The sequence below is a fragment of the Sorex araneus genome, chromosome X (assembly GCF_027595985.1).
Source record: "Sorex araneus isolate mSorAra2 chromosome X, mSorAra2.pri, whole genome shotgun sequence".
NCBI lineage: Eukaryota > Metazoa > Chordata > Mammalia > Eulipotyphla > Soricidae > Sorex > Sorex araneus.
Window position 1 is genome coordinate 228,801,782 of NC_073313.1, and position 878,078 is coordinate 229,679,859.

The 878,078-nt window shown below is 38.9% G+C and overlaps 5 protein-coding genes and 1 pseudogene across 10 annotated transcripts; 1 reads left to right on the forward strand and 5 right to left on the reverse strand.

The window, feature by feature from the left end:
• Positions 1–43,728: 43,728 nt before the first annotated feature.
• STK17B (serine/threonine kinase 17b) lies at positions 43,729–78,873 on the reverse strand. Its single transcript, XM_004601236.2, has 8 exons — positions 78,647–78,873; positions 69,143–69,310; positions 62,283–62,495; positions 54,819–54,963; positions 52,941–53,067; positions 50,873–50,921; positions 48,911–49,090; positions 43,729–47,312 (listed from the first exon to the last, which is right to left on the reverse strand). The coding sequence occupies exons 2-8, from the start codon at positions 69,262–69,264 to the stop codon at positions 47,030–47,032; spliced, it is 1,119 nt and encodes a 372-aa protein (XP_004601293.1). The 5' UTR covers positions 69,265–69,310; positions 78,647–78,873; the 3' UTR covers positions 43,729–47,029.
• A 20,751-nt stretch (positions 78,874–99,624) lies between these two features.
• HECW2 (HECT, C2 and WW domain containing E3 ubiquitin protein ligase 2) lies at positions 99,625–496,544 on the reverse strand. 6 transcript variants are annotated; one of them, XM_055120481.1, is made up of 31 exons: positions 495,590–495,716; positions 416,843–416,963; positions 369,600–369,847; positions 325,053–325,379; positions 250,947–251,054; positions 241,034–241,128; positions 233,554–233,629; positions 226,130–226,299; positions 224,632–224,774; positions 219,265–219,365; positions 217,472–218,854; positions 216,170–216,265; positions 206,641–206,791; positions 204,945–205,048; positions 204,202–204,326; positions 194,053–194,238; positions 179,299–179,433; positions 175,965–176,067; positions 173,257–173,353; positions 160,980–161,063; positions 157,851–157,960; positions 145,542–145,662; positions 144,049–144,162; positions 133,854–134,006; positions 131,536–131,634; positions 129,610–129,739; positions 127,829–127,975; positions 126,729–126,843; positions 124,521–124,606; positions 123,476–123,588; positions 99,625–105,978 (listed from the first exon to the last, which is right to left on the reverse strand). In XM_055120481.1, exons 4-31 carry the CDS (start codon positions 325,342–325,344, stop codon positions 105,867–105,869), a joined length of 4,749 nt encoding a protein of 1,582 aa, XP_054976456.1. In that variant the 5' UTR covers positions 325,345–325,379; positions 369,600–369,847; positions 416,843–416,963; positions 495,590–495,716; the 3' UTR covers positions 99,625–105,866. The 6 variants fall into 6 exon arrangements, with proteins under 6 accessions (XP_054976456.1, XP_054976455.1, XP_054976454.1 ...); XM_055120480.1 differs by lacking the exon at positions 369,600–369,847 and adding an exon at positions 389,545–389,601; XM_055120479.1 differs by lacking the exons at positions 369,600–369,847; positions 495,590–495,716 and adding an exon at positions 496,412–496,544.
• Positions 495,499–638,430, forward strand: CCDC150 (coiled-coil domain containing 150). Its single transcript, XM_055121257.1, has 30 exons — positions 495,499–496,784; positions 507,181–507,282; positions 548,924–549,011; positions 550,587–550,961; positions 556,208–556,371; positions 557,839–558,059; positions 558,183–558,361; positions 560,731–560,799; positions 572,341–572,457; positions 579,653–579,782; positions 584,034–584,077; positions 585,970–586,062; positions 587,684–587,791; positions 592,822–592,946; positions 593,192–593,369; positions 594,056–594,124; positions 600,588–600,701; positions 606,686–606,769; positions 610,273–610,380; positions 615,559–615,687; positions 618,009–618,178; positions 619,598–619,691; positions 621,726–621,895; positions 624,455–624,581; positions 628,791–628,985; positions 630,237–630,305; positions 630,385–630,546; positions 631,807–631,893; positions 637,727–637,846; positions 638,338–638,430. The coding sequence occupies exons 1-30, from the start codon at positions 495,499–495,501 to the stop codon at positions 638,428–638,430; spliced, it is 5,070 nt and encodes a 1,689-aa protein (XP_054977232.1).
• Positions 638,431–658,125: 19,695 nt separating this feature from the next.
• GTF3C3 (general transcription factor IIIC subunit 3) lies at positions 658,126–709,620 on the reverse strand. The gene is made up of 18 exons (XM_055122833.1): positions 709,400–709,620; positions 708,476–708,587; positions 698,549–698,739; positions 697,308–697,431; positions 695,043–695,234; positions 694,198–694,363; positions 690,927–691,074; positions 687,888–687,960; positions 683,562–683,665; positions 681,545–681,716; positions 676,366–676,568; positions 675,941–676,042; positions 672,864–672,999; positions 670,642–670,879; positions 669,757–669,947; positions 666,088–666,212; positions 662,409–662,561; positions 658,126–659,551 (listed from the first exon to the last, which is right to left on the reverse strand). Exons 1-18 carry the CDS (start codon positions 709,499–709,501, stop codon positions 659,429–659,431), a joined length of 2,655 nt encoding a protein of 884 aa, XP_054978808.1. The 5' UTR covers positions 709,502–709,620; the 3' UTR covers positions 658,126–659,428.
• Positions 709,621–717,538: 7,918 nt separating this feature from the next.
• LOC129400356 (small nucleolar RNA U3) lies at positions 717,539–717,626 on the reverse strand (annotated as a pseudogene).
• Positions 717,627–734,309: 16,683 nt separating this feature from the next.
• Positions 734,310–823,237, reverse strand: PGAP1 (post-GPI attachment to proteins inositol deacylase 1). Its single transcript, XM_004601400.3, has 27 exons — positions 823,014–823,237; positions 816,415–816,568; positions 809,425–809,600; positions 799,940–800,111; positions 794,336–794,493; positions 791,972–792,024; positions 790,680–790,746; positions 788,016–788,121; positions 784,928–784,983; positions 783,638–783,721; positions 782,465–782,511; positions 781,548–781,599; positions 776,399–776,476; positions 771,754–771,829; positions 767,329–767,402; positions 767,178–767,229; positions 766,445–766,511; positions 765,797–765,905; positions 764,145–764,183; positions 759,885–759,978; positions 756,204–756,294; positions 754,742–754,939; positions 752,872–753,004; positions 750,076–750,126; positions 749,306–749,496; positions 747,552–747,656; positions 734,310–742,788 (listed from the first exon to the last, which is right to left on the reverse strand). Exons 1-27 carry the CDS (start codon positions 823,161–823,163, stop codon positions 742,650–742,652), a joined length of 2,772 nt encoding a protein of 923 aa, XP_004601457.3. The 5' UTR covers positions 823,164–823,237; the 3' UTR covers positions 734,310–742,649.
• Between the last annotated feature and the right edge of the window lie 54,841 nt (positions 823,238–878,078).

Genomic DNA, 878,078 nt, shown 5'->3' on the forward strand with positions numbered 1-878,078 from the left:
ATAGGATATAGTCCTACTGTGTGCGAGTCGAACTAGGAGAAAGAGTCCTGCAGAACCAGAAAACACCTCCCGTTGTCCATGAAATCTCTCGGCTTTCTTTTTTACCACACACTAGGAAACTCTTCTTCGGAGACGAAGAACATGAAAAAGAGCCGTAGGAATTTCATTTAAACCAATAGTCCACAATAATTTACTATATGAAGTGTGTTGTGTGGAGCAATCGGTTTACAAATGCGACCAAATACGCAATGTCTTCAGCACAGGCTTGAGAGGTATTGGGACAAGCACTTACAGTGCTCCAAAGACAAGTAGGGAAATGTTCTCAAGGCAAAGAAAAGGCACCATTTCTCTGGAAGACATAAGAGACATGTGCAAGTTGAGATGTGAAGGAAGAAGACTTGGGCAGGCAAACACTGTCTAGGCAGAAAACTGATTGAGCAAAGATTACAAAAAAAAAAAAGACCTGAAAGAGGTAGATGGGCTTTTCGAAGAATCAAATTTTTTCTGAAAAGTTGGAGAGCATGTGCAAATGGGAGTTTAGAGAGAACATAGAGATGAAGCTGAGGGGATAAGTGTACCGTATTTTAAAGATCTCTCCCATAAACCATAACACCCAAAAGGAAAGAGAGATATCAAATTGGAATGCCCCGCTACAGAGGCTGGGTGGGGTGGGGGAGATGGGATTGGGGGGGTGGGAGGGATACTGGGTTCATGGGTGGTGGAGAATGGACACTGGTGGAGGGATGGGCTCTTAAACATTGCATGAGGGAAAAACAAGCACAAAAATGTGTGAATCTGTAACTGTACCCTCACTGTGACTCACTAAAAAATAAATAAATTTTTAAAAATAAAAAAAAAATCTCTCCAATATGGTAAGGAATTTCGTGTTTACGGGGAATTAACCTTGCCTAAAGCATTATTAAGAAACAACAAGACCTATATATATATATATATACATATACATATATGTATATATAAATACATATCAAATTTCAAGGACTTTCAAATAACCAAATCACTCTTGAAAAAAAAGTTTAATGACCCACAATTCCTAATTTCAAATTTTATAGCAAATGGAGCTAGAGAGAGAGCACAAGAAAGCAAGGCATTTTTGCCTTGCATGAGACCCACACCAGTTTGATTCTCCGCACAGGAGGCATTGAAACACTACTCATGGGAACGTGAAGTGCTGCTATGGAAAACAGTATGGCACCTACTCAAAAAGAAATTCCAAAATTATTATAAAATCCAGAAATTACATTTCTGCATTTATACTCCAGAGAACTGAAAGCAGTTTCACAAAGATACTTGCACACATGCTAACTAATGCAGCATTACTCTCAGTAACTGATGTGGGGGCATCATAAGAGCCTATCAAGGGGTGAAGAGACAAACAATGTGGCAATGTTTATAATGTTTTTTTCATATTATATTGGAACTTAATTTTTATACATTACATAAGGAAGTGGAAAGATGCTCAAATAGAACAAAATTTTACACAATAATCTTCCACACTTCCACTCACCTACCTAGAAGTAACTAGTTGCAATAAGTTTCTGTACATAAATGCACACAACTTACAAATATTTGAACACTATACAAACTATTGCATAATTTGCTTCCATTACTTACAATGTACCTCAGGTGAGTCCCTATCATTTATTCATTCTTTTCCACACTGTATATTATTCCATTGATTGATTCTCTACAATTTCTTGATAAATGCATTGTTTATGGTAATTTTATAATAATTTAATAATAATTTAAAGCAGCAGGAATATTATTTAATATTAAAAAGGAATAAAATTCTGACACATACAACATTTTTACCACAACATTATGCCAACTGAAATTAGCTAGTCACAAGACAAACACTGTATAATTCCACTCACATAAGTTATGTAGTCAAATTCATATCCACAGAATTTTGCTTATCAGGTGTTGAGTGTGGAAGAATGAGGAATTATTGTGCAGAGTTTCAATTTAGAGAAAAAAGATGTTTTGAGATGGACGGTAGTGATGGCTGCACAACAATGTGAATCTAGTGTCACTGGACATTTAAAAATAAAGTCTTAATTTTTAAAGTATATTTTACATAAATTAATTATTTTTCTCAAAAGAGGGGGAATTGAAGACAAAGTGGAAGGAAGGAGTATGATAGGAACACATCTGCATTTTAGGAAGCTTATCCTGACTTGTTATGAAGGAGAGATAAAAGTTAGACTGGAGATGAGAAAAAAACCTATTAGCAGAGGTCTGTTCAAAGGCTATTGTAGTTCAGTGAGAGGTGATGTGGCTACAACTGGGCTAATGACAGTAGTAATGGCGGGAAAAGTATAGAGTCAAAATCTATGTGGGAGAGTTTCAATAAGGTGTGATACTTTTTTACTTCTAATATTTGTCTTCTTAAATAAAAATTCCCTGATTCACTTAGTGCTTGGTTTGGGTACAGAAGTTTGTCTGCTTTTGGTTTACTAGTAATCTACAAATAAGGATGTTCTTTTCAAACTAAGGTATCTGGGAACAGAAACTGGTTACCTCAATTAACCAAATATGGAAGGCAAAATGAAGAACAGAAATTGACTTGCTGATATTTTGGTATCTTGAGCAACAAATTCAGTTGCAATTGTGATTTTATATTTTTGTCCATGGTTTGAGCATTTTCATTATTAAAATTATTTTATTAAATATGAAACAAATGTTTGCTTAAGGGTTTTTTGTTCAAAATTGTGCTGATTCTAAGGGAATCTCTTATGAGAAGATACTTCTCTAAAATATATTTCATATGCTTACATAGCTAATAAGTTTTGATTTTTTTGGTGTAATTTGTTGCTACTCCTTTTTTTAAATTTCTTTGAAACTACTGCATGTGAGGAAGAAAGGAAGATTGGTGTTTATTATATATGCTCCTTGAAGCACTAGGCAGCTTTTTATTATAGGGCCTGGCATGAGGTTGAGAATATTGAGGACACAATTTAAGGCAGAGTCCAGAATGTGATCTTTGTTCATTCTTTTTCTTCCATAGAAACCAAAATAGGTCCTCTTCTTCCTCATCGTAGTTGGAGGGTATTTGGAGAAACTGTAGGCAAAGAAATTCTCTCAGAGGAAGAGACAGTTGAAATGTGAATGATAAGAAGCAGCTAGCTCTTCTGTGTCAGAAATTAGTTCCTCAGGAAGTGGGTACACTTGAGCAAAGGCCTGAATGTTGATTTAACTTGATACATTGAAGGGCCTGATAAGGACAGGACACAGTGAGGAAAGATTTCGTTTTAATTACACAAAAAGTCATGAATGGAAATGGGACACGAGAAGAAGTAGGAAAATAGCTAGGAGGTTGGAAAAAGTAGGTTAAAAACCTCGGGGACCCAAATTTGTTACAAATTATGAAAATTGAGAAAAGGGGACAAAACCGGGGTTCATTCTAGAGGAAAATCAGCTAAGTCTTGTTGATAAGTTATATGTAAGGAGAGAGAATAATGTAGAAACACTTTAGCTATTTTCTCTAAGTTCTCTAAGGTGATGTATTTAATTGAAATGGAGAAAGCAAAGATCAGAAGTGGAGGGAAGTGTGCACATAGGGAAATGAAGAAAACGAAAACCTTAGCTTTTGGAGGGTAAGGGGTAGGAGGGCCTTGATGCCAGGGTTAGACACATGCAAGACAAATACTCCACCCACTGTCTTATCCCTCCCACCCCCAAAACCATGGCTTTTGAAGATGCTAAGTTTGAAGAGTTACTTAGCCATACAGGTGAAATACTGAGTAGGTAAGAAGTACTGTTGAAGTGTTGCTCTGTTCAGGTATAGATTAGAAGTTCCCCCACAGATGGATGGTAATTGAAGTCATGAGATCTGATGAGTTATCAAGTGAAAGAGAATAAATAGAAACAAAAAGAAGGTGATCCAAGGATCATATCCCAAGGCTCTCATTTTTTTCTTTCTGAAAACTTGAAATGTAAAAATTACATATTTTGTCAACCCTTTAACAAATAGTTATGCAAGTACAAAGTTAGAGTTACCACAGATATCTTAGATACCAAAAATAAAATACCCCTACGAAATGTGGTTGACAAGTCATGCATGTTGAACTTATTTGTGAAAATACTGAGCTATATATGGACAGAATCCCATAAAAACAAATAATGATGCTGCTTTATTACCGCACATTGACCTTCTGCTAATCATAACCAGATCTGGAAAAACACAAGTGACTGCATCTGGTTTTTTTGAACACTAGAGGGAGATATAATCACCTATAAATCAGAGAAAAATCTTAATGAGTTTTAGTTATTTTTTTCTAAAGGAATGCTTTTATCATAGAAGCACAGGATATGTTCCATTCACAATTAAAATTTAATTTCAAATTTGGTATGTCATCAAGAAATAAAGTTATTCTACACTAATCTGTGGAATGTAAAATTACATAGTATGAGACTAACACCCAGCGACAGTAGGAAGAAGGGCCAGAGATGGTGAAGGGATGGGTGTTCGATCATTGTATGACTGAAACTCAATCGTGAGAGCTTTGTAACTATCTCATGGTAATTCAATAATTTAACAAAAGAATAAAAAAGGAAATAAAGGAAGCAGTTATAATCTAAAAAGAGAAATAAAGTCATTAAAACAGACTATATGTTTGGCAAATAATTCAATGTCTGTTAGACCAGGTTTTAATAAAAGAGAATTTCTTGTGTGGTCATGGTATGTTACATTTTTAGGTGTTTTAATAATTTTTATCTTGGGCAATAGGAATTAAGAACATATAAAAGAGTGGCTGGAGAGATAGTAGAGTAGGTAGGTGGGTTTGCCAACCCATGTTCAGTTCTACGCACCACATAGGATCTCCAAGCCCTCTAGGGGTGATCCCTGAGTTCAAAGCTATCAGTTAGTCCTGAGCACCAGCTTTGTGACCCCCAAACAAAAATAATATATAATTCAGCAATTATTTTTTGAGAAATCTTAGTTCTTTCTCCACGGAAATTCTGATAAGTACTACTGGCTTCTTGCAGGCCAGATTATCAAAAGTTTTGACTCTGGACTTTAAGCCTGCAGACGTTAGACATGTACTGTATTTCACGTTCATTGTGTTTTAGGTGGCTTAAAGGTCATTGGCACTGAATTCATTCTAGACTTTTTATTTGCCCAATAAAATACTTTTGACTTTGCCAGGTAATCACATAGATACGTTGTGTTTTCATAATGCTTGGGGCAACTAGAAAACTTTCCTTTTATTTACTTTGGTAATCTTTCCAAAGAATGCACTGCAAAGCGCCCTCTTTTCTTGATCAAAGACTGAGTGTGAACCCTGTCTAACAAGTCTTAGCCTACCAAATACTTCATTTGACCTTGTAACTGATTTAATAAGTCTTCTTTTTGCAACTTCAACATTGAAATGCTTCTATTAATTGAAAAAAATATGCTTTCTATCTCTAGGGAAGGAAAATGGTGTAGGAAAGTCGTTATTTTCTGTATTTTTTCTGTACAAATCCTAACATTGGATAAAGTTAAATTATTCTAATACTTTTGTAATACATAAATTATTTTGTACTAAATATAAATACATAAACAAAATTATGGTGTACACTAAAACTATATTATATATTATATATCAAATATGCCTCCATAGAAATAGTTCCTGATTTACTTTTTTTACTTTACTGGCTAGTGAAGGTTAAGCAACTTTCTTACATCCTTGAACTACCATTCCTCTAAATTGAATTATAGCCATACAGAATTGTGGGGACTGATTTAAATAATGTATGAGACATTTATAACGTAGCAACTGGTACAAATCAGGCACTGCAACCTTCTTTCCTTCTATATGAAATTTTTTATAAAATGACCTTATAAATCACATGATCATAGATTATGTGTTCTGAAATACTTGTCAAGTGCTTGTGATATGTCCAGTATGTGATCCAGACCATATTTGCAAGGAAACATTTTAGGAGCATGTCACATGGTTAAAACTGTATTGCTTTGTGCTGTATAAGACCATCTCAGATTGCAGATTATACTGAACAAACCCTCCTAAAAATGGGTTTGTCAACAGCAAGAGTAGAGGAGCTCAGAGAGTTTGATGAGATCTAATATCCCTGAAAGGAAAGACTTCCTCTCTCCTTCCACAATTATAAAGCCCACCTTCCCAAGTGTCTAAAAATTTCACTCCCACATACTTCCTACATTCCTACGCAAAATGAGATCTTCTTTCCAAATACCTGCAACATTTCTCCAATTAAGTCACCTGACAACTCACACCTTACAGCCTTTACACATATCTCTACCACTAAGTAGGATCTCACAGACTTGCCACTCTGCTTGTGCCTCCCCTGCCCAGATTTCATGCCAAGGACTCATTTACTCTGTTTTTGATAGAAGGCACACCTCTCAAGCAGTGCTCAGGAGGTGACTGGGGGCCAGTCCCAGAGATGCTCCCTTGACTGTAGATCTTGGCCTGGAGATGTTGCAGATCTGGAACCATCAAGGTCACATCTGGAAGTGCCAGGGATTGAATGGCGTCAGGAGCGGAGAATGGGACTAACCCATGCATGCATAAGCTTCAGTCCTTTGAGTTTTTTCCTAGACCTATTCAGTTGCTCTTAAAGTTTCACTTACAGCCTTGATGCCTATTTTCCTATAAATTCATCTTGATTTTATTCTATCTCCAAATTCAAGTCCAAAACTAAGTTATTATTTTTTCATAGAAATGTCTGCAGATCATTCTTTCCTTCTGGTGCTACTACCACTTTTGGCTGAAATTTTGGCTCTAAACACCTAGATAACTGTATGGGCATTTTAAAAATGACATATATGTGATATATGTATAAAATTAACACAGGCAAAGGCAGAAAATACAAGTATCATATAGAATGATTCCATCCTGAGTTTGTTGACATCAAACTGTATTTCAGAAGACTATCTACCAATACTTTAATACTTCTGATCTTATGTCTCACGACCTTTGCCAATGCACAGTTTTTATTGTGCAACTTAAATGTGTAGAGTCAAGTTGTGATGTTTTAACTGAGCTTACTTTGCTCTTGTATCTTTCCTTATCTAACTTTTGCATAACCATATAACTATGGTGTATTGTTTTAAAACAATAATTCACATAATATGGGGCTGAAGAGATAATCCAGGGGACCAAGCATTTATACCTTACATGTTGACAATCCAGGTGCTATCTCCAGCACTTCATATGGTCCCTTGAGCCTACAAGGAGTGATCCCTGAGCTCAGATAGGAGGAAACCCTGAGCTCAGAGCCAGGAAGAAATTCTGAGCACTGCTGGACATCCCCAAATCAAACAAACCAAAAGAATTCACATAATATTATTGTCTATTCTGTGAACCATCATGATTGATATGAATGCTATTCTTTTTTCTTTGCTTTATATGTATTTTTTCAATTTCCAATTATTAAGTCTATCCATACTTTTGCTCCCAAAATATGCCTGGTATAGTTTTAGACATGCTGTTAAACAGATACAGAAATTTTCCAGTTTTTATCACTATATCACTCACTATATCACTGTATCACTGTCATCCGTTGTTCATCTATTTGCTCGAGTGGGTGCCAGTAACGTCTTCATTAGTCCCTGTCACATGCTACTATAGACCAATAGCATATTGGGGGCTCTTTCAGGGTCAAGGAAACGAGACCATCATTGTTTTTTTTAAGTTTTTATTTTATTGAATCACTGTGAAAAAAAATACAAAGCTTTCAGGTTTAAGTCTCAGTCATATAATGATTGAACACCCATCCCTTCACCAGTGCACATGTTCCACCTACAAGATCCAAAAAATACCCCCTCCCACCCAGCCCCCACTTAAGTAGCTAATTATCTTCACTTTATTCTCTTTATACTTTGAGTACATTCAATATTTCAATAGAAAACTCACTATTATTGTTTGGAATTTTACCCAAAAATATCAGGCCTGCTGAAAAGGCATCATTTAATAATTTTTCATTGCTGAGAATGAAGACTCTATGAGCTCGCTCGGTTTTGGATTTCTGATATTTTAGTTCAGTTTACAGTCTAGATGTATTTCTGTAAGAAGCTTCTCTGGGTGCCAAAATGGGTTAGAAGACCTCTGGGATCATAGTCTTTAGGAGCAGAGGATCCGTTTCGCATTTGGCAGTGCCAGATCTTATCTGGGCCGAGGGCATGCCGGTAAAGCCCACTTCCCATGATCGCCTATGAGCCACAAAACTGCAAAATTCATACCTCTGGGTTGGGAGTCTTAGAAGGTGGCTCTTGCCACGTGGATGTTGCTGCCGCTGCCATTTTTCGCACAGAAGAACAGGGTGGAGAGGAAAAATTCATCCCTGGGCCACACAGAGTTGTAGCACAGCTCACAGTCTAGATGCATTTCTTTAAGAAGCCGCTCTGGGTGCCAAAATGGGTTGGAAGACCTCTGGGATCATAGTCTTTAGGAGAAGAGGGAGACCATTATTGTTACTGTTTTTGACCTATTGAGTACGTCACGGGTAGCTTGCCAGGCTCTGTTGTGTGGGCAGTATACTCAGGATACTCTTGGTAGCTTGCTGAGCTCTCTGAGAGGGATAGAGGCTTTGGGGCAGCCTCTAATCATCTTCACAGGTGTTCCCAGTCAGTTCCCAGTTCCTTCTATGATTTGTTGCCTACTCTCTGAACCCCATCAAATATGGTGTGGTAATTATGGAAAATGAGTAGAGAGTGTTTTATGATGTGTCGCGCAGCCGCAAAAGGGGTCTTGCAGTTCAGGAATATGTTCACTCATATGTGAGGCTCGGCCCAGTGTGTGGAAAGCAGCCTGGAACATGGTGGCAGTTGTATTGTGGAGATCGGCTGCCGGGTCTGGGTCCCTTGGGGCGGAGAGGGCTCTCACCTGCACCCCCCTGGGTGCCCTGAGTGAAAACAGCCTGGTGTGGAATCCAGTGGCATGATTATGGGGGCCTCATTTTATGCTCCCTTCCAGGAGAAGCAGTTATTATTTCTGCACAGTGACCAATGAGGAGATTATCTGGCGCTGGTATAAGGTAGCTTATGGGTGTGACTCCTGGGTCAATGGAGACAGGGAGAAGCAGGCAGAGGATCTCTGCTCCTGGGTCCTGCTGAGCCCAAAGTCTAAGGTCACAAAGTTTTGCATTACCTGGGTTCTGTGGGACTTCACTCACGTGTGAAGCTCTGCCTGAGCATGTGGAAAGTGGCCTGGAGCGTGGCAGCAGTTGGGTTGTGGAGATTAGCTACCAGGGCTGGGTCCCTTGGGGTGGGAAGGACTCTCACCCTCCCCACTATGGGATGCCCTGAGTGAAAACAGCCTGGCTCAGAGTCCTGGCATAGTTTTAGACATGCAGTCGAACAGATACAGAAATTTTCCAGTTTTTATATTATGAAGAAAAATGACCTCAAAAAAATTAATTGACTTTTCAGGCCCAAAGGATACAAACATAAATTAACAGGAAAAGGTATTTTTTCTAGGTTAGGTTATTGATATAATTAGTAAAGGCAATAAGTAGAAATAAACTCCCATGATTGTTTTCAGTTAAATTAATAGGACAGTACTATAGTCTATGAAGTACTTGTCACTGTATTCTAAATAAGTATAATTTGTTTTGTAAAATTTTCTCCAATTATAAAATTAATAACCGATACTGCAATGGTAGTTACATATTATCATACATTTTTAAAACTCATAAAATGTACAACAGAAAGTAAACCCCAATGTAAACTACAAAAGTTACTTAATGGCAATGAATTAGTTTTATCTCATCACTGTTACAATTGTACCATACTGAAACAAATATTAATACTAAAGCTAGTACTAAGAAAAATTGGGATAAGAGTTTATAAGCCATTTACATTCAGGTTTTCTGTAAACCAAAACAATCCCACCACCAATCAAATTTATTAATTTTTTTTGCTTTTTTGGGGGGGTCACATCGGGCAATGCACAGGGGTTACTCCTGGATTTTGCACTCAGAAATTACTCCTGGCGGTGCTCAGGGAACCACATGGGATGCTGGGAATTGAACCTAGGTTGGCCACATGCAAGGCAAATGCCCTACCAGCTGTACTATCACTCCAGCCCCTGCAATATATTCTTTTCTAAAGTTATTTTAAATATTTTCTATTTTTCATACATTTCTAGCAATTAAATTATGTGTTATTTTGACAGAAATTTTTGTTTGCTTCATGTCCACAAATTTCCTTGACTTACATTTTTCGTTCTATGCCAATCTATTATCCCTATCTTTGATAATCCGATTATTTATTTACTGGTGGTCATAGGTGCCTGAGGCTCTATTCTTCAATTTTGATAGTTCTGTGCTTTGTCTTCAAGCGTTTTCTTCCTCAATGTTAAACTTACCTTGTAAGATTTTCATTGTATATGTGTATCTTTCAGTCCTAAAATGTCTACTTGATTTCTTTTTTAACGATTACTTTTCTCTATAGATATTTTCATATTATCAGTATGCTTATATTTTTTTTTAATAAATTTGTAATAATTATTCTATAGGTATATCTACTAATTTCATCATCACTGTTATTTGTTACCTATTTATAATTGGCTGGGCCTCTCTCTCTCTCTCTCTCTCTCTCTCTCTTTCTCTCTCTCTCTCTCTCCCTCTCCTATTTTAAAGTTAGTACAACTCCTTACATTACATTGGGTCTTTGGTCTCCAGGTTGCCTCTGGAACTTCCCTTCACCCACTGTAAAGAGTTAAAATAGAACAAGTATACTGCCCCTTGGAATGGAGAGATAGTACAGGTATAAGGGCCAGAGATAAGTGCCATCCTAAATATCAAGAAGAATACTTTTGCCAGGGCTCACAGCAAGAGTTGTATTAAATTATATGCTAAGGTTCTGTCTTGGGGATTTGGGCAGAAATGAAGCATAAAGAGAGGGGCCAAGAGATGACTTAGTGACGAAAGCACATACCTTGTGAGAATGAGGCCAAGAGTTCCAGTCCAGTTCTGCTGCATGTAAGTAACACAATCCTGGCAACTCTGCTTGTTTATATTCGCTGCTGTGCTGAGATCCCTGACTTCACAGGCAATTTCTGGCTGCTCCTTAGTAGATGTGTGCTCTCACTAGAACTGGATGGATGTTCTGACCCCAGGCAAACATCACAACCACACATTATCCAACAGGAGTATCAGCCCTAATCAGTCTCCCAAGACTAGCACAACAATGAATGTTCATGAGAACCACAGCTAAGGAGTGTGAACCCCGGTGAGCACACGTGCAAGTACCACAATTGAAAGTGTATGGTCCCGAGTGGGCCTGTATCAAAATATTGTGGAAGCCTCATAACTAAGCATGTGTGGGACTCCTAGTCATGTAACAACATTAACAGACAAAAGGTAAGAGGGGAAAATAAATAGAGAAATAAACATATTTTTGTTAATATAAAAGAGGAGCAGGGGTTAAAATACAATCATATACCAAAATTAAAATACAAGAAAGGTCAGTGATACAGTTCAAAGGTCTCACATATCTGAGCGTTGGCTGACATGTCTGAGTTTAATCTCTGGGACTACATGGGTCAAAGCTCACATCCAGAGAATCTCTGGAACCACCAAAATTTCTAAAAGAAAACATTTTAAATAATATGATTTCCCTATATATTTAAAATCTAAGTTATATAGACATAGTGCTAGAAAAATATAACCAGACTCCAGAAAAATAGAAAAACTTTGGAATTATCTTATAATCATAATAATTGCTAAAGACCTCTCAAAAAGTGAACATGAGCTCAAAGTACTCTGTTTATGAATTCTGAAACATTTATGTAATAGATTCTAATGGAACATTTTCTTTAAGATTGGAAAAGGAATAAAATATCCCCAATTTGTTAAAAAAATACAATTGAACTTGATAATAAAATTAAGCAATCACTATAATGACAAGAACATTAAAAGCCATGCTCACTAGTAAAAATGCTAAACAAAATAGTAGGCCAAGTAAAACAGTAAAAAAAATATAAGGGTACAAGAATTATTTAATATGAGAAAATCCTGTCAATATAATTTACCTCACAATGATATAATAAAATTATATTTGATCTTTGTTCCCTATTCTTGGCATAGAATTCCTAAAATTCTTGGTATTTCCTGAGATAAGAGTACTTTTGTAATTCATGATCTTTCCACAAAATCTTCAGGAGAAGAGTTAGTCTTCAGAAGGATCAGGTACAGGATTGGTGGGTTCAAATTTTCAGTCACAGTGGTGACCTTTTAGAAAGGAACAGGGGACTGGTGGATTGTTCAACTACCAGTAAGAAGTGAGTTAATCAGTCATGTCTACACGATGCAAGTTTGATGAAACATTGTTCAATAGTGAGGCTCTAGAAGCTTCCAAGTGTATGAACACATCAATGTGCTCAGATGGGAGTGTCTCAGAAAGAATTTCGTGCCTTCCTTTCCCTACTTCCCATTACCTTATTAGAATCTCTCTTCCATTTCAAGGATGTTCCTAAGTTGTACCCTTGAAAAGTAAATTGGTAGTCCTAATTAAAGAACTTTCCTGTGTTTTCTAAGTCATGCTATCAATGATAAGTTGAACCTAAGTAAAGAATGCATGGAAAATCTTGTTTATTGCTGGCAGGTCTAATGTCCTGGTGGTCTTTGGTAACAACCCAACACTTGCCTTTTGTATCCAGAGTGAGGACAGTCTTGTGGCACTGAGCCACTCAATTCTGGGTAGCTAGTAAGTTAGTGGAATTGAACCAGAGGTACAGAGGACTGTTGAAAAGATTCTACCCTGATTAACAAATAAAAAGGAAAAAAATCATGTTTGACTAATTGTGCTAAGAAAATAGATGACAGATTCTTTGGGCCAGAACTCTCTACCCTACTTCTCTAGATCTAATAACAATAGACACGGGTTTATGTGTCACAGTTGGGTTGCAGGTAAATTAAACTTGTGAAGGCCAGAGTCCTTCTACGCTCATTGTCTCTCCAACTTTAAATAAACTCATCTGTAATTTTTCTACTGTTATGTACAACTATAAGTGCTGCCATGTGAAAAAGTTGGAATTTATTTTTTTATTTTTTGCTTTTTGGGTCACACCCGGCGATGCACAAGGGTTACTCCTGGTTCTGCACTCAAGAATCACTCCTGGTGGTGCTCAGGGGAGGGACCATAAGGGATGCTGGGAATCAAACCTGGGTCGGCCACGTGCAAGGCAAACACCCTACCCATTATGCTGTCACTCCAGCCCTGGAATTTTTTTTAATTACATGAGTTTTCCTTAAATGAATAACTCTTTTATTCCTTTGTTCACTCATTCTAATTGGTGGGTAAAATCCACTAGTTACATGTGAGTAGAGTTTATCTTTTAAAAAAAATACTCTAACAGGAACTTAGTGTTTTCTTCCCTCTGTTTCAGAATTAATAATACATAATAATAATGGGTCAGAGTGTCTATATTGCAAATATACCAAACCTAATCAAGTCTTAGTTGGAGGAGAGAAAACAGAGTGTCCAGAGTGTCAACAAGCTTAACCACTTCATGAGTCACATTAACCAATGCAATTCCTTTTAGTAATCAAGCCAAGCATGTTCATGCCCATTGTTCTGTCTAGTCCAGCACTTAACTGGAAGAACTTTATTTATTCACCTCTTAATATTCCAACATATACAATTTCTAAAATGAGGGATTATCTGGAATCAAAATTACTATATGAACAAAGTTGAACCAAAATTTCCCAATGACTTACAAGCTTTACATCTACTACAAAAAGAAAAAAAAAGTTACTTCTGCTCAAATTATAAGTTGTTACTAAAAATATGGAAAATTCTTTTCTTTGTTGACCAACTCCAGTCTGAGTCACTTACCTATCTCTATCTACCCCATAAGACACTGTGACCAGGGTCAGGTAGGCTTCTTAGAGCGAAACTTTATTTGTTCTTCTTTTCACTTCCTTCCTGTATTGCTTCTGAGGAATCTTCCTTTCCTAAAGGATTTGAATAATATTCCCATGACTAATCCATCTAAAATCTTTTCCCCAGTAAGCCCTTGTATATGGTTTCTAGTTTGGCATATTATTCTTGGTGAGTTTACAATCTCTAATTTCTCTATTTTTCAATTAATATTAGCTAGGAGTCCCTTTTATAAGACAATCTTTCAGAGGGCCAGGAATATAGGTAAGTGGCATAGCATATGCTTTGTATGTGTGAAGCCCTGGGTTTGATCCCTGGCACCAAAATAAAATGAAATAAGATAAACGTATTATGATTTTGTTTTGGAATAAGTAATTTTCACATGTAAAATATTTTAATACAGCATGTTCTTTTCAATAATGTGGCATGTGTAAACTATTCTCTTTCTGTGCCTTTTGGAAGATTCATTTGTTCAGTGGTTTTCCCTCTGTTAAGAGAAATTCAGTCTACAATATGAAGAAAAGGATTTTCACTGTCAAGTTTTGTCCCATCATCCTTTTTTACTCTCACTCTTTCAATTTATCCATCCATCTAACCGTATGCACACACAGGTACACACGTACACATACATACATTATATGCTATTAGGATCCATTGTAACCACTAAGTCTACACTTAATAAATACAAAATGTTGGGGGTAAAGACACAATACAGTAGGTAGGGCGCTTGTTTTGCATGCAGCTAATTCAGGCTCATGCCCCAGGACCCCATATGGTACCCCATACACTGCCACAAGTAATTCCTGAGTGCAGAGTCAGGAGTAACCTCCGAGCATAGCTAGGTATGACCCAAAAATAAAATAAAAGAAACAAAATTCACAAAATGCTTTTATGTCAGGAGATGGTTAAATATTTTTGTCACAAAATCATTATCCCTTTTGGTTGTTAAAAAAAAATTAAGTTGTAATCATACCCAAAATGTACTTACATAGGGCATGGTTCTTAGCCAAAGATATCAGAAGAAGGTTTGCTCAAAAACATTTTTTGTTAGGTCAGCCTTTATTAAATCCTCCCAAGAAGCTGATATTTTGGCAACAGAATATTACTGGTAAAGAAAAGCATGTGAAGTTTCCAAAAGCAAAAGCATATGTAACCCAAGAAAGGATAAAATTTCAAGGCCTCTACAGTAAAGCAGCTGTTAGATGATTTACTGGAAAAATTCCTCCAAAATATAACAGGAGCTTCCTACTACAAAGGAAATATTTTCCTTCAAGTCCACAATATTAAAGTTCAGTATGTTATGTACTCCAAATACCTCTCTAATAAGATCTGGGATTTTCACAGTAACCTTCACCTGAGGGACCTAACTCTAATTCTAGCCCTCAGAACAGCTTGGGTACCACTAGTGTGAGATTCTTAACTCCTGAGGCTCCTTCCTCTTGTGCATCTTTCAGTGTCAAAAACAGGGCTAGGACTTCACTTCTGGGGCACACAAGTGACTCATGCAAAATTAGCAAATCAAATAACGCCTCACTTGCATTAGAAAAAATTGCCTTCGATCTACTAGCAGGGCTCTTTGTGGTTTGCCATGCAGTGAAGATCATGGCAGCACAATAACTGCAGGGGTCTGAGAGGTTGAGAAAAATAGTTTGCTTCCAGTACCTCTCCCTTAGTATTGGCCATGGGTGATCAACGTGGTCCAGAACTTTCTGACTCTCTTCAGTGACTGAACACTTTGGCCAAACCCTGGTGGAGGCCACTAAAAGCCACAAGAGAGTAGGGGAGATTCAGGGTCTCAGAGATAGCAGATGTCAATGCCCCACATCTCAGAGTGTTGTCCCCTGGAGGTAACTGTGACCAAATTGATCTAACACAAAACCCCATAAATGTTAAAACTATAAAAACTGAACAAAACAGGGGCTGGAGTGATAAAACAGTAAGTAGGGTGTTTGCCTTGCATGCAGCTGACCAGGGTTTGATTCCCAGCATCCCATATGGTCCCCCGGAGCACCGCCAGGAGTGGTTCTTGAGTGCATGAGCCAGGAGTAACCCCTGTGCAACGCCAGGTGTGACCCAAAAAACAAAAAAACAAAACAAAACAAAACCTCTTCATACTTCCTCATGCCAAAACGACCTCATTTAACCTTGACCTTGACTCCATAGACCCAGGTTATCTCCTATAGGCCGTTATCAGAAACCTCTTGGACTCTATTAAAATATATTTACTCCAGTTATAAGGGCGACCCCACCTGAACAAAGGGCGTCCTTGTACTACTACGGGTAATGGCTTCTTAGACTTTGATCTAGCCAGGAAAAGCAGAAGTGCCAATAGAGAATCGAGCCCATGAAGCTGACTGAAGCCTACCACTTGCCTCTTTTGTTAGTTTTGAATATTTCAGCTTGACCTAGTCCAGTCTTCCAGACAGCACTTGATCTGATGGCTGATGAACGGAGAGAAGGCTGCTCATCGCTCTGGGTGGTCAGAGTATGAAGCAACCCTTGACTGCAATATGTGCTTCTACATTTGGTTCAACCTCCACACTAAAGCATTCTCCTTGTCTGAGAAATAAGCCTGGAGATGGGATGGGGGACAGAAACACTGATGCCAGGATGGTTGATTCGACCACCGCAAGAGTTTGATTGTGACATGAACTCTTACTGTGAGGCCAGGAGAACGGAGCTGTCTAAGCACAGGCTCCAGCTCGTTCTGAGGCTGCTCTGCATCTCTAGCTCAGTGATTCAGCTCTACTCTGTACTGAGAAGATAAATAATGGGGTGTGCTTAGCTCTTGGTGAAATCGGCTGTTTTGGAAAACAGCCTTTAAAAGCACCAAAACACGAATGCTTATGAGAGGTCTATCTGAAAAGTATCATGCTTGGCCCATGCTGAAACCTTTCCCTTCCTTAGGGATCAAACAGTATCTTCAATGTCTCTAGTGTTTTACTCATGTTTCCTTTGAGTGGCAGTGATAAGGAGTGAGTCAAACAGCATGCCCCATGGTGCTGAGAGGAATCATGGGGGGGTGGGGGGAGGTGTGTCCCCACTTCCTGATGCCACCTCGGACTCAGCTGGTGAATAGCTATGAAGTCTGTTCTGAGTCACTGCAATAAGCAGGCTGAGAGCTGTTGTACATGCACTGGGGGGATGGAGTTAAATAAAACAATTAGAGTGTCAGTGTTTCATCTGTGTATCTGATGTCATCTGTTTTATCCTTTGTGGGGTGAGAGCTGGCTTTTCAGTTCCCTGTCTCCTGTTTCTCTTCCCCACAGCTAACAGATCGCTGGCCTTGCTCAGGGCTCAGGCAATAAGTGCTCACAGCAATGAGGCTCATACCTAGGGATGAGTCATAATTGATCGTTTCCCTTAACTATGAGGGATTGTTTTAGGGATCAAACCAAAATGGAAACAATCAATGCTCAGGAGCTTTAGGGAAAAGCTCTCTTTCCTAATGTAAGGAAACTTGACAGGACAGAGTTGCTAAATTAATCCTCCTTGAAGTTCTAAATATGACCTTGTTGTTTCAGGAGAAGATTAACTCTCTATTGGATAAATCCCACTTGATAATGTGAATAAAATCACATCTCAAAAGCAATACTGAAGGAATCTGAGCTTACTTTTTATATTTGGAGTTACAAGCCACAGATTATCAGCTCCTATGTAAGCAGAGGAAATAGCCCTTGTGGGAAACCCTATGAATTGAGGGGAACTGCTAGTGTTGAATTTGCTCATCTGTAAAATGTATATAACAGCTGTGCAGTTTTCAGAGATTTGAGCTGGTGAAGTGGTTCCTTGCTATAGAATATGCCTGGCAAGCACGAAACCAGGTTAACTGCCCTGGCACCACATGGCTCAAGCAATGTCTTTAAGTCCTTGCTTTGTGCCAACATCCTGGTTGGCTAAGAATCAAAGATGGGAACCTCTGACTTACTGAGCACCACTCAGAAGCACCCTCTAAAAATAGTAATTCACACAGGAAGAGTTCATTTCAGTGACATATGATATTATTATTATGGAGTTGAAACAGTAAGGATAAATCATTCTGTGCTAGGAACCATATACAATTGCTTATTAAAACAAAGATTATAGTTGAGACTGGTCATTCAGAGGAGACAAGAACTTCTCTTCAATGATGTCCTTATCATTTTCACTCTTGCCACAGGAGAACATGGGAGATCTGGCGAGGAAAGCTGCTCTAATTTCTAAAGTCTCCAGGGTTGCTTCAGTTTCTAGAGGCAGTAACTGAACTCTCTAAGGATAACCAAGTCCTAATATCTGAACCAGTGAATATATTCTTTTACTGGCAAAAGAAAATTTACAGTGTGGTAAAAGTGGGACTCTTGAGGTGGGAAGATTATCATGAATTATACTGGAAGGTCCATTATTATTAGTGGGAAGGAGATCAGTGTTCCAGAGAAAGATGGACTAATGGAAGCAAGTGATTGCACTGTTGGGAAGAAACCACAAATCAAGAAGTTCACAAAAGGTAAGGAAATGGATTCCCTCCTAAACCTTGAGAAGGAACTCAACCCTGCCAACAGTTTGACTTTAGTCTTCTGACCTTCAGAACTGTGAGAATATTTTTGACTTATTTTAAAGCAACTAAATTTGTAATTTGTTACAAATAGTGGGAAAAATGGATATTTCTGGCTACCAGGTGATAAATGTTCTCTACTTCTCTGTGATAGTTTGGTTGCTTCTTCATATAATAGGTGCCTCATCTCATAAGGACTTAAACAGTTAATTAGTCTATTATATATTAAAAGCATAATAATGGGTACAAGACCTTGGTTAATTTAAATAATCAATGACGTCTCAGAGATTCAGCTTGTGTTTTCCAAACACTTGCTCTATCACTCTCAGTGTGATGTCTTAATTTTTAAGGATACTCTACTCACATCAAATATGTTTTTGTAGTTCTAAGCTCTACAATATTACATGTTAATGTCCACAAGTTGGAAGGTAACCACCTCTTCTTGGCCTTTTTTTTTTCAGCACAGGGAATATTTTCCTTAAGTCCCCAGGCAGACTTTGTCTCTATGGCATTAAAAATAACTAAATAATCGAATGAAGTCTATTTATTTCTAAAGCAGTGGCTGGAGAGGAAAATAAAACAAGATTCAGCTGCTAAGATGAACAGATTTTGGTTCCAGATTTCACTCATAATAAAGTGAGTATCACAATAAGAAGAGGCACATGAGTTTTGTTTTTTCCTTGCATATAAAAATTACATTTACCATTGTCTACAAAACACCTGGGTCGGCTCTGTGCAAGGCAAATGCCTTACCCGCTGTACTATTGCTCCAGTCCGAATAGAATGCTATTAATTATAATTTATATTTAATAGTAAAAGGGGGTTGACACCATGAGCATTGCCAGGTGTGTCTCTAAAACCAAAAAAAAAAAAAAAGAAAAAAGAAAAGTGGGTTGATTGGGGCCAGGAGAAATAGTACGGTGGGTAGGATGCCTTTTTTGAACGTAGTCAAACCAAGGTTTGGTCCAGCGCTAGGATAGTTCCTATTTTTTGACTTGATGGAACTTGATGGGGATAGGGAACAAGTCTTACAATGGAGATGTTACTGGTGCTCACTTGAGCAAATTGATGAACAACAGGATGACAGTGCTATAAAACACATTCTGCATGTGGCATTATATCTAAAAAATATTTATACTTAAGAAAATATTTTTCATTAAAAACGCTAACTACACTTGTCTTCTCTGAGTCATGTTGCTCTTTCTGCTGGGGGAGGGTCTTGCCTCCTGGTTAATGGCTAATCCATCAGGATGTGATGAGAATTGAAGTTTGGGATAACTGTGACAATTCCTTAAACATTGTTACTGTATCACTGTCATCCCATTGCTCATCGATTTGCTCTAGCGGGCACCAGTAACGTCTTCATTTTGAGACTTGTTACTGTTTTGGCATATTGAATACACCACGGGTAGCTTGTCACGCTCTGCGGTGCAGGCAAGATACTCTTGGTAGCTTGCTGGGCTCTCTAAGAAGGGCGGAGGAATCGATCCGGGTCGGCTTCATGCAAGGCAATCGCCCTACCGCTGTGCTATCACTCCAGCCCATCTCTTCCATAGAGCTTACCTTTAAAAGATATTAAAACAATTCCGCAGATGTAATTTAAAGAGTTTCTTTTAACAATACAGTTTAATCAGTTCCTTTCCTTAAAACACAACCTCAACCTTCTGCACATTCCTTAAGATTCATTCTATCCTGTAACTTTCGTTCATCCTATTTCAAAACCAACTTCACTTTTACAGGATTCCTTTCCTTTTTCCCACTGATGATATATCCATCCATTATCTTTCTGACTTAAGACATACATCTATGTTAGTACAACATGATCTCCCAAGTTTAGACACAAGTTACCAGTCATCTCACTTAACATGACAAAACTGTACTCTGCAGTGCTATTTGAAAAGTATTAGATCAGTTCTATAGATAATCAAAAAGCCTTCAACATGCTCACAATTAAAGTTCTACAACATATATTCACTGGGCAAAAGATCACTTCACATTAGAAATTAACTAGGAGACCTCTTTAGAATTCTCATCTCTAGCAGAAATTTTTCACTATTCACAGATATAAAAGGATAAAAAATCCTACTAATTTCTACCCCCAGCAGAAATTACCATGAAACAGTAGGATTTCACACTTGTAATTATAATGATAAGTAATTATTCCTCACCTTCCTTAAACAAAACAATGAGTGGCTGACCGTGGTTAGATCTCTTGCACAGCATATGGACCCCTGAGCACTGCCAGGAATGATTCCTAAGCCCAAAGTCAGGAGTAGACCCTGAGCATTGCTGGGTGTGGTCTAAAAACCTCCCCACAGACAAAATAAATCAATAAAAAGTGAAACATCACAATTGAGGCTACCAAAGAGGTGGAAGAAAAAGGGAAACGTTCCATTAGGAGTGGAGCACTGTTGGCCTTTTGGTGGTAATTGTAAAGCAGTTGTTGTATTGTGCCCTAAAACAAACATTTACACTTTTGTCACTTAATTTTTCCTCAATTAACTAAAATTATGAGATAAAATAAAAGAATACTTATCTAGAAAACTAGTAAAAATTAAAATTCAAAGTTTCACTCTGTCTGGGTGTGTATAAGGTAGAATTACCAAAATTAACTTGGATGATTGTACAAAAATCTACAGATTTTGCTGCAAACAATTATGTATGCCTAAGTTTTATTATCTTATTCCTAATGATTCAGTACATTCTCTGAGAATGTAACTACACTGGGACTTAAATACAAAGCTCTAAAAGTGACATATTTTCTCATAATGATGCTAGTAGCTTACTTTAATTATTATGTACCCAATACCATGCTAAATGTTTTCACTCTTGATCAGATTTAATGCTAAGATTGAACATATGTATGCTTTTAGCTAATATTATCCAAATTTAACAGATAAACTAGAGCACAAATAAGCTATGTCTTTCCCAGAGTAACATAATTACTCAAAACTGAAAATTTGTGCTCTGAAATAAGTGTAAACTTAATATGGATAAAATCTCCTCCAAAGAACAATTCAAAACTCTTGTCAAATATTAATCATAGTACATTGTTTATGGGAATGTAGGAAGTATGAATGGAAGACCTAGTGTTTGGTTCTTTGAACCAGGGAGAAAAGTCAATTTAGGAGCATAGAATTTCTGTGCATAGATCTGGAGATTTGCAAAGGAACAGATGTCCAGAAGAGCTGAAAGGCAAGAGGGGCTAGGTCTTAGAGCACAGGTTCTAGGACCAGAACTACATCGATTCATATGCAGCTTCACCACATACCAGCTTCGTGACCTGAGAAAGTCACTGAGGTCTCTGCTTCAGCTCCAATGAGTGTAAAATAGCAGTGAGAGTCCCTACCACACAGTCACTGTGAATATAAATGAGTTAGTAGAATAACAGTAAGTGTTACAATCATTTTTCTTCTAGTGTATATTTCCCCAATACTACATCTTTATCCTCACCCTGTATATTCATAAGTTGGGTTGGACTATTTGGGGAAATGATTCAAGGCATAAATAAATATAGAATGGGAAATGACTTTTATAATAATCCACTCTTAAATAGAGACTTTAACAAGCAAACTCTGGGGTTTTTGTCTTTTTTTTTTTTTCAGCTGCAAGAACCTACTTCTAGGACGAGGAGGTTGGATCTGATGTCTGCTCTGTGACCAGCTACACAATCTTGAATAAGTCTCAACGACATGGGCCTCAGTCCCCTCTCTCCATGGCTATGGTAATGCCAGGATCACCAGCTGTGTGCTTTGGCTGGTGTATTCTCTCATTCCATATTTGGTGAGTGAGCCCTCTGCACCAGACTTGGTGTTGGATGTAGGGCAAAATCCTGAGAAAAATTCAGGGTGGAAGAACTGCAATCTGGGATTGGGCCTTTGCACCCACCTGAGCTGGCGGGGGAGGGGGGTGTGAGGGGGGGGGAAGAAGAGACCAGGGAAATTGTTCCCATTTTGTTTTCCCAAAGATAACAGCCAATGGGAATAACAATTGGCACTTGCTTGTCCATTCATTACCTCCTTGTCTTTTTATTATGAACTATATGCATGCTTCCTGCCTATAACTGCCCCACTTGGAATGTTTGTCTTGCATTTGTTTTAAATTCCTTAAGACTCCACAAACTCAAACCTAGTTTCCCAGGGAAGAACATTTCTATTTGTTTGGCAGAAATTTTTCACTATTCACTTCCAATGAATGGTAGGTAGAAAAAGTGATATTACTACTATTTCATTCTTATCACCCTTGATAATTTTCCATCAACAGAAACTTTGTTTCTGTCTCAGCTCTTGTTTAATACCATCTGAAGTTGAGGCAAGATTGGTTAACAATCTCCTTGGAGAAAAAAATATGGGTCTCTAATTCAATTATGGATTGAACTGAATTTGAGAGCCACAGCTATTTGCCAATAATATTTTTGTAGCCACAAATAATCTGGTGACTCAGCATTGAAATTTTGAGTTAGGTCAGAAAAATGGTCTCTTTCAGGCCATGTTCATTGGCACATTTCTTCAAATTGTCATTTAGTGCTTACCTTCTATATTTTTATTCACAGCACAAATGACTATCAAGGTTATTGAGGCCCTTTGTTGATGGTATCAAATTTCAAGGTATTGCCCCAAAGCAAGGTTCTATGGCTTTAGCACCTCTATAAATGTTTTCTGTATTCACCTACCATAAGAATGTTTGGTATTACTTTGATCAGTCCACCATAATATTGTTCAAATCTTGCTTCCTCCCAAGGCCAGAGAGATAGCGCAGGACTAAGGTATGCTCCTGATAAGATTCCCAGTACCACATGATCTCTCAAGCAAACCAGGTACGGCTCTGAAAGTCCCTGAGAGGCACCTGAGTGGCTGTGGAGGCCATGACACTGCAGGGCCTGAGCAGCTGTGCAACCTTGGGCCCTAGCACTGAACTGTCAAATCTAGTTAGGTGAGACACCTGAGGGCTGGGGGCTTTCCCCCTCTCAAAGCAGTAATATAGAAATACAAATAGCTGATTGATAAACATATGAAGATCCCTGAATTAATACCTGATATTGACAAAGGTGGAGAAACAGGTACTCTCATTTAGCAGACAGGCCTTAAAATATTGATACAGATTTTTCAGAAGAAAGAAAAAGTAAATTTCATAGTCATTTCAGCTTGAAGTTGTGCTTTAAAAAAAAAAAATCTCAAGGAAATGGACTAAATCAAGAAATATCAGAAGCAAATGTTGGCAAGAAGAAGAAATTCTGGCTAACTCTTGGTGTAAATGCAAATTGGCCCAGCCTCTGTGGAAAATGGTCTATTAAGATTTCTTCAAACTAAAGTTAAAAATTGGGGCTAGAGATGTAAGTCAAAGGGCTAAGAGCAGGCTTTTTATGTAGGAGGCCCAATGTGGATTTCCAGCACCACATTGTCCCTTGAGCACCTGCTTGGAAGCAGCCCTTAAGCATGACTGGGCATGACCTCATAAATAAATAAATCCATAAAACAAAAAATATGAGTGGTGTTGTAGCTCAGTGCAACAGCACATGTCTTACGTAGGTGAATTCCTGGGTATCATGCTTGGCATCAGCCCCCCCACCACAAAATTTAAAAATCTTATAGAAGTTTTAACATAAACATATGATCTAGTGATATGAGTGATATAATTCCTAGATATTTATTTGAAGGAAGTGCTCATTTAAAATAATATTTGTCCCCAAATGTTTGTAGCACCATTGTTCACAACAGTCAAAAACAGAAATCAAACTAAGCACCCAATACTTGCTGCCTGGATAAAGCAACAGTAATAAACATTTACTCAATAAGGAACGAATTTTAATAATTTTTAGCTATTAAAAATGATAAGCACATGCTCTTTTATGACAAAACAGACCTTGAGGTAACTGTATGCAGTTAATTAATCCAGGAGTTGAAAGAGAGTTACCAGATGATTTCAACTCATGTGTGTAATATAAATAACTAAAGCAATTGAACTGTCTGATAACGGAATAAACTGAGACCCTGTGAAAATTATGGTACTTACTTGAGAGAAGGAGAAAGATGAGCAGAATGGGTAAGGTGTCATTTTGGTAATAGGATGATATTAGAAGTTTGGTGGTGGATGCAGGAAGGTTTATACGTATATATGTAAAAGTGGGAACACACAACTTCTGGAATTCAGGTGTAAGTCAGTGGTAATCATTCAAACTTGACTTGCAAAAAAATATTTAGCTCAAGGTAAGTATTATGAATGCAGTTGCCTCATTCATAATTGTAATGATTTAAGAATGAATAATTTAAACACTAATGCTTAAAAATTAGAGATTGGTTAAATAACGAATAGGCCATGGTATAACAAGTAATTGTTAAATATAATGTTAAGTTTAATATTTGTTGGAAATACAGTAAGTAAAAGACACATCACACATCACCATGTTAATGACAATTATCCTAAATACAGGAATATGTTAACAATTTTTCTTTTCAGGTTTTGTTTTTCTGTATTTTCTACAACTTGAATGAAAAAGGATGGGGCTGGGAAATAGTACAGCGGGGTGGAGGCCTGCCTGGCATGTGCCTGCCTTGTGCCACATGGTCCCCAAACACTGCTGGGCATGGCCTGGAGGCCCCTGAGTACCATTTGGGGCAGACCACAGCAACCCTGGCACTGCAGGGCTCCAGCAGCATCTCGTCCTTCGGCCTTCCCTTGCTCTGAACCACCAGCCTAATTGGCCCAGAGTTGTTGGGCTGCTACGAGCCTCATAAACACTGATGGGTGGCCCTCCCCACAGAAGGAAAATAATGTAGAACTTTAAAAAAATATATAAAACACATTGCTTTATAAGCTTGTATAAATTTCTAAACACTAATAAAGTGAGAAATATTGGCATTCACCTTACAGTCAGTCCCTGTGGGAATAACTTTGTTAAAATTTATTATTTTAGCATATGTCAAAGTGAAATTTCTCAAAAATTAAGTCCTGAGATTCCATACAACCTAGAAATTTCATTTCTTAGCATTTACTCTAAGGCCCCAAAACACTATTTTGAAAAGCCATTTGTGTTCTTATGTTCACTGAATTTAATACAGCAGTCAAGATTTGAAACAACCCACGTGCCCCAAAATGAAGACTAGATAAAGAAATTATGATATGCACAATGGACTATTACTAAGCTTTAAGAAAAATTAAATCATTCAATCTGCCAATATGTGTAAGGAACTAGAGGGTGGCACGCTGTGACAAGTCAGTCAGAAGAAGAGGAACAGACAAAGAATGCTCTTTTTCATAGGTGGAGTATAAAATAATTTAGCTAGGGAACAATAGATGGTAAAAGGCAACTGAACCTGAGAATTAGTCTACCCTACCAAGTTTACCAGGTGTTGGGGGTGGGGTAGAGAGTAGATGAGAAGGGATACTGACATTCTAGTGGGAGGGTGTATGGAGGGGGATGAGGAGCGGGGGGGGGGGTTGCTGTTAAAACCTGGTATGTCTGAAACTCTTATCACTATCGGTATTGTAAATCAATATCTCAATAAAAATTGGGGGTAAGTTTACTACTTTAAAAATTAATTTAATTGGAAGTAATATGGAATATAAGTATGGAATATAGTACTTATTGTCACTGTCACTGTTATCCTGTTGCTCATCAAATTGCTTGAGCGGGCACCAGTAAGGTCTCTATTGTGAGATTTGTTACTGTTTTTGGCATATTGAATACACCACAGGTAGCTTGCCAGGCTCTGCCGTGATAGTACTTATTGAAGATACTAAAAGCACACAGAATTCTGGCTAGGTACTATTTCAATGGACATCTTAAGATGATTTCCAAACTGTCACTACTGTCCATGTGAAAAATGTTGAAATGATAGAAAGATCTGACAGATGCAGGGACTTTTTTTTGCAGTTGAGTGCAAAATAATAGGGGAAGTTTTTATTGATGTTGAGGTGGGACCACTTAGTACTGCCCTCTGCCCTTTATTAGCGTGTAAACTTGGCCAACTTGCTTGACTCCAGCAAAACAGAATAAATAGCTGTTTTTGTTTATAATTTATCCATAATTTTACCTCTTCCAGTTGTTTTGAGATTTATATAAAAAAGAGTATGGTAGGGGTAGAACCTACATTGTACATTGCAAATAAGTACTCAATAAACCTTAGCTCTCATTCCCATCACCAGGCTTATCTTGTAGTTTACACATCAGATTAGTCTCATATGATAACACGTAAGGAGATGTCAATTAACAAGGTCAACAACCTCTCACCTATATTTAATATTGCCAGGAAACAAAGTACAAACCATACAAAGAAACTGAACTTAGCAATGTCCTTGCATTCCTAGTCTGTGATGCGTGCGTGCGTGCGTGCGTGCATGTGCGTGTGCGTGTGCGTGTGTGTGTGTGTGTGTGTGTGCGCTACTATCATTTGCATGAGCACAGTCTTAACAGAAGCTTTTTGTTTAAAGAAAAAGAGAGTAGTAGCAAGCAGTACTATTTTTCTTCATTTGATATTGCAAAGCCTTAGGGAATAACATATTCACTGCTTTGTGACCCAGAACCAGCAGGGGTAAAGCTTCAAGAGATCCTCTTTGAATGATATGATTATTATCCCCACTCCCAAATTACTTAAATGTGGCTAACTTTAAGATCCTGGGTGAATAAAAATCCAAGTAAATTTGAATGCTGCTGAAGCTGAGAGATAAGTGTCCTACTCCAAGGAAGGGCTTCATTTATTCAAATCACCAAGCAACCCAGGAAACAAGGACCGCTTTATGTGATCAAGTAATTAACCTGCTAAAACAATGATCACTTGCAAGAAAAATGCAGGGAGAGTTTGTTTAAAAAGGGAAAATGTTGGTAAGTTACTCTTGCCTTCATGCAGAATCAGCAATTGAAAACTCTAATTCTGAGCTCTTAAAGAAAAAAAAAAACCTTTTCATCCTGAGTGGGCAGGGGAAAAAAACTGTTTCCTGAAAAACAAAAACCTTGTTTTTGTCCTTCTTTGCGTTTTTTTTCAGATCTTAAAAAAAAAGAGAGAGAGATGTAATTTAGAAGGGATAATCACAAGCAACACTTTCTGCTGAGAACAAAAACCAAAGCAAAAAAATATTTATGGACATTCCCAAGAAACCGCTATGGCAAATCTCATTGGAACTTTAATTCATGTGGAGGCTTTGAAACATCAGAACCCAGAAGGAAATGAAAGGGCATTGGAAAAATAGAGGACAACTCTAGTTTCTCCGCTATCCATATCTTTCTATAAATTGCAAAGAAAGTCCGTATTTTGAGCAAAATTGCCATCTCTTTTGTAAACAGCAGTTCTGGACCTGCGTCCACAGCACCGTGCCAGCGCCTCTGCAGCACTGTGGATCCAAACCCGCCAGGACATTTTGTTCTTCAAAAGTAGAGATAATGAGCCCTCGCGACCTGAGAAAAGAAATTTGCAAAATATGTCAAGGAATCGACATGAAGAAAAGTTCCTTTTAGTTCCCAGCGAATTCCTCAGTAATTTGTGGTCTGTCCTGAAATGATAACAGTTCCAAGAACTGTGGCCTACAGCATCCTTGGCCTCTGCACAAAAGAAGCCACACAGACTTATGGTACCAAAAACCCTTCACAAAACTTCATGTTTCGCTACACCATAGTCATGCCTCCAGGCCCCTCGCCAGGCTGTGTCATTTGGAGCAAACCGGAGGGAGGGACCTCACCTGCCCCGATGGAGCGGCCCCCGCAGTTGAAAGCCTCCAGAGCTCAGCCACTGCCACACTCACGGCTGCTCTCCACATGCTCAGATGAGCCTTACCCATGAGGGAATCTATTCCACGGACATCTCATACTTTATGCCACTAATATTCCAAGAGTATCACACCACACTTGATGGGGTTTAAAGAGAGGGCAACCGATATTAGGGAGAAATATTTTTTTACAGATATTTTATATATATATAAATATATAAATTCATTTATATAATTATATATAAATGAATATTCATAGAAAGCTCAACCTTTAACAAAAGGTAACTAATCTTTTATAGAAGTGCTTAATGGGTGCTGAATGTAGACTAGAGACTGAACACAATGGCCACTCAACACCTTTATTGCAAACCACAACACCTAATTAGAGAGAGAACAAAAGGGAATACCCTGCCACAGTGGCAGGGTGGTGTGGGGAGAGATGGGATTGGGGGTAGGTGGGAGGGATGCTGGGTTTATTTGTGGTGAAGAATGGGCACTGGTGAAGGGATGGGTTCTCGAACTTTGTATGAGGGAAATATGAGCACTAAAATGTATAAATCTGTAACTGTATCCTCACGGTGATTCACTAATTAAAAAATAAATAAATTTAAAAAAAAAAAGAAGTGCTTAATGGATCCTGGGTGAAATAGAACAGTCCATACACTTTCCTCTAAGAAACCTGCTTTAGATTATTTTTAGCGGATTATTCATAGCACATAATACAAAATAAATTATTTAGGTTCTGCTTTGGGGGTAGGGGCTGGGGTTCGAAATATGGTGTGGGAAGGTGTAATGGTGGTGGGATTGGTATTCAAATATTAAATTTAATCAAATATTGTGAACTACCTTATAAAAATAAAATAAAATTTAAAAATATGTCATGTTTCTCAGTAATAAATGAAGTAGCAAAGAAACAGAAACAAGCAAAAATAATTGCCCATGTGACCTCATAGAAATGGCAAAGCAAGGGCATGAATTAATGCTATAAAGTACTAATGAACAGGGAAATACAGCTCAAGATGCCAAGTTACTCTCCATGAACAAACTTGAATACTTGGATAAATAAAAACCAAGATACTTGATTGTGGTACTTTATAGATCAGTTGACTCTACACAGCGGGTAAGGTGTTTGCCTTGCACTCGGCCAACCTGGGTTCAATTTCTCCGTCCCTCTCAGAGAGCCTGGCAAGCTACCGAGAATATTCCGCCTGCGCTCAATATGCCAAAAACAGTAATAACAAGTCTCATAATGTAGATATTACTGGTGCTCGCTCGAGCAAAATTGATGAACTTTGGGACTACAGTGCTGTGCTGTGCTACTCTAAAAAAAAAAAATAAATGCTATTAAAAACTACATATTTCCAGGGCTGGGGAAATAGTACAGGAATCAAGACCACTAAGGCCTTGCATGTGGCCACCTCTAGTTGGATTCTGGACACTCCAGGGCCAAGCAACATTGTATCCTAGGGCCTTCACATAGGAAAAATTGTTTCATCCTCCTGGGTACCACTTGGAAGGTCCTTCCCACTCAAAAGGAGCCATGCCGTTTTATAATCAGTAAGACCATTAAAGACAGTCATTTTAGATAGCTATGCTCCTAAGCTTTCCCACTTCTCTATTAAATGTCTATTCTCCATCAACTCTGTGGAATGACATGATGAATACATCAGTACATTTTTCTTAATACTTTTAAAATATACATATTTTTATTTTGTTTTATTTTTTAATTTTATTTATTTATTTATTTATTTATTTATTTATTTATTTTTGCATCACACCTAGCAATGCACAAGGGTCACTCCTGGCTCATGCACTCAGAAATCACCCCTGGCGATGCTCAGGGGACCATATGGGATGCTGAGATTTGAACCCGGGTCAACCGCGTGCAAGGCAAACGCCCTACCCACTGTGCTATCACTCCAGCCCCTCCTACATATTTTTAAAAATCACATTGAGTTTTATTGCCTAACTAGATGTGTTAGCATATTTTCACTTAATCTATCATCTGAATTTCCCTAGTATAACGTAGACTGGTATAATCACTTTGAAAAATAGGATGGCAGTTTCTTAGTAGTGAAATATCAAGTTATCATATGACCCAACACTTTTACTTCCAATTACTCAAGAGAAATGAAAACATATCCACACAAAAAAATTGTAAATAATAGAACTATTCTTAACAGTCAAAAAGTAGAAACAACCCAACTGTTCGTCAAGTATATACCAGTAAACAAAATGTGATAGAGTCATGCAGTGGAATACTATTCAGCAATTAAAAATGTATGAAGTACTGATACTTGATACAACATAGATGAATCTTGTGATATCACACCAAGTAAAAAAAGACTATTCATTTTATAAATCTACTTATATAACATATACAAGGTAAGCAAAGTCATAACAATAGAGAATAGTTTCATGACTATGTAGGTCCAAGCTGGCTGGAAGGGAATAAGGAGTGGCTGTTAACAGGTATGAGATATCTTTGATAACCTCAATGTTATGAAAATAGATAGATATTATGGCTAACATTTTGCAAATGTCTAGAGAAACTTTAAGTGGACATTATGTATGTGTAGGATTACATTGATTTGTCTTTTCTGCCTTGCCGCAGGGAGCTTAGGTTTATTGGGTTACTCCCATCACAGTGCTCCCATTCCTCTGTGTTTATTTGTAATTTCTTTCTTTGTGCTCTGTTAGCTTGTAAATATTGTTTTTCTCTTCTCCTTAAGTCCTTTGCATAGTTAATTCAGAGCAATGTCTTTTTTGTATGGACACAAGAAGACAGTTAATACTATGCTTTTGTAACTTGGGAGTTAATTGACTCTGAATGATACCTCCTGGACATCTGTTCTCTCAATTTAAACCTCAATTACCCTTACTTCCTAGCACCCCAAAAGCAGGATCCCGACGAGGGATTGGATGGACCCAGGGCAAGCAGTGAGCTATGTGCTACCCAGGCACTGAAATGGGCCTGGCCAAAGTGCCATAGGCTTAACTATAAGTTAAGAGTATGGTCATGGACAAAATCTGTCATGATCCAAAAAGTAATAACTAGATTTGAACCCTGCTAGGATTAGGAAAGATTAATCTGGCCTGAGCACTATAGTCTGAGTCTGTGGCAAGATGTTCCCAGGAGAACCAGCATACGCGCCTCAATGTATTTTTTACTGTGTCCATACAAAACTAACTCATATTAAGTAGAATTAAGATGTTAATTAAGTTATTGGACTAAAGAGAAGAGGAACACCCCTAGGTGGTGTTTCTGCCCTTGAGCCTGATGGGCAATCAGGAAGGGCTTTCTTGTGTTGATTTTGCTACCTGGTGTAGCCTTATCCCAGAGTGCAAGTGGGTGGGGGAGAGTGGAGAGAGGAGAAAGTTGGAAGGAGATGAAAGAGGGAGCAGGAGGGCAGCAAGATGGGGCGTGGAGAAACAGCAAGGGGGACAGAGGGAAGGCACATGTAATGCAGGAGCAGGCATGTGGAGAGAGAGAGCCCTGGCTGTCAGAGGAGATGGGAATGAGGGGCAGTGTAAGACTAGAATGGTGGCGCTCAGAGAGACTGGAACAGGCGCGTGGGGAGAATGGAATAAACGGCAATTGATCAATCAACCAGTTTGCCCCTCATTTTCTCCTGTATCTCCTGTATCTTGGGCGGCCCAAGAACACACAACCCAGGCGGCGAAGGGGAGAGCCATCGGGGCCTCCCCTGGCTGTCCCAGAGATTAAACATTATGTACAATTATATCTCAATAAAGCTATTAGTAGTTAAGATGATTCTTATTCTCAGAACTTTTTGAGAATACTGATATACTGATTACTTTTACTAGTTTTAAAGATTATAACAATGGCCACACCATATTCTTGGCTACGTGACTTTTCTGGCAAGAGACTAAGTACCATTCTCTTCTCATCCCAGGGCCACTCCTGCTAGTGCTCAGTGCTGTGGCTCAGTTCTCTAGGCCTGCTGTGTTGGGAACTGCCTCTGGTACTCGGGGGCCATACAGTGTCAAGGATCAAACTCAGGGCCTCATACCAACTAGGAATGTGTTCCTTTTTCTTAATAAATGTTCAAGAAAATCATGTAACCATAGAAGATAATTACTGAAGTTTCTACTCAAGTTTCAGGAGGCTTATATAAGTCTGACTTTTTAAGATCCCAGTTTAGACAACGCTTCATAGGTGAAATATTTATTTTGAGAGAAATTAATCAAATTCACTGAATTTTACTATAAATTAAAAACAAATGTGAGTTTCTCCTATCCAGGGACTGGAATAAGAATTATTTATGCTAGACAGATACTGCAAAACTTTGACAGAAACAACATAAATCTCCCATTTGGTTATTTTCATTTCTTACTGTTCTAAGGGGGAAAAAAGTGTAGTCTGGTCCATTTGGTTGAGATGGCATTTGTTTAGTTTTTCGAAAGCATTTTTGACAGTGGCTTACAGGTGACACTGATCTGTGAAGTTACATGAAAGTAAGAGATTAGGAACTGCAAGGTTGTGGAAGAACAGGAAAACACAAAACTATTTTCCTGATTGTTCTTCTAAAGATATTGTCTGCCAGCCCGCTTTTAAAACTTTATATTAATCATTTTCACTCTAGCAAGTCTATATCTCAGATCTTTTTGGAGACTCCCATAAGAAGGGGAAAAAAAGCATGTGTATATGAGCTGAAGTGAAGGAAGTGGTCAAGGACCATAGATAAAAGGAAACTGGATGCTTCATTCTGAAGGAAGGATATGTTTTACCTACCTCTTCCAAAGCTTCCTATGTACAGGTAAGCGCCCTACCAAAACAGATCTTTGAAAGCAATTGCTCCTCTCTGTTGACAGAAATAAGAGGTTTTTTATTTTAAAAACTAAAACAAAAACTTTTTATACTTCATTCAGTCGCTTTCCTCTGTCAATCTGTCCTCTTTTGTAAAAAACTAAAGCTCGCCGAGGGGCAAGTGCACTCGCGGGCTCTCCGGGCGGCTCTGTCTCACTGCCCGCGTTCGGTGCCCTGGAACTGCAGTGTGTGGACTGGATCGGGACGGCCGGTGGTCAAGGACAGGCGAAGGAAGAACGAGGACCAAGCTGGTTGCTGATTAGTCACCGTTTATTCAATCTTCCATCTTTCTCATCTCCCGCACTCCCAGCTCCGGCCTCTCTCTGGATCAACTGCTGCCTCTCCCTGGCTTCTCTGTCTCCTCCTCCTTCTCTCTCCCACCTTGCCTTCTAGGATGCACCCACCCAGGTAGCAAAATCAACATAAGAAAGCCCTTCCTGAGGGCAGGGCATTCCAAAGCCCTTCCTCACTCTTAAGGTTTTTTCCTTTTCCTTAGTCCAGGAACTTATTAACATCTTAATACTAGTTATTTTTGTATGGACATAGCAAGGGATACATTGAGGCTTGCAAGGCTGCTCTCCTGGCAACATCCTGCCACAGGCTCAGACCACAGCACTCAGGCCAGATTAATCATTCCTCACCCTAGCAGGGTCCGAATCTAGTTATCACTGTTTGGATCATGACAGCATTTGTCCATGATCAAGCTCTTAACTTATAATTAAGCATTAGGCACTTTGGCTAGGCCCATCTCGATGCCAGGGTAGCACACAACTCACCACTTGCCCTGGGTCCTTCTCGTCCCACGTCGGGACCCTGCTTTGGGGATGCTAGGAAGTAAGGGCAGCTGAGGCTTAGGTCAAGAGAACAGATGCCCTGGAGGAAAATATCATGTAGAGTCAAATGACTCCCAGGTTACAAAAGCATAACATTTGTTAAGTCTTCCTGTGTCCATACAAAAAGGACTTGCTCTGAATAAACTATGCAAAGGACTCAAGGAGAAGAGAAAAACATTATTTACAAGTCAACAGACACTAAGAAAGAAGCTACAAATAAACACAGAGGAATGGGAGCACTGTGACGGGAGTAACCCAATAAACCTAAACTACCTGAAGCTATGTTATCCTACACTCTTTACTTTTTTCACAAACCACAGCCTATGGAAGTCACAGCTTCGAAGCAAGTTGCTCAATTTCTATCATAGAGATCTGAACTGCAGAAAGCAGTGATGTACGTTACCCAATTTCACTGACCACTTCCCCAGGGAGTCGTCTCATTCAGTCAGTTATTCAGTGATGACCTCTCAGTATGCATCTCTATGACTGACCACACCTTTGAATTCATAGAACTAAGATCCAGCATTGCTTTCAACACAAACTGAACACATCTTGCTCTCAAATCTGTTTTTCCTTTTTTCTCTGTTAACAAACTAGACAATCATCCAAAAACGGTTGCTCACAATAAAACCTTGTGAATCATCTTTCACATGACCCTTCATCTTATACATCCAAGTAAGTAGGGAAATTCTTTAGGTCTATCTCTCCTTTTTTCTCAAACTCTTCCGTTACTGCCATCTATTGCCAGGATGACTAGAATATTCTACGTAGTAGTCTCTGCCTTTAGATTTATCTCCTCTCAATCCATCCTCCACACAACAACCTCCTGACAAGGACCCTCACAAAGCCCAAATACGATTATGAGAAATTCACTTAATTTTTTTAATGGCATCAAGGGCCTTAAAGTAAAAACTAAGCTTAACACAGCCCTTACCCACTTCTCCATCTTTTTTTCCTTTTGTCAGGAAATATTTCAGTTACATGAATGAGTCGGGTATGTTATGCCTTGAAGCCAATTATTTCTTCTATTTGCAGAGTCTAAGAAAGTCATCTTGCAAAAGATTTCTTAGATATTATAGATAATTAAGACCATTTCATGCCAACTTATTCTTAAAATATAACAAATTATGTGCAAATTGAGGGTAGTCTGTATAATTTCTATTTGTATGGAATGGTTAGCAAGGAAATGGTGTATTGTTCATGTCTCTTATCTGCTAGCATACATTACATTTTGTAATGCTATAAGCATTGCATATGACCCCAACTTTAAATTGACTTTACACTTTTTTTAGTTTTTAAAATTAAACATAGGTAAATAAAAATTTTAATCTTTTAATACTTTATAAAGGATACAGATTCCAATGATCATATTCTAGTTTTGTTTGTTTGTTTGTTTGTTTGCTTTTTGGGTCACACCTGGTGATGCACAGGGGTTACTCCTGGCTCTGCACTCAGGAATTACTCCTGGCAGTGCTCAGTGAGCCATATGGGATGCTGGGATTTGAACCCCGGGTCAGCCGTGTGCAAGACAAATGTCCTACCCGCTGTACTATCACTCCAGCCCCCATATTCTAGTTTTTTTTAAAAAATTAATTCTGGAGGTACTGGAGCGATAGCACAGCAGGTAGGGCATTTACCTTGCATGCGGCCAACCCGGGTTCGAATCCCAGCATCCCATATTTTCCTATGAGCACTGCCAGGAGTAACCCCTGTACATTGCCAGGTGTGACCCAAAAAGCAAAAAAAAGAAAAAAAAATATTTCTGGAAATTTTAATTCGAATCTACTGTGAAAGAAAAGTGAAGAAGGCATTTGAAGCTAGATGAACTTTCATTCTGACCCCAGGTGGAAATTAGGTAAGTTAGAAAAGTGTCGAGTATCTCTGAGACTTGGTTTCCTCACTTACAAAGTGAAAATGCTTTATTTTTATGATTGTTAGTTTAAATAAAACAAGATGAATAAAATAATGGATGACTTTTTTTTATTTATAATGGGACTTTACCTTAGCAAATTTCATTCTGTCTCCTTGAACTTATATATCTCTCCAAACAAACATTCCCACAGGCAGTGTTTCCTATATAGACACAAAACTACCCATTTTATAAACACATACTCTAAAGACTTTTCAAAATTAAACTGATAATTAGAAACAACATTGTGGGACTATTTGTACTAGTTGTCAGGATTGGAGCAAAGCCAAAGTCATTAAATCTCTTACAAATTTAGTAGTATAAAAGACCCTACAATTGGCCATTGTAATTATTCTATTTCTGGGAAGAAAGTAGACAGGTTTATTTGCAGTATCCCATGCTTAATCATTAGTATTAAATGAATTAGGACCATAACTAATCAAAGACGCAAACAGTTGATTACTGCTGTTTTGTAAAAGAAAAAAAGTAATTGATGTGCCCACAGGTTAAGGCAGCCAAAAAGGCCTCTGAATACATGGGCAAGCTCTTTTTTCTGCCTTAGAATTTGTTTTCAATGGTCTTTAGTCTCTGATTACTTAAATATTCATTTATTTCACTAGGCTTTTTGTGCAAAATACAATTTAAAAACAAAACACGTTCTTAATAAATTGGGCTAACAACTTCCTTCAAAGGAAAAACAAAATAAATCATAATATTCCATCCATAAAATTGGACTTCAGATGGCTATAAAGGCAATGGTTCCATTTTAGTTTGGAAGTTAATGAAGCCTACTGAATTTATTTGTGATGATAGGCTTACAGTAGAAGAGACGGCATGGACAATGTATTATTTTTTCACCTATCTATCTTATAATTTTCCAATATATATTTTGCAACCTTTTATTTACTATTTAGTACATCCATAGTGACTATATACTTATAACTGCATCTGTAATTGGTGACCCAATTGCAGCTTACAATCTGGCTAAAAGTATTGGTATAATTAGCATCAGTCTTTCTTTTGGCTTTTCAAAGGATTATTACAATCACTAAATTTAAATTCCAGTGGTGCACCACAGAGGGTGGAATCCTTCCGACTAGTTATAAAATAATCAGTTCATTTCTTATTCTGACAGGAAATTATAGCACACGGCTGGCAGAGGACCTAAACATGAGAGATCATTTATTTGATTCTGATCACACTTGAACCTACTCTGCCCCATAGAAGCTTATTCTTAAATAGTTTTCTTCTATTATAGTTTAAAATAAAGGACTTGGTTGATTTCTATCAGTTGGAAGACCAACTTGTTTCTTATAAGAAAGATTTTTACCTTTACACATAAGATGGAAAATTCTGTGTATGTGACATGTGTATAAGTACGTGTATATATACGAAAATATTGTGACAATTCTGTTTTTTATAGAAAGCTCTAATAAATGGGAAGATATCAGAAGATATGATTTTTTTGCATTAATATTACTGGTCTAAACTATGTCCAGAAAGCTGTATAACATGTATTCTGGGCATGTCTGGGAGGATGTTTTCAGAAGAGATTAGCATTTGAATTGCTGGCTGAAGGGAAAACCTAGGTCACTATTCAGGTGGGCATGGTCTAATCACTTGAGGACCTGAACAGAACCAAAAGGCAGAGGAGAGAAGAACTTGTACTTTTGAGCTGAAACATTCATCTTTACTCCTCTTGTAATTAGTGCTCCCCAATTTTACTTATTTAATGGGGTTGTGGAGGCTATGCCACATCTGGTGGAGCTCGGTTGCACCTCCCAGCTCTGCTTGCAGGGCACTCCAAGTGGTGCTTCAGGACAATGTGGTGCCAGGGATTAAGCTGGGGGCTGAGCCTAAATCTCTCTGGCTTCAACGCCTAGATTTTAGCCCTTTATACTTACACTAGAAGTACATCACCAGATTTCTAGTTTCTCCAGCTAACAGATGGCAAATTATTGGACTTTTTGAATTCCATGATCACATGAACCAATTCCTGTCATCAGTCACCTTTGTCTCTCTCTTTCTCTCTCATCCGCTTCTCTGGAGAAAACTAACATAAGGCTTAGGATGTTGGTATGGAAGACATCACAGATCAGTGAAATTGCTGGAGATGAACGTGAGAATATACTTTGTGGTTCTGCAAGTCAAGGCATGGCCAAGCTGAGTGTCTTCGGCAGGAAGCCACCGCAGTGACTTCCTATCAAGAAGATATATTCAAGACAGAGAGCTCATGAGAATCAGAATGCATTGCATCAGAACTTAGCAGTGATTTCTAATGAAGGCCTAACTCTTACATCCGCACTGGAAATGGCTTTACTTGGATCAAGAATTAGGACCCTTCTAAGATCTGGTTCACACAAACAACTTGAATTCTATTTCTGAAGAAGACAAATATTTAGAGATCTTTGGATTCCATTACTTTAGTGTCCGGTACTGTGTTTTTTCCCAAGTAAGCGTCCATGAATATTATCCAGAGAAATGCTGGCATACTCAACGTAAACAGGAAGCACACTACACACAGTGTTCTGCCCTGTAATGTGACATGGAATGTTTCCCCATGTAAACAAAAGCTTTCCCCCGAATGCTACAGTAAAAGTTATGTGTCACATTGTTGAAATGGTTCCCCACACCTAATAGGTATATATATATTTTTTTCTTTCTTAGCCACATACCTTAGAACAATAATGAGAAACACAAATTTGGGAAACATGGATGAATGTGCCAATACACTTTCTGTTACAAATTGAAAAAAAAAGCTTTAAAAGGCTATTTTTAAAAATCACCATGAAAAGTTGAAAAGGAAATGATTACTAATATTGCTCTGTAGCTTGAGAGGTTCAGCAAAATCAGAGCTCTTGTTTCCAAGTTTTCCTTGTCCCTTTTCATAGTTACAAGACGGTAACATGTTAAGATGGTGTAAGGTGTGAGGTTGTCAGAAATTCTGATTTTCATCTAGCAATCAAAAAAGACTTTCAGAAATCATTCTCAAAAGAATCCATTCTCCCTTAGCTTCAAGTGATCTGGACCATACTCTGGAGGAAGGAGGTAAAAGAGAGCTTGGTTCACTGTGACTGGTGGGTTAGCCAACCTACCATCTTTGACTTAGTAAATTACTTTTAGGAACTTACATTTTGTTTGCGTGCTTTCTTCTTCCACTAAAGGACAATTACAAGCAATTATGAAACCAATTATTTTTTTTTGCTTTTTGGGTCACACCCGGCTATGCACAGGGGTTACTCCTGGCTCTGCACTCAGGAATTACCACCTGGTGATGCTCAGGGGACCATATTGGATGCTGGGAATCGAACCCGGGTTGGCTGCGTGCAAAGCAAACACGCTACCCACTCTGCTATTTCTCCAGCCCCACCAACTAATTTTTATAATAAGAACATTCTGTTCTTGTGGGTGCTGTTCGAAGTAAAAGCTTATGCTCTAGCAAGACCCATAGGAGAAACTATTGAGGCTCTCTGCTACTTTTTCTTCCTACCATGTTCACCAACTCATTTCAGAGACAGACTATTCCTTACACAAGCCCTTGTGTTGGACCATTTCTAAAGAGAAATCCTGCTGTTCTCAGGATGCCTTGTGGGAGAGGGATGAGGCAATCTTTTGGGAGATTTTCTGTCCTCCTTTCTCTCCTCCCCACATCCCCACAGGTCACCCTCTGTCATTCACTTCTGAGTCCTTTCCACTCTTCTGAGAAAGTTTCATTTTCTCAATGAAGGAGGACGGGGATCACTCTAATTAAAACAATGTGCAAGCAATGCGGCCAGGGGTGAGACCCCATAAGAGCACAGGTGTGACACTGTAGTGGGCTCCAGTGAACAGAGTAGCCAAAATAGGTGGGAGCCTCATAACTGAGTTTAACTCCCTATATATAAGCACAAGCACCACAACCAACATATGTGCATGTCCGTTCCTCCAATGATGCTATCCACGGAAGGCAGGGAAAGGTTGAGGGGTTAAGCGAGGCAGTTAATATACATTCATTGTATGAAAACTATTTGGTTACTTACTTTATACAATGATCCATTTAATTACAAATGAAGACATTAAATATTTAACATATATGAAAAACACTATTCAATGATCCTTCTGCTCCTCATGCTACCAAATTATCACCTTCAAACCACACACTTCTCGACTTTCTCTACTCTGAGTGTGTAACCCTTACAATCTTAGTAAAACGAAAAACTAATCATCTCTCTCTCACCTTTCTGGTCATCCACTTTCTTTTCCTTCATTTTTGGCTGCCAAAGTGTCTGCCCTTCTAAGCCAAGATTGGCCCCTATATTTGTCCTTGTGTTTCCATCATTCTTCTATCATCATCTCACATTAACTTTAACTGCTGTTTCCATGAGGATTCTTCATGGCCTACTAACATGTTTAAGTCTTCCCCATCCTAAAACATTTAGGGGAGAGATTTAAGCGTGGCTTAGCAGTGCTCGCGGGACCACGTGGAGCTGGAGAGCAAACCAGGGTTGCCCACAATGAAGACAAGGATCTTAACCCCTGAGTTATCTCTCTAGCCCACCCAAAAACATTTTAGGATGTTTACTTTAAGATAGCTTTTTCTAAGATTTTTTTGAAGACCAAGCCATATCTATATTTTCAACATTCTGATTTTCTCAAATATTTGCAAACTAACCATTTACAGTGTATTGTTAAACCATTCTTCATTCTCAATCTTCTTCTTCCTATCTGACCAATTCAGGGGCAATTCACTGCCCAGTCTCCTTCCTACCTCTCCTCCCCTATCAATCATATTAGAAGAAAATTAGACTGAGTTAAGAGTATCACTGTACCAATCTAGATGGAACCAATAAATCAAATGCAATCTTTTGTATAGTTTTATTAGCATGTCATTTATTTCCATATTGTTTATGGTTGGCTTTATAATTTGAAAAAATTGATCAGTCATGAAAAAGCATGGTGTTGGGCAAAACCCGATTATAATTGGCTTTTTCTAGAAATAAACATTGCTAAACCCTTTCCAGGAAATTTTAACAATGTGTTAACAATAGTAAGAAAGAGGGAATGATTATCAGATATAGTAAGAAAATATAGGTGATAGAGAACTAGAAGAGTGGCTTTCGGGAAATATTAATTTTAAGAGTGGGTAGATGGCAGCAAAAGCAGAGAGCAGCTCTCTGGGAAGGGCACAGGACAAGTCGAGATAACCGGGGACATGGGGGTAACTGGCAAACATAGGGGACAGGTGAGATAGCACAGCAGGAGAGGCGTGCGCCTTGCAGGTGGCCACGCCAGGTTCCGTCTGGCATCCCATATGGTCCCCTGAGCATCGCCAGGAATGGTTTCTGAGTGTGGAGGAAGGAGTAACCCCTAAGTGTTGGATAACATTGGGTCGTCCTTGCTCCTCATGCAGGGAGCTTAGGTTTATTGAGTTACTCCCACAACAGTGCTCCTGAGACATACCCAATTCCATCAAGCACTAATAATCCTATGTTGCTTTTCTCTTTCCTTTATGTCATTTGAGTGGCTTAGCAATGTCTTTTTGTATAGATGCAGGAAGAGAGTTGATGCTACGCTTTTGTAGCATGTGAGTTAACTGACTCCGAAATAATATTTACTCCTGGGCATCCATATTTACTTGACTTAAGCCTCAGTTGCCCTTAGTTCCTAACACTCCAAAAGCAGGGTCCTGACAAAGGAACTGGATGGACCCATGGCAAGCTGTGAGCTACTCTTCAAAAGGAGACAAGTTAAGTGAGAGACAAGTTAAGTGACATAAGTATAATAAGTTAAAAGCACGGTCACGGAACAAACTCTGTCATGACCCAAAAAAGAAGTAACTGAATAAGGACCTGTTGGGGTTAGGGAAAGACTAACCTGGCCCAAGGACTGTAGTCTGGGATACATAACGAGATGTCCCTAGGAAGAACCAGCCTTTAAACTTACTATATCTCTTACTATGTTCAAACAAAATGACTAGAAATATTACAAGCAGTAAATTTACTATGATTGTTTAAATGGATTACTAGCTGAGGAGGGCTGGAGCGATAGCACAGCGGGTAGGGCCTAGTTCAATTCATCTGTCCCTCTCAGAGAGCCCAGCAAACTACTGAGAGTATCCCGCCTGTATGGTAGAGCTTGGCAAGCTACCCATAGCATATTCGATATGCCAAAAACAGAAACAACAGGTCTCACAATGGAGACCTTACTGGTGCCCACTCGAACAAATGGATGAACAACGGGATGACAGTGCTATAGTGCTACCCAGACTTATGTCAAACAAGGAATATAACATGAAATTGGGAAATTTGGATGAGGAGGGAATACAGAAAGGGAGAATATGACCATAGTTTTCCATCTGAGTGATTTCACATTGGAAGATGTTACGTTATGTGCAAAAGAAAGATAGGCTATCTGACTTCATTGTCCAGAAAGGAAACAGAAAATAAAGAAAAAGTAGAAAATTTTGAACATGCCTCTGGGCCAAGAAAAATTAAGATATGGAACTAGAAGGGAATGTGCTCACAAAAATTTCCAAATATCCTCTTTTCTCTCCTTTCTGTACATTCAATTCTCAAGGTCTCCACAGTATATGATCATACTATACACTTCTTATCTGGTGAACTTAACATGTGAAGTTTATCCTTATTTTAGCAGATTGCTTTATAAACTATAATTTGTAACCCCCATATCAACACAATATTCTTTTTTTTTCTTTTTGGGTCACACCTGGCGGTGCACAGGGGTTACTCCTGGCTCTGCACTCAGGAATTACTCCTGGCGGTGCTCAGGGGACCATATGGGGTGCTGGGAATCAAACCCAGGTTGGCCGCGTGCAAGGCAAACGCCCAACCTGCTGTGCTATCGCTCCAGCCCCAACACACAATATTCTTATATGATGATTACATACATACAGTGGTGGAAAATCTGAGTTGCCTGACACTTGTGCCTAGTTGAGGTGGGAATCAGGTAATGCTTTGCCTTTTTTGTGGAGGACAGGTGACTGGTGGTGTTCATGGTTTAATCCTGGCTCTGTGCTCAGGGATCATACCTTGCAAGGCCTTGGAAGACCATGCGGGTGCCAGGAATCAAATCTGGGTCAGCCGTATGCAAGGTAAGCACCCTACTCACTGTACCCATCTCAGTTCCCAGATGCTTTGCCTTTTTACCTTTCATACTTTAAAACAAATGTTCCATTGTGTCTCTTTTACTGTCATTTTTTCTAAATTCTCGTACTTTTTAATTTGGTTTTGATTTCACTTCTACAGAGTAATTCTTACACATGAAGCTACAATGTGTCTTATAGAGAAAATGTTAAACTTTATCAGGCATGAGTTACGATGTTGACCATGAGATCAATGATAATCAGAACTATGTACTAAGATATCTTTAAACAAAGACACATCAAATAAGTCATGTATTGGTAGACTGATAAAAATACTATAAAAAGAAAATTGAAGGAACCTAACAATGAATGTAAGCTGATATAATAATCTTTTATTTCCAAAGAATCAGTGCTACAGTATACACTGTTTGTGACATCTTACAAAACATAACGACTATAGAAAGGAGAACTAGCTATACCTTAGTCCAAGTTCATGGCCACATTATAAACAAAGAATACCTCATCTTTATGCAACAAGTAGAGAATGTTATTTACTGTTTCTAAAGGTGTCTATATTACCAGAGAATAGATTTTGTTTTCAAACTCATGTTATTTTCTTTTTTGCTTTTTGGGTCACACCCGGCGATGCTCCGGGGTTACTCCTGGCTGTGCACTCAGGAATTATCCCTGGCGGTACTCAGGGGACCATATGGGATGCTGGGAACCAGGTTGGCTGCGTGCAAGGCAAATGCTCTACCCGCCTTGCTATCGCTCCAGCCCCTCATGTGTTATTTTCAATGAACAGGTTCTTACAAATATTTCTAAAAGGGAGTTTAAGGATGACTGGGGTCAAAAGTTAGAACTTCTAGGGAAGAAGGCTTAAAAACTTCTAAGAATCCTATTAACAGTACTATGCATCATGGTGCCTTAAGTTTTAAAATAAAGTTAAAAATACTTCAAAGCAAAAGACAACCACACGTGTTTAAAAAGTGCTTTTTAATTTTGAAACCAAAAGGATCATTGTTGATGTAATTTTTAAACTGAAGTCTTCATAATATGTGGTCTATACGCTTTAAGCAACATGATTAATGAAAGATGCAGAGCAATCTGTGTGGAAATTTACAATTAAGGTCTAAAGCCCTTCAAGTCTTTATATTATAAACTGGTAATAATTATCCAAAGTAAGACAACCTAATTCTGAAATTAAGTACAAGTGTTTGCACAATAGGGCAAGCTTCCAAGTCAGAAAGCAAACAAAATTTTTCAAAAATAAACATAAATGTAAACAGTTACAAAATATCAACATTTATAATCGTTTAGAGAATGGCTAGTCAAAGTATGACCCATTAACCATTTACAACCCACCCACAATGAAAGGAGTTTGTGACTTTATGTAAATGAAATGAATTACATCACTAATTCCACTCATTCAGCTGAACTTTTTGTAATAAGACTTCCTTGATAAAGGAAGATCTGCACTCTGGCACAAATATCTTATCTCATTACAGACTGAAGAACAGGTATTATTTATTTCTTTAAAGTGCCATTATAATTTTACTGTTCAGAATTAGATTAACGTAATTCACAGGGGGGGAGTAAAATGATTTATAATCACCATCTGCAATTATTTTTAATTCCATCTACCTAAGGATTGCATTAAAAATGCAAATTAAACTTTACAAACTTTCCACAAGCTACATGAATATTCCAAATGTGTAAATGTAGCTGACAAATTTATATAAACTATATAGTCACCTAGAATGGTTCTCCTGATTGCTATTTTGGTGAGATACTTCATTTGCTTTTGATAAATATTTGTTTTCAATCTTTGGAGAAAAAAATAGGATTTGTCATTTGCTATTATAAGGCCTCTAAATATTAGTTTGTTTTCACATACATTTGAGTCACTAAAAACAGTAACCCTTCTGAAAAAAATGGGTTTTATACAAATGGTTTGTGCAACCACTTAGCTGCCTTTTACAATAAAAATTGTTTAAGTGGCCAGGGAGATAGCACAGCGGCTCAGTCGAATGTCTTGCACGCATCCAGCCCTGGCACCGCATGATCTCCTGACATTGCTCAATGTAGCATTAGTGGCCCCGAGGATCCCAAAAACCATGTGGTGGCCCTGAAAGTCCCTGGCAACACATAGCCTGAGCAGCACTGCATCCTAAAATGCTGAAGCTACACTGAACCCCACATCCCTGTGAGTGCCTCTTGGGCAGACCCCAAAATTTTGGAGGGGGAAAGGTATGAAAATTTACAGTTCAGTGTAATCTATTAACTAGGGCAAAAATATAAACTAGATTATATATTTGTGCACAGTTTATAATTCCTGTGAGTAGAAGAAAGCAGGTATAAAATATTTTTTTAAGAATTAGCCTATAATTTGAAATTCAAATATTGAATTTTTTAGCATGACATTCCTCGGAAGATTTTTAAAGAATACAGTCTTACATAAAAGTAATTATTTTCTTACCATTAACTTAGTTCTACTTGCTTAATACTGAAGGCAGTAACAATGGACAATTAAAAAAAAAGTTTTAGATGTATAAGAACCCAATTTAGCTTTTGCAATGGCTAGTTTATTGAAATGTATATGATATATATGTATGTGTGTAAATATGTGTGATAAACATATATATACATATACACACATAAATATATATAAAATAAGAAAGCTCCTTTGGCACCTGAGTTGGATACAAGACATAGAGCAAAGAATCTCTACGAGACAGTAGCCTAACAACTGCATTTTATCTACTAATATGTATATACTTTATATATATGTGTGTATATATAAATATACACATATACACACATGCAAACATGTTTATGTAGAGATAACTTTTTCTTTAAAAAATGCTGAATACAAAAGGAATTCACCATTTTACCAAATAAAGTGACCTAACAGATATTTTAAAAATTTAGATACTGAGTTTATCAGAATTTTAGAAGTCAGAGTAACATAAAATTCCAAGGGAGAAACAAGTTTTTGTCAAAATAATTTAACCAGATTTGAGTAATTTTTTTATAAATAAGGTCATGAGGCTATAATATTAGCATAATATAACAGATTTTTTACAGACATCAAATGCAAAGTCTTCAAGGATTACCCCCCCCCAAAAAGGGGAAAATCTCCCCCATATTATGACTGAGCACAGCTAGCAGTTGTAGGGCAAACATTTTATTTTCTCTAGACCCTTGTATTGGTCCCAGCGAAAGTCCATTTGAGGCTACTCTACTTGGTCATATGCTGAGTCTTACCACAGTATTTTATGCAAGAACTTTAGAAGAGGTTGATGTCGTTTCATGATCACATCCACCTCTAGACTCTTCATTGTGTTAATGGTCCTGGTTGTGCCGTTTTTTATGTGGACTTTTTATGTCTCTCTAATGAGCTTGTTGCAGTCTAAAATTTAGAAGACATCTTAATATTCCTTAAGTTATCTAAGTCTGTCAGCATTTTCTTTTATACTTAATTAATAAACATGTCTGACTAAACTAGAGCACATTTAGTTTCAAAGTACCTTCTACTATTGAGATTTCAGAGGATAAAATCCTCTACACTGTATAATGTCCATTTTCCATACCTTTTAGATTTGAATTTTGTTGAGAGCAAAAAAAAATAAAGACAAGTTAAATAGTGACATGTCACTCTCATCTACTACGATTTATCGATTTATATAAAATAACCCTGATTAGGTTTTGAACTTTTGCTTTCCTTTGGTTAAACGATTTATCTCTTATAATAGATTATATATAAATGGAAATCTTATTCAGATTCAAAACACTTGTGATTTAAAAACATTTTCAAATCTCTTCGAACATATATAAAATAGTATATACTCTTGCTTAAACTTGGCACTGTTGTCTTAAAATTTGTCAAAATTGGCATGTGTAGGACTTGAGAAAACCTATTAAATTCCAATGTCATCATATTGCTTACACAAATGTTAATATGACAAATAATTTTTCTTGATATATGAAATATCTTGAAAAATCCACTTGAACTTGAATTCTTTCATTACATGTAAACTCGCATTTTTTTGTCATATAAATATTTTTTTTTGCTGAGTTGATCTCAGGATAGTAAATGAGTATTATGTGAGTAACTAGTAATTTAGCATTAAAATATTTCCCTAAATTCTTTTATGCAAAAGTGCATTTACAATATAAACATTCCATATATTAAGTTACAAACCACAATCTCGCACTGGAGTAGATTTCCACTCCAAATTCAGTCCAAATGGTCCAAATGAGTCAAAGAGGAAAGTGCTAACAGAGTAAATCTGACACAAGTTCGTGGGGACTGGGCAGCGAGTCATCGAAGCGGAATCTTTTAGAAACCATACTGCTCTCCTCTGGAATATTTTCTTTGTCTTCTCGATCAGTACACATTCCGTTACAAGACGGTCTGGACATCTTGTCTTCAGAAGCCCTTATTGTATGATCCTGTATCTGAGAAGAGCTGGAAGTTTCTTCAGGGTGAAACAAATTTCCAAAGTCCCACTGCTGCAGCCAAGAATGTGAAAGGCAGATTTCTGCTGTTGGTCTTTTCCTTTCAAGGGGTGGGGGGAGCAGGGGGAGAAACCAAGAAAAATTGAGAACTAAAAATCAAGTTCAATGTATAGCTGACTATATATATAAAAACACATACTCATAGTACAAAATCCAAACAGTATAGAAGAGAGTAGGAAAATAGGAATAAGAACAGTACTTTTTAATTTGGACATCTGCTGAAAATTTAACATGGAGCTCACCTATGAAAATATCTAATCCAAAAGCTCAGAATATGTGTCAGCTTCACAAAATTAAACAGTCTACGAGTTCGGGATGAAAATATATCTAAGCAATGTCATAAATTACCATTTATTTTTTGCTCCTGAGAGCAAAATTTGGAAAATAAATGTTACTCTTCAATGACATTTATTCAATATTTAAATTTAAATTTTTGTTTTCTGTTATGAAATAAATTTGGTCAAATAACAGTACTTCAGAATAAAGGAAAATAATTGCATTTCCATAACCTGAAGCTTACCACTACTACCCTTGTAACAAATATCCTGAGTCTTCATTTTTAAGTTAGTTCTTTCTGATTATTAAAAAAAAAAATAGGATGCTCATTATAAAAAAATTCTGAATCTAGGTTAAAGAGTTTATTCAAAAATGAAATTTGCTTATAATGAGAAAAACCTACAAAATTAATACTTTTTCTACTGAAAAAACAAAAATATTCAAAATATAGCCAGAAAGAGTTTGTTCAGACTTGTATTAAGCAATAAATGCAATAATAAACTAAACCTGTGTTTCCCTCCTTAAGCAAGGAAACTAAATCCTCCAGGAGATAAAGTAGTTGTCAGAGATAAAAGACCTGATTGGTAGCATCCTCAAGACCCTCAGCCCAAGTAACTAAATGATAATGCCTACATTATGCAGGCTGTTTTAAAGTGAAATGGAGCTGATTATGGAGGAAAGCAGCAGTTTTCTACTTATGCTTTGACATTGCTAATGAATGAGGTAAGAGTCCAAGTCAAAGTTTCAAGTCCCTTCTCCAGCAGATGGTCAAAGAAATCTGATGCTTAAATAATTGAAAATCAACAATTTGCACTTGTTATATGATTATAAGTAATTCACCATTAAGTCTTATTATAACCAGTCATGTGTATTGTAAATCTTCTAGTCCTAATTATTTGGAGGGATTTCAGGAAATACTATATCCAAGAAAAATAATAACCCAAATTCTTTTCTTTGTTTTAAAACACCCTGTTCCATACCTTAGGTTTTCAATGTCTACAAATTTTAGATTTGCTAATTATCTCTTCTATACTCTCTATTCCCATTCTATTTGAAACCTGATTATATACTTCTAATAATTTCATATGTTTTAGGATGTATCTTTCTTTTGTTTGCCTTTCTGCACCACACCTGGCGGTGGTTAATTACTCTTGGTTCTTTGCTCAGGGATCATTCCTGGCCATGCTTGGGGACCTTACGTGGTGCTGGGGATCAGTGTTGACAGCATGCAAGGCAAATGGACTAACTCCTGTACCATCTTTCTGACCTCAAGATGTATCTTTCTTAGGTAAATATATGTTACCTAGTTAAATATATGTTACCTATTTTGCAATAGTATTCAAACAAATAAATACTACTTACTCTGGGTTTTTTACTAGAAGACTCTGGATAAAGTCTGTAGCCAGCTGTGAAACTGAGGAAAAAGTTTCTTCTGAATAATCAACATTAACTTGAGAAATGTTTAGGTATGTTTCTTGATTATCTTCTCCCACAAATGGGGATGAATGAGTTAACAACATATATGCTATGACACCAACATTCCTAAAAAAACAGGAGAAGTGTTAAAATGTACAAAACTCTTAAATAAGTAATTTAAACAAAACTGGTACTCTGTATATCTTTGTGCTTAAAACTTGTACAGATAAAGTACAGGTGCGTGCAATTTGCTTTTATGTTCCTATGCTATTAAAACTACGTGTTTTAGTCTGCCTCTCAAAAAAGGATGAGAGGAAAGCATATGGACAGTGGATGACAAATTATGTAGTAAACATATAATTATTTTACTTATTCCTTGTCCTTCACACGGACACTTATAATTGAATACATGAGCCTTTTTCAAAAGGTGTCCAATGGCACAGTAATGATCAATGGAACTAAAACAGGATTTCTGTGCAAGAATCACCAACTTTGGCAAAGGACAAAGTTGTACGTGCAGAGACTCTTTCTTATTGCAATACAGCAAAAGTTTTCAAAGCTTTAAATATGTTCATAACAAGTCTGGTACAGCAGAGCCAGGAAAAAAATCGCAACATCTAACATATCTCATGCCCACCTGCTATGCCCCAACTTCTCCCCCCATTTACTTTTCCTTGGGCATTCCTTTAACAGTTCCATGGAACACGGACAATAAGAATAAATCCTTTACTTGACCTCTGGAGTTAGTTCTCTGCTGTGTTTCCAAGTAAAGATCCAGTATCCATTCCAGTTCTACTGCCTATGATATTCTCTGTGCTACCTACAAAAAACTTGCAATATCCTAGCGATGAATCTTTATGACAGTGCTTCACAGCACTACAACTATTTTGGTTCTTTTATTAGACCAAGTCTTCATCCAAAACCATAATTACTTAAAAAGAATGAACAGATACATGTCTTCCTTTAATGTAGGAGGGGTACTTTTTAAGTTTGGGAACTTGAGTTTTTTTTTAATTCTTTAATTTTTTATTAGTGAATCACCATGAGGTACAGTTATAAGCTTACGAACTTTTGTGTTTGCATTTCAGTCACACAATGATTGTTTACCCATCCCTCCACTAGTGCCCATTCTCCTCCACCAATGTTCCCAGTTTCCCTCCCACCCCCCCATCCCCCACCACCCCATCCTGCCTCTATGGCAGGGCATTCCCTTTTGTTCTCTCTCCTTTTGGGTGTTGTGGTTTGCAATAGAGATATTGAGTGGCCATTGTGTTTGGAAAACAGTATGGATGATTCTCAAAAAATTAGAAATTGAGCTCCCACTTGACCCAGCAATACCACTCCTAGGAATATATCCTGGAGAGGCAAAAAAAGTATAGTGGAAATGATATCTGCACTTGTATGTTCATTGCAGCACTGTTTACAATAGCCAAAATCTGAAAAAAATTCAAGTGCCCAAGAACAGATGAGTGGTTAAAGAAACTTTGGTACATCTACACAATGGAATACTATGCAACTATTAGAAAACATGAAGTCATAAAATCTGCATATAAGTGGATCAACATGGAAAGTATCATGTGAAGTGAAATGAGTCAGAAGGAGAGGGACAGACATAGAAAGATTGCACTCATCTGTAGAATGACCTTTAAAGGACACATTATTATTTACATTTGGAAACAAAGGAAACTACCAAGCTTTGTGCTCTTTTTCAATTTTGGGGCCACATCTAGCAGTGCTCAGGGGCCACTTTTGGCTCTGTGTCACTCCTGGCAGCACTCAGGGGACCAGGTGTTGAAAGGAGTTGAACCCAGGCCTTCAGCATGCAAAGCGTGTGTTCAGCCTACTGAGCTCTATCTCTTATATACTACCCAACTTTTAATGAAGGCGTTCAGATAACAAAAATCTTACCACATATCTGTTGCTGTGGTAATAGGATCATAGTTTAAGATTTCTGGAGCTGAAACAGAAAATAAAATTAAAATTCAATATTGACAAATTTAAAAACATGAGTATCTTTACATTAAAACTTGATTTAATTTTAAAGAACAAAATATATAAGATCAATATAAATTTAGCATCCTTTTCATTATCCACAACTTGATTTTTAAGCAATATGTTAACCGAATTATGTAACTGGAAGGTTCAAAATGTAAATAGCACTTTTTAAGTAACTGGTAATTATGAATTTATTTTTATTCATTAAGATTAATCTCACTAGGTAAAAAACTATGAAGAGGGAAAACAGAAAATAAATCATGTAAATTTTAGTTTTATTAACTGTACTAGGAATTTATTTGCATTATTTTATTAGATTACTAGTTTTTATTTAGAGTGATGTATTTCCTTTATACACTTTAGATTTACAAATAGGTTATATATTTAGATTTACAAATAGATTATATATCACTATTAAATAATAGAACATTTAATTTCCTAAACAGTTTCTTACTATGCCTCCCCTGATGGTATTTTCATTTATTTATTTATTTGCTTTTTGGGTCACACCCAGTGTTGCCCAGGGGTTACTCCTGGCTCTGCACTCAGGAATTACATCAGGCAGTGCTCAGGGGAATATGGGATGCTGGAAACCGAACCCAGGTCGGCAGCGTAAGGCAAACGCCCTCCCCACTGTGCTATTGCTCCAACTCCTTGCCAACATTTTTAATGTACAAAACGCATTTTCTATCCTTCCTAAAAATTATCATAGAGTTCAGGTTAGTAGACTATAAGCTGGGATTTAAAATTCAAGATTTTCTTGTATTTCAAAATTTCTCTAAAGAGAAATTATCTCCTAAAATGTAACATTTTTGTTACAACTTTATATATACGCAGCCTTCAAAACACCAACTTACCATCTTTCCATAATTATGAGTTAACTAAAATGATAAATTTTTAAAAAATAGGATACTCTTACCCATGATAAGCTTTTAAAAGTTAGTAACTTAGTAATTTTCATTGCTTTTAATTTCGGGGAATGACAGCTATCTGAATAGCATCTTTTTCTGTTAGGTGCAGCTTTTCAGTGCTTGTATGGGATTACGATACAAGCAATAACACAAAAATGATAATAGTCTATTACCATAAAAAATACCTTAAATACAAACATATGCTGTTTCTTATAACTTACACACCTTTCATCTGCATGATCTAATCAGTAGGTTTCATAAAATATTCCTACATTATCTAATTTGATTCTTTTGGATACTCCTCTTTATTCTTTTTATAACCCTAGATAAAACTTTACTTTTTAAAAGCAGCAGCAACACAACCAATAGCAAGGATTCCTGCTAACAATTCCTGCAAAATCAAAGATATTTGTATGTAATCAACTTTGGACTTGGGACCCAGAAAGCAGCAGTGACATTTAATAACTCAGCGTCAAAGACAATCAGGGGTACTAGATCACATTCAGTTTTCCTATTTTTCCATTTTCTTCTGTTTCCTAACTCAAGATTAACCTGTACTTAAGTGAACAAAGTTTTTACACAAACACCAAACACTAAAGGGTTTTTGTTTCTGTTTTTTGTTTGAGTTGGGGAGGGGAGCCTCTGAAGCAGTGCTTAGGAGCCTGAGGGCCCCAAGTGCAATTCTCGGCCAACTGGACCATGCATTAAGGCAAGGGCCTGAGGTTCTGATGCTGCTGCTCAGGCCCTGCGGTGCTGGAGATACCCCGCCACCCTGCAGTGCTGAGAACCCAGCAATTCTTGGGGCCTCCAGGCCTGCACCCAGCGATGGGTCCACTCACTGGCACCAGACTGCGCCAGGAATTGAACCTGCCTTAGGTACATTCTGGCCCTTAAACATTAAACTTGTGAATTTATGTTGAATGTTCTATAAATTGATGAGAATGGATCAATAATTCAATGTATTGCATTAGAATAACTGAACCAAATATATTCTGGAATTACTCTAAAGCTTTATAGATGTTTCAGTTAATAACTTTCAAAATGGTCTAGAAATAAAATAAAATGCTTACCTAGGTACTCCGGAGTTCCCATGATTTCCCGAAGTTCATAAGCATTTTCTACTTTCCGAGACATTCCAAAATCAACAATTTTTATGTCCCCAAGAGGATATATGCTGCTCAATAATATATTCTGAGGCTAAATAAAGCACAACAGTATAATTAATACCAACAATAAAATAATACAAGTATCACATTAGGGGCAAATAAGTCAAATCTATTGCTTAGCTATTGTTTTCTCATTCACCAAGCATTTACAGAATTGCTACTGAAGATCTACATATGCAACTATAGTCAAGTAAAGTAAGTACTCAAACAGAATTCTTGGTTTGGAGAAAAAGAAGTTAGATGGATACATTGATAGATTGGCTGGTTAGTTATGATAGAGAGTAGCGTTAATAAAACCAAGAGAATTTAATTCTGCCATTATAATATCAAGAAGTCTTTGCAATAGAGATGATGCTTTAAGCTGACAAGAAACTAATCAGCAAATGCCAGCTAAAACATTATTCTGGGGAACAGCATAAAAGAACATATGAAAGAAGAAAAACCACACACTTCCAGGAACAGAGAATGGTTCACTATGATGTAATGGTTCTGGGACAGTTTCAAGACTTAAGCTTAGGTAGAGGCATGTCAGGCTGTACCAAAGTCTGAAGTTTGGGTCCTTTATGATCTAGAACTACATGTGGCTTTGCTTTACTACTGCAGACTTGTTTTAAAAGTCCGTTGACACTGTCATATCCCATATGCTAGTCAAGATGCTGCTTCCCAAGTCTACGAGAATGAGAATAGCAAGTCTTTTAACTTAGGGAATATCCTGTGCATTATTGGTTGTAGAGACTTTTATAGAAGATGTTATGATTATTAGCTTTGATATCAACTGCAGGCTTAAGGCCCAGTTTTTGTCATCCCTGACTTCGAGAGCTGTATGATGCTACATAATAGACTTTGTTTTAGCAGAAAAAGACCCAGGAGAAAGTCAACTCGAAGCTGATTATCCTATATTTACCACTGCTACTTTTCTAGTATCTTATCAGTACAGGCCATGGCGGAGGGGCCATGTGGGTGAGGCCTTTCCTCCTCCATGGTGGAGTGGGGTGGAGCGGGACAGACAGACAAAAGGAGAGATTATATTTTTCTTCTGAAAGAAAAAAAGACAAAGAGAAAAAGACTGTAAGCTTAGTTTGATATTTGTAAATTTTTCAGTTTTCTCATGACATCAAAGGGCATGTAATCTGCAGTTGAAAAATGACTTGAAATGCAGGAGACTGATCTGGGATAGAAGAAGAGATGTGACATTGATTACTATTAAAGAAGGTGGTCAAGGACAAAAGATCATGCAGAGAGACCAAAAAAAGAACAAAGATAGATATTAGTTCAGATTTAAGGTCTTTGGGAGGCTATAGAGAGAAGATAAAAGACGATTAATAAGAGACTGCAGTGGTTTTCAAGGCTTACGTTAAGTGTCTGATGATATGACTGAAAGAGGGAACTGAGAGGGTGGAGGGCTGGAGAGACTAAAACATTAAAACCTTGAGAGAAAGATGAATGTAGCAAAAGAAATTTATCTTCAGAGATGCATGTCAGAAGTGATCATTTTATTTTAGAGGGAGAGAGTTTTACAAGATGAGGAATAGGATGAGGTTGTAAGAGTGGGATCGAGTGGAATGACTGTAGGATTAAACGTATAAGACTGATGGCTTTTAAGAGTCCAGTGATTAATTTGAACTGTTCATACATACAGTTTTCTCCTCCCTACTAATTCTAAATGATGCGCATGGAGCACAGAGGTAAACAGAACACCCCCAGTGTGACCAGCTAGCAATTAAGCCTCCAAGAACAGAGAAGGAATGGGGCCATATTACTTAAAGTCACATGCTATATTACCTTCAAATCAAGGTGTACAATGTTATTCTGATGCAGATAACAAATTCCTTCAAGTATTTGTTTAATGAGTCTGATAATGTCATTTTCAGAGATCATTTCGGCCACCTCAGGTAAACACAAGTTGAAAATTTCTCCACCTGCAGCACTGGAATAAATTCAAATAATACAAACTTAAAAATCATTGACCTTGACCGGGAAAATAACTTAACAGGCTGAGAGCATGGTTTGCATCAGGAGGTCAGTAGCAATGCATTGTCCTACAGCACTACCATGAGGGAACCCCAAGCACAAAGGGGGGAGTAGTCCCTGAGCACTGCTTGATGTGAACTAAAAACAAAAAACTCTTGACCTAAAATGAGAACTTTAAAGTAGTTAATGCCTATTAAGTAAAAGACATACATCTAAATTGTAATATGTTTATATATATAGTCACAATACAAACATCTAAGGATTTAGGCAGGGAAGTTAAATATATGAGATGGAAAAAAATCTTTATGGAATAAAACAAAGACATTCTGGGTATTAATACTGGAACAATTATATAATGTTAAATTATTTTATTTTATTTTAGTCTGTATCAACAGTTAATAGAAATAACTGGAAAAATGAGAACTACTTTATGCTTTTTATTTATATGAAGATATAATGTTTTCTGATCTAATAATTATGTAAGCTGGATGAATAATACCATTTATGATGAAAAAAGCAAGTATGAAAATGTCTCACTACTTGGAGTTACACAGTAGACAGATGACAAGAATCTGACTTTGAAGAATATACATTCTTAACTTATATCCTACAGCATTGTATGCTTGGGACCAGAATTCAAAACCTAATTTTTAAAAGAATATTGATAATTGTAAAGTGGAAAATTCCAAGGTTTGGAATAAAATTATCTACACTTGATTTTAGCCAAAAGGCCAAGAAGCAATTGGAATAAAATTATCTAAACTTAAGCCCTGAAGATACTGTTTATAGCACTCAGGCTTATGGTCAGTCAGACACTTGAGGTTCTCCATCAAAGGTATCACTAAACTTGATAGATTTTTTTTCTTTTTTTTTTTTCTTTTTGGGTCACACCCAGCGATGCTCAGGGGTTACTCCTGGCTTTGCACTCAGGAATTACTCCTGGCGGTGCTTGGGGGACCATATGGGATGCCGGGGATCGAACCCGGGTCGGCCGCGTGCAAGGCAAACGCCCTACCCGCTGTGCTATCGCTCCGGCCCCTAAACTTGATAGATTTTTGACTTGGGGTACAAAAATATAAGTAATATTTGTCCAATTTATCAAGCAAACACTATGTAAAAAAACTAAGAATTATGCATGACTATATAAAGTACATTTGGAAGTATCTCAGGTAAAACAAACTAGTGATAAAACGGGAAGTCACTATAGAAAACACTGTTAGTTTAACTCCTCATTCATTATTGCATCAACAACACTGAGACTAGTGTCTAGAATGCAGAAGGTGGTGAGTTTATGTAAGTGAATGAATGACGGACAAGACAGTATTCAGAACAATTGAAAATAAGAAACAGAGGTCTTGGTGATGGTTCAGAGGAAGCATGTCATAGCTTCAAGAGCCACGAGAAGAAAATAATCAGTGGTCATCTCAAATTTGCAAGTTACAGAAGTGACCATCCACACTACTGATGTAATTAGTATGCAATCAGACCATCTTTTCAGAGTACAATGTTCAGAAGCCACAAGGACTTGCTATTTTATACTTCCAGTATTCAGGAAATGACTTGTGCAATGGCTAAAAATTCCAATTGCACATACATCACACTTTAGCCCACTCAACTCTAAAAGTCCCAGAAAATTCTAAGAAATTAAGTATAATAGCTGTCATGTCTCTCAAGATTTAATGGTAAGTACAATCTGAATATAAAAAGTTTAGTTGGCTAAAAAATTTCTAGCAGTGAACTCTAACAGAATGCATTGGAATGCATTACAACATTTCACATTCATCTAAAACAATTTTTTATGAAGAGTTACTTTAAGACAACCAGTCTTAAAAGTAACTCTTAAACCTCAGGCAGTCCCTAGGTTTGCCTGATAGCCCTGCTGCAGATATCCTGAGGAAAACAAGCCTCTAACCGGCCAGCCTCAAGTGACACCTTTATCCTTTTTCCTTCTACTGAGATTGCTTTCAGTGGAATGAATTCTCTAGAAACAGAAAGTAGTTTTAATATATTCCTGCAAAACAAAATTACTACACCTAAAATTACTAATGCAATGATAAGTATTTTTTAGAAAAAAGATGATAATTGTAATCGTACAGTGACTTATTTGTTAGGTGCTTTATAAACTCTGTACTACTTTCAAAATTTAAAACAGAATACAAAAAGGGGGAAAAACAAACAAACAACTGAGAATAGGTATAAACCAATTCCTATAAGATCTAAAAGCTAGAACAGGTTGCTTGTAGAAACCTATTGAGATCACATGCCTGGGAAGCATCTGGCTCTCATCTGTTTACTATCTTCAAACATAACGATACATAATGAATAAAGATACCTGGGTTGCAGTGATATTTAAGTTAGACAAGCCATATAAGGTACAGAGGACAAAAGATATTTGAAGGATCAAGGCATATTACAGTTATAATAGTGTCACATTTTAAATATTCAATAAATATTAGCTATTTTGTGATATTAATTAATAACAAATACTAAATACAAATGTACATAACATCCACTTTCTGAATCTGGGGCTTCTTATTAGACTTTTAGTTTGTAAGCAATTTTACTAAACATTTCTTAAAAACTTTTCTGTCTATGCTTAGTAGTTCACAGGGCTTATTCCTAGCTTTGTGCTCAAGGATCATTCCTGACAGTGCTCAGGGGACCATAGGCAGTAAGAGTTCAAACTGAGGTCAGGGGACCAGAGTGACAATAAAACAGGTAGGGTGCTAGCCTTCCATGTGGCTGAGTGGTCTCAATCCCTGGCATCACATATGATCCCCCAAGCTCTCCAGTAACGATCCCTAAATAAAGAGCCAGGAATAAGTCTCGAATACCACCAGGTGTGGCCCCAAAACAAAAACAAAACAAAACAAAACTGACATCATCCGCATGCAAGGCAAGTACCTAATTCCTATATTATCTCTCTGGTCCTTGAAGGCAATTTTAAACTTCTTTGCTCAATTAAAATTCATTTTTAGAAATACATTGTACATGGAAGACTATACACATTTCAGCCATTTTTTATGGAATTAGGACTTAAGCTCAGGGTCTCACACATGGCAGGTGCTCTACTGCTGAGCTACGTAACTGGTTCCCTCAATATAAGCTTTAAAAAAGATTAAAATAGTATTTTCTGTTATATATAGATAACAGTGATCACAGCCAGTTTAAAAAGGTTCATATGCAGGGCCAGAGTGATAAGACAGTGGGAGGGCATCTGCCTTGCACGCAGCCAACCCGGGCTCAATCCCCAGCATCCCATATGGTTCCCAGAGCACCTCTGGGAGTAATTCCTGAGTGCAGAGTCAGGAGTAACTCCTGAGCATCACTGGGTATGAGCCAGAAAAGCAAAAAAAAAAAAAAAAAAAAATCCTTAAAAAATTCATATGCACAGACAAAAATAATACATTTAAAATATAGTAACATACGGTAAGCACATTTTACATATAGTTTCTATTTCTCTACTTTAAAAAAATAATGAACAGAAGTTAAATTTGTAGTCTCAAAATATTGAAGGTGTTTTAAAAAAATCTGATTACAAAAATCTGATTTAAAAAAATCTGATTCAATAACAAGATGAAACAAAATGTTAAAACTATGAGCCAATTGGTCTTTAATCTTTTAGTTAGGCAAGCTGTCCAAGAAACTTGTAGAATTGCCATTTTCCCACAAAACAAGTGACATAGGTGGAGCAATGGGAAATGGAAAATTAGAAAGATTGAAGACGAAGGAAAGAACAGATAACACAAGAAGCAGAATGCAGAGGTTAGCAAAAACTAGAAGCAGTAACTAACCGAAAAACAGGTTTTTTACAATTCATCAAGAGTAGAAACAAGAAACAATACAGATGTATAGTCAGAAAGACACTAAATAGCATCATTGCACCGGAAGGTATATTCCGCTATTTCAACTACTTCTACTGGATGACCTTACCCCTGGAATGACATGAACCAATAAACTTAGAAATATTATTTGTGTCCACATATATATATTGGTGCGTGTTTAACATGATAGGATGGTAACAATGTCACATAAAACTGTTTAATATACAAATTCTATTCTACATATGCATAGATATGAATATGTGCTATTTATATATATCTAATCTAGATTTTTATATGTATTTTATAGCCTTCTGAAGCACAGTTTAAAAACATATAAAAAAGGCACATTTTGTTTTGGAATCACCCATATCCTTAACTGGAATATTTGATTCCTTTTTTTTTCACTTTTCTTTCTCTCTTCTCTCTCATATTTTCTTTTTTCTCTTAAATTTTCTAACTTCACAAAAAAATTAGTAGGAAGCAGAGAACATCTTTAAAATTCCCTCTACTTAATAAAAGTAAATGTAACAATCACTGCATCACTGTCATCCCTTATTCATTGATTTACTCAAGTGGGCACCAGTAACGTCTCTATAACACTCAGCCCTGAGATTTTAGCAGCCTCTCCTTACTCATCTTTCCCAATGATTGGAGGCTCTTCCAGGGTGAGGGGAATGAGACCTATCATTACTGTTTTTGGCATATCAAATATGCCACGGGTAGCTTGCCAGGCTCTGCCGTGCGGTCGAGATACTCTCGGTAGCTTGTCGGGCTCTCCGAGAGGTATGTATATATCTTTTATTGTATTTGGGGATATGAATACGCCATAGGGAGCTTGCAAGTCTCTCCTGTGTGGGCAATAGACTCTTGGTAGCTTGTCAGGTTCTCCAAGACGGCGAACAAAGCTATTAGATGTCTAACAAGGCTATTAAATGTAACAATACAAAATTAAAATGAGTATTTTCATATCCAAAATGATGGATTTGAGTACTAAGTCAATCTAGATTTTCAGTAAAGTAACACCTCCTTTATCTATAAAATATATTCATAGAGTTGTGAGATACCATAATAAATAATTTTAGATTATTTTTAATGCTCAAAAGAAAGTTATTTTAACTATTCTAAATAAAAGTACTATAAAATTTTATTTCTGTGCTAAGGAGAAACCAAATACATGAAATTTGAAAATGTAAAATATTAGTCTTAGATTTTTTTCCCATCTTTAGGACATACTAAGAGTGAACATTGTCTCCCAATTTGAAGGATTACTTTAACAATAAATGAGAATATAGGAAAAGAACTTATCATAGACCTCACCATATACAGTAAATGCCCAATATATATTGCTATTGAAATTGTTATGATTAGCTTAAAACATACTGTTTAGATAGTCATTTGAGCTCACTCTAAAAGGAGACACTTTCTATTCTTCATGTTTTTCTACAGTCCCTGTTCTTTCTTCCAGGGTTCATAAGTTTTTCTCAGAGATATTTAACAGGCACAGGTTGGATGATAGTCCAGCAGGGAGTCATCTGTGCATGGTCTACGTACACTCAATCCTCAGCACCACATATAATACTTCAGAAACAACGAGCAAGTCCAGCTTCTATATCTTGGTTTCTAAATACCACTCACTATTAAAAGAACCAGAACTTTTTTTGAGAGACAGCTGGTAACAGGGAAGAAAAATATTCAAGGCTACTCTGGAAATTTTTGTGTGACATAAAGCAAAAATCCACAAACAGTAGTAAGATCACAACAAAAAGGAGGCAGGAAGTAACATGAAATGGCACCCTGGATAAATTCAGGATAATGAATAGAAATTACTGCAATGCATTAATTAAAAAAAAATTAATCCAGTGATACTTTAAAAGGAGAAGGGAAAGGCAGTTCTTATAGAAGAATGACAGCTTAGGGCCAGAGCTACATAGCATAGCAGGTAGGGCACTTGCCTTGCACAAGGCTTACCCACGTTTGATCTCCAAAATCTCATAAAGTTCCTGAGCACAGCCTGGGGTAATTCCCCAGTGCAGAGTCAGGAGTAATTGAGCACTAGGGAATTACTCCTGAGCACTGCTGGGTGTGGTCCCCCCCAAAACCCAAAACAGAATACATAAAAAAGAAGAATGTCAGCTTAATAAATCTAGAAGGAAAAAAATTTTAAAAGGTCTATCCTTAAAAAATGTCAAAGATTTTTGATGTACTCTGTTGTTACTACCAGGTGAGGCCCCACAAGAAAATTTTATGAATACGGTATATTCATCTTGATATACTCCACTATTGCTTCTGGAAAATGTCAGCTGCTTTTCACATACTTCAAATAAGCATATGCTACTCAAGCAGATAAATTTTCAAAGGTCAGCTAAAGAATTAATCACATATACATTTTAAAAAATAAAAAAATCATATTGGTAGTATTTTGGGTTTTCTACAATTCTGATTTATTTTAACTGTGCCACACCTCAATGGTTATCTGATCTTCTGGTAAATTAAACATTTGCAAGTTTAACAGTTTGTAAAATAACTTCATTTACAAGTTGACTCCAGGCAACATAATTTTCTCAGTACAAAATATTTCCACCACGTATTTTCAAAAATATATAACACATTTATTTTACCCTAAAAATAACAAAATTGAGCTATAATAGTTTTATTTTCAAAATGGAATGAAGATTAGCCATTACAAATAATACACTTATAATTCTACTTCATAAAATATTCATCTCTTTATTATAAAACAATTATTTAAATGAATTATAAGAACTTGAGTATATTGAACATGAATTTAGATGATTTTTGCTGTTAACTGGTTTTCAAATATGTATTTGACATATCAAAATGAATCATGCTTATAATAAATGCAGTAAAGCCTTATTTAGAATTAAAAACTTTGGTTAGAATACCTAGACCTGATGGATGTTTTCAACTTTCATTGATTTTTCAGAAGGTATATATTTTATTTCTCACTGTTACAATTCCCAACAAAGTTTTGCACATCACAAAATACTACATAAATGTTTCTTTAATAAACACTGTGCAGGTATGCCTGCACAGAAGTTTATCGTTTTATCTCATTGAGTTATTTCCTTGCATGTGTTTTTTTCTCAAATATACACATAAAATATATAAATGCTTTTAACTCTACTTGCCTATCAGATTGCTATGTTGGAACTCTATCAGCTTTTTGTAATAAAAGTATACTCAAACACTGTGTGTCATTTGTTTATATGGATTAGTTTGTGCGTACAGTGTGTGAGGCTGTCCATTTAATGTTGTGAAAATATTTTCATATAAACTAATAATAATAATAATAATAATAAACTAGTGCCCTAATGTTTATTGACAGAAATCTTCACAAATTCACTCTGTACTTTTATCATTATTATTGTTGATAGTTCCGGTTAGCGTGCGCCATAAATTAAGATATTATAAATTTACAGTGTATACTTACTATTCCAATACCAAAATAATTTCACTGGTATTTTCATAGACTTCATGAAGATTAATCACATGAGGGCAGGATTTTGCCAATTCGAGTACAGCAATCTCATGCAGAATTTCTGCTCGACAATCTTGTCCTCGTCTTCTCTTTTTCAGAAATTTCGCAGCATATTCTTGGCCAGTAGATTTGGATATACATTGTCTAACCACAGCAAATTTTCCTCTGGGAAAAAAATGAGAACAATGAATTTTAACTTTCCATAGAGAAAAATATTAGTTTAATACAAATAACTGCTTCTCCCCCAACGTGTCATTTCTTTCCAACATTAATGTCATTAGGAATATAACTTTGTCCTCTTAACTGAATCAAATCACAAATGAAACATTAACACAGTATTATAACATTAAAATGTTAATAGTAAATATAATGACAGAATTAGAGTTATATATTATGCTATATGTAAAATAATTATATTTTTAGTATTAATATGATACATATCATATGATACAATACATAACAGCCCTAAATACTACTGTTCTGTTCGCAGACCCCAAAAGGATGTGTGCTACTTCCAAAGATCATACTCTGAATGGGACATCACAATAACTTTTTAATTAAAATCATTTTCTTCTTCATCACTTTCTTCTTTATCATTATTTAAAATGAAAATTTTAAATAAATGCAAAAACGGGTACTTAATGTTTTTAAGTGCAAGGACTTTGCCCTTTACCACCATTTTAAAAGTTTGGGGTTTTAGTATCTCAATTTGTCAGCTATTTTTAATCAATATTTTTAATATTACCTGAGCAATATCAAGATAATAGATACCAAAGGTATATCCAGAGACAGTTCCTGATCTACTAAGAAAACTAATGACTATAAACAGCTATATAAAAATATTCAGGTTCAGTCACGTTCATTATTTCAGGAATAAGTATGAGTTCACTGCTTTCAAGTATTACTACTCAGCATCTTAGCCAAAATTTTAACACACTGGCAAATGTGTGTATTCTAAGCCAATCACTGTACCATTGTCGTCCCGTTGCTCATCGATTTGCTCAAGCGGGCACCAGTAACATCTCCATTGTGAGACTTGTTACTGTTTTTTGGCATATCGAATATGCCATGGATAGCTTACCAGGCTCTCTGAGGAGGGCAGAGGAATCGAACCAGGGTCGGCCGCGTGCAAGGCAAATGCCCTACCAACTGTGTTATCGATCTAGCCTATAGTCATCCAAAATTCAGATTTCAAAAGACTGAAAAGCTATTCTTAGATTGTTTTTAAAAACTAATAAAAATTACTGACTTGCTATTCAGAAAAAAAAATGTGTATGCTCCCTTAGTTTCACATACAATCCAAAGGGGTTTAATACTCTGAAGCCTATCCATAAAACTGCTAAGCCTGAAGCAAGTGGATAAAACATTGAGATGACATTTGTTCTCTAGGCACTAAAAAATAAAATATAAATGAAGTATCTTCAGACAATAGCTTCTGTTCCACAACTACTTTTGTCTCTTTCTCTTAGAATATTTATCTAATACGGACTATCTGGGCTTATAAAGGAAAGTTATTTTTTATACATTTGGAATTTATAGTAGAGGTGGGACAGAGTAAATTGCTTTTATATTGCTCAAGGAATAAGATAACAATTATTTCCATTCCTTATTTTGCAGATTTTCTCCAGATTGATGGCAATGAAAAACATTAAAAACAAAGCTGAAAAAAATATAGTTACAGAAGTTTAAAAAAAATGGACAAACTATAATTTTACTTTCTACATTGATCAAAATATGTATCAGCTTAGTAAATCTGACTGCCAAACCTAATTCTTTCAACAGAGGTTTTCAATTATAACTTGAAGAGTTTCATTTTTTTTTTTTTTTTTGTTTGTGTTTTGGTGTTTGGGCAGCTTCGATCAGGGCTTACTCCTGGCTCTGGGCTCTGAGATCCCTCCTGGTGGTGCTCACAGGATCACATGCAGCACTGGGGACTCAGCCTGGGTCTGCTGCATGGAAGGCAAGCTCATTACCTGCTATATTATCTATCCAGTCCAGCGGACAGCTTAACTTTAACTATAAAATAGTTTCTCCCTACAAGCAAAAGGAATGCAACTTGATGCATTTTGAAGATCAATCACTTTCTTTAGTCTGCACTCAAACAATCTTTAAAGGATGTTATTTACTGTGTTTTTTGAAGGGGTGAGAGCTCCCAAGTAGTGTTTAGAGGGCTTGGTGGCCCCAATATAGTTCTCGGCTCACCAGGCTGGTAGTTTAAGGCGAACCCTTGAAGATGTGATGCTGTTTGGGGCATGTGATGGCAGATACCACCCACCCCAGCAATATCTGCACTACCATATCTGGCAGTGTTTGCCTCCAGAGTTGCATCTGGAAATGCTCAGGTACATGGTGCTAGGGACCAAACCTAGATCAGGTGCATGCATTCTGACTGCTAGACTATCTCCCATCCTATTCTATAGATTTTACACTGGATAAACATGCAGATTAAGACTAAATGAGCCACAAAAAAACATTAAAAATACTACAAAAATTAAACTATAGAAATTTAATTCCTAATTTTCTCTTACCATTATACAAAAAAAATCCTCCCTTTATGATAGGTTTTACATGTTGTGTCAGTCTTTTGGCCACACTTTCTATGTTCACGGATTACTCCTTTCTGTGTGTTCAGAAGTCACTCCTTGCAGCATTTGGAGGACCAAAGATAGTGTCAGATATCAAACGGGTTTGCTGCATACAAGTCAAGTGCCTTGCCACCTGTACTATTCTTTTAGTCCCAGTTTTAGTATTTTTAAAGTATAATTCAAAAATTTATCAAGAGATTTTTTTTATTTTATGTATTCACTTTGTACATTTAGAAAACATACTAGTGGACAAAATTATCTGCCAAAAATATTTATGAAAATTTTATTGTAGTTATATGATTATATACCAGAATTTTCTCAGGGGAAAAGGGAAAATAAATTAAAAACTATATATTAAGTAAGTAAAATAAATAAAATCAAAAGGCTTTCATAAAGTAGTATGGGTTAATCCATGTGACCAAGTGGCAATTATTCATTATAACTACCAAGTAAAAGCCCCATATGTGTTATGAACTATAAAATCTGTATTTTGCTAACTCACATAACTAAAATATTTGCTGAATGAATGCAACAATAAGATTATGGTACCATATTTTATCCTATTTTGTAGCCCATAATCAAAACATCTATTTTTTAAAGATTGAGATTCCACTAAAATTTTACATATTCACTAAATACTGTTAAGTAAGGTAAATATTTCTGGGGCTAGGGAGATACTTCAGGATCAGACATGCATGTTTACATGTGAAAAGCTCAAAGTAGAATACTCAGCTCCCAGACAAAAATGGTCCCCAAAGCACTGTCTGGTTCCCCCCCCCCAAAAAAAAAAACTTGATCTCTATTTAAAAAGCTGTTTGTGGTTTAGAAGTATCAAAACTGATACGTTCAAATATCAAGTTTGAACAAATATGCTCCTGTATCAAATTTAATAGAAACCTTAAAAAAATGTAAAACCCTATAAACAGTAATATTTCACATCCTAAAAAGGCAAGGATGACTAGCTTTCCCAGCAGTGAAAAGATCTAGTAGTTGCCCTTCTGCATTCTAGAAGACAATAAAATGTGAGAGGAGGGGGAGGGTAAGCCACAAAGGAAGCTGACGCTTATTTCTGCATCTGCCTCACCCATCTAACCACAAGAAGGCCTATGAAACCTTGCCTCCCTTGGGGAAGAACAGAAAAACCTTAGCAAACATGTTAAAAAACATAAGCAATGTAAAGTTTTTTTGAGAATAAAGAGTGAGCTGCTTTTACATATTTTTTCAGTTTGCTGAAGAAAAATAAAACCTGAAACATATTAAAAAATGCATTTCAAAAGATAACTCTGTCCTAACCACATGTTAGAATAATTTTATGTATACAAATATACATAGACATATACAATCACAAAATGTACAAGTCTCAGGTGAAACAAGACTAACTGCCATTTGCAAAAGTATTGGATGTTAAAATTATAAGAATTTAGAGCAAGTTTTTGGCAGATGAAAAGTCATGATTTCCAAGTACCAAGGCTTACGAATGAGATCAATATTTACCATGTGATTCATTAGCATTACCAATTTAAAAATGCTGAGTCTCTTTCATGAAGATATTAGAAAAAAGAATACTAGAAGCTGAATGTTTTGGCTCTAAAATATTTAAAAGTATACTTGAATCTAGAGTATGGGTATTCTGACAACTTGGTATAAAACAATTTAGAATTATTAATATTATCTTCACTAAATTTTAAGTTCTTCAGAACTCTTAAAGAAAATATTTTATAGATTTCAGACCTCCCATGATATCTCTTATTTTGCAAAGTTAATTTAACAAATACCTGTCAATTTAACCATAACTTAAACAATAACTTAAAAATAAAAAAGAATGCCTTTTCTTGTATGTACTATTTACTTACACATTACATTCGCATGCATACATATGTATATGATGCATATTTAATTACCTTCTCATCGCAAAGAAAGGCAATCCACTCAATTAGGCAGATCATAAGTTTATATCCAAAGCAAAGACTTGAGTTCCAGTTCGGTTTTATTAATATATTATATAATACATATTTGACATGACATTAGAAAGAAAGATAACTTCTAATGGAATATTAGACTACCTGAATTAAATTTTTGAGATGGTAATACAGTAACAATATTATGGCTATTGTAGATCCCCTAATCTTAATCCTGTTTGGTCCAGAAGAGGGGAATCAAAGACTGCCTAGCAATTAGATCATAATAATGAACAGTTAAGGAAACTGGAAATGTTTAGTCATATTCAATCTAAGAAGGATTTGCACACTGTAATCCTAGTACTGTCAGGCTTGGAGCAACGGCACAGCGGTGGCAGAGCTTGCTTTGCACAGCCTGAGTTTGTTCCCTAGCATAACAAATGGTCCCCTGAGCCCTGTCAGAGTGATCCTTGAGCATACAGTCAGGAGAAAGCCCTGAGCACTGCCAGGACTGACCGGTGAACAGAGAGCCAGGAGTAAATCCTGAACACTTCCGGGTGTGGACAAAAACCTAAACCTTCCGCCCAACCAAAAAAAAAAAAAAGAAGAAGAAGTGTCTTCTGGGTAAATATTAGCAGAGTAAAAGGCAGAACCTTAGGTGCCTATGAGGCACCCACAAAATGGAACTCATTCTGAGGTAGTAAGAGTCTCAGCACCGAAGCATGCAAGAGAACACCAGGGTCTGAGAGGGAGTAGAGGAGGTGAGGCACTTGCTTTGCACACAGCTGACCCAAGATCACACTCCTGGCACTACAAACTGCTTCCCAAGCACAACCAGGAGTGATCCCTAAGCCCTGAGCCGGTGGCCTAAGCCTGTGGCCAAAACACATATCCCACCCCCACACTCACCCTCAAATATAATCAAACCGAAGCGAAACAGTTTGTCTGGAAAATTATAGAAAAAAAAATTGCTGCACTGCATAAAAAACTGTCTGCAGAGAAGTTGGAGAAGCAGTACAGCAGATAAGGTGCTTGCCTCACATGCAGTCAACCAGGCGCTGGTCCCTGGCACTACACCTATGGATCCCTGAGCACAGTGTCAGCAAAAAGCCAAATTATACAGAACACTGACTACTGGAGTCCTTCCAGTGTAGATTCTATGACTATTCAATATGACCAAGAGAAATGAAAAACAAACTTACGATTTCCTGTTTTAATGAAAAAAGTCTTAGAACTAAAGAATTTCATTACAATGTTCTGGTAGGTTTTAATATATATTTTAATAAACCATTAAAAGCCCAAATATTTTTCATATCACTATGCAGCAATTAAGAAATATGCTTTCATACTTAGTGCTTAATCAAAAGAAGTGGATGTTATTATCCTTATCTTGCAACAGATTAGAGAAAAAGAAAACACAAAAGGCCAAGTACAGAACTACTTTTTTGTTGGTCAATTTTTTTACATTGAGATTTCCAAAGATAAAAATGAATCTTATTATTTTACTATATGTCTAGCAATACAATATGAACTTGGCAAACCATTTTAACTATGTCAAAAATATTTATCTCCAGAACTAAAATCAAACTGTAGAAACTGCCATACTTTTCTTCTTGTTAACTGTTTTTAAAACTCAAAAGGTGCTATATACACCTTAAATTAATATATTTTTTACTTTAATGTATATTAATATGCCTTTTCAGGTTTGTAAGCTTTAAGGAATTTACACTCTGCTTAAGTCAAAACAAATTAGCAAAGTATATGTTTTAGGATTTTACTTACGGGACATGCATTATTTATCAAATAAGATTTAATTTTATTTGTTTAATTTAGGAAAGCAGAGCAGGAGACTAACCCTATTTTAAAACTCATTTTGTATTTAATAAAAAATATATACCACTATATACTAAAGGCTTTACAAATATCAATTAATTTAATTTCCATAAGTGTTATGTTTATCCCCTATTTTCAAATGAGAAAATTATAGTACTAAGAGACACAGAAACGGAACTGAGGTCACGAACTTCATGAAGAGTGGAGTGTGGATGTAGACAGGCTGCCTGTTCCCATGCTCAGCCTCCACTAAGAACTGTGACATCCAGTGCTGAGGCGTGGGAGGACATTATCATACCAACACCACTAACTCTCCAGAGGTTTGATGTCTGAGGCATTTAAGCTAGACCCTGGATAATAACAGTACAGATAAAGACTTCTTTCTAATTGCTGTTAAATAATGATAAAATGAGTTTTACAGAAGTACAGAAGACAAAATATAAAATTAAATAGCATATATGTAATGTATACAGTATATATCATAATGTTCGCTTACCTTCCTAACTCCTTAGATGAAAGTGTATAAAAATTATTAAAGTTTTCCGTTTTCAGTGGAGTTTGAGGAGTTGTTGTTAGTAAGCCTGAAATACTTCGACAATCAAATCTTCTCCGTGACATGTTAGATGATTCCCAGAGAGACCTCTTCAGTGACTTATTTTTTTACCTATTATAAAAAAAAAAAGATACATGATACAACTGTAATATAGCACTGTAGCACAGTCATCCCATTGTTCATCCATTTGCTCAAGCAGGCACTAGTAAGGTCTTCACTGTGAGACTTGTTACTGTTTTTGGCATACTGAATATGCCATGGTAGCTTGCCAGGCTCTGCGGTGTCGGTGGGATACTCTCGGTAGCTTGCTGGGCTCCCCGAGAGGGACGGAGGAATCAAACTCAGGTCGGCCACATGCAAGGCAAACGCCCTACCCACTGTGCTGTCGCTCCAGATTCTATTCAGACAGGATGTGCATTATATACCTGTCGTATTATACAATCCCAAATATGGCTATAAGAATGAACAACAACAAAAAACCCAACAGAAAAGTAAGAAGAATATTTAAGGGGGTGGGGGAAAACCAAAAGAAAAGCACAAATAAAACTATAATATGTCTATGGAACTTGAACAACATTACTGACTTCAGTAAAATTAAAAATAACTATATTTTTATTTAATTTAGTAAAATTAAAAATCCTGTGTAACATCCCACACTTAAATAATTACAGCAAAATGGTAGTAGTCATATAACATATTAATTCTCATTATTGATACATCTTTTTAAAACAAGGTAATCTAACCTCTCAAGGTAATGATTATTTTAAGTTGAATTTCACAAGACCAAACAAATTTCATGACAAATTCACCTTTTTTTTGAGTTGAATTATTGACATCTAAATGACAACAGAAGCTAGAAGCCGTTTCACAAACTGTCTATGTTACAATACTAAATTCAGAAACTTTTCTTAGAGTTTCTTTCTTCTGGCAGACCCCAGAGTAAGAGCCTGCCAATGTTTTAAGAACTCTATAATTTTGTCAGAGGACTAAGAGAAAAAACCTTATCCCGTAGTTCTAGAGTTGAAGTTCATAATTATCTGTAACTATGTGATATTTGTATGCACATTTGTATTCAATTTTAACATCAAATTACTATTATAGAATATAAATATCAAGAGACTGATTTTCAGCATGTGTGGCTAATAAAAGATCCACCATTCCTCTAGCACTCTTAGGCTTTTATTCCTTCTTCGCAATAATTTTCTACCCTTTACTACCTACTTGATGTGTACAGTTTCTTTATCCTCTTAAGTTTATAATGCCAACTTATCTTAACCTATCTATTAAACGGTGATTAGAGTTCAGTATATTCCGTTTATAGTATTTTCTCAGGTTTATCCTTAAATTGGTGTTGTTCCCCTCCTATTCCTCTTATCTTTGGAAAATAAAACCTTACCATAGTTTGGTGGTACATCTATAGCAGTTTGAGGGTATCAGTAAAGCATTTAAAAAATAAAGTCTAGATGAATATATACATCTAGGTCTGAATTTTATTTATTACTCACATCAGTTAAAATACCTTAACTGAACTACTGAAATTCACTTCCGCAATAGAGGGCATGTGTCTCTTCCCTCAAAATTCTTGCTGAAGTCCTAACATCCCAGCACCTCAGAAACAGAAACCAGAAAGCAACTGCATTGGGAGATAGAGCCTTGAAAGAACAAATTTAAATTAAAATTAGGTAGTTGAGGTGGGCACTAATCCAACAGAATTTGGGCTTTAAAAAAAAGATTTAGCCCAGGGAAGAGCATGTGAGAACATTGGAAGGAGAGATCAACTACAAGCCAGGGAAAGAGTTGGAAGAACTCACCCTGACATCTTTCAAATACATAGGAAGGAATGAATACAAAGGCCACAATATTGCTTTAAACTATTATTTACCTTACTTTACCATATTCTATTTAAAGATAAAAGACATAGGAACAGCTGAAGCTAGTCCCCTTTTGTCCGTTTCCAGTTAGCATTCCCATAAGCACTGAGTGCGATGGGTTATTTTTTTCTGCCAACTACTGCTTTAGACTTGTAATTCTAATTATTCCGGTGTGATGAAAGTAAAAGTGAAATATTATTATGACTTACTTTGCATTTCCATAATTGCCAGTGAGAAAACTTTCAATTCTTGTGCCTCTAAAGTATGTGACAACAGAATCTATCAAAGCTCTAAATACTAAAAATTAAAATATTTTAAATACAGTCAGGAGAATACATCACAATCACTCAATAAATACTGTTAATATTCTACCCAAAGAGACACTCCAGTCTGTCATTGCTGAGCAGTACATTTAGTTCAACAAACTGCATCCACAAACCTAAGTTGGTTAAAACATAAATTTCCAGCCTAGAGAGGTACCTGCCTTCCATGGGACCAACCTGGGTTTGATCCCTGGCACCACATACGGTCCCAAGATCCCACTAGCAGTGATTCTTGAATGCAAAGTCAGGAGTAAGTCCTGAGAACAGACCAGTGTTGCCCCAAATAACAAAAATAAATTAGTAAAATTTAAAAAAAATCTAAAAGTTTCTCCTTTTTACTGTTTTGATGTGCTAGTTTCATACTTCCTTAATTTTGACAGTATTGCTCCATTCAATGGATATACCTTTCTTAAAAACTCAACAATGGGGGATGGGTGGAAAGATAGTATAGCAGGTAAGGTGATTGCCTAATATCCTGCAGACCCCAGTTCAATCCCCAGCACCCCGTGTGAGCACCGCCAGGAGTGATGTCTGAGCACATAGACAGGAATAAACCCTGAGCACCTCCAAGTGTGGCTCGAAGACAAATGGAAAAAAAAAATCAACATGGGTCCAACTTTCTATGCTCAATTTGGTTTTCTTTTCATGTAATCTTTTGACTTTTAGACATTTTGTGAATCAAAAATTAAATACATGCAGTTACGAATACATTTATTCTATGTGCATGTATACAGACAGAAGGCATATGCCTGTATCACAGATATAAATTTAACTATATTCACAACATTGCTCATCAAGTAAGACTTTGGAGATAGGAGAACAAAAGTCCAATTCAAACATACAGAATAAGCTATTGATTCTAAGATGTTTCGCTTTCTCTGCTTCTAAAATCTAAAATGTTAATCCCATACTGTAATATACTACAAAAGGATCCATTCACAAAAATATATAGTAAGACATATATATACACCCATATATTATGAATAAGAATTTTCTTAAGTTTCAAAGGAATCAATTTGGTCTTGCATGCAGTCAAAGATCGATGTTCAATGAAGAATTACTTAGAATAGTGAAAAAATAAATTATCCATTGAGTAAGTGAGTCACTAAATTCAATTACCAATCGTTAAAATACCTAAATAGGTTATATATATGAAACAAAAACTACTTTAAAAAATATTTAACACTAATAAGAGTGAAAAATGGAAAACACAAAGCCTTATACCCAGCCTGATAATCTTGTGGGAAAAGTAGAATAATAGCAAATGGTAATAAAGACTGGAAAACTAGAGCAGCATGTTAACAAAAGTTATGGCTGATGGTGGAACACAGCAGAATTCACACATCTCTGTTTACAAGGTATCTATGCTATGCAGATAGTATTTTATATCAATAAAACCAATAAATGCTTTACAATAAAAGAAATGATTGTGAATATATACGGCTAGACTTAAATACAGAAACTTGCCCATTTAAAACAGAAAAGCCTATCTTTTTACATGGTAAGAGCTTTCTTGGTCAAAAGTTCAAGAGTTTTTATTGCTCAGGTTTTTTAAGGCCTTGAGCTTTTCTCTACATTTATATAAAGCAGATGGTGTTCATTATCCAAATAATATGTCACTTCTTATGCAGAGAACATATAAGCATTTCAGGCATATGCTAAGCAAGAATTACTACTTTGTTTAATGCTGCACAGAAAAAAAACATTTAGCAAATTCTGAATTAATGCTACATTTATAATTTCATATGTGTAACAACTTATAAATTTAATACAAGTTTCTTTATTATGTATCAACTTATGAAAATTCACTTATCCTGGAAACCCTACAAATATGTAAATAAATTTTATAATGAATATTATTTGCCAGCTATTTTAGAAAAAGGGTCAATATTTTAAACTATTTAAATTAACAATAATAACAGAAGCCTATTAATCAAGCTACTTAATATAATTCTTAAATACTAAATATAGGCTTGTGTTTAATTTTTCACCCTAAAACTTTTCTCCTCTCACTCACACGTACTATTGTTAAGTCATCATAATGAATGAACATAGCACCAGAAGTTGTATGACTACAGAGCTGAAAAAAGTGTTGCAAAGTTAGCAATTTGAAAAATACATAATAATACAAAATCTTTTCTGTTGCATTGTTTTGTACTTCACCCTGGCACTGAATATGCTACAACAGTAACCATGCTTCAAAATCAAAAGCTGGCATATTTTTGAAGACTGAACTTTAAACTTACCTACTTGAGGTTTATATATTTGTATTATAAACAGCTACACATTAGGCATATACAGCATCCTTTAAGTGCATTTCCTCCTACTAGCAGCTTTAAACCAGTTGCCTCAGTGTAGAACTTTTGTTTTTCATTCCCTTCCTTGACCAAAGGAGTATGGTTACCTTTGTCTGTAGAACTTGCCCCAAGCATCCTGGATACATGAATATTATCAGTCAACTCTCTTGTCTTCTCCTTGGACATTTCGTGTTTCCCACCAAATTCTCTTTACCTTCAACAAACATTCTCCAGAATTTATGTTGTATTTTACTACAATTCACAGACCTGTAACCATTTTTAAATTACCAGTATGTCTCAGCTTACGTGAGGTAACTTCAATACTAGTAGAAATATCTTAAAGAATTTTGTAGGCAAATTTGTGTATATGTGTGTGGTCTGCGCTGGTACACAATCATATTAGGGTATTAGAAGGCAAAATGCAACTAAGTTTTTCAGTTATGCATTATTACTAGGAACTATAATATCTCAAATCTATTTTCAAAGATTTTTTTCATTAACTCATAATAACTACAAATAAGAATTCAAATGTAGATCAATGAAGGGGAAAACACAAGGAAATGGTAGGTTTAATCTTATGGTAGGCTTAATCTTAAGGCACTGACAGGAGAAAGCAAATGCGATGAGTTCAAAAGTAAAACAAACTGTCCCTCTCTAAACAGTCCCACGAAACAGTCTTGACCATATTTATTTAAGTCTTGACCATATTTCAAGATTATCAAAGAAAAAAGTTCTATAAAAGTAGAATATTCAGCTGGGGATGTAGCTCAGTGGGAAAGCAAGGCGCTGGGCTCATTCTGGCCCCAAGAACCACAGACATTAAAATTAGTATAGACCAAATGAAGATATCTAGAGAATTAAATTGTCTATTTTGAAATTGTTTATTTTGATCCGTTCATTAACTTCCCCATACCAACAAAACTGGAGTATGTAAGTGTGATACACAAAGGCCCTTAAAGCCAGGATTCATTTCCTGCCACACTCACTGTGAATTTTTGGTTTCACATCTTCGGTACCGTCATTCTGAAAGATTCTACCTTTCTTTAAATGGCTTTCTTCTTATTGCCTGTTATATCTTAACATGGCCGTTACTGGTGCCGGCTCGAGCAAATCAATGAGCAACGGGATGACCGTGATACAGTGACAGTGATATCTCAATATAAAATGTCATCTCCCATTACTTTGCCTCAGACCCACAGATTGGGTTAAGTTCCTTTTCCCTATGCTTCAAATACAATCTCTACCATATTTCTTTATCTCAACATGGAACATGTCAGACTATAATTATGTTTGGTATCTAAAGGACAGCAACCATTTACTTTGGTGCTTAAATTCCCAGGAAGATGTCTGGCATCTAGTAGAAATTAGAAAAGATCTTTGATGAACAAAATTACATATAGTATGAAATAAAGCTAGAAGAAATTTTATGTTCATCTTGTGTTCTCAGAGGTTTGATAGAAGTTTAGCAAATGTCTAGAAGCTTAGTAAACTTTTCTTACATAACAACAACATATTTTGTATCTCCCTATTTTTCCTGACTAGGTGGCCACCTGATTTCATGTCAATATGACTCATGTAATTCACCTAAGAACATGAACACTTTAAGGTTTACCTCAGTCAGAAAATTCATACATTTATTCCATTAAGGATTGATAAGTGATAAAGTAAACATGAAAGGTAATGAAAAACACTTCTGTCCTGCAATAGTTACCACATTTTCCTTAAAAAAGAGACACTGGAGTTTAAAGCATCCATCAAAACTAAGAATTTCCTGCTGGTGTGGCAGAAGGATCCATTTTTAATTATTCAATTATTAGGAGTAAAAGTATTAGTGTATGAATTGAAATTATGGTGACTTTCAATTTCAAGAAAGAGACTATATTCCTTATATGTATTTAACTAGTAGGTTATTAAATACAATTGAATAGAAAGTCTGGCTGGAAAATATGCCTTTGAAAATCACAACAGGAAGCCAGCTAGTAGCATATGCTATCCAAAGGCCAAAGTTATAGGCAAAAAACTCAACTTGATTCTGTGCCAAACAGTGAAGCCTCATGTCATCTCTTTTTACCTTCAGAAGAAGTCACAAATGTAAACAAGGATGGGAAGATATTGGAAAAAAGTGGAAATATTATAGACCAACAGAGCTAATCATTCATCAGGTTAAGTTTGTGTTGTAAAATAAAGTGCTATCTATTTACAGCATCCTTGAAATACTTTTTGATAAACAATTATGCAAAATATCATCACTGAAGATTAAAGATGAAACGTCCAGTTCACTGCTAAAACTTAAGTGCTTGTAGCATAACTGTGCATTCTTTGGAAGAATTTGCAAAGGGTCAGAAGTACACAAAATATGTTGCATATAAATAGAAGAAAAAAATAACTAGTTTCAAAATCTCATTGAAGTTCAAAGTAAAATGTATTGGGAAGGCCAGATAAATCAAATTAATAAATTAGTAAACTGTACTTTGAAAATTGTAATGTTTATCAAAACATATTTTGATAAAAATATATCCTTGTAAATTTCTAAGTACATTTCTAAATTGAAATATTCAAAGACATATCCTTTGATAATAGTCTATCAAAGAATATAAAGTAGTTAAAATAATAGAATTTTGTCATATCATGGAAAACCTAAGCAAATGAAACATCTGATGTTTTCCCAAGCAGGAAGCACATAGTATTTGACAGAATAAATTTGCAAAATATTAAAAAATGTTTTAAAAAAACAAAGATCACTCAAATTCCTCTAAAAGAAACACTATTCTTCTTACCTGCCCATTTTATACAGAGGAAATATCTACTATAATGTAATTCATGCAATTTTAAGACAATTTGAGGACTAAGTGAAAGTGTCTGTAATTGATTTTGATTTCTGGGTTTTAATTTTAGACTCAAAGATTTAAACAAGGAAAGTTTAATAAGGAAATGCTCTCCTAATTACAGGCTTCAAAACAAAGCTTTTAAAACGTTTAAATGTTTCCCTAACACCTATAAAATATTGTGCAAGCTTTAAAAATATTAAGCTGATCAAAAACATGCTACGAAATGCCTGTATCTTCTTCAGATTTATTACTAATGTTCTAGAGCAGTGATCAACTTTGTCTGGTGGCCTTTAAATAATCCAAATTGTAATTCACGATTCAGTGAGCCCAGAGAAACTGCAAATATTTTACCCACACGCTAAAAAACACCCCTTCAAATTACACAAACTTCTTGTAGTAAATAAAACTTAAATACAGTACCTTCTTGATCTATTTCACTTGAAATTTAGATCTTTAGGAAAATGACCTAAAATGTGTATACACCTCAAAAAATAAAGCAGCCTCTAAGAAAAACTCCAATTACTGAATAAAATGTTAGCCAAAAAGGGGGGGGGGAGAACCAAATAGTTCTCAACTCAGAAGAGGATACGGAGGGAAGATGACGGGTCTTAAACTAGGACAACGCTTCTGTGGGCAAGCGTTTTCAGAATTATATAATCTGATGTGTTTAATATTTATGAAACATTTTAGGAGCTGTTGTTGAAAACTACTCCTGGACTTTAAAACTTTAAAGTCCACACATGATGTAAAACGCAAACATGATGTAATCTCGAGAGAGGGGTTTTACCAGCTTCTCCTTTAAGGAAACGTGCTCTGGGACTCCAAATGCCTGACACAGATGCTGCACGCCCGGGACCCTGCAGCTGTCTGCCCGCGGAGGCTCAGACCCGAGGACTTAAAGGGGCTGCAACCGCAGCAAACGTGACTGCAGGGCTCAGCGTATCAACTGGTACCACAGATGTAAACATTACGTAGGAAAACAAACAATCAGTGAATGCAATACCCTGACGTAGCGTTATTGACATTTGATCAGGCTGGATCTTTGGTTGGACTTCCAGGGCATCTCCCCACCCCACCCCCACCCCCCGTCATTTCAATTTGCGAATCGATGGCCAAAGGGTTTCCTAGGACCGTCCCACCGGCAGAACGAAAAGTCAGCCGGCAGCTGCCCCAAGTCTTTTCCAACTTTTCCCCTACTCGCCTAGGAAGGGAATTCAAACGATGCGCTGCTCCCTATAGCAAAACAAAGAGCCCGAGAGCAAACTGTCAAGGCTGGAAGCCGTCCTGCAACTGTAATACAGTCGGGTCCGAGGGTAGAGTAGTGTGATAAAAGACTCAGCGGGTCTGTTTACACGGCGCAAATGAAAAAAAAAAAAAGAAGGAAAAGAAGTCGGATCGCTGAAAACCCGACAGCTGCAACCCGTCCTCTCCAATCCCCAGCTCGGAGACACAGCTCCCCGGCAGGCCGTCGCTGACACTGCCTCGCAGGACAGGCACCAACTTTCCCCCCGGACCGAGGGTGGCTGCAGCGAGCAGGACGCGTGCGCGAGCCCAGAGGCCACTCGGTCCGTCCAGTGCACACGGGTGGCCGTGAACCGGGGGTGGGGGGGGGGAGGAAGAGCCACGAGGACCGGCAGAGACGCGACGTGAACGGGTCACGGGGAGTGAGCCGGACCCGAACGGAGCCCCCTCCACCGCCAACCCCCACCAAGAGACGGCCGAAAAAAAAAAAAAGAGCCTGGTTCAAGGGCCAGCAGCACCCACAGACCCGCACGCGCGCAACCTCGCACTCCGAGCCGAGCACGGTGCCAGGAGCTCCTTGCGGCACTCTTCCCTCCCCCCGCGCCGAACCCCAGAGAACCAAGGAAGCACGACTCATTAGCCAGAATAGAGGCCAGCAGGGCCGCCCATCTCCGCCAGGTGTAGGGTCCGAGAGGCCCGGGGCTTCGCCTAGTTTCTGGATCCCTTCCACGCCCGTTGCATCCCCACCCCCTCCCCGGATGTGGGGTCTCGGTTAATAAACTCAAGGGGGCTAACTGGAGGAGGGGAGGTCGAAGGGGCAATGCACGCCCAGCCCAGCCCGCCAATCCAGCCAAGGCCGCGGCCACGCGACGCGGAAGATACTGACCTCTCGGCAGCAGCAGGTTCTCGGTGGGCTGCCCCCGCCTCGGGGGCTCCTGTCCCGCCCCACGCCGCGGGCAAGCCCGGACGCCTCTTCCAATGCTAACCCGCTGAGGCGCCGGGGAGCTCCGAACGTCGCTGGACCCACTTTTCCTCTTCGTCCAGCGGCGGAGAGTGGTGACCTGTCTCCCGGTGCGATGGTTCCCGGCGACGGCAGCCGGCACCCCTGACCACAACTTACAGTTGAAGTTTGAAAACTGCTGGGCAGAGTTGGGGGGGCGGGGCAGGACTAATTGGTAGGTCCCACCCTCCCGGCGGAGAGGACCAATCCCAGCGCGTTTGGAGAGACGGCGGAGTTGTCACGTGAAGGGAGAGGCGGGACAAGGGCCTGAGGCGCGTGTTTGAGGGGCGGGGCCCCAGCGGTGAGAGGGTGTGGCCGGCGCTGGGTGCGCCCGAGGCTGAGCCGAGCCGCGGAGCAGGTGGCGTGTCTGGGTAATTGCAGCTAGGGAGGAGAGGGGAGGCAGGCGCAGCCCTCTCAGCAGGCCCGATTGTGACTCGACTTGACTTCCCAGACTTCACAGTTGGGGGCCTCTAGGTGTGAAAATTTGGAACTGGAAAGAAAGTCTTAGATGTGGGATACTCAGCCCCAATGACCTGACATTTTTTGTGTATTCCCTATAACCTCTACCTAGCTGCAAATGGTAAAAAACAAAAACGCATTTTGCTACAATCTGACAATTCACCCTAGCTCCGGAATTTGCTAAACCTGGATCCCACCGTTAACCTCCTCTCCACGAATTGAGTGTTTAACAGAGGCCTGACTGTGTGTGGGACAGTATAGAATCATTGCAAATTGTTGAATTTGCGGAGGGAGTGCTAAGCATAAAGATAAAGGTCCCAAGCAGTCAACTCAGAAATGGATTACCCCTTGAAAAAAAAAAGTAAAAAGAAACTTGAAACTTACACCCAAAGTTTAGTTTCTATAGTTGAATAAGACAGGTTGTAGAATTGTTATTTACAAGATGGTACTAGATTCTTGGGAAAAGTTATGTGGAGGTTGACAAGTCAACATTTAAAGTTTTAAAGAATCCTATCCTGATAGTTCAAATAAATCTCTATTATTTTATCTGTTTTTTGTTTCTTTCCCAAGATCAATGTGTAAAATGTTTCATGGATATTTGATGAAATCGTCTGTTGTTTGACTCATCTCAATTTAATGTGTCCTTCTAATCCTGTCTCATGGAGAATATTATTTCTACCGGTAGCTTTTTGTTGCTAACAATTGGACTGAAATGAGAAACTTAAAGTTAGAAACAAAAAAAAAATTGGACTTTTCAGCTGTCCTTATGTAAGAGTTCATAATCCAATGAAACTGCTGGCATGGGTGACCTAGGAAACCATAGGATTGCATCATAGTGATTTTGGGTCAGTTTCAACAATTTTGTCACCAACTTAGAAATGTTTTCATACTCAATCTGCTTTTCATTCTGTGACTAACTCAGCCCCACTCACACTTGGGTGCAGACCATTCTCCCTCAGCTCTTTGAACCAACCCTCGTTGCTGGTCATGAGTCCTCTGTTTTAACCAATTATTCTGTGTCTTGTGCTTTCCTGACTGCCTTGACCCCAGTTTTCCACCATCATCTTCATCAATGCCTATTCTTCAATATCCAATATTAGACATATTACACTCTCAAGTAATCAGAAATCTCCACTGCTGGTTTATACCTTCTAATTCCAGCCTGATAACCTCGCTGGCCATAGTTTTAGATTCAGCACTTACACTTTTTCTTTTGCCTCTAGATAGACAGATAATCCCTGTTGGTGTTTGGCATTCAAGGACATTTAGCCACCTGTGCATGGTCTCAGGCACAGTGGTTATACAAATAAGAAATCCATGGTGCTAATAGCAGACTATCATCTCTGTCTGCAATAAAATTCAGCAGCCAAAATGTCCCTGCATTACTTAAAGTCATTCGTAGTTCAAAGATGCCTGTTCTTGCTCATTTCAGTGAGCATGTGACCACTGTGGCCACAATGGCGATCTCTGATCACACAGTTCATTAAGTTTATCCTTGGATACTACATATAAACTGGTAATGGTGGTGGTCATGGGATGAATTTATACCTTCCTCCCAAATTTATATCAAGTCCTAGTCCCCATTAGAATGTGACTATTTGGAAACAGTGCCTTTGAAAAGATAACATAAAATAAATTATGGAAATCTCATATAAATAAAAACACAAAATGAAACTGTGAGTACTATTCCAAGAGGAAGAAGTCATGATACAAAATAGAATAAAGAACAGCCAGATGAAAACAATCTCTGAGATGGAACCATAATGCAAGTTTAGGAGAGAGACCACAACAGAAATAAAATCTGCTGACACCTGACTCTTAATTTCTGGCCTCCACAACTGTAAGAAAATTAATTTCTGTGATTTGAGTCACCCAGTCTGTGGTATTTGTTATGGCGGCCCTAGCAGACTACTATAATAGTCCCTCCTAATCACTCCAAATGAATGGCCACATGTGACCAGGCATTGTGATCTTATCAGATCATGCCACAATATTCTCTGCATTCTGTCCAGGGAAGATGCCCAATCCACCACCTCATTCACCACATGCTGATCAGTCACTAACCAAAAAAGTGGCCCTCCCTCATTACACATTTGCCCACCACAGATGGAAGGAAGGGCAGACTTTTATTTAGAGAAAGCTCCAACTCAAAATGTTTGCCCTTGACACACCCTTTTTCTGAAGAAAAGTTATCAATATTATTTTTGTATCAGATGAATAACATGATTCCATCTGTAAGAGAACAAAACATGCATAATTATTTGTCTCCATCTGAAATAAAACAGACACAAAGAGAGCTAGCAGTCTCTTAAGGGAGAATAAGCCATCTTAAGGGGGCTGGCTTATTCTCCCCCAAATAGGGGTAATTATACCAAATGGAGACTGGCTTCACCAGATTGCCCTCGCTAGAGGTACTCATATTTTGTCACAGGGCCTATCATATACTTCAATTTTGAAAACAATTAGAAGCCATAAAAAGTTCTAGCAGACCTCAAATCCCCAGACTCTCTTGAAACAAACTGTGTTAACAATGGTATTTGCACTAAATCCTGATGAGATTAATGATTCAGATTGGTAAGAGTATATTCTTTGAAGAGTGACACAATTCTTTTGTCCAAAACCCCATGATTGACTAGGATCTTGATTATCCAGTTTATACAGTATGACTTTCTAAAGCCATCAAAGGAAACCTATACAAGAAACGTGTTATTGTGCATTTTCTAGTAGTCACATTATAAATTGTAAGAACAGATTAAATGGATTTAATGATATATTTTTCTTACCCCAATATATCTAAGATATTCTTTTCAATAAGTAATTGAGATACTTTTCATCCTTTCATAGCTTAAGATTTTATCTATTTCATACTTGAAATTCAAATGATAAATTTCCACTGGAAGTGCTTCTTGAGCCGACTCACTCCATGTCCAGCTTGCTTGCTTTTGAATCAATTCCAGATGATCTGACTTGAAGAGAAGAGGATCCAGATTTTCACATTGTCTGGTGATTTCTTAATTTGATAGAAATTGATAGAAATTGATGGGTAAGTTCATCTCAGAGAATTATATTATTTTGAGATTGTGAGTTCAACTTTATCCCCCGGGAAAACTAAGTGAAGTGATGGTTCTTTATTCTTGTGGACCCGTCTAAGGAATTGTGTAGGGAACTGGTTGGTTAGCACTGGGAGGACCAGAGAATAATAGTGTCTGATTCATAGGCAAACTTTTGCTTGTATGGATGGATTTTTCTACCTACAATTCCGCTCTGTGTGTGTGTAAGGGGTGGGGGGCGGGGGGAAAGATACACCTATCAGTGCTCAGAGATCTCTTCTGTGCTTCCAACTACAAAGGATATCAGTGATCAAACCCAAGTCAGCCATGTGCAAGGAAGCACCCTACCCACTGCACTCATTTTTGTTTTTTTCTATATTTCTAGATGGAACATATAAGTCTCTCAAAAAGTGATCTTCCACTATATTTATGAATTTCAATAAAGGTGATTACTTTTTTCACACTGGAAGCATTTGATCTGTAACAGATTGTATAAAATTTACACGAAAAAGATTCACATACCAAAGTTGTTTTGAACATAAAAGTTTTCAGTAAGTAAACTCAGTATCAGTTTCTTTTTTTTCTTGTTGTGCTTTGGGGCCGCACAAAGCTGTGCTCAGGAGTTACTCCTGGCTCTGCACCCAGCCATAACCTGGGAGCACTCCTAGCAGACTTGGAGGGACCACATGGGTGCCAGGGATTGAACTCTGGTGGACTGCATGCAAGGCAAGTATCCCACCTGCTATACTATCTCTCTAGTTTCATGTAACAGGGTCTTAATTTAAATAAACTGTACTGCACTGTAGCACTATCATCCCATTGTTCATCGATTTGCTCGAGCGGGCACCAGTAACACCTCCATTGTGAGACTTGTTGTTACTGTTTTTGGCATATCGAATACGCCACCGGTAGCTTGCCAGGCTCTGCTGTGCGGGCGGGATACTCTCTGTAGCTTGCTGAGCTCTCCGAGACGGATGGAGGAATTTTAACAAACAGTATAATAAAATGATAATTCAGCCATCCTAGCCACATTTCAAATGCTCAGTAACTAGAGGTGGTTGCCGACTACATACTGATAATACAAGTTTAAAAGATTTGAAATGCTTGCTGCAATTGCTTCTGAGTTGCACATTGTTTTGCATCTGTATGGAACACAATGCAGATCTTTGAGAAATCATCATGTGAAGGAAATTTGGAACTTCAAACTTTCAAACTTTTTAAAAAATTCAGTCATCCAATTACCTTGTTTGAGTAATGAGACTATCTAGAATAAGAATAATTAAGAGACCCGTAAAAGATCATACTACTGAATTTAATGGTTACAGAGTTGAAAAAGTATTTAAGACTCCTTATTCTTAATCCAAGTCAGTTTCTACTTCCTCTGGGCAAATACACATCAAGAAATAATGATTTATCTGTGGAATACAAAGTAATAGAATGGGAGAATAATACCCAAGAATAGTAGAGATAAGGACCAGGAGGTTTACTCCATGGCTTGGAAGCCGGCCTCAAACACTGGGAGAAAAGGCAGCTCAGATAGAGAAGGGAACACCAAGGAAAGGGTATTTGGAGGACCAGCTCTGGTTGGGAGATGTGAACCTAATGTATACTATAGATTGAACACAATGGTCACTCAATGCCTCTAGTGCAAACTACAACACCCAAAAGGAAAGAGAGAACAAAAGGGAATGCCCTGCCACAGAGGTGGGGTAGGATGGGGGGAGGAGGTGTGATGGTGGGAGGGATACTGGGATCATTGGTGGTGGAGAATGGGCTCTGGTTGAGGGATAGGTACTTGATCATTGTATGACTGAAACACAAGCACAAAAGTTTGTAAATCTGTAACTGTACCCAAACGGTGTAAAAAAAAGAAAAAAAAGAATGAATGATTTTAGGGGCTAGAGAGACAGTACAGGATGTAGGTGCTTGTCCTGCATATGACCAATCTGGATTCCATTCCTGGCACCCCATACAGTCCCTGAAGTAACTAGGAGTAATTTTCAAGTACAGAGCCAGGAGTAACCCCTAAGCGTCAATGGGTATGTCCCCAAAACCTTAAAATATTTTTAAACTCATTTGAATAATCACTTAAATGATTGGATGAAGCTTCTGCTCACTTAGTTACCTTTCTATAGCCTTAAAAAGGCAGTGCATCCTAGAGCATTTAAAACCTCTTTCCACGTAGAATCTAGGCAATTGAATCTATCAATGCTTCTAACCTCATGCAGCCTTGCATTAGTTGCCTCATTGCCCACTTCTCCTGTCTGCCCCCGGAACATCCGGTCTCATTATTTTTTGACTGCAGATGTTCTCACCCTCTACCACAATTTGTTTAAAGTTATACTTCAGAGAATTCTTTATATTTGCAAATCAAAGTACTTCAGTAAAACATCAGCAACGTTGTAGAAGAACTGCTCTCCCCTATCCTCAAACAATGAGCCCAGAGGACCTAGCTACAAGAGAGGGAGGGGTGTGTGTGTGTGTGTGTGTGTGTGTGTGTGTGTGTGTGTGTGTGTGATCAGAAAGACCTACATTCATGCCCCAGTTCTGTCCATAAGGAGTTGTGTGACTTTGGGCAACCCTCACTTTTCTCATCTATAAAGTGAAGATAATAATAGCTACCTCTGCAATGTTTAAATGTGACAACGTATACAGAGCACAGTGTCCTACAAGCATAAGACCACTCTCTGTATAAGCTAGTGTTATTTTCCAGTGGTCTGAAGTCTCCTTGAGCTAAAGCACTGCTTACATATTCTCACTAATATATGGTGTGACTGGATTTTTCAAATAATTCAATAGAATTTTTGAATTTTTTAATTCAATAGAATTTTCTATAATTCAATAGAATTTTTCAAATAAGTTTATAAGATCCTAGAAAGAATCATTGATGGAAAATATGATGAAGTAATTAGTGAAGAAAGAGAAGAGGAATATGGTTCCTTTCCCCTTAATAATCTCCTTGTTAGAGGCACCCAGACTTAAAATGAAGCTACAAGGCCAAATGAAGTCCAGAGTTGCATGCAAAAAAGAAATCTGAGTTACTAATCTTTCAGGGGAAACAAATCAATAGAATGAAGGAATAAATGTGGGGTATAAAAATATTATTGATTTTTGTAGAGAAATGGCTACCTGTTTTAGTTAAATTTATTTCACTTTCCTAAAAACTATCTCTTCTCACTATGCATTCCATGAATCATAACCTAGTGTCACATACCCTAAAGATTATAGTAAGTAAACAGTGAAGTTTTCAGGAACCCTTTATTGAGTGAATCTTCTTATAATATTAGATGAAATAGAGCTAACTTTAAATCCCTATCAACTCTTTCATGGAAAGTGATTTTCGCTTCAACCATCCTAATGCATGTGCACTGCATAAGGAAAGCCAACTAACTCCACTTACTGAGTTTTTTCATAGCATAAAATTTTGCTAACATGAACAATCATAATATTAGTGGTTATAATAATATTCTTTGTTTTTTTTTTTGTTTTTTTCTTTGGGTCACACCCGGCAATGCACAGGGGTTACTCCTGGCTCATGCACTCAGGAACCATTCCTGACGGTGCTCAGGGAACCATATGGGATGCTGGCATTCGAACCTGGGTCTGCCGCGTGCAAAGCAAACGCCCTACCCGCTGTGCTATCACTCCAGCCCCCTATAATAATATTCTTAAAGTGGAGAGAACTTATTCTTGTCCTTTAAATTGTTTGACTTAACTTTGAATTTAAGAAACAGATTTTTTTTTTTGGTTTTTGGGTCACACCTGGCGATGCACAGGGGTTACTCCTGGCTCTGCACTCAGGAATTACCCCTGGCCGTGCTCAGGGGACCATATGGGATGCTGGGATTTGAACCCGGGTCGGCCGTGTGCAAGGCAAACGCCCTACCCGCTATGCTATCACTCCAGCCCCAAGAAACAGCTTTTCATAGCTTCATTTTAACAGAAAGAGAAGTAAATATAAAACCGCCAACGCCCTTTAAAAATCACAGATTTTGAGCAAGAAGGTCTGTAATTTACTACTGTAATTTACTAATTTAATTAGCTTAAGCAAGTTGTAATATCTCTATATCTCTGCCATTTTTTCATAAAATTGAAACAATAATCTATAGAGTACATAGTCACAATACCCCCAAAATATTGAGCCTGATATGGTTCAAAATTTGATATTCATATTAATAATTTAATCCTCACAAATTCCTATGAGATATATACTATATTTTTCCTTTGAACATAGAAATTTGAGATTTACAAGCCAAATGCTTACCCACAGTGACCCAGGCAATAACTAATGAAGACAGGTTTTAAGCTCACTTTTTACTAAACTACCTTTTACTGAGTGGATATTTAATAACTATAGCTAGCACAGAGGGAGGGCGTTTGCTTTGCATGTGGCTAACCCGGATTTGATTCCTCCGTCCCTCTTGGAGAGCCTGGCAAGCTACCGAGAGTATCTTACCCGCATGGCATGACAGAGCCTGGCAAGATACCCATGGTATATTCGATATGCCAAAAACTGTAACAACAAGTCTCACAATGGAGACATTACTGGTGCCCGCTTGAGCAAATCGATGAACAATGGGAAGACAGTGCTACAGTGCTATAGTGCTATTACCAATAGCAGAGGTCCTTGTATTTTTAATTTACCCTAGTTCCTCTTTTTATTTTCCTTCTCATACCATTCCAGAATTTTTTCTTGTTAATTTTATAAATATATTTAAAAGGACAAGAGGAGTAATAGAATGATCTAGCTACAGTGGATTAGAGTTTATGAACTCATGTTTAGTTTAACATAGATGTGCATGTTTATATATAGTAATATTTATAGAAACCACATATGTACATAGGTTAATTCACACTGATAGTATCTCCTGAGCTGAGAGAGCCCAAGCAATGACATCCCGGAAGCAAGATGCATACTTGCTACCCAAGTCTTTCTTCCTAATATCAGTTTTTTGGGGGCCAGAGATAGAGTTTATAGAAACTTCTTTGCATGCTGCTGACCCTGATTCTATTCCTGGCACCACCATGAGTGATCATTGAACAGAGAACCAGCCACCCCTGAGATGTGGCTCAAATTCTCACAACCACCACCACCCTCCCCCCACCAAAAAAAAAACAAATATAATTTTTCCAAAAGAGAAACCAAAATTCTTTGGAAAAATGGATGTTTCTAAAATGGAACACAAAACATACAGATAGCCCTGGAACATTGTATAGAGCCAGAACAAGATTGTGCAATAGACAAATGAACAAAATCACTACAGAATGATAGAAATATGTTAGAAGACCCAGGATCCAACTGGAAGAGCTCTCAAGGGTCAAGTCTGGGAAAGTTTTAGCAATGCAATAAAAAAAAATTTAGTAGTATTTGATTATAACCAAGAGTATACAAACAAAATTGAGTTCATAGTGATATAAATGACTGAATAAGTAAGTGGAGAATAATAGGCAAAGTTTCTGTGCAGTAGAATTATGAGTAATTTGTCGCTGCTCCATCATGAAGTTGGTGAAATGTAACTCACTAATCCTAAGTGTGGGCTGTGCATAGTGACATTCTTCCAAAGAAAACAATATGAAAAGGGAGAAAAGAACCGTAACTTTACAAAGCAGAAGCCTGACAGTCTCAAACCAGATGATCGATCAAGTTAACAACCACAGTTATCAATCACGTTAATATGTATTCTTAAGGCGATGTATCAATAACACTTTGCCTCCATGGTCTTTCTCTCAGTACCCCATATACCCATTTCAATCAGAAAAAAACATTATACCATCCCAATTTTGGACAGTCTCCAAAATACCTAGCCTGTATGCCTCAAAACTATCAATGTTATCAAAAATAAGTCTGAGAGAAATTCTCACAACAAAGTAGAGCCTAAGGTGACATGAGAACTATTGGAATGTGATATCCTGGATGTTATCCTGGAATAAAAAATTACATTATGGGGGCTGGAGTGATAGCACAGCAGGTAGGGCGTTTGCCTTGTATGCGGCCAACCCGAGTTCAAATCCCAGCATCCCATATGATCCCCTGAGCACCAGAGGTGATTCCTGAGTGTATGAGCCAGGAGTGACCCCTGTGCATTGCTGGGTGTGACCCAAAAAACAAAAAAAAATTACATTATGACTTAGAAAATGTATGGATTTTAATTATTAAGCTGTAGCAATACTGATTCATTATGATAAGCACTCCTACTAATTATGATAGAATTTAATTAGTAACTGGATTAGGGTACTCTGTACCATCTTTCCAATAATTCTCAAAATTAATTAACGGTTTGGGGGCCACACCTGGTGGTACTCAGGGATTACACTTGCCTCTGTGCTCAGGGAACTATATGGGGTGCCAGAAATTGAATTTGGGTTAGCTGCGTGCAACGCAAGCACGCTGCCCACTGTATTATCACTTTGGCCCTAATTCTATAAGTTTAGAGAAGCTCAAAAGTAAAATATTATTTAGAAAAATGGATTAGTCTATTGCCAAAATAACCAAACATAGAGAACTAATGAATCACTAATAGAAACAGATGTAAACCTTGACAATGAAGAAGAAAACAAAATGTCATATTATAACCAAAAGTACTATCCTGTTTTCATTTTTTTCAGTTTATTCTTAATACTCTTAGTAGGTAATTTAATGTAGGCTCAAGCCTTTCAACAATAGTATATCTATTTCCTTAAAATGTGATTTATGATAGCATGACTATTAGTAAGATATTTAAAATAAAATTATTTTTTCATTTTAAATTTCAAATATGATAAATATCAATAGATATATCCTAATTTTAAAAAATACTTGAGGTCCTTAGTAATTTTTGAGTAAGGAAATTTGAGAACTAGAAAGATTAAAAAATACTGCTCTAATCATGATTGATTTGGTTTTTCAGCATTGGGGAATTTACCACTTTATGATTACCTTGAATCTTAAACTCTTCAGTGGTTAGAGAATTCTTCATCTTTTGAGTCTATTGACATAGATGTGCCAGATACTTACATTTCCAGACTCCATTGCAGCTAGGGAGGAAGCACTTACCTTAGGTTCTATCAAACCTGTATACGTATAATTGAGACTTTCAATCTGAGGCTGGTACCAGAAGCAACACTATAATGAAAGGTAAAGTGGGAGGGTGATCAGGTACTGTGTGTAACAATTCCAGTAGCACCTACTGTGTTCACTACTGGTGTTATTTACTGCACAAGATGCAGTGCTGAGTCCTATAATTCACCTTAATAATCCAAAGACATGACTTTGAATACTGCTCCTTGTTGTGTTCTGTCTCTGGTTTGCTGGACTGGTTCTAATTCTATGAGAATACAATAAACATTAAGTATATTCCATTTTAGTTTCAATTGTTCAGAGATATATAATTGTTTTGAAATAATAACCCTGATTGAAGCTACCAAAAATTAGTCTCATAACTTCTGTAATTATATATCTTGACCTCTTTTAAATCCAGTGTTTCTGAAATACACAAAGAACCCTTGGTAAAAAAAAAGGAAAAGAGAAAGCAAAATAAACTTACCATTTGCTTTACTACCCTAGAAAACAACTGCATATAAATGAAAACAATTGGTCTTTTGAAAGTTGGGGGATAGGGAATGTTGGCCTCCGACTATAGTTATAAACTTTTACCTACATTTTGGACTTGTGATCCAAGTTTCAACCAGCACAGAGTAAGATTTTCTTTGTGTTACTTTCCAGTTATGCAATTTCTATAAAATGGGCAAGAGGCTCTGAAGAGAATGACTGATGACGCTATGCCATGTGCTTAGTTCATTATAAATCATTTCAAGTACCTCCAGTCATTCTGAGCCAGTCAAAACATAAATGTTCTAATGCATCTGAGAGTATCTTGTTTTATAGAGTGCTTAAGAAAGGCATGAAAGCACACTAGATTTCAAATTATCCAGAAAGGATTTTGGAACTGGTTCCTATTAGGTTACTTCTTGTTATTATTTAATGTTATGTATAAAGTATAAATTTTCTATTTGAGCTGCAAGGTCTTTGAATGGTTTTTTCCCTCAGCAATTTTGCAGACAAATTATAAACATTTCTATTTTAGCCATCTTCTTCTTAGACTTCAAAGGCAAAAAGTATGCAGACAAGTGAGATCCTTCAGATCTTCCTATTTCATGATAATTCTTAGTATTGATGGCTTCAAATATTTTACTAGAATAAAACATCTTTAACAGTTTTACAAGATCAAGGATTTTATGAAGTGGCATCTCAAAATAGTTTAAGGAAGCTGCTTTTTCCCTTTCGTGATCTTTGATTGTCCAGGTTTAAGCTTAGAGGTTCCTGGATTTGGATTCTGGAATTTCCATATTTAACTTCTCAGAGCAAAGGGGTGTTTATAAGATAATTGCACAGAAAAACATAAACCAGCAAACTCCAACCTTAAGAATAGGTTAAGAAAAAAATAGGTATATATAATGAACAATGATAACCTATTTCTGGCAAGTCTAAATAAGGGGTACATCTTTCAAAATATGATTTTTTTAGCATTTTGCAGATGATTATCTTTGGTTTATTTAGTAAAAATGAGAAGACCTACATCATGTCTTTATTTCTTCCTGTCTCTCACCCAGGGTGTCTTTTTGTCTACTTGCTCGGAACAGGAAATTGCAGAACTAAAGATCTGATCAGTTCTCAGTACTTCAAGTGAGCCTTGCTCAGTTTTACCAAGAGCAATAGTACATTTACTTTTGCCCAAACAAATTACTCAATTTATCAGAATGAGCTAGTTTGATATACTTTTAAATTATCTTTCTCCCAGTGCTTGAGTTCTTTTCACTATTAAGCCTTGTTGAGAAGGTGATTTTTCAAAATAAAAATAGGCAGTACCTTAGAGATATGTTCCATTACTCACTGACCTAGAAAAATCCCCTTCTAGAAACTCACTCCTGATTAGGTCGACAAAGCTTCTGGGCCATCCATGCAGCTTTTTGTAGCACAGGATATATTAACAGCACTTGAAATCTCTATAAACATTTTGATCTAATACTGAGCTCTTTTCACATGCAATATTTTATCTGAGACTCAGCAATCTGGAGTTCACACTAAACAAGACTAGAATTCATATCTTATCACAAATGAGAAAATTTGAGAGTGACATTTCCTACTGAGCCCAAGGCTCATTGTAGAACTGGAGATTATACAGACTTCTTAGCTTACCAAGAAGTTACCCTAGAGTCATCTATCCAGGAATCAAAATTATCTGACTTGTTTGGGTTCATCTCCCACTTTCAACTCTTTTTATGAAATCTTATTGGGGACCATATAGTAGAGCAACCATGGACATGGGGGAGAAGGCAGATGTAATTTGTTTGGAGGATCAAAGGTCAGGCTGAGCCTCAGAGCAACGAATGCCCAGGAGTCCTGATACCACTCCAAACTCAGTATTCACAATGCACTGGAGCTCTGTAAATACTGAGCTGAACTTTCAGCTATGAAATTTTTCTAAAATTGGCAAGAGGCTCTGAAGGATAGGCTGGGCCATGCTAACTCCTTGTAGCTGCCTGAATTTCTGGAGGCAGGTTTGGATGGGGAAATAGGAAAAGCACAAATTATTTACTATCTAAAGTGGTAAGATTTAGCATGAAAGTAAGAGTTCAAATCTGATTTCTAAGATTCAAGGAAGATATTTAAAAGTATATCTGTTCTTGGGGCTGGAGGGATAGCACAGCGGGTAGGGTGTTTGCCTTGCACGCGACTGACCCGGGTTCGATTCCCAGCATCCCATATGGTCCCCCGAGCACCTCCAGGAGTAATTCCTGAGTGCAAAGCCAGGAGTAACCCCTGAGCATCGCCAGGTGTGACCTAAAAAGCAAAAAAAAAAAAAAGTATATCTGTTCTTAAAAACAAACATTTCTATAGTGAGATTGTCACTGTCACTGTCATCCCGTTGCTCATTGATTTGTTCGAGCGGGCACCAGTGACGTCTCCATTGTGACTTGTTGTTATTGTTTTTGGCATATCAAATACGCCATGGGTAGCTTGCCAGGTTCTGCCATGTGGGCGAGATACTCTTGGCAGCTTGCCAGGCTCTCTGAGAGGGGCAGAGGAGTCGAACACGGGTTGGCTGCATGCAAGGCAAACGCACAACCCGCTGTGCTATGGCTCCAGCTCTATAGTGAGATTACATGAGATTAAAGTGTGTGTTGTTTTTTTTGTAATTAAATAAAAGGATACTTTTTCATGCAATGTTGGTATTATTTCATTTAAGTCTTGAAGCACATCCTTGGAGGTAATCATTATTATTACTCCTGTTTCACTGAGAGAAAACTCAAGCTCAAAGAACTTGGATGACCTATTAGAGGTCATTTCTGCATGCAGCTAGAAATGGAGGCAGAATTTGACTCAGACCCTCCCTCTCCTGAAAAATAAAAAGGTAAACAGCCATCCTTTTTGGTATACTACACTATCTCCTAAATGGTAAGCTCTTCTGTACTCACTTTTTGTTTTCCTTTATGTCTGATCTTCATAATTCGTTTTACAATGGATTTTCTACAATTATTGTGATGATAGTGATGACTCTGAGAGTGATACAGTGATTGTGAAAAGCTACTTATCTGAAGGTCTAATTTTAAAAGAACAGGAAGTGTGCAAAAAAACTTTTCAGAGAAACAGAATAGATGTCCTAAGTGAGAAGTTTCTCTTTGGCGATGATTATGGCTTTAATGTATACTCTGTAATTATTCTAGATGTTATAAGACTTCAATAATAGGATACTGTGGAAGCTTTCCCTCTGATGTCTCAATGATTAGCTGCTCTTCCACTTTAGTTTTCACGTTAAATGTTACACCCTCTGAGAGGCGTTCCCTGGCCTTCACTGCTCTTGTTCCTTATAACACTTTATCAGAGTTATGGATTTGTTTACTGCCTGTCTTCCCCATAAGATTACAAGCGACCTCAAACAGGAACCATAACTGCTTCATTTGGTCATATTTCCCTAGCACATATTTAATGCCTAACATAAAGTAGCAATTCAATAAGTGTGGGTCAGATGAATGAAGATATTGATGGAGGGATAAGGATAGTCAAGGGAATCATTCCCAGAGGAATTTACAAAGGGATTTTGAAAATATGGTGATTTGAACATTTGCTGGATGTCATGTTGACTTACTTTCTGAGCTAGAGTAAGTCAATCACCCTTTTCCTACAACAAGGCCTTTGATATGGTCTTCCCAAAGCCAATCTAGAGGAATTGTGAAGTTAGTCTTCCTTGACAGAAGGGGAAAGTCAACTAAGTGCATATCGAGCAATGTCCTATGAACTCATCTAATGTAAAACATACTGTACAAGAAGGAATCATTTGTTTTACAAATTAAAATAAGGAGACTCATTGATGAAGTTACCCAAAGTCATGAAACAAATAATTGTCAGAATTAACAATCTAGATGTCATATTTCAAATAACTTGCTTACAAAGTTTTTATTAAATTTTTCTCTTTAAATTTTTCTTTCACTTTAATTTTTCTTTACCTTTTTTCTTTAACTTTTTCACTTACATTTTTTCACTTTAATTTTTCTTTCACTTTTATTTTTTCTTTTCACCTATAACTTAAATATAAGAATTGCTCATGTATGAAGTGAATAGCTTGGATAAGATCTAAATATATATACATATATATAATTATTATTTCATCCCGTTAAAAAAATAGGATGTTTTAGCACAGCAGAGGAAACACTACACTTTCCTTTAATCATTAAGTCAAGGCTACTATTTTGACTATGATGGTTCTTAATGCCTATTTTTTTAAATGTTACATATATGGACATTTACAATATATTTCTTTGATGTTGGTTGTGCTTCATTTGCCAGATTTGCCCATGATGCAGCAATTGATTCTTTTTCATCAATTACAATCCAATGAGTTAATATAATCACCGTCCAACCTACATTTGACAGGCATTTGCTTGATTTCTAAGTGTTATTAATAATATACTACGAACATTTCTGAATACATTTTTGGTGGAGGTATGCATACATTTCAGTTGTTTGGCTTTTGTCATTAAATGTATTTACACTCTTGTCAGCAATGCAGAGAATTTTCATTGCTCCATATGCTTGCCAATTTTTGTTCTCATCAGATCTTTTAATTTTAATCATTCTGATGTCACAATTTTATAAACTTGATACCTTATCAAGTGGATCAGAAGCTTTCAGGAAGTAAGGACACCCAGTCTCAGTCTAAAGAAAATGAGACTTTCATCTCTGCACATACAGTTGGTGAAGTGGAGTTGCCTTAAAAGATACTGTCACTGTCACTGTCATCCCGTTGTTCATCGATTTATTCGAGCAAGCACCAGTAACGTCTCTCAATGTGAGACTTATTGTTACTGTTTTTGGCATATCCAATACGCCACTGGTAGCTTGCCAGGCTCTTCGAGAGGGGTGGAGGAATCAAACACGTGAAAGGCGAACGCCCTACCGCTGTGCTATCTCTCCAGCCTTAAAAGATACAGTAAATTTTATTGCCTGGCTCATTAAAGATTGAGACAAATGGGTCTATTAAGAGAGAAATGTGTCAGAGCAAAGGGTAGGATATCTCCTTTGGTCAGAGTCAGTTATCTCCTACAGAGAGATGAATTTGGCCTCCTTGAAGCCAGTCTATGTTTAAAGCACAAGAGCCAGCTACTTTCAGGTAAAAAAAGGCCCTCACTTATGTAGGTTAGACATCAGACAACTGCCACTACCATGTCACTGTATTTTAAGCACTATTTGCCATAGTTATTCATGTTTGTAGAATGCTATATTTGGGATCATTGGGTTTAATAACAATCAAATCTGATTATTAACAAATCTGTAGCACTGTAGCACTGTCGTCCCATTGTTCATAGATTTGCTCGATTGGGCACCAGTAACGTCTCTATTATGAGACATGTTACTGTTTTTGGCATATCAAATACGTCACGGGTAGCTTGCCAAGCTTTGCCTTGCAGGCAGGATACTTTCGGTAGCTTGCCGGGCTCTCCGAGAGGGACAGAGGAATCAAACCCGGGTCAGCCGAGTGCAAGGCAAATGCACTACCCACTGTGCTATAGCTCCAGTCCATTAACAAATCATTTTATTTAAATGATAGCTCTTTATTATGAAATTATCCTGCATTTGATTATTAAAATTTATCCCATGTTATATTGTCAAGATAGTAGTGGATGATAATAACTAATTGTTATTAGTCAAGGTACCTTCTGTTAACTTGTAAACTTCTTAACTTCATGAGTCTTTCCCCTGCCCTTACCAAATACTTTCGCTTTGATTATGTATGGTGTTGAATGTCATTGTCATCTGACACCTAGGTGGGAAAGCCATTACTTTAAAACATCATCCTCTAAAACATGGGCAATTCATCCTTTTGTTTAAGTATAGTCCTCAAATTCTCACCAACTTCCTTAACTTTTTGTGTGGCAAGAATATCTGATTAAAAAAAAAACGAACAAAATCACTGTTAAAAAAAAAAAAAGAAAAATGGGGCTGGAGCAATAGCACAGTGGGTAAGGCATTTGCCTTACATGCGGTGGATCCGGATTCGATTCCCAGCATCCCACATGATCCACTGAGCACCACCAGGCATAATTCCTGAGTGCAAAGCCAGTAGTAACCCCTGTGCATCGTCGGGTGTGACCCTAAAAGAAAAAAAAATGATGAGTTTATGATACTGTGCATTACTAACTACAGTCAATAGTTATTCAGACTTCCTTAGTATTTACCTAATGTTTATTCATTTTTCATATCAGAATTCTATCTAGGCGGGATACCACATTACATTTTATCACTGTATCTATTTAAGTTCCTCTTGATTATGACTATTTCTAAGACTTTTCTTATTTTCGGTGGTCTTAGACTTTGAAATCATCTGTTTAATAAAATTTTCCTTAGTTGGAATTTATGATCATCCGTCATAGCTGAATTCGGGTGGATTTTATAAGGAAAATTGCAGAAGTACCATTTTTTAATTATGCTATCCACATAACTTATAGTCACTGATATTTACTTGGATCACCTGAGGTAGTGATGGTCAAATTTTTTTAAAATTTTACTGTAAACTTACTTTTCTCACATCTTCCCTCTGAAAGAAAGTTACTTTTCAGTTACTTCCTTAATGAACCCACATCAAAGGGTAGGGAATCTACATAAATTATTTGGAATTCTTTTTTTCAAATTTAATTGATTTTTATTTATTTTGCTTTTTGGGTCACACCCGGCGATGCTCAGGGCTTACTCCTGGCTCATGGACTCCGGAATTACTCCTGGAAGTGCTCGGGGGACCATATGGGATGCTGGTAATTGAATCCAGGTTGATTGCATGCAAGGCAAACGCCTACCCGATGTGCTATCGCTCCAGCCCCTCTTTGGAATTCTTAGGGAAATAGCTATCTCTTTATTATTTAGTTTTGAATTAGTATGGGATTTATAGATTTTTAAACCATACTTTGTGCTAAGATTCAATATCACTTTCTTTTATTACTCAAATTTTCCAGATTTGGCCACTTGAGCCCTTTCATTTGGATTATATCCCTTTGATAGCACCCTTTTGGGAGAACTGTAGCACTGTAGCACCGTCCTCCTATTGTTCATCAATTTGCTCAAGCAGGCACCAGTAATGTCTCCATTGTGAGACCTGTTCTCTTTTAAAAATCTTGTTAAAAATAACTTACTAACACTTTACGATACTCAAGACTCATCTCATGCTTTTCCTAGCGTTAGTTACTTTTTGAAATAAGATTTTGTTTTCCCTGAGGACCTTAAACTTGGAACAGGTCAAATCCAGCTAGGAAATAGTTTCCTTCACCCGAACTGTGTGGCACATTAGAAAGAAACTGTACATACACTCTGGCCACAAAACTATTGGCATTCCTACTTGGTTCTGAGATTCAGACAACCTATTATCTTCATACCTCTGTGAACATTGTTATGAGTGATATAACAGACAGGATAATTGTAGACTAGAGAAAACAAACCCAAACATTTTAACTTCACATCTTAAGTGATACACAAGGAAAAGTCTCTGATGATCTGTATTTTGAGTTTCAAATCAAGAACTGTTCATTCCAGGGTGTTCAAAGCAACATGGTAAAATCAAACTGGCATTCTGTATCAAATTTCTTCACTACTTGGGTATCAAAACCAAAGGGGGAAATATTTAATTAAAGTTTTAATTAAAAGTAAATGAAGCATTACCAATAATGTCATACAGGAAGGTCTGGCTCAAAGTGACACTTCCATATTTGGAGGGTTATCTATCTCTACTGGTGATTTGTGCATAAGTGTCATTGATAGGGTTTTCTTATTGAAGTACAGAGATCAAGTATGCTTACTTTGTAGTGAAGGAAAACCACGTTTGATCCCCAGCACCACATATGGTCCCCTGAGCACTGACAGGGGTCATGGTTTAGCAGAGAGACAGGAATAGTTCTTAAGCACCAACAAATGTGGCCCCAAACACCTGTCCCCCCACAGAGAAAAACAAAACCAGAAATTGTTTCAATTCCTTGATAAAGATTAAAGTCTTTCTGGTTTAAAAATTAATATATTTAGAAATACTTTATAAGAGCAATTAGCAGAATGGAGGCAATTATACATGTTTTAACATTCATTGCTTCCACATTTCATTCAAACAATGAGGACAGTAAATGTATCAAAATAAGAGAGAGCTGCAGTCAATAGTTAGAGGGCACATGGCATGACATTCAGAGAAATAAGTGCCATGGAGACAGTTGCTTGCTTTGTGCTTTCAGTAATATCAAGCCTTAGTTGAGTACAGGGGAGGAGTCTTATTTGACTGCTCTCACATAATGCACAAAATGAATTTCGTTTGACATTAAAATGTTTAATAGATATATCATTTTATGACATCTTCTTTTCTTTTTTGCGGGTCACACCCAGAGATGCTCAGGGGTTACTCCTGGCTCTTCACTCGGGAATTACTCCTGGCGGTGCTTGGGGGACCTTATGGGATGCTGGAGATCGAACCTGGATTGGCTGCATGCAAGGCAAATGCTCTACCCGCTGGACTATTGCTCTGGCCCCCAGTTTTATGATATCTTGACAGGAGATGTCTTAATTTATATGAACTAATAGGAGTTAGTTTCAGAAAGACACTGGCAGTCCTGGATAATTTTCAAGTAATGTCGTGGCTATCTTTCCTCATGGGATATATTTTTTTTATCTCTTTTCCTCATTGCTTCCAATTGTTTGCCCTGACAGATATTGTTAATTCATTAATGATAACCATCAAAATATAAAGATATAATTGATCAAACAAAGGGTTTAAATTTGGTGTACATGCTAGGCAAATGCATCCTAAAAACATATCTGCTTTTGATTAATCCAATATTAAAATATCACATAATTAAAAAAATTTGGGGGTTTCTCTCAGTAAATCAGAAGATCTTTTAATACATGACTTGAATTTGGGTGGGGGATAAGTAAGTGATGATCAGGAGACCTAGGGACTCCACCTGTGAGTCTCATTCAACCAAGCCAAGGGTTCAATGCAAGAACCCGGGACCCTGCAGTGCCAGGGATACCCAGGCCACCCCACAGTGCTGGGGCCCTCCAAGGCTCATCGGGTGGTGTTCAGGGGCCTCCAGGGCTGTGTGGCTGGTGATGCTGGTAGACTATGTAGTACCAGCAATCAAACCAAACCCTTGTGGTTATCTCCAGGCTCCTTTTTTTTTTTTGGTAGCTAGAAACTGTCAGAGCAAAATATTACAATACTTTGTTTAAAAAAAGCTCCATCATTCTCCTGTTGCTTATACTCACCCGATTTTACATCTTAAAGTCTACATGGGTCCTGTGGGTTTGAGAACATGTGTTGATTTTGTTCATTTTGGGATCATACCTGGTGGAGCATGAAGGTTACTCCTGGCTCTATGCTCAAAGGTAAATTTTGGCAGTGCTCAGGGACCAGATGAAGAGCTGGGGATAGAACTGAAGACAGCTGCATGGAAGGCAAGCACCCTACCCACTGTACTATCACTCTGGTCCTGAGAATATGTATCCCTTTGATTGGACAAGTGTGGGTGGCTGTAGAGGGGTCATGAACATGTGTTTAGAAGCAAGTGTTCAACCAAGAAGGCATATCAAAGTCTTCTACAGGAATTCAGATTGACTCGTGTTAATTCATCTAACATTAATACTTTAACATTGTTAATTCAGCATTAATTACTTTTAGCATAGCAAAAATTTTCTCCTAAAGGTAAACAACATTCATAATTTTAAACTCTACCAAGAGAACTTACTGTATCTACAAAGTTGCACAATAACCCTGAGACCTTTATTCTTACTTCTGTCTTCATTTTTCTTAAGGTTTTTTCCCTTCCAAAATGTATTACAGAAAGTCAAAAATCTATTTTTTTAAAGAAGATTTATTTTTGGATTAAATGATTTCATGATGCAACATGGTTTTAAACAAAAATAGAGATCAGTATGAAAATAAAACAAATTGTACACATTAAAATATCTTTCCCTCAAAGCATTTCAGAATCATAAAAAAATACAACATGAAAGTCAGGGGTTCAGGTAAGGATAAGAATACAGACTTTCCAGAAAAGAAACAACTAGTCTACTCTGAAACAACTTTTTCAGAGTCCAGGATCCATTTAATACCACCCATTAATCAATTCTGGGATGTCAACAATCTGCGTTATTTGCTTTTTTAAAAAAATGATAAAATTTAAATAGAAGGTGAAATGAGAGCATTATCATCTTAATACCAAGAGCAAATACCTTCCATTGTTATTATCTATCAAATGTCACATTTAATAAAAATGAGTCTTAAGTCAACTCATTAAAACAGAAATATACCTATTTACTATTATATCTGATAAAGAAGACAAAATGAAGTTGGTGAAAAGAAATGGAAAGTTTTTTAAAAAGAACACATCTGTGCTCTACTGAAATCTTAGAAATAAATATTTTTTATAGAGGCTTAATATTAAAAAGTAAGCATTATTATAAAATTAGATTAACACTTTCAGTAAGAGGCAAGAGAGATGCACGTATATTTTATTCATTTATTTTGGAATGCCTGCATCCCTATTATAAAAACATGTAATCTTATGCACTTTCCAACATATTAACAGACCCAAATTTACTTGTGGTATCATATAGAGAAAAATAGGTTAAGTAGGTTGTATTTAGAGCATTAGGGTCCAAAAAAGAACATTTAGTTCTCTATGTTTCCTGGTTAATCCTTCCAAGGCATATCTTGAACATTATCCATCTTGAACATTATCCATTATATATTTTACAGAAGGTGACAATAACCAGAAGTTTACTGATGGTTCCTTACCTGCATCAGTAATAGCTGATTCAGTTTGAATCATACAACATACCTATTAACATTCCTCAGGGTTGTAATATCTTAAAAGAAAATTGGATAGAAAGATATCACCTGCCCAAGGCCACTAGTCGTAAAAATCCCATATATAAATTCCGTTTTCCTGTGTACTCCAGAAACCAAACATACAGGGCATTCTATTCTAATGAATTTTGATCATGAAATAAACTACTTTTCAGATGAAATCTAAGCAGATAACATTTTTAAATCTTGACTTAACTTCTTGAATTGGAAACACTGATTATGTTTCTGTTTGCAATTCAGTAACCTAACTCTTAGCTGTTGCTTTCTTGATTCACAGGGAACATTAGAAACCAGGAAAATGTCTCAAAAGATATTGTAGTGATAAAGAAGTCAGCTAAAATAATTACGCATAATGTAAGTCAAGCACCACCCTTTCTTTTATTTTATATACAAAGTTAAAAATAAAGACAGTAATTTGAAAGTTAAGAAAAAACAACATAGCTTAATTCTAAATTGTTGAATCTCCCAATTAAGCTATGGTCAGCTTTAATACTTTTAGGCTAAATTATTTCTGCAATACAGAAAATGTTGTCATACTACTGAAATTATAAGATGAGGGCATTTTTTTTTTTTTAACCAGGGAGATGATCAAGCAGTTGTTGTTCATTAGGCAGCAAGCAGTGCATTCTCATCTCAAAGTCAGAAACAAAATTCAAGTTTCTATTTGTAACCTTACTAGCAAGGCTTAAGATGATCCATCCACCTTGGTTTTAACTTTTTCTCTACCACAGTCTTAAGCAAGCATCCCTTTACTCCTGACCCAAATTGCCATGATGAGGGTAGTATGTACACACACTCAATAGTTTTTGTGCTAGCTCCTTGGAATGGTTACTTGACTGTTGATCAATAATTTGCATTCAGTTTCTGGGTGTGACAACCTCTGAGCTCCTCTTTTGGTTTCCAGAACTCATCTAAGGAGCAGAGTTTGGCATTAGGCCACAGCCCAGAAAGTTTCAATGCATCAGATGTTTCTTTGCTTCTATGTTTGCCAAGCAAATCAATCTGGAAAACTATTGAACTAAGAAGGTAGTAGAGATTTGGCAAAATTCGAGTCTAAATGAAAGTAATATCCTTATCTCCTAAAACTCAAATTTTATGTTAGCATAGTATGTAACTGCCTAAGTATGTTTCCACTCATCATCAAATGAAAGAAAGGGGTCTAAAAGTCATGTTTTGGAGATTAGGCACCTATTCATTTGTATATTTTAACCATACTTGTTACAGCCATCATTTAATGATAACATAGCCTAATTTTACCTGCCTTAGGAAATTCCTGAATCAGGTTAAATTAGAAAATGCTTTGTTAGAAGGGGCCAGTTCATATACACAATCTATGCAGAAAAAAAATTGGGTAAATATAATGAGGACAAGACAATTAAAGAGAAACTACAGTGTTTTTTTGTTTTATATCACTGGAGCTTGGCTATGAGGAGTTTCCAGATGCATCCTTATTAAAAGCTTAAAAAGATAAGCCTTCTAATTGGAGGTCCTTTTGATTATCTTGGTTCTATATGACAGAGAAGATGAAATTTGTATATTATCTAAATCCCTCAAAAGCAATTAAATTTTTCAGTTTTTAATTTCTCACAATATAGTGAAATACAAATTTATATCTATGGGGAGGTTCCCTATTAATATACATTTTTATTCATGGCCTTTCCAGGCAGTGTCACATTTTAAGCATATCTCTTTGAAAAATTGAGGGTCTGGGTACAAAAAAAGCATCTTGCAAAATTCACTGAAAATGGAATGTGCTAATAGAAATATTAGTCTCCACATTTCTCAAATAAAACAGTATGGTAACTATAAAAGTACTAAAACTAATTACTAAAAGCCTGCCTCAACCAGATAAGGTTTGATATCTTCTACTGCACAAAGTATGTGAGGATCAAAAGATATGACATACTCAAAAGCACTTTGAAATTCCCAAGCACCATACATTCTGCCATTTTGTTTATCATTTGAATGTACTTTTATTACTTCTGATTGTTATGAAGGGGGAAAAGGACTGATTACATATACAACATATGCTTGTGACCACACTTCAGAAGATCAAGATTCTTTCAGTTTGTTTTGGAAAAAAAAAAAGATCCTTTTGGCCACAATGTTGGGTTGGGCTTAAGGACTAGTATTTCTTACAGTGGAAACAGAAGGGACATTTTAAGGTAGATGTGGGGAAATTCGAGAAAATACTAGACTTACTTCTGGCAAGTTTTTGATCATTTGAAAATCCTTGTGTCTCTCCTTCACAGTTTGGTTCCCTACCCCTACCCCTTAAATTCTCCTGTGCATTGCCAATGCACACTAGGCTCAACACTTGAGCAGTGAGGAGACACTAATACAAGCCATTAGTTAACAACATAAAGAACATTTAGGCAACTATGTTTTGATTTGCGCTGTCTGCCACATGGTCTTCATTGGTTCTCTAAATGAAGATGGTATAAGATCTCTTCTCATGGTGCTTTAGAACACGGTGAACATTAGGGGGAAAAAATCTTTCTAAACGTTATGTGTCTATTACTTTAAGTTGTAAGCTTTTCTTGGGGGTAGATATTTTATCCTGTGGCTGACACAGAGTAAATGCCAGTAGTATGTGTCTCTCACCTTAGAGATGTTCCACATACATGTATGACGGATGGTGATTCATAGTACAAGAAGTATCACTTAGGAATTTCTTAAAGAAAAAAGATCATAAAGTCAAGTTATCTAGGTTCACAATAGAGAAAAATATTTATGGGTTTGTAGAATTTATTAAAGTCTAATTTATTATGTGCAAATATAATTTGATATTTTATATAGTTATTACTTGGACTTTGTTTCTCTATTAATAATAGATTAGTTATTATGATGTTCTGATATGCTAAGTATATCTTTGATTATTTTCAATTTTATTTATAGCAGCAACAAAACAATTATAATTATTTTGGGAGGTACTTAATCAAAAAATATATTTGCTGGAAATAAAGAGATACATTTTATTTAAAATATTTTATGAAATAATGTAAAATACAAAAACAATTCTCACAAGTAAAACTGAAAACTGACATGATCTATGAGTGTAGTTTTGAATGTGACCTTTTCTATATTTAGAACTCTGAGGATACAGTTCTAAAACATCTTTAATACCATCAAAAGGATATGTTTCAAAGTATGTTTTACTTCTTTTTTGTAATGAAAAATACAAATTAAAATAATTTGCAAAATTAAATATATACCTATATTCATCATCAGTAAATACAAAGCAACATTTCTGATTAAAATATTTTTTTCTCTTCCCTTTTCTTCTTGACACAGATGAGTCTTTGTTTTTTTAATTCCAGATTTCTGTGACCTTTTATTCTCCATAATCTTTTTCCTCACTGTAATATCTGTGAGTGGTATATTTCTCGAGGGTCCCAATAGTAAACATAATTTAGCCAACAGGGGAGCAATCAGTTCTTACAACCACCTCTGAAAACCATGCAGATGCCTCTACACAATGCAAGATTGCAAACATCCCATAATATGAATTCCATATATATAATATGGCTACTTAAAAACATAATTTTTAAAGAAACATTTGGGCAATACCTGCAAAACCATAGGTCAATTCAATGTTTTTATTATCCATGGTTTAACTTCTCACCACCGAGTGTCTGATTAGTGGTCATGGCCATAAGTCAAGAAATAAACAACAAGGTGGAATAACCCCAGAGCAAGAGAAATGAAGGACATCCTCGGGTAAAATGAAGCAGAAATAACATTAGTGATGTCATGCAGTTTGTGAGATACCATAGAAAAGTTGTTTCATTGTATTGATAAGAAAATTATGTACCAGTGAAAATGTAGGCTTAGAAATATAGTAGTGAGAGTTTCAATTTGTGATGTCTTCGCTGATGAGAGAAAATGGAATTTTTATTACTAAAAAGAGCTGATCCTCTTCGGTGTTGCTGATGGCTCCCTAACTGAGTGGAGAGTTTGATGATGCTGTACAAATAAAAAGCCATGGGGGAAATACGAAATATCTGTATTAAATGCCATCCTGTAAAGTATTTGATGGATGGAAGAGAGTCTAATGCATTTTAAATAAATGCATATCATACTATCACATAGAGTGAGTCTTAAAAAATTATTACTTAGATGCACAGTCCTTGAGTGGTAGGCATGGCACTGTGAAGGAAGTTTGATTTAGAAGCTATTTTCTACTTGTCAAGTGATGGAGTTGCTGTACGTCATATTGTAATGTTCCTTCAACTTTGGTACATTCAGTGCAAAATATTTGGGGGATTTTTTGTACCTTTATAAAAATAAAAGGCCCTTTTTTTCCCTTGAGAGTGCTTAAGAGGATACATAGTAGCATGATGCCCAAGTAAGCATGAGACATGAAAATGGACCAGATGATACATACGATATGATATGTTCTTATATACATCTTAAAGAACATAAATATAATGAACCTATAAAAAATAAACAAAAATCACTGTGTACTTTTTCCTGATATGCTGTGATTAATTGCTATTTTTTTTAAAAAAATTGTTACCATGCATTATAAAGCATAAAATCTGTCATTAGTAATTCAGTGTATAACAGTTTTTCTTCAGCCATAATTACACACAAACCACTTGCATATACATTGTCACAGACCATCTTATTGCAAATCTTTAAAGTTACCTCATATAGACTTGGTTTCATTTTCTCTCATGTCCCATGAAAGCTGAAACCTATGATGCACACCATGCAGGCACTCATAAGCAAGAAAATGAATATTCTCTTATAACTTAGGGAGGGCTTAAATGAATGTACTTTCAGGAAATATATTTGCTTTTATTATATTATTTCACTTGCACTAATTTGTAGGTGGGGCCAAGTGCTGCCAGTTTAGCTTGAACCATATTCAAAGGTAAGTTTTGATCCTGAGTCTCTAAAAGTTACCATGGAGCTGATCATTTGTAGGTTCATCTTTGCCTTGGATCATAACAAATGGGAAAAGTTTGGCAGTCAAGAACTGTTGATTGAAAGATGGTTGGGTTATTCCCTGAGCATCAAGCTCACCCAAATCCTTTCAAGAGGACTCATCATCACTCTCTAGTCCCCAAATGTGACAGAGCCTGTGTTCCTGGAAAATAACGGCACTCAGCTTTCCTCTCATGGAAACGTGCTCTTGAAATTTCCAATGTTCAGTCATTCTTCAAGAGAGCAGCTTCTGAAATTTCCTGTGCATGACTTGCTGGGCATTGTTCTTCCAGATCACTCAAGTCCAAAGGTACTGGTCTCTTCAACGGCTGTCAAGAGTTTTTCATAAAGCATGGAGAAGGATGGGTATGGGGGAAGATCCAAACGGTTGAAACACGTATGAGCTCTGCAGACAGAAGATGCAGTACATAAAATTAGCTTTGGATGAAATGAGATTGGTGAACATGTGTGCATTCTCACCTTTCATATTAAAATGGAAAATTATTGTCAATCTTTACAATCCTATTGTAAAAATTTCAAAAACATTTGACTTCAAAAATTTAGAACCAGGGCCAGAGTGATAATACAGCAGGTAGGGCATTTACCTTGCACACAGCTGACCAGGGGTCAATTTCTGGCATCCCATATGGTCCCTTGAGCACCATCAGGAGTGATTCCTGAGTATAGAGCCAGGAATAACTCCTGAGAATTAATAGGTGTGACCCAAAAAGCCAAAAAAAAAAAACCTTAGAACTAAATTTCACTAATGAAAATGAGATATTTAAAAATATGAAGGCAAGAGCTAGAGAGATAGTACAGAGTTAGGGCACTTGTCTCACATACAGCTGTGGCCACAATGGTTCAAATTCCAACAATGCATGTAGTCCCTGGGCACTGCCAGGTGTGCCCTTTAGCATAGAGCTAAGAGTGGCACCTGGGCACACTGCCAGGCATGAATCACACACAAAAATATTTTGGGCTGGGCATGCAGCTCATTTTTCATGTATGATGCCCTGGTAAAGCACACATTTTTCATGGGTGATGTCCTGAATTTGATTACTGGAGGCAATACATGCAGAAATACTTTCCTTATATTTTCACAGCCATTTAAAAATTCATATTACATATACTACTATTTGTTTAGTTGTCAATGAATTATAAAGATAAGGTGAGATTTTTGTTTCTCTTGATGCAGTTGGCTTTTTTCCTAAAGAAATGAACACAGAGTTCTGATACATATAGCACAGGGATTAAGACCCTTGCCTTATAAATGGCCAACCCCAGATCAATCCCCGGCACCACATGGTCCCACGAGCACTGCCAGTAGTGATCCCCTAAGGACTGAGTCAGGAATAGCTGATGTGAACTGCTGGGTGAGATTCAAAAAACTTCCTCCCAAGTAATTAGTAATAAATTTTATTTTTAAAATCATGAGCATAAGTTCTAAAAGAGAAATCCCTTTTCAGAGTTAGCACTTGCATGGAGACCTTTCAAATAATCTATGGTGCTACATTTTGTTTTATTCTGGGGGATTGCTGGCAAGAGCATGGAGTGTCTCTGAGGACCTTCTTCGTGCCTTGGTATCTTGGGAAATTCCCTGGCTGGCCTTTCCTGTTGAAGTCAGTAGGCCATTGTTACTTCTTTGAATTCTAGGCTATAATCTGTTTTCTCCTAACCCACATGTAAAATAATAGCCACTTAAATCATTACATTAAGAATTCTTTTTAGAAATACCTACCATGTGCCAAGATAGGAAAAAAAATGTTTTCCTGTTATTTGCACCTGAGTCACAATAATAATAATAAGAAAAGACAGTCCCCAAATAGTACATCTAATCAGGAAACAAATCTGCACTTTTGACATGGAATAGGAAGCATTTTATTCTGAATGTACAACAGCTTGTATGTGGGAGCTGAACAGCTTTGATTTTAAGAAATGCCTCCTAGGTCAGAAACCCAGTCCAGGGGGTAGGGTGCTTGCCTTGCATGCTACAAATCCTGATTAAATCTTTAGCACCCAACATGGTGCCCAGAGGGATTCCTGAACATAAAGCCAGGAATAAGGCCTGAGCACTACCAGGTGTTTTTACTTATTGAAATAAATGTGATTATATATGAAGTTGCAGTGAATGTAGTGGGAAGATGAAGATCAGAGGTTTGGAGTTGGAGAGCTCTGGGTTTGAATGACAGATTAATCAACCAGTAGTAAAATTCAGAGTGAGTGACTACAACTCTGTTTTCTTACCTAAAAGTTGAAAATATTAGCAGTCTGAGAAGACTATAAAGATATTCTTTGGTTTTTTTTTTTCTTTGTGGGTCACACCCAAAGATGCTCAGGGGTTATTCTTGGCTCTGCACTCAGGAGTTACTCCTAGCGGTGCTTGGGGGACCAAATGTGATGCCAGGGATTGAACCCGGGTTGGCCACGTGCAAGGCAAATGTCCTACCCGATGTACTATTACTCTGGTCCCTATAAAGATATTCTTAATATCTTTTATTGATATGATGAATTATGTTGATTGATTTGCGAATGTTAAAATTGTTAAACCATCCTTGAATCCCTGAGATGAATCCTACTTGGTCATGGTATATGATCTTTTTGATGAGTTGTTGGATTCTATTTGCTAATATTTTGTTGAGGATCTTTGCATCTGTGTTCATTAGGGATATGGGTCTCTCATTCTCTTTCTTTGTGGTATCTCTGTCTGCTTTTGGTATCAGGGTGATATTTGCTTCATAGAAACTGCAAGTGTTTTTAATACTTCAATTTCCTGGAAAAGCTTAAAGAGAACTGGAAGTAAGTCCTCTTTAAAGATTTGGAAGAATTCACCAGTGAATCCATCTGGGCCGGGACTTTCATGCTTGGAGAAACTTTTTATTACTGTTTCAATTTCCTTGATGGTGATAGATCTGTTCAGGTATCCCAGGTCTTCTTGGCTCAACCTTGGGAGGCTATAGGAATGCCCAAAAGTAGAGAGAGTGTATGGGGAATACTGTCTGCCATGGAGGCAGGGGATGGGTGGGAAAGGGGGGGTATACTGGGGATATTGGTGGTGGAGAATGTGCATTGGTGGAGGGATGGGTGTTTGATCATTGTGTGATTGTAACCCAAAGATGAAAGTTTGTAACTATCTCATGGTGATTCAATAAAATTAAAAAAAAAGATATTCTTAATAAATTATTGGTCCACAGAACTGAACCAACTCATGAGATAAATTATTAGTTGCAACTTCATTATAAAAAATATCTACACTAAATTAAACCTGAAAACTAAGAGTATCAGAGATAAAAAGAAAACAGGTCTGAGGCCATAACTCTTCCTGGAAGCAGTAATGCCACTGTAGTGTTAAAAGAATATCAGTTTTAGAAACAGACATAGTATTGGGATATATTAAGGGAAATAATCTAGTTGATTTATGATGACCACTTCTTTTTGTGTTTTTGCTTTTTGGGTCACACCCAGCGATGCACAGGGGATACTCCTGGCTCTGCACTCAGGAATTACTACTGGTGGTGCTCGGAGGACCATATGGGATGCTGGGAATCAAACCCGGGTCGGCCGTGTGCAAGGCAAACGCCTTATCTGCTGTGCTATTGCTCCAGCCCCAAATGATGGCCATTTTTTGATGTCATAAATTTCAGAACTGAATTGAATATGCTTACATAACTTCTTTATATAGAATTTCAAATTGATTCTGAAAGAAATAGTTTTACTTTCGAGAAAACCTAATGAGTATTTTGAAAACACTCCCAGGAATGGTTTAGAATCTATCTTTCATAAAACACTTAAATAAAAATAATAAATGGAGGTTTTACCTCTCTCCTGGGAAAAGGAGAGGAGGAAGCAAATAAGGAAACATGTTTCAAAAATAATTTGAAACTTTGTGGGTGGATAAATAATACCTACCATCTCATTAGACTAAAAGAGTGGGCCTATATCTAATAAAGTTTTAAATTTCTGCTGTTGCCAGCAAGGTTGAGCATCTTTCCCTAAGTATGACTGTATGTCAAATTTCCTGCTTTTGTGATATAATGCTTATCCATTTTCATTATAACTAAATCTTTTTGTTTCCTTCTTCCTATTTTGGGGGAGTGGTAGGGCAGTGTTGGTGACAGAATACAGGGCTTCACACATGTAATGCAGAATCTTACCAGAGTTATATCTGGTACTCATTTTTTCTTAAAAATTTTTTATTATGATATACAGCGCAGAAAAAATACCATATTTGATATTTGTAATAGCACAGTTCTGTGAGAAATATGTCCAAATTGTTTTACAACCATTGGCACTATCTAGTCTCAGAATTTTTTTCATCTTTACAAACTGAAACTGTATTCACTGATCACTAATCCCAGCCTCCTCCAAACACACACATGTACACTGTTCATAGAGACAACACACATGGAGACACACACACATACCACTCAACTTTCTATCTGTGAACTGGGCTATTCTAGGTATTTCCCCCCGCCTTTTTTTTGGGCCACACCTGAAGGTGCTCAGGACTTACTCCTGGCTATGTGTTTAGGGATCACTCCTGGCCATGCTCAGGGGATGGCATGCATTGTGGTTTTGCTGGGGATCAAACCAGGGTTAGTCAAGTATGGGACAAGCACCTTAACTCCTATATTATCTCTCTGGTCTCTAGGTACTTCATTTAAGTAGAATCAAACAAAATTTGTCCTTTGTTATTGGCTTATTTCACCTAACATAATGTTTTCTATGTTTGTATTAATTGTGGATCAAAATTTAATTTCCTTAACAGTTGAATTATATTTCATTGTATACATACACCATTTTGTTATATATAAATCCCCAAAAATTGTTACATTCATTAATCCATTTATGAATTGACTCACACCTGGGTTGCATCCATTTTCTGACAAATGATACTCTTACTATTGTTGTTAGACAAGTATGTGTTTGTGTTGCTGCTTTCATTTACCTTAGGTTTCTATCAGGAAGTAAACCTGCTGAATTTTATGGTAATTCTCCTTTCCATTTCCTGAGGAATTGTAATACTGTGTCCTACAGCAGCTGCACCATTTTACATTTCCAAAAAGAGTGCACATAGGTGCTAATTTCTTCACATCCTCATCAGCACTGTGCTACTGTTTAGGTGAGTAACAGCCATCCTCATGAATGTAAAGTCCATTCACTAGTTAAAGTATTAGGCATTCAGGGTAGAGTTCATGTCAAAGTGCCCTGGTGACCCAAGTATCACCACATACTTGGTCTGGAACATCTGACACACACCTCCAAGCTGAGTATCACTTGTATCACTGAGTATCACTGAGTGTCCCTCAGTCCCCCTGAATACTGCCATGTAGGTGCTTCCCTCTCCCTGCCTGCATCACCCCCCTCCATCACCCGCTGTAAAAGTCTTAGGATTTCCAGGAATTACTACTTGTGGTGCTTGGGGCACCATAGGCAGTGTCGGAGGTCACTGGGACGGTGAGGTTACTTGAAAGGGTGGTGCCCTATCAGCTGTATTATCTCTGACCCCAAATAACTTTTATTACTCTCACTAATCTCTTTCAGTATCTTTGGTTTTTCAATTAGTATCATACGCTAATTACAGAGCAATAGTAATCTGGTCGCATGTTCTCTGTTACTGACTCATTCAGAGTGTTGCTATGAGAATACAACAATGTGTTGCTAACAGGTGACAGCCATTGTTTACACCTACTCTTTGTTGTCTGATTTTTTTTTCCCTCTTGCTAGTACTGGTATATTAGTGTGACAGATCAACTCTGGGAACACTGTTTCTTAAGGGAATAACTCATCTTATAGAGCACTAACCGTGGATACATGCAAGTGGCTTTTTAATAAAACACAGTACGTGAACAAGGAAATAAAAAAATATCAAGATACTCTCTGAGTAAGCATTTGTGCTCAACTGATGCTTTATTTGCTTAGGACAGGTCATGCCTGTGTGTATATTGTATCTATCACACCAGAGTTAAGCCTATTCCTTCTCCCTTGATAACCAAATACTTTCCCTTAACTGAGGATTCATTTTAACCTGTCAAAAATTAACAAAATGTTCACATATAAGGGAACAGGAATGAGAACTTTTAGATAATATTTGAAGTTCCCAACCATTTGCACAAAGATACATTGGTGAATTGTAATTCACAGTGGTCTTGGGGTAGACATATTTCTAAGGTCATCTGCCACGGGACCCATGCCTTTCTGTAATCCTTTTTGAGTTCAAAACCCAGAAATTGACTTGGATAATGAGCCACAGGAAAGGATGTTGCAGATGTAATTAACTCCCCTAGTTAATTAATTTAAGTTATTTAAAAGGGAGATTTTTTTTTTAAAAAGTGGGTTTAGCCTAAATAGGTGATTTTTTTTTTTCAAAGACCATCTCAGGGTCAGAGGCTTTCACTGTTACTGGATTTGAAGAAGCAAGTTGCCAGGAATTCTATAGTTGACCTGAATGGATTGTACCAGGGAGTTTAGGCAGTGCTGTTAATTAGCTGAGCCGCTCATGGGGCATGGGGATATGGTCCCATTCTGGACTGGCGACACCTGATTTCAGCTTGAGAGACACTGAGAAGATGCATGTAAGTTGGTCCTGATGCACAGAAATAGAAACAGATTCAGTAACTGTTGGAAACTTGTAGTCAATGGCTGTGCAACATCAGAAATCTATAACATGTCTTAAGATAGTGAAACAATCCAAGAAAATAAGAAGAGTGAGTCACCCTGAAGTCACCCTAAACTAGTCACCCTGAAGCCAGGAATAAACAGCACTCCCTTCACTGCCCCAGGTCACCACACAGAGAAACAGGAACTCTGCAGGTGTTTTTGCAGTTCGGATAGTCTCCTGTTCAGTAAATCTGTAAGTCAAGGGACTCTTTTCTGTAAAGACTTAGTTCTTAGCACAGAGGGGAGAACTGAACATCACCCTTTGGTTCTTTTCAATTATAAGACATAATCATCACCACTGATCCATAATTGAAGACTGTCACTTATTCCTAAATTACATCTGGTTGCCTACATCTGGTTACACAGCAGCTTTCTTCTGAACAAACTGAACAGCAACTTTGCAAAATATTTCATGAGGATGGAGAACTATGTATTGTGAAGGGGAAACTGTGCAGAAAGATTCAGTGTTTTTCCCAAGGTCAAAGCTGAGATCAGTGGCCAAATGAAGAGTAGGACATCAACATCAGATTCCGAGGGGAAGTCCACCCCTAAACTGAAAGCAATGATATTAATGCCCATGGGCTTCTTAATTAGATATTTCTGAAGCACCAGTGTTCATTTCATCCTCTTATTATGCACCGCTGTCTTTAACATTCTACAAAACTGGATACTTTTTGAGGACAGGGATTAGCAAAATAAAACTTCCAGCATTTCTGAAGTAAATGGCTTACTCATAATTGCAGTAGTTATGGGGAAAATGGTATAGATTGGTCAGTCTAGAAGTCCCTGGAAGACACCAAGGGAATTTTAGGGGGTAAAATCATGTAGTTCCATCATTGGCTCACCAGAAAGCAGAGATATTCAGAAGACTACATTGGAATGCATCAGAATCACCCACAGAGCTTGTTTACAAAGGAGATATTTTTTCCCTCACTACTCTCTGAGATCATAATTCAAAAAGTTTGAGGTGAGCCCTGGAATCTTCTTGTTATCAATTATTCCAAGGAAGTGTAATACACGTGGTCTTCATGACTGGAGAGATATCAAGCATATAAAAATGAAGATAATCTGTATGGCTATCTGCACTGGCATTCTGTGAACTTGCAAAAATTTCAAAACTCCTTATAAACAAGACGGCATTGCTAATAAGGAAATTGAGGAATAGTGTGGTTAAACAAATTGCCCAATATTTACCATCAACTTGCTGTATGAGCCAAGAACAGGGGGAAAAAAAGCAAAACAAAACACAATCCTCTGCGGCTTTTCACACCCCCTCCCCCGCCCCATTCCATGTCCTAAGAAAACTTGAGCAGAAAATAACAGGAGGGCCCTTGGACTATGTTGATATTGGCAGCAAAAGCACATCCAGCTATTCAGTCTCAATAAAAGAACATTTTTCAAATCTTTCAAAGCTAGTTACACTAAGGCTATAATGAGTTTGCCTCATTTTAATCTACACAGCCAAAACCACTCAAGGAGGGCAGGCCTGAACCCATCTTTGGGAAATCATACTGGCATCAATATAAAGGAGATTTAAAAGCCCTCGGCTGACTTAATAGATCTCTTGGTGCTTTTTTGGATTTTTCAAATGTGAACCAGGAGATCACATGACTGTTTTCTCTTTTTTCATTCAGATCTACAAGTCAATTATCCAAATCCGCTGAGCCGAAAGTACTACAAATACATCTACATTTATACATCTACATTTTCATAGACAGGTTAACTGATTAGTGTACATTTCTCTGTAAAAATGTACTTAATTTATTTTATATTTTCCCATTGGTGATTTGTTTTGGTAGCTTATAAGAACTCAAAAGATAAGGCAACTGGGGACATGGGTGGTAGGAATGTACACGTGTGGAGGGATGGGCATTGGAACATTGTATGACTGAACCCTGACCATGAATAACTTTATAACTGTGTATCTCACAGTGATTCAGTTGGGGAGAAAAAAAAAGAAAAGATAAGGCAAAGAAGAAATTAAGTCAGGATTTTAAAGAGAAAGAATAAGAGAAGGAGAAAATCCAGGGCCCATTTTAGCTATCAGGTGCTGTTCTAGAAATAAAATGTATTTGAATGTAATATATCCTTTTAAAATTTGTACTGTAATTAAAAAAAAGTGTTTCAGCAATATTTTTCTTGTGTTCAACTGGCAGTAGTGACTGAGCCTTCAGATTTCAGTTCCCTTTATTCTGTTCCCACATTTTCATTGAGTAATTATTTTAAGAACATTGAGTAAAATCAATGTTCTTGAAAATATTCTGGAAAATTGCTAGCGGATCCTGAGACATATCGCTTTTCTTTGGAAATGTGTGTTCCTAGCCTAATTTACCTGTCTGAATCTGACCTATCTGAAAGTTTGTCCCCATATTTCCCCCTAAGGAAATCTGATATGCTTGCACTTGTAGCTGTGGGGGTCACTGGAGGAAGGAACAGCATTTATTTGGAGCTGGGCTGTGCAAAGAAGCAGAGCAGGGCTCTGGGTCCACTAATTCAATGCTCATTAATTCATTACCCCACAAGAGTTCAGGAAGTCCCACAGCCCTTTCAGCCTAGAAGTCAATTTTTATATTCCTCCTCAAATATCTTATTTTGAAAGCTTGTCCTTCCAAGACAAAGCACCCTGATTAAGAATAATTTTCAATATATAATACATATCATTTATTCACAAACTGTACTGCTGCAAGTCAGCTATCGAGCTGTACCCCAGTAGATGAGAATGAAAGGTCTGATTTCTACCCACAAAAATACACACGTTGACAAAAAAGTATGAGGGCCAAAGCACAATACAAAAAAGTATTGTGGGTAAATGAGATCCTCTAAAGTTGTGCATTCTGTACTTTGTACCAGGTGATGTGCTGTGGCCACGGGCCCAGTCTACCTTTGGCACTGCTTATCAATCCAGAAGCCCTAGCCCATGGCTGCATTGTTTAATTAATCTCAAGGAGTCATGTGGACTATTAGTGATCCCGTACAGAAGTAACACAATGAGTTACAAGTCTGCTCAGGAAAATCAAAAAGGCTTTTTATAGGAACACTATCTGTGCCAAGTCTAGAAGGATCTGTAGGAGTCTAGGATTCTTCTGGATCAACACAAAGAATGTTTAGAGGACTGTCCAGAAGTGTGAGGAATTGATTCTCCATCAGGAAATTAGAAAAGTGCTTACGTGGCAGGAGTTAAGTACCTTCAGCTGAAGGCAGAGCCACTTCAGGAAATGGGGCATGTTCATGCAAAAACCTTTCCATTTATGGGGCTAGAGCAATAGCCCAGCGGGTAGGGCGTTTGCCTTGCATGCGGTTGCATGTTGGTTGCATGCGGCCAACCCAGGTTCAATTCCCAGCAACCCGTATGGTCCCCCAAGCACCGCCAGGAGTGATTCCTGAGTGCAGACCCAGGAGGAACCCCTGTGCATCGCCGGGTGTGAACCAAAAAGGAAAAAAAACAAACCCTTTCCATTTATTCCATGGAGAGAGTAGAGCTTGTATGAAAGTAAGAGAGCAAAAGAGCAATCAAGGGATAGGAAATTGAGAAAATGGGTAGGGGATAGATGCTGAATAAGCACAAGAAATCCAAAGTTGGGGCTGGAGCAATAGTACAGCGGGTAGGGCGTTTGCCTTGCAAGAGGCCAATCCAGGTTCGATTCCCAGCATGCCATAATGTCCCCTGAGCACTGCTAGGGGTAATTCCTAAGTGCAGAGCCAGGAGTGACCCCTGTGCATCGCTGGGTGTGACTCAAAAAGAAAAAAAAATTCAAATTTAATAATGACACTAGGTGACAAAAGATCAGTGAAAATAATCAGTGATTGTTTCGTTAACCTGGGTAAATTTACTAATAAAGATGTAACTTTTACTAGGATTTAAGAAATACACATAGTTCTTTAATAAATCCATGAATGCCTTCATGGACCATGAATTTTAGAGCAAGAATTCCTAGATAAGTCTAGTTCACAAATACTTTAGTTATCTGCGGTGCATAGCGCATCCCCGACCATCACCAGGTTTTCATTAAAAGTAAGCCAATGGAAAGAAATTTGAAGGCACTCATGACCCTCACTACTCATTTGTCATATGCCATAAGGTGGCCAATGTTGATTGTATGTTTGAATATTTTTTCCTTCTCTGTCCTTTAATGCACACATAAACAGAGATCAATTGATATCCTCTACAAGATTTTGAAGACAGTAAACACATGGTTTTGATTCCTCTGCTCCTCTCGGAGAGCCCGGCAAGCTACCGAGAGTATTCTGCCCACTCGGCAGAGCCTGGCAAGCTACCTATGGCATATTCGATATGCCAAAAACAGTAACAAGTCTCACAATGGAGACGTTACTGGTGTCTGCTCAAGCAAATAGAGGAGCAGCGGGATGACAGTGACAGATTTGTTTAAATGTTTTGTTCTAAAATCTTGATTTCAGAACTCACCTTGATTTCAGAACTCACCTTGATTAAAATAGCATACATATTTATAAAGTGTGAAATGTTGTTACAGTGGGAAATCCTGAATTTAACATAAGTTTATGGATAACTGGCAAAATAAATTCTTTTAATTATGCATTTAAGGTAACCTAACCTGGAAAAAAGATTAAGAGCATATAGTTTTTAAATGTAAGAAGACAGGGGCCAGATAAATAGCTCAACAGGCTGGTGGGCATGCATTGCATGTGGGAGACCTAAGTTCAACCCCCAGCACCACATGGTCCCGAGCACTGCCAGAAGTAACTCCTAAACACTGAGATGAGAGTAGTTTGATACCTCTGGTACAAACTACCAAATAAAATAAACCCAGGGCTGATGAGATATCACAGTGACTAGGTGTTTACCGTGAAGGCAATCGACCCAGGTTTGATTTCAGGCACTACATATGATCCTCTGAGGACCACGAGGACCACCAGGGCTGATTCTTGAAGACAGAGCCAGGGATAAGCTCTCAGCACAGCCACATGTGGTTGAAAAACAAAGTAAACAAAATAAACTAATGGGCTTGGCTGGGAAGATGCTTGTCCCAGACATGACCGACCTGGGTTTGATCCCTGGCACCCCATATAGTTCCTGGAGCCTGCCAGGAGTAAACTCTGTGCAGAGCCGAGTGAGGGCCAAGACAAAACAAACAAAAAACCTAATGGAAGAAAGCACAGAAAAAAATAGTTCTAGAATGAGAAATCTTAAAGGCCAAACAAAATACAAAAAATATCCCACGGTATATTTTTTCTATACCTAAAGATTATAAGATAGCATCCCAATTCTAAAAGGTAGATATTAGAAATAACAGTAATAATGGAAATGTACTGATTGAATAATGTACTAAAACCACATTTCAAGTACTTTCTATATTTCATTTACTCTTCAAAATAGCTTTGTCAGATAACTACTGGTATGTGTCTCAGTTGCTTAGATGAGAATACATATAAACAACAGCGACTTTGGCATTATATTGTCTCGTGTGATTTAGAGTCATATCTCAAATTGAAGAATTTACTAAAAACTATATTTGCTAATTACCAATTAAGTGGGCTGGAGTGATAGTACAGCGATAGGGCGTTTGCCTTGCATGTGGCCAACCTGGGTTCGATTCCTCCGCCCCTCTTGGAGAGCCCAGCAAGTTACCAAGAGTACCTCATCTGCATGGCAGAGCCTGGCAAGCTACCTGTGGTGTATTCAATATGCCAAAAAACAGTGACAACAAGTCTCATGATGGAGACATTACTGGAGGCCGCTTGAGCAAATCCATGAGCAACGGGATGACAGTGACAGAGATCAATTATGTGCCAGGACTCAGCACTACTCAAGAAATATGATTTTCAGCAGGGTTGTGTGCTAGAGGGGCAGATGATAATCAAGCCAATAGATAATCACAGGACTGACTTATGAGAAGGACTTAGTGTGTGACAGAACTACAGGTACAGTGGGATAGAGACCTACACTACAGGGCTTTGTCTGAAGGGACAACTGAGTGGCGTTCTTTGGGACAAAAACTGTCCTAGTCACAGGAAGAGCGAACATCAAGAAAGGTCCAGTAGCAAGTCTGAGAATCCTGAGGTGGAAGTGGGTTTGATTCTGAAGAACAGCAACAAGGAAGCCAGTGATTGAGCAAGTCAGGGGAGTGTGTGTGTTCTGAAGTTAGTCCTGATAGGCCTGAGCAGGCCAACCAGCTGGCAGACCTTATAAGGTGCTTTGATTCCTCTCACTGAAGGGTATATGCAGGGCACCAAGACACTCATGAGATTTCAAAAGATCATTCTGATTCCTAAGTGCTGAATGAACTAGAGGATGTACAAAAAGTAGCAGGGGCTAACCAGGAGAATGCTGAATAATCCAGTTAAGAGGTGCTGGTGTAGTAGACTAGAACAGTGGGAAAGAAATGGACCCAAATTAATTTTTACTCAAGGCCAAAGAAAGGCGAATGGTCACTCTGTAATAGTTCTGGAGTCTGTCACTCACAAATGCACCCTTGAAACTATGACTAGGGAAGCAGCTCTTTAGCACCATTAGCAGGTGTGACTTGGACTGTTCCAGCTTCTGCTGTTAGCAGCAATTACATCTCGCTTCATTCTATTACAAAAGCACATATTCTTTCAAGAGTTTCACATTATACAGTAATTACCGGAGTCCATTTTTGGACACATTGGATTTTTATGATAATTTTACTCACTTCCCAAAGTAAAAGACCAATTCAAAAGGCATAGTAAATTTAAGGAATTTTAATAAGGTAATAATTCCAGTCATTACTGGCCCGTTTTTGTTAGCACATGCTGATTCAGTGGTAGAATAAAATAAAACTTTTAAATATTACTGGTATGTGGTGAGAACTGAGTGGGATGAAGCGGAGAAAAGAGTTGAGGAGGGCCTTTTACAGAGACTGAACTATGAATCAGACTACTAGAGGAGAACCAACTGCCAATTCCCTCTCAAACCATAAGCCACCACAGCTGACCAGAAGTTTCTGGGGCGTTGGAGAGACCACAGAGGAAGGCCCCCCAAGGAAACAGAAAAGAGGAGGCTCAGTGGACAATGCTGTCTGTACTAGAGGAAAAAACCCTAAATTATTGATCACACCATAGACAATATGATATCTACAATGGCAATATTTATGACAAAGATTTCCATGATCAGTGATATTTGATAAACAAAAAGTGTGTCATGAACAATAAATATAGTAAGACTATTTTTTCATTTAATTTCTGTTTTAAGTTTAATTAAAAAAATTATTTTTGTGGTGCCGGGATCAAAGTCAAGGCCGCACATGAGAAGAATATCTTCTACTACTGAGTCAATTTCCACCTCCTTGTAGTTTTGCTTTTAAATGTGTCTTCTGTGTGTAGTGAGAAGAAATATACTCCAAAATGTTTCAGAGGTGGATATATATAAATATGTACTTATAAACTAACACTCTCACACACATATAATTCTTGACATTTTGAGAAAAAATTTTATAAGAAAAAAGTAGTTTTAGAAATGAAAAACTGCCATTATTTAAAAAGTAATTTTATCTTTGAAAATTCTAGTTCACTGAAAACAAATGTTTCCTAGAGCACTGGAATACAGAAAATAAAAACTCTAGATTAGGGAAGTAGTAAGAGGGGAAAGGATGAGGTGGACGGGACATAACACAGGGGTATGGGTCAGGTGTCTTAGAGACTTTGGTGTTGATGAGGTAATACATCACGACCATAAAATATCAACAACACTGGAAACACATGACCTTAGCTATAATAAGTGAAAAGAAAGAAAAGATTCTAGACGTCAAGTCTTGAAGTACCCATTTCATAATTAACTCAGCTTATGCCATTGTTTTGCTCATGATAATCTTAGACACAGCCATTTTCTAAAACTTGTTTTTCCTCTTTCGTAAAATCCACACTCCCCCATCAGAACTGCAGCTCTCCAGCTTCTCTCAGCTCAATCCCATCATCCAACTTGGCAAGAACCTCAGGGCAGTGCAGAGAAACTCTACTCCGCGCCTGGAGAGAGGAGTCACCCTGCATTATCCAGGTTGGCAAGTCGGCAGTTGGTTTCTTGGAATGTTTAAGAGCAATTGCTGTGAAGTGAATTTCCTCTCCCATACAAGTCCCTCAGAGTACCATAGGATAGGGAATCCACAGAGATGCAAAACAGAGTTGACCACCAACCACGAAGCTGAGGAAGTGCAGTAACGCATTCAGGCTCCAAGTCTCCCTGGAGGCAACCATCTGCTGCCATCATCATTTATCATCTGGGTCTCTACTTACTGTTACCACAAGAGAGCAAAAGGAGCCATGGATCCCACTTGTGCTGGCTTCAGATAGAACCATCTATACTTTAATATACTTCTTGGCCCATGCTGTGAGCAGTGCTACTCACTGCTGGGAAATCTGAGAAAACATGTTTGCTTGCTTAAAAGGCCAAAAGGCTTTCAATCATCCAAGATTAGAGACACTTAAGATACCCTCCAATTTTCCTGGACTGCTTATCCTCATGCTTTGTAGCCACTTCCAACCCTCAAGGGTATAGCTTCCTAGATGATGCAGACTTTTTAAAGATGGGTTTTTAAGTAATAAGGACATCAGGGCTGGAAGACAGTACAGTGGTTAGGGTGCAATCCTGGGTTTGATTCCAGGTAACACCATATGGTCCCCTGAGCAGCACTGCAGTGTGCAGCCCTGGAGGGCCCCAGCACCTCAGGGTGGCCCGGATATCCCTGGCACTCCAGAGCCCAGAGGCATCACATCTTTAGACCCTTACACTGAACTGATCACTCATTTGGCTGGAAATCATAGGTGGGGCCTCTGGAATACCGAATGCATGACTTGGCAGATCCCCACCCCCAAAAGACATAAAGACATAAAGACATATATCCGTTTCATGTCCAGCATGAGCAAGATCATATTTAAAATGCTAAACTTCTTACATAAGAGAAAGACAAAGCAGCACATTGAGACTCATCAGTTGGAGACAAGCCAGACCTTCAGTGCTATAGCTTAAACCTTGCAGGAAATAGCAGAAAAAATGGCTTTAGGGTATCAACTCTGATGGCAGGGCACCCCTCCTGCCACATAATCAAAGATTTGCTAATATAATCTCCTTAGTACAGAGATAATCTTACACATTTTTTTAAATGACTAAGTAACACTTCATGTTTCATAAAAAGGCATAGACAATGGTACCAGGGAAGAAATCACTTGTGATAAAAGTGCATGGTCATACAATGAAGTTCTTTTTATTTTATTTTTCCCTCTAACTGTGCTTTCTTGATAGAACTTATTTGACTAGTTATAGTCATGTGGTAGCTTACCAAAAATCCAGGGCAAAACAATAAAAACCCAAAGTGAATGCATTTCCTCTGAAGTTTTCATTTACACGATCTCACTCACCTGTAGCAGATACAGCATTGTTATATTTACAGAGATGGGTTCTAAGCTCAGGATCACATAAGTAGTGCATCATAGGCTTAGATCTTCACTCATTCCTTTTAACTCGCGTTATAAAAATCGACCAACTATGAAGTAGTATGGCTAAGGAGTTCTTTTCTCTTATCAGTCTAAAAAGTTAAGGCTTGCTATAGAAAGGGTATGAAAATAGGGTGCCTGGTGTCTCATTCTTTTCTTTTATTTACTACCTTCATAGTTTCTTTTATTTTATGTTCTTTTATAATTTGGGTAAATTATAATCTTAAATAAATTTAATATATGACATAAAGTCTAAAAAACTAGCCGGAAGTCATAAAGAAAAGAAAGAAAGAAAGAAAGAGAGAGAGAAAGAAAGAAAGAAAGAAAGAAAGAAAGAAAGAAAGAAAGAAAGAAAGAAAGAAAGGAAGGAAGGAAGGAAGGAAGGAAGGAAGGAAGAAAGAAAAAGAAAGAAAGAAAGAAAGAAAGAAAGAAAGAAAGAAAGAAAGAAAGAAAGAAAGAAAGAAAGAAAAAAAAGAAAACAATGCCTGTTATCCAACCCTGTGTATGTAACAACAGTGAAGAACTTGACCATTTATTAGTTAGCAAATGACCTCCCAGGAAAAGTAGAAAATGAATTTATCCTGACCCTCAAGAATCTCTGGCCAATTCAGGAACCTGTTGGTATTATTTCTTGCTCTATTAAATCTCACAAGCCCCACACCCTGACTTGTTTGCAGTTGAGGAAAGTGAAGTCCAGGGATTAAATGCTGTTTCAGGTTCCAGAATTAGCTAGTAGCAGAAGTGGGTCTAGAGCCCAGGTCTTCTAAGTCCCAACTGTGGGCTTTTCAAGAGGCTGCTGCATGATCCATGTTACTGATGACACTGAGAATCACAGCGGCAGACACCACCAACTGAATGCTTGCTCAGGGCCAGTTTCAGCAGTAAAGGTTCTACATGAAAAATTACATGTAATCCTCAGAGTTGCAAACCTATATACAGATAAGGAAACAGGCTTGGAAAGATATAGCAACTTTTCTTTTGCTCTAGTGCTGGCCATTGCTGTTCAACTCCCGCATGTATTTACTCCAAATACTACAACAGTGCAACAGTAAAGTTATTTTATTTATTTATTTTTTATTCTAAGAAAACATACCATCTTATTGTGAATGAGAATACAACATAGGAAGCATTCACACAGATTTAAAGCCCAAATGATATAGGATAAAAAGGTATAAGGTACATTTACAAGATCCTCATGCTTTTTAGAAAATATTATGGTCATTTTTAGTGGTGATGGGATTCTAAGTAGTTCACTGTCAATCAACCAATCACTGTCATCCCGTTGCTCATCGATTTGTTCGAGCGGGCAACAGTAACGTCTCTCATTGAGAGACTTATTGCTACTGTTTTTGGCATATCCAATATGCACAGGTAGCTTGCCAGGCTCTGCCGCACCAGCTCGATACTCTCAGTAGCTTGCCAGGCTCTCCAAGAGGGACAGAGGAATCTGCTGCGTGAAAGGCAAATGCCCAACTGCTGTGCTATCGCTCTAGCCCTGACTCTAAGTAGTATTACTATAAAATTAAACCAGAGCTTCTAGGATACATATCAGAGTCACCCTTCTGAGATGATGGCAATGCTGCTTTACTGAAGCTAAGAAATGCTTAGATTGATCACCTTTTTTGCTTATGTATGGGTAAGTTTTTGATATGAGCAGAAAATCTTTTTTCCCTTTCAACTCCCGCATGAGAAAGGCAAACAGAGACTCATTCATTCTAAAAAACTTTTTCACTGTCCTACAATTAAAAACAGTATCCCAAGTGCATATATGCTGAAGCTCTCCCCAGTGACAATAAAGAAGTGTTTTTTTTTTTTTTTTTTACCTCGGAAGAGCAGTGATCTTCCCCCACTTTTCCACGCAGAATCTTCTTGGGCCATTACTCCCTCGGAGAGAAGCAAATCCTTCATAGGGAATGCTGGATGTGCCCGTAACGAACTAGCAACCCAAGAAAACAGGAGAAGGTAATTACAGAGACCCATGGCCAGCAAAGACCTGTGGCATTTCCATGCAGACCCCTGGGGAAGAGCAACAGGCTTGCTCGGAGGAAATCTTAGGATAACATTTTACAGGTTTGAAACAACCACAGGCTGAGATTCTGACCACGTACCGGAGGACCTTATTATAGATGGACAGTTCATTATGAAGGGAAGGGGGCATGGAAAGCTGGAAGACAATAACGCACTCTACAGCTATCCAGTTAAGCTACTTTAATTTCGTATTATTGTTAAGAAATGTAAAAGTATCATTTAATTTCAGCCCATCCATGAGCCTGCATATTTGGGGACCAGATATCTGATCAAAGGGCCTTATATTCAAGTACTTATCAATATCCAGAGGGTTCATTTTCTCATGTAGATATTTTTTTAGATGCACCCAACTGGCAATAGTCCTCTAGAAACAGGAGAAAAATGAATATGGTTTATCAATTTTTGAACTTCCTTGATGCATTAGAATTTGTGGAAAGTCAGGTGAGTTAAAAGAAAGAATTCTTTCTCAAAGAACTGGGTCACTTCTTTCTGGACCGAAGATCCTTTTCTTCTGTTCTTTAGGTTGCTGGCCTGCAGAATGCCCTGCGGCTCTGGCCGAGGGGCCCGACTGCCCTAAAGGCAGATGTTGTTTTTAGGACTCTTGGATTGGGGCCGGCACTTCCTCAGAATTCTAATGAAATACTTGGCTTGCTTAGGGATGTTCTGCGTAGTGATGCAGCCACAGAACCAAGCAATCAGAAGTTTCTGGAAATAGTATATTTCCCTATCTCAAGATAAACATGGGATGTGTTTATTGATATTGCTAGGCAATTACTAAGACTATGCAATTGCAACATGATTATATTAATGTATTAAAAAGATTAACAAATGGTTGCTTACCTGTAATAACCTTAGTCGTTGTTCATTGTTGAATCTTTCCACTGCAGCCCAGAACCACCGAATTACAATATGATTGTCATGATAGCCTATCAAACCAATAATGAAAAGTTGTATTACTTTTATTTTTCTAAAGACACAATGATACATTGAAAAAAAGATTCCCCAGATATAATTTATTGTCTTGTATTCTTTAAAGGACTGAAAAGGATTAAGTATAATTAGTTATTCAAAGTAACTAATTGACCTACGCAGTGCACTTAAAACACTAATTCAGAACGAGTGTAAGTCGACTCAAAATAGGTTTGTAGAAAACATTTGAAATGACTTCTTTCGCACAGTTCAGTGACTAGGAATTATTGTGGCCCTTGTCTTGAGGAAATCTTGCTTTACTGTTTGCCATTGGATTAGTGATGTTTATTTCATTTTAAAGAAGAAAGGGATCTGCATACAGAGCAAATAAAACTAGAATGTACACGGTGGTGCATAGGTTTCAATGTCCTACTTTTGGCAAAGAGCGGCTATTTGGTGCTCAGCAAACAAGTTTCTCACCTATAAAATAAGCGCACTGACTCTAGTTTCAAAGTCTTCTGACATGATGAATCTGTCCCTTTTAGCCCTGCCTTTTCTGTTTGTGCCAAATATTCTGGGGGTAGAGGAGCAAAAATGTCTCCTTGTATTCTCACACACAGCTGCCTTATGAACATATGGCAGGTGGAAACAGACAGACTTCTAACAGAACAGCTGAATAGCTCACCCCTCTTCCTGCTCCTGGACCCAGCATCTCCTCCCCAGGATTCCATTTCATAGTGTTTATCAAAAATTATCACGGACGTAGGTAATTAGTTAAATCAGTGAATAAAAATTTATACTGCGTAAATATAAAAATTGATGATTTGATTAGATTCATTGTTATTAAAATCTTCTGGGACAAAGAGAAGGGCTAATAAGAGGTAAGATGGTAAGATGTTATGTAGTATTTTGAAGAAATTGTTCTAGCTAGTAAAAGTAGTTCAATTAGTAAAGTTATAGTAGTGAAGATTATTTATAGAATTCATACATTGAATTTTCCAATTCATACATTGAATTGGAAAAGACTTTACCAGTAATTGGACTTGAAAAATAGCAGTGGAACTACAATTTTAATACTATCGTTCTTAGAAAATGGTCAATCGAGGTCAGCCCATGATAACAATGATAAGCTTTAAAAATCAATTATTTGCTCTAGTCCTTTAAAATTATTTTAAGTCTATGTTCCAATTTACATATAACTGGAGAATTGTTTGGCTCACAATTTATTCTGGGAAGTGATTACCTTAATAACTTTAAGTTTGTATTTCTGTATTCCTAATTTAAAAACTACAGTTATTATCTAACATACTTAATTATAAAATATAAACATCAGTAGCAAACAAAAAAAAGTTGTCATGACATTCTGAAGACTTTATAACTCAGTAATAAATTTCAATAAGAACATTCTTTCTTTGTTTAAAATTATCCAATTAAACTTTAACTCCAGATTAGCAGCAGGTCCCTTTCAAAGAGAATATGGGAAATTTCGGTGGCTTCAATCCTATTTACTAATTAAAATTTTACACCGATCTTCAGAAATGCTATTTCTAAAGCTTTCCATTTGATGAAGTGTCAGATAAGGCAATTTTTGATCTGACAATAGTTTCCTCTTGGATTAACTTAGTGACTGAGTTTAGAAGAGCTTGTTCAATAAAGCTCTTGAATTCTGAGAATCATGTCTTATTACATTCATGTGTCTTAGTTGTGGATGGCAAGTGGTTGGTAGTGCAGGTACACGTAGAAAACTGTTTACTTATTGGTAGGCTCAAGGGCGTGCCTTCAAGTTCTGCTTTCAGTATGAACGCAGACTAGGTGGGGCACGAACAGCTGGTTGTATGCTCCCCAGTGCTTCGTTCATAACACCATAAAACAATTAATTAGTGTTCTTATGGTCACATTTCTTCACCAACAATGAAGCATGATGACATCCTTAGATGACGTGTAAACAGTTCTTCTTCCACTTGGCAGATGAGGTAAGTAGAAAAAGAAGAGAATGTGCTTTGCCTAAGGTCTCAGAGAAGACTACATCAGACTATGATTACTGGGTAAGTGTGTGTAATTTCCTGATTTTAGATCAATGTTCTTAACTTTCATTTAAGCTAAAACTGAAAATCCAGCCATATAAAAATAAAATTTCACCTCCTCTATATTCCGTGTTGTTTCTCCAGTCACTCAAGTCTATTTCAGCAGTGCCTGCAATGACCAGTTCCAATTCTCTTGCATCAAAGACAGATACTAGCCTAGCATCCACCACCTATGAGACAAAAAAATAAATAAACAAACAAATAAATAACACATAGCATAGCTTAAGAACTCAGAGAAAATTTCAGTTATAATGAAGCATCATAAGAAAAGGAGGGCATACGGGGTTTGAAATATTGCATAGATGCAATCTGTAAAAATGCAAAGCCTTGGGGCCTAAATGATAGTACAGTGGATAGGGTGTTTTCCTTACAGTAGACTGTGGATCTGGTTAGATCCTGACACTTCACATGGTCCCCTGAGCCCCACCCGATGTGACCCCAAAACAAAAAAAAATACCCACAAACAAACAAAATTCCTAATCATAGTTCTTTATAAATATAGAATAGTTAGGTTATGCAAAAATGGGTAAGATTTGTCTCAATAGAACTTTCATTTTATAACTGGTCACGAAATAATTCAGCTTATTTTTCTGTTTCATAAAAAGTCTACACCTTCCACAGGAGTCACATGGAATACTTTTTATTTTTTATTTAATAACTCTATTAAGTCATCAGTTTAGTTACAGAAATTCAATATTCCAACATCAATTCCACCACCATTGCACCTCCCCACCACCATTATTTCCAATTTTCCAAAGCATCCCTTAAGCCTGCCACACAGAATACTGTTAACCCCAAAATACCTGATCCTCAGATATGAACATTTCACATTTCAAGCTTGAGCTGTGACTGCCCCATCTAAGCATAAGTGAGATGCATGACTTTAACATTATGGGTAACCACTGAACTATCAAATGCTATCTGAATTCTTGTCATTTTATTTCAGTGATGTAACAGGGAAGTAAGCTTTTTATGCACTTGGAAACATACGGGGAATATACTGGTGCTTCTAATAGAAAGAACATCTAGTGCAGAGAAAATTGGGAATGATTGCATCATAAAAAGCTGTCCCATGGAGTCATATGAGTAGGTTCAGTAAGATGGATCAATGGTCAATATCAGACAACAAAATCCCTCTCCTGTGGCCGTCTTTACCTCATAGAAGCCACGCACTAAGCTCTCAGTTTGCTGAACAACACCCCTCTCGATCCTCCATTTCACCATCCTCTCGATGTATTCCTTCTTGTTCTTCTCTGTGACAGGAATATTGGCACCCCCTGGTTTTAATTCACGTTCAGTAATCTGAGATTGAAAAACAAAAAACACCAACCACAGAGCAATATTCCTGAGGTTTATAAGAACACTGCTACCAAATATCTAAAATCAGCCACCTGCTTGTAATTGCCCCTGCCTGGGCATGTGCCACAAGCCAAGTGAGGCACCAACATGGAGCCCAGGTTTAAAAAAAAGCATTTTAAAACATATGCTTTAAAAAAAAAATCAGACAATGAGCTGATATCTGAAAACCTCAGTGGTTAAGAAAGAAAGTATAGTAAATGCTGAAGGATGTGTAAAATCCTGACTGAATACAAGTAAGTACTTCAAATAAAGAGTTAGGTTCAAGGAATTCTGAAGCTCCCCTCCCATAATCTGGGAGTTTCTTTGTCTTTCCTTTATCTTCCTTTGTTTCCATAAATAAAGTCTTCAAAAATGAATTAGGTTCAGATTCTGGTTGGTTGCAACTTGAATGTTTAACAAAAACCCATTTTTTACAAATTCTTTTAGGGTTTGAATCAACTAGATATTGAAAGCCAATATTTAAATAATTAAGGAAGCTGAATTACACTCAAATGACTGTTAAAACTTTGAACTTCTTCCCCAAACATGTGCTATTTAGATCAGCTTAATATTAAGGCTCAAATAAGACTAATCCTTAGGAACTGTTAATAATTTCTGAAAGAAACTATTCGACCTACTTCGAAAAACGAAGGATCACATTTTTGAAATATTGTTTATTTTCATTCAGCTGCAATTTTAGTTCTTAAATCTAAATGCATGTGAGTACAAACAAAAGTTAATAATTTAATATTTAATTCTGGGACAGCATGGACTTTTATTTGGCTTTTAATCCCCTCTCTCTGCCTTCCCCACTTCCCTTTCTGCATATGTTGGTGTTGTTATTGCTGCAATGACCCTTGCACACAGTCGACTGGCTGGGATAACTTGCATAATTTTTTTTAGTTGTAGTGCTCACTGGGACCATACATCAGGTTGCAGGGCTTACACTCAGCTACTGTAATGCAATTCCACTGAGAATTGCATTTCTTTAGTTGTGGAACTAGCATATGCACTTGCCAGGGCAAGTATTGTTACTTGAGGCATACAAATTATGGTTTTGGTGCTTGCCGAGGGGCCTGGGGGATATCTGTGTGCTCAGCAGGGGATGCAGTTTTTGGCTGTTGCACTTGTACAACTTTTTAGTTGCAGTGCTCATGAAGAGTCTCACCCCATTTTGTGGTGGTCACACAGGATGGTTGCTGGAGATGCCAGGTTTCATAGACAGCAAAGCTGCCACAAGTTCCAGTGTTGCCAGAATCACTGAGCTCAAGGTATGTAAGATATGAGGGACCTGAACTTCTGACCACAGCATGGACTTCTAAACACTTACAAAGTACATTCTAAAATTTTTATGTGGATATTTTAGCTGGAAATAAAAAGATTGCTCACAACACACAAATGGTTATTACAATCCGTAATAACTTCAATCTATATTACAAAACTTGTAATCAAGGTTATTATAACTATAAATAAACTTTAAACTAACCAATAAGCCACAAATAAATAATCATCTGATCTTAGTCACTGGATTTATTCTTGACCAACAAATGCCTTTCCATTACTGCATTTAGTCACCAGATATTAACATACACACAGACCTGCCCAAAAACTTCTTCATTTACAGTGAATGTAAGATCCAGGATGTCGTGGATATCATTGTCTTTCATCCACTGTAGGCTCTGGTGGAATTCTTCATCAAGGTATTCTAGATCACTCAGGTCACACAGACTAAGATGACAGAAACAAATGTGCAGGCACGGCTATTAGAAATAACTAGAGTCATGAGAAAAGAAGCTAAGAATTAAAGACAAGAATAAAATCAACTAAATAGGCAGTGACTTCTAGAATGTTCTGAGGTAAGTTCAGTAGCCAAATCAGTGAGATAATAAATTTGATATAAATTTGTAAAATCCTAGATATGTAAATATCTTAAGAATTATTCAGTCTGCCCTTTTACAGACATAACTGAAGTATCAAGGTGTGGATACTAGTTGCATAGTCAATAATGACCGACAGCAGGGAACTCAGGTTGACAACTTAAGTCCACTATTCTGACACTATTATAACACCTTAATATATCATGCTCCTATTTAGAAATTCTTGTGTGCACATGTAGTTCAAGAAAGGTCAGAAACAGTAGTGCATATTTGAGGGGGAGGGGGAAAGAGAGACAGAGACAGAGAGACAGAGACAAAAACAGAGATAGATAGAGAGAGACAGAGAGACAGAGACAAAGAGACAGAGAGGAGAGAGAGGAGAGCAGGGTCTAAGATAGCTTCAGGAACATTGAAGGTTGAGGGCAAGTCAGAAGAGAAGTCCACAAAGAATCTATGAAAGTTAAATGAGAAAGGAGAGTAATGTCAGGGATGTCAGTAAAGGAAAGGAATGATTCAAGTATAATGGGTAGATATTGGGGGTCAATAGTGGTATCAAAAGCAACAATATGGTCCCTGAAGGTAAAGACTAAAAAATCCTTTTAAAAAGTTTCCATAATTGGTGGGAGAGAAACCAGACTGAAGCATATTGAGGGTGTGAAACCTACTCTTTGAGGGAGGTCTTAAGTGAATAGATGACAGCTATGGCAATGAAGGGAAAGAAGCGAAATGAGTGAAGAGGAACCCTGGAAGCAGAAAATAACTAGAGCCCAGTGCTGCAGCTACAAATATGCACAAACGGAGGAAGGTAAGAGTCTTCCCACTGACAACCTTCCTTACGAACTATTAGAAACATCATGTATGCTTTTATTTGAGGTCTGGACTTCCATTTACAGAAAACAAATATGTGTGTACCAGAAAATGAGCTGGAGAATCAAACAATTATTCTGACTTTCTTATTGCAAGTTTGAGCTGCTACATCACAGTTACCTTCTCCTCTCCAGCCTTGTAAACGGCTGCTGATTATAGGATAGAAGTTGTTTTACATCTTACAACAATTGCAATCTTTCATTGTGATAACAAAGAAGAAAAAGTTCTGTGGATGTTAAATTTTCCTCTGACATCATAAGTTAACTGACTAGCATCTAGAGAGGCCTCAAGAAAAATATGGCACTGTCCACCTCTAACAAACAAAAAAACAGAACAAAGCCAATGAAAATTAGAACCAACAGCAGCAGCAGCTAAACGTTTGCACGAAGCAAAACAAAAAAGTGCATCTTATAAAGAATAAGGAGCTATGAGTCACCAAGGTTAACCCACAACTATTCTTTTAATAATTGGCACTAATACCACAAGAATTCCAGTGCTGTATCTGAAGGACAATTGTTTTAAAGAAATATGTGTTACAACGAATAAGAATAAATTATTTGGAACAGCGGAAAATGAAAACTTATGGGAAAAAACTGGGATAAAGGATCAGAAGCAGGGAAAACACAATAACCATATTTGAAAAATATATTAGTTTCAAAAATCTAAACAATCTAGTAACAACAGATCTGAGATAACAATTTGACAAAAGATCCCTTTCAATAAAGGAAATACCACACTCTTATATGCTAGCTATACAAGCAAAAAAAAAAATACTCTTACATTCTGAGAAGAGCCTTATAAAAGGGTCGTGTGAAGAAGGCGTCCAACAAATACTGGTGTATTAGTGCAAGACCAAGAATCCTACCACTGAACCGGAACCTGTGAAGGAAATGCATGAGACAGCTTATACATCATGGGGCAGTTTCCAAATGGTATTATTTGCCCTCCACAGAGCTGTCCAGTCTGATTCTTCAAAGTTTAGCCAAGATTAATGGCCTACAAGGTCCAGGAATGTTTGTGCACACTGTAGGATATATCTTCATTGGGCCAATATTTGTATCTACTGGTGGAAAATCTATCTCACTGATATATACATACTATTCTTACATCCCCTGTTAATAATGCACTCTATGTGACACCCTAAGTGGCTAACATGTTGGTAAAGTCCCCCAAACTACCTCTAAGAGATGTTGACAGAATGAGACCGCTAGTGGGGGATGGAAGTGTAAGGGGATACTGTCCCCTTCTAGTTGGCATACAGAGATATTAGCAGGATTTTTCTAATAGAAACAGAGTAGCGATTCCCTTTTGAGGAAAAACCTGGTTTCAATTGAAGAAGTTCCTATTCCTTTGCTCTTTCAAATCCTCAGTCCTCAGAATTATCACTCCAAGAATTATGCAGAGGGACACTTGGCGGGGGAGGGGGGTATTCTTCCTGGGGCATTCTGTTCTCTAAAAATTTCAAGGTTCAGTATTGGTCTAAACCACTTTGCAAAGTAGTATATCTGTCACAACTGAATTTGCTGACTGAGATGTACACTTTTTTTTTTTTTTTTTTGCTTTTTGGGTCACACCTGGCGATGTACAGGGGCTACTCCTGGCTCTGAACTCAGCAATTACTCCTGGTGGTGCTCAGGGGACCATATGGGATGCTGGGAATCGAACCCGGGTCGGCCGCGTGCAAGGCAAACGCCCTACCCGCTGTGCTATCACTCCAGGCCTGGGATGTACACTTTTATCATCTTTCAAAAGTTCTCAAGTTTCTAACTATTTCTAAGTCTGATGCCTTCCAAAAGAGTAAATCCACATGATGTTCATACAGTTGGTTTGGAATTTAAGTATCAGGCAGCCATTGTACAATTAATGTCTAGCAGCTTTGTTTTCCTTTATTTCCACTTAGGTTAGCATAACTGCAATAGCCACAGAGAGGACGGCTCCAAATTGCAGTGAAACGGAAGCTAATTCAAAGAGTATGTCCTATGAATTAATGCCCTCCACCCACCAGTATTAACCTCATGACTCATTTTCCATGAGACCTACTCATGTTCTTTTTCCTGTTACTGTCACTGAAAATGATCAGAAAAAAAAAAGGGGATTATAAAAGAATTCAATAAAAAAGCTAAGGATGCTTGGAAAGAGTGTAATTTTAGATTTCCCGAATAAATAATCTCCATATCAATGTTTTAATATGTGTGGGTTTTGGCTTTTCTAATTTTGCATGAGAAATTAAAAAGAAACATTCCTCAGCTTCAACAGAACAATTACTTAATCAGTAAGTGGTCTTTACTGTGAGTCCCCACTGCAGCTCTTCTATCAGATTCTCTTCTGCTACTAGTTTGCCCATGTCACCCATCTCCAACCCCTCCCCCCATTACTAAATTGCCATTGTCACCCCAGAGAATAGAGGGCTGTTCTGCCACTTCTCTGGACCCATCCATCCACACCCCCACTGTTAGCCGTTCTAAGCACTGTTACTGAAGCTGCCTAATTTAGTCTCTGGGTCCAGACTTTAATATTCACCCCATCCCACCTCAGAGTTTAGATATCCAAAAGAGAGAGCTTTAGTTTTTTCTGGGAGTTCAGCATGATCTATCTTTTTTTTTTTTTCTCAGTGAAAAAACCTTTTAAAGTCTCATTTAAAACTAGGCTTATGGAATATAATTTATCCCAAGCTGAGAGGCTGCCTGTTTATAATAGAGTCAATTGGAAAATTTAACTGAAAATATGATTTTCTCTGTCACTGTCACTGTCATTCCATTGCTCATCGATTCTCTCGAGCTGGCACCAGTAACATCTCCATTGTGAGACTTGTTGTGACTGTCTTTGGCATACCAAATATGCCACAGGTAGCTTGCCAGGCTCTGCCTTGCGGGTGGGATATTCTCAGTAGCTTGCTGGGCTTTCCGAGAGGGACTGAGAAATTGAACAATTAATTTCCACGGGTAGTGCAAGGCAAACGCCCTACCCACTGTGCTATCGCTCCAGCCCATGATTTTCTCTGAGGGGGAAAAAAAAACTGCTAAAAAAAACATGCGTTTTGATAAACTCTATCACCAAAATTTCACTGGAGAAAATCTGTGAGGAGAAAAAATACTTACCATTCATGGTGATTGTCTACAAAAGCAGACATAGGACTTATTTGAACTGTGTATGTGTCATTGGCTGAATATTCAAATAATCCATAATATGGGTTAAAGAGTTCTCTGGATACCAGGAAGAAAAACTCTCTGGAAGGTCCACTGTAATCCAGCCTTTAAAGTATCCAAAAAAAAAAAAAAAACCAACCAGTTATTTTATTTCTGACCAGTTACCAAATTTTAACCATTTCAAACTTCGACAAATAAATCATTACACATCTAATTGTCCACTAGCACTGCTCAAAACAAATTGAACTATAATAATTCCTAATCTCATGCACATCTTAACCCAGAACAAAGTCACTTTTATGAAACACATCTAAAATTATGCTATGTATCGAATAACAGATAAAAAAAAGCAAGATACTAATATTAAATAGCCACAGTGGTTAATTTGAGTGCATCAATAAGTATGTAGCTCTGTAGCACTGTTGTCCCACTGTTCATCAATTTACTCAAGCGGGCACCAGTAACATCTCCACTGTGAGATATGTTGTTACTGTTTTTGGCATGTCAAATAGGCCACGGGTAGCTTGCCAGGCTCTGCCACGCAGGCAGGATACTCTCAGAAGCTTGCCGGGCTCTACAAGAGGGATGGAGGAATTGAACTTGGGTCTGCCATGTGCAAGGCAAATGCCCTACCTGCTGTGTTATCATTCCATTCTTATCAATAAGTATATAAAAATAAATTTTGTTTTGTATTTTTTGTATCATATCTGTTATTATTCATGGTTAATTCTCAGCTCAGATTGCACTGGGGTCAGTAATATGCAAGGTGAGTGCTTTATTTCTTGTAATCACTCTCTCTGGCCTCAAAGGTAAATCTTCTTCACACATGGAGTGAGATTATAGAGAAAGGGAGAACAATGGGAATGATCTGTATAAACAGGGTAATGAGATGGAGAGAAGTCCCGTCCTTTTAGATCTTTTCATTTTAGATGGAGGAAAAAGAATTGATGAGTGGCTAATCACTGTATATGTTTGTATAATACACATAAAATAATATTAACATAGTGCATAATCTAAGCAATGATATCAGTATGTATACACACACACATACACAAGAGATCAGGAAAAAAAAACCAATGAGAATGTACAAATAAAAACTTTATTATGTTTGTGCTATAGGTTGGAGAGCTAGTATAGCAGGTAATGCACTTAATATGCATGTGGTCTACCTAGATCTACTTAGGTTTGATTCCTGGCACCTCATATGATCACTTGAGCACAGAACCAGGAGCACAGAATTTGCCCTAAGCACAGCCAGGCATGGCCCCCAAGCAAAAAATAAATTTAGGGCAGGAGCAATAGTACAACAGTACAGTCTATCTTGCACGATCCCCAGCATCCCATATGAATCTCTGAGCACTGCCAGAAATTCCTGAGTGCCCAGGAGCAACTCCTGAACATTGCCAGATGTGCCCCCCCATACCTCAAAAAATGCTTTAAATTATGACACTTTAAAGAAAATCATAGTAAAAAGAATGAGGGCATTGAAATCTTTCTAAGGAAGGTATCTGGAAAAAAGATGGAAACTCTAGTACCTGAATTACAGCATGAATTCCTCTTTACTTACAAATGGGTTAAAGTGCAGTATGAAGAATGAGTGTGTTAAGTGTTCAGTTTGAGGAATGACAAGTGGCCAACAATGCTGAGAGCAAAATATGCAGTAAAGAGTTTTCAATAAAGCAATTTGATATGCTTAATTTAACATGAAAATAAAAAGTACATCTACCCTATCATAAAAGTTTGCACATGGGTTCAAAGACAGAAAGGAATGCTGAAAGGGAATGAAAGCAACTGATAAGTTGGGATGGCAGAATTTTATAAGACTTCTTTTGTTCAATCTATTTTTGTTTCTCTTATGGAATTTCCTCTATGGGTATTATTGCATTTTTTTAAATGAAAAGGAAATAATCTGAGTATTGTTCTGTGATGAGTTAGTGTGGTGGACAAAAAGATTCTGTTATTTGTGTGAGAGTTGGGATAGTGGTAAGAAAAATAAAAGCTTTGCTATATTTTATTTGAGAATTTGAAAGAATTGACAGGCTTCAACTATTAACATATACTTTTATTTTTTTTCCATCTTAAAGACAGATGCACTGTCACTTAAGTTTTACAATGACTTTAAATTTCCTTGCTTTTCCAAAGTAGTTTTGTTCTACATATTTATAAAGCGATATGCTAGCTTAATTTTTTTCTAATAAACACTCACCAAAAAAAAAATGAACCTTTTTTTTTAAAGTCTGTGTAATAGCTGAAATCAACAACTCCTGTCCACATTGTGCTTTGGGAGATCTGAGCAATGATGCCAGAAAGCCTACATATGCAGAAAAATTAAAAAAACCGTAGAGTCTGAAGGTGATGCCTGGGCACTGTGCTCTGAGGCAGCTGAATATGATACAGCTCTTAGCTACTGGGATGACTACTAGTGTGCTCAGATTACTCTGGGGACTTCTAAATCATCACCCTGGCTGCTTCCCAGCCTCAAAGATGCAGTCTGGCCTTCATGCTGAGACCAAGGCAGCATCCAGCACCTTCCTCCCACTGCGTCTCTGACCAAGAACAAGTAGAATGCTTTTTCCCTTTGACCATTCTTCAAATGAGAATGGTCATTTGAGACTTTCCCCCCAACAAACACTGAGTGCCTATTGGGTCTGGGACACTAACCCAGATGCTAAGGGTAAAGACAAAAAAATAATAAGTTGGAAAAGTAATTTTTCTACAGGAACTCTTTTGACAGTGCCAGTCTCCCTGCTATCTGCCCCTTCTGCCCTGGCTTCCTCCTGGGCATGAATTCTTTCAATCTCGTCTCTAGGAAGGGTGGAAATTCACCTGTTACTGGGTCCTTGTGCTCTAGACTCTCTGTAGGGTATCGAAGTCTGATCTATAGATCAGTGTCTGCTACTGATCATCGCGCTTCAGGTATGGTCTCCTGATCACAGAGCTTAGGAAGGATGCCTGCCCTCTTCCTAGAGGCTTCTCCACTAATGCAGGTTGAAAGTGTATTGTTTTGTGGGACAGCCACTTTACTTTGTTGACTCATAATGAACCAGTCGTCAGCTAATGCCTCAAACCTTTCACCCAGGCTGCCCTAGCCTAGCATTCACATCCTGTCTGCATGTCATTCGTTGCATTTAAAAAAGGGGAAAAAAAACCCACATTATTCTTTTGCCTGTACATTTTATATTGTGAGTCTTGATCCTTGATTTCAACCTACCCAGAATACTGGATATCATCAGGAGACCCCAGCATCCATCCAGAAACACAGGATGCCTGTAGTCTAAGGACTCTAGAAGTCATTTTACCCATTCCCTCATTTGACAGAGGAAAAACTCAGGCTGAGGGAACCACTTCATCCACCAAATGAAAGCTACAGGGAGATCCAGGTCTCAACTCAGGTACTTGGTCACAAGTTTTATGCTCACTCACTACACTTAATTTTTTTTTTTTTATCGAACTACCATGCGATACAGTTACAAAGCTTTCATGATTGAGTTTCAGTCATACAATCATCGAACACCCATCCCTTTACTCGTGCACATTTTCTACCACCGATGTCCCTAATATCCCTCCTGCTACCCCCATCCCACCCCATACCCTGCCTTTATGGCAGAAAATTTCCCCCATTCTCTCTCTCTCCTTTTGGGCATTTTGATTTGCAATACAGATACTGAGAGGCCATCATGTTTGTCCTTTATCTACTTAACAGCACACATCTTCCATTCTGTTGCTCACTACTCTTTATAGGCGACCTACCCTTCAGGAAACTGTAAATCCTCTTTATTTTTAATTGAAAATTTTCATCAAGCCTAAAACCTGTTACTTATTGAGTAGGGATCAGCACTCTATGGCCTTAGGCCAAACCTGGCCCACTTGCTGGCTTTGTAAGTAATAATTTCTGGTAGCACACACCCAATCTCTTTTGTTTAGGGTTGTCTGAGGCTGCTTTACAAAGTCATACAAAGGCATACAAAGGCAGACTCCTGTAGGTGCAACAGGAAGGCCCATAAAGAGTCACATATTTACTATTGCAGCCTTTACAGGAAAAGTTTACCAACCTCTATTCTAAAAGCAAGTAGGAAGAAAATACTATTTTAGTAAAGTACCTGGCTTGCTCTGAATTCTCGTTTTTAGTGAAAAGCCTTTCAAGGGAATAGAAAATAGAAAACAGACAATACTCTGCTTTTGTCATGATTGTATCCCAAGGATTTAGCTTTATACATTAGTATGGGCTCAAGATATAGTTTGTTAAATCAATGAGGTTGCTCTCTGAAGCTTTCTAAGGAAAATTGTTATTTATAGCGTTATTTGGCATCTAGGAGAGTAAATAACTTTGCACATACTTGCTTTGGGATGGTTTATTTGTTCAATGGCTTTAACACAACATGCTAATCCCTAAAAGACAATCCAATCTGGAAAGTTCATCAGAACTCAAGAGAATAATGCTTAGAATTATTTTACGATATAGAGTTCTTGTCATTACCCAGATCCAGTATTTTCTAATAAGGCAATGTACGGTAAAATAACAGTAGAACTTTACTGGCTGGTTCCTTTTAAAAATATGATAATAAATCAAATCTGGCTGAAGAAAAGATGAATGTTCCCAGGGCAGATCTTAAATAGGGGAAATGAAAATTATTTCTCCCTCCTCCACCCCCAAGCAAGAACAAAGCTAACAGTTCTTCCTAGGAGGAAAAAGGTGTCTTCCTCAACCGGTGAGGTTCTTAACCTGCCACATTTAACTCAAGCAGCACTGTGGCAGTTATTCCAAGACCAAAAGTTTTTAAACTGTGATTTGATTATAATCCCAAGCTTAGAACTGCATGTCTGAATGTGCTTTGTAAATGACAAGCTATACATGTCTACCTAATTCATTAGGACGTGTCCCGGCAATGGACTTTGCGCCTGTGTCCTGTAATGTCTCAGCAGCTCTTCCATATAAATAGTTAATATGACTCATATCAGAGGGTTCATTTGTTACATTCCTGTTTTGCCAGTTAGGGTGGTTCTACAACTAAAGGCTTGGCACCGAAATATAGAAACTCTGGACAACGGGTGTGTAGCCAGACAACAGCTGCCTTCTAGGGCATTCTGGAACAAGCACAGATGTCTTTAGGGTGGCAATGTAGTTCTGAGCCCCATAAAGTGCTGACATAGCATTTTAACTATCATCGTGTTGCTGAGCTGACATGCCACGTGAGTTGCTTTAGTGGAATCTAATATCTGTTAAAATAATTAGTTGTATTCTTTTGCTCTTAATTTCAACCCAGAATTTCTGAAGATTCAGATGTGACTACATAAAATGAGAAGAGCCAGTGGCATGGGAAGTCACACCATCATTTCCAACATGTTTTCTGGGATATAGAAATTTCTGCTTTCTTTTTAATTTGGTTCAGGTACACATAGCTTAAACACCTTCTGACTTACCCTGGGTATTTATAGCAGCAAGATTCTTATGCCACTTAAGAAAGCAGGGTAGGAAGTAAGGAATTTTGTTGGCACTTAAAGTGACAGTTTTGTTTACTGCTTCTAAGCCAAAGTCTAGATACAGAAATATACCCTTCTCCAGCAAAGACTCGGTTATCTAGATTATCCTATAGGTTTCTCTTTAAAAAAAAAAAAAGTAGCACCACAAAATTGAAGTCGTAATCTTACAGATTTCTGAGGAAAATGTGATGACACTCAGAATGCCCAAAAAACTTCTAGTAAGAATTAGACAAGTCATAAGTAGAAACTGCTGGTTATTTGATAAACAGGGATAGAAGAACACTCTTAGGATCTCTTCCCCAGTGGCTTTTATTGACCTGTATTATATAAATATCCCATAAAAGAGCTCATTCGTTCTTAAAGCCCCAAACTGAAACTTGCTACATTTCTTCCCTATTCTATGGATAGCTTTGCAAGATAAAGGACTGAGTTCATTGAAATGGCACCCTGCTTATAACGAACTCATTCTTTCTTAGAAAAAGGTGTCTTTTACAGAGCTGGTCTTGGAGAAAAATTAGGCAAGACAAACACAGTATAAACATCCTCTCTTTAGGCCGGTGACAGTTTCCTTACTGTTTGGGGAGGTTAAGACCCTAATGGTCCAGTATTTGTTTCTGAACATAATAGTCTACATTACTATACTATTTTTTGAAACTACATCGCTTTTGTTGTCAGGACTTTCAATTCAGAAGAGAGATGTGGTGTTCCATCGGACTCTTCCTAAAGAAGCAACTTTGAGGCTCTCAAAAACCCATTAGAAAAAAGCAACCACAGCATGCAAGTTCCTACCACAGTCAATCAAATGACTCAGTTTCCAGCCACCTACTACCCATGGCCTCCTTCCTCCCACCTTTCAAGGTCAGATAAACAAATTAAGTGGAAATTTTAGTAACCAGGAAACTAACTCTCCCGTTCTGACCAATTTAAATCACATTGATCTGCTGTTTTATTTGTAAAAAGTCAAGTAGAACATGAAGATTTTAGGAATAAATTATAACCTTTTGCCAACTAAGATCTTTACATTAACAGACTCTAAGATCTCTCCTTTTCTGCAGTGCATACAGATCTGCTACTATTAAAAACAAATATCTTTCTTTTTATGTTCTACTAATCCATTGTAAGAATGATACTGAATTATGTAAGACAGGAAGGAACTACAATCATCAAGATAGTACCAAAAAGAACTTCAAGATACTATTCCCTTGCAGATAACATAACGTTGTCATTAGCAATGCAAAATAATACTCTATATAAATCAACACTTATTTGGAATTTCTATAAAATTAACTTTATCTACATACTTATTACTCTAGTAATCTCAATAAAAAAAAAATCAAAATTATCCTGGTAGTAGTAAATTGTTGACCAGAAAATAAGAAAAATCATTTAGGAAAACATTTCTTAATTCTTCCCAAATCCTGATACTATTTTTTAAATTATTTTTTTTCATTATTTAAAAAAATGCTTTATAATAGAAATCATTCAAACAATTTGCAGAAATTATTACAAATAACATGAAAAATTCTTATATAATCCACACCATTTCACTGCTACTTTAAATGAGTAAAACACATTTATTACAACGGACCAATGTTTATGTATCATTAGTAACTAAAATTCACACTATATTCAGATTTCCTTAGCTTTTCCTGAGTTATACTTAGTTTTACCTTTCTGTTTCAGGATATTATCCAGAATGCATTACATCTAATTGTCTTTTTTTTTTTTTTGGTGGGGGAGTGCTCCCGAGCAGTGCTCAGGAGGTCACCACTGATTCTTTGCCAACAGGGTCATTGGATCAATGCAAGGACCCAAGAATGTGATTCTATCCGGTCCCTGCAATGCTGGGAAACCCAAGCTATCCCAGTGATGCAAGAGCCACTTCTAGTAATACCTGAGGGATCATGTGGACTCAGGAATAGAACCAGGTGGGTGCATGCTAGTCATCCACCCAACTGCTATACTCTCTCACATCCCCCATTGTCACATCTCCTCTTGTTAGGCTCCTCTTGACTGTGACACTGTCCAGGTGTGTCTGGTTTTTGATGACCTAGGCAGTTTGAAGGAGTACTGAAAAGGCACCTTGCACCCCTCAATTTGGATTGACTCGATGTTTTTCTCATGACTAGGTTGGCGCTCGAGGGTTTGAGAAGGAAGACTAAAGGGAAAGTGCCATTTAATCACATCCTACCAAGGATACTTAAAATCCACAAGACATTTGACAACTGACTTTAACCTTGACACTTGACTGAGTGTTCATCAGCCTTTTTCACTATAGACTTACTTCTTTTCTTACCTCTTATCTTGCACAACTTGAAGAAAGGTACTCTGTGTGACCCCACAGTCTTTATAAGTGGGGAATTAGACTGAATGAGTTGGAAAATTTCTGCACGTGAGGTTTTTCTATTCTCCTCTAGTTACTTTTTCTGTTTTATTAATTTAGATATGTATTTTAGAACTTGGGTTTTAACCCAATACTACTTTATTTCTTTATTTTTTTCACTAAAATTATACTAGCATTGGCCTTGGGAACTCTTCCTGTGTTGGTTCTTCGTGTGCCAGGAAATAAAGTGCTCAAAAGGTCTGCAATGATGGGACATTGTTGAAGAGGTACAAGGTGCCTCTTTTAGGCTTCATCTTACATATTTTCTGTGCTATTGCTAAAACTACTGCCTCTTTAAAAAGCCCTGGTTCTTTTTTTTTTTAAGTCAACATCTGGCATGATCTTTTTCTCAAGTTAGATATGAAAAACTTAAAAAGTGACACTCTTGAAGGTATTTAAATGGATAAAGTCAAAATCTAAGAATCCATAACTATGATAGTGACATGATAATGAACAGACATTATCTGCCTATCTATCGTTTTAATAATCCATATGCAGAGAGGCTTGAATATAAAAAATGTTCTCAGTGACTGCGATCACAACTCAAAATACCATTCCCTTATTTTCCCTCTGGATTTACAGGAAGGAAACAGGTGATGGAAGAAGGAAGCATTTCAACATTAGCAGCAATCAAACAGAGATACCAAACTCCATTCAACAAAGGACTCCTCTGAGGAATGGATAGCATCAGTCCTGATCATGCGAGGACCACTTTAGGACGGTCAAGCATGAGAAGCATCTGTTCTACTCAAATATAAGAACCAGAGCTTCCAAAGATTCTTTCCTGCATCTCTAAGATTTCAACAAACTGTGGTCCAACAATAAAGAAAGCAGCTGGAGTTCTGGGGGAGGAAAATATTCTCATCCAAACCAGAGTGGTTATGTAAGGAAATACTTGGAATCCCATGCATACTTATGATTGGGCTAAACACATTTGCCTTCATTTTCAATTGTGCACCTGCATCTGTAAGCCAAGGTCCATTAACACACATCACCAACTAAACTCTCAAGAATCTGTGAGGCAGGTTTTTGCCCAAGTCCATTACATTGTTTCCCATATAATATTTTACTTGAACCTCGTCATGGTGAGATTGTACAATAATGTGTGTGACAGGAGCAGAAGTTAGTTGCTGACAACTGTACAAGTAAAAAGCTGTATAGGTAGGGGGAAAAAACCTACCTGTTCTTTTCAAACAACTTAACTATCAGAGTTCAGTTGTTTTGCCTACATTCAAGGGCACTGGACGAAAACAAAAGGCCTAGTCCCAAACCTCCAGTTTGCTATCACCTAGTTCTTTTAGTAAGCGCAAGTCATTTCATATTTTGGAGCTTTCACTTCATCAAGTATTTACAGAATGGTTAAATCTGTTGGATATTATGACGATAATCATTTATTTCTGAGTATGACTGGAAGGGATGGCCTTAAAATAATATAAGGCACCAGAGTTGAAGGAATAGTTCAGACAATAGAGTGGTTTTTAAATTCACATCTCAAGATCAGTGGCTAACAAAGAAAGTGCTAAGACTCAAAATCTAGCCCTGTGATGAGAACAGAGGAAAGGGCCTGGGAGAGATGAGAGCTGAGATCTTCTAGAGTGTTATTTAACAACTGTTATGTCTGTTGGATGCAGCCAACTGTGTGTGGGAGTCTTCACTCCTTTATTTCCTAACCCTTATCTACATGAGCACACTCATGAGAGAGTCATAAAAGGTTGCATATGTTTGCTTCCAGCAGGTAGTTGGGTAGGTGTGGAGCAGCAGTCTGAGGAAGAAACAAACACTGAGGCAAAAGAAGTAAGACTGGGGCCTAGAAGTTACCAGCAGGAGGCTGGAGGAAAAGCAGGTACTAATTAACTCCCAGCTATGAATCTGAGTCCATACAATATGCTTTAACAGGAAAAGTGCCTCAGACTAACATACGGGGTGGCTAACAAAATCACAGACATTAGAAAACAGTTCTTTGTGTGCATATTTTTTCTTCAAGGCCCCCAATTTTCTCCTGAAAAGAAAATGTAGAGAGAATCCAAACCAAGCTCCTATTCTCAAAAAATGATCAATGGTTATGACTTTTTTTTTTAAGCCAAAGAATGTATGTCAAATGATTGAAAAAACAGAAAGAAAAAAAAAACTTAAGAAAAAAAGCTGAAAGATTTAAGTGTGTGAGAATAGCATTTCCTGCCAGAAGGATTTCCTGTTTCAGGCAACCACAAGCGACAATGTGGTGAAACATCCGCCCTGCAACAGCAGCCGCTGTTCCACCAGCCACTTCTCTGTTCTACTCACCCTTCTTCCCCGACAAAGGTGACGTATAGCTTATTTCTTTGCAGGTCTTTTCTGGAGTAGCCCATAATCTGATTGAAAGCATCTTCGAGTAGGTGATCTCTTCTGATAATTAACCTACCCACAGACAGGTGATTGGAAAATACAGATTATTTCCTAATAAACCTTACTGTTTTAGAACTACACACATGCCATTTTATTTCCATTTCCCATAATTACTAGGTGAAAAGTGGACCAACTTAGTATCACTGCTCTCTGCAATTGAAGCATACATTTGCCTTTAACTCTTCATAGCAAGAACAAGTTACTAAATAGAGAATTCCAACTCTGACTTGTGGAAACAGTCTGACAGTCCTTTCTGAACAGTTAAATAGATTTATCCTAGAAGGAAAATGGTTACACACATATACTGTCTTTTTTTTTGTAAAGGAAGAACGATTCTATGAAGCAACATTTTAAGCCTAATTATACCTAAACAAGGAATTCAATTATTAAGTGTTAAGAGAGAGATGACTGTGGGGTGAAAGGGGAGGAAAATATTCTTGTGTCCTCTAAAGCAGGAAGTTTACAGTTGTACTCAATAGAATTTTTAAATTGAGCAACTATTAAGATATTCCAAGTGACAGAAAGAAATGAATTGATATATATGACTGATCAGCTAACTTGTGATAAGGACGAAGTCATTATATGCAGATATCAACCTGCTTTTAATGCAAATATTCATAGCATGAAGAGGTATACCTGAAACCTTGATTACTAAGACTTTCATGGGTGAAATGTGAGAAATGTAAAGCCCAAAAAGAGATGGTATTTGGGGCACCGTGCTGTGATCTGGATGTTCTCTGTGGTGCTGTGCATGTTGGCTGCCACTGAGGGCCCCCCCACGTGTGGAGGTGCTTCAGGAAAGACCCTCCTCTGTTTCCTTTCAGTGGTACACTCACTGATCTCTAAAGGAGACATGTGACATGGAGCGGAGAATGAAGGCAGCATGGGCCAAGAGAGTTGAAAATAATTCTAGGCCCAAGAACATAATGACGTTTCAATGTTCCCATGTGAAGGTGTCTGGAGAAATAATGGGAGAAGAAACATTCATAACCTATTCTGTTAGACAAGTGAAGATTATTCACAGAATAAAATATAGCTGAGCCAGCTTCCTCTACTCAGACCAACTCAGGAAACAGTAATATGTTGCATAAAACACTGAGAAGGCCTTAGAGCAATTGAATGATCTAAAAAGAAACAAATAAAAGGGGTAAAAAAAAATCAATTTTGCCAATATTTTTATTAAAAAAGTGGTAGTCCTCTTGTTTTAAAAGATTCAGGAAAAAAGAAAAAAAAAGTCATATTTAACTCCAAAACTGTGTTTCAGATGATCCTAAAATTTACACACATCAAATAAGCTGGTTGTCCCATATCACAATCAAATTCCTAAATTCCCAAATGTATTCCATAGTCTTCCTTACCACAAATCAGTAGTTTCTAACATTTTGACTTACTTTAATTTCCCTGGGCCTTGTCCATATCCTTTAGTCTCTAACTTCCTGTAAAAGTTCCTTAGTTTGGCTTCAAAGTCTCTCTTGTAAGGGGCTGGAGCCCGGGCATTGGCACGCTGAGTACCTACAGCAAACCACAAAAAAAAAAAAAAAAAAAAAGACCGGATTTGTGTAGTGTTCTACATGTTCATCGCATCAACATCAACAAAATTTTATAGCAAGATGATTGAGACCATAATTCATAAGAAAGATGAGGCAACATTTTAAGTTCCTAACCTTCTTATATCCAAACTGATGGGTATACCAAAGCTTAACCAGGGTCTTAAAAGGTGTCTTTTTGTGCATTTTGGCTAAATTTTTTTTTAAAAGTCCTGTTTGGCTAATATAAGAGTACTCATGTGTTAGTCAAATATGTTCCCCTTTTTTTGTCCAAATTCATATGAGTCAAACAGTTACTCATGTCTTATGATAACTGTGCTGGGTGGAAAAACTTTGACTGCTATTGAGATGATATCACTACAATTATACAGGAAGTTATAATGTGAAATTATGCTGTATAGATCAAGAAGAGAGATTTTCTACGCTTCATTCTATCAAAAAAATACAGGAGCTTCTTTTAGAGATGCAATATCTAAAAATGTTTTAGGCGTATAATTATATGCATTTAATATTGCATAGTAGAAAAATCTTAGAAAAACAGAATCCATATGTAACCCTGGCACATGTTTTCTGGCTTCCTAAGGAGTAAATAATCCTACTTGCCATATTCTTAATATGTGTGAAGTACTAAGATTATTTACAAATTATTTAAAGACGTTTTATATACCATCCAATGGTAAATATCAAATAATATGAAAAAACACTACCAAAACCTTTTGTTCCTTTTTCCACAAAGAAATCTGGCTGTTGTATCCCAAAGTGACTAAACAACATACCAAGATACAAAATTAATGACAAATATGAGAATCAAAAAGAATACTGGATATTTCCACTGTTTCACAACACATGAAAGAAATCATAAAATAAAAATTTTGAAGTCTTCTGCATTATTAAATATTTCTCTAATGAATATTCCAACTATTTTTCTTATAAATTTTGAATACTGAACTACATGAATCAATACATGCTGGAAATGAGTAAGGTATACCTCTGTTGGGAAGGCAAAAAATAAAATATGCCAAACAAACAGAGAATAATTAAGTCCTAAACTAGCTGGTATGCAAATTATAAAGTGAAGGGGACAAAATTATAAACCTACAGTCCTACTCAGATATATTGGTATATTCTGTCATCCAATCTTTTTAATTAACTTCCAATACACAAAAATTAAGAGACCTCAGTAGGAAAATTTGAGTTTTTCTCTTGAAAAAAATTTGGAGGCTCTCCCAAACTGATTTTCATTTCCTTGGGGCAGAAGATGGGAAGTTGTTCCATTAGATAATTAATCACCTGCTTTTCATCACGCCACAGCCACTCAATGGCTGCCTGTCCTCCATATTTGCATTCGAGATTAGTTTTATAGAAAATAATCATAAGAATAAGTAAGGATCCATATAGAAAAGGACTACAGGAAAAGATTTTATTGAAACCCAGGTCTTATGCCTATATTGTAAACCAGGGTGGGACAATAAGAGGTGAATAAACGCTCTATCCTGGTTGAGAAGATGTTGGGAAGAGCCTCTCAGAAAACTCCAAGAGCAGTGTGGAGGGGGCTGTTGAGGAGTAAGTGGAAAATTAAATTGGTCTGAGAGTTGCAGCCAAACTAAGAGAGAATTTTTTTTTTCTTTAACTGAACTGAGAAGTTTGGGCATGATGCAAAGAACAGTGGGAAGTCTTGATAGGCTCATGAGCAAGGAAAACAAGTGTATTGAATGGATTAAGGGTGGGGAAAAAAGGAAAGAAGACTGGAGGCAGGAGAGCCAGATAGGAGGAGTTGTAGCAATCAAAGCCGGAGGGGATGAGGACTCAGTGTGGTGACTCAGAGAATATTTACAGTGTGAAATAAAAATTGGTAACAGTAGAGTAGAAGAGAAGCAGACAGACCTGACAGTAATATGCAGCACTTTAAACAATAAGGGCAGTTATCATTCATTAAATATCTGTTCTGCATTAGGGACCATGCACTTTATACAGGGGATCGTTGGAAAATCTTCATAAGTCTACATAACAGACATCATTATTATTGCCATCATCAACACTTTGTAACTAAGGAAATTGAAGTCATATGCCAATGAATGGTAGCGCTGGGATTTGAGCCAGGTCTTGCTGAAACTAAAAGCAGAGAGAGAGAGAGATGATACTGGCGGAGGCGGGGGGCATGTGAAGCTTCAGACCCACTGAAGGGAGATGACAGCTGCTCGGTGGATAGGCTCTAGAGGCATTTGAAAATATAGCATCAGAGTTTCTGTCCGAGATCAAGGCCACATTTGTGCATCAACTGAATTCACGTGTTCCTAGACTCCAAAAAAGTATGGCAGCTACCAGAAAGGAAGGGAAGGGTGGGGAGGAATCAAGAGAGGGTTCTCTTTGGTGGTGGGATGGAGGCAGAACTTCGGTGTTAGAAGTGTTACATCCACACAGGGCCGTGAATCTAACTTCTTACAATCTCCTAAAATTGTAAATCAATGTTAATAATAATAAAACAAGCAACCAAAAACTTACTCTCAGACATGTGAATCCTTAGGTTATTTTATTGGAAAAGGAAAGAAATTTTATGGCCACACACACACACACACACACACACACACACACACACAACCCACCAGATGAGTTGTAGCACTTTGTGAGGAGCCTTTTGCACAGGAAGGCCCATACTAGTATTAGCTGTGATTGTAACACATGCGGAGCACTAGCACAGCGATTGGGTGTTCACTTTTCACAAGGCCAACCCGTGTTTGATTCCTCCGCCCCTCTTGGAGAGCCCAGCAAGCTACCGAGAGTATGGAGCCCACACGGCAGAGCCTGGAAGCTACCCGGGCGTATTGGATATGCCAAAAACAGTAACAATAAGTCTCTCAATGAGAGACGTTACTGGTGCCCGCTTGAACAAATCGATGAGCAACGGGATGACAGTGACAGTGACAGTGTAACACATGCATAGAGATCAATACTAAATGCATGGGAATACAGACTGAGTTTTAAGGAGTGGACCTTAATAAAATTAGATGTTGAGCATCACATGTTGAGGGGTCTACTTGCACAGTTGAAGCATCTAGGCAAAGGCACATGTCATAAAGGAAACAAATAGATTTGAATTCAAATAATCTGAGCTGATGGCCTGAAAGAGCATAGCAGGTCAGACACTTCCCAGGTTCAATGACTGGTACCATATATTGTCCCCAAGCCTACAGCAGTGATCTCTGCCCACAGAACCAGGAGTAAGCCCTGAGCACACGTGAGTGTGGCCCCTAAACCAATAAAAATATCTGGGATGCAGAAGAAAACTTCAGGCAGCTGTCTCACTCTTGACTACATGTTAGAATCAGTGAAGAAGCATTACAAAAAAAATCTCAGTGTTCGGGCCACACCCAAGAAGCATTACATCAGAATGTGTGGGGGGAGGAATCCAGACATAAGTATTTTATGCAGCTCTTTGTGCAGTCAAGTATGAGAACCGTTATCCCGATGAGAAGGTCAAATGTAACCAATGAAATACCCACACGGTATCCAGAGCCCAAACTGGGTTGTGTCCCATGGATCTGAAAGGCGGGAAGCAACATGATCTCATGAGCAGAAGGCCTTTCTCTGGTAGGGTTGAGGGGCAGGAGAGGGAGGCACAAGTCTACAGTGGGAGGGAGTCAGAATAAAGTTGTCAGTGCCACAGTCTGAGAAACTGCAGATTATAAAAACCAGACAGCTAAGAGAGCAGGAGAGTGAACCAGCTTTCAAGATCATGGCCATTGCTTGGGAAGAAGGATAAAGGGAAACAACAAAAGACTAAATAAAAAACCCTTAGACCTCCAAAGAAACATGACTCATGAAGAGCCTTTTTTTTTTTAAGCATATATAACTGCTATAAAACTGGAGGTGTTTAAAAGGATGCAGGAAAGGCCATCATGCATTGCCTCAGTATCAGTACAGACAATTAAAAGAAGAGAGAGAACTTTGACTCCACTTCCACTCAATTATGGTGACTCTGGGGACAGAAACTGCTCGATACAAAAATTCTTTTGCTAATAGTTCCATTATGAAAAAAATCATTTACACATTACTTCATGTTTTAAAAATTATCGTAAATTATGCTGCTGGCCCTTGTCAAATTCTTAATGCAAGTCAGGAGCAACTGCCAAGAAATTCCAGGGCAGGAATGATGTTACTTCAACTTTAGAAGTCAAGAATGATCTTGGAAGATTAGGTTAATAGAACTTTATTGCAACCACAGCTGCAAGTGAAGTTCTAGAATGTAATACTCTCAACAGAGAGCAATTCCATGATCTTTCTGGTCTTTAAAAAGGAAGTCAGATAAAAAGCAGTCAAAATGTAACTTATGGGAAGTGATCAAATAAAAGGCTGGCTTCATAGATAGTACTACATTAATTATTTACAGGAAAAATTTCAGTAACACATTAAGTTTATTTTCTTTTATAATGCCAGATAGACCTTACAGACTTCCATATAGTGTTACCCTATTTCCTTACTGTTGCAAAAGTTAAAAAAAAAATCACATACAAACTGAAAAAATTCCTCCAGACAAAACACACTTTGGGTAACTGTAGAAAATATCTTGACATCAGTCTGTTGAGAAGTCTAGTTCTCGTTTTGGTTCAGGGTACTCCACCAGCGCCTAGAGAGCCTGATGACTAACTCTGCGTTGGACTGGGAAGAAGGGATAGAGTAGGATTCTAGGTCTCTGTACTAGGATGGCTCAGATGAACAATTTTTTCCTGCTTCATCTACTTTTTATTTATTTATTTATTTATTTTTGTCTTTTTAAGTCACAACCAATGATGCTAGGGAGTTGCTCCTGGTTCTGAACTCAGGAATTACTACTGGTGGTGCTAGGAGATGATATGGGTTTCTGAGGATTGAACCCGGGTCAGATGCATGCAAGGCAAATGCCCTCCCTGCTGGACTATTGCTCGGGCCTAGCTCATCTACTTTTTAAGAAGCTGTCTATCTCTCTCTCTCTCTCTAGTTTATCTTCCTATCTTTACAATTATCTGTTAATGTGTGGAAACAAATAATAAAGCATTACAATAATTTTTAGAAGATTCCAACTCTGGAAAAGTAACAGCGCGGGAAATTAACAAAGAAAAAAAAACCCTATACATTTCCAAAAGAGCTGGCATAAATCATGAGCAGTAAAGCCCTTTGGATTTTTTTTTTTAAATTATTATTCTCTAAGAGTCTCTTGCCCACATGCCTGGCTATCTTCCCCGGGGCCCCTCGGAGGGGATGGGCTCCAGCTTCCCTCCCCACCCCAAGCAGAGCTCCCAGCAGCCGAGGACCACCGGAACCTAGCTACAGCCATGCTCGAGTCCCCTCTCCACACATTCGGACAGGCCTCACGCATGAAGGTACTGGCAGAGGAACCCAGGTGTGTGTAATCCCATCAACGTCCAACATCCAGAGACTTAAAAGCAAGCTCTCAGAAGCGATATCTTGTAGCCTACTTCTCCCTCTGGGAGAAACTGGCAAGCTTCTGAGAGTTTCCTGCCCACATGGGACAGCCTTGCAAGCTTCCCATGGTGTATTCATATGCTAAATCCAGTAACAAGCTGGATCTCATTCCCCTGACCCTGAAAGAGCCTCCAGTGTGACATCATTGAAAGGGCCTAGCCAAGAGAGACTTCTAAGATCTCAGGGAAAGGACAAATGGAGAGGTTACTGAGCCCGCTCGAGAAATCGACGGTTAACAGGGATTTCGTGATTCGTGATTATCTAAGAATAGTAAAAGGCCCTCATTTTGAGCCTACTGGTATTTTCATTAAAATAAATTTGTATTTTTTTATTTCATTATGATTAGAAAATATCATTGTCTGATTCCTCTGGTCTTGGCAAACTAGAAGCAATTACTATAAGAGCAAGCTAAAGTCATAACAAAGATGGGCACCTTCTGATAGCATGAAGAGTGGGGAACAAGGGAGATTAAGGACAACAGAAACCCTAAATGGAAACATATCTATAGCCTGACAGAAACAGCACCACCTATTTTGGGTTCAGAATCATAATTCTCCCATCCCCCTCACTCAGCAAATAGTCTTCATTTATACTAACTAGTTCCAGCGAGTTCCAAGATCAACTTTGTGGGACCCAGCAACGAGAAGGGAAAGGGAAAGAATACATCCTACTAGTAACTGCGAGGCTACTTCAGGGACTATGGGAAAGACAGGAAGAACAGAGGGAGAGACAGATAGATGGTATGAGAGAGACAGACAGACAGACAGAGACAGACACAGAGAAGGGAAACAAATGGAGGGGGGATGGGAGAAACAGACGAGGAGAGAGTCACTGTATCATTGTCATCCCTTTGTTCATCGATTTACTTGAGCGGGTGCCAGTAACATCTCCATTCATCCCAGCCCTGAGATTTTAGCAGCCTCTCCTTACTCATTTTTCCCAACGATTGGAGGCTCTTTTCAGGGTTAGGGGAATGAGACTGTTATTGTTACTGTATTTGGCATATCGAATACGCCACGAGAAGCTTGCCAGACTCTTCCGTACGGGCGGGATACTCTTGGTAGCTTGCCTGGCTCTCCGAGAGGCATATATATATATATTTATTTATTAATATAATAAATGGAATTTATATATATATGAATATATGCATATATTTCTCTTTATGATGATGTGTCACCGGCCACTTGGTCCAGGAATATGTTCACTCATGTGTGAGGCTCTGCCCGAGCGTGTGGAAAGCAGCCTGGAGGGGGGTGGCGGTGGGGTAGTGGAGGTCAGCTGCTGGGGCTGGGCCCCTTGGGGCGGGGAGGGCTCTCATCCGCCCCCCACTGACTGGGGCACCTCTCATGCAGAGTCCGGTGGCATGGTTATGGGGGTCTCATTTTATGCTCCCTTCCGGGAGAAGCAGCCGAGAAAATATTAGAGAACATAAACTTGAGAGAGGGAGAGATGAAGAGAGAGAGAGAGAGAGAGAGAGAGAGAGAGAGAGAGAGAGAGAGAGAATGAGAGAGAGATATGAGAGATTGAGAGATCTTTGGGTAATTTCATAGTATGCTGAGAGAAATAATCCTCTCTCGTATTGCATGTTCTCAAGACAATGTTCAGGAGAGATGCTCATGGCTTTTCAGTGCTCTCTGATATGTTTTACTTCTTTTAAGTGTGACCTGGTGACTAACCTCCAGATACTCCAGAGTTGGTTAGGGTAAAAACAGCTCTGCGGGGGGGGGGGGGGGCGAGCAATGGACGAGAGCTTGCTTTTTATGCAGAAGGCCCAGGCATGTTTGATCCCTGGTCTTCTGGTTTATGATCCTCCAGTTACTATCAGGAATGATCTCTGAGTACTGCGCTGGGAATAGTCCCTGCGCAACACCCAGTGTCATCCAAAAATGAAAACAAAACAAAAAAAAGCTCTGTACAGTGCTGATAGGTCTTCCCCTAGCTGCTGAAATGAAACGTTCTTAATATTTCATGCATATTGGAAGCGGGAAGGAAATTTGATGTATTTATGAGTCTCAGAAATGGGAAGTTCAATAAACTTTCTAACACTTTAAAGTCACAACTCTGGCAACATGAAAAATTGACACAACTGAGTAAATCTCCAAGAATATTAGCTGAAATTGGTAATGCTGTATTGAAATTCTCAGAAATATGCTATCACAAAAGAACCTTCAATACAATTCTGGGTGCCCTATTTACGCTCATAAACCATAGAGTGTTTAGAAATAAGTTTTTTTTCCTCTGGCACTGTTAAGGTCAAGACAGGCTTTATAATGGTCCTAAAAAAACAAACCTACACATAACAAACTCCGATAAGCTCTAAGTGAGCACTTTAACAGCTACAAAAGGCAGTGAGTGAAAGTTTCCAAAATCCCTCTTTCTTGGGTACTTGAATAGGCATGCAAATGTGCTTGGAATGAGGAAAAGTGTGCATAGTTTATCAGGTTCCTAGCATTCTGACCCGAAGTCATTAACATTTTTTATTGTTGCAATCCTCACAATATTATTCTCATACTATTCAAAGGGATGAAATTCCAGTCACAAGAAAGAGGATCGGCCCATTTAAGAAATTTGAAATGTTGAAGAGAAAATGAAGTGAAATTCATCAGTTATACAGTTGGGGTGGGGGGCGGGGGGTATACCGGGGATTTTGGTGGTGGAATATGGGCACTGGTGAAGGGATGGTGTTTGAATACGGTATAACTGAGACATAAACCTGAGAACTCTGTAACTTTCCACATGGTGATAAAATAAAAATAAATAAATTTAAAAAAAAAGAAATTTGAAATGTTTTCACAAAAATCATGAGGAATACTGACTGGAAGGTGGAAAGGCGATTTTTCTCAAAGAAACATAAGATTCCTCCACAGGGTAAATAAGGCCAGCTGGTCCTGCCCTGGTGTCATGTGGAATTAGTTATCGTTACTTCCATTGATATCAGGCCGTACATCCCAGTCTCAAGATCAAATAAAGCCCACTGAAACAGAGTAGGCCAAAAATATGGAGATGATTCTTCCTGAAAATTAAAACCACTACAAACACTGCTAGCAATTTAGATGTATTTGGACTCTACATGTCTTTGGAAAATGTTTGAATTCTAAACCTACTTCCAGAGGATTTTATTACTCCCATGTATTACTCCTGTACATTTGCAATGCTAAATGAAAAGAAGTGAATTTAATCACCAGCTTGATGCTCAGGCAGTGTCCAAGAGCACATGCCTCGGCAGAGCAAGGATCTGGGATCGACCTTTGTCTTTTAGAGGATGGACCACAGAAAAACCTGGAATGGAAAACCTTTACTGGAATGAGCAATAAGCCAGAGTTTAATTTCTTTAATCAGAAAGCTTTGTGCAAGGGTAGAACCCTTTTCAATTTTTATCACAGACCCTAAGATAAGGACTAGTTAGGACGATTAAATGTCTCTACAAATTGGGAGGAAGTGGATTCATGCAGTCCAGATATTGATGCTTCAAAAATTGATGACCTCTACTTCTCAAATCAGATTTCCAGAAAATAAAATTATATTTATTGGGTGCTTGCTATGTTCCAGGTACCAGGATAGGTGCTCTCCTCTAAATATTTATGGGAGGTTGTTATTATTATCTCCATTTTACAGAAAGCAAGAAATTTAAGTACAAAGAAAGAAATGCATTGCCCACAGTTGATATACTTGGTAAGTGACTATGGAGAGTGGTAAATTACATCGTTTCCCCGCCCCTACATTTTAAGCTTACCTGTAGTGTCAGATATTAACACTTTTCAGCCCGCATCAACCAAAAAGTGTCTCCCTAAGATGGTTTACCAAAGTTAACCCATGTGATTGCTTCCAGGTTCACCTCTGCAGAGGTTTGTGCCACACTCTTGTTTCTTTGTGCCATTTAACAAGCCACTTTCCCATTTAACAAACCCAGAGCTTCTGACCTCTGTACACATACATCTCAACTTCCCCATACAAAAGTTCCTTTCTTAAAGCTGCTTCTCCTTCTATGTATTGTTCTACTTTACTTTCTTTTCACTTCCATATTTCTTTTATTTGTTTAAGGGGGAGGGACTTTCCCAAGTAATGCTCAGGAGGCCCAGAGGACGCTCAGTGATTCTCAGCCAATTGGGCCAGTAGTTCAATCTCTCCAGTTCTCAATCCCATATTTAGAAAAAAAAAATGAAATCACAATTCCTGGTCACATTCCAGTTTAAGACCTATTATTCCATGGAAACCTCTATGAACAAATATCACCTGTAACTTCATGTTTTTTTAAACCAGATGACTTCTCAGGTCCTACTTTTCCTAAATCCTTTATGCATTTGGTGCTACTAAATACTTTTTCTTAAAGCCTGGCTTTTCTAAAAACACTTTCCCAATTCTCTTACAGAATTCATGGATGTGTTTGTCTTTCCCTAGTTCCTCTCCCTCAGCCCATCCCTTAAGTAAATAAGGGTTTCTATATCACCATTCTTTAGAGGTTCCCAGACTTAACTCGGCAGCCACTGTCTTAAAAAAAATTAATCAGTGCCCTCTTGATTTTTGGATTGTTTTTTCTTTCATTTCTGTGCCATACCTGGCAATGTCCGGGGCTACACCTGGCAATGTTAGGGTCATTCCTTGCTCTGTGCTCAGAAGAGACCCTTGACATCATATGGACAGCATATGACTGATGCAGTGCCAGAGATTAGAACCAGGGTTGGCTGCAAGCAAAGCAAGTGTCTTACCTACTTCTCTATGAGCCCCTCAGTGGCCCCTTGGGAACTGATCTTTTTTTAGTGAACAAACAGAAAATAATCCATAGGATAACCCCCACCTCCAAGTGGATCATTTTAAATCATTCTAGTACAGTTGCCCTTCCAGTGTCACCCACTTTGGGACTGCTGGTCTATTTTACTCCCCCTCTCCCTCCATGGACTTTGTCCTTCTTAGCTCCTCTAGTCTCTATGATAGACCTCACTGGCTACCATCATTTCTGTTTTTCTACCTATCAACCTCTCTTGAACTCCCTGACTTCTTTCTTAGTAGTCTTTAGGTATCTCCAGTTGGATAGTGCAAAGATTCCTCAACAAAATATGCCCCCAAATAAAATAAATAAATCCCTTTCCCCGCTGATCTTTTTACTTCTTAGTGAAGAGTGTTACTAGCTGCTTCACAGTTTAGGTTCTGAGAGCTTAAACTATGCCTTGACTTTTCACTACTTGAATGCAAGGTCCTAGTGTCTCTGACCCTACATAACCTTTAAATTCTCTTTTCTCCATCATGACTAGTCTGGTCTTTTATGGTGTTATATGGGTTAATGTAACAGCCTACCAGTAGTTTCTCTATTGAAGTCTCTTGTTTTCTATGTCTTCTATATTGTTTTCAAACTTATCTTTCTAAAGCAGTATATTCTTCTATTTGTAAATATGGAGGGCTTGGCTCCACATGGACTACGAAGCAGGGATTCAATAGATTACAAGCCTTGAGAACTTTCCTTCACTTGAAGCTGAAAATTTGTTCTACACCAATTCCATGCTTCTAGTACTTCTGCTACTCTTGTAGCTAGAATGTCATCCTTCCTTCGGTCTATCTGGAAACTCCTATTTATCATCATTACAGGTACCCCTCACAGGTAGAGGACTACCTTCATCTATCTCCTAACACCTCACCCCCATCATGAAGGCAGAACTGTTCCCAGAGCTGGGTTCACATACATCTCTTTATTACAAGACTAACCACAGGGCTTTACAGAGTCATTTGCTGACTCACTGCCCCACCATGAATCCTTCAAAGGCAGATACTGGATTATTCACAGGGTCTAATTCACTGCTTGGGTCATAGTTGGATGCTCAATAAATATGTGCTAAATGAACAAATTAATAGACCCTTTCCTGTTTGTAGTATTAATTAGGCTTTAGATTCATTATCACAACAACATATGAAAACATATGTGTATATATCAAAGAATAAGCAGGAGCGTTTAATGACACATATAGAGTCTGAATTTCTATTAAAATAGTTTTAACTTTCAACAGCTGTTAAAGTGTGAACAATATATTGACTATAAATGAATAAATATAGCATGATGTTCTGTCAATATATGACTATTTTCCTTTAAAAATCATTTGCCAAACTGTATTTTCTACTATTAATTTACTCATCTATTTGCCTTCATTCACACATACCTATTTCAAAAAGAATTTGAGCTTAAATATTTAGTGTTTCATCTATAAACATAATCTATCAGCCCAGGCATTTTAAAATTCCTATCTAATAAACTTAGCAGCTGTTTCAGGGGAAAATTATCCAAGTCCATTAATGTGACTAACCTTAATTCTACTTAATTCTACATTATTTCTTGAGAGGATTTCTTTTAAATATTTGTTGAAATAATCTCCCAACTAGAGTGTTCTAAATCCAAAAAGCTAACGTGGTAATTCATGCCCTAATATTTTCCAACATAAAGCACTCCACAGTATAATGAAAAGTAAATTTCATTTTCAATTGCTGTCACAAAGCTAACATTTATCCTTCTAGTCTGAAACATCATAATCTTTCCATCAAAATAAATCTCAATAGATATAAGCCAATTTTAGGAGATAGGAAATGCCACAGAACAGATAAACTGTGCTAATACGAAAGACATACCCAGAGTGTTCTTCGAACTGTCACTGATCTGACTTCAGGGATGACCCTTTTGAGAATTCCTTTGCAAACAGCAGGTGGACTCACCTGGTGAGTTCTGCGGAGAGGACACGGGGGAGCCGCGTGGGGACTGACAGTAGCTGGGGTGGAGTAAGGCATGTGGAGGCACATATGACATTATCTCTTCTTCAAATAAACTATGGAAAAACAAGAAACAAAATGTGTACCTTAGCCAGAGAGGTGGGGAAAAGTCCTGTTTCCACAGTAAGTCAGCCGGTCTCTCACTCTGACCCATTCTCTCTGAGGTAATTTCCCTCCCTGAGAAGCACCTCTCCTCCTGCTCATGGTCCACAGAACAAAACAATTGTCACGGCAGCTTTGGGGAGACCTGTGGGTGCGCATCTGTTTTCCTACCAACTTCAGACAATGTGATTTACACTTTGTCACTTTGTTCTATGTGTTTACATGAGGATTTGAAAATAGTATTCTGTTTGGTTTTGGTCCATACCTCGCACTGCCTCTGTGCTCCACACACTGTCTGTGGTACCAGGGATTGAACCAGGATCGACTGCAAGCAAGGCAAATGCCTTACCTCTCTGCTCTTTCTCGAGCCTACTACCCAGGTTTTTAGATTTGGGTATAAGATTCTGATATGACAGAGAATCATCATTGAGAACTAATAATAAACATACAAATAATAAACAGTCTACATTTCATTCCAAAAAATAGCAGATCATAAGTAGAAGAGAGACTGGTTTGGCTTCTATTTGGTAGAGGCCAGGATGTTTTAAAATTATTATCATTTTTTTTTCATGGAGTGGATGGAGCAAGCTCCTATTCCAACTCCCAAAATCTATTTGTTTAGAATTATTTGTATTTCAAAAAAATACACATGCATATCTTATAGATATATGTAGACATATACACATGTCTGTATGGACATGTATATATTATACATATGCATATATGTATATATACAGTATAGTCACTGATTTAAATGATTCAAACACCAAAGTAAAACAATTGAGGTTGATGTCCTGAAATGAAATACATTGTATTAATGTGCACAATTTTAAGATAATACATACATCTAATAATTCAAATGAAAATCTAGAACTGGATGGCAATATTTTTATGTAATAATTAAAGAACTATTATGAGTAAGTGAATTTCTCACACTTCTCCAAAGGCCCATTAACTTCAGTGAACAAGTGTAATTTTCAAAACAAAGAAAAATACAGACTTGTTCTTAGACATCAATAAATTTTCAAATTTTGTTTTGTTTTGGTATTGCACCCAGCTGTGTTCATGAATTACTCCTGGGTCTGTGCTCAGGGATAACTCCGTGCTATGTTTGAGGTACGATATGGGGTTTGGTGCAGGGTTTGAACCCAGGTTAAGTGTGTACAAAGCAAGATCCCTAGCCCTCAAATTTTTTTTTTTTGCTTTTTGGGTCACACCTGGCGATGCACAGGGGTTACTCCTGGCTCTGCACTCAGGAATTACCCCTGGCCGTGCTCAGGGGACCATATGGGATGCTGGGATTTGAACCCGGGTCGGCCGCGTGCAAGGCAAATGCCCTACCCGCGGTGCTATCTCTCCAGCCCTCAAATTTTGTTTTTAAGTCAACTACATAACACACAGAAACTCATAAAAATAATGTCTAAGATAGTAAATTGCTGTAAACTGTACTGTGACATTACTATGTGGAGATTATTTAACTAAGGTTAGCTAAATAACTCTGAACATATGATTTACAATAAGTTTTGTATTCATTGATTCCAAAAGCAGAATTCTTTAATTTCAATGAAAAGAGCAAACTTAGATTTTGAAAATGTCCAGATTTCTTAGACTATAAAACCTAAGATTTCATAGCCTCGCCAGTATCTTGTAATAAAATGCAGTATTTTATGATTGACAAAACCATAATAAAAGTACATGCTCATGTTAATTCACAAAGAGATTCTTAGACTACCGAGCACATTATATCCTGCTTTAAGAAGAAGTACAAGGATACTGTTTGAGCATGACCTAGGTGACAGAAAAGTGACTCCCCCACTAGTAGATCTTGTACAGTATGAAGTGAAATTAAGTATATGTGGAAAGTGACTAAATCCCTTTGAATTATGCTCCTATACAGTAATGAAAAGAAACATTTTGGTTTTGGTTTTACAAATATGGCAACTATGAGGTGAGCAGTTAAAACAGGAATTAAGATGGTCATGAATAATATGAATAATACTGTTAGCACTTTGGGTCTACATTCTCAAATAAAACATTGGCTCAGCATTCCATTCCATTTAATTCTGTGGAGATTACAGTGGTAGGTTAGAACAAAGATTTACTTTACCCCGGTATCCTACATTTGAAAGACAATATTGAAAATGATGAAGACTTTTGAATACCTGCCAGCTTCTTTTCGAAACGAGTTTAGCACTTAAAACCAAAGTTAATCTAACCATCAGGAGAGAAAAGATAGATTTATGAAGGGGTATCTAAAGTTGGCAGAAGGTACCAGTGACCAAATTTCAACTTTCTGACCTGGTTTCCCAAATAGAAACTCCAAAACCATAAAGTGAATAAATAATATCTTATATAAATATTGTTGAATGAGCAAAATTTTTTTCATTTTGAGAAAAAGACAATTAAAAAAAAATAGGCCCATTCTTCTACTCTGAAGAGGTAAGCCAGATCTAAATAATCTGTTCTCGGGGCTGGAGCAACAGACAGCACAGCGGGTAGGGCGTTTGCCTTGGGGTTGCACATGGGATTCCCAAAATCCCATGTGGTCCCCCGAGTGCTGCCAGGAATGGTTCCTGAGTGCACCAGCCAGGAGTAGCCCCTGTGCATCACCGGGTGTGATCCAAAAAAGCAAAAATAAACAAATAAATAAATAAATAAATAAATAAATAATCTGTTCTCTTAGAGTGGGACGTTCTATTTATTGGCATTTAATAAACATTCCCCTTCTCTAATATCATCAGTCTTACCAGCAGAGTTAAGAATAATATCAATCATATTTAACAGGTAAGAAATGGGATTTGAAATGAAATATTGCTAAAACAGTAGACTACTGCTCCAACATGAATATTGCACAAGGTTTTAAGAATAGAGATAACTTTTTGAGTTATTAACATTGATATCCCGTATTCCCTCTGTTACTCCATCACAGCTGATGAGAGGAAACTTTCCACTTCAAGACCCAGCGTGACATACCTTAGCAACATAACAAGGTCTGCATCACTTGAAAGGCGCACCAATCCTGGAGTCCCTTCAGTTCGTATAAATTGGATCTTCTCCCTGCTCAAGCAAAGAAACAGTTTAAAATTTTAAGTTTCATATTCCTGAGAAACTACTGAAAAATAGCCACAATTGTTTTGGAGTACACATTCTGTAGCATTTACTCAGTGGTACCTTAGAACACATATCTAAGAGGCAGAAGAATTCTTGCCTTTAAGGAGAGTCTTGTGTGCAGCACCATCACCTACTTCTAAAGTGGGGGGGGGGGATGCTTTCAGTTTTTATTGCTTGTTGCTCAAATAACACTACAGGCTGAATGATCTGCTTTGATTTATAGCAGGTTTGTGGATTTGAATATAGGCAATAGTATAGATATTCATGTGGATTCTTTGTTATTTCTAACAGGGCATTTATGTGGATATTCATAGATTTTCTGAACTTATACTTCTAAGTTGGGTGGATCCATAGCACAGTGGTAGGGCATTTGCCTTGCATGCGGCCAACCCGGGTTGGAGTCCTCTGTTCCTCCTGGAGAGCCCAGCAAGCTACCGAGAGTATCCTGCATGCATGACAGAGCCTGGCAAGCTACCCGTTGGCATATTTGATATGTCAAAAACAGTAACAAGTCTCACAATGGAGACGTTACCGATGCCCACTTGAGCAAAATTGATGAACAACAGGACGACAGTGCTACAGTGCTAGGACATACTTCTAAATTAGTGTGAAAAGCACATTCCTACATAGAAACAGACAGCATCTATATATATTCAATATTAAAGCATGGTGCTCTCTTAAATAACTGAAAATCTGAAACACCTGTATTTACTTTATCCAGTGACAGATTGTGTATATACTTGTGCATATACATTAGTATATACTTGTATATACTAATACATATTAAACACAATGGAACTTTACTATTATTTTATTATAGATTTATGTGTTAAACCCAGTTTTTATTTTTAATTTCATGGGCCATTGAGTTACAATTCTGACCCCTTCATATGAGTATAATTTTGGTCAGACTTCCTAGTTGCTTCCTCTCATTGTATTTTCTACATATGTTTCTTATTTCAAAGCAACTAAATATATATATATATATGTAAATGCAAATGTTTATATTGTTGGACTCCCAAGGGGCACAGGTGGAGTCCTTGGGGGTCCCTCCCAGCTATTCTCAGCCAAAGCATACCAATGGCTCAATACACAGCTGCTTGGCCCCTGTAGTGTGGGTATGACCTAGGCCAGCTAATGTTCAGGAGTGTTCAGGGGTCTCCAGGGCTGTACCAAGCAATGCTTGGGGAATATATCATGCCAGGGATCAAATTGGAGTCAGCTGCACGCAAAACATTAGCCTTCACCCCTGTATTAACTCTTCAGACTCTTAAAGCAAAATATACTCATGTTTATAAGATGATGCTAAAGAGTGCTGAAAGCATTACATCTGACAAATAGGTATCAATGCAAGTCTAAAATTTTACTCTAAGTAATAATGACAATAAATTCTAATTCTGTATATTATAAAATAAAATGTCAATTTCTGTTGTAAACATTTCGATTTAGTCTGTAACTATGTAACATATTGCTTTCATATTTGATATTTTCATAGATTTCTATTTCACTCTATAATTTCATATTACAAATTTTCTTTTTGCTTACAGGCAAGGAGGTGAAAGGCCAGGTTTAATCACTGAGATGATCAAACGTTCTCTAGTGCTCAGAAAAGCCTTGTAACTTACATGCTCTCAGTAAGCTGAGCTTACTAGGAGTTATAAAGTTCACTTCTAGGCTGCTTCTGGCTGAACTATTTACATAATGTATTAGACCATGAAGCAGCTCATCTATGGTAGTGCAAGAGTCTCTTTTTTCTGTTCTTTACTGCAAGGAATAATATAATAGTCTCTATATAAATGACTAAAAATCAAATATTATAGTTCTAGACTGCATAGAATATTATAGTAGCTAGTCCTTGGCATATGGATATGTACATATATGAATATAAATGAATGAAATAAATAGCAGGCACATATGCAAAAAGACTGCTCAGAAGGCCTGTCTCTTGACTAAAGGTTATCTTAGTTTGAAGGCTCAAATCAAGCAGAACGTTTCCCTTCAAGTGTTACAATCACATGTCTGAAGCACATGACGGAAACCAAGGCCCATTATCTACTGAATGACTTTTTGATAAGAGATATAAAAGTTGGTTTTAAAAAGAGAAATATTATCTTAGAGAAAAAGCGGAATACTCTGCCAGGGAAGAACTTTTAATAAGCACCAAAACCAAAATGCTTTGGTCTTGAGGAATCAAAAGCAAATCTCCAGCTAGTACACAGTATCTCCTGAGCCTATCATCACAATAAACTAAACAAACAGAACAGAACCAGAAAACAAACAGGCTGTGCACTCTCCTCCACTTCTTTAACTGGTGCTGCACCCAGCAGACGGGGGATGAAAAGATAATTGGGTTCTGGAGTGTGGCCCATGGTTTCCTGTGAATAAGTAAAAGATCATTGCTTCCTGAGCCACAAGGATGACCAAGTAAGGACAGAAAGGGGAAAAATAGAGAGAAAATGCCAATTGGGAGACTTTCATCACTTCCCAGATATTAACTATGATGCAGTGAAGGCTGATGGATACAAGAGGCAGGCTGAGACTCGTTTTCACCCCAGCTAGCTAATTTACCACAGTGATAAGCTATGGGTCACATGCGCCCAAGAACACAGCTCTGGAGCATTCTGTTTGATGTACATCACACCGCAATGGGCCTTCTCGGACTAATAATGTAAACTCATCCTTTCTGCAGGCATAACTGAGTGCTTGTTACACCCCGGGCATGGCATCACACACGGGAAATCCAACAGCGTGTGAGACATAATCCTTTTCCTAAAGAGTTTAAGGAGTAGTGGAAGGGAGAACATCACTGGGTGATTGAAATAGCTTCATTCACCTCAAGTGAACTCAACTGAGACCTCATACCCACTTCTCTAAAGTCCTTCACAAAATTCTTTACGAAGAAACACAGAAACGGTGGTTTACTTTCGGAAAGCAGATCAAAGCTGAGGAAGAGAGAAGTCAATGATAGCCTCAGAAATGTTACTGATCTTTTCTGAGAAAAAAAAAAAAGAAATAAAACAGGAACTACTTAGTTATCAGATATCCTGCCAGTATGTCGCTGTCTGTTAGAAATCTGTAGGTATCATCTTGAGTTCTGGGCAAAATGTTTAAATTCTGTGTTTTCTCTCTGAAGATTAGAACTACTAACATTGAAGAGTCAAACTGCTACTTCTGGAAGACATTTATGGCTAAATATTGCCAGATGAGTTCAGCTCCCAGATGTGATGTATAAGGCTGTGCCACAAGAATGGAAATAAATGTTGTGAGGGTAGAGCCAGGAATCAAATAGTGACCTGTAACTGCAACACAGCTCCTCCTTCCCCTGCAGACGAAGAAACATTCTCCGGTGTCCAGGTGAGCATGCCCTCAGGCCAGCAAGGTTTTGCTGCTGAATTTGCCAACAGTCCCTATCTGCCACTCACAATTATTTTACCAAGAAAATGACCAACTTTTCTCCTGCAGTTAAATACTCCTATCAATTGTGATGAAGTGAGGCTAAAGGATGTAGCAGGCATTCTCATAGGCTAAAGAAAAAGCAAAAGAGATAGAGTTAAAAGGAAAAACATGTATTTAACCAAAAAGACATAAGAAGGTGTCTATAACTCTTTCAAAGAACAAGAGGGGTTTTTGTTGTCTTTTTAGTAAAGCAAAATTATTTTTTTTATTGAACAAAAACTTAAGATGTATGTAAGCAGGGGAGAAGGAAAGGAACACGTGCTCAAGAGAGAACGGGAGCGTGAAAGAGCAAGGAAGCAAGCAAAGAGACACAGGAGGCAGTGTTCAAGGGAGAGTAATGGCTTGAAGCAGAAGTCTTGAGGAACAAGAGTTTCAGTCAAACTTTGCAAAATGAAAAGTGGTGAGAAAATCCTCAGAGATATAGTAAGTAATAAATTTTCCTTCCAATGCTATATTTTTTGGGAGCTCAGTGAAAAGAACTGTCTAATTAAAACAAATTGGTAGATAAAACCACAGTGTTTGCTAAGAAGAAAAAGTAGTAAGCATGACAGTGCAAAATTGCATATGCCATTTTGGCACATTCTAGTACTTCCTCCATTGCATCTTCTCACTGGACCAGTCAGGTAGAATTTAAGTTCTTTCTGAAACACCAGTTCTTGAGGGCAAAAGGCCCTCAAGTTTTATCTTCAAGTTCCCTAAATACTTAGCCCTGGGTAATACACAACTCAGTCAAAAATACAAACCAGGTACATGACTAGTTAAAGCCAAGTAAAACACCTGGCTCCTAACATATGAATCCAAATCCATCCAGTGCTTGCAATTAGCTATACTATCATTTTTTTCATTGTGGCAGAGAAAAAGAGAAATAGGAAACTGATTTCAAATTATTTATTGAAACAGGATGTACTGGGGAAAATAGGCAAAGAGGCAGTAACATAATAAGAAAACTTGAAACTTGTAAGTTGTACTAAATATGACGGCGAAAGCCTCCGTAAAAACTTGCTAACAGCTGTCTTTCAGTTACTTGTAATATTAAGATGTCTGTAACGACTTCCTCCAGTGCACAAAATCACCCCAGAAGAGCAAGTCTAGCACATCATTTGGGTACAATAACAGAGTTTCAAGGCTGGAATTCTCATAGAAAATACTCTCACTCACTGAAAGCAACCAACAGTTTGGTGAAGTTAAAAGATGGGCATGTGATCAGAAACAAACAGAAGCAGCAATGCCTCTAAACCACAAAACTCTATGGACTACAGACTGCTCAGACACAGTTCCTGTAGCTACAGTGCAGTAGCAACTTCAAAGAGATAGATGGTTTAAAAAGAAAGAAAGAAAGAAAAGCCAGAGGGCACTTTTCAAGAATCCCATGACTTCTTTGTGTAATGTCAAGAAAAGAAAATTAGCATTGATCATTGATAGGTTATCATATATATAGGCCATAGTCTGACTTGAGAGAGAGAACTAAACATCTATACTGGTCAACTTTCCTTCTACCTCCCGCTAGCTACATTGTATTTGGAAACAGAGACCCAATATGATAATATGATTCTTAAAGACAGGTAGAAATGGTATATTTATAATTACAGCCTAGGGGCAAAATCTGTTGTAGATAGATATAAATCAATTTCATGCCAAGAATTTAGAGAGCTGGCTAAATCTGTCAAACTTGTAACCTCTTGAAACAAGCAGTGAGAGTACCAACTTCACAGGGTTATGAGAAGCAACTGAATGAAAAAAAAAACGCAAGTAAAATACTCCATGTGGAATCTAATAAATTGCAGCATTCAATACTTTTTTTTGCTTTTTTTTTGGGGGGGTCCACACCTGGCACTGCACAGGGGTTACTCCTGGCTCTGCACTCAGGAATTACTCCTGGCAAGGCTCAGGGGACCATATGGGATGCTGGAAATCGAACCCGGGTCAGCCGCATGCAAGGCAAATGCCCTGCCCGCTGTGCTATCGCTCCAGCCCTGATAATTTTAAATATTGAGTATATTTTTAGATAAGGCTCATAAATAATAAATAAATAATACTCATAAATAATACTTAATTATACTTATCTCTATTTCAACAGGAAGTATGATCTATTGAAAATATATCCAAACTAGATGCCATTTTCTGTTTCTATTGCTGGCACAAGCTGTTTTATTCATACTATCACCTTGCTAATTCCACAAGTGTTTATTGAATACCTTGTTGATATGAAATAGATAAAATACTTCTAGGAGATAGTACAAGGGTCAAAGTGCTTGCATTGTACGTGACTGATGCAGGGTCATTCCCTGGCACCACATATTATCCATCAAGCACCTCCATCACTGCTCCCAAAACCCAGATCTAGGTGTAAGACCTGGGTATGCCAAGGGCCCCCCAATTTCCACCCCTTTTAATTTGAAAGTATTTTACAATACTTAAAAATGAAACTAAAATAATTCTGAGTAGCATAGATTGAAAGTGTTATGCCAGTAGCTGTTATTTTAAAATAAACAAACACAAACAAACCAATAAAGTAGTGTGAAGCTATTATAATGGACAACCAGTTAAACAGCATCTACAGAGATAGATGGGGATGAGACAGTGCTTTCAAAACAGTATAAGATATCAAGGCAAGGGAAAAAAAAAAACTCAAAGTACCAGTTTCCAGAAAATAGTACCACAAAAACTAGTTCTTATATTTTGACAGGCATTATCTAGAATATAGAAAAAACAAAACCAAATGAAACAATAAAAAAAGTTTAGACAAAACACAAACAAAATACTCTGGCAAAAACTAGGCCAAAAAAGTTGCGAAGTAAATAAACAAGAAAATTACAAGAAATGAAAGGATTGAAAACAAAAAATATAGTCATAGGAGAAAACCGAAATGTGTAAATATTTTATTTGTAACCAAAGAATCTTAAATATAAAAAAATTCCCACCAAAATCCTAATGTAATTTTAAAAGTTAAAAATATTACCAAAATTTCAACTCAAAATTCAAAATAATGCTATGTAGCCAGAGAACGATCTATTTTCAAAATAAATGTTATATTGTCATTGTCTGAGGTCTAAGAAGACATACTAAAATATATAAATATATAATCATTATATTAAAAGTATAGATTCTATATCTTCATTAGGGATTAGGGATTGTATGTAACTACAGCCATAGTCATCCATACTTTGGAATACTTATTTTAAGTACTACCCTTATATTCAAAATATGTTGTTTATAAAATAAACAATTTTAGGGGCTGGAGAGATAGCACAGCGGGTAGGGCGTTTGCCTTGCACGCGGCTGACCCGGGTTCAAATCCCAGCATCCCATATGGTCCCCTGAGCATGGCCAGGGGTAATTCCTGAGTGCAAAGCCAGGAGTAACCCCTGTGCATCGCCAGGTGTGACCCAAAAAGCAAAAATAAATAAATAAATAAATAAATAAATAAATAAATAAATAAACAATTTTATTTTACTAAATTTACTAAGTCTACTAAATTTCAATTTACTATGTACTTCTCAAACACCCAATTTATGAATCCAAGATCCCAGGTTCTATAAGTATTTAAAATTGAATAAAATATATGAGCCTGACTTCCTGTAGCTTGTATTTAATTTTGAATTTAAGTGTATATGAATAAATATGAAGGGAAACATTTTAGACATTTAAAAACATTTCAGCAGGGATCAGAGAGATAGCACAGAGAGTAAGGAGCTTGCCCTGCCTGCGGCTGATCTGGGTTTGATCCCTGGCATTCTCTATGATCCCCATAGAGTGATTCCTGAACGCAGACCCAGGAATAAGCCCTGAGCACAGCTGGGTGTGTCTCATAAACCAAAAATAAATAAATAAAAGCATTTAAGCACTGATTGTACCATGCCACTATATAATTACATAATGTTATTTCTACTGTAAATGATAAAAGTCAGACATACAAAATACCTGATATTTAATACAATGGCACTAGATGGTTCTGAAAGAATGTTTTTAATAATGTATCCCGGAGGAAATGAGAGTAAAACCTTATCAATGCAATTATTAATTAGTATTAACTGATAGGAAACTATTATATTTTCTTTGTAATTAACACATCATTGACAAGTGAATTAGCAATTAACTAAATGCACATGTTAAACACATTTCATTAGAAACCATTTTATGTTATAAGTGAAAAAGCACTGTTCTCAACAATTTTAGAAATGGCTTTTTATTCTTTGGGTCTTGCAGAAAGTACTGAGTCTGGACTGAACATCAATATTTTTCTTTGGCACATACAGAGTACATATCTGATGAGTTTTTTGAAAAGTGGGGGAGTGGTAATTTGCTGAACTGATTTCTTGAAAAACACAACACAGCAAAATCAGTAGTTGTCTAGGTTGTCTTAAATAAGTAACTGTGCTAAAAGATGATTATTGTGCATACTAGAAAATTGCTTCAACCCTGATTAAATCATTTCCTATTAAGAAAATTCAATGCTTCAGAAAACTATCTAAGGACAAAAATATTTTCAAATGAGGAAGTCCTTCAAAGTTTAATCAGGAAACTACATTGTTTTGAAAATTATTTAACAAGTGCCTATATAATATTCAAAAATAACCTAATTTAATTTTGGCCATAAGAGTTCCTTAGGGCCTTAAAAAAATCATAAAAATAATGACTGTCAAGTCATTTAAAAGTTAGTCTGATGTCTTAAACATAAAATATACAAATAAGCAAACTAGATATACATATGATATATGTGCCAAAGTCCTCTAAACAAGTTTAGTATATATCTAAAATAAAATCTGAGTAGCAAATTTTCCTTTTGCAGAAATCAGTGAATATATGTCAGAGTTTATAAATGTATTTGTTAGTTATTTAGCAAAATCAAAGTCTCATTAGCCTTCCTTCCTCCCTTATTCCCTCTTTCCCTCTCTCCCTCCCTCCTTTTCTTCTCTTCCTTCTTTCCTTCCATTCCTTCCCTCTATTTTATAATATATATATTGGGGATCTTTGCTCATATAAGGATCCAGTGAACTTCTAACACATAATTACTCAGTGGCTCTATTCCATGTATATATACTTCACAAAAAATACTAATGAAATAGAGATTAAGTCACTGCCATTGGTTCCCCATCTCTGCATTGCTGAGAATGCCCCTTACAATGCACTTTTAATTGTATGAAACAGAATGTTCCCTTAGATATACAAACTTCCTTGTTTGAGTGTTATGATAAGCAAAATGCTTAACTACCAGAAACTTTTCAGAAACTAAAAGTACACTGTCAAACAGTTCATGTAAGAGCAGCAGAATCATCTCAGTGATTCAAGTTTCCGCTTCCTTTTGCTGGACAGAACTACATAAGCTGACATGGTCAAAATCTGAAAACAATTTTTAAGAAAGTGGAAATTAAAACTTACAGGGAAGTTTGGGAATGAGATAGTAACTTTTCAAAGGCTAACAACAAATTTTTTAAGAACAGATTGCACTGTGAGATATATGAGATAGAAAGACCATTTAACTGAAGAACCCCAGTTGTCATTAAAAAATAAAAATCACCAGTAATCTATAGGTTGAAGGCTTAAAAAAATTGGGGTGGAAGCTTCTTGGCATCTATCCCCAAAGCACAAAAATATTAATTTGAAAGGACATATGCACACCTATGGTCATTACAGCACTTAGTAAAATAGCCAAGATACGGAAACAACCCAAATGCCCAGGTATGGATGAAAGAATAAAGAAGTTGTAGTAGATACACACAATGGAAAACAGTGCAGCTGTGCAAAAGAAAATCATGCAACTTGCTGAAACACAGGTAGAACTACAGTATATAATTCTGAGTGAAGTAAGTCAGAAGAAAGGGATAGGCACAGAATGACCCCTATCATATATGGGACTTGAGATACACATCAAGGTAGCAACAGAGGGCCAAAAGCAACATAACAAAAGAACTGATCTGCAAAACTAAGTTTGGGGATGGGGGTTTAAAAAGGGAGAGACATTGGGGGTCTCAAGAGAGGGAAGCGGGAGGAAGGTGGGTACACTGGTGATGCGTGTGGTACTGGAATTATGTACATGAAAAAACCATCACTAACAGTATTGTAAATCACTGTATCTTAATCAATTAAAATGTTTTAAAAATTGGTATGGGGGGGATGGATTTCCAAACAGTGCTAGGGGGTTTGGGGGCCATCCCGATAACGATCAGCCCAGCTGTACCAGACAGAGGTTCAGTGCTCAGGCTGGTGATGTGGTGCTCAGTGTCCAGCAGTGACCAACACTTGGTGGCACCTGTGGGACCATCCAGTGCTGGGGAGAAAGCGCAGGACCTCCTCCTATGCTTAGAGTAATCTTACTGGCCTAGGCTTAAAGTCTTTTAAGACTGTATAAAGGTGAAAAGGAACAAAACAAGATGGGAGCTATCAACTGGGACCTGTATCTTTTCCCTCTATTATGATCTGTTACTGTAATTTCAGTCATAGGCTGGAACAGTCGCACTGGGGTTAAGATGCTGCCTTGGTGGGAGGACCCACTCGGGTTGAAAGCTGCGTACCGAAAGTAGACTATAGACCGAACATGAAGGCCACTCAATACCTCTATTGCAAACTACAACACCCAACAGGAGAGAGAACAAAAGGGAATGCCCTGTTGCAGAGGCAGGGTGGGGTGGTGGGGGATGGGGTGGGGGTGGTGGGAGGGATACTGGGAACATTGGTGGAGGAGAATGGGCACTGGTGGAGGGATGTAAACGAAATGCAAACATGAAAGTTCATAAGTTGGTAACTGTACCTCACGGTGATTCACTAATAAAAATTTTTTTAAAAAAGTGGTGGGAAGGTGTAATGGTGGTTGAGATTGGTGTTTGAATATTAAATGTAATAAAATATTGTGACCAACTATAAAAATAAAATGAAATTAAAAAAAAAAGATGTTGCCTTGCATATGGCTGGCCCTGTTCAAACCCCTGCACCACATGGGCTCCTAAGCACTCTGGACATGGCCCTAATCCCTCATCAGACTCCCCAAACAGAGGTTCTGTCAAGCATGAAAGATCTGTTAAGCTGAGTGAAACCATGTCATTTGTAACAGTGGAGAGATGAGATAAGTTTTAGTCTTTAGACACTTTCTAAGGTAAGGGCAATTTTAAGATACAATATCAATACCAGGACAGACAAGAACTGATGTCACCTTGAGATCTTCATTTATTTTGACCTTGATTTATTGTAGAAGAAGCATTGTTTTTAAGGAAAATGTCTTAGTGGCTGTCTAAAAATAAAAGTCATTTAAACTAGAAAAGAGAGAGGAAATACCATAGGAATATTATTTAGTGATTTATAATTGAACATTTAACCAAAAAACCTTGAATAAAATGTAATATTTTAGTACCTGCTATAGATCTAAATACATTTATGTTCACTACATGAAAGTGCCATTCTGTTATTGAGAAGTGATGAACTTAAATGCTAAACTGGAAAATCAAGCATAAAGACATTAAAAGTCAATAAAAACACAAAAGCCAAATGGACAAAGTAAGATGAAGGATAACTTGATGCATTAAAAAATTAATTATCAAATTAGTGTCTAGACCAGAGGTTATTGCAGTGGCTATGCTACTGGAATTATATGGAGAAGTTTTAAGAAATGATATGCTTGTGCTCTACCATCCATCTCCTGGGCAGGGCATGGGAACTGAGGGAGTAAGGAGAATCACTGGGAGGTGACTGGATCTGGCATTTACAAAGCTCCAGGTGACCTTGATGGAAAAAATTTAGCAAGACTAAGCTCAGAAGTACTTACGAATTGCTAATTCAGACAGGGTGATGATATTTGGCAAACATTTCAACCAGCAAGTAGGCAAAATGGGCTTTAAATTATATAAGAACTTCTACAGAAACTCAAATTGAACGTTTTTCCATTTGCACTTACGTATGTCTAGTACACTGAGGTTGAGAAATATGAGTGTAGATCATGAGAAGAAGAATGTGGTGCTGAAAGGCTTCAATGAGGGGCCTGGCAGCTTATATTATTTCTGTTGTTGCAGTTGCTTGCTTGTTTTTTTAACCAGGGACCTTGAGCATGAGTGGTACACACTCTCCCAATAAGCCACAGATAGCCCTGACCCCAGCTTTATTGAGTTTTAAAGAAAACATCATTCTGGTTAAATGCAGAAGACAAATGTTTTCCACGGGGAAAAAAGAAAAACTGCATATACTCAAAAGAGTGCAGAAAACTAAACTTGAGGCATGATCCATTGAAAAGTTGTTTAAAAAAGAGGATTGCTGCAAGGAAAATGCTGCACTATAGAGAGGATAAGATTCTCTCTTTGGGTTCCCTGTTTTCATTATGAAAAAATGTGAATACCAAGTCTAGGATTTTAGAAACGGCAATTTAATAAATCTATATTACTTTTGTTTACTCAAACTACACCACAAAAAATTAGTATATTATTACTGTCAATATACCCTAGACATCTAGAATACAATCTTGGCTATGAAAAATTTTTTACAATACTCATTCTTTAAAGAGGGTTCTAGGTTCCTTAGTACATCTTATTTGATCCACAGTAGAGAAACGTCAGGGCTACCGTTGCCTGGTGCTGATGACAGTATTTGTACAAAAGAAGCCCTTGTTCCACACATAATATGTACAGAATGCCAGGAAGGGAAAGAGAATTTCCAAGAAAATGATCAATGTTATTGAAGATTTATCCAACGTGATGATTACCTGAGTGAGTGATTCCGCGTGAGATCAGGTTGACGCTCTTGAAGAATTTCAAAGATATTGGGTTGGCGCAGAAATGCAACGATCTTGTCATTGTAAGCTGAAAAAAAATAAAGGACAATTTTTTAAAGCCTGCTCCTGGTTTCAAACAAAAAAACATGCATTAAAATTTGTTTTTATGATTAATATTCCCTATATTATACTTTGGTACTTAAATAATCAGTTTATAGCATGTTACATGAATATTGGACTAAATCTATTGACTGTGACATAAAGAATTTGTTAAATTCATTTGTTATATCATGTTATTAGGAAATTGCTTGTTTATATCTCTGAATAATTTCTACATATTGTTTGAGGCTACTGTCTAAGTCAAGCTCAAAAATAACTGTTAGAAATAGAAAATCATCTTCTGATCAAATATCAGACAAGAGATAAGAGGCAGAACAAGGGTCACCAAAATGCATGTTCCCAGTAGATACTACCAAAATACACAGGAGAAATCAAGTAATTTGTGGAAATAATGCCACAAATTATAAATGCCACAAATTAAATATAACTCTTTACCAAACCAACTATACCAACAATTAAATATAATCAGCATTATCAGATCAGTACCTGGTCTGTTAAAAGAAAACTCTGTATATTAGTAAAGGTGGCTAATGTCCTCGGAAATTAAAAAAGTTAATTTTAAGGGCTCTGTTAAACATCTCTTTTGTCAAGAAAACTAATTTGTTTAAGATGAGTTTTCTTGAATATATTAAGTAAAAATCAGAACTAAGATACATTTAAATTACAGTATTGAGCACCCAAATTATCAGACATTAAATATCCTAGTGGAGGGAATATGGTGGTGGTGGTAGTAGGGCAGGTACACCCAGTTTAATCCACACTGTACAGTGTACCACATGATCTACCAAGCATCCTCAGGGGTAGCCCAGGAGACCACAAAGCATTGTGCCCTGAAGGTCCACAAACACTGAAGGGGTGGCTGGGCAGTCCCTAGCACCACAGAGACGAGCAGCACTGCACTGCAGTTCAGATTAGCCAGATATCACCAGGAGTGGCCTCTAGAACTTCTAAGTACTGTTTGGAAGGTCTCTCCCCAAATATTTCAATTCAGTCAAAAGATTATTGTGTATATAATATCCTAATGTAAATTAAGATTGTAAAACATGTCTTTACTCACTCTGTCACTCTCATCCCGTTATTCATCGATTTGCTTGAGCAGGCATCAGTAATGTCTCCATTGTGAGAACTTGTTACTGTTTTTGGCATATCAAATACCGAATACGGCATGGGGAGCTTGCCACGCTCTCTGAGAGGGACAGAGGAACTGAACCTGGGTCGGTGGCTTTCAAAGCAAATGCCCTACCCACTGTGCTATCACTCCAGCCCAAATATGTCTTAATTTATATAATATGATTAAAAAATTAATATAATTCTCTTGGCATTTGAAAATACAGTCAATGAGTTTTGACATCCTAGACTGGAAAACCTTTGGAGGGAGTTTAGAGATAAAAGTTTTCTTTTTTTCTTTTCTTTTTTTTTGGGGGGGGTCACACTCGGCGATGCACAGGGATTAGTCTTGGCTGTGCATTCAGGAACCACTCCTGGCGGTGCTCAGGGGACCATATGGGATGCTGGGATTCGAACCCGGATCAGCTGCATGCAAGGCAAACGCCCTATAGGGTTTTTTTAAGTATCAATTTTATAATACTTTGAAATTTGATGTTCAGTATTCAGTATTACATTAGTAATATCATTAGAACATCCTGACCCCATATTTCTTCTTACTCAGTGATTATTATCTTTATGGGCATGGGCATTATATTCTACTGCATAGTAAAATCTTTTTCTTAAAAAGTCTAATAGTTTAGGACCAGAGAGATAGTATAAGGCATTTGCATTATACCCCGCAAACCATGGTTCAATCCTCCATACAGCAAATGGTCATCTGTGCCCTTCCAGGAGTGACCCGTGAGCACAGAGACAGAAAAAAAGTCATGGGGACACCTGAGTGTGGTGCAAATACCACCTCACACCACCACTAAAAACAACGACAACAAGAAAAACTCATGAAATTTAAAAGTAATAGACAAAATAGACACAGGTTATCAAAATTGAAGATGGTATAGGGAGATCACATGGCCCATCTGACTACTCCTAAAAAGGGCTGAAATTCCAGCTTTGAAAACCAATCTATTTAACCTCATCATGTTAACAATTCACATTTTTCTCTAGACCTCTTTGCTACTTTCCTTTACTACCTCTTCATAATTCTGATGACTCATGTTGATTTTTATTGGCTATAAATTGCAAAAACGTATTCTGAAGAATTTGCCATTGGTGTTCGCTTATTTTGTGTGCCTACTTCAGGCTCACAAATCACTGACTTAAAGTAGAGGTATATGCTAGATATATGTTTGTCCAAGTTCTTAATTTGTAATAATCACATAAGATGGTATTATTATTTTTTATATTAATTATTTAATATGACAGCTCTATTTATAAAATGGAAAGTGGCATAAAAAGTAATCCTATGGGTTTGCACAAGATATCACTCCTTTGAGACCCAATTTCTTAGAAATAAAAATGTCTCGATCTGGGGCAAAAGAAATAGGTTGTCGATAGGGAAGCATCAATATAAAATGCACGATACACACTGGCTAGAAAAGCAAAGCTAAAGGTTTCTGGAAATGGTGACATACCCACTGGAACCATGTCCTGATACTGTGGCCTGCTGACTGTATTGAATGTACTTGATGGCCTGGGAAGAACTGGTGGTCCTGCATGTCGAGAATCTTCTCCTACCTGCAAACACAAGCAGCATTTATATTCTGCGCCAAGCCCTAGAACATACAATGCTTTATGTCTATACCTTGAGTCAGCTTGTTCAAATGACTTGCTACTAGCATTGTCAGATATCAATCAGAATGGATACCAACGGAGAAACTGACACAGGATTCTCCAAGCTTGGCCTTAGTTGGAACAACCCTAACTTGAGAGGAGCTGGAGCAATGATTCTTTACCAAGTAGCACAATAAGTCCATAGGGGGACACTTGTTGGGTCTAAAGAAGCTAAATAGCAGACTTTTTCCATCAGGAATAACTGCAACCTCGACAGAACACACCAACGTGCAACAATACAATCAGTGAGAAGGCCTTGCTTGGCATCACAAAACATCTTGAGCAGTGTCAGGTATTCCTCCTTTAGACCAAGGTTGCTCAGGGAATTCCTCGTCTCAGCAGAGAGGTGGAACAGCAGCAATCTTCATGTGGGCTTTTGAGTTGGTGTATTATCTCCTTAGAAGCAATTTTACATGCCTATTAGAGCACCAGTACAACAGCTCTTTCTGGTTTGAACCTCCCACACCAGGAGCTAATTGCAACAGGTGTGGAGGAGCTAAATAGGGTTGTCCTAACCTGAATTATTTATTGTACTTATTACAGATTTAGAAATGCATGCATACAAGTAGAGAAGGAAAAAATATTCATTAATATTCCTATGGGCAAGTTTTAACATTGCCTTCATATTTCCCCTGTATACTGCATGTCTTCTTAGGACAACAGTAGAACATTAATGCATGGAAATAAAATTTAAAAAAAGGCAAAGTAACATATGAATAAATAAACTGGAAGTTTTAAAATAGAGCTTCTACTCCCCCTTCCATCCAAATCTTCACAATCATTTTGTCACATTGCATCAGCTAGGTGTTTGGTGTGGGCTTTTCTCAAGGCCCTGGCTCTGAAAATAGCGTCCCCACCCTCCCTCCACTGCTTGCTTATCCTTCAAGAATGCTCTCACTCATTCTTCCAAGCGTAGTTCAAACAGCCCCTCCTTGATGAAGTCTTCCCTTCCCTTAAGCTGACAACAAATGTGACGTTCTCTGAGCTCCATAGCACTTGCTGTCTATTTCTAAATCAGCTGCCATTATTAACAGTGTGTTAATGCACCTTTCAGTCCATTCTTACTCATTTCCATGTGGGCTAGTTTAAGACAGTCCCTTTTAAATAAGAACGCGGGGGGCGGGGGGTGGGGAGGATGTTATTATTTGTATCCCTCACACTAACCACCATGTGTCTGCACTGCAGGTGTTGGGTAAGTGCTAATTTGTTGTCTGGAAGAGATACCAAATTCCAATTACCTGGAATATTGGTTAAATGAGTATAAGAGTGTGGCTAGGAAGCCTCTTGCATGTAACCAGATGTTTTTCACCCTTTCCTTTTTGAGATACTTCTCTTGCATTATTGGCACTGAGGAATGAACTCAGCCACTTTGGGGGAGATTCTGCCATTAATAACACATTGGTTAGCAGGCATGAAACTAGCCATTTCAGTAAAGCAACATGCATGCTTTCCCTCCTATCAGCAGTATGACACATGCCATCACTTCCCAGAAGAGCGAGGTTTTTCTCCTGGATTCAACACCACACTTCTTCAAATCAGATGATCAGACAGGGGTGGGCAAACCCCAGTAAGTAGTTAACACCACAGGACGTGCATGTTCAGACAGCTATGGCAGGAAGCACACTTCCCTCCAAGGCTTAACTATGTTGGGCAGGGAGCCTCAGGCGAGGGCTAATCTCCGCATTGCAGCTCCATTTTCACCGATATAAATTCTTCCTTCACATTTTACTACGTACCTTGGGATCCATGTCCCATAAGCTATACTGGACCATGAAAATAATTCCAGTTCTGAGAGATAGAGAGAGAAGCTGAAAGAAAACCTAAGTCTAACTATCAATCTCATGCCTGTAGTTCTAACCAGACAAAACAGTCAGCTTCATATTGTGACGTGAAGATAAGGAACGCGGTTAGAGTGCACAGACACGCGATAAAGTCAGGCAGGGCCCTAACTGGCTGCGTAACACGTACAAGGTCCAAAGGTGAGAGGACTGATTTGCCTTTGAGATGAATGCTCTCAGTGTCATTTAATCCACTGGCAATGGTTTTATATGGCAAGGACGTAAAGATTTATTAGCTTCCCATAAAATAGAAATATTTGGGTGCATACTTCATCCTGCCATGGATTTATATATCACGTTATATGAGCTTCTCCTGTATACTCTTCTATGGCTGCATTTACAGCCAGAAGAACACGTGGTACACTTAGAACAAGTACGTAAATCATGAGAGGAAATTCCAAGAGTGTAATTTTGATCAACTGCATCCAGCTACTTATTGAATTCATCATTTTTTATGACAGAGCCTGCAAAAATATTTGAACTACAACATAACATGGAAAATATGATATGTCTATAGGTGTCTATGGGTGTAGAAAAGGTGTACAGGAAAAGAATCTGAATTCTACTAGGGGGATTTTTTTTTTTAAAGAACATTTATCAAGAGATGATATACATTCAAAGCACAAGCCCACACTCAGGAGGAAAACTTGACATTTCTTTGATTAAGCTACTAAAAAAGTAAAAGTTTAACAGTTCTTTATTCATTTTGAGAGCCCTCATGTGGATAACATGGGTCATTGCAAAATAATAAAGAAGAGAGAGGACCTTAGAGCTTTTAGTCATTATCAATTCATTTTCTTGTCTCCAGGCACTGAGAGGACCTAAATCAATGCTTAATCTTTTACTAAATAAAAATAAAATTAGTGGGTGTTTCATAGCACCAAAGTCTCAGCCCAAAGATTTTAACCCAGCAACACTTGTTTAATAAACTATATTTAATCTCACTTTTAGTCCACTGAAAGTTCAATTCAAACCTTCCATAAAGCAGCTTTTGAATGTGCAAAAGGACCCATCATAAATTTTCCCTGAAAAGTTACATAACACAATGAATTCTCTTCCATCATTTTCTAAACATAAACAATCCTTAATTTCTTCAGTTGTCCCGCCATGCCTGATTTTTAAAATGCATAATTTTGGTTCCAGAGAAGACTATTAACCCTCCAATACTTTTCAGCCACCACATGACACTATCTACATCAAAACAAAGAAACAAAAATGAAACAAAACAATACAATTCCACAGCTTCCGACATCCTATAGTGTCTGTCGGTGGTCATTCCCAAGGATACGAGACTCACCTCGCCTGCACTGTGACTGCGTTGCCTTGTCAGGTGTTGTCGGTGAACCAGGGCGCTGGTGGGTCGACTGCTCTGAAGTGGGAGGCGGGGATCAATAAAAGTGGTGGTGCGGGAGTTGTGATCGACAAAAAATGCCTAGGAAACAATCCATTCAATTACTGGTCAAAAGGGGCCAGGTTCATGTCTTAACTGACTTGTCACTTCACACAGTTTGGAGAAGGCACGCTTTTGAGTACTGAATGGTCTGAACTCCGTTTCCATGTATTTTTGGATTTAAAAATTTAATATATTTCCGAACAGAGCAAATTAAAGAAAGCCAGGCTTAGATTGGATCCAGGAGGAAGGGAGAAGAAAGGAACATTATTCGAGGTTTAGGAAATACTCAAAAAGACACAGTCATCAAGATGTACTCTTAAAAAGAACCCCTAAGTTTGTGTGTTTTTTTTAATTGGGCCACACCCATCTGTGCTCCAGGCTTACTCCTGGCTCTGGGTTCGGGGATAACTCTTGGTAGTGCTCAGGGGATGTGGCATGACAGGTAGGATTAAGGATTAAGGGATTAAGCCAGGGCTCGCCCTGAGCAAGACAAGCACCTTCCCCATAGTACTATCTTTGTGGCCCCAGAAAAAAAGCCTTATGGTGCTTAACTGGGGTTCTTCTAATTAAGGCCGTTGAAGCTCTTGCTGCTAACACATGATTTTCTTCATTCTTTTTATCACCTGAAACTTCAGACCCCACTGAGTTCCCTCTTTTTCTTCTTTAACATCTAAGGCCCCAAGCGCCCGTATTTTGTCATTGCGGAGTCTCCTATGTACCCATCCCTTATGTCAGGGCTTTCTCTTGAGAATATTAGCAGTTTGTCAGTTGTTGCTCATCTCTATAATCTTAGTTTGTCTGACTTTTCGGATATTCTTACTAAAGACTTTGATCACACCAATGGGCTAATCCAAGGCCCCTATCGGCTACCCAATATCTATTCGGAAAGATTCTTTGATCTGTTCTCCAAGGCCTTTAAACTCCTTCCAACTTGTTTTTCCAGTTTAGTCATCTATTACATAGCCACACCAAATTCTGTTATACACAATGACTTTGAATTATATACTTAGATTCTGAGTTTTCTTATAAAATAATTTCTTCCATACCCATAATAAATGTTTTACCCCATAATGTGATCAGAAAGGCAGAAATGAAGATTACCACATTTACTCTAAAATCCATGGTGCAATGAAATCATGAATGAGCATAAGTCATTATTGCCTCAGTGAGAACTGCAATATAAGACAACTTTTTTTTGTTTATTAATGCAAATGTTCTATAAAATTGCTATTTATCTTTATCATGAGGAACCCAAATGGTAAAATTTTCAAAGTAAAATTCACTCAAGATAATAATGAAGCCCATTATTTCAAGCACGATTTGAAAATATGTTTTCAAATGATCAGATAAAATTAATTAGGCCATCAAAGATAAAAGGGAATATTAGGAGAGCCAGGAGACCCAATTCCTGTAAATCATAAGTTAAACTACTTAACTTACATAATTTAAGCTAAACAGCCTCAAAAGATAACTGATTTCTCAAACAGAGGTCACTTAACAACTTATCCGAAAGACTAGGAGTGACTACATCTAGACAAGTGCCAAAGCGCAGAAAATTACCTTCCTATTATGAGACAAAATACTTCTGCACACAACCAGGAAAGAGAAAAATAATTTATAGATAACAATTGGAAAAATATTGTCTACAAAGAAATAGCATTCAGTAGTAGATACACTAAAAAAATAAGCATAGAACTGGATGAAATGAAAATTCTAGCCAATCCTTTTCCTCAAAATCTACTTTCCAAAACATAAAGACTGGATTAAATGGTAATTTATAGGAAGTATGTCATGAGTCTCACATCCCTGGGTAATGATTTATTTTCCCTAACCAATCAACTGGAAGAGATTTCTCATTAAGCCTTATAAAAATATATCAATGACAAACCTCATGCAGGCTGTATTGATAGGCCTTGGTCCCAATGCCACATGGCCTCCAATTTGGGCCTGGAACACAATGTATATTATTTCTGCCACTATTCAAAGTAATATCAGTGATTCAACATTACAAATGAACATTTTAGGATGGTATTATAATCAACCCCACATCCTCTTTATGCAAATTAATGCTGTTTTATTACTAAATAATATATTCTCATATTGTTAAAGCAAATGTACAAAGAATACTAAAACAAAATGTCTCTGGACTCTAGCTAGTTTCTTAGGAATGTTTGGAAGGGATGGGTGGCCACTTACAGATAACAATGATGCACTTGTAATTATAAGTACAAATGGGTGTGTATATCTGGGTCAGTTGTGATTTACATGCAGTGTCACAGTATAATAGGCTGTGTAAAATCCATTCTCAAAGGAATTATACTGTAAATGCCTTGAGGTAGGAGTCTTCTTTTCCACTCTGGTCTCCCCAGTTGCTTTTAAGGCTCTATCTATGAGGAATAGGGTGCAAAGTAAAGAAGAAATTCTCCCGAATTCTAATATGTACACTTCTAACATAAAAGTTGTCTTATGTTGCAGTTCTCATTGGGGTTCTCACTAACCCCAATACAGATAATTCAGTATGAAAAGGTCAAGAATTAAAAATCACAATCTTTTACATAGAACTACTTAAAGACTGGGAAGATATTTGAGGTAGTGGTAGAAGTAATGATTTGTTCTTAGTCTGAGGTAAAAGTGATACAAGAATAAAAGCTATCAAATCAAAAGCAGTATGGAAGATTTTTATTTCTATATGTATTTGTGGAGTTAGAGGTCACACCCAGGGCCTCACACAAAGGCTTTACCATTGAGCTAACTTCTGGCCCTCAGAGAGAAGAATTTCGAAGATCTTCTGCAAGACATGAATAGCCTACCAAGTTAAAAGCACTGAGAAATGTTTGGGAGGTAATGGAGTGGTGTAGTGCCTGGGATCTAGGAAAAGACAAGCCTGGTTCTGAGCACTGGCTCTGCCGTTTACTAGCAACGTAACTAGCAAACTCTTTCACTTTTAAAAACTACTTGTTTTCTACAAAATGGGGGTAATCAAATCAAAGGAAGGTTTAATGACGTAGTTCACTGAAATTTTTGAATACAGTGCCTATGAGACAAAATACTTCTGTACACAACCAGGAAATAGAGAAAAATAATTTATAGGTAACAAGTGGAAAAATATTGACCTTTTTTTTAGTCAAGATATTGACTAGATGTGTTTCCATTATTATTACTAATGTAACAGTTTTGACTTTAAGATTTTCCTAAGGATCACATGGTTCTTCTTCTACAGTCCATAACAAAGGCTCCAAAATGTGAGAATCAGTGAAAGTGCACTTACAAGGAAAGTTCTGACTAGTGAGATAGCATAAAGTGCTCCATTAATGTTGCAAAGGCTCTTATAAGGAGCTTATCACAAGGTCAAACTCACATTCTATCCTTTGCCCTTTAAATACGGACAGGATAATGGGAGCCCCAGCATCTGTGTGGAACACTGAAGATGAAGGATGGCAGAGCCACAAGAAAGGCTGGCAGCCAGGGGTCTCACAACGTGAGGAGCCACCTCAGGAGCCTTACCTCACCTACCTCTGAACTTTCTTGCGTGAGAAGACCTGTATATTAAAGGCATGGATCACTGTCACAACACACCCACCCCAATCCTAGCTGATACACTGTAGTCTCAGCGCTGTAGGAAAAATATGCTCTCTCTAAAACTACAGGTATAAGAGGAACACATACAGCAGCATCACAGGGATGAGCCTTCATCATCTGAAACACAACAGATCATTTCTGCTCACCAGCCATGCAGTGGGGTGGCAGTTTATAACATCAGTGAAAAGTATTTGGGAACCTAGAAGCTGGGCTCCAACCCACCTTTCAGACTCTTCAATCCAACAAATAGTGGCTCTTTCCCACTCTCTCTTCCTTTCATTCCCCCCACTTTCCGATTCTGCTTTCTACCTCCTTTTTTTTGTTTTGTTTTGTTTGTTCTTCTTACTCCCCTCAAACCTCATGTAGTACTTGACTCATAAAAAGCACTTAAGTATTTATTGAACTAGGCTGGCAACAACAGCCACTCAGAGTCTCAGTCCTCATCACTCTTATAACCCTCCTAAGTCTGCTCCAAGTGTGCCCAGGGCGCGGGGGAGCCAACTGGAAGCCTGGCTGTGGGTGGGGAATAGGTGCTAGCTGTGTCCCAGAAGGAGTTCATTTTGGAGTCAAACAGAAAGTGTGTATTGTTTACACAGGCTTTTTAACTCTGCCAACTACTTGGGTGAAAAGGTCTTGATGAAGGCCTCTCTCGAGATCACTGCGCTAGAACATGAACGGAATTGGGCACTAAGAAAGCAATTCTCAGCAGACTTCACGGCACTGCTTAGCCCACTGTGTCACTGCAGACATATTTCCTTGCTCCTTTACTTTATTCACGGCAAGGGGAATATAGGTCGCAGTCAAGCTGCGAAAATTTTGTTCTATGGAGAGGAAAGCATAGAAAAATTGCTGTGCAAATTTTAGACCTGCCACTTCTATTTATGATGGGGAAATAAATTATGTCAGCAAAGTGGATCCCTTTCCCACAGGACAGCCTAACTAGTTCAAACCAGTAATGACAGTGACCTAGTACTTTTTTTTTTTTTTCCTCCAATTTGGGTCACTTTTTATGTCACCAATCTTGAATAGCCTGCCTTTATTTATGCAAATATTCAATATGAATAAATAAATGCTGTCTGCATAAAGATGATATGTGGGATGCAGACTATGAGGGGAAATAAATACGTGTGTCCAAAAATGGTTGGTTTCTCAGATTAGCGACAAACAGAAAATTTTACACAACATAGATCCCTACTGTTGAGCTTCATTAGGGAAATTCACTCAGGCCTCTCAGTGCTGTTGAGATGAACAACAGAGTCAAAAACTGAAAGAAATGCAAATACACAAACTCAAATCTCATTTTCCAAACTTCTACCCTTTCACTGCTGCAGGGCATGGTCACACTCAGGAAATACAGGCTGGATGGAGCCAACTGGTATTTTGCTGCAGCCAAACAAAATATGCTTCTCTCTTTACACAATTCTTTTTTTTAAAAGCTTCTATTATTTTAGGAAAAGAAAAAAACCAACAGTATTTGTGAAGAAATGCCAACCTCAGGCTCAACAAGTCTAAGTTAACAGAAGTTTAAAATTGTTTCCAGTTAACATTCTGCCAAACCAGGAGTACGTATTTAAAAACCATGTAAACAAAAGAAAACAAAAAGTATTTGTAACTACACGATGGAGGGAAAACAAGGTTCCATGTTTTTCTCTAAAGAGCAAGGCAATAAAAGATCAATAGTAAGTAAGATTAAAGCACTGGACAGTGATTCTGCTTGTTTATTTTCACAACTTTACTCAAACCTTAGAAGTGCTCCAAAAATTTACCTATAACTGGGGCTGTAACCATAGTACAGCAAGTAGGGCACTTGCCTTGCATGCAGCCAACCTGAATTCAGTTCCCACCCTCCACTCCCCGCTGCATCTCAGATTGTCCCGGAGTCTGCTGGGAATAGTTCCTGTGTACAGAGCCAGGAGTAACGAGGAGCACTGCCAGATGTGGCTCAAAAGCCACAAAAAATAAAGTGATTTATAATTAACTTCAATTTTTATAAATTCTCTTTCCCCCAATATAATCTCTTCTTAGCATCTGGCTCCTTCCTACTATTTCTACAATTATAAGGAATCAATATTCCATTAGTTTTTCTATACTATATCCCAGGACTGAAGCGATAGTACAGGGGGTAGGGCATTTGCCTTGCACATGGCCAACCCGGGTTCAATTCATGTATTCCTCTCGGAGAGCCCGGAAAGCTACCGAGAGTATCCCACCCGCATGGCAGAGCCTGGAAAGCTACCCGTGGCATGTTTGTTATGACAAAAACAGTAACAACAAGTCTCACAGTGGAGACGTTACTGGTGCCTGCTTGAGCAAATCTATGAACAACGGGACGACAATGCTACAGTGCATATAATATCCCAGACAGAACTCTTTTACCAATGTTAGAGATAATGGCTGGAGGGGGGAGGGGGTGGTGAAATTATAATTGTCATGCTAACATTTTTCTACCAATTGGTTCATTTGAAGATGTGAGAGGTCCCACATATTTTGTGACACCTGTATTGGTAAAAAAAAAAAAAGCTAAAGAAGATTATATTGCTAAAGGAGAGAAATAAGAATTTTGTGGTAGTGAAATTTGAGGCACTTAAAAACAAGAGTTGTAGGAATAACTGGTTAGTTAAAAGTTGTAGACTAAATACCATATCCCCTATACTTCAGACATAAATGTTAGCTAAAGAATGTATTTTATATGTTGGAATAGTGGCATTTCAGCATTAGAAGTATATTAGAGAACCCCTTCATAAACTGGGGAGAATGACCTGTACTTGTTCATAGAGCTGATCATGAACATTGAAAGAATTTTGTGAGCAGCCTGAAATTAGCTCAGAAAATTTGAAATGGCATAGGTTACAAATAATTCCTTACCCCCACCTCCCATGGAGAACACATCACTATAAAAGATTAAAAATGGGACTATCCAAAGAAATACATTTTAGGTACAGTAAAAGGGAAGTTTTGCCATGAAACTTTAAAATAGTACATGTGTCTAAAGTCATCAATTTTATCATCACATGACACTAAATGTAAAAGCCAATGGGTATTTTTTTCCCCTCTTCAGTACTCCATGAGGCTAGTATTTCACTCAGAAAGAAATCTGTAACACCAACCTCTGCTCTACTCTCTTTCTCATTCAGAAAGGTACCGGGCCTGAGATTCTTTACCTTTGCTTTCTACGTGGGTTATTTATTTTTCAATCTACTACCTTTTCAGCCCTTAAAAATCAACAAGGAATCCTCCAGAGTTTAACTCCATCTCTACCTGGATTGATGTGCAATTTGAGGTGATTAAGCTTGATAAGCACCTCCAGGAGGCATTAGTAATTCCAAGGCAATTAAAGAAATGTGACATAAAAGTAACAAATGCCTTGGTCAAATTACAGAACCTCAAAGTGCAGAACTTACCCTGCTGTGAGACATTTTGAGATTCACCCAAAACTTCCAAATGACATTTGACTCGATGAAATAAATCTGACACAGTTAATTGTGGCCACCTGTTTCATGTGGGATTGAACCCAGGGTTGATGTCACCAAGGGAAAAATTGTACCATTCTATTGGCTCTTAGAGTTCAAAAAAAATAGTCCTCAAGTTACAGCCTCTGTTACCTTTCATTATACAAATACTTGTTATTTAAAAAAGAAATCTATCCACATATCCATAACTTTTACTTGTCATGATCATCTAATTTGGGTTTGGGGGATATTTTAATGTAAAAGCCCCCAACGTAAAATTCACAGAGTCCTATAGTTTTGGAGCTTGTAAATAGAAATGAATGTCAACTTAACTGGGAGATATTGTAGCACATTGCTCTTGTGAAGAAAAATAAGCTATCACCCCATAGTAATTGGATAGGATGAGTTACTATTTCTAACTTTAGGAGAAACTGAGATTCACTGGAACAGATAAGTAGCAATAAATCCAGGAACCATGACTTTACTCTCCAGCATAATTTTATCAAACCTGTCAAGTTAACAATGGAAGAGAAGAAAGGAGAGAGGAGAGAGAGGGAAAACAGAAAAGAAACAAAGAAAAATGCTCCTAAGTTAAATAATATTTAGGTTTATTTATTAAAGTCTACTTGACTTCTAGATATACCATTGACATAAGCATATGATGATGGTCAAGCCCAGCTAAGAAGCAGGTACCCTTTAAACAAGCATCATTTTAATACTACTGGTGCATATTTCTTACATAAATATAAATGTTTGTACTAACACTGTAATCCAGATCCCCCAAAATCTTTAATTTTCACACTCTAATAGTGTACAAAGGTTTAAAAATGATTACAATAAAAACAATCAGAATTTTTTTTTTTGAATTGGACTCCTATCCTCTATGCTTCATTTCAAAATGTGGTAAGACTAAATGTGTTCTGGAAATTAGCTGAAAAACCTAGGTTGCAGACCCAACACATAGATTTTGATCAGTCTCATAAAGACAATCCTGCATAAAATTAAACTTGGCTTAATTACCAGTCTCAACATTACAGAATCAGAATAATTAAGAAAATCAAATAATGAAACAAAATACTGATTAAAACACACAGTGGGATTCTGTAGAGACCTTTCCAATGTAATTCAAAGCAGAATGAAAAGTATCAAATACTTGATGTCAAATCCAGTTTGAAACCATATCGTCTAGCCTTCAAAACTAAAAACTAAAAGGTCTGTAGTATCTAGGAGCTCAATCCATAAAGGAATTCTTCTGATCTAGCCTACAATTTAAAAAATAACTTTTTAAAGACATATTTTGTAATATAAAATTTCCCTATTAAAAGTATACAATTTATTTCAGGAAATACACAGTTTGTGAAACATGACAATTTAATTTTGGAACATTTCTCCCCCAAGGAGTGCCTTGTAGTCACTCCTCATCCCACCTCCAACCCAAGGAAATTACGAATCCATCTCTTATACATCTCTTTAGATTTGTTTACTGTAACAATGTCATATAAATGGAATTATATCACATGTGATCTTTTGTGACTAGCTGCTTTCACTTAGAAAATATTTTCTACATATCCAATAATTCATTCTTTTCTATTTTCAAGATACATCCACTAAAACAATGAGAACAACAATAATAACAATAATAAAACCCAAAATATATTCCACTATATGGCTGTATCAGTTATTTATCAGTTTATAGACATTTGGGTTGTTTCCATCTTTGGATATTATAAGTAACATTACTATAAATATTTGTGTACAATTTTTTTGGTAGAAGTATATTTACTGATAATAAAAAATATTTTTCACACCTACCTCATTTAGTCACACAACTGGTCCATAGTTTAAGAAGCTGGGAGTGGGGAGGTGGAGAGGGTGGGGAGTGGTAAATGATCTTGTCTATTCTAGAAAAGTTATTATTGGCTTTGGATAGAGCACTGTAGCACTGTCACCCTGTTGTTCATTGATTTTCTTGAGCAGGCATCAGTAACGTCTCCATTGTGAGGCTTGTTGTTACTGTTTTTGGCATATCGAATACGCCATGGGTAGCTTGCCACACAGTGCTGTGTGGGCGGGATACTCTCGGTAGCTTCCCGGGCTCTCCGAGAGGGATGGAGGAATCGAACCCAGGTTGGCTACGTGCAAAGCAAATGCCCTACCTGCTGCGCTATTGCTCCAGTCTATGTGTGTGTGTGTGTGTGTGTGTGTGTGTGTGTGTGTGTGTGTAATAATTCTAGAGATACAAATATCACCTAAGAGTTTTCCTGTATATTTAAATTTTCTGAGCCTTAGTATCTCCCTCTATAGTAAAAACTCTGTATCATGATGTAAGACTCTATGATATTTAAAGTTTCGATGCTTCTAATGGTTTGTGCTCTGCTATTTGATGTAATCAAGACATAATACATGACTCAGCCTTGAAGAATAACAGTAATCCCAGTGTATGACTTGTAACTTTCTTTGGGATAATAAAATATCTCTCAATTCCAAAGATGCCCCCAAGAGGAGTAGTAAGAGTCACACTCCTAGAATTTTTATCTTATATTCCTCAATGAGCTTCATCTTTAAACTTTAGTAAAATGTGGATGATAATAATGATGATAGCAATATTCACCCTTACAAATTTCCAGGAGTAATGAATAAAATCATACACAGAAAAGTAGGTACAATGGAGCCTGGCAACTGACAATGAAAGTATCATCATTATAATCATTACAATTATCATTATCCTCATCACCATCATCATATTACTGAGCAAGGCCTGATATTATGTTCTTACTCTTTAATTAGTAGTTAATTTATAAAGAATATTTTCTTTTATGTAAATCAAGGATAGTTTCACTCCTTGAATTATCTCAAAGGGCACATCAGATCTAAAATCTTGTGAAATATCCCCATTTTAAACCCTGGGCCTTAAGTTATTAGGAAAACAGTCTTTTCAAAACTGAAGACATCTAAAGTGCAGCTCAAGCATAATCACTACCTTGTTCAAACATGTAATGCAAAAAGTTTCAAGACAACAATGCATTAAGAGAGGTCAAAGGGGCAGCCAAGAGCTACTTCTGGTGAGAACACAGGAGGAGGAGGGGATAGGAGTGGGGAGCGACCTATCAGATTCTTTGTTTGCCCCCAAACAGAAATCACTACAGGAAACAGGTTTCATTCATCAGACTTGTTTTGAGAAAGGCATTCAAAAGTGGTAGTGAAGGAAGAAGGGGGTCATTAAAATAGAAAATTTTAGACTTTCAAGAAACAAATTCATTGTCTTCTAGGAGGAGAGATTAACAATCATACAATGAGACAGATGGGAACAGATGTCATAAAACACTGTCACTGTCATCCGATTTGTTTGAGCGGGCACCAGTAACGTCTCTCATTGAGAGACTTATTGTTACTGTTTTTGGTATATCCAATATGCACGGGTAGCTTGCCAGGCTCTGCCCTGAGGGCTCGATACTCTCCGTAGCTTGCCGGGCTCTCCGAGAGGGGCGGAGGAATCGAACTCGGGTTGGCCGCATGAAAGGCAAATGCCCAACCGCTGTGCTATCGCTCTTACAAATAAAATTGTGTGGGGATTCAAGAAAAATACACCTAGAAAGATAAAGTTTACTCATCAAATATGTTCATTAAAATGGTGAGAAACTCTACCACAGGCTCCTACAGCACACTTTACTACTATTGTAGCCACTAGAAAATCCCTTTATCCCAATTACTATGAAAGGTTAAAAAATAAAAATAAGAGCACAGGTCTAGAGTTGGGCTGCTTTGATTAAAGTTCAATTCTAGTACTTCTTAATTGTGAGATTCTGGTCACCTGATCATGCTGTGACTCAGTTTCCTCTTCTACAAGCATGTACAGAAGTATGGACAACTATCTACAAGACCTGTATAGACTGTGCATGAATGGAACCATTATTAAGTGATTAAAAGAGTGTCTAGCACAGTCCCTGTTACATGACAAATGCTATATTAACTTTTCTCATTGGCAACACAGGGCACATATATAGTAAGCATTCAGCACTGCGGTGAATGACTAAATAGAAATTCAAAAGGAAGATGGTGCTTTTGAGAATAGATGGAGCCAAATTTTGTAAGCCCAAAGAGCTAAGCTTGAAAACATATTTCTTAAGAATCATTTCCTTTCCTGAAGTTGAGGATTTGGACATGTCATTCTGAGCAATCAGTCATCACTGTGGGAAAAATAACTTTGTAATATTTAATGGCTTTTGATGGCATGTTACTTAGAACAAAACACTAATACTATTCCCTTTAAATGTTCTGGAATGAAACAATTCAATAAAAAAAAACTGGGGTTAAAATTTCACCATAAGCCTATTAATGAGTGGCAGCGAACCTATGACCTTCCTGGAGGATGGGAGCTGTGGTTTCAGAGTGCAGGTGAGGGACGCACAGTCAAACAGAAACACCATGAGCCTCTCCCAAACACTCCTTTAAATTCTTTCAGATGACCAAAAGGTAGGTCACGGGGGAATCGGGACAGAAACACCTGCTTCAGTTAAGGTGTTTGGCTTAGCTGAAAATCTTACTAAAATCCTGATTCAAGGAGAGAATTTAGGTCAAAATCTTTAGCTCCACCTGCTAATCCAGTTAGTTGGCAAGGCAGGGGGCCCTTGGGGGGGCTCTCCCACGGCAGAGCAGCATGCGAATCCAAGGTCACCAGCCAGCTGTGACATCAGCGCTACCTACCCCTCCTCAGGGTTCCTCTCCAAGCCTACACACAAGGCCACCCCACTCCGTCCTGGGGAATAAGAGCTATGCTCCTGCTGTTTAGCCATCAAAACTTAGCAAAACCAAGGGGGAGGGAGAAACTTGGTTTCTTCAGATACACTGTGAGTCTTACTAGGTGGTATCCCAAAGATAATTAAAATACTTCTCAAGGTTCAGGGGTTATTAATATGAAGCTCTCCCTCTAAAGCAGGCCTGGCGAATGATGGCAGGCAGTACTCCCTGCCTCCACGTGTGGATGATATGATCTCCGTTACCTTTCCTTAAGGGCACAATGGCTGAGAACTGAGCTTCCACACAAAGCACAAGGACACGCAACATTATCTCAACTTGAATTTTCCCTGGACCTATGCTTTTTCTAAAGCCCTTGGCACCTTATGACACCAGATGAAACTTCTGTCAGAACTGAAAGCAAAGCTGAATTCTGGACAGGCCATTGCTTTTTTCATACCCAGGCATAATGCTGTCAGTACTTGCTGCTGTGCTCAGTCGGACAATCTATGAATGTCCTTCCATTCAGCAGAATGTTGACAAACATCAGCCTATCGAACCAAACTCGGCCACTGACCATTCTCTCCCGGGAGGAGAAAGCACAAAAAACATACCCAAAGTCCCTTGCTTCCAGTTTCCCACGGTTCTGAAAAGGTGTGCCCCTCTGCCCCCCGCCCCCACTCCGATACACTGTCATTTCACGTGTGGGGCAGGGACACAATCAGAAACACACTCTTTCCTCTTTTAAACCTCATGCTTGACAGTTTTCATCTTTTACTGGGCTGCGAACTCAAGTTTTATTTTAAAAGCCCTGAAGTGGTGCTGGAGCAATCAATCCTAGAGCAGGCAGGGTACTTAGCTTGCAGGCAGCCAACCTGCACTTGGAATGATCTCCACAGCCCCCCACACCTCAGCACTGCCAGGAGTGATCCCTGAGTGCAAAGCCAGGAGTAAATTGGGGGTGACTCCCCCAAACAACAAAAAAAACACACAAAGTTTTGCAGAGATCAAGCCAATAGTTTCTGTGAGAGTTTAAGGGCTCCTCCCAGGTAATAAAATCCATATTTTGGGTAACAATTTGGTTGACCCTTAGCTGCTAGGTTCTCAGGTTAAGAGTGCTAGAAGCTAGATTCAGGATGACTCAATTTACTGCTGCTGGAGGGCACTTTGGGGGAGGTGGCGTTTGGAATGTGAATTCTTGACACATTCTACAGGCCTTGGTTGCTCTTCCCCCAGGTGGCTTCCAGCTCACTTCTTTCCTTCTGTTCCCTTCTGGCCCTATTTTCCACGTAAAACAGACCCTCACACCAGTCTTTCTCTAAACCCCTTTCCTGATCTCTTTCAAGTTGTGGCATAGATCACAGAGGGCATGCCAGGTATTTCTCTGTCTACTGCTCCTCCCTTGCCACAGGGCATTGCTATAAAGAATATAGTAATTGGCTTCTCTGTTTTGCATAAGTATTCAATAAATATTTGTTGACCAAATGAGCCAGCCATCACTAAATCATTTATATATGTCCTTTTAATTTCCCCCACCCCCCTTCCAGTCTTTTTCATAATCAGGGGAACAGATTTGTTACTTGACCTCAGACATGACACCTTGGTTAAGAACATGGGGAAATGGCTGACACTTTTCTGTGAAGCAGTAGTTTCAAAAGAGAAAATGCTTGGTATTTGCTGCATACCATAAACATAAACATTGTAGTCATCTCTCATAAATGACACGACAAACATTTGGAAGTTAAAAAAGAACACGGGGTGGGGTGGGCGGGGGAGGGGGAGAGAGAGAGAGAGGGAGAGAGAGAGAGAGAGAGAGAGAGCGCACTCAAGCTACACAAGGGCCAAGGACAGGACCCCAGTTAATCCCTGACACCATCTCACTCCCCAGTTCAAGGCTAATGCCCTGAAGGTTCCAGCACTAGTTATGGCAAAGCTTAGTTACAGTTACTCCTGTCTTTGTGACACTGAACAAGTCACTGAACTTTTCTCAATCACGGCTCCTTACCTGTGAATGGCCATGATGCTAACCGCAGTACTTCCTTACAGAGTTGTGCTAAGTGTATCCACAGGAAGATCTTAATGCATTGCTTATCATTGGTGCAGAACAAGAGTCATGTAAATAAAAGCTCAGAAACATCTGATAAAAATTACAAACTTTCGGGGCTGGAGCAATAGCACAGCAGGTAGGATGTTTGCCTTGCACACAGCCGACCCAAGTTCAATTCCCAGCATTCCATATGGTCCCGAGCACTGCCAGGAGTAATTCCTGAGTGCATGAGTCAGGAGCAACCCCTGTGCATTGCTGGGTGTGACCCAAAAAGAAAAAAAAAATTACAAACTTTCTCTTGTTGATTTCTTACTATACCCTCCAGACTACAATGCAGCTTCCTGGCTTATCTGTCTCGAAAGGAAGCATAGATGTGGTTACTGTGGGCGCTGAGACAGACACATACTTCTGTTTATAAATTATTCTGAGTATCACAAAGATGTTCTTTGTCCAGGTCAGTGACCTGCCTTCCAGCTACTTTCTCTAAACAATGCTACAGCTTCTTAGTCCACTCTACAATGTGAGATGTAGGGTGATAGGGTAGCAAGTGTTCCTGCCCAAGGAGCCTTTGCTCTAACAGCAGAAAGTAGCAAGAAATTAAGAGTAGAGCAATATCCAGGCAAAAGAGAGTATTTGTTCAAACAACAACCCTCACCCCTGCCTACTGCATCCAGGAATTCAAAATGCTGCAGTGGCCGTTTGCTGTCCTGAACAGCCTGCTGTCCTGGTTCCACTTGAACCAGGGCTTGAGATGTTTGTCCTCACACAGTTTTTAGTCTGGGTGCCAAAGCCAAAGCCCAGGCTTGCCTGTCACTCAGCAGCTTCCACACAGCAGCTCCCTCTCGTTACCTTGCCCTGATGATCGTGTTTCATTTCCCAGCCCCTCGGCAGCTCCAGCTGTTTGTTCGCAAACATGTTGAGGAAACCCACGAGGTCCCGGTTATGCTGGTAGCGTTCAAAGTGGTGGGTGTCCCGCCGGACTTTGGTGATCATGTGCTTCAAACACGTGTTGTTTGTAAACATGCGGTAGGCACTCTGGAGAGAAGGATGGAGAACAGGTGTTAACCGGGTGTCTGGGCAAGGGCAGTGCAGGCACTAGCCATGGGTAAGTGTCGTGCTCAGGTAGCCAGACAGGCCTCAGGGCCACTCGACTCCAAACAGCCAACAGGAAAATATTCTACTCAAAATAAAAATAGAAAGACCATTTACAGAAAGTAAGAGAATCTGATCATGACTGGTTTTCTAAAAAGGATGCTGCGGGGTCTTTTTCCCTAGGGGGCTGCAGGTCCCGAAGATACCATATTAGTGACAAATGCACTACCTCCCAGAGAGTCCCAACATCATCAGTTTCTCCGCCAGCAGTGTAACAGATGACTGGTTCTTTGGGACGGTGCAAGATAAAGCAGTTCCTGTGCTTTATTGAGGTACTGGGTTCCATGTGAAAACTACATGCAATCAGGGCTCGGAATGTGGCTCAAGGGACAGAGCACATGTTTTTTATTTATGAGGAGGGCCTGAGGCAATATCAGGTGTGGTCCTGGTGGTGACCGCAGCCCACTCCTCCCCAGCCCCAAGAAAAGAAGTGCATGCAATATCAATGACAGTCACTTTCACCGTAGGCCACCACAGAGGTTTCCCATCTCACACCTCCCAGAAGGCCGAACTAAGCCCAATGAATGGAAGGGCCAGTAGAGCTGCCTGGACTAGATGCCCCACTCATTTTCTTTTTCTCCCTTCCCCATGAATATATATGGTTGCATTAATCTGACAGAAAGGCATGGTTCATAAACTCTACCGGGGCAGAGAGTGACAGTACAGTGGGTAGGGCATTGGGGCAGAGAGTGATAGTACAGTGGGTAGGGCATTTGTCTTGCATGCAGCCAACCTGGGCTTGATCCTCAGCATCCCATATGGTCCCCGGAGTATTTCCGGATATGACCCAAAAAATCAAACGCACAAATGAATAAACATAAAAACAAATAAAAATTCTATTATATCTCTACATAAAGAAAGTGGTTGTGTCGAAATGTCCAATATCTCTATGATACTTCAAGAAAATGACAAACACTGACTGCAAGCTATGAGTCAGTCCACAAATATTCATTGCACAATACCATGTGTCAAGCCCCAGAAAAGGAATAACTGTCTAGGGTGATTTCCTTGAATCCACAGCAGAAAGAGGCAGTGATGGAACTGATCATGCTGAGGACAATCTCTCCTGGAATTTGATTCTTTTCACAGAACCACTTTTACCTTTATCCCAGGAACGCTACAGAGACCCTAGAGGATTCAGACTTTATTTCACAAAGTAAATGTGTGACTGCTGTTTATTTCAGCCTATGCAAGACCCAGGCAAACCTAGAAGAAGCCAGTATCTCCGGGAATCATTCATTCAAATCCACACTGACCATGTTTGCTGTGCCCAGTGCTGGGCTAGTACTTTTATAAAAGACGAGCAAGTAGGAAGATAGTCAACATTGCTCCTGTGTCCCCGGGCCCCTCAGTATGTGTCCTGTTTGGCTCAAACTGTTTGCTGACAGTGTGAGTGCCTGGAGAGCAGCCACTTTTCCGCACAATAAGCACAGCAAGCCACAGTTCCGAGCGACAATGCTCCCCAGCCTGAGACCCTGAGTCCCCAAGTGACTACATGGATCAAAGAACACCAATAAGCCACTTTTAAAATAAGAAACAAACTTCGTGGGGCCTGGAGGTGGTGTAGTGGTTAGAGCACTGCCTGGCTTGTACCCACATAGGTTTGATTCCTGACATCATGTGGTCCCTGAGTACCCCCAGATGCAGCCTTGGAGGTCCCTAGAACTGCCAGGGTAGCCAGGGTAGCCCTAGCACCGCAGGGCCCCAGAAACATCGTGTCCTTGGTTCTAGTTGGCAGCTGAACTGTGGCAGAGAATTGTGGAGGTAGAAGTGGGGGTGGAGATAAGGGTGGGGAACATCACTTGGGAGCTCCCTTTACCTCCCCACAAACGAGAAACAAACCTTGTTAGCCAAAGCCACTGAGATTTCTTTTAGAATTTTTTAAATTGTTGTTGTTTTATTTTTGAGTCACACATGGCAATGCTCAGGGGTTACTCCTGGCTCCGTACTCATGTGATACTCCCGGCAGTGCTCACAGAATCAGATGGGTATGCTAGGGATCGAAGAACCCAGTCGGCTGGCTGTGTGCAAGCCCTACCCACTGTACTATCTCGACAACTCATTTACTGAGATCTCTTGGTCACCACTATTGATGTTTATAACCTAACAATATAAAATAACTCTTAATCAGTGTTCTGATGGATTATATTCATTGCACTCTGCATTACAGTATTTTTCCTTATCAAAACGAAGAAAGGAAGAGGAAAAATACATGGAATTATGTGCAACTTCTAGTGTTCTTACTATACCTGAATATCACGTACTTTTGAGGCTGTTTCAGCCTGAGAGTATAGATGAAAGTTTTCGACGGCTCTGAGAAATGTGTGGAGCGAGCACAGTGTACTGCCAAAGTGGGCAAGCCCATGCAGGGCGCTTGGCACTTGGAGAACTCGAGAATAAGAAAGTTATACTACAAAAGCACAGAGGAAACTAATAATAATGAGGGGGGAAAAAACCCAAAAAGCCAGAGGTTGTCAGAAACAAATGTTAGTTAACTAACAGTTTAGCCTCTGGCTGACCCTGCTGTGACGTTTTCAGCACCATCAGCAAGACATCTGTCTTCTGCGTCTGGTTCCACGTCTCGGATATATTTTCACTTAAGCCACTGCAAGCTTAGAGGCCTGAGATCACAGTAGCTTATGAGCCGGTGACAGTAATGAGCTTTCAGTCTTATCCATAGCAAGTCCCTACAGGGACGAATTTTTATGGAATAACTATGCCAGATAAATCACTGCAGTAACTGTTGTTCTAAATGGGTGTATTTCTTGGCCCTGTCACTCTCTCTCTCCCATTAACATAAGTAAACAGGTCACATTCTAATTATCTAGAGTAGTGCTTCTTAACCAGGGGCCATATGAATTCCCTGTGGGCCTCCAGAGGGCTGTGGTATGAGACTAGGAGGGCACCCATTAAGGGAGGGAGGGGCGGGGCATAGGGAGAAAACAAGTTCGGAAAGAAGGCACAATGAGAAAATGGTTGAGAAACCCTGGTCTATCTAGAGCACCAGAAACGTTCCTCCCTTGCTACGGAAAAGCAGCAGCATTTCATTAGGGCGAGAAGCAGTGGTAATTAGGTGAAGGAGCTGGGCCCTGCCGCAGGCTTGAAGTAATTCCCCGGGGTTGCTCTCTGCTCTTCAAGCACAGGAGACTTAAGACTGGTCTGATAATTAATTATGTCCTTTCATCTTCCTCCTTTCTGCTCAGTGAGACATGCACTCTACTGCCAAGTTGACTAATGTTTGCAAAAAGCATCTACCAAAGTAAATTAAGTCCGAGAATGCTTTCTCTCATTAATGACAAGCAAACAACCTTCAGAACTATAACTTTTGCAAGTCTGAATAATATGCACAGTATGAAGGAGACGGATGTGAACGTTTCTTCAAGCTGCCACATTTTTATAAGTGACATACGCATATATATGCTTTCAGCAATATATATTGTATGTTACGTATTTCTTTATATGTCGTATATACTTTCTATATTATCTATTTAATGTATGTTATGTTTGCCTACATAGGTTCTTTGATCATCTATCTGTACTACACCTCACTTGCAGTGAGGATTGTAGTCACAGCGCTGGACTCTCAGGAACAAAGTCAAAGACAGTCACTTAATCTCAAACTGCCTCAGATAGAAAGTGAAATAATGATTGTCTTGCTTTCTTCGTAGGCATGTCAGATTCAAATGCAATGAAAGAAATCATGGAAAAGTAACTTGAAGAGGTAAAAATCTCTATAAAAACAGCGAGTAGAAGAAAGTAAAAAGACTAAGGGGTTATATCTGCTAACTCTTTATTATAACAGATAAATGATAGTAGAAAATGTGTTTTATAGTTTCAAGGTCTTTGAAGATCTGGGATGAATATCGCACTTTCTATTACCCCAAGAAGGATCCTCTAACTTCTCATTAATTATGTGCCAAGTCCTTTGCTGATCCCTGAGGCTACAGAAATGAGCAGTGATCACGCAGAAGGATAGAAAAAGAAAAAGAAAAAAAAAAGAGGCAGTGGAAGAGATTGGAGCCAAAAAGCAGAGTTTGGAAACAAAGGTCACAGTGGCAATGAAAATACTGAAACTCACTGGGAGAACTAGCAGAATTGGGACTGAGAGATGGGATAGTGCGAAGGGCTCTTGCCTTGCACATGGTCCCCCCAGGTTCAACCCCCAGGCCCTCTTACCACATATGGTTCCCTGAGCCTGCCAGGAGTGATCCCTGAGCACAGAGCTAGGAGTATGTCCTGAGCACCCTGGGTTGTACTCCTGTGCACCAAGAAAGGAACTAGCAGAACTGACACTAACAGGGACAGAGGTCCCACAGAGTAAGAAAGACGGAAGAGTGGAATCAGAATGAAAGTGCTTAGACTTTATGGATGACTTAACCTACAGGACAAGGCTGTAGGTTAAGAGGGAACAGATTCCCCCTACCCCCGGGCTTCTCTTCTACCTGAAACAAAACTAGATTATGAAATGGGGCTCATTTCAAAATATAATCTTATAGTGCATAGGTAATAGAGTGATGTTGCTTCCTGCCCAGGAGTTCACAGAGTAAAGCAGGAGTTGACAATTGTTCAAGCAGACATAATTCGTTAAGTGATCTCCAAAGATCTTAAAATGGTTTAAAAATATGATGTGATTTCCATGTTCATTTTAGTTATTCTTTCTCTAGTTCAAACTTCTCTTTCCCAGCTTAATTTCTCTTGCTTGTTTCTTGTTTTTCCTAGCAACAAATAAACACTATGGGTTTAATTTAGTTATATAGAGTGGTTAGAGCACACCCCAGTATGTGCAGGCCAGGAATGCAGTCCCCAGCACCACACGTACTCTTTCACCCAGCACCACTGGGTGTGGTCCTAGTGGCCTTCAAGTACCACTGTTCAACTGGTTGTGGTGGTTCCTATTATTTTATTTATAATAATAAAAACAATTTTATTATTATTTATAAAATAATATATTTTATTATTACTTATAAAATAATATAATTTTATTATTATTTGTAAAACAATAAAATTATTGTTTTATTTTTATAAAAAAATTAAAAATTAATTTTTTAAAACATTTGCCACAGCCACTGATCTAGGGATAATTCCTGGTGGTGCTCAGTGGAGACGGTATGTAGTGCTGAGAACTGAACCTGGGTCAACTGCATGAAAGGCAAGCAACCAAAGCCCTGTACTATCTTTTGGGCCTCAAACCTATGTAAAAGGAAGAAACATTAAAAAAGAGGAATGGAAGGGAAAGAAAAAAGGAAAGGAGAAGGCAAAGGGGAAGGCGGGAAAGGAGAAACGAAGGAAGGAAAGAAGGAAGGAAAAAAGGAAGGAAGGAAGGAAGGAAGGAAGGAAGGAAGGAAGGAAGGAAGGAAGGAAGGAAGGAAGGAAGGGAGGAAGGAAGAGAGGAAGGGAAGAAGGAAGGAATGAATGAAGGAAGGAGGAAGGGAAGACAGGAAAATGGAATGAAGGAAGGAAGGAAGGAAAGAAGGAAGGAAGGAAGGAAGGAAGGAAGGAAGGGAGGAAGGAAGGGAGGAAGGGAGGAAGGGAGGAAGGGAAGAAGGAAGGAATGAATGAAGGAAGGAGGGAGGGAAGACAGGAAAATGGAAGGAAGGAAGGAAGGAAGGAAGGAAGGAAGGAAGAAAGGAAGGAAGGAAGGAAGGAAGGAAGGAAGGAAGGAAGGAGGGAGGGAGGAAGTAAGTAGAAAGGGAAAAAAAGAGAAAAAAATTTAAAAAAAGAAAAAGAAAAGTTGATGAATGAGCAGCTCATTTTCTTTTTGGAATTTTGCAGGAGAAATTGTACTAAGGGTTCAATGTGCTTCGTTTTTATGTTTTAGGTATAAGAAGTGAAAAACTTGAAAAAAAATTGAGATGAATGTTATTTATCATTTGGCAGTAGAATAAGAAAACTTCCCATAAACTGCATTCAGTTCTTTTCAATTAACAGCCTTATAATCAATCTATTCATTTTTGAGTAGTTTTTACCCCATGCCACAGTGACCTTATGCTCTGGATTACCTGACCCAATTGAGATTTCAGCTAAATCTCTCCTTTGTAATGATACAGGTAAGTACATTATTGCTAAATAAAAATATTTCAGAAGTTCTTCATCTACATATTATAAATTCAGGCTCAGAAAATAATGTCATTGATTTTACAGCAACTGCTTCATATCAACAAGGGAACATTTATAGGTATTTGTATATACTACTCATAAATCAAAAATTATTACAAACAATAAAAAGAACAGCGCTATTTCCATGAGATGTATCCCTAAACACAGAAACAATAATCTCTTATAGGATCTGTCTTTATAATATTTCTAATCACAAAGGATTTTATATTGTTTTCATCTCATTATATAGCAAAATGGCTAACTAAATTTATTAACTGAAAAAACTAAATTATCAATTTATGTATTGTGCTATAGTAGGAATTTCTGACTTATGAGATCCTATCTATACATTCTGAAACAAGTGTCCCTCATGATCTATTTAAGACTTTAGAAGCAGGAATTAAGTAGTTCTAGAACAGAATTTCTCAAACTAATTTTCCGTATCACCAACTTTAGGGGTAAAAAAAATTACTGAGTGCTTCCCTGGAATCTACCTTCTTTAAAACATAAACAGAAAGTGTGTCCCTGCTGCAATGGTGCTCACTCCACACCCTCTAGGTGTTCCAGCAGCATCCCCTCAGGGGCTGTATTGGCCACCTGGGGAAAGACTGTGCTAGACTTAAAAAAAACAGAGCAAATACTTATTTGGCAAGTATGTTAAAAAACATTATTCAGTTTCATTCAATACAAAATATTTAAATATGACACTAATTGGATAAAGACAAGCCTACCAACTATTAAAGAATTGACATTAATAACTAAATCTTCATTCGAGAGGAAAGCTTTATCAGGACAAATTTGGAAGAAATTTAATCATAACCAGTAGAGGGCGGTAGAATACATCTTAAAGCAACCCACAAGGCAAAAAAGAAAAGTTTTACTTGAGAGTTATGGCGATCATATACATATATCTACTAGACTCGTTTTAAATATATGCTATGAGACTGTGAACTAAACCATTGCCCCATACTACCCCAGGAAGGGAAATGATGCAATTTCTAACATAAATCTCCCTGGACTTAATTACAAAAATACTAAAATACAGAAATCCTCTACCATGCAGCCGCAATAGCGGCCGCTCAACTTCATATCTCTTCATTCTCAGCAATGGAAAACTAATTATCAAATGCTTCCTTGTCAGTAGGGCTGTTTTTTGGGGGGGGAAACTCCAACAACAATAGTGAGTTTTGTGTTGAAATATGGAATGTAATCAAGGTAAAGAGAAAATGGGGTGAAGTTTATCAGTTATGCAGGCGGGGGCGGGGGGCAGGGGGTGGGAGGCATACTGGGGTTTTTGGTGGTGGAATATGGGCACTGGTGAAGGAATGGGTGTTTGAGCATTGTATAATTGAGACATAAGCCTGAGAACTTTGTAACTTTCCACATGGTGATTCAATAAAATAAATCATTTAATAAATAAATAAATATATGCTATGGAATTAATTACTTCTACAGGAAACCTATTTTTCCATGACTTTTTTAAATCATAAACTTTTCAAATCATAAAAAAATTTGAGAGCAACAGAAAAATTATTCCTTTTGCAAGCTGAAGGTCAATAATAGAAACAGAGAATCTGTGAGAAAATGTATAGGTAATGAACAATTCAAGCAAAAAAATGACTAGATAATAATTTGTTTGTTTGGGGGGCCACAGCAGGTGGTGCTTTTTGAGGCTCCATCAGGTGGTGCTCAGGACTTACTCCTGGCTCTGTGCTCAGTGATCACTCCTGGTGGTGCTCAGGGAACCATGTGTGGTCCTGGGAATTGAACTTGAATTGGCCTGTATTCCAGGCAAGCCATAGTAACCCTCTAGTCCCAGAGAGGATAAATTTTATTTAATTTAATTATTTTATTTACTTTTTGGTTTGGGGGCCAGCCCTACCAGACAGTATACACAGGATTTACTCTTGGCTGTGGATCACCCCTGGCAGTTCTCAGGGGATGCCAAGGATCGAACCCAAGTCAGCCACGTACGAGGCCAATATACCTTACCTACTGCACCATCGATCCGATCCCTTTATTTATTTTGATTTGGGTTCCCACCAGCTATGTTCAGGAGTTATTCCAATCTGGAGCCTGTGGGACCATGTAGAGCCATGGATCAAACCATGGGGTCATGAGTTTCCCTCTGAGCCATCTCTCCAGCTTTAGAAGATCAACTTTTAAACACAAGTATGCTGTAAACTATTGTTATCCCTTTACTATGTTTCTTTAGATTCCCATCCATGAGTGAGATCATTCTGTATGTGCTCCCCTCCTTCTAACTTCACTTATCATGATATTCTCCAGTTCCACTCATGTACTGGCAAACTGTATGATTTCATCTTTTCTTGTAATTGATTACTACTCTATGAGTTTACCAAGAATGGGTGGGGGCAAGGGAGTGAACAAAATATGACCCTGGGATAATGGTGGAGGAAAACAGTCAAGGGAGAGAGGTGGTGTTGCAAAGTTGTATGCATAAATCCCTAATATGAAATCATGGTTAAAAGTCAGGACTGGAAATATATATAAACACAAACAAACAAAAACAGGTTAAAAAAAGAGAGAGCAAAATGAGTCTTTTGTGATGATTAAAAGACTAAACTTTCTTATAATTTTCTAGCTTAGGAAAGACCTAATTTGGCTGATATCAACATTTCTGTCCTTTAGCCAAACCAGAGGGAGGGCAGAACACAGTTTGGGGCCAGGGTTCAAGGCCTGGGTTCAAGCCCAGCTCCACATGGTTCCCTTTCCTCAAGCCCCAAACACAACTAGATGTGGCCTAAGCAGCATTTTTAAATTAAAATACATGATTTAAGTAAAAATATGTATGCACATGTTGTACCATGCTTCCCTTGCCCCCGAATTCTAATCTCTTGCCTATACTCCATACAATCTTTAAAATATTACTCAATTAATTGATTTCATCTTTCAGATTACTATAATGGATCACATCTTCCTTTGTGTCAGAAAATCTATGCTGCCATCTCAGAGCTGCTTACCTTCAATGCTCTGATTACTGTCACTGTATCACTGTCATCTTGTTGTTCGTCGATTTACTCGAGTGGGCACCAGTAACGTCTCTATTACACTCAGCCCTGAGATTTTAGCATCCTCCTTTACTGTCTTTCCCAAAGATTGGAGGCTCTTTCAGGGTCAGGGGAATAAGACCCATTATTACTGTTTTTGGCATATTGAATATGCCAAGGGTAATTTGCCAGACTCGGCCATGCGGGGGAGATACTCTCGGTAGCTTTCCAGGCTCTCTGAGAGGTATGTATATATCTTTTACTGTATGTGGGAATATGAATACACCATGGGGATCTTGCCAGGCTCTCCTGTGCGGGCAATAGACTCTTCATAGCTTGTCAGGCTCTCCAAGAGGAAGAACTAGGCTATTGGAAAACTAGGCTTTGATAGTTGGTTTTATTTATGTAGGCCAAATTAGGAGCTAGTGTGAGCATATCCGCATACCTGGAGTATCTCTGGGATTTTAACTCCACAGATACCTCTTAGTTCCCAGATAACCTGGGGAATGCTAGTCAACCTCTTTTTGCCTCAGTTCTTTCATCTGGAAAAAAAATTAGTATTTTATTGAACTCATAGGCTTGTTTGAATTAAAAAGGTGAAAACAAACACAGTGCTTAATACTGAGTCTGAACACAACTGAGTGCTCAGTAACAGTGAGTTATTCTTCTTTCTATCACTACGAATGGGGAGAATTTCCTTTGCCCCTTCGCTCCTTCTGTCACACTTGCTCATACTCACAGGGTTAGAATGCAGCACGGTGAAGAACTCTGGGCTGATGAGGAACTTCACAGGGGGAGACTGTAACAGCAACGTGAGCCTGGATCTGGAGGTAGAGTGAGGCAGGACATTCTCCCGACGGAAATCTAATAGGGCAGACCAAAAACTTTAAAGAACTTTCACCACCGGGTGAAAATACGCTTCTTTACCTTTGAGTCTTAAAAAGATCAAAGAATTCTTTACTATATGCAATGACTTTAATTGCCCTTTCTTTGCTGTAAATGTATACATAAAACCTCACTGTTCTTAACCAAACTAAGATAGAATTGAATAATATTTCTAGTCACTATTAACGACAACATTGAAATATATCCTTAGGGCTGTGTGGGGGGGAGGTGATGGTGGTGAAGGGTGACAAGGTTGGAACCTCACGTGAGAAATGTGCTCTGTCACTCACCTACATCCTTGTAACTTGAGGCTTTCCAAGGGATCAGATTTAATCTATTGATTGGTACTAGTCCAGAGACCCAGAGATTAAAGCAGTTTATATTTTTTATTTGGTTGTGTGATTATTTTCTAAGTCCAAATAAAAAACGGAGGATGAGAAGCTGTTTTTGGTGAATTATACATTTTATGTTGCATTGCCAAATGGATGTTAAGATCAGTAACTGACTTAATAAAAAACTGCACTTTGCATATATCCTTACTAATCTGTTTTCTGCTCTCGTTGACATTACGGAGATAAAACAAACCAAGGCTCTTACCTGCACTGGCTTGGTGAAAGTCAGATTCTTCCGCTGCCCCATCAATGGTATTGGTATTTTCCTCAGGCCTCTCATTAGTCATGGTTCTGCGGATACTCTGATATCTAAAATCACGAACCTAGAGTTATGTTACTACAGCCTCAAAGACATGGGCCCAGACAGAAGTTTCGCTCTCCTCTTAGCTTCACTCTTCTCCTCCACAAATTCCCATCCCTTGACTTTCTTTCTGGGTGTTTTTCATTCAAGTAAATTGTGCCGAGTTATATTTTCTTTATATTGGTTTGTAGAACATTCAATATTTAAAATTAACTGATTTTTTTAAAATTGTGATCCCTTGACTGGTTGAGGAAACTTTGGTACATCTATACAATGGAATACTATGCAGCTGTTAGAAAAAAGGAGGTCAAGAATTTTGTAGTCAAGTGGATGGGCATGAAAAGTTTCATGCTGAGTGAAATGAGTCAGAAAGAGAGAGACAGACATAGAAAGATTGCACTCATCTATGGTATATAGAATAACAGAGTGGGAGACTAACACCCAAGAACTGTAGAAATAAGTACCAGGAGGTTGACTCCATGGCTTCGAGGCTGGCCTCACGTTCCGGGGAAAGGTCAACTCAGAGAAGCGATCACCAACTACATTGTAGTCGAAGGCCATGTGGGGGAAGGGAGTTGCGGGCTGAATGAGGGCTAGAGACTGAGCACAGCGGCCACTCAACACCTTTATTGCAAACCACAACAGCTAATTAGAGAGAGAAAACAGAAGGGAATGCCTTGCCACAGTGGCAGGGTGGGGTGGGGGGGAGATGGGATTGGGGAGGGTGGGAGGGACACTGGGTTTACGGGTGGTGGAGAATGGGCACTGGTGAAGGGATGGGTTCCCAAACTTTGTATGAGGGAAGTATAAGCACAAAAGTGTATAAATCTGTAACTGTACCCTCACGGTGATTCTCTAATTAAAAATAAATAAATTTTTTAAAAAAAAAAAAGAAAAAAAATAAATAAAATTGTGATCCTTAACCAAAGAAAACTAAATCCCTATATTGTTAAAAGAATAAAGATGCATTCTTTAGGTATTTAAAAAAATATTTTTCTTAGACATTTTAAAGGTTATTATCAAGTATATGCTCTATGTTACTAAAAATCACTGCCTAAATTGGCTAAAAGGGTCATTATTATACCCCCATCCCTTACTCACCCCTCAGTTTCCAAACACAGCATGTATGGATATGGGTGATTTGACCTGATTTTAATTTTTATCTTATTTTATCTTATGGGCTGGAGCAATAGCACAGCGGATAGGGCATTTGCCTTGCACACGGCCAACCAGGGTTGGATTCCTCCACCCCTCTCATAGAGCCTAGCAAGCTACCGAGTATCTCGCCTGGCAAGCTACCTGTGGTGTATCAATATGCCAAAAACAGTAACAACAAGTCTCACAATAGAGACATTACTGGTACCCGTTGGTGCAAATTGATGAGCAATGGGATGACAGTGATACAGTGACAGTGGTACAGAGATACTTATTTTATTTTAAACTAGGAGAAGATAAATGAAGTCTATCAAACCAAAGGAGGTGAGAGCCAGAATGATAGGACACTTAAAGATCAAAGAGACATGGCGTTTCCTGCTTCGCTTCCTGTCAAAGTGAGCCCCACCGCCAAACAGAACAGCAAGATAAATGCACACGTGCTCACCGCCGGTTCAGCTGCTCCATCTGCTGGATGGAGTTGGAGCGTTGCAGCACCTGCGGGGCTGGGGGAGCCGTTGGCCGCTGCCACGTCGTGGTTCTGTTGACGTGGTCCACGTAGAAGATCCTGCCGTGGCTGTCGATGCGGGCCTCCCAGTCTAAACAGCAGCAACACAGCGTAAGGATGAGAAGGAGGAGCCGAGATCATTCACAGGGTCCATAAAGTTCTGTGTGCATATTCTCTCTCTGTCATGCTGTAATTTGTGGCTAATAATATAGACTTCACAGCCTAGTCCTGCACTTCCTCCCAGAACACTCCAGAATTTATTCTTAGGGGTCAGTAAATATAATACCAGCCCCTAGAAGAATCTCGGAATGTAGAGAATCACTGTAGACTTCCATAATGCTCAGCTGTCATACATAAGAACCAGCGTTTGAAAAGTCTAAGTTGGTAATATCATAATACTTGAACTAGTCATAAAAATTAGTATTGGTGGGGCCAGAGAGGTAGAAAAGGGGTTAAAGTTTGGTCCCCCTGCACTGTAGAGTCTCCCCAAGCACCCACAGGAGTGATCCCTGAATACGAAGCCACAAGTAAGCAAGCCCTGAGCATCTATCCGGGTATGATTCAGAAACCCAAACCCAATAATCCCCCGCCCCATCCCCCAAATAGTATTGGTGGTAGTTTTCACCAATTAGATGAAGACTTATAGTTGTAAATTTCAATATGAATAATGATACAAAATCTTGGTGAGATTAGGAAGAAATAATCTACTTGTTTATAAGAAATAATGCTTACCTGTTCATCAAACAGTATCCTTAACTACAAATCTCTATTTACACTTTCCCCAAGATGAATTGTATTTTCAGATCAAGGGTAACTACTTACTTGTAATCTCAAATAAATCAGTATTTTTTTAAAAGAATTATTTTTTAAAAAAAATTTCGCACGTAGGTTATCTCATTCTGTTAATCCGTGTCAAAAATGTACATTAAGTGCATGTTCAATAAAAAGAGAAAGCAGACTGGCAAGCAGAACCATGTCTGAGATTCTAAAAGGCCACGTCTATATAAAAATACACAGCACAAGTTGATCTTTTGGAAAAACAAAATTTCAAAACTGATTGTATGAGAGAAGGGTAATATTTATAGGAACCTATGAAGTCAGCATAAATCTTTTTAAGCAAGAAAGTTTTAACATATTTCTACATAAATCCTTTTTTCAGAATTCGCAGTCTAATTATTTTTAAAATTTCCAGGTGATCACATAATTTATCAGCAGACATTTGAGTCCAATCCTGGACACAATGAAGTGGTTATGTTTGCTCATCACCTGAGTTTTCACAACAGGGAAAATGTAGATGCACGTGGAACTGGAGTGTTTGGTGGCTCAGAGCCCCCTCCCCAGGCTGGGCAATGGTCACAGACAGAAGAAGGACCAGGGGACAGAGAAACAGGACCTCGGGCTGGTTAATAGTTTATTTCTCTCTCCTTCCCAGAATAGTCCGATCTCTCCCTTTACAGAGCAATCGTAGAAGCAGTTTTGGTTGTAGTCCCAGTTACCATACCTCCATCATCCTAGTCTCCTCATAGTCCTCCCATCTCCATGGACCTCTAGTTCCCCATTCCCCTTTGATTAACTGAATACAAGATGGAGCTCAGAGAGATAGTTCGAGCAAGCACCAGTAACGTCTCTCATTGAGAGACTAATTGTTACTGTTTTTGGCATATCAAATATGCATGGGTAGCTTGCCAGGCTCTGCCATGCAGGCTCCATACTCTCAGTAGCTTGCTGGGCTCTCCGAGAGGGTTGGAGGAATTGAACCTGGGTTGGCCGTGTGAAAGGCGAAAGCCCAATTGCTGTACTATCGCTCCAGCCCTGAGAGATAGTATGGCAGTTAAAGTGCTGGTTTTGCACTCGGCTGACCCAGGTTCCATCCCTGGCATCCCAGTTGGTCCCCTGAGCACTGTCAGGAGTGATTTCTTAGCATAGAGCCAGGAGTAACCTCTGAGCACTGCCAGGTATTGACAAAAAAACAAACAAAAAAATGAATACATGAATCATTCTCTCTTATGACTTTTAAATTTATTTGTCATGCTGTGTTATACACAGCAGATAATATATTTGGAACTTACCCATCCTCATCATTTTTTTCTACTCATATGGCCTTCATACTGGCCACATTTCATGAGGGGGTGGGATGGAGGGGTAAATTCTTGAGTAGTTTGTTCAAGGAAAACATTCCATCTTTGAAGACAATTCTTTTACTTTCTTTTGTCAGTAAATGGAAAATATGCAATAACGTGTTTTCCTTTTTTCCTTAACTGCCAGAAAATAGGGCCAAATTTTAGTTATAACCTTATCTCCAGAGCTTGGCAGGTCTCTCTTTCTGCTTTTTTTAGTTGGTTTCTGTTCTGTTTTTATCCTTAATTGACCTATTCTACATTTTTATTTTGGAATGTAAACATTCTTGAGGGGAGGAATGGCTATTTGTTTTCATGTGTATTTGATTGGCTATGTAATATGTGTATGAATTATCCTGACTCTAATAAGAAACACATGTGATGAGAAGCTCAGAATCAGATGAGAAAGTTTGCAAGGAGCAGAGCAAAACAATGGAATAGATAAAAGGGTTTTGGAAAGTGATTACTGAAAACACTTTACCTGGCATGCTGAGCAAGAGGTCTTTGGGGAGTACTAAATGATGGGATTGTAGCTGTGCCCGTAGAATTCTGATTTGGCATGCTGATTACTGTCAGCCTGTATTACCCACAATGGGAGTGGCACTTAGTAACTTATAGTCTGGTGTTCTCTCTCATTCTCAATTTTATTTTCTTGCCACTTGTCATAAATTAAGATGTGCTGAGATCAAAAAAAGGAAATATTTTTACTCCCTGCTGAAGTGGCCTTCAGTTACCATCTGATACTGCCTGGGACCTACCATGCAGATCTTTCCAAACCTAATTTCTTTGCTGGAAAACTTGCCTTATTTCTAAAGCAAATAAATGGAGAGCTGGTGATTGTTGTAGAACATTGGGTTGTCCTTGCAGAGAGCTTAGGTTTATTGCGTTACTTCGACAACAGTGCCCCTGAAACACACCCAATTCCATCAAGTACTAATAATCCTATACTGCTTTTCATCTTTCCTTTATGTAATTTGCATTGTTTAGCAATGTTCTTTTTATATAGACACAGGGAAACAGTTCATGCTAGGCTTTTGTAACATGGGAGTTAATTGACTCCAACTAGTATTTACTCCTGGGAATCCATCCAAATTTACTTGACTTAAACCTCAGCTGCCCTTAGTTTCTAGTACTCCAAAAACAGGGTCCCAACAAAGGGACTGGATGGACCCAGGGCAAGCAGTAAGCTACCCTGGCATGGGAAAGGGACAAGCTAAGTGCCATAAGTATAATAAGTTAAGAGCATGGTCATGGGACAAACTTTCTCATAACCCAAAAAAGAAGTAACTATGAATAAGGACTCTGCTAGGATTAGGAAAGACTAACCTGGCCTGAGGACTGTGGTGTGGGATATACAGCGAGATGTCCCCAGGAAGAGCCCACCTTTAAGCTTAATATATCTCTTACTGTGTTCATACAAAATGACTAGAAATACTATAAGTACTAAAATTACTATGACTGTGTAAATGAATTACTAGCTGAGGAAAGGAGAAAGCAATACACCCTGGATGGAATCCCACCCTTGAGCAGATCTCCTAGTAATCTGGAGTGCTGAGCTCTCAGATGAGATTTTTGTCCTTGAGTTAATCTCCTAGAACTTCCCCTGAAGGCGTGGATTTACCTGTTTGTTGTTATGACAATGCTCAACACCCACCCTTCATGATTTCGTATAACTATTCTATAAGAGGAAAGGGGGACTAGAGGCCTATGGAGAAGGGAGGACTACAAGGAGACTAGGATGATGGAGGTCTGATAACTGGGGCTATGACCAAAACTATGACTAGGACTGTGCTGTAAAGGGAGTGATCGGACTACGCTGGGGAGGAGAGAGAAATAAACTGACTATCAACCAACCTGGGGTCCTGTTTCTTTGTTCCCTGGCCCTTCGTCTGTCTGTCACCAGTGACGGGCTAGGGAGGGGGTTCTTGGCCACTGAACACTTGAATCCCAGTCCCAAGTGTACCCATGGCTTCTTTCTTTCTGTTGTGAAATTCACAGGGTGGGGGGGGGGGCGGGGGAGAGGACAGGGGTACAGGTCAAGTTGCAGGGCATAGGCCTTGCATGTGCAAAACCCAGACTTTGATCCCTGATTCTTCTTTTCTTCAGGACTTCACCCACTCCATCTCTGGCAGTGCCCTTGCCCTAGGGCGCCACCAGGCAGAGCCACCATAACTAACAACAGAAGGAAGTACTAATTTCTTTTCAAAAGTAATTTATAAGCTCCTGTGAGTAAGAGCCCCTACCCTTAAACATACAAGAAGTTATAAGTTAATTAAATGCTGAAGATTCAGACCTTACTTTTAGGTCTTTGTTTCAAAGAATGCTTCAGTAACAACATGCACAACCATAAAAAGTTATACATGTTTCTCTGTATATTTCCAGATCTACCCACTTTAAGGGACTGGAGTGATAGCACAGAGGGTAGAGCATTTGTCTTGCACGCGGCCGACCCAGGTTCGATTCCTCCATCCCTCTCAAAGAGCCCAGCAAGCTACTGAGAGTATCCCGCGCTCAAGGTAGAATCTGGCAAGCTACCCGTGGTGTATTCAATATGCCCAAAACAGTAACAACAAGTCTCACAATGGAGACATTACTGGTGTCCACTCAGCAAATCGATGAACAACAGGATGACAGTGCAATGCTACCCACTCTAACATACCACACTAGCTATGTAATAGTCCTGACACATGCCATCAGTTCTGGGCTCCTGTAAGAGTTCACTAATCCAGACAGTTCATCCTAAATCTATTTCTGCCCACCACTGGGAGAAGACACTCAGTCAACAATTCTCTATTGTTCCAGGACCACACTGGGTTATGACATAACTGAATGCTCATAAGAGAAAAATAAAAAGGTTTTCAGAGGAAATGAAGCTAGTCATTCTTTTTTCCATTTACTTGAATACCAAAAAAATTGAAATTTGTCATGCTGTTAACTACCTTGAGTTTTTCAACTCTGATATCCCTCCAGCTGTCTGCATCATCAAGTAACTAGGAATAAGAAACAGCAAATTCTTAAGACTCTCCATGTAAGTTCAAGTTCAAGCTGCTTCTCTGGAAGGCTCTGAACAGTACCATATCACCTCCAAACCTCGAAGCTTTCTTATTGTCTATGGATCACTGGAATGTCACTCAACCAGTGATTAGAGTAACATGATCTACAGGTCACAGTGCACACACAGCCCATGGCCTAAAGCAAGATTTGAAGAACCAATAGGGAGATCATCATTACAGCCTAATGGTCTTTGTAGTAAGTCCAAGATCTCTTTCTGATCTTGAGATAGGAGGAAGAAGAGAAGAAGGAACAAACAACTTTGGAAAACTTGGCTTTATTTCAAATACATCAAACAGATGTTCAAAGACTGACATGTGTGTATGTATGTGTATTTATATATACATATATATGACATACAGCAAGATATATATGACATATAACATAGGTGATCTTGTGTTCAGCTGCAATAATGAAGTGGCACAGCAAGAAGCTATCAAGTCTCCTTGAGTTTGTAAAGTTTCAATGGAAGTTTTGGTTCACTGGATGGTCTGAAAATACCACACAAGAATGAAGTTTCATTGAAACCCCTAAGCCTTCTAACTTAAGGTATTTAAGAATATTAGCAAAAGTAATATTCTATAACATAAGCAGACACTCTGCAGCAAAGAAAATTATGATCTGATATTTATCAACCACACAAAAGTCCATCTCTTCTAATTTTTCATCAGTATGCTTGACTGAGAAGAAAAATGCTTGAGATGGTCTCAACTTTCAAGAGTATGGTACTTAAAGAAGTGACATCATTTGAAGGGATTATATGAGCTGATTTCTACTGTCCCATTAATCTATACTTCACAGATAAGAAAACTTTGATCTACCTCACAAAGAATGTTTACAAAAGAGAAAGCATGTAAAAGTGTTTTTGTAAACTGTAACACACAATAACAATTTGAGGTGTTATAATTAAAAGTGTTAAAAAGTTGAAGTGAGCCTTTCAATAAATCAGTCTGGTCACCTCCACACTCCACCAAGGTCCCAGTGAGTCACTGGGGGTGATGTGATGTAAAGCAGAAGATACTAGACAATGTGAAATGTGGAATGCGAAGAATGCGAAGTTACAAATCTGCATGGCCAAAGGTGGTCAAAGGCTTGCCTAGTAAGGAAAGAAAGGCAGAGAACTGGTTGGGATGGGAACAGATAACTCCTAGAGACTGACAAGTGCTTAAATAATGAGTCACTCTGGGAATCAGAGATGGCATGTGTAATCAGATATGCTCAGACAATTATCTGTAATTGACCCCTTATTATATAAATCTCCCTATTTGCAAGTTGTTACAGTGGTTACACATCTAAGAACTTGTCACATGGGCTATAGAGACAGTACAGTACAGAGAGCACTTGCCTCTCATGTGGCCAACCCTGGTTATATCCCCAGCAGCACGGCTGGCTCCCCAAGCTGTGTCAAATGATCCCTAATATAAGCCATGAGTAAGGGCCTGGCTCAAAAATATATTTTCTCCTGTTTGTCAGGCTATTCATTATATTGGATAGACTATAAAATTAATTTCTTACTAATTAGTTTTTAACATGTCAATGTATTTAAAAATTGTCAAATATTTATTTTTTCAATCCTAAAATATATTCTCTCTGTAATCCAAATACCAGTGCACTGAATACAAAATAAGGACACTGAAATGCACCTATTTTAGTAAATACAATGTAGGTACCAAAGTATAGAGCAGTTGGAAATGAGCAGAGAATGCCATTTTTCCATGCTGATAAAGTCCTATGTCTCCTCTGCAGGTCCCTGAAATTCTAATTACCATTTACTTATATATACAGATAAACAAAGCTCTCCTAGAATTTTCTCCCAGTGTTTCTAATTCTTTTTTCTCCAACTATACATACTACTTAGAAATATTTTTTTCTTTTCTGAGTCTAATCTTTTCTCTATGAGTAAACAATAAGGAAGTTTATTTCCTCAATGTAAAAATAACACAATAATTAACATCATGTTCAATATTTTAAAAAATACTTAAAAAATATATATCTTTCATCCAATTAAAAAATTTTTAAAAAATGTATCTTTCTTGTGAGTAGCAAAGGTAGGCTCCCTGTAAAGTGGGATGGCTTTTCCACTTTCAAAGGGGGGAAATAAAAAAAAAAATATTTGTGTGGTTGCATCTAACAGTGCTCAGGGTTTACACCAGGGTGTGTGCTCAGGGATCACTTCTGGAGAGACTCAGTGGACCATATGGGGTACAGAGAACTGAACTCCGTCAACTGCAGGCATGGTAAACATGCTCCCAGCTGCACTATCACATCAGCCCACAAAAGTGAAAATTTTAACAAACTCTACCATCCAGCTTTTAGGTCAGCACTTACCTAAACAATTACTCAGCATCTCAGCACCCTTATGATGAAAAATTTTTAATCCTTATGATGAAAAATTGCATCATCAAAATAAAATCATAAAAATTCTTAGCTTACTATTTTAGAAAACAAAAGAAGGAAGTCTATCTTCTCCAAATGGTAAAAACTTGTATTTTTTTCCTCCTCCTAACCTAAAGAGGGTGATAATATTCCTTTTAATTGAAAAACCAGATTACTTTAAGAAACATTTTATGGTCCAGGGATCAAACCCAGGTCTCATGCATGCAAGGCATGTGCTTTTCCACTTTAGCCAAATCCCCAAAGGAACATTTAAAAAATTGTTTTGCTGACAAAGAGCTGTTCCATTTATAGTTCAAAAGCTGTTCAAGAGCCGTTCTCAAGAAAGAGCTGTTCCATTTATAGTTCAAAAGTTGCAACTAGTGTCAATAAACTAGTTAGTCTTTAAATAATGGCACATATTCCTTCGCAGTGGCCTGTTGGAGAGCTCTTGGTAGTAAGAAGGTTGCTGGTGGATCTTGAGAGAGGGCAAAGGGCTCTGAGGAAGGAGAAAGGCGTCCATTTCCCAATCTCGTGTGTATACAAGCAGCAACAAAACTGCAAAGTTGCTTCAATTAGTTTCATCGCAGTTGTGCTGTCTGCTAGAATATTTCATGAATGCTGGGGATTTAGGGTAACTTGATGAAAGATTTAGGTTTTCTTGCTGACATTCCCCATTGCCAGAGCTCCTGATACCTCTGGAAATACCAGTACATTTCCAATTATCCAAATAAACAGCTTTCCACAATTTCACATTGCATCATCTCCTAAAGATACTAGTGTTGTTCCTATTATAATCCAACCCACTGATCAAACTTGAGAATTAGGATGATCAAACAAACCAATCTAATAAATGAACTTCATTTTTTTTTTTTCTCTAAAGAAAGCATTTTTCTCTCAGGCTTTATTTTCACATCTTCTGTTGCCACAGCTAGAACAGGTAAAGATCTTTCAAACTTTGGAGCAAATGTGATACCATGAGCATGTAATTGCATATCACTACCATCACCACTTACAGCCTACCATTTTTGAAATACAGAATCCACGCCGTTGGTCCCTTGTCATGAGCACACATCAGATGGTGAAAAGAGACAGGGAATAGGAAGGAAAAGCAGTGAGACAGAAAGACTCATTTTTCAATGTAGTTGTAAATACTGTATTTTCTGGGTTTTGTTATTAGTTATCAATTTTCACTGCTTTCACAGGGCAACAATGCTGTTCTAAGGGCATCTAGAAGTATGTCCAAATTACTACTGACCCTGGGGATTACTAGGGTCTCTGAATATAGATTGCAGCTATTTCCCAGCATCAATTATTTATTTTATTCATCAAATAAAAAAATCAATTTACGTATTTTCTAAAAAGTGAAATATTTTTCCATCCCAGATAAGTACCATGCTCCAAATGACAGCATAATTTCTAAAATTAATAACACTTCTCTGCCTATTTTAAGAAAAAAACATCTGACCCCCATATTTAATGGTTTAAAGTATTATAAATGAATTTTTAAAAAGCAGCATATGACATAGAGTGAGGCTTCTAAGAGATCTACAAATTTGTTCACTGACTAAAGTCCATGCCTCCAGAAAGAATAATTTTTAAAAATTCTATCATACTCTCACAGTCAAAATTATGTGAAGTAATCCAAATATTAACTCCATGAGCATTACAGTGGTAACCAACCCCTCCACCCCCTCCTCCGACACCACACACACACACTCACTCACTCACACAGAACTGTTCTTTTAGTTTGACAAAATAGTGAGAGAGATACATGTCATCAACAGCTTAACAGCTACTTTATCAGGTGACCGGCCCAAGACCATTTCCGGGGACCAGACACTCATCACAGAGCCTCTGTGTAACAGGTCTGTGGTCATTCTTGCACCTTCTGATTAAGGGGAGGCCTTTAATTCCCTGGTTCTTACTTGGTGGGAGAGCCTCATCCACCCGCTGGTACCGGCTAACATCTTGACGCACTGAAGGCAGAGATCGCAGTGGCTGATGCCCATTGGCCTGAGAACCTAGGATTAAAGAGAAAAGGTTACCCAAACACTGCTGTACCCTTCATTCGGTCTCTAGAATAATAAGTGAAATGATTTAAAAAATAATAACTACTGGGGCCGGAGCGATAGCACAGCGGGTAGGGCGTTTGCCTTGCATGCGGCCGACCCAGGTTCGATCCCCGGCATCCCATATGGTCCCCCAAGCACCGCCAGGAGTAATTCCTGAGTGCAAAGCCAGGAGTAACCCCTGAGCATCGCTGGGTGTGACCCAAAAAGAAAAAAAAAACTACTAACATTTACCTCAAACTGATCTGTTCTTTCTATTTATTCTCATTTGCCAGAGGATCCAGAAACCAAACACGATGTCTAGTGAATACTGAATCCAAAACTAGACTACAAGAAAGTTAGAAATCTCCATTTCTAACTTTTTCTCTCCCTGGATACTGTTCTGGTCATACATGAATTTAGAGTGACTTAACAGCCACTGATAATAAAGGGTATGCACACCCAAACACACACATGCATACACAAATAAGATACACATATAAGGAAAGGGAAGAAAAGGGAGTACTTTAGGTAGAAAAATTAATCACAGAGTATGATTCATATTTCTTGGTGTATGCAATTTGGGCACATGAGTTGATATCAGTAGACTTTCGAATATCCATCTATTATGTATACAAAGAATGTGTAATGGAGATTTTAAAAGAATAATTCTACCAAGTCACCTTCACTGAAACACACTTTAGGAGTAAATTTGCATCCTCAGACACTGAATCAGTTTATTCTTTTCAAGTGTCAAAATGCATGGCCCAACAGTTCTTATGGGACAGAAGGCACAAATATCGTATCGGATGCAAAGCACAGATGACCCTTTTACACCTGCAGGAGGGTTATATGGGAGCTCTGATAAGCTTTTCCTGTAACTCCTGACATCAACCCAGCCATCCTGTTTGGTTTTGTACCTACAATCTGGGACCCATAGTGAGATGCATTACTTCACACTACACTATTTGATAAGCAGCACCACCGTCTTCCCCCCTTCGGCCATAAGATAATTATGGAAAAACAGAAATAAAACCCGAGACCCTGAAGGTGAAAGGTTCAGATCAAATTTTGTCTCAGAGTGAGAAAATCGACAGGGTGACAGAACCCTGGGCCTTCTCCTCTCTGAGACGGGCGGTTTGAGCCAAGGGCTGAACTGGGCCGTGAGGCCTGTCCTACCTCCAGTCGCACCCTCCTCCTCCTCCTGGGCAGTGGCCCCTTCGCAAGCCCCTTGGGCCTCCCCAGCATCTCCCTCCTCTTGGGGCTGAGTCTCAGAAGCAGCGGCGGCAGCGACAGCAGCAGCGGCAGCTCCCTCCAGGCTGCCCCTCCGCTGCCAGACCTCGCCCACCTCCTCCTGCTCAGGGAGCGAGGCTGATTCTGCCCCCGGCCCTTCGTCCTCTCCCAGGGGCACCTGCACCACAGGCAAAGAGCCTGGCGTGCAAACAGAATCCTGAGACCCCTCGGCAGGGTCACTGCTGGGGGGCTCCGCTGCACAGGCCCCTTCTTCCTCCTCCTGGGAGGAGAAGGCCGGTGTCTCGGGAAACCGGGCACTCTCCAGGGATGAGCACCGGGTGTCCACCGACGATAGCTGTGTGGTGACGCTCTCGTTGCAGGAGCTGTCGGCGCCCTCCAGGTCACTCTCGCCCTCGGGCCTGGTGCTAGCCTCGCTCACGCTCTCTGTCCTGGCGGGGTCACTGGGCTCTGTTTCCGAGGACACCTGGGAAGGCTCGGACCCCTGATCCACGGACTCGGCCTCGCTGGCGGCCCTTCGGCTTCCGGCTGACGTGTCCGAGGTGCCCGTGTCCGCCCCCGTGGTGGGTTGCTCCACCTCCTGGGAGCTGCACAACTCTGCGCTGGCCTGCTCTGCGCTGGGCTCACACGCTGGGTCGGGTCCACTCTCCTCCGGGGCCGGCGGGGCGGCGGGCAGGGAGCTCTCTGCGAGCTCGGGAAGGGGTTCAGGCTTGTCCTCGAAGGAAGTGGCCTCATTTGTGGCAGCTTCCTCCGTCTCCGCGGCGTTCTCGTCTGGCTTGGTCTGAGACGTCAGACTCCCATCATCAGTTCTCGATGCCCTGCTCACCATTATTAACCCTCCCTCCTCCTCCAAGGATGAGGTATAACCCAGGTCCTGCTGGAACTCGTGGTCTTCCTCGTCGGAGTCGATGTGAAGCATTGCATTGAGTCTGGTATCTGTGGGGAAGCTGCTCCTCAGCTTTGGGGAGGCGCCTATGGGCCTATCCGCGCAGGGAGCTGCACCAGGCCTGGAGCGGCCACTGTGTTCAATAGCATCTAAATAATCGTTGAGGGAATCCTGACGTCCTCTGGGCGGTGAGGTCCTTGATGAAGTGGAGGTCAGTTCCTCGGTGTCGATTTCCAGAGTAGAGCTAGTCCTGAAAGAATGCTTGGGGGTGCCCTCAGTGGCGCTGTCCTCGGAAACAGGTCCGTTAGAACACACGGGACCATCATGATGGCCCCCTGGCATGTCCTCCTCATCTGAGGGACTCCCGAGGTCTCCGTTTACAGAATTAACTCCAAGTATTGTGCCGACCGCTTCTGGAGAAGCATCTGAAGGAGAAAAGAGCATTTATGAATACAAAGTAGTAATAAGGATTGGACTTTTAACATCCTATTCTTTTGCCATCCATCAGCTGAAAGAAGTCACCCTTTTCACTAAGTATTATCAACTCGCCAAGACTCCCTACGCCTACACACAATGCCCTGAGGATGTTCAGCTTGATGCATGAGGCAGATGTGTTCACTACTGCTGGAAATTCCATAGCCTAGAAATTCTATTTTCAAGTGCAGACTTAAAACTTTTTGATAAACAGACTCATATCTACTTGGAAAACTTCAGGTAACTTGACAGGTTGTTTTATTTTCAGAACAGGACACATTCAATTCTATTCAAATGCAAACTGATAACTAATATTTGGCATGCTTTTCCAATGGAGATGGATTTATACATGATAGCTCACCTTCGTGCACAGAAGATGTAACCTCCACTTTAAACTGGAGGTACCCACTCACATGGTCAGCCGGAAGCCTTCTGCCAAGGTTGTAGCTGAGCATTTGATCACTGCAAGAGGAGAAATGGTTCTTTCATCCTTACTACACTGGTGTCAGCCTTTGTCTTTTTCCAGTACACCTCCCACCCAATACTACGTACTCCCTAATCTGCACACATTCAGACTCAAAAATAAAATAAAAGTCTAAGAGATGGAAGACAATCCAAGGATAGAGGGCACCTCATAGATGATGGCTGAGTGGTACTGGCATATGGGTAGTGGGCAGAGTATAGCAACATAGCTTTAGTTACTTTGAAAATAACTCCTAAACATATACCTTGAAAGAAACCAATACTGACTAAGTTAAAAACAAAAACTCTCTGAGTAAATATGAAAAAAAAAACCCAAAAAGTTCAAAAGTCTGTTGTGATCCTATGTGACATTATTTATTTGCAACATGTATACTTATAAACCCAGGGGTAACAGTAAAAAAAAATAATATTTTTCTGTAGTGTAACAGATCAAACCCATGCAAGGCAAGCACTCAATTATATTCCTTAACCTAAGAGTAAATTTTGCAAGAAAAAAAATATTAAACATAAAATGTAACACACCACGTGTACACATACACACACACACACACACACACACACACATACACACACATCCCTGGATTGTTCTCTTATTGCTAAGCATGACCAAGAAAAGCGTATTTTGAAGGCCACCAACTTCCTGTAAAAAAACTTAAATTTTACGTGTTCTTTGACTCTGGAATGAAAGTATAAAGACTGGTTTCCTACCATTTTGCATGCTATGCAGCTGTTTCTGAAGAACACACCCAGGAAAGGCCTACAGCAGAAGGCCTGGAGGTCTGCTGTGCTCTGCAGAAAAGGAGCCATGAATGAGAGAGAGAGAGCAGTGTGAACGGGCTAAAGCTCCCTTGAGATAGGGGAGAGGGAGGACCATTGAAGTCCCCTTCCACAGCTCTGAAGCCAGGCTTTGTATCTGTCAAGTAAGGCTGGCTGTTTACATCTTGAAGAAAGGCTGTGCCGGTTGGCCTCATTGGGGGAACCACACTATCATTAATTCTCAGCTGGTTGCTGAGCCATGATAGCTGGAGATGCTAGAGGGGTTTTGTCGTCTTGTCCTGGGCTACCACAAGAGACCTCCAGATCCAGGCTCTCAGTCCAATCAAAAATGGTTCTTTTCCTAATTCTGTTTATTAAAAAAAAGAACAACAAAAATGACACCATTTTCTTGTATGCAAGCAACTTTAATTCTGATTCTTTATTCTTAATAAAGGGACATAACCAAAGAGCAGCACTAAATCCTATTATCTCTGCTCTCACACTGCCCTCTAATGGTAATTTGGGAGAGAAAACACCATGCCCAACCTAGATATTTGTTTGGAGCCTCTGGAAAACTCTTTCCAATTTGCATAACTATGTTGTTTGTTTTCTGCCTTCATCTTCAATTTAAAATAGATGTTATCAATGTAAAAGAATACATGCTATTTCATCTTTGACTTTTCTAGAAATGATCTTCTAGTACTTTTTTTCTAGGCTCATGCTTTAAATTGAGTGTTGTCCACTATATATACTCTCTTTCTATATATACCACTATATATAGTGGTATATATACACTATATATACCACTCTTTCTTTAAATTGAGTGTTGTCCACTATATATACTCTCCTAAGGGCATCCCTTTAATCCTTCTAGCAGCCTGAGTCAGCAGAGTCCAATTTCCTTCCTGCAAAGAAAACTAAGGCATAGGGGAGAACAAGTAACTTGTCCCAGGGAAAACAACTATTATGGTACAGATTAAGATGAAAGTCACCATATTATGATCTCACTTCAGGTACATTTTCAGTTATTTTAGGCTGTATTCATTTATGTACATTACTAGTAAGCATTTACTCATTTCCACCTCGAGGTGACTTATCATGTTGCTTTTCTTAGTTAAAGTGGTAATTAAAATTTTTTTGTTAAAAAGATATATAAGCATTTATAATTATATTAGGTGTCTCCATATTACTGTGTCAAATAAAATAATGTAATTTTATTAGTGGCTCTACTCTGCAAAATGTTTCTTCTCCTCACCATCGTTTTCTCAGCACACAATGTCTGGCACACAGAGGTGCTCAATCTTGGTCCTCTAATGCATGAACCCAGGAGCTAATTACATGGATCTGCTCTCAACGGTGCAGTTCCTAGTTATCTCTTTGGCGGTTCAGTTCTGAAATAACAATATCTTCACTTTTGCTGTTACTATTATTAAAAATGAATTGATCTCTCTCCAGGGCCAAAAAGATTAAAGAAAGAGATTCTTTTAAGATTCTTTAAAGATTGAAGAAAGAGTTGATATTGATGTTATTTAAAAGTATTGGATTATATCACTGTAGCACTGTCGTCCCATTGTTCATCGATTTGCTGGAGCAGGCAACAGTAACGTCTCCATTGTGAGACTTGTTACTGTTTTTGGCATAACAAATACGCCACGAGGAGCTTGCCAGGCTTTGCTGTGCGGGCGAGATACTCTCTGAAGCTTGCCGCGCTCTTCAAGAGGGACGGAGGAATCGAACCGGTTGGCCGTGTGCAAGGCAAACGCCCTACCCACTGTGCTATTGGATTGTAAAAAAAAAAAAAGTTTCATCCTTATAATTGTAATCTAATGTACATGTGTTTTACTGACAATTCTATCCTTACTGCCCAACACAAGGTGCTAACTTCAATAGCACTATATATGCACACAGACATACAAACATATTTGTTGAATAAATTATCAAATGAAGCAAGACTCTTAAAAAAAAGAATTTGAATAGCTGTCAGCTGCTGTTTTCATTTATTAACCAAACTGGGGCAACTGGCGGTTTAAATATTCCACCTGGAAAGGGAGGAATTTCTTTTCTGAGATTACAAATCCAGGGTTTCGTCCTTTGCTGTGCCGTTCAGGGGAGTTGCCGGCATTTCTCTTCTCTCTTATACTTACTCTCATCTGGATCTGCCTATTGCTGTGATATATTACTATGAACAATATTATATATCCTACAATTAAACAATTATTATGAAGAATAAGAGCCAAAAAACTCTTGCTACCGAAGATGTTTTGTCACTAATGTTATCTAGCGAGACTGACAAAACATGAGAAAACAATGTGCTGTTTGAAGAGAATGCAAGTTACTCTGAAAAAATATTACATTCAAAATTATATTGGCAGATAGGTCATTGAGAAGAAGTACTAGCATCAGAAATGAAGCGCTATGGAACCAAACCCTGATGAACCTCAACTACTGAGGGAACTGCCATTTACCAAACATAAGAAATGAAAATCTGGCATTATTTATACTATACAAAACTATTTGACAGAAAATAGTTTTCAGATCATACATATTTATTTAGATATTAGCAGGTGATGTATTAATATGTTATATCATTAGTATTTAACAAAGCAGTATCTTTACTGCCTGATCCCTCAGTATCTGAATCAAGCAATGCTTTTAATATATTCATATATTAAATTTTGTATATATGAATATATGTATATATTTTGTATGTATGAATATATGCGTATATTTTGCATTTTATAAATTGTGATTTGTAAAATTAATTCATTTTGAATTTCCTTTTAGTATATAAAAAATTCATGACATGCAATTGTCTAGCTATCCGGTTTTAGGAGTTAAAGGCCTGCAAGTCAACAGCAGTTTTCACAAACTGACAGGCGTTTAATTCTACCTTAATAATTCTTAATGCTATATATATAAATTGACTCTTCTGTCAAGTGTCATATAAATTATAAAAATTATGTGATTAAAACTATATGTTAAATAGTATATTTCCTATGGTTATCCTCACTCTTAAAAATTTTACTTTCTATAAATACTGAAAGCATTTTTTAAAACTCCTAAGAGTATATTATCTCTACTATTAAATGTAATAATTGCTATTCTTAAAAATTGTAACTTCCCAGCTTACGTTAGACAAACCAGACTGCTAAAATTTTAGTATAGTATTTCTACTCCACATAGGCCGCTCAACCCCAAACATACTGCCTCTGATGGCCAGAAAATTAAAATCCGTCAGAACATCCTGGGTTCAGATTTTGAAGGAATATTAGAAATTAACCTGTCAGACGTTTACTTTTCAGATGAGAAAAATTATGTCCAAATTAATGCCAAAACAAAACAGTCAATTAGCTATAGAGTGAATGTGAAAGACCAACCTTCATTAACTAGCTAGAGTAAAAGCACAATGCCCCAAGTCTTTGAAATGTGGCAGTGAAGCCTGGATTCTAGAGCCGACTGGTATAAACTCAAATTCAAGTCCCACTACTTGCTTGCTAGCCTCAGATTCCTCATTTCTGAAACAATGAGGTGTCTTCTCCCCAGAGCTGTTGAGACACTCAGGTGAGCAGAGCAAACTTTCAGCATGCACTGTTACTATGCATCATGACTGCTGCTCTGTTGACAGTGCGACAACTCCTACTACTACGGTTGCCACTGCTCTGCTTTCACTCTTAGTACTGCTACTCACTACTTTTACACCTATTCTTATCAAGATATGATCACCATGGCCTCCCACATTTAAAAGATACCTCCAGAAATGCCCCCTTGATGCTACCTCCAGCACTTGTGTTACTGGGTTTGCTGCTACTTACCATGTAAAAATACACAAAACACTTATAATAAGCAATGGAGGCATATTGTGATTTCTGAACTTTATTCACAACTTAACAGAAAGCTCACAGAAAGAAAACAGGCATTAAAGGACATTTTAATGAGTCCCAGTGAGTACATACTAATTGCCCAAGTGGATGCATATGCACAATTGCTCTGCTACAGCAACTCCTCAAAGTCAAGGTTTTGTTTTAAATGGCCCTAAAACAAGGAGCCTTGTTTTGAGGAATAGCAAGATTTCGATTGGGGGTCGGGGAAAATGTTGGGGGATTGGAGACTACTTCCAGGACTACTTGGTCCAGCTATGCTGGTCTGAAGGTTTGGTGCTCTGATGCCCTGTAATGCTGGGCCACCAGTCACACCTGGTACAGTGGGTAGGGTGTTTGCCCTGCATGTGGCCGACCTCGGTTCCATTCCCAGATTCCCAGCATCCCAATCACCGCCAGAAGTAATTCCTGAGTGCATGAGTCAGGAGTAATCCCTGTGCAATGCTGGGTGTGACCCCCCCAAAAAAATAAATAAATAAAAAGAAATTGATGCTTAAATAAATTACTAAAACACTTATCATCAGGAAGAAAAGTTCTGAGATTAAAAAATATCTCAATGGCTTCTGCACAAACTAATCTGGACACAGCTCCAAGAAGTGAGGGCTGATTACCCGATGGCTTGCCGCTCCAGCAGCCTCTGCACCGGAATGGTCAGTTTCCCCAGGAAACGCTTGATGATAGGACGGCTCTTGGCAAATTTGTCTTTAATTTCAATTTCTAAAACATCCGTAAGCAGTGCAAAAAAGGAATATTTCTGAAATATAAACAAATAGCATGTTGATTCAAAACAGACAATTGTAAGTTTATATCATTTTGCTAGTACAGAAAATGGTAGCTAAAATCCTAATCACAATTAAGAAATCTACTTAATGGAAAAAAGCACTTGATTAGAATAAGAAAGCTGAGACTAAGTATTAACTTTTGCTTCTGAATAACAAACTAAGCTTCAATTTCTTAAACATTAAAATGGAAAGATGATGATAATCTCATCCTTATGAACTTTCATCAGGCTTGAACAGGTGATATGATTAAGAACTTTATAAGTACAAAATATTAAAAAAATAAAACTACTATTATCATCATTCCATGTCTACTATGTGCCTCTAAGAGCTATACTGAGACAATTTTTAAATAACTAAAAATCTTCAAGAGTTATTTATTACTTAGAGTACTGTAGTTTTTAAAACATGTATAAGAATATGTATAAAATTAATCCTTTCAAGAAATCATAAGCACTATCTAGGAGAAATATTTTGCTGTGCTGACAAGCCTCAAATATCCACATCTTGTCTCCTACTGCTTTTAGATCCCCTGAACTATTTCCCTCTGCAGTCAACTATTTCTACAACACTGCTACACTACACTGTCATTTAGATACTTAGGGAATGACATAACTAGCTGCATAACTCCTACATCTATTGAAATGAAATATACCTTTAATATTCGAAAAATGGAAAGAGCACTTATGCTTTGTTCACTAGTAATGAGAAGTGATGTTTCTTTGTTCATTCTTTGCCTCTTCGGAGTTCTTATAAGAACCCCCTTGGCTTGATTTCACTGAAATAAGGCACTAAGATGACTGGTACCATCATTAGCTGTGAGAAAGTCTAAAATACCAAGAACCTAATCTCCCTTCACTCAGGATGACAATTACTTGAGTTGTTCACTTCATTAACCCCAATTCAGGAATTTGTAAAACACTTGCCAAAGCTCAGAGGGAGAGCAGCTCCTTTATCTTGTGAGGATCAATGCAAGAACAAAGTATCAACATTTCGATAGGAGAAGGATGAATATTATTGATTTTTTTTCTGCCTCAGGTGTTTAAATAGCTCTGTAAGGCATTGTCATGGATCCTACCCTTAAAATTTTATATTTTCTTTATCATAATTTTTTTGCATTCATTTTGATTTTCTTAAAAAATATTTATTTTGATGATTGAGTCTTTTGATTCCCCTTCAATTGTGTAATGAAATGAATGACTCATTCTAAACTCTTTTCTGATCTTAAGGGAATAGCCATAAACAGCTCAAGTGACCCCATCCAGAGGAGGAAAGTGGACTTGGCTGACAACTAACAGTCATGCAGAAAACCCTTGGTGGCTGATCTTACCTCTCGGTGCCAAATTGGATTAGTGGTGTTACTGATGATAGTAGATCTTCTCTCCTGCCCGTGATGGGCACATGTGGGGAAACTGCTCTTCTTCCCTGGCTGAATGGACATCTTAAGATAAGGGTCAGGATTGAAGAACATCCCTTTCTTTAGCCCAACTGCCCTAAGATCTTTAAAGAAAGAGAGAAAAAGAGAGAGAGAGAGGGACAAAGTGTTGAAAAGGGAAAAAAGGAGGAAAGATTCATATATTATGATCAGAACAAACAGCTCAATGATAATTTGTTCATAAATAACCACATAGGAATCTAATAAAAAATATCTGGTACAAAAATAGCAAAACTATTCATAGTATTATTGTCTAGCTGAGGTCAAGCAATTTGTGATTGATAATAGCAGATCCACATTTTTCAACTGGGAGCCACGTGGTTTGCTGTGGGCCTCCAGGATATTTCAAGGGGAACATGGGTGAAAAATGTATAAATGATGGTGGAGTGGGCAAAGCACGAGACTATGGGGCTAATGAGTAGAACGGAGGAGGGGGGCCTACAGGAAGGAAACAAGGTCAGAGGAGGGCAGGTGGCCATACATGAAAACTGCGTTAATGGGAGGGGAGCACAGCATGAGACCAGGAGGTCAACCAGCAGCACGGGGGTCACCGGAAGGAAGGTTGGAAAGGGGCCACAATCAGAAAACAGTTCAGACACACCACAGCACATGGATCTTCCAAACAGGTTGCACACATGAAGCAAGACTCTGACCAACACCATATATACATAAACAGACTTTCCCTGTGCATTATTTTGCTCCTAACTGTACCTCTACTACCTTTTTTTCTATGTAGTTTCCCAATGAGCATTTCAGTCAAGACAGAAATCCTTAGTAAACGACTTTTAAAATTTTTCTCCTTCATGAGAGAGAAAAATAAATCTACATAGGTCTATGACGTGCACTAAGTGTGTTTAACTGGGGGTGGAACTTTAGAGTACACATTCAATTGTACTATATTTTAAATGTCATACAGAGTCAACAAATGCAATGAATGTTCGGGGGAGAAAAGAGAAGAAAAGAGAGATAAAAAACATTTATAAAATGTAATGAATATCTGCTACATCAAATATTTGTGAAGTGAGCCTATTAAAGTAACTCAAATATTTAATGAATGCATCTCATAACTCATGGTAGATTTGCTTGTTCTTGTTTCACACTATGTGAATGGATAAAGGAATTAAAGAAAATCTGATTAGTCAAGAGAATGAAACTTTTAAAAGGGTAAGAATTAGGGTAGCCAGGGTGATAGTACAGTAGTTAGGGTGCATGGGTTAGCAGAGGGGTTATGGGTTAGGACTAGTGCAGGGTTCAGGGGTTAGGGTTCTTCCCTGAGTTTTGTGCCTGGTGTGGCCCTGCAGGCAAAGGCACTTGGGCCAAGCAGCACCAAACTGCAGGCTTTAGCATCCGCTAAATGACCAAGTGGCTGAGTATTGCAGTGAGTGGCCCTGTGAGCACTGCTTAGAGAAATGCCCTCCACCCCCCCCCCTCAAAAAAAAAAAGTCAAGAAATAAAGCTGGCTCCTCTGGATCTTTAACCTTCCTTAAAATAGCCATATGAATTAGGTAAGCCCGAAACCTAAGTGTTCTTAAAAGCTTCTGGAAACATAGAGTATTTCCACGTCTTTATTAGTTATGATCAATTTAGGGAGGACCTAAATACTGGTTAAAATATGAATTAAGTATGTAGCTTCAAACTTTCAAGGGCCATTGGACTACCCAATCAATTAAGAAACAGACTCTTTACAGTGACTTGAAATAACAAGGTTACCAGTGTTATCCTATGCAAAACCATTCCTGAAATAGAAAGCCTTTGAGTCAGAACTGGCACTGGGATGGCCTTTGAACCTTGCACTCCAGAGACCAATCTTCTGAGGATATTCACCACATCAATAACTGACAAGAAATTGTGCCCTAGATATATGTGATGAGAATAGACCAGGTCTCTTTAATTACTCATAAGTGGCACAGACACAGAGAGAAGCACTTTAATATGTCATAAAGGATTGAAAAATTCAACTAAGGGGAACTTATGTTAAGACCGCTGCATAGAATATAATAAGATCTTTGAACTAAAAATCAATGGGAGAAAGGAAAGATGAATAAAGAACTGGACAGATGCTTCAGAGAAGCTGCCATACTCTCATTAGCCTTATAGCTCCATTCCTGGCATTTCATAAACTCTACAGTTCATCAATTATTTATTAATTCAGCATTTTACCATTGATTTAATAAATCTGTTCTCAGCTGGATTTATTTAGCATAAAATAGCTTTAAGAGAAATAGACAATTTCCATATTGTCTTGTCTTCTTTGATTATGTTCACCCTGGGCTAAAACACAGAAGACTATAATTCGATAGTTATTAAATCTACTTCCAAACAAGGAACTTCTTCGCAGTAAATGAGGAGTAACATGTACAAAAATGACTGTCATAAAGCCTGACAGAGCTAAATTATTAATGCGAGACATTCTTTAAGCAAAAAGCACCACCAGAAGGTTAAGCCTCTGTGATGAGAGATCAATCTTAGATAATCTGGATACTAAACTTTTCCAGAATGAAACACTATACAAATATTTATTAAAAAGTACAGTAAACAGGGGGCTGGAGCGATAGCACAGTGGGTAGGGCGTTTGCCTTGCACGCGGCCGACCCGCGTTCGAATCCTAGCATCCCATATGGTCACCTGAGCACCGCCAGCAGTAATTCCTGAGTGTAGAACCAGGAGTAACCCCTGTGCATCGCGGCCGGGTGTGACCCAAAAAGCAAAAATAATAATAATAATAAATAAAATAAAAGAAAAAATAAAAAGTACAGTAAACAATTTTGTGTACTCCAATTATTCATCTCCCTTTATCCACCTCGTTTCTGCTCTTGTTCTCTTTTACCTTTATTTATTGTTCATACCTTTGCTACTTAATAGACTGAAGAAGGTTCGTTTAACATGTTATATAAAGGTATTACTTTATAACATGTAGCAGATACATGGTACAAAGGTTAAAGTATTATTTAAAAAGTTATAGGAAATTAATAAAAGTTTTATTTTAGTTGTGGAGTTAAATTATTTGTGATCCACAGATAATTAAAAGTAAAACAGTAGGTGATTCTTACAGTACTTAAATCTGTGAAATATTATCACACAAATCAATATGCAACAACTAGACTGATTTTAGAATTACCATTATAGACTACTTGAATATTTTAAAATCATTTTTAGGCTTCAATCATTCATAGGGTTCTTCAAGCCTGTGTTCTATCTTGAAAATGCATTTTGCTTGCTTGTCCCTTTGTTTCTTTATTAGCCTATTTCCACTCTGAAAAAGCCCGTGTTCTCTCTTGAACACACACGTTTCCCTTCCATGTCACATAAGTAAGTTTCAATAAAAACTATCTCGCTTCACAAACTAAAATCATTTCTAGTCATTTCTGTACATCACAAATGCCTGACTAGATGATAAAATATAAAACAGCTGTTTAGAAATAGCTAGCCATTTCCTATGTAGAGGTAGGATGTAGAAAGAAGCTGAATTTAGAAAAGAAGCATTTGGCAGAGCCTTAGAGCTTATTTATAATTTTTAAAAGGAAATATCCTAGGGTTTTCAACTTTTGGACATTTATTTTCCCATGATGAGTTAATTAACATCCCCTCTGGAATAAAAATCAATGCATGTGTTTAATACATAGTAATACTGATCACTTAGAAGCATAGAAAAATGCTTTTAAATGAAGGAAACGATGGTGAGGTTGAACTCTAAATTTTCTGATCTATGAAGTTTGGTTAATTATTACTTCCTAAAAATAAAGAAATTCTGGAATGAATTTCAGGGGAATATTCTGTTTGTTTTATTTGGGGGTAACATTCAGTAATGCTCAGGGATCACTCCTATTAGACTCAGAGACTGTGTGGTGCTAGGGATTGAACCCAGGTTGGCAATGTAAAAGGCAAGCACCTTACCCACTGTACTGCCTCTCTGACCCAATAATTTCCATTTTTATCTATAAACATTCACCACACTTTCACTCTTTAAAACATAAACCATGTGATTTTATTTATATACAAAACAATTTAAACTTCTTGATCAATTTATCAAATAGCTCTTTCTTTCCATCCTTAACAATTTCTTGTTAAAATTACTTTCATACATTAGACTCATAAATAAGTATACCAACTCAACTATTTGTCTACCCTGACAAATGTTGCCCTTGACTATAAATTATGCTATCATCAAGTAAGCAGAATCTCTTCTCTGCTATCTATTCAGCTTGAAAAACATCTCATAAGAGAACATTTCACACAACTCTCTATTCTGCCTTCTTCAATTGATGTTATTATAATTCATAAAATAAAATCTAAAGTTTAAAATCTGTTATAGAGTATTCTTTTATAAGATTATGAACTTTTGTGCTTGCATTTCAGTCATACAGTGATTGATTACATCCCTCCACCAGTGATCCCAGTATCCCTCCCAACACCCCCACCCCATTCCCCACCATCCCACCCTGCCTCTGCGGCAAGGCATTCCCCCTTGTTCTCTCTCCTTTTGGGTGTTGTAGTTTGCAAAAGAGGTATTGAGTGGCCACCATGCTCGGTCTATAGTCTACTTTAGGCACGATTTTTACATACAGTGTCACATTATAAAATTTTACATCCTAATATACTTGGATTTTTTTCAAACTACAGAATTTTCTTTATTGTATAAAATTTTTATATTTCTTGTAAAATTTTTAATCCATGAAAATCTGTGAGCCTACATTTCATTTCTTAAAAGTTACACAGTGGTTATAACTTTGCTATATTGAATACAAATGAATTTTCTACTAAAAATAATTTTTAAAAAACCAACTTTTATATTTGGAGACCCTCAGAATTGTGAAGGTCTGAAGCTCAATTACCAAGCAAAATGTTTTTATGAAAACAAAAAAAAAAGGGGGTGAAGCAGACCATAGTCCCTGGAAGGAGTGGGGGGGAGGGAGAGAAGGGAGGGAAAGAGGGAGGGAAGACAAATGGAGGGGGAGAGGAGAAGCAGATGAGAAAGGAGAGAGAGAGAGAGAGAGAGAGAGAGAGAGAGAGAGAGAGAGAGAGAGAGAGAGGAAAGTAGCCAGCATAGAGCCAGAGAATGGCAGTCTGGGGGAGGAGGGTGTCGGGTGGGAGACTGGGGTCACTGGTGGTGGGAAATGGACACTGGTGGATGGATGGGTGTTGGATCATGGTCTGACTGAAACCCTATCATAAACAGCTTTGTAACTATGTATCTCATGGTGTCTTAATTAAAAAAAAATTCTTTTTATTTTTTTAGGGGGGATGGCAGAGAATTGTACCAAAAATAGTGGGATTTGGAACTGGAGTGATGTTATAGAGGGTAAGTCATTTGCCTTGCATGATCCCGACCTGAGTTCAATCCCTGGCATCCCATATGGTCCCCTGAGCACTGCCAGGAGAATTCCTAAGTGCAGAGCCAGAAGTAACCCCTGAACATCACCAGGTTTGGCCCCAAAACAAACCAAAAAAAGTTGTAGTACTTGGAAGTGCACTTCTAAACCTAGATTTTTCTTCTTTTTGTTTCTTTTTTTTTTAACTCCTGAGTGTTTCAACTAAGATGTTTTTTGGCCAAAATTGAACTATAAGTCACCAGTTCACAACTTCTAAGATTCACCAGAGAATTGATTAAATTGATTTAAAAAGTGATTAAATAACCTCATACAAGAAAGGAAGAAACATGAGAATAAACAGACATCTGGAAAACAATGAACCAGCAATATAATTGTTTGCAAAATTTTGTCATAAGATAATTATGCATCATAAAAAATCTGGTTTCAAGACCAGACTTCTCTCACTTTTAGAAACATCTGTTTTCATTTACAACATTTGAGGGGGAGGAGGAGAGGAAAGCAAGTGAGTTTACTTTAAAGTTTGGAATCACTATATCATGGAAAAAAAACCCACAAATATTATGTTGTGGCAGATATGTCTTTGTTTTCAAATGCAGTACAGTATAGTTACCTATCTGAAAGATCTATGTAAAATTCAGGTATTTTTTTTTTTAACAGAACTCTAACCTTATAATTGCCAACATACAATGCTTTTTTGTGTTTTGGGCCATACCCAGTGGTGCTCAGGGGTTACTCCTGGCTCTGCACTCAGGTATCACTCCTGCTGATTCTGGGAGGCCATATGGGATGCCTGGGATCAACTTTAGGTTGTTTGTCATCTAAGGCACCTTAAAAGCACCTTATAGGGTTGGAGCAATAGCACAGGAGGTAGGGCATTTGCCTTGCACGCTGCCCACTGGCATTCCCAGCATCCCATATGGTCCCCCAAGCTCCACCAGGAGTAATAATGAGTGCAGAGCCAGGAGTAACCCCTGTGCATTGCTGGGTGCCCCCAAAAGCAAAAAACAAAAACAAAAACAAAAACCCAAAAGCACCTTACTTCTCCAACCCCCTCGATTAATATTTTTCAATCAGTGGCTTTCCAACTTTTCTGTGACCTAAGTCTGAAATGCATCTAACTTTGCAACAAAGTACATACATCCATAAATACATACTTTTCTGTGTGTAAAAAATTTCAGTTCATGTAAGCTGATGTTTATAGATTCGCCTTTAAAGTAACTAAAATTTTTAAATAATAAGTGATATTTTTTCTACTATTTAAAAAGACTGTTGGTTTGAACTAAATTAAACTTTAGTTAACCACAAATTCCCTGAAGGATAGTGCCCGCACCTCATTTCATACATACAACAAATTAGAACATTTTACTGAATCAAAAATGAAAAAAATACTGCCCTTTTCACTTTCCCATTTTTATGTGCATATCTCCACAGAAAGAGAAGTTCTCTTCTATCTTTATTTCACCTAGTCTCCACATTGTCCCTAGATCAGGTAAGAACATTTTTTTTTTTTCAATAATCAAAGCTCTGCCATGGGACTGACACTATTTACAATATGTATTTTATTTTAGTTGTTTATTTTCTTTTTTTTTTGCTTTTTGGGTCACACCTGGCAATGCTCAGGGGTTACTCCTGGCTCTGCACTCAGGAATCACTTCTGGCATGTGGGATGCTGAGAATTGAACCCAGATCAGTCGCGTGCAAAGTAAACGCCCTACCCGCTGTGCTATCGCTCCAGCCCCTACAATATATATTTTAAATCAACTATATACAGTAAGTGCTTTTCATAAAAGAAAATTTCATAAAAGAAATACTTTCTGAATTTATATCAATAATCTAAATTTTACAATGTTAAGGGATTTACTTGAATTTCTAGAAGTATTACCAAAACCAAAACCCACATCAAATGTTACATTTATATGAGTCTGTAGAAAGAAGTGATTATGCCTTTAAAGCTACACCAACTGAACTTCATATTGAAAGGATCCTTACCTGACAATGTAAAGCTAACGAGTTTCCGAGGATGCTGATTTCCTGAAGCACCTCCTTCCATGCCTTCTGCTCCCATCTGCAGAAAAAAAAAAAACAAACAAATAAACAAAAAAACCCTGAACTTTCAATGGACTATAAAGGTACTCGACATTTCTAAGGAGATACATATTTCAAAATATGATTTGTTTTTGTTTTTATTATAATTTGTTTTTGCTTTGGGGCCACACCCAGCAGTGCTCAGGGCTTATTCCTGGCTCTGTACTCAGGGATCACTCCTGGCAAGCTTGGGGACAAAACGGGGTAAAGGGGAAACCAGGTTAGCTGGGTGCAAGCAAGTATCCTACCCATATCACTCTGTCCCCATATGATGGCATTCTAACAGGTAATATCTTTGCATAGACTCAAATCTTGAAATTGAGAAACAAATGCATATACTCAGACACCAGAGAACGGACCATACCTAATTATTTTTAGTTAAAAACAAAAGCAGCTTTCTAAGAGAGAAAAGATAGCTTTTCTGAGACAGGAAATTGTGTCTTCTATACTGTTGATAAGAATACAGTTGAGGGGCCAGAGAAATAATAGTTTCAGTGGGTAAGACATTTTGCCTTGCAGATGGCTGATCCAGGTTCGATCCCTGGCATCCCATATGATTCCCTAGCAATGCCAGGAGTGAGCACACAATCAGGAGTAACGCCTGAACATTGCTGGTGTGTTCGGGGAAAAAAAAAAGAGAGAGTGGGGCTGGAGCAATAGCACCGCGGGTAGGGCGTTCGCCTTGCATGCGGCCGACCCGGGTTCGATTCCCAGCATCCCATATGGTCCCCTGAGCACCGCCAGGGGTAATTCCTGAGTGCAGAGCCAGGAGCAACCCCTGTGCATCGCCGGGTGTGACCCAAAAAGCAAAAAAAAAAAAAAAAAAGAGAGAGAGTGAGAATACAGTTGAGCGCCAGGAATACAGGCCAAAGGGCTGGAGTTTGTTCACGTGGAAACTTTGGGTTTAGTCTCCAGAACTGAATATCTAGTCCAAAGCAAAGTTGGGATGGCCCCCAAACAGAAGAAAACAAAACGGAAATAGTTGATTTTTAATAGTTACATTACTTTTACTATATTAGAACATTCCCTTGTATAAAAAATCAAACATCAAATATCTACCAGACTATTAGAAAAATCAAGACTAAATTAAATGCTGATTTATATCAGACACGTACATATGTACACAGACACAGGTAAATCCTCTTTTGCCAAGTATTTCTTAGTGGCCATGTGGTAATACATTGCCCTTGTTAGTTCCTGTTTATTGTGCTGTAAGTACATGACACATGCTTTTATAGTTAGCAATAATAATGTTTTACAAGGCTATTGTACTCATTAAATAATGTGAAGCTTTTCAAAAAATCTTACAAGGAAGTGACAGACATATAGCTCAACATGTTGGAGCATATGCTTAATTCCTAGCTCTGAAAGGTTCCCCAAGCACCATGGGCAGTGACTCAAATCCTGAGCCAGGAATGTTCCCTTAGCACCATTAGGTATTATTTGTAAAATAATACAAATTTTAAAAATCCCTTCAATATAAGTGATATTTCATTTGTAATTATAGATCAGTAATAGGACACGTTACAGATTTGGGCCTTTCTCTACTTTGTGTGCAGTTATTTCTCTCTTCATGGTACACTAGGATTAAGGTTCCTGATTTACTGAAACAGAAGTCTGCAGGACTATGAAAAATAGAATTGAATCCTATGTATGTATTCTGAATAGGAAACTGAAGTCATACTTTAATTCTAAAGCCCAAATTAAGCCCTTTTGTCTTTGCAGTATTCTCTATATATGCCTCTAAAACACATACATCAGAAGAGACTCTAAGCAAAATTAGGGAATTGCAAAACAAATTCCATTCAGATTTTGAAATATAAAATTTATACTTTCTCCCCTATTTCCTGTATCATGGTTAAGCCTATTTTGTTTCATGCCTAATTGCTTCCTGATTGTTTCCTTAGTTTGTCCATCCATTGCACCAACCTCTGAATGACAGTGTGTTGACACTCAGCAAGTATATACAGGTCATTATATTGTATTGTATTCCTCTGACACATATCCCCAGATTAACTAGAGCAGAAACAGCAGCAAACTAGCCACAATGTCTTGTCCTGCTTTCTCCATACATACCACTGGAACTATAGTGTTGACATTCAAGGAAATGTTGACTAAAAACACAACAGGCACCAAGCATCCTGCCTCTCCAGTATCTTGGGCACAGTCAAGTATCTGATCTGCCATGCCTTACGTTCAAGTGTATAGGCCAATGAGATGTGATGTCTCTTACTGCTGTGAGCTATTTCTACCAAGTGAGTTACATAAGACAGAAAAGACTTACAACTTCTTTGTTGAAAATCTACTTAAAAGATAAGAAATAAAGGCCACGCAGACAGTACAAAGATTAAGGCGCTTGCCTTGCATGTGGCTGACCCTAGCTGGATCCCTGGCACTGTATATGGGCCTTCGGGAACCACCAAGAGTTGATTCTGAGCACGGAGCCAGGAATAACCCCTCAGAACTTCTAGATATGGAACAAAAACAAAGCAAATATAAAAGAACAGAAACGAAATAAGTGTAAATTCTCATTTTTTTAAAATGTGAAAAATGATAAAAGTGACAAAAAGTCATTATAAAATGATCCTTACAAAATTCAGTGTCCTTTCCTACAACTGTAACAAATATTCATTTGAAAAATACTCAAAAGAATTCAATTCTGTCATACATTATAATAAGTCCAGAAAGTATCAAACATTACCACTAGATACAGGGGCAGCAATGATCATAAAAACATCTGCACTCAGTGTTTAGAGAGAGATTTTAAAATAAACTCACTCCATAGATTCATTCCAGGAAAACCCAGAACAACACTGTCAACCAAAAGTTGAAACAATACATGGTAGTGAGTGATCACAGCCTAAATCTGTCCCTGAAGCTGAAGAGATTTCCTGTACCAAGTGTCCGAAACACATATCATTGTGTACTCTGATGAATGACAATGACGTCAAAGTACAAATGAAAGGGGAGACAATTTTTTTTATCCCTGATTTATTGCAAAAGGATATGTGAGAAAGGAGACCATGTAATTAAGATGGCAGCCCATTTCCTTGCTTAGAAAGTTTCTTGGCTACTTCTTTCAGCTGCCTTCTTTGCATTTGATTGTGGAATCGTTACTCTAACTGAGATTTGTAACTATTAATGTTAATCTAGCAAAAACAATTAAATGAATCTCACACACCTTGGTGGTTTTATTGAAACACAGTGCTAAACTCCAGAATCCTGGCACAGACACTCAATTTTGGATATGAACCAAACAGAATGCCATAGCCATGCCACCGGACCCCGCACCAGGCTGTTCCACTTGGGGCGCCCCAGAGGGGTTGGTTAAGAGCCCTCCCAGGCCCAAGGGATACAGCCCCGGCAGCCAAAAGCCTCCAAAATCCAACCTCCGCCATGCTCAAGGCTGCTTTCCACATGCTTGGGCCAAGCCTCACCCACCAGTGAACCTATTCCTGGACCGCAAGGCCTCGAATGACACATCATAGGACACACTCTACCCATTCTCCAAGGCTACCATACCACATTTGATACGGTTCAAATAGTAGGCCACCAATCATAGAGGGAAATATATATATATGTATATATTTGTGTGTGCACTATATATACACACATATTTACAGATTCATATACAAAAGTACACATATATATTTACAGATATATATAATTATATACAAAAGTTCACAAGGTTCAACCTTTAAAAACATGTTAGTTATATCTTATAGAAGGTCTTAATAGCTCCTGCCAAAATAGAATAATCTTCACACTCTTACCTCTATGATACTTTTTTGTAGCGTTTTCAGCAGTTTTTGATAACAAACAATACAAAATATATTATTTTGATTCTGCTTTGGGGCAGGGATTGGGGTTTTTGATGGAAACACCCGAAATGTGGTGGTGAGAAGGTGTAATGATGGTGGGATTGGTGTTTAAATATTAAATGTAACCAAACATTGTGAACTACCTTATAAAATTTTTAAAAAAATTAAAAAAGGATGGGTCAGAAATTTGTTGACCAATCACTCAGTCTTCAAACCAAAATATTCTATGCTGAGTGACATAGCAGTATCAATGAAGATTTTTTTTTTTTTTGCTTTTGGGTCACACCTGGCGATGCACAGGGGTTACTCCTGGCTCTGCCCTCAGGAATTACTCCTGGCGGTGCTCAGGGGACCGTATGGGATGCTGGGATTTGAACCCGGGTAGGCCGGGTGCAAGGCAAACGCCCTACCCGCTATGCTATCACTCCAGCCCCTCAATGAAGATTTTATCTCGTTGGAGCCAGAGCGATAATACAGCAGGGAGGGTATTTGCATGAAGTCAGTATTAGATTCAATTCCCAGCATCCCATATAATCCCCCAAATCCACCAGGAATAACTCCTGAGTGAAGAGCCAAGAGTAGTCCCTGAACACTACAGGGTGTGACACCAAAACCAAAAGTATAGTCGAAATGACATTTGCACTTATATGTTCATTGCAGCACTGTTTATAATAGCCAGAACCTAAAAAAAACCCGAGTGCCTGAGAACAGATGACCGGTTAAAGAAACTTTGGTACATCTACACAATGGAATACTATGCAGCTGTTAGAAAAGATGAAGTCATGAATTTTGCATATAAGTGGATCAACATGAAAAGTATCATGCTAAGTAAAATGAGTCAGAAAGAGAGAGACAGACATAGAAAGATTGCGCTCATCTGTGGAATACAAAATAACAGAGTAGGAGACTAACACCCAAGAATAGTAGAAATAAGTACCAGGAGGTTGGCTCCATGGCTTGGAAGCTGGCCTCACATGCTGGGGGAAAAGGCAAGTAAGCTCTGGTTGCAGGACCCACCCAGGAGAGGAGATGCATGCTGAAAGTAGACTATAGATTGAACACAATGGCCACTCAATACCCCTATTTCGAACCACAACACCCAAAAGGAGAGAGAGAGAACAAAAGGGAATGCCCTGCCACAGAGGCGAAGAGAGGGGGTGGGGGGAGGGGGGATGGGATTGGGAGGTGGGAGGGATACTGGGTTCACTGGGGTGGAGAATGGACACTGGTAGAGGGAGGGGTGCTTGAACATTGTATGAGGAAAACACAAGTATGAAAATGTGTAAATCTGTTACTCTATCCTCATAGTGATTCACTAATTAAAAAATAAATTAATTAAAAAAACAAATCAAACCAAATAAACAGAAAACCATATCTGGAGCAAATCAATATCTCCAAAATAATCACTTGTTTTTACAGTTATCTCAATGCAAAATACATGAAATGAGATCAATATTCACCAAGCTATAAACTTCCACAGTTGGATACTGAAATTGCTCAGTTTGATAAAATTGGGAAACTTGTTTGAAAACTATGTATCTGTATTCTTATAGTCAATTTTTCAAAAGTTTTATTATAAACAACTCCATATTTCTTGTTTTCTTCTTAGTATATTAATTATACTATAGTATAAGATATGGCAGAATTTTTGGTCAAATACTTGCATTCTCCTTGTTGTTAAAAAGTCATATATAAATAGGTTATTCTTATACATTCTATATTATGTTTATTCTAGTGGGAACTAAAATATAAACAACTTAGATGTTGAAGATTTTGTCCATATTGTTCTCTCTTCCTGAAACACCCTTCCTTCCTCTTTTTCACTTTTCACCTATGTAATACCCAATCATCCTTCGGACCGTTATGCAAGCAGATCTTTTTTAGGGAGCCTTCCAAGACTGATAAGACTAAATCCTGTTTAGAATAAATCCTTGTACTATGTTGTCTCATGTTGCTCCACTTTAACTTAATGTCCACTTCCCCCACTAGACAGACCAATGACAACAAAAATTCTCTCTCTCCCTCTCTCCCTCTTTCCCTCTCTTTCCCTTCCTCCCTCCCTCCTTCCCTTTCTCTCTCTCGTTTTTGGCAGGGTATGGGAAGGTCATACTTGGCTGTACTCAGGGGTCACTCCTGGCTCTGCACTTAGGAATCACTCCTGCCCATCCTCGGTAACTATACAGGATGCCGGGCATGGAACTTGGGTCAGCCTACATGCAAAGCAAGTGCCCTGCCCACTGCACTATCTCTTTGGCCTCAGCAAGGACTGTCTGTCTTTGTGCATACTCTAAACCAGAAAATGCCTTCAATGCAGGGGAGTTAGCTGATATTCAATGAATATGTACTTGAATGTATAAATAAAAAGGAAAAATGGCTTCAAACAGTATTAGTGGGTCTGGAAATTTTCAAAATTGCATCTGCACTTATTTTTCTGAATTCAGGGAGTCAACCTAGCCAGTACTTTTCCCAAAATGCATACATTCATAAACGCGCACAAACAACAGTGTTATGAAGGTTCTACATAGAAGGAGCCAATGACCATGTTTCTTGCTTTCATGACCTGATTTTCACTTAAAAAAAATGAAAATGTTTTATATGTTTTAGATTCCATGAATCTGCTGAAGCCATCTGAATCCAACCACTCATGAAGAATGGAATACATGTTGGGGTACTATTAGACTCTAGAATTAGACAACTGAGTGAGAAGAGGTAACAAGGTTATGAAAGTTATTCATAAGCAAATTCAATAAAATCAGTCTCCTCCAACATTAAATGAGATATCTTCCCTCAAGTGAGAACCTGGTAAAGTGGTCAGTCTAGTGGGCATCTAGTAGGAATTGCTATACCAAAATTTAAGTGTGACTTTGGGGACTACATCCCAACTGAGGGCAAGAGTGATTGATACTACTACCTCCAACAAAAACAGTATATCCATGTTCCCCATCTCATACTGTATTGGGGGTAAAGTCACCTTACATTATAAGCAGGTGGAATGACACAACTCTAGTTGTTATTTTTTTCTGTTTTACTCACTGAATTTGTGTAGATTAAAGTCAAGTAAATGTAATGTTAAGTGCCAGAGTGACTGTACATAGGCCTGGGTGTTTGCCTTGCATGAGGCTGACCTGGGTTTAATCCCTGGCACCCTTGAGACCACCAGGAGTGATCCCTAAGCACAGAAACAGGAGTAAGTCCTTAGCACTTCCAGGTGTGGCTCAAAAACAAAAACAGAAAAAAACAAAACAAAACAAAAAGTTGATACTTATCAACTAAATCACCCAGCCTGAATTTTGAAAATACCCTAAAAGTATCTTCATTAATTTGCCTCATGACTGGGTTTTCCTGGGGAATTAGCTGTATATAGAATTATTATAAATTTAATCATATTTTCACACTGGTTGGATTCAGATATGCAGACTTGTAAGTTATTGCCTTTTCTAAAACTGAACCCACATTGCAAGTGTTTCCTTTGTCACTGTTCCTATATCTCTGTCAGAGGCACGAAGCTGAAAACCCAATCAAAGCTATGGATGTGTTAGAAAGTGAGAATGAGGGGCACTCACCATCACAGCAGGGTTCTTCACCGTGATGCAGGGTGTTGTGGCTCGCAGAGCTCCACTGATGCCGTGATAGTATTTAAAACAGATTTTTATTTCAGCTGTAAATGGAGAAGAACAACAGTTTAAATACTAAGAGATTTAGCATTTAAATGTTTTTTTAATTAAATTTTTTTTTGTCATTTAGAAAGCACCTGATGAAATCTACCACCCATCTCTCAGAAATACAGGACTCTGAATGATCCCTTCTTTCCAATAGGAACAACAGACCATACCAATTCCCGACCAATATGATATGCGTCTCTGAAGCTTTCTAAGAATATCTCAAATATATTAGAAAGGCAATGTGCAAAAACAACACATAAATTACATATGATGTGTTGATGAGAGGAAGATTAGCTACTATTTATTGAGGTGATCTATGAAAAACAGACACGATTTCTCTGCTCATGCTGTTGTTTCCTGTAATTTATGTTATGAGAAACATAAATTCTTGTTCTCCTATTAAAGATTTAGTGGAGTGCTGGAGAGCTAGTAGAAGGGGTGAGGTGCTTGCTTTGCACACTGCCACCCTGGGGTTGACTGCCGGCACCATATGTGTTCCCCTGAGTGCTGCCCGGCGTAACAGCTGATCACAGAGTTATAAGTAAGTCCTCAGTACAGCTGATGTGTTTTTACCAACCCTGATAAAAGAAAAAGAGATTTGGTGCTCAGGTTTCCCAAAGGACAAACAGAAATGACAGTTGAAGCTTTTCCCCAAATCTGTCTAATTCCAAAGCCCTCACTCCTCACCTGAATAGTACAGACTGTAGCTATCGAAGCAAAGAGGAAAAAAGTCAGTATGATAAAGTATGAAAAAGAAAAGTAGTAGTAGCTAGTAATAAGGGTATGATGAACTGTATTATTTTAATTCACCAAGGTGACTGAAATATAGCTACTAGACAGGAATAAATACATTTATGTAGATATGCAGTTATCTCCAAAGAGGTGTGTATAGATATGTATTTCTTTTAACATACCTAATATTGTTAGCTATTCAAGAATATTTTTTAAATTAGAATTTGAGCCCCCATTTGACCCAGCAATACCACTTTTGGGAATATATCCCCGAGATGCAAAAAAGTATAGTAGAAATGACATCTGCACTTATATGTTCATTGCAGCACTGTTTACAAGAGCCAAAATCTGGAAAAAACCAGAGTGCCTGAGAACACATGACTGGTTAAAGAAACTTTGGTACATCTACACAATGGAATACTACTCAGCTGTTAGAAAAGATGAAGTCATGAAATTTGCATATAAGTGGATCAACATGGAGAACATCATGTTAAGCGAAATGAGTCAGAAAGAGAGGGACAGACATAGAAAGATTGTACTCATTTGTGGAATATGAAGTAACAGAATGGGAGACTTACACCCTAGAATAGTAGGAATAAGTACCAGGAGGATTGCTGCACAGCTTGGAAGCTGGCTTCAGATGCTGGGGGAAAAGGCAGCTTGGACAGAGAAGGGACCACCAAATAAAGGGAGATTGGAGGGCCCGCTTGGGATGGGAGACCCGAGTTGAAAGCAGACTATAGACCGAACACGATGGCCACTCAATACCTATATAATTGCAAACCACAACACCCAAAAGGAGAGAGAGAGAGCAAAAAGAATTGGCCTGCCACAGAGACAGGGTGGGGGGAGATGGGATGGGTTTGGTGGGAGGGATACCACCACATTGGTGGTGGAGAATGGGCACTGGTGGAGGGATGGGTACTCCATCACTGTATGATTGAAATGTAAGCACAAAAGTTTGTAAGTCTGTAATTGTACCTCATGGTGATTCATTAAAATATAAAAAAAATTACAATTTTTTTAAAGCAATCTCAACTTTAAGCAGCTCAACTAATTTGAGTTACTTAATATATATGCACATGCAATATATAACCTGAATTTCACAGGTGACAATACAATGGTGTTTCTTTAAAGCAATTACAATTTTAAAGCCTCCGAGCAGAAAGATATGTTCATATTATCACATTCCAAAAACCTACAGTGGCTGAACTTCTCTGGGTCACTGAGGGATCTGGTGAGCTGCTTTGGGCCTGTGGTGGTGTTCAACATAGGCAACGGCAGAGGTGGGTGGCCTCATGAGGTCCCCGGCCTTCATGGCCGAGTTTTCCTCTCACTTGAGTTACCCGGATTATCAAAGTGGGTCAACTTGAGCTATCTCCCCAAGGAAGTTAATCTTCCACTAACTCTGCTATCAAATGCCAAAGTACTTGATTTACTTATTTTAAGGGGGAAAGATGAAAAAAAAAACCCTAATTTGAGAGTTTATACTGAAATTTTCCTAGCAATGATGAAGCACTAAATCTTAAAAAAAAAAGTATTGTATTGTGTATTTCTACTATATATGTTAATCAGTGGTTCGTAAGGTAGTGAGTTTCATCACGCAAAGGATTTTTGTCATCATACCCACTGAAACGGATGCCTTGCATAATGCCAGGCAGTGCAAGGGAATTAGAGAAAGGTTTCTGATCCAGGTGGCATTTTAGAACATGATTCCTGAAATAATAATCATACTGAGGACAAAATATAAATGACAAACACTAAGAAGGAAAAGGGCTGACTGTTTAGAAAGCATGTACACCAAGGAGAAGATCTGAATACACTGCAGTGTGAGAAAATCCTTGTGGGACACATAAGTCTCAAACTTAGAGATGAAAAGGGCAGGGTTAGAGGAGAAAAGCATGGTGACTGCAGGGAAGCAGGACAGCGGATGCTGAGTCCAAGGAGCTGCAAGATGCCCTATGCAGGAATTTCAGCTTTATTATTGCTCCATTCTCCTCAGAACACCTTTGCAAATGACTTTCCTGAACCAAGGATTGGTTTATTACTAAAATAGTAATAGCGATATAGATCTGAACAACCTGTGCTTTACACTTGCTTTTTCTAAGACTAATCACATGTATTCTGCAAGAACAAAGCTAAGCTCCATGTGCAAGCCTTGTCAAAGCAAAAGAAAGCGCAGTGATGTGCATGACAGAATTCTATGTGTATGCGCTCATTTGGATCATACTCTAAGTGCTAGGAACCAGCAGGCTGTGACTCTGCCTGCAGCAATACTTCATAGATCAAACAATGGCTAGTAAGTGAGCAGCTCAATTTTCAATAGACATACATTTTATATGACTATTCTCCTAACTCTTGCTCCCGTCTAGATGCCATATCCTAAGATTTTAATGGTCAAGAAGATAACAAACTGAAACCTTCAAAATGTGACTGCTTACTTGAGAGTATTAATAGAAACGTTTTGCTGGAAGATGATTATTAAGTCATTATCTTAGTCCTTGCTATAATAACAACTTTCTTTTCCAGTGACAAATCAGAGTCCCTGAACCTCTAACATAAACTTATTATAAACCACACAAAACAGAGTTTGTGGAAATGATCACTAAAAGCACTGCAGAGGGGCCAATGTGATAGAATGATGCACATGCCTGACACAATTCTAACCCTTGGCATCCCATAGGGTCCCCCAAGCACAGTCAGGACTGACCTGAGTGCGGAGCTAGGAGTGAGCTCTGAGCACTGACAAGTGACAGAAAAATCACTGTAGAGCTGACAGCTTCAAATTGTTTCAAGACCAGGTGCAAAACTAAGGAGACTCATATAATTACCCATTACAAAACAAAGCATGTAGACTAGTTACCAAGACAGAAACACAGTATGGACAAAACTAGTCATTTGGAGGTAGTCCCAAACTGGCTTCTCAGCAGGACACAAGTGCAGATTCCTGGCCCCTAAGTTCTAGGAATGACTCCATGCTGAGTGGGGCTTGGTCACTCAATATTTTTTAAAACGATTTTACTAAGAACTTTCCCTCTGAGTGAAAGAAAGAGGGGGAGATTCTGATTAATGAATGTGAGCATTTTAGGAAGAGGTAACTGAGACGATTATTCAAAAGGTGGGGAAGGAAAGCTGCTGTTCATGCTTCTATTTTAGCTATGATTTGTGACTTCTAACTACAAGGGGAAAATAAAAAGTTATTATGAGAAACAGAGAGACAAGCAAGTATTAGGCAAGAGAGGTATCTTCAGGTGGCCACGGCTATTCACAGGCAGGAGAGGATGAGGGTCTGGACTGAGGAGAAATGAATACTCTCTTCATCCCAAGAATGGGTTTTCTACAGCCTGATGAGGCAGCCGACATCTCCTACTAGCCTCAAATCTAGGAGGGAAAAATAAATGAGATAGCTGGGTGGTGGGGGGAAGGAATGAGGGGAAGAGAACGAGAGACAGAGAGAGAGAGAGAGAGAGAGAGAGAGAGAGAGAGAGAGAGAGAGAGGAGAGATGATAGTTTGATAGCTGATAGTTGGATAGATTGCCATTCCTTCAAACTAAAAAGCAAGAATAGTTTCTCTCCAAATCCACTAAACAAAAGCATTTTTCTAAGCAGGCAGAGGGCCATGAGAAGGGTGAGACCTGTCACATTACTCTATAGGAACCACTGCTGGGCGGAGCCAGCTGCTGTGGAAGGGAGAGAGTACATTCTTTCCTTTTTCTCTGTCTCAGATCCCTTCGCAGGACTCAGTCAATCATAATCATGAAGGTATATTTTGACCTCTTTCAATAATCTTCCAAACACTTGCACTTATTAGAGCTGCTAAAATTTTGGCAACCTCTATTTTAAAATACAGATAAGACACAGAAGTGACTTTATTTTCAAATTTTAACTTATTAATTTTGACAAAACCAAACAAAGAGGTATCCAGGCAACCTCAGCTCCACGACAAATGGGAGGGTGACAATTATCCACATGTCACTTTGGGCTGGGTGGTGAATGGAGTTAGAGAGGTGGGAGGAATTTTTAATAGTGTTTCAGAACTTAAACCTGTTGTTACTAAGCAAGAGATTTCCATAACAAGCACTGTAGCACTGTCGTCCCATTGTTCATTGATTTGCTCGAGCAGGAACCAGTAACATCTCAATTGTGAGACTTGCTGTTACTGTTTTTGGCATATTGAATATGTCATGGGTAGCTTGCCAGGTTCTGCCATGCAGGTGGAATACTCTTGGTAGCTTGCTGGGTCCTCTAAGAGGGACGGAATCGAACCAGGGTCAGCTGCGTGCAAGGCCCTACCTGCTGTGCTCCAGTCATTATTATTTTTATAATTTATCATTTTTGAAGGAAATTTCATTTTTTTAAATTGAAGCAACAATGCATTATAACATTATACACGTTTCAGGTGGACATTATTAAGAGTCAACATGGGCATGTACTATATTTCAATCCTTCTCTGAAAAATAGTTCTAGCAGCTACAGTCTGGGAAAAAAAAAGCTTTGCTTCAAAGACAAGAATCTTGTCTGTCACCTTAAATAGCTATAATACTGAGGTAGTGTTAATAGTTTGTTCCAATTTTAAAAGTCTAGATCACCTACCCCCTCGCCCCAAGTTTCTATAAATTGGATACTTTGAGTCATAAAGATAAATGCCATCCTTTCTTTAATCAATTATATTTCATTAAAATAGAATAATCTAAAAAGTCAAGAAGACTGCAACCTATCCTATAAATTATCATAGCCACTATGCTTTCGATAAGCACTGTCCTCTGCTTTTATTATATTCTTCATGTTATTATTCCTATTCATAGGTTCTTTTATTCAGAAGCCACAAACTGAGAAGAAGTAAACACACTTAAATCCTCATGCTTCTAGGAAATTTGCCCACAAATCTGGGAAATGTTCACTTGTCATTTATATAACCGCAAGTTGTCTTCTCTTTAACAAAGACCAAGAGAGCTTGAAATAGACTGCATTTCCTCTTCTCCTAAAGCTCAGGAAATTGAGAAACTCAAAGACAAGACAATACCAATGTCTGGGCTGGAGCAATAGCACAGCGGGTAGGGCATTTGCCTTGCACGCGGCCAACCCGGGTTCAATTCCCAGCATCCCATATAGTCCCCTGAGCACCGCCAGGGGTAATTCCTGAGTGCAGAGCCAGGAGTAACCCCAGTGCATCACTGGGTATGACCCAAAAAGCAAAAAAAAAAAAAAAAAAAAGACAATACCAATGTAGATGTAGCAGATGTCTAATAGGCTGAGAAAATGAAATGAATCCAAAACATAAACATGAGGGTAAAAAAAGAAGAAAAAAACACTAACTTTCCACCAAAAGGGCAAAGGAATCTTTGTGATTTCAAGGAGAAGGTGAAAAGGAAAAGGTGAGAGTAGGGGCTCCATCAGTGAAATAAAAGGCTATGACCCATCTACCATCACCTTCTTTTCCTCAACCTAAACAAAAAGCTATTCATCAAGGTGGTTTGGACAGGTATGATGATGTCTTGGAAAGCTCATTGCCCTGAGTGTCAATCAGAGATGAGACTCTCACAAAGACAAAGATGAGCAGGAGATGCAGAAGAGCCACAAGTAAGAGATAAAAATGCTATCATGTCTACAAGTATCAATGTTCTGTTATTATCCTGAAACATCACAAAGGAGCTCAACACAAAAGCAAAAGCAAGGACTACATCCAACCTCATCCATTGCTTCAACATTTATTGAGCCCCTAGAACAATACCTGGTACAGTGAGCATTTAATAAAGATTTCCTCAAGGCTTTGGGGCAGGGGTGCACAATGAGTTGAAGGAATGGATATAGAACAAAGTGCAGATAAAGAGATGGATGACCTTAGATTATGAAAGATTCTATAGGAAAAAGCAAACATTCTAGAATGCTTGTGCAATTTAAAAAACTTCTGACATCGTAAATCTTCAGAATACATACTGCACAGCTGACCCACTTAGTTCTGGGCAGCATGATGACAAAACTATGACAAAAACATGCAGGTGGAACTGATGTTATTCTTCAAATATCTGGGACTATCATCTACCTAAAATCAAACTCTCCTTGTTCTTCAAACACATTTAAGTAATCCCATTAATAATGTAAGTTGGGGACATCTGCCTTTTATAGGGGTTATCGAGAAGATGAAGGCCATTGTTTTATGTTCAGAAATAGCTATGGTAGAGCTTAAATTCATGAAGAAATGTCAATTTTTAGATTTTTACTACAACCGAACTTCTGATGAGCTAAAGACCTTTTAAACTTTTTGAGGATGAAAGCAACATTTTCAAATATTACAAGTTTTCAAGATTAGAATGGAAAAATATAAAATCTGTCCTCCCTCCCTCCTCCGCTCCTAATTTTTGGTGAGTCTCCCAACTTCCCAAGCAGTGCTCAGGAGTTCCATGAGCAATTCTTGGTCAGATGGGCCATTAGTTCGCGATACAGAGACCCAAGGGTGTAATGCTGATTGGGCTTTGCCATGTCGGGGATTTGCAGGTCACCTCAGTGTAACAAGAGGTCTCTAGGGCTGTGGGGAGTATTCAGTGCTAGGAATTAAACCTGGGTCAGAGTGCTTTGGCTGTACTATCTCCTGCTCCCCTATTCTCTTGTTATTTTTTTTTTTAAGTTCCAAACCATCAGCTCCAGAGATTCAGGCATATCTTCCTTATTGAAAGTCCCTACATTTGTTCTAGCCAATTAAAAATAGAATGTTGGGACCAGAGAGATAATAAAGGGGGTAAGGAATTTTCTTTGCACATGATCCATCTGGGCTAGATCTCCAGCATCTAGTCCCCTGAACACTGCCAGGAATGACTCCTGAGCACAGAGAAAAAGGAAGATGCTCTGAACATTGCTGGGTATTGCCCAGAAAACAAACCAACTGACAAAGGAAAAAATATATCTAGGCATAGACTGTATGTCTAAGCACCAACATGAATATCACCCAGGGACTTCACATTGAACCATTTCTAAAAGATTAGAGACAGTGTTGGGAGAAGTCTCATCTCATCAAAATGAAACAAAAAAAAAAAAACAAAATAAGATAAAGCCAAATTATCTTGTTGAATTATCTTGAAAAAGAATTAAAATTAAAGAGAATACAGGAAAAAAAACCCCACTACTTTTTCCCTTAATTCCCAATTCCTAGCTTCAATATCAAACTCATTTCTATTAAATACTAAAGTTATGTGTAAAGAAAAATACTTGCCAAGACAGAGGTATTTATTATACTCTAATCAGCTATGATGTTATAAATCTACAAGTCGCTAACACTTTTGTTGAGAGACAGAAAATCAATCACAGCAGGTGGGATCCTTTGTAAATGGTTTTTTTCACACATAACATTCCCAATCATAGGAGTTTGTGAGACCAGCTTCTCGGGTACTTATATAAGCTCCGTGATAGAAATATATCCACACCATCTGAGGTGTGGACTGTTCCAGGGGTCTATATAGTATTTTGGAGTGAACAGGAAAGTGTTTTTATCTTCTTTCGGAAGTTCAGCTGGCAAAACTGCTCAGTTACATTGCTCTTTAAGACCCCCAAATCTTTCAGAAAAGGAAACACCTTATAAGAAAACCCTTTTGCCTTACTATCCCCCTTCACGTGTATCACTTATTCATCTCATTCTGTGCATAGCTATACCAATTATTGCTATAATAAAGGTCAATGCTGAAGAGAAAAAAAAAAAAGAAACACACACAAAATACCACCCATAACCTCATCTCTCCCAGAAGCCACCATTGCTCACTTTTTAAGGAAATCTCCTTCCAGACTCCACCCTATTGTGCTATTATATCAGGTAAGATTATAATGTATGTATGTTTCCCTTCTCTCAAGTCACTTCTAGATACAGGTATCATAGCATTTTCCCTTAAAGGCTACATTTAATTTAAAGTTGTAAAATTTTGCAAGAAGCAAGATTATGGAAAGAAGATATTACATTCAGGGCATAACCAGATATTCAGACATTGGTAGATCTAGTATGTGACGATGACTAGAGATACTGCCCTAACAATAAGGGGATGTTAGAAATTAGTTGATGCAATACAATACTGAGTTACCTAGTGATAACTCTAAGTACTAGATGTGAATCTTTCAAAATTTCCTTTCTATATTACAGATGTCTTATGTACTTCAATAAAGATACATTTAGAAAGGGCTCCATTTAATTAAATCCTACTTAACATTTTTGGCATTAATAAGTATAACTAGTACCTACATTTTATGACTATCCATATTAATACTAGTATATAGGCACTCTTTCTCTTATACTAAATCTCTTACATAAATAAAACTTTAATTCACAGATAAGTTAAGCAAATCAGAAAGATCTTAAAGAGCTAATTCTTTCAACATTAAAGAAAAACAAATTATATAAATGTAGCTCATGAGGACCAATCAGCAAATCATTTACTTGTTCATCTATTCCACAAAGAAGTATTTACATATTATATTCCCAGGAAAATTAGTGGCAAATATATTCTTTTCACCAAAAATAAAAAGAAATGTGGTATTTCTGTTAAACATGTACTACTATATATAAGCGTTTGTATCCACAAATAACTATAATAGATCTACTGGGTAATGGCTATTATTTGCAGTTCATTTAATTCAACAAGATGACAGTGTGCCCCCACACTCCCTCAAAACACACACAGTATCTTATTTTCATTTGTAAAGACCAGGACACAAAGTTATTTTGCTGCTGAGAAAAGTATTCTGAAAGCAAATTAAACTCTTAGGTTAACTAAAATCTTGAATATTTCTGCTACTAAAATTAAAATAATTAAGTATTATGATGAGCAAAGACACAAAATGTACATATATATTTATATAGTACATTTTCATAAATATATTCATATAAGTACACAAATCACAACAAATATAGATGTATTTTTTCAAAATATGTTAACTTTCCATGATGACTGCCTTATAAAACAATAAAAAAAATCATTTTAAATCTACATGGCATAAAGTAATCAATCTGGGCCAAATTTTTAAAATATTTTTCAGAAAGTTTCCAAATATTTCTGCATATACATGGATTGTCCAATAGCAAACCTATTTCACATTTACTTACGTTCCATGAAATAGGGCCCAGGCTCAATTCTCCATACAATCTGTCCTTTTTGTGTTCCAGTTACACCCCTGTTTTTAGAATCCCAGAAGTTGGCTGGAGAATTCTCATCTGAAATAAAATTAAAAAACACTTTTCAGTTAGGTGGTAAACTATTTTTCCCTTCTCAGTTGAATTTTTTTTTAAGAAAAGAACTTTAAAAGAAACTTAAAGTTAAAATTTTCAAGAAAAAATTAGCTGAAAGATTAAAACATTAAAAAACCAGATTTGCTAGGAAAATCATTTACAAGAGACCAAAGAGCCTTTGAGTCTATACTATAAAAGAGAGAGTACTAAGAGCTGGAGCAATAGCACAGTAGGTAGGGCGTTTTGCCTTGTACGAGGCCGACCCAGGTTTGATTCCCAGCATCCCATATGGCACAGCCAGGAGTAATTCCTAAGTGCATGAGCCAGGAGTAACCCCGGTGCGTCACAGGGTATGACCCAAAAAGAGAAAAAAAAAAGAAAAGAGAGAGTGCTAAATCTAAATTTGGTAGGATAGAAAGAAGAGTAACCAGCAAGTCTAATAGTTACATTTTCTAATTTTTATGAATTTATGTTTCCAAGAAAATGCTTAATATTAAACATTAGTTATATATATGTGTATATCCCTCACCCTAAGAATACCATTTTCTGCCATAACTTGACATAAATTGGGGTGGAAAACTGACATAGGTACAATGCAATATAAACAAGAGCTATGCATGATTTTTAAAAGTGCTTAAGGAGAAAAGAGAAGAAATGATTAGTGCTACCTGTAACTGTAATTAATAAGGCTCCACACCGCTCATGTTTGGAGCATGTCTGAGAGATGCATATGAAGACAACCTTTGGAAAAGTTATAGTTTAAGTCCATAAGGCATCTATTCATTCCTTGGCTTTACTGCCTAAAAAACTATTTTATGATCCATTGTTCATTATGGGGGATGAAGAGAAGAAGGGTTCCATAATCAATAAAAACAATTTAAAAATGGTCTTAGTTAGAATTGATTTCAATGGTAAGAATTACTCTTATTGCCTGAGGTCCAGCATGTTATCCTTTTTTAATTTACAAAAGTAGAATTAATTATAATAATCTATAAAGTGACAAAGTAATTTGAAAGTCTAATCCATTTTTAAATACTACCAAAAGGTAAAATAATGTCTTAAGCTAAAATAATTGTTTTATATCTTCCTTCCTCATAATATCTTTCAAAGAAGAAGTGTGAAAATAATCAAATTAATTAATATTTCCTTATACATGGCTATCAATTTCAGAAAATGTTTTGTGGAGATATTTTTAAGATAATCAGATAATGTACAGAAGACATGACTAAATACTTCAAACATATCTAAACATAATTTGGATTTTAAAATATTTCCATTTACATTACCATCTCAAATCTCATAAGGTACTGGAGACAAGCAGGAAAAAGAACAAGTTACTCAAAGTTCTCACTCTTCTATCAATCCAGGAGAGTTGAAGAAAGATGAAAAATTGCAAGAGACAAATGTTGCATGACAGACTGTTATTTAGAAAGGAAAAATAATACAAATAGTCCCTTTCAAGTTTAAAGAAATCCCTTCTTAGATTTTCTCACAAAAAATGCATAAACACCTCCATCAATTTTAAATTACATTTTGGATTCAAATTTAATATAACTACAACTGAGATTGTATTATAAAGTGACCTAGTTTTGTTGGGGATACACTTGCAAATTAGATGCTCTATTTGAGATTTGGGATTTGGAGGGAGATATTAAATTATAATTTGAATCAAAATAAATATTTTAAACCGGGGAAAATAACACACCTTCCCAGGGACTGTTTGTTAAATTTTGTAAATTTTCTATAAGCATGTGGCAGGCAGGTTATGGAATCCCACTGCAGCATGTGAGGAAAACTTTAATATTAACTCAATCATAAGCACATTGCAAAGAGTTGTCAGTTGTTATTACTATCACTGTATCACTGTCATCCTGTTGTTCACCAATTTACTCAAGTGGGCGCCAGTAACGTCTCCATTCGTTCCAGCACTGAGATTTTATTTTATTTTATTTTATTTTTTTAAGCTTTACCAGCACTGAGATTTTAGCAGCCTCTCCTTACTCCTTTTTCCCAACAACTGGAGGCTCTTTTCAGGCTCAGGGGAATGAGACCTGTTATTGATACTGCATTTGGCATATTGAATATGCCATGGGGAGCTTGCCAGGCTCTGCTATTACTATGGGGCAAACAATTCTAATCTTACTGAGATACTGATGATCACGAGAAAAATTCCTCATTAATTCAAAAACCTGGCATTAGTTTTTTACCCTTTCTCCCTGGATGCCCAATTCTTTACAATTAAGTCCTCTATGGATGGAGAAAAGTGTGAGAGTGTCAGGCATATTTATAAATTAAAATCACGATGCCATAATACACCAGCTAAGAATGCACCTTCTATGACATTATGGTCACATGAAAGCCCATCTTTCCAATGAGACTAAAAAAACTTTATTGAATGTAATGTGCCAGAGATGAGAAAGACATCGCAAGATAGACCAGAGGGGGCCAGAGAGACAGTACAGGGTCTTGCTTGTGGCTAAATTTTCATTTGTAAAGGCATCTTCCTCTTCTATACAAAGAATCCACTCCTCTATTTTCCATTTTCTCCAATTATAGAAGTGAAGAGGAAGATAAAATTCACTGAAACTTAATTCAGCAATTATTTACTGAGCATCATTCACTGTATCACTGTCATCACTGTCATTCCATTGTTCATCGATTGACTCAAGTGGGCACCAGTAATGTCTCCATTTGTCCCAGCTCTGAGATTTTAGCAGCCTCTCCTTACTCCTCTTTCCCAACGATTGGAGGCTCTTTTCAGGGTCAGGGGAATGAGACCTATCATTGTGACTGTATCTGGAATATCAAATATGCCATGGGGAGCTTGCCAGGTTCTTCCGTGTGGGCGGGATACTCTTGGTAGCTTGCCGGGCTCTCCGAGAGGTGTGTTTATGTGTGTGTGTGTGTGTGTGTGTGTGTGTGTGTGTGTGTGTGTGTATATACATATTTATATATCCCTTTATGATGATGTGTTTCCTAATAATGTGAGCATCATTATTTCTCAAAAATATTCCAAAGGCCAGAATTACAAGTTGCAATAAGAAATTCAATGCCCCAGTCCTTATGGAGATCTTGCTGTAGTGGGGAACGTGCTCAATAAGAAGTCACATAACCATGCAGCCAGTAATTGTCAAGACAGACAGTAATGTCAGGTAGCAGTGTAGCTTGAAAACAATCAGCATGGGGTAGTTCAGAGAGGTCGGTGTAGAGTATTTTATGTAAGCTGGTCAGTGAAATGTTTAAACAGGAACCTGGGTGAAGTATGAACATTTATCACAGGGAGATTGGGAATAAAGGCAAAGAATCAAAACTGCTGAAATTCTTTGTGGATTGGATTTCATGTGAAATCCAATGTGAAAACACAAATGTCATTTTTTAAGGAGTAAACTGATGCATCCAGAGCAGAGCAAACAAGGCAAAGAGTGAGAAGAGAGGTCAGAGAACAGGCAAAGTCGGCTTGTAGAACAATACAACAAGATAATAAAAATTTCACAAAGTTTACTATGTGCCAGATGCTATTTTACTATTTTGCCTTTACTAACACATTTGCTGCCACTAATAATTCCTTGAGATCGGTACTATTATGAGGCTTAAGAAGGAAGTGAAAACACAGAAAACTTCAGAAGTTATTCTGAGACTCCCGTAATAATTTTGGGACCTAAATATGAATCCAGGCACTCTTACCTCCAGAGACCATGTTCTTAATGCTAGACCACATCGCCTAGAACAAAAAGAAGTTCAGATTCCATTATAAGGATAATGGAAAGTTTCTGAAGGAAGGTGACATGATCTGCATTTGCAAGAATCATCCTGGCTTCTTTATGCAGAGTGAAATGCAAAAAAGCAAAGGAGGACAAGTCGCGAAGCTTCATGCCTAGGCGCAGCATCAAGTGTTGGAGCATAATCTAAACATGACCCTCTTTCCAGCTCCATCTTGCCCGTGTAGACAGAGCTGCAGTAGCTATAAATAGCCACCATGAGAGCAAACTCCTTATGCATCAATTCAGACTCTTCAGTTCAGTGACCCTGTGAGGTGACTCATGCACTTCCACACTCTCTCCAGGTCAAACCACCCTCTGCAATTTCACTCTTTAATTACAGCAGGGTCTTCTGCCCTCTTGTTGTCCAAACAACTCGGAAGTCCAACTTCCACACAACTTTAATCAATCTAAATTAAAAAAAACACTCCAATTTGCCATGATTTAGTAACTCAGTAAAACTCACTTTGCACTTTACGCACCCACAAAAAGATGCCTCAGGCTTTTAGAGATGAGTCATTTGTTATAGGTGCAAAGAGAGTGAAGCATTGCTTAAAGATGATGCTGCCAGGCTACTGTCAGTAAGGCAGAACTTCTGATACAATGGACCTAAGTTTGAATTGTATTTCTCCCAGGTATTGGATTTATGATCTTGGGCAAGTCTTACAATTGCACAGATTTATTTCTTTTCTTTCTTTTTTTTTTGGCTTTTTGGGGTCACACCCAGCTGTGCACAGGGGTTACTCCTGGCTCTGCACTCAGGAATTACTCCTGGCAGTGCTGGGGGACCATATAGGATGCTGGGAATCGAACCCGGGTCGGCTGCGTGCGAGGCAAATGCCCTACCTGCTGTACTATCGCTCTAGCCCCAGATCTACTTCTTTATTAAAAAAAAAATGATAATAACAGTGCCAAGTTCAGGAAGTTCAGGAAGTTCTGAGAGGTCACTTAAAACTTAAAATTAGAGTATGTAAATCTGTCACATTTAAGAGTTCACTGTGTAGGCTTTACATTGTCTCAATCTTTTCCTTCTTCAAAGGATACTCTTTTACTCTTGATATCCAAAACACAATTCTTTCACACATCATTTCCTTAGGTTTTACTTTTAAAAAATTCTTTAAGTAAAATTTACACAAATATATACAAATTAAAGCCAAAGTCTGCTTACCTAGGTATTTGGAGACTGTTTCTTAAACAATGAAGGCTAACTGGACAGGCAATAAAAGTAAGTTCATACGTATAGCCATATGTTAGGTCTATATATGCAGCCTGGGCTCTTACACAAATGATCTCAAATCTCTCTAGTTCTGGGATGAGAGGTCACTTAAAACTTAAAATTCAGGGACTGGAGCAATAATATAGAAGGTTAGGCACCTGCCTTGCATACAGCTGGCCTGGGTTCAATCCCCATCACCTAATAAGGTCCCCTGAGCCCACCAGGAGTGATCTTTGGAGTAAGTCCCTAACACTGCCACGTGTGACCCCCAAATAAAAACTGGACCAAAACAAAACTCCTTAAAATTTAGTCAACGAACACTAAACTTGGCTTAATGAAGAATCAGACTGAGGTACCTTCAACTCCCTGTGCAACGGGAAACCGGGATTTTTTTTTCTTTTTGGGTCACACCCAGCAATGCACAGGGGTCACTCCTGGCTCTGCACTCAGGAATCACCCCTGGCGGTGCTCAGGGGACCATATGGGATGTTGGGATTTGAACCTGGGTCGGCCGCGTGCAAGGCAAACGCCCTACCCACTGTGCTATCACTCCAGCCCCGAAACCAGGACTTTTAATTTTAATTTAGGGTTCGCTTATGAATCTCTGTTCAGAAAGTATGTGTGCAAAAAGTGAGTAGATTTTAGGTTTGAAAATACTTGGTAAAATATGTAGGAATATTGTTTCTGGAACATTCATTTTGCAGAAATGGCTGCTCCCGGTGAATCCTCCCACACCCCCGACCCCCCAGTGTAGCTATTGAGAAGATGAATGAATTTCCCAGTGCTTAGACTGTTCACCTGAATCTTTACCACTGTGACAATTATACACGTATTTCTCAATGAGGACATCACTGGCATTTTAGTGGGAAATTCCCTGGGACTGTTGGAGTACAGAAGCATTAGTGTCTCTGCCTCTCAGGCACTAGCTGCCAGATGTATCCTATTTGACAATTAAAAAATAGTGACAGACTGACTGACCCCACACCCACGAGGATCACCGAGTAATATCTTAAAACCAAAAAGTAAACTACTACTACTACTACTACTAATAATAATAATAATAATAAAATAAAACAAAAATGGAAAGCTTAGTTTGTAAAAGATTATAGAACAGAATTGAAATTTAGCCATGCAATCCATTTTGATTAATTACAGCAAGTTTAGAAAGGCTGTAGAAAACTAAATGCTTGCCATAACTTTCACAGAGTTAAATTTTGTTGTAAGACAGTCTCTGGAAAGTCAATGTCTATATCTGTCCATATAAACATTATATTGAAGTACATGTTTCAGTATCACTTTCTGAAAAGATGCTAAATTCCTCAAAAAATATTATTACAGATGCAGATAGCCTGTCTTGATTAAATAATAGACTAAGTTGATGTAATCAAGACAGGCTTTAATGCTCCTTGCAAAAACATTTTTGTAGGCAGAACCCATATCGCACACCACAGTCCAATAATCCATGTCAAACTAAAGGGGTTTTTAGAAATAGTAAAGGCCTACAAATTGATGGAAAGGTTTTACAATCTTTAACTCCACCACTGATTCCTTATTTTCCATTTGAAAGTGATGCCATGTGACAAATACACCGTGTAGTTTGTTAATATGATCTCTAATAGGAGCCAGAAGGATAATATAGTGGGTAGGGTTTTGTCTTGCCCCAAAACAGCCTGGTTTAATCCCCGGCACAGAATATAATCCCTTTACACCTTCAGGAGTGATCCCAGAGCACAGAGCCAAGACAGCTGGCTGTGGTCCCCCAAGCCCAAATTACATAAAATAAAGTATCCTTCCCTAAATAATATGAGAAGGGAAACACTTGTAAGAAATTTTAAAAGAGAACAGAAGATAAATTTCTATTTACCACACAGAAATTAAGCAAGAGGAGAATTCAGTTCACAGAACATTCTAACACCTTACCTCACAGAATCCCAGAGAGTTTCTGTCTCTGTAAGAGTAGACTCCATCATTTCAAATCGTATTTGGGAAGTAGGAAGAAGAAACTTGTTTCATTCTCCTTAACATCCTGTATCTGGCCTGCCCACCAAGCAAGCGCATTCATAGGTGTGGCAAAACTGAAGTCAAGGCAGGTCTAGAGCCCTAAGGCAGCTCTGATGGTTGTGCAGACCCACTGCACTGATGTTCTCGTTTCTCTTCCTCCTCCCACCAAATTCCAGAAACTTAACAAAGTGGCCAGGAGCAGATCTCCACCAAGAGAAGCCCATGCAACTAAAACAACAACACTGGCAGCTCCTCCTGCCTTTCATCAAGACTTATCACTGCTCAGGCATCCTAAGCGAAAAAACACAACGTGTTACCGTCTCTTTGGCTGAGCCAGTCATGGCCACACCCCCAAAGGGGACAGGATACAATTGCCTCATCCTCCCCTCAGCTTCCTTCCTTTGCTTTTCCATGGGAGAATTCCATTGAATTGTCACTGCATGTGTGCTGTGTGTGTTTGTGTGTGTGTGTGTGTGTGTGTGTGTGAGTGAGTGAGAGAGAGAGAGAAAGAGAGAGCGAGAGAGAGAGAGAGAGAGAGAGAGAGAGAGAGAGAGAGAGAGAGAGAGAAAGAGATACAGAGTAGGCTTATGTCAACAAGCTGCTATCACAAAGCAAGGTGTTTGTCCTTTTAGAATAAAGTGGCCACTATAGGATTCTAATTCACTATCGCCACTAATCAGCTAGAGCATTCTTTTAGGCTACTGAAATAGCTTACAGTATCTTAACCAATGAACAACGGAATTTTTGCTCTTGTGATTTCAAAATAAAAATAAGAACAAAAGCCTTTTCAAACATCATACGGTTTTCATGAAAATTCAAAAATGTGGTAAATCAATCCAGAAGTTATTTCTAGAGCTTTTTAATAGAAAATGGGTACAGTCTAACTGTCTTATTCTAGGAAGAAACTGGAGTGAGGGAACGGCCAATTCACATACGTGTTACTGTTGTATTTTTTTTTTTGAATAGAGCTTTGCTCAGGGTGCCCAGAAAGACTCTCAGAGATAACTGGTCAGCCAGAAAGATTACTTCTTTGCTTGGACCTAGCAATGTGAAGTTGCTCAGCACAGCAGTGCTCAGGGCCTCCAGGACTCTAATAATAATAGAATAATTATTGCGAATAATAATAGCAAACATGTAGCAGGAACATTTAATAAATCATTTAGTTTTTCTAAGCCAGCAGTGTTCAGGGGCCATGTGGCGCAGGGTTCTAAGTTGAATCTGGTGCATGCTGGACACGCATCCCTCACCGGAGAGCTATCTCCCAGTCCCAACATACATATTAATGGACAAAGTGGCCTCTTGGCACTACTGGCCACTTACAGTGACTGATAAGACTATGGTTAGTAAATGCTGGTCAAGTGGGTGGATGCAATCAAAGACGGCAAGGTATTCCTGACAAGGAAACTTCCCAGAAAACCGGATAAAATATTGTCAACTGTAAAGTGCTTTTGTGCAACGTGAGGGAAACAGGATCCAAGCTCCACACACATTTGGTTGCTGCAATTTCCTCTTGACTATTCCTCTAAAGCAGACGTAAGTTTGCCAAGAAACTTAAAGAGGCCACGGAAGTACTGGGATGATTCCAGGACAAACTGAGTAAAACACTGGTACACCAGAATAAACAACTCTGCGTCCTGGCCTCTTCCAGACACAGAAACCCACCTCAGTCTTACAACAAATCACTGCATTTTTGTACCTGTCTTGGTAAATAATAAATAGCAAGCATGTAGCAGGAACATTTAATAAATAGTTTTGCTTTTCAAAGTCCCTAATAAACACCACTGTGCTCTGATGTTGAGGTGGATGGTGATATCACATCCATGGTACAGAGAAAATCAGCCCCACAGAGAGCAAATGAACACAAGCCAGGTTTAAAGTAAGATTGAAATGAAGCACAAGCCCAAGTTCTTTCACAGTGTAACTCCAACCCTTTCAATATACTCACAAAAATTCAAGTCACCTCACTAATTTGCAGCTGGCTTGATGGGTCCACAGCACACTCAACTATCATTTAAAAAAAATTTAGGAAAAATCTAGAAAGGATGAATTTATCATCTTTAACAGATGTTAAAGGTGGCACAGCCTCAGAACAACAAAACACAGCGTCTTACCAATAATGCCAGTTTTTCTCCCTTAAAGCTGCTCTAACCTTGAACTGGTGCCTGCTTCCTGATCAGGGGTGGCAGTCTCCTCAGAGTTCTCACTTTTCGCACCGGAAGCAGTTCTCACTGCTACTCACCCCTGACCTCTGTGCCCTGACTGATGCTCCCACTCCTCTGGGCCCCAGCCGTGAACCCTTAGCCTTCCGAAAACTGTAACATAAGCCCAGTACAATATATGAACTGAGCATGCGGTAATAACAGGCATGTTTGGGGGGTTGTTTTTGTTTGGGGGCTATATCCGCAATGCTCAGAGCTCACCGCTAGCTCTGCACTTGGGGATCACTCCTGGTAGGGTTTGGGGGGGGCTGCCTGTAGGGCATCGACAGAATCTGGTTGAGTTCATTCAAGGTAAACGCTCAAACCACCGTACTAGCTCTCCAGCCCACAGCAGGCACTTTTATTTTTTAAGTTTTTAATTGAATCACCATTAGATCGAGCATTACAAAGATGGGGTTTCAGTCATACAATGTTCCAACACCCATCCCGCCACCAGTGTGATTTCCCAGCATCAGTGTCCCCAGTTTCCTTCCCACCTCCCCAACTGCCCCCAATCCCAGCCTGCCTTTATGGCAGACACATAGGCAATTTATTAAATAAAAATTAAATTTTTATTTAATTTTTTTCAGGGTGCACTGTACTTTACTGATGGTACATAACAAAGTAGGGCTTCCTAAGACCTGCACTTCTTCATGGGGTCAGGATGGACACGAGGTCAGGAGATTCTCAGTATGTTGAGTGAGTGCAGGGAGGATTCCCCTGCAGCTGAGGGCCTGGCTCTTCCTCTTAATGCTCTTGCTGGGGCTGGTGGTGGTGGGGGTGGGGGGTAGAGAGTGGCGCCTACTCCTTGGAAGCATGTGGATCATGAGGTCCATCACCCGAGTGCTCTAGCCAAACTCATCACATACCAGGAAATGAGCTTGAAGCAGTGATCACTGAGTGAAATGCCAGCCCCAGCATTGAAGGGGGAGGAGTGGGTGTCACTGTTAAAGTCGCAGGAGACAACCTGGTCCTCGCTGTAGCCCAGGATGCCCTGGAGGGGCCCCTGCAAGGCCTGTTTCATCACTTTTTTGATGTCGTCATATTGGGGAACTTTCTCTAGGCGGCAGGTAAATCCATGATGGACACGTTGTGGGTGGGGACAGGGGAGGCCATGCCAGTCAGCTTCCCATTCAGCTCCAGGATAACCTTGTCCAAGGCCTGGGTGGCGCCGGTGAGTGGCAGCGAGGATGATGTTCTGGGTCGCCCCTTGGCTGTCACACCACAGTTTCCCAGAGGGGCCCTCCACGGTCTTCTTAGTGGCAGTGATGGTGTGGACGGTGGTCATGAGCTCCTCCACGATGAAGTTGTCATTGCTGACCTTGGCCAGGGGTGCCAAGCAGTTGGTGGTGCAGGAGGTGCTGCACTTTTAAAAACTACTTTCTTAGTGCGAGTCATTGTCATAATAGATGGAACTCAATGTTCAATTTAATCAAGAAAGATCAGGGTGGAGTCACGGAGGTTAGGTGAGTGACCTTAAATTTCTGGCTATCACATGCACATATCCTTTCATCGCTCCCACTCTTGCCCCCTTCTTTGTAAATATAGATATATGTGGTATATGAAGCTAGTGCACAACCACCACCTCCAAAATACCAAATACCTTCCTCCACTGTCCTTGTCAATTAAATACAGGTAGTTCAGCTGGCACCTCTCCAGTCACCATTAAGTACTATGTTGAGAAGATACAGCCAGGAAGCAAAGCACAGACCTCAACATTTATATATGCCATTCCTTTCTCCAACTTACACACCACTGTAAAGAAAGGTCTCCCCAAGTCAACAACAAATAAATAGGAACATGTACTAATACTGTCTTTGTTCCCAAGTAGCATATTCAGAGTTTTCTGTTACTATCATGCAGATAGTAACATCATGCAGATAGTATCATGCAGGTAGTATACTACAGAGTAAGGCAGTGGGAGAAAGTTATGAACAATGGAACATATGCTGGCTATTTTTTAAATTTCATGAAATATACAGAGTAGAAACAAATTCTTTGATTTTGATTGTGATCCATAGTATCACAATAAGAGAGGAATTCGTAAGGGAAATAATGAGCTGCAAACATTGCTAGACTGAAGAATAAGTTTTCTCAAGGAATCAGTATATGAACTAAACTGTAAACTAGGAAAAGGATTTGATTGGGCGGGAAGGTCATTCCTGATGGAACAGCTGTGCGGAGGCCCTGGGGTAGGAAGCAGCAGGGGGCTCTCAGAACTGAAAGAGGACCAGTCTGATTACAGCACAGGGGATGAAAGCACTATAAAGCAGTAAGGAAACAGGGACTAGAAATTAAGCATCAGTTTGGAGGGAGAGAAATGAAGACTTAAGAATAAAGGAATAGAAATGGACTATTTTCTTTATCTCCATAAGATCGCCTTCTGAAGTTCCAATTGTCACAGTTCTCATTCAAAGCTATTGATCTGTCAAGAACATTCATAGATGGACCTATAATTTGCAGTGCCGATTAATCATAGAAAGTTAAATATATCACTTAATTAAAGAAGCTTATTCCCAAAAACTCACACAATATTTGTCAAGAGCAAAGCAGAAATGAGCAAAAACACAATCCTTAGATTGCAATAAATACTAAAAAAGAACAAAAAATCACCAGTGTCTCCTCCGTCTCTTTAGGCTCATCTATCTTCATGCTGGCACCAGATACACAAAACAGAACCAAGGTTAGCACATCAGGAAGGAAAAACCCTTTTCCTGGAAAGCTTCTTATGAATTTCCTTTGTGTTCATGCATGCCTGAGTCTGACATCATGCCTATGCATTATTTAAGTCTTGCAGCAAGTGCCTGCCTATCCACTGCTATTTTTATTAGAAGCTTTTTCTTCCGATTTTGTGATCATGAAACAGTAAGGTGAATGCTCATCTCCTCATCGCTTATATTTTCAGATTCCTAAAATCTTATGATAAAAATGTACAAAAGAAAACATTTTGAAAATATATCCCAAAATAAAACAGGTTCTAAAAGATCTCAGTAGGCTCACAAATCTAAATGCAAGTTGATATCTGCAATGAACTAGATGCTTTTTAAATGTAAGCTTCTAATGGAGAGGGCAATCCAATTCAATAAAGCACTTGGCTGTGACCCATTATCTATTTAAGAACTCACCAAGTGTCAGGCACTGAGTGTGGTGATGCATACACGCCCCCATTTAATCCTCACAGTACTCTTCCCGGTATCTTCATTACAATCCTCATTTTACATATTCAGAAAGCAAGGAATAGAGAACTTAAATAACTGGCATCTACAAGATCACACAGCAAAAGAACCTAATTTCAATCAAGGGCCAATATTGCTGCATAGCTTTTGCATACATTTCCCCAACAATCTCCACCATCCACTCAGGGCCAAGATCCTGTTTCAGAATTAGCTGATAAAATTCTCACAGCACTTGTGAGAGGTGTGTTGCTATTATAAGGAAACAGCTTAGAGAGGTCTAGTAACTTTATCAAGGGCAAGACAAATGGTGTGCAGCAAGCTTTTCCAGAGGCTAATTTCATTTTCTTAGAACCCTGGTTCAGTAAAATAACTATGGATATCCAAATTTTCTTAGGGTTTTACAGTTTCATCTGGGAAACTAAAATCTTTTGGAAGAGAATAAAGTCCCCACAGGACTAACTTTTCTCATCTTAGGTAGGTAAGGAGAACCCTTTATCAATGTCAATTTAACGCAAATACTGAATTGTTACACTGGCTTTCACAAAAAAAAGAAAAAAACAATCCTCACTTTTATTGATAAAGGACTGATAGGCACAAGCAGGTATAAAACTCCTGAAGGAAAAAAGAAGAATAATTGTGAGATTTTTCCTTCCAATAACTTTCATTTAAAAATTAAAAATCCACCTATAGCCATATCTCTGTTTTACTGATGTGTTTTAAAGATTCATGGATAAATTTTCCTTATGAAGGAATTTGTAATAATATTTAAAAAAGTAGCATATTTTCTGCTGTGATGAATTTTGATTTAATTCCATACTAATGTCAATGAAACAATTAAATATCAAGATTTTATCTATAATTCTATCACCTTCATTCACTTCATAACTAATTAAATGGCTAGTGAATTCTCACTACACTATTTTTTGTTGAAAATAAGATTATACTACTGTAAAGAAAAAACTTAAGAATAGCGTTTACTCATGCAAAACTATAAATAAAACAAAATCAGTAGAAAAGAATGTAAAATGTGTATATGTATATTTGCCTTAAAATTATTGCCTTTTCAGGAGCCAGAGAAGTAGTATAGGGAGTAGGTGTCTGTCTTGCATGCAGCCAATTCTGGTTCAACCCCTGGCACCATATCAGGTCTCCTGAGCACCACAAAGAGTAACCCCCAAAATAGAGCCAGAAGTAAACCGTCAGGTGTGCCCCACTTCCCAAAATTATGGCCCTCTCAATAATACTTTGGATGTGGCTGAGTATTAGTGAACTCAATAATATATTCTAGAGATTCTCTATAGAAAAGAACATAGGTAGAGACTCTACTATATTCATGTTGGAAAAAATTTTCAGAATTTGCATGACTATTTTCCCCTAAGTAAGTGACACAGAATCAAATAATCACATATATTTCCAAACCTTGAATAAAGAGTTCTCTTATTTTACTGAATATCACAATAGCCTAGGAGACATTCTTAAAATTCGAAGTCCATGGATAAAACCACACAAATTCTGATTTGTTAAGTATAGATGGATCTTGGAAGTCTATAGTTTTTTAATAACTACTCAGGCACTCAAGCTAATGATGAGAGAATTAGGTAGAATTAAACCATATGCAACAAGAACTCACTAAGAGTCTCAAAATCTTATAAACCGTATATTGATATATGTGTGTATTTGTGTATCAAGACCACATTTAGTTTTACAAATTCATTATGTTAGAAAATTAAAAAAAGTATGCATCTTTGCATCTCTTCAGTTTCTTTTAAATTTAACAATTCTCATGATGAGTATAACAAAACCATTACAAAAAAAAAAGTGTAATAGAAAGACAAGTAAGTACTAGGAAGATGATAGAAGGAACACTAACTTAAAAGAGGAAAGTATTGCATTTGTATTTGAGTCTTGAACAGTGCTCCTTGTAATAAGAGCCACAGACCAGTACTGGGACATGAACTTGCTCTCAAAGACTTGAAGATGTATTAAAAATTATGTGTACATATTTAAAAACTTCACAGAATTTTACTAGCATAATCTTAACTTTTTACAATGTAACACATGGTAAATTTATGTCTTATAATTTTATATACCATTTCATTTTTTCTGAAAGGTACTTCCTGTCTCCTTCCTTTTCTTCCCTACTTTTTCCTTTTCTTCTTATTTTTTTATGTATGTAATAATTGTTCTAATTGAATCACTGTGAGATACACCATACAAAGTTGTTCATGATCGGGTTTCAGTCATACACTGTTCCAACACCCGTCCCTTCACCAGTGTACATTATCTACCCAGTCTCCCTCCTGCCAGCAGCCACACCCACCCACTCCCAGGCCCTGAATCTATGCTCTATGACAGAGAGGCCTCCATCCCTCCCCCTCTCCCTACCTCCCTCCACATAGTTTCGGAGCATTATGGTCACAATACAACTACTGAAAGGTTATCTATCATGTATATCCCTTTACCTACTTTTAGCACTCATTCTTGTCCAGAGTGATCACTGCCAACCTTCTTTTCTTTTATTCCCTCCCTCCCTCCCTCCCTCCTTCCCTCCCTCCCTCCCTCCCTCCCTCTTCCTTCTTTCCTTTTGAGAACAACCTGCAATGTTGGCGTCATGTCACAGGTTTTGAACAGGTTTGGTCACTTAGCACTGGGTATCAAGTCAACCGATTCTCATTATAGTTGGGATGGCACCAGTATTAAGAGGCACAAGGTATCAATAAATTATTATAGACATAAGTACAAGGACATATATCTCAGTTTTTAATTTTCCTGTCTTCTGGTGAGTTTAAAATGATTTTCCCCCTCCTGAACACGAGAATTGTAAACCATTTTAAGGAAGGGGCTGGAGAGATAGAAGAATGGTTAAGGCACTTGCCTTACATATGACCTACCTGAGTTCAATCCCCAGCAACCCATATGGTCCCCCTAGCCCCGCCAGGAGTTATCCCTGAGTTCAGGGCCAGGAGTAAGCCCTCAGCACCATTGAGTGTGTGGCTCCCACAATATTAAAGTTAAATACTAGAGAAATTCTTACAATGCCTACTTCAAGTCAGTATATCTCTTGGTGGCCCCCTATGCTTTCTTCTGCTATGTCAGTACTACCAAGATTAACTTTTTCCCCTTCCAAGTCAAACATGGAGTTTATAAAAAGTACAGGATGGAGAATCTGAGAGTATGAATCTGTACACATGACAAGCAAGTCACAGCAACAGCAACTGCATTTTGAGTGCCAAGATCTCCAACCAAGAAGAACTAAATATTTTCCCCCTAAACAAATGTCTTTAAAGCCAATCTTTAAATATACAGATTCACTCTGTGATTCTTAAGAGTTAAGACGTACACTACAGTTGTGCACTATGTCTGCTCAGTAAATTTTAATCCAATGTTGATGCATTTTAACATTTAGTTCGTTATTTACCTAAGAACTCCCTGACAGCATGTAGGCAATACAGGATATTCTTGGTTCTGTATTCAAAATGGACATGTATTAGCTGTGGGAGCTTAGCCAGGTGACTAACTCCTTATCTCTACTTACCTGTCTCACAAGACAGGGATGACAACAATGGATAACCAGTGAATCAGATAATTGGAAAGCAACCATAAAGCAAGTAGATGCTGTCTGGCACTCAGTCTCCAAAAATCTCTCACCTAGTACTGTTTCAATTATTCTCAACAGTGAAGATGGAAATATTGAAATACTGGGAGAATTTTTTAGAATTACATTTCTATAGCAAAAACTTATAGTAAGAGATAAATAAAGGCCTACCTAGAAGAAGCTTGTTAGATTGGGCCTCTCTGGTCACCCAGATCACTTAATTAAATGAGGCTCAAATTCAGTACTTTTATTAAAATTTTTTTAAGTAATTATCCTTAGAGGGGGAAAAAAAGGTACCTTTCACTAAGAAATTCTAATTATGCTAATTCCTTTTGTTGTAATACATAAATTTGCTTCAGCAATCACTTTGGGAAAGGTTAAATGAAGCAGATAAAACTCAAATCAAAAGACATCTTTGTAAAAGTAGGTGGCGTTCATCCAAAATGCCTTTCCTGGAACAAACTGTAACAATTTGATTTACTCCCACCCTTCCCTACCAAGCTAAATTTAAGGGTCTGTAAGCATTTCCATTTTAAGCTATCATCAGGATTTGTAATTTTACTTTCCGATCTGTTTTAGAGTTTATATATAAACATCTCAATCAAACTTTAAAAAAGGCTATTGTTTTTTAAATTTCAAAACTTCCTTCAGTAAAAGATAATAGTACCAGGAGAGTAAAAATAGAAACACCAGAAAACTAAGGATTAATAACACATTAAAAATATTCTTCCACGTACTAATAAGCAAAGATGCATGCTTATGATAAAATATGTGCCACCAATATAAATTTAGTGGTCACTGTGTCATGTATAATAATTAGATACTATATAAATGTCCCCAAGCAGGTGAAAGGATAAATATGGTAAATTACAATATTACGTACACATCAAATAGTGTTCCTAAATTATATCTAATGACATAAATTTTTGTGATATAATAAGGGGGAAAGCATACTTCAGAGATATATGTACAATTTGGTTATAATTGGGTTTAAAATACATGTAGTATCCATATGAAATTATGAAGGAAAATACCAAAATTTCCATAGTAGTTATTTGGCAGGAAGATGTAAGTATGCTTTCATATTTTTCAAATTTGTCTATAATCAGCATACTTATTTTAATAACCAAAAAACAGGGGATTCTACTAGGTTCTATTAAGACACAGGAACACAGATATTTTGGTAAAACAAGGAAAACATTCAGTGTTATTCTAACTTTTGTGCTTCCCTTGGAAACCTATATTTAGTCCTTATTATGGCATTTAAAAATGTTACCAATAGTGGTAAGTTATGAGGCAGTCATTCAAAAAGAGATATACCATGTGCATTTCCTTAAAACCTGCCCTTACAACTGGCCACATATCATCAGCATCCCATACTTGAAGACACTAAACACATAAATATGACCTATAAAAGACATTCACCGATGCAGAGAATGTTTAATGAACACCAGCTAAAATTTCATGGATTTAAATATGGTTTTAAAAGTTCAAGCACTTAATAGTCATCAATCCAAAGAAACTTGCTATACAATAGCATTTGGGGGCACTACAAATGGTTACCTAGAGAGAAAATTAGAGTCCAGTATAAAAATACCAGCAAAAGTAAATAAATTTGCCTTTTCATTCAGTATCTTATCTATCTTTAGATGAACATAAATGTGGAGCATACAGCAACATGACTGATACATCCTTCTTGGAAAAAAAATGAAACTGTTCTTTATCAACACCTTTCTGTTAACTACCAATTTATAATATGTGGGCTATTGAAAACATAAAAAGATAGATACTCCACGGCAGCTCAGTGGATAGGACATTTGCTTTGCACACGACTGACCAGGGTTTGATTCCCAGCATCCCATATGGTCTCCTGAGCACCTCCAGGGTTAATTCCTGAGTGCAGAGCCAGGAGTGACCCCTGTGCATTGCTGAGTGTGACCCAAAAAGCAAATAAAAATAATAAATAAAAAGATAGATGCTACAGGGAGAGGAAAAAAAATTCAGAATGTGTGACAAGAGGTGAAGAGATACTCCAGAGGCTAAGGTACTTGCCTTACATATAACTGACCCCCAGTTCACCCCTGGCACCTTATATGGTCTCCTGAGCACAGTTAGGCATAATCTCTGAGCACAGAGCCAGGAATAATCCCTGGGTCCTGCCAGGAATGCCCCCCCCAAAAAAAACAAATAAAAAAATTTAAAAAACAGAATGTGGGGTACTCCTTATGATAGCTGACACATGCGACACTGACTGACACCATAAGTGTACCATAAAAAATAAGAGAAGGCAGAGAAGGAAATCAGACAGAAAATACTAAATCCTCTATAATTTTTGATAACACAAATACAGGGAAAAAGAATCTATGGTTTGAGAAGAAGTGAATTCTTGAGGGAAATGTGAAAGGAAGGGAATACTAGAATGACTTTTGAGGTGCTCAGAGTATTGAGTGTTCGGATCTATATGATGGTCAGGAGGATGTGTGCACTCACTCACTGTAGACATAAGATTAAGATATCCATAACTGCTTCCCTGGATATGTGCTGTCCCTCAACAGCAACACTGAGAGGCAGGACTAAAATATGCTAGAATCCTAGATAACTGTTGCTTCTAAGAAGTGGTATGATTAGGAAAGAGAAAAGAGGCACCTCTGGGAGAGTAGACAATTTTTTATTTTTTTGTTTGCTTTTGGGTCACACCCAGTGTTGCACAGACGTTACTCCTGGCTCATGCACTCAGGAATTACTCCTGGTGGTGCTCAGGGGACCATATGGGATGCTGAGAATTGAACTTGGGTTGGCCGCATGCAAGGCAAATGCCCTACCAGCTGTGCTATCACTCTAACCCCAATTTTTGATTCTTGATCTGAGCACTGTTACTGTGAATGTGTTCTCATTTAAAACTCGACTGGTGATTAATTTAAGACAATTTTATTGGGACTGGAAGATAATTCAAAGGATTGGGGTACATGCCTTGCATGCAAGAGATGCCAAGTTCAATTCCTTGCAACATCGGGTCCTTGGCACTGCTGGATGTGGCCTTGGTGGCTCTCAGCCTTGCTGGACCTATATACATCCTCCATCACTGGATCCAAGCTTTGAACCACCTCACTGGAGTGGACCTTAACCTTCCCTGAACACTTTGAGATGTGCAAACTGAGAGGTGCAAATAGCATGCAACTGACCCAGAATCACATGGTCCACAGAGCACTGGCAGGCGTAGCCACGGAGGTCTTTAGCACACCAGGTGGTCTGGGTGTCCCGGGCACTGAAGGGCTCCAGAAGCATCTCATCCTTGGGTTCTTACACTAAAGCACTGAATCACTGGTGGTGACACCGTACCTCCTGAACACCACTCTAAAGCAACCAATCCCACAAAATAAAAGATTATTTTACTTCTGAGTATAAATACTGCTAACCCCAAACTCATAAAGACTTTGAAGGGAGGAGGAAATACCATTTTAAATTAAGGTCTGTAGCACTGTAGGACTGTCATCCCCGTTGTTCATCGATTTGCTCAAGCGGGCACTAGTAACGTCTCCACTGTGAAACTTGTTGTTGCTGTTTTTGATATATTGAATACACCACGGGTAGCTTGCCAGGCTCTCCCATGGGGGCAGGATACTCTCGGTAGCTTGCTGGGCTCTCTGAGAGGGATGGAGGAATCAAACCCATGTCGGCCACATGCAAGGCAAATGCCTTACTCCCTGTGCTATCACTCCAGTCCTGAATAAACTGTCCACTGGATTTTATCTTAAGCACACAACTGATTTTTTTTTGTGAAATGTTAATATTGGATAATTTTTATATATCAACTTAACAAAGGCACTATACTTGTGTAAGAATAAGAAAACCTGCTCAATTATTAAAAGCTTAGAAGAATGAAACAGTATTCGAGGTGGTCACAGAAGACTGTTCAGTTAGTTCAATAGTAAGATACCAACTGGACAGAGAGGGTCAGAACATAGTTCAATGGGCTGAAACACAGGCTTTGCATGTAGGAGGCCCAGGTTCTACTCCCAGCACTGCACCCCAAGCGCCACTAGCAGTGACCCATCCCACAAAACCTTGTCTAATATGTTCTCCAAACGAAAAAATAATTGAACAATTGGACAGAGATTTCTTGAAATGCTTTGAGCCCACACACACTTGCTTTGCTAGTGAGTCCTATGTGTGTGAGATGGATCATACTTTCAACACTCAAGCAGCTTCCGACTCTGCCTGTGACTTCACTTACTGCTTTATCAAGCCCGAAGGTCAGCCAGAGAAGACAAATAAGAGACTTTTCAGACCATTACTATACAAGAACCTAGTTCTGAATTATGTTTGAGGCCTTTCTAGAGTTCTATGTACACATTAAACCTTTTCAAAGAACATTGTAGACATCCCGTTGTCACACTCCCTGGTAATATTTTTGGTTCTGTCTCTGTCTCAAGTGGTTAAACAACTGCCAGTAATTGTTTTTTTGACAAATATCCCGGGGATTTTCAACTGAGTAAAATTCTGTTTGTATTGAGTAAGCTCTGAGCTAGGTCAAATAAAGAGATGTTTCTGGGGCTGGAGAGGGACCAAAAATGCAAACAGATGAAAAAAAGAGACTTCCTACATTCTTTTTTTTAATTTTCTTTTTGGGTCACACACGGCGATACACAGGGGTTACTCCTGGCTCTGCACTCAGGAATCACTCCTGGCGGTGCTCAGGGGACCATATGGGATGCTGGGAATCGAACCTGGGTCGGCCGTGTACAAGGCAAATGCCTTACCCACTGTGCTATCGCTTCGGCCCTAGAGACTTCCTACATTCTTACGAATAATTTTTTTTCAAAAAAAGTCTTCCAAATGGTCACAGAGATAGTTGTAACAGAGATAGCTCAATGGTGTGTGTGTGGGGGGGGAGGGAAAGTGAGGGGGTGGGGGGTGTGCGTGCGCGCGTGGAGTTTCATCCCCAGTACTGCATAGTTTATTGAGCATATCTCAGAATACAGAAAATAACTCCACGCCTCTGCCAGGTGTCACCTGAAAAAAATCTGCCAGATGTGTCCACAGTGACAATTCTCTATGCACGAGGCTTTTGGATATCTCTGTAGGCCCATCCTGCATCATTCATGACTACTCTAACCTCGGGTTTTCATAGTTACTATGAGCAAAGGCTGCTGGTTTTCAAAGCTGTTGTGAAGCTGTGGAGAAGAGGATAAAAATAAGTTACAACCTCACAATGTCAGTTGCTCTTGTTGAAATTCAGCTCTTTCTTTTCTACTAACTGGAAAAGAATAAATGCTTTTCATTTTCAGGTTATGGGGAGGGGGTCAGAGGGAGCAATGGTGATTTAGTGTGGGCTCTTGTTTATGTTTTGGTTTTGTTTTCTGGTGCCAGGGATCAAAACCAAAGTTTCACATGTGCAAGGCACATGATATACCTCTCCCAAAATGCTCTTCTGATAAGTAATAGTCAATATTTAAAATACTTTTGGTTTTCAGAGTTCTGAAAAAAATTGACCCCATCCATTTCTCCAAGGACTTCTTCACTTTAAAAGTCCTTGCTCTACCAAGCAGAAATGTGGTCACAATCAATTCTTGAAGATTAGATTAGGAATTTCCCTATTTGACTTCTCAGTTCTACCAACTGCCATTTCAATAAATATAATACCTTAAAGCATGCACTTTGTATAAAAAAAGAAAGAAAAAATCTGCAGATATTTTTCTGTGATTACATTCTTCAATGACAACTCCACATGGTTATTATGTCACTGAGTTACATCACAAAGATCAATTCCACACAACATCATCCCCCTTACTGGAAAAAAACAGTTAAGTACAACATAATCTAGTGGCCATGACAGCACTTTCTTTTTAAGGTTTTATCTTAATTAATTTTGCAGTGCCCCTTTGTTGCTAAGTTACACACCAACATAGGAGGGGAAGTAAACTAAGCATACACACAAAATTCTCACCAAAAATACATCAACAATAGAATTTTCAAGTTGGACACTGGTTTCTCATAGTGTCAGCAGTTATAAAAGGGCAGATTCTAGTCTATTATTAGTCTTAACATGTCCCCTATATCATAATAAATAAAAGCAGAGGGGAAGTTGTGAGAAAATAGTAGGCAAACACATATATAGTACAAGGAGGGCAAGAGTTTCCCACAAACAAACGCAGCTGAGGTTGGAAGGGTTATTAGTTCAGTAACATCCTTTCGCTAGGACTCTCTGTGGAACATAATCTGGAAGGAAGCTCTGTATGATGAAAAGAAATGAACTCGCTTTAATGGTCAGGAGTACATCACCTAATGAAAAGAATGGATGGTATTAGTTCTTTAAATGGAAATAAAATTAACCAAGAAAACTACTCACAATAAAAAATGCTTAATAAACTAGGAAAAGAATGGCATTTTGAAACAAATGCACACAGCTAGAATCATAGTCAATAGTGAAAAACTAAGAGCCTTCTCCCTAAGATCAGGAATAACAAAGGAATTTCCACATCTATTTAAAACTTTACTGTAAGTTTTAGCCAAAATAATTTAGACAAGAAAGAAAAATGACAATCAATTGTAAAGAAAAAAGTAAAAGTATCTTTATTCAAGAATTGTACATAGAAAAATTCTAGAGAACCTAAATCCTCAAAATAAAACTAATAAATGAATTCAGCAAATATGCACAGGATGAAAAAAATTACACACTAAATACAAACAACTAGAGAAAAACAAAATTCCAATTAATCACTTTCCTTTACTGTGGTTGATGACAGTGCTTTGCTGGAACTAAGAGTGCCATGTTAGTAATGAGATTGTAGGAGTGACAACTATCAGCGAAGATCACTTTCAGTTCATCATAAAAATAAAAAATGAAGCTGGGTGGTGACTCGGTTATTTTTCTTCTTCAAAATACTGTAAAATCTTTGATTTGGGGCCTTTCGTGTCACAGGCACATCATTCACATATCAAACCTACATTTGATCTTTTCTCCTGAGCTCAGACAATTAAGTGATCTTACTTGATGACTGCAACACTGTAAGTACAAAGCCTTATCAAAATGATGCAACCTGCGAGTCCAAATGGGCTTAAATAATTTGGGAAAATGATCTCTGAAACAAAAACACAAAATGAAAAATTTCTTGTAGAAAAAAAAAAGCACATTCCCAAAAGTAAGTTTACTTACCCCTGGGAATGTTCTTTCCACATTTTAGCATGCAGTCAATGACAGAGTGACCAACGAGACCATTACACAGTATGATGTGTAATGTGGATAAGAGAATAATATGCCAAATTACAGCATAAGTCTTCCAGGCTGTGACTCTGGGAATATTGTTTAGCAATATGTACCACTGAAGAAAAATATCATTTTATCAATTTCAAAGCCTTCATTAGACTTATTAAATAAAAGAACTTATAGGCATTAGGCTATTAATATATACTCCCTCAGTTATAATTTTGCTATTTTAGTCATATAAAAAGGTCATTTTTTAAAGACTGGGTGTTTGCTTCTTCATGACTCTTCTTAGGTACATAGTTTTTCTTATGTTGAGAATTGTCAATGTCCTGTAGTATAAAATTTAATCCTAACAGCAACTCTGTGACTCAGATGGTATTGTGAGCCCTATATGACAGGTGGGAAGACTGAAGCACAAAGAGATTTATGTAATATACCCAGCCACAAAGCTTATCAGTAGCAGAGTCAAGATTCAATCCAGAAATACAGGTCAGAGTAATAATTACTGATGACCATATCCCCTTATATTTACCTGTAGGTTTTTAACATGTACCTGTTTATTGTCTTTAAAGAATTTAGGTCCTGGAATCATATGTGTAATTTTCAAAATATCAGACACCTCTAAAATGAAGTAAAAGGGTCATTTTTTTTCTGGGTGCCAAAAGCAACATGTTGTGGCATTTTTACAGAAGCAAAAATTCTAGGGTTAAAGTGTATGCTTACTTCTCAGACACAAGTTATTTTCTACAGACCTGCTTCTCGGTTACTGTTTGACATCTGTTGACAAGAAGACTAAAACTAGTCAGCAGGGCCAGTCTATTACAAGGAACAGACTGGGAAAGCCTGAACAGAAGCTGGAATTTCTTTCTGGTATAACCTTTACAGAAAACAGCAAAACAACAGTTCCTTGAATCTGAGGCTGAAGTAGACTGGTAGACTGTGACTGAAGTGCAATCTGTTGTTGATTAGCCACTTTATGGGCCATTCAGGACAAATTTTTCACCCATATCTGGTTTCTCTCTCCACATGGCACAGCAACTGCCGACCATTAATTGATGGCTATCTCATGCATGAAGTAAAGATTATAGAATGATCTTTGTGGGCAACTGGATGTGCTACCTGTAATACTTACTGGAAGAAATTTCCTTAGGTGCATTGTTTTCAGCTGTACATTTTGAGAAAGCTTAGTGGTTTGAGAAGTTAGTAGGGAAGAGGGCCCCTGGTTAAATCAGAGTAGGGTATGCAGACACTAACCCCGAGAGAAGTTCATAACATATAAAAGGTCCCTTGAGTCTTCTGATTTCTATGGTGTCCTAAACTAATTTCACCAGGGGGAATCAAACAGCCTGTAGAACATAGTTGAGAAATTATGACTTGGAGAAATGTCCAATATTCCAGATCTGCCTTCTGGTTTTGCAAAAGGTTCGATCCTATCAGGCACCCACAACTGGTCAGAATAAAAAATAAACCAAGTTGAGGCTGAATAAGTAGTATTGCAGACAGGGCACTGGCCATGCATGCAGCCAACTTGGGTTCAGTCCCTGACAACACATATAGTGTTCCCTCAAACACTGCCAGGAGTGATCCTTGACCGTAGCGCCAGAGTAAACCCTGAGTTCTATGGAGTATGGCCCCCAAACAAAATGATAAATAAATACATACATAAAATCTAAAAGCAAAACAAGGAGACAATAAATGAAAATGACCTAATTCTTTTCACTGTTGTTTGTTTTCGGTTTTGAAGCCATATCCAGTGACGTGCAGGGCTTACTCCTGGCTCTGCACTCAGGGATTCAGGGGACCATATGGGGTGCTGAAGATCAAACCCAGGTTGGACTTACCTACCGCACTATCACTCCATGCCTCAGTCCCCAAATGGCCTAATTCTTGCATTCTCTGTCCTTCTAATGAAGAGGTATAGAAAGACAAGTTATAATTATAATTTTGTGTGATAACAAAAATCAGGACACAGGGGAGTGACTTCTGATGTTTCAAGGTCTCTGGTTAATCATAGGTGATACCTGAACCTGACTATTAGAACCATACAGACTTCATCCTTGGGCTACACATACCCTCCCTGGGCTATGACCTGATAGATATTGCCAAGGAGACATCACTCATTAGCTATCCAAGAACTCTTCTGATAGTTCATTCTCATTATTAACTCATAATTTCCCATTTAATTCTATGAGGTGAGTCCTCCTCTGATCCCATATTATTAATGAGATTCAAAGAAGTTCAATAGCCTGTTCAATGTCACTGAGAAAAATTGGCCACGTCTAAATTTAAATCCAAGCCACCAAAGTTTGGAACCCATGTTCTTCACTAACAGTGTTAGCAATGTAAAGACCTAAAAATATGTAAGTTCTTTAAGATAACTTGACATGATCAATATGTAAATTTTACAGCTTAATTGTCAGAGTCATTTTCCCATTCTTGCTAGAACTACTTGTACTCCCCCAAAATGACTTATCATGACTTCACACCAGTCCCTTCATCACCTCTTCAATTGAGCAGTCCGAGTCACTGCACAGAATATGAAATAAAACAGAAGTGATCATAGGCAAATCACTCATCTTTTTGGTGCTTGCTTTTCTCATCTGTAAAACAGAAATTACATTCCCACTTACTCATAATGTGGCAAGAAAAATACTATGAATGCAGTGTCAGCCTCCTGGGGGAAATAATGGCATCTACAACCTCGCTGTTCTTATTCACGCAACATTTTCGTACTTAACACCTCTTGGGGCCTATGCCATCACCATTCCATGAACAAATACACATTTCTAAAGAACCTGTCACCATAAGAAGCAAGATATTTAGAGAAAGGTAGATTAAACTTCACATCAGGCAAGACATTTTAATTTGTGGTGAATGGGCAAAGTATTTAGACAAGAGGGAGGGATTTCAAATTTAGTCCTCACATGTTTCTAGAAAATTTTACATTGTGGCAGTTGGAATTTGTTATAAATCTGTTTTTGTTTCATTTGGGCCCTACCCAGTAGTATTCAGGGTGACTAGAAGCTACTCCCAGTGACACGTGTGGGTCTTTCAGTGCGTGGGTCCTGCAACGTGTAATTACTTGAGTCTACTTGGGGTAATGTGGCGTCAAGAGATCAAACTTAGCACCCAGTGCATGTGAATCATATGCTGAGCCTCTTAGGCAATTTTCCTATTACGGATCCGTTTACTTAGGCATTGGTGCTGGATATCCTTCATTTGCCCATGGCCACCCAGTAGCCACCTTGCTCTCTGCCTATGAAATTAAAACAGATATTTCTCTAACAAAGATATGAAATGGGCAATAATCACAGGAAAATGTACACCTCATCAGAAAATATTATGTAAGAGAAAATCAAAAGCATAAGCCTTCACTCCCAGGATCTCTTTGTAACATTGAGAAATAAAATACATACAAGTAATAAATTGTCATAAAATAAATATGGGAAAAAGTTTCCAAGTGCTTTTTCAGAGATTTATTATATGTCTGCAAAGAAGATTTTCAAAGTACAAGAGCAGATGATCCTTTTGTTTTGGTTTGGTTTGGTTTTTGTGATGCCAAGAATTGAATCGAGAACCTCACTGATGCAAGTCACGCTCATGTGCTCTCCTCTGAGCAACACCTGCAGTCTCTAAAACAGCCTTCTTGACTGCACTCATGTGTGGAGTATAGAATAACACATGAGGCTGACACCCAAGGACAGTAGATACATAGGCCAGGGGGATTGCCCCATAGCTGGAAGACTGCTTCATGAGTGGAGGGGAGAAGGCAGATGGAATAGAGAAGGGATCACTAAAAAAATGACGGCTGGAAGAACCAGTTGGGATGGGAGATGCATGCCGAAAGTAGATAATGGACCAAACATGATGACCTCTCAGTGTCTGTGTTGCAAGCCATAATGCCCAAAAGTAGAGAGAGAGTATGGGGAATATTGTCTGCCATGGAGGCAGGGGATGGGTGGGAAAGAGGGGGGTTTACCCAGGATATTGGTGGTGGGGAATGTGCACTGGTGAAGGGATGGTTGTTTGATCATTGTGAGACTGTAACCCAAACATGAAAGCTTGTAACTATCTCACGGTGATTCAATAAAATTTAAAACAAAAAACAAAACAAAACAAAAAAGCCTTCTTATACATGTCTAAATGCAACGAATAAGACTGTCTTAATCTCCTAATGAACTATATATAAACATTCCATGTAAACAATAAAACACACAACTATTATTTATTATTTTTGTGAAATAAATACCTAGAGATGGGCCTGCAAGTATTTCCTTAGTGTTGACAAAGCTAAAATATTCCCAGAGGTCAAGAAGGAAAACATAAGAAAGGAAGGACTTGGTTAGAACTCTGGCAAAATCCCTGCCAGTACTCACTGTAGTCTGCAGATAAAGTATAGCCTAAATTTATTTCCAATTTAAAGAACAAAAACTGACATTTATGAGGAATTTTACCTAATATGATTCAGGTATCTAACAAATGTCAATTCTTCTGAAAGTAAAACATTCCACTCACTTCTCCAAGATTTCACTGACATTCATTTCCTCTGCAAACCTATTCATATCAGTTATTGTCCTGCATCTACACACACACAAACTACTTCCGGTCAGGCCCCCGTAAGCTGTACTGTCAAATCTTAAATTACTTTGGTATAGAAGGTAGGGAAAGAAACTCACTTCATCGAGGGAATAAACTGCCTCTACTTATAAATTCTTAAAGTATCTTTCCCATGTTCATTAAATATATTTCAATGAAATGGCATATACTTTCTTTTTTTTTTTTTTTTTTGCTTTTTGGGTCACACCCGGCGATGCACAGGGGTCACACCTGGCTCATGCACTCAGGAATCACCCCTGGCGGTGCTCAGGGGACCATATGGGATGCTGGGATTCGAACCCGGGTTGGCCGCGTGCAAGGCAAACGCCCTACCCGCTGTGCTATCGCTCCAGCCCCGCATATACTTTCTTTTGGAAGTAGTTAAATTCTTTAGGCTATGACTAGTTTACCAGTTCCTTCTATATCCTCCCAGATAGTGATTTCTAATACTTCTGATGCACAGTCCTTTAAAACTCAAGCAAATGCCTCAACACCATTGTTTCACTTGCCTCATTCTTCTCACCTGCAACCAAAGGCATTATGGAAGGGCTCATTGCAATTACAGTAAGCTAAAAAATAATGACTAACATCCAGAAAGTTCTGACAACCTGCAGTAAGTATGCCTTTCCTGAGAAATATCAACACCAAGTAAAATTTTCCTTTAAAAGGACTAGGGAAACTCAGTCAAAGCCAAAGGGAGAGAAGATAAAAAAGAAAAAAAAATGGAAAAGTGGACGCAGGAGAGAGGAAGATAAAATGGCTTAAGAAAGTTAAAATATGTCCTTGTGAGGAATGAGAGAAGATATATATTGCCCTGTGGCTACATGAGAAGGATGCAGAGTTAGACAAGGAAGCCTTGAGATCAAGTATTATGAAGACAATATGGCCAAGTCAGTTTGAGGAAAATATTTTTATTATGTATGAAAGGAAACTTAAAGGTCTAGCTAACTGAGCCTTTATATAAGCTTGTTTACCAATAGCACTGTAGCACTGTCTTCCTGTTCATCTATTTGCTCAAGTGGGCACCAGTAATGTCTTCATTGTGAGATTTGTTATTGTTTTTGGCATATTGAAAATGCCATGGGTAGCTGGCCAGGCTCTGCCCTGTGGGCAGGATACTCTCAGTAGCTCGCCAGGCTCTCCGAGAGGGATGGAGGCATCAAACCCAGGTCAGCCGTGCGCAAGGCAAATGACCTACCCGCTGTGCTATTGCTCCAGTCCAATAGCAATCAATGGTAAATGCTTGATTACCATAGGTCTTCGTAAAAGCAAGAAAGAACGTTAGAGATTTCAAATAAATTGGGTATTTGGGAATCAGGTAGACTCAGGTAGTATTAATTTTGCCATTAATACTAAGAAACAAGGAGAGGAGGAAAAGGCAGATTAGAAGTAATACCAGAACAGTGGTGAAGAACACTTGTTGTCTTGAACACTCTGGCAATAGTGGATGGACAAAAATTTTGTACACTACAAACATGAACATAAACACTATTTTAATCATGCTACCTCAACTACAATTTAAAAAATAAAGACTCATCCAGGATTAGGGAGATACCTCAGTAATCAAGTATCCAAGATCAAACCCCGATACCACATGGACTCTTGTGCACCTCTACGAGTATTTCTGGAAACCCCCAGGCACCACTCATAGTCAGGCCAAGCAACATTGCATTGTCATGACTGAACCATCTGTTGCCTGATTACTGCCTGAAGTGACCCCTGGTTTTCCCAAGTATTGACTGAAGAATGCCCCTCCAGTCCCATTTAAATAGTCAATTAAAGAATGAAATGTTCGTAAAATGCCTTCTTTTCCAACCAATGAAATCTCACTTGTTCTTAAAACACTAGTAAGTTTCCTTTGGGCTTCTGTGAAACCACTTCTGACTCTGTTCAGAGCGCATCTTGCTCTTTTGAACATGTCATTAACTAGACACAGCACTCAATTCTCACCCTGCATTTCTCATCCATCTCTTGCCACTATCTATACTGTATGCAGCAATGGATCATTTGATATCTCCTGTAGCCACATCTCATTTAATGACAGAGAAAAAAACCCAAAAATCATGATATTCTACAGATTCAGACACTCAATACTTTTCAGGAGAAATTAATTTAAGTATGGTTCCAAACCAATGTATATGTGTAATCTAATGTTATTGCATGATTTTTACCCAATTATTGATGATGAACTGGTTCCTCTGAAATCCATTCTTATTCTCAAAATTACAGTAGCATCTAAAATTTCTCTCCTATTTGGCTCCCAATGCATATAACCAGAATATGTATATGTATATGTATATATATGCATATATGTATATGTATACACAAACACATATATACTATTTTTGGTATGTGCTCTGCCTCCTGTTCCACCTCCAGATCCCACAAACAGAATATATTTTTAGAGGCTAATATTTTTCAAAGACTTAAAAATAGAAAAAATACCAAGTAAGCTTAAATTATTTAATTAGTCATTTTTAAAAGAGTATCTCTATATTAAAACACACATGAAATAAAAACTGAGCTGAAATAACTATTTGTCTTTTTTTAATTTTTGGGCCACACCTGGCTGTGCTCTGGGCTTACTCCTGGCTCTGTTCTGAGGGATCACTCCTGACTGGGCCCAGGGGCCATATGGAGTGGGGCGAGGGGGGCTATATGGAGTGCCAGGAATTGAATACAGATTGCTGAATGTAAGGCAAGCACTTATCATCTAAAATAAAGACCTTAAGTAATTCCATGCTGGTGGAAGAGTACATAGGGCTAAACTTCCAGAGACAAGTGTTACTCATTCAATGCCATCTGTAGCACTACACTCTGGTGGAAAATCTTGCTGGGTAGCAAGGTTTTAGTTTTCCCAAAACAAAGAAAGAAGTGTTCAACTACAGAAAGAACAATTCTCGGTGTAACTCATCCTCCAAATCCAATAATGTACTATGCACTTTAGAAACATTTATTCATCTCTTTTTTCCAGTCACATAGAAGTTAGGATGACCCAAGGTGTGACTACACAATTTACAAAGTTCAGGCAGTTGAGAGGTAACAAAGGTAGATTTAAAAGGCAGCGCCATAGTGCTATCATAATAATCATACAATCTAAGTAGAACAGGCAGATGTTTGGCATGGATGGCTAACTAATTTTTAAAAGAACATGTCAAACTGTAAGCAAATATCAACATATCTTTGAGTAAATGGTTCCAGAGGCTTTCACTGACTGTCATATCTACTGACATATTCTTTTTTTCTTTTTTTTTTCTTTTTGGGTCACACCCGACAATGCACAGGGGTTACTCCTGGCTCTGCACTTAGGAATTACTCCTGGATGTGCTCAGGGGACCATATGGGATGCTGGGAATCAAACCCGGGTCAGCTGCATGCAAGGCAAACGCCCTACACACTGTGCTATTGCTCCAGCCCCTCTACTGACATATTCTAAGCAAGAGAGGAGAGATGATAGATGTTGCCATGTTTTCAGCACAAGAAAGGGTCTCTTGAATTTAATTAGCTGTTGGAAAAAGGCCTAAGAGAGCAGGTACTCATCATGACATTACATATAATTTAATTACATAGTGCAATAAACAGCTAGGGCATGCACTAGAATAATAAAATAATAATTGTCAATTATTTTAGGTTATATCCTAGAAAAATAAAACTCTTGGATCTGGAAGCATGAAGAGCATATGAGTATTACGAATGGCCAAAAGGCACATGAAAAAATGCTCATCATCACTAATCATCAGGGAGATGCTGATCAAAACAAACATGAGATACCACCTCACACCACAGAGACTGGCACACATTCAAAAGAACAGAAGCAACCACTGTTGGCATGGAAGTGGGGAGAAAGGGACTCTCCTCCACTGCTGGTGGGAATGCGGTGGTTCAACCCTTCTGGAAAACAATATGGTCGCTCCTCAAAAAATTAGAAATTGAGCTCCCATTTGACTCAGCAATACCACTTCTGGGAATATATCCTGGAGAGGCGAAAAAGATATAGTCAAAATGACATCTGCATATATATGTTCATCACAGCACTCTTTACGATAGCCAAAACCTGGACAAAACCCAAATGCCGAGAACAGATGACTGGCTAAAGAAACTTTGGAACGTCTAGACAATGGAATACTATGCAGCTGTCAGAAAAGACGAAGTCATGAACTTTGCATACAAGTGGATCAACATGGAAAGTATCATGCTAAGTGAAATGAGTCAGAAAGAGAGAGACAGACATAGAAGAATTGCACTCATCTGCGGAATATAAAACAACAGAATGGAGGACTAACACCCAACAATAGCAGAAATAAGTATCAGATTTGCTCCATGGCTTGGAGACCAGCCTCACATGCTGGGGGAAAGGGCAGCTCAGATAGAGAAGGGAATACCAAGCAAAAGTGTGGTGGAAGGACCTGTGTGGGATGGGAGAGGCGTGCTCAGAGCAGACTATAGACCGAACACACTGGCAACCCAAGACCTCCATTGCTAACCACAATGCCCAAAGGGAGAGAAGGAACAGAGGGGAATGACCTGCCAAAGAGGCGGGGTGGGGAGGGGAATGGGGTGGGAGTGGGTGGGAGGGATAATGTGGTCATAAGTGGAGGATGGGCACTGGTGGAGGGATACTCAAGCTGTACATGACTGAAACACAAGCACGAGAATATGTAAACCTGCATCTGTACCCCCATGGTGATTCATTAATAAAAGAAAAAAAAAGAGTATATGAGTATTAAATGGTTCCTTTTCTCAGGCAAGTTTCTCAGGAGCTTTTTCATGAATCTAATTCCAAATCTCACATTTCAAAAATTTTTATAATCTCAGGGAGTTGTTTGGTATCTTTGTAACCTTTGCTGAAGACCTTCCCCAAAGGGAGTGGTTAATAATAACCACTAACATCACAGAGAACTTGCATCACTCCTGCTACACACATCAGCAAGGAAATGGGACAGACAGAGGAAGGATTTTCATGTTAAGAGAAAGGAGAGTAGGGTACATGACTAATGCCTGCTTACCTCTGGAAAAGATAGAGGCATTTTTTTCACCCTTAAGTGAAAAGATAAGCTTGAGCATTGTATTAAAATCAAGCCCTATGAAACAGGATAGCCTAGAAATAGAAATAGTTCAGAAGCACGGGATACTCAAACTAGAAAATGTGCTTTCAAAGAGGTTATTTTTAAAATCCAAATATGCACAGGAAACTTTGTTATTCTACTTATTTCCATAGTGTAAAGATCTGTATTGTCCTAGCACAAAGACCTTTTTGGACTGAATCCCAGTCACAGTTGGTTTACTTCAAACTCATAAAAACCTGACTAAAAACCATCTTAGTCCAGATAGCATCTTCCTGCAAAGATGCCCTTCATTCACCTCCATCTCTAAAGCCATAGAGTATCTTTATGTCCTCTTTCTGGCCCACTAACCCGCATCACTGAAAATGCTAAGTACAATGTTTAAAATAGTTTTTCCTTATATTCAACTTATATGTGTCAGCAGTCTTATAGCCCTCCCATTTGAGTAATTTATCATTAAGCTTAAAGCTTAATAATGGGCTTTAGCAACCTAAAACAATGCCTTTGAAGGGATATATAATGCTAACACTAAAATTAAATGTGTTCATTTTTGTCTACAATTAGTTTTTAGAAGCTCATATTTAGCGATGCTGAAACAAATGTTCAAAACATTAAAGGTAGGAATGTTTATTACAGTATTATTTGTAATAAATTTTGGCATCATAAAGTAAAGATGGAAGTCAAGCATATTTGGAAGTATTATGAAGTCAAAAGCAGTGAATATTGAGGTAAATTAACATCCAAGACATAGTATCTCGCCCGCATGGCAGAGCTTGGCAAGCTCCCCGTGGCATATCAATATGCCAAAAACAGTAACAAGTCTCACAATGGAGACATTACTGGTGCCCACTTGAACAAATTGATGAGCAACAGGATGACAGTGATATGGTGATGCAAGAACGTGGGCATTATAAATTTTAATCCATCGTTAACACTTTTTAAGCTTTGGTAGTGAAAAGAAATAAAAAGTATTCGATAAAACTTCACAAAAAATATAATTCTCCGAGTCAGAGAAATAGTATAGCAGGTAGAGAGGCTGCTTTTCACTATGCTGATCTGGGTTCGAGCTCCAGCACCCCGAGTGGTCCCCCAAGCCATGCTTTGTCTGATCCCTGAGCTCAGAACCAGAAGTAAGCCCTGAGCACAGCCAGGTATAGCCCAAAAACAACAACAAAAATTTTTTTTAATGTGTCGGGTAACTATAACATTTTACAGATGGTCTATAGACACAGATGTGAAAATAGATTTACAGATGATTTCAAATCAAACATTAATATTTAACAAGCTTTCGTTTTAGACAGAAAAGTTGCTCATGAAAATATTTTCTTCATTGATATAATTTCCAATGGTAACAGAATTCTTTGTGCAAGTTAAAATTCTGAATTAAGGAGTGGTGACCAAGAAAATGATAGCTGGAGGAACCAGTCGGGATGGGAGATGCATGCCAAAAGTAGATAATAGAACAAACATAAAGACTTCTCATTGTCTGTGTTGCAAGCCATAATGCCCAAAAGTAGAGAGAGAGTATGGGGAATACTGTCTGCCATGGAGGCAGGGGGAGGGAGGGAAAGAAGGGGTATACCCGGGATATTGGTGGTGGGGAATGTGCACTGGTGGAGGGATGGGTGTTTGATCATTGTGAAAATGTTATTTCCCCCCCGACAAAAAGAAATCATGTTACTTCAATAAAAATTTTAAGATAAAGAAAAAAAAGAGGAGTGGTGACCATTTATAAGATCATTAAATGGAGAGAGTAATAGCAAAAAGAACTGCAAGAACAGAGAAATATGATAGTTACTCCATTACTAAGGAAAGAAAAGAAATGACAAGCTTTGGTCAGAATTTAATTATCAAGCTGATACACAGTGGATGTCCATTTAAAAAAAAACTTGGATTTTTATTTTTCAGGGAAGTGCATTGTTAATGATGTTATATTTAATTTTTAGTCAAACTTTAAAAAGTTTGACTGAATGCAAATCCAAATGAGAGACATTAGTCATAAGTGTTCTACTCCTCCCCATGGGTTAACAGGTTACCTCAGCTATTTTTTTCTCTGATTATCCAGTCCCTGACAGACATGTACTATATAATGTTGCTCTATCTTTCATCTGATAGCTTTATTTTCTAAAGTAAATCCACCATATTGAATAATTAGGGCATTTGCCTTGCACAAGGCCGACCAGGGTTCAATTCCTCTGTCCTGCTCAGAGAGCCCAGTAAGCCACCAAGAGTGTCCGGCCCGCACAGCTGAGCCTGGCAAGCTACCCATGGCTTATTCAATATGCCAAAAACAGTAACAAGTCTCACAAGGGAGACGTTACTGGTGCCTGCTCAAGGAAATCGATAAGTAATGGGATGACAGTGATACAGTGACAGTGATAGTACCTAATATAAATCACTGAGATGTACCTTTGATAAAAGCAAAAGAAGGAGGAGAGGAAGGGAGGGAGGGAGGGAGAGAAGAAGGAAGGGAGGGAGGGAAGGAGGGAGGGAAGAAGGAAGCAAGGAAGGGAGGGAGGGAGGAAGGAAGGGAGGAAGGAAGGAAGGAAGGAAGGAAGGAAGGAAGGAAGGAAGGAAGGAAGGAAGGAGGAGAGGGAGGGAGGGAGGGAGGGAGGGAGGGAAGGAAGGAAGGAAGGAAGGAAGGAAGGAAGGAAGGAAGGAAGGGTGGGAGGGAGGGAGGGAGGGAGGGAGGGAGGGAGGGAGGGAGGGAGGGAAATTTATTGCGATGAATGAGAGCAACTTAATATGTAATATCAAATACAAATTCAGTTTTCAAAGAAAATATTGTAAAAACAAATAGAATGAGTATAAACTAACAACTGGATTCTTTGCCTTGAAAGTTTTTGTTCTTCTGTGGCCTTCACCAACTTTAACGATGCTGGGTAGGGCAGAAACAGGCAGAGTTAAGTCCTGCAAGTCAGAGGCTACCAAAATAATGCTTAACTAAATGATCTATTTTGGTTCTTTATTTAGATTTTTATTTCTTGATTTATAAAATAAACAAGGAAGTGTTTACTACATAATTTAGGAAACATGATCATATTAATAAATAAATGATCGCTATATGTTTAATAATTGATCAGTAAATGCCTCTGTTTTTCACGTATACTTGGGAATGTAGAGAGACTGTTAGAAAGACTTCCAGGGAAAGGTAGACTCTACCATTAAAAATTCATCTCATCTGCAAATCAAAACAACAGTGAGATATCATCTCACACCACAGAGACTGGCACACATTCAAAAGTATAAAAGCAACCAGTGCTGGCCTGGATGTGGGGAAAAAGGGATGCTCTTTCACTGGTGGGAATGCCGACTGGTCCAGCCTTTCTGGAAAACAATATGGACAGTCCTTCAAAAACTAAAAATTGAGCTTCCATATGACCCCACAATACAACTTCTGGGAATATATCCCAAGAATGCAAAGAAGCACAGTAGAAATGACATCTGTACCTATATATTTACTGCAGCACTGTTCACAATAGCCAAAATCTGGAAACAACCTGAGTGCCCTAAAGCAGATGACTGGTTAAAGAAACTTTGGTACATCTACACAATGGAAAATTATGCAGCCATTAGGAGAGATGAAGTCATGAAATTTGCTTATAAATGGATAAACATGGAGAGTATCATGCTAAGTGAAATGAGTCAGAAAGAGAGGGACAGACATAGAAGGACTGCACTCATTTGTGGAGTATAAAATAACATCACATGAGGCTGACACCCAAGGAGAGTAGATGCAAGGGCCAGGGGGATTGCCCCATAGCTGGAAGACTGCTTCATGAGTGGAGGGGAGAAGGCAGATGGAATAGAGAAGGGATCACTAAGAAATTGATGGCTGGACTGACTAAGTTAATTTGCATATTCTGCCTATGTGGCTCAATATCATTGGTTAGAACATTAAGCTAGTTAATAAAAGGGGCTGAACAGCTGCTCTGGGGCACAGCACCACTAGAGACAGTTTGTGATCCTCCATAAAGAGAAAGAAAGAAAAGAAAGAAAGAAAGAAAGAAAGAAAGAAAGAAAGAAAGAAAGAAAGAAAGAAAGAAAGAAAGAAAGAAAGAAAGAAAGAAGGAAGGAAGGAAGGAAGGAAGGAAGGAAGGAAGGAAGGAAGGAAGGAAGGAAGGAAGGAAGGAAGGGTGGGAGGAAGGAAGGAAGGAAAGAAAGAAAGAAAGAAAGAAAGAAAGAAAGAAAGAAAGAAAGAAAGAAAGAAAGAAAGAAAGAAAGAAAGAAAGAAAGAAAGAAAGAAAGAAAGAAAGAAAGAAAGAAAATGATGGCTGGAGGAACCAGTTGGGATGGGAGATGCATGCCGAAAGTAGATAATGGAACAAACAAGATGACCTCTCAGTGTCTGTGTTGCAAGCCATAATGCCCAAAAGTAGAGAGTATGGGGAATATTGTCTGCCATAGAGACAGGGGAGAGGATGGGAAAGGGGGGATATACCCAGGATATTGGTGGTGGGGAATGTGCACTGGTGAAGGGATGGGTGTTTGATCATTGTGAGATTGTAACTCAAACATGAAAGCTTGTAACTATCTCATGGTAATTCAATAAAATTAAAAAAAATTTTTTAAGTGCAAAAAAATTAAATTCATCTCGTCAGGGGCAGATAGCACAGCAGGTAGGGCATTTGCCTTGCACACGGCTGACCCGGGTTTTATTCCCAGCATCCCATATGATCCCCTGAGCACTGCCAGGAGTAATTCCTGAGTGCAAAGCCAGGAGTAACCCCTGTGCATCGCCAGGTGTGACCCAAAAAGAAAAAAAAAATCATCTTGTCATATGAAAGTGATTCAATAGTGCAAAAATTCATGTTGTCAAAGTGCCATAATTTTTAAATGTTTGTTTAAAATGAGTTTTATACACCATTCATTAATCTAAAATATAACTTAATTACAAGTCCCCAACAATTTTACGTGATGTATTTTAGGAGACTGAGTCACTTCCTTAAAGTGACTATATCTTGTTTTTGGGAAAAAAAAAATCTGAAGTTTAAAAGCTCTCAAGGAAATGAACCAAAACATTCTGGAAAATTCATTCTCTGAAGAGAAGATAAGATAATCAAGGCTATAGCACTAGAGGGTGTAAGGAAGCAAACAGGGGCAAATAACAAAACATAAAGAACTCAGATTTTATGAGGAAATTTTAAAAATAAAATAGAAACAAGTCTATCTCCCAGCTTATTATAAGCAGTCAGATTGCAATACAAATACTTTTAAAGTTGGGTTTTTTTTTTTTTTGGGTGATCCTAAGAGCTTACTCCTGGCTGTGCTCAGGGATCCCTCCTGGCTGCACATGGGGAACATATGGGATGCTGTGGACCAAAATAATATCAGCTGCATGCAAGGCAAGTGCTTTAAATCTCTGCAGGCCCCAAACATCTTTTCAAGTTTTAACCAAACTATTTTTATCAAGTATGTTATCAAGTTACTTTAGTAGCACAATGTCACTTTTTATTTTTTGCTTTTTTTTGGGGGGGGTCACACCCAGCGATGCTCAGGGGTTACTCCTGGCTTTGGAGTCAGGAATTACTCCTGGCGTGCTTGGGGGACCATATGGGACGCCAGGGATTGAACCCGGGTCGGCCACGTGCAAGGCAAACGCCCTACCCGCTGTGCTATCACTCCGGCCCCAATGTCACTTTTTTCAATAGCATCTAATTTCAATAGCATCAAATTTTTGATAAATAAAACTTATGATTCAGACTTAATTTTTAAAAATATCTTACTGAAATGTCATTGCATTGTCATCTGGTAAGTTTCAGACGTATATCATTAGGTCACAATATAGTTTATACTACATTAAGTTCACAACTAAAAGCCCAAATTCTCTTTTTAATCACATAATTGACCCTTCTATGAAATTTCTCCATCTCATTTTTCCTTTGTCTTCTGTAACCACTGACTTTATCTGATTGCCAAATAAGTTCGCAGTTTATTGTTTAATTTTATTTCATATAATCCATTCCTTTGTTTTTGTGTCTCTCATGCATATGAGTGAAATCGTGTACTGTGTTTGTCTTTCTCTGGCTTATTTCACTAAGCAGAATATTCTCTAAGTCTGTTCATGTTATTGCAGTGTCAAGATTTTATTTTTGTTGTTGTTGTTTTGCTTGGGGGCAACACAGCATTGCTCAGGGCTTTTTCCTGGCTCTGCGCTCACAGATCATTCCTGTGCAGTATGCAGGGGACCATAAGGGATCCTGGGGATCGGACTCAGGTTGGCTACATGCATGGCAAGCACTCTAGCCACTGTCCTCTCTTCCAGCCCCAGGTTTCATATTTCTTAAAAAAAAAAAACACCCTTATATATCACTATATATGTATATGTATATCACCCAGCATCAGTCAATGGGGACTTGGGGTTTCCAAACTCTTAGTTCTTGTTGCTGCAATAATCATGAGAATACATATACTTACTCAAATTTAGCTCTTTAAAAGTATTAAATGAGGACTCACTTGCCTTCCATGCGGCTTCAGTGGCTGCAACCCAGGTTCAAATTTTCAGCACCACTTATGGTACCCTGAGCACCACCAGAAGTCACTCGTGAGCAGAAACCCACGAAGAGCCCCTGAGCATTGCCTACGATGAACTAATTAACTGATTAAATAATTGAATAAATGTGGTTTAGGCCTTATTTTCACCTAACACACAGGCTCAGGTGATGTCTGGTGTAGCGATATATAAGGAAAGCATTCACTTATTAGCAATGAGTGGCTAGCCATGCAGTAGTTTTTATTACATATACTTAAATTCCAGGGGAAAGTTTTATTTTGGAATCTGTACAATGAATAACTTTCTTAAACTTGAAGTATCTGTAGCAATTTGCACCCACATTGAATCAATTTGATTTTTTTTATACATAATTATTGACAAGTGAAAAGAGCATGACCTCATGATCTGGAGACTGCCTGAGTCCTGTCTGTGAACTTTAATAGTTAAAAACTGTAATTCCCCCCAGGACTCCCCATGAATGCTGACTTATTTGTCCATAGCACTAGCCTTACTTCTCTACCCCATGCCTGCTCATGTTGTCCCATGAAAGCAGTATACTGAATTGAACCCCTCACTGTCATGCACCCTATACATGCTCTACACTTCATAGATGATACTAAAATTACTTGTGCACGTCTCTTTTTCCACAGCCTTAACGTTCCTACAAACCAAAGTTGGTATTATTTTTATTCATTCATGATTCCCAGTGCCTAGCATATTTTTTGGCACATTGAACTTGTCTAAGATATTGTTGAAATTTGACTGAAGTACTCACATCAAACCAAGTCTTTCTCATGGTACAAAACAAACGGGTTATTATTTTCTTATCCTAATACTGAAGATTTCACTGTGACTATACAAAGACCCTTGAATGATTCTTTTTAAAAGTATTAAGTGTCGCCACCGCCGAGATGTGATCCCGGGGGCCGCACGCATGTGCTGCCTCTCCGCAGCTGCACAAGCGTGAATCCAGACCCAGCAAAACCTCTTTTGGCATGGGCAACTCCTTGCAGAATGTCTCCAGCCTGAGAACTAAGCCTCGGCCCCGTGCCCGCCCAGGAGGGGAAAGGTACTTCTCTCTCTCGCCTCTTTCTCTCCGGGGATGAAGGGCGCGGTGGCCGCCATATTAAGACGACCACAGATTGGGTTTTCAAGCCTGCAATTATCTAATATCTGGAAGAAATCTCCCTGGCCTTCTTGTTAAAGTACAGAAATTCAAAACCGACCTTATTTGTCTTCACAGTAGGTCTGAATCTAGTGGGGTACTCCTAACAACAATAGTGAGGTTTGTGTTGAAATATTGAATGTAACCAAAGTAAACAGAATGTAAAATGAAACTTATCAGTTACAAGGTAGGGGGTGGGGGGGGCGGGATGGGAGGTGTACTGTGAGGGTTTTTTTTTTTTTGGTGGTGGTATATGGGCACTGGTGAAGGGATGGTTGTTTCAGCATTGTATAACTGAGACCTAAGCCCGAAAGCATTGTAATCTTTCACACGGTGATTTAATAAAATAAAAATAAATAAATAAATAAATAAATAAATAAATAAATAAATAAAAGTATTAAGTGTCACATCACATAGTACTTTTGAATCCTTTCATTGACAAATTATGTACTACAACGATTAGGATGTTAGAGGAGTACTAGGTAGGCCTCCAAAATAGCACTCTCAGAGTGAATAAAATGGCATGTATGAAATTTAAGTTTTATTATATCTGAAGTGACAGGAAAGTGACATATACTACATTCCTACTCCATGCACTGGATATGGGAGCAAAAATGTAAGTATCCATAATAGCATAATGGATAGAATACTGAATAGGGTACCCTAAGTAAAAGGTTACAGTTCCAATGAGGACACGCAGAAACAGTGTGGTATAGTCAGGCTTCCATAAGTCTCATAGGTCCTCAACTTTGGCACAGAAGTGATGCTTATCTGTTGGGAGAGGATATACCCAATGATGCCTGAGGGTTACTCCTGGCAGTGCTCTGGGGACATTGTGGTGCCAAGGATCAAACCTGGGACTCTCACATATAAAACGTGCACTTCAATCGGAATGATGATGATTATTAATGCCCCTCCATCTTTACAATCCCTTACACTGTAAGCAGTTCTGATAACAGTCACACTGTCTCCTATCACTTCTCAGCCACAGTCTCTTAAAATAGCTAGATGGACAAGTGACTCGTCGGTCAAAGCATGTGGGTTAAACTGAGTTTAAGTATAAACAGACATATGTGCACAGATAAATACACTGGCTGTATTGAAATTGTTCTATAACCCTCCACCGAAATTTTCCCAAGATGTAGAATAGCAGTGGAATCTTTATAAACAGATCAAAGTCTCAGTCACAGAACACAACAGTTTCAAAATGTTTCTAAGCCAAAGCAAACACCCCCCTTTAGCACTCTGTTTATTATCGTATGTTAATTTAAGAGTAAAGCAGTCTTATAAAGAGATTAGAATCCAGGATATGTTAGACTCTTTTTTTTTTTTTTTTTTTTTTTGCTTTTTGGGTCACACCTGGCGATGCACAGGGGTTACTCCTGGCTCTGCACTCAGGAATTACCCCTGGCCATGCTCGGGGGACCATATGGGATGCTGGGATTTGAACCCGGGTCGGCCGCGTGCAAGGCAAACGCCCTACCCGCTGTGCTATCTCTCCAGCTCCTGTTAGACTCATTTTAACTGAACTAATAAATAAAACAGGCTCCTCCCTTAGTCATGGTATTTTACCTCCTATCGGCCCAAAGTTTCTAGCAGATGGTCTCATGAGGCCCACCACCAACAAGGCCAATGAGAAAAGGCAGGAGAATGCAAAGTGTGGGGCACATTGTACACACATATGTTTTAAGGTCTCAACATTATTTAGAGGATAATTGTTAAATTGTTGGTAGCCTGAAATGACCGTCGCATGTATGATTTATAAATCTACAAACTAGAAAGTAGAAGGCTGTGGGGGATGGAAAGGGAAGTGCATGTGTGTATTAAAGAAAGAGTCACTGTATTAATATATCACAGGGCTTGGCGAGAAAAATGAGAGAAAAAGATACTGCAAGATCTGAATTCAACGCCTAATATTCCTTCTAATTGGTCACAAAAGTTTATGAACCTGTTGACTAAAATAGAGAAGCAGTGAAACAACTGAGTTCAAAGATCTCCTTTGGATTTTACCTTGACTTCTGAAATCTTTTTCATAGATAATAAACAAAACTATACACCAAAACACAGATCTTTCCTCCATGTGTGAGAATACAACTACAGACTAACTCATCTTGTGTATCTGGCAAACAAACACACTCAAACTTGGTCACAGTCCCTATGATCTCTTAAATTTTGAGACACATTTTGAGTTACAAAAAAACAGGAGGTCAGAACATTGGGTTTGGCTCATGGCACCACATGTTGAGTGCAGCACTGCAGGACCCCAGTATCACTTGCCAGGTAGCTCAGCTATCTCCAGCACCAAGCATCATCATATTCTCATGCATCCTCATATCCTCAGCCCCATGCACTGAGCTTATGGTTCAGTTGGGCAAGAATTGTCAGTAGGGCTGCCTCACTTCTTAGGCACCACTTAGGAGACAAAAAAGTTTCAGAAAACCTCCAGGTGAGCCATGGGTTTCCTTTAGGGAAAGGCCCATGGAGCATTCCTAATCGTATATTTTTTTTAAGTATGTGCCACCTCTTTGGGGGAGGAGAGGTAGTACATGCTTTAAAGGAAATGAACACAGCCTGGCGAGGGATCTGGCAGCCTGGTTATGGCGAGTATCATGTTATGCTCCCTTCTGGGAGAGAAGGACATGCGATTCTGGATGGTGGCCGGTGGCATGATTACCTGGCACCAGCAGAGGTGGCTTATGAGGAGCGTCAAATTCTTGCCAAAGAAGTATGATCTTTGGGCTGGAGCAAAACTACAGTGGGTAGGGCATTTGCTTGCACGTGGCTGACCCGTGTTCAATTCCTACCGTCCCATATGGTCCCCCAAGCACCTCCAGGAGTAATTCCTTCATACAGAGCCAGGAGTAACCCATAAGTATCACCAGGTGTGACCCAAAAAAGCAGAAGGAAAAAAAAAAGGAAGTGTGACTTTTATGAGGTTTCTAGATTTCACTTAGGAGTGCCAGAGAGATAATACATTGGTAAAAGCACTGCCCTGTACACAGTCAATCCCAGTTCAGTCATCAGGACCACATATGGTATCCTTAGCACCATCAGAGCCACTCAAGTACAAAGCCAGGAATAGTCCCTGAGCCACGGGAGAGCCTGGCAAGCTACCTGTGGCTTATTCATATGCCCAAAACAGTAACAATGATGGGTCTCATTCCCCTTACCCTGAAGAGCCTCTAATGCTGCACCGTTGGGAAGGACGAGTAAAGAGAGGGTGCTAAAATCTCAGGGCTAGGACAAATGGAGACGTTACTGGGCCCGCTTGAGAAATCAACGATCAACAGGATGACAGTGATACAGTGATTCAGTGATACGCTACCTCTATATGCTTGCAGTGGAGAGATTTGGTTAGAAGTCCCTCTAGGCAGGACTGCAGGAATGATAAGTGTTGTGATGTCAAAATAATACTTAAGAAGAAGTGCTAGAGCTGAAGAGACAGTACAGCAGGGAAGGTGCTTGCCTTGCACGAGGTCGACTTGGATTTGAATTCTGGCACCAGATACGGTATCCCAGCCCCACCAGGAGTGATCCATGAGTACAGAGCCAGGAGTGTTTCAAGAGCACAGAGCCAGGAGTAAGCACCACTGGGTGTGCCCACAAAACAAACCAAAAAAGAATCCTATGCTCATAATCCTAGCATCCTAGGTTGAAATCTGAATCATCATATAGAGACCGTTAGAAGGGAAGTACTTTCAAGGTAGAGATTAGGATGTGAGGGCGATCTGGCTGCAATATCTGTCAGCCCAGGGTTGATTCGGCTGATCTGGCTGGCCAGCTGGGTGTTCCCTTTCTCCCTCAAGGTTCCATATGTGTCCCTCCTGAAGCTGTGTGCTCGGTGGAAGAGGAAAGCGTTCCCTGAAGAAAAAAGGACCAGTCTTCAGTCAAGGGTATAGGAGTAGTTCTGCTCCCCTGCTAGAACCTCCAAATAAGCTCTCCAGGTACAGATATTTCTCACAACACCATGCCACAAGAACCACGTGAGATTTGCTGTGCACATTCTCTGACTGAGCAGAGTTTGGATTTCATCAATCTGAGGTTGGTAGACAGACAATAAATATTCAACAGCGAGTTAAACAGTTCTCCAGAGCAGCAAAAGGACTCCCTGAAATAGCTGCTCTGTGTAAATCAGTTTCTTCCTACAGTCAAGGATGGTAGGTACTCTTGCAACGGTTTTTCAGGAAAGATGTATGCACTGCACTTCATTTCTTAATGTTCTCATTTCTGGACACATTATAAATTCCACCCTCATGCCACTGTGTTACTTTCAAAATAAGAAACTAAGCCTCACAAAGTTAGAGCGAATTATTTCATTGATTATAAATGCCAGTAGTACATTTGCATATAATCCTAAAAGTGATGGGAGTCTTATATCATCGAGAAAACCAAACTGTCAGTATTACATTAGCTAGGCTTTAAAAAAATCAGAGAAAGCAGAACTAAAATTTAGAAGTATGCTATAAATTTAGAATGGATTCTAGAACAGTGATTTTCAACTGCAAGTCCATCAATTGGTGTGAGGTCACAGATATAAAAAAGATGAGCAGGGTTTGGCATTTGTGCCTAGCATGTGTCTGACCTGGGTTCAATCCCTGACATCCCATATGGTCCCCTGAGTACCGCCAGGAGTAATTCCTGAGTACAGAGCTGGGTGTAACCCCTTGAGCATTGCTGGGTGTAACCCAAAAAGCCAAGATAATAATAGTAATAATAATAAATTAAAAAAATTAAAAAGATAACCAAGCAATTCTCTAGAATATGATCATACATCTCCAACATAAGTCATAAAAATAGATCTTCAAGAGATTGGGGGGGGGGTGCTATTTAAGTCCATCTGTTATGTCTACCCACACCATTACCTAAGCCACTAAAAAAATTTCCTAATGTTTCCTAGGCATATAAGATCCACACAGCCTGAGGGATTCTACCCAGATCTAAAAGCATTCGCCAAATCAACAATATTCTGAATCTAAGGTCAAGATGAATGTTTAAAGTGCAATGTATCACAATGTTCGATCTATTGCCTGTATCAAGACTTCTTAAATATTTTCTCATTCACAACCCGCTTTCATCCCAAAACGGCAACATGAGTACTGGTGGAAACACCTCGTTATGCAGTCAATTTTGAATTAACTTTTGCTCTGTTTATTCAGAAACCTCTTATTGTTGCCAAATTTTTCATGACTCCAACATTCCCCAAATGAGGTTCAGGAGCCACCAGACAATGCACTTCAGTCCCCCAGTTCTTTGAAAATGCTCCTGATTCAACATATTGCTGAATTTGAACCGTGGCAGGCACTGCATATCCAAACACAGTGAAGACATGGCCAGCCCGTAAACTCAGGGTACATGGCACAAGGCACACACCACAAACAGGCCAGATGCAGCTTTCAGAGAGCTGTGCTCACAACAGCCCACCCAGATAAACACATACTCTGAGTTTCAATACTATGCCCAGCCCAGCGGGAGGCAGCAGCATATTTTAATTAAGGGCCAAGTTCAATGGTGAATTCAAAGGGTGTTCTTTCTTTGGAGTGGATGCTACTACTTCTAAAGATAACACTTGTTTTATTTTTTTTTTCTGGTCAGAAGCAGATGTCAAAAACCCACAAAGCACTGGAAGTTTAAAAAAGCAATCCAGGTTCAACAGAGAGCACTGGCATAAAGAAAAACAGACTGCCCTTGACAGGGCTGGGGGGGTGGCAGAACACAGTTGCCCAGAGCCCTGAAGATCAAAGTGGACACAGCAGGGGTGTGCAATCTCGAGAGGCGGGTGGGAACGTAATAAGGCAGAGTGTTGTTAATATAGAAAGAGAAAAGGAACAGCCTTGGGTAGGCCTTCAATGACTCTGAGGAGGTATTTTAAATTTGAAATATACTACAATACCGGAGCGATAGCACAGCGGGTAGGGCGTTTGCCTTGCACGAGGCAGATCCTAAACTGATTCCTCCATCCGTTTCAGAATGCCTGGCAAACTACTGAGAGTATCCGCACGGCAGAGCCTGGCAAGCTACCTGTGGCATATTCGATATGCCAAAAACAGTAATAACAAGTCTCACAATGGAGACATTGCTGGTGCCCACTGGAGCAAATCAATGAACAATGGGACGACAGTGCTACAGTGCTACTACAATAGATTTAACCAGAATTACACGGGGCGGGGAGGGGGGATATCAGGTTATTCAAGTTATACATTTTTCTTATTTTTCTTTAGTTCTATTCCTTGGACTTAAGCAAATACCATGTCTATAGGTTCCCTGAGTGTGTCATAATAAAGTAACATAAACTCTGGTTTAAACAACAAAAAACTATTTCTCAGTTTCCGAGAATAAGAGTGAAAGGGAAAGTCAGCAGTGACTTCCTTCTTCAAGCATAGTGGGGCAAGGAACTTCTCTAGCCTCTGTCCAGGGCATGTATGTACATGGCCATTGTCAGGTTCACCCTCAGGTTCCTTGTCTGCCCATGTATCTGAATCCAGATCTTCCCTCTTCAGAACCAACCATCATACTGGATTCAGGTCACTCTAATAAGCTTGTTTTAACTTGAAGGCCTAGAAAAGACATAGACCCTGAATAATAGTCCCACTCTAAAAGTACTGAACTTAGTACCTCAGTATATGAATCTCTGAGACTGATGCTAACATCTACTTGATACAACATAATCCTTGTCCACAAAGTTTCTAACTCAGTTGTGAGGCCAGGTATTAGCCACATGAGACGGTTCAAGAACAACATTCAGAAGAATATCATCAAATTACAAACTCGAAGTTTTGGCTAATAAACTGAGACTAGCTGTCCTAAACATAACACAGCACCTCCCTCTACCCGTCACCACTCTACTACCAAATCGTATTTATTTGAGGCTTCTTTATTTTCTATTCTATTTACTTTAGGAAATTCATTGTAGTCCATGAATGAGAGCCTAGTATTCTAGCCAAAACAGAAGACAACTTTCATAGTTAGCAGAGCACTGTGAAACTTTAAATATTGTTCATGAATAGGCTAAAATCATTTCACCTCGCTTTGCTAATCTAATACTAAATGTTGGTAATAAGAGAAAGAAGTCTCTGATTTTAAAAAATTATACTTTGTTCAAATTCTATTGCCATCTGTCTAAACTTAACCAGTTTAGTTTATTCATCTAATTTCACCATCAGGGGGCACGGTTTATCAAGAAGTTGTAATAAGAATTACATGACATGTTCCCCAAAATTATTCTCCACAAAAGCATTATAAAATATTATCATGGATCAACTAGAGGGATGACCAAAATCTTTAAACCCTAACTCTGCCCTACTTTCCATGGTCTAATTTGGGGCTGTCCCTCTCTTTGAGGCTCACCGCAGCTGCACAGACTGCCCGCCCCACCCTGAGCTTCTGCCTCAGGAAAGCAGGCACGAGTAGGCTCATTTCAGCATCACTCTGTTGGCTGTTTGTTGTGGACCATGATGTGATCACTGCTCTGCAGTTCACCTGGCACCTAGCTGATTGCCACCACAGTCACAAAAAAAACACTAAAAACATGCTCCCTGATTTTCTCATCATTGCTGCTTTTCTGTGAAATGTTTTACTCTTCTATAAATAGTTCAGTGCCTGACGCCACATGATTTTTTTTTTCTAAAAAGATTCTCTCCAGGGATTTAGCAGAGCTGTCAGTCAGCTCGACTTAGCAACAGACTCAGGAAGCCGTATTTTCACCAACAGTACCATGTTCTATTCCCCACTGCCCAGGTGCAATCAGCCAAACCTCCTCCCTGATCTAACACTAATCCCCCCACCCCTCCCCACCCCCCTGCACACCCTCTAGTCCTCTGGCACAGGCTTCTTCAACTTCTTCCAGTCTGGCCCCATTTCACCCAAGAGATGCAACTGGTGCTGCCCAAAACACTTCAGATTCATTCATTTGACAGTTGATTTTAAATTGTTTTTTTGTCATTGTGCACTGAGATACTTCTTATCTATTGCAATTTTTTTAATTTTTAAAATTTTATTGAATCACCACAAGATAGTTACAAGCTTTCATGTTTGGGTTACAATCCAACAATGATCAAACGTCCATCCCTCCACCAGTGCACATTCCCCACCACCAATATCCCGGGTATACCCCCCTCCTTTCCTACCCTCCCTCCTGCCTCCACGGCAGACAATATTCCCCATACTCTCTAATTTTGGGCATTATAGCCTGCAACACAGACACTGAGAGGTCATCATGTTTGGTCCATTATCTACTTGCAGCACACATCGCCCGTTCCGCCTGATTCCTCCAGCCATCATTTTCTTAGTGATCCCGTCTCTGTTCCATCTGCCTTCTCCCCTCCACTCATGAAGCAGTCTATGGGGCAATCCTCCTGGCCCTTGTATCTACTGTCCTTGGGTGTCAGCCTCATGTGATGTTATTCTGTACTCCACAAATGAGTGCAGTCCTTCTATGTCTGTCCCTCTCTTTCTGACTCATTTCACTTAGCATGATACTCTCCATGTATATCCATTTATAAGCAAATTTCATGACTTCATCTCTCCTAACAGCTGCTTAGTATTCCATTGTGTAGATGTACCAAAGTTTCTTTAACCAGTCATCTGCTTTAGGGCACTTGGGTTGTTTCCAGATTTGGGCTATTGTGAACAGAGCTACAATGAATGTATAGATGCAGATGTCATTTCTACTGTGCTTCTTTGCATTCTTGGGATATATTCCCAGAAGTGGTATTGCGGGGTCATATGGAAGCTCAATTTCTAGTTTTTGAAGGACTGTCCATATTGTTTTCCAGAAAGGCTGGACCAGTCAGCATTCCCACCCCACCAACAGTGAAGGAGCATCCCTTTTTCCCCACATCCACGCCAGCACTGGCTGCTTTTGTTCTTTTAAATGTGTGCCAGTCTCTATGGTGTGAGATGATATCTCATTGTTGTTTTGATTTGCATCTCCCTGATGACTAGTGATGTGGAGCAATTTTTTCATGTGCCTTTTGGCCATTTGTATTTCTTTTTTGAGGAAACTTCTGTTTATTTCTTCTCCCCATTTTTTGATGGGGTTGGAGGTTTCTTTCTTATACAGTTCTACAAGTATCTTGTATATCCTGGATATTAACCCCTTATCAGATGGGTATTGGGTAAATATTCTTTCCCATTGTGTGGGCTCTTTCTGTATTTTGGTCTTTGTTTCTTTTGAAGTGCAGAAGCTTCATAGTTTTATGTAGTCCCATTTGTTTATGTTTGCTTCCACTTGCATGGTCAGTGCTGTTTCATCCTTAAAGATGCTTTTGGCTTCAATGTCATGGAGAGTTCTGCCCACCTTTTCTTCTATGAACCTTAAAGATTCATGTCTGATATTGAGGTCTTTAATCCACTTTGATCTGACTTTTGTACCTGGCATTAGACAGAGGCCAGAGTTCAGTTTTTTGCAGGTAGCTATCCAGTTTTCCCAGCACCACTTGTTGAAAAGGCTTTCCTTGTTCCAATTTGCATTTCTTGCTCCTTTGTCAAAGATTAAGTGGCCATATATTTGGGGGTCTGTGACAGGATATTCAACTCTGTTCCATTGGTCTGCAGGTCTGTTTTTATCCCAATACCATGCTGTTTTAATTGCTACTGCTTTGTAGTAGAGTTTGAAGTTGGCGAAGGTGATGCCACCCATCTTCTTTTTTTCAGGGATTGCTTTAGCTATCCGTGGGGGTTATTGTTCCATATAAATTTCAGGAGTGTTTTGTCTATTTCTTTGAAAAATGTCATGGGTATCCTGACAGGGACTGCATTAAATTTGTATAGTGCTTTGGGCCGTACTGCCGTTTTGATAATGTTAATTCTCCTTATCCATGAGCAGGGGATGTGTCTCCATTTCCTAGTGTCCTCCTTTATTTCTTGAAGTAGTGTTTGTTTTTGCGCCCCTTTCCCCTTCAATTATACAACACCACTGAGCCTGCAATTCACGAAGTAGGAAACTAGTTCCAGCATCTCAATTTGCAACTTGAAAATCAACCCCATCAAAGTTTAACATGTCTTTACCACTGCAAACTCCTAAAACAATGCTTAATTCCATATTTCCCAATGTAAATTTTATAACTGGGAAATTTAGTGAACTATTATGGCCTCCATTGGTTCCACCTAGTAAAGCGTAATCTAACTTGACTCATTTAAACCAGTTTTTCTCAGCTTTCTTCCAACCAAGGCCCCCTTTTCCAACATCCTTTCTTTCCTGGTCCTCTGCCTTTCCTGTTGGTCTCTTAAGTTTGTGTTATGGAGCCCATTTAGGAATATTTTTAACCTATTATCCCTTTGGGATATCCTGGGATACATGAGAGAGAGGAAAGAACATGTGTCCCTTTGTGATGAAACAGTTTAAGAGTTTAATGGTGAGGCGCATATGCTGCCTGAGCCCATGTGTTGCTTGCTCCTATGTGGCTGAGCACATGTGTTGCCCGTATCTCCCCTCTTGAGATGTGAACTTTCATGCATTTGTGTCTAGTGCTAGGATGTATGTAAGGGCTCTCTCCACCCTTGGCGAAGCCCGCATTCTCTCTTGAGCGTGTTACTCTTACTATTCTCTCTTCCACTTATCCCTTCCTCCTTCCCTCAAAAAGCCTCTAAATAAAATCTGTTTACTTAAAAAAAAAAAAGTTTAATGGTGAAATGATCCTTGGCCTGTTTTCACAAAAATGTTAATTTGGAAGGAAACATGTATATTTATGTTCACCACAGCACTTTGAACAACAGCCAAGGTATGAAAACAAACCCAAATAACCAACTACGGATGAATATATAATGAAATATTATGCATCTCCAAGAAATGGCAAAATTATGCTATTTGCTATTACATGAATGGACCCAGAAGGTATCCTAGTGAGTGAAACTAGAGGAAAAGGGACGGGTACAGAATACTCTGTCTTATATGTGGGACTTAAGGAAACAAACTAAGGGAGCAACAAATGGCCAAAGGCAACAGTGCTAGACAGCCATTCCACAGAACTGAGTATACAGTTGGGAGAGGGGACGGGGTGGCAGTGGGTAGAACAGTGGGTAGCCTTTGGGACCTTGGTGGAAGGACTGGAATGATGTAATGCAAGAGATAAACCCTGTTGGCTTAACCAAGTATTTTCCAAAGTGGGTGATACTTCTCGCCAGGGAGCAACAGAATGACTAGTTGAGGGGAAGCAGTATTCTGAAGTACTATTGTAGTACTGTAGCACTGTAGTCTTGTTGTTTGATTTGCTTGAGCGAATACCAGTAACATCTCATTGTGAGACTTGCTGTTACTGTATTTGGCATATAGAATATGCCATGGGGAGCTTGCCAGGCTCTTCTGTGCAGGTGGAATACTCTGGGTAGCTTGCTGGTCTCCCCGAGAGGGACAGAGGAATCAAACCCTGGTCAGCTGCATGCAAGGCAAATACCCTACCCACTTGCTATCGCTCCAGTCTGGAGTACTAATAGGGAATACTTTTTCTGTTGATTTGCTTACAGAAAGTATATTTCTAGGGGTGTGTTAAGTGATTGTTTTTCTGAAAATGAGGCAGTGGACTAATTTGGGGATTCAGTTTGTGTTATGACTGGAAAATCTCTGGTTTAACTTAATCTAGTCTCACTGAGTTAACCTAGAACAAAGTTTTTCCTTTCCTTTTTCTCCTCAGCTGTGCCATGGGGCTCAGTGTTCCCTCACTATAGATTAACATGAAAGTGATAAGCACTGGCATTTTCTGAGATCATGAAAAATCCTCTGGTCACATCAAGTCACAAGAACATTTACTTCTCTCTAAAGAAAATGCTCAGTCTTAAGTCACAGTTGAAAATCCAAACCTCAGTTAAAACAAAATCTTCTCTGGCTTCCCTTGGACCTGTTTCAGGCAAGAAATCTGCAGAGAGAGGTGGCATCGTTCCCTGGTCCCTCTGGGGTCTGAGCTTCTCCTGAAACCAGTGGGGAACGAGCAGAAGGGCTGAGGCGAGGAAGGCCTGACTGAGCTGACACTGCAGCAGTCTGATGCTGGCGCTCTGCTTTCCTGGGCACTCTCTCTCTCCGGGACACTTCCTGTGTTCCCAAGACATATTCCATTTCTGGGAATTCTCTTGTAACAGCCCAGACAATGGGCCTCCAGAAGCACTCTTGACCTCATTCTGACAAATCTTTTTTTTTTTCCCCGGGGTAGGGGGTGGGGGGAAAAGAAGGGGTGTTGAGCAATGAGCCCAGCGGCACTCGGAGGCTATTTTTATCTGTACACAGAAGTGGGTTCTGTCCACTGCGGTGACTTGTATGTGATGCTAGAGATTCCCACTGGAGCCAGCTCCGTGCAGGACAAGCACCTTAGCCCCTTAGTATCTCTTCAGCCCCCCATTCTGCTGAATATTTGGTTAAGTTCCTAAGGTAGCATCAACAGCTCCAAATAACTTTTAGAACAGGTGTGATAATGGCCCCAACCAGGTCGTGTTGACGATGAACCTCACACCTCTCACACCTCTTCTCTAAGACATTTTCACTCCTGTCAAAACTATAAGACTGCCAGCCAGTCCTCCTCATCCTGAGTTCCAGCCAAGGCTTCTCACCCTTAGAGCCCCCATGGGTGCTGGGGGAGGTGTAGGGTGAGTGAGTCAGATGTCCATCTACTGCATCCTTCACACTACAAAGCACTCTCAAGAAGCTTCTGGAGTGCTTCCCAGACATCGCATTCATTTAATTTGAAGTAAAGGAAAACACCCTGCTAGTTTCCAGTATTTATGTTTTAACAGAGAACATGGGCTCCCTAGACATCGGCAATGCCCCAGAAGAAACTTGACCTCACCTTGGTGGCTAGATAAGCATCATCAAAATGATTATGAAGTCCCTTACTCCAAATGCTGTTTTCATATCAAATATCTCACTTTAGATAGTCTACACTTAAATTGCTTTAGGATGTTCCTTTTAACTTTCTTATTCTCCAATTATGATATTCATCCTTGAAGTATAATTCCATCATCAAATCACCTACATATGGTATTCCCTTTTTCTTTTAACTCAGAAAAAGTTTTATCCATAGAAATGTGCTATGATTAGCAATATAATAATAAAATATGGTAAAATAGACAATTTTCTTTCTTTAAATATAAAATTTAATGATTACCTTCAATAGCATCATAGTTGACATTTCTTATGGTCTTTCTTATTAAATTAAATACTATGAAAAGCACTTTATACATCAACAGTAAAACTGCTGAGAACTTTATTATTTACTACTTTAATATCATTTTCAGAGGGGGCAAGTCACTTGCCCAGTGTCACACAAAAAAAGTAACCAGGCAAAGAGTAAAATATAGGTCCTCACAGCTTCAGAGCCTAAGCACAAGACCACAGGCCTCACTACAGATCTTAGAAGGTAGAGTTGCCCTTGACAAATAATAGTAAAAGAGAACAAACCTCCCGATTTAGGAGTATTCCAACACTTATCTCCAATGAAAACTCACAAGACGCTGATTAGTTTTTGCTCTATTACTTTGGTCATAAAATAACACTAATAACTGCCTTGGTTAGATAACCTCATAGCTTAAGATCTTGAGAATGACCAACAAAAGGAGCCCAACCCAGCAGAAGGAAGGAAATAATAAAACTTAGAGCAGAAATTAATAAGATGCAAGCCCAAAAAACAATCTGAAAGATTAATGAAACAAAGAGCTGGTTCTTTGAGAAAATTAACAAGATCAATAAACTTCTAGCAAGACTCAAAGAAAGGGAGAGAGAAAAACATAATATAAAGAATCAGAAATAAAAAGGGGAACATCACAACAGAAACCACAGAAATTCAAAGGATTACAGATTACTTGTAGAATCTTTATGCCAAAATACTAGAAAACCTTGAGGAAATGGATAAATTCCCGGATTCCTATAGCCTCCCAAGTCTCAACCAAAAGGACCTGGAGTACCTGAACAGACCTATCACTATTGAGGAAATTGAAACAGTAATAAAAAGTTCCCCCAAAAATGAAAGTCCTGGCCCAGATGGATTCAATAGTGAATTCTTCCAAATCTTTAAAGAGGACTTACTCCCAATCCTTTTCAAGCTTTTCCAGGAAATTAAGATTCAGAAACACAAACAGTTTCTATGAAGCAAATTTCACCCTGATACCAAAAGCAGATACTACAAAACACAGAGAATTGCAGGCTCATATACTGATGAACACAGATGCAAAGATACGCAACAAAATCCTAGCAAACAGAAACCAACAATTCATTAAAAATTTTTTTTTCATTCCACTAAAAAAAAAAATCAGGGGCCGGAGCGATAGCACAGCGGGTAGGGCATTTGCCTTGCACACAGCTGACCCGGGTTCAATCCCCGGCATCCCATATGGTTCCCCAAGCACTGCCAGGAGTAATTCCTGAGAGCAAAGAAAGCCAGGAGTAACCCCTGAGCATCGCTGGGTGTGACCCAAAAAGCAAAAAAAAAAAAAAAAAAAAAATCATACACCATGATCAAGTATGATTCATCCCAGAGATGCAAGGATGGCTTAACATTCACAAGTCAATCAACATCATTTCATATCAATAAAAGAAAAGATAAAAACCATATGATCATATCAATAGACGCAGAGAAAGCATTTGACAAGATCCAGCACTTGTTTATGATGAAAACTTTCAGCAAAACGGGAACAGAAGGAACTTTCCTCTATAGACTACAAGACCACAGCAAGCATTATTCTCAATGGGGAGAAACTAAAAGCCTTCCCTCTAAAATTGAGGATAAGACAAGGTTTACCACTCTCACCACTCCTATTCAATATAGTACTAAAAATTATTGTCATAGTCATTACCATGATATCTTTTTCTTGCAGTTGGGCAAGTAAAAGATATCAAGGGCATACAGATAGGAAAGGAAGAGGTCAAGCTGTCACTATTTGCATATGATCTGATACTATACTTAGAAAATTCTAAAGACTCTACAAAAAAGCTCCTAGAAACAATAGGTTTGTATAGTAAAGTGGCAGTCTACAAAATCAAAACCCAGAAGTCCATGACTTTCCTACATACAGGTAATGAAAGGGAAGAAAGAGATATCAAAAACACAATCCCATCCACAACAGTGCCTCAGAAAATCTAGAACCTCGGAATCAGCTTAACTAAAGAGGTAAGGACCTATACAAAGAAAATTACAAAATACTACCATCAAGAAATAAAAGAGGACACTAGAAAATGGAGACACACCCCCTGCGCATGGAGAGGGAGGATTAACAATGTCATAATGGCAATACTCCCCAAAGCACTATACAGATTTAATGCAGTCCCTATCGGGATACCCATGACATTCTTCAAAGAAATAGACAAAACACTCTTGAAGTTCATATGGAACAATACACCCTCATGAATAGCTAAAGCAATCCTTGGAAAACAAAGAAGATGGGTGGCATCAACATCCCCAACTTCAAACAAACAAACAAAACAGTGGTAATTAAAACAGCATGGTATTGGAATAAAAACAGACCCACAGAGCAATGGATCAGAGTTGAATATTCTGTCACATGATCACTTAATCTTTGATAAACGAGAAAAAATGTGAAGGGGAACAAGGAAAACCTCTTTAATAAGTGGTGCTGGGAAAACTGGACAAGCACCTTTCAAAAAAATAAAAGACCTCTGTCTAATGCAAGGCACAAAAGTCAGATCAAAGTGGAATAAAGATATCAGACCTTAATCAATAAGATACATGGAGGAAAATGTAGACAGAACCCCTCATGACACTGAAGCTAAAGGCATCTTTAAGGATGAAACACCACTGATCAAGCAAGTGGAAACAAATATAAACAAATGGGACTACATTAAACTAAGAAGCTTCTGCAGGCAAAAAAAAAATCAAAACAAAAACAAACAAACAAATACAGTGACCAAAATACAGAGAGAACCCAAGGAATGAGGAAAATTATTTACCCAAAATCCATCAGATAAGGGGTATCCAGGATACACAAGATACCAGTAGAATTGTACAAGAAAAAAATCCTCCAACCCCATCAAAAAATGGGGAGAAATGAACAGAAGCTTCCTCAAAAAAGAAAGACAAATGGCCAAAATGCACATGAAAAAATTCTCTATATTGCTAATCACCAGGAAGATGCAAATCAAAACAATGAGATATCATCTAACACCACAGAGACTGGCACACATCAAAAAGGACAAGAACAACCAGCGCTGGTGCGGATATGTGAGGAAAGGGACGCTTTTTCATTGATGGTCACAATGCTGACTGGTCCAGCCTTTTTGGGAAAACAATATGGGCATTCCTTAAAAAACAGAAAATTGAGTTTCCATTATGACCCACCTATACCACTCCTGGGAAGTGCAAAAAAGCACAGTAGAAAAGACATCTGCACCTGTATGTTCATTGCAGCACTGTTCACAATAGCCAGAATCTAGAAACAACCCGAGTGACGGAGAACAGATGACGAGTTAAAGAAATTTTGGTACATCTACACAATGGAATACTGTCAAACTGTTAGGAAGGATGAAGTCATGAAATTTGCTTATAAGTGTATGGACATGGAGAGTACCATACTGAGTGAAATGAGTCAGAAAGAGAGGGGCTGAAACAGAATAACAGCACTCGGGGGCTGCAGCAATAGCACAGCGGGCAGGCCATTTGGCTTGCACGTGGCTAATCCTGGTTCAATTCCCAGCATCCCATATGATCTCCCGAGCACCACCAGGACTAATTCCTGAGTGCATGAGCCAGGAGTAAACCCTGTGCATCGCTGGGTGTGACCCAAAAACCAAAAAAAAAAAACCCCAAAAAACAAAAAAACACACCCAGAATAACAGCACTCATTTTGTGGAACATAAAATAACATAGTATGAGACTAACACCCAAGGACAAAAGAGACAAGGGTCAGAAGGATTGCTGGATAGTTTGAAGCCTGCCTCATGAGCTGGGGGAGAAGGCAGCTGGGATAGAAAATGATGGTTGAAGGGATCACTTGGGATGGGAGAGGTGTGCTGAATGTAGACAAAGGACCAGACATGATGGCCTCTCAGTATCTGTGTTGCAAACCATGATGCCCCAAAATATACAAAGAGTTAAAAGGAAAGTGCCTGCCATTAGGGCAGGTGAGATGTGGGTGGCGTGGCGGGAGGGATACTGGGGACAGTGGTGGTACTGGTGGTAGGAAATGTACACTGGTGGAGGGATGGGTATTCGATCATTGTATGACTGAAACTCAAATATGAAAGCTTTGTATCTCATGGTGATTCAATACAAAAATTTTTTAAATAAAGATTAATAAGCGAGGAAAGTACATTGTTTCTGTGTCTTTAAAAGAAGCTACCCCCCCAAAAAAGTGATAATGACTTTAATAGAAAGAAAAAAAAATTTTGATTAAAATATTACTCAGACAAATTAGCAATGAGTGTTGCAGGAATATTTTAGACAGTGATACAAAATCTTAGTTGAAAAAACAGTATGAAATAAATCTCTATGATCCTCCATTCAAGAAACAGACTCATTGCCCGGCCGCTGGAAGTCACGCCCTCAACCCACCCTCGGTACCATCTTGCCACATTCAACAGAGAAGAAGCTAGGCGTTCTGGTGAGCAACCCGGCCAGAGAAGGCTCCGGACCCGAAACCGGGCCAGCAACACCGGGGATCCAGACGGAGGAGGTGCAGCCACCACACCTTCTCCAGATGGAGCCCTGGCGACACTGAGCAGCAACTAACACGGCTCCGGGATGCGGGACTGGGACACATCCAAACCACGCGGCTGCTATTGAGTGGTTAATTATATATAATTAATTATAATTATATAATTATAATTATTTGATTATAATTATAATTAATTATAAATTAATAAATATTTATTAACTTAAATATTAAAAATTTAAGTTTTATTCTTAAAACTGAAAACATACAATCTTTTAATGGAAAACTAATTATCCAATGCTTCCTTAGTAGGGCTGTCTTTCTTGGGGGGAAACTCCAACAATAATAGTGAGTTTTGTGTTGAAATATGGAACGTAATCAAGGTAAAGAGAAAATGAAGTGAAATTCATCAGTTATACAGTTGGGGGTGGGGGGCGGGGGCGGGGGAGTATACCGTGGATTTTGGTGGTGGAATATGGGCACTGGTGAAGGGATGGTGTTTGAATATTGTATAACTGAGACATAAACCTCAGAACTTTGTAACTTTCCACGTGGTGATAAAATAAAAATTAAAAAAAAAAACAGACTCATTGTACTGCCTTGAATTTTCAAAGGTGAAACTATGTTCAGGGAAGCACAGCAAATGCCTGTTAGCATATTCTGAGAGAGCCACACAAACTCCCTGGGGACAGGAGAAGACAGTGAGAAAGAGAATAATCTAAATAGTCCTGGAGCCATTCAGACCCTGAATGCAGGCCAGCTCCTAGAGGGAGCATGAAATAGGCAATTCTTCCATGCATCCCACCACACTAAGTGGAATTTTAGTTTTAAATGACAGGGTTTGGAACTTTTATATATAAAAACAACCCTCAAACACCAGTTCACTGCTTCACTGATACTTAAGGCAGCAGTTTGTTCCAATACTGGGAGGAAAATTGGTGGTGCTAAACATGTTGGGTCATATTACCTTCCCACATGGTCTTCAAGGGTAATTTTTACATACTCAAAAATCTCCCAAGGAATTGGCCTTAGCACAGAAGTCCCTCCAAAAGACAACTCCATTATGGAGGAAATTCAAAATTAGACACTATACACACACACATATATATTCTCTCTATAAATAGTCCAATATATCTATACACATAATTATTATTATTGTTTTTACTATTTTATGACAAACAATGGGCAGACAACTTGATCTATCTGGGCCCCCCATTTCTCCTGTATAAATGATGCCAGTGACTATAGAATCAATACCCAAAAGTCCATGGCTTTCCTATATGCAAATAATGAGAGAGAAGAAAGTGACCTGAGAAAAGCAATCCCGTTCACAATTGCGCCTCAAAAAATCAAGTACCTCGGAATCAGCTTAACAAAGGAGGTAAAGGACTTGTATAATGAAAACTATAAAACACTACTTCAGGAAATAAAAGAGGACAGGAGGAAATGGAAAGACATCCCCTGCTCATGGATTGGAAGAATTAATATTGTCAAAATAGCAATTCTCCCCAAAGCATTGTACAAATTCAATGTGATCCCTATAGGAATACCCTTGACATTCTTCAAAGAAATGGAGCAAGCGCTCCTGAAATTCATATGGAACAATAAGCCCCCACAAATAGCTAAAGCAATTCTTGGGGAAAAGAAAATGAGAGGAATCAACCTCCCCAACTTCTAACTCTACTACAAAGCGGTAGTCATTAAAACAGCATGGTATTGGAACAAAGGCAGAGCTGCAGACCAAAGGAATAGGGTTGAATACTTTCACATACACCCCCAAATAAATGATCATCTAATCTTTGATAAGGGAGCAAGAAATGTGAAGTGGAGCAAGGAAAGCATGTTTAACAAATTGTGCTGGCAAAACTGGATGGCTACATGCAAAAAAATGGGCTTAGACCTCCATCTATCACCATGTACAAAAATCAGATCAAAATGGATTAAAGACCTCAACATCAGACCAGAATCCCTAAGGTACATTGAAGATAAGGTCAGCAAAGCCCTCCACGACATTGAAGACACTGGTATCTTCAAAGCTGACACGCCACTGGCCAAGCAACTGAAAACAGAGATAAATAAATGGGACTCTCTCAAACTAAGAAGCTTCTGCACCTCAAGAGAAACAGTGACCAAAATACAAAGACAATCTACAGAATGGGAAAGGATATTTACACAGTACCCATCTGATAAAGGGTTGATAACAAGGATATACAATGCACTGGTTGAACTCCACAAGAAGAAAACTGCCAACCCGATCAAAAAATGGGGTGATGAAATGAACAGAAACTTTCCCAAAGAAGAAATACGAATGGCTGAGAGGCACATGAGAAAATGTTCCACATCACTAATTATCAGGGAAATGCAGATCAAAACAACAATGAGATATCATCTCACACCACAGAGACTAGCCCAGATCCCAAAAAACAAAAGCAACCGGTGTTGGCGTGGATGTGGGGAGAAAGGGACTCTCCTTCACTGCTGGTGGGAACGCCGACTGGTTCAGCCCTTTTGGAAAACAATATGGACGATTCTCAAAAAGTTAGAAATTGAGCTCCCATTTGACCCAGCAATACCACTCCTGGGAATATATCCCGGAGAGGCAAAAAGGTATAGTAGAGATGACATCTGCATTTCCATGTTCATTGCCGCTCTGTTTACAATAGCCACAATATGGAAAAAACCAGAGTGCCCGAAAACAGATGATTGGCTAAAGAAACTCTGGTATATTTACACAATGGAATACTACATAGCTGTCATAAAACATGAAGTCATGAAATTTGCATATAAGTGGATCAACATGGAAAGTATCATGCTGAGTGAAATGAGTCAGAAAGAAAGAGACAGACATAGAAAGATCGCACTCATATGTGGAATATAAAGTAGCTGAGAGGCACAAGCTTACAATGTTGCGATTCCTGGCAGACATTTCTCTGGACTTAGTTACTAAAATACTAAAATACAGAAATCCAAAACTATGCTGCTGCTAGTGCGGCCTCCTGACCTCATATCTCTTCATTCTCAGCAATGGAAAACAAATTACCAAATGCTTTCTTTTCAGCAGATCGACTTTAGGGGGGAGAAACTCCAAATCAATAATAGTGAATTTTTTTGTTTAAATATTGAATGTAATCAAAGTAAAGGGAAAGTAAAGTGAAATTTACCAGTTACACATGCGGGGTGGGTGCTGGGGAGGTGGGGGGAAGGGGAGAGGTATATCATGATTCTTGGTGGTGGAATATGTGCACTGGTGAAGGGATGGGTGTTTGAGCATAGTATAACTGAGACTTTAACCTGAAAGCTTTGTAACTTTCCACATGGTGAATCAATAAAATAATTAAAAGAAAAAAAAATAAATAAATAAATGATGCCAGTGAAATAGTGACTAATTTTAAGATTATGCCAGTGGAATAGCCACTAATTTTATCTCTAAATCTAAAACTTCTTTAACTCTGCTTTAAAAAGAAACCTCAACAGGAAAATTATGTAGCTAATGGCTCCAACTAACTATATACATAATATATATATATGTGCACATATATATTTGTGTATATACATGTGCATATATATATATAGAGAGAGAGAGAGAGAAATTGTACTTTAATACCAACATCCAATTTCCTTGCATAGAAGTTTCCTTGCTTTTAAGTAAAACTTATAAAGAATGAGAAATTTGTAAGGTTCCACAGATAGCAAAACATAATGAAAGATGATAATGTAGCTGCTTATAATTAGCAATATTATTGTAGTTAGAAAGGCTTTTATAAATAACAAATTTGAAAAAGGTATTTTATTAATTTCATAGGCCAATGGATCACATGATGGATTAGAATATTCCCAGCTACTTGATATATGCTGATCTGTAACCTTGTAAACCAGCAGTTACTGTGTACAGAACAGTTGACCTTGTTTATCAACTTCAAATAACTCAGAAATGACAGATTTTGGCAGTTAAAGCAAACAGAAAAAATATAGCTGTCACACAGTCCAAAATTCATAAGAATTTAACCTCCTCCAGATGTTCACTAAATTCTTAAGGCATTTTTTTTCATACAAATGCCTTCTCATACAAAAATTACAAGACAGATTTATAACTTCAAAATCTATTTAGAGGCTGGAAAGATGACTCAAAGTGCTAGTGTACAAGTTTTTCATATGAGTCTTGAATTCTATCACCCATATACCATGGTCACCAGAGTACCACCAAGAGTAACCTAATCACCAAGCCCTAAGCACCAGTGTAGTCACCCCCCACCCAGAAAAAAAATCTATATGGACGCTTTAAAAAATATGTTATTAATTTTTAGAATCCAATATGTTAAATCAGTAACTTCTCAGTTGGAAATGCCATGGTTTTACATTAGTTTGGACTTTCAGTAACAAATATGCCGTGCATCACAACATATGAACCATAACCATATTTAAAAAACTAGTACTTATTTATTTTTAAAAAGATAAAAGATGATAACTTAACACATCAATATTTTCATAAACAGTAGTTCTTTATGCCAGTAATAAAATGTAAAAGCAATACTGAGATACAAAGATACATGATTCAGATTGTTAAAAATATATAGCTCTATTCTTCATACACACAACTTTCAGAAATGAGAACAAAAATTAAATAAAAATAAGCATGTAGCAGCAACTATTCTGAATTTAGAAAACAAATTACTTCTACTTACAAATATAGTTCTTTCAATATTGAAGAAAAAGTCCACAAGGATTCAGAAAGCAAAGGTCAATATATTGTATAATGAATGGGAAAAAAAAAAACTAGAATTTTGATCTCTGAATTATAATTTCAAATAATTTATTTTGAAAATTATTTCTGATTCCAGCTACATAATAAACTCATAATACTGTCAAATAATTAAATGAATTAATACAAAAATGGTTTGTTGGACAGAAGAAATTTGAGAAAACCTCATAATGCTTAATCAGCTTTAATAAAAATGTTTACTTTAATGTCATAACTGCTCAGATTAAAACCTATTCTTTCAAATACAAATGGCCAAACGGCACATGAGAAAATGCTCCACATCACTAGTCATCACGGAGATGCAAATCAAAACAACAATGAGATATCATCTCACACCACAAAGACTGGCACACATTCAAATGAAAAAAAGCAACCAATGCTGGCGTGGATGTGGCGAAAAAGGGACGCTCCTTCACTGTTGGTGGGAATGCAGACTGGTCCAGCCTTTCTGGAAAACAATATGGACAGTCCTTCAAAAACTAGAAATTGAGCTTCCATATGACCCCGCAATACCACTTCTGGGAATATATCCTGAGGATGCAAAAAAGCACAGTAGAAATGACATCTGCACCTATACATTCATTGTAGCTCTGTTCACAATAGCCCAAATCTGGAAACAACCCAAGTGCCCTAAAGCAGATGACTGGTTAAAGAAACTTTGGTACATCTACACAATGGAATACTATGCAGCTGTTAGGAGAGATGAAGTCATGAAATTTGCTTATAAATGGATAAACATGGAGAGTATCATGCTAAGTGAAATGAGTCAGAAAGAGAGGGACAGACATAGAAGGACTGCACTCATTTGTGGAGTACAGAATAACATCACATGAGGCTGACACCCAAGGACAGTAGATACAAGGGCCAGGGGGATTGCCCCAGAGTGAAAGACTGCTTCATGAGTGGAGGGGAGAAGGCAGATGGAACAGAGACGGGATCACTAAGAAAATGATGGCTGGAGGAATCAGGCGGAACGGGCGATGTGTGCTACAAGTAGATAATGAACCAAACATGATGACCTCTCAGTGTCTGTGTTGCAAGCCATAATGCCCAAAAGTAGAGAGAGAGTATGGGGAATATTGTCTGCTATGGAGGCAGGGGGAGAGTGGGAAAGGGAGGGTATACTGGGGATACTGGTGGTGGGGAATGTGCACTGGTGGAGGGAGGGTGTTTGATCATTGTGTGACTGTAATCCAAACATGAAAGCTAGTAACTATTTCACAGTGATTCAATAAAAATTAAAAAAATAAAACCTGTTCTTTCACAAAATTAATTCATCTACAAGGTTAACATAACACAGATCTGGAAGAAGTATTCAGGATGCATTAGGCATAAGATACAAGTAAGGAGTTAAGAGTACAAATGAAGAAACAGAGAGAGAAAAAGAAAAAATGGAGCAGAATGCAATCAGCACTTCAGCCACAAAAGAAAAATCAGAGAAAAATCAATCCTAACACAGCAGGAAAAAAGGATGAACTGTTGGAAGAACTAGAGGTACCTCACAGGGTAGGTGATGTCTGAATCCTCTGTAATAGGTGGCACAGAAGAGAACCAGGTAAAGGGGGTAGAGTCAGGAGTTACAATCTTCAACTACTGGATACTTAAAGCCATCATGAGAAAGACTGGCTTGTGCCTATGTTTTCTGCAACTCCTAAATGGCCTTTTCTCTTAGAAACACCAGGGTATCACTATTTCCCAAAAAGCCAAAATAATCACCTTCTTGGTGAAGCCCTTTTTCCAATGCTTCCAAGCCCTGAACACTTTCCCAGGCATTAAATGTTTCTTCCTCCATGCATTACTTGTTTCTGAAATACTGATCTAGACACCCCTACTCAAACTACTAAATGCATCATTCATATCTGTATCTCACCCTGGTAAAGGGTGAGCAGTTTTATGTTTGCTTTCCATTGGCTATGGCAGATAAAATACGCAAGATCTCAACAAGTGATTTTGAGTTGGGTGGTAGCTACTCCTGTGAAGCAACTGGCTGTGTATACACATTACAAATGGCATCTCATTTCATTTTCCTTGCCACTTTAGAAGACTGATATTATTCAGTCTTGTACATGAGCAAATCAACTCAGAAGAGTTAAGGAACTTCCAAACACCAACTGAGTCAGGATCTAAGTTCAGGTCTGTCCATACTCCACACTTGAAAACCAACCTCTTAGTCCTTTTATAATCTCATATTGAGGGCAATAAATCCACTGGACACTATTCAATTGAATATTTATTTATAATTAATGCATTATGATTATCAATATTATTAGTTATGATAAATTGAGGAACTTTCTAGTATTTATAGTAATTATTTTATTTATTACAGAAGAAAATTATATTAGTATCTCAATATATGCACGAAATAGTGTTAATTTGGGTGTTACATGCAACCAGTGTGTTAGGAGAGAAAACATACTGAAGTATCTTCAAAAACACTGATTAACAAAACTTTTTAAAACCAAACTAACATCCAGGGAAGTCTCCCATAATAACTTTAAACACACAGACTTCTCTGAGAACCAAATCTTCAACATACACATTAAAAAGAAGATACTTGATGATTTGAAACACCAATGGAAAAGCATGATTTCAAACCCACTAATTGTTATTGCTCACTCACAATGTCAGGCAGTGCCCTTGCTACTGCTCTGAGTCTGTGCTTCCATTCCGTCTTCACAAACCTTGAGCAGAGTGTATCCCAAAGAAGGACATTTTCTAACCCCTAGCATCCATCCTCTGAATGAGTATGTACCACAATTGTCTTAGCTTTGAAACAACATATAGAATAAGGCTTTTTTAGCAAGACACATCTAGGATGATGGAGACATTGATTCTCCATTGACTTGCAAAGACTTATTTCATTCCCAGAGCCCCATGCAATCAGGCAGAATCCTGGGATGACTGATGAATGACAGAGTGAACAGAAGTAAAATGTGTTACCTTGGAGCCAAAGCATTTAACAACTGGAATTAGAGCTCCCTCTTCCTTTGACACCTGCCCCGAAAGGCTCATGCTCTAGATGGTGTGATGACAAGACAGCTGAAACAATCATAATGCAATATGGCAAGCAAAATATATTAGAGAGAGGGAGAGAGAGAGAATACTGATTTTGTGCCCCTAAATGACTGCACAGTTTACAAGCCCCCTGCCAATCCATAACATTGTGGACACATATTGTGGATACATAACATTGAAAACAATGAAAAAATAACATTAGCAATAAATCAATAAATTATTCTATCACTTCACTGAGGATTCAGTATTATTTGGCCTATCTTGACAATACAATTAAGCAATAAAATTTAATTTATTGTTGTTAAAAACAACAACTGCATGTTCAATGTTCTTACTTCTAAGAGCTTTTTTTTTTCAATTTAAAGACATTACATGAAACAAGTTCTCTTTGGTGGTAATTCTGTAAAAATGTCCAGGGAGTTTTAAGAACAGACACTCTAAAACATATTTAGTGACTACTCTAGAAATTAAATAGTTAATACATAAAAATTTTCATTTTATTGAATCTCAGATTAAACAACAGCTTTGTCATCACCTCAAAAAGAATGTTGGCTTAGGACCTAGATAAGACCCAAACACTTTTTATATAGCATTCATATTTTAAGTATGTTATATAATTTCTAAAGTTCTATTTCAAAAAAGTGGATTTTTGTTTCTGAAAGCAGAAGTTGTCCAACGCGTTACTTTAATCTGGAAATCTGTTCTTGTGGATCCATCAATGAATAAACTTTTTACTCCAACTTTAGACTACCAGGAAAGTTATAACTTATTGTTAATAGTAAACAAGATATTAATGATACTATACAAACAAATAAAACCTTACCATGAGTCCAGCAATCCAACTAATAGCGCTATACCATACCATTTAGGGGCCAGCAGTCTGGTCAGCAGTAGAGCACTGGCCCTGCATGTGTGAGGCCTGTTTGGTCCTTGTATGGACATAAATGAATACTTAAGCAAATAGAAAAAAAAATCTCATGAATCTCATGTATTCCTCATAATACTGCTTCTTTTCTTAGCTCTTTATTTAATTCAAACAAGAAAACCAGGGTTAGAAAAATTAATTACAAATCTGACCATGAGTCTATGGTCTTAGATAACCCTAATTTTTCTAAGTTGGTTCTGGTACCTGAAGCTGCCTGCATATTGGAGAAAAGGCAAATATAAGCTGCCTGAAAGTGATTTTAGTTTGAACAGTTAGGAAAAAAAGATAAGCAAATAAAAATAAGTCTGAAGGATAGTGCAATGGTCAGGGACATGTGCAGACATGCAGATACATGCATTCAATCCCCAAATACCACCTGAGCATCCATGGGCTCATGGAACCATCTGGCCCAGTTGACTAAGTATTATTCAGCATGGATCTCTGAGTGATCTTTCAGAGAACCCACTAAAGACTAAATGGGAAATCAGATAAGGAATCTGAAAAATTTTAATATGTTCTGTCTACTCTTTAAAGGTTTCCATTTGAATTTTCATGGTAAACTCTGCTGAACAGTCTATGTGTTTTTACATGTGTTGTTTGGTTCTTTTTGTTAAGATAGTTCAAAAGTCAGCATGGTTAAATTTCTGGCATGCAGTAATTTTAATTTTTGAAGCCAATAATTATAAACCTAATAATTTATGAAAATCATCGACAAGCTACTGTTAAAGCTTTGAGATTTTGTGATGATCTCTAGAAAACTCAACATCTGTGTGAGACTTTCTGGATCAAAAAAATGCAAATAGCATCTGTCTCTGAGAACAATGTTCACATCCAGTGTTTCCCAAAATGGGACTTTGATATTTTCAACAGGGGGTGGGGGGACTAATAGGACCTATGTCCTGAGAAAAATGCCTAGAAAAGGTTTCTTTTTCTAATCAAGAAGGATATATTCTTCTTCCAGATTAGTGGTATCAAAAGTCATTTGGAGAGAGGTATAAAATAGTATTTAAAATTACTCAAACAAAAACAAAACAACACTTGGACACTTGGCAGGGGGGGGGCAGTGTGAAAGTAAGCCAAAAGAAACAATCAAAATGTCAAAATGTAAGTGTGCCAATAAGCCACACCTCATCAGTCTGATGTTTCACCCAAATCCTTCCCCTTTGGGACTTATTTCTATAGAGACCATCTTTCTGTTCCACAAATAAAACCAGGCGTTGCTAGGAAACAGGCTGACTTCTTCAGGTCACAAATGTAGGGGAGTGACTTCCTCCTACTATAAGGTATAGAAGCTATTCCTGACACATGTACTAGTGTAGAGAAGTCTACATTCTCAGACATGCATTTCCCTAATCCAGAGAATCGATTATGTGCATTGTTGTTTGATCAACAATCTAAAGTAAGTAACACAGTCTGAACCCCAAAATTATTTTCTCCATCCTAACTTTGAATCTCCTTTCAAATGTATGCTCTCACCTATCTTCACGTAACAGTGCCCAAGAAAACTGTCATTGCACATCTCCAGGTTGCAAATCATTCAGGTGAAAAATTCTTTCAATATATTATTGGTCCTAATAAATCTTTGGAAATTTCCCTCATGAGCTTTCAGTTACTTTTTTCAAAATTTTTCTATCAACGTTTTGATACTTCTTAAAAAAAAAAAAAAAACCTTATGGATTTGACTTACATTAAAGCAGTCCCAAGAACTCTCCCTGAAGTAGAAACTAGAAAAAGAGCCCACTTATTCTTTTGTTCTACTCATAAAAAGTCAGCTAATGTTCCCTTTGTTCCCTTTGTTTTTCCTTTCTCATCTTCATAGCCACCCCAAAACTTGAGTAACTGCTGGATCAGGAAAATCTCACGAACTATGACTTAAGTAGTGAAAAAAAAAATTTTTAAACATGTACAACATACAGAAACTTTGACATATAGGAATTTAGAGTGCTGATTTTAGTCTTTCCATCTTTCCTCTCATAACTACTCTTAAATCTTTTGACTGAAGCTTGCTCTTTATTTATTTACTTTTTGTTGAATCACTGTGAGATAGACTCTTACAAAACTGTTAATGATTAGGTTTCAGTCATACATGTTCCAACACCATCCCTCCACCAGTGTACATTTCCCAGTCTCCCAGTTTACCTCCTATCACCCTTCACCCCCAACCTCAGCCTGACTCTATGGCAGCTCTCTCTCTCTCTCTCTCTCTCTCTCTCTCTCTCTCTCTCTCTCTCTCTCTCTGTCTCTCCCTCCCTCCCTCCCTCCCTCCCTCCCTCCCTCCACCTCTCTCCCCCTCCCTCCCTCCATCCTTTTGGGCATTGTGGTATGCAACATAGATAAACAGATACTAAAAGGTTGTCATGTAGATCTCTTTACATGCTTTTAACACTCAGTTCTTGTCCAGTCAACTTCTGACTATTATGTCATACTAGTCCCTTCTCTATCTTTCCTACCCTCTACCCCCAACACACTTGTGGGAGATTCCAATCAGCGACCAGTCCCCCTGGCCCCTGTTTTACCTGGCCTTGGATAATAACCTCATATCATTTTTTTAAAAATATATACCACAAGTGAATGCAGTCATTCAATATCTGACCCTTTCCTTCTGACTCATTTCACTCAGCATGATACTCTCCATATCCATCCATTTAAAGGCAAATTTCATAACTTCATTTTTCCTAATAGCTGCATTGTATTACATTGTCTAGATGTGCCATAGTTTGTTTATCCATTTATCTGTTCTCAGGCATTCAGGTTGTTTCCAGATTATGGCTACTGTGTATAGCACTGCAATGAACACAGGAGTGTCGATGGTGTTTCTGCTGTGTGTTTTTGGCGAGGCTTGCTTTTTAAACCTGTGTTCTCTCAAACATATATCTCACTTGCTTGTCCCTGTTTCTTTGCTTACTTATTTCTACTATATAGAACCCTATATTCTGTCTTGAACACACATTACTCCTTCTCTCTTCCGTCACATCTTTCTAAATAAGTTTCAATAAAATTTTGCTTAATCAAAAATAAATAAATCTTCCTGATAGCGTATAGTTACAACATGAATACAACAACTCAAGATATCACATCACATGGCATCATTTCAGGTAAAAAGAGTTCAAGCATTTAAAAAAATGCTGTCTAAATGATGATCTTCATGAGCATCATGTTAAGTGAAAAAAGTCAGAGGGGAAGGATGATTACCGGACGATCTCCCTCATCTGCAGAATTCAGATAAAACAAGGGAACAGACAGTATCAGATCAGGATAAACCCTTGGCCCTGGATTTTAAAAGGTAAATTACCTTGCAACTATAGAAAGCAGCCATATCTACTGTCTCAGACTGTGGGGCTAGCACTACAGTTAAAGAAGAGTAACGTGCAGAACTCAGTCTTCATTCTCGGTACAGAATAAACTAGGAGCAACATCACCAAGCTAGGAGTATAACCTGAGCATCTCACAGTGTGCATCCCCCCCCCCAAAAAAAAAGAATTAAAAACTATTTTTCTTGGGTTAGAAATAGGGACCAAAGGGAAAAAAATCAACTATTTTGTTTATGATGGATGGGGGGGAGGAAGAAATGAAACACTCAAGGACACTGAATGCTGCTAACTGCGTGAGCCCTGCAACCTGACATTTGACTTCTGGAAATCACAACCTGGCATGTCTGCAATCCCTGTCTAAAGCAGCAACAATAATGAAATGAAGGGAAGGCGAAGGGGGTTGTGAGAGAAATATAAATGAAGAACAAAATTTACAGAATAGCCCTGATGAAAGTGGAAAATGAAAAAAAGTTTATGAACTTAAATATATTGGCTATAGATCTGATGAAATTATGAAGATAATCTAGATATGAGGAAAGTAGAAAGATAATAACCAGACCTCAACACTTTGTAGGATAGCATGAAATGGCTTTTTAAAAGAAGAAGAAAGTAAAATTAGATAGGAAAAAATATGAACAGGTAATAGTTTCAATTTCCCAACTTTTTGTGAGGTAGGGACCTTCCCGGGGGGAGAAGGGGCCATTTTACGAGACACTTATTCAACCAGGCCAGCACCAATGAGGTGGTGGTGCTCCAGCCTAATGATTCTGGGTGTGGGGAGGCCACTGGGCAACCTGGACAGTGCCTAAGAACCACCCTGGACACAGCCAACAATGCTGAGGGGCATGTGGACCAGGGGTCATATTCATGTCCCTAAGCATGCACTACACGTCCTGACAACCAAGATCTCCCAGTCCCCAAAATTTCATTAAAAACTTTTTTTTCTTTAAAAAAGATGTTTTTGCAATACCTCTATTGCAAACTACAACACCCAAAAAGAGAGAGAACAAAAGGGAATGCCCTGCCGCAGAGGCAGGGTGGGGTGGTGGGGGATGGGGTAGGGGTGGGAGGAGTGATACTGGGAACATTGGTGGGGGAGAATGGGCACTGGTGGAGGGATGGGTAAACGATCACTGTATGACTGAAATGCAAACACGAAAGTTTATAAATTTGTAACTGTACCTCACGGTGATTCACTAATAAAACATTAAAAAAAATTTAGACACCATGTAGCAAACTATGTTTATACACAATATATGAGATAACAGATTAATATCTAAAATATATAAAGTACCCACAAAGGTCAACAAAATATATCTTTTTTAAATCATATGTCATCTATATCATATATCATATCTTTTTTTGTTACATATCATCCAAAGTGGAGAAGAAGATGAACAGACACTTACATAAGAGGACATACAGTCTGTCAGTAGGCATGTAAAAACTATTCATCATGGCTTATTGTTAGAAAAGCATAAATCAAAATGACAATGATGTATGATCTCACATCACTGAGAATGACACATATAGAAGACTGGAAACAATCCATGTTGGTGGGTATGTAGTGAAAAAAGGAATCATCAGTCACTGCTGGTGGGAATACTACCTAGTTTAGTCTCTAAACAAGACAGTACAAAGATTTCTTTAAAAAAAAAAAAAAGACTATAGCTTCCCTATAACCCAAAATTTTCACTTCTTGGTATCCATACCCAAAACACAAGAACATCAATTCCAAGACCTATGCATGTCTATGCGCATTACAGTGTTGAGTACACTAGCTAGGGCATATAAATGGCCCAAATGTCCAATGACAGGTGAAGGGACAAAGACGTTATAGTATATATACAGAATGGAATATGACAGAGACATAAGAAATGATGCAATCATACAGATTGCTACAACTTAGGGTATCATGATAAGCAAAATAGGGGAAGAAGGAAAAATACAACTATAATCTCCTTCATCTGCATTACAGAAAAAAAAAGACAAGGAAATGGAAGGACTCAAATAATGGTAAGCACTTGACCCTGAATTAGAGAACTGAGAATGCCAAGTAAGGGGAAAGAGGGTGTTGAAAAATGAGGTGAATTACAGAATGACATAGGAATATTGATTAATGGCCTTGGAACTTTGCTAGGGGTAAGGTGAGGTAATGTGCAGCAAAACTATAAGATTAAAGCTATTGCAAACATGTGACCCATACTGAAATAATTTTTTAAAAGAGTTTATCAAGAGGGAAGGGCAGGGAGAGGGACTTGATATATTGATAGAGGAATGCCGACACGCGTAGTTGATGTAGTTTTAGAAATCTGTATGCCTGCGACTCTATTATTTTTTAGCCATCTTGTACATCAGAGTGCCTAAATAAAAATTTGAAATTTAAAATGTTAAAAGAAATATTATGGCCAACAATAGACCTTAAGAGCAACTTAGTCTTATTTTAGTCTTCATTTAAGCACTGAGATTTATAATACTGTTAATAAATGAGGTTCAGACATTATATTTCAATTGCACATCCACCACCACTGTTATTGTCCCTCCACCACTACGTTTCAAGAAAGTCTTCACCCACCCCACCCCATCATCTTGCAAACTCAGTTCTGTAGGCTAATTCTCACATCTCATTCACAGATAAAAACTCTCAACAAATAGGGATAGAAGGATTGCTTCTCAATACTGTGAAAGCCACTTACTACAAATTCACAGTTAACATTTAACTCAGTGATGAAAAACTGAAAGCCTTTTAAGATTATACACAAGACAAGGATGTCCACTTCAGCCACTATTGTCCAACAAACTATTGATGTCCTTGTCATAGAACTTAAGCAATAAAAAAATAGTGAGGTGATCCAGACTGGAAGAGAAGTCAAACAAATACCATTTGTGAATAAGATGATATTATATACTTAGAAAACCCTAATAGAAATGACAGAATTATTATAGTGGCAGGCTATGAAATCAACAAACAGAAATTTGGGGCATTTCCATATGCAAGCAATGAAGAAAAAGAGAAAAACAATCCTATTCACAATAGATATTACATATTTGGTAAATATGTAAATATGTAAAGATTGCATTATTATCAAGTTTAATTTTCTTTATGGTTGGTAAGTTTTGATTTTTGCTTATATAAAGCAGTCTCTATACTCTGATATTCCGGATACACTGAGTGATATTCCTCACTCACCTCCCTATGAAATAAAGATGTAAACAGGCACAAATTGAACTGAGCCACTTTCATTATTAAAAACAGTAGATTATTTCTAAATCATTCATTAGAATAGGACGCTTCCCTCATCTAATTGATCTAGGGCACAGCAAATAACTTTAAAGTAAAAAGGTTGTCAGAGATTGTAAATGGCTCTGAATAAAATGCCTCCTTCAGAAAACATAATTTTTATATTAATTTTCTAAATCTAAACATTATTTTCATCAATTAAAAATATTAACCAATGTTAATAGTTATTTCTTTCAAAAATGGAAACATAAAGGTTTTAAAAAGAGAGTCCTGTAAAACCTGAAATTTCTAACATTTAATTTGGGTAGAAATTAGCCACAAAGATTTATGTTGGGCTGGAGAAAGTATGGCAGTTAAGGCATTTGCCTTGCATCCAACTGACCCCAGTTTGATCCTGAGCATGGCCAGAAGAGACCCCTGAGCACAAAGTCAGAAGTGATCCCTAAACAATCTGGATATAACCCAGTGTCCCCCAACCACAAATACTTATAACAGCACAAATATATTTCCTCTGTGAGATTCTGATTCTCTCCCTTCCAAAGAAGAAAAATTAAAATTCCAGTAGTCTTGCTATAGTCATTGTGTGTGAATATTTTCTTCTAGGAGAAAATACAAAATTATATAATGTCAGAGTGAAAACATGAGCACACATGATGAGCATATCCATTTCCTTTGACTCACCTATGTGATACAGTCCTATCCAGTCGCTGGGGTCCACCTCCTCTTTAATGTCCCAGAAGATGATGAGGTTCTGGGCTTGCCCCAGCGTGTACTCATACATGCTGGCAGTCAGGCTGGAGCGGCTCTCAGATGTGACCAGGTCCGTGTCACTGTTGGCCCTCTGCAGGGTCATGTTCTCTGGCATAGAGCTCTGGGCAGCAAGACTCTGGAGATTCTCTGGGCTCAGTGTATACCTCATTTGAGGGTTTCGACGGCGCACAAAGAGCAGGTGCTCCCGGGCTGAGCTAGCCATCCTGTCTGCCACTCTGAGATGAGCTTCCTACAAAGCTGCAAAAGATACACAAGCACAAAGCATCAGTGCTACAATGCAAGGAATCAGCTTTACTTCCCAGACATAAAACCTTTGGAGTGTTTATTAAAGTTTGGCATGCAATAATCTTCTGCTGTCAAAATAAAACCTATTGTTCTACTGTCAACTGATGGTGTCAGAAATAATTCCTATAGAGACAGGTCACATGATGTGGCAAAGGCCACCACACACTCTTGGCCCTTGATTCGCTCAGCACAGCTTGTCCGCAGACGCTATGGAGAAGGGGATCTCTACCATTTCCTTAAGGTCTATTCTTTCCAGAACATTCCATCTTTAGACACAACATCTTCCTCTCCTTCATCCCCTACCTGTGTTTATTTTCTGTTGCAGTTACATTTTACCATAACAGACATAAAACTCTGACACATATTAAATACAGTTAGGATAAAACCAATATGGGCATGTTAAAATATACCACTAAGAGAGTACCAGTCACATGTTTGATTTCCTTCACACAGGACTGTACCTCTTTTTCAAGAGCTGCCTCAAATGTCATCTCCTCACTTAAGATTCATGTTCACTAGGGGCTGGAGCAATAGTACAGCAGGTAGGGTGTTTTGCCTTGCACGTGGCCGACCTGGGTTTGATTCCCAGCATCCCATATGGTCCTCTGAGCACTTTCAGGGGTGATTCCTGAGTGCAGAGCCAGGAGTAACCCCTGTGCATCGCCAGGTGTGACCCAAAAAGAAAAAAAAGAAGATTCATGTTCACTGAACCCACTGGCCTTATTTAAAACTGCAACACTCCAGCATTTCCATTTGTTTCTTTCCCCACATCCCTCTTGCTACCTCTTGTTCAAAACAGTATTATCAGCATGATACATTAAATAATATCAAGTACTTGTATATTTTATTATTGTGTATCTTATTGAACAGTATTGTAAACTTGCTAAAGGACAAACTAACTATCCAATATATGGAATGGGAGATCTGGCCCATACATTGCCAAAGAACAAAACTGAACTCTGAGTTGACTTTTGATATGTTTTAAGGCAGTGGCTCAGTTTTAAGGCTTTCAATTCTTTGGCATCTGGTGGGACATATTTCTCATTCCATTTACTGAAGTCTGTTCTTTAGCCAAGATTAAAATCAACTCAAATGGAATAAAGACTTGAATATAAGATTTGGAACCATAAGATTCTTAGAAGAAAGAGTGATGATAAGTTCCTCCCCTTGACATTGATTTTGACAGTGAGTTTTTGTATATGACAACAAAAACAAATGGGGTAGAACTACGTAAAATTTAGAGCATCAGCAAAACAAAGGAAATTTTCAACAAAATATAAAAAATGGAAACCTTTGAAAATCAGATATCTGATATGGAGTTAATATCAAAAGATATGAAGAACTCATACAACTCAACAGCAAAAACCTATCTATATTCAAAATGTGTGAGAGGAACTGAATAGTTTTCTAAAGACATACAAGTGGTCCAGAAGCTGATGAAAAGGTTCTAAGTATCACTTAAAGATATGAAAATGCAAATCAAAACCCAAACAAGATAAGACCTCTCACCCACTACAAGGACTGTCAACAAGAAGACAAATAAAAACAAATGTTGATGAGGAGGTAAAGGGAATGCTGACATATGTTGATTGACATGCAAATTGGTAAAGCCACTATGAAAACAATATAGAGGCTCTCAAAATATTTTTTTAAATACTATCATATTATTCATCAACCCCACCAATCTGGCTATAAGAAATAAAAGCACTATATAAAATAAATAGTCTTGGTAAATTGTAGTATTATTTATAAAAGACAAGATATAGAAAGAAGCACAGATGGAAGAGTAAGCACAGACACATAATGGAATACTATCCAGTTCTTTCTGAGAAATAAAGAAAACAATGTTTGCAGAAACACAGGGTGATGTTGAGAGTAGTTCGTTAAATAGAATAAGCCAGAGAGGGGAGGAAATAGAGTACAAAGGTTAAGTTATTTGCCCTGCATGCAGCCAACCTTGGCTCAATTCCCCAGCACTATATTAGGAGTGATCCTGAAGTACAAAGTGAAGTAGGGGAGGGAGAAAATGGAGGGGAGGGGAGGGGAAGGGAGGGGAAAAGGGTAAGAAAAAAGGGAAAGGGAAGGGAAGGGAAGCTAGAGAGAAAGTGCAGGGGTTACAGTATATGCCTTGATTATGACCAACCCTAGTTCAATTCCTGGCACCGCATGGTCCTCTGAGTTACATATGGTTCTAGAGGACCCCAAGCATCACTAGGTTGCAAGGCCTGAACAGCACCACATCCTCAAGCCCATGCACTGGTCCATCAGTTTGGTTGTCTAAGCATCAACCATGTGGAGTTCCCTGGCCTCCTGAGTACTGCTTGGAAGACTACCCTCCCCCAAATCTTACAATTTTGTCAATTTCAAGTTAGCCTCTGAAATGAAGAAAGCCACTGCCAATTCCTTATCTCCAGATTCCTGTGAGATAACAGTGACTACCATTGTTCAACTTCTAAGAGATAACATTCAGTTTCATTATTGTCTATCACACAGAAGCAAAACCCAGTGCTTGGTTCTGTTGGCAAGAGAGCATTAATCCAATCATTAATGCTCAAGAGAGCATTAATCCAATCATTAATACCACAAAACTTGCTCCTGGACAATCTGCCAATAACTTTTCCAGACTCTGGGGCATTCACGGAGAGGTAGGGGTGAGGAAAGTTGCCTCTCACTTTCTCTTCTAGTTAGGAAAACTCTAGAAAGTTCAGTTTACTCTCCAAGTTGCTGTCCTTCAGGAACAGAGTCTTCTCCCCCAAATTTATGAAATAAAATACGAAGACCCAAAACATAACAATTCACCCACCAATATGGAAAGGGAATGTACACAAATAGAAAGGCGTAATCATAAATTCTGAAAATTGATAAGGTTAAAAATGAGACCTTGGGCTGGACAGATAGTACAGCAGGGAGGTGTTTGCCTTGCTTGAGACCAACCTGGGTTCAACCCCCAGTAACCCATATGGTGCCCCGAGTCCATCAGGAGTGATGCCTGAGCACGGAGCTAGGAGAAAGCCCTGAGCATGGCCAGGTGTTGCCCAAGAATAAGAACAATAACAAAAAGAATGAGGTCAACATTGTTTCCAAAATGTAGATTTTTGTTTTATATCTCTCTGAATACACAACTAAGTTAATAAGAGAAAAACAATTAACATCTAATTTAACTCCTTCTAGTCACTTAAAATTGATAAAATTCTTAAATTCATTTAACAAAAACTTTCTTGATAGATGTGCATAGTAATTACACACACAAAAAAAGATACCTAAATAGCTAACCATCAAAAACTGAAACAAAATGTGTATTTTTGGTTTTATATATCTTTGGTTTGGGGTAATACTAGGCAGTGCTCAGAGCTTAGTCCTGGTTCTGTGTTCAAGGATCATTTCTCACAGGGTTCAGGGAATGACATGAGGTGCCAGGGATTGAACCAAGGTCAGGTAAGTGCCCTATCCACTTGTTTTGTTTTGTGTTGGTTTGATTTTGGAGCCACACCTGGCTGTATTCAGGGCTTACTCCTGGTTCTGTGCTCAAGAATCACTCCTGGTGATGCTTAAGGAACCATATAGGGTACCAGAGATCAAAACCATGTCAGCAGCTTGCAAGGTAACTGCCCTTAACCACTGTACAAGTGTTCTGGCCCCTGAAGTTATCTCTTTGGAAACAGTAAACTTTTACGCCCTTTGCATCCTCCCAGTTGGGGGAAGTATCTTTTTCATCATCTGACAACATTTTCTATAGTTGTGCCAAATGTTGGTTAAAGGAATTCCAGTATATAAGAATTCTGCATTACTTGGTGGGGCTGGAGCATCTTTATGAAGTAAGTCTTCATTGCAAAGCAAATGAAACATAAGCTCCTAATTGATTATTGCCATAACTACTCATTTTTTACACACACACACACACACACACACACACAAGATCAGAAATTCATAAATATCCACATTAGAGGCTAGAGAGATAGTTCAGTGAGTAGGACATTTACCTTGCATGCAGCCAGCCTGGGTTCAATCCCCAGCACCTCATAATCCCCTGAGCCCTGACAAAAGAGATCCCTGAACACAAAAGCAGAAGTAAGCCCTGATCAATACTGGGAGTGGTTCCCAAACCAAAATCCTTATGTATGTGAGTGAGTTCTCACACACACACACACACACACACACACACACACACACACACACACACACACACACACACACACTCCATTATGGCTGAGGAGAAAACAGGAATTATCTTTTCATTGCTTTCATTCCAGTTCAAGGCATGATCATTTGTCCTCTGAATAATCATCTCTGCTTCTATTTTGATTTCAATACAATTCAAATGCAATTCAGATCAAGTTTCTTTCTAACTAAAATGATACCCTGTTCTCCCCAACATTAAGTAAAAGCGAAAACATTTATCAGTAGTCTACAAGTCCTTACACGATCTGGTCCTGGTTCTCTCTGACCCACCAAACACTAATCAGCCAGCAATGCTCAAGAATACCTTCATCCCATTCTGCTCCTACAAGAAATAGGCCACTATCTAACAAAGAGCCGTTGCATTTGTTGTTTCCTCTGTCCCAGAAATAGCATGGCTCATTCTGCTATCTCCTTACCATTCCACTAAATGCTACTCACTCAATAAAACCTTCTCTGGCCAGCCTAAGCAAAATTTCAACTGCTTCAATACTATCTATCCCCTTTTCCTGGCTTATTAGCCACCTTTTGCTCAGGTTCATTTCTAATACACAGTATGATTTATCAATATTTTTCTCATATGTAGCATCTCTCTCCACGTGCTTCGTGAAGAGTTGGAAATGAGATACAAGATACAGGTTAAATTTCCAAAATCTAAGATTACCCACTAATGCTTACCTCCATTCCAGAGGTTAACAAAAGCATATTCAAGCAAAAAATGGAGAGAGGGTTAAATCAATCAGTAAGGAATGATCATGCATATGAAAGACACACAAAGCACTAAATACACCTGATCTCGGAAATTATAATTGCATGATGCCTCCCACCTGTGAAGACTCGTCTAATTCTAGAGAACAATAAATAAGAGTCCACTTCAAGGAACTTCTAAACTTAGGACCAGAGAAAGAATGAAATTAGAATATAAATTAATAAATTATCCAAAGCACAGATTCCCTAGGGGCATGGTGTATCATCAAGACGGCAAAGAAAATTAAATAAATAATAATATGTAGCATATGGATAAGAAAACAGTTCTGTTCAGTGTCACAACCCAGATTATTGTTAGCAAGTTTATTTTTAATTCAAGTATCGTGTAAACAGTTTGAAGTCATTCCCTGAAGAACTACCCATATTTTCAGGGTGCTGTGGTTTTCATCTTTTTTTTTAATTTAAAAAAAATAGAGGTTCTTTTTATGGAGACATTCATTATGCAGCTCTATTAAGGAGCTGAAGAAAGCAAAATATAACACAAAACAATGAATTGATGACTCTTTAAATTACTCCCTATTCAATCATTTCTCCCACTCAATGAGAGCTGGTTCATGTCAGTCACATCTCTATTTGTCAGTCACTCAGTGAATTTCAGATGTTCCAACAATGAATCGATTGCAAAGAGAAACTTCATGAACTCAAAGATTATGGGATTCATAAAAGTCAATGAGAGTGATTTTAAGGAACTACTTGGATATTATGCAAAAACACTATTTTGTAAAATCTGACAGTCAGACTAGTCTGACAACTGAGTGAGGAAAAAAAGTCCTAAGAATAATTTTAATATCATAGGATTAATGATAAGTCACAGAAAAGTCAACAGAAGTCTACCCATGGTTCCTGCACATAAATTTTCAGTGAGAAAATCAAGCATCATATTCTGCCATCATATGATTTTCTTGAATAAAAAGAATTTCCAGTATTCCAGAAATTTCAACATTTCATTTATTCCTTGAACCTTATAATAACTAGGCCTCATTTATTATTATAATCTAAGTTTCATTGAAGATAAACTCTGATTCCCAGAACTTGAACTTATTATAGTTATTGCCATTGTTGTTGTCTTTACCGACAAAATGGTGTGTAGGATTTCGGAAGGAAGGACATTGGGAACGACATATTCATCCTGCGGAATTTGGTATGTGGGCAGGTGGACATGGCTGTCGAAGAGATCCGAGTGGAAATCATGGATAATCATCTCCATTGCCTTTCTGGAAGATTTGATAGATCCATCAGGTCAACAGAGAGCAGTCATCTTGGTCTTGTAATTGGCGAAGGACAGGCGAGCGTTTCGAATAATTTTCCTCGCTTCTGCCACATAGGCCATCACTGCTGCTCTTCTCTCTTTGAGGTCTTCCTTTATCGCTTCTCTGCACAGCTTTGGAGCTCGGACATTAGCTTGTGGATGCCTGAGGTTCATGTGCCAAACCATGCTGTCGAATGAGCTCGAGAGTTTCCAAAGACAGGAGTCTGTTGTCTGTTGTGGCTTTCCCACTCTCGGCATTTTTTGTGCAATCATGGAGGTGCTGAACATCGTATTCCTTGTCGATGTTGTCAATGACAGCATCTTCCCACATTGCCGCAATAGTGCCAAAGAGCTCCCAGTTGGTGGTCATTCTGGGAGTTCTCTTCTTAACATGAACTCTGCATTCCTTTCTCCCCGCTCTGTGAGAAGAATTTTGCATGAAGGAGACAGTGGTCCAATCCCGTTTGGAATTTTGGGACAATAGCGACATCAGTCAGGCAAAACCTTCGATTGAATATGATGTGGTCAATTTCCTTGTGGAACTGTCCACCGGGAGACTCCCATGTACAACATTTAGATTCGGCCTTCTGGAACTGTGAGTTACCATGGATGGTCTTGGTTGACATGATGAACAGTCTCTCACCTTGTTCGTTCCATTCTAGGCCATGGGACCCAATGTGGAGTTCTTTGGGCGACTTTCTAGGCCCTATCTTGGCATTAAAATCACCAACAGTGATCTTGTAGAAGGTGTGGTCTTCTTTATAGAACTTCTCCAGCTCCATGTAGAACTTCTCAATTTCTTCTTTATCTTAGTTGAATGTTGGTACGTAGACATGAGGATAGAAACTGCCAGCAGTGATCCACATCTATTCAAGTGTAATCGTCTGATTTGGGTTGTTAGGCATTCGAATGAATTAATGCTCACGCCAAGTTCATGTTGACAAGGACACTGACACCACTGATGCCTCTGTTGTCACATGTTCTGAGCAACAGTTCTTCTCCAGTGTTGAAAGTGGCGTGATGTGATTGATGCCCTCTCATTTTGGTCAGACCAATGATGTCGTACTTGATCTTCTGCACTTGCACCATCAGGTCCTCAATGGACGCTTCTGATGCCAGCATATGTGCATTGAAAGCATAAACAGTCATTTTAGTCTTTCTTCGTTTTGGCAGTCTAGTTCGGCCCTGAGATTTTATCAGTCTCTCATTGCTCATCCTTCTTAATGCTGCTATATTGGGGGCTCTTTTGGTGTCAGGCAAATGAGGCCCATTGTTGTTACTGTTCTTAGCATATGGAATATGCCATGCGTAGCTTGCTAGGCTCTGCCGTGCGGGCAGGATACTCTCGGTAGCTTGCTGGGCTCTCCAAGAGGGATGGAGGCTTTTAGGGCAGCCTCCAATCACCCTTACTGGTGTTTCCATGGTTCAGACCATATTTGAAGCCCATCAAATATGGTGCAAAAATTATGGGAAATGAGTATTCGTGGGTGGGAAGAGGCTGCGTGATCCGGAAAGCATCCTGGAGCATAGTGGTGGCTGGGCAGTGGAGGTAGTGGAGGTCTGCCAGTGAGGTATTTATGGCCCCAATAAGGTGGGTCGTCTGGGTTTTATCCCTGAAGTGGGGCACCGGAGATTGTAGGAGTTTCCCTGTCCCATTGAGCCTGGAGTACAAGGTCGCAAAGTTCTGCTTTACCTGGTTCTGTTGGCTTCACGCATGCGTGAGGCTCAGCCATGCAGTCCAGAAAGCGTCTTGGAGCGTGGTGGTGGTGGGATAGTGGAGGTCCAGACAAGGTCAGACCCGAACACCTGAAGAATCTGCCACCAGTACAAGTCAATACACTGGCTTGGCTCCTCACATGCTACCTGTCTGAATGCAAGGTTCCGTCCCAATGGAAAACCAGCAGGACCATTCTGTTGTACAAGAAGGGAGACATCCACAACATCGGCAACTATCGCCCAATCTGCCTGTTATCCATCATCTATAAGTTGTTCACTCGAGTGATCCTGAATAGAATAGGCAGAACACTAGACGAAGGACAACCATGCGAGCAAGACGGGTTCTGAAAAGGATTCAGCCCAATCAACCATATCCACACAGTGACCAAACTCATTGAAGTTCACTCTTTCTAACGTTCATCGATTTAAAGAAGGCCTTTGATTCTGTTGAGACTGAACTGGTCATCGAAGCCCTAGCTAAACAGGGAGTTCAAACTCAGTACATCAAGATCCTCCTCAAGCTGTATTACAAATTCACCACCAGGATCTCACCATTCTACAAGTGATCACTGATGTAAAGAGAGGGGTTCGGCAGGGAGATACCATTTCACCAAAACTCTTCAGTGCCACCCTCGAGAACATCATGCAACGACTGGAATGGAAAGGAATGGGAGTGAATATAGACAGTCCGCAACTATACCACCTACGCTTCGCTGATGACATCATTGTCATAATGGCAAACATTAGCAAAGCAGCACAATTGCTGGCCGACTTCGACCACAAGTGTGGAAAGGTCAGACTGCAGCTGAATCTCAACAAAACGGTGTTTATTAAAAATGAACTAGTCCCTGACGTTCCATTTGCTCTCAATGGAACGAACATCTCCGAATGCAGCAGCTATGTGTACCTGGGTCAGGAACTCAACATGAGGAACGACCTGGCGCCAGAATTGTGCAGGAAGAAGAGAGCAGCATGGAATGCCTTCAAGATTGTTGAAGAAGTGGTTAAGAGGACAAAGAACCTCCGGCTCTGGGCACATCTTTTAGACTCTATCATTCTTCCTGCACTAACATATGCCTCAGAGACCTGGGCCCTACGCAAACAGGATGAGAATGCTATGGGTATCCCAAAGAGGAACTGAAAGATCTATGCTAGGAGTATCATGTTTCACTCAAGTGAGAGAAGGAATCTGGAGTTTTGACCTCCATCGATGGTCAAGTATCAGGGATACTATCTCGTCTGCCAAGGCATCAAAAATCAGATGGGCCGAACACGTAATGTGATTCAGAGACAACCGCTGGACTAAAGCTGTTACCGACTGGATTCCACTGGATGTCAAAAGACCACGTGGTCACCCACTAACGAGATGGTCAGAGTTCTTCGTCAAAATCCTGAATGAATGATTTGAGGCTCTTCCTGTTCCTGGAGTGAGCAGATATCATTGGGCTACACTAGCACGCAACAGGGACAAATGGAGACATTACTAGTGCCTGCTCGAGCAAATCGAGGATCAATGGAATGATAAGTGATACAACTGATACAACTGATAAGTTGTTGTTGTCAACACCAAATCCTATTTCTCATTTCTACCATGAAATTTATTTTCTGGGAGTAAATAGGTTCAATTTAAGAGGTAGGCCTTTCTGGGACCCCTCTTTATCCCCTGCACCACCCAAAACCCCATGTTATTGCTACAGCTACTTCATGAGCTTTAATTCTGTATTAAATTTCCAGATGAGGATATGAGGCTAATGGATGACACAGCTGAGACCCACACTCGGATGATTAAAACCTGATTTCCTTCCCTTATGTCATGGCTTCCCTTTTGTCATGTGACTCCAATAAACTCCAGGATTTGACTAGTTAACCAATTTACAATATATGGCACTTAGGTTTTCCCTCTAAGTCAGGAGAAAAATAGTTAATGTCCTCTTCTTAGAGCTCCTCAAGCCTGGGCCTGAGGCAGAAAGGAATGTGTGCTTCGCATGCAGGAGATCTAGTTTCCTGCACCAAATAGTCCCCCAAGTACACCTGAAGTGACCCCTGGCTCCTAGCCATGGAATTCTAAACAATACTGGTTGTGCCCTAAAAGCAAAGCAAAACTCAGTGCTTCAGATCCAAGCAACCAGCAACCTCCTGATGCAGCTAAGCCTCTCATGTTTGGTCTGTCTCCTACACGCTTTGCAGACACAGAAAATAAGTCTTAACTTACTTGTTATGAACTTTAGCATAAGACCACAGGTAGTTGAGAAATAAGCATTTTCCCTCTCTCACTCTCCATGGACTCTGACAACTTAGTAATGCACAAGCAGAATGAAGAAGGTAAAGGAGTGGCATTACCAATGAATGGGAACCCTTCTGGACTAAAAGCGCAATAAAAAGCACATCCTTTTTTCACCATTGTCTCTGACTCCTCATCAAGTATTAAAACCATATGCTGTACGTCCTTATACAAGGAAACATCACCTTTTTTATCTCTTCCTCCCCAATGATCTCACCAAATGCCTAGTGCAGTAGCAAAGACACATAGCTATTAAAAGTGGAACAAGGAAAAACAAATGGCTGAATCCAGGTCTGAAGTGGTGGAATGATAGCTGAAGAACAGACAATTCTTACAAAATAATGAATTAACCATTTTAATTGGGCCTTATATTGAAGTTATATGGCTAAACAGAAAATTGTCAATTTCTAAGGATGCTGAAAATTTTAATTTGCTGTAATGAGTTGAATTAATTGAACTAATTTTACAGAAACTGGATTCCTGCTTCCAAATTCAATTTATTAAAAACAGTACCACTTTAATTAATAGATTAAAATCTACTCAAAAAGATAAATCCGTTTAGTTTCTAAATAAAATTAAGGGTCTATTTTTTTTTTAAATGCTGTATTAGGGGCTGGAGTGATAGCACAGCGGGTAGGGTATTTGCCTTGCACGCGGCCGACCCGGGTTCGATCCCCGGCATCCCATATGGTCCCCTGAGCACTTCCAGGGGTAATTCCTGAGTGCAGAGCCAGGAGTAACCCCTGTGCATCGCCGGGTGTGACCCAAAAAAAGCAAAAAAAAAAAAAACCTGAAAAAAAATAAATAAAATGCTGTATTATTTGACTTAGATAGAAATGATGACCTTAATAGTTTCATGCAAATCAAAATTTCTTTAAAGCAAGAAAATAATTGTAATGCAATGTAACTGGAGGAAAATCCCTAAATATTTTGCCTATATTTAAAAAAAAAAAAAAGCAAAAACCCACTCCATGGTAAGGCCTGTCATGATACATGAGTAACTAAGATAAAGATTTAGAGATTTTGTTTCTTTGGGAACCATATGCATTTGTGCTAAAGGCTTACTCCTGGCTCAGTACTCAGGGATTACTCATGGTAGTGATCCCAGGCCATAAGCAGTGAATTCCTGCCAGGAATCAACCAGGGTTAACAAGGTTAACAAGGCTTTCTGTATCGCTGGTTGGAGATTTGGAGATTTTAAGATTTTGAATAAGTTTTACCACTTCTCTCCTCTTCCATTCCTTGAAGAGGAAAGTGTTCCCTGCCTGCCTCCCCGGGGTCTAGAATTGGCTAAACTGAGAATCCGAGACAAGGCTTCGACAGAGAATAAGGCTCCCGCCTCAGTTCCATTGCCTGGAGAGAGAAAGGATACACTCCTGGTCTCTGCTGACACTTATGCTGGGAGCTAGGCAAGCTGGTGTGTGTTTCTGTGACAGACTTAGAGAATCCCAGGTCCCAGATGATAACGCTGGCTATGTTCCACTATTTCACATACGAACCCAAGAAAAGAGGTGAAGCAGTGGAGGGGAAAAGGAAAAATTCTAAGAATTTAAATTGACCTACAAAAAAGAAAAAACGCTTAGTCAGAGAGAAGCTGGAAAAGAAAGATAAGACAAAGAATGTGATGAGGGGGAGTCACAGATTGTATATGTTGGTCAAAAAGGAAGACAGCAGGATCTTGCAGTTGTAAGATGAGTTAAGTTACACGCTCCAATTATAAGTAAATAAAATGTAACAAGGAGGAGTAAACTACAGGTGTTTAGGTATAGGGGCATTTTTTCTGGGAGAGCAGGGTTAGGAAGGAAGATGGGGGATGCAACTACCAGAACAGAACAACCCAGGCGCATGTAAAAGTACCATTTTTCTAGATCCTACTATCTTCCAAGTGTGTTCCAAGACACTGGATTTTTAACGTGCTCTCCAAGTGATTTAGATGCATGCTGAAATCTGAAAACTGCTGACAGAAGAAATCATCAGTTAATATCTATAAATAGTCCCAAGTTATACCAAATGACAGAAACATATTATCTTCCCTTGTACATCCTAGTTTAATAAACTAATTTTTAAGGAACCAGTCAATTTATAAACTACAGTCTCTAATTTTTTTCAATGGGATTTCTCCCAAATTTTAAGGGGAATTATTTCTGTTTGATAAAAACTTAAATATTCACATTTAAATTTTTCTCAGTACTTTTCCCACACTTTCCCAAACTCTACTTGGGAAATTTTCCTGAAACTTTTCCATACTTTCCCAGTCCCTACTTAGGGAAAAAAAATTAAAACATGCCAGGCAGATTTCAATGATTACACTGACGAAGCTGAAAAGAAGACAGGAAGAAATCAAGGGGAAGAAAGCCAAGGGAAAGTTTACTTCCAGATTTTGCACCATTCAGTTCTCTACTCTGATATGAAAAACTATTAGTTTGCCTCTCTTGTCTTTAGGATGCTAACCAAAGGATTACAAAACCACAGACCCAGTTTATATATACATATATATGTATATATATACATATATATATATTAGATAATCACTAATAGTTTCATCATGAAGAGAATGTCTTCATGGCATACTAAGTATTAATATGCATCCTATAACTATAAAAAGTATAATAGTGTGGTTGTGTTACATTTTTATGTCATTTCATTGGTTTCACACAAATAGCACCAATCTGAGCACATTTATACAATGCCTAAAGTAGTTCAACAATGTACTGTCCACTACAAGTTCCACCAGCCATGTGTACTGAATGAGCCTGTGGACTCTAGCTTGTTCAAACCAAGATGGTCTATAACTATAAATCACATATGAGACTTTAAAGGCTTCCTATAAAAAGTAAAAATTAGATATTGATTATGTATTGAAATGGTGTTTTGGATATATTGGGCTAAATCACTCTCACTGTCACTGTCATCCCGCTGCTCATCGATATGCTCGAGCAGGCACCAGTAACATCTCCATTGTGAAACTTGTTGTTACTGTTTTTGGCATATCAAATATGTCATGGATAGCTAGCCAGGTTCTGCCGTGCGGGCAAGATACTCTCGGTAGCTTGCCAGGCTCTCCGAGAGGGGTAGAGGAATCGAACTCGGGTTGGCCACGTGTAAGGCAAACGTCCTACCCGATGCGCTATCACTCCAGCCCTTATTGGTCTAAAGAGCAGATTAAAATTGACCTCACTTCTTCTTACTTTTGCCATGGTGCAGTAAAAACACTGACATGTGAGTCATGTGTATGACCTGCTAAAATGAGGTCCTAAATTTCACCTCTAGCATCACAGGGCTATTCAGCATTTCCAATGTGGTGACCCCCAAAGGACTGAACTAGTCTCACCAGAAGTGTCTTGAGGCCCATGCAGTTTGACTGAAAATATCTGACACACATGATTAAAAACAAAGCTACTGGAAAAGGTGTCATCCACGTCAGAATAAAAAAAGACTAGTGTGTGTCCCTGTATAAAATACCCACTCCTCAATGACAGATATTGGCAGAGGGATCATTTCTAGGAAAACAATTCTGGATTTTTCTCTAAGCAGGACCACAGTTTCTGCTTTTGTTTTTATTTTATTTTAAAATAAAATAACCATGATTTACAATACTGTTACCAGTAAGGTTTTCTGAGTATGTTCCACTACCACATCCTCCATCAGAATGACCCCTTCCCTTCTCAACTATGGTCGCAGTATCCTCTCCCAATTCTTACCCCCTCTCTTCCTTTAGTATGAAAGAAAAAAAAACATTATTCCAATTGGCATAGTCTGGCTAGATTTGAAGAGCAGAATTTATTACTGGGGAACTGACTAAGAAGATAAGGCTCTGATTTCAGCAAATCAATTCCAGGGCAGAGGATATAGGAACAAAATAAGACTAAGCCCTGATCACAAGGACCAAAGGGAGTCTAGGATGAAAATGTGGCCTTTGGTAAAAATGAATTTATTTTCCGATAAATGTGCTTCTTAATTTTGGTTTCAAAATATCATGTATTTGTTTGCTCGTTTGTTTGTTTTTTTATTTGGGGGTAGGGGACTTGGGGCTACACCCAGCAGTACTGAGGGCTTACTCCTGACTGTGCTCAGGGGCCCATAAGTCTCACTGGAGATAGAACCCAGGTCAGCTGCATGAAAGGCATGAGCCTCACTAACTACACTCTCTCCAGCCCCAAGTTTACTTTTTATAGTCATTAGTGCTATGCCAATAATAAGCTTAGAGAACTCAGCAAGATTTTTAGCATTTTATCTGCTACCAGGTACAAAAATTCATTCATTCACCTAAGTAGAAAGAGGCAGGCTAGATTTCTCTTTAAGAAAACAGATATTTATGGGTAGACACCACTCATGAAAGGGTTGTGGTTTCCCCAAACTAGTAATAAATTATTCATCACACTTTTTATATTTACATCTTAGAAGTTTATGGTTCTGGCTGGGTGATACTAAAATCTACTAATTAATTACTTCTCACGTGGGTTTTGAAAGGAGTCAGTCAACAGAATTCATTTTACAGAGCTGCACCCAAAGTCTAAATGAAAAATTAAAACAACCCAGTGCTTTAGCGCCAACCAAGCCCAAGCTCTGAACGGGTGTGGAGCGGAACTTTGGGATGTTCTTACCTCAAACTAACATGTACTAAGAAAAGAACATTCCGACTGGGATCTACATAATGATCAGGAATGAAAAACTGTGACTGTTGACCAAAGTTTCCTGACTATGAACATTTGTTGGTTTTCAGTGCAACTTTAAAATGTCATCAGCTTCACTGTTGCCAATAACTTATATTTAGTTACTTCAACAGAACAGACTTCTATTTTTATGTAACTTGTGTTATGGAAAAGTCATATTTAAATAAGGAAGCTCAAACCAACTCTGGTGGGCTGTGTCCAGAGCATGTCCAGAGCTCGTTAGCCCCCTCTGCTGACAGTACATCTAGATTTCTGAGGTAGGGAAATGAATAAATCACCTCAAAAGTTGCAAATTTAAAAAAAAAAAAAACTGTAACTAGAGCTTTAGGAGAAGCTCCATAAAAGAAGTCACCACACATTTAGAAGGCAGGAAACTCAGGTAAAGCTTGCCTAATTTTAATCACCTAATTTTAATCACCAAAACCAAAACAAAACAAAACACATGCTCACTAGCAAATTCAAAAAAGAAAGATAAAGATAATGTCATCAACCAGAGCTAACAACCCACCACATTTTTGGTCTATAAATATGTGCAGACCCATTTTGATGTATAAATAAGATGACTCATACTACTAAGTACAGACTGTTTTTATGAACTACTTTCCCCCAAAAAAAAACACAGGCAGTCATAGCACTAAATCATACTTTGTATTAGCCAAATGATATTTTATGATATGCCATTATACATTTAATTCCCTCAAAATGATCATTTACATTTAAAAAATCATATTGCAAAACAACATTCACTTAGACTCATTATTGTATACTTGCCCAAGTATTTCTTTAGAGTGAATTCTTGAGGAGTGGAATTGCTGGATCCTAAGAGACTGCTGAGTGTTACTAAGATGTATTTTGGACAGGAGTTACCATAAACATTTCCCACACTGGGGAGAGGGCTATTTCTTTCACAGTACTTTCACCAATGCTGAATGTTATCAATGCTGGAGATAACTTAGTGAATAAGAAAACAGATTCTAGAATGAGAATTTTATAGTCAGAGTCAACTAAAAGCTCTGCTATAAACTAGGAAAGTCACTCAATATTTCTGCAGTCCTATAAAATAGGCATGTATTTTTCTACTACAATGTCTGAAACATAGTAAGTGCTCGGTAAATATTCACTCTTATACTAGACGGTGGTTCATCAACAAAGTAAAAGCAAATGGGATGGGAGATAATAGCCATTTGGTGCTTGCCTTGTATGTGTCCAGTCCAACTTTGATTCCCAGTACTACATGTCCCTGGAGCCCTGCTGGGGCTGACTCTGGAGGCCTCCAGCACTGCCAGGTTGTCCCAGGTAATGCCTGGCACCTTAGGACCTGAGCAGCATTGCATTTTCCAGCCCGTGCATTGAATTTTCTGGCTCAACTGGCCAAAAATTGCTGGTGGCGGCCCCCAGACCAATTGAGTACCACTTAGGAATGCTCTTTTTTTTTTTTAATTGAATCACCATGAGAACAGTTACAATGTTTTCAGGTTTAAGTCTCAGTCATACAATGATCAAACACCCATCCCTTCACCAGTTCACATGCTCCAACACCAAGAACCCTAGTATACCCCGTTTCCCACCCCCCACCCTGCCTGTGTGGCAGATGATTTTCACTTTACTCTCTCTTTACTTTGATAACAATCAATTTTTGACATAAAACCCACTATTATTCTTTGGAATTTTCCCCCAACAATCAGTCCTGCTGAAAAGGCATCATTAGATAATTTGTTTTCTATTGCTGATAATGAAGAGCTTATGATGTCGCATGGCCACGACAGCAGCCGCGCAGTTTTAGAATTCTGGTATTTTAGTAATTAAATCTAGAGGTATTTCTGCCAGCAGCCACTGCATTCCAAGATTGGCTTGTGTGCCTCTTTGATCACGGCTGTTCAGGAGCAGTGGAGCTGTTCATGGGTGGCCGCTCAGGGTCTCGTCTGGGCAGGGAGCAGGGCTGGTTCCCCCCGCCCATCAGAAGATTTCCATCACTGCAAGTTCCTACCTCTCTGTCCAATTGGCTCTGAAAGGTGGCAGTCGCCATATTGCTGCAAAGGGGAAAAGGCCAAGGGACAGAACCCCTTCCCTTCCCGGGGTGGCACGGGGCCGTAGCTTAGTTTACAGTCCAGGAGCATTTTTGTCAGCAGCTGCTGCGTTCTGAGATTGGTTTGTGTGTCTCTGGGATCATGGCCATTCAGGAGCGAAGGAACCATTCCTGAGTGTTTTTTGTATATCAGGAAAGGCTGTGCAGTGGCCACGTGGTTTGGAGAAATAGTCCTGGTCCCCACATACTGGAACCATATTTTTAGAAGCTCATGGTCACAGGGATTCCATCTGGAGAAGGCGGGGAGACTGCACCTGTTTCATCTGGGGCACCCCAGTGTTATCGGCTTGGTTTGGGGTCCAGAGCATTCTCCAGTATTGTGGTGCCCGCAGGCCAGGATTCTTCACTGTTGAGTATGGCAAGATGGCACCGGGTAAGAACGCTGCTCTTATCCAAAAAAGGTAAAAGCAAAGCTCATTGTTGCTTAATATATATTTATCATATTCTTGCTTAGATTTTTAAAAGGTGTGATTATTTAAATTTAATAAAGTAGACTCCCCTTTTTGGTATCATACCTACAAATAATGGTAATCTTTGTACTTCTTTGTGTATGTTTTTCTGAGATATTACACTGATTAAAATCTCCAAAGCAAAGTTAGAAAATAGTAGTAGTCACACAGATCCTTATTCAAAACATTAGGTCACAAAAAGATATTTAAAGAATTACAAATTTATAAAATATCATAGTAGAGACAAACTTGATATAGATTTTTTTTTCCCCTTTGAGGGGGGCATACCCAGCAGTGCATTCCTGGAGGGCTCAGGTGCCAGGGATTAAACCAAGGTCAGCCATGCGTGAGGCAAGAGCCCTACCAACTGTATTATCGGCTCCAGCTTCATAGACTTTTCTTATAAAACATGCATCCTTGCTCACAGCTGTCCCAGATTCAATCCCCAGCAGCCCACATGGTCCCCCAAGTTCCGTCAGGCATGATTCCTGAGCACAGAACCAGAATTAAGCCCTGAGCATTATTGGGCATGCCCCCCAAAACAAACATAAAAGTAAAATATCCTTGACATGCAAATTCTACATTGTTTCTAAATAATGACACACAATTATGACTCTTCAGAGAAACAAGTCTTCCCTGATATTTTAAAACTAATCATTACTAACTAAATTTGTATATACCTTTAACCAAGATAATGATAATACTTAATAACAGAAATATGAAGTATAAGGTTAAAATAGCATTACTCAATTTATGAAAAAAATTAGGATATTAATACATAACAGAAAATATGAATTTCCATTTGTAAATGGAAATGTTAAGTCCTTTGTTTAGGGGTGCTTATTTAAGGTTTTTGTTTAGTTTTTGATTTTTCGACCACACTGTCATTATAGGTAAGATAGTTACAATAGTGCAATTTTTATGGCTTTGGTGTGCAAAGTTACTGAACCTTCACCATAAAACTGCTTAAAACACTCCACCACTGTCCCTATGTCACCTCTAGTCCTCTGCTTCCTTCCCCTCCCTGGTTGGTATTCTCAGTTCTGTAATTCAAGGCCAAGAGTTTGTCATCATTTGATACTATTCCCTTGTTCTGTTTCTCTATATTTTGTTTCAAAGTTGAGTGAGGTCATCTGGTATTTGTCCTTCCCTCTGACTTATTTCTAAGTCCTTCATTTTTAAATAACTGCCATTTGATCTAGTGTTCTTGTGTTTTCATCCCAAAACAGCATATGAGTTTCAAAAAAAGACTCCACTTCTCCCAACTCACACCCCCAGACTCCCACACTCTGAAGAGCTAGATTTATTTCTAGATATAAAATTCTTCAGTACAGATGAGACCTCTAATTGCCAACCTCCCATAATGAGGGATACTCAAGCCACAGGACATTTCAGTTATGATCTTTTCTCCTTTTTCAGGTAGCACTGTCGCACTGTCATCCCATTGTTCATTGATTTGCTCAAGCGGTCACCAGTAACGTCTCCATTGTGAGACTTGTTATTACTGTTTTTGGCATATCGAATATGCCATGGGTAGCTTGCCAGGCTGTGCCATGCGGGCAGGATAGTCTTGGTAGCTTTCCAGGCTCTCCAAGAGGGATGGAGGAATTGAACCCGGGTCAGCTGCATGCAAGGCAAACACCCTACATGAAATCAAATATTCTAGAGAATCTATATCAAGTCTTAAAAAATATATATAAGCCTGCCTGTATGCTGAGGCCTAAGCCTTAAACCTAAACCCTAAGCTTTAAACCAACATTATAAAGCAAAATAATACCACATTTACTAAATACTTCAAACATGCCACTCCCCACACTAGGAGCGTATACTTTATATGTAGTATCTCCTATCACCAATTCACCTGCCCTAATGAGGAAAATCTTGCCAGCCCACTAGATCCACAAAGCCTTTGCCACACAGACTCTTTCTTATAAACAGATCGCAGATGGCTCTCTGAAAGTCACGACTGACCAGCTGTCCTCTGAAGAGAGGGGGAGAGACAGCACAGGAGGCACTGCAGACAGATTGCACAGGGTGAAAAAGATCTGATTACTCGATATCATGTAATCCCAGCCCAGTGTGCAGTGATGGGAAAGGGGGTAAAGTGACAATCTAGGTGAGATAAGTGATTTAGTCTTTTTTGTTGTTTAACTGAGGTACTATGACTCACAATATTGTTAATGGTGGTTTCCAGTGTAATGATTCCAAGACCATACCCTGCAACAGGGTGCCCACCTCCCTCCTCTAGGGTTCCCAATGCCCCTTCCTTTTGGGGGTCCATTCAACTGTTCTCAGGACTTATTCCTCACTCTGTGCTCAGGGATTACTCCTGGCAGGTCCAGGGGATCATATGCCCTGCCCGGGACTGACCCACGTTAGAGCTTGCATGGCAAATGCCTTACCTCCTGGATTATCTTTCTAGCCTGAGGTAAAATAACTTTTTTGTTTGGGGGTCATATCCAGCAGCGACCAGGAGGCTCTGTGCTCAGGAATCAAGCCTGGCAGGGCTCAGGGTACCATATGAGCTACCCTAGATCGAACCTGGGTCAGCCATGTACACTACTGCTCAGGCCCATAAGGTAAAATGGCTTTTCAGATGACCAGATGGCCTTCCTATTTATACTCCTAGAACAATTTCCAACATTCTCAATCTTGGATCAGATTGAGAATGCAAGAAAGTCTGAATCTGGGGTGGAAACATTGCCTGAGGGACTAGAGAAGTGAGGCCCAGGTTGCACCAGCATGAGGGCAGTGTCTTCCAAAGGACTGCCACAAGGTACACCTGAGCACCAACTCAGGAGCAGACCTAGAGCACTGTAAGGGGTGCTGCCAAAACAACAACAACCAAAAAGAGAAAGTCTGAATTTATGCTTCCACAAAAAATAAAATAAGGGGTCGGCAAAACCCTCCACGACATTGAAGACACTGGTATCTTCAAAGCTGACACGCCACTGGCCAAGCAAGTGAAGGCAGAGATAAATAAATGGGACTCTCTCAAACTAAGAAGCTTCTGCACCTCAAGAGAAACAGTGACCAAAGTACAAAGGCAATCTATAGAATGGGAAAGGATATTTATGCAGTACCCATCCGATAAAGGGTTGATAACAAGGATATACAATGCACTGGTTGAACTCCACAAGAAGAAAACTGCCAACCTGATCAAAAAATGGGGTGATGAAATGAACAGAAACTTTCCCAAAGAAGAAATACGAATGGCTCAGAGGCACATGAGAAAATGTTCAACATCACTAATCATCAGGGAGATGCAGATCAAAACAACAATGAGATATCATCTCACACCACAGAGACTGGCCCACATCCCAAAAAACAAAAACAACCGGTGTTGGCGTGGATGTGGGGAGAAAGGGACTCTCCTTCACTGCTGGTGGGAATGCCAACTGGTTCAGCCCTTTTGGAAAACAATATGGACGACTTTCAAAAAATTAGAAACTGAGCTTCCATTTGACCCAACAATACCACTCCTGGGAATATATCCCGGAGAGGCAAAAAGGTATAGTAGAGATGGCATCTGCATTTCTATGTTCATTGCAGCACTGTTTACAATAGCCAGAATCTGGAAAAAACCAGAGTGCCCCAAAACAGATGACTGGTTAAAGAAACTCTGGTACATCTACACAATGGAATACTATGTAGCTGTCAGAAAACATGAAGTCATGAAATCTGCATATAAATGGACCAACATGGAAAGTATCATGTTGAGTGAAATGAGTCAGAAAGAAAGAAACAGACATAGAAAGATTGCACTCATATGTGGAATATAATGTAACTGAGAAGTACAAGTTGGCAATGATGCATCTTCTGGCAGATATCTCTCTGGACTTAGTTACTAAAATACTAAAATACAGAAACCCAAAACCGTGAGGCCGCTAAGTGTGGTCACTCAACCTCATCCCTCTTCATTCTCAGCAATGGAAAACAAATTATCTAATGCTTCCTTTTCAGCAGGTCCGACTTTAGGGGAGAGACTCTCCAAACAATAATAGTGAGTTTTGTTGAAATACTGAATGCAATCAAAATGAAAGTAAAGTGAAATTTATTAGTTACACAGGCAGAGGGGGTCTAGGGTTGTGGGGGGGCTAGGGTGTGGGGGTTCGGGGTGGAGCTATACTATGATTCTTGGTGGTGGAATATTTGCACTGGTGAAGGGATGGGTGTTCGAGCATTGTATAATTGAGACTTAAACCTGAAAACTTTGTAACTTTCTACATGGTGACTCAATAAAAAAAAAAAGAATAAAATAAGGTAAGTTTATTTGTAAAATATAGATTCAACAAAACTAGCCTATAGGACTTGTAACACCCTAGCTTTCTTTATTCCTTATTTTTTCTATTCTTTATGGTGAATATACCTGACATGTGCATATATGCAGAATTTTCATTAGAAAGAGCGAAATATTTTTAAATAATAATGTTTATGGTTCAAATGTACTTATTTCGTGTGTGTGTCTGAGAAAGAAACAACCGAATCCAACCTAAGACATTAAAATTATCTGAGAAGGCAAAAAGAGAGCTGAATGAAGTCTAATTAATACATACAGTATAAAATTGAAAGTTATATTAGAAATGTTGAATGCTGACACACTAGGCAGAAAGCTAAAACACTTTGTCCACTTCCACTGGTCCATTTTTACACAGGATTTTGTAATCAAAATATCCCTCAGTACTTTTCACTTATTAATAACTCCAACTGTCCTTCGGATACCTGCATGTTTTTTCCCAAGGACATACAGGTGTAATTAACAGAACTGGAATTAAGACCCAGTTTTCTCAACTATATGATCCATTACCTAGTGTATTTACCCCCTGAAGAGAGTCTTTCTGAGTTATTCAATATGTATATAGTACTGCAGATGCCTATCAACTTATAAATTATATTCACATAATATAATAAAAGTATAGTATAATACAAATTATAATATGAAAATACAAATCAGGTGTTAGAGAGAACATACCGGATTAAGGTACTTGCCATGCATGCAGCTGACAATGATTCAATCCCATCACAATATATGGTCCCCTGAGCACTACTAGGAGTGACCTCTGAGGACAGAGCCAGTAGCGTGGTGTCTGCTACTGTCAGGATGGCTCCCATGTAACAATAATAATAGTGATAATAATAATAACACAAATCTTGATCACTCATAGTATCATACCCTAACCTAAGTTGTCTGAGCACACTTCATTTTCTTTATTTTCTCACTTATAAAAAGTAGAACTAAGTAATTTCCAGGATATCTTCCAGTTCTAAAAATTTGGGGACCACACTGGTAATGTTCAAGGCTTATTCCTGGCTCTGAATTCAGGGATCCAGGTAAGCTGCATGCAAAGCAAGTGCCCTACCCATTGTACTATCACCCGGGCACCCTCAGCTCTACAAATTTAACTGTAATTCATTTATAAGTCAAAAGGAATATACCTCCCACATCAACAAACTTAAAAAAATAACGTCTAAACACATAACACTATCTTTAAGAAATGTGCCAAAATATGAGTTTATTGATAAAACATGTTGATCCAAAGAATCAAAAGGGACCATATCCACAATTTCTTTAAAAGCAACAAAGATTGAGGGTAGGCATGATAGTACAGTGGGTAGGATGTTTGCCTTGCACACAGACAACTCGGAATCAATTCCTGGCATCCTATATCGTCCCCTGAGCACTGCCAAGAGGAATTGCTTGAGTGCAGAGCTGGTGTAATCCTGAGCATCACTGGATGTGGCCCCAAAATAAAAAAAAAGAAACCCACCACAGATTAATATCCTAAGGGCATTCTCCTTTCCTTATTTTCTCTAGTTTGTTATATGTTGAGTTACTCAATATCTAACAGTGAAAAGTTTAATAATGTTGACAGAAATGGACATTCACATCCAGTGAATGAAAACCTATGACATGGCATGGCTATACAGGTACTCAAGCAAATGATGAAAGATTCTAAAAAGCTTAACAGCAAAATCTACAAAGCCAGATGATGAAAATGACAATAATGTCAACACACTGACCTAATAATAATAAATCCAGATGAACGGGCACTAGATGTTCATCTAGTATTTATTTTATCTTAGGGTACCATTAGGCCGTGTAATCCTAATGTACCATTAGGGTACATCTTAGGCCGTGTAATCCCACCAAGGGGCAACATCCAGAGACTATAAGACCAAACTCCCGGAAGAGAGCAATGCAGAGTCTCTTGCCCCCCCTGGCCTGGCTGTCTTCCCCTAGGCCCCTCGGAGGGGATGGGTTACCTTTCCCTCCCTGCCCCAAGTAGAGCCTTGACAGTTGAAGACCTCCGGAACCCAGCCACAACCATGTTCAAGACCACTCTTCACACACTTGGAGGAGCCTCAAGCATGAAGGGACTGGCAGAGGAACCCAGGTGTACGAGACCCCGGGCTGAGATCTCCAAGCCTGCTCAGATTGGGACTGGGCCTTCTCCAGCCAGACCCCCCACTTTCCAGTAGCTTGGCAGCCACACCCACAAACTGCTCCCAGCACCCTGTAATCCCACCAATGGCCAACATCCAGAGACTATAAGACCAAGCTCCTGTAAGCGCTTTGCTGCTTTGTGGATAGCCCTGTCTCCCTCTTGGAGAACTTGACAAGCTACCAAGAGTTTATTGCCTTCATGGGAGAGCCTTGCAAGCTTCCCATGGTGTATTCATATCCCAAAATAGAGTAAAAGATATATGCATACCTCTTGGAGAGCCCGGCAAGCCACCAAGAGTATCCCGCCCGCACGGCAGAGCCTGGCAAGCTACCCGTGGCATATTCAATATGCCAAAAACAGTAACGATAGGTCTCATTCCCCTGTCCCTGAAAGAACCTCCAATCATTGGGAAAGACGAGTAAGGAGAGGCTGCTAAAATCTCAGGGCTGAGTGTAACAGAGATGTTATTGGTGCTCACTCGAGTAAATCAACGAACAACAGAATGACAGTGACAGTGACAGGGTACCATTAGGCACCACAGAATGGAGGAGAAAAAAAAAAGACTTGGTTTATGTTCTCCAGACGGTTAAGAGTTGAACTGGGGAGAAACATAGAAACAAAACAAAAAACCAGCACAGAACGACAAAAATTAAATACTAAATTCTGGACATAAGTGACTGAGGAGTTACCAAATTGCTACTTATTGGAAGCAATATGCAAAATAATTTGGCTGAAATAAATAATAGAGAGACCAGACTCTTTCATAGACTTCAAATTCTACTCAACCACTATTGCTTTGCTTCATTGCAAATTCTATTATATGCTTCAAGATGACAATGACATTTCTGGATCCATTAATAGTGCCTTCCAGATGGCCAATTCCTGTTTATGCTTTAATCAGCCTAATCTGAATAGAATCCCAAGACTTCACAACTACTTCACAGAAATATAACCCAAACAGGTTTCTTTTTTATTACTAGGTCTTTCATTTAGGTCTTGTATATATAAAGCAGATGGTCTTTTAGTAAAAATTCAGTAAATGACAAAACTTGTAAATTTCTAAAGCAATCCGTTCACTTCAGAAACTACCCTCTATACACACACACACACACACACACACACACACACACACACACACACATAATCCAAGAAAAATGATCTTTTATCATGTTTAACAATCCTGAGTATATAACTTGGATCAAAATAATTGTACTATTTTATCTTAACAATATTAATCAAAAATAATCTAAGAAAGTCCTGCGAGGAACAAATGGAGTAACTGGAAAATAAAATCAATGAAAAAATCCCTAAGTAAGTGACCTGAGCAGATCAAGTGAACGGGTGAGAATGACAGATGAGGAAAAACAGCTCTTACTGACGGTTGCTCCAGGGAGACTATCACGCGAGAAAGAAATGGCTCCAGCCATGAAAGAAATTACAGATTCTCTCTTTCCCTCCTCACATTAATGCCAGAACTTTGGACTCCCGAAAGTTTAACTTAAAAGCTTCTCAGTCACTTAATAACAATTAGTCACACAGGTATATAATAACCCAGTTATGTCACCCTTAGTGATCACTCCTGATAGCACCATTAGCCTGTGGGTGTAGAAGGGGTGTCTAATTTTTTTTTGTGAAAAGTAAGCTTCAGTGATCCTCGGAAATGTGCTTTTTCTACTTACTGTAATTGTTAGTACAAGTACCTGAGTTTTTGTATTGTTACCTAAAAATTAAGAGAGATGCTTTAGTGCCTGGAAATACTAAAAACAAATGACAACAGGCATGAGCAGAGGGTATAACACAGTGGGAGAGCATATAGTCTTATATGTGTGCTATCTTATGTTCAAACCCCAGCACAATATACACTCACACAATTAAAACAGTCCCAAAGTACATTTATTATGTAAGTCAAGCTGCAGACCGCCCTACCCCCACCACTCTGCAAATAAGTAAAAATAATTATTTTGCAATTGCAAAATAAAAAGTTCAAAACAATGGGGCTGGATTCCTTTAGAAGATTAACATAGACTAGCTTAGGTTTGCCTTGTGATGAGCAATATTTTTATCATGGATTTAAACTTGCTTATATAAGATCCTATTTTGTTTTGTAAAGTAAATCACTTCCAGGATGATTTAACTGAACTACTCTTTGTTCTTCAAATATTTCAAACTGTTCTTTGCAGCAGTCCTGTTTACCTTGTTCACAGTCCTGTTAACTTTCTGTATTCTCTACTTCGACCACCAGCAATGATGCCTGCCCAGTGACCCTCTTTCCAGGAAAATAAAGAGGCAATTGATCCAACTTGCAATGTTCGTATCTGCACTTCATTTGGTTGCAAGACATAAAATCAACTATGCAAAAAGCTTCATATAAAAGAACTGGGAGTAAGAACTATCTAAGATACTTTCCCATTTTTCTTCCTCTATCTTTGAGGGGTTGGGTTCTTTTGTTTCACTGTGAATCTGTAAGCTTTTGTTTGTAATATTTTTTTAACCCATACTTTTGAAGAAAGATTAATTAATAATGCCACCTGCTTTAGGGTCCATTATTCTCTCAACTGCTTCCTATTTTCCATTTTGAATTTTCAACAAGAAACATTAAGAAAATAGCACCTAAGAGAGCACATGCTGCCAGTTTAACACCAAACTGTTAATGCCTAATCTTAACTTCCATTTTAGGATCTTTAAATATACCTCAGAATTCCCATGTGAAACAGTGCTTAGATTATGTAGAAGATGGGAAATAGCGTCAATCCAAGGGGAAATAATTGTATAATTGAAAGTTACAATGTCAACTAAGTATTATCAGTGTTTTTGTTACATTGTGTTGCATTTTATTTTATTTTATTAACCATGAATAATCCAAATTAAAGTAGGCCTGTTTCCTTTCTAAATATCAAATGACAGATTTTTTATGGCTAAGTTCAGATATCTGATCCTCTTTTCATATCAAAACTACAAAATAATCAAAAATGGGAGGAAACTCGTAGGAAAGTTTGAAGCATAATTATATTTTTTATTTATTGCCTCAACCTTAGGCAAAAACTCAGGTTGAAATGATCACAACAGGCTATGCTTAAATATATAAGAATTTAGGAAGGACAAAAGTTTAGTGCCATGACAATTATATTGTACACAGGTTAGAAAAGCAAGTAAGAAACTGCCAAACTGGGTAATTTAACATGCTCAAGGATGTGAGAGACAAGGCAATGCACAGATTTGTCTGTAATTCTAAAACTCTCCTGAAAAAAGTTGTTCTATACACACTTCATTGGAAGATGAACTAACCAAAGCTCAGTTTCATTTCTTACTAACAATTTTTGTATTTGGCAGTACCTTTTTAAAGCAGATGGGTTGGTATATTTTGGGAAATGTTAAGGGGCTGATTTCTTATTGCTTTTAGAATCTTAAATTACAAAATAAGATTTGACTAATTTAGTCATCTTCCAAATTCAGCAGTGTTTATTAAAGGCAATAGGATTTGACTTTCTTATCTAGATTATCTGCAAAGCATTAGTTATCTTTAACAAGGAATTCAAATTCAAATAATAAAAACAATGCAAGATTCAGTGTCTTTGGTATTCCAAAATAAGAAGAAATTTTAAAAAATTAAAAATGTGCGCAGGACTAAAGGGGTCCAACCTTCACTGTGAATTTTAGGATGCTCTTAACCATTTCTTACTACTATTTTTAACCCTCATTTTTCTTTTGGATCTTGTCTCATCTTTTTACTTAATCCATATTAAGGATTACTAAACTTTCTTAACGAGCAATTTAAATTAAGCTCAATTGAGCTCATGTTTCCTAACTATACCCAGCAAATACTTGGCCCTTCTGATTGACCTTTGATTCAAAGGACATTAAATAATAGCAAAGCTTTAAATGTGCTTATTTCACATGACTCCAGACTTGTGTAATTCCACTGAGCATGCAGTGGAATTATTATACTTTCTTTGACTCCTTCCTCATATCAATCATGCAGCCAATGTTTATAAAATATCTGTTATCCACATAGTTCTTCAGAGAAATGCTTTTATATTTCAAATAAACAGTGATAAATATTTTCTTAGATCTAATCCCATAACCTCTTGACTGATTCTCAAACATAGAAACCTTTAACACATGTATTTAGAAACAAGAACATTAGTGCAAAGACTAAGAATTTTCTTGACCAAACCCACATACACTGGAAAAAAACTAATAAGAAATAATGACCCTACTCCCACAACATTCATGGGCATGATTTGGAGGGAAACTATGTTATTTGAATCTCTTAACTTTGGGATTCCAGAGATTTAGATAAGCCAGGAAATGGGAATCTCTTTAGCAATATGCTGGAGCTGGCTCTCCTCAGCTCAGTTGCTAAGTGTGCTTCTTCCTTACCTTAGGAAACATCTTGTACTTAGACTCTGACTTTCCTTCAAATAATATCAATGTCTACTCTATGTCAAGTTATCCAAATCTATCAACAGGGCCTCAGATGGCTAGAGTTTGGCTAGTAAGGGTTACTCTGTGTGTGTGTGTGTGTGTGTGTGTGTGTGTGTGAGAGAGAGAGAGAGAGAGAGAGAGAGAGAGAGAGAGAGAGAGAGAGAGAGAGAGAGAGAGAAAGCAAGCACCCTGGCAGTGCTCAGGACTTACTCCTGGCTCTGCTGTTAGGAATTACTCCTGATGGTGCTCAGGCGACCATATTGGGTGCCACCAATTCAATCCAGGTTGGCTGCATGCAAAGCGAATGCCCAACCCAATGTACTATTACTCTGGCCCGAAAATGTTACTCTATATTTAGAAAGCATCACATGAAAAAAAAATCAGTAAAGACTTACAGGAACAGAGAACTCTCATATTCACAATCCTCAGGAAACTTCCAAAGAAGAACAAGACAGGCAATGCAGTGAAGGGCAGGTACATAAAACACAAATAAAAGCAGCAGCTAGACAGACAAGAATCTAAAATATCTGAAAGAGGAAGAGCTCAAAGACTATAAAGGGAAGCAATATTTGAAGTAGATCTTAATTAATAGTGATACTCCAACCTATGAGCCTTCATAATACAAATTACAACATAGAAAGAAAAGATGTTCTCCCCATGTTACAAAAACATCTTCTCTGGCTAAAACACACTTCCTCTTATGCAATAGCACATAGTAAAAATAAAGTCTAATACTCATCCCTACACAAGTCACTTCCCTGTGGTTTCTTTAAAGAACTTTGTAATTAATTAAGATGAAGATCTCTTAGGAGAGCCTCGGTTATACAGTCTTTACCACAACCCACTCACAGACTTATTCTGCAGACAAGTGGAGAGGAAGGGAGGAGTCCTTTCCCAGGAGGGACAACCTTGGTTTCAAGTTGCATGTATGAAAGCAAAACTTCTCAAACTTCACACCTGTTAGAACATAGTCTCTGCTTCAGTAGGACTAGAGTGGAGGCAAAATTCCACATTTCTAATAGCCTAGCAACTGGTGAAGTCACATACATACTCTGGGGGGAGCATCTTGAAAATGGAGAGACACGTGTCCAAGTAATCAATGTGTCACATCCTACGGCAGGAAAGTCCAAGCAGACATTCATTTTGAAAGTCCCTACCTGAAACCTACCCCTGGACAGCACAGCCACAAATGTGGCCGTGCGACATCTCATACCTCATACCACTCATGCTCCAAGAGTAGCGTACCAAATTTCGATAGGGTTTAAATTAGTAGGCAACCAATCTTAGGGGGAAAGATATTCTTACAGATTTATAAACACATATATGTAAATATATATATATATATAAGCACAAAAGGCTCAACCCTTAACAACATATTACTAAATCTCTTATAAGAGATTACTAAATCTCTTATAAATCTCTTATAAAGGGCTTAATGGCCCTTGGGTAAAATACAGCAATCTTCACACACTCTCCTCTAAGGAAAGTTTTTTGGAGCATTTTCAGCGGCTTATTCATAACAAACAATATAAAATAAATTGTTTCAGTTCTGCTTTGGGGCAGGCGTTAGGGTTCGGGATGGAAATATCCAAAATAATGGTGGTGGGAAAGTGTAATGGTGGTGGGATTGGTGTTTGAATATTAAATGTAATCAAATATTGTGAACTACTTTATAAAAATGAAATGAAATTAAAATAAATAAATAAAACTTTTTAAAAAGAAAGTCCCCTACCTGAGCTGGAGCAATATCTCAAGGAGATGAGCACATGCTTTGCAGACAGGAGGCCTTGTTCAATCACTGGAACAAGCACTGCAGGAGTGAGCCCCAAGCACTGCCAGATATCATACCCCCACATCCAAACAAAAGCATTTATTTTTTAAAATCCCTACAAAGCTTTAAATAAAAAAAAATTAACCAAATGCAACTTACAAAAAAAACCCAAAATGAAGCATTTTTTAAATTTAGAAAAGTAGGCAGCTGTGAGAATGAACTATTGTTAAAGTAATTAACATGCATTAAGGATAAATTATAGACACATGCTTGCTGTATATTATGTGTATGTGCTGCACACAATTTAAAACATCAAGTTCTCATAAACGCATGAGAGTAAGTGACAGCATATCACTGTGAACAGTGAATCCATTGGCAGGATGAGAGCATTTTTATGGCACTATAAAAACTTGATTTTTATATACTATGTTGTACTTTTTGCATGTCTTAAATATTTCATAATAAATTTTTAATACCTGTCATGAACTGGTAACTACCTTTTCTTAATTGAGAAATGGTGGTAACTCCTATAACCAGAAGCTGTACTCAAGTGAAGTTCATTCAGAAATTGAGAAACCACATCCTTGACAAAACACATCCTTCAAAAATATCAAACTGGGAATACTACAATAGCTCAAAAAGAACCATCCAGACACCTTAGAAAATCTTTTGCTTTCTAAAGCAGTGCTCTCTAATATATATATATATATGTATATATATATATATATAAATATATGTATGTATATATAATACTTAGAAGATTTTGCCTGTTGTATACATATCCCGCGCCTGGCTGGCTGTCTATACAGGGGCCCCTTCAGAGCGGTGCAGGTTGAGTTTCCCTCCCCACCCGGAGCAGAGCCCTGGCAGCCGAAGACCTCCAGAACCTAGCCACAGCCATGCTCAAGTTCCCGCTCCACATATCCGGACAAGCCTCAAACATAAAGGAACCGGCAGAGGAACCCAGTGTACAGGACCCGGGACTGAGATCTCCAAGCCTGCTTGGATTGGGACTGGGCTCCTCCACCCAGACCCCCCATTTTCCAGTAGCTTGGCAGCCATATCCACACACACCCACAAACTGTCCCCAGCGCTGATATTTAAGAGGATGACTATCTTTTTGAATTCATGTGGTAGAGGGGAACTAGGGGGCTGTCTCACCAAAAGGTACTGGTGAAAGGTGGGGACATGCAGAGCCAAGGACCAAACCCAGGGTCACACACATGAGCAACATGTGTCCAACATGTGAGACACATTCCTGGTCCTGTAGGAGTCTGTATTGTTTCCTAAAAACTTTTTTTATTGATTCTCAAAAAATTAAAAATTGAGCTCTCTGCAGCTGGACAAGCGTGAATCCAGACCCAGCAAAACCTCTTTCGGCGTGGGCAACTCCTCACAGAATGTCTCCAGCCTGAGAACTAAGCCTCGGCCCCGTGCCCGCCCAGGAGGGGAAAGGTATTTCTCTCTCTCGCCGGGGATGAAGGGCGCGGTGTCCACCATATTAAGACGACCACAGATTGGGTTTTCAAGCCTGCAATTATCTAATATCTGGAAGAAATCTCCCTGGACTTCTTGTTAAAGTACAGAAATTCAAAACCGCGTGGCCGCTACTGCGGCTGCGTGACCTTATTTGTCTTCACAGTAGGTCTGAATCTAGTGGGGTACTCCTAACAACAATAGTGAGGTTTGTGTTGAAATATTGAATGTAACCAAAGTAAACAGAATGTAAAATGAAACTTATCAGTTACAAGGTAGGGGGTGGGGGGGCGGGATGGGAGGTGTACTGTGTGGGTTTTTTTTTTTTTTTGGTGGTGGTATATGGGCACTGGTGAAGGGATGGTTGTTTCAACATTGTATAACTGAGACCTAAGCCCGAAAGCATTGTAATCTTCCACACGGTGATTTAATAAAATAAAAAAAAATTAAAAATTGAGCTCCCATTTGACCCAGCAATACCACTCCTGGGAATATATCCTGGAGAGGCAAAACGGTATAGTAGAAATGATATCTGCATTTCTATGTTCATTGCAGAAATGTTTACAATAGCCACAATCTGGAAAAAACCAGAGTGCCCGAAAACAGATGACTGGTTAAAGAAACTTTAGTACATCTACACAATGGAATACTATGCAGCTGTCAGAAAAGATGAAGTCATGAAATTTGCATATAAGTGGATCAACATGAAAGCATCATGTTGAGTGAAATGAGTCAAAAAGAAAGAGACAGAATATAGAAACATAGAAAGATTGCACTCATATGTGGAATATAAAGTAGCAGAGAGGTACGAGCTTGCAGTGATGCAATTTCTGGCAGAAATTTCTCTGGACTTAGTTACTAAAATACAAAAAATACAGAAATCCAAAATGGTGCGGCCGCTAGTGCAGCCACTCGACCTCATCCCTCTTCATTCTCAGCAATGGAAAACAAATTATCAAATGCTTCCTTCAGCAGGTCCGACTTTAGGGGGAGAAACTCCAAACAATAATAGTGAGTTTTTTGTTGAAATATTGAATGTAATCAAAGTACAGTGAAAGTAAAGTGAAATTTATCAGTTACACAGATGGGGTGGGGGGCTGAGGAGGTGGGAGTTGAGGGGGAGGTATACTGTGATTCTTGGTGTTGGAATATGTGCACTGGTGAAGGGATGGGTGTTCGAGCATTGTATAACTGAGACTTAAACCGGAAAGCTTTGTAACTTCCACATGGTGATTCAATTAAAATCAAAAAGTTAAAAAAAAACCCTTTTTTATTAAGGCACTGTGATTTGTGATACTGTTAAGCATAAGAATTTTGGACATTTGGGGCTGGAGCGATAGCACAGCGGGTAGGGCGTTTGCCTTGCACATGGCTGACCCAGGTTCTAATCCCAGCATCCCATATGGTCCCCTGAGCACCTCCAGGGGTAATTCCTGAGTGAAGAGCCAGGAGTAACCCCTGTGCATCGCCGGGTGTGACCCAAAAACCAAAACAAAAAAAAAAAGAATTTTGGACATTTGAAAAAAAGTTACCTATTTTGGGGAGAGAGGGTTAATTTTAAGGCCACACCTGTGATGTTCTGGACTTACTCTTGGCTTTGCCCTCGGTGTTCAGGGGACCATATGTAGTACTAGAGATCTAACTGGGATTAGCCCTATGCAATACAAATGCTCCACACACTGTACTTGGTAAGCTCAGTTCTAGAGGCCAATTCTCAGCATCTACAGTCTTTGCACATGATTTATTCCCTTACTGTATCCCACATAAGAAAGGAGTCATTCTGTATCGTTCCCTCTCCTTCTAATTGACTTCACAAAGCATGATATCATCCAGTTTCATTCAGGGAGCAAGAAATTGCATGTTCATCATTTTTATAGCTGTGTAGTATTCCATTATGTAAATTTACCAGAGTCTGTTTACCAGTCATCTGTTTTTGAACACCTGGGTTACTGCCATATCTTGGCTATTGTTGAGTAGAACTGTATTTTTAAATGATAATTTATTAGTGGAAAATATATTGAACTAGATGATTAAGAAAACTGCAGTGTAAAAAGAATCTGCCTGCCAACTATAGATCAAATTTTACATCAGACTTCAAAGATAAATGGTTAATATAAATGTCAACTGGTGCAGTACCAGATCTATATTTATCAATGATGAATGCTTTGTTTTAACCAAGGAAAAGAAAAAGAAAGAAATCATTTGGAAAATCCACAGGAGAACAGGACACAATCTAGGAAATGGAGTGCCACTCTTCAACACAAATGCTAAATTAACATTCCCCAATTGCTTCCAGCTATTGATATTCACTTTGGAACAGGCAGGACATATTTAGAAAATGGCACATCACCAGAAATTGTGGGTAAGGATGTGAGATTTTGTCTAATACAATGCAGCTAGAATATTTCTAAAACCAACTTTAGGAGCCAGGAAAGAAAATCTATTGCATAAACCCTTTATATTGAAATGCTACTCTCCAACAAAATTAACTGTATAAAATGAAGTAATAAACCTTACTACAATTAAGTGTTCAAGTAAGTTGCATTTTAAAATGCAAACTGACCTTTCAGCTAGCAAATTTGGTTATTACCAACTGAACTCATAACAGGATAGAATTTTACCAAATGGATAATGATGTAAATATATTTTTTGATAAAAAATGTGATAACTATTCACATTTTATTCATCAATTTAACAATGAGCAGACAATATTGTAAATGTACACATCCGTCAGCTACCAAAAATGCTTGCATTTTGGCAGAAGTAGAAATGGAGTGGGTGGATATTACAAATATCATTAAACCACAAATTAAAGGAAATTAATACATTTACTAGGCTACTGTGCATTTCACTCTAATTATATTCTCATGCCAGGAGAAAGAAAACCTGAAAGAATCCTTCACAACCATTCATTTATGTACTATAAAAGGTCATAGCATTTAGTAGTGGGGATTCGTTCCACCATCTATTTTGTGTGCTATTACAAAAGAGCTATTACAAAGCTTCTCTGGAAAGTTCAGTTATGTCATATCTGATAATTCATAATTACAAAACAAGAGTTACCACTCTGACTTTATTGCTAACTAGTTTTTAAGAACGAATCCCTACAAGGTGAACTACTGGATATAGTGGGTCTTTCCAGAATAGATGCAGCTGTTGTTTTTGTTTGGGGGCCAGACCTGGTGGATTCCTCATTTCTTTCCTCAAGTATCTGAGAAGAAGGAAATTAGTTTACAGAGTTCTCAAAGCAGAAGCTCATTTATAAAAAAGTAAAATAAAACAAAAATACTGCAGAAAACATGACAATATCATGCTTCCACTCCCAGACTCAATCCTTTGAGCCTAGGGAATGGTGACTAAGCAGGTAAAGGGTGCCGTGACCTACAAGTCGAGACTCTTAACTCCCAGCAAGCATCCATGATCCCAGTCATCTCACAGGTTTGCTCTGTGAGGCACTATGAAGTCCCAGACAACACAGCCCCTCCCCATTTGGTTTTACATTCTGGATTCAACTGAAGAGTTTCTCAGTTCACAGACAAAAAATAAGGGTGCTGTCCAGGTTTAGATGATTAGTTCCTATATCTACTCACTCTTGGTGCTAAAACTCACTGAGTTGCAGATAATAGGAGGAAAGAGAAAAAGTAAGAGCAGAGAAGAAGGGGAAGGGAGGAAGCCCATAATTGGAAAGCACCTAGAAAGTCATCTCCCACACACACACCCTCCCCCCCACACACACTTCTAGACATCGTTGGATTCAGGACATTTTAGACCTTGATCTTTTTCTTCCACCTCTCACCTCTCTTTTCTCTGTTTGATCCTTATTTTTCTAACAGTGTTTTACTTAATATTGACAAGACATTGGCCCAGAAATCCAGGCTACAACTCCCCAGCATTAAGTCCATTGAAAGGACAGAAAATCTTACTCAAGTTACAAAAAACAAATTTTTTTCAGAATGAAAGCACATCAGTTCTAATCCACTTCATGAGGATTCTCCATCCACCCCTGAACCAATTTACCCCTCTACTCAGACTGATGTGGGGCTTCTCTGAGAGTCCTAGATTGTGTCATAGGCACCTCCTGGCAATGAGTGAAACCACAGTCACAAAAGGCAAAGTGTATGCAACAGGGGAACATTTAGGCAAACTCACTGCTGATGTCCAGAGCCGCCTTGTTCTGTCCATGACTTCAGCTCCTTCCTTCCCACATCTTCCCAGAAGAGGGCCCTTCATCCCTCATCCTGGCTCTCTGGAACAGTTTCCCCACAAGAGGATGAGGAGATACATGTGGTGGAATGATCCTACAATCAAACAGCTTGGGATCCAATTATGGTTCCAATTTCCTCACAAAATATTGGCTGGGGGAGGTAGTTTGAGGAAAGAGCACATAACAACAGCATGCATGCATGCATGTCATTAAGCTGTTGAGACAGAAAATCAAATGATGTGAACAAAAATGCTTAAAACAGCACCTGGCAAAAGTTCTCTCTCCAAGTGTGATAGGTATTAATAGTCAATGATTAATGTTAGTATTTCACTAACACTGCCTTCATATCTGAGATCTGACAAGTGAAATTTATTTTTAAAAAAGCTATCATATGAGGAGAGACAAAAGGTAAGTCTGAGTATATCCACAGCTGATTTTTAAGATAATATTTCCTAACGTACATTCTCTCCATTACTCTATCAATGGGCCTGTTTCAATGTATCTTTGCCACACAAGGTATAATTCTTCAATCCTTCTCACAAAACCATTATGAAGAAATTGAGTTAACAAGTTCCAATTCTTTTTAAAATCCACAAAGACATTTAACAAATAAAAATCTAAACTACAATGGTTGGGGCTGGACTGAGCTACCAGGATGAGCCCATGTAAACTGCTCCACACAACGGCAGGAACATAAGGACCCATGAAAAAGGGCGAGACTTCTCATGTGTCCTGACTGGTTTGGATGAGGCTGAACATCTTCTTCTTTTGGCTGCCTTAGTAAATAATTTCCTAAATTACACCAAAATTGTCAGTCTTCCTTTTCTCAAAGATCCCTGGTTCTATTTAGCCTGTTTCTTGTCAGTATGCAGGTCCTAGTTACTCAACCTGTTTGTTGTCAGTAAGCAGATCCTAGGTACTTAGCCTCTTGGTTGTCAGTATGCAGATCCTACATTGTTTGTAGAAGAACTTTGAGTGATCTTCCTGTAACTCCTTTGTTGATGACCCCACTGTATTGAGCCCTATAAACTGTAGGATGGTAATAAAAGGAGATTTCAGGGCTCTCTATTGTGGTCACAGAGTTAGAGAGAACCTGGACCCTCCATGATATAAATTTCTTTCACGTTCTTTGTCTCAGCGCCGTCAACTGCACAAATATTTATGCAACACTACAATAAAGAGTTTAAATTTTATTGAAGGCTACCACTATCTCATATTGTGTCTACTATTTAATTTGGTTACTAAAAAAACCAGTAAAGAAGGGAATTGTGTTTAAATTTTGCAGAGTGTATGAAATTGCAAATCTGGAAGATACTCTCTTTACTGTGATAAAATGCAAAAACCTCAAGATAAAAATAATATAATGTCCACAACCCATGAAAAACAAAAGCTACATGAATATACATGAAGGAGAAATTATTTCATACTGAATACATGAGAAAGTTTTAGCAGTCAACTAATAAGAATTCTGATCGATTCATCAAATTGCTGCCATTTTAAAAAAAATCAAAGTCAATCTAAATTTCCTTACTAAAGTTCTAAATTAATAAAACATTTATAGAAAATGTTGCATGCTTTTTAAATGAGTAGAAGACTTGCTTTCTCAGCTTTCTAGTGTTTCAGAAGTAAAATCTAAATGGGAAACAGACTATTTTTACCCCCAAAGCCCTTCCAAAGTCCCAGGAGATTTCATTTCCAATTGCACCATAATTTAATACAATGTCTAGGCTATTAATTGATTTTTCTTCAATCCTAAATGATTGCTGTAAAAAAAGCTGAATGAATAAATGCTTCGTTGTTTGAAATGAAATCTGACTAAAACTGACAGGAAGATATTTAACTCCCACTACAAGCCAAATAGCTTAGAAGAAATGGATGCTAAGGACCACCCCTGGTTCTGCAGAAGCTAAGTCCCAACTGAGAGCACAAATTCCCTCATAAAAATGGACCGTCATTAAGTCTCCAGTGGGACTTACTCACTGGCTTGTGAGAAAGAGGAAAATGAAAGGAGAAAACCAAGAAGAGTCCTTGAGGTCAGGATTTGCTCCAGGCTAAGGCAAGACACAAGCTCTAAGGAATAGTAAATTTTTTCAATTTTTATTAAAGAGCTATGATTTACAAAGTTACCGATAGTTGCGTTTTAGGCATACAATAATTCAACATCAATCCTTCCAGTAGTGTCAACTTCCTTCCACCAGTATTCTCAGATTCCTTCCCTGTTCCAATCCCCACACCAGTCCCACCTGTCAACATGACAGGCACATTACAAAGTCTCAGGGGTTGCTACATAGACCTCATGTTTTCAGTTCTCTTGAATCTGTGTTTTGGGTAATGGCTATACCCCTCACTCATATCACTGCTACTATTGAAGTCCTAATGCGTGTTAACCCATTTCTTCTTGTTCTCTTCTTCCCTGCTTGATTTCTTTCCTTCTCTGTCTATATCCTCTCTAAATACTAGGGTTGAGGATGATCTGAGCATTCCCCTTTTACTACAATACATTTCCTCATCCAGTATTGTTTATATTCCATATATGTGAGATCATCCTATTTGTCTTTCTTCTTCTGGCTTACTTCACTCAACATGGTATCTTCCAGTCCCAACCATGTTGCAGCAAACTGTATGATTACATCATTCTTTACACCTATATAGCATATATGTGTGTGTACATATATATATATATACACACAATTGAATATGTACGTGTATTTATAATATATGTACTGGAGCGATGGCACAACAGGTAGGGCGTTTGCCTTGCACACGGCCAACCTGGGTTTGATTCCTCCATTCCTCTTGGAGAACCCGGCAAGCTACTGAGAGTATCCTGCCCGCATGACAGAGCCTGGCAAGAGACCCGTGGCATATTCAGTATGCCAAAAACAGTAACGACAAGTCTCACAATGGAGACATTACTGGTGCCCACTCAAGCAAATTGATGAACAACAGGATGACAGTGACAGTGATTTATAATATATGTAAAATATATACCATATTACATACATATATACATGCATATAGATATATACACAAAGTGGCATATATATAAATATGTGTATATATTTACATATATACACACTACATCTTTATAATCCATTCATCTAACGTTGAACACCTAGGTTGATTCCATATCTTTGCTATTGTACTGAGTGCAGCAATGAATCACGGTGTGCATATGTCATTTTGAGAGAGTGTTTTTAATGTCTGGGGGTAGATACCCCAAACTGGAATTGCTGGGATATAGAAGTTCAACTCTAAGTTTACTGAGAACTCTTTTTTTTTTTTTTTTTTTTTTGGTTTTTGGGTCACACCCGGCGATGCACAGGGGTTACTCCTGGCTCTTCACTCAGGAATTACCCCTGGGGGTGCTCAGGGGACCATATGGGATGCTGGGATTAGAACCCGGGTCGGCTGCGTGCAAGGCAAACGCCCTACCCGCTGTGCTATCGCTCCAGCCCCTACTGAGAACTCTTCATACTGTTTTCCACAGCGGTTGTACCAGACAACATTCCCACCAGCAGTGGATGAGAGGTCCTTTTTCTGATTTGTGTTTTTGTTTGTTTGTTTGTTTTTGGGTTACACCTGGCAATACACAGGGGTTACTCCTGGCTCTTCACTCAGGAATTACCCCTGCCGGTGCTCAGGGGACTATATGGGATGCTGGGATTAGAACTCGGGTCGGTCGAGTGCAAGGCAAACACCCTACCCGTTGTGCTATCGCTCCAGCCCTGAGAGTTCCTTTTTCACCACATCCCCACCTACAAAGATTGTTCCTACTGTTTCTGATATGTGCCATCTCACTGGTATGAGATGGTATCACACTGTCATCTTGATTTGGAATTTTCTGATGATAAGTGATGCTGAGCATTTTTTCATGTGCCTACTGGCCATCCACCTACATTTCTCTGAATGAATGAAGTGTCTATTCATTTCCTTTCCCCATTTTTTGATAGGGTTTTTGAATTTCTTTTTGGTTTATCTTTGTATTTTACATGTCATGAATATCAAAACTTTATCTGAAATACTGACTGCCAATATTTTTTTCCCATTCAGTTAGCTGTCTTTTAGTTTTAGACTGTGTTTTCTTTTTCTTTGCTGTAGAGAAGTTCTTTAAGTTCTTTAACTTTATGTATTCCCATTTATTTGTTTTAAATTTGTTGCCTTAGCCAGTAGTATCAGATCACTGAAGGTACCTTTCAGATCCAAATCTTGAAGTGTTCTGCCTATATTTTCCTCAATGTACTGTATGGACAGTTAAGTTTCCATAAAGGAGCTGAGTACATAAAATGGAACACAGTTAGCCTGTTAAACAAATGGTGCTAGGAGGGCTGGAGTGATAGCACAGCGGGTAGGGCGTTTGCCTTGCACGCGGCCAACCTGAGTTCAATTCCCAGCATCCCATATGGTCCCCCAGCACCGCCAGGAGTAATTCCTGAGTGCATGAGCCAGGAATGACCTCTGTGCATTGCCGGGTGTGACCCGAAAAGCAAAAAAAAAAAAAAAAAAAAAAGTGGTACTAGGAAAATTAGATAACTACATGTAAGAAACTAAAGCTGGATCCATATCATACACCTCACATGAAAGTCAATTCAAAGTGAATCAAAGACCCTGTGATCCAAGCAGAAATTATGAAGAACACTGAGGAAAATATAGGCATAGTACAATTTAAACACGCAAAAGGATGATGGAAAAAGATCTCAGTGTGCACCTCAGGTGGTTCTTGTGAACACAGACACATTTCTCTAAAGAAGGCTCCTGACTGTTGGTATATAATGCCAACATTTTCTTATTATTTCTGTATATAATGACAATACTTTTCTTATTGTCAAGTCATGTTAAATGCTAGTTTTATATCTTCTGCTAGTTTTGTCATCACAGTGGTTTCACTTAAAGTATGTTTGCACATTCTGTTGCTTGTAAGCAGAAACCAGGATGGGTTAAAAAAAATAGGAAAAAATGTTTAGGAGGAATATGTATTGTTCTTTTGAAGTAATACTATTTATTTTAACTTTGCTAATGCTTTTCAATCCCCTAAGCCATTTTATTAAAAAAATATATCAGGAAAATAGTATGTCAAAAGTACCTGAGTATTCCAACTCCTACTAGAAGAAGCATGACAGCCCTGCAGTTGGAACTGAGGTCTAAGACAACAAAAATCTGTCCTTGCGTCCATTTTTCCCACTCTCCATTGTTACAAATCTTGTTACAATGAGTCACCACAGAGAGACTCATTCTCTGCTTCTATAAGAAGAACAGACGCCAAGGCTAGGGTTAAGCCAACCGCTACACTGCAAAATATACAAGAGGACCACCTGATAACAACCTAGACAATGATTTTATTTCATCCCAAGAGAAAGATGGAGTTGAGCAGAACTGATCAAAGCACTCACTGGAATCCCATTTGGTAAGACTCCACATAGCCCACGTCAGGGCTAACAAGTAAAGGACATAATCCTGTTACTGTCACTGTCATCCAGTTGCTCATCAATTTGCTCAAGCAGGCACCAGTAACGTCTCCATTATGAGACTTATTGTTACTGTTATTGGCATATCGAATACGCCACGGGTATCTTGCCAGGCTCTTCCGTGCGGGCGAGATACTCTCAGCAGCTTGCCAGGCTCTCTGAGACTCTGAGAAGGGTGGAGGAATCAAACCTGGGTCGGACACATGCAAGGACATAATCCAGTCTGAAATAATTGAGAAGAGGTCATAACAGAGTATGATGACAATCCACCAATAACAACACATTTCTGTTATTTCTCCAGAATTATTACTCTGGAAAATTATTAAACCAGAAAAGCTACCCCCATTTTTTTCATATATAAAAGAAAAACAAGCAACAGTGTAGAACAGGAAGTGTCAGAATGAGGATGCACACCCAAACTTTTCACATCCATCCATCCATCCCTCCTAATTCCATCTCAGACATACATTTTCTTCATCTCTTGCTCAAGGACTCTCGGAGTAAAATCCCCAAGTATCTGCAGCCCCTGGCATACTATTTAGCACATAATAACAAAGAGTAAGAGTCAGTGTTTGCTAACACAGCTGCATGACCTTTGATTCACATGGTCAGTACCAAGCTCTCAATCTTCAAACAGGAAATACTACACACATCTGGATGGAACAAATCTTCCTCCTGCAGTAATACCCAGAGTACTGTAAAACTATCCCGTTAAATCTTTATAGCGCTCCCCAATGGCAACTGAAATTGCTGCATTTCATTTCTAGACTGGCTCTGATCCAATCACCGAATATTAAAGTCACAGTTGCTCATTCTGCTCCACAGTCAAACTAAAGATCTTTCTCTGCTTCTTCCACTAACTCCCTCTTCAGACTTCTTTTTTCACTGAATAAAAAAACCTGCTTCAAGAGTTTCAAGTTATCTTTGAATCTTCCTCCCCATGCCATGTTTTCTTTTCTAACTTGTCCTGCCTTTCCATTCCACTACTGTTCTCTTGCCAGAAGGGTAGTTTCTTAATTGATCTCTCTCGCACAATGCACAGATTCTCCTAGTCTGCACTCTACTCCCTGGCCCCCATTTGAACCTGTATGTAGCTTCACCCTTTTGAGGCGTGAACTTTATTACTAACCAGCATTCCCAGCTGCTGTCTATCACATTTGTGGTTGTACTATACACTGTCCATGTTTAGAAATACTTGAAGAATTCTCCACTGTTTTCTAAGATCAAATACTTTGACCTAGCATTTGAGAACTTTACAGCAGACTCTGACATTTTCCCCACCATAACCACCATTCTTAACCCCCCCATCACCACCACCAAATTGCTATTCTACACTTGATGTAATCTTTCCCACACATGATGTAATCTTTCCCACCTTAGAAACATGATTTCCTCTTTCCTTCAATAAAAGAGATGGCTCTGCTTGAATATCTCCCCTTATACATTTCTAGCCAAATTGTATCAATTTTGAAAATCCTACTCAGTTTTGCCAACTTGCCCACCTTAAGACTCCTTTCTTCTCCTATCTCACCCTGGGCCCCTCCCCCCACCACACAATACTTTGTTCTAGATTGTCTTGATATATTTATTTGCACCACACACCTACTGTTGTTTTAAAGAAAAATGCATTTGAGTTGTTCCACATGTGCTTAAAAGACAAATTTCTGTTTAGGGATCAGTCCCACTAAGATTGGATTAGATCTTCCAAGACTGATGAGAGGGAGCAGACAAACCAGACTGAGGCAGTGACCTCCTCCCTCCTCCCTCAGACAGCAAGAGGGATCTAGGACGTGCACAGCTATGTGTACACATTACACTTCTAGGTCAGAATAAAGCACCTGGATCTTCTTCAAAATATAAAATGCACTAAGAATGAGTGCTGAGAGAATGAGAGAATGAGCTGAAGGACGTAAAGCCAAAAGTAAGCAACCACTGACTGCATCAAGCCACGTAACAGCTCGTCCTAGCCCTGGGGTTGTCAGTTATGCGACTGAGAAAAGCAGAGTCTATTTCTGCTGAAGCAAGTTTCAAAACCAGAGTCATACCTAAAACATTCTATTACCTGTTGGCCACTCATGACTCATCTCCATGCTCCACTCAGTTGGATCAATGGACCTATTTGTTGAATACATGTGTGCTGCATGCATGAAGTACTCATATTTCATAGGTGTTTTTGACATGAATCCAAGAATATTTTTGAATGTAAGAATATGTTAATTGGAAGGAACTACAGTTCTAATTTTAGTTTTATGCAGTCTTTCCAGTCAGCACCTTATCTCTTGCAGTCAGTAGACACTGAAGAGCTTTCATTAGCAAGTTTCAGTAAGGTTCTGCATTCATAATTAAAGTCTTCTGTGAAAGCTCATCCCTGCCTTTAGAATTCTTAAGTCCTGGTGGCATATGGCAAAATCAAGTGTTTGGCAGCGAAGGTTTTATAAAAGATCTTCTGCAATGGGGGCTGGAGGAGCGATAGTACAGAGATAGTAGAGCATTTTCCTTGCATGCAGCCAACCTGGGTTCGATCCCCGGCATCTCATATGGTTCCCCAAGCACTGCCAGGAGTAACTCCTGAGTGCAGAGCCAGGAGTAACCCCTGAGCATTGCCAGGTGTGACCCAAAAAGCAAAAAATAAAATAAAAGATCTTCTGAAAGCCACAAACTTGTTGCTCATTCTAAAATTAGGTAGACTATCATGTTACTTTAACATCCCTGACCCTTTCAACTGCATATTGACTTCATTAAAAGCCATAGATAGGTTTCTTAAGTGCTGCCAAAGTGGTGAGGTTATCCTTGCTCTGTTCAGAACTGAACAAGCTTCACATATTTGGGGGTAGGAGGGATGGGCTCTTGGGCCATACTTAGCAGTACCCAGGGACTACTCCTGCCTCTGTGCTCAGGGGTCACTAATAGTGGTACTCAGAAGTAAAGTTGGCAGCATGCAAAGCAAATGCTTTAACCCATGTACTATCTGGATGGCTGGTCCCTACCTTCACATGTGTTTTTTAGAGGGAGGTCTTCCAAGAAGTATTCGTGGGGGCCAGGGGCCACTCAGGTGAGAGCCAGCCAGGCTCACAATTAAGGACTAGTGTCCAAGGGCGCCACGATGTTCAGGCCTTATGATACCAGGGAATATCAGGTCCACCGTAGGGTGGTCAAGGACCTCCAGGGCACCACCAGAAGTGTTCTCTGAGCACAGAGCCAGGACTAGTCCCTGAGTACAATGTAGTATTTTCCCCTGAAAAAAATAAAACGCACTTATGTCCAATACTTATTTTTTCAATGACTATTTAATAAACCTTATTTACCTACCTGATAAGCATTATGTGAGGCTTTATGTTATAAATACTAAGAATTATACAATCCCTTGAAGAATAAACACTGAAGATTACTGGCAAATAAACAATTTAGTCAGCTAAGAGCTAAGGAATGCTTATCTTCAAAGAATGAAGGGAAAGTATCCAAACTAGCCAAATGAAGTAAGGTAAAAATTTCCCAGACATTTTCCATTAAATTCTAAAGACGTTTGCCCAAGAAAAATTAATAGTACCAAGGACTTACAAATTCCTTTTGCTATAAACATTTTGAATCTCTTATGTAAGAATATACCACACTCTCTGAAATATGGAGCTATCTTGCCAAAAAAAAAAAGAATCAAAAAAATTAAAATCTCCATACATAACTACTAATTTATAAGAAATACCAACCACAAGGATGCATTCAGAAAAATCCAGACTTTGGGAAAGCATAAAAAGACAAGTCTATTTTTTCTGAAACTGGTAAGGAAAAATAGGCAGAGGAAACCTCAATAGTTTAAGACTAAAAGACATAACCAAATGCAATGTCTGAGCTGTGTATGAAACTTTCTTAAATCCTTGCATAGAAGGGGATAGAGAAATAGTACAGCAGGTAGAGCACTTGCCTAGCACAAGGCAAACCCAGGTTACACCCCATATGGTCCCACTAGCACTACCAAAAGTGATCCCTGAGCACAGAGTCAGGAGTAAGCCCTGAGTACCATGGTTATGGCCCAAAACCCCCCAAAAAATAAATGAATAAAATCCTTGCAGGAATAAGAAAAAACTATGACAGTTTCAAGAAGTCCAAGCTATTGAATGAAACTAAGGAATACACAGTAGGTAAGGCATTTGCCTTGCATGCAGCCAACCCAGGTTCGATTCCTCCACCCCTCTCGGACAGCCCAATAAGCTACAGAGAGTATCTCACCCACACGGTAGAGCCTGGCAAGCTACCAGTGGCATTTTTGATATGCCAAAAATAGTAACAAGTCTCACAATGGCGACATTACTGGTGCCCGCTTGAGCAAATCAATAAGCAACAAAATGACAATAATTACAGTGATTTTTTTTCCAGTTTTTGCATCACACTTAGCAGTGCTCAGGGCTTACTCCTGGCAGGCTTGGGGAACCATATGCTATGCCACTAAACAAATCCAGGTCAGCCACATGCAAGACAAATGCCCTACTCACTGTGCTATTGCTCCCACCCTGGAACAATTCATTTTTAAGACACAATAATGATACTGCATTTATAGCAAAAAAGGCAAGAAAAATTAAGGTTTCAGGGACCAAATACCTGATTTCAAATACCTTTTCTGAATTCAAAAGTAATTTGATAAAAAACTGATGTGCACCTATTTTTATCACTGAAACCAGAAACAATACAGTAACAGCTTCAGTAAACTGACATAGGATTATTTGAGACACATTATGAAAAGACATTCAGTAGAGTGCCTGGTTCAGAGTCAATACACAGTTCATGCTTATAACTAGTAAGGTCAAAAGGAACTTTCTTGAAACTGTACCACTACATTCACCTACTGACAATAACTGATGATGAACTCATATTATCAGTTCCTATATATGAACCAGATTACTCTTCTTTCTTCCTCCATACATAAAACATATAAATTAAGTTTTTTCTGTAGAATGCATGTTCAGAATTATTTGGCTCCATGACCTATCTCAAATTGCTTACACTAGCCTGACTCCCTTACCCACACTTATATCTACAGAATCTGACTTCACAGGAAGTTCACCATTGACATGTGTGGTCCTCCATTGCATAATCCTCCTATTCAACTCTGCTGATAGCAACCAAATTCATAAGCCTCTGCTCCTCTCCTCTCTTGTCCTAGGGACCTGAAAAGTTTATTTCCAAGAAGTAAAGATGGGTCACCTCCTCTGCTAAATGTCTGCAAGTCAAACCTCTTTCAGAGAGAGACAGAGACAGAGACAGAGAGAAACTTGGGGACATTGGTGGTGGAAAATGTACACTTGTGGGGTGTTGGAACATTGTAAGACTGAAACCTAATCATGAACAACTTTGTAACTGTGTATCTCACTGTGATTCAATTAAAAAATAAAAATTAAATTAAAATAGACCTCTTTCATATATTCACACCCAAAACCACTTCAGCAGGACCTAGGTTCTATCCTTCCCAACCATGAAAACTAAAAAAATTTAAAAATTCATGCTTCTTTCATTCCAGGTTTGGGTTAAATGTCCTCAGATTCAACAATTAAAAAATTGTAGATTGCTACTTCCTGTGGTCTTCTAGTCACAGAAACACAATTCAAATGTGAAAGTACCCACACTTTGCAGTGTCTTATCACTCTCCAATTCACACTAGAGAGGGCAAGGCTCTTGGTAAATCCTTAAGAACAAAAACTGCCTTATGTCTTCTGATTTCTCAAGACCACTTCCTCAGTGTTTTGCACATTTTGGTGATACAAAAACGCTTGCTGATGTTCATACTACTTAAGACCAGGAAATAAGGCTGGTTTGCATATAAGGATCCATAGAAAATAAAGTACAAAGATTGATTTTGGGGAAATAATGTAGAGAAGATTATTGTCATCTGAAAATATGCTTCCATTTCAAAGGAAAAAGCAAATCCTAATTATTTCACACTATTTCAAAAGAAATCTAAGATGCTTGTCATTGTTCTGCTACTAATTAACTTAAAAGACTTCCAAGCCCTATCTAGGCTTCAGTTTCTTCATCTGAAATCTGAGAATGTCAGATTAGACAAACTCTAAAAACCCCTCCAGTTCTGAAGGTATGATTTTGAATATGAGATAAAATTCCCAGATTAAGATGTCCATTCTAGGGCCAGAGCAATGGTAGAGCGGGTAGGGTACTTGCCATGCACACAACACAGCCAACCCAAGTTCAAGCCCCGATATCCCATATGGTCCCCACAGCCCACCAGGAGTGAATCCTCAGTGCAGAGCAGGAGTAACTCATGAGCATCAATGGGTGTAACTCCAAAAGAAAACAACAGAACAACAACAACAACAACAACGATATGGCCATTCTATGTCTCAAACAAATATATTGATAATCACTAACGCCATTTTTCACAGAAACCATGAACAAAAATATCACAACTACTATTACTAGTTTAAGGTATAATAGTATTCTAACATATACAGGCTGTCTTCTAGAAATTTAAACTGCATGGACAAGAATCATAGTACATAAGTTCAGTCTTCTGAAACTAATATAGTAGTACTGATTAAAAAACAAAACCCTAATATATGAATACTGATAACATACATACACAGAGTCCAGAGATATCCAAATGCTAGGTGTGCCTTTGATTTAGGCTACCATGGTACATGGCAGCCATCATCATAGGTGCTGTTTTGTTTAGGCCTCAGAGACTATATCATGCCAGGGTGAGATCTGTTTGGCATAAATGGAAACCTCCATTACTCCCTTTGTTTGTTTCCCTCTGTTTTGTGTAATTTAGTTATAAAATAGTTAACCATCACTGTTGTTGAATGCTAACCTACCTTGAAACATCACCCTGGAATGCAGCCAAGGCTACAAAAATACATTTAAAGACTGAAATGTTTCCAGGAATCTGAAAAAGATTGAAATCAATGTTTGTAAATAAAATAACAAAATCAGACTGCACAGAAGCAGGACTTCTGCCAGTCAGTTGGAATCCATTTGGTGCCTGAGTTTTATCCAGTAACCCAAATCCTGTCACTCTATTAACTCTGTAAATCGAATAGCCATTGCATATAATGGCAAGTATTTCTAGGAATCCTAGAAAAAAAATGTGTACAAATTGTATTGCAAGCAAAAGGGTGATATATAAAAAAAAAAAATCCTTCATGAGTTGAGAGATAGTATAGCAGGTAAGTGCTTACCTTGCCTGTGCCCAACCCAGTTTGAGCCAAATAACACTAAATGGTCCACTGAGTACCCTCTGGGGTGATCCTTGAGCACAGAGTTGGAGTAAGCCCTAAGTACTGCTGGGTGGAGCCCACCTCCCAGCCGAAAAAAAAAAATTCACCTTAAAATGACATCGATTTTCTCACTGGCTAGAGGGAACACTGGATAAGAAATGAGAAAATAGCATGCTAGTGATGAGATAGAGTCACAGTGTTGTTGTGAAAGTTCTCAGCTACATGATGCTAAGGAACATAATGGAGTGCCCAAAAAGCTGTAGCAGAAGGCTCAAGTTTGAATTGCAAGCCTAGCATAAGAAGGATCTTTCCAGGAAGACAGCTTGATGGCCAGTAGGCACATGAGAAAATGCTCAGCATCACTTATCATCAGAAAAACCCAAATCAAGATGACAGTGCGAAACCATCTCACACCAGCGACAATGGCACATATCAGAAATAGTAGGAATAATCTGTGTTGGCAAGGATGAAAAAGGAACTCTCATCTACTGCTGGTGAGAATGCTGTCTGGTACAATCACTGTGGAAAACAGTATGGAGAGTTCTCAGTAAACTTAGAATTGAACTTCCATATGACCCAGCAATTCCAATTTGGGCATGCACCCCCAGACATAAAAACACTCTCTCAAAATGACATACGCACACCATGATTCATTGCTGCACTTAAATATGGAATCAATCTAGATGTCCAGTGAGAGTTAAATTATAAAGATTTGTGTGTGTACATACCTCTTCTTCTCTCTCTGTCTCTGTCTCTCTCTGTCTCTCTGTCTCTGTCTCTCTGTCTCTCTCTGTCTCTCTGTCTCTGTCTCTGTCTCTTTCTCTCTCTCTCTCTCTCTCTCTCTCTCTCTCTCTCTCTCTCTCTCTCACATACACTCACACACAATGGACTACTGCAAGAAACAATGAAATCATGCAATTTGCAGCAACATGGTTGAAACTGGAAGACATGTTGAGTGAAGTTAGCCAGAAGAAGAAAACCAAACACAGGATGATCCCAATTATCTGTGGAATATAGACTACCAGATGAAGGAATGTATTGTAGTAAAGGGGAGATGCTTAAATCATCCTCAATCCCAGTGTTTAGAGAGGAGACAGAGAAGGAAAGAAATCAAGAAAGAAGTGGGGAGGAAGAGAGCAAGAAGTAATGAGTTAACAGTCATCAGGGTTTCAGTTATACCAGTGAGACAAGTGAAGGATATAGCCATACACCCCCAACATAACTGAAAGGTTAGGTTTAAGTTGAAACTTTGTAACGTGTCTGTCAGGTTGAGAGGTGGGGGTGGAGTGGGGGTTGGCATGGGGAGGGAATCTGGGAACACTAGTGCAGGAAAGTTGAAACTGGTGTAGGGATTGGTGTTGAAATATTGTATCCTGAAAACTCAACTATCAATAACTTTGTAAATCACAGTTCTTTAATAAAAAATAAATTTAAAGAAAAGAAAGAATTCTCCTCCAAAAAATAAGAGAAGGATCTCCCAAAGATCCTCCAAATAGGTATATCATAAAAGAAGAATGATAACAGTAAACAATTATTGAGGATGTACTATGTACTCAACACCATGATAACTTTTAAGCATTTTTCTGCCAAAGTAAGTGATGCCTTCTAAATAACACTAAGACTAAATTCCTCCAGGACAGAAAGTTAGCCTCTCTTATATAATCTCAGTACCTAAAAAATTACCAAGTAGGATTAATGCAGATGGAGGATACTTACTATGTATCTGTCAAACTGAATTCCAAATGATCTTATTTAAGCATCACAATATCTATAAGAAAAACTGAATTTTAGGTAAGTGATAAGGCAACACATCAATGTGGATTGGTCCAAAATTCCATAAGAGAGAGGTTGGCAGTCTTCCTGGGAACTGAGTTGCCACAACCACATGAAAATGGAGCAGCTGAAAATTCCCAAATATTCCTTTGAGATCACATTTCTATCTCCATTGTCATGTAACTACCTCTCTATGGGCACTTCATATTCACCCTGCCCACTCTCCATGCTCTTTGTAAGTGTGGACACCTTTAATCTTCACAACACGGTATCTACCATTGATAAATCACTGTGGAGATGACAAAACTGAGGTCGAAAGGATTAAAATAATCTGTCATAGATCACTCAGCTTGTAGAAGATAAATCAGGGTCTTCAAACAACAATACAAACTGCAGAGCAACTACCACTATTAAAACAACCTAATTTCTATCACAACAGTTCTCACTAACTCAGTTCAAGACCCACATGCTTCACAAAGATTCAAAAACACTTATTTCACCTCATCTCTTAACCTACCTTATAATTAATTTATACTAAAAATCAAACCATGTTTTTTTTCATTTCCTTGCTATGCCACTATATGCTTTAAGGTAGAGTTAGAAGCTTACGTGTTTAAATTATACATGCTGCTCAGAGTGATAGTACAGCGGGTAAGGCATTTGCCTTGCATGTGACTGACCTGGGGTCAATCCCCAGCATCCTATATTGTCCCCTCAGCACCGCCAGGAGTGATTCCCGAGTACAGAGCCAGGAGAATCCCCCGAGCATTGCTGGGTGTGATCCAAAAACTCCAAAAATAAATAAATAAAATAATATTTATTCCACTCAGTGATTCTGCAATCTTTAAGGAGGAATCAAACCTGGCTTTTGTGGCTTTCACTAGGTCACTCTTCAGGCATAATGAAAGAAAAAGGTGTGCACTGAGGTTTTTTTTTTGTGTATTGTTCAACATTCAAGTGATATTGCAATATTTATAGGAGGGAGATGAACATCTCTTTACACACTGGTATATCTGCACACATAAAGCATTTTAAAGAATGCATGGTTTAATACAAATTTTTAAGAACCTGGAGACATTTTCACTGATTCAATGACACTGGACAAGGAAAAGGAAGCAAAGGTAAACAAATGGGACTAAGTTAAATGAAGAAGCTTCTGTAACACAAAAGAAATGATGATTAGAATAAAAGAACACAGAATAAAAGAATACAGACTGAAAGAAAATGTACTCATCTGACAAGGAGTTAATAGCTTATATATAAGCTCTTGTAAAACAATAATGATGACAAAAAAAATTAAAAATGGATGGGCAGAGGTATAGTACAGGATTAAGTCTTAACTTAACAGACTCCAGTACCACCTGTGGTTCCTCAAACAATGCCAGGAAAGATCCCTGCGATCATAGCCAGGACCAAGCCCCTAAACAATACTAGGTATGATCAGAACAACAACAACAACAACAAACTAAGGTGCAGAAATAATACAGGGGTTAAGTAAGGCTCTTACTTTGCACATGGCCAATCCTAGAGTTTCCTGGTACTGCCAGGAGTTACCTAACTCCTGAGCATTATAAGTGTGCCTCAAAAAAAAAAAAAAAGAGTGGGATTGGAAGAAGAAATGAACAGACACATCCCTGAAAACATCAGATAGCCATCAGATATACGAAAAAATGCTCTCAATCACTTATCAGAAAAGTGCAAATCATGGGGCTGGAGCGATAGCACAGCGGGTAGGACGTTTGCCTTGCACGCGGCCGACCCGGGTTCGATTCCCAGCATCCCATATGGTCCCCTGAGCACTGCCAGGAGTAATTCCTGAGTGCAAAGCCAGGAGTAACCCCTATGCATCGCCAGGTGTGACCCAAAAAGCAAAAAAAAAAAAAAAAAAAAAAAAAAAAAAAAAAAAAAAAGTGCAAATCAAAACAATGAAATATCAACTCACACCTGTGAGACTGGCACAAACCAAAAAGAACAAAACAACCAGTGTTGGTATCAGTGTGGGGAAAAAGGTACCAGCACCAATGTTGGTGGGAATGCTGACTGGACCAATCACTTTGGAAAATAATGTGGACAATTGTAGGATGACATTACTTTGTCCTCTCCCTCCTTGCCATGAGTAGCTTGTCCCGGTTTTCCCCAGAGTTTAGGCTTACCCCAGTCTCACCCATCAAGGTGTTCCCGACTCTCTCCCATCCCTTTGTTTAGCTATAATCACTTCTCCATGCTCTCTTCCCCAAAAGAGTTAATCCGCAGCTTTCCCTTAATCTGACTCTGCTAATTTGTAAGGTCAGACCTTCCTAGGATACTGAATTTATATTATATAAGTTGCCTTTCTCCTCTTCTTGTGCCTTTTGAATAATTTACTTTAAAGCAATGTCCTTTTTGTATGGACATGAGAAGACAATATTATGCTTTTGTAACTTGGGATTTAATTGGCCTCGAATATTATTCCCTCCCAGGCATCTGCTTTCTCCACTTAAGCCTCAGTTGCCCTCAGTTCCTAGCACCCTAAAAGCAGGGTCCCGACGAGGGGCGGAACGGATCCAGGGCAAGCGGTGAGTTATGTGCTACCCTGGCATCGAGATGGGCCTGGCCAAAGTGCCTAATTCTTAACTTTAAGTTAAGAGCTTGATCATAGACAAATGCTGTCATGATCCAAAAGTAATGACGAGACTAGGACCCTGCTAGGGATAGGAAAGACTGATCTGGCATGAGCACTGTAGTCTGAGATTGAGATGGCCCCAGGAGAGCAATTCTATAAGCTTTAATGCATCTCTTATTGTGTCCATACAAAATGATTAATATTATGAATTCTTATATGTTTGCTGGCTGAGAAGAGAAACACACTCTTGGGACTCCGCCCTTGGGTGGATCCTCCTGCTGAAAGAGAATTAAGTCCTAGGAGAAGCATCCCCTAAGGGAAAGGAACCTCAACCCTATTGATTGTGACCATACCTAGGTGTATACCCCAAACCCCTCATGCTGGGGAGATTTAACTAGGCTGTAAGAGTGGGTTGGGGGGCCAGATCCACAGATCCTGAGAGAGACTGAGAGCCAGGAGAGAAGCAGAGAGAGAGAATGAAATAAACTGATCGAGCAACCAGTTTGGCCTTCTTCCTTCCATTGCCTGCCCTTGACCGACAGCACACACAGTTCTAGGGCACCAAATGTGGGCAGTGAGACAGAGCCGCCCGGAGAGCCCTCGAGTGCTCGCGCCCCTCGGCGAGCCTTAGTTTTTTACAGACAATCATCAAAAAACTAAGAATTAAATGTGATCTGTACAAAAAAATAATTCACTTCTTTGCATCTAACCCCCAAACCCTCAAAATACTATTTCTAAAGACATTTATGCTCCTATATTCATTGCAGCACTATTCACAATAGCAAAGACTTGGAAACAACCTGAATGTCCAAGAAGACATGGCTGGATAAAGAAACAGTAGAATATGTAACCATGCAATTTATTGCTACTCGAATGGAATTGGGCTTCATGCTGAGGGAAGAGAGCCAGAAAGAGAAGGACATACATAGAATAATCTCTCATTTATGTGGGACATAAACATAGTATAGAAATAACAAATGGTCACAGACAATAGAACCTGAGAACAGGTTTACAAAACTTAACTTAAACGAGGGCAGGGTGGGGACACTGAGACAAAGGTGGAGGGAACAGACATTCTGGTGGAGGAATCACATGAATCCCTACCACTATCAGCAATGTAAATCACAGTGCCTCAAATTTAAAAAATAATAAAATTTTCAAAACATCATCCTTATCAAGTTCTTGTTTCCTTTGAGTTGAATCCTATTTTGAAAATGTTCCCCATTTTCACTGAACTACTATGATTCCCAACACTGACATAGTTTTAGGCATGCATCACTCCAACATCATGGCTGCTATCCATCATTCCACCAATGTAGCAGGAACCTCTTCCACCCCACCCTCCCCAGGTAAGCTCAGTGTCTAGACCAACTCTCAGGTTCTGTTGCTTTTGACCATTTGTTCCCTTACTGTGATTCTTTATATCCCACATAAGACAGCAACCACTCTGAATCTGACCTTGGGTTGACTTCACTCAGTATGATACCTTCTCATTCTATCGGCACAGTGAAAAACTGCAGAATTTCATATCTTCTTAGAGCTGAGTAGCATTCCGTTGTGTATATATTTGCCAGTTTCTTTATCCAGTTATCTGTTGAGCACTTGGGTTGTTTCCAGATTTTGACTATTATAAATGGTGCTAAAATGAACATAGGGGCACAAATGTCTTTTCAAAATCTACCTTGATATTTTAAGAGCTACTGATATTAGTTCTAGCCCCCAGAATTGTTAATTCAAAGATTTCATTATGTAATTTTACTCATGCATTAACCTGTTTTCTTTTCTTATGTACATCTCATTTATTTTTGAAAGGCAAATCTGATAGAAAGACCACAGGACCAAAAACAAAGGAACAGAAATTCGAGCTCCAGTTCTATCAAGTTACTAGTGTATTTCAACTTAAATAAGCCTCAATTTCTTCATCTTTAAATATCACCCTGTCTTCATTCCAGAAATGTAAATTTAATGTTCATAAATATCTTACAAATAATTGCTGCAGTATGTTTACAAAATTATGCTATTTATTATAAGCAGTATCAGATGCAAAGGATATAGACCGATGGGAGAAACTGTATACACACACATATATAATTACTGAGGATCTAACACAAGATACATATGACAATGAGTAAAGGATACATGAGATATCACTATAGGTATTTGATTATCAGTTCTACCAGCCTATCAAAGAGGGAGGTTTAATTATTGTCTCCTAGAGAAGTAGCTTAAGCAGCATGCATCAGTAAATAAGCAACTTTTGTATTATCGCAATGGCATCTTTTTGTCTCATAGTATGTATTTTCATATCATTTGACAGCAAATATGATGACTATTACAGAATATGAAATATGATCTCATGACTAGTGAGAGCTAATTTCATTGCTTTAAAAATAGCCAGAATCTGGAAAAAACCAGAGTGCCCGAAAACAGATGACTGGTTAAAGAAACTGGTACATCTACACAATGGAATACTATGTAGCTGTCAGAAAACATGAAGCCATGAAATTTGCATATAAATGGATCAACATGGAAAGTATCATGTTGAGTGAAATGAGTCAGAAAGAAAGAGACAGACATAGAAAGATTGCACTCATATGTGGAATATAATGTAACTGAGAAGTACAAGTTGGCAACGATGCAACTTCTGGCAGATATCTCTCTGGACTTAGTTACTAAAATACTAAAATACAGAAACCCAAAACTGAGAGGCCGCTAAGTGTGGTCACTCGATCTCATACCTCTTCATCCTCAGCAATGGAAAACAAATTATCTAATGCTTCCTTTTCAGCAGGTCTGACTTTAGGGGAGAGACTCTCCAAGCAATAATAGTGAGTTTTGTTGAAATATTGTATGCAATCAAAGTGAAAGTAAAGTGAAATTTATTAGTTACACAGGCGGGGGGGGGCTTAGAGTGGGGGGGTTAGGGGCGTGGGGGGGTTAGGGGTGTGAGGGGGCGGGGTGGAGCTATACTGGGATTCTTGGTGGTGGAATATGAGCACTGGTGAAGGGATGGGTATTCGAGCATTGTATAACTGAGATTTAAACCTGAAAACTTTATAACTTTCCACATGGTGACTCAATAAAAAATTTAAAAAAAAATACCTAGCTGTTGGGGCTGGAACAATAGCACAGCAGGTACACAGCAGGTAGGGCATTTGCCTTGCATGCGGCCAACTGGGTTTGATTCCCAGCATCCCATATAGTCCCCGGAGCACCGCCAGGAATAATTTCTGAGTGCATGAGCCAGGAGTAACCCCTGTGCATCGCCGGGTGTGACCCAAAAAGGAAAAAAAAAAAAACCTAGCTGTAGACATAGCATAGACATAGCAGTATTACAGTGTTTTTTGTGTTTTTTTTTTCATAAATCTGAATTCAGGTAAATTTACAATGTGATTTAATAGGTCATTTAACATCCAAAAATAAAAGCCCCCCCATTTTTTGTAAATCTCAACCTAAAAATATACCAAACATCTTAACAGAATAAAACTTCTAAACAATTTCAGGCAACTTGGCTACTATACAGCACATTTAAAAAACAATTTACAAAAATGACTCATTTTGGTGACGCAAAAATATTTACACATTTGCCAACTCTGTAAATATCCATTTGAACACACAGAAAGAACCTCTTAGGTAGTTTCAAAATTCCAACAGGAAACTATCTCCACCAACAGGAAGCCCACGGTCAGCCCTGCTTTGCAAAAAGTGCTAATAACTTATCAGTGAGATGGAGCAAAGGAGAAAAGAAGCACAGTGAATCACAGGGGTTCAGACCAATTAGAACAAATTGGCTAGCCGATAACGTAAAATCCTCTCTCATTTTTCAGTAAATGAAAAGAGAAAACAAATTCATAAGCAGAGTCAGGAGAAGAGCCCAGTACTTTCACATACTGTTTTAAATGCTGCCATTTCCTTTCCCCGGGCACCTATTTTACAGATACTTTAATGTGCGTTTAGAAAGACCTATGCAGCAATGTCTTTAAGAAAAAATTTAATTCTTATGACACTTCAGTTTTAGGTCTCAAGTTGAAGCCACTTCAACTTGATAGACAGGTTCTTTTTTTTTTCCTTAGGATAGACAGATTCTTTCTCTCTCTCTCTTTTTTTTTAGGCTTATATATATTTTTTAAATTTTATTTTACTGAATCACTGTGAGATAGTTACAAGCTTTCATGTTTGGGTTACAATCTCACAATGATCAAACATCCATCCCTCAACCAGTGCACATTCCCCACCACCTATATCCCGGGTATACCCCCCCTTTCCCACCCTCCCCCTGCCTCTATGGCAGACAATATTCTCCATACTCTCTCTCTACTTTGGGGAATTATAGTTTGCAACACAGACACTGAGAGGCTGGTAGAACTGATAATCAAATATCTCTAGTGATATCTAATGTATCCTTTACTCATTGTCATCATAGTTGGTCCATTATCTACTTTCAGCATGCATCTCCCATCCCAATTGGTTCCTCCAGCCATTATTTTCTTAGTGATTCCTTCTCTATTCCATCTGCCTTCTCCCCTCCACTCATGAAGCAGTCTTCCAGCTATGGGGCAATCCTCCTGGCCCTTGTCTCTACTGTCCATGGGTGTCAGCCTCATGTGATTAATCTATATGCCACAAATGAGTGCAGTCCTTCTATGTCTGTCTGTCCCTCTCTTTCTGACTCATTTCACTTAGCATAATACTCTCCATGAGGATAGACAGATTCTTAAAGCAGACAAGCAGCCATTAGAAATTCAGGAAGATTTTTTTCTTTAAAAAAAAAGCACATAAATAAAACATACAGAATTTGCACAAAAGTTTATGAAGCACAAAATTCAGCAAACTAAAGCCTACGCAGGGGGCTTTTGATGAGACAGCTTCTGAACTAAAACCCCGTTTGCTAGGTTAACTTATACCTTTCATTATTTTGAGGGATATACCACAGCTGGCTTAAACAACAGAAACTTATTTTCTCATAGCTCTGGAAGCTAGAAATTCGAGGACAATGTTGGCAGCATTAGGGTCTTCTGAGTCTACTCTCCTCAGCTCTCAGATGTCCTCACTCTCTTCCCTGTTCACCAGGTTTTTGCTCTTGTGTGTGTCTGTGCCCTGACCTCCTTTACATCTAACGCCACCAACATACTAATTGGTGTCCACGGGAATGTGATCTGAACTTAATTAGCTATTTAATAACCCTCTCTCCAATTCTAATCCACTCTGACTAAATGGAATCATGGACTCTGATAAATCATGCACCTACATTGAAAAAGAGTAAGAATCTGGAGTGAAATCAGAGTGCAGAGCACGCCGCCCTCACTCTCCACGATTAGAACCCCATCCTTCCATAGAGTACAGAGAATGGGCGGTCTCCATCCCAGCCACACAGACAACAGCCTCTCAATCCCTGTCTTCAAAATCCCTTTATTCAACAGCAAAACCGGCACTGAACCGTACTTAACACATATAATCTGAATCAATCCAAATTCTACCTGAAAGTTGAGGTGGTTTTGTACTTTAAATCTATAATAAGATTACATTTTGTCTCTCTCCTTTGACAATGATCTGCAAGTATGCATTTCCAGGGTCCAGGAGAATTCTGTTAGCAACCACCACATTGCCAGATATCTCAATCCTAAAAATCACTTTAGGAGACTTACTATTATGGTCCTATTTCTATAAGTCTTGCATATCACAGCATGATTTGTTTTTATTTTTAAGGTCTAGGTTATCCAGTAGTGCTCTGGGTCAGCTTCTGGCTTGGTGCTTTGGGGGTGCTCCCAGAGTTACTTAGGGGACCATGCAGTGCTAAGATCAAACCCAGACATTCAGCACACAAAACATGTACTCCAGACCTTAGAGCTACTTCCCCAGACCCAAAGAGTTATCTTTTACAAAATTTAATTCTTTTTCTCTATTTTGGATCATTTTGGGAAGAAGTGTGTAAACTAGTATTAAATTTTAAGAGCCCAGAACAGAACTATAAATGACCCCACTGTTTTTATAAATACATATAAATACATACTCTAGTGTATGCATTTCAGGCACGCCTTCATTTATGCCCTAAGCTTAGAATACAACCTTTAAGATGAAATTATACACAAAAATAACTCTATTGGAACAGGAAAGGACTTGATACAAAAATTAAAAATGAGTAAACCCTGAAGGTCATCTAAAACATTTTCTAATTGTTGGGCCCAGAGATAGCACAGGGGTTATAGTGTGTGCCCTGCATGTAGCTAGCCCAGCTTTAATTCCCAGCACTGCCCCTGGTCTGCTGAGCACAGGAGTGATCCCTGAGCACAGAGCTAGGAGTAAGCCCTGAACCCCATGGTCCCAATCTCCAACCCCCACAAATGAATGTTCCACCTTGAACACTTCATGCAGGTATTTAAAGACAAAAGTAGGGACAGAGAGAGAACACAGGAGATATGGTGCTTGATTTGCTGGCAGCCAACACTGGTTCAATCCTCACATTTGAGGGCCCCAACCCTAGCACTACCAGGGATCACTCCTGAGCGCATTAATAACCCCTGACTCTCACCCAGTGTGGCATAAATCTAGAGCCCCCGCCCAATAAAGTAGTCTGAATACCCAGGTAACGACATATAAACCATCCGTATATTCTTTTCCTTTACCTATTTGAAGGAGGACGACCATACTGCAGCATGCACAAAAGGTCTTCCTGTGTAACACACAAAAAAGGTCTGTATTTTCTTCCTCCCTTTTTTCTTTTTGGCTTTTGGGCCACACACTGCAGTGCTCAGGGCTTATTTGGGGAGCTCAGCGAACCATATGGGGGATAGTACAGTGCGGAGAGCATTTGCCTTGCATGTAGTCGACCCAGGTTCAATTCCTGACATCCCATATTGTCCCCTGAGCACCACCAGGAATAATTCCTGTGTGGAGAGCTAGGAGTGATCCCTGAGCACTGCCAGATAAGACCACAAAAGCCAAAAAATAAAAATCACTGTTACTGTCATCCCGTTGCTCATCGATTTGTTCAAGCGGGCACCAGTAACGTCTCTCATTGAGAGACTTATTGTTACTGTTTTTGGCATATCCAATGCACATAGGTAGCTTGCCAGGCTCTGCCGTGCGGGCTCCATACGCTCAGTAGCTTGCCGGGCTCTCCGAGAGGGGCGGAGGAATCGAACACGGGTTGGCCACGTGAAAGGCGAATGCCCAACCACTGTGCTACCAGAAAACCACATGCGATGCCAGGGATCTAACCCAGTCTGGCAGCCTTGGAGATAAGCATCTTACCTCCTGTACTATCTCCTGATAGTATATAAAGGATTTCTTTGACTTGAACCTCTCAAATATAGAGGAAACGAATAACATCCACATACATATATACATAACATGTAGATTTTATATAGCACAAATATATGTACAATCATTTCTGAAAATATATACCTTAAGAATTTGTATTTTAAATATATGTGTTATATATTTAATGTATGCTATATAAATGTTATTACATATGCTTATATCTGTATGATGCATGTATATAGATATCTTGAAATGTATATTTTATATGCATAATTATGTATATATTAGGTTAATTATCCTTTTGTGATTTTCTATAAGAATGACTATCTTAAAACCAGAGAAAATATTACCTTTATAAACAAAAGAGCAGATAAACTCATTTTCTTTTTCTTTCCTATATACCTGATCATGTTACAGGGAAAATCAGGCACACCCATGTCTCATTTAACCATCATTTCCCAAGCTAACGATCTAGAACATAAAGCTCAGCCCTCAGAAAGAACCAGGGGTAATACTACTTTATTCTGAGGTTCAGTCTCAGAATTGCTGATATATTAGATATACTACATAAATTAAATATTAAGTAAATTAAATAAAAAAACAAAAACTGCTTTGTTAGTGGAGTTTCTCCACCTTAGTATTTTCTTTGGGTACTGTCTCTAAGCTTGTTTATAGGCAACCAAGCAGCTGCTTCTTTTCCTCATGTACTATGTTGGCTTTTTAAATATATTTGTTGGCAAATTAAATATGCTGCATAACGGTTCCTAAACCTAGAGCAAGTGATTGGTTTAAGTACCATGTCTATGGCCCCAGTACATCATGTCTCTTTGTTATTTGGGGAGAGGGCACAAACAGCACTGCTCTGGCCCTTCTTGTCTTGTACTCTGTGATGCTCTCAATGGTGCTGGAGGACCATGGAGTGCCAGGTATGGAACCAAGGTTCCTACATGAAAGTCTATCACTCCAGCCCCGTGAGACATTCTCCCAGCACTTATACCTTTACTTTATTCAGTGCATGACCTCTGGCACATACTCTGTGGTCTCACGGGAGCCCTTTGTCCTCCGTGTTCTCTGAAAGTTGACATGTGCAAAGTGTGAGCTGTGTGCTAGTGCTCTACAAGGATAAAAGTGAATTCTCATGATGACCCTAGGATGTAAGGAGGAAGATGCCCACTTTATATCTAGTGGTGGTGGATCCAGGGTATGAAGAAAAGCATTTTGCTTCTCACAGAGATGTCTGGTAATTGAAACCAGGGGAAATGAGGTACTTGTAAGGAAATCAACTGCCCAAATTCTCTTAACATCATGTAAGTGATAATCAAATACCCACTAGATCTTGATTTTCACACAATTCTAGCAATTTACAAGTCCTGCAAAGCCATTTCAGCAGAAGGAAGGGCTAGAGCCTTTTCTCATCACAGATGATTTTCAGTTTCAGCATCATAAAAATTATTCCACTTCCTTCACACAAAGAAAGGACCCCATCAGTATAATTTTATTCTACGTTTTCAAACTCAAAAACTCTTACTACGGAGGGCCGGAGCGATAGCACAGCGGGTAGGGCGTTTGCTTTGCACGCGGCCGACCCGGGTTCGATCCCCGGCATCCCATATGGTCCCCCAAGCGCCGCCAGGAGTAATTCCTGAGTGCAAAGCCAGGAGTAACCCCTGAGCATCGCTGGGTGTGACCCAAAAAGCAAAAAAAAAAAAAAAAAAAAAAAAAAAAAAAAAAAAACTCTTACTACGGAGATATTGTTTAATTGCAATCTAATATAATGCTTTGAAGAAAAGCATCCCTGGCTTGAAGCTCACCTCTAGTTTTTAACCTGTGTGACACTAGACAGAGCCCTTAACCCCTCTGAACCTTGACTTTCTTACTGATCAATTAATGGTAACATACCTGTACTACTGGGCTTTTCATAAGGATTAAAAGGAATAGCATATATGAAGTACTTATGCGCAATACCTGCCACTCAGTAAATACTAAATCGATGCCCGTTACATTTCTGAAATTTAATGCCAGTTCAGCATTCAACCAGATGCTCGGCCTCACAAAGCAGCCGATATACAAATCAAGAATCCATTACAAAATGCTCTCGTTATAAACCCCTTCATAATTACCTATTAGGAAACAAAATAGCAGAATGATACTAATTACACTTCTGAAATCAATACATACTTAACTAGAAGATTTTTTTAAGCTAAACTAATTTTAGCTTAAAAACAATTTTTTTTCCTCAAGCAAAACTAAGATAATAGATCTTTTGTTCTTCATAATCTGGTTTGTTTTTCCAAAGAATACATGCAAATGCCAACTTTTAAAAACCTTGTCATTCTGGTAACAGCGATGTTCTCAATGAACTTAGTAACTCCATCTTCACCACTGCCAAAATACCCAAGATAGAAGTGGAGAGATAGTATAAAGTGTAGGACCCTTGCCTTGCAAACAGCCAACCCAGCTTCAATTTCCAGCATCCTCGAGGGTCCTCCCAAGCTCCTCCAGGAGTGGTTCCTAAGCACAGAACCAGGAATAAGCCCTGACCACAGCCAGGAGTGACCAAAAAAGAAAACCAAACAAACAAGAGCAACAAAGCAGCCTGACCTTCTCTACCACTGTCCTAATGCTGCTTCTAGTCAACCTCTTCCTTCCCTTTATTCCTTCCACTGCTTGATGGCTACAAAAATTCTTTTTCCAAGAAGGAGAAAGAAAGAAAGAAAGAAAGAAAGAAAGAAAGAAAGAAAGAAAGAAAGAAAGAAAGAAAGAAAGAAAGAAAGAAAGAAAGAAAGAAAGAAAGAAAGAAAGAAAAGAAAGAAAGGAAGGAAGGAAGGAAGGAAGAAAGAAAGGAAGGAAGGAAGGAAGAGAGAGAAGAGAGAGAGAGAGAGAGAAAGAAAGATGCCATTGTGTTATTTTTGGCTTCTTTTCTAAATTCTATAACTCTTTTCATCATCAACTGACCTTGAGTGAAGTAACAGTAGTTCATTCAACACGTTTTTTGATAGGCAGGTGACGTGGCTCAAGTGTCAGGGTACATATCTTGCATGTGCAAGGTCCAGGGCTGGATCCCTGGAGCCAAATGCCATCCCCATCCCCTATGCCGTAAGACAACTACAAAGAAGTGCTTTCGGGGATTAAATAAGAGTGTAAAGTGTTTTATATGATGATTTTTAAAAGTGTACCACAAAAAACTCAATATAATTAGTCAGTATTAATATCATTAATCATCCAAAGCTTTCATAGAGGACCAACTTTTTGCATCTAATAGACTCTACAGCATGGCTAATGAGCATGATGATTGTACAGCTACTGCTCAGCAAGTTCTTTCTTAGTAACAAAACTGTATACTTTCTAGATAAAAATACCACAGGGATTCCAGCAAGAAAACCAATCAGATCTTCAATTTTTAATGGCATCTAGAACCTCTGTACTTCCCCAACAGCCATTGTGCCAGTAATCCACAAGTTTTGAGGAGATGGTAGCTGGGGGTGTTGTGCTGTATGCTAAGTTCAGTGTTTGACACCAGAGAGATGTTAAAAGGTTCCCTCTCGTATGCACAAAGCACAGGGTGTGTGCAAAGCACAAGATGCTATTCTGGCTGCAATATGAGCATGAACTGAAGCTGCACAGATAGATGATCCTAGGCACTCTTCAGAACACCATGTCTATAACATTGTTACATTGGTATTGTTTCTTGTTGTTATGTTGTTTCTGTTTTACTTTAAAGTACTTCAAGTGTTTTAATACATATCGAGCCCTTAGAATCACACATATAAGACAAATAAAAGATGTAGACCAGAAAATGCTCGCAGAAAGATTCATGGGAGGCTCTATTTGTCCAATTTCAAATCTAGTGGGCGAGTGTGAATGCTGAAGAATGCCACAATTATACATACTGCAACTTAGTGACCCAAACTAATCAAAATGATGGATACTCAAGCTTCTAAGCTGGGGATGTGACTGAAATCAGAGTACAGGCTTTGGCATTCAAGCCCCAGAATTACATCATCATCATCATCATCATCATCATCATCATCATCATCATCATCATCATGAATACCACCAGACGTGCACAGGACTGACCTGGGTTCGATCTCTGGCATCCCATATGATCAGCCTCAGCACCACCAAGAGTAATGCCTAAGGGCAGAGTCAGAATTAGCCTAAACACCACTGGGAGTAGCCCAGGAGGTGACTGAAAACAGTCACCAAGCACCACCACAGCAAAGACAATCACATTAATGGAAGTTCTGTATTCTTAGCTGGGGGCATATGGGTCTCCATGGACCCTAGAAATTTATAAGGGGGTCACTGGTAAAAATAATGTAAAGAAGGGTAGGACGACACAGCATAAGACAAGGAGACCAGTCACAGGAAGAACACAAGGTAAGAAGTAGATCACAATCAGACTAGGAAACACTGCTGCATGATATTTTGGAATGTGCTAAACTCCAGGCAAAAAGAACACAACTGAAAGTGCATGAAAGAACCCCAGGGGTCTTTACAAGAGCAGGAGGTCTGAGAACAAAACCCCCAGATGCCACATTCACCTTGTTTGGCACGCGACTATGCCACAGTCATGTCTCGAGCACTGTGAGGAGCACGAAAAAGGCAGGAAAGAGAAGTTCTCTGGACGTCAGAGTAGAGCTCCCTTCATCGCAGCAGCTCCAGGCCCCCGTGGAACCAGGTCGGGAGCAGGAGCACAGGCGGGCAGAACAGAAGCGGGCAGTCAGCCTAGCGCCTGCGCACAGGACAGTGGCTTCCTTGGCTCAGAAGAGGCACAGAGCACAGTGACAGGGGTCCAGGCCCATGCCACTGGCAGCACGGACAGCATCCCTCAGTCCCCGTGCACCCCACAGGACAGAGACAGTCACCTCAGATGCCAAGAACAGCAGTCCATTTGGTCCAACCTCACAAAAGGAAGACACCGCATAAGCAGAAGATTCCAGGCCAAACAGCTGACATGTGAGTCACACCCCCGCCTGCCCGGGTAGAGGAAGGTGAGGCTGAGGAAGAGAGGCTCCTTTCTCCCACTCCATAGCCCAGAGCCCCACACCCTTAGCTTCCTCCCCAAGTGCTCAGTGCTTGGTTCCTGCAGTCCTTCTACAGCGTTAGGTGAGTGTGCTTCGGGGTGAAGGAGCACGGACATTTGGGTCTTAGGGGAGGAAGTGGTCCCAGACAGCTGCAGCATGTATGATGAGCCTCCAAGAACAGCTCTGCTCAGCTGTTAGTCTAACTTTAAAGCAGACCACCTGTGCTTTTTACTGAAACTCCTAAGTGCTGGGGAGAGGGAGCAACAGGCAGGAGCGAACCTTTGTGAGCCCAGGGTGTGATCCTGACACATGTGCCATCTCATGTATTATGGAGCACAGAGCCAGGAGCACCCGCCCCAATCAAAACAGCATCAGATACAATGTCCCATCTCAGTCAGTTTTAGATGTACAGTAGAGTAGTGACAACTCTACAGATCCCTAGGACTTGAACAATGGTCTCTCTTATCCTCAGGGGATACATTCCAAAATCCCATGACCCACATGTACTGTGCTTTAGTCCTTCACAAGTAAGCCTCTGAGTAAGTATGATTTAGAAAGCAGGCACAGGAAAGTTTGGCAACAGTAATAAATTAGAATAATCGTAAACTGTAATGAAATTTATGTGTTTTCTCTCGTTCTTAAATATTTTATGGTCTGGAATATTTTCAGCCCATGGTGAACCAGTTAGCTGAAACCCACAGAAAGCAAAACAATGGGTGAGTTGCACACAACTGTACACTGTGCCAAACCGGAAGTCCATGTTCATTGAACAGCAACTGCCTTTTCTCCCTATCCCTGGGCTCTGGCGACCACCACTCTGTTCCCTTCTCCTAACAGCTGGAAACCCTTGGTCTTGGATTACAAAACTGATTTACAAACGGTAGAGGGAGTGCTGAGGGTGAATGAGACTAGACCAGGGGTGACATATAGATTGGGGCGGGGGGGGCCACTTTGGTGGTGGTTGGCAACTTGCTTCATCAATATCATAAATTTTAACACTACTGCAAACATATTTCCTAAACTCTATTTTTGAAATCCTTAATAACAAAATGTTAATTCACAAAGGAAAATAATAAAGAGAGTTGGACTATTACAGATACCTAAGGAAAGCAGAATAACGAAAGATGTCTTTTTGTGACTGATGGACTACACTGAGACTGCGACACCATGGTTCACCATGTTCTAGGAAGTGATAGGGTTTGTTGCTTTTTTTTTTAAAGGCTAAACAAAATTTCTACATACAAATGCATCACATTTTCTTTATCCACGTATACAGCCACAGACATTCAAGTATTTTTAAGTGTTGACTAAGGTGAAAAGTATACTGTATATATATTTTTTGGAAATATACTCATTAGTTGGTAGTGCAGGATACCATTGCAGAATTGATATTGCAGAGCTATTTTTTTTTCTTGTCTTTTTTTTTTTTTTATCACACCCGGTGATACACATGGGTTACTCCTGGCTCATGCACTCAGGAATCACTCCTGGTGGTGCTCAGGGGACCATATGGGATGCTAGGAATTGAACCCAGAACGGCTGCGTGCAAGGCAAAAATACCCTACCCACTGTACTATTGTTCCATCCCCTGCAGAGCAGAGCTATTTTTTAAAAGGTTTTGTTTTCACTTTTTGAGGCCTTCCATACTGTTTTCCTAAAATAGCTGCATCACTTTACATTCCTACAACAATGCACCAGAATTCCAATTTCTCCACCACTTCACACTTGCTTTTTGTTAAAAGGTTCCCCTAGTGGGTGTGAGGTGATATTTATTATGGTTTTGAATTGTACTACCCTGTGAAGGCTGATGCACCTTGGCATGTTTGTCTGTTGACCATATGTTCGTATAAAATCTCTGTCAAATGTCTTTTCAAATTCTTTGTCCAGTTGTCCAGAGTTGATTTTGTTGTTGCTGAACTGTAGTTCTTTTTTATTTTTTGAAGTAAATATATTTTATTCAGAGGTTTCTGACGGAAGGAGGAAGGGATAAGTGGGAGAGAATAGTGAAAATAACGCGCTCAAGAGAGAACGCGGGTTTCTCCAAGGGTGGAGGAAGCCCCTACATATAACCGAGCTTTAGACACAAAAGTATGAAAGCATAAGAGTACACATCTCAAGAGGGGAGATGCAGGCGACACATGTGCTCGGTCGACACATGTGCTCGGCCACGTGGGCACAAGCAGCACATGGACTCAAGCAGCATATGCGCCTGAACTGTAGTTCTTTATACATTCTGGATAGTAACCTCATCATATATATGGTTGGCAACAAAAGTTTTTTCCTTTGCTACAGAAGCTTTTTTCCCCCTGAAAGTCAATTTATTGTATATTTTTTCAAACTTTATTCTATTAAAGCACTAAATTACAAAGTAATTTATAGTTTTTTTCCTCTTAAAAATATTTTATCAAGATACTGTGATTTTCAACACTGTTATACTTTTCAGGCATACACTGTTACAACACCACACCCAGCAGCAGAGGGCCTGCTTCCATCCACCACTGCCACAGGACCCTCCCAGCCATGCCACCTCCCAGGTAACCTCATTCTGTAGAGAAATTCTTCTGTGGCCATTTGTTATTCTCTTACTATACTTCTCTTTCTTTTTCATTTTTTCTTTATAGTTTATTTTCTTTTTTTTCTATTTTTTTTAATTGAATCACAGTGAGATATACAGTTACCAGGTTGTTCATGATTGGGGTTTCAGTCATGTAATGTTCCAACACCCATACCTTCATCAGTGCACATTTCCCACTACTAATGTCCCCAGTTTCCCCAGTTTCCCTCCAACTCCCACCCCCACCCCACCATTCGCCTCTGTGGCAGCTCTCTCTCTCTCTCTCTCTCTCTCTCTTCTCTCTCTCTCTCTCTCTCTCTCTCTCTCTCTCTCTCTCTCTCTCTCTCTCTCTCTCTCTCTCTCTCTCTCTCTCTCTCTCTCTCTCCGCCTCCCTTGCTCCATCCCTTCTTCTGGGCATTATGATTTGCAACACAGATACTGAAAGGTTATCATGCAGATCCCTTTACCTACTTTTAACACTCAGTTCTTGTCGGGAGTGCTACATACACAGAAGCTTTTAAGTTTGATATAATGCCATTTGTCTAATTTTGCTTTTCTTGCCTGCAGTTTAATCTTGAAAACTGTGAAGGTGATTGAGGGATTCACACATATACAAATGTAATATATCCGATGTGGTGAGCTGTCCTCTGATTATATTTTAGGTGTGTGACAAGGCCAATGATGTTAGAGCCTATTACAGGTTCTAATCAAAAGTGATGCAGGTCTGACTAGAACCAGCATGAGGACAGGAGGGCGGGGCAGAAGAACAGAGTAAAAGGTTATTAATAAGGAAGGGCCAACAGATTTTTACAAGGGATCTGGTAGATTTCTAAGAGCAGGGAGATCTGAAGCATAAGATCACAAGACAAGGAGCAGCTGGAGAAGAGAAAATTTAAGATGAGTCCTGCGGGGCTGTGTTAGGTGTGACACAACTGTACACGATCAAGGTAAAAATGTCCACAAAAGGGTGGCATAGAGAAAATGAGTTGGGACCTCAACCAAGTTGAAATTGGGAAGAGAAAAAGATCAGGTCTAGAACAGAAGATCAAAATGAGGAAATGGAGGAAGTTGTGCCTGGGAAAGAAGGTAAAGAGAAACTGGCCCAAAGGATAATATTAAGGAAAATAAGAAAGGGAATTTATCACACCCAAGTCAATGCTTTAAAAAAAATTTACTTTTAAAAATTAAAAATGATGACACTATATTTAGAGAACCCTAAAGCTTCTACCAAGAAGCTCCTAGAAACAATAGGCTTGTATAATAAAATCGCAGGCTATAAAATCAATACCCAAAAGTCCATGGCTTTCCTATATGCAGGTAATGAGAGAGAACAAAATGATATAAAAAAGGCAATCCTGTTGACTATCATGCCTCAGAAAATCAAATACCTTCAAATCAGCTTAACTAAGGAGGTAAAAGACCTACAAAGAAAAAGATCTACAAAGAAACACTACTTCAAGAAATAAAAGAAGGCGAAAGGGAATGGAAACACATCTCCTGCTCATGGACTGGGAGAATTAACATTGTCAAAATGGCAATACTCCCCAAAAGCATTATACAAATTCAATGTGATCTCTATAAGGATACCCATGAAATTCTTCAAAGAAATGGATCAAACACTCCTGAAATTCATATAGAACAACAAACTCCCACGAATAGCTAAAGCAATTTTTGGGAAAAAGAAGATGGGAAGTATCACCTTCTCCAACCTCAAACTCTACTACAAAGTGGTACAAATTAAAACAGCATGGTATTGGAACAAAGGCAGAGCTGCAGACCAATGGACAGGGCTGAATATCCTTGCACACACCCTCAAACATATGATCATCTAATCTTTTATAAGGGAGCAAGAAATATAAAGTGGATCAAGGAAAGCCTCTTTAACAAATGGTGCTGGCAAAACTGGACGGCTACATGCAAAAAAAAAAAAAAATGGGCTCAGACCTCTACCTAACACCATGCACACAAGTCAGATGAAAATGGATTAAAGACCTCAACATCAGACCAGAATCCATAAGGCACACTTGCGTAAAAGTCAGCAAAACCCTCCACGACAATGAAGCTAAAGATATCTTCAAAGATGAAATGCCACTGACCAAGCAAATGGAAACACCAAGCAAGTGGGACTCTCATGGTAAGTGAAATGAGTCGGAGAGGGACAGACATAGAAAGATTGCACTCATCTGTGGAATATAAAGCAAGAGAATGGCAGACTAACACCCAAGAATACAAGATACAAGTACCAAGAGTTTTGTTCTATGGCTTAGAAGCTGGCCTCACATGCTGGGGGAAAAGGCAGCTTAGATAGAGAAGGGAACACCAACTAAAGGGTGTTTGGAGGACCCGCTTGGGATGGGACATGCATGCCAAAAGTAGACCATAGACCGAACAGGAGGGCCACTCAATACCTCTATTGCAAACCACAACACCCAAAATGAGTGAGAGAACAAAAGGAAATGCCCTGCCACAGAGCGGGGGCGGTGCGGGGGGGGTGGGGGGTGGTAAATACGGGGATCATTGGTGGTGGAGAATGGGCACTGGTGGAGGGATGGGTACTCGGTCATCGTATGACTGAAATGCAAGCATGGATATTTGTAAGTCTGTAACTGTACCCCACGGTGATTCACTAATGAAAAGTTAAAATATATATATGAAAATTAAATAAATAAATAAATAAAAAGAAACAGTGACCAGAATACAAAGACAGTCTAAAGAAAGGGAAAGGATATTCACCTAATACCAATCTGATAAGGGTCTGATATCAAGGATATATAAGGCACTGGTTGAACTCTACAGGGAAAAAACATCCAATCCTATCAGAAAATGGGGTGATGAAATGAACAGAAACTTTCTCAAAGAAGAAATCCAAATGGCCAAAAGGCACATGAAAAAAATGCTCTTCATCACTAGTCATCAGGGAGATGCAGATCAAAACAACTATGAGATACCACCTCACATCACAGAGTCTGGCACACATCCAAAAGAACAAAAGCAACCGATGTTATGGATGTGGGGAAAAGGGGGCTCTCCTTCACTGCTGGTGGGAATGCCAACTGGTTCAGCCCTTTTGGAAAACAATAGGGACATTTCACAAAAAATTAGAAATTGAGCTCCCATTTGACCCAGAAATACCACTCTGGGAATATATCCCAGAGATGCAAATAAGTACAGTAGAAAAGACATCTGCACTTGTATGTTTACTGCAACACTATTCACAATAGCCAGAATCTGGAAAAAACCCGAGTGCCTGAGAACAGATGACTGGTTAAAGAACTTTGGTACATCTAAACAATGGAATGCTATGCAGCTGTTAGAAAAGATGAATCTTTTTTCTAATGTAAGTGGATCAACATGGAGAGTATCATGCTAAATAAAATGAGTCAGAGAGAGAAAGAGAGAGAGAGAGACATAGAATGACTGCATTCATTTGTGGAATATAAAGTAACATAATGGGAGACCACACCAAAGGATAATAGAGATAAGGGACAGAAGGATCACTCCATGGCTTGGAAGCTGGCCTCACATGCTAGGGGAAAAAGCAGATGAGATTGAGAAGGGACCACCAGGTAAACGATGCTTGGAAGGCTCGCTCAGGATGGGAGATCTGTGCTGAAAGTAGACTATGGAATGAACATGATGGCTACTTAGTACCCATATTGCAAACCATAACACCCAAAAGGAGAGAGAGAGTAAAAGGGAATGTACCTGCCACAGAGGGGGGAGGGTGGCGGGAGGGATACTGGGAACGTTGGTGGTGGAGAATGGGCACGGGTGGAGGGATGGGTACTTGATCATTTATGACTGAAACATAATCACGAAAAGTTTCTAAGTCTGTAACTATCTCACTGTGATTCATTAAAAAAAAAAGGCAAAAAAAATTTTAATGAGTTTTACAAGAAGAAACCATGTTTCTTCTTTTACAAGAAGACATGGTTTCTTCTTGTAAAAGAAGAAAGTGTCAAAAGACACAGGGATATAGAAATAAATAAGAAAGTAAAAAGCATAAAAGTAAAAATTAACAAAAATTAATAATCCTCAAAATAAAGGAAGAGAAATCTCTTATCAATACCATGTATGGTAAGTTCCCCAGTCATACCACACAGAAATTGTACCAGATTCTTGAGAATTTCATAGAATGCGATGACATGAAGGTGTTGTAGCACCAGATTCTATCACCCTGGTTCCTATCAGGAATTACTGGGGGAGACGGCAGGGGTGGGAGTGGAGGGGAATAGCATCCAGCCCAGACTTCAGTTCCTGAAGCCCTCTGTCACCTTGCAGAACAGAAGGAAGTAAGGTACAGAAGAAAAGGAGGAAATAAAAAAGGAAGCAAAGAAGACTTGAAGGAAAGGGTAGGAAGGAAGAAACAAAGAACATAGAAGAGCAAGAGAATTCTTGTAGGAGAAAGTGGGAAAATGCTCTTGAAGGCACATCACTAGGTCTCACTCAGAATCACATTTTAGACATTCTCAAATCACAAGCTGAAGCTCCCGGCTGAGCTGCTGGCAAACTCTAACAGGGGGCCACTGGGCCCTTGGGAATTTCCAGCCAGACAGAGCTGCTCATTATGTCAGAGCCGGGTAAAGGTGGCCAAGCTTCACACTAGGATCTACCACAGGTGCAATCCCCTGGGCTCAGAGAAAACTCAGACGTAGAAAACCTTCACCCACACACACACTCTGCCAAACAACACACACGAGTGTCTCTAACAGAAAAATAAAACAAGCAGCAGGAGCAAGCAGCCTCTGGGGACCCAGCCTATGGGCGGCAACCTTCCCCTGGAAATGGGAAGAATAGAGAAACGGAGCATGAAGCACATTTCATTGTTACTGCGTTCTCTGGTCTATTTCTGGAGGCTTAATGAATGGAATAATATTTTCACCTGGTAGCAGAGAGGGAGACCCAGCATCCCGGGGAACTATCAAACGAAAATAGAAAAAGCTCAGTCCAGCCTTGTTGCACGTGATTCCAAGATCAGATGAATTTAAGCGGCCTCTTAAATAACCTCTACTCATGTCCTTCTTAGGAAAGTAAGACTCACATTAAATCCTCAGGCAGAGGTTTTTAAAAAATTTGTTATTATTGCCAAAGTGGTATGGGGTAATTATCAAGACAGTACAAATCTCTGGGTGTTAATGCTCAAGCTAAGCTGAGGAAGAAAGGTCTCCTTTATTTTTCAGGAAAACATTAACCCTATCAAGGCCGGACTTAACCAATGTTCCAATACATTAATGGTGAAACTGGCTAAAGGCATCTGCACCATTCGCCCTAAGAAACACACTGGCCTATGCAGGTATCGCAGCAGTGGAAGAGGTCTCTAGAAGTCAGCTTTAAATTGCTCCCATCCCCAGCAACATCCTAGCAGATCATCTGACTTTCACATAAATGGTCTTCAGAAGTGAAATTCTAATATTATAATGAATTAATTATCTCAAAACTGTAGCACTGATTATAAATATGATTCAGATGAGTTCATATAAGATAAAATTCCACATAAGACAGCAATTATATTAAATCAATGCATTTACTAGGCGATATTCTCCAGGATACATAACATATACATAAAATACACAAGATTGGGCCAGAGCGATAGCACAGCAGGTAGGGCATTTGCCTTGTACAAAGCCAACACAGGTTTGATCCCCAGCATCCCTGGTGGTCTCCCAAGCACCATCAGGAGCAATTCTTGAGTGCAGAGCCAGGGGTAACCCCTGAGCATTGACGGATGTGACCGCCCCCCCCCCACAAAAAAAAAAAAAAAGCAAGATGCAAAAGCCATTAACAGGAGTCCTTAGGCCCTTCAAATCACTTGTATTCTTAAAGTAGCTAGCCAGGAAGTCTTAGTTTAACAAGTTTTAGTTTAAGGATATCTAAGATATAGTCCCAGAAGTACACATTAATAAATGGAATAGTTTCAAAGATTAAGATGATTTCTGAAACTTAGATAGATAGATAGATAGATAGACAGATAGACAGACAGACAGATATCTCCATAGATAGATAGATAGATAGATAGATAGATAGATAGATAGATAGATAGATAAATAGATAGATAGATAGATAGACAGATAGACAGACAGACAGATATCTCCATCTATGGGTTCTTCAGGCCACTACCAGCTATACTCAGAGGTTACTCCTGACTCTGCACTGAGAAATTTCTCCTGGTGGTGCTCAGGGGACCTTGCTGGATTCCAGGGATCAAACCCAAGTCAGACATGTACAAGGCAAACACCCTACTTGCTATAATATCACTACAACCCCCTCCTTTTCCTATATTTTGAAATCTCATGACTATATTTCCTCTTGGGACAGTGCTCAGGACATCTGGGGTGGAGGGTGGGGGGCATCCCCATGATTCTCAAGCCTGTAGCTCAGTTTGTGTGGCCAGGGAAGCAAAGCTGCTCAGAGCCTGCAGTGCCGGGGACTATCTGGTTCACTCGGGTATGCTCAGGGCCTCTAGGGCCACACCCGGAAGTGTTCAGGGCCTGCAGGGCTGCACCTGGCAGTGCTCAGGGACCGTATGGTCGGAGGGATCAACCAGGGTTGGCCACATACAAGGAACGTGCTTTAACCCCTGTAACATCTCTCCAATCTCTTCAATTTTTAAATGAGAAACTGGTAACACATACTCTAAGATTAAGAAATAGTTAATAAAACTATCATGACTATGTTGAGCAACAGATTCATAGGTATGTAAGTCACTTTCCTTAGTCTCCAGGGAGTCTCTTAAGATCCCATTTTTCAAGGACATATTATAAGAAATAGGATCAAAGTCTTTCTGACATCCCAAACAATGAAATAGCCAATTTCTGTCTTAGAATAAAACCAGTAAAAGCATGTCAGATCATAATCCTGACAAATATGTTCATCCACATGCAAATTTTTCTATTAAATGAATTCATGATGAGATTAAAGGTCTCAAAGCATAGATCCAAAACTGGCTGTTTCTCCTTTTAATTTCTAAACTGATTAAGTGAATCACAATGAGCTTTGCCTCTTCACATTAAGCAGGAGACATTATTTAAATGATGCTATAGAGGAATATATAATGGTGCAAAGAAATGTTCATTATACATCATATGCATTTTTTAATAATAAAAAGCACACTTAAGAACAACATATGAAAAAAATCATAATATTATCACAGAGAACGCACATACATATGCCACATAAAGCCCCTGTGTCTGGGGTCAAGAGATAGTACCGGGGCTAGAGATCATGCATTTAGCATGCGCTTGGCCAGGTTTGATTCCAAGTACCACATAGCACCCAAATCATTGTAGGGTATAGCCTTAGAGGCCTCTGAGCACTACCGGTGTATCCCTGCAGACCCCATCACCACTGGGTGGTCTGGGAAGTCCCTGGCACTGAGGGACCTGAGCAGAATTTGCATCCTTGGGCCTCACACCAAAACAATGGTAGGGTCTCCACACCTTCTGAGCACCTCCTAGGGAGCAGCTCCCCCCCCCCCACACACACACACACTAAACCTAAGAATGCACTGTCTGTAGCACTGTCATCCCATTGTTCACCGATTTGCTTGAGCGGGCACCAGTAACGTCTCCATTGTGAGACTTGTTGTTACTTTTTTGGCATATCAAATACACCACGGGTAGCTTGCCAGGCGTTGCTGTGCAGGCGGGATACTCTCAGTAGCTTGCCGGGCTCTCCAAGAGGGACAGAGGAATCGAAGCTGGGTCGGCCGCATGCAAGACAAATGCCCTACCCTCTGTGCTATAAAGGAAAATAATTAAGTTCTCAAAAATATGATCTGTAGGATTTGGGGAAATAGTTCAAAATTTTGGAGCACATGCCTTGCATGCGCAAGGGCCCCAAGTTCAATCCCAACACTAGTTGGCCATCTAACAGGAGCTTCACTGGGCACAGGCTCTGCTGGGTCTGAGCTGCACTGCAGGGCCTGTGTGAGCATCAAACCCCTCAGCCCAGGAGGCCGAGTATCACAGGAGTGGCCTCCAGGCTCTGTAAGCTCACTCAGCAGAACGCTCCCCACAAAATGAACAAAAATAACATCTCTAAATGACTGGATTGCTAATGAGTGTTTTTCCTTTTACCTTTCAAGGTTATCCTACTTTTCTACAATAATCATGACTTTTAAATGGGAAAGAGCATTACTTTTGTGTAGGACAGTATGAAATAAAATGAAATGATACCTAGGTACAGCACAAAATTCAGTACCTACACATAGTAAGCATCTAATAAAGAGTTGAAAAATCCAGTGAAGAACAGAATAAAACATAGTCACCAAAAAAGCATACATCAGGGATGGGCTAATAATGTGAAGGAATGAAAAGTTCATCTTGCATGCACAAAGCCTGAATTCAATTCATCAGCATGGCCCCAGCAGGGATGGCTGAGTAGACTGCCTGGTGTGGCCCAGGTGCAGCACTTTGCTGGCCCTAAGCTCACCCTGCCACCAGGAATGCGCCATAGGTTCTGGCACAATCACACACACACACACACACACACACACACACACACACACACACACACACACATTCACACACACAAACTGTGTCTATACAGAAGTAAAGTAAAAAGCAAAGGTTATAATATGACCTACACAGATTACATTATACTAAAAATTACACACTGGCAATGATAATTTGGGAATAATAAAGTTAAAATTCTCATTTGTGCGATCTTATTTAAGGTTTTTTTCTTTAAAAAAGAACTTATATGGGGGCTGAAGTGATAGCACAGTGGGTAGGGGGCTTGCCTTGCACACGGCCAACCCAGGTTCGATTCCCAGCTTCCCATATGGTTCCCTGAGCACCACCAGGGTTAATTCCTGGGTGCAGAGCCAGGAGTGACCCCTGTGCATTGCTGAGTGTGACCCAAAAAGAAAAAAAAAACTTATGTGGGGAAATGACTTCAAGAAACATAGAACTTACAGAAGCAATGAGGCCCTGTTATTATCTTACTATGTAAATCAGAAAACAGTATGAAACTAACTTAGGAGACTCATACAAAAGTATACTGAGAATATTTTTTAATGGTGCTCTGTCTTTTCGCTTAATCAAAAACTTTGGGAAGACTTTTCAAAAACTCAAAAAGGGAATATAACCACATTTTCATAAGGAAGCTTTAACTTTGCATAACAAAGCACTGCTCTTCTAAGGTGATCAAAGCAGTGCCTTCTCAAAGACTGCTATAACTCATTGCTGTAATAGAGACACAGTGCTAAATTCACCATGAATCAATGAGAGACCAGGAGAAAGTTCCAAAGTATCCAGGTCATGGAGTCCCACAGTAATCAAAGTCCCATGAGGTCAACAAACTTGATCCAAATTCTTCCATTACATAAAGATACACCAAAGGAAAACAGTCCTAGGCTTGTGAAGGAGCAGCCCACAAAGCTTATCTCCAACGCTAACTCCTCAACTGTTGAAACTGCTATCATGATAAATCACAGGGTAGGGTGGCCTAGCCACTTGGCCCCCAGACTTGGGAAATGGATATTATTAACTGAGAAATCTTACCAAAGAAGCACTGAAGAGACAGAACAGCAAAAGGAAAAGAGCAAGAATGTACTGTCCCTATTATGTTTATTGAATGTTATCTTAACTTCATTACTGTATTTGAAGTTCATACACACAGAAAAATTTCAAAGCTGGAAGATCTAGGTAACCAAGGGGAATGGGGTCACTGACCGCTAAAAGAGCCAGGGGACTTGAAGCAGTAAGTGGCAGGTACATTGCAAGGCTAACACTGTCTGGCTGCACTTGGAAACACCTCCTCCTGTAACACACAGCATCCATCCCACTGTCCATCACAACCACGGCGAAGTATGTCAACTGCCCACTATCCCCACACTCAGCGAGGAGGAGGAGGAGGAGGAGGAGGAGGAGGAGGAGGAGGAGGAGGAGGAGGAGGAGGAGGGGGAGGAGGAGGAGGGGGAGGAGGAGGAGGAGGGGGAGGAGGAGGAGGAAGGGAGGGAGGGAGGGAGGGAGGGAGGGAGGGAGGGAGGGAGGGAGGGAGGGAGGGACGCTTAATTGTGTGCAACACGCCATTTAACTTCTGAGTTAGGCCCTCCTGGAAAAATATTTCACTTCACTACTCTTGAGCCAACAATGACAACAATAAAATTAAAATAGTGGTTGTTCAAAAGATGGAAGATGAGGCTGACCCCCTCCCTTCCCTCCAATTTACTTCCTCTTTTTTCCTGTTTCATCTTTCTCATGAAAAGTGACCACACTCTCCCATCTGTTGCCTGACAATGATAGAAGATACACATGCCCACAAACTAAATTCATTCCCAAATTCGCTCTCTTTTGACTCAGAAAACGCCTTCCAAGCACTGCAGAACATATTCCAGGGCCACCTCCCCCCCCCAAAAAATAACAATTCAAACAGTTGGAGTGCATGTCTAGCATGCATGCAGCTGGGGTTTGTTTGATCTCTGGAACTGTATAGCCCCCTGGCATGGCAGGGAGTAGTCCTGAGGCCTAAAAAGATAAAAACAAAAACCAGAAATCAGGGGCAGAGAGATCGTACAACAGGTAAGGAGATTGACTTACATACACCAACCCAGGTTTGATTCTATGTACGACTTATGATCCCCTAACATAGCCAAGAGTGATCCCTGAGCAGAAAGAAGGAAGGCCAAACCACTGCCAGGTCTCTCTCCCCCACCAAAGAAAAACCAAACACATATCTATTCTACTGTATTTATTCATGTGTTGCTAACAAGGATGCAGGATGTGGCAGCAACTTTCAAAAATGGGTATTTTTCTTAAAAATTAAGTATATATTTACAATAAAATGTGATAAAATGTGATCCAGATATGTCACATCTAAAGATCTACTCAAGAGAAATGAAAACAAATTTTCACCTAAAAACTTGTACATGAAAATCACAATGTCATTGTTTAAAAGTCAAAAAGTAGGAAGTAGGGGGCTGGAGGGATAGTACAACAGTAGGGCATTTGCCTTGCGTGTGGCCAAACTGGGTTCGATTCCCGACATCCCATATGGCTCCCTAAGCACCTCAAGAAGTAATTCCTGAGTGCCGAGCCAAGGGTAACCCCTGAGCATCACTGGGTGTGACTCAAAAAGAAAAAAATAAAAAACAGGAGGAAGTAATTCAAGCATCCACAAATAATAAATGTTTACCATAAGTGGTATGTCCACCCAGTGGAATACTATTAAGCATTTTGGCTGACCTGGGTTCGATCCCCGGCATCCCATATGGCCCCCCAAGCACCAATTCCTGAGTACAGAGCAATTCCTGAGTACAGAGCCAGGAGTAGCCCAAAACATTAAGTGCACCATCTTCCCAGACTATGGACTCTCATGATGTACAATCATTTGACAGAAATCTAACAACTTTTTTGTCCCTCAATAAAATTAAAGCTGCTCCCACAAACTACAAGAAAGAGCAAGTGCCACATGGAGTGGTCAAATCTACAAAGCAGCAAGGAAAGAAGACAAGTCGGAAAAATAACTATACAGATCAATGTTTCTCAACCTTTGTCCAACTGTGGCTGCCTTTCAAACTTGTTTCCTTCTATGTCCCTGCAAACAGTTGACCTCTTAGTCTTATAATCAAGGTTCCCCATTTATGTGAGTTTTACCTGTAGCCACCTGAAATTTCCTGGGGAATCACAGAGAGCCATCCAGTACCCAGGTGAGAAACACACATAGATGTCAGAAGTGCCCCATCTGCTAGTGATCAGATTATCTGAAATTCTTTCACTCTCCTGCTAATCTGTCCTCAATCCAAAGTCACAAGACAAACCACATTTTTCTCTTTAAGGAATGAATTTAAGGGTGCCAATGTTACTGCCAAGGTGTTTTCTTTGCTGAAATTTTAAAGAAAAGTTCAATGAAAATACAGTGCTCTCAAAAGAGATTACCTCAGTAGCAGTGTTGCCTCATCTTTTTTTTTTAACTGAGTCAACATGAGATACACAGTTACAAAGCTGTTCATGACTGGCTTTCAGTCATACAATGTCCCATCACCCTTCCCTTCACCAGAGTTCATTTCCCACACAATGTTCCATCACTCATCCTTTCACCAGTGTACATTTCCCACTATCCAGTTTCCAATGTTCCCAGTTTCCCTTCCATCCCTCTCCCCCCCAGCCTGCCTCTATGGCAGGACTTTTCTTCTTTCTCTCTCTTTTACGTGCACACTCTCTCTCTTTCAATTTGGGCATTATGGTTTTCTTTCCTTTTTTTTTTTTTTTTTTTTTTTTGCTTTTTGGGTCACACCCAGCGATGCACAGGGGTCACTCCTAGCTCTTCACTCAGGAATCACCCCTGGCAGTGCTCAGGGGGCCATATGGGATGCTGGGAATCGAAGCCGGGTCGGCTGCGTGCAAGGCAAACACCCTGCCCGCTGTGCTATTGCTCCAGACCCTGGGCATTATGGTTTTCAATACAGGTACTAGGAGGTTATCATGTTTCTCCCTTTACCTATTTTCAGCACTCAGCTCTTGTCCAGAGTGATCATTTCCAACTATCTCTGTCACAGTGGTCCCTTCTCTAACCTAACTACCCTTCCCCCACCACCAGTTGTGACAAACTTCCATGGATTATTTATCCTGGCCACCTTCGGTCTTATCTTACACACCTTTGAAGTTGCCAGAGAAACTGACCTAAACAACAACATCAACAAAAATTCATAAAAATTAATCAGATTATTTTAATGAAAAAATAACAATAATTTACAAGATTGTGTGTTAAAAAACAGAGATAACTTTAACAAAGATCTGGACAAAAAAATAAAAGGCTACTTACAAAACTACTTACAGCTACACAGCAGGAAACAAAGACAGGAATAATTTATTGAAATAAGCATACTCAGGATATTTGAGAAAAAAATTGCCTGAATGTTTTAATAAAATTGCAATTAGATAATAAAATAAGAAGAAATTCAGGTTATATTTTTACCATCCATAGAAATACTTTTTAACCATTGAGTTCTTTGCATATCTGAATTTTCAACCCAATTGTCTTTCAAATTGTAAATCAGGGATGTCAGTATATTAGGTATTATCCATCTCTAGCTCTCTTTTTTAAATAACGTATTTCTCTTGATTATCAGAAGGCCCAAATGGCCATACTTTGAGAGAGTAGAAGAATATTTCAAGTTGCTTAAATACAGTAGTCAATTTTAGATCCTAAATGTTGACGGCTGTAAATTACTGTAACTCACTTCCTTTATAAACATTTATTGAGTGTTGAATGGTTATGTAGCAGCACTAGACTACAAGCTCAAATTTGTCACATGCAAAGAGAGGAAACATCCATGTAAGTAAGATGGAAAGTGAGAGGGTATTCCTAATTTCACACACCATTATGCCCACCTTGGTTTTAATTATAACTCAGACTTCAGTCAAGTTCATTCTTATGGATGAATAGAAGTTGACCAGGTATAGAATGAATTCCAAAAAAGGGGAGGGGGGAACGGGTCCTTATACCCAAGGCACAAATATCTGACAAAGAACTTATTTGAAACAATGAAATTCATATAATAAAGATGTATGTCATGCTGGAAGATGATAGTGGGGGATTCACCAAAAAGAATCCTCCAGCTAGACACTCTAATGGTTAGATTTCTATGTTAGAAATATTCTAGTAACCATACACAGGATAATACTGAGAGGGAAAAACCTAAAGATAAATATAATTAATTCATACTCTAGAGAGACTGTGTAAAGTCAAGAAATATTTAAGAGGCAGAATTTCCAGAATCTGATCTTCATTTTAGATAGGCAGAGGAAATGCAGCAGTTTCCAAAGGGGCAAGTTAAAGATTCCCACATTTCTTGGGCCAGCACAATAATACTATTTGCAAACTCAGAATATGCCAGAGAAGTCTACTTTTTGTCAACAGAGGAGCAGCAGTGGCATTTGATGCCAAAATACTTTGGGATAGTTACGATTACCCAGTAATCAAGTAAATATCTGAAATCCAAAAATGTAAAGACTACAACAGTTTCCCATTTGAACAGTGTGCATTCTTATATGCAGACTCCCTTTAAGTGAGAGTGAAGGCACCTCATAGTTAATTCATTCACTTATTTTACTGCAAGCTCCCCAAATACAAGATATTCCACTGAGGATTCCATTAGGAACCTTCTATACATGGTGGAAAGAGGGAGAGACTCAAAGTCAGGACTTGGAACACAAATACTGAATTTTTGTAACTGTTAAGTCTTTGCACCTGCTCTGCAGTCTCCAACATATGTTCTTTCTGATCTCTGAGGAAATGTGGTAATTTCTTCCATCCAAAATTGCTAAAAGGGTTAAATAAAATAATTGCATAAAAAGGCACAGCAATAGTACAAGGCAAATAGATGATCAATAAAAATTGGTAGAAAATAAAATCGTTGTTTAACTCAGAAATTTTGTGAGCTGGTGGGACAAATGTGAGATGCAACATAAAAATCTGAGGTTCTTTATAAAAGGTACCTCTGAATAGCTACATGGAGCGATGGGTATTCAAAGCAGGGGAAAAAAATCTATACAAAAGATTTTGGAGAAAGAGGTGGAGAGAAAGTTCAAAGAGCTAGAGCACAAGTTTTAATGCAATGGGCCTGAGTTCAATTCACAGCTACTAATGGTACCCTGAGCACTGCAGGGGGTGACCCTCAAGTACTGAGCTAGGAGTAGCCCCTGAACATCCAAAAACAAAGGTTACAAAAACAAAGAATATGAAAATATTTTCAGTTTTAAAACATAAAAAGAAATAAAGAAAGAGTTTCTATATAAGCTGGAGAATGGGTAAGATTTGGATGCATGGATTCACACATAATATATTTATATATGCACAGATATATAGTAATTCTTACGTTTATATTCTATCAGGATGACTAATCCCAAGCATTTTTATAATTATTCACTCATTCTTTTATGACATGTTTTCCTCCATCTCTTCAACCAGTTTTCACTTTTTATTTGCCACTGAACTCCCACTGCAGTTAAAAATAATCAAATTTCCAATTCAGATCTACATAACACTTTTCTTGCAAGGAGCTTATGCTATTTCATAATTAATCTCAAATACGTTAGGTCCTTGTGAGAAGATAGGCATTCAATACTATATAACCTCACTAGCCAGTAAAACAGAGTAAATAAAGTTCTAAAAGTTTACCCCAGAAGAGTGACAGTACAAAGTTGTCCTATTTTTCATATGTTACTCTAGTGTTAGACCAATTTTTTTCCATAAATTTATTATATATCACATAAGTTAACTATAAATATACCAGCAGGGCCAAGAGGGAGGACAGCAGATAGGGTACTTGCCTTGCATGCAACCAAACCAGGTTCAATCTCTGGCATCCCAGACAGTCTCCAAGTCCACTAGGAGTGATCCCTGGGCACAAAAAGTCAGGAGTAAGCCCTAAACACTGCTGAGTGTGCCCCAAAACCAAAATATAAAGATATCATCATTTTTTCAAGCATTTAGTAAATCCTTACAATTTTCCAGACACTATAAAAGTAGAGAAGGAGTACACTAAAAGATAAGTAGTCTTGGTTCATTTTTTAAGAATTCTCAGTAAAGGAGAGAAGACAGACATATTCCTACTTGAGAGTAGAGACCAGTGCAAACCAGGCTGGCTGAAGGTCATTAGGAACTTAAAAGAGGAAGGAACGTTGCAACAATTTTTTTAAGTGTATCAAATATTACACCCAAATTCCAATACTAGAATCAGATTCTTCCAAATTATGCATATGTTCCTACCAAATGATACCCATAAAACTTCCTAAGGTAATCCTAATAGATTTTCTAACTATTTATCAAATGTACTTTAGTTTGTACCACCTTGATTCTTCATCAAAACATTTCATCCAACTAAGAAATCTGAACTGTAACCTTTAACTAGAACTCCATTCCTTACTAGTAAACATTTATGGGTAAATATTAAATCTGCCTGCAGACACTACAGATTTAAGGCTATTCATCTTTAATTCCCAGAGCCCAGCTCAACATCTGGCAGAGTAGACTGGGAACAAATGATTATTTATTTAACTGAATGAATTACAAAGTCACTATTCAACCATGAGAGTTTACCAACTCACCAGTTTGCTCACTTAAACACACCTTGACAAACAAATGGAAATTATGCCCTTTGCACTTAAAAGCTTAAAAGAAGAAATAGGAAAATCATAATATATGCATAACATCATATTATCCTAGAAAAAAATGGTACATGAGGGCATTCTAGAATATTTCATCAGTCTATCACACATAATGACACCCTTTGGGCTCACTAAGGAAACTTCTCTTCACCTCTGCTGTTCAGGTGCCTCTTTTCCAGGGCTGCTCTGATTTAGTGACCATTCCTTCCCTCATTCTGCAAGTCTGTACCAGGCATTGTTCTAAAAATAAAATGGGCAAAAGCAGCAATCCTCCTCATACATGGAGCTGAGAACAGGGAGGGCATGCTCTTCACCTAGTCTTCACTTCCCAATACCTCAGACAATGGGGAATGGGCATTGGGAAAGCCTCCAATAGAGGTTCACTGCCAACCTGTGCAAGATGCAGGCAAGAATATAAATGAAATATAAATGTACAGCCTCCAAATGTATATGTACTTAGAGGCCATGAATTAAGCTCAAGAGAATGTTCTGATTCCCCACACTGACCATTATAGCCTCAAAGGAAAAGTTTGAATAGAAAATTCTAGCTGGAATGGGGGGGGGGATGCCAGGAAAGCTTAAAACTCTTTACTTTCCATGAAATTTGCTTATAAATAGATAGACATGGAGAGTATTGTGCTAAGTGAAATGAGTCAGAAAGAGAGGGACGGACATAGAGGGACTGCACTCATTTGTGGAGTATAGAATGACATCACATGAGGCTGATACCCAAGGACAGTAGATACAAGGGCCAGGGGGATTGCCCCATAGCTGGAAGCCTGCTTCATGAGCGGAAGGGAGAAGGCAGATGGAACAGAGAAGGGATCACTAAGAAAATGATGGCTGGAGGAACCAGTTGGGATGGGAGATGCATGCCGAAAGTAGATAATGGACCAAACATGATGACCTCTCAGTGTCTGTGTTGCAAGCTATAATTCCCCAAAGTAGAGAGAGAGTATGGGGAATATTGTCTACCATGGAGGCAGAGGGAGGGTGGGAAACGGTGGGTATATGGGGATAATGGTGGGGGGGAATGGGCACTGGTGGAGGGATGGGTGTTTGATCACTGTGTGACTGTAACCCAAACATGAAAGCCACAGTGATTCAATAAAATTAAAAAAATAAAAACCAAACTCTTTACTTTGTAGCCCTAGTCCATCTACCATTACAAGCCCTCTCCGAACCCAACCTAACCCCATCAACCTACCCCTGTAAAATCAAGCTTCATTCACATTAACTGCAGACAGCTACTTCATAGAGCATAGACAAATCTTGGGCCTGAGGGTGTGTAACTATGAGAAGGGCCCCAGCAGGCTATAAAAGTAGAGAAGTTCAGAACATCTAAAGCGTTTTCTAGAAGACAGGGAGGGTTCAGGCTCCAGACAGATGCACTTCCTATGAAACCCTTACTGTGCTGAGGAAGAAACCCATAGGTGGGCCAGGGGAAGGGTCTCAGGCATTTCTAAAGGCAATAGTGTAAGGGCCTTAGCCAGCAGTGCACTTGCCTTGCATGCAGCTGCCCAGGTACAATTCCCAGCACCCCGTAAACTTCCCCAGACCCTGTCAGGAATGATCCCTGAACCAGGAGTAAACTCTGAGCACTACCAGGTATGGCACAAAAGCAAAACAACCAAACAAATGCAGGGAGTAGTGTGTTTAAGAACAAGGTAAGGGCTTGATTTTTCAGTATCAGTGAAGAAAAGGATTAAGGAAATAAAAGGTTCTGGGTAAGGTGGAAAACTCATGATCCCGATGCCAGCCTGGATCCCCTCCACTATTCTCCACCACTGTTTCTTCACTTAAAGAACAAAGAGGGAGGGAGAAGGAAAAGGCCTGGGACTCTACTGTCTCTGCTGCTGCAAGCAACGCTCTCTCCCCAGAGAAGCTAAGTTAAGTTTTCAGCTCAGAAAAAAATAAGCATTCAAAAGAAACAAGAAGGACAATCAATGGAAAGTCATGTTTATTAAATTCCTGCTCAAGATGAGTTTCTACTCAGCTCAGAGAGGTAGTAACACAAACATGAAAAAAATTTCAACATAAGCAATAAGGTCTAAAAAAATCATTCCCCCTCCCCACGGTAAATTTTATATACTTTTCCCACCACGGACTTTGCTTTGCTCTTTGTGAATTTTCCATTGCAGAGTGACCAACCCAGTGACTTCTACTGAAGCCTCTAATTATGGGAGCTATTCAGGTTTTATTTTTTCAAAAACAGCAGAGGCCATGGAATACCTGGAGAAACAAAAGTGCTAGAACTGTGGTATGGACAACCCTTGATCGTGGAAATGCAGTGCATACACTCCTGGACTAGCACTGTCATCCCATTGCTCATCGTTTTGTTCAAGCGGGCACCAGTAACGTCTCTCATTGTGAGACTTATTGTTACTGTTTTTGGCATATCCAATACGCCACGGGTAGCTTGCCAGGCTCTGCTGTGTGGGTGCGATACTCTCGGTAGCTTGCCGGGCTCTCCGAGAGGGGTGGAGGAATCGAACATGGGTCGGCCGCGTGAAAGGCGAACACCCTACCACTGTGCTATTGCTCCAGCACAGTCCACTCCTGGACTACCATACACAGTCCCTCCAGCCAGAGACTACTAAGAAATTTATCTCATATGGTCATTTTAGTAATTAACTGATCTCCTACTTCGCTATGCACCGACCATGAAATTCTCTGAGCATAAGGGAAGTGCCATGTCAGTCCTTGATCCACAGACTACTACATTATGTTACATTCTATGCATGTTATTATACTTCCATCTAGAATACAACTCACTCCATTTGCCATACCAGTCCTGCATCTTGCAAGAAATTAAGTGTGCCCTCCTATTTTTACCTTGGCATATCTCCTTTATAAGTTTATCTATGACCTTTTGAAGGTAAATATAACCACAATTGCCCTTACATTCATGCATCAAATTTGGGGGGAAAGACATTTTTAACATGCCCTGAACTTCAAGTTTTACATATTATCATTTACTCTTCACAAAACTACAACTATGGATAATTATCCAAATTTTTATCCTCAAAGCTCAAGGAAATTAAATAAGTGACTCAAGATCACAAAGTTAGAATAATTTGTTAAAAAATTTGCTCACAGAGTTCTACTTGTTCCTGTGAAACTCCAAATTTACTTTCTTCCAACTATGGTAGTGTCAGAGAACAAATTAACTTGATCAATGATCCAAAGACACTCTGAAACCACCAACAGAGCAGATCACAGGCTAATCTAGATTTGTTTTAACCTCCAGGAGTTCTTTTATTATATTTTTTGGCCACACTTACTGGTGTGCAAGGCTTATTCCTGGCTTTGTGCTCACTCGAGCTCAGGGGATCATATGGGATGCTGGTGATCAATCCAAGGTAGGACATTTGCAAGGCCAATTGCCCTACCCACATCACTTGGCACCCTGGTGGCAAAAAATTTGAAGCTCTAACCCAAGTAGACTAATTTCTAAGAACATATGCATTCATTCGTTCAACAAATATTTAAAAAGATTCATCTATATTTTAAGACTGGAACGATTAGTCAACAAAACAGATGATGCTTCCCCACCTCCTCCCCATCACCTTTTCTCCCTGGCCATGAGTTTTCTGTGGGGGAAAGAAATTTATAGCATGTCCTGTGGTGACTGGTTTCATGAAGGAAACAAAGACTAGAGGAAGAAAGAGGAGAGTGGATGCATCTTTCAGTGCTGCCAGCAGGGAAGGAAGGACAGAGCACGCAGGTCCAAAGGGGAAGAAGTGATATTTTATGATCAGGTTTAATTCCACAAATAAAAGAATGATTCAATGCTGGAAAAAATATGTATTTTAACATCATATATATATATACATACATATATATGCACACATATAAATAAAGACACATGTAGCTAGACTACAGAGCACGTTCAAAACCACACATTATCTCTTTTGAAGAAGTACCCAGCATATGGGGTGAAAACAGGCTGGGGGCTGTTATGTAACTCAAGTCTTACAGCACATATGCTTAGATCAGTACTTCTCAGCCAGGAACAATTTTGGCAATGCATGAGGATAATTTTGATGGTCGTGACTGGAGGACTGCTACTGGCAGCCACTGGGTAGAAGCCCGGGATACAATTAAACATCTTACAATACATACACACCACACAAAAAAATAAGTAACCAGTTCAAATTGTCAACAATTGTAGTATTAAGAAACCCTGGATTAGTCAAAGCAATAGTACTGAAGGACAGGGCACTTGCCTTGCATGCGGCTGACCAGGGTTTGATCCCCAGCCTCCCATAAGGTCACCCAAACACCACCAGGAGGAATTCCTGAGTGCAGAGCCAGAAGCCACCCCTGGGCATTGCTAGGTGTGGCCCAAAACAGAGAAACCCTCGCCTGGAGGAAAAGCAACACCTAGATCCAAGTAAGATTCCAGGGTCAAGTCTTTTTTCACTGCACAGCATATGCATTCCTATCACTGAATTAAAACATTTCTATGGGAAAATGCATTTTGAATTGAGAAAAAATAAACTTTAAAACTTACCTAAACATGAGACCGACCTCACCGAAGAGTCATGATTATGAGAAAGGTCAGTTCCCTCTATGAGGAGTCTTCTCCCCCAAATGGAACCACAAGAAAAATTTGTGCATTCTTTTCACCACCAGGCATGATCAAATGGTTGCCCCCCAAGTTGCCCCCCGCCAAAAAAATATATGTATAGCTACTTTTCTCCTGTGACATTAACATTCCATTTTGGTGCTAGAGTAAACTGGCAACCTGGGTTCATTGTCCTGGGAAATGTTTAAAAAAACCAGTGTATTTTAAATACTATTTTGCTGACATCATTTATACAATTTATATTTTAGACAAAAAGGAGCTATGTTACACAAGCAATTATTTTTATGCCTCTGCAACTTTCTCTAAAGGAATAGTGACTTCTGAAAAATGGAAGAGACAGAAAGATATAACTGCTTTCCTTCCATTAAATCTGAGGGCCAATATTTTTCTAACCTGTTTTCTGCTACATGACTTTACTATAACTGTAGCAAGAGAAAGGGACAGTTAATCGGCAACCTCGAGTCCAACAGAGAAGCTTACTTCCATCCACTTCTGAGTAGGTTCATGACAAAAGGGTGAAATATTTCCACCCTTCCCTGCGGCAAAGCTAAAACACAAATAATAAATCTAAACCAGTAAACACGTTTTTCATGCTCACAAGTGAAAACCTGCAAAAGAAAACTACTGGTTTTTCACTGCAGCTGGTGCACTGAGGGGTTGAAGCTTCAAAATGCCTGGTTATAAAAAGCACCAGTGTGTGTGCAGCGTCGTGTGGAGGATGCGTAGGTGGGGGTATAAAAAAGAACAGTATTTTGGTTCTTGAACAGATTTAATTCCTCCATCCCAGCCTCCCACTAATGTTTCTGAGGATATGCAAATGACCCCAGAAGGCCCTCTCTGCCTCTCTACCCACATCTTTTCTCCTGAAAGTCCCTTACTAGGGGAAGGGCACTCTGGTGCCTTTCATTCCTCCTCAATGTGGCCTACCTTGCTTATTGCTGAAGATGATATTTCCTACAACATTCCTTTTTTTTTTATCTTTGTGTGCATGTGTTTGTGTTTGTGTTTTTGTGTGTGGTGTGTGTGTGTGTGTGTGTTTAGGGGGGAGGGGGTGTTAGGAGGGGCCCTAACTTGTAACCTAATCCAGAACTTCAAAGATATAAGGTGCTATGGATTACTTCCCTGGCCCTTAGGATTTTGTGGACTTGAAAATAAACACAACTACTACTCTATACATTTCCTAGGGCCATGGCAACTGCTTTTCATGCAGAAGCCCCAAGTTTGAATCCAGCACCACATGGTCCCCTGAGGACCTCTGGGTTAAAAAAACCTGGTGACCTGCTAGCATCACTGGGGTGATGCTGGTGGTCCCAAGCAGCATCACATCACTGAGCCAAGTACCAGGCCTTCAGGCTGCACAGCTGGACCAACTCTCACTGCTTGTGAGGCCTCCCAAAATTTATATATATATATCTCGACCAAAATTGGGGTTAAAGTAAATTATTAATTGTGTAAATACACTTCTGGCATGAATTTAGAAAAGTAAAAATGGTTTAATAGTATTAGTAAATTTTCTTTTAAAAACATAATTGTTATACTTCATAATTTAAAAAAGAGCTTGTTCCCAATGTTGAATTTTAAGTAGTATTTTAGCAATTACCTCAACAGATATGGGAAAAAAATATTAGTTTTTTTACTCAGCCATCAATTGTTTTAGGGTGTAATCAGAAGCACAAAAAAGCTTTGGATATATGGCTGCAATTATTATGTAGCACCACTGTTTTAATAAAGGTATAAAACAAATTGGGGGGGTGCTAGAGTGATAGCACAGCAGGTAGGGCATTTGCTTTGCATGCAACTGACTGGGGTTTGATTCCCAGCATCCCATATGGTCCCCCAAGCACCGACAAGAGTAATTCCTGAGTGCAGAGTCCGGAGTAACCCCTGTACGTTGCTGGGTGTGACCCAAAAAGAAAAAAATAAAACCCCAAACTTACGGGCTGGAGCGATAGTACAGAGGGTAAGGTGTTTGCCTTGCATGTGGCTAACACAGATTAAATCACTGGCAGCCCATATGGTCCCCCAAGCACTGCCAGGAGAAATTTCTTAGTACAGAGCCAGGATTAAGCCCTGAGCATCAATGGGTGTGGCCCCCAAACAAACTATCAAAAAACCAAATCTAGTAGTAACTTATCTTTCTCCTTAGAGTTCTAAGTATAAACAATTGGTGGTGAGGACTACCTACTATAGGAAAATCTCTAAAATTATTTAATAGCTGTAATTGATAATATAATTGCAATAAGTAAATTATTTGGGGAGTCATAAAATATCAAATTCCTAATTTTTAAATCATAAACATAAAAAATATAATAAACTTATCAGAACATCAATGGATATTTCCATTCATTTTCTGGAAGAAGTCAAATAGAAAGGAGTTTTCAAAACACTGAAATCACACGACCCAAACATATAAACAAACGTAAAAGATGCCTGTCAAGACGTCAGGCTAGGGCTGGGGTGGGGGCAGGGGGGTTAGGAGAGGGAACCCGGAAACACTGGTGGAGGGAAGTTGACACTGGTGGCAGGATCAGTGATGGAACACTGTATGTCAAAATCCCAACTATGAATAACTTTGAAACTCACAGTGCTTTAATAAAATTGGGGAGGGGGGAGAAAAGATTGACAGCTGTACATATATTACCAAAGTACAAATTTATTCCACAACCCACTTCAGTCTATCCACCAACACCATGGCTTCATCCGCCCAGCCTGTATGTGAGTGCCTAATGAACACGGCGCACAATAATAACGATGGAGAACCAGCAGGGAACAAAGCAGAGAAGGGCCATCATGGCATGTGAATAAGTATCTGCTTACAAATTAGCAAAGGAATAAACAGTGCTATGAGAGAATATTCCAGAACAACAACAAGAAAAAATAATTGACAAAGGCAAAACCAACAGGTAGAAGACAGCAGAAATAGTTAAGGTTGATAAGTTTCTAGAAAAGCCTGAAGAAGAACCAGGGAAGAGGGTGGAGCAGAGGTAAAGAGATTAAGAGCCACTGAGAACAGACCCTGGAGGCCTTCAGGCTGACAACACAGCCCATGAGGCTATCATTAGACACTGTTCTCCCCCTTCCCCACACTCACCAGAAACTCAGCGGTGCAGGAGAGATTGAACTGCAGTCCCAGGTAACAGAAGCCACAGACTCCACTGCCCATAGGGACCAGGTAGGTGAAGAAGTTAATGAAGCCAGCTGACAGGTGAGAACTGTGGAGACACAGATGGGGACCGGAATCAGGTAAGGGGCACTGGCATTCACACTGATTGCAGCTCTGTGGGGATGCAGGGGGCTTCCTGAGGCCAAAGAGTAGGGTCCTTTCAATGAAATGCTAGAAATGTTTCTTTTTAATGTTGAAATAGTTCCTTTCTCAAGGCTATATCACCAAATATATGAGGACCACTACTTTGCATCTTCCTACAATATTTTAGATCTATCTCAAAGCAAATGTCTTCTAAATCCTCAACTGCATTGACTTAATAACATGCCTCATCCCCTCCTTAACTATTCATTTATTTAGATTTATAAGCTTTCAATAACAGTTTTTGGCATTCGATGTTTCAACTTCAAGCCCACCACTGGTGTCAGCATACTTCTATCACTGACCCAGCATACTTCTATCCCTTCCTCTCTCCACCCAGCCTACTTAGCAAACTCACTTTGTTTTTTTCAAATTTACTTATTAGAGTTTGTTTGGGTCACATTCTTATACTAGCATTAATCCTTATAGTTTCAAGGTACACGGCTGCTTCATCTGTAAACCAACAAAATATGCCCAAGTCCCTTGACCAATGCCCTTACCAATGTCAGGTGGTTCCTCATTTCTGCACCCCCAACTTCAACTTCACTGACATTCTCACTATCTTAATTGGCTTTTAAATATGCACTAATATTTCATATCGAGAAAACAAACAGAAAAACTATTTGATATTCTATTCTTATTGTCCTTTATTCCTTCTTCCAGTTTTTAATTATGCACCATGATTTACAACACTGTTAATAACAGAATTTCAGAGCTAGAGAGATAGTACAGCTAGTAGTACCTAGCACCCAACCAACCCAGGTTCAATCCCTGGGACCCTAAGCACTGCCAGGAATGATCCCTGAGTAACACTGGGTGTGGTCCAAAAACAATAACAAAACTTAACACATCCAATATTCCAACTCCAAACCCATCACCTGTGTCAGTGTCCTCCAGTGTCTCAAGGTATCTCCCACCCACCCTACCCTACCCTTGGCAAACTTTTGTTTTGTTATAGTTATAGTTTAGGTTATATATTTATGTATGTTTTGATACACATAGTTATCTCACCATCAAAGCACTAAAGAACATCCACTAATGTCCCCATACCATGTCAGTAGACCTCCTCATTCCAACACTACCACTACTGGGCATTCTCAGTTCAGTAATCCGGAGCCAAAGATTGTTACCATTTGATTCCTTCTATTCCCTTGTTTCATTTATATTTTGCAGATGGGTGAGATCACACAGTGCTTGTGCACCCTTTAAGTCAGTGTTTTGGACATGGATAACAGTGAAGAAAAGAGAACACTTTATTAGATCAGGGAAACGGCTCAAAGGACTGGAACACATTCTTCACTTGGATTTGGCGACCCAAAGTATAAGTTCCCTGAGGTGTCTGAGAACTGCTCCCTAACCCTACCCCAAAAGAATGTGTTGCTTATTAAAAATAAATTTTATATGTAAACTCGGATGTTTCAAACTGTTGATCTATCATAGTGCTTATTGATGTTTTATCTTTTTAAGCAATCTACTTAAAGAGTATTCAGCAAGTATTTAGACATTTTGTTTAGCACATTGGTACTCTGTTCTTATATAGCTTGCAATGTATTCTTGGTGAAAAAACTTTTGGTCTCGGAGGTCCGGAGCAGCCACGCATGACACAGCCCTCTGCTCCTTAAAGACTATGATCCATGAAGGCTACTAGCCCATTTTGGCACCCAGAGACTTATAGAAATGCATCTAGACTGTGAGCTGCGCTACGACCCCATGCCACCCGGGGAGGGGGAAGGATTTTCTCTCCCAATGCTTTCTTTCTAGGGGGAAGACGGCAGCGGCAGCAGCACCAGCGCCCACGTGGTGTCTGCCATTTTCTAGGACTCACAACCCAGAGTATGCAAACTAGCTAGGGGAGGACCACCTGCTACCATAGTTGCTATTGATGAAGAGAGTCGAAATAAAAAGACTTTGCGGCCCTCCATACCTCCAGGATGCTACATGAACTGTTTGCATTCATGAACAAAGAAGTCGTAAATTAAAAAATTGTGTTCATGAAATTACCAAACTTTAAAAAAAAGTGATGTAATAAAATTTGACCTTCATGATATAATAAAATCTGAACTTCAAGTGTTCAAAAAAAAATTTGGTATCATAAAAGGAGACAATACAAAGTAGTTCAAAATTACATATAAATGTGCAGAGCAAATATATGTAGGACAAAGCCACAAGAGTGAGATTCTGAGCAGGTGGTATAATTGAGAAGGATATGGATTGATATCGAGGAGACACACCCTTATGTTTAGAGACAACTGGGTAAAGGAATCATCTACACCAGCATAACTCAAAAAGGGACCCAATAGCCACCAGTGGTCCACTGGGAACTGATTTGCTACTGGTCTGTGAAAAAAAGCACAAAAATGGAGAGTAAGCAGTTATAAACTCTTCAAGCACTTTTGATATTTAAGCTTGGAGTCAGTAGACTTTGTCAGATGCACAGGTCATAGTCAGGTTAGGGTAGGCAGTCTAGTACAGTGCAAAAGGACCACATTACAACTATAGTGCTTTCAGATTAGCTAATCCAAAAGTGCATAAAATCCAGAAATCATTCCCTATTTCAAGAAGAAAATGAGATACTATAAAACTGTTGAAATGTATTGCTAATAAGAGATGAAGACTTTATTTAAAAATGACAATACCACTTGCTTTACCTTAAAAGATTTAAATAAATATACTGGTTAGCTAAATTTCCTCTTAAAATTTCTTTCTTCATTCCTGTCAACACACCCTCTTATGAGACTTGTTTCTTTACTATGTTATTAAAACCAAATCTAGAACATTTTAGATAGATACTACAGCTTAAGAGTAGCATATCATAGGGGCTGTAGTGATGATCCAATGAATAAGTGTGCTTGCCATGCATGTGCTGAACTGGGTTCAATCCCAGGCATCCCACTTGGTCCCCCAAGCACTGCCAAAAGTAATTCCTGAGTTCATAGTCAGGAGTAACTCCTGCACATTGCCAAGTGTGGCCCAAAAACAAAATGAATAACCAAAAAAAGAATAACATGCCATCAATCCAAATAAGAAAAACATACATTCAGAAATATAACAGGCTCACCTATAGAGTTCAAAAATAAAAAAGTAACAATATTTCATCCTCATAAGTTCAAATAATCAACAATGGCAAAATGACCATCTTACCTAAACTACTATATAGGGTCAATGCAATCCCTATCCAAATTCAGATAACATTTTCCAAGGACTTAGAAAAGTCAACAGCATGGTACTGAAATAAAGAACGACCCTCCAACCAATGGGTCAGAATAGAATATCCAAGGATAAACCCCCATATATATGATCAGCTCATTTTTGACAAAGTTGAAAGCATGAGATGGAATAAAGACAGCCTCTTCAACAGATGGTGCTAGGAGGACTGGATAACCGTGTGCAAGAATCCATATCTCATATCTCATACCATACACTAAAGTCAACTCAAAGTCGATCAAAGACCTTGAGATCAGACCTGAATCTACAAAGTAGAGGAAAATATAGGCATAACACTGCAAGCCTTAGAACTCAAAGGAGTTTTCAACGACATAAAGCCATTGGCAAAGGCTACAGAATCAAAACAAAAATAGGACTGCGTTAAACTTAAAAGTTCTTATATGGCAAAGATACACAAGCTAAAACTAACAAAAACTGAGTGGGGGAAAATATTTACTCAACACATCAGATAAAGGGTTGATATCCAGGAACTATAAAGTACTCACAAAGATAAAAAAAATTAATAAATCTAAGAGCCCCATCAAAAAGAGGAGAAAAAATGAACAGGGGGAGGGGAGAAAAAATGAACAGACACTTCTCTGAGTAAGACCAAGGGATCGCCAACAGGCACATGAAAAAAATGCTCAACATCATTTATTTTTAGGGAAATCTAAACCAAGACAACAATGATCTATCATCTTACACCAGTGAGAATAACACTTATCAAAAATACTGGACAATCTCTGCTGGCAGGGATGTGGTGAAAAAGAAACCCTCCTCCACTACTGGTGAGGATGTTTTCTGGTCCAAACCCTCTATAAAATAGTATGAAGGGTTCTCAGTAAACTCAGAATTGAGTTCCCATGTGACCCAGTAATTCCCCAGCACAGAAAAACATTCATTCAAAAGAAAATATGCACACTATTATTCATTGCAGCACTCAGTACAATAGCTAAGATTTATAAACTTAGATGTCCAGTGACAAGTGGATCATAAAAATATGGTGTGTATGTATGTGTATATATATGTATATATAGTATTCCACATATATAAATGGAATACTACATAGCTGTAAAGAATAATAAAATCATGCAATTTGCAGAAACATGATTGAAACTGAAAGACATCACATTAAATGAAGACAGACAAAGGATATATAGTACAGCAGGTAGGGCGTTTGCCTTGCACAAGACTGACCCAGGTTCAATCCCCAGCATCTCATATGGTCTCCAAGTACCACCAAGAGTAAGTCCTGTGTACAGAGCCAGAAGTAAGCCCTGAGCATTGCTGGGTGTGACCGAAAAAGGAAAAAAAAAGAAGGATAAACAGAGGATGATATCACTTTTATGTGGTATTTAGAACGAACTGGCTGAGCGAATGCAATGTTTTAAAGGGGGGAAATGCCCAGATCACCTTTGGCCCCAGAGTACAGAAAGGAGAAGGAAAGAAAGAGTGGTTGGGAAGGGGAGAAGAGACAGATAAGAAGCAATGGGTGCCAGGCAAGGGGATTCGGGTAAAAGGTGGTGTTACAGAATAACAGAGCCAAATATCCAAACTAGAGTCAACAACAGTGGAATTAAGATATCCAAACTTAACAACTGAACTTAGAAAGGTGCCTGTCAAGGGAGCAAACTGGGGGGTGGGGGGTGGGGTTGGGGGTTGGAGGGGCTTATGGCTTATGGAAGGGAATCTGGGAACACTGGTGCAGGGAAGTTGACACTGGTAGTTGGATCGGTGCTGCAATACTGTATGTCTAAAACTCAAGAATGAATAACTTTGTAAATTATGATGCTTTAACAAAAGACAAAATGTGAAAAACACCTGACATTATAATTGAAAATATGTTAATGATATTCACAGTTCCAAGTCTGTAAGAAAATAAGAAAAATCACTACTTGATTTACAATTATTTGTTCAATTACAATTGCAGATTAGCAAAGAAAAACACTTTCCTGTGTACAGTTTTTTATAATTATAAATTCTGCATTTTCCCCATGTTATGCTTGTTATTTACTGGAATGTCACTTTATGTGTTGAATCCAATAATTAAAGTCTGAGCTTATGTTTTATATGCATGATTTAAATTTTCTAGTAACGTATAGTACCAATTCACAATGTGTTGAAAATTAAAATTTGAAAGAATAATTCGAGATGCAAAAACTTTGAGAAAAAATGCTAACTGCTAGAAAATAAGGCAAAATCATGCAAATATAGCTTTCTCTGGGGACATATTTTTCAAATTTGGTGAGGAGGAGAGTTACTTGGTAATAATCTGAGAATTCAATCACAATGAATCAGAATCAAGCACTACTGCAAACTGTTCAAGAAATGTCCGTGTCTTTTTAGTAAAAAATCAGCTAGGCTAGACCTTGGATAATCCATCTCATTCTTCACAAGCTTCCTACTGCGTAATTTATCAGAAACCAAGTCCCCAAGTCCTAGACTAAATTAAGCCAATTTATTATTAAGCAGGTACCACATGTTTTATAGCTCTAGGAAGTTCTCAGTACTTCAAATCTAAGATAAAAGATCCCCCTAGAGGGATGTCCAGGAGGAGCCTGCCCTGGCATACGGCACAAGCAGCAACTCACCAGCTTTCCTCAGTCCAATCATACACTGGCACTTTTATGAGTGAAAATGATCTCTAACATCATTTAAGCTAATTAAGACACTCTGATATAAATTTCTGAGTAATATTTGACATTCTAAATATTCAACACTGAAGGTGTTAAGTCCTTATTAGGGCACCTGAAATAATAACAGTCTCTAAGGAGCCGATTAAGCAAGGATCACACCATTTATACTGAAGCACCTTCAAAGTAAATTAGTAGAGATACAATCAAAAACTTCATTTCACTAGCTCTACCGCAATAAAGCCTCTGATGACAGGAAGCCATGAATAAATCTTCAATGTTTGCTAATCTCCTATTTGAACAAGGAGTAAAATTTTGGCTTAGTGCCTTTGGCAAACATCAGAATCCACCTAGAACTTAATTACACTGTTTTGTTTTCATTACAATGATTTTTACAGTTACCTCCTCTCTTCTGTTTAAAATGATACAGAGCTACCTTTCAAATACGTTTTCTTAGGTCAAACAAAGACTGATTAAATTAAAAATATTAGGTTATCAACAGAACATTTTTTGAGGCAAAAATGTGAAAAAATTGCTTTGACCTAATTTATATATACTCCCAACTAACCCCAAATACTCAAAAATACAACTCCCACAGTTTGACGTTATAGCAGCTACTGCTAAAAAGGACTGGAGCTCATAATTTCCCGTAATTCCCATAAATTACCGTAATTACCAAAATATCACAGAGATAAGTCCCTCTATCATTACTGAAACCTTTTTCCCTCTAACATTCCACAGAAAGAATGTGGCTGAAAATTCAGCCTTCCTATATAGCATCTGTGTTCATTAAATTTTAACAGTATAAATTAGGAAGGGAAGAAAGCTTTTATACACATCCAGTTAAGACAAAGGATGACTCCAATCCTTTTGTATTAACACAGTTATGGAATTATGGGCTCTTTTCTTCTTTTACCCTTTCTCTAATTTTTAAATAATATTGAGGGGGGAGTGTTTGGAGGGGATGCAAGGGATGCGTATAAAATGCAATACAAAAAATATTCAGAGGTACCTCCGCCTGATGCAATGAGTAACAGAAGATTTTGAACCCAAATATACAGGACCATATATACAGATCATTCTGCACCTCATCTCAGAGAACTACATTAGGAAGTTGCCCCCTTCTGGGGCACTATGAGGTCCCAATTCCTCCTCAACAGGCTCTACTATCTTCCAATAATTTCAAATCCATCCTTAGTTCAGTGCCCACAAGATTCTTATCCACCTGGGCATCCTCTCTGTCCCTGACTCTCCTAGGCAGCTCCTCTGGCTCCTGGTTAGCCTCCCACTTGCCAGGCCCACCGGTGCCCCTGGGAGCAGCATCTATCTCCACTACAAGGCATACTGCCTCATAATCCAGGATATTTTATTTATCTGTGTCCCCCGCATCATACATGCTCAGAGCTTAGCTCAGCACAGACAAGCACAATAGATGTCTGCTTTGAGACTGTAATTAATTTCATTTGCAATCTTCTCTTTTAAAAACAGAATAGTAACTAATAGTAACTAATACAAGTATTAGTTACTATGTCTTTGAATGCTTTCCATCCTAAATATCATTGAATGTGAGCTTCAGTTTTCTGAGGTACTTATTGCTATTCCTGCCATACCAATAAGCAAGCAAAGCAGGGAGAGGCTAAGCATGTCCTAGTATAATCTCAATCCCACAGAGATGATGGAGCGTCTAGACGTTAGGAGAAACTGACTCTCCCCTGCCAGCCTGAGCCACTGTTCACAGGTTCCCCAGCACAGCAGACATGCTAAGCACTGTCATCAACTCCTCTCCCAAACATCGCAACAGGCATTCAACAACTATACCCAAAAAAAGAAAACCAATCAACAAAAATAAACAAGGTAGGGTGTTGACTAATTGCTTCAGTGTGACATCAGCATGTTAATGAGTCTCAGGTTCTAAGGAAATCTTACACACTTTCTTCTTTCTGAAAAACACATAAGTGTAAAATTCCATTATGAACTTTTGATTTATAAAAAGGAAAAAAAATATGCTTGAAACTTTTTGTCTCCTTGTTCCAAAATTAGAGATTAGTTCACCAGTGATGGGAGTGGGGGGGGAGTCGGAGCTGAAAAGTTTCTCTAAAATACTTAGAGAAAGATGGACACAGATTCACAGACCATAAATACTTCTGAGCTTTTCTTTCTCGCTAAGGACCAGAAATAATTAGGGGAAAAGAAAAAAGTAATGTTTAAGCTGAAATCTTTTTTATTTTGCTATTTTTTGGTTTTATTATTTTTAGGACTATTGTGGGAATTCTACAAACCCGGTGTGATTTTTTTTTTTATGTTTGCTGTATCTTCTATGTGTTTTAGAAGTGAACAAAATCACTAGTTTCTTTGTTGAGGTATGAAATGCTATTTTGAAAAAAATTTTAAGGGGCCCAACACTGGGTCAGGGTTCACTCCTAGTGGGTCTTGGGGTGGTGCAGACTGAACCTGAACTGGCTGTGTTCAAGGCAGGAGGCTTAACCCCTGTACTATCAGCTCCTTAAAAAGATTATTTTTTAAAGGCCAAGAATTTATGTTCAGCAATAGTCTGAACACATACTTAATTTAATCTAAACTTGAACATAAATCAAGTATTATATAACCTGTAATTTATTTTAAAATACCACAGCAAGACTGTATACAGCAAGGCTGTATAACATATATGCTAAGCTTGAGCCATACTTTAACAGGCACTATAGATTCCAAAAATGTTCAACTGACATTAAATTAAAAGATCAACATTTCCAGAGAGTTATCTTTTTCTCTGATCCACAAGGGGTTGTAGATCGACGGTGTTGTAGATGTTAGCAGCAAGTTTCACTGATAAAATTTGTGGTGCTTAAGATGTCAGGACTGCCCACTTCCATGAACCTTGGATAAAGACCTAATGGCTGAACAAAACGTGGTGTCCTGGATTGAATATCAGAACTAAAATGGATATTAGTGGGATAAAGATTAGAATTTAGTTAATATTAATGTGTCATTGGTGATTTCTTCATTTTGACAAGTATGCCACAGTAATGTAGAAGATTAACAAAAAGAGAAATCTGGTAAAATGTATATGAAAGATCAGGTAAAATGTATATGAAAATTCTATCTTATCTTCAATTTTTTTCTGAAAGTATCCCCAAAATAATCTAGTAAATTTGTAGACTATGACACTGAAACTAACACCTTAGACATGCCTCTTCTATGGCCTATACATCTCTATTATCCATGTCTACTCCAAGCAAGTCCTACCAACTTAACCAGAGATTAGCAACAACTTTCTACCTGAAGATCCCTTTAGTTTTCCAAGAAAATTCAACCATGCAATGTTCCCCCAAATAAGCACCTAAGAAGACAGATTTCTGGGGTTTGAAAAAGTTTACAGAACAGATTCTATGATTGCTTTATAATTTCTTACAAAGAAATTATTTCTTGCACCTTTAGGTGCAATAGAATAAAGTTTAGAATTTATTTTCAACATAAGCCAATAAGAAAGTTCACCTTAACTGGGAGCGGTGATAGATGTTTACCACAGTGAATTAGCCTAATTGTTGCACATAAATATAATAGTTTAGATCAGGTTGTAATATGATACTCAAAATAGTTGCTTTTCTTTTTTTTCTTTTTTTATTTTTTAATTAGTGAGTCACAGTGAGGGTACAGTTACAGATTCACACATTTTCATGCTTGTTTTTCCCTCATGCAATGTTTGAGAGCCCATCCCTCCACCAGTGACCATTCTCCACCTCCAATGAATCCAGTATCCGTCCCACCCCCCCTCAACCTAATCCCCCCCCACCCCACCCCACCTCTGTGGCGGGGCATTCCAATTTGATATCTCTCTTTCCTTTTGGGTGTTGTGGTTTGCAATAGGGAATTGAGTGGTCATCCTGTTCAGTCTCTAGTCTACTTTCAGCACGCATCTCCCTTCCTGCGCAGGATCTCCAATCACATATTACTTGGTATTCCCTTCTCTATCTGGGATGACTTTCCCCCAGCGTGTGAGGCCAGCTAAAATAGTTGCTTTTCATGACAAATGGAGTATGATATCCCATACTAAAGCCAAGTAGTTAACATGGAGAGAAGCAGGTTACAGAAAATTCAATTTAAATATGATGGGTATCCAAGTTTCGTAGGAGCAAAGAGATTGGTAACAATTAACTGTATGAAAGACAAAACTATTCATAAGGCCAAGAAAAAGTATACTAAAACCCAACTGTGGTTTGGGGATGTAAATGTAGAAGAAAGCAGAGGTTTAAAATCAAGGGACAATCTTTCCATCCATTCTGAAAAGTTGCTCACTGCCAAAAGCCAGTGGTGATGCCAAAAAAAAAAATTCAAGTCAGTCACTTCAGAGTATTTTCTTCTGCCCTCAGTGTCCTTTTTCACTTCATCACAATTGTAAAAAGCAAGAACCGAAAAACTAAACCTACCATTAGTCACCAGTTTATACCTGATTTTCACAGAAAATTTAAGAGATCAACAAATGTTTTTCACACTATTATTTCAGTAATACATATGAATATTATCTTGAATGACTTTAACCCAGCACTGTACCTGATATAATTGTTCCTGCCCAACATGAGAGCTCACCCTCCCAATGAGTAGAAATATGAAAGGCACTGTAAATCACAAGAAACCCTTCTTAGACCGTCAAACTTACTCAATGTTAACTAATTTAACAGAGGTGTCATGTTAAAACATATATATAAACAAAATAAATTTGCAATAATTTCTCAAATGGCACATTTCGAGAAATTTTAAATTTGCAGAACACTTTGGACTGTATTTCAAGGGAGATTATAATCCTTACTAAAAGAATTCAGTGAACACTGGTGAAGGGACGGGTGTTTGAGCATTGTATAACTGAGACTTAAACCTGAAAGCTTTGTAACTTTCCACATGGTGAATTAATAAAATAAATTAAAAAAAAAGAGTTCAGTGAAGCTGCGGCTGGAGAGATAGGCATCTGCCTTGTATGGGATCGACCCCAGATTCAACTCCTGACACCCAATATGGTCCCCCAAACCTTGCCGGGAGTGAGAATTACTGCCCCCCCCACACACACATACATAAAAGTGGGGGGAGGGGAAGAAATTTTCAGTGAATAAATTGGATAGATAGTATAGGGAACAAGGTGTTTGCCTTGCATGTAGCCCAGCCTGTTTGGATGGCCAATCCCACGTATGGCTCTTCCAAGCATTGCCAGGACAGGGCTGGGAGTAAGTCTTGAACCTGTTGGGTGGGGCCCAATAACCGCGCTAAAATAGTAGGGGAGGGATTTCAGTGAAAACTTTTAAGCAATACATTAAATGACTTTTGTTAAGCCTATTTTAGAAGCAGATAGGCAAATAAATGCTTTTTAAAAGCTCACAGACATGAACATGCCTAGGTTTCCCTTTTTAAGTATTTCAACATCTTAAATATAGAATGAAAAGTGTTTTTGTTTATAAAGGCCATTAAAGATTTTCTTATTCTTAGAAAAAGGATCCCATACCTTGGGCTCAATAGATAATGATGGAGATGATGACAATCAGGTTAACAGTGGTATCTTTGATTAATGCTCACCTGTACTTACAGGAGATAAACAGCCATTACTTAATGTGTCAAATTCTTCCCTTGATAAGACTTATCAATAGGTTTCTTTAAATGATTCCATCCTCAAGTGGAAGATAAATTACTAAGTAATAAGATAAATATCAGCGTTGTTGCCTTTATTGTTAAGAATTGACTAATTAATAGAAAACAAAGCCAAACGTATTATTTTCTTAATTGCATAAAAGCAACTTAAGTATTAGCATATTCTCTATCTAGGGAGATGAAAAGCCTCTCCACTTAAAAATGATTTGTTGGGTCCAGAGCGATAGTACAGCAGGTATAGTGTTTGCCTTGCATGTGGCCAACCCGGCTTCAATCTCCGGCATCCCATTTGGTCCCCTGAGCACCCTCAGGAGTGATTCCTGAGTGCCGAGCAGGAATAACCCCTGAGTATTGCTGGGTGTGACCCCAAAAAAAAGCAAAAAAGAAAGAAAAGAAAACCTAAAGAAAACAAAAATGATTTGATGCCTAAAGCAACCAAAAATTAATAGACTTCCAAAGTCTGCTGAGTCAGTGGAAGAAGAACCAAGACCATAACTGTGGCATCCCTGGCATTATAATCCCAGCTCCACTGACCAGAACATGATGCTCCATCAAAAAGCAAAACAAAACAAAACAAAAAGAAGGCTTTTCTATTGTACACATCCAAGGCATTGTCAATACATCACTGCTTCATTGTTCTGCCCGTTCTTCTTCAGAGCAACTACAAGTATGTGGTCATGCCTGGTTCTTTTCCTAATTCTAGTTAAAGTCAGAGGAGAGACAATTCCACATCCCTGCAACTTTTAATTCTTCAGAAATCCAAATTCATCATTTATATATGTTTTGTTCAAAGGCTTGTGTAAGAGAAAAAGTAAGCAGAAAGATGAACCAACTGTCTGAAAATCTGTGGCTCTCTCTGATTTGTATTTGTGAAATACTTCCAAAACTGTCAAATACAATTTCACTTATCTACGCAGGAAGTTGTGGTTACCCAGAACCAGAGTGATTTGACTAATGAGAACAATTCTGGCCTTGACACTCTCTTAACAATTTTCTCAGAACAGAAACTGAATGTGATCAAGGGTTATAACCACACATAGAAATCACAATATTGGGCCAGAGTAATAGTTCAGCAGACAGGACATTTGCCTTGCATGTGGCCAACCCGAGTGTTCAATCCCCAGCATCCCATGATTCCCCGAGCACCGCCAGGAGTAATTCCTGAGTTCAGAGACAGGAGTAATCCCTGAGCATCACCACGTGTGATCTGAAGAGCCAAAATAAAAAAGAAAAGGAAATCACATCATAAGGAATAAATGTTCTTGCACAGATTAAGCTCTCACATCTAAGACAAAAGAAGATTGTTTTTGCCAGAGCAAAATCATCCGACTAAGTACTCAAAGGGCTGCTGGTCTTCATATAGTCCTTATGTGATGCCAGAAGCCAAGAAGAATGATGGTCTGGAAGAAGAATGTGAAAGGATATCCAGAGGTAAAATCATACGCCGCTATCTCCATTCACAGTTTGGACAGTGACTAAATTTTGTTTGGTAACGGGGTCTCAAACAAGTCATAAAAAATACATTTTAAGATATTTTATTAAGTCAAAGCTAATTCTAGTCCTAATGCTAACCCTCTTTTAATTTTGGGTAAGTCACAAGTTACTTGAATCTTGTTTCTCTCCCTATTAAATAGAAATAATCATGCCAACCTCAGATCATTATAAGTATAAAAGTCATTAGGGAGGTATACTGAAGGAGATGACATGGCTATAGTGAACATTCTTTAGGACAGTGTATATGCCTCTATCAAGCTCCTTCTGGAATCCTGACATGCCAGGGCAGCTCCAACCAGGTGGATGAACAATCACATGGGGATGTCTGGAAGTACCTGATTGACAGTGAACAGTAATGATGTCGAAACAACCGTCCATTCATATCGGAGCTGTCACATGGGATATAAAGATCTCTGTTCTTTTGGTCAACATATTATTGGATTTCCTTCTTACAGCAGCCTAGCCATCTAATAAAGTTAAAAGCTAAGTACAAATAATCCTGTGCAAACCAAATCCCATTTACTGACCTTTTGGGCCCTTACAATATTGGCCTACACTTTGTGTGTCTGTTCAATGGTTACTTGGATGTCAAAACTTCAAAGTCAGGATGTTTTATAAAATAATCCAAGATTCTTTATAAAAAGGGAAAAATCAGGTCATTCAAGTGCATTGCCGGCCATGATCCAGGGACTCACAGATGAACCCTGGAACAGAGCAGCTTGCTGCAGAGACGTCTCCGGACCCCAATTATTTAAAGTTGTAGAATTCCAGGAGCACATGGCCACTTTCTCAGCAGTACGACATAGCATTTTTTTTTTTACTTTATTATTAAATCACTGTGAGACAGACCTTTACAGACATTTCATACTATTAATAACTGTCGTCCCGTTGTTCATCTATTTGTTTGAGCAGGCACCAGTAACATCTCCATTGTGAGACTTGTTACTGTTTTGGGCATATTAAATATGCCACGGGTAGCTTGCCAGGCTCTGCCATGAAAGAGGGATACCCTCTGTAGCTTGCCAGGCTCTCTGAGAGGGACGGAGGAATCGAACCTGGGTTGGCCACATGCAAGGAAAACACCCTGCCCGCTGTGCTATCACTCCACCCCAATGGACTGGAGCAATAGCAGAGCGGGTAGGGCGTTTGCCAGCTAGTATTACAGGAGAAAAACCCAAATGACTTATGCCATTACCTTACTGAGGTATCAGGAGACATTTGAAAGAGGAGGAAGAAAGAAGGAGGGTAGGAGAGAGGTGTAGGATGACATTACTTTGTCCTTTCCCCCCTTGCCACAAGTAGCTTGTCCCGGTTTTCCCCAGAGTTTAGGCTTACCCCAGTCTCACCCATCAAGGTGTTCCCGAATCTCTCCCATCCCTTTGTTTAGCTATAATCACTTCTCCATGCTCTCTTCCCCAAAAGAGTTAATCCACAGCTTTCCCTTAATCTGACTCTGCTAATTTGTAAGGTCAGAGCTTCCTAGGATACTGAATTTATATTATATAAGTTAAAATTGCCTTTCTCCTCTTCTTGTGCCTTTTGAATAATTTACTTTAAAGCTATGTCTGTTTTGTATAGACACAAGAAGACAATATTATGTTTTTATAACTTGGGAATTAATTGGCCTCGAATGTTATTCCCTCCTGGGCATCTGCTTTCTCCATTTAAGCCTCAGTTGCCCTCAGTTCCTAGCACCCCAAAGCAGGGTCCCCGACGTGGAATAGGAAGGATCCAGGACAAGCGATGAGTTATGTGCTACCCTGGCATCGAGATGGGCCTGGCCAAAGTGCCTAATTCTTAACTATAAGTTAAGAGCTTGATCATAGACAAATGCTGTCATGATCCAATAGTAATTATGAGACTGGGACCCTGCCAGGGATAGGAAAGACTGATCTGGCCTGAGCACTGTAGTCTGAGAGCAATTCTATAAGCTTTAATGCATCTCTTATTGTGTCCATACAAAATAATTAATATTATGAATTCTTATATGTTTGCTGGCTGAGGAGAAGAGAAATACATTCATGGGACTCCACCCTTGGGTGGATCCTCCTGCTGAAAGAGAATTAAGTCCTAGGAGAAGCATCCCCTAGGGAAAGGAACCTTACCCTATTGATGGGGACCACACCTATGTGTACACCCCAACCTCCCCCCCCCCGAATGCTGTGGAAATTTAATTAGGCTGTAAGAGTGGGTTGGGGGGCGAGATCCACGGGCCAGATCCATGGCCAGATCCACGGGGGCCAGATCGACAGATCCAGAGAGAGACCAAGAGCGGGAGAGAAGCGGAGAGAGAATGAAATAAACTGATCGAGCAACCAGTCTGGCCTTCTTCCTTCCATCACCTGCCCCTGACCGACAGCACACACAGCGGTTCCGGGGCACCGAACATGGGGGTGAGACAGAGCCGCCCGGAGAGCCCGAGAGTGCACTCACCCCTCAGCGAGCTTTAGTTTTTTACAGAGAGGGAGAGAGAAAGAGAGGGAGAGAAGGAGAAAGCTGTAACAGTGGAAAAAAGAGTAGACTTGATCAAATCATTTCCCTTTGGCCTCTTTTTTATTTAATTTATTAGATTATATGGGTGATACAATATATATAAAAACCTTGTAATATAATGTACATAAAATCACTCATTTTAGATAATATAATCTAATGGTTTTAGAATATCCACTAAGTCATGCAACTATCGGCAATTAATTTTATGATAATATTTCAGAATAAACATCACTGCCACTGTCACTGTCATCCTGTTGCTCATCGATTTGCTCAAGCGGGCACAATAACGTCACCATTACTGGTGAGACTTATTGTTGCTGTTTTTGGCATATTGAATACACCACGGGTACCTTGCCAGGCTCTGCCGTGCAGGCGGGATACTCTCTGTAGCTTGCTGGGCTCTCCGAGAGGGATGGAGGAATTGAATCCAGGTCAGCCGTGTGCAAGGCAAATGTCTGACCCACTGTGCTATCACTCCAGAATAAACATGTACACATTATTACAAACTGTACCCACTTCCTCCCATATCTCTCTTTCATCTTTACTCTCAACAATGAATTCACTTTTATGTTTCTTCAGAATAGCCTGTTTTGACATTTCAAATAAATTAAATCATTCAGTATGTTGTCCTTTGTGAATGTCTTTTTCAACTCGCATGAAGTTTTTAAGATTCATCCATATTTCAGCAAATATCAATTCCATTTTTCTAATTTGTAAAATATATTCCAATTGTATGCATATGCCACATTTTGTCTGTCCATTAATCAGTGAACATTTGAGCTGCTTCTAGCTTTTGGTTATGATGAATAATGCTGTTTGGTATGGACCTTTGAGCACTTGTGTAAAAGGCTTTGTGTAAACACATATTTTCATGTCTTTTGAGTGTATCTCTGAAAGTGAAATTGCTGGGTTATATGATAACTTTAGTTTAATTGAGAGGATGGATAGGCAATACAAAATAATAATGGTGGTGGGAAGGTGTAATGGTGGTAGGACTGGTGTTGAAATATTGAATAAAATCAATTATTGTAACAACTTTATGAAAATAAAATTTTAAAACTTTTTTTAAAAAGGAAAAATCAGACTACACAACACTGACTTTTATTTATTTTTTGAAGAAATAATAGCACTTGGTTCAAGTCTGTGAAAACACGCATAGCCCAGGCTAGCTCTATTATTTTGTTTTTCTATTCTGAAGCCCTAGGCTGGCTTTATCATTTTGTTTTCTTATTCTGAAGCCCTAGTAACTATTCAAGTTGCAACCCCTTATTAAATAGACATGTAGACATTTACTGGGACAGTATAGTGGTTTGGGGCACAAACCTAGCATATGCCCAACCCAGAAACAATTCCAGGTCCCGGAGCATCACCAGGTACAGCCATAGAAGACCTGAAAACCATCATATATGGCCTGGAGGCTACCAGCACCGCTGGTGACCCTGGCGGCCACAGCACCGCAAGGCCTCAGCGTCATGGAATCCTCGGGTTCTTGCACTAAACCAACAGGCTCGTTGACAGAGAATTGCCAGGGCAGGGATGACCTCCTGCACACCGCTTCAGAGATCCAAAATTAAAATGTATTTACTTATTCCAAGCTTTCCTCCATGTAGGCATTCCTACTAACTATACTGTGTCTTACAGAAAGCCATTACTAGAAAGTGCCGACAACCACAGCCTTTTCATCCGGATGGCGGCAATAACCTATCCGGTCTCCCAGTCTTCCATATTGCCTCCCTACTCACTCAGACCATTAACATCAGAAATATCTTGCTAAATAGCACACCTTTTTTCCAGTGTTCTCATACTTACCTTCAGATAAATCCTAAAATCAGAGTTTGTAGAAATTTGCCATTTATCTTTAAAAAAAGGGGGGGAGAGGGGACAGTGACATCTGTATTTGTATATCAGGGACAATTTTCTCATGCCTCAGGGTTCTAATTAAGAATTTACTCCGATTTTCTCCGCGCCCGCACCCCCAGAATGACTGACGAAGAGGATGGAGCTGCTTGGGACACCGGCAGCCCACCAGCAACCTGCAGTATGTGACTTGAGAGTTTCCGCCAGGTCCCCCGTGCGGAAATCTCTCTCTCTCTCTCCTTCAACTTTCTCCCTGGACTTTAGACAGAAACCCAAAACCGCGCGGCCGCTGCCGCGGCCGCGCGACCTAATGTCATCTTAGTATCAGCAGTATGTAATGGTTCCTTCTTAATGGGTCAGACATTTGTGGGTGATCCTAACAAGAATAGTAAGTATTTTGTTGAAATATTGAAGGCAATCAAAATGGTAGCCATCTCTCTAGACTGAACTAAGCTATATCCCCACGCTGGCTGAGAAGAAATATCCTTCTTTCTCGGGAAGAAACGTGGCGTGGTGTCAAACATAGTGTGATGTCCATTAAGCAAACAGACCTGGTGGCGTGGGAATGGGAAATAAGGGGAAAAATTAGGTACATGGACCAGCGGGACGCTGGTGGTATCTCGAGCCGGAGCCGATATCAGCGCAAGACCTTTGGTTCCAGAAACTGCTTCCAGACACTCTACTAGACTATCAACTAAGCCAGAGCCCCACGCCGGCTGATGACGGGAAATAACCATCCTCTTCGGTTTTTTTTCCCTTTGTCAGACAGCGTGGCGATTACTAAACAGGCGTGAACTCGGTGGCGCGGGGCAAGGGGGAAAAAGAAAAGAAAAGTTATGTAACAAACAGCAGGACTTAATATCTCTATATGCTTAGTAATGGAGAATTATCAAATGCCTCATTGGCAATAGGACTGTCTTTTTCTTTTTGGGGGCAAACTCCAGCAACGGTAGTGAGTTGTGTGTTGAAACATGGAATGTAATCGAGATAAGCGCAAATGAAGTGAAACCTATCACGTATAAGGGTGGGGACTAGGGAGGTGGGAGGGGGCGGCAGATAGACTGGGGGGGTTGGGGATGTAAGATGGGCACTGGTGAAGGGAGGGGTGTTTGAATATTGTATAACTGACATAATCCTGAGAACTTTGTAACCCTCCACTTGGTGATTCAATAAAAAAAAAAAAAAAAAAAAAGAATTTACTCCTGTTAGCAGTGCAAAGACACAACTTGGGCACCCACCCTCTAGAACAGCATTCTTCAACCACTGGTCTGTGGACTGGTTCAGGTCTGCAGGTGTAGAAAACGTAAAAAAACACTCATTTAGTATAACGTAACATCACATGAGGCTGATACCCAAGGACAGTACATACAAGGGCCAGGGGGATTGCCCCATAGCTGGAAGACTGCTTCATGAGCAGAGGGGAGAAGGCAGATGGAATAGAGAAGAGATCACTGAGAAAATGATGGCTGGAGGAACCAGTTGGGATGGGAGATGCATGCCGAAAGTAGATAATGGACCAAACATGATGACCTCTCAGTGTCTGTTGCAGGCTATAATGCCCAAAAGCAGAGAGTATGGGGAATATTGTCTGCCATAGAGGCAGGGGGAGGGTGGGAAAGGGGGGGTATACCCAGGATATTGGTGGTGGGGAATGTGCACTGGTGGAGGATGGGTGTTTGATCATTGTGAGATTGTAACCCAAACATGAAAGCTTGTAACTATCTCATGGTGATTCGATAAAATTTAAAAAATTAAAAAAAAAACACTCATCTAGAGTCTTGGGCATAACTGTGGACCCGTGTAGCAGCATGCAGAAAACGTGCCAGTCTTAGGAGCAAAAAGGAGGAAGTCCACTGTTCAAGAAGTTACTAGACCAAATGCTGACCTTTGAATGGAAGGAAAGTAAACTATATTCTATCTTGCTTGAATAACTAGGACTTGTGGCCTCTTTGTTGCAATACTGTAAAGTACAGCACTGTAATACTATCGTCCTGTTGTTCATCAATTTGCTTGAGCAGGCACCAGTTATTGTAAAGTATGCCCTAACAAAAAACTCTCCCCCAGTGCATTTCAGTACCTTAAGTGCACCATATTCCCTCTTAGCATGAGTTCTTCAAAATATTCTTGGGGCTGGAGAGATAATACAGTGGGCAGGATGTGTTGCCTTGCACACATCCAACCCAGGTTCAACCCCTGGCACCACATTTGGTCCCTGAGCCCCGCCAAGAGTGATCCCTGAGCACAGAAGCAGGAGTATTCCCTAAGCACTGCCAGGTGTGGCCCAAAAACAACAACAAAATATTCTGACTTCTTCTGGTCAACTTCTACCTGATTTCACTACCTCAACCCAGGGTTCCACTCTCCTCAACACACAGCTGATAGCAGATTTCTTTTTTGACTTTCAGCTATCAATTTAAATATCAGTAGTTCAATAGTACAGGGGATGATAGAGATAGTTTTTCATTAGCATAGTGCATAATTAAGATTTTTTTTTAAAGCTTAAGTTCCAGAATGGCTTTTATGAGTGAAGCTGAGTATCCACCACAGCAATTCCAGATAATTTCAAGGGAGCAAATTGATTTCTTTTTTGAGCTACTGTAATTTAGTTGACATCATTATAGAAGCTTAGTTTGTAACAAATGCACCTGGCATTTTTAATATTTTTCAGGTACACAAAACAATCATTTTCTCTCTAACCTCTGAGTCTCTGCATGCGCTATGCCCTCCTCCTCTAGTACTACACCATCTCCAAATGTTAACCTAGTTAATTATTAGCCTCCAGAACACGCTTAAAATGTTTAAAAATCACCATAGGAGCAATCTTCCCTATGTCTGAGGGCTTATAAGAGCCAATATAAACCCCCCTTTTTTGTTCTGATATTCTCTTTCCTAGACTGGAGCGATACACAGCGGACAGGGCATTTGCGCTGCACACAGCTGACCAGGGTTCGATTCTTCTATCCCTCTAGGAGAGCCCAGCAAGCTACAGAGGGTATCCTGCCCACAAGGCAGAGCCTAGCAAGCTATGTGTGGCGTATTTAATATGCCAAAAACAGTAACAAGTCTCACAATGGAAACATTACTGGTGCCCACTCGAGCAAATTGATGAACAACAAGATAACAGTGCTACAGTGCTATTCTCTTTCCTTAGACGTATCATAAGCTTTGCAGATAGGAGTCACTTTTCAGTTGTTTGTCATTGTGTGGCACCAACATCCATGTTTGGCATCCAAATTATGATCTGGAAAATAGTCCCCCATCTTGGTCACAATGCCATCTGGGTAGGTCAGCTACACTGCCCAGCTATAGTTTGGATACATCTTCATATTTTATTACCCTAACAAGGAAAGGTAAAGGGATGCAGGATCTTCTGTTGGAACTAAAGACAAAGAATGAAAGAAATAAGGGAAGTGGGGAGGAGGAAGAAGAGCTATCTCCTTGAGCAATAAAGCCAAGACAACTGCTTAGCTAGTATATTTTAATTGTTTTTTTTTGAAAACCGGAGATTGAACAGTTGACCTCTGCATAAATAAATTATAATGTGAAAACGTTCAAACTGAAATCACCTTACTTTCATTAGAGAAGTTGTTAGAAAGTTTTCTATGTAGTTTGGAAAGCAGCAACCAATGAGAAGCATAACTACCCAGTTCCAAAGTTATACTTCCAGCAACTAATGTCTGCCAGTGGGATGTTCTAGCACCCCCTTTATAATATGAAGCAGCCTCAAACACCATAGATGAACTTTGCCCTTTCAAATTATTTTGAATCACAGCAGACAAGAGTTGTCTTTTTTTTTCTTTTCTTACATTGTTATCTCACTTCTCTTTCCATGCCTCTGCTTTGCCCTTCAATCTGCATTCTGTAGAATGAAAATCTCTTCTTCATTAATCTCAGCAAATCATATGTATCTTTGTCCGTACCACTAGGAAAGGAATATACTGATGTAATTTCATCCTTAATCTTCCATTAGCTATGTGTTTAACCAAGAAAGTCATTCTGCTACTGTCACCTAACTAAGCAAGTTCTTTTCTGGCTCAGCTTACCTCCCTACAAAACAATATAAGGTCAATGCATGATCCCAGAATTTAATCAAAGGCCTAATGTAAAAGTTTTACAATTATCTCCCATCCTGGCTTTGCAAAAACAAGAAACCAAAATTTGCTTGGAGCTTAAATATATTGTCATTGTAGAAAACCATTAGTGTACAGAATTTTCATCCTAGTGAGGAAACCACAAACTATTCAACTCAGAGCATCTGCTGTTGTGATACTGTTTATGAGCTATCAGCTGGGCTAGGAATTTTATTTTTTATTACTGTTCCCTGATTTACTATTCCCAGAATCCTGACTTCACTTGCTTTTACTGACAATGGGTGCCTCGAAAAAAGTCCCAACCTTGCGTCCTAAAACTAAATGAGATCAGACCATTGGAGGTAGTATGTATGGACTTTAATCTCTAGCTATTTACAGCAATATTTTGCAGATCTATTTCCTGACCACAGGAAAGGTTCAGTGTGACTGTAAATGAGTCTTCAGTATGTGCCAAGACCTCTTGTGGAGCTAAATATCTTGACTCTGTTTTCTTTTTAAATTATGCAGCTTGCCTCTACTATCAGCAATAAACCACTTGTGTCAGCATTAGTGAATGGGAATAATTATAAGGAGCTATATGCACTGAGCGTTTGATTCAGTGAATGTAAAAGACGGGGGGGGGGGGCATTTGTTTATATTTTCTTCTGCCTCAACAATACATACCTAAGGATGCCTTTGGAAAAAGCTTTCCAAGCATTAGAAATAAGAAGGGAGGTGGGGGAGGTTAAGGTGGGTGCAGGTTGAACTGATAACTAAATCCTCATCTCTCATGCCTCACCCTCCCTCCCATAACTATCAGAAGAGAAGCAGCATATTCTGGTGAATATAGGCCAGCAGCTGTGACGCAGGAGAGAGATTTAGGGCTTTGAGATATAAATTTTTCAAAGAGCTAAAAGTAGCTCCCAAGAACCTGCTTAACACACCACCTGCCTCGGTCTCAGACAGCATTTCCAGTGTTGCTCTTGCTGTGAAGCAAGATGGGCTCACTTTGCCACCGCCATCAGTGGCTTCCTCGGGCTGCACAGAACTGACTGGAATGAAGGACACGTTTGTCCCTGTCTTCCTACATCCAAATTAGGGCAACAGCATCTTGCTACATGCCTGAGACATAAAAAGAAAATTCTACTTCAATTGCCACACGTTGCCTCCAAATCTCGATGGAGACACTTTTGAAATGGCAAACCCTAAATTAACAAAGCCGCCAACCTTACCCCTGCCACTGCTCCTCAACTAGCAGTCGTCTCCTTCCATCTTTAATCAACACCGATGTGTGAACAATGAAATGACAAGGAAAGAAACAAATAGTCACTACCATGACAAAAAAAGCACTTTTTTTCAAGTGCTCAATGAGTCAGCCCCTGAAAAGTCCCATTTAAAGCTTCATTGGCTACATTTCTCACAGCACTGCCACAAGAAGGAAAACAGACTTCCCATCTTGTGAAAACCACTGCAGCTTTCAGAGGCTGGTAAAGACTCCAACTAAAGAAACACAGAATCGGAATCAGTACAAAAATAGATATGGATGGGTCTTCACTGGCACTGTGAGAAAACTCAAATTGTTCACCATGCTTATCGCTTCCATGTCGCTTCTAACAGAAGGCCAGGGAAAGAACAAGGTTCCAAGTATGTCAATGTTCTGAAATTTGACACTGCTCCATGTCTAATTTGCATGCCACGGGCAGAACCTGAGTGAGTTTGGTGAATTCCTTCCATGATATATTGAAATATAAAGAGATTTGCTAGGGAAAATAAAGCAATTTAATTAAAAGCCTAAAACACACTATACTTAGACCCACCCATGAGAACTGCATCAAAACTTCTTACCTCCTTACCACTTCTCTTACCTCCTTACCTTTCTAAGGCTAATGTCTGCCAACCCTGACCCGAAGCCTGGGTCTCATTTGCCTCCCTGCAGTGTCATGAATCCCTAATTACAACACCTTAAAAATCAGAGATGCTATGAGGTCAAAAGTAAAGCAAGAAAACTGAAGAAAGCAGAAAAAATTAAATAAGCTTCCAGACACACTCATAAAATCTTTTATACTCTCTCCTCACTTTTGCCTCAACTATGAAATTTCTCATTAAGTCTTTCCCTCAGACTTTCTCAGTTAGAAATTGAATGAACAAGCATTACTTTCTTAAAATAATAATAAAAATCCAAGGGCCATAAATAATACAGGGAGGGGAATGCTTGTCTTGCAGTTCACTGAGCACTGCAGAATGATCCGTACACAGAGCCAGGCGTGGCCAAAATAATTTAAGCTAAAATTTAGAAAAGCAAACAAATTTAAATCACCTAATCACCTCCATGGAATGACAGACTAGAAAGAATTTAATCAGATTGTCTTTCTTTCTGGCTTCTAACAATAAACAACTGAAGAAAGGGGGAAATGGAGGAGGCTTTATCACTTGGGAGCACTTCAGAAGACCTAGAAAGATAAAGCAGGCCTTAGGAATGTATGACATCCTAAAAGTGCAGGCTCTCATTTTCCTGAAGTCACATTGGTCAGCTACAGGAGGATACACTGAATAAGGAAATGAGCAGGTTATCTACACAGATATCTACAAGAACTCCTGTAAAATGTATATGGACCTTCTGGCTTTGTCAAATTCTGAATTCATTCATTTTCACCTCATGACACATAGTGACACAAATATATGTCAGGCACAGTGACAAGTCACTGATCTGTGACAGCTGTGAGAGTGTGATAGTCCCATATAAAGGACGATTACGGGGCCGCAGACCATGAAAGCACCAAATTCTAAGATCAGAGTGTCACAGACTCCTCCTTTCCAGATTATGTATCAAAATCCAACATTGCTAAAAGCTGGCATGCTGGGCCTCACAAAACTCTTGCATGTTGACACCCATCAACTTTCAGAATTCTTCCACTGATGAGAAGTAGAAGCAATTAAAAAAAAAAGTAAGTTATTGATAAGCATGAGAGTTTTGATGTTTAGTATCTAGGTTCTTCTCCAAGATTTGCTTCTACAGTATGGTGAGGAAAAGGGATTGCATCTCAAGAAGTTGCATACAAATGATCTTTAAGAGGCACTATTCCAATTCTGTGAAACTGATGGTACAGGGACAATAACCCCCACTATAATCCACCTACTCCATCAGATCAACTGTTAATAACATCAGACCCTCAAGCCAGAAGGTCACAGCACCTCACTGAGGCCTGATGACTGAGTCTGTGAGCAGTCTAGGGTGCAGGCAGTAGTAGCTGCAAGGGGACAAGCACAGAACTTCTCAAATGTGACAGAGACATACATCACCAACATCTCAGAGTCTGACCAATAAAGACGCCAGAAATGATAGAAAAACAGGGCAAAAATCTAGCCTTTTCTGTTCAGTTTTGTCCAAAGTCATCCCCACTCTAAGTAGTAGCAGAAAAAATAACTATTTTCCTCCTTCCACATCACAGGTTTCCTGCTATTAGAAAACAAAGATTCAGTTATTATATAAGGCAAATTATCTTTGCTATGGGAACCTGAAGACCTTAATACTACAAAAGAGTTTCTAAGAAAATGTATTAGGGAAAGAAGGTGGTGGGGTGGAGGGGATAAGAGAAGAAGTGGGGTCAGGAGTAGAGCAATTCAACAGTACAGCATTTACCTGTCATGTGTGAGACCTGTGGATCCAATCCCAAGTGCACGTGCACACACACACACACACACACACACACACACACACACACAAATTAATTTTTAAAGGGATCTTGGAAAAACCTATTTGGAATTTAAGAATGTGCCGTGCATAAGAAGAGATGGAGTCAAGGGCAGGAAGACAAATGAAGAAAGGCGATAAGAATTCAAAGTCCAACCTTGAGACAGGAGCTGGATCCAGAGGTTTATGATGCGGCTGAAGCTGGGGAGGTGGCTGTGCTCTTGCCCCGCCAAGCGGAACAGACAGGGCACAGATGACTGTAATTATGAAAAAATTTTCTCATAAAACAAGGGGACAGCATGAACCATAACAGAGCAGGCCACAGAACGGACCAGGCTGAGGTGTGGTTGGACAGGGCGCAGCAAAAAGAATGAACTGAGCAATATGACAAAGAAGCCCTACAACATCCACCCACGGTCTCTCTACCTCACAGAACTAGTTCCTTGGTACTCCCCCCGCCCACTTCCACACACTGGCTCTGCCAAAGAGTCTCTTGAGGGCCTGTGATAAAGACAAAGACGGGAGAGGAGGAAGATTCAGTGGCCGTCAAGTTTAGAATATCTTTAATACTTGGGGAACTTGTTTAAAAATTCAGAATGCCAAACTCCACCTCAAAATTTCTTAATACCACAGCTCGGGACCACATTTTAGATGGCTCTGGGGGCAGGGGAAAAAGGACAATTTACAAACCAGCACCATAACCTCAGATTCATTCCAGCAACTTAAAAGGTGTCCACACTGTGAGCAATTCTAGGAAAGATTACTACAAAGGAATTCTGCACAACTGCCCACAGGATGTTTATGAGAGTTAAAGCTCCAACTCCTACTACTCCTTTATTAGGCAACCAGCTCACCTCAAGTTAGTCACACTTAGCCCTGCCCCTCCACACCCAGCAGTGAATATTTAGAAAATATTGACTTGTCCTTTTGAAAATTTAGAGATTGTAAAAAGTACACAAAGATATCACAAGTCAACATGTTTTGACACTTCTGTTTTTGTTTCTATGTGTTTCTTTTCCAGGTGCCCTTATTCTCCTCTGACCAACAACCCTTGTGTTAGGAGAGAAAAGAGGTGTGGGTCATCCATCAACACAGAATCAGTCATTGCCTCTGAACCACGGTGTCCATTAATATGACAGATTCCCTGGAGCTAAAGCATTTAGTCTTTGAAGGTGGAAACAATATTCCTGAATGAAAAGACAAATCCTTCCAATCAGTGAGTAGTGGTCAGAGAAAGAAGAGTAACTAACTTATTTAGTCCTGGAAGCAAGAAACCATTGCACAGATAAAGAGGGAAAGTCCAGAAGTATCCTAGAATCTGAGTCTGAGACTAAAGCTAGATTGGCAGAAAAATCTCTAAACATATCAAAATTCCTGTCTGAGGAGCTCAACCAAGAAACAATCTTAGGTGAATTCCTTTACACTCTGTCTCCCTTTACAAGCATGTAAGATGGTAGGAAGATTGTCTTACTATCCTCCTCAAAGAATGTGTAAAGTCTGAATGAAATAAAAAGCACCTGAGGGGCTGGAGTGAGAGTACAGAGGGTAGGGTGTTTGCCTTGCACAGCCCGGGTTCGATTCCCAGCATCCCATATGGTCCCCCGAGCACTGCCAGGAGTAATTCCTGAGTGTAGAGCCAGAAGGAATCCCTGAGCATCACCAGGTATGATCCAAAGAGAAAAAGAAAAAACAGAAAAAAAAACACACGAAGTGAACCTTCACTTAACAAATAAGCCCCAAAGAGCCAGTGCTCCGCAGTCCCTCTATTAAATATACTGACGGATGCCCAGTGGACCACTGCAAAACTGACTCCAGATGAGCTATGAGTTCCCCAAAACCACTGTGTTTGTTCACAGGCCTGTTATGACAGTTCTATTTGTTATTGCAATTTTATGATTTGATTACATTTCAAATAAGTTAAAAAAAAATTTAAGCACAAAAAGAGTGACTGTATCTATGGAAACCAAGTTAAATTCTTTGGAAGGTTTGCAAAAGGCAAGAAACTAAAAATATTTCGGTCAAACTAAGAATGGATAGGGGTTGGGGGAAATCTCTAAATTCTAGAATCCTCCACTCAGATTTCTTCAAAAGATTTTGTTGGTACTTTCTGCAGTGAAGAAATAAACACTGAGATACACAAACCAGGCATTATGGGTGTGGCTTATACAAAAAAGTGCAGGAGAATTTATCAGGAATTTATCATCAACCAGGAGATGAAATTCGATAGAGAGATTCATACTCAAAGAAAAGAGCCCGAATCAAATGACTGGTGACCATTCACAAAGAGCTATTTAGCCATCGTTCAATGATTCTATGCCTTAGCTGACTCTTTATATTTAAATATACCAATAGAAGAACATTGGGCTGGACCAGGGCAGGAGAGAGAGTAGAGCAGGGAGGTCCTTGACTTGCACGAGGCCAATCCGGCCGTGATCCCTGAAACTCCATATGGTCCCCCAAGACCTGCAAGGAATGATCTCTGAGTGCAAAGCCGGTTGTAAGCCCTGAACACTACCAAGATATGACCCAAGAATTTCCCTACCAAAAAAAAAAAAGTAAGAAAGAAAGAAACATTGGGCTATAGATAGTACAGGGATTAAGTCACTGGCCTTACATGCAGCCAACCTCAGTTCACTTCCCAATATCACATATGGTACCCTGAGCACAGAGCTGGAGAAAGTCTCAAAAACCTCTTGGTGTGGCCCAAAAACCAAAACCAAGAAAGAAACATTTACGTTTGTTTGCTTTCGTTTCAAAATTCCAGGTCTCAAAAACCAAAGGAAGACTATCTGTCAAAATAGTCCTTCAGGTCCCAGGAGGTGGCTGAAAGGGCTGGAGTGTACGCCTAGCGTGCTGGAGCCCTGACCTGATCAGCAGCACCACATGTGCCCTGCGTGCAACAAGAAGGAACCTGAAAGCCCAGTCAGGAATAGCTTCGAACACTGCTAGCTGGGGCCTCAAAACAAAGACAGCCTTCAGAAGCCTGATGGTCTTTTTCTTAAAAAAAAAAGAATATCTTTAATAGTATTCAAAACCTGCTTAAAAATTTAATAGTGGGGTCGGAGTGATAGCACAGCAGGTAGGGCATTTGCCTTGCACACAGTGGACTCAGGTTCGATCCCCGGCATCCCATATGGTCCCCCAGCACTGCCAGGAGTAATTCCTGAGTGCAGAGCCAAGAGTAACCCCTAAGCATCACTGGGTGTGACCCAAAAAGCAAATATAAATATATATATATATACATATTACATATACATATACATAATAGCAATAGAAAAAGAGGGATTTTTATTTCTATGTTTTAAGACTATATAAAGAAACAGCAGGCTAAATTGAAAAAAAATTAAATGAAATATAAAGACACACATGGTGAATGACAGAAATGAATGGACAGAAGGGAAACTATTCTCTGTTTTCATATTAGTGCTATTTACAACTGTCATTAACAAAGAGCCAGCTTAAAGGTTCATCAAGAGACAACTGAAAATGAAGTTGTTGAACTATATACACTCAATGGACTGCTACTCTGGCACTAAAAAAAAGAAGAAAACTTTTTTTTTCAGGGGGCGGAGCAAAAGTACAGTGGGAAGGGCATTTGCCTTACACAGGGCCAACCCGGGTTGGATCCCCGGCATCCCATATGGTCCCCCGAACATGGCCAGGAGTAATTCCTGAGTACAGAGCCAGGAATAATCACTGAGCATCTCTGGGAGTGACCCAAAAAGCCACAAGTGTGTGGGTGGCAAAGGGCAATTAGGATAGAGAAAGAACATGTCTGAGGAGCTCAACCAAGTATGACAATAATAGTTAGAAATGATCACTCTGGACAAGGATTGTATTGAAAGCAGATACAGGAATATACATAATATTTCAGTATCTATATTGCCAACCATAATGCCCAAAAGAGGAAGGGATGAGTGTTGGAACATTACCTAACTGAAGCCTAATCTTGAACAACTTGCAACTTTGCATCTCACTGTGATTATATATATATATATATATATATATATATATATATGTGTATATATATATATATACACATATATATTTTTAAAGGCAAAAAAACAACTTTTTTCATGTCCTTTGGCAGAAAATGGGTGAAACTTGAAGTAATTATGTTAAATAAATAAACAAGTGAAAGACAATTGTCAGATGGTCCACTCATATGTATACTATAAATGACTAAGAAAATAAAATGGCAAGAAACAACTAAACTAACTCATCTCAGTGAAAGTATCTGATTAACTAGAAGGAAAAAGAAGGTGAGGAGCAAAGAATGAGTGGAGGGTTTTTTCTGGTGGTCAGATGGGACAGTCTGGATGGGACAGTCTGATCAGAAACATGGCCTTACTCCTTACCCAAACTAAAGCAGAGCCCTGTGGCATGCAGACATCTAGCCCTGACCCAACAGGCTGACTCACCTGGCTTAAGTTGGCCTCCATTTCTAAGCCTCCTAGGACCTTGAACAGACACAGTGAAATGCTGACTGTGTGCAGTAGGCAGGAGTAATCAGGGAGATCTCTCTGTCTCTACACTAAAGACAGGTTTCCTTCACTGTGAGAGGGCAAGGGAGAGTAGAAACACAAAGATGTAGACTGAAAGCCAACTCTCTCTCCTCTACAGCTAACACACCACCACCCTCCCCAATGCCTTTCCTCCCTTTTCCTCTAATCACTATAGCTAACAAAATCACCTCACAGGTACCATTTCTGGGGAACGAATCCCATTCAAAGTCTTATTTGTTGAGCATGAAATAGGAATGAGAAAAAGGAACTGTGCTACTTCTGAATGAACCAGTCAAATCAGCTGTCTCTAGCGAGTATTTATATTAGATACAAAGCTGGCTAGACGACAGATCTGCTCTGTTGTGACAATTCATGTCTCCTGTTGCCATGCCATTTTAAAAACCGGGCATACCACACACACAATGTGGTAATCAGGGCAGGAAAGTCAGAAGGAAAAAGTATGAGGGAACAAGGGGAAGGAGACCTCCACTGGGGCCCATATTTCAGACTTGTTTGTCCAAGTCCAGACTTTGCATTTCAGTCATAAAGGCTTTGGAACTGGCAAGCTGCCATATTCTGAAAAGCTCTCATTCTCTTGGGGGCAAATTCACTGTATTTTAACTCTTGAGATTACAGGTTATGTGTGCGTAAACATTACATACAGAGAAAATTAACATATGTAAAAATCACCATCCTACCCAAAGCATGATATAGATTCAATGTAATCTGCATCAAAATCCCAATGATATTCCTCAAGGAAATAAAACTAATGCTAATTTAAATGCATAAAGAACCACAAAGGACCCCCCAAAAAGCCAAAACAAACACAAGGCAAAAAACTATTAATGGCATCACACTCCCCAACTTCAAACTATACTACAAAACTACACAAATCAAAATCATATGGCATTGAAAAATTATACATATGGATTACAGAAATAGAATTGAGAGCCCAAAATTAAATGTTCACACTTATGGACAGTTAAGTAAAGATAAAAGAGCAAAGAGGGACGGACGACCCAGATTCAACCCCTGGCATCCCATATGGTCCCATGAGCACTGCCAAGAGTAATTCCTGAATGCATAGCAAGGAATAACCCCTGAGCATCTCTGGATGTAACCAAAAAAAGCCATAAAAAAAGCTAAGAGCCTAAAACGAAGAAAAGAAATTTTTCTCAATAAATCATGCTCAGAAGACCAGATAGTCACATGCAAAAAGAATGAGAGTGGATCACTCACACACCACGGAAAAAACTAAACTCAAAATGGATTAAACACTGAAAGGTCAACCTAAAATTATAAAATACACTGAAAAAAACATAGTCAAAACAGTCCATAATACTGGCCTCCATTATGTACTTGGAGATTCAACACTGATAGGACAGTAAACAAAAACAAAAATAAATAAATGGATTACATCAAGCTAAAAAGCTTCTTTACTGAGAAAGAAACTATCATTAAATCAAAAAAGCATCCCATGAAATGGAAGAAAATATTCATACCCCATCTATCTGGCAAATAATATTTAAGACATGAAAAAGACTAGTAAGACAAGAAAACAACAATCCCATTAAAAACTGGAGAGGGATTCAGGGTGTGTCTTGGTAGTTTAGTGCCTCCGTTGATGGCATTAAGCCTCAAGTCTGAGCCCCCAGCACCACTCAACATCAACTCTTGCTGCTATTCTGATAAACAAGTATGTGACCCCTGGCACTAAATGCATCAACAAAGGGAAGAAGGGCAGAATAAAACATTAAAAGATTTATTATGTTACTTTATATTTCACAAATGGGTGCAGTCATTCTGCGTCTCTCCCTCTCTTTGCTCTTTCTGACTCATTTCGCTTAGCTTGATATTCTCCATGTTGATCCACATCTAAGGATAGCAGAGATAAGGGCCAGGAGGATTGTCCCACGGCTTGGAAGATGATCTCATGTGCTGGGGGAAAAGGCAAGTGGGAGGGAGAAGAGACCATTAAGTAAATGATGGTTGAAGGGATTGCTTGTGATGGTATATGCGTGCTGAAAGTAGACTATAGAGCAAACATGATGGATGCTTAGTGCCTATATTGCAAACCATAATACTTAAAAGAAGAGAGAAAGAGGGAATGTGTCTGTTACAAAGTCAGAGGGAGGGAAGGGATGGGTACTCAAACATTGTTTGATTGAAACGTAATCACGAAAATTTCTAAGTCTCTAACTGTATCTCATAGTGACTCACTAAATAAAAAAAATTTAAAAATGAATAAAAAATAAAATAAAAGACTTTAAATTTTTAAGTAGTAAAAGATAGAAAAACGTATCCTTTGCATTAAAAATAAAGCTCTATATAGATAAAAGAAAATTTCATGTAAAAAAGACACAAGTCACCAAAGGACATTTCAGTGGCCAAGAGGCACAGAAAAATTGCTTACTATATTTATTACCAAGGAAATGGAAATAAAACCAATAACTGTGAGAATGGCCTGGATCAAATTAAGGCCAAAAACAAGTATTAGTTGTGGGTACGGAGAAATGGGAACTCCCATACATTGTTGGTGGTAATACAAATTGGTCCAGCTTCTACAGAAAATGGTACAAATGTTTCTCAAAATATTAAAAATGGATCAACAATATAATCCAGCAATTCCACTCCTAGGCATCTCCCGAAACACATAAAAACATTAATTCAAAAAATATACGCACATCTATGTTCACTGCATCTCTATGTACAACAGTCAAGATGTGGAAACAACCCATGTACCCGCTGACAAATCAAAGGGTCAAGGAAATGTGGTATATGCATACACGCACACACAGAGACAGAGGGAGAGAGAGGGAGAGGGAGAGAGAGAGGAAGAGAGAGAGAGCACAAAATGGAATTTTACTCAGCTCTTAGAAAAGATAAAATCTGCCTTTTGTGACATGAATGGAACTGGAGAGGTCATGCTAAATGAATTAAATCAGAAGAACAAAGACAATTACCAGATGACCTCATCCATCTGTGGGATACAGAAAAGAAAAGCAAGGGAATATACAACAACAAGCCTGTGGATTCAGACCACAGAGGTGTGATGAACAGGGGGTGGGGAGGGCAGGGGGGAGAAGAGGACTGAAATGGTGTGGGGGGGCACAGACTGTGATAGAGAGATCTTGGTGTTCGCTGTTGATATGGTGACAAAAACTTTGAAGAAAGATTAAAACTATACACCTAAAACATAAATAGTCAAGCAAACTCATCTCATACCTCAAAATTTGAGGAAGTCTTTCAAGCAGTACTCAATGGACCTGGGGGCCATTACCAGACAATCTCAGTCATCCAGAATGGCAGTCCAATGTAAAGGTTCAAGAATGTAGTGCTGCTCAGGACCTACAGTGCTGCTTAGACCCTGTGGTGCCAGAGATTACCTGAGCCACATGGGTGGTACTGGGTTTACGGGAATCTCCAAGTCAACACCCAGTCATTCTCAGGGACCTCCAGGGCTATTCCTTGTGATGTTCAGAGGACCACGCAAGGTCAAGGATTAAATCAGGGTCAGCCACATGCAAAGCATATGTCTTAACTACTATATTCTTTCTCCATCCCCTAAAACGTAATATTTTGGGAAAAAGGTAATATTATCAAATAAAACCTAACAACACTGATGTAGGGGATGCTGATATATTTTTTACAGAAGAAAGTAGAAATGTGTAACATGAGGGAAAGTGCATGTAAAAAGCAAAAAAGTCTTCCTATAATTGCATCATACAGAAATCGAGTAATAGTCAAAATGACAGTCATTTATATCTATCCTTTCCAGGGATGAAGCTCTCCCACTAACTGATGGGATTGCAAATCATTAAGGATATGAGCAGAGAAAGGTTCAAGACCCTCTCAAAAAATACCAGACTGAAAATGAAGCCAAATGCATGAGCAAAACAAAATAGAGACACTGCCTGTCAACATTGTTTAGCATGGGAGACAAGCCAGACCTGAGATGAGAGCACCCTTGGACTTGACACTTTGAGAGGCAATAAATTCCCTTCTCTGTTTAAACTACTTTGTCTTGAGTTTCTAATCCTTGCAAATGAAAAAGAAGTCCTGTACAGAGACAGGCGGGGCGGGGGGGGGGGGGGAGAGAGAGAGAGAGAGAGAGAGAGAGAGAGAGAGAGAGAGAGAGAGAGAGAGAGAGAGAACTATCAAAGAGTTTTGACAGAGAATATAGAATTGAACTAAAAAGAGCTTATAATGCAAATATTTAATAATTTAAGGCAACTCAATACAATGATATATGCAGCTGGGCAGGCTACTATTTTCTTGGGTCTCCTTCTGTTCTTCAACACTTGACCGACTCCACCTTTACTGACCATTCTCTCCTAAATCAGGCTCACACATTCAATCTGCCAGGCAGACCAACATCAGTCTGCTCTGCATCATTAAACTCTCAGAAGGCAATCATCTATCCCATGTCCCCAAGTTCCTAGGGGATGCATCACTAGATCCCAAGTACTGAGAGTCATCAAAAGCTACTTAATAATTAGAGTCTATAGCACCTGGGAGAATTTATAACTCTTCAAGTTAAATGCTAAAAAGCCTTTCCAGTGAATTCTAGCATCCAAAATTCATTTACTGTAACAAAATGACATGCTCAACAGTCTGCAACCATGGGACTGTAGCAATGATACTTTCAATTAAAATGAACATACAACTCTCACCATTTGATCACTGTTGGTTCTTTAAACTCACAGCATCTGAATTAAAAGTTGTTCGTGCTGTTTTTTTTTAAATGACCAAAATGAAAAAGAGACCGGATTATGTATTTGGTCAGATCAGCTTTATTATAGATATTTATGCAAAGAAAGGTAGCCCTATACTACTTTTCTTCCTCCTTTCAGGCACAAATCTTATCTGTAGTTAGATTCTTTGAGAACCTCCCTCAGCGCCACTTACCAGCTCCCTGTCCTAATTAACCCATGCCATGGAGAAAAGCAAACACCTGTTTGCTTCTCAAGTTGTTGTCATCATTTATTTACATGTCTCCCCCCACTAGACTCTCTGGATGACAAGATGACTAGTCTAGCACAGTGTCTGGCAAGCACTCTATAAACATTAGCTGAGTGGATTTAATTAACTACACTTGTCAGAATTTTACTAGATATCTGTTTTGTGACCTTTATGTTACTTCAGTCTCAAACACCACAGAAATTATTAGAGAGAAGTCTTAGAAACTTAGTGCTTGTCTTCTGTTCAAGAACAAGAGGTATCAAAACAATTTTTTGTACATTTTCAGCCTCTATAAAATGTATAGTGCAACCCTGGCTACCACTATTTGAAAGAGAGGGAGTGGCACCTGACCTGAAGCGGTTAGCTCTCCACGGAACATGAGAAAGATCATTGGCCTTCACGTTGCCAGGCACGAGAGATCAACCCCAGGAGAAATAAAGTGCGCTGAAGTGTGATTAAGCAACTCAACAAGATGTTTTCTCAGGATATTCGACTGCAACTTATATAGAGAAAACTGTCGTATAGGACAGAAAAAGAGAAAGAGTAGAAACTGAAACTAAATAAAAATAAGCTAAGAATAATAAACATCTAAGAAAACTCAAGGAAAAAGGGAAAAATAAGAAAACAGAAAGCACAGCGAGAAGCTAATATAAGTAAATACCAGTAAAGTGCCACAACCACTGTGAAATGATCTGAACTTGCCTTTAGTATGAAGTCAATTCATCAAGGTACTACATTAAAAGATAACTACTATAAGTTTTTCAGCTACCTCTACCCGTAATTGAGAGCTCAGGTTGTCAGTTAAAAAAAAAAAGACATTTGAATTGGGCTTTAATTGTTGAAATGCAGGATGTTCAAATCTTGTGACTGACCAGAAAAAACTGACCATAAAAAAGTGGCAGCTCCCATTACAAGAAGGGTAGAAGCAGGCACATTCAAAGGGCTGGACTCATGATCAGGACTCTGCATTCAGGCACAGTTTATTTGAAAGATTTTGATTGTCCATTGCCAACTATAACTGTACCACATTGCCATTTTTGCCTCAAGTAAATCTCAAACAAAGAGAAGAACATCTAAAAGGACACAAACATATATACACTTGGGGCCAGAATGCAAAGAAAGGTAGCTCTATACTAGTCTTCCTCCTTTCAGGCACAAATCTTATCTGTAGTTAGATTCTTTGAGAACCTCCCTCAGCGCCACTTACCAGCTCCCTGTCCTAGTAGGGTGTTTGCCTTGCACACAGCTGACCCAGGTTCAATTCCCAGCATCTCATGTGGTCTGCCAAACACTGGCAGGAGTAATTACTAAGTGTAGAACCAGGAGTAACCCCTGAGCATCACTGGGTGTGAGAAAGAAAAGAAAAGGAAGGAAGGAAGGAAGGAAGGAAGGAAGGAAGGAAGGAAGGAAGGAAGGAAGGAAGGAAGGAAGGAAGGAAGGAAGGAAGGAAGGAAGGAAGGAAGGAAGGAAGGAAGGAAGGAAGGAAGGAAGGAAGGAAGGAAGGAAGGAAGGAAGGAAAAGGAATGGGAAACATGACTCAACCAACAACTTTGCATGCAGGTGACTCAGATTTGATCCCTGGCACCACGTTTCCCAGAGTAAGTTCAGAACACAACAGGGTTTAAGGGTGCATGTTAATGTCCTCTTACAAATAAACATTTAATTTTACATCTGGGACTTGAGAAGCTGTTGAGAGAACTATAGCCCTCACTGATTTCCAACAACTAGGGTACACTGTGATGGGGAATAGACTTAGGTGCTATTGTATATAACCAAAAGAAAAGCGTCCAATAAGATCTAAATCTTACAATTATTTAACAGCCCAGGGGCAACCAGTTAAGGCAGGAAGAGCTTCCAGTTCTAGTTCCAGGTTCATGTCTACCATCTCCCAGTCAGCAGAAAGGATAAAGGAAGAAAGGAGGGCACACCCTTTGTTCACTGGCTAGATTGCATCACATGATCACTCTGTCACATGACAATGCCCTGCTTTCAGGGCCATAAGAAGTAATACTCTCCTTACCAGGAACAGAGGGAAAAACTTTGGGGGCACATCATTTAGGGGCCCCCTTCCATAAACAGCTCCCATCCATATACTGAGGGAACTTGATGAGGTTTGCTCTTCATAGTATGGATGAGTTTAATGTAGGAATGGAAAGCATTACTAAATAGCATCAATAAACAATTTGATATCAAATCACTACATTAAAGAAAAAGATGCTTATAAAAAGAGGTGGGGGCAGGTAAAGGGAAATAATAGTTCAGGGTCTAGAAAATACAGTAAGTAAAATTCAGATGAATCAAAAACAAACCTCATCCTTCCTTCATTAGAGATTCCTGAGAGACAAGGAAAAGGCAGCTGTCCCTAATCTACTTTGGGAAACATCAGAACAGGTGATTCTTCCACAAGTAAAGCCACTGGTGAAAAGATTAAACCAAATTCGCTGTCAGTCTTCCAAACTGTATTTCTTTATTAGGGCTGCCAGAATAAGTATCACAAACTAAGATGTTTCAACGTGGACAAGCAATTTACTGCCTCACGACTCTGAAGGTCAAGTCTACAGACACCATATTAGCAGGGGGCTACCTTGTGAGAGCTGCAGAAGGATATAGTCTAGCCTGACCGTGGCTAGTTGATGGCCAAATTCTTCTTTCCCTTCTGTATCCTATTTATGACTGTATCAAAATGCTCTTCTTTAAGGGCAGAGTTATATTAGATGAAGTTCCATCCCAATCATTTGATTTTCACTTGACTATCTCTGGAAAGACATGTCTACAGACAAGGTCACAGTTTAAGGTTGGGGACAGGGGAGTAGGTCTTCAACATAAATTTGGAAGGGATACAGTCTAATCCCTAATATACACTCAAAGGTTCTTTGGTTTGTTGGGGTTATTTTTTTCCTTTTAGTCTTAAATCCATACTCAGTTGTGCTCAAGCTAATTTCTGGCTGTGTTCAGGGATCATTTCTACTGGTGCTTTGGGGACAATATAGGGTACATGGGATTGAATTTGATCCAGACGCCTGGCAAGGCAAGCACCTTCTCTAATGTACAATCTCTTGTCCCCAAAAGTGCTTTAAATGTGAGGCCAAAGATTACATACTCACTATGATTGCCTATAAATTCTATTTATAGGCATAATAAGTGGGCACCTATTTGCTCCTTCTGAACACTGATCTTTCCTTCCTCTAAAAGACAGTACTACCATTATTTTTGTTTTGTTTGGGGGGCACACCCAGTGGTGCTAAGGGCTTACTCCTAGCTCTGCACTCAGGGATCACTCTTGGTGGTGCTAAGGGGGCCATATGAGGTGCTGGGGATCAAACCTGGGTCAGCCACATGCAAGGTAAGTACCATACCCACTGCACTATCTCTCCAACCCAAAATGTCATCATTATTTTTTTAAAAAAATATTTACTTCATAGTTCTACCCCTTCTGAAGAGTCAGAAACAATATGGTTTGTTTTTACCTGTTTTTGATCTGCATGTAGGTAGAATTTATATGTTGTAGGTAAGAGTTGGCGTCTTCTATTCTTCAATATAGTTATAAGATCTATCAAAGTCACGTCTATATATCTAACTAAAAGTTGCTTTTATAGGCTTTCCTTTTTAATTTAAAAAAAAGGAACATGGGGCCGGAGCGATAGCACAGCGGGTAGCACCTTTCACGCGGCCGACCCGGGTTCAATCCCCGGCATCCCATATGGTCCCCCAAGCACCGCCAGGAGTAATTCCTGAGTGCAGAGCCAGGAGTGACCCCTGAGCATCGCTGGGTGTGACCCAAAAAGCAAAAAAAGAAAAAAAAAGGAACATGTTGGTTAAAATTTTCATCTAAGTAGAAACATTATAATGTGAGAAATTTTCTTCATTATTTCTACACAGACATTTACCCAGAAAAACTCAACAAGATATTTACAATTCATCCTGATGTTTCAGACAATAAAATTCCAGACTTAACAGATATGTGGGTCATGTGTGACCAGGTCCAGGGTAAACCACAAGGTAAAAGTAGAGGGCAGATTCAAGAACTTGGGGGAACAGTTATACCTGGCTCCAGTAGACAGGCTTCATTGGTGGGACACAGAACTTTAAAGGAAAGTGACATCACCTATAGGGCAATGCTGAGCTCAAAGACTTGCCCAGTTCTCACTGGGCTTTCAATAGTGAGAGAAAATTTGCCCTTCGGACAATTTTATGTGTGATCTGCTCGACTGGATGGTCTCAGTACTCTTATCTGGCCCAACTGTTTGCCTGATGAGTTGTACTTCAGGCTGTAGTCCTGGGCTAGAGTCCAACATCAGTTTACTCATATGCAAGTTAATGCACTCACCATAGAGGAATATTCCAAGCTCAGAAGTCTTCATTCAGACTTCATTTCCTGGCTTGATTTTCAAACCATTTCCTGGTTTGATCAGAAAATCAGTTTGATTTTCTGATCCCAACTTAAGTTATAATACTGATAAATTAGAACACTGATGACAGAAAGTTGTTCTACCACTCTCTCTCTCTCTCTCTCTCTCTCTCTCTCTCTCTCTATCTCTCTCTCTCTCTTTCTCTCTATAGATACACACACACACATATGTATTTGTGTGTGTATGTATCACTATATCCCTGTCATCCAATTGTTCATTGATTTGCTCGACCAGGTGCCAGTAACGTCTCCATTCATCCCAGCCCTGAGATTTTAGCAGCCTTTCCTTACCATGGGGAGCCATTCCAAATGGTGCCCTATTGGAGGCTCTTTCAGGGTCAGGGGAAAGAGACCCGTTATGGTTACTGTATTTGGCATATCAAATACGCCACGGAGTGCTTGCCAGGTTCTACCGTGGTGTGTGTGAGTAGATATAAATATATATGTATATATATATGAGGTAGAAAAAAGGCAAATTAAGGAAATTTTAAAATTATCACTACCATTGAATTTTCAGTGAAAATTAGTGTGTGACTGCAAGAGAGTTCTTCCATGGTCAAAACATCAGATGAGTTGGCAGAAGATAATATACTCATGGGGAAAAGGCATGTATATGTTTATTAGTCAGCTTTCTTTTAGGGAAAACAAGGCTTTTGTTCTGAATTTGGAATAGGGGTGAGCACTGGCACAAAGGAGAATGGAGGTGGACTTCATCTAACAAGGAAAAGATGACGTCAGTTTATTCTGAAAATCTTTATTTCTCTGGTAGACTATTTCTATAGATAATCATATAGATTATTTGGAATTGTTATTACAGGTTATTTGGTAGAGAGGATGAAAAAAGCTTCATCCTTCTCGGCAGCTAAAGTAGTAGTTTATTTCTTGGAGAAAGGGCAAAAGCATCTCTTTAATCTTCAAGGCCCTGGGTGATTTTAACTCAAAATACTCTGCATGTTGGAGTCAGACATTCTGAGAAGGCCAGCTCTGAGAATCTTGGCATGGTGTGTTCTGAGTATCTTCAATTTGCTGAAAAATAAAATAGCTTTTTGGAGACTATCGATTTTAGTCTCTATAAATGTTATTAGGATTAAAGGGAAACCTACATTAATTTTTAATATTGAATAACCAGTGCTAATATTCTGGAAAGACTTTTCTACTTTCAGAGTTTTCTACTTATAAATATATAGGTACATAGCATTGAAACATGAGATCATATTAATTTATACAATTTTGCAACTTTTATTGTCTTGAAGATATAGTGCAAAGACTATCTTCTGGCAATAAACTTTTCATTTCAGCATTATATTTAATGGCATAATGAAATTCCATTGTTAGGATGTAGTATAATTTGTTAGGCATCTACTGAAATGATCCACTGGGGGAAGGTGCATGTGTGATCAATATACAGTCAATTTTACCTTCTGCTTTGGTAATTTGTTACAGCTTAAAATCAAATACTGTTAACAATAACAAGATGCTAAGGGAGTCTTAGCTACACCCAAAGATTACTAATGCAAAACATTTATAATAAGGTCAAGAGAGATTTTAAATCTTTTAGGCATAAAGCTAGATGGGCAGGATAGCACTAAATAAACTGGCAATAAGGATAAAATCAAAGTCTGTAGCATTGTCATCCCGTTGTCCATTGATTTGTTCGAGCGGGCACCATTGTGAGACTTGTTGTTACTGTTTTTGGCATATCGAATATGCCATGGGGAGCTTGCCAGACTCTGCCGTGCAGGTGGAATACTCTGAGTAGCTTGCTGGGCTCTCCGAGAGGGATGGAGGAATCAAACCCGGTTGCCCACGTGCAAGGCAAATGCCTTACCTGCTGTGCTATCATACTCTGATTTCTCTTCAGATCATACAAATATTTACATACTAGGTCAAAGATTTTCAAGGATAAACTAAAGTAAAAAAAGGGTTTTTTTTTGGGGGGGTCACACCTGGTGAAGCACAGGGGTTACTCCTGGCTCTGCACTAAAGAAAGGAGAACTCATAGACATGATCATCAGGGCTACTCTCAGACTCTGGCGGGACTGTCAAACCCTGGGCAAGGGTGGCAGAGACTGCTAGAGACGACCAGCACTGGGGACCTGAGGTGGGGCGCTCTCCAAGAGGATGGGTGTGCTCCCCAAAAGGATGAGGAGTGTTCTGAGGAGTGCTCCCTGAGAGGATGGGGTGCTCCCCAAGAGGATAAGGAGTGCTCCAAGGACTGCTTCACAAAAGGATGAGGAATGCTTCAATAGATGCTCCCTTAGAGGATGGGGTACTCCCCAAGAGGATGAGGAGTGCTCCAAAGATTGCTTTCCAAGAGAATGAGGAGTGCTCCAATGGGTGTTCCCCAAGAGGATGGGGTGCTCCCAAAAAGGATGAGGAATCCTCTGAGGGGTGCACCTGAGAGGATGAGACACTCCCTGGGAGGACAGAGGGTGTCTCCCCAAGATGATGGGGTGCTCCCCGAGAAGGCAGGGGGTGCTGTGAGGGGTGCTCCCCGAGAGAAGGGGGTGCTCCCCAAGAGGCCCTGGGTGACGCAGTGTGAAGGGGCCCCAAGGGGAGCTCAGCGCCGGCCACCTCCAAACAAGCTCTCAAAATCTAAGCACTTGCCTTTTTTTGTTCAATAAAAATTCCATTTTCTTCAAGGATAGCTAGAAATTGCAGTAAAATGCAAATATCCCTCACATCTCCAACACAATAAACCAGATAAACAGCTTTAGAAGCTAAGTAAAGAAAGAGCCAAAGAATGCAATACCTCTGGGATCAAAACCATAAAAATTTCACAATGGAAACAACAAAGAGACACAGCTACCTCATTTTATTAGGAAAAAACACAGTAACACAGCCAAGGACTTAGGCGGGAGGTTAAGTGAAAAGAAACAGACATTAGGAACTATTTTACAAACATTTTATTGAGCCTATAAAGACCAGATACTGCAAGTAACTCTTAAAAGTGACAGAATAACCGAAGGGTGCCAGCTAAAAGGGACCCAAATAAAAAATCACCAAGGCATATCATAGTCAGAATGATGGATGCTGTGGATAGAGACACAATACTGCAAGCAGCAAGATCAAAGAAGGAAATCACACACAAAAGAGCACCCCTTAGATTCACAGCAGACCTATCAGAGGAAACCTTCCAAGCCCGATATAGTGAAAAAACTTAATGAAATGAACGCCTCACCAAGAATACTTTACCCGGCTAAACTCTCAGTTAAACTTGAAGGAACCATACACTATTTCACAGAGAAACAACAGCTCAGGAACTTCATAGACTCAAGACCAAACTTAAAAGAAGGACTAAAAGGGCTACTATAAGACAAGGGAAAACCCTAGAAGAACAACAAACCCTACAGAAAGATGGCACAAAATCCCATGACAATAATTTATCTCAATGTTAATGGTCTAAATGCACCAATCAAGTGGCACAGAGTGGCAAAATGGATTCAGAAACTAAACCCAACTTTCTGCTGCCTACAAGAAACACATCTGAACAGTCAGAGCAAAGACAGACTCAAAGTCAAAGGATGGAAAACAATCCTGCAAGCAAACAACTCCCTCAAAAAAGCTGGGGTGGCCATACTAGTATCTGACAACATAGATTTCAGGTTGAAAAAGATCAGAAGGGACAGCGAAGGTCATTTTCTAAAAGTGACAGAATAAGGAAAATGACTATTTTGAATCACTCTGCTCTAGGAAGTAGAAATTCAATATTTATTTGTAGACACCACCTAGCAGAAGTTGGTATCTACTGACTGCTAAAAATATCCCAGAAAATAGTTCAGAACACATATATGCTGAATTCAATTTGTTTCTTTATATTTGAGTAATTTTCCCCACATGACATAGATTCCCCTCAATGTAATACTGCAGTAAAAGTTTTTTGCTTTTAATTGATACTATATGGTTTCAACTCACTGTATTCAATAATTTTTAAACGATAAACAATATAAATTCAACTTAGATGAAAAATAATTACTCCCAATTTTGAAAGCGAATTCATAAGAATTCTAAAATTCATACTGTGGGGCCAGGGAAAGAGTACAGATCAGTCATCTTCCTTGCATCCCATTTCAAATCACCAGTACCACATATGCAGGAATTATGTGTCCCCAAATTTTCAGAGATCTGAGTACAGAACCAGGACCTGGGCACTGCTGGATGTGACCAAAAATAAATAAATAAATAAATAAATAAATAAACAAAAAACCTCCTAGGTTCATAGCATGACATGAAAATCACACTAAATTGTGAAGAAATATGATTCCATTTAGTCATGCATCCTTTTCATAAAACTTTGAATTTGAGTTCAGGATCCAATTCTTCCATTGAATACGCACATCAGAAACATGCTTGATGCCCTTTTTCCTAGCATCCCTTACTAGTGACTATCAGTTTTTCTTAATATTACCTACTATCTAGCTTTTGTAACAATATACCATCCTGAATCCTCTCCCCCCCACCACCTCTCTCCCTATCTCAATCATTGCAAACACAAACCATTGCTGTATAATACACAGAGAACTAATCCGTGTAAAGATAACAGGCATGCACTGTCATTAAGGAGACAAAAAGTGATTAACTGGTATTTCAACCCCAAAGGAGAATTACAAGATACAGCCAGGATAACCTAAAAGTACCAAAGAAAGATACCTAAATGATAAATCAGACGTGAAGATTTGTGGCAAAAGGTGGCTTCTGGGAGGGTTTGACAATGACTAATCAAGTTTGCAACAGACATTCACAGCCCTCAAAGTAACTCTCAGCCACTCAACTGCAGGGAAATTCTTCTAGACTTCCCTGGGCAGCTCTTGGGTCCACTTCCATGACAACTATTCCCTACTTTCTCTATTCTCTTCAAAATTTCTAAACATTTCTGCCTTTCTCACCCATAGGATATGGCCTAATATTTTCTCGGCAGGTCTTCAGAAATAAAAGAAGTCTTCCTATGAAAAGTAAAACAAAACAGAGTATTTGTTGTTTCACTCACCTCTAAATCAGTGTTTCTCAACCTTTTCCCAACCTTGACCCCATTCCAACTTTCTTTCCTTCCTGTGTCCCCCTTGTCCTACCAGTTAGCCCCTGTACCATACTCTCCAATGTATGTGACTTCCTTCCGTGGCCCCTTGGAATATCCTGGGGCCAGATGGCCTGGTGGAGAAACGTTGCCCTAAACTAACAACTCCTAAGATGATCACTTTGACAGGGAAGGGAAGTGCCTCCACTACTCTGATTTCCTGTGTTTTAATGACATTTATTTATTCTTGGTCCAGAGTCCCAGGTCCCCTTTCACCATTCCCTTCTGTAGGCTGAGTCTCCACCATTTGATTTATCATATTTTCCTTCAACAGACCAAGGTGGAAACCAGAGTAGCAGTGAAGGGGAAGATTCTGCTTCAAAGAATTAGTAGAAAGGAACTTATAGAGCTGGTTTGAGACTGAAGTATCTCAGACCCTAAAATGCTTCCCATTCCCCATTCCAACCTGCCCTAATTACTCCCAAAAACTTAGCTTAGTTATGCTTCAAGAAAAAAACTCCTTTAAATGTTGAATATGGCCTTCCAACACAAGGAAAGAAAATCACATCCTTTCCCACAGACTTTTATGTTTCCTCAACTGCTTTCTAGGAATCAAGTTTAGATAAGCTAGGAGCAGACAATGAGATTCTGGGAGTCATGGAAAAAAATGCATACATACACTAACAATAGTTCCTAACCAAAGACACTATTTTGATAAAAACTGTGTCCAATAATATGTTGCAGCAATCCTACTATATTTGGGGAAAAAAAATATTTGGAATCCATTCCACAAAAGTTGTGGGTTAGCCAACAAAAGCCTAAAACTTTTAAAGTCTATAATTAAGTCAGAACCATAAATCTGTAACTTCCCTAGAACCCTGAGGTACTGGGGCTTTCATTCATTAATTCAGCAAATGTGCATCAACTATCATATGCCATACACTGCATCAGTCTCTGAGCACACTGTGGAGAATAAAACAAGTATGTTCACTGCTTCAACTATTGAGAAGAGACATAATAATCAAGTTAAATAGAGCCTTACAAATGGTAATTGGTGTTTGCGTTATACCCCAAAACAAAATGACACCACAAGGCATGATCAGACTGCCATCAAGATCCTTTGCAGAATGAAGCAGTGACCAAGAACACATGGTAGAAACTAAACCAAACTGTTGGTCTAAGAGACATCTGTATTTAAACTCCAAGCTACGAAACAACTGTCTAAAGACGATTTCAGGCTGATGACTCACAAACTAAAAAGGATACTCGAAGTCTTATAATCAGTCAACTTGATACGCCACAAACTATATGAGTTCTTAACCAAAGACACCATTAAGTTGAATCATCAACAATATCCAACCCACACACGCCTCAGAACACATTTCTATGACAGTTTTATTTCCGCATATCCAGTGAAATCTCTTCAATCAGCAACTAGCCACCTCGTTCAAATGATCCAGGTCCAAGTAGCACAGAAGCTAAGAAGTTGTTTGCCAAAATGAGTATCTCACAGACATCTCAGTACAAGAACTTCTTTTAAAAATAATTTCTGAGTTGTACAGAGAGGACTTCATCTTTAGGGAACAAAGTACCCAAGTGCATTATATGCTAGGAAATATAGAAGAAAAGAAAATTGGGGCAGAGGGGGGTTGGGAGGGAGAAAGAAGAGACAGACCTATTTATTTTTCCTTTTTCCTTTCTAAATTATAATGAGATAAAACAAAAAATTTCCCAGTTCACTGGTGTACTGTCTTCTCAAGATTTTTTGGTCCTGGAGGCATCAAAATGGTTCAATGAACTATCCTAACTAATCTTCATTTCAATCCCTGAAACCAAAAAAAGGAGAAGGGAGTAGTCAGATAGTATATTTTTATCTATCTATGCAAAATATATGTGCTCCTCACCCCTGAAAACTGTGTTTTACACACCAAAAGAAGCAAAATACTCCCTCATGCTGCTTTCTAAGGCAACTGGAAGTTGTTATATCAAATCATCTTTTCTTGTACCAATTCCACTTTACTACTATTTACACTTCCTAGCATGTAACACACTTGGGTACTTTGTTCCATAATTATGAAGGCAATCATTGAAGAAATTTTACCTGGAAGAATCGTATGCCACAGACTCTGTAGTATGGAAAACTATTGGCTTGGAAATTGCTTGTAGTGCTTTCATCCAAGAAAAAGAGATATGAACTTCTCTGCTTTGGACAACAGATTAATATACAATGATGGCCTTAATTACACAGTACAGCATTCAGTCTTCTGGCTTTAAATAGCAAAGTAGATTATAAAAATACAAAGCAAACCCAAAGTAAGGAACTCAAGAATAAGTACAGAAGTGGCTGGCATCAAAAACAGATTTCCTCTCATGTAAGACAGTATAAAAAAATAAAACCAATAGAGGTCCCATCAAAACATCTTACTGAATAAAAAACACAAGTTACATATAACATTTATTAGAAAATAAGAGAGCAAGTCAATGGGAAGACAAAAGGTTAGGTAATAAAATTAAATTTTGAGAGGTTCTCCCAAGCAATTCAGGGGGCCTGGGGGCCACACCATCAACTGTATTATATGGTTCAATGCAAGGGTCAAGAGCTGTGCACTGCTGGGGTTTGAAAGTGATGGAGCCACAAGAACTACCTCAGTGATGCTCAGAGGCTTCCAAGGTGGGGTACTGCGTCTAAAGGCCAAGTGTACCATAACAGAGGTAACAATTGACGATACTCTCTTGGCAAAGAATCACGTGAAAAAAACAGACATTAAATAACTACTATAAGTCCATAAGAACAATTTTTAAAAGTGGGACCAGAGCAATAGTACAGCAAGCAGGTAGGATGCTTGCCTTGCATGAGATGACCAGGGCTTGATACCCTTTACCCCATATGGTCCCCCAAGCCTGCCAGGAGTGATTGATGAGCTCAGAGTCAGGAATAAGCTATGAACAGCACCAGGTGTGGCCGAAGAACAAGACCAAAACTAAAAGATTCCGGGATTCAAACTTACATCCAGCCATTTCCAAATCCACTGCTTTTTTCACAACTCCACACAGCTGCCCTCTGAGTCAATCAGCTATACCCAGGGGCTGACATTGCTTTCAACTGCACAAAAACTAGCCCGAGTGTGGACATTGTAACTCTTCACCCCTTAAAAACATCGAAGAATTGAGGCTGGAGCGATAGCACAGCAGGTAGGGCATTTGCCTTGCACGCAGCTGACCTGGGTTCGAGGGTCCGATTCCCAGCATCCCATATTATCCCCTAAGCACCGCCAGGAGTAATTCCTGAGTGCATGAGCCAGGAGTAACCCCTGTGCAACGCCGGATGTGACCTAAAAAGAAAAAAAAATCCAGGAATAATGGGATGTGATTCTAAGTGAAATACCTGGAAGGCTAGGAAAACTTGATTCTAGCAAGCAACCATCACAAAAGCTAATGCTGAGCTAATGTGAGTAATGAACATCTGGAGTTGGGCTCATTGTTACTCACAGGTTACAGAGTCAAGCATCACCTTCCCTGCCTGCCAGGGCCATGGTTAACAAAGGGAACCATACACCCGTGCACAAACAAGCCAGATGGCAAACAACAGAGACCATCTAAAGCCTCTCTTCTTAGGTTTCCTGTATTCTGAAGCAGGACTTCAAAATTTTAATCCCACAGTATCACATTACAAAAAAAATAAATAAAGCAGAAAAGAGGAGAAGGATGTTTGCACACACTCCAGCCCAGTGGTTTCTACCCTTTCACACCTGAGGACCAGCACCTGTCACTGCACTATTCCAAAGACTCACAGTTAATAACCACTGTTGCCAACCAGTGATTTTCAATCATTTCATTCCTGCAGACTGGCATTGGTTGCAACCTGCAGACCCAAGGTTGCAAAATACTACTTAGTCCCTATGGCTACCAAAGGGACTTTAAAAATTACTTTTAAAAATATAACATCCTGGGGCCGGAGCGATAGCACAGCGGGTAGGGCGTTCGCCTTGCACGCGGCCGACCCGGGTTCGATCCCCGGCATCCCATATGGTCCCCCAAGCACTGCCAGGAGTAATTCCTGAGTGCAAAGCCAGGAGTAACCCCTGAGCATCGCTGGGTATGACCCAAAAAGCAAATATATATATATATATATATATATATATATATATATATATATATATAACATCCCTGGTGTTTAGGAAACATCTCTCTAAGTCTTCTCTGGAAGAGTCACGTGAGATGGCCAATATCTAAAATTGTTCTGTCAAGGGTTTATAATAAATATCTGCCAAGGTTTCACTCTAGAAGGGTTTCCCTAAACGTGCTATATAGCATCTGCAGGTCCTTCACAAAGGAGTCATTTGCACCAAACTAGTTAACATGCAGAGTTTCCTAAAAATGATTTCCAGGGGTTCTCAAATCTAATTTATATATGAGCCATTGGCGATAGTGTCAGAATTCAATAATGTCTGATCCAATAAGGCTGGAAGGAAGAGTCTAAGATTTAGCATCACCAACAAGCACCCTAGTGGTGTCGGTGTGCAGAGAACTTGTAGTAGCAAAGGGCTCAACCACTGTTTCTTAAATGAGACTTTCATAAGCCCAAGATCTACAGCCCCAGGGAAGTGAGTTTCAATGAGATTCATCATCATCATCATGAGTTCATTTTTTTTAATAATCTAAAAAAAAAACCTCTCACTATTTCAATAGCAAGCCTTCTCTTACAGAAATAATTCACAGGTATTTCTAGAAAACAGGTTCCTACATTTGTTGGGGTTTTTTTTCTCAAACTTGAGTCCAGATTCTCTAGCAGGGTACTCAAAAATAATTTTCCATAAAAGAGGCTCACACAATGACTTAAACAGTCTCACTCAGCAGCACAGCCAACAACCAGACATTTTTTAAAAGGACTGACAGAGGATAGAAAAGTCGCGTCTGAAAGCGCACTTTGATTTCCTGCCCTGCAAAATGTCTAAGACGGATTACTGAATAAGTAGTTTGTGACCATTTAGTGGCAATAAAAAAGAGGCATTTGCTAGAAAACAGCATGGTTTCACTAAGAGTAAGTAATGCCAAACACTTTCTTTCCTTCTTGACAGACTTAGAAGAATGGTAAATTATGGCAATGCTTTAGACCACATTTCACTATTTCAGCAAGGCATCTCAATTTCTTAAAACAGTCAGAAAAAAATACTTTTCTTTTTCAAAATAAAATAAGTCCATGGGCAAAAACAAAATTGCGGTCTGTGTAATACTGTACTAAGAAGATTTACTGGTGGCTAAATAGAATTTTCAAAACCAAAGTGTGAAATCTAAGACTAGTAAGAGATGCTTTCACAGTGCCCTCTCTCGAAGCCCACCCAATATGCAACCAAATCACAGACCCCACAAATTATACATATCAAAACTAAAATTCATTCATGTACCAAAAAGAGTAAAATCAGATATATTTATAAAAGGATTCATTTCCAGTGTAATTCATAATCACTGCCCTTGATATGACCATTTACTATTTAAATTTTAATGAAATTTTCTGGAATGAGTTATTCACTTAAAATTATTCAGTTAGGGCTGGAGCGATAGCACAGCAGGTAAGGCATTTGCCTTACATGTGGCCAACCCGGGTTCAATTCCCAGCATCCCATATGGTCCCCTGTGCATCGCCAGGAGTAATTCCTAAGTGCAGAGCCAGGAGTAACTCCTGTGCATCACCAAATGTGACCCAAAAAAGAAAAGAAAATTATTCAGTTAAAATGTTCTCAATGGTAATTTTTAGTACTTAATATTTACGGAGAGGTTGGGAATAGAAAAATAAGGTAAAGGTTATGATAAATGAGCAAAAGAGGTTTCTCTAACTGAAATTGTCAGGGGTTGGGGTTGAGAGCCGGGGGAATGTAGGAAAAGGAGCAGCAACAAATACTATATTTCCAAAGTGTATGGGCAGGGAAGAGATAGAAAGGGATGTACAGGAAGAGGCCTGACCCAAAGTCTTTTTAGTATCTTCAACATCCATTCATTCTGTCCCTCTAGGACCACTGGAGACCCAGGAGGCACCACTCAGAGAAGCTTTATCCTTAATCATGAAACAAGAAAAAAGCCATCTCTGAGAAATGTACCAAAAACTGGCCTCTTGAGATGCTTATAACCTTCAAGAAATCAAAGTTACTGGGCCAAAGCAGTTATACAGAGCGCTAAGTATTTGCCTTGCTGGGTTCAAAACCCAGCACCACATATGGTCCCCAAGCCCACCAAGGCCAGGAGTGACCCCTGATCACAGCCAGGTATGGCCCAAAAACAAAAACAAAATAATGAAATCAAAGTTACATACACCACATTCCTAGACTATAATTATAGAGAACCATTTATGAAACAATTGGTGGTAGAAGGAAATTTATTTGCATAAAATGTCCAGTACACTTTTATTGACTTTATTACAAAATAAATACCAGAAGTTTCTTTTACATACACAAAACAAGTACTCCTCAAATCAGAGAAGCACTCAAAATCAACAGTTATGTGTAAAGAACACAGAAGCTGGCCTGAAGAGGCACTACATTTAGGAAAATAATGGGGGGATTGTATCTGTGTTTCTTTGGGGGGACACACTCAGCAGTTCTCAGGGTCTGTTTCTGGCTCTGTGCTCAGAGATCCCTCCTGGCAGTGCTCAGAGACCACATGTGGTGCAAGGACTGATACTGGGTCAGCTTCACAGAAGGCAAGCAGCCCACCCCTGTACTCTCACTTCAGCCCCAAATAGAGGATAATTCATATACAACTAAAAGTATAATATACTGACAGTCAACTATAATACATTTAATTTTAAAACCATGAATCTATATTAATGGTGGAGGCAGAGGGGAGGGAAATATTTCTTACAAAATATCAGCTAGCAGATAAAAAAGAAATGGAATTCCTTCACATTCTCCAATGCAATTGATTCAGTCAAGAATATCCAGTGAATGCTAAAAACACTTGGGAAAATATTATAAAGGAACAGGAGATCCTGAACAGGAGAACATGTTCACAAGCAGCATCCCACAAGATTACCAACTAATGAAAAAAAAAAAAAAGACACGTTTTCTAACATCCATGGGAAAGTTAGAGTCACTCCACCCCCACCCTCCCCACTCACCCCCAGCAGGATAATCACTTGCTTCTGGGTGTGCAGTGATAAGTGGTATCGCCCTGGCTGTCTTCTTGCCAACCATGTTTAGTCTGGATTTAAACACTGGGAAATAACAAGAGACATCCAGAAAGTGGAACATTCTACAATTAGTCTGAATTTTTCAAAACCATCCAGCAAAGACATGACAATCAAATGCAATACATGAAGCTTCACTACATTCTGTCTGGATCTTTGCTCTAAGTTATTTAGCTATGCAATGCTTTATGAGCACCACAACCAAATGTGTGCAATCCTGATCATCATGACAAAAACAACAGGAAGAGAAGGGAAAAGAAAAGAAAGCTTTTTAAAAAATTCGTTGTTAAGTTGTAGGATAACTTTGACAGAGCGTACATGAAAAGATATTACTAAATTATGGTCTACTGGGGCCGGAGCGATAGCACAGCGGGTAGGGCGTTTGCCTTGCACGCGGCCGACCCGGGTTCGATCCCTGGCATCCCATATGGTCCCCCAAGCACCGCCAGGAGTAATTCCTGAGTGTAAAGCCAGGAGTAACCCCTGAGCATCGCTGGGTGTGACCCAAAAAGCAAAAAAAAAAAAAAAAAAAAAGTTAAAATAAATTATGGTCTACTTTCTTAGGTTCACAATGATGATAATGACCATAATACTGAGGATGGTTGGAGAATGTCTTGAATCTTAGAAAGCATAGTAGTATCTTGGGGTGACAAGTAATGATGTCTGCAACTTATTTTTTTCAAGCTGAGTAAAATAGCCAGAGAGATAAAGCAAAGGTAAGGAGCATGATTTGCAGGCAGCTGACCCTGATTCTGCATCCCCCAGGTCCAGTCAGGAGTGACCACTAAGAAAAAGGCCAGGAGAAGACCCTGAGTACCATTAGGTCTGACCTAAATACCACTCCCAGTCCCCATCCCACCCGATCCTCCCTCCCTCCTCAAAAAAAAAGTTTAGAAAAGATATTAGCATGAGGTAAGAGAATCAAGCAGGACAAAATGTTAACAATTGATAGATATTAAGAAAGCCCTAAGGACACTTCAGGTATGGTCTAAACACAACCCCTAACCCCACCCCACTCCCATCCCTAAAAAAAGTTTAGAAAAGATATTAGCATTGGGTAAGATGATCGTTTAGGACAAAATGTTAACAATTGATAGACATGGATAGATATGGATTGATAGAGACCTCCCCTACAGTTGAAAGTACCCTATGTTTTAAAAAATGTTTTAAGCTGAGATCTGATTTCTGTTTCTTTGCCTCCTTTGGCAGGCAGCATGGGGAGTTAAAGGAAATGGAGGGTGGGAAGCAATTTCTTAACTGTTTCATCAGACTGAGGAAAAAAACCTTTGGTATAATTCAAAGCAGCTTTAGTCCAATAATCACCACCACCAATGACCAACAAAGTCCAGCCTAAGTGATTACCAGGAAGAGACCCCATCTTACTACATGGAAAATCATCTTAAGTTCACCCACAAAAATAAAACCCATGGAGATTGCAATGATCAAGTGAAAAAGTAGGAAAGCTGCAGATTAAATCAATGAGGACAAGCTAAACTGAGGAAATGTAATCTGAAATCAATGATGACAAAGCAGATGGTGCAAGTATTCTCTTCTGGCATGCCGCCCAAGCAATAGCAACCCAAAAAGAATTTGTATGCAACAAATGAACAGATATTAGACATGTCATTAAAAAAAATTAAAGAACAGAATAACATATTCTTTGCATCTTTATTTTTGTATCTGAATCATCAGAGAATCAAATTAGTATATAAATTTAAATTTCAACTTCCTCTTCTTTAAAATAAATTTCCAATGGAAAGAGACTCCACTTTAACCAAATCAATACATTATTTCACAAAACTAATGAAAAGCCCTGACTTACTTGTTGCTAGTCACATTTTATCTTTATTTTTTAAAAAACTAGCTTCCTGCACAAGCGTGAATCCAGACCCAGCAAAACCTCTTTCGGCATGGGCAACTCCTCGCAGAATGTCTCCAGCCTGAGAACCAAGCCGCGGCCCTCTGCCCGCCCAGGAGGGGAAAGGTCTGGTCTCTCTCTCTCTCTCTCTCTCTCTCTCTCTCTCTCTCTCTCTCTCTCTCTCTCTCTCTCTCTCTCTCTCTCTCGATGAAGGGTGCGGTGACCGCCATATTAAGACGACCACAGATGGGATTTACGACAAAAACTGCAGCAAAAGGACTCGAGGGTGCTCTTGGGAAGGTGGGACGCACCAGCCCTCCCGCTGCCGAGATGTGATCCTGGGAGCCGCACGCGTGTGCGGCCCCTCCGCAGCTGCACGAGCGTGAATCCAGACCCAGCAAAACCTCTTTCGGCATGGGCAACTCCTCGCAGAATGTCTCCAGCCTGAGAACTAAGCCTCGGCCCCGTGCCCGCCGAGGAGGGGAAAGGTATTTCTCTCTCTCCCCTCTTTCTCTCTGGGGATGAAGGGCGCGGTGACCGCCATATTATGACGACCACTGATGGGGTTTTCAAGCTTGCAATGATCCAATATCTGGAAGAAATCTCCCTGAACTTAGTTGTTAACGTACAGAAATCCAAAACCGTGCGGCCGCTCATTTTTCTTCACAATAGGTCTGACTCTAGTGGGGTACTCCTAACAATAATAGTGAGGTGTGTGTTGAAATATTGAATGTAACCAAAGTAAACAGAAAGTAAAGTGAAACTTATCAGTTACAAGGCGGGGTGTGGGGGGGGTGGGATGGGAGGTGTACTGTGTGGGGTTTTTCTCCCATTTTTTTGGTGGTGGTATATGGACACTGGTGAAGGGATGGTTGTTTCTGCATTGTATAACTGAGACTTAAGCCTGAAAGCATTGTAATCTTCCACAAGGTGATTTAATAAAATAAAATTTTTATTTAAAAAAATAAATAAATAAAAAGCTATATCCTAACAACAACAAAAAAAAACTAGCTTCCACCAAGAATGAGTGCTTTGGTTTCAAAAACACTCATGAATGATCCTTAGCAACAGACAGGATAAAATAAGAAAACCAAATTCCAAAATAAAACTACCATTCTTTATTCAAAAGGAGTAACAATTGGCTATGAAAGATTAAAGATTACAATGTGTCATACTAAAATGTTTCCTTCCAATAGCAATAGCGAATAATATATAATGCCAAGTAGTCACAAGTCCATTAAACCAGGAAAGACAGTTAAAAATATTAGTATGTTTTCTCCACTTTTACTTTTAAAACTATTAATAATTAAAAAGTTTTTAGATTACTTTAAGGAAGAAGTTATATAGTTTATTTCTCTATTCAAATAATAGGAAAACTACTTTTAAGCCTACAGAGAAATTTGAGAACTCTGTCTACTACAGAAAATCCTTATACTAATAATATCTAGCCAAATAAATGAATTGCTTCTAGCTATGACCTATTTTAAAAAGAAAATCCAAAATGTCTCCAACTGAAATTAAATTACTCTAATGGACTACTTACCTCAAAACCCACTTAGGTTTTATCTATATTAAAACCATTCTAAGAAACAGAATAAAATGTTTCATCAGTAATATTTTTAAGACAAATTAAAAACCAAAATAATTTACATTTTATGTTTTTAAATTTTCTCTGGTCTCCATGTATTCTGTTAAGTGCTTTTAACTGTTTTAAATAATACAATTTTCCTAAAGTACATAAGCAATAATTACAAGTTCTTTAGGCATTAAAAAATATAAGACCACATCTTATACGCCAAAAAATAAATAACTAATGTATATGTGTTATCTAACCCTCAAGACAGCCCTCTGAGGCAGATACTATAATCAACAACATTTTGGGGGGACCAGGGGGTTGAGGCCTCACTCCCTAGCAGTGCTCAGTATCAGTAGCCCAGAGATCACTCCCAGAGATACTTGGCCAAACAGTGTAGACCTGACAGCTCAGAGCTAGGGCCCAGCAATGCAGACTAAGGGCCCAATGTTGCTATCGGCCACCAAGGCCACAGCTGATGGTGTTCAAAAGTTACATTGAGGGGCACTCTGGTGCCCCAGGGCCATGCAGGTCCATGCTAAGAATTGAATTCAAGGTTCCACCGTGCAAAGTATGTGCTCCAGTCCTCTGAGAAATTTCTCCACCCATCATCAATATTTTAGAAATGAGGAAGCAATATCCAATAAAGTAACTATGGCAGATTAATGAGCACTGCTTAAAACCTAATCTCTCCTTTCCTTATCAAGAATTTTTACTAGGCATTTGGCCACCCAGCAAAATTATTCATCTACCAGCTCGCAATTCATTCTCAGCATCAGCTTAGACTAACTTCTCACCAAAGGAACATGAGGGTATAAAACAGGTAATATCCATGTCAGTGCTTCTCTGCTTTTTAAAAGATAGGCTGGATCAGGGCGGCTTCTAACTTGGAGGTGACAAGAGCACCCTAAGGACAACTGAGTAACAACATAATAGAAATGGGCAGCGCTCCCAGAATCTAGCCATCCTCGACTACCTGATTCTCCTTTTAAAATAAGAGAAAAATAATAGAAAAATATTGTTCTATCCTCATTGTTTTCAATGAGGATAGAAAACAATGAGGAAGTATCTATTACACCAGATTAGCTCATATCCAAACAACCAAGACTTAATCATAGAAACTGGCAATAGAAGTAGACAGCTCATATCATATAAACATAAATATAAATATGAGGTACCAGTTTATTTAGCAAGGAGGTGATAAATATCGAGAAAAAAAAAAACTTGATGACTGGTAAAAGGTTCTGAATGGATAATTCTCTGTCCTGACAGTAAAAGAGCTGACAAGTGTGTCACCCGGAACAACCCATCCACAGACTGGACAGAATGCCTACGAAAGCTAAGAAAATTAGGTTCCATGTTAGATGAAGTCCAGGAGCAAGATAATTCGTATGCTCAGGAGTTTGGCCAAACTGAATTATCAAGTTTACACATGGATTACTGACACAAAGAAATCCTGGCACTAAGTATGTTCACTAAAAAAACTCAGACACTTACTGACCTGACATAATAGAAGTATCAGTGGTAACATGCCTCAATAAGTCTGTTCCTAGGTTAACTTCATCCTTCCCTCAATGAGAATTAAACAATGAGCACTGAATAAAGTCTATTTGCATTATGAACAGTATTTTCTTATTTTTCTTCAGAACAATATTTTCTATCTTAAAACTTGGAGAAAAAAATTAATCTTAAATACCTCAGTTACTCAGGAAATCTTTTGTTTCTCCTTAATATTACACATATCTAAAATATTGTAAATAGAGCCAGAGGCTTAGCTCAATGGACTAAAGCACATGCCTATCAGGCAGAGGCCCCACGTTAGATCCCAGCACCAATAAACATCCTGGAGCATCGCTGGGCCTAGCCTTGGGGGGTTTCGAGCCTGCTGGGTGGGTTTCTAGCACCACTGGGCCCAAGCATGGTACAATCCAGACCAGCTGGCAGTGTATCACTGGGAGTGAACCCCAGACTCTCAGAACACTACTTGGAAGGCCCCCAAAAAATTAAAATAGAAGTGAAGTAAGGCAACAAAATATTCTATCTCACATTTTCTTCTGAAGTATTTAGTTTTTAATTAGGTATCTTTCATAGTTTACTTTTCCTCTCTCCTGTTAATTTCCCAATGAGTTATGTTGGAGCTTCAATCAAGATTGTTATGTATCTGTTGAGAAGCCATTATAATCCTCAAAAATGCATCGAATAAGTCCTATGGTAGGTAGTGATTCTTTTTCATTCCCATTATATGAATCTTTAGATCCTAAAAGCATCTCCAACAGTGCTGCCAACTTAAAATTTCACAGTACTTAGCTTCACCCACCTACTGCAAAATGGGGACCGGAAGTATGAACAGAAATGAGTCAAAGAAAACAAAGAGCTAAAAAAGCACATGGCAACAAACAAGAAAAAATACAAAAATAAAAACTGTCTCAAATGTCAATTTCTCCTTGATAAATACCAAAAGTCTTGTCCAGGAAATAAATGTCTTCTGTCTACTGCTTTTATATGATATTTTTTTCTTTAATCACACTGGTTTATTCAACAATTGTATGCTTTTCCCTTAGAAGGTTTGTCATATTATTGATTTTTGTAACATGTCTGAAACTTACATTACAAAAATGCTAAAAGATCATTACCATTCTCAAAGGTTCCTCAGGCTATAGGAGAAATCTGAATGGACACTCAGTTTATCTTTTATTAACTATATGAACTTAAGAAAGCTATGAAACTTCCTTGAACTCAGTTTCTTTACCTGACAAATAAGAATAACAACTCTACTATAATTTGTGCTCGTGGTGATCACAGGAAATAACACATGTGAAAGCACCTGGAAATTTCAATATAAACCTATATTATTATCAGTAAGAACACGAGAGGTCAAAAAACATTGTAAGAAAGAGAATCTGCATGATACCATTTCACTTTGTCTGCCTGGTTTCAAAAACCTCAATAGATATAACTACAGATATGGAAAGTAATTTACCTTAGATGATCCTTAATGTTCTTTCCAACACTAGAAATATTATTATCATAATCATTTTACTTCATTTCCTCTACATATTGTAACACTAATGTGGATGCTAAAAGCTTTGACTTCAATTATGTTACACATCAAATTTGAAAACTTATTTTGTTGGAAAGCACAGTACCTATAGTTTTTTGCCAGTTTTTAAAATATATGTCACATATATATTTAATTTCTGTTTTTTTTTTTGAGAAACCTCACATTCCTAACACCTAATAATCAGGTACATGCTGGTAGGAACTGTCCCTTTATAGAAAACATATTTTAAGATCAGTGTCCGAAAATCCTCACCAATTTGACTTCATAGACTTAAGTTACTTCTCTACATAGTTCTGATATCTGAGCTTGCCTCCCAGATGTACAAAGAACAAATGACCAGTCATAGACATTGGTTTTTTAATTAGAATAATTATAAAACATGAATGTGAATGAATATATGAATGAATAAACCTATTAAACTTTTCTTTCCTTAAACACATTTCCCCAATAACCTATTATTTATTGATAAAATTTAGATGATAAAATGCAGGGAGTTTGGGCTATTTATTCAAAAAGAACTACAGCAGTAATTCCTGTCCCTATACCCTCTTTTTTTTTTTTTTTTGGTTTTGGGGCCACAAACAGCCATGAGCAGGGCTTACTCCTGGCTTTGTGCTCAAGAATCACTTCTGGCAGTACTCAGAGGACCACTTGGGGTGCCAGGAATTGAACCCAGATCGACCACATGCAATGTATATGCCTTACCCTCTGTACTATCACTCTGGCCCATCCTTTTCTTTCAATTTTTAAAGTAAATCATAAAAACACATAGGACCAAGGTGATTGGTCAAAGAGCCGGAACACAAGCCATGCATGTGGAGGCCTCAAGTTTTTTTTTTTTTTTTTTTTTTTTTTTGCTTTTTGGGTCACACCCGGCGATGCACAGGGGTTTCTCCTGTTTCTACACTCAGGAATTACTCCTGGCAGTGCTCAGGGGACCATATGGGATGCTGGGATTCGAACCCGGGTCGGCCGCGTGCAAGGCAAACGCCCTACCCGCTGTGCTATCGCTCCAGCCCCGTCTCAAGTTTAATAGCAAGAGCACTGTTTGATTTGGCACAGAGCACTCCAACAGTAGCCCCTAAACACTGGGAGGACGATGCTTGTGACTCCCTAATACTACTGAGGCTGAGCAGGAAACACAGCCGAGCCCAGGCATTAAATCTTCAGGCCTACATAAGTTGGCCAAATAATCCCAGGAGTGATCACGGGGCCCTCTGATAACTGCTTGGGTGGCCCCCCCAAAATAATTATAATAATAACAAATCACAAAAATTTAAGGTTTAAACTAGGAAGCTAACATTAGAATCATTTAGGTTTTATTTGTTTGTTTGTTTTTGCTTTTTGGGTCACACCTGGCGATGCACAGGGTTTACTCCTGGCTCTGCACTCAGGAATTACTCCTGGCAGTGCCCGGGGCCCATGTGGGATACTGGGAATCTAACCAGGATTGACTGCGTGCAAGGCAAATGCCCTACCCGCTATGCTATTGCTCCAGTCCCTCATTTAGTGTTATAATTATCTTCTAACTATATTTCCTAACATGACCTAAAGCCATTTAAAAATTTTAAAACTTTACCAGCTTAAAAATGAGAGAATAGGGGCTGGAGCAATAGTACAGCAGGAAGGGCATTTGCCTTGCATGCCGCCGACCCGGGTTCAATCCCCAGCATCAGTCCCTGGCATCCCATATGGTCCCCCAAGGATGGCCAGGAGTAACCTGTGACCCAAAAAGCAAAAAGAGAGAGAGAGAGAGAGAGAGAGAGAGAGAATAAGTGGAATAATAACTATCTCCTGGAAGAGTAAGAAAACAATACTTCAGTTGTTTCTAGTAAAGAATTATTATATGTCAAAATCTAAGAATTAAGATTACTAGCCTACAGTTTTTTAATTATTAAGTTGTAGATTTCTATAGATCTTTCCATACAGAACAAAGAAAAACCAATTACATATTTTTTAATTGAAATCAAGGTCTCCAAGAGATATTGGTACATCAACATTCGAAATGGTAAAAAGATGGAAATAACTATCAATGGACAAATGTATAGATTATAGTATAGACATACACCATTACTTGACTTAAAAAAATAAATTTTGATACATACTACAATGTGAATGAATCCTGAGGACATTATATAAAGTGAAATAAGTCAGTCACAAAAAAAAAAAAACTCCAAAATGATCCCAAGATAGTTATACGAGATCGAGATACTGACTACAGAAAAATTCAGAGGCAGAAAGTATAATGGTTATTGTCAGGCGTTGGTGAAGGGATAAATGTAGAGCTGTTCAATGGGTATAGATTTTCTGTTTTCCAGGATTTAAATTATTCTAAAGATCAGTTACAAAGCAATGGAAATATATATACCACATTGCTAAGTACCACATTGCTAAATTCTATGCTTAAACTGGTTATTAAGATAGTAAAACTTGGGGCTGGAGCGATAGCACAGCGGGTAGGGCGTTTGCCTTGCACCCGGCGGACCCGGGTTCAAATCCCAGCATCCCATATGGTCCCCTGAGCACCGCCAGGGGTGATTCCTGAGTGCATGAGCCAGGAGTAACCCCTGTGCATTGCCAGGTATGACCCAAAAAGCAAAAAAAAAAAAAAAAAGTAAAATTTTATCCAATGTGTATTTCATTTCAAGTATTTTCTAAATCTAGAAGTGATTTTAAGTTTTACTGATGTCGAAGTGATAGGAGAAAAAAGATAATTTTAAGATAAAAAAGGTAATAAACCTAGGCTTCCAGATCTTAAGGAAATAAAAAAAACAAGTAAACAGAAAAGAAGAGAGGAAAGGAAGTAGGGAGGAAAAATAAGTAAATCAAGTAGAACATTATCAGAGAAACTATCAGTTGTAAACTTCAGTAGGAGAGGTAAACGCTTCCAGAATGGCTGAGAAAGAATTTCAGAAATCTGCTCTCCCAGAAAAATCAACGTGAACACAGGCAAAAATTATAAAAGCCTGGGCTGAGAGATACTATAGCAGGTAAAACAAATGCTTGCACGCAGCTGACCTAGACTTGATCCCCACCAACCTACATGGTCCTCAAAGCCCACCAAATATGATCCCTGGGCATAGAACCAGAAGTAAACCATGAGCACCACAGGTGTTGCCTTAACATGAAACAAAAATTACCTAAACCAACTTATTCAAGAGTTGGGAAATAACAAAATGTCTACAAAGGTTTAAGTCTGATTTAGCTAAGAGAAATGGCTGTTTCGGTGAATAAATTAAGTGTTGTGGCACTTTAATTTTCAGTCTACTCACTAATCTACCCTGATATCACATAACCTTCAAAGACAGCATCCCTGAAGCTACTGCAATTGGGGAAACCAAAACTGTCTCAATTAATGCAAAGAACAGAATAGGGTTGGAGTCCCCCATACATACAAGAGGCTTAGCCCAGAGAATCTTCTCTCTTTCACCCCGCAGCTAGCTTGAACATCCCCATTCCCGGGAGCTCCTGTTTGCTGAATCTAACTCAGTGATCACCCAATGGGAAAAGCTGTATCCCCACATTGTTTGTTGAAGATAATAGGCTGCAATTACTTACTACAGCAGATGTCTGAGGTCAGCATACCAGTTGCAGCTAAAAAGGAGAATGGCAAAAAAGCTAAGGGAAGATCTGAGGAATAAAAGGAATAAAAGTATTTAAAAATCTCTTATAAATTTCTGAGGTTCTAGAAGGCCACGTGCACGTGCAGCATTGTACACAAAAGAAATGCCTGGAAAGACCTTCATCTCTCTTCCGTCTGAACATGAGGCTTTGTACAAGTAGGAGTGTAGGCAAAAAAAAGTTGTTATCTGTCTGGAAGCCTGACGAAAATGAGCTCCAACATGTACACAGAGCCTCTCAGCAAAGGCTGAAATGGCTTACTGGTATTGGGCATTAAGAAAATCTCTGTTTATTGGGCATTAAGAAAATCTTAAGAAAATCTGTTACATCATGCGTGTTGAAAGTAGACTAGAGACTGAACAGGATGGCCACTCAGTGCCCCTACTGCAAACCACAACACCCAAAAGGAGAGAGAGAGAGAACAAATTGGAATGCCTGGCCACAGAGGCGGGGTGGGGCGGGGGGTTTGGGATCAGGGGGTGGGAGGGATACTGGGTTCATTGGTGGTGGAGAATGGACACTGGTGGAGGGATGGGCTCTTGAACATTGCATAAGGGAAAAACAAGCACGAAAAGGTGTGAATCTGTAACTGTACCCTCACTACAAAAAAATAAAAAAATTTTAAAAATCAGAAAAATAAATAAATAAAATAAACACTAAATTCCTCACCACTTATATCTTAATAAAAAAGCATATTTGAATAAAAAATTAAAAAAAGAAAAAGAAAATCTGTTACATCATTAGATGAACACCAAGGTACCCTCGAGGCTTCAAAACTACATGTAACAAAACTGTCCTTTAAAAAAGAGCCTGATAATTTGATTTAAAATAATAATAAATAATTTTCAAAATTACTTTTTTAAGAGTTTGATAGAATCCTGGAGATGAGAACAGTCATACTTTAGAAAATTCACTGGAAGTTTTCTATGGCAAATTTAAATAAAGGAAGAATCAGTGACCTTAGAATATCCAGACAAAGGGATAGATAATAATGAAGAAAAATTAACAGAGCCTCACAAAACTGTGCAACAACAGCAAATACATCAACACATACACTCCAGGAGTCCAAGAAGGGGTGAAAAGAAAAAAAATGTTTTAAGTAACAATATCAAGAATACACTAAAGTTGGTGAAAATATTAAGCTCAACAAACCGAAAGCAGGATAAATTGAAAAGAATTCAAACATTTGACATAGTCAAAAAGAAAAAGTTTAATGCAGCAAGAAATGTCTCCTCACCTAGAAATTCTCCTATAAGGATTAACCGTTCATTTGCAGCAAACATTATGAAGCAATACAACACATTCAAAGCACGGACAGAAAAAAAAAATGAAGATGCCAAAACCATCAAAATTATCTTTCAGCAAAGAAGACAGGATAGAGGTTTAGGCACTTGCTGTGCAAGTGACTGACCCTGGTTTGATCCATGACACCAAGCACTTTCCCCTAAACATTGCCATTAGTGATCACTGAGCAGAGTCAGGAGTAAGCCCTGACTACTGCCAGGAGTGACAACCTTCCCCACCCTCCAGAGAAAAGAAAAAGAAAGAAGAAATGAAGGTAGTTCCACCTAAGAAATATCGGAGACAATGTGTCGATACCAAATCTCTCCTCGACCCCCCCCCCAAAAAAAAATGCCAGAAAGCAGGGCCAGGGAGATAGTGCAAAGGGCTAGCTTGCATACTCTGCACTTGTGACTCGGTTTAGTTCCTAGCACATAGTCCCCAAGCACTGCCAGGAACAACCCTTGAGCAACATGCTAGGAGGAGCTTCTGCACACCATCAGGTGGGACCCAAAGGCCCCAAAATATTTTAGTTAAAATTAAAAACTTTTTAAAATAAATAAATAAAATTTAAAACATATGTACTAGGGGCTGGAGCGATAGCACAGCGGGTAGGGTGTTTGCCTTACACATGGCCAACCCGGGTTTTCGATTCCCAGCATCCCATATGGTCCCCTGAGCACCGCCAGGAGTTAGTTCCTGAGTGCATGAGCCAGGAGTAACCCCTGTGCATCACCAGGTGTGACCCAAAAAGCAAAAAAAAAAAAAAAAGTACTAAAAGTAATCCTCAAAAAAACACCAAACAATAAGAAATCCACACAAAGAAATAAAGAGAATAATTTTTTTAACTAGCCACTTAAATGTAAAAGACAGCATAAATGTATTTCATTTATAACAAACAAAACCAGGAGATTACAAGAGCACACTCTGAAATAAATATTTAAGACAAAGGAGTGACTGAGGTACAAAGGGAATGAATAAGCTATAGTATATAGACAAACAGTAGGAAAAGTAGACATGTACACTAACCTGCCTTCAATAATGTATTAAATGTAAACAAATTAATTACCCAAACATTCCAGTTAAACATTCTAATCAAGCGTTAGTGATTGGCAGAATACATTTTTCAAATGAGACAAGTATCGTCTGCTAAATTCAGAGACTTAATTCAGATGGCAGTAAAAGATAGATAAAGCTATACCATGCAAACAGTGACCAGAAAAAAATATTGGAGTGTCAACACTAATTAATATTACACACAATATATTTTAAACCAAAAATTGTTACTAGAATGATGAACGGAAATATTGTAATGACAGAGAGGCCAATTTGAAATGAAGTTGCCAGGAGACAGCATAGCGGTTAGGATCAGGCCTGGCATGTGGCAGGTCCCAGCTAGATCCCGGCACCAGAAAACCTACTGAAGCACCACCAGGCAGTGCCACACCTCCCTGGGTATGGCCCAGAGTTCCCTAAGCACCACAAGGCCACCACATTCTTGGGCTGCCCTTGTATCACCAAGAGTGGCCCCTAGATCCCTCAAGCACTGCTCAGGAGACACCAGCCCCCACAAAAAAGGGAACACATACTAATTATCAACATGTGCATCTAACAAGAAGGATGCAAAATCTATGAAGAGAATTAAGCTATTGCCCTGCTCTCACAGGGAGTGCTGCCCTGGGCTCCTGCCCTGCCTCCACACCACTTACAGGTTGGCCTCGCAAGCAGATCTGCTGCTCAGGTAAGTACTACCATGACCACTCTGAGTACCAGCATGCCCTGTTCCCCAGAGAACTTCTCTTTTTTCAAAAAGAAAAAACTTAACTTTTATTTTAGTCACCATGGTTTACAGCACTGTCAGCAACAGGATTTCATGCCTCTATCGTTCTAACACCACACTAGCGTCCACTTCCCTCGACCACTGCCTAAAGGTCCCCTGCTCAAGAACCTCTCCCCATTTCTCCACTATGATAAGCCAAAGAAATTGTCAAACATGTACCCCAAACCCATCTGATGTATGGAAGAGGAGTGGAGCAGACTTGGAGTCCATATATGATTCATTAACTAAAGCCATAGCTTCTCGTTACAGGGCCTCTTTCAAAAGATCAGGAGAAATGAAGCCCATCTCGAGGTGTCAAGTGAGCCTCTTTGACATTTCACATATGTGTATCTATGAGGTAGTAGTAAGCAACTGTTTGGTGAGGAACCCACTTGTGCACAAGCTATACACCGCACAGCAGCAGAACACGGTTCAATGCAGCTACAAGTAGGTGACCATAAGATGTTCAAGACAAAATTTCTTCTAGTCAGTTTTTCTCTTAATGAAAGTTCCTATTTGACTTTACCAGTTTTGCTAAAGCTTGCTTGCTGTATTTGAGAGTGTGAAAAATAATTCACAAAATAGGGGAAAAAATAAAGAGAGAGAGACACATAAATAAATCTTGAAAGAGATCAACAAGCTGCAGAGATGCCTCCACAACCTGTGCCAGGCTGAGTCTCACATCCAGGGCACCCCAGAGAGGACAGGGGCAGGTGAGTCCATCACCCGCCCAAACAGAGCCCCAGCAGCTGAAAACCCCCATAACCCAATAACCGCCATGCTCATGGCTGGACTCCACAGGTTTGAGACAAGCCTCATCCAGGACCAAAATCTGTTGAAAAAAATCAGGTATACAGTTGGTTTTTTTTCACCAAAATCTCCAGGCTCTCACAGAGTCAGGAATTGGCAACCCCCTGCCCCCACACACACAGAGTTCTTCCAGGAGCCTGGCAGTAACACCTATGAACTGCCTCTGGAGCCAAATAAGCTCATTAATAGGCCATAATCCAGAGACACATAAATAAATCTCAACAGAGATCAACAAGCTCCAGAGATGCTTCCAGACCTCAAAGTCACCAAAATTTAATTTCAGCTGTATCACCCCATTCAAAATGTTAGAATTCCTGGAACAAATGCGGCCGCAGGACATCTCATACTCTACACCACTGATATACCAGGAGTAGCATCCCACATTGGAGATGTAAAGTAGAAGGCAAACAATCTCAATTAAGAAAATATTAATAGAAGGAGGGTTGGAGGGATGCTGGGTTTATTTGTGGTTGAGAATGGGCACTGGTGAAGGGATGGGTTCTTGAACTTTGTATGAGGGAAACATGAGCACAAAAATGTATAAATCTGTAACTGTACCCTCACAGTGATTCACTTATTAAGAAATAAATTTTTAAAAAATAAATAAAAAATAAAGATAAAAAAAAGAAAATATTAATAGACAAGACTTAACCTGTAACAACATGTTAGTAATCTCTTATATAAGAGCTTAATAGCTCCAGGGTGAGATACAACAATCTTCACATACTTTCTTCTAAATAAATCCTTTTTTGATCATTTTTATCAAATTATGCATAACAAGCAATATAAAATAAATTAAGGGTCTGCTATTGGGGCAAGCTTGGATGGTGATTGGGAAAATTGGAAATAATGGTGGTGGGAAGGTGTAACAGTGGTGGTATTGGTGCTGGAATATTGAACGTAATAAATCACTGAACAACTTTATAAAAGTAAATATAAAATAAAATAATAGGAAAAAATATTTACAGGTCTTATATTCTTGAAGGCCCAAGGCCCAAAACACTACAAAGAGATTTCATACCAAAAAAAAAAAAAGGTAAGTACCACTACTAAAAAAAAAAAACACTAATTTAAGACTTAAAATAGGCAGATCACTACATCATATATACAGATGACCAAAAAGCACAAGAAAAAAAAGCACAAGAAAAAATGCTCAACATCATCAGTCATTAGAGAAAATCAAATCAAAACTATAATGAAATGCTACTTCGCCTCAACTAAATTCCAAAAGAAAAACAATTGTTGGCAAGGTTATAGAAAATTTGGAACCTTCATACATTGCTATGAGGATATAAAATGGTGCATCACTTTGGAAAACTTTTTGGCAGATGGTCAATATTACAGATACCATATGACCCAGAAATTCCACTCCTAGGTAAATACTTAAAAGAAATGAAAATATAATATTCATATAAAACTTTTATACAAATGCTCATGGCAGAATAACTTATAAAAGCTGAAAAAAAAGAACTCAAATGTTTATGATCTAATGACTGGGTAAACAAAACTGGTATATGCATACAATACAATTCTATTTGGCTATCTTTAAACTATTTAAAGTTAATATTGGTAGACAGAGAGAGCAAAGGGATTAGTTGCATGTCTTGCATGTGTCTGGCCCTAGTTTGATTCACAGTACCACATGATCCTCTGAGTATCACCACGTGGTGATCCTCTGAGTATCACCACGAGACCCCTGAGCACCGCTGGGTGACCTAGATCATCCTCAGCACCACAGAGTCCAAGCAGCGAAACATCCCTGGACCCTCATACTGACTCCCTAGCCCATTTGGCAGAGAATCACTGGGAGGGGCCCCAGGTCTCCTGAGCTCAAGAGCACCTCCACCCACAATAAGTGAAGACTATACATGCTACAACAAACATGAATGAAGCTTGAAAACATTAGTGAAAACCACTAGCCACAAAGATCTATAGACTATATAATTCCACGTATTGAAAAATGTCTCACATAGGCACATTTATAGAGACAAAAAGGAAAGCAGTGGTTTCCAGAGGTTGGGGACTGGGCACGTGAGGTGTGAGTACTAATGGATACTGGGTTTGGGGTGAGACGGTGAAAAGATTCTGGCGATGGTTACACATCCTTGTTATACATACTAAAACCCACTGAACTATTTGTGTTTAAATGGTGAATTTTGGAGCCAGGGAGATAGCTCAAAACACGATTGCACTAGGGCACAACTTTGATCCCCCGCACCACGTAGCTCTCGAAGTACCACTGGCCTGACAGCCCCACAGAACCCTGTCACAGCACAGAGCCATCAGGACTGCAGAGCCTCTACGGCCCCTTATTTATAAAGATAGAGAAAACTATAGTTTTGACCTTCATGTCAACAAACCTTCACTGCCCTTCACTATAAAAGATGCTGCAGAGCCTCCTATCTGAAAGAATTTTATCACTTTGCCTGATTTTCATTCTCAGAATGACGTTAAAAGAAAAATAAGGGGGCGGGTTGGAGATATGATACAGCATGTGGGCTGCTTGCCTTATACATAAGTACTTACAATGATTGGGTTCAATTCCCAGAACCATATGTGATCCTATGGTCCCCAAGTATTTCACATATATATACATACATATTATCACTGTATCACTTGTCATCCCGTTGCTCATCGATTTGCTCGGGCGGGTACCAGTAACATCTCCATTGTGAGACTTGTTGTTACTGTTTTTGGCGTATCGAATACACCACGGGTAGCTTGCCAGGCTCTGCCTTGTGGGTGAGATACTCTCAGTAGCTTGCCGGGCTCTCCAAGAGGGACGGAGATATCGAACCCAGGTCAGCCGCGTGGAAGGCAAATGCCCTACCTGCTGTGCTATCACTCCAGCCCCATACATATATATGTGAAAGTACTTCACATATTTATGTACATATATATATATATATGTGAAGTACTTTCACACATACGTATATATGTGAAATACTCTGGGGCTACTCACACACACACGTACATATACATTTTCACTAACAACTGCTGAAGAAGCTTCATATTATTTGAGGAATATTTAATACTGAAAATTTAATACTTAATACATACAGAAGGAATACAGTATTCCTTCAGAAGACTAGGCTGAAAACGAATCAGTAGAAACACTGTTTATAAACTGGAGCTGGAAGAGCAACGGGCAAAAAAGGATCTGGAGGAGTCAGTGGAGTCTGTGGGTGTTGGGGTAATGTGGGCATGAGGTGTGATGTGGTACCGTGGTAAAAACATTGAAATAGCACAGTCTGGAATAGACAGAGGCGGGGCAAACCTGCACATCCCCACCACCCCATTCTGAACGGAGGAAACAATGAAAGGATCACTCAGAACATGGTGATGAACTGTTAAGAACATCAGAGCAATGTCTGCACAAGACTGAACCAGCTTGTCTCCCAGGTCCTGTCCTATTTTCCTCAATGACAGAACAAAATTTTAGTTTTCCTCTATCCTCTAACATGTAATTCTAACCGGGATCACTTGCCTTGTGATGACTCTGCTGCTGCTGTGGAAAATGAAGAAACTATAGATGTGTGAAAGTTCTTATTGAGGGTAACGATGGTAGCTCAAAGATAAGTGCATGTTTTATATACAGAAAAGTCCAGAGGACTCAAACCCAGCACTATATAGTATCCAGAGCATAAAGTACCACCAAGAGTGACCCCCCAAGCACTGAGCTGAAAGTAGCCCCTGAGCACTGTCTGAAAGCAAAAGTTCCTATGTATATTTTTAAAAATTAGAAATAGCCTAAATTAAGTTACATTCCACTATTGATCAGTATCCCCCTTCCTTAAGCCTATCTCATGGTCTATTATTTCCTAGTTTGTTATTAATTATCTATGACTCCTCCCTGGCCAAATTATTCTCATCCCTCTCATAATAGCAAAAAAGTGATGAATTACACTTTTCTTCTGTGGCCATTCAGGTTATAGGAAGTCTCAGTCACACTGTACGATCAAAGTGCCCTACTGTAAAGCACTTACACCCTCAGCCAACTATTGCTTCTCATATTTCTTATTTTTTTTTTTTTTTTGCTTTTGGGATCAGGCCTGCTGATGCACAGGGGTTACTCCTGGCTTTGCACTCAGGAATTACCCCTGGCAGTGCTCAGGAGACCATATGGCATATGGGATAATGCGATTTGAACCCGGGTCGGCCAAGTGCAAGGCAAACACCCTACCCGCTGTGGTATTGCTCCAGCCCCGCTTCTCATATTTCACTTATGAAAAGTGTACTTATCAAAATATGTTCAGGTACTATAGCTTTAAAGTTAATAAAACATCAGCCCATTACTAGCCACAAAAATTTAACAAATGCAAACATTTCTGTCCTATTTGTGTTGCACTTATGTAAGTATTTGACCATATCTTTATTGCTCATTTTCTACTAATTTCTGTTTTACCTGACAAGGCCAGGGCTGAATATTAATGTCTTTCCTACCTGTCACGTAGTACTGTGCCTTAGCACAAGCTCAAAATATGCAATGAATAATGCATGAATGAATAACTTCTGTCCCAGAATTAAATAATCCCATCACAATCAAAGATTTAATAGACAAAAGACAGTAAGTCCATCTTTAATAAAGTCAAAAGTAGAAATACATCTTTACTGAAAGATTAGGGTTCAAATTTAAATGTGTGCAATAACTGGATATTACATATTCCAGGGGATTAGCTGAGCAAAGAACACAAATTCCTGTTCCTAGTGGACTTAACTCTGTTGCCCTGGATAACCTACAGACAAAGAGATAAAAGAGATGAACTCTCAAACTCTCTTATAGCTAAACTCAGGAGAGAAAAGAAAGAGTGAAGGAGGAAGGAAGGAAGAAAAATATAGAATAAAAAATTCAGAACTCTAGTGAACAAACACTTGTTCTTGGTTCCACTGGGGACATCAACCATGGCCTGGAAACCTCATCTATTCATATACAATGAAGCCAGGTTAAAGGCAAGAGCTTGGAAAAAATCATGCCCACTTGTCAGTCTCAGCCTCTTTTTCCTGTACCCCTTGTTCCCCAGCTTCTTTATACAAAATCCTAAACTAGTTTTTCTCCCCGTGACTCTCTACACATTCTCAAATACCAAGTACAGACTTAATATTATGCCCTTTCCCCATAAAAATGACTTAGGTCCATTTTCTATTTTTTAAACTCTTATTCTTCCAACAGCTCAGTGAGAAACGTTAGTCAATTGTCTAGTACTAACAATATTGCTTCAAGAACCCTTTATAATCAATGTAGATGTCCATATACCTCTAATAAAATCATAACCCTAAATTGTGGCAAATAGTTTAGTCAACAATTTTCCTCTCCTTCCCTAAATCTGGAAGGGTTCGACTGCAAGGAAAAGTAAATTATTAACCTTTTTTGATTGTTAGTTTGTTTTTTGGGCCACACCTAACAATACTCGGGGTTACTCCTGGCTCTGCGTTCAGGAATTACTCCTGGCAGTGTTCAGGGGACTATGTGGGATGCTGGGGATCAAACCTGGGTTGGACTCCTGCAAGGCAAGTACCCTACCCACTATCTATCTCTCCAGCCCTTAGCGTATGTTAAGGTATGTCAATGGATATAGGAAAAAATGGTTCTTCTGTTTGGAGGTGGGGAAGACTTCCTTGGTGGTATTTGCATGCCACTGGTGCAGGCAGTGCTGGGAATCAAACCCTCAGCCTTGCCCACTCCAATCCTTTGGGTTACCTCTCCAGTCCCGAAACCATATCTAATAAATATCAGGAAGAAGTGTTTTTCTTGTTCCACAGATAACTTACTCCACAAACAAAATATATGAGCAGCGTTTCCCGAAACATTGAGCACAGGTGTGCATGGAGAAGTCCTATGCTCACTGTCTGTGGCTTTCACACAGAGCACAAGTTGGGTGTAGCCAGTTTTCACTCTTTCCTTCAGTATCTCCTTCAGGAGCCAAAGGCTCTGTACCTCTGTGGATGGAGTAGCCTGTGATTTGGATTCCAGATCAACTTCGAAGTCAGCCCCTTCTTATCTGTCCCTGGGACAGGTCCTGTCACTCCTGCCACTTGAGCAACTTTCAGTCTCATAAGGAACAGTTAACCCAAACAAACATCTCCTCCCTTAGAGCCAGAATTCTCCATGATAAATGAACAAAGCATCACAAGCACTCCTCCCTGAACACATTACAAAAGCTGATTCATTTACTGCATGACAGCAATGGTTTCATCCAACCATACAGTGAAAGATCGGCCGGCATGTACTTGATAGTAATTGCTCTTCCACACTCCATGCCACCAATATGAGGCAAAGAGACAACTGTGTCATTTGACAAAGGAATTCTGTCAATAACTCCTGATTTCTGCCAAAGAATTATGTTTGCCTTCAACTCGCCAGCTGATTTTCCAAGTGTCTCTTCAATAATATGACTCATATTTTTGTTGCAAGAATCTTTTAATGATGCTACTTGGAGTTTTCATCTCTTACCTGCCTTCAACAATATAATACCTTGATTTTCAAATGGAAAGCATTACTATTGGATAGACTGGTCCTAGAACACTTCAGTAGTATAACAGAGAAGCTACTGTCCTTTGTTTTAAAAATGACAGCAAAACATCCATGGCTTCATGCCACTATTGGACAGTGTCAAAACAGGCAAAAACAGGGTTTAGGGGCAAATGGATGGCAAGTTCAATAATGAACAGTCCTGAGACAATCACTGTCATATTTCTATTCGCACTGCTCTGTTTCAGCTACTGTATTGAATTCATCACCTTCAAGGATTCCCTTGTCTTACACATACAAGTCACATATTTTATCCTCAGCAAGATTTAATTCTCTAGATATGACATTCTGAACTGTAACATTTCCATTTCCATTTTCATCACTATTTCCACCTTCCAGTGAACCATTTTTTGAGTCACTGTTTTTGTGGTTTTTTTTTTTTTTTTTGCTTTTTGGTCACACCCAGCGATGCACAGGGGTTACTCCTGGCTCATGTACTCAGGAATTACTCCTGGCAGTGCTCAGGGGACCATATGGGATGCTGGGAATCGAACCCGTGTCAGCTGCGTGCAAGGCAAACACCCTACCCACTGTGCTATCACTCCAGCCCCACTGTTTTTGTGAACTGAGGATCAATATAAGACCAGCAACAAACCAGGCTATTTTAACAAATAAGCAAATGCCATAATAAAGTATGTTAATCAAAATGAGGTACACCATTTATAAAATGTAAGCTGTACTGCCAATGCAGTCTTCATAGCAGAAATATAATTTTTAATATTACTAGGAGTTTTAGCAACAAAATGGAATTTTTGCTGAAATATTAATTAAGTCTCATAGTTCAAGGTTCTACATGTTCTTGCTACTCCTACACCATCTTTATGAACTCATTTCTAATTCTTCACTGTTACCACACCCCATCATATTGGTTTTCTGGCTCACTTTTGAGCATATCCAAATACCTTCTCACCTTTCCACTGAATACAGATGCATCTTTACCTTGGCCTTGGCAACTCCCTCTGGTACACTCTCTCTCCAGTATCTGCAGGAACAATCTCTCTCACCTTTTAAGTTTCTTCTTCAGGTTTATTTATCAATCACATTCTTTCCACCTTATCTTCTCTTTCCTCAAAGTATTTATCTCCCTATATTTATAACTTGTAGGGTTGAAGTGACTATTTTGCATGTGGGAAAATGTGATTTGGTCCCTGTGCACCTCAGAGTGGTAAAAAATTTCTAGTTAAGTTAAAAAATTTTCAGTTTGATCATTGTGATATTGTAACCCAAACATGAAAGCTTGTAACTATCTCACGATGATCCAATAATATTTAAAAAAAAATTTTTTTAATTGTCAGTATATCTTAGGAGCCAATGAGATAGGGGTTAAGGCAATTTCCTTGTATGTAGCTGAGCCTGATTCAATACCTAGCACTATATATAGTTCCCTGAGTACTGCCAGGAGTGATTACTGAATATAGAGCTAGGAATAAGCCCTAAGCACTGCCAGGTGTGACCCAAAATCAATCCAAAGTCACCTAAAAAAATTCATATTTCCACCTAATGGATATATGAGTAATCTCCATTAAAAAGACAATGACCTGGGACATATTCTAAACCATACAACAAAGTTTTACTGGGATGATTACAGCTTATACTTGTTAATCTGACACCCTTTCCAGCTACACACCATTCACTGTCAAAAGTATCCCTGGAAACTGTTAGAATGCAAGTCTACACAGGGGATAGCCTGAGTTACATCCCCAGCACCACATAGCCCCTGAGCACCACTGGGTATGGTTCCAGCAATAGCAATAACAACAATTCATAAAATAATTTTAAGTGTCCTTATCTAAAAAATAATAATATGGTCATAATACTTACAAAAATTATCTGGACATTACTTCTCATTTAGACATGCTAATGCTTTTTGTGAAGTGGTTATGATAAAAAGTTGTCATTGTAGTTCACTTAAAACCATTGGCCAACACTGTAAGGAAACTATCTCAAACATGATTTTTTTGTGTGGGGAGCTACACTCAGTGCTGTGCAGGGCTTACTCCTGGTTCTTTACCCAGGGAAAGCTCTTGGCCAGCTCAGGGACCATATAGGGTCCCAGGAATAGAACCCCAGGTCAGTCACATGCAAGACAAGCACCCACCTACTGTACTATTGCTCCAGCTCCTTCAACATGATTCTTTAGCAAAAGAACCTAGCAATTGTTACTGAAGTAGGTACCACAGGGTTCAGATACTTAGTTCTAAAATTCAGTGTCTCACCAGCTCACAGGCACAATCTCAGACCCCTAAGTAACTTTTCCTGTGGTGAGTAGGACCACAAGGATGATCTTTTCTGGAAGGCCTCTGTACAAAAAGTTAAGACCAAGTCCAAGACCACTATCAGAAAAGAGAACAGAAAACAAAGACTCTTCTACCATCCTCCAAGCCCAGAGAGTTTGGAAACTAGAAGGTGGAGTTGAGCCTCCACAACAATGCATGTGTTCTGAACTTTCTAAACACTTGGCCTTGAAACTTGCATTCATATCTGCCAGAGAAACATACCCATCAGGTCTGAAAACAGGACTGGCTAGCTGCTCTCCCAGTTCACAGGAGCTGTCTCACAGGGGTTCTTGCCAGTCTGAGGTAAATGGGCAAGTGTTAACTCTTCTGGTTCTTTTTTTGGGGTCACACCCAATGATGCTCAGGGGTTACTCCTGGTTCTGCACTCAGGAATTACTCCTGGTGGTGCTGGGGGTACCATATGGGAGGCCGGGGATTGAACCCAGGTTGGCCATGTGCAAATACCCTACCCACTGTACTATCGCACCGGCCCCAACTCCTCTTGTTCTTAGAAGCAATAATAAAGGCACACAACCATAGTGGACACCAAATAAGGATAAAATATTTTATTTCTTGTATATTAAAAATAAGGTGACAACCAATCAACTACCTCATTCTACTTTCCTTCCAATTTATTTTTTTCCTTACACCCTTTCTTTTTTTATTTGAATGGGGGATGGAACACATTGGCAGTTCTCAAGGATCACTCCTCATGATGATGGGATTCCCACATGACAGGCAAATACCCCAGTGCCATCTCTCTGGTCCCCTACATTTTCCTTTATCTTTGCATTTAAGAAATAAAAGAATTAAGTAAAGCAGTATTCAAAATCTGAGATATGGGGAGGTTAATGAAAATTGACAAGGTACTCTACCATGTAGTTGACCTTGAACATATAATCTGTCATCCAAAGCAGGAGACTTTTAAATATAAAAATACTTGAGGGCTGGAGCGATAGTACAGTGGGGAGGGCATTTGCCTTGCATGCGGCTGACCTGGGTTCGATTCCCAGCATCCCAAGTGGTCCCCTGAGCACCGCCAGGGGTAATTCCTGAGTGCAGAGCCAGGAGTAACCCCTGTGCATCGCCGGGTGTGACCCACAAAAGCAAAAAAAAAAAAAAAAAAACCAAGTAAATAAAAATGCTTGAAAATTAATCTCAGTCTTTAAGAATTAAATAAGACTATCGCAAATTAAGGTATCTAGTCACATTCCTAACCCCTTATTCATATTCCACACGAAAGGAATACTATGTGTATAGTAAGAATACTTTACTATGTGAAAAGAAGCAATCTCTTCTGTGAGGTCAACCAAAGTTCAAATACAGTCCTCTCAGGGCAGGCCTGACTTCCATCAATGGAGCTGGGGGGCTTAGAGGTGGTGTGGAAGTAGAGGTAGAGATAGTACAGCAGGAAAGTTGCTTGCCTTGCATGCTACCAAACAGGGTTCTATCCTCAGCACCATGTAAGTTCCTTGAGCATCACAAGTGATCCCTGAGCACAGAGCCAGGAGTAAGCAATAAGCATCACTGGGTGTGTTCCCAAAACACGAAGGAAGGAGGGAGAGAGGGAGGGAGGGAAGGAGAGAAAAAGGCCCATGGCCAGTCCCCAGGCCTGATTACTCTGATTTAAAAAAAAAAAAAAAAAGAAAAGAAAAAAATAGTTGACAAGGGAACCATAAATCTGGTGACCGGGTATATAGATACTAGTCACAGGCCTAAGAATTTTGAGAATTAGATCATTTCCTTGATGTAGAAACAGGACAGAGACACCAAATGACCTCTCCTGCAAAACACATTCACCTAACAGAAAAAAAAAAAAGAAAGAAAGAAAGAAAAAAGAAGGTATCTGTCTACAAGTGTCGTCTGCCTTTTGTTGTGATCAACAGTGCAAAAGTCTTTGCAAAGCGGGGCTTGGGATATAGCTCAGCGTAAAAGGACTCACTTTGAATGTGTGTATGGCCTGGAGTTCAATCTCTAACACTGCCAAAAAAGAATCACTTTGCCCAAAGAGATAAGGTTTACTTTTACTTGTAATTCCTGTTGAGCAGTGCCAAACACTATTTATGTCCTTTAAATGTAGTCCTGAGGCTGTGAGTATTAATTTACTGGAGTATTTTCTCTCACGGTGGGATACTCTCAGCAGCTTGCCGACCTCTCCAAGAGGGATGGAGAACGTATATCAGAGAATACAGGCAAGTATATCCCGCCCGCATGGGAAGAGCCTGGCAAACTCCCTATGGCGTATTCAATACGCCAAATACAGTAACAATAACAGGTCTCATTCCCCAGTCCCTGAAAAGCCTCCAACCATTGGAAAAGACTAGTACGGAGAAGCTGCTAAAATCTCAGGCATGAGGGGCTGGAGGGATAGCACAGTGGGTAGGGTGTTTGCCTTGCACGCAGCCGACACAGGTTCGAATCCCAGCATCCCATATGGTCCCCTGAGCACCGCCAGTAGTAATTCTTGAGTGAAGAGCCAGAAGTAACCCCTGTGCATCGCCGGGTGTGACCCAAAAAGAAAAAAAAAAAAATCTCAGGAATGGAACACATGGAGACGTTACTGGTGCCCGCTCAAGCAAATCGATGAACAACAGGATGACAGTGATGACAGTGACAGTAATGACAGTGATTTTCTCTCACATTCATTAAGAGAGAAAACCAAATTTGTCATTTAGTTTTAATCTACAGAACAGAAATAATCTACAACAGCAGTAGAATAAAAGCTGCAGCTGGTTTATCTCATATGTTCAAAATAACTTTTGATTTCTTTTCATCGACTCCATAGTCATTCATAAAGATTCACTGCCACAGGCTGCTCAGAGCTGTAATGGAGAATATGGTAAAGCAAACGACTTAGGCTGCGGAGTCATTAAAGAAGTACACACAGCTTAAAGTCTGGGGGAGGGAGGGCGCAGGGGGGATGCTAGGAGTTAGGAAACCACCTGTCCAAAGGAGGCTGGAAGAAACTCCTATGAGTTCATGCAGCTCAGACTAAAGTCCTTTCAGTGAGGAGAAACTGTAAGCCCAAGGGGCTATTTGCATACAGGAGCTAAGAGCTATGACCATGATCCCTCCATAAGCAATAATGACGATCTTAAATTCAAAAACATTTTCGTTAATCTAACAACTTCAATTGCTTCCCTTAACCATATCTAAGACTAAGATGTGTCCAAAAATAATCAAAACGAATAGCTCAATGAAGACTTTTTAACTGTTCAAAGAAAGAAGAAATTAGCTAGTTAGACTGCCAGAGAGTAAGGCTATACCATCTCCTTTGGGAAATCATAATTGTCTCCCCCACCCCAGCCTCCCCCAGCTTCCAACAGTGAAGTGGATAATTTCTGAAGAAGACAATGACCCTTTATGCAGGGCTTCGCCTGTCTGCTCAGGATGCCATCTGTCTCCCACGCTATATAAACAATCCCTGCAGGAATCTTCTGATGACCAAACAGATTAGCAAGCTCCAGATTTTCACACCATTAATAATATCCCCATCCACACCAGGCCTTTCGCTTGAACAATTCCCAAGATAGGCTTAATAACTGATCCTTCTTTGTTTGTAGGTAATGTAAATGTCGTTTTAAAGATAACCTCTCAGAACAACATTCAGCCATCTGTTGGAGACAAAAAGGTTATTAAAAAAAAAAGGCTCTCTAGGCAACAGACGAAATGAGTTCCTAAGGGAACAGAAGAAATAGTAAAATGAAAATGGTACGTGGAAAATAAAAGAAAACATCAAAATTTACTAGGTCTCATAGAGGACTCCGCTAACTACCTTAAAAGCCTGTCCCCCCACCCCCACCCCACAAAGGACAAACTACAAAACTGTTCAAGCAAAGCCAAGTTTCACGCTCCCCAAAGGCATATACGTGCAATGAGAATGCAGAGTTTGCTGACACTAGGACCCTGGGAGCAGAATCCTACCGGGAAGGCTCCAGGCCCCCAGGAAGTTTGCCTACTGTCCACTTCTATCTATGATGCTTTCCAGCTCCAAGTTTAAAAAATCGATTGATCCCTTGGAACTCTAACTGGGAGCTCTCTGTATTGTCTCCAAATACTTCCAACTCTAAAGGAAATAAATGGGCCCGTAGAGATGGTCCTAAAATTAATGATAATAATCAAAGGGAAGAAGGAAAAAAAAAAAAAAAAAACACCTGGGCGCTGCTGCTAACAAGCGGGAATGAGGAGGCACCGAGGAGCCAGACCTCTGCAGTCGCGCGTCCTCAGAAACTACGTCTCAATCTGCAGCCCCGGTTTCTTCCAGGCCCCAAGCCCCAGAAAAGGATGTTGCCAACACATTCCGATCTCGAAAGGAAACCGAGCATCCTCTCCCTCCTGGGATGCACAAACGCCCGCCCCAAGTCTCAGCTCCCAGGGGGCTAACCAACCCTTTGCCCCCGACCCCCCACCCCGCACCCGTCCCGGTGCCTCTCACCACCACGGCGTCTCGGGCGGCGGAAGTCGAAATGTCAAATGAATGACCGCGCCGAGGCGCCCCGGGCAGAAAACAAAGCCGCCCGGGGCTGTCCCGTACCTGCGGCGCGAGCCCCCGCCGCGCACTCACCTGGACCCGGGGGTGGGGCCGGGGGACGGGCCGGCTGCGGACTGCAGCGGGGGACGGGCCGGCGGGGCTCCCCGCAGTCGTCCGGAGCCGCGGTCCCGGCGCCCCTCCGGCCGGTCGGCGCGCGCCGCGGCGAAAGCAGGCGGCCGGGGGCGCCGCCGCGCGTCGCATGCAGCTCCCGGCTGCGGCGGCCGCTGCCACGGAGCCGAGGGGGAGCGGGGTGGGTGGGGGGAACCCTGGCGCTGTCTTCTCAGATCCCAGACGACCACCGCCACCACCACCCCACCCCCCCGACACCCGCCCCAGCGCCCCGAGCAGCGACGAGCCAGACGCGGCGCCGGGGAGCCCAGCGCGCCCCTCAGCGGCTCAGCCCGCCGCCGTCCGCCGCGGGCTGGGGCTCGGCTCGCCTTTGTGCTGGCATCTTGCTGGGCTCCCAACCCCGCGCCCCGAGCTCGCGACGCGGCTCCGTGCCGCCGACCCACCCCCGGCTTACGCCGCGCCCCCCGCGCGCCCCGCCGATTGTGTCGAGTCAGCGGCGGTGGCGGCGGCGGCGGCGGCGGGGACGCGCCGAGCCATGGCTTCCCGCCCGCGCGCTCGAGCCGGGCGCTGGGGGTCCGCCGGGCGCCGCCGGGAGGGGGCACGGCCGAGCCGGGGCGGCCCCCGAGCGGCCCCGCAGCGCCCCGCGAGCCGCCGCCCGCTCTCCAGGCGTCGCCCGCGAGCCGCCCGACCCGCTCGTCGCCTCTCCCTGCGCGCCCGCTCGCCCGGCCCCGCTCCCGCCCGGCGCCGCGCTCTCGCCTCGCCGGGCGCAGGGTCGGGCCCGCTCACCTCCCGCGCGGCGCCTCGCCGGCATCTGCCTGCCCGCGCCGCTCCGGGGGCGCTGGGCGGGGGCGTCCTGCACGTCGGGGACCCGGGGCTGGGAGGCGAGGACGCGGGGGGATGGCCAGATCTCGGGCCGCAGGAAGGTGCGGGACAGCGCGGCGGGTGCGGCTGGGGGCGGAGGACGTATCCCGCGGCTGCGGCGGAGCCCGAGGCACTCTGCCTGCCCGCGGGGCTCCGGGGCTGGAGGGAGGCTCCGCCGCAACGCCGGGAGGAGACCCTCTAAGGTCATGCGAGCAGGACTCGACCTGAATCCCCGCCGGAACGCCCGCGGGAGCAGCGTCGTGCCTCGGTTTCCCCTACCTGCAAGGGCACAGCGTTCGTAACTCCTGTCACAACCGCGGGCTGTGGTCACGAGGGGGAAAGGATTTCTTGAAAGCGACCCCAGCTCCTCTGGCTAAAGAGGGTACTGAATCGGAACTGCTGAATTCGTACTTTGAGCTGTTTACTTCTGCGACCTCTCGTCCCACTTAAGAGAAGCGACTACAAACGCTGAGATGTTAAGGACATTGACCACCCCAACATCACCACCACCACCACTACCCCCGGTTGCATGGGTTCTACCAAAATATAAGAAAACTTGACTTGATTTTGCAGTTGAAGAATAGGCATCAGAAGGAAGTTCTCACACGCTTCCCGTCTCTCGTCTCCCCCCCCCACACGCCCCTCCGCCCCCATCTGTTATAAGGGCACGGGGGGCGGGGGGGGGGCTATGAGCTCTAAGTACGACAGTCTCTGGTTATGGCGGTTCATTTCATTTTTTCCTTCGGGAACTATCCCCCTCCCCCTCACTCCGGTCTTTGTGGTTGCAGGATACTGACACCTCCCACACTCGAAACTGACCAGTCATCGATTCCAGACCCAGCTGATGGCTCAGGATGGGCATATTTGGTCCAGGAACTCACTCCGAGGTTCTTGCTGAATCAGTTTGGGGGGCGGGGGGGATGTCTTTCAAAGTAAGAATAACTTAATTTGGATGATTTATAAGCCAGTGACAAGTATACCAATAGACGTGGATGAAACCTTCTTCCAGGAAAGGTGACGCTGAGAAAAGATAGAAAAAGATCTGAGCCACAGGAGGAAAAACTACGTGTCAAGTTAACTCCCTCCAAGAAACGAATAAATCCCCCTACTCAGCATTTCCTCGGGTCATTTTTCCTTCTGTTCTATCACATGTCGCAAAACTCCCAGACTCTCCTGGATGCATCTTTCTCAGGAATCACTGCTAAGTTTATCCAAAGAATTGGTAAATGCAAGCAACACATTCACTGCAAAACACAGTCACTGCAAAAAAGGGGGAGACTCCTACAAGTTCCCGCGCGGTGTTCTTATTATACCAGTTATTCTGGAGCTATCATCCCCACACATACAAAACTTAACCTTTTGTATTGATTAACCACCATATTTACAATCTAGCTTTAGACACAAAAGCCAACAAATAGAGCAAAAGGGATCATTGTTGTTGCCTTTAAAATTAAAAGATTGCTACCACCTTAAAAATGGGCCCCATCTTCCTTTAAAACTATCACTATGTCAAGCATTAAACTGAGGCTAAGGTGTCAAACAAGATTAATGATAAAATCATTCTAAAATCTCAGTCTTGCAAAAGTATATAAAGATTACCTTCCTTCATCCACTCCCAACCCCATCACACTGGTGAGTTTTAGTCTCCTTGTAACACGGTCCTGACAGAGCTCCTCTAACCTCTTGTGGGGTCAACCTCCACTACCACCAAAAACAAAAACCACAACAAGGTAGTTCACAACCTAATCGATTCTGCAATGAAACTGAATTAGAAAGTGGTTCCTTGTATTGAGTAAAAAAAATAAAATAAATAATCACCTTAAGGGACTTGGCTGACTAAGTATAAAATTATAAACCCATGATCTTACCCATTTGGGTAAGACCAAATAGAGAAACAAATCAAAAGTATATAGAATGTCAATTGACAATAAATCCTGGGCACTGGAATACAAACCTGAGGATACCAGACTGTGGAATGGTGGGGGGTAAGGGATGATGAGATGAACTGGCAGTAAAATTAGGGCACTTTGCTGGTAATTAGGTGAGATAATGGTACATTGTGAAAACCATAGTTTTAGTCAACAAACTGTGGGGGAAGCTGTGCAAGGGGAGAAAGGGGGAGGTCAGATCAGAGGTGACATAAGGACAGTGGTGGTAAGTAATGGGAACTTTTGTGGTGGGGGTATGCAGTAAATGTACATCAATAAATACATTGTCAGCAAATACATCATTATTATAAATTTAAACACTACTATAATCATTAAACTATACTACATTTTTAAAAATAAACAATTGTGACTCACTTAAATTGTCTCTTTTAAGATTTTTCAGAGTCCTTATTGTTTATGACATTTTCTGGAAACAAACCCAAAACTAAACCAAAAGACAAATTCCAAGAAATGTAACCTTCATATCCCTTCCAACATAGAACAGATCCTAGACATGTGTTCATGCGATTTAATGTTCTTATAAAATTTTCAACTGTAAAATATTTTCATCTCAAGAGTATGTCTCCATTCTACTTTCCCTTCTGTCCTAATTCACCTTGTATTTGGAAGCATGGGAATGGTTATGGGCATTTGATTGATCTGGCTAAGAGAAAGTTGAGTCCTATCAAGGGGAATAAGTTGACATGATTTATGGACATAACAGCTCATAATAATAATCCCAGCTTTTTGAAGTCCTAGAATCAAAAGGGCTATTTGGTGTTGTGAAACCAAGGTACAAAGCCAGAGACCATCTCAATAAATGAATGTGTACTTTTGGATGAACATATTAGTACATAGGAAATAGAGTGTTTGAAATGTGTAAATAGAATGTGGAAAATCTTCCTAATCTTGTTCTTTATATACATGTATATATATTATTTATATATATTTATATATATACATTTAAAATTATTTTAAATATATATTTATATATAAATATATAAATATATTTGTATATAAATATTTAAATATATAAATAAATATTTATATATTTGTATAAATATTTTATATATTTACATACATGTTTATATATTTGTGTATTATATTTATATATTATATACTTATATACAAATATATGTATTTATATATACATATATATATAAATATTGAGTGCAGAGTCAGGAGTAAACCACAGCAGGTGTGGCACAAAACCAAAAACAATAAAAAGAAATCTCTTAACCCAGAAGAACTTTTAAAAGTATTGTTATTTATTAGTATTCTAGTATTATTATATGGGCTGGAGGACTGGAGCGATAGCATAGTGGGTAGGACATTTGCCTTGAACGCTAGCCCACCTGGGTTCAATTCCTCTGCCCCTCTCAGAGAGCCCGGAAAGCTACCGAGAGTATCTCACCCACACAGCAGAGCCTGGCAAGCTACCCATGGCGTATTTGATATGCCAAGAGCAATAACAACAAGTCTAACAGTGGAGACGTTACTGGTTCTCACTCGAGCAAATCGATGAGCAACGAGATGACAGTGATACAGTGATATGTGTGTGTGTGTGTGTGTGCGTGTGTATACTTAATTGGGGGGACCAGGAGATAGTACAGAAGTTAGGGTGTGTTGGGGTCTCAGCAGCCAGCCTGAGACTCTGGCCAAATCCCCTGCCACTAGAAATAGGAGCAGGCTCTATTCACAGGGGCCCAGGGCCCTGTGCCAGCACTCCACCCAGAAAGGTACTCTGGTTGAGGAGACAACGGGATGAGGGACCTGACAGTCATCACTTGCCTGGGCTAACACACCCGGCCATGAGAGCGGGAAATAGAAATCATTAGCTAACATCTGAAATGAGCTTGACGAATGTGACAACCAGGTGTGCACAATATCTAGGTTGCCCTGAAGTTTGTGTATAAATATCCTGTGTGAGAGCTAATAAAATGAGAGCCGCTTGACCTCCAGGTCTCCCCCCTCTGTGTGGTTCTTTCTCAGTGTCGGTGGGGAGTCCGAGGTGCGCAGAGGGGCTGGACAGAGGCTTCTCCCTTTCCCACTCCCTCTCCTATAGGGAGTAAGTCCGGCCGCTTGGGGGATCATACTCCAGTTTGCTGGGGTTGATTGGTCAGGACCCTGATAAGGGTGCATGCCTGGTCTGAGTGCATCTGTGATGGAGTCCTATTACTACTTGGTCCTCTAGGCATAGCCAGGTGCAGCCCTAGAGGCACTGAGCACCGCTGGGTGTGGTCCTGGAAATCCCAGCATCACCTAGGTTTCTACTCTGGCACTGCAGAGACTGAACAGCATCGCTAGATGTTTTTGCTAGATATTTTCCAAATTTGATAACATGTGACTTTGGGGCCAACGCCAGGAGTGATTCCTGAGAGCCACCCAAAAAGCAAAAAATAAATTTCAAAATGGAGTTGTGACTTTTCCAATAGTAAATTGTGGACTGAAAAAAAAAAACCCTCTCCTATTAATAAGAAAAATTTTAATAAACTATTATAGAAGAATAGTCTCTTGCCCGCACGCCTGGCTGTCTTCCCCAAGGCCCCTGGGAGGGGATGGGCTCCAACTTCCCTCCCCATCCCAAGCAGAACTTCTGAACCTAGCTGCAGCCATGCTGGAGGGTCCTCTCTACATGTTCGGACAGGCCTCATGCATGAAGGTACCAGCAGAGGAACCCAGATGTGTGTAATCCCATCAACGGTCAACATCCAGAGACTTAAAAGCAAGCTCTCAGAAGATATCTTTAGCCTACCTCTCCCTCTAGGAGAAACTGGAAATCTTCTGAGAGTTTCCTGCCCCCATGGGACAGCCTTGCAAGCTTCCCATGGTGTATTCATATACAAAATCCAGTAACAAGCTGGATCTCATTCCCCTGACCCTGAAGAGCCCCCAGTTCAACATCCTAAGGAGGGCCAAGTCGAAATAGACTTCTAAGATCTCAGGGAAAGGATGAAATGAGATGTTACTGAGCCCGCCCGAGAAATCGGTGATAAATGGGATATTGTGATATTGTGATTGTGATATTCTAGAAGAAAGACTGAACTATCTAAGATCATAAAACTAAATGTGAGGGACTAGAGTAATAGTACTGCAGGTAGGGTGTTTGCCTTGCACACAGCAGACCCGAGTTTAATTCCCGAGAATCCCATCTGGTCCCGCAAGCACCACCAGGAGTAATTCCTGAGTGCAGAGACAGGAGTAACCCCTGAACAATGCTGGGTGTGACCCAAAAAGAAAAAAACCACCTTAATGTGAAAATAAATTATTTTCATATAAAGAAGAAATCAATGAGAATGACAGGTATAAAAGAAAATAATTCAAAAATGTATAGGATATTAAGCTTTTTTTAAAGTCTGGTATTTTTCTAGATCTATATTGCTACTTGTCAATTTAAAAAAATTGTAATCAACTGTGACTTTAAAATTTAAATGAATATGATTATTGTAACTTGTAGATTCTTTTTATTCATTACTTCCTCTATCCTCCTTCTCCTTCTTCTCCCCCTCCTTATCAAGGAAATGTGCTCATGTCTTACATCTTGGTACTCTTCAAGGACATCCTAGGACTGAGACTTTTTGCCATAGTGTTTACCACCATTCAATGGCCTTTAACCATCTTCCTGGTTTCTCTTCTCTATTTTGCATAGGACTACCAGTTCCTCTCACTCCTTGTCATCAATCTTACATATGAGAATCTGGTGTCCAACACAAAGGATCACCATAGTTCAAAGAGGCATTTGGTATTTGTCTAAGGTGTTAGAGAATTCCTTGTGTTAGGCTAAAGTAAATATGGTCGTTTTTTCAGTCCTTTTTATAAAACAGTATCAGTGCCCATTACCCCTCCAGCAGAAAGGCATTTCTAGATTGTGTTCTAGTGAGTAGCTCTATTAAATATTTTGAAGGTTCCAACTCCATACAACTGAGTAGGGAAATGGTAGAGTCTCTGATTCACACAATGTTCAGACTCCTTGAAACACACCTAGCCCTGCTGAACTAGCTTCCAACTAGAGAAATGACGAAGCATAAATAATGCTTCTAGGTATCCATTTCCGTCTTCTTTCAAAGACAAAATGTGAGGTATGGTAAATGATATCTATTTGAATGATAAAATGTATTCTTGTTTTTTTGTTCTTTTGAGTTTTTGTTTTGAGGTCACGTCTGGAACTGCTCATGGGACTGTGTAATACAGGCAATCAAGCAAGAGGCCTGTATATGCAAAGCATGTGCTCCAGTACTTTAGACTGTCTCTCTAGACCCAAAATATATTCTTAAATAACCAATTTTCTGTATTTTTAAAATAATGTTTACCAAATCAAATTGGCTGATTATTTTAAGTAGGGAATATGATTTATTTGTACTGTTATGATTCACAATACCATTAGACTTATGTAGTATAAAGTTGTTTAGTCCTCCACTAAATGGCCTCAAATTGTTATGGGTTTTATTGTTATTACTTTAAGAGTAAGTACAAAAGTCTATTTTTCCTATCATCTTTTTTTCTGGTGATATTTCTTATCCCGTTTCATATTCTTGCCTTTAATTGGTCTGGAATTGATGGAATATGTAAGTATCCTTAATAGAACTTTGTCTAAAATGATATAAGAAGGGGAAAGATTGGTGAGTTCTAGGGAAGCTTCAGTGCATATGCATTTGTAGGTATCTATTTATTTTATATTATATTTTGGTTTTCAAGTCACATCTGGCTGTTTTCAGTTCCTACTCTGACTCTGTGCTTGGGGATCTCTCCTGGAAGTACTCGGAGGACCATAAGAGCTGCTGGGAATTGAACCGAGTTGGCAATGTAAAGGCAAGTAACTTACTCACTCTTCTAGCTCTCCAACTCCATTATCTTTATAGTTTAGATAACATATTTGCAATAGTATTAATGCTCATGATCTTGATGTATATGGTAATCATACCTCACCACCACCAGAGTGCCCAAGACCCTCCTAATATTACTTTCAGTAATGTCCTACATTAGTTCTTTATCATACCTGTCACTATTCTCCACCCCAACCCATTATTTGTTAATCTCAGTTTCATAATCCAAAACTTACAAGAGTTTGCAATTGTCCCATACAATGTCTATTCCATTGTTTTATTTTACTATATACCACAAATTAGTGGTATCTGGTATTTGTCCTAGACAAGAATAAACAAATGGTGGGGTGGGGGTGGTGAGAGGGATACTGGGATCATTGGTGGAGGTGAATGGGCACTGGTGGAGGGATGGGTAAACGATCACTGTATGAGTGAAATGCAAACACAAAAGCTCATAAGTCTGTAACTGTACATCGCAGTGATTCTCTAATAAAAAAAATTTTAAAGAAAGATTAAACAGAAATAAAAAAGAAAAGTAGTGGAGAATAAGCTATAGGAAGGAACTTCTGGGAAGAATAAATAGAATTTTCAATAAGTAAAAAAAAAAAAGAATAAACTAATGGGACTACATCAAGTTAAAAATCCTGTGCATGGCAAAAGAAATAATGGTTAAAATGAAAAAATACCCACAAAATGGGAGAAAAGATTTGCACTCAATAATCAAATAATGAGTTAATTAATAAAATACATATGAAGCAGTCACAAAACTCAACAAAAATAATAATAACAACATGAAAAAAATGGAGAGGAGATGGACAGACACTTTCCTAGAGAGGACATACCTAGGGTCATTAGACATATGACAAAGGGTTCATTATCACTTGATATTAAAGATCCAAATCAAAAATACAATTAAGGGCCTGAGTGATAGTACGACGGGTAGGGTGTTTGCACACAGCCAACCCAGGTTTGAGCCCCAGCATCCCATATGGTCCCCTGAGCATTACATGTCTGGCCAATCTGATTTTTTTTTTTTTTTGCCTTTTGGGTCACACCTGGCGATGCACAGGGGTTACTCCTGGCTTTGCACTCAGGAATTACCCCTGGCCATGCTCAGGGGACCATATGGGATGCTGGGATTCGAACCCAGGTCGGCCGCGTGCAAGGCAAACGCCCTACCCGCTGTGCTATCTCTCCAGTCCCCCAATCTGATTTTTGACGCCTTGGCAAACAAGAGAGCATCCCTAATTCTCGATCGTTGACAGAGGTCAGAACTCCGGATTACTTCTCTCACTTGAGTGAAACATGATATTCCAGTTATCATTTATCAGTTATTATAACTCTGAGTTATAGAAGTGTGAATATCTTTATTTGTTTGTTTTTATTTCCCTTTCTCCCCTCTTTCTGTTGTGGTTACAATAAACAGGGATTGCACACACTTTGGTTATGAGACACACACAGATTTTTGTTGCCATGTTCACTAGGAATAGTATACTTGGTTTAGTGCTACTAGAATAGAGAAATCAAACAATAAACAAGACAAAATAGGGGTTTTTTTTAAGAGCTAACACTGGAGGCTGGAGCAATAGTACAGAGGGTAGGGCATTTACCTTGCACACGGCCAACCTGGGTTCAATTCCCAGCGTCCCATATGGTCCCCAGAACACCTCCAGAAATAATTCCTGAGTGCAGATCCAGGAATAACCCCTGTGCATTGCCGGGTGTGACCCAAAAAACAAAAACAAAAAATAAAGAGCTTACACTGTCCATATATTTTATATTATTCAGTCTCTTTTGCTTTTAGAGTAGCCATGTGACTACTCCTGACAAATAGAAAAGAAGGTGTAGAACCTTACTTTAATTCAAAACCATTCTCTCGTTTCTAACCACTGCATTTGAGACTTACAGATGAAAATTTAGCAGCCTGATTCAATTCCTATCAGTGCATACTAAAGCACACCCACTTGCTGATTTCTCCTTATCAATGACTAAGTAAGAAAAGCAACGCCCTATTCTCATCAGTGATTGGGAAAGAAACAGAAAAGCTATCTTCCAAGTATTAAAAAAGACATTGAACTCCAGCTTTCTGTCTAAAGACATTTTTCAACTAATGTAAGTTTAAAATTAATGATCAGAACTGATCAAATAGCACAGAGAGTAAGGCATGCAGCTGACCTGACTTTGATCTCTGGCACCATGTATGGTCCAGAGTCACACACACACAGACACACACCCCAAAACAACAAATGACCTAATTGTAGTCAGACCATTTTCTTGCTTGATCTAAAAAGCTCCCCTTTGCCCAGATCCTTGTAAAACACATCTTAAGACTGCTCCTTGGTTACAAACTTTTCAATTTTAGAGATTTTAAAGGCACATTCCAATGTAGAATGAATTGCTCACATCCCAACTTGGGGTATATAATTCTCTTCCTCTATGAGATTGCCTTGCGTTCTCTCTCTCTCTCTCACTCTCTCTCTCTCTCACTCTCTCTCGCTCTCTGTCTCTGTCTTCTGCTACTGAGTCAGCAATGTTAAAGTGACTAATTAGCAGGTGATAACAACTATTGCTTGATTGTGGCAAAACATCACAAGAAAGATAGGATCAGGGAAGAAGTGGCTGGTTTTTAAAAAAAATGAATGAAAGACGTTATGTAAAATTTAGAAGACTGTTTTTATATTCAAACCATAAAAAGAGAGTCAACATTCCAGTAAAACCCAGCTAGGGAAAAGAACAAATTTGAAAGTGAGGCAGATAGGCACAGGTGACTATTATTAAGTAGAAAGGGGTTTAAAGCTGAGTTCAGAAAGCATTTTGGATGTAGTTACTGGCACAACTAACTGCAAGCAGAAAGATCAGAAACCTACTTACATTAGAGGAAATTATATTATCTTAGAAACCATTAGCCCAAATTAAAAAGCACTCTGTCAGTTTAAGACTTAAAACAATTTCTATGTGGAGGAAAAAGACTTTAAATGCTGTATGTCAGGTCAGTGTTCTGTTATATAGCACAACGGGTAAGGCGTTTGAATTGCACATGGAGTTCAATTCCTCCACCCCTCTCAGAGAGCCTGGCAAGCTACCGAGAGTATCCTGCCTGCATGGCAGAGCCTGGCAAGCTAACCATGGCGTATTCGATATGCCAAAAACAGTTGACAGCAAGTCTCACAATGGAGACATTACTGGTGCCCGCTCAAGCAAATCAATGAACAACTGGACAACAGCACTACAGTGCTACATCAGGTTGGAGAGATAGTACAGGGTTAAAGAGCTAGAATTGCACACTGTCAAACCTGGGCCCATCCCTGACACTGCGTATGATCTCTGAAGCACCACTAGGAATTATTCCTTAGCACAGAGCCAAGAGGCCCCAAAACAAAACTGCAAAAATGCTAGTTTCCAAAGTGATCCAACTTATTGTTCTTCATTTCATATGTGCCCAAAGAGATAAAGAAAAATATTATAGAGTAGGAAGAAGAATTGAAAGACTTACAGGGGAAGAATGAGTAGGAAAGAAAGTTCTCTATGAAAGAAAAACCAGAATTTCATCATAAAACTTCCCAAACTGCTAGGACAGAGATAGTTACAGTATCTACCGATAAGATTTAAGAGTTTCTGTAAACAAGGGATTACTGCAGGAGAATGCCATTCCTTTTTTTTTTTTTCACAAATGGATCTATTGTGGGTCCTTTATCCTTGTAGACCATATGCTGCCATAAGGCACCACATCTGGACTTGATGGAGAGGAATGCATTTCGCCCAGAGGCCTTGGATTTAGAATAATAACAGCAACAAAATGACTTAATTATCTTCCTTAAGGGAAAATGAGTGAGTTTTAAATATAGGAATGTATTTATTTTTCTGTTGTTACCTAACATATTTCCATAAATGCACTGGGTTAGTGTGACACATTTATCTTACTTTCTATGGGTTGAAAATACAGGTATGGCTTAAATGGAAGCTCAGTCAAGTTCTTACAAGGCTGCAACCAAAGAGTCTATGAAGACACAGTCTCATTTAAAGGCTTGTCTGAGGAAAAATTCATGTAAGTTATTGATAGAATTAATTTCCTTGTCACTTGTCATTTGTCATCCCGTTGACCTTCGATTTGCTCAAGCAGGTGCCAGTTACCTCTCCATTCGTCCCTGTCCTGTGCTAGTGTAGCCCAATGGTATCTGCTCGCTCCAGGAACATGAAGAGCCTCAAACAGTTTGTTCAGGGTTTTGACAAAGAAGTCTGACCATCTTGTAGGTGGGCAGCCATGATGTCTTTTGATGTCCTGTGGAATCCAGTCGGTAACAGCTCTAGTCCAGCGGTTGTCTCTATATCGCATTACATGTCTAGCCCATCTGATTTTCGATGCCTTGGCAAATGAGACAGCATCCTTGGTTCTTGATCATCGATGGAGGTCAAAACTCCAGATTCTTTCTCCCACTTAAGTGAAATGTGATATTCCAAACATAGCTCTTTCAATTTCTCTTTGAGATACCCAAATATCGTTCTCCTATTTTCGTAGGGCCCAGTTCTCTGAGGCATATGTTAGTGCTGGAAGAACAGTGGAGTCAAAAAGATGTGCCCAGAACCAGAGATTCTTCATTCTCTTAACAAGTACTTCGATGCTTTTGAAGGCGTTCCACGCTGCTTTCTTCCTTCTGGGTAGTTCTGGTGCCAAGTCGTTCCTTCATGTTGAGTTCTCAACCCAGGTACACATAGCTGCTGCCTTCGGAGATGTTCATTTCTTTGAGAGCAAATGGAACCTCAGGGACCAATTCGTTTTTCATGAACATTGTCTTGGTGAGACTCAGCTGCAGTCCGACCTTTCCACACTGGTGGTCGAAGTCGGCCAGCATTTGTGCCGCTTGGCTAATATTTGGTGTTATTAGAACAATGTCATCAGTGAGCTGGAGGTGGTGTAGTTGCCGACCATCTATCTTCACTCCCATTCCTTCCCATTCCAGTCATCACATGACGTTCTCGAGGGTGGCACTGAAGAGTTTCCATGAAATGGTATCACCCTGCTGAATCCCTCTCCTTATGTCAATGATCACTTCCTTGTAGAATGGTGAGATCCTGGTGGTGAATCCATTGAGTTTGAACACCTTGTTTGGCTAGGGCTTCGATGACTGCTTCAGTTTCAACAGAACCAAAAGCCTTCTTTAAATCAATGAATGTTAAACAGAGTGGCATCTTGAACTCTTGTGAGACCTCAATGAGCTTGGTCACCGTGTGGATATGGTCTATCATGCTGACTCCTTTTTGGAACCCGGCTTGCTCGCGTGGTTGTTCTTTGTCTAATATTCTGCCTATTGTATTCAGGATGACTCGAGTGAACAACTTGTAGATGATAGACAACAGGCAGATTGGGAGATAGTTGATGTCGTGGATGTCTCCCTTCTTATACAACAGAACGGTCCTGCTGGTTTTCCATTGGGATGGAAACTTGCATTCAGATAGGTAGCGTGTGAAGAGTCAAGCCGGTGTATTGACGAGTACTGGCAGCAGATTCTTCAGGTATTCGGGTCTGACCTTGTCTGGACCGAGCGCTGTACACATCTTTACCGATGAAATAGCATGTCAGATTTCGAAGGGAGAACATTGGGAATGACATATCCATCCTGCGGAACTTGGTATGTGGGAAGGTGGATGTGGCTATCGAAGAGATCCGAGTAGAAGTCATGAATAATCCTCTCCATTGCCCTTCTGGAAGATGTGATAGATCCATCAGGACATTGGAAGGTAGTCATCTTGGTCTTCTAGTTGGCGAAGGACAGGTGAGTGTTGTGAATATTTTTCCCAGTTTCTGCCACATTGGCCAACACTGCTGCTTTTCTCTCTCTGAGGTCTTTCCTTATCACTTCTCTGCACAGCTTTGCGAGTTCGTGATTGTCTGAGACTTGTGCCAAAGCACATTGGCGAATGAGCTGAGAGTTTCCGAAGAAGACAGGCGTCTGTTTATAGTTTTCCCACTCGGCATTCCTCGAACAGTCATGGAGGTGCTGAACCAGTTGATCGTAATTCTCATTGCTGTTGTCAACGACCGCATCTTCACACATTGCCCAGTAATGCCAAAGAGTTCCCAGTTGGTGGTCATTCTGGGAGTTCTCTTCTTAAACTTAAACTCTGCAGTCCTTTGTCCCTGCTCTGTGGAGTAGAATTTTGCATGAAGGAGACAGTGGTCCAATCACGTTTGGAATTTTGGGACAACAGCGCCATCAGTCAGGCAAAACCATCAAAATATGATGTGGGCGATTTTGTTGTGGAACTGTCCACCGATATGAAGGCTGGTCAATGGTTGGACACTTGCCAAAGGGTGTGGTGGGGGGTGGGAGGGATTGCAGGGGAGAGGGTAAAGGGCAGTTACAATAGAAGGGACCAAGAGGACAATAGTTGAAACTATTGGACAGGAACTTTTGGATAGGAAATGAATATTGAAACCACCGCTATGCTCCAGGCTGCTTTCCAGACACTTGGGCTGAGCCTCACCCATGAGTGAAGTCCCACAGAACCAGGTAAATCAGAACTTTATGACCTTGGTGTCCAGGCTCAACGGGACCCGGGAACAGAGATTGTCTACCTGCTTCCCCCAATCTCTGGCACCCCAGGGATCACACCCAGACGACCCACCCTACTGGCGCCAGATAGATACCTCATCGGCCAACCTCCACTACCTCCACCACCCAGTCACCGTCACCCTCCAGGCCGTTTTTTAGACACATCATAAGACACTTAATACCCATTTTCCATAATTACTGCACCATATTTGATGGGGTTCAAATATGGTGTGAACCATGGGAACACCCATAAGGGTTATTAGAGGCCGCCCTAATAGCCTTTATCCATCTCAGAGAGCCTGGCAAGCTACTGAGAGTATCCTGCCCGCACGGCAGAGCCTGGCAAACTACATGTGGTGTATTAAATATTCCCAAAACAGTAACAACAATGGGCCTCATTCCCCTGACACTGAAAGAGCTCCCAATACAGCAGCGTTAAGAAGGATGAGCAAGGAGAGGCTGATAAAATCCCAGGGACGAACGAGGCTGCCAAAACGAAGAAGGACTAAAATGACTGTGGGGCTGGAGTGATAGCACAGCAAGTAGGGCGTTTGCCTTGCATGCGGTCGACCTGGGTTCGATTCCCAGCATCCCATGTGGTCCCCCAACACCACCAGGAATAATTCCTGAGTGCAGAGCCAGGAGTGACCCCTGTGCACTGCTGGGTGTGACCCAAAAAGGGAAAAAAAATGACTCTCTGTACTTTCAATGCACGTATGCTGGTATTGGAAGCATCCATCGAGGACCTGATGGTGCACGCACGGAATATCAAGTACAACATCATTGGTCTGACCGAGACAAGGAGGCATTGATCACATCACACCATTTTCAACACTGGAGAAGAACTGTTCCTCAGAACATGTGACAATAGAGGCTTCAGCGGTGTCAATGTCCTTGTCAACACAAACTTGGCCATGAGCATTGACTCATTCGAATGCCTAACAACCCAAATTGGACAATTACACTTTGAATAGATGTGGCTCACTGCCAGCAGTTTCTATCTTTGTCATCTACACACCAATATCCAACTACGATGAAGAAGAAATTGAGAAGTTCTACATAGAGCTGGAGAAGTTCAATAAAGAAGACCACACCTTTTACACCTTTTACAACATCATTGTCGGTGATTTTAATGCCCAGATAGGACCGAGAAGGTCACCCAAAGAGCTCCACATCGGCACCCATGGCCTAGAATGGAACGAACAGGGTGAGAGACTGTCTTGAGTTCATCTTGTCAACCAAGAGCATCCATGGTAACTCACAGTTCCAGAAGGCCGAATCTAAACGTTGGACATAGGAGTCTAAATTTCTTTATCATTCTAAAACTATCATGGCTTGTTGTTCTTCAAGGCCAGCAGGAGACTATTTCTATCAATGTTCTAAAAGACTCTTATAACAGGGAGTATCGTTCTATCATTTATGTCATATCCTGAGAGATAGAAGCAATTTACAGATTTTAGTCGACCACACTCAAGGAATTTACTCCAATACAATGCACTTAGAGAACTAAATTCAATGCCACAGAAAAGAGAAAACATTTCTTTAAACCAATATCAAAGTGCTCCTATGTATTTCCCAAGCCACCATAGGTATGGGGATCACATGACTAGTTTTGATTTGGGTAGGCCCCACAAATGGCTTATGTGAGGCAGGGAGGAGAAAGATGGGTCACTTTCTCCCCATCTACCTCTGCCACCCTGGGTCCCAGGGTTTGGGGGTTCTTGTCTCACGTCACAGAAAAAAATTTCAGGAGTAGACGAGCAGTGAAGTAAAATAGGTTTTATTTGGAGGGTTTTTGAAGGGAAGGAGGGCGAGAGAGTATGTGAGAGAGAGTAATGCTCAAAAGAGAACTAGGGCTTCTCCAAGGGCTGAGAGCACCTACACAAATCCCAGCATTAGACAGGGAAGCATGAAAGTACATCTCAAGAGGGGAGAAGAAACACCGCATGTACTGGGCCACGTAGGCACAAGCAGCACGTGGGCTCAGGCTGAATAAGTACTCCCTCCCTTTGTTCAAACCCTTTCATAGGGTTTTTCCAAGGTGCACCTTTCTCCCCCCTCCCCCCCACATACACAGATGTGGGCTTTTTAGCTAGATAAGAGTCGATTGTTAGGGTTGTTGTTGCTAAGCAGATAGAGTTGACAGTAGTCTTGTTTGAAACTCCTTTTCTTGACCTTAGCTCCTGGATCTTCTCTCTGAGAGCTAGCTGAGGGTTAATCAGACTGAAGGAAGTAATTGAGGGTTCTCAAGTAATTTCCTTCAGGCCCTTTCAGTCTTATCAGGTCTTGCTTTTGGTATCCACAAGGTGGGTCAGACTTTGGAATGGTGGCTTTATTAACTTCCCAGAAATTTTATTGCCATAATGTTGGGGGCGGGGGTGGGGTGGGGAGGTTTCCCTAGTCTACCTGTCTTCATCAATTCTAGTCAATAAAATGTAAACAGAAATAATGTGATCATTTTTAGACTGAGACTGTTAGGTGATGCCTTCTCTACCTTCTTTTCTCTTCCCTACACCACGGAGTCCAAATGTTGAAAGAAAACAGTATAAAAACATTGAAACAATGAAATCTGGCTATATGAGGATCACATTGAGAAAATAGCACCTCAACGAATAGCATCAACTACATCCTATTGTACCACGTACAGGCAGAGACTGGAGTAAGAAATAAGAGCTTAGTTTAAATCACTCAGACTTAGAATTTATTTACAAGTGCTGCTACTGTTACTTATCCTAACAAAAACAAATAAGTTAAAATGTGCATTGTGGTAGGTAATGGTAGATGCTAAGGAGAAAAGGAGGTGGAGATTTCAAGGGTTTCGAATACTAGTTGGGAAGGGAAACAGACTCCCTGAGAAAATTAGTTTCGTATAATAACCCGAGATGAAAAGAATCAGTCATTCAGGCATTTTGGGGAAGAGAATTTGAGGAAGAAGAAAAAGCAAGTACAAGGTGCCAAAACGGAAGATGGATAGATAGCATCTCACTATGGTTCTCCAAAATGATTAGGAGGCAGCACGTATATCCTGTGTGCTCAGGTTCTATTCCTGGCTCTATGATTGAGTGACTCTGGAAGGTGCTCAGGGACCATATGCCGGACCAGGATAAAACCAAGGCTTTGGGAAAAGCAGCCACATGAAAGGCAGACAAGTGCCTTACTTCATGTACTATCTTTCCAGCACAATTTTCTTGCTTTTTAAACAAATTTTACAACAGTGTCTCCCCTATCCAAATTATTTTAATTTTAAAAACTAATTTATAACTAATTTTATAATTATTTCATAATTATAATTTCATAATTAATGAACTAAGTGTTTAGAGGCTGACATAAAAATATGCATGCAATATAAGCAAATGTGTGATTCTATAGCAAAGATATTGTCACTATTAAGACTTATTTCTTGGGAATCTGCCCTTTTAGTCCCAAGCGGAGGAGAATCCAGACCCAACCCCCAGGAATCATGTGGGACACCCATTACTGCACGGATGCTAGTGCATCAGATTGACTGCTGCATTTCACACATTTATGGAGATTTCTCAAAAAAATAAGAATACAGCTGGATATGATCCAGCAATTTTATTTCTTGATACAAAAACAATTATTCAAAAGGACATAGGCATGTCATTATGCATTGCAACACTTGGTATAATAGCTAGGATATGAAATAAAAAAAGATGTTCAATGAGAGATGAGTGAATAATGTAAGTGTGTTACATATACACAATGGAATACTATGCAGCTATAAAGAACAATGAAAGCATACAATTTGCTGCAAGTTAGATGGAACTGCAGGATATCTTGTCAAGAAGATGTACAAATGTCAGATGATCTTATTTATCATTGATATATAGAATAACAGGACGAGGTTATTCTGATAAAATATATCAAAATGTTTTATTTGATAAAATATATCAAAATGGATTACTTCAATTATCCTTGACCCTAGATTATTCAAATGAGTGCTTGTTTCTTGCTAGTCCAATCAGGTTCAAATCCCACAACATAAAAAGCTCACAAACTCCAAGGAGGATCACATCAAAGTGACCCATACTGATGTATCACTTGTATCACTTGTCATCCTGTTGCTCATCGATTTGCTCGAGTGGGCGTCAGTAACGTCTCCATTCGTCCCTGTTGCATGCTAGTGTAGCCCAATGGCGTCTGCTTGCTCCAGGAACATGAAGATCCTCAAACCATTCTTTAAGGGTCTTGATGAATAAGTCTGACCACCTCATAGGTAGGCGGCCAGGCATTCTTTTGACATCTTGTGGAATCCAGTTGGTAACAGCTCTAGTCCAATTTGCAGCCCCGTAGTTTCCAATTCGCATTACGTGTCTGGCCCATCTAATTTCCAACGCCTTGGCAAATGAGAAAGCGTCCCTGATTTTCTATTGTTGATGGAGGTCAGAACTCTGGATTCCTTCTCTGATGTAAGCAGGTAGATTAGGGAACCAAACTGGGGTGGGGGTGAGGGGTGGGGGGCAGGTCAACCCACTTTATGGATACAGAAAGCAAGGGCCTGATAAAATCTTCACAGCAGCAGACCCTGAGGAGATTAGACCCCTCCCTACAGAAAGGGCTTGAAGGAAAATCTTTGAGAGCCTTCAATTCCTTCCTTCAATCTCATTAACCCCAGAGAAGGTTGGACCCACCCTCCAAGAGAAGATCCAGCAGAAACAAAGTTCAAGAAAAGGAATTTCAAAGAAGACCACTCCCAACTCTACCCACTTGGCAACAACCAAGAGTCTTGACAGACTCTTATCTAGCTAGAAAGCCCTATGGAAGGATTGGAGAAATCTTGTAAAAGCCACTTTGAACAAAAGAAGGATGTGCATATGTTGCCTGAGCTCATGTGCTGCTTATATTCATGGAGCAGAGAACATGTGTCAACCACATATCCCCTCTTGAGAGATGTTTACTTTTATCCTTTCATATCTATTGCTGGGGTGTCTGTAAGGTCTCTCTTGGCCTGTGGAGAAGCCTGTGTTCTCTTCTGAGAGCATTATTCTCTCTCTCTCACCTTCTCCCCCCACACCTTCCCCTACCTAAAAGCCTTCAAATAAAATCGGCTTTACTTCACAGCTATCTGTCTTCTCCTGAAATTCTTTTCTGCAAGGCAAGACAAGAACCTGGTAACCCTGGTTAAGGCCTGGGACTGATTTTCTTTTCATGCAAAGAGTAATTCCTCATCCCAACCTGAGTCTATGACACTCCAAAAAATCTGGTGGTGGGGATAATCTCCCATGCTGAGAAAACCAAGTGGACACCAGGTGAGGCTTGATGGTCAGTGCCCCTGAGGCACATCCAATTGCACCAAGCACTAATAATGCTATTTTGCTTTTCTCTTTCCTTTATGTCACTTGTGTGGTTTAGCAATGGCCTTTATGTATAGACACATGAAGAAAATTGACACCATGCTTTGTAACCCGTGAGTTAATTGACTCCAAATAATATTTACTCCTGGGCATCCATCCATATTTACTTGACTTAAGCCTCAGTTGCCTTTACTTTCTAACACTCCCAAAAGGAGGGTCCCGATGAAGGGACTGGATGGATCCAGGGTAAAAGGTAAGTTACCCTTGCATTGAAAGGGGACAAGCTAAGCCCCATAAGTATAAGAGCATGGTCATGGGACAAACTCTGTCATTACCCAAAAAGAAGTAATTGAATAAGGATCTTGCTGGTGTTAAGAAAGACTAACCTGGCCTGAGAACTGTGGTCTAGGATATATAGCGAGATGTGCCCAGGAAGAGTCAAACTTTAAACTTAATATATCTCTTACTGTATTCATACAAAATGACTAGAAATATTATAAGAAGTAAATTTGCTATTATCGTTTAAATGAATGGACTGGAGCAATAGCGGGCAGGGCATTTGCCTTACACATGACTGACCTGGGTTTAATTCCTCCATCCCTCTCAGAGAGCCTGGCAAGCTACTGAGAGTATCCCGCCAGCATGGCAGAACCTGGCAAGGCATATTCGACATGCCAAAAACAGTAACAACAAGTCTCACAATGGAGATGTTACTGGTGCCCGCTTGAGCAAATTGATGAACAACGGGATGACAGTGCTATAGTGCTACAGTTTAAATGAATTACTAGCCAAGGAAAGGATAAAGCAATACACCCTGGATGAAATTCCGTCCTTGAGCTGATCTCTAGTACTCTAGAGTGCTGAACTGTCAGAGGAGATCTTGTCCTTGAGTTAATCTCCTAGAACTTCCCCCGAAGGAGTGGTTTTGCATTTGTTTGTTGTTATGACAATGTTCAACCCCACCTATGTGTACCCCACCCCTCATGATTGCTATATATTATGCTGTAAGGGGAAAGAGGGGACTAGGATAATGGAACTATGATAACTGGGACTATGACCAAAACTACAACTACAATTGTGCTGTAAGGGAGAAGTCAGACTATTTTGGGGAGAGGAGAGAGAAATAAGTGGACTGACAACAAACCTGGGACCCTGTTTCTTGTTCCCCAGTCCTTCGGGGGAGTGGGGCTGAGGAGGTCTGACCTATGCCACGCCCAACGGGCTCATCACAGACTTTATCAGTCCTAGCCTTCCCAGACAGCCTCATGGTGGCAGGGGCTATCAGGAGAAAGTGACCATCTCTCTCCTCTCTACCTCACATAAGACAACCTGGGGGTCACCTACTCCAATATTATAATCAAATTGCCAAAAACAAAAAAAATATTGAAAGCAGCAAAAGAAAGATTACCATGTGCAAGTGACTCACAAAGTAGTTCCAAGATTATCAGCAGATTTCTCATCAGAAATGTTGTGAAACGAAAAAATCTGTCAACCAAGAATTCCATTTCTGCTAAAACTGTCTTTCAGAATTGATTAGGACATAATCGGGTAAATCAAAATTTAGGGTACCTATGACCACCAGACTTTCCCTGAAAGAAATGTTTAAGGAAAGAAATGTTTATTTTATCCTACAAGATAAAACAAAAGAACACTGAACAATAACACAAAACCATATGAAAAAATAAGGATCTCAATAAAAATAAAAATACAAGTAGTAATTTAAAAGAAATTTTATTATAACAATGATTTGGAGCTTTTTTTCTATGTGATTTAAGAGATCTATACAACGAAGACAGAACTTAATGTAATATCTAATGTTACTGTAATTTTGGTTGGTTTCTCTAGTTCTTATTTTCTATATGATTTAAGGAGCCAATTTTTGTAAAAAAATTACCAAAAAAAAGTTTTTTGTATGCTTTAGTTTACACAATGTGTAAAGATGTAATTTTGTGACACCTACAACCTAATGTGGTGGGAATAGTAAAAAAAAAAAAATGGAGTTTTTATTTGTTTTTAATTTACTCAAATTACTGAATTTATTAAAATTAAGTTGGTATAAATTTAAATTAGAGATTTATAAACTGAAGTGTTAAATGAACTCCCCCTGGAAAGCAGATAAAGAATATCTATAGATATACACAAAATCAAATGAAAAAGAAATTTTTTAAGTTTCACTGAAAAGCACGATTAAAATATGGGGTCAGAGAGATAGTACAGCAAATAGGTTCTTGCCTGGCACAGAGCCAACCCAGGATCTATCCCTGGCATTCATATGGTACCCGAGTAACACCCGAGTCATCCCTGAATGCAGAGCCAGGCATAAACCCTGAGTACAGCTGGGTGTGGCTTTCCACACCAAAAAAAAAAGCAAAAATACAACTAAATACCAAGAAAAATAGCACTGAAAATTAGGGGAAAATGTATAGGCTTATAGAAATAAAAATAAACAGCAAAATAATAAAGCAAATCTTTCCTTAGCAATCACTTTAAATAAGCTTTCCTCCCAAAATGAAAGCATTGGAAAAATGGATAATAATATATGTGAACAAGATACCTATTTTTATTTTGGTTCCAAAGACACAAAAAGGTGAAAGTGAAAAGATGAAAATAAATATCACATGCAAATAGTAATTAAAGGAGGAGATAAAGGGTTAGACTTTTTATCAGACAAAATAAACTTTAAGTTTAAATTGCTTACAACTGTCAAAGAAGGACATTATACTTTAGTCAAAGTTTAATACAGCATGAATCATAAACAACCACACCTATATAAAAAGTAACAGAAAGTAAGGGAGGTATATTTGTATAACTATAGTTGAACAGTTAAATATCTTCTTCACATAATGGAAAGAATACTTAGACAAAAGACAAGCAAGGAAATAGAGGAGTTAAGTGCTCGAGAGATAGCTCAAAGGTCTGGAGCATGGTGAAGGCTGGGTTGGGTTTCCTAAGTACCACTCGGTGTGACACACAAGCTCAGAACTGGGAGTATCCCCCAGCACCTCTGAAATGTGGCCAAACAAATATATCACTTGTTGTCCTGTCCTGTTGTTCATCTATTTGCTCAAGCGGGCACCAGTAACGCCTCAATTGTGAGACTTGTTGTTATTGTTTTTAGCATATCGAATACACCTCGGGTAGCTTGCTAGGCTCTGCTGTGTGGGCGAGATACTCTCGGTAGCTTACTGGGCTCTCCGAGAGGGGCAGAGGAATCGAACCCAGGTCAGCTGCATGCAAGGCAAACGCTCTACCCATTGTGTTATCACTCCAGCCCAGCCCAAAAAATACATACACATGTATATGTATGTATATATACACATATATGATAACAACATAATAAATCAAGTAGATGAACATTTACAGAATACACAACCCAATAACAACAGATATATTCTCAAGTGCACCTGGGACATTTTCCAGAATAGACCATATGTAAAGCCACAAATTAAGTCCCAGTGGATTTTTAAAGACAGATATCATACAAAGTATCTTCTCTGACCACAATGGACTGAAGTTAGAAATCAATAACATAAAGAAAACTAGAACTATAAGAAAAAGGGAGGAATTTTAAAACACTTAACCAATTATTCAAAAAATAAATAGCAAGAGAAAGTAGAAAGTACTCAGAGACAAATGAAAACAAAAACACAATAAACCAAAACCTTTAGGATGCAGTGAATATGACATACATTAAAAGCAAGACCAGGTTGGAAAAACAGTACAGGGCACTTGCCTCGCACACAGCTGATTCAGGTTCTATCCATGGCACTGCATGTGATTCCCTGAGTACCAGCAGGAGTGATCCCTGGTACAGAGTAAGGAGTAAGCTCTGAGCATTTACTGATGTGTCCTAATCCTCCATCCACACTCCTCCCTCCAAAAGAAAGACCAGAATCAAATAAACAACCAAACTTTACAACTTAAGGAGGAGAAAGAAGGGGAAGCTTTACCCAAAGCTATTAGCAAGAAGAAAATAATAATTTAGGCAGAAATAAATTATTTATTAAAGAATAAATATACAGAGAAAATCAATGTTAAAAAAATTGACTTTGTAAATTGACAAACTTCTAGCTAGATGAACTAAAAAAAAGGCTCAAATTACTAAAATCAGAAATGAAAATAAGGGCATTACTTCTATAGTCAACACAAACAAAATAAAGTATACGAGTACAATAAACAACCATAAACTGAAAAATTGTGTGACCTAGATCAAATGCAATTAGTACAGGAGATACAGTTTATCAAGACAAAAATCACAAAGAAATATAATAAAATTATGATACCTAAACAAATAAAATAACCTAAAATAAAATTTTTTTAAAAAGAAAAAGACATAACTCATAGATTGATTCAATGATAAAACATTGCACCACAAAGAATAGAACTGGACTTAACTTCATGGATAAGATTTTAGCAAATATTTAAATAATTAATATTAATTTTTCTTAAATTTTCAAAAAATTGAATTTTAATTTGGAATGCTTTCTAACTCATTCTTTCTTTTTCGTTTTTTTTTTTTTAATTGAACCACCATGAGGTAAACCATCACAAAGCTATTTATGATTGGGTGTCAGTCATACAATGTTCCAGCACCCATCCCTCCACCAGTGTACATTTCTCACCACCTGTGTCCCAAATTTCCCTCGCACCCTCCTACTATTACCCCTCCCCACCTGTCTTTATGGCAAGTACCTTTCTTCTTTCTCTCTCTTTCTCCTTTTGTGCATTGCATTATGGTTTAATGCTTAGTACCTGTATTAATACAGATACTAAGAGTTCATCATGGTTGTTCAAGGAGTTCAGTGTTTTTATTGGAAAGGCACAGCTAAAGTAGTTTTTTTTTTTTTAACTGGCTGGAGGCTTTGGGATATGGCTATGATTGCAGGGACTTTCGGAGGTACAAGGAAGTAGGGGAAATTAGCCCACCCTGACCCTGAGAAAGGCTGGAGATTTTAGCCACAAATTCAGTCACACCTGAATTTTCAGAAGATTAATATCTCAGTGAGGGCTCTGGAGTCTGGCCAGGGACATGGTGGAGATTTTGGATTGTGGGAGTAAGGGACTGTTGGGGACTCTGTTTGGGCAGGTACCAGGCTAACCTGACACCCTCTGATTAACTCCTCTCTCTTCAGTCTTTCAACCTGAAGATTTATTTATTCAGTCTCGGAAGTAAGGCCAATAAGTGAGCATGAATGGCTGAGCCAGAGGTGGTTTGCAGTTATGGTTCCTACATACCTAACTTTTGACACTTCAATTTCTTGGGAAACTTGGTCCTGAGTTGATGGAGTCCAGCCAGAGTCACAGCAGTGGTTTGGGGTATCAGGAAATCTGAAGGCACCATCAAGCTGTTGATGCACTCGCCCTGTGGGTCCAGGTTGACTTGCTAATGGTACTGCACCCACTGGAACCCAGCGGCAACGGCAGCATTAGCCCTGGCAGGGACCAGGACTAGGGTCAGGGATGCTACTATTTGAGGTCTGGGCACACTGGGCAGGCTGCAGCCACCAGTCCAGCAGAGCCTAACCAGAGAGCACATGCCCCCATCCTGGGTCTCCAGACATTTGGTGCTCAGGAAGGTTTTTCTCCATAATATGCTGTAGGCAGCACAGGCTGGTCGGGGAAGAGATGGCAGTAGCTGCCCTACCTGTGTTTGAGCCAGGAGAGTGGCAGTGTCTTGGCAAGGCTTCTGGCCCCAGAGTTGGCACCCTCTGAGTTTCTGGGGCTGCTCAGCCACACAAGCTGGCCCCTCATGGTAGGTACTTGGGATCCCACCTCTAACTCATTTGTTTGTTTGTTTTCTTAATTGAATTACCATGAGATACACAGTTACAGCGCTGTTCATGGTTGGTTTTCAGTCATCTAGTTTTAGCTCACTCTTTAAGGTTTGTGTTACCTGAATACCAAAGCTGGCAAAGACGTTACAAAAAACTACAGACCATTAACCCTTATGAACACTGATGCAAATGTCCTTAACAAAAGAATAGCAAACTGAATTCAGCAGAGTGCTAAATATAGCATACATCATGACCCAGTGGGATCTATTCTTGGAATTCAAGGATGTTTTATCATATGAAAAGCAATCAATATAATATGCCACATGAACACAATAACAGGAAAACACATTATCATCTCAATGGATGCAAGAAAAAGCATTTGACAAAACTTAACATCCTTTCATGCAAAACATGGCTAACAAAATAATAATAAAAGGAAAGTACATCCATGTAATAAATGCCACATGGAAATCCTAAAGTCATCATCATATACAACAGCAAAAGGCTGGAAGTTTTTTCTGTGAGTTCAAGAACCAGACAAAGATGAGTATTTTCACTTCTATTTAACTTAGTACTTGAGTCCTAGTTAGAGAAATCAGACAAAAAAATTGGAGCAAAAGCATCTGAAATCAGAAACAAAGGAGTAAAATAATGAGATTGAATATATGATCTAATAGGTAGCACATTATAAAGACTTCAGAAAAAAAGATTAGATTTTATAAATAAATTCAGAAAACTCAAAATAAAAAAATCTGTTGCATCTCTATACATAAATAAAAAACTGCAAAAAATTTTAAAACAATTGAAAGCAAAGAATATGATATGAACAGACATTTATTTAAAGAGACTGATTTAACAATCAGCACAAAAAGTATTAATAGAATAAAAGTCAAAACTATAATGTTCTATATCTCTACAGAGGGCTGGAGCGATAGCACAGCGGTTGGGCTTTTACCTTTCATGAGGCCGACCCGAGTTCGATTCCTCCGCCCCTCTCAGAGAGCCTGCACAGCAGAGCCTGGCAAGCTACCTGTGCGTATTGGATATGCCAAAAACAGTAACAATAAGTCTCTCAATGAGAGACGTTACTGGTGCCCACTCAAACAAATTGATGAGCAATGGGATGACAGTGATTACAGTGACAGTGATCTCTACAAAATAGTTTCTTCTTAAAAAATTAAATAAAACAATAGTAAATAGAGAATGTGCAAAAATCAAAATGTTTGTATTGTTGGCTGGTACAATCACTGGGAAACCAGTAAGAAAATTTTCAAAATATTAGAAATAGAATTACCATATGATCCATCAATTCCACTTCTGGGTACCTTTTGAAAAGACTTGAGAACATTGTCTCATAAAGATATTTTCACACCTATGTTCATAGCATCATTATTCACAGTGTCTTTTTGAAATTGTATTTTTTTCTCTTCTCTTCCTTTTGTTGTTTTTGGGTTAGTGGTGACTGATGTGTTGACCAGAGTTTAAACACACTTGATTAAGAAACTCTTTTAATGGCTTTTAGAGGTAGCGCTCATTGGCAGTTACTCACTTGAGTCATAATATTCACATGTTTGTGAGTATTCCAGAAATAAACCGCCATGCCATGGCACTGGATGTCCCAAATGGCAATACTGTTGGGGTCTCACTTTGTATGTAGATTTGTGATGGAGATTAAACTCAAAGTTTCATACCTGTAAAAAGCAGTTCTATCAGTAAGTTTCCCTCCAGGCTTAAAGTGGAAGCAATCAATAAGTCCATTGCCAAGTGAACAAACAAGCAAAATATCATATGTAAGTACAATGAACTTTTAGCCTAAGAAGAAAAATCCTGCAATATTCTACCATATGGATAATATTTAAAACTTTAAATGAAATAAGAGCCAGGAAAAGACAAATACTGTAAGATTCCACTGTTAGGAGGTAATTAGAATGGTCAAAATCACAGACACAGAAAGTGTAATACCAGGGGCTGAAGGGAGATAAAGAGTTATTATGTAATGAAGTATTTCTCAAAACTTTTTCCAATTGTGACTCTCTTCTGACCTTATTTTCTTTGTGTGCTTCCCCCCCACCCCCACCACCCATATCCTGTCATCAGTCTCATCCTGTGACTCCTCAATTTACATGATTTTTACTTGTAGCCCCCTTAAAATATCCTGGGGGTTCACAGAGGACCAATGGCCTCCAGCTAAAAAATGCTGGTTTAATAAACATAGGATTTCAGCCATACAAGATTAAAAGAATTTGTGGATAAAGGAAAGTTATGCTTGTAGAACCTTGTGAATGTAATATACACCATGGAACTGGACACATAAAAATCGTTATGATAATTCATGATACATTTTATGTGATAAGCAATAAATTAAATAATGGAGCAAATGAAAACCAAATGAATTAATAAACTGAAAGCACAAGTGTCTGACCTAACATTCCTACCCGCTTAGTGCCAAAATCAAGAGAAGGCAAATATACTGAGTCATAATTCTCTCACACTGAGGAACTTTCCAGTCTCTGCCTTCTTTCATGTCCTCTGGAATTAGAAGATATATACTTCTCTTATTTGCCCTTCCTGCCTTTCTGGAAATTCTTTTGCTTCAAAGTAGATTCTGGATTACTCATTGTACATTGTCTTTTGGGTAACATAAGATAACTAGTAAATTATTTTTTAAAACTTTGTCTCAAAACCTTGAAAATGAACCGTACTCACATTCAAGTTTTACACTTGCTTTAATTGCTTTTGTTTCTTACTTTTCTTGTTATTAGCTTTCCAGAATACTTAAAAAAATTTAATTTGGGACTGGAGTGATAGCCTTTGTCTGGCATGTGGTCAACCTGGGTTTGATTCTCAGCCTCCCATATGGCTCCCTGAACACCACCAGGAGTGATTCCTGAGTGCAGAGCCAGGAGTAACCCCTGAGCACTGCTGGGTGTAACCCAAAAAGAAAAAAAAATAATTTAAAAAAATTTTAATTCAATTTAAATAAAGACTTACAGTACTATTAATAATGGTTTTTTATGAATAGAATTCCAATCCCTTGTTTTAACTCTAACACTCTTTATAGTATTTACAGTAACATTCAATTAGTAAAATCCCCATATCAGTCGTCAAATAAATATGTATCTTTACAATTCCTTGAGATAAGAAGCCAAAATATACTTAAAAATACAAAAAGGAATTCCTCCAGGAAAAGTTTTCTCTAAGAAATCAATTAATGCTTTAAGGATCCAAAATATCTTGTGTAGATGTCATATTCTTATTTTTAATTGATGTGGGTATAGTAACTGGTGGCATTTAGGCCAATTGGTATTCTAGATATGGGGAGGGAATATGCAGTGACTGGAATCAAAGAATTACATCCCTGACTCTATTTTTCTTGTTGATGAACAAATACTACAAATAAACTCATCTTTCCCACTTGGATTAAAGTTTCAATCCCCAACGTATTTCTGTTTGGGTAGGAGACTATGGGTGATGCTACAGTTTTCGGCCAGAAAAAAGATCTTTCCTAGAAGCTTTATTATTACTGAAATTCTGCCAAGAAGTTTATGCTGTGATTTAGTTGAAGGTCACACAGAGGTAACAGGTGGTACAGCAGGCAATTAATCTAAAATGACTTAAAGTGAAACAGAACCTAGAAAACACATTTGTGAATTAAAAGAAAGGGTGAGGTTCAAGAGTAATATTAAATATAAAACAAGTTTACTATCACATACTTTTTATTTTTAGATTTTTTTACTTGAATCACCATGAGATAGAGTTACAAGCTTTCAAGTTTGAGTTACAATCACACAATGATCAAACACCCATCCCTCCATCAATGCACATTACCAACCACCAATATCCCCAGTATACTCCCCCTTTCCCATCCTCCCCCTGCCTCCATGGCAGACAATATTCCCCATAGTCTCTCTCTACTTTTGGGCATTATGGCTTGCAACACAGACACTGAAAGTCACAATTTTTGTCCATTACTATTTTCGGCCTACATCTCCCATCCCGACTGATTCCTCCAACCATCAGTTTCTTAGTGATCCCTTCTCTATTCCATCTGCCTTCTCCCCTCCGCTTATGAAGGAGTCTTCCAGCTATAGGACAATCCTCCTGGCCCTTGTATCTACTGTCCTTATACCAGGTAAAAAATGTCAGATCAAAGTGGATTAAAGACCTCAATATCAGACATGAATCTGTAAGGTACATAGAGGAAAATGTAGGCAGAACTCTCCATAACATTGAAGCTAAAAGCATCTTTAAGGATGAAACAGCACTGACCATGCAAGTGGAAGCTAACATAAACAAATGGGACTACATCAAACTAAGAAGCTTCTGCACTTGAAAAGAAACAGTGACCAAAATACAAAAAGAGCCCACAGAATGGGAAAGAATATTTACCTAATACCTGTCTGATAAGGGATTAATATCCAGGATATATAAGACACTAGTAGAATTGTATAAGAAAAATCCTCCAACCCCATCAAAAAATGGGGAGAAGAAAGAACAGAAGTTTTCTTTAAAAAAAAGAAATACATGGGAGTGATGCTGGGTTTACTGGTGGTGGAGAATGGGCACTGGTGAAGGGATGGGTTCCCGAACTTTGTATGAGGGAAGCATAAGCACAAATGTGTATAAATCTGTAAATGTGCCCTCATGGTGATTCACGAATTAAAAATAAATTAATTAATTTTAAAAAATAAATAAAAAAAGAAATACAAATGGCCAAAAGGCACATGAAAAAATGTTCCACATCGCTAGTCATCAGGGAGATGCAAATCGAAATAATGAGATGGCATCTCACACCACAGAGACTGACACACATTCAAAAGAACAAAAGCAACCAGTGCTGGCGTGGATGTGGGGGAAAAGGGATGCTCTTTCACTGTTGGTGGGAATGCTGACTGGGCCAGCCTTTCTGGAAAACAATAGGGACAGTCCTTCAAAAACTAGAAATTGAGCTTCCACATGTCCCTGCAATACCACTTCTGAGAATATATCCCGAGGATGCAAAAAAGCATAGTAGAAATGATATCTGTACCTTTATGTTCATTGCAGCACTGTTCACAATAGCCAAAATCTGGAAACAACCCAAGTGCCCTAGAACAGATGACTGGTTAAAGAAACTTTAGTACATCTACACAATGGAACACTATGCAGCTGTTAGGAGAGATGAAGTAATGAAATTTGCTTATAAATGGATAGACATGGAGAGTATCATACTAAATGAAATGAGTCAGAAAGAGAGGGACAGACATAGAAGGACTGCACTCATTTGTGGAATATAGAATAGCACATACTTTTAGTGTTACTCTTGCCCCAAGTCCTATAGGCAATAATTAAACAAAATACAATTTATCCAGTTTATTACATGCCAACTGTCCCTTTTTGGACTCCCATTCTCTAGCCTCCACTGTTACACTTTGTGATATTGGAATATGAATCACACAAGAGGCTTCCCTGTACCTTGGCATTGGAGACAACTGGAAGGTAAGGGGAGGTGTTTTTATCCCACTTACCTTCTTGACTTGAAGATATAATTCCAGTTATCTCCTCTCTATCACCCAAACTGTATTAATTCCATAATTTCAGCCTTCAGAGGACTCCAAGACTTCTTGTGCCTAAGACTGGTAGTCCCTGACCACAGTTGCAAACGCTGATAGTTTTATTAATCCCACTTAAGCTCTGTGAATGAGATATTCTGTATAATTTTCCAGTTCTAGATGTCTTCGTTTTTTTGTGGTACTGCATGCTGGCATTCTTTCACAGGATATTTACATTTTGAGGAAAGATAGACTTGGATGTAGAAGTCCATTTAAATAGACAGCCTTTATATTTCAAATCAATAGAGGTTCAGGTCAGTTGCCCGCAGGTAATTTCAAACCTAGACTCATTGATTTTATGTGTCACTTTTGAAGGTTCAAAATTCTCAATTTTGTCACTCGGAGAGAGCAGAATCAGAGGGATTTTATTCATGACAAAGTCATAGGACACTGAGTTGATAAGGATATTGCCTTCCATGTGCTCATCCGGGATTCGATCCCTAGCATCCCGTATGGTCCCCTGAACACATCGCCAGTGTGACCCCAAAACTGAATTGTATTTCCAATTTTCAATAAATTCTGACTTATTCAAATCAGAACTTTTAGAGCCAGCAGTTTAGAATTCTCATATCTGGTGGACAGTATTATTTAGAGTATCTAATTAAAGAGCAGATATTTTGGGGCCTGTGCAATAGTATAGCAGGTAGAATGCTTCCCCAGCACTGACCCAAATTCAATCTTTATGGACTGAGAACTGAAGATCAGACATTTCTATCAGGTTAAGCACAGAATTAGGACTAGAAGCATTGGATATTTTTAAGGATTTTCACCATTAATTTATATATCAACATAATAAATTGTTTTTATTTGCTCAGTTATACACACCTGCATGAGCAACAGCAAAAAAACTACATCCAAAATATTCCCATAGAGAATATAAAGTAATGGGATGAACAGGTTTAGTGTCAGTGCTAAAGTTTCTATTGTATTACCATAAATAATAATGTCTCACATCACAACTATTTTACTTTATCATTTCATGCATTTTTGATGTCTTCCTAATGATAATGCTTTAGTCCCATTAGCAGAACTTATTCAAAATAATTTCTTAGACTGGGCTAGTTCCAAAGATAGTTTCATTACCTTTTTGTTTTGTGTTTTGTTTTTTAGGATTTAAAGATTTTATTTTTTGCATTCTGTTAACCTCATCCTAAATCAAGTGTAATGGCTAATTTCTTTTATAACCGAGGCCAGGGAGATAGCTAAATGACTTTCATGGAAGCCTTTAGTACTACATTGTCCCCTGAACACTGCTAGGAGTGACCCCAAGTCCAAATCAGAAATAGCCCTCCAAGCAATGCTGGGTGTGCACCAGCATCGCTTCCTCTCCATCAAGAAATCACTGCATTATAATGCTATATACACTTTAGACTTAAGTAGAAATAAAATTCTGAAATAGTGCATCATTGATATTGCTTGAAAACTTTATGCTAAGCCAAAACACAAAAAAACAAATATTGTGTTATTCCACTTACATGCAATACTTGAAGTAGCCAAATTTATAGTTATTAGAAAACAGGATGAAGGTTTCCAGGTACTTAGAGGTAGAGGGACCATACACAACGATTAGAGTTTCTTATAATCTTGCAAGAAAACAAAGACTTGGTCCATGGTCATTTTGAGCCGTGATTATTTTTCTGAAAGTTGATTTGCGATAACAAGTATTTTACACTCAACCTGCAGTCTACATGTGGTTCCTGTCTGGGTGATTAAAAACAGCCTCTTATCTCATTGAACTCCTTGGGAAGCTAAACCCTCCCTGGTAACAGTTGCTATGTCAGTGAAACTTTGTTCAAAGAGCATGAAGTAACATCACTAATGAGTATTAAAGAAGCACTACTATATAAAGAGTTTTATTCCATTTTGCCTTGACTATAGAAAAAGTGTAATTTTTCAACTCAGTGTTATCATACCACTGTTTCTAATAATGGTGATAGATAATTATGTTAAGGCATTTGATTGCTTATTGAGTTTGTTGGTGACAAGATTAGTGTCATCCACAAACCTGTACCCCACCCCACCAAAACAAAATATTGGAAAACCTTCATGAGCTTCATAGAAACTCTGTTGGGAGAACATTCTGATTCATTTAACTTCCATGAGAATATAAAATATAAAAACAATTCTGAAATGTTTAGTCTATGTAGATAATATTTTTTATTTTATTTTTTTTGAAAAAATTAAAATAAAAAATTAAATTAAAAAAAATACCAACCCCAGGGCCGCAGGACTTTACTCCCTCTTCCCCGCCCCCCCAATAATCCCGGTATTTATTCCACAGAAACATACAGGCTTTGAGTTCTAGCTACAACATGGAAAGTGTTGTAGCCACCGCCACCACCATGCTCCAAGCCACTCTCCAGACACTTGGGCCGAACCTCACACGAGTGAAGCTCCAAAAAACCAGGTAAGCAGAACTTTGTGACCTTGAACTCTAGGTTCAACGAGACCTGGAAACAAGATCCTCTGTCTCCCTCCTCCAATCTCTGGCATCTGAGGGAGGGGTTAAACCCAGACACCCCACCCTGCCCAAGCCAGATAAATACCTCACTGACTGACCCCCACTACATCTACTACCCAGCCACCACCATAAGACACTTAATACCCATTATTCCTGTACTTTATTTGATAGGGTTCAAATTTGGTGTGAACCATGGTAACACCTCTAAGGGCGATTGGAGGCCGCCCTAAAAGCCTCCATCCCTCTCGGAGAGCCTGACAAAGCTACCGAGAGTATCCTGCCCGCACGGCAGAGCCTAGCAAGCTACCTGTGGCATATTCGATATGCCAACAACAGTAACAACAATTGGCCTCATTCACCTGACAACAAAAGAGCCCCCAATATAGCAGCATTAAGAAAGATGAGCAAGGAGAGGCTGAAAAAATCTCGGGGATGAACTAGACTGTCAAAACAAAGAAAGACTAAAATGATTGTCTGTACTTTCAACACATGTACGCTGACATCAGAAGCATCCATTGAGGACCTGATGGTGCAAGCGCAAAAGATCAAGTACGACATCATTGGTCTGACCGTAACGAGAAGACATCAATCACATCACGCCATTTTCGACACTGGAGAAGAATTGTTCCTCAGAACATGCAACAACAGAAGCGTTGGTGGCGTTGGTGTCCTTGTCAACACGAACTTGGCCATGAGTATTAATTCATTTGAATGCCTAATAACCCGAATCAGACGATTACGCTTGAATAGATGTGGCTCACTGCCTGCAGTATCTGTCTTCCTCTTCGACGCACCAACTTCCAACTACGATGAAGAAGAAATTGAGAGGTTCTACATGGAACTGGAGAAGTTCTATAAAGAAGACCACACCTTCTACAAGATCATTGTCGGTGATTTTAATGCCAAGATTGGTCCAAGAAGGTTGCCCGAAGAACTCCACATTGGGATCCATGGCCTAGAATGGAACAATCAGGGTGAGAGACTGTCTGAATTCATCATGTCTACCAAGACCATCTATGGTAACTCACAGTTCCAGAAGGCTGAATCTAAACACTGGACATGAGAGTCTCCCAGTGGACAGTTTCACAATGAAATTGACCACATCATATTCAATCGAAGGTTTTGCCTGACCGATGTCGCTGTTGTCCCAAAATTCCAAACGGGATCGGACCACCGTCTCCTTCATGCAAAATTCTACTTCACAGAGCGGGGAGAAAAGTCTGCAAAATTTAAGTCTAAGAAGGCAACTCCCAGAATGACCACCAACTGGGAGCTCTTTGGCACTATTGCAACAACATGGGAAGATGCCATCCTTGACAATATCGACGAAGAATACAATTGACTGGTTCAGCACCTCCATGACTGTGTGAAGAATGCCGAGAGTGAGAAAGCCACAAACAGACACCTGTCTTCAGAAACTCTCGAGCTCATTTGTCAACGTGGTTTGGCGCAAGCCTCAGGCAACCACAAGCTAACATCCGAGCTCACAAAGCTGTGCAGAGATGCGGTAAAGGAAGACCTCAAAGAGAGAAGAGCAGCAGTGTTGGCCAGTACAGCAGAAGCTGGGAAAAGTATTCGCAATGCTCGCCTGTCCTTCGCCAACTACAAGACAAGATGACTGACCTCCAATGTCCCGATGGATCTATCACACCTTCCAGAAATGCAATGGAGAGGATTATTCACGACTTCTACTCAGATCACTTTGAAAGCCATGTCCACCTGCCCACATACCAAATTCCACAGGATGGATATGTTGTTCCCAATGTCCTCCCTTCTGAAATCCAAAACGACATTTTGTTGGTAAAGATGCATACAGCATCTGGTCCAGACAAGGTCAGACCCAAACACCTGAAGAATCTGCTGCCAGTACTCATCAATACACTGGCTCGACTCTTCACGCGCTACCTGTCTGAATGCAAGGTTCCATCTCAGTGGAAAACCAGTAGGACCGTTCTGTTGTACAAGAAGGGAGACATTCACGACATTGGCAACTATCACCCAATCTGTCTGCGGTCTGTTGTCTACAAGTTGTTCACTTGTGTCATCCTGAATAGAATAGGCAGAACACTAGACGAAGGACAACCATGTGAGCAAGTCGGGTTCCAAAGGGGATTCAGCACAATAGACCATATCCACACAGTGACCAAACTCATTGAAGTTTCGAGAGACTTCAAGATGCCACTCTGTCTAACATTCATCGACTTAAAGAAGGCCTTCGATTCTGTTGAGACTGAGATGGTCCTCGAAGCCCTGGCCAAACAGGGTGTTCAAACTCAGTATATCAAAATCCTCCAAGAGCTGTATAGTGGATTCACCACCAGGATTTCACCATTCTACAAGGAAGTGATCATTGATGTAAAGAGAGGGGTGTGGCAAGGTGATACCATTTCACCGAAACTCTTCAGTGCCGCCCTTGAGAACATCATGTGACAACTGGAATGGGAAGGAATGGGAGTGAAGATAGATGGTCGGCAATTACACCACCTCCGCTTCGCTGATGACATCGTTCTCATAACACCAAACATTAGCCAAGCGGCACAAATGCTGGCCGACTTCGGCCACCAGTGGAAAGGTCGGATTGCCGCTGAATCTCAACAAGATGATGTTCATGAAAAATGAACTGGTCCCTGAAGCTCCATTTGCTCTCAATGGAATGAGCATCTCCGAATGCAGCAGCTATGTGTACCTGGGTCGAGAAATCAACATGAGGAATGACCTGGCGCCAGAACTGTGCTGGAGGAAGAGAGCAGCGTGGAATGCCTTCAAGAGCGTCGAAGAAGTGGTTAAGAGAACGAAGAACCTCCGACTCCAGGCATATCTTCGATTCCACCATTCTTCCTGCACTAACATATGCCTCAGAGACCTGGGCCATACGCAAACAGGATGAGAACGCTATTAGGGTATCACAAAGAGGAATCAAAAGAGCTATGCTAGGAGTATCACGTCTCAGTCAAGTGAGAGAAGGAATCCGGAGTTCTGACCTCCATTGACCGTCAAGAATCAGGGATGCTGTCTCATTTGCCAAGGCACCAAATATCAGATGGGCCAGTCATGTAATGCGATTCAGAGACAACTGCTGGACTAGAGCTGTTACCGACTGGATTCCATGGGACGTCAGAAGACCTTGTGGCTGCCCACCAACTAGATGGTCAGATTTCTTCATCAAATCCCTGAATGAACGATTTGAGGCTCTTCCTGTTCCTGAAGCAAGCAGATATCACTGGGCTGCACTAGCACGCGACAGGGACAAATGGAGATGTTACCAGAGCCTGCTCGAGCAAATCAAAGATCAACGGGATGACAAGTGATACGAGTTATGTAGATAACAATAGAAAATCACATTGGTTATCCAATGTGTTGTCCAAATATCCCTTTTATTGCCATTCTATTCATGACAATTTAGACAATTCACTCATACTACCAGCAGTAGATTTTTCAATATATTTATAAATTCTCTAATCTATTTTCTTAAGTTAAGATGAAAATATGTATTCTTTTTTCTTTTGTTCACTGAAGTGTGATACACATAGGTTCTATTATTCGCTGATTATACTAACACACACACACACACACACACATCCTTAGGAACTTTTCAACCAACTCTGGTTCCAAGTTTAGTTTATCAAAGTCACTCTTTTATAGATAAACCATACTTTTTATTAGAAGACTGTAATGGTAAGCATTACACTTTATATTACATTATATTACATTACATTTTATATTACTGGTGATACCGAAGCACTGATGGATCAGGGTAAGCACAATGGTCTGCACATATATTATCTCCCACTTACGCAAAAATAGAAAGAGCTTACTTGGAAACAGACCATAGCTTCATCTGGAGTGGTGTATCAATTTTCTATTACTGCTGTAAAAAAAATCTTGCAGTTCTTGAGGTCAAATATCTCAAATTACTTTCACTAAAATAAGAAGTCAGGGTGCCCTCAAACCTGCCTTCTAAAGGATCTAGAGGAAAATCTGTATCCTTGACTTTTTCAGCATAGATTCTCAAACTTATTTGGCTTACAGCCCCTTAAAAAATTACTCAGGGGCTCGAGTGACAGCACAGCAGGGAGGGCATTTGCCTTGCACATGGCCAACCTGGGTTCGATTCCCAGCATCCCATATGGTCCCCCGAACACCGCCAGGGGTAATTCTTGAGTGCAGAGCCAGGAGGCCAGGAGTAACCCGTGCATCTCAGGTGTGACCCAAAAAACAAACAAACAAACAAACAAACAAAAAAAATTACTCAGCACTTCCCTGGAAATCTACCTTCTTTAAATGAACAAATAGAATGTGCTCCCTCTTTCTCTTCTCTTCTCTCTCTCCTCTTTCCCCTCTCCTCTCTCCTCTTCCCCTTTCTTCTCTCTCTTTTCTCTCTCCTCCCTTTTCTTTCTCCTTTCTTCTCTCTCCTTCTCTCTCTTCCCCCACCACGACTTTTATAATAGATTCCTCCAGGATCTTAGAAAAAAAACAGAAACCATAGAATAAGCAAGAATAAGTTTCAAAAGAAGTGTTTCTAGCCCAGAAAGAGAGCATTGTAGAAACACTTTTAAGGGGCTAGAGTGATGGTACAGAGAGAGGGTAGGGCATTTGCCTTGCATGCAGCTGACCCAGGTTCGATCCCCAGCATCAAATATGGTCCCCTGAGAACCGCCAGGAGTAATTCCTGAGTGCAGAACCAAGAATAACCCCTGAGCACAGTCAGGTGAAACTTAAAAAGAAAAAAATCGAATACATGATCATCCTCAGCTATTATCCACATTATCCATTCTATTTATACTATAATTCATGGACTTTCCCCCACAAAACCAGTATCAGCCAGGCCTGCTAAGAATTTCTTTTTCTGGTTGCCTTAAGTTTAAATGAACTCCAAGTTCATTTGAATATACATTTTATAAGGGATTGCATGATCCTGAGATACTTTTCATGAGAACACTAAAATGGATAATGTCATCACATAAACTTCTGGGAACAACAGTAGTTTATTTTCATTGCTTTGTGTATTGACTCAGCTATTTATTATATACTCAGTATGCAACTCAATCTGTCGAGCGCCTTTCATTTTTCAGGCCTGTTTTTCCCTTTCTTTAATTCATGTACACTGAAATACATGTGTACATATATATGTGTGTATAGATAAATATACATGCATATATCTACACACATACATATATATCTACACATGTATGTATACCCAGCCTAATATAAAGAGCATGTTCTTACATAAAGATTTAATCTCAGATAAAATTAGTATTATTTTATTTCTTCATTTTTCAAACACACAAAAGAGACACCCAAAGTCTGAATAACATTAAATAAGCAGTATTTGCCTTTATTTTAGCTACAATGGGCATGTTGTAAGGAACTGGGGCCATATCAAGAGGTATTTGGGAGCTACTCCTGTCTTGGTGCTCAGAGAAGCCTACAGTTTTAGATATCAAACTCAAGACTTCACATATATAAGGAAAGTGTTCTACCCCAGAGACATAGCCCTAGCCCCATTTTTAATTTTGTTCAAGTTTTGTTTTCAGACTGATTTAAAATATATTTTTAAAATTATATTTTCAGAACTAAGACCATTTAATATAGCTAAATAGTCCTAATTCTCATTTCTCTTGCTTCCTCAGAAAGAGTCATTTCCTTAAAGAAGTTGTAAGTATTCCCAGCCTCTTTTTGAGGACTTCTGAAAACGTTCTGCAACATTTCCGTCCTGATTGAACCATAGTCTACCTTGTGTCTAAATGTAGACTATGGTTCAGTCAGGATCACAACCAACTATAAGTCATGCGAGCCTGTATGACATACCCACAAAAAGCAGTTTCTAGTGGCAAATAATAGTAAGAAGCATAGAAAACATTTGCAAAAAAAGTATAACTCAATTTTATTTTTTAAAAATGAACTTATATAAGGGACTTGAGAGAGTGTTCAAGGGATTAATCTTGCCTTGTGTACAACTGATCCTGATTAAATCCCCAGCACCACATATGGTCCACCAAGCACCACCAGGAGCAAGCCCTGAGCACAGTTGTGGCACAAAAGTAAAGAGGAGGAGCAGAAGGAAGAACATAAACATAATCATAATGTGCAAAAGTTAATTAAATCTCAAGTTTAAAATTTAAGTTACTAAGGTAGCTGCTTTATTTCTGAATAGTAAGGTTGTACACCAATATGCATGTGTGGGAAGAGAGGAGGAGCTAGAAGAGTAAGAAGAGAAAATAAAATAAAAAAGGAAAGATGAGATAAAGAAGGTAAGGGTGAAAGAAAATGTGTGTAACTGTAATAATATGGGAAACTATAACTTTGAGGAAATTGGGGCCCTCAGAAGTTTGAGAGAATAAGAGGAATGTCAGAAAGAAGGACATCCCCTCTGTGTGACCCAAATTTAATTGCAGACTCCTTGAGCATGGTTGGAACAGATACAGCATAGCCTTTGAAAATGAAAACAGCAGGGGAGTCATGTCCGATAAAAGCTGAGACCAGAACTCAAGGTCTGAGGCTAACTGGTTGATTGTTAAAACAAAAATTAATTAATGGTCTTTGATAGTTCACAGTAAAGCCATATAATTCAAAATGTCCAATGTATAATGCAAAATCATTCAAAAATCAGATAATCAGGAAAATGCAACCAAAATTTAAGAGAAAATACTGCTTTTCATTTTTTTTTGAGAGGCCAATGGTTGTTTTGGCTGGGAGAAGGGCAATGTGGGGTGAAGGGGCCCCACCTGGAGGTGTCAGCTTATTCCTAGCTCTGTGCTCAGACATCACTCCTGGAGGGGCTCCAGGGACCACTTGGGGTGCTAGGGATCAAACCTAGGTTGGCCATGTGTAAGGCAAACTCCCTGCTCGCTGGACTTTGTCTCCAGCCCCAAGACTGGCCAGTTTTGTTTTTTTTTTTAATTAGTGAATCACCGTGAGGGTACAGTTACAGCTTTACACATTTTCGTGCTTGTGTTTCCATCATACAATGTTCGAGAACCCATCTCTTCACCAGTGCCCATTCTCTACCTTCAATGAACCCGGTATCCATCCCTGCCCCCAATCCCATCCCCCCACCCCAAGACTGGCCAGTTTTCTTTTTATTAAAGAGTCACTGTGATGTACAGTTACAAACTTATGAACTTTTGTGTTTGCATTTTAGTCATACAGTGATTGTTTATCCATCCCTCCACTAGTGCCCATTCACCTCCACCAATGATCCCAAGTATCCCTCTCACCACCCCCACCCCATCCCCCACCACCCCACCCTGCCTCTGTGGCAGGGCATTCCCCTTTGTTCTCTCTTCTTTTGGGTGTTGTAGTTTGCAATAGAGGTATTGAGTGGCCTTCATGTTCGGTCTATAGTCTACTTTCAGCTCGAGTCTTCCAACCCAAATGGGTCCTCCCGACATCCTCTACTTGGTGTTCCCTTCTCTATCTCAACTGTCTTTCCCCCTAGCATGTGAGGGAGACTGGCCAGTTTTTAAGGGTAAAACAGTCATGAGATAACCCAAACCAGTAGCAAACGTTTTCAGTAAACAGCTGTGTAAATGGAGTCTTCTAGTTATGATCTCTTACCACAGCTCAACTATGAAACAGTCACAGACAATATATGGGTAAATAAGCCTACCTAGATTTCAATTAGTCTATATTGATGCAAACTGAAATTCTAAATGTCATAGAACTTTTTACATGTTACAAAATATCAGTCTTCTTTTAAATTTCTCCTCATTCAAAATTTTGGTTTTAGTTAAGGCCTTGATGTGAAAACAATTCTTCACTTATGCGCCAGGCAAAAAAAGGCTGAAGTTTAGGTTTAACTCACCAACTTTAACTTGCTAGATGTTCAAAATATCAAAGGACCTAAAACTGCTATTATGATGTTACTTTAAGGAATAAAAATAAGCACTCCTGAAACAAATTACAGAAGCTCTTACATGAGAAATATAAACTACAATTTTAAAATAAGAATCAAATAGAAATTCTCAAAGAGAAAAATATGATGTATCTGAATTTCAATGTCAACAAACTCAGAAAATCTTCACATACTCTTTGAAATGCTCTGCTCTACCAAAATACACAATGGAATTCAAATGTGTGCCATAATTCTAAGGATGATTATATTAATAACATTTTGCTCAGGGCAGCAGAGCATGAAACCCAAGACTTCTGGATATATATTAGACTTATGTTATTCCTTTGTGTACTGGGAAAAGGGCATTAGAATGAGTCACCAAGCAGAAAATATCTGGAAGACAAAATCATTTTTGTTTTAGTACTTTATTACCTTTATTATAAAAGTAATCCATATCAATAAAAATGCCCCACCAATACAAAAGTATGTAAAGTATTTTTTTATTAAAATCTCCTAATTTTCCAGTTCTGATCCTCAGGATACTTTTAAGTTTTTAATCTAGACAATTTTTTTATGATACATATAAAAGATACTTGTGTGCAAAGGTTTTTCTTTTAAATAAAAATAAAATCATAGACTGCATAGCATCTCACACTACTGTAGTGATATGTTGTGTATATTTTTCATTCTGGAACATCATATGTATGTTGTCCTTTACTTAAGCACTCACTTCCTTTATGTTGAGTGCTTAATATGAATGTATTATGATTTAAGCACTTTCCTACTGATAATTGTGGCAGATTAATTATGGATTCTAATTCTTTACACTCCATAAAAGTGCTGATGGATTTATAGTAATATTGGTATTTCCTATATCTTGACTTTGGGCTTAGCCATGCCACTTACTTTGGCCATTGTGATGTTAAAAGTGACACAAAGAGAGCCTTGAAATGTACCCTTGCATTTGGACTTTTCCTCCTGTTTAGTCATTCTCGAGAGCTTGCCCCAGGTACTTACTGACCACTTTTTCCTGGGCCACTGATGTATTTGACCCCTGGGACACATACATTAGGGCTTTCCTTGCCAACTTGTAAACATTGTGGGAGGACAATGCTTGTTTCTGCATGACACTTTGTGTTGTAGATGGTTTTGTTAGGTGGTATTATTGTGGCAATAGTGGACTTACAGAATGATCATTAGGCTGGTAATTTTCTACAAATTTTTTTACCGTCATTTACCTTTACATATATGTTACAAGCTTAAGCCAAATAAATTCCTAGAGACATAAATGCTGTTTAGTTTAAGATTACAATAAAAATGAATATGTACTGCATATGCTTTTTTATGCTCCATATTTTCTATGCCCCATATTCTAAGTCTTTTGTATGTCAAGAAATGTAAAAGATTTGGGATTTTATCCTACTCTCCAACTACCACATTATCCTGACATCGTTTTACAAATGTTAATACAGACTTGAGACTCAAGTTAGATAGATATGAAGATCATGGTTACTTATGGCACAGAAAGCAGTATAAATACCAGCATGTTTATATGAGTTTCCTTTTGCCAAATATCAGAGGGACACAATACACTGGGTTAGGTGAGTAATTGCAGATGTAGTAATGATGTTATAGAAGCTTATTTAATCCAAATCTTTTGGAGGGCTGATAAACAAGCCTGCCCTTTGTTCCAGAGGCACTATTTTCCAAGCCTGCTCCCTATACAGACAATTTTGAAAATACAATACTGAACAAAGTTGAGTCAATGCCTTTCCTCACAATAGAAAAATGAAAGTGACAGCAGGACAATTATCGCCTAATGACATTGCTAGCTTATTTAATCCCTTTTACCAATAAAGAAATATATTTTTTACCTTAACTCAGAATTTAGTACTTTTTCTAAGATTATGAGAAAAATTTGTGAAAGAAAAATAGTCAGGAATAATTTTAAATTATTTCTAGGACATAGATTTCTGTTTAAGAAAAATCTTTAATAATTGTGCAATAAAGAATCTTTTACCATTATTTTTTGTTCCTTTATTTAACTTTAGTCAGGTTCACCTTATATAAATGAAAGGAACTTGTATCTTGGTAGCATTACAGAGAGAATGTTTCCGATGAAACGTAAATTTAAGAAGACAGGATGCTTTCTAAGAAGAAAGTACATGGAGATAGGAAATAAAAACAGTTAAGCTGTCATAGTTTTCAAGAGTAAGATGCACTTTAGAGCTAGTATATTATATTATAAATATATTTTATTGAATTTACTCACTTGGTAGATCTTACTGCTGTAGGAAAACAACAAAGAAACAATACGAATATTAAATTCTATTTTCATAGAAACAATTCTGTTATAATATATCATAAAATAAGATGTTATATTTAGAATTTTATTCTGATAACTGTTTTACCACAATACTTAAGGGATACGTTAAGTTTAGTTTGACTGTTTTTAATTGAATATATATTCTTTAGGTGGGTTACTATTATTATAACTACTATTATACCAATGGAAATATCATCTATGTTCAAGTAAATCAGAAATAACTACAAAGGAATCAAAGACATTTACCAGCATAGCAACATATAGCAAAGCTTTTTACTTTATTGGAATTCAATGCCTGTTGAAATGTATTTTGAAGTGCATAATTGATCTTTCATTACTGTAATCAGAACATCCTTATTCTCTTAAATATTTTCCAAATAAAATGACTTAACATATATTAACATTTTTGAAGTCAGTTCTTTACATAGTGCATGCATTTTTTTGTGATTCTAAGAGGCATAACTTCTCCTAAACCTACAGGAGAATAATTTTTAATCCTTTTGCATTTTATTTTTTTGCTTTATGGGTGACACCTGGAAATGCACAGGGGTTATTCCTGGCTCTGCACTCAGGAATCACCCCTGGCGGTGCTCAGGCCCCTCCTTTTGCATTTCTTAAATAAGATTTTTTTTTTTGCTTTTTTTGGGTCACACCCAACGATGCTCAGGGGTTACTCCTGGCTTTGCACTCAGGAATTACTCCTGGCAGTGCTTGGGGGACCATATGGGATGCCGGGGATCGAACCCGGGTCGGCCGCGTGCAAGGCAAACGCCCTACCCTCTGTGCTATCGCTCCGGCCCCACTTAAATAAGATTTTTGGGCCTGGAGCGATAGCACAGTGAGTAGGACATTTGTCTTGCACGCAGCCAAACCGGGTTCAATTCCCAGCATCACATATGGTCCCCAAGCACCGCCAGGAGTGATTCCTGAGTGCAGAACCAGGAGTAACCTCTGTGCATAGCCAGGTGTGACCCAACAAAGCAAAAAAAAAAAAAGAAAAAAGACTTTTATTCAGTTAATCAGATTTATCGATTCATGAAATTCAAGGACCTATGAAATATATATTTAATGCTCAGAAACAATTGAACCCAAGGTCTTGGCTGAAGTCAGACATTTATTCAGATATTGAATTTTAAATAACTTATTTCTCATCATTTTTCTTCCATTTTTGTCTCATTTCATTTTTGAACCACACCCAGAGGTGCTTAAGGAAACTCCCATTTCAGCACTTGGGTTTGCTTCTGGACATGACCAAAAGACTTTGTGGAACCAGGGAGCAAAGTGTATGCTCCAGTCCATTGAGCCTCTCCCCAGCCAGTTCCATTTTTCCCACTGAGTTTTCTTGACCCCAACTTGTTGGACTTCTCTGTAAAGGCTTCCTGCCCCTGGAAACAGAGTTAGGGAGCCATGTGAAAAATGGAAATTCCACAGTCACCTTGGAAACAAGGAAAGGAGCAGAGGTGGACTAACCCACAATGATATCCTTAAGAGTGCATCATTAGTCTTGTTATTTCCTCATAACTTTCTTTAGCAAGTTCCAGTTTACTTTTTTATTTATATGGTAGAAAACTTGGATGAATTAGAAAACAGTCAATAAAGATATATATAAACCCAAGTCTGTAATGATAGAATTTATGCAATGAAACCAAAAGATTAGGAATATAGAGCAAGACCATCATTCAATTCTAATATATATCTTGTATACTTTCAATATATAATGTACAATGTTTATCCCATTTTATCTAATGAGATTTATGTAATTTCCAATGTTGACTTAGCTATTAATTTAACAGCATTATTGCAATTACAATATATGCCAGATTTATGCCATATATTTGAAGAAGCACATTTATCATTTATTCTTAAATAGGTCATACATTTAGATGACTTAAACATAAAAAATCTACCAAAAATTCTAATTGGCAAGTATTTTCCCCTCAAAAATTTTTTTCATCTACCTTTTCTCCCCCATAACACAAATTCCATTAGTAGAGTGGAAACTATACATCCAAGTTTTTATGGAATACTTCCAGTTATTGTCATTTGTTTTAGTTTAATTATTAATAGATTCACCATTTTACTCTCTAAAGTTTTGTGGTTTAAATAACAAATACAGAGAAAAAAATCAATGGACTTTAAAACAGAAAAATAATAGAGAGAAAATCAATGATACCAGAAGATAGTTCTTGAAAGAAAAAAGATCAATAAAATTGATAAACTTCAATGATATGAGAGAAAGGATATAAATTAACAGTATTAGGAGTGGAACAGAGTAATTATTTCAATTGTTTTTATTCCACAGAAATAAAAATAATAACATTATAAACTATATGTTTATATATATATACACAAAAGATCTTAAACAACATTAACAACCTAAACTCACTAAAACATTACCCAAAGAAAGACCTCTATAACAATTATAAATTGTATTTGGGGCCACCTCTATAACTATTAAAAAATAGCAATAATAGGTATTTTTATTGGTTTCTTATGATTATCCCAAGTGCTTATTTATATGATTACAAAATTCTTAACCTATTTTCACACATCTTACTCTTTTTTCACTTAAAATATATGAAAATTTTCCATGTAGGCTTTTTTAATTTTCAAATTTTCTATTATGAAAAATTTTAGAGATGCACACACCAAATTTCATTTTTTTAAAAACAGACATGGTGTTCCTTTGATGAAGATAACTCGTAAATTTCTCATTTGCTAGCTAGATGATGAAATTTCTGTCAAGTCACTGCTGTCAGAATGGAGTAGGTGGAAGGTGGTCAGGAGATAGATAGAATCAAATTGAGAAGCATGGAATTTAAAGCTATACAGATCTAAAACCTAATAACCATCCTATCACTTATAGGCTATGTGATCCTAGGTATTTTACTTAGCTTCCCCAAATGGGAATGAAATTTCTATATCTTATACCTGCAGTCAAGATCAGATGAGGTTTTATATATATACATATACACATATATTATATTATATATAGGTTATATATGTATAGGTTACAGTAACAAAATGGGCCTCATTCCCCTGACCCTGGAAGAGCCCCCAATACGGCAGCATTGAGAAGGTATAGCAAGGAGAGGCTGCTAAAATCCCAGGGCCCAACTAGACTGCCAAAAAGAAGAACTAAAATGACTGTCTGCACTTTTACTGAACGTACGCTGGCATTGGAAGCATCTATCAAGGACCTGATGGTGCAAGTGCAGAAGATCAAGTATGAGGTCATTGGATTGACCGAGACAAGAAGACATCAATCACATCATGCTGTTTTTGACACTGGAAAAGAATACGCAACAGTAGAGGTGTTGTTGGTGTTGGTTTCCTTGTCAACACGAACTCAGTCATGAGCATTGATTTGTTCAAATGCCTAACAACCCGAATCGGACGCTTACATTTGAAGAGATGTGGCTCATTGTGGCAGTTTCTATCTTTGTCGTCTATGCACCAACATCCAACTACGATGAAGAAATTGAGAAGTTCTACATGGAGTTGGAGAAGTTCTATAAAGAAGACCACACCTTCTGTAAGGTCATTGTTAGTGATTTTAATGCCAAGATAGGACTGAGAAGGTCACCCAAAGAGCTCCACATCGGGACCCATGGACTAGAGTGGAGCGAAAAGGATGAGAGACTGTATGAGTTCATCATGTCAATCAAGATTATCCATGGTAACTCGCAGTTCCAGAATCTAAATAGTGGACATGGGAGTCTCACAGTGGATAGTTCCACAGCGAAATTGACCACATCATATTCAATCAATGGTTTTGCCTGACCAATGTTGCTGTTGTCTCAAAATTCCAAGCAGAATCAGACCACCATCTCCTTAATGTGTAATTTTACTTTACAAAATGGGGAGAAAGGGCTGAAAAGTTTAAGAAGAGAACTCCCAGAATGACTACCAACTGGGAGCTCTTCAGCACGATTGCAGCAATATGGGAAGATGCCATCATTGACAACATTGATGAAGAATATGATCGACTGGTTCAGCACCTCCATAATTGTGTGAGGAACGCTGAGAGTAAGAAAGCCACAACAAGACGTCTGTCTTCGGAAAGTCTCCAGCTCAGTCACCAATGTGGTTTGGCGTGAGCCTCAGGCAATCACAAGCTAACGTCTGAGCTCACAAAGCTGTGCAGAGATGCGATAAAGGAAGACCTCAAAGAGAGAAGAGCAGCTGTGTTGGCTGATGTGGCAGAAGCCCAGAAAAATATTCACAACACTCGCCTGTCCTTCGTCAACTATAAGACCAAGATGACTACCCTCTGATGTCCTAATGGATCTATCACATCTTCAAGAAGGGCAATGGAAAAGGTTATCCACGATTTCAACTCAGATCTCTTCAATAGCCACATCCACCTGCCCATATACCAAATTCCACAGGATGTATGTCATTCCCAGCATTCTCCCTTCTGAAATCTGATATGCCATTTGTAAGTAAAGAAGTGTACAGTGCCTGGTCCAGACAAGGTCAGACCTGAACACCTGAAGAATCTGCTGTCAGTACTTGTCAATACACTGGCTCGGCTCTTTACATGCTATCTGTCTGAATGCAAGGTTCCGTCCCAATGGAAAACCTGCAGGGCCTCAATGACCAAGCTCATTGAAGTTTCGAGAGAGTTCAAGATGCCACTCATGATTTAAAGAAGGCCTTTGATTCTGTTGAGACTGAAGCGGTCACTGAAGCCCTCGCCAAATAGGGTGTTCAAACTCAATACATCAGGATCCTCAGTGAGCTGTATTATGGATTCACCACCAGAATCTCACCATTCTACAAGGAAGTGATCATCAACATTAAGAGAGAGGTTTGGCAGAGCAATACCATTTCGCCAAAACTCTACAGTGCCATCCTTGAGAACATCATGCGACGACTGAATGGGAAGGAATGGGACTGAAGATAGACGGTCGGCAACTACACCACCTCTGCTTCACTGATGACATCGTTCTAATAACACCAAATATCTGCCAGTGGCACGAATGCTGGCTGACTTCGACTGTGAGTGTGGAAAGGTCGGACTGCAGCTGAATCTTACGAAGACAATGTTTATGAGAAATGGACTATTTTCTGACATTCCATTTGCTCTCAACAAAACAAACATCTACGAAACGCAGCAGTTATGTGTAACTAGGTCGAGAACTACACATGATGAACGACCTGGCACCTGAGCTGCGCAGGAGGAAGAGAGCGGCGTGGAATGCCTTCAAGAACGTCGAAGAAGTTGTTAAGAGGATAAAGAAATCCAGCTCTGGGCACATCTTTTTGACTGCACTGTTCTTCCTGCACTAACAAAAGCCTCAGAGGCCTGCGCACTACAAAAACAGGATAAGAACACTATTCGGGTATCCCAAAGAGGAATCAAAAGAACTATTCTTGGAGTATCATGTTTCACTCATGTGAGAGAAGGAATTCAAAGTTCCAACCACCATTGACGATTGAGAATCAGAGATGCTGTCTTGTTTGCCAACGCATTGAAAATCAGATGGGCCGGACATGTAATGCGATTTGGAGACGACTGCTGGACTATAGCTGTTACCGACTGTATTCCACAGGTCATCAAAAGAACACCTGGCTGCCCACCTATGAGATGGTCAGACTTCTTCTTCAAGACCCTGACAAACGGTTTGAGGCTCTTCATGTTTCTGGAGCGAGCAGACGCCATTGGGCTACACTAGCATGTGACAGGGACAGATGGAGACGTTACTGGAGCCCACTCGAGCAAACTGATGAGCAACGGGATGAAAAGTGATACAAGTGATATAGGTTATATATATATCACCCAATTTAACAGATGATGGACATTACTCAGTGAAGGAATTTCAGATTTATATCAGACATTTGGCCTATCACAGTCAATTTAAAAAACTACCGACAAACTCATCTCATTGTCCTCTGTCAGAAGAGAGTATAAAATGACACTGCCATAGCCATGCTGTTGGACCCTGAACCAGGCTCACGACTGCTTTTCTCATGCTCAGATGAGCCTCACCCATGAGAAAATCTGCAGAAAACCCAGGCATGCGGGACTTGTTACTGAAAATGCCAGGTTCAACAAAACAGAGAATGGGTGACCTCCGCCCATGTCCCCCATATTTCTGGCATCTTGGCAATCACATCCATAAGCCACCTCTGTCTAGTGCCAGATAATCCAATCAATGGCCATGATCCAGAGACTTATTGTCTTTCTCTCTCCAAAGAGACCATAAAATGACACTGCCATAGACATGCTGTCGGACCCCGTGCCAGTCCGTTTCATTCGGGTACTCCAGGGAGGGGTGGGTGAGGCTCCTCCCTGCCCCAAGGGACCCAGCCCTGGTAGCTGAAGACTTCCAGAACTTGACCTCCACCATGCTGATGGCCACTCTCCACATGCTCAGGCTGAAACTCACCCACAAGTAAACCTATCCCTGGAGTGTGCTGCTGCAAATGTTGTCACGCAATATCTCATATGTCACACCACTCATACTCGAAGAATAGCACACCACATTTGGTGGGGTTTAAAGTAGAATCAAACAATCTTAGAGGGAAATATATTTTTACAGATATAATCTTGGCCTCCGGCAGAGCCTGGCAAGCTACACAGCAGAGCCTGGCAAGCTGCCCGTGGCATATTCGATATGCCAAAACCAGTAACAAGTCTCACAATGGAAATGTTACTGATGCCCGCTCGAGCAAATAGATAAACAATGGGACAACAGTACTACAGTGCTACAGTGCTAATCTTGACCTTATTTTTAAGTCATATGTATATATGTGTATATATATAGATATATATGTGTATATATGTAGATAGATATATAAGATATGAGCACTCAGGCTCAACTCTTCACAACATATTAGTAATCTCTTATAGAAGGGCTTAATGGTCCCTGGATGAAATACAACAATCTTCACACACTCTCCTCTAAGGAAAGTTTTTCAGAGTACTTTCAGCAGCTTATTCATAACAAACAATACAAAATAAGTTATTTCGGTTCTTCTTTGGGGCAGAGGTTGGGGTTCGGGATGGAAACATCCAAAATATGGTGGTGGGATTGGTGTTCTAATATTAAATGTAATAAAATATTGTAAACTGTATCACAGTATCACTGTCATCCTATTGCTCATTGATTTGCTTGAGTGGGCACCAGTACTGTCTCCATTGTGAGACTTGTTACAGTTTTTGCCATATTGAATATGCCACAGGTAGCTTGCCAGGCTTTGCTGTGCAGGCAGCATTCTCTCGGTAGCTTGCTGGACTTTCCAAGAGGGACGGAGGAATCAAACCTGGGTCGGGGTCGTATGCAAGGCAAATGCCCTACCCTCTGTGCTATTGCTCCAGCACATTGTAAACTAAAATAATAAATAAATAAATAAATAAATACAGAGGGGTCAGAGTAATAGTATAGTAGGTAGGGCACTTGCTTGTGTGTGGCCAGCCTGAGTTCAATTCCTGCCATCCCATATAGTCTCCCAAGCCCACCAGAAGTAATTCTGAGTTCAGAACCAGGAATACCCCCTAAACATTGCTAGGTGTGGCCTCCAAAACAAACAAACAAAAAATAATAAAAACAAAACTATCTTTATTCTGTTGATTATATATCATACTATTAAGAAAAACAGAAATGTGTAATAGAGCTGCAGCAAATTCACCATAATCTTGAACTTATTTTTAAATCTTATCAAAATAATAATGTGAAAATGACTTGACTACAAAATTTTGTTGGTGGCATTAAATAACAAAGAAAAATAAGAAACGTTATTAACAAAGACTCGCTCAACTAACAGCTCTATTATTTCAGTCCTGGGCAGAATTATCAGTTATTTAAAAATATTCTAAATTTTAATCTCTGTTAACTGTCACTGTCACTGTCACCACTTTGCTCATCGATTTGCTTGAGCAGGCACCAGTAACGTCTCCATCTTGAGACTTGTTGTTACTGTTTTTGGCATATCGAATACGACACGGGTAGCTTGCCAGGCTCTGTTAACTACATTACCAAAAGATCTAGATTGCCTAAATATGGTGAGGAACTGGTTAATAAAGTTTCCCTTTTGGGTTGTTTGGAATAATACACCTGGTAGTGCTTATGGTCTATTCCTGGTGCTATGTTCAGTAATGACTCCTGGCAGTCTTCAAGAGACCTTTTGCGGCACCAGGGATTCAACAATGATAGGTGGGATTCAAGGCCAAGCTCCTTAAACTCGGTACTATTTCTATAGTCCAATAAGCCATTTTTATTTCTACACTGTGTCAACAAGATATGAAAACTTAGATTTTCTTGTCTGCATTACTATATCTGAGAAGTACCTTTCCAACCAAGGGGAAACAATTGCAGGTAACTTGGCTGTCACTTGTATTATTTCAATGTCAAAGCATTACCAGATCTGAAAGAAGGCATATGATTTTTTTCCCTGTACTACATATAGAATATATAGTCAAAAGAATGACAAGGCCCTGTCAGTAGAAATATTTAAATTTTACTCAGTAATTAGTTTTCTTGACAACTAGCCAAGCCTGTACTGTGTACTAGGCATTTTGTGGTGTTTAAATAAAAAAAAAAGACCAAAACAAAAGGAAAGAAACTACTATGGAGCAACTTAGTATCTCATTAAGGGTAAATAAGACACAATGACAGTTACAATGCTGGGTGGCACTATAGAAGGGGATAGAATGGTTTCACAAAAGAGGTTACAATTTTCAGTTAATCAGAAGACAAAATGAAGGCATCTGTCTTCAGAAGTCACAGAACCTTAAGTGCAAAGACATACCAATAGGACAGAATTTCAAGTTTTCTTGGGGAATCTAGGTGCAGATGAGCTGGTTGATTCACCTAAAGCTGTGAAGATTGTGCTTCCTCTAGTTCACAGAAAAATGACTAGTTAATAGGGAGGAACTAGTAAATGTTTGTTTTTTGAAGGAGGAGGAGCCTTCCAAGCAATACTCAGGGGGCCTAGACACCAGGCCACTCTAAACGAGCTGGACAGGAGGACAGTGTCAGGTCCCAAGGACTACCAAGTCACCTTTGGCAATGCTTGGGAGCCTCCCCAGGCACCCAAAGCAATGGTTGAGAGCCTCCAGGACTCCATCCAGTCCAGTGATACTAGGAAACCATGGGGACATGTGGTGCCAGGAATCAGGGATAGAACCCAGATCAGAAGCACGCAAATCATGTGCCCTAATCCCTATGCTATTTCCCAGCACCTAAATGTTTTTATATAAGGGTTTGAGATGATCTGATTTTCCTTTTTATGTTTTCACATTTTTTGTTTTATGTTGGGCTTATATCCAGCAGTGTGTAGGAGCTATTCCGCACCTGGTACTCCCTCTGGTGCTGGGAATCATGTGGTTCCAGGGACTGAATAGGAAGAACCTCCATATACAAAGCAGGCGCTCCAGTTCTTTGAGCCATCTACACCATCTATATGAACTACATATAGAACATATAGTCAAAAGAATGACAAGGCCCTTCAGTAGAAATATCCCTATTTCATCCCTATTTACCCCCCCCTTTTTTTTAAAAAAAAAGATCATTTTAGTAGTTATATGAAGGATGAACTGGACAGGATAACTGGAAAACCATAATAATAAAAATAATGTGGCCCTCATGGAAAATCTAGATCTTTTATAAATGGGAACAAGTATTAAACTATTAATCAACTGAAAGCCAAGATAAATTAGGGAGCAAACAATGTTTAGATAAATAAATGAATAAAGTGAATTTTTTAATATAACTAATTCTCAAGTACTCCAAGAGTAGTTTTTTAACAAATAAACTGGCTCACAGAAGATTTTCAAATTTCTCTAGTGTTGCAATTTCCTAAGTTCTTATATGGTTTACCAAATAGGTGTACGGAAGAAAGGGGGAACAAAAGTACACTTAATCCATTTTTCACCGACTTATTACAGAGTCTCAAGGAAACTAGGAAGCTCATGGTTTGTATTTGGAGCATAAATACAATTTTCTCATCTCCACATACAATCCACATTGCAAAAGAAAATATACATACTGAGAGAATAACTGACTCCCTACATTGGTACTCTAAACTACTTTCCTTGAAAAGTTTTAGAGTTTTGTTTGTCTTGACCTTTCACCTGGACAATGTAAGAAATCACATCTCAGTGCTCATTTGTGTTTCATCAAATGAGCTGCTAAGTGAATGTATCTCAGCTGTGGTTTGGTGGACACATCCTCACAAGATTAACAGAATAACCAGATCAATTCAGTCACTTGCTAAGCAACAGGTCTCCTCTCTCTCTCTGCTTTCATTGTTCTGAGGGCTGAAGTGATTTTCAGGTACACCCCATAGAGGAAGTGTGGTGTAACATGTCTTCTATCCAGCAGTGCTTCTTTGGATAGGAAACACTATCGAGAGTACAAATCCACACTTTTTAAAGATAACCACCCCCCAAAAGGCTGTTGCTTTATTTTCTAATGCTCTCTCCATTTCACTTTGTCATAATTAGACTGTATATTCACTGCATGACAAAACTGGAAGAAATAAATTATGCTCAGCATATTCCTTGTGTTTAACTCTGGTCATCATGATCAAAGTAGAGGAGGGGCTTGGTTATTCATTGAAGGGAGAATTTTTTCCCTTAAGATTTGTTTGAGAGAAAAAAAAAAAGCACAGTGGGTAGGATGTTTGCCTTGCATGCCGCCGGCCTGGGTTCTATTCCTCCGTCCCTCTTGGAGAGCCCAGCAAGCTACCGAGAGTATCCCGCCCGCACGGCAGAGCCTGGCAAGCTATCCGTGGTGTATTCAATATGCCAAAAACAGTAAGTTTCACAGTGGAAGTTTTAAGTTTTACGGTGCCTGCTCGAGCAAATCGATGAACAACGGGATGACAGTGCTACGACAGTGCTATAGTGCTAAGATCTGTTTAATTCAATCACTGTGAGATAGACCCTTACAAAGCTGCTCATGATTAGGTTTCAATTTTATAAGATGTTCCAATCCCATCCCTCCACCAGTATATATTTCCCAGCACCAGTGTCCCTAGTTTCCCTCCCATCATGCCCCCCATTTTACCTCTCTCTCTCCTGTGTGTGTCTCTGTCTCTGTCTCTCTTTCTATCTCTGTATCTCTTTCTGTCTCTGTCTCTCCTTTTGGGCACTGTGGTTTGCAATAGATACTGAAAGGTTATTGTGCATATTCCTTTCCCTTTAGCATTGTTTTTTAAACCACTTTTTGTGCTGCATAACAAATTTCATACTCCATAACAAAAGGTGTTATCATAACAAAATGTGTTTGCTATCCTTTAGAAAGTATTTGATACCTACTGATCAACAACACACACACACACACACACACACACACACACACACACACACACCCAACAACCCCCCCCCCCCCCACACACACACACCCCTCTTATCTTGGACTCTCAGCTGCTCTGGATATAGAATACATACAAATATGTGTATATATATTTGCCAAATTGCCCCCAAAGTCTCACGTTCACTAGATTGAGACCTGTAACTGCCAAATGGGCCGAACTGGACCATCAGGTAGGGCAGGGAGAGGCGGGAGGAGGCTGTGAGCGGGAAGAAACTACATATCCCAGCGTGCACTGCCCACGAGCACAATGGAGCCCCGTCGTCATCCGGTCACGGGGCTGGGCGTTCCGTGCGCGCGGCGGCTTCAGGCCTGGGTCCCTCCTAGCGGAGGGCCCTCCCGAGCTGGGAAAGCCTCGGTTCCCGGCATGCCCTGCCACAGCCGCGCCTGCGTACTGGAGCAACCGCAGCAGGGAGCGGGTTGTTTTAAAACGCGGTCGTAGTTCCAGAGAAACTGGCCCGCCTGCAGCCGGCCACAGCGCCAGGCGGCCAGATGGATTGTGGGGTGAGGCTGCCGTGCCGCGGGCCCGGTTCGGGCCGGGAGCCCAGGTTCGAGAGCCCCTGGGAGAGAGTCAGCTGTTTGGCCCTGGTCCCCGCCCCTTGCAGAATGCGGGCTCGTTGTCGAGGTCCCTGGAACCCGGTCTATGCGGGGAAACAAGCTTAGGGACGAAGTTTGCATTTGGCCTGAGTCTTCTCGACGGCGGAGAGGGGTCTCCAGCTCTGCCGCATCCCCGCCTTTTTCTTGTGTGTTGTTGGAGATTACAGGTTTTCTGGGAAAGCCCATTTTCCAGAATTTTCCGTGAAAAGCAGGGGGTCACTTTTTTGTTTTTTGGAGAGTTTTTTTTTTTTTAATTTGTGTGTGTGTTTTCTCCTAAAGCCTAAGAAGCCTCAGTAGAGATCAAATTAGATGGACAATGAGTGATGAAGTAAATCAAACCAGCACCCAAACAATTATAGACTATATTTGCAGCTTAGAAAGCAATTTTGTTTTCCATTTTTGTTTGGAGAGGAGGTGGTATGTGTGCTCATACCCTATAAAGCTAGTGTAAATATTTTATACAGATCATAAACACCTTAGGGAACTATCAAGGAAAAATTAGATGTGAGCAACTGTATGGCCCCCCCCCCAAAAAAAATTAGGTGCAGGGGCTGGAGCTATGAGTAGTACAGTGGTAGGGTGTTTGCTTTGCACGCAGCCGGCCTGGGTTGATCCCTGGCATCCCATATGGTCCCTCAAGCATCACCAGGAGTAATTCCTGAGCGCAGAGCCAGGAGTAACCTCTGAGCATTGCTGGGTGTGACCCTCCCTCAAAAAAAGAAAACTATTAGGTGCAGATCTGCATTCCATTTAGAATTTCGTGGGGAAACTGGTACCTTGTTTCCTGTTCAAATTGGATTTAATTTTCAAAGATGAGCTTTTGTTGACCAGCGCAGGTCTGCTATGCTGTAGCAAGGTCACTGTCACTGTCATCCCGTTGCTCATCGATTTGCTGGAGCAGGCACAATAATGTCTCCATTGTGAGACTTGTTACTGTTTTTGGCATATTGAATACACGATGGGTAGCTTGCCAGGCTCTGCCTTGTGGGCGAGATACTCTTGGTAGCTTGCTGGACTCTCTGAGAGCTGGAGGAATCAAACCTGGGTCGGAGGTGTGAAAGGCAAACGCCCTACCCGCTGTGCTATTGCTCTAGCCCTGTGCACCTGCAGCATCACTTAATCACTTTGTTTCTCCACCATTTGCCTGGAACTATACACATCAGTACAAAGCCCTTTTGCTGCTTGCTACAAAAAAAGTGAATAAATGAAAGTTAATTTAATTTAATTGGATTTTGCACCACACCTAGCTGTGCTTAGGACTTCCTCCTATTATGTGCTCAGGGGTCACTCCTAGTAGTGCAGAGTTGGGGCCCAAACTGGGATTGGTAGAGTGCAAAGCAAGCATTTTCCCTGTTTGCTATCACTCTATAGCCACAAATAAATTTTCTCATAAAAGTAGAATTTGGAAGGTGTTTATTTTTTTTGTGGGGGTGAATTATTCTGAATATATGTGGCCTTTTTCTTGTTTCTCAACTGTTAGTGATCCTGGTGTTTTGTTTATATTTAAGGTTGGCAGAAAGAGCCAGGGGTGTGTGGTTCCTACACACAGGAAGCCCAGGTTTGATCCCCAGTACCACAAATAAAAAATAAGGCTGAGTGAGAACCCTTGGAGCCCTGGGCATCTTATGAGGGAAGGAAAGAACGTACTTTCATTTTTGTCCTTTTCATTAGAAAAACAAATGTTTGCCCAGCAGTTACTTGCAAATACAGGCTGAAAGTCTCATTGGCTCAGAATGTGTCAGATGGACGTGCCAGCTGCAAGGGGAATATGGGAAGAGGAACTTTTCAACTTGTTTTGGAACAAGTACACAGACATCTGTAAAGCTGTCCAAGATCCTTTTCATACTTTTCTCTCCAGTCCAGGCCTAGTATAATTTTAGGTTAGCAGCAATGGGTAGCCAAAAATGGGATAGAGTATATACCCTTGTGAAGTTTCTACATTTTTGTCTCGTTATTTTCTTCCCATCTCAATTATTGGTCTCACTTTGCAGCCAGTGCTGGCAGGGCTGTGGCAAAAGGAACCTTCACTGATTATTGGTGGGAATATTGTCTAGTTCAGCCTCTATGGAAGGCAGTAAATAAATTATCCAAAAAAAAAGTAAGAAAATGTTCATACAAACTACTGATTGATGTCTATCTCCCAAACATGAAAACAGTCCAAAGAGAAATGCATTCCTATGTTTAATGCAGCACTTAGTACAATCAAGAGACTAGATAATATTGACAAACCCTTGGTTTGGGGTTACAAAATTTATAAACAGTGAGGGGAGGGTGAGGGAAAACCACAATGGAAGTGACATAGGGACTCTACTGAAGGTTCCTGGGCACAATGGTGGTAGTGAGGTACAGTAATTTTGTACACTGATACCACCAACTATTCAAACCACCTAAAATATATTTTTAAAAGTCATTGTCTCATACCGTAGAATAAAAGAAATTCTGGGCAGAAGCTCTATAAAATTAGAATAAAAATTTATTTTTATTCATCCACATACATTACCCTACTTCCTTCTTTCCTCACCTCTTGGCAGACAGCATTCTAGTCTGTTTCAATGAAATTGGATGTTTTTAGATTCCACATTATAAGTGATATAATACAGTGATTTACTTCAGTTAATTTCTCTAACATAATACCCTAAAGGTCCATCCATGTCACAGTGACAGGATTTCTTTTTGTTGGTTGGGTACTAGTCTTGTGTATACATGTATCACAATTTCTTTATCCATTCATTTGTTAAACTTTGATTGTTTCCATTACTTGAACATAGGTTTGCAGATAGTTGCAAATTGATTTCAATTTCTTTCTATGTACACATACATACCCATGAGTGGGATTGCTAATCATGTGATGGCTTAAGGGTTTTTAAAAAAATTTAATTTTTTATTAAGGCATAGTGATTTATTCATACTTGATTTCAGGCACACAATGTTCCAACACCAATCCCACCATGTCAACTTCCCTCCACCAGTGTCCTCAGCTCATCCCCGCCCTCTGTAAGCTGCCTTCTTGCACGGAACATTTCTAAGTTAGGTTGTTGTAGTTTTGATCTCATTTTTTCAGTATTGTTGACACCGTGGCACACACACACATATATACTATGAGTAATTTATACATTATGTATTACATTTAATGCATGCCACACCTTTACATTATTGTCCTCAAGTCCTCTGTCTCTGTTGCTTCTCTTTTGCCTCATTACTTCCCCTCTTTGATTTCTTTCTTCTCTGTATTTCGTGTTTCAGTAATCTAGGGTCAGTAGTAATTTACATAGCCCCATTGATAATTTGTATTCCAATGTTTTATATATATATGTATGTATATATATATATATATATATATATATATATATACATATACACGGCTGGAGCGATAGCACAGTGGTTGGGCTTTCGCCCTTCACATGGCCAACCCATGTTTGATTCCTCCGCCCCTCTCGGAGAGCCCAGCAAGCTACTAAGAGTATGGAGCCTGCATGGCAGAGCCTGGCAAGCTACCCGTGTGTATTGGATATGCCAAAAACAGTAACAATAAGTCTCTCAATGAGAGATGTTACTGGTGCCCGCTGAAACAAATCGATGAGCAACGGGATGACAGTGATGGATATATATTTTGGTTTTGGGGTCACACCTGGAGATGCACAGGGCTTACTCCTGGCTTGTACACTCAGGAGTTACTCCTGGCCATGCTCAGGGGACCATATGGGATGCTGGGAATCAAACCCGGCTTGGCCGTGTGCAAGGCAAATGCCCTATCTGCTATGCTATCACTCCAGCCCCCCAATGTTATATTTTTTCGTATACCACAGATAAGTGAGATCATCTGGTATTTGTCCTTCACTTAACATGATATTTTCCAGTTCCATCCAAGTTGCGGCAGATTGCATGATTTCATTATCCCTTGCAGCTGCATGGTATTGCATTGTGTATGTATACTACACTTTCATTACCCACACATCCTCCGTTGTTGAATGCCTAGGTTGATTCCATAAACTAACTTCTCTGTTAAGTGCTGCAATCAATAATGGTGTGTATATGTCTTTTCAAATGAGTGTTTTCACATCCTGCTGGTATATACTTAGAAATGGATTTGCTGGGTGATTTGACAACTGTAGTTTTACTTTTCTGAAAAATCTCCGTATTGTCTTCCTTAGGGGCTGAGCCAGACAACAATATCTCCAGTAACCTCCAAATTCCATATTGCTTTGTCATGAGTGTACCATTTTACATTCCCACCAAACTATGTAAAGGTTTCACTTTCTCCACCTCTTCACCAGACTTTATTGTCTTTTTGATAATAACCATTCTAATAGGTGTAAGGTGGTATCTCATTGTAGTTTTGATTTGAATTTATCTAGTGACTAGTGAGCTCTTTGTGTGTGTGGTTTTATTGTTGTTTAGTTTGGATCCATACCTGGAGGTGCTCAGGACTGTCTCTTTGCTCAGAGTTCACTCCTGCCTGTGTTTGAGGGTCTGCATGCAGGAAAGGGAGTAAATCGGGATCAGTTTACTTGTGTGCAAGGCAAGCCCCTTATCTCCTTAATCTCTCAGGACTGAGTTGGTTTTCATTGGCCTATTAGCTACTTGTCTGATTTGTACAAATGTTCATTCATATTTTTGCTCATTTTTACTTGAATTATTAGCTTTATTGCTATTGGGTTGATTGAATTCTTTCTATATTTTTCATATTAGCCCCTTGTGAGCCATATGGTTTTCAAATATTTTCTCCCATCCCATAGGTTGCCTCTTCAAATAAGAACTTCTCATCTAATGTATAGCCTGGTAACTATAGTTAATAATATGGTATATGTATACCTGAAAGCTTCTGAGAACAGATGTTTAAGCTTTATCACTTAATTAAGATAATGGATGTATCATTTAGATTTTAATTAAAATAATTACCTTTATCTATTTAAATGGTCATAGCTCTGCTCCATGTCATCTTTCCTGCAATTTTGACACATAGAGCTGCTTCTATGTTTACCTCATGGAGAGAAAAGAGGTTGTGAATAACAAGTTGACCTTTAAAGCTCCCACCTACATTTAATTAACCAAAAGAGGACACCTGACCATTCTTTAATTGGTATATAGCCCTATTCTTTAGGAATATAAATATAAATATAATCTTCCCAAAGGAAGAAAAATTAGTATTTTGAATATAATAGAATCTAGCACAATAAAAGTGTGAATTTAATTGTAGGTACACATGGAAACAGTAATGTCCAGATCAGTCCTCTCTCCAGTCCACGTCAATGCTACAGCTTCTGAAACAGTCACCGTACTTCAGCAAAGGATGAGAATAGTTGAAGAACAGACCAGTTCTCTACGGAATGACTTAATAATGTTTGACCTTGATGATAAAAGGTAAAAAAGGAAAAATAATAAAGCTCAATAAAATGAAACAAGATTTTGTAGGTTGAGGAGTCTTGTTTCACTGAGTATTAATGAAGCGTAATATTGTGGATGGTTTGGCAGGTAGATATTTAGAAAGGGTTGATAACTAAGTTTCTTTCTTTCTATTTTTTGCTTTTTGGATCACACCCAGCGATGCTCAGGGGTTACTCCTGGCTCTGCACTCAGGAATTACTCCTGGCGGTGCTTGGGGGACCATATGTGATGCTGGGGATTGAAGCCGGGTTGACTGCATGCAAGGCAAACGCCCTACCCGCTGTGCTATCGCTCCGGCTCCACTAAGTTTCTATTTGAGAAGATTTGCAAAAAGATTTGTGATCCTGTAATAGAGCTAATACTATTTTCCTAAAGCATGTTAATTAAAAATAAATTTTGTAATCGATTTACTTTTAACACTCCATTAAAAACAAATATGCATTTTTGTGTGTAATTAAAATAATTTTGGTTCTTATTTTTTAAATAAAAAACTATCCGTGATAATCAAGGACATCTAAATTTAATTTGTGCCATTAAATATGGTTTTTATTATATTTCCTAGACTTACTGCAAATAAAGAGGTTTTAAGTATTTAAAAATATTATAATTTTGGGCTGGAGAGATAGCACAGCGGGTAGGGCGTTTGCCTTGCACGCGGCCGACCCGGGTTCGAACCCCAGCATCCCATATGGTCCCCTGAGCCCGCCAGGCGTGATTCCTGAGTTCATGAGCCAGGAGTGACCCCTGTGCATCGCCGGGTGTGACCCAAAAAGCAAAAAAAAAAAAAAAAAAAAAAAATTATAATTTAGAATTAAATAGTAAAAAAATATTTTATTCTTCTAAAAAAATTGTTGCCATGAATTAACAATGACTGAAGGAATCTGCGTCCTTCAGCAACTGATATGTAAAATTTAATGGCATAATTTTCTGTTAAGTTGCATATGTAATTTCTAAATATCTCACTACAACCTAAAAATATAGTTGCTATTATGGCACCCATGATATAAATAACTTCAGCAGTAAAGGATTAAATTTATACCAATGTTAAATGTATTGGAAACAAAATGAGAACATTTATTATGGCATTTAAAATTTTTCTAAAACATGAATATATTGTCTCCATGCTAGTTCTAATTCTTAGATTTAGCATTTAACATGCTTTACCTATCACTTGTTTTTATATCAAAAGAAGTTAACAAAAAATTGGGATTACAACACACCATTAAAAAGCAATCTTTACCTGTCTTATAATGCTTTCGTCCTGTTTACCTAATAGTGCTCTTTATGTTTAAGTTTGGAAATGATAACAGATAAAGATGTTTTTATCTAGGGAATCAAATTTTTATTTCAATAGAAATTCTACATTGACTCTACAATGATAATTACCAATTTTATACATTGCATTGCATAACATTGTTACTGTATTGGGATTTTTTTTTACAGAGGCCACATGGAAAATCCAAAGTGTATAGAAGAAACCATGAATCCTGGTATCATTTCTGTTAAACAGAATGGAATAAGTCGTTCAGGAAAAGCAGATCTTTTATGGAAGAACTGTGAGTTTCTGGTAAATCGAATGTGCCATCTGGAAAGCCTCATTCAGTCCTTGAAGATGAACATTTTTCGCCTACAAACTGAAAAGGAATTGAATCCACAAAAAACAGGTATTTGGTGGAGAAAATCTGAAGTTGGGCTTGTTACAGGGTGCCTGATAAAATTTGGACTTTTTTCCCTTTATGAACAAATTTTTCCTTGATTCTCTGACCTAATGATCTCCTGTGTGGTAGCTTTTCTGAAAGAGCGACTGAATATAATACAGGAGGAGCATTCCAAGGACTTGAAGCTGTTGCACCTTGAAGTAATAAATCTGCGCAAGCAACTGAGAGATGTAAAAGAGGAAGAAGACAGAGCACAAGATAAAGTACAAAGGCTGACTGCTACTTTGGAGATTGCCTCAGAGACAAAGGTTTGAATCCAGAGCTCTGAAATACAGATTCACTTTTGTTAGCTGGAAAAAGCAACATACCCACAAAAGTGATTTTTGAAAATAGGTGATAGTGATATATAAGAAGTCTTGACATTTGAAATTTACCTACATTGATAACATTGTCTTTTATGTGCTGTCAGTATTTATATAGCCCTTATCATGTAAAAAGTGACTGTGTTGTTTAAGAGGGGATATATTGGCAGGGGGAGCAAGTCATAACATGATATAGAGAAAAACAAGGGCATAGAAAAAGTACAGTAGTGTCTTCTTTGTGAATATTTCAGGGTAATTGTTTTGTGTTCAAGTTACTTTAGAAGGAATACTTATACTATCTAGATTAGGATAAGTGGGCTTCAAAAAGGTGGATTCTTTTTTTTTGAGCTGAAAGTTTGTGAAGAGATAGGACATATGAAGGAACACAGATGGCTCAAAGAATAAAGTCAAGGAGACAAGAATGATCAATTACCTAATTCCCCCACAAACTGGACAGTATAGTAAATGTTAACTATGTCATTTGTTTTGAAAAACTTCATGATATTGGATATGTCCCGTTTTATTGTTTTGTTTTGTTTTTTGCTTTTCGGGTCACACCTGGTGATGCTCAGGGGTTACTCCTGGCTCTGCACTTAGGAATCACTCTCAGGGGTGTTCAAGGTCTGGTGGTGTTCAGGGAACCATATAGGATGCTGGGAATCGAACCCGGGTCGGCCGCATGCAAGGCAAATGCCCTACCCGCCGTGCTATCACTCCAGCCCCATGGATATGTCCCATTTTAATCAGAATATTGGAGCCGAGAGAGAAGTCACTTCTCCAAGATCACACTTGACTGTTTTCTTCTTGTAACCCAAGCTTGAATGTAGAATTTCCATGGGGTGCAGTAGGAACAGATTCAAACTAGTATGATATTAGTGAGGATTTCTATGTGGAAAACAAGTTAGGAATTGACTATGAGTTACATCACAAAGAATCTCAAAATCAAGAGTACTTATTGATTGAACTTGAGCCTATATAGAATGATTAAAGTTTTTATAAGGAAGTGACACAATAAACATAGGAAAATTAATCTGGCAGTAGTATAGGAGTGTTAGTTATAGGGGACAAGTTGGATATAGAGAAACTAGTAAGGAACCATTAGAGGCCTTATTAAATTTAACCTAAGATTGCAACATTTAAAAATGTTTTTGTTTGTTTGGATCCACACCTGGTGGTGCTCATGGCTTACTCCTGGCTCTGCAGTCCAGGACACTTCTGGTGGACTTGGAGGATCATATGGGTGCTGGGGATTGATAATACGTGGTCCTGGATCAGCCATATTCAAGGCAAACATCCTGCCTGCTGTACTATCACTGCAGCATCAGGACTGGGCATTTTGAAAAGAAATGGATGTTCTCTGAGGAGAGATATGCTAGAATACAGTATAGATAGGAGCTAAAGGAAAGGATAGAAGCAAAGAGATTTCATCTCAGATTGTATTGCCATTAATAAGTAAGAAGAATTAATGATGGAAGCTATGCTTTTATCAAAATAGATAATATTTGAAGCTAATAGAAATAGAGTACTCAAAAAATAGGAATAATTTCCTTTTTTATAAAAAAAGTACTTTTAGAAGAAGGATCTGGCAATTACCAGTTCATCCTGATTATTAAATTTTATATAGGATGTGAATATAAATACTTACCTTTTATGGCCTAAAAGATGAGAAATAATAGAACTAATTAATCAAAGTATTAAAATAACTTGGATATATCATTGTAATAATTATTTCATGGCTGGAGCGATAGCACAGAGGGTAGGGCGTTTGCCTTGCATGCAGCTGACCCGGGTTTGATTCCTTTGCCCCTCTCAGAGAGCCTGGCAAGCTACCAAGAGTATATTGCCAGCTCTGGCCAGCTCCCCATGGCGTATTTGATATGACAAAAACAGTAACAACAAGTCTCAATGGAGATGTTACTGGTGCCCAATCGAGCAAATAGATGAGCAACGGGATGACAGTGACAGTGACAATAATTATTTCAATATCCAATAATATATATACATATATTTTATCAAGTTCAGAATAGCATTTATAGATTGCCAGAAAACATATGTTTTCTTTACTTTTTGGGTCTCACCCGGTGATGCTCAGGGGTTACTCCTGGTTCTCTACTCAGGAATTACTCCTGGCATTGCTAGGAGGACCTTTGGGATACGAGGAATCAAACCCCAGTAGGCCATATGCAAGGCAAATGCCTACCTGCTATACTATCACTCTGGCCCGTAAATGTATAAATTTTAACTCTCATATACCTATATACAATTTTTTCCCTATAATTCAGGTGTTTTAAAACATTGTTTTCTTCTAATTTTAGAAGAATGCAGCCATTATGGAAGAGGAACTTAAGACCACAAAACGTAGAATGAACCTTAAAATTCAGGAGGTAAGATGAAGGTGCTAGAGGACAAGAGCAGACTGAAAGAGAAAAGGGGCCACAAGTTTGGAACCTGAACAAAAAATGCCAACTTAGGGTGGGAATTATCTGATTACAAAGGATTTGCAGATCATCAGTTTTATACTGGCACTTGCTAAGATGAACACAGACTCAGTCAGATCTCCGTGGCATCACACTGTGTTTTGCCACTTTTGGTGCTAGAAGGGAGCCACTTTTTGCGACGTGGGCCAGGCCTAGTAGGATCAGAGTCTTCAAGTCAGTAGGCTTGCCTTCTCAATTGTCATGGCCTAGTGCCACCTGCTACCAGACAGATTACTGTTGAGCAGTTAGACTTTTCACAGAACTCATTATTTTTGTATTGTATTTCAAGAGCTATAGTCTCAAGATTTTTTAAGCCCAACAAGGAATAGAGCAACCACACCTGACTTCTCACCAGTAGGGGTGTGTGTGTGTGTGTGTGTGTGTGTGTGTGTGTGTGTGTGTGTGTGTATGGGTGGGAGGGGGTCTTAATAGTAGTCACAACTTCACCCCTACAGACTGACAGTCTCAATTTCCCTCAACATACCATAGCCTCAGCTCCAAACAAGCCTCACCCTTCAAGTTCCAGCTATTGGACATTCCATGAGATTGTAGCAGCAGCCAGCCCAGAACCAAAAAAAGCTCTCACAAAATAGGCACACCAGACTTAATCTCCAACCTAAGCTGGTAAACACTTAGTGCAAAGAATCCAAAACGATTCGTACCTGTACCCACCACATCAGAGACTGGTGGAAGTAAACAACACAGACAGGGTACAGTTTCCACTAGAACACATCTGGAACAGCTGTTCCTGATGAAGCAACTTGGACCTGTCAGCCCTAAAGCACAACTGGTACAAACCACCTTATTGATAAGCCCCACTAATTGGGAAGTGGTTCAGAGCAGCTGTTCTGAAATTGGCACTGGAAAATATAAACATTCCCAGAGCTGTAAATATTAACTTGCTGAGTAGTGGTGACTGAGTACACATGCCTAAAATCCCCAGTGACTGCCCAAGTTAGTTGAACTGTGATGCCACATCAACTTTCAGACACCAGCAACTGATCCATGGGCCAGAGAGCTAGTCTTTGATGTGATAGCAGATACAAGGCATAGGTACTATAAATCTCCTATTATCCTTTAGGTGCCTATTAATCAGAGTCACAGGCACTAGATTGATCCTTCAAGCATTTAAGAAATCCTCATAAAGCAATTTGTGGCATCAGAAAATCAGTAAAAGTGTAGGTACTACCCTAATAGTGTGTGAATGGGAGCACTATATTGCTACTCAAAGCACGTGGAATTATTTATGTTATAATATGGGGGAAGTTCACACCTTTACCTTGTGCCTGATCTCAGATTTACAGTTTTACACCATTGAGTATAGTGTTGTTCGTGGGTTTGTTGTATATGGTCATTACTATCTTGAGGTATGTTTTTTTTTATTCCTATTTTATTGAAGGTTTTTTAAAATCATGAACAATGGATATTAAATATTCTCAGAAGCTTTCTTTGCAAGGGATACAAATTAGAAAAGAAGCTAAACTATCAGTCTTTGCTAGTGATATGATAGTATATAGAAAAAAACCCCAAAGACTCCACTAAAAAAACTTATTGTACATAGTAAACTAGTAAATAAACTAGTACATCAAAGTAATAGGCATAAAAATCAAGACAAAAAATCCTGTTCCATTTATATATGCAAATACTGATTAAAATTTTTTAAAATCCCATTATTATTTTTAATATAATAATTTACTATTATTTTTAATTGAATCACTGTTAGATACACAGTTACAAAGTTGTTCATGATTGGGTGTTAGGTATTGGAACGAAGTACGAAACCTAATCATAAAACCCATTTAAAATAGCATCCAAAAACATTAACTATCTAGGAATAAACAAAGAATATGAAAGACATATATAAAGAAAACTCTTTATGTATACAGAAAATGGTAAGTCACAGTTTAAAGAAATAGAAGAGGAAAATGGAAAATGAAAAGATATATTCATGGGACTGGAAAAATAAGAAATTAACACATACAATGTGGCCATCCCATCTAAAGCACTTACAAATTTAATGTAATACCTATCAAAGTTCCAATGAATTCTAATGAAACTTCAATGATTTAAAACAAATGCTACCAAAATTTATATCATGAAAGTTCTGAAAATAGCCAAAGCGGTTTTGAAAAAAAAAAAAAGAAGAGGGTAGAGATTGCATTTCCCGACTTTAAATTATACTGTAAAACTTTATTAACTAAAACAGTGTAATACTGGAATAAAAATAGACTCATATCAAAGGAACAGAATTAAGATCCCAGATAGTAAATCCTCATATTTCTGGACAGTCAATCTCTATAAGGAACCAGGTACATGAGGTGGATCAAGTCTAAGATAATGATGCTGGGAAAACAGGATAACCTTATGCAAATAAAAGGATGTCTCACACCAAACACAAAAGTTAATTCAAAGAGGATTTAAGACCTCAAGATAATATCAGAATTCATTAACTACCTTGAGGAAAACATAGGCAAAACTCTTCAGGATATGGACCTCAGAGTTGTCTTTCATGATTTGACTCCAGAAGCAAATACAACAAAAACAAATGGACTACACCAAACACTAAAGAAAGACTAAAAAGGCACTCCACCGAATTGGAGAAAATATTATAAACTATCAGATAATATTTAAGATATAAAAAACAAAACTCAATAACAAAACGCCAATACTCCCATCAAAAACTGAGGAAAAGAGATGAACAGACATTTTTTGGAATACGACAGGGAGATTGCAAATAGTCATATGAAAGATGTTAAATTATCATTGTCAATTATCATGTAAGTGAAAAAAATAAAATGATATCTCCACTGAGAATAGCATATATGAAAGAGACTGAAAAAAAAGCAGTGATAGCCAGGATGTTGTGAAAGAGAAACCCTCAATAGTAGCTGGAGACCTGTATCACCTTGTCAGCTCTTTATAGATCAATGAGACTAAAATTCATCAAGCAAATACTAGCTCGGAAGGAAGAAACAGAAGAGAGGACTAGTAGATATATAAGGGCTTTTCATCACCCCAAAACCGAATACACATTCTTCTCCAGTGCACAGGGAATGTTTTTCGAGAGAGACCACATTCTGGGCCACAAAACATACCTCATTAGAATCAAGAAGATAGAAATTTTATCAACTATCTTTTCAGACAATGATGCACTGAAAATAGAACTTAACCACACAGAAATGGAAAATCAAATCAAACACCTGAAAATTAACTCATTTCAGAATAACCAGTGGGTTAGAGAGAAAATCAAAGAAGAAATTAGAAGATTCATGGAAATAAATGAGGACTTTTTTTTTGTGGGACACAGCTAAAGCAGTATTAAAAGGAAAGTTTATAGCTCTGCAAGCATTCATCAGGAAGGAAAAAAAGGTTCACATAAATAATCTGACTTCACAGCTTAAGATCTTAGAAAATTATCAACATAAGGAGCCCAAACCAGGCAGGAGGAAGGAAATAATAAAACTTAGAGCATAACTCAATGAACTGGAATCCCAAAAAACAATCCAAAAATCAATGAAACTAAGAACTGTTTCTTTGAAAAAACAAGATTGATAAACCACTAGCAAGATTCACAAAGAGAGAACCCTAATAAACTGAATCAGAAATGAAAAGGGGGACATCACAACAGGAACTAGAAATTCAAAAGGTCACAGAGATTACTTTGACAGCCTGTATTCCACGAATCAAGAGAACATAGAAGAAGTAGATAAATTTGTGGATTTCTATAACCTCCCAAGACAGAACCAAGAAGACTTGGGCTATCTGTATAGACCTATAAATATCGAGGACATTGAAATGGTAATCAAAAGTCTTCCCCAAAACAAAAGCCTAGGTCCCAATGAGTTGAATTTTGAATGTTTCCAAACCTTTAAAAAGGATATATTGCCAGTCCTTTTCAAGCTTTTCCAGGAAATTGAAGAAATAAAAACATTTCAAGTTTTTATGGGACATATTTCACCCTGATACCAAAAGCAAATAGAGACCACACACACACACACACACACACACACACACACACACACACACACACAAATATGATAGGCCGATATCCCTGATGAACACATATGCAAAGATTCTCAACAAAATATTACTCAACAAAATATTAGCAAATAGAATTCAATGACTCATCAAAAAGATCATACACCAGGACCAAGTGAGATTCATCTGGGGCATGCAGGATGATTTAGCATTTCAAAGTCAATATAATTCATCTTATCAATAAAAGAAAAGATAAAACCATATGATTAAGTCAGTGGATGCAGAGAAGGCATTTGACAAGATCTAGTACCTCTTCATGATGAAAACTCTGAACAAAATGGGAGTTGAAGGACCTTTCTTCAGTATAGTCAAAGCCATCTATCTACCACAAACCCACAGCAAGCAATATTTTCTTTTTTTTTTTTTTGGTGGAGAATGTGGGCAGCGATCGCAAGTAATATTTTCAATGGAAAAATATTAAAGCCTTCCCTATAAGATCAGGGACAAGACATTGCATATCCTTGCCACTTCTATTCAATATAGTACTGGAAGTATTTGCTGTTGCAGTTAGGGAAGAAAAAGATATTAAGGCCATCTAGATAGGAAAGGAAGAAGTCAAGCTCTATTTGCAGGTGGTATAGTACTATACTTAGAGAACCCTTAAGGTTCTACTCAAAAGATCCTAGAATCAAGAGATCTGTATAATAAAATGGCAGGTTGCAAAATCAATACCCCAAAATCCATGGATTTTTTATGTGCAAATAATGAAAGAGAAGTAAGTGATATTAAAAAACAATTCCGTTCACAACTTTGCCTCAGAAAATCAAGTATCTTGGAATCAGTAGTTAAACTACTGAGTTAAACTACTGAGGTAAAAGACCTATATAAAGAAAACTACAAAATGCTACTTCAATAAATAAAAGATGGTAGCAAAAAAAAAAAAAGAAAGAAAGGGGCCGGAGCAATAGCACAGCGGGTAGGGCGTTTGCCTTGCACGCGGCAGACCTGGGTTTGATTCCCAGCATCCCATATGGTCCCCTGAGGACTGCCAGGAGTAATTCCTGAGTGAATGAGCCAAGAGTAACCCCTATGCATCGCCGGGTGTGACCCAAAAAACAAAAATAAATAAATAAATAAAAGATGAGAAAAGAAAATGGAGATGCATCCCCTGCTCATGAATTGGGAGAGTTAACATTGTCAAAGTGGTAATACACCCCAAAGCATTATATAGATCCATTATGGTGCCTATAAGAATACCCATGATATTTTTCAAAAACTTGATCAAACACTCCTGAAATTCATATGGAACAATAAACCCCCACAAATAGCTAAATCAATTCTTGGAAAAAAGAAGATGGGAGAAATCACCTCCCCCAACTTCAAATTGTATTACAAAGTGGCAGTAATTAAGACAGCATTGCATTGGAATAGAGACAGACCTGCAGACCAAAGAAATAGAGTTAAATATCCTGACACCTTCAAATATATTATCATTTAATATTTGATAAGGGAGCAAGAAATATTAGCAAGGAAAGTCTCTTGAACAAGTGCTGCTAGCAAAATTGGACAGCTGTATACAAAAAAAATGGACTCAGATATTTAATACTACACAAAAGTCAGATCAAAATGGATTAAAGACCTCAACATCAGACTCGAATCTATAAGGTACATGGAAGAAAATGTAGGAAAAAAACCTGCATGATATAGAAGCTAAAAAATTGTATCTTTGAAGATAAAATGCCACTGATCAAGCAAGTGAAAGCAAAGATAAATATGCAGGACTACATTAAAATAAGATGCTTCCACACCTCAAAAGAAACACTGATCAAAATACAAAGACAGCATATAGAATGGGAAGGGTTATTCACCCTATACCCTCTGGTAAGGGGTTAATATAAAAAATATACAAGGCACTGGTTGAACTTTATATGAAAAAATTCAACCTCATAAAAATGAGAAGAAATGAATAGAAACTTTCTCAAAAAAGAAATACAAATGGCCAAAAGGCACATGAAAAAATGCTCTGCATCGCTAATCATCAGGGAGATGAAAATCAAAACAACAATGACATATCATCTTACACTACAGAAACTGGTACACATTAAAAAGAACAAGAACAATCAGTGGTGATGCAGATGCGGGGAGAAAGGGACTCTCCATTGTTGGTGGGAATGCTAACTAGTCCAGCCTTCTTGGAAAGCAATATGGACATTCCTCAAAAAACTAGAAGTTGACTTCCAAGCTGTAACTACTTCTGGAAATATACTCTGGGGGCCCAAAACACACAGCAGAAATACCATCTGCACTCCTGTATTCATTGCAGCACTATTCACAATAATCAGAATCTGAAAACAACCTGAGTGCCTGCGAACCGATGAATGGATAAAGAAACCATGGTACATCTACACAATGGAATACTATGCAGCAATTACAGAAAATGAAGTCGTGAAATTTGCTTATAAATTGATGGACATGCAGAGTATCATGCTGAGTGAAATGAATCAGAAGGAGAGGGGCAGATATAGAATGACTACGTTCATTTTTGGTATATAAAGTTTTATATAGTAGATGACTAATATCCAAGGCCAAGGAAAATAAGAGCTAAGAGGACTGGTCAATGGTTGTAATCTACCACAAGTATGTATGGGACAGAGCTTAGTAAGGTAGAGGACGGACTAATATGACAACAATAGTCGGAAATGATCATGCTGGACAAGAACTGAGTGTTCTATACAAGAGTTGAGTGTACTATACAGCTGGAAGGAACAAGTAGGTAAAGGTATGTACACAAGAAACCTTTCAGTATCTGTATTGCAAAGCACAGTGCCCAAAAGGTAGGGGGGGAGGGAGTGAGGAAGGGAAAGATAGCGAGAGAGGGGGCAAAAAGAGGGAGAGAGAAAGTGAGCGGCGGGGGGCGGGGAAGAGAGAAGTGCCTGCTGTAGAGGTAACCTAGGGGTGGGGTTAGTAGAGAAGGGAAGGAAATTGGGGACACAGGTGCTGGTCAACTACACTGGTGGAGGGATGGGTGTTGGAATACTGTATGACTGAAACCTAATCATGAGTAGCTTTGTAAGGGTCTATATCACAGTGACTCAATACAAAAAAATAAAAAATTCTTGTCACAAAACAGACATTTGTAATTGTGTGTGGTAGTGGATCTTAACTAAACTTCCTGTGGTAACTACTCAAGTAACTACAGTGTTATGACAGAGAGTCTCTTGCCCCCACGCCTGGCTGTCTTCACCGGGGACCCTCCAAGGGTGTGGATTTCAGTTTCCCTCCCCTCCCCGAGCAGAGCCCCCACAGCCGAAGACCTCCAGAGCCCAGCCACAGCCATGCTCAAGGCCCCTCTCCACATGTTCGGACGAGCCTCACGCATGAAGGAACTGGCAGAGGAGCCCAGGTGTGTGGGACCCGGGGCTGAGATCTCCAAGGCTGCTCGGATTAGGACTGGGCCTCTTCTCCCCAGATCCCCCATTTTCCAGTAGCTAGGATGTCACACCCAGGGACTGCCCCTGGTGCCGTGTAATCCCATTAACGACCAGTATCCAGAGACTATAAAACCAAGCTCCCAGGAGCCTAGACATCTTATAGCCTAATTCTCCTTCTGGGAGAACTTGGCAAGCTACCGAGAGTTTCCTGCCCGCATGGGAGAGCCTGGCAAACTCCCCATTCATATGCCAAAATCAGTAACAATGATGGGTCTCATTTCCCTGACCCTGAAAGAGCCTCCAGTGCGGCACCATTGGAAAGGACATGTAAAGAGAGGCTTCTAAAATCTTAGGGCTAGGACGAATGGAGATTTTAGAGAAATTTGACGATCAACGAGATGATGACTACAGTGTTATGTGTCACTTGTAATTCAAATCACTGAATGATTTGGGGGTAAAAGTTTAGTTCTAATGACCATTAAATATATTTGCCTGCTTCTATTAATAATGCTTCAACAACACATTTTTCAATCAAATGAAGATTCCCTTTATAAAACATATCTTGAGCAAACTGTTCACTTTGATTCAGAGCTTAGTCAAGCATACCCAGAAATTCGAAGTTACTAAAAAATTATAAATTTGGGGCCGGAGCGATAGCACAGCGGGTAGGGCGTTTGCCTTGCACGCGGCCGACCCGGGTTCGATCCCCGGCATCCCATATGGTCCCCCAAGCACCGCCAGGAGTAATTCCTGAGTGCAGAGCCAGGAGTAACCCCTGAGCATCGCTGGGTGTGACCCAAAAAGCAAAAAAAAAATTATAAATTTACAGTAAAACTATTAACTATATAAATAAAAAAGAGCAATGACTCATTAAGATTGTGATACTTTGGGGGGAGCTCCAAAAAGGTGCTCAGGTGATCTACCAGTGCAAGTGCCCGCAGACATAATGCTTACTCATGACCTGGTGTACTGGGGATATCTTGGCCACCCCTCAGTGCTGTTGGCCTTCAGGGACACACCTGATTGTGTTCAGGGACCCATGGCTGCATCCAGTAATGCTCCAAGGATCATGTGGTGCTGGGAATTGAACCCAGGTTGGAATCATGCCGGACATGTTCCCTATCTGCTGTATTAACTCCCAGCCCCAAGAATATAATGTTTGGTAGAACATTGTAATGAGGAAAGGATTTCTAAGATTGAGAATTATAAAAGCGTTTATAATTTGTAATTTTTACATGGGAAAAAAAACACGAGGAAAAACTGACAAAACCAAACAAAATTTTCCTTCAAGAATGCAAATTTTATTCTTTTTTATAAGCAGCAGACAAATGATAATAGTTATGAAAACAAAGAGCAAATAGCTATATTATAAATGTTTAATCTCACTTTTTGGAAATGTTTAATCCAAAAATGCAAAAATGATTATATTATCAAAGATGTAAGAAAAATAACCATGTAAGTGCACTTGAGATTCTTTCAAATATTACTGACAGGAAGGTAAAGTTGGAAGGATAATAACTTATTTATAAAAATCTAAAATAGCTATCTGACCAGAAACTATAAAGTACATTGAGGAAAATATAGGCAAAACACTTAGGATTTTGACTTCAAAGTGCCTTTAATGATCTGAAGCCTCTGGCAAAGGTAACACAATCAAAATAAATGAGACTACATAAAGTTAGAGAGCTTCTGCATGGCAAAAACAAAACAAAGCAAAAAAAAAACAGGCTAAAATGGAAAGAATGCTAAATGATTGAGAAAAAATACTTGCCTTTAACATATCAGATAAAGGTTTGCTATCCAGCTATATTAAGTACTCACAAAGATCAACAACAAAAAAATTCAAAAGCCCTATCAACAAATGAGGGGAGGAAATGAATAGACACATCTCAGAGGAAGATGGGTGGTAGACATATGAAAAAAATGCTCAGCATTGCTTATCACCGGAGAAATCAGAGATACCGTCTCACATCAGTGAGAATGGCACACATCAAAAATAGGAACAATCTCTGTTGCCGGGGATGTGGTGACAAAGAATCTCTCATCCATTGCTGGGAATGTTGTCTAGTGCAACTGCCATGGAAAACAGTATGGCAAGTTCTCAGTAAACTTAGAATTGAACTTTCATATGACCCAGCAATTCCAATTTTGAGCATCTACCCCAAGGATATAAAAACACACTCCAAAGGACATGTGCACACCATTATTCATTGCTACACTCAGTACAGTAGCTAACATGTGGAATGAACCTAGGTGTCCAACAATAGATGAATGGGTTATGAAAATCTTATATATATATACATATATATATATATATGCAAAATGGAATACTATACAGCTAGCTGCAAGGAACAATGAAATCAGGCAATTTGCTCCGATATGGTTGGAATGCCCTGAACAGAGCCCCTGAAGCTGAAGACCTCTTGAACCCAGCCACAGCCATGCTCAAGGCCCCTCTCCACATGTTCAGATGAGCCTGTGGAGAGAACCAGCAGAGGAAGCCAGGTGTTGGAGACCCAGGGCTGAGGTCTCCAAACCTGCTCGGATCAGGACTGGGCCTCTTCTGCCCAGATCTCCCATTTTCCAGTAGCTAGGTGGTCACACCTAGAAACTGCCCCCAGTGCCGTGTAATCCCATCAACGGCTAACATCCAGAGACTATAAAACCAAGCTCCTGGAAGTCTAGACATCTTATAGCCTAGTTCTCCCTCTTGGAGAACCTGGCAAGCTACCGAGAGGAGAGTTTCCTGCCTGCATGACAGAGCCTGACAAACTCCCTGTGTCATATTCATATGCCAAGACCATTAACAGTGATGGGTCTCATTCCCCTGATGCTGAAAGAGCCTCTGATGCGGCACCGTTGGGAAGAACGAGTAAAGAGAGGCTTCTAAAATCTCAGGGCTAGGACGAATGGAGACATTACTGAGACCACTAGAGAAAATCAACGATCATGGTGAGGCTTTGCTGGAGCGTGTGGAGAGCAGCCTTGAGCACGATCTATTGAGTTCTGGAGGTTTTTGGCTGCCGGGGCTGGGTCCCTTGGGGCAGGGAGGGCTATCACCCATCCTCCTCTGGGGTACCTGGAGTGAAACAGCCTTGCATGAGTTCTGGTGGTAGCATGGTTATGGCGAGGGTCATGTTATGCTCCTTTCCAGGAAAGAAGGACATGAGATCTGGATGGTGGCCAATGACAAGATTATCTGGTGCCAGCCAGAGGTGGCTATGTATGCCCAAATTCTTGAATGTCAGTTTATTTCTGATTTAACTTTATTATTTTTTGTTACACCATTATTCACCATTATTCATTTGGTTTTTGATATCTTGTTTTTATTCCTGTTTTTTTTTTCCACTCCTGGTAGTACTAAGGACTTACTCCTTACTCCTAGTTTTTAGCTCAGGGGTTAATTCTTGCAGGCTTGGGGGACCATATGAAATGTCAGGGATCTAACCTGAGTCTGGTGGGTAGTACCCTACCCACTACTGTATTATTGTTCCAGTTCCCCGTTATTTGTTTTGACCTATAAATTTGAAAAAAATTGAAATAATTTTCCAGTGCTATGTCCATATTATTATGGGATAAAAATAGAAGAATCAAAATATAGAAAGAATTAAAGAGTTAAAGTTAGAAGATTCAGAATTACAAAAATATAAACTAGTACGTGATATTTGTATTTTTCAAATTTCTTTTTAAAAATCGATTTTGAGATATATTTTATACTGCAACACACTACACAAATAGAGAAATTTGACAAAGCAATACACTCTTACTTTGCTATGCACTGATATTTTCTATTTTTTTCCTTACCTTTTCAAGTGTGCTTGCAATTCAGATTTGGAAAATAAACATAGTAAGAAGAAATTGGCATTTAATTATTTCCTAAAAGATTACCTATTAGGGTGAAATAAAGGTGCATGTGAGTAGTCATGAAGGAATGAAGAGTGTGGATGAGATGACATATCTGGTTAACTTTTCATGGTGACTAATCTTTGTTGAACTTCTGTGGTGTTCCCTGGCCCTCAACTGTAATGTTCCTCTGTAGCTAAGGAAACAACTGTCGGAGGAGAAGCACCTAAGGGAGTCTCTTGAGAAATCTGAATCAGCTATGATACTCAAAATACAAGAAATGTCATCAGCAGTGGAAATGGAACAGAAACAGGTGGAAAGATTTTCTCTCGGTTTGTTAGGATAGTGAAAAGAAAAAAATTTGCTTGTAATCCTAAAGCTATTGTCTTGCTTATTTCCTCTAGATGAACTATTTATTTTAGTAATTTTCTGTCAACAGTTTTTACTAGAATTTGGGGGGAAAAGTACAAAATTAGAAAGAACTCTGCAATTCATTAACATTTTATGAGTGAGGGAGCCAAGGACTATTTGCCTCAGGCTTTACAGAGGTGAACTTAAAGTTCCTGATACAGTAGCATCCTTTCCTCCATCATATTATCTCTTAAAGAAATTAACTTGGAAGGAATTTTTTTATCTTGTATATGTAATGTGATAAAAAAAATGAAACTAAACTGCTTGTTGCAAAGAGTACTATTGAACAAAACAGGAATGTATTTACACTATTTCTAAGTCTAATGTTTATTTTAACTTAATATCTCTGGATCCCTGGCATCCCATATGGGCCTCCAAGTACATCCAGTAGTAACTCCTGAATGCAGAGCTACAATTAACCCCTGAGCATTGCTAAGTGTGGCCCAAAAACGAAGCAAAAACAACCAAAAAACAAAACAAACAAAAAAAACCCTAAGGAAATTAATAATTTCAAGTTTTAAAACCTGGTTTACATATTTTACTATTTTAACTTATGGCTGTTTTTTATAATAGAACCATAAAAAGGATTCTACTTAAGAAATTTGCAAATGATTCTTCATTGCATTTGCTTGTACTGCCAACATACGTTTATTACACAGATTAGTAGAGTTAAAATTAGCGCTCAGAGTGATAGCTCAATGGGTTGGAGTGTGTGCTTTGCTTTTAGGAGGCCCAGTTTTAATCCCCAGCCCAAAGCACCACCAGGAATGGGCACTAAGTTGGGAGAACCTCCTAGTGTGTTCTAAGAATCAGATCCTTTCTTTGGCCACATTTTGAGTATTCTGAGTGCAGTCATTTGTGATGGGTGACTGCTGTGTTAGTGCATAGGAAGTTCTATTGGACAGATTGCTATAGGATGCGGCACTCTTGTCGTATTTAACTGTAGTATAAAAATTCCCCTTTCCCTCCAGTGATATTTATTTTTTTTTCTCAGTGTTGTGTTTTTTTTTTTAAATTTATTTATTTTTAATTAGAGAATCACCGTGAGGGTACAGTTACAGATTTATACACTTTTGTGCTTATACTTCCCTCATACAAAGTTTGGAACCCATCCCTTCACCAGTGCCCATTCTCCACCACCCGTAAACCCAGTGTCCCTCCCACCCTCCCCAATCCCATCTCCCCCCCACCCCACCCTGCCACTGTGGCAAGGCATTCCCTTCTGTTTTCTCTCTCTAATTAGCTGTTGTGGTTTGCAATAAAGGTGTTGAGTGGCCGCTGTGCTCAGTCTCTAGCCCTCATTCAGCCCGCAACTCCCTTCCCCCACATGGCCTTCGACTACAATGAAGTTGGTGATCGCTTCTCTGAGTTGACCTTTCCCCAGAACGTGAGGCCAGCCTCGAAGCCATGGAGTCAACCTCCTGGTACTTATTTCTACAGTTCTTGGGTGTTAGTCTCCCACTCTGTTATTCTATATACCATAGATGAGTGCAATCTTTCTATGTCTGTCTCTCTCTTTCTGACTCATTTCACTCAGCATGAAACTTTTCATGCCCATCCACTTGACTACAAAATTCTTGACCTCCTTTTTTCTAACAGCTGCATAGTATTCCATTGTATAGATGTACCAAAGTTTCCTCAACCAGTCATCCGTTCTGGGGCATTCGGGTTTTTTCCAGATTCTGGCTATTGTAAACAGTGCTGCGATGAACATACATGTGCAGATGTTGTTTCGATTGTACGTTTTTGCCTCTCTGGGATATATTCCCAGCAGTGGTATTGCTGGGTCAAATGGGAATTCAATAGCTAATTTTTTGAGAGTCGTCCAAATTGTTTTCCAGAAGGGCTGAACCAGTCGGCATTCCCACCAGCAGTGAAGAAGGGTCCCTTTCTCCCCACATCCTCTCCAACAGCGGTTGCTTTTGTTCTTTTGGATGTGTGCTAGTCTCTGTGGTGTGAGGTGGTATCTCAAAGTTGTTTTGATCTGCATCTCTCTGATGATTAGTGATGCAGAGCACTTTTTCATGTGCCTTTTGGCCATTCGTATTTCTTCCTTGGTAAAGTTTCTGTTCATTTCTTCGCCCCATTTTTTGATGGGGTTGGATGTTTTCTTCTTGTAGAGTTCAACCAGTGCTTTATATACCATTGATATCAACCCCTTATCTGATGGGTATTGTGTAAATATCCTTTCCCATTCTGTGGATAGTCTTTGGATTCTGGTCACTGTATCTCTTGCGGTGCAGAAGCTTTTTAGTTTAATGTAGTCCCATTTGTTGATCTCTGTTTTTACTAGATTGCTTAGTTCCGTGTCACCTTTGAAGATACCTTTATCTTCAATATCCTGGAGGGTTTTGCCGACCTTGTCTTCAATGTACCTTATGGTTTGTGGTCTAATGTTGAGGTCTTTAATCCATTTTGATCTGACTTTTGTGCATGGTGTCAGGTCAAGGTCTAAACCCATTTTTTTGCATGTGGTTGTCCAGTTGTGCCAGCACCATTTGTTAAAGAGGCTTTCCTTGCTCCACTTCACATCTCTTGCTCCCTTATCAAAGATTAGATGGTCATACATTTGGGGTTGTGTGTAGGGATATTCCACCCTGTTCCATTGGTCTACGGCTCTGCCTTTGTTCCAGTACCATGCTGTTTTAATTGTTACTGCTTTGTAGTAAAGTTTGAGGTTGGGGATGGTGATGCCTCCCATCATCTTTTTCCCAAGAATTGTTTTAGCTATCCTTGGACGTTTGTTATTCCATATGAATTTTAGGATTGCTTGATCCATTTCTTTGAAGAATGTCATGGGTATACTTATAGGGATCGCATTGAATCTGTATAATGCTTTAGGGAGTATTGCCATTTTGACAACATTGATTCTCCCTATCCACGAGCAGGGTATATGTTTCCATTTCCTCATGTCCTCTTTGATTTCATGGAGTAGCGTTATGTAGTTTTCTTTGTAAAGGTCTTTTACTTCCTTGGTTAAGCTGATTCCGAGGTACCTGATTTTCTGGGGCATGATTGTGAATGGGATTGCTTTTTTCATGTCCCTTTCCTCTGCCTCATTGTTTGCATATATGAAGGCCATGGATTTTTGGGTATTGATTTTGTAGCCTGCAACTTTACTGTATAAGTCTATTGTTTCTAAGAGTTTCTTAGTAGAGGTTTTAGGCTTCTCTAGATATAGTATCATGTCGTCTGCAAATAGTGAGAGTTTGATTTCTTCCCTTCCTATCTGGATGCCCTTAATCTCTTTTTCTTGTCTAATAGCTATCGCAAGTACTTCCAGTACTATATTGAAAAGGAGTGGTGAGAGTGGGCATCCTTGTCTTGTGCCTGATCTCAGAGGAAAGGCTCTTAGTTTTTCCCCGTTGAGGATAATGCTTGCCGTAGGCTTGTGATAGATGGCTTCGACTATCTTGAGGAAAGTTCCTCCAAACCCCATTTTGGCGAGGGTTTTCATCATGAAAGGATGTTGGATCTTGTCAAATGCTTTCTCTGCATCTATTGATATGATCATATGGTTTTTATCTTTACTTTTGTTGATATGCTGGATTATGTTGATTGATTTCCGAATGTTAAACCATCCTTGCATCCCTGGGATGAATCCCACTTGGTCGTGATGTATGATCTTTTTGATGAGTTGTTGGATCCTATTTGCTAGTATTTTGTTGAGGATCTTCGCATCGGTGTTCATCAGGGAAATTGGTCTGTAATTTTCTTTCTTAGTGGTGTCTTTGTTTGCTTTTGGTATTAGGGAGATATGTGCTTCATAGAAACTGTTTGGGAGAGTTCCTGTTTTTTCAATTTCCTGGAAAAGTTTGAGGAAAACAGGCAATAGGTCTTCTTTAAATGTTTGGAAGAATTCGCCAGTGAAACCATCTGGGCCTGGGCTTTTGTTTTTGGGGAGGTTTTTGATTACCGTTTCAATTTCCTTAACATTGATGGGTCTATTCAGGTATTCCAGGTCTTCTTTCTTCAGTGTTGGGAGATTATAGGAATCAAGGAATCCATCCATTTCTTTTAGGTTCTCCTTTTTTGTGGCGTAAAGACTTTCAAAGTAGTCTCTAATGATCTTTTGAATCTCACTGGTTTCTGTTATGATGTCCCCTTTTCATTTCTGATTCTATTTATTAGAGTTTTCTCTCTTTCTTTCTTTGTGAGACTTGCTAGCGGTTTATCAATCTTATTTATTTTCTCAAAGAACCAACTCTTTGTTTCATTGATCTTTCGGATTGTTTTTTTGGTTTCGATGTCATTAATTTCTGCTCTAATTTTTATTATTTCTTTCCTTCGGTCTGGTTTGGGGTCCTTTCTCTGGTCCTTTTCTAGGGTCTTGAGTCGTGAAGTCAAGCTATCTATGTGGATCCTTTCTTCCTTCCTGAGGAATGCTTGGAGAGCTATAAATTTTCCCCTTAACACGGCTTTAGCTGCGTCCCATAGGTTTTGGTAGCTCATGTCTTCATTCTCATTTGTTTCTAAGTATCTTTTGATTTCTTCCTTGATTTCCTTCTTGACCCACTCATTGTTCAACATGGAATTGTTTAATTTCCAGGTGTTTGATTTGATTTTCCGTATTTGTGGGTGGTTAGCTTCTATCTTCAGCGCATCGTGGTCTGAAAAGATGGTTGATACAATTTCTATTTTTCCGATTCTATTGAGGTATGTTCTGGGGCCCAGTACATGGTCTATTTTTGAAAATGTTCCATGTGCACTGGAAAAGAATGTGTATTCTTTCTTTTTGGGGTGTAAGGCCCTGTATAGGTCTATTAGGCCTCTCTCTTGAATTTCTTCATTCAGGGTCAGTGTTTCCTTGTTGAGTTTTGTTCTTGTGGATCTATCTAGAGGTGATAAGGCCGTATTGAAGTCTCCGACTACAATTGTGCTGTTAGTGATGTCCTCTTTGAAGTCTGTTAGGAGTCGTTTTAAATATTTAGCCGGTCGTTTGTTAGGAGCATATACGTTTAAGAGTGTGATTTCTTCCTGTTGTACATATCCCTTGAGAAACAGAAAATGACCTTCGCTGTCCCTTTTGATCTTTTTCATCCTGAAATCTATGTTGTCGGATACCAGGATGGCCACTCCAGCTTTTTTAAGGGGGTTGTTTGCTTGGAGGATTGTTTTCCATCCTTTGACTTTGAGTCTATGTTTACTCTGTTTGTTCAGGTGTGTTTCTTGCAGGCAACAGAATGTTGGGTTTAATTTCCGGATCCATTTAGCCACTCTGTGTCTTTTGATAGGTGCATTTAGGCCATTGACATTGAGAGAGATTATTGTGATGTGGTTTTGTGTCATCTTTCTGTGGGATTTGTTGTTCTTATGGGGCTCCTCCTTGTCTTACAGTAGCCCCTTTAGACCTTCTTTCAAGATTGGTTTTGAGTCTATGAAGTTCCTGAGCTGTTGTTTATCCGAGAAATAGTGTATGGTTCCTTCGAGTTTGAGTGAGAGTTTAGCTGGATAAAGTATTCTTGGTGAGGCATTCATTTCGTTGAGTTTTTTCACTATGTCCCACCATTGTCTTCGGGCTCGGAGGGTTTCTTCTGACAGATCGGCCGTAAATCTGAGGGGTGCTCCTTTGTATGTGATTTCCCTCTTTGACCTTGCTACTTGTAGAATTGTGTCTCTATCTAGAGCATCCGCCATTCTGACTATGATATGCCTTGGAGTCTTTTTATTTGGGTCTCTTTTTGCTGGCACTCTTCGGACTTCTTGTATCTGGACGCCTGCCTTCTCCAGCTCTGGGAATTTCTTAGTGATGATGTCTTTGACTATGTTTTTTTCATTGGGGTTACTTCCCTGTGGTTCTGGTACTCCAATGATTCTTATGTTGTTCCTCTTGAAGTCATCCCCCAGGGCTCTGATTCGCTCTATAGCCATTTTGAGGTCTTTGGCCATTATTTGTTGCTGTCTGTAAGCTTTCTGCAGCTCATCCTCAAGCTCGCTGATTCTGTCTTCGGCTGTAGTCATTCTGCTGTTGAGGGCATCTAGTGAGATTTTTATTTCATCTACCGATTGCTTTATTTGTGAGACTTCGGTTCGAAGGTTTGAAATTTCTGCTCTCATTTCTGCTCTCATTTCTTCCTGTATTTTCTTGGTAGACCGTTCCAGCGCTTGATTCATCTCCTCCCTTAATTTATTGGATGTCTGTTCCATAGTTGCTTGGAGTAGGTCGACTCTCCTCCATATTTCCTCTCTGAATTGTTTATCTGAGAGGTCGTAGATGTTGGGAGACTCTTTTGAGGTTTCTAGTATTTTTTCTTCTCCCTCTCTTGGTGGAGGGGATTTTCGCTGTTTCTTCATATTGTCACGGAAGTGCAGAGTTGGAACCTTGTAGTTATTTATTCCTCTTCCTTTTTGTGGGAAGAAGGGGCTCCGATTGTGCTAAACTTCCCTTATTCACTGATAGCTTTTATACTGTCAGCCTAAGCTAATGGCTATTTTGCGTAAATGTTTGAGATCGCAAAAGTGAGTTTTCAAAGGAATACACAGTATGGATTGAGCTGAGGTAGCAAAGAATAACTGCGGCCGCGTTAGCGTTGGCCGCTCTGAGAGGAGGCCACGCCCACTTTAGACCACGCCCACTAAGACACAGATAGAATGAATTCTATCAATTGTGGCCAAAGGAGAAGGCATGGAATGGTAAAAAAAAATAACTGCGGCCGCGTTAGCGTTGGCCTCTCCGGAAAGAGGCCACGCCCACTTTTAGGCCACGCCCCCTGAGATGAGGACACGCCCCTAAGCAGCAGAGTGGGGATTGGTCAGGATCGGACGGCGGCGGCGGAAAGGTGCCAGGCAGGGGCTTCAGGAGAAGCCCCGAGCCGCGGCGGGCAGGGGGCGGGGAGGGGGGCTTCTCCGCGCTGAGGCAGGCTCTCCAAGGGATTGCCTGTTTACCTGCAGGATGGAGATTGGTCAGGATCCAACGGCGGCGGCGGAAAGGTGCCAGGCAAGGGCTTCAGGAGAAGCCCCGAGCCGCGGCGGGCAGCGGGCCCCTCCAGTGATATTTAGATGGGGAAAAATTGCCTATGCATATTCTATATGGTGTCCTACTATGAATATTTGACTTATGGTAAAAAAAAAGTTTTTTTTTTCTTATCCAACTTCAGGTCCAAGTTTTGCAACAAAACTGCATAGCTCTACGCAATTCTATACAGACAACCCAAGAACTACTGAAACAAGAGCAACAACTAAAAGAAGAGTTGGAAATTGCTACCTCAAAGCTCCAGTCTGATCTAAGTATGGAAGTAGATGCCATAAATTCTAGATATTTCATTTTTAAAAAACTGTTACAATCACAAACTATTATATCAGCAAGTATTATTGGTATTTCTCTTAGGTCTCAAATTGGAAAAATTAGTATTTCCTTTCTGTAAATTGAGAAAGAATGTTGACAACGAAATAGAATTTTACCCACTTTACTATAAACATTTGCATTTACATTTTTAAGGTTTATTTAAGATTTTTTTTCTTTTTGGGTGACACCCATCGATGCTCTAGGGTTACTCTTGGCTCTGCGCTCAGGAATTACTCCTGGCGGTGCTTAGGTGACCATATGGGATGCCGGGGATTGTACCTGGGTTGGCCGTGTGCAAGGCAAACGGCCTGCCCTACCAGCTGTACTATCACTCCAGCCCCTTATTTAAGATTTTGCAGACTTGTAAACTTTTGGTTTCTAGAAACCCAAACTAAATGCTTAATAATAGAATTTTAATTAGAAAATAAGACCATTAATCCTTTTAACCTGACTTACCATATTTTACCAAACTCTGTTCTTCAAATTATCAATCTATTTTGGTTAACTTGCACTTGTAGAAATTTATAATTGAAAGTTACATAAGAGGTATCTTTTTAAAAAATTTTTATTTTATTGAATCACCGTGATAAAAGTTCTAAAGCTTTAAGGTTTAAGTCTCAGTCATATAATGATCAAACCCCCATCCCTTCACCAGTGCACCTGTTTCCTCACCAAGAGCCCCAATATGACCCCCTTCCCCCCCCACACCTGAGAGGCCGATGATCTTCACTTTATCCTCTCTATACTTCGGATACATTCAATATTTCAACAGAGAACTGACTATTATTATTTGAAATTTTCCCCCAACAATCAAACCTGCTGAAAAGGCATCATTTGATAGTTTGTTTTCCATTGCTGAAAATGAAGATTATAGGAGCTCGCAAGGCCGAGACAGCGGCTTCGAGGTTTTGGATTTCTGTTGTTTTAGCTCAGTTTACAGTCTAGAGCATTTCTATAAGTCTCTGGGTGCCAAAATGCGTTAGTAGATCTCCGGGATCATAGTCTTTAAGGAGCAGAGGGGCCGTGTTGTGCGTGGCTGCTTCGGATCTCATCTGGGGTAAGAAGTATCTTAAGTGGATCTTAGATTAATCTACTCATTATATAGATGAGTAAACCATCTCAAAAGGTGATAAAGCTAGGAAAAGTCTAGACTTGATTCCAGGTTGCTTATAGTATTGCTGCTTTAGTCTGTCAGCCCATGCTTATTATAGTTGTTTATAAACAATTTTATAACAGTTTTCAGATAGTTCAACTGTAGACATCACAAATAGTATAATATCTCACACATGAAAACTAGAGCTTTCACCTAAATGAGCTTTTATGATATGCAAAATTACTGTTTCCCAGAATTATAAAATAAATGAAAAAGTGATACTTAAACTCAGTTCTTCAAACTTGAAGTGCAGTGCTCTGGTCAGTATTTCTCTGCTTTGTGTCCATAATACAGATAAGAAATACCAAAAATTAAATGGAATAATTAAGAACAACAGAGAGTAATCCAACATTGTTATTACTGATTTTGGCAAAGTTCTCTTTTTCCTGCTGAGTAGTGAATTACTCTGAAAATCAATCAATCACAATATCCCATTAATCACCGATTTCTCGGGCGGGCTCAGTAACATCTCATTTCGTCCTTTCCCTGAGATCTTAGAAGTCCATCTCGACTTGGCCCTCCTAACGATGTTGCATTGGGGGCTCTTCTCAGGGGAATGAGATCCAGCTTGTTACTGGATTTTGTATATGAATACACGATGGGAAACTTGCAAGGCTGTCCCATGGGGCCAGGAAACTCTCAGAAGATTGCCAGTTTCTCTTAGAGGGAGAAGTAGGCTAAAGATATCTGCGCTTCTGAGAGCTTGCTTTTAAGTCTCTCTCTGGATGTTGGCCGTTGATGGGATTACACACACCTGGGTTCCTCTGCTGGTACCTTCATGCATGAGGCCTGTCCGAACATGTAGAGAGGAGCCTCCAGCATGGCTGCAGCTAGGTTCCGGTGGTCTTCGGCCACCAGGAGCTCTGCTTGGGGTTGGGAGGGAAGCTGGAGCCCATCCCCTCCAAGGGGCCCCGGGGAAGACAGCCAGGTGTGCAGGCAAGAGACTCTCTGAAATTACTCTGAAATTTCTTCTGGTAATTCTCAAAGATAATTTTCTATTTACCTCTACTTATGCCTCCAAGATACATGTTACATGGGCTATAGAGATAGCACAGAAATTAAGGAACCTGACTTGCAAGTCTCTGTTCAAATCTCCCAACTGTGCATGGTACCTCAAGCACTACTGATGTGTTCTCTGAACCTCACTGTGTATAGCCTAAAAAATTAACATGTTACAAGTGGGCCTTATCAAGGAATAAATTCATCTGTACCTTTATCTTGGACATTGCAGTCTCTAGAATTATTTTATACACACACACACGCACATATATATATATAGTTCTTTAACTCTTCCCTCTTACATCCTACATTTTATGTTCTTGCCGCATTACATGGAACTATAATAGTTTTGTGCGAAAGATAGGAAAGTATACCTCATTCTACACAAAGACAGTTCTGTGTACAATTTTCTGTGAAGGTTCTCTCCAGTAAAGTAGGAAACCAGACACCAAGTACAATTCTTTCTATTTGTTGTCCTGCTTGATTTTTTCATGTTACTTTCTCATTGGCTAAATGCTTTATTTCTGAGTTTTATAAAGAATATGTGAAAGACCATTACAAATGATTATTCAAACTAGTATGAGGAAAAGAAAGCCTGGTTTTTAGATAACAATATATACTAAATATTAATAATAAACTATATGCACACAAGTTTTATTATGACAAGGTATCAAGTTTCTCTAAGATTTATAAAAGGAATACATTATCCTTATTTCAGTGAACTTAAAAATGTAACTGATATTTTTTGGGAAGGGTCACTGGAAGTACTCAGGGCTTACTCTTGGCTCTGTTCTCATGGATCACTTTTGATGGTGCTTGGGACCATATGGGGTACAGGGGTTTAAACCTGGATCGACCACCTGCAAGGCTAATGTCCTATGCACTGTACTAGCTCTCTGACCCATAACTGGTTTTTAATGATCATTGGGTTTATTTGTATTAAACATACACACTAATTAGTGTGATTAATTTTACTAGTAAGATAAATATTCTTTTTCTCTGACCAGTAAATTTTTAAATAGATTGTATAGTTTATATTATTTGATCCTTCACATGTTTAAAATTAGAATTTATTCTGTTGAAATGAGGATTCAGCTTATATCTTTGAAAAGTAAAGTATATCAGAAATAGGAGTTTTTGGGTTTTTGCTAATTTTCTTTAGAAAAATTTAAGTGAAACAAAACTAATATGAAGATAAAACATGCTTGGCTGCATCTTTTGGCTACTTGTGTACAAAGCCAGACTGTTGCAATTTTTTTACCTTTGTTTTTATTTTCATTAATATATGCTGAATTTTAAATTGCCCTACTCCTTTTTATATCCTCCTAACTCCCCACCCCCGCACCCCCACAAGCACAAAATTATCAATCTGGAGCTTCTGAGCCCCAGAGGATATCTTACTGCCAACTAAATGTCTAGATTTGGATGCCTTGAAGATAACTTCAAAACACATAAAATCTTAGATCACTCTTACTTATTTTGTTCCCCATACCTGCTTCTTGTCCTCTAATTTCTAGTCTACCATCTATCTGATGCCTAAATTTGAATGCTAGACATTTTCCTTGACTCACAGGCCTTTATTCAACCAGTCACCACTATGTCCAGACAATTCTCTCTACTTGCTGTTTTCCCCCCTTTTTCATCCACATTGTCATTATCTTAGAGGCAGGTCCATTTTATACTTTGAGTCTCCTTTGTTTAGCCTGTTAGAATAATAATACCTCTCTGACAAAAAGCTTTTGAGCTTGTGTGCTACTTGGTGAAAAGAGACTAGTCATCTATGTATAGAGTAAAATGTGAGTTTATTTACTGTTGTACATGGTTATAATGACTGTAGCTAATTTATTGGTAAGTTTATGACAGTTTCTAATTTATAAAGATAGTCTAAAAATACTGTGGTTATCATTTTTGTAAAATACAGACCAAAAAAGAGTTCCTCTTAGGGAAAATAACATATAATTTTAATTAAGTTATAGTAATTATATGGTCATATTTGTTTTTAGTTTCTAGAGAATAATTATATGGTCATATTTGTTTTTAGTTTCTAGAGATGACCTAATTTCCAAGTTGGCTGAAGAAAATAAGGTATGTATCGAGGTTTCAGAGTATATGCCTTACTAAATAGTGTTTCCTTAATCTTGTTGACTTGTTCCTCCTGAAACACTTATTTAAAAAGTTCTAATGTAAAATGAGTTGCATATTCAGAACTGATTAAAACTAATTATTAAAATATCAATTATTTTCATACAGGTCACCATAGTTTAAAATAGATGAACTAGTAAAATTTGAGTCTATTTTTATATTATACCTATAAAAAACTAATACTTATGAATTAAATGCCTATGAAATAGAAGCAAAACTAGCTACTTTTTGGTTGTAGTGGTTGTAGAGGAATGAACCTTGATTGCCAACAAAATGAACACTTAAATATTTTTTTAATGTGATGATCATTTTATTTTATTTTAAAATTTATTTTTTTTAATTAGTGAGTCACGGTGAGGGTACAGTTACAGATTTATACATTTTTGTGCTCATGTTTCCCTCATACAAAGTTCGAGGACCCATTCCTTCACCAGTGCCCATTCTCCACCACAAATAAACCCAGCATCCCTCCCACCCTCCCCAATCCCATCTCCCCCCACTCCACCCTGCCACTGTGGCAGGGTATTCCCTTTTGTTCTCTCTCTCTAATTAGGTGTTGTGGTTTGCAATAAAGGTGTTGAGTGGCCATTGTGTTCAGTCTCTAGTCTACATTCAGCACGCATCACCCTTCTCCCATATAGTCTCCAACCACATTTTACTTGGTGTTCCCTTCTCTATCTGAGTTGCCCTCTCCCCAGACTGTGAGGCCATCCTCCAAGCCATGGAGTCAACCTCCTGGTACTTATTTCTATTATTCTTGGGTGTTAGTCTCCTACTCTGTTATTCTATATTCCACAGATGAGTGCAATCTTTCTATGTCTGTCTCTTTCTTTCTGACTCATTTCACTTAGCATGATACTTTCCATGTTGATCCATTTGTATGCAAAATTCATGACCTCATTTTTTTCTAACAGCTGCATAGTATTCCATTGTATAGATGTACCAAAGTTTCTTCAACCAGTTGTCTGTTCTAGGGCACTCGAGTTTTTTCCAGATTCTGGCTATTGTAAACAGTGCTGCAATGAACATATAAGTGCAGATGTCATTTCGATTATACTTTTTTGCTTCTCTGGGATATATTCCCAGCAGCGGTATTGCTGGGTCAAATGGGAGCTCAATTTCTAATTTTTTGAGAATCGTCCATATTGTTTTCCAAAAGGGCTGAACCAGTCAGCATTCCCACCAGCAGTGTAGAAGGGTCCCTTTCTCCCCACATCCTCTCCAACAGTGGTTGCTTTTGTTCTTTTGGATGGAACACTTAAATATTTTTAAGTGAACTGTATACTTAAAAGTAGTTAAAATGGTAACTTTTATGCATCCTTACCATAATAAAAATGGAAACATTTTCTTCATTTCTAAATTAATTTTATTGTCTATATTCTGTTTGAAGTAATTTCTGGATTCTTTCAGTCTGTGTTATGTGATGTTTATCTTTTTTCAAGTGCTATTAATGGTCCTCTGTAAGGAGAGGACTTAACTTTATCCTTTTACATCTTACTGAGCACGTTTTAGGGAAAAACCAACCCACAACTCAGATCCCTTTCTCAAAGGGAATCAGCTTTGTTTTTTTCCTCCACAGAAAAAGTTGCTTTCTTCTGCTCCACAGGTACTCTGTGGTAAAAATGTTTCAACTATGGTAAAAAATGTTTCAACAATTTTAATAAGCTATGGATAGGATTTGAAGTTTAATATGTCATGATTTAAAAAATTATTTTGTAGGATGCATAAATATCATTAGAATTTGAACTGGTGCTGACCAAAATATTAAACAATATTTGAATAGAGATGCATGAACTAACTCTTAAATACAACCAGATATTCATTTTTCTCTATAGAATTTGCAGATATCCCTCAACAAGGAACACAGTGAAAATGCATATTTGAAGTCTGAAATAGCAGCCTGTCATGAAGCATCAGAAAAAGCAAAAGTACTTTCCCTCATTTCATTTTTGTTGTTGTTGTTGTCTGTTTGTTTTTCTTTTGTTTTGTTTTGGGGTCACACCCAGCGATGCTCAGGGAATACTCTTGGCTCTGCACTCAGGAAATACTCCTGGCAGTGCTCGGGGTACCGTATGGGATGATGGAGATTGAACCCGGATCAGCCGCATGCAAGGCAGTCGCCCTACCTGCCACACTATTGCTCCAGCCCCCACAGTTTTCTCGTTTTTCGATGAGATTTTGTTCTGTTTAATTAAAGAATAAGAACCATTAATCCTGATCATATAAATTTATACCATTGCCATCATCCAATATTTTTCAGATTACAATTCAATTGCGTACATTTCTTATTTTGCTTATCAAATTTCATAACTGCCAAATTATATACTAGGTTATACTTTACTTTTGATTTATTTACTCAATAAACATATTTTTTCTTTTCCCCAGTGAACTTCTTAGCATTTCAGTGGCAAGGACTTTGTATTTCTCTATAGTGAATAGCATAGGAGGTTCCTAATGTTTGCTACATTTTGGAATAACATGTAATCATTTTCTATCATATGGTAGTTCCCAAATTTAGCTGTTACACATGTACACACACAAGTATGAAATAGAATCCTCAAGTGTGCAGGTAAACATTATTTGTTATAGGTTCCAATTAAATAATATTGATCACCTAAAAGACTTTTGGTTAGATAATTATATTACTTCAGTCTTAGGATTATAATGTTCTGTGGTTTTTAAAATGATAAAAACATAAAATAAATGACTTCTTGATAAATAATAAAATATATATCACATGTCTTCCAATTAATTTTTCATTTAATTTTATTTTCTTGTACCACTATTTAGTAGGTTCATTTTTACCTGTTGGCCCACTAAATTATTTGTCTTCTTCCTTGAACTGATTCATGGTAATGTAAGATCCTTTTCAATTTACACTGTAAATACTGCTAATTAAATTTTTTCACAGGAATGCAAATTTCAAAATGTATTAGAAGGATTATTAACTAAATCTATGTGGATCTGTTTAAGAAAAGATTTTTGTTTTATTTTAGTTTTGTGACATGATACAATCATGAATTCTGCAACTGGTAGTGAAAAACGTACATATTTTGTGTATCGTCAGCTAAGCTATTCTGAATGTTCATCGTCAATTTGAGAATAGATTTGTGTCACATTGGTTAGGTGCTTGATAAGGTGAATTCTACTCTGCAGAATGTTGTGCTGTAACGTTCACAATTTCCCTTTTGCTTCTCTTTTTTTCCCTTTTCTTTGGTGAAGCAAGGTAGTTTTAATTTTCTTTTTATTTGTAATGTACTGAGATAACTGTGAGAGGAGAGAAAAAGGATAAATGTGTTCATGAGAGAACATAGGCAGCAAAGAATCACAGAGACAAACATGTTCAAGGAAGAACACGGACCAAGCTCTCCTCTTTTGTTTCATCAGCAATTGCTTGTTTTTTTAGAAATATTTGAAATTATATGATAAGCTAGTTAAATATAAATTCAGGAGAAACTAAGTTCAAAACATAATAAAATGTGATTTAATCATACAAAATGTCTCATAAAATAATTGAAAATATCTGACTTATTGTATATGTTATTTTAGGTTTTGAACAATCAACTGACTAACCAGTGTTCACAATTGAATTGCATGCTTCAAAATGTTAAGAAGGAAAATGCTAGAATTATTGCTGACCATCAAGCCATTTTGCAGGTATTAACACCAGCCAATTTCTTTTTATTTTTTTTAATTCAACGAAGCATATTTTATCAATCTTTAAATTGAGACCTTTATTGACCTTGTAAACAACCATTCAACTGTCTTCAGGGGGATTGATTTAATCCAGAGAGATAATCAAGTCTGTTTATGGCTTAACAACTTTGAATAATATAATTGAGAAATTGAATCTTGATTCAATGTTATTGAATCAATTATTTATTGATTAATTATTCAATTTTGTTTTGTTTTTTCTTTTGGTTTATGGGCCTCACCCAGCGGTGCTCAGATCTTTCTCCTGGCTCTTTGTTCAGGGGTCACATGTAGAGGGACTCAGGGGACCATATGGGATGCCAGCATTGAACCCATGTCTGATGCGTGCAGGGCAAACAACTTTTCATAAAGAAAAATCCAGTAAAAATTATTGAAAAAATTGTGAGTGTGAAAAGTATCTTACTATGTATCTGCAAATATATTCAGGAGATTGCAGTCTACAACCAGCTAAAATACCACTTTAGGGACTCTTTTTTTTTTAATTTAATAGTTTATTTTTAATTAGTGAGTCAATGTGAGGGTACAGTTACAGATTTATACATTTTTGTGCTCATGTTTCTCCCTTACAAAGTTTGATAACCCATCCCTTCACCAGTGCCCATTCTCCATCACCAGTAAACCCAACATCCCTCCCCCCCTCCCCAGTCCCGTCTCCCCCCACCCCACACTGCCACTATGGCAGGGTATTCCCTTTTGTTCACTCTTTCTGATTAGGTGTTGTGGTTTGCAATAAAGGTGTTGAGTGGCCATTGTGTTCAGTCTCTAGTCTATATTGGGCCCGCATCATCTTTCCCCCGACCTCCAATCACATTTTACTTGGTGTTCCCTTCTCTGAGTTGCCCAGAATGAGAGACCATAGGGACTCTTTTTTTTAAAGATTAGCAATTACCTAACATAAAAGACTAATTGGAAGTCTTATGGTTCTTTTTTCCTCATTGATTTATAACGTTACAGAGATCTAACTTCAGACTTCTATACATGTATAATAATGACTGCCCCCACCCAAGAGACCTCTCTACTCATTCTGCCCACCCTCTCTCAATGTGGTAATCACCATTGTTTTCACCTGGCTTAGGAGTTAGTTTTGTTTTTTACCCAGTTCTTTTGTTACTCATATTCCACATAAATGTAAAACTATCTTGTAGTTGTCTTTTACTTCCTTATTTCACTTAGATTAAGTATCTCATCTTATTTAGATTAAGCATTTTATCTTAAATGGAAAAGTAGCGATCCATTGTTTCTACCACAGCTTCTTTGTACACTGATCTGTTGATAGGGATGTGTATTGATTCTGTATTTTGGTAATTATGAATAATACTGCTATAATAACAGGGCACATACATAATTTTAAATTAGTGTTTTTATGTTTTTGGTTATATGCATAAGAGTGGTACTGCTGGGTTATGTGGAATTTTTCCTTTTTTAAGAAATCTCTATGTTGTTTTCTATAGCGTTTTTATTAACTTACACTGTCACAAAGAGTAACCAAAATACTTTTTTTAAATCTACACCCTTGTCTTCCAATTGTTTTGACATAAACTATTCTCATTAGTGGGAAGTTTTATATCATCATGGTTTTTAAATTGTTTTCCCCTAAAGAGTGATGGTGAGTATTTTTTTACGTGTCCTGGGGTCATTTTAATGGTTTTTTTTTTTTTTGAGAAGTATCTATTTAGATCTCTTGCCTATGCATGCTTTATTGAATGGGATGCTTTTTGTTGCTGAATTGTATAAGATCTTTACATCTTTTGGTTATTAACACCCTTTCAGTTTTTGATGTGCAAATACCTTCCTCTAATTGGTTGCCTTTTTGTGTTTTGTTCTGTTTTGGCAAGGGGGGAACACTGGCAGTGCTCAGAGAAGCCAAGTGGTATTAAAGATGAAACTTAGGACCTCACCTATCACATCCATGAGCTCTGACTCACTGAACTCTTTCCCTAGCCCTAATTTTGCTTCTATGGCCATTTCTTTTATTGTTTTTTTTTTAAGAGGTTTGTTTATAAAGGAAGTGTTGTTCCAATTTTCCATTTTTTGCTTGTATTTCCTTTGTCTTTGAAGTTGAAGTTCTTGGATGTAACCTATGATTTCTTATGTGTGTTTTGTAGTCTAAGATCTAATATGTAAGCCTTTATACATTTCAAGTTAATTTTTAATATGGTTTTCATAATCTAACTTCGTGAGATTTTTTTTGGTTTCTGGGGCTTTTTTACATGTGGTTGTTCAGCACTCATTTATTTCTCTACTAATAATATGGCCCACCTATTAAGGGTGGATTTAGTTCTGGACTCTATTCTATTCCATTGGGCTGTATGCCCATTTATGCTACTTTTTCTGTTACCATGCAGGGTTTTTTTTGTTTTTTGTTTTTTTTCTTTTTGGGTCACACCTGGCTATGCACAGGGGTTACTCCTGGCTTTGTACTCAGGAATTACTCCTAGCAGTGCTCAGGGGACCACATGGGATGCTGGGAATCGAATCTGGGTTGACCGCATGCAAGGCAAACGCCCTACCCACTGTGCTATTGCTCCAGCCCCTATCATGCAGTTTTAATTATTATTGTTTTGGAATAAAGTTAGAAGTCTGGGGCATTTTCATAACTTCTTGCACCTCTACAAATTTCTATTTTTTTACTATTGCAACATTTTTATGTGTCTTTTATGTATCATCATAATAATTATTAATAATTACTGTGTGTGCCAAAGTTTTATAAACTATAGGTAGATGGTATGCTTATGAAAATATTGTTTTGATTACTCTAAAGTGGTGGGCCAGGAAATATAAATTGTATGAAACAGTTTGTAGCATTTCTATCATAATAGTATTTGGTAGTTTCAGCTGTCCTCAAATAATTCACACAAAATGATTAAACATGGGGGTTCTTGGAGAGTCAGATTACTTGAAAGAGTTGGAAAGATGGAGAGACCTTTTCACTTTATATGCGCTGATAGTGTTCTACTTTAAAACAAAACATATTGAAAATTTAATATTCAAAAATATTCTTATGTAATTTTACCTCTTTAAAAATATGTTCAGGAATTGAAGTACTACTACAATTCAAGTAGTAGTAGAGCACATGTTTTGCACATGTGAAAAGCTAGGTCTGATTCCTGTCATCATATGCTGAACACTGCCTGGTAAAGGCCGTGGCCCCTATCCCCCAAGTGTAGCCCCCAAATATTGTCAGCAATACAGCTACAACAAGATCATGTTAGACATTATAAAAGATAGTATTGGGTTAAATAGAAAATGCATCCTTGAATATTGGCTGTTGCAGGATAACATTGGTTTGTCCTTTCAGCCTTGCCACAGGGAGCTTAGGTTTATTAGATTACTCCCATCACAGCACCCCCATTCCTCTATGTTTATTTGTAACCTCTTTCTTTGTGCTTTGTTAATTTGTAAATATTGCTTTTCTCTTCTCCTTAAGTCCTTTGCATAGTTAATTCAGAGTAGTGTCCTTTTTGTATGGACACAGGAAGACAGATAATGCTATGCTTTTGTAACTTGGGAGTTAATTGACTCCGAATGATATCCACTCCTTAAGTTCTCTCAACTTAAGCCTCAGTTGCTCTTACTTCCTAGCTCCCCAAAAGCAGAGTCTCAGAGAGAGACTGGATGGACCCAGGGCAAGCTGTGAGCTACCCTGGCATTGAAATGGGCCTAACCAAAGTGCCGTAATACTTAACTATAAGTTAAGAGCATGGTCATGGACAAATTCTGTCATGATCCAAAAAGTAATAACTAGAGTAGGACCCTTCTAGGGTTAGGAATGATCAATTTGGCGTAGGCACTGTAGTCTGATTCTGTGGTGAGATGTCCCTTACAAGCTCAATGTATCTCCTACTGTGGCAGCGGGTAAGGCATTTGTCTTGCACACGGCTTACCCAGGTTCGATTCTTCTGCCCCTCTCAGAAAGCCCAGCAAGCTACCCCGAGTATCTTGCCCGCACAACGAGCCTGGCAAGCTACCCGTGGCGTATTTAATATGCCAAAAACAATAACAAGTCTCACAATGGAGACATTACTGGTGCCCACTCAAACAAATTGATGAACAAGGGGATAACAGTGACAGTGACAGAAGAAGTAGAATTAAGATGTTAATTAAGTTATTGGACTAAGGAAAGGAGGAACACCCAGGTGGTATTTCCACCCTTGAGCCTGATTGGCGATCAGGAAGGGCTTTTTTTTTCTTTTTTTCTTTTTGGGTCTCATCCGGTGATACACAGAAGTTACTCCTGGCTCTGCACTCAGGAATTATCCCTGGCAGTGCTCAGGGAACCATATGGGATGCTGGGAATCAAACCGGCTACCCGCTGTGCTATTACTCCAGCCTTCAGGAGAGCTTTTTGTTATGTTGATGAGAGAGAGAGGGAGAGAGAGAGAAAGAAAGAGAAAGATTAACGAACCAGGGCAGCAAGATGGAGTGAGGAGAGACTAGCAAGGAGGACAGAGGGAGATGAATGAATGTAGGGAAAGAATGCAGAGCAGGTGAGTGAGAGACGTGACTGTGAGAGGAAACGTGGAGAGATGAGCGGGAGAGACAGGAGGAGACAGGAATGAGGGGCAGTGTGAGACTAGAATAGGGAGCTTAGTGAGACTGGAACAGGCGCGTGGGGAAAATGGAATAAATGGCAACTGATCATCAACCATCTTGGCTCTAGTTTCTTCCTTTGTCCGCCCACGGTCTGGGCCACCATAGGTAGGGGAGCGGCCCAAGTAAACAAAATACTGGTGGCAAGAGGGAGAGCTACCCAGGCTTTCCCTAGCCGCCCCGAGTATATACAGCTGGTAGTGCTAAAATGATAGAATTGTGATCAGCTAGGTGGTGACAGAGAAAGTTTGGTCTTAAATAAATTCACTTTTAACTATTTTATTTCTATAATTGTCTTTTATAAGTAAGTCTTTAGTGTTAGTTATTTCAAAGAATACCCTATTTTATATGACTTTCTCAGGTTTTAATTATTTCTAACTCAGGTAGAACAGAAAATGATGACTCAGACATTTCAACAACAAAACTTACTGCTGGATGCAGCCCAGGCCAGTATTACAAATGAACTACAGACTATTCAAAATGAGAAAAAACAACTGCAAGAACATTTGTAAGTAAATTGTGGGTGACATCTTAAGAATCTTTTGTTCTTACCTGTGTATTGCCCACTATTAATGAAAACATTTAATTCTGCATTTGTTGGGACATGTACAAAGATAAAATAAAGACAGCTCTTAAGTAACTAGTTCTGTTAGAATAGTCTATTGCTCTTAGGCAGAAGAAATATTTGATAATAACATTTAGTCTAATAAGAAATCTCATCTAGATTTTATGTTGTCTATTTTCTTCCTGGAGGGACCATTTAATTATTGAGCATAATGAATGTACCCAGAAGGCCCAGGATGCTGAGAAGAAGACAGCTATGCAAAAAGAATTGCTGGAGTCAACTATTGCAAGAATGAGAGCTGAATTGGAGACATCAATGCAAGAAAGGGAGTCTTTGGTAGAGGAGAAAGAGAGATTTCAAAGAGAGGTATGTAGCTGCAGGCTTATTTTACCGCCTGATTGTGCTGTTGCTATTGTTTTAAAATTGCATTTTAACTTCTAAAATCAAGAGCAATTACAAACCAGATGCAGCTGTAGGATATCTAAGTTGCCCACAAAAGAAATATTTAGTTACAGGCTTAAATGGCTCCAGAATGAAATACAAAAAGCTTCACACTCTTCCCCCTTATTGTGGTGGGAAGGTGCTCGGTGGTGGGTTTGGTGTTTGAATATTATCTGCAATGAACTATTGTGAACTACTTTATGAAAATAAAACATAAAAATTGAAGAAATGTTTAGGCGGATAACCCATAACTTGTAGCAAGTGAAATAGTCTGTGCCCAACAGTATTAGCAATTGTTAACTAATAATTTACACACCCTCATTCAAATATCAGATTTGGTTTTATCTTCCTTGAAAGACAGCAGTAGGTGTTAAGGGGACAGCTCTGTTTTCCTTGCTAGGAAGAAAATCAGACTCTGACATGCAGACAATGTCTATCTAATTACAGGGTTATTTTTGAAGTCTGCTCTACTTCAAAGACTCCCTGAGTGACCCTTTTATGAGAGAATGTGCTATCTCTGCAGTGTAGGTCTTAATGCAAGGTGTGTTTTCTATAGGAGAGCCTGTCAGCTGCTTTAAAATTGACCCAGTTCATTCATTTTTTCTATGCAGATTGATAAAACAAAAAAAGAAATGGCAGAAGAAAAATGCAAATTGGAAAAAGAATTAGCTGTATGCAAGGTAGTCTACCTTTTACTAATATTTTACCATATTTACCACTTGTGATTGAATTGTTGCCTTCTATGTCAACTTAATGAGGAGATCAGCTATTTTGTTGATTTACCAGAAGTGGGGCAATAAAGAACCCATGGAGCTGTTTGTAACTCAGAGTTCTCCTTCCAATCACCAGAGCTTAAGGCTGTTTCTAGGGAACTTTGTTGGCTGAGCATCTGGTGTTTGCCTGAATCATCACTGCCTCTGACCCAGTGTCCACCAAACAGTTTCACTAGGACATCCCCTGAAAGTGAACTAGCTAGTGGACTTATGGGATTGTGATTCTGGTAATGCTGTTTTTAATAAAAAACTAATTTAGGCTTCCTAAATGTCTATTAGCACTTGCTGCTTTATCTGCAAGTTACTTTCTTCTGGGCTCTAAAATGATCGCCTGGCCAAAGAGACCAATATACTTCTTATAGTTGACAACAAAAACATCTTTAAAACATTGCTATTTACATTTCAAAATTTTAAGAGAGTAAAGATTATCACTGTCATTTACTGACTTCATATGGAGCATCAAGGAGTAACCTCACACAATAAACATATATTTACCAAGCTTTGACAATTTCTTAGCTTCTGTATCAGATAAATAGCACTTCTGTTAACATATATAGATATATTAGATTTTAGGGATTGGGGAAAGAAGAAAGCTAAACTCTGAATCTGAGTTCAGATTGCATTAACAAAGCTGGAAATGCCCCTGGTAGTTTAGTCACACATATCTGGTGATTTGAAAATAGTTGACCCTATATATTTGAATATGCTTACTGTCAACATAAGGGGACTTTGCTGGTGTCTATTGGGTCTCAAGTATACTTTTTATCTTATTTAATTTGGTGTGGGGCCACACCTAACAGTGCTCAGAGGCTACTCCTGAGTTGGGCCTTAGGGTCACTCCTGGCAGTGCTCAGGGAAGTGTTTAGTGTAGGCCAGCGATGAGCCAGCCTCCTGCATGCAAACCAAGCATTCCAACCCTTTGGGTTATCTTTAGCCTCCAAATTGATCACTACTTTTAAATTCACTACTTTTAAATTGCTTATAATTATCAATGTTACATGGGAAAGGCAAATGCTATTTTTAAAACATAGAATTTTATCTGATTTTGTTTGTCTTAATGTGGGCTAAGTGCAAATTGAAGGGACTGAAAGATATTTGCTGTCACCTCCTCCCATGGACAAAATTCTGCAACTCAATTTGATTTAATTTACTCAGAAATGGATTTTAATGCCAAATAGAGCTCCTCCAACAAAGGACAAGAAAAGAGTGTTAACTGCCAGGTGTGTCCCTGAGTACAGAACCAGGACTCACGGGTATGGCCCAAGCCCCCATCCCCTTAGACACACACACACACACACACACACACACACACACACACACCACTGAGAGTCAGATATGCATGCTCTCTGAAAGAACGAAACCCCACTCTGTTTGGCAGCTAGTTCTAATCACAAGAGGCCTCTTAAGGTGTTTAATCTCCTTGGGGAAGGTTCTACTCAGCTTTAGGAGTGTGGAGGGTATTGTACATGTCTATTAGTCCCAGTTCTTCCAGCTTCTCAGTTCTTTAGGGCTCTTGTCTGGTTGATCTGTTCTATGATGAGAATGGGCTGTTAAAGTCTCCTACTACTATTTGTGTTGTAGTTACCATATTTCCTCAGGTCCATTAGAAGTTATTTTATAAACTTGGCTACTCCTTCATTGACTGTATATATGTTGATAAAAGTTATGTCATCTTGATCCCTTAACCAGTATGTATGTTTCTAGCTCTTATTACCTTCTTTTAATCTGAACATTATTGTATCTGAAACAAGTATGGCCTGCTTTCTTTGTCTATCATTAGCCTATAGGATTGTTTTCCACTTTGGGTGTGGCACAAAAACCAAACAAAACAACAGTAGATTAATTTAAGGAACACTGAAATCTTAACAATGCAGTCATATTTTCTGTATTTTATTGTAACATCTTATAATTGTGTCAGAAATATTGTTTTATTTCTTCTGTTCCAGTTTTGGTGGCAGGAACCAAACTCAGTCTACTGCAAGCAAGGCATGCATTCTTGCTCTTTGAGCTATCTCCTTGGTCTCTACATGGCATATCTTTTCTACCCCTTTACTTCCAATCCATTTGTATCTTTGGATAAAAAGTTTGTCTTATAAATAGCATATTGTTGGATCATAAAAACAAAATACTGAACTCAATCTGTAACTTACTGGACTGAGTGCATTTTTTTCGGGGTGGGGGAAGGGGCCAGGGGTCCACTCCTGGCAGTGCTCAGGACTTGCTCCTGGCTCTGCGCTAAGGGATCATATGGGGTCACGACTAAATGTGTGTCAGTCACATGCTAGGCAAGTATCCTTTGGGTCTGGCCCAAAACCAAACAAAACTGTGGATTGTTAGGGTCTGGTATCTGAAGGGCTACACGAAGCAGTGAGCTTTGTAGTATAAAGTTTTATTTGGCACAAGTCAAGCAAGCATTGAGTTCAGAAAGCTGAGAAAGCTGAGAAAACTGACTGGTCAGGGCCATCCCCTCTAGTAGGGGAGCAACCGCCTCCTATGTTCTTGCACCCTTTTTATCCCTGATTTCTGCAAATTGCCCAATTCTTGGTGATCTAGCTAACTTCCTGGTGACCTTTGATTTGATTGGCTGCCTCCAGCTGGTTTGTGCTGGTCAAGTGCCAAGTCATACTCCTATTAGTTGTTACCATCTTACCTCTTTTTGAGGAGTGACTGACCACAGGTTTCCACAGCCTGCTGTGCGTCAGGGTTTCTAGCTCACTCGGTAATTCTGAGATATTCCTCAAAGCCATGCTCATGGTATACAAATTTTGTGCTAAGGAAGCTTTGAATACAGAATGATTGCCACTTAGAAGTAGTGGTGCTCCCGCAAAAGATACAGGGACCAGAATACAAAGACAATCTACAGAATGGGAAAGGATTTTCACCCAATACCCCTCCGATAAGGGGTTGATATCAAGGGTATATAAGGCACTGGTTGAACTCTACAAGAAGAAAACATCCAACCCCATCAGAAAATGGGGCGAAGAAATGAACAGAAATTTTACCAAGGAAGAGATACGAATGGCCAAAAGGCACATGAAAAAGTGCTTTACATCACTAATCATCAGGGAGATGCAGATCAAAACAACCATGAGATACCACCTCACACCACAGAGATTGGCACACATCCAAAAGAACAAAAGCAACCACTGTTGGAGAGGATGTGGTGAGAAAGGGACCCTTCTACACTGCTGGTGGGAATGTCGACTGGTTCAGCCCTTCTGGAAAACAATATGGACGCTTCTCAAAAAATTAGAAATTGAGCTCCCATTTGACCCAGCAATACCACTACTGGGAATATATCCCAGAGAAGCAAAAAAGTATAGTCGAAATGACATCTGCACTTATATGTTCATTGCAGCACTGTTTACAATAGCCAGAATCTGGAAAAAACCCGAGTGCCCAAGAATAGATGACTGGTTATAGAAACTCTGGTACATCTATACAATGGAATACTATGCAGCTGTTAGAAAAAAATGAAGTCATGAATTTTGCATATAAGTAGATCAACGTGGAAAGTATCATGCTAAGTGAAATGAGTCAGAAAGAGAGAGACAGACATAGATTGCACTCATCTGTGGAATATAAAATAGCAGAGTAGGAGACTAATATCCAAGAATAGTAGAAATAAGTACCAGTAGGTTGGCTCCATGGCTTGGAAGCTGCTCTCACATGCTGGGGAAAAAGGCAGCTCATATAGAGAAGGGAACACCAAGTAAAATGTGGTTGGACTTCCCGCCTGAGAAGGGAGATTCGTGCTGAAAGTAGACTAGAGACAACACAATGGCCACTCAATACCCCTAATACAAACCACAACACCCAATTGGAGAGAGAGAATAAAGGGGAATGCCCTGCCACAGAGGCAGGGTGGGGTGGGGGGGAGATGGGATTGGGTGGTGGGAGGGATACTGGGCTTATTGGTGGTGGAGAATGGGCACTGGTGGGGGGATGTTTTGCGAACATTGTATGAGGGAAAAACAAGCTCGAAAATGTGTGAATCTGTATCTGTACCCTCATGATGATTCACTAATTAAAGAATAAAATAAATTAAAAAAAAAAGAAATGGTGGTGCTTGTGCTATACTGAATAATACCTATCTTATCTGGCAGTAGTGGGGAGGGCCCCACATAGACCAATTTGGGGGACATTGAAAGCTTAATAATGCAGTCATATTTTCTGTATTATAATTATAACATCTTATAATTGTGTCAGAAATATTGTTTTATTTCTTCCATTCCAGTTTTTTTTTTCATTCCAATTCCAGACGTTACAGTTCTGTCCCTGCCTGCTGTTTCTTTCCAGCCCCCTAAGTACATTCTTTGTGTGCTGAAGCCTAGATTCAATCCCCAGTACCACATGGTCTTGTGAGCACTCCTGAAAATGAACCTCCCCTAATACAGAAACTGATGTGACCCCAGAACAAATGGGAACAAAAATCCTGCTACTGTCTCTAAGTATTATAGTTGGAGAGTTTGGTCTATTAATATTTACATAAATATAAGGCAGAATTTTTATGTCTTCCACTTTATGCTTTTTATTCATTATATATGTTTTTTGTGGGGGGGGGTCGGAGGTCGGCATTTTATCTGGCTATGCTCAGAGCTTACTCCTGGGAGTGCTCATTTGTCAGAGATCAAATCCATTCCCAGCCATGTGCAAGTCGTACCCCTGTCTTATCTGTTCAGTAGAATGTTTTTCCTTAACTATTTTTACATCTCTTAACTATTTCTGTTATTGATTTCTTTTATGTTAAATAGATCTTTGTGCACTATTTTAATTGCCTTTGTCCTTTTATTTATTTATTATTTATGGGTTTGGGGTCACAAGTGATGCTCAGGGGTTACTCCTGGCTTTGCAGTCAGGAATCACTCATGGTGGTGCTCAGGGATGCTACGGATTGAACCCAAGTCTATGGCTTGCAAAGCAAATGCCCTACCCTGTGTACTATTACTCCAGTCCTCTTTTATTTACTGTATCTCTTTCTCTCTCTCTCCACACACACACACACAAATATATATATATATATGTATATATAGAGAACATAAAGTTTCAAAGAAAAAAGTTTTCCTATATATATATTAATTCTTTTATTGATTCACCATGTGGAAAGTTACAAAGCTTTCAGGTTTAAGTCTCAGTTATACAATGAGATTTCCTATATATTTTTATTCTCCATCCCCATTTCCTGTATTTTGACAGACATACAGATTGCTATCTTAACTAGTACCATTTACTATTTCATGTGAATTTCAGGGTTTTTTTCTTGTGGCTTTTTATTTTAGCCCAAGAAAATCCTTTATTACTTCTTAAAAGGCATATTTTGTAGTCCCACATTCCAGATATCACCTCAGTGTAGATCATAAAAAATTATGCCACACCACTGTAGTTGGTATTATAATTGATATCTTCAATATTGAAACCCATGATACCTCTCCATTTTAGCTATTTATTTCTTTAGTAATTTTTAACATCCAGCATATAAAATATTAGACTTTTATTTGATCTGTATGTAAGAATTTTATCAATTTTGTTTATTGTAAATAGTTCTTTTAGTACCAATTTTTAATTTTGATTAGCATATGGAAGTACAGTTTATTTCATGGTGCATCTTTCAGCCTTACTAAACTCCCTTATTTTTATGTATTCATATTTGCTATAAGAAATGAGTTTTGTTTTATCCTTTTAGATTTATGTTTTATTTTTCCTTGCCTTGTACCAACTATGGCCTTCTGTCTACTCTTGAACAGTAGTGGCAGGACAGATATTCTTACCTTTTTTCCTATTCTAGGGTTTCGGAAGATATTTTGTCTTTCAACATTAAGAGTAATTTGTGGGTTTTTTATGGGTATATTTTATCAGGTAGAGATGATTTATTTTTATTTCTGGTTTTCTGAGTTTTTAATAATGAATTCATATTCATTTTTGTGAAGTGCTCTTTAGGCATCGAGAATGGGGTTTTTCTCTGGTTGATGTGGTGGAATCAAATTTGTTGAACAAGCTGTAGCTTGTATTACTGGAATAAATGTAATTGGTCTTGAATATTTTTACATTTTTGGATTCATATTGATAATATATGGATATTTATGTATCTATATTCATAAATTTTGAAAATCAAATAAATAACAAGCACAGGGGCTAATAGTAAATGTGAGCTGTATGATTTTTAATAACCCTCCTGATACAGGAAACTAGAAAAGTTGGAAGGTAGAAAAGAAAATAAGTTTTAAAATAATCATTGTATTGTTGAATTGCAGGTCTGATATAAAAGCAGGGAAACAATGTTCATAAGATATTTTTGTAGTTACAATTGTACTTTGAAACATGATTATATTTTTGTATCATACATAGATTTTTCTCCTTTTGTTTTTCAAAGGAAGACACAAATACATTAACCAACAAACTGCAAAGTCTTGAGGAAAAAAATAAACTCTTGACAGATCAAATGACTTCTCTAGAGCTTCAAAAAGTTCCTTCAGATTACCATGGGGTGGGTATAAAAAGGTCAGTTTAGTGTGTGAATTGGTGACTTATGAGTGTAAATAAAGTCAGGTGTCAGAGATAGATTTTCTTCAGTATATTTTTATTTCAGTTTAATTTAAGTTCTAAATATTTCATGCTAAAATTACAGAAATCCATACACTCTTTAATTTTTTATTTGTTTTTTGTTTTGTTTTGTTTGGGGCCACTACTCACTGCACTATCTCTCTGGACCCTTTAAAATTTTTTTTAAATTTTGGGCCACACCCAGCAGTGCTCAGGAATTATTCCTGGCTCTATGCTCAGGAGTCATTCCTGGTGAGGTTCAGAGGACCATATGGAATGCCTGGGATCAAACTAGGGTCAGCAGTGTGCATGGCAAGCTCCTTACTCACTGTTTATTATTGCTCCAGCCCAGAAATCCATACACTATTTAAACAACAGAGGTTTTTTTTAAAAAAAGAAAGCAAACAAGAAACAAGATTTACAGCAGCCATTAAACAGCTACCTACATAAATGAACTGTAATCTTGAAAAATGCATGTTTCTAATATATTAACATATTTTCTCTTCCATAAATTGAGGAGACACAGTTTCCTCTTCTTATAGTTTCTCTTATTATACACTCAGTAATAAGTCTGAACTTTTAAAGCTGCTTGACAAGATCAGTGCCTTAAAAATAAAGGATCGTTTTTAAACATCACAAGTAAAGGGGATGTAAAGAGATAATGATCATCTGTTATGCAGCTAATAAGTGTCCTTGTGCTTTGATACTTGAAAAAATAATTCATTATTGTTTCCATAGTATGCAAATAAAGTTTATAAATTCCATAGATGGCACCGAATTTAGTTTATATTTATCTAAGCTAATTTTTCTCAACCTCTATCATAAACTGTTAATTGCCTCAACTATGAAAATTACAGAGAGTATATCTGACTCCCAAAGCATTTTCATGATTTGGGTCCAGAGGATCTAAGTTTTAGTTTTGTCTCTGACTTTGGGAACTTAAATTTGAGCCTGTTTCTTATGAGCGGGGAGTATTACTTCTTCTCAAGCAGTATTTTGAGAGACTTGGGGTTTAGTAATTCTCCGCCAATTGCGGAGTGGAATTATTCAGGCTCCTAATGTGGTGTCTGGATGCCAGGGTCACCCCAGCAGTCCATGGGAGACCTCCAGGCTGCACCCAGCAATAGTCAAGGGGATCAAACCAGCTGTGTGCAAGGCAAGTGCCTTAATCCTTGTACTATCTCTCAGAGCCTGTTTTTCTTTTTTCCTTTTTTTTTTTTTTTTTTTTTTTTGCTTTTTGGGTCACACCCGGCGATGCACAGGGGTTACTCTTGGCTCTGCGCTCAGGAATTAATCCTGGCGGTGCTCGGGGGACCAAATGGGATGCTGGGACTCGAACCCCGGTCAGCTGCGTTCAGGGCAAATGCCCCACCCGCTGTGTTATTGCTCCAGCCCCTCAGAGACTGTTTTTCAATCTGCCAAATTATTATTTTTTTCAAGGTTACATTAATAATGTAATAAGGAGTAGCTAACATTAAGTATCGAAACTGACCCAGAGGCTAAACTTTTTTCATACATCTGTTTAGATTTGCTCCCTCCGGACAACCTCATCTCAACTCTGCCAGATTCTTTTAAATTATCTCTTCTTTCTCCCACCCAAGTGGCAGACCTTACCATATTAGTGAATATGATAATATTCACTAATCTTGCCAGGGATTTAGTCATCATTGATTTTCCTGTGACCTTACCATATTAGTGAATGACACAACTTGCCAGAGTCATTATTGATTCTTGCCTGCTAAACAAACCCAGTAATGTCTCCCAGAGATAATCCAAACCTCACTTCCAACATGCAGTTCTGTGTCCACATAAAACCTTTTCTGACTAAGCATATATGCATGGCAATGCTTATATTCCAAGACATTTTTAATAATCTTAGCAGCATTATTAAACGTATTGTCATTTAGTGCTAACAGTATATTTTTGTTCCATGAGAATGAAAATTCTCAATCCCTTCTAGTATAACAAATCAACTGCCTTTAGTATAACTTACATTTTTTGATATATATATCAATATATCTACATATGTGTATATATGAGTTTGTATTGTATATGCCACTTCACACATCTGGAATCAAAGAGTCCAGAATTTTCAACCCCTGGCTCTGTTCACTGTTTAATCTGGGCAGGTTCTGAATACTTATTCCTCTTTACCGTTAGGGTCTCCCCCAGCTATGTAATTCACACAGCACACTGCTTTCCCATGTGCGTGTATTACTCAGAAATAATCACATCAATTAGTTCATGTGGCTTCCTTCACTCTCTTCTAACGTAAGAACAGTATACAGTTCTTACTTCGGAACTGCCTTCCATATCTTAAGATCATTCTTTGCTTCCTGCTCTTCCAGGAGCCACACACCTCTGTTTTAATTGAAACGTATATTATAATCACTGTCTTTTTTCTTTCTATGCTATTTTTCAGATGCTCTCCGAGTGTCTGTTTTGCTCTGCACATTCATAATCTTTGTAGTATAATGCTAAGTTTACTTAAGCCAGGGTTAATATCAGGTCTGTTTCCATAACTCACTGTCTTAGCTACTTACATAAGTGGTATCTCTCTAGTGTTTTTGTTTTTCTACTGGTTCTCCCAAGTATAGAGATGGTTTAATTTTAAAGTGGTAATTTAAGTTGAAGCATAGTCTTCCTTTAGTAATGAAAAACAATTTTTTTGTTTCTCATAAATTTTGTGTCAAATATAAAATTTTCTCTTTCACTCGGATAGTTTTCATTTACTGATGCATTAACATTCTCTTGAGTGGCATAAGGGAAATTTGTTTTTAAAGTATATTTAAAACATTATTGAGATTTCTCCAGGCCTATGCCTAAATGAAGGGGTTTTATTGAAGAGAAGAGGTTCCATTTTAAAAATCCTAAATAACTTATTTTTTAAAAAAAGCTCAGACCACCTAATTTACTCCTCCAAAAACCTTTCCACATTTGAAGAAAGCAAACAGGGTTATTTAGAATTGTTTTTTGATTGTGACTTTTATAGTTGGCATACATTAGATTAAATATAGCTTTTGGTGTTTTATATCTCCTAGCTACACATAACAGTATACATTGAGACACTAATCTATAGAACCTGGAGCTCAATTTTAAGTAGTTAGTTTTTATATTTAGGATATAGCCATTTTTTAAAGCATTATTGATCATCTTTTTAATTTATTTTCTGTTGAAGACTTAGTTGTTTTGAAATGAATACTTTATTCCTATTTTAAAAAGTTTTAGAAAATAATATTTTTACCTAAGGAGTAACACATAGTGATTAACAAAAACTTAAAAACTCGAAGTGTATGAAAATATAATTATAGATGAAATAAGCATTAAATTTAGGAACAGGAGTGATAGTACAGCAGGTAAGGCATTTATCTTGCACATGGCTGATCTGGGTTTTGTCCTCAGTACCCTAGATGTTCCTCTGAGCCTACCAGGAGTGATCCCTGAGCACACAGCCAGGAGAAAGCCCTGAGCACTATTGGATGTGCTCCCCAAACAAAAAAAGTTAGATTTATAGAACAAATATTGAAATGGTAATAAAAATAATCCTGTGACGCCTAGTATGGGGAATATTATGCCCAATTAAACTACTTTCTAGGGTTTATGCATGGACTAAATGGTATGCAAGAATCTATCATTCTTTACTACTTTTCCAAAGATTAAAAAAAATTCTTCTTGAACTACACCTGACTGTTCTCAGGAGTTTACTTCCAACTCCATGCTCAGGAATCACTCCTGGTGGTACTTGGGAAACCAGGTGATTCCAGGGATTAAACCTGGATCAAACGAAGATCAAACCTGTGGACAAAGCTAGCACCTTACTGCTGTACTATCTTTGGCCCCATCAATAGATTTTTAAAGCCTAGAGTTGTTTAAAATGTTCTAGTTATTCTAAGCAAGGCAACTACCAAGGATAAAGTGAAGTTTCAGATTGCTATGCCCTCTTGTAGAATATATTAAAATACTTTGAACAGAAAAAAATTAATTTATGTTATTTGATACTAATTCAGTATAGAATTCTTTTTGCTTTTATTTATAGCTGTTAGATTCACAGCAGTTGAAATAAAAAGCATTACATAATGATGATTAACAATAGCTATAACTATGTAAGAGGATAGTTCTTATGAAATGTGTATTTTATGAAAATTTCTATCTCTACATCTTTGGTTGTGTTACATCTTAACAACTTGCTACATAGTTGAACATAAATGTCTAAATTCTTTGGCTTAAAATACTTAAAAGTCTATGTTTTGTTATTCATGGATTGTAGCACTGTAGCACTGTCGTCCAGTTCATCGATTTGCTCGAGTGGGCACCAGTAACATCTCCTTTGTGAGACTTGTTACTGTTTTTGGCATATCGAATGCACCATGGGTAGCTTGCCAGGCTCTGTAGTGCAGGCGGAACACTCTCGGTAACTTGCTGGGCTCTTGGAGAGGGACAGAGGAATTGAACCCAGGTCGACCACGTGCAAGACAAATGCCCTACCCGCTGTGCTATCGCTCCAGTCCCCCATGGATTTAATTCATAGATTAAATTTAATTCATGGATTAAAATAAAACCCAGAAATAGTGAATTATGTTAAAATAGGTTATGAATCAACATACATTGGACCTTGAACTCAAGATTTATTGAAAATAATCTATGAAGCAGCAATTTTGCCTGAGTGATTAAGAATTTGTTATCAGAAACACTCCATTCTGGAGTCTCCTGCATCCCAAGTTGGGGTACATAATTTCTCTTCCTCTAATATATGGAGCTTTTCTCTCTCCCTCACTCCCTCCCTCCTTCCCTTCCCTCCCTTGGTCCCTCCCTCCCTTTCACTCTCTTCCCCTCTCTTCCCTCCCCTCCCTCTTCTCTCTTGTCTCTCTTTTCCTCTCAGTATCTCTTCTTCTCCCTCTACCTCTCCACTTCCTTCCATCTATCTCCTTTTCCCCTCCTCCCTCTGTCATTCCCACAACTTATTTGTGAATATGATTTTAACATATACATATGGCCAATATTAGTATTTTCAACTATTAAGATAAAACACTGAAATTATTATTTATTTTTTATTGAATAACCATGAGATACAGTTACAAAACTTTCATGTTTGTGTTTCAGTCATACAGTGATCAAACACCCATCCATCCACCAGTGCACATTCTCCACCACCAATGTCCCCAGTATACTCTCCCCTTTCCAACCTGCCCTCTGCCTCTTTGGCAATTTCTCCCATACTCTTTCTACTTTTGGGCATTATGAAAACACTGAAATTAGTAAGGGTGAAAATCCCCATACTCAACCCCTAATATTGTTCCTGAAAAAAAAGTATGATAGAAATTTAATCAATGGAAAATAATTTTATGATTATTTTGCCTGAGATTGAAGAAAAAAATATGAGGGGAAAAGTTATTTTAGTTCTATTCCCCCAAAATTTCTTTTTTTCACCTCTTTATTTGGTTACTAAATATTTCCTACTGCATAGTCAGTGTAATAATTTGAATTTCTCATTTTCTTAAAGAACTATAAAATTCTTAGACATACATCTACTGATACAATAACTCCACATCTGGGTTGGATTCTAACGGCTAAGGGATAATTGGTATAACAAAACTCAAGAAGAGCAAATTCGGGGCTGGAGCACAGTGGGTAGGGCATTTACCTTGCATGCAGCCAACCTGAGTTCAATTCCCAGCATCCTATATTGTCCCCTGAGCACCACCAGAAATAATTCCTGAGTTCATGAGCCAGGAGTAAACCCTGTGCATCGCCGGGTGTGACCCAAAAAGCCAAAAAAAAAAAAAGCAAATTTTCATACATTCAACAACTGTCTTTCTATATGTTAGTTATTAGTACTGTAATGAACTGATTCCTGGTACCATAAAATGATAATAAATATATCCATGTTATGCCTAGAGGTACTGATGATACCTATGTTTGTTTTATCAGATTGCCCAACAGCAAGTGGAAAAGGTCTTGGGAAAACTTATTGCAGGTAAAAATAAACTGGCATATGAAAAGGGACAGCTACAGGTATGATTATTTTTATGTTCTTTTGTCTTATATTTTCTCTTCTATTTTTCTTTTGGGTCATACCCTGTTCCCAGAGCTCAGAGGATATTCTCAGTGGTGCTCAAAATCAAATCCTGGGATCCCGCATGTACATCATGTGGTTCCAGCCTTTTGAGCTATCTTCCCAGTGTCATGCTTTCTAGTGCATCGGTGCTAACTGCTAGCTTTGAACAAGTCTTTGAACTGCCCTATATTTGTTCTATCTGTTTTGTTTTCGATGGGGGGGGGCGGTGAAAGGGGGTTGTGATGTACGCAAGAAGTGCTTAGGAGACCCAGGGTCCTCACCTGAGATTCTTGGCCAACTAGGCTATTCTGGCTGTGCTCGTGATGCTCAGGGAGCATGTAGTGATGGTAATTGAATTCAGGTCCAGCATGTGCTAGGCATGTACTCTAAGTACTGCACTCTCCCGGTTCCCAAGATCTCTCTCTCTCTCTCTCTCTCTCTCTCTCTCTCTCTCTCTCTCTCTCTCTCTCTCTCTCTCTCTCTCTCTCTCTCTCTCTCTCTCTCTCTCCCTCCCTCTTCCTCTCCCTCTCCCTCTCCCTCTCCCTCTCCCTCTCCCTCTCCCTCTCTCCTGGATTTCATATCATTCCTGTAAAGAAGTAACCCTGAAAATTGAGATTCTGAATAGATTTGTGAATGGGACAATATTGTTGCCTGTGGGGTTTTTTTCCTGTAGTAACCCGAATAGTAGGCTTGCCTTACATGGCGATCTTGTCTTAAATCAACTTCAGTAAAAACACTGAATTCTAAATTGGTGATTATTAGCCTTAGCAGTATACTAAAACTACATGGAATTTTTTTTAAATCCCTCATGCTGAGAATTAGATGATGACAGCCATTCACTTTCAATAAATCATCAAAATAAATTGTTGATTAGCAACATTTATACTTGTTTATCACTTATCAAACCATCATTTTGTCTATCCAAGTAAAACAGTTGCTAATGCTAAGATTTCGGTAGTAGACATGTATAGGTACAAAGTAAAATTCTTCAGTCTGGAGAGTTGGAGAGATAGCTCAAAGTGGTAGAGCCTATTCCTGGCACATACAAGACTCTGAATTTGATTCTGGGCACCACATAACATTGGAGTAGCGAACTGCCATGTCAGAACACAGAACATTCAGGTTTCACTGCACTGCTGCAGTGAGCCTGGAGTGGCCCCCAGGCCTTAGCATGAGACATATTTAGGGATACCGCTACTTGAAAAAACATTTAAAAATATTTTCTTAATGAAACGTAGGGGTAAAATACTCATATCCTCATGACAAGGCTTGGATCCTAGACTGACTAAATCAAAGTCTCAGGCAGGTCTCTCCTAAGCTTCAATACTTTAACAACTCCCAAGCAAGTCCAGTATATCATCATAGCTGAGGACTGTTGAAGTTTAGTTGAATGGTATGAAGTCAAGACCCATTTAGGTTTGGCAAGTAGATTCCTGATTTGGTGCGTAATCTCACCAAAATTTGCTCAACACATCAGTATTAATCCCAGCTCATTGGTTTAGGAGGTTGGGGTTGTTATACAAAATAGTGCTATCAGACAAAATCAGGCCTAAGCCATGCCTATAAAATACTGTGTTGTATCTTAAAATAAAAACAATAAAATTGGTTGGCTTATATTTAGATGCTTTAAATATTTTCAGAGGCATTTATGCATTTAATACAATTGTCCATATTTTGTAACATAAAACAAGTTTTATTTTTATCTGCAAAATAAGAAAAATAAGCAAACACTTTTAATGTACTTCTCACTGGGAAAGATGGTCAACTGTACAACTGAGTGCAAAAATTATTATGGTCACAAAACTTTCTTCTTAGTGAAATTATTGATCCCATTGAAGTTATGACCCATGATTTTACCTTCTCTCAGCTTCTCATAAGAAATACATATAAGGATAGCACTGTAGCACTGTTATCCCATTGTTCATCGATTTGCTCGAGCGGGCACCAGTAATGTATCCATTGTGAGACTTGTTACTGTTTTGGGCATATTAAATATGCCACGGGTAGCTTGTCAGACTCTGCCGTGTGGGCGGGATACTCTCAGTAGATTTCTGGGCTCTCCAAGAGGGACGGAGGAATCGAACCCAGTCAGCTGCATGCAAGGCAAATGCCCTACCCACTGTGCTATTGCTTCAGTCCAAGAAAAATTTAAGTATGTAAGAAAAATATATGAAAATATACTTGAAGCCAAATTTTCTCTTGAAATGCAATACATTTTAAATTTATGAATTTTACATTACATAAACTTTTAGATCTTAATTACATAGTATTGGGAGTCATGTTAATAATCTTAAGGAAAATACATGTCTATTTTCTGGTTAGTTTCTATATTAATAATTTTAGATTTTGTTATTCTTTAAACATTGAAACCTTTGTTTGTGGGCTACAACTGGCAGTGCTCGGGACTTACTCCTGGCTCTGCACTCAGGAGTTACTCCTGGACTTGTCAGAAATTGCTGCCCCATATACAAATATGATTTAAATTTTATTCTCAATGCTGCTTAACATTCCATTATATTAGTATGTTGAGATGTACTTATCCTTTTTTTGGTTGATATAAAAACAGTGAGAAAAAATGTAAAAGTGCAAAATTTGGAAATTTATGAATAAATATTAATAATTTAATTCCTTAATTGATCATTTTCTTCAAAAAGAATATTTGAGTAGTCATTTCATTAGCTTGAAAATATAATTAAGCGGGGCTGGAGAGATAGCACAGCGGGTAGGGCGTTTGCCTTGCATGCGGCCGACCCGGGTTCAAATCCCAGCATCCCATATGGTCCCCTGAGCATGGCCAGGGGTGATTCCTGAGTGCAGAGCCAGGAGTAACCCCTGTGCATCGCCAGGTGTGACCCAAAAAACAAACAAACAAAAAAAGAAAATATAATTAAGCATATAAGAATTCCATTAGAAATTTCCACTGAAGTCAGTAAACACAAGACTAAGTTTCCTTACATGCAGACCATTTGAATAATTATTCATATTCAGAGTATACGAATGCTAAGTACCATAATTATATTAAATTTGAAATATGTTACTTACAAAATTTCTTTTACATTCAGAGTCATGTCTCAAGGTTTCCACAAGCAATATAAATCAATTGAATTATCCCAACTTACATAAATGGATGTATATCTTTTAGCAGATGAATTGAAAAGCATTCTTTGCATGATTTGAAAACTTTGTTTTTAAGGAGTCTCCTGCTGGTTATTTTTTGTTGTTGTTTTTGGACCACACTCAGAGGTACTCACGGCTTACCCCTGACTCTGTGCTCAGTGGTCACTCTGCCAAGGATCGAACCCGGGTCAGTGGAAGACCAGAGCTCTACTAGCTGTGCTATCACTTGGGCTCTGATTCTCTGATTTATTGCAAAACTCATAATATCATCTTTTTTCCTTTTTTAGTACATATATGGCATATATGTATATCTATAGGTCTATTTTTTCTTCTTTTCCCTTAGATAAGAGTTAAACAACTAGAAGAACAATTACATACCTTTACTGAAACCGTTTTACAGAACGACCATCTCCGCAAGTTGAATAAGACTCTAGAGGGAAAATATACTCAGGTGTGATTATTTTGCTTTAATTTATGTTGAAGAAATTGGTGTCTTTCTCTCTATAAAACCATATAATTCCAAAAAAGTATATTCTATCAATCCAACAAAAGTTATATATCATACCCAGTATATATATGTATATGTGTATATATATACACATTTATATATATCATACTGGGTTTGATATATATACTAGGTATGGTATCTGCTATGTTAAAAAGAAGTCATAAAAAGTAATGAAGGAGGATTGAAACTTTTGACTGTTTATGTTCTACTTAAAAATTTAGGAATATCCTAAGTAAAATTCATTTTAGAATAGAAAGTTGTTTTCAGAAACAAAGTAGATTGTGTTATGAGGGTGTATCATTATAATTGGAAGCACTTAAAAATATTTCCATGAGGGAAGTGGGTTTTTAAAACGTTTGGTAGATGTGAAGAATAGATATCTGGATCTTTTTAAAATTACAGAAAAATCCAGAACTCGGTAATAAGGCACATTTATAATAATAGAAAACTTGGAAGTCATTTTATTTTAGTAGTAAAGTTTCTTACAAGTTTCTTGGCTATTGAGGCTGAGACTCTTATAAATTATTTAAAATTTTAACAAATTAATAAAAGTCAGACAAATATTTTTTAAAAAATAGTGGTGGGGCCAAAAAGATAGTATAGGGGTTAAGGTCCATACCTTACATGTACCTGGCCCTAGTTCAATACCATGGTGTCCTCTGAACATCACTGGGTGCAGCCCTGGACGCCTCTTGACACATCTAGATGTGGCCTTTCTGGGCCCTGAGCACCACTGAGTGGCCCTGGTGGTCTGCAGTAGTGCAGGGCCTGAGCAGTATTGTATCCTCCAGCCCTAGCTTTGAAGTGTCAAGTGCAAATGGCTGAGAATTTCTGGGAATGACCCCCACAGTCCCCTGCCTACATGAGAGGCCCAAAAGGGGAAACAAATTGGTGAAGAAAATCATCCAGGATTGTGAATTGAAATAAAGTGATTCATTTCAATGATTTACAAATATACCAGGCATATAACTTAAAAAAAAATGAATACCTTAAGCACACATTAGTAACTATCTATAAATGTGTATATGTATTTCCCTGGTAACCAAGGAACTAGAATGTGTTTTCAAGAGGAGGGTTCTAAACACCTGACTAAACTAATAGTTGATGAGGTCATAAAGTTGGTAAATATGCTGTCCTACAGGGAACTTGGTTTAAGTACTCTTTCTTCACTAGGACATATTTTTATTCAGTGATTTCTTCATTCTGAAAGCAAGGAAACACAATTTTAATATATTTTTCATCGAAGCTTTATTCAGAACATTGTATTATTTCTTTTAGGAAAAGGGGCACTTGTTGAAAATAACTAGGTTTAGTTGATTTTATTGCTTTAAATTGGTAATGCCTCCAAGAAAAAAGAAGTCTCCAGAGAGGCCTGCATCTTCAAAAATTTTTGAAAGCAGTAGGCCTCGTGTAAATATTGTAAAGGAAAGAACTGCGTCAGTTGGTTTGTCTGGTTTTATTTCACACCCTCCACATCGTGTGACCTTCGCACGGAGCTTCCCTTCTGTGAACTCTTCTCAGGAGAGCGGAGACTCTAGAATCTCTTTGAAGACACTTTTGAATGCTATTAAAACCATGGAGGGAAGGTTGGAAGGTAAAATAGAAGTTCTTGCTTCGAGACCACTAATAAGTAATGAATCACCATGTTTGTATAAACGGAATTCGGTAAGTTAAGGCTATAAACTAAATCTTACAGAAATTTCAGTTACACTACAATGAAGAAAAGCATAACTCAGATAATCTTCAGAGGTCTGAGAAACAACAAAGAAATTAGGTTCTCTTTTTCACACATAGGAGAAATTGACCAGATAGTTTGAAACTATCATTTTACTATCATTGGGTTTCTTGGGTTTATTGAGAGGAGTTTGGGTCACACCTGGCAGTGCTCAGACACTACCCCTGGGTCTGCTTAGGGACTTTATGAGTGTTGGGGATTGAATGAGGATGGACTGAATTCAAGGCAAGTATCTTAAGCCCTCAACTGTCTCTCCAGGCCACTACTGAGATTTAAAAAAAAATCTCTATTTGATAACACTTGTTTTAAAAAATTCAAAATGCCTAATTTTAGCATTTAAGGTAATATATTTGGATAAAGCCCAACATTAAAAATATATTAATAGGAGCCAAGCATTGTCAAATATTTTCCAAAGAAAATATGATTACATCAATCTTTGCTTAATATTAAAAATAGAAAGTACTGGCATGGGGACATGGCTCAATATGTGAGGCCATGAGATTGGCACTTCAAAAAAGAAAAAAAAGTATTACAGCTTGTTTTTTACAGTTGACTTCTTAGATTCTTTTGTAAACATGTTGTTTTAATGCTTTATTTTATAAATTGATAAAAATTTAAGAGTTATTTGTACTTTTCTTGAACAAAATAAAACAGGCATTCAGACCATATCAATTAACATTCTTTATGCAATTCTTATATCTTTATCAAAAAATATTTTAAATATTATTTTTAAACGCTTAAGAAAGTATAGTAATGGTAAGGATAATAAAAGGAAAAAATTCGTTGTGGCTTGGTGGGAGTGAAGAATGATCTAGCTTTCCATGAGGGTGACTAAGCAGTCATTACTGCTAACTGCCCAAGGACCTCACTCTTCTAGGACTTTCCCCACAGAGATGCTAGCTCAGACAGATCGCATGTTTACAAAGTTAACTGAGCACAATTTGTTAATAGCAAGAGACTAAGGAAACAACCACCCATAAGACTGGCTAATTCATGGTATGTCCATGATTTGGAATGATGCTTGAAAATATATCTCTATTATGGAGACCTCTAAAATTAGGTTTCAGTAAACAAGGTTTAGGGCCGAGGATGAAGCTCAGTGGTAGGGCACTTGCCTTGCATATGAGAAAATCTTGGGTTTAATCCTTAGCACCACAAAAAGATTTTTTAAATGGGGCTCAGAGGGTACTGGGAAAAAAAACAATGGTTAGGGTGCTTGCCTTGTCCATGGCTGGCCCAAGTTTGGTCTTCGGCAGCACAAATGGTCCTGTGAGCCTGTCAAAAATAATCAGCACAGAGCTGAGTGTAAGCCCTGAGAACTGCCAGGTATGATCCAAGAACAATAACAAAAAGGGGGGATCTATAAAAATATGCATAGTATTTTGCAACTTGTGTGCAAAAGGAGTGAAGAGCTTAATATATATATATATATATATATATATATATATATAGTAACTCCTCCTTATGCTTGGGTTCTACTTTCCACAGTTCAATTACCCATAATTAATGTAGTTTGAGGCAACTGATGTGCATGCTGGAACATATCCCCTACTAATAAGGGGCAAGGGCAGGAGAGGTGGTACAGCAGTTAAGGCACTTGCATTGCCCTTAGCTGACCTGGATTTGATCTGGGCACTTCATATGGTCACCTGAGCCCTGCCCAGTGTTCTCTGAGAACAAAGCCAAGAGTAAGTCGTTAGCACAGTCAGGTGTGTTCCCCAAGTTAAAAAAATCAAATAAGGCCGAACTGCTTTGTATATGTATTTACTTGACAAGCATAGAATATCTCAGTTGAGTCATAGTAGAATGGCATCATAATTGTTGATGATGTAAACTGCATGACTTGAAAAAGTTTTCACTTTACCTTTCTGTACTTTAATAATGTGTGGAAAAAATGTGTGAGGGTGAGGAAAGAGCTCAAAGGACTGTAGCTTTATGGTTTATTTATGGGGTCCCCAGATTCATTTTCAACACCTTGGATCCCTGAGCTCTGCCAGTGATTCCTGATCTCTCTGAGCTGGAGTAATTCCTGCCCTCGTAGTGTACCTAAAAAAAAAAAAAGAAAAAGAACAAAATGGTGTGAGGGACAGGGATAAGACTGCAGTAGTGTCCATGCCTCATCTATGCAAGACCCAGCACTCCAAAAAGAAAAAAAAGACTATAAATGTACTACATACACAAAATTTTCATACTCCGACCATTTCATTTTCAACAGAAGCAAAGTAGAGAAAGGATGATTTTTTTCAACAAATGGTCCTAGAGCAATTGGCATTCAGCCAGAGAAGTCAAGAGAATTCTTTGTTTTAAACCTCAGGCCACATATAGCAATCAAAATGGATCAGAGCCCTAAATGTAACACCTAAAACTTCAAAACCTCTAGGAGAAAACATAGGAGAAAAATCTTTGTTATCTTGGATTACACAAAGATTTCTTAGATTTTGATCCAGAAAATATATACATATAAATGAACAGTTTACCTCCCTCAGAGACATTTGATATTGGGATGACACCTTGCAGTGGTGCTCAGAGGCTGTCAGCTCTGGTCTTGGAGTTGCTCCTCACAGTGTTTGGAGACCATATGGGGCCAGGGATCAGCCCTGGGTCTCTTGCATGTGAAGCATGTGGTTAGCTCTTTGAGATAACTTGATGGCCCTCAGAGATATTATTAGGAGATTGAAGAGCTAAACTATATTCTTGATGGGCTAGAGTGACAGTGTAGAAAGTAGGGTGGTTACTTTGCCTGTGGCCAACTTGGGTTCAATTCCCGGCACCTGTATGGTCTCCTGAACATCACCAGAAGTGATCCCTGAGCATAGAACCTGGAGTAAAACCTGAGCACCAGCAGGTGTGGCCCCAAATATAAATTACAATCTCAAAAATACTTTCAAATCTCCTATCTGACAAAAGCCTTATCTCCAGAATGTTATTTAAAACCTCAAAAATCACTATAATGAAAACAAATCCAGTTAAAACTGGAAATGTCTTCATACAAAATTCTAATAAATATGACTTATTTATCACTGTATCACTGTCTTCCTGTTGCTCATGGATTTGCTCAAGCGGGCGCCAGTAATGTCTCCATTCGTCTGTGTTTTGTTCAGGGTCAGGGGAATGAGGCCCATTATTTATATGAGTTATTTATAATAATGGATAAGCATATTTAATTAAATACTATAAATCTGGTTTCTAGGTTAGAATGTGTGTGCGCGCGCATGCGCGTGTGGGATGCCTAGGTTTGATCCCAGACCCTCATGTGTGGGAGACGTGAATTCTAGTACTGATAAGTCCCTGCCCCCTAAGTTTGGGTTCTAAATGTTCATCTTGTTCTAATTGCTTATTTTAGGACCTCTCAGAAAAGCCATTTATCTCTTCCCCCTCCCCCCAAGGTGAAATCTATTCTTGAGAAGAATGAGGAGGAGCTCTTACAAGCAGTGAAGTACCGTGACGCAGCCCTGAAAGAGAGTCAGAAGTTGAAAGGGGATCTTGAAGCTGTGGAGAGCAGAGAGAACCAGAAGGCAAGGTTTTACGACTCTGAAGTTCTCTTCTGCAGCAGGGCACTTAGGAAATGCTTCTCAGCCCACATTCTTTCCTTGTTAGCTTTGTATAACACTTTCCTTGTTAGCGCACTCAGGACTGGGGCGACCTGGCCTGGCCCAACCCTTAGCACTGATGTCCCTGCAACCCCTTCCACACCAGCAGCGTTGCACTGCAGTGATTTGCAAACTTCTGGGGAAAGCCATAATATGATATAGAAGATCGCTAAGTACTTTAGTACTCAGTAACTTGTGACTATATTTCCAAATTACTTCATGAAAGTAAAGTGTGAAAATGTGTAAGGATGGGTATATTATTCATTCTCTAAGGACATTGCTCCTTCTGTGATTTTTATTTTATAATTCTGGATCTCTGCCTTTGTCCTACTTCTCAGTATGTTCTATTGTGCTTGTTTATGGGGAGTGTTGATCACAGTTTGTTTAGAAGTTTTGCTAGCCTTAGCACCACTGGACAATAAGACAAAAGATGTCCCTTCTTTAGATAACTATGTAATGCTTGTATGGAGTTATCTTTGCATCAAATCTAACCCTATTAATTAGTAAAATACAAGGAGTCTTAATAAAGGAATTCATATTTTGGTGGGTTAGGAGGCTTATTTTTTAAAAAGCACAGGGCTGGAGTGATAGCAAAGCGGGTAGGGCGTTTGCCTTGTATGCAGCCGAACCAGGTTCAATTCCCAGCATCCCATATGGTTCCCTGAGCACCACCAGGGGTAATTCCTGAGTGCAGAGCCAGGAGTGACCCCTGTACACCTGTGCATCGCCAGATGTGACCCAAAATGAAAAAAAGCACAACCAATTATTTCTATGAAAGGTTAAGTTCTACTGTGTTTTATTGTTTACATCTGCCCCTTATGCTGTTATCTACCACTCCTTAAACATCATTAGAAATACATTTTTCATTTTGCCACATCATGATAATAGTACCCATTTTGGCTGACTGATTTGTAAGTTTAAGAGTAAATAAAAGCAATATACATTTTTGTCTCTTAAAAATGTAAGATTATGGGACCAGTGAAATAGTACAGTGGGTAAGGCGCTTGTCTTGCACATGGCCAACTCAGGTTCAATCTCAACACCCCAATGAATCCCTGAGTGCAGAACCAGGATTGCTCCTGAGCACCACTGGGTATGATCTCCCCAGAAAGATTCCAAATTTTTTTATTAAAAATATTTAAAATCTTGGGCTGGAGCGATAGCATAGTGGATAAGGCATTTGCCTTGCACGAGGCTGACCCAGGTTTGATTCCCAACATCCCATATGGTTCCCTGAGCACCGCCAGGGGTAATTCCTGAGTGCATGAGTAACCCCTGTGCATGGCCGGGTGTGACCCAAAAAGAAAAATTAAAAATCTTTACAACATTTCTCTTTAAAACATTTAACTACAGTGTTTTAAAGTTTCTATCTTTAAAAGTTTTATTTGCAGCTGGAGAAATAATAAGGGGGTCAGGCTCAGGCTTTCAATGTGCCTGAGATAGGTTCTATATTGCCACAAGGTGATCATCAACGGTATCAAGTGTAGCCCTTGAACACCCATGGGTGCAACCTCCAAGTACTGCCCCACGGTGCCAATGGCCGAGTGTCCTTGGGCCCTGTTGACTGAGTCACTGGAAGAGAGCTCCAGGCCATCAGAACACCACTTGCAAGGCCCAATACCACCACCAACACCAAGTCTTGTTTCTAGTCTTGGTAATATTAGCCTGATGCTTTTATTATGTAATCTAACACTGCTATATGTCACATTAAATCACTAAAAGCTTTCTACTTAACAGCATGTGCTCATTGGGAACCTCGGTCACACATCCTGCACTACTTGACAATAGATGCTAGACTTTCTCTAAAGGAAGATGTGAGTTACTTCTTCAGTAGCCTTTACTTAGTTTTAATGATCATTTTTCTTCAAATAATTCTAACAGGTGTCTCTTCTGCTCATCATAAACTAGCTGAGCAGAGCCGGGCATGCCTGCCTGGGGCCACCTCTAGATCCAAGAAGTTGTTGATTCTGATGACTCTCCAATTAGTGCTCATGAATGGCTGTTACTAGGGAGCACTGTGATGAAGTTCTCCATAGGATCCTCTGAATATGAGGCCTAAATTCCCTTTTCTCACAATGGAGGTCTAAATTCCTATAACTTAAAATATATTTTAATTAATCCTCTGAGCATTCCTGGTAGGTTTTACTCCTGTGCCTTCTTAGGAGTAAAAAGGACTTAGCAGCAGCAGCAGCAGCAGTAGAATAACCTACAAAGGATTAAATCTCTCTCATTTCATTTTCGGTTAGGTGGGAAACTTCCAACGACAACTGGCAGAGGCTAAAGAGGACAATTGCAAAGTTACAATCATGTTGGAGAATGTGCTGGCTTCTCACAGTAAGATGCAAGGTGCTCTTGAAAAAGTACAAATAGAGCTTGGGCGGAGGGATTCAGAGATTGCAGGCCTCAGGAAAGAAAGGTACTAGAGATTATTTTTCTGTCTTTGTGCCTATATTTTTCTGCTGTATTTACTAAGGAGCATTGTGCAATGAAATTGGTAAAATGGTAAAGAGCTAGCAAGTTAGAAAAAAATCTGAAATTATAACCAAAATTTGCAAAATTCTTTTATTTTGTAGTGATGTGCAGGTGCATGTTTTCTAGAAAGCCATATGATATATTGTTATTTTACCCTTGCTGCTTTCTATACCATTTAAACCTGTTCTTGGTTCTATAGAATATAATAATTATTGTGATCATTGATGCTAAGCACCTAATTCAGTTTGAATCAGTTGTTCATTTATTAGAATCTTGTTTCAAAATCACTAGTTAAATACTTATTTGGATGTTTCAAAAAGTATACATATTAGGGGCTGAAGCGATAGCACAGTGGGTAGGGCATTTGCCTTGCACGCAGCTGACCCGGGTTTGAATCCCAGCATCCCATTTGGTCCCCTGAGCATTGCCAGGGGTAATTCCTGAGTGCATGAGCCAGGAGTGACCCCTGTGCATCGCCGGGTGTGACCACAAAAGAAAAAAAACAACATACATTTTAGGTTAAGAGAAAGTGGTTGAGTTTAAGAAGTCAGGTAAAATGTACTACAGGTGTATATTGACTATTAGCTCTGGAGCCAATGGTCAGCAATTAGGAAGAACAAATCAGATTTATTATCTTCATTGTCAGTATCTTTATTTTTTCATGTACTGTAATTTTGCTTTACCCTTAAGAGAGGGCCAGAGATATGACTAAAGTGGTAGAGCATTGTATTTGTGAGGCCCCTTAAATTTAATCCCCTCAGCATGACTGTATGTAGCCCAAATACTGCAATAATGCTGCAACAAAATAAAGTCAAGAGAATGATGTTAATAATGGTTTACCCTTCACGATAAAATTATAGGTAGCCAGAAGTTATGTTTAGAAGCCAGAAATCTGAATAGCAAATCAATCTGTATAGAGGCAATACAATTTTTAGGTTGCATATTTAACTATTATGAGACTATAATATTTAACTATTATAATACTATAATAGTTAACGATTATAATAAGTTAGTCATTAGCTTAATAGTCAAAAATATTAAGCTTAATCAAATCATAAGTGAGACAGATTATTAAGCCTATGGGTTTAGTTTCTTAAACTGTGACTGAGGTTATTGTCATTTACCAACTGACGTTCTCAGCTCCTGTATACACTATTTGAAGTTTGGTGGGCTTTGTTTTATTTTTTGGTTCTGGGACCACACTTGGTGCTTTGGAGATCATGAAATGTCAGGGGTTAAACACAGGACTCCTGTATTTACTTGAACCTTATGAGCTATCTCCCCAGACCTCTATTTGAACTTCTTGAACGAAGAATACTGTAAACTCCCAAAGGTATCATTCCTGTGCTTTTTTATTTTTTAGGGCTCTGAACCAGCAGAGGGTGCAGAAGTTAGAAGCAGAAGTGGACCAGTGGCAGGCCAGAATGCTAGTGGTGGATTCCCAGCATAATAATGAGGTAGGGGTCACATTTTTATAAGATTAAGCTGTTATCTTGTTTTTATGTGGAGTTTTCTCACATCACTAACTGCAGATATGCAGATAAATTCTTTTTTCATTCATATATGATTTTTGGACAATGGCATAATTAGAAACAGGTAATAGTAATAGTAATAGTTTTATCATCGTTTATTGGCAAGCCAGGACTGCAGTTAAGTCTGGTTCACTTGTGGTATGTTCTGAGGTGTGTACACACACACACACACACACACTTATACCACTGTTTTCTAAAGTGCTCAAGGTGGTAAATAATCTATCTGGGGATATAATTAGGAGACACTTTGTTTGTTCACTTCAAGGATTTTTAGGGGGCCATTGAGTAATTTTGTTTTCTAGGAAGTAACTGGTAGAGATCAAGCAACTTTGTGAACCTCTCATCTATACAAATGCCTATATTTAAAATGCACATGAATATTCCATGTAAGAAAGCTTTCACTAGAAGAATGTATAACGAATGGTTTATCAGTTCATATTTCTTTAAGGCGAGAAGTTATAGTTTCAGCAAAGGAAATTTAATTTAAAAATATCCTTATTTTTAAATTAATTTGGGGCTGGAGAGATAGTATAGTGGTTATTTCTCTTGCCTTCCAATGTAGAAAACCTTAGTCTGATATCTGGTACCACATATGGTCCCCAAGTATCAATTGGGTCACTGCTGAGCACAAAGTGAGCTAGAAATAGTTCCTGAGCACTGATAAATGAGGTCCCCAAACTAATTAAAGTATATTAAAATTAAAATTAATTGATTTCATTTCCAAAGCTCTGTAGTTACTAATAGCACATACTCTTCTACAGTCTTATTTATGAGTCACTTAAGCACTGTCTGTTTTAAGTTCTTATATACACAGTGCATATATATCATATGTATATATGATATATATATGTATATATATATACATATATATAGCACTGCACTGTCACACTGTCATCCCGTTGTTCAACGATTTGCTCTGCCATGTGGGTGGGATACTCTTGGTAGCTTGCCAGGCTCTCTGAGAGGGACGGAGGAATCAAACCTGGGTATATTTACATTTTGAAACTATTTGGATATTGTGCCTTCCAGTAATAGAAATCATTGAACAACAACAAAAAAAACCATGGGGGCCACAATGATAGTATAGTGGGTAGGATGCTTGCTTTGCATGCAGCAGACCTGGGTTTGATCCCTGACACCTCATATGGTCCCCTGAGCCCTGCCAGTAGTGATCCTGAGTGCAGAGTCAAGAGTAAGCCCTAAGAACCCCTGAGTGTGGCCAAATATGTATATATAAAAATGTATTTGTCTAAATATTTATAATTATATACACATATGTAAGTGGCCAAATATGTATATATGTATGTGCACATGCATACATACATATATATGTATATGTGCCACACACATGCATATACACACATATACATATATTGTACTCTGATTATATTACATTTTACAGCCCAGAGGACACTTTGGACCAACATGGTATTTACTCATCTTTGTCTCATCCCATTTCTTCCTTTATCAACATAGAAGTTTCTTTCCTCTCCTACCAGCCAGACGTACAGGTGGATGAGGCAGACATGGCCTTTGTTAGCAGTAGTTCTCAGTTCCTTGTCGTTAAAGAGGCAGCACAGTCCATTAAACTTACCTCATTGCATCTTAAAATGTGTGTGTAAACATTTTTTTTTTTTGCTTTTTGGGTCACACCCAGCGATGCGCAGGGGTTACTCCTGGCTTTGCACTCAGGAATTGCTCCTGGCAGTGCTTGGAGGACCATATGGGATGCCGGGGATCGAACCCGGGTTGGCCGCGTGCAAGGCAAACGCCCTACCCACTGTGCTATCGCTCCACTCCGGCCCCATGTGTGTAAACATTTTTAAAGGCATCTCATATCTTAGGCTCTGTTTTCACCTAATTATTGCTTTAATGGCCTTTAAAGATACACCGTGTAAGGAATTCTGCTGTATAGTATTATGCATCTGTTAACAGTGGAATTTTAAATCTCTCTTTCAGATGGAGCCTCTACAGAATGCTCTAGAGGTAGCTAGAGAAGATAACCGGAAACTGGCTCTGAGCCTTGAGCAGGCTCTACAGACTAATAGTAATCTTCAAGTAAAGCTTGATCATGTTCAAGAGAAATTGGAAAACAAAGAACTTGAGCGACAGAATTTGGAAGTCTTCAAGTAAGGGCGATATAAGTCACAGTAAATTTAGGAGAGAGCCTCTGGAAGAGTATCCTAGCTCATTCACACAAATCAGTTAGATCTTTTTGTCCCACTTTGAACTAGTATTCCCAGCAGAGTCATTTTAGGAATGATGTGGAGCTGAGTCTCAGCAGGTACTGGCTGACTGAAATATTTACTTGAGTGTATAAATTTAAATCTCTAGGATACAATCCAAAATTATTTAACTGAAAAAGAATTAGTACAACATGACCCAATTCTTGAAAGAAATCAATATAGACCAAGTGATTTAAGCCAAATATCAAGTAAAATAATATTAAACACCAATTGTAATTACATTTACTGATGGAATGTAAGATATAATAAATGAACATATAAAACATCAATAGAAGAATAAGTTTTATTTACAAAGACTAAATATAAAATCTAGAAAGAAAAGTTAGTGTTGAAGTTGAAAATTCTCTTAGTTAATAGTTAATGAGGGAAGAATTGAAAACTTTGAAAAGAATCATACTCTCTTACTTTTTTCTTTTATGGAAGTCCCTTGAGTGTTTCTTGGAGGCAATGAATTCTTTTAACTATTGTTTGTATAAAAAATTCTTTATTTATCTTTCCAATCTGACTTATAACCAAATTAGGTAAAGTATTTTTAGTTGGAAGTCTTTTTTATTCAGCACTTTACATAAATCCTCATTCCACAACTTTCTGGCTTGTAGCTTTTCTATGGAGAAAAATACTGATAGTCTTCTAGGAGTTTTCTTATTTGTGTCGCTGCTTATCTTTTACTGCTTTCAGAATTTTCTCTTTGATTTTTCCTATCTTAGTTGTAATGTGTCTGGGTGTGTATATGTTTTGGTTTATTTGGGGGGAAATTCATGAAGCATGTCCTGGAATATTTAAGTCCTTTCTCAGTTTTTAGGCTGGCCACGGGCATCCTTGCTAACTGGTTATCCCTTGAGAGATTTGAAGGGTGCCTTCTGTCTGCAGGGCCATGGCCTGCATGGTAGCTGTCAGATGTAGACTGGGAAGGGGAGGGATCTGTTCATTTGCCAGGAGTCAGTGTTCTTGAGAGTTGTGCCCATTTACTTTAACTAATTTGTGAGGGGTGGGTTCAGCTCTCCTCAGGAATTTTCCCTCAGGATCTAACTTGTTGCCGCAGAGAGATTTCATATGGTATCTCTCTGCCCTGTTATCTGCTATGTTGTGAGAAGACATCAATCTGGCCCCTTCCTTATGTGGTGAGTATAGAATCATAGGACGGGGGGGGGGGTGCCAGAGGTTTGTTGCAATTCCACTCAAAGCCTATTGCTCAGTGGTGCAGTTTCTTTTTTGGTAGGGTGGTTTCTATTTTGATGGGATATACCTGTATGCACCCATCTGGATAATTATTTTTGTTTCATTGTAAAAACTTTCATTGGAGCTTCAGTTTCATTTCAGTTTTTCTGTATATTTGCCTTGATTGCAGGAAAATATAAGCTCATTCTCACTATTTGGTCATCCTGGTCCAGTACTTTACTCCAGTTATCTTATTTATATCAAGATTTTTAAATGTATATTGTTTATAGGAAAAAATACATCTTTCTGCCAAATTAACACTTTAAGTATCTTTTAAAATAATAATTTGGGACTGACAAGACAGTGCAGGGGATATGGTGCTTGCCTTGCTTCTAGCTAACGCTGATTCAATCCCCAGCTCTACGTATGGTCCACTGAGCACTGCCAGGAATGACCCTTGAGACCAAAGTCAGGAGTAAGTCCTGAACACTGCCAGAAATGCTCCCTTCCAAAAAAGAGAATGATTTGGGAAAGGAATAATAATGTGATGACTCCATCTAAGATATTAAACTATTGTTTTCAGTTTTGGCCAGAGATAATACAGGTCAGATCCATCAAGTTCAGGTCAAGCCTTTTTAGGTCCTCTTAAACTGCCTGCTCGTCTTAAACTGCATCTAGGTAAATTGGATTTAGTATTGACAGTCCTGACTAGAGAGATCAGGCAGCATGAAGTTGCTTGCCTTGCATGTGGCCAATTCTGGTTAATCCCCAGCATCACATGATCCTCTCAGCAGAGAGCCAGGAAGAGCAACCCCCAAGTAGTATCACCAAGTACTGCCCAAGCCCATTCCCAAGTATTGTCCAGCCCCATTCTCCCCCACAAGAAATATTGACATTGCATGAAAATCTATACCTAAGGAAAATGTAATGTGTACATATATCTTAGTCCTTTCAGTAATGAACATGCGGTAAAGAAGAAACATTTTAGCTAAAGTTTTGCTAAAGCAAAGGAAGGCATTTTCCATACTTTATATTTTAATGAAATGTTCCTAGATCACAATTAGTATTATTTAAAAGAATGAGTTCCGTATTTTTGGTTGACAGTCAATGTTGAATAATTGTTTTTTCGCTACTATAGATAAATAAGTTCCAGAAAAAGGTGGTTCACCTGCTGACTTGTTTGTAAAACATGTGCCTTTTGGACAGTTTTACATTTCCTGCCATATCTTTTTTATCTTCTCCTGATATGATAAGTCATGTTTAGACATATCTTCTTCAAAACAGAGAACGGATAACTGAGGAATCCAAGATGGAAGCAGAATTACATGCTCAACGCATGGAAGTTCTAAGAAAGCAGTTTCAAACTGAGAGAGAAACTATAAAGAAAGCAACACAACGCGAAGTGACTGAGGTACAGTGTCAATGGACAAAATCGTTTCTAGGTGAATATGCCTTTAAGGGAGTACGATTAGCCAGCTTGGGAATGTCAGAATGGCAGCAGTTGTTCTTTGACTCCTCTAATCCCCTTTTGACAAGCAATCCAAATACAACTGTATCATTTGTAAGTCAACACCCAAGAAGGCAATCTCTGATCCCAGTTCTCTGCCCAGTGAAGGAATGTCATAATGAGTGCTTTTCCCTCAGAGAATAACTGAGTGGACTATAGAGAGATAAGGACTGACCTCTGATTAACAGCAAATTCCCTGTCTCTTCAACTCACTTAGCTAGCATCCATCATGTGCTTCTCCCAAGATAGACCTTCTTTTGAGAGGCACACATAAAAGCAATAAATAATATAATCAATGCTATGTATTTAATAACATGCATTTAATGTGGTCCTCACTCTTTATTTCAGACATATACAGTTTTGAGGGTCTTTTTGGGTTGCTAGAGGCTATGTACAATTTTGAAGGAATTATAAATAACAGAAAGTTCTAAACTGGTTTGATCTCGGTCTGGAAGGGGGAAGCATAATGAAATTCTATGATTAACACTGACAGAGTTGATAGGATTGGAAATTTTTTGGGTAAGAACATGAAAAAATGGAACAAGGTTTTGCTTTCCATCAGTAGGAGATACTGGGAAATGTGTCAGAGACGTGTAGTTTTAGCATAGTGCCAACTGGTAGAGGCCCTTGGCTACTAGAATGTTGAATATGAGCTATTAGGTCAAAGTGGAGTGCTATAGGTCTCTAGAAAAGGTGTGTTATGATGTAAGCACTATTTTATTTTATTTGGGGTTGGGGAATTTGAGGGTTACCCACTGTTACTCAGGGGAGCTGGGGACCTAACCAGGGGCAGCTGCATGAAAGGCAAATGCCTTTACCTCCTGAACTATTTATCTGACCTTTTAAAGAATATTAATATGACAGCAGTGTAAAGAAGTTAAGAATGAGGAGACATTCAAGAAAACAATAACTTTATTTTATTTTATTTTTTGCTTTTTGGGTCACACCTGGCAATGCACAGGAGTCATTCCTGGCTCATGCACTCAGGAATTATCCCTGGCGGTGCTCAAGGGACCATATGGGATGCTGGGATTCGAACCCGGGTCGGCCGTGTGCAAGGCAAACGCCCTACCCGCTGTGCTATCACTCCAGCCCCAGAACTTTATATTTTTAAATTAATTAATTATTTTTTTTATTGACTCACCATGTGGAAAGTTACAAAGCTTTCAGGCTTAAGTCTCAGTTACATAATGCTCCAACACCCATCCCTTCACCAGTGCACATATTCCACAACCAAGAACCACAGTAAACCTCCCCCTACCCCCCAGCCCCCCAGCCCCCAATCCCGCCTGTGTAGCTGATAAATTTTACTTTCTCTTTACTTTGATTATATACAAACAAAAAACTCACTATTATTGTTTGGAGTTTCCCCCCCCAGAGTCGGACCTGCTGGAAAGGAAGCATTTGATAATTTGTTTTCCATTGCTGAGAATGAAGAGATATGAGGTCGTGTGGCCACAATAGCGGCTGCGAGGTTCTGGATTTCTGTATTTTAGTAACTAAGTCCAGAGGGTTTTCTGCCAGAGGTTGCATCATTGCTAGCTCGTACCTCTCTGCTACTTTATATTCCACATATGAGTGCAATCTTTCTATGTCTGTCTCTTTCTGACTCATGTCACTCAACATGATACTTTCTATGTTGATCCACTTATATGCAAATTTCATGACTTCATGTTTTCTGACAGCTGCATAGTATTCCATTGTGTAGATATACCAAAGTTTCTTTAATCAGTCATCTGTTTTTGGACACTTCGGTTTTTTCCAGATTGTGGCTATTGTAAACAGTGCTGCAATGAACATAGAAATGTAAATGTCATTTCTACTATACCTTTTTGTCTCTCTGGGGTATATTCCCAGGAGTGGTATTGCTGGGTCAAATGGAAGCTCAATTTCTAATTTTTTGAGAATCGACCATATAGTTTTCCAAAAGGTTCTGAACAAGTCAGCATTCCCACCAGCAGTGAAGAAGAGTCCCTTTCTCCCCACATCCGCGCCAACACTGGTCACTTTTGGAAAATAAGAACTTTAGAGCAGTTATTTTCAACCAAGAGGACTGACCAGCAGGTCTAAAACCTGCTTTCATTTTTTTGAAAACCACTGCTTTAGTTTAGCATTATGAAAAGATCATAAGACACTAAGTGTCTTCCTGAGCAAAAAATAAGAAGTGCAATAATTCCAAGACCGATGAGGGTGGCTTGTCTGTGTTTTGACAAATTTGGTACATTTAGTAATCTCAGTTTACACAGCATTCACAAAAACAATTCAATTTTTAAAATTGCCTTACACTATAAAAAGAAAATTTGTGGGAAAAAAAAGTTACTCTGAAATTAAAGTTATGTTTTAATCAACGATAGTTAATTCAGAATGTTTATTATGTTAGCACTCATCTTTTTTGGGAAGGTTCAGCAAAGTTTGTAAATTTATGAGAGTAGAACAATGAGCTAGTAGCAATGGTGTAGTTAGCAGTGGTGTAGAACTGCCTGCGTTCCAACTCTTCCTTTTATTAACCATAGTCCCAACTCTTCCCTTTATTAACTGTAGTCCCAACTCTTCCTTTTATTAACATTATGTTAATTTACTATCTGTGCAAATCACTGCCGAGTAAGTGTCCTTGGTCATAAATGAAAATCATTCCAACTTTTTTTCAGACTTGAAATTACATTGGAAAGTATATGCAGATAGTAATTGTCAGTATCTGATCATATTTAAATATAAAGTGAGTAAAAGTTGTTACAGCTTAATGAGTTTTAGATGATTGAAGTAATGGAATATCTAATAAGCTAGTTGAATGGTAATAAAAAATATGATTAGAACTAGGATCTGAAGGAAATGCCAGTATCAAGAGGTAATTATTACCATAATACCATCTTCCTATCTTCTCTCTTCATGGGTGCCTTTTCACAAAATCCAGGTGTATTCATTTAAGAGCATAATAAGAAAAGAATGACTAAATTACTTAAGTTGGGTGGGGAACATCTTGCCTGTGGACTGTGTAAGGACCACGAACTCATGTGATCTTGTCCTAGTACATAATGAGACAGATTTGTACACTTCTCATTGGTTGCTCATGACCTGTCTGCCTGTAGTGTATGGCTGGTGAATGATGTGATAAAAATCTAAATGACCTTTGGCAGAAAAGAGTTTCCCCATCCCTGATTTAAGTAAAGACTATGCTATTTGTCCACTGGACAAACTTATTAAAAATTTTTAAATACTTGTAGTCAATATCTGGCAAGTATTTATACAATAATAAACTACCACTTATCTTTCTATTCTCCAGACATTTAGTTTCAATTGACACAAAGGAAAATAGTAACACATGGTAATACTCAGTGAATTATTACAGTGTGCCAGATTCTACATTCTTTTTCTGCTTCATCTTATGTAGCTCTTACATGACTCCTAAGCACACACTTTTCCAGTGAAGACTCTGAGGCATAGGGAAGTTGACTAACCCATATCTCTTGACTAGTAAGTGATGCAGCTGAGATTTGACTTTAGGTATGTATCATGCTCTTAATAAATCTAATAAATCAAATGCTGAACATATATTTACATTCATACTCTCCATGTAAGATTTTGTTCTTTAAAATCATTTAACCTATTACCCTACAAATCTGTTTAATCAGATATCCATATTTGCTCCTCTTTCATTTTAAAAGGTCCAGGGATGTAGATGATAGCAAAGGGTTTCATGTGTTTTCCCTGCATGTAGACAACTCCAGTTACCAGCACATATGGTTCCTTGAGCATGTTACTAAGCACAGCTGGGATGGCCTGGGTATTTCCTGGTGCCATAGAGCCAGTGGGCTCCTACATTGAACCACTGGCCTGATTGGTCAAGAATCACCAGGTTGGCCTCACAAGCCTCCTGGGGATCACTTCAGGGCTCCCCCCCACCAAAAAAAAAAGTTTAAAAAGCGTTTTAAAATAAAAAGTATATACTACAGAGACAAAATTAAGCATAGACTAACTTTTTACTACTTGGACAGTAAAAAGTTGAGTATCAACTGTCACTTGTATCACACTTGTCATAGAGATAAAATTTAGCATAAACTAATTTTTTACTACTTGGACAGTAAAAAAATAATGGTCTTTTTTTTATGTTCAAAGATAAAGAAAGCCCTTGACGAAGCCAATTCGAGATCCGTGGAGGTGTCCCGGACTAACCGAGAGCTGCGGCAGAAACTTACAGAGCAGGAAAAGATACTGAATAGTAACAAGGAGAAAATAAAGACTCAGAAGGCCCAGATTAAGCTCCACTTGTCCTCAAAGGCGAATAACATACAGAACATAGAGAGGATGAAGGTTGTATGAGCAAACCCAAAGTCTTGCCTTTCTTAGTATGTGCTGACAGCCTGGGTCACGAATCACGAAAATCCTGTTAATCACCGATTTCTCGGGCAGGCTCAGTAACATCTCATTTCGTCCTTTCCCTGAGATCTTAGAAGGCTCTCTTGACTCTGCCCTCCCAAGGATGTCGCACTAGGGGCTCTTTCAGGGTCAGGGGAATAAGATCCAGCTTGTTACTGGATTTAGCATATGAATACACCATGGGAAGCTTACAAGGCTGTCCCATGTGGGCAGGAAACTCTCAAAAGATTGCCAGTTTCTCCCAGAGGGAGAAGCAGGCTACATGATATCGCGTGGCTGAGAAGCGGCAGCGCTTCTGAGAGCTCGTTTTTAAGTCTCTCTCTGGATGTTGGCCGTTGATGGGATTATACACACCTGGGTTCCTCTGCCGGTACCTTCATGCATGAGGCCTGTCCGAACGTGTGGAGAGGGGCCTCCAGCATGGCTGTAGCTAGGTTCCGGTGGTCTTTGGCTGCCAGGAGCTCTGCTGGGGGTGGGGAGGAAAGCTGGAGCCCATCCCCTCCGAGGGGCCTCGGGGAAGACAGCCAGGTGTGCGGGCAAGAGACTCTCTGCCTGGGTACGGGGGCTATATTCTGGAACATCCTCAAAACCGCTAGCAGAACCAAAGATTTTCTGGGAATTACAAATTACAAATGAGAAGTGGGCAGATTGCCCTGGGTGGTGTGTGTTAACAGCAAAGTAGGGATATTTTATTCCAGCAGAGATTCTTCTAGAAAGTGTTTGGTTTCTCTGCAGCGACCAAGGGCCTGTTCTGGCTCTGTCCAGGTCACTGGGCTAGCCTGGCCAGTGAGTGGGTAAGGAAAACCCACTGTAGATCTTGAATGTTTTTTTTTTTCCCTGTCATCCTCTAGTCAAAAAAAAGCAAACCAGTTTTTAATTTAATTTTATTTTATTTTATTCTTTAATTAGTGAATCACCATGAGGGTACAGATACAGATTCACACATTTTAGAATTTGTTTTTCCCTCATACAATGTTCACAAACACATCCCTCCACCAGTGCCCATTCTCCACCACCAATAAATCCAGTATTCCTCACCCCCCAATCCCATCTCCCCCCCACCCCACCCTGCCTCTGTGGCAGGGTATTCTCTATTCTCTCTATCTCCAGTTGGGTGTTGTGGGAAGCAAACCAGTTTTTCCACTGATTTTTTTTTTTTTTTGTTACTTCTGCATTTATTTTCAGCAAATAGAAGCAGAATTGAGGCAAATGGAGCTAATTAAGGAACAATATCAGAAAAAAAACTATGAACAGGTAGATGATTTTCACGTATTTTCTATATAAAATCTCAAACATAAAATCAGGTTCAGCAACTCTCTCTTTGTCTTGTCAGTCATTGAGTATCCAGAAATTTGTATGTGAAATGACAAATCTGCAGAAAGAAATGCAACTGTTGGCCAGGAGCCAATATGAGACCTCGGCCCGGAATAAACAACAGGAACTACTGCTAGAGACAGAGCGAAAAATAAGGCAAGAACTAGAGAATCGGTGCCAGGTAAGTAGTTTCTGCTTAAGATTCATCTTATAAGCAGTGGCATGTCTTAATCCCACTTTTGTTTTTTCCTTTTTGGGTCACCCAGCGATGCACAGGGGTTACTTCTGGCTCATGCACTCAGGAATTACTCCTGGCAGTGCTCAGGGGGCTATATGGGGTGCTGGGAATCAAACCCGGGTCAGTTGAGTGCAAGGCAAATGCCCTACCCGCTGTGCTATCGCTCCAGCCCCCAGCAGTGGCATTTCTTAACCCTGAACTCTAACACCTAGATTTTCTAGGGAGTAAAATATTGAAAATATATAAGGTTCTTCATCTTAGTCCTTATAGTCAGTCTTTCAAAAGCCTGTTGATTTGAGTATGGTGCATTATCCACTTTTGACTTTAATAAAATATGAAACTCATTTTTTAAAAACAGCCATATCTCATGTGATCTGGATCTTATGGTCTTTCAGAGACTGTGCTCCTTAGTTCTTCCCTGCAGCACAGATATACCTGTTGCTGTTGGAGGAGCGGTATTGACTCTCTAATATTATTTGATAAATGCTTTGTATATCTCTGAAAATGTGTCTCAAGAGTTCATAAAGGCCTAACCTTTCAACAGATTTTCCAAGTCTGAGAAGCAAAGTTAACCACTTTTTAAAAGGAAAATTGGGGGCTGGAGAGATAGTACAGTGGGCAGGGTGTCTGCCTTGCATGTGGCTGACCTGAGTTCGATCCCCGGCATCCTATACGTCCTCTGAGCACCGCCAGGAGTAATTCCTGAGTGCAGAGCCAGGAGTAACCCTTGTGCACCCCAAAATTTAAAAAAAAAAGACAATTCATAAGTCAGAATCTTTAAGTTATGAATATTTTATTAAGTTAATGAAAGTATCAAGTTTTTATTTTGTATTTTCATAGCTACTAAAGTTAGAAAGTAATTAATATATTTTAATAAATGAATTGAAGTATTTATTAAAGTATATTCATTATTTTGGGTACTGGAGTGATAGCACAGCGGGTAGGGTGTTTGCCTTGCATGAGGCTAACCTGGGTTCGATTCCCAGCATCCCATATGGTCCCCTGAGCACCGCCAGGAGTAATTCCTGAGTGTAGAGCCAGGAGTGACCCCTGCGCATTGGTGGGTGTGACCCAAAAAGCAAAAAATAATAAATTTTTTTTAAAGTCTATTCATTATTTTGATAACCAGTTATTCTAATATTGAAAGACATTTTGTTCTTTGGGTACATTGGAAGTTTTAAAAAATCTTTGTATTTTTTTTAGGAATTAGAAGAAACCATCAGACACTTGAGAAAATCTAAAGAGGTAACAGACAATAAACTGAAAGAAGCCAGTGTGGAATCAGAACAGGTAGGCCAGATCTATAGGTATAATGATTTAGACAAACTTAAAGATGCCTTGGAAATCCCCACCCCACAAGATGCTCATACTTAGGGGGAAAATTGAACACAGTGAGAACATACAAAGGGTAGTAGAAAAACTTTAAGGGTACTAGCTTTTTGGTTAAGTCAAATACCCCAGCCTCTGCTCTTCATGTACCTATTGAATGGTGATGTGTTTACTCTCACTGTCTCACTGTCTCTATCAACTTAAACAATGGCTCATGTGTTGGGAGCCAAGGTGGGGGAGCTATATTGTACTAAATAGATGGCCAGCTCACTAGGGGCTGCCTAGGAAATCCTAAAACTAGAAGAAAACAACAGATGATAGAAATATAATAAAATACTAAATATAAGCTGTACAATAATTGAATTGAATAGAAAAGGCAGAGCAGCTAAAAAGTGAAACTGGCTTATGGGACTTTATGGACAATACACCATCAGAGTTACTGCATTGTAGGAAAAGAAAGGGGCAGAAAATTTCCCTAACCAGGGAAGGAAACATCCAGGAAGCCCAACAAGTCTCAATAAGATGAACCCTGACAAGACTGATACCAAGTTATATTCAAATGTCAAGATAAGTGAGAGAAAATGACATATTCGATATATAAGGAAAACTAACATTTCTTGCAAAGACTTTGCAGACTTGAAGCACTGTAACAAAGTGTGTGCAATCCCTGATTATCAAAAAAAGACAAAAAACCCAATTAAGAAATGGGTAGATAAAGTATATCCAGAGAAGACATACATCTGGCCAAAAGGCACGTGAAAAGATGTCATCTCTTTTTCACCAAGAGTGACCTATTAGCACAGAGATGGGTAAGCCTGAACACAGTCAGGTATTGCTACAAAACCAAACCAAATCAACAAGTGAGCCAGAGAGATAACAGGCATGAAGAGATATAACTTTGCATGAAGGAGGCCTGGGCTCAACCCCTGGCATCACATGGACCACTTAGCACCAACAGAGAGTACCCATGAGCACCACTAGATGTGCCCCAAATCCAAAAGCAGTTTGAAAAAAAAAGCATGCAGGGGCTTGTGCCACCTAGCATTGAACTGTCTGGTCTAGGTGACAGAGAATTACCCCAGTCACCCCCTGACCACCATTTGGGAGCCCCCAAAAAAGTTTAGTTTCCAAAGTGAAAACAGAATAAACCAAGATTTATTATTGAAAAACTTTTAGAAAAAAATACTGCCAAGTATATAGTGTTTATAAATTCCCCACTAGCATGCAAACCTAATGTCTGGACCAGAAATTCCTAAGCATATTTGGCCTGCCACCACTTTTTCAGAAGTAGTATCACTCAGCAGCACTCCTATGGAAATCTACTACCTTTAAAGTTTTCCCCAGGATGCCATGTTCACACATTGGGAAACACTGTCTTGACTTTCTCATTCATTGGCTCATCCATATCGTCTCCACTTCTGCAAACTTTATGCATTTAACTATCCTACACAAGTTTGATTTTTTCTGTCTTATAAAATGTAACATTACTGTATATTTTCTACTCCTATGTTAGAAACATACCTTTGAGCTATATTCTTTGCTCATAGAAGAAAGAATATTTTTATTAAAAGCAATCTTCAGAACCAGTGTGAATAACTATCAGCCTTCTGATTACATTTTTTTTCAGAAGTAGAAAATCAATCCTAAAACCCGTATGCAAAGACACAAGACCCTGAAGATCCAAAACTATCTTGAGAAAGAACAAAGCTAAAGAAACCACACTCCCTGATTTCATACTATACTGCAAAGTCACCGTATTTATATGGCATTGGCATAAAAGTAGACACAAAGATCAAGGGAACAGAAATCCCAGAAATAATTTTATAATTACATGGACAATTTCTAACAAAGGAGCCAGGAATACACACCAGGGAACTCTGCTGTAAATGGTTCTGACAGCCACATATAAAGAAATGAAACTGAGCCACTATTAAAATATAAATAGTAATCCAAATATAAAAATTCAAATGGGGGTTCAGACTTGAATTTAAAAAATAAAACTACATCAAACTAAAAAATGTACAACAAAATGGATTGAAATTTAGCAAATCTTATGCTAAATAAGGGACAGATATCAAAAAACATATATAAAGAAACCAGCTAAAAAAAACAAACATTAAAAAATCTTCTAAAGCTAAAATAAAACCAATCGAATTGAAAAATGGGTGAACAGTCTGAACAGGAGTTTTCCAGTCTAGATTTGTGAAGATGTTTAGCATATAATTGATCATCAGGAAAGTAGAAGTAGAAATCAAAACCACAATGAAATCAATCTGTTATAATAATCAAAAGAAAATAAATAACAAATGTTGGCAAGGATGTGGAGAAAGGATGTGGAGAAAAGGAATTCCCTGGTGCACCGAGAATGTAAATTACGCATTCACTATAGAAAATAATATTCATGGTTCAAAAAAATTTTTAAATAGAAATTCCATATAATCCTGTGTATTTTACTTTTGGGAATTTGAAAAAAATTGCTTGAGAAATATGATAAACCCCCATGTTCTTTGCAGCATTACTTGTAATAATATAGATGAGCAAACTATAGAAACAACGTCTCTATCAGTGTATAATGAATAAAGTGCAACCATAAATGTACATGCCACATATACATGGTGGAATATATTCAACCATTAAAAAAGAATAAAACCTTGATATTGAAACAACTTTGATGAAACTTGAGATTATAATGCTCAGTGAATCAGACAGAAAGACAAGTACCATATGCTTTTGCTTAGAAGTGGTATCACTGTATCACTGTCATCCTATTGTTCATCGATTTGCTCAAGTGGGCACCAGTAATGTCTCCGTCGCATTCAGGGTCAGGGGAATGAGACCCATTATTGTTACTGTTTTTGGCATATCGAATGTGCCACAGGAAGCTTGCCAAGCTCTGCCATGCGAGATTCTGCATCACTCTCTTCTAGGAGCTTTGTTTTATAGTCTCTGGATCTTGGCCATTGATGAGATTACATGGCGCCGGGGGCAGTTTGTGGGTGTAACTGCCAAGCTACTGTAAAACGGGGGATCTGGTTAGAAGAGGACCAGTCCCAATCCGAACAGGCTTGGAGATCTCAGTCAAGAGCCCCACATACCTTGGTTCCTCTGTTGGTTCCTTCATGCATGAGGCTTTAGAAGTGGTATTTAAAAAAAATCAAACCACAGAGAACAAATTTATAATTGTTAGAGGTAGGAGCTTGGAGGTTGACAGAGTAGACTAGAAGGCATCAAAATGTATAAATGTCCAGCTGTAAGTCATAGGGATATAATAAATAGCACGGTCATCTATTGTCTGTATTATATTATTTATTTGAAAGTTTCTAAGAGCATGTTATAACAGTCCTTATTATAATAAAAAAATTTACTATATGGTGCTAGATTTATTTGTGATTATTTTGGAGTACTGAATTATTTTGAGAAGAATTAAATCATCGGTTAAACCTTAAACAAATGTAATGTTATAGTATATGATGTATAACCACTGAAAAATGGTTCTGAGGCTCTATTTTTCAATGGTTATACATCATATACAATAATATTATATTGAGGAGTAGGGCCTGAGCATAGCTGGATAAAAAACAAATAAACTAGAAAACCATGTATATATGGATTCTAGTGCTTCAACATCAACTAGTGGAAGTGGAAAATAAGTAAATTAGTAAATAAGTAAAATAGACCCTTATAATTCAAAAAAGTTTTTCGTTTTGGATCACACCTGGAGATGCTCAGGGGTTACTCTTGGCTCTGCACCCAGAAATTACTCCTAGTGGTGCTTGGCGACCGTACAGGATGCCGGGAATTGAACCCCTGTTGGCCATGTGCAAGGCAAACGCCCTCCCCACTGTACTATTGCTCTGGCCCTAATTTTAAAAATGTTTTCTGTTCTAATATCTTTTAAAATAGGCTTTTTGAATGTATGTAAAATTATACATTTTTAGAGCTATAAAAGATCCATGCTGGAGCGATAACACAGCACTTAGGGCATTTGCCTTGCATGCAGCTGACCCAGGTTTGATTCCTCCGCCCCTCTTGGAGAACCTGGCAAGCTACCGAGAGTATCTCACCCGCATGGCAGAGCCTGGCAAACTACCCGTGGCGTATTCAATATGCCAAAAACAGTAACAACAAGTCTCACAATGGAGACATTACTGGTGCCCACTTGAGCAAATCAATGAGCAACAGGATGACAGTGACATAAAGGATCCTTGAACGTATTCACCAACCAAGTTTATACCTCTTTCTCTAGTTAAGATTCTTAAACTTGAGATTCATTGTATCACTGTTCTCCCATTGTTCATCAATTTACTCGAATGGGCACCAGTAACGTCTCCATTGTCCCAGCCCTGAGATTTTAGCAGCCTCTCCTTACTCATCTTTCCCAAGGATTGGAGCTCTTTCAGGGTCAGGGGAATGAAACCTGTTATTGTTACTGTTTATGACATCGAATATGCCACGGGGAGCTTGCCATGCTCTACCGTGTGGGCAGGATACTCCCAGTAGCTTGCCGGGCTCTCCGAGAGGCACATATATATATATATATATATATATATATATATATATATATATATATATATATATATATTTCTCTATGATTTGTTGCCTACTGTGTGAACCCCATCAGATATGGTGTGGTAATTATGGAAAATGGGTAGGAGTGTCTTATGATGTGTTGTGCAGCTGCATTGTGGCTGTGTGGTCCAGGAATATGATCACTCATGCATGAGGCTTGGCTCGAGTGTGTGGAAAGTGGCCTGGAGCATGGCGGCGGTTGTGTAGTGGAGGTCAGCTGCCGGGGTTGGGTCCCTTGGGGTGGGGAGGGCTCTCAGCTGCCACCCTCCGGGGTGCCCCAAATAAAAACAGCCCGGCACGGAGTCCGGTGGCACGGTTATGGGGGCCTCATTTTATGCTCCTTCCGGGAGAAGCAGTTATGAGTTCTTGAGGGTGGCCAATAAGGAGATTATCTGGCACTGGCAGGAGGTTGCTTATGGGTGTGACCCCTGTGTCACTGGAGACTGAGAGAAGCAGAGAATCTCTGCTCCTGGGTCCCATTGAGCCCAGAGTCCAATATCACAAAGTTCCTCATTACCCGGGATCCGTGGGACTTTGCTCATGCGTGAGGCTCGGCCCGAGTGTGTGGAAAGTGGCCTGGAGCATGGGGGTGGTTGTGTAGTAGAGGTAGGCTGCCTTGAGATTGTTACTATGATAATGCATGCAGTTGGTCATGTGGGTTTTTTTTTTTATTAGTTTATTTTTAATTAGAGAGTCATCGTGAGGGTACAGTTACAGATCCATACATCTTTGTGTTCATGCTTCCCCCATACAAAGTTCAATAACCCATCCCTTCACCAGTGCCCATTCTCCACCACCCGTAAACCCAACATCCCTCCCCCCCTCCCCAGTCCCGTCTCCCCCCACCCCACCCTGCCACTATGGCAGGGAATTCCCTTCTGTTCTCTCTCTCTGATTAGGTGTTGTGGTTTGCAATAGAGGTGTTGAGTGGCCATTGTGTTCAGTCTCTAGTCTGTATTCCGCCCGCCTCACCCTTCCCCCCAGGTCATGTGGGTTTTTAACAATAGGTAAAATGATGGCCAAGTGGGTTAATGGCTCAGTGACAGAGCACAGTGCTTTGCATCTGTGAGGCCCTGAGTTTGAGCCCCAGCCCTACCCCTCCCCGCCCCGCTGCACCCAAACACACACAAACATATAAACCCCTAGTACACAAAAACTTATAGTTTATATAACTATATATAGTTTATATAATTTGTGGTAATCACATTTTATTTTACATGTTCAGATAACAGCTAATCTGGAAGAAGCCCACCGCTGGTTTAAGCACAAGTTCGATGGCCTGCAAGTTGAACTGACAAAAAACCGGTTGCAGAGACTTCCCCGGGAGGACAGGAGGCAGGAAGAGGTAGAGTATTAAATATGTCTTGAATTTTTTCCTTCTCAGAACTTCTCCTTACAAAAATTTTCTTGTCATTCAGCTACTCTCTTTGTTACTCTTTACATGCAATTAGTTTTAGGAAGCCAGGGAGTCAAATTACTTTCTTAAAAGTTCTACCTTTCCCAGATTGTCTAGAATAATACTGTTTGTGTGTATGTGTGTTTGTGTGTGTGTGTGTGTGTGTGTGAGAGAGAGAGAGAGAGAGAGAGAGAGAGAGAGAGAGATGAATACATTTTATTCACCAAGACATTCAGTATTCATATTCTGCAATTAGTTTTGAGCCACTCTCAGCTGTGCTCAGGTCTTACACCTCGCTCTGAGCTCAGGGGCCGCTCCTGACGAGCTCAGGAGTCCATAGGGAATGCCGAGATATCAGAGCCAGATGGACCAGGTGCAAGGCAAGCACGTTACCCACTGTGCTGTCTCTCAGGACCCATGTTGTGTTTTCTTTCCAATAGGACCATGGTAAAAGAAACATCGTACCTGGCCAGTCTATTCTACATAGATGGGAAAATAAACAGAATTTTAGACCTATGCCTAAGAAATCTTAGACAGGCCCAGTCACCCTGAACTAGAGAGACAGTGACATCATTGACAGAGCTGCTTCATTTAGCCGCACCGCCATGATTCCTGGAGTCCAGGGTCTAGGCGAACCTGTTTCCAGACTCTCATCAGAAATGGAAGTCTTTGATGTGGGCCGAAGATTTGGTACCTGAGTTTATCCTTTTATGAACTCTTTGATATCAATACAGACCTACCCCTCTATCTCTCCCTTTCCCCATTTTCCACCCAATAAATGTATATTAATTTGTTGTATAAGAAAGGATGTTGCATAACACTAATTTTCTTAAGTACATCTTATCTAAAAACATTTCTTGAAGTTTTAGATGATAAGGTTAGTAATTATATACTTTGTTTTAATTAAATATTCTATCATAACATTCAGTAGATAATATGTGAAAGTATACTCAGAAAATGACTTAAAAAAACCCTTTCACTACTATGTAAGTTTATACACTTCTATGCTGTACCATTACATGGACATCTTTAAGAATATCTCAGTTCTTCGACTGGAGAGATAGTACAAGGATTAAAGCACTTGCCTTGCATGTGGCTGACCCTGGTTCAACCCCTGGCACCATAAGGAGGGATTCCTGATAGGGCAGAAAAGATAGTATAATGGGTAAGGTGCTTGCCTTGCATGTGTCTGACCTGAGTTCAATCCCTAGCATCCCATATGGGCCATTTAGCAGTGCCAGAAGTGATTCCTAAATACAGGATCCAGGAGTAATCCCTGGGCACTGCCAGGTGTACCCCCCACCCACAAAATAAAAGTGATCCCTGAGCACAAAGACAGGAGTAATTAAGCCCTGAGAACTACTTTCTATGATCAAAAAACAAACTAATAATAATATTAACAACAATTATTGGGCCAGAGAGAGAGAGCTATCAAACTGGCCACAACTGTAAGAGGTCCAGTTTCAATCCCTTGCACCACAAGGACCCTGAGCACTGCTGGGTTGGACTAAAAACAATAGTAATAACTTTTGGAAAAAAATTTCAATTCTTACACATAGAATATCACCCAGGTTATATTTGTTTCCTTAGACATTGACAAAGATGTTTAACAGAGTAGTCTACTTAGCTGAAGGAAACACTGCCTGACCACTTATTCCTCCTTTACTATGTAGCAACCAATAAATTCAACTTTATCCTGAAGAGTGAATTAGGTAATTCAGATTTAATGTATATAAGTGGTTTTCATAATATTTGGTTTATGTGCTTTAATAACGGTAGCTGCTGCTGATATTGTCAGGACCTAAGTCAAGTGCGCAGTTATAAAATTGGAGACAATATCAGATATGACTCTGAGACCAATGAGCTTACCACTCAGTACCTGCCAAGAAAAACTTTGTTGTTGGCTCCCTTATAAGGGAGTGCAACGTGGCTGGGTAGCATCTCCCCTAAACAGAGCCAACACTTGTCTATTCAGTCTATTCAAATGCAATGATTTACTCAAATACTCCTATGATACACTACAAAAACGTTACAGAAAAAAGTACCAGTGTGCTAATATTTATTGTGTGTCTCTACTCTTATGACAGCAGTAATAGCAAATAATTTGTATTTTATTTTTAAAAAGATATTTGAAATATCTTTCTACAGTATGTTATATGAATCATGCTAAAATCATCACAGCTTCTAGTATGTATCTCTACTATTTTATTTTAGCAATTTTTCATGCATTAGACAAATGAGGGGAATCGGCAGTGTGTGGAGCTTTGTGGGTTCCCTGAGTTCAGAAGCCAGAGCTGAGAATTCATGGAAAGAGGACAGCTGCTTTGGGTGCCCAAGTACCAGAAATGAGTGAGCCTCACAGAGGGAGAACTGGAGAGCGCCCCCTAGGGGTCGTCACTGAGCTGTCAGAGGAGACTTTGCCCACTCCTCCAGGTGAGAAAGCACACAGCTTTCCACCAACAGAATCAGAGAAATTACTACTCTGGCACTGAGTAGAATACAGACAGAAGTTTATCTTAAGAGAGAAGGATTATCCTGGAGCAAATAATGTTTACTTGTCCTACCTAAAAATCCTAAAATCTTGATCCTACCTCAAATGTTTCCAAATAAAATTATTGTAAAAAAAACAAACCTAGGAACAGAGGAATGCAAGATTACATGGTACCCATCAATTATCAGGCATTCAAAGTAGCAGACACAATAAAAAGCATCGAAATTAATTCAAATTATCATGAAGTGGAATTGACAGGAATATCAAAATAATTACAACCTTTATATGTTGAATTTTATACTAATAGAAAATATGAAGTGAAAATTCATGATTTGATTAATGAGGAAAAATAATGGAATAGTTTTCTTTAACACAAACCCTGGGGGTACTGTGGTTTATTTTTTGAGGACTGTAATTGTCCTGTAACAAGGTTGCTAAGCCAAAGCTATTGAAATAAGGGCAGCAGATTTTCTTTAAAATATGGCTTTGATAATGCTTTGTTCTGGGCTGGTCTGGTGATTACATTTCATCAAATGATGACCGGATGTCAGTACTGTAGCATGTTATGCCATCACAGGAAACTTGTTTGGGTGAAAGTCACTGCCATTATCTAATGTCAGCTCTTTTATTACATGTTTGGAAGCCACAGACAGTATGAGGTAGATTTGAACAGCTCATGGAATATGCTCTGATAACCAACTCCAAGGGGAAAAAATTTTGGTCTTAATCCAGTTTTTCATTTGTTTTGATTGCAATTCCCTGATAAGTGACTCAGAGTAATTTTTTTATATATCTTTTGGCCATCTGTATTTCTTCTTTGGAGAAACCTCTGTTCATCTCTTCCACCCATTTATGATGGGGTTGATTTGTGCACAATATTACAAAGGAGTCTGAATTTTTTTCATATGACAAACCAGTTTTCTCAGGACTACTTGCTGAAGAGGTTTTCCTGGCTCCACTTCATATTACTTTGCTCCTTTCCTTATCAAAGATTAACTGTCCATATGTCTGAGAATCTATCTCTGGACTCTAAATTCTATTCTGTTGATCTGAGAGTCTAGCCTTATTCCCGTACCAAACTGTTTTGATTACTCCAGTTTTATAGTATACTTTGATGGTAAGGAAAAAGAAGCCTCCCATTTTCTTTTTTCCTAGGATTGCTTTGGCTATTCAGAGGAGCTTATTACTCCTTATAAATTTTGACAGCGTTTCATCTGCATTTAAAAAAATATTATGGGTATTTTATTTTATTTTTATTTTTTTTTAATTTTTTATTCTTTTATAGAATCACCATGTGGAAAGTTACAAAACTTTCAGGTTTAAGTCTCAGTTATACAATGCTCGAACACCCATCCCTTTACCAGTGCACATATTCCACCATATGGGTATTTTTTAATAGGGGCTGAGTTGAATCCCATTATTAAGCTTTGGGCAATATTCCCATTCATGATAAAAGTGCTCAATAGGGGTTCTAAGGAACTTTTGTAAAAATAATTGAAGCCATTTACCACAAGCCCACAGCAATGTGAAAAACCCTGGTCAGTCAGTTTTGAAAAACAAAACTTTCCTTCTAAGATCAGCACAAGATGAGGTTTCTCACTCGCACTACTGCTGTGAAATAAATCACTGGAAGTCTATGCTATAGCTATCAGGCAAGGAAGAGATGTTTAAAGTCATCCAGGAAAGAAGAAAGGGCCAGAGCGATAGTAAGGGATAGGATGCTTGCCTTGCTCACAGCTGTCCTCAGACTCATCCCTGGCATCCCATATGGTTCCATTGGCACCTCCAGGAGTGATCCCTGAGCACAAATCCAGGAGTAATCCCTGAACACTGCCAGGAATGGCTCAAAAAACAAACATACAAGCAAATGTCAAACTCTCACTATATTCTAGGTGACATGATACCAAAGAAACCCTAAAAAAACCCACCATAAAAGCTCCTAGGAACAACAGATTGTATAGTAAAGTGGCAGGCTACAAAAATCAACTCACATAAATCCATAGTGTTTCTAGAAAGAAAGCTTCAAAAGCAATGCCATTCAGAGTTTGTGTCTCTGAAAACCAAGCTCCTGGGAATCAGTTTAACGAAAGAGGTGAAAGACATAAATAAAACAATAAAGCACTACCAAGAGAAATAAAAAAAAGAAAAGGACACGAGGAAATGGAAATACATCCCCTGTTCATGGATTGGAAGGATTAATATAGAAGAATATTTTATGCATGAAATATTCCATCATCATATTGTAAATTGCGACACCAAATATGAAATAAAATCAGTTTTTTTCTCTAACGTAAAAGAAAAATTTATCTCCATCTGGTTGTAAAAGGAAAGACAGAGAAAGCAAGGATGTCATCTACCCTTGTTGAGGCCACAGGGCACGCCCTGCAGATGGCCAGTAGATGTTCCACCAGGAGCAGCCCCGTGCTGAATGCTAGCAAGGAAATGGAGAAATTCTTGCCAATACCCAGTGTGAATTGGGAGGCAGATTCTACCCAGGTCTCTAGAAAGGAGCGCATCCCTGACAACACCGTGACTTTAGTGGGGAAAGTCCAAGTTAGAATCTGGTCCCATTATCTGGGTTTGTGACTCAGGAAGAGAGCAAGACAGTTTTTATTAGTTTTAAACCATCCGTTTGTGGTAGCAACGATGTAAGAAAGATAACACAGGGTTCAGAGAAATGACTCAATTTGCTGAGCATATGCTTTGCATGCAGGAGACCTGGGTTCAATCACTGGCACTGCATATGATCACAGAAGTATAGTTGGGAATAGCCCCTGCACAATGTTGAATATAACTCCCAAAACATCATAAATATGTACACTAATACAATAGCATTGTTACAAAAGCAAAAGTGGCTGGGGAGAGAGCTCCAGTGGTAGAAGCCTTGATTTCTTTGCCTGGTATAGCCTGTCCCCCACATCCTCCAGTTCCACCTAGTGTACCCTTGGTGATCGCAGAACCCCACTGGGCTCAAATAGCATCAATGCTCAAGTACATCAATGGGCCTGCGTATTGCTGGTAGCACCCCAGATTCCAGAACACTGTTGGGTGTGTCTCCCATTAAGCATCTTTAATAAATTTTATTTAAAAAAACACACTTGGGGGCTGAAAGATGGCAATGGGGTTAAGGCACATGCAGTGCATGCAACTGAACTAGTTCAGTTCAGTACCTGATGTGGAGGCCACTGGTCCTGCCAGGGTGGCCCATGTGGTTCACAGCACCACATGGCATAAGTAGCTCGCTCTGGGGCTCTCCATTGAAATATCTGAACTAGTGGGTTAAGAATCACCAGAAGTTGGCCCCCTCAACCTCCTGAGTACCACTTGAGAGGTCCCTAAAAATAACTAAACAAAAATTCACAGAGGGCAGAGGATGTGGTTCAGTGGTAGAGTTCATGCCTTACATGTACAAAACCCATGGTTTGATCCCCACACCCCACACACAGACACACACACACACACACACACACACACACAGGATATGGATGAACTTAAGATATATATCTAGCTAAGTTGTCTTTCAGAAAGGTTATAGACATTACGTTATAAACCCAAGAATTTAGATAATTTTGTTTCAATCCATCCTTTGTTGAGGTATCATAAGAACAGAAGTTAGTACTGGCTAAATAATTTTTCCCATTCTGTGGGCTGTCTCTGTATTTTCATCACCATTTCTGCTGAGGCTCAGAAGCTTCTTAGTTTAATATAGTCCCATTTGTTTATCTTTGTTTCCAATTGCTTGGTCAGTGGGCCAGGAGGATTGATCCATGGTTGGAAGCCTGCCTCAAATGGTGGAGGAGAAGATAGCTGGGATTGAGAAGGAACTATTAAGTCAATTATGGTTGGAGGGATCGATCAGGATGGGAGATGTGTGCTGAAAGTAGACTAAGGGCCAAACACGATGACCTCTCAATATCTGTATTGCCAACCAAGATGCCCAAAAGTAGAGAGAGAATAAGAAGGACATTTCCTGCCATAGAGACAGAGGGTGGGGTGGGGGTGGCAGGAGGGATACTGAAGACTGGTGGTAGAAAATGTACACTGGTGCAGGGATGGGTATTTGATCATTGTATGACTGAAACTCAATCATGAAAGTTTTGTAACTATGTCACAGTGATTCAATAAAATACATACATACATACATACATATATACATATATACATATATATACACACACACATCAGGCACTAACTGGTTCAGTGAACCAGTATATATATATATATATATATATATATATACCACACGGCAGAGCCTGGCAATCTCCCCGTGCATATTTGATATGCCAAATACTGTAACAATAACGGGTCTCATTCCCCTGACTCTGAAAGAGCCTCCAATAGGGCACTGTCTGGAAGGACGAATAAGGAGAAGCTGCTAAAATCTCAGGGCTGGGATGAATGGAGAAGATACTGGCATCTGCTCGAGCAAATCAATGAACTACGGATGACAGTGATACAGTGATATATATATATATTTAAAAAAAGAAGTCAGCACTTTCACTGTGAAGGACAAGATAGTAAAACATAAGAAATAAATTGAGAGAAATTTATAGTTTTTGTCATAATATTATCCTTTGCTCCTATATATATTTTTTATTACCAGGTGCTTTTGTTTATATTCCCTAAAAAAATGGGGAGGATGAAACTCTTGGTTCATGAGTCATACAAAAATAAGCTATGAATCAGATTTGACATACAGGCTTTTATTAAGCAACCACTATTTTATAAAACTAACCTAATCGAACCAAGTAGTCACTGGGAAAAATTTAAGGCAAAAGACTGACAGAATGAAAATTTAACAATAAATAAATGGTCAGGATGAGAATGTAACAATTTAACAATAAAGTCAAGGTCAGGATGAGAATGTAACCGTGGCCAAATGGTACAAACCATAAAAAAAAATAGAACTGCAAGGACAAAAATGACAGAAGGGAGCAGGAAAGAGAAATACAATACGACCATTGCTGTGGAGAACCTGGAGATTCTAAAGACCAGCAAACAGGGTGAAGGGGGGGCATGCGGGCATCAGAGGAGGGAGGTGAGTGTACTGGTGATGAGTATGGTATTGGAATTACGTACATGAGAAACCTGTAACTACTGTAAATCAGACTCTCAATGTTTTCAAATAAAGAACAGAAAACAAGCTTTATAAAACAAAAACAAAAGTTTAAATAAGTAAATAGGATTGAAGGATTTGTTTGTTTTACATATAAAAGGTAACCTCTTGGGGCTGGAGTGATAGCACAATGGGTAGGGCGTTTGCCTTGCACACAGCCAATCGGGGTTCTATTCCCAGCATCCCATATGGTTCCCCAACACCGCCAGGAGTAATTCCTGAGTGTAGAGCCAGGAGTGACCCCTGTGCATTGCTGGGTGTGACCCGAAAAGCCAAAAAAGAAAAAAAGGTACCTCTAGAAAACCACAAATCCTCCTAATACACACAGAGAGCAATGACACACATCTCAAAAATGACTTCCAATTCAGTTCACAAAGCAGTAACAATTATCTGCTATAGCCGAGAGGTTTGACTACTTAAGCAATGATTCAGAAAGGCGAGAAAAGCATACAGGGGTGGACAAGGGTATTCAAGACAGAGATCAGGGGTGATGAGCATGACATCAGATAAAGCAGAGTTCAAACACCAAAGAATTAAAAATAACAAAGCAAGACACTTGTTAATGCTGAAACTCACTGCTTGCAATGAAGACATACTCAGCATATACAGCACATAACAAAGCCAGCTGACTAGAACAAGACTGGACAAGGCTCACAGATTTTTCTACCATCAGAGCCCAGTTAGATTCAGGCAGTTTTTTCCTGACCTAGACATGAAAGGAAGAACAGTCCAAAGCGGCAGCTCCCACTTCGTTTGTGCAAGATGACACAGAAATGAAAGGGGCCAGATGGCTGCAGAACTGATGATTCAATTCCCTGCAGAGCCAATGTCAGGTGGCAGCTTAGAGGCTTGTAACTTGCATCCCTAACCAAGCATCACACCTCATCAGGGCCCGGGAGAGGTGAAATGGTCTCAGGCTTGCCTTTTTTTTTTTAAGTTTTTATTTTATTGAATCACCGTGAAAAAAATTACAAAGCTTTCAGGTTTAAGTTTCAGTCATATACTGATTAAACCCCCATCCCTTCACCAGTGCACATGTTCCACCACCAAGAATCCAAATATACCCCCCTCCCACCCACCCCCCAACCTAAGTAGCTAATGATCTTCACTTTATTCTCTCAATACTTTGAATATATTCAATATTTCAATAGAGAACTCACTATTATTGTTTGGAATTTTCCCCCAACAATCAGGCCTGCTGAAAAGGCATCATTTAATAATTTCTTTTCATTGCTGAGGGTGAAGACTCTGAGTTCGCATGGCCACAACAGCGGCTTCGTGGTTTTGGGTTTCTGATATTTTAGCTCAGTTCACAGTCTAGATGCATTTCTGCAAGAAGCCGCTCTGGGTGCCAAAGTGGGTTAGAAGACCTCTCAATTATAGTCTTTAGGAGCAGAGGGTCCATTTCTCACGCCACAGCTCCGGATCTGATCTGGGCGGAAGTCGAAAGGCTTGCCTTTTTGAGGGACAGGGAAGGCAGTGAGAAGTGGTCCAGAGCAGTGCCCCATAGGTCTCTTCTGCCCCCACCATCATGGTCTGAGGTGATTCCATATGATTCTGCCAAGAATCAGATCAGTTGTGCTCAATCTTCACTACCATGGCCAGTAAGGTTGTTGGGCCAGTAAAGGGTCACTCCCCTGTAAGACTGAGGTTAGATAAGATAGAGAAGAGACTGTTATGACAATAATAGCTGGGAATGATCATGCTGGACAAGATCTGAGGGTTAAAAGTAAGGTATATTTTTTTTATATCTTTTCAGTACCAACATTGCAAACCACAATGCCCAAAAGTGGGGGGGGAGGGAGGGAAGAGGATGGGTGGGGGTGATGGGAGGAAACCTGGGGACACTGGTGCTGAGAAATGTACACTCATGGAGGGATGGGTGTTGGAATACTGTATGACTAAAACCCAATCATGAACAGTTTTGTAATGCTATTTAAAAAAAAAGATCCAAAAGTTGTTGGCACCTTTACTAAGGAGACTTTCTGAAGGGCTGAGGGTTGATGTGGCTGGGGAAATTTCTAGAAATGCAGGCATACTCAGAGCCTAGAGGGAGCATTGAAAATAAGTGGAAATCTACCAAAGGAATAAGGGGAGTTGGTCCACTTGGAGTCAGGAGAGCTGGCCGCAGAGGAGGAAGGATGAAGTGGAAGCCTCAGCACCTGTTTGTCACCACACCCAACCATTGGCCAGCAAAGACCAATGGCTGGAGCTATGCCTCTGCCTTCTAACTGCCACACAAATGCCCTAGAAAACACAAATTCTGAATCACAATGAAAGGGAATTCAGAAAAAATATCACTGTATCACTGTCACTGTCATTCCATTGCTCATTGATTTGCTCGAGCGGGTACCAGTAAGGTTTCCATTGTGAGACTTGTTACTGTTTTTGGCATATCGAATACACCACAGGTAGCTTGTGAGGCTCTGCCACGTGGGCGGGATACTCTCAGTAGCTTGCTGGGCTCTCCGAGAGGAGTAGAGGAATCGAACCTGGGTTGGCTGCATGCAAGGCAAATGCCCTACCCACTGTGCTATTGCTCCAGCCTTTTCATTTGCATATACCTAGTCAAAATTTATTTGTACATTTCAAACAATTATACTTTTATTATGCATTCCTATACCACAATAAAGTTGGCAAAATATAAATATTAACTGTATAAGACAGTAGTAGTAGTTACACCTTTGGGTGTTAGCACAAAATAAATTTGTGATGAAAACAGCACAAAAATTTGGGGAGGGTGAGGTAAGCAGAAGGTTAATCTAAGTATTCTAAGGTCCTTACCTAGAAAAATATCATTTTAAATTAATGAAATACAGTTCAAACCCCATGCAGGTTCATAAATGGTCTGTGGGCAGCTTGCCTTGTATTTTGATCGGGTGGGGACAACATAGTTGTATTCCGTTGAAAATAATTTACTAGCCCCCACATTTATTAAATGAACCCTTTTCCCTAAGTTGATTAGGCTTTCACTAAGAAGTTCATTTTAAAGAGAGAAAAGAAACAGGTAGTAAAGTTACCTAACAGTAACAACAAGGTTACTTTACTACCTGTTTCTCTCTTTAAAATGAACTTCTTAATACTGGTACTCACTAGAACAAATCGATGAGCATCAGGATGACAGTGATACAGTGATTCAGTAAAGTTATCATGATTTAACTAAGTCAATACTGGAGAGAAACAGAGCAAAGGAACAAATTCCAGAAATTGTCACCACCAGAATTTAGCATGCAGTAAAGGCAGTAAAGTTAACAAAAATCTCTCTCTTCTGAGAGAAAGTGCTTGAATTTACCTTTTTTCAGCACACATGGTCTATAACCAAATCGGGGGTGGTGTCAACTCTGTCACTTGGCATTTGCTGGCAATAAAATGAGTCATTAAGGTTGGGGTAAGGACATGCTGGCAGGGCGGGGAGAGTGCTCCCAAACTCTGCTCACAAGGCCTGGAGGCCCGTCCCAGTAATTCTTGGTCAACAGGACCCAGGGCAAAGTTGTCACCAGACAGACACCTTCTGGAAATTAACAGGTTCATCATAAGGTAACTCAAGTACAAGTTTGTTTTCAAGTCACAGAGACACGTAAGTTAATTCAGAATGACTGGTGAATCATGGTTACTTGATACCAGCAGCTCTTGGCCTGGCTCTTCCTAAGAAGAGATCTTTTGTTTTTGTTTGGAGACCACACACAGCTGTGCTTACCCCTGGCTCTGCGACCAGGGATCATTCCTAGCAGGGCTTAAAGACCATGGTGTGTGCCAGGGATGGAACCGGGGTCAGCCTCATAGTCTGTGTGCAAGGCAAAAGCTTTCCCCTCTGTGCTGTTTCTCCAGCCCCAAGACTGAGATTTTCACCACCCCTCCAGTATAGAAAAAGGCCTGGAGGTGGTCTCTGGACTCCAGTGGAGAGCGAGTCCACCTCTGCAGTCTGACTCCAGCCCATTTCCTGACAGTCGCTCAGCACATCTGCCTCTGCCTGGGACCGAGAATGTCAGCAGCAATAAGGCTGGCAAAGGTGAGACACATGGGGCTCATGGGCACCTGATTGCTAGTGCAGCTGACAGGTGTTGACAGCTCTTCCTAACCCTTTCAGTGCTCCCTCTCTCCTCAGCCAGGGTGGGCTAAACAGGCTGTCCTAAGGACGCTCTGATTCGTTGTAATAAAGTCATGGCTTGCCCTTTGTCCCGGAAAAGGAGCAGGAGCCACAGTTGTCTCTCTTGCCTCTTGAGAGACCTGGAAGAGGCCAGCGCTTCCGACTCCCCACCCCCCTCCACATTTCCCAGGACACTGGGCTAACAGGCAAGTTTCTGACTGGTCCTCAGCCTCCCCAGCACCCTCTATCCCCTGAGCACTACTGGGGAGCCCGCCCCTCCTCACTCCAACAAAAGAACTAGTTGATTTTGTAAATTATGCACAAATGTTTGCATAAAACTTTCTGAAAAGGTCTTTCTCAAACTCTTGGTCTCTGAGAAGACCTGCCTCATTTCTCGAGATCCTACCCCTACCTCGGCAGCCCCCTTTCTGCGTCAGAAGACCTTGGCTTTGCGCTTGTTCCAATGGCAGTTGTTGTTGGCTTGTTCCCTCATTTTTGTCAGTCCAAAGGGACATGAGGTTGCTCTGTCATCTACTGGGATCTTCCCCAAACCCCAGGATTTTCCTTTCTTAAACGCAATGATTTTCTCTTGTTTTATATTGCCATAAAGTGGGGGAAATGAGCACATCTGATTCTACCCACAAAGTAAAATATATATATATATATATATATATATATATATATATATATATATATATATATATATATCATACACACAAATGACCAAGCCTTGTTTCCAAATTAAAGAATGCCTATAGTAGGGGGGAAAATAATCTGGCTTTTGGTATTTTAATGACCAACATGACAAAAGCTATTCAGAAAAAGAAAAAACACAAAATGCTTGTAGACATGGAAGGTAGATTTCAACCACAGCATTCTGCAAATGCAATGACCACTTTTGGGGAAAGAAAATGTCAGGTTTGAAGTGGGCAGGCATACAGATTTTCTTTCCATGGCCATTGGCAGTACATATTAAAATGAATTAAGTGGTGGGGCCCTAGAGATATTAAGTGCCTTGCACACAGCTATCCCAGATTCTATTCCTAGCACTGCTCTGCCCCCCCGACGCGCCACCAGTAGTGATTCTCGAGTGTAGAGATAGGAACAGGCTTCGAACACTTCTGCACCTTCAATAAAATGCTTAAGTGGCTGTCGGACCAAGTAATCCTGACTTTCACTGGCCACACGACTGCGTTGCCTTTTCCCCTGGAAGGGCTGAGCAGGCCCCACACATCCCAGAAGAAAAAACTAGGTCTTTCCACATAAATCCACACAAATTGACACAGCAGAACACGAATGTGTTAGCTAGCTAGCCTATCTCTTTTTTTCAGACTTACACTTGTAAAAGTGAAGTTGGAAAAAAGAAGAATGTTAAGGAGTACCGGGGTCTGGTGTGAAAACTATCCTGCTGAATTATCAGGATATTTTTAGACCCTGAAAACGCAGGCATTAAGCCCAAGTGAATTTTCACTCACCCGGAGGCTGGTTTTAAACTGTGTCTGTGGAATAACGAAGGCAGTGCTGCCCAACTGTCTTCACCCTGTGGCCAGGATGAAAACCTGTAGGCTCACGGCGGGCTGTGGGATTGGCTGATAAGAGTAAACCCTAGACATCAACACCAGGCTCCTAGCTGGAGACCTTTAAACTGAGACTGGCCCACATCCCAAAGAACAAAAGCAACCGGTGTTGGCGTGGATGTGGGGAGAAAGGGACTCTCCTTCACTGCTGGTGGGAATGCCGACTGGTTCAGCCCTTTTGGAAAACAATATGGACGATTCTCAAAAAGTTAGAAATTGAGCTCCCATTTGACCCAGCAATACCACTCCTGAGAATATATCCCGGAGAGGCAAAAAGGTATAGTAGAGATGACATCTGCATTTCCATGTTCATTGCCGCTCTGTTTACTATAGCCACAATATGGAAAAAACCAGAGTGCCCGAAAACAGATGATTGGCTAAAGAAACTCTGGTATATTTACACAATGGAATACTACGTAGCTGTCAGAAAACATGAAGTCATGAAATTTGCATATAAGTGGATCAACATGGAAAGTATCATGCTGAGTGAAATGAGTCAGAAAGAAAGAGACAGACATAGAAAGATCACACTCATATGTGGAATATAAAGTAGCTGAGAGGTACAAGCTTACAATGTTGCGATTCCTGGCAGACATTTCTCTGGACTTAGTTACTAAAATACTAAAATACAGAAATCCAAAACTATGCTGCTGCTAGTGCGGCCTCCTGACCTCATATCTCTTCATTCTCAGCAATGGAAAACAAATTACCAAACGCTTTCTTTTCAGCAGATCGACTTTAGGGGGGAGAAACTCCAAATCAATAATAGTGAATTTTTTGTTTAAATATTGAATGTAATCAAAGTAAAGTGAAAGTAAAGTGAAATTTACCAGTTACACATGCGGGGTTGCGGGGTGGGGGGCTGGGGAGGTGGGGGGAAGGAGGGAGGTATATCGTGATTCTTGGTGGTGGAATATGTGCACTGGTGAAGGGATGGGTGTTTGAGCATTGTATGACTGAGACTTCAACCTGAAAGCTTTGTAACTTTCCACATGGTGAATCAATAAAAGAATTAAAAAAAAAAAAAAAAAGTTGGGAAGTTCTGTGAATTCATGCTCCCTCTAGTGGTGAGATTATACCTTTCCTTTTGCATCTTTGGGCAGATAAAGGCAGCAGCAGAAGCAGATGCATTTGTGCCTCCTGCATAGCACACAAAAACTGAGCATCTAAGTGTAAATGAGGGAAGTAATTATGTAAGTGAGGTATTCGAAAAATACTTCTGCCAACTGTCTACAGGGATAAGGAGATAGTAAAACAGGGAACACCAGGTTTGCTGAATCCAACATTAACTAGCATTGGAAGAAAACTGAGTTCTTATAATTGGATGTGCATGACATGTAGCCTTGATTTCTGTATTCTTTTGTGGAGAATGCTCATGACTGAAGAATGAGCAGCTAGCAACCCATTAGGGCTTCAGCTGGCAGCTAATGAGGACAAGAACAGAGCTTTTTGAATGAGTGTCCAAATGTGAATGGGGATGCTGAAATCTTTTCTATCCAAATTCACAAACAAATTAATAATTTTAAATCTTGGCAAAATTGTATTAAAACAACGAAATAATTCATTTTCAAATCTACAGAAAAGTACTTCCATCTAATGCATTAAAAAAAAATCACTGCAGGGACTGGGAGCAATAGCTCAAAGGGCCTATTTTAAGGGCATATTTGAAGTTTTGAATTCGATCCTCAGCACTGAACTCCCGACCCCCACTACCAGAGGGAAGGCCCTGTTCTGGGCCAAGCAGTACCTAAACTCCAGGCAACATACCAAACCCTTAGGTCTAGACTGCTAGGCTAAGTGTGCCCCTAAGACCTCAGAGCACTGTTGGGAAAGTCTCTCCAAATTAATGCAGAGGGGTGTTGCTCTTGCTGAAGTAACAGGCTTCACTCAATTCTCTTTCAGTGTAACGCTGTCTTCCACTTTGCTGGTATTCCTCACTCAAAACTTCTTACTCTATGGCTAGACTGAGGCTCAATGGTAAAGCAAAGGATATACTTTGTGTGTGAGAGGGTCTCGGTTTGATACTGCAAAAAGAGAAAGAAACAGGAACGAGAGGGGAAAACTAGGAGGGTCTCAGTTCCTTCACCAACTTTTCATCATCATCATCCCATTGATCGTCGAATTTCTCGAGCGGTTTCAATAATGCCTCCATTCGTCCTAGCCCTTGAAATTTTAAAAGCCTCCCTTTACTTGTCCTTCACAATGATGCCGCGTTGGAGGCTCTTTCAGGGTCAGGGGAATGAGACCCAGCATTGTTACTGGTTTTGGCATATGAATACACCATGGGGACCTTGCGAGGCTCTCCCATGTGGGCAGGAAATTCTCAGTACTTGCCAGGTTCTCCTAGAGGGAGAAGTAGGCTATAAGATGTTGCAGCCCCGTTCTTCCAGGAGCTTTTTTTTAAAAAATTTATTTATTTTTTAATTAGTGAGTCACAGTGAGGGTACAGTTACAGATTCACACATTTTCGTGTTTGTTTTTCCCTCATACAATGTTCGAGAGCCCATCCCTCCACCAGTGTCCATGCTCCACCACTAATGAACTCAGTATCCCTCCTACCGCTCAGTCCCATCCCCCCCACCCCACCCCGCCTCTGTGGCAGGGCATTCCAATTCAATTTGTTCTCTCTCTCTCTCCTTTTGGGTGTTGTGGTTTGCAATAGGGGTATTGAGTGTCCATCATGTTCAGTCTCTAGTCTACTTTCAGCACACATCTCCCTTCCCGCATGGGATCTCCAATCACATTTTACTTGGTGTTCCCTTCTCTATCTGGCATGACTTTCCCCCATCATGTGAGGCCAGCTTCCAAGCTATGGAGCCAACCTCCAGGAGCTTGGTTTTAAGTGAGGCTTGTGCGAACAGAGCAGAGCTCACACGGCCAAAGACCCCTGGAGCCTAGCCACAGCCATGCTCAAGGCCCCTCTCCACATGTTCAGACAAGCCTCATGCATGAAGTTACCGGCAGAGGAACCCAGGTGTGTGGAAACTGGGGCTGAGACCTCCAAGCCTGCTTGGATCAGGACTGGGCCTCTTCCGCCTAGATTTCCCATTTTCCAGTAGCTAGGCGGTCACACCCAGGGACTACCCACTGAGCTGTGTAATCCCACCAACGGCCCACACCCAGAGACTTAAAACCAAGCTCCCAGAAGAGAGCAACGCAGAGTCTCTTGCCCATGCACCTGGCTGTCTTCCCCGGTGTCCCTCAGAAGGGGTGGGCTCCAGCTTCCCTCCCCACCCTGAGCACAGATCCCAAAGCTGAAGACCTCCGGAGCCTAGCCACAGCCATGCTCAAGGCCCCTCTCACCAACTTAGAACCACTCAAATTATTTTTCGCCCTACACTTCTTTCTTTGGCTTATTTATCTATTTTTTTTCTTTTTTCTTTTTTTTTGCTTTTCGGGTCACTCCCGACGATGCACAGGGGTTACTACTGGCTCTGAGCTCAGGAATTACTCCTGGTGGTGCTCAGGGGACCATATGGGATGCTGGGAATCGAACCTGGGTCAGCCGCATGCAAGGCAAACACCCTACCCACTGTGCTATTGGAGCGATAGCACAGCCGTAGGGTGTTAGCCTTTCACGTGGCCGACCCGTGTTCGATTCCTCCACCCCTCTCGGAGAGCCCAGCAAGCTACCGAGAATATCGCACTCGCACGCAGGAGCCTGGCAAGCTACCCGAGGCGTATTGGATGTGCCAAAAACAGTAACAAATAAGTCTCACAATCGAGAGACGTTACTGGTGCCCGCTCGAGCAAATCGATGAGCAACGGGATGACAATGACAGTGGCAATTTATCTATTGCCTATAGGCTTTGTAGTTCCTAAAATAATTCAGTCTTGTGCCATCTCTTCCCCTATTGTCTTTGATCTTGAGTTCATACCGCATTACAATTTCTTGCTGTTCTGCTTTGGATTTTGAAACCTCTGGTATCTGTAGACCAGTAGTGTGGGGAGTTGACAGCTTTCTCACTATTTCAAGCTACATCTCAGCTGATAAATGACCCGGAGCTTTTACAGGAAGCTGACAGCCAAAGTCTGTTGGAGCAAGGCTGGAAAACAAGAACCAGACATCCACATTTGCAGAGCTCCTCCAGCAGGCTATTTTCTCCAGAGCTCCCGTTGGGGCTGGCACAGAGGATGTCAAATCAGCTTTGGAGTCTGATGATCCCTCCAGACCACACCTGTCCCTCCCTTTGTCTTGCAAGTGTCACTCCACAAGCCACTTTCCCATTACACCTGCTTCCTGGAGAACCTCATCAGCTCATCTAAGAATCTACTTGGGAGGACATAGGATCATCTTAGAGAATCAAAAGAGGAATTTAATTCTGGAGGAAGGAGCTCTGCAGGCAATTCTGCCAGCCTCATTGTTAAAGCATGACATTCATGTAGTTTTAAAGATACACACTCGCATCATCTGCTAATATTAAAAACCTCAGGAGAGATAATGATTGGTACAGCTTGGGACAGGTTCAATTATCAGAGGCCAGTAAGAGTTGGTCTCTATTAGGGGCATTTCCAGGAAAAGAAAGAAATTGAGCTACTCATCACTAAAAAAAAAAAAAAAAATGCTAATACTTGAAGAAAGTTTCCAGTGTTCAGACAAATGAAGAATGCTATTAGGAAGACACATCTGAAGATGTAGATTAAGAGTCACGGCAACCCAGAATAGGAATAAGAACTGTCCGACATGTCCCCCACTGACCACTGGAGATATCTACATTCCCTTTCTAGAAATCCACATAGTCTACAGTGAGCATCTTGCTAAATTTCTCCAGATACATTGAAAAAAATGATCAATTTTCTATTAGTCATTTTCTTGAGATTTTGTCAGTGGGATAGCAACAAACTGAAGGAAACTTTATTTCCATCAAATTGTCTAATACTATGTTTCTTTTTATAGTAATTTCCCTACAAACTTATACGAGTTTGCTGTTAAAGTCCCTAAAGAATTTTCATCAAGCTACTGGTAAATTAGTCATAATCTATATTTTAAAAATTGACAACTTAGGGGCTGGAGCGATAGCACAGCGGGTAGGGCATTTGCCTTGCACACGGCCGACCCGGGTTCTAATTCCAGCGTCCCATATGGTCCCCTGAGCACCGCCAGGGGTGATTCCTGAGTGAAGAGCCAGGAGTAACCCCTGTGCATCGCTGGGTGTGACCCAAAAACCAAAAAAAAAAAAAATTGACAACTTAATCTTAATTGCACTTGGGTTGGGGGATACACCTGAAGGTAATTGGGGGACCATGTAGTGGTCCGGGATCAGACCTGGGGCTCTCACATGCAAAGCATGTACTCCAACTCTCTGAGCCATCTCCCTGCCCCTCTTAGTGGAACATTCTTTAATAAACTGTCACTTGTCATTCATCTGTCATTCTTAATACTGGAACTTTCCATTTTCTCACATATAAATTTAGCCTTGTGCCTTTCCCTGCCACCCCCCCCCCCGCCCGCCCCGCCCCACATAGGCTGTAGTTCCAGGTCCTCATACACTCTATCACTGAGCTACATTTCCCATACCAAATATATCTTCAGTGACACTGGTGATGTCAGGAAGCTGGTGACAAATTACTTGCAATTTCTTCAAGTTGACATCAATTAACTTGCTTTGGGTTTGAGCATCCCACCAGATGAAGTCATGTTTCTTCTTTCAAATGCCTATCTCACAAGCCTGTCACTATGGACTTCCCAAATGCTCCACCGAAACCCAGAGAGACCAAAACTGATTGGCTCAGGCGCCTCCCCATTCCCTTTCAAGAAAAGGAGTTTGCCACCTAAATAATGTCATGTTTCTCAATGTGCAAACAAGTCTGCTAGAATCATATTAAAATTAACAACATACTCGAGATGTCCTTTTGCCCATCCAGTTCAATTGATCTTTTCTTTTTCAACAGAATATTATTATTTAGAATTTTCCCCCAACAATCAAACCTGCTGAAAAGGTATCATTTGATAATTTGTTTTCCATTGCTGAGAATGAGGGATATATGAGCTTGTGAGGCTGTGGCCGTGCGGTTTTGGATTTCTGATATTTTAGTTCAGTTCACAGTTTTGTCTGCGGCTGCTCCGGATCTTGTCTAGGCGGAGATCGTGCCTGTAACACCCCCATCCCAAGATCTCCTGCACACCAAGTCACTGCAAACTCGTACCTCTGGGTAGTGGGTTCTGAAAGACGGCAGTTGCCACGTGGGTGCTGCTGCCGCCGCTGCAGCCATCACTGCCGAAACAGTCAAGAGAAAAAAACCTCTCCCCTCCCCGGGCGGCAAGGGTTTGTAGTTCAGTTCACAGTCTAGATGCATTTCTATAAGAAGCCGCTGGGTGCCAAAAGTGGTTAGGAGCCCTCTAGGATCACAGTCTTTAAGGAGCAGAGGAGCTGTTTCGTGTGTGGCTGCTCTGGATCTCATGTGGACAGAATCATATTTTTTAAAGTACTAAGGATTAAAATTTTCAGTTTCAAAGCATAATGACAGTTGCTTGTGGAACCATGGATCTGGAGATGAAATTCATTCATAGCAGCTGGGGATGTATTTCAGCGGTCGAGCACACAATTTGCACGTATGAGTTCCCAGACATAATCCCAGCCTTCCCCTCTTCACCCCCCACCCCATATGGTCAGAGTTCTCCCTCACCATATCTTGATCTAACTTCCTACTTTCTATGCTTTCCCACCTTATTCTGTTTGTATATTGTACTTCTCAGAGTATGAAATACGAGGCCTTAAAACAGAACGATCAATTCCATGATCTTCATGTTGACTACATCACTAGATAATACGCATATTCCTACTGTTTTTGCTCTTGAGTTTTCACAAAAATTTTATTTTAAAATAAAATAAAACAAACCACCTTTTCTATTGCAGACTAAACTTCACAACCAATTAGTTATATTGTCCCTGGTTTCTATTTCCTTCCTATGGAAAGTTAAAAAAGGATGAATGCTCAATGGAAAGGAAAATGATATCGGTAGTGGATAGGATTTTTTTTTATTTAAATAACAGAAAAACAAAAGCTAGTATAAAAGTGTAATTTATTACAGTACAGAACCTAGAGTATCTTACAGAAAGAACTCAAGAATTACAACACAACCACAAGAAAGCGTCTCAACACAGTCATAGAAGATAGGAAGGGAAACTGGAAAATCCTCTGGGAGCACAGTGTACTCTGCACTTCTCATCTCTGCTTCTTAATGCGTTAGTTTCCTTTTTCCTTTGCCATCAAAATGGAAGAGTTGGACTAGCTGGCTCCATATGACAATCAGAAAGTGCCTCAGAGAAAGTACTAGCCCCGCAGACAGGCCCTTCTTCATTCTGAACTCTGCAGAGAAGGAAGAAGGACCACTTGACAGGCAGAGCTTGGTTCCGGAGCAGACTCCCTGCTGAGACGACTGTGAGTAATAGCAATGAATCTTACAAAGTGGCTCACGGGGCCCTATGGCTAGGATGAGGGGATAGTATGGAGGGAGAAATGCTAGGTTTTAAGAAGATACTCTAGAAAATGTTTTCTCCAGGGAATTTTCTTTTATTTTTTAAAATTCAAGTTTTAGATTCTGCTCTGGAGTAAACATCTTATTGCTTACAGATTTCTGTGTTCCAAATATTCCTTGTTAAATGTTAAAATCTGTGGGAGATTTTAATAGGCAAAACTTGGAAGACAAAAACTAACTAGCAGTCTCCTTTTTCCTTCTAAGATCAACACAGGCACAACTTTTATGTTGTGACCCTGAACTGGAATAAGTATGAACGTACAGAACAAGAAATAGCTTGCAAAAAAAAAATAGCCTGCTAGTGATTCTGAACATGCTATTTAATCACATGTGTAAACTAATATTTCTTTCAAATAAATAAATGCACAAGTTTCTATACTTAAATAACTGTACTAAGAGGTCACACATAGCTTTACTGCTGGTCCCAAGCACTTCTTATAAGACCAGGTAAATACTGGTGAGTGATTAATATACAATATTAAATGCACAAATGAATAAATGGTGTCCATAAAAAAATCAACTCCAAGCTTGCAAAAAGTTTTTTCTATTCATTCCAGCTTTAAGTAAATTTTACTAAAAAATAGAAAGGGAAAACAACAAAATCATATAAAATTCATGTACAAAGGATGATTCTGTATACCTACCAGAAAATCATTATCACATATTAAAAATGAAATCATTAGATAATAATGAAATTATTACTTAACAGTAAGTCCTGAGATAGAAAACATTGGCCCATGCATAGCAGTTGCCCAATGCTCCTTCCTCATTTGAGTTATGTCATGTAATACAATAGGTAAACAAGAGTTTTTGAGCCATTATAATATTCCCGCTGCTCTGGTAAATGAGAGACAAGTTGTAGGCAATATCTCTTCGTAAGTCTAACTGGTCAAGTTCTATACCCTATGAGAAAAATACAGGAATAAGTTATATTTCAAATTGACAGATAATTTTATGGCAAATAAACAATTTCAAAAGTATTCAAAAAGCTGTATATTAAAATCCCTAATACTAAAAAGATATTCTGAGTCTATCAATTTTTCAAAATATACTTAGTTAGTTTATCGTTTCAGTGATTTATCATCAAAGTGATTTATCATCTTTTTCCTTTTCTCTTTATCTACTAAAATTTCTATTCAAGCAGGTATTTCCCTTTGTGATCAAACTCTAAAGTTCTGACTTTTTTTCCCACTGTATTTCAATTAGAGTTTAATCATCTTGAAAACTTTTTTTACATGGCAGAGCTCAGGAAACAACGCTGGGATAGACTCTGAGGCTAGAGGAAGCAAAGCATCTGCTGCAGCTCTCTGAGCTATCTCCCTGACCCAAGCAACATTTTGGGGATGAGGGTCCCTCAAGTGGTGCTCAGGGGGCCCAGGATACACTCCCTGGGATTCTCAGAGTTGGTTGGTGGTGGAGTACAAGGGTCAAAGGATGTGGTCCTGCTTGGGTTCTGCAGTGCTGGGCTTCAGTGAGTGATACTCAGGGGACCATATGGTACAGGGATAGAACAAGGATCTGCTGCGTGCAAATCATGCACCTAAACCCCTGTAACAGCCCTCTGGTCCCAAACATTTAAGGTTTTTTTTTTTTTAAAGGAACATAACTGGCATATTTTCATTATGGAAGAATTCCGAAAGAGGACACAGCTCAAATGGCAGAGCACATGCCTTACATGTACCAGGTTCTGGGTTATATCCCCAGCATCCGAGGGTCAACAGGTGACACCAGGATAGCACTGAGCTTCTGAGCACCACACTGGTGTGGTACTCCAAAAAATAAATTAAAAAACTGAAAATAGAGATTTATGCACACTGCATTTAGAGGCTTCTTCTGAGAAATATAGGTATTTCTTACATTGCCTATCAGAGACATTAGTAAATGTACAAATGTATTTTTAAACCTCTAAGAAAAATTCTCCTTTACTTGACTCGTCACACCTCTCTCCTGTTCACAGAAGTTTAGTACCTTAGTTCTATTATCAAGGCTCACTAGTTTGCGGTATTGTTATCTTTCCACCCAATTTATATCCTTTTTCTTTTTTTGGACTTTTTGGGTCACACGTGGCGATGCTTAGGTAGGGGCTGTTTCTGGTTCTTCACTGAGCAATCACATCTGGCAGTGCTCAGGAGGTCATATGGGATGGCAGGATCAAACCTAGGTCAGCCACATGCAAGGCAAACGCCCTCCCTGCTGTCCTACTGCTCCAGCCCCCAACTTATATCCTTATATATTATACTCACAGATGAAATTACCCAATACTTGGTTTTTCCCTCCTGACTTATTTCCTAGAGTTCATTCCAATTTACTGACATTTTACTGAGAACAGCAAAATTTCATCTTTAATAATGGCTAAATTCTCAGGCTGATTCAATAAATTTTTTTTTTTAAAAAAAGTGACTAAAACTGATCACGAACAGCCTTATCTCACAGTGATTCAATCAAAAAAAATTTTTTTAAATGGCTAAACAGTATTCCATTGTATCAAGTGTTTTAAAATGTTTAACAAGGGCTGGAGCAATAGTACAGAGGTAGGGCATTTGGCTGATCCATGGCTGATCCAGGTTTGACCCTCGGCACCCCATAGAATACCTTAAGCACTGGGCCCTGCAGGGAGCGATCCCTGAGTACAGAGCCAGAAGTAAAACCCGAGTATTGCCAGGTGTGGCACCAAATCTAAAACCAAAACCCAAAAAGTTTAACTAATAAATTAAATTTCACCCATACAGTGAAGGAATAACTTTAAATGAACAAGTTATTAAAAAGTGAAAATAGAAAAAGCCGTAACTTAGTACCAATATAATCTTAGGGAAAAGTTTAAATATAATGGCAGAACAATGTATAGATATTGCATCATTAGAAAAATATGTAATTTCTACACATTAAAAAATAAATGAAAAAAATAAGAAATGAACAAGTAAGAGAAAAATATCTGTAGAATATAACAAAATAGACATAAAAAGAATAGGTTTGGGAAGACATGCAACAGATTGATCAAAATGACTAAGTTAGGGTTGCCACTCACTACCTTTACTACTACTTAAAAAACAAAGCAATGAGCTTAGAGGAATAGATTATAGAAGTGTTTCTGATCTTCTACAGTGTAAAATGCAGGAATTAACTGGAAAAAAGAAACATCTGCAATAACAAAGAATACCATACCTATGAAGCTAAAGAGGAAATATGTAAAGGCATTTATAAAATGAAGAATATAAGTGTTCAAAATAAACTTGAATAATGGCAGCAGAAAACAGTTGTGAAAGGTGAGATTATACAAAAATTAACAATGAAAACCTTTTTTTCCCCGCCTCAAAATAAAAGTAAAATCAATACTTCAAACACAGATGATTATAGTAGTGGCTACATATTACCCTAACTATAATATCCTGAAACAAAACTATGTTAATACTTGGCTTTTGTCTTTAGAAATATGCTACAACTGAACAAGGAAGTGAAGAATAGCTTTATTATATAGTACTTAATGCTTCATGTCTACTAGAGTGGCAATTTAGCTTACCTAAAGTGGTTATAATTACAAGCTGTATATGCCCATCTAGTAGCTGGCAAGTTTTAAGGTAAGGTATCAAATGTCTCTTGTTACTAAACAAATTTACATAAATGCACTCAATTGGAAAAAATTAATTTGTATATATCACCTATTATTTATTTCACTGTTTGGACCACAACAATGAGCTTAACTGCACTTCTCAATAGAGTATATGAATGGACTCCTTTACCGATACAGTAAATCATACAATACCTCTACTATTATTGGAGGGAGCTCCAGCGCCTTCTCATAATAGTGGATTGCAAGATGAGTCAGACCCAGTTGGTGAAGAGCCCGGCCCAAATTGTAGAATGATTCCTGGCAAGGCCCACGTAGACTAAGATATCGATTAAGAAAGGAAAAGCCCTGGCAAAAAAAGAAAACAAGTTAGCACTGTACTCACTTGATCAGTATGTACTAATCCACTGTATGTGCCAGGTGCTGGGAATACTAATATTTAAGAGACGGAGCATCACCTGAAAGAACATATATCTGTAGTCTAGTGTCATATCAAACTAAAGGCAAGAATTCTTCTGAAAGTGCAAATAAAGGAAGGTCTTATTTTTAAGCTAAGAACAAAAACAGTCACCAAAAAACGACGAAATATTACTATTAACTGAGAATTAAATCAATTTTTTAAAAGAATCAGTAATTTTAAGTATAGAATACAACAAAGTTATTCTCCGGGTGATCTACTCTTATTATATACGTTATTTGTTAGATAACAGTTACACATTTATCTTCATGAATAAGTTTAAAAATTAGTAAGTTCTTTAGATTCCATTTTAGAGATAAAAGTACTTATGATCAGGGGCTCTGAAGATATCACAGGGGTTAGAGTACACTCCTTGCATCCTGAACATGGCCAATGCAATCCTGGAAGCCCCCGAAGCACCAGGGTGTGGCATGGTGGTCTCAGGCACTGCAGGGCCCCACCTCCCACATCCTGAGGTCTGAGCATTCTACTGTCTGGCCTACTTGGCTGAGAATTGCCAGAAGTGGCCTCAGGGACCCTGAACACCACCCCGCAAGCTCTGCCCCAACAAAACTTTATATTCAAAAACAAAATCATACATTCTGCATAATTTAGGAACCCATTTGTGTTTGGCACAATGACCTCAAGCCATATGGTTTCTGTTAAGTAACAGTGGGCAAACTACTGATCTCAGAGAAATACGCAGTCCTCACATTTTAAAATTTAAAGTCAAAAACCCAAGAAAGAAATGGTAATCTGAGAAGAAGTGCAGCAACCCAAATGAACTCAAAGGTCTCTGATGGAATAAAAGTCGTTACATGCTGCATTTCAAGACCTTCATAAACAAATACAGGAGACCTGACAACTGGAAAACTAATCAACTATTTAATCATTTTTAAAAAAGAGAATATATTGGGGCTGGAGAGATAGCACAGCGGGTAGGGCGTTTGCCTTGCACGCGGCCGACCCGGGTTCAAATCCCAGCATCCCATATGGTCCCCTGAGCACGGCCAGGGGTGATTCCTGAGTGCATAGCCAGGAATAACCCCTGTGCATCGCCAGGTGTGACCCAAAAAGCAAAAAAAAATAAAAAAATAAAAAAAATAAAAAAGAGAATATAGACAGGCAATTTCTTTGGCATTATAAATCATTAAATATAAAACTAAAAAATAAGAATAAGAAAAATTTTAGTGAAAAACAGTTTTTTTGACATCAACTATTACAGCTCAAACATTTTATCATACTTGAGTCTTACAGGATCACATAAAGGCAGGAAAGACAGCAAACATATCTTTTAGTGCAAAGAAAAAGAAATTTATAGTTGTGTAGAATTAAAAGATTCTAGAGAATCTAAATCAAAAATGCTGATGGGGGGGCTGGAGTGATAGCACAGCGGGTAGGGCATTTGCCTTGCACGTGGGGTTTGATTCCCAGCATCCCATATGGTCCCCTGAGCACCGCCAGGAGTAATTCCTTAGTGCAGAGCCAGGAGTAACCCCTGAGCATCGCTGGGTGTGACCCAAAAAGCAAAAAATAAAAAATAAATGCTGATAGCAATGAAATTGATTTACAATCTTTAAAAGAACACAACATTAGAACAATGACTCAAGAAATTAGTACAATGAACTTAATGAACTCTCCTTTACCCATAATCTCTTGTTCCTCTCTATCCCCAATCATTTTTGACATATATGTGTGCATATATCACTGTCACTGTATTACTGTCATCCCATTGTTCATCGATTTGCTCGAGTGGGCGCCAGTAATGTCTCCATTCATCCCTGTCATGTGCTAGTGGCGTATTGGGGGCTCTTTCAGGATGAGGGGAATGAAATGCCAGGCTCTGTGTGAGAGGGGTGTGTGTGTGTGTGTGTGTGTGTGTGTGTGTGTGTGTGTGTGTGTGTGTGTGTTTGGTGGCCACACCTGACTATGCTAAGGGTTACTCCTGAATCTGCACATAAGAGATCACTCCTGGGGGTCATATGGGATGAAAGGGATTGAACTCAGATCAGTCATGAAGGCATGTGCACAAAGCAAGATAGCAAGGCTGGAGTATCTCTCCAGCCTCAAGACCTATTTAATCAAAAAGGTAATTTAAAATTAAATTTTGAAATTACTTTGAAGTACGTAACTTTTTGTCCTACTAGGACAAAAACCTACATATTTTAACTATTTAGTAGTATTTAATTAATTCCTCACTGATTTCGTTTTTTTATGGGCTGGGGGAGGGGGTGGTTGGGTTACACTTGGCAGTACTCAGTCTTAATCCTGGCTCTGTGCTGAGGGATCACTCCTGGCTGTGCTCAGGATGGACACTATAGGAGGTCAAGGATTGAACCCAGGTAGGCTACATGCGAGGTAAATGCACCACCTGCACTACTATCACTCTGACTCCCTCCCATCACATTTTTTACCAGAATATAGCTTCATGAGAATAAAGAATTTTCTGTCTGTACTCACTGCTCATTCTTTCTTAGTTGCTGGCACAATAGATATATACTCAATACATAATTGTCTAATTTAAAAATAATCCTATATTATTTAACCCAGGGAAAGTTCCCATTAAGTTAGAAAAAAACTTAGAAGAGGTCAAATACTGAAAATACCTCAAAAATGTAAAACTTCAAGTTAAAAAAATTTAATAGACAATTTCAAGTACACAAAAGTGAGGACATTATAATAAATCTCAATTTCAAATTTCAATAATTACTATAGTTCGGGCTTTCTTTTAATGATTTTACTTAAAAAAAAAACAACTAAAAAAATGCTCTTTACTAATGCTAAAATTTCCTTCCTAATCTCTTTAAGAATTGTATTTCTACATGTATCAAATATAAAAACTAAAATCATAAGAAAAAAGTGCTGAAGATACAGTGGTGAACAGGACAGACTTGATCTCCAATAATCTTGTTAGAGTTTTTATTAGAGATAAACAATATACAAAGTAAATAAGAAAATAAATAATTTCAAAGTGCTATGAAAGAAAACTTAAAAAAAGACAATTGTCATTGATGATCTAAGGAATAGTTACATTAATTCATAATTACTATATGTGCATATTATACTTTAAAAACTGAATTTTCAATGGCTAAAAGGCTGTAGGCCTCAGAGGTTCCAGAGTTTAAGGAGGCCTGCAAAAAGTCCTAAGATTTGCTGTACCTTTTCTTCCTGATGCACCCTTTCGGATTGACTGTGTAAGTCATTGAATATAGTAGGTAGGGCATCACAAGTGCTGAACACAGAGATGGGTGGTGGTGACTCCCAACAGGTATACTAACCAGGCATTACTTTTGAATCAAGATAATAAAAACATCTCTCACACACACACACACAAACACACACACACACACACACACATAAACACGCATACACACACATGCACTTTTAAAGAAATGAGGAGAAACCATAACAAATTACCTGCACAACAAGGGCATGTCTCTTTAATACATACTTCTGAGATGCCATATGGATAAAAGTCAGACCAATACACAGGTTGTAGAGAGGTTCGGTGGGATGGGTGCGGAAAGCTTGCACATACTGTCCTAAAACGAGCAGCAATGTTGGTGTGGCAAAACATGGTTTCAATTTCTTCAACACACATTCAAGTACTTTTAAGTTTTCTTTGATTTATTATTACTTAACAATTCTTAGTGTGTGGTTGTCAACACACTCACCACTAAAGTTCTAGTGTCATCCACTACCACCTAAAAGATCCCTCTGTTCATCTCTGTAAATGTACTTTAAGACTATCAAACATTACAACACTTAAAACATGAAAGGAAAGTATTCTAGAGTATCAACCAATGCACATTAATCGGAACTGTGAAAATAATGGCCAATATAACACAATGCAGAAGGACTTACTCATGCATGTATCCTGACCTTGAAGGTTAAATGTCAGCAAATAAAAGTAATTTTTTAAGACGTAGCTAGACATTTCCATGTAAAGTAATACTTCCAAAATAAACAATTCGTTATGAGCCTAGAGATAGCTCAGTGGTTGAGCATCTGCTTTGCAGGTGTAAGGCCTGAAGTTTGAGGCCTAGGTCCACGCACTGCACATGCCAAGCCTGATCCAGGCAGCACTACTGCTGCGGATCCCTGGCGTCACAACAACTGATCTCTGGTGTACATAACCAAAGAGGTGACCCTGGGTCACTGCAACCACAGAAGGGAAATGGGAACTTAAAAAGCAATTTCTCATTTGAAGACATAAATCTGGGCTGGGATGTAGCCCAGTGGCAGAGAACATGCTTCGTGTGAAATCATAATTCTAGCCGATGGTCTTAAAAAGCAATGGATCTCTCACTCCACTCTAGAGTCACCTGCATCCCAGCTTGGAGTGAATACTTTCTTTTACTTTATGGAGTTCACATTTGTTCTCTTCTCTACTTCCTAAATAAAAATATTTACTTCATAAAAAAAAAAGTAGTGGATCTTTTGGTGAATTATTTTGTAAAAATGAATGAATATGTCTTAAAAATTCAAACGTGATGGATCATGAAAGTGAGAAAGAGTGTTTTTGGAGGGAGGGGACCTTTTAAAGGGCCCCATCCAGTAGTGCTCAGCAGTCACTCCTGGTCATACTTGGGGTTTGATAGGTAGTGCCAGGAAGTGAACTGGCCAACCACATAAAAGGAGACCCTAATCCCTGTACTATTTCATCAGCATCGGTTTTGTTTTTCAGATTATGGATACTATTTCCCTAAATGGAGCATTATCTTTTTTAAATAAGAAAAACTAGATGTATCTGAAAATAATAATTTTTGAGTTTTTGAATTCTATGTATTGTTTATGTACAATGGGCTGGAACGATAGCACAGCGGGTAGTGCATTTGCCCTGCATGCAGCGGACCCAGGTTCGAGTCCTCCGCCCCTCTCGGAGAGCCCGGCAAGCCAGAGAGTACACAGCCAGCATGGCAGAGCCTGGCAAGCTACCCGCGGCGTATTCGGTATGCTAAAAACAGTAACCAGTCTCACAATGGAGACATTACGGTGCCTTCTCGAGCAAATCGATGAGTAACGGTATGACAGTGATACAGTGATACAGTTTATGTACAATATCCTCATGTCAAAATTTAACCATTTAAATTTGGAGAACTTAGGCAAATTTTTCTATGAAAAGGAATGACATATTTATATATACATAGAGAAAAACCTCTATTTTTCTGGTTTCTACTACAGGAGGAATGGTGACAGAGAATTTCTTTACAGATAGTAGACTGCAATATGGAATTTTTTATCTTTTTTAAGTTTCTAGATATAGGAAAACAAAAATAAATCTCTATTTTATATTTCCTTAACATTAAACGAACAATTTTAAAAAGCACACATAAACTTTTTTTTTTTTTTTTTTTTGGCTTTTTGGGTCACACCTGGCGATGCACAGGGGTTACTCCTGGCTCTGCACTCAGGAATTACCCCTGGCTGTGCTCAGGGGACCATATGGATGCTGGGATTTGAACCCGGGTCGGCCGCGTGCAAGGCAAACGCCCTACCCGCTGTGCTATCTCTCCAGCCCCAGCACACATAAACTTTAATATCTGATGTTCAATATTACTGGCTAAACAGTTATAAAACATCAACTATACAAAAAATAAAAGTATCAAATAGCCAAAATCAGATTATTTATAAGAAGTGAACTTGGCAATATCAGCTAGGTAATAGATGTCTTATTTTACATTTAAAGATTTGATTAGATAATTGTCTACTTATTTGCTTTTGATTCCTTATTACAAATATTTCCTATATATTATTAATGAATTGACTCTGACTTTAATTAGGATTTGTAAGCATGATATATATATTTTTTTATTTATTTATTTTTTTTGCTTTTTGGGTCACACTGGTGATGCACAGGGGTTATTCCTGGCTTTGCACTCAGGAATTACTCCTGGCGGTGCTTGGGGTACCATATGGTATGCTGGAAATCAAACCCAGGTTGGCTGTATGCAAGGCAAAAGCCCTACCCGCTGTACTATCACTCCAGCCCCAAGCATGGTATAAGTTTTAATATAAAGATTTGTCTCCTAAAGGAATGACTATCATCAAATTTTAAATTTTTTAATGTACAATAGAAATAGAAAGGCAAAGTATCCATAATAAAAATTATTTTAAAAAGCAGTTTTAAGCAGAAAGAATTGACATTTTAAATGAACTGTAACGCTTTGAAATTGTAAGTCTTTAAAAACCAAAGTTTTGCCAAGAACAGTAAAATATTTTTTTTTTTTGTTTTTTTTTTTTGCTTTTTTTGGGTCACACCCAGCGATGCTCAGGGGTTATTCCTGGCTTTGCACTCAGGAATTACTCCTGGCGGTGCTTGGGGGACCATATGGGATGCCGGGGATCGAACCCGGGTCGGCCGCGTGCAAGGCAAACGCCCTACCCGCTGTGCTATCGCTCCGGCCCCAAGAACAGTAAAATATTAATGTTGTCACCATTGCCATTAATATAGCTATTTACTACATCTTCGCTGGAGCAATAGCACAGCGGGTAGGGCGTTTGCCTTGCACGCGGCCGACCCGGGTTCGAATCCCAGCATCCCATATGGTCCCCCGAGCCAGGAGTAATTCCTGAGTGAATGAACCAGGAGTAACCCCTGTGCATCGCCGGGTGTGACCCAAAAAAACCAAAAAAAAAAAAACAACAAAAAAAAACTATTTACTACGTCTTCCAGGTACTATTTTATGTACTTTTTATTAACTCATCTAATTTCCCCATTAATCTAAAAGGTACTTATGATCATTATCTTCGTTTCCAAAATAAACTATATCAGAGAAAGGTAAACTCACTTGGGCATGTCTGAACTATTTAAATCCAGGCAGTTCCTATGCTGCAGACCAGATTCCTAAACATCATACTGCTCATGTTTTGTTTTTTTTTTTTTTTTTTGCTTTTTTGGGTCATACCCGGTGATGCTCAGGAGTTACTTCTGGCTTTGCACTCAGGAATCACTCAGGGGACATATGGGATGCTGGGAATCGAACCCGGGTCGGCCGCGTGCAAGGCAAATGCCCTACCTGCTGTGCTATCACTCCAGCCCCCATACTGCTCATGTGTAACAAAGTCAGATGCCAGGGTACTTACCAAGTGCATGCTTAAAACTACCAGACACAAACGCATTGTGCCCATTTAAGACACACAGGGCATGATTCTCTGGGTTTTTCAGCATTAAACGTAGACAGAAGCGATGATGTCGTACTTCTTGGGAATGCATGGTGACTTGATTGAAAATATTCCAGAGTTGGGGTTTATTGACATTTTCCATTACCATTACCCTAGAATTGCAGGAAGGTGGTGTGAATGAAAAGTAATGTAAACAAAGATAATCTGATGTCTAAGAATTAACCCATTCAGTGCTGTCTTACCAACAGTGAAACACACCATTCCCCAAATAAGGAAAGGCAGATGGACTGATGGTGTAAAACCACTACACAATGAAAGATTTTCCCCAGAAAACACTGCTTAGGTTGTTATATCTACATCTTGTTTCTGCTTTACAACAAAACCAAAAACCAAAAATCAGAACCAAGTGGTTTAAGTTTCTAGCTTGTTGGTGGTATAGTGCTTAGCATGGCTGCCTTTCAAGTGGCTTAAGGCTGCCTTTTCAAGTGGGAAAAAGTTTCCCCTTTTCCTGCCTGCCCACTACAATACAATGAATACCAAATAACAGCTGATAATAATGTGTTCTAGGTTTTGTTAAAAGATTTTTTTATATAATAGTTCATTTAACTCACAATAACCCCATCAAGTAGTAACATAATAATGTCCATTTTACAAATATGGAAACTGAGACACAGAGGGTAAAGATAAGAAAGTGCATTTTCTCATAGCCTGTATCTGAGAATTGTGAATGAAGTAATAATGCACTAGGAAGCAACAGGGGGGCTACAATAAAGGTTTATTTAATCTTGAAAAAAGAGGCCAAGACAGTAAATATACATACTAAAGAACCTAATGAAAATAAGTTACCTGATATAGGTGTATGCCTTTCTAAAATTTTTGTCCAGAATTGCAGCAGAGAGACCAAAGTATTCTAGTTCTCTGCGTTTTTGCCTGTCGTCATAAAATGAATAATATTCCAATGAAGAATCCACAAGTAACTCAGCTTCCTGAAATCGGGATAGGTCACATAATGTGTATATTGCCTTCAACAGAAGGTTCCACCAATCATCTTTTGTCAAAACACTTGTGAGTACAGCAAATATGGCTAAAATGAGACCAATAAAAATCAGTCAGGGCTCTGAGTTTCCTGAAAAAGTAGTATTAGAATTTTTTTAAATTCAATTTTTAAAATTTCCTTTTTCTTTTCACATGTTCAATTTTAGGGTTAACTTAGGAACTGATTCTATGGTTCTGAATTGCCCAACATTCTTTTGACAATATCAAGAAATGGCAGGTGCTTGTTTATAATCCTTCCATCACCTTTCTTCTGCTTCTCTTGTCTAGTTATCTATGGTTCCAGGTAATTCTCATGTTTGATTTCATTTGTTTTTTCTTTAAGAAATTTGTTCTCGGGGCTGGAGCGATAGCACAGCGGGTAGGGCAGCCGACCCGGGTTCGAATCCCAGCATCCCATATGGTCCCCTGAGCACCGCCAGGGGTAATTCCTGAGTGCATGAGCCAGGAATGACCCCTGTGCATTCCCGGGTGTGACCCAAAAAGGAAAAAAAAAAAAAAAAAGAAAGAAATTTGTTCTCTAAGAAACCCAGTTACCTCATTTTTTCAGTGCTGTATAGGAAGACACATGATGCTCCAGGGCAGAATTTTTAAAACTGAGGTTAGACGCAAGATTCTACACATGAAAGCATTCAAACACGTGCTCAGCAAAGACCTTGAAGCTCATACTTTTGCGAGTAAGATTGTCCATGATCATTTTATAAGCTTAAGTTTCTTTTCTCAAATTCAGTTTCTTTTTTAAACAATATTCTCTCCGTTATTTGTTTGTAAGAAGTTCCTTTTTTATAACCCTTGAAAAACTGTCAAAAACTACAACAAGTTTTTATGGTCTCTGTTTGATCCAACAAATCTTTGGTAATCAGTCCTAAATAACTAGTCAAACATCTGGATCAAGAAGCTTGCTACAGGATTTTTAATAGAAGTAACTACATGTAACAATAAGGGAATTACTAAAAATTTATAGAACTGGGGCTAGAGAGATAATATAGGGATTAAGGTGTTTGCTTTGTATGCAGCCAACCAGGGGTTGACTTCTGGCACTGCATATGGTTCCCCAAGCACAGTCAGGAGTGATCACTAAGTGATCAGGAGTAAGGTCTGAACACTGAGGAGTGTGGCACAAGATCCTCCCTTCCCTCCTAATTATGAAAATGCTCTCTAATGGAATATTATACATTCCTTTCATATATCAGCTACAAAGAGCAACATGAGAAAATGTAAACAAAAAAGAGCACAAAATGCATAATGAGAACTTGCTCATTCTATCTTGGTATGCCAGTATATTGTGCTCACCACCACAAGGAAATGAAACAATATCAAAACCCTGATTCTAAGAAGAAAAAAAATAACAATGAACTTGAAATGAGGAAAAACAATGCAAAAATAGGCAGGAACATATATAGAAAAATATAGGACTTAAGGAAATACAGTTTAAAAATGCAAGATGGGAGGCCCAAGCCATTGGGATGAAGCCACCTCTTCTCCCGTGTTTCCCTTCTCCATCTATTCCTTCCTTCTCGTTTCTTTACTTTCTTCTTCATGCATCCATCTCTTCCCCACCCCCATCAAATGAATAATTATATTTAATTGTACTTAAAAAGGTCTATTTTTAATTAGATTATGTCTTTCGGGTTGGAGTGACAGTACAGCAGTACAGTGGGTAGAGCGTTTGCCTTGCATACGGCTGACCCGGGTTCAATCCCCAGCATCCCATATGGTCCCTAAGCAATGCCAGCAGTAATTCTTGAGTGTAGAGCCAGAAGTAAACCCTGAGCATCGCTGGGCATGACCCCAAAAGCCTAAATAAATAAATAAATAAATAAATAAATAATAAATAAATAAATAAATAAATAAAGATTATTATGTCAGCTGTTATCTTAAGAGTCTTTTGATTTGTAGTACCAAGGATTGAACCCAGAGTCACACACATACCAGGCATGCGTTCTACCACTAAGTAATATCAAGCATCTCTTTAGATTCAGCTAGTGTTTATACTATAAAGTGGAAGTAAATACCTTTTGCATCACAATTAGCTGCCTCTTGGTCATTATTGTCTGATATTTTGTCTCTTGACACTTTAACAAGGTAAAGATGTCTTTCTCCAGATTTGGAACTTGATATCAAACAAACTTGGGCTCTATTCATTGCCACCTGAATTAGAGATATAGTTTGAGTCTTTTTTAATCACATATTTTCTAAAAGAAAATCCATAGGTCAGGTTAGTACAGGTTTATCTGAAATCTCTTTTTTCTTAATGAATCACCATGAGATACAGACTTAAAAACTTTTGTGATTGTTTCAGTCATACAATGATCAAGTAGCCATCCTTCCATCACCAATGTCTCCAGTATCCCTCCCGCCACCCCATCCCATTCCCCGCCTCCCCCGCTCCCCGCCCCAACCCTTGCTGTGGCAGGTACATTCCCTTTTATTCTCTCTCTCCTTTTGGGTGTTAGGATTTGCAATACAGGTACTAAGTGGCCAATGATGTTTGGTCCATAATCTACTTTCAGCACACATGTCCCATCCCAAGGGAGCGCTCCAAGTATCATTTACTTAGTGGTCCCTACTCTATTCCAGTTGCCTTTTCCTCCAGCATGTGAGGCCAGCTTCTAAGTTGTGGACCTCCTGGCCCTTATCTTTACTATCCTTGGGTGTTAGCCTCCCATTATGTTACTTTATATTCCACAAACGAGTGCAGTCACCCTATGTCTGTCCCTCTCTTTCTGATTCATTTCACTTAGCATGATACTCTCCATGTCGATCCACTTATATGCAAATTTCATGATTTCATCTTTTCTAACAGCTGCCTAGTATTCCATTGTGTAGATGTATCAAAGTTTTTTAACCAGACATCGGGCACTCGTGTTTTTTACCAGATTCTGGCTATTGTAAATAGTACTGCAATAAACATACAAGTGTTTATTGCATAGAAATGACATCTGAAATCTCTTTTATGAAGGACAAACAAACCCAAATTACTGTCTATACCTAAAAGTAGCATGGACAGACTTACTTTTTTCCTAGCAAAAGAAGTTGTGCCACAATACTCTAAATTTCATAGGGAAACAGGAAATTCGTACTGACATACAACAAATCAAAAAGTACGTAAATAAGTACTTCCCTGAAAAAACACTTAGAATGAGTATCATATTTGAAAATCACCATCACAAAGAGAAAAATTTTGGCACAAAGAATGATCTAGAGGACCAGTAACTCATAATACCACAAATCTCACTTTCCTAATATCTACTAAAAAAGATTTCATGTCGCTTTTGGACCCGGCGGTGGAAGGAGCATGATGGAGGGGCCCGAGGGAGCGCCCTCGGACTCCAAGCAGCCCACTGAACTAATTCCGGCATGGGACCAGAGACCCCACGGCGTGCTGAAGCTGTGGGACCCGGGCATCCCCCAATTCTTTTAACCTGTCTCTCTCTCAACTCCTCCCTCCTGAGCACAGCGCAGGGGCCGCGGTTTTCCTGAGCGCAAAACGGAGACGCCGATCCAGCCAAAACAGGAAAACAGGACGTGAGCGCGCTTGCGGGAGTCCCCAGGGGGCGGGGGCGGCGACCCCCGCCCACCGCAGTTAGATACTTAAACCCACCTCCCCCACGTGTGCTTCCTTTTGGACCCGGCTGTGGAAGGAGCATGATGGAGGGGCCCGAGGGAGCGCCCTCGGACTCCAAGCAGCCCACTGAACTAATTCCGGCATGGGACCAGAGACCCCACGGCGTGCTGAAGCTGTGGGACCCGGGCATCCCCCAATTCTTTTAACCTGTCTCTCTCTCAACTCCTCCCTCCTGAGCACAGCACAGGGGCCGCGGTTTTCCTGAGCGCAAAACGGAGACGCCGAGCCTCTCTCTAGGTTTCTCCATCTTATGAGCACCATAAAAGGGTAAAAGTTTGTAGTGATGTTATTTCTGGTTGTACTTTCCCTGGACTTTATACAGAAACCCAAAACCGCGCGCGGCCGCGCGACTTAATGTCATCTTAGTATGAGCAATATGTAATGGTTCCTTTCTAATGGGGCGGACTTTTGTGGGAAATCCTAATAGTAAGTCTGTTGCTGAAATATTGAAGGCAATCAAAGTGGTAGCCATCTCACTAGACTGAACTAAGCTATATCCCCACGCCGGCTGAGAAGAAATTTTCTTCTTTCTCGGGAAGAAACGCGGTGTGTCATCAACTACAGTGTGATGTCCATTAAGCAAACAGACCTGGTGGCGTGGGAATGGGATATAAGGGGAAAAATTATGTACAAGGAACAGCGGGACGCTGGTGGAATCTCGAGCCGGAGCCGATACCAGCGCAAGACCTTCGGTTCCAGAGACTGCTTGCAGATACTCTACAAGTTTATCAACTAAGCCAGAGCCCCACGCCTGCTGATGACGGGAAACAACCATCCTTTTCGGTTTTCTTTTCCCTTGTCAGGCAGCGTGGCGATTACTAAAACAGGCGTGAACTCGGTGGCGCGGGGCAAGGGGGAAAAAGAAAAACTATGTAACAAACAGCGGGACTTAATATCTCTATATTCTTAGCAATGGAGAACTATCAAATGCCTCCTTGGCAATAGGACTGCTTTTCTTTTTTGGGGGAAACCCCAACAACGGTAGTGAGTTGTGTGTTGAAACATGGAATGTAATCGAAATAAGGCGTAAACGAAGTGAAACATATCATGTGCAAGGGTTGGGACTGGGGAGGTGGGAGGGGGCGGCAGGTATACTGGGGGGGTTGGTGATGGAAGATGGGCACTGGTGAAGTGAAGGGTGTTTGAGAACTGTATAACCGACATAATCCTGAGAACTATGTAACCCTCCACATGGTGATTCAATAAAATTTAAAAAAAAAAAAAAAAAGATTTCATGTCACTTAGTCTACATCCAGTTTATATTTTCAGGGAACTTTCAATTATATACTACTACTCTCTAAGTTTTTCATCTTTATCTGAAGTTTAAACTTTTAGAAATTTTGAGTTTTAAGAGTAAAACAGTTGTAAATTATAAACTTATTATAAGCTGAGTTGAAATCAATGTTATAACATTAAACATTTCAAAAGTTAACAAGACTAATATAATGGAAAAGCATCACCCACCTTTAAAAGCATGGCTAACATGGTAAGTAAGGCATCCACATAACCATGCATTTTGCCTTGGGAATACAGTAGAGTAGAGCGATGAAGCAGTAACTTCAATTCCTAAATAAGCACACAACCATGAGCAAAGCACATTCCTTTGCTGTTAATTGTTCTGTTTTCTTACACAAGTTTTTTTTTTTAAATCAAAACCATAAAAACATTTACTCTATAATTTCTCACAATAATTAAGACCTATGATATTAGATACTATAATTTCTACTTACAATATCTAATGAATGGCTAAATTTTGATCCCTAAAATAACTGGTCGCAAACACTGCATTTAATATACTAACATAAAACTTTTTGATATAGCCACCCCTAATTAAGGGAATTAAAATTTACCCACCAATAGATAACTTCCCTTTATGTTCCATGGCTTACCTGCTGTGCTGCATTGGCATCCTGTGCTAAAGTATCTGGATCATACATAGGCTCAAGAGCTTCCAGAGCTTTTTCAGGACGGCCCAGCTGCTGCTGAAGAGTGGAGAGTGAGATCCTTGCATCCAGGTGAAGGGGGGCCAGATCAACCACTTTGGCATAGCTTTCAGCGGCACGGTCCATATAGCCTAATGCCTTTAAACATTCTAAAATGATGTTAAAACAAACCATGAATAATTCCTACAAACTTGTAAGCTGGCTAATATTTTTCCTCCTTTTTAAGGAGTATTAAAACAGTATGTCTAGAATTTTGAGACAATTACCAATTAATTGCCCCAACTAACTTGGACTGGAGTGATAGCACAGCAAGTAGGGAGGGCGTTTGCCTTGTACGCAGCCGGCCCAGGTTCAATTTCTCTGTCTCTCTCGGAGAGCCTGGCAAGCTACCGAGAGTATCCCGCCTGCACAGCAGACCCTGGCAAGCTCCCCATGGCATATTCGATATGCCAAAAACACAAGACTCACTATGGAGATGTTACTGGTGCCCGCTCAAGCAAATCAATGAACAACAGGAGGACAGTGCTACAGTCAGTGCCTCAACTAAGTGCAAATTGTTACAAAGATATGGTCAGTATGTACAAACAAACTCTGCTTTTGTTTTTTGGGCCACACCCAGCAGTGGTCAGTGCTTACTCTTCGGTCTGTGTGCAGGGATTATCCTGGCAGGGCTCAGGGACCAAATGGGGTTGATACAGACTGAACTGGGTAGGACCGTGCAAGGCAAGTGCCCACTAGCATGGATTACCACTCCAGTCCTGTAAACTGGAGTTTTGATTTATTTACTTAGCATAATGCTTTGTATTTGTCATGATTAGCATTCTGAATCATTGTAACATTCAAATTACTTAATCTACTCTAGTAAATGATATCAGGCTAATGACCATATTAAAAATCCCTTTAACAGTTGGGATGAAGAAGGGACCACTAAACAAATGATTTCGGGAGGGATCACATGGGATGGGAGATATGTGCTGAGAGTAGACTAAGGACCAAACATGATGACCTTTTAGTATCTGTATTGCAAATCATAATGCCCAAAATTAGAGAGAAGAAGGATGGTACCTAACAGAGGCAGGGGCTGCGATGGGGTGCGGGGTGGTGGAGGGACACTGGGAACAATGGTAGTGGAAAATGTGCACTGGTGGAGGGATGGGTGCTCAATCGTTGTATGACTGAAATGTAATCATGAAAGTTTGTAACTCTTATCTTATGATAATCCAATAAAATTAATTTTTTAAAAAATCCCTTTAAAGGGGCTGGAGCTATAGCACAGCAGGTAGGGCGTTTGCCTTGCACACAGCTGACCTGGGTTCGATTCCCAGCATCCCATATGGTCCCCTGAGCACCGCCAGGGGTAATTCCTGAGTGCAGACCCAGGAGTGACCCCTATGCATCGCCAGGTGTGACCCAAAAAGAAAAAAAAAAAATCCCTTTAAAAACAATAAAATGTCTACATTTAAAAAAAAAAATCTGGATTTCTGTAAAACCCAGATTACTGGGTTCTTTTGAGAAATATGGATCTGGCAAAAGAGGGTCCCTACTCCCCTGTAGCAGCATCCTTCATAAAGCCCGCTAATTCTCACTTCCATAATCTTTCCATTTGTCTAATTTGACCTTTTTGTTAACTGCCAGACTCCTAAGTCAACTACTCAGTATCAACTACTTCCTCTCACCTTGCTCGCTCAATTATTTTCTTTGGATGTGTTCTCAGAAGTGAGATTATACTTCTATTCCAAAAACTATGCCAATTAATCACTAAATTCTGTCATCTGAACTATTGAAAACAGCACTTCTTCATCCTTCCTGATATACATACTAACCTATGTCCTCTTCATTCCTTTCCTTTTTCACTTAATTATCTCTTAAAAAAGTAACTCTGCCTCCAAAAGCACTGTCAAATCTTTTGATTGTAATCTTTAAATTAAACCTGGATAACAAGGGAAATTATGCACACCACAATGGCAGTTTTCATAATGTTTTACTTTTTACTTTAAGGGTATTTTGTTATTTTGATAAGCATCAACTTTAATAACTTTTCCTACACACTGATTTCAAAATTTCTTAATTATTTTGATTTATGATTCTAAGGCTTTATATTCCACTGATCTTCAGCAAGATGCTCAAAATGGAAACTATCAGAATCATAATTATAATGAAATAATATTTGTAATGTATCTGTTAGCATCAAGAGTTTAATTTCACAGTCTTACGAAGACAACTCTCTGCTCATGTATGGTTTTTCTGTTTGGGCTTTTTTTTTCTTTTTTTGGCAATACCTGTAATCAAACCCAGGGGCCTTGTAATGCAAGGTGACTGCTCTACCTATGAGCTATGCTAGCCCTCTGCTCATGTGCTCAGGTCTTTAAAACTAGCTAAAAAGGGTACTTGCCTTGCACATAGCTGACCCAGATTTGATCCCTGTCACTCCAAATGGTTTCCTGAGCCTCCTGAGGACAAAGCCAGGAGTAAGCTCTGAGCATGCCAGGTGAAACCCAAAACAAATAAGCATACCAAATATAACCTTCTATGACAGTATTACATTTTATTCATGTTCTTTCTTTCAAACAATTATAATCTTAATCATTGTTCTTATTTGTTTTATTGGGGGGGGCATACCCAGGGATATTCAGAGGTTACTCATAGCTCTGCACTCGAGAATAACTCCTAAGGGTAATTCAGTGCTCAGGGGAGGGACCATATGGGATTGAAATGGATTGGACAAGCACAAGGCAAGTGCCCTAGCCACTGTACTATCTCTCCAGCACCTTATGATTTTTTGTCTGGTTGGCTTTTTTTTGTTTCAAGGACATATCAGGACTTCCTCCTCATTATAAGTTCAGGGCTTAGGGGACTATATGTAGTGGTGGGAACAGAACCCCAGCCAGCTGCATGTGAGGCAAGCACCCTACCCACTGTACTTCAGCACCAATCTCTTTTTTTTTTTAATTGAATCACCATGAGATGCAATCACAAACATTTCATGATTGAGTTTCAATCATACGATGATGATACCCATCATCATCATGGGTATGATGACGATCATACCCATCCCTCCACCAGTAGGCATTTTGTACCACTGATGTCCCCAGTATTCCTCCCACTACTCACACCCCATCCCACCCCCTGCCTCTGTGTGGCAGGCACCTTCCCTCTTACTCTCTACTTTTGGGCATCATAGTTTCCAATACAGATACTGAGAGGCCATCATCTTTGGTCCTTTATTTATTTTCAGCACAAATCTCCCATCCCGAGTGATCCCTCCAAGCGTCAATGACTTAGTGATCCCTTCTCCATCCCAAATGCCTTCTTCCCCAGCTCATGAGGCAGGCTTCCAAACCGCGGAGCGATCCCCCTGGCCCTGTCTCTACTGTCCTTGGGCCAGCACCAATTTAATCATTAAATGTTCTCTTTGGTATCTCTGTAATATCTCCCCAAAATACCCCAAGCTTCTTTAGTTATATAAAAATTTCTGATGTAAGATTTTAAGATCACTTTTTTGCCATCATGTAGTAAGAAAAAAACAATCAAATTTTAAAACATCTGTGATAATGATTCAATAGAAAATTCTATTAAGACATTTTTGATTTTCATCTATTTCCTTAATTTTTTAAGTTTTTATTCTAAATGACTGATTTCACACTTGTGTTGATGTTGATACACTGAAATAAAATGACAGATAAAACACGATCTTTAATATCTTTGTGGATCAAAAAACATATTTTTTTCCTCAAAACAGCACAGTAAAATAAAATCTTCAAAACTCTTCAAATGACGTTATATACCAAGTATCTGATAATTACCATTTACCAAAGTCTGAGAAAAGACAGGTGAAAAAAGATATTTATGAAATTTTTAACAGGGACAGGGCCTTTTACTTTAGCACCATTATGTGAATCATTTCTCCAAAGCATTTGAGACTCAAATCACCTACTGGTGCATCAATTAAAAATAAGGACTCTATCATGCTAAGTGAAATGAGTTAGAAAGAGAGGGACAGACATAGAGGGACTGCACTCATTTGTGGAGTGGAGGGTAGCATCACATGAGGCTGACACCCAAGGACCGTAGATACAAGGGCCAGGGGGATTGCCCCATAGCTGGAAGACTACTTCATGAGCAGAGGGAAGAAGGCAGATGGAATAGAGAAGGGATCACTAAGAAAATGATGGCTGGAGGAACCAGTTGGGATGGGAGATGCATGCCAAAAGTAGATAATGGACCAAACATCATGACCTCTTAGTGTCTGTGTTGCAAGCTATAATGCCCAAAAGTAGAGAGAGAGTATGGGGAATACTGTCTGCCACAGAGGCAGGGGGAGGGTGGGAAAGGGGGTATACCCTGGATATTGGTGGTGAGGAATGTGCACTGGTGGAGGGATGGGTGTTTGATCATTGTGAGATTGTAACCCAACATGAAAGCTTGTAACTATCTCAGGCTGATTCAATAAAATTTTTAAAATTAAAAAAAAAAAAGGGACTCTTTAGGAGCTGGAGTGATAGCACAGTGGGTAGGGTGTTTGCCTTGCATGTGGCTGACCCGGGTTCGATTCCCAGCATCCCATATGGTCCCCCGAGCACCGTCAGGAGTAATCCCTGAGCATCGCCGGGTATGACCCAAAAAGCAAAAAAAAAAAGGGACTCTGAAAACTGCCCTGAAACCAGAAATACTTTCACTAAGTCATTAATATATTTCAAAAATGTATTCTTTGTTCAGGGGCTGGAGCGACAGCACAACGGTTTGGGTGTTCGCCTTTCACGTGGCCGACCAGTGTTCAATTCCTCCGCCCCTCTCAGAGAGCCCGGCAAGCTACCAAGAATATCTTGCTCGCATGGCAGAGCCTGGCAAGCTACCCATGTGTACTGGATATGCCAAAAACAGTAACAATAAGTCTTTCAATGAGAGACGTTACTGGTGCCCACTCGAACAAATCGATGAGCAAGATGACAGTGACAGTGATTCTTTGTTCAGATAACACTGGTTACAACTATAAATGTTCCTATATTTGAAGGGTGCAATATTGCCACATGACGCCTACCACCAAAGTCACAATATCCCCAACCTAAGTAGAAGAGTAGTATTTTATAATTATAAAACTTCTCTTTCCTACAAAAAAAAATATTACCTGCATGCCGAAGCCAAACTACTGCGAGGTTGTATCTTTCAGAGCAGACTAATGCACTAAGAAGAGGAAGTGCAGCATTATATTCACCAACATCCAGAAAAGCTTCAGCAACATCTAGATAGAGGTCTCCCATATCTTCAGGGTTCTGTTCCACCAGTGTGGTCAAGAGAGGCTAGACCCCAAAGTAGAAGCAGCAAAGTCAAACATTCATTACAAATTGCATATCTCTTTACATTTCCTAGAAAAATATGTTATCTGATACAAGACTTAATAAAGCCAGCTTTAAATAATCACTTTTTCCCCCTCCCCTCTAAATAATCACTTTTTTATTTGTTTCTATGTCTCTACTGAACTCATAGTTTCATCACTCACACATTCATTCATCATTTCTGAGGCCCTTTGAAAAGTAGGTACTGCAGGTGTTATAAGATCTAACCTGCTGTTCCGTCAGATGCTAGGGAGCAAACACCCTAGCATCAACACAAAGCAAACACCTGGCAGCACTGAACTCAGCGCCTTCCACATGCTCTGCTTGTGCTCTATCATTTGACTTACCTTCCTAACCCTCAAGGAGGACTTTTCTGGACACTTTAAAATTTTGTTATTACAGTTTTGGTAACAAGGATATAACAGTGTTAAAGTCACTGCACCGCACCACCACCAATCACCAATGTAGCTAAGACCCTCCACCATTACCATGTGTGTCTAGCAGGATCTTAAGTCTCCCTGCCCCCACCAAGCCTCCACTGCTTGGTAATCAGTTTTACAATCAAAAACTAAGAGTTTGTTATTGATCTATACTGTTTATTCCCTCTTCTGTCTATAGTCCACAAACAAGTGAGATCATCCAGTTTGTTCTCCTAACTACTTATTTCAGTTGATATCCAGTTCCATCCATACTGCAAATGGCATGAAACGGCATGACTGTATCTTAGTTGCTTAATATACATACCATTACACACACACACACACACACACACACACACACACACACACACACACACACACACACGTGTGTGTGTTATATAACCAGAGGGGTTATACAACTACAACTTCTATATCCATTCATCTTTCATTTGAAATTTGGGTTGCTTCCATAGCCTCGCATAGACACACATATATTTTCAAATTAATGTTTCAAATACCGAGAGACAGAGAGAGATTCCTTAAAGCAACAAGGGTGAAGTAGTCTCAAATACAAAGGAAATAACATTTAGATTTCTCAAGCAAAATTCTAAATGAAAGAAGAGAATGGGATGATATATTCCCTGTAATGAATAAAAAGAACCTGCAACAGGACTCCTCTACACTGCAGGTTATCACACAGATATGAGGGAGTGATAAAAACAGTCTATTTTAAATTGCAAATCCTTTGCCTCCCAATATTCTCTATTCTTCCAGTTTGATTTTCTCCAGAGCACAACAGCCAACTAATTTACATTTTACAGGATTTACATAGTAGTTATGTAATCCCACTAGAAGAAATACATGAGAAGAAAATTGTACATTTTATACGATAGCTTAGTGTAAGATTTACAAAGTAGAAGCCCAATAGATCTTTTTTATTCAATGAAATACATAGTCAGAATTCAGCAGAAGAGAACAACTATCAAAATTACTGCCAACTCTTAAAAAAACTCAACCTCAAATTATGATCTCTAGAAAGAGGATCTCTGGAGAGAGGTTATTTTAGAAGAAAATTACTAAAAGCCATCCTCCAAAACCCTTTTAGTCCTTAAGTCACACAAAAATTATTTGATGCTTACTGTGACTTCCTGGTTAATAAAAAATAAAAAATGCAAGATACTCTAGAATTCTACTAAGAAACATTATAGATTTTATCTGAATTATCTTAAGTATACATATCTTAAGTATACCCCCATGAGGCATGGGGGTGAGGCAATGCTCAAAGGATCATATACTGAATACTAAAGCCAAGACTTCCACATGCCTATTTTGAACTCTATTTTTAGAGCCATCTCTTCAGCCCTTGAGTGCAAATCTTAAATTTACTTACATTAAGTGGTTCAAGGATGTTGAGATGTACCAGGCAGACCATCAACTTCACTGTGATATCTATTGGCACACCATCAGGTATAGAGCAAGTAACAATCTCATCAGCTATAGGACAGACAACAAGAAGCTTAAATGTAGGGGAAATTGTTATCTTCTAAGTAAGATCTCATTTATTTACTTCACTCAAAGTAAATAATCCCATAATCAATTTTAAGTTTGGCCAACTCTATCATTGGGTTCTTATTCTCCCTTCAGCTTGTCTTTGGTAGCAATTATGCTTCACCATCTTTTCCTAAGATCTTATTCACTATCCAAAACCTAAGGAAACTCCCATCATTTACATTGAAACGAAAGAGAACTAAAAAGATTTAAAAAAAAAAAACAGTACAAAAAAACCACACAAATGCTTTTTTTTTGTTTTGTTTTGCTTTTTGGGTCACACCCAGCGATGCTCAGGGGTTAGTCCTAGTTCTGTACTCAGTAATTACTCCTGGCGGTGCTTGCGGGACCATATGGGATGCTGGGGATCGAACCCGGGTCGGCCGAGTGCAAGGCAAACACCCTACCCGCTATATTATTACTCCGGCCCCATGAATGCTCTATCTTGAATTCAAAGCCTCTTTTCTGTCTTCAGTGCAAATTGGTAATAGAAAAATAATACCAGGACTTTTTGCTTTTTGTAGGAGTCTCCCCAGTAGTACTTGAGGGCCTGCTAGACAATCCTGGCAATATTTGGCCAATGATGCAAGCCAACTGGTTCAGTATAGGGCCTGATGATACAGCATTACTCCAAAACAACAAAGATCAACCTACAAGACTCAAGTCTATATCCATAGCAATTTCTTCTGTAGACAATAGCTATGGCAAAACTATTACCAGTGTGAATAAATATTTAAATAAAAAAATTGATTTTAGATCAAGTCACAAAGTAAAAATCAACCTTATGTTGAAAATAATACATTAAGACTAAAACTATGTAACTCATGAGGGTTGAAATAAAATAGCAAACAGTAGGCAAATAAAGGATAAGTAAGGTCAACTGTATTTTAAAGAGAAAAAGGTATTGAGTGCTTTAGGGATAGTCAAAGGGCAGACTCACACCTGAAGTAGTAATTAGCTGAATCAGGTAAATACTGACCCTGAGTATGTAAAATGGCATTATAAAACGGCCCATTGTAAAATGGCAATACTATTTATTGTATAAATAATACTATTTATAGTATTAATTATAAATAAATAAATAGTATTTATTTATTTATAATTAATACTATAAATATGGAAGACAGCATATACTATTTAGAAATCCAACAGCTAAAACAACGCCTTAATAACTAAGAGTTAATAGCAGTATCTTTTACAAAGCTTGCTTTTGGGCCACTAACACTTTCAAAAGATCAATTTTCATTACTTCAGCAATCAAAAATTTTGTTAAATCAGCTTGCAGCCATGTCTCTAGACTGTGAACTAAGCCATTGCCCCATGCTGGCCAAGGAGGGAAAAGATCCCTCTCCCTCTTTCTTGGTTTTTTTTTCCCTTTTCGGGGAAAAACAGCGTGGCGTCTGCCATATTATGAGGACTATTAAGCAGGTACAAACTTGGTGGCACGGGAAGGAGAAAAAAAAAAAAGGTTATGAACTTGAAACAGTGGGACGCTTGGGTAGTCTCAGGCTGGGGGCGATACCGGCGTGTGCTCCGCCAAGATTTGACTCGGGTGGTCACACGTTTGTGCGGCCGCTCTGCTGCTGATCGACCACAATCCGGAGGCCAGCTCGACTACTTTTGGTCCCAGCAACTGCTTGCAGCCATGTCTCTATACTGTGAACTAAGCCATTGCCCCATGCTGCCCCAGGAAGGGAAATGATGCAATTTCTAACATAAATCTCCCTGGGCTTAATTACTAAAATACTAAAATACAGAAATCCTAAACCACGCGACCGCACGACTTCATATCTCTTCATTCTCAGCAATGGAAAACTAACTATCAAATGCTTCCTTGTCAGTAGGGCTGTTTTTTTTGGTGGGAAACTCCAACAACAATAGTGAGTTTTGTGTTGAAATATGGAATGTAATCAAGGTAAAGAGAAAATGAAGTGAAATTTATAAGCTACGCAGGCGGGGTGGGGGCGTAGGGGAGTGGGAGGTATACTGGGGTTTTTGGTGGTGGAATATGGGCACTGGTGAAGCAACGGGTGTTCGAGCATTGTATAACTGAGACATAGGCCTGAGAACTTTGTAACTTTCCACATGGTGATTCAATAAAATAAATAAATTTTTTTAAAAAGTTTTGTTAAATCAAGAAGTTTTAGTAATATATTTAATTGTATAGCTATTTAACTGCCAGTAATGGATTATGCTGTAAGTGAATTACAAAGTAATGTGGTCTGAGGGACTAGGAAGGCTATGTTTTTACCAAAAAGAGTTCTTTCATTAAAAGTTTGAATATGTTAGTAGCCAGAGAATAAAAAGTGAGGAGGAAAATAGCAAATATGATAAAAATGAAGAATGAAAGTTCTTTCTTCTGTAACACATAGCTAAAAAATGGCAGTGATAAGCCAAATGACTTATGGCATTATAATTAAAGGGATCAGTATAAAACAACCACCTTTGCTCACTTTGCAAGTTATTTAATCTTCTGGACCTATCTTTTTCTTCAATTATTTCAAAAACTTAGGATGCCATACATTTTAGATACTTTTATTGCATATAGAAAAGAAAAGTACCAATACTTAAAACTCTGAGATGTCACTGATTTACATTAACTGTTCTCTTATTTCTGATATAAAAAATGAAAAGACTATTATCTAGACTGAAATTTGAATATAATCCTGTATTCAATATTTTCTGAAACAAAGGTAGCAATAATCTCCAACACAGATATATCTTGGAAGATCTAAATAGAAATTATCACTTCAAAGTAACCATTTTAGACTCAGCTCTAATCTAAACTAGATCCAAGAAAAGCGTCAGAAACCCTCAGTCCTTCAGATGCCCTAAACCATGCAATAGGACCATTACATTTCCAACTCTTTCTGCTATTCATCCTTCTTATGCTAATCACTTAAAATCCCTAACCAAAGCTCCCTGTTTCTGTTCCCCCAAGCAGTATTCCTGCATTCTGAGACCTCATCCTGAAATGACTTTATCTCTTATCCTGGCACACTGCCTCTCTCCTCCCACACTGCCAGTTTTATTAAGAAACGATCACACAGCTGTCCTTACTAGTTGAATTATATAAACATCATTTGAAGTCCTACTTGCTTGAAGGTGGGAAACGTTACACTCTTCTTTCTGTATATTCCCAACACATTGAGCATGAACTTAGTACAAAAATTTTTTTGAGTTGGGCTTTCCATTCTCCCTTGCCAGTTCAATGTTTATTTTTCCCATATCTCATCTTGGACTTACTCTACAAGAAATCAGCACACACTGACTGACAAAAATAATTGCTTTTTATTAGGATGCACCTTTTAAATGAAATGGACTTCTGCTTTGTATTTTTAAAAGCAATTATGCCTTAACCCAAAAGATTTAATAAAATATGAACATTTTAGGAATCATGAGAGGTCAGAGAGTGAAATATTTTGAATCAAGAATAACTCGTACCAAGTTCCTCCTCTAGTACCCCTACCACCATTAAAAGTCTCATGAGGTAGGAATGGCCTGTACTAAAATGAGTTTTCTTTGAACAGGGCATCCACTATGATAATTAAGATCAAAGAATATTTTCAAGGAACATGTTAGTAGATATGGCACAAAGAAAACTGGTGAGTGTAGTAGAGTGTAGTAGGGATAGAGCTGAAAACTGAAACAACAAGTCACACTCCAGGTATAACTTCCTAAACTAAGCACAGTGCAAGTATTCAAACAACGGAAGGTAATAAGATTTATTTATATGAATGTTTAAATTGAAACAGAATGTTGTTTTTTTTAACGTAGAAGTACTGCTATTTATTAAGCCATTGTATAAGGTATGAAACAGAATGCTTTTAGTAAGAGTACTTTTAGTAATTTTTGAAAAGCAAATTGATTTAGATTAAAAGATCTCTCATAAAGTATGTGTTTAGTAATCCATTCTGTTTCATACAGCACTACAACAACCCTGAGCTAATGAGAAATGCCAAGTTCAACTGGATTTATTGATAAATCAAAGGCTCTGTAAACAATTTCTCATAGGTTATTTTTGAGTAAATATTTCATAGAAAAACAGAAATCTTACTGAAGAAAAAGTGCTTCTGTGAAACTTGTTATAACATTAACTATCAACTTCAGTATGCCACAGTATGAAAAGAGAGGATTATATCTGCTTTACTATACTAAGAAAAACTACCTTTATTCTCCTCTAGAAAGCCTTCTTCTGTAGATTTTTTTTCCAGCACAATACCAGAAAAGTCTGTAATTACCTAAAAAAGAAAGGAAAACAAAGAAAATGACATAAGAAATACACATGAAAACATTCTAAAAATACAAAATTTTAAATTGTAAAGTTAATTAAAATAATCCTTACAATATAGAAATAGGCTTAAAAAGCAAGGTTTTAATAATAAAATGCTATTGTGATACAGTGACTTTTTGTTTTTGTTTTGGGGCCATACCCAGGAATGCTTAGGTCTTACTCCTGGCTCCATGCTCAGGTATCAATCCTGGCTGGCTCAAGGGACCTTCTGGGATGCCAGGAATCAAATCTAGGTCTGCTGAGTGCAAGAAAAGTGATCCATCTGCTATACTATTTCTCCAGCCCCTATACTGACATTTTTGTACCATATTAACTAATATTTAAAGAAATATAATTCCGCTGCATAAAATCATCCTCTTTCCCCAACAATTTAGGAATTAAATCAAAGCCACTTAGTAAGCTATACTAAAGGACAAGTAATTTTTTAATTATTATTTATTTATTTTTTAAATTTTATTTTATTGAATCACCGTGACAAAAGTTACAAAGCTTTCAGGTTTAAGTCTCAGCCATATAATGATCAAACCCCCATCCCTTCACCAGTGCACCTGTTCCCCCACCAAGAACCCCAATATACCCCCCTCCCACCCCCCCCCACCTGAGTGGCCAATGATCTTCACTTTATTCTCTCTATACTTTGGATACATTCAATATTTCAACAGAGAACTGATTATTATTATTTGGAATTTTCCTCCAGCAATCAAACCTGCTGAAAAGACTTCATTTGATAGTTTGTTTTCCATTGCTGAGAATGAAGATTATAGGAGCTGTCGCGGCCGCACGGTTTTGGATTTCTGTTGTTTTAGTTCAGCTTACAGTCTAGATGCATTTCTATAAGTCTCTGGGTGCCAAAATGGGTTAGTAGACCTCCTGGATCATAGTCTTTAAGGAGCAGAGGGGCCGACCGTGTCGTGTGTGGCTGCTCCAGATCTCATCTGGTATTTTTTATATTTTAAATTTTAATTTATAAGGCAGTTGACAATATTTGATTACATTTAACATTCAAACACCAATCCCACCACCATTACATCTTCCCACAACCATATTTGAGATGTTTCCATCCCAAGCCCTGATCCCTGTCCCAAAGCACAACTGAAATAATATTGTTTTGTATTGTTTGTTATGAGAAACTGCTGAAAATGCTACAAAAAAGTATCCATAGAGGAAATAGTGTGAAGATCATTCTATTTTGGCAGGGGCCACTGAGACCTTCTTTACGATATCACAAACATGTTGTTAAAGGTTGAGTGATGTGAACTTTAGTATATACATACGTGATATATATGCATGCACACATATATGCATACATATATATGTATAACTTGTCATCCTGTTATTCATCAATTTGCTCAAGCGGGTGCCAGTAGCATTTCCATTCGTCCCTATCACATGCTAGTGTAGCCCAATGGCGTCTACTTGCTCCAGGAACATTAAGAGCCTCAAACCGTTTATTCAGGGTCTTGGTGAAGAAATCTGACCATCTTGTAGATGGGCTGCCACACAGTCTTTTGACGTCCCGTGGAATCCAACTGGTAATAGTTCTAGTCCAGCAGTCATCTCTAAATCTCATTACATGTCTGGCCCATCTGATTTTTGATGCCTTGGCAAACGAGACAGCATCCCTGATTCTTGACCGTCAACAGAGGTTGGAACTCTGGATTCCTTCTTTCACTTGAGTGAAATGTGATACTCTAAGCATAGCTTGATTCCTCTTGGGATACCCAAATAGCGTTCTCATCCTGTTTGCGTAGGGCCCAGGTCTCTGAGGCATATGTTAGTGCATGGAGAATGGTGGAGTCAAAAAGATGTGTCCGGAGCCGGAGGTTCTTTGTCCTCTTAACAACTTCTTCGACGTTCTTGAAGGTGTTCCAAGCTGCTCTCTTCCTCCTGTGCAGTTCTGGCGCCAAGTCATTCCTCATGTTGAATTCTCAACCCAGGTATATATAGCTGTTGCATTTGGAAATGTTCTTTCAGTTGAGAGCAAATGGAACATCAGAGACTAGTTTGTTTTTCATGAACACTGCTTTGTTGAGATTCAGCTGCAGTCCGACCTTTCCACACTCAGGTCAAAGTTGGCCAGCATTTGTGCCGCTTGGCTAATGTTTGGTGTCATGAGAACAATGTCATCAGCGAAGCAGAGGTGGTGTAGTTACCGACTATCTATCTTCACTCCAATTCCTTCCCATTCTAGCGGAGGTGGTGCAGTTGCTGACTGTCTATTTCACTCCCATTCCTTCCCATTCTAGTCGTCGCATGACCTTCTCGAGGGCGGCACTGAAGAGTTTCAATGAAATGGTGTCGCCCTGTCGAACCCCTCTCTTTACGTTGGTGAACACTTCTTTGTAGAATGGTGAGATCCTGGAGGTAAATCCGTAATACAGTTCGCGGAGGATCTTGACGTGCTGAGTTTGAATGCCCTGTTTGGCTAAGGGCTTCGATGACTGCTTCAGTCTCAACAGAATCAAAAGCTTTCTTTAAATCAATGAATGTTAAACAGAGTGGTATCTTGAACTCTTGAAAGACCTCAATGAGCTTGGTCATCATGTGGATATGGTTGATTGTGCTGATTCCTTTTCGGAATATATATATATATATATATATATATATATATACGTATGTATGTATAGAGGGAATACATATATTTCCCTCTAAGACTGGTTGCCAACTATTTGAACCCCATCAAATGTGGTATAGTACTCCTGGAGAATGGGTAGGGAGTATCTTATGAGGACAGACATTTCTTTCATTGTGATAGCTATGCTTTATATTTTAGAGAATTACTATAGAATCTAGAAATGTTTTCATACAGACTTTAAGTAATTTAGCATAAAGTAGTACATGTAAATGAGGAATTTTAATTTTTGAGACTTTCTAGAACACAGAAATATGTTCAAAATCTAAGAGCATTCCTACCTCCAAAGCTTTGTCATATTGTTTGTTAGAAATGTATAGCTCAGCTGCTATGTTAACATCTTCCTTGGAGACTAGGCCCTGGTGTTTAGAGAAAGCTTCTTCAATTATGTTAATAGCTGACGTAACATCATTGGCTTCATAATAACTCCTAAAAAACAAATTGCAAAATGAATACTTAATTCAGATTATAAAATTCATTGCCATGCTTAAGCTCATGATTATTTCATGATTATTTTAATAATTTTTTTTAAAATTTGGAAACAGAAATTGGGGCTGGGACTGTGGTTGTGACAGAGAGAAGATTCTGCACAAATGAGGCCCTGAGTATGACGGGTGGGAGGGTTGAAGTGGGTCGACAGAAGAACGCAATTCAGTTTGGACTGGAGGAATAGCACAGTGGCTTAAAGCACCAGTATAGCAAGCTCACTCAAAAAGCATAAATCTCTGGGTCACACATGCAGTCCTGGCAACTCTGCTACTCAGGATTCTTGGCTGCACTACAGCCAAGTGTAAGCGCCACAAAGAGGTGTATGACCCCTAGAGAGCACCGCAGCTATAAACATTTGCAGCTATAAACATCCGGAAAGTTCCATGATTAGGAATTGCAACCCTAACAAGCATGTGTGAGCACTGCAGAGAACCCTGGCACAACTACACCCATAATTATGTGCCTAAATGATTCCTGGTGTTCAAGCAATCAAAGTGCAAGCTTTGGTAAGCATCACAGCCAAATATGCAAACACCACAATCTGAAAATGGCAAGAACCACACCTGAAAATGCCAGCACCACAATCAGATTTGTGTGCAAGCCATTACAAAAAAATTAACAAGAAAAGTGGGGTGGTGGGTGAAGGGAGGAAATGGAAAATAATGAGAAGTTAATCAGAAATGATCCAGAGGAAATTGTGCAGTATCACAATGTCAAGCATTTCACATTCCAAAAACCACCTTCCCTAATGCAACACCAGCCACTCTTCTACGTCAATGGAATCTATGAAGCACTGACCCTGCCACACTTTTAGTCTCTGAATCTTTTCAGTCCTCACTCGCCTTCTCCATGGTCCAACATTACAATCACTATCACACAAATCTCCTCAATTCTCTTTCCCATATCTCCCTTTATGAAAAATCATCTGCATTATAAAATCTGTTCCTGAATAATCTAAATAAGCCTACTCTCCCTCATCATCCAGCCCAGTTATATGACTCTAGAACATAAAGTATACTACAAGACAATACTTAGCTTACTTTTTCTGTACAAGCAGACATATGAGAAGTATGAGAGAAGTAAATGCAGTAGGGCATATATTAAATAAAAAAAAGAATGCATTTGTGCTGGGCAGACAGTACAGCGGGTAGGGCACTTGCTTTGCAGGTTCAATCCCTGGCATCCCATATGGTCCTGCATGCACCCCCAGAGCAGAGTCAAAAGGAACTCCTGAGCATCACTGGGTGTGGTCCCAAAAGCAAAAATTAAATTGAAATTTTAAAAAATATATAATGCATTAGGGCCAAAGTCTTAGTACAGCAGGTAGGGCATTTGCCCAGCATGCAGCCAACCTGGGATTGATTCCTGGCATCCCATATGGTCACCAAAGTACTGCTAGAAGTAATTCCTGAATTCCCGAGTGTAGAGCCAGGAGTAACTCCTGGGCATCACTGGGGTGGTACAAAAAATTCACCATACTCCAAAAGGCACATGAAAAAGTGCTCTACATCACTAATCATCAGAGAGATGCAGATCAAAACAACCACGAGATACCACCTCACACCACAGAGACTAGCACACATCCAAAAGAACAAAAGCAACCGCTGTTGGAGAGGATGTGGGGAGAAAGGGACCCTTCTACACTGCTGGTGGGAATGCCGACTGGTTCAGCCCTTCTGGAAAACAATATGGACGATTCTCAAAAAACTAGAGGTTGAGCTCCCATTTGACCCAGCAATACCACTGCTGGGAATATATCCCAGAGATGCAAAAAAGTATAATCAAAACAACATCTGCACATGTATGTTCATTGCAGCACTGTTTACAATAGCCAGAATCTGGAAAAAACCCGAATGCCCTAGAACGGATGACTGGTTGAGGAAACTTTGGTACATCTATACAATGGAATACTATGCAGCTGTCAGAAAAAAAGGAGGTCATGAATTTTGCATTCAAGTGGATCGGCATGAAAAGTTTCATGCTAAGTGAAATGAGTCAGAAAGAGAGAGACAGACATAGAAAGATTGCACTCATCTATGGCATGTAGAATAACAGAGTGGGAGACTAACACCCAAGAATCGTAGAAATAAGTACCAGGAGGTTGACTCCATGGCTTGGAGACTGACCTCACATTCTGGGGAAAGGGCAACTCAGAGAAGGGATCACCAACTATAATGTAGTTGAAGGCCATGTGGGGGAAGGGAGTTTCGGGCTGAATGAGGGCTAGAGACTGAGCACAGTGGCCACTCAACACCTTTATTGCAAACCTCAACAGCTAATTAGAGAGAGAGAACAGAAGGGGATGCTCTGCCACAGTGGCAGGGTGGGGTGGGGGGGAGATGGGATTGGGGAGGGTGGGAGGGATGCTGGGTTTACTGGTGGTGGAGTATGGGCACTGTTGAAGGGATGGGGTCCCGAACTTTGTATGAGGGAAGCATAAGCACAAAAGTGTATAAATCTGTAACTGTACCCTCACAGTGATTCACTAATTAAAAATAAATAAATTAAAAAAAAATTCACCATACTGAGAAATATATAATGCATTAGCATGTGCCAACTATAAAGAAAAAAATTTGTCTTAAAAATGTTAATACCAGCTGAAGGTAAAAAGGAAGGTAAAAAGATATAGGAAATCCTAGATCACAAACATTTCATTAACACATCTTGAATAAATAAATTAAAAATATTATAAATGTATATTACTTCAACTAAGTTATGCAAACCTGGGGACTTAATTATTCGTTCAGAACATGCCTCTTTTAGTTTATGAACATTTGAAAGATAGTATAGAAAAAAATTTTAAAGCTTGACTTGAAAACAGAAGAGAAATAAAGTTTTAAAAAAAAAACCTTCATGCCAGGGATATGGCATAGTGGCAAAGCACAAAACTTGCATGCATAAGACCTGGGTCAATACCTGGCACTAGAGAGAGAAGGAAGGAAGGGAGGGAGGAAGTAGGGGAGGCAGGGAAGGAGGGAGGAAATCTCTATGTTTAAGCATAATATAAAATACGAAACACTCTCTTGAACTACAGCAAAATTATATACATCATTCCAAACTTACTTTGCCATTTCTCTAGCTAATTGCATAAAACGTTCTCCATCAGAGGGAGCCAAAAGGTTTAAAGTTCGCCTATAACCATCCATTGCCATTTTATGATCTCCCATCTGTTCATAGAGGCTTGATCGCTCCCACAGAAAATGGACATTAGTAGGTTCAGATTTAAGAGCTAAAAAGAAAATATAAATTATGAATGAATTGATAATGAAAAGGGGTCCATACCTGGGTATGACATTCTTTTTTTAGGAAATTTAATACACACTCTAATTTGAGGTGTTTTTTTTTTTTCTTTTTGGGTCACACCCGATGATGCATAGGGGTCATTCCTGGCTCTGCACTCAGAAATTAACCCTGGTGGTATTCAGGGGATCTTATGAGATGCTGGGAATCGAACCCAGGTCGGCCACGTGCAAGGCAAACGCCCTACCCGCTCTAGTCCCAGAGTTTTTAATGGAACCAAGAGAGTTAAATCCATCTTCACAGGAACTCTGAACTAGGACAGATCCAGTATAATTTATACTCTGAAACTCCATGTTAGTCTTCATTTGGTTTATCTTCTGAGTGGCTTATCCTCAAGAAACAGCTTAGAATTATCACTAATTTGGTAGAAGACTAAAAGTACTATTTGTCTACCAACTCTATGATGTATTAATTCATAATATAAATAAGATTACTAATAAATATCAACCAGAGAGAAACCATAAGTACATGTCAGATATAATAAAATATTATGTATTTCAGCTTAACCAACATACCACAGAGTATCAGGTACAATTATCAAAAAGAAAACAAACCTATTATATGTAACATTTTTTACCAAACAAATATGGTAAAAATATTTTAATTACCTTTTGTATAGCAAAAAATAGCTTGCTTAATATTGTCTTGTTCCATAGACATTTCTGCCAATCTAACCCATTTTTCTGTGTCACTGGGGTTTAAATGTGCAGCAATCAACTCAAATTGCAGTGATTTCTCCATGTCACCTTGGTCCTCATAGAGCACAGCAAGAGTAGAGAATGGCTCATAAGCCAGAGGAGCTATAACAAAAAAACATATTCCACCGATTTAAAAAAGTGGCTGAGCTAAATGTTAATTGCATAGCTCAAACATGGATTCAACTGTTTTATACTCTAACTCTAGCAAAGCAATACAAATAAGTAAAATTTAGAAACGATACTAGACTATATGCTTTTAACTTGAACATTCCATACTTTTGACACTGAAAAGAGCATTCTTTTCTCAAAGTATTACTCGTTAAATACTTTGGGAAAAACACAAAAATACTTTGGGAAAACTCATGAGAAACAAAACCCTACTCTCTACCATATCCCCTTTATAAAAATTTCCTTTTGTTAAGGTTAACCATGGCTGAATAACTGAGCAAATTTAACCTAATAGGCATCAGCCACATTGTTGAAACTGATGTTTCATGACTGAAGTATGAAATGAATGGGTAGAGGTCGCCAAAGCAGAAAATTAAGTGAATAATTAATTTCACACAGATGAAACGTACCAAAATAAAGTTCTTAGATTATGGTATTTTTTTGGTTTTTTTTCTTTTGCTTTTTGGGTCACACCCAGTGATGCTAGGGGTTACTCCTGGCTCTGCACTCAGGAGTAATCCTGGCAGTGCTCAAGGGACCATATGGGATGCTGGGAATCGAACCCAGGTTAGCAGCGTGCAAGGCAAATGCCCTACCCGCTGTGCAACTGCCCCAGCCCCGATATATTTTTAAAAATTGTAAAAAAATTATAAACTGACATATGGAAGCAGATTAAGATTGGAAAATAGGAGCTAAGCAAAACATCTCACAGAAAGGTTTAGTCAATTTTATTCCTAAAAAGCTGAAAAAGAAAAATTAGAGGCCTCAATTATCCTGATGAATAACCAAAGAATGTACTCTTTTTCAATATTCTATGCTTGGAAATGAATACCAGAATGTTTACAGGATAAATAAAAAACTCAGTAATTAAAACTCCACAGATCACTATCTAGGATATCATTTGGTAACACATCAGAAAAACTTATGCATATAACTACATATGAGTTACACATGACTGGTCACAATCACCTCTGAAGATATATTTCAACTACCCCAAACCTGGGAGTGTAAAAGAAGATAAGCATAAATGATATAACTTACCAAAACATTGGCTTAAAACAATCTACTTGGTTAGAAAAACGAGAAAACGGGGATAGGAAAGTGTGCGGGAGGGGTGGGGGGGCGCAAGGAGGGGGAAAGAGTATCTTCAAGTGATCTGAACGATGCATATTTTCGATATTTAAAAAGATGGGCTGGAGAGATAATTCAAGTGGTGAAGCACCTGCTTACATGTGGAAGGTCCTGAGTTCAGTCCCTGATACCCACATGGTCTCTAAGCACCACAAGGGCGACCCCAAAATGTTCTAAAATAAAAAGACAGACACATGATAGTACAGTGGAGAGAGCATTTGCCATGCATGTGGCTGACCTGGGTTCTATCCCCAGTATCCCATATGGTCCCCCAAGCACCGAAATGAGTACTAGACAGCCTGAGTATATATATATATATATAAAGCCAAAACAAAACTAAACAAAAAGACAGACAATACAAAAATTTAAAATCCCTAAGATAAACCAATAGGAGGAGAGAGGGAGAGAGAAGAGAGGAGAGGAGGGAGAGGAGAGGAGAGGAGAGGAGAGAGAGAGAGAGAGAGAGAGAGAGAGAGAGAGAGAGAGAGAGAGAGAGAGAGAGAGAGAGAGAGAGAGAGAGAAGCAAGTAAAAGCCTAGGGATGTGGTTCAAGTGGCAGGGCACAGGCTTTGTAAGTGTGAAGCACTGGGATGATGTGTGGCAGGCATCACAGGGCCCCCAAACACTGCTGAAAATGCTCCCTCAAGTGAATATAAAAACAAGCAAATAAAACATGGGAACAGACTAAAGATGTCTGTAAATATGAAAGACAGTTTGATTTTTATTTTGATTACAACTACTACTTAAGGAAAGTAGGCTATTGCTATTGTCACAACCACATCTGACTGAACGTATTTCCCACATAGCAGGTTAGTGTTTCTCCATTTGTTGGAAAAATCAGATGATTAAACTATTATCATAGTTACACTGAAAATACCTTGTCTTATAATTTCCATGCACATTAATATTGCCTCTTCGTGTTCTCCTCGAGCAAAACGAATGTTGGCTTCACCCATAAGACCTCTCAGAGCCCTGGGTAGTTTACTCCGAGGCCTTTTTTCCTGTATAGAATGAAAATAACATCCAGATTAAAATATAATAATGTTTTAAATTTTAGTTCCAACCACATTAATATGGATGATAATGACACTGAAATTTTTCTTTAAAAAAATTTTTCTTGCTACAGTAGAAAGCTCAAAGCATAGTAAAATACATCAAGAAAGCAAATTCTAAAATGGTCAAGAAATACTAAATTGCAAATCAGAATAAAAATCAACGTGGCAATGAATGCTGCAAAATGGAATTCTATTTTAGGAGACTTAATCTAATATAATTTACTGAAGGCCCTCCTATTTCAAATTTATCTATCAAAAACATCTATCTATCTATCTAGAATGAACGTAGCCTTATAAGTCTGAAGCTGCAAGTTCCATTCTTGGTATCACCCCATACACATAAAGCAGGAGTCCAGTGAAACTGCTATTTGGGATTCCCAGCACCACACAAAGTGGTATTCTGGTATTCCATGACCACGTGTGTGCAAACTGCTCAAGTGTGAGTGAGCACACATGTGGGCATGGCAGCCAAGCACACCATCTGAGCAATGCAACCCAAATGTACATGACACTGCTACAAGGTGCATGTCCCTCAGTAAGCATGTGTGCAAGACTCCAACCTCCAAAGAGTACTACAAAGCATGGCAAGCACCACAACCAACAATGCAGGCATGGCAAGCTAGCATGTGCAACCCACACCATCAAAACAAAAGAAAAGGGGAATAAATGAAACAATAAAAAAGTAAGAAATGCTTTGACTAAAAAATTCTGCATCAGTAATGTGGTTCAGAGGTAAATAATCTAACCTCCGTACCTGAGGCCCTGGGGTTTGATCCTTGCTAGTGCACCACCCCTCCACTTCCCACCAGACACCAAAATAAAGTTTGTAATACAAACATTTGAGCAATAAACTATATAAAATCTGATATATATATAATAATCAAGGCTTATACTAAGTAAATCTCTAAAATGAGACATAAGAAACAGTAACAATAGATGTTGCATAGTATTTCCTAATGGCTTAATTTCTTTTGAGTGTTTTACTTTACAATTAGAAATTTTCTTTCTCTACAACTATCACTTTATGTTGTTTCTTTCTATACCAAAAGAAGTAAGAATTTACTTTCATCATTTTCTTGGTCTCACGATTGAGAACCATCTCTAATACAAACACATCGCCAGCAGTGGGTTGCTCAGGTGTTTCTTCCTCCTCCTCCTCCTCTTCTTCCTCTTCCTCTTCATCTTCTTCATTCTCTCCAAGCATGGAAGCAAAGACCTTGTGAACTGACTTACTGACGCCATCTGATGTTTCTCCTGAAGTCACAAAAAGGGCATGGGATGTGGGGGGGGGGAGAGTTTTAAAACAGAATAGTCAAAAGAAAATCCCAGTAAAAATTTATGTAATATAAATTTTTTATTGCAGCAACACCAAACTTGAAAATAAAAGACAGAAAAATGAACACTTCCCCCCAAAATCTATCAGAGAGCAATATATTTTACCCTAGAAATGGCTATTTCATTCTTCAGGCCAATCCAGCAATAAAAATAAATAGATAAATAAATAAATGGCAATCAGAAGTAGCACAAAGAACAGAAAGAGAAATTATAATGATTAAGGTGAAGACTTAAAAGCTAAATGGCAGTATAGAACCAAATGTTAGAGCACAGCAGCCAAATATGAAGATTCTAGACCAAGCTGTTTGGTTTCGTACCTCCTCTCCACCTGCAGCTGACTATGGAACCTTTAAGAAAAGACTGAGTCTTTTCATATGTTGTTTCCTCATTTATAAAAACAGGTTAATAATATCTGCTTTATAGGATGAGGTAACTTATACAAAAATACTATGTCATTAGAATATTTAAATAGTACTATTTCAGGGGACTGGAGCCATAGCACAGAGGGTAGGGCATTTGCCTTGCACACGGCCAACCTGGGTTTGATTCCTCTGTCCCTCTCGGAGAGCCCAACAAGCTATCAAGAGTATCTCTCCCAAAAGGCAGAGCCTGGCAAGCTACCCGTGGCATATTCGATATGCCAAAAACAGTAACAACAAGTGTCACAATGGAGACGTTACTGGTGCCCGCTTGAGCAAATCGATGAGCAACAGGATGACAGTGCTACAGTGACAATGACTATTTCAGGAATACAGCAGCATTATAGAAGTGCAGTAACTATATATCAAACCACACAAGCTAACACTATTTTAAACATGTGACCTACATTGTAGTAATTAAAAAGTGGAATATTTAAGAAGTAAAATTTTATTTATTTCATTTTTTTAATCAAAGTTCTGTGATTTACAATACTGTGATGGTCTGCCATTTCAACACCAATCTACCCACCTCCTTTCCCCAAGAGCAAACTGCCCTCCCTTTCAAACCCTCTCCTTTAAAAAAAGCCCCTCCCCCAACAATATTATGTGAATCATTTCTATTTGTGTTGCCTTTGACCCTTTGTTGTTACTTAACTGTATACCTTTAATTCTCACGTATGAGAGAGAGATCACGCTGTATTTATCCTTTTCCTTCTGACTTCACTTGGCATGATATACTCTAGCTCCCTCCACGTTGCTGCAACTGCATGATTTTGGTTTTCCTTATATAGAGTTGCATAGTATTCCATTGTGTATATATACCACAATTCTTCATCCATTCATCCATAGTTGGGCATTTGGTTGTTTGCATATCTTGGCTATTGTACTAAGTGCAATGAAGAACAGTGGTGAGCATATGTCCTTTTGAATGAATGTTTATGTGTTTTGGGGGGATAGAAACCAAAAAGTGGTATCTTTTTTTTTTTTTTTTTGGAGAGCTCTCCATTTTGCTTTCCATGGAGGCTCAATCAGATGACATTCCCACCAACAGAGATGAAGGTTCCTTTCTCACCATAATCCCATCAACACTGGGACTGTTTCCATATTTTTTTATATGAGCCATTCTACTAGTGTGAAATGGTATCAAAAAGTTGTTCTGATTTGCATTTCCCTAATCATGAGTAATGGTGGGCACTTTTTCATATGCTTTTTTGGGTTCTTTGGGAAAGTGTCTGTGGAGAACTAATTTTTTTTTAAATCCTACATATCCTAAGCAGCAAATATTAAGTCATAAGGGTAACCTTAAAAAATTTTTAAACATCCAAAATATAAAAACATGTTAAATAAAGCCCTATTAATAAAGTTTATTATAGTAACAGAAAAAAGGAAAAAAATCATATGGTAATCTTGACAAAGATGCATGTGATAAATCAAATACCTACTCCTAATAACTATTAATGAAGAATGGAAGATTACCTTTAATTTGCTAAAGAGTGCATACTTTTCCCCCACAAACATAGTTAACAATGAATCATTATTTAAGTTACTGGGAATAAGACAAGGATGCTATCTCCAATCCATTTAACATTTTTCTGGGGGTCCCAACTAGTGTATAAGGGAAGAGAAACAAAAACTTAAAAGTTGACAAAGGGGGCCAGTGCAAAATTGAAAGCTTTACATGATAAAAAGAAAAATGGGATCATTTAACCCACCCACTCATGTCTACTTGGCTAACTTGAACTGGATTTAATTAACTACTTTTTTTAGGGTGGATTTGCTGGCTACATTCTAGAAGCAATGTGAGGAAGAGGAATGGCGGGCACCCACTGGATCCTGACAGCTTCCACAGTTGAATCTGAAAGTCCCATTGATGAAAGAGCTCCCCTGAACACTTCAGGAAAGACCCACAAACTGTTCAGACTTCATCCAGATTGCATGTCCTTCTCTCCCAGAAGGGAGAGTAATATGACACTCACCATAACCGTGCCTCCCTACCCTGTGCCAGGCTGTTTCACCCAGAGCACCCTGAAGAGGGGGCAGGTCGGACCCCTCTCTGCCCAAAGGGACCCAGCCCCAGCAGCCAAAAATCTCCAGAACCCAACCTCCGCCATGCTCACGCTGCTCTCCTCAGGCTGGGGCTGAGCCTCACCCACAAGTGAACCTATTCCTAAACACTTCATACCACACACCCTGCCATACTCCAAGAGTACCGCAACACATTTGATGGGGATAAAACCATCTTAGAGGGAAATGTATTTTTTTACATATATATTTTTTATTTTACAGATAAATATATATTTTTTATTTTACAGATATATAGATATATATGCTTATAGATGACACTGTCACTGTCATCCCATTGTTCATCGATTTACTCAAGCAGGCGTCAGTAATGTTTCCATTCATCCCAACCCTGATATTTTAGCAGCCTCTCCTTACTCGTTTTTGCCAACGATTGGAGGCTCTTTTCAGGGTCAGGGGAATAAGACCTGTTATTGTTACTGTATTTGGCATATCGAATACTCCATGGGGAGCTTGCCAGGCTCTTCTGTGGAAGTTCAATGTAGTCATAAAAATCACCAACTCTTCTTTTCACCTTCAAACTAATTGCTACTTAGAACCAAAGCCTTCTGGTGAGGAGAAAGAATAAAAGAGTTCAGAAAGGTGTCCTTAATCCTCTTCACTGTCCAAAGACAACGAATAGTCGCTTCACAAACTTTCATGGTTCTTCACTTTTTTTTCTTCATTATACTTTTTTAATAAAACTTGAATAATTTTCCCCCATTGAAATGGAAAAGAACCTCTTATACTTCTCCATTTTTTAATTAAAAAAGAATTTCCCCTAATATACCTTGCATAAAAATACACAAAAGCTGGAGAGATAGCAAAGCACGGTTTGCAAGTTCAAGACCCGGGTTCAGTTCCCAGCAACACCAGTGTTGTCCCCAAACCAAAACTAAACAAATCTTGAAGGAACCTGACACATAGTATTAGAGTTAAGATGCTTGCCTTGCATGCAGCCAAATCCCTGGCACTGCATGGTCCCCAAGCATGTTGGGTGTAGGCCCCCAGAAAAGCAACAAATACCAAAGAAACAGTTTCCCTTTCAGCAATTTTTATACCATATGAACTATATACATAATATGTTTTTTTAAAAGAAATACAAAACCTTTTCAATGATTCTCCAAGTAAAGAACAATTCCTTCTCTCTAACCTCCCCTCTGCCCCCTTTCGTACCAAACATTAAGCCTGGGGGGAGACTTTTTGTTGTTTTGGTTTTGGGGACACACCCAGCAATGTCCAGGCGTTAATCCTGGCTCTACACTAAGCGATCACTCCGGGATGCTGAAGATCAAACCAGATGGTGGTGTGCAAGGCAAACACCCTACTCACTGCACCGTCCCTCCAGTCCCTGGGAGTTTCTATTCTAGAGTCATGTTTATGATTTGTTTCCAAAGAAAGATAAAGTCAGGGGCTAGGGTGATAGGACAGCAGGGAAGGTAGTTGTCTTACATGCAGCCAACTTGGTTTGATCCCTGGCACCACATATAAGTCCCGTACCTACTCGGGTTCTATTCCTCCGTCCCTCTCGGAGGGCCTGGCAAGCTGAGAGTATCCCACCCGCACGGCAGAGCCTGGCAAGCTACCCGTGGCGGATTTGATATGTCAAGAACAGCAACAACAAGTCTCACGATGAAGACGTTACGGGTGCCCTCAAGCAAATCGATAAACAATGGGATGACAGTGACTCTGACAGTGACCTACCCAGCCCATCAGAAGTGATCCCTGAACACAGTAAGGTGTAGCCTCAAAACTCAACAAATCCCCTCCACAAAAAAATGTAATTATATTATCAACAACCCATGCCTGTCCGCATCATTTCTGCCTTCTTCCTGTAAAATACATTCATATTATTGCTAAATATGTAGTATATGTAGTTATTATCTATATCACTTATTCTGAAGACCAAGGTTTTTAACTGTCTGAACATCAAGCCTGGTCTTTCTCTTTGCACTTTCCTTGTTAATTTCCTTCTCCAATCTTTGTGACATTATAGTTATTAATGAAGGAAAATCAGGGTTTGATCAAAAAGAGAGCTAGCCAAAGATAATATACATATAGCCTAGCGGCTAGGGCATTTGCCTTGCACGAGGCCAACCTGGGTTTGATTCCTCCGCCCCTCTCGGAGAGCCCCGCAAGCTACCGAGAATATCTAGCTCCCACGGCAGAGCCTGGCAAGCTACCTGTGGCATATTTGATATGCCAAAAACAATAACAGCAAGTCTCACAATGGAGATGTTACTGGTGCCTGCTCGAGCAAATTGTTAAGAAATGGGATGACAGTGACAGTGACAGTATATAAAAGCACACAAGGTTCAACCTCTAACAACATGTTAGTGAACTCTGAGAGAAGGGCCTAATGGTCCCTGGATGAAATACAACAATTTTCACACTCTTTCCTCTAAGGATACTTTTTAGTAGTATTTTAGCAGTTTTTCATAACAAACAATACAAAATATACTATTTCTGTTCTGCTTTGGGGCAGGGATTGGGGTTCGGGATGGAAACACCCGAAATATGGTGGTGGGAAGGTGTAATGGTCGTGGGATTGGTGTTTGAATATTAAATGTAATGAAATATTGTGAACTACTTTGTAAAATAAAAAAAATTTTAAAAAAGAAAGACAGAAAAAGACTTCATCCTGGAGCCTGAGCGACAGTACTGCAGGTAAGGCATTTGCCTTGCAAAGGAAGGAATGTAAATCCAATTTTCTCCTCTTTGCCTTTTTCCCTATTTGATCTGAGGAGGCAGAAATAAAATCTGTTTGTTTTCTACTCAAATGATAAATGTATTCTCTATACAAAGGATTATTTGTTTATAGTGGCAAGCTACCCTGGCATATTCGATATGCCAAGTACAGTAACAAGTCTCACAGTGGAGACATTACTGGTGCCCGCTCAAGCAACTAGATTAACAACGGGATGACAGTGCTACAGTGTAGAGGAAATAATCAGCTTCTATTCCCCCTTGGAACAAGAGTTTAATTATACCTCTGTTAGACCTTATAAATGAAATTACATTTTAATTGGCATGGGTAAATGGATACCATGAACTATATTAATATACACTGTTCACTAGAAAGGTATGCCAATCACTGGAAAATAATTCATTTGTTTAGACATCATCAGTTAGGCTTTGATACAATAGTTAACTCTGGGTATACTAACCAAATTAGTGTCTGAAACAGCAGAGATGAAAAATCCTAGTATTAAGCAGTTACCTAGACACCTATGTAAGTGTGAGGTTCCCTGTGTCCAACTGGTCTTTCATTTTGACCTTTTTCTTAATCTATTGTAACTAAAATAATGATCTAGAGGCAACATTGTACAGAAGAAAATTCACTACAATTTAGGAGTAGTTACCAAAAAGACGAATTAAAAGAATACCGTTTGACACCTGGAAACTAAACAATTCAATGTTGGCCAATGAGTGGGTCAGGAAGGAAATCAAGGAAGAAATCAAAAGATACTTAGACACTAACGAGAATGAAGACACGAGCTACCAAAACCTATGGGACGCAGCTAAAGCCGTGTTAAGGGGAAAATTTATAGCTCTCCAAGCATTCCTCAGGAAGGAAGAAAGGACCCACATAGATAGCTTGACTTCACGACTCAAGACCTTAGAAAAGGACCAGAAAAAGGACTCCAAACCAGACCGAAGGAAAGAAATAATAAAAATTAGAGCAGAAATTAATGACATCGAAACCAAAAAAATCCGAAAGATCAATGAAACAAAGAGTTGGTTCTTTGAGAAAATAAATAAGATTGATAAACCGCTAGCAAGACTCACAAAGAAAGAAAGAGAGAAAACTCTAATAAATCGAATCAGAAATGAAAAGTGGGACATCATAACAGAAACCAGTGAGATTCAAAAGATCATTAGAGACTACTTTGAAGGTCTTTACGCCACAAAAAAGGAGAACCTAAAAGAAATGGATGGATTCCTTGATTCCTACAATCTCCCAACACTGAAGAAAGAAGACCTGGAATACCTGAATAGACCCATCAATGTTAAGGAAATTGAAACTGTAATCAAAAACCTCCCCAAAAACAAAAGCCCAGGCCCAGATGGTTTCACTGGCGAATTCTTCCAAACATTTAAAGAAGACCTATTGCCTGTTTTCCTCAAACTTTTCCAGGAAATTGAAAAAACAGGAACTCTCCCAAACAGTTTCTATGAAGCACATATCTCCCTAATACCAAAAGCAAACAAAGACACCACTAAGACAGAAAATTACAGACCAATTTCCCTGATGAACACCGATGCGAAGATCCTCAACAAAATACTAGCAAATAGGATCCAACAACTCATCAAAAAGATCATACATCACAACCAAGTGGGATTCATCCCAGGGATGCAAGGATGGTTTAACATTCGGAAATCAATCAACATAATCCAGCATATCAACAAAAGTAAAGACAAAAACCATATGATCATATCAATAGATGCAGAGAAAGCATTTGACAAGATCCAACATCCTTTCATGATGAAAACCCTCGCCAAAATGGGGTTTGGAGGAACTTTCCTCAAGATAGTCGAAGCCATCTATCACAAGCCTACGGCAAGCATAATCCTCAATGGGGAAAAACTAAGGGGCTTTCCTCTGAGATCGGGCACAAGACAAGGATGCCCACTCTCACCACTCCTCTTCAATATAGTACTGGAAGTACTTGCGATAGCTATTGGACAAGAAAAAGAGATTAAGGGCATCCAGATAGGAAGGGAAGAAATCAAACTCTCACTATTTGCAGACGACATGATACTATATCTAGAGAAGCCTAAAACCTCTACTAAGAAACTCTTAGAAACAATAGACTTATACAGTAAAGTTGCAGGCTACAAAATCAATACCCAAAAATCCATGGCCTTCATATATGCAAACAATGAGGCAGAGGAAAGGGACATGAAAAAGGCAATTCCATTCACAATCGTGCCCCAGAAAATCAAGTACCTCGGAATCAGCTTAACCAAGGAAGTAAAAGACCTTTACAAAGAAAACTACAAAACGCTACTCCATGAAATCAAAGAGGACATGAGGAAATGGAAACATATACCCTGCTCATGGATAGGGAGAATCAATGTTGTCAAAATGGCAATACTCCCTAAAGCATTATACAGATTCAATGCGATCCCTATAAGTATACCCATGACATTCTTCAAAGAAATGGATCAAGCAATCCTAAAATTCATATGGAATAACAAATGTCCAAGGATAGCTAAAACAATTCTTGGGAAAAAGATGATGGGAGGCATCACCCTCCCCAACCTCAATCTTTACTACAAAGCAGTAACAATTAAAACAGCATGGTACTGGAACAAAGGCAGAGCCGTAGACCAATGGAACAGGGTGGAATATCCCTACACACAACCCCAAATGTATGATCATCTAATCTTTGATAAGGGAGCAAGAGATGTGAAGTGGAGCAAGGAAAGCCTCTTTAACAAATGGTGCTGGCACAACTGGACAACCACATGCAAAAAAATGGGTTTAGACCTTGACCTGACACCATGCACAAAAGTCAGATCAAAATGGATTAAAGACCTCAACATTAGACCACAAACCATAAGGTACATTGAAGACAAGGTTGGCGAAACCCTCCACGATATTGAAGATAAAGGTATCTTCAAAGGTGACACGGAACTAAGCAATCTAGTAAAAACAGAGATCAACAAATGGGACTACATTAAACTAAAAAGCTTCTGCACTGCAAGAGATACAGTGACCAGAATCCAAAGACTATCCACAGAATGGGAAAGGATATTTACACAATACCCATCAGATAAGGGGTTGATATCAATGGTATATAAAGCACTGGTTGAACTCTACAAGAAGAAAACATCCAACCCCATCAAAAAATGGGGCGAAGAAATGAACAGAAACTTTACCAAGGAAGAAATACGAATGGCCAAAAGGCACATGAAAAAGTGCTCTGCATCACTAATCATCAGAGAGACGCAGATCAAAACAACCATGAGATACCACCTCACACCACAGAGACTGGCACACATCCAAAAGAACAAAAGCAACCGCTGTTGGAGAGGATGTGGGGAGAAAGGGACCCTTCTACACTGCTGGTGGGAATGCCGGCTAGTTCAGCCCTTTTGGAAAACAGTATGGACGATTCTCAGAAAACTAGAGGTTGAGCTCCCATTTGACCCAGCAATACCACTGCTGGGAATATATCCCAGAGAGGCAAAAAAGTACAATCGAAACAACATCTGCACATGTATGTTCATCGCAGCACTGTTTACAATAGCCAGAATCTGGAAAAAACCCGAATGCCCCAGAACGGATGACTGGTTGAGGAAACTTTGGTACATCTATACAATGGAATACTATGCAGCTGTTAGAAAAAAGGAGGTCAAGAATTTTGTAGTTAAGTGGATGGGCATGAAAAGTTTCATGCTGAGTGAAATGAGTCAGAAAGAGAGAGACAGACATAGAAAGATTGCACTCATCTATGGTATATAGAACAACAGAGTGGGAGACTAACACCCAAGAACTGTAGAAATAAGTACCAGGAGGTTGACTCCATGGCTTCGAGGCTGGCCTCACGTTTCGGGGAAAGGTCAACTCAGAGAAGCGATCACCAACTACATTGTAGTCGAAGGCCATGTGGGGGAAGGGAGTTGCGGGCTGAATGAGGGCTAGAGACTGAGCACAGCGGCCACTCAACACCTTTATTGCAAACCACAACAGCTAATTAGAGAGAGAGAACAGAAGGGAATGCCCTGCCACAGTGGCAGGGTGGGGTGGGGGGGAGATGGGAGTGGGGAGGGTGGGAGGGACGCTGGGTTTACGGGTGGTGGAGAATGGGCACTGGTAAAGGGATGGGTTCCCGAACTTTGTATGAGGGAAGTATAAGCACAAAAGTGTATAAATCTGTAACTGTACCCTCACGGTGATTCTCTAATTAAAAATAAATAAATTATAAAAAAAAAAAAGAATACCGTTTGAAAGGCTACCAAACACTGCTATTAACTTGAAACACTTTTCCAGAACTATAACTCACAAAACCATCACCAATTCAAGAAATAACAGCATAAAACAGCAAACACCATACACCTTATAAATCAGACAACCAGTCACAGGACGGAATGTTTCTCATTATTAATGAGCCTAAATCATTAGGTACTTCTAAGTTTAGTACCTGTAGCGAATGATCTTAGCATACCTTCATTTACATGTTTGTCCTGGGATCTGGTTGAATCAATTCCTGACGATGACGGGACTTCAGAGTCGTTTAGATTTTCTTCAGTGGAAAACTTCCCTTTTTCCTGAAGGCTCTGAGACAGAAGATTAATCAATGATGAAAAAAAGATTTGGCTTGTTCCAGTCGAAATAAGGTAATTGGCCTCATTTTTTGTTGTTTTGTTCTATAAAACTTGAGTCCTGGACACATAAATGTGAAATCTAAATTTAAACTTGAAAATGTCTAGAGTGGTCCTTGGGCCTGAACATCTTTCAGTCTGAACTTAAATAAAGTATCTTGATTCAATGTCTATTTTACCTGAGGCTTTAAATAAACAGGGTCACATGAGTTGGCCAAGAATTCACTAATTTCAAAATTATGTGAATGACTGTGGTTTTCACCACGACTTCAAGTCAACAGATGCTAAGGTGCATATATTTCTCCCCAAGTCGTGGGAGGTGGGAAATCTGCGTTTTTTTTAGAGCTCACAACAACCGGAGCTGCTAACCTTGCAGCTTGGAAGAGAAACGGAGGTGTAAATAACTCAGGCGGCCACCCCCAGATCACAAAAAGGATAGGGTGGCCTGGCTCGAACCTGAACCTGACACTCTGGGCTTCGAACTCCTCCCCCCAACTCCGCAGGGCAGCCTTAACACGCCTTCCGCGGCCTCAGAAACACACTCGCTCACAAAGGAGACCAGGGCTATCACCGACACCAAAGCTCTCTGGCGGGAGCAAACGTTGTTGTTGTTTTTCTGCAGCTCGGCACCGACCGGGATGCAAAGTGCGCCCGGAGATGCGGGCCAAAGGGGAGGGCGCTCCGGGGGGGTTGGGTTTCTCGAGCCCCCTCCGGGGTCCCGGGACCAACCAGGCGGGGCCAAGCAACCCGGCCTAGCAGCTGCTCACTTTCTTCTCCCGGGTTTTTCTCTCTTCTCGCCTCCTCTCGAACTCTTCAAAGGAAATCTTCCCTTCCAGGTAGTCAATGAGCTCCGGGCTGAACCCCGACATCGCTGCGGGGTTCGGGCTCCCGGGAAGCCCGAGAGGACGGGAAGTGCAGCAGCACCGCCCGGGTTCTACGCCTTCCGCGGAGCGGCCGAGCACCGGGCCCGAGCGTCCTTCCGGGAAACGGGCTCGGCCTGCGCCGCGGCCGCCTCTCCGAGGTTCCGGCTGCGCGCGCGGCCCCGCCCCTTTCCCCGCGGTGTGGGCGGGGCCCTGCGAGGAGGCGGAGCCTTCGTGCGCGCCCACGACTGCTGCGGGTTCACACCGCAGCCCCGAGCTAATTAGGGATTTAGAGGAGGAGGAAAAAAGTGCTTGAAAGATTTTTTTTTTCCCTCTTTAATCTGCATCAGTCTTTTCAATTTTCCAATACGAGTCTTACTCCCAATGCATTCCTTTTGTGAATACTTTTTCCTAGAAATTAATTTGGTTTTGCTCTAGGGATTTTTTTTTTCTCCTTAGCCACAGTCTAGGAAAGCCTTTCAGTTCTTCTCTCCACAGAAAACCAGAGCCCTCCCCGCAACTGCTCTGAATCCTCTCCCTGTCAATTTACTGCACCGACAGTTTTTTCCTGCATAAATTCTCCAGCTCTTGCTCCTTGTGTCACTCTTCATCTGGGTTTCTTGTTCCACCTTTAACTCGCACCTAAATTGTCCTCTTGATGAACTTTTAGAAAAAAATCAGTTGGTTAATATGATTTCTTGTCCGTTTACTATACTGTTTGTGCGCTCAATATCTGGTGCCTATTTTGTAACTATCTCAAAAATAATCCTTGACAATGGGTTTTATTAGTCCTAATGCCAGAGTCTGAATCAAATAAATATGGTATCACTCGCCACCCACCATACATTCATATTTGCAGGGAATACCTATCTTCCAAAAGTTCCAGTGGATGGCTGAAACTGCAGACAGTATCCATATATTCTTGTCTTTCTTCTACAAATAACTATCATAAAGTTTTATTTGAAAAACAAGCAGAGTAAGAATTAGCAATAATAGAATAGAATTAAGCATTATCCAATAATAAAACCTTATGTAAATCTGGTCTCTCTTTCAAAGTACCCTAACCTTACACAATATTTTTTGATCATTGCTAAATACAGGAAACTGAAATCTTGCAAAGAAAAACGGTGTAAACAATGATTACAGTAGTAGAAACAGAATTTGAACCAGGATTTATCTGACTCCAATTTCCATGCTTGGAATACTCAGATGCACTGCCTCCCTTCAATGGAAACTGTTTTCTTCCTACACATTCTCATGTTCTATCTTGTCTTGATTTAAAAAAAAACAAAACTGTTTTTGCTGTCCCTCATACAGTAGAACCGCTAGCTTACGTTTATGTAGGCATCCTTGGGAAGCTTCCTGTATAGCCCTATAATTAGTGTTCAGAATATATGTATGAATTAAGTTAGTTGGAATACAAGTGACTTTGGAATGGGCAAAAAAGTTGAAGTACAAGGTAGAGATGATGCAGCTGAGTATGCAGCTACAGTTAGACAATTAAATTCACTGTCACTGTCATCCCGTTGCTCATCAATTTGTTTGAGCGGGCACTGGTAACGTCTCTCATTGAGAGACTCATCGTTACTGTTTTGGGCATATCCAATACACATGGGTAGCTTGCCAGGCTCTGCCGTGAGGGCTTGATACTCTCAGTAGCTTGCAGGGCTCTCCGAGAAGGGCGGAGGAATTGAACTCCGGTCGGCCGCGTGAAAGGCGAACACCCAACCGCTGTGCTATCGCTCCAGCCCACAATTAAATTAGTTTAAATTAATTTAATTTAATTATATAAAACAATTAAATTAAATCACAGGGAATCTGTAACATGGCCATTATTAACTCTTCATGATTAGGTGAGGATAAGCAATAGTAGGAGGGCAGAATAAAGGGGTAGGACATGCAAAAGGGGACTAACAGTTAAAAGAAACCATCTCCCTTTTCTCCTCAGAGTCCTGCCTGAAATGCAAGCAGTGTGGAGTGGGTGAAGGTTATCTGCAACACCTCCTACTAAAATCTTCCCTGAATTTCTCCAGCCAGTCAAGGGAATGCATTTTAGCTGAAGTTAGAAGCCTCTAATCCTAACTGTCCTGGAGGATAAGGAGGGAATCCACAAGAGGAAACACGATCACTGTTAAGACCAGCTGGCTTTAACCAGCGGCTTATACTAGTGGCTGCCAAGGATATGTGAATAACAATTCTGGAAAAAGAGATGTAAGCAGAGGAAGGGAGGGAAGATGATATTTCTACTATGGAACACTTTGATGACATAAAAGTTCTCTTACAAACTATAACTTATGTTTAAAATTTCTTTTTACTATTTATATTTATTTTTGGTTTGGGGGCCACACTAACAATGTTCAGGTCTCATTCCTAGCTCTGTGATCAGTGATCACTCCAGGTGGGGTCCAGGGGAACAAATGGGATGTTGAAGATTGAACCTGGGTTGGCTGCATGCAGGCAAATGCCCTACCCACTATAGTATCTCTCTCGACTCATTATGTTGAAATTTTCAATCATTCATTTTTCTTTTCTCCACTTCCTTGTGATTTGTCCCTTAGTGAGTCAGAGGCATCTACATTGCCTGAGGAGAAGTGAAATTGTTGTAGTCATAATGAAAACAGTAAGAAGCTCTGCAAACTTTCAGATTTATTTTTCAAGAAGCAAACGGTAGGTCTAAAGAAAGCTCTGAATTTGTGCCTAGATCATAGAATTAGGAGAAGACAAGGAAGCATGGATGTCATCCATTCTCCTTGTCAAAGGGAAAAATGGGGTAATTCCTCCTTGCTCTTTGGAATGAGCAAAGGGCATGATGGGGTATGCCCTTTGGGGAAACATTTTTTTCCATGGTTCTATAAATTTTTTTAAAAGTTTTATAATAGTTTTTATTCTGGTCTAGTTTTTCAAGTATATCTGTAGAACAAATTGTCTTGAAAGATAATATCTTCTTTGGGGGAAAAGAGCAGCTTTGTTCTCTGACCAGTTATTATAATAAAGATAATATCAGGCATGTTTTGCTAGTAATTCCCATGTGTGAAAATTTTCCTAAGTTTGTAACATCTCAACTGTAACACAAACTTAATTAAGCAGAGCATAATCCTGGACCCTCCTTCCTCCACATGAGCTCTGTGATACTTGAGTGATAAGGAGAACCAATGTGTATTTATTTATTATTATTATTATTATTATTATTATTATAAAATTTTTTAATGAATCACTGTGAGATACAGTTATGGAGTGCCCATCCCTCCACCAATGCCCATTCTCCACCACCAATGTTCCCAGCCACAGGTACATTCCCTTTTACTCTCTCTCTCTCCTTTTGGGTGTTATGGTTCGCAACATGGGTATTAAATGGCCATTATGTTCTACTTGATGGCCATAGTCTACTTTCAGCATACATCTCCCATCTGAAGGAGCCCTTTAAGTATCATTTACTTGGTGGTCCCTTCTCTATCTCAGCTGCCTTTTCCCCCAGCATGTAAAGCTGACTTCCAAGTCATGGAACGGTTCTCCTGGTCCTTATCTCTACTATCCTTGGGTGTTAATCTCCCATTATGTTACTTTATATTCCACAAATGAGTGCAGTAATTCTATGTCTGTCCCTCTCTCGGACTCATTTCACTTAACATGATACTCTCCATATCGATCCACTTACATGCAAATTTCATGACTTCATCTTTTCTAACAGCTGCATAGCATTCCATTGTGTAGATGTACCAGAGTTTCTTTAACCAGTCATCTGTCCTTGGGCACCTGGTTTTTTTTTTTCTAGATTTTGACTGTTGTAAATAGTGCTGCAATAAATATACAAGTGCAGATGTCATTTCTACTGTACTTTTTTGCATCTACAGGATATATTCCCAGTAGTGGTATAGCTGGGTAAAACGGGAGCTCAATTTCTAATTTTTTGAGAAAGGTCCATAATGTTTTCCAAAAGGGATGAACCAGTCAGCATTCCCACCAGCAGTGAAGGAGAGTCCCCATCTCCCCACATTCGTGCCAACACAGGTTGCTTTTGTTCTTTTGGATGTGTGCCAGTCTCTGTGGTGTAAGATGATATTCATCGTTGTTTTGATCTGCATCTCCCTGATGATTAGTGATGAAGAGCATATTTTCATATGCCTTTTGGCCACTTGAATTTCTTCATTGAGAAAATTTCTGTTCATTTCATCACCCCATTTTCTGATGGGATTTGATGTTTTCTTCTAAGTTCAACCAGTGCCTTGTATATCCTTGATATTAACCCCTTACCAGATAGGTATTGGGTGAATATCCTTTACTATTTTGTAGAATGTCTTTGTATTATGGTCACTGTTAGCACAGCGGTAGGTCATTTGCCTTTCACCCTGCCGACCCGTGTTTGATTCCTCTGCCCCTCTTAGAGAGCCTGGCAAGCTACCGAGAGTATCGCACCCACATGGCAGAGCCTGGCAAGCTATGCGTGGCGTATTCAATATGCCAAAAACAGTAACAATAAGTCTCACAATGAGAGACGCTACTGGTGCCTGCTCAAACAAATCAATGAGCAACGGGATGACAGTGACAGTGACAGGTTTTTTTTTTTAATTTTTTTATTAGTGAGTCCTGTCCGAACGTGTGGAGAGGGGCCTTGAGAATGGCTGTGGCTAGGTTCCGGTGGTCTTTGGCCGCCGGGAGCTCTGCTCGGGGCAGGGAGGGAAGCTGAAGCCCGTCCCCTCCTTGGGGCCCTGGGGAAGATAGCCAGGCCTTCGGGCAAGAGACTCTGCATGAAGTTACCAGCAGAGGAACCCAGGTGTGTGTAATCCCATCAATGGCCAATATCCAGAGACTTAAAAGCAAGCTCCCAGAAGTGCGCAGCCGCTTTGCGGTCACGTGACATCTTATAACCTACTTTTCTCTTTGGGAGAAACTCGCAAGCTACCGAGAGCTTCCTGCCCACTTGGGACAGCCTCGCAAGCTTCCCATGGTGTATCAATATGTCAATGCCAGTAACCAGCTGAATCTCATTCCTCTGACCCTGAAAGAGCCTCCAACGCAGCATCAGGCTTCTAAAATCTCAGAAATAGGACAAATGTAGAGGTTACTGAGACCGATTGAGCCACTCAACGATCAACGGGATTTCGTGATTCATGTAATTCGTGATTTTATTAGTGAATCACCGTGGGCTGGAGTGATAGCCTAGTGGCAAGGGCATTTGCCTTGCACACAGCTAACCTGGATTCAATTCCTCCACCCCTCTCGAGAGCCTGGCAAAGTACTGAGAATATCTCGCCTGCACGGCAGAGCCTGACAAGCTCCCTGTGGTGTATTCGATATGCCAAAAACAGTAACAAGTCTCACAATGGAGACATTACTGATGCCTGCTCAAGCAAATCAATGAGCAACTGGATGATAGTGGTACAGAGTGATACAGTGAATCACCGTGGGGGTACCATTACAGACTTACAAACTTTCGTGCTTGCGTTTCAGTCATACAATGATCGAGTACCTATCCCTCCACCAGTGCCCATTTTCCACCACCAGTGACTCCACCATCTCTCCCCTCCCCAATCCCATCCCACCCTGTGGCAGGGCATTCCCTTTTGCTCTCTCTCTCCTTTTGGGTGCTCTGGTTTGTAGTAGAAGTATTAAGTAGCCATCATGTCAGTCTATAGTCTACTTTCAGCCTGCCTCTCCCATCCCGAGCGGGCCCTCCTAGCACCTTTTACTTGGTGGTCCCTTCTCTATCTGAGCTGCCTTTTCCCCCAGCATGCGAGGCTGGCTTCTAAGCTGTGGAGTAATCCTCCTGGTACTTATCTCTGCTGTTCTTGGGTGTTAGTCTCCCATTCTGTTACTCTACATTCCACAAATGAGTGCAATCTTTCTATGTCTGTCCCTCTTTTTCTGACTCATTTCACTTAACATGATACTTTCCATGTTGCTCCACCTATATGCAAATTTCATGACTTCATCTTTTCTAACAGCTGCATAATATTCCATTGTGTAGATGTACGAAAGTTTCTTTAACTAGTTATCTGTTCTCGGGCACTCGGTTTTTTTCCAGATTGTATCTGTTGTAAACAGTGCTACAATGAACATGTAAGTGCAGATGTCATTTCTACTATACATTTTTGCATCTCCTGGATATATTCTCAAAAGTGGTATTGCTGGGTCAAATGGGAGCTCGATTTCTAATTTTTTGAGAAGCATCCATACTATTTTCCAAAAGGGCTGAGCCATTCGGCATTCCCACCAGCAGTCTGTGCGTGGTTGACTTCTATCTTCAGTATATCGTGGTCTGCAAAGGTAGTTGATACAATTTCTATCTTCCTGATTCTATTGAGGTATGTTTTGTGACCCAGCACATGATCTATTTTTGAAAATGTTCCATGTGCACTAGGAAAAAATGTGTATTCTTTCTTTTTGGGATGCAAAGCCCTGTATAGATCTATTAGCCCTCTCTCTTCTATCTCTTCCTTCAAAGCCAGTGTTTCCTTGCTGAGTTTTAATCTTGTAGATCTATCTAGAGGTGATAGGGTAGTGTTGTAGTCTCCAACTACTATAGTGTTGTTAGCAATGTCCTTGTTAAAATCTGTTATCAGTTGTTTTAAGTATTTAGCTGGTCTCTCATTAGGTACATACACATTTAGAAGTGTGATTTCTTCCTGCTGTACATATCCCTTGACTAGTAAAAATTGGCCTTCGCTGTTCCTTCTAATCTTTTCGACCTGAAATCTATGTTGTCGGATATTAGTATGGCCACCCCAAGTTTTTTGAGGGAGTTGTTTGCTTGCAGGATTGTTTTCCATCCTTGGACTTTGAGTCTATGTTTGCTCTGACTGTTCAGATGTGTTTCTTGTAGGCAGCAGAATGTTGGGTTTCGTTTCCAAATCCATTTTGCCACTCTGTGTCTTTTAATTAGTGCATCTAGGCCATTGACTTTGAGGGAGATTACTGTCATGGGTTTTGTGCCATCTTTCTGTAGGGGTTTGTTGTGCTTGTAGGGTTTTTTCTTGTCTTATAGTAGCCCTTTTGTGATGCAGAGAGTCTCTTGCCCACGTGCCTGGCAGTCTTTCCCCAGGGCCTCCTTAGAGGGGATGGACTCCAGCTTCCCTCCCCACCCCGAGCAGAGCTCCCGACAGCCGAAGACCTCCAGAGCCTAGCCACAGCCATGCTCAAGGCCCCTTTCCACAGGTTCAGACGAGCCTCACGCATGAAGGAACCGGCAGAGGAACCCAGGTGTGTGGGACCCGAGGCTGAGACCGCCAAGGCTGCTCGGATCGGGACTGGGCCTCCTCCACCCAGATTTTCCATTTCCCAGTAGCTAGGTGGTCACACCCAGGGACTGCTCCCAGCGCCATGTAATCCTGTCAACGGCAAGCATCCAGAGACTTAAAAGCCAGCTCCCGGAAGCAATATCTTATAGCCCACTTCTCCCTCTGGGAGAACCTGGGAAACTACTGAGAGTTTCCTGCTCACATGGGAGAGCCTGGCAAGGTCCCCATGGTGTATTAGTATGCCAAAACCAGTAACAAGTTGGGTCTCATTCCTCTGACCCTGAAAGAGCCTCCAGTACGGCATCGTTGGAAGGATGAGTAGAGAGAGGTTTCTAAAATCTCAGGGTTTGGACGAATGGAGATGTTACTGAGACTGCTCAAGAAATTTGACGATCAACGGGATGATGATGATGATGATGATGATGATGATGATGATGATGATGATGATGATGATGATGATAGTAGCCCTTCTAGTCCTTCTTTTAAGTTTGCTTTTTAGTCTATGAAGTTTCTGAGCTGTTGTTTATCCAATAAATAGTGTATTGTTCCTTCAAGTTTGAGTGAGAGTTTAGCTGCATAAAGTATTCTTGGTGGGGCTTTCATTTCATTGAGTTTTTTCACTATGTCCCCTCATTGTCCTCAGGCTTGGAGGGTTTCCTCTGATAGGTCTGCTGTAAATCTAAGGGGCACTCCTTTGTATGTGATTTTTTTCTTTGACCTTGCTGCTTGCAGTATTGTGTCTCTATCTGTGGCATCCATCATTCTGACTATGATACGTCTTGGAGTCTTTTTACTAGGGTCTCTTTTAGTTGGCACTCTTCGGGCTCCCAGGTGCTCTACATGATCAGAGAAATTCTCTAGTAACATACTGTGGAAATGATCCCTGAAAGTATAGTCTTGGTCACTGTTTCTTTTGAGGTACAGAAGCTTCTAAATTTAAGATAGTCCCATTTGTTTATTTCTGTTTCCACTTGTTTGGTCAGTGGTATTTCATCTTTGAAAATATCTTAAGCTTCAATGGCATGGAGGGTTTTGCTGACCTTTTCTTCAATGTACCTTATGGGTTCTGGTCTGATGCTGAGGTCTTTAATCCATTTTGATCTGAATATTGTGCATGGTATTAGGTAGAGGTCTGAGCCCATTTTTTTTTTTGCATGGAGCTGTCCAGTGTTGCCAGCACCATGTGTTAAAAATGCTTCCTTGCTCTACTTCACATTTCTTTCTCCCTTATCGAAGATTAGATGATCAAACATTTGAGGGTGTGTGTAAGGATATTCAACCCTGTTCCATTGCTCTGCAGCTCTGCTTTTGTTCCAATACCATGCTATTATAATTATTACCGCTTTGTAGTAGAGTTTTAGTTTGGGGAAGGTGATGCCTCCCATCTTCTTTTTCCCAAGAATTGCTTTAGCTATTCACGGGGGTCTGTTGTTCCATATAAATTTCAGGAGTGTTTGGTCAATTTCTTTGAAGAATTTCTTGGGTATTCTTATGGGGATTACATTGAAGCTGTATAATGCTTTGGAAAGTATTGCCATTTTGACAATGTTAATTTTCCGAATCCATGAGTAGGGGATGTGTTTCCATTTCCAAGTGTTCTCTTTTATTTCTTGAAGTAGTATTTTGTAGTTATTTTTCTTTTTTTCCCCTTTTTGGGGTCACATTCAGTGATTCTCAAGGGTTACTTCTGGTTCTGCATTCAGGAATCACTCCTGGTGGTGCTTGGGGGACTATATGGGATCCCGGGGATCGCACCTGCGCCGTTCACATGCAAGGCAAATGCCCTACCTACTGTGCTCTCTCTCTAGCCCATTTTATAGTTTTCTTTGTACAGGTTCTTTACCTCCTTAGTTAAGCTGATTCTGAGGTGTTTGATTTTCTGAGGTATGAGTGTGAACGGGATTGCTTTTTTTATATCGCTTTCTTCTCACTGTTATTATTTGCATATAGGAAAGCCATGGACTTTGGGGTCTTAGTTTTATAGCCTGTGACTTTACTTTACAAGTCTATTGTTTCTAGGAGCTTCTTGGTAGAGGCTTTAAGGTTCTCTAAATATAGCATCATATCATATGCAAATAGTGAGAGCTTGATTTTTTCCTTTCCTATCTGTATGCCATTAATATTTTTCTCTTGCCTAACTGTTATTGCAAGTACTTCCAGTACTATATTGAATAGAAGTGGTGAGATTGGGCATCCACCAATTTGTATTTAAAAGTGGACAACACTGGGGTCACTCCTATAACAGTGCAACTGAGGCATAACTAATAATCCTATATTGCTTTTCTCTTTCCTTTGTATCATTTGTATGGTTTATTTTGCAATGTCCTTTTTGTATAGACACAGGAAGACAATTGATGCTGTGTTATGTAACATGGGAGTTATTTGACCCCCAAATAATATTTTCTCCTGGGCATCCATATTTACTTGACTTAAGCCTTAGTTGACCTTAGTTCCTAGCATTCCAAGAGCATGGTCCCAGTGAGGGAATGATGGACCCAGAACAAACTGTGAGCTACCCTGCATCAAAATGGGCCAGGCCAACTGCCATAATACTTAACTATAAGAGCATGGTCATGGACAAACTCTGTCATGACACAAAAGAGGTAACTGAATAAGAACCTTGCTGGGGTTAGGAAGACTAACCTGGCCTGAGGGCTGTGGTCTGGAATATATATTGAGATGTCCTCAGGAAGAAACAAACTTTAAGCTTGATATATTTCTTAATGTGCTTATACAAAATGACATCGCTAGAAATATTAGAAGTAAATTTATCACAACTATTTAAGTGGATTACTAGCTGAGCAAAGAAGAAAACAACACACCCCTGGATGGAATCCTCCCTTGAGAGAGCAATCTGGAGTAATCGCCTTAGATGAGATTTTGTCCTTGAATTAATCTCCTGGAGAAATGGCCTTACCTCTTTTTGTTTATTTGTTAATGTTCAGCCCCACCTTTGTATCCTGCCCTATATGATTTTTGTATTAACTATGCTGTAAGGGGCTGGGGCGGTTGCCAAGGGGGTCAGAGGTGAGGGAGTGAGATGGTCATATGGTCAAAAGCTCAGAAGAGTCATAAGGTCAGATTAGAGGGGGTCAGATAGAGAGAGACAACAACAGAAGAACTACAAAGATAGAAGACAAAGGCAGAGAAATATAGAGGCAGTAGACTGAAGAAGACAATGGTAGCAGACTACCAAGACTGGAGAGGAGAGACTGAGACTAGACACCAAGAGACCAGAGGAGAGACTACCGAGATGAGAGTCAGAGACAGAGACAGAGACTAGAGAGAGAGATAGAAAAGAGCACAATAGCACAAATAGAAGCAGAGCACAAAGGAAGAAGATAGAGAGCACAACAAAGAAGAGAAGACAACAAGAAGAAGAGGAGGAAACTAGACTTTGGAGACTTTGAAGTCCGAGAGGAGACTAGGATGATGGAACTCTGATGACCGAGACTACGGCAGTAACCACGACTACGACTGCACCGTAAAAAGAGAGATCGGATGATTCCAGGGAGTCCGGCTGTCCCGTATGCTTTGCCCACCATCCACCGAGTGCCACTTCCGCGTCCTGCCTGCGTCTGGCCTGCGCATGGGCCTGCCTTTGCAACAGCCCACCATCACTATTTCCTATTTCTTATGTATTGTGTTGGTGAGTGTGAAAACTCACAAGTGCCTACACATCATAGTCATAAAGCCATTGACTCAGGGACCTTCAAGGATCTGTGATATTTTAGCAAGTTAGCATGAAGCTTGTAAGTTATGTGCCCTTAATAGTTCTTGGATCACCCTAGATCTGGGGTAGCAGGCAATATGTCATGTCCTATAATCATATTTTCATCATGGAGGAGCAGAATCAGGGGTTAAAGGCTGCCAAGGACTTAGGTAGAGCATTATAGACTATTTGATGGCCTAGATCATCTGCAGAATGCTACTGGGAGAAATGATACATTTCTGTTATCTCCCAAGAGTCAAACCATTTCTCCAATAGGCTTTCAGAAATGCATACAGGGAGATTTGGTTTTCTTTCTTTCCTTCTTTCTTTCTTTCTTTCTTTCTTTCTCGTCTTTCTTTCTTTCTTTCTTTCTTTCTTTCTTTCTTTCTTTCTTTCTTTCTTTCTTTCTTTCTTTCTTTCTTTCTTTCTCTTCCTCCTTCCTTCCTTCCTTCCTTCCTTCCTTCCTTCCTTCCTTCCTTCCTTCCTTCCTTCCTTCCTTCCTTCCTTCCTTCCTTTTCTTTCTTTCTCTCTCTTTCTTTCTCTCTTTCTTTCTCTCTCTCTTTCTTTCTTTCTTTCTTTCTTTCTTTCTTTCTTTCTTTCTTTCTTTCTTTCTTTCTTTCTTTCTTTCTTTCTTTCTTTCTTTCTTTCTTTCTTTCTTTCTTTCTTTCTTTCTTTCTTTCTTTCTTTCTTTCTTTCTTTCTCTCTTGCTTTGTTATACCCGGCGATGCATAGGGGTTACTCCTGGCTCTTTATTCAGGAATTACTCCTGGCAGTGCTCAGGGCTCCATATGGGATGCTGGGAATAGAACCTGGGTCGGTTGCATGCAAGGCAAATGGCTTACCCGCTGTGCTATTGCTCCAGCCCCATACAGGGAGATTTGGATTGACAGAATAATGAGGAGAGAAAAACATGGAAACTGCTAACATATTAATACCTGGGACAAAGTGTGCTAAATGGTCACACTGAAATGCATCTATCCCCAACAAATGCCAATAGCATCACCATTTATAAACTTTTTACTGTGGTGTGTGGCTCTTCCACCAAATTTGAAAAGAATTTCAGCAGAAGATGCAGGCCTCTGTCCTGGAACTTTGCAAGTCCCATCTGGATGTCTTTCCTTCTCAAAGGTCCTGCAACAGATAAGGGTTCCCTTTGTGGGGGGTATTTTGCTGGTACCTGAGTGGAACCATCAGCAGTCAGACACTCCCTATTACATCACTAGTTCTCTCAATGTACTCTAGTTTATGATGGATTGTCAATAAATAAGTACTTAATCCTTTAGGTAGTTTTTAAAACTTTGACATTGAAACAATTTCTCCAACTATGTGAATAATAGCTGAGTCACACATCTTTACTGAACTCTTGCAAGACAATGTGCTAGGTGCTGGAGAAATAAAAATGGTTGAAATATGGTTTCTTCCTATAGAGATCTCACAGCTCTTCAGGGGAAAAGATATGTCTACATCTGCAAAGAATCACAGCAGAACACATTAAAACAGAAAAAAATCTGTCATTACATGAATATTTTATTCTTAGTATTTGGTATCAATCAGCCACCAAGAAGTCACAGAAAATTATTTTCAAGTGTATTTTGGCATAATTAGGGCACAGATGTCTTCATTCTAGTACAATAATTCTTAGAAAAGAACCACAGAGAAAATGGATATAGATGAAGATACAAACAAGTAGCTATTCCAAATGAAAATATGAGAATCAGAATTTATTTATTTATTTATTTATTTTAAATTTATTTATTTATTTATTTATTTATTTTAGACTTCTTTTTTTTTATTTTTTAAATTTATTTATTTTTAATTAGAGAATCACCGTGAGGGTACAGTTACAGATTTATACACTTTTGTGCTTATACTTCCCTCATACAAAGTTTGGGAACCCATCCCTTCACCAGTGCCCATTCTCCACCACCCGTAAACCCAGTGTCCCTCCCACCCTCCCCAATCCCATCTCCCCCCCACCCCACCCTGCCACTGTGGCAAGGCATTCCCTTCTGTTTTCTCTCTCTAATTAGCTGTTGTGGTTTGCAATAAAGGTGTTGAGTGGCCGCTGTGCTCAGTCTCTAGCCCTCATTCAGCCCGCAACTCCCTTCCCCCACATGGCCTTCGACTACAATGTAGTTGGTGATCGCTTCTCTGAGTTGACCTTTCCCCGGAACGTGAGGCCAGCCTCGAAGCCATGGAGTCAACCTCCTGGTACTTATTTCTACAGTTCTTGGGTGTTAGTCTCCCACTCTGTTATTCTATATACCATAGATGAGTGCAATCTTTCTATGTCTGTCTCTCTCTTTCTGACTCATTTCACTCAGCATGAAACTTTTCATGCCCATCCACTTGACTACAAAATTCTTGACCTCCTTTTTTCTAACAGCTGCATAGTATTCCATTGTATAGATGTACCAAAGTTTCCTCAACCAGTCATCCGTTCTGGGGCATTCGGTTTTTTTCCAGATTCTGGCTATTGTAAACAGTGCTGCGATGAACATACATGTGCAGATGTTGTTTCGATTGTACTTTTTTGCCTCTCTGGGATATATTCCCAGCAGTGGTATTGCTGGGTCAAATGGGAATTCAATATCTAATTTTTTGAGAGTCGTCCAAATTGTTTTCCAGAATAATCCAGTATGAACTGGGTTGAAAGGACATTCGTTGCAAAAGAAGAAAATCCACCCATTATCTTCTCTACCTTCTTGAGGTTTGGCCTGAAAAAGAAAAGCTGGGGCCTGGCTAGAATATTTGATGCAGCACAAGAACCACATCTGAAGTGTGAACATCTCCCAGAGACCCATTAAAGCTTCTAGATCCCATGTCCCTTTCCTTGACAGTTCAACGTAATTGTGAATATTTATACCTTACTTTCCCTTGGCATGAAACTAAGATTGAGGTCTTTTACTAGGTGTTGAAAATAGGAATGCACCTTTTTTTCAGGAAAAAAGAAATGTCTATTACAAATGATGAGCTATAGAAAGAAAATGAACAAAGTTCTTTTCAAAGAAAAATACTGATTAAAGGGTCCAGATGCATGGCTCAAGTGCTGGAGCACATGCTGTGCATGCAAGAAGTTTGTGTTTGATCCTGCCACACTGTTCTCCAAGCCACCACCAGAAGTGTCCCACAAGCATAGAGCTAGAATTAGCCCCTGAGCATAGAGTGGTCCAAAACCAAACCAAACCAAGACAGGGGCTGAAGCACCCCTTGTCCCCCGCAGTTCTATACCATCTGCTGAGTGAGCTGAGCTGTCATGCCTTTTCTATAGTAGAGTTTGGGGTGTTTTTTTTTCCCAGACATGGGTTTTTTAGCTTTCATCTAGAAAATGAATACATAGGAGCTGGAGAAAGTGCTCTTTTATCATCTCATTCTTATTGCTGCATTTCACTTTTTTGTTTGTTTTTGGACACATCTGGTGATGCTTAAGGCTTTCTCCAGGCTCTGCACTTAGGTTACACAGGTCAGCTGTATGGAAAGCAAGCGCCTTAATTCCTATAGTGCTGGGCGGGAGATTAAATCTGGATCTGCTATGTTCAAGGCAAATATTTTGCCCACTGCTATCAATTCCATCTTAACTGGGAAAAAATTGTGTGCTGATCTTGCAAACGCATTAGATATCAAGTGGATAAACTCAATGTATATGTAATATAAGGTTATTTAGAAATGTAGAATGTTGCATGTATCATTTTCTAAATATACATTTGATTGTCCTTCTGGAAGCAAGTAATATTGATCAGATGCACCCAGAATCTAGCCATTAGGCTAGCAAAATTCTCCTCTTTGTGGAGGATCTCTAAGCCCAAATAAACATTGCTTTATTGTTTATGTAAAGGCTTACATAATGTCATATTTTAAAGGGAGAAGCAATCATTATAGATAACTAAGAAATATTGACTTGGGTATTCAACAGAGCAGTACATTTTATGTTAATACTCAAAAAACCGAGGTTTTGGGGGAAAGTGTGGCACTTTCATGACCACCCACACCACTTAATTTAAATCATTCTGGAGTTGTGGGCATAAGCAAGGTAACTGAGGAGATACCAGAAAAGAAAAATAAGATTCTTCCCAAGATTCTCCAGAGGAAGTGCCACCTTGCCTGTTGCCTGATTTTGCTTCATTGGTACTAGTTCTAGACACATGGCTTCAAAAGTATGAGAGAATAAATTTATTTTCTTGTTTAAAATATTTCAAACTTTTAATTTTGATATATTACCTATAGGTAACCATCCAGAACTCATGGCTGCTTCTTCCGGAAGGGAGCATAAAATGGGGCCTTCATAGCCATGCCACCAGACTCTGCGCCAGTCTGTTTTCATTGGGGGTGCCCCAGAGGGAGGCGGGTGAGAACCCTCCCCTCCCCAAGGGACCCAGCCCCAGCAGCCGACCTCCACTACCCAACCGCCGCCACGCTCCAGGCCACTTTCCACATGCTCAAGCAGAGCCACACTCATGAGTGAACATATTCCTGAATATCATCATAGAAGGAAATATATATATTTTATTTTTATATACTAATATATATTAAAGTATATAATATATTAAAAATATATTATATATATGCCTCTTGGAGAGTCCGGCAAGCTACCAAGAGTATCCTGCCCACACAGCAGAGCCTGGCAAGCTCCCCATGGCATATTTGATATGCCAAAAACAGTAACAATAACAGGTCTCATTCCCCTGACCCTGAAAGAGCCTCCAATCATTGGGAAAGATGAGTAAGGAGAGGCTGCTAAAATGTCAGGGCTGGGAGGAATGGAGAGTTACTGGTGCCCGCTAGAGTAAATCAATGAACAATGGGATGACAGTGATACAATGATACCTATAGGGAACTGATACAAGGGATACTAGTGAGGATACTAGACCAATTATAAAAGAGGAAGATCAATTCACTAATTTGGTCTTAGTGCTTACAACATGCCATGGAAAGACCTAGAAGCTAGAACTAAAACTTTTATTCCCTTTGAATAAAGGTGGAGCTTCTACTATCCAATTCATAATACTAAATGGGATTGGCTTGATTAAAGTCTGAGGTCTTAGGTAAAATTTGGTACTTTAAATGCCTTTGTGATATGAAATTAATGAGAAAAGACAAGAATATATCTAAGACTAGTGATTAAGATGTTATGAGTCACATAAATTTGTAATAAGCCATATATTTTAACCCATTAATGAAATTGTGAAGGAAACACCATTTTTAAAAATATTACTTAAATGATGAGCTTCATCCAGAAATTAATTTGTTGAAAAATTCAGACATCTGGGTTTTGTGACTGAAATCTCCAGTTTTCACAGGGTCCCTCCATCTCCCAGTACTTGCAGAAGCCCAGAAGCCATGCATGTGCCCCAAAGCTGCCAGTCAGGTAAGAATTTAACTCCATCACATCCTAGAGTTCACAGTCACAATTTTGGCCGCACAACATCTCAAGCTCTACAACAATGATAAAGCAGGAGCAGCACACCAGATTGGATGACATGTAATGTTGAAAGAAACCAATCTCAATTAACAAAATATAAACACAGAAGGCTTGACCTGTAACATCTTAGTAATCTCTTACACAAGACCTTAAGAGCACCATCATGAGATACAACAATCTTCACTAACTTTTTTCTAAGGAAACATTTTTTGATCATCCTTTAAGCAAATTATTTTTAACAAGCAATGTAAAATTAATTATTGAGGACCTACTATGGGGGCAGGCTCAAGGTGGTTGGGAAAATTGAAAATAATGGTGGTGGGAAGGTGCAATGGTGATGTGATTGGTGTTTGTATATTGAATGCTTCTAACAAATCATCATGAACAACTTGTAAACCACAGTGTTTAAATAAAGTATAAGGGGAAAATAAAAATTTTAAAAATTACCCAAATGTCCAGGAGCATATTTTGCTTGATAAAGGCAGTAGTCTCAGAGAAGGAGAATTTTGAGGACAACTTAACAAAAATTTTTTTGGGATATTTTTTGGCACAATGGCTAAATGATTATTTTCCTAAATGCTATTCATCAACTATGATCTTTGAAATAGTCAGGTGAGTCTTTATCTGGGAAAAATAAAACACCTAACCCCTAAACAAAGCCTGTAAAAGAATGGTTAATTTCAAGTATTCTGGGATCTCTTTAGTACTCTACATACAGTGCTATCCAATTATTTCAAACAAAATAGGATATCTTTTTTCCCTTCAAAAATATATTCTGTAATTTTGACCTTGGGAATCTCAGTAGCAGAGATAATTTCACTTTGATCTTCCAATAATAAGGCCCAAGTGGCAATGGAGATTCTAGGTTTCCGCTAAAAATATGTACTAATGTTTGTTCTCAAATTCTACTTCTAAAATTTGGGTTTCTTAAAATCTTCTGATTCTGTTGTGAAATAGTTCATATATATATTGAGAACAAGTCCATTGTCAAAACTAGTTTTCTGTGGTTTGCCTGTACATCCACTTAATGATATATTTTGAAGAGAAGTAATCTTTAATTTTGAACACACTTACAAATTTTAACTGTATACAGGTGTGCGATGAACAATACTTATAACATTTCCATCACCCTTCCAAATTCCCTGCAGCTCCTTTTGAATTCAATTCCCTTATTACATAACCATCTTATTTTCTGTCTCTATAGTTTTTCTTTTCCTGTCTTATGAGTGGAAAGCAATAATAGTATTTTTCACTAAGCAAATCCATTAATATTACCTCATGTGTCAGCTGTTCACTAATTTTTTTGCCAATACTCCATTTTATAGAAGTTCCACAATTTGTGTGTATGTGGGGGGAAAATACACCGTTCTGGACAATGAGATGGAGATGGAAATTCCTAAGGGTGAGAAAAGAAGACTATTTCTAAGTGAAAGGCACAGTTCCTTTTGTTATTTCTCCCTACTTCCTTGCAGAATAAAAACATGTAGAAACCAATTTGTATTAATTTTCCTCTTCTAAAAGTACATCTAATTTAAGTTGAGCCTTAGAAGACCAAAATTTATACATTTGCTGTTTCATTAGGGAATTTCTAGGACTTAGTTTCTCTAATCGGGTGAATTGAAGCACTGTCGGACATAGAGCCATGGCAGCAGTGTGCACAGTGGCTCATCCACTGTGGGGTTCTGTCAGCCAACCACTGGGTGACCTGGTATTCAGCACAAGTGCTCGACCTGGCACAGACCCTCTGAGATAGGGTCCAGCTCTGCCAGCTGCTCAACAACCTCTGGGCGCACTCCATCAACCTCAAGAAGATCAACCTGAGGCCGTAGATATCCCAGGTGCTGCCCAGAGATGCAGGCAGGTGCTTGTTTGTCAGTGTGCAGATTGTTACAACATGCCAGTCAACCAAAAGCTTACATTCGGTAGACTGGGAACACCTGTAAAGGCTATCAGAGGCCGCCCCAAAAGCCTCTGTCCCTCATGGAGAGCCCAGCAAGCTACCGAGAGTATCCCACCTGAGATGGAAGAGCCTGGCAAGCTACCCGTGGCATACCTGATATGCCAAAAATAATAACAATGACGGTCTGCATTCCCCTGATCCTGAAAGAAACCCCAAATACACCATCGGGCTACACTAAAACGTGACAGGGACAAATGGAGACGTTACTGGTGCCTGCTCAAGCAAACCAATGAACAACAGGATGACAAGTGACAGTGACAGTGACAGTAAAGATGTAAAAATCATTGGATAGCATTTGGTTCTTGACAACTTCAAAGTTTTATACTGGACTTTCTACATGAAGATTTTGCTTAATAACTGTCAACTTTTGTGTTGCTTGCAAATTGATCCCAATGAAAACAGCATGTGTGAATGATTGTGTGTGTGTATGTAAAAGATAGCTGGAAATATAGATAAGTCAAGCTATCAAGGAATTTTGGCTATATTGTAGAAAATAAAATAAAACATGGAGATTTAGATTTCAAAAATGGAGGTAATATAATGACTATTAAAATGACAATGGGAAAATAATGTACAGGATAGAAGTGAAGTGGATGAGATAAGAAGACGAGATCATTTATGAAGCTTCAGTGAAATCAGGAATACTAATGATAATCTAACTTTAGATTCTAAACCTAGATGGGAGTAGGGAAGGAGTGAACTAATATAAGAGTGACCATAATGTGCTTAGCAATTTAAAGCTTAGCAACTAATAGAATGTAGTAGGCAAGAAAGAAATGATCAAAATGAATAGGTTTTCAAGTTAAGTAACTGGGATGACTTAATAAATATTACACTTGATCTTAGCCAAAAGGTTGAGAAGTGATGGGGATGACTTAAAACAAAAGCAAAACAAAAGAACAATAATTAGTGACGTAAATTGTAAGGTTAAGTTTCAACAATGAGTTGAAAATGAGTTTCTAAGGCTTGGAGAACACCAGAGATTGGAGGGATAGAAAGAAAAAAACATTTAATTTCTCAAACACCTACTATGTGCCAGGTATATGTGATAAAAGGTGCCATTTAATTTTAACCTACAATTTAGTAGTATTCTTAGCCATAATTTATGAATGACGACACAATCTCAGAATAGATGTATTGTCACAGATTCAGCAATTTACACGTGGACTGGAGTTCTTACAGCAAGCATGTCTGACTAAAAAAGTCAGAATAGAAAAAAAAATAGAAAAAAATCATAGAAAGAATAAGGAGATGTTTGGGAGAAAGTGTTTGGAAACATTTTCCCACAGGGCAAAAAGATTATGTAGAAAGATCAGAGAACATTTAGAGATGATGGAAAATAAATTAATATTTTTATATACTGCTATTCAGAAGAACTTTCTTAGACAATTTAAAGTTTGTACTATGGGAAAATTGCTTAATTTCTATAAGGCTACTTCCTTTACAATGTAGGGATAATAATCCTTCCTCTAAGGGCTTTGTGTGGTGAATGAGAATCTGAATGTGAAAGTGTCTGGCATGGATTCTGGTACAACAGATACTCACCGAATGTTTGCTAAAAGGAAAAAAGATAATGACAAAGCAGTCTGTACAAAACCATAGTACAGAGCTGGGGTGGGGGGTGTTAGTAAATGAAATTGCTCATAGTTCTAGTTTTCTTATGATTTCTTTTCCTCAAAAGTTATTATAACATATATTTTTTTGTTTAGTGTAGTTTATTTTGGGGTCAAGACCCAGCTATGCTCAGGGCTTACTCCTGACTCTGCACTCAGAAATTGCTCCTGATGGTACTCAGAGGACCACATTGAACTCAACTCAGCCACTTGCAAGACAAATGCTCTATTCACTGTACTGTTGCTCCGGCTCTCAAATTACAGCATATATTTCTGACTAAAGATTCCATTCTTTCATTTTTTTTTCTTCCTTTTTGGTCACACCTGGCAGTGTTCTAGGGTTACTCCTGGCTCTGCACTCAGGAATTACTCTAGGTGGTGCTCAGCGGACCATACGGGATGTTGGGGATTGAACCCGGGTCAGCTACATGCAAGGATCCATGCATTTAACATGCAAGAATGTTATATTCTAAGCAAGAAATTTAGAAATTTGTTTTGTTTTGGAGCCACACCCACGGGTGTTCAGGTCTCTCCCAGGTGTTTGGAGAGCCATACAGTGCAGGGTGCCACCAGTATTCCCACACACAAAATATGCGTTCAGCCCACTGAGCTGTCTCACCATCCCCCATAGATTTTTTAAACACTTTTAAGAAACAAACTTCAATATTAAAATGCTCTACCAGCTTAATTCCTGTCTACCCTGTCCAATAGATTGCAACTGAGGAATTATAGTTATGACATTTAAATCGCCCCACTCAATATATTCAGTCCTAGAATGTTTCTAAGAGCATGCCATGCATGAGTGAGGCTTTATTTCTCTCCCATTTCACCCCATGAAGCCTACCAGGGAATTGATATATCATGAATATGTTCATGTTTCTGCATGGTTTGGCTTCTCAAGCAAAGGAAATCGCCAATCTATAAAGTCCCTTTTCACTAGAAACATTTTGTCCTCAAAGTTCCCCTTTCCCTTATTTCATGTTTGTTGGAGCCACATATTTACAATTTATAGGGAGATAAAATCTGGAGCCATCTCTTTACAACCGAAGGACCAAAAAGCTTTTGAGAGCAAAGGCATCTTTTCTCTCAAAAGAGGAGGAGGGCAATATGTAGCTTATATAATCTCCCAGATTCACAATTCAGGGTTCCTCTTATGCGAAACAAAACATATATACGTGTGCATGACTCACCTGACTCCGTTTAAAGTGCCCTCAAGGGGGAAGAATGGCATAAAAAGAATTGATGTGGTCATTGCTTTAAGTAAAAATAGCCTATTTCTGATCCAGAAACACCATTGTTTTTGCTATCAAAGACAACTTCAACAGTCCACAAAATATGTTCTAAATTTTCTCCAATAAGATTATGTTTAAGTTTTATGCAGGCTGTATCTTTTAACTAAGACAATGCCAACTATTACAAAACTAAAATAAAAATTGCCCCCAAGCATTTTATCCCCAGCACTGTATTGTCCGTGTCTGCTGAATATACAGGGGATTTATGAATATGGAGGGAATGCTTGTTATAATACGTAAGAAAAAAATTTCAGATGTAATTAAGGTTCACCTTGAATTAATCAAAATGGAAATGATCTCAGTACCTCTCAACTCATAAGGTCTCTAAATTTGGATCAAAGGTGAAGTTTTATAAAAGGAATTATCTTACTGGTCTTTATTGAAGAAATAAACTGCCATTTTATGAAGGATCATGTAGCAGGAATCATATGGAGAATTTAAGACAGAAATGTTCGCTGTAGAAAATGTAAGAAAGCAGGAACATTAGCTCTTAACAGCCAGAATTAATTTCATACAGGTTAGTAGTCCTGGTTGTTGCCTTCATTTCAAAATTATGATTTTTAGCAAAGAACCCAATTCATCTACACCCACTCTGACCTACAGAGCTATAAGAAAACAAATTTTGTTAGGTTGGCAAAACATAACATATATAGCATATATATGCTGCCCAAGCCCAAATGCTGCTTGTGCCCATGTGGCTGAGCACGTGTTGCCTGCATCTCCCCTTTTGAGATCTGTACTTTCATGCTTTTGTGTCTAATGCTGGAATGTGTGGAGGGGCTCTCTCTGCCCTTGGAGAAGCCTGTGTTCTCTCTAGAGCAAATTTCTCTCTCTCTCTCTCTCTCTCTCTCTCTCTCTCTCTCTCTTTCTCTCTCTCTCTCCATTCTCTCCCACTTTTCTCTTCATCCTTCCCTTCAAAAACCCTCCAAATAAAATCTATTTACTTCGCTGCTTGTCTACTCCTGAAATTCCTTTTCTGTGAGCGAGACAAGAACCCAAGAACTCTGGGTTCCGGATGGCAGTGGCGGATCAGGAGAAAGTGACCGTCTTCTCCTCCCCACTTCCCATGAGCCACCCGTGGGGCCTACTGACATCATCTTCTCTATTCCAACTGCCTTCTTCCCCAGCTCATGAGACAGGCTGCCAACATGGAGCAATTTTACTGGCCCTTGAGGACAGTGCGTCCTTGGCAAGGGCAGACAGAGGCTGTTGAAGTTTCCCAGTTCAGTCCCTTGAGTCAAGCAAACCTGGGTTTGAGCCTTTGAGCCTTGGTTAGCTTGTGAAGCATTTCAGGCAAGTCTGCAAGCCGGGGTGAGGGAGACGAGCCAGGCCAGGAGAGAAGGCCCTGTGTGGGCGAGGGAGAGGACGCCGGGCAGGGAGGCAAGCTCTGCATCCAGAACCCGAGCCACAGCTGATCTGTGCCACTGGGGAAACCAAACCAAATGCAAACCATGCTGACCTCTGTCCAGTAGCTAAGAAGGCCATTGAGGATACATGTTATCTTCTAGAATTTGGGGCATAATTTAGGAGATGGTTAATTAACCTAAGTGATGTGGCAGAATCTCCTGCCCTCGCACCAGGCTCTCTTCACCGGGGCCCCCGCAGAGGGGGGTAGGTTAAGTTTCCCTCCCTGCCCCATGCAGAGCCTGAGCAGCCTAAAACCACCATATAATTTTATGGTAATTAATATATATATACATATATATATATATACATATATATATATCCAGCCACAGCCAAGCTCAAGGCCACTTTCCACACACTTGGACGAGACTCATGCGTGAAGGAACCGGCAGATGAACCCAGGTGTGCGGGACCTGGGGCTGAGATCTCCAAGCCTGCTTGGATAGGGACTGGTCCTCTTCCACCCAGATCCCCAGTTTTCCAGTAGCTTGGCAGTCACACCCACAAACTGCTCCCGGTGTAATCTCTTCAATGGCCAAAATCCAGAGACTATAAAACAAAGATCCTGGATGAGAGCGATGCAGAATCTCGCACGGCAGAGCCTGGCAAGCTACCCATGGTGTATTCGATATGCCAAAAACAGTAACAATAATGTGCCTCATTCCCCTGACCCTGAACGTGACAGGGATGAATGGAGACATTACTGGTGCTGACTCGAGCAAATTGATGAGCAACCGGACGGCTGTGATACAGTGATGTATTTGGAAAGGGAGTGAGGATAAAGTAGGAGTTATATAAATAAAGAAAAACTAGTAGAAAAGGTCTGTGAGGTTTCATGCTGTATACTTCAGTGGCTTCTATAATGAGGTGCTTTCAAGTAATCCTTTAATTACCCAATGGAAATATTAAAATTCACAGTTAAATATATTGGACTGGAGCAATAGCACAGTGGGTAGGCCGTGTGCCTTGCATGCAGCTGACCGGAGTTTGATTCTTCTGTCCCTCTCAGAGAGCCTGGCAAGCTACTGAGAATTTCTCGCCCACACGGCAGAGCCTGGCAAGCTCCCCTGGCGTATTCGATATACCAAAAACAGTAACAAAAAGTCTCACAATGGAGACATTACTGGTGCCCACTCGAGCAAATAGATGAGCAGCGATACAGAAAGTGATACAGTTGAATATATTCACATTTAAATATATACTTTGGTTATATTTAATTTATATATATAAATTATATAGTTTATATTTAATGATAAACACAATGTTAATATATGCATATAATTTATAAATGTTCATCTATTTAGAGACCTAGTTAAAATAATTTAGAAAATACTAGTCTACTCAATGTGTAAGAAGATATTTGTTCCTTAAAAGATTTCTGTCCTAGGGGTCTGAGGGATAGCACAGTGGGTAGGGTGCTTGCCTTGCATACAGATGACCTGGGTTTAATCCTTGGCATCCCATATGGTCCCCCTGAGCACTGCCAGGAGTGATTCCTAAGCACATAGCCAGTGGTAACACCTGAGCAACACTGGATGTGGCACCAAAACAAACAAACAAAAATATGTTCTCTCCTGCTGTTTTACTCACCATATTCCTTCTATAGAAAAGTTTAGAGCTATACTAAAGTCTCATTTTATTTAATGCCTCTTTGGTATTTTATAATCCTAAATCTAGTCTTTCTAGTTGCTAGTAGGAGTCCCAGGTAATTTATTTTTATTGACTATAGAAATATTTGAGAATTACCGTTTGGAGCACCTGTTAAAACAGAATCTCATTTTGCTTCCCTTCAGATCAAATTTATTTAGGGTAACCAGGGAATCCACTTATAAAGCTAAATCATTGTCATATAACTTGGGAACTGGGAACCCAATGGTAGTTTCCAAGCATATTTATCAAGTTAGCAAGAAAGCATCAGAAAAACAAAGCATGCCACTGAAACATAACTGAAACCTTCCTTGAATAGGACATGAACCATGCAATGTTCTGGAGGAAGCTATAAAATAACTAATTGGGAAATACTAGAATTTATTCTCTTTCAAAATTTACCTATGATACAACATGTTTATCACATCCCCTTCTGGGCATGCAAATTTCTCAGTGTAATCATTTTAGGAGCCCTTTTCTAGAGACGGTATGGGGTACTGTAAATCAGTAAGTAATCTCTACACGCATGTTCTTGTTCACCAAATTTATTGTTTAATACTTCAGAATACCAGATTATGACAGATTAAAAAGAAAGCACCAAAAATAGCTACACATTAATACCTGAGCAGAGACTGAAGGCAAATATTCATATAGTAACATTCACCACATTTTATAGAGTACAATAAATAGCACTTTTAAAAAAATAAATTACAACTGGTTTAATGTAATATGTTAACCACACCACACCAAAAATACACTCAACACACTCAAAATTATACGCAAGTGTTTTTAGTACACCACATAGTACAAAGTACTAGCGAAGATCATGCATGTTTAAATGGAAAAATCTGCAAGGTGACAAATATTTTTCAGTACATACTATCGGACAAATTCCTTTGCACTGTTAAGTATTATTGTTATGTGCTATTTTGTTTTCTAGAAGAGAAAAACATGACTAATTTGCAAATAAATGATTACCAAGCTTATCTCATAATGAAACATATTTTCTCTTCACAATTATAATTTTAAATGATGCAGATTGATGGTTAAATACTTAATTTTATTACATACTCTTGCTCAAACTACTTCTCATCTCAATTTTTCCATGATTTAAGAAAAGACTTGTTTTCTTTTTGTGAATTTTTAGAAAACATGTCTTTTTATCTTTGAGGGAAGGGAGTAGAAGTGAAATGGTAAGAGAAATATGTTGAGTTATTGTCAAAGTTGAAACAGAAAAATACACAACAAATTCTGTTTGTTCATTCTCTCACAAAAAAAGATGTAATCATCTTTTAGCAGAGTCTATGTATAACCTATGGATAGGAAAATTTTGTTTTAATTATTAAAAATAATGGGTAATAACATTATTTGACAAAAGCAAGCCTCAATACTCTGAGAAACATAAATGTCTTAAGAATGTCTTTGATAGCTAATTCATTAAAAAGATAAAGAAATTAGATTTGAATATTAACTTTTCCATCAGTAAGTTCAGAAAAAAAAATGCACTAAGTTCAGAAAAGAAGTGCTGCCACCTTCTAAAATAATTTTAGGAAAGTTATGTCAAACTAAATTTTCTATTTGTAGGAAGTGCAAATTAATTTTAACTTGAAATAAAAATTCTGGAAATTAAAGGCCCTAGAACAATAGTTCTGCAAATAGTAAGAAAAATACTGGTCAACTTTTAATTTATCAACATTAAAAGAAATGGACTTGAGGTCAACTTGAGAGGACCACACATTGTAAAACATAGTTAAAATAGTTCAGGTCATTTCTTTGTCACTTTAAGGCACACACTGTTTTATACAAATAACTAAAAATTCAAGATCACAGTGATAAAACACACTCAATTTTGGTCTGTTTTCTCATGGGTACATTGCACAGAGTTTGCCATAAGTTTAATAAATTACAATACAATCACTTCAAAATAATATTTGAGTCATTTCTACATTAAAAATGCAAATACACTATAAATTGCCTAGTTTACACAAAAATTGACATTTCTTTTCTCCCTTTACAGTAGAGGAGATATCTTTAACAATATTCTAACAAATACATATTTGATTATGTAGAATGCATAGTTATGTCAAATACAGGCATCTCCTACTTAGAATAAAACTATTTAATACAAAGAACAAGCACATTTCAAAATCCAATGTCAGCTCAACTTTTAGGTCTTGAGTATCACCTTTTTACTAATACCAACTGTAATCACCAACAAAACACTAGATGAATTATCACTAAATCAAGGTCAGACATTATAATATTTGACTTCTCTGTTACCTCTTTACTTCCAACACCACTGATGCAAATTTCATCAAAATTACTCGACAGAGGCACAATTACATTAAATGATGAAAAATATAAAATATGAGGGGCTGAAATTTCCATTAAGAAATTTTAGAGTGGAGAAATTAAAGCATTTTCTCCCTCCTTTTTTTTTTTTTTTGGTGGGGTGGGGTTAAGAAGGGTTGGGCAATACCTGGCTATGTTCAGGGATTACCCCTGGCTTTGTACTCAGGGATAACTCCTGGCAAAGTTCTGGGGAACACATATGGTGCTGAGAATTGCCCAGTCAGCCTTACCTGCTGTATTATATTTTTGGGTCACACCTGGCAGTGCTCAGGGCTTACTCCTGACTCTGAACTCAGGACTTACTCCTGGTGGTACACGGGGGTCAGATGAGATGATGTGGAGCGAATCTGAATTGGCTGTGTGCAAGGCAAACGTCCTATCTGCTGAACTATCTCTCTGGCCCAAGTACAATACCATTTCAATGTTAGTAGCTTAACATTTTTATTCTATTATAAATAATCATAATGTCTTTAAAATGTTCATGTCACTGTACTATGTCATGTAGGTCCTAGTTGATAATTTTCCTGTGAAATATATGAATATATAAAAAGATGATATATAAAGGGATGAGAGAAAAGTACTTAAGAAACCAAAACATTCCACAACAAACTTTCTATTACACAGTTGAGACACACCTGTACAATGACCCATGTTAAAAAAAAAAAAAAAAGCTTTACATCAAAGAATGACTCTGAAGCAAGATTCCCTCAATTAATTACTATAATCATCATTAGTAATCATTATTGGGTTGACAAACTTTTACCCAATAAAAATCAGAGAACACTTTTCCAGAAATCAGACAAAACGCAATATGATAAATATGATATAGCCTTACATAGTTTTAAAAGAAACCTACAATATGAAATGTTATCTGATGATTTATATAATAATGTAAGTCCTAGATGAAAAATACTGAAAAGACTATTTTTGCTTAATCCCAATATGCTAAGAAAATTTCATTGGTATAAATATCTGGAGGTATTTTTGTTATATTTAAACTTTGGTGGCAAAATGTGTTTTGTTAACCATATGAATAAGTCATATTTTGCAATGTAGAATTTTGTGCTAAAAAATTCATGTCTTTTTTTCCTTAAAAAGGGATGTAAAAAGTTCAATATGAAAACAAAGCAAGTGTAACGTGACATACAAAATGTGCCTATCATTCAGGTTTTTGAGTGATTAATTGTTCTATTTATTATATTTTAATAAACCTTTCACAAGTGCCATTACTATTATATAAACACTAAAAACAATATTATTAAAAATGAATTTATAAAAATTGTTACTTTTAGACTTCTTTAGCTAGTATTAGGAATCTAATGTGCACAGATTTATATAAACTAATTAGAATACATTAATAGATCTAGGTTTTCCATAGTGTTCAAAGTTACAATGTATAGAATAAGTACAGAATAATTCCTATATATCAAAACAGTATCTTGTTTTCTATGATTTGTAAGTCCTGCAGTTATCAGAAAGTAACTGATTATCTAGTACTTAAAATCATAGTCAATTTGGCAGCTTAAGTGCCAAATACTTTGAGAAAATATTCAACTTGACTTAAAACTATTTGACCATAAATAGTATAGTCATTAATATAGTTTAGATTATCATATAACTTTTGGAAAATATATGCTATCAGTCTAGGTATATCATATATTTATATACTATTAGTGGAATAATAGCATACTTATTTCATTCTTAAAACTGTTAACATAAAATTCAGTCTCCTATCTTCATAATTTATTAAAAAAAATGTGAATTCCTGAGCACTTCCAGTACATTTATGTAGATTTTTGATTACTGAATTAACCTTTCCTATCATTGTTATAAAAAATTAAAATGCAAGAAACCTCATAGACTTTTAATTTTCTAAGGCTGTTAAAACATATTGAGAAGAATATATAAGTAATGTATATAAGTAAAAATTCAACCTTCTGATAAAAAAGACTGGAATAAAATTTAATCTTTCAATCATTTTAGCATTTTTGTAAAACTCTCTTGTATATTTATCTACATGGCAGAGAAGTTTTTTTGTCAGTTTCTAATTTAATAATACAAAGACACTTTATTATTTCTTCTATCTTGGGGAATACTATGTTCTCCAAATTGACTTTCCCCACAAAGCCTCACAAATTATGTTTTCTATGACATATAAGTTCACAAAACTAAAACACAGAAAAAACAAAAGTGATGGTAAAATATCAACAAATGCATAATTTTACAAGGTCCCAACACATTTCAAATATTTTACTCAACTGATTTAATAGCAAACTATGAAAACTGCAAAGGCAGCACTGTCAAATATTATAATAAACCTCACAAGAAAGTAGACATTATATTAATTTAGACTTAATACTTAAGATGGGGTACTCAGGGCTTACTCTTGGCTCTGCACTCAGGGATTATTCCTAGCAGGTCTCAGGGAACCATATGGGGTGTTGTGGATTGAGCCTGATCAAATGCATGCAAGGTAAATGGACTATCCTTGTACTACCTCTCCAGCCCCATCACAATCTATCTCTTAATCTTTGTGTTTCTCTCATTTCCCCCACACTTTTCAAAAATTAAATAAAAATTAGTTTTGTATCCTCTATTCAACTTGACCAACTTCTGTGGGAGTTACAAATTAATAAGAAGGTGAAATGAATAAGCTACACAGAAAGAAAAAGTCTATAAGATTTTTAAGAACAGTACAGCAAGAGGATGATAAGCAAATCAGATAATCTGCCTTGGGTAAGTATGTGAATGTGATAGAAAAATGTACTTTATGAGTGATAGGAAAATTAACAATAAACATTTAATAGACCTACCTTATTTTCTTTTGTTCCTTACTGTATAATCATGAAGTTATCATATGGTAGCTCAATCAAGAAAAGCTATTTCATTAAGGACATATGAATTTATCTAGTAAATTTTTAATACTAACAATTACTAACTAAATTACCAAAATTCTAATAATTGAAAGAGTAATCAACAGATGGTTGGTAACTAATAACTGATACTCCAAATCATTGTTATACAGGCAAATGTGTTTTAAGGTCATTTGTTTTGAATATTTCCATTCTGATAACAATCAAGAAAGAGAGGATCTTTAATATCTGGCATGAAAAGAGATGAATAAAAATAATTTTTATCATATTATCAGGTCAAATCTTGACAGTAATTGAAAAAAAAAGGCTTTTTCAAAACTGGAAGTAGTGTTTTTCTTAATCAGTCTCAGCAATACAGTTATCAATCTTATAAAATAGGAAAAGTGCAGAAAAGTAAATAAGTTTTTGTTACTTATGGTACCAGGGATCAGACCCAGGGTCTCACACAAGCCAGATGTGACCTATTGCTGAGTCAAATCCTTGGCCCCAGAAGTAATTTTTATAAGTATTAACTTACTCAAAAATTCAACAAATTTTAAATAAAAGTTTTAACAGTAGGGGTCATACATTTGCTGAATTGGATAACTCTTAACTTCTACTAAGCAATTTCACTTTTAGTAACATTGCTAATGAACCTGTGCTGTTTTACCAGCTAACAAAGGCTGGTACATATGTTAGAATCAATGTGTAAATTAAAGATAACAAAAATTTTTTCCCTCAAATGAAAGAAAATGAAAAAAATTTTCAAGTGAAAAAAATCATCACTTTTGTTAATATTCACACAGAAACTTCCACCTCATTTCTGGTAGTGATTTGGATTTAAAGTGCATCAGGACTTGATTATGATCCTGTCAAAAGGTAGTTTTCTATAATTATATAAATAAATATAAATAACGTAGTTTTTATATATGCATATATACTGACATATATGTATATATGCTGAATAAAGACGCAAGCTAATACTGCTTAGAAGTTGTTTAATTAGTATAGATTAGTAGTCTTGAAATATTTTTTGGATTAATAAGACTTTTTATCTTAAGTACATTAAGATAAAAATAATTTATTGAGACTAGGATGCTCTTAAAAATAAGCTGTTTAGGGACCAGAGTCCTACAGTAGGCAATGCATTTGCCTTGCATGTGGCCAACCCAGGTTTGATCCTCAGCATCCCATATGGTCCCCCAAGCAGTGCCAGGAATAATTCTTGATCAAAGAACCAGGAGTAACCGCTGAGCATTGTCAGGTGTGGCCCCTCCTTCAAATAAGCTACTTAGAAAGGCTAAAGTACTATGCACAAATGAAAAATTTAGGACTTGTTACATTTCATTCATAAGAAATGTGAAATAAGGAGTCTTTAGATCACATATTTATATATAACAAGTATGGTTGCCAAAAAAATATCCCCCAAAATTGAATTTTCTCAAGTTCTATGCATATATGTACCTAGTAATACAGGACACATTTAACCTATAACTTGAAATACAACTACAATATTGGTGAAAAAGAACTATGCCACGTGAGAGTGTATCTTAATAGCTATCATTACAAGAAAAAAAGTTAATAGCTATAGAAGAATATATAGATGTAAGTATACTTATTGTGATGATTTACTCATGTATATAAGTATTGATTTTATGCAGCATACAAGAAATAAATCAATCATACCTAAGAAATGTATAGCTTTCCTGAAAAAAAATAACCCTGTGTATAAAAGCTGCTTATTAGTGTATGTACAAGTAGGCAGATGTGTCCTTATTTAAATACATATGTGATTTTCCATAGGGCAAATGTATAATCTGAAAATTCTCTTTCTCTTCAGGTACTTATTACTTCTCTCAAACGAACAAGTACCTGGGATGTCTGCCTTATTTACATTGTGTAATAATTTCCCTCCCTTTAATGATCCTGGCAAATGAAAATAGGAATAGGCATTCAGCTGAGAAAGACAACAAGAGAATTAAACAAATTTACAACCTTCAGAGATGATAGCAAGACCAGATCCTCTTCAACAAAAGCCAAACTGCAAGGACCAGAGGAACAACTGAGAAGAAAACTGGGGTAATCCTTGACTGGCAGAAAAGTCAGGATAACCTCCTCTAGGCAGTAACAGCTGACAGACTAATGCAATCCAGGGGCAAAGGCAGATAAGATGAATACAAGAGTACAGTATCTCCCTGGATACTTAAAGGAATGCAAGCACTTGCATTCTGGACAATGACAGCATATATCTCTACGTAAAGAAGGGGATCCATGAGCCAGGTATATCCTCAGCCTAATTTTAATTCTCTTAAGGCAAAGATACCTAGCTCCATTAACTACTTCCTAGTTTTTGTAATGGATAAGATCTAAAATGAAAGAGAAACATTACTCTCATATCTGGTGAACAGCAATCATCTTGTCAAATTAAGATTCCACCATTAAACCCAGGGAATAAAGCATAAAATTTATGCAGGTTTACTATGCACAACTATACTATTAATGGAGAAAGTCTATAATCATACAACTAATAATATAATTTTGAACTATTAATATAATATTGCACCTAATCAGGTTGCTTGTGTTTTCTTGTAGTGTCAAAACTTGTGCAAACTTAGTCTTTTTTGAAGATTGTAATTAATTATTTATTTTGGGGTTTTGGGCCACACCTGACAGGGCTCAGGGGATACTCCTAACTTCGTGCTCAGGGATCACACCTAGTAGTGATTGGAGAACCGTAAGTGATGCCAAGGATTGAACCAGGGTAAGCTCCATATTCCTTAACCCCAATACTACCTTTCCAGTTCCTGGAATTTAATTATTTTAATAATACAACATGACCACAGGCACTTTTGGTAACCAATGAATTGAATAAAATGGTACTGAAATTGAATGAATGAACTACTCTAATGCTAGTTAATATCTATGAGAATTTTCTTTAAATTTAGCAACAGATCTCTTCAATAGTCTTGTAATATGCATCAAGAATAAAAAATAAGATTTTAATTTGGGAAGTAATAAAAGCTCCCAATAAATTCTGAATCTGGATATTGTTTTCATCTATCAATATTGCATTGGTTACCAAAAATAATCTGTCATTTAGAATTAAAATTTATATTTCATAGGTGTAAGAAAACAAAGAGCTACTTTGTTCACTTAGAGCTGCCAAAAACTGACCAAAGACTTAATGGACGTTTCATTTTTGAGGGATCTAACGGTTATGATTTCATCAATTTTTTAAGACTTATTTCTCAGGATGTATACAAAAGTAAATACTAAGTAACCCACTTTATAGAAGAAGTTTGATGAAATGAGAAGAATGCTAGAGGTGAGATTACAAACAATGCTACATTTGCTGTGTATCTAGAAGATTCCTGCTACAGCCAATCAACCAGACTAGCTAATTGATATGCAGAGGAGTCCTCAAAGACAGTGACCACCATACTCTTTTCTAATAATTGAAACATTAGTAGCACACAAGTGTACCATAGCCCAAAATAAAACCATGCTTAAATGACTTTCCTCAAGCATTAAAAAACTAATTTTTCCTGTTTTCAATACTGTAAAAATAGACTTGTCTTCTCAAAAGGATCGAGTCGTCCACATCAATGGAGCAGTGATATCATCTGGCCCTAAAGGTGTAAATCATCTTTAGAATTTGTTGAAAATCAGTATCATATAAAGTTGCATAATGCATGGAGCAAAAGGGGAATGAAGACAAAGCATGGAACCCTATATAAATGTGTTGATCCAAAAGCAATCACACCGATAGCCAGAAGAAGTGGAAACTGTGAAGTGGTCTTCAATAATTTACTGTAAAGAGACAAAGAAATGTAAGTCATTACATAAACTACATTGCAAGAAAAAAATTAAATTTTACATGTAAAATAATTTTTAAAATTAAATTATTGTATACATGCATAAAATACATTTAATACAGTCTTCCAAAAGTGATTTCAGATGAAGTAAAGTTACATGTGATAAATTCAATATCCATGATTTTTTTGCCATTGGTATATTTTTTGTAAATACCAACCTACCTTTGGTATATTTTTAAAAAAGATTCACAAGTCACATTCTGGCTTAAAAAAAGATAAATTACCCTACTTTACTTGGATCACACCATGTAGTGTTTGGGGCTACAAGTGGCTTGGTGCTTAAGGACCATGTTGATAGTGCTTAGGGGACCATGTGGTGCTGGGACCAACCTAAGGCTCTCACATGCAGAGCATGCACTCTAGCTCTTTGAGTTATCTTGCAAGCCTAAATAATATTTCTACTAGGTAATAACCAGTTAGGTTTAGTAACTTACATTCTAACATCAGAAAACTACTAACTGAATTTTTATTCTTAATTTTATTCTGGGAAATTAAACCTAGCAAAACTAAAATATTAGTTTCCTTTTGTTTATGGTTATACTTTCTGCAGTTTCAGTTATGTAAAATCAAGTGGGATCAAAAATATTATACACAATAAGATATTATGGGCAGAGAGTCTCTTGCCCGAGTGCCTGTCTGTCTTCCTCAGGGCCCCTCAGAGGGGATGGGCTCCAGCTTCCCTCCCCACCCTGAGCAGAGCTCCCGGCAGCCAAAGACCTCTGGAACCTAGCCACAGCCATGCTCAAGGCCCCTCTCCACACATTCGGATAAGCCTCACGCATGAAGGAACCGGCAGAGGAACCCAGGTGTGTGTAATCCCATCAACGGCCAACATCCAGAGACTTAAAAGCAAGCTCCCAGAAGCGCGCAGCCGCAAATCAGTTGCACAATATCTTCTAACATACTTCTCCCTCTGGGAGAAACTGGCAAGCTACTGAGAGTTTCCTGCCTACATGGGAGAGTCTCACAAGCTTCCCATGGTGTATTCATATACCAAAGCCAGTAACAAGCTGGATCACATTCCCCTGACCCTGAAAGAGTCTCCAATGTGGCATTGTTGGGAAGGGCAAGTAGAGAAAGGCTTCTAAAATCTCAGGGATAGGACGAATGGAGAGGCTGCTGAGACCGCTCAAGAAATTTGACGATCAAGGGGATGATGATGATGATGATGATGATGATGATGATGAGGAGGAGGAGGAGGAGGAGGAGGAGGAGGAGGATGATATTTTGAGAGAAGTACTACATCCACAAAATGTTTCTTACAATGTACTATAACTTTTATTTTTAGTATTAATATTATTAATCTCTTATAATACCAAATTTACAAATAAACTTTGTCATAGAATGTGGATTTAGGAATAAGCATAATGCAAATAGAGTTTGGTACTATGGTTTGTTTTAGGTATCCACTGGAATTTTAGAACATATCTCCTGTGGGATAATGAAAGACAACTGTAATGTTTACCAAGATCTAACTACAGAAATATTTCTTTTAACTTTACTCAAATAAAGAAGCATCCCAAATTCTTGACAATGGCATAAAAAATAATTTTGGGGTTGGGATTTCCCAAGCAGTACTCAGAAGGCTGGAGATGGGGGGCTTGTAGTGATTCTTAGCTAGCTAGACCAGCAGTTCAATGTGAAGACCTGATGAGGATCCAGTACTGCGAGGGCCCTGCAGCAGTGCAAATTATATAGGTCAGTCTGATAGTGCTCAGGGAGCCTCCAGGGACATACCCTGGAGGTGTGGTGCTGAGTAGGAGACCTCGAGGAAAGCATTCAGTGATGCTCAGGGTACCATGTGGTGGTCCAGAGTCAGCCCTCAAACCAGGGGGGGCTGTATGCAAGACATGTGCCTTAACCAGTGTACTCTCTGGCCCTGACAATAAATTTTTTTCTTTTTTTTCTGAGCCATATCCTGTGGTGCTCAGGGCCCATATGGGATGTCAGAGATCGAACCAGAGTGCTGACCTGCTGTACTATCACTCTAGTCCCTGCAATTACAATAAACACTTTAAAAGAAAAGTATTAGGAAAGATTATCATCTTTTTTCCTCTAAAATTTATGAAACTTAGAATAATTGGAGCAAAAAATTTGCCTAAAGGCAAACACCTATTAAAACGCAGACCCAAGATTTAAATCCCAGGTCTACTTGATTATAGAGTATCTATGAATATAAAACAGAATGAACTGAAAAAGTCCTCAAAGCATACAACCAGTCAATGAAATGTAATGTTTTTAAAATAAATTTTAAACATATACATATTTGCATAATTGTATAATGAGCCTCATATTTCCATTACTCAGCTTCAAAATGATCAAATTACAGCTAATTTTACTTTACCCCTGTATTTCCATCCACTCTTACTGTACTTCTTGAAAGCATACCTAAAATTCCCATTCTTTTAAGGACTTATTTATTTAAAAAAATGTTTTTATCAGTGAATCACCGTGAGATAAAGTTACAGACTTACAAATTTTCATGCTTGCGTTTCAGTCATACAACGATCGAGTACCCATCCCTCCACCAGTGCCCATTTTCTACCACCAATGGTCCCCAAATCCCTACCACCACTCCCACCCTGTCTCCTTCACCCTACCCTGCCTCTGTGGCAGAGCATTCCCTTTTGCTCTCTCTCTCTTTTTGGGTGTTGTGGTTTGCTATAGAGGTATTAAGCAGGCATCATGTTCAGTCTATAGTCTATTTTCAGCACGTATCTCCCATCCCTAGTGGGCCTGCCTAGCACCTTTTGCTTGGTGATCCCTTCTCTATCAAAGCTGCTTCTTCACCTAGCATGTGAGGTCAGCTTCTAAGCTGTGGAATAGTCCTTCTGGTACTTATCTCTACTACTCTTGGGTGTTAGTCTCCCATTCTGTTACTTTATATTCCACAAATGAGTGCAATCTTTCTATGTCTGTTCCTCTCTTTCTGACTCATTTCACTTAACATGTAAGGACTTATTTTTTAAAGAAAAAAAGATTATATCCCAATAGTAAAATTAAATACTAAGAAAAGAGGATCAGGAAGCACCACTGCTGCCATGTAAGTTCATCCACCGGTTTGTCCCAGAGACTCAAAAATAAATCTCAAAAGAGATCATCTAGCAGCAAAAAAATTTTTGGACACTTCCTGCTGGCTGAGTCCTCCCTCATGATCAGTTCCTACCCAAACTAAACCCAGGAAGCTGCTACCACCCCCTAAAACCTCTGCCATGTCTCTGGCCAGATCCCACGACCTCAGGACCGAGAACTAATTAGAGAACCTAATCTGCTAAAAACTCCAGGTACACTCATCTTTGGGCCTGAAAACCCTAGGTCTTCTCGGAATCGGAGTGGAAGAACTCTCCCTACCTCCCTGTACTTACAGAAAAACTGTCAGCCAAGCCCAGTTAAATATTTAACTTTCCAGTTAACTTTCCTGGATTAAATAGTGGATTTTCTGGAGTGACATGTGCAAACTCTGATATCCATTCAGTGGCAGCACACCAGAATGGATGGGATATAATGCAGAAGCCAACCAATGTCAACTAACAAAAACATTAACACAGAAGGCTTAACTTGCAACAAGGCCTTAGTTAAACCTCAAACAAGGACTTAATGTGCCCATGGTAAGATACAACAATTTTCACAAATTTTCTCCTATGGAAATAATTTCTTGATCATTCTGTTAGCCATTTAGTGGTAACAAGCAATATAAAATAAATTATTGTGGGTCTCCTACAGGGACACGCTTGAGAGTTGGGAAAATGGAGACAATGGTGGAAGGAAGGTGAGAGCAGTGGGGGAGTGGTGTTGGAATATTGAATGTGTGTAACAAATCATCATGAGTAACTTTGCAAACCACCAGATGTTTAAATAAAGTGGAGAAAAAAAAGAACTACGAAAAATACAATATACTTTATATTACATAAAAATATATTTGCATATAAATAATAATTACTTTTATGGCATTACACTATATTAATGAGTAATGCAGAGTAATACAGAGTAAAGCAGAGTTTCCATAATTGTTTTTTGGTCTGTAGCCAGAACTATGGTATGCGGGCTGGAGAGATAGTACAGAGGGTCAGGCGCTAGCTTCTTGTGTGGCTTTATTCTGGTTTGGTCCCTGGCACTGTAAAAGATTCCTTAAGTACCACCAGGCATGACCCCTATGCACGTGGGTGTGGCTCAAAAGCAAATAACCTTCCCCTCCTCTGCCCCCGCCAATAAATAAAACATGTTTGCTATCCTCTCTTTCTGGATAATTGTTCTGTGCTTAGAAAATTCCTTATATGGATATAAAGTAAAACCTGGTCTCTCCTGTTTTACACTTCCTATTTAATTTTCAAAGCTACCCTATAATACACACAGCGGGTAGGGCGTTTGCCTTGCACCCAGCCGTCCAGGGATTGATTCCTCCCTCCCTCTCAGAGAGCAAACTACCTAGAGTATCCCGCCCACATAGCAGAGCCTGGCAAGCTTCCTGTGGTGTATTCGACATGCCAAAAACAGTAGCAACAAGTCTTACAATGGAGACATTACTGGTGCCTGCTCAAGCAAATCGATGAACAATGGAGGAGAGAGTTACAGTGCTTTATGGCATTAACAATAAGAATATTCTAAGTATTAGGAATAGAGAGCATGTTATAAATATGAAAGAATGATAAATACCAGAAACAAAGAAGAGGAAGAAAAAGAAAGGTTAAACAACTATACCTTGATTTTATTGAAACAGCAGAAGTATTTCCAAGAATTGCCACAGTTGGAATAAGGATAAATGCCAAAGGTCTGCATGGATCAGGATTAAGCTTGAAGTAATAACTATATCAAACAGAAAAAAAAATTAAGATTCAAAAAAACATATTTGCTTATTTAAAATCATCAGAATCAAGGTTTTTCCTGTGACAAAATCTGGATTAATTTTTTATATATGTGGAGAACTTAGGCCAAGACCATTTTGAAGAAATTGTATATAACCTTCCAAAAGCCATGTGAAGCTTGCTTGCCTTTAAAATGTTATTTTATTTTATTTTTTTATTGAATAACCTTGAGCAATGCTTACAAAGCTATCATGTTTGAGTTTCAGTCATAGGGTTGGGTAATGAGTGCCAAAATAGACCACAGACCGAACTCAATGGCCACTCAATACCTCTATTGCAAACCACAACACTAAAAAGGAGAGAGAGAAGAGAAGGGAATGCCCTGCCAAAGGGGGGGGGGAACAGGGGTGGGGGGAGGTATACTGGGATCATTGGCGGTGGAGAATGGGCATTGGTGGAGGGATGGGTACTCGATCATTGTATGACTGAAACGCAAACATGAAAGTTTGTAAGTATGTTGTACATCATAGTGATTCACTATTAAAAAAATAATAATAATGTCACGTCACTGTCATCCTGTTGCTCACTGATTCGCTCGAGTGGGCACCAGTAACGTCACCATTGTGAGACTTGTTACTTTTTTTTGGCATATCAAATATGCCACAGGTAGCTTGCCAGGCTCTGCTGTGCAGGCAAGATACTCTTGGTAGCTTGCCAGGCTCTCCAAGAGTGGAGGGGGAATCAAACCTGGGTCGGCCTCGTGCAAGGCAAATGCTCTACGAGTTGTGCTATCATTCCAGTCCTTAGTACTTGACTACAAATGTGTATATATTAGAAATGAAATGATATCTAATCAGAGCCTGGCAAGCTACCCATGGCATATTCGATATGCCAAAAAAACAGTAACAAAAAGTCTCACAATGTAGACATTACTGGTGCCCACTCCAACAAATTGATGAACAACAGGATGACAGGAATGCAGTGCAACTAAGGTTTTATTTTAACAAAATTTACTACAAAGAAATGTAAGGATAGAGAAAAAGAGAGACGTGTTCAAGAGAGAATATGGCTTTTGCTTCCAGCAAATTTAGGAAAACATAAAATTGATCATGAATTGAAAAATATGTAAGGCACTAATCTTATAAATACTGTAAGCCCCCCAAAGAAGTATATGTTCATATTTCTAGATTCAAGTGAATTTAAAGATAAAATTAAATACCACCTCCTCTTTCTTTAAAAAAAATTTTTGGGCCACCAGCAGAAGTCACTTCTGGTGATGCTCTGGGGACCATATGAGGTACCAGGGACTGAACAGGGTGAGAAGCATGCAAGGCAAACACTTTGCCTTTTGAACTATCTCTCCTGCCCACCCCTACCCCCAATTTTGTTTTTGTGGTTTTGGGAATAAAACTCAGGGCCTCATAGATGCATGGGAAATGCTTTTATGCTTAGCCATATACCAGTTCCAATTTCCTCATTTGGAGGCAAACTTAGGGGAGTTTATATTCCCAGGCTTTATTTTTATAGTAAGAAAGAAAATGTGAAAATCTTAAACAAGATTTATAGACCAATAGCACCTAGCAAGCTTCTATCTTTAGATATTTATTTTTTGAATTACTCAAATTATAATTATACATAAATCAGAAGTACCTGAGATTTTTAAACCAATAAATTAAAGACGGCATGCTGAGTAACACAATCCATGTTAACAAATTAATCACAGTATTGTGCATGTGAAGACTATCTTCAACATCACTAAATGAAGATAAATGAAGATGGTATACTGTAGAGTCTTTAGGGTGACTGGATTTTTTTTCACTTCGTTTAGAGTTTTTTGCATTCTATGAAGAAAGTAAAAATACCAATATATTAAATAAACTTTAAGTTTATTATTTTACTTAGATTCATAATTAGCAGCTAACAATACATACTTCTGAACCAAATTGATATAAAATACTAAAACTGTTTAGAAATACTTTAAGATATGTTGGGTAGATAAAATCTATTCATTCTGAATCTCTCTCTAGAGAAGTATAGGGACTAAAAATAAAGTACATGTTATAGATATTTTAAGTACACTTTATAAATAATATACTACCTACATATTTTCAACTGGAGAAATAAAAGTACTAAAACTTTGTTTGAAATGGTAAAAATAAAAGTACTGTCATTGTGCAGAACTATGTACCTCGGTAACTCTTGAAATAAAATTTGAAAGATTATTTGCAAAAATATAAGCAAAAATAATGTAAGTACTGACAAAACCAAAATTAAATGAAGATCATCTAATTCTATTCCAATATTCATTAGGTTCACTCCTTTTAAATTTATATTAAAAAACTGTAAAATCCTTACCTATTATAAAAAAAAAAGCCTATTTTCCTATTAGCATGATGTAGAATTGTGAAAATAAAACTTACCACAGTCTGGGTATTTTTTAAAGTTGTTAGGCTAGCTTGAAGATGAACAATCTAAGAAAAAAAAATATTGCATTTGGAAACAAAATGAACCACTTTTAAAAATTTAAATTAAGAAACACTGCTGTCTGACTTTTGAAAAATCTAAATAAAATTTACTTAACATTTATAACCATTTTTTTATAAAAGTCCATCCTTTCTACTACATGTAGCAAAAACTGCATATTTGCTACCATGGATTAAAAAATAAGTACATTGGGGAGGAAGTGACAGTATGGTGGGTAGGGAGCTTGCCTAGTATCTAGTAACTGAGGTTTGATCCCTGACATCCCAATACGGTCTCCCGAGTCCGCCAGGAGTGATTCTGAGTGAAGAACCAGAAATAACCCCTGAGCACTGTGGGGTGTGGCTCAAAAACAAAACAGTAACAACAAAACTAAATTTAAAAATACACCATTCCTGTACGGGATTGATATGAAATACTGAAAACTACTTAAAGATATGGATAAAATAAATGAAAACAATTAACACAAACTTCTTAATTGTGTTTGGGTCACAATACACTGCTATTATTTCTATATTTTGAGCCTGTGAGTTAATGATACTTTGCTATAGCAAATAAATTCAGTATAAAATTTCAATGCTTTATTATCTTTAAAAATAAATCTTTAGGGGCAGGAGCGATAGCACAGTGGGTAGGGCATTTGCCTTGCACGCGGCCGACCCGGGTTCAATCCCCGGCATCCCATATGGTCCCCCAAGCACCGCCAGGAGTAATTCCTGAGTGCAAAGCCAGGAGTAACCCCTGAGTATCGCTGGGTGTGACCCAAAAAGCAAAAAAAAAAAAAATCTTTAAAAAATCTGAACTCAAAATATGGTGACAAAATATTTACAAGAACTCGAGAAAATCTGTATGTATAATTTATTAAATTGCTTAATATGTTGTTTACTGAGTTGTTTGAAAGACACCATTAAAAACCCAAAAATTGTGAATGAATACATTTAAATAGTTCTAAATAATTTTGTTCTGATAGACTTAATTTTTTTAAAAAACTAAAAAACTGCAACACACATGTATAAACATTAAAAGCATAGGCAAATAAACCTTTGTTTAAAAAAGAAAAAAATTATTCATTCTGATATCAACTGTCTTCAAAAATGATTAATTTGGAAAGCTCTTCCAAATCTTGCACAACGGTAAGTGAAAAGGCTGAAAAGTTGGCTACAAGAGAAGAAGCATTAAGACACAAAGGCTGTAATAGTCCACAAGGCTAAGAAGAGAAACCCTAAGGATAAAACATCAAAGAAGGGGAATATCCATTATAATCAAAACCCTGTCCTAGTCAGGGGATTGACAAATATTCTCAATAATCTATGTATCCCAGATAGGCTATGTAGCACTGTCATCCATCCTGTTGTTAATCAATTTGCTCAAGCGGGCACCAGTAACGTCTCCATTGTGAGACTTGTTACTGTTTTTGGCATATCAAATATACCACGGGTAGCTTGCCAGACTCTGCCGTAAGGGTGGGATAATCTCAGTAGCTTGCCGGGCTCTCTGAGAGGGACGAAAGAATCGAACCCGGGTCGACCGAGTGCAAGGCAAATGCCCTACCCACTGTGCTATTGCTCTAGTCCAGTTGAGTGATGTCTTCAATAAACAGAAAACTTGTGACAGGACCTTTGTCCCTCATCAGGCTCCTCTGCATAGAGCACATAAGAAATCTGTTGATGCCTTCTCCACCTAATTGTTATCAGTAGTATAAAAGTTTCCCAAAACATTTGACTGATGCTTACTTAAAAAAAAATAAAAGTTGCAAACCCAGACACCAGAAGTGAGCTCTTTGACACAGAGAATAAAAGCTAAGAGCAGTGCAAGATTATCACAAAGTTGTGAACTCAAATGTTGCCAAAAACAACAGTTATTCCTCAACTCAAAGGCCATTCTTGTTCTTCATTTGTTCTAACAGGTAGAATTTATGCTCACAAATTGTGTCCTAATTTTCTTATAAAGATCCTAGTTAAATTATGGATCCATTTTTTATACATTATTTAATATGGAGAGCATGTACTTGCATGATCCAGAAATTCCTGCAAAAAATCCAGTCTTCTTGGAAGCATTTTTTCACTTCCTTAGTAAAATGATTATTTTTATTGTATTCTAATACTTTACCAACATTTATAATATTCTACATCATCTCAGCATGATAACTTGATTCACTGATATAATTGTTTTGTATATAACAAACCCATATTCAAATGGAAATATAAATAAAACCTGTTCAATTAAAGTTTTTTCTTTAAATATTACTTGCAAGAACAAGAAGTGATGTGTAACAGGGTACATTATTTGTTTCTTTTTTAAAAACAGAGAAAGTATTAATAATTTCAGATTAATAATCTCAGGTCAATATATACATACATATGTATATATATACGTATATATAAAAGATTAAATAAATGAGATTTTCAAACAAAAACACCACACTTAAGCCTATTACACAGCAGAAAATTACTGCAGCAGTAAATAATAACTTTTTTTGTGGGGAAGCCACACCTGGCAGTTTTGGGGCTTATTCTTGGCTCTGCACTCAGAGATCATTCCAGTTTGTACTCAAGAAACCATATGGGGTTGCAGAGATCAAGCCTGGGTCAGTCGTGTGGATCAAGCCCAGAGCAATAGTACCATCCACTGTACTACTGCTCTGGGCCCCAAATGTTTTATTTTCCCTAATGAACAATACCTATATGAAATTCTGTGCCTGCCCAATACAAAATGTAGTCACAGATTTGACATACCTTGAACAAGTAGTAAAGATAAGTAAGAAATATGGCAAATGCTCCACACGTTGTCCAACTAACTATAATCAAAACAACTGTCAAGCAGGGCACATCTGCTGATATCTTGATATCTTTAGGAGGTTCAGATGGTCTAAAAGAGAATAAGCCTTTTTAAAAGTATGTTAACTGTTATTTATAGGGTCACATATAAAAGGAAAATAATACATTATTCTTCCTGTATCTCCTATTTATTGCTATGCAAATAACAAAGATATTAAAATAAAGGTACAGGGGAAGGGGATACATATTTGATTATAAATTCTGATAGCTTCTCTTACATTTAGATACACTACAGATGGAGCGGTAGCATAGCAGGTAGGGTGTTTGCCTTGCACGAGGCCAACCCGGGTTCAATTCCTCCGTCCCTCTGAGAGAGCCTGGAGAGCTACCAAGAGTATCCCGCCTGCACAGCAGAGCCTGGCAAGCTACCAATGGCGTATCCGATATGCCAAAAAAACAGTAACAACAAGTTTTACAATGGAGACGTTACTGGTGCTCACTTGAGCAAATCAATGAACAACGGGATGACAGTGCCGCAGTGCTACAGATATTTGCACTAAGAAAAGCATGCTATGAAAGATATTTATTAATTATAATCTTTGTGCGGCAGAGAGTCTCTTGCCAGCATGCCTGGCTGTCTGCCCCGGGGCCCCTCGGAGGAGATGGGTTCCAGCTTCCCTCCCCACCCTGAGCAGAGCTCCCGGCAGCCGAAGACCACCGGAACCTAGCTACAGCCATGCTCGAGGCCCCTCTCCACACGTTTGGACAGGCCTCACGAATGAAGGTACTGGCAGAGGAACCCAGGTATGTGTAATCCCATCAATGGTCAACATCCAGAGACTTAAAAGCAAGCTCCCAGAAGCTGCAAAGCAGCCATGCGATATCTTGTAGCCTGCTTTTCCCTCTGGGAGAAATTGGCAAGCTTCTGAGAGGTTCCTGCCCACATGGGACAGCCTTGCAAGCTTCTCATGGTGTATTCATATGCTAAATCCAGTAACAAGCTGGATCTCATTCCCCTGACCCTGAAAGAGCCTCCAGTGCGACATCAACATCCTTGGGGGAGCCAAGTCGAGAGAGACTTCTAAGATCTCAGGGAAAGGAGGAATGAGAGGTTACAGAGCCCGCTCGAGAAATGGACGATCAACGAGATTTCACAATTCGTGATAATCTTTGTGCACGTCACTGCAATATGTATACGAGTGGGAGCAGGTTTCTATTTCTTAAAGTCTCAAGATCATGCAGACATGTGACAGTATTAATGTCAGAAGTATCTCTAAAGGGTAGGAAGAAGCATCACAGTATGACACACTTTGTGTCATTGAATCATACTGTGTACTCAGTGAGAAGTGACAATGTAACTAAATCTGGGCTTTCCTATAAAAGCCTACCAATAACTTCAACCTGTTTCAGGGCTTCTCTGAGCCTACGATAAAAATCTAGGCAATGTTTTTGAAGCTCCTCACATTTCATCTAATATGATCCTAAATATCTTGACAGTCTCTGTATCAGATTTGACTAAAAGTCAGAATATTGTCAAAAAAATACTTTCAACTTGAAAAAATTTAAAACTGAAATTCAAAAACTTGTATGATCTGCCAAAGTATTTATACTTAACTCCTGAATATAAAGAATACAATTTAACTGCAATAAAGATTATCTTTAAAAAAACATTACTTTGAATATCAATTCATGCTTAGCCAGCTAAAGATGCCATATTGTACCATCTTTCCTTGGAAATTATAGTCTAGTGATGTAAATTTAAGTTCCCCTATAAGGATGTAATTTTTTTCTTAAGAATAATTAGAAAGCTTTGCCCTTCAATCTTTACCTTTTCACAGCTAGCCACAATGAAGACAGGAGTTTCACAGACGTAGATGAGAGAAGGCCACCCCAGTAGGCAGTACATGTTCCAAACAGAAAGAGAATCAAGGATACAAGGGGGAAACACATGCTCTGACTAGTCAAAACAATGGCATCTAGTTCTGGTAGGAATAACAGATCCCATATTTCTTTAAACCATTTATATCTGTGGATAAAAGAAAACATAGAAGGCAAAAAATTATGAACACTCAGGTGTTTTATCATGCAATCACTGATGTCCTCAATGTTTGCCGTGTCTTAATTTATAATTATACTGAAAAATAAACTTCAGATCCTTATGGGAAACAAATAATTTATCTGTGAAGAAAACCTACTTATCTTTATTCTGGGTTAAAATACAGTGTGACTGCTATATATTGATCTTCGTGAAAAAGAAACGGCAGGTACACACACCTCTCTCTCTCTCAAAAAAAAAAATATATATATATGTATTTTGCTCACACCTAGTGATACTCAGGGGTTATTCTTGGTTCTGCACTCAGGAATTACTTCTGGCAGTCCTCATAGGACCACATGAGATACCAGGGATAGAACCTGAGTTGGCTGTGTACAAGGCAAATGCCCTACCCTCTGTATTGTCGCTCTGACTCCCATCTCCTTATATTTAAATTTAAAAAGCTAGTTGTATGGATAGAAGATGTCTAAGTATTGAAACCTAAATAAAATCCACAAAAATTGATACATTAAGAATGGAATTCTGTGGATGGGGAGATGTGCCCAACCCTGGTTAGAAGCCTGGCACCACCTACATCAAATTGCTGAAAAAAGCCATGGAGACACCCAGACCACAAATCAGGTGGCTTTGGTCATCTCAGCACAGAAGGGCCCCAGCAATACAGCATCCTCTGACCCTAGCATTCAAGCAAGTGGCTTGATTTTCCAGGAATATGGGGACCCCGAGCACTGATTGGGAAGTCTCTCCCCTACATATATCCCCTACATAAAAGGAAGGAGAAAGGAATGTTAGAGAGATGTTAAATACACTTTGGGAAGTAAGAAAAAGTGAATTAGGGCACTGTTTCATTAATACTCTATAATGGTTTGTATTTAGAATCTATTTTTCAGGGGGCCAGGAGGCGGCTCAAAGTGTTGAGCACATGCTTTATATGCAAAAGATCAATACTGAACCCCTGGCACCACATGATCTCCTGAGCACACCAGAGTGTGGTCCAAAAACTGAAAAAAAAAAGGGGGGGTGTGAAATCTAGAATATTTAAAGAAAATGGGCCATAGAGATTCTTTTGCAAATGTTGATACACTTTAATTAAGACTTTGCTCCAGAAAAAACATTTCACCTAGCAGAACAAGTCAAATGACATATCTGTATAAAAGGTATATTCCGTTTTGGATGTAAACATAATATTTAATATATGACAAATAAAATCATAATCACAGATAATAAAACTTACCCCAACAGAAACTTAATTATGATGACAAAAGGATCAACTTTGTATGGTTTGGCTTCTTTATCCAACATAGTTGCAAAGTCTAAGCAATGACCTAAGATTAAAAACAAAATTATATGTAACAAACACTTTATAGTCACTAAGAGTAAGACACATTATATTCTACATTGTCTATGAAATATATCTCATGATCTAGAGGGCGAGACTTTATTACTATCACAGACTCTCCACAAATGACTGAAACTACTATAATTTAATTATTCTTATACAAGAAGACACATTTAATGATCTGTGAAAGAAATTCAGGAAGCCAAGACTGGTTTTTTATCATCTGTATTTTCACAAAGCTCCACAAGTGAATTTTTTAAAAAGTCAACTTGACGAAGATATAATTCTCATACAATTCACCCACTCAGTATATATGATTCAGTAACTTGTAGTGTATTCCCAAAGCAGAACATCAATCCTTACAAGTTTTAGAATATTTTTCTTACTCTTAAAAGAAACTCTTTTCCTTTAGTGCCCTCCCTAGTTTTATGTAACCACTTAGTCTACTTTATCTCTGGGGACTGGTATATTCTGAATATGTCATATACATGGAATAATCTATGTGGCACTTTCTGACTGGTGCCTTTGACTTAGTATATTTCCAAAGATTTATCCACTATGTAGCATGTATCAGCACATTTCATCTATTCATCAACTGATGGACGTTTGTGTTGTTTCCCCAATTTGGATATTATAAATAGTAATCCTGTGAACACTGAGTACAAGTTTAGAGTAGCTGTGGGTTTTCAGTTTTCTTGGCAATATAGTTAGGAATGGAGAGGTTGAAACATATGGATACTGTCTAAATAAACCTGAGAAACTGCCAGATTGCTTTCCAGCAGCTAAGCAAGTCATTTTACAGAGCCACAGTGAAGAAAGACCCTAATTGATCCATATTTCCATAATACTTGCTATTATCTGCTATTTTGTTGTAGTCATTCTATTATCACTGATATTTTTGGCAAGCATCCCTGATTAGGAACAATTTCTTTAATTTGTTTGAGATATTATTCCACATTTAATTCCTCTACATCAGAGATTCCCAAACTTATTTGGTCTACAAACAAAAGAAAACAAAGCAGGGAAAATATACATTTTTTTATGTGAGCAAACAGAAAATTCCCTCAATTTTACCTGAGACTACCACCTACCCTCTACCCCATGGCCAGGGTGGTATCACCCACTTTGGGAAACAGTGCCCTAGATTAACCAATATGATATATTGCTGTGATCTATATAAACTATCCAGATTGAATTCTATGTCTGAGAATCAATTATCAAGTCACTTAAATCTACAAAAGAATGAGGAGTCTTTCCAATAAAAAGGCATCTATATTCAAGTATGGTTGATAAAATATTGCCAAAATAATTGCTAAATTAAAAGGTTGAATCTTGGCACATCACTTGAAAGTTCCTCACTTCTGAACAGATGTTAATTAAGGTTAAAATGAACACTAACATTAGAAGTGAAACTGAAAAGTCACTAAAAGTGAGTGAGTATGTATTGAAGGATTTGGTAAGATGAAAATGGTAGAGAAAATTTTGCGATTGCTTTTATACAAATCAGCCCCACTCTCTATTCCTTCATCTTGCTCATTTGATTATAGTGTTCACGCCCAACAATTGTTCAAGGGTCTTAAATAGTTTTAGCTCCTGGGAAACTGTTCTCATTCCTATAGTCCACAGAGAGGGATTTTCCCAGTGTACTCTATTTTACATATTTTCCCTTCAGTATCTATTCTTTATTCTTTAACTTTGCTGTTAATTCTGGAAGGACTGGCTACTAACTGGGTTCAGAGAATGAGAGGCAGATTAAGTTAACAGTATAGGAGGTTGAGAGAAAATATAACTACAACATTTATTTCCCTGCTGTGTGACAGGCTGACAGAGGCTACAGCAATTCCGATACCCAAATATGCAGCAATATTGCCTTCTCCTATAGTTCTACAGGTTAGTTTCCTCCCTGCTTAGTACCTGGAGTACCAGATGTCTCTGTTGCAAACCCAGTATTTTGCCATTTCTTGTTGCTTCCCTTAACACTATATATGGCTTTGAAATAGTCCATTCATTAAACTGTAAATCATATCATTTTTTTAAGTCAGGATCTAACTGAAAAACAAATGTTATACTTAATGCCCTTTATTTATGTAGCACTATGTTAGTCATTGGCAACAGAATGAAGAATAAGATTCTCATTAATGAACTTCTGATATATCGGCATAAAATGAAGAAAACAAGAATTTTCTTGGAGCTCTTTATGAGAATCTTAAAAACCACAACGAATTTGAGAGAAATGTCATAAATTTTCTAGAAGTTGATGACTCTTCATTAATCACTTGTAGGATAAAAAAGACATCATGAGGGTCACGAATAAGGTTCCATGGTTGAATAGTTTAAGTTTCAAAAAATTACTTAAAAAACTATAAAAACTTGCAGGTATGAGACCTTGAGTTTGATTCCAGCAAAACACACACACACGGAAGCAATTATGTAGGATAATATTGGTTTGTTTTCCCCCCTGGCCACAGGGAGCTTAGGTTTACTGAGTAATACCCATCACAGTGCTCCCAAAGCACTCCCATTCCTGTGTGTTTATCTGTAATCTCTTTTCTGTGCTCTGCTTCCCCAAATGGTCAATCATCTTTATCCTCAAATCAGACTCTGTTGACTTGTGAGGTCAGATCCTTCTAAAGACTCTGGATTTGTATGTGTAAGTGAAATATTGCTTTTCTCTTCTCCTTATTTCCTTTTCATAGTTACTTTAGAGCATTGTCCTTTTTGTATAGACACAGGAAGACAGTTACTGCTATGCTTTTGGAATTTGGGAGTTAAATGATTCTGAATATATTCACTCCTGGGCATCTGTTTTCTTGACTTAAGCCTCAGTTGCCCTTAGTTCCTAGTACCCCAAAAACAGGGTCCCAGCAAGGGACTGGACGAACCCAGGGCAAGCTGTGAGCTATCCTGGAATCGAAATGGGCCAGGTCAAGCACCATAATACTTAACTATAAGTTAAGAGCATGGTCATGAACAAATTCTTTCAGGATCCAAAGAGTAACAACTGGATCAGGACCCTGCTAGGGGAAGAAAAGACTAATGTGGCCTGAGCCCCAGGAGAGACACCCTACAAGCTTAATGTATCTCTTACTGTGTCCATTCAAAATGACTAATATTAAGAAGTAGAATTAATATGAATGTTTAAATGGTTGTTGGATTAAGGAAAGGAGAAACACTCCTAGGTGGTACTTTGCCTTTGAGCAGATCTTCTGGCTGCAGGAGGTCTTTGTCTTATCTTTGAAGAGTCTTCCTCAGAAGCAAGAGCTTTCACATGTTGATTGTGCCACCTGACCTGGGTGTAGTGGCTATCTCCAATGCTTGGAGGTTGGGGCGCACACAAGACCAAGGAGACTGGGGGTATGGGACAAACTGAAACTGATCACCAACCAGCGTGGCAGTCCTGTTCCCTCCTTCATGGGTCTGTTGGCAGTGACTGTAGGGTGGGATGGGGAATGCATAGTGGTGTGTGAGGGAGACTGCCACCACCACAGCCGTCATCACTTATTTATTTTGTTATTACACACAATTAAGAAAGGAGAAAGGAGAAGGAGAGGAAGAGAGAAATAAAAACATTCTTACCCACTGAGAAGAGAGAGTATAACTGTCCTCCATATGCAAGTAGGATACTAGATATAACATAAGCAGGAAGAGATCCACCATGAAATCTGACTACCTAGGAAAAAAAAAAAGGAAATCAATGGTAATTTCCAAATATTCATGTTAATGAAATAAAAGCACATTTACATGAAATAAAAATTCTTCTCCTCACTTTCTGCTTTACCTGACTAACATGGCCACAAAAATATTTCTAGTAACAACAGAACTCTAAGAAAGAGTCAGAAGAGACAGTACAGTGGGTAAGGTGCTTGCTTTGCATGTAGCAGACCTGGGTTCAGGCTCTGGTGCCACATATGAGAACTCTTAAGCAACAACATCAGGAGTGATCCCAGAACACAGAGTCAGGAGTAAGCCATAATCACTGCTGCGTGAGGCTTGAAAACAACAACAAAACCATTTAAGAAAGGTTCATGATTAAGAATATATTGAATATTAGAAATCTGATATCTAAAATTTCCATCAGAAGTATGTATAGTGGCATTTGTAGAATATACAATAACATAATATGAGACTAACACCCAAGGAGAGTAGAGACAAGGGCCAGGAAGACTGCTCCACAGTTAGAAGCCTGCCTCATGAGTTGGAGGAGAAGGCGGCTGGGATACAGAAGAGATCACTAAGTCAATGATGGTTGGAAGGATCGCTTGGGATGGGAGATGTGTGCTGAAAGTAGATAAGGGACCAAACATGATGGCCTCTCAGTATCTGTATTGCAAACCATAATTCCCATATGTTGAGAGAGAGTAAAAGAGAAATTATCTGCCATAGAGGCAGTGAGAGGGGTGAGCTGGGGTAGGGGTAGGGTCATTGGGGACATTGGTGGTGGAAAATGGTGGAAGGATTGTTGTTCAATCATTGTATGACTGAAACTCAAACATGAAAGCTTTGTAACTGCAGCTCACACTGATTCAATTAAAAAAAGCATATAGAGTGTATAATTGAGTAACATATACCATATGATTTTTTTGTAAGGCATTTTTAATATGTTCTGTGCATAATATTAAACATCTTACATGCATTTATCTCAAGCTCAACTTCCCAAAAGTTGAGGTAGTTTTTATTCCTATTTTATAGCTGAAGAAAAGCAAAGCACAAAAAGTTAAGAAACTTGCACAATTGAAAATATAATAGACAAGCAAGTTTCTGATCATTACTTTTTGAAAGTCCTCATCAGTAAAATGGGGACAATATTAGCCTTTACCTGACAGACTATTTAATGAACTAAATATGTTCACTTGTGTAAAGTACAGAGAATAATTACTGGAACATGAAAAGCTATTAGAAAAATACTACCTACTATTAAATGTTTATGTTCTTTACTCTTGAAATTTTATGGAGTAAAATTTCACCACTATATTATAATATCTCAAATTATTCTATTAGAAGTTCGAGTCTCTGGAAAAAACAAAGTAGAGACAAGGTAGATAGCTCAAAGGGCTGAGCCATATGGTTTGTGCTCCGGGTTTGAACACCTGCATGGCATGGTCTTGTGAGCAACACCAGGAACAACCCACCTACCACCAAATTAGATGTAGCACCAGGTAAAGCCTCAAAACAAAACAACAACAACAAAATCCATAAAAGTTACCACTGCTTCACAGGAAATAAGTTCTAACATCACTAGCATATGACAAAAACTATAATACCAAATCCTAAGTATACTGTTTTTCATATACATATATTGTATATATGTATACATACCAGTTAAAAAGTATAATGGATAGACACAGTACATGAGCCACAAGTAATAAAAAAATTATAAAGTTATGCAAATGTAGTCTCTCAAATATCACTGCACATAATATATTATCAGTATATTGTTGATGACAGGTAACTGAAACCAAATAAAGCAAAACTGGATAACAAGTAAACACATGGTTTACTATTTTTTTTTTTTTTTTTTGCTTTTTGGGTCACACCTGGTGATGCACAGGGGTTACTCCTGGCTCTGCACTCAGGAATTACCCCTGGCCGTGCTCAGGGGACCATATGGGATGCTGGGATTTGAACCCGGGTCGGCCGCGTGCAAGGCAAACGCCCTACCCGCTGTGCTATTTCTCCAGCCCCAACACATGGTTTACTATTACCATTAGCTACCTCCATGGTCCTAATACTGTTTTAAAAAGAAACAACTGAGATAATGAAGGGAAGCTGACATTCTAGTGGAGGGTGTATTGTTGGAATGTTGCATACATGAAGACTGATCAACAGTATTTTAAGTCATGTGTCTCAAAGGGGAAAAACAGTATCAAAACAAAGAAAATTACATTCAACCATGCTACTTACTAGTCTACATAATGCTTTAGAAAAGAAAATGTACAGATTCCCTGGGAATCTGATGAAGGCTATGAAAATTAATGCTTACACATAACATTGCATAAAATTTCAGGAAGTAAGCACCTTCACCCTCCCTGCTGTACTATTGCTCCAGCCCCCTTACTCTCTATTTTCAAGATAAAATTTTATCTTTTAAGTTATTTAATTAAAAAAATTGTTTTTGGTGGGGGCAACTCAGCAATACTCAGGAGTTACTTCTGGCTTTCCACTCAGGAATTACTCCTGGAGGTGCTTGAGGACCATATAGTATGACAGGGATTGAAATTGGGTTGGCTGTATGCAAGGCAAATGCCCTACCTGTTTGCTGTACCCTGCTTGCTCTGGCCCCTCAAGATAATTTTTTTTTTGCTTTTTGGGTCACACCTGGCTCTGCACAGGGGTTACTCCTGGTTCTGCACTCAGGAATTATCCCTGGTGGTACTCAGGGGACTATATGGGATGCTGGGATTTGAACCCGGGTCAGCCACGTGCAAGGCAAACGCCCTACCCACTGTGCTATCACTCCAGCCCCAAGATAAAATTTTAAAAACAAAAACTATCATATGTATTTTCAATAATCTGAGAAGGATTTATTTATTTATTATTATTATTTTTAATTCTTTTATTGATTCACCATGTGGAAAGTTACAAAGCTTTCAGGTTAAGGTCAATCTGAGAAGGATTTAAATCAATAACTACAAATTTTTGACATTTAAAAAATTCCTATCATTGATTCTGTAATAACCACATGTTAATTTTTAGAAAACCTCAATATCTGAAGATGATTAGACTGTCCTTTTTTGATGTACATATAGTTATGCTTGAAATAAAGAGTATCAAGCTAATTTGACATTCTTTTCACTAACTGAATTACATGTGCCTGAGATACCATGGATAAGAGAATATATTCTATCTTAAGGTCCCACCAGTATATTTCTTGGACATACTAAAGATACAATGGCATAGATTTTTCCTCTATATTCCAGGGATGATTTTTGTTATTAATTGGTCCTCTAGCACTTTAGACTATTTATTAGAGATACTTATGGTGCTATTTCTCAACTTATAATAACATATAATCTTTTTCCCCACTTTAGCACAGTTAATAATAATCACAATCTAATCACACCAGGCCAGGCTATTTGAGAATAAAATGAGATAATGCATATTTTAAAAGTTTCTAATTTAATTTTGATGTGTGAGTTTCATTAGAATTATGAAAATATCATTTAAAAAAATTTACTATGCCTAGATTATAAAACACAGGAGACCAAAAACAATTAAAGAGATAAGTGAAGGTTAAGTAATAAAAAGCACAATAAATAATTTAGTAAAATTTTAAAATTATATAATTTCTTTAACCAATATTATCTACTTATGTTCAGACTGTATGCTTTACAATAGTTGCAATGTTTAATAATAACAATATGTGAGTTTTACTACTTGATAGTTTTTGTAGTATTACTGACTATAAACTGTGGTCTGTGTGTGCCAAGAAAGGTTTTATTTAAGTGGAAGAAACTTGCTCTTCAAGTCTGTATTCTTCCTTGAACACTGTGTTCTCACTTGCTTGACTGTTTCTTTCCCTGCTTATTTCCACTTTGAACAAGCCTGTGTTCTCTCTTGAACACACATTTTCCCCCCTTTCTCCCCTGACATCTTTCTCAATAAGTTTCAATAAAAACTATCCTACTTCACCAAAAGTAAATAAATAAAGTGGAAGAAAGAAGAGAAGAGGATTCAGAAAAAAAAAGTAATTGCAATAGTAGTAGCAGCAGCAAGAAACAATATGTGGTCTGCTAAAATATTTGCTCTCTGGCCCTTTAAGAGAAAAAATTTATAACTCTGGCTTTAGGGTATAAATGATCAACCTAGGTCATAAGTGATCAACCAAAGTCTTCTTACCTGTCCAAGTATTTGTGAAAGGGAAGTCTTAACAGTCACCTAGGAAAAAAACAATCATTAAGAAAAGGTTACTCTCCCTAAACTCATTCTAGTTAATATTTTACGAAATGAAGCACTTCTGAGTATTCTGAAGCATAATCATTAATCTTTGTATAATAATAAACATAAAAGCACTCAAGGTATTAAAATGCTCTGAACTTCCAACATTTTCTAATTTAAACTGTTTAGCATATTTTCCATAGTCTAAATCATTGACAGATACACCTCATTACGGTAAATGAAGTATGACTTTATTAACTAGAATATATAATTAATAGAGTATCTTATTATTGGATCACACAAGTTAAAGGGATTTATTGACTGTATCCAGAAGCAATATTTGTTGAAGAAGTACCGACATTAATCAACCTAAAGATATGATATGAATAGTACTTTAGAATCTCACACCTACAACTGTACAGCAATAAATATAATTAGGCTAAATATCTGAGTAAAGTTCACAAAAATAGGTACCATATAATCTAGACAAATAAAAGTCATTTAATAACACTAAAACCAAAACTATATTTAAAAAGAAATCATTAGTTATTTCCATCATAAATACATTTTTAAATATGGGCAGTCTGGAAAAAGTAAACAATTTATAGGGAAGTTACAAACTAAGTTTTATCAAAGTGTGGACATTGTGAAAATTATAAAGCAACTGTAAAAAGATGGATTTTTTTGAGAGCAGTTAGTACTTAAAGTCAAATTGTTAACACAATTCTTAACATGTTAGTAATATTAAATATGAAGGCACATGAAAAATTATAGCTACAAAATCTCTCAATGTTATAAACAAAATAAGACATAAAATAATTTATAAGTTTTATGTAATATAAAATAACATAACAGGTCTAACTGAAATTTGATTGCAGAAAACAGATGGTATTATTCATTTGAGCTACCATTCCTAGTTAAACTGGAAAATTTATCTTAAGAAGCTAAATGTTAAAGTTTGGTTTAAAGGAATTAGGTAGAAATAAGACATTTTACTAAATGAGAAATCAGCATTGAAAAATATATTCTTTAGCTATTTAAATCTATAATATTTAGAACCTGATATGTTCTGATACACTCTTTTACTTACAGATTCTAAAGTAAACAAATGTTACTCTTGAGTCTATTATTCCTCTCAACATAAAATGATCTGTGACTATTTAAAATAAACAGGCACTGAATTACACATATTAATAACTACTAGAGTTTAAAATAATTAGTGAAAAGGAAAGAAGATACCTAGGTTTCTCCTGTAAAGTTGAATACTTATATATCATCCCAAGTACTTCAATAAAGTCAAAACAGTTGATTTCATAATGATCTTTATAGTGAATTCTGGACTTTAGGCTTCCAGTTTTAGAAAGTTAACATACACTCTCAATTTCTATTTCACTTTGCACTATTTAAGAATATGCATACTTTCAATGGTTCACCTAAGAAAGTACTTCTGTTCAGCTAAGCTTCTGTTTAACTGGCCAAAATGAAGAATATTAAAGTATTAAAAATATCTTTTCTACATATTTATTTCCATAAACAATTTAAGTTAACAAAAAATATATTGCCAACTTCTTCTGTAACTAAATCTTAAAAATTTGGCAAACATAATAACTTACCTCATATTCACAGTCTGATGATGTATACATTTTTAATAATGCAGTATGGCTGTCATTATCTGGTTGAGCAATATGGAGTTTCAAAGAGATTTCTGTGTTAGATGGAACTCTGAAGAGATAATTTAGGTATTAATTCTCAAACACAAAATGCTATTGAATGACTTCAGGACAACACAATTTCACAGTGTAGAGGCAGTTAACTAATTAAACACATTATTACTGATGGATACATTTTTAATCCCATCAAGCTTCATTACCCACTTCATTGCCATAAGGAAGTTGGGGAAGGGTGAAAATGGGTATATGTTTCAAAAACATAAAGTTTAAATTCTATATAATTAAAATAAAAATACCATCAGTACATTTTCATATGGACACAAAACTACATAAAGAATGCCAATATTTTATTAAGAGGCATCTAAATATTTTACTAAAATTTCACTAAGATTCACTAAGTGCATGCAAGCTGACCAGATTTATCCCAAGCATGCAAGCTGACCAGATTTATCCCAAGTACCACAAGAACCTCTAACCATCACAGGGCTTACTCTTGAGCACAGTACTGAGAGAAGCCCCTGAGCATCTCTAGGTGTGGCCCAAACTCCCATGCCTGCAAAAACCCAATGTTTAGAAAAATTTTATACTTACTGTGCAATAGTCAGTGAATCTTCATAAGACCAGGGAATATGAACTTTATAGATATTAGTTATTTCTTCTGAGAAAACATGAAGCAACTATATATTACTATAACATATAAATTATATATGTGGTTAGGCTATAATACATAACTAATTACATAATTGCCCAGTTTATAAAAAAAGTCCGTAAGAGAGTACCATCTTGAGATGTGGAAACTGAGAGGTTGTGTTAAGGTGAGGGTAGGGGAGACCCTGAGACAATGGCGGCTGAGAGAAATGAACACTACGCAGTGTGCAGTATTGAAATGCTATCTTTATGAAACTCCATTACTAACAGTAGTGTAAAATTGTAAATCATAGTGACCAAAATTTTTTTAAAAATTAGTAAATTATATCATGTAACAAAACTATGGAGAATTTTAAAACATCTTATTAGATTTATACAAGATGTAGACACATATGTGATTTACTGAGAAACTGGTAAATATAGCTAAATCTATATTACACATAGCTAAATCTATATTAAAACTATAATAAGATAGACTACTTCTAAAAAATGTTATTTAAACAAGAACAAGAAAATAATTAATTGCTGCTAAGATGAGGTCTAGGTTAAGTATGTTGAGAATATACATTTCTCTTTTATGATCATATATTAAATTTTATTTCACATAAAATATACAGAGAAGTATTTTAGAAAAATCTAGTTAAATCCTATTGAATAGTCATATATTTACACTTACTTTTGATTCCTGAACATTTGCTTATTACGTTGATTTTAAAAGCTTGATATATCTAGTAAAATTGAACACAAAAATAAAATGCAAAAATTTATTTGTTTATTGAACTGAACAGTAAAAACTAAATTCTTGTTATGGTCAGAATAATAATTACCTGTCCAAAGTTTAGAAGCTCTATATTATAGAACAGTCCACTTGTATTTAATACAACTTTCCTTGAAAACAATCCTGTTGAATTAAAAGTACTCCATTACTAGATGAGTAAATAAAGAAGCTGTGGTACACACAACAGAATACTCAGCTACATTAAGGAACTGGAAGGATTATGTTCAGTGAAAAGAGCTAAAAGGAGAAAAACAAATATCAGGTTATCTCAATTTTATGTGGTATATACTAGATTTGACCTCAGTCAAAAGGCAAAAAAAAATATACATATAACATTTAAAAAAAAACAACAAAGGGCCAGAGGTATGTCTCAATGAGTGAGTGTGTGCTTTGCATGCGGAAGTCCCATGTTTGGTTCCAGGCTCCGAAGGGTTGCTGGAGCACCACCAGGAGAAATTCCCAAACACAGAGCTGGGAGTAGCACTGAGCACACTGAACACTGCTAGGTGTGGCCCCCAAACCCCCCTGAACACGCAAAAAAGCAAGCAAGCAAGGAAACGGTTTAGTTTAACTAAACTAAAATGTCTAGACCCCCACTATAGAATTGAGGCTATCAAGGGAAGGAGATGGAGAGGGCTGAGACGTTCTTATGTACCACTACTCAGGCCTTTAGTAAAACATCAGCAAAGAAACAAATAAATGCCTACTAAAATGTATAGATTAAATAATAGCATTATTCCAAAAATTATTTTGTTTAGTTTTGACAATTGTATTATTTATGGTAAGTGGTTAACATCATAGTTAAGTGAGTGAAAGATGTTTATTAGCCTTGTATGCTTCCTCTCACTTTTGTGTATATATAAATTTCAAAATAAAAATTTCAAGTCTATACTGTGTGAATACTTGTAATTTTACTTTGGTCACCACAATAAAAAAGTGGAAAAAGTATTTAGAAAAAAATCCCTCCTTACTTTCACTGACCCACTTGTCAGGGATTGAACTCAGGGAGCCTCACACATGAAAGGCAAGTGCTCTACCTCTGAGCTACATTTATGGTCCCCATTAGGGAAATCTTGAAAGAAATTGAAATTGATAACTTAGAAATTGGTAACTTACAGTACAAACTTACACTAATGTCTACATAGTTACTCACGGTAACTATATGTAACCATGGAGAAATTTAAGTTTGTTTCTCAGAAATGACTAAACTTTTTAGTTTTGGGGTCACAACTGGTGGTGCTTAGGGCTTACTCCCTGCAGTTGATAGTACAGTCACTCTCAGCAGTGTTCCAGAGACCATGCAGAACCAGGGAACAAAATGAGGCCTCCTGCATACAAACTATGCATGACAGCCTGTGTTAAATTAATAACACTGTATGTTTATTCGAGTAAACAAGTCTTTTTTAATATTATAGGATGACTTTTACTTTTTATTTATTTCTTTTTTAAATTTTTTTTAGTGAGTCACAGTGAGGGTACAGTTACAGATTCACCCCTTTTCGTGCTTGTTTTTCCCTCATGCAATGTTTGAGAGCCCATCCCTCCACCAGTGTCTATTCTCCACCACCAATGAACCCAGTATCCCTCCTACCCCCCAATCCCATTCCCCCCACCCCACCCCACCTCTGTGGTAGGGCATTCCAATTTGTTTTCTCTCTCTCCTTTTGGGTGTTGTGATTTGCAACAGGGGCATTGAGTGACCATCGTGTTCAGTCTCTAGTCTACTTTCAGCATGCATCTCCCTCCCCTCGCATTTTACTTGGTGTTCCCTTCTCTATTTGGGATGACTTTCCACCAACATGTGAGGCCAGCTTCCAAGCTATGGAGCCAACCTCCTGGCATTACATACTACTACTCTTGGATGTAAGTCTCCTACTCTGTTATTTTATATTCCACAGATGAGTGCAATCTTTCTATGCCTGTCCCTCTCTTTCTGGCTCATTTCACTTAGCATGATACCTTCCATGTTGATCCACTTATATGCAAAGTTCACGACTTCATCTTTTCTAATAGCTGCATAGTATTCCATTGTATAGATGTACCAAAGTTTCTTTAGCCAGTCATCTGTTCTCGGGCACTCGGGTTTTTTTCAGATTCTGGCTATTATAAACAGTGCCACAATGAACATATAAGTGCAGATGTCATTTTGACTATACATTTCTGTTTCTCTAGGATATATTCCCAGAAGTGGTATTGCTGGATAAAATGGAAACTCAATTTCTAATTTTTTGAGAAGCGTCCATATTGTTTTCCAAAGGGGCTGGACCAGTTGGCATTCCCACCAGCAGTGTAGAAGGGTCCCTTTCTCTCCACATCCTCTCCAACAGCGGTTGCTTTTGCTCTTTTGGATGTGTGCCATTCTCTGTGGTGTGAGGTGGTATCTCGTGGTAGTTTTGATCTGCATCTCCCTGATGATTAGTGATGCAGAGCATTTTTTCATATACCTTTTAGCCATTCGTATCTCTTTCTTGGAAAAGTTTCTGTTCATTTCTTTGGCTCATTTTCTGATGGGGTTGGCTGTTTTCTTCTTGTAGACTTCAACTAGTGCTTTGTATACTCTTGATATCAATCCTTTATCGGATGGGTATCGGGTGAATATCCTTTCCCATTCTGTAGATTGCCTTTGTATTCTGGTCCCTGTGTCTTTTGCAGTGCAGAAGCTTCTTAGTTTAATGTAGTCCCATTTCTTTAACTCTGTTTTTACTTGATTGCTTAGTTCCGTGTCATCTTTGAAGATACCTTTAGCAAGATAGTCAAAGCCATCTACCACAAACCTATGGCAAGCATTATCATCAATGGGGAAAAACTAAGGGCGTTTCCTCTAAGATTGGGAACAAGACAAGGATGCCCACTCTCAACACTTCTCTTCAATATAGTACTGGAAGTACTAGCAATAGCCATTAGGCAAGAAAAAGATATTAAGGGCATTCAGATAGGAAAGGAAGAAATCAAACTCTCACTATTTGCAGATGATATGATACTATATCTAGAGAAGCCTAAAAGCTCTACTAAGAAACTCTTAGAAACAATTGATCTGTACAGTAAGGTCGGAGGCTATAAAATCAATACCCAAAAAACCATGGCTTTCCTATATGCAAACAATGAGACAGAGGAAAGGGACATGAAAAAAGCAATCCCGTTCACAATCGTGTCCCAAAAAATCAAATACCTCGGAATCAGCTTAACCAAGGAAGTAAAGGACCTCTACAAAGAAAACTATAAAATGCTACTCCATGGGGCTGGAGCGATAGCACAGTTGGTAGGGCGTTTGCCTTGCACGCGGCCGACCCTGGTTCTAATCCCAGCACCCCATATGGTCCCCTGAGCACTGCCAGGGGGTAATTCCTGAGTGAAGAGCCAGGAGTAACCCCTGTGCATCGCTGGGTGTGACCCAAAAAAAAAATGCTACTCCATGAAATAAAAGAGGACATGAGGAAATGGAAACATATCCCCTACTCATGGATAGGGAGAATCAACATTGTCAAAATGGCAATACTCCCATTTTGAAATACTCCCATTGTGAAAAAGCATTATACAGATTCAACGTGATCCCTATAAGGATACCCATGACATTCTTCAAAGAAATGGTTCAAGCAATCTTGAAATTCATATGAAACAATAAACACCCACGGATAGCTAAAACAATTCTTGGGAAAAAGATGTTGGGAGGTATCACCCTCCCCAACCTTAAACTTTACTACAAAGTGGTAACAATTAAAACAGCATAGTACTGGAACAAAGGCAGAGCCGCAGACCAATGGAACAGAGTGGAATATCCCAACCCACAACCCCAAATGTATGATCATCTAATCTTTGATAAGAGGGCAAGAAATGTGAACTGGAACAAAGAAAGCCTCTTCAACAAATGGTGCTGGCATAACTGGACAACCATATGCAAAAGAATGGGCTTAGACCTCGACCTGACACCATGCACAAAAATCAGATCAAAATGGATTAAAGAGGGGCTGGAGCAATAGCACAGTGGGTAGGGCGTTTGCCTTGCACTCGGCCGACCCGGGTTCGATTCCCAGCATCCCATATGGCCCCCTGAGCACCGCCAGGAGTAATTCCCTGAGTGCAGAGCCAGGAGTAACCCCTGTGCATCACCAGGTGTGACCCAAAAAGCAAAAAAAAAGAACAAAAAGCAAAAACAAAAATGGATTAAAGACCTCAACATCAAACCACAATCCATAAGGTACATCGAAGACAAGGTCAGCAAAACCCTTCTTGAGTAAACAAGTTATAATGAGTTATAACGGGTAAAGAGAGGCTGCTAAAATCTCAGGGCTAGGACGAATAGAGATGTTACTGGTGCCCACTCAAGGATGACAATGATACAGTGATATGGTTATTCTAGAACTACATTTGAAAATACAATGCTGCAAAGTTATGCTTTATAACAATAGTTAAAACAAATTACAACTGTTAAAAATAAAAGAGCAACTTATAACGTTTCAAAAATCTGAGTACTTACCAAAGGAAAAAAGATGAGTTACAGGAAGCTGTATGGATCTTGTCTCTTTTTTAAAGAATTCACAATCTACAACAAACTGAAATATAAAAACATTATCTTATTATTATTTTACAGAATAAAGATCAGAACAGAAATAGCAGACTTGACACTTTCTCCTTTAGTCAAATACCAATTAGTCACAATTTAAGTGATAAAGATCAGAAAAGTTCTGATGATTCCAAATTTTGCCAAAACATTTTTGAATACATATGAATATTTTTCTCAAAAGAGAAAGACCACAGTATGAATCACATGATGTTAATATGATTAGAAACACTGCAGATTTAAATGTCAGTTAAGAAATATAAAACTCAACTTGCTCTTCAAGCCCTTGTTCTTTCTTGAACACATACCATACTTGCTCGTCTCTATGTTTCTTCGCTTGCTTATTTCCACTCTGGAGAAGCCTGAGTTCTCTCTGAGAAATGTACTTCTCCCTGTCTCTCCTCTCACATTTTTCTAAATAAGTTTCAATTAAAAAATAGCTTGCTTCACACATACACACAGAGAATGTTTGTGTATGTATATATATGTATATCTCATATAAAAATATGAAGAATGCCCATTTAACCTTATTCAAATTCACTAATTATTACATATATAATTCTGAAATATAGATGTACATACCTGGTTATGAATTATAGACAGTTATAGACAATTCCTAAGAAGAGTAGCTAAGTTAAAAATTCCTATTAATAAGTTTAATTTACTTTAACAGATAAAATATTAGGAGGTCACATAATTTCTAAAACAACAGACCTATAGTAAAGTCATCTTTGATTTGGGTTTCTGGGTCACAACTGACAGTGCTTCTGGTAAAGTCTTTACAAAGTTGTCTGCATTTTGAGACGTCTAGTAAATAATCCTTTGAGAATGGGAGGGGGCTACAGCACATGTCGAGCCATGCTACGGGCATCCAGGGACACATCTGTGATGCTGCAGGTATGAGTCACTAATTCAAAATATTTGTCTTTTAAAATATAGCTCAAAGGTAGTTTAGTGGTAGTTTAATTAGCTACCACTAAAGCTTAGTGGTAGTTAACTAAAGTTTCAGAGTACAAAGTAGAACAAAAAACTCCTATCTATTCCTAGTCTCAAAGAATTTAGAACAATGTGATGATAACAAAGGTACAAATAAATTATAACTGAGTGTAGTAAATTTCCGAAAGAAGTTATAAAAAAAGTATTATTGGAATAAGTACAAGATCACCTGAATTGCCTGGAAACCAGGGGAAACTATTTCTTTAGGCTTAATTTTGAATATTAAGTTGGTTGGGTAGAATGTAGAAAGCAGATGAGGTCTTACCTTTATTTCTTCCTTTACCCTAACTTTTCTAAAAATTCGGCATTCTTTTATTTCCACTTGCCTAGTACAAGACCTAAGACCTTCTTATAAACTGTTTTTCAGCCATTATACACCATAATTAGATTTATCTTCCAAAAAAATAAATTGCTCTGATCTGTTTCAAAAATAAAATTTTAAGATCTTACTGGCATTACTTAATAATTTATGAATTGGGTAGCATCAAATATAGCAGAGGAGCTGAGTAGGGCTATGTGAAATGACTTTTGCAGGCAGAAGTTGATTGGGAATAAGGACTATTTTAAAAAGTCACCTTTTCCCTTGTTGTATGGAAGAGGTTCTATGAGGCAGATTACCTAACTAAAGTTGGCCAACTGATTTATGATTGACTGGTGAGACTCCATCACTGCAAGAGGGAGAAAATGGAATTATGTCTCAATTTGAAGAAAGTTTTTAGTGACTCCATTTCAGCCTGTTTTCCTTTTCAACAAATCCCATTACAACTATGTTGAAAAATCTTTCAGCTCCTGACTAACTTTTAAATATTAAAGTTCCCAATCAATGTCTTTCATAATAGGGCCATGAATTTACTTTTTTTTTTCTTTTTGGGTCACACCCAGCAATGCTCAGGGGTTACTCCTGGCTTTGCACTCAGGAATTACTCCTGGCAGTGCTTGGGGGACCATATGGGATGCCGGGGATTGAACCCGGGTCGGCCACATGCAAGGCAAACGCCCTACCCGCTGTGCTATCGCTCCAGCCCCATGAATTTACTTTTCTAGACTTTTCTTCCATACTACCAATTTATTCATGCTGTTCATTCTTTTTAATTTGTTATTTATTATTTATAATTTTCCAAATATTCTACTTCTACCATTGCTCTCACTGTTTCTTTGTCTCAACAGTGTTAATTATAACATTCTGCGGTGATATTACTATTGACCATCTGGTGATGTGGATAATTCAACTAAAGAACTGAATTTTAAATGATATTAATTTTTTTTTTTTTTTTTTTGCTTTTTGGGTCACACCTGGCGATGCACAGGGGTTACTCCTGGCTCTGCACTCAGGAATTACCCCTGGCCGTGCTCAGGGGACCATATGGGATGCTGGGATTTGAACCCGGGTCGGCCGCGTGCAAGGCAAACGCCCTACCCGCTGTGCTATCTCTCCAGCCCCTATTAATTTTGACTAATTAAAAATCAAATAGTCACATGTACTAGTAGCTCCTGTATTGAACAGCACAGGTCTAGTTCATTCTAATCTATAAAAACTCTTCTTTTTTGGGGGTTGGGGTAGGGGGCCATACCTGTTGTGGTGCAGGTCTCACTCCTAGCTTTGTACGTAGGGATTATTCCTGGCAGCCTCAGAGGATCACATGAGGCAACTGAATCCAAGTCAATCAAGGGATTGGATATTAAAACTAAGTGTTTAAGGCTTTATTAGTGTATTACCTCTTTTCTTCCCCCAGAGAAATCCACAGTGCTCTTTTGTGCACCCCTAATCCCCTAAGTTTATCTATTTTTTTCTTTTTGGGTCACACCCAGTGATGCCCAGGGGTTACTCCTGGCTCTTCACTCAGGAATTACTCCTGCCGGTGCTTGGGGACCATATGGGATGCTGGGAATCGAAACCGGGTCGGTCGCGTGCAAGGCAAATGCCCTACCCTCTGTGCTATGGCTCCAGCCCCGTCCTAAGTTTATCTTTAACCTTTCCTTGGTGCTTTACTTCTCATTGTTACATTCCCCAAGTCAGTCTTGGATACTTAAACATCAAAACTTCCAGTGATCTTGGACTTTGTATTTGTTATGAATTACTTGCTTTTCTATTTCCCCTATAGCCTTTTCATGTTTTATTATAGAGCAATGTTCTTCTGTTAAGCACAGAAAAGACCATTACTGCTATGCTTCTAATATTTGGAAGTTGATTGACTCTGAAATATATCTACTCTTTGGTATCAATCATAATTACTTGACTCAGGCTTCAGTTGTTTTAGTTCCTAACATCCCACAAAGGGAGGTCTGCTGAGGGACTGGGATGGACCAAGGGCGAGCAGGGAAGCTACCCTGGCATCAAAATGAGACACTCTAGAAAGCATAAAAGCATAGTCTTGATGTGAGTTCTTATAATTTAAGAGACAGGACCCCCATGGAGAATGAAGAGCTAAACCAGCCTCAGGACCTAGTCTGGGATTTAGGTAAAAGCCTTGCTTGCCCTTGGAGCCCAGAGAACTAAGTTTTAGAATCTATCACTTACTTTGTTTATTCAAATAACTGCAGTATTAAGTAACAAGGGAAGGATAAACACAAAATATATATCCATGGTAGACAAAACATCTTGAGTAAATCTCCCAGAAACTACCTGCATTGAAACTCTTTACTTCTGTAAATGATCTACATGCAGTCCTATGCCTTGAACCCCCTCAGATGTTTATAAGTATGTTAACAGCTCTGCATTAAATGGCTATTTTGACTGTAGTCCTCTGTCTCTTTGTTCTTCTCCTGTGGAGACCAGAGGAGGTGGCTCTCAGCCATGGAATGCACACGCCTGTTAGTCACCCATCCTTTGAACTCAAACAAGGCAAGTGCACTATCTGATTTACTACTGCTCTGACTTTTTAACTATCTTTTAAGGTAATTTAAAATATATCTGGTGATAAAAACTTATTTTTCGAACTTAAAAATATGTATTTAGTAGCTTTCTCACTGTCCCTTCCCTGAGCTGTTGCAATACCGAGTGGTCACATATACGGATGGATATGATATTTACATACTCTTAGTTGCTCTGCTTGTAAGGGAAGTGTGTACTTGGCTGTTACTTGTGCATGCTAGTTTTGGTGCATAAGAGACCAGACACTTCGGTGTAGCACCAGAAATCACACATAACAACAAGAACTCTACCATCTGGGAGTGGGTATCTATTTTATTTTCATTCTTCCCCTTGCTTGCAAACATACTTCTCTCTCCAAACCGAGGGGTATATAGATTTTTGATAACACAATTCATATTTTCCTGGTCATGAACTGCTTCTTTTAGTAGAGTACCACACATAAAAGGGCACCATTTATTAAAACTTTTTTTTGAATAATAAAACAGAAATAGTTGTTTGGAACAGAGGCTTGAATATATTTTGCTTAGTTTAAATTAGAAGAGATAATTCTAATGAATTAATAGTCAATTGGAATACCCACTGGTCACTATTTTAGATAAGCCCTATGCTGAAAAAATTCATTCATAAAATAATCTAAATGCTTAGCACAAGTAATCTCAAAACATTCTGATAACAACCTTAATCATTTGTTACCTTACTTCCATGGACAGATGGTACATAAACAACAAGATGAGACAAAGATGGATAGTCTTGAAGTCTTAATGTCAGAGACTAAAAAAAAAAAAAAACCACGCTGATTTTATTTTTTAAGGTACAAGGAGCTTAAAGCATGTCAAAAGATAAACTACAAACAGTAATTCATAAAATTTATTGCAAACTTTAATTAAGCATTTCATAAAATACCTATTTACATTTTGAGTTTAACAATCCTGGTTAAAGGTAAATTTCTAAAATTATATATATATACAGACTAAGAAAAAGATCTCTTAAATTATATCTATTCATGCAAAACAAATGATATTTAATACTAAAGTTAATTATATTATTTTTACTATCATAAAGAGAGTCTCTTGCCCGCATGCCTGGCTGTCTTCCTCGGGCCCCTCGGAGGGGATGGGCTCCGGCTTCCCTCCCCACCCCGAGTGGAGCGCCTGGTGGCCGAGGACCACCGGAACCTAGCCACAGCCATGCTCAAGGCCCCTCCCCACATGTTTGGACAAGCCTCACGCATGAAGGTAACAGCAGAGGAACCCAGGTGTGTGTAATCCCATCAATGGCCAACATCCAGAGACTTAAAAGCAAGCTCCCAGAAGCTACTCCCAGAAGTAGGATATCTTATAACCTACTTTGCCCTGTGGGAGAAACTAGCAAGCTACTGAGAGTTTCCTGCCCACATTGGACAGCCTCGCAGCTTCCCATGGTGTACCCATACGCCAAAGCCAGTAACCAGCTGAATCTCATTCCCTTGACCCTGAAAGAGCCTCCAATGTGGCATTGTTGGGAAGGCCAAGGAAAGAGAGGCTTCTAAAATCTCAGGGACAGGACGATAGAGAGGTTACTGAGACCGCTCGAGAACTCGACGATCAACGGGATTTTGATTCGTGTGATTCGTGATACTATCATTATTATTATTATTATTATTATTATTATTATTATTTTGGTTTTGGTTTTGAGGCCTCATCAGTGGTATTTAGAGGCTACTGTATCCTTGATGCTTGGGGGCTGTCGCCAGCAGTGCTCAGGGGACTATATAGTTCTGAGAACTACATGCTAGCAGCCTCTTTCATGCAGAGCATGTGTATTGTCCTTTGAGCTGTCTCTGAGGCCCCAAAATAATTAATTTATGTAATTATTTCTGAGTATGGTTCTTTGATTCTTATAATTTATCTATTGTTACAATGTTATACAAAATTTGTACAATGTTACAATACTATATCTACATTTATTTTAGTAGTATTAGACAAGAAGTAGTTAACAGTTGATGAACAAATGATACCTATCTTTGATAGAAACGTTGCAAATTAAATGACTCTGATATACTGTAAACAGTAAAAATTAATGGCTAGTAATGTACATAAACAATATGCCCTGGAACTTAATAAATGACATTAAGACAAAGATAATAATAGATTTCATCAAATGAATTTTCATCTCAAATTTAGGGCCAGTGTCTATATTTTGAGGAATGAATAAACAGAAATGTCTATTTAATAAAAATGAAAGGAACTAAATAGTTTTAAAATCCAGTTTTTCCTGAAAGTAAATGGGAGTAATTATTCATTATAATAATTTGTGTGCATTTAGGAATTTCCGCAATTTCCTCCATTTTTCTTTAGAAGCATGTATCTGAACAAGGACAACAGTGCTCAAGCTAAAAATCAAAGAGAGGCTAGAGTGATAGTACAGCAGCGAGGGTGCTTGCTCCCATGCTGCTGATCCAGGTTCTATTCCTGGCACTACATATGGTTTCCCGGGCCTGTCAGGTATCCTGAGTGCAGAGCAAGGGGGAACCCTGAGCACCACTGAGTCTGGCTCCCAAACCCAAAAAAGAACCAACAACAATAAACAGTCAAAGAGAGTCTCTCTACAGCCTGATTAGATTCACTTGGGGGTGTTTATTAAACACAAACAGGAACAAATCTGATAACATTTTATCAGATTTATAATAATTTATTTCCAGTTCTTAAATCCAAATTAAAACTCCAGGGAATATTTCACAAAATATTATTATATTTATATTATATATAAATAATATTATAATGAATTGATTAAGTATATTTTAATATTTTTGTTTTGCTTCTACATAGAAGGTTAAGATGCTCAGAGCTAGGAACAGCCCCTGAGCACAGATGGGTGTGGCCCAATACTCTCCCCTCTCCCAGAACACCCCCTCAAAAATAAAAAAATGGAATGTGGGTTGGCGAGATGGCTCAGCGAGCAGCTGGGGTGCTGGCTTTGATAAAGAAGGCCTGAGTTTAATATCCAGCACTTTATGGTTCCCCAAGCGCCCTGGGAGACATTCAAGCCCAGAACTGGAAATAACTCCCGAGCTGCTCTGGGTGCGGGCCCCCAAAACAAAAACAAAGAACTGAGCTTCCAAAGTTCAGAGTGAGCAAAGGTCAGCCAGCTCTGAGGCACACCAGAAGCAGTATTTCAGGGCTTTCCATTCCTGAGGTCCTGAGTGGACTTCTTTCCCTTCCTCTGCTGCTCAGGAATGTCCTGCGCCCCTGACAGTGAGCTCTGTGGTGTGTGAGGAGAGAGTTGGCACAAACGCATCCCTGTCCAGGAAGCGAAGCATTGGTTAAGAACCCGTTGGGTTCTAGCCTCTGAGTCTTTTCTCCAGACACACCCCTGAAGTGGGCACCCTAAAGTGGGTGCTGGGGACACAGCTTCTTCTGCATGTGCCTCTGGAGCTGGACTCCCCTGCTGGGTCTGAGTGTGGTCACCCGATAGAGTGGCCAGAGCCTGGTGGGCCTACAGTGCAGGCTGGGGACAGCTAACCAGGCTGTACTGTGGGGAGGAGGGAAGAAAGGCTACCAAGAATTAACTCCTGTACTTTGGGGAGACTTTCATGCCAATGTTTAGGGATTTCTTGATAGTCTTTCATCTCAGAATCTCCAGTGTTCCACAAGGTTTTCCTCCTACATTTTTTTTCTTTTTTGTCAAGTCAAATCAAACCTTCATGCTGGTTCGCTGGCAGAGGAACCCAGGTGTGCGGGACCTGGGGCTGTTATCTCCAAGCCTGCTCGGATCGGGACTGGACCTCTTTCGCTCAGATCCCCTATTTTCTAGTAACTAGGCGGTCACACCCAGAAACTCACCGCCCTCCCCCCTGCATTGTGTAATCCCATCAACGGGCCAACATCCAGAGACTATAAACCAAGCTCCCAGAAGCAACATTTTATAGCCTAGTTCTCCCTCTCGGAGAACCTCGCAAGCTACCGAGAGTTTTCCTGCCGGGATGGGAGAGCCTGGCAAGCTCCCCGTGGTGTGTTAATGTTCCAAATACAGTAACAATGATAGGTCTCATTCTCCTGATCCTGAAAAAGCCTCTAATGCAGCATTGTTGGGAAGGATGAGTAAAGAGAGGCTGATAAAAACTCAGAGCTAGGACGAATGGAGACGTTACTGGACACACTCAAGCAAACTGAGGATCAATGGGATGATAGTGATAGTGATGGAAGGTTAAAATAGAATCAGTGACTTTGGTTTTTAAATTACATTGTAGTTTTTGATTGAAGTTCTGTGATTTACAATACTGTCTGGTAGGTTTCCCATGCACATAATTCCAATACCACACCCATCACCAGTGTACGCACCTCCCTCTCCTGGGGTTCCCAAAACTCATCCCTCTCAAATCTCTCCTCACCAACTAACTCAATTCTGTAGAGCAGTTCTCGCATATGAGTGAGGTCACTTTATATCTACCCCTTCCTGACAGACTTCCCTTGGAAAGATATCCTCTAGTTCCACCAATGTTACTATAAATTACATGAACTTGTTATTTCTTTTTGATTTTTTTTTTTTGACTCTCACCCAGTGATGCTCAGGAGTCACTCCTGGCTCTGTGCTAATGAGTCACTCCTAGTGGTGCTTGGGGGACTATACGGGGTGCCAGGGATCAAACCAGGTCCACTGTGTGCAAGCAAATGTCCAACCTGCTATACTATCACTCTGGTCCTGATTTTGTTATTTAATAGGGCTGCATATAATACACTGTATATATATATACTACAACTTTCAGTTTGTCTATTTTCAGGTCTACATCCTGCTGTGCTCAGAGCTTACTCCTGGATCTGTAGTCAGGAATCACTCCTTGTGGGCTCATAGAGGTATACAGGATGCGAGGGATAGAACTCTGGTCAACTGCACACAAAACAAATGTCTTACCCTTTATCTCTCTTGCCCCTATATAACAATTTATTGATCCATTCATCCAGTTGGGCATTCGACTGTTTCCATTGTACTAAGTATGCATATATCCTTTAAAATTAATGTTTATGTATTTCGAGAACAGATACCAATAAGAGGTATCATGGGTAATATGGGAGTTCTACTCCAACTTTTTTTGAGATACCTCTATATTGCTTTCTGTAGAGGCTAACCCAGATGACATTCCCAACAACAGTGGGTGAGGGTTCCTTTCTTACCACAATCCCACCAACGCACCAACACTGTCTGTTTCCAGACTTTTTGATACGTGCCATTCTCACTGGTGTGAGATGATGTTTCAGTGTTGTTTTGATCAGCATTTTCCTAATCATGAGTAATGATAAGTACTTTTCAATGTCTATTGGCATTCATATGTCTTCTTTGGAAAAGTGTTTAGAATCAGTGACTTTAAAAAATGTTCATATGAGTTAAATCCCTTCCTTACAATCCATTTTTAAAAATACAAAACAGTATTAATGAAAATGCACAGAATAAAATTGACAAGGTGATATAAGTGCAACTATGCATTGCAATTAGTCCCCTCTACTAGAATGTTAAGTTCGTTTTCTCATTGCAGACTCTCACTTCAAATACGAATTCTGAATATACAACTCTAATTTAAGACAAATCGTTCCAAACATATTTCAAATTTAATTAAAAAAATCGCCGATCTCTAGAAATAACATATAGACTTAATTTGTTGAGTATTATCAACATAATTTATATCTAAAGATAAAAGTAATGCATATTTTCTCCATTAATGTATTCCTAAAAAAAGTATTTTTAAATTTATGCTAGCAAATCTCATTTAATAGCTAGATGAATACAAAATTTAAAAAAATTCTAAAATGTGTATTAGCTTAAGTTAAGCATTTTTTACCTGAATATTAAAATATAAAGCATACATTACCTTAATTGTTGGCAGCAATTCAGCTTTCCATGATAAATCAACCCCTTGCTGACTTTGAAATAAGAAAACACAATTATTGGATAAATATATTAAAGTTTTAAAATAATAAATAAGATTAAGACTTAATCTTATTTACAAATTCCATTCACATACCTATCAGAGTTGTAAAGAATGAACTTTAACAAGTCCAACTCAATATACTCTATTTTTCCTTTAGGAAAAATTTTTCCTTTAGGAACAAAAAGATTCCTTCTTATCATAACCAGCTATTTCAATGCCTGCAAAAATTACTAGTATGTTAATTTACCTTATTTTTCATTTAAAAATTAGTGACAATATCCACAGCTGTAAAACAAACTTTGAAATGTATTGATTTGGTGAGGAGGGGAGCAGCATTGCAGCTCAATACTCCATTGTATGCCTCATATAAGTGAGGCTCTGGGTTCAATCCCTGTCAGCACAAAATGTTTAAGAAAATAAGACACTATTTTAAAAGTATAGAGTTTGGAGAGATAGTACGGTAGGGTGCTTACCTTGTACACAGCCAACCTAGGTTCAAATGCTAGCACTCAGTATGGTTCCCAAACTCCCCAAGTGTGCTCCCTAAGCACAGGGCCAGGAGTAAGCCTGGAGCACTGCTGAGTTAGTCAACCCCCACCCCTACCAAAAAAGTGTGTATGGGAGCCAGAGGGATAGTTCAGAGCTTAAGATGCTTATCATATAAGCTGCTGACTCCAGTTTGACCTCCAGCACCACACATGATCCCAGAGCACTGCTGGGAGTTATCCCTGAACTCAGAGTGAGGAATATGCCCTGAACACCTCTTGGCGTGGCCCTCCCATACACACCCCCACAAAAGTGTAATCTGTGTCTATTGTTGAGAAAAATGGACAATGAAGAGCGTAAAACAGACTTACCACATAGAAGAACTGTTTATGCAGCCAAAAATCCAACTATTCGTATCCTAATAATAATACAAAAAATATGTACTATTACCAAAAATAATTATAAAACTAGGTATTTGGGGAGTAAGGGGTATGGTTTGGGGGTACAGCACAAGCTTCAAGTATATGAGGGCCAAGGTTTCAGCCTCATCACTACAAAAATTTCATAAAAAGATAATTTTAGCATTTATAATAATATGTGTTCACTCCAAAGGCAACATAGATCAGCTGGTAATTTAGAGTAGCAGTAAGAAAAATAGTGACATTTCTCCAATTGTGTATTTCTCCAATGCACAATGTCCGAACAATTCTGACTCTTGAACAACACTTTCAGAATCTGACAAGAGTCATTTTTTAGATAGATAGTCATAAAATAATTAAACTACTGTCATCCCATTGCTCATTGATTTGCTGGAGCGGGCATCAGTAATGCCTCCGTTGTGAGACTTGTTGTTACTTTTTTTGTCATATCAAATACACCACAGGTAGCTTACCGGGCTCTCCAAGAGGGGTGGAGGAATCGAAGCCAGGTCAGCCTCGTGCAAGGCAAAGTACCCTACCCGCAGTGCTATTGCTCCATAATAAAAAAAAAAAAAAAGAATGTCCACTTTTCTCTATCATTATCCCAGTGTCCTTCCCCCTTCTCTTCGCTGTGCTAAGCTACCTACTAAAGTCAAGTTTTTAGTTTCTATTGCTTTGGGCATTTGATATTCCCATAGGTACAATGATTCTTGATATCCCACATATAAGAGAGATCATCCTGTTTCTCTTCCTCTCTTAACTTCACTCAGCAAGATACTCTCAAGTTCCATCCAGAAGCAGTCCCTAAATTCAAAGCCTGGAATAAGCCCTGAGCACTTTATGTGACTCCCAAACAGAACAAACAAGCAAAATCTTTCAATTTAATTCATTTATTTTCACATAGTGTATTAAGATAAAAAGACCTAGAGTCAAGGATATAATTTCATAGTATATTATCGGTTACAGTTAAAACTTTCCAATCAAAATTTTATTTCAGATAAAAAATTTCAACTAATTAGATTTGATCATGATTAAATGCGAAAGCAGTATCTATTGGACATTAACTAAATCTGAAAAGTGAACAACAGTTAGTCTTTTAAATTTAGAATGTATCAATTATCTTACCAGCATGGTGCTCTGACAATAGACATGAGTATAGATTTTTCTATGATTTGCAAGAGGAAATGTAAAATATATCTTATTAGATTCCTAAAAAAAAAAAAAAAAAGGGAAAACACTGTTATACTGGATCATTCCATCATTTGAAACTCCAGATAAAGAAATAAGTAATTATTCTTATTCTATCATCCTTGGTATTGTTGAAATTGAATATTCTGGAAACAGGTTTGAAAGAAAATACAAGTGAAAAATAAAGACCAGGTCATCTAAAACCTTGAGTAGATGGGACTTGGTTTATTTTAGAAGTATCAGTATGAATGCATGTCTTTATTTTTATCTGATCTGTGGTTATCTAGTCTATATAACTACATTTCTTAGATCTGTCCCCCAATTATGGACTTGAAATGGTAACCCACTAGTCATAAACATCTATTTTGCCAAATGATATTTTTTGGACTTTGTTTCTCAAATAGTAGAAAGAGTTTCTTAAAGGAAAAATAATCTAATTCAAGCTCCTGGGTTGAAAATATACAAAATGATGGTATATCTTCTCATCCTAGAAAGTAAGGAATTATCAGCGACAACTAAAGAGCTATAAAAAATATTCAGGAGACTAGCTTGCTATAGCTTCCATTGGTCAGACAGAACAATCTCAATTCTAAGATTAAAGATAAATAACACTAGTATTTTAGTTTATAAAGAAGCACAAATATTTTTACATCCATAATACTGGGAGGAACAGAAACCCAAAATGTCTTATGGTCACTTTGGAGAATAACTGTGAGCCAACTCACTATTCTTATAACCAATAAATATAAGATCCAAAGATCTAAGCAATTAATTTTTTTTACCTTTATGACTTGTTCCATTTTTGACAAATTAAGTAGGTGAGAAGATTTTCTACATAGTGTTCCAGTTAATAAATGAAGAAGGGACAATCAAATTAGAGTATCATCACTTTTGCAAACCAGTTAGTGAATTATGACTAGGCATTCTTCATCATCAGCCGCTAACATCACAAAAAAAGAGAGATTCCAGCAAAAAAATTTAAAAAACAAAAAATCTTGAATGTGCTCTTGAGCACATATCTTAATACTAAGACAAAAATTGACCAAAGAATATGTTGGAAGATAACACAGATATTCAATTAAATGGTCAAGACAGAAACTGTAAAACTAATGAATTATTAAATTATTTTAATATGAGAATGATAGAGCTTTTAAGACTCTTAACTTTTAAAGATAATCAGTAAAATATGTTTTTTAAGTAAAATAAATCGGTTGGTGCTATACTTACATTGTAAGCAACATAGGACCATTTGGATACTTCTACTGGAACCCACATAGATGTGCCTAAGATAAAGGAAATGAATTTGACTTGGTCTTATTTAAAAAATATTATATAGTTATTGTTTTTAATGTTGAAATACTTATCACAGCAAGTATTTTTTTTTTTGAGTGGAAGATGGGGGCCACACCTAGAGGTGCTCATGGCTTATTCCTGGAGCTGCCCCTGAGTACTACCAGGTGTGGCCTGGACACCTTTGCTCCATTTAAAAATAAAGTGAAATACATTTTCTAGTTAACATGTTACTTTCAGGACAAGTTTTTAAAGAACGATAAGCCACATCTGGAAAGACATCTACAAGTGGCAGAATTTCTTCTGAATCCCGCACAAAGCTTAGTCATCCTAAGGCAACCCAAGGGGGGCAGGTGAGCCCCTGTACCCACGCAAACAGAGCATTGGCAGCCCCAAACCTCCACACTCTACAATCGTCGCCATGCTCCTGGCTGGACCACCACTGTTAGAATAAGTCTCATTCAGAAATTAATTTGTTTAAACACTCAAATATGCAGGTCTTGGGGACTGAAATCTCCAGTTTCCAAGGGGTCAGGGATGGGCTACCTCCCCTCAATCTCCCTGTACTTTGGAAGCTCGGCAGTCACATCCATGAAACACCTTTGGCACCACATAAGCTCTTTCACCCACCATGATCCAGAGGCTCAGAAATAAATCTTGAAAGGAATCTATAAGGGGCAGAATTTCCAGATGATGCAAAAGGTTGAGTCATCCCAGGGCAACCCAGAGCGGAGCTGGTGAGGCTCAGGAGCCTCTGAGCCCATCCAAACAAGAGGCCCAGCAGCCGAAAACCTCCACACTCCACAAACGCTGCCACACTCCCGCCAAGCCCCAGTGCTTGGAAAAGCCTCATCCAGAATTTAATTTGTTGAAAAACTCAGGTATGCGAATTCTGTGACTGAAATCTCCAGTGTTCATAGGGTCAGGGCTAGGCTACCTCCCTCCATATCCCTGGTACTTCCAGAAGGCTGGCAGTCACACATACACCCCAACAATGCCAGTTAGTTAAGAATTTAACTCCAGATCTATCACCTCATTAGAAATTTTGAACACCCTGTAGTGCATGGCCACAATTTCAGCCACACAACATCTCAAACTCTACAATACTGATAAACCAGGTGCAGCACACCAGACTGGATGGAATATAATATAAAAGGAAACTAATCTCAATTAACAAAATATAAATACAGAAGGATTAACTTGTAACACCATTTTAGTAATCTCTTATACAAGGTCTTAGCTTCACTACCTATCTTCTAAGGAAATACTTTTTGATCATCCTTTTCAGAAAATTATTTATAACAAGCAATGTAAAATTAATTATTGAGGGCCTGCTATGGAGGAGGCTCAAGAGTGGTTGGGAAAACTGGAAATATTGGTGGTGGAAAGGTGCAATGGTGGTGGGATTGGTGTTGAAATATTGAATGTTTGTAATTAAACTAATAACTTAATAAAGTTATTATGAAAAAACACTATGAACTCACAAATAAATCTCAGAAGAGAGCCACAAGCAGCAGAGGTGCCTCCAGACCTGTGCCAAGCTGATTCTCAGTCAAGGTGACCTGGAGAGGGGTGGGTAAGCCCACAACCCAGCAGCTGAAAACCTCCAGCACCCAATAGCCACCATGCTCACAACCAATCTCCACACATGAGGAATGAACCTCACACAAGAGAATGAATCTGCTGAAAAACCCAGGTACATGTGATTTGTAACTGAAATGGCCGGCTCTCATTGAGTCGGGAATGGGAGACCTCCCCTTCTCCCTGTATTTACACCAACTGTCTCCAGTGGCATATAAGCTTATTAACGGCCATGACCCAGAGACTTAGAAATAAATCTCAGAAGAGAGCCACAAACTGCAGAGATGCCTCCAGACCCCAAAGTCACCATCCAGTTAAAAATTTAACTCAAACGTTATCACCCTGTTTAAAATCTTTGAATTCCAGAGATACACCTCATTCTCTAAGCCATTGATATACCAGGAGTAGCACACCACCTTTGATGGGGTGTAAAGTAGAAGGCAACCAATTTCGACCAATAAGCAAAAAATTAGCACATAAGGCTCAATCTGTAACAACATGTTAGTAATCTCTTACACAAGAGCTTAATGTTTCCAGGGTGAGATACAACAATTTTCACACATTTTCCTCTAAGAAAACTTTTCTGGATCATTTTTTTATTATTCAAAACAAGCAATACAAAATAAATTATTTAGGATGTGCCTTTGAGGCAGATTTGGGTGGCGGTGGGAAAATTCTAAATAATGGTGGCAGGTAGGTGTAATGGTGTTGGGATTGGTGTTGGAATATTGAATGTAATAAATTATTGTCAACACTATAAAATTTTTTTTAAAAAAAGAGAAAAACTTAAAAAAAAAAAGACCAGGAACCACACACATATTGTCTTAGAAATACGTAGTGCAGGGCTTCACACAAGCTTGGCACATGCTGCTCTATTTGAGCTAGTCCCCAAGGCTCCTCCCCACCCAGGACAATTTTCTTCACAGATACTTCAAATTGCTTCTCAATTCTTTCCCTACCTTAACTACAGCCGATCATCCTTGATTTTTTTTCTCTTGTAAGAAAACTTTATAGGGAATTTTTTTTTAAATTCTTCATACACATTTTATTAATCCCCACACATCCACCTGATAAAAGGTCACAGTACATACAGAAACAAGGTCTGGGCCCCCTAATTATTTCCGACAGAGCCAACTTAAGGGTCCAAGATTTTGAACATGCCATCACCAAAAAAAATACTGCAAACCATTCTGTCCCCAGGGATCTCAGGGCCAGCTGTCACATGTGTCCTACTCAGAAATCTGGTACCTCAAAACAACCCACTTCAGTCTGAGGTGTCATGTCTTTCGCTTAGAGCTCCACACCTGGCCGAGCTGCAGCAGGCGCCATGTATAGGGAAATTCTTAAGATGTAATTCAATTGAAAAGATTTCGCTAATAACAATTTTTTATTAAATGAATAATCAAATCTCTACTTGAAATTAAAACACAATATTACCACCAACCTGTTAAGTCAGAAACTATCGCTGGATTTTCCTCAAATTGTTTTGCTGGATGTCTTATAAAGTGGTGATTTAAAACTGACAATTTCTTCTTAGGATTCTGAGTTATCTAGAAAGAACATTGATAGATTCTGTATCACTTTATATTCATTGTGGTAGTTCAGCGAAACTTTGTTTCAAGTAAAAATGATAAGAACCAACAGTTACTCTGGACAAGACACTCTTTTTAAGTATTTAATTTGTTACCAATTTAATCTACATATGAACTAAAAAAAGATAGTGACCTTTCCTTGCCTTGCATATCACAGACATGGGTTAGAATCCTGTCAATGCATAAGGTCCCTAGACCAGTGCCAGAGGTCACTCCCTGAGCAAAAAGTCAGGAAAAGCCCTTGAGCACTGCCAAGTGAGGTGCAAATTTCCCTACCACCACCAAAGCAAACAACAAAATATTTAGTGCCAGGATTTCAACCCAAGCTACCTGACTCCAGAGCACAGGCTTTGAATCATTATACAATAGTGCCTCAAGTAAAAGTCAAGAATAAAACACATAAGGATGTATAGATTCAGAAGGGAACTTAAGAATCTTAAGAATTAATTCTAATATACTAATTTACAAATCAAGTGCCAATCCTCTAATAAGGAACTAGTCAACAGAGAAAATAAGAGTTGCCAACTGTTTCCTTGGGAACTCTTACACTCTATCCTTCTTTTTGAATCAAAATATTCTTACTTTCATAAAATAAGCAAAAAACAAAACAACAGGTTTTGTGTTTGTTTTTAAATATCTTAGCATCATCATTGAATGTTGGCAACTTTCTATTGGCCCTCTTAAAAATGTATATATACTAAAGAAGGTGGGTATAAAATCCATTTGCAATCTATCACTAGTGAACTCTTCAATTTAAGTACTGAAGCCCTAAAAGGTATGTGATATTCTCAGCAAAAATTCACTTGAATACAAAAAAATAAAAATGACAGCCAGGATCAATGTATATTGCTATTTTTTCCCAATCCCTAATGAAGATCCCTAGCAAATATATGAACATTTCTAACTAGCTACCCACAAAATAATTAGTTCTAATTTTAACAATAATTTGCTCTATTTTAAGCAAATATATGACTCCCCAATTCTTTTATGTATCAGTGTGGAGAACAGATCTTCAAAAACGGTAACTAGTGAGGCTTGGGTGATAGCTTAGGGGTCAGAAGTATATATGCCTTGCATACACAGAGCACTGAGTTTGATCTCCAGCATCACATGGACCCAGTGACCACTGCCAAGTCTCTAAGCACTGCTGGAGTGATCTGGATGTGTCCAGCAATGCTGAACCCATATCTCTGGGCTCTAGCATTGAACTATCTGGCTGGGTTGACTGAGTAATTTCAGTATGAGTGGGTCACAGGCACTCTGAATACTACTCGGGCATGTTTCCCCTCCATCCTCAATGAAAACTTTACATCTGCCATTCAACTGAAATATTTTCCTACTTCAAATATACCAGTTATGCTTTTTATAGAGCTTAAATATATTTATATGTAAATGTTTAATAAACATGGTATCCTGTGGCTTAAAAAGTGGTAAAGTATAGTAAGATTTGGTTCTTTAATTATGTTCTCAGGAGAGAGTGTATTTATGACTTCAGTAATAATGTACTAAATGATTAGGCAACTTTCTGAAGGATTTGAAGAAAAAGAAAATAGACACTACCTTAAGAATATGCTACAGGAGCAAGCATCCAAGCTATAGTTATAAGGAAAGCATTACCTAGAGATCTAGTGATAAAGAGACCACACATTCAGTCACTCACAGATTTGAAGACTTCCTAAGAAAGAATATCTGATACTTTACCACAGCGTGAAAGAATACTGAGCACACAAGAAACATTTTTTCCAAAAGGAAAAGCTAGAACCATAGTTCTCCAAAAGTACTTCTATAGAACAGTATGCAATGCAAAATAAACTGAGGTGAAAAGCTGTTTGTTATGTATAATGTGAATCTATTCCCATTATACAGGAAAAATAGAAAAGTAAATGAATAGAATTCTCTGAATTTTGCACAAATGCTTGGTGCCCACTATCTTATAATAGGTAAGAAAGTGAAGGAAGAATATTATAATATTCTCCAGGACACTATGATTTCTAGGAAATGTGCCTGTTAAACAACTCAGAAACTCTAGTTTGTGAAGTTTCATTGCAGAAAAGGTTTATCTTTTATAAGTAAATAATTCAAGTTTTGGAGAGCTTAGCTTGGTCAATGAATATAGTTATATAGACTCTATCAAAAAATAAAGATGCTAAAAATTTTTTTAATATAACAAGATATATCATGATGTCAACAATGCATTTTTTTAAAAAAAGCATTGTAAAGTAGCTGTGATAACTATTTTCCTTTCATTAAGTCAGAATAGTATGTCAAATTTTTAAAAAGGAAAGAACTGGCAGGTAGACTATTTCCTTTCACACTCACTTCCATTGCATGTATGAATTATCAATAGTGGACAAAACACTGTAAGATAAAATAAAGATATTTGCATATTGAAACCAATTACAGTTGGTGCATGTAGGCTTTTGTTTCCATCAAAAATTTTTAAAGTGCATTAAATCTATTATTTCTGCAACAAAATCTTTAAGTTTACTGAAATAAATACATTTAAAAATACGTACTTGTTTAGTATCAGCGTCAATAAGATCAAAGAATGCTCGAACTGTAGTCAATTGCAATTGCTTACACCTACAGAGTAAAATAAGCACAAACACAAAACTTTCTTTAAAAATCTATTTTTGATAAAAATGTAGAATTATTATTTTGTTTTATTGTATGGTGGTTCATAGCATTTTATAGATTTTAGGTATATAGTTTATAAATCAATTCTTTAGATACATTATATTTACTACCAAAAGGTTACCACCCATGCTCATACAAATGATAGCTTCTAGATAATATATTCATCCACTCCAATCCCTTCTGATAACCACTGTTTTGTTCTTATTCTTTAAAAGACCATTTTTGCTCGGCTTTGTTCTTTTCCTTATCTACAAAACTCTATCATTTAGTGGAGTTAAGTGTTCTTTAATATTTTACACTAAGATTATTTAACAAATTGTTACTACTAAGCACATTATCTTATGGTTGAGATATATAAGAATAAAGCAAATTAAATCTTTCTGAATGCTTGACAATAAAACTAACAGGTATCTTCTTTTTCTTTTAAAAAATTCTGTGGGCCATGGAGGTAGAGGAGTAGAGTGAGTAGGGTGCTCACCTTGTACATGGCAACCTAGTTTTGAGATCCCTGACTTCCCATATAGTCTCACAAGCACTGCCATGAGTGATTCCTAGTGCAGAGGCAGGAGTAACCCCTGAGCACTACCAGGTACAGTCCCTAAAAAAAAAAAATGGAGGACCTATAGGGGGAAAGCACTATCTTGCATGCGGTATACTCTGGTTTGACCCCCCTGTAACACATACGGTTACTGGAGCACAACCTGAAGTGACCCCTGAGCACAAAGCCATGAGTAAGCTCTCAATACCACCAGAAGTAAGCAGGGAAAAAATATCTGCTTTTTATACTTTTTGTCCTATGTGTTACTCCTTAAAATAGTCAATGCTGTATTAATCAAGTCCCTGAGACTGATGATTGGCTAAAGCTTAAAAGTCCTACCAAAAGGGCATTTGATTCTGCCTAACTAAGAAACAACAAACAAACAAACAAACAAACAAACAAAATGAATACTTTATGCCCCAGCTTCATTCTGAGACTAATGTTCACTGGGAGAGAAATTTTGGCTATCAAATGGGAACCTTGGTCAACTCAGATAAGAAGGTTACAATTTTATGTTAATATCTTACCCAAATCTTTATTTACTTATGGGCAAAACTTTAAAAAAGATAACAAACTAATCAATGCATTAGGAAAGATCACCACAAATAAAAAAAATAGGTCATATTTACTTACCATACAATGGAGAGATGGTCTGTTGAAACCCAGGTCTTAGGCACAGCTGAGCTCTAAAAGAAAAACAATAAAACTTAAAAACACATCTGCTATTCTCTAACTGGTCTAAAAATTTTTTAAATTAATATTTAAGAATTGTGCAACATCAGCTTCACTATTTTATATATGTGAATTTAGCACTGTATATAGCACTGTCGTCCTGCTGTCCATCGATTTGCTCGAGTGGGCAGCAGTAATGTCTCCATTGTGAGACTTCTTGTTACTGTCTTTGGCAGATCGAATACACCACGGGTAGCTTGCCAGGCTCTGCCATGCAGGCGGGATACTCTCAATAGCTTGCCAGGCTCTCAGAGACAGACAGAGGGATCAAACCTGGATCGGCCGCGTGCAAGGCAAACACCCTACCCGCTGTGATATCCCTCCAGCCCCATGTGAATTTAAAGTTATAAAATCTCATATAAAAGGTTATTCAAAGACATTAAATGATTTCCTGCATAAATTATCTCTAATTGTTATTACTGCTTACTCAGGCTTAATGTTTCCTTTAAAAATCATTAAAGCAGAGATCAAAGCAATAGTAGGGAATTTGCCTAGCATGTGGCTGACCAAGGTTTAATTCCTCATATCCCATATGGTCATCAAGTACTACCAGACATAATTCCTGAGTGCAAAGTCAGAAGCAATCCCTGAGCATCACTGGGTGTAGCCCAAAATAAACAAACAAAAAACCCCCACTAAAACATTTAAAACATTCAAAGATTTTTCTCCCTGTGTCCTCAAAGATACAATAAGCTGCTCCTGCCTGAACCTAGTGGTGCTGAGAGTCACCAGAGCCATCCTATGGTGCTTGGGGTAAGAGGAAATGCAGTACTAGGGATCAAATTCTGGGTCTCACACATGCAAGGTTTATGCTCCAGGTTTGAGCTACTTCACAGGCCCCACTCCTGTATGCTAAAAAAGGGGGCACAAGTACTAGGTTCTCAGGAGTCATTGCCACTCTTACATTCTTCAAATAATATTATATATTTGAGTTTCAGGTTCTCAACTGGGAATAATCCAAAGTTTATTTTGTTAAACTTACAAAGATTAAATGTCATGCTTAGGAATCAATGTTCACAGTTTAATTAAAAATCAAGAGTTCACTGTAAATCCATATTAGAGGCTCATTCAAGTAACAGTAGACAGTATTTACCATTATTAAAAATATAAAGTACTTTACTTTGACTCAGCCAATAGACACATCTATGATGAAAAGAGGGAAAAGAAACACAAATAATAAAAAAGGTTGTTCATCATCTTTGAGGTGCTATTGCTGACTGTCCATCAAAATCAATTCTTTACATTTTGCACATCTCTTATGCCCTTTTACTTTAAGGGAAAACGAAGTTTTCTGTAGTGGTATGAGAGCAGGAGTGATGCAAGCCATTTCTAGGCCTGACTCATCTCCATGCTCATTCTCTTTCCTGTGGATTGTACGAGTAATACCTATAAGCAGCCCTGGAAGGTTCAAACATTCAAGAAGTAGAGTTACTTACTCTCAGTCTTGACCCTCTTAATGGCACTCTTCAATTTTTTAATTCCAACTTATATAAATATAACTCAGCTGTTCTTGAGATAATCATTTTAAAAATTTGTTCCTTCTCAGGCAGGGATATTTCTCAGTGGTAGTGCGCATACCTTGCTTGTTATGAAATCCTTGATTCAATCCTTGATAACCTAGTTGTCTTCTCCTTCAGCTCATGATAACCCTAGGTCAATTTTTAATAGGGGAGCGGGGTGACAGCTGAACCACACCTGGCTGTCCTCAGGGTTTGCTTCTGGCTCTGTGCTCAGGGATCACTAGTTGTAGTGCTTGGGGAATCCAGGGATTAAAATGGAATCTTCAATGTGCAAGACACTAATGTCTTGCCCCCTGTACTATCTCTGGCCCCAACTCTTGAAATGTTTCCACAGTGAAAAATGCATGCAGATATATGAAGTACTGATGGATAATAATCTATTAAAAAACACTAATTTTGAGAAAATTCCCTAAGAAGTGAAATATCTTATTTAGCGATATGAAAACACAAATCCCACTCTTTTAACTTTCAATGGACATAAACAACCAGGTCTCTGCCTTATCAATATTCTCTCGTTTCTCTCTTCCTTTCTTCTATCTCTCCATCTCCTTCCTTTCTTCCTTCTGTCCTTACTCTTTCATCATATCCTCTCTCTCTCTCTCTCTCCTGTCTCTCTCTCACGTATAGGACATGTACCAGTAATATAACAACTAATTAGTCATTTATAAACATCTACTTATCTCTCTTTTCATATACCACTGCATTCACCAGTTATCACATCAATAGAATCTTTAAAAAAGATTACCACAACAGATAAGGCACTTGTATGATGGCTTAATTTTGGTAGAAAAGTCAGTCCCGAGCGAACTTGGTAATCCCGAAATCCTCCAGCTACAGAAAGTGTGGTTAAATTGATGTGTCTAGCATTTAGAATCCAAAAGTTGTTTACAGTCAGATAAAAATCTGGTAGGAAATAAAAAGAAATACATTTTAAAGTGAGCAGTTATTACCCACAACATTTATCTCTCTCTGAATTTCTATTTAGAGATATGAATTGTCCACAAACAATGTATTCCAATTTTCTCCATTTTGAATTTAAAAAGCAACTTTACACATATTCTAAATAGGAGTACAATAAGGTTAGGGTTTTTTTCTTTTAATTCTTGCTGTATTGGTGTTAAGTAGTATTCTTGTAGAATGTAGAGAACTTCTTGCACATGGACCTGTCAAAGCCAATAAAAAATGTGCATCATCTTTCTTTCTTTCTTTCTTTCTTTCTTTCTTTCTTTCTTTCTTTCTTTCTTTCTTTCTTTCTTTCTTTCTTTCTTTCTTTCTTTCTTTCTTTCTTTCTTTCTTTCTTTCTTTCTTTCTTTCTTTCTTTCTTTCTTATTGAATCACAGTGAGACACAGTTACAAAGCTTTCATGTTTGAGTTTCAGTCATACAATGATAGAACACCCATCCCTCCACCAGTGCACATTTTTTTTACCACCAATGTCCCAGCATCACCTCTGCATCCCAACCCTCCCCCTGCCTCTATGGCAGACAATTTCCCCCATATTCTCTCTCTCTCTCTCTCTACTTTGGGACATTATGTGTAGGATAACATAGCCTCAAGTAGTTTAGGTTTATTGGGTTACTCCCATCACAGTGCTCCCATCCCTCTGTGTTTATTTGTAACTCTTTCTTAGTGTTCTGTTGACTTGTAAATATTGTTTTTCTCTTCTCCTTGAGTCCTTTGCATAGTTTATTTAGAGCCATGTCTTTTTTGTATGACACAGGAAGACTTAGCAAATGTTTTTGTAACCTGGGAGTCATTTGACTCTACATGATATTTTCCTCCTGGGCATCTGTTCTTTTGACCTAAGCCTCAGCTGCCCTTACTTCCTAGCACCCCCAAAAGCAGGGTCCTGCCGAGGGACAAGACAGACCCAGGGCAAGTGGTGACTTGTGTTCTACCCTGGCATCGAGATGGGCCTGGCCAAAGTGCCTAATGCTTAACTGTAAGTTAAGAGCTTGATCATGGACAAATGTTGTCATGATCCAAACAGTGATAACTAGATTTGGACCCTGCTAGAATGAGGAATGATTAATCTGGCCTGAGTGAGTGCTGTGGTCTGAGTCTGTGGCAAGATGTTGCCAGGAGAGCTGCCATGCAAGCCTCAATGTATCTCTTGCTATGTCCATACAAAAATAACTAATATTAAGATGTTAATGAGAGTTTGGAATAAGGAGAGGGAAAAAACCCCCTAAAGAGGTATCTTGCCAACTGGCAGTCAGGAAGGACTTTGGAATGCCCCTAGGTTGTGTTCCCTTTGAACCTCACAGCCCTCAGGAAGGGCTTTCTTATGTTGATTTTGCTACCTGGCAGTGTGCAACCTAGGGGCAAGGGCGAGAAAGGGGAGGAGAGAGATGGGATCCAGAGTAGGCTGCAGTAGATCCAGAGAGAGGACGGAGCTGGGAGTGCAGGAGATGAGAAAGTTGGAAGATTGAATAAACGGTAACTAATCAGCAACCAGCTTGGTCCTCGTTCTTCCTTCGCCTGTCCTTGGCCAACGGCCGTCCCAATCCAGCCCATACATACACTGCGGTTCCAGAGCACCGAAAGCGGGCGGTAAGACAAAAGAGCCTCCAGTGCACACACCCCCTCCCTCACCCCCCCCCCCCCGCTTTAGTTTTTTACAATTATGGTTTGCAATATACTGAGAAGCTATGATGTTTGGTCCTTTATCTATTTTGAGCACACATCTCCCATTCCGAATGATCCCTCCAACCGTCATTGACTTAGTGATCCCTTCTCCATCCAAATGCCTTTTCCCCCAGCTCATGAGGCAGGCTTCCAACTATGGAGCAAATATTTCTGACCCTTGTCTCTACTGTGTGTATCATTTTTCTTTATTGTGCCTTTGTTACGTATTTGCTATGCTAAACATACTAAAGTGCAGGAAGCCCTTATGAGGACAGCTGTCTACAGCTCTCTACTGAAGATATCCACAACAATAAGAACAATTTAAGTTCTTAATTGTAATCAGGATAATGACATGCACTTTGAATTAATTAATTAATTCACTATGGAGGAAAATCACTGTATCACTGTCATCCCATTGTTCGTTGATTTACTCGAGCGGGCAACAGTAACGTCTCTATTACACTCACTCCTGAGATTAGCAGCCTCTCTTTACTCATTTTTTCCCAATGATGGAGGCTCTTTCAGGGTCAGGGGAATGAGACCTATCGTCACTGTTCTTGGCATATCGAATATGCCATGGGTAGCTTGCCAGGCTCTGCCGTGCAGGCAGGATACTCTCTGTAGCTTGCTGGGCTCTCCAAGAGGTATGTATATATCTGTTACTATATTTGGGATATGAATACGCCACAGGGAGCTTGCCAGGCTCTCCAGAGCGGGCAATAGACTCTCAGTAGCTTGTCAGGTTCTCCAAGAGGGAGAACTAGGCTATTAGAAGTCTTCTGGGAAGGAAGAAGGAACTAGGTTTCTGGGAGGAAAATCAGAGGGTTAAATTTCTACCCATTTAATAAAACAAGTATTTCAATGACCCTGCAGAAATTTTCCATCTGATTCATAAATGGGCTGAAAGGTAAGAAACTGTCAGTGTCAGATATGAGGCCAGTTCAGAGAAGTATGGACTCTCTTCTGATTACCAGACTTTATCTATTTTCACCCTAGCATGTGATCCCATTGAGGACTTCAAACATTTTGGAACAGCAAAATCTTTCCATCAAAGATCTCAGGATATATACTTAAGATTGAAATCAAGCAGAGCCACTTATAATAAAAGAATCAAAGAATATGCATGGATATACAAACATGCCCGTGTGTTTAAACATTTTAAAGTTAAAATATGAACAGACTGTTAAGTCAAATATATTTTCTCTATGCCTTTTGACAAAGGCATATTTATTCCAGGTTGTTGGAATAACCTGGAAGACCAGGGTCGAATCAAAATTTTGAGGACATCTAACTTAGGCACTAGATTATGGCAGCGCAGAGGGAGCAGATCTCTAGCCCACTGCTGTACTACCTTCCTTCTCACTCTAATTCCATCCTGCATCACAGTGGCTTCATGAATAGCATTCTAACTCTGAACTTCATAGAGAGCCATCATTTCTTCATCACAATTCAAGCTTATGGTTATAACAGACAGATCCTCTAGCCAGTTCTTGTTGAGAGGTCCACTTTGAGTCTAGAAGTGGGCTTATGACATAGGGTTAATAAAAGCCAGAGGGTGTAGTTACCTGAATCATATTCTAGAAGTAAATACATAGCCTACAGGAGGAAGGCTCAACTGGCCTAAATACTCCTCAGCCTGTGGAGAATGGTAGCAGAGTCCTCTCAAGTGCAGTGCTTTCTTTTGTCTATGTAACATCAGTATTTCTGCCAAGTTCAAACAATCTCTCTTTCTGGAAGTCATATGGATATGTCTCCCAAACAGAGATAATCAACTCCTCTTCCTCAAAACTTTGTTTTTTCATTCTAATTCTGGCTAAATGCAATCAAGAAAAATGAAAAGAAAAACATAAAAAAGGCTTCTACTCACAGGAAAGGCAATTTGATCCTAATATTATTTGCAAATTGTGTTTTTAGGGATAAACCATCACAATTATTCTAAACAATAAAAGGGATGGACTCTTTTGAGTATTCTTTAAAGTTTGAAATTTTTTAGCAATTCTAATTAATCTACAAAATTTATTTACATATATCACATAAAATAAAGAAGATGTTTTTAGTTGTGATAAGTATGATGACTTGTTTATCTCCTTTGTTCTTTCTAAATCTACAGGTCATTTACAACTATTAGAATTAGTAGATTAAATTTAATCTGAAATAATAAAATTAAAGTATTTCACTGAAATATTTCTACAAGCAAATTTTTTTTGTTTCTGTTTTGGCAATATTCTGTGAAAATGACTAATTTGGGAAACTACCCTGGATAGGAGTTACAAGGGTGCATTTCTCACTTAACTACAAACAAAAACTTTATCGAAGTTAAGATATGCAAATTTTTGTACAGAAAGAAGATGTATACATTTATCAGCTAGAAAAAAAAATATTTCTAAAGATATTCTTCTATTCATACAATCAATATTCCAGAAAACACTGAAGCTAATACTAGACTTTCCTTAATAAAGTTTAGAGAGCAGGCACTTAATTCCATAACATTATCACTATTTGATTAGATGGCCAGCAACAATAAACTCCACAGTATACATTCAAAATTCCTTGAAACATCACAGTCTTATCAATAATTTTAGTTTTTCATTCATATTAAAGTACCTTAATTAAGCAGCAGTATATCAAGCAAGAAAGGCTAACAGCACAGGCTCTGGAAAATATTTGCTAGGGTCAAATACTGGCTCCATCATTTTCCTACTAAATGATTCTATACAGTAACTTAGCCTCTTAGCCTCTTTGTTAATATTCATAATTAAAGGTATAGTAATATGAACCTTCCTCAAAGGACTGTTTTAAGGATGAAATACGATAGCACAATAATCACTGTTTTAAGGATGAAATACGATAGCACAATAATCACTGTTTTAAGGATGAAATAAGATAGCACAATAACCAATCATAGTAAGAGCTCAATAAGTACTAGCAGCTCTACCTCACCATATAGAGTTAGCATTTAAATACAAAACATTTCCACTATTTAGGGGCTGGAGCAATAGCATAGCGGGTAGGGAGTTTGCCTTGCACGTGGCAGAGATTCCCAGCATCCCATATGGTCCCCTGAGCACCTCCAGGGGTAATTCCTGAGTGCAGAGCCAGGAGTAACCCCTGTGCTTTGCTGGGTGTGACCCCCCCCAAAAAAAAAAGCCAAAAACATTTCCACTATTATAAAACTATGCATATTTTGAATAGGGTAATGGAAGAGTAAACAAAATACAGGAAGTTTAAACACACATTGAAACATAGGTAACCACTCTTAGATAAAATCTAAACTGAACCCCAAGTGCTTAGGGATTAAAAGAGTTATGTCATCCACAATAAGATACTATGGACAAAGAAAACTTTAACACCACTTTAATTATGAGCCTAAGATGAAAGTCACAAAGACATGTACAGGGGGCTAGAGGTACAACAGGTAGGGACATGGGTTTACACACAGCCAACCCAGGTTCATTCCATATGGTCCCTCAGGGTCTACTAGAAGTAATTCCTGAGCATAGAGCCTGGAGTAACCACTGAACATCGCCAGGTGTGGCTCAAAACCCAACAAACAAACAAAAAACAAAGAGAGATGCTCAGAATTGAAAGTACTGGTTTGAACCTGATCTGCTTCATATACAGATAAATCTGTAGCATATTCTAAAGGGAGCATTTGTAAAAATTTACTCAATACTAAATTAAAATGAGGCCAGTTAGTACTTACTTATGTAACAGTACTCACCTGTAATATAGCGGTCCAATGGCATCACGGGGGCAACATGAGGAGTTGCTTGTGTAATAAGAAGATTTATCAGCTCTTGTTTAAAATTTTTCACTGTAAGCAATGCTCTTGCAACAAGGCCACCCATAGAATGACCAATTATTGTCACACTTTTGGGAGCAAATTCGTGACCCTATTTAAGGCATAATTAAGGTTTAGTAGCATAGTGAAATACAATATACTTTGATCAACATGCAATTTTAAAGAAAAAAGAAGTTACAGTACATATATAACCTCCCATCATGAGATAGAGAAATTCATTTGTACTCACAATTCATATCCCATTATCTGTTCTGCCAAACATTTAACAATTATCTTTTTGTTTTATGAACCAAAATTAGAATACCTGGTCTAGCAAATCATGTTTTTACCATTTGTAATACTGAATAGAGTATAACTATACTTGATGTATACTATATTTCTTTATCATGAGAAGTCAGATCATTTATTTGAAATTGGAAATATCACCAAGTCAAAATGATTGTGTCTGCTACAATAATATACTACCTCATAAAACTGATAAATCTATCAAATCATTTTTCTACTGTGTACCTGGGTTCAAAAAGAAAATAATATTGCATAATATTATTTTACCGGCAATTACATATTATAATTTTTGAATATTTTTTAAAAAGCTTTAAAAAAACTTTTGTCCTCACATAGTACCTCAGTTCCACTACAAGACTTTTGCTCATCAGCCTCTACAGTGATCTTTCATCTATGCCTTGAATTTTGTGCACAGTGAATGCTGTGTTGCAATGTGCCTGGAGAATGCTATCACCTACTCTGAGAAACACTGCTCTCAGGATCAAACACTGCTGAGACACTGTCAACCCTCAAGATTTTATTTCCAAACTGGTCCTTTTACTTAAATTCTAAATTCCAATTGAATACTAGATATAATTAGGATAAATAATGTAAATATAAATTGATCTTGTCTAAAACTCAATTATTAATTACCTCCAATCTGTCCTTCCTATATAGGGCATTTGTTTTTGTTTTGTTTTTGCCTTTGTTTGCTCGTTTTGTTTCATAGTTACTATGAAACTACAAAGTCACTCATGAGTTTCAGGAACAGAGTGTTTCAACACTTATCTCACCAGTATCCACATCGTTCCACTAACAGCCCCACCCCACCCCCATTTGCCTCCTATCTACCAATCTGTGTGTGTGTGTGTGTGTGTGTTTGCACTGTGATGTACAGTAGTTGATAATAGGGTTTCATACTTAACACTTTATACCTGCCCAAAGTGTGGCCTGTCGGAGGTGTGAAAAGCATCATTGGTCTGTCCCCTGAATATAGGAGCACTCAGGGCAAGACCGGAAAAAATACAAAGATCAAATCAGACTTTAAAGACACAAATCAGAAAAACTCAAAGTTCGTGATAGGTTCTCTCAATAGTTTTACTGTGAATTCACACTGCTTGATGACCTGGGTCTTAGCCCCTTTGAAGCCCAATATTGGAGGGCTTCATTTGCACTGACGTATCATTTGATTGAGTATGCGTCACTGTAAAGGCATACTCTCACCCTCAGTTTATTTCAACAGGTTCTAAGAGGGTTAGGTTAACTCTCTGAGTCCTCCTTGGAACTTTATCTTCTAGGAACACTAGTGGTCAAAGTATATGGAAGTGGACAACATTCATCAGAATTATAAACCCAGGGAAAGAGTCCCTTTCCAGTCCTTTCTACCCCTTCCTGAAATTCTGAGCTGGTGTATTCACCTTCTGTTTGATTTGAGGACCCACACGGGATGGGAGATGCGCACTGAAAATAGACTATAGACCAAACACAAGGGGCACTCAGTGCCTCTATTGCAAACCACAACACCCAAAAGGAGAGAGAGAACAAAAGGGAATGCCCTGCCACAGAGGTGGGGTGGGGTGGGGGTGTTGAGGGGGAGGGTGGGAAGGATACTAGGAACATTGGTGGAGGAGAATGGGCACTGGTGGAGGGATGTAAACAAAATGCAAACATGAGGGTTCATAAGTTTTTAACTGTACCTCAAGGTGATTCACTAATAAAACATTTTTTTAAATAAAATAAAATAAAATAATTCTAACTTGTATTTTAAAGGGGAAATGTGCATAATAACTGTAGTAAGTTGTAATGAGATGACCCTAACACTTTTTCAACAAATTTTATGAAGCAGTCTTAACTCATTTGATCTACTGGAGAAAATTTCATGATATTTTTTTCCTAATTAAAAACTTAAAAAAAAAAAGAAGTTTGTGGATATTTTCTCAACAGAGGATGAAGACATTAACTCTGACACTGACCATGGGACAGAGTATACCAATTCCAGCATCTGAGCCTCCTGTTAAATATAAGGGCAAGGACCAAAACCTATTCCTTACTTTTCCTTCTAGTCATCTTCTAATTTATAAGTACATGGGATGTGGGATTAAAATTTGAATTTGTGCTGTTAATCAAACTGCAAATTCCATCCTTGCTTTCTATCTACTTCTGCTCACACATAAGGGACCTCTTTCTTGGTGGAGAAAATGAGCATTCTTCACTATACCTCCTGGTTGATCATCCCCTTCCTTATTCTTATTCTTCCTGGTATTTCTAAACAACACTATTCACCAGACAGTTCCAAGATCACTTCACAGTTTTCATACCAATTTAGCCTGCCAATGTATAGACTCCACCTCACAAAGCTATGAACTAATTTATCCTACAAACATCAGGGAATGGGATTCCCTAGTGATGCACTTATGTGTTCACACTGTGGAAAGAGGGATCTTACTCCTCACCCCCACTTCAGCCCAAACTTTCCTGTCTCATAATGGAACTACTAGCCTCCTTTGATGAAATGAATCTTAACTCTTTTCTTACACGTGGATCTGTTGCTCTTCTGTACTCCTTAAAACTCAGACCCCCATTTGCATCTCGTCTACATGGAATGAAGAAGCCCCCATAGGAAGCTAGACTCAAAGTTTATAATATAATTTAACCTTCATCATTTAAAACATTCTCCCTGGTGACAGACCATTCTGACACAAAATGGAGTATGAGTTAGGTATGTCAGGTCAATCTAAAATCCCTGGGCAAACAGCATCAAAATCTGCCCTTTGAAGCCCCCAAACATGACCCTCTTCCCACCAGCACTTTATCGTCAGGCTCCTCATGACTCTGAGACGGAAGGCCAATACAACAAAGCTTACTTGACACTTCTGCAGGTGTAACACTCACTCAGTTGAGTCACAAGACCAGTCCTTATTCTTGGATAAAGCAAGACCCATGATCTTTTGGAAAACACCCCCAAAATTACATTCAGATTATATATCCACACTTGGCTCCACTGAAAGCAGCCAAATTAGTCACGCAGTATTTTATCTATGATGCCACTAAGGCAATAACTAACCCTTTAATAGTGAAACCTACAACCTCAGCCTGTCTGCCACAGAGGATGTTTATTTTTAATCTTTGGCCTCAGAGTAAAGTCCTGTCTCCCAGTCAAGCGGACTAAAACAGGCATCATTGGGTATCTTTTTCCCAATATAAACATTGTATCCCCAGACATTCCCCTTCCTTTTCCTTTACCGGGGTACTTAACACCTGATCCTCAAGAGACAAGACATTTCCCATATTCATTCTCTTTCTGGTCACTCTAGGCATATCAGCCAGAACAACCACAAAAATAGGAGAAATCATATCCTCTAATACCACAACCATTATCTCTTTTTTGAACCTGTATATACTACTACTAATACTGCTGATGCTCTTCTGGCACTGCAAACACAAGTTAAGGCTCACTGCAGTTGTTTCAGAGAACTGTAGAGCTTTTTATGCCTACTGATGCCAAGAAAGCACTTACCTGCCTGATGTTATAGCAAGAATGTTGCTTTTCGATAATCAATTTGGACAATTCAAGACAGTATAACTAAACAGAACTAATCAAGCCTCCCAACTGTGAGACAAGGTCACGCAGAGTTGGTTTTCCTGAAAACTTAATTGGAATCATCTTTCCTGGCTATTGCCCAACTCAGAGCCTGTAATGCTAATAGTTTTTACCTTAGCATTTGCTCCTTGTATTCTAGAGCTCATCACCAAATTTATCTCCTCCAGAATCTAAGAGTTCTAAAGGATCCTAATTTTTAACTACTTTGCCAACTGCTCTCTTCTGAACTGCCAAACATTGACCATGGTTCTCTTGACCCAGAATCTTACAGAATAAGGAAGAATGCTCTATAATAAAGCAATGTCCATTTCTACAAGAAAGTAACTTCAGAGATGCCTATCTTAAAGGCATGTAAGGCACCCACTCCTAAGATGGTTAAGTAGGTTAGAGAGAATCTTAGAGGTGGCAGGAAAACAACAAAGAAACTATACCTGGCTTTTTACATTCTAGTGGGTTCTACCAACAAATTACATTAAGATAATTAGACCTTCAAATGGACACAACATGAGTGGACATACCAAGTAGTTCATGCCACACACACCTGGTTAATATATCAATGAACTAACCTACCAAGAGGATTGGTCAGAGTCGCCATTATTTACATAGTCGTCATCATTTACATAGTTTGTCACAAATGGCAAACAGGTAAAGGGCAGAGAAGACAGCAATGCACATAAGCTAATGTGTATGGAAGTGCTGATTCCACTGGGAAGTATGGAATGTATGGAAAACGTGGAAAATATGTTTTCCTGAGACTCATTCTGCCTACCCAAGCTTCTAATATATGGGAGAAATAAAGAGCTGTAACACTTAAAAAAGACACCTGGTGGTCAGTGTGCTATCCTTACTCACTGCCAGGAACCTGAAGCTAGTTACATTCACTGCAACAATGATAGTTATCCATTAAGAATTTGGGGCTGGAGTGATAGCACAGCGGGTAGGGTGTTTGCATTGCATGCGGCCAACCCAGGTTCGATTCCCAGCATCCCATATGGTCCCCTGAGCACCGCCAGGGTTAATTCCTGAGTTCAGAGCCAGGAGTGACCCCTGTGCATCGCTGGGTGTGACCCCCCCCAAAAAAAAACCAATTTTTGGGGGGGGTGGGGGTACTGGAGACTAGAACAGCAGATAGGGTATTTGCCTTGCAAATGGCCAACCCAACTTCTATCCTGGCATCTCACACGATGCCCGGGAACTGCCAGGAGTAACCCCTAAGCATCGCCAGTTGTAGCCCCAAAACAAAACTAAACAAAACAAAATTATGTTAAACTACTTTAAATGTATTTTAGAATTCATTTTTTATTTGTTCAGTGATCTTTAAAAAATATTATTTGTTCTCTGATGTCACTAATTTCACTTTCGAATTCTAAAATTCCTTAAAAGTTTTTGGATATTTATGTCATCTGTGATCAGAGATAGTTTTAACTCTTCCTTTTCAAATTTTATTAATTTTATTTCTTCTTCTGGCCTACTGTACTAGCTAGAATCTCTGTACAAGAGACTGGTGCGTTTCATTCGAGTTGTCAAATGTGTTGACACTAAGTTGTTCATAGTTTTCCTTTAACAGTTTCTTTTTAAAGGCTCTATAGTGCTGTCTCCTCTAGCTTTCAACACTTACTCTTTTCTAATACAAGTATTGAAGACAATGTAGTCCTTATAAAAGCTACTTTAATCTGACAAATTTTGATGATGTATTTTTAATTTAATTCAATTCAAAACATTTTTTTTCAATTCAAAACATTTTCAAACTTGTTATTTTCTTTTTGACCTCTGAATCATCTAGAAGTGATTTTCAATTACTTGAGAATTTCTGAGATTTGCTTTTGTGGATTTCCAAATTCTGTTATATTCAGAACATATGCACTATATGACTTGAATTTGAAATTTTATGAGACCATTTTTTTTATGGCCTAGTATGCAACATATCCTAGCAAAAGCTCCAGGTGCTTTTTTTGTCTGTTTTTTTGTTTTGGTTCACAGTACTCAGGCTTACTCTTGGCTCTCAGCTCAGAGATCACTCCCAGTGGGCTCTAGGAACATATGGGGTACCAAGGTTCAAACCTGGGTCTGACACATGCAAGGCAAAAACCCTACCTATTGAACTACTGCTCAGGCCTTCCATGTGCATTTAAGGAGAAAACTGTTACAAAAGTTTTTTGGGTAAACTGCTCTATAAACACTTAATAAGTAGATTATTAGTATTAAAATATTCTATATCTTACTGATTTCCTGAAAATATATGTTATGGACTGCTATAAAGAATTACTGAATTCTACATCTCTATGGATTTGTCTCTTCATTTCTTTTGGTGCCATTTCATGAATTTGTGTAAATATTTTTGCCTTCTTAATGAGCTATCATTAAAATTATCATAGAGCTGTCATATTTATCATTTAAAAATTTTCCTCTTCAATCACTTAATATCCTTTGTCTTTTATTTCTTTAACTAATATTAAGATGGTATTCTACCTTTCCTATGATCTGTGTTTAAGTGTATACATTTTCCCATTTTACTTTAAATTTACCAATACCTTTATATTTGAAGTAGATTTTGATTTCTTGTAGAAAGATTAATTTGTAGTTTGGTGTATATCATATCATATCGAATTTTGTGGTTGGAGTGATGCCAGGATTAAATTCAAGGCCTTCAGAGAGAGAGAGAGAGAAGGAAAGTGCCTGCAGTAGAGACAGGCTTGGGGAAGGGTGGCAGGAGGGAAACTGGGGACACTGGTGCTGGGAAATGTACACTGGTGGAGGGATGGGTGTTAGAACACTGTATAACTAAAACCTGACAGTGATCTGCGTTGTAGCTCTGTATATCACAGTGACTCAAAAATAAATAAATAAATAAATAAATAAATGACAATTAAAACAAAATAAAGTAAAATAAACTCAAGGTCTTACACATACAATATATGTGCTATACCAATGAGTGATATTCATGGTGGGACCTTTGCTTTTTATCCACGCTAATAAAATCTTCCTTTTAACTGGAGTGCCTGATTCATCTATAATTAATGTAATTGATGATATAATGAAGTTTAACTCTATAATCTTGCCATTTCCTTTCTTACCCTTTCTTTCCCTTTTCTCCTTTTGGATTGAATATTTCTCCTCCACTTTATCTTTGGCTATATCATTTTATGTTGCTACTATAGAAATTACATTATATAAATTATTACTGCAAATTAATAGATCCCTTCATACCATGGCAGACTATTCATTCCTCTTACCATCCTTTTAACTATTACACATATTTTCCTTTAATTTAGCTATGAGTCTTATAATGCATTTTTTTCTGCAAATGAACTTTCTGTGGGGACCACACACAGTGATGCTTAGGCTTACTCCCAGCTTTGTGCTCAGAAATTACCTCTGGTGAAAAAAGAAAAAAGAAAAGAAAATTACTTCTGGTGATGCTCAGGGGACATATAGGATGCTGGAGACTGAACCCAGGTTAGATGTGTGCAAGTACACCCTACCTATCTGTCTCCAACTTCAACCTTTTTTATTTGTCAACCAGAAAAAAGTAAAAATAGAACTGAGAAGTCCCACACACTTATCACTAAACTACCCTTGATATTTTTTGAAAAAAATCATAGTACAATGATCAAAATCAAGAAAAACATGGGTAATAACATGTTATTTAATAATATATATGATTAAACTGTAAACCTAATATAAATTTAACAAATTCTCCCACTATTTTACTTTTTGTAATTCAGTATTTCAACCATTCAAGCATTCCACCCTGAACATTTGTTATTTTTCCTTAATCTCCTCCTCTGATCTGTAGTGACAGTTTTTTACATCTTTGATTTTCAAGACAACAATCATTTGTTTTATTTTGGGAGCCACATCTAATGGTATTCAGGGCTTACTCCTGGCTCTGTGTTCAGGGAACATACCATTGTGTTCAGGGGACAACATGCAGAGTCAGGGATCAAATCACAATTAGCTGTGTGTGAGGGAAGCACCTTAACCCCAGTACTTTCTCTATGAACCCAACCTTGATACTTTGAGGAGTATGGACTATCTTGTAGTAATTTTCAATTTTGATTTGTTTGAAATTTTCTCATGATGAGAATAAAGTTGTACATTTCTAACAATAATGTCACAGAACTTAAGTTGCATCCTTTCAATACCTCATACGGAGAATAAAGTTGTACACTTTTGACAATAATGTCACACAACTTAAGTTGCATCCTTTCAATACATCATACAGGGGGGTTTCATGGTACCAATGTGTTATTTATGACAGTAGCTTTGGTTAGAATGATGCCTATTGCTTTTCTCCAATGTAAAGTTAATCTTTCCTGTTGTAGTTAAAATTTCAGAAAAGATCACTTGTGATCATGTGATCATGTGAATATCTTCTCTTCCTCATACCCTGCTCACAAGTATATGCACTTGGTAGCCCAAAGTTTCTGCCCTGCTGAGATTCATGATATCAGTGCTCTCTTCTTGATCCCCCTTATTGCCTGTGATCTAAAAAACATGCTTCTAGGCAGAAAGCCTGTCAATGATAAAGCTCACTTGAATATATTTTACTTCTATTAGTGATCACAGTCTTTACTGAAGGGTTGCCCAACAAGTGCTTAACTAATTTTGTAACTGCTTTTCATATGGTCTACCACTTACATATAAACAGAAGCAGAAATTCATACTAGTGGTATTTAGGATATACATTGTACTCCAAATCCATGAATAAAAAAAATAATGTTTTCCCTATATTCAACAGAAAAAGCTTTTAATAAATTCAGTGTTAACTTAAAAAATCACCACCGAGGAGCAAAGGATGTGACTCAGTGATAGAGACCATGTCTGGCATACATGAAGCCCTGAGTTCATTCTTAGCAAAACAAAATAAATGAAAAACAAACAAAAAAGAAAATGAATTCAAGTCCACAGAATTCTCACATTAAAAAGTATCATCTTTGTAACTCTGCATCTTACGATGATTCAATTTTTAAAAAGCATCCTACTGCTTTCAGCTTCTAAATAAATAACTGATTTTAAAAAGTTAAGTCCTTAGTGAAAACTATGGTAGTTACAAGAGGGTGGGGGGAACAGGTAACAATAGGTATGAAGAGAAGAATCTCTATGGTGATTGGACAGCTCTGTAACTTCAGTGATGAGTGGTTTTAAACTGTAGCACTGTAGTCCTGTTGTTCATCGATTTGCTTGAGTGGGCACCAGTAATGTCTCCATTGTGAGACTTGTTACTGTTTTTGGCATATTGAATATGCCACAGGTAGCTTGCCAGGCTCTGCCATGCTGGCAGGATAGTCTCAGTAGCTTGTCAGGCTCTCCGAGAGGGATGGAGAAATCGAACCTGGGTCAGCCGCGTGCAAGGCTAACATCCTATCAACTGTGCTATCACTCCAGTCTGGTTTTAAACAAATTAGCTAAATCTCTGAAATTCCATAATATTGCAAAACAATGTTGCATCAATAATAAAAAATACATATTCATAAAAAATTTGTTGAGTCCTTTAAATATGACATTTTCTCCTTGTTGACTGACATGGATCTCTTACCTTATAGAGTTTGAGGATTGTTTTAATGCATTCATGCACAAATTTAGTCTGCTTCTGAAGACTTCCACCATATAGTGCCACCAGTTCTTCATTGAAATTCACAGTAAAGAAGTCAAAGTGGTACTTGAAATCAATGTCTTCTGCTTTTCTAAGTGCAATGGAGCCAACAGAACGAACTGTAGAGTAAAAGGGCATAAAACATTTTTTTTTCCATTTCATCCATTCTATTTCATGGTCTCTTAAAAAGAATACTGTCTCTGTGCTCAGGGATCACTCCTGGCAGGATTGGGGGACCAGGTGGAGTGCTAGGAATTGAACCCAGGTCAGCTGTGTATAAGGCAAGTACCTTACCTGCTATACCATATCTCTGACTACTTTTTTTTTCCTTTTACAATAGTACTAATATTATTGTTTTATTTTTGCAGTGCTTCTACACCATGACTCACCTCCAGAGTTCATGGATCCCTCCACTATATCCCAAGGTCATTACCCTTCCCACATTTCCCAGCACTTTGATCACAGTTCTGTTGACCCTATCTCAGGGTTTATTACCAATAGTAGTTGTTAATCCTTTATTTAATTTAACTCTGGATATGAGTGACAATCATCAGGTACTTGACTTCTTATTTCTGAACTTCCTTCATTTAGTATTTCATCCTCCATTTCCATTTAAGTTGAAGGTAACTATAAGATTTCATCTTTTTTCATGGCAGAGTAGTATTCCATTGCATATGTCACTGTCACTATCATCCCATTGCTCATCGATTTGCTCGAGTGGGCACCAGTAACATCTCCATTTTTGGCATATCGAATATACCACAGGTAGCTTGCCAGGCTCTGCCATGCGGGCAAGATGCTCTCGGTAGCTTGCCAGGCTCTCCGAGAGGAGCGGCATATGTATTATTCCATTACATAATTATACACAGGTATATATATGTATGTATATATATATATACACACACATACATACACGTACTACAATAGGGTATTTGGGTTGTTTGCAGATCTTGACTGCTATAAATAATGTGGCAGTCAATAACAGCCTGTGTATTTTCTTTCTGATTAAAGTTTTTTTGTGTACTTTAGATAGATGTCCAGAAGTGGAAATTGCAGGATCATATGGAAATTCTAGATCTAATTTTTTGAGAAGCCTCCAAAGAATTTCCCAAAGAGGCTAAACCAGGCAAGAGTCCCACAAACACTGAATGAGAGCTTCTTTTTCACCACATTCTAACCTGCACATATTGTTTTCAGGATTTTTAATATAAACCATTTTCACTGGTGTTAGCTGCTATCTCATTGTCTTGATTTGCATTTTTCTGATAATCAGTTATGATGAACACTTTTCCATATGTCCATTGGCTACCTTTATGACATCTTGTCTGCTCATCTCCTCTCCCCATTTGATGGAGTTTTTGTTGTTGTTGATGATGAGTTTTAAGAGACTTTTAAATATCATGGATATTAGCCCATTTTCTTTCTTTTTTTCCTTCTCTTTTACATTTAGAGACTTTTAATGCTAAGACTGAAAAGTCACTGAATTTTTTGGGATCACTGACCCATCTCTGGCATGACAAGAACTTGTCCTTCACCCAAGACACAGACAGAGGCCCAGAACCACCCACCCAGAACCATGCACCCTCACACCACCCCCGAATTCCTGTTAGTGTTCAGAGGGACTCCTTGTAGTATAGCGATTCCTCCAAACTAGAAGCAAGAAGAGAAAAGGTAAAATTCTTCTCTTTTTTTAAAAGAGAAGAGGTGCCATATTACTTCTTTTACTGATACATGATGTACTAGTATTTTCTCTCAATAAGTAGGTTCTCTTTTGGCTTTAATCTCATTTTTTTTAGTCTCAGTACAAATGTTTAGCTTTATATACATCTATATGTTCATTTCTGCCTTTTTTTCCTTTTTTTAACTAATGGGATCCTATCAATTAAAGACTCATCTGAGGTAAGTTTCACCAAAATTCCTGCCTGCTTCCAGCAACATATTTTATAGAAACAGGTTTAATATCAAAGCCTCTGATTCATTTTAATTAGCTTTTGGTTTGAAATAAGGGCTTAATTTCAATTATCTGCATTTGACTATCCAGTTTTTCCAGTATCATTTATTGAATAGGCTCTTCTTCCTCTATTTCATGCAGTTTGCCTCTTATCACATGTCAAGTACCCTTATTTCTGGGTTCTTAATTCTATTCTACTGACCTGAGAGTCTATATATGTTCTAGTTCAACACAGTTTTGATTACTAAAGCTTTGTAATATGCTCTAAGAATGCAATACCTCATTTTTCCCTTAGAATGGCTATAGGTATTCTGGGAGCTTGTGATTCCATACAAATTTTAAAAGTACTTGATTTCTCTTCAATTCTCTTTTTGAGGGAAGGGGCACACCAGGTGGTACTTAGAGCTTACTCCTGACTCTGGACTCAGGGATCACTCTTGGCAGTGTTCAGGGGATCATATATGATGCTAGGAAACACCAGGTAAGCCACATGCAAGGTCAACACCTTAAACCCTATAGTACTTCTAGCCCTGCTTAGATTTTATTATTTCCTTTCTTACTTCCTTTGGGTTCCCTTCATTGTTCTTATTTCTAGTTTGTAGTGAGGTTAGATCATTTATTTGTGTCTGTTCCTGTTTCTTGAGGAATGCCCATATTGCTATGAGTTTCACTCCTAGTACAGCTTTTGCTGTGTCTTAATTACTCATGTCATGTCTTAATTTTCATTTGTATTCAGGGAGCTTGTTTTTCTTGTTTTAAAAAAACTTCCTCTTTGACCCAACAATTGTTCAGTTGTATTTTGTTTAACTTCTAAGTGTCTGAATGTTAGTCAAGAAAGTACAGAAGGTAGGGTGCTTGTCTTGCATGCAGTTAACCAGGTTTAATCACTGGAACTGTAAACAATACTAAGCACCCAAGTGTAATCCCTGAACACAGTGGTGTTCAAAGCAACAAACAAAACAAGGTTTTGAGTTTTTCCCAGCTTTCTGTTTGAGGTTTATTTCCATTTTCATAGCATTATGATCTGAGAGATATTTCCATTCTCTTATTTTATGAAGATTTTTATAGTGTCCCAATATGTGGTCTATCCCAGAGTGACACATGAAAAACAGAAAAATGTACCCTCACTGTGACTCACTAATTAAAAAATAAATAAATTATTTAAAAAAAAAAACAGAAAAATGTGCAATCAGCTTTTGGGAGGTGGAGAGCCCTATAAATATTTAATAAATGTCTATTAAACCTATCACTTCTATTTCTTTCTTTAAGGCTTCAGTTCCCCATATTGAGTCTCTGTCTGGCTGGTCTATTCAATGAAGAAAGTATGGTTTTAAAATCTCCTGTTACAATTATGATGCTGTCAATATTTTCCTTCAGACCCACTAGTAGCTGTTTACATATATTGATGATTGTTTGGTGCATGTTATTGAAAGTCACATGCTTTTGGAATATAGAGAGATCCTTTGACCATCATATAATGTCCATCTCTGTATTTTATTATTACTTAGATTGAAGTATACATTGTATGATAAAAGTATGGCTATCCATGCCTATTGATTGCTGGTATGACTGTTTTTCAGCCTTTTATTCTTGTGCCTGTTTTTAATCTAGTTCAGGGATCTTGCAAGCAGCAGAAGTTTGGGCTCAGTTTTTCTGATCCATCCTGTCTTTTAAACAGTGGGTTCAGACCACTGACATTAAACATAATCATTCAACTGAGGTATCCAGCACTATCTTATTGTATGGGCTCTGAATGTTCCTGTAATCTTTGTGTTTTTTTGCCTTTTAAATGAGATCATTGAATGCCTCTGGCAGTGCTATTTTGGTGACCAAGAACTCTTTTAGCTGTTGTCAGTGAAGGTTTTGTTGTACCATCACATCTTAATGATAACTTAGCTGGATGAAGTATTATTGTTTATATGTTAATTTAACTTGCCATCTAAAATATATCATACCATTCTCTTCTAACCTATAAGAGCTATTTAAATATCTGCTGTAATTTTTATGGGGGCTCCCTTATAGGTAAGTTTTGACTTTGTTCCTGGTGCTCTTAGGAATACATCTCTATTTTTGGCCCTTGCCATTTAAATTACAACATGCCTTCATATTTTTATGTTTGGGTCTATTCTGTTTGGAACTCTCTTTGCTTTCTGGATCTGGGTGTCTACATCAAGTCTCACATTAGTGAAGTTTTCAGCTATAATTCTTCTCAACAAAACTTCTTCTGGGACCCCTATAATTCAGATACTCTGTGTGACTTCAGACTGTTCAACAGACCTCTGATGTTTTCTTAACTTCCTCTTTTTTCCTTCTTTTATTCTTTTTGGATTACTTCATGCATCTTGTCTTTAAACACAGTGGTTTATTCCTCTGTTTCTGTCATTCTGTTATTTCCTCTATTGTATTTTTCAGTTCTCCTATACTCACAGTTCAGCGATTTATGATGGACATTTTCTCACACTTTCTCTTTCCTTGTTGGAACTCTCCTGCATTATTTTCTTCAATTCAGTAAATAGCCTAATCATTCTTTCTTTGAATTCCTCTTAAGGGAAATTAGAGAGGTCTAAAGTGTTTAGGGTCCTTTCAAGGCTTTCCTCATCATACATTTGCGCAAATGAATTCATCTGTCCCTTCATTATATCTGGCACCATGTTGTAGTAGTGAAGTAGTGTACCACCATCTGGTAGTGTTGAGAGTCTAGTTTTATATTGGCCCAGATGGTAGTGTTTGGCTCCTGTAGCTACTGGAAATTTGCTGTCTCAAGTTTATGGGATAAGCTGGAATCATATAAACAGAGTAGGATAAGCTGGGATGATATAGACAAGAATAGCCTGGACAGCCAATTTGTTGACAACAACATAGGTGTAACCATCAGTTTGGATCCAATTGCTTAATGGTGCATAAGAGTACCCAGACGCATTGTATCTCTGAACAGATTTGGCATCAACTATGGTACTTGCTTTGGACTACCCCTGACTGGTAAAGTACTACCTGATCAGGAATTTATTCACTCTTTGCTCCCAAGCCTGAGAGATCCTGGTCTCTGGCCAAATATTTAATGGTTGCACTAGGGACAGAACTTGTGTAGAAGGGTCCGATGTTAGGGAAGGAGTGGCCTTATAATCTATGGCTCAGCAGTCATTTAGCAGTGATTCGTGCCCTGGGTTAGGGATGCAGGCTGTCCTCGCTCTGACTAATGATACCTGTAGTGGTTGCCATTGGTGGCTCCTCCCTCTCTGAAACCTCTTTCTAGGATTGGGATCTGATGCTCATAATTTGTAATTTCATATATGCAAATAACACAAAGACCTAAAAAAAAGAATGTCTGAACTATGGTATAGCTATACAAGAGAGTAATATAGAGAGAAGAAAGTGGATAAAGTGAAAAAAATTAGAGCTCAGAAAAATAATTTGGACAAATTTTTTAAATGAGTTGGAAGCAGCCATAAAATGATTAGACTTATATTTCAAAGTTTAAAACTAGTCTGAAGCAAATGGTCTGCATTAGAGATGCATACTTAGAAGCTGAAAATATAAAGAAAGTCAAGGAAATTACTACCTCATAATCAGTTAGGATTTAGTTATATCTGAAAAGAGGAAAATGAGTTTTAATCATGAAAACAAGCAACACAGGGTTCTTTTTTGTTTCCAGTGCTGGTAATTTTGTACTTCTTGATTGAGGATTTTGTTATGTGGATATTAGTTTATAGGATAGGGAAGATGGTTCAAGGGTTGAGGTGCATGTAGGAGTTCTGGGCACTGCAGGGCTTGCCCCACAGCAGCCTCAAGCACTGACCCATCAGCACCACACTGGGAATAGCCTCCCCCCAAATTAACCAAATATATATTCAATGCATTTCTCTGTGCCAAGCTTCAAATAAAAATTATTTACCAACTGTGAGATTATCTCATTTCCTACGCGAAATCCTCCAACAGGTTCCCATTAAACCGAAATGAGAATTCAAAGTCTTTTCCACAACTTATATTATATAGCCTGTAATTACATTTGCCATTCTTACATATCTCCACTTTCTCTAGTTTTCAGTGGCTTTACGTACACTAAGAACATTCTTGCTCAAGAACTTCTCCCAAAGAGTCACACATCTACAGTCGCTTGCTATAATCAAGTCTTCTCAAATGGCACCTTCTCAAGTGCCCTTTCATGGTCACTTCATTAAAAATAGCCTCCCTTCTTAACTATGTATTCTCTAACACTTACTCTGGTTTATGTGATCTTTCTGCATTGTAACCTAACTGTCATATGTGTTAGGTGGTTGGCTTCTTAACAAGAATACATATACAATGAAGGAAGAGATTTTATTGGTCCTAGTTTATCTACTAACTAGATCCCTGTCTAGTCATGGCAGGTACCCTATTAATAAACATTAAATAGGTAAATACGTAAATATGTAATTAGTGATGATATAATTTTAATCTATTATACAAAAGGATATACTATTTAATAATTTAAAGAGCAGATTTTATTTTAAATTAATCCCAAATTACTTGGTTGCTATGCCAAGAAATTATTTTATTTCCAAGTCAACAACCAATTTTAAATCTGTACACATAATTTCCCTGCCCTTACATTTCTATGTTCTCATTAAGTACTTCTAGACCTCTCTAACTTAAATAGTTTCGAATGAAAGAAACCAATCTTCTCTCTTTTTCAGAGTACTATAAATCACTGATTTCGTTCTCTAATCAATGCTAGTTCCTACCTAGTCTTTAATCTCCATTTCTAATATAAATTTATTTCTTCGGCTGATTTTTGAATCTCTATATTATGTACTCGCACCCCCATTCAATCTTACTCATTTTTTCCTTTTGACTCCTTGGAAAGTGATCACAAGTACTTCCTCTCAGATAAAATGTCACATATAATTTGTGTCTTCCAGTATGCCTAACACAATAATTAAACAGAGTAGGTATCTGAAATCATTGTCAATTTATAGCTTTCAAATTTTAATTCTGAGACTTACCTTGCTTATAACTTCCAGCATTACCAGGAAGAAAGATAACTGGAATACCTGTCAAGGGGAGAGTTTTATGTTCTTCAGCATAGGATCCTTCTCCATAAAGATATAATTCATATGCAGGATAGCGTTTTGCCAGTTTCTTGGGAAGTTCTATTTTCTACAGCAGAAAAAAATAAAAAAGCAATTTTACTTTAGTCAGTTTTATTGATACAAGTCTCACTGTACCCAGTTCTGAATTATTAAATTTTCAATTGTGTGATATAAAAATATTATAGAAATTAAAGCTTGGTTAAGCACAAAACAAGCTGAATTTTTTAGTTTATTCATTTGAAGAATAGTCTTAAACTAAGTGAGTTCTATGTGAGTTTTAACTGCACAGTATTGACAAAAACATAAAATGAAACTACCTGGACTTTTTATGACTACAGTCTATTCAAAACAGTCGTTGCCAACAGCTGAAAGACACTGGTATATGACAGCAAATTACAGGTAAATATAATTGGAAACCTCATTAATTTTTAATTATTAACAATTATACTTAGAAATAACAAAACCTTTTTATTATCAAATAAATTCCTCTTTTCCTATTTTTCTGCTTCCCCCCCCACACCCCACCTTTTAAGGGAATCTCCCAAGGAGTGTTCACTCTTGGCAATAAATGACTAACTGGGCCAGATGATTAAATGTATGGCCTGAGGACGTAGCAGCTACCAGAGCTACCCTGGCAGTGCCAGGGATACCAGGGCCACACCCAGCATTATACAGGATCCCAGAGGTACAAGGGTTCAAACTCAGGTCCTGGAATATACTTTTCAAGTGCCCCCAGTATCTGAAATACCGCCAAGTTATCCCTACTTTTTTTTAAAAAAAATGCTAATTTAAGATGTTTTATAATGTGTCTCTTTTACTCAGATCCAAACTACAAATTTCTGTTCTTATATCTTTCAGCTACCTGGCAAGCTACCGAAAGTTTACTGCCCGCACAGGGGAGAGCCCGGCAAGCTCCCTGTGGTGTATTCATATGCCAAATATAGTAACAAGGATGGGTCTCATTCCCCTGACCCTGAAGAGCCTCTAATGGCACCAGTGGGATGGACAAGTAAAAAGAGGCTGCTAAAATCTCAGGGCTAGGATGAACGAACACATTACTGGACCCGCTAGAGCAAATCAATGATCAACAGGATGACAGTGATACATTGATATCTTTCAGAAGAAAATTTGTTTTATAGGGTGTTGGGACTCAATATGACTGAAACCTAACTATATGCACAGCTTTGTAAAGATCTACCTCAGAGTGATTCAATAATAAAATCTTTTAAAAAATGCTGTTTTGTAATACAGCTTTCTGGTTTCTCAGTAAAATATGCTTTAACACAGAATGTGCTAAGCAAATGAATTTGAACTTTAACACCTGTCTTGGTTAAGACATGTATGCTATCTTTTTGCCATAGATGTTCTAATGAATTAATGTTTCTGTTTTCATGGCCAGGTACTGATTTGTCAGCAAGTTTTAAATTACTTTGCAATTCATGTAAGTATATATACAAAATGAACCAATTTAACCCATTAACATTAAAACTAATTTCAAAAATATATAAATTAGCTCTTAGTTTTATCTTTAAAATATATTTATAAACCTGCCATTTGTAAAATTCGTAGTAAAGTATAAGCTCTCTTTTTGCTCTTAGTTTTAAGGGATTGAAATCATAAATGAAACCAGTTACAATGAATGATAGAATTAAAGAATATATTGATAAATTTAATGATCCAGCAATGTTATAATTGGGAAAATGTAAACTGATAGTCACTATAAAAAATGTATGGAGTTTTACCAAAGAACTGAAAACAAAACTAACATATGATCCCAAACTTCCACTTTTGGGTAGTTACCCTAAGAACACCAAAACATCAATTTGAAAAGATTTATGGATCCCTCTCTTCATTATGGTACTAGTCAAAATAGTCAACATATGGTGTCCAAGGGTGGCTGAGTGGATAAAGAAGTGGTATATATACACAATGGAATGTTCATGAGCAATAAAAAATAAAAGTATGAAATCTTGCTATTCAATGTGACTGAATCTTGAAGGGAGTATGTGAATGAAATAAGTCAGACAGAGAATAACAAATACCAATCTTATGTTAATGTGATTTTACTCATGGAAAATTAAGAAATAAAGCAAAGCAAATAGACACATACACCAAAAAAAAAATCCTTAAATTTTGACAAGAGGATGAGGTGGGTGAAATAGGTAGAAGATTTCTACTGAGGGTTGTGGGAGATAATAACGCCCAAGGTGGAGAACATGGTTTTGTATATACAAATGCTAAAGTGTGAAGCTGCATCTGAAACCTATGAAAAAATTTTAATACTAAAAAATGAAACTGTAAAAAAAAAATAAAAATAACACTGAAAAGCCTCAGTGTTCTAAACACAGAATTCTGATCATTCATGCTCATTCCTGGATACTCCTTTGAGGACATCACCATAAACAATCTATGTCAAATTCCCATCAAAATGTCCTGAGACACTGTAAACTTAACAAGCAACACTGCACTGCCAGGTCCTAGCATTCAATCATTCTGCCCAACTGGTACAGTAGTGCCAGAGTGACCCCAGGACCGCTGAAAGTTGCTTAGGAGGCCCCCAGATAAAAGAAAATGATAGAATAAAATTAAATACATTTCAACCACCTTCCATTTTCCTCGGTTGGCTGGCTAAAGTATATGTGAATAAAAAGTTTTTAAAAAGGCATCAAGAGGAAAAAATAAAGCACTAGGACTTCCTTTACATAACAAACTGTCAACAAACAGAGTTAACTATAATTAAAAGTGAACAACATATAAAATAAGTTTAGAGGGAGCCACAGAGAGGATTTTATTTTATTTTTTGAATCCTCGCCTCTGGAGAGGATTCCAGATGGTGGTGGAACAGCAAAAGTGCTGAGGGACAGAAGCTCTCAGCGCTCTGAAAGGCCAATGGGACCACAAAATTTCTGTGTGAGTGAACATGGTTGCCCCTAGTATACTCTGGCTCAGGGAAAGCATCATTAAATAAAACCAGTCCACCGTGAAGCACTGGTCCACTGCAGAGCACAAGTGTTGAGGTCCCAGAATTGAGAAGGCATTCTGGATCCCCACCATAGGGCCCCAGCAATTTACCACAGGTAGGGTGGTCCTGCTGCCATTTCCTCCAGGAGCAGCCTGTACCATCCCCAACATATGAAAGGTAATCCTCATTGCGGGCCAACTGTCAGGAGACTGAAGATGGGGGTGTATGCTGAATGGTCAGGTTCTGCTGAACTGATGGCTGCAGCCTATCTAGAGTGCCCAAGCTGCATACTGCAGAAGGCCTGGACCCAGTCCTGGGCCCTGCCAGGGCCACTGCTGAAGTCACTACCAGGGCCCAGGGGGCATGGCACTGCTGGCAGGTCAACCTCAATTGGCAAGGCAAGTGCATCATTAGCCTGACAGTGTCAAAACTGTCACTCTGCCTCTGACCAGACTCCCAACAACTCAGGACCAAGTTTCCCGAGAAATTAAATGGCCAAAAGTTAGGTATGTGGGAGCCACACCCACAAACCACCTCTGGCTCAGCCAGATAAGCTCATTTATTGGCCTTGCTTCAGAGACCCATATATAAATCTTGAAAGAGCTCTGAAGCCACAGAATCTGAGACCTAAGCAAGGCTGTACAGACAAAAAACACCGGAGGGGGGTGGGTTCACCAGTGTCCACCCACGCAGAGCTCCCAACAGCCATTTGCTTCCACAATCCAAATTTGCTGCCATGCCTCTGGCTGGATTCCACTTCCCAGGATGGACTTCATCAAGATACTAATCTGCTGAAAATTCAGGTATGCAGGTTTTGTGACTGAAAACTCCAGGCTCTCTTGAGGCAGGGTGATGGGGTGGGGGGTACAGGTGTCAGAATAGACTACCTTCCCCCACCTCCCTGTACTTCCAGAAGCCCTGGCAGTCATGTCCACAACCCAAGCCACCATCCAATTGCAAACCATAATGCACAAGAGGAAGGAGAGTGTGGCGCAGGAGAGCGTGGTGGTGGTGGGGGTGGGGGGGAGAGAGAGAGAGAGAGAGAGAGAGAGAGAGAGAGAGAGAGAGAGAGAGAGAGAGAGAGAGAGAGAGGAGAAGAAGAAAGGTACCTGTCACAAAGGCAGACAGGGGTTTGAGGAGTGGGGGTTGGGGTGGAGGTAGGAGGGAAACTGGGAACACTGGAGGGGAGAAATGTACACTGGTGGAGGGATGGGTGTCTCAAAATTGTATTACTGAAAGCCAATCATGAATAGCTTTGTGATAGTCTAAAATAAAATAAAATAACATACATTCAGAACACTTTTATTCACCAAAACCATTGGTTCAAGGAAAAGAGATAGCTCAAAGGGCTGGAGTATATGGCTGATATGTACAGGACTTAGATTTGATCCCTGACACCACATCCCCTCATGCACAGTGATGAGTATAGTACTATGCCATTCCCTTACAAAAAAAAAAAAAAGTAATGGTTCTTAACGGAATTGACTCAATTATCCAGAATTCTTCCTATATTCAAAATAACTTTCTATAGACAGATTTAACTATATTCACAAAATAATGGCACCTGACATATAAATAAATGGACTTAGTTAAATATAACTATTGTAGTAAATCAACACAGTACTTACATCACTGAAATGAAAATCTACTAAAAATATGAGCAAGAAACTTTTACTACTATAATTACTACTAACAAACAAGTGTAAAACCTCAGAAAAGCAACTTGAAACAAAATAACTGAACACAAACTACTAACAAAAATATCAAATAGCTCTTCTGCATTAGCAACCCTAATTTTGTTTCTTTCAAGTCAATTACATAAGGCACAAAAATGCATCTGTTAGGTTCACATGCTTTGGTCCCAACATCAAGCACTATCTACCACAAGAAAAATTTTAAAGCATCAATAATGTGACAAACTTACAAATAAATGGGAATTTCACTGTACTATTCCAAAATATATTTGTCTTCAGCTTATTTTTTTGATCGATCAAGAATTTCCTAAATCAAAGGACACAACAGAAGCTCTATTTCGGTTAGAAAAATAAACTAAATGCCCATATATATATATATATATATATATATCAGTATATTCTCTTAGAAACTGGGAGACTAGAGTAGCATGCTAGAATCTTTTTGGAATAGCATCTGATATCAGATGTTTCCAATCCCTTATAAGCATTAATACCAAACCCAGGAAAGAAATTCAAAACAATAAATTCTTAACAAATATTTTGCCCATGGGAAAGAACACTTCAGCAATTTAAACCCTAAGTAACTGCTTAAAATTAGTTTTAAAGTCTAAATAATAGCAACATAATAAAATAATCCGCTCTCCCACAATGACCTGTACACAGGAGCAATCATATCTACATCCTTCAGTGTAAAGGGAAAAAAATCTGCTACGTTTTTAAAAGTACAGTATATAAAATTGCCTTTTATCAGTATACATTATACATTACACACTTTATTGTAGGGCGTTATTATAATATGTATTCCATAATTAGATGATGCATTTAGAAATAATCATTCCGGAGAAATTCCTCTGGCCACTTGTATGATAAGCCACCACTTTTTATTTTACAGCTAGTTATGAATGAAATTTGAGACTTTACTAGGCTTAAACTGATGAAGTAACTGTGAAAATATTAAAAAAGAAGTATTGGAAGGCATTGGGGGGAGGGAGAGAGTGAGTGGCAGGAGTGGGAGAGAGAGAAACAAGGGGAGGACAGCTCTCCTAAAACGCATTCCCTGAGAAAACAAATAACACTGGGACACAGATGTTCTATGCAACTGGAAAGAGGCAGCGTGCATGAATGCAGCCATGCACGTACACACACGGACCCAAAAACCTACAAAACAAGAGCATCACCAAAATCTGGCTAGGAGGAAATCTCCGTGTTTTGTTTTGTTTCTGTTTTCTTTTTTTCGTTTTCTTTCGATTAAACTCAGCAACTTAGCCTTCCTCGCGGGGCTAAGTAAAAACCTAGAGTCTCTGAACACATTCTTAAGAACTGATGTGCCCAATACGCTCTCGGCGCCCGTCTGGAAACACCATCGCGGGATAGTAGGGGGTAAATCCCGGCGCGTGGGAAGTAGACGAGGGTCCAGGGACACCTGTTAAAGCAGGCACCGCGAAGGGGACGGGCTTTGGGCTTGCGGGAGGGACGCTCAGACGAGGTCTCGCCGGGAAGAGGCGGGCTGGGCCTGGATATTCGGCAGAGCTGGTGCTAGCTAGGACCTGGGACCCGACAGCGAGAGGAGGAAGCGGGCAGCAACTACCCCGCAGGGAGCCGAGAGGATGCTCCGTGACCATCTGTCATACACCCGACCAAGAACACAAGACACAAAGGGTCGGTGCAAGGGGGGGGGGGGGGTCGGCGGAGTCTTCGGGGACGCTAGGGGGTGGGTGGGGAAGAAAAAACCGAGATGGGGAGATGGGGACACCGGAGAGGCGCGGGGGATCAAGGTAAAGGGAACGCACAGAAAACCCAGGTGGCAGGGGCCCGCGGCTCGGGAGCGCCCGGGTGAGGCGAGGGCGAAACCTCACCTGATACTCGGGGTACTCAAACATGTAGCTCATACTGCACTTGTTCTCCTCGAAGCCGAAAAAGACGTCCCACAACCCTAGGGTTGCCAGGAAAACCATGAACACATAAAATGCCAGGTTCCAGAGGTTGACCGTGTGGAGAAGAAACATGGTGCCAGCGCCGCCGCCGCCGCCTCCGCGGGGCCCCGGAGCCCTCACACCCGCGAGCGGAGGAACGTCTGGCAGCCCGAGCCCGAGCCCAGCCCGAGCCCCGCCGGAGCGCGCGCCTGCGCGGATGCCCGGCCGGCCTGTGCGCCCGCCGCGCAGTGCGCCTGCGCCGAGGCGGCCCTCGCGCCTCCCGCCGAGCCGCGGCGGCGGCGGGGAGTGAGAGAGGAGGTGGGGTCCGCTGCGGGAGCGCGAATCTCCGCGGGGTGGGAAAGAGAGGGAAAGGCGGGGAGGGAGCGGGGCGAGCGCGGCCGGCCGCCGAGAGGGAGTGGCGGGAAGGCCGGGGGAGAGAAGGCGGCGGGAGACGGCGGTGGCGGGGTGGGAAATGGAGATGGGCTGCGCGCCCTGCCCTGGAGGCGCCAACCCCGCCGGGGAAGGTGAGGGGGGAGGCTTCACCTGGTGGGAGAGAAGCGACCGCCAGAGCTGGGGGGAAGCCGGCCGCGGCCGTCAGCGGGCACGGGCCAAACTCCTCCGCTTGCCCGGGCGGACTCCTTCCAGTTCGGTTTGCTTACGCCTCGCTACTCCACAACTTTGATTTCCCCCCGGCGTTAGCGAGCCCGCGGACGCCTCGCCTCAGGGCGGGCGCCTACGCCGGAGCCGGGAACGAGCTACTTTTAGGACCGCCGCCTTGGGCCCCGGGAACAAACCTTCCAAACTCTGGTTTTTCACTCCCCCCACCAACAGGTTCGCTCCGTTCTCGTCTTGGCTCTGAGGGACGCCCGAATTCCCCTCAGGGCATTTGGTCTCTCCACTTACAGTTCCCCTCACCCTCGTTGCCCCTTCCACCCCACCCCCATCAGGTATCGGCGGGATCCGCTCGACGCCCCTGGGCCGGGTTGCCGCTGAACCGAAACACCAGAGGGTGCCTTTTGTGAAACTGGTTCCACCAGAAAGCCAGGCGGCAGTTTTCGCTCCGACTCTCAAATGACGTTGGTTGGTTGGGAGAATTTCGTTTTGCGTTTACACTGAATAAAGAGGTTGGGGAGAGAAGAAGAAAAGGGCGTTCCCCCGAACCTTTCGTAGTCACAGGCACCTAAAAACCCTGGAGCCAATTAAGAATGATCCGAGGAGTAAGGCGTGGCACCACTACAGGCGATCCAACTGGAGTACAGGAGGGGGAGGGGTGTTTGGCACTGATTGAGTTTGGTTTCACTGAGTTGGCTCTCTGCTTTGGTTTCTGTGCAGAGGAAGTTAAAACTATGCTAGAAGAAAAATCAAGTTTTCAGACGAAAAAGAAAGCTATAATCTGACCAACACTAATATTCAGCTGTGAGAGTCACACATAGATTGTGATGTGGAATTAGGAAGTTAGTGCTGAGAATGAGAAGTAACGAGAAAGGAATTAAAGTTATAAATAGAAAGCAAAAATATTGAGTGCTGGACGGTATCACAGACAGGATATCTGCTCTTTATTTCTCCTACCATATCAGAACCAGTGCAAATAAACCAAAGATTGAATGTGCACTGTCTATTTCAGTGTTTCTTAAGCTTGGCATGTTTTATTAAAAGCAAGGTTTAATGCAGTAATTCTGGAAAGACTCCCAGAGCTCACGTTTCTGACAAGCTGCTTGGGGAAGTCAATGGCACTGGTCAGTGAACTACACTTAAGAGGAAGTCAAGTTCTGTCTTGCCTAAGGACTCTTAATACATGGATACTCATTTGATATATGTTCTGATTAGGAAGCTGACAAATCACACTCTTCCCCTGACTTCCAAGGTTTCTAACAAACTGCTGCCTCAAATATCCATTCTCAGAAAGGTATTGTCATCAGTGAACCTTTTAAGTTCATAATCCTTTTCTCTTTTTCCTTTTTTTTCTAATTATGATAATGCTTCTCCTAGCTTCAATTCCTTTAAAAAATGAATATAACTGTAGATTAGATTTTAAAAATAAACCAGACCTGAGCATCACTTAACTTCACTGACCATTTTGCCTAGAGGCTTCCTTAGGCCTGTGTACTTGTCACTATATTTGACTCATGTCAAATATTTGACTCTTAGCACCAACAATAGTGTATTTGCACACTGTTGAATAAAGTGACACAATCACTTTGAGTTAGCACTGTAGCACTGTCATCACATTGTTCGTCAATTTTGCTGGAGTAGGCACCAATAACGTCTCCATTGTGAGATTTGTTGTTACTGTTTTTGGCATATCTAATATGCCAAGGGTAGCTTGCCAGGCTCTGCCGAGTGGGCAGGATACTCTTGGTAGCTTGCTGGTATCTGGGAGAGAGAAGTAGAAATTGAACCTGGGTCGGCCGTGTGCAAGGCAAACACCCTACTCACTGTGCTATCGTACTTTGAGTTAAAGTTCAGAAACATTTTTATATATTAAATTCTTCTTATTTAATATATATTTAATCCTCTGATTAAATTCCTCTTCTAGTCATCTACCATTTTTTTAAAGCTTATTACACCATTTCTGCCTCCTTAAAGCAGATTACTAGTACACAATTTTATCTTTAGATACCCAGAAATAACTTTGATTTTTAGATGCATGTTCCTGCAACTCTTCATAACCAACTTCATCATCTCCATCCAGTCCCAACTCAGTTAATATATCTAAAGTGCTTGGAACCATGCCTGACATGTATTAAGCACTATAAATATACTTTACTATCCTTCAAGAACAGCAAAAGCAAATCCCTCTTGTGTTTGTTTCCACTTCTCGTTCTCTTCAGGAAAGTTAACGTAAAGTCCCTGTCAATATTTCCCATCTTATCCTCCCTCACTGGAAGCATAAAAATAGGTCTTGCTAATTTTATTATTGTGGTAATAATGATTTACAAGAATATGTTTCAGAGATACAACTCAAACCTCTTCAAAGTTATGTTATCTCAGAGATGGCAAAGGAATCCTCAGTGCACTGTGGATTTTAGACTGAACTGGCTTCTATGGAAGACTGTATATATGTATATGTTCATATATATGTACGTGTATATGTGTAAGTATATAGTGAAACTGCGCTACTCTAAGAAAATATGAGTTCTTTTATTTTTTTGTGATATGGATAGAACTAGGAAGTATTCTGTTAAGTGAATGGAAGAATAAAGACAAATATGAGCCAATGGCCTCACAAGGTAATAAGCTATGTCCAATGAAAACCTTAGATTTTGAATATAGAACAGAGGTTATCAGAGGGTGAGGGGAGACAAAGGAGATTGGGATAAGGAATTGGAGTGGTACAGATGAGAAGGGACCCATGAACAGTGATGAAGGGAAATTGGTGGTGGTTGTGGTACAGTTACATTGTCTAAAGCATAAACATTAACACTATTGTTATCTCAATTCCAACATCATAGAACTGCTGCCTGCTGGGGACCAACCCCTAGGTTAACAGGCGTGAAGCAGTGCCCTGAAGCAAGGGCACTGTGAGGATTAAGAAAAGAGACAGAGGGACTGGAGCGATAGCACAGCGGGTAGGGTGTTTGCCTTGCATGTGGCCAACCTGGGTTCGATTCCCAGCATCCCATATGGTCCCCCGAGCACCACCAGGAGTAATTCCTGAGCGCAAAGCCAGGAGTAACCCCTTTGCATCGCCGGTTGTGACCCAAAAAATGAAAAAGAAAAGAGACAGAAATAAGAATAAAAAGCATGGGATCAGGGGGCTAACAGCCTTTGAACAGAGTCCTAATCTCAGTTTGCTATATTATTGCTTAGAACCAGTAAACTTAGAACAGCAAACATTCTTTAGTTGGATTAGACTTCTACATATCTGAGGGTGTTGGTCAAGTATAAGGTTTAGTTAAGTGTAAATATAAGTGTGGGTTTAGTTAAACATAAATTTGAACAGATGTAAAGTGCCTTCTTTAGGGGAAATTCTTGGAGATCTGCTCAGGGCCAGCACTCCATCTCGGGGCTCCAGTATTCTGGATTCTGGTCCCCAACAACTACTAATCATAAAAATTTTACAAAAACTATAGTAACCAGCCAGGCCCAAATGTGTATATGTAAGCCAGCAGCAAAACAGTCAGATAAGGTGCTGGATAAGACTGCCTAATGAAGTCTTTTTTTTTTTTTCTTTTTGGGTCACTCCTGGCGATGCACAGGGGTTACTCCTGGCTCTGCACTCAGGAATCACTCCTGGCAGTGCTCAGGGGACCATATGGGATGCTGGGAATCGAACCCAGGTCGGCCAAGTGCAAGGCAAACTCCCTACCCACTGTGCTATTGCTCCAGCCCCTGCCTAATGAAGTCTTAATCCTCTGTCCTATGGGAGATCTTGAAATCTTGCAGAAAGGAGTCCATCTATCTATCAATGGCAAATACAACACTCCCTAGTGAAATAATGTACTCATTTTGTGTGGATGCATGTCTGTGGAAGGAACAGGCATACCAGCAGATTTCTAGATTTCTGGATCTAACTAATCACTCTGAAGCTGTTAGGCCCTGGGACTGGGATATTCTTACACTCAGAATCAGGAGTGCCTGCCTAACTCTAGTAGCCACTTGTTTCAGTCACCTCATTTGCCAATAAAAATCAATCTCTAATATTCCTCAATATATTCAATCAGTAAATACTCTAGTTCATATCAAGTGAGGCATATGAAATCCATTCTGGGAATAAATTTGTGATTAGATTATTTTTCCCTCTAAAAATTCATGATTATGCTTGACAAATAGTTATGGATGGTAAGGAGCTTGCCTTGCACACAATCAACCAGGTTTGAACCTTGACCACCCAAGTACCATCCGGAGTGATCCATAAATGGAGAACCAGAAGTCAGCCCCGAGTATCACTGGTGTGACCCCAAAACAAAATATCATGATAAACAGATAGGATTTGTCATTTTAACATTGTCATTTTGAAACCAGTGGCATTAAGGACTTCGAAATGCTGAACCATCATCACTATCCATTTCTTTAACTTCATTATCCTAATTGGAATTTTGTATGCAGTACACAATAACCCACCATTCCACCTTCCCAGAGTCCCTAATAGCCACCATGCTATTTTCTCTGAATTTGATTTCCTGGGACTGCATTGTAAATATAACTGGCCAGATTTTTGTCCATTTTGCCTGGCTTATTTCTTACATATATATACACATATATATATACACATATAAATGTTTGCACACATATATGTATGTATACATATATGTGTGTGTGTGTATATATATATATGTTTTGGGGCCACATCTTGCTGTTCTCAGATCTTACTCCTTGTTCTGTGCTCAGGATTCAGCCCTGGCTGAGTCAAGACACCATATGTGTTACCAGAGATAGAACTCACATCAACCATATGCAAAGCAGGTGCCTTCACCCACTGTACTATTTTTTTGGTTTTGGGGGGCTGTAGTGGGATTGCTTGGAGCACATAGACTAGAGACTAGAGACCAGCGTGGGACAATGAACTTTGTATGACCTGCACTGGGGGCTTGGGAGAGTCCTGTGCAGAGGGCCTCTTGAAAGAGGGGCCTTGAAGGTAAAACCTACCAGCAAGATAAGCAGGACACATCCTGCACGTACATACTTCTCGTGCTCTAAGTAACCTTGGGAATAATCTGACTTGGTATTTCTTAATGAGAACATCCTGAGACAAACACAAAATATGTCTAACTCATGAGAACATCTTTTGACTTGGCTACGTGCCTGGGCCAAGGTATGTTAAGAATATAAAAACTGCTTGCTTGAGAATAAACCTTGCCTTCAGCCTCGATAGCTGCTGGTCAATGCATCATCTCTGAGTCGGTGGTCTTCATTCCGGAGCTGGACTCCGGCAGGGGGCCACACCCAGCAATGCTCAGAGGTACCACCTGGACCTGCAATCAAGAGTCACTGCTGGCATTATTCAAGTGGACTGCACGCAAGGCAGTCACCCTTCCCACTGTACTGTCTCTTTGGCCCCAAGATCAGGGTCATTAAAAAAAAATTTTTTTAGTTGAATTATCATGAGATACAGTTACAAAGCTTTCATGTTTGAGTTTCGGTCATACAATGATCAGACATTCATCCCTTCACCAGTGCACATTTTTCACCACCAAAATCTCCAGTATTCCACCCACTACCACCACCCTTCCCCTGCCTGTGTGGCAGACAATTTCCACAATACTCTTTTTCTACTTTGATTGCATTCAATATTTCAACATCAGCCCCACCATTATTGTTTGGAATTTTCCCACCACCACTCAAACCTACCGAAAAGGCAATGCTAGACAATTTATTTGGTATTGCTTGTTACGAATAGCATAAGATGTCGCACAGCCGAGAGAGTGGCCACACAGTTCTGGAATTACAAAATTGTAGGTAATTAGGGTCTGGAGAGATCTCTGCAGCGAGCTGTTGGGTTCCAAGATTCTTTTGTGTTTCTCTGGATCGTGGCCATTAGGAGCTTAAATAGTAGTCCAGGGCAGTGGAACATAAAATAACATGAGACTGACACCCAAGGATGGTAGACCCAAGGGCCAGGAGGATTGCTCCATAATTTAAAGCCTGCCTCATGAGTGGGGAATAAGGCAGCTAGAATAGAGAAGGGATCACTAAGAAAATGATGGTTGGAAGGATCGGTCAGGATGGGAGATGTGTGCTGAAAGTAGATAAAAGACCAAAAGTAATGGCCTCTTGGTATCTGTGTGGCAAACCATAGTGCCCAAAAATAGAGCGAGAGTATGTGAGAAATTGTCTGCCAGGGAGGCAGGGGTAGGGGTGGGAAAGGGGGTATACTGGGGAGATTGGTGGTGGGGAATGTGCACTGGTGGAGGGATGGGTGTTTGAACATTGTATGATTGTAACTCAAACATGAAAGCCTCTAACTGTATCTCACAGTGATTCAATAAAATTAAAAAAAAAAATTAGCCCGGGGCAGTTTGTAGGCATCATCTCAGGGTCCTATAGGGTCAGGGGGATGAGAGGGACCAGCTCCTTCCCTAACCCATGAGACCTGGCATTTGCTGCTACCGCTCTTGCGAACCTGGGCTTCTCGTTGGGTCTGGAAGATGGGAGCCGCTGGGATTCCTAGGGGCAGCCTGAGGGCCAGCATCTATTCCCGTCTCCCGGGGAAAGTGGCCTATTTCAAAGTCCAGAGGCATCTCTGCAGCGAGCTTCTTGGTTTCAAGATTCTTTTGTGTGCCTGATCAGGTCATTTAAATGTTAACTGAACAATAAAATATAGTTAACTTGCACAAATATATACTTGTCTGTGTCAACAGTGTAAGGACAATTAGCAAAATGCGAATAATCAGGCTCCACATGATAGGGATCTTCAACTGTAATAAAATGGATGAAAGAGAAGAGCACCAAAAGCTTTCAGGGAAAAGAATTTCCAAAATATATGTTACCTCACCACACCTACCACTAAGGTACTAAAGTGCAACTGTGCAGATCTCCCTCCACACAGTTATAATTTTTGGGGTTTTTTGTTGTTGTTGTTGTTTTGATTTTGGGGTCACATCCAGCAATGCACAGGGGTCACTCCTGGCTCATGCACTCAGGAATCACCCCTGGCGGTGCTCAGGGGACCATATGGGATGCTGGGATTTGAACCCGGGTCGGCCGCGTGCAAGGCAAACACCCTACCCGCTGTGCTATCACTCCAGCCCTCACACAGTTATAATTTTTAAGAAGGAAATATCCTCCCTGCAACTAGGACCTATAGTCTTGCTTTCTCAACTAGGTCACAGTTTTTAAAGGTGTGGCCTATGCTTATCTCTAATTCTTTATCTCCATCTCACCCTTAACACAGTTTTTGTCTTTCCCTCCCCCACTCCAAGGAAACTATTCTTCCAAAGGGAACCAGTGACCCAAATATGAAATCAAGTTTTACTTTATTAATTTTGCATCTTCTTTTAAAAGTGTCCTTTGTGTGTGTGTGTGTGTGTGCGTATGTGTGTGTGTTTGTGTGTGGTGTTAAAATGATGTATGTTTGAGAAGTATGATTAACAGTATTGTAAATCCTCGTATTGTTGTGTTCTTTAACACCATTTTTTACTGGATTTTCTCCTTTTCATTGCACCATTCAATCTCCATTTTATGTGATCTACTTCTCTGTACAGTCCCTAAATATTAATCTCATAACTGTATTCTCATTTTTCATTCTACTTTCTAACACAAAATTCTTTAGCGGTTCTTTGGTGTCTGGACACTAATTAGGATATTCTAGTTGGCAAAATCAAGAAAAAAAAAACCAGAAAGACATGACAGAAACCAAAAGGGGGGGTCTTTGGGATCCCAAATAAGCTGAAGAGTCAAGTTTCATTGACTTCAAGTTTCAACCACTTCCAAACAAAAATAAACCACCTTTAGCTTGAAAGCATTGAAAGTAAACTCAACACATTTCTCTCAATTTAATTGAGAACGCTGTATTATAAAATGGAAATCTCAGGGCCAGAGCAATAGTACAGTGTTTGCCTTGCATGTGGCCCATGTGATTTGATCTCTGGTCCCATTATGGTCCCCTGAGTATTGCCAGGAGTGATTCCAAGTGCAAGGCCAGGAGTAAACCCTTGAGCACTACTGGGTGTGATCCCAAAACAAACAAAACAGATTAAAATGGAAGTCTTATTAAATATACTTTGAATCAGACCTCATAGTTTTCACAAGCTACCAATAAAGGTTTGGAGTAAGTATAATTTATATGCAAATTGGAGCTATAATAACAGTCGACAAAGAAATGTGAGTACTATATAATAGATATTGGAACCACCACTTGGCTGGTATTTGCAGCTAACTTTTCAGGAAGGTACACTGCACCTTTGTCTAGCTATGGTTCCAGTCTAAACCAGGTAGAAGTGTGGATTTAATTCAGGGACAATGATTTGAAAAAAGGGGCAATTGTTACTCTCCATTATAGAGGACCATGGAGAATATTTGATTAACTAGTGAAGAATAAGGTAATAAAGAAACATGAGGGACTGGAGTTATTGTTCATCAAATCGAGTGCTTACTTTACACTCTGACCCCAGTTCAATCTCTGGTCATTATACAGTCCCCTGAGCACCGCCATAAGTGATTCCGGAGTGCAGAGCCAGAAATAATGACTGAACATCACTGGGTGTGGTGCAAAAACAAAACAAAAACACCAAAACAGGAGAGCTCCAAAATATATTAAGATAGAAAATAGGTTACAGAACAATGCATATGTAAAATATCTTTAGGTACAAATGGAGAGTTATTTAAGCTATGTTACTAGGAAGCACAGGGGGGGGGGGGCGGGGAGGGGACTTGAAATGAAGATGCAAAAAGTGGAAACAAGAATTTTTAATAGTTCCTTCTTTTTTTTCTTCTTACTTTGAAGTATACAAACTCAGTAACTGAACCAGAGAAGTGGAACTCATGTGTTGCATCTGAGAGGCTTGACTTTTATTCCCTGCATTTTCTTTGAAACCACTGGGAGTGACACCCTAGTATTTCAGGCCCCATAACCTTAAAAAGTAAAAAGAAGTTAAAAGCAGTTATATAATTAAGAACTAGTTGAAACAATGTAAAAAGCTACGTAAAATTTGTGAAAATACAAAACAAACCCAAGAAACAATTTCTTTCAGTTGATTTAAATTTTCATTTTTGGGGAGGGAGGCTTGAGAAACCTGTAGGTCCCTCCAGATGATTCTCTGCTAACTTGGCTGGTTTGGCTGGTGTCACAATGACAGTGCCTGAGGTTGAGGTGCTACTCCAGTATTGCTGGGGCCCTGCAGTGCTACAGAGTCACTCTGGCTGTGTCAGGGGGCCTCAGTACTGCAGCAGTGTTCAGAAAACCAGGTGGTACCAGACACTGGAGCAGTGTTGCCTGGTTGAAAAGGATGTGCTTTCACCTCTCTAATGTCTCTTTGGCAATATTTTAAAATTGCTTTATAGGGGACATCCCAGAAGGGCTGAAGGGCAGAGGGGGCATGTAGTACTAAACAAACTCTTGCACAAACCAGGAATCTACTCTACTCTTTAGTTAAATCCCTGGTGCTCTAGTGATTTTAAAACTATACTCTGTATATTCTTAGTGAAAATATGCTCAGGACAAATAATACTACATAGAAATTTTAAATTTCACCAGGCTAATTATAAGTGGTACTGTTCGGGGGAACTATATTCTTTATATTGTAGGATTAAAATTAATGGATACTTGGGCTGGAGTGATAGCACAGCGGGTAGGGCATTTGCCTTGCACGCGGCCGACGCGGGTTCGATTCCCAGCATCCCATATGGTCCCCTGAGCACCGCCAGGAGAAGTTCCTGAGTGCAAAGCCAGGAGTGACCCCTGTGCATCGCCAGGTGTGACTCAAAAAGCAAAATAAATAAATAAATAAAATGAATGAATACTTAAACTAATGTTAGGAATTAAGATTTTTCAGTATATGAAACTAAAGATGTTGTTAAAAATACCTTCCCCCCCACCCCCAAATGATCAATGCAGCTCAAATCTTAGAGGGGTAGTTTTTGGAATATACACCAGCAATCCCAAGAGACTATAAGGGAGGACTTGAATCATTTCTTATAATAAATTGAGTCTTATAGATATTGTTTTATTTTTTAATCTAAAATTGGTATTATTTATGATCATTTTATATATTTTAATATGTTTTACTTCCAAAACAGAAAGACAATAAACCTACACAGAAATAGTATTGAATGTGGTGTGCAAATGGGACAGTGTAAAGCAGAAGAAATATGGGGCATTGGGCCAGAGAGAAAATATAGCACATAAAGCACTTGCATTGAACATAGATGACCCAGCTTTACTCTCTGGCACTGCATAGGTCTCCCACACACCACCAGAAGTGATCCCTGAGCACAGAGCCAGGAGTAAGTATTGAACACTGCTGGCAGACGCCATGCTGTTGAACACTGCTGGACTTGACCCAAAAGCCAAGAGAAAAAAAGATAAAAAGAAGTAAGAGAAGTTATTGATTAAATACATAATTGAAAAAAACAGGGAGCAGAGGGTAGGGAGAGTCAGGGGCCAGGGATTTAGCTCATTGGTCAAGAACCTAATCTAGAACCACACTGTCGCCTCCAGGTGTAGCCTCAGAGGCCCACCTAGCATGTAAAGCTAGTGGGGCCCTTGCATGGATCCACCTGGCCCAGTTAGTCAAGTATTTCTAGGAGTGGTCCCTGGTCCCCTTTGGCACTATTTGAAAGCACTCATTCACCAAAAAGAGTCAGAGTTTCTTAAGTGCTTTGTAATTTTGGTTTGTGAACTCATCTTTAGCATGAATTATATTCTACAGTGTCTTGTGTCTCCCCTGGGTTGTGGGGGTTCTTGTAGCTCTTTACTCTGATTTCTTGAGATTTATATACATAATGAGAGCAGTCTGAATAATTGGAATCACTTCCTCAAACTAGATGATCTGAGTTACTGATTTTCTTATATTTAATGCTATTTAATGATAACTGTGGGCTAGATACTCAATGCTTTCATAGATTTTTTCAATGGCACTAATAGATTTTAATCTCTAGAGAAGTCAGCAATGTTGTGAAATATATTTAATCTGAAATTCCTATGTGTTTGGAATGTTACCAGATAAATAAGTAAACACACTAACTTTCCTTTAATTTAATTTTACCAATGTAACTAACACTCCTTGTATAACTTTTAAATTATGAAATAAAATGCCTTTAAAAGTTTTACTTCAATTGAGTAGTGAGGCGAGAAAGAAAATTAAAGTACGTTTAAAAATTAAAGAAAATTCCTGTGCTCTCCTTTTGTTGTTGCTGCACACTGGGGATTGTATGCACCTGTTTGCAATTTTGTTGCAGTCCTCCCATATTTGGTTGTGGGTTTCACACACTTGTGTTTTTACACACAGCAAGTGGTGGGTTGTGCCATTTGGTTGCATTGCTTGCACACTGCACTGTGGTGTTCACTCACTTGGCTTCAATGCACCAATGATCACATTTGAGTTCTGTTGCCAGTGATCACTGTGGGAGTACCACCATTATTTTACTTGAATTGTGGGGCATTTCTGGGGATCAAACTTGTGGCATCATTTCTGTAAGGCACCTTCCCACTGAGAAAGAAGTCTGGGAACCAAGAAACAAACAGGAAAAAAATAAAGGCATAAAGTACAAACATACATTGTGTGTTTATGTATAATTATCCTTTTAAAATTTTTGATACATGTTTTATATAAAAGAAGGTAGTATAGAATGTTCAATTAAAGATTTTTTTTAAGTTAGAACAATACCAAGGCATATTTTTAAGTGAAAGAAGACAAGCTATTAAAAATAATATTAAAAAGAAGAGAAACATTTTTAGATGTACGAGAAAAAATATTTAAAGATGATCAAGATTAGAAAGTTCTCACTAGATGGTCCTAATCTTTACCTAGAAATAAAGTCCAATTAATATCTCTATAAAGGAATAAGTCCACTTGGGTGAGAATAAGGGGTTGGAGCAAGAGTAACAGATTAAAGAGAATAAAGATAGTTGAAAATTATTGCTTTTGTGTATGCATGAGAGGCAATGGGGATCAAATCCAGTGTCCCATACATGCAAGGGAAGGGCTGTATGGCTGAGCTACATCCTTAACCTTAGGAATTAGCTTAAGTGATGGAATTTACAATCAATAAGATATGATTGACAGCAAAGGTTCAATAGTCTGTTTTCTCTCTTCTCCCCAATTTTCCTGTATCTTTCAGCTAATAGAGATCTCTTGCATTGTGTTTTTCTCTTCTGAAGACAGAAAATAAAAATTAAGTATGATGCAGTCACAACACATCTGATCATTGAAACATTAATGAGGCAGTTGTTTATTGATGTCTAAGAGCCAATAATCTAAAGGCAGGTATAGAACATAACTCTGCTACTGGATACTAAATGTTAGACTAGAGCCATGAACACAAAAGAGGAAATATTGAACTGTTTAGGGGAAAAGAAATCCCAGAAAAGAGTGACTTATGTATGTAATAGAGGTTCAAGTAATGCTTACTGAATTATTGAGTGAGTTAATAGATGGATAGATGGCTGTGGTTAGAAAAAGGAAGATGAACTTCCTATGATTCAAAGTATAAAGAGGCAATCTGATTGTTCTTCTGACACGTTCTGAGAGGTATACAGCTCCATAGATCACTCAAAACTTAAATGTGGCTGTAAAAATCATATTTATCAGTTTTTCATTTGTATATATGTTCATATAGTGTTTAGTTGTGTATAGTATACGTCATATTTTTAAGCAATAGATAACTCCCGTAAATTGTATGAAAATCAAATATTTGCAAAGTGAAATCTCAATAAGCCTCTGTCATTAAATTACTCATTTACTCACAAAGAGTACTGATGATCAAGGGATCTGAATTCTGCATGTTCTGTCAGCTAGGTGTGATTTAGGAAAAATGTCTGGATCCCCTTAGGGCTTTAGTTTTAATATATAAAAGATCTCTAAAACATTGTGACTCATATTTTAATGGTATTGAGCCTTTGAAACTGAAGTTAATGTAACCTTTCATAAAGGAAAAAGACCATATTCTGAGGGTTAGAGAGACAGTATCAGAGGTAAGGCATTGGCCGTGCATGTGGCCAACTCTGGTCTAATCCTGGACATTGCTGAGCACTGAGCCAGAAACTGCCTCCAGCACCACAGGGTGTGGCCCAAAAACAAACAAAGGGAAAAGAAAACCCGAAGCAAAGACCATGTAATAATCACCTGACAGCCATTTCTTAACTAAAATATTTATTAAACTCATTAATCTGCTTCTCCCAAACCCTAGGTTTTGTTTAGACTGCATTTAGTTTTTGTTTTATTGACTGGAGGCTAAGAAGACTATCTTCTCAATATGCAGTAAACAACCTCATGTTCCCTAAGCTTTAACTGAGAATGGAAGAACTGAGTTGTCTGGTATGGAGATCTAGTTGGCTTTTAAAATATTTTTCTAAACTTTACTAGTCTCGATGCAATATTCTCATTCTATATTTTTGTTTTATAATAAGCCAAATTTTATCTTTATCTTAAGCCCAAAACATATAATTGTTTGGTTCTTATATACTAAAACTTATTCCACTTAATTGATTTAAAGCTTTCTCAAATTTTTGCTTACCTCTTACACAAATAGGAATTAAATACTTGTTTTTAATTTATTTGAAAATAAGTTTGCTTTGAAAAATTATAATCTTAAAATTTTACCTTTTCTTTGATGCCTCAATGCTTTAAAAGGAAAGAAAATACAATGCTAGCAACTCAGAAGCTGAGAGCTCTGTTTCCAAGGAAACAGAGAGTAGATCATCAAAAACAAAATAAGGATTTTCAGCCTGATTACCTTTTTTTCACAAGTACAGTCTTTATTTTTGCAAAATGAAAGGGAACATAAACTCAGACTTACAATCCAGATATTTTGTTTCTGCTGTGCTACACTATAAAACCAGAAAAACATTTAAATTAGTTAGATTATATGATGTTTTTCTTATAAAACTAATTCATTCATAAGGAAAAAGAAAAAATTTGTATATAAATAATTATGTATATTTACTGAATAATATTTTTTAACCTCCCAAAATTGTTAAATGTTTAAATTATTTTATCTTCAGCACTAACATTTCTTAAGAATAAAATATGACTGTAATGATAGTTTATAAGAAAAAATTAAGACTTCTAGAATGAAGTGTTTTATTTAAGGAAATATAAAGAGGAGAAAGATTTTTTTAATGGCAGACTTCAAGAAAATGATTGTATTTTCATTCCACAGAACAAAATGTCATTATAACATTGTTCTTCAGTCCACAAATTTGTGTTTGCCATGAATCAAGTCATGACACTGAAAGTAATAGAATAAAAATTTAGTTTCTATAATATGTAGGTGTGCTATGTGTTTAATAAAAGGTGTATTACCTCAAATGAGCATATTTTATACCTTAAATTCACACACTGTAATATACCAATTATATCTTTAAAAAAACTATATTCTTTAATTTAAATTTTTAGTTAAATCCAGTTCTTTGGGGGTGAAGTATACATTAGACCCTTGCTATAATGGAGTACAATTTGAGATTTTTAGATGACATTTTAATATTGCAGATAATAAATAATAAGATTCATATTAGTATAGTGAGAATGAATGATTATTGCAATAATTATATGTGGTCTTGTGTAAATTTTCTACTTATACATCTATAGGGCTGTTCCTCCCCCAACTCACTAAAGATTGTAGGTTTTCAAAGGCATGGCTATGCAAGTGTCTTGATCTTTTTTGCTTTTGGTACCAAGGACTGAATATTGCCTCACACATCAGGCAAATGCTATCTATATGCTGAGGTATAAACTTGACCCCTGTTCTTGGTCATTTTTATAAACCAAATGACCTTTAATACCTAAATGTGAGTCTGTTCTTATAATTAGACATATTGCAAAAACCTTTAAAAATTGATTTTTTTTAATTTATTTCAGTAATACCCACAACTTATTTAAAGGCTCTAAATATATTTTGGTCTTTAAAGAACTGAAAAGTTTGTTGTATTCAAAACTAGTTTAATTGTAAACTGACCATCAAGGTAGACCACTTAAAACAGCTCTTAATTTAAAAAAAGTATAAAACATTGGGCCCTAAAATATTAAATAAAAAAAGAAACTAAGCTAATATAGAAGATATAGTATTAACTTTGAATTAACAGTCCAGTATGTTTTATGAAGAATATTCAAACATATTTAAACATAGGGTATATCTCTGGTGGGCATTGTGGCATAGTTAGTATGAGAGACTTGTACTCTTGAGAAACTGGTACTAAAGTAATAATCAATCATATGTTAGGCCATTTATAGGGTGTTATCAGAAAGCTAAGCCTATACAAAGTTGTACATTTGCCTTTTTACCCTGTGAGCTTCTCATCTGCAAAATTTTTAATGGATACTTTCTGTGGTTCTTGTGCTAGGGAACTCAAAAAAAGTTTAAGATGTTTAATGTCAAAAACAAGGTTAGCAGAGAGTTTCTATTGGGCATAAGGGACTCATGTCTATTCAAGACATACTCTCAACAAAAAGGGATGGTGGAAGCAAATTAATATCTCTAGGAATAATTGTGTTTTCTTGGTTGACTTTTTAATGTTAAATTACTCATTACTTGGTAAGAAGCAGAGAAGTTCCCAAGTGTTCAAACTTCAAAATAAATTTTTCTCTACTAATAGCATCAGGCAAGAGGTCTTTTCTTCTTCTTTTTTAAAAAATCTGTCTCACTGTTTTTATGATTTGGGAAGCTCTATAACTTTTTATCTTTAGTTTCCAAAAATAAGAAGAATAATTCTACAGGGGAAATTTCAGGAAAAACTATAGATATTTGTGTAAAGTAAGTGACATATAATAAAAAAGTAGTAACATTGCTATGAACTTCATTCTTTAGAAAATTAACCCAATAAAATAAAAAATTCAAAAAGTGCTTAACCCCCAAAAATTAGAAATTCAAAAAGGACATTCGCAGTACCAAAATAGAATGAAAAAAGAAAGATTAAAACTAGTAGTTCAATAAATTCATTAAACACAAGTTCCATCGTCTTTCGGTCAAAGAGATCAGCATAATGTCTGACACAAATTAGGAAAGCAAAATGTCAAATGGAAAAGGCCTCCAACCAACAATATCCTACAAAATAGGTTATCAAATACATTTGAAGGAGAAATTATGAGCTTTTTTTTTTTGCCTTTTGGGTCACATCCAAAAAATGCACAGGGGATACTCTTGGCTCTGCACTCAGGAATCACTCCTGGCAGTGCTCAGGGGACTATGTGGGATGCTGGGGATTGAACCTGGGTCTGCTGCGTGCAAAGCAAATGCCCTCCCTGCTGTGCTATTTCTCCAGCCCCGGAATTATGAGCTTTTAAAATAAAACAAGTTAAATAAATTTTTTGCCACTAAATTAATTCTCCAATAAATAATTAAGAAATTTCTATAATTAGGGTAAATATACTTGGAAGGAGTATAATATCTAAAAGACATAAAATATGGGAGACCAGGAGAAAAATAATGGGTACCCATTTATTTCTGAGAGGTAATTCCAGAGAGCCCGGCATGCTACCGAGAGTATCCCGCCCACATGGCAGAGCCTGGCAAGATACCTAAAATGTATTCGATATGCGATAAACAGTAACAACAGTGGGCCTTATTCCCCTGACCCTGGAAGAGCCCCTGATAGGGCAGCATTAAGAAGGAGGAACAGGAGCTGGAGCGATAGTACAGTGGGTAGGGCATTTGCCTTGCACGTGGGTTCTATTCCCAGCATCCCATATGGTCCCCCAACCACCACCAGGAATAATTCCTGAGTGCAGAACCAGGAGTAACCCCTGTGCATTGCCAGGTGTGACCCAAAAAGAAGAAAAAAAACTGTTAAGAAAGACGAACAAGGATAGGCAGATAAAGCCTCAGGGCCAAAATAGTCTGCCAAAATGAAGAAGGACTAAATGACTGCACTTTTAACACATGTACCCTGGCATCGGAAGCATCCATCAAGGACCTGATGGTACAAGCGCGGAAGATCAAGTATGACGTCATTGGATTGACAGAGACAAGAAGGCATCGAACACATCATGTTTTCGACACTAGAGAAGAATTTGTTCCTCAGAACATGTGGCAATAGAGGTGTAGGTGGTGTCGGTGTCCTTGTTAACATGAACTTGGCCATGAGCATTGGTTTGTTGGAATGCCTAACAACCCGAATTGATGCTTACCTTTGAATAGATGTGGCTCATTGCCAGCAGTTTCTATCTTCGTCATCTATGCACCAACATCCAACTACAACAAAGAAGAAATTGAGAAGTTCTCCATAGAGCTGGAGAAGTTCTATAAAAAAGACCACACCTTTTACAAGGTCATTGTCTGTGATTTTAACGCCAAGCTAGAACCTAGAAGATCACCCAAAGAACTCCACATCAGGACCCACGGACTAGAATGAAATGAACGGGGTGAGAGACTGAGTTCACCATGTTGACCAAGACCATCTGTGGTAACTCACAGTTCCAGAAGGCCGAATCTAAACGCTGGACATGGGAGTCTCCCGGAGGACAGTTCCACAATGAAATTGACCACGTCATATTCAATCAACGGTTTTGCCTGACTGATGTCAATGTTGTCCCAAATTCCAAACGGGATCAGACCACCATCTCCTTTGTGCGAAATTCTAATTCACGGAGTGGGAGAAAGGGCTGTAAAGTTTAAGAAGAGAACTCCCAGAATGACCACCAACTGGGAGCTCTTTGGCACAACCGCAGCAATATGGGAAGATGCCATCATTGACAACATTGACGAGGAATACGATTGACTGGTTCAGCACCTCCATGATTGTGCGAGGAATGCAGATAGAGGGAAAGCCACACAAAGTCACCTGTCTTTGGATACTCTGGAACTCATTAACCAACATAGTCTGGCGCGAGCCTCAGGCAAACACAAGCTAACGTCTGAGCTTGCAAAGCTGTGCAAAGAAGCGATAAAGGAATACCTCAAAGAGAGACGAGCAGCAGTGTTGGACAATATGGCAGAAGCTGAGAAAAGTATTTGCAACACCAGCCCTGTCCTTCGCCAACTATAAGACCAAGATGACTGCCCTCCGACATCCTGATGGATCTATCACATCTTTCAGAAGGGTGATGAAAAAGGTTATCCACAACTTCTACTCGATCTCTTTGATAGCCATGTCCACCTGCCCACATAACAAATTCCACAGGATGGATATTTCAGCCCCAGCATTCCCTTCCGAAATCTGACACACCATTTCATCAGTAAAGAAGCGTACAGCACCCAGTCCAGACAAAGTCAGACCCAAAAACCTGAAGAACCTGCCGCCAGTATTCATCAATACACTGGCTCAGCTCTTCACACACTACCTGTCTGAATGCAAGTTTCCATCCCAAAGGAAAACCAGTAGGACCATCCTGTTATACAAGAAGGGAGACATCCACGACATTGACAACTATCGCCCGATCTGCCTGTTGTCCGTTGTCTACAAGTTATTCACTCGAGTCATCCTGAATAGGATTGGCAGAGCACTAGATGAAGGACAACCATGTGAGCAAGCTGGGTTCCAAAAAGGATTCAGCATGACTGAGTATTTGCAACACCAGCCTGTGGAAAGGTCAGACTGCAGCTGAATCTCATAAAGACAATGTTCATGAGAAATGGACTAGTTTCTGATGTTCCATTTGCCCTCAACAGAACAAACATCTCCGAATGTAGCAGCTATGTGTATCTGGGTAAGAACTCAACATGAGGAACGACTTGGAGCCAGAACTGTGCAGGAGGAAGTGAGCAGCATGGAATGCCTTCAAGAATGTTGAAGAAGTGGTTAAAGGACAAAGAACCTCCGGCACCAGGCACATCTTTTCGACTCCACCATTCTTCATGCACTAGCATATGCCTCAGAGAACTGGGCCCTATGAAAACAGGATGAGAACGCTATTCAGGTACCCCAAAACGGAATCGAAAGAACTATGCTTGGAATATCACGTTTCACTCAAGTGAGAGAAGGAATCCAGAGTTCTGACCCCCATAGATGATCAAGAATCAGGGATGCTGTCTCGTTTGCCAAGATGTCGAAAATCAGATGTGGGCCAGACACATAATTCGATTTAGAGACAACCACTGGACTAGAGCTGTAACGGACTGGATTCCACTGGGTGTCAAAAGACCACGTGGCCACCCACCTACAAGATGGTCAGATTTCTTTGTCAAGACCCTGAATGAGGGGCTGGAGTGATAGCACAGCGGGTAGGGCGTTTGCCTTGCACGCAGCCGACCCGGGTTCAATTCCCAGCATCCCATATGGTCCCCTGAGCACCGCCAGGGGTAATTCCTGAGTGCAGAGACAGGAGTGACCCCTATGCATCACCAGGTGTGACCCAAAAAGGAAAAAAAAGACCCTGAATGAAGGGTTTGAGGCTCTTCGTGTTCCTGGAGCAAGCAGACACCATTGGGCGACAGGGCTAAATAGAGACATTACTGGCACACACTCTAACAAATCAATGAACAATGGGATCACTAGTGAGTGATACAAGTGAAATGTAACTCAAAATATTTCAAAATATTTAATAATTCTTTATGGAAAACTTCCCTTCTTATACCCATGCACAGACTAGAGCTGCATTGCTGAATTTCTAACTATTTAGATAATTTTTTCTTGACCTAAAGTTTAATTCTATTATCATCTGAGAAAATACTTTGTATAAATTCTTTAAAATATTTTAGATAATATAATTAGAGAATTAGCTTAAAAGGATGAGTATGTGCCTTGAGGTTTATCTCTGGCATTGCTTGTCCCCTAAAGCTGGCTGACTGTAACCCTAGTGATTCTCAGCACAAGGGATTTGAACATCACTACTTAGCTGAGTTTGAGCAAGGAATTGTCAGGATTATACCACAGGGCTGTGTATCACCAATAGTGACCCCAGGCCCCCAAGCATTGCTGTGTAAAATACTACGAAGAAATAAATAAAATAAAAATTAAAAAATCTGACCTCATGAAAGAAGGTGGGAAGTCTCAAGGGTAGAGTTACTACATTTTATTTACACACAGCAGAAAAATAGTGATTTTTTCTTAAGGATCTAGAGATCCACTCCAAGAACAGTGCCTTTCAGTGAAGGCAGAGTTTCCGCTGGCAGTTGATTTTGAAAATCATCACATCTATGGTACAAGGCAGTATGTTTCTGTTTTTTATGTTGTTCTGTACATTTCTGGTTGATGTATCTTCATAAAATTCTCAATCCCTTTCCCTTCTGTAACTATAAATCCTGATGCAACCTTGATAGTATCTGTTGTGCTTCTTAAATTTAATTCTTGTTACTACTATTTTGGGGATCTTCCACATGTTCTCTGTGAATCCCTGCTATATTTGAACTGGGAGAGCCAATCCCTGCTACACTTGTCTTGCTATTCAGTGCGGGGACCTGAAGATATGATGCTGTTCTAGCCCCATGTGGCTGAATAGTATCAGTGTCACTACAGTCATGCTTGGAGAACCTCTTGGGCCTCACCTGTATTATCTCCTCAGTATATCTTCTTTATTTAACTTTGGTCATGTTTCTATTTAATCATATAAACACATGCATGCTACAAAAATTGTTTTTAAGCATCACTGTCAAGAAAGGGTATTGTGTTACAATTCAGTGGGGCATGTTTCAAACTGGTTTCCTTATCAACCATTTCAAACTATTAATAGTGAAATGTTACTTAATGATAATTTAAAATTATTTATTTGCATTATTTACCATAGACATTTTCAACAAATTAATGCCAAATATTAGTATCCCAAAACTGGATTTTCCCCCCAGTAATGATTACATAAAATATAACAGCCAATTTCAGCCCACCCACTCTCTTTTCTGGTGAGAAAAGGGGTTGGGTTACACCCAGCAGTCCATAGGACTTAGTCCTGGCTTTGAGTTCAGGAATCACCTCTGACAGTGCTAGGGGACCATATGCAATGCTGAGAATCAAACAAAAGTTGGCAGTGTACAAAGCAAAGTACCTCACTCTCTATATAAACATATAAACTATCACTTTGGCTCCTGCCCATCTTCTTAGAGTGTCTTTGCTGAGAAGTTGTTCACAGTGCTGTCCACCGTTAAAACTCTGTTTTATATCCCCTCCAAAATGAAATGACATGGAAATATTACAGGCTCGCCTGATGAATGTTACAGAACTTAATGCTTAAACAAGTTCTTGTCTCTGTTCTCAAAACCCTCAGTTCAGTGAATCATATTATAAGAAGTCTTCTTTGAGAAGTTCAGCTTACTAATACCGATTTGCGTCTTTAAGCAGAGATAGAGTTAACAGAGAATATATCTAAGAGAAGCCAGCCTAACTTTCCACCTTATTTTTTCTGTGTATTAGGAATGAATCACATATCAATAATTAATTTTCTTAGTGTTGCCACTGTATCTTCTCAGTCTAGTCCAGCATCTCCTGTTTTGTTACTCCCAATTTATGTTGAGAACTAGCCAGTTAGAGGATAATGGAGACTCCCTATTTCTCATCAGTATTTCTAAGATGAGTCCTTTCAAGCATTCAATAAAAATAATCCCCAAAGCAGGGGTCAGGCTTAGGTTAGAACTGAAATGGTTGCCAACGTTTAGTCAATAAAAGGAATCTGAGGAGCTGGACAAAGTCAGACAAAAAGCCAAGTCCAAGTCTGAAAAGGAAAAAAGGGAACAGTCTAAGGAACAAAATAAAGAAGATATACTTGTTGAATTGACTACAAAATAGCTGTGATAAGGACTAGCCCTAGCTATTGAACTCTGGTCGACCTAACTCGAACTTTTCTTCATCTAGATCTAATTCTCCACCCTAAACATATAGAACATTTGTAGATTAATAGTGCTGATATAATGTGTAAAAGTGGGCCTGAAACAGGTATTTATACATCCTTATATATAGGAAATATTACTCAAAATAACAAAAAGTTGGATTCTACCCAAGTATCTATCAACACATGAATGAATAAGCAAAATATGTTTGTATTTGCATATATATACTTATACGTGTATATGTACATACAAACTACATATGCAAAATAGAATGGTATTCAGTCTTGAAAATAAGGAAAACGATTACATGCTAAAACAGATGAAACTTGAGGACACTATGCTAAATAAATTAAGTCATTCACAAGAAGATAAATACTATGTAATTTTACTTCTTTGAGGCACCTACTTTATTGAAATTTATTATTTTTAGGGGGGGTTGGTGGTCACATACTCAACAGATACTCCTGGCTTTTTACATGTATCTTTACAAATATCTCCTTGTTCCTAGAGTATTCAGGCTTGTATAGAGAAAATATAAAGGCCATTCCTAGAAGTTGAGGAGCAGGGGCAATGAGAAATTCTTGTACGATAAGAACAAAGTTCCAGTTACAAGATGAAAAGTGTTCTGGAGATGAATTGTTGCATAGCAATGTCAATGTACTTAATGCAGTGGACTGTACACTAAAAACAGTTAAGAACATAAATTTTACATTGTATTTTAGCACAATTTTAAAAAATGGGTGACTGCTTTAGAGAATGATCATTTTGTATAGCAATGTGTAACTGATGTGAATAATACATGACTTCCATCCTCAAGGCAATTTTAGTTTAGTGAGAAATCTTATTATTTTTGTTCTCAGGAAAGGGAGAGAATAAAAAATATTTTTAGGAATTTCTTGAAAATGAAAGTATCTTCTCTTTAGCATCTTTTCTCCCTTAAATGCATTTGCTCAGGTATAATTACTACTAGTCTGTTCTACTGTGACAGAGAGAGAGAGAAAGAGAGAGAGATATAGAGAGAAGAAAGAAAAGACAAGAAACAATAACTGTGAGAGTAGAGTATATCAAAAGAACTGTAAGCAATCATTGTTGTTAGGTATGCAGTTAAAAAGGACTCTCACTGTTGGTGAGAACGTTGACTATTTCTGCCTCTATGGAAAAAAAGTAGGGCAATTCCTCTAAAATGTAAGAATACAACTCCCAAATGACCCAGAAATTCTACTTATTGTCATCTATACAATAAAACACAAAAACATTCATTTGAAAATATATATGCACATTTATGTTCATTCACTGTCTGTTATTGCACAGGTGTACAGGGGTCACTCCTGGCTCTGCACTCAGGAATTACTCCTGGCGGTGCTCAGGGGACCATATGGGATGCTGGGATTCAAACCTGGGTTGGCCGCGTGCAAGGCAAATGCCCTACCTGCTATGCTGTCGCTCCAGCCCCAAAATTTAATATTTAAATTCAATATTTAAAAATATACTGGTGGTGATTCTACTTGATATATTTAAAATTTTTTATGTTTCATCCTAGAGATTGATTTCCTTTTTTTGTGCTCTGGGCTGTGCTCAGCTTTGGGCTGGTCTCAATATTCTATGATTTAATGCATTTCCCCTGTAAATCAATTTTTAATCTCAGCTCCACCCCAGTTTTATAGAGTGTAGAACTAATAAGAAAAAATAAAATCCTTCTTTTACCACCTTACTCCCAGTTAAATTAATCTGTAGATTTTGTAACTACCCTAGATATGGGCATGGTAAATGTTTTAAGAAATTAGTATAAAATTAATATAAAACTTGACAAAGAGCACATGAAAATTATAAACCAATCTGACTTTGTGATTATACTAAAAACTGTTGAATTATATACTTTAAATTAAATAGGTGAATTTTGCTAAGTGAATTATGCCTTTAAAGAACCATTTTACCAAAAAGATTGTAAGGTTATTATCTTATTATAAGATTATTATCTATTATTATTATTATCTACCTCACTTAGAGGATTGAATGGACTGAAATAAAGCTAAATGAGTTTGGAACGAGTGGCCTTAAATTTAGTTTCAGACAGACTGTAAATAGTAATTGAAACTATGGAAGGGTACAAAAATCACAAAGATGGATATAAGCAAGTGAAGTTGTAGAATCAAGGACATATTTGCTCTTGCCCATTACCCTGAAATTCTACATAGTAATAGACCTCCCAAATACTTTAAATACAAACCGAAATGTTCTTTTGCTTCTCATTTTATAGTGCGGGGATAAACTCATGAGTTTACCAATACCCAATGAGAAGAACTTAATATAATAGTCATTACCAAACATTAAGAAAAAACAAGGCTTATCTATTTTTGAAATCTTTCTTTGGAATTGATGTTTATAAGAAATCACTACCTGACACCAGTGAGAGGAAAATGACATCTCTGTCTTCTCTTCCAGGGTTTCCAACCTGTTTTACAGGGAAATGGATGTGACCAACAAGGTGGATGAACTTAAAACTTAAGTCAAGTTGAAACCCCATCCTTAAAATGAGCCCAGCAAACAATGAAGTAAAATTTGTTTCATGAAGCTGAAACTTTTGTCTTTTTTTTATTAAATCTTCTAATTGTCTTCTCCCAGGAGACTTCAAGAAAATTGTCTAGTAAATAGGCTTCCTGGGGAGAGTCAGGTAATTTGAAAATTTCTAATTAGGGTAAATTAAACATTATAAGCACCCAAATACCAAACTGACTTCATGACCTTAAAAAACAAGCAGAATCTGCTCTTCCTTCCTTCCTTCCTTCCTTCCTTCCTTCCTTCCTTCCTTCCTTCCTTCCTTCCTTCCTTCCTTCCTTCCTTCCTTCCTTCCTTCCTTCCTTCCTTCCTTCCTTCCTTCCTTCCTTCCTTCCTTTCTTCTCCTTAGACAAAAACGGATCCTGAAAGAAATGCAATCATAGGGACCAGAGAGATCATACAATGGGTAGGACACTTGCCTTGCATATAGAGGATCCAAGTTTGATCCTTGACACCACATATGGTGCCCAGGGCACTGTCAAGAGTGATCCCTGTGTTAACACATTCATTTGTGCCTCCCTCCCACAAAAAGAAAATAAATAAACATAAAATTCTGTGATAGACCAGGTCTGAGTACTAGAAGGAAACTTGTTTTATTATAACTGTCTTTTAATACTATGCACAGTGCTTATATCCAAATGCTCATAGTTAATAGTCCTACATTTGGATTCAGCCTGGAGGATGATTCACTGGCTAAAAGTACCAGCCATGCAAGTATGAGGCCACAGTTTGATCCTTGCTGCTGCCTGGTCTGGGATCTTAGTGCCACAGAAATATGGGATCTGTAGTGCACAGCCATGTGTAAGTTCTACAAATGAAAATATGTGGCCAAGAGTATAAGCCCTGCTGAGCATGTGTTTGAGACCCTAGTGCTCACCCCGCCCCACTCCCGGGTATGTGAACATCTCACTCAAGGTGTGTGACCCCTAGTCATAGAAATAACTATAGCAAGGAAAAGGAAGGGTGAAAAGTTCAGTAAGCTATTCTCTGTCAACAGAATTTAAGTGTTTTTTTTTACTTTTTTGCTATTTTAAAAAATATATTTTGTTAGTGAATCACCATGAGGTACAGTTACAAACTTATGAACTTTCGTGTTTGCATTTCAGTCATACATGATCGTTTACCCATCTCTCCAATCGTGCCCATTCTCCTCCATCAATGTTCCCAGTATCCCTCCCACCACCCCCACCCCATCCACACTACCCCACCCTACCTTTTCAGTAGGGCATTCCCTTTTGTTCTCTCTCATTTTGGGTGTTGTAGTTTGCAATAGAGGTATTGAGTGACCATCATGTTCGGTCTATAGTCTACTTTCGGCATGCATCTTTCAACCTGAATAGGTTCTCCCAACATCCTCTACTTGGCATTCGCTTCTCTATATCAGCTGCCTTTTCCTCCAGCTTGTGAGGGCCAGTTTCCAAGCTGTGGGGCAGACCTCCTGGTCCTAATCTCTACTACTCTTGGGTGTTAGTCTCTCATTCTGTTACTTTATATTCCACAGATGAGTGCGATATTTCTATGTCTGTCTCTCTCTTCCTGACTCATTTCATTTAACATGATACTTTCCATGTTGATCCACTTATATGCAAATTTCATTACTTCATCTTTTCTAACAACTGCATAGTATTCCATTGTGTAGATGTACCAAAGTTTCTTTAACCAGTAATCTGTTTTTGGGCACTCCATTTATTTCCAGATTTTGGCTATTGTAAACAGTGCTGCAGTGAACATTCAAGTGAAGATATCATTTCTACTATACTGTTTTGCCTCTCCGGGATATATTCCCAGGAGTGGTATTGCTGGTCAAATGGGAGTTCAATTTCTAATTTTTTGAGAATCGTCCATACTGTTTTTCAAAAGGGCTGAACCAGTCGGCATTCCCACCAGCAGTGAAGAAGAGTCCCTTTCTCCCCACATTGGCACCAACATCGATTGCTTTGGTTCTTTTGGATTTGGGCCAGTCTCTGTGGTGTGAAATGATATCTCATTGTTATTTTAATCTATATCTCCTTGATGATTAGTGATGTAGAGCATTTTCTCATGTGTCTTTTAGCCATCCGGATTTCTTCTTTGAGAAAATTCTGTTCATTTCCATCCCCCATTTTCTGATGGGGTTGGATGTTTTCTTCTTGTAGGGTTCAACCAGTGCCTTGTATATCTTTGATATCAACCCCTTATCAGATGGGTATTGGTGAATATCCTTTCCCATTCTGTAGACTCTCTTTGCATTTTAGTTCTTATTTCTTTTGAGGTGCAGAAGCTTCTTGATGTAACATAGTCCCATTTTTTAAAAAATCTCTGTTTCCACTTACTTGGTCAAAGCATGTCATCTTTGAAGATACCTTTAGCTTCAATGTCATGGAGGGTTTTGCATGTAGCTTTCCAGTTTTGCCAGCACCATTTGTTCAAGAGGCTTTCCTTGCTCCACTTCACATTTCTTGCTCCCTTATCAAAGATTAGATGATCATATATTTGAGGTTGTATGTCAGGATATTTAACCCTGTTCTATTGGTCTGCGGCACTGGCTTTGTTCCATGACCATGCTGTTTTAATTATTACTGCTTTGTAGTAGAGCTTGAGGTTGGGGAGGGTGATTCCTCCCATCTTCTTTTTCTTAAGAATTGCTTTAGTTATTCATGGGGGCTTATTGTTCCATATGAATTTCAGGAGTGTTTGCTCCATTTCTTTGAATAATGTCATGGGTATCCTTCTAGGGATTGTATTGAATTTGTACAATGCTTTGAGGAGTATTGTCATTTTGAAAGTGTTAATTCTCCCAATCCATGAGCAGGGCATATCTTTCTAGTTTCTCGTGTCCTATTTTATTTCTTGAAGTAGCATTTTGTTGTTTTCTTTGTACAAGTCCTTTACCTCCTTAGTTAAGCTGATTCCGAGGTACTTGATTTTCTGAGGCACAATTGTGAAGGGGATTGCTTTTTTCATGTCACTTTCTTTTCTCTCATTATTTGCATATAGGAAAGCCATGAATTTTTGGGTATTGATTTTATAGCCTGCAACTTTACTATTTAAGTCTATTATTTCTAAGAGTTTCTTGGTAGAGGTTTCAGCGTTCTTTAAGTATAGTATCATATCATCTGCGAATAGTGAGAGATTGATTTCTTCCTTTCCTACCTGAATGCCCTTAATATCTTTTTCTTGCCTAACCGCTATTGCAAGTACTTCCAGTACTATATTGAACAGAAGTGGAGAAAGTGGGCATCCTTGTCTCGTCCCTGATGTTAGAGGGAAGGCTCTTAGTTTTTCCTCATTGGGGATGATGATTTCCATAGGCTTTTAGTAGATGGCTTTGACTATATTGAGGAAAGTTCCTTCTACACCCATTTTGGTGAGAGTTTTCATCACAAATGGGTGCTGGATTTTGTCAAATGCTTTCTCTGCATTTACTGATATGATACTATGGTTTTTATCTTTTCTTTTGTTGATATGATGGATTATGTTGGTTGATTTCTGAATGTTAAACCATCCTTGCATCCCTGGGATGAATCCCACTTGGTCGTGGTGTATGTTCTTTTTGACAAGTTGTTGGAGTCTAATACTTTGTTGAGAATCTTTGTATCCATGTTCATCAGGGATATTGGCCTGTAGTTTTCTGTCTTTTGTGTGTGTGTGTGTGTGTGTGTGTGTGTGTGTGTGTGTTGTCTTTGTTTGCTTTTGGTATTAGGGAGATATGAGCCTCATAGAAACTGTTTGGGAGAGTTTCTGTTTCTTCAATTTCCTGGAAAAGCTTGAGGAGAACTGGCAATATGTCCTCTTTAAATATTTGGGAGAATTCGGTAGTGAATCTATCTGGACCTGGTCTTTTGTTTTTGGTAAGACTTTTGACTTACAGTTTCAATTTCCTTGATATTAATAGGACTATTGAGGTATTCCAGGCCTTCTTGATTCAGCCTTGGGAGATTATAGGAATCCAGGAATTTATCGATTTTTTCTAGGTTCTCTTGTTTTGTGGCATAGAGATTTTCAAAGTAGTCTCTTATGATCTTTTGAATTTCTTTGGTTTCTGTTCTGATATCCCCGTTTTCATTTCTGATTCAGTTTATTAGGGTTCTCTCTCTCCTTCTTTGTGAGTCTTGCTAGTGGTTTATCAATCTTGTTTATTTTCTCAAAGAACCAGCTCTTGGTTTCATTGATCTTTTGGATTGCCTATTGGGTTTCCATGTCACTGATTTCTGATCTAAGTTTTATTATCTCTTTCCTTCTTCCTGGTTTGGGCTCCTTTTGTTGGTCCTTTTCTAAAATCTTGAGCTGTGAAGTCAAGTTATTTATGTGGGCCCTTTCTTTCTTCCTGAGAAATGCTTGCAGGGCTATAAATTTTCCCCTTAACATGGCTTTAGCTGCTTCCCACAGGTTCTGGTAGCTCGTGTCTTCATTCTCATTTGTTTCCAGGTACCTTTTGATTTTTTCCTGATTTTCTTCCTGACCCATTCATTGTTTAACATCGAGTTGTTTAATTTCCAGGTGTTTGATTTGGTTTTCTGCATCTGTATATGATTAACATCTTCAGAGCATCATGGTCTGAAAAGATAGCTGATACAATATCTATCTTCCTGATTCTGTTGAGGTATGTTTTGTGCCCCAGCACATGGTGTATTCTGGAAAATGCTCCATGTGCACTGAAAAAGAATGTGTATTCTTTTTTTGTGGGGGGGATATAAAGTCGCGTATAGATCTATTAGCATTCTTCCTTCTATTTCTTCCTTCAAAGCTAGTATTTCCTTGCTGAGTTTTAATCTTCTTGATTTATCTAGAGGTGGTAGGGCAGTGTTGAAGTCTCTAATTACTATTGTGTTGCCAGCAATGTCCTTCTTAAGATTTGTTAGCAGTTGTTGTAAGTATTTAGCTGGTCTTTCGTTGGGTGCATACAAGTTTAGGAGTGTGATTTCTTCCTGCTGTACATATCCCTTGATTAATAAAAGATGGCCTTCACTGTCCCTTCTACTCTTTTTCAACCTGAAATCTATGTTATCCAATACTAGTAAGGCCACCCCAGCTTTTAGAGGGAGTTGTTTGCTTGCATGATTGTTTTCCATCCTTTGACTTTGAGTCTGTGTTTGTTCTGACTGTTCAGATGTGTTTCTTGTAGGCAGCAGAATGTTGGGTTCAGTCTCTGAATCCATTTACCACTCTGTGTCTCTTAATTGGTGAATTTAGACCATTGACATTGAGAGAGATTATTGTTATGGGGTTTTGTGCCATCTTTCTGTAAGGGTTGGTTGTGCTGGTAGGGGGTTTTTCTTGTCTTACAGTAGCCCCTTTAGTCCTCCTTTTAGGTTTGGTTTTGAAGGTATCATTGGAATGTATGAATGCTTGGTTCCTGAGCTGTTGTTTATCCACCAAATAGTGTATCGTTCCTTCAAGTTTGAGTGAGAGTTTATCCGGATAAAGTATTCTTGGTGAAGTGTTCATTTCATTGAGTTTTTTCACTATATCCCATCATTGCCTTTGGGCTTGGAGGGTTTCCTCTGATAGGTCTGCTGTGAATCTAAGGTGTGCTCCTTTGTATGTGATTTCCTTCTTTGACCTTGCTGCTTGCAGTATTGTGTCTCTATCTGTGACGTCCATCATTCTAACTATGATATGTCTTAGAGTTTTTGTTTGTTAGGGTCTCTTTTAGCTGGCCCCTTTGGGCTCCTTGTATCTGGATGCCTGCATTCTCCAGATCTGGGAACTTTTCAACAATGATTTCTTTCACTGTGGCTTTTTCTTTGGGGTTGCTTCCCTGTCCTTCTGGTACTCTGATGATTCTAATATTGCTCCTCTTGAAATCATCCCCTAGGACTCTGATTCGCCCTAGAGCTATTTTGAGGTATCTTCCCATTGTTTGTTGTTGCCTGTGGGCTTCCTGAAGCTCATCTTCAAGCTCACTGATTCTGTCTTCTGCTGTAGCCATTCTACTGCTGAGGGCACCCACTGTGTTTTTTATTTCATCTACCAAATCCTTTATTCATGATACTTCTTTTTGTAGTTTTATTTCTACTCTCATTTCTTCCTGTATTTTCTCAGCTGTCAGTTCCATTGCTTCTTTCACGTCCTCCTTTAATTTAATGATACCTCTTCCATCGTTTCTTTGAGTTCATTGAACATCTTCAGCATTTCATCTCTGAATTGTTTATCGGAAAGCTCATGTTTGTGGGAAACACCTATTGAGACTTCTGGACTTCTTTCATCATCCTCTTCTTGGGGTGGGGATTTGCGCTGTTTCTTCATGTTGTTGTGGTGGTATGGAGGAGTGACCTTCAAGTTCACTATATCTATTCCCTCTTGTTGCAAGCAAGGAATCTGGATGGCTTGGCTGATGGTGGTCGCCTTTTAATTTTCCCCTTCTAGAACATGTCCTTCCTCGCAGATGTTCCTCATTTCTTTACGTGAGGCCTCCAGTGATGCTTTTGCAGATTGTGCTCTTTTACATTGGGCTTGCACAGCTGCTTGTATTCATTGGTATTTTGGTGAAATTGGAATAGACTAGCGAACTAATGGCCTATTTTGTTTGGGATAGCTAGGTTATTACTCACGGACTTAGGTAATGAAGACTGAGATGTGACAACAGATTGCTGGGTTTGAGGAAAAGAGGACACACCCACTTCGGCAGAGGCCATGCCCCCTGCAACGTCAACCATGCCCCCTGCCTGTGCTGTAGCTGGTCTGAGAGGCTGGTTGGGATGTGAGGAATGGCGGCTAAGGGGGAGATCACACACCTGGGCTGGGCTGGGTGAAGAGAGAATAGCTGCGGTGCTGGGGAATGGCGTGCTGCCAGCCAGGACGGCAGTATGGGGACCCTTTTTTGCTTTTTGAGTCACACCCAGCAATGCTCAGGGATTAATTCTGGCTCTGCACTCTGGCGGTGCTTGGGGGACCATAATGGATGCTGGTCAGCTGTGTGCAAGGCAAACGCCCTATCCGCTGCACTATTGCTCTGGCCCCAGTACCATTTTTGAATGTAGCATAATCGCAGTCTGGAGTTATAGATTCAGTTGCCTGTTGAAAGATCTAATGTCACTCAGATCCAGTGCCATGTATGCCACCCAATATTCTAAACAGTTTTATTTTTGAAAGGAAAAAATCCTTGAGATTGCCTATTTAATAAAAAATTATTTGAGTGGACTGGGGATACAATGCAGGGTGTTCAATCCTTGAAGTGACATGGCCTCCTGAGATATAGTCACTAGATATAGCTCTGGAGGCCACCAAGCACCACTTAAATGGACCTGACCTGATTGTTCCTGTTACCTCAGACCTGAGCACCACAGCATTTCAAGTCTCTAGCGCTGAGAAGCTTACCTAGTTAGCCCGTATCAGGAGAGGGATTCCTGGGCCTCCAGAGCACCACTTGGGAGTCTTCTCTCCTCAAAAATAAAAAAGTTATTTTAGCAGCTGTACTTTAGAAAATGTGCCTGATCCAGCTGTTAGAAAAGATGAAGTCATGAAATTTGCATATAAGTGGATCAACATGCAAAGTATCATGTTGAGTGAAATGAGTCAGAAAGAAAGAGATAGACATAGAAAGATCACACTCACATGTGGAATATAAAGTAGCAGAAAGGGACACTTACACCCAAGAGTAGTAGAGATAAGAACCAGGAGGTCTGCCCCACAGCTTGGAAACTGGCCCTCACATGCTGGGGGAAAAGGCAGCAGAGATAGAGAAGGGAACACCTAGTAGAGAATGTTGAGAGGACCGACTTGGATTGAAAGCTGCGTACCAAAAGTAGACTATGATGGCCAATCAATACCTCTATTGCAAACTACAACACCCAACAGGAGAGAGAACAAAAGGGAATGCCCTGCTGCAGAGGCATAGTGGGGTGGTGGGGATTGGGCTGGGGGTGGTGGGAGGGATACTGGGAACATTGGTGGAGGAGAATGGGCACTGGTGGAGGGATGTAAACCAAATGCAAACATGAAAGTTCTTAAGTTTGTAACTGTACCTCACTGTGATTCACTAATAAAAAATTTTTTAAAATGCCTGATCCAATAGTCACTGGTCTTTCACCTATCTGTAGATGCAAATGCAAACCTTAGAGCTATGCATAACCTCAATGGATCCTTTGGAATTAGTTTTTCCACAATGATCCTCATTATTTTTCAAATCTCCAAAGAAGTGCCTTTCTGATATTCACAAACCAATCTCTCAGTTTTCACCACTTTATGGCACCATCCTTCATTCACTATGAGCACTCACTGTGAGAGGACATATTGGTGAGACTTACAGCTCTCTCCATTCCAAACTTCTTTGAGATCACTGTCACTGTCATCCCATTGTTTGTTGATTTACTGGAGCGGGCACCGGTAACATCTCTATTACACTCAGCCCTGAGACTTTAGCAGCCTCTCCTTACTCATCTTTCCCAACAATTGGAGGCTCTTTCAGGGTTAAGGGAATGAGACCTATCATTACTGTTTTTGGCATTTCGAATACGTCACAGGTAGCTTGCCAGGCTCTGCCATGCAGACAAGATACTCTCGGTAGCTTGCTGGGCTCTCTGAGAGGTATGTTTATATCTTTTACTGTATTTGAGATATGAATACGCCATGAGGAGCTTGCAGGGCTCTCCTATGTGGGCAATAGACTCTTGGTAGCTTGTCAGGTTCTCCAAGAAGGAGAACAGGGCTATTAGAAGGCTATTAGCGCTTCCAGGAGCTTGGTTTTATAGTCTCTGGATGTCGGTAGTTGGTGGGATTACAAGGCACCAGGGGCAGTTTGTGAGTGTGGCTGCCAAACTACCGGAAAATGGGGGGTCTGGATGAAGAAGGCTCAGTCCCAATCCGAGCAGGCTTGGAGATCTCAGCCCTGGGTCCCGCACACCTGGGTTCCTCTGCTGGTCCCTTCATGCATGAGGCTCATCTGGACGTGTGGAGATATATCAAGTATTTTTTGCTGGTTCACTTTGGTTTTCATGTGTCCACATTTATGCTAAAAGTGACTAGAAGGTATTTTTTAAGTCACATTCTTTGCTGAGGTAGTCCAATGTAAAACCTGTGTCTAAAAATGAGCCCAACATGTTTTCTTCCAATATTTCTCAAACGTCCAATTTATATATTAAAACAATACTGGATGTCATGAAGACGTGGAAAATATGGCTCTCAGAAGTTTGAGCCATTCCATGACATCTGGGCTCCAACACAAGACTTAGCCAGAAATTTAGGATATAAAATAAAACCACTTGACAATTTTTTTTTTTTTGCTTTTTGGGTCACACCCAGCGTCGCTGCTCAGGGGTTACTCCTGGCTTTGCACTCAGGAATTACTCCTGGCGGTGCTTGGGGGACCATATGGGATGCCGGGGATCGAACCCGGGTCGGCCGCGTGCAAGGCAAACGCCCTACCCGCTGTGCTATCACTCCGGCCCCACCACTTGACAATTTTGCCAAAAGCTGTATTTTAGGCAAAAGCATTGCCAAATGCTTTGCATTTTAGGTGGCCTGGGTTCTATCCCTGGTACCATATAGTCCCCTAAAAAGTGCAGGGAATAATTCCCAAGGACAAAAGCCCTAAGAGTTGCCCCTAATAACTGATAACTGTGGCCCCCAAAACAACCACCACCACGACGACAATAAAACATAGAACTTTGGTAAACTATGTTCATTCTTCATTCAGTTAAAAAATGTCAGCTGGTACCTGCAAAAAAATGAACTCTGATCTCTGTCTAATGCCAGGCACAAAAGTCAGATCAAAGTGGATTAAAGACCTCAGTATCAGGCATGAATCTATAAGGTTCATAGAAGAAAATGTAGGCAGAACTCTCCATGACATTGAAGCTAAAAGCATCTTTAAGAACGAAACAGTACTGACCATGCAAGTGGAAGCAAACATGAACAAATGGGACTACATCAAACTAAGAAGCTTCTACTCTTCAACAGTGACCAAAATACAGAAAGAGCCCACAGAATGGAAAAGAATATTTACCCAATACCCATCTGATAAGGGATTAATATCCAGGATATACAAGACACTAATAGAATTGTATAAGAAAAAATCCTCCAACCCCATCAAAAAATGGGGAGAAGAAATGAACAGTAGTTTCCTCAAAAAAGAAATACAAATGGCCAAAAGGCACATGAAAAAATGCTCCACATTGCTAGTCATCAGGGAGATGCTAATCAAAACAACAATGAGATATCATCTCACACCACAGAGACTGGTACACATTCAAAAGAACAAAAGCAACCAGTGCTGGAGTGGATATGGGGAAAAAGGGATGCTCCTTCACTGTTGGCAGGAATGCCGACTGGTCCAGCCTTTCTGGAAAACGATATGGACGGTTTTTCAAAAACTAGAAATTGAGCTTCCATATGACCCTGCAATACCACTTTTGAGAATATATCCCGAGGATGCAAAAAGAGCACAGTAGAAATGACATCTATACCTATATATTCATTGCAGCACTATTCACAATAGCCAAAATATGGAAACAACCCGAGTGCTCTAAAACAGATGACTGGTTAAAGAAACTTTGGTACATCTACACAATGGAATACTATGCAGCTGTTAGGAGAGATGAAGTCATGAAATTTGCTTATAAATGGATAAACATGGAGAGTATCATGCTAAGTGAAATGAGTCAGAAAGAGAGGGACAGACATAGAGGGACTGCACTCATTTGTGGAATGTAGGGTAGCATCACATGAGGCTGACACCCAAGGACAGTAGATACAAGGGCCAGGGGGATTGCCCATAGCTGGAAGACTGCTTCATGAGCGGAGGGAAGAAGGCAGATGGAATAGAGAAGGGATCACTAAGAAAATGATGGATGGAGGAACCAATTGAGATGGGAGATGCATGCCAAAAGTAGATAATGGACCAAACATGATGACCTCTCAGTGTCTGTATTGCAAGCTATAATGCCCCAAAGTAGAGAGAGAGTATGGCGAATACTGTCTGCCATAGAGACAGGGGGAGGGTGGGAAAGGGGGGGTATACCCAGGATATTGGTGGTGGGGAATGTGCACTGGTGGAGGGATGGGTGTTTGATCATTGTGAGATTGTAACCCAAACATGAAAGCTTGTAACTATCTCACGGTGATTCCCCGTTGCTCATCGATTTGTTTGAGCGGGCACCAGTAACGTCTCTCATTGAGAGACTTATTGTTACTGTTTTTGGCATATCCAATACGCACGAGTGGCTAGCTTGCCAGGCTCTGCTGCATGGGCTCTATATTCTCGGTAGCTTGCCGGGCTCTCCGAGAGGGGCAGAGGAATCGAACTCGGGTTGGCCGCCTGAAAGGCGAATGCCCAACCACTGTGCCATTGCTCCAGCCCCAAGGTGGATTTAAAAAATTTTTAAAAATGTCAGCTGATATGGCAAGACGTTGATACAGATTGCTTTATTTATTTTGAGGTATATATGAATAGCAAGAACCTTGAGGTAATTCAGTGGAGTGAAAGAGAATCGAAATGGAAAAGAACTTTGTATTGTAATCTCTGAAAGAGCCATAAAGTGGTAAATCTGGGCAGGGAAAGAATTCAGCACTAGAATAGTGAAAAATCATGTTGTTACTGGTAAGTTATAGTGACACAAAATGAAACAAAACAAATTTCATTTGTAGTGTCAACAAAATAGACACTAGAAGAATCAGATACTTAGGGGTTTGCCCTGGGAAGACTAAGGATAAATGAAAATAAATCCAGCTTACAACCCAGTCTGACCTCTGTATGTGGGTTTAAAACTTTTTAACAATTGATTGAAGTTTTATGATTTGAATTACTATTAATGATGGTCTCCCAAGTAAATCAAAAAATATCATGGAGGAATGGCTCCTCTGCTCCTGAATGGCCATGATCCCAGAGGCACACAAACCAATTTTGGAACCCAGCGGCTTCTTGCAGAAATGCCTCTAGACTGTGAACTAAGCTATGGCCCTGTGCTGCCCTGGGAGGGGAAAGGTTCTTGTCCCTCGGCCTTTCCTTTCAGCAGCAGCGGCGGCATGGTGACCGCCATCTTTTAGAGTCCATTGGACAGAGGTATGAGCTCGCCGTGACGGGTGCTCAGGAAATCTTGGGATGGGGGGTGGTACCGGTGCTGCTCCCCACCCAGACGAGACCCTGAGAGGCATCCCATGAACGGCTCCTCTGCTCCTGAATGGCCATGATCCCGGAGGCACACAAACCAATTTCGGAACCCAGCAACTTCTAGCAAAAATTTCTCTGGATTTAATTACTAAAATACCAGAAATCCAAAACCGTAACAGTGGCTGTATGACCTCATATGCTCTTCATTATCAGCAATAGAAAACAAATGCCTTTTCAGCAGGTCTGATTGTTGGGGGAAAATTCCAATAATAATAGTGGATTTTCTGTTCTCACAGTAATTATATATATATATATATATATACATACATACATATATATATCATGGTGTTGAGTCATGCCAGTGAGAATGCCACATATCAAAAAATCTGGAAATAATCAAGTGTAGTCATATATATTTTTAGAAAGGTCTAATACAGAAGTTTATTAGTCACTTTAAAAAAAAGCATAGGGTTATGATAGCTATAAAATCTGATACCAGGTAGTACTTAGCACTGACCTTGGATCAGGCAATTCAAATTTAGAAATTTCTAGTATTTTGCTAAATGGCATATTACTTTCATCACTTAATTTCGTAGGTAAATATTTAAATTCAAAGATCTCAGAATAGATAAAGTCTAGGTTAGGGACCACCTCCCACAACTCCCACCATGTTAATTCACTGACTGGCCTTGCTCTACCAATCCATGACTAAATCTCTGAGGAAATGCAAGCCAAGAAGCTAAAATTCATGGACACACTCAACTCCCACCTCTGAAAACTTTGGAGAGCCCTCAGGAGACCGGCAAGCCAAGTACCCACCCTGCCGAAGCCCCAGCAACTGTATCCACATCTTACCACTCTAGCGATGCCAAGGGTTCAATTCCACCAGTTCCCTAGTACTCTCTGAAGAGACACCAAACTGTGAAAAATTACAGGTACCTTGGTGCCCAGACTGAGAAATCTGGGGTTTTCTTAGAGTGGGGTTGGTCAGCCTCCCCCCATCACCCTCCTACTCTTGGAAGCCCTGGCAGCCACACCCACCTCCCACGGCTGCTACCACATCGACTCATTGGACCAGACCATAGATCCTGTAGTCTCTGGACTGTATAGCTCATATTTCGTCATATGACATGTCCACATTCCTCAACACTGAAATTTCAGTAGGAGTGCACCAAATTAGATGGAAAAATAACACAGAAGCCAACTAAACTCAACAAGCAAAAACAATAACAGAAAGTTCAATTAGCAACAAACAGCTTAGTAAATTCTTAGACAAGGACTTAACAACTCTGTGGTGAGAAATAACAAATTTTTAAACTAAAAAGACTGATTTTTTTTGGTTGGGGGAGAAACATACCAACAATGCTCAGGGATTGCTCTTGCTTTTGCACTCAGGAATTAGTTCGAATGGTGTTTGGAGAATCATATAGGGCATGAGGGACAAACCTGGGTTGGCCATGTCCAAGGCAAATCCCCTATCTGCTATACTATTTCTCTAGCCCCCCCATAGATATTTTTAGCTTATTGATTTTAATATTGAGCTTTATTATCTAATTTCAACTCTGGAATCATATCAACAATTGTAGCTTTTGTCTACATTAAAATATTTTTTAAAGTAAAAAATTATTCTAGAGTAGAACTTAAAAATTAGAATTTAATGTTTCCTAATTTTCATATTTTTAAATGTAATATACATTTGTTATAAATTAAATAGTTTGGGGGGCATTGGATCACACACAATGGTGTATAGAACTTACTCTTAACTCTGCTCAAGGATTACTTCTTTTTAATTTAATTTTATTTTTATAAAGTTGCTCACAATAATTTGTTACATTTAATATTCCAACACCAATCCCACCACCATTACACCTACCCACCACAATATTTCTTTTTTTTTTTTTTTGCTTTTTGGGTCACACCCGGCAATGCACAGGGGTTACTCCTGGCTCTGCACTCAGGAATTACCCCTGTCGGTGCTCAGGGGACCATATGGGGTGCTGGGAATCGAACCTGGGTCGGCTGCATGCAAGGCAAACACCCTACCCACTGTGCTATCACTCCAGCCCCATCACCACCATATTTCTAATGTTTCTATCCCACCCCCCAAAACCCTACCCCCAAAGCAGGACCTAAATAATTTATTTTATATAGCTTATAATGAATATCTGCTACAAATGATCCAAAAAAGTTTCCTTAGAGAAAAGTGTGTGAAGATTATTGTATCTCACCCTGGAGCCAGGAAGTCAGGGATTACTTCTGGTGATGCTTGGGGACCATAAAGTGTTGGGGATCAAACTGGGGTTAGCAATATGCAAGCAAGGCCACATTTTCTGTATCATCTCTCTGGTTCTTACAACATCTTTTTTTTTTAATACAAAAAAACACAAAGATGTGAAAAAGTATCTTCCACTTCTACCCTTTAAAAATTTCATTATAGGGCTGGAGAGATAGCACAGCGGGTAGGGCGTTTGCCTTGCACGCGGCCGACCCGGGTTCAAATCCCAGCATCCCATATGGTCCCCTGAGCACGGCCAGGGGTAATTCCTGAGTGCAGAGCCAGGAGTAACCCCTGTGCATCGCCAGGTGTGACCCAAAAAGAAAAAAAAAATTTCATTATATACTTCTTTTCCTTACATATCTATATTATTTCTAGAAAAATAATCGTATTGTATAAACTATTCTATAATTTATTTCTATTACTAAATTATTTAAATTAGATATATTTGCATGGGTGTAAATAAAGGATTGACAATTTCCTTATTTAAGAAGTTATATAACATTTTACCATGTTGATATAAATGGGCTGGAGCGATAACACAGCAGGTAAGAAGTTTGCCTTGCACGCAACTGACCTGGGTTTGATTCCTCCATTCCTCTCTGAGAGCCCAGCAAGCTACCGAGAGTATTCCTTCCACAAGGCAGAGCCTGGCAAGCTATCCGTGGCATATTTGATATGCCAAACACAGTAACAACAAGTCTCACAATGGAGACGTTACTGATGCCCGCTTGAGCAAATCAATGAACAATGGGATGACAGTGTTACAGTGCCACAGATATAAGCTTATTTCTTTGAGCTGGAGAGATAGTACAATCGGTAGACACTTGCTTTGCATGTGGCTGAACTTGCTTCAATCCTTGACACCTATATGATCCTTCGAGCCCACTAGGAGTGATCTCTGGGCATAAAAACAGGAGAAAGTCCTGAGTACTGCCAGTGTGACCCCAAAACAAAATGAGTATTTCTATATCTAATCCCCTATTGATGGAAATTTGGATTATTTTCATTTTTAAAAAGTTATTAGTGACAGCACTACATCTTTAGCATTCATATCTAGACATCTAACCAAGCTTTCTGGGAGATAGACCTCCAGATGTAGAATTGCTTGATCAGATGATGTATGCATTTAGCAATATTCTAAAATGTTTGTACCACTTGAATCCCCCGTACTATCTTTGTGGGCTCAAGGTGGGTCCTTTTTTAAAAAACTAAATCACCATGAGATACACAATTACAAAGAAGTTGTTCATGACTGGATTTCAGTCATACAATGTTCCAACACCTGAAAGTGGGACCTTTTTTATAATAAAATATTAAATTAAAAAGTACTAAAATACATATATATTATGAATTTATACTCATAATTAACAATTTTGTATCTTTCAATATATTTTTCTATGTGCATACACACAGTTATATTTACACATACAAACATAACTCTATCATTTCTGTTAGGGTAGACTATCTATGCTTCAGTCAGTAACAAACTGGAATTTTCCACTGTTTGCAACGAAGTTTAGTTTTCCTTCATGCTGCCAGACCATCATGAGTCACCAAGACTGTTCTATTTTTCACAGATACTGTGAAGCCCATAAACTTGACAGAGTTTCCATCTCAAGATAAGATTCTATGATTACAGGAGCTTGAGTAGGCTCTAAACTGTCTTACAGAAGTTATACTTGTCATTTCTGCTCATATTTCATGAGATGAAGAAAGTCATACAAGGGAAGTAATCAAGTATTTCTGAGCAATAGTCTAGACTTTCACTTCTTACTATCTATCTACATAAGAGGAAGGAGTTAGGGGGACCCTCTGCGCCTAAAGACTTTGATTCCAGAGATCTAACACATTTGGGCATCCAGCGCAGCATCCGATAGCAATGCACTGGGACTGCAAACTGGGCTACAACTCTGTACTGCCAGGGGGTGGATTTTTTTCCTCCCCACCCTGTCTTCCTGCACGGAAAGCGGCGGGCTGGTGGCACCCACGTGGCAGGTGCCATCTTCTATGACTCCAAACCCAGAGGTGTTCGGTTTTTACTTTTGGGGCTTCCAGGAACTCATGGGAAGGGGGCGTAACCGGCCCAGATAAATCCGGAGCCGCTGAACGTGAATCGGACCCTCTGCGCCTAAAGACTTTGAATCCAGAGACTTCTTACAGCAATGCACTGGGACTGTGAGCTGGGCTATGTAATTTCTGGCAGAATTTTCCCTGGACTTCATACAGAAATCCAAAACCGCGCGGACTTAACATTTATAATTGTCAGCAATGTGAAATGGTTCCTTTTGAACAGGTCTGACTCGGGGGGGAAACTCCAAATAATAACAGTAAGTTTTTGTTGAAATATTGAAGGTTATTAATGTAGCAGCTACCTCTCTGGACTGTGAACTAAGCAAAAGCCCCACGCTGGCCGACGCGGCGTGGTGTACACCATACTATGAGGCGCAGGAAGGGGGATGAGGGGGAAAAAGAAAAAAAAAAAAGGGAAAAGGAAAAAGAAAAAAAAAAGAGAGTTATGTACTTGTAGCAGTGGGGCTACATATCTCTTCATTTCCAGCAATGAAAAACTAATTATCAAATGTAGTAGGTCTGCCTCTCTTGGGTGGAAACTCCAACAACTATAGTGAGTTTTGTGTTGAATTATGGAATGTAATCAAGGTAAAGAAAAAATGAAGTGAAATTCATTAGTTATACAGTAGGGGGTAGGGGGTGGGGGCGGGGGGTATACTGGGGTTTTTGGTGGTGGAATATGGGCACTGGTGAAGGGATGGGTGTTTGAATATTGTATAACTGACATATAAACCTGAGAACTTTGTAACTTTCCACATGGTGATTTAATAAAAAGTTAAAAAAAAAAAGATGAAGGAGTTAGGGACTGAAAAAGATTTCACTGCAATAAGTTATTACTGTGCTAATATATACATGATCAAATACAATTTTTATTTTATTTATTTATTTATTTTGCTTTTTGGGTCACACCCAGCGATGCTCAGGGGTTACTCCTGGCTTTGCACTCAGGAATTGCTCCTGGCAGTGCTTGGGGGACCATATGGGATGCTGGGGATCGAACCCAGGTCGGCCGCGTGCAAGGCAAACGCCCTACCCGCTGTGCTATTGCTCCGGCCCCAAATACAATTTTTATAATTACCAAATTTTAAACATGTTTTTCGGAATTATTTCATTTCCTTAACTAATATATTACTATATTATGCACATAATTTGAAACACTACACAAATTTAGAGTGAAATGAAACTCTTTCATATCTCTTTACTCTAATAACTATCCCTCCCAGAAGTAATGACTGTTTGCATACTTTCAAACGGTTTTCATATGTGCAGTTATGAACATAAACATTAATATAAAGAAACTTCTATTTTTGTTTGTTTTTGAGTTACACCTGACAACAATCAGAGCTTTTTTTGTGTGCCTGAAACAAACAAACAAACAAAGGGCTCTGTGCTCTTGACTCTTTAAGTCTTACCTGGGGAAAAATGCTTCAATGCCCATATATATATACATATATAATACATATATATAGTGGGCTTATAGCTTCTAACCAATTTTACCTGCTCATTGCGCTGACTCCAACAGCTTAGATGTTTACCTACCTGGGACAAGTGAGTATATGCAGGTTTTGGATGAATTGATAAGAACACAAGCTATGAATTTGATCATTTCTTTAGCTATACTCAGATACACTTGAAATAACATGAATTTGGTGATTTGAAAAGCATATTCAGTATTATTTTGCTTAAAAAATTAAAATTTAATTGTTTTTAACATTACAATCTTTAAAAGTAAAATTTACGCAAGAGTAACATAAAAGTACCAAAAATAGGGGAAATTAAGTCTGAGGTACAATGATCCTCTATAGTCCTTACGATTTTTCTTTCTTTTTTTGGGGGGGGATGGTATTTGAGCTGTATGGTAATACCAGGGGTTATTCCTGGCTCTGCACTCAGGAATCTCTACTGGTAAAGCTCAGGAAACCACATGGGATGCCAGGGATTGAATCCGGATTGGCCTCATGTAAGGTAAGTACCCTACTTGCTGTACTACCACTTGGGCCCCAATCCTTATAATTTTCAGTGACTTGGAGCTGTAGCTGGGCCCAGCAATCTGTGACTGAAAAATTTCCCAGTAACTGCCCAGGCCCACTCAGACACGGGTATCCAGGATCGCATTGGCCACCAGACAAATAGGGAGATGAATGAATATTCCTTCACTGATGGACTAAGAAAAGAGCTGCCTGGACATAACTCCTAAAATGACAGAAGTGCACAAGCTACCTGAGGAAGACTTCAAAGCAATCATTCTAATGATGTTTACTGAAACCAGTACATCAACAAAAGAGAGTTTCAACAGAGGCAGAGAAAGTATGAGAGAAAATCTGAGGAAACTAAGTCCAAACAAAGGTGTAGAGGTAAAGAATACAGTAGATAAACTAAAAAATACAAAAGGGGACCTCAAGAGCAGGAAGAAAGAAGTGAAAAAATACAAAATATTGAGCCTGAAGATAAAGTACTTGAAGCATTCAAAAGAACTAGCAAAAAAGATGAAAGAGAAACAATGAAGCAAGCACCGTAGTTTATATACTACAGCATGAAGAACAATGTTCACATGATAGGTGAGGATAAAAGAAGAGATAAAGAGAGGGGAAGAACTCTTATTTAAAGAAATAATAGCTAAGAACTTTCCCAAGCATAGAAAGGAACCCGAACTTCCAGATCCAGCATCACAAACTCCATCAGAGTGTTTGCTTCCCGCCATTACTGTCTCAGGGTCCCCTCCCAACCACTACCTGCCCCCCATGCCCACCCTTGGTAAACACAGTTCTGTATAAGATTTACTTTTAAAGGACTAAATATAGATTTCTCACAATTGATAGGGAGAGTTGAAACAAGGGAATCGATATCAAATGAGAATGTCAAATGGAGACATACCCTTAGCCTTGAATTACAAAAATTTAGATTACTAAGTAGTGTGGAGTGGGGAAGGAGGATGACTGGAGAGGAATGAAGTAGTAGAACAGAACTAATATAAGGACACTGGTAAAGATGGAATACAGTAACTTTGTGCATCATTACCTAAACTTTACATGACTATAACCAAAGAAAGAAGGAAGGAATGGAGAGGGGTAGGGAGAGAGGGAAGGACAGAGGGAGAAGGGAGGGAGGAAGGAAGGGAGGGAAGAAAAAGATATTTTAGATTTTTCATGGATCATGAAACAAGGGAAGAGACATGATTTTCATAGTACTTGTTTGCAAAGTAATGCACCAACCAAAACCCATTTCAAAATATGACCAAGTTCTTCTCCACATTTACTCTTGACTTTCCACTTCTCAACTCCCATTCTGTCTTACAACTCAGAATTTTCCTTTCCATTTCGATGGACTTCATTTCCATCAACCACATTACTTTGACTCCAAACCATACCTGACTTCTTCCTTCCCTCTGAATGGGAGTTTTGGGATCACATTTTGAACTATTTCTTCTCCTTTTTCATTCATCCTTTCACTTCTTACTTGTCCAGGAGATAGTGTACAAAATGTGTGAGGGGAGACAGTATATTAAGGTAATTTAACCAGAGGCTTGTTTTGGCGAAGTTCTCATAACTTACTGATTTACACCCGCTGAAGCTTTTAGTTAGCAAAGGGTTTCACTTGGAGAGTTTTGTTTAATTATTAAATAATTATTTAACAATAAAAATTAGTGTTCTCATAGCACTTACCCTGCAAAAATTTCAAAGAAATCTTGTCAAATTCTCTAATTCTCAATTGTCTAATTCTCTAATTCCTGCAGCCAGCACCTTGTTCTCCTGTAAGAGGAAGGTGAAATCTTAATACCTAGTTCTCTGTAGGAAGTCTGGATGGGGGAGAAAACCATCTCCCTTCCTGATCCCACCCTTTTTAGCTTCTTTCAGCCTTTAATCCTTTACGTCCCTTCATTCCAGCTCATAACTGATCCCACAGAGTGCCTGTTATGCAGATGACCCATGTTTTTGGAATCTATAGGACAACAGCCTAGTTTGATGTGTTTGTTTCAAATTAAAACTTCAAAGCAAATAGTGCAATTACATTAATTTTCTCAAAATAGGGAGCGTAACATGGGGAAGCTCAGGTTTTTTGTTTGTTTTGCAGAAACATGAAGCCAGTTCCTGATTTAATTTGTTTAATACAGATAAAAATTTAATTGGTTACATTTTTAAACTGATTTTTAAAAATGCAATAATGATTGTATGCAATAAACAATACAGAACTTAATTTCACACAGCAGCAATAAAAGCTGCTTACATTAGAATGATCTACATTGAAAAAGAAATTTCAATAGATTAAAAAGTGCTTTAGGATTGCTCTTTCAAGCCCGACCTCCCTTTTGAACTCATATTCCTATCTCTCACATCTCTCACATCTTTGTAAGTAAATTTATTTCCATAAAAATATCTTTCTAAGAGAAAGGGGGGAGGGAGGGAAGAAGGGAGGGAAGGTGGAGGTGCCTACCATAGAGGCAGGTTGGGGTGGGGGTAGCTTGGAGGGGTGGGAAGGAACCTGGGAAGACTGGTGTTGGGAAAGTACACTGGTGGAGGCATGGATGTTGGAACATCATATGACTGAAACCCAATCATGAACAGCTTTGCAATGCGCGATCTCACCGTGATTCAATTAAAAAATCTTTCTTCACTATTTCAAGAATATATAGTGCTGTAATAAAGAATCTAAAAAAATCTCACAGGTTTTATTTTGTTTCCTGGACCAAGTCGATAACAATTTTAAAAGACTGTCCCAAGAGGAAAAGTAGTAATGGAAGGATAAAAAAAATGTGGAAAAGGAGTTGGTTGACTGAGAACATTTGATTTCTTCAGGGATCCTACTGAAATTGGTTACAGAAACTGGTTCTGTAAAAAGCGGTTGGCTGGACAACAGAAAAGCCAGACTGGAAAACTAGAAACTGTGTTACTTACTTCATTTTAAAAGAAGTTACCGCATCATCCTTTGTTCTTCCACAAATGTGTGGCAGTATAAAGGCAGATTACTAACATGATTTGTGCTAGCATTTTCCCTCACAATTCTACTTGCCTTGGATGCTCAGTTCTGCAAGAGCTCAGTAGGGAAGAGAGTGAAAGAAGATGATGCCTGACCTTACCCCAACCTTTAAACAGCCATATTTGCCCAATAGAGGAGACGTGCTAAACAATTCTCCCTTCTCAGATCTCTAAATACAGCTCACTCAATGGACAACTGGGGCTTGGTCATTGTGTTTTGGGCTTTCCTACCTAATGATCTCACAGCTTGTGTCACTTTTAAACCTTTGCCTTCATTTCTCTTTGTACTACATCAATTGCAATCCTCTTGGCTAGCCATACATTTTTCTCACTTTGATTATCTTTCCATCCTGAGCTTTCAGCCTGGCTTCTCTGCTGTATCTAATCTGTGGGTAGTCCTCTCATTTGCTGGCCTGCTTTCAAAGACCAAAAAGTGTTTTAGCATTCAACAAAGTGACTCTGTTTAGAGCTGTTTCTTTATGCTATTTTGCATATCTGAGACTCTATTGGGAAGGGACCAGATACAATAAGTGCCATTAGTGTGCTTACTTATTAAGTTTTCTGTATGGGAGAAATTAATAGGAAGTAGAAAAAGAGGCAACATATACATTTAGCCTTAATAAGTCCCGAAGCTCCATGTGACTTTTATTTTAAAAGAAGTTTTACTTTAAAAAAGTTATTTTGAAATTGTAATTCTACCAATAGACAACAGTTTTACCACTATATATACATATCACTGTAATCACTGTCATCCCATTGCTCATCGATTGCTGGAGTGGGTGCCAGTAATGTCTCCATTTGTCTCTGTCATGTGCTAGTGTAGCCCAATGGTGTCTTCTTGCTCCAGGAACATGAAAAGCACGTTATTGTTACTGTTTTTGGCATATCGAATACGTCACAGTAGCTTGCCAGGCTCTGCCGTATGGGCGGGATATCCTCAGTAGCTTGCTAAGCTCTCCGAGAGGTATAGAAAATGAGTAGGGAGTGTCTTATTATGTGTTGAAAGTGGCCGCGTGGTCTAGGAATATGTTCACTCGTATGTGAAGCTTGACCTGAGTGTGTGGGAAGCGGCCTGGAGCATGATGGTGGTTGAGTTGTGGAGGTCGACTGCTGGGGCTAGGTCCCTTAGGCTGGGGAGGATTCTCACCCACCCCTCTCTGGGGTGCCCCAAGTGAAAACAGACTGCTGTGGAGTCCAGTGGCATAGTTATGGGGGCCTCATTTTATGCTCCCTTCCAATATATATGTATATACTTCAATATTTATTTCTCAGATAGCAAAAGGGTCCCAAATCTAGTCAAACCCTCATATGTTAATTCTCCAAACCTTTTCCAGCCCAGTTATCAATACTTCATTTCTCAGATCTCTTCATGCTTTAATGGATAGAGCTGCTTTCCCTAAGGCCTTGCAGTCTCTTTTTTCCTTTTCCATTTCTGCTTTTAAGCTACTTCTTGTTCTCCCCTCCACCAATTACACACACACACACACACACACACACACACACACACACACACACACACACAAAGGGTCAAAATTCTCCTGGCATAAGACAGGGAAGAGACTGGAAATGAGGTGCATAAACATGAGAATATCTAACCTTCTTCACCTATATATTCAAATAATAACAAAGAAAAGCGAGTGCTTGAAGCAGAGAAACAAACAATTACTTTGGTTTCTGTTTCTACATATTGGTTTACAAAACAGTTTATGTGACCTTTGACTTGGGCCTGAAAAGTTGAGTCCAACAGGAATGAAAGGGAAGGAGCATTATGGGAGGAAGGACTACCAGATAAAAGCAGGAATAAAGGAAAGAAGGACTTCAATTCTTTGAATACATCTATAGTAATGGATAGAGGAGTGATGCAAGTGATAAAAAGTTAAGGTGAAGAAATCAGAAAGATGCTTTTTTAAGGCTTAAGAATTTTGAACGGCTTTTTAAGATTAAGTTTTTTAAAAATTGTATTTGTGGTAATATGGTGACAATAGTGTTTCCATACATGCTGAAATTGTAGGAAATTACTGGTCCCTCCACCTTCCCAGTGTGCCCGAGAGCTTTTATAAATAAGTTTTGGGGCAGTAATTGCAAAAAAAGATTGAAAATGGGCAAGGTTGCTTGCTGGCAAGTGACTACTTAGGATTATATTTCCACAATCTAGGCAGCCTAGGAGAGACTGCTAAAATCTCAGGACTGGGACAAATGGAGACGTTCCTGGCACCTGCTCGAGTAAATCGATGAACAACAGGATGACAGTGATACAGTGAGGCATCCTATAAGGGGATTCTGAAAGAGATACAGTGAGTAGGGAAATAAGCCATTTAACTTAAATAATATTAAATAATAGTATTAAGTCAAAATAATATTTGACTTAAGACAATATTAAATAATATTTACTTCATCATCACTGTCATCACTGTCATCCAGGTGTTCATCGATTTGCTCAAGCCGGCGCCAGTAACATCTCCATTCGTCCCTGTTGTGTGCTAGTGTAACCCGATGGCATATTCAGGGCTCTTTCAGGGTAAGAGGAATGAGGACTGTCATTGTTACTGTTTTTGGCATATCAAGTACACCACAGGTAGCTTGTCAAGCTCTGCCACATGGGTGAGATACTCTCGGTAGCTTGCCGGGCTCTCTGAGAGGGATGGAGGCTTTTGGGGTGGCCTCTAATTGCCTTTACAGGTGTTCCCAGTCTACTGAATGTAAGCTTTTGGTCGAATGGCATGTTGTAATGATCTGCACACCAACAAACACTCATCTGCCTGTGTCTCTGGGCAGCACCTGGGACACTTGTGGCCTAGGTTGATCTCCTTGAGGTTGATGGAGTGAGCCCAGAGGTTGTTGAGCAGCTAGTAGAGCAGGACCCTATCTCAGAGGGTCTGTGCCAGGTCGAACACCTGTGCCAAGCCCCAGGTCACCCGGTGGTTGGCTGACAGCACCCCACAATGAATGAGCCTCTGCGTGCACTGCCGCCTCGGCTCTAGGTTCAATGCCGGTGCGACTTGGCCCGGCTGGGGCAAGCAGAGACACCGTGGCCACCGTCGCGATTTCTCAATGCCCCACTGCTATTTTGTCCGTCTTGCAAAACAGCTGTCAATGTCCATCAGGAATCACGCGTAGAGTTCCAGCAGGGATCATGTGTAAAGTTTCATGCCTGGTGTGCTGAGCCGTGCATTGTCTAAGGCGAGATACAGAGCCGGGTTTGGGGGAGTGGGAGGGGTTCTGGCAATCATCTTGCCTAGATTGGAGGTAATATTTACTTAAGCATTATTATTTAGACATAAAAGGATGTCATCACTAACTAGATAAGAATACAAAGAAGAAGAAATTATCTAGGAAGTTTGGCTTTCAGATGGTTGGCTCAGAAATAAATTTGTTCTGGTTTTTTCTTTTGGGGACACACCTGGCAGTGCTCAAGGGTTTCTCCCAGTTCTGAGCTAAGGATGACCCATATGTGGTGCTGGGGATCACACTTTACCTGCTGTATTCTCTCTCCAGCGCTGCTCAGGGCTTTCTCAGGGCTCTTAGCTTGGGGATCAATCCTGGTGAGACTCAGGGGACCATATGCTGAAGATGGAACTTGGGTCAGTTATGTGCAAGACTAGAACCCTAAGCCCCTATACTCCAGCCACCTCTTCCCTCCCCCAGCATCATTTTTTTTTCTTTTTGGGGCACACCCAGAGATTTTCAGGGATTACTCCTGGCTCTGTGCTCAGGAATTACTCTTGGAAGTGCCCAGGGGACCATACGGGATGCTGGGAATCGAACCAGGGTCAGCCGCATGCAAGGAAAATGCCCTACCTGCTGTGCTATCGCTCAAGCCCTCCAGGATCAATTTTGATACCCCTGAATAAGTGAGGTTCTTTAAATAGTTTAAGGGAGACATATAATGTAATTGAGTTTCTGTGGAACAAGGTGGAGAAAGTTGTATGCATGGTGTTCGAAAGAGTTCTGCGCTATGGAACACATTGACTATTTGTTATCTGATATCAGCCTGATTGATGACTGACTATATTAATTTTGAAAGTCTCAAGTAAAAGGACTTTACAATCAGTGTTGTATTAGCCACCTCTACATTTGCTACACATTTCTCAGATAGCTTTTCATGACCTAAATTTTTCATGCTGCAGTTAAAGCCCATTTGTTCTTGTTCAGAGGAGGAAGGTACATCTTCTTAATCTTTTTTATCTAAATGAAATTCTTCTTATAGTGGAAGGACTAATGGTGCAGTCAGCCTTCAGCCATGTTTATTTCCCAACATGCCCATATGCCTAGTCTATTGTTTCAGATGCTATGGGCAATTGGAAGTTACTGTGTTCACAGAGTTAATTTAAGAATATAAAAATCAGAGCTGGGAGGATGAGAAATTAGCAATTCAAATCTTCATGTTTTGAAGTTAAAGAATACTTTAAGATGTTTAAATATGGTAGCTTCACCCTTCCAAAAGCTATGTATTCTTCAATTTTTAATCTATCTGTAGCTTTATTAGAGCATCTCCATGTTGTCTTCATTTTTCTTTAAATAAGTAGTTTAGAGCTAATTCTAATACGCAGTTTTAATCTAGCAATAAATAGAATGACTGACCTGTTTTCCAATTCATATTTATTTATTCCAGTCTTTTCCTTTTAATACTTTCTCTGTAAGAACAATAAGAAAATTAAATTCATAACAAAAATTCATGATTCTGGTAAGAGAGAAATTTCAGTGGGTAGGGCAATTGCCTTGCACATGGCTAATCCGGGTTCAATCCATGGCACCCCATATGGTTCCTCAAACCCCACCAGGAGTGACCACTGAGCATAGAGTCAGGAGTAAGCCCTGTGCACAGCTGGGTGTGACCCCAAAACTAAACAAATTAAACTAAAAAAAATTTACAATTCTTTCATTTATTGATGTTTAAATTTGTTTATAAACCTAGTCAATTTTACTCATTTTGATAAGATCAATTTCATACTCCACATTTTATATTATTCCTTAATATTCCTTAAAATCTGTACATTTTTCCATTTAACTACAACTTTTATGTAATTAAATACATCAATATCTTAATTTGCCTCTTCAGCTTAACCTAGTATCTTCCCTCCTTCAGTTTAGATATAAACTGTGAATATAAAAAAACTGGGAACTAAAAAAAAATCTTCAATAACAAAAAGGTATTCTGTAAAAATAAGCCTCTGTTTTATCTCCATCTCTGTTCTTCCATTTTCTCATCAGAGGCAACAGCTGCTATCAGTTATTTCAGTGAATATAAGGACAAATGAGTTATGCATCTAGGTATGTATATGCACATGCATGCATGTTTATAGACATCTCACATTTGCTTTAATATTCATACCTAGTAAAATAGGATTGGAGCCATAGCACAGCGGGTAGGGCGTTTTTCTTGCACACAGCTGACCCAAGTTCGATTCCTCCATCCCTCTTGGAGAGCCCGGCTAGCTAACGAGAGTATCCCGCCCATGTGGCAGAGCCTGGAAAGCTATTCGTGGTGTATTCAATATGCCAAAAACAGTAACAAGTCTCACAATGGAGAAGTTACTGGTGCCCGCTCTAGCAAATCAATGAACAATGGGACACCAGTGCTACAGTGCTGCAGTAGAAATTATACTGCTTATTCTAATTTATTTACTTAATATATCTTGAAAAGTTTGATATCAGTATATATATAGCTGCCTAATTATTTTAAAATATTTCACAATTCCTATTAAATTCTACTGTTATTATTTATTAAAACAATCTATTGAATTTCATGAAACCAGCTCTATGTTGAGACCATTACAGGATAAAACTTATGTAGTACTTGCACTCAATAAATTCTGAAGCTGACATTAAAATAGGCTACAATATACTTAAACGTATTGAAATCATACAAACTTGTTTTCTAGTCATAATGAAAAATAGATATCAATAGCATATAGAAATTTGGGATTTCAAAGCTTAGAAAGTGAAAATTAAACATACAGTATTAAATAATAGATTAAAGAGAAATCCCAGTCTCAAAAGAACCCAGTTTTTAAGTGGACAAAGAAAACAACAGACACTTAAAGATTTACAAACAGCCAATAAGCACACAAAACAATGCTCAACAACATTAGCCATGGACCATAAATGCAAGCCAAACCCTCAGTGATATAGTCCATCAGAGCCAGCAGGATGGTCATAATAAAAATAAAAGGGACCAATAAATGTTAACAAGGATGTAGAAAACCAAAAGATTCATACACTGATGACGGATTGCTTGGCAGTTGATATGGAAGAGTTTGGCATTTTCTCAAAATGATAATAGAAGAAATTATCTTAAATCGAAGTACTTATTCCAACATATGTCCACATGAATAATGTAAGTCCATTCAAAAATATGTACACAAAAGTTCCTAACAATATTATTCATAGTATCTTGAATATAAATAATCAAATATACATCAACTGATAAATAAATAAACTAGTGTGGACTATCCACACAGTTGATATTATTTGGCTATAAAAATGAGGCATTCACACATACTAAAATGCGAATGAATCTTGAAAACCTCAAGATTCAAAGAAGCCATTTATTATATTTTAAAAGAAGGTACATTTATATTAAGTTAATTCTATTTTTTTAAAGCTACTATTTTAAAGAACTGGCTTCTGCAGTCATATCTTATTAGCCTTCTATAGTAAGTTATTCACTGTCCTGGAAAAATACCATATGATATAATTAATTAACAATAAATAAAACAAAAATATGATGCCATTAAGGTACTCATAGGGGAGGTTCATTGTTTTATTTCCAAAGGAGCAACTTATAGTTAACCAAAAACTATTCAACTGAGAGAATACCATAGCTCCTCAGGAGACAATTAAGCAAAGCTGCACTTCAGAGATCAAAACAGACATCACCAGAAGGAACATGAAGGACGTCATGCATCTTTGGAGAGAAGGTAGGTGGAAAAAAATGTCTGGAGGTAGTATTTCGGGGAGACACAGAGGCCAGGACTTCTGAGGGCAAAGGAGAGTGCACATGCCCTTGGACTGGTGGGCGTCCACAATGAAGGAGCTGGGTGGCCAACATAAGCTAGGAATCGGGCAAGGTCAATAGAGAAAGTGTTTTACACTCCACTCCGCATCCCCAATGTGTAGAAAGTCTTCAGAGTTGTAACTGGAGGTCAGAGATATAACACAGCAGATAGGGTGTTCGCCTTGCACGAAATCAAAACTGGGTTTGATCCCCAGACAGAAGTAAGCCCTGAGCACCATTGTGTATGATCCTCTCCCCTCAACAATAGCAACAAATTGTAAATGGATATTTGAAATTTAGTTTAATTGGACAAGCAGCCTGACTGACTTAATAAGCTGGTTTTTAGTTGATGAGAAAACATTTCCATCACAGCCAATAGCTCAGTAAGCATGTCCATGTCCTCTGTCTACCATCCAGGAAACAGCTGGCATTAAGGAAAATCAATATATCCTAGGAGATGTGTTCTTATCTTTAGAAAATGGTTAGCAGTATTATAAAAATTTTCTTTTTCAATATTTGAACTCTATGATGGAAAATTCATTCTTTTCCTAATTTTAATTTCTAGTGTCAGCTGTGATACCACAAAGCAAGAGCTCAGTACTCACTGGCTAAGCCCTCTATCAGGTTTTTAAACACTGCTGCCAAAAGAAAATGGCAAAAGTATAATAAAACTTACACGCTGCCAGTCAGATTCTTGTGGATGAAGTTAAGCAGAAAATTAATCAATTATAAGGAAAATTTTCTGTAAAGAAACTTTTATAGATTTTAAGTTGCAATAAAATATCAAGGAGCAAATCTTAGACTTAAAGAAAAATATAAAGTAGAATTAGAAATTGTAAACCTGTCGTGTTTCTTTTTCACTTGATCTTTTCAATTAATATTTTTTACCAATTATTATTGAGGTATACCTAGCAACTCTGGTGCTAGACATGGGCTACCTGAAGTAAAGATTTGAGGAGTTGACTCAGCAATTCTTCCTTCTAACCAAGACCTAGAACCAATTGACTGAACCACCTTTTGTTTAATCATCATCTCCCTCTTGGTTTTTTTTTTTTTTTTGCTTTTTGGGTCACACCCAGCGATGCTCAGGGGTTACTCCTGGCTTTGCACTCAGGAATCACTCCTGGCAGTGCTTGGGGGACCATATGGGATGCCGGGGATCGAACCCGGGTCGGCTGCGTGCAAGGCAAACGCCCTACCCGCTGTGCTATCGTTCCGGCCCCTCCCTCTTGGTTTTAATGCCCTCATTACTCAATTAAGAATCAATAATGGCTTGAAGATGTGGCTCAGCGGAGAACCTATGCCTTTTGTGGGTGAGGCTCTCAGTTCAATCTCAGCATGAGAAAAAAAAAACTATTTACTTATTTAATCATGTCTATTGAAAGCACTACTTGAATCCTGCTATTTGCTCTATTTTGCCTCTATTCAAACATCTGAAAGAGCCCTGTCCTCCCAGGATAACAAATATCATTTCACACTCATGATTATAAATCTCAAGTATAGCAAACCTTACAAAGGAGCAGTTTGCTCCTTTAATATTTTTGCTTTAATATGTTCTTTCCAAACTTACTCTCCTATCACTTCTCAAACTTTTAGACATTCCCCTCAGCATTATGTGACATGGCATATATTTTAAACATAAATAATGTGGTAGAAGAGTCAGCAGGTAAGGCACTTGGCTTGCATGTGACTTGGTTTGATTCCTAGTACCACGTATGGTCTCAAAAAAAAAAAAAAAAACACCAAACTGCCAGAGAGATCCCTGTGTGCAGAGTCAGGAGTAAACCCTGAGCACCACCGGGTTAATTTCAAGTCA

Bases quoted from the DNA above. Each gene is read 5' to 3' on its own strand.
- STK17B (XM_004601236.2), bottom strand. From the start codon at position 69,264: ATGTCACGGAGAAGATTTGATTGTCGAAGTATTTCAGGCTTACTAACA. The intron at 62,496-69,142 runs GTAAGCGAACAT...TTTTTTTCCCAG, and splicing joins TCATCTAAGGAGTTAGGAAG to AGGAAAATTTGCTGTGGTTA. The intron at 49,091-50,872 runs GTAAGATTTTTG...CTGTTTTTTTAG, and splicing joins ACCACAGCAACAGATATGTG to GAATGTTGGTGTCATAGCAT.
- HECW2 (XM_055120479.1), bottom strand. From the start codon at position 325,344: ATGGCTAGCTCAGCCCGGGAGCACCTGCTCTTTGTGCGCCGTCGAAAC. The intron at 206,792-216,169 runs GTAAGAACCAGG...GCTGCTGTTTAG, and splicing joins GGATGAGGCTCTCCCACCAA to ACTGGGAGGCCCGCATCGAC. The intron at 205,049-206,640 runs GTGAGCACGTGT...TCGTGATTTTAG, and splicing joins ATGGAGCAGCTGAACCGGCG to ATATCAGAGTATCCGCAGAA.
- CCDC150 (XM_055121257.1), top strand. From the start codon at position 495,499: ATGAATGACCGCGCCGAGGCGCCCCGGGCAGAAAACAAAGCCGCCCGG. The intron at 560,800-572,340 runs GTAAGATGAAGG...GTTCCTCTGTAG, and splicing joins TGAACCTTAAAATTCAGGAG to CTAAGGAAACAACTGTCGGA. The intron at 600,702-606,685 runs GTGGGTATAAAA...TTGTTTTATCAG, and splicing joins TTCCTTCAGATTACCATGGG to ATTGCCCAACAGCAAGTGGA.
- GTF3C3 (XM_055122833.1), bottom strand. From the start codon at position 709,501: ATGTCGGGGTTCAGCCCGGAGCTCATTGACTACCTGGAAGGGAAGATT. The intron at 708,588-709,399 runs GTGAGCAGCTGC...CTTCTGTCTCAG, and splicing joins GAAAAACCCGGGAGAAGAAA to AGCCTTCAGGAAAAAGGGAA. The intron at 697,432-698,548 runs GTAAATTCTTAC...CATTCTATACAG, and splicing joins AGACCAAGAAAATGATGAAA to GAAAAAAGGCCTCGGAGTAA.
- PGAP1 (XM_004601400.3), bottom strand. From the start codon at position 823,163: ATGTTTCTTCTCCACACGGTCAACCTCTGGAACCTGGCATTTTATGTG. The intron at 754,940-756,203 runs GTAAGTTTTATT...TTTTATCCACAG, and splicing joins ATAATTAAGTTTCTGTTGGG to ATATAAATGGTTTAAAGAAA. The intron at 749,497-750,075 runs GTAAGTTTTATT...CTTTCTTCATAG, and splicing joins TAAAAAATACCCAGACTGTG to AATGCAAAAAACTCTAAACG.